This window comes from Furipterus horrens, unplaced genomic scaffold (genome assembly GCF_987537825.1).
Source record: "Furipterus horrens unplaced genomic scaffold, mFurHor1.1.pri manual_scaffold_7, whole genome shotgun sequence".
NCBI classification, from domain to species: Eukaryota; Metazoa; Chordata; class Mammalia; order Chiroptera; family Furipteridae; genus Furipterus; species Furipterus horrens.
In genome coordinates, this window is record NW_028327177.1 from 88744529 (window position 1) to 89897961 (window position 1153433).

Below are 1153433 nucleotides of genomic sequence, written 5' to 3' on the forward strand. Positions count from 1 at the left end.
CCATGCTGTTGCAAAAGGTACCAACCAGTTCCTTCTTTTTTTACTGCTACATAGTATTCCATTGTTTAAAAGCATCACAGCTATTTCATCCACTCATCTACTAATGGGCACTTAGGCTGTTTCCAGGTCTTAGCTATTGTAAATAATGCTGCTACAAATGTAAGGGTGCATATATATATTTTTTGTATTGGAGTTTTGTGATTCTTAGGATATATTCCCAGAAGTGGAATCACTGGGTCAAAGGGCAGTTCCATTTTTAATTTGCATGGAATATTTTTTCCATCTCTTCACTTAGCCTGTGTAAATCTTTTGTTCTAAGTTTGGTTTTGTGTATACAATATACATATGGGTCATTTTTTTAAAAACCCACTCAGCTACTCTATGTTTTTTTATTGGAGCACTTACTATATTTACATTTTAGTGTAGGTATTATTCATTGCTATTTTTTTCTTTTTACCTATGTTCTTCTCTATTTCTTCTTCTTCAAGCAGTTCCTTTAAAATCTCTTGCAATGCTGGTTTGGTGGAAAGGAACTTCTTTAGTTAAGTTTCTTTTTATTGTTTGTTTTTTGACTGGGCACCTCTTTATTTCACCTTCAATTTTAAATGATAACCTTGCTGGATAGAGTAGTCTTGGTTGCAGATCCTTGCTTTTCATTACTTTGAATACTTCATGCTATTCCCTTCTGGCCTGTAGTGTTTCTGTTGAGAAATCAGCTGATAGCCTTATTAGAGCTCCCTTCTAGGTAACTGTCTCTTGCTTTTTTTTTTTAGTTTGTCTTTAAACTTTGCTATTTTAATTATGATGTGTTGTGGTGTGGGTCTCTTTGGATTTCTTTATTGGGATTCTCTGGGCTTCCTGAACTACTGTGACTTTTCCTTCACCAGGTTAGGGAAATTTTCTGTCATTTCTTCAAACAGGTTTTCTATCCCTTGCTCACTTTCTTCTCCTTCTGATACCTCTGTGATGTGGATGTTCATATTGTCTCAAAGTTCCCTTAAACTGTCCTTATTCTAAGTCTTTTTTCTTTTTGTTGCTCTAATGGGGTGGTTTTCTTCTACTTTGTCTTTCAAATTACTGATTTGATCTTCTGCTTTATTTAGCCTACTTTAAATTCCTGCTAATGTATTCATTTTAGATATTGTATTTTTCATTTCCAACTGGTTCTTATTCATATGTCCTTTTTCATGCTGATGTAATTCCCAGTAAGTTAGTTTTATCTTTTTGTTTGTTCCTATATATTAGATAGACCTGCTTTGACTCCCAGTCTTTGAGTGGTGATCTTATATGGTAGGAGTTCTGTGGGACCCAGTGGTGCAGTCTCCTTGATCTCCTGAGCTGGTCACTCTAGGAATGTCCCTAGTGCGGGTTATGTGGGCTCTCCTGTTGTAATTGGGTTTTGTTTGTTGTTGGCCCATTTTTGGTGGGATCTCTCCTCCAGCTGTCTGAGATACTCAACCCCAACCATATCTTGCAAGCTGTTGTACAGGTATTGACAGAACAACACAACACACACACACACACACACACACACACACACACACACACACACACACACAGAAAACGGCAACAACAGAAAAATCAACAACCAAAGAGAAAAGAATAAGAAAAGGGAAATAGAATAGTAAAAGAAAAAAGAATATGAGAAGGCAAAGGGAAGAAAAGTTGATTATGAGAGAAGAAAAAGAAACAATAAGAAAAAATAGAAAAACGGAAAAAGAATAGAGAAAGAATTTTTTAAAAAAGAAAAAGAATAAAATAAGGAAAGAAGAAAAGAGTAAGAAAGAGTAAATGAGAGATATAAAATAAAGAGAAAAAAAGGGACTTCCAACCAAGATGGAGGCGTAGGTAGACATGCTGAATCTCCCTCCACAACTAAGAAGGAATATAGTTATCTCAGAAGTTCCAGAAAATCTTGTTTCTTCTTTCTGTTCTGGGTGAATATTTCTTCCTTCCTTTTTTTTTTAAGTATATTTTATTATGTTGTTACAGTAGTTCCAATTCTTCCCTTTACTCCCCTCCGTCCAGTACCCCCCTTCCCTCCAGCAATCCCCCTTAGTTCATGTCCATGAGTCGTGCATATAAGTTCTTTGGCTTCATCCTTTCCTATATTATTCTGAACTTCCCCCTATTTTGTACCAACCAATTATGCTTCTTAATCCCTGCACCATTTCCCCATTTCTCCTCTTCCCCGCTTCCAGCTGATAACCCTGCAAATGATCCCCTTACCTATGATTCTGGTCATATTCTGGTTTGCTAAGTTGGATTTTGTTTTTATTTTTTAGATTCAGTTGTTGATAGTTTTGAGTTTGTCTTCATTTTAGTGTTTATAGTTTAGATCTTCTTTTGCTTAAGTAAGTCCCTTTAACATTTCATATAATAATGGCTTGTCGATGATGAACTCCTTTAGCTTTACCTTGTCTGGGAAGCACTTCATCTGCTCTTCCATTCCAAATGATAGCTTTGCTGGATAGAGTAATCCTGGTTGCAGGTTGCCTTTCATCATATTGAATACTGCTTGCCAGTTCCTTCAAGTGTCCTCTGAGAAATCAGCTGGCAGTCCTGTAGGCACCCACCTGTAGGCAACTCTCCGCCTCTCTCTTGCTGCACCCAGGGCTCTCTCTTTATCCTTCATCTTTGGCATCGCAATCATGATGCGTCCTGATGTGGTCCCCTCTGGGTCTAGCTTGCCCGGGACCCTCTGTGCTTCCCGGACTTGTATATCCATCTCCTTCACAAAATTTGGGAAGTTTTCCTCATTTTTTTCAATTCTTGCTTCCTCATTCTGCACTGGTTGACTGTTTTCTTCTCCCTTATGTTCCAAACCATTGATTTGAACCCCGGTTTCCTTCCCTTCACCATTGGTTTTGTGTGGATTTTCCTTCGTTTCACTTAGCATAGCCTTCACTTCTTCTCTTATGCATTTGCTGTACTCAAGCATATCTGTCAAGGCTGTGAGCATAGTTATCACCAATGTTTTGAACTGTATATCTGTTAGGTTGGCTATCTCCTCATTGCTTAGTTCTCCCACTGGAACCTTGATCCATTCCCCCTTTTGGGCCATACTTCTCTGTCTCCTCATCTTGACAGGCTCCTGTGTTTGTTTACCTCCATGTCCCAGGGAGAGCAGTCATTTCTTTTATGTTGTAAGGGGTGGAACCTTAGGGATTCATCAGTAGAGGGCGACCTGTTTCACCACGTTGTGGCGCTGTATGTGGGGGAGGGGTATGAGAGGGAACAATGCAACCTGCGCAGCACTCACCCCTTTTCCAGGTACCTCTCCCACTTCTGCACTGGACTGGTGCACCTCTAGCTGCTTCCCTGGCCGTCGGTCCCAGAGTGGGTGGGTCTGTAGACATTCTAGGACAGTGGGGGCCCTTTAAACAAGCGGACTCTGCTGAGAGACTGGCAGTTTCTGCCTCGGCCCCAACCCCCACTGGTCTGCACACTCAGAAGCAATAAGCTTGATTTTCCTCGGTGCCGGGAACGTGAACTGCGAGGCCCGGTGAGGAGCTGGAAACGCTCCCCAGGTGTCCCTCCTGACTTTTTAAAACGTGTGTCTGCGCTTTCTGGTGGCCTGTCGCTGCCGCCGCCACCACATTGCGTCCTCTCCGCCCCTCCTACCTGTCTGGATGAGTATTTCTTCTTTATATCTTTCTTTGTTGGACTTCCATGCAGTTTGATTTTCTGGAACTTCTGGTTGTTTCTAGTTTTGAGGTAGTTGTATTCTTTCTTAGTTTTGGAGGGAGACACAGCATGTCTGTCTACGCCTCCATCTTGGCCGGAAGTCTCTTTCTTTTGTTCCAAATTGTTGATTTGAATCTGGCTTCCTTCCCTTCAATGTTAGTTACTTGTATTTTTTCTTTATTTCACTTTGTATAATCTTCACTACTTCTTTTACTCAATCATTTCTCTGAGCATCCTTGATCACCAGTATTTTGAACTCTGCATCTGGTAGATTGGTTATTGCAATTTCGTTTAGTTCTTTTTCTGCGGTTTTGTTCTGTTCTTTGATTTGGGCCGTATTTCTTTGCCTCTGTTTGGCAGTCTCCCTGTGTTTGTTTCTGTGCATTGGGTAGAGTTGCTCTGACTCCATGTCTTGGTAGAATGGCCTAATGTAGTAGTGTCCTGTAGGGTCCAGTGGCCCAGCCTCCCCTATCACTCAACCTGGGTACTTGAGGTGCACCCATCATGTGTGCTGAGTACACCCTCCTCTTGTAGTTGAACTTTGGTTGCTGTTGGTAGACCAGCGGGAGGGATTACTTGAGCCAGTCCACTACAAGGACTGGCTGTGACCACTGACCACCAACCTCTGCCCTCCATGGAGGACCAGCTGTGCAGGGCAGGGTGGTGGTGCTCCGATGTGGTCTGTAGCTGTTCATTGGGTGTGCTGGCCCTGGGGTTTCCCTGTGGTGCAGGCCATGGTCAGTCAGGACTCCTAGGTGGAAATGTCAAAATTCCTTGTAAGTAGAAGCAATTGTAGTGATCCTTTATATTTCATAGATTCTCCAAGTCTTTCCAGGATATATCCTTCATCCTACACAGTAAATATTAAGAAGGGGAAATTGCTACAAATCTAGTTGTTACAATGGGTCTTAGTAGCAGACTCATGAAGTGAAGAAAAGTCAAAACTTTGGTACTGTTTACCCTTAAAGGAGGAAGAACTAAAAAACGACTTCTTTTTGGCTTTCTGGTTGTGTAAAGGTGACTCCTAATATTAACTTTACTTCCATGTGAACTAAGATGAAGGGTCAGTGGGTACAAATATGATCTGTTAAGGGAGACTAGTAACCTGATTTAGTGGATATAGATATTTTTGCAGAAATGCTCATTACTAAGAGTACATCAAAAACCATACTTTATTTTATGTATAGCAATACAATTTACATATTAAATAATACTATAATAGAATGATTTGATATAGTTTTAAACAGAAGATAAAAGGGGAAAATTTCAGATTACAAAACCCCTCCCCCTGGAACAAATTAAAAAACAAACCAAAACAGTTTTTTCCAAATGGGTCAATGCAACAAATGTATTCAGTGACTACATCTAATTCCTATTGCACAAAGGATTAATGGAATTAAAAAAGAAAATCCAACTTTCACAATCACTTCCTCAAAGAAATAACACATGTTGGATTCTTCTGGAATGCAAAGATGGTTCTTGCTACTTCAATACACAGAAAGTTGAATTCACATATCCACCACAAAAAACCAAAAACCGAAAACTACGACGGAGTTGACACTAGAAAAGAATTAGCTTTATATGAAAATATAAAATTCTATGATTATATACCATAGATACAAAGTTCCCAGGAGATGCTTATCCAAGCAACAAAATATTTACAGTTTTAATGATTTTAGCTAATTTGAAATGAAATGAAAGAAACACGAATTGACATGAAGGCTGAGTTTTTTGATTTTTTTTTTTTTTTTTAGAAACAATGGCTGCTTGCTAGTTTCAAATGTCCTAACAAAAAGGAGTCACTACCCCAAATGTTGGAGAGTTGCAACATTTTATAAAATCAGCTGTCTCCTTTTCTGGAGATGCTTATTTTTTAAAACTCAAGATATTTTTCTTGAAATTAATTATCCTCTGTAGAAAATGCTTCCCTTTGCAAATATTTAACAAAAATACTAAAAACAGTTTAACAGCTAAGACAAAGTAGAGGCCAAATATCATTACAATTCCTTCCTATTTGTGGCATGCCTTCTTTCTAGAGATAAGTAAAGCCAATATTGTATATTAAATGGCAACTAAGAGAAGGTGCAAAGGGGTAAGTGAAATTATAGCTGTTTAAAGAAAAACAAAGCAGGCATTTTCCCTTCATATAAAAATTCGATAACACCATTGTAACATAAACTTTAGAACATAGGAGTTGAAATGCACTTTCCAGTATGACTGCTAAATTTTTAAGACAAACTACATTTGATCATTATTTATTAAATTATGATGAGTTTGGGTTTCTTTTTCTTATTTTTTTTGCTTAGAATTAGTAATATGTATCTTTGGTAAATTGGTACTATATTTTAATTTTTAAACATAGTATATATGCATTTAAGAAAAAATTCATAACAAGGCAGTTGTGCTGTGTCATTAAAAAATAATTCAGGTTAGTTGTTGATTTAAATATGTCACTCTGGGCTAAAAACTCCAACAGCCAGACCTTGAACACCATAACCTTCTCTGACCTTGCTGGACTTTTCAACTTGAAACAAGACTCTAAAAACTCCAATGAGCAAAAATTAGAAAACCAATTCAGTTAATCTTATTCTTCTTGAAATTCAGAAGTATGTATGTGTATATATATGGTGTGTATGTGTGTGTGTGTGTGTGTGTGTGTATAGTGGCTTTTGGATGCAAGAAAGAGTTCTGATGGGACTTGGAAACAAGGTGATTTTTCTCTGGTGTCCAGCACAGCCACTTGGTCTGATCATTGCAAATTCAATTTTGTATGATGGATGCATTTGCTGTATGTAAATTCATATAGCAAATAAGCTTCTTTTATAAAATAGGACACATTAATTTGCAATAGATATTTCCTTTCCCCCTGAGTGCAAATGGTGATAACCTTGTTATGTAGTTAAACAATATGCTTAGGTTCAAAGAAAACACCGTATTTGAAGCTCTGCCTTGGGTAAGATGTACATTTCTGCCAATAACAAATGAAGAATAATAGAATACACTCGGTGGTGAAAAAGAGGAACTTCTGAATACAACTATCCTCAATGAAGAATGTTGGGATCACTTTGGCAAGATGGACAAATAGCAATTGCTCATAGTTCAGTGGGCCAGCATTTGGATAGACTAGTTCAAGCCTGCTGTAGACACACAACTGGCTCACAGAAAACTTCTACACCATCCTTGTAACGTTTCTGTTCTATTCACTAGGTGTCTCTTTTATCATGATTACAGAGGGACCATGACTCAAACCCTTGAACCCTAACTTGAACATTACTTCTGCAAGTCAAGCCCACTATGCCAACTACTTGAAATAGCTCATATCAATACTCTGTACAACCAAAGTGACCTACTTAATTGACTAAGATGCTCTAGCTCTTGCCATGATCTGAAACTTTCTCTTCCTGATTCCCTTTAGCCTTCTGGCAGTTTTAGTGTTCGAATGGTCAAGCTTTTTCCTCAAGTGTTAGGTAGAGTTTTGTTGTGTCACCTCTGATAGGAGCAAAGGGTCTATAAAAGGTGTCTATCATCTAGCACATACAATTTAGCAAACTTTGCTCATTTGCACACCTTTTCGCAAACCTTAGCCTACACAATTTGTGAACAGTGGACTAGTCTATGTTACTGAATCTATGTTATTAAAATGATGAACCTAGCCCTGGAAAGTTATGTAGTTCATGAGAACTCCATTGACCTGGTCTATGTATTGGAACTCCTGGTCTTGATCTGTAGCCTCTCTCTGCTTAGTAGCTTTGGTCCTTTTCAGCGTCATTCTGACGAACTTCATAGAAAGCCAATGCAAGAGAAATAGAACCTCAGTGCTGGCTACCATTAATGTTCTAACACCTACCAAGATAGTATGATAATATCCAGTGTGGGCTTTTTGTTGACGTTTATTGACATAAAAAATAACCCAAATCCTTTTTTCTTCTTAAAAGGTCCAGTTTTGGTGGTGATTTTACTTCTGACAGAAGTTGTCCCTCAAAAGCAAATAAGCGATATAAGAAACATCTCAGTAGATAATTATTTTTCTAATGGATGTGAAATTCCTTATTAATGCTCCTAATTTTCCTATTGTGTAGTGTGGTGGTGAATGTGGCTCCACAGGGTAGACCAAATAACTTCCTTGGGCTCTGAGTAATGATTATCAGCCTCCTTTACTGAAGTTCATCTGTTCTTGAGGCCAAACTACACAAAACCATACAAATTCATCTCTCCTTCTTAAAAACTATTTGAAAATGTAGATATAACCTTTCATTCAAGATTTTAATTTTCTCTTTTCAAATGTGATTTATCCATGTGGGAGTCTAGATAGTCCTAAGACTTTTTGCCAAAGGTGTTTTCAATTTAATCCTAAGTAGATGCATGGATGTAATTATGAGATTTATCATGAAACATCTGGCAAAAAGGAAAGAAAAGAATGTTAACTATATAGGTAGTTTTTATTAGATTGCAATATGAGTAATAGGGATTTTAGAGGACTAGTTTCAAAATTACACACCTGCAAAAATTTTCATAATTCACGTGCCATGAAATATGATATTATAAACCAAGAAGCCTTAATGCAGAGTCACTAAAGGGTTTCTTAATTGAGTTGTATGAAATATTGCCATCTCTGTTGTAAAAGATAGCCCTAATTTTAGGGTGTAGCTATTTCAGAGTCAAAATGGAAATAACACACATTGTCCACATAGCTACTGTGAAAACTGTAATACAGATATATTCTTTATTTTGACACAATTGGGCATTTTTTAAAGCTAGGCGTATAAGTTTATAACTAATAAGTGATGTTCACATGATGCGACTTTTAAACCTTCTAATTTCTTAATGGACATCTTCACCATCATAAATGGAACTGTTTCAATGCCATGAATTTGACAGACCTTCTTAGTAGTTCCCAATAACCTGTTCTTTAAAAGAAAACAATGCTAATTCACTCCATTAAAATATAGAAGGCATACATTATTGAATAATGTCTAAAAAGGATAGGAAAGGTGGACTGAGGAAAAACACAGCATTGCCTGCTAGTAGAAAGCAATTGCTTCAGCAATAATAATAAAATCAAGATACACTGTCATAATAAAGACCTTCACTGTACTGAACTAAAAAGTAGCATGTATGTTGTTACAGAATGTCACATCAAGATTTCCTTTAGTTTTAGGTTATAGGCAGTAACACTGATCATATAGTGCAAACTAGGTCAAATTGCGTTTCACTGGGGGAAATGAACAGAGGTGCAAATGCTCAGTAGGATACCATTAAGACATAAAATGGCAAAAAATAAATATCAAAACTTTTATCAGTGTAAAAAAGTAACTGGGTTATTGTATAACCTAGAGTCTGGCAAAAAAGGCCTCAGAAAAGTTCTCAGTCTTCAGAAGTTTTACAAAGTAAGTGCCCTGTCAGGATTCCAATCACACTAGAGATTCCATGCTCTCAGCAGGGTCCGATTCATCTGCAATGAGAACAGCACCATTTTTGTCCACTGTCATGGGACCATTTCCATTTTCTTTAGTGCTGACCAAGCTGAGCATTGCTTTATAGACAAACTGGTATTGTTCCTGAAAAACAAGAGGGGAAGGGAGATGGTTTGAGCCAGAGGACAGCTTAGTCATTTCATCTAACGTAGGAATACTAATTGTAATTGTAACTGTGAAAAACATACTAGAGAAAGAATATATATACATTTATGGTGTCTAAAAAAAATCATGTGAATCCTTTATAACCAAGACCTATGCTTTCTTCACATCCTTTTGATTTCTGTTAGCTTGGAATCAATTCTCAATGTTGACAGTAAATTAAGATATCTGCATCTTGTAACTAGAGAATACTTATACCTTAAAAGCAGAGTTTCTACACCTCAGCACCACTGACATTTTGGGCCAGATAATCCCTTGTTTTGGAGGTCTGTCTTATGCATTGCAGGATGTTTAGCAGTACCCCTGGGACTCACTAGATGCCTGAGTGCTTCTCTCCAACTCCAACTGTGACAACTAAAAAAGATTCTCCAAATATTGCCAAACATCCCCTGGGGGTGAGGTGAGGGAGCAAAACCACCCCCAGCTAAGAATCACTACTCTACAGGGTGAGCCTGAGTTTCAACTAATGTACAGGCTTCATAAACAAGCAAACTACTTACAATGTCTGTGAAGACTCCAGGCCTCATAAGATTGATCATTTTTGCAACCTGGAAAACATCCACAGCATTTTCATTCTCTAGTTGTTGGGACAGGGTGGTGAGGGCACATAACATTCCTGCCGAAACTGCTCCATACCTTGGGGAAGAAAATAAATGCTGTTTCAGATTTACTAAGGGACTGAAATTACCCTCACATATTTCTAAGTAGACTGTATTGACACTTACTCTAGAACACAAAAATGAAGGAAATACTAGACAAGGGAAGAGATTTAGAGGCTAAATCTTTAGATAACTGTGACATTTGTGAGTGTGAAATCTCCCAAACTGGTTTTTGTCAGATACATAGCCTGATATTTAATTTGAAATGGGAGGTTCAAAATTATACTTGGAAGAGACACAGAAGATTTGATGTTGGGGACAAGTTAGATGATATTATAAGAAAAACGATGTGAGAACCTTAACTAAAGGCTATTGGAAAAAGGTAAAAGGCTCAGAAAAAAAATTTTTTAACAATCCCCAAATACCTAAATTGAACTTATAAAACATAAGTAACAATGGAAATATTTTGCTCAACTGCAGTCAGAGAATTCTCAAAATGAGTTCCATATTAAGTAATTACTTTTGGCACTGAATTGGAATTTTCTAAACGAGGACACCTTCTATAAAAACCTTGAAAAAAGATGTTCTCTTTGCTTTACCAAACAAACAAGACTTAGAATTCTGAGTAATAGGTTTTTTCATCAGGCCAGGTTAGCAACTTCCGGCACACAGTTCCCAAATTAATGATATTATTTATTCCAAACAGATGGATGAAATAAAATTGTTCAAGGTGGTGTTTCTGGTAGAAATAAGACTAGAACCTAGCTGCCCTGTGCCTATTGTTCTGTGAAAAATGGTTAAATGTGCAGTTTCTGAATTATGTTTACACGAAATTAAAACATTATAGATGTTTTACATTGTTAATACAAATAAGACTAATGTCCCCCTAACCACCACCACAACTTTAGAGGCAAACTATCTAGAGATAAAAACTGTTACGATTTTAGATGCAGCCTTCCAGATGTAGGTATATTGATATATCTCAACTCAGCTCATTATTTCTTTCATCTGCTGAAGGCACACCAGACTTACTCATTTCTCTATAGATGGACGTTTGGGTGGCATATATCTTGTGTACATTAGAAGGTGTGTCATGTGTAGAGGAGCCAGGTCAAAGGTATGCTTGTTTTTAGTTTTAAAGACATTGCCATATGTCTCTCAAGTGGTTGTTACTTGTTTATACTTCTAGCATGAGAATATCTGCTTTTTCTCATCATTTTAAAGTTAAATGCTTTTGTTAATCTGGTGGGTGAAAAGTTGTATCTTATTGTTTTAATTTGCATTTCTTAATTATCAAAGAAGTTGAATATCTCTTTGCTCACTGACCAGCTGTATTTCTTCTTCTGAAATTGCCTATTAATCTACTTTAGCCATTTTGGTCTCTTTTAAATGGATTCATATAAGTTATTTTATATCATCTACGGCACATGTTCCACGTATTTTTTCCAATCTCTAGTTTCTCTTCACATTGTTTGTGCTTGCACTCAAGTATAGTTTAGGTATAATCAAGTTTATCGGTCTCTCATTTTTGGCTTTTTTGAAATCTTGTTTTAAGAATGCTTTCTCTAGCTCAGTATTTTACATTGTTCCAATTTTATTTTTTACATTTAATGAACTCATCTGAATTTTGTTCTGGTTTTGATGTAAGGTAGTGTCTGATTTTAGTTATTTTTCCAATGGGTAACCAATTACTTCAGCATTTAAAATTGAGCAGTCTCATCTTTTCTCATTGATTTGCTTTGCCTTTTATCATATACTAAAATTCTCATATATAGAGGTCTGTTTCTGAACTCTACTTTTGCCCTTCAATCAATTTGTCCATTTTTCCATTTTCCCACATTTGTTTTAATTTGTACAGGTTTATAATAAGTCTTGATATCTGATCAAACAAGAGTCCATGTTAATTTTGGCTATCTCTACATTTATTCATATTAATTGTTTTTAGTGCTTCAATTATAAATAAATTTTCATTTTTCACATGTACACTCATTTCTAAATACCTTTCTATCCCATCCTATCTCATATTAATTTTGAAAGTGGATTGTCAAGAAAGACAAAACATTATGTTACAATTTTGGTCAGGTGGCATGGAATATATTTGTCTGAGGAGATTAACATCTTTTTGAGTTTTTCTGTTAATGAACATGTTGTCTTTTCTCCATTTATTCAGGTCTTTCATGGCTTTCAATTAGACTTTACAGTTTTCTTCACAGTCTTGGCTAATTTCATTTTAGGTCAATTCCTAGGTACTTTAGAGTTTTTTACTAAGACTGGACTTAAGGCATTTTATGTTTTGTTTCAGTTAATAGAATGTCAATTTCACATGGTGAACTTGTATCCAGCCACACAGCAGAACTCTTTAAATCCTAGCAATCCGTGTTTCCTCTGAGAAATTGGATACATATTTATCTGTCAGTAATGCCAGTTTTGCTTCTTTTCAACTTTTATACTTCTAACATCTTTTGCTTTTACTGTGTTGGCTAAGACCTTGAGAGTTTTTTATTCTAGAACTGCAATGTTGTATTCTTTAATGGTAAAGCTTCTAAGTTTTTAATATAGAAGAATCTCAGTTCTTGAACTTAATGCATTTGGAAGACTTGTTTGAGAAGTCATTTGTTTGAAAACCAAATCTCCTCTGTCGCCTGAGAGGTGTCACTGATCATACAGATATCAGCATTAAAGGGTTATCGGGTAGAGAATCGAGACCCGAAGTTTTGTTAGCAACTGAGACATTTTTTCTATGAACAACTTGGTTGAGAACCAAAATGTTCGAGAACTAAGGTTTGATTGTATTAAATAAAAATATTTTACGCTCTGAGAAATAGCATAAGTCAAGTTAAAGAGGATTCTTTATACTTTTAGTTTGCTGAGAGTGTCTTCTTTGAGGGATGAGGATTATGAATGGGTATTATTTTATTTTATGTTTAACATCTATTAATATTTTAGAAATACTTTTAATAATGTTCTGAGTTCACTGAGTTTTTTTTTTATAACATTTAACCACCTCTGCATTCCCAGTGTCAATCTTACTTTTTAATGATGTATAATTCTTTTAATATATAACATACTGAGTTTTATTTGACAGTATTTAGATTTTTGTATCCATATTCTAATGAATAAGACTGGCCTATACTTTTCCATTCTGGTGCTAGCCTGTTTTTTTGGTTGTTGTTTGTTTTTTAATCAAATTAACATTAAATCTGCTCTCTGTGTGTTATCTGTTCAAATGCAGCCTCTCAGAACTTACCAGGGCTTAACAATTTTGAGAACTCATCCTTTTTTCCACTTCTTAGTAATCACTAACACGTGGTGTGCTCTTTCTATGTTGCTAGGCTGTCTTTTAGGTATTTTACATGCATCAACTTAATCTTCACAATAACCTATGGTAAAAGTGCTATTATTATTCCCATCTTGAGGTTGAAGAAACAAGGCACATTCAGGTGAAGTAACTGGCCAGAGTCTCATAACTTGTGACTAGAGCCTGTATTTGAGCTGATACATGTAAATTGGCTCAGAACGGAGACTAGCACATCTACCATATGTTCAAAAAGTATAATTTATTATGTTTATGATTGAAGGTTAAAAATGTACTAATATAGAATTATAGTTTCAAATATTTATTTTATGTCATTTAAAATATTTCTATTATATTAACCTTTTATTGGGTTGGCCAAAAGTTCATTTAGTTTTTCTGTAAAATGGCTCTAGTAGTGCTTAGCTGTCTTTCAAAATTCATTCAAAACAATTTTGTTAAGATTGTATTGTGACAGCTGTCATATCTGTGTGCATTAAATAAAACATCAAAATTGTTGAATTTTTGTGCAGCCATTTTAATATTAAAGATGGAAGAAAATACATAACATTTTTGGCATATCATGCTTTTTTATTTCAAGAAAGGAAAAAATGAAACTGAAATGTAAAAAGATTTGGGCAGTGTATGGAGAAGGTATTGTAACTGATGGAATGTGTCAAAAGTGGTTTGCAAAGTTTCTTGGTACTATTGACACTTTGGTCAAACAGTGCTTTTCTGTGAGGCTGTCTTATGCATTGGAAGATGATGTTTAGCAGCACCTGTGGCCTCTACCCACTAGAATCCAATGGCAGGAAATAGCTGACTTACTCAAAATATCCAAATCAAATATCGAAATCAATAAAGTTATTGGTGAAAATGAAGAATATGTCTTTTATTTTACAGAAAAAATTAAATGGTCTTTTTGGTGAACCTAATATTATAGAAAATGTAAAACATACACAAAAGTATAATAGTATAGCAACCCTCATGTAGCCATTACTAAATTACAGCAATCATCAGATCAAGGGTACGCTTATTCATCTCTACTTCCTTCCCCATGTATTTTGAAGCAAATTCCAAGTATTTTACTTATTAATATTTTATTATAAATCTCTAAAAGGTAAGGATTTGAAAAAAATAAAGAATCTGAAAAAATGTTACCACCACACCTAAGCATATTAACAATTCTCAAATATTTTGATGGAGCTACAGATAAATGGTAATTTTTTTCTTTGCCATATTCCAAAGTTGTATCTTTAATTAATTAGATTTACTACCCTCTTCCTACCCCCATTTCATTACTGTTTGTGTTTATATTAATTTCTTGTACTTTTTGTGGATTTATGTCCACCACCCCCAGCTTCTTAAGTTGAAACCTTAGTTTATTTTTAATCTTTTCTGAAATATGTGCAGCTTAGGCTATACTTTTTTTTCCTCAGTGTAGTTTGGCTAAATCATATCAGGTTTTGAAATACAGTACCTTCATCATCACTTAATTTTAAGTACTTTGTAATTTTTTTTTCAATACCGCTTTAACCCAAGAATTCTCTATGAGGACTCTGGAGTCTAGGTATAAAAATTGGGGGTCTCATTTCATTGTTGGTTTTTAATATTAATGCACTGTAATCAATGAATGTGGCCTTTCAGGGTATCATTTTTTAAAAAAAGTACTGAAATTCCATTTATGGTCAATTTATCTAAATAATGTGCTTCTGAAGAGACTATATGGTCTCCCAATACAGTCTTTCTTAGGTGCATATTTTTTATATAACTATTAGATCAGCCTTGTTAACTGTGGTATTCAAATCTCTGAATGTTATTGTTCCAATGTAGCCTATTGTTCAGTTTAAGAATTTATCTCTTTATTCATCTCTCAAAAAATCTCAGCCATTATTTCTTCCTCTTTAATCTCTTTCATCTCTTCATGGGTTCACCTCTTAGACATATGTTAAAACTTCTGTGTCTAGCTTTTATATACTAGTTTGATTTTAAATTTGCCTATTTTACTACTAGCACGTCTTTTATTTTTCCATTTCTTCCTGGTTCATAATATGTTTTTAATTCATTTCACATAGCTGTCCTTTAGATCTCTGAGCATATTTTAAAATCCTATTATAATTGACCTATTAACTCTGATGCACTATTTTTGTTGTTGTTGCTCATCATGTTGTCTGTCTTTCCTGACATGCTAGGTTGTCCCGAGTTGACCTTCTCCATTTTAGCATGCATGGTACTGATATATTTTAGGAGGGGAAGAATTAAACCTTTTGTAGTCTGTTCTAGTGAAACTGTTAAGACTCAGGATCTTTTTTGTTTTCTTCCTTAGCTCTTTCTTAAAGCTATCCACAGCCATTAAGATAGAGAAGTCGGGTAGTATACATTTTACTATGCAGTGTGCACTCCATGTGGCCCTTCCTCTATTTAGCCATTCTTAAATTAAAAGAAAGTTATCTACACAAGAAGACTTTAAACATGACTAGAAACTACATCAAATCAATGAAATGCACAGAATCGGTAGCATCAATAAGACTTGGTGAATGGGGGCAGGCTGGAAGATGATGAGTTTGGTTTTAGATAAGCTAAATATGAGGTGTTTTGTATGCAACCACGAAGGGATATTTATAGGTACAAAAGGTATGTAAGAGGAAACTGGCATTCAGAGTACTGCTGTAGATCTAGCAACTGTTTAAAAATTGTAAAGTTGTTCTTGAGTAATGTGGAAAAATAATCTCTATGGAATCACTTTTTTCCTAATGATCGATGGTGGAGGGATAAATGAATGAAGATGTTTCTTTAGTTGGTTTTAATCCAGATCACCTATATGATATTTGTAGATCCACTAATTTGGGGTTAATTTTCTCTTTTTTTATTTAGGCCTAAGAACAGCTATCTTTGGTTAATTCCAGAGGTGACACATTCAACATGTGGCATAAAATAAAAATCACTAAGAGAAATATACCCAAAAGCTGAATATAGATAAATGAAACAGTTGTTAACATTTTTTAACTAGGTGGTAGTGTTTAGTGTTTCTTTCCTTCTTCCCTAATAATGGAATACAAGATTAATTGCACTACTGACTTTAGGACAAAATTCCTTGGAGCACTATCGTAACAGCTAAATCAGTCACAGAATTTGGGCAGCAACATTAAGGTTTGGCCTGACTTGATAGGAGATGGTAAAACCCAGAACTAAGTTAAAAATCTGTTTCACTTTAGTGGGGAAAATCAACCTCTCTAAAAATAGCCTTAAATTTATGTTATAACTACCTACCCTAAAGTTTTATATGTAGTAGCAACTATCTAGTTATTCTGAGACTATACTGCTCTTCTAATCTTAATTCTTAATCTAAGTCAAGCCAACACTCTGAAATAGTCACTATCATCTCCTAAGAAAGCAGCCAGTAATATGGCTCACTTCAAATAGAAGAGAACTGTGGATTTGATGGAAAGGTTCTGACCTAGGCTGAAAAATCTTTTGTGTGCTTTCTATTGTTTCATTAATTCAAGGGAAAAAGGTCAACAACAAGCTTTGCTTTCAAATCTCTTAATACCTATGCTACTAAAGTAGCTGGTAATTTACTGAACATAATGTAAGCACTGAGAATTTGCTGGCCAAGGCTGCTAGCCACCTTGGAACTAAAATAAGAGATAAGGACATATAGTAGGTGCCATGTTGGCTAAAGGTTTGTGAGGTTCTTATACAACTGACTTGCAAGTTGGTTCCAGCTATGAAGTTTGTCTTCAAATATCTATATACCATATGGTCTATGACCTTTCCCCTCTTATTACAGTGGAAGGGGCTGGGTTTGAACACCATTTGTATCTTAGAATCTCTGAGCCAGGAGCAATTTGTTCTTTTTGAGATTTATATTCTTTATCTTTAAATCCCAAAGAGAGCACTATAAACTTCAAAATATACTGTAAACTCTAATACTTTAACTTTACTACTAATCAACTAAAACATATTTAAAAAGGTTTCTTTCCTAGTAAGTATTTGCTAAAATTCAGTGTAGGAATGTTAAAATAAGTGTAACTACTTAATCAACATACATAATTAACAACTTAACTGATTAATTTGTGTTACTGAAACATAAAATCTTGGAAAGAATGCAAATCTACTTTTCTAGGCTAAGATACAGTACTTCTACCTTTCTCGAGATTCACTCCAGGACAACCTGAAGTTGTCCGCGAAATTAAAACGCAGACAGAATCACAACACCTTGCACGGATTTATGTTAGAAGTGATACCGAATTGTCACAATAGGTTTCTAAAATCTGTCTTTCCTTTCCACTGTAGAGCAATGCAACAGGAAAAATGTTTGCATTTTAAAAATAAGCAGCAAATACATACTCATCATGAACAATGGTGGGGCCATCCCTTGTTAAGGCCTCTTCCTTGATGACATTGATAAGTTCAAAGGTACTACTTATGGGGGCATCTGGGTTAGGCCATTTGGGACACTGGAAGTGCCGGACTTCTAGGACGTAGTCATCCTGCAACCAAGACAACAAGAGTCTATTTCACTCTATACTCTGATAACTATAACTTGCTCTTGAGAATGCATACCTTGCAGGTAATTGAAGAATGCCAGGTTAACCAAAGTGGAGCTGGAAGAAGAAAAATACTAGGGTGGTCTGCCTGCCATAAAGAATGAGCAGCTCATGACAGTGAAATAGTAGAATTCTGTTTTGTTAAGACAGGAATTTCAAGTGACAATTCTGTTTATCTTTAAAATCAAAGAAACAAAAAAGGAAGGAGTGAGGAGATCATTTTAATTACTTATATAAGCCAGCTTTCCTTTTACCTGCCCCATAAGAAGGTGGTTATTACACATCAAAATGCTGGGTAACAAGAAAAAGTCTTAACAGTATCATCTCTGCAACATACTGCAAAATTTACATTTATATTTCTGATGGCAAAAAAAATAATTGAGCTTTAGTATATTATTTGTATAGTTATGTCAAAAGACCTATTTGTACATGTGCTCAGTCAGAGAAACTGCTTACATTTCACCTATCCAGCTGGGAAAGCAAATATTTGAAGGAAGAAAAAAAAGGAAGAGTGCATATTTAAAACAAAGTTATACTCGAATGCCTGGGCCTCTCTTGAGGATGGTAAATTACCTTAGTGTTACTTAGGACGATCCAGGGCCCAGATATCACTATGAGGAGGAACTGAGGTTTAGGTTACCTGTGTAGCTTCCAGGATAAAGTCATGGATGATAATTTGTTCTTCATTAGAGAGGCACAGTCTGTCTTTGCTGATAAGGGTGACGGTAAAGGCCTCACAGTTCATGGATTCTTCTCGACTTGGCCAGTACACAAACTCATCTTCTGCCTATGGGAACAACAGCAACAAAATCCTCTGCAGTGATGTCAAACATTTGTTTATGAATTTTCTTGCAAAATGATTTCTCATGTTTGCCTACCTCTATGTATATCCTCACTTAATCATGCTGAGTTAATTGGTTATTGCACTGTAAAACATACATTATAGTAATCATTTTCTAGCACTTCTCATCTATGTCACTGTAACAACCAAAATGCCTTCATAGGGAACACATTACCTGCATCTGAGAAGTGCTCTGCAATATAACAGTCATGAAAAAGGAGACAAGATTTAGGCCAACTAATTGCCTATTATTCACAATTGCTTAAGGAACCAATTGTTATTTCCTATGGATGATGTTAATAATAACAGTTCTACAGATGATTAGCATTTTGCGAAGGATTTTCATAACATTATCTATCTTATTTAATTTTTACAATATACTAGTGAAAAAGTGATTTTTATCACCTCCCGTTACAGATGAGGACACCAAGGCTCAGAGAAGTCCAAAGTTGTCTAAAATCACACTGCTAATCAATATTAAGGGATAGAAACTTTTTTGGAAAGAAGTTGTATATAAATAAGCATTCCCACTGTAAGTACAAGGTGTTCCTGAAAGAAAAGTTAATATGTCAATGTTAGGTTTCAAAAGGGGATAACAAAGAAAGTCTTTCAGCTTTGAATCAGGCATACTTCAAACTGTTCATCTGTTTTAAGATTAAAAGTAAATATTCAGGTTTGATACTTGAATTCTATCCTTAAACTATGGATGCCCAAAGAAAGTTAATTGTTGCATAGGTGGGAGACTTTGTGAGAAATAGTGATTTTGATAATATGCCCTCCTTCCACATGTTTGCCTGTAATTTATAAATTTCTATGGGCATCTTCTTGAAAATGCTTAGATACTACTATGGGAGTCAGAAATAATTCTGAATAGTGTTCAAAACAAAGAGGGTTTTGTTTAATCTTACAATGTTGCATTATAAATGAGCCAACAGTCCAATAAGACTTATCACCCTTTCAAGTTTCAATATAGCTTATTGCCAAGTACATTTTTATTTTTAAAGATCAGCATAACGGGAAGCAGATTAGCAACTGGGTTTAGGCTATACAAAAGACGTCTGTAACTGTCATGTGTTTCAATACGTTTTATTCAAGAAAATGGAAGTAGAGCCTTTTAACAGATATTGAAAACAAGGTAATGATGGACAGGGTCACTAAATTTAACCAATATGCACAGACTAGCACAGGATTTATTGTTGTATGTGATCCTGAATAAGTTAATCTCTCTGAGTCTTAAATTCCATAGCTGAATAGTGGAAATAATAAAACTACCTACACCTCAAAGAACTTTTATGATGATAATATGAATAGTAAATTATTGAATTGGTCTAAAGACTGTCAAGAGGAATTTGTGGAAGAAGTGTAGAGAAAAACTTTTGAATACAGTTGGTAAACTAGGGAATTACCTGATCATCTTGAAAGACTGGGAAAAATAAATCTTTTTTTTTTTTAAAGATTTTACTTATTTATTTTTAGAGAAAGGGGAAGGAAGGGAGAAAGAGAGGGAGAGAAACATCAGTGTGTGGTTGCCTCTCTTGCGCCCCCAACTAGGGACCTGGCCCACACCCCAGGAATGTGCCCTGACCGGGAATCAAACTGGCGACCCTTTGGTTTGCAGGCCATCACTCAATCCACTGAGCCACACCAGCCATGGCAAACCTACTTCTTAATTCAATAGGTACTGAATTATTTTTCTTATTTTGCTGACAAATACAAGGTCTGTGTAGAAGGTATCCAGCCATATAATATAAAAAAGAGAGATTGTACATAGGACAATGATGCCTCAGTCCCCTTCAAAGTAGGCACCTTGGGAACTCGCACAGTTCTGCCAATTCCCATCAGCTGCCCCATCATATTTTCCTGAATTTCATCGATGGTCTGAAATATCTTCCCTTTCAAAGGTGATTTTAGTTTTGAAAAAAGCCAGAAGTCACAGGGCACCAAATCTGGGCTGTAGGGGGCTGAGTCACCTAGGTGAGTTGATGTGTCACCAAAAACCTCTGCACAATACATGATGCACAAGTGGGCATATTGTCATAATGAAGCTGCCAGTCAACAGGTGCCCATAGCTGCGGCCTTCTGAATCATCCAAATGGTTTCTACAGAGGGATGTTCAAGCTTAATGCAAATCTGATACAGATTTGTTGCTCTACTCGCTCAGTCATTTTGAATGTAATGGCCACAAAGTACACATGCTCACTCAACAGCGTCTACTGCCCTCACTGACTAGTATAGTGAAGTTGTCATTGTTCATGCATGTGCATTCCAGTACACTCTTGGCTGCCATGTTACAATGTTACATCGATGTTGCCTAAACCATTCTCATTATATTAACAATGGCTGGACTTTTTCCAGACAGACCTTGCATATTATATTTATATAGGTCAAAGATGCCTAGGCATCTTTAACAGTGCTTTCTGAATTAGGAATTATTGCCTTTTGGACTATTCACAGAATTGTGGTCTTGTTAAGTTACAGGAGTAATAAGCAATGAAACAAATTAGGCATCCAGAGACATTATTTTAAGGAAAAACTTCAATAAACAAATCTGACTGGAGCTGAGAGTGCAGACAAGTGTGATTCTATGTCAGCCTCCCTAGGCCTCAGAAACACTGAGGTGATGTGTTCCTGGGCAGTCCCTCTATATCCTCACTGTCTGCAGACCATTTATCCGCTTATTTGGTCTAGTCTTCCCATATAAATGCGCTTATGGTAGATGTGGTGACTGTCCTCTGTTACTAACTCGGCCAACAAACAAATGTTTTAACAATCCTAAATGCCTCCAATTCCACGTGCTAACAGAATAGACCACTACTGTCAACTAATTTTCAAATTCACACTCCAGTTTTTAGCTTTGGATTCTTAACTTTGTTGCCATTCTATCGTGCAGGAGCAGCCTTGGTATCCTGAAGTCGAGCAAAATGCCACACGACATAGCAGAGAAGTTCCTACTGACTGGGCACACAGTCAAATGCATATCATGCAGATGAGGGTTCAATCACACACACTGTTCTTCCCTGATTAGAAATGCACTACTCTGATGCTCATGAAGGCTGATCCTCTGTTTCTGTTTTTGTACTGACTCCCTGTGCTTCCTGTGCTTCCATGTCCTTACAGAACCCAACTAAATCGGGGATTCAAGAGAGCTAAGCACATTTAAGCTTATTTTGATAAACTTGTTGACCCTTCTATATAGAGAGCCCAACAGAGAAAGACTAACGGGAGGAAAAAGGATCGTAGTTTCATAAAGATCTTAAAAGTAAGTTGTAACAAAATAGCCTTTCCTTATCTCCTTCCCTGTAATAGATCTGACTTACCTATGGCGGGGGGAAAAAGTAATGACATTACTTTTGATACAATTTTTTTTTGGCAGGGCAGCTGTGGGTGGGCAGGAGGGGAGCAGGAGGGGCAGGAAACATTTCCATGATATGAGTGGGACATATACTATAGCAAAAATGATTAAAAGCATGAGCTCAGGAAACGGGTGACTCAGGTTTAAATCCTGACTCTAATTATGCATGTATGCTCTTGGGCAAGTTACTTCCTTCAGTTTTCCCACCTATTAAATGAGATAATAACAGTATCTAGTGTCATAAAATTGTAAAGGGAAATGAATGAGTTAATGTATATAGAGTAACAAGCAAAGTTCTGGCTCAAATGTTAGCTGCTATTATTATTTAATTTTCAAAAGTGACATATAACAACTAGGACATTGGGTTAGGGTCATATATTAATGAGGTTAGCAAAAGGACCTTTTAAAACCTTCTACCACACAGCCATGTACAGTACAAATGAGTTGTGCTATCACCAGCATCAGAGAACAAGCAATGGAACTGATCGGGAGGGTAACTGTGAGACTACAAAAGGAATCTGTACAGACTTTAAGATGAGAGTTCCCAACCATCATCAGCCAATCAACAAACAGCAAGTGCTGGCGAGGATGTGGAGAAAAGGGAACCCTAGTGCACAGTTGTGGGAATGCAGACTGGTGCAGCCTCTGTGGAAAACAGTATAGAATTTCCTCAAAAAACTAAAAATGGAACTGCCTTTTGAATCAGCGATTTCACTGCTAGGATTATACCTGAAGAATCCTGAAACCCCCAGTCAAAAGAGCCTATGCATCCCTATGTTCATAGCAGCACTGTTTACAATAGCCAAGTGCTGGAAACAGCCTAAGTGCCCATCTGTAGATGAGTGGATTAAAAAACTGTGGTACCTTTACACAATGGAATACTATGCAGCAGAAAGAAAGAAGGCACTCCTATCTTTTGCGACAACATGGATGGAACTAGAGAGAATTATGCGTAGCGAAATAAGCCAGGCAACGAAAAACAAATACCATATATCATCACCTAATACAGAAAACTAATGAACACCACAAACAAAAGAGCAAAATTGAACCAGAGGCATGTAAAGAAGGAGCAGAGTAATGATTACCAGGGAGGAAGAGGGGAGGGATAGTAGGGGGGTAAGTAGGGGCAGGGTCTCATAAAGGAACTAGTATAAATAACCCATGGACATGTACAACAAGGTGGGGATTGACTGTGGGAGAAGGGTGGGCTGAGTCGGGGGGAGCAATGGGGGGAAAAGTGGGACAATTGTAATAGAAAAACAATAAGTAAATCAAAAATTAAAAACAAACAAAACAAAAAAAGAGATGAGAGGTCTGAATTCCCTCCCCAGCATCTACAGACACTACAGCCCTGTGGCAAGGTATCGAAGTAATTTGTGCTTATGGCCTCACCGGCTCATTAATACATAGCAGATGTGCTTTACTCACCAAGCTCTGGTTGTCTGGCAGCATGACAATGATCTGTGCATTATGATCCCAAATCATTCGCCAGAAATCTTTCGTAGTATGTGGCAGAGGATGCTGGGTTATAATAAATTCATTGCTCCTATAATAGCCCTTCAGTTAGAAAGATGAAAAATAAGTGATTGTGAGTGTTTTATTATAACTTTACAGTAGTAAAACGTATTCATGAAATAAGACAACACTGTTTTGACCATACTGAAATAACAGAAGAAGGCATTCAGTGCATTTCGTGAGTTTTTAGATGCACTTCTGCTAACATGGGTAGACAGTTTTCTCTCCATGTACAATTCACTTCTAGTTATCCCCGCTGTTTTTACTTAACAGTAATTTCAACATTTTTTCAAAGACTAGATGGGTGAAATTAACAATAAAAATAATTCCTTAACAAGCATTTTCCTTAATTTAAGCATTTTTGTACCCCCACTGATTAGGCGTCTTTTGTTAGAGGTCCCAAGATATGGAAATCTCTGTAATTTTGATAATTCACATTGAGAAATTCTTTGAAAAATGAAATCAGCCACAAAGGTGGTGTCTGCTCTTTAGCACCTCTAAGTTTAATTGACTTTATCTATAATTAACTGTTGACTCTCACCATGATATAAGAAGCATTAATATAATCTGTTCCTTTCATTCCAGGCAACGGTGCAAGGCCCACTCGAGCACGCTCAGCTGTCATGTGGAAAAAACAAAACACCACATTTGCCTGTTACACACAGAACCAACAGTGCTTTCTGAGATTTACTTGGTAAGTTATATATCTCCCTGGCTCCCCTTTCTTTTTAAGACTTACCTATATTTTTAACCAAGCTGAAGTGCTATCAGCTTAGGCAGAATGCAAAATGACATTTTGCTACACATTCCCAGAACATCAGCACTGTAGGAGTAAAAGTTTACTGCGGGACAGGTTTTCACAGCACATCACTAATACTCTGTGCAGAGATGACAGAGGGTTTCAGATAAATTTTACTCTGGTTTGACATTCCATACAATTGTACCACTATATTTTACTTTCTTCCTTTGCCATCCCCGTATCCCCATCTTTCTCCCCATGAAGGGCTTAAAACACTGCCCTTTTCCAGTAGAGGTGGTCTCTCCAGTGATCACCCACGCCTGTATCCTCTGCTGTGGCCTCTGTTATCTGTGCAAAGATCATCACCTATCAACAGTGCTTTGAGCTCAATAGCCAGAGTACTTCAGTGATGTATTTACCATTGCACAGATTAATCTGGGGAATCTATGTTTTAAAGAAGTGTTTATGCCACAGTGATAATGGATAACAATTTATCTTTTTTTATTAAGCGATGGTAGAGGTCACCTAATTCTTCAATTCTGAGGTGAACTGAAACTAGATTTCATGTCCCATTGATGCAGCGACTTGCTGGCGCTGGCCCGACCTTTGCTGTCCTGTGCGTAACCTCTCCCCGTGGTGGTAGCAGCTGCCTCTTTACGTGACACATTACATCCAATGAAAAAGATCCTAACACACTCAACCAAGGTAAACCGATTTTGAGATCTTACATGGCACGACTGAAGAGTTTCTGTTCTTTTCTTTGTTACACTCTTTCTGAGCACTAAAGCATTCCACATATTTTGCATTACATTGTGTGACCAGCTGAAAGAAAAACAACATTTCAGTCTTCATTCAAAGGCAAATCGTGGACATGCTAACCTTATTGTGATAATCATTTTGCAATATATACATACATCAAATCATTACCTTGTACACCTTGAACTTATACAGTGATATATATCAATAAAGGGGGAAAACAACAATAAAACAAACAACCAAAAAGGATTACTAGCATCTGCTTGATGATCTGGGAAAAAAATACCAATAATCAGATTACTGAGGAATAAAAACAGTTTTATGTCCCTGAGAACATTTTTTGTTTCCCTAGTGGTACTTCTCTCAATTATCTTAGTTTGTCTGGATGCATGTGCTTTTTGTTGTACTTTGACAGACTTCCATTTTATTTATAAATGAGTAGTTAGGAGGAGGGTCAAGGGCTCGGACTTTCCTCCAGCAGCTTCCTCTGCTTAAGCAAAGGGAAAAATCAGAACACTTTCATATAAAGCGAATGTCACCATAGGGAATGCTGCTACTTTTGATGTGAGGCCACTCCTAAATACAAGCACCACCAAGCAGGCTCATGCCCTGAGTTGCTTGGGACAGGAAGCAGATAGTTAGCATCCAGGAGCAAACTCAGGCTGCAGAGTTAGGAAAAAAACGTGAGTGTGAGTCCTGGCTACACTGTTTATTGGTAGCAGGAGCCTGGGCAAGACACTTCCCGCCTCCGACCTTGCCTTCTTTCTTTATAAATGTGTGATCATGTCCATCTTATAGGATGCCTGGAAGCTGAAACACAGGTGGGGCAAGAGTAGGTTTGCAGTTTGAGTATGTGAAACACAGAGTTTATTCTTGTATTATTATTAATTATTGTATGACTTTCTATCTGAACAACTGTAACCTTATGCTTTTGTCCCACTCTGTATTTATAAAGGTCCTAAAACTGCACATTTTACTCAGTAGGCCTTCGATAAATGGTATTTATATTATGTTTGCATTAATGTTAAAGGGTATTAAACACAGCAACATTTTCAAGTTCTAAGTAAGTGGGAAGCCTGTCAGGTGTATGCTTCTCTTACCTCTACGATCAGGTGTTAGGCTTCTTTGTGACAGGTACTATGTAAGTAATAGATATTTACTGAATTAATGTGGATTTTTCTGTTGATGTCATTGCTTTTGTGAATTTTTTCTTGTAATTCCTCAGGCACCCAGAACTACACTAGGAAGAACTGCATCAGGTAATAAGCACTAATCATATTTCTTAAAGAATTGACTAAGATCTCAGCAATGAACTGACATTGTTCTAGGCTGTTTTCAATAATGAGCCCAGTCCTATGGTTATTCTTTCTGCTTATATAAATAGGTTGAACCACTCTGTCCTTCCTCCATATATATATATACACATTTTGGTCCATCTGAATAGAGGATATGGAAACCGTCTCTTCCCAGTGCTTTAGTACTAATGCCAAAGGCCGTGGATGTAGTTTTCAAGTTTCTGATTCTCATTTTTTTCCTTCTGCTTAAGTTCTAAAGTCGTTAGTGTCTGTGAAAGGACCAATTATCTGATTCCCAATGGAATAAATTATTTCTTTGATGAATTTTTTAAAAAGTAGGTATAAAATATTATAGAAATATAACAGGTAGCATTTAAGAAATGTTGTTACTTAATATTTTTTAAGAGCTCATTTTAAATATATAAAATGAGATACTATGTCTCCACTATGAATGACCTCAAATGGTATTTAAGAGTAGTTTCGACACTGTGAAGGGAGAGCTAGAAATCTGAAATTGTTATGACCAAACTGAGTGAAATTAATCTTTTTCACTTCATCTCACTTGTTATACTTTGGCTGACTGATTTCTTCAGGTGAGATTCAAATGGAAGTATTCAGAGTCTATGGAAAGTTTTACCATGAAAACTAAAATTGTAAAAGTTCATCTAGTTCTTTCCATCTTGATACAAAATGAGAAATTACACATAGAAAAATGTGCACACACACACACACACAAAGAATTTAAAAGACTGAGAGACTAAGATATAGGAAAGCACTTAGTGATCAGACATTTGAAAGTTATAATAAATCCTTTGAGATAACTCAGCTTTTCTGGTCTTAATTACTTTAAAAGTCCTTATAGTCTCTTTTTCTCACCATTACTTCAAGTCAACTGCACATAAACCTTAACTGTCTTTAAACTTCTTCATGCCCCTAAATAAGAAAAAGAACAATCATTTATGAAAAGTTAACTTTCCTCTAGTATTTTTTAGTAGATGTTTTTCTAGTTTCTAAATTATCTGCTAGGACAGTCTTTATTTATTAGAGCAATATGTCAACAATAAGCATTCTTAATAAGGATAATATAGATTAGTTTAGAAAAAATGCAGAGGATATTATTTGGACTGTAAGGACTTACTCAAAACACTATGTCATTGTAGTCAGGGACTGGTGTGTTTGTTCAGATAAAGCTGTAAATTGCTCAGAAGAAACTACAGCACTGCACTATCTACTTGGATACCGACAATGCATACAGAGGTTGAACTCAGTATTTGTTAGTATTACATTTGAGGAGTATAAATAGCAATCTATTTCAGCCTGTAGGTTCGTGCAAAAAAGACATAACCCCAAACTCAAAGCATTTCTTTACTTCCTTGCCTTTTTTTCCCCCCAAAGAAATGTATGTGAAGCACTACCTTGAACTGTTTTTCCAGTCTTGTCTTTCCTCCTACTCCTGGTATGAGGATGCTGTTCACATAGCTATGCAGTTGACCTGAAGATACTTCAGTCTCTTTTCCAAGAATGGCTTCCAGCAAGGCATCATGGATGAAAATATACTGCTCCTAAAAGATACAACATATGGTAGTCACCTCCATCTTATCCATAAAATCTACCGTTGATGAACTCTTCCCCTAACAGGCACATCACCGTGAATTCCTTCAAGCACTCACAGCTATGTAGTTTGCCCCAGTACTTACTTGGTAACTTATTTTAAGGTAGAGACTGTGCTGAGTGTAGTTCTATATTCCATAGCATGCCCCAAACAGCAGGTTCAATGCAGCATGCAATGGACAAATGTGTGCTCAATGCAGGGCTTTAGAATCACTCTCTCACATGCTATATACATATTTTCCACTCCCTATAGCATTGAGCACAGCCCTAGACACAACTGTGTCGGTTACGTAAGTGCTTGTGTAGTTGTTGAGAAATCCAAATTTAAAATCCACACAGAAATGGAAAACTGTGAGCCAAAGAATAGTATCATGGCCAGGATGCCTTCTAATACAAACCTGTAAATTCTTTCAGGCCCTAGGAGAATGAATCTGTCTCCCAGGATCATTCAACTTCCGGTTAAAGAATGTGCCAGATCTCATGACACTGGCAGCCATTCCTTACCTCAGTCTGGACGAGGTAGTTACGCTGTGTCCTGATATGCTTCAGGAATCCCAGGACATTGACTGTGCTTTTGTCTTTTATCTGTTGCAGCATGCTGTCTATTACAATGTAGGTGCCTGTCCTGCCCACACCGGCGCTGGAAGAAATGGGGACACTCTACTAGTACCTCTTGCTTTATCATGTCATGGACTGCAGATTAGAAAAATTACCATCATGATGGCCAATGAGCATAGAAATAACCCTGATGTTTAGATAGGTTATCCATCCTGGGTAGTATCCAGATTTTTTATTAGGACATTTCCCACTCCATGAGTCTTGATGGGGAGCAAAGACTGCCTTATACCACAGGACCCGCAGAAAATGCTACATATGAGCTATCCCAGCCTCCTGAGGCAGCAGCTATCTCCACGCTAGAGCCATGGCTGCCGAGGCACCACGGAGGGAGCTCTCCTTGCTGCTTAGGTATGTGCCGGGTTCTCCAACTCTCCCGGTGGTTCTGGGGGTGCCTGTTATCCTTTCAATATACCCCCTGCTGCCCAACTCCTCCAGTCTGCTCAGTGTGAGAAAGTTCCTATTCAAAGGGGTGCTTTCCTTTAATAATCCAGCTATAGAGTAAGTGTCACATCTAGACAATTTGGCCTCTTATTCACATTTCCTATTGCTATTAAACAAAAATATGGAAGATCCAAGTTCTGTGGTACTGAATAGCAAGGTCCTTTTGGTAGAATTCTCCCCAGTGGGTCCCTGTCTCATACAAGTCTGTTGATACCCAAGCCCTTTTGATAGACATTTCAGTGATTCCTACATGGGTTATTAAACATGTACAGTTCTCATGGGCCTTTAAACAGAAGATGGGTTGCAATTTCTGCAAAGGACCTTGCATAGCATAAGAACAGCTCAAAGAAGTGCTTAGAAAACGATGTGCACAATATTCATTTGAATACCAGAGTGAAAATAAAAAGCAAAGAACACAATTACAAACAAAACTCAATAAAAGCATTTTTTAAAATAACCAACTAAGGTTGTTTGAGGTAGTTAAAGAGAGAAAATGGATTTTACAGAAGACTTTCCCAGTGCTTTTTAAAAGTTTATATAGCACGTATAAACTACAATTTTGAAAATAAAAGCCTTTCACATATACTGTAATAAATATTATTTTGAGGAACCCACAAGAAAAGCCATATATAAAAACTCAACATTTCTAGTGTGGAAAGCTCTAAACTTGTGTTTAAGGTCAGATTTTTACATATTATGAGCAGCCTGCAATTTCCCTATACACAATGGAGATTTTATTAATAATAAGATAATGTTATAAAAACTAGAGATTCATTCTCTAAGAGTAGATTGTTTTAACCTCAGAAGCATCAAATCTTAATATCATGGGAATAGTTACTGTACGTAACCCTAACAGGTCTTATTGGTCCCAGTTTTCAATAGAAAACTCCGTTTCTAAAGCAAACAAAACAGTAGCGGGGCCGCAGCAGTCCAAATTCACAAGGCCCACACCCTCTGTGCTGCCCACTTCAGATGCAGAACCCAGGCAGGAGGAAGGGCAAGGCACCCGCCTCACCTGCAGTGCACCAGCACAGGGCCCATTTCTGGCATCTGGGCTGCAGAGGATCTCCTCACGAAGGTCAGCACTGGGAGGGCATACTCAGGAACTCCCATGTCAGGCCACTGTGTGTAGTGATATTGGATCACTACCCTTTCATTCTGACGGCCCTTGGGATTTCCCTTCTGACCCTATGAGAGAGGTGAAAAAAGACATCTTGAAGCTGAGTGTCAGCATTCTGGATAAAAATGATGTAAGCATGTTAGGAAACAGGACCTCTGATCTCATCCTAATGTCCCTGGACCAGGTTAGTTCTTCGGAGAAACTGTCCTCACTAGACGAGAAGTATCAGACATCTCTTAGATGAGGAAATGGCTTAAGGTTATACCAAGAATGAATGTTTATAATCAGTTTTTGTTTGTTTTTTATTTGGAAACATATTGAACACTTTGCAACTGCCTACAAGGCCTCCGTTTCCTGACTTCTAGCGCCAGAAGGCCTGAGTGCTCTGCTTCCATTTGACTGTGGGCTGCAACTCCCACTCCTTCTCCACTGTCCCGGTGGGACCTTCAGGAGCCCAAGTGCTGTCTGCTGCTGCGCATGCTCCAAGAGGTGTGGGGGGTACCCTAAGTGACAAATGATTCTCTGTCGCTACAGTCAGAGGCAAAAATAATTTATCTATCACTTTTATAAATGAATTTTTCAGAGTAGTTTCCCTTTAAGTGGCTGAACTTTTTACATCTTAACTACTTTGGATGAAAAATTTCTCCAAACAGATCACTTACTATGATATGTCTTTCCTTATTACCAATACCTCTAAAAATAAAAATAAAAATTTTTGATGACTCAGGGTCATTAATAGATGCACATTGAAGCTTGTAGGGTGTTCAGCCCTGTGCTACAAAGACCCTGGGTGGCTTTGATTTCTTAATTCTTCTGTTAACTCTCATTTCCTGTCTTCCTCATTTTTAGTTATTACTTTATCCTCTTTTCAATGTGCACAACACCTGAAGTCCCACATGACTTCCTCCTCTGACATAAGCTGTTTCTAAAATAAGAGTAAGGGGCTGTGTTTAAATACCTGAAGGATTTCCACAAATAATGGGCTTTATAAGTATAAATTGATTATTGGTTAGCTTGAGCCAGCTAACAGTTCTATTACAGAGAACACAGATAATACAGTGCTACTGATTTTTAAACACTTCAGCCATTCTTAGGGAAAACTATACATAGAAAGGACTGCTAACCTTTGACCAGAGATGGGCTTCAGAGCCACTGAAATTGTATATAATAATTTGAGTAAATGAATTTCTCTGGAATTCTACAGTTTTGACATTCTCAAAGATGTCTAAGACTCAAAAAATAAAAAATTAAGATCCGGTGCTACAAACAGCTGCTATTTCTAAGTCTCTGTAGAATAACGACTTTACATTTTCTTAATGTATCTATCTAGAGTTCATAGTACTGCTGTACTGATCTGGGTCTTGATGGGGCAGTGGAGTTTGAACAAGAGGAACGGGAATAACCTGAACATTTCTACAAGGTGTGATTCTCAGGATGTTCATAGATCTACAGAAAAGGGTTTTATTGTAAAGTACCACTGGGAAACGCTAGGCAAAACAAAGTTTAATAGGTTTCTTAACTGTAGCACTTTATTCCCTTGTGGTCACTGTACATTACTAAAGGGGGGATATATATTGTGTAGCATCAGTTTCCCGTACTTAGTAGGTAGCAGGATCTGATTTTTTGCAAGCATCTTGCAGACTTAGTATTCCTTGAAACACGCCTGGGAAACAATGCTTTAAAGCTGTTAGAAAATTGGAATTAAAAAGCTAACTCAACAAACAGATGCTGCCATATCTGCTAGTTACCAAAACTTAAGAAGACCTTTTTAAAAATGAAGCCTTCTTCATGAAGAGATTCAGAACTCAATCAGGCCAGTTAAATTCTATGTGCTTTGCCAATATCTTTCACACAATACATTGATGTCAATCAAAAGAGTTGTGAAGAAATGTTTTAAAATACTTTTAAAAAATCAAGTTGGTTATGAGACTTGGCCTTGGTTGTACTCATTTTCATACAAGTTTAAAAAGAGACACCCTGGCATCCCACCCGATTCCTTCAATACCTTTTTCACTTTTGTATTTCTGACGGAAAAACGACGAACAGTGTAGCAGGCGTGTACTTTTGTGCTCTTCAGTGTGACAATAATGTTTCCATATTCCTCACTATTCTCTGTTGGCCAATACTGATCACATTTTCGCTGCAAAAAGAAAGAAGTTGTAAATTGCAACTGCAATTGTTGCCCTAATTATACTATTGATAATGTAACTTCAAATGACCGTGTTAAAATGCAGGTAATGGCACCATGTTATTGACATAAAAAGGAACTCAAGGGCTGAATTGCTTACAGGAAGGAATGACCTCTGAAGAGCATTTCAGAAATGAGCCTAGTGTTCATGATCATTTTTCAACATATACTATACTATGAAATGGGCTTAAAGAAATCTGTATGTTGGACCTGTATGTGGGTAGGGATACGATTGTCACAAAGGGAGCTTACGTGAGGCTGGGCTTCATTCACAGCTTGGGTCACCAAAGGCAAAAGGGAAACTCTTAACAGTTAAAGTGAGGCTGTAGTGATTCTGAGTAATAAACCTGGAACTTAGCTCTTATTTCGGCCTAAATTAGCACCATCTATTAAAAGTTCATTATCTCACAAACTCTAAAATGTTAACTGTCATCTTTAAGAAAAGGTTCTTTTAATGATGGTCAAGGTGTTTAAACACTCTTTACTTCCCCCAAGCAGAGCTCTTAGTACTTCCCTGACTACACTATGTTTCTTCCCACTTCCCTGCTTTTGTGCTTTCTCTCCCCTACATGGGAAAGCCATTCCTGTTCTTTTCAGCCTCTGTAACTCTCCTAACTCAAGTCATTCGAGTCTCACTTCAAATATTGGTTTCTTTACAAAATATCTATACTAGAAGACACAGTCATCCACTTTTCAGCATCCCCCAATACCCCATTCAACCCTGAATCACCAGAAACCCACTCCTGTGAGTGCAGAGCTCTCATTCCCACCAGACTGCAAGCAAGGTATGGGCAGAGAGGACACTCCTCATTTCTGTAACTCTTCATATAGCCAGTCAAGTTCCTACCCTACCGTGGGTGCTCCGCAAATATTTTTTGAACAAGGATATGTAATAAGATATTAAACCAAGAGGTTCTTACTCTTCCTTTTTCCACAAGGTTTGTAATCATGATAATAATTCCAGTGTTTTGTTCCCAAATCATCCTCCAGAAATCTTCAGACGTAGACTTTAAAGGTCCCTGGGTGGCGATGTAGGCTTTTGCTTTGTTGTACCCCTTCAGAAATGACACAGCACAAAGTAAGATAAAAGCAGTAACCCAGACCAGTTAATAATTCAAGTGCCATCCATACTGAATAGACCATGTTTTCAGTGACAGCTCCATGTAGCATTAACACACATTCAAAAGTCTCTGCAGCACTCTTCAATGATCAGAAAGAAACAGGTTTATAAAAACATTTTAACTTACATCGACATAATTTGCATTAATGTAGTCGCTGTGCTTAGAGTCTTTTCCTGGTAAAGGTCTTAACTTCACCCTACTGTGATCATCTACAGAAGAAAACAAAAAAGCAAAACCAGAATGTTTAATTCAGAAACTAGCAGCATTCTGAAGCACATGACAAGGCAAACAGGTTATGTGGCATCTCTCAGATGCCCCTGAGAAATCTTTTGGTAGAAGAACAACTAAAAATTAAAAGATATAGCATTTGAACCCATCTCAAAAACACAGGGATGCTTCTACCTCGAGCTCTGACCCGTGAGTGTCCCCAAAATGTAAATTGAGGTTCTTATTAGTTGATGTAAAACAAATGCAAGTTGCAACCCTGCAAACTTTCCTTGTCCTGTACTTTAAAATCAATTTCTAAGGTCGTTGAATACCCATGCCCCCCATCCTCTCTCCATTAGTACAAGCATAAAAAGAGTGATGTTATATCAGGGCCACAACATCTATTTTCAGGAGGTTTCACTGCTAAGTTCAGTTGGCCTCCCCCCACCCCACCAACAGAACCTACACAACTGAGGGAGCTAGGGCTGCTTGTAGAGTAACATCACTGCAGGAAGCTGACGCCAGTGAGCAGATTTTAGGATCCACTTAACTTCAGCTTATGAACTAAAGGGGCAATGCCAACAGTGGGAGTTCATATTTTTAGGATGATAAATTAAATAAAGCCAATCTACCTTTCTGTTTATAGGCATGATCATCAACAGCTAGTTCAAAAAGAAGTCCAATGCATGGATCAGCCTAGACACGACTGAGGGACTACATCAAGCACCTTTTGAAAGCCCTCTACACTCTGGAAACTGTGAATTGCTTCTGTTGTTCTGACAAACTCTCAGACCATAGTGGATACAAACAGGACTGCCTGACAGAAACAGGCCCCAAATGAAAAATTTCAACTACGGTATCTGCATGGGGACTGTCCTGCCTTATTAGCATTATACTGTAAATTGTTATTTCTTAGACAGACAAATAAACACATACTCTTGAAGTTGCAATTTCATATTTAATTAATAAGGTAATAATAGAATGGCTAAATAGATCTATATAGGACATCCACATGTATCTTGAAATCTGCGATGCTTTTTCTACATTGTTTTCTGGAACATCCACGGACAAATGTTACTTGCTTTTTGACTTGCTCTATGCTACTCTTTGCTTTATAAAGGTATCAGTGTAGGGGGTAGACCAGGGTGACAAGTGATATCCCCAGAATCTAACCCAGTGGCCAAGAGAACAGCAAAACCCAACTCTCTGAACTTACAAAAATCAAACCACATGTAATTTGAATTTGTGACAGTAAAACCACAATGAACTTGTGAAAGTATAACTGCATCTAGCTGGAGATGGTAGTTTTCCAGCAAAACACTATGACCCTTGGTCACATCACATGGCAGTTGCTTTGATTTCCTCCCTCTTCTTTGCCACACTGTTTAGTCAAGACAGTGAAATAAAGATTGCTGTGGCAGAGAGAATGGTATGTGTGGATATATACAAGACACATACATGTATATACCCCTGCCTGAGTTATATGGTTAGAAATGAGCTAAATAGAGAAATGCTTAGTCTCAGCAAAGTGAGCCTTTACTGGCCGGCCAACAAAAACCGCCAGCGTAATTTCCTTCAAAGACTTCAAGAGAAAAGAAAAGTGTCACTCTTCTTCCTAGTTCTCTTTTTTCACCTCCTCATTCTCTCAGATAACTGAAACAAATACTCTTTTTCAAAAATGACTTATGGTTCCTTTAAAACTACCTAGGTAGAGAAAAATAAAAAACTATGTTCATAGATGACACAATCTTGTATTTAGAAATCCTAGGGAATCCACAAAAAATAACCATTAGAATTAATAAATGAGTTCAGCCAAGGCTGTAAGACAAAAGATCAATATACAAAAATCAATTGTATTTCTATACATTCAATGAACAATCTGAACATAAAATTAAGTAGATAATTCCATTTATAACAGCATTAAAAGGAATAAAATACTTAGCAATAAGTTAAACAAAAGTGCAGCACTTACAAAATGCAGACTATAAAACGTTGTTGAAAGATGATCTAAGTAAGTGGAAAGACATCCAATCTTCATGAATTGAACCACTTAATATTGTTAAAATGGTAATGCTTCCCAAATTAAAATTGATTTACAGATTTGATGTAATCCATACCAAAATCCAAGCTACATTTTTAAAAATAGTAATGGATAAGCTGATCATATAGAAACACAAAGGGACCCAGATTAGCACACCCCACCCCAATCTTGAAAAAGAACAAAGTGGGTTGGAGGATTTATGGTTCCAATTTCAAAGCTTATTACAAAGCTATAGTTAATAATCAAGACAGTACAGTACTGACATAAGGAATATGCATTAATGGAATAGAATTGAGAATCTGGAAATAGACTCTATTCCTACGGTCAGTTAATCTTCATTAAGGGTCCTAAGACAATTCAATGGGGGAAAAAGAGCTGCTTTTCAACAAATAGCACTGGGACAACTGGATATCAATATACAAAGAATGAAGTGACCCCTCCCTCCCACCAAATGTTAATTCAAGATTGATCAAAGACCTAAATGTAAAAGCTAAAACCATAAAACTTTTTGACAAAAACATGTGTAAATATTCATGATCTTGGATTAGGTGATAGTTTTAGATATGAAACAAAAGCACAGGAAACAAAATAAAAAACAGATACATTTGGTTTCACCAAAATTTAAAAAAAAATTGCATCAAAGGAGGACACTATCAAGAGACTGAAAAGGCAAAGCACAGAATAAGAGAAAATATTTGTAAACTATCCGGTCAGGGATTTGTATCCAGAATGCATAAAGAACACTTTAAACTGGGGGACGGGGGGTGGAAAGGACAAGTAATCCATTTAAAACATGGGCAAAGAGTGTGAAGTGATAGTTCTCCAAAGAAGATATACAAATGGCCAATAAGTATATGAAAAGATGTTTGGCTTCACTAATCACTAAGGAAATGGAAAACAAAACCATAGTGAGATACCATTTCACATCCATTAGGATGGCTCTTCTCAAAAACAAAGAAAAAAACACAAAGTAACAGTGATGACGAGGAGTGGAGACATTGGAACCCTAACATATTGCTGGTGGGAATGTAAAGCAGTGCAGCCTCTTTGAGAACAGTTTGGGATTTCTTCGAAATATTAAACAAAAACTTACCATATAAGCTAGCTATTGCATTCCTAAGTATAATCTCAAGAGAATTAAAAATATGTGTTTACACAAAACCATATATACAAATGTTCATAGCATTATTCATAATAATCAAAATGTTGAAATAAATGTCCACAAATGATAAATGAGCAAAAAAAATGTGGTATATCCATACCACAGAGTATTATTCAACTATAAGAAGGAATTAAATACTGATACAAGCTACAACATGGGTAAATCTTGAAAACAGCATGCTGAGAAGAAGAAGCCAGACACAAAAGACCACATATTGTATGATTCCATTTATATAAAGTGCCAAAATAGGCAAATCTATAGAGACAAAATAAAATAGGTAAGTGGTTTCTAGGGAGTTTAGGAGGAAAGGGATGAATTGGGAGTAACTGGGTAAAAGGGTTTCTTGTTGGGGGTGTTAAGAATGTTCTAGAACTAGATAGTGGATGGTTGTACAACTCTGACTATACTAAAAAGCACTGAAATTTACATTAAGTTTAAACAGATGAATTTATATGGTATGTGAATTATATCTCATTTAAGTATTATTAAAGGCTACAGTATGGTTCAAATTCAAGTGGTCTAATTTAAATTCACTATTACATAAAATTCTATGTATGTTAACCATATGTGCCTCTGCCCTTAATATCAAAGCATATATTATCTGCCAGTGACCCAATTACCAGTATCTATGGAAAGTGGCATTCTAGCCACAGAAGTGGACTGTGCTTCTAGGGAAATCCCTGAGGATCCGTAAGAAGAACATTTATTTGTTCGAGTCAAAATCTCCAGTATATTCTTTAAACATATAAAACAAAATAAAAACTTTAATCATTTCTATTTATTTTTTAAATTTTTATTTATTTATTAATTTCAGAAAGAGAGAAGGCAGTGTGAGGAGGTGGGGGGGGAGAGAGACACTGATCCGCTGTTCTACCCGTTTATGCATTCACTGATTGATATTGTATGTTTTATGCATTCATTGGTTGATATTGTATGTGCCCTTCCTGGGGATCAAACCTGCAACCTTGGCATATTGGGACAACGCTCTAACCAACTGGGTTACCTGGCTAGGGCTCCAGAATACTCTTGACCCAGGAAATAATTTGGATAGGACTAAGCACGTGGGCCACAGGACTGGTGGCTCATCACTTGAGCTATAAACCAATTACCTAGTCTTAGAAAGAAGGATGGCTTTAAAATTCAACTTAGTTGATTAAATTCTCAGAATATCCATTTGCATTAAAAGACTTGGCTCTCATTGGTTAAAAATAATATCAAGATAGTTACATGACATTAAAATATTGGTTCCCAGCACTGGTTATGGAATCACATTATGTGAAAACAGTGAAGCGCAGAACATCTTCTTCCAATCATCTTATTATTAGCTTAATGAAGCGATCCAACAGCTTCATAGACAGCTTGATAGAGTAAGGAGGGCAGAAAATGTCCCAATTTCTTCCTATATGCTGTTGAAGAAGATGGGCTAATGACAGGATAACTTACAAGTGTAGCTCTTTTTTTGGCATGCTGATTCTCATTGCATGCCTTTCAGCTTATACCCACATGAAGATTTAATTTCCTTGCAGTTGAAAATAAAAGTTTATTACTCACATGCTAAAATGTTGATGTATCTGTTTTTGTGCTTGTTATCTGGATGATTGGAATGTTCTGCAGTGATGTTCATATCAGCTGTACAGCGTTGGACTTCCTAGTGAAGAAAACAACAAGGTTTCAGAAATTTTAGACACACTTGAGATAGTGAACAGCAAGGTCACAGAACGAAGCTATTCATACAATAAAGCATCAAGTATTCACTCACTCCCTAGCCACTGTCACTGTTACCTCCCAAACTCAACCTCAGAAATAATTACTATTGGCATATTCATAACAAACGTAGAAAGGATGTGAGCAAGATAAAAGGACTTCATTCTTTACCAATTAATCAATTATTTACTTTATTACAGATTTTGACCTAGGCATGGGGATTTCAAAACAGTTTCTTGTTTTAAATGTCACAGTCTAATGAGTGAGAGAAACATGCAGAAAGATAATGACAGTCAAATGTGATTAACAGCAAAGAGACCTGAAGAAACGGGAACATAGAGGAAGACTTCAGACAGGAAATCCTTCACAGGAGTCCTAGAGAATGAGCAAGAATTTTCCAGGCAGACGTCTAATCTCCACTATGACTTGCAGTATGCTCCCTAGTTATATATAGTCTCATTTTATACTATCAGACTACAAATTGACTATAAAGACTCAGTCCTGAAATAACACTAATATATGGCTCAATCAATTGTCATATCTGGTTCAAATTTATGTCTCTGATGAATTATTTGTCAACCCAAATTTTATTTAAAATATCTTTCTTTAGAAAAACAGCAAAAAAAGCAATTCTCATTGGCTACCTTTGCCATGGATACAAACATCATCCATTAGCCTAAAATAAGGTTGCTGAAAAGTCAAATTTTTCTACACTATGCTTCAAATGCAAGAAAGAATTGGAGCTAATAAGGGAAGTCATTAGCAGTGCACAGCTGCTACAAAGAGCCGGTCCAAAGTGACACAAAATTATCAGGAGAAAAGTTTTTCAGGTAGCAGATGTAACAGAGTTTAGGAGCATGCAGACTGTCTTTTCACAAAGCTGCTGCTTAGCAATTACGGACGTTTTCCACAGCATTTACATCAGGCTTAATGAACACAAGGAACTGGCTGTCTTTTATATTCACAGACTACTTCCCAGGGAGGAGTCCTCTCTTCTCTCCAAGGAGAAGCTCACTTAAACAAAGAATTTCAGGTACAGAAACAAAGGGACGCCTTCTAGTCAAAGGAACCATAGTCATGGACTCTTGATTCTTGGATGCTGAAGACGGAAATTTTCTTAGTTGTAGGGCTTAAAAAAAAAAAGAAAAGCCTCACGGGCATTAATTCAAAACACCTCTCTGGGGAAAGTGTGTGTTTCATGACAATTCTTATCTTCTTCTTATTCTTACCAACTGTGATAAATGATATTTTCTATTCTAATGCTTTATAACCTATGGTTTGGCAAAGCTAGTTTCAAGGGGCCTAAGGCTGTCTTTGGCTCTTTTCCCTAAAGTGAGATAAAGTGCTGGGCACCGAGCAGTGAGGTGAGATCTTAACACAGACAAGCTCATAAGCAATGCCAGCCATGCTTGGAGTGTTTGGGGAACTGGCCTTTCAGAATTGCCGTGAAAGCCTGGGGTATACTCTTTTGAATAGTATCAGGGCAGAAAACCTTTGAAAATGGAAGACACTAGTTCAGTCTATACACAAATCCTTGAAACAAGCTGACATGCTTTGTTTCTGGATTTTGAAGTTTAGACCTTTGGCATGAACCTTTTCAGGGTTGAGTTGCTGAAATATCTTGTGAGGAGGGGTTCCAGATTTTAGTACTTTAGTTTGAGATTCACTTTGTTTATCGATATTTTTCCCCATTGTGTAAATCTGACCACCCTAGCTATGGACTAAAGTTGAGCCTCTATTATAATATAATGCTTTTGGCCAAGACTGCTTGGGAGGAGCTGTCTGCACTGTTTAAAGCAGTCATTCAATATGGCCAATCAAACTCTTTGTTATCTAAGACCCTTAGTCTGATCTGTTGCTTCTATTTCACTTTTCCAATTATGCGAATGACAGAAAACAAAGAATGGTCATAAATAATGTTAAATCTGATTTTATTAGAACCCTAGGGGTTTGCCTAAGGCCTTTTGATTTTGTCTTGTTGATAATAATGTCATCTGTAATTCCTTGCAGTATTGCTTGGCTCATTTAGATGCTGATAATATCATCTGATCCTGGATTGGCTTTTTTTAATCAAAACTGGCATTTCAAAGTTAATGTGATTTTAACAGGTTAGTAAAACTTTCGAAGTGACACTGGCTGATAGCGCGTGCATGATAAAGTTACCTATTTAGCACTCTGATAAATAGTTTAAAGTTTAAGCTTATTTGTATTTTACAGTATATAACAAAACTGAAATTCTCAAAATGAATATTCTTAAAATTAAGAGGCACACAACCACAGAAGACAGCCAACTGAAGACAAGAGATTTAAAATACAGTAACACTTTAAAAGTGAACAAACAAACAAAAAATAAAGTTGGTATCTTTTTTTCTTGGGAAATGAAATAGGCTAAATCACCTTCTGCCTGGAGTCGATGTTGAGATGCTGTCAAAAGGGCATGTGGAGACCGACTGTCCTGCCATTCTGTGGCTCAATATGAACAGATAATTGAATGAAAATACATCTAGAAATCTTTCAAATTACTATTAAGCTTCACAAAACAAGCTGAGAAGAAATATCTTCGACCTGGTGACCAAATGTTAGGCTGAGTAGGTGTCTGAGTTCAGGCAGCCTACATGGTGTGAAGGGGAGCGTTCTGCAGAAGACCGATGGATTTCAGTCTTGATGACAGCCCAGCACTTGCACTGTTGGACACAGGGCTGACCTCGCCAAATGCCAGTTGTGCTACACCTTCCTGCCTCGACTCTCCTCTGTTCAGGCCACACATTGCTGCCACGCTGATTTTCTTCAAATTCTGCTCTTTGTTATTGTCTTGCGCAGAAACCTCTAGGTAGATGCCAAATTCCTTAGCTAGCCTTTCAAGTTCCCATCCTGTCTTTCACCAATGCCCTTCCCAAACCTAGACAGTTTTAACTCTGTGTCCTTTGTTTCCTTGCCATTTCCCTGGCTCGGAATGCCTGTCCTCTCCCCTCCAAATCCACGTGCGTCTATTGGAAATCCCCACTTCCCCCCTCCAGCACACCAACCTGTCTTTGGAGTGTACATCACAGTGCCTATTATCCTGTAGCAGGTCTATAAAATAACATTATCTTTCCTACACCATCTGTGAACTTTGCCCAACTCATTTTTGTCTCACTTTTCATAAAAGCCTCGACCTAATCAACCCTGATTTTCTTAATAAGGGTTTAAAAAATATTTTCTTCAAGATATTTAAGATCCAAACTGGCATGCTGTCACTGTGGCTCAGGAAACTCTACAGGGTCATTTTCTTCCACCTTGCAGGTGGCAGCCTGTATGCAGCATCACGCCTCTGTTCCCCATTCTGTGTCATGGGCAACATGAATTCTGCATCCTACATAAAGTGCTTGTGGCCACTGGTCCTTCAGTGCACAGGCTCAGGGGGACACAGCTTTGATCTCATGATTTAAGATGAGCAATTGGCCCAAACATAGCTCAGCTGGAGTTCATTGTAGCAGAGGCGATGCCCCAAAGGATCCTGTCAAGGGGTATTGGACCTCCTGCCTCATCTCTGCACTCAGCCTTTTAATCCTGTGATGCTGCTGACCCCTGCCTGTTAATTCTCTGTCAACCCCAGAGCCTCGAGCTCCCTCTTTTTGAAAGATTATGATAGCTCTTAGCCTTTGGAAGCCTCCTGGATTATGACGCTGGAGGCTGGGGAAGACTGAGGTTGAAGTCAGCTCAGGTAGCCAAGGGAAGAGTCATAGAATGCCATGCTGAGACAATGATTGATGTTATTTCCAGTGACTGCAAAATCTGCTAGAGGTATAATGTCCCCAGCTTTAACAGTCTCCAAAATTTATCTGACAAGGACAAAAAGCTTGCTTTCAGCATCACCTCTAGACAAAGACTCAAAATTACCAGTGAGTCATTTTGCACATTCTCCTCCATGCAGCAAAGTTCTGAAAATATGACAGCTATTCACAAAAAAATTTTCACGTCCATCGATGATTTTTAAACACAATGGCGCAAATAAACGTTCAGTGAAATACTCCATCAAAATTCAGAGGGGTCCCTCTCCTCCGCACTCCCCCAGAACGCTATGTCTGTGTGAGTATTGATTTTGTTTTGCCCTCTGTCTACTTCACTGGTGTACATGCTGGCCTTCCCCCCAGCAGACTGAACTTGAGGGTAGGGTCTTTAATTCACCTTTATACTTTATAATATGTCCAGAGATTATCAGGTGCTCATAACTGGTAGGTGAGTTGTTTTATTTCCTTTTAATGGCCACATATAAACTGTTAAGTGGTATTTTTCTATAATCTTAAGATTAGTTCTTTAATTGTAGGGCTTTATTCATGTTATATAAGATTTTTATAAGGCAGATTTTCAGCAATCTGGGAAGGCTCTAGACCAAAAAAGATCATATAATGGGGATCCTAGTATTCTTAATGGGGGTTCCTTAATTTTGGCTGTTCCGCAACCCTGTTTTTCATTGCAAAGGCAAGTGTTGGCCCATCAGCAGCATGATCAGTTTTAGACAGTCATTGATAACCTTGGTTTTTCTCCCTCTGACAGCTCATTGCAGGACACTACACTAATGAAAGTCTGGAGAGTGTCAAGGTTAAACATGTGGACTCACTTCAGAAAGTCCTGGTCTAAACGCTTATTTCTGCCATTTCAAAATGAAGCCACCCAAAGCCTTAGTTTTCTCTTGGATCAAGTTTCCTCATCTGTAAAATGGGGACCATCATGGGGTTGTACTGAGGAGCTAAGTACGCGCTGGCCATCCATCACCATTCCACATAAAGAGATCTGAAATCTGGGGCAGGGGTTACTACTGTCTTACCATAATGTGGGTTTTGTTTCGTGGTTTTTTAAATCACACAAGATCTCTTATCCTGATCTTCCTTTTATAGCCTTCCACCATCTCTTGTTTATAAAACAACCTTACTACTTTTTAATATAGCTTGTTACCAGTTTTCCTTTTTCGCAGAGCCACCATAAAGCAATAATATTACTGTTTTTAAATACTCCAATTTCCCCTAAATTAGTGTATTAGTGAATTTTTATACTGTCTCATTCCCCCCTTCATGTTGCTGCATTACTGTTTTGAATCAAAAGAACGGATATTCTTCCCATTCTGATTAGCTCTCATTTCAACCTTTCAAACTGAATTGTGAAATGAAATCAGTAGAACAATGCCTCCCTCCCCACTTCCCTCCCTGCTTTCCTTCCCTAACTACCAGCTACTAATATTTAAGCTCTAAAATTCAATATAGGCTACAAAAGCTTCTGGCCACAGTAACTTTTTTTCAGATAGAAATAGGGTGCAGATGCCCAGGACTTCTTAACAGGCATTATTCTCACGTAGCAAAGCCCATTTTAAGTCAGATCAAGTTTACAGAGGTGTAGCTGATTATTTTGAATAATTAAATGGTGTCAAAACCAGCTGTGATGAATAGCACTGGGGTCTCAAGTCATAAATAATTGAGAAACCAGAGTTGCATTTGATCATCCTGATCAAATTCTGTTCTCCAGAGGATAAATGTTTGTCCCGAATACCATCAACATAGTTAAATGCCTCAATATTCTTGCTCAGTCATCCAACCAACAGTCAATTGAACTAAATCACTTTAACACCACCACACACAGTTGCTATCCTCATGAATACAAAATGTTTGACTTTAAACCACGTTCTTTGTAGTTGAACTGGCACCTTTTTCGGTTAGCGTCTAATAGACACGTTAAACACTTGACATGCTTTTTACTTCTTCCTTGAAACATATGGCTTTGCAGGATAAATCAGAGGGTTCCTTCGCTCTACCACCTTTGCTTTGATTCTGCTCAAAAAACAAAACAAAAGCGAACAAAAAACTAAGAGAAAGACCTTCTTTAAAATGAGTTGTCAATATAATTGTCTTTGTAATGGCCTTCGGGGACTCAGAATTTGCATAGATACAGGGGCTTTGGTCCTGTTTTTATTCCTCGCTCTCCATGCAAAGTAACTGCACCTCCCAGCTGTAAATAATGTCAACGTGCTCACCCTCCATTATGTCATTTGATCTTGATAACCAATTTTGTGAAAAGAGGTGAGCAGATTAGCATCATCATCACTGTTTCCGTTTTCAAGTGGAAATGAGACAGAGAAAGGAACCGACTTACCCAGAAAGCTAGAAGACAGCTGAGCTGCCACAAAAACTTGGCCTTCTCGGCACAACTCCTGCTGCCAGAGATGTGCCTTCACGAAGCGCCTCAGTGACAAAAAGGGCAGTCTGTTTAATAGCTCCTCATTGACGCCCTGTCACTGCAGAACTGGCAGGGAACCCAGAGCTGGCAGGGGGCTGTGAGCTGCTCTCTACCTTGTTTCCTACACACCAGTTCTCAGAACCAGAAGGCTGCATAAAGTCTCCTCTCCAAGGATTAATAATCGCAAAGACGGCAATCAGCCTCTGCATGGGCTTCCCCATGAACACAGCACTTGCAAAGATTAAGTTAATCATTCACGTTTCCCAACAACTTGAGGATGGAGGTAACATTGGTGCCGCTTTAGAAATGAGGACACTGGGAATCAGATGAAATGACTGGCCCGAGGATAGCAAAGCTCGTTACTGGTGGAGCCGGCACCACGCTCCTCAGACATCAAATCTGCTGTCCCACCACACCTTGCGCACCCTGGAAATGATGTGGGGATTAGGAGCCCTGTCCTCTTTATTATGGCTGTTGTCCCAGTTACAATGAAGAAGAGCCTGAATTTGCTGTTTTTACCACTAAGCCTATTCTTTCATACACATGTATGTTCAGGACATATGCAACCTAATTTGTTTATTCGGAAAAGAATGCCTGTTAAAATTATAAGAAAAAAGAACAAAACTTCACTTTCCTCATTGTCTTCTGCTTTAAGTAAATTCACTTCAAGTTTACAAAAATCCCTGTAGAATAAGAGTTAGGTTTCTGGAAATTTCACTTTGAAACATACCTCAAAATCCTCAGAGAACCCATGCTGGTTATTAGAATAGAGCTCACCGATGTGTTTCACAAACTGTTTGACAGGAATGGCTTCCATGTCATCTGTGGGAATAAAGTGATATTCAGAGTCACATAGTCCACTTCCATAAAGCAAATAACACCGATAAGGGGTCATGGAAGACAAATATTTGATTTTTGAAAAGAGTGATATAATTGTATCGCCTGAAACAGATGTCCTCAAGACAAGCATCGGCATTTATCTTACATCAGGATCTCATTACGATTTTGAATGCTTATGAGCTAGGTTAAATATGGTTTTTTACAAAAGGTAGATCATAAAAAATTACCTCTCATTTTATATTTAAGGCAATTTACATAGTTAAATTACCATATCATACCCTTAACTAAAAGTCTAATCTTATCAAGGGTACCTATTTGTCGAGAAATTTTATCACAACCTAGGTTTTTTCCTTTCAAATTCCTATTCAATGGGGTCCAGCTTGTAGTTGAAGCAATTAAGTTCTATTTCCAATCTTTGAAGTCTAAGCAATCTTTATACACCATTACAGATAGATGCCATTTTATAAGCTGGCTTTGGGTACAATGCCATCTATGTTTAAGTGTTCAAAATTTTAGTTCAAGACAGCTGTGTCTACATGATGCCAAATAATCAGTTTGGCTGAATTAACTGCATTTTTTCAGTGTTGACAGACTAGGTATAGATTCAGGAAGCCTCCACATTCTGATTTATTACAGTGTTGTCACTTCAGTTCATAAGCCCCAAGTATGTTTCACTGTTTTACGCTGCTTTATCTCATCTGATACTCGAGTACTGCCGTAAAACTGCCACACCCACTGATAAGCTCCCCAACCTCTTCCCTCCCCCACAAATATTTCCTTTTAAAAATACTCTGCTGAATTTGAGATAAACAACAGACATGACATTTACTTTATTCAGAGTGAAAGATCTTTGGCAAACGCACAAACATCTAAACTGCCACAGATGCTTTTCTTAGCAAAGGGTATGAAGATCTGTATGTGTAAATGAGGTCCTACTTTGGCAAGAATGTTATAGATCCAGGCCTGACAATCTGATTTCCCTTCATCTGGTGACAGTTAACATTGACTATGTCATTCCTTCTCTACTTTCTTTCGAGAGAGCAAAGCTCTAGGGTGGCTTTTTGCATCTATTGACATTTTCAAACTTGAATCATTCTTAAGTGGAAAATAGCATCTCTTATATTTCATTTAAGGAAGGTGATTTATAATCCAAATTGCTTAGCATAGCAGTGTTACTTATCACATAGCTGGTACTCTGTATGCCCAAATTCTTCCTGCGTGAACAAATTAAAGACCTAATCATTTTAATAGGCCACTTTATGAAAAAATTGCCAAGTTATTTACAAATATTTCAGGATTGAAGATATTCATGAATATGCAATCATTTTGCATGCTCAAGAAATCTATAGCTCTGTAATGATGTAACCAGCATTAACAAAGTAAGCAGAGCCAAAATGTTTCCCCGGAATATTTAGCAGAATGCACAGTTGGAGAAAATTTTCCAAAATTATCTGATTAGTTCACTTAAAATATTCAGAAGTAAGCAAATTCTAAAATAATGATCAAATGGCAAAGAAGTTATCTTAGGTTGAAAAAGAGGTTAATATGTACAAAATTGGAGAGTCTGTAAAAGATTTACCCAAGAATAAACTCATTTTCAGACAAGAGGCAAAGTAAGTGAGATGGAAGACAGCCCAACCCTCTCCACACTCCAGGGCACAGACTATAGCGTTTCTCTCCTGTTTCCAAGAGCGGTGTCATTGTTAATAGTGCAATAGGTTATAGACAATATTTATTGCATAATGATAGTTTAGAATTGTCCGTTCCTAATAAAGTTATGGTGCCATGATAAAGCACATGGGCTCTAGTTCAAAATAAGAAAGAAAGAAAAAAAAAAAAACAACAAAAAACATGTTAGCTTTAAAGCTATTTTACTCCACAAGGTATAAGCCAGTGTTTTAAAGGTCGCAGCCCACCTCAAGTCATTAAAAACATACTTTGGTGTTAACAATTAATTATTTTTTCCTGCAAAGTACTCAACTGTAATATACAAGCTGAGCAACACATGCCCAGAGGTCAGTCTGCCTGCTACCTCCACAGCTAGATTCAGCAGAAATCCAGCAGAGCTCACATGTTAATCATGGCAATATATGACTCACTAGTCTCTCCAATTTGACTCCTTATCCAAGGAAGTCTAACCACACCCCTCTGGGTTACCAGGTACCACCAGTAATGCCATAAAACTGGCAGACAGACAGATAAATACACACCAAATATGCATGCTGTACTGACCACCATCAGCTACCCAGATAACACATTATTTGTCTTTTAATCAAGATAAATGAAACTGAGGGGTCATAGATCTTTTTTTCCTCAATATTAAGATGAATAAAAGGCTATAACTAATTAGAAGCCCTAATAGTTTTCCTCTTAAATAGTTTTTCTATTAAATTTCTTTCAACATGTGCCAGATAATTATACAACTGCTGTATCTAGCAGAAGGCCAAGCAATTAGGACATCACCACAGACCTCAGCTGCTCAATTTTCATCTGGACAGACCCTGTGTTACAAGAAGCTATCCATCTGTAAGACGTTATTTCCACCTAAACATCTGAGTTTCATTAACAAATGTGGAGAATATTAGCTGTGTAACCATGGACCAGGCACTTTCTGTGCCCTTTTATTTATATGTATTAACATGTAAGATTTTCATACTCATCTTACAGTTGAGAAATAAGCTCAGAAAGATTAACTGAAAGCTGAAGTATGGCTGCAAAAGCTGCCCACTGACCCAGGGTCAAGAGTGCTTCGGCTCCAAGAGCATGGGTATCGCCTGGGCAAGGGTGAATGGGAAACCACTGAACGAGGCATTGACTGAGCACGTAGGACTCAGCCAGATTTCAGTGAGGTGATCTCTGCCCAAGCACAAGCTTTGTGTGAGAGAAGCAAGGAAGATGAGACAGTGAATGCAGGGACACTGTGTAACCACCTGGTGAAGAAGACAAGTGCCATCAAAGGGATGGATCAGATGATGCAGGCTAGAATGCACATCTCTGATGGAGTGGTGATGGCGGGGCGGGGTGGGGGGCAGAGGGGGCAAAAGAAAGAAAAACGCTTAGCTGGAATCCAAGTGAAGATGTTCTCACTAACCACAGGCTAGATAGGAGACAGTTACAGCCGGTCTAATGACAGCCGGTCTAAAGAGAAGGGAGCCACCATTTATTAAGCCCTTTCTGGTTGCCAGAGACTGTGCTACATGCTTTTCATATATTTATCTTTGTAAGAACTAGGTGAAGGGGACGCTGCTATCCTCACATCACACACAAGGAAGCCAAGGTAGAGCTGAGGTTTGAGTCCTTGTGGAGACTGAACCCAAAGCCTGTGCTCCTATGCACTGTGCTTCATTCTCAAAGCACCACAGTTTCAAGAAAAAATGAGGAATCAGAGTATCTTCGTTAAGCTGACAAAATGTTACTTTATGACTTTGTGCCAAAAATTTTACTTACAGAATTTTCAGATAACAAAGGTGTATTCAATTAGGCAAATATGGGACCACCAGTGTTATCACTAAATCACCCCATTATAAAATGTCTGATATAGTCTGTTATGAATAAGCACCTGAAAAGTGGGCTTGTTGGATTTAAATAATATTTACACTTCATTCTAAGACTTTAGCCTTTTGTGGTTGGGATTAAATTCTGTAGGTAAGAGGTCTTTTATTCTGGCCAACCCACAACCAAACATTTTTGGCATCACTTGTGATTAAGCCTGAAATTAATCTCTGGTTTGTAGGTACCAAAAGCAGAGCATTTGAAGAGGGTCAACACCTCCTGAGAAGAAAGTACTAACGCTGAGAGATTCTAGGAGGAAAAGAAGAGCTGAATAATATTGACCTCGAATGCAACACTGCAGGAAATAGGGAAAAATTATCTGAACACACAAAAAGGTTGCTTTCAAAATCTGCGGTTAGGTATTTAAGACCCATTAGAGGGGAAGCACCCAGACTTTGCCTATGCTTCCAGTCCGTTCGCATATGCTAACTCTGCTTTCTCTTTATCTTAAGGAATTAACAGACAAATAAAGAAAAATGGAAAAAATAAGCTTTTTTGTCTGCAATTTTAAATTTGATATCCAAGAGGAAAAATCAGCAGCAGAGGCTGTCCCTGAACAGCCACCCCAGGGGGGCAACTGCAGAAGGCCCAGCCCAGGACACCGCTCTGGGGTAGGCTCGTTAGCCTGTAGATTAGTAGGATTGTGTGGCTATCATTCTGTCAGCCACAGTGATGGAACACTCCTCGAGTACAGGCACTCAGAGGCAAGAGTGCGAATGCAAAAGCCAGAGTAGACTGCCTGGTGGTGTGACTTCACCTCTGTGTGACTCCCTTTCTTCATCTGTAAAATGGGAATAATAACGGTACCCAATTTATAGTGTGTTATAAAAAGGAAACTAGATAACATAAAGTACTCCTAACAGCACCTGGCCATTAGTAAATGCATAATAATTGTGAGTTACTATTAGGTGCTAATTGCTTTACATGTACGATCCCCACCCTAGGATCTAGGGGCTGCCATTACCTCCACTGTTGAGATGGGAAAATGGGCTAAGAGAGACCAAGGAGGTTGCTCAAGGTCCACTGTCATTATCTAGTGACAGGGCCAAAGCTGATTCCCTAATTGGCTTCTTCCACATTATTGGACTTCTCTAGGTCTTAAATTGAAAATACATGGTTTGAGAGGGTAGAGAACCATACAATACATTTTAAAGAAATTTTCCAAGAAAAAGGCCTGAAGTGATGTGCCTCAGGTTTAAGGGTAAGCTTCAGTTACCTGGAAAGCTCGCACTGGCATTCTGGTCATCTTCATGATGCCAAGTACATCAAGTGTTACAGCGTTTACCTTTCTGCCAAGATGCCTAGCTGCTTGGGTTAAGTGGCTTAATGTCTGTTTAAATATATTGCTGCTTGCTTACTCTGGCAGTGTGTGGGTACAGGTGTGCTTACCACTAAGATTCCAGAGGGGCTTAAGTCACTCACTCTTGACCGAACTCCATAAAGTTCACTTAAACCAACCAATGCTATTCCCTCAATCTTATTTCCCAATACCAGCCAAATCTGTCCGTGGGCAAGGAGAACCTATGAAGTCTCAGCACAATACTTGGCTGACGTCAATACTGCTCAGACCTTCCCTGCCGAACCCCAAGTCCCAGGACCGTGCTTCTATCAGGCACTGCTGGGCACTCTTGTACTGGACACACCTTCAATTTAGGAACTTGGTGCCCTTCTCGTCTGCCCTCTCAGCCTCCAAGGCCAAGCTCAGGCCACTCTCTGTATCAACTTAGGAGGGAGATAAAGCAAATATGAAATAAAAGAACATTACTGAGACTTCAGTTCTTGAGTTAGGTCACAAGCACATATTTTTTCCAGACCCTTAGGATGCAAGGAGTATTGTGGAGGTTGGAACATTTTATTTCCTGCCATAAAAAGAAATATCTTTTCATTTATGACACAGTGAAGTGAATAAAGAAAGGGCTTCATTATAGTCAAAAGACCAATGGATCTCCTTTGGAGATAATCTCTGTATAAATAAAATATGCCAACAAGGTTGGTTTAATCCCAAGGGTTTTAAACTTCAAGTTTAAAAGCCTTTTATATGCTGGCACCCTGCTGAAGCCAGTGACCTTCCAATTACTAAAATGTCTTTTAACTACTCGAAAGGCGTGAATCATTTCTAGATTTATAAGCTACTGGCTAGCAGCAACGTTTTGTTTTGTAATGCTTTTGTTAGAAAGTTAGACTTTCTAATTTCCAAAGAAAAGCATTTATAAGAACATTTGTGTTTGATAATATGCACATTTGCAAAAGCCCCTTGAATATGCTCTATAAACAGATTAATTTCATGTGCTAATTTCTGATTTTAAAAAGCTATATACAATAAAAGTCTAAGAATAATATGATACAGTGAATATAATATGTAAGTGACATATGTACATAAGGCTTCATTAATAATCACAGCAAAAATATCAAAGTTTGTTGTTTCAAAACAATAACCCCCGGTTGGAAACACTAGACTATTAAAAGTACTTGTAGATGTCAGAATAATGCAGATCTTAGAAATTTGTGACTTCAGTATCTAAGAAGACAGCTTATGAGGGGATGGGCAACTAGGGCACTGAATTCAATTATGCTCCATCCTCACACATTAAGCATGGGAAACCAGTAACCATGCAACATTTGATTTTGAAAAAACTTGTCAGTGAAAACTAAAAGTGCCAAAGCCCCTTTCATTTTCCTGCAGAAATCACAGTTTAACTTATTCTGGGGACAGGGAGAAAACCCACTTTTCCCAAACATCTTACAGGGAGCAGACACTGCAATTCACAATTTTCATGATAAAAGAATTGATGTCATTTCTATGGTGATTGGGACTAACCTCAAAAGTACCTCTTTCATGTTGGATAAATCCTCTTGCATTATAAATTCTTTCTAACGTGGCTAACTAACCTCAGCTAGCACATCTTACATAAGTGTAGGTGAGACCAGGAAAAAATGTCTTTCTTCTTACAAGAATTCCTAAAACTGTTAAAATTAGTAAAATGGATTAACTTACAAAGTGTCAAAAATACCTATAAACTGCTGTCTCCAAGGGCTGACTATCAAAAGGTTAGCAAAGCTTTCCTTAACCACTTGCCTATTTTATATTACTTTTCTACAGTCAGAATAACTTACTGATTCTACTTATGTCTTGGGATTGAAAGATTAGAGCTATTTATTTGTGAATTTTAACCACACAGAAACATCTGAAAGTTAAGGATTTAGTTTCTAAATTTATTCAACATTCAACATGTTTATGAGTTGCTCCCAAAGTCATTTATATCACACAGGCCTATTCTACACAGGGAATAAAAGTACTGGTGGGCTGAAAGTCCTTTTCTTAGAAAGGAAGAGAATAAAAATAATGAGAACAAAGGGAGAGATTCTTTGATATTGAAGAATGATGAACTCCAGGAAGATGAAAGAGAATTTAATGCAGAAGCAAATGGTCAGTGCTAGTGAAAGAAAGTAATGACAAAAAACAACTCAGAAAAAACAAAAGAGAATATTCACATCCTGAATTTGAAGATGTCTTTATTGAAAATGAAGAGCCTCAAGACTTGAGACCTCAGAACTGCCAAGACAGCATGCCAAGAGGTGGCAGAGCTACTTCTAAGCATCTGTGCTTTGAAGTCATACAAAATTATAATGCTCGCTCTGCCATTTATCTATGTCACCTTGGGCAAATTAAATAATGACTCTGAGCCTCAGTTTCTTCAACTGTAAAATGGGGATATCAATTGTACCAGTCTCTATAGGACTACAGTGAAAATAAACATAAAGCACAAAGTTGGTAAATGCTTGATAAATATTAGATGGTGATGCTGATGTTTTCTAAAAAAGGCTGAATGTAAAATAAGTTCAAGGAACAGAGTTATTACACGCTCCACAATGCTTACCCAAGGAGCTCTATTTTACAACAGTTTGGTACCTGAATTTTCAGTCTTATTACCCTGTCGCACACATTTTTAACCAGTATGATGATCTTGTTTCTGGTAGTCATCTGAAAATACCTTTAAAAAAATCAATTATAAAAAACGAGGCATTCCAGTGATAAAATAAGCTGATAAATCTGGGCCAGTAAGTAATCCTATTCTTAGGTTTTGAACAAGGGTGGGATGGAATTGAGATCCAGTGGGCAGAATAAGTATTCTATATGAGCTCAATAAATATCCTATTATTTTTAGAAATAGGAACAATTAGATAATTCCTAAAGTAAATCATTTAAAATCATCCCAAGAAGGTCTCCATTAAGAAAAGTTGCATTGATAAAAATAAATTTAAATTTAAAAATTAAAAAAAGAAGAAAAGTTGCACTGAGGGTTTTAACAGATTGAAAATAACTCAAAAATTTATTAAAAATGGTGTATTTCTTATAATGAATTTCCTTATGCAAGAGAGTTTATAGTGTAGTAACTAGACGAAACCATAAGAATAAAAAGAATAATTGGATGGTTGAAGTGCTTCATAAACTACAATATTTTACAAATGTAATTGTTAAACAGGATCATGGGCTTTTATTTAAGAAAAATAAGAAATTGAGACTATCAAGTTGAAACCTACTAAAAGACAGGTCATACAGGGTCCTCCTTCCCAGTTAAGGATCACATGAATTCATCCAGGCACCTCTTCATAGTTAGAAAAAGGCTCTGCTGCTTATGAAAACCTGAGAAAACAAGAGTTGTCTCACTCTTGGTTTCACTTGCCAGTCCTTGAACACCACACTGCATTCCAGCTAAAGTTACTCCCTCTTACGAATGTGTGACAGCTTGTCAAGTATACTTCGCCAAGTGAGGTACAGCCGAGGACCGTGGGTTTCTCAGCCAGAGGAGACCGAAGACACTTCCTTTCCCTGCACTACCAGTGAGGAAGAACTAGCAGGACACCACATTTAAAAGGAATGCTTTGGGTTGTTAAGTATTTTACTTGGTAATTGGGTAGCTGGGAAATGACTCAGAAAGATTCAAAAGTGTTTCTGGTCTAAGACTTCTACTCAGAGATGTGGCAAGGCAGGAACGACTGATGGCATTTTCTGAGGATCCCGGAGATTTGGAAGTCCCAGCGCCCAAGGCAAAGAGTGTGGCACAGAGCACAGCCGGTGGTGGGGTTCAGCATTAGGGACAGTCTTAACCTAGGAACCATGCACATGCTTGCTCTCCAGGCTGCTGGGATGAAGACCACCATGATTGGGGAAGAAGCTTCACAGCTGACACTTTCGACTTGCTTTCTGGTTTCCAAAGTAATTTTACACTTATCACCTCAAGTGCAGGTAGGGCAGAGACCCCGTTCACTTGACAGATTCTGAAAATGAATGCTCAGAGAGGCAAGGTCGCTGACCCAAGGTTTCCTGGTGGATGCAGGGCATGATTCTAGGTTTCTGATTCCTAATCCAGTGGGAACAGTGAAAACACAGAGAGCATAAGCAGCATCTCACCACTTAACCCTTTAAAACAGGTCTCAACTGCACAGCTACCCAACAGCTGTGCTTGTCACCTGAATCAGTTCAGAAGGGAGAGGCTCCCAGGCAATTTCCAGAGGTCAGTAGATATCCTATTGTAATAGGTAATGCAAGAGGAAAATGATTAGCCACACGCTGTTGCACAAATCTGGCCAATTCGACAAAACTACGTATTCCATGTGAACGGAAGACCGATGTTTCCTGCACGCGTCCTCTTCTCTCAAGGGCATGACTGCAACTCGCGCCACCAAAAGTGAAGGGCAGGGGTTATAGAGGAGGACACAGGGTACACAAGACCGAGCCTGTCTATTTAGGAATCACTTAGTGGACACAAAATCATCCAATAAGAAGTTAATCAGAGACTTTTTCTGCTACCCTTTTGTTTCTGGAAGACGAGCTTTAGTGAGAGAAGCTGACTAGATGGGGAGAACATGGCCGATTCCAACAGTACCTAATGAGTAATATACACAAACACATAAAGGGCCAAGTTAAGTCCCCAACCACAACTGCACCTAGTGAGAGTTGGCAAACAACAGAAACACTCCTTCTCGGTAGTCAGAGAATGATGGACTGTGCCTCTGAGCTTCATAGCTACGGCCTTTTAGGAACTTTCAGGAAGAGTTTTCTGGCATTCATTCATTCATTCTCTCTCTCCCTCCCTCCCTCTCCTCTCCTCCCTTTCAAAGAGTTAAAGGGTGCCTTCTATGCTCCAGGTATTATTCTAGCACTAAGAAGCACCCATCTGCCTTTATGAAGTTCTCATCCTAGAGGGCAGACACCACAAACAAACAAGTACAATTAGAGGTGAAAAGTGTTCTGGAGAATGAGGTAGATGAGTGGGATGGGGGAGCCTTGGCTATGTGGGAGGTGGCACTGTAGTAAAAGTAGTACCTCTGTTTACAAAAAAAAAAAAAAAAAAAAAAAATTAATGTCCAGAGGATGGCTATATAAGATATCTAAAGATAGGTACTTACAAGACAAAGTGAAACCAGAGGAAGAAGTTCAAATTGGGCAAAAAGGAAGGGACGCCAAATAAAAATGGTGGGGCCACCTTCAAATTCCACATCCTGACTATCACAACTAAGCCACTGCTGAACTCCTACAGGCCATGGCATTTGCTAGGATGAACCACAGTGCACACCACCAGTCCCTACTCCTAATACTGACTGAGTTATCTTCCTACCAGAGGGCAAATGAAATAGATACAGACTAGAACATATTCCATACAAAATTCTGAAGAACCAAAACTTCCCACTCTAACATAAATTACTTTCAGAGTAAGGAATCATAGGAGAAAATCAATTAAAAAAGTGTATCGCAAATTGTGATATTTTTCAAAATCTAAGCACAATTGCCTATCAGAATGAAATTTAGGCCAAGTAGATTGCAAATATGTATGTTTCTCCCTTTTCTACTCTTACTTCCCCTCCCCTGCATGGGAATCTATAGTGTATTAAGTTATAGTTATTTGTTCCCTTTAAAGAGGATTTCATTACTTTGCAGGTATGTAAAGGAGCAAAGATTTCGTTAAATTACCCTTAGTTGGGGATCTCTGAAACCAGGCAAGCTTTAAAATGCTACACAAATAATATTTTGTCATGGCTGTCACATACAGCTGAGAACAAAAGAGAAAAACAATTAGTCCATTGGAAATAATAGTAGTGTCCACTTACCCGGAATGGGAATAATAGGAATACTTTCATTGGGGACCACCCGAGGTGAACTGCTGTCTTCCACATAGAAATGAGCTGTCTGAAAACATTTTCTGTGCAGGAAAGAGAAAAACATGCCAACAGTAAGACCAAAGAAATGCACTTTGTCTGAGTTCATCATTTTTCAATTCTCCCTTCACAGATCTTCCCAGCTTTAAGTATCACACAGCACTGAGCGACAAAGTAACAAGATACAAAGAAGGACAACATTCAGCCCATTGGAAGAGCCCCAAATAGCTGATGAATATTTACTTTTTATTATATCCCACCTATTCTGATAGTCACAAGGGGAAAGGCTCAGTAATGAACCACTCGAATACAGGAAAACTTGGTTTGGATGGAGTAGACTAGCTCCACAAACTGCTAGGATTTACCCCATAACGTAACTAAATCTGACAAGTTACCGAGGAATAATCTGCTATTCGAAACCCCCAGCACCAAGTTCAAAACCACAACTCGAACCCTCCCAAATGCAGTCATCAAACAGCCCAAGGACACAATAGCACCACATTGTTAGTGCTTTGCAATGACCCCCAAAGCCACAGAGAGCTCCTTAAGAGGGTCAGAGGGCTTCAAGGGGACAAGCACTCAGAATCAGTGGCCCCTGCCAGACAGAATCGGAGGTAAGACCTGAAGCCCTCAAGTGTCATCTGCATGGTTTTGGTTCTGTTTTTACCTGTACTTCAGGCAAAGCAGGGAGCAGACACTGGTCATCATAGGACAGGGAGCACACAGAAAAGCCATCAGCCGCTCACTCAGCCCTCTGCCTCTGATGCTGGCCAGTCTGGGCTTTCCAGCATCCACGTCACTGCTCATTGCGGCCCTAATGAGCTGCCGGAAGCACAGACTGAATATTTAATGAGGCTGCTCAGCGTGAATGGCTATTGTGACCAGAGAAGGGTCCCTGTTCATCTGGCGGAGGGGCTTTACAATAGGAGGCCCTACTGCTGGGTCTTTTAGCCAAGCAGTCGGCTTCCTTCTGGTGCTCTGTCTCTGGGATCCATTCCACTCTGGCGTCTCTCACCAAGCCCATTGATACAACACCACAGCCATCCATTTCTGTACTCCAACCACTGGAGTAAGTCAACTTTTTTTTTCAGAGCTGTCTTTGCTCATCTAACCAAAGCATCCTGGGAAGATTCTGTTGGGCACACTTTGTTTCTGTGAAGTGACCAAAGGGAGCTGGGGGGCTGGACAAATCAAACACCTCTATAAAGCATAGGTGGGAGTAAGGAGGCCTCCAGGTCATGCAGATTATTCCACCTTAGCTATTATAACCACATGCAATCAGAAGTAATCCCATGCCACGATGTGAAGTGTTTTTCTTTGAGCAGTGCCTATTTGCAGATGGAAAGATGCTCTAACCACCTGTACGTTGGGCACTGCTCTGGAAGAGATATGGATTGCTGTTCCAGGCTGGCAGGGGGTATGAATGTAACTCCCTCCCGCTCTTGGCACATGCCTCACAGAACTACTGTTGCAGAGCACTGAACAACAGTATTTTTCTATGAATTGCACGGAATTTGTAACATAAATAATAACATAAGTTTTCATCATTTGTTTAGAGGCCTTTACCTGAATTTGAAAAATTAGGCTAATGTAAGCTTCAGGATATGAAATGCACAAATACTTTAACTTCTGGTGGTAATCGGCTAAATGCAAAATTATGGAAATCCACATGAAAAAAAAAGCATGATTCTGATGATTGGGGTAATATCTTCAGTATATAAATTAGTCATAAAATTTTCTATTCTTTTAATTCCACAACCCCTCCCCCATTTTGCACAAATTTGCAGAATGTAACATTAGAGTTAAAACCTAGCTTATGGCTTTCAAATGAACTAGAACTTTAACCACTTAAGAGTCAGAACTAAGAAAAACTTGCTGTTGCTGAGATATTGGACCATTCAACTGTTTATTAACCCAAAGATGTGTTCCACGACATTGAAACAGACAGCACCCAGTTCACCAGGTCATGCTTTAACTAACTGGGGGGGGTGGGGGGGGCGCGGGGAATCCCACAGAAAGAAAAAAAAAGTTCTATTTTAGCACCAAAATGACTATGCCTATTAAATTTATAAAATATAAAGCTATTAATAAAAAGAATCATTATTGGCCAAGGTTCTGTTAAGTGATTTGGAAAGGATACTGTGTATAATGTCAATTCTTTTTCTGCAAGATGATGGACAGGCAGTCCACCCAGTCTCTCAGTTACACGTGGAACTAAAGACTCCACATTCTCTCTGGGAAAAGGCTGCGTGTGTCAAAACAAATCAGTCCTGTGTCTCATGTGCTGCTGTTTATAATGGATTTTCCCTGGAGCAAAACAACTCTGACTGCCAGAGAGGAACACAGCACTGGATGCAGGTCAGAGAGCAGGAGACCCCTCTTCACAGCTGCACCTCCATGCCTGGCACATGCCTGCTCCCACACAAGGACTGGGAGTGGGGCACAACTATTGAACTTCGAGGGAAATGTCTCCCCTTAGAATGAAAGTGTCAGCAGACTTGGGGAACATTTCTTCAGTTCCCACTGCATTAGCACAGATTGTGCAGGTAAGCCTGCATAAGCATTCAAGTAATTTAGAAAGAATTATCTACATCATACATGATCTATGCAGAAAAATCAAGCAATACAAATAAACAAAAAGAAAAAACCCACTGAAATTACCCCAAATCCTCCTCATAGTGATTAGTATTAACATTTTGGGATCTATTATTTCATACTTTTTCTCATTCATTGACCATTTCTTTTAAAAATAATTTTATTTATTGATTTGAGAGGGGGGAGAGAGAAAGAGAGCGAGAGAGAGAGAGATCTATTTGTTATTCCACTTATTTATGCATTTATTGGTTGCTTCTTCTATGTGCTCCAACTGGAGATCTAACCTGCAACCTTGACATATTCAGGACAATGGTCTAACCAACTGAGTTAACCCATTTTTTGGGACTATTTCTTGATAACTGACGATTAGGGGCTAGAAGTAGACAGACAAGGTCCTTGCTCTCATGGTGCTTATGTGTATGTGTTCTCTAACACACACACACACACACACACCAGTAAAGTTTCAGTCTACTGGTGGTTATCAACCAGCAGTACATACCTCTTTGCTTTGGGGAACTTTAAAAATAACAAAGTGAAGAAATTAAGCAGTAAAAATTGGCAGTTACAGAACAGTCGTGGGGATGTGAAGGACAGCACAAATAATGTGGTCAATAATATTGTGATAACTATTACGTATGGGGCCAGGTGGGTACTTGAGGCAGCAGGGGGACCACTCCGTGTTGTACATGGTTTTCTAATCACTATGCTGTACATCTGAAACTAATACAGCGTAATATTGAATGCCAATTGCAATTGAAAAAATATTTTAAATTCAAAAAATATACCATTGTTGCATGAACTCTACTCCTGGTGATTCTAGAGTAGGTTCAGGATGGAGCACAGGCCTGCGTATTCTAGAAAATTTTCCTGAAAGATTCTGGTGTGCACTGTCCCTGATTAAGGACCACTGTGAGAATCTCCAGTACTCTCAAGAAAGCCTTTAAAAAAACAAAAGCTTGAGTGGTGAGTACCATAAGTGTCCATAAAAGTAAGACTCCAGAATTTATAGTGCCCATATGGGACAGGAATCTGTGGTTAAGAATTCAAAGATGTTAACAAAATCACCTCAAAAACAAAGAAAAACGGCACTGCACATACTTTGGTCCTCTGCTTCGTTTCTGTTGGAACCTCAGTTCTCAGGAAGGGTGGAATTCTCTCAAGCGGAGCTGAGTGTTCGCCACCCTTATGGAATGAAAGTCTTAGAACATAGAAAAAAACTTATATTTCCAAATGAAAGTTTTTCCTTCTAAAGCTACCTTTTAAACTACCTTTGTAGACTGCTTTACTTTTCTTCCAGCAAAGTAAATTTTAGTTTCTATGAAGGGATAGAATTTGTCAATATTTATTTCAATGTTAAGTAGTTTGTGATGTTCTGAATTTCAATGTCCTGTCACTTGAATGGATTTGAAAACCAGTGAGTTAGATGGTTTCTAAAACCCACCCTAAGAAGAAAGTATTAAGATAGTTATATCAAACCTTCACTGAATGCTCTCACATGGGAGCAAGAGACATTCAGTTTGCATGAGCGAAGTTTTCTGCAGTTCAAACCTAATGGTGATATGGGACAGAATTAAATGAAATGGGAGATGTGAATCTGTTGGTTCCTGAGTTGGTAGCACTTCTCACATGACTTCCAACAGAGTAAGCACCTTGCCATACTGAATGCCAGTCAGTTGTTTAAAGGTATGCATTTCTCATACAACCCAGCCCCTAAAGACCAGCCCAACGCTTCTTCTGGTGCTTGACCAAAGATGGCCAACGTATTCTATGTGCATCTCCCAGAAAAGTTCTTAGTAGCAAGACTGAAACAAGCTTTGTGTGTCACTCTCCATTCTGTTATTCCTTTTTAGAAAATCACCATGTGCTCCGTGTTTTCAGATTCCTAAGACAGGCCTGATGGGCAGTTAGGAGGGTCGCGTGTGAGCTCCTCTCCGGTAGCTGATCAAACCAGCATGCACTGTGGCTCGCAACTCCTTGGTCTCGGGCTACCCTCCATGCGCCATGGTCCAGGCCCATCGTGTATGCCTGAAGGACTTGAGGGAGGAGTGTGTCTATGGATCAGTCTGGCTTCTACAAGGTCCATGGACACTTCATGCTTACAGTCATGAGTATTTTTCTAAAAGTAACTTTTCATTCTTTCAGATAAGGGAGGTATTGTGAAGAGATACTTTTTCAAAAATCAAAAATTCTGCACTTGAGAAAGCACAGCACATGTCAGAGAATATCCTCCTAGTCTGGATGCAGTAAATATCGACCCAAATCAGTAGAGCCATCAACATCAATTCCCTGAGCTCCGTGCTGAGACACGCTGCCAGCACATGATGGGCCCTCTTGACTAATGACACACACCCACACACACCCTGCAGCTGCTGACAGTGCTTTCTAACTATTGGTAAAACTCAGGTTACAGGGGCTTACTATTCAAACAAAATGCAGCAAACTACAAGGACAAGCAGGGAATCTCTAGAGCCACCTGCCTGCTAAAGTCCTTCCAGGAATCTGACACACCCTAAAGGCAGAAGCCCTGCTCTGACCCAACTTCTGCACAAGGAGTTTCCCCTCCGTGCCCTTGTGTTCCAGGTAAATGCTCGGATAACCTCTGTTATGTCCTAACAATTTTCTTCCTTCCATCCCTTTCGGCCCCTCCGACAAGTATCTGGGAATAATTCAGGTGACTGATACCTTTCAAAAGCAAAGTGCTGATCTTGAGCCCAGAAAGATCAAATAGTGTAAATGTTTGGAATTCCACTTGGCACTGCTGTACATCAAAAAGGCTTCCCCAAAGGGGGCATCCAGTCCTGTGTACAGGAGGTAGGTGTCCGAGGGGTACAGAACTGAGGGTCAAAATGTTCAACCCTTCTGACGAGCTCAAGATGTCACACTGTTCTCACCCAGTCCTGGCTTACAGCACTGTCCTAAATGTCACTGTGACTGCAGGGGTACGGGCGAGAACAGGATCACAGCAGTTTCCAGACTCCTATGAAAACTATGATTACAAAATAACCAAATATTGATATAAGGATTAGAATCCAAGTCACTGTCTTCAAATTAAGCACAATGGATTTATAATCACATCAGGGTGACAAGCAGCTTTTTAGTAGTGTGCAGCTCAAAATGCTAATTGCAGACTCGGACAGGGCCATTGGCTGAGCTGCTGCTGAATGTTAATTAAGCAATCGTAACTGATTTATATCCTGCCCTCATTTAAATGTACAGCAGCACGCCTGCTAACAATCCCATTTATTCTCATGCTGTCGAGTACAGAAATCACATTAATATTTACTTTTGTAAATGGATCTGTTGTACTAAACCATGTATGAATTACAGCCACTTATACATAGAAGCTGAAAATGTTTACATGCCTTCAAGGAAGATGATTGAGAGCTGCGTTAAAAAGACATGGACCGGTTTATTAGGACTGTTTCAAGAAACTGAAGTGACAAAGACAACAATTTAGGGAAAAGGCTAGGTGTGCTGTTGGGCTGTTCCTCAAGGACAAGTATCTGTTCAAAATAACTCAGGGTTCCGCCTGGAAAGGAGCCCATTTAAGTCACGAGTTGAGATTTTTCACGTGCAGCTGTTACTTGCTGTTAAGTTTCCTTTACTGTTGGTTACATGCCTCGGTTTGTAGAGCTCAGATTATACTCATAGTATCTTTTTAAGGAAGGGATCCTTTGCAGAGAAAAATTCATAACTGCTCTGCTCATCTGCACATTGCCCAAACCATAAAAGGGACATGTGACCTGACAAATACTAATGTGCTTTTGGGGATAATCAAGTGGCATGCTTCACATGAGGGCTGCACTGGAAATCCCGGGACATCTGGTTGTCATACCTTGGACACACGGGGCTCGTCAGATGTGAGGAGATGCAGGGGGAAGGGAAGAGAAAGCGAACCAAATCAGGTTGGAGATGGATGGGGTGTGAGAGAAGATACAGATACCAGATGAGGAGAAAAAATTTCAAAATATTTTGGATCTCCCATGGGTAAGAGAGATGTCCCATTCAACTCTCACTAAACCCAGAAGTAACTACAAGTTGACTTCTACAGCAAGAATTTCAATGGAGGATACAAACTGCCTGCAATTAACTTCTTAGGAAAGTGGAAGAAAATTAACAAATTATGCACACATAAATGATCTCAAGGCAATATACCTTCTTGCTAAGCATTAGGCTTGCCAAAAAACCTTTTCAGGCACCCAGGAATAACTGAAGTACTTAGGTCATACTTTCCAGGAGATAAAAGAGCAAAGGTCATTCCGTTAACCACATTTTGATCAGACCAAGAACAGGAAAAGGGACATTTTTATGAGACAGCTGGCTTAGTGAGCTCTGCACCGCACATCCCAGTGCTCCCGGCTGTGACCCAGAAAAGAAGGCTTGAAGGCGGGGCTTTGAGGGGTTGTCTCACACTTAGTTAGGACCCTGTAATGTTCTGAATTTCTGACGTGAGGCTTGAGGGCACAGATACAACCCCTACTTATTGGGGAGGTAAATGCGGATATGATGGTCCCACTCATTTCAGGCAGGCGGTAGGCGATGGAAATTCATATTTTATGTACTGCACATATGATTCAGTATCTATATCTTAAAATCATCTGGTAAAAATACCGTTTGGCAACTACTTATTTCATTAACATACTGACTGAAATAAGCCAGTCAGACTTTTGCATTGAGTGTTATTTTAAGGAGATATTACATGCCTCCTCACTGAACAGCCCCAGATTGTAGTACTTTTTAAATTCTTGGGGCCATCTGCGAAAAAAAAAAAAAAGTTGATTCAGACATACTATCAACCAGGTTATATTCCAAATGACTTAAAAATTTAATATTAAAATTTTAAACCATAAAAGTATTAAAAGAAAAAGCAAGCTCAGAATGGAGAAAGACTTTCTAATGATAATTCAGAATCCAGAAACCAGAAAAGAAATCTATGGATAAATTTAACTATAAAATAAGCAGGATAAACATAGCTAAAAGGCAAACAACAGATTAGGAAAAAAGTTTTGCAACCCATATTGCTGACAAGAGATATCTCTATTGATTAGAAAAAGACCGACAATGCAAAAGAAGAATGAACAAAAGACAAACATTTTACAGCAGAAGAAATACAAATGACACAAACACAGGAGATGCTCTACCTCACTTATCATTAAGAGCAAACACATTAAAAACTACACTAAGACACCTTTTTTTTTTTCCCACCTATGAGGTTAGCAAAAACTCCGAAGTCTGACAACACACTGTGCTGGAGAAGCTGTGGCGAAATAGGCTCCTGCACTGCTGACAGAGCCCACCTTGGTATCCCACCTGGAAGGGCAATGTGGCAGCAAGCATCAAAATTAAAATGCATGTAGCTCATGATGCCACCAATTTCTTGAGTTTATCCTACAGATAGACATATGAGTACTACATGAAAATGACACAGTTATTCAGCAGGGTATTGTTTGAGTAACAAAAGACTGTGAACAACTGAAATGACAGCCACAGGGGACTGGTTAAGTAAATCACAACACATCTATATGGAGGAATACCATGCTCTTGTAGAAATGAATGCAGAAACTACAAATGCAAAGAGGAAAATTGCATTACATGAAAAAAGGTTTGTGACGGTGCATGCAGGATTGTACTGTGTAAAAGAATATAAAGTATACAGATTTTTACAGGGTGGGGCAAAAGTAGCTTTATAGTTGTTCACAGGAAAAGTACAATAATTAAGAAATTATAATACAAGAATAACCTTTCACGTACTCATAACTGTAAACTTACTTTTGCCCCACCCTCCATTTGCATATACAAGTGGGGGACCCAAAAACCCTGGAAAGGGCAGGCCCCTTGTAGTACAGGCTTCCTCTGCTACATGAGTGTTAGAAGAACCCATCTGTATCAGTGTACCAGCTGGCGTTGTTGTGAGAGGCTGGATTCATAGTGATTTTTTTTGAAGACTCTTTCAAGGTGTTTGCCCATTTCATGATAGGTGATTTACTAGGGCACCTGCCCAAACCATACTAAGTGTTCAGCAGTTTTGACCAAAAATGTCATGACCTGCCACCCTGTACCCCACCCTCAATATTCACCCAATCTCACCCTGAGCAACTTTTAAAAAATTTCCCCTGATGAAAAAAGTCCTTAAAGGAAAATGTTTTGCCAGTGTGGAAGGAGTAAAACAAAAAACAGCAGAAGCACTAAAAGGCATAAAAATCGATGAGTTCAAAAACTTTTGAGCAGTGGAAAAACCTTCTCCATAGGTGTATTGCATCAAATGGAGAGTACTTTAAAGTAAGTGAAGTTTAAACATGTAAGAATAAGCACAGAATTTTTAATAAATAAATTCCATTTTGGGGGGTTTCCCTTTGTACTCACATTGCAGCTGGAAAAGCAGACAACAAATTAGTAGAGGTCTCTTATCTGTGAGGAGGTAGGGAGCAGGGTGGGTGGGTGATGGGATGCAGATTTAGGGATATATGAGATGTCTGTTCAGAAAGTATCCAGCCATGTAACATGAAAAACAGCAACATTTATTGAAGAAGACACAAGATACAAGAAACACTGTACATAAGGCAATGACACCTTAGTCCCCTTTCAAAGTAGACACCTTGGAACCTCATACGGTTCTTCCAATTGCCATTAACTGCCCCATTCTATTTTCCTGAATCTCATCAACAGTCTGAAATCTCTTCCCTTTCAAAGGTGATTTTAATTTTGGAAAAAGCCGTAAGTTGCAGGGCACCAAATCTGAGTCACCTGGGTGATTTGATGTTTTGCCAAAAACCTCTGCACGAGATGTGATGCATGAGCAGGCGTGTTGTTGTGATGAAGCTGCAAGTCACCACTTGCCCATAGCTGCGGCCTTCCGAATCATCCAAATAGTTTCCACAGAGGAATGTTCAAGCTCAATGGAAATTTGATGCAGACTCATTGCTCTGCTTGCTCAGTTATTTTTAATGTGATGGACACACAAAACACATGTTCACCCACTGACTAGTACAATGAAGTCATCATTGTTCACACAAGCGCATTCCAGTTCACTCTCCTTGGCTGCCAGGTTACACTGATGTTGTGCAAACTGTTCTCCTTATGTTAAGAATGGCTGCACTTTCACCGGACAGACTATATATATATATTTAAACTTTTTGGTTTTAGAGGTGTATCAAGTGCTCCCAGTCAAAACTTAAATTAACAACTTTTTGAAAACACTTGGATGGGATTTTCTTATTTTTACTTTTCAGCCTCTGGGGGGATCATCAGCTCTCACTTCTTGCAACCCCCGTCCTCCCGTCTGCCCTCCTGCAGTGGCAGAGGGTTAAGGCAAGTGAAGTTAGAGAAAAGGTGCAGATGGATACCGCCCTTAGGTAAATGTATATGGATTTTGCAATAGCTATTTTAAAGGTCTGCAGGGTTGCCATTCAGGCAGTTTTGGCGGCTTTTCTCCTGATTCCTTGCCACATTTTGGATGGAGACACAGACGTGGAGAGGAAAGGAGAGTGGACAGAAAGAATGCCTCCCCTCCTGTACCCCAGTCTCCTTCAGCGCCTAGAGGAGGAGCAAAGGGCTGCCTGTCCTCCTGAAGGCTTTTCACAGAACAGTGGAGGATGGAACTGGGTCAAGAGGCTACTGCAGAAGATCATGGGATGCAGCAGGGGGGAGGCGAGAGGGAAGCTGGCTGGCGAGCTTCAGTGCACAGAACCCTCAGGAGGAATAAGGGCAGTAAGCTGTGCAGAATACAGCAGGGGAGCCAGCACAGGGAAGAGCAGAGGCTTGGAGGGCAGGATCGCTTCGTGCTGGAGTGGTTATCACAGCACGCTGCACAGTGAGGAGAAGGGCACTGCTCAGGATGCAAGCCACCAAGGTGGAAGTCCCAACTCCTCCACCTGAGTGGGGTGGCCTACCCAAGGAACAGCTCAGAGCCTCAGCTTCTTCATCTTCTCGGTGGGGTAATCTACCTCACATGCAAAGCGTTTTACAAATACAGCCTCACTTAATCTTCACCACAACCCCATGAGAAGGAACAATCAATTTTCTAGATGAGGAAATTGAAGCTCAAGGGGCTTCAGTAAGTTGCTCAAGGTTACAGAGCCAGGAAGAACTGCAGTGAGATCCCACATCTCCTGGAGCTGAAGTTTGTCTTTCTTAGCTACTACATTTAAAAAGTGAGGTAAAATACACAATTCACAATCAGGTGGATTTTACAATATAAATACTTATATTTCCCAAGATGTTTCTCAACTCCTAGACATACATCAAACTCAATGTGCTTCCCCTAAGCCTCTGGCACTCAAGCAGGAAAGGTAACGGAGGGAGAGAGCATTGTGTAACAAAATACAGCCTCTGAAGACCAAAAATACACCTATAACAAGTGCATTCCTGAATCTGGGCCAAGCATGTAAATTAGAGTTAATACAGTCCATGGCTAAGGCATCATTTCTGGAGAGGACTTAGAGAGTGGCTGTGCATTTACCTTTGTACTGTGCGTGAGGTGATGCAGGCTTTTTTGAGTTACAGTCAAAAACTCATTATATTTGTAACGGACTAAGCAAGAAAGTTAGGTACTGATGTGATGTCCAAGGTTCTCTCTTTTAAGATTAGATCTTTGACTATGAAGCTATTTCAGCCGGGTTTCTATTTCAGTTTTCTCCTTTGGAGCTTTGAAAATGGATTAGAAATTGAAGATTTCAATAAAAGAGATCATAGAAAGAACAGTTGTATTACCAGTGTCTGCAGCTACAGCCTTTCCCTGCAAAGCCAAAACTGCACTATACAGCGTAAAAGAAGACAGACCAGAGAGTTTCTCATTAATCTTCCATAATTCTTTACTATACTGTCTCAGATCTCACAGGTAGACCTGATTATAGTGGATGGAGAGTGAAAATTGCACCAAAAATATGATTTACCTATAGATTTTATATGGAGACAAATCATTCCATGTAGAGATTCTAAATTTTACGAATTGGTTCACTGAAAGTAATAAGGGACTGCTCACAATATTGATTACTGCATTATTTTAATTGGCAAACAGTAAGTGAGGTTTGCCTAGATAAGTCCTATAGAATATCATCAAGAGGCTCATGTGTGGTGACTAAGATTACATAATTATGACTTCTAAAAGGTTTATTACAAATTCTCCAGGACAATCACTTTTCCAAATATTCAAGCTATCTAAAACAGGTGCCTTTATTTTATTTTTTAAAGCTCATCGTTCTTATGGGAAAATACATGATATATCCCCATTTCCTCACTCTGCTCTCCCTTCCCACCCTTCTTATTTATAAATTCAGGTTTCTGAAAGATATTTTTCCACTTGTATAGCCAAATGCATGCATAATCTATTTGTTAAACTTTCAAATATGCAAACATCTGAAATTTTGGAAAGAAAATGGATGCAACAGACATACAGACACACAAACAAAGAACACCCCCAGTACGTACCATTCTAGAAACAAAAAAACGCCCCTACAATGGCAAAATAAAGCAAAGCAAGCACAAGCAGGACATACTTTAATTGGTGCCAGCCACCCGCGAGCTGCACGGTATTTGCCAGTCTTACTTTTGGGAGCTGGGTGGGTTAGAAACAGGTGGGTTTCAGCACGTGCTGTCTGGCGGACTCTCAGCCCCAGGGCAACAGAACAAAAATCCAGCAAGCCAGTCCCAGCAGAGACGCCCCCCTGAAGCTTGACCGCCCCTCACCTGCTCCCCTTCTCTCCTCTCTCCCCAGAAGAAGGCACTTCACGGAAACGTCTGGGAAAGCCCTTCGACTTTATTTTGTTACACCCTCTAAATGAACGAAAAAAAAGAGAGAGAGAACAGGTGTAGAACACAGTACTTTCAATTGGCCACCAAGAGTTCCACACAAACACCCTCCCTCCCATCTAATACAGGCATCCCCTTTGTCAAGCCTCCTTTGGGACATTTTCAAAAGAAAGCTTATACACAAGGGTGTCTGGTTTTATTAAGGTTTTTTATTTTTTTTATTTTTAATGCTGAGGTAAGAAACACAAAATGGAAACTTTGCCCTTAAAAAGCTGTTTTTATACATTAGAAACCTGTATCACCCAGAGTTAACAGAAGGTTAGACTACCACAAACCCAATAATGACCCTTCCCATTCAAACACCTATCTTTCCACCTTTCACATGCTGTCCTGGCAAACAGGATGGCTTAAAATACCAATGGAATAAACAGAACTTAGCAGGCATCTTGTGGGTACCATTTGAACCTTCTCTCTGCCACACATTTCTCGGAATTTGGTTTCTTTTCCCCATGCCTTACTCTCACTGCTGGACAAACACTGCCCTGATTCACAACACAGACTGTGGAAGATGCAGGAGAAGCACTCAGAGAAGGCAGAGTAAGCAGCTGTCACGTTATTACTATTCACTAGGTATATGTAGTTCCCCTTAAAACTTAGCTGTAGCAGCTGAGATGTGGTTCTGGCATGCAGGAGAGGCCCCTTGTCGCAAGCACAGTGGAAAGCATTTATTTAATTCTATTTGATCCCCTAACCACCTGGGCTCTAGGGTTTCACACTGACACGCTTCCTATTATTTCCAAACTCTGTTAATAGAAGAGCAAAGACAACCTGGGATATGCAAAGGTTCTCTTTTGGGGCAGATCTTACGATTCCCTTGCAGAACTCTGAATTCAGGTGTGGAATTCCAAAGATCATTGGTTAATTTCTGGTCAGCATGGTGGCCTTTTGCTTCTAAGAATGAACATCCTCTAATTCTCAAGTGTTATGTGTTTTTCTCCCTTAATAGAAGCTTTCATTTATTTTGATCATGATCAGGCTGTGTATTTAGGGTAAAAGTGCTTGACACAGGAAACAACATTGGGAAAAATCACAACTTGGGAATATGATGGATAAGGAGCGGGTGGGGGGAGGGGAGAAGAATGCTGTAACTCAGAACTTCTTGTCTCCCTCTATTGAGCATAGTCTGGAACTACAACTGTCCCCAAAACACCAGGAACACACTCAGTGCGGCTACAAACATTAATCTGAAAAAAATCATAAGTGTGTTGGAGTGTTTGTGCAAATTTTCATAAGAACTTGAAATTTGCAGCTTCCTAAAATATTTAGACTTCGTCTCAACCCTTAGCCCTACTCTGAATCCTGCCAGATTCACTGTTGCGGGAATTTTGGAGCAGAGCCTGCATCTCCGCAGTTTTCCCTCACACACAATCACAGGCGCTTAAAACTCCCACCCGTAAACTGGCAACACTTCGCTCAGAAGCAAATGCCAGCAAACCAGTAACTAATATCTCAAATAATCGAGGGGGCTACCTCAGCAAACTGACAGGCACAATCAGTCCTGGGAGACAGGACATTTCATTCTGAGAAATCCAAAGAAAGGTGTTGGTTTTGTGCATCGACTGAGCATATGTGCAATTTGCTTTTCCTGAAAAATGAGTTGGGTTTGAAAGCATGTCCATCTACTTCTTCATTCCCAGAATCAGCCCGTCTTTTAAGTATCACGGCTAGGTTTAAGCAGCAACCTTTAGCAGTGAATCTCTCCCTGCTTTAGTCTAATGACTATGTGTTAGCATGTTCCAAGAGCTCTGAATGGTATCTCAGGGCCAATTCGACAGCAGGGGGCCAGTTACTATAACAACTGACAATTTTCTTGAATTCTGAAAGGCCTCAGAGTAGCCACTTGGGAAACAGTTATTGAGCAAAACGTTGCCTGGGATCGGCAGCATTAGCTGCCATATGACACAGATCTCTCTGCACATGGCTGTAGGAAAAAGAGAAAGGTGCCCACCTCCAGGAACAGCTGGGGAAATCAAGGCTCCCCACCCCCATGCCTTTCAGCATCTCAGAGCAAGATGGTGTAACAGCAGTCAGCCTGAACTCGAACCCTGGCAAGCCATATCTGGACATCACGAAATGCACCTTTGCTCTCCTCACTGGCTTGACACATTGTCAGGTTTTGAAGAGTGGAACTGTAAAAATTATTCCCAAGGATTATACATTTATTGAAATACAGTCACAGAACAAAGAGGAGTTTCAGGGCCCTCATCAGTTTTAGAAGAAAAATTATGCCGGAATATTTGCGGTTCTATGAACAGTCTGTTTGCAGAAAACATAAAGGTCATCATACAAACCCACCAAAAAAGACTTGAAAGCTCAGATTTTTCTAGACTCAAGAAAAGCTGCATGTGAATTTCCCTTTTGTTTCTTATCTCCTCCCTTGCAGGACTGGCCCCGTGCCTTTGCACAGGAAGAATCCGCTGAAAAAGATTAGGATTCTACCCATAAAAGGAGACGTTACTTTGTGGAGAGGAAGGGCAGTTTGAGGGTGTTTTCCAACAACCAGCATGTGCCACTGCTGCGTGCCTCTTGGTCAGCTCTGACTCGGTTCACTCTGCCTTGAGCGTTTGTCCTTTTCACTATTCTGTAAAAAATCACAGCCAAACGTTCTCTTCCAAGAGCCTTTCTTGGCTCCATCTCTCTCCCACCTGACCCTGATGGTGGTCAGAGACTCTCGCAGAGCACAGTCTCTGATTGTCACCCCCGCACTGCGACTTGGGAGGCCAGGCAGGAGACTATGTGGAAGGCAGACAGGCAGGCTGTCAACAGAGAGATGCACTCTGTCCAGCCCGACAGTGCCACAAGGGTGTGAGAACAAGGTTGCTGGTTCTCCCACTTCACTCCCCGGAACCCAGACAGCTCCTATTTTAAGTAAAATTTTCCTATTTTAAAAATAATCTGGATTTTTGAAACAATGTCAGATAAATAAAACAGGTCTGGAGGCCTCCAGTTTTTGACCTCTATTTGGGATAACCTTTGTTAACCTGCTTGTCTTCTCCATTAACCTGCAAGCTCCTTGAGGAAAAGAATTCCATCTCCTCACCACATTTCCAGTACCTGCCACAAGCTAGATAGCTAAGAAATGTCTCTGAATGACTGAACAAAGGGAGGAATAAAGGGGTCAGCTGTCAAGGGTCTTACCAAACTCTAGGTGCAAGTACCTCCAAAACGTGCTAGCTGCGTGGTCCTGGGCAAGTCATTTCCCTTTTGGGAAGAAGGTATGATGGGGTCCCAGCTGCTGTGGTTACCTTACTGGCTGCTGTGAGGTTAAATAATGTGGTGTGTGCTTTGTACTAATTCAATCATTATGGGTTGTTGTGATTAATAATGTTTCTCCCCTATGCCAACTGTTCAGTCACCTGCATAGAGAAATCATTCCTACTGCACCTGTCTCCTTTGTTGCTTTGCTGGGGGAAGAGGAACTAACGTCTGAAATACACCAAGTCACTACCAAGTAAGCTGGAAATGTCAGCTGCCAAAGCAGATGGGTGGAGAGTACACGCCCAGCTGCAGCGGCTTTATGAGTGTCTTGTTGCTACCGTGGGAATACAGGTGGGGTCCGCGCTTCACTGGGGCTCATGTGGTCAGTAACTCCGTGAGCAAGAGAGGGATGTTACCACATGCCCATACTTGACTTTCACACACATTTGTTTGCCAGAGCCTCCATTATGCCAATACAAACCCTACACACATTTGTGGTCTGCACCCCTTTGTAGTTATTACTCTGTCTCCCACTGAACATCTGGGGGAGGAAAAAATATGCGATATCAACAAAACTCACTGGTTTTCACGAACAGCATTCTTAATGAGGAGGCACCAACACATGGTAACACTTCTGAAAGTCTAAAGATGAGAGTAAAAGAGAGACCTTTTTCTTTCTGCCTCTGAAGCTAAATTGGTAATGACTGATTTACCATATAATTTACAGATTGCTCCGTCATGTGCTGAGCAGGGACATGAATTTCTCAAGAGAGTGAAATCCTTCTAATATCAAACTTCAACAAACCTGGGTCAGTGTTATAATTCCCACTTAGAGTTTCTATTTTTTTGTTCCCGAGTCTGTGTAGTTAATTCAGCCTTATCTGAGAAGTACTGTAAAGCTGTTCTACCCTTCTGGAAAGTTCTTTCTAAGCTAGCATTATGGTCAGTAAGACGCTCAATTTGTCATCAAGTTCACTAGCATGGAACAGCTGGGACTAAGATAAAACAAACAGGTTGTATTGTTAGACTTCAAAATCTGTTCAGCTTCTAGAACACCTGAACATATATAGTTGGTCCTCTGAAGTTTTCTTCCATAAATTTTGGCAATTACAAACCACTGAATCTTTTCAACACACAAACATGCTCTATAAAAACAGGCTGTGAAAGGAAGTAAATGCCCCCCCGCGTGCCACTTCTCCTCTAGGCAAACAATGTAATGATTAAGATAGTGGGCTATGCTTGTCCAACTGGCTGGCTTCAAAGTCAGGATCCACCCAAAGATTCACGCTATGACTTGGGCCTGTCACCAAGCCTCCAACAGCTTTCTGATCTGCAACAGCTTTCTCATCTGTAAAATGGGGGTTGTAATTCCTAAGATCTGAATGCTTATTGGGTGGGAATGTAATCTGCTTAGCACATGTCTGGTATGGTAAGTATTCAATTAAAGATTCTTGGCTATGTAGGCCTTTAGATATAGAAAGCCATTTCAGGGGTGAGACCTTGCTGATCAGAGAGAAGAGCTACATTCAAAGCAATGTTCCTCAAGATTACAGGAAAAACAAAACGAAAAACCCACTCAAGTTAAGAATGTTTTCTCAATACTCACAATTTTAGGTGGACACTAATGTCTCGCTCACAGTAACTAAGCTATTCTCTGGAACAAGTTAATAAAAGTAAACAACTTGTGTGTCCTTGTCCTACCATGCTGATTGGACATTGTGCACATAGTGCTTCTCCCAGCATCTACCACAAATTGAGCAAATCAGAGGAAACCGTCCTCAAAATGCCCCCTTCATTCTGAGTGGCTGCTGCTGTATTACTCCAAGTCATTTCAGGAGCATCGGCACATCAGTGCATATAAACAGCTGGTTGTGGGTAAGGCAGGGGAGTTGAAGCTGTGGGAATGAACTTTCTGACTGTAGTCATTCTAAAAGTGTGTTTTATTACCATCTAGAGTAGTAAGGCCAAAATGACACACTGTAACTATTAAATTTATTTCTTTGCCCTCATTTCAATAGTTATTACAATATTTAAAAGGCATACACAGGGCATCATTCACAAAAGGGAGCAGCCTGTAACTGTCAGTTATTTTCATTAGCTGCCCTACAACCCTGACCATTGTCCCAAAACACTTTGCATGTATTTTTCCTAGCTTCATGGCAACTTCTGCATTGTTATGGATTTTGGTTCCTACATCTCTTCAAGACAGGCCTTTGCAAGGAGCACTTCAGAGAGAAATATAGCATCCTACTGTTACATCTCAGCTAACATTTTAAATTTCTCCCACAAATCTATGTGGCTGCCTGTAAAAGTACTGCTCAAATTGACCCTATGAACCTCTGTATATCTTCCAGTAGACAAAAAAAATCTGAGGTCTCTACCTGTAATTTTTAATTCGGCCAAATGTGAAGAGATAAGACTAATGACTGCCCTGCAGAGGTGCTCCTTTCAGAAAACATACTCAACCCAGTGACACCAAGGGGTCTAAATAGTTAAGGATGCTCTGGCAGTGATCACAAAATTCCCATGTGCTCTCCTATCTTATCTTATGCCCTTAGAGCTGTGTGAGTATCCCTGGTCAATGGGATTGAAGGACTCCACTGTGCAGTTGAGAGTGGGGTGCCTCCTTGGTTTTTCTATCCCCACTGCAGCAACTTTGAAGACACGTGCTTTAGAAAGAGTCACAGGTGGAGGAGGGCCGCACAATCCAGCGGTCCCCAACCTTTTTGGCACCAGAGACCGGTTCTGTGGAAGATAATTTTTCCACAATTTGGGGTTGGGGAGGGGAGGGAGACTGGAGACAGGAGGCAGAGCTCAGGCAGTAATGCAAGCGGCATCCATGGACCAAGAGGAGGGAGGTTGGGGGCCCCTGGCCTAATCTCATCACACTTCAAGTGGGTGAGAAATAAACTTCGAGTTGTTAGGCCACTGGGGTGTTGGGGTATGTCTAATGCCACAGCGAATGAAGCTTACTCTAACACAGCCAACTCTGGGTCCATGAAGCTGACCACTGGACCTCAAGGCTGTTTTGGGAGGGAGGTGGGGCAGGATGGTGGGTCTTATCTGTAACCTAATGACTTTGGGATGTGCCCTTCTGGAATTGCTTTTAGGACCATTGGGAGCATCACCAAAAATAATTTCATTAACTTTTTTATTTTTGGCCCAAAGTAGTTCTGCTCAGTTGGTTCACCTACATTTATACTATATTTAGCTCCAAAAAAAAATAAAAAATAACTTTGCATAACTCAGATCACTGTAGAAAGAAATACCTAAAGTTATTTCCCAGCAATGTGTAGAGCAATGGATATATGATTGGAAATTGTGTACAGCGGTACAATGTGATTACAATTAAGGAACGGCATTTATTTAGATCTGCAACTCTGATTTTTCTTTATTAAAGAACATTTTTTAGGCACACCAGGACCCAGGATTAAATTTCTATTTCCCCCTAAAGTCAATACAACACCTACCAATGCATGTCCAGCACTGGGGTAAGCATTTCCCAGAGCTCACATGAACCCAATGGTGCATTTCTTAACTCTACAGGAGTCCCTCTCTATATCGCAGTTCACTTATCGCAACCTCACTGTATCACGGGATTTTAAAAAATATTATATTTAATTATATTGCAGATTTTTCGCTATATCGCAGGATTTTGCAGTACTGTATACATATTTATATGAGTAGTATTTATGATTTTAATAATTTTTGCCTAAAAATTTTCAAAAACTATATTAAAAATATAATGATTCTAACATTAAAAGAATATTAAATTGAAGTAAAATACTGCACATTGTTTACAGTATGTATTTTTTTTGTGTACAAACACATACATTACACTGAAAATGAAATGTATGCTCGAGCTCATCTGCCTACGTGAGATTGCACATGGCACACGACTGGCTGATTGATGGAAGGCGACCAACCAGAGCATTGTCTTGTGTATCCTGGGCACTGACTGGCTCAGTAACCGTAGCATCAGTCTGTCTGCTACCCCACACTGTGCGCATACATTCAGCATCTCATCTTGTCCACTTCACTCCTACCTCCAATCGCTGTGCATAGTTTTGCTCTGCAGTGTTGTGTTTTGTGAAATTTTCCTTAGACTGAATTTATTGCAAGCTCCATGATATCACCCAAATGTTCAGCATCTTCTAAGGATCCTGGCAGTGAACCCAAGCGCCAAAGGAAGATGTTTACCATAAAAGAGAAGGTGGAACTTCTCAACATGTTAAAGAAAAGGAGAAGCTATATTATGTCTGTTGGCTGCCATTACGGAATCAACGAGTCTACGGTTCACTATATAAAGAAGGACGAGAAGAATATCCGGTCTATGGCATAAGTGACTTTCAGCAAAACAGCAAAGAGGGTGGTTACTTCCCTCAACGAGATCATTGTGAAGATGGAGTCTGCATTAGCTGTGTGGATAAACGATTGCAGAAAAAAGAATATCTCCCTGGGTACAAACACCATCTTGACGAAGACCAAGTAACTGTATGATCGTTTAGCAGCAAAAAGGGATGATCATGACGGTGGTGAGAATGAAGAAGAGGACGACGACGATGGCGCTGAAGCAGGACCTTCGAGTGCTTCTCCAACCAGACCAACCCCATTCAGTACCAGCAAGGACTGGTTTGACAAATTTCAGAAATGCTTTGGATTCAAGAGTGTTTCTCTGCACAGAGAGGCTGCCTCTGCAGATAAAGCTGCAGCTGAGGACTACATGAACAACACATTCAAAGACATCAGGAAGGAGGCTATAAGTCTGAACAAGTTTTCAACATGGATGAAACAGGCTTATTCTGGAAACAGATGCCGTCTCACACTTTCATTGTGAAGGAAGAAGCAAAAGCCCCTGGTTTCAAGGCCCCAAAAGATAGGGTAACTTTGATCATGTGTGGGAATGCTACGGGCTTTATGATAAAGCCAGGGCTTATTTATAAGTCCAAGAACCCAAGGGCCCTAAAAAAACAAAAATAAGAATGTGTTGCCTGTGTACTGGATGCACAACCCTAAGGCTTGGATCATGAGACTCCTCACAACTGACTGGTTTCATCAATGTTTTATCCCGGAGGTTAAGGTTTACCTGGCAGAGAAAGGCCTTGATTTCAAAGTACTTCTGATAATGGGCAATGCTGGAGGCCACTCTGTCGATCTGACGTATGATGGCGTCCAGATAGACTTCCTTCCGCTGAACACCACATCGCTCATTCAGCCAATGGATCAAGGCGTTATTTGCGCTTTTAAGTTGCTCTACACCCGAAACGCCCTGCAAAACCTCATTGAAGCTGTGGACTCAGATGAAGACTTCTCGCTAAAGGCATGCTGGCGTGAGTACATAGTTGTATTGTGTCTCCAAAATATTCAAAAGGCCATAAAGGAGATGAAGAGTGAGACTTTGAATGCCAGCTGGAAAAAACTGTGGCCAGAAGTGGTCCATAATTACAAGGGATTCTCTCCTGATGAAATCCATCTGTCTGCGGTGGGTAAGGCCGTGAAGCTGGCAAAAATACTGGGAGGAGAGGGCTTCAGTGACATGACTACCAAAGACGTGAATACCCTGATCAATACGCACTCTCAACCATTGATGGACGAAGACCTGGAGAAGCTGACTAAGTCAGCAAGTGAAGAAGAGGATGAGGAACAAGACGAACAATAGGCTGAAGAAGAGAAGGAGGTTGGCCTAACACTTGATCGTCTTGAAACCATGGTCAGAATGGCCAAAGAACTTCAATGAGTAGCTGAAGAATGGGACCCCCATATGGTTTGTTCATTGCAGTTTGCAAATTCAATTGACAGTACCCTGTCAGTTTACAAAAACATTCTCAATCAGAAGAAGAGCAGCGCCAGCAACTCCCCATAACTATGTTCATCACTCGAACAAAGAGGTCGGTTACGTCTATGCCTTTAGCAGAAGTAGAAGTTATGGACGAGGCCGAAGATACTACTGCACCATCTGAAGAAGTGCCTGATGAAGTGGTGCCTTTAGAAGAGCTGTAATACTCTTCTTTGCTGTGCAGTACATTCATCTCATCTTCATCACCTTCATCGTCATCAGTACTGTACAGCTAATTCATCATCTTCAGCATTCAAGCTGTAGTATGCTTTACTGATGAGTACCCATATAAAATTTTATAGTACTGTATACATATGTTGTTAAAGTTACGTAGGTTTAGGAGTGTAGAATATGTTTAAGAACATAAGTAGTGTTTATAAAAGTGTGAAAAAGGCTAATAAGGGAGTGGAAAAGGTTAATTAGGGACTGGGAACAGTTTATAAGTGTGTGGGAAGGCTTTATAAAGCCTTAAAATATATATAAATACTAAAATAAATATAAGGTTCCTACTTTGAGGATTTTCACCTATCGCAGCGGGGTCTAGAACGTAATACCTGCGATAAGTGAGGGAATATTGTATTCTGCAGGTGAGAAAGCTGAAGGTGATGGAGTATTCTTGTCTAAGCTAGGGTTGGCTTAACCTGGTTTTTTCACTGGCACCTCTTCCAAGGGGTTTTTATAGTCATTTTTTTTCCTAATTGCTACCTCCTACTGAAATTTTAATACCAGTAACATACTATACATCTGTGTATCGCTGTGTTTTATATACAAAAAGAGTAAGGATTTTCACCTTCCAAGAACCTATTTTACTCTCTGGGGGTGAATGCAATCCTGTTAATACCTGTTCTAAGGTGACACAGGTAGTAAGAGAGTGGGGAGCTGGGTTCCAAATGCATGCTGTCCAACTCTGGGCCCCTGTGCCTCCTTCTCTCCCTTCCCCTCTGCAGCTTTGGCTCCTTCAATGCCTTTTCGTTATCCTAAGGATATGGCACATATCCCTGCAGGTGGCATCCATGGCCTTCATGACTGGCTCTTGCTGTCCCCATATTTTGCTCCTGTGATACTGCACCAGAAGTACCTGCTTACGACAGGCCAGATTGTCCCTCTCCTGCCCCTGCCTGCATACTGCCTGAACTGACTTACGGCTTTGTGCTTCAATACCCAGTTTGGGTATTAGACCCTCCAGGAAGCTTTCCTGGGCCCCACCCCTATTCCCAGACCTGGCTGAAGCTCTATGTGCTGTCATAGCAACTTGGACTTACTTTCAAAACACTTTCCATACCCTATTATTGTTATATTTACTCCTCTGGCTCTGCCACTGAACTGCAAGGGCCTTGAGGTAAAGAACCTGGTTTCTGAGTGACCAGGCCGAGCACGGGGGTGGCAGGTGCTCCATAAGCACTGCATGAATAGTAGGAAGCTGCAGCAGGTCCAATGCCCATGCAACAGCAGAAACAGCTTTGTAATTTTTACACAGAACACTTCCAACTGCTGTCTGCACTCTCTCATCCTGCAGTCGGGACAGGACTGAAAGTGAACCCAGTTCTTTCAGTCCACAGCATGAGTCAGTCCTTGAAGACTTGAAATTAACTGGAACTTTTAGAGAAAATTTCCTTTCCCCTGGGATGGGGGTATGTAAACCCAACATGGGCCAGAGGGCCTGCCTGACATAACAGATCACATGGAGAGCAGATCCCAGGCAGAGAGTGAGGAAATGGAGACAGAACAAGAGTTCTACTGGGCTTGTTTCAGCCTCTGCATCCAGCTGGGCCTGAGGCTCCTGAACGTGTTAATTTCATGAATCACACTTCTTTCTCTTGTGCTTATGGCAGTTTGAAATATTGGGATGGCCAAGAAGTTCATTATGTTTTTTCCCGTAAAGTAAAACATAAATTTTTCATTTTCACCAATGACTTTATTGATTTGGGTATTTTGAATATGTTGGCTATCTCCTCTGCAGTATGACACTGATTGTTCTCACTTAATGTCTCAATTTGATCACTACCAACTTCAACTGGTCTACCCAACTGTGGAGCATCATCCAGCAAAAAAATCTCTAGCACAGAACTTTGTAAACCACTTTTCTCATGTTTGATCATCACGGCACCTTCTCCATACACTGCACAAATCTTTTTGTGTGTGTTTCAGTTGCATTTTTAACTTTCTTGAAATAATAAAACACAATATGCCAAAAACATTTCTTATTTTCTTCCATCTTCACTATTAAAATGGCCACACAAAAATTCGCCAATCTTGACTTAAAAAAAAAAATGCATGCTGGTATGACAGCTGTCACAATGTAATCTAACAATATTGTTTCAAATGAAGTTAAAGACAACTAAGTGCTACTAGAACCATCTTACAGAAAAAACCAAACGAACTCTTTGGTCAACCAAATACACGTTCATTAATTGCAACAGAAATGGTTCTGACCAACATAGTCCCGGGATGAGAATTCTGTACACTGCTCAGCCCATAGTTGGCATTCAACAAAGGTTAGTTCCCTTTCCCTTTTCTGGTCAAAGCAAGCAGGTGAATCTTACTGTGAGACACTGGCACATGGGCCCACAATCCCCACCGCATCTCACGCAGCTAACGGCAATCACACTCAGCCTTCACAGTATGTAGGTGTGAGGCCTGTATCCTAGTGCTTAATTAGATAAGCTTTGTGTTCCAGAGTTGAGGACCCCTGGTGTTCAAAAACCAGGTCCACCACTTCCTGCAGGACCCTGGGCAAGTCACTTGACCTTCATGAGCTTCTGGTCCCTCACATTTAAAATGGGGAGAGCAGCAGTCCCTACCACACAGATCTGCTGTAAGAATCACATGAGATGGTGCCACCCAAGTGCTTGGCTCAGTGCCTGGTACTAAACAAGAACTTGGTGGACATTCAAAAGCACTAACAGCGTTGTGTACTGGAAGCCTAGTGGAGAAACAGAATTCAGAGACATTGGGTTTCATTTTCTACTATTGCAAGAACCCATGAAATTGCCCTGTCAACAGCGCTAAGTGAACACACTCAGAAACCAGGACACTAGCTGCAAAGGGTCAGAAACTGCCACCTCAGTGAGCTGGTTTCAGTCCCTGGTGCGAGGCCTGTTAACCAAGGAAACGATCCAGAAGGTTCTGATCTGCCTTGGTGCTCTACTTACGTCAGGTCTGTTCACCAGTCACCCACCCTCGCTGTGCTTCAAACAGCCAGAAGACGCACTGCCGTCCTCGCTTCAAAATTGCATTGCCAGAGGGAAGCACACACGTCTCTTCCACAGTTACCAGTTTTCTGTGTGAGCTGCTTCCTTCTTTCACATTAATGAAAAGAAAAAAAGTTGGAGAGAAAAAAGTTCCTGTCCCCTCTAGGCTGTTCTCATCCGTGCGAAGGCCGGCTCAGTTTTGCTCTCCCGGCTGTTTAGGCCTTTTCTCCTTCACACTCACTTTGTGCACTGGCATTAGGCGTTTGCTGAAAGCTCATGGGCTGAGTCTACTGGATGATGTTTAAAGCTCTGGTTATTTGAAACCACATGTACTTATGTATACATACAAAACAAAGTGTAAACAGTTGTCATTTTCTAACAAGAAAATACATCTTGAACAGAAAGATCTTAAGCTCTCTTGGGCACATTTCATAGCCCCTTCCTAAAAGCAGCTTGCAGTCAACATGCACGGCTCCTCAGCCACAGAGATCTGTTCCGGGGCATGCAGAGGAACAACGTGGGCCAATCGGAAACAATCCTGGGGTTTTTGCTAGAACTGCTTGGAATATGAACTTTTTAGTGCTTAGCCTGCTAAGCTAGGGTCACCCAGCTTGGGGCAGCTGTGGGCCTCTTTCTCCTGCATGGGAAGTCTGGGACTAAAACCACACAGCACTGAGCAGAGCCAGGAGATGTTGCTTATGCTAACCTTTCATTACTCCCACATGCTCAGTTAAACCCCTACTAGCAGCCTCCAGTTTAACAATGGGTCCCAAATACTTGTTTGCAAACCACTTTGTTCTGGGGAAGGGCATAGAGTGACTCTAGTGTTCCTAGGCTCACCCCAAAACACAATATAATTCACAATATGGGTGGTGTGTAACATTAACAGTACTATGTACGGTTACTGTTAGACACCTAGGGAAGCCTGAGATGACTCCGTCCTATTCCCTTGTTATATCCAACTGAAAGCAGACCCGAAGAGGCGTGATCAATCTGTCAGCAGCTTCTGTTGATCTTCAATCAATACCCATCACCTGCACCACTTCCCTCATTTAAGCTACCACCAGCACTTCCTTCTTAGACTAGTTTAGTGGTCTCCCAGCTGGTCTCTCCACATCTGCTCTTGCTCTGACTCAATTCTCTTTGCAACACAGCAGCTAAATCATACTACAGTCAGATCACAACATCCTTGTGTACAAAACCCTACTTAAGAGTAAAAGGCGATGCGTTTACAGTGGCCCACAAGGTTGTACGTGACCCGACTCCCCTCCACTGGTTTTCTTCCTGACACTGCTCTCCCCATATGCACAGACAGGCTCCAGCCACATGGATTCCTTGCTATTCCTAGAACATGCCAGGCACGCTCCTGCCTCAGGGCCTTTGAACATGTTGTTTTCACTGTTTGGAACTTGTCCTAGATGGAGGGCATTTGACTCCTTCCTTCAGGTCTTTGCTTAACTATCGCTTGCCAGTCAGGCCTTCCTTAACCACTTTGAACACTCATGGCTATGCCCCAGCACGCCCCTCCCTTTCCAGATTTCTTTTTCTCCATTACATGCTTAACACATTGTATTAGGTATTATATATTTTACTTACTAGCTTTATTGCCTGTGTCCTTCACTAAAATGTAAGCCGCATGAGAGCAGGGATTTTGTCTAGTTTGCTCCTTTCTATCACCAGGACCTAGAAGAGTGTCTGGCACACAGCAGGGGCTCAAAACGGACTGAATAAACAGAAAGAAAGGAGGCATGGAAATACGACATCTGATCACTAGTGATGACACTTTCTAGCTAAAGGGCGGAAGGCTACGTTCATCTGAGAGGTGCAAGCAGCCAGGCTAACCAAGTGGGCCGCCAGTCTCACTCAGCTAAAGTGGCTGAGAGGGCACCTGAGAAAACACAGAACTTCCAATAGAACCTGCCAGGAGGATTCTGGGGAGCAGCAAGAATCGGTTCAGGACAACGGTAATATGAGGATAGCTTACCGTCAGCCATTTTTATCCTACGTAAATCAAATGCCACACAATATGCTAAATATATTCCTATCACTCAATTTTCAGCAACAAACTATAAAAAAATTGAAGGTAAAAGGGGAGTTCTTACGTGGATATAACAAAGTGAGGCACAGTCTCAGTGAAACTAAGTTTAGACACTAAAGCTCAAACCAGAAGTGGGATTTGTAGCTAGCATGTAGCAGGGCTGAGATTTGAATCTGGATCTCCCTGGTTCCCAAGCATAAGCCTCTTTGACACTAAGTCCCAGAAACTTTTCATAAATGCCTTGATCTCAACAGTGGCTCTATACACTGGCTTCTTCCAAATACAAGTGGGTCTCCCAGGTGTTGACACTAGAAACGTTCCAGCTGCCTTACTTTTCAGAATGAAGGGGCCACAGGCTTCTGCTCCCCACAGCACCCACCCAGGGTAGCATGCTTCCAGCAGAGCCCGCCACACACACGTAGGTGCTGCCCGGCTTACTCACCTCCAGTAAACTAGCACAGCGATGAGAAGGATGAGGCACACGAAGGTCAAGGCTGATACCACAATCAGAGGGATGATCCACTCCATCCTCCCTGGAGAAGGGCGGCTTATCATCCCAGAGGTATTCTTTTCTGCTGCAAAGAGAAACCATGCCAGTTAGAGGGCAGAGGCCAGCAGAGACAGGAAGCCAGTGTGAGCCGAGTTCTGCTCCTGTTTGGGTGCCTACAGACACCTGGGCCCCACTCAGACTGCCCGATGACAGGGGGACAATGTGCAGCCCACGCCATTTCCTGCTGAGTCCCTACCCAAACAGGGCCTTTTCTGCAGGCTGCCTTTTGCATCGCCAGGGGATGGATTTGCAGGAAGAGTTCAAGATGTTTTTAAACAAAGCCGTGCAGAAGATAGACGTCCCACCTCACTGCAGGAACATCACTGAGCCGAGCAGCCCTTGGATACCCCAGGAAATGTGCTCAGCCTGAAGGCAGCAGCACACTAGCCCTGGGAAGGGCAGGGCACCTCGTGGGCTTGTGAGAGCCTGGGCAGGAGAAATGGCATGATGGGTAACCGGATCTGAAGACAATGGTTACATAGTTTCTTTGTGAGCTTAGGAGACATCACCTTTCCCCTGGTAACTGCACCCCAGGTCTGCTTTGGGGAACTACCTTTCCCTAACACAGTCATGGTGAGGCAACCATCCAAATGTGGGGCTCCCCAGTGTCCCATGCAAGGATGAGCATGGGACTGCAGTTAGGACAACGTGCTCTTGCCCTGGAGTCTCAGCCAGCCACTCGGTCTGAACAGCAGCTCTGCCCAGCAGGAGCATCCACATGGCTGCCCATCAGCTCTCAGCACCCAGCTCCCTGAGAGGCTGTTCCTCCTTAAATCTGGTTCTATAGCTTTTCCCTTGATTTCATTAACCCCCCAGCTCCACCCCCCTAAAAACTCTAAGACCATCAATCAAAGACAGGAAGCCATGCCGCACTCTGCCCCCAGCACACATCTGTCTATTCAGTAGCCAGAGGAGGGGTTGCCAGGGAGGCTGTGAACAGGCTCAGGATCCTCTCGGGCCCACCGCTACCTCTTACCAGAGCAGCTCCTTCCTCTGTCTCTCAGGCCCCAGGAGCCTCAGGGAAGACCCTGCTCTCTTGTAGGGTAGGGCAGATGCCTAGAAATCTCCAGGTGGCCCAACTAGAGCACGGGTGTGGTGTGGGGCTGGAAAGAGCACAGGTGGGGAGAGGCAATCACGGGAGGCAGGTGCTGAGAAAGCAAAGGTTAACTGACTGCAGGGAGGAGCCCCTTGAAAAATCCAAAGCTGGAAGAAGGCTGACGTGTGCTCAGTGAGATTCCTCCTGCTCTGCAGAAATGAGGCCAGTGTTCAGCCAGCGCGAGTCCCTCTGCAGGATGGACTAAAGGGCGGGCTGGCTAATCAGACTGTGTTTCCAAGCAAGAGAAGGCGAGTTGAGTGGGAAAGAAATAAGTGGCCTTGGGAGCAGATTTTTAAAGGGGCAAGGCTCCCGAGCAATGCAGTGTGTTGCAGTGCCTTTCCCTGGGTTTCCTGGAAGGTAGCTTATCTTGATCACCTTCTTTGTTCCATGCAGGGCTCTGTGAAACAAGCAGGGCCAGATTTTTGCCCAGCTCTCAGGCGGGAAGACAGAGGTAGGCAGGTGAGGCGCACCCTGACTAAAAACAACAGAGCACTTCACGGTTTATAAAATGCCCTCCTAACAGAGACAGCCCACACTTCTTGAGCTCTAGCTCCACAATTTCTGTTAGATGGCTACCGGCATACCTTGGAGATACTATGGGTTTGGGTCTAGAACACCAAAATAAAGCAAGTTTCACAATAAAGCAAGTTTAATCTTTCTACTGGTGGAGGGTCTTGCCTTCAGTTTGTAAAACATATAATATCTGTGAAGTGCAATAAAGAGAATCACCCCCAAATGAGGTCTGCCTGTATTTGCCAAGCCCTACTGTGTGCCAGGCAGGTGCTAGGGCATGGAGATGCACCTCAAGGACCCTATGCTGGGGCGGGGGGTGGGGCAGGAATCATATAAAGGGGGAGAGGCAAAGAAACAAGTAATTAGAATAAAATGAATGTGACACCGGGACAGGCATAAAGGGGACGGGAAACGGCTACCCTAGCCCAGGGATCCCATGGGGCTCCCTGACGTCGGGTGAGACCTCGAGGAGGAAGCGGCTGAGTTCTGGACAGAGAGCACTAAAGTGATGGGAGTATGAGAACGAGGTGGGGGGACCAGACAGGGCAGTCAGAGGCCACAGCAGCCAGGGATTCGGTGGCGGGATAAGAACGAGTTTTAGTCCCAAGGGCAATGGAGGCTACTGCAGGGCTGCCAACTGAGGCAGACACGGACAAGATGTGCGGGGTCTTGTCCTCAGTATAAAGCTTTCACAGCAGAGCTCTGAGGACTGGCCAGAGCCACCAGTTGCAAATAAGAATCATTTTGCAGGGCTCCAGGAGGGGGCAGCCCAGCCGGGCAAGGATCTCAAAGACCTGGAGGTCCTGCTAACGGAACATACGGCAGGGGGGTTGCCCTTACAGGCCACATGTCCAATGAACTCAGAACTCACCCTGCCAGGGCTTTGCATCCTGGAGGGATTCCCGGTGTCGTATTTCCCACTTCCTCACAGAAACTGATGTCTTTCTGGGCTACTACTGAGTAGACAGGTGGGGGAGGAGGAGGAATGCAAACTCCACATCCTACTCATCTTGCCACTGGAAAGGACTCTTGGCCAACACAATCCCTTTACATTGGTATTTCTACACCATCACTGGAAACAGCAGCTCCGCGGTCTTTCTGCCACCCTAAACTCAGGCAACAGTGGCCCCTCCAGAATTTCTGGGCCTTGCAGTGTGTTTAGGAGTGATGGTCTGGTTGTGAGGGTGAATGGAACATGACGCTGTCCCTGAAACCCCACCCACTGGAGATTATGTCTGCCCCCACCCCCACAGTTTAGGGTGAAAGCCTTCATCAGGTTCTCAGGGTTCCAGCAGATAAGACTGCGAGCCATCAATGTGGACTCGACATTGTCAGAGGAGAGAATGCAGGTCTGCAGAGGGTAGGGGCCCGGATGTGGTCAGCGCCAACTTGCAGTGTGAGCGATCTAGGGAAGTTCTTGCAGAGATCTAAGTAAGTTCTTCTGACAACAATTTGATCTCGACCTGGGCTAATGGCAAGCAGTCTGATTTGCCCGGGTCTTTTACCTAAAGGCCAGTCAAAACTAGGAGTGCTACTGGATTTCCATGCGGGGAATGATAAAAGGCCATTTCATTTTCAAATTCATGTCTTCATGGTACCTGTAACCTAAGTGTCATTCTATCCCCACAGGCCCCTGTCACTCTCCTGAGGAATTCCACTGCCCATAGGGAAAGCAAGGCCATTGGGAGGGGAGCCTTCCACCCACCCTGTCATCTCCTGCTACTCCCACCATTGCGTTCCAGCCACACCCAGCCAACCAGCGCCCCATGGGCCACAGTCCCACCACTCTGCCTTTGTCCCCGCCCACCCCCCTGCCAGGAGTGCCTTCCCCTTCTTGCCTCCAGAAGCTCCTACTGATCCCTCCATCTGGTTCAGGTGCTACCTCCTCTCTGAGACCCCTCCTGCCCTGGTCTGTGGTATCTCTGGAGGGCAGAGTGAATATCACACGTTCAAATCATCCTGGTTCTGCCACTTTCTATGTGACCTTCAACCAATAAGTTCAATCAGTTTGGGCCTGGAGCTCTTCATCTATAAAAAGGGATAAGAGGACCTACTTCACAGGCAGGTGGGAAAATGCAGGGGGACTAGATGGCTCAGAAGTGAGACAGGCTGAGGGGTGCCCAGTGAACCCTGCCATCGTTGTTGCCCTCCTGCACTTCTCTTACTGCACACGCCACACTCAGCAGTCACTGCTCTTTGGTCAGTAAGGTCCCCCCCAAACGTGGGGCTGACTCCCATCTCTGTATGGAAAAGCTCATCTTCTACTAGCTATGCAGCTCCAGGCAAGTTACTTAACCCGCCTGTGCCTCAGTTTCCTCATCTATAAGTGCAGATAATACAATGCTTACCACACAGTAGGGCTGTGGGCATTAAATGAGTACATAGAGAACACTTAGAACGCTGCCTCTCTCCTAAGCCCCTGGTGAATGTTACCCACTGTGATGATCATCATCCCCTCACCACACACAGCACTGGTAATTATTGCCATCATAACCCTCGCCATCGACAGCCTAGCACAGCACCAGGGTATACCTGGCAACCACACAGAACCTCAGACCTGCTGGGCGTGAGCCCTGTAGGAGCGGGAGAGACTCCTGCCCAGGGGCCAGGACCTCAAAGTTTGCCCGGAAGTCCAGCACACCACACTCGTGCCTACTTCAGAAGAAACGCTTGTTCTGCTGCCTGACTCAGTCTGTGGCCCAGCAGCTCCTCGGAGGAGAAAGTATAATGAAACAAGGAAGTACACGAAACCACGAGGAACATATAACATGCCACCTAGGGTGGGTAAACAATCTTTTTCTTTCCTCCTGTGCCTTCTGGCCTGACAATCTTCCTCATGCCAAGGTCCCGAGGGACTAGAACATATGGAAAACTTTTCAGTGTGACCAAGGTCCTGTACTCCAGGGTCAGGCAGACCTGACCACAAATTCTAGCTCAGGCCTTTCTAGCTGTGAGACTTGGGTAAGTGACTGCCCATCTCTGAGCCTCTGGTCTCCCCTGTATCAAGGGAGATATGATAAGCTCATATCTCATGGGATTTATAACGATTAAATGACATAATCCATGAGAAGCAGACTGTGTAAATTATGGCTACGTAATTTATAAGGCCAGATGCAAAATAAACTCACAGGGCTTCTTGTTCACAAATTACTAAAGACTTTCAAGATGGTGACCAGCAGAGCAGGAAAGCAAGTGCAGGGCCTCCTGACAGAGCTCTGAGTGACTGCCTGGGTCATTTGCACAGAAGTCACCCTGGCCTGGCCTTCTGGAGAACGTTCATTCTTCTCTTCCTGTCAATGGAGCCGAGCAACAGCGCAGGCAGTGTGATTAAATTAGATGCTCCCAACTGTTCGGAGCAGCTTGCTCTTATTCCTAGCTGCACTCATAGCCCAGCTGCCCCCGAGAGGTCCAGCCGGACTTGGCCGCCCAGTCACTGAAGTGCTGGCTTCCCTCTGTGACACCCAGATCCTGACACCAGGATGAGTTAGTGCAACTTCTCCTCATCTCCGCCTTTGGTTTATCCAGAGGGCTCGGTGTCCCAGCAGGACTAGCCCTTCCATTCCTGCCTGCCATGGGCTGTGTGAGCTGGAAGCCTCCAGATGTGTCTGGTTTGGCACCCCTCCCTCTGTAATTATTATTAAATTGTGAGTGGGCTGCCAGCATTTAATAAGCAATGGAGTTCACATAAAAATCTGCAGGGGATCATCTACTGGAAATGTTATGGTTGCCAACACAGGCCTGAGTGTCCACATGGAGAACACGAGCTGGGTGTGTGCCACTAGCTCGCCCCAGTCCTCACTGCTCCCCAGCATCGCACCCCAGGCCTTCTTTCCCCACCCCGACTCCTGCTGCCGGCTCACTCCAGCCAGCCTGACTACAGGCTGCAAGATAGTGCTCAGACCAAGGAATCAGCAGAAGAACACAAACTTGGGTCTTTTAAAAAGGCCTCATAATCCAAAGCAAAAACAATCATTTCATCAGCTGCTGACCAGGATCCTGAGATCACAAACCTGGTTCAAGAGAAGAGGCTGTTTCTGTCCAAGGGAGCTTTCCTAATCCATTATTGCTTTTCAAAAGAGATTTCATACTTCTACCAATCAGAAACTGACCATGCTGCTGGTCCATGGATGTGACATGCGCCACTCCCCTCAGGGAACATACTCTCTCCAGAGCTTCGCCTTGCTGGTGTGTGTGAGAGGATGACACGAGAGGGGTAACAACGTCCAGCCCCGCACCCCCCACGGAGCAGAGGTGCAGACGGAGGGCTGGCTTGGTGGGTCAGGAGGCCTGAGGCCAGACAAGGCGGGGACTCAAGAGAAAAAGCCTGTGTCAGAAACATCTTCCAAATGCAACTTGGAGAAAGGTGCTCACCAACCTTCCACAAGCATTTGCAGGAGGGGGATCAGGTTTAACAACCACCCCCCACCCCCCCGACAGATACACAGCTTTCCTCCATGCAGGTTTTATTTCAGAATCCAACAGAAACTGAGTAAAGTGCCTCCATTCTGCCTTTTAAAAATTTTTTAAAAAAAGAAAAGAAAAACAAGTTTTCAGTGGCATATGTCATCACTGAATTAATGCTGTTTGCCTTTTACTGGCTTGGCTCTCATCCCAGTAGAAGCAAATAAAAACGGAGTACAATGTACTATAAATGCTACAGGCAGTGATGCATCAGATGGACCCATCTGAAATGCTTCCCACCCACAGTAAGGGTGCAACTTCCGCTACAGGACAACACCCGCTCCGTTGTCAAAACTAAATGAGCTTGGAGCCGACAGGCCGCTATCTGGATAGGGGAAAGCAGGATTCTTCCACTTTTTAAGAAAGATCAACAGAGGGACAATCTACACACTCGGAACTCTACAGCCTGGTTGTATCGTGGGCAACTTGACTGCGTAAAAACCACCCACATCCGTGAATTAAGGCAGATGCCTTTAAAAAAAGCTGTGGTAAAAAACACATAAAATGTACCATTTAACCATTTTAACCATTTCTAAGAGTATAGTTTAGTAGTGTTACACTGTTGTGTAAGCAATCCCCAGAATCTGTTTCAATCTGCAAAACTGAAAGTCTGTCCCGTTAAAAACCACCCTGTTCCCCAGCCCGCCTCGCCCTGGCAAACACCACTCTCCTTTCTGTCGCTGTGGCACCAACTGCTCTAGGCATCTCGTGTCAGTGGAATTATATATACTTGTCTTCTTGTGACCGGCTTATTTCGCATAGCATAATTTCTTCAGGGTTCATTCACAAGGTAGCATGTGCAAGAATGTCTTTTTTTATTTTTTATTTTTTCTCAGGGGAGAGTGCAAATGCAGTTCTGCAACACCAGAAATCATGCAGTCGAGGTTCCCACATTTGGGGAAATCCCAGGGGTCAGCACATCTGGAGTGCAATGGACAAGCATCGCCCTGGGAAAACCACCTTTGTGATCATGGTATCTCCCTGCCAGATAAGTGTGGGAGAATGTCTTTTTATAAAGACTGAATAATGTCTTATTATGCATACATACCACATTTCGTGTATCCATTCACCTGTCAGTGGACTTCTGGGTTGTTTCTACCCCTTAGCTACTGTAAATAATGGAGTTATAAACATTATTGTGTGTGAATCTCTTCAAGACTCTGCTTTCAGTTCTTCTGGGTATATACTCAGAAGTGAGATGGCTGGATCATATGGTGCTTCTACTTTTAATTTTTGGGGAACCACCAGTGTTTTCCGTAGTGACTGCACCATTCTCTGTTCCCACCAAAGTGTACGAGGGCTTCAATTTTTCTACATCCTCTGCAACAGCTGTTATTTTCTGTTTTGCTTTGTTTTGTTTTTTTGATGGTAGCCCCCCTAACAGGTGTGAAGTGAAAAGGTGGCTGCTTCTAGAAGGGCCATGAAATTTGTCTGTTATTCTCAGGCCCTGGCTACTGTTGCAGAATCATGATTGTCAGTTACAAACACATACGTTTTCCTGCAATGGGACACTGGTCCCCTGTACCTGTTACCATTGTCTGAGCTGGATCAGAGTATCATATGTTTCCACTTGCATCACCATCAGACTTCTGATAAATATGCAGTCCTTACCATTTCACACAGAGCCCATGTCATCAGACTCAAACAAACAAGGCCGTCATGTCTATTTCAATGAGGTGTTGGAAAACTGAGGTGTCTGGTAAATTCCAAGCCCCATAAATAGGGCTGGTCCTGACCTACCAAACTGCCACCATAGACAGGGATGGCTCTCCTGTCAGTCAGGACGGAAGCTGTGTATGTACTGCCGTATGTCAAATACACAGCCCCTTTCACCCGGAGTTCCTGACCTCGAACCCCCTGAAAACCTGTGTGTTCCCCACTGTGTCTGATGTCCCACACAAAGAGACAGATGATCTGTTCTAGTTCAAAGATCACCCAGTAGGGGACAGAAACTTCCTTCCTCTGGGAGCAAACTAAACCAAACTGGCCCTTAGAGATTCCCAAGCCACTCCGAGCTAGTTCCTCTGCCAGTCCCAAGAAGCCACAGCCAGATGCAGGGGCGGTTACGTAGGAAACATCTGCTGACAAAGGAGGTTGACCAACAAAACCAGCTAGCTGAAAACTGCTTCAGGGAATCATCTTGCAGGTGTTTGCTGTGATTTATTTTAAATAAAGCAGGCTACATCTCCCCACCTGCGTATCCTCCAATGGAGTACCACGTTCTTGAATTCTGCCCCATCTTCATGAACCTGTACCACTACTTGCCCTAAATTAACTATTTTTTTTCCTCAACTCAACTTCTTTCAAAAGAAAACTTTCCATTAATACTATGAATCCGTTTCCCAACCACAGCACCAGCAACATTTTGGACCAGGCAGTTTTGTGTGGTGGGGCCTGTCCTGTGCATTGTAGGGTGTAGTGCCCCCTCCCGAGTCACGACAACCCAAAATGCTTCAGGATGTTGTCATATGTCCTGGGAGAAAGGGGAAAAATCATATATGGTTGAGAACCTCTGCCATAAATGAGAAACTGCTATCTTTTTTAAAAGCACACATTCAAATATTCGCTTGTTAATTACTATTTCATCTGAAATCATCCTGTATTGCCCACTTGGGGAACAGGCCTCAAAGCACGGGAAAGGGAAACACGGTGTGCGGTGGACTCCCCTGAACTGTGGAGTCAGGACCCATGTTTGAGCCCTGTCGTGTCACTGGCTGGGGAGCCCAGGGCACGGCCCTTATAACCTCCCGGACCTCTGTTTCCTTGCAGGACTAACGGCAGCAATGACAGCACAGCCCGCACGGGGGCGCCGGAGGACAGCTGACTCTGCAATTGGGCTTTTAGCACAGGCAACCCCGCCCAGAACAAATGCCACAACAATCAGTGCTATAGTAGAGGCCACACTCCAGTGGTTCCTGCCTACCTGTTGGCACGTGTGAAGAAACCAAATTGCTTTAAAAAATTGAATTCACTTAAAAACTTGGAAGTTCTGCACAAAGACCTGGATTTCTGGTTCGCTAGGCATTCTCACTAACCACACTCAGTGGACATAAGTGAGGTGGCCCTCTTTAGAAAGGACACCGGCTGTCTAGTTTGCCATAGTCCTCACCACTCCCTCATGATAGCACCTGTTCCTCTTCTCTCACTGATGTTATATGTCTGACTTCTGTAGGTGTCTGAGTTTACCATTTCCTCAACAGAACGGTGCGGTGCCCCCGCCCCTGTCCTGTGAATTAATATGCCAAAGCTGCTACTCATAGGACTTGAAAAGACGTTATCAATTAAATGTATTTAAACAAGCCTCTTGGAGATGCTGGTAAAAACATAGTTTGTAACTTTAAACATAAACGCTGTTTTTCACAAACAGTAAATATCGACTAAAACAGTTGTTTTACTTAATGTGAAAAAATATGTGGAAGAGATGTGAACAAATGTACATGCACAGTCTTTCAAGTAAGTCACAACTAAGATAAAAATGATCGTGATTTCATTTAAAAAATAAAAAACAAACCCTGGGTGGTGTGGCTCAATGGATTAAGCACTAGCCTGAGAACCAAAGGGCCACTCGTTCAATTCCCAGTCAGGGAATACACCTGGGTTGCGGGCCAGGTCCCCAGTTGGGGGTGCACAAGAGGCAATCACACACTGATGTTTCTCTCCCTTTCTTTCTCCCTCCCTTCCCCTCTCTAAAAATACTATAAAAATCAAGCTAGAGAGGAGATGGGGGAAAGGACAGAAGCAAACCTAGTCCTTAGGGATCATATACTTTTGGGGGGGCTTACCCTCAAGCTACTTACTTCCTTTACTGACAGGCACAGACGTTTCTGCTTAAACTAGGGGTCAGCATATGACAGCATGGTGATCAACTCTGGCCCACTGTCTGTTCTGTAAACAATTTTACTGGAAGTCAGTTGCATCTGCTACTTACATATTGTCTTGGGTTGCTCTGGGCCACACAGCAGAATTGAGTCGGTGCAACACAGACCTGTGGCCCACAAACCTGAAAATGTTTGCTGATCTCTGGCTCAATCACCACCCTCACTCCCCAAATTTGAATTGCCTGAGATTCTAAAGGAAGATCCCTTTTCACTTTGGGATGAAGTGAATCTTCCTACTGAAACAAAGGTGGTAAGGAAGACTCTGATTTAGTGTTGGGATGGAGCAGGACATTTTTAATGCCAGTTCACTGGGGACTATAGTCTTGTCATGCTCTTTAATATCCAGGGATGACAGCAAAAGAGAGACCCCTGCTGGGGCCTCCTCATTGTCACCTTGTGATTTTGTGGCCTTTGGACTGCTCCTCCTTCCTTGTCAGCGATGGCAAGGGTGACTCCATTTATCCACAATTTCTTCTGCACTAACGTCTGTTGTTATCCCCACTTTACAGAGGACACTGAGCAAAGACTGGCCTGAGGACCCTAAGAGTGTAAGGGGCAGAGCCCACTGGGGTGATCTGACTCCAAAAGCTAATCTGCCTAAATTGCTAAGGATTGTAGGGAAAGACCCACATGCACCACACCTGGAGGAGGGAATCTACAAGGTTTACCATCGGTTTCTTCTCTCCTTTCTCTGGGATCTGGACGTGGACTCCAGCTGCCATGACTCATTGCACTTGTTTGGAACATGCCCCAGGTCCCCACTCCATTCCAGTCTCTCAAGGTGTAAATACTCACAACCCAAGCTCTTAACAGTCGCCTTTCTCAGGAACGTGGGCAAAGCAGTGTTTAAGAGCAGCAGCCTGAGAACACAACCAGAGGGAACCACTCAAGTTCGAAATCAATTCCAGGTCTACCACTTGTCTTTGGAGAAACCACACGGGTCCATGCCACCATCACCATTAGCTCCTAACTGGGATTCCTGTGTCCATGCTTGCGTCCCCTGTATAATCTCCACACAGAGGCCTGAGTGATCTTTCAGAAAAGTTCAGCAGATGTGTGAGTCTCTTGCTGAGAACCACCACTGGTTTCTCATCAGCCAGAATGAAACCCAACATGGCAGATAAGCCCCTCTCGGTTTGAGCTCTGCCCATCCCTGAACTTACCCCATACCTCTCCCCCTGACTCTGGGCCACTCACACTGGCCTTCGGAAGGCTCCTCCACTGCTCCAAGTTAACCAACACTTCAGGGTCTCTGGACGTGCTGTGCCTAGAATGTTCTCACATGGATCTCTGCATGGCTAGCTCCTTCTCACCACCTGGGTCCTGCTCAAGTGTCATTCTGTCACCACGCAATGCTACACTGTCGCTGTGCCCAACTCTAGCACTTACCACTCTTTGAAGTTATGCATTTGTTTACTGGAACAGCCTCAAGCTCCCCCACCAGAACATAAACCCCAGAAGAACAGAGGCCTGTTTTGATCTGTGCTCTATTCCCAATGCCTAGCTCAGTGCATGGTACACACAGGGTACTCCATAAATATTTCTTTAATATCTTCAAATCTTAGATATTCAGCTGCTTCATGGCAATTCCTGGAGGGAACGTCACTGTTCATGCAGGAATGGCTTCAAACAGCTTCCATGTGGCCTGATATTTCCTTCACTCAATTCTGCAGAACGCTGCTCTGCACCTTTCCCTAAAACCAGGACAAACTGAGAAACACCCATAGGAAGCCCACACTTCCAAAAAGGAGTCTGTACCAGCTTTAAGGAGGCACGTAATTCAAAACATGAAAATTTATTCTAAATTGTATCTTAACATATGAGATCTCAGCTTTAGATGAATTTTAATGTTTACAAGTGCAAAAGCAAATAAATATTTACCAGTTGCTTTTTTTTTTTTTTGCACTCTTATAACTCCACAACAGCTTAGATGCAAAAAATTGTTGTTAAACATCTTGTAGTCTGGCAAAAGGAAGAATTTCTTATTAAGAAAACCTCTCACAACAATAACAACCCCTGATGCTCGAGGCTTCCCTGCAGAAACTATTAGGATGGTTCATTAACATTGGAGCGTATGACAGAGCAAAAGTGCCGCCATTCTGGGAGATGGCGACCACATCCTCCCGGCAGAGGCCTGCCCCGCCGTGCCCTGGTCTCGCCATCTGCACGCTGGGGCTCTGGGGTGGAGAGCCAGGCTAGGGTGGTGGGCCCTACCCCCTCTCCCTACACTAGAGTCTCTCATCCTTTAGGTTCCCATGGGCATGCCACTTCGCCAGAGAGGCCTCTCTTAGGTAAGGTAGGCCCCTGTCCTCCTCACTATTCTCTGCCAGCACCCTGTTTATTTCCATCATTGCCATTTCACAATCTCCAACTTTAGTTAAGTTTGTTTTCTGGGTTCCCCGCTGACTTGCGCCTGCCTTCTAACATGCCTACTTCCTGACTTCCTGGCATGCACTCCAGCGACCTGCTAGCACCTTCGTCTTCTCCTTTCTATCCTGAGCTTCAAGGGCAGGGCCAGGTTCACCTGGGTTAGCACCCGGCCCAGTGCCTGGCACCCAGCAGGCAGTCCGTAAATACAGGTGTTGAATAAGTGAATAAGGAATTATACTTTAATGAATAAATTTACTATCGATGTCTTCTTTATTCATTCATTTCATTGCATGATAGAAGTCCTTTGAGTTACTTCGAGGAAAGTAGATTTTACCAGGAACAAATACCAAGGCAAGGTTTATTCCAGGGTAGTAAGAAAGGAGGTTACTCCTACTGCACTAAAATATAAATACACACACACACACATACACACAATCTTCTACACCAGGGACACATACAAGTCCAGGAATATTAAGAACTTTCTGGATCCCCTGGCTGCTATGGTTCAGTGGATTGAGCATCAGACTGCGAGCCAAGTGTCGCTGGTTTGATACCCAGTCAGGGCACATGACTAGGTTGCACGTCAGGTCCCCAGTTTGGGACGTGAGTGAGAGGCAACCACACAGGGATGTTTCTCTCCCTCTCTCTTTTTCTCTCTCTCTAAAAATAAAAACAAAACAAAACAAATAAATTAATTAAAAAAAAAAAAAGAATAAAAAAGAACTTTCTTGGTCTTCATACCCTAACCCAGTTAATTGAAGGGTAAGACCATGCACAGCAGCATGAAGCCCCAGATGGGGAGGGTAACTTACCTGGATTAACAGTGATAAATTTGCTGTCCTCGGAAAACCGTTCCCCTTGGGACACAGGCTTTTTAGATGGCATTTCGGGAACCTTGGGATCACTCCTTTCATAATGTTCCTCTGTGACTGTGGGGGGCACTTGGGTGGAGGTGGCCGAATTGGAGTCCAGGCCACGGTGGGCATCCCCCGTGTCATCGGGCTGGTCGGTGTGGACGGCAGTGTGGTCTTGCTGGGGCCCAGATATAGTCTGATGCCCCCCGTGCTGGGCAGTTCTACCAGGAGACGAAGGCATGGGGGTTGGCTCGGCCTGGCCCCGTCCCCGGGCAGCATGGGTCACCCCACTTTTCTCCTTCTTCTCGGAGTCCTTCTCCCCCTCCTCCTCATGCTCCCGCTCCCCGTCCTCACTCTCGCTTTTCTCATCCTTTTCCCCTTCCTCGGCGCCCTCACTGTCCTTGCTCGGCGCCGTGTCACCATCTGGGCCAGGAGAAGCCACGGCCTCAGTGGTGGCCAGGACCGGCCTGACAGCCTGCTTGCTGGCCGCTGCAGCTGTCGGGAGGCGTGTAGGCCACACGGTGCTGGGGAAGGAGGAGATGCCGCCACCGCTGAACCCGAGGCCGGCCAGGAGCGTGCTGGTGACCACCGAGGCCATTGTCGCCTGGCTGCCGCTGGAGGATGGGCCCATCCCAGTTGCCATGGAAACAAACGAGAAGGGGATGCCAGAGGATGTCCAGGTTGAAGACCCCGAGCTGATGGGGGCCATGTCAGCCGAAGAGGCAGGAGACGCTGTGGGCTTGAAAGGGCCACCAGGTGGTTGGGGTAAGGGACGAAGGAAGAGAGAGCAGAGAAGTGTCAGCCATTAGATTGGGGAAGAGGTCCTGGTTAGGAGCCTAGAAGGGTTCTATGCGTTTTTTATTTTGCTTGTGGGATTTCCCAAACATGGTGCCAAAGCTGACATTAGGTGATTGTGGATGACCATCTCTGATCTTAATGGTTTTCTAATTACTTTTAACTAGTATATCAAGCCCAACTTTTCAAGGTATTGCTCAGGAAAAGCTAACTGGCAAAAAAGCAAGCAGCATTAAATTTGGCTGAAAGACAAATATCAAATGAGTAGTAAACAGGCAACATCAGATGGTCAACTGCTCTTGGGTGACACTGGACGAGGCAGGAGGCCTTCGGTGTCACTGGTGCTGTGGACGCTACACAACTTTCAGGTTCAGGAAGGCCCTCCAGGATCTGGTTCAGCCATCTCCCAGGGAGGAAGTAGATGGAGAGAGGGCATGTCCCACTCAGGTCCACAGGGCAGGGTCAGGAGCTGGAGCCACTTTACCCTGTAGGCTCTGGGACCTGGATGACGGCCCCGCAGCCCCGTGTTCTGCGTGGCACAGCTGCTGTACCTTTCAGAGTCTCTGCGTTTACCCATGACAAAATCTCTGCCCATGTGCATGACAACAGTCACTGTTCCATTTAACAATTGCCAACAATGTGCTGGGGCATCCCATGCCACCCTGGATAAGCATCTCCCAGTTTTACATATGAGGAAACTGAGGCACAGAGATGTCAAGGGGCAGAGGCACAGCTGTCTATGTTCAAACCTCAGCTCATTCTTCCAACTATACTAAATTGGGGTGGCTAAATTGTGGGACTGTACTCATATACGTTACTTCAGAAAAACAACAAGTGTTGCTCTGAGTTCTGAGTTTACTTTTAATTCTTATAACCCGGTGTACAGAAGCCAGAAATCCATCTGACCACTTATACAGCTCAAAACAATATAGCCAGAACACCTTGGATTTTATAATTTTATCACAAAGTTTTAGCTTGAAAACTTGATAGTTTAGAGATGATCAAGTTAGCAAACATTGAGTTCTGAAGTTGGCTAATGAAATGTCAGGTGCCACAGCAGATGAGACACCCGAATCAATGAAGTCAGATAGCCTCGGCTGCATCGACACCCAGCACCTGCTCTCTAGGTGATGCTGGGCACATTCCCATAACTCACAGAGCCTCGGTTTCCTCAACCAAAATATTGGGATAATAGTAAGACCAATCTTGTGGGATATTTTAAGGAGTAAATAAAATAATAAAATAACCTGTGCTTGAAACCCAGGAAATGCTTAGTAAATTTTAGGCTATTATTGCTATTACCAATGATGTGACAAATATTATGATTATTAGTTGTAATAGAAATTGGAAAACGTATATTGATTGAGGCTCCAGAAACTTGCAAATACATGCATCTTTAGGCAAATGACAACTACTGAATTTTAGCATATGTCCAACAGAGGACTTGGGGCAGACCAAGTAGGATGTGTACTCCTACATCCTACAGATAATAAATAAAAACTAGACAATTTTTACCTTGACAGAAATTACACTGTATAACACTACTGCTTTAACTCTGTTACACAGCATGTTTTCATAATGTACTGAATTACAAACAGTGAATATTTTTTTCTGTTTTTTTTAACCTCTTCACATTAAGCAATTAAACAACATCATACTGCCACCTTGTGGTGACAGTTTTAACTGCATGCAAGTTAACAACCAGGACAAAACAATTACCATTCTCTACTTACCACTCCTGTTTTAACAATTCTGGTCCCTTGGAATATGCGAGTGGTATTAGCTGAGAAACAAAAAAATTTCATTGTAAATTATGATTTCTTTTGTTGTTCTTGTTACAACAAAATTTTACGTACAAACACAAATGTTAATTACATAAATTTTCACATCATGAAATACTATTCCTTTGTAGATTTTTTTCCAAACCACTTAAGAATGTGAAACCCTTCTTAGCATATGAGTCATTAAAAAATATGCAGAGGGCTAGATTTGGTCAGTGGGACATAATTTGCTGCATCCTGTCTTAAGTTATTCGCTTAATTTTTTAAATTGTTACTGATTTCTGATTTATAGAGATAAACTTACATAAAGTAAAATGTACAAATCTTAAGTTCATAGTCCAATTAATCTCCACCTCTGTAAACACCTGTGTCACTACCACCCATACTGAGATACAGACGTCCTCCTGCACCCCAGTGGTCTGCACGTGCCCACCTAGTCCATACCCACCCCCACCCCCCCTTTCCCTGTCAGAATATTATTTTTGAACTTCATATAAATGGAATCCTATTATTTCATGGTGCCTCTCCATTTGTTTTGTTTATAATTTCTTATATCATCCTTTCAGTGTTTACAATATACATCCTAAGTTTATTATAGTTTACTTCAAATTAGCAGTTTTAATACTTCCTAAGTAGCTAAGAACTATGCAAGTATTTAACTCTATTTGCCCGCCTTGCCTTTTGTGTAGTCAAATATGTTACTTCTTAAGTTTTAAAACCCATCACTGCTTTAAATGGTCAAATTCTTTTATACTAACTACACATTACTCTCCCTGGTGTTCATTCCTTCCCGCAGTTCTGTTCACTCACATGTTATTATTATTATACAATATAACTTTAAAAAATGTTTACTTGTGGTAAAATACATGTGGCACAAAACTTATCATCTTAACCACTTTTACGTGTACATTTCAGTAGTGTAATGTCCACACTGTTGTGCAGTGGAGCTCTAGAACAGTTCATCTTGTAAAACTGAAACTCTGCCCCCATTAAACAACAAATCCCTGCCCCCACCCGCCCAGCCTCTGGAAGCCCCATTCTACTTTCTGTTTCTTTAAGTCTGACTCCTCTAGTACCTCATGTAACTGGAATCATACATATTTGTCTTTTTGTAACAGGCTTATTTCACTTAGCACAATGTCCTCAAGGTTCCTCCATGTGTCAGAATCTCCTTCCTTTTCAGGGCTGAATGGTATTCCACTGCATGTGTACCGTATTTTGTATACCTGTTCATTATCAATGGATGTTTGGGCTGCTTCCACCTTTTCGCTATTGTGAATAATGCTACACAGTATAACTTAGAAAAAAAAAAAAAACATGTCAAACTGATCTTTTGCTGTTATCTTAAAAATCAATAGTGCTACATAAACTAAAAATCTGCTTCGTATATATACACATGACACTGAAAATTAGCAAAAAATGCTAAATACCAAAATAAATTTGTACTTGCAGCTGTTTTTATCTAAACCAGAAGTGGCAGGTGACCAACATAAGTTTTGTGTGGACTGCAAGATATTTTTAAAAACTGAATATGCTGCCACTAGAAATAGTAGCTTTGTAAACACTGTAAACAGCTTCACCTAAAAAAACCAAAAACAAACAAAAAAACCCAAATTCCTGCTTATCTTGAAATCAAAATCACTATATTTGGCAAAACTGAGCTCATCTTCCTGCAGGGCAACATTTGACTGGGGCTGTGTGTCCATCACCTCCTTTCAGTGGGCACAGGACTTCCCATTTCCCACCGACAGCCCTCCCCTCATTTGTGCATGTTCCCTGCTTGACCCCAGGGGCACCCGTGTTTGCAACCTGACCTAACCACCATATATTCATTCTGCATAGTTACCAAGTGAAGTGTGCAAAGAGACGAGTGCGGGGAACAGACAGATTGAGAAGTCAATATTAGCAGGTCAAATAAGGCAGCTTAGGGAGCAAAGGCCTCTCACTGGGACCACTAACTGGAAGCTCCCACCACAGTTTAGTTGCTCCAGGATCAGTGCTGCGCCGTCTGCCTCAGACAGGCCTGTGCGGCTCCCTTTGTTAAGACGGGAACAGAAGTTCCCAGGAGCCCTGCCCCACCTGTCCTTTCCAAAGGCTCCGATTAAGGCCAGCAAACTAAACAGCCACTTCATCAGCATGCCTGCTTTTCATTAATCTTGAACAATTTCCGGCGGGCACAGTCCTGGCCACCGTGACTGAGAAGTTCCTACAGGAACTTCCTGATCAGGAGTGCTTCATCTGGGTTCTCAGGGCCTCATGGAATTGAGGGTCAGGGAAAAAATAGCACCTGTGTTGTCCCTAAGCTCCCTCTGAGATACAGCCCTTCCTTCCACTGTGAACACAGCAACAAATCTCAGCTGCATTAGCAGGACCTGGGGCTTGGTCTCCGACTCAAATCGGATATTTTCTTCCTGCCTCATAGTTGTAGCTCTTTCGGGATATCATTTCTATTTATCACTACTCAGAAATCACAGCAGCTGACAGACCCACCACTTTTCATTTAATTCTTTAATAGGAAAGTGCACATATTACTACATTCCACATTTGTTTGTTTAAAATATTTTGACAACTATATTGAATATAACTGGTATCCTTTACTATGCATTTTACTTTTTTATTTTAAATCATTTTAAGAGAGGATCCAATAGCTTTGTTGCCAGGCTGCCTAATGGGTATGAGGCTCAAAGAAAAACTCAAGAAATTCTATTTTCCATGATTGTTGAGAGGCCCAAAAAGGCTTTAAACATATAGTAAATCAGTACTGTTATCCATTTGCTGCAGATGGGGTTGGGGGGTGGTGGAGATGTGGCTAATATTTACTCTTTGGGGGTGGCCCACTGCTGTGGATAAATGATTGGGCTTTGGAATTAGAAATCCAGACCCGGCTTAATAGCCAAGTGATTTCTCACAGTTTACTCAACTGCCCTGAACACTTTTCCTCCTTCTGTAAAATAACACCTGCATTACAAGCTGCCATGAGGCCAGATGAAATAACTTGTGGGCAAATGTGCTGTAACTGTGACATTGCACAGATACTGCTTGCTATTGCTACTATTATATTTATGACAGTAAGGTAAATGCAGCGTATTTGTTATGTTATACAGAACATAAATAGCGGTATATTTACTATGATAAGGTAAATATTCCATATGGCTTCCTCGTGCTCCCAAACCAGAGATTACTCCAAACACGGCTTCTGTCAAGTCTTTAAGTTTTTTTTAAGGAAAAAAAGCTTAAGTCCTAAGAGCTAGAAAATTTTGTACACTGGCCTCTACTGCTCATAAACCCCTCCTCAACTCACCAGAAAAGTCAGTTAGCTTACCTCCAGTAAGTTAAGTTTTTACACTGCCTCCTGGATGCTGTAGGGAAGATGCTAAAGCCACTGTGGGAAGGAGCAAAGGGTCTATGCCTTTTGCCAGCACATGAGGACAAACATCAATACACAGAGTGAGAATACCCCTGTCTGTCTCTGAAGAGAGAAAGTCTACAAAGGAGACACCAGCCATTTTCAACAAGTCACTGTGTTCAGATGTTTTAAATATTCCATGCTTAGAATTTATAGCTGACAAGGCCTTTTTGAATTATATTACATTATAAACATTTAATTTTTCAAAGTCCATGCAGAAGCCAGCAAGCTCAGGGGGCTATTAATCAGGAAAGGCAGTTCTGTGGATTCCAGGCTCCCGGTCGGAGCATGTGAAGACCTGGTCGTGATGTACGTGTCCACGGCTCCAGGGCCCGGGCCTCAGCCGGAGCCCCCTCTGGCCCACTGTTCCTCTCGCTCCTGGGCCAGCATGGACCTGGCCTCGGCCCACAGTCCCTTCTCAACACAGGCAAAGGGGGCAATCTGCTCAGAGCACAGGTGGGCACGACGAGCAAGATTTATTTGTGAAAAGAAGAAACCCCAGCATGCTAATTTCAATTAGTTTAAATGGAAGGATGAGATAGTGTGAATATTAGCAAAGAATATTTAAATACTAACTGCGAATGTGTGAAGCTGGAAGGGATCCTTGGGAGGGCTTCTTACGCTGGCTTCATCATTTATTACTTTTTAAATCAAACCTAATAGTAAGGGGCTGTCGGTACCAGACACTATGTGGATTACTTAACATTCAGCACCACAAGTCACTCTGTAAGCACCCTCTGAGGTTGGTACTATTAATACAACCACATTTTTGACTGAAATTGAAGTTTATAAAAATTAATAAACATCCTCAGAATTGCAGAAATACTAAGTTCAGCCAGGACTCAACCTTGGGGCCCTCCTTTCAGAGCCCCAGTTCTCAACCAGGAGTTCTCAGCTTTGAAATGTGCAGCCCAGTCACCCGGGCTGTGAAGGTAACACTCAGATCCCGGGCGCCACCCACGGAGAGTCCGAGGCCACTGATCTGGGAGGGCCCACGAATGTGCATTTCTCAGGCTCCCGTCAACATGCTGCCGCTGGTCTTGCAGGCTTCACAGGGCCCCTAAAGGTGTACGCCCAGTTGTGGCATTTTCTAGGGAAAGGCCTTCATTAGATACATAACTCAAGAAGCTGAAGAACCACTGGCCTGTAGGTCTGCTGCCCTGAAACTGAGGACCCAGGAAGAAGACAGCCTCAGCAGGGAGAACCTCGGTCTGACAGAGCAAGTCGATACCCTGGCCCCTCTGTGCTGATCTCGGCGCATGTCACAGAGCAAGGCCACGCCTACGGCTGGCAGGCTGATGGTCTCATTGCAAATAAAGTTTTATTGGAACTAGGACTGGAGTTGGATTAGGGCAGCAATTTTCAACTTTCTCATCTCATGGCACACATCAACTAATCACTAAAATGCTACAGCACACATAAAATATGTTTGTCCCTGATCTGACCACAAAATAGGTATAATTTTGTTTCATTTACACAGGATGGCTACTGTTGTGTTTGCTGGCGTAATTTTTTTTATTTGACAATCTAAGGGAAAAGATGTCAGTGTCCCTGACTAAGTTGTCAGGTATCGCATGTTTTAAAAATTCTTATGGCACACAAGTTGAAAATCACTGGGTTAGGACAAGGAAGACTGAGCAGATTCTATGTTGTTTATAAATTTTAAAAATAGATTTTCCTTTAAAAAAATATCCCATTAAAATATCACGTGTCTTAATCACCAAGTTTTTTGCACCCCTTTAAATTCTGAATGCCTCTCTTGCCTCACCCTTGTCCTGGCCCTAGAACTTCCTGCCATTCCTAATCAGCAGAAACAAATATGTATTTCTCAAGAAGCTCAGGGACCCCACAAACTGGGGGATGTTTGTGTGACTTGCCAGTTGGAAGGGTGAACTGTACCTTCTTGGGTTTTAGTTCTTGAATCATGCTAGAGATCCAAGCAGATATTCCACAGCATGACCAGGAAGGGACTCTGTGATCTGACACAGCACTAGACAAACACCTGGTTCCCAGAGTTGGAAAATAACAGTAACAGTAACAACAACAACAATAATAAAAATCACTACTTTGCTCTTCTTCTCCTCTGGCCTATGAACTCCCCAAATCTGAAAGACAGGCTTAAATTCCTGAGGCTTCTCGGTGCGATTTAAAGCCCCATGTTCTTAAGCTAGGCCTGTTTCCTTTTGTCTGAGCAGCTGAGCAGGAAAAAGACAGAGTATCAGGAGGCAGGGCTCGGGGCACTCCTGGCTTACCTTGAAAGAGCATTGTCTGGCTGAAGTCACTGCGCATGTCATTCCGACACACGGCCTGGACACGGAACAGGTAAAGGCTGTCAGGCGAGACGTGGCTAATGGTGGCTTTCTGTAGGTGAAGGAGAGAAGCAGTGAACAGGTTTGAAGGCTAGCACACACTCACCTTCTAAAGCCAAACCTAAAGTAATGTTCAATATCACTTTCAGGTTTCCGGTGTCTGATGTTACAACCCGAGAGACATCTTGCTCTCCCACTGACCAAAAGGCTTGCTTTGCAAGGGAAGGGTGGTCAGAAATAACCTTGCCTACGATTCTGGTTTTAACATTGAAATGTGCAGGAGAAGAGGCAACAAAATCAGTCTGGACTCATAGTCTTGACTGTGGCTTGGACCATGTGTTCGGCCCTCTTTATACTCACAAGTCTTGGACTTATTTAATCACTATTACAACTTACAGACTATAATTAATCTACCCTAGACAGCCTCTAGAATTATCAAGTGTCCGGGATTTCCAGAGCCATGCAGAGTTTAAAACATCAAACAAGATCCTTGCATGTCTGTTTCTTTGTGGTTTTAAGGCCTCATTGTATCTCGACCATGGGGTAAAACGGGGCATGGGGCTAGGAAGGACACCTGGCTAGATGTCAGACAAAGTGAAATGTGGCCTTTTCACACTCACAGCTGTAATTCTCAGCAAGGTGCTCAATGTTTTTTAGCTTCTGCTACCTTCCTGTGTAAAGTGGGGAAAGAAAGAGCTACCTCACAGGGTTCTTGTGAAAGCTAGACAATGCAGGCCAGGTAAACCTTGTTCCCGCGTAGCCCACATCATGCAACAGAAAGACTGGCCCTGGTCTAACACAGGACAGGCCAGCTCCAGCTCACAGGTCACATCTGGCCCTCTGTCTGTTTGTAAATAGTTTTCTTGGCACACAGCCATGTCCATCCCTTTACAGCTGATCTATGGCAGCATTCACCCTACAACAGCAGGTTTGAGTTGTTGCCATAGTGATCTTATGTCCCATAAACACTAAAATCTTTACTATCTGGACTTTTCTAGAAAACATTTGCCAATCCCTTCATCAGACACCCGCCAAATCCAGGTCCCCATTTCTCAAAGCTTTATTCCAGGAGTCTTTAAAAATGATAAAAAAGTACCTAAAAATAAGACACCTCTTGCTTTTTGAAGAAACAACAAACGCAATTGATTTCAAAGACTTCCCTAACAGATGAAATGTCTTGTCACTAAAATGTATATCCGCAGCCAAGTATAAAAAGTAGCCCTGGGAGCCTAACCAGTGAGTAGGTTTCCCACTGCACCTGTTGAAAACCTCTGACTGGGCATTAAAATGTTATTGTGGCCACACCTGCTTCCACTGCCTAGAAAAGGGCTTTCTGTTGACAGCAGCAGGTTGGGATCACATTATTTAACTTTAAGCCTCACTTATCTTTTTTGGAGAAGGTAGTAGTACCATCTGCCCCACAGGTTTGCAGTGAGGATGTGGAAAAAGCATGTAAACTGGAAAATAAATGTAGCAGCAATGTTAAATATTACTTTTATGTTTCTGGGCCACAGTAACCATCAGTTAGAGAACAGTTTTGCTGCCATTAAGACAGCACGCTTGACTTCCTGAGGAATTAAGAAAATTAATTTCGTGTGTCCCAAAAGAAACTAACCACCCCTAGAAATTCTTACAAAAAAGAACTTGCTGTCAAAGCATTTTTTTCCTTACATTGTTCTCTTTCTCTGAAAATAATTTATGCCTCATTCTCTAAACCTCTGACCCTGTCTTCTGTTCAGAGCAAAATCTGCGCTTCATCTACGCAGGGATTTATTAGAATTCACTCCAAGACTGTATCTATTCATCTTTGCATGTTTAATTATTTTTCACTTAGAACAAAAAATATGCCTAAGCGCCTACACAGTTTCTGCTGATTAATGCAGCCATCTTTACTTCAGAAAGAGAGAAATCCCTTATGCACTTCCAACAGTGACAGAGAAAGGTTAAAATACATCATAACCTTGGGTAACTTTCAGTCAATTCCTCTCTGATTTCATGAAGCTCATCATTCCCTAATGTGACCCAGATAACAATGTCTAGTAGGTAAATTGAAAATATAAATGGAAATGAAGTAAAAGAATATTCATCTAAAGAAACACAAAAAGTATTATTCTATAACAGATTGAATGGGCCCTGGGGATTCTGTGTTGGGAGAAAAAAAGTGATAACTATCATTAAGAATCCCACTCTGTGTGACTGCGTTTTTCATGTGCATATACAATTATAGATTTCATTATTTCAAAGCCTTCCTTTGATTAACAAAAAAAGCAAAGGCTTTCAAACCCAACTGTGTCACTTTCAGTTTCTACGCACAGACTTAAAGGCTTGTGCTTGTTGAAGGGCTTGCTTTTACAGGGAAAGAGGATGGCTTCCACAAACATCTGCTCTGAAGGGCTTTGTTGGGTGTTGGCCACTAAACATTTATGCAAATTTTAAAATGAGACGTGGAATTGGGCATGTAGAGCTCAAAATAAGGTCAGTTATCATAGTGTCTGAGAACAGTGGTTAAAAATGGCATGGTCACAGGGATCTAGAAGGTAGAAATGTGTGAGGCAGATCAGATGTGGCAAAGGGAGCGTGGGGACAGTGACGGCCGCACGTGGCGGTGACTGTAGCAGGAGGGAAGAGGAAGAGGAGGGATAATTGTGGCAATAACAGCTAGTAGTCACACAGTGCTTACCACGTGCCAGAACCTGCTGCACATTCATAGAACACTTAATATTCCCAATAACCCTATAAGGTGAAAAGGGCATAACAGAAGCTTTCTGTTTTTAAAACAACATAAGACAAGAGTAGTTTCCAAGGGCCCAATTATAAAGAAATTACTAGCTTTTCCAGGTGATGCTAATCAGTCAGCGTGAGGGTGAATCAAATACAGATGGGCTCCAGCCGCAGTTCACACTGAGAGCCAGCGTACTGAGGCACAGCCGGTGGCAGCACGAGCTTGGGGTGACACAGAGAAAGCCCGCCTGCAGTGCCTGGTAGAGCAACACAACGGGGACCCCTTGTCTAACTGAAAGGGCAGCAAGCACCCTGATTTTTACCAAGTCTTTGTCGCTGTCCTTTGTAAATGTCTTCTCCTTCTCATCTTCATTCTTGGTCCAGCTGTAGGAGATCATGTAGTTCATGATGGGTGGGTGGTAGATGGCCTCCGGCTGGCTCCAGGACACCTGCAGCGCTGTCTGGTTCAGAGGCTGCACCTTCATGTGGACGGGCGGAGAGCTGCAGACTGAAGACACAACCGCCAGCTCAGGGGGCTCCCGGCGCTGCACACCATTCACTGGCTGCTCTTAGAGCCCAACCTCAACCACGTGACACAGTAGTGGGTACACACAACACCCACACTCCCTTCACCTAAATCTGCCTACTGTGAACATTTTGCCACATCTCTCCTTCCCCTACCCCTCTTTCTACACACATACAACTCTTTTCCTGCTAAACTGTCAGAAGCAAGTTGTGAACATCATGACACTTCACTCCTTAATACTCAACTCTGCATCACCTAAGAATAAGGATATTCTACCATGTGATTTCAAGAGACTGGATATTTTGTCTCCCCAAATTCACATGTTAAAACCTAATCCCAAATGGTGATGTTGTTAGGAGATGGGGTCTTTGGGAGGCGATTAGGTCATGAGGGTAGAGCCCTCATGGAGAGGATTCCTGTCTTTTTAAAGGAGACCCCAGAGAGCTCCCTGCCCCTTTGTCACATGAGGACATTCATGAACCAGGAGGTGGGTTCTCACAAAACAGTGAACCTGCCGGGACCTTCCCAGCCTCCAAGACTGTAAAAAATAAATTTCTGTTGTTTATAAGCCTATGGTAATTTGTTATAGCAACCTGGACTAAGACAAACACCCTAATACCACTATTACACCTAAGAAAACAAACATTCACTCAATAATGCTATCTGATGCACAGTCCATATTCAAATTTGCCCAATTGTCTCTGAAAGATTGTTTATAGCTATTTCCCCTTATCAGAGTTGTATTTCAGTATTATAAGACTTTAGCTCTTTTAATCTAGTATAGTCATCTGGCCTTTTTTCCTTGATGCCTTTTTTATATAAGCCAGGACATTTGACTTGTGGGTATCCCAATGAAATAAAACTGTAAATCAAATTCTACTGTAAATAGCTAAGAGCATAAAGAAATACAATTTAAAATGAGATGTTAAATAAGTTTAAAGCAGAGGCATAAAAAAAAAAAAGGCAGGTGACTTTCTCTGACCCAGCAGGACCTCATGTAACAATTATCCCGATGTGGGGCATAAGGAAAAGTCAGGCTCACCCTCCTTTTTATTGCTTGTGGTCGGCAGGTTTGAAGGGACATGGTGGGTCTACATCTATCTATGAAAGGGCTGAGAATATCAAATCAGCCTTTAGGGGCAACACTTCAGGCTTCCAAATGTGCTTTTGCAGGGTTCCTGCCTCCACTGGGCTCAAAGTCTGGGGCCAGGTTTCTCAACCTGTGTATTACTGACTTCTTGGGCCAAACTACTCTGCTCTTGGAGAGGCTGTCCTGTGTGTTGTTTAGCAGCATCCCTGGCCTCCACCCACTAGATGCCAGTAGCACACCCACCCCAATTATAGCCACCAAAAATGTCCCTAGTAATGCCAAATGCCCCTTGGGCGGACATTCCGCCCATGGCCAAAAACCACTGATCTAAATGGGTAGACGGGGATTTACCAAAGGATCGCGCACGTAGTGCTGACATTACTCATCTGGATGAGCTGGGTGGAAAGGTACAGTCTAGGAGGGTGTGATGCAGGCTATGGGCCCAGGGGAGACCTGCAGAAGACACACTGAAAGCTGAGAGCTGAGGAAACTGACTAGGTAGGTGTCAAGGGAAGAGAGAATGGCAGACCAAGGGGCTGAAAGGAAGCCAGCGGGGCTGGATCAAGGCACAGAGAAAGAGGCGGAAGGAAAAAACAGTGCCGAATGTAGCTGAGTGGGAGGTCACAGAGACCCAGCTGAAAATTCTGGTCCTTATCCTAAGAGCACTCAGAAGCCACTGGAAAGATTTGAACAGAGGAAGACACAGCAGGCCTGCACTTTACAAAGATCCCTTGAGAGGCGCAGAGCACAGACCCCGGAGGGTCCGGGAGTGGAGGAGGTGCTGCAGATGGCCAGCTGCCTGTAGACCAGAGGGGGGGGGGGGGGGGGGGAGACTAGCAGGTCCTAGACATGCAGTTAAGAGTGAGTGGAGGAGCTGAGCCACACTGGAGGTGAGCCAGGGACCATGGTGCGGTGGTGGCGTCTCCCAGGAGCCCACCACAGTCAACATCCCCAGGAGCCCCAAGCCCCAGGCCACCCTGCGGAGCAGGATGCTTCCCTGCTCTAAAGAGCTGGCTGCTGAAGAAGAGAGGAGATTGGTTCTGACAGGGAGGCATCCTTTCGCTCTTCAACTGCCAAATCATGCTGCAGTCGGAGAGATCTGCTTTGTGTGAGTACGACAGGGAGGAAGGAAAAAATTAATGAGGCATTCCCACAGCCCCGAAGCACCTCGAGGCATCGACATCACGCACTGCCTGCCGCACAAATGCCACCAGAGCAGGGACATCAAACAGAGTCTGTAGGGAGGCTTCAACGGAGACACAGGGGGTGAAATGACAGTGTGGACACTAGGTGGCGCTAACATACCATTTAAAATAGTTTAAAACTTCTAGTTTCTCAAGACAGCACAGAGGCGAGGGGAGTCAGGAAAAGACCCACGCCCCCATCTTTTCAAATGCCAACAATGAACCAAGATTTATATATTGGAAGCTCCTGTCTCTCACAATGACGACCGTGTATGAAGCCCTGACTTCTACACTTTTCCTCACTTCTTACCATATTCTGATCTATTATACGCTCCTAATTCTGAGGCCTTCACCCCCCCCCCCCCCGTTCTAATTAGCAGTGAGCTGTATGGGGATGCACGTTATCTCTAACGGTTACATCATCACCACATAAATAATTCTACCACCCACATGCAGACACAACCATTCTTACATTTCCTTTGAAATTAAAACAGCTGGGTTTTCTTTGCTGATTAAGATGACTCATGTTAATGTTTTAAAAAAGAAACTCAAGTAGTACAAAAAAAGTAAAAAGAAAGTTTTTAAAAAATCACCCAAAATTCCAGCACCCAGAGATAAGTATTGTTAACTTTCTGGGCAGTCAGCATTCCGATACATACGTAAAAGCACATACATTCAATCTGCTGTAAATGGGGTATGGTGCATTGTAACACTGCAGTGAAATTTCATTGCTGCTCTTGTGTTTTACCCAGTAAGTTGTGGAAATAATTTCCTTGTCAATTGATGGAGCTTGGTATCCCTGCTTTGAATAAAGGTGCAGAATTCTACTGTCTCAATTTACCAGAAAGTACTGAGTTAGGCTCACACAGGAGGCAGGTCTGCTGTCCCTCTAACAGGACGACCCACCGGGACAGGAATTCAGTAACCCAGGGGCTTCCACAGAACCAAGCCCGTCCCAGATGACTGATCAGACCTGTGGGCCAGGAATCCACAGGCGGAGGAGGTGCATCCAGGCCTATGGGAAGAGCAGGTGGAACAGAAACTTCTCTTCTGCCACCTCCCTCCACCAGACTTGGAGGAGGCATTTGCAGAGCATCAGGAGGCTTAAGAACAGGATGGGCAAACTTTTCCTGTCAAGCATCAGATAGTAAATATTTTCCATTTTGTGGGCCAAACAGCCTCTGTCACAAATACTCAACTGTGCCTCTGAAGCACAAAGCGGCCCAGGCAGTGGTTTGCTGACCCCAGACCTAGAAGATAAACGGAGCCCAAACCTTTACCTGAAACTCATGTCCTTAGCACTGAATTCTGCCCTCAGCACAGCCTGCGGCCTGCCCCTCCACGCAGCTGAGATCCTTCCATGTGATGCTGCATGGAACGGCATTATTGACTTCACTGACTATTTGTAATAAATAACCAAACTCCCCTGCTAGAAATGTGAACTCCCTGAGGTTGGCACCTTTTCTGTCTTGTCTGTTATATTATCCCTGTTGCCAAAGCAGGACATGGCACAGAACTGGCTCAATGCAGAGAACTGGCTCCATGCAGGGATGCTTGCTGACAGAATACATTCCTTGACCTCGCTGGGGTCCACAGGTCTGGAGGACATGGCCCCTTCCTGTCTCCAAGTTCATGGCTTTCCATCTTCCTCACTTGTCTCTGGCAGCCACCCCTCACCCACTGAACAATGCAGCTTCATCAGACTTCCCCTCAGAGGTCTGTTCTCTGCCCCTCTGACTGAGCTGTGACCACTCCAGGGCGAGCACCAGGCTTTTCCCCTTTGCCTGCACGGGCCTCAGGTGTCCCCTGAAAGAAGAGAAGGTATGTTGGTCTTTAGTTAGGACCACTGATAAATTTCTCTTCTACAAAATCAGAACTACACATCCATCCCTGGACTCACATTCAGGAGCCTCCAATCTGTGGGAGTGGTCTGTCCCCAGCTTTCACCTCACACCTTCAGCAAGGAGACATTTGCTAATCAGAAAGAGCACTTGGAAAACTGGAGACAACAAGAAGTTACAGAAAATAGAGCTGCATGGAAGTCCAACAAACAAATATATAAAGAAGAAATACTCATCCAGACAGGTAGGAGGGGCAGAGAGGGTGTATAGTGTGTCAGTGGGGGAAGCAACAGTGGCTGTGGCCCACCAACAGAAAGCACAGTCACACATTTAAAAAAAAAAATGTAGGGAGGGACGCCTGGGGAGCACTCCCAGCACCAGACCAGACCCCGCAGCTCATGGTTCCAGCGCTGGGGAAAATAAAGCCTCATTGCTTCTGACTGTGAAAACCAGTGTGGGTTGGGGCAGAGGAAGAAACTGCTGGTCTCTCAGTAGAGTTCGTTTGTTTAGAGGGACCTCACAGTCCTAGAACTTCTGCAGACCCACCCACCCTGGGAACAATGGCCAGGGCAATAGCTAGAGAAGCGCCAGTCCCATACAAAGTGGGAAAAGTGCCTGGAAAAGGGCCAAGTGCTGAGCAAGCAGCATTGTTCCCTCTCAGACCCCTCCCCCACACCCAGCACCACTGATGAATCCCTAAGGCTCCGCCCCTTACAACATAACAGGTGCAGCAGCTCTACCTAAGACACAGAGGCAAACATAGGAGGCTGTCAAGTTGAGACAGGGAAGTATGGCCCAAATTAAAGAACAGATCAATACTCCAGAAATAGAACTAAGTGAAAAAGAGATAGCAAATCTAACAGATGAGATAGCCAACCTAACAGTTGCAGAGTTCAAAACACTGGTGATAAAGATGCTCACAGGCTTGACAGATATACTTAAGTACGGCAAACACTGAAGGAAAGAAGCGAAGCCTGTGCTAGGTGAGACGGAGGAAAATCCACACAAAACCAATGGTGAAGGGAAGGAAACCAGGGTTCAACTCAATGATTTGGAAAATGAGGAGCAAATAAACAGTCAACCAGTACAGAATGAAGAAACAAAAATTGAAAAATTGAAAAATTGAAGAGAGGCTTAGGAACCTCTGGGACAACTGTAAATGTGCCAACATCTGAATCACAGGGGTGCTCTGGCAAGAAATTGAAAACTTACTTGAAAAAATAAAGAAAAACTTTCCTAATTTGAAAAAGGAAATACATACAAGTCCAGGATGCACAAGACAGTCCCAAACAAGTTGCACCCAAAGAGGACCACACCAAGACACATCATAATTAAAATGCCAAAGGTGAAAGATAAAGAGAGAATCTTAGAAGCAGCAAGAGAAAAGAAGAGAGTTACCTACAAATGGGGTGCCTATAAGACTATCAGCTGATTTCTCAGAAGAAACTTTGCATTCAAGAAGGGGCTGGCCAGAAGTAGTCAAAGTAATGAAAAGCAAGGACCTACAACCAAGATTTCTCTATCCAGCAAAGCTATCACTTAGAATGGAAGGGCAGATGAAGTGCTTCCCAGACAAGGTAAAGGAGTTCATCATCACCAAGCCATAATTATAGGGACTTATTTAAGAAAAAGAGGATCAAAACTATGAACATTAAAATAACAACAAACTCACCATTATCAACAAATAAATCTAAAAAATAAAAACAAACCAAGCAAACAACCAGAACGGGAACAGAATCATAGGTACAGGGATCATTTGTAGGATTATCAGCTGGGAGACGGATGAGGGAGAAATGGGGAAATGGTGCAGAGACTAAGAAGCATAATTGGTAGGTACAAAATAGGGGGTAGTTACGAATAACATAGGAAAGGGTGAAGCTAAAAAACTTATATGCATGACCCATGGACATGAACTAAGGAGGGTGAGATTGTTGGAGGGAAGGGGGGTACTGGGCGGAGGGGAGCAAAGGGAAAAGAAATTGGGACTCCTGTAACAACATAATTAGTAAAATATACTTAGAAAAAGAAGAAAGAACCTTTGGTCTATGGAGGCGACAACACTCCAGTGTGCTCAGTGACAGGGGGGACGCGAGATGAACAGGCGCCCTGCACAAACCACGAAAATAAGAAGAGAGCATACCAGTGTACCTTGCACTTCTGAGTTCTGCCTGCTTTTTCAGTGATGGAAATCCTTCTTTCAAGTAAAACCTCTCTCTGTTTGGAAAAACTGGTATAAACAAGTGTGGGCTTTGGAGTCAAACCCATGCAGACCCCTTGTATTCCTACCTGTAAAACGAGTGGCCAGTCCCCAGTAATACCCCCCCATGGGTGTGGGGTGAGAATAGCAGATCAGTGGGCCTGAGGCTGACGGCACGAACAGAGACGGGCTGCTGGGCCCACACGGCATTTTAAAAATTGGTATATTTTACACATAAAGCTGGATTTTTACACCAGACCTGCATCCACACGTGGCCGTGGTTCCTGGGAGCAGCAGAGCAGCTTCAGGCTGGGTTGGGTGCTCTCATTTGTCTCAGTCCCCACCACGTCCCACTGACTGCCTTTACCCACTTGCCTCACCCACAGGACTGGCCCCTAGTCTGAATGAGCACCAGGCACCCCATCACAGGCACACTGCCGGAGCCCCACACCCGGCTGGTTCTCTAAACAGATCTCCCTTGCGAAGTGCTCCCAGCATCAGCCTTCCCCGCTCAGGCCTGGTTACGTTCCCACTGCTGTCTGATTGTTTTCCACCGGCCTCCTGGACGATGCTCATGCCAGCCTGAGAATTTCTGCCTTCATTCTGATCCATCTTTAATTATGGTCCAGACTTCGTTAATAATGAAGAGGTTTCTAGCATAGCACCCAACGTCCTCTGACTCTAAATCAATGTCAAGGATATAGTCTCAGTGGTTCCACAAGGACATAATAGGGTCCCCCGCCCCCACTACACTTCTCTTCACTTTGGGCATTAAACTAATGTGATCCATGTGAAGTCAGTGTAATTTCCAAGTGCCTTAAACTATTTGGAGCTGAAGGTCTCCCAGGCACCAACAGGCCAATTATCGGTCAGAAGTCAAAGAGACAGCACGGCTCAAACACAGTAATTTGGCGCCGATTCACTGTTTCACAATGCTTGTCAACAGAAATGGGACGGGGGGGGGGGGGGGGGGCAGGCCGCGGCGTAGGGGTAGGTGTGACATCATACACCACACAGGGCGGTGTCCAGGGACCAGCCCGGGCTGGGCTAGGTGAGTGGGTGTGTGACTCCCCCCAGGGACTGGACAGGTGAGAGAGTGGGACACTATCTCCTCCCACAGCAGAAGAAAAGGACTCAAGTGGAATAGAGCCATGAGCCTCGCCTCAGACAGCTTAAATGCCTGTCTTTTCTGTAACTCCCCAGCTCAGCTCAAGAACCCTTTAATATGGGGTCGTTTAGGGGGACTTTCCAAAGATATGGCCTCAGGAAAGGATTTCTCTTTTTGAAGGGCTCTATCAAAGAGGTCTAGGTAAACACAAAACATCCCAAAGCAAACCATGTAGGACTTCAAACCTGGAATCTTGGTGCTCCCTCCCCAACCCTGCCCAAAATCTCCTGGAAGGGAATGTGCAGGGCTAGGATGCCAGAACCAAGAGGGAGGAAATGAAAGTAGGATCCCGCTCCAGCATTTTGGGGACTTACAACATCCCAACAGTATCTGAGTGGAGCTGCCAGCTGCCCAGGACATGCTGTGTATTCCTCTCAGACGATCCATGTTCACAGAACTGAATCCAAGAAACAGCTTCAATTTTTCTCCCTATTAAAGATGAGTGAGGACACTGGGTCCAGAGAGACTTAGTCACTGGGCTGGGCCAAGGACACAGAGCTGGAACCCAGTCTGTCACATTCCACACCAGAGGGGGTCGTGTGCATTCCATCCACAGACACCTCCCACATCTGTTTTCCTATCTGCAGGGTGGGAGTACAGATGTCAGGATGGTTAGCCAAAGTGCTTAAAGAATGAAAAGTCCTGCACATGGCTACGCATCTCCTGCAGCCTCAGGTCCGTGGTTTCTTCAGTACGTTAACAATTCTTTGTGCAAAAAAAGCTTCCTTTCCACTCTCTCTCTCTGCCTTCCCGAGCTTCCCTATTCTCAATGACAGATGAGAATGCAGGACCTGACAATTTCCAGAAGAGCCTTCAACTCTCTCTAAAACTGGACATGGCCCAATCATTGTTCTCCCCCATCAGAAATGCAAACTACATTTGGGTCCCTCAAGCCATCACGGGGATGCCTGGAACATATGCAGTGATGCAGGCCAACAAGCCCCAAGGCCTTCACTCTGCCGTTCTGTGCTGACACAGCAACCTTAACAAGTCCCATCCGATGAGCCTGGCTCGGGGCTGAGTTAGCGCATTACACAAATCCTCACTGTAATTCAGTGGGGCTGCTGGCTCTATCATCACCTCTGTTTTAGAGACTGAGACCCAAGACTTACTCACTCTGGAGTCAGACTACTTCAGTTCTGGATGTATCAGCTGCGTGGTCTTGGATAAATGCATGATATGCCCAAGTACTTGCTGACTGCTGTATAGGAAGTGTGCTGTAAAATGTAGCTATTGTTAAATATTTATTGAACACTTCTATATGCTAGGACCCTGCTCAGGAACTATCCATAAAGGTGAATACAAATTCACAGTTCTTGACCTCATGGAGATTATGGCCCATAGGGAGAAATGCACCAACCACTTAATCCCCACCAATCAGGTCTCTATGTATAAGCTTATTTGTTTGTTTTTAGAGTCCACATATAAGAGGAATCTTATGGTATTTGTCTCTTTCTGTCTGACTTATTTCACTTAGCATAATAACCTCTGGGTCCATCCATGTTTTCATAAAGGGCAAGATTTCATTCTTTTTAAATGGCTGTACAATATTCCACTGTATATATACCACAATTTCTTTATTCAGTCATTCATCCATGAACACTTAGGTAGTTTCAATATCTTGGCTATTGTAAATAATGCTGCAGTGAACACAGGAATGCAGATATGTTTCAGAGTTAGTGTTTCCATTTCCTTCAGATAGCCAGAAGTGAAACTGCTGGGCCATATGGTAGTTATACTTCTAATTTTTTAAGAAACCTCCATAATGTTTTCCACACTGGCTGCACAATTTACATGGTCACCAACATCCTTGTTATTTCTTGTCTTTCTGAGAATAGGCATTTTAACAGGCCTGAGGTGACAGCTCATTGTGGCTTTGATTTGCAATTTTCTGATGATTGATAATGTTGAGTATCTTTTTTCACATACCCACTGGCCATCTAGCATGTCTTCTCTTATTTACTATTTGGTCTTTGTCCCCAGTCCCTGACACAGGGCTCCTAAATCCCTTGTAAATTCCTAAGTGATAAGAGCACTAAGGAGCATCTCTTGTTCCATGGAGGTGACTCTGTGTGGGCTCCTGAATGGCTTCTGGATTGTGACTGATCACTGGAAAGGCCAAGCCACCATTAGAAGCCTGGAATTTTCAGCTCTACCTATCCCCGCTTTCCTAGAGAGGGGAGAGGGTCCCAAAATGTAGTTAATAATTGATCATGCCTATGTGATAAAGCCTCCATAATCCAAATCTGACTGTTCACCTGAACCTTTATCACATCTTTTAATAAACTGGTAACTGTGTCTCCCTGAGTTCTCTGAGCCACTCTAATGATGCTATTTCCAGGTAGATAGTGTCAGAACTGAGTTAAACTTTAGCACATCCAGCTGGTGTCGCAGATAACTGCTTGGTAGGGAAAACTCCCACACATTTGGTGACCACAAGTGTCAAAAATGATGGGTTCTGTGTGAAAGTAAGGGAGAGAGACATGGGAGATGGACAGTTGGCTTTTTGCCTACTCAGGGAGAACTGTTTTATTACCACACCCATGGAGTTTTCTCTATACCACCTAGTGGCATCCTCCCCGCCTCCATTCCATGAACAAGCCCTGGTGTGCAATTTCATTTCTCAGCCAATGATTAAGTATTAGCTGCTCTGGGTAGCAACCACCACAGAAGACAGCAAGTTTGAAAACTTCCACATCCTGTCAGTTATATCCGCTGTGCATGGAACACAGCCATACACTCAGAATATGTACAATAGCAGCAGCCTGTGTCTGGGAAGGCAGAGGCGGACATTCAGTTCTCCAGTCCTTTAAACATGTGGTTTTGACTTGCCCACATTATACTATTTCTGACCTCTCCTACCTCCTTAAAAGTCTTTTTCCTATGAGATACTCCTCTTCCTCTGAGAGCTAAAGGCCATGGGAGGTGTCTACATCCTGTGCAGGAAAAAGCATTGTTCAGCTTGGTACTAAGGGAGGCGGCAAAGTTCAGAGTGACGTGTTTTCCCAGCCCTACTTGACAATAGTTGGTTCTCAAACACTGGTTGGAAGGCTGGATTCCATGTACCCTAGGGCCCTCCCCTTCCCTTTAACTTTAAGATGCTATGATTTCTTACCCAAAGGGCAAAGTGGACATCTCCCTCTTTCACTGGAACACAGCATCCTTTCCATGTGGTCCTCCTGACTTCTACCTTCTCTAGTCTGGGCTCCAATTGACAGCCTGTGCCTTTACACTGGAGCTGGGTTTTCTCTGGCTAAGTCTCCTATTTCCCACTACTGAGGTGATGTTACGGCCTCGCTTATTATGAAGAAACACCTGGGTCACTTACTTAGTGGCCCACTGCTGCCCTCAGGAACTCAAGATTGTTATCTAAACACCACCCAAAATCTAAGACCCCATGAGCTATCTTTATCAGTAATCCCAATAGCCATGTCCAGTGATCACCTAGTGATTCACACTGATAGGGTCAACCTGGCTCTATTAAACCATAGACTCTAAATGATTATAATACAAAGAGGTCAGAGTTCCCTCATCTGTTTCGTTTCAATTTGGTCCTTAAAAATGGTTTTTCTCTTAAAATTAGGTATCCATGGGGCTTGGTACCTGGTATATTTAAAAGGAGTATCCTGGCTTTCGCCTGACATTTAAGTAATTAGCTTTGGTACCTGTCTCTCTTATTAGTTCTGCTTCAGGCAGGCCTTAGGATGGGCCCCACTGTTTGGATTCCAACCTTGGTTTGACCCCTAGATGTGGCATCTGCACCAACTGGTCATTTGGTAAGGATGACCCTCTGTGGTAAGGTTCCATGGTCTCCCATACCTGGGAAATGGCCTCAGTGGCTCCTCTCAGGCTTGGTCAGGAGGACCCAGAGGAAAAGAGGGGGGTCTGTCACTAGCATGGAGAGACCAGGCTATGAACAGGTAGCACCTCTAGTGGGGAGTCACCTATGCAGCCCTTGGGAGGAATGACGCCACTCAACCATTGGCAGATGGGTATGTATGTTCTGAGGAGCTTGCATTTCTGGCTGGCTGGTGAAAGCCAACATTTTTCAATGGTTAGTACACTGTTCTCTGAGAAGGCTCCACTCTTCTGGGAAGGTTTCGCAGGTACCAGCTCAGAAGCACAGGAACTGCAGGGTTCCACGCAATTGATGTATATAATACCTGTTAGCATTTAGTGTCAGACATATAGATAGCACGTTCAGAACATAGGCACAGATTTGAAACAAAACAGCTAAGACACTCATTTTGGTCCAAGCCAGTGCTTTTGAATCACAAATCCAGTCCAGAGAGGGGCCAGGAGTGAAGTAGCAACCATGATGACCACTAGCTGTGCTGGGAAGAAGAAAAGATGACTCAAGAGGGCCCGACAAGGGCTCGCACTTCAGGATCTTTACAGATGGCTGTGGAATCTCAGGCCTCAGGGGCTGAGGTGAGACTGCTTTCTATGACAGCAGAAAGCCAACCGTTCTGTCCAACTTCCTTGTACCTTAACTAACACGTGTTTGTGGAATAATGAGTGGGACGCGTGGGAAAGATAAACAGTCTGTCTCCCTGCTGTGCTCCTCAGTGATTCCAAGGTGACGCTTGCACACATCTCGGGGCCTCCTGCTCCACGGGTTGTGAGTGCTAGTTAGGGTGAGAGAGGGGAAGTGAGTCCCTCTGGAAAAAAGAGTGCTGTTTGCCTTTGTTATTTCCACACAGTTGTTCCCGAATACCACAGTGCCCACACAAATAAACACAATGCCAAGGAAGAGTTTTCTAGAGAATGAAGTAAAGCTGAAGCCGTAGGAGGGTGGCTAAGCTGGCCTTGAAGATCAAACTGCCTAACCTGCCTGGAGACAGAGAGGATTAAGTAATTAGGTAATATTTATAGCATGAAGATGATAGACAACCCTTGGTATCTGTTTAAAAATATCAGTTCATCAGCTCCCCAGCCGTCAAGCATGCCTGCCTGGGAGCATCCTGCCACCAGCACCTGCAACTTTAAAGGCCTCCTTTCTCTACTGTGAGGTGGGGTGCAGTGGTTGTTCCTTGGGATGGAGAGGATAGCGTTCTCCCCACCCCCCCACCCCCGCTTTTTTTTTTGGAGATAAATGTTTTCATCATAGTGGCTTATGGTCAAAGTGAAAGATGTCTTCCCAAATCCCGGGAGTCTCTCCAATTCCTGGCTATGCTTCCGCAACAGCACGCAGCTAGGACTAGATCATAAAGGCTCCAGTGTGCCAACTCCTGTGAAAAGAATCTTTTTACTCCTGGCCATGCTGCATGTGTCAATTAGCTTAGTCTGTATGTGCGTCCGTCCGTCCATCAATCTAGGCCAATGTTTACTGAGGAGATAACAGTGAACATTGCACTCTCCCACAATAATGAAAAAAGAATACAGCCTCACCCCTCATGGAGTTTATGTGGTAATAGGACAGCTGATATGAGAAAAAAACCCATACAAATGAATGTACTGTTCCAATAGTAGTAAGTGCTATAAGAGAAAAGTGCTGGTGCTTTGACACAAGTGTTTGGGCCAAGCTGGTCAGGAAACGTCCCTGGGGACAGGACCCTAGAGCTAAGCTGTGAAGGCTGAGGAGGGGTTCCTTAGGCACAGAGGTGAGGCAAGGGCCTTCTAGCAGAGGAAACAGCTGGCTAGGACTGGAGGGTGGCAGTGGACTGAAGGGTAGGATGCCAAGGGAAGAAAAGTGCAAGATGGGGCTGCAGAGGGAGATGCGACATGTGAACCAAGTTAAGAATTATGGATTTAATTTAAAAGTTTTTAACGATTTCAAATACCCCAGCTTTGCACTTCTACGAAGAAGAGAGCATAGTCCCCTATTCTGAAAGGCATTCTCCAGTGATCATGTCACATGTAACAGGTTGTTCAGAACATATAAAAAAGCCACTGCTGATTGACAAACAAGAAAGTACAATTATTTGCAGAGTACTTACCATGTCCCAGGCTCTGTCATGCATGTTCTCTACATTCATTCATTTAAAGGGCCATAAGTCAAGGAGGGAGGTGTAATTATTATCTCCACTTTACAGACAAGGAAACCAAGACTCAGATATTAACTACATCAAGAAAATGTAGATGTAAATGGCTGACCTGGAATTTGAGTGCAGGTTTGCTTAACTCCAAAATCTATATTCTTATCCAGTGTCTTATATTTCCTTTTCATTGATTCATTGACTCACTGATCCATTGATTGATTGATTCATTCATTCATTCAATGAACAATTACTTTACACTTACTATGTCTTAGGCACTGTGTTAGACTCTGTTGTATCAAGGACGCATAAGCTCCTCAGCCTAGAAGACCCCACAGTCCTGATCAAGGCGGTGCACTGGCCCTCCCAGGGACTGAACCCATGATCAAGGCATTCAGCGGCCTGTGCCCTAAACACCCAAGATGATCTGCCTAAAGGAAGCCAAGCAAACAAAGATTGACTCCTTTTGAAAAGGAAGAACACCCTATCCCCCCAAGTACATTTAGTTGTAAAGCTCCATCATTCAGGAAGGAGTAATAAACCTTGTTGCTCAAGGCACCTGCAGACATCTAAAACAAAGAGGCCACCGTTTTGGATTCACTGGGACCTGGCAGTGTTTTGGAAAACTGAAAGAATGCTGCATTTGGATTTAAGAGGATCTTGGTTCACATCTTAGCCCTGTTAGTTCCTGGCTGGAAGGCTCTGGATAATCACTTGTTCTGAGTCTCAGACCACTCATCTGCTCAAGGGAAACAATAACACTCCATTTCTCTCTTTGCTCACCACCACCACCCTCCATCCAAACTGTTAGAAATCTCAGAGACTCTAGTCCACAATCCAACCCTAAGGATCATTTCTATCCATATCCAACCATTGGCATCCTGCCTGGAAGATTTCTATCAGCCTCCTCTGGTCTTGCAGATTCTACCCCTGCTTCTCTGCAAACATTCCTTACATCACTGAGTGATAAGTTTAAAAATCTATTCAGATCATCCTATAGCTTTGCTTAGGACTCTCCCAAGGCTTCCCACTGCTGTAAGAATATGATCCTGAACTTTAACAAGAAAAGCTTTTCCACACTTCACCCTTGCTTGCTCATCTCTCCATGCTGGTTCCCATGTTCCAGGGCCTTTGCAAATGACCTTTCTCTCTATGAACTTTGCAGGGCTGGCTCCTGTCCTATCCAGGGCAGATCCCTTCCCCGCTGCCTCCCCACCTTCTAGCCCTCTTAGCACACTCCTGATGTGGTCTCAGAACAACACAGAAGCTCTATCACTGTTTGACTTGTTTATTTCTTTCTCACAACTAAAATGTGCACTCAGGACGAGGAACTCTTCTCCCTTATTCCAACCCTTTATTTCTAGTGCCATATTAGATCCTCAACAAATATTTTATAAATGAAAAGTGAGTCCTTACAGAAGTTGTTCTGGGGAATAAATAAAACATGCATGAACAAAACAGGCTAACAGCATCTGGTACATAAACACCCTTAACACAGCCTTTTAACTACAGGTGCTTCATGCACAGCTCCTAGAGTTAAGAAATTCTTCAGCGGTGGATGGAGCTGTCTGACAGATGAAAAGAAATTCACTGGCTACAAAAAAGTAGTTAATACCATGTGAAGTGCCTACATAATATCAACTTTATGCCAATCAGTAAAAGGCAACTTACCCCAACTCTTTATATATTTGCATAAAATTATAGTAATCATGAGATGTCTGTCATGACCTTCAAAACTATGAGGACCCCAGCCTTAAAACCAGCCCTACTTTTTGCCTTCTTTCTTAGTCACTCCCAAGGTTAAAAAGCGATAGCTTTATTTATTATTTTTAATTCTCATCTAAGGGTACTTTTTATTATTGACTCAGAGAGAAAGAGAGAAAGAGAGGAAGGGAAGGAGGGAGGGAGGGAGGGAGAGAGGGAGAGAGGGGGAAAGGGGGTGGGGAGAAAGAAAGAAACATCAATCAGTTGCCTCCCATGTGCCCTGACTGGGGATTGAACACACATCTTTTGGTGTAAAGGACGACGTTCCAACCACCAGAGCACTTGGCCAGGGCTAAATGATAGCTATTTTTAAAGGAAGGAGGTATAAAACACCCCATTGGGGCTGCATTAAAAGTGTGTTTTCCCTAGCACTATGCTGAAAGTTTTTGGAAGTAACAAGATAACTTTTTGGAAGAATTTCTAGGAAGGCAGCTGCCTACAAAGGTCTTAAGTGCTCATATCAAAGTGTGTTTCAATCAACTGAAATAATTCAAGCTCATTAATCCAGTGAGTAGAAATGATTAAGCTGAATATAGAACAACATTAATATTTTCTCCCCAAATAGCGTAAGACTGTATTTTCAATGTCAAACTCTTTTAAAAAGCAATCGTGGACTGACTTCTTTGTTTGCTAATTTGGGTGGAAAGTGTAATGCTCTTTTTCTCAGTGTATGCTGATTTAAAATTGGCTAGTTACTTAGGTATTCTCATATAATGGTTTATGTCCTTAAAAACTGCTTTTAAACAAGACATGAATTTAAAATGTGACATGAAAGGGATCCCTCCATCAGCAGAGCCAAGACCATTTTCCAGAAAATATGTTATTGGCTTAGGAGACTGGAGGGCACACAGGCAGCCCGGTGTCCTCGCCTTCTCCTCTGCTTTCATTGCATTATACAGTGTCACTTTAATTAAGTCATCAAATCATCAGATCAAGTGGTTTTGATTCCACTGTGATTTGAACAGGTTTTGTTAAATTAATAAACCATATGTTTCATGTTTTTACAAGGAAAGTTATTTTTCTGTTCACTGTTCCAAACGTCTTTGCAATAGACAGTATTCAGCACTTAATCACTAAATGCTCTTCCATGTGCCCGGAATGTGTTGCAAAATAACTGAAATGACAGCCCATTAAATCCTCAAGTCTGTCCACACTATTTACTGATACAGGGCAGACTGGCCAACTAAATGTCCCTTGAACAATCCACCAAGCCTAAATACTGTTTCCATTTACTGGAACTAAAGCTTTATACTTTTTTATGGGTGACATCCATTACAAGTCCTTCTTCAGCAGCAATACAATATTCAGATGACTTTCCCCCCTTTTCTTTGGTGTTTCTCATGGCCATGAATCTCATTCTTGGCACAGAAAGGCTTGATTCTGTTTTCTCTATTCCATCCAGTACGTCCAATCATCCTGACAGAGGGCAGGATGAGGGCCCATTAACTCAGGCATCTCCCACAGGGCTGCTCAATGAATAGGAGTTAATGACTGCTGCCAGGGAATGAAAAGGTGGGGTGCTATAATCAGTCCATTGAGGCTCTGCTTACACCTCTGGTGGGATAGATGACCAGGTGATGAGGTGCATGGCCAAGTGGTGGGTTACCAAGTTAACACCTTGAATTGGCCCTAGGGTCTTATAGTGGAATGAAACAGTAAAACCAACCAATAGACACTTTAACAGACGTGGCCACTATCATCTTGAAGACAGAAAATAGTTACTTTGAGCAAACCTGTGATTAGGTTTCACCTGAGTTTGGGCCATCCATTAAGAGCAGGAGTCATTAAACTATGGTTCCTAGGCCACATCCAGCCTGTCACCTACTTTTGTAAACGAAGTTTTTTCATTTCTACATCCAGTCAATTATATACTGTCTATGGCTGTCTTCAGGTTATAGTGGCAGAGATAAGTAGTTTCAGCAGAGACCAAAGGACCCACTACTTGGTACTTAAACAAGTTTACTCACCGCTGTCCTATGTAATGAATTTTCCTTTTTTCTGTGACAATAGCCCAATAAATGCATAGTTCCATGCTCAATATCCTACCTCTCCTACGCACGGAAAACTTCCTTAATGATCAAATAGAGAATGCCAATCATACAGGATTCCTTTTGAATTACCCAGAAATTATAGAATATCATCCTCCTCTTTCTGAAATGCTTTACTGTACCTTATTACCTAGATCTCTAAAGTCAGTAATCTAAGTCCTCCAGGCTGCTGCTGATTGCCAGCATCTGCAGTTGGCTTTTGACCTGCAGTGCCCTGGAATTACTTGAGTTTTCTTGGGGAAGGAGGGACATTTGGTCATGTGGACAATGGTTCCATGGCATATGCATTTAAAAGCAAATAGGGACATCACTGATCATTTGGGAAGTAAAAATTAAAACCCAAACAGATACTACTTCACATCCACTAGGATGGCTGAAATAAAAGAAGTATAACGAGTATTGGTGAGGATGTGGAGAAATCAGAACCCTCCTACACTGCTGATGGGACTATAAACCGGCACAGCCACTTTGGAAAAAAGTTTGATAGTTCTTCAAAATGATAAAAACACAGTTAGCGTATGACTCAGCTCCTGGGTCTATATCCAAGAGAACTGAAGATTATGTCATGCAAAAACTTAAATATAAATGTTCATAGCAGTACTAGTCACATAGCCAAAAAGTGGGAAAAACTCAAATGTCTAACAATTGATAAATGGATAAACAAAATGTGGCATATCCATACAATGACACAGTATTTAGTCATAAAATGAAATTCAATTCTGATACATGCTTGAATATGGGTGAACCTTGAAAATATGATGCTAATATGAAATATAAAATAAGCCACAGACAATAAGCCATATAGTGCATGATTCCATTTATATGAACTATCCAGAATAGGCAAAACCAGAGAGATGGAGAGTACATTAGTGGTTGCCTGTGGCTGGAGAGTTGGGGGGAAGCAGGAAAAAGGAAAAAGAATAGGAGCAACAGCTAACGAGTATGCTGTTTCTTTCTGGGGGTGATAAAAATGAGCTAGTCGTGGTGACTGCACAACTCTGTGAATACAGTAAACACCACCGACGTACATTTTAAAAGAATGAACGTTAAGGTATGTGACTTAAATCTCAATAAAGATGTTATTAAAAACATAAAACAAACAGACTATTTAGCAATAAAAAGAAACACGCTATAATACATGTATATGACAACACCATGGATGAATCTTAAAATCCTAACACCAACTGCTAAAGTAGCTCAGAGGTTACCTGAAGTAGAGGACAGGAGAGAAAGAATGGCTGCAAATGGGCATGAAGGATCTTTCTGGGGTGATACAAATGGCTGTAAAACTATAAATTTACTAAAAATTATTGAATTGTACATTTATAATAGCTGAATTTTATGGTATGTGAATTATGCCTTAAAAAATAAAAAAAAGCTGTAAAAACAGAAACTTTCATATACTGCTGGTATTGGGTAGGCCAAAAAATTTGTTTGGTTTTTCCCATAAGATGGCTCAAGTAGTGCTTAGTTGTCTTTAATTTCCTTCAAAACTATTTTGTTAGATTATATTGTGACAGCTGTCATATCAGCATGCATTAAAAAAAAAAAACTATTCAAAATTGGTAAATTTTTGTGTAGTCAATTTAATATTGAAGATGGAAGAAAACAATATTTTTGGCATATTATGCTTTATATCTCAAGAAGGGTAAAAATGCAACTGAAACACAAAAATGATTTGTGCAGTGGATGGAGAAGGTACAGTGACTGACTGAATGTGTCAAAGTGAGTTTGCTGGTGGAGATGCTTGCTGGATGCTGCTGCTCCATGGTCAGGTAGACCAGTTGACGGTGATAGTGATCAAATCAAAACATTAACTGAGAACAGTCAACATTATACCATGTGGAAGATAGCTGACATACTCAAAATATCCAAATCAATACAGTTATTCATGAAAATGAAGAATATGCCTTTTATTTTATGGAAAAAACCACACGGACATTTTGGCCAATCCAGTATACAATCACTTTGGGAAACTGTTTAGCAGTATGTAACCCAATCTGTACATGTATGTGTATGCTGGGCTGCAGTCTTTTTCCTCCTGGGTGCAAACCCTATGGAGATGTGTACATATGCTCATTAAAATATACGTTCAAGATTTTCGATCACTGGGCTTCCCGATAAACATTACTCACTTCCTCACACAACCACAGCAAAAATTACAACTAAACTACAAAACAACTATCATTCAGAATCATCAGAAAACTGAGCTGTATGGAAGTCCAACAATCAAAGAATTAAAGAAGCCACACTCATCTAGATGGGTAGGAAAGGTAGAGATACAGAGATACGCCAAGAGACCTGGAGTGGCAGAGATATGAAATGGGTGGTCCCACACCCACGTGTGCTGGATAAAAATCAGAAGGGATACCTCGAGAGTGAGGGATTCCAGGCCCACACCAGACCACCTAGCCCAGGGTTTCAGGGGCAGAAAGATAAGTCCCCATAACGTCTGACTACAAAAACCAGTGGGAGTTGGAGTGGCAGAGAAAACTGCAGAATTCTCAGGAGTCTCCTCTTGAAGGGCTGCACAGACTTAAGACTTACACAGACTCACTCCCTCTGGGCTCCAGCACTAGGGTAGCACAGTTGGAAGGGCATCAGTGGCATACAGGGAGAAACTGAAGTGTCGGGCATCAGGGCAAGTGCCAGGGTACAGCTTCCTCCCAAGCAAAACTGCAGAGGCCAGGCAGTGCTATTGTTTCCTTTCTGAGCCCTCTGCAACACAGAGGTACAGAGCAGCAACACGATATTGGAGACTCCATCAACCGGGCTCACATGGGCTGCCCTGCCTTGGTGATTACCTAAGGCTCCACCCCATCCAACTTAGTGGTGTGCTTTTCTACAATAGGCCAGGCTATTAAGACAGGGAGTCAAAGCAGGTCTACCTAACACACAGAAACAAACAGAGGAAGGTTGCTAAAATGAGGAGGCAAAGAATATGGCCAAATGAAAGAACAGAACAAAACTTTAGAAAAAGAACTAAACAAAATGGTGTTAAGCAATCTATCAGATGCAGCGTTCAAAAGAGTGGTTATTAGGATGCTCAAGGAACTCAGTGGGTACTTCAACAGCATAAAAAAGATCAGAAATTAAGGTTACATTAAGTGAAATAAAGAAAAATTTACAGGGAACCAACAGCGGCATGGGTGAAAGTGAGAATCAAATCAATGATTTGGAACATAAGGAAGAAAAAAACATTCAATCAAAACAGCAAGAAGGAAAAAGAATCCCCCCCCAAACAAGGACAGGCTATGGAGCCTTTGGGACAACTTCAAACATACCAACATTGCATCACAGAGGTGCCAGAAGAAGAAGAGAAAGAAGAAGAAATTGAAAACATATTTGAAAAAATAATGAAAGAAAATTCCTTAATTTGGTGAAGGAAATAAACATGCAGGTCCAGGAAGCACTGAGAATCCCAAACAAGATGGACACAAGGAGGACCACATTAAGACACAACATAATTAAAATGCCAAAGGTAAAGATAAGGAGAGAATCTTAAAAGCAGCAAGAGAAAAGCAGAGATACCTACAAAGGAGTTCCCATAAGACCATCAGCTGATTCCTAAAAGAAACTTTGCAGGCAAGAAGAGACTGGCAAGAAGTATTCAAAGTGATGAAAAGTAAGGACCTACAACCTACATTCTCTATCCAGCAAAGTTATATCATTCCAAGTTGACAAATGATGCCCTTGACAAAGTGTCGGACCCAAATTACTAGAATCTCAAGCAGTTCTTGATGGAACCAGTCAGACTGGTTCTCAAAAACCTCAAACAAACTCACATAGGGAAGGAGGAGATGATCACATTCTTTAACTCCCTTTCCCCTTCTTTTAGCTCCTTTTCAGGTATATGAACCTAGGAGTGGGCTCATTCTTGTTCAAGTACATGTCAATGCAGTTCTATGTGAACACAATCTCATTTCCCCTGTTCCCATGAAGGTCATATGCCAGTAACCTGGTCCATTTTATTGGGGTTAGGGACACTCTTGAAACAAAACCTCCCTGTGTAACTCACCACACTAAAAATTCCAGTGTTAAATAAACAGCACAAGCCCACCTCGTATTACCCAAGCTCACAATTTTGAAGGGGAACAGTGGCTTGGCAGAAATCCATACAAATGCCTTCTTATTCCTTCCTCCCTTCTCAGTACTAGGACTTGGATCAGCCTTATTCCTCTCAGTGTCTCCCAAGCTCTAAGCCACAATTATGACAAATCACAGAACCTGAAATGAGGGCTGACGGGGTACAGTCAGACTTTCTAGTTTCCTGGGAGAAAAATTAACTCACTTCACATACGAAACTAGAAATGAAAAATATTAGATGCCTGAAAATTATAACTCTATGTTTATCTGATATGGAAATTAAACTGTTGAACCAAATGGGGGTAGAGCCAGAGGTGGAGTCCTTGCCTAGTGTGGATGTTGGTAAGAAAGCTACAGACCAGGAGACCGGGGTTCTGGGAGCAAATCTAAGGTTCTGATGTTTGATCTCAGAGAGGAAGAATTAAAAAGTAAGACACTCAAAAGCTTTCTTTAGACATTAACTAACCCACATTGTCACAAGGTTGATGCCTAATATATTACTAGTCAAAAGAGGAATTCTGAACATATCGATTCAACTGAAGTTATTCCCACAACTGTTTCTACTTGTCATTTAGACAAGTCTCTTCAGCAGAGAAACATATGCTCTTAACACCAAGTTCCAATTCTTGGATATTTCTGAACTCCTTTTAATTTGAAGTAACTGATGATAAGGAATCCTCCTCAACGCAAGGACACTTTATCAAAACATACCTTTAGAGGCTTCCGTCCCCAGTGGGTTTTCTAAGAAGTCCATCATGTCCTGGTTCCAGGCGTCACGGACTGCAGACTTGGATACCACCCTGTCATTCAGACGCTGCTGTGGTCGAAAGTTATTTCTCAGATACTCCACTGACTTGACGTGGTCTTGCTGCTCTGTGGTAAAGATTGAGTAAAACGCCTCGAGCTGAACAGAGGACAAGATTGGGGAGACAAAAAGAACATCCATTAGAAAAGCTCTGTGGTCCAAAGTGTGTGGGGGTGACAAGAACACAAAAATGGTAGGACATGTTCTATGCCAAGTTTGACAAAGCCTGTGGGGACACAGGCTGCCAGCCAAAATCACTGCCAACAGGCTTATCTGGTTAAGATTTCTGTCCTGCCAACTAATCAGGAAAACACTTCACTGGTGGGTATAAAGAACTCTTAGTTTGTGTCTCAGGAGTCCCAGATTTTCTGCAGTCCCCCTCCCCACCCTACTTTGGTAAGACCTTCAGTATTAAGGGAACACAGAGCATTGGTAAAACCAGTAGGTTCCAGAGCCAGATGACTTCAGTGGGAATTCTAGCTCCATGGCTCAACTACTCTGTGACTCTGAAAAAGATATGCTTAACTTCTTTGAGCCTCAAGATTTACTCATTAAAATGGTGATAATTACAGCAGCATCTCCTTGATAGTGTATAAGTCAGTATTGCATGAGATAATCCATGTACAGTGCTTCAAATAGTTTCTGGCACACGAGATCTCAATAAATATTAATTATTTAATTCATACTAAACATCTCCTCATATGCTAGGGATCCAGTGCATCAAGTGCTAAGTCACAAAATTGTTAAATGCATGGCTTGCAAGTTAAACTGCCCACCAAGGTCAGCATTTACCAAGTGCATAATAATAGTCTAATAATAACAGTCAAGATATTCAAGCTTTCTGTAACTCAAGCTTCCTCACTTGTAAAACAGATATAATACTAGTATCTATCTTTTCAGGTTATGAAAAAGATTAAAATAGATGCAAATCACTTAGCACTTAGTAAGCCCTCAGTAAAGATTGGCAGCTATGATTATTACTAACATTACTAAAAAACATTTTCCACAAAACTGCTGACCAAATTTATAGGAAAGCAAAGAAAAAACATTCAGAACTCCATGATCACATCTCTATGATCAAAAAGGATTCCCCTTGGCCCTCAACCTTCTTCTCATGGGAACAGGTCATACTAGGAGCGACGGGCTGGGTGGTAGAGGTTAGTTCCCAAATGGACCACAAAGTTATTCCTGTCACCAAATAAATGGACCATAACCCAGCGTTGCCAGCCACCAAAAAATGTCAACTCCTTGATGTGGAAGAAGAAAATTAAGGGTAGAAGAGAAACCGATTGAACTATTTCCGGACCGTCTGGCTTCTTGAATGCCAAACCAGAACACTTCCTGCAGGAGAATACGACACGGTGTGACGACGACAGAAAGATGCTTCCCCGGCAGGCACTGAGTGGCTGCCCTTGGTCTCAGGACCAGACGGTGGCTAACACCAATGCATAAATGAACAAGAGCATTAGTGCCTTGGTTTTCTGGTTGGTCATCTTGAATCCTGGAACTAATCCCAGTGTTTACCAAACAGCTTCCAAGAAGCAGACAGAAAATTACCTGCTTCCAGTCTGAAACTCCCTCTCTTTGCCTTAGAAAGCAATGAATACATAAATAAAGTAGGTAGGGATTTTAGCCAAGAAAAATCTTTCAAGTATATGAATTCACCTATCATTCCACCTTCCCTCCAACTCTGGAAATGTGAAGTGATAATAAACCATGAAACCTATTCTGCTTTTTCATCAAGGTAATAGAAACAGATGGTCTCTCAACCAGCCCAAAACCAAAGTTAGCACATTATTTCCGTTACTCAAATTCTCTATTATTCACACAGCTTTTCTTCTAACAACTTGTATTGTTGCTGTGTAGAATTAGCCTTTTCTCCTCATTCTTCCTTCAGATGTTCCTTCTTTATTTATAGTGAAAGAAGTAAGGCAATAACAGCAGAAAGCATTTTAAAAAGAGGATGGTTTATTCTGTCCAAAGGTGACCCACTCAGATGAAGATAATCGGAGGTGTTGAAAAGAAAAATCACCAAGCATGGTATACTTACTTGATAGGATGACCAAAATCTGAACTGAACACATCCAAAAATGAGAAAGTTTCAGATTTTCTTAGAGAAAATAACTTCTTAAAATTACATGAAGAGAATTAAAGACCCTCTGGAGATAGTCTAGGGAACAACCAACCAAAATGATTAAAGGGATGGAGAATAAATCCTGTGTGGAAAGGTTAAAGGAAGAGCAATTGTGTAGCCTGAAGAAAAGGCAAATAGGAGTAATTTGATTAAAGGCCCCTTGTATGTAGAAAATGCTGACCAGCTCTTCTCCATGTCCAGACAAGGCCAAGTAAGAGGAAACTGGTTTAAATTAAAGCCTGAGAAACGTGAGTTGAATAGATGAAGGAATTCCTTAACTTTCAGAGTGACTTAAAAAAAAAAAAAAAAAAGATGGGGATGTCATACATAGCAAGTTAGACCAGTTATTTTCTAGAAAAGACAACCATCTGTCCTGAAATAGTTTAATTCTAAGATGCTAGGAGAGGAAGTCCTGGGAGACTGTCTCAGCAGTACGATCTAAGCTTTGTTTATTCTCTACGATATTTGCTTCTTTCACAGGAAAGTATTTAGTTCTCCTAAAAAGTTTATTTCTGATGCTTCAGAAAAGAATTAGTCACATAACTATAAAAACAGGCAGCTTCTGAATATAACACAAAAACGCTTTTGCTTAAATTGCTTCTTATAATTTAATGACACACTATGGCTTAAAAGCTCTGCCACTTCCTTGTCATTAACTCAACCAGCCAAAAGATTTTGAAGGGAGGATGTGATGGTTCTAAGAGTGAACTAGTGACCCGAATGATATTATACTGTTAACTGGATCATATCCTTGATTGAGAGTCACACAAAAGAGGGAAAGGATGACAAGCTTAGACTCTCAAATATCCTGTCACGCCTCTAAATTGAATGAAAATTGCCACTAGACTCTCCCATTGGTAACTGGCATGCTTGGCTATTGACTAGAAATCTCCATGATTCCTGGATTGACAAGGGGAGTCTATATTTTTCACTTTGGCAGGTAAGCAGTGATCATCTGGGCCAGAAATCTACTGAAACACTGGTCTCTCCCTTAGCAACAGCTTTCCTTTCTCAGGTTTCAGTTCCTTGTGGTCCACCAGAGTGAAAATACTAAAAAAAAAAAAAAAAAAAAAAAAAATCAGAAATAAACATTTCATAAGTTTTAAATTGTGTACTATTCTGATTAGTGGGAGGAAACCTTGTGCTGCCCTGCTGCCCTGCCCGGGACATGAATCAACCCTTTGTCCAGTGTCTCCATGCTGTAGACGATACCTGCCCATTAGTCACTTAGTGGCCTTCTAGGTATCAGATAAACTGTGATAGTGTTGCAGTGCTTATGTTAAAGTCACCCTTACTTTACCTAATAATGGCCCCAAAGAACTGCAGTAGTGATGCTGGTAATTCAGACATGCCAGAGAGAAGCTGTAAAGAGTTTCCTTTGTGTGAAAAAGTGTGCGCATATATAGTATACATAGGGTTTGGTGCTGTCCACAGTGTCAGGCATCCACTGGGGATCTTGGAACATATACCTGCAGGTAAGGGGACACTACCATATATCATTACACAAATGCTTCCGGTTGTCCCTTGATCCTTACTATTGCCTTGTAACCACACTCTCTAAAGGTGAAACTGACCACCAACTGAGCGTCCACTTTTTTGATACCTGGGGATTCCACTTACAGAGACTACAGTGAAAAGGTGCCTCCTAAACTGTACAACACAGAAGCCCTGCCTAACGCTAGAGCCACAGAATAAACTAGACAAAGCAGTGTTTCTCTGGGCCTCTGACCAGCTTAATCTGTTCAGTTCTTCTAGATCTGGTTAACAGCCACACAGTGAGCCTTTGATATTTTTACTTTTTAAAATTATTATTTATTTGTTTGTTTACTTATTTATTTTCAGAGAGAGGGGAAAGGAGAAAGAGAGGGAGAGAAACATCACTGTGCGGTTGCCTCTCACTCGCGCCCCCAACTGGGGACCTGACGTGCAACCTAGTCATGTGCCCTGACTGGGAATACAGTGAGCCTTTTAAAATGTACATGACATCATGTCACCCATTCAATACCTAATCATCTGTGGGGCCCTAATATCTGGCTTGTGCCTAATTCTCCAACCTCAGAACTCTTACTGTTGCCCTGGCCAAGTGGCTCAGTTGGTTGGAGTGTCATCCCATACAGAAAAAGGCTGTGGGTTCGATCCCTGGTCAGGGCATGTACGAGAAGCAATGGATTGACATCTCTCTCTCTCTCTCTAGAATCAGTAATAAAAAATATCCTCAGGTGAGGATTAAAAAAAAAAACAAAAAACCTCTTACTCTTGTTACCTGGGTTCAAAACCCTGTTTGTAATAATCCCCACTTGCTAAATGTGTGACCTTGGTCAAACTATTTAATGTTTATGAGCTTCAGTTTTCTTACTTCTATAATGGAGATAACATCATTATCTATCTCATGTGCTTTTTGTTACTGTAAAATGAGTTACTATTTATAATGTGTTTGGCATAGTTCCTGGTGCACAGTAGACACTCAAGTATTTTTTCATTACTATTACTATTATTACCAGTTTATGAGGAATGTGGTAATCATGTAAGCTTCCAAAAACTGAAAGATGCTATATCTGGTTCTCCCTTCTTTTCCTCTTTATGTTTTAATATATCTATCAAACCCATTATGTGCCATGTACTTAGTTATGCACTTTACAAACATTATTTTGGTTTTTGATCTATTTTTAGTTTAAAATAACATTAACATTTTAAATAATATTATGTCAATACTAGCAGCTAATATTTATTTAGCATTTATTATGTGAAAGGCATTGTGCTAAGATTGTTATGTGCTTTCTCCTACTTAATCCTCACAGAAATCCTACAAAGTTGATGGTACTATCATATCATTATTATTTTTGACTGGTGAGGAAACTGGGCTTAGAGTCATTAAATAACTTGCTCAAGATCATACAGGAGGAACCAAGAGGTGACTCTCTTTTTCATGCTCTCAGCCACTTCATGCCAAAAGTGTCACAGGCCCACAGTAGTATTCACTGAAAGAGCAACACTGGGTGAAGAAACTGAACACTGTGATGACAGAAGCCCCTAAACAATTCCTCTCAGGTAATCCTGAAAGACCATTCATGCAGGATGCCCCTCTTGGCAACATAAGCCCATCTGCACTCTGGGTTCTCTGGAAAGAAACACCCTGTCCCAGCACAGAAGGACGTGGACAGTGGGAACAAGGTGGAAGCCTGCACTGTATTCGCCTCATTCTTCCTGACACAGGTAATAAACACACTTGAATTTATCTTTACTTTCATATAACTAATGAAGTCTTTATCATTTAGTAAAAACAAATGAAAGTTCTTATTTCTATGATATTAAATTGACTTTTTAACTTTTGAAGTGAACATGTAAAAATTTCTTTCTTTTATCCTTGCTTGGGGAGTTGTAATTACATTTTAACTGGTGCTGTTTCAAGAATAATTTTAACCTTGAATTGCAAATGTGTGAGCTGAAAGTATACATAAGTCATTTCAACTTAGTTTTTATTATAAAAATATTACAGAGAATAATCAGTTTTTAATCTGTTGGTTCGAATTAAAGGGAAGCTGAAATCTATTCATGCCGGTCATGTGCACCAAGACATCTCGTCCACAGAGTGGGGACAGTACCATTGTCTCTGAGGGGGGAAACGAAAAAAAATCAAAAGTAATAACGTTATGAACCTTGAAAAGGCGGATGTGCACAGTATTTTATGGAATGGGTACATAATGGCAATTAAACAATGCCATAGTCTGTTATAAGCATATTAAGAAGTTCCAGAATAAGCATTAGGGACTGAAATGTCATACCAAAGGTCAAGGACACACTTTAGCTTCACCATACATTTAAGAGGTGACAGAAGAGGTGCCGTTCTATTGGCTCATTATTAGACAAGACAATAATGATGGAATATTACATTCTCAATAAGCTAGAGCCTCCAAGGTTTACTTATTGAAACATGGCTGCAAAAATAAAATTCAAGAATAGCTAGCTAACTACCAGACCATGACATCGTCCTCCCATTGCACAGAGAACTTTCCATGAAGTGCTTATAGAAAGGCTGTCTACAGAAAGGAAAGGATTTAAACATAATTAACAAAGAAAGCTATCTGGTGTGGATTAATAACACCTTCAGCCCACTATTTAAAAAAACCTTCATTCACATGCACTGCCCATTATGTAGTGCTGGAATAGACTTTCTGAATTAAGTGATTCATTGTGACCTTGAGAGAAACATTAGAGCTGCAAGAGCCAGCAGCCATAGGTGGCAAGTCCTACGAGTTGAAATAATAATTATTTCAAAAAAAATGGGCTAAATAAAATATGGTAAAATTAATTTCACCTGTTTCTCTTTACATTTCTATTGTGGTTACTGGAAAATTTTAAATGATGTATGTGGTTTTAATTTTGTTCCTATTGGACAGTACTGCCCCAGAGCCTTGGTGCTCATTTAATAACAGCAATGAAAACCCCACCCAGTATCTTCTGAGCACTTCCTGTCATGCCAGGCACCAGTCCAAGCATTCTACACACATTCCACCACTTAATCTTTGTAATGACTCCATAAAGTGAGTATTATTAACACTCCCATTTTACAGATGAAAACCAAGGCAGAGAGCAGAGTTGTTGAGTAATTTGTCTGAAGAATGGAACCAGGAGTGGAACCCCAAGCAGTTTGGCTCCAAATAGAACAAGGTCTTAATTCAAAAGAGTTGTTCCACTGTTGATGAGAAAGAGAACACTGGTTTAAAAAACAGAAGTCATTCAAATAAACTTTTTCTACTGACTTCCATTTATTGTTAGTGGGGAAAAATTCAAACATCCTAAAGCAAACAAACTAGACATAGACATTTATTGTTGTTTTGATTGAGTCCCCAAGAAGCATTTAAATAAAATTCATGCTAAGGAAAATTATAGGCAGTGTCATATCAAAACTATAGGAAGCAAACAGTCCTGGAAAGGGAAGGATGGGATAGTCTCCAATGGCCAAAGCACCATCATTTGAGAGCCACTATTCTAGAATAAAACACATCCTAGTACACTGGACTCAAGGCGATCACGTTCTCTACTGGTCATGAACACAACATAGGCACCTATCTCAATGTGTCTGCTCCTTTGACCCTTACCCCAGGACTAAGAGTCACCACTTTGGGTGACAAAGTCATGGCATGATTTTTGCTGGCATTAGCAGCAGATGTCTAGTAGAGCCACATAAACTATCCTGACTGCTGGCCAACAAAGTCTACATGTGATTTTATTAGCAACACCATATTTAGTTCTAGATCATCACCAAGTCAAGAGTCTGGGTTCCCTGGCTACAGTGCTGGTTGGAATGTCCAAGCAGACTCACAAGAGAGAGCAAAAGAGAAAAAATAAGCAGCTTTTCATATTTATTCTGGCAGGTTTCAAAGAAATCCACATCATACAAGTCAACAGTCTGTGCCAACCACTGTCTTTTATGGTGAACATGCTCTCATTCTCTCTGCTTCAGGCATGCATACTGTGTAGGAGAGGAGACAGCGAGAAGGATGAGGCCTGGGAATGTCTTCTTTCTGACAGAAGGAGACATGGAACTGTCTACTTGGCTCTTCTGAATTGGCTAATTGCATCTCTGAAATGAACATGCTGTGCTAACTTCAGAAAGAATGCTGGCAGGGCCAGGGGGAGGGTCTGAAGTGATAATACGATAATACATGAATGGCTAATGCCTTCGTTTCTGAGGGCTGACACAGCTGTGACCTCCATGCAGCGAACAGCAGGCATTCAGTTTAGCCACAAAAAAAAATGAGCTGTTTTCCTCTACTGGGAGACAGGCAGGGATACATGAAGCTATGCCTGATAAAAGGAAAGTATTATCCAAAGGCGATTTATAGTAAAAACATGGGGAAGCCAGTATGATTATGATTAATTTATTTCTTCAACATTTCCCTGAAACAATAATTAATAGCTACACAGAAGCCACCCATTGAAAGTCAAAGAGAAAACCTCTTTCTTCATTTCTTCTGAGTTAATGGGTGGCAGGGAGTTTGAGGGTAAACCAATCTTAAAAAAAGGCTCAGTTATCAAATGTCAAAATGCTTCTAATTGACAACCACTTGAAAAGACATCCAAGCCTAAACTGAGACTGCAATAACACCTACTATGTGTTAATGGTCCGTATTTCTCCCCAACTTAACAACTACCATTCTTTGTCTCTGCCCTTCATAAGGCCAGGCTTATATTTCTTATCCTCATTATTGCAAGCCTTTATATCTTCGAAGACAAAAGCATTTATCTTAATCCACAAGGATTCCTTTTTAAATCTCCTCCCTCACCCCTGAGGATGTAAACATGTGGATTGTAATTTTATTTTAATGAAACAAAGCTGGCTTCACCATTAGGAAGGAAACTCACTTCATAGTTCATTATCTCCTTGAAGCTGGCAGACCCTATTCAGAAATCAAATTGCTAGTCCTTCTTTTTTGATAACAGCAGAAGTAAAAGAAATCTGAAAATCAAATGCTTTCCAAGAGCAATGACACCAAATAAGTCTGTTTTGCCTGGGCCCACACCACCTAACTTTGTTAGTGCGATGACCAGTCTCTCCTGCACAGAAGTCCTTCTGAACAACCTGCTCCATTTACCCCCAGAGGGGCAACCCTGATGTTTCAGGACGCTACCCAGAACTCTGCTGATTTATTCAAATTGGGCACATGATCCAAGAGCCAATCTGTTGGGTGGCCAATGTCTACTGGATCTAACTTCTTGAATACTATATGACATAAGAACAAGACTGTTGTCAGTTGGTAGCTGACCCTTAAGTTGAAAGGTCAGCTGGTACTAGAGTAACCATATGGGGCAAACAAAGGAACTAACAACTTGGAGAGAAGGAACCAGAATTTTGCAAAAGGACAGAATCACAAAGTCATAGGAGAAACTCCAAGATTTAAGAGCCTGTGTGGCCCCTGAAAGAGTAAAAAGCATATACCTCACTTTCTAGTTACATTCTGGTACCAATGGCTTTAACTCAGGATGCCCCCACTATCGTTTCCTAAAAATACTCCCTCTGCATAAGCTCTTCAGGTGGGTTTTTGTTTCTTATATCCAAAACAGACCTGACTAACACAACATCCGACCCCATTTCCCCTACTCTTTATTCCATATTCTCTGCTCTTGGTAGGGAAATCTTTGCACTATTTTCCAGGCCAGCCAGGTTCATAATCTTGTGCCGGTGTCTTCAGTTATATTACTGATATTATCATATCATTCCAAAACCTACCCCTTCCCTGTACGACATCCCTACCCCTAGACGTCAAGCTCTAGGGAGGCATGGCTACGAATGGCCAAATAGGAACCTTCCATTTTTAGGCATTGCTGGTTAACCTCTTAGAAATCCTTCCCAGTGTTCTATTTTCTGGAATTATGGAATAGAAACTGATGCTTCTGCTACCTCAGTGCATGCTGCATTGTTTGATGCCTAAAAAAAATCCCTCTAAGAATTTTCCTCTTTCAACTACTATTCCTAATGAGGTGATTTCAAGGCTCCTAATTCCCCTGGAAGTCCTCTTCCCCTCACGTTACTCCCAACCACATGCCCATTTCAGCAATTCCTACCCACAGTTATTGGCTCAGCCTAAACTCCCGTTATTACAAAAACTGCTCAGGCCACGCTCAGAGGTAAGCAGTTCACCATAGCGGTTAGCAACACAGGTCTTGAAATTAGACAAAGCAAGGCTTGGATTCTGGCTTCAACATTCATAAACCATGAATCCCTGGGCATGCTACCCAGGCTTTCCTCATCACAGTGTCCTTAACGTGTCCAATCTTAGCGACATATCCATCTCTCAATGTTGTTTCACCATTTAATTGAACACATGTAAAGTACTAGGAGCATACTTGGGACATGCAAAAACTCAATCAAGGGTGTTTTTCTTTTATTTCTTTGCGTGTACAAATCTCTCTTTTCTGAATGTTGGGTAGGTTTAGTGTTTCTGAGCATGATCTTTGGGATCAGACACCATGGCTTGGTAATCGGTTGTGTGACTTTGGGCACTTCTGTGTCCCGCCTCTACGAGGTGCAGGTATAAATAGCTACCTCATGAGACTGATGTTCGTGAGGATGAAATGTGTTAACACATGCCAGGAGCTTAGAAGAGCTCCTGGCACAAGATATAATCGTCACGGAGGAGAGCACAAGACTTAACACTAATACAACCCTTGATTTCATGGCTGCAATTCTCTTTAGTTAATTTTTAGCTGAAAAAACATTTTATATTTTACAATTCTTAGGTTAAAAAACATGTTTGTTAGAAAGAATGAAGGAATCAATGAGGATGAGAAGATCCAAACATTTAAAAAAAAATCCTATCTAGCAATGTTAGATAGTTAAGATAACACAAAACAAACACAGTAGCCCCATTTGGGAGCTGAAATCTACCTGGCGGTAAGAGATGGGCACAGGCTTCCGGAAGACTATCCACTCCACAATTTCGCTACACGGTGGGGTTGTCAGAGAACCTGTGTACCGGTAATAGCTGCCCAGGGATGCAGGCAGGAGTTCCCGGAGGATGAAAGGATCCAGAAAGGTCTCCTTCTCTGTTTGGGGAAGAGGCAAAAGAAAAGCACAATGGTAAGTCGTACCATGCTGCAGACAAACAGGCACAACCCTCTGCATGCTGGTGCCACATCACGAGCCTTCTGCTTGCTTATCCCCAAGGAGCACTAGCATTTGGTGGTGGGAAAGCCAAAGAAAACAAAGCAGCATTTCCCAGGCGTGTTCTGAGGCACCAGCATTGCACTGTAGTTCATGAAAAACAGGTTCCATGATGAACGAAACCGGGCAACTGCAGTCTCTCTCTCCCTCGATCCCTAGGAAATGGAAAAATACTAGCACAGTGAGGTTTCTGAGCAGTCCTGCAGAGAAGCAATGGGCTTGATTTTGTTTAACCCAAAACCCTCACAAGCTCGTTTCACCAGAAAACCCTTCTCTATCTGATACTAAGAACAAATAACCAGTAGAGCAAATTTTGGGGCACCCGTGAGAGAATCCATGTGAAAAAAAAAAAACAACAAAAAACTATCAATCAAAGGTAAAGTGCAGCTCCAAAGGCAGTTACATCTTATTTTGGTTTCATCCAAGGTCTATGGAAATCAAACTTATCCAAGGAATGACCTTGAACTTATAAAATGGCGACCCTGAAAATAGGCTTCTTTCTTCTACAAAAGTGCAAGTGTCTTCCCTAAAGCAGAAGAAGTGACGTTTAAGCTGATGCCTCATAATAACTATGAGAGAAACAAGGTACAGAAGGGTCACCAAGCTTCTTGGAGGCAAAGCTGGAGTATGAACCCAGGCATGTGGACACCGGAGCTTGCACGGTCTGACTCAGCTAAAGAAGAAGCTGCAGCTTCAATATTCAAGGGCCAGGGTAAAGGAAGAGAAGAGCATTTTTGGCCTTGGGAACAGCACATGTGAAGGTCCCGAGGCAGGAAGGAATAGTGCAACAGGGATTAGGGCTGTGTTAAAACTCTCCCAATCAGGCTCAGCAAATCAGCTTCTTTCACAGCTCAGAAAACTTTCTAGTCTCTACTCAGGTCTCCAAAAGTCTAGCCCTGGACTGAATTTAAGTCTGGGATGCTTTTCTCATCCCTTGTAGGCTATTATAATCCTGCTAATGATCTGTCTTAATTCCTTAATGGCCTTCACCCTCCTTGGGCCCCAGAACATTCCTGAGGGACTTCAGAGACCCAGGTTACTTCATGGACACACTTGTGCCTACAGGAATATTCTTCCCAAGCCTCACTCCTCCTCTCTCTTTCTTCTTGCACAACAAACAGTGCAAGTATTTGGGCAAATGGGTATCCCTAGACTCAAAAGAGGTCTCTGTAACTGGAAATGATGTAAAAACTCCAATAGAAAGAGACTGTGTTAGAATAATTAAAACTGTATTTCCTTTTAGTAGAGATTGGTTAAACAAAACTTAACATTTACTATATGCCAGGCACTATTCTGAGTATTTACATGCTGAAAAACATTTAAACAGCACTGACTGTATGCGGCAGGCCCGGGTCTGAGAGCTTTATATAGACTAACTTCTCTAATACTTAAAATGGCCCTTTTGTTACAGAATGGGGATGTCCAAAAATCCCCAAAGCCTGCAGGTTGGGGGATGGAAAAAGGAAACAGCTTTTAAGATGCCTTCATATGCCAGTGGCTAGTGGCTAGTGTCTTTGTTATGCAAATGATTTGGTTCTTCCAAGGCCCCAAGAAGATGGGGAGGGGTTTTGGACCAGGGAATGGTACAGAGAGCACACAGAGCCTGCGCAAGGTTCTGTAAATGGTCAGAACTCGTTACCACGCCCAAAGCGACAGAGAATGCAGTCAGGGGTTTAAAAATAGGTGGCAGACGTTTTAGCTAAGTTCTCCATGTGGTTTTGAGAAGGGAGAATACCATGTGACTTTGAAAGGGCAGAGGGAGAACCGTGCGTGATCCAGTGCTACATGGCATATGTTTTCCTGGATTGTTATACGGAGGCTGATAACATCATACCCCAGATCCTGAAAGACAGAGCTGACAGATAAGGGATGGGGAATTTCTGGGCATGGTTTTGGCTTCTAGCTTTTTGGGGAGCAAGGGAAGTGCTGGGTCCTGTGAGAGAACAGGGCTCTGAGCTGAAGTGTTCACTGCCCTCCCCAGGTTGCAATATTGTAAATAAAGATCTGTTTTCCTCAACACTAGTTGTTGGGCTTTACCCCAAGGCGCCACATGAAGGAACCCCCTTTTGCTCTGCAACACTGTGAAGTAGGTCCTATTACTACTAACACTTTACACAGCTGGAATGCAAAACTAGGTAGTTTAGAATCCAGACTTCCATTATTCTTAAACCATCACTGTGCTCTCTCACTTCACCACCCTATAAAGTACATACTTTTAATACTACGATTTCACACCTGTGAAATCAAGGCACAGAGATGGTAAATAGCTAATCCCAAGGTCACCAGTGAAAAGTGAAGTAGTAACAGTTAACCATGAGGCCCAGAAACCTTGGCTGATTCTCATGTAAGTCTTCAATTTGCATTTTAAAAGGAAAAATGAAATATTAACAATAAATGCAAAAAGTCCACCTACATAGGGCTCTATAATCAAAATGACAAAAGTGGTTTCTGTTAGACAAAAGGCCTGACATAATGGAATTGTCCCTCCACCCGCTGGCAAGTCTGGGCTTTAGTTTAAACCTGGTTTCCTGCAGCCTAATGATTGGGAGGATCTCTGCAAGTTCTCTTGGCTGGGACTGGCTTGGCTAAGAGGAGGAGATATTCTGGCCTTTGCTTGCACTTCCTAGGCTGTGTAAATAGTCAACATGAGGCCCGGAGCAGCTGAGGGTGCTTAGGGCTTGACACCACAACCAGAAAATCACCACTTTCATTTCTCCCTCATGTTGAAGGTGAACGTGGTGTCACGTTCACAGTGCAACACACACAACTTGCCTCAGGATCAAAGGCTCCAAACTAAAGGCACAGGAAATCTTTAGCTTTCCCTGAGGGGCCTGACCCAATATCAGGCAGTTCAGGATGCTGCAGGTGGACAGGAAGTGACCAGATAGTCCCTGCAAGCCCTGTGGAGGCAAAGCCCCCACCTGAAGCACCCATTCGAGGAAAAGGCCAGGGCTTTAAAAAACATATAAGATAAAGCAGAAACACCTGCGCTACCAAGCTCAAGAGACTAGATTTTGAAAGAGAACCCCATTTCAGTAGATCAGGAAAGAAAGTTTTTGTATAAGCTCGTGAATTAAGCAGGGACTCATGGAATCTGCAGCTGTAACCAACACTACACATGTACAGGGCTTTCTGTCCTTGACCAACCCAAGGGCAGGTTCTGGCTTTAACTGATTAGAAGGTGCAATCAGATGGGTAGTGAGGCGGGCACATCTGGTGAGGGCACAGGGAAGGTGGCTTCACTCTTATTCGTACCACCGCTGTCACTGCCCTTGGATCTTAAAGCTCTGAGACCTGGAAGGTCCTCAGACAGCCTAGTGCAGTGGCTCCATGAACGAAAGAACCGTTTCTTCAAATGAACTCTTACACAGGAGCTGGGCAACTCAAACGGCTGAACACACTGAGCTAGAAAATCAGGGACACTAAAAACTACCACTTTAGTCCAACTCTTTAATTTAACGGCCAGGGAAATGGCAGACCAGGGTGAAAAACTGGAGAATATAGACACTTGGATGGAATTCTTTCTTCAAGAAAACCCCTTAGAATCTGGAAGCAGTAAGCCGGGGAGCAGGAAAAAAATCACCTTGTGCTGAAAACCGAAATCGAACCACCGCCCTCCTCATCACCTCATTTCTCCATCCCTACAGGGGCAGATAAAGGAAGCAGATGCTCAGTCCGCCGGTTCAAATCCCCAATCTTCCACCTGTGACCTGCATAATACCAGTTACCCAAACCTTCCTAAGCTATTGTGAAAATTAAGTAAATCATTACAAGAAAGGGGTTCAGGAAGAGCTTGGAACACAGTAAACATGTCATAAACAATAATATTATCCTTAATTTTAATTATTCGTATATTATTATTGTTATTATTGTTCCTCTAAACTACCAAGGCCTAGCCATGTACATCTTACATAAGCATGCACTTCCTTTAAGTGCTTGTGCATGAGTCTTATTTTTTTTAAAAACTGGATTACTAGTGCTTTACAGGAGCATCATATCTGACATATTCTTCTTCAACCTGAGCAGTATAGGTTAAAATGTTTGAATTTTCTTTGCCAAAGCTCAAGCACGGCTTTGGAACCAACTGACATTTACAGCTGTGTGACCCTTAAGTAAAGATCTTAACCTCACAGGTACTTTCCTTATTTTACCAGGGCTGCTGTGAAAATTAAGCAATAAATAAATGTAATGAATGTAAAGGGCTTAGCACAGTGCCTTGTAAACCCTGATTTTTCAAGGCAAGCACTTGGCTGAGAATAGGCCAGCTCATACTGTGTTTTAAGCCAGGGATTAGCAAATGTTTTCTGTAAAGTGCCAGATAATAAATATTTCAAGTTTTGCATGCCAAGAGGCAAAAATCAAAGATGTTATATAAGTACCTATAGAACAAACACATTTCCACAACCTTATTAACATTATTCAAAATGCTAATAATCACTGAGGCCAATTTTTAAAATATGGGTCTTCTATAATAAGAATGGAATACTTTTTGGGAAAAAAGCCATTTCATTTAATTAGGGTTCAAATGTAAGAACCATTCTTAGCTTACGGACATGCAAAAATAGGCAGCAGAATTGATTTGGCCCTCAGGCCACATTTTAAGATGTGTTGGGGGCTGGGGGCAAATGTTAGAAAGTCACCTTGACAGTCATAACCAGATTGGGTGGGGTGTGGCATGCTCTATGTTCAGGTGCCTCCATCACTATTGTTAATTTCTTTCGTGAACATCCATTACAGAATTAACTCTTGAGTTGTCTTCTTTCTCCCTTGAGTTTTTTAACTTCTAATATAACATCGATTTTTACTGATCTTCCTGAAAATACTTCCTGTTCAGGCCCACAGGCAGCGCTCCACTGACAAATGAGGTGCTCGTGATGCTTAATTCTAAGTCAGAATTGATTTTAGAAATGGTAGCCCTATGTTTCTGGTACTGTCCACAAAGCTCACATAAGCCATAAGGCACTCAACTGACTGACTGAACCTAAAACTGGGAGTTCCTGAGTACAGTCACTGGGAAGAAGAAAGAACGTACTTTTCAGCTAAAAAATCAAACTATCCCACTAAGAAAACCTTAATAAATGTAGATATTATAAAGTGGAGAGAAGTGCTAGACCCAGACCCCCTTGATTTGAATCCTAACTCGTCTACTTAAGGGTCTAACCCAAGACAAGTTACTGAACCTTCCTGTAAGTGAACTCTCATTGGTAAACTGGAATTCTAAGCCCTCATAAGGAGGTTCAGAGTATTAAGTGAGTTAACACTAGTTACAGGCTTAGGCATAGGATAAGCACATATAGGTGCTTGTTAAATGAATTTTATTATAAAAGGGCAGTTTGACTTCAAATCTATCCTGATCAGAGCATTCTGTCTCCAACTTTCATCCTAATTAGTAATTTGAATTTAAAACATTCCTATCCCAGCCACTTAACTAGTTGAGAAAATATTTGAAACACTTTACTTATACTACCACTCATTCCATTATACTATAATGAGCAGGTACTGTGCATTACTCAATAAAAGAACTGAAAAGAAATGAACCTCATATTCCACTTTCAAGGATCCCAGTGCTGTACTCAGACAATATTGTATTTTAATAATTAATTGTTCAAAGAGAAAGATGAGGAACAGGGATGCTAAATTCAAAGTTATTCAAATTGCCAAAATGAATAATGTATGACTTTTATATTAAATACACACTGTATTAAGTAGTCTACTTTTCAGCCAACCCTGTCTTTCATTTTTAAGCATTTTGAACAACAATATGAACAATCAGGGGAGGTTTATTTGGAAAAAGAAATACCTATTTGAATGCAAACAGAGTATATCTGAAGATAATTAAAAGTTCCTTATCAATTAGAAAATTTTGTATGAGGGCTTTCAAGTCATGGTCAATCATTAAACCCAGCATGGCCCAGTTATTCTGGCAGTTTCCTTTCAACATTAAGTCATATCTGGCTCGATTCCATTCAATTTCTTATTTCTGATAGCAGTGCCAGGAGGCAATCTTTAATTAAAGAAAATTTTAAAGATTCAAACATGCATAATTGGATTAAAAATGTGATTATTAAAACATTATATGATAATCATCTGATTGTCTTTTCCAGCGTGTTAATAACCTAATATTTTCAGTGCTTCAGTTATATAAGGGAGAAGAAAGCCCTTTATAAGATATGATGAGCACTCAATGTATAGACAAGACCTATACAGTAATTAAGAGTTATGAAATTACTCTGAAAGCACATACACACAATGGAAGGTGTATGGATAGACTGTGGTGGTCTTTATCGGATGACCGTGCAGCCCCTGAAACAAGGAAATCCACCAATTTTAGGGAAGTGTATAAGATAAACTAACAGAAAGCCCAAGCTTCTGTTTTTAGTCCAATGATTATTTAGTTTCTCAGGATTTCCAAAAATTTTTAAAGAAAACACTATTAATTTTTCCTTAAATACCTAAAATGACTGGGATAGAGCTGGCCTTCTGCTTCGTGACAGGGAGGGCACGGAGGCAGTGACAGTGAAAAAAGCTGGGTATCGGGTCACTCTAAATGGGGAAAGGTTTGTGACACTGCTGCCCATACATCACCTGGGGGGCTTGTTAAATATAGATTCTGATCCAGTTAAGTCTGGGGAGAGCACTGAGATCCTGCATTTGTAATAATGCTGACCACACTCAAGTAGCCAGTTTCTACAAGGACTGTACCAATGGCCTCCTACACCCTCTGCAGCCTCATCCACTACTTTGACTCTTATTAGAGCCACCCTCTGTTCCAGATCACACCACCCTGGGGCCTTTGCACTGGCTCTTCACGCTGCCCAGAACATTCCTTCACTGCTCTCTATTCATGACTGACTTTTTTTTTACCAAATGCCTTTCAGCTGTTAATGACTTAGTCCTATTAGAATGATATGTTTCTCGATGAGGTCTCCCCTGACTACTGTTTAGAAAATGGCAATTTTAAGGGCAGGCTCATTAAGAAGGAATCATTTGATTAAAAACACGAAGGCAGAAGGGAACCATGTGGCTACCCCTAGAGAACATTCCAGGCAGAAAGAAAAGTCAGTGTGCAAAGGGATTCAGCCTGTTGTGTGGCTTTAATGAAATAAGCAAGAGAGAAAATAAGAGAAAAAGTTCAAGAGCTCAAAACATGGAAGGTTCTAGGAGGAAAAAAAAAATCAGCTGCTGGTCAAGTACAGCTGGAATTTGGCTAAAAACTGTGAGGCAGCCAAAACACTAGACATGGAGCCAGCAGCTGTGGGTTAATTCTGTCCCAGACACGAATGGACTCTCTGATCTGGGAGCAGCCATGGGTCTGATTAGCTGGTGACAACACAGGAGACAGAAACGGGAGGTCAGGATAGAAAGAGCCTGAGGACTAGACCCAGGGATTTTAGGAGCCATCAGGGAGGTCAGAAAGTCAGAACACATTAGATGATAATTAAGACGCTGGTGAGGCCTCCCAGAGGAAGCTGAGGAATTAATTTTATGATTTAAATACAAGCAATGATATTAGCTGTATATAACCAGGTGCCGACTATCAGGCACATCATCTCTCTGTCATCAACAAGGACAATGGAATCAGAAAGACAGGAGGATGGAAATGGGGCTGGCCTGTTTTCAAGGTGGCTACCTACAAGGCTTTATGAGAGACGATTTTAAAGACTAGGCACTACGTTGACGCCACGAGGAAGTCCTAGGGAGGTAACCCAAGAACCACAGTGAACTGTGGGGCTCCAAAGAGTTTCAAAGGACGCCAGTTCCATTTCACTTTACAAAAGAGGAAAACGAGGTTCAGAAAAAGAAAGTGACTGCACCCAGATTACACAGTGAGGTTGGGAATCTGGGTCTGCCGATGCAGGAAAACTCTCCATCAGGGGGCAGAGTTTAAATGCACAACCCTTGGCCTTTCCTACAAGTATAGTCCAGAGAAAACCCTAGAGGCTCATGTTATGGCATGAATAACTAGTATCATTACAGGGTCTGAGAAAGAGTGGCTTGAGAGAAAGAAGGTCCAGCTGATTAATCAGATTCCTGTATTCAAGCACCCACAGAGGTGCTCCAAGGTCATGAAACAATTCAAAGACATCTAGCCTCCTTGAGTTTATTGGTGCAGCCATGTGGGAAGCAGCAAGCAGCTATGCTGTTTGTAGGGATGATCCAGCCATGTGGCCTGGGCTAGTATGAAAGCAGGTATGCTGCTACTCTGATTGTGCCCACTCCAGCTGACTTCAAAGCCACTAGGACTCTGTCTTGCAGATCTAGACTCTATTTGGACTCTGAAAACTCAGGACATATGCAAAGGACACTCTCTTAGGACTTGTGCCTTTCTTGGGTTTCACCATGATCCAGTGTAACAAGGCACATGCTTTTCTGTGCTACCATACAGAGGCCAAGGACAATATACTCCAGATCCTGAAGGGGAGAGCTGCTGCAAGAGGATGGCGACTTTAGAACCCACAAGTGTACCTTCCAGAGGGACTGGAGGACTGTTTGTGCAGCCAGCTTAAGCACAGATAAGGATATGGGGAACTTCTGGTTTTGTGGGGAACTACAGCCTAGTGGGGACCAAGGGAAGTGCTAAGTCTTATTGGGGAACAGTGCTTTGAGCTGAAGCGCTCCCAGCCCTCGCAAGGCTGGAATCTTGGAAATAAAAACCTGCTTCTCTCTGCACTGATTATTGTCATGCACCAAAGAGCCATGTGCACGGTTCCTGTTTGCTCGGTTACAGTTGCAGTTGGCCAAATGTGGCATTTTGATTTAACAGTTGATGTTTGAATGAAACATATGTTGACATTTATATTTCCAAAAAGAAATTATACAAAGAACAGTCTTGTCAACAATTAAGGAAACGAACATGACATTTAAATGATACAGAGTCACACAATGACAAAAACCCAGTGTTATCCCTAAATAGTTCCATTGCTTGCCTCTCTTCCCTACATAGCTCTGGTGGTCATAACTGATGGTGTGTATGTTCTTTTACCTTCCTGTTGATGCTTAGTCAATTACCTAATTCACAGAGGGGAAACTGAGGCACATAAGAGTTAAGTGATTTTGACAATCAGAAAGTTAGTCAGTGCTAGAAATAGAAACTGACCCAGCAAAGCTGGGAAGAGAATGCATTTTTGAGGCCAATTAACACTGGGCTCAAATCATAACTGCTACATGAGCTGGGACAAATGAACTAATTTCTATGAACCTCAGTTTTCCCATATTTCTAATGGGATTAAAAACTCCTATCTCACTGGGCTGCTATGGGTTAAATTAAATAAGACTGTCTATATAGACAATCCTGGGCAGACCAGGCATACAGCCACAGTTTAATAGAAGAGAGGTTGCTGCTTCTTCCTTTCATCCACTTTCTGGTTCCTTACCTACTACCCTTTCCCCTGATCTCACAGGACTCCCTCTACCAAACCCCAAGTCATCTTCAATACCATTTTCATCATTTCATTTTATTTTTGTATGACCCAACTAAGTCAAGCAGCACGCATTCTATTTCAATAGCCAGAAAGTAAGGGAGACAGAACTCAGAGCTCCACAGTCATTACCTTGTCTCCACGTGACCTCCCTACTCAAGTCAAAAAGGACCAATAACAAGGCCGATGGTGGTGGGAGAGCTGACATGTGCCAGGTACAAGTATATACAATAAGGCGCAGACTCCTTAGGACAAACCAGTAAGACTGGTATTATAAGTATCTCATTATACAATTGAGAAAACTGAGCCACCAAAAGCTTAGGTGATTTGAGTAGGTTTGACAACTAGTGAAAAGCAGAACTGGTACTCAAACCCAGAGCCTGTGTTCACAACATTGACTCTCTCGTATACCATGAGGATACACAGGTAGTAGCAGGTTAAGATACCCTGGCTGGTTTGGCTCAGTGGATTGAGCGTCGGCCTGCGAGCTAAGTGTCGCTGGTTCGATCTTCCAGTCAGGGCACATCAGAGAAGGAAAACTCTGACTCCAAAAAACCTCCGCTGCCTTGCCCTCCGCTGCCTTGCGGCATACCTCTTCAGGGGAAAGGCTAAGGGAGTAAACCCCGACAGAAAATCCGGAGCCGGAGTCCCTAAGGCGGTTTGACGTTGTAGTCAACACCGGCAACTCCTGCGGCGCACCTGAAGCCAAGATGTATTGACTCCGTCTTTCCCTTGGACCCTTCAGCTGCGAAGAGAGGGGGGGTCTGCTGCATGGGCAACAGCAGACCCTCCATATCACCCTGCCCAGGCTCTGTAGCTTCAGCTCCACTGGAGAGGACACTCCAGCGTCATCGCAAGATGTCGATTCAACACGGGAGGAGACAGATACCGTGTCACTCCCGAGTCGGACTGCACTGCCATTCTAGGCGGTGCAGATAGACTCTTAAGAAGCTACACCATCGTCTGTCGAGACGGACGGCTGCCGACGAGCAGGTTAAGAAAACTACACAAGGAGCCTCAAGTGCTTCAGCAAGCACTCTTGCAATAGGTACCTGGAGACATTTTTTACAATGTTGCTCTCTAATCCCATTGAAACAACCAGGAAAAGGACATTTCCCTGGGCTCTTGTCACTTTGTTCAGATGACAAAATATTGACAGAGAGGGCTGGCCAAAAGAGAACCAGCCTCAGATTCAAATTCAACCCAAAAGGAATCACATTTCAAGCCTTTGTTCTGCCTTAACACTATTGTTAACAACACTATTAATGCTATAATAGAAGCCACACAGCACCCCATTTCCTGGCTTTAGCTAAGAAAAGAAATGGAAATAGCTACCATCTGCAGTGGAGGCTCTGACACACCAAAACCCAGGAAACTGTGGAAGTGGCCTAAATGCTTCTGTTTCTAGAAGATTTTGAGATCAAAAGTGTTAAGATAAGCATCTTCCCTTCCTGGATCCATAAACAGACATGAGCCAATTAGTCAAGACCAAGGTGCTGCATATTTTTAGAACACTTCAGAAAAGTTCCATTCAATTAAATGAGGAAAACATAAACTTCACATGGGAAATTCTGTCATGTATTAAGATGTTCAAAACTACCAGTGGGCTGTAGATAATATAGCACTAGCTTTCTCATGCAAAAGGGAGATAATAATTTGAATGACTTCTCTTTTAAAGGTAAACACTTAAACAGAACCTTCTTTAATTCAGTTGAAATACATTTCAAGCATATGGTAATTTGGGAAAAATCAAGTCCACCTCCATAAAGTCTATCAAATGGTAAGTGAGGACCTGAGCTGGGTGTGTATTACATCATCCCAAAATATACAAGCCCTTTGTAAAGACAACAGTAGTGACAGAGCTACTATAATAGCTACATATAGACAAGGCAAGGTTCACAAGAATTTTGTGTAAAGTGCTAAAGAGCAAATATTTAAGGCTTTGCGGGCCAGATTGTGTCAGTTTCACAACTACTCTATCCTTATATGTGAAAGCAGTCACAGACAATATTTAAACACATGAGTGTGGTTGTGTTCCAAAAATTTTTATTTACAACAATAGACTGCAGGCCAGATTTGGCCCACAGATTGTACTTGCTGACCTGTTGATTTAGAGGACAGTGAACACATGCCAGGCACCTGTCCTGTAGGTACTTTCCTTGTCTTAAAGCAGCTAGCATTAATACCCACGAGGCAGGTACTTTCATTAGCCCGAAGGTGGAACCTCAGGTTCAGAGAAGTACAGCAATCTGTAGAGGATCACACAGTAACCAAGTCTGAGAGCTGGAATTAAAACCCAAGACAGGCTGAACTCTGAAGCACTGTACCAGATTCCTTGTTCAGTGGTGTTAACAAAATTCCATTTCTTTAAGAGTACTCCATAATGCAGACTTTTATAAAAACTCATTCCAAAGTTTCAACTATTTATTCATGTGCACATGAGATTACTTTGCAGGCAAATGATATTAGTCCTTTTGACCTTCAGCACCAAGAATAGCACCGCCCCCCCGCCTCCAAAAAAAGCCTCATGAAATTAAAATTAAAAAATTTTCACACAGGGAGGGGAAATCTTGTTCATCAGTTTACCCTCAACACCTTGACTAGCTCTTATTAGGTACTAGATGGAGGGGAGGATGGACAGAAGCTATGATTATACGAGCCTAACGTTCACATACACAAAACAGGCAAGAACCCCTCAAACTCCTTAACTCATCTCTGCTCTGTCTTCTTGCTGTAGAATTATAAAGATGCAGACTACGATTTCTGCCTAATAATTTTTTTCCAAAAGTCCCTTGTTCTAGCGTTTGTCCTTTTCTTCCAAAGTCCATACAAGATTTTATTTTTATTTTTTGGAAAGTTGAGTCATTTAACCTAAGACAGAAAGTTTATACCAAGATGTCTGACCCCAGGGATCATTGCAATGGGCTGGAATGACTGACAGAATATGGTTTATGTATTTCTTCATTTGCCTCTTCAACAGTCTATATGTTAACCTCAACAAAGACAGAAAGGTGGGGGTGTTGACTACCGAGAACAGAGAGGGAGGTGGAGGCGGTCTGGGCATAATGAGGGTCAGTCTGAAGTCACAAAGACCTTGGTTCAAGTCCCTCAGTCACTGCTTACTTTACTTGCCATTCTGCATAATGTGGCCCATTACAGTTTTACCTTAAGAGGGTTTCTGGAGGATTCAGTGATGTCTGTGGCGCTAATTATACCCTCAGTGAGTAGAGAGCCAGCGCGCACCAGCATGGCAGCAGCAGAAGGCCTTTGTTTTCAGTCCTGTCCCCTTTCACCCCACTGCTTGATTTCTGACTTTCCTTTTCTAAATTCTGAAAGGAGGTATTGGCTTCCCAATTCATTTCTTAATGATACAATCCCAAGGCAGCCAGTTTTTCCACTGGCCTGCCAGGGCTCCTTATGGTAAAAGTGTATTATAAAGTGCTGTCGCTCCCCTCTTTGCTTGTCGTGAGGCCACCTGGTACCTGATATGTCCCAGAGGAAAGCAGTGTCTGAACTTCCTACTTTTTAAGGCTAATCGTTGTCTTCTTTGATTGTGAAATTCAATACACATGTAGAAAGGCACACAAAACATATATGTGCTATTGACAAATAATCAAGTGGACCCTGGTATGACCACTATTCAGAAAAACAGGAACCCTTACCACCCTCTCTGGGCCAATCCAGACCTTTCTCATTTTACCTTCCCACACAAAGAAGTTAAAAATGATCAGAAGTTTGCATTTCTTTTAGTTTTACCACCTACATGTACACCTCTAAACAACATCACTTATGGTTCCTCATTTTTTGAATTTTAGGTTGAGGAATATTCTTCAGACTCTTGCTTCACTTCACAGTTCTCGGAAGTGCCCACGCAGTTGAAAGGCACACTGGGTGAAACGTTCAATTGTATGACTACTCTGTGCTATATTTACCGAGCTTGCTAACAATAGCCATTTGGGGAATTTCTAGGTTTGGGCAGTCAGGAAAAAAAGTGACACAAACATTTTCTTACACTTCCCACAGACACACACCTGGTATCAAATGCACAATTTAGGCATGTGCCAGACTGGGAATTGAACCCACAACCTTTCCGCTATGGAACAACGCTCCAACCAACTGAGCCACACCAGCCAGGGCCTGTCAGGATTTTTAATAATTAACCTCCTGGTTTGTGCTACTAGATTACTTTTGAGCCTTGTGCATGTAATATCTTTGAGAAATTATGTATAATATGTATGGGTTATTCTTTAATTTACCAATAGTCAAATGCACAAATCTAAGGGGATATTTTTATATTGTATTGTTAACATTCATTATACCTCCCAATCAAGATATATACTATCTTTATTACCTAAGAAAATTCCCTTATATTCCTTTCTCATTCAGTATACCTCTCTTCCCCACTTTCTGACTTTTTTCATCATGGATTAGTTTTACCTGTTCTTGAACTTCACAGAAATAGAACATGCAATATGCCTTCTTTTGTGTTTGTGTATATCAAATAGATGATTATTTTAAATTGATGGGTAATAATATTCCCTAGTATGAATATATTACAACCTGTATATTTAGGCTCCCATTGGAGGACATTTGGGCTATTTCCAATTTGGGACTCTTATGAACAAAGCTACCGCGTACAAGTCTTTAGTGGATTATTTTCCCTGGGTATCTACCTACATGTGGACTTGCTGGCTTGGAGGGTAAGACGTGTATAACTTTGGCAGAAATGGCCACCTGACCTTCGAAAGGCAGCACCACCTGCATCCCCCACTGTTGTCGTGGAGTAAGTGCCGGAAGCACCACACCCTGGGGCTGGTTTCCTTCTAGGGAGCCTATCTATGGCCGGAGATGCCAGTGCAGCTGTTGAGGTAAAGGCCACCACTGCTTTAGAAGGAATTCAGATTGCCCCAGGTCCAGAGTCCCTTCCAGATTATTCTGGATTGTAGAAACCTCCATTCTAGCAGATAGGACAGATGAGGTGGCACCAGCTCTCAGCACCACAGGAAAACAACACCTGGCTGGGTAGTCCCTTGGCAAATTGACTCTACTTCTTCCCCTCCTGTTAGATGCCTGGATTGACTCTAGCTGTTCTATGACTTTGTCCATATATTTGGGGAGCTGGTCATGAGTACCCCAGGGCAGGAGAGAAAGTTGTGGAACCCCCCAAAAGTGAGTCCAGTGAATAAACTAATAGATTAGGGAATCTACTATGCAAGGAGACTTTTGATCTCGTCATAGCCCCAACTTCCACTGAGTGTTAACAACAAAAGCTTCCAATAGCCTCATTTTTTTTGACATTCACAGAGGGGTGTTCTCAGGAGATAATTTATTTGTACTTTCACTGATGGCTTTCTCCTAAGAGCCCGGGGAGGAAGGACAGGAAGATGAGTCAGCTCATTCTGACTGGTGTCTGAGGCAATTTCTAACTGTCCCTCCTCACCACCCACATTTTCTCTGAAGGAGAGAGAAACCTTCTCACTCACCAAAGTGGTACATTCGGGAAGAGGGATGTGATGGCGAGGAGGAGACAGGAAAAGAGGGACAGGTAGTCAAAGCTCAACAACCATACAATCACTACCAGCAAGTTTCCTTTCAGAAATAAAACCTGGTCTTTCTTAGACAACTGATGTGAGAGTGGTTAGTGTTTCGATGCCTTTTGACAGTAATCTAGAATATATACACAGCCTGCTGGGTTTTCTTTGGGTGAACACTATGAAAGAGAATAAAAGTAGGTAATTAAAATAATTGAAAGAAAAAAGAAAATAACTTTTAATTGACATAGATTATAATGTACGTTTTTTTAGCATTGGTCAATTGAGTAAAACTACTTATAAGGGAAGGCCCCATTTCTATACCAGTTCACATACAAGTTTGTGGATGTGGGTTGTGGACACAAGTTAAAACAGATACACAAAAATTAGAACTAGAGCCCTGGCTGGGTGGCTCAGTTGGTTGGAGTGTCAACCTGTATACCAAAATGTTGTGGATTTTGATCACCAGCCAGGGCGTGTACAAGAGGCAATCAATTGATGTTTCTCTTTCTCCCGTCCTCTCTCTCTAAAATCAATAAAAACATATCCTCTGGTGAGGATTAAAAAAAAAAAAAGAACTAGACTAAGTTCTTTGGAGCCAGTAATTTTAAGAGGCGTGGCTACTTTGCAAAGGCTGGTTCTTGTATATAAAAAAGCACTGTAAATGACTCAGTCAATGCAGTAAATAGGATTCACAATTTCTTCCTAAATCTCTCCTCTCCAATGGATGCTGGTAGTAAATATAATACCTGACTAGATACTTATAAGTGCTTCCTTCTATTGCTCAATGGATAGATAGGACCAGAATCCATGGCAAATCACCCCTCTCCATTCTACTTGTATTTCTTCATGGCTCTAAAGTTTGTATAAATCACAATTTACATAAAAAACAAACACATAAAAAATAGCACTCTATTTTGCCAAGAGGTTTCTAGGTATTTCTCCCCAGCATTAGAGAAGCAATGGCGCTGAGCTCAGAGCCTCAAACACGCCACATCTCTCAGCACCAGACACCTTCATCTATGTTGGTCCCGCCTGAAACCCTGTGCTCCCTTTCCTGCCTGGACAGTCTCTATGCATCTTTACGTCTTAATGGTCACTCTGTCTGACATGGAGTCTCTAACTCCCAAGTCTGAGTTCAACGTGCTGCTCCCCATTCTTTAATGCGTTTACATGCTTAGCTGTATGTCTCTCCCAAGAGTTCATAAACCCAGTGAGGGCTGGTCCCTATCTGCTGTGCTCTTCATGCCTCGCTTTATAGTACATATACTTAGATTTAGCACTTCATAACCATGCACAAAGGAACCAGCACTGCTGTATGAATCTGAGCATTTTAAAAAACCAAACAACCAAAATATCTTTGAAAAGACATGAACTTCAGTGCCAGTCATGGAAATACACCCCTAAAATCTTCCTTCCAGAGATAAACTGTCACAAGGAGCCTTGTTAGTTGACAGCCTGTAGTCGCTGCGCCTCTGGGCCCACCGCTGCGTCCACACGGAAGCACCACTCGCTGGGGGCTCAGCCTGTAACTACACATGCTGGGGGAACCACGGCTGGACCTCTCCTGCCCAACATAAAACTCTTCTCACGGGCAGTTCTGGCTCTGCAGTTCTCCGATGGCCTGGCCAAGACTTTCTTAGAGCTACCGTCAACCATCCTCCTGGCTCCCCTGTCCCCTCTCTCCGGTGTCAGAACCTGTCTCACCTGCTCCTGCTTCCTCTCCTCTCCATCCTTTGCAGGAAGTCCCTCCCTGCCAAAATACTCCTGCACTTAAAATTCTATCACGGTGTCTGCTTCACAGAGAACCCCAGTGACCCAATGCCAAGTACACTTGGCTGGTGCAACCAGATTGCTCATTCCCATTTCAGCTGCAGGAACATATAAGATTCTTCCTATTAAAAAAAAATTCACTTAATGAGAAATTAATACTCTAAGATATGACTCCTAGAGCTAAAAAAATAAAGCCAATTCTGAACTACAACATAAGTCCATATTGATTTTTTTCTCTTTACATATCTACCATCATTCCCAAGCTGGAGATCCTGCGAAGGGCATGATTATTTATGTCCCATTAAATTAAGAGATCATTCCAATCCCTCCCAGGACCTTGAACTGAAAATGCTTCTAGTTTCAACAATAACAAAAAAAATTCTGTTTTCGCTATTTCGATGTCCACTGTCCTTTCTAAGAATGACAGCGTGATGAGGGCTATCAAAATGGAAGCCAGTAACAGACAGGACTGACAGCAGAATTGCTTCCAAGTCCTTCTCCCACTCCTTTCTGCTCCTAATCGGAGCAGAGCTGAGTGCCCCGTGGTGTCTCCTCCCCCTGTTGCAGTTTTACATTTTGGTATTTTCACTTATTTCTATATTTACTTGATTCACTTATTTGGTTAATGTTTATTGAGCATCTACTCTATGCAGCACACACGGGTGCTGTCACCCCCAGGAAGCTTACACTTTAGTGGGTAATGTATGAGTAAGCAAACAAGGTAACTGCAGGTACTTTTAAGTGTTTAGAAGAAAGAAACCTATGATGATGTGACAGGGAGCAGGGAGAGGGTGGGGAATTCGATAAAATGATTAAGAAAGAACTTTCTGAGGAGGCAAGCTCTGAACTGAGAATTGAATAATAGTAAGAGGGCCACATCCTTGCTATGAGCTAAGGGTCTTTAGGAACCTTCCCGACAGTGCAAACAGAAATGGCAAATGTGAAGGCTGGAAGGGGTGACGCCTGGGCAAGCTGGACAAAGAGGGAGACAGCACTCCACTCCCTTCCAGGTCCCCAAGGGTTGGCCTGTGTGGGTCCTAATCAACCCTGTGATATCACAGAGAGGCAACACTTTTGCTGAAAAACTTAGTGAACTCACTTTGCAGGTAATTATTTTTTGCAGATCTCCTCTGAGTTCTCAGTTAGAAGCTAGGGTAGAAACATCAACCCAGATACCCACCCCCCTCCCAGTGCCTGGTAGTCTCCCTACATATTACAGACTCCAAGAGCTGATCGTGGATAAGGAGGAAAGATACCACGATTATGCTGGCACAAAGCTCATGAACTGAATGAAGACTATGCAGTGGGTTTACTGAGATTTGGGGGTCTGAGAGTTAAAGGAAGCCTACTGCGCATCTTCAACAAACGGAATCTCCTGCAATTATCATTGTGGAAATAAGAATACCCAGATCTACTAAATGCCATAGCTGGTGGAGAGCTTCTTCCCTGGCTGAAGAATAGGTACCTGTTTCGAAGTTTCTAGAACTCTTTACAGTGTGTGTTTTAAAACAGGAAGACAGGAAATCTAGTCTGAGGGAAGGAAGAACTATCCATCATGTACTACATTTCAAACTCCAAAACTCATAATCTACACTAGGGACTGGAATTTCAAGAAGGAGTTTGATTAATTGAGTGTTCGAGGAAATCAGAGCCCAGAATACACAACATGTTGCCCACAACACCAGCTTCCTTTGTACTTCTGAAGCTGCCCAGAGTACAGTGCAAATTTCCCAGCCCCCCAATTCCATTCTTGTTACCAACATGAAAACACAAATGTGCAGACAGATGCAGTTTTGGCAAAGGTGTCTTGTTCCCTAGGGGACCTGTCATACGACCCACTTCCCAGCTCTGTGAGGTTTGCTTCAAAGACACAAACTGAAATTGAAAAGAAGCAATGAAAACTTTCTACAATAATAACCTTGAAGCAGTATTTTCAGTCACCCTCTTTTACTACTGTGACTAGGTTTACTACCGTCACTTGCTGCGTGATATAGAGGAGCAGAATAATTAACCCAAAATTTCACTTGATTCAACTGAACACAGACAACTGGTTTTAATTTCCCTTAAAAAAAAAAAGGAGGGGTGTATGCGTGTGTTTTAAGTTCTGCAGTGCTGGCTAATGTCTAACGACAATCCTTCCAGAAAGGTGTGAAGACATTTAATTACAGCTGTGGAGATGAAGGGGAGATTTATTATAATTACTAATGCTTTTTCTGTCAATGTCTTTGAAATTCTAAGTAGATTGTTAAACCTTTGCAAATCATTATATTATATCTAGACTCCACCCCTTCCTGCGACAATTTTGAAATTAGAAGATCCTGATGTCATAGGTAATGATGTATTACCGATAATAAAGTTGCAGGGAAATTTTTACAATAAAAACCAGTTGGGAAAGACAGAATCCATTTATCTTACTTCCTCTCCCAGTTTTAAGCCTCAGGATAAGATGTCTGCCTCACAGAACAATGGCCAAGCCTTTTCCACTCACAGAGCAGGTGGTGCTTGCTCACATGCAGCACAGTTTAATGACTTGTCACGGCTACTTAAAATTTTTTCCCTCAATCTGAGAGGCAAATCAAGAAATTTATAAATTAAAATATACTTGAAAAAATATTTTTTTGAAGAGATATGAGACAAGTGGCAGGTTCAAAGCATATGAATGGTACATCTTAGGGCATTTTGATTTATGACATAGGCATTCAAAGTGATACCTGGAAAGAAATAAATTGCTTACATTAACCTAGATGCATTTGTAGGTAATAAATGGGCATGCTCTTTACCCATCAAATAATGGCTCTAATGCCCTTCAACCATCAGTGGATGAGGAATGAGTGTCACCCTATGTCCTCTGCAAGATAACCCCATTTTTTTAAGTAGAGATCTTAGCCCTTTACCTCCCAGCAAAAAGAAGTGTATGTGGCTTACTTACCGTGATGTACGACACCCTTCAACCCATGGATAATAGGATCCAGTGCAGAATTGTCCCTTGGACTGACCTACATGTAAAGGAAACATGATTGGTTAAATCTATGCTGGCATCAGACACAACAGTCTCAGTTTAATCTTATAAAGAGAAGGAGGGAAAAATAGATGTTATCTAGCAAGCTGCTTAGGTCTCACATATACCATGGCTCTCGCCAAACACAGATTTATGACATAATAAAATCAAGTGAGGAAGTCTAAATCAAAAGAAAGAAACTTCTCAGAATACATGAGTACAGGAGAGAAATACCATAGTCCTAGCAAAATTTTAAAAAGCAATGGCAAGACATTCTACTCTTGATTTGTTTTATTAAAAGTAGATAGACATAATCAATAAAATATACTTAAAAAAATAAAATAAAATAGAAGTAGATAGACACTGATCAGCCAGTAATTGAAAGGCATGAGAGAGCAATACATCACTGACTTAATATTTCAACACCTTATTATGACTGTGTTTATTTCTCTTCTTTGTAGAAAAGGATCTGTTCCTGGCCAGACTACTTTCTTTCTAAGGACCCTGGTCTCCTGTATCTTATCACATACTACAGGGACATTTCTAGGAGTCACTCAAAGCAGGAGAAATGAGAAAAGAGGAGAAAAGTGTTTGAAGAGAGGGTGTCTCCCACTTTCTTTTACTCCTAGAGTTTTTAATCCCCCTATAAGAGAAGCCTCTTTGATCCTGACCACCATCCACTCTTTCTCTTAACTTTCTGATACTGTTCAGCATAAATTCTTATTCTTGATCATTCTAGATTACATTCTACCAGCATATTATAATTTTGGTTTTTAGATACTTTCTTGTAGACACATATTGACATACTTATAAGTGAAATGAAATGATGACTGGAATTGCTTCAAAATAATTCGAGAGTAAATGGCAGGGAAGTGAGCTGTATATAGATGTAACAAGACTGGCATTCATCAATCATTTAAGACCTTCAGTGATGAGTACTGGATGAATCATGATACAATTTTCTCTATTTTTATTTGTGTTTAACTTTTCCCAAATAAAGAGTTTTTCAGAATCTATCATCTGTCGTCAGCACAACTCCTGAATTTTCTTTTTCAGGGACAGTATTTACTTTTAATCCACTTTTAATATAATAAAGTTGAGATATCAATGAATCCTAGTCATTGATGTTTCTTAGTCATGTAGAGGAATCCAGGGCAATCACTGGTTAAATTTTAAGATAACTGAGAAGTTTCCACTCTCCTTCCCCACTTGAGAGTCTCCCTGTTGGGCTGCTGTTCCCAGTTTGTTCTTTGATCATAACCTGTACTTCACACATTTCTTTTCTCTCTTCTGCTTCAGCATTTCCATGTTAGAGCGGTGGTGCTCAACTGAAGCAAATTTTATCTATCTCCCACTCTCCACTCCTTCGGGGGATATTTGGCTGTGTCCACAGACATCGTTGGTTGTCACAAATAAGGGTGGAAGAGGAGCTATAGGTATTAAGTGGGTAGAAGCGGGGATGCTGCTCAACACCCAGACTGCTGAGAATAGCCTCCCCCAACCCCCAGCCAAGGATTATCTGGTTCAAAATAAAGGTGCAGAAGTTGAGATGGAGAAACTAGGTCAGATGCTCTATGAGTTAACAGTGATTACATATTAGTGTCTGTAACTTTCAGTGATAACTAAATTCAAACACAGGTGTCATTATGTATGGTGTTATGTTTATAGACTAGTAAAATGATGTAGGATTTGGTCCTGCATAATAAACACTACACATATGGGGGCGGGAAGGGATCAGTGGTTAGGAACCCAGTATATCAGATTACAAAGGTGGAATTCTGGGAGTTGACATGAGTATACTTCCAAATTGCCGAACAGGAAGATCAAGCCAGAGGTTTAACATTTGTTGAAGCACAAAACATTCTTCAATGACAAAAACCCACAGAATATGCCAAAATGAAAAAAAAAAACAAAACCTTTTGTTTCGTACCACAGCAAATAACTGATCACAAATTTAAAACATGGTAAAAAATAATCACAACTCAAGAACACAAGAGAGTCTACCAGTAAACAAGCCACATTTCAAAAGTGGCAGAATAGAATAAGAGCCTAGAGAAATATCCCACATCAAACTGAAGTTATAGATAAAAAGATGGCCTCCCATCTCCAGACTGAGTATGGAAGAGATGTTAATGTCAGTTCACAACTACTTGTACTTACTCTAATATTTGTGGGAAATGGCACAATGGCCACCAATTCCTGCTGTTCCTGTCACATGCACCTTTGCTATTTAACTTTGCCACTCCTCCCATTAAGAGTGCTTATCAACTTCCCCACTCTTTGAAACTGTGCTTGACTATGTGACTTGTTTTGGTCAATGTGACATTAGCAAGCATGATGCAGGAAGAGGTTTATATAGGACTTCAGTGCAGTACTCTCTTTTACTCTCTGAAATCTTGAGTTGGACAGGTGAACAAACCCAGGCTAGCCTACTGGAGGATGAGAGATCACATGGAGCAGAGAGACAGCCTCAGCTGACATTATTCTAGACTCTTCCCCCCTCCCTAGCCTGCCAACCATACTGCAGTCTGCAGAGACCAGCCAAGTCAACCTATGGAATCATACAGCAATTAAATAATTGTTGCTTTAATTACTTAGGATCATTTGTTACAGAGCAAAAAGTAAGGGCTTCTGTGAGTGTGTAGAGATGGAAGATAAGGGACAGGCTAAGATACAAATAATTTTCTTTTTTTACGTATATTTTATTGATTATGCTATTATAGTTGTCCCAAGTTTTTCCCCTTTTGCCCGACTCTGCTCATAGCTCGTACTCCCCTTCCCTCAGGCAATTCTATCCCATAGTTCATGTCCATGGGTTGTGCATGTAAGTTCTTTGGCTTCACCCTTTCCTATACTATTTTTAACATGCCTTTGTCTATTTTGTTCCTACCAATTGATTATGCTTCTTAATCCCCGCACCATTTCCCCCTTTCCCCTCCCAGCTGATAACCCTCCAAATGATCCCCATACCTATGATTCTGTTCCTATTCTGGTTGTTGGTTTAGTTAGTTTTTGTTTTATAGATTCAGTTGTGTGAGTTTGTTGTCATGTTGATGTTCATAATTTTGATCTTTTTCTTAAATAAGTCCCTTTAACATTTTGTATAATAAGGGCTTGGTGATGATAAACTCCTTCAGCTTTACAGCAGTCCCTCCCTATATTGTGGTTCACTTATTGTGGCCTCACTGTATCGTGGGGTTTTTTAAAAATATTATATCTAATTATTTATCACAGATTTTTCGCTATATTGCGGGATTTTGTGACACTTATATGTATGTTGTTAAAGTTATGTAGGTTTAAGAGTGTAGAATATGTTTAAGAACATAAGTAGTGTTTATAAAAGTGTGGAAAAGGTTAATAAGGGAGTGGGAAAGGTTAATAAGGGACTGGGAACGGTTTATAAGTGTGTGGGAAGGGTTTATAAAGCCTTAAAATACATATAAATACTAAAATAAATGTAAGGTTCGTATTTTGTGGATTTTCACCTATCACGGGGGTGTCTAGAATGTAATATCCACAATAAGTGAGGGAGTACTGCACCTTGTCTGGGAAACACTTTATCTGCCCTTCCATGCTGAATGATAGCTTTGCTGGATAAAGTAATCTTGGTTAAAGGTCTTTGCTTTTCACCACTTTGAATGCGTCTTTCCAGTCCTTTCTGGCCTGCAAAGTTTACTTTGAGAAACCAGCTGATAGCCTTATAGGAACTCCTTTGTAGGTAACTCTCTTTATTTTCTCTTGCTGCTTTTAAGATTCTCTCTTTATCTTTTAACCTTTGGCATTTTAATTATGATGTGTCTTGGTGTGGTCCTCTTTGGGTCCAACATGTTTGGGAGTCTCTGTGCTTCCTGGTATGTCTATTTCCTTCACCAAGTTAGGGAAGTTTTCCTTTAATATTTTTTCGAATAACTTTTCAATTCCTTGCTCTTCCTCTTCTCCTTTTGGCACCCCCATGATTCAGCTATTGGCACTTTTGGAGATGTCTCAGAGTTTTCCTAAACTCTCCTCTTTTTTTTTGAATTCTTATTTCTTCATTTTGTTCTGGTTGCATGTTTATTTCTTCTTTATGTTCCAAATCATTGATTTGAATCCCCAGGTTCCTTTCCATCACTTTTGGTCCCCTGTATATTTTTATTTCACTTTGTATAATCTTCACTTCTTCCTTTATCTTGTGGCCATACTCAATCATTTCTCTGAGCATCCTTATTACCAGTGTTTTGAACTCTGCACCTGACAAGTTCGCTATCTCCTTTTCACTTAGCTCTATTTCTGGAGTATTGATCTGTTCTTTCATTTGGGCCACACTTTCCTGTCTCAACTTGACAGCCTCCTGTGTTTGCCGCTGTGTTTTAGATAGAGCTGCTGCACCTGTTACGTTGTAAGGGGTGGAGCCTTAGGGATTCGTCTCTGCTGGGCAACCAGGTTCACCTCTTTGTAGGGCTGTATGTGGGGGAGGGGTCTGAGAGGTAAAAACACTGTTTGCTCGGCACTTGCCACATTTCCAGTCACTTCACCTGCTTCCTGTATGCCACTAGCACAACTCTAGCTGTTGCCCTGATGATGGTTCCCAAAGTGGGTGGGTTTATCTACGTTCTAGGACCCAGGGGTGGGGAGCCCTCTAAATGAACTCTCCTGAGAGACCAGCAGTTTCATTTGCTGCCCCAAACCCCTCTGCTTTTCATAGCCAGAAGCAACGAGGCTTTATTTTCTTAGTGCTGGAACTGTGAGCTTCGTGGACTGGCCTAGGGCTGGGATCACTCCCCCAGTGTCCCTCCCGGCTTTTATAATGTGGGACCGCTCATTCAGCTAGCTGGCCACAGCCTCTGCCTTGCCACTGACACCCATGCTGCTGCCACACCATCCTCTCCAGCCCGGCTCCCCAGCTCTGCCCCTCCTACCTGTCTGGATGAACACTTCCCTTTTAAATCTTTGGCGGTCAGGCTTCCATACAGTTCAATTTTCTGGGAGGTCTGGTTGTTTTCTTTGATTTGAAGTAGTTGTAACCTTAATGGTTGTGTGAGGAAGTACCCACCTATGCATCCGCCTTGGCCAGAAGCCTAACTAATTTTCTTAACCAGTACACTTTGGTTTGTCCTAAAGATTCCTCAGTGAGATTCCATGTCACAAGACACAGCATTTGCTGTCAACCTGATAATTCATGTTCTTACCCTTCCTCTACCATGGGAACATTTCACAGATACTCTGATTATCGATCCCATATGCAGAGATATTTTGTATTCATGGGAACCTTTAAATGCAGTAGTCTTGTTTGATAAAGTGAAAGCCCAATAAAAGGTATTCCTAATCCCCTACGACTACACCTATCAATAACATCTGTAGCCCATGGAAGAGGGAAATAACCAGACAACCTAATCCAAGCTTAATTTCTAGTCAATCACTTCTGACTACAGTATCTCTGTATCTGATTACTCAGGCCTGATCTCATTCAAGTCCCAGGGCCTGACCCCACATTAAAGCAAGCCCACAAATGGAAAGCCTTCTGCAATGCTGGCTTTTATGACTGGGGTTGAGAAAACGCGTGAGGAGAAAGGGAGAGAAAAATGGAGATTATTGGCTGGTCAAAGTTACTTAGTAATAATACTAAGTTCATTCTCTAGTTGATGTCTTGGTTCCAAAATGTAAGGCAGAAATCTAAATAGCATACTCAAAAAGGTTTGTTCCAGTAATGCATGCCTCTAACTGAAATAATCCCTTTCAATCACTGTTTCAATAAATTTGCCATTTAAAAAAATTCATGGACATAAGCTAAGCAATATGGGCAGCTTTAAAATATGCCTACAATAAAGAATAAAGTCGTGTTTACAAAGTCTGGTCTTTGTCTAGGGTAGAGGAGGCTAAGCGATAGGGAAAAAGTGGAATTCTGAGTCAGAGAGGAACCCTACAGCTACAGTGTCCTCATTTGTAAGACGGGAATACAATCTCGGAATGCTGCTATGAGATTAACAGCTCAGAGTACAATGCTGAGTACAAATGCAACATTCACTGGGGTGGGTATGGTTGGGAAACAACTTGAACCGAACACTCAAATTTAAATCAATGTCAAACAACAGCAATTTTATCTTGGATTTCTCAATGTGCTTATTAGCTCTAAAAGTAATACCTACTTGAGTTCAAATTTCAAAAAATCCAAATTTATGTTTGATTTGACATTCACTCAATTTCAAAATATGCTACTCCTTTTAAAGCCACATGATGAGTGTTCATAGCTCTTGAAATTTGCCTCCCACTACTTTAAGATCAAGAGTTATGCAGCAATACTGAGAAGGCAGCAATTGCACAAATGAGCTTAAAATGGATGAGAAGAAATGGGCACCCCTTTTCTCTTCAGTCTGTGCTCTTGTTGCAAAACTTAGTATCTGACACTTGCATTTTGGAAGCTTCCATGGCATTAAGTCATCTTCAAAAAGGATGGCATACAAGGGCAACACAGAGCTCTGAGTTAAAGCTTTTAAGTGTCTTTAGATATAACCAAAATACACACAGACATCAGCAAGACAGAAAATCATAACACGCAGGTTTGGTCAAAAGACCACATTTACATAAATGCTGATGAAATCTAAGCTTCATAAAATTTCCTTTCCAAATTAGCATCCCACCATAAGGATTCAACCAACTATCAAATTAATAATCAAATTATCAATAATCTCTAGACATGGGCTCTAGAGGAGGGTCTGTGTCATTCATGCTTTTGAAGAAAAATGAAATGGATACAGAGGCTCCATCACACTGCATGTGTCTGCATTCAGATATGTGCTGCCATTTACTTTTCCTGTCCACTGTGCCATTTAGCCCTTGACTTGGATCCTATAATCTTCAATCGATCAAGTCCTGGCCATCTGCTAAATAGGATATCCAAGACAACCTACTTGCCTTGAATCCAACATTGCCAGATGCTCCTATAGTCCTAAAAACACCACATCCAGTCAATATCCTCTTCTAGGAAAAGGATTTATGCCCACTGAGGGTGATGGCTATGCCATTAACCATGGCTGCAGAGGCAAGTGACAAACAGCAGGACTAGAGACTCCACTTGGCCTTCCTTAACTGCAGAGACGATGCTCTATCCACAGTGATGGTTAGAAGGGGACTGTGTATTCAGAAGCTAACTTGTCTCTGCTCAAGACAAGGACCAGCACTTCTCATCAGCTCTGATTTCAGATCTGATTCTCCTTTCCTTCCACTGCTCTTACCTAAAGAGCACCATAGCCAGAACGCTGCAGCTTCTTTAGTTCTGACTTCAACACCTTGGCTACCTGTTGCCAGATTTTGGTTCAAGCTGCTGTCAAGAACTTCCTGGCGCAAACCATTTAAAACTTGGTTCTTTTCATACCACTGCATTTCAGTTACACCTTACTCAAGATGAAGCAACGATCAGATTCCTTTATTAATAAATTAAACACTTGTCAATAATTAGGAAAGGGGCCTATGACAAGACAACAATAATAGCATCATCAAACCACCAACCACTGATCTATACTGAAAACACCATTCTTTTTCTGAATTTCCTTTTTAATGCTCACAGATATGACTTTTCTTCTTCTATTTCTAAAGCACAATTTCTTTTTTTCCTTTTTGACACCCCAAAACATTTTCTATTCTTTCCTGTCATCGCTGCAATGAGATGACATAATGCAGAATCACAGGGGTTGGGACGCTCAGCATCCAAACTGCCTGGAATGGAGTCAGAAAGGAAAGCGAGGTGCAATCCAGAGTGAGGCGTGGCTCTGGATATCTGGAGAACTCTACAGGAAATAAAGGATTTTCGTGTCCCAATCAGCTAAAGGCAAGTAACCAAGTGTGGACTCCTGGCCAAGAGGCATGGCTTAACTAACGAATTCTCAGCATCACACTTTTAGCCTAATCTCATTGATATGCAAAAATGACAGGGGCAGCTCACAAGAGAAGGAAAGAGCCCTGTTACAGGGACAGGATACAGCCATATCATCATCCATTTTCCAGCCCTTGACAGCACACTCCTGGGGCTGGTTTCCATCCACAGATGAGAAAACTCCAAATTCCTCAGCCATGGTAAAGGATAAATATGAAAAGGCAACACAATTATAAATGCTAATAGGATTCATCCTGCCCCTTCAAATGGAGCTTGAGCATTGACACGCTTACTTACTGTTAATTCATAATATTTGATGAAAACTAGTCAATTCACAAGTTACTCATCTCCAGAGAATTGAAATTCATGGTCAGAGAAGGCCACAAAGGGAATGAATTTAACACTCTTGGTCTACTTAAACTGACCATTCTCTATTCCTCTGCCCCCATATCTCCAGCCCACCAGTCTTTACTATTTAATTCTTAAGACTTGGCTTGGAGGAGCCTACTACTGAAAAAAAGCAATGCTGCAGGGTGACAGTGAGGCCTTCTTGCCAGCAGCAGGCTTGCCTATGATCAATACAGGCCATTTACTATTTAATTCTTAAGACTTGGCTTGGAGGAGCCTACTACTGAAAAAAAGCAATGCTGCAGGGTGACAGTGAGGCCTTCTTGCCAGCAGCAGGCTTGCCTATGATCAATACAGGCCATTTCTCATTTTCACCAGGATCAAACCATCCTGGGGTGGGCATACAATGCCATTTCCTCTGGGTTCCGACTGACTCAGCACTCATTTTCAAAGCTGAAGCAGAAAAGAGGAAGGGAGTGGGCAGGCTGGGGCACCCGGCAAATGAAACGTTCATAGGCGCCCCCACGGTGAGTTTTGGCCTCCTTTTGTCTTTTTAAGGTATTGTGCTTTAGAGCCAGGAAGGTAGTCGGGGAACCCTCGTCACAGCAGTTCAGAGTCCCAGAGCCCACCTACTCCACTCCTACTAGACCTCTCAAAATAGAGATTACTCTTGAACTCAAAAGAAGTAAAAAAAAGAAATCCTAACCTAGCAAACTACAACCTAGAGTATTAAGGTACAGTGCAAATCATTTCACACAGATATTGTCATGACCTTTGAATAATAATAAAAAAACAGCATGTGATCTAGGGAAGCTTGAGACAAGAGAAGCTTATTTCAGGTTCAGCGATTCACCTGTGAGTTTCTCTGGATCCAGTGTTGTGATGCTAGACAACTTTGACTTTCTCTTAATAATCCGGCCATGCTCTGAAAAGCCCCAACAGTATCAAAGGCTTAGGGGAGAAAGTAGAGCTGTTTCCACACATAGCAAGTGACTTCAACCAAAACACATTAGATATGAACTCTCACCCCTGCTTTCATTCTCCCAAAGCAAAAAGTTGCTCAGGGCACTCCATTTACAAAACACCCAGAATCCAAAAAGTACTGTGTGGGGACGGCTTTAAATCCCCACCGTGCATGCAGCAAGAAAAATACAAGAGACGAGGCATACAGGATCAAAGGGGTTGCCAGATTGATCCTTCCCTTGAAATTTTTTTTTCTCTTTGCAGTAGGTAAGGTCATCACTTTGTATACAACTGAAATTCAGTAACCAAGAAACCAGATGGCATTATGAGGGATGGGTGTGTGTGGGGGGGGTAACTATGTATATATCATATAGTTATCATATATAAAACATTAAAACAACCTTGTTTTTCCTTATAGCTGTATAAAGACATTTCAGGAAAATGTTATGTTCAGATCACAAGAGCCTAGCTCATTCACACAACCAATGTGCATGGGTGCCTACTGCATCCTGTGGTGGGCTCTTAAGAATATGCCCTGTGATCCCTGGCTCCAGGTATTGAAGTCCTGTGTCATCTCCTCCCTTGGAGGGTGAGCTGATCAAGTAACATCACTTCTATGATTAGGCAGAGGGAAAATCACTTCTATGATTAGTTTACATGAGAGTCTAACATTCATCCCACTGCCTATTTGGCTTCCACACCTTGGTAATGAAAATGGCCATGCCAGAGAAGCCCACATGGGAACTGAAGGGAAACCGAGGCACTTGAGTAACTAAATTTTGCCAACAACCTGAGTGAGCATAGAAGGGGACCCTTCCCTATTTGAACTTTCAGATGAGACAGCAGCCCCAGTTGACACCTTGATTGTGGCCTTGTGAGAAACCATGAAGCAGAGGACCCAGAGAAACCGAGAGATGATAAATGCGTGTTGTTTTAGCAGCCAAGCCTGTAGAAATGTGCTATGCAACAACAGATAACCACATGCCAAGAACTGGGTACTAGGATGTGACACAACAAATCACAGTGCCGTCCCCACCCTGTACAGAGCTGAGAGTCTGAGAGTCTAGTTTGAGCTCCCACCAAGGAATGAGGACCGGGCCTCCATAAAGAGTCCATAGCTCCCCATTTTCCTTACACTGGTGCATCAGCTATTTAAAAGTCAGGTCCCACCCTTGTGAATAAACTCTTGCACCTCGCAAACCTGGGCTGCTATCATCACTGTTTCTAGAGTTTGAGGGGAAACAATACATTTAGAATCCAAGTTCCAAACAGGAGAATGTGGCAAAACTAATGAGCAAACCCCAAGTGATGCAAACACACATTGATAATTCTGGGATAAAGAGTTTTCAGTCGCTTTCGTGTTTAAACAAACACAGAAAACCAATAAATTACAGCATCAAACTAAAGGCCTTCTTAATGAAAGATGTCCCTGGGCAAGTTGTACAGCAACATATATATGCTGGCGCGCCCAGCTGCTGTTTCTAACTCATAGTAACCAGGCTAAGTGCAAAGTGATTACTCACCCCAACACCTTTCTTTGGGAGGGTTATCTCTATTCTGTGCTTCCTCTGGAGCTCTGAAGGACTGCTACCATACTATTGTCTCTGAAGACTGAGGAAGGATCAATCCACTCTCCTAGGCAATACCTCACAGGGCTTTCCCTATTCCAAACCATGGGAGGGCTCTGGTGCCTGATACTATTGCTAGGAGGGGACTTCAGCTCCCTGTCACTGTCTTTCTGAAACCAACCAGTTAACTCATCGAAATATCCCACTTCATCCACTGACAAACCAGTGAAAAATGTTTCCTTCAGACAATGTTAAAGCTGTTAAGAGCATCTGATTTAAGTGCCTTTGGTAAGCAACATTTAGAGGAATACAAAAAGATTATTTAAATGGACAAATGCCTACAAATCAACAAATTAGAGAAATTCCTTTCATGTAGATGGTACTCTAACCAAAGGCCAGCCCCACTTCAAGGAGGTCACAGATTACTTCTAACTGAATGGTTCAGCTTTGCATTTAAAATGCACCTGAGTTCAACAGAGGATAAAATTAAATTGTGATGAAGAAAGACAAAATCTTTCCCAGCCAGTCCTGATCGATAGAATGTGCCATCTGTAGCGGAACAAAATGGAGAATCAGAAAGTTTGTTCCCAGACATCATTGCCGCACTGGGCCAACTTTCTCTCCTTTGAGAAAATAATATGATTTCTTCATAGAGCATGTAGTCTACTAACTTGTGCTCAGGATCTTTCAATTCCTTTTAGCAGCTCAGGTGGAAAAAACAGCCCCAGTATATAGGAGGTGTAGGTAACACTTACACAGGGAGAAGCTTATCTTATAAAAGCTGCCTGTGACAATCAATTGAGAATAAGTCACTCCATAGAGGATAAGGCAGATGAATCTCCCGTAGGTCATCGTGATGAGCTGGTCTTTACCAGTGACTAGGGCATATAAAAGTAATGTAGTGGTTAAGTGCAGAGGTTTTGAAACCAGAATGGGAAACCCAGGTTAAAATCTTGCTCTTCCACTGAACAGCTGTGTGATCATGAGGAAGTTCATTGCAATCTTGCTGTGCGTCTCAATTTCCTCATCTGTAAAACGGAGACTACTCTCCCGTAACTTCTTAGGGTTATTAAGAGGATTAAATAAAAACTTGTGACAGTGCCTAACACATCCAACCTGTCTTTCGAAATGTAGCTATAGCGACTCTTGTCCCAAAGAGGCAGGCATGCCCTGCTGGTACCAGCCAGGTATACACAAACACACACACAGACACAATAATAACTACTTCTAGTTATGAACAGACAAAAAGTTTTGGGGTTCTAAGGTAGATTCAGTCAATCATGACCCCTCCATCCCACTCCAGTCTTTCATTTCAGTAAAATGGTACTATCTTTCAATCCAGTAGACCAACCCCCAAACTAGGAATTATTTTGATTTTTCCTTTTCTTGACACACCCACATATGATATACCAGAAAGTCCAAAAGAGTCTACCTTCTAAAACATACCTCGAATCTGTCTACCACGTCTCTCCAGTTCTTCCATACTAACTCTAGCCTAACTCACCACCACTCTGAACCTAAACGACGTCCAGCAGCATTAGCTAACTGGTTTCCCTGCTCTCTCTACTCCCTCTACTACCCTCTCTATGCAGCATTTAGACCAGTGAGTCTCCTCCTGGCTGTCCACTAAAATCACCTTTCATTAGCAGCTTTAAAAGAAAAACAAAGGCAGACAACAACAATGACAAAATACTGTTCTGATTAACCTCAGTGTTGCCTGGGCATCTGGATGCTTAAACGGTTCTCTGTATTTTGAGAGTGAGAACCACTCAGAATGGTATTTCAAAAATTAAACTTAACACATGCCTGCATCTAAGCTCTCCAGGATCTGGGCCCAGCCCACCTGCAGATTCTTCCTGCCATGATTCCCACGGTTCACTATGGTCCAGCTCCGTGGGCCTCCTTCCTCTTTCTGAAGTATTCTGAGCATTTCCCCACCTCCAGGCCTTTGCCCAGCTGATCCCTCTGCCTGGAATGCTCTTCACTCAGCTCTTGGCAGGGCAGGTTGTCACTCTTCAGACCTCAGCTCAATGTGACTCCATCAAGAAGCTGCTCCTGACCATGCATCCGAACTGGCTCATCCTAAGGCTGTGCTAGCTCATCACTGTTTGGTCTGCTTCTAGCACCAATCTCTGCCTGTCAGTACCTGAAGCTCAGGGTACAGCCCAGATGGTTGGTGCATCTGAAGGAAATCCAGGCTGGAGCATCCCTGAAGTTTAAGCAAGTCAGAGGTCCTCATCCCTTCCAGTGTCACCAGAGTGCCACCTAGAACACCCTCTCTCATAACACCGTACTGCAACCGCCTGCTTTAACATCTGCCTCCCTGCCCAGCTGAGAGCTCCCTGTAGGCAGGGCTTACATTTTATTTAATCTGATTTTATACTCCCAGCTCCATTTTAGTGTCAGCATAGAGAAGACATTGAAAAATGTTTGTTTTCTGGAAAGAACAGGTGAAGAAGATGAAAGGAATAGGGAGAAAAAAGATAAAAGAAAACTTCAGCCAGGGGAATCTAATGAGCTGAAAGAATTCTGAAATTTATGTCCAAAGAATCTGATTCAGCTCCTGGCTGGGTGACTGAAAGTAAGTAACCTAATCATTCTGGGCACGTGGATGATGTGCCCACCTCCTGAGGTGGACCTGCAGGGGTAAAATGAAAGGACGTTGGGACAAGAGCCACCACGTTCCATAGCATACAGACCAGGGGATTAGTACACTGAGGGGAGTTTTAGTTTAACTTTCTCTCAATTTACAGCTGAAGGCTTTGGAGGGAAAGAAGAAAGGAAAAAAATAAGTAATAAATATTAATGTAGACTGCTAAAGCAAGTTTCTTGCCTCTTGTTCCCAATTGGTTAAATACACAGTTTTCAAAGTTACATTGCCTTGGTTTAAATCAAAGTTCCATCCCTGGTGATGTGTGACAGGGGTCAGGATACCATGGTCACTGGGACAATCCCACCCAGTGACTCTTTGTGTAAATAAAGTTTTATTGGAACACAGCAATGACTATTTGTTTATACATTGTCTTTGGCTGCTTTTTCACTATGATAGAGTTGGGACAGAAAACTCATGGTTTATTGTCTGTTTCTTTATAGAAGTTTGACAACCCCAACTTTAAGCAAATAAGTAACTTCCATAAGCCTCAGTTTCCTTAATCTATAAAATGGAGGTAAGAACAGTATTTCCCTCATAAAGTTGTTTAGAAAGTCAAATGCAATAACTCACATATAATAGCACAGTGTCTGGTAAATATAATAAATTCAATATATATTGATTAAATATTCTTGTAAAATTATCAGTACTAAATTCCATTCAGTCATCCATCACCCACTTATTCATTAATTCACTAACTCAAACATTTCACAAATATTTACTAAGCACTATTAAGTGTCAATGATTGAACTAGAATATATTTTATACAGATATATCTATTAGATGATCAAAAGCCAAAGAATAAAATAAAATAAAAAATTTTCTGTCCACAATGTGCTCAAAGCTTATGAGTTATGTAATAGTGATATAATATTAGTATGATTGTCAACCATACTTTGGGTTTGGTTTTGTTTGCAGAGACACTGAAATGGGAAGCCCAGTGCCTAGCCTATAATAAGCCTTCAAAAAATTTGGGAGAAATGACGATGGATTGATGGTTGTTACAAAAGGTCCAACCACTAAGCAGGGACACTTCCATGATGGTATAGAAACTGCCCAAGTCTTATGGTAAGTGAATTCTCTCTATCTGTAAATAGCACATGAAAATCATCCCAAATCTAGAAACAGCTTTTCACAGGTGATGTATTATCCAGATCCTGGTATCCCCGACAGAAAATCCGGAGCCGGAGTCCCTAAGGCGGTTTGACGTTGTAGTCAACACCGGCAACTCCTGCGGCGCACCTGAAGCCAAGCTGTATTGACTCCGTCTTTCCCTTGGATCCTTCAGCTGCGAAGAGAGGGGGGGTCTGCTGCATGGGCAACAGCAGACCCTCCATATCACCCTGCCCAGGCTCTGTAGCTTCAGCTTCACTGGAGAGGACACTCCAGCGTCATCGTAAGATGTCGATTCAACACAGGAGGAGACAGATACCGTGTCACTCCCGAGTCGGACTGCACAGCCATTCTCGGCGGTGCAGATAGACTCTTAGGAAGCTACACCATCGTCTCTCGAGACGGACGGCTGCCGACGACGGTATCACTGCCAAAGTAATTAAAAAAGGCTAAGTAAGTACTTTGGGAAATATGAAAGTTGTTTTAGAATGTGGGACCTGCAAAGTTCAACTCTGTGAGACGTGGTGCGGCGCCGTGACCGTGAGACGGGGTGCGGCTCCATGACCGTGAGACGGGGTGCGGCTCCGTGACCGTGAGACGGGGTGCGGCTCCGTGACCGTGAGACGAGGTGCGGCGTCCTGACCACGAGATGAGGTGCGGTGCAGTGACTCTGGATGAGGCACGGTGCAGTGACTGCTGGTACAGCAGGATGGAGAATGAGCCATGTAAAGCAGTTTGTCAGCCTGCCTGGAGAGGTCCCCTTTAAGTTCTCAAACTTTCTTGTAATTTCAGATAAAACCTTTGCAAGATGTATTTCAAGCTTTACTGACTTCTTAAACATAATCTTAGCCTCAGTAAATGACTCAGCTGGTCGTTTAAATAATAACTCTGAAGCCTCAGGGTATATTCCCCCATTAAGTGTCCTAAGAAGGGAGAGCCCTGGAGAGTTCTCTCGTGAATGAGGTGCATGTGCTTTAGTGTATGGATACAGTGACATATAAACTGGACTCTCTGAACCTTTAAAATTATTTTTAAATTACTGCAGGTGCATTACCTTTTCAAGGTTGTGAGGTAACTGGTCCTTGTGTAAGTTGGGTGGAAATAAGAGGTTTTATTAAACATCACCTCTAAGATGCAGAGGTCCTTAAATTAGAAGGACCTCCCATATATACTGAGGCATTGGATGAAATGTTAACTTTTAACCCAGGTGTGATATGAAATAGTAAAGTACTCAAATCTTAAGTGTAAAGCTCTATGAACTTTCACAGATGCAACCTCAGTCCAGATGAAGACAAACATTTCCAGTAACCCAGAAGCCTCCATTATGACTCATCCCCCAGTCTATATTGCCATATATATAATAATGGAATCATATATTAGTCTCTTGTTTTATATGCTTTCACTTCTCATTGCATCTCTGAGAGTCACCCATGTTCCAGGTAGAAGTGGTTTATTTATTTTTTATTGCTGTAGAGAATTCCATCATACGAAAATACCATGATTTATTTCTCCAACAATTTGTGGTTTTAGTGACAAATTATTTCTCCTTCTGTCATATAAACCATCACCAACTTAATGTAGTTATTGGTCTGAAGTCAATAAAGTAAATCAGAATGGATGCAACATTTCAGGAATGCAGGAAGCACAAAAACGATACTGAATTTGAACTTTATTCAAATAGTACCAAAAGGCATGATGGAAACTATGACAAGACTCATTCTGCCCCATGACCAAGGGGAATCAGCAGAGTCTTATGGTCAAGTGCAAAGGCTTTAAGAGTCAGGCAGACCTTCAGGTTTTAGTTCTATCTACCTGGCTGACTTTGGGCAAGTCACTTATCTCCTTGAGATTCAATTCTTTTAAATTTGAAATAAAGATGGCATGAATAACTTCTTATAACTGTCATAAAAACTGATACCATAATCTATTCATTGAATAGCACCAAAAACACTTATTATTACTGTATTATAATTCTATAATATATACAATACCATATGCTTGAAAAATTGCTTTCAATATATGCAAACCATAATTGCCTAATTAAAAACACCATAATAAGCTTATTTGTAAACAATCTCATTAATATTCTCTCCCACTGTTAAAATGTAACTTGGATCAATCAATACTGTGCCTGGTATAGTTACACTCTATAACCTAAGTTGGAATTCTTAGATAATAAAGATAAACTAGTAATACTGATGTCAAGCACATATATAAGTGACACAGGGATCCTCTTCTTTGGGCTTGGCTGTCAGTGAAGAGCAAACATGAGTCTTCCATTATCAATCACTTTTCACAGAGCACTAATCTTCTGCTTATATCCCCAACTCCCTGAAAATCTGCTGATATTGCTCAAAACGGCAGAACAAAATTTTAGTTGGGAATATGTGCCCAAGATTAACTTTTCAAATCTCCTGAGGGGAAGGACATTTTTTGTTTGTGATTCTCAGACATTTGCATTAGTGTGGAGAAGATAAACCAATAGGAGGTTTATCTATGAATTTTTAGATACTCTTGTATACCTCCCATGAAACTGGAGGGAGATTAAAATCCTATGTGTTTGGAAGTCAGGCCACCGGGATAGAAAATAATCAGAAGATAGGATGATAAAAGAAGAGACATATATGATGATGGCCTGAAAAAAATCTACCAGCTTTGAAAGTGCCCATGGATAATTGAAGCATTCAGTTGAATGCCATTTTAGCTAAGTTATATCTACTAGTACTAGCCCACGAGTATAAACTGCCATATTTATTTTCTTTTAAAAAAAGTTACTTTACAGGTCAACATTTCCTTTTTGTTTGTTTGTTTTCTATTGACTTTCCTATATAACTTAAACTGAAGTGCATAAAATCATTAGGCTAACTGCAGATAGAAAAGATGAAGAATGACATTCAGTAACAGCACAAAAGCCCTGGCTAGTATGGCTCAGCTGGTTGGGCACCATCCCACAAAGTGAAAGGCTGCCAGTTCCATTCCTGGTCAGGGCACATCTTAAGCTGCAGATTAGGTCCCTGGCTGGGGCACTTACAAGAGGCAACCAATCAATGTTCCTCTCCTTCTCTTTCTCCCTCTTTTCTCCTCTTTAAAAGTAAGTAAATAAATAATTTTTAAAAAGTATAGCACAAAACCTTGTGAGTTAAAATAATGACCTCCAAATTAAAAAATGCCCCATATTGATGAGGGACTTGTCAAATGGGTACAGGCATACTGGTTTGAGTAGTACTAATGTGATATCATTTAAAAAAATTAATACTGGGCATACTCATTGACTCAGCAAATCCACTTCAAACAATTTATGTAAACAAAACAACTTGGCTAAATGAGTAAGGGCACAAACATGTGAATATAACACTTTGGTGTTAGTCACTATAGAAAAAACTGAAAACATTAAAAAAAACATTAATATGTAGCTATGAAGTTAAACTATGGTATCACCTGTTCAATGCAACACTATAAAGTGGTTATAAAGGAATAAGGAGAAGCTATATCTACCAACATCAAGACATGACTATGACATATTAGGGTCAAAACCACTTTATAGTACAGTTTCACCCTATTTAGGTGATGCATATTTATAAATGATTTTAAAACATATGATAGCATATAGAACAAACATCAGTGGCTCCCTCCCTCCATTCCCCCTTCTTCTTAATGGACTCCCATGCTGCTTGAAATTTGTATACGATTATTTTTAGAACCAAATGCTGATATAATTGTATATAACAATTTTTATAATATTTGTATACACATCAAATTTGATATGTATATTTTGTAATTTACATATACATCCAACTTGGTATACCTGTATCAAATATATAAACGATAAATGAATTAACCCCCACATGCCTGGATTAGAGCAAGCACGCTGGCAAAGCAACCCAAGGCAAGTGCAGGCAACAGCACTTCCCTGGTTTCCAACCTGTTGCTGTCTTTCTAACAGGGCCAGAGGCTGGCAAACCAGAACATGACTTCTCTGTGGCTGGAAACAGACCACAGTCCCACAACACTATTCTTTTTAAACAAAACAATTGTTTTTAAGATTTCATTTATTTATTTTTAGAGAGACGGCAAAGGAGGGAGAAAGAGAGGGGAAGAAACATTGATGTGCAAAAGAAACATGATCAACTGCCTTTTGCATACCCTCAACCAGTGTGACCTGGCCCACAACTCAGGCATGTACCCTGACTGAGAATCAAACCAGCAACCTTCCAGTTTGCGGGACAATGTCCAACCCTCTAGAAGCCACACCAGCCAGGGCTCACAGCACTCATCCTTTATCCCCTCTCTTCCCATGTAGCTCTGGATGGGGAAGAAAATGATGATACTGAATAGCTCTGTAGACCTCAGGGAGCTCAGCCTTACTGTGACCTGGACAAGGACCGCAGGAAATGTTCTGCTAAGCATCAGGCCCTGCTTTCCCAAACAGGCCCAGAGTGAAATCAACTCTCAGACAGGAGTCTTTGTTTCTGTCCAATGAATAAAACGCATGTGATTCTTTATACTGGACTTGGGTTTAAGGAGGAGACATGGTCTACACTGAGAGGCAGTTAACACATTCTTGACTGACAATTTTATACAAAAGCTATCCCATATCACTGTCTAATTTTTGTAATTGAATATGAAAATGAAACAATCTAAATAAACTTCAATATACTTTATTATACATAATGTACTGAAATGAAACTGTACATATATTCTATATAACTTTTAATAACTGCTTTTGGTGTGATTACTGGTCTGTTGACCAGTAATCTCTCCAACGTGATTTTTTTGTTTGTCCCATCAATATCAATAAACCAAGAAATTTCTTCATATTATTAGTGGTAACTTCATCCATGGTAAAGTTTTAGCAGATGTTTTATAAAGTTTTTCCATTTGGCAGCAGTATAAATTGGTTTGAGACGCAATTAACTCAAAAAAACCATTATCAAAAAGTAAATCCATCACTTCACTGATACTCTGTGGATCACTAAGTTCAACAGTTACACCAGAAATAGTTGTATAATCCTCCAAGGTTGGTGTTATGTCATTTTCTGTCCACTCTTCTTCAACATCACTTTCACTATCAGATTCTATCACATTTCTTTTTTGCCGTTTTGGTGGTCTAATATCAGATTCATAACTATCTTCCGACAGACTGCCATCTTCCACATCACTGTTATATACTTCAAAGTCACTCAGACAATCAGAAAAAGCATCTGCATGTAATTCATTGAAAAATTCTTCACCATTGCAACATGCCATGTTTGAAATTTTTGCAAAATTAAAATTGTGATAAAACCCTGAATATTTAGAAAAATAATTTTTAATAATAAAGTAAATACAATTGAACAGAATTAATACTTTTACAAAATCCTTTATTACTCTGAGTTTTAAGAATTATATAAGCTAATCCAAGTGCAAACAGGAGTTGCCTCAACATTGGTCAACAACGTTTGAGCTTGAAAACATGAGCTTTTTTGTGACCAGTCAACAATGTGTTAAGACCTGAAGAACTACACTTCAAAGTGACTGCCAGAAGAACAGCCACAGCAGAAGGGTGAAAGTCACAGCAGATGGGCAACAAGTTGACATGTGACACCAAACTAGAGGAACAACCTTGACTGTGAGTGGTTTTTCCATCCCATTCCTTAAGGACCACTCCTCCCAGACATGAACACACACACACATCTTAGGGATATAATAATATTTTTGGCTTTACCTGGTATCAGTTACAGTCTCTTCCATTATACCAGTGGGACCTGTGCAAACCTAGTACAAAATGATTTCTGTCACTGTCCCTACAATGCCCAGGTAAGATCTGCAGAAGGACATTCCAAATGCTAGCCACAATCTAATCTTCTTCAAAATAGTAAGTGTTTGTTAGTATCTACTGGGAGGTTATAATGTGCCACACACTACACCAAGTGCTTTACATTCATTATTTCATTTTGCCTGCAACAACCTTATGAAGATAAAGTAATTATACTCATGTAACAGATCTGACAACTAAGGTTTTGTGAGCACAGCGATTTGCCAAAAGTCACAGCTATAAAGTGACTATGTAGGTTTCCAGCCTGAGGCCACGGTCTTTTTGGTACAACCTAAGCCACTGCCTATATCATCATAATTGTGACACCCCAGGTGCATGGCTCCTTCCAGGCCCCTTGACCAACTATCCAATCCTTCTAATTCTTAAGGATGGCAGGAGCCACCAAAAATCCTTTAAAAAGCCATACAGGTTCACAGACACACACACACATATACAAGGGTGAAGGCTTTAAAGAGATATACAAACAAACAGTAATGTCCTATTTATTGTAGAGAAAATAATATTTTGGTGAGATGATTCATATTTAATGGGAAAAAATATCTAGGGTGAATAATATTTCAGGAATACCATGGTGAAAAAGGACAGGCTCCTTTCATTTCAGGACTTAATCAGCATTTGCTATGCTAATGCAAGGTCAGTCTTTAAAAGGAGGAGGACAATGTCTTAGAAAGCACTTCCCAGGGCTCCATCAAGGTCAGCTATCTTCCCAGGACCAGTGCTCCTTAAGGTACATCCTGGGAACCAAGGCTGGTCTGAAGGATTCAGAAGCCTTACCTTCAGTAATGGTTCAGAGTTACGGAAGGCTAAGGCATTGTCTGTCAATGTTAATATCTCTACAAGATAAAGGCACACAATTCCAGTGGAGGGTCTCACTAGAACAATCTGGAAGAATAACATCTTCAATATTACTCTGTATAGGGTACATGTATAAAGGAACAACAGACTCCCAATCTGGCTCCACAAATGTAGCCTGTGTAAAGCTTCCAAAACTAGAATCTCCTCACATGGAGCCTTATAATCTCCAAACTAATGACATTCCACAAAGCACTCCTGCTTCATTCCACACAGCTGGCTTCCAGTAATTTATCCAATAAAAGATATGTCTCCTAAAGTCCCAAAGCGTGCATATTCAGACACCATTCCAAAGATCTAGTGTCATAAACTATTTTCATTGATTACAGAGGGCCTACCGATTTGCAGCTTTTGAAATTTCTACCAGCAAGTAGCCTGTATACAGAGAAAATGGGAAACAATTGAAAAGACAAATGCACTTAGAAATGTGACCAGATTGTATAGAACACAATAGCTGTGTTCTGCAACATTACTTAGTCTAGAAATATGAAGCAATACATATGCTAATGGGACTGTACGCTGCCTTGGAAACTCTTATCGCATTGTTGGTTAACTTTTCACACACCCAGGTCCTGTCTCCCTGCCACGCTTATGAGGCAGGGCCACAGCACGATTCCATTTTTAGCACCCACTCCAGTGCGAAGTCTGACAATGGTGCTGAATAAATCTCTGCAGAGTGGATAAATGCTTTCATATCATGGAGGCATAAAGGAGTATGTACTTATTTTGTACTCAGTGCTAGTGGGAATATTCAGCACCTGATTCTAAAATGTTGGATGTAATCCATACTGAAATAAAATCAGTTATTGAGCATATCGAAAAAAATACAGTGTTGGTCATGAGTTGGCAGTTCAGAAGCAATTAAGTCTTTTTTGCAATGTCTCCTTTCTTGTCCCTTCTCTTTCAGCCAGGGTCCAATCAGGAGATCAAATATTTCTATCACATCAGTAATTCAAATATTAAGAATTGCTAACAAGTAAAAAAAGGTGGTCAGCTAACAAAATGGGAAATATGCAGGGCTGTAACGGGAACAGGAAAATCAAAGGCAGAAAGTGGCTACTACATCTATAACAGCAAGGGAGTGAGCAAGAGAGAAATTAAGAAATGAGAAGAGGACTCTCCCCACAAAGTTGACATTGAGACCTCTCCCCCTCTTTTTATTTATTTATTTATTTATTTATTTATTTATTTATTTATTTTAAAGCATATTTTATTGATTATATTGTTACAATAGTTCCCATTTTTCCCCTTTATTCCCCTCCACCCAGCACCACCTCCCCCAGCAACCCCCACACCAAGTCCGTGCCCATGGTTCGTACATATAAGTTCTCCCGCTTCACCCATTCATATATTCTTCTTCTTCTTCTTCTTTTTAATAAATAAATGATTAATTATTTTAACAATAAAAAATAACAATCCCTCCCTCTCAGATATTAAGACCCTTTATAATCTTATAAAGGACAATGGGCGAAGGTCTCAAGCTCCTCTAGCTGCTTCAAGCTGGACATGGTAGTCGTCCTACCTACCCTTAGGTCCAGACATCCCTAATAAGAATTCAGGTGTGGAGAGGAAGGTGACCTTCCCACATGGGGAAGGATTGTGCAGACTCCAGGGAACAGATATCACAGGACATGCAACCCAGGGCAAGGAAACTGCCAGAGGGTGTGACCTGACCATGATCCAGAGTACTGGCTCACTTGGTAGCAGAGACACTTGCTGGAGAGTGAGACCAGACCAGACCAGGAGACTGGTTAGTTGGGTGGCGGAGAGATTTACCAGAAGGCATAGAAATAGTACACATGAAATGTTAAGAATGTAGTTGGGCAGCCCACCTACTGGTGAAGAAACTTCCTGGAGTGTGTGGCTGCAGCTATTGTGAGCGCTGCCAATGCGGCACGGACACAGAAGCCTCACCTTTGGCAGTGTCTCCCAGTGCCCTCTGTTGAAAAAATTTATCATGGTGCCAGCTACCAAAGAAAACATGTTTATAGGGTTCAGATTAAATAGGCGGACTTGAAACTGAGAGGCAATAAATAGCTTAACAGCACACTTTCCATTAGAGATCTCACGTGAGAAGGTAGGAATTTCTATTGATTCCTCATCAACAGATGCCAAAAATTCTATAAGGCACTAACTGGAAGTTTTTCTCTGTAACAGAAGAACTAGGAAATAGTAAGTATTTAATACAATAGATGATACAAGTAGGTGCTCAATAAATATGTAATCAATGTTCTTAGTGTTTTATCTTTGAACATGATTCTGGTTAATTTGCCAGATACTGAGGAAATGTCAGTATTCAGATAACAGAAAATGTATTTTGCACAATATCAGTGAAGAAAACTTATATATATAACCTATCACTCAAAAATCAATTCACATGGAAAAAACATTTCTAGAGATGTCTTTTTAAAAAAGTATTTCCCTCACTTATCACGGGTATTACGTTCCAGACCCTCCTGCGAAGTAGGAACCTTACATTTGTTATACACTCTTAAACCTTCTTAACTTTAGCAACATACATATACAGTACCGCAAAATCCCGTGATATAGCAAAAAATCCGCAAAAAATAATTAAATATAATATTTTTTAAAATCCCGTGATACAGTGAGGCCACGATAAGTGAACTGCAATATAGTGAGGGACTACTGTATATTTTATTGATTATGCTATCAGAGTTGTCCCAGTTTTCCCTGCTTTGTCCCCCTCCACCCAGTACTCAATTCCCTCCAGCACCCCACCCCCCACACTTAGTTCATTTTCATGGGTTGTGCATATAAGTTCTTTGGTTACTCCATTTCCTATACTGTTCTTAACATTTCCCTGTCTATTTTGTACCTACCAATTTGTACTTTTTAATCCATGCACCTTTTCCCCCACTCTCCTCCTTCTCCCTCCCAACCTGTAACTCTACAAATGATCTCAATATCTATGAATCTGTTCTTGTTCTGCTTGTTTGCTAAGTTTGTTTTTTAGATTCAACTGTTGATAGCTGTGAATTTATTGCCATTTTACTGTTCAAGTTTTTTTTTTTTTAAGTATATTTTATTGATTATATTGTTACAATAGTTCCAATTTTTCTTCCCCTTTGCTCCCCTCCGCCCAGCACCCCCCTTCCCCAACAATCCCCTCTCCAAGTCCATGCCCATGGGTCGTACATACAAGCTCTCCCGCCTCACCCTTTCATATATTCTTCTTCTTCTTTTTTTAAAGTTAATTAATTAATTAGTTAAATATTTTAACAATAAAAAATAACAATTCCTCCCTCTCAGACTTAAGACCCTTTACAATCTTATAAAGGACAATGGATGAAGGTCTCGAGCTCCTCTAGCTGCTTCAAGCTGGACATGGTCGTCGTCCTACCTACCCGTGGGTCAAGAAATCCCTAATAAGAGTGGGGATGTGGAGGGGAGGGTGGCCTTCCCACAAGGGGAAGGATCGTGCAGACTCCAGGTTGGTTGGCTGTCTCTGGACAACGGCATGCTTGGTTTGACAGGCTGGCATCCTTGTTGTATTCTGGGGGCAACAGGGTTAAAGGACATCATTTAATCCGTAACCACTAGATGACAAAAGACAGGTATTAATTTTTCAATGTCCCACATTAGGGAAAAGAAGGGCTTCTTTGGAGGAAGGTGTGCCAGGTACATCTCACCTGTCCAAAACCCTTTTGCCCATTATACTTATTTTGGACTGAGGGAAATATTTTAGGTTTCCCCCATCTCAGGCCTCTGGGCTTTTTCTGTCCAAGCCATTAGGATAGAAAAGAGAAACCAGTTTTAAAGTGAAGCCCACAGACCACCCCGTTCTTCACCAACCCAGCCACTTAGTTCAGCCAAACCATTGAGTCTCAGGAGGCAGCAATGCAGACAGGATTAAGTGAGGCCTATGCATACAGATAATCACTCAGGTAATGAGATTGTAGGCTTATGCCCTTTGAAAACAGAAAACACATGTTAATTTATGTAACATAACCCACATACAAGTCTCTAAATCTGTAGGACTGTCTTATCGGAAGGAAAATCCTTGTCCTTCTAATATTCACTGAACTTGCATTTCTATTCTTTATATTTTTATTCCCCCCCCACTAAAAAATTTTCTGTTTGTTTGTTTTTCCACTACAGTTGTCTCACTTTTTTTCCCCCTCTTGCTTCCCTGCACCCGCCCCCCCCCCCCCACAGTCAGTCCCCACCCAGTTGTCCATGTCCATGGGTCATTCATACATGTTCTTTGACTAGACCCTTCCCCTTCTTACCCCTTCTCTCCCTCCCATCTCCCCCTTTGTTACTGTTAGTTTATTCCTTGTTTACATACCTCTGGTTCAATTTTGCTCATTTGTTTGTGTTGTTCATTAGTTTCCTGTAACAGGTGACAGCATAAGGTAATTTTCTTTTGTTGCCTGGCTTATTTCGCTAAGCATAATTCTCTCTAGTTCCAATCATGTTGTTGCAAATGGTAGAAGTTCCTTCTTTCTTTCAGTACTTATTCATTGTCATTTTCCCCCTTTGTACTCGTGTTCCTCTCTGTCTCTCTGTTTCTTCATCTTCTTAAAGCAGACCCTTTAGCATCTCTTGCAATGCTGGTTTGGTGGAGATGTATTCTTTTAGCCTTCTTTTGTCTTGGAAACTCCTTATTTCACCTTCCATTTTGAATGAAAGCCTTGCTGGGTAGAGTATTCTTGGTTGTAGGCCTTTGTTTTTCATTGCTTGGAATATTTTTTGCCATTCCCTTCTGGCTTGTAGTGTTTCTGCTGAGAAATCTGATGATAGCCTTATTGGAGCTCCCTTGTATGTTATTAGTTGTTTCTCTCTTGCTGCTTTTAGGATTCTCTCTTTGTCTTTGAATGTTGGCATTTTAATTATGATGTGTCTTGAAGTGGGCCTGTTGGGGTTCATCTTCATTGGGACCCTCTGTGCTTCCTGGACTTGCGTGACTCTTTCTCTCGTCATGTTAGGAAAGTTTTCTGTCATTAGTTTTTCAAAGAGGTTTTCTATCCCTTGCTCTTCTTCTTCTCCTTCTGGAATTCCTATGATACGGATATTATTACGTTTCATGTTGTCCTGCAGCTGTCTTAGAACCTCTTCAGTCTTGTTCAGTCTTTTTTCATTTTGGTGCATTGTCTGGGAGTTTTTGTGTAGGTTGTCCTCCAGCTCGCTGATCCGATCTTCTGCTTCCTCTAGCCTGCTTTTAATTCCTTCTACTGTGTTCTTCAATTCAGAGATCGTATTTTTCATTTCCTCCTGGCTCTTATTGATAGCTTCTATGTCCTTTTTCATGCTCACGTAATTTTCTGTGAGTTCCTTGTAGTTTTTCTGGAGTTCTTTGAAGTTTCCGCTGAGCTCATTCAGCTTCTCCATAATCCATGTTTTGAATTCCATATCTGATAGTTCGCTCCCCTCTATTTCATTTAGCACTCTTTCTGGGGATTCTACCTTTCCTTTTGATGGGAGGTTGTTTCTCTGTCTCCCCATTTTTTTGACTCCTATTGTTTGTTGGTGCTTCTTGGAATGATCTGCACTTCCTGGATCTGCCTCTGGTGGCGTCAGATCATGTACCAGACTGGCCCTAGGCAGCCTGTTGGAGACTTCCAGGGATCTACTGCTGTTGTCTGTCTTCTTTGATTGTTAATCTATTCAATCTGTGATTAGCTGTCAGGCTTAAGGACTGTGGGTGTGGCAGCTTAATTCCTGTAGGCAGGGCTTTTGCTTCCCCTCAGGCTGACGCCACTTGGAGGGGAATGGTCTACCCGCAGTACTGGGGATGAGTCAGCACTGGGACCCAGTCAGCTGCTCCTCCAGTTCTCCCCTCAAAGCCACCGTGCCAAATTCTCCCCAAGTGTCTCCAGTCCTCTCTGCCTTCCCTCTGCTTGAGCCCAGGGTAAGTGGTGGCCAAAATATTTTCGTATGTGATCCACTTAAGAGCTCTTTTTCTCCTGCTGTTTCTCTCCGGCTAGCAAGAAAGCCTGTGGCTTTTCGCTTTTCACAGCTGATACTATTTTACTTTCCACTCTGTCGCTGTAGGCTGGGAAGCCCAGCTGGGGGTTTAGACCCTGCCCTTCTCAGGGGGAATCCCCGGCTGCTGAGCTGTTTCTCAGCCCCTTCAGCTGCCACCCGTGGGAGCCCAGCCAGCCCTTCCACGTCTCCGCACTCCCTACCGGTCACGTTGTGATGTAGCGGCCTTTTCTGTCTCTCCGTGGTTATAAGACTTCTCTCCAGCTGGTGTTCGGTTCGTTATTCCAGATGATTTCTCCAAAATTACATTGTAAATCCAGACTAGTTCTAGGAGGAAGTTAGTGTAGCTTCCACTTACTCCTCCGCCATCTTGTTTCTCTACTGTTCAAGTTTTGATCTTGTTTTTCATATATAATTCCTTTAGCATTTCATATAATAATGGCTTGGTGATGATGAACTAAATCCTTTAGCTTTACCTTGTCTGGGAAGAACTTTTATCTGCCATCCCATTCTAAATGATAGTTTTGCTGGATAAGTAATCTTGGTTGTAGGTGTTTGCTTTTCATTACTTTGAATACTTCTTGCCTACAGAGTTTCTTTCGAGAAATCAGCTGATAGTCTTATAGGGACCCCTTTGTAGGTAAATCTCTTCTCTTGCTACTTTTATAATTCTCTCTTAATATTTAACCTTTATAATTTTAATTATGATGTGTCTTCATGTGTTTCTCTTTGGGTCTAGCTTGTTTGGGACTCTCTATGCTTCATGAACTTGTATGTCTATTTCCTTTTCCTAATTAGGAAAGTTTTCTTTCATCAATTCTTCAAGTAGATTTCCAATTCCTTGCTCTTTCTCTTCTCCTTCGGGCACTCCTATGATTTGATTTTGGTAAATTTGAAGTTGTCCCAGAGGCTCCTTAGCCTATCCTCGTTTTTTTTGTTTGTTTGTTTGTTTTGTTTTGTTTTTTGTTTAATTCTTTTTTCTTCTTGCTGTTCTGATTGCTTTTTTTTTCCCCTTATATCCCAACTCATTGATTTGATTCTCAGCTTCATTCCTCCCACCATTGATTCCCTGTAGATTTTTCTTTATTTCACTTAATGTAACCTTCATTTCTGCCTGGGTCTTTTTTATGCTGTGAGTTCCTTGGACATCCTGATAACCAGTGTTTTGAACTCTCCATCTGATAGGTTGCTTATCTCCATTTGGTTCAGTTCTTTTTCTGGAGGTTTGTTCTGTTCTTTCATCTGGGCCATATTTCTTTGCCTCTTCATTTTGGCAGCCTCCTTGTGTTTGTTTCTGTGTATTGGATAGAGCTGCTTAGATTCCCTGTCTTAGTAGAGTAGTCTATTATAGGAAAGCGTACCTGTAAGTTTAAGGGATGGAGTCTTAGGTGATCGCCAGGTCAGGGCAACTGTGTCACCACTCCGTGGCTCTGTGTGGGGGAGGGGGCTCAGAGAGGGGACAATGCCACTACATAGCCTCTGGTTCTGGTTCTCTGCTGTGGTGGAAGATATCTCCTGCAATTTTCCTATGTCAGTCACTTCAATTTCTCTCTGTAGGCCATTGGTACCCTTCCAGCTGTTGCCCTGGTGCTGAATCCCAGAGGATGTGAGTCTGTGTCTTAAGTCTTTTGCGGGTCCTTTAAGAAGAGTGTTCTGAGAATCCCGCTGTTTCTTCTTCCACTCCAACCCCACTGGTTATTACAGACAAAAGTTATGGGACTTATCTTTTGGGATCTGGAACCCTGGGATAAGGTGTCTGGTTTAGGGCTGGGATTCCTCGCTCCCAAGGGATCCCTCTCAATTTTTGTCCATCACACTAAATATGGAATTGCCCATTCCACATCTCTGTGCCTTTCTCCTCTGTTTGCCTCTCTGCCTCTCTCACCCATCTGGATGAATGTGGCTTCTCTAAATTCTTGGTTGTCAGACCTCCATACAGCTCAATTTTCTGACAATTGTGCGTGATATTTGTTTTGTAGTCTAGTTGTAAGGATGTCTTGATCCATTTTATACAATGGTATTTACAGCCTAAATAAACATATCATCAAGTTAATATAGATTATTGCTTGGGACTTAGAAACATTTTAGTGGAATTATAAAAAGTTGTCTTTATCACGGTATGTGTTATAGTAGTATTTCATATCCATGCCTTTATGTTATAGACATATCTGTACACACTTCAGTGGCCCAGAAACCTCCTTTTTATGAAAAGAAGGGAACACAAAAATCTCAGCTGAAATTTGCAAGTAATCATTTTATAGAAGTGTGCTTCATTGTATAAATGCTTTACCACACAAATTGTTGGAACAGCAGACTCCAATGATGCACCTAAAGATCTAATTCTATCGAAAAAATATTTACTGAGACATAATCTATCACAGGCATGTCCACTTTGGAAGGTGAGATATAACCAACCATATGTTTGTAATTTCTATTTCTACAATTAGCTGTTTCACATTTCTCATTCTCAAATTAACTGGAATACTTTGAACATCCCTAATTTATAAGTAAGAGAGATCATGGTTCAATACTTTATAGGAAATCAAGTACTTAATGCTGAGAATAGTCTGATGTTGATATTTCTAGTGAAGATAATCAGGAAAAGAGACAGCTACCAATCTCTTTTCAATAGGCTTATATTAATAACAGTTACTCAGTTCTTCTCATAAAACCAAATGAACCCTTGGAAAGGAGACTGGGCATAAATGTTACCCACCCCCAATTCAGTGCTACACAAACATCAAATCAAAAAGATCTTTTGACATGAAACTGTCACATCACAGAGCCATGCTACATGAAACACATCAGTATCTGTTTCAGTGAAAAGTAGTTTTACTAAAGACACTGCAGGGGACTAAATAAAATCAGAACTAGGACTGGAAGAGAATCATCCCAAGAGAGACAACATTCAGTCATTGGATTTCTAATGGAGTTCTCCACTCTGATTTCACTTTCCTGCCTGAGGTACGGCTTTCAGTACCTCTCTGTCCAGTATGTGGTATCAGCTGAAATGGTCCACAAACCTGCTACCTAATTCTGATGCTAAAGTTCATCTAACATTAAAAAAAAAAAAAAATCACCCACCATGAGCCAGTGGTTCATCCCTACTCCTCTCTAGATTCCATCTCTGTGCCTGTGATGATAAGCCATGGAAGTGGTAGAAAATGTGCCCACATCTGCTCATATCACCTCTCTTTCAGTTTTGGAATAGAGAGTGTGATTTTACCTGGGTAAAAATATAAATATATATAATAGAATTAGACTCAATAGAATTAGACTCAACAGAGCTACTATGAGAATAAAATATGGGACTTGTATTTTAGATACATGATGATAAAGATCACTTATTGTGATATAGCCTTGATATCTCTAAGAAAAGTAGCAATAATCCCTAAATTTGTGAATATTACTACAGAAAATAATTGTACCAGAAATCGTCACACTGAAGCAGAAACTGCATTAGTCATGCTCATTACTGTATACTAAACAGATAGTGAAGTGTTCATGTAACATTTATTAAATGGACAAATTAATAAACTTGAGAAGAGACCAAGTTTCAAGTTGATGTGCAAATGATGGACAGCTCGTTATTGGAAAAGTGATTACTCCCATAGTCCCATGTTATTTCTAGAAGTCATAGGTTCTGTAACTTGTAAACCTTCTATTACTAAAACTGGAATTTTGCATTCTCCCAAATTAAGTTTCTAGTCTATGTGTCCTTAAGATAGTTTCTTATTCACCTTGAGATACCTCCCCCAGTTCCTTTCCCAGAAAGTCTTTCCAGAACCTTGTCTTACATGCCTCTCATAACTAAGACATTTCCAAAGGAAGTCAAGATCAAAATGAGGCTCCTATGCTGAGTCTGTATTAGGAAATCTTCCCTCTCCCATTTATACTATGGTTTTATAGTTGTTGATTTTAGTTGTCTATACTAGAAATACATTTGCAACATGATAGTTAATACCAATCTTGAATTTCCTCAAGTTTTATTTGCTGAAAGAAAAAGTCATGTCAAAGCCTAATAAAACTATGATAGTAATTAACCCAAAACACACAGCAGAACATTAATATAGCTCTGCAGCCAATGTGGCTAATACAGATGCCCTAGAAATACAATGTCTTAGTGAAACCCTAGCTATAAATTTCTGTGGACAATTGTTTCAGCCCTCTAGTTCCACTATAACAATAAAGTTTCTACATTTATTAATGAAAAAAATAGGTTACTCCTAACTCCAAAATGACCACAATTCTTTAATTGAAGTGTTTCCCCCTATAGTTAAAAGTATTCTTTTTAGTAAGAATCTTTATGAACTATAACATGTTAATTGCAAGAATTTAGAAAATACTTATAGGCAAACTAAGAAAAAAATCAAAATCAAAGTTTATCCTATCATCTAAACATAGACAATGTTAATAATATTTTGATATACAGACTTCCAGTCTTTATTCTATGAAACACCCATTCATTGTGTGGCAAGTACTGTGCTAAGTATGAGAATCATCCCATTAATTTTCACAATGATTCTATGCAATTGATAAAGTGTTACTATATTATAGGTAAGGAAATTCAGGCTTATAGATGTTAAGACTTGCCAAGGGTCTCCAGAGAAGTCAGGTTCCCAGGTGCCCTCTATATTAATACTGTTTCCCAAGTGTATGAAAAGTATATGGACAAAACAGTTTCATTTTTGCAGTTCTTAAATACTCTTCAATGTCCCTTTTAGTAGCTGCTTATGATTCCACTACACAGATAAGACTGTAATGCATGTAGCCCATCCCACTATTTGAAATTGTCACTATTACTATATTTTAGAGTTTGGGTGAACACCTTTATAGCTATGTGCATACTCATGTTAATTTACTTGTGATAAACTTCTAGAGGTAGGTTTTTTTAGGTTTAAAAGTTCTACAATTTTGCACTCAATGGTCACGCATTGCACTGCATGCACACAGTCTGTTCCAGCTGTCACTCCCATAAGCAGTGTATGGGGGAGGGTCTTTTCCCAATGAAGTATTTATGTGACCTATGTTCCTCACCAAAAGCAAGCCTAATAAAGTAACAGAGAATTATGCTTAAGTCTACTCTTAAATGGTTTCTGATGCCATAAACACACACACACACCGTTCTACACTTCTCTTCTGACACTAAAATTGCTATGAAATTACATACATACCACATATTTCATCATAATTTACAAAGTGAATGACTGAATCAACAAGTGAATAAAGCCAAGACAATCACCAAGAGAAAGACAATTTTCAGCTAACACGGCAACACACTAAAAGCCCTTTAGGTCAGACTTCTCAGGATTATGTAGAGTTCTAACTTAATTTGGCTATTAGAGAGGAATCCTGGAATTTCCAAAGCTGTCAGATTCATGCCTAAATCTAACATCTGGCTCACAAAACAAACAGCACAAGATGAACAAAGAATAGGGCTCATATATTGTAATTCTACCATGACACAGCACCTGAGTCCGTGTGTTGGCTGAAACAGCACCATACTAATGTCCTTCTGTCATTTATAATAATAATTTAAAAATCCCTGTAAGATTCCAAACTAGCATTGCCATAAAGTGCATTTTGTGTTTTGGCAGGAAAAAAGCAACGTTGCAGAGTATAGGTTGTGGTGTGGTGTGGTATGGTGAAGCAAAGGGCACCATGCAAACGATAACCTGAGTGAGTAAAATATGCCACGTAGCTTCCTTCATAGTCCAAACCAGGCAAGGCTTTCTCTCTGCCCATACAGTCAGAGTACAGCAGCCACGCTGAATTAGTTTACTAAATAGTTAGAAAAGTGTTGCTCTAATTTGAGAATCTTAAAATGGACTATTGTTGAAATTCAAGAGACTTTGAATAACTTATATATATATATATATATGCAAATCTGGAGGGGGGCACAATAATAGAGTACTGGGAGGCCATCAGAAAGACATAACTGATTAGAGAGAAAATTTGTTTGTACTCTTCCTTTCTTTGCCTTCTGTGAGAAAAGCCTATCATATCAAAAAGTCAAAATTATCAGCTATTCTGTATTTGTACTCCCTTCCAGAATGTTAGCTTGGCAACAAGTTAAGGGCAGAACTTTGCTGGTGGATCACTCTAGGTTGGATAGTCCAACTGACTTGAAAATGACATGTGGCTTTGATAACAAGTCTAAGGGAGAAATTTCAAATGACTCTCTACCAAAGCACAGTTCTAAGCAGCTATGCTGAAAAATTAAAAGTATACCTAATATTCTAGAACCTAAGCTAAGAACATTGGTTAATTAGAAAGATGGCATAATTCTGATGATACTTTATTTCATTGATGATTTTATTGTAATAGGATCCTGCACCTGATGGTGAAAAAGTCAAGTGAGAGAAAGCATGAGACTCAAATTATGACCAACTCTTGCAAAAATGCAAGTTGCTTAAAAGTTTTGGTCTAACTAAAAAATCATATAAAAATCACATAAGCTTTTGGGAAACTTGGTGAGGCTTCCAGGCTGCCTGGCCACTTCCTCTGCCTTGTCCCTGAGATAGTCTTCAGTGACTAGATTCTCCAGTGACAGGTGTCATCAAAATGCAGACACAGATACTATGCCACCTGGTCTGGGCTCGCTGCTTTTATTCACCATCTGTCACAAAATGGTATCAGAATGAAAAGAAGAAGAAAGCATCATAGGCTTGAATTTCTTCATGGAAACTGAGGAGATGGAATGAACTGGGGGTAATTAAATATTCCTTTCTAGGCCTAGCCTTTCTAGGTACATTTCAGAAACAGAGAAGATATTTTTTAAAAAATGAAATTGGAATCTCAGATGTTTTTAGGTTTATCACTCTTATTTTACTCCTTCAGAAGAATTCAGTGTAGACATGTGTGGAAAGGGAAGGCAAAACTCTGCTGAGCTCTGTAACTGGCAGTGAACTGTGAAAGCTGAGAGCTGCAAATTCATTAAGAGTTGGAGTTAACGGACATCTACTCAGAACAGTCGGAATGCAAAAGCCTGGCTTCCTTGTGTTGGGAGAGGCCAAGCATGCTACAGAGAGATCAGTCTTTGGGTTAAGTACGCAATAGCTGCAAATACAAAACAAAGAAAATTTGATGAGAAATAGATGAGAAACAAAATTTATGAGACAATATCTCTTTTAAAAAGTGATTTTATAGGGCCAAATATCATGGAGGAAAGAAGCAGGATACCACGAAAGATGATCAGTAGGATAGAACAAAAGGCCTGCAATTTAATCACTAATTTCTAGTAACAAGATCAAAAGATGAACAAAAAAAGAGCCACTGAAACAATCTAGAGCAGCAAGCTAGAAGATAAAAAAGGTCTTCTGAAAACTTGCTAATCATGGGAAACCTTTAATTTAGATGACAGCATGAATGCAAGAGAAATTCCTGTTAAGTCCCACATAGTACAAATGACTAATTTTCAGATTTCGGCCCATTCACTTCCTTTTTCTACATAATGCTCCTGTATGGGGAGCAAGGTTACAAGTCAGAAGGGCAATTACTCCTGAGTTCTAGACACTGTCCTGCATTCGCAGACCTCTTTAAGTGTCACCTCTCAGGGGTCACAGTGAAAAAAAAAAAAAAAAAAGATTTCCCAGCAACGATGATCAGAAATTCCTACTCAAAATAGACACTATTCTAGTCTTTTCATTTTTTAAAGAAAGGTGTTAAAAGGTAATAGCAGATATTTAAGGACCTACTTGCACTAGGCATGAACTAGCTCAGGTACTGAGGATACAAAATGCGTCAGCTAACAGGACCCTTTAGGAAATTAGATGTGAGAATGAAGGGTGAACCTGTGTCCTGCTGTAAAATATCAGTATAGAATATGATAATAATAAAATAGAAGGAGACATGAACAAATACATTTTAAATGAAAAACAATGCCAATGAAAATTTGAAAAAGTCCACCCTCAGCGGTAATTTTTAAAAAGAGGCTTTTTTTTTTTTTGGTCTATCATTTCAGGTGACATTTTTGAAAAATACTAATGTCCACTATTTACTTGCTTATGGTGAACTGGGCACTCTTATACATTTGGTGGGGGTATAAATTGACACAACTCTTTCAGAAGACTGTTTGGAAATAAGTATCAAGAATTTGTAAATAGCTCATTCTCTTCTGACTATGTAGTTTCATCAAATGGTTTGTAGAAGAAGAAATCAATCTGCAGAGAGTAGGTTTCGGCCAGACTAAAACATCTGGACTTAATTCACAGGTACCTAGAGATCCACTGTCAAGTTCTGGACAAGAAGAATGATAAAGGCAAAGTGCTACTAGTTTCAGGGGACCATGCAGGATGGCCTGGAAGGCTGGGTCTGAAATCAAAGTGAACATTTCAGACACTTTTATAAAAGTCCAAGGGTAAGACAAATAGTAAGGGTTTATAAAAGGCTCAAAAGCCAGTCTTATACATGTCAAAATCTGATAGTATTATTATTGTAAGATTAATTGAGTTGAAAAAACCAGTCAAATTCTTCTTTGGCATGGTTCAATAAGCCCTGTACACAAACAATGTAATAGACTGCTGGAATATTTCACATTTCAATTGCTTGTTTTGGCATTTTATAAACTAAAGTTCTACGCAACTTCCCTGGCAATTTCCCTTTCAAATTAAATTTTTTTTTGTCTCATGATGCAATAGAATTGCTGAGACAGCAGTTAGGTGTCTGCTTCATTTTTTAATGATAATTTTTCAACATAAACAAAAGCAGAAAGAGTAGCCTAATGAGCTCCTCTGTATCTATCACTCAGCTATGTAACCAATCTTCTTTCATCTGTATCTTCACACTCCTCTAATTATGATGAAGTAAATTGTCACTCATATTTTATTGGTAAACATTTTCATATATATTTTTAAAAGAAAGGGACTCTTTTCAAATGTCTTTTAACAGGCTCCTTTAGCATTTGGGATACTACTTTACTGTTGCAAATTATAGTTTATAGAGAAACATTTTAGTATGGCATAGGAAAGAGGTAGGAAAAAAAAACCCACAAAAGAACCCTGGTTCTATTTTCACCAGAAAAAGACAGGGGGAAAAAAAAAAGAAAGGAAGAGATTATTTGAAATAGCATAAACAATCTATCTGTCCACTGCTCAATGGAAAGAGTGCATCATTTGAAAATGCTTCCCATTATTTATTCCATAAAGCCTTTATCAGTATTTATTCCACAGCTAAAATGCCCAAGCATTTCGCCAAATCAACTAAAAAATTATGAGATGAGAACTGAGGAATTGTGAATGCATATCATACATTCCTGTGTGCCTCTTGGGCTTTTGCTTTATGACTGAGAAGCAGAAAAGTGTCCATGCCAATTTGGTATGTGTCCGGATCGACTTTCTCACTCAAGCACTGCCAAGTCAGGGCTGGAGGAACCAGGCCACTGTGGTTTGAGTGCACAGCTGCTGGAAGACAGGGAAATGACAGTGTACGAGTGGGTTTCCTCTCAGTGATAAGAAAATTCTGTAAGGTGTAAAAAAATCTTCCATTTATTAATTTATCTAAAGCTGCCTTCTGTTCTATATCACAAATATCACACACTCTTTATATGATACAAAGAAGACTAGAACTTAGGTCAACGGTGCTGGAAATTGGGCCATGTGCACTTCCAAATTTTCCATACACACATGAACATATTTTACAGCATGGATGAGATCATTTGTTAGGAACACAACACTAGGCAGAACAGCAGCAGTGGCTAAGGTCAGAAGTTCAAACCTCCACTTCTCCACTTATTAGGTGTCTGACCTATTATTTGGGTTCTAGTTTCTGCATATAAAAATGAAGTTACCAAGAAAGTATTTCCCTTATAAGTACTATGAGTATTTACCTCAAAGTGACTTGATAAACGTAAAGTGCTTAGATGAATGCCTAGTAATAGTTACCATGTATGTATGTGTTTGCTATCCTCAATTGCTTTGCCCACTTATGGTATTGGTACTTTATCAGTGATAATATTAATTAATAATGTGCTTTATGTAATTAAAAGTCTCCATAAAACGTAACTTTTAATGGCTACATAATATTCCATTTTCAGGATGGGCCTAAATCACTCAATCTTTTCCAAAATGTTGGGTGTTTGGATTTCTTCCACCAAATGTATTACCATAAAAAAATAGTTTAGTCAACACTTTCATTCTCCAAACATTCCCAATACTTGAATTAGTCTCTTAGGATTATTATTCAGGCCTAAAATTCCGTTTTGAAAGACTATGTAAGTAGTGATGAATGATAAGGAATCAAAAAATTAGATTCTACACTCAGGATTTGCTTAAATCAGAATTTGTGGTGAAAGAAGCAAGATGTTTATGAAAATCTCAAACTAATCCAACTTTGGGTTCTAGTCACAAGCACAAGCCCTTATCCAGTCAAATTCCAGACAAAAGCCCCAATTCTAACACCAACTATGAGAATTTCGAAGTGTGGGGATCTTAGGAGTAAATCAGAAAGCACAGCTACATGTGTAGGCTGGTGGCCATGAGAGGTACATTATGTCTCAAACAACTATAAATTCTATCTACATTCTCATAAAAACTCACCACCTCAGATTCTGTTTGGTGATATTGAGACACACACTTTTATTTCTAAGACATTGGACATTTTAATTCTGCCATCCTTACAGTCGGAATATTCTGTGGCTATAACCTTTCAAGTTCATAAATCCAGTTCAGTTCTACCATCTGTTAATAATGAACTATAATGAGAGTAAATATAAAAATATTGAGCTTGCCTTCCAGAAAATTCACCAACCCTTCCACCCATGAAAACTAAGAGAAGGCCAACAGCTGCAGATAACATCAGCTTTCCTGGAAGGCAGTAAAGAATACAAGCATAAAAACTAAAGGTGTGGGTACTAGTTCCAGCTTTGTGAACTTGAGCAAGTCACTTAACTTCTCATCTTTCTTTTTCCCCAAGTTTGTTAAGAAAATGACCAGAAAAACGTTGGGGCCCTGATGGGGGGGTAGAATGAAACCCACAGAGCTATTTGTCTACTTGTTTTAAGGCTCAAACAATGTAAGTAAAGGCATGGGATAAACTGCCAACCCCTGTACAAAGGTAAATTGATATTAAGTTATTTGTTTTAATTTTTTTTATCAATTAGCCACATAATCTCTCAAAAACTCAGTATCCATAATGAAGATAATAATCCATAATTTCTAATTAGGATTATTAAATCTCCAAGATAGCAACCATTGAAACTCGGGAAATTATGATGGCTGTAATTATTATTCTGAGATATATTAGTATATTCTTTACTTTAAGTACTGAAGTTAATTTCCTATCATTCATTATATTGTGAATTTGAAATTTTTTTACTTAAAGTACTTCTGAGGATCTCAAATGCCTCCTATTCTAGAGAATGTTTTGTGAGATAATGATGTTTGGCCATGTTGATCATCCCACTAAAATCTTTCTAAAACATAAATAATATACTTTGTGTACCTTACAAAGTAAGAGAAAATTGAAAGAGAACTGAAGAGGAAAATCAACACCATATCTCTGTATTAAAAACACATCATTTAATGTAACCCAAGTTTCAAAGTAGAAAGACTAGAGTACAATGAAAATTCCACAGAAGAGATTCTTTGGGAAAATGAATTTCTAATTTTAGATATTTTCTGACCATATTATTCCATATTTATTATTTATTAAGTAACATTATTTTCACTATTATTTAATATGCATATACAGTGAATTTGACTATTGGACTATTGAGGATTTTTTAAATTCTATTTTCTGAGCATTCTAGATACAGACAGCACAAAAGACTGAGTGAACTTTATTTTACACAATGGGTTCCATCTAGAAACTTGAGTTTGAACAGATCCCTACTATGCTATGGTATTTCCTATCTTGGGCAAGTGTTGTAGAGGAATCCTCTTTTGCCTCTAAAACAGTTGTGCACCGCCCCTGCCCCAATCCACACTTATATACTCGTAACATGAGCATGTAACATCATTACTCATGAGTGTTTATTTAAGTGGAAACAATAAGACCAGGAGTCCATTAAAGAACAGTAGGTGTTGCTGTGTGGTTTATTTAGGTTTTCATTTGCTGAAACAGTCTCAAATCTGAAGTGTACTACCTCCTTTGGCAGAACATCCTGACCTGCACTTTATAGGAGACATATTCTCACTTTTCAGCTGGAGGATTACATGAGCAAGATCTAAATGACCTGGGAAGGCCACCTTAACCAAGTCTATTTTATACCATTAACTAGGTTTAATAACCAGTATCTCCTTTACAGTCCTAAGTGGAATAAGGCTATAAGTAACAAAGAGAATCTAGTTCACCCTTTGCTTAAATGCACAATAACAGTAGTGGTTACCTGGGAGCTTTTTTGTGTTTCTGATAGTGGATTCCTATTCTTAAGATGGCTTGGCCCTATAATTTCACTTTTAAGATGAATGACTTTTTGCTTTGTGTTTTTAACATGAGCTGGTAAACTGTTTATGTTTCAAAGTCCTTATATGCTATCAATGAAACCTAAATGAAAGGTCTTTGGAACTATAATTTGCAACAGGGTATAAAATGTGATCGGCAGTAAAGGGCACTACAGCTAGGTACCATCCATCCCATTTGTTCTTTTATTCTGATATTTATAATCAGGCCTTAGCCTGGTCATCAGTCTGTCGCAAACCACAGAGTGGAGACATAATGTGATAGTATGACTAACTACTATAATTTTAATATATTAGATATCTAAGGACTACTTGCAGAAACACACTAATGATATCCCCAAGGAGTTCGATCTATGGGTTTACACATTTTATAATATGGTTGCAAAAACTAACTTTCACAGTGGAAAGCAGTCAGTTGTAGTAGCAGAGACGCCACAAAGCAAGACGCATACGTGAATCGATAATCATCATCACGCTCCAAAATTAAAATGGAGCCCGAAAAGGAAAGAAGACCAATTCAATACACTCTTGCACAATGCCCATAAAACACACAAAGAAATAAACACAACAGGAGAAAACATCAAATGTCAAAAGCAGCAAAAAGTGAATACGAAAAAATTGCCAGTATCAAAACAAAAATGAGGATTTTCTACAAACTCAACTGTGAGCAGAATTAATAAAACCTGGTCTGAACTACTTTCTTAACCCAGAAGTGTTCATTAGTCATCAAGTTGCTTCAAAATGCATGCTCCCAAAGCCTGAAACTAATTTTCTTCCTCCTAAATAAGAACATAAAATTACTACAGTCTTGGTAATAGCAAGAGATCATTTTCCCCCAGGTCCCAGCTACCACCATCTCTTTTCTTTATGACAAACGGATGACAGCGCATCCTCCTGGCTTCTCTCCAGCTCAGTCTTCTTACCACATCCTTCCTGATCTGCTCCAAAATGCTAGCCAAGTCAGCCCCTCACCCAGCCAGTTTTACAATGGCTTCCCCATTGAGGGCCCTGAGGGGTCAAGCTACATACAGCCCTAGTGGCTTTCTTTCACGTCCCCGGACACTCAGTTCTGCCTTGGAGCCATCTCACATACTGCTCCCTCTGTGCTGTGAACCTCCTGGCCGATCTAAATTCTGGTCAATCATGTCTTCTGGTAGCCTTCCATGACCCCCAAATTGGGCCTGATCCCCATCACATGCTACCAAAGCACTGAATGCTTCCTTCCTTCACTGACATAACACATTTCATAACGCATCCACCAGCACCTTTATATGATCACCACCTATTCCCCTAACAGACTATGATTCCAAAAGGACCAAGGCCTGGCATGTCCTCACCAGGGCAGTCTGGTGCCCAGCAGAAAGGCTGCCACACATTCAGCTATAAGAACTCTTTGGTGACTGAATACTGAAAGGACAGATTATTCTATATATGTAAACTGGAAAGGCCTGCAGAGTAACAATCTTCTTTCAATGACTGTGCAGGACGGGACACAGTCCACTGCACTGCTATAATGTCCAACCACTGTCATTTGTATCCAGAAGAGCCTTGGAAGTCCCTAGTTAGGTTGCGCCCAAACTGAGTTGCAAAAATTTCCTTTTAGACATCCTTCCTTGGCCGCATTGAAGGACACACAGGGGATGTAGCTTTGACATTCTCGGTAACTGAGAGCATCACTGCCTAAGAGAGTCCCCTCTGACACCAAGACTGTCTGCTTAACAACATGTGATGGTAAACACTGCTCTCACTTTGCTTTATGGCCCAAGAATTTTAAAATGAAGCTTTTATAACAAGGATGTAATTGAAGGGTACCCGGGCTGATTTTACACATTTGCCCGACAGGACACTGTGCAACACTTCATTATTTATAGAGCCTAGAGGAGATTATTACATGGGCACTCTGGTGAATACATGCACAGAAGGTAGATCATCATTCTGCTGGGTAGAGTCAGCCCATGGACAGAAGCGCTCCTGTGCAGCAGGTCACCACCTTCCCAGTTTGGAAACACCAAAAATTGCCTCTTGGCAGAACACAGCCTCCTGAAAGTCAGTGGCAGCCAAGAGGTCGGTCAGCCAGTGGAGATCCCCCACCCCTGCCCGACCCTCCCCAGTTTGACAACATAAACACCCTCCTGCCCCCATGCACTGCTGAGTTCTCAGCATCAGCCCTTGGATGGCCTCAGCGGGGACGGCAGGCTGGGCTCTGCCCCTGAGACCCTGAGCAGGTGCTTCCTGTGCTAGGGACATCCTAGTAAAGAAGATCCGTATCTTTTACTAAAGCAGCAGGGCTGGGGGAGCTGCATGGCAAAAACCCTAAAAACCAGTTCTGAGGAGCTTGAAGCTAGGTCCCATAAGTAGCCCTTAAGAGTCATGTTCTCTGGAGGCAGGCTAGTGAAAAACATAAAGCTCTCATAACCTTAGCATCCTCCACATTTTGAGAGAGCTACTGGTTCAAAAATACAAGTTTCCCCAGTGAAGACTTTTCCTTAACATTCTAACTGCCTGAGGTCTCAGGTACTGTGACCAGAGCGCCCACCCCAGGTCCATGCTACTGGGGACAGAAAGAGCACTATGGGTTTATAGGACAGTAAGAGCAACACAACACTGGGGTGAGGAGGAGGGAAAGAGCCTCCAGAGTAAGGGAGACGTGGATTCAAGCGCTACCATCTTCAGTAATGCAACTTTGGACAATTTTGAGTATATCTGTGACTCGGTTTCCCCACTTGTCACTTAGAAGCAGGAGTTCCTGCTGCACCAGTCTGAGGCACCGAAGGAGATAATGGGCCTGGACTGGCCCACACAAACATGAGAGTCTCCTCTCTAAAGGAAAAGAAACAACAGAAAGCGCAGGACGGGAGTTAACAAACTCGCTCCCCTCTCTCCCACATCCCCTCCTAGGCTCACAGAAATAGAAATTTGTACCAACACGAATTCAGCAATACTGCTTGGGAAGAAGCTCTCCCCTCCCTCCAGCTCCCAGCTCTGCTGCACCACCCCCTCCACAAAGGCAGGGGTAACTCCCTTAGTCCTGGGGCCACTCAAAGGAAAGCAAGCCCAGCCCTCTGCTTTGGAGCTGCCTTCCCAGTTCCCCAGCGGCAGCCTATGGAGCAGATGGATGCCCTGGCTTCCAGCCACCAGCATTAAGCAGGCCCAGGGGCCAGGCCAAGACCCCAGCCCTACCTGGGGATTAACGAGTGGCTTGGCTTTGCTCTGCCCGCTCATCCGCTGAAGGGAAAAGCGGAGACTCAGGTGGGCTCTGGTCCCAGTGGTACTCTTCAATCTGCCTCATCACCAACAAATCTCATCCTTGACTTTTTTCTGGCTCAAACTAGGAGATGGGACAAATATCTAGATCCCTGACACCTATGAGAATATTACCGTGCTGCATAATACAACAAGGAGTCACCAACAGAAAATGGCACTTCCCAAAAATGTTCACTACAAAGTAAGAATAGATTCCAAGTGGGACCAGTGGTGATCCTCTGAGCCTTGGGGGCAGGGAAGGTCATCAGGGTCCTAACAGATGAGAACATGCTGGAACCCCACAGAATAAGGCCGAAATGAATCACCTGTCTAGGCAGAGAGCCGGAAGGGCAAGGGTGAGCGTGAAGGACAGTAACAGCCTGGCCTGGCCAGCAGACCTCAACCTGCACTGCACTTGAGAATTTCACTAGCTGCTGTGGAAATGCTGATGCTCAGGCCACCTCCCAGACCAATGACTGGAATTCTGGGAGAGGGTCCCAAGCATGAGTAGTATTTGAAGTGTGCTCAGTGATTCCAGTATGCAGCCACTATTCAGGACCACTGTTCCAGGCTCTCAGCCCGCTGAGTTTAAAGAGGAAGAGAAAACCGCAGATGACATGGAACAGCCCCTGCTCAGGGGAGTGCCTTGCCTGCCTCACAGGCTGGTAAATCACTCTCACCTCCACAGAACGAACCACTGTTGCACATGGTAACTGATGTTTATCAGCACACAAGGGACAGTATCTGCTAGTTTAAATTCTAGTGAGAGCTAACATTTATTGAAGACTTAGTATATGCCACAAGCCTCACAACAACCCTCCAAGGCTGGCCTTTTATGACTTTCTCTATTTTCCAGATGGGAAAACTGAGGGATGGAAAGGTCAAGTGAACTTGACTGAATTCTACTACTACTAATGGGCAAAACTGAGATTTAGTCAAACAATCTACAGCTAGAGTCTTTTCTTCATCAAGCAGACTCTCAAGTAATCTCTTTTGTTTCCACTCAATCTCTCTCTGGTAAGCATTCAGAGTACAACACCAAACAAGCAAAGGTACTCGTCTTAAGGAGCTTACGTGTGTGGGTGCGCGCGCGTGCATGGAGTAACGTCTTTGATGATAGGGATAGCACTTTATTTATTTTTACTCCTCCAGTCCCTGTGCTGACCACTGTGTAGGGGACACCAGTGACTTTGCAAAGGCAATGAACACAGAAGGCAGCTGAAGGGCATCAAGAGAGGAGAGAGGGGTGTTTGTATGGGGTGATCTCATCCCTTTAGATAAAGAGGAACACAGAGTCACAGCTGCCAAAATGCAGAAGGAAACATAGTTCCCACTTACAACCCCAAACTTCAGTCCACATCAAACATGAGGATGAATGGAATGAATCGCCAAAACAGGCAATAACTCACACCCATGGCACTTAAAAATCTCAGCGATCACATCATTACTGCTAGTGGTACCTCTAATAAGCAGACACTAATAAGGGCTCCCATAAAAGAGAACACACTTCCAGCACAAACAAGGCCACAAAAAGGCTGCCTGGTTTACAACTCTAACACTGGAAAGGAACTCACTACTATGAATTAAGCAGTCATTTGAGGGTCAGATAAAAAAGGGACCTTTTACTTCCAAATGTGACCTTGCCATGTACAGGCACCTGGGCCCATGTCATGTCAATGGGTTATTTTTCTTTCTCCCAGCTGACCAGCTCCTCCAATTAAGAAACTATTTCACCAGCCAAGGCATTATGACTACTTACTTTAATAGCTCCTCTTCAAAGTAGTATGGGAGACATATAGATGTTCCTTGAAAAATCTGAATTTGGTTACCTCCTGCTGAATTAGTGGGATACAGCATCAACACCACAAACTTCAGAACCTTGTCTCCCAGCCAAGACAATCAGAGAGCCGAAGCACCTGCAGCTGAAGGCTAGAGGACTGCGAAGGTGCAGAGACTTGACAGACCAAAACAGCACATTTATTTTAATGTACCTATCCCAGGCCAGGGCTCATGACATGGGAAGGTAACTGTTCAAAAAAGAAAAAATTCCCTCTTATTTTAGCATTCCAACTCTAGTTGTGAGTAATTACCACCATCAAAAGTATTATTATTTTAACTATTTCTTAGAGTGCTTCAAAGTCTTCTCTATAGTGCTTTCACATACACACTTTCACCTGAAGTTCATGGCAAACCAATCAGATAGCAACATTTCCATTTGATGGACAAAGGAATGAAGGCAGAGAGGAAACAAATACAGTTGTCCAAAGGCAAAGGCAGTAAGCGACAACTCAAAGAGTTTCAGCAGAGAATTTTTCAATCCAAAACCCAAACCCTTTCCAGTGGCTTCTGAAGATATTGATTTCATAATCAAAGTGAATCTAAGCATCTGGGTAAGGTTTTGGAATCAGAAGCTCCTTTCACAGAGAAGTGTTATGAGCACAACATAAGATAATGCTTGGCAGAATTGGCAGGGGGCTTGATACATGACCAATGTCTGTAACTATCACCTATTATTTTTTATTATTGTTTATATGCAAAGAAAATTAGAAACCAGACTCTCTTTTTATAAAACTTGGGGTTTTACCTCTCTGCACTGTTTACTGGGATGAGGACATATTTCACCTGTAAAACTCAAAATACGAGGAATCCAAGTTTTAGGCTAATTTCTATTAAAAAGAAAAAAGAAAAAAAAAAAAAAGGGTAGCCAAGCTACCAAGATCAGATGTGGCCCTAACCATTCATTTCCTTTCCTGAAAAATTTAGGAACTGGCTTTGCATTAGCTAGCCACTAGCATTCATTCCTAAGCCATCTGGTGTTAAACCCTATCCTGACATATCTCAGAGATACTGTGGATTTGGTTTCAGGCCACCACAATAGAGCGAATATCATAATAAAGTGCATCACAAAATTCTGGGTTTCTCAGTCATATCAAAGATATATTTACACAAAAGGGTACTATAAGGTGTGCAGTAGGATTAGGTCTAAAAACAGAATGTATGTACCTCAGTTTGAAATGCTTTATTTCTAAAAATTGCTAAACATCATCTGAGACTTCAGTGAGTCATAATGTTTTTGCTGGTGGAGCATTTTGCCTTGACACTGATGGAAACACACTCCCCACAAAACGCAGTAATACAAGGTATGCCTGTAATCAGTTCAATTAAAAAAAAAAAAAAAACCAACCAGAACTAGTGCCTGGCAGCTACCTTTGGAGATTGCCTAAAAATAGAAATAATTCGTTGAAAACTCATTAGAATGGTGTTCAGGGGTGCAGAGCAACCTGGAAAAACACTGTAAAAAGTCAAGTAAGACCCCCCAGTAACATGGATTGAAAAATCCCAGGAATTAAATTATCAAAGAGTAAGAACTTGTTATTGATTTTGAGATATATAATTTTACTTCATTTTATGTGGTTCACACTAGTAGTGTGATTCTAGAAGTACCCCTCACCAAATGCATTTATATGATACATAAGAGTTCTCTGTTATAACCAAAGGACTAATATCAAATGAATACTATATAAAATCAGTTGATAATATCCAACTGATACACATGAATTGAGCAAATCACTTTCATTGCAATGTTATCTACAGTATTGATGTACCTAATTAACACTTTCTCAAGTAAACTAAGTCCAGGCTTACTTCAATTTGGACAAACCCTAATTCCAAAAAAGCAATATCTAAAATTAATTAATTTTACTTATCATTTTATATACAGCTAAGTAGGAATTTGCACATGCACACACACACACACACCTCAAAATCATGTAACTTAATAAATGTTCAGAGAACACAAAGAGCTAAGAAAAATAATCTGCTGTACAAATGTGCCCAGGCAAGTCAACACAGAGGTACATTTCACAACTCTGAAAAAATCCCAAACAGGAGGAATCTCATGCTAATGATTTTCTCAAAAGACACCTGGGCAAGCAGAATAAAGAAATGATATGAGTCCCGACTACTTTGTCTTTTACTATATTCCATATGCTGCAAGTTAAAAGGCATGAAGGATAAAATATTTCTAATATGGAAGTTCTCTGTATCCTAATCCTTCACAAACACAGGCATTGCACTCCTGGAAAATACCATACTTGGCCACAGTCTTACCAAAATCAAGGTTTTAGAGAGAAAAGGGATACAGATAAACCAGTAAGAGTTTCACATAAATAAATAAATAATTATAATAAATAAATTACCTTCCCATTTAGCTGCCTCATCATGTATCAGGTAGGCAAAAAAGTTCACTTGATTTTTTCTGTAAGATGACTCTAGTAGTGCATAGTTGTTTTTAACTTCGTTAGAAAAAATTTTGTTAGATTGTATTGTCACAGCTGTCATATCAGCGTGCATTTTAAAAAAACATCAAAATTGGTGATTGTGGAGCCATTTTTAATAATGAGGATGGAAGAAAATACGCAACATTTTTGGCATATTATGCTTTATTATTTTAAGAAAGGTAAAAAAAAAAAAGGATTTGTTCAGTGTATGGAGAAGGTGCTGTGACTGATCAAGTGTATCAAAAGTGGTTTGCAAAGTTTGGTGCTAGAGTTTTCTTGCTGGATGATACCTCACAGTCATGTAAACCAGTTGAAGTTGACAGCGATCAAATCGAGACATAAACTGAGAACAATCAATGTTATACCATGCAGGAGAAAACCGAAATACTCAAAATATTCCAATCAATAAAGTTATTGGTGAAAATGAATAATGTGTCTTATTTTAAGGAAAAAAACTAAGAAGACTTTTTGGCCAACCCAATAAAATGACTGATGGGTTTCCACCAAATAGGAAGGATCTGTGCAAACTGGTCTGTCTTCATAATTAATTATGGCATGTGGTGTTGTGCTGTGCTTTGGGAGGTCAAAGGTACACTCTCAAGAGACTAGTAGGCATCATCTAGAACAAACTAAGAAACAAAAGCTCTGGGCTTCAGATGGTACAGACATACCATACGTTTTAAGATGCTATAGAAAGGAAATACAAATGGCAGTTTTAGTGTAAACCCCCAATACAAAAGGGAATCACAGTTTCTTCAAGTAAGGGCAACTCCATGAAGCAACACCCCAAGTGAGCAGCATCAAGATTCACACAGTTAATGATGGTTAATCATTTCTGAGACAATGCCTGGATGGCCAGAGAGAAAATAGATTTGGAAAGAGACAATAACAAACGTCTAAAATAAGAGCAGCACGAATAGCTTAAAAATTCTGTCCTGGGAAATTACTTCTGCAATGCCACTGGAACCAGGAAAGTGCTGAAATTTTAGGGGAACTGAGGCAGGTTTTCCTGTAATTGCCCAATGGAATTTCATTGTTTTTCCAACCAGCTCCTACTGATTTCAAGTTCAAAAGCATTTGCACATGCTCTTAGCTTTACTTACTTCTTTATGACTATATGAATGTCCTACTCAATTGGTGCTTGTTTCACAAATCAATGCAGTGTCTGCAAACAAACAACTCCATGAGCTTTTTAAAGTAGACCAAGATGAAGCTGGAATAATTCAGAAAAGGGGCCAACTTCAGCATTTTCTCATGTCAATTAAAAAAAATGTTCCTTTTTATTGCCTTTTTTAAAAAGTTAGTTATAATTTTAACTTTTTAAAGTTTGATATTTTTTAAATAATGGCTCCATTTAACTATAAGCTAACACAATTTCCTGACAATTTCACAATGAGTTATTAAAAGCCGGTATGAGCTCTCCACTAGAACGCTGAATTCCGTCCCTTAATATTGCTGTTCCAGAACATTCCAGACTTGACCCTTTTTTGTTTGATCTTAAAAATTCTCCTGATCTCAGCTGACACGTACATATATGCTAATGATTCCATATTCTTTTCTAGCCTAGATCCACCCCACCCCCAGATTAAAATCCATGCCTCCCAATATCTACAGAATACCTACATTTAGAATTTTACTGGCATCTCAAAATCTTTATCTCCAGAGTACATCCTGCTCCTGTGATCTTCACTTCACTGCTCTCCTCTTCCCAGTCATCCTCTCTCTGATGTCCCATATTCAATCAGTCACCAAATCCTGTTGGTTGTTTTTGCCAAATATGTCATGAATCCGACATTCCTGTAGTTCCTATTGCACTCATCTACCATTCCTGTTAGGGATACTGAGCCAGAATTCTAAATGGTTTTCTGGTTCTAGCTCATTCTTCACCTCCACCCCTCCTTTTCTCCTCTTCCAAATATTGTTCCACACAACCATTGGGGACATCCATTTAAATTGTATTTACATCTTTCTACCTGATCTTAGAATCCAGTTAACTAAACCCGTGGTTGGCCAGGGACTAGGGGACTTCCTCAGGCATAAGATCATTAGTTATTATTATTATTTATTATTATTAGTTATTCCCATCAGCTTGTGAAAAACCAAAACAGCCCTCACTGCTCCCCCTCCGCGAATCTACTGACATTAAAACATTCAGGTGCACTCACATAGTTAATTACCATAAAGTAAGGTTTCTCAACCTCAGCACTGACATTTTGGGCCAGATATTTTTCTGTTGTGGGGGGCTGTTCTGTACATTGTAGGGTATTTATCAGCATTCCTAGTCTCCACTGGATGCCAGCAGCACTGACAGCCCAGTGTGACAAACAAGTGTCTTCATACATGGCCACATGTCTCTTCGGGGGCAAAGTCCTCTGTTCCCTCCCTCCTTCTCTACATAAAAACTACCATCATCAAAAAAGTTATTACTAAAGTTTTACCAGTCTCATTCACACTATCCTCATATAAACACACAATCCATTCAATACTCTTCATAGGCTTTACATCAAAAAGAAGAAACAAACCAACTGTCTTCAAATTTATGAAATAATTATTCTCAATTTTTTTAATTATTTTTTTAATGTGTTTTATTGATTATAATATTACATTTGTGCCAATTTCCCTTCCCTCTGCTCCCCTCCACCCGGTGGCCCCCCTCCCTCCAGTTGTCCCCCCCTTTTAGATCATGTCCATTAGTTGTGCATACAGTTCTTCTCAACCTCTCTCTGTCTATTCCATTCCCTCCTACCATGGTCCTTAATGCCTATATCATCTCCCTCCCTCTCCCCATTCCCCCTCCCTGTTGACCTCCCCTCAATATGTTCCCCGTACCTATAGTTCTTTTTCCACTCTTGTTGCCTGTTTAGTTTGCCTTTGTTTCAATTCCCTAGCTTCTGTTGTTTCTTGTGATGCAGTTTTCATTTTAGATTTCATTGTCTTGATCCTCCTTTTTCTAAACCAGTCCCTTTAACATCTCATATAACAGTGGTTTGGATCTAATGAACTCTTTCAGTTTTATTTTGTCCTGGAAACACTTTCTCTGTCCTTCTATTCTGAATGACAATTTCACTGGATAGAGTATTCGTGGTTGTAGGTTTTGGATTTTCATTACTTTGAATATTTCTTGCCAGTCCCTTCTTGCCTGCAGGGTCTCCCTTGAGAAGTCAGCTGATAGTCTAATTGGGACCCCTTTGTACATAATTCTTTTCTTCTCTCTTGCTGCTTTTAAGATTCGCTCTTTATCTTTAATTTTTGACATTTTGATTATAATGTGTCTTGGAGTGGTTCTCCCTGGGTCCAGTTTTTTTGGAACTCTCTGTGCTTCCTGGACCTGTAAGTCTATTTCCTTCCCCAAGTCTGGGAAGTTCTTCTTTATTATATTTTCACTCAATTTTTCAAGTTCTAGTTCATCTTCCTCGCTCTCTGGCAAACCAATGATTCTTATGTTGGGCCTTTTATAGCTGTCCCAGAGGTTTCTGATCCTCTCATCGTTGCTTCCCATTTCCTCTCGCTGCATTGGTTGACTTCTTGTTCCTTCTCCATATTCCAGTTTGTTGAAATGAACTCTGGATTTTTTTTCCTCACCATCTGTCTCGTATGTGGTTTTGTTCCTTTCGTTATGAGTGTTTTTCACTTCTTTCTCATCTTTTTCCAGATCTTATGTGAATTCTGTAAGCCACCTGATAACAATGGCCCAGAACTGAGCCTCTGACAGGTTTCTTATCTGTTCATCTGTCAGGTTCTCCATCTGTTGCCTGGTGAGCTGTGCCACCGGGATTTCTATAGTTGTCTGCCTCATTTTGACAGATGCGTTTTGTTTTCTTGGGCCGGCTGTAGGGGGCAGTGCCTGTGTACTCCTCACGACCCAGCGACCGGCGCCGTTCGGCAACCTTTCTCGCTGCGCTGTGGTGCTTTGTCGTCACAATCCAGTGACTGGTGCCTGTCCACGACCTATTTCGCAGCCCTGCGGCGCTTTCTTTGGGGGCGGGGGTCCAAGATGGATTCACACAGTTATTCCGCTAGGAGACCGGGATCCGTCCTCCCGCCCCCCTGGGCCTCACTGTTCAAGGCGATGTGGTGGCTGCTTTTCCCAGCGTTGGGGTCGCGAGCTGCCGGGGGTTCGACTGCAGCCGGGATTGTTCTCCCCGCCGCTGTCCCTGGTGCGACCGCAAACAGCACCGCCCCCTTTTGCTCGTCCTACATGCCCAAAGGGCACCGCTGGTTTATAACTTCATATGTTGGGCTTCCGTGTAGTTTTATTTTCTGGAATTTCTAGTTATCCTTTGTTTTGAAGTAGTTGTATTCCTCTCTAGTTGTAGAGGGAGACCTAGCGCGTCCGTCTAAGCCTCCATCTTGGCCGGAAGTCCAAATTTATGAAATAATTATAAGTGCAGAGCTGGACAGAATTTAGAACAGGATCAAAAGATTTAATTATGGGCAAAAAGAATAAGAACACAATTTTAAGTTATAAGAAAATAACTCTTCCAGTACCAACATAACTGACAAAATCCCTAAAGCACTTATATAAAAATGATAATAATTGGAACCAGTAATATAAACTTCATTTTCTCTCTTCGTCAACCAAACACTCAACTTCTCCGATTCAGCACTCCTCTAAGAGTACAGACCCTGGAGATACATTGTCTCTTTGAAATACTGGCTCCAACATTTGCTGGCCTGTGTAATCTTGAGGAATTTATATTAAAATAAGCTCCATGCCTCAGCTTCTGCATCTGTAAAATGGACGTAATAACACCTTTGAGGGTCCCAATAAATATTAAGTAAGATAATACTTAATGTAGAAACTTCATTTTTAGCATTTTACATAAATCAAGTCCACAATAAATGTTAAATGTTATTAATAGCATTTGTATTCCATCTAGAAGTACCTTTTCAACTAGTTCATTTGGGGGATAGAAAGGGGTTGGGAGAGGAATGTTGCCAGTTACTTCCAATCTAGGGATGCAAAGGGCTTTACGGGGAGAGTTCTCCCAAGAGGTCTAATCCGCTAAGGCATCTACTAGATCACACTCCAGGAAGGACACAGGAAAAACAAGACAACTGGACTGGGAGCCATGAAACCATAATCCTCTCAGGGAGCCAGGTCTCTCATTTCATTTTAGGGAGACCATTACAGAGATCCCAGTATCTTCTCTGAGACTATGACAGTTAAATTCAAAGGCATGTTACAACTAATGGCCAAAACAAGTAAATTCTAAACTGACTGATAAATACTAAACTATCAGTTATAGATGAAGGCAAAGAACTTGCTAACTTGTCCTTGAAGTGCAATGATTTAACTAAAGAAGACTTTCACATGGTCATGTTCAAAGAACCCAACGTCTCTTAATTATGTAATGCTTCACCAATTATTAAATAGTCCTCTGTAAGGTCCACTAAGAGAAAATTTGAACTACAGACCATCTGTAGACAGGAGATGTACTGTAAACACCTGATAGGCTATAAATTCAATGCTGTACATCCACAAATCAGTTCTAAAACTGCATCCGAACATTAAAAAGAATTCTGGTCTTCGCTTAATGATAAGTCCCATGAAATCAATTAGCTGTTTAAGTAGTTTAATTGGAACATATGTATTTTAATTTTTGTGTGTGTGTGTAAAATAAAGTCTTCTCAATCAACCCAAAACATTCTGAAAATTACAAATCTAGGTAATGTAGTGAAAGTATTAAACTTATAACTAGATAAAGCCAAGGATGTGGAAAATGTGAGAAGGTTGATATTCAAACAGCAGCAACTGTAAAGAAATAAATTAAAAGTCCTATTAGTTTACTGCAATTATCCTAAAAAGCAGCATAATAAGGAAGAAGTTTTAACAACTTACCACTACACTCTGGCATAAATTCATATGTTCTCCAATTCAAAAATACTTATTGGGTTTTCTGTGGCTGGTATTCGATAGATGAGCATAATTACTACATCTTTTTTCTGCTCTCCCTCCCACCCTCCTTCCCCTTCTTCTTATATTCCTCCCTCCGTTCCTTCCTTCCTTCCTTCCTTCCTTCCTATGGAGTAGTGGTCCTTGTTTAACATTTCCAAGAGTACTAGTCAAAAGCAAAATTAATTAATTAATTAAAAATAGACCTATAGTAATGATAGAAAAAAGTATTCTTCGTAATAAAAGAATGTTTAAAAAGTCAACAAGACCAATTTAGGTCACCAAGGGAGGGTTTATACTGTAATAGTGGTGTTTTTCTATGTAAAAAAAAAAATGAAATTAAGACAAATGGAGAAAGGAGAATCCAATTCAAAATTCACATATACAAACTTCATACTCTCAAAATATAGTATTTATCATTTTGAAATTCTATAGAAGATATAATTCTTAGTTTTCATTTCTTGATATTTCATCTTCTCCTATCTCCCAATGACAAAACAATGCTACTGTCAATGAGAGAATTTCAAAGGCCAACCCTTTTCAAAATGTATTGTTCCCCAACAACTTTGAGGTCAGGCTACAATCCTGAGGATACATTTATAATGTGCATAAAGAATAGTATAAAGAAGGTGCTTAATAAATATTGCAGAATGAGCAACTGGGTTAGCAAATGCAAGCATGAATAAACAGATGAGAAAATAATATATTTTGTTCACTTAGAGAAACCAATGAAGAAAAGCGGGGGACATAAGACATGTAAAGAATAGCAAAAGTAAGAAACATACAAGCAGAAGCACACAGAAACTAATCCATTAACTTTCACAGAGAGATCCTGGGAAGGAAATACTAGAGATGAAGGGAAGCCAGAAAGCAAAAAAGCAAAATAATCCAAAAGTCTCTCTATCCACCATCTGCTGAGATAAAAGTATTTTGATGGGAAACTTTTTAAAACATTCACACAGATATATCTAGATATTCTTGGCACTAGGTCTCTGAATGCACTACTACTTTAAAATTTTTAAAGCACTGCTGCTATTTCACAAGCACAGGCATAAATATAAATACACCCCTTTAACAGCATATTAGACCCAGTGGAGCCCAACTCAGAAAGGTACCATCCTCAATGAAATAAGCCAACCCATGGCCTTCAGTTTAATGTCTTTCCTTGACCACCTCAAGAGTCTTACACTTCTGATATTACCCTCATCATTATTAGGTGAAGTTTACCTATTCCCCTAGACATATGCTTTTCCCAAATCCAAATAATTAATGCTCTGGTAAGGACCCCAAGAAGTTTCCTGTAACTCAGTCCTACTCAGTACGTATTTCTGAGCCATAGTTCAGGTTAGGACACCGATGTGAGGGCTAGGGAAAGGTCAGTGATGGGATACAAAGAGAAGAGGAACAAGAGATGGACCTCTAAACCAACGGTTCCTAGTGCCTCTTTCTTAGCCGATAGGCTCTCAGGAAACACTCCTTTCCAATCAAGACTACAGAGCCTAAATATGTTTTCCCTGAATTCAGTTAAGTATTTGTACAACCAAGCCCTAGCATTAGCCACTTACAAGAGATGCAATGACGAATAAATTAATCCCCCAAGTCCTCAATGTTCTCCCAGTACAAAGGCAGAAGAAGGCAAGTAAAATTATAAATTCAGTGCATGATGGCAGGCTAACAGAAACAGGTGGTTAAAAGAAGGACAAATCACATCCGCCTTTGGGGAGTTGGGGATGGGGTGATGGAGGGAAGGTGGAATGTAAGGAAGTGGAGAGAAAGGCTTCCTTGCCAGCCCGGATGGATGAGTCATCAAGAACTCGTCTGGCCTTCTCAGTGTCTATAAATAATCCCAGGTGCTGCCATTTCATTTAATTACTAAGCCTCTCCAGATGGAGGAAAATAATTAAGCAGTCTCTGCCATCGACATGATATAAAGAATGGTGTAGCAACTTGTGCAACATTTGAGTTTTTAAGTTTGCTTTCAACTCTGAAATAAGGGCAGAAATAAACATGAGACAAATGACTGAGCTACAGAGACCTTAGGGAAAATCAAATGACTGAGCAAACAGACCCCTGGGTAGAAATTGAAGTGAAAATTGAAAAAATACTGGTGTAAATGGGCTCAACTCTCCCAGTAGAAGTAAAACTGTTAATATTGAATGAAAAAACCTCAAAAGAATTGTTGAAGACAGGTTGTCAAAAGAGAAATCCTTTAAGACAACCTTTAAATAAATCAGGATGCAATTTATTTAATTTTAAAATGTACAAGAAATATGCCATTGACAGGGCCTCTGGATGCAGACATGATGAAAATTTTATATCTTTGTGTCTGATGTAAATATTCAGAAGCAACTGCACCCAAACAGGTCTAACAAGGAAGCCGAAAAGAATATCACAAAAGAAAAGTTTTGAAAACTACGTGCTCTTAAATAATCATGCGTTTATAATTCCAAAGTTCAATGGAATCAGGAAACATAAAATTTTAGGCATTCAAATAACAATGGCAACTGAATTTGTAAAGTTAATGAGATGTTACCCTCCAAATCAAAATTCAAAGATGACCATGTGCTCTGTGGAAAAAATACAATAATCAAAACCATAAAAAGTTTGGGGTTATCAAACATTTACGAGCATCAGATTGAAAGCTATTAAGATGGTTGCATGGTTCAAAGGCATTTTAATTCTGGTGGGAAAATGAAGGGAAGTGTTAATGAGGACTGGTGAAGAAAAGATTGTAAAAAAGAAAAACCAAATCAGAACCCAGTTCAGAGAATGATGATGGAAGTTTCTTGGTCTAAAAAAATATAGGCCTGGTTAAAGGTAAAGTCATTGCACGTACTGGGTGCTCTTTACTCTATAATCTTAAATCAGAACTAATGAAAGCATGAAGAAGACTGGGTTGCATGGGAATGCAAACCCCCTCCAGGGCAGACAGACAGCCACTACTCAGATCTCAATGGCTGCTACATCATCTGAACATCTTACGTAAAATCTCCCTCAGTTAACTAAAGAAAAAAGCTGTAAACACTATCTGTGTACATTCAACAGTTATTCCTGTGAGCCACATTTGGATTGCTTACAAGCAAACTTTAGTCTACACCAACATATGGGTCTTCGGTCACCCATGTGTCCCTTTATTTGTATTTGTTTCAGTGTTTTAGAAACATGAACTTCATCATATCTTATCCCAGGCAAAGGGAGAGAGAGAGAGCTAAAATTACTTGGAATAATAGATACATGAAGAAGAGGAAAAAAGAAACAAAGGTAATGAAAAATTGACTATAAGAAAACGATTCTAATGTAAGTCGGCATCAAGGCTACAATATCCTCAGCCTTCCCTCTGGATAAGGAGTATGTGGGCTATCAGCACCACTTCAGAGCACCGCCTCCTCACAAGTGGAGGAGTTTCTCCATGCCTTGCTCTCTAGCCATTATCACATGGGACTGTGGGGTTCTAGTGGGCAGGAGCTAATTACATTTATTATATTTAATTCCTGGCTCTGAATCAGTGCTGAAAGGATGATAAATACTTTGTCAATACCATAATGTAAGATGCCAGGTTTGAATTGGGAAATGCATACCAAGATTTAACTGACTACCTGGGGAGAAATATCAAACTCCTACCTTTAACATTTTTTTGGAAAGACTGGAAATACAAAGATCTCAGAATATGGGCTCTAACTAGACTGCCAAATTAAAATAATAAAGTTTTCCTTTCCCTTGTGTGTCATAGTATGAACTCAGATGTGTAAATACCTATTCAGACTTATAAGGAGAATAAAGGAAGCAACACAACACAGCTGCTATCTAAAAATAATTCTGGCTCTGACTGGTATGGCTCAGTGGATTGGGCATCATCCTGCAAACGAAAGGTTGCTGGTTCAATTCCCAGTCAGGGCATATGCCTGGGTGGTGGGCCAGGTCCCCAATTGGGGTCATGCTAGAGGCAACCGATAAATGTTTATCTAGCACACTGATGTTTCTCTCCCTTTCTCCCTCCCTTCCCCTCTTTAAAAATAAAAATATAAATTAAAATTTTAAAAATAATTCTGTTCCTCTATTTTGTGTCTAGAGGATAACAAACAAATATTTAGAAAAAAACTTACCAGGTGAAATGCACCTTAAATTTCTTTGTAGGTTAGCTAGTAGTAATTTCCTAGAAACCATTTAAAATTCAAAACCTAGATTTCACAGAGGTGTTTTGGGAGTTTGTACACCAGTGTGATTTGTCCACCTAGGACTAACTGGTCTTGTATTTAACAAGAGTTTATAGAGCTAGAAAAACAAAAAGTGTTTAGGTAGAGCATACTGTGAACTAGTCCTTTAGTCCTCTAAAAAACACTTAAAATATTTATTTTCCCATAAGAGTGGCAGCCTATAAAGTTGGGCCTGGTTGAGCTGGTCATGGTGGGCATGACAGAGGAGAGGGTTAGATTTGATGGCAGGATTAGAGGTACAGTTAGCTGAAAAGCAGCATGCCAAGAGGACAAAAACAGAAAACAAGGGATTAACCATGTAAGTGAAAATTGTTTAAGAATATTTCAAGTGACCCCAGTACTGTCCAAAGCAAACAAATCATGCTTTAGAAGCAGAAGGGGTCCAGACAGAACCCCCATGAGATGCCAACAGAACAGTCTCCAAAACAGGATTCCGTTCATGCAAAGAAGACACATACACCATGCGGTCTCTATACCATGGTAACAGAGATGGATGGGCATGGATACATATTAGTTATCATTTCCCAGTGTCTACTCTGTGTCAGGACCAATACTAGAAACTTCATTTAATGACTTTTCCAAAGTTGCTATCCCCATATCACTGTTATACAGATGTTAAGTAAAAGAGATGGGATTCAAAAGCAAATAATTTTTATTCCAGTGAATAAGCTCTTAAAACACTACACTCTACTATAGTTCATGAAAGTAATCAGGGAAAAAATATGTGTGGAAGAACAATGGGAACAATGGTGATATCAGCCCAATATATAACATAAACAAATGACTTCCAAAATATGTATCTATAACCCACAATAACAAATAAATTTTATAACACCACCCAGTACATACCCATTACATACCTCTATGTATAAACAATAGAAGAAAAATTCTACAAACATATTTATCTTTACTTTGTGTGATATACTAATATTTTCTGATTTTTTTCTATCCTATTTCATTATTTTTAAAATGTTGGTCATGGCTCACGGAAATGACTTCACAGCCCACCAGCAGGTCAGAACCCACAGTTTGACAACAAGTACCAGAGCCAGTGCTGATGCCCACCACTCTTACTGTTTTTGACGTTTGAGTAGAATACAGTATTCCCTCACTTACCGCGGGTATTATGTTCTAGACACCCTCGCGATAGATGAAAATACGCAAAGTAGGAACCTTACTTTATTTTAGTATTTATATATATTTTAAGGCTTTATAAACCCTTCACACACACTTAGAAACCATTCCCAGTCCCTTATTAACCTTTCTCACTCCCTTATTAACCTTTTCCACACTTTTATAAACACTACTTATGTTCTTAAACATATTCTACACTCTTAAACCTAGGTAACTAACAATATATGTATACAATACCACAAAATCCCGTGATACAGTGAAAAATCCACGATAAATAATTAAATATAGTATTTTTTAAAATCCCGCAATACAGTAAGGCCGCAATAAGTGAACCACAATATAGAGAGGAACTACTGTATTAGGCTTTTCAATTTTTCACATGTAATATCCTATTTGAGCTTTATTCAAGAAAAGGAAAGGGAGAGAGGGTAGTTAGGAGGGAGAGAAAAACAATGGAGAGTAGTGTCCATCATATTATTTTTATCACTAAAAAGAGTAGTGAAATTAACATATTCCAAACAAGAATAACTCCATCTCAATGACAAAGGGGATTGCCCCGAAAGGCAGAGGGTAAAGGACCATGTTAGAGAAGGTTCTGATGTCTTTAATGCTCATCTGAATTGTCAGAAAGGCATCTTTTTCCAAAAATTAGTCAATGGTAAAAGGAACACCTGTATGTAGTCTTTAGGCAAAGTTTAATACTCAAAGACATGTTAGTCGCATACCTACTACTCAGGGAACCTTCCACACAAAAGAAGCACCAGGTCTCTCTAGGCTACTTGGTCAAAAACACTTGATGATCAATATTACTTCAATTTGATTTGACTTATTAAAAAGTCTGGGCAACACTTTGACTTCTAAGTACAGAATCAGTACATAACCCATGAACACTCTTTAATGCAAACTTAAAGAGAGAAAGAAAGGATGGCAAATCACAAACATACTAACTTAAAATGGTCTGAATAAAAACTTGAGTTACCATGGGGACTTCTGCAAGGGAATAAAAAGGGGTCTCTTTAGAGAAGTGAGTGATGCTATTTATTAATCTACTTGCAAGTAATGTCAAATTTTAAAGTTGTTCCAAAGAAAGTACCTTTATTTTTTTACATCAGCCTCTTAATATGCTGAAGGAACCTGTTCAAAATGCTTCAGCAGTGAAGTAACTTAGATGATAAATGTGTTCTTCAATCTGTGCACCAGTCAAGTAGCAATAAAATCAGAATAATTCATGCAAAAATTTTCATTATGTTTCTAAACATACTTATTTACATTTTAAATCACACATTAGACAATGTGAAATATCTTTCATTTAGACAGGTGTGAACTAGAAAACAGATGCATTCATTATACATAAAACAATTTGTTGAATTAAAAAAAAATACTGAAAAGAACTCTCTGGTTGAAGTACTTGGGCCACTGTTAACTTACTTGAAAAAATATGGCCATGGCTCCGATTATTCTGTTTTCAGAAATTGCAGTTTGAAAGCTGTCAAAGTCATCTGGATTGTAAAAGAAAATCTGCATCTGTAAAAGAACAATTTAAAAAAAAATCTATTAGTAAATTTTCCATACCTCCACAAAGATAGAGAATAGTAAAATGAACCAATTCTCCACTTACTAAAGTTATTCATCTCTCTGTAGTTTTTCTTTGTTAAATGACTTGAGAGCAAATCTGATATTATATCACTTTATTGCTACATACTTCATTCAGCAGGATTGCACATCTCACACAATAACAAGGCCTTCGTGCCACCCAAACTAAATAACACCAACAGCTTCTTCTTATCTAAGACTCATGTTATGGTGAAAGTTCTTTATTAAGAAGCACTTTTTTTTTTAATATAGAGTTATATATCTTGAAGTAGAAAACTGAGCTGTGATATTTAGTCTACATGTTAAAATTATACATGCTCAAATGGGCACATCTTTATAAACACCACCTATTCTAATGATAATTTGAAGGGGTCTCTCAGTAGCCTTGAGAAGTAGCCTAAATGGACTATTTCAGTGGCTCCAAAAGAAATGTAATGGCAATGATAACAATAATGCCTTACATTTCACAGTTTGGGAAAAGCCATCACATATATTATCTCACTTAATCCACTTAACAACCGCTGGAAAGGTGGGGCAAAAATTACTACGCTCAGCTATAAATGAGGAAATACTGCATCAGAAACTTGATTTTATCTGGGCTAAGATTAAATATCAGAGCAAAAATGTAAAATCCTGAAGTTCTCATCCCAATCTTAGATACCTCCTCTTACATTTTGGCTAGGATTTCTTATTCAAAAAGCAGGACATAGATAAATCAACTTAAAATCATTATACAGTTTTAATGCTTGCACAATGATAATCCACATAATCCAGAGAAAAAAACAAACCACAGACTATTCCCTTGAGACGTTTATGATGAAAATAACAGATCTGGGTTCCTATCCCAGTTTCCTCATTTACTTGTCTGTGAGACCTCAGATAAGCAAGCTGATCTCTGAGCATCAGCTTCCTCATGTACAAAATCAAGTATTGACCCTTGGTAGGGTGGATATGGGAACCAAGCAAGTCAGTGTATGCAGCAACACACCTAGATCTCATCAGTGCTCAACAAATCGCCGCTGCCACCACCACCACCACCACCACCACGATTTTGTAAAGTTAATACCTTAAGTTTCTAACAAGAATGTGATTCTACTAAATCTTCTAGAATGACCCTGCTCCTTACATTAAATCAAATCTCCTGCATTATTAGATCTCTTCCATGGCCTCATTTTCCTCACTTATCCAAAATGACATGATGCTATTTTCTGTAAAAGATTGAACAACCACACTCAAGATGCAGTTCAGAGATTTGATACTGAACTATAAATTCCCAGTGGTGGAAGCAAAGTCAGAGACTAGCGAAGTATAGGTCAAAAGTAAACCGAGTCCTACGAACTAAACTAACCAAGATGATAAGAGCAAGGTGAGTTTCTTTTCTGAAGGATGAAATCTGGTAACCCAGATCAGGACACTGTGCAGGAAAACTCAGGCACGCAAGTAGATGTGAGAGGGATGCATAGATTCTTTTTCAGGACTTTCCTTCTTAAAGTGAATTATTTTTCTCAGACTGTGAATTTCCACTGAATCTGGCAGCTTCTTACAAATGTGTTGCCTTTAAATTTATACAGCTTTAGACATCATGAACTTAACTGAGAAAAATCTATTCAATGAAGGGCAGATTAAAACAGTTTAATACTAGGTGAATTGCTTTGGGTACCTTGCTACTATCCCAAGGAAGAAACTCCACACATTTATACAGAGAAAATTACACTTCACTTTCCTTTTAAATCCCAGGCCCGCAAATTAAATAAATTCATAGAAGATTTTCTCATTCTTCAGCGCGTGAACAAGGGGGGGGGGGTGTTGTTTAATGCATCACCTGAATAGTGTGTGATACAAAATACTTTAAGTCTTCCTCAAGGGCATTTTCATTTACAACTGGGTGAGAAAATTCATTTTTAGGAAATGTCTTTTAGTCATGGCTCCACCCATCAGGATAACAAAATGTCTCATAAAAAGAACAGCAGCATAGGTCTGAAATATCAATTTTCCTGGCTAGTTCTCTCAAGTTGAAGTCTACTGTACTATGCTAACATTTGAAGCCATCTTAAATATAAGAGTAAATAAGTAGATGAAGTTTTGCAAAGTGAAATGGACTTTAAGTTATTTGAGTCTTATTCTTGTTGAGACATATTTGAGCAGAGGCAAGAAACCTATTTTCCAAAAACATCTTTGTTGGGGTGGCTACTAAAAACCTTAAGTAGCCCATCAACCTTCCGTATCTGCTCTCCAGAGCCACACTCAGAGCCTGCCCTTCAGCATCCCCCTAAGTGTGTTCTTTCTAACAGTGTGAATCAAAGTGCCACTTACTGTACAGCAATCATCCTCCTGAAGAAACACAGTGCACATTAGCTGAAATGATATGGGAACTCCAGCAGTAAAGAGATTAATTAAATGTTACACATCTTTGACCACTACTACCAATTATTTACATTTTACCCTACTTGCGTCCCCCCTCTCTCTCCCTACATGCAAGACTTTTTGAGTCATTTATACTGAAGTGTATAATTTCTAAGAATAAAGATATTCTCTCCCATATAACTACAGCATAATTACTAAAGTTAGCAAATTTTACTTTGACACAATACTATTATCTCATTTACAGTGCATTTTGAAATTTTGGCAAGTGCCTAAATAAGCCTATTATAGGTCATTATTTTGGTTCTCAGTCCAGGAACCCAATTTGTGATCAAACTTTGCATTTAGTTGTCATGTCTCTATACTGACCCCTACTCCACCCCCAACTTTCATCTGGAGCAGTCGTTCGGCCTTGTACTGCTTTGGTAGTGTGCGTGTACACGTCAGTTATTATGCAGAATTGGGGACTGTTTCATGGATTTTTATGATTATTTACGAGGTACACTTCTGGCAGGTTACCACAGTAGTAATATCATGTCTTCACAGCGCACCCATATCAGAAAGACATAAAATGAGTGTTTAACTTGTTCACATAGTTAAGGTAATGTCTGCTTGGCCTTTCTACTATAAAGTTATTAATTTTCCTTTTGTAATTAAAAAGCACTTTGTAGGGAGATATTTTGATTATGTAAATACCTTTTCTAATCTAACTTTCATCCACTAGTTGTAGTAGCTATTGATGATATTCTAACTCTGTCATATTCCTATATTCATTAATGGCATTCTAGTGTAAGAAAGTCTTCCCTTCTCCACAGCTGATTAACTCATTCAGTTCATTCATTCATTCATTCATTTATATCAACAAGGAATCTATTATTTTTTAAACTTTTATTCAGTGTGTTATAATTCAGTACTACCAGTATTATTGATGCTTAAATTGTCTCACATTAGCCTAAAAGGAGACTCTTCAAACAGATTCCTCAATGATGCTGCCATGTTCCCATCATTTCCATTTTTTGAAACCTCCGCATTAGCAGGAGATGTTCCATGCTCATCGCATCTTTTCCCTGCTCCAGTCCTAACATTGGTCATTTCTTGAGTGAACCCTGGTTCCTTATAGTGAGGAATGCTATTTAAAGACCAAATAGCTTTAACTAATTGTTTCCCAAATATGTTTGAGATTACAATATTTTGGTTCTTCAAGAAAACTATATAGCTTAATTAAGACTGTGTAAGTCTATTCCAAATAGGACCCACCTTGCAAGGGAAGAAAACCTGTGTTAACTTTGTGTAAATGGATGTCCCATCACCATGCAGAGTGCCATAAAATCTGTAGGTCTCTCTAACAACAGGATCAAACTGTGTGAAGCTGAACTACAAAGGCATTGGTAGACTGTTGTGCACCAGAACACAATCAAGTGGCCAGTTCAAAACAACCTTTTAAATGGATGACCAAGAACCACAGGCCAGGACACATCATTCATTTCTAACTTGTGAAATGGCTGCAAAGGAAAAAAGCTCCAGGCATTTCTGCAGCCAGTTCAAGGTGATAAGATATCACAGAGCATAACATGACCTAACCTGACAGTTAGAACATAAAATTTCACAGGGGGAAAAAGCCCCATGACTTACCAGGAAGCATGTGCTAAAATACAGATATGGAAAATGTCTGAACAAATGGCAACATTGCCAAGTAAAGGGAAGGAGATGAAATGGTACAGTGAGCACAGGGTTGATGGCAGCCTATGTTCCACTGTTTGGGTACTAACATGATGTATACAGTCACTGCAGAATGTGTACTTAGCTTCCCCTCTCTCCTGCCTTCCATTTAAAATGACTCTGTTTACAATTTGAATTAAAAACTAGGTATATGCCTGGTTTCCAATTTGTATCACTATGCGTATTAAGCTCAATAAATAGAAAACAACATATCTAAAAACTAAAGTCTTCTGTATTTTTATTAATGTTATTTTTCAAACAGTTAATGAGTTCCCACTGTATGCAGGCACTGTACTATTACTCCTTAACACTCAGGGAGGTAGGTACCTCCATGATTTTCATTTTACAAGCAAAGAAACCAAGAACTTCTAAATTTACAGAACTCTTAAGGAAGGAGGGTGGGGTTGTGATAGAAACCTAATTTTTCCAGCCTAGTCAATCAGTGCAGCCTAATCACTGCACTCCTTCCCAATAGGCAAAGTATTTTGCTTAATGTGTATTATTATAAGGTGCTCTAGAAGATGAAGACATGGTTTGTGCTTAAGAAAACCAAAATATTAATGATGGGACAAGGTTTCCTTTTTTTCTTGAATGCCAAAGTTCTGTCACAAAAAAGCTAAGGTAATAAATGACTCACGGTCAAGTAAAGCCTGTATTATACGAATAGAAAAATGATTCAGGCGCTGGGCCTGAGGGGACATCTTGTAGAAGGTGGACTTCCTATCCTCTCGCATTAAATGTGTGTGCATTATTCAGCTCTAACATCTCTATGATAATGGTGGGAAGAAAAAATATCCCAACACAAGCATGAAAAATCTAACAGAACCTTCTTTTGTGATTTAGAAAATGCTACATTTTGTTTCCTCTCAAAGATGTATCCCCTCACACATATTCATGGCCCAAGGAAAAAAAAATCATGAGGAAATAAATAAGGAAACAGCATGCAGATACTTCAGAAGAAAGGTATTCTACTGATAATTCACTAGACATTTCCGGGATATTCTTGGGCATCTTCAATAGAGTGAATGAACCCACAGGAAAATAACAAATGAGATGTGAACAGGATGTGATAAAGATGGTAACAAAAAAGGCAACAGTTAAGAACGAAAAACCACATAGAAGGCAGTAGATAACAGTACTGAAGAGATGAAATGTATTTCTAATCATACTTGGCACTACCCTGCAGAAAGCCAGTTGAGAACATGGCGGTGCACAAGGAAGAGTTGTCTAAGAATAACAATGTGTAGTGAAGGAATGTTAGAAATCCAACACAGTTAATAACCTGCTGCATCCACTATGTTGGATGATTTGCAGGGGCTCAAGCCAGAATTAAGGTTTTTGTACAACAGGCTGGTAATAGTAATGCAGTTTTAGATTATGCTGAACCTTAACTACTACTGAGCCAGATCACATGCACTTAACACAGCTGTTCTAATTATTTAATTCTGCCATTGCTATCAGACAGGAAGATCAATGCAGACAGCCCATCTACTTGCCTAGTTCAAGGCTTGTCTTGAACAGTGCTGTTCACTGTAAATACTAGTCACTTATTTTTGGAGTCAATAAAATGAGTGAGGGCTCTGAATGACTAAAATCAAGGATTGCCAGATGATAAAGACGAAAAGAATATAATGAGGTTCTTGCTATCTCTAGGAATAAATAACAAAGTGAGTAGGAAAGAGAGATCAGACTACTAAGAGAACAAAAGGATTTAAACCACAAGAGAAAATGCTCAAGAGGGTGCACATACATTCCAAAATTACTGTGAAATGATTAAGTGGTCCCAGGTATGGTTACGCTAAACACAGCGTGTATTACTTTCTCTTTAATCTACAAGAAATTCAAACAATTTCCGACCCAAGCAACTCTAGTCTGACAGAAAAATCTATTCATTTAAATTACAGAAAAAGGAAACACACTATCTATATTACATAAAAATATAGAACATAAATCATGATATTGGTATTTTTGCATCAATGAACAGTTTTTACTCGCAGTTACCTTTTTACAGGATCATTATTAACCGTGATGGTTAACTTGATAATTAATTTTATGAGTCAACTTATTTAGGCTATGAGGCCAGTTGTTTGGTCAAACATAATTCTGGATGTTACTATAAAGCTATATTTTTTAGATGTGATCAATAATTAAACAGCAGACTCTGAGTAAAGTAGATTACTGTTCATATTGTGGTAGGCCTCGTCCAATCAGCTGAAAGCCTGGGGTCTCCCTAAGAGGAAGAAATTCTGCCTTCAGGGGCAACTCAGAAACCCTGCGTTTCCAGCCTTTGGACTTAAGACCGCAATATAAACTCTTGCTAGATTGTCCAGCCAATCCTGCAAATTTCAGACTTTCCCACCCCCACAATTGAGTTAGCCAATCCCTTATAATCCTAATCTCTCTTTCTTCCTCTATCTTTCCCTCCTTCTCTCCACACACACACATACACACACACACGAAATATATATGTCCCTCCCTTCTACTAGTCTATATAACTATATCTGTGTCTTTGGAGAACCCTGACTAGTATACTTCCAAGATCATTACTGATTTTAAGCAAGCATACCCAGGTATATGTATATGTACATCACATTACAAAACCATTCTGCAAGCCAGTTATTTTCTGAGCGTCTTTGAGCCCTGAGTTCTGTTCCTTTCATTCACCTCTTCTAACAGGCTTCAATCTTATTACAACCCACTTCATACCCTTGTGACTTACAGAACATGTCGATGAAGTTGGCAGCTACCACAACGGGGTGATATTACATGAAAAGCAAGGATTTCCAGCCAAGTTGGAAGCCTAGACTCACATGCTCCATCTCCCTCCACAACTAAGAATGAATACATCTATGTACTGAAAACCAGAAATAACCAGAAGTTCCAGAAAATAAAGTTATAAGGAAGTCCAACATATGGAGTTATAAAGAAGTGGTGCTTGTCCGGATGGGTAGGAGGAGCGAAGTTGGGGCAAAGAGGTCAAGCTGTGCTGGTGGGAGCAGCTGCAGCTACGGCAGCAGGATGGTGGTAAGCACAGACATCCACATTTAAAGAGGCAAGAAATGCCTTGGGAGAACCCCCTGGCTGCACACCAGACACATCAGTTCGCGATTCCAACACCAGGGAAGGCAGATCCCCTACTGCCTTGAACTGTGAAGGCCGGAGGGGGTGGGGACAAAGGAAGAAGCTCCTGGTCTCTCAGCAGAGAGTAAATGGCAAAAATCCAGCTTGGATCCCCACCCCCACACAAAATGCCACAGCATGGTGAGAAGGGTCGCTCCGTAGTGATGAGTGAACGGGGCTCCGCCCCCTATAGCATAGGAGGTGTGACAGCCACGCCCAGGAAGCAAAGGTAAACACAAAACTGTCAGGATGGCACAGATCATGATAAAGATCCGGGTGACGCAGCTGACCAGACAGCAAATATCTAATCTAACGAAGCAGCAGATAGGAAATCTTTCTGAGGCACAGTTCAGAGCTTTGGTTATAAAAATGCTTACAGACCTAACAGCAGATCTTAAACAAGACAGGGAAGGAATGAACACCAGTCCTGCTGAAATGAACGAAAACACATATGAAACTAGTGGTGAGGGAAAGAAAACCAGAAATCAAATCAACAAATTGGAACATAGAGAAGGAACAAACAGTCAACCAGTGCAGAAAGAGGAAATGAAAAATGAGGAAAATGAGGAGAGGCTCAGAAACCAACATCCGAATCACAGGGTTGCCAGAAGGTGAAGAAGAACTAGAAACTGAGAAATTATGTGAAAATATAATATAATGAAGCAGAACTTCCTGAACTTGGGGAAGGAAATAGACTTACAGGTCCAGGAATCACAGAGTTCCAAATAAACTGGACCCAGGGAGAACCACACCAAGACACATTATAATCAAAATGTCAAAAATTAAGGATAAAGAGAGAATCTTAAAAGCAGCAAGAGAGAAGAAGGGAATTATGTACAAAGGGGTCCCAATTAGACTATCATCTGACTTCTCAAAGGAGACTCTGTAGGCAAGAAGGGACTGGCAAGAAATATTCAAAGTAATGAAAAGCAAAAACCTACAACCACGATTTCTCTATCCAGCGAAGCTGTCATTCAGAATAGAAGGGCAGAGAAAGTGCTTCCAAGACGAAGTAGAACTGAAGGAGTTCATTAGATGTTAAAGGGACTTGTTTAGGAGAAAGAGGATCAAAACTATGAACATTAAAATGAAAACTGTATCACAACAACCAACAACAGAAGCTAGGGAATTGAAACAAAGGCAGACTACGTAGACAACGAGACTGGGAAAAGAATTATAGGTATGGGGAACATATTGGGGGGAGATCAGCGGGGAGGGGGAAGAGGGAAAGGGAGGGAGATGGTGCAGGAATTAAGAAACATAGTAGGAGAGAATGTAGTAGATAGTAAGATGTTGAGAAGAACTATATGCACAACCAATGGGCATGGACTAAGGGGGGTGGGGAGACAATTGGAGGGAGGGGGTTCCCTGGGTGGAAGGGAACAAAGGGAAAAGAAACTGGGACAACTGTAACAGCATAATTAATAAAGCATATTAAAACAAAAACAAACAAAAATATAAATGAAAAGCAAGTAACGTGGACTACAGTATGAGACCTGATTTGTACACTGAAGACGCAGGAGATCTCCAAGGCTCAGTGTCCGCTTCTGTCAGATAGAGGTAAAGCTTACCTCATGGGATGGTGGCAATCAAGATTCACTTCTCACATGCTTTGAAAAAATAAGACAAACTAAACAGCTCTCACATTTTATTATTATGTATCTTTGTTACTTTCTTCATGACCAGAAGAGATATGTTAATTAAGGTGAAAACAAATTGTTTTGTGGTTCAGCCAATATCCCCGTGAGTCACGCTTCAAGGTGTAGCAAAGATATCTGCGTGGCTCCACACAACCTTCACTGTAAGAATGTTTTTAGTAGAACTCTGCTCTAAAGAACAGCAGGTATTCAGCATCTTTGCAAGCAAGGTAGCATTTAATTAAACATCCTGAGACATTTGCTTCAATACAGTTATCGTTAATCACAGAGTAAACTAATCCTTAATTATTTCCTTTTTTCACTTAACCTATAACACAGAATTGTCTTCAACAACTTTCCAGCAGGAATCTAACATTTTGGAGGAAAACCCAAAGACACACACACAAGGGCTATGACTCATAAAAAATCAGGTGTTGGTATGTTCTGGGATCCCCCTTTTTAAAGTGAGAAGTTTGAGCACATGATTTTTTTTTAAAGATTTTATTTATTTATTTTTAGAGAGAAGGGAGAAAGAGAGGGAGAGAAGCATCAGTATGTAAGAGAAACATCAACTGGTTGCCTCTTGCACACCCTCAACTGGGGGCCTGGCCTGCAATCCAGGCATGTGCCCTGACCATGAATCAAACCAGCGACCTTTTGGTTAGTAGGCTGATGCTTAGTCCACTGAGCCACACTAGCCAGGGCTGGGATCCCTTTTTAAGTCTCTCTGTGTAACTTGTTTATGCCATTATAAGTCTATTTATTAGCTGATTTTTGAAATTTCTGATTCAGTGATTCTTATGATTAGTCAAACAAACATTGAATCCTTGGAATTTTCCCCTGGTAGAGAAGACTTCAGGTGTTTGTTTATAATAGTAAGTTGAGTTTGTTAGAAATTTAGTATGCATGATTCATGAGTTATCAATATTTCTTAACAGTTCAGTGTAAGTCTGGAAACAAATGAAGTAGGTTCAGTATCTGGCTGTATGTTAGCTCGCTACCCTTATTATGTACTCAGAAAAGAGGGCACTAAGCTATAGCTCTCCTGTTTAACAGCTGTGTGACCCAGTTTAAGTAGTCACCCTCTCTGAGCCTTAACAGTACCACAAGTAAACTGAGGATAAGAAATACATCACTGGATTACAGTAAACGTTAACTAAAATAACTCAAGTGAACAGCTCCTAGGTCTGGCATACTGTAGGCCTGATTCACATCTTTGAAAATTAGTTTAAGGGAGAAAAGAAAGGAAATAAAAGTACAGCTAAATCACTGAAAGGGCTATTTGCAATAATCCCAAATTAGAACCTCCCCAAATGCTAAACAATAATGGATGGATAAAAAAAGTTGTGACATAGTCACACATTGGATCTAGTGGGATGCACGACAGCTAGTGGTAACGTATACAAATCTCACAATGCTAAGCCAAATAATATACTTCTGTGTGTGTGTGTGTGTGTGTGTGTGTGTGTGTACACACTATGTGAATCCACTGGATTGAAGCACACAACCAGGAAAGCCCATGTAGCTAGACACCTACACAGTCATTACCCCTCAGGGCAGTAAGGAGGTGGGGCTCTGCAGGGTGCCAGTCAGTGCTCTTTCTTGGTCTGGGGCCTAGTTGCAAGAGGATAAATATTAATTCAGTTGTAAACTTGATCTTTGTGAATTTCCCTCCTTGCATGTTAGACTTTAATAATAAATAAATAAAATTAGCAGAACAGCTGAACTTTTTAAAACCAGGATAAACAAAAGTACAATGCCACCTGAAAGCAGAGGAGGGCTGAGTTTGCTTCTCTGCCCTGCACCCGTTGGATTCAATAGAGGCTACTCTGAAAACCATAGGGTAGGGCCAGAGAGAACCTATTTGCTTAACAGAGCAAATTCAGGTCACTGTATCAGATGTGTAGAATCACACTAGTCCAGGACCAAACAACAGCTACAGGGACCAAGCCCTGTTCTTCCCCGCCCCTTACCTCCAGGCACACACTGCATATGAGGCCAAGAAGTGGCCTCCTCCATAAAACGTGCCACCAGGGCTGCTTAAATGGATCCAAATGTTATGATACTTCATGTGAATTAATTCCTTTAATCTTTACCGTCACCTTTTAGGGTAGCTACTATTCTCTCCTCATTTTAGACAAAAAAATAAATAAAAAACGAAAAATTAAAGCTAAAATTACTAGGTCTTGTCTCAAAAGTAATAAAGGTGTAACTCAAACTCAGGCATTTGGTTGCAGACCTCACACATTTAAAATTCTCTCCATACAACATCCTGACTAGAATTCCCACTGGCAATGAGAACTGCCCATTTGTTATCTTTAGGACTCTACCACTAAGCTTCCAGAGCAGTGGTTCTCAACCAGGGGCGATTTGGTACACCAGAGGACGTTTGTCAATGTCTAGAGACATTTTTGGTTATCATAAAGGGGCAGAGATTCCACTGGTATCTGCTGGGTGGAGTCCAGGGAGGCTGCTAAACACCCCACAATGCACAGAACAGACACTCTCCCCTCAAGCAAATAATTATGCTGCCCAAAATGTCTATGGTGCCAAGATACAGAAATCTTGTCTATATCCACTGTCACATGAAGCCTAGTCAAGGATAAGGCAAAGCACTTAGTTTTTCTTTCCTGCTCTCAATACTAAATTTTAAAGGGAGAGATACAAGTCTGTAATGGGGCCCAAAGACTGGGAAAGCTGTCTCGCCCCCACACATAAACCAATAACTTCAAGACCACTTTCACCTACTCATAGAGTTACTGTAATAACTTTCTTTTCTATTAAAACAAGTTTTCCTTGCTTACACAGTGATTTTATTCATAAAGTGGTTCTGAAGTACAGCGGGGCTCAACACCTGGGACATAGTGGAGAGGGAGGGATCCCTAGGTGCATCTGAAACTCATTTGTATTTCAAAAACACAAAAATAACCGCCGAAGTGTTTGTGTTCTTTGTAATATGAAACTTTTTAGAAATTGCTTTGTACTTGGGAATAACAGCCACATGATTCACCATGAAATGAAGTCTGGAAAATCATTTTGGATAAATGGACCTATAAATTCAATAGAATTTCCATGACAACATAGACTGAAACAGTCAACCACAAATAAAAAGTTATAAATCATTCAAAACCAACAAGGAATCACCAATGTGTTTCCCGTTTTAAAATACAAGAAACCTGAAATGTAGTTTATTTGTTCCTTCCTCACCCAAAGTTCTCATTAGAGTTCTTTTCTCACTTCTGATATTGTATTTTCTACCCCATAATAGATTTTGGGGAAATAACGATGCCAATAATTTGCAATTAAGCCAGATAAAATTAAGACAGGTATAGAGTCCACTGCATTCCCCCCGCTCCCCTAGCCAGAAGCCCACAGAAAGCTTGTGTACCAGGTTATGTGATTTTATCTAGAAAGTTGCACTTACCCAGCAAAGCTGCCAAATCGGGGGCTCCATAAAGAAAAGGTTTTATGCAAAACATTTCTGAAAACACACATGCAAGAAAACCTGGACACTTTCCAAATGCTTCTGAGTTCTGGAAATCAGAACCACACCGTCTAGTGCTCTCAGGACACGCCCCACAGTGAAGTCTTTTAAAAATTAACTGGGTCAACTGAACTAGAATATCTGTTCTTTACAACAGCTCTCTGCTCCTCTGGTCACATTTCATTCTTATGGAGGTTCCCTGACAATAGACTCTTCCAGATACAGTATGCGGGGATGCCTCCCACTGGGCAATGCTGGCTCCAGAACCAAGCACATAGTAGACACTCATTAAATGACTGTGGAATAAATGATTGGAAATAATTTCTCTCGTGGGAGGAAATGTGTTTCATTTCTCTATTCAGAACCTTCTTCATTAATAAGTCTCCCTGACAGCCAACAGCGCTGGGGAGCTGACAGGTACAGGGGAAAACCTTTATGGAGCCGTGGATTAGCTTCTGAAAGGGCTGCACACCTCCTGCAATGCTGCCAAAGGCTGTGCATGTGTGTGCTGGACAGTGTCTACCACTTTGCACTAAATGAACTCTCATGGTCCCATCTATTACCACATGCTGATAACATTACAATATTTTCAGCTCTGAGCTCATGGGTTCTGTGGCTTTCACCAAAATCTTCAAGGGCTCTGCATGCCAGAAAGGTTAAGAATGCCTCTGTGAGCAAAAATGTTTTCTCTGAGGCAGATTCTAGACATGGGTCCAACCATCCCCTGGAAACGGCACACACCTTTTGTACTTTAGATAACTATGTAGGATAACATGAATCTTCCTACGCCATCACTACCCATGGATTTATAGATCCTTCTTTTTCACCCATTGGATGAACACTTATCTTCTCGTGTTTAATTTTCCTAATAACCACTAGAGTGAAAATCTGTTTATTTTTTTCTAATTATTTTCCTTTTTACAATTTAAGGAGACTCTTTATTTAGAAAAATTGAGGTTTTGTCACAGGTGTTGCAAATACAGCATACAAGTACATCTATCTGCCCCACCATTGTTGGCATCAGGAAAAAGAATTAACAAATAGACACTGACATTTAAAGTTCTTGACAATATATTGTTATTGAAGAAAATCAAGATGCAAAATAAATCCACATTTGTATGAGAAAAAATGCTGTACAACAAAATACTGTATGTCTTGTATATGGAGCTGCTCAGATATACAGAACTAAGGAAGGGAAAGAAAAGGTTCTGGAAGATACCACAAACTGTAAGAGTGGGTTTCCTCAAAAGAGTGGACTTGGATTGGTTTGGGGCCAAGAAAGGTGGTTTGTTTTATCACAACTGTTTAAAATATTTGCTGGTTCTAAATAATAGCTCATTTGTGGGGGAAATCTCCTTTAACATGAGAAAGATAAAAGAAAAACTGAAAAAGAAAGGAACAAAACCAAAATCCTCAGCACCACTACACAGGGAGAAGGTGAAGCAGATGGATCCATTTGGGGCCTCATCAACGAAGTGCTCCAAAAGGATGACTCTTATCAGCCCGTAGCACTAGACAGCCTAACACCACACAGCTCCTCCTCTATTACTACTCACCTTAACAGAGTTCACTTATTTCTGCTGCAATGAACCACACAACTACTCCATTTCACTAACACTCTAAAGGAGGGAAGAAAAAAAGAAAATATCGAGCTTATGTTTCTGATCTACACAGACCACTGAATTCATTTAATACAACCACTCTGTTGAAATGTATATTTATTTACACTAAAATACATTCCCACCTATCTAGCCATAAAATTACTATGTGCACATCTAGTAAACACAAATTACTAATTCTCCAAGACTATACCTTTGGTCAGAAAAAACACCAGCCAATTAGGGAACAAAATAAGGTTGCCCAAAGCTGGGTACAACCTGAAAGGAATGACGTAGGGAGAAACTTTTGGGAAGTGGTCAAAGACCCCAGTGGTAAGGAGGGCAGGGCTCTGCCACCATCATTGCTTTGATCATAGTTCAAAATCTTACAATCAAAGCAAACACATGAAAAAGTAGCAAAGATATGATTTAAAAAATGTAAGTTCAAGTTCAAGCTCTGCCTCATCTGGTACTAAGATCGTGGGCGAATCATTTAATATTCTAGGGATCTGTTTCCAAACCTGGAAAATCAAGACAATGTTACTAGTTAGTATGGATGATGATGAATTTAAACACCACAGGGAAATAAGAATGCCACAAAACCTAAGGGATGTTATCAATATTTTCTTCCTCATTATCACTATTAACTATTACAAACAGTATACAAAACTCCTTTTTTTAAAGTGTCTCTATTCAGCATGTTACTTGGTACTGACTTCATTGATTGTATGACTTTAGATCAAGTGCTTTGTTGATTAGATTTTCCCAGTTCCCATTCTGTTTCATATCCCCCCATTTTATTATAAAAATCTTAAAATATATGTTGAAAGAATGTTACTGTGAACATCTTTATACCATCACCTAGCTTCTACCACTTACATTTTAATGCGCTTGCTTTTTCAAACAAGAGTCCATTTTTCTACCCATTCATTTAATTAGGTACCGAGTTTTAAAGAAAAAACCATCAGCACCCTCTGACAGCCAGCCATTGTCAAAATAGTAACCTCAGCAGTAAGAGAAAGCCAAGCGATGATTTCCAGGCTTTGAGTCCAAGCCAGAGAAAGCCTTGCTGGTTTGCAAGTGGGTTAATAACTCTATTAATGAGAACATCTTGAGATTCTGCTAGCTACATCCCAGCGGGGAACTATTAATAATTTGGAATAAAGACAGAATTTAAGGAAGGGGATAAAAACAACAAAATATCAATGCCATGGCTTTATGAAGCCAAGAGTCTACAGGGGAGAGTGTCAGCCAATAATCGTCTTCTGGATTGGCTCCATTCGTGTATCATCTTGATTAGCTAATATGAGAACACATTCAGAGAGACTATACATTAAATATAAATCAAATACTTGTTTGTTTTACTTGTCTAGAACCTACAGTATACAATGTAACAGTGAACATACCCAAAAGCCTATCCAGGAAGCCTAGTTCATTATCTTCAAATTTGAGATACATAGAGTCATCCACATAAAACTCCATCCCAAAATCTTCTTAATGAAGAAGGTATTTTAGACCAAAAAGAGATTAAAATTGGTTACCTAAGTTGGGCAAGCAGGGTCATAGATGTTACTAGGGAGATTCATGGAGTTCAAGAAGCATTATTTATAATAGCAAAATACTATAAACAAGTTCATTGTCAATCAGTAGAATGACTAAATAAAGTGGGTGCATCCATACCGTGGAATATCACGCAGCTCTTAAGGCAAGAACAATGTTAATTCTATATATAATATACAAGGATGCCGACAATATACGATTGATTTAAAAAAGGTAAATTATGAAACACTATTGCATGGTCATCTCACTTTTCAAGTAAATGAAAAAAAGAAAAAAAGACAGAGGGAGGAAACAGAACTGCAACAGCCTACAGAAAATTTAATAGTGGTTACCTCTGAAAACTGAAAATGCAGAGAGAGGGATAAAACAATGGCTTCAATTTTTACTTCATATAATCAATACTACTTAAAAGATTTTTTTAATGAGAAAAATTTCTATTATAAGTATTTAAAATAGTAAGTGAAAGAGAGCAACCTTAAAGAAAAACTAAAACAAAACCACATAGCCCATTGATGACAAAATGTGTTATCAAACTTCACAAAGTATTGACAGACATGCGGAACATGCACATCACAAGTTCATCAAGGTAAGCCCCCTTGGTAAATTTCAGAGTGAGCATACCCATGTAACACTCTAATCCCAGAAGCCTCACATGCTCCTCTGTGGTCACTATGCTCCAGAAGGAGTAACCATTACCTGACTTCCACCAGCAAAAGATTCATTCTCCTCACCTCATTCTAAACAGGAGATTGTACACTGCTTTCAAGTAAATTCTCGTTCTCATACCAGGCCATCGTCCACATTCTCATAAGACTACCAAGGTTGATCAGTTATCTCTTGTTCCTTGGTTTCAGAGTCTTTAGGGATCACCCTATACAGCTGTTTTCAAGGTGATTGCTGATAAGGTAGATGGAGTGGTATTTCAAGGAAGCAGATATTAAAAGACCCCAGGTCTAAAAATCACAATCAACACGTTTATGAGTTTCGCTTGTGAAACAGCCGCCAGGTCATGTGCTTTACAAAGATTAGGGAATTGTATCTTCATGACTACTCCATGGGGGAGGCATGTCATTGTCTCCATTTTAAAGAGTGGGAAAGGGAGGTTTAGCAAAGTGTAGAAACTGTGAGCAGTCAGGGATCCAAACCTGCTCCTCCCTAACAGATCAGACACCTAGGATGTGCTCCAACAGGCCGGTTGGATGCTAGAGGATTATTTGCTTCTGCCCATCAAGAACAGCATTCTTCTGTGGAGCTCCCAAAAGGCAGAACACGCTTAGCAGACAACATAAAGAGCCCTTGTCTGGTGATCAGAGCTCAGCTTCAATGGGTTCTGGTCACTGGGGATGTTTTCTTTCTTTAGGGAGATTGGACCTGGTTTTCCTCACTATTCCTTTGGTCAGACTTCAAGTTTTGTCCCATTGATAGATGCTGATAGTGACTCTGGTCCCTCTCTTCTTCCAAAGTTCCAAAGTAGAAGTTAGGAATGGAGTTGCACCAGACACTGCACAATAAAGACATATAGCTTACATGAAGAACTGTGGGCAGGTAAACACATCCCTCTTTCTGAACTGCAGAGAGAAAGGCTGGCCTCATGGAAATACGCATGCTAGGGAAACATATCTGCACATGCATTGTTGTATTTTCAAAGGGCCGCAGGTAGGAGTTTTATTTTTATTCAGAGCATTATATTCCATCTTAATACAGCCCTGTGTCCTGGTCTAACGGTTTGAGTATTGAGCTTTATTATTTCTTCAAACACCTACACTGCAAATGTATTTAACATGCTGGCTCAATAATCCCTACCCACGGATTCCTCCACATGACCATCTATTTGCGCTTCATGAAGATACCTTTTTTGTTGTTGTTGTTCCCACTCTGGGCATGCAGGGTGGTGAAGAACTCACAGCTCTGAGTTTCCCTGAGACTTAAGTAGCACATTACGAACCCTTTGGAGTTCTTGGGCATTACCCTTTTTGGAACATTAACTGCACAACAGATAAATTTTTCCTTTTTCAAAACCATTCTGGTGAACTTCCAGGCCATCAACACTGCAGCTTTCAGAGCTGTGAACCTGTCCAGCCCCTGCCTTGGCAGAGGGATCTTTTTTAGTTGGCATTCCCTACAGTGAAGCTCTGATTGCTTTTCACATTTTCATAGGCTGTTGCCAGTGTCTACAACTATGGTAATGGTTGGGGACAAGGGAAAATGCACTGACTGATGGAGGGGCACAAGAACACCCTGTGGTGTAGATATGCCAACACATCTCAGGGTGCCGTGGCAGATCAACTCACAAAGAAGCACTTTTCCCAAAAGAAGAGCAATACTTCTCCATCTTCATGAACAGCAGAAAAGAAAACAGCATGAACTGGGGGATGAAGATGTGGGTGGGTGAGCCTGCGTGATCCTTAAGTCAGGACTTCTGGACAATGCTCCTGTGTCCAGCTGACTGGCTCCGGCTTCTCACCATAAAGAATAGGTTAAAAACCTCACAAGCTGTCCCACAGGTGGAACCAGGATTTCTCACCTCATCTCCCTAAGACAGAAGGCCCATTAAAACCCTAATCTTAACTGCAAATAACTCCCAAAACAATAAATAAAAACATTAACCTCCGATCTGCTATCAGAATCATTTGCTTTTTCCTGGAAACATGGATAACCACTTGCTGTTTACTTATATCTCAAACGTATTCCAAAACCTCTATCTTGCTTTGAAAAATTGCAAACTGTCCAGAGAGCATGTATAAAGTGCTTTGGTCTTTAACTCTCCTTTTTCTCTGCTGTCCACCTCATGTACACAGATGCCACACTGCCTCATGCAAGTTCAACAAGGAAGGCCTGTGTTCCTCACACTCTTGACCAGCAGTCACTCTATGTAAACATGAGGCCTAAGCAAAGCCCAGCAAGTGCCAGACCAGCCCTTGAGCCACAATGCTATTCCTATCTTTCTAATCAGTGGTTCTCAAATGCTGTCCTCGCCCACCCTTGCATCCCTAGGATATTTGGCAAAGTTTGGACACATTTTTGGTTGTCACAACCACGGTGGAGTCAAACTGGCATATATAGTAGGGAGAGGTTAAGGATGCTAGAAAACACATGAGTAGTGCAGCATACGACACAATGAAGCATTATCCAGCCCAAGTCAGTGCCAAGGCTAAGTTACCACCTTCTATTTAGACTAAACAATGACTCATAAGCTTCTGTATATAACACAGTGCATGTAACATATGTCAGTGGAGATCAAAAACCTCCAGTTCCATGCCAACTGAACTAACACTTCTCACTGGGGCATATTCCCAGGTCAATCCTGTCTGGACAAGATATTCATATCATGAAGTCTGCCTAGTGACTGTTGGGTTAAGGGTGTTCAACATACTTGGATATGGACACATGCACCGATGTTTGAGGGCCCCGCTGTTAAAGAGACTTGGCAATGGAGCCACAAACAGTCGAGTGTGAATTCTCTTTCTACTGCTAACTAACTGGGTGAGCTTATACTATATTACAGTTTGAATTGTGTCCCTTAAAAAAGATGTTGTGGTTCTAAACACCAGTACCTATGAATGTGACTTTAATAAGAAATGGGGTCTTTACAGATGATCAAGTTAAGATAAGAGCCATTAGAGTTGCTTTAATCCAATTCCTTAATAAAAAGAAGAAATTTGGACACAAAGACACAAGGAAAATGTTATGTGAAGATGAAGGCAGGTGACGCATCTACCAACCAAGGAATACCAATGGTTTCCAGCAAATCAGCAGCAACTAAGAGAAAAGCATGGAACCGATTTTATTCCACAACCCTCAGAAAAAACCAACCCCACTGACACCTTGATCTCTCACTTCCAGTCTCCAGAACTGAGAAACCGAAAATTTCTGTTGTCTTAAGCTCTCCTGTTCATGGCACACTGTGATGGCAGCTATAGAAAACTAATACAGGGAACTTCCTAAGTGTTTTAATTTTCTATTATTAAGTGAAATTACACATAATAGTATCTAGTTCTTAAGGCTGATTTGAAAAGCAAATGGGACAAAGTGATGCAAAGTGATGAGCCCATGTCAGATGCTCAGCAAGCCAACAGCTGCTCTCCATGGGGACAGCCGACCTCCGTGATGTGGACCCTTGTAGGGCCGTTTCTGCTGCACCTTCACCATTTTCCTAACACATTTTGAAATTCTAATTTGAAATGTAAAAATGTAGTATGGTGTCATCTTGAAAATGAGTGTAATGCTATAGTAATAGTCCTGTATTAATTAATGCTTCAAATTCTGCAACACAGTAGAAGCATGGACTCAATTCCGCTAATACTTGAAATATAATTGGACCTTAATTATAATATTAGCCACAATAACAATTTATAATGTGAGCGTAGCAATTCAGAACAATCAGAAGCAGGAAAGCTTAAGATGTAATTCTACCTGGAAAACTCCAACTCATCTTTCAAGACTCAAATTAAGTATTGCCTGCTATGTGAAGTATTTCCTGACCAATGAGCAATCACTCCCATGATCTGACCTCTACCCCTGAAAACCCCAAGGCAGGGATTACTTTCTGCTTCCAATATAGGCTGTAATCAAGCCTTAATAACTCATCAATAAACCTAGTTGGCAATATACATGCCTCTTCTGTGTGAGCACTGGATAGTCAGAAGCTACATCTTTCTCATCTCGGAAAGCCCTGTCACATGCTTAATAAATGAAGGAGTAATGCAGTTATTTTATGGCCGTTAAATATGATTTTTAAGGTACAGACATAATAGAAATTCCCATTTTTATTTCCATTTCCATAAACCTGAAATAATTCAAATGTTCCAAAGAGACAGTTATTGGGTGGCTGCCTTGACTTTAACTTTTAATGTTGCCTCTTTCTCTTGACAGAGTCTTCTCTGGTGACCAGGTGAAGTCAAGAGACAGCCACAAGAACCAGTATACTCCTGATTCTTTTCTCTTCATCAAATTACCTGGCCCCCCACTACTGTGAGGCAACAGCAAGCTAATCAAATCAACTGATCCTCACAAATGGGTCTGCAGACATCAACATCTTTTAAAAATTTTTATTGATTGATTCAAGAGAGAGACAGGAAGATCTCAATTTGTTGTTTCACTTTCTTAAGCATTCATTGGTTACTCCTTGTATGTGCCCTGACCGCAGATCAAACCCAAACCCGCAACCTTGGCATATCAGGATGACGCTCTAACCAACTGAACTACTTGGCCAGGTCAAACACTAATATCTTAACAAGCTACACTGAACTGGTGACATGGACATTAAAGACCAACTGCATAGAGAGAAGCGCAAATAGAGGGATAAAACCATGATAAAAAATAATAGCTAACAACGAACACTTCAAATACTATTGAGGTCTCCCAGAAGGTTCTGCAAACAGACAAAACTTTTCCCTGGCTCAGAATATGGAAGTTTGAGTATCCCAAGAATAACATTCTAACATAATCAGAACTAGGATATAAGCAGCAATGAACAGGCAAAAGGGGACAGGAGAGGATCAAAGTAAGCACAGCAATAACTTAGTGGTGAAGCTGAGGGTCCTGACAGGGAAGGGGAGCAAGGGAGATGTCTAGGCTGATGGAAATGTTCTGTATCTCACAGGAAGTGGTTGTGTGGATACACATATGTAAAATCTACTAAGCTGTGCATTGACTACTTGAAAACTTTACTATAGGTATGTTATACCTCAATGCAAAGCTTTAAAAATCCAGTGCTATATCAACAGCTGGCTGGACAGAACTAGGAAGACAAATTATCTAACCATCCATTTGAGACTCTTGGCTCTTTAAAAGCCCCAAGCGTGTGGGAGAATACACAGGATGTCTACATTTTAGTTTACATTTAGATGAGAAGGAATCTCGGATCAGAGACCACTCCCTGAAGACTCAGTGACAGACCCTGAATATAACTTACTGTATATTCCTGACCCCCCACACTGCAGGTGTGAACCAGATATCATGCTTATCTCTCTTGCAGCAAACAAATGCATGCCTTCAGAATATTAAGCAACAGCTCGAGAAGTTTCAAATATATGAAAGGAAGTGAAATTCAAAATACAGATAATCACTTACAAATTACTGATTTCCTTTAAAGAGCAATTATATTTATAAATATGAATACAATCTATATTAAACCAAGAAAAATGACATTCAAGTATCTGTCAAGAGTTTGATGTACCCAGAGAATGCACACTAATACCACCTTTTGTCAAATGGTATTGAAACTGGAAAAGCACAGGATTTAAGAGACTCTGATCTAAAGAATAGTTTAAAATTAATGTGTGGCATGAGCTGAGCTTCCTGGCTACTCTGGGTAGATCCTTTATTCTATCAACAAAGCAATATGCAAATCTGACAAACAGAATGAAGGCAATTTATGAACATGTAAATACAGGTGAGGTATCTTCCCTATGGCAAAAATCTAACACTAAATTGCAATTTATTTCTTCTTCTCTTTTGTCTTTTTAAACTCAAGCAATAAGGAAATGAAAGGCAAACCAATGTACCACAATATGGAAGCCAGTTCCAAAGCTTGGTTATTTCTTCTTTTACAGAGATGTGGTCTCTATTCTTTAGATCATGTACCTACCCCAGCAGTACAAATCCTTTAGTGTGCATTCATTCCAACGCTGGCCCAGAGCAGCTGAGCCCAACAAATCCAAGGCACCCAGTAAGACCTAGTACCCTGCTGCCTCTCCTATCCAAACTGGAATCAATCTGTAGTAAGACTATTGCTACTTTATATCTGGCTCATGGATGACACTTAATAACTACTTGCTGGATTAATGATCCCAATGGAAAGAATGGCAGCCTGATGTGGAGTCAGAGCACCTGGAAGGCAAGGCCGAATTGTGTCCCTGAGCAGCTCTATGTGTTGCCGCCTACCGGACACCTGTGATTGTGACCCTACCTCTGCTAACCAAGTTCCAGTTTTCTCTGGGTAACAATTCCTTCCCCATCCTTAGAAGAAAAGCTTCCTATGCAATCCTGAATGTGATCCATTGAGAAACAATAGCAATTAAGTGGGAATTTTCCAGGTAACAGTCAGAAAAGTATTTTATTTTTCATTGGATTTGAATCTAGGAGCATGGAAGCTGGAGCTGCAGGAGGGAATCCCAGGAGACAGGTGGCTTCAGAAAGAGGGGCCAGGCCAAGGATAACTAGTGTTTATTACCTTAAATCACTCCCACCCCAGGACTTCTCAGATATGTGAACCACTAAATTTTCACATTGTTCTGAAGTTAAACTTAGAGGGATTCTGGAGTTCCCAATGCAAACAACAGTAACACAGCTGTGCAAGCCACACAGCATCTCTGTTCTTCGATTTCCTTCTATAAAAAACAAGGTTACTGGGCAAAACCCTGTCAAGCCTACATTTCTATTATATTGTACATAAACCAAGAGTCTCTATATCCTATTTTCTTCTTTACATGTGATAGGTTTGTTTTACCTGCTGTACCTCTTTCAACAATTTCCCTATTTTGGTGTTATCCTATTCCTGATGAGCATCACTGAAACACTCAATAAGCTTAATTTTTCAATCTCTTGACAGCTTTACAAAAGCCCTTGGTATCATTTGAAGTAGATATTCAATTATTTCTAATATTTCCCTAATATAACACTATTTTTTTAAATGTTTTTCTGGAGCCAGGAGAAACAGTTCTATAGAAAACCACATGAAAATTACTTCCTAACACCCATTTTAAATCAACCAACAAATTTTATCTGTCCACAGAATTTATCTGAACAGGTCAGAAATATTTCTCTTCGTTGCTTTTAATTCCCTTTGATATATCACGCAGGCTGAGGACTGTGGAATTCATAAAAGGTTCCCTGTGTAAGTTTCACCAGTTCTCCCAGCAGCATGTTATGATATACCAGATCCACATCAGTTCAAGAACAGATTAGATCCTACACATCACTTGGGAAATTACTGATTAAGATGTACTTGATAACATGAAACAACAAACACCTTCCAAGCAGTAAACTTTCCTTATACTGTACCATATACTTCCATGTAAATGTATCAAATGGGAAAGGCATTTTTACCAAACCGGGACTTTGAAAATTACTTCTGAACAAACACCTCGTTAATTTACTTGAAAATGGAGAAATTCTGTAAGTCAAAGCTCACTTTCAAAGCAAAAAGAGGCTTGCATACTCTGAGGCAAAACCCTAAAATGGCAACACATTGCTCCCTCTGCCTGGACTCCATAGGGACAGCAACAGCCTGAGTACTGAGTGAGCTGCAGGATAAAAGGGAGGACAGTGAAAAGAAGTTTCTTTTTCCAGATTCTGTTTTTTTAAAAAATAACTTTTTAGGACCTTTACCTTTTCACTCCATTCCAAGGTTATCAACTTCAAATATGTTAAAGCCATTCCTCCTTTTGAATATTTCTGCATTCAGTTCACAAAATATTCAGCTATACATGGTATCCCCTTTGAAAAGGCCAGAGAGAAAAGTGGGCAGCAGGCCACTTGTTCAAGCTTATCTCAAACTTCCTCTGCTCAGAACCTTTAATTGAATGAAAGTTATGTGCCTCCACTGGACCAATTTTTGAATTATACATATTCTCTAGCTTTGGTCCTTATAGCACACCTTCACAGATCAAATTAAATGTGATTATGCAGCGATTCTGTGATGCAGGCAACTTGTATGATTCTAGATGGAGAATTAAGGACCACAGCACTTTCCTTCAATTTGTCTACAGGTCTGGGCACTAATTTGAAAGGGGGTAAAAAGACGTAAGTTTATATAAAAGATTCTCCCTCCGTTTCATAACATTACAGTGTTTTCTTACATCTCAACTTTACAAGAGGTGATTAAGAACAGACAGAAAGATCTACTTTCTACCTTTCTTGTCTACACTTAGCAGTCACAGAATCTGCATCTTGGGAGCAATAAGGATACACTCTAGACGGTTTTGTTTCCCCTCACCCCCACCCACTATGAATCAAAGGCAAGGAGAACAGAAAACTTACAAATTCCCCAAAAAGCAGGTTACAAAACCGTTACCCACTTGAACCTGATTAGTTTTTTGCTGTGCGTAGACACTGTCTTATGTGGGTGTTTTATCTAATCTTGGTAAAAAGCAACATTCATTGCCTTCTTTTCTTTCTTTTTTTAAAAAAAACTTAAAGCGAGATTTTTATCATCAGTATATAAATTCATCTTATCTCCATAAAACTGCATTTTTATGTTAACATGTTACATTAAATATGAAACACTTGGAGGTGGCTTGCAGAGTTAAATAGTCTTACTTTCAACAAGCTTCTAAGAAAAGTAAGCTTAGCTTCCCAACATGAAATACAGTAATTAATGCAGTGTCAGGTTACTAATGCACATGTAAAAAAATATGAGTGAAATTAGCTATGCATCCCACTGTTTTAAGTGCAGACTGTAGTTAAATAACTGCTGGCTATTTTGCATTCCTGTAAATTTAAACTTGAAATCTAGTTTTAAAAGGCAGGGGAGGGATTGGTAACGATAGGAAAAGAGAAAACATTATTGTATTTATAAACTCAAAGACCTCTGCTAGCATGATTTCCATCCAGTGGGGAGCAGTCCCACCATCCTGAGGCACGTGCTATCTCTGAGGAACTTAGCATTGACATCTATCTTTGAAGAGAGGAGGAAATGCATGTTTACAGAAGCTGACAGCTTAATGGGGTAGAAAAGTCTTCTATAAAACTTGAACTTCATGCAAGTCTGAAACTGTGAGCAAGGCATTCAAGGAAACTATTTAAATGATAGGAAGTTGAGCATGTGAACCAAGAAATCCAAATATTCCCTGCATTCTAGAAGCTACTTTTAAATCAGCATATGGCAGTTAAATAGAAGTGCATGGGTGTGTCAGACAGCATATTTTAAACAGGAAAACTATGATTTAAGTTTGAGATAAAGTTTGCAAATTCAGCAGGTATGGGTTCTGATTCTGAGCTCTATTTGTGCCGCTGGCACTTATACACATGGGCAAATAACCCTGTCCAGACCATTTATATCATCCATAATATGGGATGGCAATATTACTTACTTAGCACATTTGTGAGAATTAAGTGACATAATTATCTCAGCACATAACCTTGGACCCAGGTAAGTGCCCAATAAATTATTAGCATATTTTTTCTGATACATACATCAGGTCTAAAACTTCCTTTAAGGAAGGGTCGAAAAAATCCAGATAAACAAAAATCTACCACTAAATTTAAAGATAATTTTCCCAAAAGACTTTTTAAAAAATATTCTTCCTTTGAATTAAATTATACAAAGATTTTTACATGGGAAAATGTGACCAGTTCAGACATGAATTCTGAAAGTTAGATTTTTAAAAAATCAGCACATAATGGTAAGACACAGAAAGTTCCCCAGGCTAAACATGAAGAAAAACTTGAACTTAAATCAAAGGTAGCTAACAGGTTTAATCTAGCACGCAAAGGTACCTAATTGGTAGTGGCTGCTTGGCTCCAATCTTCTAGAAGGATTAGGAAATCCTATCAGTCTCACAGGAAAGGATTCTATAATCAATTGGTGAGGTCTAGCATGAGCCCAGGAGGTATACTCAAAAGGTACTTGTCATTCCTTCATTATATACTGCTGTTATTCTCCCTAAAGAAAGAAGAGGTCAATGGAAGGTGGGCAATCACACGGAAGGGAGAAGAACAGAAGAAACCCTGCAGGGCTCATCCCCACGTGCTAGGTGTACAGATGGGGCAGAACGGATGCGAGTACTACACAAGAATATCCTTTGGGGGAAACAGCCTGGTATAAGCAATCATCACCATCATCCAATTTATGTCTTGCTCCAATTCCATTCTTACACAACAGGTTATAGCTGGCCTTCTGCAGAAGATTTATACAGGGAAGGCCCTGATGAGGTAACTGGAGCATCCCACAGTTGATAACTTTGACCTTCAATAACAGCTGGGAGAGGTGGATGCTGACTTAGCGATCCTCTCATTTAAGGAAGCTGAGGGAGCTGGCCACATCTTGGGGAGTTGACCACATCCTAATGAATGGTCTTTCAGCTCTTGGTCCTATGGCTTGGTCTTTTTAACTCAGTCTCATTTGAAAAATAATATCTATGAATTAATGCAAAATTTGCCTTATAAGAGGTAAAACTGGAATACAATTTTCAATGGAATACCACTAGGCCTAGGGGGAGGGAGGAGCTCAGAACCATGACTTAAATAGGTCATGGCCTACTAAGACAAGGCCTAACATATTTTATTCAAGGTAATGGCTTAAGAATGATGGAAAGGTTGAGTGACGGTTCCTACTCTATGTGTATTACGGTATTACAGCTCATTACTAAGGACGCTGGATGTGGTACAGAAAACAACAGCTTCCAGCGGGACAATGCAATCTACTTACATGTGCAATGTATATGCTTTTGGTCTGTAGAGCTTTAAATCTAAATGCTGGACAAAATGAGGCTGGACTCTACATAATGCATATCATTGAAAGATTTCTTTCTTTTCTTTTTTTTTTAAAGAAAAAGTTCAGTGAGAAAAAAGCTCACCAGTTTCCTTTCTGTTCCTTGGCTAGGGGCTGTACAGCTAACTCAGTACCAGCTTTGGAGCCTCCAGTGGGTAAATTTAAATTTCCTTCAGATAAATGTTTTCCCAAATGAGAAAATGCTATTTTTAATGAAACCAAATAGCCTTAATTGGTTGTGATGGGAAGTAAACTCAGAGATAAACACTGCATAAATAATTCAAGGCTTTCCATCTGGGGAAACTTCTTCCTGAATTGGATAAAGAATATTCAACCAAAGATAGAGTTTGCATCATTTGAAAAGCAACAACTGAATCTAACATCCAAACACACAGCTAAAAGTCAAGGTAGCATTCCGAGACAACTCTTGTGAGTTTCACCAAATGGATATCCTCATCCCAACCCGCCCGCCCACCTTTTGCAATGAAAGCAAATTAAAACACTCATCCTGGTCACACTCCTTTATCCTCTCCTCTCCCACAGTGCCCTTTAATTTAAAATAATCATTATGTTGAGGCCTGATTAAAAGTATGAGAAAGAAATGATCCCAAGTTTCCAGGACATGCATAATAAAATGCACTAAATATTAAGAGCTATAATACACATACAGGAAAAAGTAAATAAAAATGCAGAAGGGTAATTAATACCAGTGGGTGACAAGGAAAAGCTTAATGGAAGGGCTGGCATTTAGTCTAAGCAATGACATATCTGAGATTAGAAGGATATTAACAATAATAACAATATGGTTGCATAACATGCTATTATTTTTCTTTTTTATTAATAGGCACAGCTAAGATTTCAGAAGTATTTACTGTGTGTCACCCTGAACTAATTGCTTTAAATGCAACAGTCATTTAATCTTACAATAATCTCAAGAGGTAAGCATTTTAAAGATGGGGGAAAAGAGCACATAGAGGTCATGTGACTTGCACAATACTGCGCAGCTAGTAAGGTGCTAAGCTGAGAATCTGCACTCATAATTGGATTCTGGCAATTCTGCCTCTGAAAATGGTGAGCATTTGAAATGTTGCTGTTAGAGTAGAAAAGTTCCAGAGAGAGAGATGTGAAGAAAAGTAACAGGGGCTTATTGCCAGGTACAGGGTGCTGGCTCCATTATCACTGTGAACAAATTATTCTCCAAATGCCTTTCCAAGAAAATGGAAACTTTCCACCTCAACCTTCCACGACACTTGTAGCTTTCTGCACATAACCATCTACACTGAGCCACAATGATTTTTGAAAAAGCTGCCTTGTTTTCTAATGCCTCTAATAGAAATTTAAAAACTTTATTTCACTGACTATTTTATTTTCTCTTTCATGTATTTTCTAATTAAATTACACCACCCCTTGGGGAGGGGGTTGTCCTTTTATATTTTTGAACCCCAATAGAAGCTATCACAATCCCAATTAACAGAACTAGCAGAACTTCAGAAAAAAAACAGCAGGCTGTGACAAAAGCTCATTTTTCTATAACTCAATCAAGATGCTCCAAATTCTAAACACATACTATAGTCCCCTGATTTACTGAAATTTTAAACACAAGGCCAAAAAGACTTTAAAACAGAAGACAATATCTTATCTGCCCTTCAAAAATAAAACAAAACAATTTTTCCCTCATTGTTGACATTATTCTCTCATGTAAAGGGGTCTAAAGTAATGGCAGAAGGGGAAAATTCTAATTGCATTATCCCAAGGCAAATAAAAAATTCTTTAATAAAATAAATATTGCCACATTATAAATAGTTTGAAACAGGCAGAAAAGTCATTGGTGATAATTGAATGTTGATTTAAAAATCTTCATGTGTGCTGCTGGAGAGAGAAAACAGAATATGAAAAAAACAATATTGTATTTTTGAAGACAAAACACTGGAGGTCTGTCTATAGACTAGATTCTACAAAGTAAATATTGAAGCCCAATGAAAAACATATTGGGCTTCTTTGTATTTGTTTATATAATTTTATGAGGTCAAATTAAACAGACCAGGAAAAGAAATTTTGTCCATCATTATTCCCTCTGTCTGTTAAAAAAGAAAATTTCAAATTGATGGACTTACTACCCCCACCTAGCCTAACAACCTTCTTGACACATGTTGCTCAACAACAGCAAAACAACAGCAAAAAGTACACCCTAAAGAATACTTTCTTATTGGAAGTTTATTGTAACTCTAGTGTAGTTAATTATAGGTAAGCAAAGGGTTTGACCCTTTTAAGATGTAGGTCAACTGGTGAAAGGTCACACCCCTAATTCCTTACCCTGTACTCCCTGGCACAGTGGTTCTGGTGTGCAAGTATGACAGGAGTTCATTCAAGCAAGGCTACTAGTATTTACGGAGCAGCTATCTTATGCCAAGGCAGGTGGCTAAAGGATGAGCATCAGCAGTGAACATCTACAGGAAGAGTTTGCATCTCTGGAAGTCCAAAGTCTCAAGAGAAAGAGAGAAGGAAACAAGCACTTCCAGCACAATGTGACAAAGGCTAGGAAAGATTTGAAGATGCCACAATTACACCTAGGACAGGCACAGAAGTAGGGAGTTGGAGGTGTACAGGCTTCTAGGACACAGCAATTAGATGACACTAAAGGCTAATTAACAGTAAAGATTGGACCTGTGGGGTAGGGGAACAGAAAGAAGTTATAGGTAAAGAAACATACATCATGCTTAGGGCCCATTAATATAAAAAGACCAGAAAGGCTAAACATAGAAAGGGTTTCAGCATAAGAAGGACATACTGTAGAAATCATGCCTTTAAACATGGACAGTGAACCACCCTGGGACTTGTTTGGAAGGCAAATGGTCACTTGGTTTCCACCTTCAAAGCCCAGGTTTATTCCGCACCAGTTCTTGAGCAAGGCTTTTAGGAGAGGCCGTGTTAGTGCTGGAGGCACTGTCTACATCTCTGCCTCCATAACTGAAGCTCCAGGCCACATGTGCCCATCTCTGAGTTTACCTCAAATCCTAGCAGCTCCAGAAGTACCTGGCATCCCAGCCGTGCCAGATTTTCAGCGACCCTCAGGAAGGCAGCACACAAAGCAGTCAAGAGCTAAGGCAGGTCTAGGTTCTGACCTCGGCTCACCATTTCCTTGGTTAAAGGTAAACTCAAGCCTGTCTGTTCAAGAGGGATGATGATGATACAGAATTAGGAAGAGGCTATGAGGGATCAATGAGACAATTCAGGAAGATACTTAGCACTGTGCCAATGACATGGAAACAGTCAACACAAGGTAACTACCAGCACCACCACCATCATCTCCATCCAAGTCACAACCATCACCATGACAACTATTACCACCCAAATCATTTCTGGGCAGAGAGGTCTAGTGGAAGGTTTTTCAGGCAGAAATGAAAAGTTGCTTTTAGCTCACCACTTTAATCTAAGAGAATCCCCCAGAATTGCAGGTGTGGGGGGGGAGAATAAAGGCCAAAAGGTTATTTCTAACAAATCTGAATATTACAAGTAAGGAGTACTAGGGTTTATCTGTAGGGAGAGATTTTGGAGAATTTCCCTGCATTACAAAGGGGAAGATGTGCAAAGATATTCTCAAGGCTTTGTTGCTTTCAGGCTGAGACTCCCTAACCCTAACCCTAGAATTTACAAATGGTATCATCTCAACCTTCTGACACCAATCCACTCACATGTGGGAAAGCATGCTAGTACTACAGTAAAAGAAATAACATTCTGTGTTCTGAATTTATCAACATGGCATTCGAAGAGGTTTCTAAGTCTCCATATCAATCCTTCTCTAGAGGATTGCTGCAAAAAATTAACTCTGCTATTCAACTGTACACGAAAAAATTAAGACAGTAAATATTTAATGAATACTTAATATATGTGGGTGCTTCAATATGCATCAGCTCATTGAATTCTCACAACCACAAGAATGAGATGTTATTTGTACTATCCACAATTTACAGAGGAAGAGACTGACATGCTGAGAGGTTAAACGTCTTGACTCAGACGTACTCAGCGAAGTGGGCAGAGGCAGGCCTCAGAGCTTGGCCTGTCTGCCATAGTCACCTGTGCCTAATCACTACACCTGTCCCTGCACATGGCACCTCCAGCACTCTGCCTAAGTAAGCCTCCCAATCAAAGTCTGCAAAATTATTGGAACTAGTACTCATATCTGCAGAGCGCACACCCTAGGTCTAGGAGCCCTGCACTGCAGAGGCCTAGAACGGAGCTTTCAAAACAGAAGTCAAGGTACGGCCCAGGCTGACCTGATGTTACTGAGCAAGGTCTGAATTTCTGTACTTCACTACCGTATGTTCCACTTTAAAACTCTACTCATGAGAACCATGTGCAAGTACAAATAAACTGTGAAGACATACTGACTTATCCGTAATGTCTCAGAGAGCTTCCGTGGGAAACAAAATTGCATGTCTTAATCATTACCCACAGCACATTCCCCATAGTTGTTCCATGTGAGAGAAATATCTCTCTTCAAGTGGGCCTTTGTGTCTGGCATCTTACCTTCAAACTGATATTTGGGGGGAAATTATCTCCAATTTGTGAAACTCAGAATCCACTTTGGTGTATGAAATATAAATATGCTTAGAAAATAAAAACGCTTTCTTCTTATGTTCATTAGGAGGAGTCTTTTAAAATTTAGAAGCAATCCTCATGTTATGTTTTATACACAGATGCACCAAGAAGCTATAAAAGAAACTTTTTAAATATTAAAGACTTGAAGCTGGTTGTCAGCTGGAAAAGTAACACCCTATAAAAAATACTTAACACTGAAAATTACCAGAAACCAACAATTTCTTATTTAATCTATTTAATGTCAAGTGTGTCTCACTGAGTAGTTTAACTTTTTAAAATATTCAACACACTACTCTGATGGGGGAGGGAAAGGCAAGTGCCCCTAACTATCACAAAGCAAAGGCATCAAGTATTTACAGCTGTGCTGGCAGCAGACCGGAATCTTTATAACGCATATTTAAGGCTCACCAGCTGTGGGAGTCCCGATGTAGCTGATTACCCAAAACGTATTCTGGAATCAATTTAACACAGAGCCATGCTTGTTTAACTATCATCTACAAAATTAATTGCCCAGGATGGCAAATAACAGTTCCGTAGCCAGACTCTCTTCAGATCTACGAAAAAATGGATCTGAAGTTTAAATTTGTGTACAAATTTGCCTTAAGTGAAGGAGAATGTGGGACAAACACCAAAGTCTTTGGAAAAACATTTTATGTTTTCATGTTGCTGTTACTCATCTTGCTTCCACAATTTTATTAGCAGAAAAAGAGATTTTTTCCCCCATTGCATGAGAACAGATTCTTACCAGATATGGTAAGGAAGTTTCCAAAAGTTTCTAACTTAAATTCTTTTTTTTTTACGTCAGTAGTACAAATAAACACTTCTACTCTTCTTCTTCCTCTCTGTCTCGTTCACACACACACACACACACACACACACACCTCTGTATCATTTCAATTGTGATAATAATTATTTACTGGGTAAACTATAACACATTTAATCAAATGATCTGAAAAAAACTACACCAAGTGCTACAAACTTATTTTAGTGTGTTTTTCTAATTTTGAAGGGAGGTCTGCATCACCCACCTAAGGGTATGTATGAAGAGACTTTTGTAGAGGAAGGGAAAAGCAATAATCTCTTTCCTGTAAAAAATTGCACATTTTAGGATAGATTGTTTCATTTACTCTCCAAAACACACCCACAAAGCTATTATCCCCATTTAGCAGGTCAAGAATTAGGCTAAGAAAAAGGTTTAACAGTTTCTCCAAATAATAAGCTTGATCATGAGTAAAGGCTTGTCTCTCTGACTTCACACTCACAGTATTATGGACAGAATGTTTGTGCCCCCGGTAAATTCATATGTTAAAGCACTAACCTCAAAGAAATGGCACTGGGAAATGAGATCTATGGGGGGTAATTAAGAACAGATGTCATGAGGGTAAGGCTTGTAAGAGCTTTTATAAGTATGAGCTTGTTCCCTTTGTCCTGGTGCATAAAGATGAAGTCACGTGAGCAAACAGGGAAATGGCTGTTATCGGAAGCTAAGAGAAGAGCCCTCAGTAGGAAACTCATCTTGCTGGTACCTTGAGTTTGGACTCCCAGCTCCTTGAACTGTAAGAAATTTCTGTTTGTTAAGCCATTTGGTCTCTGGTACTCTGTCATGATAGCCCACGATGAATAACATACTCAGTCATAGATGCACAGTTCCTAGATGGATCAGAAGTTTGACCAGAGATTCAGAGTTTGATTTTGGCACACGAGGGCAAGTCTGTGTAGCCTGAGCATCTCAACCAGAGGTTCTCAAACACGAGTGACCTTGCCCCCAAAGGACATTCAGAAATATATGGAGACATTTTTGATTGTCAAAACTTAGAGGGGGTGCTACTGGCCCCCAGTGAGTAGAGGCTAGGGATGCAACCAGACATCCCACAAATCACAGGACTGTGGCCCACAACACAGAATTAACTGGCCCAAAATGTCAGCATTCTTAAATTTGAGAACTGCTGCTCTGAAGGACCTGGCATATAATATGTGCTCAATAAATACTATTGAATAAATACCTGGAGAAATTCAACAGGTACTTACTGAGCACCTACTCTGTCAGAAACTGTCAGTGTATACAAAGAAAAACCAGGCACTGTTCCTTCTCTAAGTGTGTTCATAATCAGCAAAAGGACATAAATTTCCCAGAAACACTGGGAAAATTATGGCAGGAAAGGGTGACCAATTTTAACAACAGGCATAACCTTTCCAGGTTTTTAGAGAAAGAAGACATCCAAAGAGAAAGGGCACACGGGCAAGGACAGTTAATGTAAAAGTAAGGGACATTATCCAGAATATTAAGAAACAAATTCAATCCACCCTATAATCTTGCATCATGCCAATCAAAAAAAATTTATCTGGATATAATTAAATATTATATATTCTTGCATGCCCTCTGTAGCCAGACTGCTTGTATTCCCACTCTGATGACATCATTTAATTGGCTGTGAGTGCTAGAAATCACTAAGTTCACCACTCATGGCCTCAGTTTCCACAGCTGTAACCTGAAGCGGGGAAAAAAGCACTTCTATCATAAGGTGAGATGAGATAACGCACTCAAAGACTACCATCATTAGGCAGTTCCCGGTACTGGCTTCCGTACATCAGAGAACACTACAAGTGCAGTCCTGGGTGAGGGTACAGGGAAGTTATGACAAATTACACAGGAGGTATCTGCGGGCGGAACTATGCACTTGCCTGTGTCATTCCCCAGCCTCCACAAAGAGGAATGGAGTATGCCCCAGAGGCCCCAGGATTTGCTCAGGGCCATTTAATCAGAGGACGGTACAATTACCCAGCATTTGTCTTCCGGCTTGTTCTGAGCCCAGTGCCTGAGCTACTGCTTTTCTTGTTCTTTATTTACACCATTTCTTTTTGGACCAAAATCTCAGTAAAACTGCTCTAGGGACATTTTTATCTTTTTCCTTCCCAAAAAGTTATATATGTAAGTGAACCATTAGAACTAAATCAGCTCAGTGAATCACACTGAATGCCACTAAAAGTGAGGCAAAGCATGCCCGAAGCCAACACTCTCCATTTGTTTAACTCTTGAATGGATTATTTTCCCGAATTTTGTTTTATTTCTTTTCAATATTTTATTGATTTTACTGTTACTGTTGTCCCAATTTTTCCCCCTTTGCCCCCTCCCCCTCCCCTCAGGCAACCTCGCATTTGTTCATGTCTGTGGGTCATGCATGTAAGTTCTTTGCTACTCCACCTCCTAGACTGTACTGTTCACATTCCCATGGCTAGTCTGTACCTACCTATTTGTACTTCTTAATCCCCTCACTTCTTCACCCATTCCCCCATAACCCCTTACCATCTGGTAATGATCAAAACACTCTCGGTGTCCATGATTCTGTGTTCTTCTTGTTTGCTTAGTTTGTTTTTCTAAATTCACTTGTTGATCGGTACGTGTTTATTGCCATTTTATTATTCATAGTTTTGATCTTTTTCTTAAATAAGTCCCTTTAACATTTCACATAATAATAATTTAGTGATGATGTACTTCTTTAGTTTTTCTTGTCTGGGACACTCTTTATATATCCTTTGATGCTAAATGATAGCTTTGTTGGGTAGAGCAATCTTGGCTGTAGGTTCCTGCTTTTCATGACTTTAAATATTTCTTGTCAATCCCTTCCAGCATGTAAAGTTTCTTTTGAGAAATCAGCTGATAGACTCATGAGAACTTCCCTGTAACTATTTTTCTCTTTCTCTTTAATCTTTGGCATTTTAATTATGATGTGTCTTGGTGTGGACCTATTTGTGACAACCTGGCTTACACCATTTGTCCCACATTTAATGGTGGGGGCAGCCCGCAACTTAATGGGCTGCTCCCAGCCCTCCTACCTCTGGCTAAGAGGCCCCAGGTCCAGCACTAGCAGCAGCCAGCTTTGGATTACAGTTTGGCTCTGCCTGGGAACCTCCAAGCCCAGCACAAATAGCAGCCATCTGCGGATCGCTTTGCAGCTTGCTTTGGGTGGCACTGGGTGGAACACAGGTGGTGGCTGACACTGACCTGCACCACCCAGGAAATCCTAGGGCCAGCGCACCCAGCAGACAGCTACAAGCCACATCAGAGCACCACCATGCTGCCCTGGCAGAATTGGTCCTCCACGGAGGGCAGAGAATGGTGGTCAGAGTCACAGCAGTCATTACAGTTGACTGGCCTGGGTAAATCCCTAACAAAGACCTGGCAACAGCAATCAAGGCTCAACTACAGAGGAGGTTAATACTCAGCCCACATGGAGGGTGTACCCTGAGTACCCAGTTTGGAATATAGGGAAGGCTGTGCCACTGGACCCTATAGGCCATGCTACCAAGTCAGGGAGTCATAGCTACCAAGACAGGGAGTCAGAGCAGCTCTACCTAATACATAGAAACAAATAGGGAGGCTGCCAAAATGAGGAGACAGAGACACATGGCCCTAATGAAAGAACAGATCAAAACTCCAGAAAAAGAACTGAATAAAATAGAGATGAACAAACTTATCAGATGCAGAATTTAAAACACTGCTGATAAGGATGCTCAAGGAACTCAGTGCGTACTTCAACAGCATAAAAAGAGCCAGACAGACCTGGCTGCTGTGGCTCAGCGGATTGAGCGTCGGCCTGCGAACCAAGTGTCGCTGGTTAGATTCCCAGTCAGGGCACATGACTAGGTTGCACGTCAGGTCCCCAGTTGGGGGCACGAGAGAGAGGCAACCACACAGTGATGTTTCTCTCCCGCTCTTTCTCCTTTCCCCTCTCTCCAAAAATAAAAAATAAATAAATAAACAAATAAATAAATTATTTAAAAATAAAAATAAAAAAGAGTCAGGCAGAAATGAAGTATATACTAATGGAAATGAACAATTAACAGGGAATCAACAGGTAAGTGGATGAAGTCAAGAATCAAATCAATGATATGGAACATAAGGAAACAAAAAACCACCAAGCAGAACAAAAAGAAGAAAGAATCCAAAAATCAAGGATAGTGTAAGGAGTCTCTGGGACAACTACAAGTGTACCAACACTCGCATCAAAGGGGTGCCAGAAGGAGAAGAGCAAGAAATTGGAAATCTATTTCAACAAATAATGAAAGGGAACTTCCCTGATCTGATGACAAACTGTAAACATCACACATAGATGTCACATTCTGAATTTCACCAAGTCAATCCAATTTCCAGTGGAATGAGGTGTGGCAGGAGGATCAGTCATGATCTTCAAACCACTCCAGGGCATGGACAGAAGAAGAGAATTCCGAAGTTACAAAGGAAGAAGAAAAAGCATTTTTAGTGTCCAATAACTCAGGATCTGTTATTTTCCAATATGGAATATATGTATGTATGTATTCATTTTATTTATTTTGCCAAACTAATCTAGAATTCCCTGTGAGAGTTCTGACATATTCCAGATCAGACTCACCTTTAAGGCTTTGCTTCAATGTCACTTTCTGGATAAGGTCTATTAAAGCTGAAACGCCACCCCCAACAAATTAATGGCCACACTGATATCTCTTTATCTACCCTATTTTTTCCCCAAGTAATGTTCATCTTTCTAACAAGATAATTTATAATGTTTTTCGGTCTGCCTTCTTCTTGCTAGAATGTAAATTTCATGATACCAAGAATTTTCATCTATTCACTAATATATCATTCCAGGTGCAAGATAGTGTCTGGCATACAGAAAGCACCTGATAGTATATGGAATACATCCCTGAATTCACATGACATGAATCCTTCACTCATAAAGTGTATAGTTAAAAATTAACTTTGCTCCTACCAATTGATGGACATTCACCTACAAACGATGTGAGGCTGCAGTGTTATCCAGTGCCCGAGAGAACAGGTACTCTCAGCAAGGACTGCATCTAAAATGAGGAATTTCTCAGTGGATGCACCCAGCAACTTTCCACCTAGAAGCTACAGCTCCTCCATTAGAGAATGATAAATGTCACTGTCATAATCAGAAATTTCCCATGGTTTTCAACGTGCTGGCTTTTATGCTGAAAGCCAACGCATTAATAAAGCAATTGAAGGAGTAGAATTTTAAGTCTATGAATGTCAGTGGCAAGGCTTCACATATGTCACTTTGCAATAATAAAGGACTTCAGAGAATGTGTTGGGGACTGGGTAGGGCAGGACTACTTGAATTTTTTAATAGAGGATAGTGAAGACAAAACCTAAAGCAAATGTATGAGAAAAAATGAAGGCAAATTCAATTAATCATTACCCTACTGACACTTTAATGCATTGTTGTTACAATTACTCTGAAATGTCCTGGAAGAACCTTTACACCTTCTCACCCCACCCTACCCTGTCCATTTTTCAGGACAAGGAAGTTGAACTTTTTCATTGACTACATGTTTGAAGGAGCAATCTCCCTGTTTCCAGGTGCTGCTAAGGCTTTTTAAGTATCAGGTTTGTCTGATGATCGGGAATGCACATCACTCTATTTCAGCTTTGACTTGTTCTTGGAGAAAATGAAGTGTCCAAAAAATAGTGACATTTTCAAGCTCCAAGCAGAGCCTTAATGTTCAGGTTTCAACTCTAAATCTACCCTAGGGTTTTGCTGTTTCGATCTAGTGACACTAACTTACTCAGAGGCCAGGGCCTGCTCAGTGGATCTTACGATGCCGGGGCTCCTGCCCTGCCTCTGAATGTTTAATATTCTCATCCATCACCTGAATCAATACAGCACAGTCCTACTCCCCAAGAAGGAGCCGTGGACGAGGACAGCCACACGGGCTAAGTTAATTTAAAAGGAACAGAGTGAGATTGCTCCCATTACATTTATCGAACTGCTCCTCCAGTGACAGGCTGCTGGGGAGGTCACATCGGGATGACCAGCAAAGCCGTGTTGTTGATTTTATTTTAAAATCGTTTATAGTTTTCTTCTGCTGGAATGGAGATTTTCGAACTTGCTTTTAGGGGAGAAGGTGCCAACTTAGTACTGCTCTAACTCCTTTCTCTCAATCACTTGACTGGACTGGTCGCCATCACAATAGAAATCCACACCAGCTGTTAAGAATCTAAATAAACAGCTACTGCTAAGTAAGTGTAACTGACAAACGAAGCTGGAGCGGCTACCTTTCAAAAACCCCACCATCGGACCTCACAGAGGAGGCTACTCCAGGATCTGAGCCACAGCAATAATTCTCAGTGCACTTCCCGCTGGGTGACCAGGGCTGACGACTTCACCGCTTTGTACTCTCAGTTCACTCATATAATGTACATGAAGACAACACTTTCATCATCGGGCGTCTGTGAGAATAATAATCCACATGCTCGGTACATACTGAGCACTCAGTAAACACTAACTTGTATTCTCATTTTCTCGATGAGAGTCATCAATTAACAAGAGGTTCCCCGGAAATCTCCTGTGTACTCAAGATGGCTGTTAGCAAATTCTCTCCCTTTTCCCCTCCCTCCCTAATTTGCATTTACTTAAAAAAAAACAAGAGACAAGGAGAGTTAACAGGGACCCTAGATCTCAGTGCTGAAGTGAGAGGGAAGTTCCTCCAAAAGTGATGCATGAAATGAGGTGTTAAAAAGGGTAGGAATCTGCTCTGAGGTAGAAGCCAGGAGAGTAGATGCGAAGGTCCTGCGGCAGGAAGAGACAAGGCCCTTTGAAGGGAAAAGGTCTTTGAAACTGGCCCAGCGAGAAGAGGAAAGAGCATTTCTAGATGCAGCTGGGGTGGGAGGCAGGAGCAGGGTCATGCTCTTGTGATACTTTTATCGGATGTTTATGCCAGCATGTGACAGGCAACCTGAACATCCACTGGGAGAATAAAACAAGATGAACTCGTCATGTTTCTAGCTTAGAACTAGGTCGGTCATTCAACCATTTCAAATATTATCTTGCAGGAGCAAATTTATAGATAAGCCTGTGCACATTCTGCCATCTGATTGCCCTTAGCACTAACGGTTCTGCCTGACAAAACCGACTGCCCCGGCCTAACACTCCACTCTTTAAGTCTCTTACATATGAAGAGGCGTCATGAGTTTTCACTGATCTGAAATTAAAATTTCCAACCATAAAAAATATATTTACATCCAAGGCTACATGTCACTTTTGAAATCTTGTCATTTAAATCATGTTAGGCGTTGAATGAGATATAGGTGAAATTCAACTTTCACTGCATTTTAGTCTCGATCACGGCGAATTTATAACCCAGGAGTAAATCTTGCTGTCAAGGAAAATGTCTTCACTAAATCAGATTTGTTGCTTCCCTCCTTCCCTCAATACTTTTGTAAAATTGGAATGCTCTTCATAAAATCCGGTTGTTTCATTCCTTCCCGGGCCATGAAAGGTCTATTGGCATTGCCAATTTAGCCACTGGAAGCTTCAGAGTTTCCCATATTGGTATACTCAGTATTCTGGTTTGTTCAGCAAATGGATGGAGTACTTATTATTGACTAAATCTAAATAAAGCAAATGATTGAGAAAAGGTCACCAATACATTTCCGTGTAGCTGAATTCCCTCACAATCCTTACCTTCACATGACTTTGAGGGAGCACTATTGATGGCAGCTGCATTTCTCAAAACAAATGTGTCCCTTGCCTTGTGTGACCACAGGTTTTCTTTCCACTTCTCTGGCTATTTCACTTCTTCGATCTTCTCTAGAGACCCCTCTTCCTCTAGGTGAACCCTAAAGGCTGCTGCGACTCTTGGCTCAGGACGACCAATTCCCACTCAACCTAACTGCCCCTAGTCACTCTCATCGTCACAAAGGCAATAATTTCTGCATGCATGCTAATGCCCTGCCCCCCAAACCTTTATTTCTAGTTCAGACTTGTCTCCTGAGCGGCAGGACCATCTAACCAATTGGTTTGTTAGACATCTCCAACTAAAGTCTAATACAGAATGCTCCCTCACTGGGCTAACTGACTCAATGAAGCACAAGCTTGGACCCAGCTATGCAAACCAAAAACTTTCACATCATCTCTCTGTCTTCTGTCTTCTCTGGCACATGGACTTATCACCTTCATTTCCCAAATATCCCTTGTATCAGTCCACTACTGTCCCTGGGCCCTGCCCCTGTCAGACCAGATAAGTAACCATTATCACTTACCTTTCTAACTTTAGGAGACCCCTGATGCGATCTTAGCCTGTAGGCCTCCTCAGTCCATTCCCTGGTCCCCACCCCAGTCCCAGTCACTGCCTGATAAATAACCTTGATCATACCAGTCTCCTTCGGAACACTTTCAAGGATTCTCATTCCCCCTAGGATAAAATCCTAACCCATTACTGCCATGTCCTCTGACGACACCACTGGTCTTCTCTCTTATTATGCTTTAACTCAGTCCATTAGATAATCCGAACTTTTTCCTCAAATGTGCCTGAATTCCCTAAATTCCGGGCCTTGACATGCTGTTCCTTGTCCCCAGAACACACAGTTCCCCAGGTCCCCTGATCCAGTTCTTCCACATTCATTAGGTTTCAGGGAATATGGCACTACTCTCAGGAAGCTGTCCCTGAGCTTCTGAGCTGGGTAAGTGACTCAGCTCGTTTTCTGCAATCAGGGCACAAGTTCTGCTTCGTGCACCTGGCACAAAGACGGCACACACTCAGGCAGCGGGGGTCCGTCTACATTCCTGTCCCATTCCAGAGGTGAATCAGCCTTTCTCCACAATGAAGTCAAGGACAATTTCGTGTCTTGTTCAGATTTTGCATAATTAGTCCGTCATGGACACTCACGCCATATCCTTGGATTTGTCTGCAACTCAACATTCTTCATTTTGTAATGTTCTGCTGTTCTTTAACTGTTTAAGAGTGCATCTCACATCCCAAACTGGGTTTTATGATTTATGAATCCTCACCACTCTAGGACCTATGCCTCCTCAATATTCACTTGAAAGTCGACTGACCAATGACAGCATTTCCAGTAAAAGCCTAACTTTCTATACCCGTAATTATGAAACATGCTGAAGCTGATTAATAATCATTTAACCACAATTCTACAATAAATCCCTATGCTGAAAGTCTTAACTTATATAAATGTTGTACCATTTATTAAAAATAATAATTCATCTTATGTGTAATTTTCTTCATACCTATCTCTAATAATTCGCTAAAGCAATATTTCAACTAGACTGTTTTTACAGGTAATTTATAAGGATTTTGATAAATTGACATTAGGTTACCATGTAAATATCAATAACAACAAAAATTTTTAATAAACATTTTTGATAATATGTCAAAATGTACTTAGATAAGTGTAAAAAATGACAAGTTAAAAAATTACAGCAAGAAGCTTGCCATCTTTTCAGAACTATGAGTATTTTTAGAACACATATCTGCATAAAGTTAAACCTGTGTTTGGATACACATGATTTCACTAAAAGCCTCATGCAATTTAATACTCAGGTCAATCAGAAAACATAAATGATTGAGGTAAATTGTAAACAATATGTTTATTTATCAAACCCATATCCTTTAATAGTAATGTAAGAATAATCATGAAAGCAATTTATAAAGCCATTCAACCAGAGCCAGAAAATGCAAGTTGGAAAATCACATGGGACAATGCCTTATGACAGGTGGAAGGTGGCCAAGCAAAAGGAAATGCAATGTTATTTAAGAAACGTTACTCTTGCATGGGATTCATAATTCACATTTTATCATCCTCTATAAAAAAGTCTAAAGTAAATGCAAGGTCTTATGAAGGAAGACCTGATCTCACCAAATAAATGGGAAAAGCTATATCTGAGTATATGCATCTCCCTCTTTTCACCCCTGCCCCTTTTAGCACAATCAGAATAGAAACTGGCTGGCTGGGATAAAACAGGGTTTGAAGGTCACCCAAGTTGTAGTCAATTTGCCTTGGATTTTAATTTATGTGTTTTTAAAATGTGGACAGCATCCAGATGGTAAGTTTTCCAACGGAGATGGATAAATTAATAAATAAAAAACCCAGGCATCCCTTTAGAGGACACATGGCTATTTTGACTCGTTCATAAATAATATCAAGTATTTTAGTCATTTTTAAGGGCATGCGAGGAATATAAATTATAGTTAGAACAGTTCTGGTCACCTTTTGATAATAAGCCCATCTTTAAGTAATAGACACCTTTCTCTTTTGTTCTAGGAGGCAAATTTGAAACTTCTGAAGATGGGAGATGGATCTGTGCAAAAGAAGTCAAAAGCAGCGTCTCCAAATAAACTTTAACTCAGACCTGGGGATCACACTTGCTAAGCCATGTCCAGCTGATAACAGGGAGTTCTTGTAAGACTACTACTCTTGAGGTAGTCTTACAGAGGTAAAAATGAACAAGCTCTTAGTGTGTGAGGAGTAACATTTTAGGGACTCAGGAAGCCCCCTTTTCTCTAGAAACACCCACACAGAGAATCACTGGTTTAGGCCGTGGTCTGCCATACTGGTTCTCTATACCGGGGCCACAGCTAACTGGGCCAGGTATAAATCATCTGACCACTGGGCCGATCAGGTGTCTTTGGTGTTTGGCAGTAATCGAAAGGACTATTGGCATTAACCCATAATCTACAAACTCAAAAAGTATCAGGAACTAGAATATATCACACTGACTGTGTGAACCTGTTTATGAAGATTCAAAAGAAGCAACCAGAAAGACACAAACAGAAACTGAAGATGTAGTGAAAGCTTTCTGTCCACTTGGCAGCCCCTTCTAGCCACTTCTGTGCCCTTGAGTTCCATGAGACACTCTTGATATCTTTATAAGAAACTATCCTTTTATGTTAAGGTGACTTGAGTTGGTTTCTGTTTAATGCAACACATGAGTGCTAACAAAGCTACAATGTACAACAATATTCTGCTTTCAGGTTGTGACGTGACTTCCCTTTTTGGTGGCTACTAGGCAACATAACATAATACGGCAGTGAGCTTGACTACGAATAGGAAGGTATGCACAGATTTGGAAATGAAATGATAATACCTCAGTCTCCTATTTCTCTGTTTGAACTAAACAGTTTTCCTCTGAGTGAATTAACAACAGGACTCAATGAAACCACATATTTCATAATGTGTTTGGTCATGCATTTCAGTTTTGTTTGGAATCAGAAACACTTCTCTCATAGAATATGACAGATTAAACTATTAAAAAGGTATAGTCAGTAATTAGTGTATCATTGCAAGAAACACACGAATGTTTTCTAGAATAATGTGAATGTCACTACAGAAAGATCATTTTGAAAGAACTCTGTATAATAATTTTTAAAATGCATGTTTTTCAATGGATGTAAAAAGAGTACCTTTGAAAATGGTTCTCTTTCTATGGAGATTCCTTTCTTCCTTTTCAGAATGAAAAAACATGCAGATTCTGACTTCCAGTAAACCACTGTCTTATCTTTTAGAAAATTAATGGATAGCAAGAAATCCTAACGAACATTTTTCAAATCTTAAATGCAGGCTGGGCTGATTCACACACAGTACATCTAAAAAGCAGAGAAGGAAAACTCTGACTCCAAAAAACCTCCGCTGCCTTGCGGCATACCTCTTCAGGGGAAAGGCTAAGGGAGTAAACCCCGACAGAAAATCCGGAGCCGGAGTCCCTAAGGCGGTTTGACGTTGTAGTCAACACCGGCAACTCCTGCGGCGCACCTGAAGCCAAGCTGTATTGACTCCGTCTTTCCCTTGGACCCTTCAGCTGCGAAGAGAGGGGGGTTCTGCTGCATGGGCAACAGCAGACACTCCATATCACCCTGCCCAGGCTCTGTAGCTTCAGCTTCACTGGAGAGGACACTCCAGCGTCATCGCAAGATGTCGATTCAACACGGGAGGAGACAGATACCGTGTCACTCCCGAGTCGGACTGCACAGCCATTCTCGGCGGTGCAGATAGACTCTTAAGAAGCTACACCATCGTCTCTCGAGACGGACGGCTGCCCACGACATCTAAAAAGACCTGGGGAATAAATAATCATGAGCTACAAACACTGCCCAGAGCATCGGGGCACCAACCAGATTTCCAATAAGACATGTGATTTTTTTATTATAACAATGAAAATTACTTACTGAAACACAAAAATGTGTCTCTCTTCTAACCCCTGGCCTTGTTCTACAGATGAACACACACATTTCCTGGATGGTTATTTAGTAAATCCTTTCTTTAAAAAAAATCACATTGGCTCTGAGGCACAGTTATTTTTGACAGTTTTGAAAATCTATGCTCATGAAGTAAGTTTATTTCTTGGGTGCAGCCTCTGATTAGGTTAAAATCTGATTAAACTAGTGTACAGGTAAATTTTTGTCAGCTACTTGGCTTAAAATGTGAGTCAGAACTGGAAAATATTTGGAGAAATTCAATTCAGCATGGCGTAGAGGCTTTTTCAGGTGAAGGACAAATTGTTTTTAAGCAGGCACTTGCTTTCAGCCAAGATTCTGCACATCTAAGGCCCTGGCTGCTGAGTGGGAGTCTGAGGAACTGGTTTACTTTGACACAAGCTTATTGGGCAGAAACTGCATTTCCCAGGGAGGGGTTGAGGAGAGGTGGTATAAGAAGGCTACGGCTCTGAGGTAGAAGTAAAGCAGCCAGTCACCTCTACAACCAGAAGCAGAATAAAGTACAGGCAATGGAGGCCAGTTTAGGGGACGCTGTTCTGGAGACAGTAAGGGCTGCATGAGATGCAGACTTCCCTCTGAAGTCCAGAGAGGAGGTCTTCTCTGCCCTATTAATGAGTGATTTTTTAATTGTCTGCAGAAAAACAATTCTGAATGAATATAATGAGCATCATTCCCCAATTAACCTATTAAAGAGCCACTGGGGAAGAAACACTACAAAAATGGATAAAAGAAAATTTAAACAGTAAGAGGCTCTTTTCCTCAATACCTATGACAACTATAAATGATTACTGAGAATGAGTCTTGTTTTGACTCACTAGTTCTAAGAACAATAAGACACAATAATTGTTACCATTTAGTCACCCATACAACAGGCACCCTGCCAAATACCATCAACATATATTTGTTGATTGTTGTTTTATACAAGATGAGAAAGCTAAGTTTTACAGGAGTAAAGTTAGGTGCCCAACTCATACAGGCAGGAGTAAAGGGGCTGGCAGCCAAACACAAGGCTGAGTTCCAGTCTTAGGCACTGACTGACCACATTCTTCTCTGGGCCTCTTAGATGAGCATGAAGGCGGTACCCATGGGAACCAGAATACTGTATTGAGGCACAGAAAAGTCAACACACATGCAGTGTAAGGACTGTCTAGGAAGTAAAATACATGGACAAGAAGTTAATATAAAATTTTTTCATGTCCAAATACTGTATTTTCAATCTCTCAGTATGAAGCTTTTAAAGTGTCTATATTCCATAGCTAAGACCAATCCAAGCCCAACATTTAATACAGTCATCATCAAACCGTTGTATGTGATAAAACCTCCTTTAGGCTAAGAGATCAATTCCTTTATGGCTATTTATGAAGCAATGCTAGTAACTATGAGAAATAAACCAGCCTCAATTGCACCATTGATTACAAGTCTTAAGACAGATGGCATTGCATAGTTTAATGCATGGGTTGCAAAATCATTTCTCTCTTTAATAACATATCCTTTATTGAAAAAGAAATCATTTAAACATCATGACAATAAAGCACTGAAATTTCTATTAACCTTTCAAAAAACTTGTGATTAGAAATGTATCAGTAAAATATGAGAAAGAATATAAAAATGGTTTTGCCTTCTCAAAAATAACACTTGAGGTTTTCTCTTGTAACTTGGTTATAAAAATTAGGTCATCGCTGAATAATCCACATAACCTATCCCAACAACTTTGCCCAGATTAATTAGTGTGTCCTTATGCTAAAAGATTGATAACTTTTACATTAGTTCAAAAGAGAATTATCCTGGCCCTGACTGGGATGGCTCAGTGGGTTGGGTGTTATACAGCAAACCGAAAGGTCACTGGTTCAATTCCCAGTCTTGGCACAAGCCTGGACTGAGGGCCAGGACCCCAGCTGGAGGCATGTGAGAGGCAACTGATCGATGTTTCTCTTGCATATTGATGTTTCTCTCCCTCTTCATCTCCCTCCCTTCCACTCTCTCTAATAATAAATAAAAATAAAATCTTTTTAAAAGAGAGAGAGAATTATTCTGAAACTTGATGATTTTGAAGGATAGGCAGAAACAAGGGGGAAAAACAGCAGAATAACTGAAGTTATATGAAGAGAATTCAAAAGGAATAAAACTACTCCAGAATGGTTACATTTTACATTTGTCACCAAAATACAACTTTGGGTCCCTATTGAAGTTCTAATAACTTAAAGGGGGCTCATGTCAACTAAAAAAAAAAAAAGTTAAAAGTATGGTTACTGTAATAAAGGAAGAGTGGTATAAAAAAACTAGAAAAATAATTTCCATAGTATTGAATTGAGAAGTCATAAAAATTAATTATAGGTAGAAGAACACAAATACCAAACATCATCAGAGTCCTTCTGCCAAGTTTACAAAACTAAGTTCTCAAATGTTAAAGCAAAACTGTAAAGCAAAGTTTCCCATAGTAAGATTAGTACATCTGTAATAAGAATATGTGTGTGCCTGCGTGTGTGTGTATGCATTCAGACCTATAATTTATTTTACAGTACGTTATTCTTAAGCACAGAGGCGGCTAGTGACAGCTAAGACACCCATATTAAAATTTCTTAGCGCTTCAACCTACTTGCTGTTGGTGTCTAACTCTGACTTCACTGCCCACATATGACAACTTCCTGGTCTAACTCCCAGCCTAACTGGGGACACAAGCAGGACTTACACACTCCCGGGTGATAATGCTCATAGTAATAAACAACAGGAAATTGTTGAGTTTTGGTCAAAATGACAGACATTTTTAAAGATAGATTATTACTAAAAATGAGGCGTAACTTCAAATTACCCCATACTGGCAAACTGGAAAGTCTTGTGTCGAAAAACACAAAGTAAAGCCCTATTTATGATTCTAAATCCAGAAATATGAATTGAAGTCTAAAGCATTTATCAGATCTGAATTTAAATTTATTCATAAATTGATCAATCTTTATCCATCAGATAATGTGTTAGAGATTAGAGAAAGAAAACTTGTGGCAAAAACTTTTACATTCTTTTTCAGATGCTCCCTTGATAGAAAGGAAAATAAGTAGTGACATGGCCAAAAAGATTCCACAGAGAAGTGAATAAACTGGAAAATCCACACACAGATAATCAATCTCTGATCAACTCTGGTTTGAGTCAACGATCCATCCCTTCACTGCTTAAATGTAGGTAGTGCAGGCTACCTACACTTGGTGAAATGGAAAACCAAAAACACTCAATGATAGAAATATAGCCAGATGTTCCTTTGACATTGTCTGGCATTCAAAAAGCATATTCTATATGTTTAAAGAGAAAGTAGTAGACTTTGATTTCATCAAAATAAATTACATCATGGAAACGTGGGGAAATCAGGAACAACGTCTTGACAGAAAAAGAAAATTCATTCGTTACTGCCACCAGGTTGCATTAAAATAAAGTACATAATGAATTAGGCAAAAAGCACTTGGAAAAGGGTGAGAGAGAGTTGGTCACCATTATAACAGACACCCTTACTTCATTTGTCTTTTCAATAACAACCGAAATTAGACTTCTTTGAACCTCTCAAAGATTCAATTACTCTCCAATAGAAATGTGGTTAATAAGAGTATTACTGAAGGAATGTTGAATAGTATCTTGTAATCTTGTTAATATTTTTGATATTAGAATTATCCTGGTTTTACTATGTTCTAAATCACTATGACAATCAATACCTTCTTTAACGTTTACCATAAGCCAGGAAAGTAGATTTTAACCTCTTAATATTCAAGCTTGGTGCTGCCAAGCTTGGCCCTGGAATCTCAAAACAATCTGTCTCCTCTGGGTTTCCATGTCAATAAAAAAGGGCAAATTTTGGATACATTTGAGTTTCAGAAAGTTTATAGTCATTTTTGGTAACTGTATCTAAAAATTATTTTTTCTGTTTACTTATAAGGAAAGAATGATGAGGAGAGACAAAAAAGAAATGCATTCAAAAATAATACGTGGAGACATGCATAGCAAGAAGGAGTATTCTAAAGCAGATGAAGAACTTACTAATAACTTTAGAGGAAAAAAGGTTAAAGAAATCCCAGCAAGAAGATGTAAGGAGAAATGGAAGAGACAGGGGTCTTTGACTGGAATGTCCTAATAGCTGCACACTAGGGAAATGCACACCTGTATTAGCAATTCCTAACGGACAGCTGTGGTAAATGTCATCATATTCTGTTTTTGTTCAATTCCATATTTAGTCAAGGAGAAGTTCAGATTTCCTGATGTTTTTGATGGGACTATGAAAATAAAAACCTCAGTATTTGCTTATTAATATATTTATATCTGAGGTTGATCAGGATTATGTGTAAGTATAACACAGATGTATAATTTGCTGAAAATATAATAGGCATTGTTATTGGTTTTTGTTTTATTATATTATTTAGAATAGGTAACATATGTATCAATTACATGTAACCTTTGAGAGTACATTTAATTAATTAGTAAAGCATCTTCCTAAGAAATGTGTTCATTTTGCTTTGAATTTATCATATTATTTTAATATACATGAAATAAGGTTGAAGAACAAATTTTAAAAAGAGAACCAAAAAAATAAAAGGCTTCAAATAAACAAAATATCACCAAGCAATTAATTACCTGGTTTTATTAACTCAAATAATAGTTTTTTATTTTTACAGGAATAATAGATCTACAGAAGAGCTTCGTATGGCTTACATGCAAAATACCTTTGAAACACAAGTGCCACTAGATTTTTAATCTTAAACTGTTGCTGGGTGAAATTCAGACTCAAAGGTTGTATCGTTCGAGCTCTTAGCAAATCGATTTACTAATCCACTCAAGACTCTATCAATCCTGGAGCCAATCTTTCTATCTATCACCAAAAGCCAGGGTTCCATCCCCATTCACAAGAACATTAGACATGTCAAATAAATGGAAGGTCCTATTCAAATTCCAACTCGCTGCCAGTTCTGATCTCCACCTCCATAGTTCACACCATAATCTACTTAAATTGAACAAAGCCTGTTGGATAAAACCTGGGGAATTTTCCACCCTCTCTTAAGCCAACAGAAGGTGACAAGCATTGTGCCTGCCAGTCAGTATGTCAAAACAAAATGCTCCTCAATACTACTTCCAGTATTGCCAAGTGCTGGCCTCAGAACTACATTTGACTAAAAGACATTTTGTGAGCTGGTTCTTGTAAACATATGCTGAAAGACTCCTTATTCATTTAAATTAACTAAGTAAAGAGCAGTGGATACATTCTTTAACGTTACAAAAAATTTAAATATGTCACCTACAATGTACTAGCTTCTGTGTTTCCCTGAACATTGAGCCTGGGAGAACACTTAGGGCAGCCTCTACTGAACTCGAAAAGATTCATTAAACTAGTAACAAGGTTATGAATGAAACTATAATGTAAATTTTATATAGTTTGCACATTAGAAAGTGTTAAGACAAATCAATGCTATAGAAAAATTGGATCTTTCTCCCCAAATTCCTTACTATCTTGGGGGGGTGGGGGGATTATCAGAAAACAGTACTAGAGTCTGAATGAAGCACTAAATACAAAAAATAAAAAGGACCCTAAATATATAAAATTTCACATGCGGTTTCGGGGGTTTATTAGCCTTTTATTAGTGACTTTGCCTCCTGGTGGGGAAAAGTAATTATTGTTATTACAGACAGCTTCAGAATTTATATATAATGTTACCAAATTACAAATACAAAATCAATTAACTTTATATGGCACCCAGAACATTCTTAATTCATGAAGGTAAAAACAAATAACTTTAGCTCTGAAATTAAACATACTGGCTAACTGATCAATTCTAGCCCACCAATCATTGTGAAGGCAAAGGTAGTATATTCTACATAAAGGGTGTAGTATATATATAAATACAGAGATTCTGGCTTTTTCAAACAGAGATTTCCAGGTTCTTTAGAAAAAGCCACAAGTTCTGACTAATGTTGGCTTATATTCTCAAGTGTCAACAAATCAAATAGCATTTTAGATAATTCCTACCTTCTACCTGCATGCCACATAGCTGGTCCCTAGAGAACCTAAGCTTATCCCTAATATATACTGTACATAGCTGTGATGTTTTAAACAGGAAAAAGGGAAGGAGCAAAATGTCCGTCAGCAAGCCATTGCAAAAATAAACTGTCATTTTCACACCATGAAAAGCAGCAAAATATTTATTCATCACCTATTATTTGACCCTAAATTAGGCACTTAATAAATATTATAATTCCTCCAAAAACTCTCAAGTGAATATTACTATTAAATATCAGTTTATAGATAAACAAGATAAATAGACACCCCAAATCACATAGCTAATAGTGAAATTTGAACCCCAGTAACCTGGCCAAACTATGCAACATTTAAATATCATGATGAAGATTACCGACAACGGAAGGTTCCATCCTGTAGTAAATGGAAATGAGCCTATAAAACCATGTGTAAGCCCTGGCTGCTGTGGCTCAGTGGATTGAGCATCGGCCTGCGAGCCAAGTGTCGCTGGTTCGATTCCCAGTCAGGGCACATTACTAGGTTGCGCGTCAGGTCCCTAGTTGGGGGCGTGAGTGAGAGGCAACCATACAGTGAAAAAAATAAATAAATAAATAAATAAAAATAAAACCATGTGTAGAAAACTGGCATTTCTATAGAGTGCTATCAGTTTGCAGGAAAAACATATACTCTGCAGGAAAAAAAACAAACACATACTTTCTTTCTGGCTCATATAGTATTTCAATTATTACACAATTCATGATGTAATTATATAATAACTATTAGATAATTCTTAATTACTTAATGAATACATATTACTTTGATAATCAAAAGACTAAGAAACCGTTTGCATCTTGAGAAAAATTATTTTTTATGTTTTCACATGCTAGCTTTGAACTTTTTCTGCTTAGAAAAAATAAGATCTCAGAAATGACATTAGACTCATTGTTCTGTTATTTCTTCCCAAATTTTAAAGTAAAATGTGTTAATTGTTAAAAATTTGTAGAATGCAGCAAGATACAAGAAAATTAGATTGTATTTTTAAAGAAGTGAAAAATAGTTCAAAATATGAAAAATATTCATAATATGTGTCATGATAAAGCAGGCCATGATCATAACCACTTTGATAATGATTATACTCTTATCTCTCCTACCCCAGGCCAAATATTGGAAGAAAATAGATCAAAATCTTAACAGGGATTTCTCTGTGATCAGTACAAAGTGGCATCAAAATTCAGACTGTAGGCTCTTAAATGATTTCTACCAAGGCAACTTTAGGCTCTACTGAGATTTCTATCAGGATGACTCTCTTACCTCAGTTTTCTTATCTGAAAAACAGAGATGCTGGTTATAAACTGCTGTTTTCATAAAGTGATGTTTTAATAAGTGATGATTAAATGATACAATATGTGTAGACTGCTCTAAGTTTACATAATAAGTACTTTTTTGAAACAATAACTATTATTGTTATTCCAGGAGATGTTTTTGATAGAATTACGGAGGAACATTGTTTACTTCTCAACCCCTGATTCAGGAGGTCCCCAGAGGGACTGAGAAAATGGGATTTTGAAAAATCTCCCCTGCATTATGTAAAGAAACAAGCTCCTGTAAGCATCTGCTGCTGGCCTGGGTGCTGTGCCCAAGGCATAACCAGTTTCTTTACAGAGTCTACTTTTACAGGTCCTGGACCATTCGGGGCCGGCAGAGACTGAGCTGATTCCTTATTCTATGAGAATCGCTTAAGAAAAAAATCAAGGTCCATTATCACACTCTATCTGCAAACCACTGTTCATTCCAATCATCTTATCTCCAGATGAGGCACAAAGCCCTGTGCCTTCTAGATCTTACACTTCCTCCCCCTGGCCCATACCCTCCTTTCACACTGTTTCCAGCCCTCTCTTCCCGGGGGCAGCCTCTCAGCCATGCCCACACTGTGCTTTACCCCTATGCATCTTTCTCAAGTGATGCTTTGCTCTTTACAGGATCTGATGTGTTTTATTAATATGATGAATAAAAATGAAACTTTTATTTCATTTGGTCCTTCCTTTATATTAGCATTTGACAAGACAGTAACACCTGAATTCCACCTAGGGAAATTTCATGTATTTTTCGAGCTTAATTTGGTTGTCCTCAATCAGTCATTCAAAGATACTGACCTACTAGAAAAAAAGAAGGCCACACACCTCAGAGTCTACAAATCTATTATTTGACTCCTAACTCAATTTCTGCTTAGATCACGGATTCTCTCAAACTCGGGAAAAAAACTAGGAGCTTGAGCACAGCGGAGAGGCACGGGGTTCACGCTATGGATACACAGCATTTTATTTAAACATGGAAAACAGACTTTCAAGTCAGTGTTTTGTTCTGTCTTTTCTTCTTTTCCATTTACCAGTAATAATGAATAAATCAATATTAGTTGAATTTGATTTCTGGAAATAAAAGAAATGTTCACTTGATTTTGATGTAAAGTCTGGTTAAGATTCACTCAGCTGGCCTCTTTGGTGTCATAAAGTCAAGGGGCTTGTTTTTCTTGTTCGCAATGAAATTTCCCAATGCTAATCACAATGCCTAGTAGTCAGCGAATCCGGAGGAAGTCAATGTCTGGGATGGGGTGAGGATGGGGGCACAGGAAAACTTTCTAGGAAATGAACCTGCAGAGAAATGCCGCAAACAATTCCCAGGGCTCCTGCCTTAACTCATGAATGAAACTGACAATCTCAATGTAAAATTCCCAAAGGTGTGCCTTTTATCTCTGCTACAGTAATTGCTCATGCACATATTAACAGCTCTCAAAAACTGGGACCTTATAGACTAATTGGAACAATCTGTCTTGATATGAAGATATAATGGTTGTTAATACAAGCATCTCATTGGAAAACAGACCTTAAGAAAATCAGTTTGCTCGCTGCCCAACTAACCCTCAGCCTTAAGATGAATGTGTTTCTCTGGGAGTAACTACCTTATCTGGGTCTTTCACAACCTTAATTCAAGAGGTAGTTTTGGTGGAGGATCTGCTTCTTTAAACATCAGAGTTTCTTGCCTTCTAAATCACTGAGACAAACAGATGAAGACAAAATACAAGCCAGTTGGTTTCTTAATACGTAACACTGCTTACCCTTTTATGGGACTGTATCCACCAGAGGCCAAGATTCAGCAGCTAACAACACAGACAGAACCCTCTGTCCTCTGGAAGATTACGTGCAATGTGCGTGTATGAGGAGGAGGCGAGTTAATAAACAAGTAAACAAATCAGTTATATCAAAAAGTGATGGTACTATGAAGAAAATGAAACTGGGTAACAGGAAGGAAAAATGACTTGAGATGGAAAACAGGGAGAGAGCACGCAGTGTTCTAACGGGTAGGATGAGCCACAAGAAGAGATAAGCAGGGAAGAACAGTTTGGACTAAGGAAACAGCCGGTGAAAATGAAGCATAGAGCATGGGTGGCAGGGGAGTTAGGAGCAAGGTCAAGGGGGGCCTTGTAGAGCAAGGATCTTTGGATTTATCAACATAAGACCGGAAACCATTGGGAGATTTTTAAGTAAAGGAAAAGTCTAATGAATTCAAGTATTTCAGACTGGTTTGGGTAAGAAGTGAAATGTGGGGCCAAGAGAAATGGTTTAGAAACCTACATGATGCTGACGGCTCGAAGCAGGGGGAAATGGTGGAAAAGAAAAGAAACCAGCAAATGGAGGATCTACGAGAGGATGTGAACATAGTAATAACAGCTGACACTGATGAACTTACAACTCGCCAAAAGCACTCTGTAGCTATTAACTCAAAGTGAGCCTTTTAGAAGGGGGTTTGTTTTATTATCATTTTGTTTAATCATTTTGCTCTGTCACATTTTCCTTTAGGTGTAATACTACGTAAGAATACAAATTTAGAATATTACATAATCAAAAATTTAGAAGAAATTAAAAAACAATAAAAAGATATAAAATATTACAAATTAGTCAGTTATCTGTGATTTTCCTCTCCTTGGGTTTTTAAATTAAAGAAATACAAGATTTATCTACACTGATTAACACGTTCTTCCCTCCAAACAATCAGAATTCAACCTCTTCCCACTGTACCCATCTCTGGCCCCAGCAATCATCATCTGTCTTGAAATACTGCCATCATTTTCTGACTTCGGTGTTCCCAGGCATTTCCTATTCAAGTACTGCCAGAGCCTTCTAAAATATAAGGCAGATGATACTTTTCTGCTGAGAAAACTCCAAGGGCTTCCCATCTCTCCTGGAGTAAAAGCCACACAGCTTTCCACAGTCCATAAGGATGGATATAATCAGAACCTTGATTGCTATGTCAACTGCTTTCCTATCACTTTGCCCATTACTCGCTCAATTAAAAGGCTAGGCAGGCTTCTGCCTCAAGACCTTAGCACTTACTGAAACAAAAGTCCCTTGAGGCCAGGGCAGTTTTGTGTCAAGGCTCTGTTAATAAATTGAATGGGCAAACACTGTTGATAATTTAAAAACTGGAGAGGAATGGAAGGAAGTAATCCAAATATTCTACAGAGCACCAGGGCATGGAAAAGGGAACTCCACTGAACTACTTGGGGCAGCACTGTAGCATACTCATATGATTATTCAACACGTGATTGGAAGCAACTATGTAGTATTCACCTCATCAGTTGTCTCTCGGGATATACAAATAAAATGAGTACTACGGCCAGCTGAGTTTGGGAGATTCCTGGTTGAATGAAAATTAAGCAGCTGTCTCTAGTAAAATATTTCTTAAAACTTTTACTGTTAGCCCAGTATCAAGCTATAAGAGGAAGACATAATACACAGCATTTCCTAAACACCTCTGACCACAGATGACTTTTTATGCAGAGCACTTAGGCCAACTAAAAAGAATACAGAAAAAATACTGGGAGCATAGTTTTCTAAGGGTGCTGCCTATGTGTGGTTATGATATTTCTGCCCATAGTTACCCTGCCAATAAATAAATTTAAATAAAGTGGTAAAAGAAAAGAAAGAGAGAGATGGAGAAAGAAGCAAACTGAGAAATGCCAGATTACAGGATGAATTTTCTTTCCCCCAAACCTTGCGGTGAACACTGAGGCATAAACTAAGAAGGATCCCTGACATACTGAACTTTAAAATCCAACCCCCTGGCTGCTGTGGCTCAATGGATTGAGCGTCGGCCTGCGGACCAAGTGTCGCTGGTTCAATTCCCAGTCAGGGCACATGACTAGGTTGCACGTCAGGTCCCCAGTTGGGGATGCGACTGAGAGGCAACCACACAGTGATATTTCTCTCCCTTTCTTTCTCCTTTCCCCTCTCTCTAAAAATTAATAAATAAACAAACAAATAAATAATTATATTTTTTTAATCCAATGTAATGAAGGTTTTAATAGGGAGATTCAGAAATCAAAGCTCTACCTGTGTAGTAAGAGCTGGGATTTTGAAGTTATTTTACTATTAACCCAAATATGTCTCATGTATTAATCTGAGTTTTAAAGCCCTGTCTTCTAAGACATCATCAAACATTCAAGAGATGAAATTTATATTTTTAAATAAAAAAAGGGTTTTGGATGAATTTACCCAGCTGGTCTCTGTATATCACAGTAAAGATACGCAGAGCAATATTTGTGCTGAACACAGTGCCAGGCCTTGCATTACAAAGAGTTCTGCTTTATGAACTTCTCTCTCATTCCCTTAAATCGGGGCCCTGTAACATTCTATGCTGGGGCCTTAAAGGAGAGACTAAAAATAGACTTTCATTCAATCTTTGTTTTAAATTGATGAGAGAGCGAGAGAGAGAGGACACAGAGAGAGAGAGACATCAATTTGTTGTTTCATTCATCTATGCATTCATTGGTTGATTCTTATATGTGCCCTGACCAGGATTGAACCCATAAACTCGGCATACCAAGACAACACTCAAACCAACTAAGCTACCCAGCCAAGGACCATTCAATTTTGACTTCTTTCTACACCGTGTAAATCTTTCTGACTGTCCTTTCTGAGTAAAAAGGACACTAAAGAACTTGCTAAAGGTTTTAGATTTAAGATGGATTAAAACCTTCCTGCTCAAATTTTGACAGGACAAAAAAAGTGGAAGGAGGAGCAGTCTCTAAGCCATATGCCCATAAGTCCCTTTGACATGAACTTATAATATACCTGATTTCGTCAACTGAGGTCTCTACATTCAGTGCACAAAGAGCTCCCCAGCCACCTTTATTTGAATTCCTCAACTTGGAAATGGATTCTAAGAAGAATAGTGTTCAAAGACCTGGGGACAATGTTCAATAGCAAGCTAGATAGGAAAAACTTAAAGCTATTTCTATAGAATAAAACCTGTAGCACAACTAGGTGAAGGCTTCTTGACAACCAAGTCATACCCCAATACTAAACTGAATGACTCTACGTATTTCTTTGTTGGTAGAGAAAAAGTGTAATGATTACCACAAATTCAGCACACAAATCCCATCTAAAGAATCTGTTAGTCTTTTGGTGAGTTTATTCTCTAAACTGTATCAGTGTGGTCTGGCCCCCCAGTCTGTGTACTTTCAGTACAGCAGCCACCAGCGGCACAGCTCCTGAGCATTGGAAATGTGGCCAGTCTCAGTGGAGGCAGCTATAAGATACATATCAGATTCAAAGACAGTAAAAAAAGGATGTGAAACATCTCAGTAATAACTTTTTAAATGATTACATGTTGCAACAGTAATATTTCAGTGTATTAAAGTAAAAATAGATTATTAAAATTAAATTTTAATTGATTTTATAAAAATCATTATATAATATGAATTGTATAAAATAAATTATTGAAGTCAAATAAAATCACTTGATTCTTTTTACCTGTTTAATGTGGCTATCAAAAATTTAAAGTTACAATGTATGGCTTAGATTATATTTTCTATCAGACGGTGTTTCTCTTTGTGAGTAAAAAGCAACTGCAATTAGAATAAGAAGAAAAAAGATCCAAAAAATGAGGAGAGTTGTAAATAGCTTCTGGGATAACTTCAAGCATTCAAATATCTGCATCATAATGGTGCCAGAAGGAAAAGAGAAAGAGCAAGAAATCGAAAATCTATTTGAAAAAATAATGAAAGAAAATTTCCCTAATTTGGTGAAGGAAATAGACATGCAAGTTCAAGAAACACAGAGAGTCCCAAACAAGATGGAGGCAAGGAGGCCCATGGCAAGCCACGCCATAATTAAATTGTCAAAGTTTAAAGACAAAGAGAGAATCTTAAAAGCAGCAAAAGAAAAGCAGTTCATTTCCAACAGGGGAGTTCCCATAAGACTGTCAACTGATTTCTCAAAAGAAACTTTGTAGGCTAGAAAGGATAGGCAAGAAATATCCAAAGTCATGAAAAGCAGTGACCTACAGCCAAGATTGCTCTACCCAGCAAAGATACCATTTGGAATTGAAGGACAGATAAAAAGCTTTTCAGACAAGAAAAAACTAAAGGAGTTCATCATCACCAAACCATTACTATATGAAAAGTTAAAGGGACTTATTTAAGAAAAAGAAGAAAATCAAAACTATGAGTAATAAAATGGCAACAAATACATAAATAATAACAATTGAATCAAAAAACAAACTAAGCAACAAGAAGAACAGAGACAGAATCATGAATACTGAGAGTGTTTTAATGGTTGTCAGATGGGATGGGGATGGGGTAATGGGTGAAGAGGTGAGGGGATTAAGAAGTACAAATTGGTAGTCACAGAATAGCCATGGGGATGTAAAGTACAGTCTAGGAAAGGTGTGGGCATTGTCTGAGTTCAGTGGGGGGTGCTGGGTAGCGGGTGACAAAGAGGGGAAAAAAATGAACAACTGTAATAGCATAATCAATAAAATATAATTTAAAAATGGGTTAAAAAAGAGATTGAAGTGTTAAATCCAGATAGATGTGTAGTTTTTCTAGACATATCTCTAGGCTAAGAGCTGATGGCATTTTCTATTCCCGTCCCCACACCCCTCTGCATATTTTAGCAGTTCAGTCATCTCTGAACAATTGAAGCTCTTTGATAATTTTTTTCCCTGTTATGCAATAAATAGCAGTTAAGCTTCAAACAAAATTATTTCCACTGGTGGCTCTAAAAACAACTTAAATTGATTCGAAGAACAACAGCAACAATCATTTACCAAGTAAAAACAATGTTGGTTTTGGTTTGGAATCATTGGAGCCTATGTTCAGGAGTACTAACAGTAAACCTCAGCCAAGCCAATTACCATCCCAGAAGCTCAGTTGTCCTGTCTCTAAGACGGGTATTGTAAGACCTACTCTCTCACAAGGCTGCTGAGAAAATGTAAAGAGGTGACATATGGAACGTTCCTGACATAGGTAATGCTTATTACATGGTGTCTACAGTATTAACATTACAGTCACAATCATCAGTACCACTCCAACACCCTCCTTGACACCCTACACCTTCTCTTTGATTGTGTGAGTGCCCCATTTCTACATTGAGAACATCTCTAAATTAACCATTTTCATTTTAGAGAAGGTCATCTGCTTGTCTGTAATTCTCAGTATGGTTCAGGTATCTGCATGCCCCATGTCAGTAACACACCAATACACAGCCCTGAGCCAAGTTCACATCTCATGGTGACCGGTTGTGGTGAGGATAGTCAGACATCAGACACTTATCACACCGGGGACCGAAGTTGCTTTTAACTCACAAAAGCAGCTCTTGGGCTCTGTACAAACAGGCATTAACTTCTCCACTGAGCATACTCTTAAGTAATGGGGCATCCTCAAATGTTCTTCTTAATTAACATGGGACAGAGGCATAGAAGACCAGCCAGGTGGAAATTAAGTATTTAACTAGTAAAGGATGCAACATTCTGCTCTAAAATGAAATCTTTATTTCAATAAAGTCATGAATTAAATTTCAACCAATTCCCTTGCCACTGGATAGAAATCACTATAGATGTAAACATGATTGAGCACCCCAGAGTTCCAGTAAAGTAGACTTAAAGATCATATGTGATCAATCACTGCTCTTGCTGTGTTTATGCAAATGAACAGTCTAAATTAAAACTGGACTTACTGCGGTGCCTTTACTGACAAGGAGGGTGATCTTAAGGAGAAAAATCATGGCTCAAGGAAAATCACAATGCTCAGTGGTAAACTGTAAACTAGTGCAGCTAACTCTCTATAAAGTTTATTTTCATTTAAAGGCTGGACCAGGTCTGTGACATTATCAAGGATGCTTACTTTACAGGCAAGAAGAATGTCAAATGCCTTGCAACTGGATGTCTTCTCAATAAGACAGTCTCAGATTTAGAGACTGATTTGTGAATTGTGTTGTGTGAATTAACATGTGTTCTGTTTTCATAGGGCATAAGCCTATGATCTCTACCTGAGTGATTGTCTGTACATACAGGCCTCATTTAAGAAGCCCATCTGCATTGTCGCCTCCTGAGACTCAACAGTTTGGCTGAACTAAGTGGTTGAGTTGGTGAAGTATGGGGTGGTCCCAGGGCTTCACTTTAAAACTGGTCTCTCTTTTCTGTCATAATGGCTTGGTCAGAAAGGGCCCAGAGGTCTGAGAGGGGGGAAATCCTAAAATACACCCCTCAGCCCAAGCTAAGTGAAGTGGGCAAAGGGGCTTTGGACAGCTGTGACACGCCTTGCACACCTTCCTCCAAAGAAGCCATTTCTTTTCCTAATGTGGGGCATTGAGAGATTAATCCATGCCTTTTGTCGTCTAGTAGTTATGGTTTTAATAATACCTTTCAATTCTGTTGCCCTAAGAATACGACAAGGATGCCAGCTTGTCCAGCAGTGCCAGCCCTTGGAAACTGAGCATGCCACTACCCAGGAACAGCCCACTGACCTGGAGTCTGCACGATCCTTCCCCATGTGGGAAGGCCACCCTCCCCTACACCCCCACTCTTATTAGGGATTTCTAGACCCAAGGGTAGGTAGGATGACAGCCATGTCCAGCAGAAAGTAGCTAGAGGAGCGTGAGACCTTTGCTCACTGTCCTTTATAAGATTATAAAGGGTCTTAGTCTGAGAGGGGGGAAACTGTTACAGAAACAGGGGAGTCCAAAAACAAACCCCAGAGTTTGCGGCTGAGAGACAGGGAAAAGGAAGCAGCTTTCAGGATGCCTTTGCATGACTGGGGCTAGTTGCTGGAAACTTTGTTACACAAAGATCCGCTTTGAAACTTCCAAGGCTCAGGAAGATGGGAGGGGTCTTGGACAGTGGGATGGTATGGAAGAAGCCTACAGAGCCTGCGTAGGTTCTGTGAATGGTCAGAACTGTTTGCAATACCGACTGCGTCAGAGGATGCAGCCAGGGATATATAAGCAGCTGCGGACATTTTAGCGCACACTCCCTCCATGTGGTTTGGAGGAGGGGGTCTCCAGGCTGCTTTAAGAGGCTCTTGCCATGTGGTTTTTTGGAGAGGAGATCCACGCGGTTTGCAGGAAGAAGGCAGTTTACAAGGAGGCTGAGAATCCAGGCGGTTCTGCATTGAGAGTTGGAGGGCACCACAGCACAGAAAGGACCTCCCCAATCAGAACTGAGTGATTGGCAGCTGCTGGTAAAGCTGAACTGTGCTAGGAAGTAGGGAAACAGTGTTTCTGACTTTCCTAAGACTGGCCAGCTCTGGGAGGGGGAGACAGAACTATGTGCAAATAAACAATTCTTTTTCTTTTCACTAAACTCTGGTATTGAGAGTTATAATTCTGGTGGTGGGCAATCCGGCCCCTAACTAAACAGCCCGTGGGTTCTGTTTCAATCAGAGCAGCCTAGGGGTTCTGTTACAGTTTGGCGACACCAGACAACCACATAGCAATCTCGTTAACACATCCACTGTTCCATGGTGGGGCAGGGTGAGGGAAACTGGCACTGTCTTGAGCTTCATTGACAGAGGACTCTATGAACAAAGCAGTGTTTTAAAGAACATGTAAATTATATTCCAGGACTTTAAGTAAAGGACAAGACAGGGCAAAAGAAAACATGTGATATTGCAAAGGCTATTTTTAATAGAAAGTACTCAATCTCCCTGTAATGACAGTTCTCTCTAATGACAAAGCAAGACAGTATGAAGTTCACAAAGACACTAAACAATTGTTCTGTGAACAAGCCAAGTTGGTTTCATAATTTTCAAGATAATTAAAATCCAAATCATCTGTGTCCCCTGAAAACATTTACTAGGATTCTGTTTCTTACAAGGAATAGGGAGCTGAAGGAGGAGAGCAGAAAATTGTAAGCCTCATTTCTAAACAACTGATATCATTAACTGACATGAAAATAAAACAGGGGCAATAGTCACATAAGTTTGGAAAAACTCGGAGTTAAACAAAGATAAACAGAATTCTTCAGTAAAGGATTCTTCCAAGCCTTTAATATGCCAATGTATAAAATAAATCTTCAAGAAGGCACTTAACAAGTCTAAATTTACTTCCAGCAGAACAGAAGGGATACATAAAGGAGTGCTAGCCAAACTAAACATTTAGTCCATGTTCTAGAATCCCAGGCTACTGAAACCAGGGACAAATGTGGGAGCTCAATCTCTGGCTGAATTGGTCTGCATGTGAGTTGTGTAGTAGCCTGTCATGCTTGCATGAGTGTAGAGAGGGTGACACCGTGTGACATCTCTGTGTATAATACAAGTGCATGGCTTACCTGGGAGAAGGAAGGCAGATGCAGGTTACTTGGGACAAAACCTAGAAGTCCAATGCAAGATTATCATCTAACCAGAATGAAACAGAAGCACTGGAAGAACCAAGATTTATTTCACAAAATAAAAGACAAATCATTAGTGTGATCTAGGCAGGAAGAGAGGAGCTGGGGTAAACAGGGAGAACACGGGAGCAGGTCAAAGAACACACCCAAAGACTGAATGCAACTGCAGACCCAAACAGAATGTTAAACTGGAAATGAATCACAGAAAAGGTCAGCCTAAGACTAGCAACTTCCTGCCCCTGAAAAACCTTAATTTTGACAGAATTTTGTACAATACCACAACAGAGCAGGGAGGAAGATGAGAGTAGCACCAGGACACATCTGCCTATTGGGTAGACAAATAATTCAGTGTGCTGGTGTCATGGTCACAACTAATTCATGCTTTGGATCATGCAAGGGAACCAATTTTTAAAACACAGATCTCTAATTCCTTTATTAGTAATTATGAAATCTCAAAAGTTTCTAAGACCAAAGCTATTTTGTTACTGTTTTTATTTATAATTTTGGTGCAAAAAGTAATTTGGTGATAAAGCCTGATGTGAAGAGATATGAAGCTCTTTAGAAATTTGTTATTTCCTACTTAGTGTGAATATTCATCTGCATGCGGCATAAATATTAATGTTTCTGTGGGTACAGTCCCAGACCCTACTACTCGTCCTCTGCAATACTTATGGCGTATGTACATAATACCTTCCTAGAAAAGATTCTGAATTCTAAAACATCTGGCCTCAAGGGTTTCAGCTAAGGGACTGCAGACCTGCACCATATGGTAATGTGTACTGCGTATATTTTAGGAAAAAGTCTTTGCTTCTGCTCACTTTCTAAGATGCTCTCAACAGAGCTAAAATGAACCAGCTGTGAGTTTCACTGCAAAGGGCACACACAATCAATTTGGATCATTTAAGCTTATTGAAGACTTCAACTCATAAAGCACCAATAAGTCTGAATCAACAACTCCTGCAATCTATTATTGTAATAAACAAGATTTTAATTACCTCACACAACAAGCATGCAATGAACTTGCACTATAATGGAGCTCTCAGAGGTTTTATCTGGAAATTTCTCTTTCATTAACTCCAGCCTCAGTTATTAGTGAAAACACCGTAGGATTTAATCCCTAGTAGTGTCACATGAACATTTATTTAAGTTACCAATCACAGAATAGGGTCTGAGAACAGGATAGGGCGAGGGTTCAGAATAGAATAGAAACCACACTAGATAACTGTAATTAAACAAAAAAGAACCAGAAGAAAACACTCTGATATCACTGTTTTAATCACTGAAATATCCTGAACCTTATGACTTCAGATACTGAATGACATCTGCAAAGTCTCTTTTGTCATGAAAAGTAATAAACCCATGGTTTCAGGGATTATGGGGTGGATGTTCTGGGGGAGCCACTATCCTGTATACCAAAACCCCCACTGATGACATTTTATTCCTTAAATTTACCAAGTACCACTTTGCCTCAGGACCTTTGCACATGCATGTTCCAATTCATCTCTTCCATTTTAATAAATATCGTTTAATAAGTATCTTATATCTTAATAAACATCTGCCTCCACAGCAGTCTTCTAACTTGTGACAAAATGTTCCTCTTTCAGAAATTATATGACAACTAATATTACAGAGCTTTTTACACGACTACTTGTTCAATTTCTTTGTCATGATTAGATTGTAAATAACTTGAAGGTAGGGATTCTGTCCTTCTGGTTTACCTTTGTAAACTGGCATCTATAGGAAAAAAAGGCACTTAAGGAAAAATTGCTGCAGGGCAAGAGATAAAGCTGAATAATAAGTGGTAGGGACATCTGAGGATCCAAATTGGGTCTAGTCTCCTAGGTATGGCTTCTAATCTAATTCTTAATTTCTTTTCTAACTTTAACTGGGCTATAAAGAATGCTGGGTATTGAAGAGCTTTGGTTTTATTTTATAAGGACATTTATTTTTCTATTAGACTGGATATTTTTAAGTGTCAGACTACAAGACCAAGTCTAGGATTTCAGCCAGGAAAATGTGGAGAGGTCTAATTTCTGATGTGTACCAAGTTGCAGATGACCTCCAAGAATTCCTGGGAAGCCGGAAAACCTACAAAATCGGATTTGTTGCAATGTACCCTCAGGGAGCAGATCCAGATTCTTGTGGGGCACATGCTTAAAATTCTACCTGCAGAGCTGAAGCATGGAGGCCTCTGTAGAAATAGCCAATATTGTGACTTTATCTCAGGAGGAATCTAAAGGAACTAGACCCAGTGATGCTCTTACCCATAAAGCAAGGTACATTTCCTCTAAAAACCACAAGAGGATGAAACAATTTCTCAAGCAAAGAGTCCTCATTATTCAATTGTACTTAAAACCATGCGACACAAATAAAGGGAGTTTCACTTCCACTAAACATTCTGCTTTTCCTACTCCAGAGGCTCACAACTGTGACATTTGGGGTAGAGAAATTCTTTGTCATGTGGCTATCCTATAAATTGACATTTTTAGCAGCTTCCCTGGCCTCTACCCACTAGATGCAAGTAGCTTACCAATGCCAACAATAGTGGCAACCAAAATTGTCCCCAGGCAATGTGTAATATGCCCCCAAGGGGGGCACTGTCTTCAGTTGGGAACAATGCTGTATTCTACCAATCCCAGTGCAATCTTCAACAATGACTCTTCTCTGAAACAAAATACGAGACAAATAAATGGGCCCTGATGCTGATAAATTACTACTTGATATCTTAAAATTTTCTTATTTTTAATTTTTTAAACAACAATGTAGTTACATGAAAAAAAAACAACAAAGCAAATGTGAGATGTTCAAATAGTGTGAAAATCTCAGGAAAAGCTGTTATTAATAAAGAGTTCAAATAAAGAAATGTAACAAACTATTACAGACATGGTTTGAGCAAAATAAGCAATTTTTCTCTGCATATTTTAAAGTAAAATTTGATCCCATTAACTTTGGTCTCTGAATTTCAAGTTCCTGTATGTATATCAACTAAGTAATTTAACACATCACATTAAAAAAAATAAAAAAGCTATGAACTAGATGGGATTGGATGAGAAACCCAATAAATATAAGCAGCCTTACCATCTGACATTACTTAAAAGAAATAAATTCAAACAACTTGGTCAAAAAATACATCTGGGCATTGTAGCTGCCATTTCTCATTAGCTTCTGAATTTCATGGCACTCTTGGAGTAAAAGAAAACCAAAATATTCACTTAAAGTAATGTTTCCAAAAGAATATGCATCTAGTCTATGCATTTTTCCAGAACCAACTAGGAGGAGGAGACAGGGCCGTTTTGGCATGAGTGGATGAGATTAGGGAACAGGAAGAACTTCCTAACTGCCAGCCCAGAATTCTTTTCCAAGGTAGCCGTCAAAATAAGTTTTCAAACTTTTAAGCACGGGTCTTTTGCCTAGAACATTAACTGAACAAATGGCATCCTGGTTGCAAGATAAAAGGGCTTTGGAGCAAAGCTGGCTGGATACAGACTATGCCTTCCACTCAAAACTACCGATTAGAACTGGTCACCAAGAATAGAAGGGATAATCCAAACTTAAAAATATGATGAAATTTTGCTTCTAGGAATCAAGCTTTTCAAGTACAAATAAAGTTTAAGACTTCAAAGAAATGAGTTATTCAATTTAAAGGGGGGGAGGAGAGACCATTAAGTAGAAACCCTATTAATGAGACTTATAATTAGTGTGAGTAGGACAGAAGTCCCACAGATAGATGAATCCTAGTGCAGAAAATTTTTGATTAAGAATTTCTCATGTGGTTATTGCAGAGGTGGGGGGGTATAAGGGGATTTAATGGTAATGGGAAAATACAATAAAAATAATTTTAAAAAGAATTTTTCAGCTAAACAAGAAATAATATGAAGCATTTTCAAAGAGTAGCTGTATCTGGTTTCTCCAGTAATCATGCATAAGAAACAAATTATATGTATATATAGGTATCTATAAACCAACATTATTTTCTTATCTCGTAGGGATCTTCACTTAAAAGTTCAAGAACGCTGAAGGGTCTATCCATGGGCTTGAGGAGCTAAGGTGAGTGATTAAATCCTATAATTATGTACAAATCTGTGTGTACATGCATGTATATTCTCTGTGGAGGGGGGGGTCTCAAGTGTATGTCAATTTATCAAAGTAGGTCATGACTTAATAGAAGTTAACAATACCTTAAGAGCTGTTATTCCATGTTTGTATCCAGCCACAGGCTAGAATGCATAGGCATCCAGTTCTTCACAAACTTCTCAAGTTTACCTCATGGGCAACCAAACAACCAACAAAAATGTTTATCCCAACAAAAGAATATTCGCATCCTGATCATTATTAAAGGTAAAAATAAGGTTAGCAATGGAAGGGGTATTCTGACCTCACGGACCTTGGAGACTTGGTCTTACCCCCTCCCTCCTTCACGAAAAAGACAGATATGACCTACTGCGCCCAGACCTTTTTCCTGTCTAACAGCATGTATCTTTCACAAAACTGACACGGAAGGCAAAATGTCACCATCGATCCCAGCAAAGTTAACAGGGAGTCATACAACCAATGGCCACAGCCTCTTTTTCAATAGCTGACAGGAGCAAACAAACCTTAAAAACCTTAAAACAGCTTCCCTACTCAAAGAAGGTTCTGGGACTGTTCTTCATATAACTAACTTTTCTCTATTTCAAAGAGCAAAAATGGAGTCATCTGAGTTTCATAGAAAATCTCACCTTTAGAGAGCAGGATTCCAAAAATGAACAGGAAAGACAAACTTGGCTAAATGAAACAAATGCTTGAAAATCATCAACCAGACATGAATCTACTGAATCCATGATGTCTACATGCATCTCTAGTTGAATAAAGAAGAGAACCTTGAGGATGGATTTTCACCTGTCATGCTGTACATGGAATATTTCCAGAGGCAGAGGTAGGCAGAGGATAAGGTTGATTTGAAAAAATGACTGGGGACAAAAACAAAGCATCTCATTTAAGTAAAGTCCCAAAGCACAGCTCCCCTGACATCTGGAGCTCCTAGTTTCTCTCACCTCAACAGGAAAGCGCCTGCCGTTGATACTGTGTTCAGAGCCTGCAGAGCCGTTGCTGTGACCCCAGTGAAACTCGACTTTCTCGGCTTTGAATCTGCCAGGAAGGCCAGCGCCGCTGACAAAATAGTCATCTTTTAGAAGAATGGCAACTGTAGGAAATGGAAGGGGAGAGAAACAAAGTGAGTTTCAAAATCAAACTTGACAGATTTCTTCTGCTGCTTCAAATAAAGTTTATGATCACATTTTCTTACGTACCTGTTAAAAACAAGTCAAAACAAGCAGCCTCAATGAATTAGCACATTCTAACTCCAGAATGCTCTCAAGCGCCAGTGGACTCTAAATCATGAAAATTCCCAGGGAATGGTCTCAGAATTTCAAATTCATTTAACAGATGAAAATAATAAGACAACGACAGAGCAAGTCACTCTGAATTAGGGACTCCAAAATCTGCGTAATAATCAAAATGAGCTGGAGAGTGAGATTCCTGAGGCTTCAAGATTCAAAATGTGGAATGCGATGGGAAATAAATATGATAAGCTAGATGCGAGAGGCACATTTCTTTAATCAGAAAATTTAGACAGGATAATCAGAAAATAAAATTTGCAGGTTCTTCCAATATTAAGGCAACAACAGTGAAAAGGTAGCAGAAACTAGGTACTGCTGGATAGATGCTCAGGAAAGTGCAGTGAAAACCCTACTCATTAAGGCCCTCAAATCATTGCAGATTAAATTTACTTTACTGCTCCTATTCATTACAAGTATAAAAAAGTACCTTTGCCTATCTAAAAGAACACATAACAATGTCCATTTCCATAGGGGGCCTCAATCAATTTAAACCCTAAAAACTCTTCCTTGAAACATGGAAAAGAGAAATAGAGACCAAATAACTTGGACTAATACTAACAGAAAATTATTTTTTCCTAAAGGAATGTAATAAGCAAATGCATAAAAACATTTTATTTTATAAGTGATTTATATTTCCCTCTTTTTTGGTTCTAAGGTGAATTCATTCATTCAACAAAAACTTACTGGCTGCTAAATAAATGTAAGATACCAACCAATATACTAACTATATGGTTTATGAACAAAAGCCAAGCGTGTTGAAACCAAGGAAAAGCTCTCTTAACCACACTGTCTCTGCTTCCTAAAGAAATGCCAGTACGAGCTTCAGAGAAAAACTCTGCAGGAAAATTAGATCTTTATTAAAAATAAGGACTAGACTACGTTCTAAAACAATGCAATTATTTTCAGCACTTCTCTATATAAAAAAGCATTAAAAGCAAGCAAAGGAATCCTGCTCATATAAATCCCTTTTTATCACATTCAAAAGGCAGTTTTTCTCGAACTTCTGAAAAATGTACAATGCATGTTCAACTAGTGGGACAAAAAATTAAAGAATAAAATAAAGTAAAAGCAAGTGTTTCTTATGCTGATTAAACACTCTACAACACTGTTCCACCTTTACAGTGTGCTTGGCAAGAAACTCTTCCTGTAAAGAGTGAGACAGTAAATATTTAAGGCTTTGTGGACTCTCTGGTCCCTGTTGCAACTACTCAACCTAGTCTTTGTAGTACAGATGTAGCCAAACACATACATGAGTGAATGGCTCAGGCTATGCAGAATAAAACTTGATTTATCCAAACTAAAATTTGGATATAATTTTCATGTTTCATGGAATATTATTCTCTTCTCAATTTTTTTCAACCACTAAAAAACGTAAATGGGATGTGTCACTTGGTAATCTCTAAATTCCAATATATTTTAGGTAACAAACTATTACATTAAACTAATCAGATATCTTTTGTTTCAAAGCCAAAATATTAGAAATGAGCTCAGTAATGATTACTCTCAGCCTGTTATAAATTGTATAAGTTATATTTCACATCCAAAAAATGAAAGCAAAGCATTTTGAGTGCATCTGTTAAAACACAACCAGGGACACACAGCATCTTATTAATATTTGATTTTACTTAAATCATTTATGTCTTTGTCAGGGGTCATTATACTTGTTTTACATGAATAATTAAAAGCATAATTAGGACATTGTACAATCTGAAACATTAATCTCCTTTTTCATTTCACAGTATTTCTCACTAGAGCACACAGCATGCTACATGCATGCACCCCTCCCCTTCCAAAAGTAGCTTATGTTTTTGCTTACGTATAGAACTGGGAAGAGAGAACTTTCACAGATACCGTGGAACAATTTCCTGATGACCACTTTTTTTTTTTTTCAGATTTAATGTGTTTTATTGATTAAAATATTACATTTGTGCCAATTTCCCTTCCCTCTGCTCCCCTCCACCCGGTGGCCCCCCTCCCTCCAGTTGTCCCCCCCTTTTAGATTATGTCCATTAGTTGTGCATACAGTTCCTCCCAACCTCTCTCCGTCTATTCCATTCCCTCCTACCTTGATCCCCAATTCCTATATCATCCCCCTCCCTTTCCCCATTCCCCCTCCCTGTTGACCTCCCCCCAATATGCTTCCCGTACCCACAGTTCCTTTTCCACTCTCGTTGCCTGTTTAGTTTGCCTTTGTTTCATCTCCTTAGCTTCTGTTTTTTAAACCAGTCCCTTTAACATCTCATATAACAGTGGTTTGGATCTAATGAACTCTTTCAGTTTTATTTTGTCCTGGAAACACTTTCTCTGTCCTTCTATTCTGAATGACAATTTCGCTGGATAGAGTATTCGTGGTTGTAGGTTTTGAATTTTCATTACTTTGAATATTTCTTGCCAGTCCCTTCTTGCCTGTAGGGTTTCCCTTGAGAAGTCTGCTGATAGTCTAATTGGGACCCCTTTGTACATAATTCTTTTCTTCTCTCTTGCTGCTTTTAAGATTCTCTCTTTATCTTTAATTTTTGACATTTTGATTATAATGTGTCTTGGAGTGGTTCTCCCTGGGTCCAGTCTCTTGGGAACTCTCCTTGCTTCCTGGACCTGCAAGTCTATTCCCTTCCCCAAGTCTGGGAAGTTCTCCTTTATTATATTTTCACTCAATTTTTCAAGTTCCAGTTCATCTTCCTCATTCTCTGGCAAACCAATGATTCTTATGTTGGGCCTTTTATAGCTGTCCCAGAGGTTTCTGATCCTCTCATTGTTGCTTCCCATTTCCTCTCGCTGCATTGGTTGACTGCTTGTTCCTTCTCCATATTCCAGTTTGTTGAAATGAACTCTGGATTTTTGTTCCTCACCATCTGTCTCGTATGCGGTTTTGTTCCTTTCGTTATGAGTGTTTTTCGCTTCTTTCTTATCTTTTTCCTGCTCTTTTGTGAATTCTGTAAGCCACCTGATAACAATGGCCCAGAACTGAGCCTCTGACAGGTTTTTTATCTGTTCATCTGTCAGGTTCTCTATCTGCTGCCTGGTGAGCTGTGTCACCGGTATTTCTATAGTTGTCTGCCACATTTTGACAGATGCGTTTTGTTTTCTTGGGCCGGCTGTCAGGGGCAGTGCCTGTGTACTCGTAATGACCCAGCGACCGGCGCCGTTTGGCGTCACAAGTCAGCGACCGGCGCCTGTCTGTGACCTATTTCGCAGCCCTGTGGTGCTTTCTTTCTTTGGGGGCGGGGGTCCAAAATGGATTCACACAGTTATTCCGCTAGGAGACCGGGATCCGTCCTCCCGCCCCCCTGGGCCTCACTGTTCAAGGCGATGCGGTGGCCGCTCTCCCCAGCGCTGGGGTCGCGCACCGCCAGGGGCTTGACTGCCTCCGGGCTTTTTCGCCGCCCCGCCGCTCCGCAAACAGCTTTGCCCTCTTTAACTCTTACCTGCCCGAATGGCACCGCTGGTTTGTAACTTCATATGTTGGGCTTCCGTGTAGTTTTATTTTCTGGAATTTCTAGTTATCCTTTGTTTTGAAGTAGTTGTATTCCTCTCTAGTTGTAGAGGGAGACCTAGTGTGTCCGTCTAAGCCTCCATCTTGGCCGGAAGTCCCTGATGACCACTTTTAATACAACCCTGTTTCTAAACAAAGTGCACCAAAGGTAGGTAGTCCCTTCAGAACACGGATGCATGGTGCGCCAAGAGCTCAGGAGATGGACAAACGTGGGTTGAAATTCAATTCTGTCACATAAAAGTGATGTGACCTTGGGCAAGTTACCCCACTTCTCTGTGCCTCAGCTTCTACTACTGTTCAACTAGTGCCTAGCTGGCAATCACACCTGAAGGAAATCATACCAGAGGGAAATCACACGTGGAAAGCATTAACACAGTGACAGAAACTCAGCATGTACATGCTCAGTGGTGGTTATTGTCAAACTCATTTCTCGAGACTTGGATGGCGCTCAAGCGCAGCAGAGAAGAGCAACCACACAGATATCATGCTTTACTTTCAGATAAAGCTTATTTTAAAGCAATATTGACTTTTCCCCCATAATAAAAAATCTACTGCACAGGGACAAAGCTGCGTAGGTGTAGCCTAAACACTTGGGAGACCTTAAGTGTTTTGAGATCAGCAAAATATAAAGAAAAAGGATTTTCCTTTTCTTGGTTATTTCTATTCTTTGATGACTTCAAAGAAAATATTGTAAAATCCCAATTGGGTGCTAATATGCCCTCCTCACTAGCCAAATACTCATTAATTTCCCCCTTTGATCCAAGAGTAATTAAGTATTATGCCAGAATGTAATAACTTTGGTAAATCTGATGTATTGCAATAGATTATGAACTTTTTTGTTTTTTACATGTCTATCCATGTCATAGCACAGGTTTTTTCACTAAGGTGTTGATAAAAATTGTTATTGTAAAACCAGTTTGTTTATTTAAAATAAAGTGAGTCCATTGAAAGAAACGTTTACATTTTTAACAAATAGCAGTTAAGAGTTAAATTTGAATAAGCTGACAAATGGGAAGGGAACAAGTTAACACCTTAAGACTGAAGAACAATGGGATAGGAGAGGGAGAAAGAAAGGCTCATGGTAGTGGACTTTCTAGTACTAGGCCCTGTGTTTGTTAAACTGCTAACAGGGATTGTGCTTGAACCAAAGCAGAAAGATGGAGGAATTGGAAAGAGCTGGGGTTTCAAATTCAGGGTTCCTGAACCAAGAGAACAAAGTCCGTATTAGTAGCCACCAATGCCCTGGGGTGTGCACCCCACTGATATAGAAAGTAAAATTCTGAACATGGCGTGTGTGTGTGTGTGTGTCTGTTTTCAGAACAGTAATTCATAAAGGACTTTGTAGCATACAGACTGCATTTTATGTGGTGCTTTTTGAATTCTTTTTCCTAGGGAGAGGAGCTGCAGCTGCCACAGATCCCCCATGTCTAGGGCTCCCATCAGGGAAACTACTGTGCACAGGGGCATGACAGGTAGTCACACCATAGAAAAGAAATTCATCTTCTCCTGAGCCCAAAAGGATGATTGAGGACCTGGCATTCATGGCATTCTTTGTAGGACATCTACCAACTGTTTACAAATTAACCTCAACACGTCTATGTAATGCTGGGCTAAACACACGTTCACAGCAAAATCTGAGGAAACAGCAGCAGGTGTCAAAAGTTAAATAAAAATTGATGAGGGAAAATGAGCTGCTTAATATCTTACCTTCACCACTCTCAACCAATTTTTAGCACTGTAAGAAGGGAAAACGCTACCATTATTGGATCTTAATGGTATGTCACCAGACCACCTGCAATACCAGTGTCCATCAGGGGAATACTTGGGTCCCTGGTGAAAAGGGAAACACTGTGGTCTGGAAGTCAAGACACATGAGCTCTACTACAGCTTTCAACTAAATTCCCTGTAGGCACTGATGTTTATTTTTCAAATATTTAACAAGTAATTACTGGGGAATCAAAAGGAAGTAAATCAGACACAGCTGCTGGCCTCGTGGAGCATATATGGTTAGTGGTAAGGACAGGCCTTTGCAACTCAATCAACAACAGGAACAAACCCACAAGTGGGACAAGTGGTAACAGGGGAGCTTCAAACCCCAGACAGGAGAAGGACTGCTGGAATCCCCTGAGGTGAGTGTTAAGGGAGCCATATTGGGAGTGCTGACAAGAGGGGTGCAGAGCAGGCGGAAAGAAGCTCATGCAAAGGCCCTGTTGTAGTAGGCAGCCAGAGTAAATAGTGCCCAGAAAATAAAGTAGGCATAGAGAATGAGGCAGGGACAGCGAGCAGTCAGTCTGTCTTTACCCCCAAGAGAAATGGTTGAGAGAAAAAATAGCCTTGATATGGTAAACAGAGAAAGAAAACAAGAAAAAAATAAAAGGAAGGAAAAATAGTCTGCCCCACTTAGTGACGTTGTGGCTACTAAGTAGAGCAGACTTGGGAGGAAAGCAGCACTTGTTACGAAGTTCTCACAGTAATCCAGGAAAGAGCAACTGGGCATGTGGAGTGGGAACAAGCTCAGACATCCAAGAGCAGTCCAGTCATGAGATTACCCTGGGTCTCAGTGAACTCACTACTACGCTGAGAAAGACGAACAAAATGGATTAGTTGACCCTTTAACCATGTGAGGTATGGCAGATGACAGTCTAGCAGAGGGCTAAAAGAAACATGGGCCTTAAAAATGATCCTCAAAGTTCAAAATTTACAGTCTCTCTCTGTGTAATATAGCACTTGTCTTCCCATTACGTAAATGGTAAATTAGACTTCTATCTACCCAGAAGCCAGTTTCTATCACGTGAATGCAGGGCCTGGGGCTGTGAGGATAAGAGAAGAGAAATGAGCTTAGTAAACATGAAACAGAACTCAGAGTATGTCTTGCCAAAAGGAGACCCAGTGAAATAGTTCTGACTTGAATACCAAGGTTCAGGCAAGACTGCAAAATAACAGCACGAAGAAAGTTAAGAATCTGGAAATTTCAAATAGGTAAATTTGAAAAGTGAAGAGCTAAAAGCATGCTCCAAAAGAAGATGGGATGTTTTTAAATAAAATTAAAATTTTTCTTTGGGGCAATCCTGTACTAACTAGAGATGCTCTCTGGTATTATAAAGTCAGGGTAGGGCATGCCCAAAATGGTGCTGAATTCCCAGATGTTTCCAAGCATCTGTCTACATAATTGATAGTGTATTTTAATCAGAAAGCTTGGCAACCTCTTTGTGAGCAAAATGAACATTTTGTTAGTGAAACAAACAAAACTCAGAGCTAAAAAGAAACCATGATCCAAGAATGAGGACACCCAGCTGGTTTAACTTTCATGACCACATTCACACCTGTCAAGGATCATTCAGAATTGAGGCAGAAGGTGGGGGTGGGGGGTGGGGGGGGGAAATGACAGAATAAAAATAATTTAACAGTTTGATATAAAGCATATGTGGACACACCAAGAACACATACTTGAGGACTCGTGTGCTTCACTTGCCCAGACCCTTACCATCAATATACCAGGGATAGAGAGGTTTTACTGAAATGAGAACATATTCAAGTTTTCACCATCAACATCAAAAAATGCTGTACTCCAAATATACAATAAATAAAAACACTTTTAAGACTCTGGTTCTCATCTGTGGCCAAAGGTAAGGAAGGAAAATGGGAAGAAAAGAAGAGAAAGGAGCCAAAGCTAAGAGCAGAGGATGAAAACAGAAGAACAGGAGATAGAGGCATGGCACAGGGGAAGGAAATACAAGATGACATGAAGAAGGGCGAGAGAATGAAACAGAAAAAAAGTTACAGCTCAATGAGATACAAGGAGAAACACACATAGAATCCATCAGCAGAAAAGAAAAAGAGAAAGCCCAAATGGAGAGATCAAACACACCCACCCAAAGACTTTTTAGGCCAGCGAATTTCCACCTTTTTCACCTCGTGGCACACATAAGCTAACTACTAAAGTTATGAGGCACACCAAAAAATATATCCTATTATTGCCAGTCTGACAAAAAAAATATAGATATAATTTTGATTCACTCATACAGGATGGCAATTGTTGTTGGCTGTTGTCATTTTTTAATGTGACAATGTAAGGAAAAAGAGGTCAGTGCTCCTGACTAAATAGACAGATATTGCATGTTTTAAAAATTCTTGGTGGCACACCTGTTGAAAATCACTGCCCTAGACTCTCCCTGACCAATCTCAAGATTGCTAAAGGCTTTTCCATGTACATTACCCTTGGGCAGCCTTGCTAGTACCAAGCAATCACATCTTGAGTAAGGGCTAAGCACTCAAATCCATCAACTTGGGAGGAAATAAAGCATTACGGAAAATGCCAATGAAAGCCCTGTAAGGTGCAAGCAATGGCCTTCAGAGGCTGACTCCCAGACTTGTGTCTGTTTCCCACCAACCTCGAAATGGAACACTAACTCTTCAGGGCAGCACAGGGCCAACTGTAAGCTTGAGCTGTGAACTGCAGGGACCCACAGAACAGTTTTCTTAATGTCAGACATTTGCTTGGCCCTTTGGGGATCCTTGCCCTGTGGGCTGGCAGGATTGCAGGGCCCAAAGCTCCCTTTACAGGAGCAGGGGTTACACACTCAACTAGAGAAGAAGCAGGTGGAAACTCAAGTTCAGACTTTGTAATTTTCTTTTCACTGGCTGGCAATGACACTGTTATTTTCTCAGTTTGAGTCTTTGGGTTCTTAGGGTGCTACTGTACTATAAGAGTTCCAAGGACCAAGCAAAATAAAGTGAATTTGACAGCTTCCTAAACTTTGTCTACAATTTTATAGACTCACAACATCCTAGTATGTGGCTCTACTGATCCACAACTAGTTTCCCCACCATCAATGTGCTTTTATTAATTTAACCAACTATTTCTTGAATCAGTCTATACCATATAGTGTGGTATATGGTATTTGTCTAATAAATGAGAATGCAAAATATTTAGTAAATAAATATAAAGTGAGAAAGGGGAAGTAACATACATCATGACAAATTCATCTACTCTTGCCCTTGGTGAGGGATGAAAAATAAATAAGGAAAAAAAAAAAAAAAAAAAAAAACCCCAGAGACAGCAAATGGTTAAAATTCATAGCAGACTTATTAATATACATCAGAAGCACCATCTAAATCTTAAATTCTTATCACTTACCTATAAGCTAATGCTAGAAATAGCAAGAATATCTTGAAATGCTCTTGATGAATGCATTACCTTTTCATTCCACAAAAATGAAAGTGAAATAACTTTAGATAAAAACGAATGAAAACTGGTACAATAGACAGTTATGGCTCCTCAGGAAGAACTAGAGATACTATTTGTCTTGTAAAGATATTTCAGACAACTTTTGAGAAGTCTGCTACATACAATCAACTGGCTCTATTGATTATGCTGGATTGGATATATAGCACTCTCAGGGGGTGAAGACAGATATGAGCACTAAAGCTGTTTTATGGGAAAGTTGCTGTCTGTATGTACTAAGCCGCTTTAAATATTAACGCTCTATATTCATATTTTAATATACAAAACACAGTCTATTTTACAGATAAGTGGCTTGTAAATTTCCATCAGAAAAAATAAATACAACTTCCTGAATTTATTTTCTAAAAGTACAATGTTCAAGAAAGACTTTTAAAGAAGAATAATGTGTTGCTTAAAAATTAATGATTAAAGTTTCTTTTACATCTAGGGAGGCAAATTAAATCTAAAATGAATGACTATAAGAAAGACAGACCATGTGGCTTATGACACGGGTTTTGATAATTAAACTTTAAATTTTTCTGATAACTGTAAATTCACATGCACTTGTAAGAAATAATACAGAGGTCCTGTGTCCGCTTTATCTAGTTTTCCGAATCGTAACAACTTACAAAACTACAGTACAATAATAAGTGGGTTTTTTGTTTTTCTTTTATTTAATTTTTAATATATTTCATTGACTATGCTATTTTAGTTGTCCCCATTTTCCTCCACTGCCTCCCTCCACCTGGTACCCACATTCCCTCCAGCAATCCCCCACCTTCTGTCATGTCCATGGGGCGTGCATGTAAAGTTCTTTGGCTTCTCCATTTCCTATACTGTTCTTAACATCGCCCTGTCTATTTTGTAGCTATCGATTATGTTTATTAATTCCTGCACCACTTCCCCAATTCTTCCCCTACCCCCTCCCAAATGGTAATCCTCCAAATGATCTCTATCTGTGACTCTGTTCTTGTTCTGCTTGTTTGCTTTGTTTTTTAGATGCAATTGTTGATAGTAGTGAATTTATTGCCATTTCATTGTTCACAGTTTTGATCTTTTTTTTCCTTAAATGTGTCCCTTCAACATTTCATATATTAATGGCTTGGTGATGATGAACTCCTTTAGATTTACCTTGTTTGAGAAGCGCTTTATCTGCTCTTCCATTCTAAATGATAGCTTTGCTGGATGGGCTAATCTAGGTTGTCAGTTCTTGATTTCATCACTGTGAATACTTCTTTCCAGTCCCTTCTTGCATGCAAACTTTCTTTTGAGAAATCAGCTGACAGTTTTATGGGAACTCCTTTGTAGGTAAGTCTCTACTGTTCTCTTGCTGCTTTTAAGATTCTCTCATTATCTTTAACCGTTGGCATTTTAATTATGATGTGTCTTGGTGTGGTCCTCTTTGAGTCCATCTTGTTTGGGACTCTCTGTGCTTCCTAGACTTATGTGTCTATATCCTTAACCAAATTAGGAAAGTTTTCTTTCATTATTTTTTCAAATAAGTTTTCAATTTCTTGCTCTTCCTCTTCTCTTTCTGGCACCCCTATGATTCAAATGTTGGTACCTTTAAAGATGTCCAAGAGGCTCCTTAGCCTACCCTCATTTTTTTTTTTTAATTCTTTTTTTCTTCTTGCTGTTCTGATTGAATGTTTTTTCTTCCTTATCTTCCAAATCATTGATTTGATTCTCAGCTTCCTCCCTTCCCCTGTTGGTTGCCTGTAGATTTTTCTTTATTTCACTTAATGTAACCTTTATTTCTGCCTGTGTCTTTTTTATGTTGTTGAAATACCAAATGAGTTCCTTGAACATTGTGATAACCATTGTCTGGAACTCTGTATCTTAATAGTTTGCTTATCTCCGTTTTGTTTAGTTCTTTTTCTGGAGTTTTGTTCTGTGCTTTTATTTGGGCCTTATTTTTTTGTCTCCTCATTTTGGCAGCGTCCCTGTGTTTGTATCTGTCTACTAGGTAGAGTTGCTCTGACTTTCTGTCCTAGTAACATGGACTATTGTAGAAAAGCACACCTGTAAGTTGGATGGGGCGAAGCCTTAGGTAATTGCCAGGGTGGGGCAACCCGCCTCATCATTCTGTGGCTCTGGGTGGGGGAGGGCCTAGCCAGGGGACAATGCTTCTAGAGTTTGGCTCAGGAGAAAGTTGTCCTCTGGCACTCACCCTGATGCCAGTCACTTCAATTTCTTCCTATATGCCCTGGCTGCTGTGGCTCAATGGATTGAGCGTCAGCCTGCAAGCCAAGTGTCACTGGTTCAATTCCCAGTCAGGGCACATGACTAGGTTGCACATCAGGTCCCCAGTTGGGGGTGCAAGTGAGAGGCAACCACACAGTGATGTTTCTCTCCCTCTCTTTCTTCTTTCCCCTCTCTCTAAAAATGAATAAATAAATAAACAAATAAATAAATCAAGTATTAAAAAAAAAATTTCTTCCTATATGCCATTGGTGCCCTTCCAGCTGTTGCATTGGTGCTGAATCCCAGAGGGATTGAGTCTGTGTAAATTCTAAATCCATTGCAGAACCTTTAAGAGGAGTCTTCTTATGAGAATCCTGCAGTTTCTTCCACCACCCCAGCCCCCACTGATTTTTACAGCCAGAAGTTATGGGGACTTATCTTCTTGGTGCTGGAACCCTGGGCTGGGTGCTCTGGTCTGAGGCTGGATCCTTCACTCCCAAGGTATCCCTCCTGCTTTTTATGCAGGATACGTGTATGTGGAACTGCCCATTCTGCATGTACATTCCTCTCTGTGGTACTCTGCGATGTCTCTTTGCATCTCCACTCCTCTTACCCATCTGGCTGAATTTGGCTTCTTTAAGTACTTGGTTGTTGGATTTCCATACAGCTCAATTTTATGACGATTCTGAGTAATATTTGTTTTGTAGTCTAGTTGTAATTTTTTCTGTAATTGTGCAAGGAGGCTAAGCATGTTTACCCACGCCTTCATCTTGACTGAAATTCTCTGTCAGTTGCATTTTTTTAAACTGATACTATCCAGATTGCCTATCAATACAATCCATTGTGGATATTCTCAACCCATAACTTTAATTTGAACACATAGCACCTTGCACTCTTAAGTGTACTGCTACTCAACTAAGTTTACATGATCTGTGCATAACAGATAAAGCAACTGATTCTTCATTTCTCTATAATACTGGAAAGTTTATGAACTCACTTTTGAACTTTAAAGATAACATAATGAGAGAAGATTCTAGGTTTGTGCTTATCAAATAAACACAAAGACAACACAGGTTGATTTTTGCTCCCAATTTTCTAAACTACCATATACTTAAATCTTTCTAGAAAAAAAATTCCATGTCCTTGTTTAAAATTGCCTATAAATCTGTCACTTTTAAAAAACCACTTCTATAGAATCATCTTAAATTATTTCTGAGATATTGGCCTGTCTAGTATGATGTCATGAATGTCATAGTAGTAATCACAGTTTGGGAACAATAATTTCTTTCTACTTCTCAGAGCCGTACTTCTTCTCAAATTTCTGAGATTGTGTTCATATTTAAATAGCTGTGCCTGAAATCAAGCACAGGCACTCACAGATATACAACGAGTTGTGGATCAGTGTAAGAAGTCAGCAGAGTGACAGATTGATAATCAGCTTCTGGAAGACCAAGGTCATAAATCAACTTGCATTGAGTGAACCTTATACTCCTCTAAAACCTGTCATTGGAGATACCAAGCTGAAAGCTGTCACTGAAATGTGTTATCTCTGCAGAAGGCTGTCAAGCGTTGCGAGTCAAGTAGAAAACCGTATCAGAGAGCCCAGTGAATTGCCTTTGGCAGGCTTCCCGGATGTGGCACTGCGGTGGCACTCAGCTCCAAGATCTGATTACACCCAGTGTGGCAAAGCTGCCATCCACAACATTCAGGAAGTCTGAAGAGTAATACTCCCCTCACAGTCCTCCAAATAACACTCTTTTTGAAATACAAAGTGGAAAACTGGTAGAAAAATTCCGTATTGTAACAATAAGCACACATACCCGTTGGAAGAGTGGAGAGAGTGATGGTGAAAAGTTGTGCACAGATAACATAAAATTACATATATTTGTGTTGAACAGCTACTCAAATCAGTGCATCAAGGACAGGATAGGGTACCCTGCTATAAAAGCACAAATGAGAATTTTTTATGGGGACATCATGAAAGAGAGATCCCAAAGCCAGGAATCGCTGTGCTGAGTGGGAAGCAATTCTATGAACAAATGAGGCCAATCCAAAGCAATCAACCATGAATAATCTCAGACAAATGCTGCTTTGGTGAAAGAAAATGGATCCTGAAAAGCTGCACGTGCAACAAGTTAAGTTAAAAGAAAAGGCAACTCTGTGACCCACAACATGAATGGGATCAAAGGGTTGATAGTGCAGTCATTTTAGCCGAGCATGAGAGCTTCAGGCAGCCAGGGCTCCTAAAGGATTACAAAAAACAAAGCAATCGCTGAGAGAAAAGTGGGGTTGGAGGAAGGGGGATGCTTGTTTTAATGAGCTATGAGAGTTGAAAAATAAGATATGAAAAAATATCTTAAGCAACAACAGAAGCACTCAGAGCACTAAGCAGAGATATATCATAACATCCCAATGTTTATTTTCAGACCAGACAGTCAGGCACAGCAAAGCATTCTCTGCTACTTCAACCTATAACTAATATAATAAGAAATATTAACAAAGCAAAATCGCAACAAAGGTAAGAATTTTATTTAAATTCGCACAGCACTGTCTGATATGGTAGCTGTTAGTCATGCAGCTACTGGACACCTGAAATGTGGCTAGTGCAATGCTATTCAAAGGAATATACAGATTCAGTGCAATCCCTATCAAAATCCTAATGGAAATTTTCACAGTAGAAAAATAATCCTAAAATTCCTAGAACCATAAATGATCCCAAATAGTTAAAACTATCTTGACAAAAACAAAAAAACAAAAAACACAGTTGAAGGTATTACATTTCCTGATTTCAATCTATACTAGAAAGCTACCGTAATCAAACAGTATGGTACTCACATAGGAACAGACACACTCAGACCAATGGAACAGAATCTAGAGCCCAGAAATATACAGTCAACTAATATTTGACAAGAGAACCAAGACTACTCAATGTGGAAAAGATTGTTTCTTCAATAAATTATGTCGGAAAAATGGGATATTCACATACAGAGAATGAAACTGGATCCCTACATATATCACTCACAAAAATTAAGTTGTAATGAATTAAATAAAGCCTTAGGGTAAAGCCCTAGTGTTGGGAGACTGGGTAGAAAAGATAAAGGGATTTAGAAGTACAAATTGGAGTTACAGAACAGTCACAGGGAAGTAAAGTTTAGTATATGGATTATAGGCAATAATGCTGTGATAACTATATATAGTACCAGGTGGGCACAAGACTTATTGGGAGAAATTACTTTGTAAATTATATAAATGTCTAACCACTATGCTGTATACCTGAAACAAACATAAAATAATACTGAATGTAAATTTTAATGTAAAAAATGTTTTTAAGTAGATTAAAGCATTAAATCTAAGGCCAAAAACTTCAAAACTCACAAAGAAAAAATAGAGAAAAGACATTGGTTTTGGTAATGATAATTTGAAGATGACCCCAAAAGCACAAGCAACAAAAGCAAAAATAAACAAGTGAGACTATATCTAACTAAAAAGCTCTGCACAGCAAAAGAAATAATCAACAAAATAAAAGGCATAATGTTACATATCAGTTTTATTTCAGTAAATCTGGAAAAATAAGTGAACCCCCTGTAAAAAACCCCCACAAAGATCTGAATGTGTATCTTTTCTGCTTTCAAACACTGCAAATAGACAGCTTAACACAGGTGGGTGGAGGAAAGCATTATGTGGCTAATAACACTAAGGGAGTGAGTTTCAATCTTAATTAATTAAAAATGTAAATTTATATATCTACATATAGTAAGTGGCCACCATATTGGATACTGGATAGAACAGATTTTTGAAAGTTCATTCTATATACTTTACATATATTAACGCATTTAATTCTTACAACCCTATGAGCTTGAGACAATTTTATTATCCATATTGATCATATTTTTAAAAACTGAAGCACAGAGTAGTTAAGGAATATGCCCCAAATCACAAGCTAGTGGAGCAAGCTTGTTTTTTAAAATAAGAGATGATCCCAAAGCTCTCAACTCAGTGATACAGTGTCTGTAGTTCTGTGCAGTACTTAAGGAGCAAGTCCTAGTTAAGGTAAATACCAGCAACATCCAGAAATACTTCACGTTGTTTGTGGACAAGTAAAGAAGACACAGCCTACCTGTTTTCCCTGTGTTTTTCATCCAGGTTTTGTTAGAAGACTCATTGTCGAAGCCATCAAGTTTCAGCTCCTGGTACTCCTCACCAACACGGGCATGCTGGTCTAAAATGTCTATAGGAGACTGGTGACGGCCCCCGCAGCTGACACTAGATGTCACCCAGTGCTCAGGCCCATAGGCACCTGTTAAAAGAAAACAATACTTCAAATCCTCAGGGATCAAGGATCAGGGGTGGAACAACTAAGAGACACAAAGTCAAGCCATGCACCTTCCACGGCACATTTTCCTACATGTCCCCACCCAAAAGACGTCAATGCATTGAAAACTATGAATCCAAGCCATTTGCTTGATAATGTAAAAAAATCTGAGAAAAGATACGTTACTTAAGATAGTTGGCTTCTTGATTTGTAATGAAACACTTGCTAACTGTATCAGTAATTAGACTAAAAGAGTTGAGCAAAAAGATGTCAGTTTTCACACTTAAAAAAAATTTTCACTGTTACCTAAAATAAGCAAAGCATTTATTCACCAGAAAACACCTTAACCAATTTAGCTTGTTTTGCTATTATAATCAGAATACAAAGCACAACTTTTTTCTTAGTTCCAGAAGTTACTGAACCAGAAAAGGAAAAAATTAAAACTGAATGTCACACAACACTGGACAAGAATCATTACAAATAACATAAGACAATAAGGCAGGGTTTCCCCTTGGCTAATTGTGAAAGATTTTTCAATTTGGCCAGTTTGTTCGCCTCCCCTCAGTCCCTCTCTGTCATAGGAGGCACTCAGATTGGACTCAGCATTAATATATATAGACTTTGGGGGTACATGTGCCACAGAAATAAAGGAAGAGAATGCAACTGTAACGCAAAGTCCTACTGGATACTCATCAGAAACAGGAAGACACGCTGCATATGCTTCTCTGCCCTGTTTGGAGATGAATTATTCTGGGGGCTATGTCTATTAAATAGATTACTAGCTCAGAGTTTTCTGCATCAGACCGTTAACTTTCTTAAAGTGACAAAAAAAAAAAAAAGATCCTTTTCTAGAAAGATTAAGACAATCTTTTTTTGAGAGTTTGATATAAAGTCTAAACTTTACAGTTTTTAGAAGATAGCACTTTGGCTTCCCCCACTCAGTAAAGTGCAGTGTGTATACAGGCACATGTGCTCCTAGGTTTTTTAGCTGTTCATTCATACACATATCAGACAGAGGAGGGTAACAGCCACACTGATTTTAGGAGACCAAGCCATCAAACAACCCATATTTTTGTGCCTTGCTCTACCTAGCTTCATATAACGGATGACAAAAGTACCTTATGGTAAATCTCTCTACTACTAAATACGAGCCTGAACCAACCACCACATACTTATTTGCTATAGGTTTCCCCATCCCTCGAAGTCTGATACAAACAAAGGAACCATGAAAAAGGGACAGACACAATTTTCTTGGTCATGCTAATAGAAGCTTCATGGCAGCAAGAACAATTGATGTGGCTCCCAAAAAATAATCCCTAGTCTTGCCATCTAACAAATAACTCGGCCTTGTTCTATGCCTGGGTCCTTTTCCCTAACCTCATCCAAACAGCAAGATAAAAGACCCTATTAGACAAAAATCATGTTCACTGATTAGTGAAGATTTAGCAACCTTGGGGCACTTTTCAAAATCATTTACAACTGCCATACTTTCTAGAAAAAATTAACATCACCATTTTCTTTACTGTAAGACTAACTAAATTTGGAATGGTCAAAGTCCTTTCACTCACACTGTTTCACTTCTAGGTCAAACTCCCTCAAGACTGTGACGAGTCATAAAAGAACGGAGTACAACTGCATGTATTCTAGACAACCTTGTTTTCATGTTGTATCATTGTGTTTGAAGGATAAAAAGAAGGGGAAAGAGGACTTAATGAGTAGCTCCCCATCCTGACCACTCTAAATTTTTTTGCACATGCCCAAAAAATCCATTGAAAAACTGAATAAAGTGATTGTTGATATAACTGAAGGCTAATCAAAATGTATATTTTGGTTAGATACATTTGGGTCTATATGTTGGAGATATGAAAACTAATGTTTTAATGTGTGTGTGTGTGTGTGTAATGCCTTTTGGAAACCCACTAGTACTATAAAATTACACTCAATTGGGAGGAAATGCATGGTAAAATAAATCTAAACATGTTTTACCCAAAAGAAGTAAGGATGCAAACCATCACCTGTAAAAACACAGACACCTGATAATTAACAAACTAATACAAAAAACTACTCTGCAACCTCTGAAAAGTACTTGATGTTCATTACTTCTCATAACCTTCTAGACATGAGTGAAATATAATCTATCACTCTATAAATATATAGTCAGGGTTCCAACCAGTGGGCTTCATTTACTCATTGGTAACAATCTGAAGATTTAAGCAGACTACATGCTTGCTTTCACACTTCCACCCAATGTACATTCAAGTGCAATTTTAATTGAAACTGATCTTCCACTTCAGATTTTAAATTAATTCTTCTTTGGAGTGCTTCATGCTCCAGACACCCTTGCCTTGCAAAAACCCCAATGTCATTAGTGGAGGAAATAGAACACTTTTCCAAGCTTGTGGGTATTGATTACCTATTCTCACACCAAAGCTCCATTGCCATTCTACACTGTAAAAATCTCTTCAGTGTTAAGACACTTTATAAAGGGCTGGGGATTATATCATTAATCATTTGCAGTTGCACAAGTCGCACAGTATTGAATGCTTTATTTTTCAAAACTTTAAATGAATGCTTTTGACTTAAAAACATGACACTAAATAAAGACTGTGGTTAATGTAAACCTAGTTTGTTTTTTTGGGGGGTGGGGTGGGGGGGGGACCAATCAGCAAGAAGCCTTCCTCTCGCAGGTATGAATTACCCTTTGAAATAAGAAGGAAGTTATTTGTATTTTAGCTTCCCCTTACTGATTCTTGCTTGAATGAGCAGGAAATTCGCATTTTGGCAGCTGGACTCATTTTGAACAGCTCACCAACCATGACATGGCAACCGGGTATCCAAGGACATGTTCTCAAAAGGGGAGAGGGGAGGCACAGGGTAGAAAGCAAAGGGTAGCACGGACTGCCAAACGTAACCTCCCATGTTGAGAATCTTGTCAGAATGAGATTTTGATGGGGACATACTGCCGACATATCAGTACCAAAAGAAGCTAAGAGTTTAGATTGAGTTTCTCACTCAACTCTGTTGAGAAATAATTTCTTTTTAATGAATTCAACAAATACATCTGAAACCCCTGGCTCAAGGTCTGATTTCAGTGTAAATATCCCATTATCAAGAAGGCTTCCACAAGAAATGCACAAGGATTCTGCACTATCCTGGCAATGCTTCTTGGTTTTCTTTGTACATCTTATTACTATTATTAATTCTTGTAATGTTTATACCTTCACCTCCAGGTGATTATTCTATGATAACAGGTTCCTTTCTTCATCCTGTTCATCTTTACTCCAGCCTAGCACAACAGGGGCTTATATACAAATATTTTGTTTTTTTATTGTTATCGTTCTTTTTCACAAATAAATGAAATGGAAGATGAGATTGAAGAGTTGCATAGCTCTACCCTCTAATGATACTATAGCATGTTATCTGCACATTATTTTGGTTTTAATTTTATACTACTATCTTCTGACTTCTTACTAACTCTTCCTCACTCTATCTCAAGAATCAGAATGTCAAACTCAAAAGTAAATATTCCTTTCCCTACTCATTAATATATTAAATTAGTATGAACAGTGATAAGGTAAAATAAGTTGCAAATATGTAATGTGCATGATGTAATCTGTATGCCAATTTAACAAGCCCACCAAAAGTGACTATAATTTTTAAAAGAAAGGTGATAGAACTTTGCTTTCAATGTCCTTTTAGAAGCATATTATTTTAAAAGTTCTCTTATTTTTTCTATTTTTTTTAAGATCACTTTTTTTTTTACATTTTATTTATTTATTTTTAGAGAGAGGGGAAGGGAGAGAGAAAGAGAGGGAGAGAAACATCAATGTGTGGTTGCCTCTCATGCGCCCCTAACTGGGGACCTGGCTTGCAACCCAGGCATGTGCCCTGACTGGGAATCGAACCAGCAACACTTTGGTTTGCAGGCCGGTGCTCAATCCACTGAGCCACACCAGCCAGGTTTTCTATGTTTTAACAAGAGTTCTCTAATCAAAGGTCAATCAAGAGGGAAAATTAGTCTTGTTAATCAGTTCATCACTGTATTCATTTAAATAGTGATTCCACACTTGCTCATTACCAGTCACACTGCTGGGAAACAGCGCTAGGGAGCAGGGCTGTCCCAGTTCTCCTGGGCAACAAGGGACTCACACCCTGAAGAGCAGAGAAGTTTACTAGGCCCTGGTGCTTCCTACTTGGGCAGGGGACAAGAATAAAAAATACAGTTGACCCCTCTGAGAGGCAACCTTAACCCCAGCACCAGCTGGATTTAGTGACTAGCTTTCAAAGAATAAAGTAGGGAAACAGAAAAACAGCAACTTCTGGTGGAGAAGCCTGGTAAATAAATGCCATCTTAGCAGATGGTGAAGGTTAACATCACTTTTGATGTCATGGATTATCATGCATATCCTGTTAGGAAGTGATAAAGAAGGGCACATGGCCTCTGTGGGATTCTTTCTAAAAATCCTTAATCCTAGTCTAATCATGAGAAAGGCATAAAGTAAATCCCATCTAAGGAACATTCTACAAAATACCTGGCCGATACTCCACAAAAATGGCAAGGTCATAAGAGACTAGAAAGGACTAATAAACTGTCACAGACCAAAGAAGACTATGTAGTCACAACAAAAAATGGGACATGGTATTCTAGATTGGTGGAATCAAACATGGATATTGATGGGAAAACTCATGAACTCTGAATAAATTTTGAACTTCACTAAATGATAACGCAACATTGTTATCTCATTGATCTTTGTCTATACGGTGATTTTTGGCAGTTATATTGACAGTATAAAGACATTTATGAAACTTCACAGAAGCAAAATGAAATCTAAGATTTGTTAAAATGGGTTATATTTTAATATCCAGATTTTACTGAATTTACTTTTATATTCTTGGGGGCAGATCTAAAGCCCCACAGATAAAGGAGAGGGGCATTGATTTATATATAGATAATGCTAGGACTGCTGCCCTATCATCTTTGCATAAAAATCATTTGCAGAAAGCAAAGCCAAAGGGAAAGAGAGGTTGGCCTAAAAAAAATACAGCAAGCTTATGGCTAATATTTCATTAATTTAGGTTATATAAACACCTTATAAATTTGGAGAAATTCACCTTTTAAAAGTATAGTTAAGAAACAATGTTATTACTTTAATTTATAACTCATTTATACATTTAAAGGACCCAATTCTACCTTCTTAGTGTACCATTAACAAGGCATTCTATTTTTCTCATTTTGAGATGCTGCAATTCAGTAGATCAGCAACAGAACACACATTTCCAAATTAGAATAAATAGATCACACAACTGGATATTAATTATAACAGGCCTCTTTAAGGCAGACAGAATTCCTCATATGTGCAAATAATGGTAAATACGGTAAATGGCTCACATCTGAGACCCCATTTGATGTTCAGTGTTTCTTTAAGGCAGATTTAAGCCAAAGTACTTGGTTGAGACAAATACATTTTAAACCAAACTAATTATTTTGTTAAAGAAATAATATAAAAATCTGGGAGAAACATTTCATTTTACGTACCATCTACAGCAATATTATTTGAAAAGTCCAAATATAAACAAATATAGCTGGTTTGCAAAAAACTTCTGTACAATGTAACTGTTTCATTTTAATACTGTGTGCTATTAATACCTAACCTGAGAGAAAAGATAAAAGGGCTACTTTTAGAGCATATAAATCATGCTTTTGTCTAAAAGCAAGAAATTTCAAATATATACCTATGATTTGTGTCCTAAATAATGGTTTCTTTAAATACATAAGAGGTTCTTTGCAGAAAATATGCATACACCTTTAATTTATTTTACCATAATATATTTAAATAATGGTTTCTATTCACTAATGAAAAGCCATTAAAAATAATGAATTCTGTCTAAGTCTAATTAAAAACAAAAGTAATATCATGTTATGTGCTGTTTCTAGTCAATTATGCCTGTTAATGCCTCCCTCAAGGAATTTCTACTGAAAGTATTACCCAGAGCCAGGGTTATTACCCAGCCGCATCTTGTTGTCTACTTTTAACCAACAGCAACGGTCCAAAAATAAGTGTATTCATTTTGTTTTGTTACTTAACAGTATGATGAATGATTTTTCTCCCAAATAAAAAAACACATCTTTAAACTATTCTATTTTTTAATTAAAAAGCTTTATGGTATTTAGCTTATGATTTTTTTGCATCCTCCACTACTAATAACTTAATTAACTTTTGTGCATACATTGTTGCATATAAGAAAAAAAAAGTGCTAAAAACATCCATATGCTGTTCTCTACTGCTTTCATTTTATTCATGTATAATTGTTAAGTTACTCAATGTTATTTATTAAAATATTCTATTTTTAAGCTAGTTAAGAAGGTAAATTTACCTTCAAAATAATAAAATAGTTGGCAGATTTTTTTCATTTCTAAATTCTAGATATAACAACTTAATTCTCCCATTTCACATCAAGGATATATTTTAAGTTACCTATCAATAACTAAGCATAATACCAGAAATATATCAGACAATACCACCAGAAATGGGAACTAGTTTAATCATTTGTTTCATTTTCAGAGGTCGTTAATATAGGACTGAATGTTAAACTAATTTCAAGTCAAATGTGAAATAGCATAAATCTCAAAATTGGGATTCTCAGATTCTAATACTGATGCTGAAGAACTCACTGCAGCTTATCTTACTGTTTTTTAAAAAAATGAGAGTATTACAAAGAGTAAAGATGCCAATAATAACTACCTGGGATTTCAGGGCCAAAGGCCTTCAGGCTGACTGATCAGTGCTACTGCGTGAGCATGTGAGAGGACAGTAGTAGGCACCGTGAGCAGGCACGGAATTCACAGGCTGGAAGATCCTAAAGGTCCTTCAAAGACAAAGTCCTGTGCTTGTAATAGATACATCTGGGATTAAAAAGTTCCAGCTCTCAAGATGAATGTATCCATATCCAAACATGCAATCAAAATTTCTACTACTAACTGGAATGGTTTATTCACTCAAAATCTAAATAATATTATTTAGAGTTGGGCCAACTTTATTTTCGCTCCTTGTGCATATTACATGGAATTGGTTACAAAAACATCTGATATCTAAACACAAAAGTCACAATTCTTATTGTCCAATGCCAAACATCTGAAGTGTTTATAAAATATTGTTAAGTTTATTGCAGACCTGAAGTTCTCAACCTTCAAGTCAAGTTTGTCTTCAAGCAGTGAACACTCTCCATAGGACAAAGATCTGCTCTCTTCGAATTCTGACTTCCCCTATGAAAGTTAAACTATCATCCAAGGACTAAAGAGCTCACATGGCACTGTGGAAAGAACACTGGATAAGAAGACTAGCAACTTGAATTCTAGTTCAAAGGTGTAAATAAGCTTTAATTCACATGTTAGTGTTAAATAACTGTATGATTACTTATCCATAAAGACAAGATTAATTAGCAATGTCTGTCCAGGGTATCAGAGGACAACGCGGTAACAGCCATGTCAAGAATTTCCTCATTCCATTCCACTTTCAGTTCTGAAAAGTAGAGTTGAATGAGGCAGTGCTCAAGTCTTATAATTATTCAATTTCCTTACACATAAATTATAAGATTATACCACATCATGTATAAAACTCAGAAGAGTTCTAAATTCTACAAAACACTTCTTACAATATTTGGAATCATCAAATGGTCAAAAAAAACATTTGTTAATTAGTCTAGCAAACATACTGGATACATTCCTAAAAATAGCCACAGGGATGTGATGAGGATTAAATAAATTATTACATACAGAGCACGTTAAACAGTATTTAGTACATACTAAGTGTTCAATAAACATGATTATCTACACTTTCTTCTGGGAACCAAAACCAAACCCTAACTTCTGGATGGCTTAACCCTACTTCTGGGATCAAGAAATAGCCTCCATTGGTATTTAGCAATTAGTTGAATCCTCTCCTCCCTTGACAAAGATATAGACTCAGGAAGGGATATTATCCCAGGACTAAGCCAATTAGGTTGATACTATTCAAAACAAAGCAGTAGAATTTTGTTCAGAGCTGGAAGGAAGAACCTACCTTCTTCCCAGAAGGTAGTAAATGAATAAGAGGAAGAAAGTGACTTAAGAAAAACAAGAGGGAACTAGCTGGAGGCCAAAGCTGACAAGTAAAAAGACTGGAGAGGAAAAAAAAAAGGTAAGAAAGAAAAATAAAGGTAGGACCTAATCAAACCATTCCTGAAATTTAAATTTTATCTCTAAATTTTTCAATTTTAAATGTCTTTGTATTTAAAATACATCCAGTTGGCTTTCTCCTATTTGCAACTAAAAAATATGAGACATAATCAGAATGTTGGTTTAAAAAGACCAACACTAAATTATTCAGTTCTTTCTACATTCATCACTAAGATGAAAATGTCAAATTATAAAGATAAAATCAGGAATGTAAGCTGGATGAACTGTATAAGGATAACATCTCCCGATTCCCCTGTCCTCCTCTCTCTTTCTTCCTATTCTCTTTCCCTATAGAAGAGGAATAAACTTGGGTGAGGGTTTAAAGATCTCATTTAGACAAAAGGAGAGAGAACATGTTCTGAAGTCCGTTGCTGTCAAGCTGTTACTCTTGGTAACACTGGGGTCATGGGATAAGGATCCCTAAAAGACTTTATGGGAACTGCTTCTCACCGGTCTTCTGCCTCTGAGCAGAGCCACAGCACAAGTTTATACACACAGAAGACTGGCAGAGGGGACCATGCTTTATTTCCAAGGTCAAAGCTGCACCCCAAGGAGGGGAGCAAAACTGCCCATGAAGACCAGGATTTCCTGTATCTGGAAGAATGGCCTTTTCCACCCTATTGCTGTCTATCATCAGCATCATGCCCTGTAACGTGCGTCAACTAGAGACACTGTTCATCATGAAAAATTCCAATTACACTTAGAAAAAGGGAAAAATTCCCAGAGGAAGAATAGGGGTGTGTGTGTCTGGAAGAAATGGTTGTCTGTATAGCAACCTACTGATATAGGGCTGAGGGAAAAGAACACAAAATTAAAACCAGTTTTATGAGGTGCTCACACAACAGCTGAGGGGCCTGGTGTGGAGAAGGCGTGGGACTGGAAAACACTTCAGAGGGTGCAGACAGGATGACTAACACCCGTCCTTCCTAGACAACTATAAAAGGAGTAATGCATGCTCCAAATGTATTAACTATTAAATGCTCTCTAGGGAAATGTCTAGACATAAAGCGTCACTTTTATGAGGTAAAGCCAAAACAACAGGGTGGCTTCCGTATCTCTGTCACACTGTGAATAGTTCACTTTAGCTTGTACTTTTCTCTACGGAAGTAAATTTATAGTATAAGTAACTTCCAATAAAGGGAACAATTTAGCAGAAGAAACGTGACAGAAGAACATTAGCAATCCCTTCATTCAACTAATCACAGTGAGACAGGATAGTAAGAACCTAGGAAAACTCCTTGGCAAGTGCAATAGGGCAACTAAGAGAGATGGTTAAACACATGGCCAAACAATATACAGCCAGATGCAGATGGTCACCAGGGAGGAAGGCCCCAGTGCCTGGCAGAGGGCAAAACTAGGACAACAACATCCTCACCCCCAGGGTAACCTGTCCTCCCCAGGCCTTTCCTTTCTGGACATAATATCGAGGAGATAGCATCTAGGCCTCAGTTGTATTTCAGCTTCAAAAAAGCAGAAAAACCAGATGGGCACCACCAGAAACAATCGCAATAACGAAAGACTCCCCTGTACAGTCACTGACCAATCAGTGGAGACCATGATCCTGAAATGTCTCACCTGGAGAGGTGATAACTATGCTGCTTAAACCCTTCCCTGAGATTCCAGCCTGCAAGAAAGAGATAAAAGCCTTAAAACAAAGGATTCAGTCAGTTCCCTCTCTGTAGGGAGCAGCCTTTGCTATTCCTTTTCTTTCTTTCTTTCTTCACAGGCACCTGTCTCCTAAACTCTAAGGCAATGGGCAGCTGGCAGCTTGTCTCAGACTAATCCCCTGACCCTGTCGCCAAACCCCACTATTTTGGGACTTCCTAGTGAGCTAAGGTCCAGTCTAGGCTCTCCTGTTTCTCCATCTATGCTAAGTCCTTCCTTGTTTCACTGTCTCCAGCTTTAAAAATTAATGTATCTCATAGTCACCTGGACTCAGGTTGTGAAATCTTTCCTACACGGAGTCAAGAACCCACACACTACAGCCGGCCCTAGGCAGGCCCACTTAGGGCCAGGTCCTGTTCATCCAGTAACAACTGGAGGCTTCACTAACCATTTCCTTTGTTTTCCTAACTTTGATCACTTCTCTTCCTAGTACTATATGGTCCATGAGAAAATAAGCTCCATGACATCAGATACTTGCCTATTTTGTACACTCAGCACACGTAAGGTCCTCAATAAATAAATACTGTTTAAAAGAGCTAAAATTAGGGTGAGGTATCACAAAAAAAAATCAGTAATCAAGACAAATAATATCTAATGCAATATTTTAAATGTTATAGTCAATGAGAAAAATCCATGACAATCACAATACAAAGAATTTAAATAAAGGTAATATCAGTACCACTACTGTATGTCATATTTGAGCATGAGGCAAAAGAAAAAAAATCAATAGTAAAAACATTGCATTAAAATATTATTTACTTTAATTGGTGAGCTTTTTGATACCCTAGTCTCACCCCTACTATAAATAACTGAGTAACATTTAATAGCACACATCAATAAAATGATACCAATAAGGCATCATTCACTTGGAGAAAATTCACTGTGTCAGGCATTGTGATGAAAACTTTCTACATTTTATCTTCGACCCTTTCAACAACTCATGTCAAGTAGGTACTAGTTTCCACATGTCACACATAAAGAAACTGAAGCTCAGAAGCTAGAATACTTGTCTTCATATAGTAAATGACAGGCAAAAAAAAAAAAGAGTCAATTCTGGACCTATGAAACTAACCCATATTCAAAAACAAGGGTTTGTAAACTATGGCATGTGGACCAATCAGGCCCACTACCTGTTTTGTAAATAAAGTTTTATTAAAGCACCAACACATCCATTCATTTAAGTATAATCTATGGCTGTATTGATGCTCTAACACCAGACCTGAACAACTGTGAAAGAGACAAGAACACCTAAATATTTACCATCCTTCCTTTTGTTTATAATATGAAAGAACTAAAAATACTGTAAATATTTATTAGTAAGAACTTTCTAACCAAACTATATCCATTAATTAATACTGAAAAATGGTTCAAAAGTAGATAATCCTATGATAAATTCCAGCTGAATCCAAGATTTGAACATTTAAAATAAATAAAAGTACAAAAAAATGTAACCAGCAGAAACCTATTCTCTTTAATCTGGCCTTTAATTTTTATTGTATTTTTTTCCCTCTGACTCACACTGACCTCACTAAGACCCTAACTCACTCACTTCCCTGTCTTCTGATTAATCATTAAGCCCTCAGGACAATGAGGTTTCGGTCAGCATCCAATAGTCTTAGAAACAATGTTCTGGGTCTACTGACTACTGAGACAGAGTTTAATTTTAATCAAATTAAACATAATAACTTAGCCTCACCTGTGCTTTCACTACAGACCCAGGAAAGCAGAACAACCCCACTGAACAAATCCTTGCGAAATTGGACAGACCAACTCCATGGCTGACATTAGGACCAGATGCAATGATCAATTACCCCCTACTCTAGCACCACCAAGTCGGCAGAAATCATAACCCTAACTCCATTAGTCACCATGCCTAATGATTTTTTTTCCCTATGTAATCCATCCCCTGGAAGCCATCAAGGAGCCAGGATTTTGAGCAACGGCTCACCTGTGACTCCAGCAATGGCGCTGTCTTTAATTAACTCCTTACTTTTCTGGCTGCAAACTCCAGTTTGGGTCTTACTGGCCTTTGGTGAACACAGGCCAAGGAACTCCTTTAGTAGATAACAAAAGCAGTTATGGGAGTTCTGGCTGGGTAGCTCAATTGGTTACAGTGTCATGTAATATGCCAAGGTTGCGGGTTCCAACCCGAGTCACAGCACATACAAGAATCAACTATTGAATGCATAAATCAGTGAAACAACATATCAGTGGTCAATGTCTCTCTCTTTCCCTCTCTCTTTCTCCATTCTTCCCTCCCTCCCTCCTTTTCTCTCTCTATATCAACTTTTTTAAAAAACAGTTGTGGAAACATTTGGAGTAGGGAAAGCATTTTGACTTTTCACGTAAAAGAAAAAACCCAAAGGCAGAAAATATCGCCAACATCAAATACATTAAAGAAATATTCAATTTTCTAATTTGCAGAAAGCACTGTCATAAACATCAAACGAATATAAGAAAAACATTTGCAATTCATACCACAAAAAGAAGTTAATATATCAAGAGATTTTAGAAACTGATAAGCTCACAACCTTACATAAATAATGGGCAAAGGATATGTACCAAGATTCAACAAAAGAAAATACAAATGGTCCCTTAATGTAGGAAAAGTTGCTGTACCTCACTAAAAATGAGAAACAAATTAAAATGTAGAGATGCATTCTTTTATCTACTAAATTTGCAAACCACAAGGTGTTTGATTACACACTGTTAGCAAGGATGTAGTCAAATATGCACTTTTACTTATGGCTACTGAAACACTGATACAATCTTTACAAAAGACAATATGGCAGTAGCTATTATAATTACAAACATGTACTCCTATGACCCTGGTGTTAATTATACAGACACACTTGCATTCATGTAAGGTTAAGATTAGTCATGGCAGTATCATTGTTAATATCCAAGTCTGGAAACAAAATAAATATCCATCGCCAAAGGGCTAGTTAAGTAAATTATGGCAAACCGAAGCAACAGAATAGTATAAAACTGGAAAATAAAAAGCTAAAATGATAAAACTATTAAGTTATATTTTTAGTGTAAAACCCAATATAAATAATAACATGTTACCAGTTTAAAATCATAAGATATATACAGTATGGCCACAATACACCTCCGGAAGCATATAAAAGTAGCCATAAAACAAGTAAATGATGGGGAAAGAGGGAGGGGAGATTTTTCGCTGCTTACTTCCTTTTACTCTTAGAACTTTAAACCATATAAATACATAACTTACTTAAAAGTTAAATTTTAAAAATTCATAGAAATTTTAAATGGAAGAAGAGGTATCTGACACCACTCAGTGGGGGGGCGGGGGGAGCTAGTTACAGAGCCATTATTGAGAATTACATTGTTTCACATAAAGAAAAATTACATACAAATCAAAACAGTGAGGGGAAATACTCAAGAGATTAAGAGAAAACTTGCTGAAGTGTTAATGGTGGTTATCTTTGGGATGGAAGATCCAAAGATATTATTATGGTCTAGGAATATTATTTATTTTGTGAATATATACATGGAGCACTTCTGTAATTAACAACAACAAAAACAATAATTACTTATTTTTAAAAAGTGAATGCATGCAACCCAAAAACTTTGACTTAAGAACATTTTTGATAGCCTCTGGACCTGCTGAGGACTTAGGAAATCATGGCATGTACTCTCAACAGGTGCAACATTGCCAAGTAGAGTGAAAGGTGGTTCTTGAGAGCAAATTTTGTGACTCTTTTATCTTTAAAGCACAAATGTATAGCTCTGGCCAAGTAGCTCAGTTGGCTGGATCATCATCTGATACAGCATGGCTGCAGGTCTAATACTTCTGTTAAAGCACATACGAGAATCAACCAATGAATGTATAAATAAGTGGAATGGCAAATCGAAGTTTCTCTCTCTCTCTCTCTCTCTCTCTCTAAAACTTAACAAATAAAAAATTTGAAAACAAGGACTATAGAAAATACCAGGAATTATTTTTTGTAAGTGAAACATACTCTGATGTCAGGATTCAAGTGGCAGGATGTGGCCACGGACAACGCAATGGTTCCTAATTGCTGAACCAAAGACCAGTGCTGCTGGGCTTCATGTACTGGAGAAATCCATTAAAAATAAAACTTCCTCTTCTGAGCCCCCATAGCAGCATCTCCAAGGAAAATGCAGTTTGAGAACAATGAAAATAGCCATGAATATTAAGTACTAAGAGCTGACACTAATGTACTAAAGTGGGTTGCAGAAATCATCTCACATAATTCTCAAATCAACTGGAAGCTATAAATTTCGCTGTTATCCCTGTTGTATAGACGAAGCATGTTGAGGGTCAGAGGGTAACCTGTCCAAGATCACTCTCCGAGTAAGCAGATTTTAACGCTCCACTTCCCACCCATTCTTTATATACAGCTAACATTTACAGGCCACTGACAATAGACCAAGGTCCATGGGTGACCTTGTGCACTCCTGACAATACTATCTCCATTTTATAGATGAAGATACTAACAGCCTAGAAAGATTAAATTATTTGGTATGCAGATCACATCATTAAGCAAGGAGCAGAGCCAGGATTCAAACTCAGATAGTTGGCTCCAGAAATGCCTGTTGAAATAATCTTGCTACAGTGATACCTAAATGGGTGGATACTTCTGTGCAGTTTTGATATTAGCCAAATCTAGAGATCAACAGCAACTTGGACAGCATGTCCAGGTCCAAAATGCTGCTCCAGGAAAAACAATCTCTCAGCCAACGTGACACAAAGGGGAAAATAGCCTACTGTTAGCTGACCTTGGTTCCAATAATCAGCAAAGACAATACTCTGAGTACTAACGTTTTTAATAAAACCATGTGTCTGTAGGTAGGGCACGAAGCTAAGTGGGCTGGTAAAGGAAAATGAAGTGAGTGATCATCTGCTGTTGTTGACTAAAGACAGCCATTCACAGGAAGACTCAATGTCCTGTAATTACCATACTAAATTTGAGAAGACCAATGTCAGTTGTAAAATGAAGATGGAAGGAAAAGTGGGTGGAAAAAAATTACATGTAAACCTAATTAAAATCACACAGCTTTGTGTTCTCAAGAGGGTCTGCCCTAAATAAGGTAACAAAAGATTTACAAGTATTTAAAAACAGTATCAGCTCATTCTAAAGAAAACAGTGGTGAGGCAACAGAGAAGACAACCCCAGGAAACACTCCAATGAAAAGAAAAACCATGGCTGAAGGTGGGCTGTGTGGTGCTGGTTCAGTAATTCTTCAACTAGGTGATTAACAGTCACTAACACGATGAGAAAAAAAAATTTCTGACCACATACAAGGTGCAGTATTCAGAAGACAGCACAATTTGACAGTTAAATAGGGACTCCTGTATGTCTGGCATTCTTTAAAAAAAAACAAAAAACTAATGTTTTTTTCTCAGACAATAAAATGAAGAATCCTATTTGGAAAAATGCCTAAATAATAGAATTAATAAGAAATGGAAGTTAGGATCCAAAGCTTGTGACTTAAGCAGGAGACAGAAGATACACTTTTCCTTCAGGAGTCGGGGTCGACAATGCTGAATGACGCAGCATATGCCAATTCCTGTTCACCATACTGATAAACTTAGCTAGGATTTTTCAGTTCAGGAGCTCACATTCCACAGAAAATGTTTAGTGATTACCAAAACAGTAGGATACTGGTTGTGAAAAACAAGCTCTGTAATTAGTCAATTAGAAGTTCCTTCCTTGCAGATAAAAGTGCTAATGCAGACAAAGCCTGAACATAAAATGATCACTTTCAGAAGATGCTGGACAAAGGGGCAGGAGCATGCTGTAATCAGCTTTCATTCTTTTTGCAGCCTTTGTACTCAACTGTGGGACCACTGTTTTGTTTAAGGGGGATTTAGACTTTTCCAGGTAAAAGAGGTTGTTTTCATTTATAGCATTATATTTTCTCTCCAACTCCCTCCAAATACACCAAACTCAGAAAAACAAAGGAAAAAAAAACAACAACAAAAACCATGTGATAAAGGATAGATTATTTCTTTAAGTAGCAGGCTCTTAACCATGCTGACTGGGCCACTTGAACAGACCTCTAACCAGTGTGGTTACAAGCATCACTTAATAGTACTGTACTTACTACTCCATTATGAACTTGCTTTATAATGGGTCAGACTGCAGCTATCCCCTTCTCTTTAGACAAAGTCCCAAAAAGAAGCAAACTGCCAGCAAGACAAATCAAACTACTACTCCGTTGCCTTTTCATACTCCATCAAAGTTAATAGTGAGTATAACTTAATACCCACATTACTTTTGGTCTGAAGTCCTCATTTGCCCAAAATGTCCTGTGACCCATGGTCATGCAGTACCTTCAGCTAACACTGCCCTGGCAAGGCTGAAGGCTGCTGTTCTGAAAGGTGTGTTGATTCTGACCCTTCAAGATACGCTCAGGTAGAAGCTACGGGCCCTGAAGAAGACCTTTGATCAGAAAATCCATGTGCTTACTCTATAGCTCCATTAGTGATCACTGGACTTCTCAGATTTCACATGTGCAGACCTGAATATCAGGATTTTTCTTCTATCTTGAACTTGGTACAATGTGGTTCTGTTACAGAAACGGGGGTGTCCAAAAACCCCCAGAGCTTGTGGCTAGGGAATGGGGAGAAAGAAGCAGCTTTCAGGATGCCTTCACATGCCTGAGACTAGTGGCTAGTGTCTTTGTTATCCAAAATGGCTTTAATGCTTCCAAGGCCTCAGGTAGATGGGAGGGGCTTAGACCAGGGGATGGTATGGAAAAGGTACACAGAGCCTGCGTGAGGTTCTGTGAATGGTCAGAACTGAGTGCCATGCCCACTGACTGCCATGCCCACTGCATCACAGGACGCAGTCAGGGATTTAAAAATAAGAGGCAGACATTTTAACTAGGCTGACCAGGCGGATTTAACGGGGGACAATGACCATGCGTTTTTGAGAAGTTCTCCATGCGGATTACAAAGAACTGTCCACGTGGTTTTGGAAAGGAAAGGATGGGAATTCACGCGGTTCTGGATTAAAAGCTGGTGGACACTACAACACAGAAAGGCCTCCCCAATCAGAATTGAATGATTGGCAGCTACTGGTAAAGCTGAATTGTGTTTAGAAAGTAGGGAAACGGTTTCTCTAACTTTCCTAAAACTAGTCTGGTTTGGTAGGGGGAGGAAAAGATATGTGTGTCTGGGTGTTTTTAAGACTTAACAGCAGAAATCCGCAAATCTAAGTCTATATAACTCTTAAATAAACAATTCTTTTTCTTTTCACTAAACTCTGGGGGCGGGCAATCAGGCCCCTAACTAAACAGCCCATGGGTTCTGTTTCAATGGAGCAGCCCAGGGGTTCTGTAACAGTCTTTATCATCTTATAAGCATCCTTCAAGTGCTCTGGGCAAAATACTGGGTTCCATCCCTCACTCATTCTTTATTTTATTCTCCAGATGCGGCAGCAAATCCTAGTCTCTACCTTCACAACTAATCCAGAAGCTGACTACGTCCAGCTATTTCCACCTGCTACCACTCAAGCCCAAGCTGCCATGATCTCTCCCAGTAATTACTGCAACTGCCTACCCCCACTGATTTGCTGACCCACCTTTCCCTCCTTGGGACTATTACCAACACAGCAGCCAGTGACCTTGTTAAAATATAAGTCAGATCATGTCGCGCACCTTCTTAAAACCCTCCACAGCATCCTTCGTCATTCAGAGGAAAGGCCAGAAACCTGAAAATTAGTCTACAAGGCTGAACACATCCGCTCCCTGCCCTCAATTACCTCCCTGTTCACAGATCCTCCTGTTTTCAGCATTGACCCCTCTATAGAAGCCAAACAGGCCCCCTTGCTGTCCCTTGAACATGTCAAGCATCTTCCTGCTGTCCTATCTAGGGTAACAAGTAGCCCCCTCACCTTCTTGAGATCATTAATCCCATGTCCCCTTTTCAATGAGACCTGCTCTGCCACTCAAATTAATTCCTCATCCCAATGTGCTTTCTTCCTCTTTCGATCTTTTCCTCCATAACAGTCACCTTCTAACATCTTACATACTTATTTGTTTTGTGTATTGTCTGTTGTCTATCCATGGCCCCCACTGGCATGTGAACTCTGGAAGGACAGGGACATGCCTCTGGTGGCAGTGTATATATACAGAGGTTAATGAACACTCTAACAAACAGAAATCGGGGGGGGGGGGGGTCCTCAGTTTAAAACAGAAAGGGTTTTGAACACCTTTACTGAGATGAAAAAAAAATGTTTAAATTTAAGCATTTCAACAGTACAGTTGAGTGATTTTTTAAAAATTTATAGAGCTGTACAACCATCATGACAATTCAGTTTCATAATGCTTTCATTACACTAAATAATCCAGAGGGGAATTTTTAACTAAAAATGCACCTACACTGCAATTCCTCTCTTGTTGTATAATGCAATCAAACTTCTAGAAACACTTTTTTTTAGTATTTGCTCACAGACTGTTGTTAGTCATCAATCTATAATTTCCTTTTGTTTCAAGACACAAACATTTCTTAGTTCATACACAATTCTCAGCACGAGGAGAGCAATGGAGGTAAGATGAGTGGAATTTGAATCCTGTTTCTTTTACCAGAAACACTGGGTAACATATACAGGAAATCAACATACAAATACTGATGTCCTAGCACTGCTTCTACAAAACAGGGAAAACATTTTCTCCACCAAATGGCTTGATAAGGACCCAGATTCCTCAACTGCCTCTCAGTAGCATATGAACCGCTATGTCCTTCCATGATCGTGAGTCTACAATAGCTGGCTGAACAATTGGAAACAAAGCGGCCCTTCAAACTGCTATTCACTAATATCCAAACCACCCTTTTACATTAATATACTAATGGAAAGACAGAGAATAAATAAAAAGTGAGCCAATCTCTCACTGTTAACCTTAGGTTTTAGAAGATTTCAGAAATCTTAGAATTTCTAAGTGGCAGGTGTAACTTCCCATAAATGAGCAAACTTGGCTCAAATTTCTTTAGTGGGTGTTTCTTTGCTAATTTGCAATTGAACATGTACCAAGTTCAAAGTCAAGAGTTCAATATGACTTCAAGATACAGAACCAGATCCTAGAATTTTCACTGAGAGTTCAAAATAAATTCTGAACATCAACCTTAAAAATCACAATTAAGACACCACTACTAATCTGCCTTTGCTATTAAATATGTCAAAAAAACTCCTTCTAATCCCAAAGGTCATTCTTCCCTTACAAATTTATCGACAATTTGTTACACATTAACAAGTACAATGTCAAAGCAAAACACACTTTGGCTACCTGTCCTTTCAAGTATTATTTATGATTTGAAGACAAAGCTATTAAATTAGCTTCGAAAACTTGCAAATAGTTACACCAAATTTGAAAACAAGGAGACTGTTTTCTTTAGGCCACATTAGATGTTTCTATTTTTTGCATTTGTATGATAATTTTTTAAAATAAGAAAGAAAGGATAACTCCTTAAAAGTGATTTTATTCCTAACACTAAAACACAGAAAGAAATTAGGAGATGGCAAAAAAGTTAAAAATCATTTTTTCTTTTCCTCATGAGAGATGGAGTTTCTTAACACCATCCAAAAGTCACCCAGATACTCTATGCTGGTGAAACAAATTAACTTGAATTGACATTATTAATGCAAACAACCAGAAGAAATACTTCACATAGTTAAAAAAATGGCATTTCATTAAATTGCTTAAGAATATTTATGATTGAAGTCAAATGAACAATTATCCATGCTAAAAAGAAGTAATAGCAATCTATAGCTGGAGACATATCTGCCTCCAAATTATCTCAAACTTACTTTGAAATGCAATCTTCAAAGCAACCTCATAGATTTCATATTAATTTGCACACCCATGTAAATAAATCTGTCCTACAGATATAACTGACAAAGCACTGGGGCCTGCTCCACATCCCGACTGCAGCACTCCAAAAAAAATGTATCCCTTATCTCTCCTCCCGCATCACAGCTGTGAGGCACTCTGGGCCACGTGCTTTGCTACCCAGGCTGGCTGTGTGCAGCTGAAAGATGTCATACATTTTAGTCCTGGATGGTCAGATGTCCTCACCAGGATTGACAAATCACATGCCAAATGAAAAAGATGAAGGACACTGAGTCCACAGTGTATGACAGGACAATCATTCTCAAACGAAGAGTTTGGAAAGCCCAGACCCACCACCACCTCTTCACCTTGTCCCCTTTGCACCCTCTACTAACCAACACGCTCACATCCTGCCCCTCTAAATGGAGCCTTCCCTATCTTTTCCAAAACACTTTCTGAGAGATTAATTTGCATTACACAATTCAGTATTAAACTATTATGTGCCAACTGCTATTTTTATTTCATATATTTAATATTACCAAGAAGAATAATTAATTCATTATAACATATTGATAATCCTTTACAACTATTATGAATTCATTTGCAAATATTCATTCAAGGTTTTTTTCAGGGCTCATTTTTACTGAGCTCTGCATCCAGCATACATTGCGACACAGCTGTGGGACAAGGCTCCCTACCCTCACGGAGCACATTCGTGGGCATGCAACTACTGACGCTCATGCTGTGGCTGCAGCTGCCTACCGTTCATGAATCATTCACTGAACCAGCCAATCACTCTATAATATTTCATTTTACTCCTCGTCTAATCCTCTGTCAAATATAGTATTACATTCCCATTATACAGATGCGGAAACCAGTGTATGAGGGGTTAAGTCATGTGAAGTGGGAATACATACTCTGGTGAATCTGAGACTCATTTGTATCTTAGTCTTAACCATATAGGACATCAACTTTTCAGTAAAATGTGCAGAGAAGAGACTTCCTGTCCAGAAGAACTTAAGAATTTAAATGAAGGTGAGCTATGAGAATAATTACCCTAAATCTTCTTTAAGGTGGACAAACTGTGTTAACATATATTCTTCATATGATCCCCTGAAATAGCACCATGAATCCCAGAAGTATCACCACAACTGTGATTCTTCACCATGCCCTCCCCCATATCCCCACCTCCCCACCTTCCATTTAACAGGTGAGGAAAGCAAAGTTCAAAGGGCTTAAATGAACAGCCCAAAGACAACTTAAAAATGGTTAACACCTTCATTTTACTATATTCAGAATCTCTATGAAACAGATCTTCCTACACAAGAAACTACCAGTGATCAGAATACAAGAGCAGAAGTACTCTCAGATATTGCCAAAGACACTACAATTTACACACATAATTTGGGGGAGAATTTTCACAATATGTATTAATTTGTTAACAATTTTCACATAAAAGCCTAGTGAGTCTATATGTGAAAATCTAAGAAACTAAAAAGGACCTATTTAGTAAAGTAAGAGATATGCTTCACATCCTGACTCTTAATGCCAGCAAGAAACGACAAACTGCCTGTGCCAACAGTGAGAGGGGGTGCTCACTGGGCTGAATATAACACAGCTCCAAAAAACATAACCGCAGAGACCATTCAACAAGGGAAAGGATTCTGAAAAGCAGAAAAATCAGAACGTGAAGTTAAAAATGCACCGTGATTATAACAACAACCACAACCACAAAGGGTTGATAAAATTCTTTACATGTAAGGATTCAGATCATTTTGTTAGCCAAATATAGAACTTGCTCACAATTGGAATGGCATCAACCATTTAGCCTAAGGTCAGAGCAATTATTCCACGGAAAAATAAGATATAATTGTGAGGAATCTCTATTCGGACTCAACCTTAATAAGGCATGCTTGACATGTTTTAACACATGCAGTATCCACTCCTGCCTTCCCATGGAAGACCAAGATCTTACATCTAAAGGCAGTCAGATACCATTTTTATTATTATATACAATACTTGTTTTACATGCTCACTAGACAAAATCTAAGTCATTTGTATGTGTATGTACATATACATATGTATTAACAAAACACAACCTTTTGTGTGTGTGTGTATGTATTTTTTAAAATACGCATTCACTTTGACCCAGGAATTACACTTCAAAGAATGTTCTTCTGCACTCTCTGACTACATTGTGTAGAGATACACAATGCTGTCTTAACCAAGGTGGAAAGAATTTGTTTAAATTAATAATCAGTTTTCAATGACAGTCATCTGCACTAAATCTTTGAAAATGTCACTTATTTCCGATCAGAGGGCCATGATTATCCGTTATTGTAATTAACCTTTTCCTGCTTCTAACTATATACCTTTTCCTTCCTAGTAAGGGAATGAACTTAGACATCTAAAATGCAGCTAATACAAGAGCAAGAGTTTTGATGCATTACTAACATTTGAAATGAGGCTTGAGACCATTCTTATGGTAGGCTAATATTTCTTACTACTTCTGACAAGTAGAGCAGAGATTAGGGAGTTGAAAAAGCTGAGATGAATTAAAGGTCTTGCTGATAAAATGAGTAATAATAAAATTTTTGTAATTTTAACATTCCATTCTGCCTAGTTTGTTAGAAAGGCTTTACAGTTCAGTGTGAGAAATAAAATCATAGACACCAGAAGCTCCACTGGAAGGCTCATTCCCCAGCAGGAACATGGTTACAGGTCAGTCCTGCGACACCTGTGGCAGGCCTGTGATTGGTGTCATAATGGCCCAGGTTAGGCCTATGCTCTGTGTCACACACTCAAATTGCAGCAGAAAAGTCACTTTTTCAAGGAATTGGTCCTTGTTCCCCCATTCTATGTCACTCTACATTGTGATAAGCCTCAGACAGCCACGTTGCTTTCCTTTGAGGCCACTAATCTTAGTTACATTAATTTGCTTCCAAGAATTTGAACCTACATTTTTTTTGACAACTCCTACTGTCCACCAGCCCAAGAATAGTTTCAAGGCAGCTCTGACAAATAGCTAGGAGAGAACGTCAGCCATGGACCGCCCCCAAGTCACCTAAATAAACAAGCCAAGTAAAAGTAAAGTGCTTGCTAGCTAGACCAATGGTGTTGCAAGACAAATCCCAATAGTTAAAGATTATAGTGGCTGAATCTTTTATAGAAACTGCAGCGCCTACCTCTCTGTTTTGCTCTCCATTCTTCCACAGTGTGTAGCAAAAGTATCTGGCACATATTAGCACCCAGTAAACCTTTCTTGAGTGAGTCAAGTAAGAAACGAACTAATAAATGAATGGGAACTAAGTCAGTAGCTCTATAAATCTAAATCCATGTTGTCCATATGGAGTTGATGTGGCATTATAAATGCTGAATCCCTGTCACATAAGTCCACTGATGCCACCATAACTCAACCTCAGATCAGCACACGTACCTAAAACAATGGTTTGGTTCATAGGCTAAACACACCATCAGAACAAAGCCATACCGCCCTTCTCGGCATCCCCATTCCCTACTGATCAGGATAACTCATTACCAACCTACAGAGGTTTCGAAGTAATGTCCTGTCCTCCTACTGCTTGATTGCTGCCTGTTCGCAACACTGCCTGCTTTGCACACAGTAATTAACTTGCAATGCTCCACTGGCTCTGACACGTTCCATGGCATCGAAAAATTCACAAGCAGATAGTTAAGCACAAAAGCCGCTTTCCATGTTAAACTCAATAACCAAATATCACATGTAAGTGTCAGTAAATATGGAAGACCTTGTTGACACACAAGTCACATGTCAGGTGCAGAGGCACGGTGACTGCAGTTAAATGTCACTCCTTTGAAGTCCATTAACTCAGATCCTGCAGTAAAGCAGACAGACAAAGAATAGAGACTTCCTTTTTACCATGGAAAAAAGGCTTGCTTTGAGAGTCCTGAAAACAAAGCTGTATAAATCAAGTTTGACTACATGACAAATTCAATAAAGAAAGATGCCATACACACATTGTCTAGTGATAAAAACCATAAATTCGAAAACCTGACCACTGAAGCTCACCTTTGCCAGCTGGTAGGTAAGCAACCCTGGGCAAATTACCTGAACCCTCTGAGCTTCAGTTACCTTGTTTGTACGATGGGGACATTAACAGTACCCAACTTACAACACTCTAATACAATAAAGTGCTGAAAACGGAGCCTTGCAAACAGTGAGCACACTGCATAACAAATAATAGCTATTAGTACGCTGAGCATTATTTCCCAATACTGAACATACAGTAGGTCCACCAGATGTCTGACTGACTGAACATATCTAAAATTGTTTCCGCAGGTACTTTAGAGGGAATGCACTTACAAACAACTCAAATATTCTCTACTCATGGATATGGACCGCTCCTAAAAGCTTCAACTTAATACTGTACTTATCCTTGGTTCTTTAATAGCTACACGATTATTTCATTGTTGTAGAATTTCAAAAAAAGCTGAATAATGCAGAGACACACTAATCCAGACTGCATTTTCTTCCACAATTCTAGCTCAGTAAAATAATATACAACCAAATGACAATAGTGGGTTGGAATGACCCAGCGACTTAGCAGAAAGACTTGAAACAGCAGAGAGAATAAAGCCTCAAACTCAGGCTGAGCCACACACATGAAGCTTTGATACAAGGATGGACAAAGGAACTATAAAACAGTGGAAGGGGCTGAGGTAATAGAGACAAGAGGAGATGCACATGAATGGAGAGTTATTAGCTGTAAGGGCGACTAGAGAAACACAGAACAGGTCACATCAGGCCCCATTGCAGTGAAGGGCAGTTTAGTGGTTTGGAAGCCAACAACATTGGACATGGGGTTTTAACCAACAACTAACATTTTGCTGTGGCAGAGGCGATGGGTGGTTAACTCATAATGCCACAGGAAATACGTACATATGCACAGGACTGGACACCATGGTGGGAACCATCCAAAAAACTCCCCAAATGTACAAGAATCTTCCCATGACATTCCCTACCTCACTTACCACTGTATACCTCAGTGGGTGGAGACTGCTCATTAATTTTATCCTTTCCAAATCATGGTTTGTTATACAGCCATCCTGCCAATACCTTCAGGAAAATCTCCAAACCACTTTAGTGATTATAGAATAAAACTGTTTTCTTGTCCCATCAATTTAGTTTTACATTCCTGAAAAGATAACACATTAATTGCTGTGGTCTATACCTCCTGAAATCGACTCCACATGAAACTCGCAATTCTATTCATATTAATAAAGTTTGTATTCTAGCTACAGACTTCCTAGATGCGTTAAATGAGCTACTGTCACTTAAAGTACAAGATATAATGCTATCTGAAAGAATAAGTGAAATTAAAACATTCATATGTTCATATGCTCATTTACTGTTTCTTCCCTCTATCACCATAAATGCATGAATCTTGTCTGAATTAGTGCCAAATACATATTAAGCACTAGAAAAACTAACTAAAAATGATTCACATCACTTATTATGATGATAATTTATAATTTTATATGATTTATTACATACACATAAATATATAGTTAAATGATAATAATCAATCAATAAATTCACCATTTGTGGCTACATTCCTGAAGTTTGTGTTCATCAGAAAAGCTTGATAAATTTGATTTGACTATGAAAAATGAACCTTGAAGAACAAGTTTCCTATATGCACACCAAACGCCATTTCTCTTTGAGTTAGGTTGTATTATAACCCTTTCACAGAGGAGGAAAGCTGTGTTCAGAGAGGTTAAAGACATTTATTCAAGCCACTCAGTTTTAGGAGCAAAGATGAGGTTTTGCAACTAGGTGCACCTGATTCTAAAACTGCAACCAATTTTCTAGTGTATTTAGAAAGAGCTGGTCCTCTGTATATTAAAGGAAAAAATAATACATTCCTTTTAGACAATCTCTTAGCCAAATCTTGTCTTGAGAATCAACACAGCTGTCAACAATTGTCCATAATGTTAAATGTACTCTTAGGGGCACATCCCTCTCAAAGTGTATTTCCTACTCAGGCTTACAGAAGCTCAGGGGACTTAAAAGCTTAAGGTGTCAGATCTATTTGAGGCAGAACGCAAATCAACACACATACAATCCAACCCTAAGAACCACACCAGTCCCCAGACAAAAATTTCTCCATCTTTGTCTAAGGAGAGTAACTGACACTCAGCTCCAGCACGTGGTCACAGTTGAGAAACCGAGATCCAGAGAAACCTTAATATTTTTCAAGCAAGGCTGGATTTTCCCATTGTATTTTAATTTTATAATAGTATGTAAATCAAAGAGATCAAGACCAATACACCCAACCTTTATTACTGAGGGGCAGAAACAAAGCATTAAGCCACATTTTCCCCAAGAAAACAGAACCTAATCTGAGCGAGAAAGTGAAGTAAATGGCTAATTTTTCTGTACTTAGTCAAGCAGCATTTAGAATTTAAAGATGTCCATATGTGCCTCAGCCATAAGGTATCCCCGCTGCTGAGGGAAAGTTGTGAACATGCCCATCTCTACACTCAGCCCCTAAAGATATCATCTGGAAAAAAAATAAGGAAAGTTAAATTCAAAGCAAAAAATAGTAAATGAATACATGTTTATAAATGTTTGTCTTGCCTAAGGTAATGTGTGTAAGTAACACTTTTCTCCCTTCCTGGCCTCCTTCCAGGTCACCCCTGTGGCACCTTTTAAGGGTCTCCTGTAGCGAAAAAGATGATGAAGATCATCCCTAACTATCTGTTTGGCTTTGTGTTGAGAGTATATATCATTTAAATGAATCCTTAGTAGATCCCTATAGACAATATTATTATTTTGCCTACTCTACAAATAAAAATTAGAAGCTAATGGATTAATGAATTTGTCCATGATAATAAAGGAAGAACTTGTTTCACTGTGCTTCGCTTTACTGCACTTCACAAATGTTGAATTCATTACAAATTGAAGTAAAGAACCTCTAACCAGCAAAAAGATTGCAGCTCATTTTACTGCAGTGGTCTGGACCCGAACCTGTAATATCTCCGATGTATACCAGTGGAGGTGACTAGTGAAGAAACTGGAATTTGAACCCAGTCACTAGTGTACAAGCTTTTACCCCAACCATTGGCTGCCCTGAACTGTAGGAATTACAGGAGTTGGGAAATCTGAAGATAAGGGACACCAGTGAGAACAGAGATATGTGATCCCTCCGAAGTTTGTAAAGCTGAAATTTCTTACTGTCAGATGACAATGTAAAACTCATCATGTCCTCTGGTCCAGAAGCAAAGGTAACAAAACTGCCTACCTTGCTAATCAAAAACAAACCAAAAAAGTAACATCTGGACAATAAGTCCTGCATTTGAGAAGTAAAAACAGTGACTCCTGTTGGCTGTCAGGCTGTCTATTGCTTCTTGTTCCTGAGGCAGATCTCATTGATCTGATACTTACACTCAGTGTCTATAGTTGACTTCATAACTTAAGTTTATGACTTAGTCAAATGATGCAGAAAAACAACCCAAAAGCTAAACGAGTCTCTTGTGCACATTACACAGTGCTATGTTCATGGCAGGGCAGCTGACTACACAAACAGGGAATTTATCACCCTGAAAAAGGTAGCCTATCACAGGGTTCCGTTTGAATTATTTAAGGAGAGGCTATGTCACACCTCTGAGAGGTATGACAGTCAGACAATTAAAAAGACATCTACGGGGCTCCTCCTGTATACCAAACACTGGGGTCCAAGATGAAAAAACCAGAAACAACCTAAACCTCAGGGAGCCTACATTCTAGTAGGAAAGAAAGGCATTACGAAGGACACAGGAAGAAACTTATGCAGCATCACCTTGTGAAAAAGAATATGAAATACTCTATTTTTCGCACTATAAGATGCTCCTGACCATAAGACACACCTAGATTTAGAGGAAGAAAACAAGAAAAAAAATATTCTGAACCAAATGGTGTACTAAAATATTTACCATGTAAAGTGAACAGCAGTCAACAGCGGTATTAAGAACCATCATCACTGTCATTAACAAATGAGGAGAGACTTTAAGGTTCAAGTACTCTTCTAGTTTTCTGGGAACCCCAAGAACTCATCATCACTTCTGTCAGAATTTATGAAGCTCTGTTGCTCACAATCACTGATATCACTTTCTTCACTATTTTCACACTGACCAGATGCCGAGACTCAGCAGTAAAGTGGGACAGTTAAGTGTTCCCAGGGATTTCACATGGGCCCACCATCACGGTCTGTGACATAGTATTTACTCCATGAGACACACAGACATTTCCCCCCACTTTTCTGGGGGAAAAAAGTGCATCTTATGGAGAGAAAAATACGGTAGCTACACATGAAGTAAAATGATTAGGGGATTCTATAAAATATACAGTCTCTTGAGGCGGAAACATTTAAGCTGAGCCCTGATCGATATAAAAGTTGAGGGAAGCATTCCAGGCACACAACAACATGAACAGAAGCTGTAATAGAGAAGACAAAGGTAAGAACAGCACAGAAAGTTGGGAAGCAGGGCAGGGCTCTGCCCAAGTAGACTGAAATAAATGGAATGCATGATTCTCTAAAAAGTGTAAAGAAGAGCAAGATCACTCTGGGCTTTAGAGGTCCTGGAAAAAAAAAAGATCTATAGACATAAAGCAATGGTGAAACCATGGCAAAGCAGCACCATCAGTCCAAGAGACAGACAGACAGAGTGAGGCAGTGGAGCTGGGTTCCCCGGACTTTCCCATGAATGGCCCTTTTCCAGCCCTGAGTCCTGGCTGGATGTACTTCAAAACCTTGACTCCTACAGACACACCTGTATTCTCTAAATAAATTCCTGCCTTTGCCTTAAGAAAGTTTATGTAGCTTTCCATTTTTGTGCCCAATGATCCTTGATTGATATAATGAGGATTCTGAGGATATTTAGTCTAGAAAATTTGACTATCTCCAATTTAACAAGTAATTATCAAGTGCATATTCTGTGTTCTGCAGAGCAAAGCAAAGATGAATAAGACTCAGTTCCTGTCCCTGAAGACTACCATCCGGTAGACAGACAATCATTAAGGCAACTTATGCAAGGCGGACTCATAAAAGAAAACAAGAAACAAAAACCTGTAACTGGAAGCATACAAAATACGGTAATTAGCTTAAACTAAAAGAATCAAAGATGGCTTCAGAGGAGAGGCAGCATTAAGGACCCTTGACTCTCATCTGATCTCAAATACAGCCAGTATCACTATGTTGCTACTACTTCGCCTGATGCAAAAAAATTCCTTAAATATTTGTAGCCAGCTCAATGACATGTAGAAATAAAATAATAATAATACTGTCTGCAATGGTTTGCTTGGGAAAATGGAAAGTGTATCCAACAAGTCAGCAAAACACATTAACCTCATTAAGGCAAATCCTCCAAGCCCGATAAGGAAAGGAAAGTACAAGAGTCACAGATTATTAACTGGCTACAGACATCTGCTTTTAGATTAAGAAAGGGGTGGCCTAACCACCTAAGTGCCATTGTTTCAGCCCAAACACGCTATCTGAGGCTTTCAGGTGGTCTGATTTGGTAGTGCAAAACTGGCTGCTAAAAAGTCATTTAAAATGGAGTTACATGAAAGTAGGAGCTCTTCGCTAACAGATGAAAAGGAAAACACTAAAATTGTCTCTGACAGGCACAATGAAATTCTTTGGACCAGTGACTCCAGAAATTTGTGGAATGAGTTTCGTCCACTTTCTGATGGAGGACCTACGGAATGACATCTGCAGGAAGGGAGGAGACAAGGCATCAGGTTGCAAGCCTAATGTTTACCTAATTGTTCCTGAGGACAGTAAAATCATGCAGTGACATACACCAGAAGACCGATGTTCAGTGCTTACGTGTTTGCATGCTCTCCATAAAAATGCTGCATCCCAGTCATAAATTTGTGGGGTGTATTATACAGCATAGTGCATCATTCACCTAGAACTGCAGAGCCAAAGAAGCAGAGCAGATGGCACATGAAACAGAAATATTGATCACCATGAATAATTTTTACTAAAAAGCATATAAAAACTGGATTTTAAAATATTTTGTAATAATTTATTCACTGTGGTCTGTTTTACATTTCTGTTTATAAATATTTACAATGCACTAATTTCATAAAATAATTATTATTCAGTGTTCACAGGAAAAAGAAAGACATTGGAGACTGACTGGTGAGTATGCCTCTATTAATATGTGTGACAATATTTTAATTCAGTATTAATTCTCAGCTCCTCCAAGTGAAACATACACAACATTATTTTCTCTCTGTTTCAGGTAATATTTATAGACAAACAACATGAATCATGGTACCAGTTTTTATTTTTACTGATTTAGTGATAAAAGGAAGAGACCAAGTTAATATTAATGTGGACTACTAACATATTTTCAATCGAACTTCCTTAAACAAGGCAGAAGAATGGAAGAAGCAAATCATAGGGCTGGGTGTGACCTGAAGTAATTTCATTAATGAATACAAAAGGAGTAAGATACACAATGAGGTACTATTCAAGGACAAAGACAGTTACATGGCCGATAGCTAAACCCCCCCCCTGGGTATCACATAACCAGTCCAATCAGAAATGTCACTACACATGAAATGGCTGTGAAAATAAAGATATGCAATTATGCCCTTCCATTGTGCACAAAATAATCTCAACATATGGATATGAAAATCTTAATATATTCTCTCACTCTAACATATCAATAGCAATCCTTCTTGCTCCTCTTCACCTCCCTGAGGTCATCAGCTTTCCAATTTCCCTACACTCAAACCTCTAGATTCAGTGTCTGGTATATCCGCTGAGTTGAATGTTGAACTCAGTTTTAGAATAGGGATTGGTAAATGATAAGTCTTTCTATATCTCTCTAAACTGACCAGACTGTGAAATATGAGATTCCCATTACTCATTTTTTCGACAAATAGCGATGATAGTAAGTCTGACCAAAAGTTGCATGAAGAAGGTTCTGAAATAATTCTTCTTATAGCTAGAATATCAGTATCAAAAAGTGTGTCTTCTTTTACTTTGTTTCCTATAGAACAGCAGTCTCCAACATCTGTGGCACCAGGGACTGGAATTTTCAGGGACAGAGGTGGGGTGGGGGAGACAGTAAGAGGAGCTCATTTGGGGGTGGGGGGTGGCATCAGGAGGCGGAGCTCAGGCTGGCTTGATTTGCTCCTACCTCTAACCTGCAGTGGACCAGGTGGGGGACACTGGTGGAGACAGGAGGCGGGGCTCAGGTGAGCTCCCCTCAAGGCCCAGTTCCTAACAGACCACGTACAGGTCCTCAGCTGGAGTTTGGGGACACCTGCTACAGAATAAATGTGATAGTATGCAGTGAGCATGTGCGTATGTATATGAGAGCTGGGTGTTACGGGTGATACATGCACTAAGAATTATAAAGGGAAGAAAAATATAAAATAATTCCTAAAGGTACTGTTTGGAAGATGGAAATCACATGTCTTTTGGAAATATATACATATAGGACAACTCTTAAGACAGAATATTCCATCTTTTAACAAATACATTTGATTAGTTCTCATGCTCTTTCATTTTCAGGTTAAAATAAGGGGTTGATATATGTTCCTTCCCCCAGAACTAATGAACTTGGCAACCCTCTCTCTGAAATTGAAATTCTGTTCTTTAACTGAGTATAACATATTATGTTGTGTTACCTATTTTAGGAGTGAAGAAAAAACAAAAATTCTGTGATGCACCCCAGTAATATGAAACAAAAAGATTTTCATCTTATTTCAGAGAACATTAAAATCAACTCTTCTTAAAGAAGAGCTTTTTCAAGTAATTTTGTGTATATACAGAGATATGTGTGTGCCTGGGAATGCTATTATTTAAATGGAACTGAAACATAATATAAATCTTTAACTTCCCAGAGTAACAAGAGTATGATAATCACCAAGCACATTCCCTGCCAAAGTAAATTTAAGACAAGGATATTTTAATAATGGGTAACTGTAGGAAAATTTGACATTTAGTTATAATTGAGCAGGCAGATGTCTACCCAGATAGGCTACCTATGCTGCTCACATTCCAAATGTGCACATAAATATATTTAAGCCATAGTTTATTTTTAAGCCATTTTATTCCTGGTGCCTAATTCACTTGCATTTATGTAGATGTTCATAAATTTTTCCTAAGTCGAAAATGAAACAGCATAGTATTACAGGTTATAAATATTATATTTAAATTAAAAACAATGTGAACATTAACATCGTCATTAGCTAATGGTTTTTATCTTCCTCTGGGACAATAAAAGCATTAAAATTCAATTTATACTAAACATTTACTTCTCATAAAAAATGGTCATTAACATTTTTTTTTCCAGTTAAAAAACATCTAATATCTGACTGGGCCACAAATAATAAAGAAGACGAAGGTCTCAAAAAGGCTGAAGTAGAGAAAAATCAAGTTGAAGGCTATGACATACTATTATACTCAAGTCTAGAGAAGTCAGTAATTCTTGCCCATTATGTTTTCAGCCTAAACCACAGTTTCCATCCACAAACTAAGGAGGGAGTTAATGTTAGATTAATTGCTGGGAGATGCTATTATGTATGGTCATTAAGTTGAAATAATACTGCGATTGTAACAGTGTATCACAAGTTGATCTGATCAGACCATATTAGAGAAGTCTCCCAGGATGACTGTTGTTTAAACAAACTCCAGCGCAGGCCTCCCTTCCACCAGACCTGCAAGCGTCCCCTTGCCCATCTGATTTGTTAAGCCCTCTGCTCCACATCTCATTGAGATGTTCTCTCTTGTACATCTCCTGATCTTTCTAATTTATGCAGCAGAATTCCCATCATTTCACCACAAGATATTTCAAGCAGACTTCTGCTATAACTTAGCTCAGGAATAAAAAATGGATGTAGTCAGGGTTTCACAAAGAAAAAAGGGAGGCATGTTATGAGTGTCAGCCTCTGAAAAATCTTCCCTTCAATTCTCTGCCTTGCATCGAGTCCAGTCTCTCCTCTCCAGTCTCGCCTGCCCAAGCTGTGCCATTTCTCAGGGTCGGAAGAATCATCCTCCCCATGAATCTCTGCAGGCCCCTATTGCTTACTTCATTAAATAAAAGAGCTTTACAAGCTTTGCTTTCCCCAGCAATCCAACCCATCACTCTATCCTAGACAGTGCTAAAAACAAGTTGGCTTACAACTTGGCCTTGCGTAGAAACTAGACATGTCTTTAAATTCAGAATCATGTGCGAGAGTCAAGGTAGGAACATGTTGCAGTATCTGAGAGCAGCAGATTCATATATCACCCCCATATTTTCTCAGGAATATGTGTGCTTTAGAGGTGAGTGGCCAGCACAACCACACGCACTATTTACATTCAAAGGCCTTTGTTTCCTTTGCCCACACTCTACCTCAATTCCTTTTCTAACCCTTCCTTTTTCCTGAATGGATCCACAGGTACTCTTTGCTCTGTATTTTTGCCCCTTTCCAGTAATCCTTAACCATCAGTGGCAGAATAAAGGTAGAACAGAAAGTTGGGAGAACAAGCAAGGCTCTGATTTTAAGGGGTGAGAGAAGCCCCCTAAGGAAGTAGTTTAATCTCAGTCCTAATGCACTAGTTAGATTTTAACCAATGAAGGTGAAAGGCAAAGCTGGGAAGAAACCAAAGGTTTGTGAGTAGAGGTGGCTACAGAGGTAGGGCGTGCTGGGAAACTGTGGACTTGGTGTGGGGCAAAGGGAGGAAAGCAGGGCAATATCACGAAGAAAAGCCATCTCTGGATCCTGGAATGTGTCCTCAGACCAATGGAAAGCCATTGAAAGACTGTCAGTGAAGGAGTGACAGAGTCATATTTCCATCTGAAAAGATGCTCCAGCTTTCCAGGCAAAAGAGTGAGGCCACAAGAAAGTACACCTGGAGAGATGCTCTGAGGCTTCTCCAGTCACCTAAGAAAGAAATTATTACAGAGTGGTGACAGTGAGGATGAGGAGCAAAAACGGACTCAAGAGACACTCAGAGGTAAAACTGACATAAGCTAGTAAATGGTTAATGTAGACAGAGAGATGAAGAAATCCCAGGTTTGGAGCTAATGAGAACAGACTTACTGTTCTGCCATTCATTGGGACAGGAAGGACTGGAAGGGGAACATGTCAGAGGTAAAGTAGCAGAGGGTGTGGATATTGAGCTCAGTTTTAAGGTGCTCTGAGGAGCCCTCAGGCCCATGTCAAAGACGAAGAGCATACAGGGACCTTAAGATCAAAAGGGAGATCTTAGCCAGAAATATCAATCTGAGAGTGCCGTTAGAATACATGGAAATTTAAGCCATTATGATGTTGCCTGGGGAGACAGTGTACAGAGTGAGTTGAGAAGGGGCCTCCACATGGATCCTTAAGAGGAATTGCAACAGTTAAGTGAATTTAATGAATGACAATGATTCGACCCTTGTATCATACAGAGCCTTGATATGGTTAAAATAATGGCTTGTCACTCATTTTAAACTGCAAAGAATCCCTCTTCACAGCTCAAAGCAAAATGGCCCACAAAAACTTTAAAATCCTGGCTGATAGGCCAGGGGCAATGAGGTCAGTGATGGCTTTCTGAGGCCCTAGGCTGGCGGTCCTTCATAAGGCTGCAAAGAATGACCTGCCTGTCCTGAGGTCTCAGGAACAGTGGGATTCTGTTTCTATGACTTTGATTTGGGTTTGAGTAATAACAGTCAGACAAAGAGGACTTCATAGAAACAAATAAACAACTCCATTGGTAACAGAGCACACACTTTCTGCACTTAGTGAAAAACCAGTAATTAGTAAGCTGTTGCCAAGAAGAAATCCTTGCAAATTCCCCTGCAGATACCTCTTTGGATGCCTCAGAGCCAGGCACTGAAACGGGCACAGGAGACACACAGGAAATTCACTGAGCCCTCTGCATGTGGGAAGGCCAAGGAAGGCGGACGGGGGCTTCCATGGTCCAGACACAAACACCTGAAGAATTCCTACCACCACACACAAAGGAAGAACGTTTCTTAAAAAGCCGCCTCAAGAAAATATACAGCCTTGATGTGATATCTAGTACTAAGTGAAAAGATGTATCTATAAAATAAGTTAAAGAAACAGGAATTCAAAGACAATTTTGAACAGATAGGATTTTCATGAAATCAAGAGCACTAAAAGCTATAGTTTGAGAAGACCAATAAGAAACCAATAGGAAAGAGCATCACATTTCCTAAGTAGTTATAAAATAGGCCTCATAAAAAAGCACTGGACAAACTAGATTAGAAAAATGACTGTCATTTCCAATCCTAGGAGCTAGGACAAAGAGTTCAATTAGGAGGGGAGAAGACTCTTCTCTAACAGAAAAGATAAGATCAAAAAACACTGAAAAAGACTCAAGCATTCCTAACTTCTGCAGAGGTGTATATTTTATCTCATCTGACAGTGGTTACTATCCCTTGACAGTGGTTACTATCCCTAAGAGCTAAGGGATAGTAGCCTCTTGCACTACTTAGGAAAATGATATTTTATCCAAATACAAGTTCCCTTGATGGAAGTTCTGCAAAGACACTGACCTGGAAGGAAAAGTGGCTTGGAGACTCTTGGGCTCCTCTGCATATAAGGTACTTATCCCTACCACAGGACAAAGGATGCTGCAAAGCCTCCATAATTTACCCCAGGATACTCTCTTCTTCACTATGAAAATATTCATGAATATAGGATGCTAGTGGTGCCTGAACCCTTTCCAGTTTTGACTCCTTCTCTTAATAATTTAAACCTTTGAATACACAATTAATAAATTTCACATTTTCTGTGGAAGGCATAAATATGGTGAAATAATTATGAGGGTTCAATCATCCAATTCAGGTGAATGAAGATTTTTAATCCAATTACTGTAGTCCCCACATAACAGTGGGGGACACATTCAAAGAAACCCAGCAAATGCCTAAAACTAAAGATAGTACCAAACCCAATACACTCTTTTTTTTTGCTATACATACATACCTATGACCAAGTTTAATTTGTAAATTAGGCAAGTTCATGGATAGGAGATTTGTTCTTTCCATATATCTTAGCAACTCCAACATACAATATTTTTTCTTTCCTTATTAAATTTAAAACATTTATTTCACCTGAAAGGAAGCACTTTATGGCTTTTCTTTGGCATATCTGAATTGCCGGCATCACTGATCTTGCACTCTGGGGCCATTTTTAAGTAAAATAAAGGTTACATGAACACAAACACTGTGATACCATGACAGTAGATCTGATAACAGAGACAGGTACCAAGTGAGTGTGGGAAGTAAATATTAGCATGGAGATGCTGTACAAAGCAATGCTTCACATCCAGGCAGAACAGAGCAGGGCAGCACAGATTTCACCCTGCTACTAAGAATGGTGCACAATTTAAAAATTATGAATTGCTTAGTTTTTGAATTTTTCCATTTAATATTTTTGAACCAGGGTCAACCACAGGTAACTGAAACCAAGAACCAGAAAACAGTAAAGAAATGGGGGGTGGGGACGTGGTGAGGGCTGTCATACCAGAGGTAGAAGACAGCACATGCAATCTGTTCCTAACTCAACCACACAAAAAAACCTGTAGTCAGTGAGTTTTAAAAAATATTAATAAAACTCACTGAAGACATGATTACTGCTCCTAAAGTTCTCCTTGGCACTTAAATCTGAAAAGAAATACTAAGAATTGTTAGCCCTCTCAACCCTACCACTTACACTTTTTCTTTTAGAACATTCACTTCACTGAATAAATACATACTCTATGGGGGGAAATTTTTTTAAAAATAAGAAGATACAACTTCTGCAAGACCGGAACTCCCAAAAGTTCCCACAGTCAAGCAATAGAAAACTACAATTAGAGGCACAATTTATTCTAACAGGTATAAGCAAGACTGCAAGGCACAACAGGAAATGAGATGGTGGAGGTTTAAGGACAGAGGGAGGAGAGAGTGAAGTGAAGGTCAGGAGAGAAGAGCACAGGGCAGTGCAAACCCGGGGGGCGGGGGGGGGGGGGGCTACCTGCGGGGAGCAGGGTCAGAAAGAACTCTGTAATCCATGCAAAGTAATTGTCTTTATCTTAAGGGGCAGGCAAAGGGAATTGTTCAGGCAGGGTCCTGAGCGCCTTTCCAAGGTTTATCGGATGATTTGAGATCGTCAAAGCAGTGACTAAAAACCAAAAACGTACTTAGGAAAGAGAAGTTTTCCATTTTCACTGCCTAAGCTACCTTTTGCCATTTGTAGAAACTTAGTTACTTAAGCTCTTTCTGTCATAAATGTTTTGCATGTAAAATTAGGACAACATTGGTTCCAAGGCAGTGTGAGTCATGAAAAAGGTAACATACACTGGACACCTGAAAGGCAAGTAGTATATGGTAAATGCTTCATAAAGGCCTCGCCCGAATTATGCATTCTCCCCCAACAATGCCCAGACCCTGATTCTCTTCCACATACTTAATTTCTGAAGCTACTATCCTTAATCAGACAGCCTGTATCAGATCCTCCCCTTCATATCTGTACTCCTCAAAAAAAAAAAAAAAAAAAAAAAAAAAAGGCTACAGTATCCTCATTCTGTATTAGCAATAAGAAAAACTGTTGTTTTAATTTTCCATTTCCTCAGTTAAATCCCACTTTTTTCTCAGTTACGAAAGCCCTATTACACCATTTTTGTTGTTGTTGATTTCAGTCATTGGGTCATTCTCTTAAAAAAAAAAAAAGACATTTGGGGAAAAGAAATCAGGCCTTTGACAAGACCATTTGAGCATTCCATTAAGAACACCACCTGTATGTTAAGGTCTCATGGCATTATTTTCTTTAGTTTTCTTTTTTGTTGTTGTTCAGTGGTTTTGAGTCTCTGGAGTGTTAGCAAGTTGAGGTCTGTTACTGAAGATAAAAAGAAATGCAGTTTTCTTTCCCTGACAGCTATATTCCCACCGTGACAAAGATAATCATAGACATTAACAGTGGTAACAAGCTATTAGATGATCAACTCAGTGCTTCTTCCAGGGCGGGTAAAGCATCAAAAATAACACAGTATCATGACTGCATACTGAAAGGTAAATACATTAAATCTCACTCCCAATTAACAAAATGGCTCTTTATACACATAAACTAAATCCCTCTGTACTTTATAAAATATTCTAGGTATGTATGAACACCTCCTCTTCAGACATAGTCAAACCTTTCTTGGTTCTTTCTCTTTCTCTCACTAATATACGCCATTTCCTGTTCCTTGATTAACTTTGCCACTCAAAAACCAGTCAATAACCTTTGCCCTTTATTGTATCTATAGCAACCGTCACTCCAAATTTGGAGAACATACCCCATTCTTGATACCTCAAAAAAAACATGAAGATATAAATAAGTTCAATGAAGAAAGGTATTTTGGGGTGTTCTGTGCACTGTTGAACTCCCAGCACCTAGAATGATGCCTAGATATAGTAGGTGCTCAAGAATTCTGTGTTGAAAGAATGAATGAATGAATGAATGATGAATGAATGAACAAAAGAAACACAGTTGCCTTCCTAAGTGCTTACATAAAAAGTGCTCTTCTTGCTTAGCCAAAATGACATACAGATTTCCTTTTGGGAAACAAGCACCTCAATCCATACTCAGCCCTTCTGAAAAAGGCAAGCAAGGTGTCAGGATCTCTGCAGAAAAGGCCAGGCAGAAATCCAGACCTAACAATTGGATACATGTATCCCTCTGGATGCAGAGAGTGACTGGTCCGAAAATCAGACCTTTGCAGGCAATGTCAGGGAAAGGAGCTCCTGTTCCATTGGTTTTGCAAGTCATGAGGATAATTTAAATCAACTGTGGATGTGGGAGACCACCACAAGAAAAGGACCCACCTAGAAAGGAAGCCAACCCAGGAAGATGCACACAGGACCCGGTCAAGCTGAAACCTAGAACCAGCCCCAGACTTTTAAATTATTTCAGTCCATAAATTCCAATTTTTACTTCAGTCCAGTTTGCTCTGGATTTTCTATTACATGCTCCTGAATGAGTCCTAAAGGATTTGTTCACCCCCAGTCTGAAGACTTCCTGGAAGTGACCGACATCCCTTCACTGCATATCTCTTTGCACTTTGTCTCCATCTGTCATTCCTGTATTGACCAGGCACTAGTCAGAACCATCAGTGCTGATGTTAATCCACCCTGTGTCAGGCATTTCATGTGAATAATTCCTCAGGGATGGGTCAACCACTGTCCATTCCATCATTAGGTATTCTCCAGAGTTGTTGTGAGCTTTTTAACAATCATTCTACATACTTTGAAGAGAGGCTCATTACACAGGCCAACCACAAAACTGACCTTTAGTCCACAAAAGTTGATCTCCTTCTGCAGGCCCACAGATAAGCATGAAAGCCAAAGCCAAAATGCAGACATACTTAAGCTGGACTACTTATCACAATTAATAAAAAGCACTGTCATTCTGGTCAGTCCAATTTTATAATTAAAAAAAAAAAAAAAGGAACATGGGCCTTTTCTATAAAGCGATGAATCTCTGCTGGAAACCTCTGAACCTCTTCCTGACTTAACTCGAGGGCACACTCTCCAAGAACAGATTTTAGCGAACACTCGTTCTTTTATTAGGAGCTGTCATTTCTCATCACACCATGTCTAAATTTGTTCAAATGTTTTCACTAATTTGCAATAATTTGGTAAAAATGTTCTAGAAGAGATAAGATACCGAAAGGAACTCTAATGGAAGAACCTGCTCATGTCCTACATATTTAGTGTGCTTGAAAAGGTCTTTCAGAGTTGAAAGTAAACAGATGTCTTCAAATTTCTGCAACAGAAGAAAGTGGTGCCAAAATAGCACATTGATGCAATGAGCGGTACTGATTACTGAGCACAAGTATTTTTGGCCTCTCGTTTATAAAATCAAGACAGAGCTAAATGCACAGAAAAGGGATATACCTGTGCTTGGCTTACCTGCAGATCGGCATCCCATTGGAAATAAAATCTCACTGCAATTCGTGCAGCTGAGAGAACATTTCTGAAGGCAGCAGCAGAACCACTATTAAAATGCTCCCAAAGAACAGTGTGGGGTTGTGAGTGTGATGCTCGGCCTTCATTATGCTTAATTATAACCTAAGTGTCTATGAAGTCACTTCTAAAGTAAACCTTTCTCTGCCCCCTAAATTAATTCTTTTCTGCTCCCCATTACAAACCTCTCAAACCTAGCAGGAATTAACATTTTTCCTTATCACATTAAAACATATATTTTGCTTCTTAGCTTCTGCCAGTTGTGGAATCAGAGCCCAGTCTTGATTATATATATGACAGACAGAAAATCTAAAACTTACCCTGTGTGATTTTATTTACTGTTATTGAGGGTGGAGCTGATTTGGGGATTACATAAAGAAGACACTAATCCCCAACTGCGCCTTAAGGACATTCCAGCATAATAAGTTTTTAATTTTATGCCACCTGAATATTCAGTAACTAAATCGTAAGTCCAGTACTCTAAGTAAACAATTTAAAATTTGATACAGGACATGAAACAATCAAAATGATAAAAAGAATGAGTGAATGAGTCAATCAATCACAAAACGGTGGCTAGACAGAGGAAAGCACATTTCAATAGTAATGTTTAATAACTTTACCACCTGCACAAACCACTCCATGTCTCTGTGCTTCCCTTCTCTCCCCTGTGGGACAGGAAAAGTAACCATGCTGACCGCTGGGCCTACACTCATGGTCCCTGCCAGTTTTAATTCTACATTTAGACTTCTCAGGGCAGTGCCTGGGTACACATCACATGCTCAATAAAAGGTAGCCATGTTAAACTTTATGAATTTAGCAAAATTATTTGAAGAGAAGAAACAAGTGTATGTTTATAGCATGGGACCAAGGTACCCCAGAGAAATCTGTAGATGAACTCTTTGTTGCTCAGATGAGTTTGTGCAAACTTCCAGATGTGTCTCAATTTAACATTTGCCTTCAAGGATTTTCAATACCAGCTGGACCAAATGCCTCCACAGATATCTGTCAAAGTATACAAAAGTTCCTAGTAGATTAAGATGTTCATAATTTGTTGACTAAGACTGTGTACCTTAAAACATGTACTGATATTCTGTTTGATAGTCACACACTCAGGTCTGCCACTCTGCTGCCCAGAGCAGGCACACTTCTCAGAACAGCCAGGTGAAGAGAAGAGGAACAACCATTCTGTGGAGGTCTCCATGATACACATTGTGACTTAAATACAATTCATGTCTTTCTCAGCAAAATGCAGTCTGTAGAAGAGATCTCAGGGAGAACTTTACACAATGCTACCATTAACACCACAGGGAACTTCAGTAAAGGGAGAGGGAGCCAGCTGGCCAAAGATGCCATCTGATTCACTAGCTGAAATCATACGGATACATGCTAGATGACATAAGTACATTTTTTTAAAAAACAGAGCCAGTCTATTGCCAGTAATAGTACATTTCAGAGGAAAAGATTGTAGATTAAAATTTTAAAAAATTGATTCAAGATTATACACAGGAAAGGCAAAGCCTGACAACTGTCCCGGCCATTCCCTGATGAATTCAAAGGGCTTGAAATCACAGACAATTTGATTACAGTTTAGCAGGAGGCTGCCTGGCCCTTTGGAAAACGGAGACTCAGTCTGTCACAACGTCAAACTGAGAGGAACTTAAATGTGCCTAAATGTAGTCTCCAGACTCACTGCAGCCAGGCAACTGTGAGCTCTGAGAATGGAGCTGGAGGAAACGGTGATGATGGCAGAAGCCCTGTAGTCATCTGACATACAATGTCACCCGACACCAGGAAAATCACTCCTGACAATCCTAATTATACATCCTCATTACAGGGACATTAATATATGAAAGCGGCACATCATAAAACTCAGCAGCTTTTAACCCTGGGTAACTGTGTTCCCCAGTAGACATATGCACAAGGTCTACAAAGATTGTCACAACTGGGAGTGTCCTCGCACCTCGTGGGCAGAGGAACAGGATGGCATTAAACCTCCTACCGTGCACAGAACAGCCGCATAGGTATCAACAGTGATGAGACTGAGAAACCCTGTTATTACTGATGAAATGTGGGTATTTTGTTTGCTGCTGTATCAGAGGCATATAGTACTTTCTTAATGTATATCAAATTTTAAAAGTGAAATTACTTTTAGTGTAAGTAACCTAAAGGAGAGAGACAGCCCCATAATTGAAAACTCTTGTTTCTGGTTTGCTCTATTCCTCAGACCTCAACAGGGGAGGATCTCCACCCCATCAAGTAAACATGAGCCATGCAATCCCCTGACAGCATAACTCCTCTCATGTCATTCATGCTTTATTTCAAGGGCCCCACACTAAGTGACTGACATGAACAATTTGAAGTATCCCATGCAGAGAATAAAATATTTTAGGGCATAATAATTGACAGTGGCAAATCGATGATATAATGAAATCTATTCTTCCTTAAAAATGTATTAATTGCCATGTTCTTCATAACTGCACAGGCATGGTAACCCTACTAGGTAAGAACTATTATATGTATTTTATTACCATTAATAGATTAGCGTTTTCAGAGAAAACTCATAACAATAAAATGATACACCCCAAATCCCAAACTAGACTGTGGTTGGCCAAAATTCCCAAAAATCTGGTCCCTAAGTCTACTCTCTTCATACTACAAATAATCATTTTTAATGTGTCTGCTTTTTACATGAGGATATTTCTGTATCTGGTGCCTAAACATCAGGGATGAAACTTGTAATGTGAAACACAATGATTTATGCACAAGTCACTTGAACTTTGCAATGACCCATTGGCATAACTATAACATTTGATGTAGCAAAGCAAAGTTAACCTTCTGCATCTGGAAAACAGCCCCATGACAAAAATCTATGTACACTGCTCCCCACGTCCTAGTTATGAATACTACCTTTCTTACTACTGGTAAACAATATTCTACAAGTCTGGTGCCTACCTGAAGAAGAGTTCACTCTTTAGTTCTTATCATAATTTATGTTTGGAAAAAAATCTTTCTCTATAGTTTTTTTGTTTGTTTTATTACATTTTCAATATATAGGGACCAAAAGATATTTAATGGAGATGTAATATTTTCTTGATTACTTTAAACATTTAAATGAAAAGTGACCATAGCTTTCTTTCAAGATTTGGGGCAGAGTTTCTATGGTGTAACAGAAATAAAAAGAATCAAGAATTGCCCATGTCTGGGTGAAATGCCTCGCTCCTCTAGTTAACATAACAGCAGTGCAACTGAGGCTAATTCACAAACCTCTCTGAGCCTCAATATCTTCATCTCTTAAAAAAACAGAAAAAAATGATAATAATCATTACCTATCTCAAAGAAAGGTTGGGAGAAAAAATGAAATATATTAATGAAGCTATCACAATACCTAGCATAAGGTGGACAATATATATTTGTTGAGTCTGACTGGACTTCTACTAATGAAATCCACAAACTCAAAATGACCAAAGAGGCCAGGCAGTAATAGGGTCAAGAAAATACCAAATGATCTTGGTCTAATGTTTGTGTTCCCTTATTTAACAGTTACATAAACAGAACAGGTGTTTCACTTGTTAGTTCTGCTGTTTGGAAAGCAACAGCAAATGTGTGGTGACAAACAGCAATTAACATTTGGTCTCTGAGTCATAAGGCAGTAGGGACAGGAGCAGTTACCTGGCTAACGAGAGAGCACACGGCCACATGAAGGGAACAGCACCAACTTGGCTCTGGCTAATTTTGATACTAAGTGTTCTAATTCTTTTCAGAAAAAAAAAAGTTTTTACATGTTAGGTGTCACATCAAACATTTCTTTAAAAATAAAATGTAAACCAACAAAATGTAGCAAAACTGGTTAAGACCATGTAAAGCCAAGGTTGTCAATTTTAAAACTGCTCTAAAAAAAACAAAAACAAAAACAAAAACAATGAGGTAGAGTGCATTGAATTAGCCAAATAGAAGATTCAGCACAAATTCGTATCTCATGACTCCCGAATCACTGGCCTCTCGCCTGATCCTTTAGTTCCAGGAGAAAGCCCTTGCAGACAGTGATGATGAGGAGAGTCACACATTTCAGGGACTGGTTAAGCCTTTTATGTGGATGCCACATATCAGGCAACAACAAGACAATGGTTTCTACAGTCATAATTCATTGTCATCTAGATCCAAGAAAGTTTGTGAGAAAGAACTTTTCCTTCCCATTTAGTACATGAAGAATGTTCACGGCCATCAATGAACTTGCCCCCAAAGAAGAGCCAACAGGTGGTGTTGGGATCAGAAGGCTGACCCGCCCAACTTCACGTACAGAATTGCTTCCACTGGACCACTCTGTCTGACCACCATAAAATAAGCACCTATTGAATCCACGGGACTGAATAAAAACCAGAATATAATCTGGTTTCTTCCCGAGCAAAAGCTATAATCCTGCTGAAAATAATCGTAAGACTTACTGAGCATATGCCAAATCAGTTGAAGAAACAATTAAAACAGAAACTAGAAACTGTAAAGCTGAGAAAAAAGCTCCCAGAAGCACTTTCACAGTCTTCTCAGTTTTGAGATGAGAGTTCTAATGTCCATCATTTTTGCAAATGTCACTCATTCATGCATAACCTTTGCAATTGGTGCCACAGCAACCTGTCACCAGATGATTATGTAGTCAGTATTTTCCTTTGAAATAACTTTTTTTTCTTTTAAAATTAAAGAAGGTGCAGAGTAAATAAGTAACACAGCGACATCAAAAACAAGTTAGTGATGTGCTCACTTCGGCAGCACGTACACCAAATATCTGAAACAATACAGAGAAAGTTAGTTTGGCCCTGTGCAAGGATGACACGCAAATTCATGAAGTGTTCCATAAAAAAAAACAGTTTGTGATGAAGACAAGACTTGAACCCAGTCCAAACTGCTTTCCATTCAATTCAGAAGGTCTCCAGCATTTCCTTTTGCTCTTTATCTACATCTACCATGGTGGACACCCATCCACTGCATTACGGCCAAAAGGCAGCCCACAAAGCTGCACATACAGTTACTTCTAGGTTCAGAAATTCTTTATGGGAGAGAAAGTCAGAGTCTTCTATTTGGCCTTCCAAAGAGATAAATATTATTTCATAAACCACATATCAATATTATTTGGACCCTTTGATGAAAGCAGGAGAATAAAGTTAAACACACCTCTCAAATTTTCACATACTATTAGTAAAAAAGCTCATGATTTCAGAAATAGAGTATAGATTACTGTATCCAAAATGTAGCACCTTAGTTTTTTTTACATGCCCACACCTCAAAAAAATTTTTATAAAATCTTAGGCAATTTCTCTTTATTTCCTCAGAATTTTGATATGACTATAGATTTAGTCATATATCTCCACACTGAGATTTCATTAAGCATTAATTTTTCTTTAGGTTCAATTACTCATGACTTCTTATGACTTCTACAGTATCTACTCAATTTTGTTATGTAAGCAACCTCTTTTTAAGCTTATTGAAGATAAGGACTGTTTGAAATCATCTTGGAGGCACATTGTGTCAAGTTATTCCACTGAGATTTGCAATCCTACTGTCAGTAAATATTGAGCTGCTTTGCATCAGTAAACATTTTATATTTTAATTTAAAAAGTTTTCTTAATTTGCACCAAAAAGTGCTCCCAAACACACTGCATATTGGACTATCAGTTTCGTCTAATCTGCACAGTATCCTAACAACTGTCAAAACCAGAACGTGGACACTGCAGCTATACCAACTTTTGGTTTTTCAAGGAGCTTCACTAGTTTCTAAGTAGGACGATGGAAAGGACATGTCTACAGTCATCTTCCGCAGGCCTCTCAAGTAGTTCTGGACCCAATGACCATGCACACTAAATGGAGAAAATATTAACCAATGCTAATACCTACTCTCATTCCAGACGATCTAGCTGTTAATTTCTTCTAGAAAAATGGACCATTATAATAATAATTGTTATTTTCCATTTTAAAACTAGTTTTGTATAAATATTTGAAATGGCCACACGCTAAATGAAAAACTGGTAACAACTTTCATTAACAGGCTCTTCTCAAATGTTATTAGGAAAATATAACTAATATAAACATAATATTCATTACAGAGTGCCAAATGCTAAATCAATTTCCCTTCTCTACTGGCATTTATAGATTCCTCAAAAACACCTAAAATAGAACTTGATTTATAATACATTTTAATTTACATAAAAATCCAGGAAAAATATATGAGGCATACCAGAAGTCTTTTTCCAAATCAGAAAATCTCTAATTTGCAAAGTAAGATGATTCAAATACTTCCTTAAAATCCATTTACAAATTTTATGGTCATACACACATACCATGTGGTTCTTCAAGCAAATCTGGAAAAATATTTAAATATAAAAAGTGAAACTGGAAAAAGGAGGAGGGAAGAAATCCAAGAGAAAGAAAATTTTTGAGGCTTTGTTAAAATGAGCTATTCAGATTTGGTTAACTACATAGAAAAAAAAAAAACTTAGAATAAAAGGAAGAGCATTTTTAAAAAGCCTTTACTAAGATGAGATAACTTCAAATGTAGTCTTAGAACAGTGGGAAATCTTAAGTCCAGACAGGGGGGAAAAAAAAAAAAAGGTGGTATTATAGTTTAAAATTTCAATAAAAACACCCAGAGCAGAATTCTATGCTAAGATAATGCATGGGAGGGGAAAGAAAAAAACCCCAAGATCAAATGCAGGATTGTTTTTCCTTTTCATTTACAGCTGAAAAGCTTCTTGGCAGTATCAGTAATATGGCAGAAAGGGTGAAAATTATGCTTGATAGATAATTTTAATACTTTACTCAAAATATTTTAATAAATATACTGGAGCTGGTGGTGGGGAGCAGCGGCAACAGTTCAATGAGCACAGCGTTCTCCTTCTGCCGTCACCTGTTGTAAATCTAAAAATGCGATCACTCTGACTGCATGTTTCTTGCCTCTCAAATAAACAAGAAGTTGTGAAAATGTTTCTAAGTTTCCATCCTCCAAGAAGAGAGCACAGAACTCATAAAGTGAGACTTCTTCAAGCTGCCTTCATCAAAGGCAAGTTAGTTTTGCCTTTTTAAGTGTTTGCTCAGAGAATAATGGACATATGATCAGCTTTAAATCTTTCATAAAGATAAGGGTTTTTCAAATAGCCTCTAAGACCTGGATCTCATAACAAATATCTAAGGATGGCCTGGCCCAGAATCTGGGTTTAGTTTACAGGGACTGGAACTCAGCAATCTTGCACCAGCTCCCTCAGGATTCAAAAGGTCAGTCAGCAACAGTGATGAGACCAGGGTAAAAAGGAAATGACTGGTTAATTTTCCATTAAAAGGAACTGGCAAGGAAGCCAAGTCTGTTGAGCAAATTCAATCCGTCTCCTTTCTGACTCTCCCAGGTTAGATCTCCTTCGAGACACAGGTCTTTCAAGGAAAAGACATTTGCAACTGAAATATTCTAAGTGCTTTCTTTTGATTCTATTTCTCAGCTAAGTGACTGGGCACTGATATACTGTCTCTAAAGAAGTTGTTTCCTATTTTAGTTCAGAACATGCTGTGGGATGTCTAAAAAGAAAGCCTTAGTCTGCCTGGCCACTGGATTTGCAAGATACTTGTGAGGTTTAACCAAGAATTTCTGATGTGTAACTCACTTTTCTGAACTTCTTCAAGGATCAAATTTGGCTTCTAAGGCAAATATCCTATTCCTTTGTATGGCTTTATTAAGGGAATGTCTTTGCAGTTGTTTCTTATAAAGAAAAACCACAAAAGGTACTTCTTCCCTATTATCACTTCTGATAATCCTCTTAACATGTCAGCTATAAATAAGACACAATTCCCACATCCAAACTTGAGGGTATAAGGTATAACGCAGAGGCCTCACCATGTTAGTAGAAGCCAAATGTGATTATGCCCATTTCGTTGCAGGCACACTAAGGAAAAGTAAAAATGCATGATTTGGGCAATGTAGATGCAATGAAAATGAAGCCATTTCACCACAAAGCTCTCTACTGGGGCCCTCGTTTCTACTGCCAGGAGATTAAGAACAGCTATTTTGACCTGTGTGCGTGTGTATATACATGCTCCTGTGTGCATGTGGATGTGGGAGGAGGGGGGCTATATCTATTTTCTGGCCTTCATTTATCATTTATTTAACACACATGTAACTATGATGCAAGCTATGGCTTGCCCTGGTAAATGCCAGGCTTCAAAGTCAGTGAATGTGCTAGACCTTATTGATTGCTCAGGATCATGAGGTCTGGAACCAGACCACCTCATACCGAGTCTCATCTTTGAATAGGAAAACTGAGAAAGTTACTTGCATCATTTAAATTTCAATTTTTTTTGAAGAGAATGAAAATGGCACATACTCCATAAGGTTATTAAATATTCTAAATGATGTGCTTAGAGTACCCTGCCCTGGTCAGAGTAAGAGTTAGGTGAGGGTGTCTAATATTAATATAATTTTAAGAAATATATAAAATAAGTATGCGTGTGTGTGTGTGTGTCTGTATAATATAATATAGTGTCTCTGTGGATTTGAGACATCTAAGTGTGTAGAAATATAACAAGGAAAAAAAAAAAAAAAGGTGAGGGCACCTGAGATTCAAGGAAGGCAAAAAGACATGATATCAGCAGCAAACCAAAAGGTTAAAATGAACACTTGCATTGGTGCTACTACACTAAGAGTGGGGCAAAGTGCAACACTGACCCAGCTATTCAATGTGTGTGGACTCTGCCCTATGTAGACAGTGTTACTTCCAGCTTCTAGAGAAGGATCAGGAAAGTTCATTATTTAATGTGTATTTCTGGTGGGGCAGCACATGGGTGGATATGTATGCATGTGCATACCTTCGCAACATTGAGCCATGCAGAAAAGAAACTGCAGTCAAAAAGTTTGGCGAAGACAGTGTGTCCATCAAAAGCTCATGAAGGAGACTCCTTTCTGTCCATCTGTTATGTGCAAAACTGAGAAGCTATGCTCCATTCTGAAGATCACACTATTAAATGAAAAATGAGCAAAGCTGGAATGTGCTTGGAAGTGAGAGACAAGTATAAGGAAGAAACTCAGCTTATGAAAATGTATAGCAGTTAAAAAAAATTGGGTGCTGGGACTAGCTGTGGAGGAGGTAGAAGGAGCTGCAGTTGACAACTGTCTTAAAAGCAATAAAGGGCACAATACTTGGGATGTGGAATAAGGGTGTTCTGTAGACCCTTGGAATAGAAAGAAGAGCAATGAGAGCAAAGTGAAAAAGATTTGCATGGAACTCAGAAATTTCCAAAGATGAAATAGGCTCCATTTTATTTATTCATTCAAGCAATGCATCAATGATGTGCGAGCTGCTGATCTGAGAACTCAAAAGGGCAAACAGGCTTCACGGCCTATGTCAACTCAACTGAAAAAAATGAGTAATAGAAACCCCAAACTTTATCTGGGCAATGGCCACCCAACTGACATTTTCTAGCTTCCCTTGCAGCTATGTCTGCATATGTGAGTTAATTCTGATCAATAGAACAAGAGTGGAATCAGCATTTACAGCTGAAAATACTTGTATTTAAAGGGAATAAAACATATCTTCATCTTCCCTTTACACCTTCCAGCTGGCCAGAGAGTATCTATAATGACAGGAACTGGGTCACCCACCTGAGATCATCAGACATGCTGTGGGTGATGAACAAGACAGAAGGAGGCTGAGTCTCTATACTGCCACCACATCAGCACTAAAATACTAGGTGCAGACTATTATATGAGAATGAAATTAAACAAATTATTTAAGCCATTATTACTTGGGCTACTATTGCAGAAGACGAACAGATTTCTAATTACATATGCCTAAAAAATATACTTTGATTTTGTGAATTGCAGGTAAGTATTAGAAAATCCAAGTCTCAAGGCATACACAAGTATATAGTACACTTTGTAGATCACTTATGAAAGTACCTCCAGGGGCATTGTGACATTCACCAGAATATGCAATGTCAGTGATTCTAATTCTAAGTCATATATAATACACACATACACACACAAACACACAGAACTTAATGTGATAGAAATGTGTTTGAGACTGATACTTTTACTCTTTAACTACTATGTATAACTTGGTACACTGAAAATCAAAACACCTCCCACTGAGAATCAAAACACCCAGTAGTATCCCTGGCCAGGTAGCTCACTCAGTTGATAAGAATGTCGCCCCAATAAGCCAAGGTTGCAGGTTTGATCTCTGGTCACGGCACATAAAAGAATCTACCAATGAATACATAAATAAGTGGAACAATAAATAAATGTCTCTCTTCTCTCTCTCTTTCTTCTCTCTTCTCTCTCTCTCTCTCTAAAATCAATTTTAAACAATTTTTTTTAAAACACCCAACAGAACAAACTAACATTCTTACTAAGTGAGGCAACTATAACTGCATCTTTCAGTCCATAAATTATTCAGGCACAAAAACACAGGTGCAGAAGTGAAGGAGTCCTGAAGCCTGATTCACATGTGGCTCACTTGCAGAGAGGAAATGTGCTTCCCCTGGGCTTGATGGCACAGATAACTAACAGGGTGAATTTCTACAGTGGAGACTATTTTCAAACTAGCTGATCAACTTATTACATGTTTGAATACAAATGCCAAATAAGGAACAGACTGGTATCAATGAGGAGACAAAAAGGGAATCTATTAGATTATCTCATCACTACTGGTGACACAGAGAGATGAAAAGCACTCCAGAAAATGCAGACAAAATATGGGACTAAAAGAGCAGCAGAAGGGGATCCGAGATGGCTGCGGTGCAGATAGACGTTACACTCACTTCTTCCCAGGATCAAACTGGAATTACAACTAAAATACACAAAAATCAACCTGAATGACCAACTGAAGAGTGTCTAAAAAATAGTCTTATAACCAAAGATTAACAGAAGAAGCCACAATGAGATTGATGATAAGAGAAAAAACACAAAAAGGGTTGGCCCCACTCCGAAGAAATTTCTAAGGGATATCTCAGCTGCAAAAGCTCCCCCTGAGAAATTGGGGTCTCACCCCCACACCAAAGTCCTCAGCTTAGAGCACCAGAGCCATGATAAGGCACACATACAACATCTTACTGTGAAAATTAGCAGGAATTCTGTCTTCTAGGAAGAGATAGAAGTCTGCTAGAGACACAGGTGCCCTCCTAAAGGGTCAGCACACAAAATCTAACTCACAACCACTTACCCTTGGCTCTGGCAAAGGGAGGGTGGAGCAGACTAGAGTTGTGTGAGGAGAGACTGGGGTCTGCAGCTGCTGAAAGAGAGCTGAAGGGACAGCTGCCAGGGTCCCTGTGCTAAGTCATTCTCCCATAATGCAGACAGCATTTTTCTTGGGTGGAGCATGCAACTTCATACAGCATCAACCTGGGGGAAAGCAACAGCCCCACATTCCTTCAAGATCTGGAACAAGACAGGAATGTCCACTTTCACTACGGTTATTCAATGTGGTACTAAAATTCCTAGCCACAGCAATCAAGCAAGAAGAAGAAATACAAAGCATCCAAATTGGAAAGGAAGAAGTAAAACTGTTATTTGTAGAAGACATGATATTTTATATAGAAAACACTAAATATTACACACACACATGCACGCACGCACACATACACACAGATCCCTACTGGAATTAATAAATAAATTTAGTAAATAGCAGGGTACAAAATAAATATCCAGAAGTCAGATGCATTTTTATAAACAAATAATGAAGTACCAGAAAGGGAATCTAAGAAAACAATGCATTTACAATTGCATTTAAAAAAAAAAAAAAATCTAGGAATAAATTTAACCAAGGAGGTAAAAAGACTATCGAGAAAATTATAAGACACTTAAGAAAGAAATTAAAGATGATACAAATAAATGAAAACATATGATGTTCATGGATAGGAAGAACTAACATCATTGAAACGTCTATACTAGCAAAAGTAATCTATAGATTCAAGGCAATTCCTATCAAAATACCAAACAAGACCAAATAATCCAAAAATTTATATAAAACCATTAATTAACCCCAAGTAACCACAACAATCTCAAGAAAGAAGAATGGAGTTTGAGGAATCATGTTACCTAATATCAAACTATTCTACAAGGCCATAATAATCAAAACAGCCTGATACTGGCATAAAATCAGATATGTAAATCAATGGAACAAAACAGAGAACTCAAAAATAAACCCACACTGATATAGACAATTAATGTTTGCCAAAACAGGCAAGAACATTTAATGGGGAAAAGAGTCTATTCAATAAATGGTATCGAGAAAACTGGACACACCCATGCAGAAAAATGAAAATAAACCACCTTCTTACACCATATAAAATAAACTCAAAATGGATAAACAACTTAAATGTAAGACTTGATTCCATTTAAGCCCTAGAAGAAAACATAGGCAGTAAAATCTTGAACATTTCTTACTAATATTTTTTTCTGATACATCTCTTAGGGCACGGGAAACAAACAAAAATAAATAAAATAAAGAAGACTATATCAAATCTGAAAGTCTCTGCACAGTAAAGAAAATCATAAACAATATGAAAGACAACCCTCTGAAAAAGAGAATATATTTGTGATGACACAAGTGGTAGAGGTTAATATCCAAAATTTATATAAACAACTCAAAACATTCAACACAAAACAAACAATCCAATTAAAAAATAGGCAAAGGACCTGAATAGATACTTGTTAAAAGAGGACATACAGATGATGACATAAATCATCAGAGAACTGCAAATTAAAACCACAATGACATATCAGCTGACAACTGTGAAATGGCTACCATCAATAAATCCACAAAGGGACTTCCAGCCAAGATGGAAGTCAAGATGAAGGCTGCATCTCCCTCCACAACTAAGAAGGAATACAACTACTTCAAAACGAGAGACAACCATAAGTTCCAGAGAACTGGGCTGCATAGCAGTCCAACAAAGATATAAAGAAGAAATACTAATCCAGACAGGTAGGAGGAGTGAAGACGGGGTGGAGAGGACGTGGTCTGGTGGCAGCAGCAGCAGCAGCGGTGGCAGCGGCAGGCCAGCGGAAAGCACAGTCAAACATTTTTTAAAAAGGACACCTGGAGAGTGCTCCCGGCACCAGACCAGATCACAAAGCTTACAGTTCCAGCTCTGGGGAATATAAAACCCCATTGCTCATAACTGTGCAAACCAGTGGGGGTTGGGGTGGAGGCAGAAACTGCCAGTGTCTCAGCACAGTCCGCTTGTTTAAAGGGGCCCCACAGTCCTACAAAGTCTGTAAACTCACCCACCCTGGGAGCGATGACCAGGGCAATAGCTAGAGAGGCACCAGTCCCATACAGAAGTGGGAGAAATGCCAGGAAAAGGGGCAAGGGCTGAGAAAGTGACATTGTTCCCTCTCAAATCCCTCCCCCAAATACAGTGCCACAAAGTGGTAAAACGTGTTGCCCTGTACTGACGAATACCTAAGGCTTTACCCCATACAACATAATAGGTACAACAGCTCTACCTAGGACATAGAGACAGACACAAGAGTCTGTGAGTCTGTCAAGAAGAGGAGACAGAGAAGTATGGCCCAAAACAGGAAACAGATCAAGGTTCCAGTGGAAGAAATAAGCGACGAGGAGATAGCCAACCTAACAGAAGAGGAGATAGTCGACCTAACAGATAAAGAGTTCAAAACACTGGTGATAAAGATGCTCACAGACTTGACAGATATGCTTAAGTATGGCAACCGCATAAGGGAAGAAGTGAAAGCTATGCTAAATGAAATGAAGGAAAATCCACACAAAACAAATGGTGAAGGGAAGGAAACCGAGGTTCAAATCAATGAATTGGAACATAAGAAAGAAAAAAACAGTCAACCAGTACAGAATGAGGAAACAAGAATTGAAAAATTGAGGAGAGGCTTAGGAACCTCTGGGGCAACTTTAAACATACCAATATACGAATCATAGGGGTGCCAGAAGGAAAAGACAAAAAGCAAGAAATGAGAAGCTTATGTGAAAAAATAATGAAGAAAAACTTCTCAAATTTGGCAAAGGAAAGAGGTATACAAGTCCAGGAAGCACAGAGAGTCCTAAAGAAGCTAGACCCAAAGAGGACCACACCAAGACACATCATAATTAAAATGCCAAAGGTGAAAGATAAAGAGAGAATCTTAAAAGCATCAACAGAAAGGCAGAGAGTTACCTACACAGGGGTGCCTATAAGACTATCAGCTGATTTCTCAAAAGAAACTTTTCAGGCTAGAAGGTACTGGCAAGAAGTATTCAATGCGATGAGAAGCAAGGACCTACGACCAAGACTACTCTACCCAGCAAAGCTATCATTTAGAATGGAAGGGCAGATAAAGTGCTTCCCAGACAAGGTAAAGCTACAGGACTTCATCATCACCAAGCCATTATTATATGAAATGTTAAAGGGACTTATTTAAGAAAAAGAAGAACAAAACTATGAACATTAAAATGACAACAAACTCACAACTATCAACAAATGAATCTAAAAAATAAAAACAAAAGCAAACTAAGCAAACAACCAGAATAGGAACAGAATCATAGGTATGGGAATCATTTGGAGGGTTATCATCTAGGAGAGGGAAGAGGGAGAAATGGGGAAATGGTGCAGGGACTATGAAGCATAATCGGTTAGTACAAAATAGACAGGTGGTAAGTTAATAATACAGGAAAGAGTGAAGCCAAAGAACTTATATGCACGACCCATGGACATGAACTAAGGGGGTGGAATTGCTGGAGGGAAGCGGGGTATTGGGAAGAGAGGAGCAAAAAGAAAAGAAATTAGGACAACTGTAACAACATAATCGATAAATTATACTTAAAAAAATAAATCCACAAACAAGTGCTGGGGCAAACACTACGTAAATCAATATGGAGTTACCCAAAAAAATTCAAAATAAAACTGCCTTCTGACCCAGTCATTCTACTTCAGGGTATAAATCCACAGAAAACCAAAATACTAATTTGAAAGAATGTATGCACATCTACATTCATGGCAGTATTATTTACAATAGTCAAGTTATGGAAGCAATCCAAGCGCCTATCAATGGAGGAGTAGAGTAAAAAGCCATGTCACATTATACAATGGAATATTGCTCAGCCATAAAAAAAAAAAAAAAAAAAAAAACCCACCACCAAATCTTATCATTTGCAACAGCATAGATGGACTTAAGAAGGTAGCATCCTCAGTGCAAAAAGCTGGTCAGAGAAAAAAAATACCACATTGTTTCACTTATATGTGGAATCTAAAGAACAATAGAGAGCAAACAAACAAAACAGAAACAAATTCATCAATACAGAGAACAGACTGATGGGTGCCAGAGTGGAGAAGGGTTGGAGAACTGGGTAAGAAAGATGAAGGGACTGAGAAGTACAGATTGATAGTTACAAAACAGTCATGGGGATGTAAAGTACAGCATAGGAAATTGTCAGTAATATTGCAGTGCCTATGGGTACTGGAAATATCAGAAGAAACACTTCACAGGGTATCTCATTTTCTGGCTACTATGCTGTACATCTGAACTGATACACAGTAACACTGAATGTAAACTGTAATTGGAAAAAAAAAATTTAATCCTCACCCTAGGATATGTTTATGGATTTTAGAGAGAAAGAACTAGGGAGTAAGAGAAATACCGATGTGAGAGAGACATCAATTGGTTGCCTCCCATACGTGCGCCACCAGGGGACTGAACCTGCTACCTAGGTGTATGCCCTGAACAGAGATAAAACCCTCAGTCTTGTGGTGTACGGGATGATGCTCCAAGTAACCAAGCTACCTGACCAGGGCTGAAAAAATTACTTTAAATTTTAATAAAAGCAGCAGAAGATGTAAGACAATCAGGCCCTGTCAATGTAAAAAGACCTTAGATAATAATTTCCAAAACTTATTGCTACCAAGTAAGCAAGAAGTGACATGATAGCAATCAATTAATAATCACTTATATTTCACCAGACACTATGAACAATGTGGACTTTGAGAATCTCCCTTTATCCTTCAAAAATCCTGAGCTGTAAAGTGTTATCATGATCATTTTACAGAGGAGAAAACTAAGGCTTACAATATATGCAAAACATATTTAATGAGTGCCTACAGAGTATCACGTGCAATTACTAACTGAAGGCGAAGAATAGGAAAAAGAAAAAATAAAGCTGATCTCTGCCTGTACAGACTAACACTGTAACTGCAGAAGGCACAAGCTTGTATCCCAGCAACACAGTGATCACCCACCAAGGTTTAAAGATTTTATTATTGTTGATTTCTTAACTTGAAATGGAAGGGAGCATGGGCTTTTCACAGACACCCTGACTTCTCCAAATGCTTGACTGCAGCTTCTTTCTGTGTGTCAGAGAGTGGCAGACATATGTAGGGAGCCTACAGGCTCAGGCACTACCAGTTCCTACTAATTTGATTGTATTTATAACCCCTGACTGGCTTCCTGCAGATATTGGCTTTTGAGGGAAATTTTTTTTCCTCAAACTATTTTGCTTGTCTAACCACAAATTCTTAGCCACATGGGTTCCCTAACTGGCGGTCCCCTTTCCAGACAGCAAACATAGCCATTCTGGACTTGAGCTTCTTTAGCTTAAAGTGGTAAGTGTGGGCTTTCACTGGTTTCTTCTAGCTCTAATCTTAGTCAGGACATGCCTCTGAGGGATTGCGTGCCTCTCAGGAGATACTGAGACAAGGAAGAGAACATGGCACAGAATCCCTGGAAATCTGCGAGGGAGTTCTGTTGTGCTGGTGGTTACACATTTTCAGATCAAAGGACATGGGTTCAAATCCTACCTCTCTGAGCCTCCACTCCCTCGGTTCTAAAATGAAATTTTAAGACAGTACAATGTTGAAAACTAGCTGTGATAAGGCAAATGAAGCCATGAAAACAGTGCCTTGCACACAGTTAGAACTCAGCAAATGATGGAATAAGATGTTTTTATATTTGACCCTTTTAAAAGCTAGTAGTGCCAAAGGCACTTGATCAGCTCATGCTGGGAAACTCACAATACATTTAAGTATTCAGATTTTCCTACATCTTTCTCCTAGCTAAGATGCCCGAAGCTACCAGAAATAATCACACAATTTGCGATCCTATGTTTATGCAACAGAAACAAAATGGAATTTTATGGTCTGCTGTTCAACACCGATGCCCACACTGCAATAATTCCATGCAGTGCTGTGTAACAAGAATGTATGCAATATCCAATCCAAAGATGCAGGCCCCAGGTCAGCAAAGCTTTACCAAACCAGCAGCTTAAGAAAGGAGGCCACCAGCCCCACATTTGTAGACGGCATCATCTTACAGGCACTTGGCAGCAGCTAGTTAATTGATCTGGAGGGTAAATCTGATCTTATTAATTTTTTTAAAGAGCAAACAGATTTTGGTGGGGAAAGTATGTTTAAAATAGCAAAACAATAAGTAAAAAAATAAAAATACAAACGAAGAATAACTGCCATATTTAGTATAAAATAAAGGTGCTGGTTGATAAGAAAAGAAGACAACACAGAAGAGTAATGTTGCCAGCGTAATCGTAAAAAATACTTTAGGCCTAAAGGTCTAACTCTGGAGCTAAGGATAGGAACAGCATGTTGTAATAAAAATGAGAGTTTGTTTCTCTATCCACCCAACAACCCTCATGGACTAAACATTGAAAAATGTTAACGTGATCATCACTCTTGAACAATCTACTGGCATTGTTTTTGTATTTCGTTTTTTTATGAAGAATACACTCTTTTTGCTTTCAAGCTACCATAAAGTAAACAGACTTGCCTCCATTGCTAGTTTGGCTTTACGCAAACCACGTAATCAGGGTGGATCACGGACTTCAATCTCATAAGCCCTGTGTTAAGGGCAATGATGAGGCAGCATGGTTAGAGGTAACTGGGATGGCAGCTGAGGAGAGGGAAGGCTTTGCTCTAAGCAATAACCCAGCTGGGGCCAGGATGTCTAATCCTTTAAATGTTAAATTCTTAATCACGTAAATTATTTGGGATACAAAATATTTCATCCATTCAACAAATACTTAGTGAGTGCTCACTCCATGCATGGTCGAGGGTAGAGCACTGGGGAGTGGGGAGGGACAAACTCTCTTCCTACAGAATTTACATTCCTGAAGGGAAAACTGTAAAAAATAATTCAAAAGCAACTAAGTCGAGAAGATAACTTGGAGTTAGCCCCCCAAAAGAATGAACCTTTAAGCAGAGACACTGAGAGTAAAAATAAGTCAGAAGCAGAGCCTCCCAGGCACAGGGAACTGAGAACAAAAAGGGGGACGAGAATACTGCAACCTGAAACAGGAAAGAGAGAGCAACAGGCAGAAAGAGACAGAGACAAAGAGAAGGAGGACATGTCACAACTCCGATCTTTAAAATATCACCAACATTCTTCAGAATGAAATTCGTTGAGACTAATTCTCTGGTGTCCTTGGGTCAAAATTTCTTTCAATGTCAACCTTGAAAGTAAAACGCCACACAAAGCACAAAAAACAAATTTTAAAAATACAAATGTTCCACATTGAAATCTTCCTAACAACATGCACATCTGAAATAATCAAGAAGACAGTCACAATCACGTTTTGTACATATGAGTATTTATAGACACAGTGTAGGTAGCTCCATCTTTATCTTTCTCTATAAATATGTATGCTGAAAATTTGTCAACCTGATCATGAAGAATTAAAAGCAATTTGTAGGACTCAAAAAAGACCATACTCTCTGTTATTCTATCATTGAGTATGTACCCAATATCCAAGTATCTAAGGCAAGGAAGTGCACTGCTAATAACTTTAAAACCTGAGAGTTCATTACTGACCATTCAATGCCTTTTACTTAGTACTAATTGGTATATATAAATCTGTATTCAGATGCTATGCACCAAAAGAAAATAAAGGTCAAGGAACTGAAGCTGAACACATAAAAACTTTAATGCAACTCAAGGTCAAAGGATTTCACTTTGCATAGAACCCACCCATAGTTCTTTCATCGCAGCCCCAGGGACAGAGCATGCAGTGATATCTGCGCTGAGTCTGAGGGTGATGCTCACATGCTGTCTGGTAAACAACCTGTGTGTCATTTTTCAAATGCATTTGTGTGAATCACAGGTCAAAACTAAAATGAGTTTAACAGTTAATTTATCACCTTTTGGGCAGTAATCCACATAGAAAAAGTCACACCCAAAGGACAATTTGGCTCAATTAAAGGGCTTTTCTCAAAGGAAGCTCACAATAAAAGCCATACGGAAGCAGAATGAGCTATTCATTATACAATTAAATGTTGAGTTCCAGTCTAGAAAAGAAACCTTAGGACCAAACATGGGATCATTTGAAAATGACTAAATTAAAAGAGAATACTGCTAAAAAAATTAATCTTCTAAAGCAATTCAGTATTTTAAAATTTAAACATAATTCTTCAATAAACGAGGACTGTATAATGTAAAATAGCTCCTCAGCCTTCATTCCCAGAGTCAGACAACCTGTAGCAAAAAACACTTAGCTTTGAAGGGTCACCTTTGTTACTTTTTAAACAGCAATACTTTTTGCACGGCATAAATGGATGGTACATTTCAGACAAGTTTTTGATAATGTCTTGAAGTTCAAATAAAATAACATTAGGTTTTGGTTATAACAGTCCATGGTTTCCCAATAGCAGCACTATTGACATTCTGGGTCAAATAAGCCATTGGCATGGGAGACCATCCTGTGCATTGTATGATGTTTAGCAGCATCCCTGGCCTCTGCACACTAGAGGCCAGCAGCAACATTTCTCCCTGTTGTGACAAGAACAGAAATCTTTAGCCCTGGCTGCTGTGGCTCAGTGGATAGAGCGTCAACCTGCGAGCCAAGTGTTGCTGGTTCGATTCCCAGTCAGGGCACATGACTAGGTTGCTGGGGGTTCAAGTGAAAGTCAACCACATAGTGATGTTTCTCTCCCTCTCTTTCTCCTTTCCCCTCTCTCTAAAAATAAAATAAACAAATAAATAAATTTATAAAAATAAAGAAAAAAAGAACAGAAATCTCCAAACAATGCCAAATTTCCAAGGAGGGGGCAGAAAATTACCTTCAGTTGAGAACCACTACACTACCAGGGACTGTCACAATATAGTTGATACCTTTGTAAAAACATCAAATCTGAAAAGAGGTAAAAATGTTTTCAACCTCATCGCCGTTTGTGTAATTTTGAAAATAAACCTAAAACTTTTAAAATAGAAAAAAAAACTAATTAGAAAACATATTAAAACCACCAGTGAGTGCCTCCATCTTCTCAAGAGTCATATTATTACAGGGGTATAAAATTTTTAGTTTTATGGGGACTTCCAAACAACATCCCATAATTTAAAAGCTCATAAATTTATTCTACGAAATATTGGTCCCATCCATGAAAAATACATGAACCCCTTCCTCACGAAGTCTGACAATTACTATGATTTTTCTTTCAGTAAATTCATGTAATTTTATTTTCCTAATAAAAAGTAGGGGATAAAAAAATAAACAGGGAGGCAAATTAACGAGTTTGATTTTAAAATGTGATGAAGTTTCATTCTATGTTCATTGTTTGCTAACCCATTCCATGTTGTTAGCAAACACATTTGAGCTAGCTCAGTGTTTCGTGAGATCTTGTGGTGGGGACACCTCAGTCAGGAGAGGCATCTAAACTGTCATACTGCCCAGGTTTCTTCAGGCAAGTTGCCAGGCTGAAGAAGAAGAAAGAACCATTAGGGACAACTTACATAGCTAGGGGTGGCCAATCTGAGGGAGCTCAATGGGCCATGCAACCCTGTGGTGTCCTCCCACTGATAAATAAAATGACTGTGTATCAGTCACTTAACCTCGTGTTTCTTATTTCTCATCGCTGAAGAAAGATGGCGGATAATCCATCATCTGGCTAATTCGTCTTCTTCCACAACTTCAGGGAAACTTTCCTTCAATTCAGATAGGTGGCCGACAAACAAAAAACACCCAAGTCACTCATGGCTTCCTGACACCCCTTTTCCCACCCCATGACCCGATGCCCCAGCCCACTTTGAGGTCAAAGATACTTCACTTTGAGAGGTGAAAACATCCAAGCTTACCAAACAAACAATTATGAAATCTTTACAGGTGGATCTTATCTCCAATTTCTACAAAATATTAAACTATCACCATTAGAAGGATAATCTGATTTATGAACTGTAGAAAGGATACAACTTTAAAGAAGGCCTCAATTTTATAAAGCAAGAAAATCCTATAGTGAGTTTTTAAACCTTACAGACAAACCACACCAAATATATCCCCAGGGTTACTTTGTCCCAGTCATGCTTAAAAGGCATCATTTTGCAGACTCAGAAGGTTTAGCAGCAAACCACAGTGAGTTCCCAAATGAAATCATGCACTTCTCAGAACCCAGCCAGCACAGCCGCAATAAATGGAACAGAGGGCTTCTGGCTGACACTCATGGCCAAGTTCATCCTGTTTCAGCGGGACAGAATATAACCATTCTCACAACAACCAAGTGGAAGACCTGCCCAGCTGGCAAGGACAGTCTTCAATAGGCCTCTCCCCATATTTAGCTCGCAAGAGCATACACGTTAATGAAATTCCAAGGGACATTTGAGAGCTCTGCCTTAGAACGTGTAGCAAGTCTTGCAAAAACAACTGCAAGCACAGACCTGTTGTCTGCGTCCAAAGATGTACCGTGAGGCCAACCACATTTCCTATTAGCCAGGCTTTTAGTTCCCAGGGTAGTCCTAAGCGTTTTGGGTAGAGTATAGCCAAAAGGAAAAAAAAAAAAAAAAATGTAATGCTTTGGAAGCAAATATGTCTACAGAAGGAAAAGATCAAATGAACAGAACAAAAAATAGAAACAGAATTCTGAAGTGGAATTTGGTTGCCTAACTGTGTAGTTTCCTGTAGTCAAAAATAGAATCCAGACACTTGACAGTCATATGCACTCTTGCAGTTGCCCATAATGAATTACGGTGAATTATGTTCAAATAAAGACAAGAAGTGCCATGTCACCTATATGCACTATGATACGAATTTTAAAAAAACGTTTACAGACTCTGCCTTTTTTCCCTAGATTTTGTTCCACCCTGTACCCGCCTCCCCCAACCTTGTAATACCATGAGTACTGCTAGGACTTGCTGGGGGGAAAGAGCAATGGGATGGGTTCTCTAAATAACTGTTGTCCACTATAAATGCTGAACACAATGAAATGAAGTTAAGATTTTAAATGTGAAATATCATTACAAAATGGGATTTATGATGGCATTATATGAATGGAAGCCAAGAAGGGACTACCAATCCACTCTTCCTCTAAGTCTCAGTTTAAACATCCCTAAAATGGCCTTCCACAACCCTGGAGACCAGCACTTCTCAAAATTTAATGTGTCTGCAAATCACCTGAGGATATGGTAAAAACTGAATGGATTTTGAGTTGGTGGTTCTGGGTAAACTGTGAGGTTGTGCAAATTTTAACAAGCTTCCAGGTGATATGATTCCACCGGTCAGAGGATCAAGCTGAGAGTAGCCAGGAGCTGTTCATATGGAAACATGTAGCCTACCTGACCAACAGCTTCCTCCTTTCATCTTGATCAAAGATCCTTGATTTCACTGAAACAGCAATGTACTCCACCTAAAGGATAACTCATGCTGGCGCAAAGCCAGTCCTGGGAATCAGAGTCCTCTCTGCTCAACACTGGCAATGGGGAAGGCAGATGATCGAACTTTGGGCCAATGATTTGTAACGGAAAGTCAGCTGGACTTCCTGTGAGGAAAAATTTGTTTTCCTTCCTTCTTTAGCTCTTGTTTTGTCTCTACCATGAAAGGCTGGGCTAACTGAGGCTCTACCAGTCATCTCAGACCACGAAGTGACAAGGAAGAGGGAGAAAGGGGACACACAGAGGACAATAGACTGAAACTAGAAAAAGAGCCAAGACCAGGGGCCAGCAAATGATGACCTACAGGCCAAACGAAGACTGCCAGCTGTTTCTGTGAAAAAATTGTTATTGGAACAGGGCCCACATCCATTTGTTTATTGACTGTAAGGGGCTGTGTCTGTGCTTTGGTTGTAAAAAGGAACATTTGCAGCAGACACCATATACTTGTTGAAGCCTAAAATATGTATCCTCTGGCCCTTTTCAGAACTTTGCTGACGCTTGGACAAGATCATTATATCACCTATCTGTATGCTATATTCTGACCTCCATTAAACCTTTGTCACAATTCAGCATCAGGAATTAGGTGCTTCTTCTGTAGCTGTCTTCCCTACTGGAAAGTAAACTTATTAGCTACCTTGCTTACTAGTATATGCCAGTTTTTAGCACAGTACCAGGCACATAGGAGAATGCTAAAAAGGTTGAAGAAATTGTAATTAAGCTTTTTATTTTTTAAATCCACTGATTCCACTGCTAGGATAATACCCAAAGAATCCTGAAACACCAATCCAAAAGAACCTATGCACACCTTTATTCATAGCAGTGCTTTTTACAACAGCCAAACACTGGAAATAACCTAAGTGCCCATCAGTGGCTGAGTGGATCAAAAAACTGTGGTACATTTACACGATGGAGTACTATGCAAGCATAAAGAAAGGAGGAGCTCCTATCTTTTGCAACAACATGGCTGGAAATGGAGAGTGTTATGCTTAGTGAAGTAAGCCAGGTGGCAAAAGAAAAATAGCATATGATCTCACCTAATACAAGAACCTAATGAACAAAACAAGCAAATGAGCAAAATAGAACCAGAGGCATGGAAACAAGGAACAGGCTGACAGTGACCAGAGGGGAGGGTGGAGCAGGAGAAGGAGAGAAGAAGAGTCTAGTCAAGGAACTAATATAAATGACCCATGGACATGAACAACTAAATGGGGATTGACTGTGGGAGTGGGGTAAGGTGGGCAGGGCAGGGGAGAGCAATGGGGGAAAGATGAGACAACTGTACTAGAACAGCAATAAAAAAAAAATGGAAAAACATATATACAAAAAAAATGTATTTTATTGATTATGGTATTACAGTTGTCCCAATTTTCCCCCCTTTGCCTCCCTCCACTTAGTAACGCCCATTCGCTCCAGCAATTGGACCATGCCACCAAGTTCAGGTCCATGGATCTTCTTCCTTTCCTAGACTATTCTTAACATTCCCCTGCCTATTCTGTACCTACCAAGTTTAACTTATTAACCCCTGCAGCTTTTCCCCCACTCTCCCCTTCCCTCTCCCAAATGGTAACCATCCAAACGAGCTCCATATCTATGATTCTGTTTCTGTTCTGGTTGTTTGCTTAGTCTATTTTTTAGACTCAATGGTCAATAATTGTTAATTTATTGCCATTTTAATGTTCACAGTTTTGATCTTCTTCTTTTTCTTAAATAAGTTCCTTTAACATTTCATATAAGGGCTTGGTGATGATGAACTCCTTTAGCTTTACCTTGTCTGGGAAGCACTTTATCTGCCCTTCCATTCCAAATGATAGCTTTGCTGGATAAGAGTAATCTTGGTTGTGGGTCCTTGCTTTTCATCTCTTTGAATACTTCTTGCCAACCCCTGCTAGCCTGCAAAGTTTCTTTTGAGAAATTCGCTGATAATTTTATGGGGACACTCCTTTGTAGGGAATTCTGCTTTTCTCTTGCTGCTTAAGCCCATTTTTTAACAAAGATGTTTTGAAATTTCCTTTCCCTTCTCTGGATCTTCAATATAAGGCATTTAGAATATGCTAAAAAAAAACACAGTGTTTTATGTAGCTTCCTATTAATTACAATAACCTGCCTTTCATCCTCCATAAACTCCATTTCCTTCCTCTCAGACCTGGTATAGGCAAGGCAGACTGGAATTTCCAAAAGGGGACTGCCCGCCTTATCCAGAAGCGTGAGACCTAGAGACCTGGAACTCCAGGTCAGAGTTTGCATGACCAGCAGACCCCTGGCAAACAGCAGGCAAAGAGCGGACGGAGAGCCCATGCTCACATTGGAGAGCCAACCTGAGTCCACACCAGAGACAACACATGATAGTGGGCAGCTTCTTGTGAGCCCAAGAGGGAACATAAACTTTGAATAAAGATAGAACAGGAAAAAGTAGGGTAATAAAAGCCCAAGCTTCCTACAGCATTAGAGCTACTACAGGTGATCTTAAGGAGATCTCTAAAATTTTTACAAAATTGTCTTATAGGAAAATAGTGTGATGAAAATGGATGCTTACTTACAAAAAGGTCAGTCCCCTTGATAAAATTTGCAGTTGATACACTCCTATTTTCTATATTTTATAGCATAATAGCACAATGGTGAAACAAAAAACATGGGCTGTGGAGTCAGAAGCTGCTTGGTGCTCCTCCTGCCTGGGGCCCTGGGCACATCATAGTACCTTTCCATGCCTCAGTTTTTAATCCATAAAATGTGCATAATACTAATACTGCTCCTATAGTTTTTTGAGATGAATACTTCTTAGATAACAAATACTTCTTAGGTTAACAAAAAAGTACTGTTTCCTTTTTAAAGAAAAACTGTAGAAAATCATTCAAATACATTACATAACAATTTTTACCCTTTTTAAAATTCAAGTGTTTTTCCCATTACACTGTTTTAACATCACACCCTTTGCTTTCTATACTGCAAACTACCCGCATCCCCTATTATTAACTTATGCCTCAAAAATATATTACAAGTAATATATAAGCTGATCATTAATAATCAATTGCAAGCTGAGTCTGAATATTCCTCCTCAAGGAAACACAAATAAGAAAAAGAAAGTTTCTCCTTTGGGAAAACCCAGATGACTTCAATGAGCAAGTAAAGAAATACATGGAAAAGCAAATGTCATGTATTTTTAAATCCACCCTTAGCACTATACTAGTCATTATTTATCATTATGTAGCTCAGGGCTTCCACCTTCACACCTGCAAAATAGCTCAGTTTTGTGATGTTTGGGTAAAGCCACAAACAGTCATAGGGCTCAAACTTACAAATGACCATATATGTCAGTGTTAATAAATTTTAATCGATTCCTTCTAAGCTCTAGACACTGGGAAAACAACAGGGATCAAAGGGTTAAATTTTAATGGAGGAATATGACAAAAATGGCTGGTGAAATAATTTTCCTGAAGAAAATTAAAGAAAATGGAGAGAAAGGAATACAGCTTGACAGAGGGACTATTTCAGAAGGGCTTATTGGTGGTCTCTCTGGGAAGGTGAGGTTTGAACACAAAATGAAGTAAAGAAGCAAGTTACATGCCTTGGGCATGGGAAGATAGGGGGTAAAGAAAAGCATGTTTCAGACAGAAAAGTATAAATGCAAGTCACTGAGCCTGTTCCAAAGGAAGGGCCCACCTTGGGTACTAAAACAATCTCAATGTCTCTCTGTCTCTGTCTGTCTGTCTGTCTGTCTGTCTCTCTCTCTCTGTCTGTCTGTCACACACACACACACACACACACACACACACACACACCCCTCTCTCTCTCTCTCAGTGCCCCAAAGGTTCCATCCCTGTGAATGAGCTAACCTCATCCATGGACAAACTGTGGCATTCACACATTTGAGAGGAGTGCGCAAACGATAAAGTATATAGAGGGTTTCTGAACACATCCTCCCATAGGCACAGAGTTGAAAATCCTCTGGAAAGCATATTTGACAAATGAGGATCAGTTTGTTTCAGATCTCATAGGTGTGGGGACAATTCTAGGAATGCATTATCTCCTTACGGATAAAAACCTCCCCCTCGTTTGGGGGCCATCTCCCTCTCCCACAATACAGTTCATCACACCTGAGACCACCTCTGGACTGGACCGTCAAGGTTCACATTTACTACACCTCCTATTATGGGTGAAAATCAAGAGAAACCCCTAACTGGTGCCCAAGTTCCCAGCACCACCACATGATCATTTCTTCCTCTTCTCCTGGGCGGCTAACAAGATTAACAGGCAGCCCCTACAGGTGAGACCGCTGTGCAGTCAGCCCTGTGGAGATGCCTGTGCCCTAGGGACAGGCTGTAGAGCTGAGGAGGGATGGAAGAAGGAAAGCCCGAGTAAATATTTTTATCCAGTTTCTTAAGCATTTCTCTTTTAAAAATGCTGCCTTCTCAGACTAGATGAATAGGTAGTGTTCAAAGACTAGGTGAAGCATATTAAAAATGTGAAGAGTTTATATGAGCAAATTTGAATGAGGGCACAGCAAACCAGAAGTGGTCATGAGCGATTCACCATCAGAAACTGGGGAGAGACTTTCAGAGAGAAAAGGTGGAAGCAAAGTAAGGCAACTGTTGATTGGCTACAGCTTAAAGCCTAGTTGGCTGTTTGTGATTGATTGTCCTTAAATTTCAATTTCCTAACCTTGAGGCATTTACAGGCTTAGATCTTGGGTTGGTACACAGGATGCCAAAGCATTAGAGCCACCTCAGTCTAATGGTTCTTCATTTAATTAATGAAACAGTACATTAGTGGATAAGTAGGTACGTCAACAAGTAAATATTATTGTCTGTCTTTTTATTTGCTTTCTATTTGTTGCAGCATAAATGGAGAATAACTGTTTGACCATTCTCTAGGTGTCCTGTTATTTGTCACATTGTACTTTGGAAAGGCCCAAAACACTGCCTGCATTCAACCATACAAAACTGACCCTATGTGTATTTCCAGCCCCCCACAGAGCATCTGGAATTTAGCAAGAGGTAAGCAACTATCTGATGGGCAGATTTCACATAAAACAACACTCCTTTTACAGCTCAAATTACCAAGGACAGCACCAGTCTACTGTAGTTCAAGCCTATGACTAAATGGCAGGGCATCACAAGACTTACATGCACTAATGCCCTGACCTTTTGGGAGCATTTCCACAAGTGGGAACCAAGTTAAAAACAACTCACCAACTCCAGTGTGGGAGCTGACTACAGAGATTCCCCATTCCCATAACCACAACCACCGGACTCTCCTGAAGAGGCCATTAACATCATTTACAGAGGTATAAAAGGATATTTACAAGTCAGGTTTTTCCCAGGAAACGAGGCAGCCTTTTTTGACTCACAGTGTAAAAGAAATCAATGAGGATCAGTTGGCCAGCAATATAAAACGTGTGTTAGACAAAAAGGAAAAAGAGGTAGAAAGTGATGGTTTCAATCACTGTTATATTCAGTGAATGGTGTGGGCATTTCCCACCCCCCTCCCCCAATCCATTCTCAGTGTCTAATTCAAATACAGCCCTTTCAAAGCCTTAAAAAAAAAATAAGAGAAAATGATTCCAGGCACCTTCCTTTTCAATGTGATTTCTGAGCTTACAGCTGAAATAAACAAAACAGACAACATTTATGGATTCGACTAAATGCAAGTGACATTTACATACAACCTCCATCCTCACTACTATTAGTACATGGGGGTGTTATACTCATTTTTAGATAAAAGCTCTGAAGGATTAATTGGCATGCCTCTCTCTAGCTGCTGTATAACACAAGTAGAAAATAATAAGAGCTAAATGTCAAATCAAGATCTGGAACCCAGTGGTTTTGCCAGAGTACCATGATGCACCTTAGGGTAATTAAAAATAATAAACAAAAATATATCTCCAGTCAATAATTGATTGTTTTTCTCATTTATGTCCTAAGGAGTCCAAATGTATTAATACCTATGTCCTCATGAGATCAGTTTAGAACAGTTGAATGTTTCTTTTTGAGTGAGTATCCCAAGAATGCCATACGTTCATAAAAACATCAAAATTTCTGCTCATATATCTACCATCACAACTAGAAACCAACGTTCTATCCTAGACTGAATGCAGGTTCTTTTTATTTAGCATCTTTCTTGGATCATCTCTCCATCGCACTGCCCTACACCCCTGACTTTCTCCCATGTCTCATTTATTACAAGCCAATTCACAGAAGGGAAAATACAAGTGTTCTATACACTGCTTCCTACTTTAAACTTCGTTGCAGGATGCAGCAACCTTAATCAAGGTCTGTTTGAGTTCTTGACTTCAATCTGAAAACAAACCTTAGTTGAATGTTGCTTGTTAGCAAGACACGTAACTGACCTACTGAGAAGTATTTGTCAAGCTCTCCAGGGCCTCCAAATATTGACACATCAAAAGAAATCTTGGGTGAGAAAGGCATGTCACCCAACTTTATACACAGCTCACACCAAGGCAGGGCGTCATTTTAGCAAGACATAAAGGACCTGCAAGACAAAGATGAGGTAGACGCAGAGCAACCGCCAGACAATGTGGCATGTTCATCACTTAAACGCTCCATTTCATTCCAAGGTACCAAAATGATAATACACTTTATTTTAATTGGATTGTCTGCAATGCGCCAATTTAAGTGCTAAATGCTGCAAATTATTCAGCCTGACACAGCGATGCACTGATGTCAGCGGCTGCAGGGCAGGAGGTTTGTGCAAAGCATGAGTTCCTGAGACATGACGAGGAGCCGAGAGTCTAACCTGGCAGACCTCCACAGCACAGATCCAAGCTGCCTCAACAGCTGGGGAGGACCCAGAAAGCACTGGCTGCCACCTTGACCCAAAATGCAACTGCCATCAGCCAGCCAGCACAGCTGATTCCACAGCAGTCCAGCCCCTAAAGACAAGTTGAAGGCTTCCAGGAGAATGGCTCAAAACACAAGAAAAAATTATCCTCAAGAATGGACATGACTAACCATTGCTTTGGTTCCATTATTTTGACATTTTCAGAATGTTATAAATTTTAAACTTATGAAGATACTGCTAGAGGCTACAGTTTCATAAACAGTGATTAAAAGCTTGAGATCTGGAATGGAATGCATTTACCACATTTTACCATAGTTAACTGATTCCAAGACAAGCTATTAAATGTTCCTATACCTCAGTAGCTTCATTTATTTAAGTATTTTTTAAAGATTTTATTTACTTAATTTTTAGAGAGAGGGCATGAGAGGGAGAAAGAAAGGGAGAGAAACATCAATGTGCAACGGCGCACCTGGCCCACAACCCAGGCACGGGCCCTCACCTGGAATCCAACCAGTGACCTTTGGTGTGCAGACTGGTGGTCAACGCACTGAGCCACACAGGCCAGGGCAGTTGCTTCAGTTTTAAAATTGGCATGATAACAGTGCCTATGCCACATGTCTTATAACAATTAAATATATATAATTTAATTGGTATTCTGGACATGTATGGAACCCAATGCAAGTTAATGACTAAAAATATTTAATTTCTAAAATGTATTACCAAACATGGTAAAAATAATGTATACTTTCAAGTTCTCTTCCAAAATAGATTTAAAGAGACATAATTGCACAGGCATCTACAAAACTCCATCTGTAACCTAAATTACCACTACCTCATATTAGAGTCACATAAAAAGGTACCTAATTTGAAAGTGAGACTTTATTCACCGCACAGTTCTGTCTCAGCTTCACTTCCAGACGTGATTTTTAAAAAGCATACGGAGGGTCAGATAGATTGTCTCTTGGGTGCCATCTAGCACTATAATTAGGATTTTTCAAGATTAATTTATAACTATGATAACCTTATTACTAAAATAATTTTCAACACTGCCATGTTTCTAAATCAAATTCTATTTTCATTAGATATTATGGCTCTCTATGTAAAGTCAAAATAAGTCTAGAACACTAAGAAAACCTCAATTTACAAGTGCCAACAAAGAAAAATATTGAGCCAGGTTTTAATGGCTCAAGAGGAGAACGTTTCTTCAGCTTCCTGACTAAAACATGAATTAGTATTTCTTCCATATCAAATGCAACTGACTCCATTTGGGCCAGGGCATTCAAGTGCCACAGCATTCATGTCTGATTTAACAGTGCTCTGTATAGTTTCTATTCATAAGAATTAACAACAGTTGGATAGTTTACTTGACGACTTTTCCCTCCTATATGCTAAGGCACACAGGTCCAGACAAATTAATTCAACAACAAGCTGCAATTACTCACGCTGTTCAGTGAGGAGTCAAAAATGCAACCCAGGTTGCCTTATGACAGTGTCACCATTTGGGATTTCCATCTTATTCGGGTGAGGTATTTGACTTTAAATCAAGTGATAATATGGTGCTTTGTACTCTTAATAATAATCATAAGATTTAGTGCTCTTGTTGAAAATTTAATTTCCAATTACACAGAACATCTGAAAAATAATCAGATACAAGCATTTCCCGAATTTCAGGGACAGGGGTGGGAATGGGAACAAACACACTCCTGTAAGGCCTCCCTAACCCTCAGCAGAGGCTCAAACTACAGCTTCTGAAGAAGGATTCACACACTTTCTAACACTGCTCTCTGCAGAGAGAGACCAAGAAATAATAAGATGATGGCAAATAAGATACATTCCACAGCTCTATTCACAGAACAACACTGCCTTCCTCCAACTTGAAGCCTTCTCTTGCTAAAAAACAGTAAGGAAGCATTTAGCATTAGCCAGGATTTCAGCCCCACTCCCCCACTGTCACACCATCACACCGAAGCCAACAGGGGAGAAGCGAGAGATGTCCTGAAACATCGAGAACACACAGAACAGGCAGAGTGGCTGAGAAGGCCTGCCTTTTAGACATGTCTGAGAGAGAGATTCGGAATGCAGGATTACTGGTGGAGATACTTATATTGAAATGATTTTTAAAATATTGTCCATGTAAAAAATGATTTTGTAAGTTAAATAGATTCTCATTTTAAATGAGTCAAACAATACAGTAACTGGTGAAACAAAACACATCCCTTAAAAGCCCGTCTCTCCCCTGTCCATTTCCTCCTTTTCATGCATTATTAGGTTTGTGCATATCCTTTCAATTCTCTTCCTATAACCTACTTACATGCTGAGGTAATCTTACCTTCTCTTTACTGCCAAACTTCGACTCCCTTGGTAATAAGCTAAGAAGAAAATGGAGCTAATAAAATCTGGTAGATATTTCACTCTAAAAAGAAACAACTACTGTCATTCTAGAACAACATCTTTATTCATAAAGACAAATAATTTTGTGACTGATGAGGTACACTTGTAGATGCTTACTTAAACTTGGAACAGGAAAACCAGGGATGGTCAAATATTCCTCCCAGCACTGTTGTCTTCATAGCATGAAGGAGACATAGTCAATGATGACTACCCGAAGGCAAGGAGCGGCCCAATGTGGCCGAGAGTCCCAGCACATTTCTCTAAAACTAAGCAGGAGCCAGAAATGTGAAGACCCCAAAAGGCACTGAATTGACCTGGATCATAAAGTAAAAGGCTTGTATCACAGAACATCAATGAATTTTATATCTTATGCCAGCAGCCAGCATGAAATCATAAATAAATGTTTTGTCAAGTAAAAATTAACTGTTTCCAACACAGGAAAAGTGGGTGGAGGAAGTCAAAAAGAGACTAGGCGTATCTTTATCTTGACCTTCATCTGATTTCTGATCATGACGTCAATTACAGAGCTATCTCCCTGAAGTCCTGTTCCACTACAGTTAGGGACTCAAGAGCTGTGGGTGAGAAGAAAGGGAGCTCCATGACCGAATGCTTCAATTCAGGTGGGAAATAAACCCGAACTTTATTCCCAGTGATCCCACTGTGATATACACTCAATTAGGCTGAAAGGGTAGGGGAGTTTTCCTTTTGTTATAGCACAGACACAAAAGAAAATTCTTCAGTAAATTTGTACTAATCTCTGAGAGCTGAGATCTTAGCTAAGACTGTGCTTCTCAAGTTTACCTGGCTTTGAAAAATCAGATATTCCCACCGGTGAGAAAAAGCAGCAGAAAGAACTAAAAGCTAGGGAGTACTTCCCCGTAAGTTTAATAACATAATGGAGTACACTCACTTGAGATTAAATGAACAGGGTAACAACGATCCACCAAGGGTGCTGACTTATTGAAAATATGCTATAAATAGGGGACAGAAAAAAGACCCAGACAACTGGCTATCTCTTTTTGAAGATCACAGATGTAAGACTATACAAAGACAAAGGAAACTCACATAGACACACAATACATAGAAAACCCTCAGCAACTACTAAAGTCACACATGCACAGCAATGGCGGCCAACTCAGTAGTGTACTTGATGAGCTGGGAAAGATGCCGCTTGCCCTGGAATGGGCCACCATTGCCCTTGGCCAGCGCGCCCATACAGCAAACAACTTGCCCAGCTGTCCACGGCAGCCCTTCATGTGTAAAAATTCCCATTATTTTCACCATGAGAAAAACCAGTAAGAAAAAGAGAAATCAGAACACACATATTTTTAAATGCTGTAAGAAATAACTTAAAACCTAAATATCAACGTATGACTTGCTTCAAATCCATGAAGTCTGTTTCCTCCCAGTAAACCCAAATATCTTATCAAGCCACTCTTGAAATAATTCTAGGTTCCGCATAATTTAAATAATTTAGGGGAAAAAAGTCCTACCTGCATGGAGAATAAATGCGAGCCTCCTGATCCTAGCTCTCAATTGAACAAGAACAAGGGGACTTAAATATCAAACCTATGCAGATTATTCAAGTATATCAAACAAAAAGGCATAATTAAAAAAAAAAATCATGAAAGTTTTGAGAAAGATTGTCAGCCTTCTATGTCCAAGAACCAATCATAATCCAAATTCTGATGGATTATTTTCTTTTGTTTTTATTTATTTTTATTTTTTGTACATTAAAGGGTAATGGAGTCTTGCTAAAATGGAGTTTTGCAGTTTGAGTTCAGTAAGTAAAGCCTAATTCTAAATGATGCTGAGACACTATGGAATGCAAATCCGTAAATAACTTTTAAATTTACAAGGGAACCAAGAAAACACTACCCACTGCATGAATTCCTATCTTCAGCAGAGTATTTCTCATCCAAATGAAGAAAAGTGTTACTGTTCTGGTTTGATTTGAAGAGTGCTAAGGGGCTGTAACTACATTTAAATGGGAATCATTTATAAAGTATTTTTAAAGCTGTCTCCATATTGTTGCATATTTTCTAAGAATGTCCTTTGATATTCTTAGAAGCAAATCCTGTGAAGCTCTAAAAATACTCCCAAAAGTAGTAAGCTGAAGATAAGATCCTGACTACCTGGTCCTTATGCAGCTCACAGAAAGAAAACATTTGATTACCTGAGGGGGACATCAAAGAATGCATACCAACATTTTAAACAGAGAAAATTGAGGGCGTAAGTCATCATAGTGTAAAATGCACAGATTTACCAGCACAGAAAGAAATGCAAATTGAAAAAACTTTAAAGTTACACTTCACAGCTATTAAAATACAAAGAAATTATAAAACTCAATTTTGGAGGAACTCTGGATAAACAAGTACAGATTGTCTAGCAATGAAACCAACTTCAATCTTTCCAAACCACCTATCAGCCTTTAATAAGAGCTGTTCAAGGGCAATAATTCCAAACAAATAACTTGGGAGGGGAAATTAATTTATACCAAGAAATATTATATTTCATTATAAAGTAATGAAATTGGAAACAACCTAAGACTTCAAAATAAGGAAACAATTATACGAACCATGACATAGCAGCAGGGTATATGATACTTAAGCTAGTAATAGCACACACATCACTATAAAAAATAAACCTGTAGACAATGTTAACAGAGAGAAATGTGTTTAAGCATATTTATTTAACAAGAGAATGCATTTAAATATATTTGTATAGTGAATGTAAAAAGAAGAATCAAAAGTAGGTCCAAATGGGCTAATAATGATCCAAAAGGTTAATAAAAATGAGACACAAACCAAGTCATGGAATGAGCATTTAATGTGCATACACTCCTAACTCTCTGTCAACAAATGTTAGTTGCACTTCTGGATCTCAAGTGTTAAGCTAGATGCTTGGGGTACAGTACAGAGAAACAATGATACAAGCTCTGATTGCATGGAGTTCCCAAATGCCTCTGCTTTATCTTTAAACAAAAATTTATTAAATATTTTAAGTGCAGAAAGAATTTCAAGGAAGGCAGCAGAGATTGCTGTAGGTGACATAAAAGAGACCTAACCTAGCATGAAGGTGCTATTAGAAACTTGAAAAGCAGACATTATCCAGGCAGAGAAAGGAAGCAGTGGGAGCAGAGGCAACAGTATGTGCAGGACCAGAGAAGGCACGGGAAAGGTAAGGAAGAAGTCTTCTGTGGCTGGAACACAGAGCACAGGGGATGACCAGAGTCAAGGATTAAACCAAGGGGAGCCTTAGACCCACGAAAGATCCAGGCCTTTCTCTTAAGCGCCAAGGAAGCCACTGAAAGTTTTAAACAAAGCAGTGACCCAACAGGGTCGGCTTGTGTTTTTGGAAAGCAGGTGGGAAACAAATGCACAGGGACAAGCAAGACTTTAGCTGTTAAAAGGCAAAAAGAAATGCAAGGAGTAAATACCGGGGGTTATTCACAGACACGAGGTCTGCCCCAAGTGCTGAAGAACCATTTCATGCTCAACTTCTTAAACAAACTTAAGAAAACACAACAACCACTCCAAGAAAAGGAAGGCAAACACAATTTTTGGAATAAAAACAGATTTGAAAAGGCAATTTTCAAGAGAGGAAAATCTAATGATTAAGGATATAAAATGATGTTCAATCTCACTAGCAATAAGAGAAAGAATTAAAGGAGTGAGTTATTCACTGGGTTGGTCAAGACTTGAGTATTAGATATTACAAATTATTGGTAAATGCATGTGAATCCACATAAAAACAATTGTATAGAATGGTACAGTAATTCAAGCAAGTGATAGAGCAGATTTTGGTGAAATTCATCAATAACCAAATTCACTAAATGTTCCAAATTCATCAATTCTCCAAAAATGTAAGAAATATATTTTTGGATAGGTGGACAGATGGGTACATAAACACATATACTTGTGCACATCTTTACATATTAAAGATACTTATGGAACCTTAGTAGACAACCAAGGTGTCCCTCCCTGGAGAAATAAATGGAATGGGATTGATGAATGTGTGGAATTCTACCTAGCAATCAAAAGAAATAAACAAGATGTACATAAAACAAAGTGAAGAGTTTCTAAGACTGTGTGGATTAAAAACGCATAATAATAGAATGAGATCTATGGTACAAAAACATTCAAGTGAATTAAAAACATTGCAAGGGTCTATGGAGAAAAAAAGAATGAAATAAATGAAGGGAAAAAATAACAAAGATAAAACAAACCATGAGAGAGGCCTCTTCACAAACCAAGGATGATAATATACCAGGAAGTATATGATACCCTCTGAATCTTTCACCCAAATTTTATAATAGAATTTCAAAAAATTTTTGAAACAAACTTTAATCTTTATCAGTGATAAAATCTCACTTCATATTTTATCATATAGGAATATCATGGCAGCAATATTAGCAATTACATTTTTCTAACAAATATCAATTCTAGCTAGGTTTTTAAAAATGATTTTGTTATCTCTCACATTTGAACTGCACTGTCCTAAAGATTAAAAACCTGAATCGACAGAGATTCCTATTAGCTAGCTGGAAAGAACACACTTAGCCTCGGAGGACAGCTCCTTTATCATCCAAGAAATACTTAACTTGTATCATTTGCTTGACCTCTTGTAACAGAAAATCTAGAATTCTTAGTAACTCATCTTTGAATTTTCTACTCAAGAGCAGCCACTGAGCATGTGAGTGCCAAAATGCTCCAAAAATGTCAAATATTGGCCAAGAAATGGAGCCCAAAATAGCCTTACTATGATAAGCACCTGGTTATCAAAAAGGGTGGGAAAACCCATTTCATTTCTATGCTTTAAAACACAAAAAGCCCTTTTAGTATTCCTGGGAGAAGATGGTGTTATTTAGTGGAAGGGCAACATAATGAAAGGAACACCAGGAAATTTCACTCAGTATAGACAAGCCCATGTTTCAAACCCCTCCACCACACTGCCTTTCACGTAATGTCCCGCAAATCCATAGACAAGACCCTTACGTGTGAGTATAGCCACTGAAATAATGTAAGTCTGCTATCACAATGTCAGTGTTTTTCATTTTTATGTAGATTGCTGGTAACTTCTGCCACACCAACAGATTCTCATTATGTCTGCCTAAGTACATAAAATCAAATTAATTCATGTTTGCTTTCTTCCTATCTGCCCTTAATTCCTGCAGAGAAGAAACACAGAAGCAGAAGGTTCCAGGTTTTATTATTGTGCTGTGTCACTAAATCATACAGGATTGAACTTTTCATCTTAAATTACTGAAAACTCCAACCGACGCGTACACGTTGAACTGGGGCCAAAAGCAGCCAGTGACCTCCCAGCCAGTGACCTCCCAATATGGTGGGGAAAAGTAAGTTTACAGTTGTGAGTACACGAAACACAATTATTCTTGAATTATTATTTATTAATTAGTGTATTATTTCACCCTGGCTGGTTTGGCTCAGTGGATTGAGCGTCGGCCTGCGAGCTAAGTGTCGCTGGTTCGATCTTCCAGTCAGGGCACATCAGAGAAGGAAAACTCTGACTCCAAAAAACCTCCGCTGCCTTGCGGCATACCTCTTCAGGGGAAAGGCTAAGGGAGTAAACCCCGACAGAATATCCGGAGCCGGAGTCCCTAAGGCGGTTTGACATTGTAGTCAACACCGGCAACTCCTGCGCCGCACCTGAAGCCAAGCTGTATTGACTCCGTCTTTCCCTTGGATCCTTCAGCTGCGAAGAGAGGGGGGGTCTGCTGCATGGGCAACAGCAGACCCTCCATATCACCCTGCCCAGGCTCTGTAGCTTCAGCTTCACTGGAGGACACTCCAGCGTCATCGTAAGATGTCGATTCAACACGGGAGGAGACAGATACCGTGTCACTCCCGAGTCGGACTGCGCAGCCATTCTCGGCGGTGCAGATAGACTCTTAAGAAGCTACACCATCCTCTCTCAAGACGGACGGCTGCCAACGAGTGTATTATTTGCCTTGTGAACAACTGTAACCGTCTTTTGTCTCACCCCGTATATATCACAACTAGGTTTCCATTTCTAAACTACTGATTTTAAACATTGGTTAAAACTTGTATCTTGGTCCTTGTTCAAAAGTTACATAGGAAACAGGTTTTCCAGCTTTACCACAATTGAGAAAGAAGTTCCAATGACAGTCCAATCTTAGATAAAATCAGAGCAAGTCGGGATTTTCCTGGGCAGATAGTGAACATATGTGTTCTCTTAATTACAGGAGCTTTTATCTTCACTTTGCTTATAGGTTCTACCTGGTGCTGGAATAACCTTCCAAACCAGAAATATAAATTCCTAGAATAAAAAAAATTTCCTCAATACCTCCCTTCAGCACAGGGTGTTGCCCACAAAAGGACCTCCAATAAAGATACGCTCGTGCAAAGACAAAAAAACAAATTTCATGTTGATATGACTGATGAAGGGACCTTGCAGCGCAGCAGTGAAAAGAATCAGGAGGGCACATCTGGGTTCTGCTAGGAAGACTGATAATTGTGATGCCTTTCCATGACCATAAAGAGAGGTGAAGTGCCTGGGATCCAGATTAAGGCTTTCTAATTGCTGGGTTTTCAAATAGTATTAGATTTGAGACTCATCCTAAAGCTTTTCTTAGTAACAGCACAAAGCAGACGTTGTAAAGCAGGTATTTATTATGAAACCCCATTAGTGTAAAAAAGGAGGGAACTGGGAAGAAAGGCCTGATAGCATGCTGCAACACAAAATATTACCCCAGAAAACAACTGGACTGCTCAAGAAAATGCTTTACAATTTCAATATTGTATGTTTTAACTTGTCCAAATCAAAACTACAATAATTTCCATTTAATGGGTCAATTAATTCCATTTTCTATTAAGCAGGAAAAATAGAACTCTTTGTCATAAAGAAAGCTAAACATGTTTCTAAATGCTTCAGCTAGTAACAACAGTAGCCAGAGAGAACTTAAAAGACAGAACTTCAAAAATATAACTCAAATACATTAGATGTCTACAATATAGCTATAATCCCATAGTTTTTAAGAACCAGGTCTTCAAATGTTTTCTTTAAATATGACTTCACGTTTTCCATGGCAAAAAAAGAATGTATCCAACTTTAATGATTACACATGTTACTCGACCTAAATAAAAACATAAAAATATGGCTAAATACATTCATGGCTCTCTGAAATTAAACATATTAATGAAAAAAATTTTTTTATATTCTCAAGAGCTTATTTACTCTAAAACACAAAGGATCTTCTTCCTAGAGACAAAATGAATCTGAAGTGAGTGTTAAAACAGTAAATATGCTTTATTTCTTCCAGAGAAGAAGGATTTGGAAAGTCAAAAGGACAGACAGATGAAGAGTGAAAAAACTCTGGCCCTTGCTTTAGTTCTTATTGACTCAGTTGAAAGTTTTCTAATTTTACCACAGTTTATTCCACCAGAATATGATTGAAAATCAGCAAAGTTGGGCAAAGTTGCCAGTTTTGATTACAGAAGCTCTCTTTTGAATGTGTATATCTTCCACTCAGAGACCAGCAAAAACTGAGAACCTTCTCTGGGAGATTCACTGAAGTCCCTTTTGAGTCCTGGAGATTTGTGTTAAGTATATAACAAACGAATGGGACAACTAGTAGACTATGCCAAGCAACTGTTAAAAGACCACCTACCCCCTGAGAAGACACAAGCTCAATCCTAGAAATGAAGTTTGCAATCCTGAGGATTGGGTAAATAGTGTCAAAGGAAAAGAAGGGGAAGTGATCCTAAAAAAACCGCCCAGACATTAGGCCTGGGCTTAGCCAACAGATTCTGATGTGACTCCTGGAAAGTGTGTGTGGTTTAGGCCACTTAAAGGAAGGGAACTGAATCTTGGAGTCCTGGCTTCACAACATATCAGTCACAAGATCACAGGCCCTCTCTAACCTCAGTTTATCTCCACTGAAGTATCTGTGTCCTGCCTGCTCTCAGGAAGTAAAAGGTATGTGAGTCTATTATAAACTACATGGGTCAGCACAATCAGATTACCAGAATAACCTGATTATTACATCTGGTTTTCAGTTACCTAAGTAAATATCGTACAGCAACATTTTGAGCAGGGAGGAGCCTATTCCTTTAAAAAAAAAAAAAAGGCAGTTTCTTTGAAGTCTTCTATGTGCTAAGAAAAGCCCCTCATGAAAATGGAGGAAAAAACAGATAACAGAAACCAAATGCTAAAATGTTTTACACACTTAAAAATATGCTCTTGAGCATAAAAAAAAAAATAAACAAATAAAAGCCTTTCAGATTAAAATCAAAGAACATTTGATACACTGGTAATATTTTAACAATTTAATTTCCTAAAATGAAAACTCAGTGTAAAAGTACTAGATTGAATTTTGTCAACTGAAAAATATATGTGAATTGGATATATGTATATATGCAAAATACACTCATATACATGCCTTTTTAACAGACTGGATTTACACCTTTTTAAACGACCTATGGGGGTGGCTTTTTAAAAAGATTAAATTCTGAGTAATAATTTAAATGCAGTGAAAAATCCAGCTCTTTGCTAAGAGATCACATAGAGGTAGAAAGCTGACCATAAAACTAGTTAGATATGAACTGGAACCCTGTGGGCATCGGACAGGAAGGTTTTAAAGAGGCAGCTACAGTCATGCTCCAAACACCGAAATATTGTACCACAGTCGCTCTCAAATGATCCTGGGATGCTGGTCTAGCACTACCCGCACTTGCTCAGGCCTGTAGAGAGATGGTTGGTCAAATGACATAAAAAACACTGGCTCTGCTTCAAAAGCAGAAAATGGAGGGAGGGTGACTGCACTTCTCTCTCAGCACAGAAGTTTTCCTTTTCATGAGACTTTCACAGTTTCCTGAGTCCTGAGGAAAAAAATCATCTCCTTCTGGACGGAGACTTAGAATCACAGCAGGGCCCAGTTTCAAGTGGTGGGTACTGGCAAGTCTGAAGCGGATGAAGGGCCCTACCACTGCATCTGGGTGTTGAAAATGAGGAAGAACAGGATGAGTTTATGCCAGAGAGGAGGCACAGAGCAACACAGGCTGGGTCTGTCCTGGGTATGGAAAAAAACATACAAAGCTCATCAGATTCGCTCAGCCCTAGCTGGAGAAACTGAACACCCAGATGCGAAAAGGACTATTTACAGAAGCATCTCTTCCTGCCAGTACCTGAATGACATCCATCTTTCTGGCTGACAAGTTTAAGTAGATCCAGAAATGTAAGAAGACAGAACAGACACATATTTTTTAAAAGAGGGTGGGAATTTTAAAGACATGCTTCCTGTTAATAAAATATAAAAATAATTAAGTTCAGGGCCACCATATGAGCTAATGGGAAGGCCCTGGACTTAATTTGCTTAAAATAGAGAATATGCATTTGTGTATTTCAGTGTGACTTGCTGATACGCATTCATAAAAACATGCATCTTTGGCCTGCAATTACTGTTTACCAGACTTCCTTAAGGAGCCTATCCCCACTACAGTATTATAGCCAGAGAGTACCATCAGAGCAGCAAATTCAATAGAGTATAGTGGGAAAGGCCTAAAGAGATAAATGGTGGTCAGATGCAAGGGTTAGGAAAGATACCAGGAAGGAGTTAGCTTCTGGGATTGCTGGGGAAGCTGCATGTTCACAATGGAGTGCAGGAAATGCCAGATGGCTAGAAAAACAGGGAGAAGTAGGGAAGTAGGGCATGGCATAGTTCATTTGAGAGATCTGGGATAAGCCATCAACTTAGCCAGAGTGCAAGGTACATAGAAAATGCCTAAGAGTAATGAACTGTAAGGAGGTAGGCAGACCTTGTATGTTTGTATGTTATTGACACACACTGAGTCCCAATGATATGGCCAGGAAAAGCAGCTCTTTCTGGTGCGAAAGGAAAGCTGAGCTCAGGAACAAATTATGCTGGTTACTTCGGTGGTAAGTTCCCTTATTATGTTCACAGAGTACAGTGCAGACTCCGCCAGAACTTGGATTTATGTCTACTTTGTTCACTGATAAATAGAACAATGTATGCAAAAAAAGATCTGTTGGTTGACTAGGAAGAAAACACCACCTTGAGAGATGGGGGAAGAATGAAGTCAATGACTATGGAGTACTCACTACGTGCTAAGACACAGCTCATATTTTACAGGTATTAGCTATTGCGGTCCTTACAAACTTATGATGGGACTACTTGCGTATTTTACCACTCACATCTTTATCTCTCTGAAATTCTGGAGAAACACTGTAATTGATGGTATCCTCAGTAGTACATGAAATTTCTTCCTTAGTGGTACATGTAAAAAGTGGTAAGTTTTACAAACAACAGTAAAATAAAAGTATAAGCAATAATCAATTTGATGAAATAAAAAAAAACTAGTGATCTCAAGGTACAGGTGACGGTAACTAAGGTCCCATGAATTTAAGTTTGCTCCCTTGGGCCTCCATGCACCCGTCTCCAAGCACATGCTCCTCAGCTCTGCAGTACGAACAACTACACTCTGCCGAAAGTTCTTCTCTGGATGTTGTCCAACCTAACTCCTTCCTCACAGGCAAGCACGGAGACTCCCTGGGGACACTGTAACAGCCATGTCATCCCTCCTAAGTTCCAGTCAGCCCTGGAGACAGAGAAGAGAGCGGCTCTCTCCGGGCCTCCAGAGCAGGCTAACTGGTCAGCATGTGGAAACTGCATAAAGGGACAAACAGGGGCAGCCCACTCCAGGCCATAACCAAACAGTCGGTGTATACTTAGTGTTTCAGCCTCTCCATACTGAGCTGGTAGGAAAATAAAAGTACCTTCTCATTTAATCTGTTCTTTACTGCCATGTTTCATTATAGGATAATAATCTTCATTGAGAAGAAAAGAGGCACCGAGTGGCTGATTAGGGCAACCGTGGCGGATCAGCAAGTGCTGGTAGAGATGGTACCAGCATTCTACGAGGCTCCTGCTTACCGTCTTATCTTGGAAGAAGCTCTAATACTCTGGATAATCAGATTTCTTTTCTCTAAAACAAACACTGCAAGAATGATCTGATCTTACAGTCAAGTCACGTGCAAAACTACACACAAAAAAAGAGCCTTTAGCCTGTGGTAAAAGAGGTAAGGAGGCTTTAATTATATTCATTAGCAGTAAGAGATAAAGACTGACTGTTTGGGACTTCCGGTCAGGATGGAGGCATAGGTAAACACGCCTCACCTACGGGCACAACTATAGCAAAAAGTGCAGGTACACTACAAAACAAATATCACCCAAATTATCAGAAAACTGAGCTGTGTATAAATCTGATAAGCAAAGATTTAAAGAAGCCATATTCACCCCTATGAGTAGGAGGGGCAGAGAGCTGTGGAGACTGAAACAGGCGGTCCCACATCCATATGTGGTGGATAATAAACAGGGGGGCACATAGAGGGAAAACGATCCCAGACCCAGTGCAGACCACCCAGCCCAGGGTCCCAGCTCTAGGAAGATAAGTCCCCATAAATTTGGCTGCAAAAACCAGTGGGGGTTGAGGTGGTAGAAGAAACTGTGTCCTCTTAATGACCCAAAATGAACTTAGGGCTCACACAGAACCATGCTCTATGGGATTCAGCACAAGGGAAACAGCTGGACGGGCACCAGTGGCATATGGGGGAAAGTGAAGTGCAATGGGGAGATGGCTTCCTCCTGGGCAAAAGTCCAGAGTTCAGGCAGGTGCATTGTCCCCTCTGCGAGCCCTCCCCACACAGGGCAACAGAGCAGTGACTCGGGGTTTCCCCACCCTGGCAATTACCTAAGGTTTCGCCCCATAAAACTTTACAGGTGCGCTAAGACAGGGAGTCAAAGCAGCTCTACCTAACACACAGAAACAAACACAGAGCGGCTGCCAAAATGAGAAGGCAAAGAAATACGGCCAAAGTGAAAAAACTGAACAAAACTCCAGAAAAAGAACTAAATGAAATGCAGATAAGCAATGTATCAGATGTACAGTTCAAAACACTGGTTATCAGGATGTCCAAGGAACTCATTGGGTTATTTCAACATCATAAAAAAGACCCAGGCAGAAATGAAGTTTGCGTTAAGTGAAATAAAGAAAAATCTACACGGCACCAACAGGGAGAGGATGAAGCTGAGAACTAAATCCACTATTTGGAACACAAGAAAGGAAAAAGCATTCAATCACAATGGGAGAAAGAAAAAAGAATTCAAAAAAAGGAGGAGAGGCTTTGGAACCTCTGGGACAACTTTAAACATACCAACATCCAAATCATAGGGGTGCCAGAAGGAGATGGAAGAGAGCAAGAAATTGAAAACTTATTTGAAAAAATAATAAAAGAAAACTTGCCTGTATTTGGTGAAGGAAATAGAAATACAAGTCCAGGACACACAGTGAGTCCCAAAGAAGTTGGACCAAAAGAGGACCACACCAAGACACATCATAAAAAATGCCAATGTTTAAAGATAAAAGACATAATCTTAAAAGCAGCAAGAGAAAAGCAGACAATTATCTACAAAGGAGTTCCCATAAGACTTCCAGACGATTTCTCAAAGAAATTTTGCAGGACAGAAGCGACTGGCAAGAAGTATTCAAAGTGATGAAAAGCAAAGATGTACAACCTAGATTACTCTATCCAGCAAAGCTCTCATTTGGAATGGAAGGGCAGATGAAGTGCTTCCCAGACAAGGTAAAGATAAAGGGGTTCATTATCACCAAGCCATATAGGAAATGTTAAAAGAAATTCTGTAAGAAAAAGATCAAAACAATGAACATTAAGATGACAATAAATTCTCAACTATCAATAACTGAATCCAAATAACAAACTAAGCAAACCACCAAACAGGAACAGAATCATAGATATGGAGACCATTTGGAGGGTTATCAGTTTGGGAGTGAAGGAGGGATATTAGGGGAAGGTATAAAGATTAAGAAACACAAAATCGTAGGTACAAAATAGGAGGACGTTAAGAAGAGCATAGGTAATGGAGTCGACAAAGAACTTATATGCATGATCCATGGACATGAACTAAGAGGAGGATTGATGAAGGGAATGGGGGTACCAGGTGGAAGGGGGGCAAAGGAGAAAAAATTTGGACAATTATAATGGCATACTCAATAAAAAAATTTTAAGGGATAAAAATGGCAATCATAACTAGGAGGTAATGTTACTTTAAAATGTCGTTTTTACTAACTAGATTCCTTTTGCCTTTTTAATGATGCAAATACGTGGCAAAAACATCAATGTTAAAATAATGAAGAACAGACATCCTACTAAAATAGGATCCTGAATTTATCTAAAATAGGATGGTTCAGAGCTCAGGAACAGGTGGTCACCCTCGGTAAGCAGTTGGTAAATTGGCTTATCTCAGGGGCAGTGTGGAAAGGCTTGAAGCGAACGGATTGCAGACTCTGGGATGCTATTAACACACATATTGCAGTCTCAATGGGCAGTGCAAAAGCTTCCTTGTAGGTTGATGGATCTCCAATTGAAAATAGGAAACATAAAAATCATGTACATATCATGTAGCTTTCTTTACCTTTTCATTTACAGCTTTCAGAAGACCTAAAACACAATCTTAAAAGGGTTTTTTTAATTTATTGCCAATTCTACCTGACATTGGTGGATATTACCCACGGTGGACAATTAATCCACTTTGGTGACATCAGCAGTCAAGAGAAACATCCACCGATTAGGAGTAGAAAGCCATCCAATAACTTTGTGCACAAAACTCAGTAATGGAGGCAGTTCTCTACTTACCAATCCAACCTTCAAGCTCAATGCCCTAGAAAAACACATTGCACAAAACCACTGAGCATCACTTTGTGTGGTTTTATCTATACTGAAAACTGCGAACACACACTGACATAATAGCAAAATATAATTAGAAAAAATACCACAAAAAGTAAACAATATATATAGATAAGTTTATTGGTTTTGGGGTTTAACAACATTTATGTGCAGACTACTACAGCCTCTGAGATCCACATTCATTTACCCATTTTGCTTTCAATTTCTATAACACACCACCCCTGCCTTTATCAGCAGCAAAGACTGTACATAAGTGGAGCACATCACATGAGCCAAGCCACAACAAAGAATCGTCTATGCTCATTTCCACTGACCTTCACAGCATCCCCAGACTGAAAATAGGGACTAAGGCTACAATGGGTCCAGCACTTGTACCTGGCCAGACCAGCTCCAGAACAATTATTCTATACTACACCACATTCATTTTTTTTTAATACAGAACATGAACATAGCAACATCTGCATAACATAATGTGTTCTGAAAGCCCCTGGACTTTCCCCTTTAACCCAATAGCTGTTACCATCTCAACCATCCTGCCACCAATTTTTGAGTTGAAAAATCAGTTGATAAGCTGTAAATCCTAAATTTAACGTATGTACCTGTACATGACTGGGCCTCCATCGCCCTAGCAATAGAGGAAGGGAGGTTTGAAGGCTGCAGGGCAGCACACTTGGGGAATGGATAAGAGACAGTCACTAACACACCTTGCATGAGGGACCAGATTAACAGTGTCTTCACCAACTCTGCAGGTGTGCATCAATTTACAGACTTCTAACAGATCACAAATATGTCTGTGACAGAAGAAGCAGGCCTTTAATTGAGAGACTGGGGGAGGGAGGATGAACATTACAGCAGCCATGGTAGAAGTCATTTATTTTTCTAATTAAATTCTCAGATTGGTGGGAGTAGCCTATTAAAAATTCAAAACAAACCAAATGAGAAAATGTGGATTTTAGAGGTTAGCGTCAGCATTATTATTGTTATTATTTTAATGATGATACACAGCTAAAGCAAGACATTACAACCTTTTGCTGTTTGCTTATTACCTCCAACTTTCAGTTCTGACCATCATGATACCATGTCATCTGATACTTATAATTTGAGCTGATGCACCCAATAAGACTATTTGTGTTTAAAACTGTGTTAGAAAATTACATTTCTTTAAAAGGGCATGTATAGTGCAATTTCTATTTGCAAAGTGCTTTCCAGTTATTTCTATAAAAGTAATTCTTAATAACAACTATGTAAAGTAGGGCAGAGATTTTATCCCTTGTGCCTCCTTTTTGAAAAGGCTGAATCAAGAAAGGTACAAAAAAGGTTAAGCAATTTTCCTGGGGTAGCACACAAAATTAGTAGCAGAACTTAAAATGCTACTAGAGTTGTTAAACCTCAAATGATGACTTCATTCCAGTGGTCTTTATACTTCCTTTGGCTCCATTTCAGAATTTCTTGGGCTCTTTGTCTCAATGACTATATACAGAGTCCTGGGCCCGCCTCCAAATCTGCTGACTTAGGACCCAAAACAGAGGTCCTGAAAATCTACTCCTGTAAGGGTTAGTCCCCGTATGAGCCTGCAGGACTCTAGTGTGGCACCCACTATTCCTACTGGTTGGTGGGTGCTGCCGAAGGCTAAGCCCACTGTCCCACAGGCAGTTGAGAACAGACAGTATCGTTATATCGAGACTGAAACCTCACCAAAACAGAAACTGGCAGCTGTCTCTCAAGAAGCAGCCTCTAACAAACCATTCAATATCACTTTCCGCTCACAGATTCTCAACATGTTCACTCTCAAACACAGGTGTTTCAGGCTTTTTGGCCTTTTTTCCTGAAAAAATGCCCCTCTAGATTCTTTTATACAAAAACAGTAGCAATTTGATTTCAGTATTCATTCCACAACCACCTTCTATTTGTCACTCTTCTTCCCTGCTCAGATTACTGAACCATTCCACGTGCAGCCAGCACACCATGACCAGGACTGACCACTGTTTATGGGCAGCGTGGGTGACCTGTACTACTTCATTTAACTCACCTCGAGAGAGATGTCCCCATTTCACAGATTTTAAAATTTTATAAGTTATTGAGGAAATTGCCCAGGAACACACAAATATTAATATCCAGAATGCAGGTCTGAGCTAAATTAATCTAACCCCAGAATCAACAAAATCATTTTCTTTTGTTGTTAAATTCCTCTTTCAGTTCTTCATTCCCCTCATATTTAATCACTCCAGCAGCAACTGACCCACTAAGAAACAGCTCTCTTTGCATGTAAAGTCCTTCCCCATATGCTCTGGACAATGACAAAAGAGAATCCAAAGCAAACTCCTAGGATGAGAAGGTGGATCCCTGGGAGACAACGCCATGCCCTATGCAGCAGCCATTTCCGCTGCCAGATCAGGAAAGCTAGGTTTAAATATAAATCCAGATGGTCCAGATGCATCAGATAACAGCACCTGCTCCAACAGGTATGGCTCGGACTGTTTGAAGCATAATTTGTAGAGCTATAACAAGAGAATCGAAGATAAAGTCAGAACAAGAGGGAGGCAGAGAAACAGACGGCGCATGAGGGCAAACACGAACGAGTGCACCTCTGTGCAATGTTTACAAAGATGTAGGGTTCATGACTCCTGTCCTTCCCCAAATCCAGTGTCATAAAAATAAAATGTAAAATTGGAGGATTCAAAAAAGAAGAAAAAGATGTAGGCTATGCAATCCTCCATACCAACAACCTAAATAAGAAAAAATCATATGATTCTATCAATGCCACAGAAAAAGCTTTTGACAAAATCCAATATTCATTCATGATAAAAACCTCGAGGAACTTAGAAATAAAGAGGAGTTACCTCAATGTGATCTTTTAAAAAGCACCTAAAAAGCATCTGTAAAAAATCTATAGCTAACATAATATTCCATGAAGAACAGAATGTGTTCCTTCTAAGACAGGGAACAAAGAAAAGGATGGCTGCTCTCTTCACTCTTATTCAACATAGTACTGCAAGTTGTAGCCATAAAAATAAAGCAAGAAAAAGAAGTAAAGGCTTACAGAAACAAAAATAAGAAATAAAACAGTCTCTGTTTACAGACATGATTGGACACGTAGAAACTCCCAAAGAATCTATAAGAGAAAACCCCCTAGAACTAGTGAGATCAGTAAGATGTCAGAATAATAAAAGTTTAGCACACAAAAATAATTCACATTTCTATAACACCAACAATGATCGAACAGAAACAAAAGAACACCGTTTGCAATCACTAAAAAGACAATGAAATACTTAGGCATATACAGAATAAAACAGGTACAGGATCCGTATACTGAAAATTTCGAAGACATGGAAGGAAATCAAAGCCCTAAATATAGAAACTGTGTTCATGGACAGTATGAAACAACATAGTAAAAATGTCAATGCCCCACAAACTGATCTATAGTGTTAATGAAATTCTCATAAAAGTCTCAGTAAAGTTTTGTAAACATAAACAAGTTTATTATAAAATCTATATGAAAAAGCACAACCCAGATGTAGCTAAAACAATCTTAACAATGAAGAATAAAGAGGGAGGCATCACTCTGCCTGATAGTAAGATTTACTAAATAGTCACAGTAATTAAGACAGTGTGGCATTGGTGGAAATAGATACATACAAAATGGAACAGAAAAGAGAACCCAGAAATACAGCACAAATATCCTCACCTCTTTTAAATGAAAATTATCAATTAATGACGGGAGGGAAGGCTTTTCAACAGATGGTGCTAAAATAACGAGACATCCATAGGCAAAAGAAAAGAACATCAACCTTACACAAAAATTAACACCCAAAGGAATTACAAATTTAAATATAAAATGTAAAACTTTAAAGCTTTAAGAAAACATAGGAGAAAATTCTTAGGGTCTAGTATACAAGCAAGGAGTTCTCAGACTTAAAACCAACAGCATAATCTAGAGGAAAAAAAAGGCTGGTAAATTGAAGCTAATCAAAATTTAAAATTTTTCCTATTGAAATCCATAAGTAAAGAATAAAAAGACAGTTATGAACTGGGAAAACCACTTGCAAACCAAAATATAACCAAGGACTAATGTTTACTATACGAGGTTTGTCCAGAAAAAGTCCAATGATTGTTAATATAACGATAACAGTTTGCATGGCATTGATGTGACCTGACAGCCAAGGAGAGTGGACTGGAAAGCGCATGCGTGAACAATTGACAACTTCACTAGACTAGTCAGTGGGGGCCGTAGATGCTGTTGAGTGAGTATGTTTACTGTGTGGCATCACATTCAAAATGACTGAGCAAGTACAGCAACGAATCTGAATCAAATTTTGCATTAAGCGTGAATGTTCCTCTGTGGAAACTATTCAAATGATTCAGAAGGCCGCAGCTATGGGCAACTGGAGATTGGCAGCTTCATCAGGACAATGCGCCCACTAATGCGTTACATCTCCTGCAGAGGTTTTTGGCAAAGCATCAACTCACCCAGGTGACTCAGCCCCCTACAACCCAGATTTGGTGCCTTGTAACTTCTGGCTTTCCCCAAAACTAAAATCACCTTTGAAAGAGTAGAGATTTCAGACTGTCGATGAGATTCAGGAAAATACAATGGGGCAGCTGATGGTGTTTGGGAGAACTGTGTGAGGTCACAGGTGCCTACTTTGAAGGGGACTGAGGCGTCATTGTCCTATGTGCAATGTTTCTTGTATCTTGTATCTTCTTCAATAAATGTCTCTAATTTTTCGTATTACATAGATGGATACTTTCTGGACAGACCTAGTATATTCAGAATTGAAAAAACTTAATCCAATTAGAAGAGAAAATGGGCAGAACACAAGAAAATATATTGCACTAAAGAGTACATACATATGAAAAATAAGCACAAAAAATGATCAATATCATTTAGCCAACAAAATGAAAATTAAGAGCACAGTGAAATCATCACTATATACCTTAACATAAAGGATAAAATTAAAAAGCAATAACAACAACAATAAAACGGAAAAGATGCAGAGAAACTGGATCTCTCATCAAAGCTGAAAGAACGTAAAATGGTACAACCACTCTGGAAAACCATTTGTCAGTTTCTTACAAAAATGCCTATGCAACTACCATACAACCCAGCAACTACACTCCTGTGTATTTATCCCAGGGAAATGAAAACATGTTTACACAAAAACCTGTACCTGAATGTTCACAGCAGCTTCATTTGTAACAGCCCAACTGAAATCAGCCCAGGTGTCCTTCAATAGGGAAAGGGCTTAACTGGCCCATCCATACCTTGCAATATCACTCAGCAGTAAAAAGAAACAAACTATTGATAATACAACAACTCAGATGAATCCTCCCCAAGTTACTGATAAAAAAGCCAATCACTAAAGATATATATGTACTGTATGATTCAATTTATATAACATTTTTGAAGTGACAACATTTTTAGAAATGGAGGCAAATGAGGAGAATCTAGGAGTTCGAAACGAAGGAAAGAAAGGTGGGCATAATTATATAGGGGAATCATGAGTGATCTTTATGGTGTTGAAACTATTCAGTATCTTGACTATGCCATGAACCTACACAGATAATACAATTGTATAGAACTTAATACACATAAAAATGTATATAAATTAACATCAAGAAAGTTAAATAAGGTAAGTGAATTATATATATACACATTAGATCCTATAATATACTATAATTTTATTAAATGTTACCATGGGAGGAACTGGGCAAAGTATATAAGGTATTACTCTATTATTGTGTACAACCAAATGTTAATCTAATATATCAATATAATCTTTCAATTAAAAATAAAAAGATGCAGGCTGCTGACCAGGACAGAAATTTCTGAATGGTGAGGCCCCTGAAATATAAATGGTATCACTTTTAAATTTATCAAAGGCAAGCCAAAAGTAGTGTTTTGAAATGCAAAAACATGCCTTTTTAAGATGAAGGGTCACCTCCCAATACAATGCCTCCTAACTGAGATTTACATAGAATATGGAATGCTGCACGGGCGGAGCTCACTGCAAAAATGCCTATGCAACTCTCAGTGCTGCAACAGGAGAGAAGTAGCACTGAAAAACTAAATAGCATCACTAAATCCCAAACTTCATTTCCATCGATTGTTCCTGCACCTATTTACAATAAAACGTTGTCTTAAATTGCTATCAAGAAGCCAAATATACAGATATTTAGAAACACGAAACTTGATTTCTTAAAATAAAATGCCTTCCTGGCGATAGTTTCAAAGTGAAAAGGTGTATTCCTCTGTCTTAAAGTATGTGGATAATTGATCCTAGGTTTATAACGTCAAAATCGTACACATTTATGTGCACAGCATGCGATTGTACAAGCTAGGAAACCAAGAGCAAATCATTAGCTGAACTGTAAACTTAATCACTGGCAAGATAGGCCAGCAAATCAGAGAAAGATTTAAAAAATGCAGAGAGAAGAGCATATAAATACCAACAAAGGTCCTACACTCTGTTGCTAAGTAGAAAGCATGGCTGGCTTTTACTAATGCATGTGAGCTTCACGTCCTTGTCTTAGTTCCTCTCAAAGTGTGGTCCAACAACTAATCCAGGTCAATGACTTGGCAGGTTTCCTTGGCTTCTGCCAGGACCTACTAAGTTAAGAGTAATGCTAAAAATGGACCACTGTGAACCAGACATCAAGTGACTTTATACATAGGAAGTTTCAGAACTCCTGTAAAAATAATTGCTCACTTACAATTTATTGCTTATCTTCATCATATAGAACAGTCTGCAGACACTTTGGTTGTAGCAACAGGTGAGTGGAATGGGGGTGGCTGTGCTCCTGGCCTTGGGTGGGTAGAGACCAGGGATGCTGCTAAATGTCCTACAATGCATAGGACAGCCCCAACAACACAGAAATACAGGGCCCAAAATGTCAGTCATGCTGAGGTTGAAACTCTCTAACATAGAGGATACTTGCATTGGACTTAACAAGAGGAATACTCACATACTGTAAAAAATATAGAACAAACTTAAGTGACTTAGAGCTACTAAGTGGACATGACTTCCAAGGGCAGGGGTAGTTCTTATTCCTTTCACCCTCTTAAGTCTGATTCATCCCAAGTATGAAGATTCTCTTGGTGATCACCATGCTTTAAGAGTATCAACTTTAGAGCCACAAAGTCTAAGTCAGAATCCCAGTTTTGCCTCTTAATGTCTGGGTGACATTAAAGTAGGTGATAACCTTCGGTGAGTCTCAGTTTATTATCTGTAAAGGGGAATTCATAACTGCTCTTCCCTCTAAGGAAAATGAAAATAAGTAAAATATGGCTTGATCAGAGGGGCTCTGATCCCAGACAATAAATGGTTTTATTGTTATTAATGAACTCTCACCCTTTCTCACCCCCACCTTTTTCATTTCTCAACTGACAATAAAATGAACCATTTCTGAATCTACATCTTTTCCAGGTTAAATTTCATTACTCTGTAAACTAGTTTCCTCCCCGCTGGCATTAGATAAGAGCTGGCCGTTCCTAATTGGTCTGTAAACTCAGTGCCAGCTGTCTTCTCTCTAGATGACCTACCCAGCACCTTTACCAGTCACTTAACTCACCTCAACCTGCATTGTGAGGAAACCACCTGTCCTGTTACAGCAGTTCACCAGACAGGAAAGAAATGTTTGAAAGACACATTCCTTAAAAGTTGTATGTGCAATCACAATGTTTCTTTTGGTCCCTAACCACACAAACTAGATGCCTTAGCTCAACATGGGAAGCCTGGCCAACAAATTACTTCCGGCACAGCACTGAGCGCCAGCTGTGCTGGGCACTAGGAAGGAAGCAGTGACCACAGAGGCATGGCTCCTACAAGGTTCAGAAAAAATTGTTTGTGCCTAAAGACTTCAAAGATCACTGGAGTCTAACTAGATAAAGGAAAACCTTTCTCTTAAGAGAAGTATTATCCAATCATCAAATATATCTCTTCAGGAGCCATCAAACCACAGAGGCAGCTGAACTACAGTACACTGGTTAAGAAGTCAAACACTGAATGGCTCCTCCACCTACAATCCATATTCCCTAACCAGGCTGGGTCTTATTTGCTCAGTGTTAATAAGAGATAAGCAGGACCTACCTCGTGAGGTTCTTACAAAGATTAAATTAGTTGTTACAGGCCACGCACTTGAACAGTACCTAATACTCAAGTACTAGTGTTATCATTATCCCTATTAGCAAAGAAATTTGAATTTTGCAACCTGGCTCTCAGAGTCCTTCATTTCCCAACATGTCTACCGTCACATCTTTTTAGCACTTGCTTTCCCAAAATATGCTGCCTCCTAAAAGCTTGATAAGTTCTTCAATTTTCCTCACTCAAAGCACTCCAATTAGAACGCCTCCCCTGCTGCCAAAAGCTCCCTGGAGCATTCATCTGAATATCATCAGCAATTGCTGATAAAGATCTGCCACCTATCAAGATAAAAGTCTAAATGGCTTAACATCTGTTACTTCCTTGTGCAGGAAACTGGCAATAGAGGCTTTGAACCCATCAAGTTTGATTCTTATTCTGAATGTATTATAACTTCTTCTTAGTTATTAGCCAACCATACTTCTTTAAGAACATCTTACTAAAAACTGAACAAAGTATCCCTATTTTATTACTCACTTAATTAATACATGTAAGTACTGATAATCAGCTAGAGGGGTGCAGGAACCTATCTACATACACTGGGGGTTTCTACTTCTTTAACTTTAGCTGGATGGATTAGAAAATGCCCCTCAAGCTGAAATGGAGAGCACAATACTAACTACCCAGAAAGCTACTGAGAACACCGAATGAAAATCTTTCTTAAAACTAGCACAGTATCATGGCTACTTGAGTATTTACCAGTACTCAGTAAAACTAAACTATTATCATTTTCATGGCGACAGCTAAAAAATTTTTAATTCAGCTAAATTAATTTACACTGAAAAAGAATGAGTCTATTAACAATTTAGTGAAATCACACCATTCTTCTTTGGAAAGTGCTTGCTAACTTCCAGAAATATTGACACTAATGTAGGTGAATACCTTCCATGAACAATCTTGAAAGTGATGTCTCCCCATAACAAGTTAAAGGGTCAAAAAATTACCAGAAAGTACATGGAGTATAATGGCTTACTAATCACATGGCCTACACCAGAACCATCTCTTTGAGACTTTAGACGATAAGCATTTTTTTTATTTTAAAACCAACCTCTAGTTATTGCCATGGCTCTCAGTCACCCCGTGTGCCCTGAGAAGGTAAGGTTCTACATAAAAACAGTTCTTGGTCTCTAACTTTATTCTTTGAATTATGTATCTATTCACCAACATTAGGCAATCGCCAGGTCGATTCACCAAAGAATGGGTAAGACTGAAAGGATTCTTTTAAGTCAGCAGAGCTGTATTTCCACTATAAGACAAAATTCAATGGATTGCACATAGAATCTCTGTGTAGCTCATGTCATTCCGAGCATTCAGAAAAACATCTCTTGGGGTGTAGACCTGAGTCAGCTGAGATCAAATGCAGGGTGGGATGGAGAAAAAGAAAGGTCACTGTGATATTAAATTTAAAAAATTTTAAGTAGATAAAACAACCAAAACCAACAGTGCCTATCCATAAAAACAATGACTTTCCAAGAACCAGTGTAAAAATATTAAACTGGTCAAGATTTGTGGAAGTACATTACTAATTATCAAACAAACACAACCTTTTTTATACTGATTTGACAGTTTAAAACAGTAGTTGTAAAATATTCCTTATTTCTCTCACACCGATATAAGCAATAACTTCTGTCAGAATCTCGATGGCTGAATAAGACTCAGGTTGGCTTTGGACTTAAAAAGCCAATGTTTATATGAAATACCCTTTCACAAATTTCAGAGTTAGAGATGGAGACTTGATTTCAACCTCCTGCAGAGTTAAAACAAAAAGGAATGGAATGTAGTAACATAGCTATTTCAAGGAATGCCTATATCATTGTTGCTCAAGTGGCCAGGTGTCTTCACTCAGAGACTACAGAACTATTGAGTTAGGACCTGAAAAAACAAACAAACAATAAAACCTGACTATGAAAAGGCCAAAGAACAAAGACAAACCAAAGAAACAAACAAAACAACAACAAAAAACTGACAAATATTTCTGTCAACCAATACCTTGTGTGTGAAAATGCAGGACTTAGTTAATCCAAAAGACTAAGACAAGGTAATCACAGAAAAGGGAGACAGGGAGAATCAAAGGATAGAATTGACAGCATCCTTTGCTAAACTGTTCCCACAGTTAAATTTGGCAATGGAGTTAACCTTAAAATACCAAACTCGGGATTATTTTCCATCCAATAAATACCTTAAAAATAATAACTGAGTTTCAAGTCTGACATTCAGACTGCAAAAATGAATCATACTCTGCTACTAAAAAGAATGCAACAGCTGTCCCCATATACCCGGTAGAGAAGCTTAAGTGGAAAAACTGAAAATAACTTTTCAAAAAGTATGAGGAAACTTATGTGCAAAATCTCATGATTTGGCGGCCCCTTAACAGAACACTTGCTAAACTAATTCCATGTGTTTCACAGAAAATATTCCCCATCCTCGGTTTCTCAGACATTTCCTTTTTTCTTAAATTTAATCTTTATTGTGTTTTCATCCATTACCATTTAGTCCCTCCCCCCAGCAATCACAATACTACTGTCCGTGTCCTTTTTGCTCAGTCCCTCCACCCCATAAACCCCAGCACGCCATTAGCTGTCACTGTCCTCCATCTATGAGTCTGTCTCTGTTCTGCGTGTTAGATCAATTTGTTCATTAGATCCCACATATGAGTGAAATTATATTATATTATTTGTCTTTCTCTGACTGGCTTATTTCACTTAGCATAACGTTCTCCAGGTCCATCCATACTGTCGCAAATGGTAAAATTTTCTTCTTTTTTACAACTGAGTAGTATTCTATTATGTAAATGTCCCATAGTCTTTTTATCCACTCATCTACTGATGGACAGTTTGGCTGCTTCCATATCTGGGCAATTGTAAATAATGCTGCAATGAACATAAGGGTGCTTATGTTCTTTTGAACCAGTGTTTTGGGCCCCTTCAGATATATTCCCAGAAGTGGGATAGCTGGGTCAAAAGACAGATCCATTTTTAATTTTTTGAGGTATCTCCATACTACTTTCCACAGCAGCTCCACCAGTCTGTCTTCCTGCCAACGGTGCAAAAGGATTACCCTTTCTCCACCTGCTCACCAGCACTTGTTGTTTGTTGATTTGATGATAACCATTCTGACAGGTGTGAGATGGTAGCCCATTGTGGTTTGAATTTGCATCTCTCTGATGATCAGTGACCTTGGGCATTTTTTCATATGTCTTTGGGCCATCTGTATGTCCTCTCTGGAGAGGTGTCTATTCAGGTCCTTTGCCCATTTTTTAATTGGATTGTTTGTTCTTTTGGTGTTCAATTTTGTAAGGACTTTATAAATTTTGGATATTAACCCCCTATCTGATGTATCGGTGAATACGTTCTCCCATTCTGTGGGTTTTCTTTTTATTTTGTTGACTTATTTGCAAATATGGATTTGTATTCTAAATCTATTTTAAATTAAATCCAGATTCTGAATATGGGCTTGCTACAGAAGTGATAAGGGAAACAAGCTAAATATTAAAATAATAAGGAAAAAAATAAAATAACAAGGGAATTCTCACTAAATCATACCTGCAGTTCATTATGCAAATAGTTTAGCAGGGCATGGCTGATTTCTGGGAGAGAATGTGATTCCATCGCCCCCAAGAATCATCCACTTATTGGAAGATTCCATTTTAAGACAATATTAATTAACTTTAACTATAACATCTAGACCAGGTAACAATTCAAACACATACACCAGAAATAATCACAGCCTTTTGTATGAGTGATGTAAAAATATTGATAGAGCGAACAGAGCAACATTACAGTCATTAAGTTTTCATATAATGGAGTATATAAATATTATACTATTGAGTTAAAATTTAACTTGTCTAATAAGTTAAAGATAATAGGGACATATAAAATTGACCCAGAAACCAACTGGAAGATATCCTACTAGCCAAATCGAGAAAATCTATTTGAACACCAAAATGATGAGAGTAACAATTATAACCCACTAAATAAAGAAAAACTATATGAGTCCCAATGATAAGCATCTGTAAGTAAATAAATATATAACTAGGAGGAAAAAAGTACTTGTTTCCAGTAGAATATCCAATATCATATATATATATATATACACACAGTTGACCCTGGCTGGTTTAGCTCAGTGGATTGAGCGTCGGCCTGCGAGCTAAGTGTCGCTGGTTCGATCTTCCAGTCAGGGTACATCAGAGAAGGAAAACTCTGACTCCAAAAAACCTCCGCTGCCTTGCGGCATACCTCTTCAGGGGAAAGGCTAAGGGAGTAAACCCCGACAGAAAATCCGGAGCCGGAGTCCCTAAGGCGGTTTGACGTTGTAGTCAACACCGGCAACTCCTGCGGCGCACCTGAAGCCAAGCTGTATCGACTCCGTCTTTCCCTTGGATCCTTCAGCTGCGAAGAGAGGGGGGGTCTGCTGCATGGGCAACAGCGGACCCTCCATATTACCCTGCCCAGGCTCTGTAGCTTCAGCGTCATCGCAAGATGTCGATTCAACACGGGAGGAGACAGATACCATGTCACTCCCGAGTCGGACTGCACAGCCATTCTCGGCGGTGCAGATAGACTCCTAAGAAGCTACACCATCGTCTCTCGAGACGGACGGCTGCCGACGACGATATACACAGTATAAAAAAAATCAAAGAAGTAGAAAATTATTATTTGGTAACTGTCTCAGTGACATCAACAATAACCAATGAATGCTAAAACTAGTAGGTAAACTCTTAATGAAAAAATATTTAAACAGATGCAAAGTATAATTAATAAACACTTTTTAATAACTTGGGGAACCAGTAGCTTCACAATTGAGAAATATGATGGATTTCATCTGACATCAAAGTATTCCTGATAAGATGCACCAGGAAAAAAAGTCACCTATGATTATTGCATCCAAAAATGTGTGACCAAAATTTACTCATAAGGAAATATCAGAAACCTAATTTCAGAAACATCGTGGAAAAAAGAAAAAAAAACTAGCTTTTATTCCTTTTACTCTTCAAGATGCCAACTTCATATAATGCAAATACAGATTGGGAAACTGTTCCACATTATAGTAGACTAAAAACACATGACAACTAAACATAATATATGATCCTGGATTGGAGAAAAAGTCACCATGAAGGACATATGTTAGTGGAATGTGGATTTAGATAATAAAATCATACCAAGGTAAAACTTCCTAATTTAGATACTATACTCCTGTTATGTACGAAAGTATCCTTTTTCCTAAGATATAAACAGTGAAATATTTATAATGGGGCATAATGTTTAAAACTTTATAAAATAAATACACACTGAAAAAAACTGATTATAAAATTGGCGAATCTAGATCAAAGCTACACCAATGGTTTTCTACTATCCTTTCAACTTTTTTTGAAGTACAAAATTACATAAGAATACAGAGATTCCCCAAAATATCCTTATGAGTGTAGAAAAAGACATGAAAATCTTACTTGGTCATGAAACACATAGTTTTGAGTACCTTCTATCTCTCTCACTCTATTTGGTTCTTTTTTCTTTTTTAACACATCTCTCTTATTTGATATTACCTTAATCCATTTTAGTACTCTCCATAACTCTGATTGAATATATAACATTGTCCCTATGAAAAATTAGATTTTGAGTAATCTTCCTCTAATATCTTTGCATTTCCAGGAATATGACCTCAGCAATATATTTATTAAATTTTGTTGAAGAGTAAAGAATACATGCAAAGATACTCACAGGTTCTCTTTTTTGCCTTTAATAAATATGGATGATTTAACAGTCAGCTCTTTTTCCCCCCCTCCTTTTTTGAGGCTACTGAAAGCCATCATCTATAATCAAAGCCGGGTAATATATGGCAAAACAATAATAGTCTAACCATTTATGTAGTCACTGCTCAGAGCCACCACATAGCAACAAACCATTTAATAGCAGTTCACATCCACAGTCCCAAGAATTTCATTAATTGGTAAATAAATGCCCAATTGTTTCATTCTTTCCTAGCCTTAAAATATCTAAGTAAGATTGGGGACATGTTTGTAAATAGTGCAATGGGAAATCTGAGTGAGGAAATCTTCAAAGTTTTGCTGGACTATTTCTTGTTAGCATGCGTTTTACAGTGTGTCTAGAGGTCATATTAAAATTGGCTTAATGGCCCTTGGATAAGGATAAGAAATGACTGCCAGAGGTTTAGGAATCACAGCAGAGTCTCATCTTATAGACTGGTTTCCAGGTTTCTTTCCCCTCCTCAGGGAGGCCTGAATTTGTTTTACCCAGCTACAATGAGTATTTAATGAAGGCACTTAAAAATAACATGTTACAGTCATTTATACTTGGAAAATAGTATTTACAGATAATGTTTCAGTGAAAGACAATCAGAAAATTGGAACCAGAGAGTTTTTCCTCTTATTAGTGGAGCACACAAGATGCTTCATTGCTTTGCTTAATTGTCCAGGGACACTGAGCACTGTTTGACTTCATCCCTAATCAAAACCTCACTTTCAAGAAAGAAAAGTCCAGTCCTCTTGCTGATCAATTCTCCAACAGCAGAAAAATGTCACAACACTCAGAGTCTATGAAGCAAACATGTAATCAATTGTTTACACTCAATTAGGCAATAAATAAAACCCTTGTATTTGGAAGATTATCTACAAAACACAAATCTGTTAAGAAACAGAAAATGGAAGGAGCCAGTTAATGTAGCTCAAAATGGTGTTGGGTCATGACTAACCAGAAAGTATTTCCCCAGCAATGTCCTGTGTCGAATACCCTTCTCTTCAGCTTTCCAATTACCTGATTGAAATGGCCCACCTTTCCTTCTTAGACTTCTGAAGATGCTAACAGCTATGGGTGAGCTCTAGCAGCCATGTAGGACAAGATATAGAATAACCAACACCCGATACCAAGGTCCTTGAGCACTATCCTACATACTCCAGTTCACCCATCTTGGCAATTGTTTCCTCGTAATTTCAAACCAAATCAAAACAAACAAAAATACCATTCCAATAAAAAAGCATAAAAATATGAATTAGTTAAGTCATTAAACAAGACATTAAGTTTTGAAAATTCAAAGAGAAAAATGCTTACACTTTTATGTGTATCCTTAAAGGGCCATGGGAGGAAATGGTTTTATACTCCATCCCTTATAAGAGGAGAATAATAATTTCTCCATGTCAATCCCCCCCCCCCCCACTTCTCTTCTGAGGAAGGAGATAGCTTTCCTGGTTTGTAGCAGGAAGGAGGGACCTACTAGGTATGATGAAGTACCTTACAAGCTCTCTAACTTTAGGGATAGCTTATCCCTGATAACTTCTTTTCACTTCTTTTGTTGCTCTCTTTGGTATGTGGCATATCCCTGTAGCGTAGTTTTCTTGCTGTCTAATTGCTCTAGGTCTACCTTGCACACCCCGTTTCCCCATGGATAGGTCCCAGGGATCAGACTCAAGGAACATATATAGAGATGTTCCACCATGATTGTTGGTCCAAGTGGTACTGTTCCATTCATTACCACTGATAACACGGATAGTCTGAGCTGACACGTGGTCTTGATCTCAACTGCAGAGACTTATTGGGGGAAGAGTGAGAGTTTAACAAAGGAATAGTAAGGACACACACACACACACACACACACACACACACACACGAGTTCCTGCATAAATTAATATGAATGTGCACTTAAAAAAACTTTTAAAAAATCATTCTAATAATGGCTAGCTCTTATTAGCAAAAGAATGTGTAATCATTTTCAGTTTCTTTAGGATTTAGTAAACTTTCCAAATATTCTACAGCAGCGATTTTCAACCTGTGTGCTGTGGCAAACCCGCGTGCCACAAGAATTTTTTAAAATGTAATACCAAACTATTTGGTCAAGGACACTGACCTCTTTTCCCTTAGATTGTCCAATAAAAAATGGCAAGAACCAATACAGTGACAGCTGTCTGGTGTGAATGAATCAAAATCATACCTGGTTTTTGTTTCTGTCTTTTGTCAGATCAGCAAAAAAAATATTTTCTGGTGTGCCACATAATTTTAGTAATTAGTTTATGTGTGCCATGAGATGAAAATAACTGAAATTCTGTTCTACATTATTTTTTAAAAGCACAGGTGTTTTTTAAAATAAAGAGCAGAATGGAGATTTACAGAGAAAACTTCAAACCAATTTTATCCAGTGTCTGAATCTAAGCAAAACTGTCAGTGTTGACCCTGTTATGTGATCTATGAAATTTGCAAATTGGTTGAAAAGACAGAAAAAAACCACCTCCATACCTTATCTACTTGTATTTTCATATAAGAACATAGTTTTCAAATTGGCAGAGTGAAATACATGACATTTTGCTCCAGCCAACAATGAAAGCAAACACCACATGTCAAGATTATTTACCGACTACAAATGCAAGACAGGTCTCTAAGCGGCCCTGGGCAGAGGAGCAGATAGTCTTGACTAAACCTGAAGCATCCCACTTGCTCAAGCTTTAACTGTGTTTTTCTCTGGGGTTTTCATTTGCTAGGGGCATTTTAAATCTGTCAGGAACCAAATTTGAAGATCACTCCTTTACTGTTTAGTATAAGTGGAATGTGGGAACCTTGAAGTACCTATAGCTTTGGATAACCACTTGCTTTTTTCAAATCGAAAATAGATGAGGGCCTTCAAAGATACAAAAGTTCATGCCTTTAAAGAGAATTTCAACACTTCCAAGCAAAAATTCAAATTATTATTCCAGATACATGGATACTCCTCACTTCTTCAAACATATTAAGGAAATGCCACACCTGAGGACTTTGGGTAAACTGTTCGCTCCGCCAGAGGTAACAGAGCCTCCCAGCACCCAAACAACCAAGAAAAACCTCAAGTCTTTTCACTTTTTCACGGTGCAGCTGAAATGCAATCCTAAAATGGTCTTCTGCAACCTCTACTTGTGACAGATCAACTCAGACCATCCTGTCCTCAGACAGGTCATCACAATTTCTAACTATTTAATGCACTTGTTTCTTACCTTTTGCAGTCCCCAGACTACTCAACTCTAAGCAAGCTGAGGGCAGTCTCAACAACTTCTCATATAATTTAACAATCATTTACACCTTACTAGCACACCAGGTGTGTTTTTGTAGTAAGTGAAGAACACCAACTTCAGTTCAATCAATATTGTGTTTCCTACAGCACTTGATTGCAGTAACATAAGTGTCAACCTAGCAACCATGTAGGTTACATTTCAAAAGCGGGGGAGGGGGGTGAGGAGAAAGGCAGGAGAAAAATATGTGAAAACCCAGAAAAAATTTAAGAGGCAATAGAAAGGGGTTACAAATGTCCCAATAATGTCTCATATTTTTATTGTTTTCTGCCATGTAACCACCAAAAGTTAAGTGAAGACAAGAATATAACGAAGATTGATGAAAGTGGACAAAAGGAACAAACTTCTAGTTGTGAGATAAAAAAACGACCAGGGGTACCATGTTCAAAACGATAACTATAGTAAACACTGGTGTATGATATATAGGAAAGCTGTTAAGAGAATAGCTCTGAAGTGTTCTCATCAGAGGAGAAAAGGTATTCTTATATGAAATGACAAATATTAACTAAACTTACTGTGGTAATCATTGCATGTAAGTCAAATAGTTACTCTGAACAACCTAGACTTATAAAGTGCTGTGTGTCAATTACAGCAATAAAATTGGAAGAATTAAATAAATAATAAAGGGGGGGTGGGGGGGGAGTACAAGCAGCCAAGTACTCCAACCTGTCAAAGTTACATCAAACTTGATGACGTGTATTTTTTTATTAACCTCACTTCTGGCAGTGTTTTATATCCTAACCCGCAAAGAAGCCAGTTTTTGTCCCCATGGAATTCTCATTGACTCTTACATATCCCTGTAATTAACCTTAATTCCTTTTCTGGAACAAGGTGAGTTTTGAATTAGTAAATGAGATGAAATGTTATTTTAGAGGTATTTTAAAAGGTCTTTCTAGCAGAAGAAATTATCCTGCCTGGAGAAATCAGGGAAAGGTTCCCAGATGATAGGACTTTGGTACCTCAGGACTTGTGGAGTGGGCTGGATCTCCCCAGCTGGAGAACCACAGGGAAAAACACACACCAAGGAGGAATACCAGGCCCCTCCCCAGCACACGAGTCTTAAAGTGCCTAATACAGTATTGCCTCACTTATCGTGGATATTACATTCTAGACTGCCCCCCCCCCCGGACCCCAGGATAGGTGAAAATCCGCGAATAAGGAACCTTACATTTATTTTAGTATTTATATATATTTTAAGGTTTTATAAACCCTTCCCACATGCTTATAAACCATTTCCAGTCCGTTATCAACCTTTCCCACTCCCTTATTAACCTCTTCCACACTTTTATAAACACTACTTATGTTCTTAAACATATTCTACACTCTTAAACCTATGTAATTTTAAGTATATTTGATTATGTTGTTACAGTAGTTCCAATTTTTTCCCCCTTAGCTCCCCTCTGCCCAGTACCCTCCTCCCCTCCAGCAATCCCACTCCACTTAGTTCAAGTCCATGGGTTGTGCATATAAGTTCTTTGGCTTCACCCTTTCCTATATTATTTTTAACATCCCCTTGTCTATTTTCTGCCAACCGATTATGCCTCTTAGTCCCTGCACCATTTCCCAATTTCTCCCCCTCCCCCTCTCAGCTAATAACCCTCCAAATGATCCTCATACCTATGATTCTGTTCCTATTCTGGTTTGCTTAGTTGGGTTTTGTTTTTATTTTTTAGATTCAGTTGTTGATAGTTGTGAATTTGTTGTCATTTTAGTATTCATAGTTTGGATCTTCTTTTTCTTAAGTAAGTCCCTTTGACATTTCATATAATAATGGCTTGGTATTGATGAACTCCTTTAGCTTCACCTTGTCTGGGAAGCACTTCATCTGGCCTTCCATTCCAAATTACAGCTTTGCTGGATAGTGTAATCTTGGTTGCAGGTTGCCTTTCGTCACATTGAATACTGCTTGCCAGTCCCTTCCTGCCTGCAAAGTGTCCTCTGAGAAATCAGCTGATAGTCCTATAGGCACCTGCCTGTAGGCAACTCTGCACCTCTCTGTTGCTCCCCCAGGACTCTCTCTTTATCCTTCACCTTTGGCATCTCAGTTATGATGCGTCCTGGTGTGGTCCCCTCTGGGTCCAGCTTGCCCAGGATCTTTCTTGCTTCCCGAGCCTGTATGTCCATCTCCTTCACAAAATTTAGGAAGTTTTCCTCATTTTTTTCAATTCATGCTTCCTCATTCTGCACTGGTTGACTGTTTTTCTTCCTTATGTTCCAAATCATTGATTTAAAACCCCAGTTTCCTTCCCTTCACCATTGGTTTTGTGTGGGTTTTCCTTTGTTTCACTTAGCATAACCTTCACTTCTTCTCTTATGTGTTTGCCATACTCAGGCATACCTGTCAAGCCTGTGAGCATCTTTATGACCAGTGCTTTGAATTCTGCATCTGTTAGGTTGTCTATCTCAATTGTTAGGTTAGCTATCTCCTTGTCACTTAGTTCTCCCACTGAAACTTTGATCCGTTTTCCCTTTTGGGCCCTATTTTTGTGTCTCCTCATTCTGACAGGCTCCTGTGTTTGTTTGCCTTTGCTCCCAGGCAGAACTGTTGCTCCTGTTACATTGTGAAGGGCCGATCCTTAGGGATTTATCAATACAGGGCGACCTGTTTCACCACGTTATGGCGCTGTTTGTGGGGGAGGGTTAGGAGAGGGAACAATGCCACCTGCCCAGCACTCACCCCTTTTCCAAGCACCTCTCCCACTTCTGCACCGGACTGGCGCCCCTCTAGCTGCTGCACTGGTCATCGTTCCCAGACTGGGTGGGTCTGCGGATGTTCTAGGACCATGGGGACCCTTTAAACAAGCGGACTCTGCCAAGACCTGCAGTTTCTGCCTCCACCCCAAGTCCCACTGGTCTGTATAGTCAAAAGCAATGAGGCTTGATTTTCCCTGGTGCTGGGACCATGAGCTGCGAGGTCCAGTGAGGAGCTGGGAACACTCCCCAGGTGTCCCTCTTGACTTTTTAAAACGTGTGACTGCACTTTCCGCCGGCCTGCCGCTATCGCCACTGCTGGTACCGGTGCTGCCACCATCACACTGTCCTCTGCCCCAGCTCTGCCCCTCCTACTTGTCTGGATAAGTATTTCTTTATATCTTTGCTTGCTGAACTTCCATGCAGTTTGATTTTCTGGAACTTCTGGTTGTTTCTAGTTTTGAGGTAGCTGTATTCCTTCTTAGTTGTGGACAGAGATGCAGCGTGTCTGTCTACGCATCCATGTTGGCCAGAAGACTCAAACCTATGTGATTTTAACAGCATACGTATACAGTACCGCAAAATCCCATGATATAGTGAAAAATCCGCGATAAATAATTAAATATAATACTTTTAAAAATCCCACAATACACTGAGTCCGCAATAAGTGAACCGTGATATAGAGAGGGACTACTGTATACTGATGTGAACAGAAAGACATTGAGGGGTAATTTAGTTAGAAGGCAGAATTTACAGTTCAGCATATAAATTTTATAATTTTTTTCTTTTATTCTCCAAGGTTTTCTTACCTTTTCAGTGATTATTAAAATTCTTTTGGAAATCCCCAAGAAGGATATACAACCTGGTGGCCCAGTCTCAAAAACCCGATCCATATGAATTGCCAAGGCATTTGACAGCTGTAGACATCAGCAGCCTTAATGAGAAGTTCGGAAGACTGAACTTCTATAACTGAATTGAAGGTTATAGACCTTGCTCCGTCTGCTAAGAGGAAGACTTGCATCAGGGTGACCATCAAGCACCTACTAGAATCGTACAGCCACAATGGCAGAGACCTGAGAGAGCAGCAGAGGAAATGGAAAACACTGGGTAAATACTAAAAGAGGTTTGAAAGGAGAACCTAGGACAATGGGCCACTCATGTTATCAGCAACCATTTCCTGTGTGTCTATTTTCTTTAGGGGCATGTATAATATAGAAATAAAAACAAGTGCTTACCACAACATAATCTAGCAGGACAGATAAACAAGGGAACAGAGGCCATTGCAGCACACTAAAATAGGGATTCTGATACAGGTACGCCCAGAGCACCCTGAATTAAGAGAGCAATACTCAAAAAATTAAGGTGTTAACTGACAAAAGGTACGAAGTACGGTATTTAGGTGCATAATTCTATGACTTACAGATTTTAACATTCATAGGAGTATGTGGGATTTTTAAGCTTTTCTGGAAAAATATAGGTAAGTGAAACTGCCCAGAGCTTAAAAACCCAGAATACCTTCTAACCCCTGTGTTACCAAGATTGAACCAAGCCAAATCCTAATCTCCAAGATCAAGGCTCATCCATCTAATGCAATTAGGAGTAACTCCATAGTAAGTGCATTCATGTAACTTTGAAGTATATCATATCAGAAAAGTACAGTTTCCAGGACATTCTGACTCCCAAAGTATGTAAACCTATTTTAACAGATCTAGTCTTTCAGAAAGTAAGTCCATCTGAGTAAGCCATTCAGTTCAGGAAAAACAGCTTTCCATCTAGTCACTGGCATTGTGTAAAAAGCACATGCAGTTGACTGACCCATAATTTATGAGTTACCCAGATGTTCTTTAATTATGTCTCAAAACACCAAATGAATTTTCCATTTGGAAAATTGTTCCCAGCTTATGTTCTCAGGAAATGAAATATTCGGCATGTACTTTATTGAGGAGAGACATTGTAGCACCAAGGCCAAGTGCGTGGAACTTAAATCAAACATGGGATTCTCATCCCACATAGCTCTTATCCCAGCATGATACTTCAAGGAGAAAGCAGCAGCAGTTCCTTTATTCGTGAGTATTGTTATGTATGTGGTGACTGGAGATAAGGGTAGGGGTTTGCAAGAATGTACTTCGTAGGAGTAATTTACCATGAGAGATGATTAAAATTCTAAAATGATCATTTATTTCAAAGGAATTACAGGAATACTTAGAAACAGACTATGACAAAAAGGTCAGAAATAAACATGTTAACAATCAAAATAATATACTGTAGTGTTTATACACTTTCTCCATGTTCTAAACTGCTACACACTTTGTCTACATATACTTTCTTTCACTCTACAAGGAAGGTTAATAAAAACCATTTTACAAATAAGTCATGGAAGGGTCTAATACATCCGTTTCTAAAGTTGTTGCTTTAGCACTAAACACTGGTCAATTTCTTAGAAAAGTCATAACCATACTAATGTACTCCAAGTAGTTCTTAACCAGGGCCAATTTTCACACACACACCACCACCACCACCACCACCACCACCACCCCCAACACCCCAACCCCAGGGACATTTGTGATGTCTGGAAACAGTTTCTATTGTCATGAACTGGGGAGAGAAAATGATACTGGCATTTAGTGGGTAGAGGCCAGAAATGCTGCTAAACATCCTAAAATATACAGGCCAGCCTACATATCAATGAATGATATGGCCCAAAATGTCAACAGCGGTGAGGCTGAGAAACACTACTGAAGAGGAATGCAGATCTCCAAGATGATCAGAGCCAGCAATCGTCCTCCTGTCAGTGGTCCTTCAGAGGTCCACCAGGAGCTATCTGAGACAATAAAAAGGAAGCCAAGAGGACTGAGATGTGGACTTAGATTCTCTCTTGAGTTCTCTAAGTTTAGGGTGTAAAGGAGGAAAGAGGCGTTGTGTAAAAATATTTGAGTGAATGTTCTGACTAAAACTAATAAATCTAGTCAACTTTCTATTTCTACGAAAAAATGATAAGTAGAACTTTCCTTTAAAGAAAAATGCTATCTCTTTTACTATCATTAACTTCCTTCCTTTTCTGCTCATGGACAACTCAAACAGCTAGCAATATCACCCTGTAAAATGGTCAGACAAGAACAGAAATGATATAAGACTGTAAAGAGGGTCACATATGAGTAAAACAGGACAACTGGATAAAATAGGGAATGGTGCAGATTGTGGCAATAAAGATAGCACATTCTGTCTAAACAATTCAGTGGCTACCAGTCTAAGCTGTTGCAATGTAAGAAACATTGGAAATCCCCTAGTATTGAGGCTACAATCTCTCTCAGACCAACCTCCACCTACTGTCAACAAGTCTGCGTGCTGATCAGCATGCTACTATGTCCATAGGACAAATATTTGCAATCACTACCATGCCATTGCCTTCCTTCCTCACCCATATCATAAGATTCTTGGCTAAAGATCATGTAATAACTCCCAGATTCTATTAGCGCTTCTCATATTACCTGGTTTCAAGCCTTCTCACCCTGCCATTTGCCTGTTTCTGAATGCATTATAAAATAGAAATTCTAGAGAAGGTGGGGAGGAGATAGTCTAAACAGATTTAACATTTATTAATTTAGTTGTTAATTTGTCTTCTCTAGCAACTAGACTCTAAGTTTCTTAAGAACTGCTATTCCTCCAGAACATTAACTATGCCTGGTATTTGGTAAGCACTCAATAAATTTGTGATGAAGAAATGAATTAAAATATCCTTATTAGTTTGCCTGATGTGATCATTCCATTAATAAAGACTGGGAATGTGAAGCTCATCTTTGCACTAAAATGCAGTGAGGATGCAGAAAAGAAACTGTCACCAGAACTATCACTGAGTCAATTTTAATGTAAACATTTAAGAAGCCACATCCAGAAAAAGGTCAGTGTGCTGCAGTTGAAACCTCTGGCTCAGTTTCCCACATCCTCCACTATAAATGAAATTTAGTTTGTTTCATTATAATGTAAAGACTTAGAAAAGAACCACATAAGATTGTATACACAGTCTGAGAAAAACATACACCCTAGAAAACATTAAGACGCCAAGGATGTCCGGTCTTACCACTTCTCTTCAACCTTTTACTAGAAATTCTAACCAAAGCAATTAGGTAAGAATAAGAAATAAAAAGCATCCAGATTGAAAATAAGTAAGTTAAACTATTTCTGCTTGCAGGTGATGTGATCTCACATACAGAAAATCACCCAAAAAACAAATATAGCTAAACAAAATACTCAGCAAGTTTGCAGGCTAGGTCAACAAGTTTGCAGGCTAGGTCAACATACAGAACTCAGTGGTTTTTCCACACTCTAGCAATGAACAATTCAAAATAAATTAAGAAAACAATACTGTGTTTAAAAATATCAAAAGAAATAAAATATATAGGAATGAATTTTATCAAGAAAAGTTTAAGACTTACTCACTGAAAAATACAAAGTATAATGGAAAGAACTTAAAGATCTAAATAAGTAGAAATATATCCCATTTTCATATACTGGAAGACTTCAAATTGTTCTAGTATTCCAGTCTGAACTGATCCTGAGGATACAGAGATAAAGAACCTAGAAGCCAACAAAAAAGAGCTGTGCATCCATCTAGGTTTTCATTTCCTTATTAATCAACATACATGTTTGAGCATAAAGTAAATAGCTTTATGGCCATACAGCTCACAGTTCTCAATCATTTTTGTAAAAAATTTTTGAACTTCAATTTATTTTTTATCAAAAAATAAAATTAGGTGAATTCCACAGGATTCATTTCTGATGAACTTAATGTTGATTCTTAATGATGACTTACTCTTCCATCTTTTATATCCTTCATTAGATTTTCCTTCTATTACCAGTCGGAAATAGATGAAAAAGACCAAGAAATCCTAATATATACAGGTAAATTGATCTTATAGCATAACATGCATCACTGGTTAAAACCATGTCACTAATACTTGTACAAACTGTCAAATTATATTAAAATACCCTGCACTCCAATTCCAAAGGTTGTAGAAGGGTTCCATTGTGTTTACAGACCAGGGGAAATGTCAAGTCACAACCAAAACGGAAATGCAAGCCAGAGAAAGCTGGTGTTCATGTTTTATATTTCCTAGCCTGACTCGGCTATCAACAATTAATAGAAAATCAAAAACAAAGAGATAAAATAATTAAATCCAACTGGCTCGCATTTACTATCCAAGTCACTGAACAAGGAAGGTTCTGCCATGCAAACAGATCTATCATTCAGAGGATTTAACAGGTCTCCCAAAATTAATTCCTTTCCATGTGATGCAGTAAATTCCCAACATTCATAAAAGGCTTCATCCATAAAACAGAAAATGTTAAGTGTTTCAGTGAGTTTTGGTAATAAATGCCAGAATATGCTGAACAATTCTGATACCCTGACACTTCTAGTAAAAATTGTCTCATACAAAAAGTCCTAAATTTAACAACACAGACCTCAGGAAGTACTTCTCTCACTTAATAAGCCTGGCAGCATTTCAGATTAAATACTCTATTGTGCAAGGAGCTAATTAAGATTAAAGCCAAAGAATGATGAGGGCATTTACTGTACTTTTAGTAATTATGGAGACGTTCTATATTCAAGAATTCAACTTCATAATTTTGAAAGGTGTCACCACTAACCCAATAAATTGTACAACACACACAGCTTGTTTGGAATTTAAATATTTTGGAACTAAAGTGACCATTTTCTTTCACTAACAAGTATTCGTATTACATTTTCTCCTTATGGCCATCATTTTCATTATTTCAGTCCCATTGCATCAGACATTTCTCTATGTAAACTCGTTAGCATTCCATGAGCATGTTTCTGACATGCAACCAAATATAACTGCTTTTTCTGCCAAGGCCTACTCACAACCACTTCGGTTTATTCTGTTTAGAATATTTTTAGTAACCACTCAAATATGATAAATTTCTGCACCTTGTTCAGTCGGCTTTTTCCTGTTTCTGGTCTAATGATAAACTACAAAGCAACCAAAACTAGGCACCTGTGTGGCTTCTTTGCGGTTGACTTATTAACCCCCTGCTGGGGACTGAAGCATTTGTACCACAGTTTAAAAACACAAAACTAACCTCTGATGATGGGCCAGCATTCTTATACACCTCTACTGCTTCAGAACATTCTCATTCTCAATAAATAGCAAACACCCTTCTGAGCTCCCTGCATGTTCACACAGGTCTAAAAATTAAGAAAAAGCTGGAAATTGCAGGCTTTATATATGACTTTTGTTATAGAAGATTAAGTGTAAAAGATTTTATTTAAACCCAGACGTTTGATGTCTCAGAAATTACACTTCAGATATAAAGTAATTTAAAAGAAAGGCAATGATTACACAAGGCAAAGATTCCATATTCTCTTTCTGATACAAAAATGTAGGCCTGAATTAAAAGCTACATTTGTTAATTCCAAAAAAAAAGGAATACACAGAAATATTCAACACTTTATGAATGGTTTCCCAGACAGTTGAAATTCACATTAAATACATTATGAGAGATTAAAAAGTGTAATATTTTACGGCAGGTAAATGACATAAGGTATAAATGTATGTACTGAAGAAAGTCATGAATTACTGATAGGTGGAAGGAGAGAGGCAAGTTATAGAAAGGCTTATACAAAATGATCACATTCTGATTAAGATATTACTGAAACACATTTGTCAACATGAAATCCTGGATATGTACCTAACTTTTGACAGTGGGAGGGTGGGGTGGTACAGTGATAATGGGAGAGGTAGTGAAGACAGGAATGAAATGGAAGGAAAATAGCTTGTTTCTACTTTATATTACTCAATTTTTCACTATTACTTTTATTATGAGCATATTACTTTCATAATAATATTTTAAAATGCCAAGTACTAACCTCAAAATGATTACTAATGTAAATCCCCTCAATTTAATAATTAATTTGCCATTTAATATTTGGAACCATCACCCGTGGTCTCGTAATTCATGAAACTAACACATTCGCTAATTATGTAAAATGCTATTGAAATTGCTATCTAGATTAGAAACAACAGAAACTTTAATATGTTTTGTTATACATACTATGGCACTGCCTTTTAAAACAACCAATTTGTATTGAACAAATTTAAGAATTACAGAAAAGTTGTAAACTATATACTCCCCACCCAGCTTCCCCAAATGTCATCATCTTACATAACCATAACACAAATATTAAAACCAGGATATTAACATTGTCATGACATTACTGAACTGAAAGACAGAGCTTATTTGAATTTTACCAGGTTTTCTCTTAATGTCCTTTTCCAATTCCAGGATCCCTTATTGCACTTAGTTATTTCTTCTCCTTGTCTTTCATGATATTGACAAGACAGTCCTTCCTGATCAGTTACTGCACAATGTCCCTCAATCTGGCATGTGTGATGTCATCCCAGAAGTGGAGTGAGGGCGTGCATGTTTCACAAGAACACCTTAAAAGTGATATTGTGTCCTGCTTTTAATTGTATAAATGCCTTTCATTGACATCGAGCTATCAAATACTGGCATTTTAAGCACCATTTGTAATTTTTTAATAGAAAGACTGCTTTTAGTCACTCTTGATTAAGACTTGTAAAAACAGGGATTGGGTTTCAATCACAAGGTGTCCCAGCTGCCTATTATGTCTCGTGCCTTGTGTTCTTACCAAAGTGAGTCAAGAACAAAATAGAATCTGGCCTGTACTTCACCTTGATTCTATACTTCTAGAAGGTAAGAGGGGGATAAAATTCAACTTAATCTGTAAACTTTGTTCTCCAGTTACACCTCTGCAAAAAATAGTGGCACTTTTAAATATAAGAATAGAAGGACCTTAACAGTCTACAACGAGAGAGAGAGAAAGAGAGAGAGAATGTCTGAGCCACAAACCCAAACAGACAGCCCTCCATTTTAAATGTCAGAATTCCTAGATCTCTAAGTCGCAAAATATAAATACAGAGCAAACAGCTTTTTCAAGTCAATAGGTATCTTCATTATGAAACACCTCTCAGTTTTCCTTACATATAAAGATGGGAGTTTTCTGATTCATCAAGTAGCCTATAAAATTAACATTAAAAACATGATTCCTTAAAGGACATCCTCTCTCTTTCAAAGCCTTTGGCCTTACAGATGGAATTCCAGCGTTTTGAAGCGACCTCCAGGCGCTCCCAGGGCCCTGCTGGAATGGCTCCCTGAATGGTATCAATAAGAAATACTTCCCTAAGTGTCAGTGTAGAACCAGAATGCAGCATAAAGAAGGCTACAGCTTTTACTAACACTTGATATTCTAAGGCATAAGATTTCAGCACAATGAATACGAGAGAAGAAAATTAAAAGAGGGATCAAACGCCAGAGCAACAGATTTCATCAGATCTTTATCCACTCTGAATCTCCCTCCTTTAAAGAATGGCCTGTGGCAGCGGGAAAGGAGGAGGGAAAATTTCCAAAGATAACAATGCTCTATTCTTGATTAACTTGTCCATCAGTTACAAGTCCCAGGACATGTGGACTTAACATGCTTGCCCCTGTCCTGACCTGCTCTGTCTTTCAGGTCCTACATAAGATTAAGTCTTTGATGTCAGATTCATTTTACACTGAAATGACACTAGTGTGATGAGGCCTTGAAACTGCAGCTTTGGGCCTCACCTACAACTCTCTAATTAGGGCAAGGGCAGGATTTCTGAACCTCAGCTCTATGGACACTTAGGGCTAAATAATCCTTTGTTACAGTCGAATTACTGTGCATTGTAGGGTGTTTAGCAGCATCCCTGGCCTCTAACCACTACATGCCAGTAGAATACTTCCTCAGCCTCAAGTCATAACAATCAAAACTGTCTTCAGACATCGCCACAGGTCTCCTAGGAAGCAGCCCTCTTGGTTGAGAACCCACCACCATCCTAGACCAAGTCCTACAAATTTGAAGTAAGTTTGTGAGTAAAAAGAGACGTTAGAATGGGGAAAAAGTATTGTGGGCATTTAGGTAAAAAGGGAGGTATTTACTTCTCTGACTCAAAAGGTACCGCCATTCCAGAAGTGCTCACAAATTTGACATTGCTGTGTTGCCTTTATGTACCCAATCCATCAGCAACACTGAGACTATATTTGCATAAACTAGATGAAACACTGGAGAGGAATGCATTTGATGAAACTTAAAATTTATGACAGACCTCAACCTGGACAGACATTGGGAGAGGCTGGGGGAGGGGCTCCGACCTGGGGGCCAAGGTCTCCGGAGGCATCAGAGGTTAGTGTGCACTGCACATAATTAAATTACACAGCAGCAAATGCATGGATAACGCGCAAGTTGGGAGTCTGAGCCTCACTGAAGCACAGACCTCCAAGTGGCTTGTCATGGATGCATGTACAGGACTACAGTCCTTCCTTTTTCCCCCGAATAAATCTTCTTTGTGTGAGGGAACACCTAGTACTCTTTTATTTTGCAGTGGACAAGACGCCCCCAAACTTGAGAGCATGAACTACCCAGAGTTGGCTGAGGGAATCCAGCAAAGGTTGCCAGGCCCACCCTGCCGTGTTGAGAAGTCTACAGGAGAGAAAACAGGGCAGCATCCTTTTGTTTGGCTGCCCAGGGAGAGCCTGAGCTGCAGGGGTGAGTGAAGGAAGGCTCAGTGCTAAAGGCTCTGGACTCCTGTGGCTGAGAGGCTCATTCACAGTGTCTACAGCTGCAGTCCTGTGACTGCGTTTCCAAGTTCCTCTTCCCACAGCAAACCGTAACGAGAAAAAGAACTGCCATTTATTCTGTGTCAAACACTGTCTGGTATTTGAATCAACAAAAATAATCCCATTCCCCACCTACCACTCTGTGGGCACTGTTTGACAGGCAATAAAAGAAGACTGGGTCTCTTCGCTCGCCCCGCAGCCACCGTGGGATTCCAGACAGAAACCCAGAAAGGCCAACGGGGCACCCAGACCACTTAGCTACTTATCTTCCCCGCCTTCTGAATTGTCAGTCAGTTTTTCTCACATTAGAGAGCTAATGAGGGGGAAAAAAAGTCTTCCTGGGAAGTAGACCACGGGTGGGAAAAACTATCTTCTCCCTCCCATAAACAAAATAGCCACATTCACACAAAAAAATTCATCTGCCACACGTTATCAATTTATTTTCCTCAAGGAAGTAATATTTTATAACATAAAAGTAAATGCCATATGCAAGCCATAATGCATCCTCCACTATTTTTTTCTACCAGCTATCTATCATTAAAATATGTTTCAAATTTTCAGAAACAATAAACTGACACTCACATAGCCACTACTATTTAACAAGGTTTAATGTTTTGCTATATTTGCATGAGATGGTTTAATATTAAAGACATAAAATGTTACAGGTAAAGCTAAAATTTTATCCACCTTGATTTGTTGGACCCATTTATTCATTTTAGCAGCTATATGGCCCTGCAAGGAATGAATGTACCACATGTATTAACCTATACTGCCTAGTGAAAGTCATTCAGAATGCAGCCAGTTTCCCCATCACAAACCATTATGACCATTCTGGTACATGTCACCTAGGCTACAAGTCTCAAAGAGTTTAACCTACAAATGGAAGTACCTGATCATAAAGCACAGAAATGTTAAGCTTTACTGAATTACTGAACAGATCACCCCAATGGTTTTATCCGTTTACCCCTACTCAATGGCTCTGCTAAAAGAAAAAAGGCCACATATTACAACTCAATTATTTCATTTTTTGCCTCTTCATTGTTTCAGCGATGGATGGATCTGATTCCAAACCAACCCCTCAGACATTCTAAGGTGGATCTCCAATGAGAAATACAATTTCAAGGAAAGCATATTCTTTTTCAAATGTAGTAATTTTACCAGGCTGGGTACTTCTCACTTTCAGAATTTTTCTGGGAATACAGGGACTGGACATGCAAAAGTCTCACATACAACCAGCCAGAGACTGTTTGCCTCTCGAGAAAAGCACACCATAGCGCATTGAGGCAGACAGCTTGAAAAACACCCAAGAAGAATGACTAGGACCCCTTCTATATATATGATGATGCACTTCACAGATAGTCAAGAAGAAAGGCATGGCTCCTGCTGACTAAGCACTTAGACCCAGGCAAGGCAGGGCAAGCTCTGCCAACATCACCAAGCCATCCTCAGAATGAAGTATAATCCACTTTATAGATGGGGAAACTGAGGCTCAGAGAGAATAAGTAACTTGCCCAAGATCACAAAGCCAGTGAGCCCCAGAGCCAAACACTAGAAAAGGAACTCATTCAACCTCCCAAACCGACACTCTCCTAAGGCATTTCAAACACCAGCTATGCTCAGCGACAGCCCTTTACTATAAGTTCACATTATTTTCCACAAGAAATATATTTGACCCGATCTTCTCCATAACAACACATTTTTTAAAATGTGTTTGCCTTACTGAGGTTCCCACAGTAAATGTTGTACATGAGAAAAGCTCTGTTATCCTAGAATCAGCTGTTTCTCGTAGGTTGAATAAAATGAAGGAGTATTTTCAGCTGCTGAGAGCTTTGAGCTTGGCTCCTTGAAATGTTGGACAGGAACACTGAGGTTTAAAATACAGATCACTGCTTCCTTAATGCCTATGGCCTTTAAAGTTCAGCAGCCTTGCTGAGACAGACAAAGGGCGGGGGGGCGGGACAGGGATAGAGAGAAAGCGAGAGACATTTTATCCCCTTCAAAAAGAAAGGGAGGCAGGTGATGTTGCTTGGGAGCCACATTTCCAAAAGGTTCTCATTGATTTCCAAAACCGCTGCCCAAAGCTACCACCCTCAGAATCAGTGGGAAGTGGGACCCAAAATGAATTCAGAAAAATAAGGCTAGAGAGAAAAGAGTCTTTCCCCTACACTCCTGTGCGAACGTGTCACTTTTAAAGTAACTAACCTGTAACCTAACAGAACAGTTAGGTCCTGGCAGAAGAAATAATATAAAGATTTAACACATCAACAAAACTTTCTTTTTCATAGAAATTACTACAGATTCTGTTAAACAATAAATCCCATGGTTTAATGGGACCCAGACAATGAAATCTTTCTACTAGAATCATATTCCTAGTGGACAGTGAGCATTTCTATTCTTTTTGACAGTAAAAAGGAGTGTGGGCACAGGGGGTGCTAAAGGGACGTTCAAGGTACACTGATTGCCCCTTCATTCTGGAAGTAAGAAAACTGAAACAGAGAGACTGACAATCTAAACAAACTATTTTCAGTTTTCCTAAATCCCCTGATTTGAATTTTCATCTATACCTCTATTCTGCTGCTGATTTCTAAACAGTGATTTTAAAAAATAAATTCCCAGTCACATTCATTAATTGAACTTTGGTTCATGAACTTTGGTAAATGACATAATTTATTTCACAAACAGAATTCTAATCCAACCCAGTTATGATGATGATTGCCTCTATTACAGCCAACATTGCAATTCAACTTTACGGCTTACCCAGCACTTCTACAGATTTTTATATAATCACATGATGCTTAAAACTGGAAGGTAAAAATCATGTTTCCCATCTTACAACAGAAAAGTTAGCATCAGCAAAGTGTATTGTGCATAAAAACTATTAATATAAATTCCCACCAAAAGGCAAGGAAACAATGATATATATACAATACCATATATACACTTTTGTTCTAAAATGATGGGAACAATCATGCTGGGCATTTTTACTTCACATTTCCTTGCTTGGATGATTTTAAATCATAGTATCTCATATGCATTAATCTCACTTAAAAAATACTTGATATATTTTCAGAATTACATATTTAAGTGCTTTTATCTTAAAGCCCTAAAACACACATATCTGGAATAAACCTAATTCTTTTACAATGGTTCTTAAATACCCCTCAAATACAAATATTTCAACCTCCTCTACTAGAAATAATACTAATGTATATATAGAAGAGAAATAAAAATGTGTATGTCCACAAAAATAACATTTACATTTAAGTTCAGAGCAGCTTTATTTACTCTAGCCTCAAAATGGAAACTCCAAATGCCTGTCAACAGGAGGGGAGATAAGTAATTTGTGGTACCAACATATAATAAAACAGGACCCAGCAAAAAGAGAATAAACCGTTGTTAGATATGCAACTGCATAGACAAATCTCACAGATGTGCTGAGAGAAAACTTCAGGCACAATAAAGTGCATATCATATGAGTCCATTGACAGGAAGACTGAGAACAGACCAGACTTGGCGGTGGTCACTGAAATGAAAAGAGAGGCGTGTGAGGGATCTATGTGAGGTGCTGGGGACATTCTCTTAGTCCATCTGGGTGGTGGTTTCGTAGATATCAGCACATGCTCACTGAGCTGACCGGGGAGGAGAATGCACTTTACACACCTATGCACACTTTCATAAAAAAGAAAGAGTACTCATTTGCCTAAGTATTCACTAAATGGCATATTATTACTGCATTACCTAACTGTTCCCTCAGACAGGGTGACAAGTCTGTGCTCAGTGAAGGGACACACTCAGAAAAGTTAGAAAGAGTAATAAACATTCAAACCATCTCTTTGGTCAACATACACCTCGATCTATACAAAAACTAATAAATAGCTATATCTTTGTTTTTATTCAATAACATATCTAAGTGATCTTTCTGCTAACTGGCATTTTGATAATTAAAATTCAAAAGAAAAGGTAGAATAAAAGTTTTATGTAATCATCACTGATCTAATAGAAACCTAGATTACTTTCTGTGTAATATTCTTCATTCACTTAACAAAGCCTTTCCTATACTGTTGTCTGCTTCTTACAATAACCCTAGGAATATACTATTAAGTACCTTTTCCTAGAAGAAAAAAGATAAGGCTCAAATGAGTTAATGAGCAGTACAACAGGTCTCTTGCAAGGTGCACAGAGAGACTTCAGAATCAAACTGTGGGGTTCAAACCTTATTCCAGGCACTTAAAAGCCACCTATTCTTGGATAAGTTACTTCTCCAAGCCAGAGGGAAGCAAACCCCCGACTCTCACCCAAGAACAGGCTCCTCCCTCATTCATTTCATACTGTCTCACACCAGCTTTCCTGCTATCGCAGCAAAAGTGACTACTTGAAACCAAAACCAGGGGGCCACAAAGGCTAAAATATTCACCAACTGGCCCTTTCCAGGGAAGGTTTAGCAAGCCCGTCTCTAAGCACATCTGAGAAGTTACTGAGAAAGGTGTTTAAGGAGAAGTCCTGTGCCTGGTGAGGCTCAATCAGCACAGGCAACAGCAAGAAGGCGCAGAGGAGCAGGAGGACCGGGGGTGGCAGGGGTAGGGGTCTTGGTGGCAGGAGGCGCAGTGAATAAGGAGAGAGTCACAGATACATTTAAGGGACATAGTCAAGAAAAGGCCCCAGTGCTTTGGAGCACAGCACAGACAACTTTGGGATGTTCACAGATAAATACATTAAAGAATCTACTGGCATAATTTGAAAACCATGCAGTCACCTGACTAGAAAGCAAATATTCATTCTGGGTTTTGACATTTTTCAGTTGTGTAGCCAAAATGCTGAGACATGATTTAATTTGTCACAAAGGTCTGCTTGCAGACTGACCTCAAGATGATCGTTTTGTTCAGTGCTTCTCACAAAAGAGGACCTCGAAATTTGTGCAAGGACTCCCCAAGTCAAAATAGAAAATAAATTCTGAATTCCATACTTAAAATTCAAAGAGGTGTGAAGCACTATGTAGAGAGATGCGGGTGTGCCCATCACGTGACCCAGGCCATCACACACAGCATCACTGATATGGAGCCATGGTGAACAGACCAATTACAGACATCTCAGAGCAAAAGTAAAATTAGCAGCAGAGAATGTCAGTGACTAGCAAGTGAAATTCTATCCTCCTCACAGTCTGCAGAGCAGGGAGCCAGAGAAAAGACCAGATATGTTTTACCAAAAAGTTCTTAGAAGTGACCAACCCAAAAGCCAGAAATCCCATATTTTGCTGAAATCTAAAAATCCATTTCTGAGCAAGTCATCAAATACGACCTTCTTATAAATGTGCATGTTGAATTAAATATGAGGCTATTTCAGGTACTAAGACCCATGCCCAAAGGAATTCGAAGTAATAAGAGATCTAGAGCGCCTAGCCCTAGAAACCTCACAGATTGTAAAAAACTGTATTTGACCTTCACCCTGGGTTGTTTGCTTTGCTTGTGCTTACTCAAACAAAAAGAACATCACTTTACAAACAATTTTCTGTTACAAATTAACCTCAGAGTAATTCTATAAGCCAAATGTGTTCACTTTGACCACCAAAACCTTCAAAATCAAAGTCACAGGAGGAAAATTTTACAGAAAGAGGAGACAGCCAGAAAGGAGAGAGAGGGCACTGCAAGTAAAGGGCTCAGGTGGGATCCACATCATGTCCTGGGACAGTAGAGGCCAGGGTTCTGGGGCAGGGTGTCAGGAAGTAAAGTCAATGAGATAACCAGGTGCAAGGTTGCAGAAGGCTTTTCCTCTAAACTTACAGATTTTGAAATAGATTTTGAGAGGCACAGAATCATGATAGAGCTGTAAACAGAAAGGAGACACAAAAGATACTTCATACTCTGATCTCGGGGCTCTTCCACCACAAGATTAGACAGGATACAATCCACAGTCCAGAGGTTTTATGAGACTTAACATTTGAAATGCCCAGTCCAGATCCTGGCACAACCCCAGGTCTCAAGACATGTCCCCTCTTTTCTTTGCAATTCTTCTCTGGTTAAGGGAGCATTCCAGAGGCAGGGAGAAGAAGCTTAAGGAACCAGGGGACCTTAAGCACAGGTCCTGCTTATTAAACCAGTATAGGACAGCCACAGAGGGAAGAAACCACACCAACTTCTGGTGCTCTAGGCTGCCTGCCCAGCATGGCCCCAAGGGCCCAGAGACTCCCTGAGGAAGCAAGACCACAGCCTCAGATTTGAAAAATAATCTCTAGGCTCCAGGCTCAGAAAGGAACTCTGGGCTGGGCTTTCTGCACCTTACAAAGGATCAGAAGAAGTATTTGTCTCCAAAAACTCAATTTCAAGTTCTTAAGCGATGGCCTATGTCCTCCAGCTCTGTAACTCCACCCCCAACATAGCACAGGATGGATCTCAAGGAATCCCTACAGGAAGAAGGGAGAGAGGGCTGCGAGATAGGGACCAAGAAGAGTTCACAATGCAGAGCCTGATTTGTTAGTCAAACCTGCCCCAAGGCCCCACTGACCACTTACCAAAACGGGTGACCTTGAACATTTGGCTTTACTTCTCTGGGCCTCAATTCCCCTGATTTCAATATGAAAATGTTATGAAAGGACTGAATAAATAATGGATAGACAGAGCTTAGTGAATGGCTTTAAAAAGCATTTAAATATTAAAGTTATTATTATTAAACAAAAAGGAGAGAAAGGGACAGACTCACAGACTTCTGGTCCTGGAAATGTCACCAGTGTCGGTCCAGCCGTATATGCACAGCCTCTGAACTTGCCAGTTACCACACAGGGAGCCCTTTCTCTCAGCTTTTGCTTCCATCAATTAACTGTTTAACCATTCTCACTTCAGGCAACCAAGTCAGCTCAACGGGGGCCGCTGGCATGTATCCATACCCAGTCACTCCTGGGCCATGGAGGAGGGCAGCAGGCAGGGTGTGGGAAGCAGGAGGTGAGGGGGATGCCAGCCACCCAGCAGGGCACCATCAAAGCCTGCTGCTGCTGAATCACAGTGACAAGAAAACTTCTGGAGCCAGGAGGCCATCTGGTACTGCTCCCCAGTCAACAAGAATCCTTGACTCTCCAGTCAAACCCTTCCCTGAACTTGGGCCAGATCACCCCCCATGTCTCTCTCCCATACAAACACAGTCTCTGCTGGGAGAAAAGGACAACCAGTTCAAGAAGGGGCAACTCTGCATAACTGTAATTTTTATAGAAAGGAGTCATGTCTCCCTCCCACCTCCCAGCTAGGTGTTCTAAAATGGGGGCATGTTCCTCCTTTCTCCTGCCAGTCTTCAGCTACAGTCACAGTCTCACACATCTTGGCAGTGGGGTCAGTGATCTCAGACGTGTTCCAGTTCCTGATCAACATCACCTTCCGCTCCTTTACCGTGGGCAAAATGAAGAGCTCTTCTCCGTGTCATGACCAGGAGGAAAACATACAGGTGTTTAATAGGTAACAGAGACTAACACAATGATACCAGTGAAAGAAATTGGAGGCAGTGTCCCTAAATAGTGTAAAGATCTAAGCCAGCCTCTTCCTGGATGCAGTGGGGAATGACATTTGCATGAATTAGCCACACTACATGTTAAGTGGGTACAGAGGAGTCTCCTGGTTCTTTTATATAACTGTTGTAGGGGAGCTTCCCAATATCCTCATGTTGACCATTCAAAGAAGTTAAAGGTTATACCCACAAACAAACCAGAGCCCCTGTGGCTGGCCAAGGAAGCCTGTATCAGCAGTGACTTGCTTCTGCAGACTTGTTATGGCAACAGCTAGAGGATGGTAATTAGATGCCGGGGCCTTTGAACAACTGCTGAACCTGGGCGTTTCATAGGAGAGCACAGATGAGCAGAGCAAGCAGTACAACACCCCTGGCCTCCCATGGCTGCTCTGGTTAAACTAATATCAAAGGAAATACATTTCATCCTGGGACAGTGTGGTCGGAAATCTGGCTCCACTAGCAGAAAAGGAGGACTGAGTCAACGAGAAGGTGAATGGGCTCTGCCATGCTCTCTGAGTGGAAGCAGCTTGCTGCCACCTGCCCAGTGAGCATAAGGGATGCCCAGGTTAAAAATAGGATGATTTTATTATGATCAGGCACGAGACCATCCCTATTAAAACAGCAACCCCACCCCTACCTACTCCATACCTGAGAATAATGATAAAAGAACCAGGCACAGACACTACAAATTTGGGCACCAGGTCAAGATTGTCTGAGTTCAAGTCTTAGCTTCACTAATTACTAGACATGTGTTTTGGACTGGGACCGCTAGCACTCAGGTTCCTCAGTGAGAAAATGGAAAAAAACAACAGTACTTTCCTCATGGGACTTTTCAGAGAATTAAATGACATGACTAACTAAAAGGTGCTATTTTTATTACTATTACTATTGTGGTGTCCCTGGCTGGTTTGGCTCAGTGGATTGAGCGTCGGCCTGCGAGCTAAGTGTCGCTGGTTCGAACTTCCAGTCAGGGCACATCAGAGAAGGAAAACTCTGATTCCAAAAAACCTCCGCTGCCTTGCGGCATACCTCTTCAGGGGAAAGGCTAAGGGAGTAAACCCCGACAGAAAATCCGGAGCCGGAGTCCCTAAGGCGGTTTGACGTTGTAGTCAACACCGGCAACTCCTGCGGCGCACCTGAAGCCAAGCTGTATTGACTCCGTCTTTCCCTTGGACCCTTCAGCTGCGAAGAGAGGGGGGGTCTGCTGCATGGGCAACAGCAGACCCTCCATATCACCCTGCCCAGGCTCTGTAGCTTCAGCTTCACTGGAGAAGACACTCCAGCATCATCGCAAGATGTCGATTCAACATGGGAGGAGACAGATACCGTGTCACTCCCGAGTTGGACTGCACAGCCATTCTCGGCGGTGCAGATAGACTCTTAAGAAGCTACACCATCGTCTCTCGAGATGGACGGCTGCCGCCGCCGACGACGACTATTGTGGTGGTTGAATAGACAGAGTTGAGTCTAGACACTGAAAGACAGCATGCTAATTTGCACTGCCCTGACCCCACAAATACAGTGGCCATATACACAGAGCAACTCCCCAATCTAACTGGACAAAAGCACCGTTATTCTCACTGATCGGCAAAAATGGCCCCGGTCTCTGGACACGCAGACATTGCCAAATGCTTGAGCAAGCCACCCTAAAGGGAGCAAAACAGAAAACAATCTCAGAGGAAGTGAACGAGGGGATGAGCAAATGTGCCCATGTGACAGTGACATTCTGACACAGATGGTCCTTCTCAGACACCTCGATCTCACCACCGAGCTTCCACAGAACCATTCAAATACAGTATTACCTCACTTATCGCGGGTATTATGTTCTAAACCCCCTCCGCGATAGGTGAAAATCTGCAAAGTAAGAACCTTACATTTATTTTAGTATTTATATATATTTAAAGCTTTAAATATATATAAGGGACCATTTTAATATATATAAGGGACCGTTCCCAGTCCCTTATTAACCTTTCCCACTCCCTTATTAACCTTTTCCACACTTTTATAAACACTTATGTTCTTAAACATATTCTACACTGTTAAACCTATGTAACTTTAACGACATATACAGTACTGAAAAATCCCGCGATATAGCGAAAAATCCGTGATAAATAATTAAATATAATATTTTTTTAAATCCCATAAACAGTGAGGTCGCGATAAGTGAACCGCGATATAGAGAGGGACTACTGTACTGTAGTAGTGTAGAAAGGAACACTGTGAAACAATCTAGAAAGAAAGAAAAACAGATTCTACTCACTACAAGGAGATGGCCCCGCAGCCTCCCTGCCTTCTTTTCAGTGTATTCCGAAACTGTGGTCCTCTCTCAATTTCCAGAGCACAGATGTTGAAGTGAAAACCTTAAAATGCCTTGGTTATTGAATGCTTTGGGTGGCTGGTGAACCAGATTTAAAGACAGCATGGCAGCCAGAGGATTATAGCTACAAGGTGAAAAATTAAGAGCTGAAGCAAATTCAGTTCACCATGCAAAGCTGAACTTGATAGTTCATTAGGAAAAGTTCAAGTGACAAGTAAATGACTGGTTTCCTAACCCCCTTGGGATTTGCCTTAAGTCTCCAAGAAACCTTGAGATGTTCAACTCAGCTGCTGTGCTTAAACTGGGCAGCATTAGAAGGTTCGGAACCTCCACACCCAGGGACCAGTGGTCAGGGGAAGCACTTCCCACTTACCAATTTATCAGACAAAGAGGGACCTCTTTAGAGATTATTGTCACAAGACAAAGTCCCTATGTTGTTGTGACAATAGAATGCCTTTGTCTTCTAGGGTACTGAATAAAACCTGGGTGAATAAATAAATAGGTGAAATGATAAAATAGATCTTAATTAATTAGGAAGCAGATGAATTCTACCACCCCTGGTAACATTTACTGAGCATTACCAATGACAGGTACTAAACAATATTATAGGGATTGTTTGAATTTGTTCTAAGTATTCCCACATGATAGATAATTTTACTATCCCCAATTTACAAAGAGAAGAGCTGGAGATTCAAAGAAATTACATGACTTGCCTAAAATTCATAACTTAGGAGAAGGTAAGCCTAAGATTTGGACCCAGAGTTCTGGTTCAACTGCCATTTTCCTTAACCAGCATGACTCTAACCTAGAGCAACTTGTTCAGAGTTTGTAGTGATCAGTGAATTCTGCTGAACACATAAGCAAGCTCTGAGGTTCATTTCAGGTAATTCTCCTAAACTGTCCCCTTTCAAGTAAAAGTGAAAAAAGAAAAAAGTTGAACTGCATATTCAATACACATACAAAGCTTGCCTTTCCTTACCAGTTTAAATGACATGTTCAGAACTGAATGACAACCTAGGGAAAAAAACTGCACTCATCCAAGGTGTGGGAAGAACAGGAGGGATCAGAGTCCGATCTTAGGAACCCAGAGTCATGTTGCCCATGGAAACACAGGGACCCCTGGGCACGACAATTAAAAGCTACGATGAAGTGCCCTGCCCAGCAAATATGCAGGGCGTGGAGAGGGAACATGGAGGCACCTTTCACCCATCACAAACTCCTGCCCTGTAGACACCTGCCACTCCAGGAGAATACCCTGGAGAGCCTAAGGTGGTCAGAAACGAAGTCTGTGTTACTGGGGCCTGCAGCTGAACACACACTCTTGATTTGCTCCCAAGGTTTAACCAATAAATCCCAACTACATTTTTTTCCCTGTATATTATCAAGAAAATGTTCCAACAGACAACAAAGTTGAAAGAATTTTATAGTCAACACCTGTATGCTATGGACGTCACTGAGGCAGGCATACAGGTGAGGCAGGTGAAACGGATCCTCACTAAAGAAGGATGAAGAAAGGCGACTCCACAGTACCAGTCCAGTGTCAACCTGTTCCTCAAAAAGCATGACATCCTCACTTGTTGTTGGCCCTGCGTGCTGGCAACCCAAGGAGACTGGCTCCTCCATTGGGCAGGCAGTTGCTGAGTGTGAACAAGAAACTCCAGTTGCCTTTATGTTGCCCATTCACTGAATGGGGTGTCAAAGAAGGCATAAACAAAACACTTGGTAGCCCTTTCCTGCCCTTGAATGTGATGCCTTTGGTGTAGGAGCTGCCTAAGTAATGGCTTAAAAAGAAGAAAAAAGAAACTCCAGGCCACCACACTGTCTTGTCAGTCTCCCTTCAGGAAAAGGCATCAGCTCTTATATTTTATACCCACAATTTCAATGACCGCTGAAACGAAAGGGAGTTTGGGATCATCTACTGAAACCTAATCTTTTACTTTACACTTGAGGCAAGACCCCAAAAGGTTAAATGTCATGCCCAGAGTCGCACGTTAGGAAGGAACTTAGAGCCTTCCAATAAACCACCTTCAGTCTTCCCAGAACTACTTTTTGTGCTGATGACAGACAGAAACAAAGAAAACTGGAAGGGAATCCTTGAAGTAGATATTTACAAGCAGGCCTAGAAAATAAAGTCCAGGTAAGTAAAAGGTAACTGTTCCTGCCATTCTTTAAGTCTGGGAAAAACCCACATTACCCTTCCTTGGCCAAGGTTCCCAGAAGACCATCATTCTAGGTGACAGTATCAGAAAGTTTCAATCCATGATGCTACAACTTGAGAGTGTAAGAACTTTTACCCCTTTAGCCTCTGCTTGTGCTGTATAATTCAACCCCCATAAGATTTTTTTCAATCTAATTTCACAACTCATAATGCACATCTCAAACAGCAATGAACTCCTACCACACACGGCAGAAAATTTAAATAGCACCATAAAGTCCAAGGGCATCGGCACACACTGACTGCCCTCCTGCAGCCAGGACTGCAGAGAAGCGCCCCAGCCACTGAGGGGCTGCAAACTGATTGCGTATGCCAACCATGTCCTCCCTATCCCATTCCTAATTAACGCCACTCTAGGCCTCCTGACAAGGCTTGTGAAAACCACTGTGACTGCTCTGGTTTCACCTGGAGCTGAAAATTACTTTGCCAATAGCACAGAATAATACTTTCCACATAAATAACAATAAAGACAAGCCTCTTTGGTGGCCCCTGTGTCATTTTCTTTCATGTGGAGCATTTCTCCAAAGCTTTGAAGGCAAAGGACAGGACTCCACTAATAGCCAAGACAGTAAAAGAGGACAGCATTTTTCTGCCCTCCAGGACCTCCACCTACAATGATACCTTTGATCTAAGGATTCCTGGAATTCTGTTTTCAGCTGCCAGTTTGACAAAAGCTTCAAGGAGCAATGCCTGTGCCAAATTTTTTTTAAATTTTTTATGTAATGGTTTGAGAGAGAGAGACAAGGATAGAGAGAAAGTGACACTGACTTGTTGTTCTACTTACACATTCATTGTTGGTTGTTTCTTGTATGTGCCCCGATCAGGGTTCAAACCTGCAACCTTGACATATTGGGACAACGCTCTAACCAACTGAGCTAACTGGCCAGTCCCCGCCCCCTTTTTGACCTAAAAACTAAACTATTCTGTTGAAAACCCTGGAAAACAACAATTATAGCAAACAATCTGCCTTCATCACCTTATGTCATGAAAATGCCATAATAAAAGCTTGTTTCCTTTTTGAAAGATTGTCTTAACATGACCATGCTTTTTTTTTTTTAACTGGCAATTAAACACATACTGATATACTCAACAATTTGGGTGAGTCACCAGAAAATCAGACTGAATGAAAAAAAGCCAATTCTAAAAGGTTACTTACCATATGGTTCTATTTATATAATATTTTTAAATGACAATTTTAGAAATGTGGGGAAGATTAATGGTTGTCTGCAACAGGGAGCAGGGACAGGGGTCAGAAAATAGGACGGAGGTGGGTGTGATTTTACCAGTTCCTTGTGGTGTTGAAACTGTTCAGCCTCTTGACTGTGGGGGTAAAGACAGGTGATAACACTGTATAGAACTTAATATATCTACATGTGTACATGGGTGCGCACGCGCACACACACACACAAATATAAGAAAATGGGGAAAACTAAATCTGAGTAAAATGGGTGGACTGTATCAATGTCAACATCATCGTCATCATCGTCATCATCATCGGCAGCCGTCCGTCTCGAGAGACAATGGCGTAGCTTCTTGAGAGTCTATCTGCACCGCCGAGAATGGCTGTGCAGTCCGACTCGGGAGTGACAATCCCTGCCGCACTTGTTACAGGTGAAGGCAGATGGCTGTTGTTGCTGCTGCTGACGCTGCTTCCGCCTCGATCTTTTCTGGACCGCCTCCTCGTTGCGCGCAGCCTCTGTGCGGGACGTACCTTGCCTGACCGCGAGCCTCCAGGCTAGGCGGTCGTCTGCTTGAACTTCCCATGTGTTGAGATTGATGGAGCATTGTGTCATGTCCTTTTTGCAGATGTCTTTGAACCGCAGTTTTGGGCGCCCTGTCATCCTCTGGCCTTCTGCTAGCTCGCCGTAGAGGAGGTCTTTGGGAATACGGCCTGCATCCATTCTTTTGACATGGCCGAGCCACCTGAGGCGTCTCTCACTAAGAACTGCATGCAAACTGCTCATGTTGGCTCGCTTCAGCACCTCGGTGTTGGGAACCTTATCCTGTCAGGCGACATGCAGGACTCGTCGCAGGCACCTCATGTGGAAGCTGTTGAGTTTCCTTTCGTGCCTTGCGTAGGTGGTCCACGTCTCGCTGCCATAGAGGAGAGTGCTGAGTACGCAGGCTTGGTAGATGCGCAGTCTGGTTTTCTCAGTGAGGCTGGAATTGTTCCACGCTCGCCGGTTAAGTTTGGCCATAACTGTGGCTGCCCTGGCGATTCTCCGGTTGACCTCCAAGTCGACTGACAGAGAGCTCGAGATGGTGGACCCGAGGTAAGTGAAATCGTTGACAACCTCCAGGGTGTATCCATCGATGGTGATGCATGGGGGAGTCCCCGTGCCTTGAGCCATAACGTTCGTAATGTCAATATACTGGCTATAATATTACACTACACTTCTGCAAAATGTTACCACTGAATGAGTTCTCCCAGGTAACTAGAAAAAGTATACAACTACACATAAAGAATCAATTATCTCAAAAGTCTTAATTTTAAAAAATGAGCTACACTTATATGCACTGTGCAAAAAGCCGTTTTCCCCCGATGGCATGGAAAAAATCATCTATCTGCGATAATTGAAAGGACAAGCCCAATTGTCAAGAAGATGAAACATGGCGATGGGGGGGGGGGTGGCATTAAAATTTAGGGAAAGGATTTCCTTCTCAGTCTAGCACTCTTATCAACGTCTCAATTTCACATCCTACCTCGAGGCAGAGCTTTTCACTCTGAAATGTACAACATAGAAGGCTTCCTCCTCTGTATCTCAATATCTTTGGTAACATGGCAAAAAAAAAAAAAAAAAAAAAAAATCCCACAAGATTTTATGCATTAATGTATAAACTGGAATCCCTCCATGTTTTTCCAGAGTTTACTAAATTCAAAAAAAAAATTATAGTTAACAAATAATGTGACCTATATATTAAAACTGAGGATACAAGACAAGAGTAGCTACTGGGTTCAGGTCCTAGTTCTACAACTATTTAATATGTTTCTCATTTACCAGCCTCTCCATTCTTAAAATTCCATGAATATTTTTTTAAAAATCAAGGACCTTGACAACTTCAGAAGTTGACAAGACGAACTCATTAGGGCCTAATCCATAACTCTGGGCTGCCTACCAAGGTCTCAAGCAAGAAATTTTCCTTGTGTCCAGTGTATACAGGCTCCCTTATAATTTTGCTTGAACACACTTTTCCGTACCTAAAGGAAAAAGGTAAAGGGAAACAGCAGTACGAGAAGAGGTAAGACTTCATTTGATAACTCATTTTTCCATAATGTAACATGCGATGATTTTAAGTAAAGGGTAACTGAAAATCAGACCTGAGCTTGAATCTCAACTCTGTGATGTAGTAACATTGTGACAGGGGCAATGTAACAGTCATCCCTGGAACTCAGTTTCCTCATTCCTATAAATTTTTACGGATTATTACAATGACAAAATCTCCTGAAGGTCTTAATGACTGACACATAGTAGGTATGTAATGAATTATCAAATATATAAATTATAAAAATATTCTGATAATAAAGGACCCAAGCATCATTAAATACAGTATTGTAAATATTACTATTAAAATGTATTTTTAAAAATTATTTTTAAAAAATTAGATTACCATTCTTTTTTCAAGATTTCATTTATTTATTTTTAGAGAGACGGGAAACAAGAGAGGAGAGGAAGAGGGAAGAAAACATCCATTGGTTGCCTCTCGCATGCCCCACCACCAACCACCACCACCAGAGACCTGGCCCACAAGCAGGCAAGTGCCCTGACTGAGAATCCAAGTGGTGACCCTTCACTTTGTGAGACGATGCCCAATGCACTGAGCCACACCAGTCAGGGAGATTATCATTCTTCTTGTTCTTCATGAGATAGCTGTTATTCTACTTAAAAATTAAAAAAAAAAAAAAAAAATCTAAAAAAGTCATAGAGATACAACCATGAAAGTATAAACTTCCATTCAAGAATTTTTTAATCCCATCACAACCTACATATGCAAATCACCAGAAGAGATGTTTACTAAATCAGGAAATGCAGACAACAATGTTTATATTTTAATTTATTAATGAACAATAAATTAAAAGGAGATTGTACTGAACCAGTCTGTCCTGCTAGATATAAACATTGTGGTTTATAGTCTTTAAAATTCAATTTATAGTCTCCTCCAATGGCACATGAAGGCATCATAATTACAAATGTAGGATATTTACTTTTCCTAGTAAAGTAGGAACCATGCTACCATAATTTCAGCTCTCCCCAACTGGCATCTAATGACCTGTTTTAAACAGAAGCCATATATAGTAATAGTGAGCTTTTTAACCAAAGTACTAATAGAGAGTAAAAATTCATTTACCTCTTCAAAAAAAAAAAAAAAAAAAGGTGGAATACCTAATATTCTAGGAAAAGGTTAAAAAAATTTAAAAAGTCTTCTGTACTGAATTGAGAAAATAATCAACACACTGAAGTTACTTGGTTTACTCCCATGTGGATATAATCTTTTTATTATAAACACTGTATTGATTATAGGTTTGTTTTTAACACTACCTAGCAAATTTGTACTCATTTTTAAGACTAAAATTGGCTGTAGAAGCACTGTTAAAGGAGAATAACCTTTTAAAAGAAATAAAAGCAGTTGATAATATTGTTTAAAAAATAGACTGAAATACATCCACTCATAAAACCATCTACTCCTTTCCCTTTCTGATGTAGCTTCTGAGAGCCATGTGCCATCTATTGTTGCAAAATGAGCTTCTGTTTGTGGGTTTCCTACTCAGTCCAGTAGGGAAGCAAAGCATCCTACTGTCTTTCTGAAGATAACGAGTGTTTATTTTCCTTCCTGCTTTCGTGGCATTTCTAACACCTGAAATATAAATGGACGACAGAGAAAAATAACCTTTTAAAAATGTATTACAACCCATTTAAAGCATGCACCAGTTTAATTAAGTGGAGACTTTGCCCCTAAGGCATTTGGCAATGCCTGGAGAAACTCACAGTGGTCAAGACTGAGGTGTGTGTGCAGTTGGCTTCTAGTGGATGAGGCCAGGGATGCTGCTAAGCATCCCACAATGCACAGCCCCCCACTACGAAGAATCTTTTAGTCCCAGTGTCCATAGTGCTGAGATGGCGACAGCTGGGTTTAACCAAAACCGGTATCATTTCTTCTAATGGAAAAAGAAAGCCATATTTGATTGCAGAAAAAATAAAGCCAATTTCAGAAACCCAATATTCAACAGCAATATACTAATTAAAAGTATATAAAACCTCAGGAACTACATCAGTCTTCCCAAAGACTGGCATGAAGACAGCAGTGCAGCACCAATTAGAAACATGTAATTGAACCACTTAAAGAAAAATTAAAGCAATGTTGACTAGTCTCACAGCTTTACAGCACATAAGACCTCAATCTGAATTTGTGACTGCTCCCCAGGCTGACTCTCAGAACCTGTGGAGTAGAATTTTCTAGCCATACTCAAGAATTGCTGCTGTCAGTATGGTGTGATGGGGCACATGCACCACCACTTGTTCATCTCCCCTCTCCCATTTATAGCGGACATCAGCCATCTTCCTCACGTGGTGCTCCAGCCCACGGAACCGGCATAGGAGGTGTGGCCTCCATGATGGGGTATGATATCAGGAAGGGTGGCTTCAAGTCTTGCCTTAGCCACTGGAGGGCTGTATAAATTTAAGTATGTCATTTACCATCTCTGGTTTTTTTCCTTCTGTTATATAATACACACTAGGAGATATGATAAGGGTCTTTTAATTCTAACTCCAAACAAGATGTTGCACTATGAGATTTCTGGAGTAATAAGGTATTTGTACTTCGTCTACAAAACTGCCAAATGCTAAGTGTATGAAGCTATGTGAGGGAGTAAAAAAGAAAGATTAGACACACACAGGAATATAAGAGTAGGGTGGCAATTGACCAGAAAAAGAAATGGCCAACAAAAAAGCCCAAGGGGGAGTTCTCTTTAAAAATAAAGGAATAGTATGCAATAGTAGAGAAAATGCACTAGAATTCGATTCAAGAGACCTCAATACAAGTACCAGCGCCCTAGAGCAGTACTGAGCCTGTGGTTTAAGGTAAATGAGCTAACCTCTCTCTGAGAGTCAGTGTCCTAACACACCTGCCTGTCCCTTCTCACAGGATTCTCTCTAGATTAATTACTAAATCTTCACGGGACCCCCCAAGAGCAGCATGACTGCGTAATTTATAGACTACCCACACTACAAAATATCACAGAGCTGCAACGTAAATGAGTTATAGCTGTTGGTAGCAATCTACAGTGCTGTTCACAGAGTATCATCACAGAAGCTCGTTACACAGGGATGGGAACACCACAATCCCTTATTTATAAGCAGTAATAGAATGAACCAAAGTTACGTGAATACATATGTGTGAATGCAATGAGAAGAAAGTGTGGGAGGACACCCCAAAACGTTTAGCACCAAGGCTGGGTGGTAAAGCAAGAGTGGCAAAGAAAAGAATGTAACTGGGTTTGACTGTAGGCTTTGTTTCAGCATAACTTGCCCATTTGGCTTCTTCTTATTCTATAGCTTAGAAGAGAAATCTTAACATTTAAAATATATTCAAATATTCTTGGTCTCAGAAAGCAGATCAGAGACTGCCAGGGAGTGGAGCGCGAAGGGACTCGGGAATGCAGAGTGCCTAGTGTTGAGTATGAAGTCCGTATGTGGGATAATGAGAAAGTTCTGGCTCTAGAATGTGGTGCTGGCTGCATCCTATTGTGAATGTGCTAAGTGCCACTGAATTGTACAATTTAAAATGTTAAATTTTATGTTATATGTATTTTACAATTTTAAAAATTCTTGGTCTTAATGTTTACATAAGTAGAAGAGCTCGAGACCACGATCACTGGCACTCCACCAGGAGATATTAGAGCAATAGAGGAAACTGACAGAAGAAAAGGAACGGAACTGTGAAAACTCCCCTGAGCGTAGAGAGAGGAGGAAACTGAGTTGTGTCCACAGAGACATACAGATATTGCTTCTCTCTAACTCAAAGAAAACCCAACCACAGGTTCCACACTGACCTGACATCGAGCAGTTGTCTCGCCCTGAGCTTCCTTGATTCTATCTATCAAACCCCAAGGTGCCCAAAACCCCCAGCAAGACCATGTTCAGGCACCCTGGAGCTTTCAGCCACAGCAGGCTTCCCATCATGACCTGAAGCACTATTCAAACCAAGAACATGGACAATAAAAGAAATTACAATTAATTACATAAGTGCTTTATTTTTAAAAGGTCTCCCCTATATTATTATTTATACCCCTATATAAAATACTCAACATAAACGTTTTAAAGCTATTTCAAATCTTTCTTCAAACTGAGTTTTGAAGTTTTACACTGAAGACTAAAATACAGAAAAGTAAAATTTGTAAGGCTCTACGGAACCACAGAATTCTAGACCACACTTTGAAAACCAACAGGCCTGAGCAAAAATCCTGCTGTTTTAGAAGGAGGATGGGAACATCTCAAAGGGCATGCTGACAGCGAAGAGTGGGCTAATTCCTTAAGCTTAAAGGTGTAAGTTGCCCCAAGTTGATCGCAAAACCTGTGGTTCTCAGGGAATCACTTGGGTAAAATTCCAACAGGAAATAAAGGGGGACACAGAGACAAACTATGAAAGTCCAAATGTCCAGCTGGGAACTCTTCATCTTCTCCTGATGCCCCCTTTCCCCCAGGTGCTCGCAGAGTAAGGTCAGCAGCTACAAGGACGGAGAGCTGAGCAATCAGTTTAGGCCCCTAAAAACACATCTGGGCACAGAATAGACAAACACGAGAACCGTACAGTAATTATGCTCCTTCCAGTGCATTTAAAATAAGAAAAAACTAAGTATCTCCCCAGAGTCACTAAAAAAAATTAATGGAAATATTTAACTACACACACACACACCCCTGAAACAGATGGAATTTTGTATCTTAAATTCAGAAGTGTAACATGTAGACAGAGCTACAGCTTTCTTGGTAACCCAGAATTATAAAATATCCCTCTCTGCGGCACTGTCCACATTCTCTTCCTCTACACACCCCATGTCACAGACTCATGATGCATGGTTCTCCAGGGTGTGGTACCTAACACCTCGTTTAAACCTCAGTTCAGCATTACCCACTCAGATAGCTTATATTACAGGAAAAGACCTTTTTGTCTTATCAATGTCTGTCCACAAGAACAGCTCTTCATAAAGCCTTCAAATTGCACTTGTATAGTCTTCACAACAGGGCAAGTTTAAAGAAAAAAGTGTGTGTACATATACATATACATATATTCAAGAGGCACAGACCTTAGGAGGAAAAAAATCTCTGAGTTTAAAAATGGAATATAGGGTTGGAGAAGGGGGAAAATGAATTAATAGAGGAAACAGAGAAATGCCATATAACATATAAACTGAAAACAGGTGAAATCAGACCTATTTTATAGAAGAAAATAAAACGAAACAAACCTACCTCAAAGTGGCTTAAAGAAGACAAAACTAAGGGGCCAAAGGATTATCGGCTCACGTAACTGAAACATTCAGGGTATACCTTGTGTATAAGTATGTAGAACTGCTAAACAGGCTCTCAAAGTCTCGCATCACAATGCACTCTCTCTTCCTGCCACCTCACTTCTGCTTCTGAAAGATGGCTTCATTCTCAGGCAGGCCTTCCTCCCTAGATGGACACCAGGGGCTCCTAGCTCATGGTGCAGCAATCACAGAAAGGGCTTCTGGTCATGCAGTTTGATGAGGAGTATAGAACTGAGTCTCCACTCAAAGCAATAATGCACTTAATGCCCCGGCCTGGGTCACATACCCACTCCTAGAGCTCAGAGAGAAAAAGATGGCTCACCCAGAACACATCAACTTGGAGAAAGGAAGGAGGGTACAGTTATTTCTCCAAAGCTTTTTTATGTCATAGCTTTCCTGGCATCCATATCCCCCAAAACTCAGTAGCTAAAACAGCAATAAGCATCTATTATCTGTCACAGTCTCCATAAGATCAGTATTTAGCAATGGCTTACTGGCTGATTCTGGCTCAGGATTTCCAATGAGGATGCAACCAAGATGTCAGCTGGGCCCACAGACTGGACGATCCATTTCCGAAGTGGCTCGCTCCTGTGGCTTACAAAACAGTGCTGGTTGCTGGGGAGAGCCTCACTTATTCCCTAGTGTCGTCGTCCCCTTACAGGGTGGTCAGCTTGTTCCAAAGCAAACAACCAGTGAGACTAAAGCAAAAGCCACATGTTTTTATGGTTTGGTCTTAGAAGGGATACCACAGTGAACAAAACACTCTACTGAGAAAAACAATGGATAAGATGAATGAATAAAATTAATTTAAATAGTGGGGAACTGGTATTTTAAATGAGGTGTGTGCCAACCCTAAAATGGTCCCCAACAATCTTCACTTTCTGGTATTCACAGACTTTTCTAATATTGTCCCACAATGAATCACAGCCAGTTTGTGTGATAAGTGGAATATGACAGAAGTGACACAGTGTGACTTTTAACAGGACGAACTGAAGGTTCATCTTTTCACCCCTCTGGGACTCAGCTGCTGGTGCTCATAAAAAGCAACATATTTATACCAAGGAACTCATCTTAATTGCAACATCACTGAAGCTGGAGGGGACAGCAGCTGACTAGGTTTTTAAAAAACTGTTCAGGTAACTAAATCAGAATTGTGTAAGCGGCTGCATCTAAACATAGACCTGCATCTGAAAGTCAGATTCAATTTTCAAATTCTTTTCCCAGGTACTGAGCCCATCTTATAATCAACTGTAAAACATGCTTGAAATATAATCCACTAGGACAGATTCTCACAAAAGATCAACACAATCCTCATTACAACTGTCTCTTAAATACAACTTTAGAAAATAAAGCCCAATTGTGTCCATCCTGTATTTGTTATCAATTATTACATAACAAATTACCTCAAAACTTAGTCACTTGAAACCACTAACATTTACTGCACCAGAGTTTCTGAGAGTTAGCCAATCTAGATAACTAAAATCCGAAAAACATGAGTCAATGATGTGGCTCCAATTTAAGGTGACCATTTCTTAACTGCATCTTCTAATCTTTTACATTCAAAATGATGCTACTGAAGGCCAAAGAGAAAAGAACAAACTGATTGCGCTGGCCAAACTAGAGCCCCAATCAGAACTGTGTTCTATCATAATAAGTAACCACGAATCCATCAAGAGTAGTCTCCTAATTCCAGGCCTCCAAATGCCAAGTCTCAGGTATTTTAGAATTCAAATGTGTTTTATATACTCTTCCTCTTAAGTCTTATTTTTTTTAAGTAGATATATGAGTAATACTTAATTCAAATAACCAGTTACCCACCATGTGAGTAAACATGTATTAGATGTGAAAACCAAATTTTGAAAATGATAGGTATCGATAAAAGAAGCTGTGAGATAAATTGGTAAATTTCTTCAGGAACAGCAGATACTGTGTCCTCGGGCCACCTAGCAACTGTACTCCTTCCTCTTCCTGCTCAGAGCAGCTGGACTCCCTTTTGCGTTACTAGGTTTTCCAGGCTAGATCTCTTCTTAATTTAACTACTGAAGCAAGGTATTCACTTTCCCTTCAACTAGGTCTACCTCATAACCAAGAGACTTTTAAACAGCAGCAGTGAAAATAGCTTTGGGGCAGACCCATCCCTGAATCTCACTCTTTCTGAGCTGTTTCTCAGCTTTCCCAGAGATTTCACAAGCTCCCCTTGTAACAGGGGTTCCCAAAAGTCCCCACAGCCTGAGGTTTTGGGAAGGGGGGAGGGAGACAGTGACTACTTGGAGCACTTTGCATATCTATGGCTGGTAGCCAGTTTCTTGATTATGAAAATGGCTGTGGCCATTCCGAAGTGCCAAGGAGATGGGAGAGGCTTTGATCATAGAGAGGGGACAAAAAGCTTATGGGGCCTGACCAAGATTCTGCCAAAGGCCAGGACTAGTCACGGCCCTGACAACCTCACAGGCCGTGATCACAAATTTAAAAATAAGGTAACAGCCATTTGCTCAGAGAGCCACATGGTTTGAAAGGAGGTAGGGGGAGAACCATGGTCTGAAAGGAAAAAAAAGAAAAAAAAGCCAGGCAGAACATAAGGCAGCAGCCATTTGGCGCGCTGACCAATCAGTTTGAGAAGACTGCAAAGGCACCGCACCAGCCCGCCATGAGGTCTGCTGTGTAGGAAGAGAGCAGCTAGGCAGCTCTGTAGAGAAGCTGGTCCATGGTAAGAAGGAAAAAGCAGCTATGCTTCTGGCCATGCGGCCAGGGCTAGTAGGAAAGCAGGCTTGCTGCTGCTTTGATCATGCCTGCTCCAGCTGACTCGGAAGCCACCGAGGACTCTGCCTTGCAGACCCGGACTCTATCTGGACTCTAGAAACTCAGGACATGCGGAAAGGACTCTTTTAGGACTTGGTGCCTTTCCTGGACTTCACCATGACCCAGTGTAACTCAGCACATGTTTTCCTGCACTGTTATATGGAAACTAATGACATCATACCCCTGATCCTGGGGGGGAAAAGCTGACAAATAAGGAATGGGGAACTATTGGGTTTGGTTTTGGTTTTGGCTTATAACCTTTTGAGGAGCAAGGGAAGTGCTGGGTCTCCTGGGAGAACAGGGCTCTGAGCAGGAGTGTTCACAGCTTCCCCCAGGTTAGAATACTGTAAATTAAGACCTGTTTTTCTCAACACTGTTAAGTCTTACAGCAAGGCTCCACATGCACGAACCCCCTTTTGCTTGGTAACACCCTCTCTTCCCACATCCAAGTCCATGTCTGCCTAAGCTTGCTTAGCCAGAGTAATCTTCTCTTGTCTGCAACACTGAGTGATCAGGCATTAAGTTAATCTGGTTTTATTTGTAGACACAGTGGTAGTACCAGATAGCACTTGTCTAACAACCAGGGCACTGTGCTATCAGTGAGCAGGCAGGAAGGGAACAGTCCTTTTCCACATGCCCAGAGAAGCCCACCTAATGGGACACATTGGTGCTGTAACCTCTGAAATACTACTGGTAGCAGGCACCCACATCAGAATCCTGTTATCAGACTATGGTGGGGAAGCAAAACTGAGATCTAGAGTTACTTCTATCCTATTTCATACATAGGCAAGTTTTGCTTTGCCAAAAGGGTCCCTAAACATTTGCTAAGAATTAATGCACTCATTTTAGCAGTGTTTGTCAAAAGTTTAACAACAAAGAAACATGTAGACAGATGTTCAGTCAAGTATCAACCTTAATTAATATCAAGAAGCTATAAATAACCTAAACATCTAATAATGGAGAAGCAAAGAAACAAACATGGAATAGCCACATAATAAAGTATGACACAGAAGTTTAAAACATAAATATGTAGTAACTAATGTGGACAATACACACAAGGCATAAATAGGGCAAACATCAATTTTTAAAAGTATATTTTTATACACAAATGCATACAGACGAGCATGTTATAACTTCTACATTTAGAAGAACAACAATATTGAATATTTCCCAAGGGGATGTGAAGGTATTCTGTATGCACACTATTAGCAAACTAACAGTATTATATTCACAAAACCAATGACAGCTTTTATTTGAGAGTGTGAGAAACGCTCACAGTAAAACACCGGGACACAGGACTTGAGCAGTAACTGGGGCAGTTGTTTATTCACAGATCTGCAGCTCTGGGCACAGCATAAAAGACAAATCAAGGTGCTTGCCGAAAAAGATGTGGCTGGCTGCTTTTATCCTAACATGAGTAAAGCCCCCCACCCCCTCCACCTCCTCCTTCTTCTCCGTTTTTCCATGCTGGATACTCCGGAGTTACAATCTAACATGATTAGCTAAATTAACTGAGGGTGATAATTAACTGAGGGCCATCTGGTTATAAGTCTGTCTCCAGCTCTTCTTTGAAATTTCCCTATCTTGTTTGCTGGGCTGTCTGGCTACATTTTCCCACTTACAGGAGTTTGGTGAGGGCTATCTCCCCCGCTTTGATCTCAGATATCCTTTGTCCTCAGAAGCATTTGTGCTGAGCTGTAGAATGCCCCTTTTCTGATTTGTAAATATGCTAATACTGTTAACTCTGGTTCAGAGACCCTCTAATTACATTTGCCCTTTGCTGCTAATTATTTTCTGCTGGTTTGCGAGTCACCAGTTTCCTTGTTTCTTACAAGAGGAAGAAGGAAAAGAAAGGATCTCAAATTAGAAAACAAATTAGAAATGAGGTTTGTAAAAATCATTTTTTTCTTTAACTAGAAGAATATAACCATGTATTTACTGCATAAAATAATTAAAAATTAGTCCTAAAAATATCATAACCTGAATATATTTTAATTGAGATTAAGTCAAGTAAGCTATTGAAACTTTTCAAAAGCAAGAAGAAAATATAAAAGAAGTATCAGAGTCCAGGCACAAAGACTGGGTAAACTAAGCACCTCAGCCCTTAGATACACTGGGGATTTGTTTCATAGTTTTGGCTACTGTACTGTAGTAAGGAAAACATTATATGTCCAAGTGCAGTCACTTTTTGATTATTGTGAAGACTTCCCTCCAAAATGATTGTGTCTTCTTACCTTCATCACATTCTCTCCAATAACAATTAGCAATACCTGGATTTCAGGCAGTCACAGTAAACTGCGTTCTTGTCACTTAAGGTGCAGTACCTTGTTTTATTTCAAATCCATTTTCCAGGGAAAGTTCTCAAAATAGTTTAAATCATATAGTGATCTTTTCCATTAACTGCACATTATCTTTTCACTACATTCCTAGTTTATAAAATAAAGACATGTAAAATTATTCATGAACTTCCTATGTGGCAGGTCCCAATAATTTATTCGGTAAGAAATGTGCAAATGAAACCATCCACCACTGTGCTGATTTGAAGCACTAATTGTGGCAGTGGTTTTATAGAGAATGTTATCTACTTCCATCCTGTACACATTTAGGAGAGACTGTGGTTTCCTGTCCCAGGGTGTTGTCCAAGAACGACTCCACAGAAGTCTGCAAAAATAAACCTTGGTGTTTTGTTTCAAGAGGAATAGTTGGAGTGTTTCCCACTGAGAAAGGAAATGGGCTTGTCCAGTCTGCAAAAGGTCTCCGTGTGCTCCCAAGACTGCAAGAACAAACACAATTTTGGTTTTAACGATATTTAATGAAATCACTTTTTCTCAGGCTCTCTAGGAGGGGGTCTGTGCTGTGATGTCAGATAAGCTCCATGCTCTTCTCCAGTCCATGGATCAACTCCTCAGATTCCTCATCGTGGTTGCAAAATGGGATTATACCTGCCTGTATAAGATTTATTATTGTAAGGATAAAAATGAATGCACTGTGCTTAGCAGAATGCCTTGCACATAGTAGGGCATAATAATGGTTTTATATATAACAGACACAGATATAAAATTTTTTTCATAAATAAGAGTATCAGATTGAACATAAAACAACTCAAGACACAGTATACTGAGCTATTTAGGATAAAGAGCAGATCTTTATGTTCCATATTCATTATAGCAATGACTTCAGCTTAACATGCCTAATGAATAAAAATAGTCTGAAATACTTCAAATACTAAATGATGAAATAATTTTTAAAGATCATATTAGTTGCTATAAAAGATATATTAAAGAAATTAAGGATACTCTAAAGTATAACTCTACTTTTAAAAGATCATCCTTAACTTAATAAGGAAAAAAAAAATAAAAATATTCCTTCAGCACTTTTCCTTTCCTTCTGACTCACTGAAGGCCAAGATCACCCGGAGAGGCATTTCAGGACTTGGGGGAGTGGCTTGGAGGTCATTTCACACAATTCTCTCCCAACCGAGGACTGGAAGAGCCTGCCGAGGGCAGACTGCAGAAAGGATGGTAACTTGCCCCATCAAGGTCACAACCACAAATTCAAACCCAGCATCCGGGAGGAGCAGCAGTCCCCACAGACAGGTGTTCACCTTTACTCCAGGCCTAGGAGGCTTTTGACTGCCAGCCCCCAGTTCTGAGCCACTCCAGGACAGGTTCTCTGGCATCTACTCTCCATTCAAAGGACAGGGCCCAAAGAGTTTGGTAATATGCCTACGGTCATGGCTGAGAACTAGAAAAGGCTCCGCGAGCCCTGCACATCCTGAAAAAGTTGGAAAAATGGAGCAGCGGACCCACATCTGCCCATCCATTTCCAGCTCAGGAGAGTGGGGCAAGGAGTCAGCGTAAACACTTTTATGTAGCCTGAAGAAGAAAACAAGGGAAAAAGCAGAGCCGGATACAAAGGAAAGCTCTATATATAGAATGCAATTATGTTAAGAGCTGAACTGTGGAAGCAGAATCAGAAATTCGGCCTGCACAGAAGACAAGGCTCTTGGCTGATTTCTTCGTCCTCCAGAACAGAAAGTCCCCGTGAATATTTGGCTGTCTGACCAGCCTAGTTTTAAGGCAGAGCTTTTTCTCCCCTCCTTTCCTTTAAATCATTCATGTGTTTTGCCCTGGCTTTCAGGACAAAGAATATACTTCATATAACTTACTCAACCTTTCATACTTTTTTTTAGCTTAAGCTGTCAAAGCTGTGAGCAGCCTGGAATCCCCCCAAAAGTACAGTCCAATGGAACTTTCTGAAGTAACAGCAATGTCCAATATCTTCATGGTCCAATGCAGTACCCAAAAGCCACATGTGGCTAATTCAGTACTTTGAAACATGGCTAGCAGAACTCAGTGTATCCACTGTGCTGGGGTTGCAAAATTAAAGTACCACAAAGTAGGTGACTTAAACTAAAATGTATTATCTCACAATTCTGGAGACTAACAGTCTCAGATCAAGGTGTAGACAAGACTGGTTATTCTGAGGAGCATGAGGAGAACCTGTTCCATGCCCCCTAGTTTCTGGTGGTTTGCACGCAATTTTTGGCACTCCTTGGCTTGTAGAAGCATCACACTAATTTCCTTAATGTTCCAATGTTCTTCCTTTGTGCGTGTCTGTATCCAAATTTCCCCTTTTTATATGGAAATAAATAATCTCAACTAATTTCATCTGCAATGATGCTATTCCCAAATAACATGACATTCTGAACTACTGTGCATTAGGACTTCAGTGTATGAATTTCAGGGGAACATAATTTAAAACAAAAGACAGAGGGACTTATTTCTACTTCATTCAAATTAATCTGAATTCAAACGGCCACATGGGGCTAGCGGCTACTTTACCAAACAACATAACTACCAAAATATTTCCTGTCTTACACTCACCATGGGTGTAGCATGGTCCAGGCACTGAGAAGCTCTGCACATGGAAGGTACGTTACCATCAGTTACCCAAGGAGGAAGCCTAAATTCACAAAGTACTTGTAATTTGATCAAGGTCAAAGAGCCTTTAAGTCAGGACATGAAACAAGACATGAAGATTTTTTATTTCAGACTTCCCATCAGCCATTTTGTTACAGAGTGAGGTCCCCGAAGTCCTCACAGCCCATGGTTTTGGGGATGGGGAAGGAGATAATACATCTTTTAAAGTACTTGGCATATCTATGGTTAGCTAGTAGCTAGATAATAGCTGTTTTCCCTGGCTGGTTTGGCTCAGTGGATTGAGCGTCGGCCTGCGAGCTAAGTGTCGCTGGTTCGATCTTCCAGTCAGGGCACATCAGAGAAGGAAAACTCTGACTCCAAAAAACCTCCGCTGCCTTGCGGCATACCTCTTCAGGGGAAAGGCTAAGGGAGTAAACCCCGACAGAAAATCCGGAGCCGGAGTCCCTAAGGCGGTTCGACGTTGTAGTCAACACCGGCAACTCCTACGGCGAACCTGAAGCCAAGCTGTATTGACTCCGTCTTTCCCTTGGACCCTTCAGCTGCGAAGAGAGGGGGGGTCTGCTGCATGGGCAACAGCAGACCCTCCATATCACCCTGCCCAGGCTCTGTAGCTTCAGCTTCACTGGAGAGGACGCTCCAGCGTCATCGCAAGATGTTGATTCAACACGGGAGGAGACAGATACCGTGTCACTCCCGAGTCGGACTGCACAGCCATTCTCGGCGGTGCAGATAGACTCTTAAGAAGCTACACCATCGTCTCTCGAGACGGACGGCTGCCGACGAGATAATAGCTGTACTACTGCTCAGGTAAAAAGGGTCAATGATAAGGTTGAAGATACTTTGCATATCAATGACAAGGTAATAGCCCCTACCTTTCCTGAAGAGAAGCAGTGCTGCCACCTGGGTAAAAGGACAAATGATACAGCTTAAGATACTTTTCATAACAATGAGTTATGGTGCTCCAGGTCAGCATTTAAAATTGGGGGGAGCCATGAAGAAGGGGAGCCATGCAATTTGAAAGGATGTAGACATTCGCCATGAGGTCTGATGTGAAAGCAGCTGCCATGTGGTTTTGAATTAAAAGCTGGAGTAAAGACTTCCGTCCAAGATGGAGGCGTAGACAGACACACTGCATCTCCCTCCACAACTAAAAAGGAATACAACTACCTTAAAACTAGTAACAACAAGGAGTTCCAGAAAATCAAACTGCATGGAAGTTCAGCAAACACAGATATAAAGAAAAAACACTCATCCAGACAGGTAGCAGGGGCGGAGCCGGGGCAGAAAGGACACGGTGCAGTGGTGGCAGTGGCAGCAGCAGGCCAGCAGAAAGCGCAGTCACGGGTTTTAAAAAGTTAGGAGGGACACCTGGGGAGCGTTCCCAGCTCCTCATTGGACTGTAGCTCCCGGTGCCAGCGCCGGGGAAAATCAAGCCTCATTGCTTCTGACTGTGCAAACCAGTGGGGACTGGGATGGAGGCAGAAACTACTGGTCTCTCAGCAGAGTCCGCTTGTTCAAAGGGCCCCCACGGTCCTAGAACATCCGAAGACCCACCCAGTCTGGGAACAATGGCCAGGGCAGCAGCTGCAGGGACGCCAGTCCGGTGCGCAAGTGGGAGAGGTGCCTGGAAAAGGGGCAAGTGCTGGGCAGGCAGCATTGTTCCCTCTCGGACCCCTCCCCCACACACAGTGCCACAACGTGGTGAAACAAGTTGCCCCGTACTGACGAATCCCTAAGGCTCTGCCCCTTACAGCATAACAGGAGTGACAGCTATAACAGGAACGCAGAGGTAAACACAGGAGCCTGTCAGAATGAGGAGACAGCTAATTATGACCCAAAAGGGGGAAGAGATCAAGGTTCCAGTGGTAGAAATTAGCAACAAGGAGATAGCCAACCTAAAAGATTAGGAGATAAGACAACCTAACAGATACAGAATTCAAACCACTGGTGGTAAAGACGCTCACAGACTTGACAGATATGCTCAACTACGGCAAACACATAAGAGAAGAAGTGAAGGCTATGCTAAGTGAAACGAAGGAAAAGCCACACAAAACCAATGGTGAAGGGAAGGAAACTGGGGTTCAAATCAATGATTTGGAACATAGGAACAAAAAAAGTCAACCAGTGCAGAATGAGGAAGCATGAATTGAAAAAAATGAGGAAAACTTCCCAAATTTTGTGAAGGAGATGGACATACAAGTCTTGAAAGCATGGAGGGTCCCGGGCGAGCTGAACCCAGAGGGAACCACACCAGGATGCATCATGACTGAGATGCCAAAGGTGAAAGATAAAGAGAGAGTCCTGTAGGCAGCAAGAGAGAGATGGAGAGTTGCCTACAGGCGGGTGCCTATAAGACTGTCAGCTTATTTCTCAGAGTACACTTTGCAGACAGGAAGGGACTGGCAAGCAGTATTCAAGGTGACGAAAGGCAACCTGCAACCAGGATTACTCAATCCAGCCAAGCTATCTTTTAGAATGGAAGGGCAGATGAAGTGCTTCCCAGACAATGTGAAGCTAAAGGAGCTCATCATCACCAAACCCTTATTATATGAAATGTCAAAGGGACTTACTTAAGAAAAAGAAGATCCAAACTATGAACACTAAAATGACAACAAATTCAAAACTATCAACAAGTGAATCTAAAAAATAAGAACAAAATCCAACTAAGCAAACCAGAATAGGAACAGAATCATAGGTATGGGGATTATTTGGAGGATTATCAACTGAGAGGGGGGAGGGGTAGAAATTGGGAAATGGTGCAGGGACTAAGATGCTTAATTGGTTGGTACAAAATAGACAGGGGGAAGTTAAGAATAATATAGGAAAGGGTGAAGCCTAAGAACTTATATTCACAACCCATGGACATGAACTAAGTGGGGTGGGATTGGTGGAGGGAAGGGGGGTACTGGGCAGAGGGGAGCAAAGGGGGAAAAAATTACAACTACTATAAGAACATAATCAATAAAATATAGTTTAAAAAAAAAGAAAAGAGCTGGTGTAAGTAAGAGGAGACTGCTAGGAAACCTGCCTGGAGAACAGGGTGGCACGTCTGATGAGGCTGGAATCGCAGGGACCTGCCTCACCAAGCACAGATTAGTGGGGGATGCCTGAGATGCTGAACTGTGACCCGGAATGCTGAGATACGGACTTCTGCTTTTCTGAAAAATGGTGCCTCTGACTGCTATATTCTGAAACTGTTGTGGTTTGGCAGGTGGAAGCAGTACTATGTGTTTTGGGGTGTTTTAAAGGGCATGGGACTTAATGGCAGAAACCTGTCATTATTCTAAATCTGTAAAACTTTTAAATAAACCGCCTTTCCTTTTCCATCACTTTTGTGTTGGGAGTCATGATTCTTGGCAACAGGCAATTGGAACCCACAGCTGTTCCAGAACAGCATAGGCTGGGGTTCTGTAACAGCTTCCTTTACAATTTAACATCTGAATCTGTCCTGCGACATGTAACAGTTCCATAGATGGCTCCATTACTAGCTGCCTATTATGGGAAGATAATTCATCACTTACGGTATCAACTGCTACTATAGGGATTAATTACTTGCTATTGTACTGATGTCTCCTAAAGAGTACATGAATAAATAATGTAACTATTCAAATTTTCACAGCATTTATCAGATGTTAGACACTGAAGTGAGTGCTTTACACAGATATTCTTTAATCCTGACACTAATATAATTATTCCTATTTAATAGATGAGCAAACTGAGGCTTTAAAAAGTTAAGTGATGCTTTAGATAAGAGAACAAATTAATGGAGCCAACTCCAATCTGCCTGGATTCCAAACCTCCCTCAGCCACTCTGTCAAATGAGTTCATACAGCATATTAACACACATGCTTTTGTACCAATGTAAAAATGCCAAATAGTATATGACATGAAGATTTTCACAGCCTCCATGCCATGTTAATACAGAAAACACAAACACTTTCTTTCCTAATCTTCCACAATATTCGTCATTACAGCAAATGTGACACCAAGTGTGTTACTTGAAGGTATTTCTGGTGAGAAATGTTTGGCTCAGGTAAAGAGTTTGTATGGGAGTTTAAGGATAAAGTATGTGATTTTAAAAAACAACATCATGGTTTTTCAAGGGCAAAATTGAAATGTTATTTCAAGTCCCCAGATAATAAGATCTATGGACAATTTCCCAGTAGGGGCATTTGCCTTTGAATGACTAAAGCAACAGTCTCTGCAGTTTGCCTCAAGAGGCTCCCCCATAGTTTAATCATCCTCACTGTTAGGATTTTTCGTCCTCATTTATAGAGTAAAGGTCCTTCTGTTAAATTTGAACACAGTAATCACGAACTACTCTCCCAAATAACCGCCCTCCCTCAGTGACGAGGACCCACTTGATCTGTGCGTGTTCATTTATGAAGCCCCTATAAGATTCCTACAAGGTGCCTTTCAAATCACTAATAATCCAAAAATACAAAAGAAAAACAAGAAACAATCTCCATCTACAACATGCTTAAAACAGGCTGCTAGAGAGTGTGAAAAACCTAAACAAACAAAACCAACAATAACAACAACAACAACAACAACAAAAAACAGAATGGACTGATTTTCCCTTTATTCTTATACAATCAAATATATGTATATTTGACACTTACTAAGTGAAAAACACTGTTTTAAGATTAGAAATGGAGCAACAAATAAGTCAGATGTAGCCTCACCCAGCATATAGAGACTTAAAAATCTTGCAATGATGTAGTATTAATGTAGTTATCCCCAAACTATCAAACCACTTAATACTTTTTTGAGTTACATAATGACTCAGTTCTAGAAACTACAGTTACTAGATTTAGCAAATAAAATTCAAATGAGTAGTTCAATTTGAACTTCAGAGAAACATTTTTTTAGTAGAGTGTGTCTTATATTTTATCTGGCAAACACAGTCTAATCTTGTCATTAAGTTGCAGAACAAATATGAAATACAGATTTTTATACCAGAGCTCTAAGAGTTAATACCTTCAGACAAGTTACTATATAACAATCCTCATGTTAAAGTGTGGAAACAAAGAGAATCTGGGCCACCATGCAATTTCAGGACAGTTGAGAATGGTACCCCCTGAGTGGACGAAAATTGGAAGGTTTAACTAAAGTTTTGCTAATGAGGTTGTGGTTTATGGATCTGTTTTAAAATAAATATAGTTACAGGAAACAATGCAGTGTTGAACAGGGCAAGAGATAAATAAGTCTCATTGAATATGCTATTACATCTGATACCACATTTAATCCAAAAAAGTCAAGGTTTAAGCAACCTACCCCTCCAGCATCTATCAGTTCTGTGAGGATCCATCACTCAGCAGGATTTCTTGCTTCCAGAGGGAATGCCCAACACTTGAAAGCTGCTGGAGTCCTTGTGACATATGCATGCATATGCAGACACAAACACGTTCTCTAACCAGTCTGCTGACCAGCATGCCTTGGCTCAAGCCTTCGATATTGACCCGAGTCAGCACCAGAAATGTCCCCACAGGAGGATGATCCTGATCTCTACCTTCACTATGTGTCACTGTATTCCACAGGCACTATACTGTGGGCACACCTTAAAGCAACCTGGTTTATATTCAGTATGTGCAAGGCACTCAAATCAATGCTGCAGCAAAGACTTACACTGCTACAATGTAACTTTTTTCTTTTTTTCCTGATGACACAAATACAGTGAATTACCCAAAGTCCTTCATTCCAGGGTGGGAGTGCACAACAGAAATCATGTAGATTAATGGAAGGAAGGTAGCAGAAGTGATGTACACCAATTCTAGACCCAATCCCAGCTAGATGGGGATGCAGAGCTACAAGATAGAAGGAGCCTGGCTGGGTGAGCAACAACCTGAAACTACAAGACTAACTTTGCATAAGTTAAAAGTTAACTGTATTACCATGTCAAACCGAGATTTAAGAACCTGTTCTAGCCACCACTGGTATTAATATGTACCCAAACCATTGCAATGCAAACGGCAAACCCAACTACATTTAATGAAATAAAATTTAATGAAATCTCTCTGTGCCATTCCAGCATGATTTATAACACTTCCCTACTTCAGAGAAAAATCTTTTCTCTTAGTTTCACGTTGACTCATTCTGCAAAGTTAAGCCAGTTTTGCCAAATGTCAATTTAAACTTGCATAAGCTACGTTACCACCATATGTGGAAGTGGCTAAGTTTACGAAGTTCATCTGGAACAAGAATCACCAGAAAGAAATGAAAGGAAGAAAAATAAATACTAAGGGTTTGTATTATAAGAAAGAGCATACTGCCAAAACAACAGAGAAAAGTAAAATACATGTGCAGGGCCTCGTGTCAGATCCATGAACAAATGAATATAAGACAGCAACTGCCTTCAGAGATTTTTTTTAGAGATAACACAGTAGGGAAAATTAATTGAAATGTTTTACTGAAGAAGCTAATTAAGCTTATATGTAATATATTTTAATAACTTTGGCAGTTCCCAAATTCTTCAGTCCTTCCCAAATCCCAGAGGATGTGCCCTGAGGCAATTTTCCTCTCTCTCTCTCTCTCTCTCTCTTTTTATTACCATAACAAAAATATTTATTATATCCTCAGGATTCCATTGACTAGAAAAGAGTTTTCCTTTAGAACTCTGATTCTTAGCTCAAATCCTCTAACAGGGCTAAAGTGAAATACATTATTAGTTGAGGCCAATACCTGATGGTCCAGGTACTCTAGAAAAAATCTCTTAAAAATGGAATGTCTCTGTTAAAAAAAAGAAAAAATTCTCAAAGTTACCAATTTCTTGCACTTAAAATACTGTAAAACTGAGACAAAATAAAATAGCATTGTAGTTTATGTCCATGTCATGGACAGCTTAGGAAATTCACATCTACAACTACTTAAAAAATAAAAATAAAAAAATAAAAAAAAACCTTTCCAAACCCTCCTTTCACACATAACTTCAAAGAAGGTAGGAGATCTAAGTATTCTTCATTTTCATTTCCAATAAACTTAATTAAGGTACAATTTACATAAAATAAAAATCCACTTATTTTAAGTGTAGAATTTGATTTAAAAAACTATAACCACCATCAAGTTATACATCTACAATAACCCCAACATGTTCCCTCAAGCCCCTTTTAGTCAATTTCCTCCATGATACCTACAGACCACCCATCTGATTTTCAACATAATGGTTTTATTTTTCCCAAAATTTTGTAAAAATATAATGATATGTTATATTATTTTTTATGCCTGGCTTCTTTGACTCAACACCATATTTTTGAGATTCATCCAAGTTGTTGCATGCATTTGTAGGATGTTTCTATCTACTGCTGACTTGAATTTTGCTGTATGTGTGTATCACCAGTTGATGGATATTTGAGTTGCTTCTAGTTTCTGCCAATTATGAACACTCAAATGTTTTGTGGACCTCGTTGCTGTGATCACTGTAGTTTTACAGTAAGTCTTTAAATCAGGTCATTTCAAACCTCTAACTCTTCTTTTTCAAATCTCTTTGGATATCTTAGGTTTTGTATACTTCCAAAACATTTCGGAACCAGGATGCCAATTTCAAGTAAAAAGGCATAACTGTATTTGGATTGGGTTTGCCTAAAATCTATATACCAATTTCTAACTCTAATTTTAAAAATTTCCAGTACATGGGTTCGCAATCTAACCCGCCTCTGTCCACTTTGACACTACATTTAGACAGGGCTCTTAAACTACCAAACTGCCATGTGGTTAAGAGTAGACCTGAGCATCCCAGAAGGCTACACCCTTCTCTTCCAGTTCTCACTGTCGGTCCTAGCCTTCCAGAGAACTCCTGCACCTCCCGAGCTACACAACCTTGGGCAGCCCACAATCCCTCCTTTGTTTCACAAAAAGGTACCTGATTTACCTGAACTGTGCCTCAAGAAAACTCCATTGGGTTAGGGCTTTCTCTGCCTCCAGCATCTCAGAGTAGCTTCTCAGGGAGATCTTGCCTCCTAAGTCAATCTCACACGAGACAGTGAAGACTATCACACTGAGCTCCCATCACCACCGGCCACATCTACTTACGGTCCTTGCTTTACAAACTTAGCTGTACCCAAGCAGCTTTACTATTCCATGTCATTTTCTTTTTTTTGTTAATTTTTAGTTAATTTCATCAAGTAAATTGCCAGTGGATGGAACCATCTAATTATCCTTTTTTTGGTGCCATTCTTAAGCAGGAAAATATTTCTTCGGAACAGGGGGAATGGAGGGAGCTAAGTTTAATGTTCTTTCCTTAAACCTGACCCTCTGGGGAAAAGGATTCAGTGAAAAGCTTTTAAAAGAGCCCAATTTGTACCTCGGGTTAGTTCAATGCCCCATTGGCCCGAGTAATGACTTTATACCTACAGGACAAAATTTTTTTTCTCTTTCTTTAAAAAAATAAAAAATAAAAAACCTCACAAAATTAAAATCACTATAAGAAGGATCAATAGGCTCTAAATTTCTCCTCACATAACATGCACTAAGTCCTCGTTTTTAACTTATGTCTTTTCAATACACACCTGAGTTGGAAAATCAAATAAAAGGTTTTTCCCATCTCACTATAATATGGCTATTTTAAATATATATAATACACCTCTTGAACATTTTTTGTCTTAACTTTTATAATAATCACAATGTATGAGTTGATTTTTTAAAATTTTTCTCTTAACTGTATTTGGTACAATAATCAATGGAAATATCAAAGGTATTATGGAAAAGTCAGAGATATATGTCTGAAATTAATTAATCATATATATCTATTTACTTATAAATGTCAACACCGTCTCTCCCTCCTACAATGTAAACTCAAAAAAATATAAACACACTCCCAGTGACCTGCACCCACAACATGTCTGGTCAGAAGTAGGCACTCAATGATTCTTTGATAAATAAAAGAACATTTATCTCGGGCTTACATCATCATGACCAAAGCGAAAAATAGTTATACAAATCATTCTCTGCCATCATTTATTATAAAATCCAAATCATCCTCATTACACACTTATTAAGTGCTTATTAAATCACTTAGTTTAAGAGATGAAAGCCTAATGTTTTTTCACCTTGGAAAATAACATTCATTTGCCCAAATCATAATTCAATATGTAAGACATTCGCTTTTTACTTTAAAGATTTAATAACAGGAAGAATACAAGTCAAAATGGGCTGGATATTCAGAAAGAGAATTAACAAAAGATGTTCTTAAGTCAATTATATTTTATCAGAAAATTAAAAGCAACTTAAGTGACAACAGCAAAATCATATCAATTAAGGCACAATTATACAAGGTAATATGATTTAGCCAACGTAAGTGCTGAACCCATAATACTACCAGGAAATGATTAAGATATAATATCCAGGGGAAAGTACAAGCATATACATAAATACATGTGTGGATATAAATTACAAATGCATACATAAATATAATGTGAGCTATATTCCCTAAATTCTAAGACTCAATGAATTCCAAAATACACATTTTAATAGCAGCTTTTCTGGAGGAAAAAATTTGCACCACATAAAAAACACAATTCTAAAATGCACTAGGACTCCAAAATAACCCAGATGTGTGAGAAGAGTAAGTTTTATAATGAAGAAAATGCTGTGTGTACAAGTATAAGGGTGAGCACTGAGCAAGAACCCAGGGGAAGGACAGTACTGGAATTAAATCCACAAAATACCAACAATAATAATTTCAATTTCTCACTTTTTTCTTTATTTTGCAACTTCTCTAAATTGAGCACGCATTGCCTCTATAATCTTAGACTTCATCAAAACCACAGAGTTGGATTAGAGAACCTTCCATCTTTTCAGTTCAAGCCTCAATTCTGTTGAGCACAGTTTGAAACATTTTGAGCCAAAGCTTTTGGAGCTGGTCCAGCCTAGAAATTTCACTCTGCTGGCAGCTGCAGAATATTTACCGTTTCGCATTAGTTTGTTTTTGCATTTATCTTCCTTGATGATGTTGGGGATCCAGGAGCAGCTGGACGTATTTTTAAAGAAAACAGAACAGTAACCTAGAACATTCTCATGTCCATTGCTTTCTGTGCATCTGAAGGAAGTCCTACTTTCTACAAAGGCAAAACTCATCTCTATCTAACAATAAATATTTTTCGGGTGCCATCAACAACAAGCTATTTTATATAGTTAACACATCAAATAAGATTTTCTTGACACCAATAAAAATAAAAATTTTCTATGAAACAAAAATCCTTATTTATTTTTTCAGTGGTGCTCCTTACTACAAATCAGCTTTTTAAAACCCCAAAATGGAAGTTTTTACTATCTTACAAGAGATAAACCTTGTTAATTTTAGATTTGCTTACAATACTAAAAATTCCTGGTAAATAACACATAAATCAGAAACCTGGTACTTCTCTCAATCCTTACTGAATTCATAAAGCACTAGTTTCCCAGACATTTTAATTAATATGTGCTAACTTTACACTATTGTTCCCTTAAAGACTAGTCCATTAAGCATGAAAGGCTTAGATTTTATATAGCTTCTTTTTAAATGCAATTTTTCTGAATTTTGGTAACAAAGACACTAATAACATGTTATCAATTTTATTTACAGAAACACAAAACAAGAACTGATTCCAAATGACAGTTTTAGCAGGAAAAAGCAAATGAAGAAAAAGCTTAGGGAAAACTGTAAGAGTACTCAATTTTGATCATTTGACATAGAATATTATGGTATTATTACTGAAATAAAACTTAGTCAACTATTTTTTTAAAGTTTTTCCACATTGGTATTTGGTTCAAAGGTCCAGTCCATACAAGCAAATGTGTAAGTCATTACTTACTAAAGGAATTCTCTTTTTGTTTTAGCTTAAAAACTTCACAGCCATAAACTGCTATGCAGAGATTTAAAGGAAAAGGTTAATTTTAATCACCTGGAAGCCAGAATATCACATTGCAGGCACTCTGTTCATTTTAGGCCAGGCTTACAGAGGCAGTCAAAATGAGTGGAAAACAGAAAATTCAGTCCAGGACGGGTACCACAGTTGGTTAGAGCGTAGTCCGGATATACCAAGATTGCAGGTTCGATCCAGTTAGGGCACATACACGAATGCATAAACAAGTGGCACAACAAATCTCTCTCTCTCTCTCTCTCTCTCTCTCTCTCTCTCTCTCTCTCTCTCTCAATTTTTTTAAAATATAGAAAATTCAAAATCAAACCAAAACTTACTGAGAGGTTAAATCTGTCAACCTTATTATGTAATTAAAACTAAAATGGGCCTTTCAAAAAAAAACTAGTATATGTTCCTGTGTAGTTTTGGTGGCCATTATTTACAGTCAGAACCAACCTCTAGAATAAATCTTTAAAACAAACAGAACTCTTTCATTCATCTGAGGCAGGCCGCCCAATAGCACCACCTTCCCTAGTGAACTGCTCCTCACGCACTAAGTTCAAGACAAGTTCACCGTTTCCCTGGATTCTTGGTCTAGTTCCCTCCTACTCACCACACCTGGAATCTCAGGTCAGTCATTTACCTTCCCCAATGTTCTCGACATGAATTGTGTCCCCCCAAATTCATATGTTGAAGCCCCAATTCCCAATGTGAAGACAGGGCCTTTAAAGAGGTCATTAATCATGAATGAGGTTAAATAGGTGCAGCCCTAATCCAATAGCACTGGTGTGCCTGTAAGAAGAGGAAGACACACAGAGGACCGACCAACTATATGAGGACACAGCGAGAAGGTGGCAGTCTGCAAGCCAAGAACAGGGGCCCCAGGAGAGCCCAAACCTGCTCACACATTGAGATTTGGGACTTCCAGCCTCCCAAACAATTAAGAAAGAATTTGTTGTTTAAGCCACCCAGTCAGCAGTACTTTGCTATGGCATCCCTCGCAGACTAATAATACACCTGACTTCCATTTCTTCACCTATTTGATAACCCCTCCAAATTGAACACTAAAAGCACCTCGTAGTTGAAAATTAAAAAGGTATGACACAAGGTATCTGGCAGACAGTTAAGAGCACAGTAACTAGTAGCTGCTGTGCTTGGTACTACTAAGTACACTAAGTAAAGAAAGCAGAGAGCAAAACCTAGTAGCTTGTTCTAGAACTGAGTCTACCTCCCTTGTATACCAACACCAGGCCCCAGAATATTACAATCGCAACCATTCGCTTCCAAGACGGAAGGTGAGGCATGCCTGTACCAGAGTGGTCAGAGGCTGGTGGGTGAGACGCATAAGAGGTACATCCCGTAACAGAATCATGCACCAAGAAGAGGAGTCTAAAAAGAAGAGTCTGGGAAGGTGAAGACTTCAGTGCGGGTTCCCAGTCACAGATCCGAGAAAAAGCCCTGAAGACACCCAAAGAGTCATTCACCTGCAGTAGGTCCCAAGTATTTGTATTCGTAACAGATACTCAAAATAATACTAATGGAAAACCAGGGGTGAAAACTACTGATGTAGACTTCAGGCTGCCGACAAGGCCAGACCACCAAGGACTTGCATGGCGACAGTGACATGATAGGACTGAGGAAGAAAACTGACTCCACCATATAAACACTGGTCAGCAAAGGCTGACCTGGTAGCTGATGTAACAACCTAATCCCTTTTCTTGGAAGACAGCCTTGATAAAGAGTCACTGTAAAAGAACCACCAAAGGCAATACAGCCTGCCTCTCTCACCCGATGCAAGAGAGAGACCTGGAAACTCCCAAACTTGACAGCATAATTCTGAATACAAATGCAAATAATCTTTCAGTGGACCTGACGCTTAAGATGCTAGGCCTTAGGTGTACTTCTGTATTTAGCTAAATTAAAGACAGAAAGCAGTCAGCCTTAACTTATGTGGCTCAGTAGGTTCGGCATTGTCCCACAAAGCAAAAGGTCAATGGTTCAATTTCCAGTCAGGGCACATGCCTGGGTTGCTCTGCAGGTCCTCAGTTCAGCGAGTGCAAGAGAGACCTAATCGGTGTTTCTCTCTCACATCGATGTTTATCTCCCTTTCTTTCTCCCTCCATTCCCCTCTCTCTAAAGAAGATTAAATAAAGTATTTTTTTAAAAAGATAAAAGGTAATCAATGGGAATGTCGATATGAAAGAAAACCTAAAATATAAATAAATAAGCCAAGAAATTAAGGCTTCATTGACTAAGAATAACAATTTGGCTGAAATAAAATCCTACTGTCTAAGCCTTGAACCCTGCATTCCAGGTATGTCTACTTTTTAAAAACTTTCAGGATGAGAAACCAAAATAAGCATCACATATCCAAACCAGATTTTTAAATAAATTAGGAAAAGAAAGTTCTATACTGTAAATTACCCCACTACCACGGAAAATATTTTTGAGAGAAAAATAACCTAAAGGCCAAGAAAATAAATGTTTATGAACAAAGTTGACAATTAAACATCTTTCAAATGATTCAAAGGCCAATTTTTATCAAGGCTGATTCCAACAATTGTAACTGCGAGAGATGGGTGTGTGTGTGTGTGTGTGTGTGTGTGAGAAGAAATGACTTGAGGGAGGCAACCTGTCAAAAGAAGATGCTATAACAAATAATTTTTCAAGGCAAATGTCTTTTATGACAAATAAGCTAAAAGAATGTAAGAATAAGTTATCTGATATACTTATTTTCCCCCTGCCCCCACCCCAAATACCTCCTGAAGTCCTAAAGCTGACCTTCACTTCATCAATCATATTACGTTACTGTGCTGGGGCTAACTGAAGCAGTAATGTAGATAAGAAATAAAGAAAACTCATAACCTTGTGGATAATAAAAGCTAACATTTAGACAAAGATCTCCTTTCATTGACGAGCTTGCAAGGAGAACACTTCAGCACTAAAAATCCCGAAATACAGAGAAATGCAGGAGAAGGGGCAAGTGGTGAAGGACACACCTACTGGGTACAACCCTGAAGGTCTCTTTTTGTTAGTTATAGAATGACCACGAACACTGCCCCAAGCATAAATTTTAAATTTCTGAAATTAGCTCCGTTAAACCAGTAAAAGCTCTTGTGAACTCTTCTGTGAGTTTCTAAGTAGATTTTCAAAATGAGAAGGCTGCATGCCAAATTTTGATAGATGTAGCCAACTGCCATGCAAAATAGTGAGTATTAAAGTACATGGCCTATACAATATTTAGGAACTTGTGTATTTAGAATTCACTTAAAAACTTTCAATCAAGAGACTCCACATACACCTCGGGCCAATTCTACTCCAACCGTCCAGTGAAAAGGAGCAGGAAAACAGAATAAGAGTACAGACTCTCTAGTCCCAGGTAATTACTCTGAGTCTCAGTTTTCTCAGCTGTAAAATGAAGATAATACCTATTGTATAGGAGGCTTGGGGGAAGTAGGTGAGAGTGTGAAGGAAGGACCTGACCCCCAGAAGGCAGCACACCACAGTGGCTAATAGTGCTAGAAATCCAAAAACCCTGGACTCAAGTCCAGGCAGTCTCTTATAGTTGAGCCTGAGACAAAGGAGTAACCTATCTGTACCTCAAGATTTCCATGAGATTGTACCAGTACCTAACGCACAGGGCTGTTATTAGAATTAAATGAGTTAATAAAGGTGAAGGGTTTTGAGCATTGCCTAGCATGTAGATAAAAAAAAAAAAAAAAAGAATTTAAAGAAAGAGAAAGATCATTACGTTTGGCAGGAAATTTAATATTCCAAATCTTATTTCCAAATCCAGTAATTTTGAAAGTGGAGCTTCTATCACCATGTCAAAACTAAAAGCACAGCTGTGGGGAGAATATGCCTGGTACAGCTAGATGGAAATGTGAAATCATTTGCATGGAATTGTGCATGCAAAGTACCTCCTCCTTCTTGTTAGGCTGAAAACATGATTACACTTATTTTGGCTGATGTAATTTCTTGATTGACTCTTTCTGGGGAATTTATAAGCTACAAATGTATAAACCAATGTATAAATAAAATCTTTCATCTGGAAATATTTCTTAAAAGACAAAAATTTTAAAAAACATTCCAAACAGAATAAACAATTAAATTGTGAGTTTATCCTCTTTTTAATAAGTAATTTTTTAGTCTCATCTGAGGCAATTAAAAAATTTACTACCATAAATAGGCATCATGTTGATATATATATATAGTATGCCTATACACACACACACACACACACACACACACACACACACAGAAAACCAGCAGTTTCCATTAAATTATATCACCTTTTTCAATGGAGAAAATGTCTCAAAAATATAATCTCCCAAAAGAGAAAAGTCAAAAACATCCAAAATTTGTCTATTTCATTGGTCACTGGCATTATTCCAACTTATCCATTCTTGAAATTCCAAAGTAAGAAACACTTATCGATGGAGCAATTAGATTAACATAGTAAAAAAGATAACAGATGAATGGAATCCATGGAAGAAAAATGAAGAGCCAAAAAAGAAGGATGAATAGTAGCTTAAGTCTAATTTCACTTTCACCTGGGTTAAGTATCAAGCAAAGGAAGTGATAAGGGGACGGACACACACACACACACACACACACACACACACACACACACACACACACGTCACCTGAACTAAAAATGGAACAAAAAAGTTTGTTCTGTTTTTGACACACTTATATTGGGCAAAGATTACCCAACTGTTCACTTAACAGCTTTATTTCTTAATAGCTTCTCCCTTGTCCTCATCATAAATGGATATTGTGTTCTCTCACAAATTTTGAGACAGATGTTTACACAGATTATTAATATATTTCACTGAAAAAGTCTGCAACAAAAGCTAGGAGCATGCTGAACTATGCCTAAATTTGAGCCCTCCATAAAAATATAATACATAACCATATGGCATTCCCTCAGCTTTAAATATACAGATCAGTAAAGAAACCTACTTCACAGCTAAATGTCCATCACTCTCCTAGTATGTCTCAAAAACTTGAGAATACCAGACAGTGCAAGTTAAGGCTTCAAATGGTGAACCAAAGTGTTTGTTACTTAAACATGGCCATTAGGTCTTAATGCAAGGAAGATACTAAGCAAAAAACAAAGCCTAAGTTCCACTTTGGCTCCACAAACCTCATGTGCTATTTGCTCCTGATGAGGAGCACCATCCCATTTTAACCAGTGCAGTCAAAATGGAGAGAAATTGTAAACAAACCTGCCAAGGATCAGCCAACCTAGAAAAGACCCTAAAGTCTGCTTTCCATTTTAAAAATATACATATATGTAATACAACATATATGTTCATGTTTCACATGTTTGTATACTTATATACAGAAATTTTGTTTTATAGTTGATATGCAATCACACAACTAAATTAAACATTATCAACTTCAAAGACAATAGCATCCTTCAATGCAAGAGAGTAAGACAGTTCATAGTGTATAATTCCAAAGCATAGCAAAATTCACAGTGAAGTTTCCAAAAATATGGCAATTCTGATTTGCTACACAGGTTTTCAGAATTTTCAATGTTCCTAGGGTTGTGCCAGATGACATCACAGCATTTCTCAGAGCCAGCTGTTAAATACGTTTTTAAGTGAATAAATTCAACCAGCCTTGGATGTAAATCCAACTTTTAGGAACAACTATTGTGCATAACAAAGGTGCCATCTTCACACTGAAGGATTAAAATCATCCCACTCAAAGGTTTTTTGCCTTTTCTATAAGATATGGACCATCTGGAGGGTAAAGAACCTCATGGCATTTCCAAACTAGAATGAAATGGTCTTCCTCAGTTGCAAGCTAAACCAACAGAGCTAAAGAGAACACAAGCAGGACAACCTTTTACCCCAAGTACAGGACCATGATAAAGCAGCAAATTAAAATTACTAAACAATTTTCTGCACTGTAGGCCTCTTACTTGAAGGTTGACAGAAATGTTTGGTGCAAAAAGAAAAAGTAAAGTTGCCACACAGAAACAGAGTAACAAACCCCCTGCCAGAGTTTCACCAACGCTGGCAAAACACTGTTCTGTGGATTAATACACTCTCCCTGACAATACTGTCAAGTGATTCAATTCAAATTTATTAAGAGTCAAATATGGGCAGTCAGGGCTGGGGGGGGGGGGGGCGCACACAGAAGCAGGAAAAAGGGTCAGACAGTATTTGCTTTTGAAATAGTTAACCCACAAAGGCTCTCTTTGGGACTGATCCCTAAAGCAGGAGTGCATCCCGGTGGTGTCCTTTAAGGCAGTGATTGGCTGAGTGAGGTGTGATGAACGGCCCCCAGCCCACACCAGAGGTGACATAGGCCATTTGGCCCTGGCCAGGAAAACAGAAGGTCATTCATTACCCAATGTGAACAAACAGGGTGCATGTTTGTGATAAATAACGGTCATCATTGAACTACAATGCTCTCTGGGAATTCCTCAACACTTTCTTGACATTAATGTACTATTTGTGGAGGGCTCAGCAAGGGTCTCAGTATTATTTAGTGTTTCATGCTTTATGTGGGATACCAGAGACATTTACTTCTTCTCTGTTTGGATGCATGTGTATGAACAAATACTGGTGTCTTCATTTCTCATATTGCACACCAAGTCTATTACTCCTCTCTCACATGTATGCACACATGCACACACACACACACTCCATGCATAAAGGATGTATATCTGTATCAATGCAGGCTGACATCAACAAAACATAACACTGAAAACATTGAAGAAATGGTCTGTTCCGGGCATTTTCCTGTTCTAAGGAGAGAATCAGTCACAATGATAAGCACATTATACCCATGAAAAAAAGAAAAGGAAAGAAAAAAAAAGAAAAGAGAAGGAAGGAAGGAAGGAAGGAAGGAAGGAAGGAAGGAAGGAGGGAAGGAAGGAAGGCAGTAAATACAAAAGATATTGGCCCAAATAAAGAAATCTCTCAAACAATAGAAAACCACAGCTTACCTCTTTTCACATAATCCTTGCTACTGCACCCTCTTCATATAAACTTTTGTGACTTTAGGCAAGACATGCCATCTTCTCCCGGAAGTCTTCACCAAGCCAATTCCCCTGGCCTAAGTTCAATAGCATCCTATTTAAAGCCTTTCCAACACACCCCACCCCAACCATGCACATTTTGTCATCCCCTCCTCTGGGTTCGCAGCAGAGTAGCTCCTTGAGAGACTAAATTTGGCACCTGTTGGGCACAGGGCAGTTGTCAGTTATGGGTCAATGCATTCACTCAATCACTCTGTGGTGTTAACCACATGCAAGGCACTTGCAAATAAAGAAGAGGTCATACCATGTACAAAACAGACGTTCTCTACCTTGTTCCAGTCTGATGGCATTCTCCCCACAAAGTAGGGAAGACCTGTGACTTCTTCTTCTTCTTCTGTGTACTCCCAGATGCTACCGTCTATTCCCCCACTAGCGCTGCACACATGATTATATGACTATAGGAAAGGATATACAGGTTTATACACAGACCTTAATACCTGTCCTAGTGTGTCACCCAGGTTCCATTACTGCATATGGGAACATAACCTCCCCCTTTGCCAGCTTAGGATTTTAAACCTTCAAAATGTGAAAGACAATTATTTTATTTCATTGAAATGTTGGTAATGTATAATTCTAATAACTTGAGTTCACATACTGAGAAGAAATAGCATAAAGAGGGTAAAATCACATACAGTATTCCCTCACTTATCGCGGGTCTTACGTTCTAGACACCCCTGCGATAGGTGAAAACCCACTAAGTAGGAACCTTACATTTATTTTAGCATTTATATATATTTTAAGGCTTTATAAACCCTTCCCACACACTTATAAACCATCCCCAGTTCCTTATTAACCTTTTCCACTTTCATAAACACTACTTACGTTCTTAAACATATCTCGTCAGCAGCCGTCCGTCTCGAGAGACGATGGTGTAGCTTCTTAAGAGTCTATCTGCACCGCCGAGAATGGCTGTGCAGTCCGACTCGGGAGTGACACGGTATCTGTCTCCTCCCGTGTTGAATCGACATCTTGCGATGACGCTGGAGTGTCCTCTCCAGTGAAGCTGAAGCTACAGAGCCTCAAGAGACGATGGTGTAGCTTCTTAAGAGTCTATCTGCACTGCCGAGAATGACTGTGCAGTCCGACTCGGGAGTGACACGGTATCTGTCTCCTCCCGTGTTGAATCGACATCTTGCGATGACGCTGGAGTGTCCTCTCCAGTGAAGCTGAAGCTACAGAGCCTGGGCAGGGTGATATGGAGGGTCTGCTGTTGCCCATGCAGCAGACCCCCCCTCTCTTCGCAGCTGAAGGATCCAAGGGAAAGACGGAGTCAATACAGCTTGGCTTCAGGTGCGCCGCAGGAGTTGCCGGTGTTGACTACAACGTCAAACCGCCTTAGGGACTCCGGCTCCGGATTTTCTGTCGGGGTTTACTCCCTTAGCCTTTCCCCTGAAGAGGTATGCCGCAAGGCAGCGGAGGTTTTTTGGAGTCAGAGTTTTCCTTCTCTGTCTTAAACATATACTACACTCTTAAACTTACGTAAGTTTATAACAACATACATACGTATACAGTACCGCAAAATCCTGTGATATAGTGAAAAATCCACGATAAATAATTAAATATAATATTTTTTAAAATCCCGCAATACAGTGAGGCCACAAATATGTGAACCACGATATAGAGGGACTACTGTACCACAAAAATGTAGCAATGATTCATTACTAACAGCAAAACAAAAACTAGGTACGGTACATGGAATGTAAGCCAATAATGCATAATTGCCTTGATCTAATAATCATGAGATCACTTAAGAATGATTTAAGAAAAAATACACTGTAATGGTAAGAACAATACCCAATATGTCCAAAGAAATAAAATAAGACAAAGTATGTATCGCTCCAAAAGTAGTACATGAGATAATGTGATATTTTAATATCTCTTTAATATAGATTTGCTAAGGTACTTATAATGAGCACAGCATATACATGATTCTTGAAATGATTCTACAATGTAGCTCTATTTCCTTGGATCTCTAAGCTAGCTATATAAAGAAGGGACCACCACTGACAACCTATACTCTAGAATAGAAAGTCTTTGTATTTCATCTACTTGGTTTTAACATTTATATCCTTTTATAATTAAATAATCTAATAGTAGGAAGTAGATGAAGGGAGAAATGGATAGATGCATAGATATCTAGATCCTTCTAGATAAAGAAATAGATGAGTATTTTTATATATACAAATACATAGGTCAAGAAACAATTCCTACAGCCGGGGACATTTCCATGGACTGAAGAACAGATCGGGGATGTCACTGGATGCCACAATACCAGGAAGAGTTCTCAATGGTTAGGCGTCACCGAGAAAATGCCTGCCATTGCATCTCTGAGTGAGGCTGGCACCCCCAGTTTCCGTCTTCCCATCTGATGTGGGCTGCTACTGTGGTGAGTGGAGGAAGGAGATAAGAGCCCAATTAGGAACAAAGTGTAGAAAGATCACATTGGGAACCAGGAATCGAACCTTCTCTCCAAAATGTGTATTTAATTATATTATAGCCTAAAAATGGATTTCTTTTTTTGACCCTTATTTCTCAGCGTAAACTAGCCATGTATGCCACAGTAACAAACAGTCCTCCAAAGCAGAAACTTAAACCAAGGTCCTTTCTTGCTCATGCTGCACAGGTGGGTACCCTCTGGGAGACCAGGTTCAATATCTCCCTCACTCAGGTGATCAAACTGAGGGAAGCTCAACCTTCATACTTGCCAGACTGCAGAGAACTGTGAAGGGGCTACATGGCAAAGCATGTGCCCACTCTGAAAGTTTCCACACCTAAAGGCAGCAGCCCTCATACCCACTGACATGGCAGCCGCCCGTTCCAAGTCTCAGGGCCATACCCATCTCAGAAGAGGGCAGGGAAGTGAAATGCTACCATCTGCCTAGAGGTGTACAGCTAAAAATACTTCTTGAAGCACAGCTATTACTACGTAAGTCACCAAATGACTTCAGGACAAATTAGGTTTATCCACCATATGATCAGTTTATAAAACCTTTACATTTTCAGAAAATTTTCTATTTGACCAATCTGCCTAAGGGACTTCAGACCTATAGTATTTAACAGATGGAGAATGGTGGACTCACTCATCTTTCCTTAGAAAAAAACCTTAAACAGGCAGGTGGAATAATCAAGTGTTAGGGTCAGAAGCAAGTATTTTTATCACACAGACACATGTGCACACACACACACACACACACATCTTAATTCCAAGCTGCCACTAATATAAACATTAAGCAGCTAACCATTCTTATTTTTTTAAACAAAGTAGCAGCCATCAAAAGTGGGAAGGGAAAAAACAGAAAAGGTATTAGAATTTTAAGTTCTAAAAGATGTGGAGAAATGGACTGGGTGACACAAAGATTACTGTCAAAAACTTCTGTGCAGGTGGGAGAGTCAAGTGAAAGGACAAATGCATTGTCCAGTGATTCCCCAGTGACCTACATTAATCAACAATAATTCCATGTCATTATCATGTTGGATCCACTCAGCGACACTGCAGGTTAGTCTCCTGGTACCTTCAGGACTGAATGTATCTGCAGTGATATCCACCATATGCAACACACCATGGGGAAGAGAGAGGTCCCTCTGACGGTAAAAGGATGAATGTTTTTAGCAGACAAACTCTCAATCTCCAGAAGAAAGACAAATGATGAGGTTTCTCCAGGCCACAACCATCCAAAACCCACATTCAAGAATATCATTTTAATTTTTTCATTGTCAAAAATCTATTTTTATCTTTTCAAAACTATACAGATAGTTGTTAATGATAATTACGGCCAAAATTTTGAGTACTTTCCATGTGCTGTGCACAGTGCTATTTACATGGATTATTTCTATGAATCTTATGAAAGTGTTATTATCTTCATTTTATTAAAAAAGATCATGGAATGTTCAATAATAAAACTGTGACCAAATCTTCGTCTTACTCCAATTTTGTGAAACTTAGCTACCACACAATATTATCTCCTATTTTTTAAATTAACTATATTACACATTATAAAATCACCAAATCAACAGGTATGGAATGTTTAACTGTCCTCATTTCCCCTTCGTACACTCTGATTCTTACTATTTCCATAAACGATGACCAGAAGCAAACTCATTTCTTAACTGACCACAGTACCTATTTGCACCTTTTCTGTTGTTGTTCTGTGTTGAGTATGACCAATCTTGAAACATTTAATTTACTGGTTTCAAAATAAAACCTAAGAGGATGATAAGACCAATGGGTTTCTCTGAATTGCTGACCTGTGTGATGTGCAATGTTAATAACATTTTGACAAATGATCCATAAAGTCTCTCCAGACCAGGTAAGCACCAATGTTAAGTTTTCTTTCTGGTGCATCTTCAGTATTTTGAGCCTTCTCACAAATCACCCTCGGAACAGAGAGTAGAAGCACCAATGTTAAGTTTTCTTTCTGGTGCATCTTCAGTATTTTGAGCCTTCTCACAAATCACCCTCGGAATAGAGAGAAGAGACAGGGTTGGAAGACAATCCCTTCTCTCTACTCTGGAATGTCTCCTTCAGCTTGTCACTACCCACCTCTCATTATAGGCCTGAGCAATCCTTGAAAAATATCAGTCGGCTGTCAAGCACATTTCCCTCACTGCCCTGGGCTTTGTCTTCACTGTCCCGAAACCTAAGGAAACCAATGGAACTTTGTATGGCTGATGAACATGAGAAGCAGCTAGTTAAGGGGTTTTAGTTTACCTCTTGCAAATTTTCTTAATTATGTATAATCAAGAAAATCATAGTTTTAAATAAACATCTCATAGAAAGTGAGGACAAACTTGCAGCTACGTTTTCCCTGATGCAAAGGAAGCCATCATCAATGTACACTTTGGTTTGCTTCTACCTAAGCAACCCACCTGAGCAGCCGCACTGCCCCATGGAGTTTGTACAATCTTACCAACCAAGGAAGCAAACAAAACACAACCTGGCTTCCCAGGGACAATGAACATTTTCATCTAGAAATATAACAAGTATTTTCTATGGGAAAGTCTATAAAATATTTTTAAATAACTCAACTGAAATACTTGTTATAGTCTGGATTATGAAACTATTCCAAGTATCTGATCCAAATCTCCCAGTGTAAACAAATTTTTCAAAATCTTTAAAATATTGATGTATTATATATATAGCACATCACCATGATATATACTTTAAATCTTATGATTTTACTTATCAATTACACCTCAATAAAGCTAAAATTTTTTTAAAAATTAAATCATACTAATTTTTAAATTGTTTGACATATGAACCCAAATATTAAAGATATATCTCTGTTGTTCTATGTTATCAACTTCTACTTGGATTGTGAATCCCTGTGAATTTTATCTCCATGAGGAACAGGATTTTTGGGTGGATTCTTTTTGTTTTGTTTTGTTTTGTTTGGCCTAATATCTACTTTACGAAATAAAAATAATATACATGACCAAAATAATCTTTGTTTTCTATCACTTCTGTTAAGTTAAAACCTATTTTATTTTAATTACACAGATTTCTTACACCAAAAATACATACCACAGATAAATTCTACTTACTCCTTAGCACTGAGTAATACCATTTCACTAATTAATAACCCTTGGCAACTGGTTCATTAGCTTCAACTTCATCAATCTCCCATGTAACCAAACTCCCAGGTGTAAAGTGCATCAAATGAGATGAGGTAAAAGGGGGAAAATATTCAAACTGGGGTTATCTAATGCCCAAGAACTCCTGATTGGAAATGCAACACAAAGAACATCTCAGGGATGTTGACCCTCAACTGCCAGAGAATGCACACTCACCCTTGAAGAGAAACACCACAAAGGTGGTCTCAAAATACCCTTGGCCAGATAAATGATGTATCTAAAACAAATATTGCCTTCCCAGTGTCTTCTTTTGGGCATAATGGTCTGAGAACAGAGTTACAGAGGAAATTGCTACACAAAAAACCGGCTACTATTTTAGCACCAAAAATACTCTATTGGTGGCCATGTGAAAAATAATCTCACACTGGAAAATACCTCATTGCTTAAATTTGAAAGTAAACTTGACAATTAGAATCTTTACAAATATAACATTTTCAAGATGTAGCTCCTTTCCTTCAAGTCCCTGATTTATTTTTCTTGTCTATTTGATTTTGCCAAACAGGAAGGATCCCTGTGAGAACAGAAGGTCACTGTTCTACATTCATTACCAGAGCTAGCTGTGAGTGCTTCCATCAGTGAATTATTAGTGAATAAAGTTTAGGGCCAACATTAGCGTGTTACTCTTCATTAACAGGAAAGTTAACTCAAAAGCCAGGGACAAGAAAGATATTCTCTAAACATCAAGCCAAGATTCCCAACAGGCCAGATTATTTTCAGGCTGCCTATTATCTTCCCCAATTATAATGTGAAACCTAAGCATGACTTACTTCATACTTGGGAATGTGGATGCAAAGGGAAGAGGTGAACAATAAAAAATGGGCAAGGAAGTCAAAGAGACAGGACTGAAGAGACAAGAATGTTGCCTTAGAGAAGCTAGTATTCCAAAAACAAACTCACTGAACAAACTCGTAAGGCTTCTCAAGTCAGAAAACGGAGACTGTTTTCTTGGCAGTTACTTAACCTGTCTGAAGTACACTTACTTAAGCCCTGGGAGAAAGAGTAAAACCCATTACTATGATGGGTGAGAGGCAGATAATTACTAGGTCATGATCCTGCACTGACTTGGCTAAGCCTGCCCAGGGCAAGTTACATGATATTCTAGGGCTCTGTTTACTCATCTGTAAAATGAAGGACAGAACAGTGACCACCTCATACAGGTGCTGTGAAATCTAGCAGCACAAAACTACAAAGCTCTTAGCATATTTCCTGGGAGAATGTTCTCTATCGGTGTGATCGTGAGTAGGTCATTACTTCTACTCTTGTTCCATACCGCACAACTCAGTACTCCCTACTATTTATACATCTATAACCTCCGCCTCTCTCCCTCTTCTTATGCCTTTCTTACACCCTTAGGGTCATCCTATTTTTTCCTCTTTAGCTTTTAACTCTTAACAAGTCACTTTTCATTTAAGCCTCTACTTTCTGACATTGAAAACGAAAGAAATAGGATCACAAAGGATTAAAAAACACCAAAAATGTTTAACTTTTCTGATTTTCCTTCAACCTGAGGAAAGCATACAAATGAGAAGTGACTGAAAACAAATGAGAACAAAATAAGGATGACTTCATTGTTATTGTTAATACTGTTTAAAAAATTAAGTCTTACGGCTAAGATTAGCTATCAATAGCTAGAGTAAATCTACATAGAGATGGATACTAGAAAACGTAGACAAAGTCCATAAGAAACAGAGCATTTAAAAAAATCTAAGAGAAGAGAATTTTAAAAACTTTGGTGTAAAAAAGGGAATAAGTCCATAAATGTTCACAGTGAACAAACAATAAAATAAAATAAAATAAAAATCCATGCCTTATAAAGGTGTTAGAGGTAACAAGTAATCAAGTTCTTCAAATGACCCGGGCACCCTAGGAAATCACACTCACATACATTTTCTCACTACCCTAACAGAAGAAGTATAAAAAAGGAACCCCTGAAGTGGAAATTGTAGATGTTACTTGAACAATCCCCAGCAACCAGGAGCCTCAATGTATCATACTTAATAACAAAACCTGTTTTTCCATTTTGATGACCACAGTGACTCAACACCAATGAACTACTGTGTGATCACCTACAGCCAAGGGGACGAAAAAAAAAAAAAAAAGAAAAGAAAGAAAACCAGAGGAATGGAAAACAAAAAATGTGTTTTCTATGGTGATGATTAATTTTATGTGTCAACTTGACTGCTTAGATTTTGGTGAAACATTACTCCTAGGTATGTGCGTGTCTGTTAAGGTGTTTCTGGATGAGATCAGCATTTAAATGGATATACAGCCCTCCCCAGCATAGGAGAGCATCATGCAGTCCGTGGAGGGCCTAGATTTAACAAAAAGGCAGAGGAATAAAGTCAGTCTCTGCCTGACTGCTGGGCTCAGACACGGGTCTTCACAGGCCTTAGGAATCAAATGGAACCTACGCCAACAGTTCTTCTAGGTCTCATAAGACTCTTCGGCCTCCAAATCAATCACCTGAGTCAATTCCATATAACAGCAATTTTCAACCTTTTTCATCTCATGGCACACATAAACCAATTACTAAAATTCTGCAGCACACCAAAAAATAGTGCATTTTTTTGCTGATCTAACAAAAAATAGGCATAATTTTGATTTGTTTACACCAGGTGGCTATTATTGTGTTAGTTGTTGTCATTTATTTATTTCAGTCTAAGGGAAAAGAGGTCAATGCCCCTGACTAAATAGTCAGGTGTTGCATGCTTTAAAAATTCTTACAGCACCCCAGTGAAAAATGACTGCCATGTAACAAATCTCTCATCTGATTTTCATGATTTGCTTTATAACATATATACATATACATACATATATATCTCCTATTGGTTCTGTTCTCTGGTGAACTCTAACACACATACTAAAATTTCAAGTGATTTATTCAGCAACCCATGTTCTCTATTTTGTTATGGAAACCTTTGTTTTCCCTCAACTTATTCTTTTTCAGGATTACTAATAAAAGTCAAAATATCATTAAAACTCTTAAAAATATAAACTATCAATTCCTGTGCATGCAATATTCACATTTTCCCAATTACATTATAATTTTATTTCAATTTTACAATTTAGTTGCTTGATTCAGGTTCTAAAAAAGGTTCATATACCAAGACACATGATATACTCTGATTTCCTTTTAATCTACATGGTTCCCTTTTCATCTCCTTTATCCCATTTGTTTTAAAACTGAATCTTTTGTATTATAAAGCTTCCTGTGTCTGATTTGCCAATTCAAGTGAATAAAGCCCCATGGCATTATTTAACATGTTTCCCTATCTATTTTCTGTAAATTGATAGATCTAGAAACTTCATCAGACTTAAAGCTCCATATATTTTTGACAAGACTACTTCATAGGCTGTGTTCCACACATCTAAGTCTAGGTGTCTCCCTATTTGTAACACTAATGGTCTTTAATGATTATTACCTAGATCCATGTTGCCCTGGCTGGTTTGGCTCAGTGGATAGAGCGTCGGCCTGCGAGCTAAGTGTCGCTGGTTCGATCTTCCAGTCAGGGCACATCAGAGAAGGAAAACTCTGACTCCAAAAAACCTCCGCTGCCTTGCGGCATACCTCTTCAGGGGAAAGGCTAGGGGAGTAAACCCCGACAGAAAATCCGGAGCCGGAGTCCCTAAGGCGGTTTGACGTTGTAGTCAACACCGGCAACTCCTGCGGCGCACCTGAAACCAAGCTGTATTGACTCCGTCTTTCCCTTGGACCCTTCAGCTGCGAAGAGAGGGGGGGGGTCTGCTGCATGGGCAACAGCAGACCCTCCATATCACCCTGCCCAGGCTCTGTAGCTTCAGCTTCACTGGAGAGGACACTCCAGCGTCATCGCAAGATGTCGATTCAACATGGGAGGAGACAGATACCGTGTCACTCCCGAGTCGGACTGCACAACCATTCTCGGCGGTGCAGATAGACTCTTAAGAAGCTACACCATCGTCTCTCGAGACGGACGGCTGCTGACGATCTAGATCCATGAATCCATCAGGGGTGGTAAATTGTTATCACCATTGGTGTGATCTTCATTGAATCCACCAAAAACTACAATCCCAATCACAAAGACGAAACTGAGGCTTTATGAGCTGAAATAGTAAGAGAAAGATCCTTCATCAACCTTTTAGTTATTTGCCTATACTCAGATCATCAATGCTTCCTCCTAAACTTTTAAGGTAGTCTGAAGCTTATTAAATTCTTCAAGAAGATCTCACAGGAATAATTCCTGATTTCTGGCCCTTTCACAACAATTTGCCTGCTGGTTTATATGTGATGATCAGTTTGGCTGGTTATAACTTTCATGGCTCACATTTTCTTTTCATGATTATTTTAAATATGATACTCCATTGATTGTTGTTTTGGCTTTGTGGGGGATTTTTTTGGCATTAACCATTGATGTCCAAGAAAGCCTCATGAGAATATAATTTTATTTCCCTGGTATATTGAGAAATATAGTGATAAAATCTTTTTAGCTGAATGTTTGAAGGTGTTGGGGTTTTTTGGGTTTGTTTTGTTTTGTTTTTGTCCTTTCATTCAAGACCATACTTTGACTACTATTTCTTAGTAATTATTTGACATTACTTTATGGGGAACAAAGTGAGCCTTTCAATATGTAGCTTCCAGGACTCATTTCAATACATTTTTATCACTTTTACATTGTTTCTTTCTGTTTAATTTTAATTTCTTCTTGTAGGACTCGTAGCATATACATATGTGTGTGTTTGTGTGTGTGTGTGGGTGTGTGTGTGTGTATTTGACTCACTTTTAGATAGTTTCTATACTTTTCCACAAATATTTTTTCACATCTATGTTTTTCTTTATTAAAATGTTCCATCACCTCCTCTGCTTTTTGTGAAGTATTAACACTTGTGTTTACGTACTCTTGCATTTTTCTACTTTACTCTTTAATTCCTGAAATCGTTTTATTTCTACCTTTTTTCCTTAATTCTGCCATCTTTCTTTTCAAATCTTCATCTCTGAGTTTATCTAGTACTTGATATATAACGTTCTTTAATATCTCCTATCATGTTATTAATATTTTTGTTGTTTTAAAATATCAGGTATATAGTTTTCAACTCTTATGAGTACTGTTCATTTTCTTTTGCATTATAAAACTTTGTATGGAGTTCAACTACAAATCCTATTGTTCAATTTTTATGTAAAATAAATATTCCCAAATATTGGGAGGAGTGAGGATTGTAGTTGAGATTTTCTCATTCAAAGGTCTAGATCCTTTGCTTTTATTGTCCTAAAAGTGATTCTAAAAACTGTGACCCTGTGCTTTCACAGACCTGTCTTTTCAGCTGAGACACATTTTTCTGAGCCTCCTCTTTCCTTGACCCTTACTGCTCCATCTTGCTCTACTAGGGTTCTACTCCCCGCACTTCCTCTTGGATGCTGGGTTCTACCATGAAAGGGACATTCAGTTTGTCAGGATGGAGCCCAGACATCACCTGACCTTGCTACCCCATGGACTTGTCCTCATTCAGGAACTGGATGTCCTATGGAACTGCTCTCAGCTTTGTACGCACATTTCCTGCAGGCCTAGCATGCTATCCTGTGGGTCCCAGTGGCTGACTGGGGAGGCTCGGATCCTCTCTAGCATCCCTCAAGGGCCAATTCCACACAGGGCTCAGCTGTTTGGTGGTTTCTCCCATCCACACATATCCTGAGACTGAATAAAATACCTTGTCACCTAGTTTTATTGCAGATACTGTTTGTGATTTTGTAGTTTAGTTTTCCTACTATTCTATTTTTGTCAGGGACAAATTTGAGATTTAAAGTCTGTCACCACTGGTGTTCTCTTTCTAGAATTCACTACAAATTAAACTTACAATGATGCTAAAAACAGAACAACAATCAATTGTTTTGTATTTCTTATAAATTATAAGTACATAAAAATATTTCAGCAGTCTCTCAAATCAAATACTCCTACCTACCAATGTATTCTATAAAATTTTTCAATCACATTAAAACTTTTTCATGAAAAAATTTGTGATTTAAAAGGTTTAGACTTACTATTTTCTTAAATCATAAAAATATACACAAAAAGAAAATCAGTTGATGAAACCTTTATATCCTTATATATCTACCAACAAGCTTCACTACATGAAATTTAAATTATTATCTTCAAAAAATTATCTCCCCCAAAGCTCCAGTTCCATGTGGATTTACAAATGAATCTGTTCTAATCAGCACAGATTTCAACTCTGTCTCACCAAAGCTTTCAAGTCCGGGAACTTCTCTGTGTCTTTCCCATTATCACCCTTAACCAGACTTTTGTCAGCTCTCGTCAAGACCACTGCCAAAATTGCCATCAATGTTCTGCTTCCACTCTTTATCAAATAATGTATGAGCAATTGAATATATGTAGCCAAGGAGTCCTCATTCCCAAAACCTTAAAAGCAATAGAGCTGTCAAGTGCCTAGTAGCTAGATGGAATACAGTAAGAAGTCCATCATTTTTTCTGGGTTTATGAATTCTGTTCAGGAATGGTAAGATACAAAATAGCAGCAAGTCTGAAGTCTTATTCTGAACTAAGATACCTGGTTATTTGAACTTAACCTCCCTGGGCTTCAATTTCCTCATCTAATAAATATAAGACCTTGACTAAATGATCCTGAAGTCATCTTATAGATTTCATAACAGAGTTAGAAGGATTATTCAACAGCAGACAAGAAATCCCCAGCAAACTAAAGGCATCAGTTTTGCTATTGAGAAATTTTCATTTGCAGTGATATTTTCGGGGGTTAAAGATGGCCAGTAAATGGTAATTTTATAACATAATATAGCCTACAACTAAATGAAAATCAAAATAATGAGAGGTCCATTCTAGTTATGTTTCTAGGGCAAACCAGCAGCTTGATCTGCTTTGTGCACTGCTGTCTCCCAGTGCCCATCATGGTGCCCGGCAGTGACAGGGGCTTTATATATATTTGTTGGATGAGCACATGGGCCCCCCTTAATCTTATCAACAGCCACTATATATTTCATCTTGCTTGGTAATGACTGAGACCATAGAGCAATATGGTTCTCAATAAGAACTGGCAATAAAGGAGGCATAAACTACTTCTGCTCAGTAAAACAACGAAGCCCATCATCTGGGTCCCTATAATCTTGCCAATATATAAGCTCATATTCTCCTATTAGCTCAAATGAGAGATGACACTGGAAAATGGTTATCCCCATTACTCAGTCAGTACCTCTGAGACAGTGAATCTAAAATCACGGTTATGACACCCTAAAATAAAAAACACCTGAAGCTATCAGAAAGAAGTTGCCAGAAAATCTGATCTTTGCAGCAAGGTCATACTGTATCAGGGTATAGGATCCTCTTCATGTTGCAAAACCATATGCCTTTCAAAAGTTGCTCCATCCTACCAGTTTTTCCTTCTGAAATGCTGAGTGTCAGCTTGGAGTTTTCCCCACTCTGTCCTCAAGCACATTTTGAAATAAAAGTTGCTTTTGAAGATGGGCCCACTGATAAATTAAATCATTTTTTACGCCACCACTAATGAAGAGAAAGTGCTGAGCTCAAGATGAACAACAACACAAACCCTTAGATCTGATCAGTCACCAGGAAGTCTGGAACCGGCACAGGGACCAAACAAACACGGGGCTGCAACACCAGGCAAGGCGTGCTGGCGGTACCTGATGAAATTTTGATATTTTAAGTCTGTGGGAATTTGGATAAGGTCCACGGTACAATTTTTACCTTATCTGACTGACACAGCCATTATACTTTTAAATTAAGTCTAATAAAATATATTGCCTTTGTTAACCAGAACATGAAAGCTAAAGTTGTGTTTTGTGAAAGCGCAGGTCATTTTACTACACCGGACACAGGCCTCATTGAATAGAGTGCTTCACTACATCTTGGCTTTGGTCAAACAGGGCAGGTTACGAGACCCCGGAAGAAGTGATTTGATTTCCCACATTGCTGACCACTCTGGCTCCTTCCTTGGTTTTCTGGGTGAAGAGCAGATACATTAGTCAACATGGCCTTTGTATAGGTTTAGATTACTGCTACAATAATATTATGTGACTCCTCCCTGCAAAAGAAAGGAAATTTTGGTGGTGGACGACAATAAGGTGCGCTGGATAACAGTATTAAGCAGCAGGTTGGGGCCAGACCCTCCCATACATCTCTCATCCTGGGACCGGCAACAACCTGGGAATGTGGGGCATGCTATCTCAGGGCAGGTGGCAGATCGGAGGCCAAGTAAAGCTATGCAAACACTACCAAGCCCTCTATACTCGCATGCTTCCACTGACCAGAAGAACCACAGAGCTCAGCCCAACGTCAACAGGGCAGCAAGGTGTCCACCCACCAGGAGCATGGAAGAATCACACTGCTGAGGCTCTGCCTGGCCATTACAGTGGGACAATATCAAATCTGCACCATAATTAGGTCCACCACATGTGAACCTGCCCTCCTGCTGACAGTCTCTCATTCCCCACCACACGGAGGTGGAAATAAGGCTAAAGAAGGACTTCGGTTGCAGAAAAGATCATTCACAGGTTGGTAGGTGACCAGTCAGATACTCATTCTCTTTGTGGAGTCACCTTGACAGTAGAGCACTAAAGTAAAGGTCCATAAAAACAACTTCAACAGCCCTGCTTATAGCCCTTCCTGGGGACTACAATTCTCCATCTGTTCTTGAATTCCTTATCACACTTTATTATAAATGCCGGCTTCATTCTGGTTGGTTTAAGTGCATCTCTGTAGAGTGGCCACAGTGGAGACAACTGAATTTCCACCCTAATGGAGCTGAGAGGAGAAATCTGTCCAGAAGAGCTGGGACTGGGGGGTGGCAGCATGGTATGACCAGCACATCACTGTTTCTATTAAGGTCACATGCCCAGAGGAGGTGAGGGTTCACGGACAGTGCCAGAAGTGGTGGCTTTGAAACATTAAATAAGACATCCCTTGGTTGCCAGCACTGCCTGTGACAGGCCCCTAAAAAGAAATCGTTCTGTTAGGCTCGCTGTTTGGTTCCTGTCCCATGGTGAAGTGTGCTATGGGCTTTGGGGAAAAGTCTGATTCTGACAGGAGGGATGTGGAGCAAAACTGTTCTTTTTCTGCTCTTTGCCCAGGCATGAGAGGACAGAGCTCTGATGACGATGCACCTCATCAGAAAGCTTCCACGGTTCCCAACTGTCAAGTGAATAAAACTTACATTCCTTAGCTCAGTATTAAAATGCCTTCCCTATCTCTATTGCCAAATGATGTCTTTCTGCTCCTTCATGCCAATAGAGAATAATTATATGACTAGCCACTGGTGTTGAGAGCTTACACGGTGCCAAACAGCTTGCTAAGCCCATTACATGTAATATTCATTTACTCCACACAACCCCATGTGGTCAGTGTCATCATGCCCATTTTACAAAAAGTAACAGAACTGAAACTCACATGCAAGTTTCTCTCCATAAGACCCCATCCTTTCAACCATATTTCCCGGGTACTTTCTGTATGTCAGACACTATTACACTATATCATTACCTCTTTCAGTTTGTTGTTCTGTGCTTTCTCTCAAGATGCAACAAGAAGTCATAAGCAATCACATTCTCCTCCCCCAAAAAGTGCAGTAATTTTTCTTTTCTTCCTTTATGGCCTTCAGTCCTCCCTACTTGTACTATGGTAACTTAATTATACCTTCTGCAAAGTTTGAGGCTGCAAGCTCTCAACTATGGTAAGATCTGCTGCTCAATCATTTGTAACCGCCCCCTTTGTAATAACAACAGACAAGTTATTGAGCCTTTACTATGTGGAAGGCAGTGAGCTAATATTTCACATGTTATTTTATTTATTCCTACAATAACTATGAATTCTATTACCCTCGTTTTACATGATAGGAAACAAAGTGTGGAAACCCTGAGTCACCTGCCTATGGTCACACACTTAACAGGTAGCAAACACAGATTCAAACTGCAGAGGTTCAGTAAGAAATAGCTAACAAAATTTAAATGTTATGTTATAACTCAGTTTTCATCAACTAAAATACAAAAAGTCTAACTCTAAAGCACTTGGATCAAAAGTCTCCATCAGGCAGGTACCCAAGTTTGAAAGCCCTTTTCATTGCCAGATTTGAACAACAGACACGGATTTCAGAAGAAACTTCACTCTAGCCAATTTCTACTTGGGAGGGCAGAAAAGGAAGGGGTCTAATTCAGTGTTATCTAGGTCAGCGGATCTGTACCCAAATGCACTATATATTCCAAAGACTTTAGGCCTAACTTGAAATCTGTGTATTTTGTGAAAAGGATGGTCTGTCTTGCGTAATTAATTCTGCTTTAATATCTAATATAAGATTATGAAATTTAGATGACTTACATTCAAAGAAATTATTTCTGTGGGAAGGCTATGATGTGGTTGGCGACCTATTTTAGGAGCTTCCAAAGTGGACCAAGGGACCACATGAGTAAAAATTGTCTGGGGTGCTTGAAAGGAGTATTTGAGATCATGGTGATGGAATAAAGGTAAATGCCACTTAGAAAGAACCCCAGGGGTTTCTGATGAGCTGCAAAACTTGAGAACCACTGAATTCACATCCAGTCCACACCGCAATGCCAACACTTCTTTCTGGAACTTAGTTTTAAAATAAGCCATAAAAAAAATTAGTTGGCTTTCTCATCATTTTTGGCCTTAGTCATCAACAACTTCAATTTCGAAGCCTCTAGGCTGTGATTGTTAGGTCTCTCCACATTTGGTTACTTCCACATGAAAGGCCTAATCAGAGAAAGTCCATTCTCTGTGCTCCAGTGGTGCCTGTTGAGAATTGTTTGTATAACTTGTATAATGATATCAGGACAGGTGTCTGGGCAGGATTACATCAGCTCAGGAGTAGCAGAACACTCTGAGTAAAGCAGCTTGCCTTTCCATAACCTGATAAATAGGTGTTAAGAGGAGCATCCCAAGTGCTGGACACCTGGGCCTGCGTACCTCTGTTGAACCATATGTCAGACTGTTCTAGCCCCACATAAAATAAAAAATGCGGCCTCTCAGATGAAGTCATTCTCTGAGCTTCCTGCTAGAATCAGAGAGAAAGAGAGGCTTTGCTTATAAGAATGATACAGTCTCAGCATGCAGTTCAGAGCTTGGAAGAATAAACAGCCTAATGACTTTCTCTCTCTCTCACACACACACACACACACACACACACACACACACACACACATACACAATGTATACACACTTACATGTATGTGTATATTTAATTCTATCTATATGATATTTACATGTGAGTACGTACAAGACTTACATGCATGCAGGCAGGCATGCATACACTAGTGACTTCCTGGAAGACTTAAAGACTATTTCAATCCGAATCAGTATCAGCTAAAAAAAAATAAAGACATATACTGATCAGGATTTGTGACAAAGAACTGACCACAACTGAAAGAAAATTGTCAGCTCCTAAGTGATGAAAGAGAAATAGGAAGAGAGTGAAAGAAAAATCCATAGTTCATATGGTTAAATCTAAGTTTTCGCAATGTCACTGGCATAACATACACATCTGTCCCAGAGACACAGTGGAAACTTGAATAATCACAAGTAACTTTAATGAAACTCTCCATCTGCTTAAAAGCTGGAAGAACTTCAAAACATACTTACCAAGTCAGGGTTTCTTCCAAGCAGTAATCCTTCCTTATTAATTTTTGACAAACTATTAAATTTCCCATTTTACCTCTGACCAATGGTAGAATGCCCTCTCTGCCTATGATTTACAAGTAGCCTCAAAACTTATGACATGATGTACAGCTCACTCAGTTCATTTTAATAGGAATTTGAATGGCTCCTCTTTCCCTTTTTCAAAATACAATATCCTGAATTGTCCTTTCCATGCATGTGATAAACAACTTTGGCACAGAAAATGAAGAATTTTTAAATGGCAAGATAAAAAGCAAGGTTCTGCACTCTCTGTTTATGAAGGGCCTGTGCTCTGAGGTGATGAAAGCTGAGGTCCTGCTGTGTTTCCACCTGCAAAACTCTATTAAATCTAATAGCACTTACCAGGTAGACAAGCCACCGAGAAGGAAACCTAATTTCCACCTGGTTCATTTGATTTCCTAAAATTACATCAACAGAAAAATCAGATAAGACGGTGGGTACTGGTTTTATGGGGTTTCTAATAGGTAAAAACCTCACTGAGTATTTAAAGAATAATTACCACTCTGTGGTTCACCCAGGGCCTATTGGAACCTATGCTGCGTCCTCCTTTCCCTTCCTTTGCCCACAGACGTAACCAGCAAAACCTGCTAACTCCTCTAGCACATTTTTAAGATAATTTAAGAAAAAAAATAATATTCATTAAGATGCACTGGAAATCCAGAAGCAAAAATACTAGCACAAAAATTTCCACAACTCAGAACTCGAAGTGCCTTAACCACTGAATTCAATTTTCCACTCACTGCATCTAAAATGAGTCCCAAAGCAGACAGGGCATATGTACTGTATTTAGAAGTTGGATGAGGAGGATGGTGAAACAAAGCCTTGAACCCATCCTTCACAATACCCTTTGAATTATTCTAGGGAGATATTTTCTAGATAGAGAAGATGCACTGCAATATTGGCTCACTAACTTTCAATACCCAATTTTGTTTCAGCAACATCATTATTGTCTACAAAGTCCATTATAAGATTATTCAATCAAGTATGCTTACTATAAATTCACTCCCTCCCTCCCTTCAACCTGACAGACCAAAGTGATAACTCTGAAATACCATTTCAGCTATCCCTGCCCCATTACCTCAGGCTAAAAATGGTATGCAAGCTCTAGTAGAGACCTAGGCACACAAAACTGTACTCAATACATTTGATATCTGTCAATTCAAAAGAAACTAGCTTCGAAGACCTTTCCCAGAACATCAGCAATCATCCCACAGAATTCTGTGACCATGTACTTACATCCACAAAAAGGTCTGTGTTTTCTTTTTCTAAAATGGCAAAGAGGAACTATGATGGACAGCTTAATAAAAAACATAATCCACAATATAAAAACAAAAGGTCCTGTCATATGTTGCAAAGTGCAAGATTTGTAAATTCATTTTCCCCCTCTTCAATACACAGCTTCTACCCTTTATAAGTAATCACATCTAAATGAAAATGGAAGTTTTCCTCAGCTAAAGAATAACCAAAGAGCATTCCTTTATCTTCTCCCCATTACAAAGTAAATACACCATGAGACTTAACTGCAGTTCGCACTGCCATGCATCCCAGCAGGACAGCCCATCTGGGGACCTTCTCTGTGACACCCTTTAATCTCTGGGTCTGTTAATTACCCTTACCAGAAAGAGCAGACCTGGGATCTTCTTTAAGAACAATTTGTTATGAATATAGTTGGTGGCTTTTCATTTATTGGCATATATTTTTAAGAAAAGCAAAAAAACAGAGAAGAAAAACACAGCTCGATCCTAGAAAGCGTCCCTTAATGCACTGTTTCTCAACACTAGTGATCTGAGCCAGTTAATTCTTTGTTGTGCATTCTAGGACATTAATCAGCATCCCTGGCCTCGATCCTTTAGAGGATGGGAGCTCCAGCCCTATTGTAACAACCAAAAATATCTCCAGACATTGCCAAATGTCCCCTTAAAGACAAAATTGCCCCCAGTTGAGAACCACTGCTTTAGAGCAAAAGAAATAGCCGTATAAAATCACTAAGATTAGTCCTGGCATTGTTGGTGGAGGAGTGTTGTTAGGTCTGTCCAGCCCCTGAGTCTCCATCACCAGTGAAGTTGGGAGCCAAGCAAATATTTCTACAGACCTTTAGCCTTTTATATCAAGGGATCTGTCAAACCCGAAAGGGAAAATGCCTGAGTCTGCAAAGGCATGTGCAGGGGATGGGGGTGTTTTATACATCAGAAAGCAGGAAAAATTCTGTGTGGCAAACTGCTGCTTTGGCAAATGCCTAATTGTAAGAGACCTATTTTTTTAAGTTGGGGGAGGGAGGAGCAAGAAAACAGAAAAGTCAAAATATGTTTATAACATCTTTTCATCTTTATGACATACCAATGAAGGTTCCACCCCCCCCTTTTTTTTCAAGAGAAACGGGGAAAAAAGTAACTCCTGCAGTAAAAATAAAGAATGAGCATATGAAGAAGTAAAGCTAACCATCAGCACTTTTAAGTTACCCTTAAACAAAAAGACTCTGATGAGACAGATTTATTTTAACCCCTTGGTAGAAGAGGATGATAAATACAGTCTATATATCACAAGGTTCCACTGGGATAAAGAACCAAAACCAAGTCCGGCAACTTGGAAACTAAAACCTGCGATTACATTCCCTGCTCAATAAATTGGGTTATTCACACCCCAGTAAAGAGAGTGCAAAGCTAATTCTAACCAGTAAGTCTCAGACTGTCCATGAAGTTAGCAACTTTATAACATGACAAGACAGGTACATTGGGCAGTAAGTCTTTACATATCAAATCTCAAACAGTGGAAACATGGGACTAATCCAAAAATACTTTTAATAATGAGTTAGTCCAGGATAATTAACACTCCTCTTCTGTTCTTATAAGTAAAATGCTAGAAAACCAATCCACAGACCACCAGGTTGATATCAGTAATTTAAGTGACCAAATGCTTCTTCCCAGGGGCCTTGGAAACAGTATTTTTCTTTACTTCAACCCTGCAGTCCAGTCTCTCTCCATCAACAAACATGATCGTGTTTGCACCAAGCATTTTCTAGAACTTCCCAATTAGCCAACCATAAGTCAACTCTAAAAGAAAGGTAGTAATTAATGCAACAGATGGATTTAGCCATAGTAGATTTTTCATACCTGGCAGCTATGTCCTGGAGGAAGTATGAAAGACCTAGGCATTGAAACTTTTAACTACCTAAACAGACCCGAAGATCGACAGCAAATAGATGTTTTTAAATCCTAAAGAAAGAGAAAACTTGCAAGGGCCAGGAAGTGAGTGAATAAAAGTGTGTCACCCATGGAGAGAGCCTAGCTGACAACCAGACCTCCACACCCCAATATTCAGGGGGCGAAAAACAAAATCTTTTGGGCAAAAAAAAAAAAAAAGCCCATCAGGTGTGTGGTAAAACGTGACCATAAGTTGAAATGGCACTGTACTGTGAGTTGCAATATTCTCTTCTCACAGAAATGCTTCAGGCACATCTTCTAGAACGATGCTGTCCAAAACAGCAGCTATTGGCCACATGTGGCCAATTAGGCACTTGAAATGTGGCTGAGAATCGAGATGTGCTTACAGTGTATAACACACACTGAATTTCAAAGGGTTAGCAAGAACAGAGAACGTAAAATATCTCACTAATAATTTTTTATTGATTTGATGATGAAATAATATTTTCAAGACATTGAGTTAAATAAAATATATTATTAGATTTAATTTCACCTGTTCCTTTTTTTACTTTTTTAATTTGGCCACTAGAAAAATTTTAATTACATATGTAAATCACATTTATGACTCACATGATATTTCTAATGATCAGCACTGTTCTAGAACAGGAGTCAGCAAATGTTCCGTGAGGGCTAGACAGTAAATATTTCAGGTCCTGTCTCTGGTGCTAAAGCAGCCACAAACAATAGATAAACAATGGGTGTGGCTGTGTTCCAATTACATTTTATTCACTAAACAGGGCCATGAATTTGGCTTGTGAGCCCTAGTTTGCCTTCTTGGGTCATTAACGGTTCCCTACAAGAGGAGTAAACCCCGACAGAAAATCCGGAGCCGGAGTCCCTAAGGCGGTTTGACGTTGTAGTCAACACCGGCAACTCCTGCGGCGCACCTGAAGCCAAGCTGTATTGACTCCGTCTTTCCCTTGGACCCTTCAGCTGCGAAGAGAGGGGGGGTCTGCTGCATGGGCAACAGCAGACCCTCCATATCACCCTGCCCAGGCTCTGTAGCTTCAGCTTCACTGGAGAGGACACTCCAGCGTCATCGCAAGATGTCGATTCAACACGGGAGGAGACAGATACCGTGTCACTCCCGAGTCGGACTGCACAGCCATTCTCGGCGGTGCAGATAGACTCTTAAGAAGCTACACCATCGTCTCTCGAGACGGACGGCTGCCGACGACGACGACGACGAGAGGAATACAGACACACCAGGGGCCCGTGACAGGAATTCAGCCTGGGTTTGAAGCAAATATGTACTTGAATGCATTGAGACTGTGCATGGATGACCCAGATCCTTAGTCACCTATCACTCCCTGAATGGAAATGACCTTCTTCATGTAATGACTATGTACATTTAGCATTCCTGCTGTAAAGCTGGTGTCATACAAAGAGCCAGACAGTAACGGAATCAGATAATGGGAGCTTCTATCAGGGGCCAAGTGAGCTGACCATATAATTTATCAACCAAACAAAATCAATTCTGAGAATGAAAGGAGGTGTAATTAATAGTTATATCTGGATAAGAAGCATGCGTGAGAATGTACAGTTACCCTACTGATAAAAGAAGCCAAGCCTAAATTTTTTTTTTTTTAAAGGTCAACTTTCTCCAAAGCGCAGACATAAACAAGTATGGGAACAGTTGGTGATATTTCTCTAAAGTACACTGTATTAAACGAACCCTGCCAAACATATGTGACAAGGCTGGCCTCCCTTAATATCTGTGGAATGAACACCGGTCGGCTTCATCTGCCCTCTGCTCCGCTTCTCACACTCTATCTTAGCATTTCAATATCTCTGGGTAATAATCCTGGTTTTAGTCTGGGTAGTCAATGCCTTCCCCATCCAAGTCAGGGACTAATGATTTTTAAAAGTTCCACCCAGGCTGGGTAATGAGTACATGGGACTTAGTATACCACTCTCCCTACTTTTGGGTATCACTGATAATTTCCACAGTTTGAAAAATATTTTGGAAGGTAAAACCGGGACTTCAGAATTGCAGCATGGACCTCAGTTAGTCTAAGATAACCAGGTGCACAAACAATGGAGCCTGGATGCCCCTGACATCGCCTGAAACACTTCACTACCAGGAGGTCTGAGAAAGTTCTTCCTCCCACACAGCCCTGCGTGTCTCCCTCCGTGGCTGCGGACACAGACATGACATCGTCACTATGATGGGGAGCCAACCTTAGGATAATGCTGAGACTGTGAGTGACAGAAACCAGAGACAGAAATAAACAGCAACCTTGACCTCACTCTTGGGCTGCTGGACCAAAGCAAGACTAAAAGCAACACAAATTTTATTATTTTTTTCCTACTGAAGCCAACTGGAGTTTCTTCTGCTTGCTCCTGACATGGTTATTCATAAAACCATTGCCCGCCTCCCCCTTCCTCACTCACACCCTCCTTCTCATCTCCTGCACCCCTCCTCTCTTTCTCTGTCCAATAATAACACAGAGAGACACATATGTAGTATATATTACTCCACTCCCTCCAGTTGTCAGTACCTAGAAGGTATGTGTATGTGTACACATGTGTGCACACATACACACATGCAAGCACACACCAGATACAGGTGCCTGGGGAGGAATCATGAAAAGATGTGAGCTTCTGAAGCTAAACTAAGCAGTCAGAAGCCATTCCCCACCTCACAAGCACTCCCCTGAGCCGCAGGTACATCTGTTTTGTAAAAGTAGCTGGTAACACACTTTTTAACTCACCAGGAAGTCACTTCCAGAAGGATGTTTAAAGTGGCAGTGCTGGGTCAGGGCCTCCCTAGGAGGCACACCACAAACAAAGCTCTAAACAATTTCTATTCCCTCCTACCTTTCTGCTTCCTTAAAGGAACCGCACAGAGCTCGGTCCACACCTCAGGTCACTCTCCTTTCTCCACTCCCAGCACTTATGCCAATTGTTTCTTTCCTCCTTCAGGCTGAAACACCAATCCTGAGAGACAGGAGGAGAAGCCTCACAGGGAACTGCCAGGCTTTGCAGGCGACCGGACAGCACACAGAACGAGCAACCAACCACCAAGCAGCAGAGACACAGAGACGCATCCCTGAGAATCTCCACAAGTCTCTATCCCTACTAGCCATCTAGTAAAAACTTTATCCTCTACGGGGCTCAGCCCAGTTTTTAATCAAGTGGTTACTTGTTTGTTCTTATTTTTGAAGTTGGTGCTGCTGCAGAAGCAGAATGTCACCTGCCACCCAGCAACTCACCTGGAAACCCTTCAACCTCCTATAAAACTGGATCTATAAAAAAAAAAAAAAAAACCACCAAATTTGAAACAAATAGTTTGCCCCACACACACTCAAACTAGTTTGTTTACATAATCATAATAGTTAATTAGACAATTAGAATTTGCCAGCCACTGCACTAAGAACTGTATCACATTATTTCACTTAATGCTCACTCTAGACCTATTAGGCACAGAGGGGTAACATCTCTAGGGTACACAGCTATGAAGCAGCAGAGTTGTAACTCACACCCAGGCTGGTCTGGTTTCATGCCCGCACTTTTAACTGTGGCAGTATAGCATCTTCCAAATTAAAAAGTGTACAGTCTCTCAAATCAGGAATTCAATTTACTGATAATAAACACACTTAATGCCCTGCGGAGAAGAAGTTATCTCCTGTCCTCAATGAGGTAAAGCGTAACTCTCTACTCCTTAGCTCCTTGGGTGTTAGGCACTCATAGTGAATCCCCTCCAAAGACTACGGTGTGAAAACGTGTGGTGGGTGGGCACTTGCCAGTGCAGAAACCTAGCAAGCACCATCAAAAGCCAGGTGATCAAGGTCAACATCAGCAGTCATGAACTGTGTTGACAGCACATGCCCTTGATACAATATGATGAAAATGATACTTTACTTCTGCTATTATCTACCCAAAAACCTAAACCCCAGTCTCATCGTGAGAAAAATAGCAGACAAACCCAAATTGAAGGACATTCTACACAGTACCTGACAAATACTCCTCAAAACTGTCAAGATCATCAAAAACAATCAAAGTCTGAGGAATTGCCACAATCCAGAAGAAACAAAGGAAAAGGCACAACTAAATGTAATTGGATGGGAGAGCCTGAAACAGAAAAGGACATTAGGTAAGCCTAAGAAAATCTGAGTAAATGTGGACTTTAATACTAATGTATCAATTTTGGCTCATTAGTTGTGACATATATACAAATTAATATAAGAGGTCAATAAAAGCAAAAACTGGATGTGGGATTATGTGGGAAAATCTGCACTATCTTCGCAATGTTTTTAACAAAAAGTGTTTACGTCCCTGATAGTTAGAGAAGGTGTAAGAAAATCAAGAAACCTTCAAGGCTTCCAGATGTAGCAACGATGAGAACACTGCTCAGAAAGGGAAGGCTGGCTTGGGGCTATGAAGCTGTCTCGGGGAGAGGCACCCAACACTCCAGATGCTTCTAGTGTGTCTACTCATCCATGAAAGCAGATTATTTAATTCACTAGTCAAATCCTTCATCAGTCCACCCTTAAGCTTTCAGAATGGCTATTTTTGAACTGACTATTAACTGAAAACATTTTACAGATTAAAAGCAAACAAACTTCATTTATAAAGAACCCCTTCCAATGCAAATGTGAAGATGAAAATATTCAAAATCACACAGGTTAAAAAAAGAAACAGCAACAAAACTTTGAAAGCCTTAAGAGGGTGGTAAAGAACAGGCTTTTTAAAATGCAAAGTGACTAAAAAATTTTATTCCTTTCTGGGAAATATTTCATGCACAAGTCTCAGAGGAAGAGCAGTAAGTTGCAAAGGATTTTGACCAGCATTACTCTGATGAAGTAATTTCATGCCTCATATTACTTTCAACACACAAAGAACCCATCTTAACCTACCGTAAATATTAAGTATGTGTCACTGTCACATACAGTGTTTTGGCGGGAACTTATATGGGAAGAGGCAGGAAGACATCTAAAATGCTGAGCTGGAATCTCCAGTTACAGTTGGGTCCATCACCTTCCACGGCCTCTGCAGTGTTTTTCTCCTGTATCACAACCATTAAACCCTTCAAAGGCTCTGTGCTATGCTGGGCAGGGTAAGTCTTTGTGGAAAAAGTTTATCCCTATAAGAAATAATTCATGCAATCCTTTGTGTTAGAATGCAGACAAATATTTAAAGAAGAAAAAGTACATGATGATACTGTCCCAACAGAATAAATACATGGCCGGGTTCAGTACACAGTCTCAAAATCCATGACTTTTTTTATTTTTATGCTGGGAAAAGAATTCCATAAACTGTTTTTCCTTTCTGTTTTGTTTTGTTTTTCTTCTCTTCTTCCATCTCCCTCCCTTCTTACCCCCCGCCCTTTACATACTGATCCACTCTTTTTCTTTCTCTTTGACATTGAAAATTGGAGCGGAACATCAGGGAACCCACAAGTGGAAATATAGGGCATCCTTAAGACGCTTTCTCCACACCAGGCTTGCAGCAGTCAGCACTAAATGACCCCAACACCTGCCCACAGAGCCAGGCCTTGCCTTCACAGCTCAGTCCGCCGAGCTCCAAGGGGCCCTGGAAATCATGGCACTAGAGAGGAATCCAATTTGCCAATCAAAAAACCAAAAAACCTTCATTTACAAAGGCGGGCAGAGAAAGGTAAAATGACTACTAATTAATAACACTAGAACAAAAGGAACCCAACCTCTCAGTTCCCAGTCTGGGCTTGTTTCTCACAGTGATGCTTGTTTTGAGGGAAAAAGTAAGGAAACAAATATTTATGAGATACCTAACACTGATACACCTCCAATAATTACATTATTTCATGAAGTCAAAGACTTCAGGGATGTTCAGTGATGTTTTTTGTTGAAAAACAAAAAAGAAATATCCAGAAACAATTTTTAAACACCACAAAATAAAAAATTATATTCTCATTACATAGATGTTAAAATATGAAGAAAAAAATCTTAGCAGCAATGAAATCTACATCATTTACTCCTCAGGAAAAGCCGACAACACAGTCAGTATCATCTCTGCATTGCACAGATGAAATGAAAACTAGACTCCAAGAGTCGATGATGGACGACTTAGCCTTAGCCCTGGGATGGAACATTCACATGACCAGTGGCCTTTAATAACCTGATAGGTCCAGGACATGCTTTCTACCTTTTCCTACAGTCTTTCACTTGACTTCTTATTTCCACACATATAAAGTTGGGTCCAAAAACTAGCCCATCACTTGAGACAAAACAATGATTATATGGAATAAATCAATCACTGATGTTTGTTCTCTGAAGAGTTTTGAGTGCTTAGTCTGTGCTACCAGGCCCTCCATTGACCCCAAGCAGATAGTAGAGAACAAAATCCTCATATTGCTGTCTAGTAAGAGATGAAATCAACAAACAAGTTCAGAGCAAGAACACAAAGGTGATATATTAAGAATGCTCTGGAAGGGCCACACTTAAGAATTAACATTTAACTTGTGCCCTTGGAGACAGAGAATTCAGCCATAAAAAGAAGAAAGCAGAGGGAACCATACACCCCAAGAGTCAGAACGTGTGGTCAGGAAGCATGCAGGAGCATCTCCCTGCTAAAATGTTCATCTCACACACAGAGACTACGCAGGCACTCGTCCTTTCAAAGCAACTACATAGCTTCATTTGCTCAGGGACCAAGTTCTGCCCATTCAGAATCTTGTACAGGCAACTATCAGGTCTCTTGGGTTTAATGACTCCTCTTCCGTAACCCCAAGGATCAGAGACATTATTTAGTACTGTCCTCTTTTGTTTTGAGTCACATAAGGGGAAAAAAATGTTAATAATTAATAATCTTTTCTCCAGGACAGGTTTCTACAATCTTCTTTTCTATTCTGCAGCTAAGATATGAGAGCCACAGATACTCCAGAAACCAAACACAAGCTACCTGAGTATGGACTATTAAATTATTGACATCGGTCATTGGGCTCCCAAGTCATCAGTCTCTTTAATCTTGCTCAATGGTTAACATTTGGGAAATGCTCCCATGTCTCCAAGAGACATTATTTTCAGTTATAAGCTATGGGGATGTCCCCCTTTGGTCATCAAATTTAATGTGATTATTAAAATGCATTTGCTAATACCAATGCCCACTTTCAACTTGAGGGCCTAAGCTACAAATCTCTCACCTGGCTGGTGAGAAACAGGCAAAGGACAAAACATGAATAAAGTTAAGGGGAAATCTGTTGCTGTCCAGTTTTTTACTATTACATGCAAGACGGATAGTGATGCATTATCTACCCAAAGATATAATTACACTCAAAGCCATAATGAACTTTTACTATCCAGAGGCTTCTTCATCATGGGTGGGGGAGTGGAAGACACAGTAAATATATATGAAATTCAATAGTGTAGTACTAATCAATAGCCTTAATAATAATCACAGTTGGTATTTACTGAGCACTTATCAACAGGTATCTGTACTTTGTCATTTAAATTCTCAGCACTTTTGATGTAGATACTGTTCCCCTCTACTTCTTACTGATGAAAAAACTATGATTTAGTGATGTTAAGTCCCCTTGACCTTCACAGCCTGAGCTCTTAAGGCCTATACTATGAAGAAATGCAATTCAGAGGGTAAATCGTGAGCAATGGACTCAAACCACCAAGGCTGAAATTCCAGCTCTCTTTTTATTAGTTGTATGACCTAGGAAAGCTAGCCGACCATTCCTCAGCTTCAGTTCCCTCTTCTGTAAAATGTAACCATCATAGGGATCAGCACATAGAGTGCACTGAAGGGCTAAGTGAGACACCTGGCGTGCTGTCGGGAATATGGTACAATTACCGCAAATGCTGGTCACTGATACTACTTCAAGCCACTACTCCTACTGAGAGTGATGTCACCTTTCTACTCAACTTTAAGACATCAATATCTTACTATTCATTTATTTTAGTCATTCATATGATGACAAAACGAACCCAAATGCCACCATCAATACAGCATAAACCAGAAATTATAGAATGTAAAACACACCCAATTCATTTCTCATTCCCATTAAGAAGCCTAAGGTCCCAATGTTGTAAACTAATTCAGAGAATAAAAACATCATTTTTTTACATATGCTCCAGATGCCACAAAAATCTTCATTATAACCTGATGAATTTCACTCATTTTTCAGAGTATGCAACCTGTAGATTATGGTTAAAATGCAAAAAGGAAACACTCCATGTTTTAAAGACTTTTGCATATTCAGTTTGCAGGAAGCAATCTGCTCTGGTATAAGCAAAACATGCTATCACTGACGTCTTACATTTCAATTTTCTTTACACCCAAACAACAAAATATTTAAACAGTTAACATCTGCTCAAAGACCTAAGAGACGAAAAAAACAGACAGTGTGTTGACTATGTAAAAAGTCAAATTACATAGGGGCCAGGTTTTGGAGGGCCTGACCTATTGTGTCAGAAAAGGAGGACCAAATGCCAGCAAATGTATGGAGAAAAAACTAAAACCAGAAATAGGCTGAGAAATTTAAATGAACAGATGGCAATAGGAAAATAAAGACAAGGAGATTTTTTTAAATAACAGTAAACCTAACAAATTCTTTAAAAATAGAGACAGAGATATCCCAAAAACAAGTCCATAATAATCATCATAAATTTTATTCTGATTTTTAAAAAGTAAAATGGGGATAGGGGTAGAAAACAGGGACTGTAGTGGAAAAGACAGGATTTAGATAAAAGCATGTATATCCAAAACCATCTTCTGTGCTCAGTCTTGAGACATGAGCAAATTAAATGCAGAAGTGAGCCTTCAGCGGAGAGCAGATCAACCAAAACTGCATCATTATCCACTTTCCGGGATGTCACCTCCTCCATGGACATCAGTTTCCTCCAACAAGAGAGTGTGTGACACAACTCCACATGCCGTGGAAAACACAGAGCAGATAATACGCAGTTTCTTTTTCACAACCTAGCCCAAATTTGGGATTAATCTTGGTCCTTTGACCTAAAATGAAATGGGGGGTGGGAGGTGGCTGGTGAGGGACACAGAGAAGACGACAAGTAGACAGCACCTAGAAAACTATGCTTGGACTCCTGTCAATCTGAAGGTTAGGGCTCTGTGCTGGTAACAGTAGCTTGTTGTTTTCTTTATAGGTCAGTGGGTTTTTTTGTGGTCCTCTCCCTAGTGTATTACTTTAATATCTTTTTATTGAAATGGACATCAATCTAAGAGAATTACAAATAAAATAAAATAAATTAAATAATTTTTTAAAACTGACAAATTTAAGGCATGAGGCTTCAGGTACAGCTAGTTCAAGGGGCTTCAGAGGTATCATCATGTCTGATTCTCTAATTTTCAGGCCAACAAGTTGTCGTCACAAGGTCAAAACTGCAACACATTCTCCTTAGGATGAGAAACACATTCAAGAAAATAAAAACTCTGTTGGTAAGGGATTCATTTAGCAAACTAAAGGAAGACACTCACTAGTTTTGCTTAGGACACATGGCTATAATTTTTTTTTTAATGCTGAAATTCTAGTTCAGCATTTTTTTTTTTTTAATCCTCTCCTAAGGACATTTTGTTGTTGTTTTTAGAGAGAGTAGAAGAGATAGAAGGTTCAGAGACAGGGGAAGGGAGGGAGGAAGAGAGGGAAAGAAACACTGATGTGCAAGAGAAACATCGACTGGTAGCCTCCTGCATGTGCCCTGACCTAGGACCAAACCCGCAACCTAGGCACCTGTGCAGTTAGGGAACTAAACCCACAACCTTTCGATCTGCAAGATGATGTACAACCTACTAAGCTGCACCGGCCAGGGCCACAAGACCATTCTTAAAACCACCACTATGGCTAGGTACTCTGACAGGCCTGGGTGACACATCTATCCATGTGAAGGAGACCAGGCTAGGTAAGTTGGCCCACACCTGTTCTAATCACTGTTGTGATGAACAGCCCTATAAGGATTGTATAGAGCTGTGATGGAGAGGGGACCTGGGTAAGGGATGGAATAAACAAGGGAGACAAACCTTGAGATGCCTCCAATACTTTTGACCCACTCAATCTCATAGATCTTTCCTTCATGTATTCATATTTCTTGTACTATCCTCAAAGTCTCTCTTCCAGTTTTTTAATAAACAAATGGTGAGTAAGCTATGGGCTGAAATAAAAACAGAGAGAGAAAAATGTTTCATAGGGAAAATACAAAGATTAAAGAAAATGTGAAAAGCACAACTGATATTTGAACCCAGATTCCTGAATTCATTGGTGAGAAGGGGCCAAGAACTGAGAGAAATGTGGCATGAACCAACATGAGGCCATAGGGTAGGCTCAAGGGCAAAGTGAACCCATAAAGACTTACTTGCTGGGGAAGGGGAGGGGCTCAGCATCCATGTGCTTGCCAGAACCCTCTGTGATGACACCCTCCCCAGCCCCCCCTAAAAATTTTATTCTCTCAGGTCATAGTAACACCAATAGAAAGATGAACTCTAATAATTGAGGAATTCTAGCCTCCCAAAATCAAGATTCTACTTAGTGTTCATGAACGATGCATTAAATATGTACCTTCCTACCTTCCTCTTCTCTTAAAGCTCTGCAGATCATTAATAAAATCCAAAAAGTGGAATGAGATTAAAATAATTCATTAATAAATAATACCTCTGAACACAGATACCACCTTTTTAAATGTCCCAACTAGCACAGAGATTTGCAGTTTGTAGAATAATCATTGGATAAGAATTACAAATAATTATAACTATAGCAATCTTGGGAACCTGAAACTATTACAAATACCTGCCCAATCTCTGCCTCAAACAAATTATCTACATAACAGCATCATTTTAGTTCCTCAAGTTATTTAGTGATGCTAAAGACTGGAATAACATGTCTCAAGAAACTCTGCTTCACAACCTGAAATCATTCCCTAGCCTCTGTGAAAGCAAGCCTGAGTTACAAATTGAAGAAACAGAACATCCATTATACTTGGCAAACGCCGACTTTGTCCTGCCCTAAGAAATGATGGCTTCCGATATTCCAAAACTGTCCTCAGTGTTTCATATCTAACAGCTCAGGACTAATTATATATAAAGATATATAGGGAAGTAAAATCAAATAATAAAAATTACATCATATTTCTTTCCATTTCATAAATAATTTAGTAACAGGGCAACAACTGATGCATTGTTGTTCTCTGAAACTGATGACCCATGTCTCATCTTAACACAATAAGAGAGAAAACAGAGGTATTGATTTATAATTTGTTTCAACCAAGAATCCCTCTGGTAATATATAACAGATCAAAAGACCAGATTTTACATATACTTTTTCTTATTCATATAAAAAACTTAACAAATCAATCATTGTACCTACTTACAGCAGAGCTAAATAAAGACTTATTAAGACATACTTACCTAAAAGAGAATAATTAAATCACAATATTAATCGAAAAACATTACCAAAAAAAAAATCAAGCCAAAGAATGTTGGAGATGGAAGAAATTCTGAAACTAAGAAGTTGTTTCTGTGAAGCTGTCAAACCAACAGCAAAGTTAATAGCTATGAAGGTTCTTCTGTTCCAGTACTTCATCACATGTACATGTAAGAAAAGTGTTTATTTATGAACTTTCAAAAGAATACTTCATCCATGAAGGTCAGGAACGTACCATAAGCAATTCTGTTCTTCATGCAACTTTTTATTCTAACTGTAAAAGCTGAAATAAACAAAACACTGCATCTGGTCTGAGTTTTGTCATCAAGTTTCATTTTAATCCAAATGACTGGAATAAAACACTTTTCAGCCAAATGCAAGTTCATAATAAGTAGGCTCTTAGAATAGCTGTGAAAACAAGATAGCTGACATGCACATGTACCCTTTACCTGAGGAGGAGACAAGAAGGGGACAGGGAAGAAGCCAACAAACCCCAACAGTCCACCACCCAGCATCAAGTTCAACAATCTTAGAGGCAGGGGACTTTTTAAATTAATATTGTAGAAAAACAATCAGTCCTCAGGCCTCCCACGGCGCAGGCAGCCACCCTCAGTCCTCCACTGCCTACGGGAGACTGGGTCACGAAGAGTATTATCCCCCCAGCCCACCTCACTGACCCCTGGTACAGCTTGTGAGCTCTTCAAACTCAGGTGGTCACCATCCATGGGAAGGAAGCACAAATGAGGACCTACTAGCCAAACTGACCCTGAGGATATTGGAAAAGAGTTGCTGAAAGTTAAGTCCTAAATAACTTGCTATACAGGATCTCAGGAGGGCAGCACATGCCAGTTGTGGAAATTCACTCCTTGCACAAAATTCACTCCTCCAGATTCAAGGACTGGGTTTTAAGCATGATCTTTACCTCAGCATAATTAAAACAGAAGCCTATGTAACAGGGGTCAATTATACGATGACAAGTGGGAACTAGACTTTTAGCAGTGAGACTGCTATAGTGTATACAGACACTGAATTATAATGTACACTTGAAACTTACGTAGCATTAATAACCCATGTTACCTCAATTAAAAAGCATACTATAACAGACTGAACGCAGAATTAAGATGAGAATCCAGCTGTTTTTCCCTAAGCCAAACATTGAAAAGATCTGCAAAAATGTAAAATAATGCTACTCCTCACAAAGTATGTTTTGTGATAAGCATTTATTTTAACTTGTCATGAATCTATTATTATATTTTTGGTGAAATATATATACAGATATTTTAAAAAGCATAAGCCTAAAATAAAAATCAACTCTTTTTTAAAAAGTACATCCAAATAATATGTTATCACTATCTGTGGAAAAACAACTTCCATTGCCATAATCCAAACACTTACGATTTCTAGAATCTCTGTCCTTTTCAAATAAAATACATATTTAGCCCTGGCCAGGTGGCTCAGTTGCTTGCAGCGTCATCCTGTACACCAAAAGTTTGTAGTTTTGATTCCAGGCAGGGCACTCACCTAGGCTTAAGGTTTGATTCCTGGTAAGGGCGGACTCAGGAGGGCAATCAGTTGTTGTCTCTCCCTACCCCCACCCCTCTCTCCTCTCCATCCTCCCCAACACCTCCCTCCCTCCCTCCCTCTCAAATCAATATACATATCCTCTGGTGATGATTCAAACATAAAATAAAATAAAAAACTTACTTAAATATAGACATAGTGATTTGCAGATGTATCATGTCATGAAAATAACTAAAAAAGATCTGCGTAAAGGACTGCCTGCAAAGCAAATTGAGAGGTTTCCTGAAGGGGGAAACATGATATTATTTTTGTCCTCTTCATGCACCCAGTAACATTTTATGCCTGACTACTGTAGCAATTATAACACACTTAAAGTTACTCTTTATGTGTAGGTTTCCTTACTCACATTACAGTTGCTGCAAGTATTTCAGAATATTCTATACATTCACAACAACTTCAATATTACAATAGTTGTTACACCCGCCATTAGATCGTACTGTGTAATATGTTAATAAAATGGTCATGTATTACAAATCACAAATTTTAATATTTTGATAATGATACAGAGAGAGCTGATTAAGATCACTGGGGAGAAGTAGGAGGGGCCATAGGAGGAGTTTGCCCAGGCAATGGAAGTCAGTCTAGGACAGGACTGGCTGAGAAGCTGATTGCCCTCCATAAAAAGAGGGCTGGCCCTTTGGCTCATGAGCTTTTGTCAGCTTTTCTGGCTCCTGGGCTGACTCTCTCTCAGGCTCTAGCTCTGGCTCTCAAGCTCACTCTCAGGTTCTTCTTCCTTGAGGATGCCTGGATGATGGTACTGCAGCTGCCTGCATTTCCCAACAGATGTTATATTGTATGGGAAGAATTCTGGGCACAGCCTAGGATGGGGCTGGCCTGGCAGAGGGTGGCAGGTTTATTCTTTGGGTGTTCTAGAGGGACTAGGGCTCTGAGGCAGCAGCCTGCCATTCTCCCGGAATTCGGTAGCTTTTGTGTATTTTGTTGGTTTAGTTTGTAAACTAACACCACAGAAACTAAAAGGGGAGTGCTAGGAGAACTCAGGTGTTATAGTTTAGCCTTCATTAATAGGCTTAAGTAATTAAAGCTGCAGTGAATGCTTTTGAATACACTAATTTCCTCTATCACCAAACCTTTGCCTCTGGAATTTTGCCTAGAGGGTGGCAGCGGGTCTCCAATTTGCTGTAATATTTAACTGTCTCAATGCAATTAGTACCCTCTGTAATCCAGTGTACTCTGATTTATACAGTTTAAAATACCGATTATAAATAGTAGTCCTAGGCAGAAAATGTGACCTTCTGCCTTGATATTTAAGACTGTCCTGTGCAGAACACAAGATGCTGAAAATAAATTGCTATTAAACTGATAAAGGGAAAGAAGTCGGTCATCAAGACAAGTTTGAGGACTGAGTTAGAAGCAAGCACTAGGAGCTCCAAAGCTAGGAGCTACTGTCTTTGGTTACTACTACAGATAGTTTCTTTTTCTCACACAAGCTTACATGTTGATAGTCTCCCCCACATCAGGGGCCATCTTTAAGACAAAAGGACAACAGTGGACCCAGTATCATCGGGAAACAAACAGCATAATTTCAAGACTTTTAACAGAATGCCACTGGGTAATGAGGAGTATCAACCACAGTGGGCATGAATGCCTACTCAAAAAAAAGGTAGTTTTGTAATAAATGAAAATAGCTTTACAGCCCATCAAGTCAATAAAATGACCTTTTAAGAAGTTTCCAAGAACAAATTGACTTTAACAACTCCATAGGAACCATTGTGATATAATTGTGAACATCACACCAAAATTAAAGGCTTCTAATAAGCAATGAACAGTAAGGTCCAGAACAGGCAAAGGAGACACTTATGGTCCATGGGGTCAGTGATGAAGCATTACGAGCTGCCAAAAGGGCCTAATAAAGCAGACCACGGTGATTCAGTTACTGTCTGTACTGTCCTGCTTTACATAGAAACCTTTTACTTCCCAGAACACTGAAAATCAAAAGAGTAATGGTACCACTCAAAATCCTTACAGTTTCAAACACCAATGAGATAAGCTGTGCACTGAAATTAAATGAAGGGAAGTATTTCCAAACAAAGACAAAATGATTCTATCAAGGCTGCCTGAGGTCCATCAGGAACAAGGTAGAAAATGAAACAATAGCATAAATTAAATAATTCCTTACAGGAACGTGTTTTTGTTTCTGGATTCTTTCCAAAGTAATTTGCCTTAATTTTAATCATTAAAGGAATATAATTAAACACTGAATAGCCACCAAAAATTACTCATCATTGTGATTCCTTCAGAATTTTTTTTAACTTTTCCATATACACAATCCAGCTATTTAGAAACAATTAGAAATTACTTTAGTCTGAGTCATAAAACAATTGTGAAGAAGCACATTAGGTCACCTGTATGTTCCCTTTTGGGGAACATGTTAAAAACTGAAACTATATTTTGCTTAGAAAAACCAGCAGTGAAACATGAAGACCAGGGTGGTAATACAGAAAGAATTCAGAACACGTCTGTTTTCTCTGTGCTTTCAGCAAAGTGTGTAAGGCTTCTATTCCCCCAAGTCATGTCAAAGACACTGCTAATTTTCCTCAGATTTAGCATATTCTAAATGCACATGATCAGACAGAAAGTAATTTTTAAATATATTAGTTCTAATATTTGACAGGCATATGTCATTTCTGATGTTTAAAGAAATCATTAGACACAAATCTAAAAAGAGAAGGACACGCGCAAAAAATAACGCTCCTGCCTATTCCTGACACGACCAATGATATATACTCCTTTTGAGGTGGGTTTCTTTCCTCTTTTCCAGATTTCACAACCTTGACTCTCCAACCACCTTTGAATTCCTCCAACAATTATGACAACCAGCTTAGCCATTTAAAAGTTTTTCTTAAAGTTTTCTAAAGATAAAGGATCATAAACTCATGACCAACTGATAATGAAATGCTTCATAAGGCTTAGATAGCAAGTCAACCCAAAGCCAGACACTGTACTGAACTAAGTTTGGTTTTATCATCTTCCTTCTTTATCATAAGGTGAACCCATGCTACAACCTGTGCTTTTTTATCACATTAAGAGTTAGGAACAATCAAGAAGAAAAGTAACAAAAAGTATTTTTAGAAGCTAAAATACAGTGCCAACTGCCTGAGGCAAGTCTTGCTTGTTCACTTTGTGAAGGACCGCTCTGACAGGCACACCCGACCCCACCTTCTCCGACTCTCAGAAAAGACAATGGGAGGGTGTTTTTAAAATTCCACAGAAAATGGGGGGAAAAGCCTGAGGCATATAGGATTTGGGGGACCTACATATGATGTTTACTTATAAATCTAATTAATGGTTGTCACTTCCAGTTTAAAGAGGGGCTACAAGAAAAGGATAATGGATAGTGGTAATGGGGAGGAGTGAATCCTTACAGGCCAGGGGAGGACAAAACCAAAGGAAGGGAAGGGGTGGCACGGATGTGGCATGCGTGCGCACGCGTGTCTCTGTGTGTGTGTACACGTGTAACAGGTTGTCCACTAAAGTATCGTTATCGTGACCCTACATATATGTTCAACACTGTTTACATAATTTCTAATGGCTTCTCTAACTGCCCCGCAAGATCTGTCCCTATGACTGCCAGCATGCTTTCAATTTGATGTGCAGTGTCTTGTATTTCCCATTTTATTTTCTCCCTGAAGGACATCTGTTTAATAAGTAGGCTCTGCCAATTGAGGCCAGGTCTATACCAGCAAAACAGAGCAATACCAACACAAATCATAAAGCTCATAAAGCTAATTGAACACCAAAAAATTTTGCTTTTACTGGAAACATGCAGCTAATGAAGGTCTGAGGATTTCGGAAGAACTTTAATTAGCTTGAATTATCTGGATAATTACAGTGATTTTTGCTAAAGTAAATTCATTCTTAATTGAAAGAACTTAAAGCTAACTATATACAGTATTCCCTCACTTATTGCGGGTATTACATTCTAGACACACACACCCCTCGCGATAGGTGAAAATCCGCAAAGTAGGAACCTTACATTTCTTTAAGGATTTATGTATATTTTCAGGCTTTAAAAACCCTTCCCACACACTTATAAATCATTCCCAGTCCCTTATTAACCTTTCCCACACTTTTATAAACACTACTTATGTTGTTAAACATATTCTACACTCTTAAACCTACGTAACTTTAACAACGTATGTATACAGTACTGCAAAATCCCGCGATATACCAAAAAGTACGCAATAAATAATTAAATATATTTTTTTAAATCCCATGATACAGGGAGGCTGCAATAAGTGAACTGCGATATAGAGAGGTACTACTGTAAACATGTATCCCTTTTATAATTTTCTAGATTTTTTAAACAAAAGAGTTTTCCATTTAATTTCTCTTGGTAAGTAATAAATTCTGCACTTAATTTTATATTTGTATAAACAAACCCCTGGTGTCGACATGACCAAAAAACACACATATGTCTCCTGAATTGTCCTCCTTCTAATTACATCTTTCTAAAAACCACATATGGAGGTTAATGTGAAGAACTTAATATTCAAATTCACAAACGTAACTTGGAAAAATAGTTAGCAATTGTGATAGAAGCACAGCTATGAAAATTTCTGTTGCATTTCTGCATGTAATTAGCCTGCTTTTCCCTCTATTTATAAATCCATAAATATACCTGTGTTCTACGTAACAATGGCAGACAGTGACAGCATAGTGATATACAGTGCCACTTTCTACTTGGAAATGAATATTTCATTAGCTGGGTTATCACTGCTGGGTTATGACCTTCAACTCTCTCATTTTAAATTCACCCGTTTTCAGATTAAGCTATTCTTGAGCACAACACAAAAATTATAGATGTAGAGGTAAATTTTCAAGATAATTTTTAATTCCAAAAAAGGTCAAGAATATGCATACTAAATTCTTAAAGAGAATTGTCTCTCATAATGAGAGCAAATGGGTCATTCTGGTTGTTAATAATATTTGCTTCTACATGTAAAGATAGAAAGGCAGAAGAAACAGATCATGATCACTGAATGAAATTATTACGCTCCTAATTACCCAGTATAATTCACAAGAACTTGAGAATGATTAACTAACTATTCAGAACATCAACTAACTAGATGTAATGTGAGCCTCACAGAAGATGAGATTAAAACATAGATGTCAGCTTCTAAGTCAGCCTCAACTGCCCCATTCCCAGTATGCCTCCCAGGAATAACTTTTATGATTCCTTTTACATACACACATCAGAGGTTATAAAGATGTCTTTGCAGACTCAAAAACATTTATATAATACACATGAAGAATACTATTAGTTGGACAGCTGCTTCCTGCCCAGTCAAGCCTCCCACCACACACTCACCCGCCCCTTCCCCCCAAGCACAGCAGCATGGGGCTTCGCTGTCCAGGTAAGCTGACAAGAATAGGCCGCCGGGCTCCTGGGAGTGAGGCCCCACTGACACCATCGATTATCCTTAAAACTTGGACAGCATTTCACTGTGCTCTTTTCACCATTCCTAGCCTTGCCATTCCAGGTTCCTCGCCCCCTTATTAGCTCTTTAAATATTGGTGTTTCTCAAGGGGACATTACTCTGTAAATTCTACAATTCATCTCAACTAATCCCAAATTGTTGTTCCATCCCAAACCTTTTTTTGAGAAAAGTCAACGACCGCTGGACTTTTCCAAAAGGACATCCCCTGCACAAACCCTTTTCATGGCTCTCCATTTCTAAGTCCAAAACACGGCACAAAGGATTTCAACAATGAGGCCCCTGCTTGGTATTCCAAACTCATCTATCTCTACTGCCTACCCTCAAATTCCGTCCAAGGCTCAGGATCTGTCGGGTCTAGGAGATAGGCCAGAGCAGATCTCCATACTGACTCATGCTCTGTCTACTGTATCAACAAGCTGCCACCAGCCCCCACTCTACCCAAACATTCTCAGTCTCTACCCTCAATACACCTTCCTCACCCAAATGGCCTTTATTCATTCCTTAGGATTCAGTACAAGTATCACCACCATCCCCCCAAAAAAACTACCCTGCCCACCAAACCCCAAATCTCAGAATGATTACAGCTAAGTCCCACAACCGCATCTACATTTCCTATTATTGGCAGTTCTCACATGATGGTCATCCTGTGGACAGCTTAGCCTACAGTGGGTTATCAATAAATACACCCTAAAAAGTGAATTACAGCATGATATAAACAACCACACTCCTGTAATTATTACCTTGGAAAAAAGAGCAGATCCTGGTTATAACCCTCAGGTTAAATATGGTATCAGCAAGGAAGGGCTCAATGAGGCCCCAGGGTCCAACTAGGTCACACATTCCTCTTTAACTTCTTTGGCCTTCGTCTCTCCAGACCACTGCCTCAACGAGCACCATCAATTACTCCGCTGCAGAACTTCACAATTTCTGGCTCACCCAATACTCTTGTTTAGTGCACACTAAACTTCTTTGCATACATTATACTTGTCTGTCTTCCATACCAACTAAATGTAAAAACAGAATTCATCAACCTGGCTGACAGTTCACACTCAGTTTATGGACTGATTTAACACATGACTCCACTGACGAATAAAGCACTGTCCTCATCTGTTAGTAAAGCGGTACTGATTCGTTTGTCAAATAAGCCTAGTGCTATTTGAAAAATAAATAGCATCTAACATTGAGGAGATGGTAAACGAGACAGGTGCATTTGTTTCATTTAAAACAAGTTTTAATGAAAGTCAAAGGGAGACAAATATTACGTACCCTGCTCATTGGCCTTAGAAGTCTTAGCATCATAGTGGAAATGCTGTTTCCCAATATTATAGAGACCCTACACAAAATAGCTACCTACTGAGTATCTTTAATTCGTCGGCAGCCGTCCGTCTCGAGAGACGATGGTGTAGCTTCTTAAGAGTCTATCTGCACCGCCGAGAATGGCTGTGCAGTCCGACTCGGGAGTGACATAGTATCTGTCTCCTCCCGTGTTGAATCGACATCTTGCGATGACGCTGAAGCTACAGAGCCTGGGCAGGGTAATATGGAGGGTCTGCTGTTGCCCATGCAGCAGACCCCCCCTCTCTTCGCAGCTGAAGGGTCCAAGGGAAAGACGGAGTCGATACAGCTTGGGTTCAGGTGCGCCGCAGGAGTTGCCGGTGTTGACTACAACATCAAACCGCCTTAGGGACTCCGGCTCCGGATTTTCTGTCGGGGTTTACTCCCTTAGCCTTTCCCCTGAAGAGGTATGCCGCAAGGCAGCGGAGGTTTTTTGGAGTCAGAGTTTTCCTTCTTTAAAGATACAGTGGTATCTTTAATTACCACTGTAATTATATCCATTTAATAAGATAACACATTGTTCCACCTGTGCTGAGCAGAACCTCTGAAAGATTTAAATCACGTTATTAAGAAAAATGGGAAGGGTAGTAATTATTTGATAAATTCAGTTACTTTAAGTAATCAACATTCTTATAATAATTCGATTGAAAATACACTGTTTGTCTATATGAATTTAAAGCTGGATGGTGCAACTGGGCTGAGAAAAAGCCTGCCTTGGTCATGGACAAACTCTTCAGGGGAGTGGTCAGGACATTCCAAGAGATGACATGTGTCCCAAATTCACTGTTCCACACAACACAGAGTACTCCTCATTAGTTTAAAAAAAATCTAACAGATTTAAAATAATTATCATCCAAATGATAGTCACCAAACTGAGGTTAATAGTTTTTTTTCCTATCATTTATTCCTAGAAAAACAGACTCAGAATTATATACCCAATCATCCCTCAATGTCTAATCTGAAAAGTACACATAAGTAAGCTTATTTTACAAGTTCCATTTCACTGGTCCTTCTACTTCTATAAGTTTTTCAACTTTTTAAATGTAGGTGGAAGTGGGGAATCAATAATGAATATACCAATAGATGCAGTCATAGGGCATCCTTCCACCTACAGAGGTCATCACCGAGAATTTCCTACCCAAATCCTTTTAACAGCCACATGTTTCCTCAAATTTTTGGCAGACACTCTGAAATCATCTGAAATTAGCTAACATAACTAAAGAGACCCAAGTCAAATACTCTTACGAGCTATGTAATTACAAAAATTCCTCCCAGTTCCTCTGGAGGCACGTTCTGGGAGATCTCTGGGCTAAGCTAATCGATGTTTTTGTTAACAAAATCCCATTAACTTTTAATATCATACCATCAAGTAAATCACTCCCTAAAACAAAGAGGATGGACACAGACACATTTTAATTTCATAGATCTTTTATCTTCATATTTAAAGCTAATTGGCAGGAGGGACTAAGAATTAAGTTTTTCAAATAGTTAATGAACTGAAAACAAATTCTTAAGACCATGGATGCAAATTCAACAGTCTCATGGGGTCAGGCACATGACATAAAAGGCAAGTATGAGGAATTACTGAGCAGCAGGATAGAAGGAAGAAGCATTGTTCTCAAGCAGGAATTAAGGCCTGGTGTTGCCAGACTTGTCTGATTTTAAAGTTTCATTTAGAGTGTGTGCACTGTGATTTTAATTTAAGAAAGATACTAATATTGATCTTTTAAATTAAAATCCCCCGATTTTAAATGCTGAGAACTAATTCAAGCCCCACATAAACAAACAAGATTTCTGTACAACAAATGTATCCCAAATCAAGACAAATCTAATTGGCCTCTGGCTTAGTCACATGCAGGAAACACACAATAGTTGCATTAAGGATTCCCAAACCTTTTACTCAGGGCCTCAGTGTCTACCTGTCCCCCTACTCAAGATTCTATTTTTCAGCTTCATGTAATGGTCCTTCCCACAATTACCTGATTAAACGACTAATTTCAAGCAATTTACCTTTACTTAATTATACTTTATATAATAACCTTGACTCTGTCTTATTCAAGGAAATATACTTAGGTATCATATGTGACTTCCATGTCTGGTAATGAAGCTTTGTGGACATCGATTTGTTATGACAACTTTTCTTAAGACAGTGTCTTAGTTTGGGGGTTACCCAGAAACAGGTAAATATTCAAAAACAGTTGACCCTGAACAAAATGGGTATAAACTACATGGATCCACTTATACAGGATTTTTTTCAATAAATAATGTAAATGTATTTTGTCTTCCCTCATGATTTTCTTCATAATATTTTCTTTTCCTAGCTTATTTTATTGTAAGTACAAAAAAAAATACATATAATATACAAAATTCATGTTAATCAACTGTTCACATTATCAGTAAGGCTTCTGGTCAACCGTAGGCTATTAGTATTTAAGTTTTTGGAAAGTCAAAAATTATACATGAATTTTCAGCTGCACTGGGGGATGGTGCTCTTTGAGAGGTGACCCAGGGGACAATAAGGAAGGGGAAACAAGACAGAGAAGTATTACCTGACTCTGACCAATCAGTGGCTGAAAGCTGCTGGCTAAGCAGCGTGAACTTGCCCTGCCCTTCCCAACTGCTAGGTGCAAGCTCCTGTGGCCCTGGAAAGCCTGCAAGCAAAGCCCTGCCGGAGCCAGCAACAGGCGAACAAAAAGCCAGTGCAAAAGAAAAAGGTCCTTGAAAAGGGGACTAGGAACTATGGGCAGAGTACGAACAGCACCGATGCTACAATTTCTTGGCAGACCCTACTGATAATGAGCAAAGGCTTGAACAAGAAATGTTAATAAATCCATTTTCCTAAAGCTAGAAGGTTTGGTCAGAAGTGTACATTCTGAGCCAGCTCATGTCTATCTACCTACCTACAAAAGACCCTTTTACATAACCCACATCCCTCAGCCCCTACTACCAGCATCTCCACTGCCTGGAGGGCTACAAAAAACAGGCTCATCCTTGGGAGCTATTTTAAACTCGTCTCTCCAGGGATTAAGTCATCTGTGATGTACAATGCCAAGCACCGGTCCGTCAGCCCCCAACACCAGCATGTGTAATTAGGAAGGCAATTAGGAGCAATCACACTCTTCTGGCCAATTACTTCCTCTCACAGCGGGCTCACTCTCAAAATTAGACCTGGAGTTGAAACCTACTTGTGCAGCATTAAGTTCTCCACTTTTGTCTCTCTAAGGATTCATGAGATGTTCCCCCAGTTTACTTAAATCCAAGCACTCCCAGGGGAATACAGAACTCTGTGCAATTTCTTAATCGTTTTTAATCTATGGCAAAAAGGAGGGTATCTAAAAATAGCAGTGTGACTGACCATAAGAAATGTTTAGTAACTCCTAAGATGGACTAAAACTTTACAAATTTCCCTTAAGAGTGTGTGTGTGTGAGTAAACCTTTTATAGATGTAAATTTTCTCATCTTTAATGATTACTCATGATCCTGAGGATCCTTGAGATATCCTTCACTATTCTGTAGAATCTGGTTCCTCCTTCCCTCCTTCTGGGACCTCATCTCACACGACTCCCATGTCACTCACCTTACTCCAAGCTCCACGGACTTCAGCCTGATGTTACAGCAATCCTTGTGCTTTTGCCACCCCATGTTCCTTGTTGTACTCACTAATCCTTTGGCCTGGAATTTTTCCCCCTAACACATCACATAACTCGGAGACACTCAGTCATCATCCACTGAAAATAGATTCCTTCAGCTTCTAATTATCACAGTCCAATTCATTTCCTTCCTCCCTTCCTCCCTCCCTCCCTCCCTCCCTTCCTTCTTTCCTTCCTACAATAGACCAGTTTTAGATGCGTCTTGCCTGACTAGATGGGTTTCATGGGAGCAAAAACCAAAAGGGTCACATTCTCCATAGAGTCCCAGTGCCTGGCATGGAGTAAGCCACCAAATACTTGCTGTACAAATAAATCACTGAATCAATGAATCAATGAATGAAAGTAAGTTTCCTGTGCACCTTACATGTGACAGCTATTGCACTATGCACTGGAGATTCAGCTATAAGCTAAATACACCTGGTACCTAAAACTCTGAAAATTTAAGTGTCGGGGCTGAGAGTAAAGAAATAATCATAGTAAGAGAACTTAAGAGGCCACTCTTTTAGGAGACTTTCTTCAGATATAATTAACACATCACTTGATTACGATCTACCATGTTTCACGTTATCTAGAAACATTATCTACTCTAATGCCCTCCCACCATGTCTCCCACAAAATATGCTCACCTTGAGTGATCCTCGACCTCTCCAGTCTTATCCAATTCCACAGTTTTGGCTAAAATCTTTACCTTTACACCAGCCCTTTCTATATGTCCCCAATTCTCTGATTACCCTGACAGCATCATATTTACCACCTTACATTAGTGAGTGATAGGACCTTATCAGTTTCTCTGCAGTACTGTGAAAGCTTTCTGAGTCCTGAAATTAACAATGCTTATTGGTATCCCAGGGCCTAGAAAATGTACTATCACCTAATAGGTGCTTAATAAAGATTACTAAAATGAAAGGGAAAAAAAAAATCCTTTTGAAGCAACTTACTTCCCTGCCTGTGCTGTCCAAGACAGTAACGGTAGCTACTGAAGTTAAAACTAATTAAAATAAAATTCAAAATTCCATTCTTCAGCCACACTTGCCATATTTCAAGTCCTCAATGGCCACGTGGCTAATGGCTACTGTAATAGATAGCACAGACCAGAACATTCCCATCACTGTAAAGATTTCTATTGGACAGAACTGGTATAGCTCTTTACAAAATAAAGCTATAAAATAAACTGTTTATTATTTATTGACTAGAAAAAAATGTTATTTCTATGTTCCACAGAAACATGTAATTTAATACATCAATTATTTATTTAGGAACATCTTTAGGTGTGGTACCAGGTTAGGCCTAGCAGAGATTCAAAGAGGAATGAAACTTACAGCTTGCCCCTCATTTAGACAAAGAAGTGGTTTTTGAGATATGTCTTAAAAACAGGGAGGATTTTAACAGACATCAGGTGGCCAGACCACATTCAAAACTGTAAATTAGGATTCAGATACAGGAAAAATCAGAGAAAAGTCCAGGAATGATAAATGTTCTCAGTGCTGATATATGAAGTATAAGACAGAAAATGGCAAAACATGAGGATACATATCATGGTAAATGGAGATCAGGCACCTGCTGCCTCCAGTTCAAGGGACGGGATTTCTTGTGTGGAAAATGTTGAGTGGGCCAGACCTAGGAAGGCCCAAGGGTAGGAGGCGCCTTCCCATCTCACTATTGATGGGAGCCTCTCCCAATTTTCCTGAGGCCGAGGAACTAGTCTTATCAAGAGAAAACAAGAGAAAACATACACAAACTGGTTCTTTCCATAACCATCCTGGGATACCTGGGATTTCTACTCATGTTTGGCACCTGTGCTGACATCAATCTGTTTGCTAAAACTAAATTTGAAATTGTAATAGTGATGGAAACTTGGGGCCAAAAAACCATCTAACATTGGAAGGAGGTAAGTCAACTTCACGACCCTCATTCATCCAAAACACTTCTGGATAGAGCAGCAGATCCACTGCCCGACTAAACAGTGGCCACAGGCCCCCACAACACTCCCCACGGCAAAGACGAAAATCAGGAGATGCAGTCGTCAGACTAATGTCGACCAGGTATCAGAGCCTTCCAGTCTCAGCAAGAGCTTTAGTGTTTGCTTTACATATAGATAAGCCACTTATTACGTAAAGCTATTTTTAAAAGTGTTCAATATTTGATAAGACAGTATCTTTTTATATGAAAAGAAGATTTCCTTTATGAGGCAAACATCTCTCTTGCAACATCATTTCAATACTATTGAAAAGATATATCCATATTCAGGAAATAAAGCAGGCCATGGTACTTTGTGAGCTTTCCTATATTCTTACAAGTTTCAAATATATTTTTTTAATTCTTTAAGCGATAAAATGTCACACACAATCACAAGCTGGTTAAAGCCATTAATTAAGGGTCAGGGGACAAGATACATCCTGGGAACTGAGAATACAGAAGGCACAGGAAAGGGACCCAACTTGGAACGAGATGGAGAAGTGACAGGTCAGAGACAGTGCAACCCCTGGGTCACTTAGGCATCCATTTATTTTTATTTTCTTGATCAACTGATTTCTTGGGGCGGGGGGAGGGGAGGATGTCAACTTATTGTTACACTTATGCATTCACTGGTTGTTTTTTTTTTTATTTTAACAAGGTTATTTTTATTTAGTTATTTGTATTATTATTTTTATTTTATTTATCTGTTTTTAGAGAGAGGGGAAAGGAGAAAAAAAAGGAGAGAAACATCAACTGTCTGGTTGCCTCTAACACGCCCCCAACTGGGGACGTGGCTTGCAACCCAGATGTGTGCCCTGACTGGGAATCGAACCAGCAACACTTGGTTTGCAGGCCGACTCTCAATCCACTGAGCCACAGCAGCCAGGGCTCACTGGTTGATTCTTGTGTGCACCCTGACTGAGGGTCAAACCCACAACCTTGGCATATCAAGATGATGCTCTAACTCAGCTACTTGGCCAGGGGACTTAGGCATCCATTTGAATATTGTTTTAAATAATAATCACTTTAGGGTTGTGCTTTCATAGTAACCTGAGAACCTGCTCAACGGCCATATGTGGATGGGGAGGGAGAAAGAAAAAAAAGCATGCAAGTATCCTGCACTCTTTGCTGCCCACATGCACAAATTCATTCATTTCTCTGTGTCGGTTACTTTCATACTAATTATAAAATGATTTCAGTGTTTAAATCTCCGAAGAGTGGTCAAGACACAGTCAACATAAAACTTCAGATATCCATCGAAGTGAAGCAGCCAGAATCAGCATGTCCCAATGCCCTCATGTAACTCACAGTACTAACATGACTTATATCAAAAGTCAAATTTTAAAGTGCTAGGAAACCAACTACAAATAGGGTATTTATATCCATACTAATTTACAAACCCACAGCATCCCTAGAACTTTCTTTCATTTCTTTCCCCCATACTGAAGACCTTTATTAATCTGACAACACTTATCGATAGTTAGCTATTCATCTTTCCTTTGGCTTCCTTCCTCTTCTGCTCAAGCAAATGTACTTTCCAAACTTATGAACAATAAATATCAAAGCATGCAAAATGGATCACTTTCATTTCTCAAATATTGGATCTGGCAAAATTCCACTGCCTAAGTCTCTAATTAACAAGAAATTGTTATGATATGGTCTTTGTAACTTTTTTTATGAATAATTTCAACTTGATTACATTTTACCAGAAAACCTCTCAAAAATTACATAGGATAGACTAAATTTCCCCAAACACAAACCTACAATACCACCAGCCCTTAATATATATACTTGTTAAGAAATGCATCTGCATGTTTTTACTTTAAACTCAGCAAACCAGTATCTGATGTTTTAAATGTTGTTTTGCCTACAAAAAGCAATTCCTTTACAGTTGATCAACTCATTTATTTTCATTGTTCCTTTCATTTCTCCCATTCTTTATGATGGAGAAATAAAGCTGAAAAGCCTTGGACTAAAGGGCACAGGACAAAGAAACACGATTTTCTTTAATCTAGCAGCCCCATTCTGACAGTCTCTTCTATGAAAATAAAAACACCAGAACATAAGGATGAATACTGAAGCACTTTGTTAGTGCCAAAAACAGGATACAATGAAAATGTCCATCAATAAGGAAATGTCTGAATAACTTATGGTGTATCTATACTATAAAATGACACACAGGTATTAAAACAAAAAAGCACAGTGCCCTGGCCAGGTGGCTCTGTTGGTTGGAGCATCATTCTGTACACCAAACAGTTAACTGTTGATCCCTGACCAGGGTACACACCCAGGCTGTGTGTTTGATCCTGGGGCATACAGGAGGCAACCAATCAATGTTTGTCTCTCACATCAATGTTCCTTTTTCTCTCTCTTTCAATCAATAAATATATCCACAGGTAAGAATTAAAAATAAGTAAATAATAAACAAACCACAGATCAGTATGTACTGACTCAGATTAACATCTATTCTACATTGTTGAAATAATAATGTTAGCAAAAAAAAAAAAAAAAAAAACCCAAAAAAGTTAAAAAAGAGAATGCTGCATAAGTGTTTTTCATCTGTATGTGTGTTTATAAACAAAGGTTAAATAGTTATCACAGTTCTCCTATCAGTTCAAACTACGCTAACACAACTATGTTTCAGGAAAGAAAAGAGAAGGGAACAAGGGAAAGGGGATGTCACTTTAACATTACCCCAATGACATGTCACTGGAATAGGAACATAGTAAGCCAAGTTATATAATACTAACTGTATATGCATAATTATTATTTTTGGTATTGGGTTTATATCTCATATCCATGGTAATTAAACTGCAAAACAAAAATACGGAAGGAAGCTAAAGGATTCAAGTCATAACCCTAAACATCTTAATGACATTAAAATGTGAGTTAACACATAGACCAAAGTCACATGTAAAGGTCAGCTCTTATGGTCTAAATGAAACTCAAAACACTACCAGAATATGAAATTAATATGACTTTCAAATTATGTAGAAAGCCCAAAAAAAGAGAAAAAAAGAAAAAGATAAAGCACTCAGATTTCTACAACCCCTTTTCTCTCCTCTTTTAGGTGCCAGAGCAAACTGGAGCTGACCACAGAGTAAGAGGTTTGGCACATTTTCAGGCCTCAACTCAACATTAGGTAAATTAAGTTTCATTATGGTCAAGTGTCAAAGTTTCATCATAACGCATCTTATTTTATCCTTGTTCTGACTTTTTTAAAAGGCATTGTACAGTGTAAAAGCGATGGACCCACTTTCTTTTCACTGAACATGACTCACCCCCTCACCTCACCAACCTCCCCAAACATGGAACACAAACAGAAGGAGAAATAAGGGAGGCCATGGCAAGGTTGCCCACCAGCAACAAGTCAGAGAGGAAGGGATGTCTGCTCTAGGTCCAATAGGAGGTACAGAAGGAAGAAAGAAAATTCTGCGAAACAAAACTTAACAGCTCAGGACATAAAGGACAAAAGTGAAGAGAGGTGTGACAAAGGGCACCAGGGTCCATGCCAAGGAAAAAATACTGGTTGGCAAGTATAAGACAGGTTAAAAGAAAGCTCCCTTTTTGCTCCAAAATTTTTAAAAAGCTACTCTTAATTGCATTAAAATATAAATTTGAAAAAAATATTAGAAGTTATTAAGCTATGATTCTAGGTAAAATTCTAACCCAGATAAATGTAACTTTTATTTTTTAAAAGAAGATCTCAAATCACAGCTTGTTTTAAATTCTTTGTGAAGCCATTTCCACAGAAATGAGATTATCTGAATGAAATGAAATTAATGGCAGAGAGAAAAAGAATATGCAAAGTTAAAAAAAATCAAAGAATGATAAATTCCATTCCATCCCATCTATTTTAACAAATGGTAAAAAATCACTTAAAATCACCCACTTGCAAGAAGGAACCTTTACAATTACCTAAATAAACCTGTCAGCTAAAACGCCATGGTCAACCTTACTGTCTAATATTTCTACACTATTATGTGCTGATACTACCTATTATTCTATGTCTCACATGCTCGATAGCAGTAGTTTCCAACCGAGAGCGATTTTGCCTTGCCTCCCCTGAGGGGACAGTTGGCAATGTCTAGAAACATGTTTCAATTTCCAGATTGGGGGATGTGTTAATCTTTACAGTCAGGGAGAAAAGGACAGTGAGAGAATCATGTCACCATTTTCTCTCTCTTTCCATACTCTCCAATCCCAGTTCACTCCCTCTTCTCTCTAAAAATTTCATTTTCAAACTTAATCTTTCTAGGAACCCTCACTGCTGAGGCGCAAGCATATGTAGTTTGATTGACTAAAATCTTCCGTTAAGGCAAATTCAGTTATTGGTAGGTATATTCCTCTCATCTAACCATTTACTGGTGACAATTCTAGTATTCCCAAATTCAGTATGACATAAAACCATCCCACTCTTTTTAGGAAGGTATTATGCAAATCACATGTCCATAAATTTAATGTAGTCACTTCTAGTAAATATTTGTATTTATGGTAACGTAAATATATAGTTTCATCACATAAAACTACTCAGTGTTGCATCCCCCAAGGAATTCTTCCATACATAAATGCTCCATTTCAAATAAGTAAGGAAGAAAACGGAAAATATTTCTGATGTACACTGGCATGGTTTTTCCTTTTAATCAAGCACAGCTCTGCATTTTACTTCATTGTTGACATGTAAATCATGTGAAACTCATCATTTCAGGCTGAAATTACCCTGCGCCCATGCCCTGCAACACCAGGAGCCCTCCTAAAGCTGTTAGCAAATAACGGCAACAGCAGACGCTAACCCAGCTCAGGAGAACCCGTCTCCTACCCACCCTGCCACACACCCCCTTCACCTCTTGTCTTTCCCCTGCCTCCCTAACACAGCGTATGAGTGCACAGTAAAGGTGAAGTGTCCGATTCGATTTAGGATTGACACGTTCAAGGCTCTGAAAGTCCTGTGGCAAAGAAACCTGCATTCCTAGGTTTACCTCAAGGATTCCCAGTCTTCCCTGGCCACAGGAGCCTCCTCCCATAAAAAGCCTATTAATAGCCTACAAACCTAGTGATTCAGGTCAATTTGGGGACAACGCTCTCTGAGTAATTATGTTTACTGAGTCCCTTTCCAAGGACTTCTGACAGTGAAACTCAGTAGATAATCGAACAATTTTGGTTTTTTTGTTCATAGAAACTCTACTCCAAGAGGATAACATCGAGAAATCAGTAAAATTATTTAAATATTTAAGTAACTAACATTTTAAATGGCTGGAATAGTCTCCCACTACTAAAAATAATCCCTGTAGTAAATGTTGCTACCAAAAAAAGATATACATCATACCTGTTTGTTACAGGTATAAATTTAAATTCCTTGTGATAAATGGAATGACTGGTACTTTTCTGATGAATAAGTAACTCTCTCTCAATCATATTCTAAGACCATAAAAATGGATTATAATAACTGTATGTATGACAAGTATGTTACAGACAAAAATCTAAAATCAATTGATGTATTTCTAATTATTATATTTCCTGTCCTCTGCATGAATAAATCTATTCTGTTCTATAAGGAGAGCTCAATATCAAGTACCAAATATTCATCTGAACTTGTATTTTAAGAATTCTATAATTCACTGTAATGCCGCCTTTGAACCATGAATGGATATATTGTCCACCTTTTATATTACGATGTACCTAATTTACTAAAATTAACTAAAACATCTAAATGCCAAGCAATTAATATGAAAGAATACTTTAAATGCTCTTAATATCCTGCAAAACATATTCTACAAAGGGCAGCACTCAGTTGGAGCTACCTTTAGACAAATTACTTAAATGAGATTCTATCCATTTTGGAGTTGTCTATGTGAGGAAAATTAGGAGAAAAGTATTTACTACAGTGCAATTATTATGTATTTGAATAACACAAAAGGAAATAAACAAACCTGGTGTACCTTTACTACCAATAAAAGAAAAAAAATTTTAATGGAATGTGGCAATCCTCCTAGTCTAAGTAACTTATTTCAATAATAAATGCTTGTTTTTATAACAAGCAGTTTTAAATTAATATTGGTACATTAAGCACTATTTTAATATAATATTGGTGTTAAACAATACATTTCTGATAAAAACTACTACTTTTTGTAATGCAGTCTGTATTTCTACCAGAGAGATTTGAAATTCTAAATCTAGGCCTTGCATATACAGATGGAGACCTCCAAAATGTGGTATCAATCAAAAATATTAAACCCAAAGCTAAGAGGAAAATCCTAAAAGGAAAAAAATGCCCAAAAATAAAGTCTCTTGTCAACAGCAATGACTGAAGAAAGTCCTTCGGAATCAGTCTGAAATGTAAAAAAGATGCTCCAATAATTCCAACATCCCTTGGGGGGAAAAATGTGGGTCATGGGTCATCAAAAGGCATCTTCATTGGAGCTCTGAATTATAAGGACCAAGGCAGCTAGAATAACACACACCTGAATACAATTTAAGTAGCTATGTCAACAATTTGGTAAGTCATTCCAATTTAAAGAAAGAAAAGTTCTGGGCCAAACTTTTCAAACTTTCAGCAGACCTACAATAGGTGTATCAGGATAAGTATATTAGATCTTGGTATATTTAACCTTCAAAGTCACTGACTATCATTGATAATGAAATTCTTTTCAGAAGTGAAAAAGGAAAAAAGCATACTGGGAGCAGAAACCACATGAATCTGTCTTTATATCTAAACATGTACAAGAGGACTTGGGACAGAGCAGAAAGTTAAGGGCACCATGACATGTGTAGATAAATATCCATGCATTTATACCCCCATACACAGTGCAGTTTTGATTTATCCCTGCACAGAAAGAAAGTGGGGAGTCCATTCTTGGAGGAATCTGTGACCATATTATAACATTTACATAACTCGTATCAAATATTAAACTGCCAACACTTGACAAAAAGCTGGATCATGATGACCTGTCAGTCACCATTCATAGCTCTATTTTCTTTCCCACTCCTTCTGTTAAAAATAAGCACTTACGGAAGTGTGCTATGCTCTGCCCAGCTTTCAAGTGACTTGTGAGGGTTCACACTGGGTAACAGTACGTTCTCTGTGGTGCTGCAGTGTCTCAGTCAGTTATTCTAGAGAGTACTTCATGGTTAGCAATACTAAGACAAATATTATTTTATAGCAGCCTCTTAGATCAAAGGGCTGGCACATGGAATAGTCAGCAGGGACCTGAAAAGTAAACCAATAATAATGAAAGCAGTCTCACTACCTCTTACACCTTCACACATGTGAGAAGTCGGCTTTTCACAATGACCAGAGCTGTGATTTATTTCCTTATGATTTCAGGCACAGACACCTGAAATGGTCAAGTTGCCAAGCTTTCCATTTCTCCTCTAGAATCCCCAGGGAGGTCTGAACACAGTGCCACTCACTTGATTCTGCATTATCTTAGCCACCCTGCACAACACAGCCTGCTGTGTTCCTACCATAGGATGCTTGCTCAACTAAGGATTTGGATCAATAACCAGCTGGAAAGGTGGAACTCTCACAGCATCATGGTGACAGACTGTGCAAAAAGCAATGAACTCTGGTGAACCTCTAGCAAAGGGTTTTCTCAACCTTGACACTGTTAACATTTGGGGCCAGATAATTCTTTATTGTGGGTGCTGTTTAGTGCACTGTAGGATGTTGAACAGTATCCTGAACCAATCAAGGCTCTAGCATAAGACCAACTAAAATTAGAAGAGTGATTTTTGGTTCCGTTCATCATTCAGTCTTTCTGAGTGCCATCGCCTGTGTCCTCTCTTCCCTGTCACTGGAAAGCCTGCCCCCATCTCCAGAGGGCTCAGTCCCTCATTATGTCCTGGTCTCTCCTCAAATATCATCTCATCAGAGGGGCCTTTTCTGGCTTATCCCTAAAATAGTACCACACTCCTCTTTTTCCTTCTGGATTGCATTTCCTTTTTCCCAAAGCATTATTTGGTGAGATTTCATATTATTTTGTGTATGCTTCCCCGCGTGTCTCTACCGGTAGGAGGGGAATTTTGTTTGTTGTGTTCTTTGTTGTAGCCCAGGTGTCTAGATCTGAGCCTGCCTCATGGCCAGCATTTGATAAATACTCAGTCAGTGAATAAATCAATGAATTAAAGACTGGCAAGAAAAAGAAAAACACACACACCACCACCACCACCACCACCACCACCACCACCCACTGTAAGCCCCTGACTTATTTAGCCAAAGATACAGGGCCCTGGCAAAAATGATGCTCAGTAGCTATAACAGCACAACTTCTGAAAATCACCAAAAGAAAAGAGGGGACCCTACATGGGGCCTTCCTGGATTTGAGAAGCTTGTACACTTGGAGCATATGCAAGTTTTTCAAAAAGATCTTAAATCAACATCTGCACCTAATGCTTGCCACTTAAAAAGAATGTTTGCAAGTATCAGGTTGTCCCACTTCCTAACTTAGTTACAGTATCTAGAAGGGTGGGGCAGGCAAACAGGTGTCAGTACTCAGGAGACATCTCTAACTTGCTGCTAGGGAGCCACTTTCCCACAAAGGTTTCCCTTTCTGCAAAAGGGGCATATCTCTGAGGACTGGTGTGAATAGCAATTAAGACAGACACAGCAATTAGCTCAGTGCCTGAGACAAGTGTCAGTGCTTGCTGACTCCTCTGTAATGTGTAAATCCTCTGAATAGCACTGTCCAATACAGCAAAAGCTCTTATTACAAGAATGGGAAAGTTCTATGCTGTATAAAAGGGTAACCATTAGCCATGTGGGTACTAAAAACTTGAAAGCTGGCTAATGTAATTTTTATTTAACTTGAATTATTTAAAGGTAAATAGCCATGTATGACCAGTGGTAGTGCAACCCTCAATACTACAAAGAACCCTAAATTCATGGAGCTTTATTATTTTGTTTGCAACCATCTCAGGCTTCTGAAATCAAATTTTCATTTCAAAAGTAATTTCTTTCCTGTAATTTATTGCATTGTTAAGCCATAAAGGTGCTTAGCTTTTAATACCTGAAAAAGATAACAAGAATAGCAGACACCATGAGCTATTTATCCAAAAGCCATTTCCCCTGCTGCTTTTGGGTAAATCCTGATTCGTCTAAGCCAATCATGCTAATCTCATTTCTCTTGCCAGTGACAGGATTAAGCATGGATATGGGATCCAGTTCTGATCAATGAGATAGAAGGGTTGATTGGCCAGAGGTAGGGTCCTTTGAGGAAAATTTTACTTGCTCTTAAGCAGAAATACAAAAAACAGAAGGAATACTTTCTCTTCTTTCTCTGGAATTTGTACCTCAGTATTTGACTTCTAGAACTATTGGAATATTTAAAGCCATGAGAAAACTGATTCTAAGATCAAGTGTACTAACTAAGGACAGAAAAGTAGAAACAAGGAATGTTCCTTGCAGAGGTGCAAAGATGCTGCCGGGAGGTGCCCTGCCTACAGACAGCTATGCAAAATGATAAATTGCCGTCCTTATTAAGCCAGGAGTGTTAGAAGGTCTCTTCTAGAAACAAAACATAGTAACTGATACTCAAATACACTCCTGGAAACAACTTCTGTATGAATTTGAGAGAACAAACCTGGTAATACTGCCAACGGGAGTACTATTATCTCAAAGGGACGCAAACCTTGAGTAATTCATTGTGTCGCAGCCGGGACACAGTCCAGTTGGCCCAGAGTGTTGAAACTTCCTTTTCGCACCCCAATGGCGGTGAGAGAAAGGGCAATCTTTACATAGAACGGATGTGATAAGATACTTCATTAGGAGGTGATGTAAGAATATAAAAGCTACAGGACCTTCAAAAAATGTCAAAACCACTCCTAAAATGAGAGTATAAACAAGGTAGTTCACCAGTGTGAAAATAAATACTTCCCATTGTCACAGGGAGCACAGGAAGCAGAAATACACTATTTCTCATTTTTGCAGTCTAGTCAAACAGCCTAGTCTTTAAAGGTTCATATTTCATTTTCCTGCTAAAATTTCTCAAATGACCAATCAATACCAAAAGTACTACTGGCATGCACATCCTACTAAAAGAAAGAACACGGAGCTAACACTTGGAACTAGGGGGAAGGGTGGGACAGAGAAAAATGGGTTCCAGGAGGGAAAGAGGCCAACAATAACTGGGGCAGACCAACAAAATAATACCATTAGGAGCAGCAAATTTTCATGCAGCTTCAATAGGAACTTGTTCCCCTCCAAAGGAATGGTCTCCAAACTGGAAAAAATGTGGATCAGCATAAACAGGAAATCTGGATCAACTGGCTTTCCCAGGCCAGGGAAAATCTCAGGGTCAAGGAAATCCACTAAGTGGGCCATAGAGCACAATACTCTAACATACTATCACGGCCTGCCCTTTTACTCTCCAAAATTCCCTGTCAGGATACAGACATAATAGTTAAAATGTTTAACAAATCAAAGGCAGTAACTATTCACAACAGATGGTGGAGGATGAGTTAGAGGTCCACTCTTCAATCCTGGGAAGATCCCAAAATGGGAGGTGCGGCCAGGGAGGTGACCAAGAAGAAATTCAAGGGCTTGGGCCAGTGCATGTTTTTAAGATTTATAATAATCTATATTATACCTGGTTCTGTACCAGGACTAGAACATACAATGAGCTGCTTATTTTTTAAATTAGTACATGAAATAATTTCCTTGATACTTAAGCCATACAAGGAAATGCTATACCCTTTGTTACTTTTCACAGAGCAAATGTAGGATAACTGTGGGGCATACAAAAGGCTTCTTGATCCTTCTAAGGTGGTGGTAAAACCTCCAAGAGATGAAAACTTATTTTGCCACATTGGAATGCCAGCTGTACAACTGCCGAGTTAAATTTTCTATTTAAACTCACTTTTTATAAAATCTTAAATATATAATAAACACACTGAAATGGAAAATTAGCATGGCCTGCCAGATATGAAGGTTACCAAGAAACAATGAAAACCGCAAGATCGAATTCTAAAACACTCCGTCAGCCAAAGCCTCTGGATAAGACCTCTCTCTGTTAAAAAGAGATTGGCAAGTGACAGAAGTGTTATAGACCTATTAGCACCAACTTGTGAGTTTTTCCTTGATAAAGAACTCAAGGGAAAAAATGACTTTATTATGTTAAAGTCATGTCCTTAAATCAGAGTAGTCGCTTTCTATATGACATAAAATCATATTGAATATTATATTCAGGGAAAAGTCATTATTATACACTACAGTATTATTAGTGAAAAGTAAAATTAATAGAAATTTTATGTAATAAAGTTTCTAAAGTTACTAGAATTTGCACCTCTAAAGAAGGCAAGGTTCTACATCATGTACATAAGCTGATTTGTTTTTAATCTAAACAAGGTCCTGGTTACCTGATAGAAAATGAGGTTTAATATAAATGAAACAGAAAACAGGCTAAATTTTAATAGCAAAACAGACAACCAAGAAGATACACTACCCTTTATGCTACTGACCTCAACAGGGTCATAGGAGATTACCAGCTAGGAGATGGAGGTGAGGTTAATTTCAGGATCACTTGAGAAAGCAGTGAAGACTAACCTCACCACTTTATACTGTCATCAGACTGGAAGAACACTCAAGGTGGACTGACCACAAGAGGACCATATTAAGATACAAGTTTTTGTTCAGGTACCCGATTACACTTAACCATATGAACTGAGTTCTCCTATGCATTTAAACTGAGAGAAAATTTAATCTGTTAGCACAAACTAGACACTTATGCCAGCTATGTACTTACTGGCAATACCAAAGGTTCACATCCAATGACACAGCTATCCCTTAGCTTATATTGCTACTAGGCCCATCCCACCAAGAGAAGAAACAAGATAAGCAATGACAGTGTAGTTCAACTTAATATTTTCAACAAGGGAAAGGTCAAAACAAAGTGTTATTTAACATGATATATACCAATGATATTTCATTTGGGGAAAAATATCCACATAACACAGCTTAACAATATCCAAAGGGAAAACAGAATGCTCCTCTGTTTTATACAGTAAGAGAGTGGGTCTTATGAACCAGATCAGGTGTAATACATGAGTACATTTTGTTAGGTTAGAAAGGAAGATGAATAGCCTTTAAGTAAATCACATAGCACATGCAAATCACTGCTCTCCAATTATCAGGCATGTATGAGCTGGGTATATTTTCCCTCTGAACCTTTAAATTAATCATGTTCCTCCATTAACCCACACTCCCTCCACCCCTGCACCCAAGAAGATAAGTTTCAAAGGAGAGAGCATCATTTTTTCAAATTTATAACCAGGAATAAAAAGATGTTTGATTTAGATACATCACAGATATGTAAAATATATACTTATAGATAACACAGTATGCCTTCTGTAGACTCACTACATTTATAAATTATTGAATATTAGGATTTATGTTATATCAAAGCAAATATTGACCTTATCTCTGCATCGGTCAATATTTACTGCTTTGTTCAATAAATCTTGATGTTCACTTTCAAACTAAGTCGATATCAGTTCATTAATTTCTGCATGGTTCATATCAGCATTTTATAAAATTTAAAATGCCAGTGAAATGTTTTACCTAAAAAAATGTAGATATAGCCAATTAAAGAAACAAAAAAAGCTTTTGCTTTCTTTCTGGTTTTCTCTTCCCTCAAAATTGTCACAAAGAAAACTGCATGAAGAGTATACAATTCAGCTATGTATTCTAAAATAAAAGAATTACTTTAGAAAATATTTTGAAGACATTGGTATGAGAAATTGAAATGTCCTAGATATAATTATATCTGATATTAAAATGTTATAAAAGAAAAAGAAACTGTCTCTAATTTCTCAATGATAACCACAATTAACTTTTATTATAGCCTCCAGACTTATCTCTCTTCATTAATGAGACCTCATGAACAGTATCAAAAATTTTAATATATCTTATAGCTCAACCTGTTTCACTTTAGTAGCTATTTAGTAAGCATTCCATCACGAGGACGTAGTAAAAAATTACCCAGGTACCTAGTGATGATTATTTAGGCTGTTAAACACAATGCCACTTTGGAAATATGCATAAGTGTTTCTGAAAGACAAATTCCTAGAAGCAAAAGTGCTGGCCCAAAGACTATCAATATTTAACATTTTCACAGATATTGCAAATGGGCCCTCCAAGAGGCTCCATCAATAAAGATGTACATATAAACAATGGAACATTACTGAGCCATAAAAAAGAATGAAATCCTGCCACTTGTGCTAAGTGATATAAGTCAGACAGAGAAAGACAAAAACTATATGATTTTAGATTAAATGTGGAATCTAAAAATATATAAACAAACAAATAAAACAGAAACAAACCCAGAGACAGAACAAACTGATGATTCCAAATGGGGGGTGGGGGGGGACGAGAGGGGCAAAAAAGGTGAAGGGAATTAAAAACTATAAATGCTAGTTATAAAATGAGTCATGGGGATGTAAGGCACAGCATAGGGAATACAGCCAATAATGTCCTAATGACTATGTATGATGCCAGATGGGGCTTATGTCATAACATATATAAATGTTTAATCATTATTTTGTACGACAGAAGCTATTATAATATTCAACTATAATTTAAAAATAAAAGTTTTTATCACAATGCCTGGTATCAAACTATACTACAAGGCCACTATAAGCAAAACAGTCTGATACTGGCATAAGAACAGACACATAAATCAATAGAACAGAATAGAATACACCAGAATAAACTCAAAATGGATAAAAGACTTAAATGTAAATCATGACACCATAAAAAACTACAGCAGAAAACATAGGCAGTAAAATTTCAGATATCTCACATGGTAATATTTTTGCTGATATATCTCCTAGGGTAAGGAAAATAAAGGAAAACATAAGCAAATGGGACTACATTAATTAAAAACTTCTGCGTGGGTAAAGAAACATCATCAAAATGAAAAGGGAACCAACTGTATGGGAGAACGTATTTGCCAATGATACATCAGACAAGCTTTAATCTCCAAAATACATAGAGCTCATAGAACTCAACACCAGGAAGAAAAACAATCTAATTAAAAATTGGGCAAAGGACCCGAAGAGACACTTCTCCAAAAGGCCATACAGATGGCCCATAAACATATGAAAAAAATGCTCCATATCACTAGCCATCAGAAAGATGAAAATTAAAACCACAATGAGATATCATTTCACACCTGCCAAAATGACTATCAATAAATCCACAAACAACAAGTATGGGTGAGGATGTAGACAAAAGGGAACCCTAGTGCACTGTTGGTGGGAATGCAGACTGGTGCAGCCACTGTGGAAAACAGTATGGAATTTCCTCAAAAAATTAAAAATAGAACTACCTTTCGACCCAGCTATTCCACTGCTGGAAATATACCCTAAGAATCCTGAAACACCAATTCAAAAGAACCTATGCAACCCTATGTTCATAGCAGCGCTCTATTTATAAAAGCCAAGTGCTGAAAACAGCCTAAGTGCCCATTAATAGATGAGTGTATTAAAAAACTGTGGTACTTTTACACAATGGAATACTATGCAGCAGAAAGAAAGAAGCAACTCCTACCTTTTGGGACAGCATGGATGCAAGGAGACTAAGTGAAATAAGCCAATCGGTGCAAGACCAATACCATATGATCTTACTTATAAAAGGAATCTAATGAACAAAATAAACTAATGAGCAAAAAATCCCAGAGGCATGGAACCATAGAATAGAAGGACAGCAGTAAGAGGGGAAGAGGGAGGTGGGGGCTGTCTCAGAGAAGGGGAAGGGACTAGTCAAAGAACCATATATGAAGAACCCATGGGCATGGACAACTGTGTAAGGACTGACTGTGGAAGTGGGGGGGCGGGCTGGGTGGAGGGGTGCAAAGAGGGAAGAAATTGGGACAACCTAACAGCATAAACAATAAAACATTATTAAAAAATAAAATATTTTAAAGATCAAAAGGGCTCCATCAATTCACTACCCTCAGAGCCCATTTAAAATCCAAACTTAGCCTTCCATGTACCCATGTTTCAACTGCCCCACCGTAACAAATGACATGGTTGTCATTGATATTTACCCCTTATCAACCCAGCACTGAACCATATTTCATCTTCCAAATATGCTTTCACAAGGGTCACAAGCATCCTAAAACATGTATTGATGTCCTCTTATAACATAAAACAGCATCCATTACCTTCACAAACACTATGAAGCTCTCTCCAGAAAGAAGATGCTAAGGAACTTTAGAACGCAGGCAGCAACAACTACAGTTTTTGCTTTTGTTTTTGTTTTTAAAGACATCACTAAGATGTAAAAATAATTTCTCTCAAACAGTGCAGGGAAAAAGAAAACAAACTCAGCCAAGTATTGGAAAATGTTGAAGGTATCCTAAGCATATGGCAATACATTTTTCTCTTCTATACATAAAGCCTAGATTAGTGTGTGACCAAATGTGTTTTTCTCACCCATCTATCCTTGTAATCACCAATCGAAAGAAAAAAAAGAGTACCTAAAGGAAAAAAGTTTGTTCCACAACGCATTCCCTACCTGAGAACCTCCTATTCCCAATCATTTAAATAAAAACAGGAAAACACAAAGATTAATTATACACAACGGTTCTGCTCAAAGAGCATAAATTTTAAATGGTGTAAAAATATAAATAAAACACTACACAACATCTTAATAAATTCTTCAAGTCCAAATTATTTTTATCTATATAAGCATCCCACCACCCTTCATTTACTCATTTTAAATTAAGAGCAATGCAACCTTCTATTGTCTTTGGGATCATTTTAGACGATTCATCTTGCTTTCTCCTCCATGTACTAATAGTAATGAATTTCCCTGGGTACTTTCCTTTTATTGCTCAAACCCTTGATGATACAACCACATCATTTTTTGTCCTACCCTCTTCACTGACTAATCTCTAGCTTTACAATCAGTGATTTCACTCAAACAAAACCAGCTTAGTCCACATCCACCATGAAACCTTTAAGAACTTCCTATCAGCCTCAAGAAGATGTTCTAGGTCACAGGTAGAGTACTGTCAGGACGCTTCATGTATGATTCCCTAACTCTCTCCACACTACCAAATGCTCTTAGACCCAAGCTGCCTGCCAGTCTCAGGTCACTGCCACATCATTTCTTGCTTTAAGGCGTCACGTGCCTTTGCAAACACCTGCCCATCTTTAATGCCTGGGATCTGGCAGCAGTAATTCTAAGGCTTCTCTGGCCCTTCCCGTTACAGCACAATACCTAGCATACAGTAAGCAATTAATAATTAAGAAAAATGATTAAGTAAATAACTTTTTTACAAATTGTAAATAGGTAATAGGGAACTGTAGAGAAGATAAAACTTAATTGTAAAAAATAAAGGGACAACTGATGAGTTAGGAAGAGAAGGATCAAGCTAAGCATCAAGGTGGGAATACATTTGAGCTGAAGCTTGAAAGGATGTATCTTAAGGCTGATTCCTCCCCAGCAGCGTGGTTCCATCAGATCAGAAGGTCTCTCTTGCAAAGGAAATATCTTGGGAAAATGATTCCCTTAATAGACTTTGGAGAAGGTGTAGGAAAAGCACAAATAATACTACAATATTAATGCTAAATTTTGAGATTCTATGGCGCCTTCCATTCTTCTAATGACAAAAGTAGACTTGAGGCATGTGTATTTTGCTTTGCCCTGTATAAAGATTGTTAAAAATAGGCACAGAAATGTTATTTTAGGAGTTTAATTATATCTTAAGTTCACCAGGAGAGCTCATTACTTAAAAGGATCCAACTGTGAAACCTTTCGTAAATCACCCACTAATTTATCTGAATTTCATGGCATGATCCCTTTAGTGAGTTCCTAAAAACAGACTCTGGTATGATTTCATTTACCCATCCATCTATTTGCCCACTTGAACAATTTGCACCAAAGATGCACAAAATAAAATATTCTGGCACAAAGTAGGAAAAACAAAAAGTTATAAGTTATAATAATCCTTGTCCTCAAGTATTGTACATTTAGCTGAGGAAATGAAACACATACCTAACTACACACACAACACACGTATGTGCTATAAAGCAAGATGCTTATATGAATAATGTAGTGAAGTGGCATATAATTAAACAAGTAAAAGGTAAGAGAATGGGTAATGCCTGTTCCACTCCAGAGTAGAGGCCAAGAATTTTACCAATTGAGTACATAACATTACTGCTAATCCTCAAAGCCACTCTGCACTTTTAGCTCTATTTTATAGCTGCACAAGCCATCAAACCCAGGGACAATATAGAATGGACAATGCATATCTCCTCCCACAATTTCCTAGCCATAGCACCACTGCCTCCTCGTAAAATCCTACTTGACCTTTTCCCAGCACAACACCAGACACTTCTTACAAGAAATTTTGGTCATTGCATGTCTCCGTTGTGGATTCCTCTAACCATGAGAAATGATCCCTTTGTTTTGACTTAAGTTTCATTCTACACAGAAGGAACATCAAATAGAGATTATTAAAAATGTTTTTAAAAAATTAGAATGCATAAAAAGGGATGGGGAGAAAGAAACCACAATCTATTTTTCTCCAAGTCTTTGTGGGGGAGGAGAGAGACCAGATAACTTTATAAAAATGCCTCAAATTTTCACTTGAACTTGTTCCAGATTTGCCTCAATGATGACCTGCCTAGTATGTGTTAGTTTTTGTGTAATAATTACAGAAGTTCTGGGCAAACTCCAAAAATTCATCAGCTGTCATCACCTCAAGTAACACAGAAAAATATATGTATCTTACTCAAGTAGAATTAACAAAAAAGAAATTGGTTTCATATTTCCAATGAGATACTCTTATTTGAACTATTGCCCTTTTTATTTCTCAGTGTAATTCTTAATGAAATACATAAAAAGGTCTTTCTCCTCTTTTACCCTATCTTGGTATAACAAAAATAGATCAAAAGATATAAAACAATCTTGAAATGTTGTTGCTATATTATCAGTTAACAATGATATACTAAATATATGTTCTACCTCATATCTCTGGTGCATGAAATTTTCCCATTAAACTTAGATATTAAGACCCACCTTTTTATAGTAAACAAATTAACAACCACAGAGATAACCAATCTTCAGATGATAACAATAGGACTAGAACACATATCTCCAGGCTCCTCCAAAACACATCGATAGGTGTTCACAATGGCATTGTTTGATAAGCCTAAAGAAGCAATGGTTTTGGCACTTCAAGTATAAATACAATATACGCCTTATCCAAGATGATGTTAACTTGGCTAGTTTTAAAGTGAAAAGTTGCACTAGTATTAATGAATTACTATTATGACAATATCCTAAAAACAAGCTTAAATACTTATGCAATTTCAAGTGACTGAGGTGGAATGCCACTGGAATAACCAGATGGGCATCATTCACCAAACCCAACCAAAGGAAGGCAACCTAGAGCAGGACATAGTAACCTAGGGGACCCCAGAATGGCCAATGCCCATTCACCTCCCTGATCCATCCCCTCAACATCCCACTCCCTCACCTTTGTTCCTCCCAAGTCCTCTCCAAAAGCAGGATCACCAGAATCACTATGAATGCTAACCTGAGCACTTGCCAAGGGTATTCCAGCTCAAGAAAAATGCAAGACCCAAGAAGGCAGGGTGGGAAGAGGGGGGTTCATGCAAGACATGTTCCAAACCTCTGAACACTTCTGTTTGAGTCAGGCTAATGTAAGACTGTATCAGTGTGAACAGAAAGGCAAGCCTTTTCTGTAAAGAGCAAGATAATAATGTTCTTTACTTTTTGGTCAAAGGTCTATGTGAACTACTCAACTCTTCAGTTGTAGCATAAAACCAGCCAAAGACAATACCCAAAAAAATAGGCATGGTTGCGTTTCAATAAAACCTCACTCTCAAAAGTAGGCAGTGGTTTATAGTTTGCCAATGAGCCCCTGAACTAGAGGATAGTTTGCTTAACCCTCATCCCAAATTCCAAATGGGAAATTCTTGGAAATTATGAATGACAGAATTAACTTACTTAACTCTCAGCATTACCGCATTACCTAGTGACCATCCAATGTCGATCACAGCTACCCAACAAAAGGTTCAATAACAATAATAACAATAGTTTTCAAAAAGAGCAAAAGTAATATTGGGTACTTTATGCCAGGGATTTGTTAAATTTTCACACCTATCATCTCATTTCATCACCGTAACAAGTCTATGAGGGCAGTGCTATTAATTATTCCTATTTCAAAGATGGGAAAACTGAGGATCTGAGCAATTAAATGCCCTCCCAACATCATAAGTATATTAAGACATCAGAGAAGGAAAACTCTGACTCCAAAAAACCTCCGCTGCCTTGCGGCATACCTCTTCAGGGGAAAGGCTAAGGGAGTAAACCCCGACAGAAAATCCAGAGCCGGAGTCCCTAAGGCGGTTTGACGTTATAGTCAACACCGGCAACTCCTGCGGCGCACCTGAAGCCAAGCTGTATTGACTCCGTCTTTCCCTTGGACCCTTCAGCTGCGAAGAGAGGGGGGGTCTGCTGCATGGGCAACAGCAGACCCTCCATATCACCCTGCCCAGGCTCTGTAGCTTCAGCTTCACTGGAGAGGACACTCCAGCGTCATCGCAAGATGTCGATTCAACACGGGAGGAGACAGATACCGTGTCACTCCCGAGTCGGACTGCACAGCCATTCTCGGCGGTGCAGATAGACTCTTAAGAAGCTACACCATCGTCTCTCGAGACGGACGGCTGCCGACGACGGAAAACTTAGATTTAAACCATAATCTACCTATATGACTTCAAATTCATACTCACACACCATACCACCAAAGCATTACCTGAAGAGGAATAAAGACAAATCTTTAAATTAGAGGCATGAGACTGAAATCTAAACCATTAAACCAATCATTCAGAAGTGGCCTGCTTTGCTCCTGCTAAATTTAAAAACACTTCCCTCTACAAACTAGCCTTTCTTTCGTTAGCCCCACTTTCCAAACAACAGGTAGAGCTATATACCTGCAGCTCGTGATCCAACATCTGGTTTACCGTGCTTTAAAGGCCCTGGCCTGATGTGCCAAAAGTAACAGGCAACATCTCTGAGAGACCTCGAGTCTTGTGGACATGAGAACCAATATTCCACCACCTCAGTGTCAGGGGAAGCAGAAGCTGACACCAGAAAATATGCCTTTATATCCCTAAAGAAATAAAAAACTCAGAAAAAATGTTTGACCTTCCCCCTAACTGCTTTAAATAATTTAGATAGAGGGCCTGCCCCAGGAAGAAAGATATCACCTTAGGTAATTGTAGGTTTAACATGAACCAGCTGGTGATATAGACAAGGAGGAGCCTAACAAGGCCCACTTCAGCAAAGTCTTCCCTGTATTCATTCCATTGTTTCAGGATGGCCCAACTAATATTCATTTACTAAACATTTTTTTCATCTCCTTATAAGTTGTCTTCCCTTTGAAGTCCTAGACCCCTAACTCCCTCTACTTCCTTATTCCAGAAGGACTATTATACCACATTTTGTCTTACTGACTTTGAAATTTTTATGCTTGAATTAAAACTTGAATTTTTCCTGTTAATCTGCCTTATGTCATTTTGATCAGTCTAGCCAGAAGAACATTCTAAAGGTAGGAGGAAATTTTATTTTTCCTCGACCACAGGTGTGAAGCAATAGCTAATGCATATCCATGGTGGAATTTTTTTTTTTTTCCAGATTTAATGTGTTTTATTGATTAAATTATTACATTTGTGCCAATTTCCCTTCCCTCTGCTCCCCTCCACCCGGTGGCCCCCCTCCCTCCAGTTGTTCCCCCCTTTTAGATTATGTCCATTAGTTGTGCATACAGTTCCTCCCAACCTCTCTCCGTCTATTCCATTCCCTCCTACTTTGATCGCCAATTCCTATATCATCTCCCTCCCTTTCCCCATTCCCCCTCCCTGTTGACCTCCCCCCAATATGCTTCCCGTACCCACAGTTCCTCTTCCCCTCTCGTTGCCTATTTAGTTTGCCTTTGTTTCATCTCCCTAGCTTCTGTTTTTTTTTTAAACCAGTCCCTTTAACATCTCATATAACAGTGGTTTGGATCTAATGAACTCTTTCAGTTTTATTTTGTCCTGGAAACACTTTCTCTGTCCTTCTATTCTGAATGACAATTTCGCTGGGTAGAGTATTCGTGGTTGTAGGTTTTGGATTTTCATTACTTTGAATATTTCTTGCCAGTCTCTTCTTGCCTGTAGGGTTTCCCTTGAGAAGTCAGCTGATAGTCTAATTGGGACCCCTTTGTACATAATTCTTTTCTTCTCTCTTGCTGCTTTTAAGATTCTCTCTTTATCTTTAATTTTTGACATTTTGATTATAATGTGTCTTGGAGTGGTTCTCCCTGGGTCCAGTTTCTTGGGAACTCTCCTTGCTTCCTGGACCTGCAGGTCTATTCCCTTTCCCAAGTCTGGGAAGTTCTCCTTTATTATATTTTCACTCAATTTTTCAAGTTCTAGTTCATCTTCTTCATTCTCTGGCAAACCAATGATTCTTATGTTGGGCCTTTTATAACTGTCCCAGAGGTTTCTGATCCTTTCGTTGTTGCTTCCCATTACCTCTCGCTGCATTGGTTGACTGCTTGTTCCTTCTCCATATTCCAGTTTGTTGAAATGAACTCTGGATTTTATTTCCTTTCCTTCTGTCTCGTATACTGTTTTGTTCCTTTCGTTATGAAAGTTTTTCGCTTCTTTCATATCTTTTTCCTGCTCTTTTGTGAATTCTGTAAGCCACCTGATAACAATGGCCCAGAACTGAGCCTCTGACAGGTTTCTTATCTGTTCATCTGTCAGGTTCTCTATCTGCTGCCTGGTGAGTTGTGTTACCGGTATTTCTAAGGTTGCCTGCCTCATTTTGACAGATGCTTTTTGTTTTCTTGGGCTGGCTGTCGGGGGCAGTGCCTGTGTACGCGTCACAAATTAGCGACCGGCGCCTGCTTGTCCGCGACTTATTTCTCAGCTCTGTGGTGCTTTCTTTGGGGGCGGGGGTCCAAGATGGATTCACACAGTTATTCAGCTAGGAGACCGGGATCCGTCCTCCCGCCCCCCTGGGCCTCACTGTTCAAGGCGATGCGGCGGCCGCTCTCCCCAGCTCCGGAGTCGCGCACCGCCAGGGGCTTGGCCACCGGGACTCCTCGCCGGGGTCGCGCACCGCCAGGGGCTTGCGTAGCCGGGACTCCTCGCAGGGGTCGCGCACCGCCAGGGGCTTGCGTAGTCGCTCTCCCCAGCTCCGGAGTCGCGCACCGCCAGGGGCTTGCGTAGCCGCTCTCCCCAGCTCCGGAGTCGCGCACCACCAGGGGCTTGCGTAGCCGCTCTCACCAGCTCCGGAGTCGCGCACCGCCAGGGGCTTGGCCACCGGGACTCCTCGCCGCCCGCCGCTCCGGGTGCCACCGCAAACAGCACTGCCCACTTTAACTCCTACCTGCCCAAATGGCACCGCTGGTTTATAACTTCATATGTTGGACTTCCGTGTAGTTTTATTTTCTGGAATTTCTAGTTATCCTTTGTTTTGAAGTAGTTGTATTCCTCTATAGTTGTAGAGGGGACCTAGCGTGTCCGTCTAAGCCTCCATCTTGGCCGGAAGTCCTCTCCATGGTGGAATTTTGAGGAAGAACTATCTAAAGCATGACAACTATATACCATTTGATACCTTTCTCATTCTTTTCTTTGCCTTTGATTTTTCTCCATTACGCCTAGTAAGTAACCTCACTGGTTCTTCCAAACCAGTCCTTATCTTTCTGGGCATCCTCATATAACTCTCCTATCCGTACTCCAGAAAAAAATCAATTACAACAAGGGTTGACAAACTATAGCCTGTGGACCCTATCCAAATGGCCAGCTATTTGAGTATGACCTGCAAAGTGAATGGTTCCTATATTTTTTAATTGTTGAGGGAAAAAATTCAAAAAGAAGTATATTTCCTGACATAAAAATTATATAAATTTCAAATTTCAGTGGTTATTAAGTAAAATTTATGGGAGCACAGCCAGTTTGTCCAGTATTACCTATGGCTGCTTTTATACTAAAATAGCTAGGTGCATAGTTGCAACACAGACCATATGCCCTGCAAAGCCTAAGGATACTTACTATTTGCACCTTTACAGAAAAGCATGCAAACCCCTCAAGCAGAACTATCAGACTTTCCACTAATAGAAGATTTTCCCAAATCCAGACACAATGCATTCCAGAAATACAAAACAAAGACTCATTAAGTCCACTAGAGTTAAAGATACCAACAACTACACCATCCCAAAGATCACACCACTATGTCTACTCTTACCGAAGTAATGAGAAGACTTTAAGCATTTCATTCCTTCACTGCCATTTTCAGTTGGAGATGCTGTAAATAGCAGGCCACTTTTTGCCTCTGTTTAACTGAACTGAAGCCACAGAGAACAAAAAGATAAATTTTCTTTCAGTTTCTTGGCAAGAGGCTCATATATACATGTGTGTGTGCATGCATGTGTGTGCATATTATTACATATATATAATTATATATTATTTATATTTGTTCTTGGCAAGAGGCGTGTGTGTGTGTGTGTGTGTGTGTGTGTGTATAATTTTGTCTTTCATCTCCCAATTCCCTTCATTTATCAAAAATGTTGACAAAGAGACTTTAATTAGATCATTCTAATCACAAGGAACTGGGTGTGATGGAAGACTTCAGAGTTACTATCTGTTCTTTGCAAAACAAAACAGATAGGCTACTCTCCCTGTAGGAGCTGGAGATTTATCAACAGACAAAAGGATGCAAAAAGCCAATAGATAAGGTGTAATTAAAGATCAGGCTTATAAATTTTATACTGACATAAATTTAAGAGGATTTGCAGGTAGAAATTCAGGATTCAGAACCTGAGTATCATTATGAAAATATACGACTCAGTTCTGTACGCAACATTGCATAATACATAGATTTATTATTAAGACTAATACTCCATGCCTCCAACCCCTTTCATACATACAATTTGGATTATTCAGTGCCAAAGTAATTTCCAAAGTACTCTATCTTCTTCAAGTATTTCTCCTTAATTAGCTCTATTTTCCATGTATTGAGCATCAAAACCTGTTTTAGAAACAGAAATCACCTACCATATTTTTGCTAGTTGTTAAGAGGTATAATTTAGAAAGGTCTGTGTAGTCTTGTAGGTCTTCATTTCTTTCCCTTTATAATGTAGTAAAATTATTACCAATGTAATACTCAACATGGTTATAATACAGGGTGGGGCAAAATTAAATTTACAGTTTGTATGAAAAATAGTACAATAATTAATAACTAATAATATAAGAATAAACTGTTTCACATACAACTATAAACCTACTTTTGCCCCACCCTATAGTGGTCTCTCTCTTCACTGGTTCAAAGGCCAACAGTAAAAATAAAAATGAAAAGAACTGCAGAATATCACAGACTAGAGGGCTGAAGTACATTCAACTAAGATCCGGTCTGAAACTAAAGCTGCATTTCTTAGATTAAATCATAATAGATCATTTTGATATGGTATGCTTTGGAATATTTAGCAGACGTTTAGCAACTCAAGACTAGGTTTACATTTTCTGCTCTACAATTTCACAGCCACTGGAACAACAGAAAAGAAATAGCTGGATCTTTTGGAAAATTACAAGTTTGGTACAATAACTCATTAACAAGTCAAGTTCAGAAAATAAATTTAGGGGAAAAACAGGTTGATAAAACAGGTGGGAAAACAGGTGGGAGAGATAAATTAGTTCTTGAATAACCTTGAGGCAAAACAAGCTTGACTATTTCAACTTTAAGAGAACTACAAAAGGTTTGAACAAACAGAATCCAGGAATGAAAGTCATTCAAAGCGTGCTTTCCAGTGAGTTTAAAGGGATGGTAAGTGCTCTGTGTGATCCTGGTCAGAACAAATCAACTTACCGGAGTAGGCCCAGTACGGATCCCCTGAGGCTTTGCGCCTTCGGATCTGCGCTGAGCTGCCGTGTCTGTTGTCCTGAAGGGACCCAACGTAGCCTTCGGTCAATGCTGGAAGATAGGGAGAGCCACAGTGAGACAAAGTCACCACCCCACTGGACACAGGAAGGTGTAAAAAGCATGCACTCGGTGACTTCCTAGAAGCACAGACCTTGGAATAACTGAATAGAACCTCTTGGTTTTACAGAAAAATTATAGGAGACTAGAGAAATTACCATGGTTACTATTATTATTAATCACATCTTACAAAGAACCTTGACTTTGTGCTGAGAAGGACAATGTCCTAGGCACTTTATATACATAATCTTATTTAATCTGCAATAGACCACCAGGCAGTAGACACAATGGTCCGAATAATGGGACCATTCCATATTTAAGCAAACTGGAGCTTAGAGAAGTTAAATATAACTTGCCCAAGGTCATACAAGTAGTAGACCTGGAACCTGCAGTTTTGGTTCCAATTACCCACATAAGCCTATGCCCTACGTGCCAAGGGCCTCTAGCCTTATTTGATCTTCAGAGAGCAAGGGTCATTTTATCTTTTACAGATGGAGGAATTAAGGTTCAGAGTCCTGGATCACAAAGGTAAGTATGCAGCAGGCCGGGGAACTGAACTTAAGCATGCCTACATCAAAGCCAGGGCTTCTGCCATCCACACCAAGCAGTCTGAGGCCTAGGAGACCCCCCATGTTAACTACGAGACTTCCATATTCTCTGAACCCTGTCAGACGCCTACTGCACTAAAGGATATGAAATTTAAAACCCTCCAAGGACAAGAGAAAAGAAACATTGCTTAATGATGTATTTTTTGAAAACTCAAAATGAATTCAATCTTCTACCCTACTGTGGAGAGCTTCCATCTGTCAGCTCCAACGTTCAAAACCCTCCCATCCCATCCCATCATGGATGCAAAATTCTTTTGTTGGGAGCCCACACCTGAGTGCACTGATGTGAAATGGAATTACACTTCAAACACTACATCCCAGCTGTCTATGTTAACATTTAAATGCACTAAACAAAATCAAATGTGCTTTTAAAAAGCAAAGAGAATGGTTAGGGGAACTGTACAGTCAAAGATTAAGATGACACCAAAGAAACGCAATACATTTTCTATTCCACATTAGAGTAATAATATAATAATCTCACCATGATGGCATTAGCTCTGTAGACACTGTGACAGTCATGAAAAGTAGGAAACACATACAATACTTGATGCTTACATTTCAGTTGCAAAGAATGGCAAAGACTGGCTTTAAGAGAAGTAATGACTGAACAAAGAGAAAAGACAGTCCGCTGAGATGAACCCTTCTGAGAAAAGGAAGAATCTTTTAAAATCCTAAAACACATCTAAAAAGCAAACCTGGTGTCATTCATGCCTGCTCACTGGTTCTGAATGACAAAGTCAAAATCTAAGTCACTAATCATTTTTAAAGTATGATAGATTAGGTACCTGCCATCCACTCTTTCTTAGTTTTTGCAGATGAGCCACAGAGTCCCGGAAAGTTGACCACTCTAAGCTTCTAGGAATCAATAATAAAACCCCCTGCCCTGGCTGGGTGGCTCACTTGGTTGAAGTGTTGTTCCATATACCAAAAGGTTGCGGGTCTGATTCCCAGTCAGGGGACATACTTGGATTGAGGGTTCAATTCCTGGTTGGGGTGTGTGCAGGAGGCAATGGATCTCTGTTTCTCTCTCATCTCTCTCTCTCTCTGTCTCTCTCTCCCCTCACCTCTCTGTCTCTCTGTCTCTCTCTCTCTGAAATCAGCGAACATATCCTATGGTGAGGATTAAAAAATAAAATAAAATCTCCCAACTAGTCTCCTAATCTATTTTTCCCCATACTCTAAAGCACACCAAATACATATTTGTTAGACTTATTTATTTTCCATGTATATGGGGAAACTTTTTTAAATGTTACCTGTTTACTATGTATCTTAGAGCTAGTTCACTCTGACTGTTCCCAAATAATTCTTCCTCTTTGTATCAAAGACAATGAGTAAAAGAACGTCTCGACCTTGGGTGCAATCCATGTGACTTCCATTGGGCTATGTGATTGAGCCTCAGCTTCCTTGTCTGTAATATAGATAAAAATACCAACCCCATAGAACAGTTATGAAGATACACAAGTTACTGTGAGTAGAGCACCTAACTCAGCATGGGCAAATAGTGCTTTTACTTTTTTCATTTCTTTTTTATTGATGGGGGTGATTGATTTGTTGCTCTACCCATTCACACATGCATTGATTGATTTTTATATGTGCCCTGATCCTGGATCAAACCTGCAACCTCGGTGTATGGGGGACAGTGCTTTAACCAACTGAACCTGGCCAGAACTATATTGTGTTTTTTCACCATCCTGCCCCAAAAACCCTTAGCCAGGAGTCATACACTGGACAGCCTGGCCCCATCGCCTGTCTCCCTGCCAGCGTTGGGCTGGGGGAGACACTGGCTTAAGCCAGACAGACTGGAAACCATGCCCCTGGCCCCAATGATATGTTTAGATATGGGGACATCTGCCAATCAGAAAGATTATTCTCTCTTCCCGAGTTATTATAGTATAAGCGGGAAGCCTCAAGGGGGTGCTTGAGGGTGAAGAAAGGGATCAGCAAAGGAGCTCAAGAGTGGAACCAAGCCAGAGGAAGCAAATTCTATAGATAGATTCCTTTGGTCAAATTCTAAGCCAAGGACAAAGCCAATTTAAAACCAACCCCATGGAAGCTTTATATTTACATGAACCAACTACCTGCCAAAGTTTACTTTTCTGACTCTTATACGCAAAAGACCTACAAATGACATTGACTGTGATCTGATGACTTTCAAAAATGTCACTTAAACTCCTGATCCAGTTCTCCATCCATAAATGCCATTGATGGACTACAGCTCTGACTCTCAACTCTGGCTGCTTTTAAAAAGTAAAAATTAAAAAATTAAAGCACGTTATACCGTGGACCCTACCTGCAGATACTGGGATTTATTTGGTCTAGGGGGTATCCAGATACCAGTTGTTGTTTTTTTAAGTTATCCAGGTGATTCTCTTGAAGCCAGAAATAAGAAACCCGAACCATGCTTATGAGCCAGACTAGGGTCCAGTTCAGCTCTGACATTCTCAACCCCTGACCTGCAACCTGTAACTTCACACACTAAGTCTTAACACAAGTAAAGAGCTGGCCAGGCAGAAATGAACATGCTGCAGAAATCAACCCAGTGTGGGGTGAACCTCAGAATTTACACCAATAAACCTGAACTGAGCCAGAGTTCTGCCAGAAAACTGACAAATGAACCAGGTATCCCAGTAAAAGGAATGAAGTTATCCTCAAGGATATTAACTGCCATATCTTTTATAATAGATGTTATCCAGTACCACAATCTCCAAAACCAGTCCTCCTTTTTTTCCTAAGAAGGAGGTGCTTTCCATTTATCAGAACCTTTGAGAAAATCAGCATGGGCAAAGGGGGGACACAAAGGCTGCCTGCCCCGTCTCTCATTTGTGTGGCTTCTGCACTGACAGCTCTGCCTGGAGAGCAAAATGACAAGAGTCCAGAGCTTCATCAGGTAAGCACAACAACCTGCTAGTACTGAGAATTAGACCATACTGCCTGGATAGGAACCACAGGTTTGGGTTTCCAACATCTGCCAGCTTCCCAAAGCAATAAAACATTGTATTATTAAAAAACTAAAACTACAGCCCTGGCTGCTGTGGCTCAGCTGATTGAGCGTCGTCCTGCAAGCCAAGTGTCGCTGGTTCGATTCCCAGTCAGGGCACATGACTAGGTTGCACGTCAGGTCCCCAGTTGGGGGCGTGAGTGAGAGGCAACCGCACAGTGATGTTTCTCTCCCTCTCTGCTTTCCCCTCTCTCTAAAAATAAATAAATGAATAAATATTTAAAAATAAAATAAATAAAAAATAAAAATAAACTAAAACTACAAAGATATATTTAATTCAAGAGACAGGGAAGTACATGTCAGAAGGTCCTCCCCTGACACTGCAAATAAATGGCATCCATGTCCCAAAGAGGGCATATTTTTCCAGCCATCTGTACACATCACACTGTGGTGTGAGCAGTGAAACTGCCTGTCTAAAGGTAGTTCAACTTGGGACAAAAGGAAGAGGTGTGATTTCCCTGTATACACGCCAAAGGACAAGAAGTAACATGGGGGAGAGGGCCAACTCGAAGGAGGTGATTACCCCTGTCTCCAACTCCCTCCCCAGCGTACCAAGGTACAATGTGGGTTGAACACACAAGGCTGGAATGGACAGGAAACCCTGCTTCTGAAGAACATTGCTGCACGGCCTGTGAAGGGCTCTGAGCTGCCTGCAGATAAAGGAATTTCCAACCTACCTCCCACAATGGAGCTTGCCATATGGTAGGTGTTCAGTAACTAGTGAGTGAGTGATTGAATAAATAAAGAGATGAAAAACCAAGAGACTGATGCTGTCTGTGTTGGGGATAAGAGTATGTATATCCCCGTGCGTATATAACATGTTTATATAAGCCACAGAAAAAGCACCAGAAACAACAACCATCTACAACGTGAAGTGGGAAGGAATAACCAGGACCTCATAAGCAATTCTTTGGAGAGACAACACAAAAATGAACAGGGCAGAAACATATTTTATCACCCTGGCATCAGATTTGTTTTTAACACATGAACTATGCATTAAAGAGGACTATATTTAGTGTTCCCTTTGACTTCATCTATGTCAGTAATGTGTGATTTCCTTTCCCCTGAATGAGAACATAATCATGAACTACTACTGGCCCTCGAATATTTAAAACAAAACAAAATCTTAGTTCCAAATGTATTTTAATCATATGAGAAAGATTTTATTTAAAATATTTTTTAATTATTATTTAAGTATATTAAGGCACTTACTATTTTATTGGCAAGGAGCAGGGATTTGCTAAAAGAGACATTCTGTGGTTCCCAAATAAAGATACAGACTCGGCATACCAAATTCAATCAATTTTAATACTCTGTGTACTCTTCTAAACTCAAACAGCCAACAAATGGCAGCATGGCAGTGGTATGTATGGGAAGACTATGAATCGTGCTATTGATTTTCAATATCTTGTGTGCAGAAAATTAAATTATGCAAATGAATGCCTTTAACAGATCCTTACCTTAATGTAAAATTGCATCCCTTTTTATGTCAGCAACTTAATTACACAATTAAAAATGAAGCATGCTTATGAAAATATGTAGTTTCATTCTTCAGAACAGACAATAACTGTAAATCTGCCCCTAATTATCATGGGTCTAACAAGGAGTGGGAGCTGGTGTTAGGTGAACACACCCTACCAAGGTCAAAGCTCCAAGCCCACTGTGGGAACTGAAACTGTCTGTTAGCAGAAAGCTCAGAGAGGCTCTCGGTGTGGTCACCAAACCTGGAAGAACTCAGACTGCAGTGAAGGAGGAAGGGCAGGGAGCACAAAACACTTTCCGACCTGTACAGTGATGTGGACCACTCCTCAGAGGTCTACTCTAGAGTGTTCAACCAACAAAAACAAATGCAGGAACACACATGTAAGCGTGCACACAGGCACACATGCATGTGAGGCCTAACTGGGCAAGAGAAATATCAAACTTGGGCAGCCTTCAAGGGTCTGGCTACTGTAATAATGAAATGAGTTTACGAAGGAAAAACCCAGCTACTCCCACCATCTGGGACATTTGAGTCTCTCAATTCAGGATGGAAGTGGAGATTTTAAAACCAAGGGCATTAACTAGTCACCCTGCTTATGTCCCACTCAGCAGGAGGAAGCCCGTTGCTATGCAGAGGGACAGGTATTTTCATCAGGTAGGTTTCATAAACTCTATCACCTCTGAGAACTTTTACCAAGCTTACCACATTTCCAGCCTGAAGCAAAAAAGATTTTAAAATTTTGAAACCCAAAGGCCCAATGCCTTCCTATAAAAATATCCTAAGAGTTACCTACCTCTGAAAATATCAACAAAACTGTTTCCCATGTGCATGTTTTAATTTCCCAGAGCCACCAGACATAGTTTAAAACAAGAAATGTTCTTATTCTGGGAATATAAAAGCAGATGTGTATCCCATCTGCCTCAATCATAATCTTTAGGAGAAAGGAATCTGTGTAAATACTTACTCTCAGGGTATCACAGGAACTTTGACTTAAAAAAAAAAAAAGTTTCAAGCTGTGTTAACTCTTGTGTGTTAATTTGCAGGCTGAATATTTTTCATACAAAGAAACCAGCTCCTCTAGATAACATTCTTGACATAAAGTTCTTTTCTTAGGTTTTACTGTCAGAGAGAAGGGTCACTGAATGTACATGGGATAGAAAAGAAACATTTTACTGCCAGTTGCAAATGCATGAATTGAAATTACAAAGTACAACTGATGTCTTATTGTTTTTAACAAAGGTGGTATACATATTTACATCCATGCATTTGTATATCTGAAAAGGAATGGAAGTCTGAGGTGCCCACCAAGAAAGGAAGACATGTGGTCACTACAAGAATTTCAAAATAAGCAAGCATTCCTCCACCTTCGGTTTCACCTTACCATACTGAACCCACAATGTACTTTGATCACAACTATGTCACGATGTCCCATAGGGTAAAGTGGTTAGGTGGCAGTGAGACCAGTAAGTTTATGATGAGAGCAGCCCAAACTGCCATCTACATGTTGTACTGCAACACATCTTGTGCTCAAAGCAAAACAGATTAGTGACAGTTGAGGTTGTTTCCACTTTAACTATATGTCCAATTCTAGATCATCCCAAGGAACTTAGATGCCTGTGAAAATTGATCAGTTTCCATCCAAAATTGAAAACATCAAAACAAAAAAAATTCTGGTTCCCTGGTGCCAGAATGAAAATTACTGAGGATAATGGATGGATGGCTCCCATGTAGTTCACTGCCAGAGTTACTGACAGAAACCAGCCCACTAAAATAAGTAATAGGCACTCATGTTTGCAAATCAGAATGTGTATTTCCAGAATGGCAGGCAAACAGTTAAGCAAGCTGTTTATATCTATTATAACTGCTCGTATAACAAACTAATTAAAGATCCCTCAATGATGGCAAAATTGCTATCAAGTATAATTTTCTCTAAATTTTAAAGAGTATTTAAGAACATTATAACCATACAATAATTTAAAATGAATAAACCTTTCTCTTTTCTTGAACCTACTTTTGGGCTAAAGTATCAAATTATAGTTAAAATAATTAAATATTCCAATCAGCCTCTCATCTCCTTTGTGCCTGTCATGCAATTAATTGTACTAAAATGTACTTAGTGGGTATCCCAAAAAGTAAAATGAAGAAGTGCATTCCTTTGCAACTACTTCATTACAAATAGTACCTCAGTTATTCGTGATATTGAGCTGGACTCAATGTAAGAGATTATATTACAGTAAATTACCTATTTTATCATAGTCAATTGTACTTATTGTCCCAACTACAAATATGTTATTTCATCATCTGAAATGATAAAGAAACCTCACATGAAGCCATGACTGAAACTTATAGGCAATTCAAAGGAAAGAGGAATCGCACAACAATGCAAAATCCTAGGGCAAAAAGGAACACAAAGAAGGCTTGTAAAAATGAGTTAAATAAGAGGAAGAAGCAAAATACTTAAATTTTCTCTTCATTATTTTACTCTAAATAACACTGATTCCAAATTAAAAATCTATTTTTCTAATCAAATAGAACTAAAAGAAACAAAAAATTCGAGTCATACCTCTGCTATTAACTATGTTAACAGTTTTAAAAATTCAGAAATAAAAATACATGATTCCCAACAGGTCCCAAAATAGGTACACTTAGAAAACTGAGACTTCCGGCCAAGATGGAGGCCTAGGTAGACATGCTGGATCTCCCTCCACAACTAAGAAGAAATACAACTACCTCCAAACTAGTAGCAGCCAGAAATTCCAGAAAATTGAGCTGCATAGAAGTCCAACAAACAAAGATATAAAGAAGAATTACTCATCCAGACAGGTGGGAGGGACAGAGCCAGAGCAAAGAGGATGCGCAGTGTGGCAGTGATGGCGGCTGCAGTGACAGCGGCTGTGGCTGGTGGGCGGCCTAAACTGCAGTCACACATTAAAAAAAGGAGGAAGGGACACCTCAGGAGTGCTCCCAGCACCAGACCAGACCGCACAGCTCACGATTCCAGCACCAAGGACAATAAAGCCTCATTGCTTCTGACTGTGAAAGCCAGTGGGGGTTGGGGCAGAGGAAGAAACTGCCGGTCTCTCAGTAGAGTCTGCTTCTTTAAAGGGCCCCCAAGGTCCTAGAACAACCGCAGATACACCCACTCTGGGGACTACAACCTGGGCAACAGCTAGAGGGGCACCAGTCCCATACAGGAAGTGGAAGAAGTGCCTGGAAAAGAGGCGAATGCAGGGCAAGCAGTATTTCCCTCTCAGACCCCTCCCCCACACACAACGCCACACATGGTAAAACGGGTCACCCAAACTGACAAATACATAAGGCTCTGCCCTTTACAAATTAACAGGTGCAAGGGCTCTACCTAAGACACAGAGGCAAACAAACACAGGAGCCTGTCAAGATGAGGAGACAGAGAAGTATGGCCCAAAAGAGGGAGCAGATCAAGGTTCCAGTAGGAGAATTAAGCAAGGAGGAGACAGCCAATCTAACAGACAGAGTTCAAAACACTGATGATAAAGATGCTCACAGACTTGACAGATATGCTTGAGCATGACAAATGCAGAAGGAAAGAAGTGAGGGATATGCTAAGCGAAATGAAGAAAAATCCACACAAAACCAATGGTGAAGAAGGAAACCGAGGTTCAAAGCAATGACTTGGAACATAAGGAAGAAAAAAAGTGAACCAGTACAGAATGAAGAAACAACAATTGAAAAAAACAAGGAGTGCCAGAAGGAGAAGAGGAAGAGCAAAAAACTGAAAACTTATGTGAAAAAATAATGAAGGAAAACGTCTCATGTTTGGTTAAGGAAATAGATATCCAAGTCCAAGAAGCACAGAGGGTCCCAAACAAGCTAGATCCAAAGAGGACTACACCAAAACACAACATAATTAAAATGCCAAAGGTGAAAAATAAAGAGAGAATCTTAAAAGCAGCAAGAGAAAAGAAAAGAGTTACCTACAAAGGGTATAAGATTATCAGCATATTTGTCAAAAGAAAGTTTTTAGGTAAGAAGGGACTGGCAAGAAGTATTCAAAATGATGAAAAAGCAAGGACCTACAACCTATATTACTATATCCAGCAACCCTATAATTTAGAATGGAAGGGCAGATTATGTGCTTCCCAGACAATGTAAAGCTAAAGGAGTTCATCATCACCAAGCCATTACTATATGAAATGTTAAAGAGATTTATTTAAGAAGAACAAGATCAAAACCATGAACATTAAAATGACAACAAATTCACAACTATCAACAACAGAATCTAAAAAAATAGAAACAAAAACAAACTAAGCAAACAACCTGAATAGGAACAGAATCATGGATATGGGGATCATTTGGAGGGTTATCAACTGGGAGGGGGAAGGAGGAGAAATGGGGAAATGGTGCAGGTATTAAGAAGCATAACTGTTTGGTACAAAACAGACAGGGAGAAGTTAAGAATAATATAGGAAAGGCAAAACCAAAGAACTTACACACATGGCCCATGAACATGAACTAAAGGGGGTGGTATTGCTAGAGGGAAGGGGATGGTAGGCGAAGAGGAGAAAAGGGAAAAGAAATTGGGACTACTATAACAACATAATCAATAAAATATATTTTAAAGAAGAAGAAAACTGACTTATACAGGGGCTCAGAGCCACCCTTCTAAAAAAGAATTATATACCTGACTCAAATATTTTATAACAGCAGATAGAAATAAATCAACCAATTCTTTCAATCCATTTTAACAGTTTGGTTTTCAAAAAATCACATCTCTTGATTTCATAAGGTTCGTGGGAAAAATTAAAATTAGTTGTGGATAGTGTTGTGCTAATATCAACTGCCCCAAATCCATACTTCCAATTTGATTACTTAATAATCAGAGGAACTGGCAAAGACAGGTCAGAGACTGCATACTGTGGTCATATGCTAAATACAGCCTTTGATCCAGATGTTATGTTTCACCCACTGTACCTGTACGCATGTGTGTTTAAATAACTGCCAACAAAGAGAGCTCCAAAATCTGTGTGTGTATGTGTGTGTGTGTTTTAATAGGAGGTCTGTACTTTATTCCAAATTAGCAACCATATGCCAAGTCAATACCAACTAGCTTTTCAGAGAAGAATCATGACCCCACCCATTCCCATTTGATCATTTTTATTCCCTGTTTACTATTTATGGCCATCTAAGTTTGCCACTCATGTCCTAGCCCAATAATAAGTTGCATACTAACTCAACTGTTGCTTATGAGGCAGACCTTATTAAAAGTATCATCAATACAATGGCTCATGTAATTCTTCCAATAATCTTGTGGCTCACATACCCGTTATTCAGAAACAGTATATAACCTGCCCAAGAACACACATCCCTAAACCATATATTACTCTCAAGCCTATATAATTGTCATTGTACTGCAAGTGTTCTTCACAAAATTGAATTTTATGAATTATAAAAATATCTGTGTGAATAACTACTCCACCTGTTCAAAAGTAAACATCACAAGTGAAAAATTGTTTATACATGGGCTTCAGAAAACTAAAAATGTAACAAAGTCAAAAGAAAGTAGCTGTCTAGTCTACTCTTCCCAACACCATTGGCAACTATCTAAGATAAAGTCATGTTTTGATAACACTTTACTGTTGAAAAATAGTCATTTTTCTAACATGGTGTGGAGAATATACAATTATAATTATGCGAACATTGGTTGTTGTCTATAAAAAACAAAGGCATTCTATTTAAGAAAAAATTAATATTAAGTTACAACCGGAATGAAGAGAAACAAAATGATACACTGATTAATAAATTCTCTTTATTTTTTTCTTCCCTTTAAAAGTTTTAATTGTGATTGCCTAATAAATTGCTGTAACTGAGAAATAAAGGATAAAATTTATAACTTGGGCCTCTTATACAGTGTGAGGCAAAAGTAGGTTTACAGTTGTTTATATAGAAAATACTACAATAATTAATAAATAACACAAGAATAAAGTGTTTCACATACTCACAACTATATACCTACTTTTGCCACCTCCTGTGTAGATGAATCATTTATACAGTCTGTAAAATATTGAATAAAAAAATTTAGTAAAGTGAGTATTTTTTAATAGAAAAGAAATGGACTGAAAGAAATTCTACTTATATGTCTGCTACCCATTTCAAAACCATGACACACCCACCAACCCCAGCAAAATGTGCCAGCACAGAGTACATATTCACATTTCAGAATTCCAATGTAATGAGCTTCATGTTGACAAAAACACCCGGCAAGATAATTCCTAAACCATAGGAGATGGTGGAAAACACATTGTAAACATATGCTCTAAGCCCTTAGTTGAGGGTTCAAATACAGAAGGCACTCCAATCATGACACCCCTTCACTCAAGATACCAAGCATGATTGTGACTTCTAGGGCCAAGTTAGGGATACCATTGTGAAAGATGGCATGAGTGGAGCCATATCACAATAGAGCCGAAGAAGCTGTTTCAGAGAAACTGCCCCGCACACCTCGATACTTCCTCCTCTTTTCCCATAAGAACGTGGAGTCCCATGAGGGTAGGGGGCACTATTTAGGCTTCTGACAGAATCTATACTCCCTGATTTGCAATTTCTTGGATCACAAACACTTTTTGTTCAGTTACTGCCTCCTATTGACACCACTTAAACCCTGACCATCCAGAGGCCTGTAGCTATCTACTTATTCCCCAGAACTCTGTGTGGTCAGCAAAGCACCTACACCTTCACATATAGTAGTTCTTAACTACCTTTGGCCAAGAAGAGAATTCCTAAGGAGTTTGGTAAGTAAGGTGTAAGCACGTGCTGATGGTCTCTCCAAGGTGAAATGCTGCTACACCAAGGCACTGAGGAGTGCTTAACCCTACATTACTACCCCTGCCGTCTCAGAGCTTCAGCCCACTGGGTGGGTGAGCCAATAACTACGAAAATTAGAATTTGTATACATAGTGAAGCAAACATGAAAATTAAATATAACAAACATTCTAGAAGCACAGAAAATATAAGTAAGGAAGAAATGTACTTGGAGACAGTAGCCAGGGACAGAGGCGCCCTTTTAGTTGAAGTCATTGGCAGGATGAGAGGACAGAGTACAAGATGAAAGAGCAGCACATGTGAGGACAGGGACAGAGGCAGGGAGGGTGTGAGGCCAGTCCCATGAGGCTTGGTGAGCTGGCTGGGGTTGCAAAGGAACAAGGGCTGGACCCTGCAGGACTTTCGGGCTTTGAAATAAACTTGAAGGAGTCCAAGAGGACTCAGTATGTCTGATTTTTGCTTTCCTTTAAAGCACCTTTATTGAGATAAAATGGTTTTTAGTATACTCACAGAGTGGTGCAACCATAAGAACAATCTAATTTTAGAACACCTTTATCAAAGTATACTTAAAAAGGTGACTCTGCTAACACAGGGCACAGACTGAAGGGAGGCGGGCCAGAACAGAAAACAGTAGCTCATCACCCTGGCGCTGAGGGTGAGTGAGACACATCATTCATTAAATGTGTACTTGCACCTGTGTGCAGGGGACCAGTGCTCCTGGAGGCAAAACTCTGGAGAGCAAACAAATAGTCTCCTGACACTCACCTGACCAAATGCCAACTCACCTTGTTTGGGGTTTTATTTGCTATTATTTTCTACAACTTCCCTTTTGCCTTTTATCACCTGAATTAGGATTTGCACTAGTTAGAAGACAATAGTTAATAAGAGGCAAACAAGATACAACCACCTGCAAAAAAAATGATGGGGAAAAAAGCAAAAATACACATTATATTTTCCGTGAGTTATGTAGTGCAGAAAACTGTATGCTCAATATCATACGAAAAAAGAAAACTACCTGCCCATATGAGACCTATAAAAGAACAGAACACTCTACTATGGATGTTAGGTGGGTGAGGTTTTTTTTTTTTAAGGAAAACTTTATCATTGTTTAAATATAGACATGTGCATGGCTTAAACCCGACTTGGCTTCTCCCTGCTTCCTCAAATGATGTTAAAAACAAACCAAACCTCTCTCTTCCACAGGTAGGTGTGAACAATGGAACAGTAAGCGACCTAAGTATGGGGTAATTAATAAATTAAATCTATGGCAATTCATCTCTGAACGATGACAAAGGTTTGTCCTTAGCAATTCTTCACAGCTGTCTATAATCATAAAAATATAATCAGAAACAAATATGCTTTCTGCAGGCAGGGAGATAAATTACCAAATATACCTCCTCTCCGTAATTCAAAGTCTGTTTCTCCCTCCTGAAACACTGAGAAATAGGCCTTCCATAGATTTGTTTGACTCAATCAGTGCAATAATAACACAAGGAATTGGGTAGTATTGCCCAGGCAACCACTTTCATGTTGCTGGTGAGAATACCCCAGGGCTACAAGTTCATTTTTGTTATCTCCATTTTCTTTACCTATTAGTTTCACTTCTTTATGGAAAGAATGAGGTTTGCTTTGTTCTCTTCAGTTGCAGAAGGAAATCTGTAGAAGAAATATCTCACATTCTACTTTTCTTGGAGAGGAATTACTCACTTGAAATAACCTGGTGCGGGACTCAACAAAAATAAAAGGAAAAAGAACTATTTAACTACAAGTCCTCTCCTGATGAAGAAATGGCAGCTATTAAATGAGTTTGCTTCTGTTTTCATTTTTGGTTGTGCTTTTTCTAAAACCTTCTCTGACTCTGACCAATTATACCTCAAAACCCATTAGAAGCGTCAAATGAAAAAGCAGTTTTATGTCTTTGAAAAGCTCAAATACAAAACCGAACATTTCAGTTCAAATTTTTTTGTTCCTCGCACTATTTATAAACAAGAATCTGAATGAAACCAATTACAAGGAGACTTTCATACTCTGAATTCAAATCCTCATACAAACTGCGGATCACAGGTGGGATAAGAAGATAGTTTCCTTTATTTATTTTTATACATATAATAATGCTGAAAGGAAACTGTATCTTTCGAAGCTTCCGTCAGGTGAAATTGAATGAAACAAATTGTTGCTTTGATTTTTCCACAGCAAATGAGAGAGATGTAGCATCTGCAGTGAATCCTCTGGAACAAACTGGTATAACACATGTACCAAAACTATAGGACCCCAGATTACAGAAATCCTCAGTGAATTCTGAAAAATACACTCCCCTAAATATTACTTATGAAGGTTTATTAAACACATTTGCTCTACAATATCAGATCAGCATAATCAATGAGTGAGTGTTAAGTGAAAGAGTGAGAAAAGATGGCTTTAGACGCTGTGGAAACCCAAGCCTTTTCTCTTGTGAGTGGCCATGTGGTTCAGGCTAACCCAGCCTTTGATATTTAACACAATGGAAACAAAAAGGCTGCATATTTTACGTGTTGCAGAAACCATGCACGATATCTGAGATTTGCTCAGAAACAGATGTTTCAGAAAAAGGAAAAGCATTTTGTGAAATGCGTTTAAAACTTTTCCTTCACTCTAAAGAGGAAAGAAATGCTCTGACCAGAGTTCTTAGTAAGGCAATATTACTCAAGACATCCGCAAACCCAGAACAAAAGAGTAGATGAAATAAAGACGGCTAAAGATATTGTGGCAGAAACAAAACAAAAAGAAAAAAAATTTTTTTGCCAAGATTTTTAATATATTGTTTTGGGAAGATGTAAAGATACTTTTTAACCTCTCTCAATGTCAAAGAAAAAAATTCATTCCTAAAATTCCTCCTGCCCTACTTTAGTTTAAAAATTAACGAAGATAATTAATAAAGATGCTGAGGACAACTAATATTTCTTTAGCATTTACTATGTACAGAGTTCTTCAGATGGATTATCTCTTTTAAGTCTCACCAGAATGTTGAGGAGTAAATAAATCCTCTCAGTAGTCTCATTTCCCCAGGCACAGAATAGATAATTAATCATCTTGTCAAAGTCACATTACATTGTGCATGACAGAAAGGAATCAAACTCAGACCCTCTAAACCAGCGGTCCTCGACCTGTGGGTCACGACCCCCTTGGGGGTCGAACGACCCTTTCACAGGGGTCGCCTAAGACCATTGGAAAACACGTATATAATTACATATTGTTTTTGTGATTAATCACTATGCTTTATTTCAATTTGTAACAATCAAAATACATCCTGCATATCAGATATTTACATTATGATTCATAACAGTAGCAAAATTACAGTTATGAAGTAGCAACGAAAATAATTTTATGGTTGGGGGTCACCACAACATGAGGAACTGTATTAAAGGGTCGCAGCATTAGGAAGGTTGAGAACCACTGCTCTAAACAAATATAAGAAGCGGAAACAAAGCTCCACTGAGCTTCCCTAGAAAGTCTGAGGGCCTACAATATAGAAACAGGTAGCACATACTTAGGTTCTTTTGAAAACATGTATAAAGACCCAAATATAAAATGTTACCACAGAATATATTTGTAATGATTCAAAGTGGCCTTTGCACTGGGACTCCCATGGACAATTTTAATTTTACATATTCTGTCTCAAGGACCACACTAGTTACTTAGATGCCCCAATCCTGTGTCCCAAAAGAAACAAGTGTATTTTCAATTGTCCTTTAAAGAGATTTCACACTGAAAGAATTCCCACTGTAAAAACACTATAGTTACAACTAAAAACACTATAATAAAAGTGATAATTACTGAAAATTATTAAAAGGCTTGAAAAGGGAGTTCTAACACGATAGCCTACACAGGAAAGCATTACGCTAATACCAACTAACTGCTGAGAAAACAATTCATTTTCTCAAAAACAGGAAAAAAAGGAATGTTCCATGCAGGGTTATGTTCCCATTTTGACTTAGAATTGGGGATTAGAATAAGCCTGTAGAACAGCTCTGTCCAATACAGTAGCATACAGCCTCACGGGGTTACCCTGAACCTTGAGATGTGCTGAGTTTAGAATACACACAGGATTTCAAATGATATTTTGGAGATTCTGGATAAAATAAAAAACTAAATCTCCATGTAAACTATCTGAAACATGTTACGTTAGCACTATGCGAGTCAGCTCCTTGGTCTTTTTGGTGACATACTTCCTATAATGCTCTTGCCCCAGGTACCAAATGTGACCTGGAATAATTTAGTGAATGCTCCCTCTTCCATCTACCCTTTCCCACAAATTAGGGGGGGTGGGGGAGGAGAGGCTCCACTTCTTTTGTTTTCCCTCTTCTATTCAAGAGACTACTAACAGTGGGGAGAGGGGGTATTTTTACAGTGGCATATGGTCCACTGGTCTCTTCATGGCTTCAGTTATGGGAATGTAAGGCTCATAAATCAACAGGAGGCCTAATGGCTTGGCACTGAAGAATATAGGAACAACATCATGGCATCTGGCAGGCGGCCAGTCTATTTTTCAGAGGGGACTAAGTTAAGGGGACAGCATATACAAAGAACAGTTTGATGTTTAGACGTTACTATTTCTGGGGGGAAAAAAATGAATCACTACATTAAATCTGGAAATACAGTTGCCCTTCTTGCAATGACCATGAACATTTTCCAGGTAACATGACTTTAGAACTTTTCCCAAATTTTACATCCAAAGGCAACACTTGAAGAAGCCTAGGCATTCCTGGGGGTGCTCAGTTCCCCACATGACCACTCATCCAATTGTCACCTTTGGAACTTCATGCCTGCTTCTCTGAAAGAGAACAAGACATGTCCAAATGCCCAAATCACTGTTTAAAGTGTTGGTACAGGAATACACCTTTAAGATCAGGATTTTTTTTGGTCTACAGTGAGGCTCCAGAATAAATTTTTAAAAAACTCCTTCTGGGATCACATGCAGGTGGTCAACAGACCATACTCTGAGCAACACTAATTTGCTCAAATCATCAACAATAAAAACCCACAGTTAATGAAAGACTAGAAAATAAAAATCTTTTATGAAATAAGTTTAGAAAAATATTTTTAATGAAGCCCTCTAAACTGATGTGTCTGCAGAAAGCCTGAAGATAAAAAGTGTGTTTTGCATTTCTTTCTGCTCTGGGTTTTGAAGGTCACAGGACTCACAACAGATGTGGCCTGGTTTGAACCATGAAGGTCTGCATGGCTAATAAGTTAGTGCAAAAGCACAACAGCTGAGGCGCTGTGGCTGCAACAGTTGGTGGGCTCCAGCCCAGCAGGACAAGCCCCTGGCTCTGCCAAAACAGACGGTATCCCTGGCAGGCCAGCTGCCCAGGGGTGGGACCAGAAACTTACATGCCGGCAGTGGTTGCAACCTCGCTCCATCAAAGAAGTCACTGCAGACCTGAGGAAGACCCATCTAAACGTATCTAAATAGCACAATGAGATGCACCATCACTTTGCTGGAACAAATGAAATAATGAACCATTACTTTGCTGGCAGCAATCTTGAGGCCATGAAACTGATCAATAATTATATCACACATCTAGGCATTTCCACGATAAATTCTTTCTTTAATAGCATTTATTGCTTTTTCTGATTATAAAAGCAATAAATATTCATTGTAGAAGCCCATTAGGTGAAGCACATTAATGAGCAGAGTACATTAAATAGACAAGAGTACATAAAAAGCATAAGAAAGAAAATAAAAATAACCATTACCACTGTTAAAATGTGGGCATATTTTCTTCTTTGTTCCAATAATCAATGGGGTAATTTTTTAACGTATGGTGCATTTTTCAGAAAGGAGTCTGTATTTAACTTTAGTAACTCTCAAAGTAGAAGAATGTGCAAAAGCCAAGTTCATTTTCATACAAATTAAAAGTATCACCACTAAAAAGACATGTAACTTTGTCCAAACTCAACTGTATTGTCTGTAAAGAGCAGGGATTGGGGAAATGACTGCCATGGTCACTTCTGGTTCCAACATGGTCTAATGCGAACAACTTTGCATCTCTTGTTGAATATTCTAAATCAACCAAGATCAAATATGGCAAACTGGTGGCCCACTACCTGGAGCCCATAAAAACAGCATGGCATGTCAAAAGATGCCAACATTTACAAAGGGGAAAGGACATGTGACAATACAGCCTTTAGTATTCTCTTTAGAAATACTTAATATCAAGTCATACCAAACCATATGGCAATAATTGGCTCAACATGCACAGTTTTGGGTCACCCTCAGTCAGTATAAACTTTACCACCATCCCCAATCACTAATCTGTCCCCAGCTAAGATGCCAGGTATTAGTTGCCAGATGTCCCTGCTTCTATGCTTAATTTTAGAAGATACTTCTATTATTTATTATGTGCCTCCCTGGTCCTTTTAAACAAGGGGGTTTACAAATCCTTTGGAGAACATTTACTATGTAAAATAACAAGATTATATGTATCTATCTGCCTATATATTAGAGAAATCTTAATTGAAAACTTACTATGTGCTAGTCACCATTTTAATCATTTAATTTTTTAATACTAATGACATTCCTATAAAGTAAACACCATTGTTCAACCCACTTTACATTACCAGAATAAAGGCTTAAAAATTTACTGATCTCCTTAAGGTCGCATAAATAAGATGTGGCAGAGTCGTGTCCCAGCTCAGAGCAGCAAAGTAAATAGTTCAGGAGTCGGTGAGTAATTCGGTAGTCTCCCATCACTGGTCCTGCTTTGTCAGCATGCCCAGTAAATATGAGAGACATGAAATGCACTCTTAACAGGATGAAAAGAAAGCGAGGATGGAGATGGGACTGAAAGTGCCAAATGTCAATAGAGAAGGAGAAAAGCAAAAAACAACATATCACCAACAGTTCAACTGCAAACTTGAAAACTGATTGACCTTGGAGACAAGTAGATCAGCTATCAACATTAGTCAAATGCAAAAAGGTGAAATAGATAAAACTCAGCAATTGTCAGTTCCCATGAAGCTTCACAAACTGCTGATAATAAAAATGATCCCAAACATGGAAATAACGTAAGGAGAATGCATCATTTTCTTTTAATACCATATTGGGTCAAATTTAACAAACTTACCCAAAAATCATTTAATTACCTAGAGGTATGCACCATAGTTTAATCTCAGCTGTTCACTAAGGTTAAATACCAGAGTTGGTGAAGTTAAACATTAACCTATACATTTACATCCAATTTCATAAAAAGAAAAATCGGTTATGGTTTTATAACCCTGTAGGACATTAACCAGTGATGGACCTAACCTAGCAATCATATACTGGCATTACCTAAAAAAACCCAGCTCCTCCCTGATCTTCCAAACAGCTTTACTGTATTATTGTTTGCCTCTTTAATGATCTGTATTTGATACGTATTAATTTTGTTTGTATAAAAGTCACAAACTGCCCTGGCTGCTGTGGCTCAGTGGACTGAGCACTGGCCTGCGAACCAAAGGGTCACAGGTTTGAGTCCCAGCCAGGGCACGTGCCTGGGTTGCGGGCCAGGTCCCCAGTTGGTGGAGCGTGAGAGGCAACCATACATTGATGTTTCTCTCCCTCTCTTTCTCTCTCCCTTCCTGTCTCTCAAAAAATAAATAAATAAAATCTTTTTTTAAAAAGCCACAAACTTTGTGAAAATTATTATTTGACTGCAACGACTTGAACCACTCTCCTCCACAATTCGAGCTCCAGACTTTTCCCCTCTTCTCTTCTACTGCAAACTACTATGAAACACGGCACAGAAAATCAAAACTCAGTTCTATTGCTCCATCTTAATAAGTGGGAGAAACTTCATGCATCACAAACTCAGGGACACAATCTGATCTAGAAGGTTTCTTGGGATGCATATATACAATAACAACAACCCTTAATGCTGAAACTTCAGGCACCCACAAAAGGTCATTTAGAAGGTAGGCACTAAAGGAAATACAATACAACCACCAGTCTTTAATGAATTATAAAATGGCTATGTCCTTGGTGGGAAGGCTCTACTTACAATTATTTTTGGTGCTTTGCATTTAATAGTAGTATATTTCCATTATAAAAACCTTAATACAGTGAGATTTGGTACTATCATTCCCAGACATAATTCACCTAATTCTTAAGATACACTTAAGCATCCAAATCCCATATATATTCAACCATTAACCCATGAACATCTCCAGCCAAGTCACAAATCAAGAGATCCTTTCACTTGAAAAGGAGAATAAACAGTGAATGAGCAGAAGCCCAGAAGACAATGTGGCTACACATAAACCACAGTGATGAAACGGTGTAAGTTTGAAGATAAGAACTGCAGCTTCTTGTGGATTTACGTTACAAGGTCACACAGCATGATGATTCCCTGGAAATATTTAAACTAGATAGGTTCTAGATTAAATGTGCGGGGAAGGTCTGTCCTCCAACATCCATCCCAGCCATACATAAACTTCTGTGTCTTCTCCAGCTAAAACCCAATAGTGCCTTATTTGATATCAGTAAGAACGACGCCCAGCAAGTTGCCACCATGTGCCTAAATTTCAGAGTACTCTCCTGCTAAGCCAGGCCTTGTCCTCTCAGTGCTACTCAAAATTGGATTCCAGAAAGAGAATAAAATAAGTATCTTATAAGCAGACATCACCAATCTGTTGGAATAAAGTGCGCCACAGGATAAAGTGTGCCACATTCAAGTGAAGACCTCTCCAGGGGCCGTGAGGTCATTTGTACTGAACACAGTAATCAGCACAAGCAACAATAAAAAATAATAATAACTGAGGGTGGGGAGAGGGGGGAGCCAAAAAGTATCAAGTCTTCAAAAGAGAATACCATCAAAAGGAAAGAATGGAGTGTGAGGGATCCCTCTACCCAATTTTAAGACTTGTTATGAAGCTACAGTAACCAAGAAGAGTGTGTGGTATTAGCAAGCAGACAGATTAGGAGAGGAGAGAACTCAGAAAGAGACCTCACAGTACAGACAACTGATTTTTGAGGAAGGTACAAAAGCAATTCAATGGAGGAAGAGTGATCTTTTCAAAAAATGGTGCCCTGAAGAGCAAGTGGATATCCACAGGGAGAAAAAAAGAGAATGAATCTTGACCTTAACTTCTTACCCGAGGCAAATATTAGTACAAAATGGATCATAAATTTAAATGTAAAGTGTAAAGCTGTAAAACTTTTAGAGGACAGAAAAAAAGAAAATCTGCTGGACCTGGGGTTTGGTGACGAGTTCTTAAAAAACACACCAAAAGCATGATCCAGAAAAAGAAATGAATAAATTAGACTTCATGAAAATTAAGAACGTTTTCTAATGGACCTTGCTGAGAGGATGAGGGGACAAGCTACAGAATGAGAAAACATTTGCAAACCACGTACCTCACAGGGGAATACTATCTTAATTGTTTGGAGAACTCTCAAAACCCAACAATAAAAAAACAAAAACTTCAATTTGAAAGTGAGCAAGGGATGAGGACAGACATTTTACCAGAGAGCACAGCAAATGAGCACATGGGAAGATACTCAGAATCATTAGCCGTTAGGGAAATGCACATTAAACCACAATGAGGTATCACTGCACACCTGTCAGAACAACACAAATAAAAAAGTGACACCCAAAAACTTGGTGGAAATGCAGAAAGGCTGGACATCTTGTGCATTGTGCTGGGAATGTGGAATGGTACAGAAATTCTGGAACAGAGTTTGGCAATTTCTTAAGAAAAACAAACATACATTTACCATAATGATGCAGTAACTGTACCCCTAAGAATTTATTCCAGAAAAGTAAAAACCAATATCCACACAAAAAAAAACCTGTACACAACTGTTAATAATTGACTGTTTTGAAGCAACCAAAAACTGCCAAAAAAAAAAAAAAAAGGGAAGAAGGAAGAAGAAGAAAGAAAGAAAGAAAAACTTCCCTCAATAAGTGAATGGTTAACAAACTGCGGTGCAGACATGCACTACAGTATGGCTGAGCGAGCTGCTGGCGCACACAAGTGACCTGGGACGCTCTGGGGAGTGAAAAAAGCCAACGACAAAAATATCACGTACTGTATGATTTCATGTATAGAAGATTCTCGAAAGTATACAGATATAAAACAGATTAGTGGGTGTCAAGAATGGGTGATGGTAGGGGGAGAAGTTTGATTAAAAAGAAGTAGAAGGAAGGAAACCTTTGTGGTAATGAAATCATGCTGAATCTTGATTTCGGCAGTTACACCAATCTACACGTGTGACAAAATGGCCAAGAACTGTCTACAAACTCATTAAACCAATGTCATATTCCTGGCTTTCATTCAGTACCATAATTATGTAAGAGGAAACCATGGAGAAACTGGGTAAAGGAAACATTGACCTCTTTGTACTATTTTGCACATTTTCGTGAACCTATAATTATCTCAAAATTAAAAATTAAAATAACCTATGAGATTCTAACAATGACCATGATTTTTGCTTTCTAGCCAAAACTTTTAAAAATCATACCAGAAAAAAATGTATGTTTAAAAACCATATTAACATATATTCCATTCACAATAGTAGTATCTGCATGGGAACCAGGGAGACACAGTAGATTAAACTTATTAGCAACTTCTTGGAAAGATATCCCCACAGATAATATGATCAAGAAATTAATGATGTTGTATCAGGGAAAAAAATTAGAAGTCACAATTACTATAAATTTGTAATTTCCTGTCGATCATCTGATAAAATATTGGGAAATAAAACAAGAGATTGTTAACACATTACCAGGCCTTTATACAGTATAGCAATTAAGGAAAGGATTATATAATTTCTGAAACAGACATTTCCTGAAAAGAAAGGAGAAAGGAAATAAGCATAGTTGTAAATATTTGGCCTAGGTTGAATACCAAATACTCCTAACACAGATACAAGTTATAAAACCAACTCCTTCAAATTAATTATCTACAGCTGTCCACAGCACAAACCCACTCCCCAAAAGTTTCATTTCTCTCTCTCCAATCATTCAAATTAAAACGTTACTGACGTAACTCTAAAATACGACCTGGCAAGTTTACACAGTTCTTAAGAACAGAAAACATTTATTCGTATACTCATGATTTAAAAACTATGTATTAAGCATCTGTGTGCCAGACAGTACAGTAAACCTTTAAATAAAGAAATCTGTTTAAGTTTAAAATTTTAATCAAAATAAACAGACTCAAACTTTAAAAGTTGACCACTATTAATTTCCCAATTATGCTAACAGTTTAACTTCGAAGTTGTAACAATGAAATTAAGGAAAAACAGGACTATAAATTTGATATTGACTTTCACATATCAAATATTTGCTTAGAATTTGACACTTGCAGGAGAGATTTCTGCATAAACATATCTCCAAAGGCTCGGTTCAAATTCCAGCAACTGGGCTCGATGCCCATCCTGTATCTGTTCCCCACCCTCACCCGCCCTGCTTCCTCCTCCAGATCAGAAACCATACTCAGTGCGGATACCCCCTCCACCACTCAGCTACCTCAATTCAAGTACAACTAGGTGGTCCAAATTGGCCTAAGCCCTTTCCTGCTAGTCTGGATGTCTTTATGTAGCTCCATTTTGCCACTTTGAGGAGAACCACTGATACACAGATGACAGCAGAAGGTTGGAAACAGCTTGGCTTCCCAGTGAAGTTGGCTGGCCAGTGATTACCTAGAAATCCACTGCCTCTAAATCTCTAGCACAGATGAAAATATTTCTTTTTCCTCATTGCTCAGAGTTGGGTCTCTCCTCACTTGCAGCTGAGAGCTTCTTAAGTGATACATGGGTCATTACTCATAGAGCAGCCTGACCCAGGGGGTGGTCTCTGTGGTTTTTTGGAGAATCAAGTCCTTTAGGCATTTTCTAACTTAGGAAAATATATAAGACATGTTGTTAAACATAAGAAATAAAACACAAAATTGACCCTAAAATATAATGCTCATCTTCTTAATTTTTAATGATTGCATAATACTCCATCATATAGATTGTCAAGCCCCACCATCAGTTGTTATTATGACTTTGTGTGAATTATAAAGGTACTTTTTCCTCTGCACACTTCTCGGCCAGAATAAAGTCCAAATAACTTTACTGGTCAGTTACACAATGTTTCCGTAGTGAATGGCACATCCTTAAGTTTGTAGACATTGTTACAGCCAAAGACAGCTCTGGCCCAAATTACAGGAAGCCCCTGTATCCTTAAACTCATCAAATTTCAATTGGTAGCAGCACAATCAAATCTCATGACACTCTATTAATAAAGCACTAAAATTATTCGAGTTTCCATTCTAATGCAGGTATGTAAGTGGAACAGTAACCAACGCTCTGGTAGTCCCAGATAGTTGCTAGTGACCAGGAACAGAAAGGTACAATAATTCCAATGAACAAAGAATCAAGATGGAAGGGTACAATCTGGTTCAAGTATATTATGTTTGGTTGATTTACAATGTAATTTAAAGGCAAAAAGGTATTAAGCAGATGACATGATGCTGTATATAGAGAACCCTAAAGATTCCACCAAAAAACTACAAGAAGTGACCAATTAATTTCGCAAAGTAGCAGCATACAAAATTAATATCCAGAAATCAGTTGAATTTTTATACACCAATAATGAACTATCAGACGGGAAACTAAGAAAACAATCTCAAAACATCAAAAATAAATAAAATACCTGGAAATAAATTTAACCAAGGATATAAAAACCTGTATTCGGAAAATAATAAGACACTGAAGAAAGAAACTGAAGAAGATACAAATAAGTGGAAACATATACCATGTTCATACATAGGAAGAATTAATATCATTAAAGTGTCCACAGTATCCAAAGCAATCTATAGATTCAATGCAATTCCTATAAAGATACCAATGGTGTATTTTCACAGAACTAAAACAAATATTTCAAAAATTTATGTGAAACCATAAAAGATGCTGAATAGTGACAAATCTTGAGAAAGAAGAACAAAGTTGGAGGAATCACAGCACCTGATATCAAACTATGCTACAAGAAAGGCCACTGTAATCAAAATAGCAAGGTACTGAAATAAAAACAGGCATATAGATCAATGGAGGGAAAAAAAAAAGTCCAGAAATAAACCCATGCCTTTATGGTCAATTAATATTTGACAAAGGAAGCAAGAGCATACAATGGGATCAAGACAGTCTATTCACTAACGGGTGTTGGGAAAATTGGACTAATATGTGCAAAAAGAAAACAAAAGAAACTTGATCACATCCTTACATTATATAAAAGAATAAACTCAAAATGGAATCAAGACTTACATTTAAGTCTCAAAACCATTAAAATCCTAGAAGAAAACATAGACAGTAAAATCTCAGAGATTTCTCATAGAAATATTCTTTCTGATACATGTCCTGAGGCAATGGGGTAAAAAGGGTCTACATCAAACTAAAAAGCTTCTGTAAATCAAAGGAAACCATCAACAAAATGAAAAAAACAACCCACTGAATGGAGAACATATTTGCCAATGATACATCTGATAAGTGATTAATATGCAAAATTTATAAAGAACTCAACTCAACATCAAAAATAATAATAATAATAACCCTATTTTTAAAATGGGCAAAGAACCGGAACAGACACTTCTCCAAAAAGTATATGCAGATGGCCAACAGACATATAAAAAGATGCTCAACATCACTAATCATCTGAGGAATGCAAATTAAAATCACAATGAAGTATCACCTCACACCTGTCAGAATGGCCATCATCAATAAATCAACAAACAGCAAGTGATGGGGATGATGTGAAGCAAAGGGAACCATAGTGCACTGTTGGTGGAAATGCAGATCAGTGCAGCCACTGTGGAAAGCAGTATGGAGTTACCTCAAAAACTTTAAAATGAATCTGCCTTATGATACAGCGATTCCACTTCTCAGAATATATCCAAAGGAACCCAAAACACTGATTTTAAAGAATAAATGCACCCCTATGTCCATTGCAACAATATTTACAATAGCCAAGATTTGGAAACAACCCAAATGTCCACCAGTAGATGAGTGGGCTAAAAAGTTACGTTATGTTTACACAATGGAATACTACTCGGCCATTAAAAAAAAGGAAATCTTACCTTTTGTGACAACACAGGTGGACCTGGAGAGTACTGCACTAAGCCAGTCAGAGAAAGACAAACAAAATATGATTTCACACATATGTGGAATCTAATAAACAACAACAAAGAAAATAGAAACAGACTCATAGACATAGAGAACAGACTGAGAGCTGACAGAGGGAGGGGTGTTGAGGGCACTGGGTGAAAAAGGTGAAAGGATTAAGAAAAAATAAAACTGCCTTCATCATTATGGCTCAGCTGGTTGGAGTGTCATCTCACAGACCAAAAGATTACAAGTTCAATTCCCAGTCAGGGCACATACCCAGGTTGCAAGTTTGATACCTGGGCAGGGGACATATGAGAAGGCTTCCCTCTCTCTCTAAAATCAGTGGGAAAATGTCCTTGAATGAGGATTAAAAATTTAAAAATAAAGGAAAAAAACAACTCATTGACACAGACAACAGTACGATGATTACCAGAGGAAAAGGTGGTCAGGGGGTGGTAGAGGAAGAGGGATAAATGGTGATGGAAGGAGACTTGACCTGGCCTGAGAAACACATAATACAATATGCAGATGATGTATTAAGGAAGTATACACCTGAAACTTATGTAATAATTTTAACTAATGTCACCCCAATAAGTCAATTTTTTAAATGCACATTTTTCACAGATTCTGTGTTTAAAATGGAGTTTTACCAGAGTTAAATGTCAAAATGTTTTCAACTGGCTGTTCCTTGTCTTTCAGCTTTCAGCATCATGCAAAAAACATGTGACTTCTTGAAATAAATGACTTCTTGAAATAAATATTGTATGTTTGCAGTTTTTAAAAACTTTATTTTATCCCATGTAAATCAGCCTTGGCTGGTATGGTTCAGTGGATTGAGCACCAGCCTGCGAACCAAAGGGTTGCTGGTTCAATTCCTAGTCAGGGCACATGCCTGGGTTGTGGGCAGGGTCCCTAGTTGGAGGTGCACAAGAGGCAACCAGACATTGATGTTTCTCTCCCTCTTTCTCTCTCCCTTTCCCTCCAAAAGTAAATAAATAAAATGCTTTTTAAAAAATATTGCAGGATCAGTTCATTTTAAGATGCATTAATAAATGATATAAAAAAAGAACTGCAAAACATTGAAGAAAATTAAAGCTCTAAATAAATGTAAAGACATCACAAAAAATGTTAAATAATCCTGTAAGCGATTACGAGAGAGATGTCTGATTTAAGTGCCTAGCAAATAGAATAGACTTAAATTAAAATTACCAGCAAGAAGAGTGGACTTAAAGAGATCGCAGGTAAAATACTTAGATAATCAAGGCCAACACAGCAGAAACAAAGTGACAAATCTAATTGGCTCAGGGATAGCGGCAAGTGTCTTAAAACCAGATTCTTTAAAAGCTTCTAATTGCATTTTCCAATGACTGGGCTTAATTCACAAAAGAGATCAACTTTAGAAGTCCAGTTACATCAGATGTACAGGTTTCACTTCCAATACTGTTTTAATTCACTCAACCAGTGTTGACTTCGTAGCTACTAAGAGCTCTAGATACAGCAGCCAAAGAAACAGACAAAAGTCCCTACCATAGGACTCTCAACCCTGATGTCAAAACTTAGGACCTTAACGTGTGAAAAAGTAACTGAAAGGGGGACATGAAGGGGCCTTCTAAAGTGCTGGTGACACTCTTTCTTGACCTGGAGCTGTTCACATGGGTGTGCTCAGATTTTGAACATTCATCCAGCTGTTCACCACAATGTGTGTATGTGTGCCCTCCACATGCAAGTTACTATTCAATAAAAATGAAGAAAATATGCCCCAGCTGGGTGGCTGAATTGGTTGGAGTGTCATCCTGTGCACTAACAGGTTCCAGGTTTGATCCCCAGTCAGGGCACATACCTAGGTTAGAGGTTCCATTCCTGGCAAACAAAGGATAATGTCTGTCTGTCTGTCTGTGTCTGTCTCTGTCTCTGTCTGTCCGTCTCTCTCCCTCCTTCCTTCCCCCTCCCCCTCAACCCCTCCCTCCCTCAAATCAATGAATGTATCTTCAAGTGAAAATTTTTTTAAATGAACAAAAAAATCCCTCCGCCTTCTTGGTACTTACAATCTAAGGGGGGTGGGGAGTAGGGTTGAGAGAAGAAACAATAAGCAAGACAAATTAAGGTAAAATATATAGAATGCGAAGTGGTACTCAGGAGAAGACAGCCCTGGCTGGTTTAGCTCAGTGGATTGAGCGTCGGCCTGCGAGCTAAGTGTCGCTGGTTCGATCTTCCAGTCAGGGTACATCAGAGAAGGAAAACTCTGACTCCAAAAAACCTCCGCTGCCTTGCGGCATACCTCTTCAGGGGAAGGGCTAAGGGAGTAAACCCTGACAGAAAATCCGGAGCCGGAGTCCCTAAGGCGGTTTGACGTTGTAGTCAACACCGGCAACTCCTGCGGCGCACCTGAACCCAAGCTGTATCGACTCCGTCTTTCCCTTGGACCCTTCAGCTGCGAAGAGAGGGGGGGTCTGCTGCATGGGCAACAGCAGACCCTCCATATTACCCTGCCCAGGCTCTGTAGCTTCAGCGTCATCGCAAGATGTCGATTCAACACGGGAGGAGACAGATACCATGTCACTCCCGAGTCGGACTGCACAGTCATTCTCGGCGGTGCAGATAAGACTCTGAAGAAGCTACACCATCGTCTCTTGAGACGGATGGCTGCCGACGACGACTCAGGAGAAGAAAAATAAGTCAAGGAGAAGAGACAGCACAAATCAGGAGTGGGCTGCAATCTGAGATAAGACTTGCCAGAGGAGCTTTACAAAAATGTGACATCTGAGCAGAGATTCATGAGCAAATCAAGAACAAGCAAAGGTCGCCAGGAGAACCTTCCAGGCAAAGGGAAAAGAATTTACAAAAGGCTGAGGCCAGAGGAGGCCTGGGAGAGTGTGAGGGATAGTTAAAGGGCGTGTGTAGCTGGACCAGAGTAAGCGAGGGGCAGAGAAGTAGATGAAGTCAAAGAGGTGATGGGGACCAGCATCCTAAGTGCTAGATGCTCTGGTAGAAATCTCGCTTAGGAAGAGGGCTGTAAATCAGAGGAGTGGCAAAATCTGAGTTAAGAGTTTAACAATGTTTAGCCTGCTACTGATTCCAGATATACTGAAATCCTTTAAAAAAAATGCAGCTCAACTTTCATAGTGATAGCTCAGAACATGTAAGAGTGCTTACAAGAGACACTGAGGCTCCCTAGACTGACATTTGACCAACTTATTTGATAAATGAGTCAGAGAACCAACACCTACACGCATTTTCTAAAACAAACAAATAAAAACAAAAACAAAAAAATGCTTTCTGACTCTGTTTCTTTTCCCACTAAATGCTTTTTGTAATTAAGCAAAATGTTAACTGTAAGTTTTCCTGGACTTCGCAAGTATTTACAGAAGCCTACTATGTGTCCAGAAGTGAATTACTAGATGGGAGGGTCTGACCCTCAAAGTTAACAAGCCACATGATTCAAGGAGTTAAGTTACCAGAGGGGCAGGTACAAGGGGTATGTGACCCTAAGAATGAGGCATGAAGTAAGGCTTCCTAGAAAAAGTGACCACAGAGGTGAGGCCCATAGGAGAAAGAGCTTAAGGAAAGAGAGACCGAAATTTAACACAGTACCTGGCTGGGCACAAAACAACTGATCAACCTAAGTGATCATAGCTACTAGCTGGACCACCAGGTAAACTTCAAAATCCCTGCTCTTCTCACCAGTCCACATAACGCTGGTAACTACACTGCGGATTATCAAAGCTTCTTTCTCTAAATGATTGATAACTGACATTACTCCCAAGGAATAAAATTTCTAATTATGATTACACTACTATGGAATGTGTGTTCCTTTGGGGCAGCAATTAGTTTGGCCTTGTCTAGGAAAAGAGCTTGCAATCCAAATTAAAAGAAAAATGATTAACTGGTTTAGGAAACCAGGCTGATTCACACCAGATAGACAAATCAGCAAGGGATGCACACGCTGGGCTCCTGTGTTGGCCAGGGAGGTGTTTCAAAAGAGCAGGGTTTCTCCATTTGGGCACTACTGACATTTAGGTCAGGATGATGTTTAGCAGGGTTTCTGGCCTCCACCCACTACATGCCACTAACAAGTCCCTCCCTCAGTGATTTGACAACCCAAAATGTCTCCAGACATTGCCACAATCACCCCCCCTCCCCCCATTGAGAAACTGCAATAGGCAGGAAACCACCCACAGTCCTTTTGGAGTTTTTGAAGGAATACTCAGGAGAGTAGAAGCAAGAATGGAAGTAAGTGGCTGCTTCCCCTGACCCATGATACTTGTCATTCAATAAAGAACCAAAATGGTGAAGATCAGAGAAAATCAACCAAACTGCTAGCCCCACTTTTCCTGAGCCTTACACAACACAGACTCAACTCTGAGACAGACTTCAGATTTGAGGTGATTAAGGAAATGGGATGAGGGGCTGAGAGGAAAAATAAGGTAGAAATCAAAATGGGCAAGGCTGGGCCACCACACAGGTTTATTCTCCCTGCTCCAGGTTCCCTTTCTTTGTCACTACTGACCCTGGCTCCAAAGACCCCAAGTCAGGCTACAGTGCAAGAAGACTGGAGGCCTGGAGACCAAGAAGAGCCTATAGCAACTAGAAGAAAAGGACAGCCTCAGGCTCTGAGAATGCCACTCCCCAGACATCTGTGTATGAGGTCTCTATATCTGTCATCCCCTCATCTCCAAGGTCAAGGTCCATTGATAAATACTTGGGACTATCTGTAATGTTTTGTTCTATTATAGAAACTGATCCTAGGGCCAGTTCTCAATTTTATATCCATGTACAATATAAGTCAACAAATTCTTTCCCAAAGATTTGTACATTTCACTGAATTTTCCTTTCTTTTTAGAAGGTTAAGATTTTATGGTTCACTAGTAGGCAAAGCAAAACAATGTTTCATATAGGGAATCCTTGTTGTTTGTGAAAGCTTATCCAAGAATAGAAGTGGAAATCCTTGCCTGAAATGAAGTTCAGTGATTTCTGTGGTCTTTTAGTAAGCCAGGTAATATACCATTCCTGAAGATCACTGGGGACAATTTATGAAGCCAACAAAGCTATTACAGGTAAGAATTCAATGTAGATTGTTTATCCCCTTTCAATTTAAGACCCAAACTTCAAATGCACTGTGTGCATCACAATTCAATTACTGCATGAAATCAAATAGCATTGAATTCCATGCCTCTATTACAAATGGGAAAGGATGAGAGGGGACAGGACGCCAGGACAAAAGGTTATCAAAACTTTTCTACACAATCTGGCTCTCCATGATGCACTCATCAACATGCCCTATGAGCCGCCCTTCAATGTCTTCCACATTCTAAAGGCCCGGGCTTCTAATCGCCAAAGAAGAGCATCTAATTCACAGGAGCATTCAACTTAGCATCCAAGATGCTATTCAGGACACAATGGATTTTCTTAATTTGTTTCAAAGCAACACAGATACTGGCAAAATTTCCATCTTCCCTGCATCTTCCTCAACCACAATAAAAATATAAAACAGTCCAGAATTTTAAAACTAAAAGACAGTATCAAAACGTAGTACCATTTTCACTCACTAAAGCCAAAGATGCATTTGTGTAGATACCTCATGTGGACTCATGCCTTCGCCAGCAAGCACATAAATACACCAGCATTTTTCAATTCATTTCTATAGCCCATTACAGTGGGCTAAAGTGAAAATAAGCCAAGGACATGAAACAAATCTTTGAATTAGTTAATAAAATAACTAACATCATTAATCCAACACATTCTTCCCCGAAAGTAATAGGTCAAGAGGAAGAGAAGGAAGTTGGAATTTCTAAATCTGTTATGGCTTTCTGAATCTTATTTTTCATAAGCTGTATTTGAGCCAAATAGGAGCTTAATATATTGTAACACCTATAATAGAACACAAATCATTCCATACAATTATACCTACTGTTTCTTCATCGAGCATAAAAGTCAAGTATCTATCAATTTACTGTTTGTGAAAAATCAGAATGGTTTTCACTTTCCATAAAACAAGTTTTGAAGCAGTCATGTCCCAAGTACTGGGTCGGTTTGCCTTTGGCCCTGAGAATTTGGGCCTTAATCTCCTCATCTGTAAAATGGTAATAACAGTATCTACACCTCAGTGGGTTGTGGTCAGAATTACACATTGCATTTAGGAAGGACTTAATAAATTGTGACCATTACTACTATTACCACTATTCTCATTTCCTCTGGGCTTTCAGCAATTAATCACAGGAAGCACAGAAACAGCTAGCACAGACTATCCACCTTAAGGGGCACAAAAACTTCACAATGTGTGATTCCAAGAAATATTTACAAAAAATGGACAAGAGCATCAATATATTTCCTGCAATAAGAGCTAGAAGAGATTAAGACAAAGAAATAAGCCAAAACATAGGTTATAAAGCCATTGTCCCAGTGAATTTTTATTAAAAGTTTAGGCAAATATTTTTACAAGATAGTTTAAGCACAGGTTTGTTATTCAGCCCTAAAACACTGTGACTACAGGATACTTCATAACCCAACAAGAAGAGTAGATATAAAGAGAGCAATAAATATATCATCCTCTTCATCAGAAAGGACAATAATTTGTTTATATATCCACAGGTTCCTGACTTAAATAATAACAACCAAATGCTTATAAAACATAGTGCTTTCCCATAGGGCAGATGACCTCATGTTTTGCTGTGCTTTGTAATAACAAATTAATTTCTCTCTTCTAGTGAAGACATTCCTTGATAAACACCAAAATTCACTGTCTTACAAAAATAGGACTCTACAGATAAATTTTTCACAAAGAAAAATCATAAAATTACTAAATAGCACTTCAGAGGCAGAAATATACTTGTGCAGGGTTCAAGATGACATTCAACCCTCAGAGTTGAAACATAAGCTCCAATTCTGGGGAACAGAACGAATAAACCATTCCTAAAGAGTTACAAAGGAAAGGGGCATGGCAGGTTGGAGCGTAGCTAAGGCCTGCAAGCCATGTCTGCAGCTTCCATGGGACTCTGTACCATTACACAAAAGACTTCATAGACGTCAGAGGCTACGTCACCACAGGGAGGACCCTCTCCATCGAGAATGCCCTCTTATATCTAGCACACTACACTGTGCTCAGCAGGCAGTCAGTAAGGTCTGCTGTGCAGAGAAACAAAAAATCTGAAGGAGCCCTTGCAAAGAAAAAAGTGATATAGTTTTTGGGTTGAGTTAGTGCAATGGTAAAAGAAAATGCCAAAATGGTGTTTAATGGCTAAAACACCATTGAAGGCTGCTTCTCTCTCCCATTAATGAAGTTCAGAGGTAGGGAGGTCTGGGGATGGTGATGTACTCCACAGTGGCAGGCCTCCTGTGGTAGGTTCCTTTGAATAAATTAAGAACGGTACCTCTCCTGGTGAAGGCAGCCTTGTAGGTCCATGACTTAAGAGTAAACACATAATCCTTTTCGGATAAGTAAAAGGTTCAACATTTCTCCAGGAACTTAACTTGGAAAGCAGAGCCTAAGACTGAATTCCAGCCCCTTGACCTCTCAGCCAGAGGCTCTACTACAAGAAACAATCTACACAACTGTATATATGTAGTGCTGCCTGTATTACTTCCACCTTGTGACTCAGTCATCTTCTGCATATAATACCAACTGGCCAGACTCAGACATCATGCCCCCTGCCTCCTTTCCAGCCAGCTGCAAGGAGGAAGAGATTGCGGACATGCCTCTCTCCCTTTAAGGAAACTTGCTGGAAACTGCACCCCATTTCCATTTATAGCCCATCAGCTTAAATGTAAATTACACCTAACTCCTGAGGTTGAAGGCCGGTCTTTATTACATGCAGCTTTACATTCACCTAGAAAAAGAAAGTTTCTATCATTGAGAAAAGAAGAAAATCAGAAATCTCTAGTCTAGGATCCAAGGTTCCATTAACACACTGGTCTATGACAAAAGGTAAGCTGAGCCTCTCTTTGAGGTTTTTAGAAGTGTGACACAGTTGAAAGTGTCACAAACTATGTTATTAGCTGTAGCGCTCATACTTTGGAAAAATCAGAAAGAACTTTTTAGAGAGGATTTTAGAGAACATTCAGTTCAAATTTCTCATTTGAATATTAATGTCTCATAACATTACCACTTTGCACAGATATATAATGCTGTATTTTAAAAATATGGCATTATCATTCTTTTGTAACCTACCAGTCCTTTGTTAATTATTACAACAAATGCTTTCATGCCTTTTTAACATTTAAATCACCCATGCAATTAGCACAATATGTAATAACAAATGGAAATGGGCACATAACTTTTAGAGGCCATTTAATAAGAGTGTGGATGCCTTACTGCCACATAACAGATAAGGTGACCATCTTCTACAAACCAAAAACTAGGACACACTCCCTGCCACTCATAGAAATGATGGTAACCACAGCTGAATACTGGGGCCAGCATGTAAAATCTGGCTTTGTTTAAAAACAAATATTACTGGAACCTCCAGCCAAGATGGAGGCATAGTCAGACACGTTGTGTCTCCCTTCACAACTAAGAAGGAATACAACTACCTCAAAACTAGAGACAACCAGAAGTTCCAGAAAAACGAGATGCATGTAAGTCCAGCAAACAAAGATATAAAGAAGAAATACTCATCCGGACAGGTAGGAGGGGCGGAGCCGGGGTAGAGAGGATGCGGTGTAGTGGCAGCAGCAGCAGCAGCGGCAGCTGGTGGAAAATGCAGTCACACATTTTGAAAAGTAGGGAGGGACACCTGGGGAGCGCTCTCAGCACTAGACCAGACCACACAGCTCACATTTCCAGCGCTGGGAAAAATAAAGCTTCACTGCTTCTGACTGTGCAGACCAGTGGGGGTTGGGGCAGAGGGAGAACCTGCCCATCTCTCAGTAGAGTCTGCTTCTTTAAAGGGCCCATAAGGCCCTAGAACATCCACAGAATCACCCACTCTGAGAACAACAGCCAGGAAAACAGCTAGAGAGGCGCCAGTCCCATATGGAAGTGGGAGAGGTGCCTGGAAAAGGGGCAAGTTCTGAGCAAGCAGCATTGTTCCCCCTCAGGACCCTCCCCAACACACAGCACCACAACGTGGTTAAACAGGTCGCCCTGTACTGATGAGTACCTAAGGCTCTGCCTCTTACAACGTAACAGGTGTGACAGCTCTACCTAAGACATAGAGACAAACACAGGAGCCTGTTAAGATGAGGAGATAGAGAAGTACAGTATTCCCTCACTTATCACAGGTATTTACGTTCTAGACACCTCACTAAGTAGGGACCTTACATTTATTCTACACTCTTAAACCTACGTAACTTCAACAACATACATATACAGTACCCAAAATCCCGCAATATAGCAAAAAATCCACGATAAATAATTAAGTATAATATTTTTAAAAATCCAGTGATACAGTGAGGCCGCAATAAGTGAACCGCGATATAGAGAGGGACTGTGTATGGCAAGAAAGGGGGACCAGATCAAGGTTCCTGTGGGAGAATTAAGCAACGAGGAGATACCCAAAATAACAGACGAGGAGATAGGAAACCTAACAGACACAGAGTTCAAAACACTGGTGATAAAGGTGCTCACAGGCTTGACAGATCTACTTGAGTACAGCAAATGCGTAAGAAAAAAAGTAAAGGCTATGCTAAATGAAACAAAGGATAATCCACACAAAACCAATGGTGAAGAGAAGGAAACCGGGGTTCAAATCAATGATGTGGAATATAAGGAAGAAAAAAAGTCAACCAGTACAGATGAGGAAACAAGAATTGAAAAAAATGAGGAGAGGTTTAGGAACCTCTGGGGCAACTTTAAACATACCAACATTCGAATCATAGGGGTGTCAGAAAGAGAAGAGGATGTGTCGAAAGGATCTGGGGCCACTTACTAGCCAGTGATTGTGACAGGAAGTTTCTTCTTACATCTCTGTTTATTTACTTTTAAAATGGAGATGCTAATAAATTATCCATAATTGATACCAATTATCATTTAAACAAGGAAGAGATTTAAGTATATATTCAACCATATATCAACTATTAAGACATTCAAGTGGACAAAGCCAAAGTTGTTAAGTACCAGCATTTTCATATGCATGAGGTCTGTCCAGAAAGTGCCCAGCCATTTTCAATGAAAAACAGAGACACTTATTGAACAAGATACAAGATACAAGAAACATTGTACATAGGACAATGATGCCTCAGTCCCCTTCAAAGTAGACACATTGGAACCTCACACAGTTCTTTCTCCCAGTCACCATCAGGTATCCCACTGTATTTTCCTGAATTGCATCGATGGTCTGAAATTTCTTCCCTTTCAAAGGTGATGTTAGTTTTGGGGAAAGCCAGAAGTTGTAGGGTGCCAAATCTGGGCTGTAGGGAGGCTGAGTCATCTCGGTGATTTGATGTTTTGCCAAAAAGCTCTGCACGAGATGGGATACATGAGGGTGCTTTGTTGTGATGAAGCTGTCAACCACCAGTTGCCCATAGCTGCAGCTGCTTTTCTGTCATATTGGATCTCTCAACCAAAGAACAACATTGAGGTATTTCTCCTTATTAATTTTGGCTTAGAAAGGCATGCTCATGATGCACAACACCTTCCAAACCAAAAAACACAGTCAGCATGGTTTGCTTGTTTTTTTGTCTTTGTTTTTAATTAATTTTTTAACAAGGTTACTTTATTTTATTTTATTTTTATTTATCTGTTTTTAGAGAGAGGGGAAAGGAGAAAGTGAGGGAGAGAAACATCAATGTGCGATTGCCTCTCACGTGCCCCCAACTGGGGATCTGGCATGCAACCTAATCATGTGCCCTGACTGGGAATCGAACCAGCAACATTTGGTTTGCAAGCCAACGCTCTATCAACTGAGCCATAGCAGCCAGGCAAGTCAGCATGGTTTTGATCTTGCTTTGACTTTGCCACACCGTCTTCGGGCGTGGAGAACCAGGAGACTTCCATTGGGATGACTGCGCCTTCGTTTCCGAGTCATATGCGTAGCCATAGACCCACGATTCATCTCCTGTTATGATCTTTTTGAAGTTATCTGGTTCACTGGTAACAGTTCGAATCAAATCATTAGCAACTGCAACACGATGTTTCTTCTGCTCTAGTAGCAGAAACTGTGGACTGAATTTTGCCATGACACATTTCTTGCCAAGATCCTACGTCAAAATCTCGAAAACAGTAGTTTTTGGAATCTCCAGATCACCTTCTAGTTCTCACACTGTCAGTCACTGATCTTTGTTGATTACAGCCTGTACCCATTCAACATTCTCAGGTGCTCTGATTGTTGCAAGCCTTCCAGAACATGGATCACTTTCAACAGAATCTTCACCATCTTTGAAGCATTTGTGCCACACTTTTATTTGCACTGCACTCATTGCATCATCCCCAAAAGCCTTCAGAATCATCTGAATAGTTTCTGTGGAGAAATGTTCAAGCCTAACACAAAATCTGATGTAGATTCACTGCTCTATTCACTCAGTCATTTTGAATATGATGGCCACACAGTACACACATGCTCATTCAACAGCATCTACCGCCTCCACTGACTAATACAGTGAAATCTTCATTATCTACGCATGCCCATTCCAGTTCACTCTCCTTGGCTAACAGGCTACACTGATGCTGTGCAAATCGTTCTTGTTATATTAACACTAGACTTTTTCTATCATATCTAAGTTTCTTTGTAGTCAATATAAGAGCCTTTACTCAAATGCATAACTATGTCATTCTGCTCTGGCTCAAACTTGGAGGGGCTACTGCTACTGCCAGTAACTGGAGTGAGACACCTTGGCAGTGCCTTGGCCAACATCCCTAACTCCTTCCTGCCTCATTCCCCTCTCTGTGCTTCCCCCGGTGTGGTCCCAGGACAGCAGCCCCTGGGTGACAGTTAGAAATGCCACAACTCTGATCCCACTACAGACCTCATCGATGGGTCCCAGCTATCTGTGTTGGAACAAGCCCTCCATCTGATTCTGATGGAGGCTAAGGCTTGAGAGCCGCTGGCCTAATTTGACTTTCCCATGTGCGAGATGTCTTTTCAATTTCAGGTAGTTAAGGAGTAATAATCATCAAGAGTAAAGATTGCCAAAATGTTTCCATAAAGGTGGAAGAGTAAAGACCCTAGGCTTTGAGGCCAAGGGGCAAAAAAATCCAAATAGGTAACTATTTAAATGCAATCATTTAAAATGTAAAAACCGGCCCTAGCCAGATAGCTCAGTTGGTTAGAGCATTGTCCTAATACACAAAGGTAGTGGGTTCAATCCGGGTCAGGGCACATACAGGAAATCAATCAATGAATGCATAAATAAGTAGAACAACAGGTTGATAGTCACACACCCCAACCACCCCTTCCAAAAAATAATCGATAATTTTTTTTTTAATTAAAAAATAAAAAATTACAAATGTAAAAACCAATCTTGGCTGAGGGCTGTACAAAGGCAGGTGGCTGGCCACATTTGCTTACACTGGTCTAGAATTTAGGGTCGACACTTAGATACCATTTTCTGGCTCCCTCTCTCACTAGCTGTATCCCCTGTGTGCAGGCTGCTCCCGTCTCCCTCAGGGAGCTCATCTGAGTCTGTGGTCTGTAGGAAGGAGCCCCAACTGAATGGACTTAAAAGCCCAAAAGCCCAGTCCTACACATGCACAGTGCTGAAGTGACCTACCTACTCCTGGCTGTTTGTTTTCACGATGCTCTTACTATCAGTGTTAACTGCCTTCCAGCAGACTTAGAATCCAAACTGAACAGATCTCATGACAAATTTTAAATTGTCCTGTTTGATTTGTGTTCCTGGGCAAGTCCCCTCAAAGGCAGATTGGAAGTAGCCACATGGAAAATAATCTGTATCCAATACACCTTGAAGAAACCCAAACAGGTATTCTCCATTCAGAATTAAATTTTCATACACTGCTTAACAGAATTACAAGCCACCTCATTAGGAAAGATCTAACAATCCAAAGTTTTGGTGTATAAAAGGGACCCAGGGTCACCTGGCTTCTCTAGCCACTACTGGAGGCATGCCATTGCTTTAAATCACAATGCTCCCCTAACTCATACAGAAGACTGACAGTTAGGTCACCCCATTGTAGTGACTTGGTATCTTTTCATGGATTTAGATCACCAAATGGCTGGGACATGCAGTACGAATCGCAGGGCAATCTTTTCATTCATTGTTGATGGGAGTAACACTAATTGAGAAAGCATTTGGGGGGGGGGGGCAGGTAAAGTACACACTTAAAAGTAAAAGTACCCTTTAATAACAACTAATCTATGTATTTAATCAGATAAAAATAAACATGTGCATGAAGATGTAGGTACTAAATTACTGGATTTTTTTTTTTTTTTTGCAATATCCTACAACTATGAATAGTTATGTGTCCCATAAACTATGGAAACTATGGAATAGCTCTCCTATGGAATACTTTGCAGCAGTTAAGAAGGATGAGGACATTATTTCTGGAATGAGCTGTACAGATCTTCAAAATATAACAATGTAAAAACAAAATAGGTTGTCTAACAACACACATATCTTTTATGTAATATGAAAATTAGGTATTTTTCCATATGTAAAAGTGCAGCAAGTGCACAAAATTCACAACATTTATCTTTCAGAGGAATCTGGAACTCATATATTATTTTTTTAACAAAAAAGTCAAATAAAAATATGAATGTACTGGCAGAGTTATGGTAAAAATAAAATAAATTGAGTTAATGTAGTTTTTATACTCATTCTCCAAAGCAAGAAATTACAGTCTCCCTTCGCTAATAGCTTACAGATACTATATCACTATAAATTGTCCAATTATTGTAAATGAAACAGATCAGGGCCTTGATTTAAGACTGAAGACGGAGCGCATACTGAGTAATTATTCAATGGGTCAGCTTCCAGCTGCATCCTATGCATTCCCCCAGGTTTTATTTTTTAACAGGTTTGTTTGTTTATTTAGTGAAAGGTAGTCCCCAATTCTGAAAGATCTCTGTAAACCTTAGTACCCAAAACATTTCAGAATCTCAACAGACTGCAATCACTTAACCTTGCCTTCATGAGCAGGGGCCACATTCCGCACTTTCAACCAGCCATCCCTTTTCAGACTTGGGGTGGGGATATCACTGAGGAACTACCTCTTCTACAACATAACTGTCCCTTAGGACACATACAAGCAATATGAAACAAAAAGCAGAGTGAATGATGCAACATCTTGGGAACTGGGAATGCACTTGTGTGTTGCTACAATCTTGCAAGCCACTTAGGGGAAGGTCAAAAGCAGAAGGTAAGGGAGAGAAGGGCAGCTCCGACCAGGGCACGTCACATTTAAGAAGCACCACAAGGCCTCTGCTTCGTCCACCACCATCCTCACCAAGAATGGCAAATGTTGGCTACCACTGGTCATTAATTCAGTGCATCAAGTCCCTACTATGCAGTAGAACACACAACAGTGCCCAAGATGACATCTACTCCTGGCTCTGGTGAAAAGTCAATAGCAACCTTCCATAACCCCAGATTTACTCAACATGAACAACTCCTCTTAGTTCAATGGTTCTGTTCCTCCTACTTCTTTGATGACAAAACATCTTTTCTTTTATGCATTGACAGTGACAGTAAATACCTTTTTTTTTTCTTTAACCATCTTTACAGGACATTACAGGCACCTACTTTATATCAGTCCTCCAGTTTTATTTTAAACTGGTCTACAAAAGCCAAAGCCGGAAAGCAAATGACATCCAGAATCTACCTTCTTTTCCAAGCTCCAACTCCCTCCCCCAACATCAAAACCCATTAGTCACTGCAGTTTCACTCCCCCCATTTCCAAGGGTTTTTTCAGCAGTGTTATTTCCACCTATTCTTTGCACCCATCACAGGCATCCTCACCAACTCAACTTCAAGTCTAGGTGCCCCAAACATGGAGCTGCTTCTTTACTGATACCTCTGAGGTGTGTGGTCATTAAGGAGTGAGGATATATTAGGGACTTGTATCTCAGTCACCCAAAATCCTTCCTGTGTATCTTTTATCACCATCAGCTAAGCTCACCACTGCCTGGCAACTGTGCCCATACCCTTGGCAAGGCTGACTGGCTTTATCATGATTAACAGGTCTGCTCTGAGCAAGGAACAGAGAACAAAGCCTGTTTGCAGGATGCCAGGAAGCTGGGCTGCAAATGGGCAGGGAGCAGTAAACATCATTCCGCAGGGGCCAGGGCAGTTGTTCTTCATGAAGCAGGTGGGTGTTAACCCTACCTGAATAAATGCAGTTCATCTCAAAGAGTGCATCAATAATTCAGCAAGCAGGGAACAAACAGACTTTTGTTACCTCAGCATTGCTAGCTTTTTGTTGCTATTTCTATCTAAAGGGCATCAGGTAGAGAATTATGGCTTATTCACAGGAATTGTTCTTTAAGGCAACAGTCAGCAAGAGTTTTTCCATAGTATTTAGAAAATTGAACTGAAGATAAGGCCAGTGGTTGTGGGGTGGGAATGGACCTGGCCTCCTCCATGGGACATTTGGCAAGGCCTAGAGAAATTTTTGGCTGATACAACTGGAGGAATCTAGGGGATAGAGGCCAAGGATGCTGTTAAACATCCTATAATACAGAAGAAGTCATCCCAAAACAATGATCTGGTCCAAAGTATCAAACACTGCCAAGGCCAAGTAACCTTGAATAGACTCATTCAAAGCCCCATCAAACCTCAATGGTGGGTACAAATACTGTACTCTTTATACAGATGGGCAAACTACAGCACAGAGAGACTTAAATAACTGACCCATGCAGATCTGAGACTCCCATCTGGTCCTCTGTTGTCCACTTGCAGAATTTGCTCTCTTCTGCATTATACACTACCTTGCCTCTCACACAACCAATGTTTGCCTCACGTCTCCAAGTCACATCCTGTCCCCTCTCTAAAAACTAGGAGGGCAGGGCTGGGTTCTGGCTGTTCACTTCTCCACCCTCACGGCACAAGGCTACCTCGGAGTGACAGTTCACAAAAGCATGCAACCAACTGTGCATCCACCTCACTTTTGTTTCCCGGTGACCATGGAGTATCATTTTCGTTTTGACTATAACAGTGTATACTGGCATCCAGACAATAAACCTGATACAATCAAAGATTTCTCCTCCATAAGAAAAGTTTAAAAGTTAAAAAAAAAAAACCTAAAAGTATTTGCCCTCCAAAATACAGAGAGGTGAATGTTTTCTAGTATTAGATTTGGAAATATCCTTTAGAATTAAGGAATCCTGAGCAAATGTGCATGAGCAAGTCTCCATTAAATTTGACACAAATCTGCATTTGATTTTCAAAGGATAGACTCAGTCTTCAAATTACCAAAGGGACTGAAAAACTGTGAAAAGGTTAAGAACCCTTGATGCAACCCTACCTACATCTTTTTTTGAAATGAACAAATTAAGGCATGATAAAGTGGCTGCCTCAAGATGACCCATCAGCACACAGAGAGCCTAGGAAAGATGGTGTCAATTTAAACTGTGGAACGTCTTGTAAATATATTTCTGGTTTCTGAATTTGGATAGCTTCAACTTCTAGTACCAAGGCCTCATATTAAATAAAATAAAGCCAAAACAGAAAACAATGTCAACCAGGTTAAATATTGTTACTCTCAATCCCAATCTTGTGAAATCTGACATTATTGTAACTGAAATGTCTTTACAAACTTTTAAGCAAGCAATAATAAGATGCATTTTTATCCGTGTCCATTATCTATTTTACAAAAAGGTATCACTCTGGAAAAAAAAAAAAAAAAACTAACTAAAAACGATGGGCAAGGTAATGGTCTGGCAACTGTAGAAGTAGGCCAAACACAAGCTGCTAAGAAACATCTTGTGATATTGTAACCTGTAATAAGAAATATGTGTTTGGTCTTTGTCCCAGTTCCTGACACTGAACTCCTAAAAACCAAAAAAGTCTCTTTTGTTATTCATAATATGCTCCTTTCAACCACACCTGAGTTGATGTTAATGAGGTGACTTTTCAAAAACCTCAATGAAAATCCTATAAGTATGGGGCTCAGAGAGCTTTCAGGTTGGTGAACCATCACCCCCCATGCCACCCCCACTGCCCTGCCAAACCTCCACATGGACTGAAGCCCTTGTTTTCAAGACCCAGACCTCACCGTATGTACCTTCATCTGACTGCTCACTTATACCCTTTAATATAAACCTAGTAATTAAAGTGGTTTTCCCAGAGTTCTGTGAGCCACTTTGAATCTGAGGAAGGGCTGTGTGGCCAAACTGGACAGAAGTTCTGGGCAAACCTGGGGACCTACCATGCAACTGTCATAGTGTGTGTGTGTGTAAGAATAAGGAGTGAAGTCTTGTGGGACTGAGCCCTTACCCTGTGGGATCTGAGATAAACTGTAGGATACCCAGTTAGTCTATACCCAGAACTGAAGAAGTGCTAGTACGGAACCACCCACACATCTGGTGTCAGAGTGTTGTAAGATTGTGGTAACAGCTAGGATTACAGGAAGAAATACAATTTTATCTTTCCACGAGCCCACTAAACTTTCACAAAAAACCTACAACTTCGTCACATGAGGTTTTGAAACTACAGGCATCAGCAAAAGGTAGCGGTGAACCACCAAAGCTTGAGTGGAGCCATATCACAACAGAGCCAGAGAAGCCGTTTCAGAGAAACTGCCCTGCACACCTTGTTTTCTTTACCCTCCTACCTGGATCGAACCACCAACATTCCAAGAAGTCAGTAAGAACAAGAATATCCTGTTTGTAAAAACTGGTGAAAACTGGGCTTTGCTGACAACCCAATCATTGTTAACAAATCCATGAAGTACAAATGTAGCCTTTCTAATCCCCAGCGGGTCTATGAAGTACAGATCTAACCTTACCTCATCTAGCACCAGTGAACCCTTCTCTAACACAACTTAGCTATTCTCCCTCCTCTTTTCCCATAAGAACCCAAAGTCCTTCTGCTACAGGGAGGGACATTATTTGGGCTTCCAAATGAATCTGTACTCCCTGAATTACAATTACTTCGATCTCAAATAAGTGCTCTTTGTTTGATTATTGTCTCCTAGATTTTTTTTTCTTTTCTTTTCTTTTTTTTTGTTGACAGATAAGGACCAAGGTTCATTTCCAAGCTCTGCACCCACCGTATGGTTTCTTTATGGTAGGGACCCAGAGGAACTGCCTACAGATGTACACCAACAGGCATATATGGGAATGCTCTTAACAGTTCATTTCTAAATACCTAACAGTGTAAAACTATTAGAAAAAGAACCCTAAGGTCTACCAAAAGGAAAGAGAGTCAACTGTGGATATGTCTCCTATAAGCAATGAAAACTAAAGAACAAGGTCCACATACAACAATGTGAGCGTATCTCATAGACAAGAATGACACAAAAGAATATATAACTGTCTGGTTTCATTTATTTAAGTTCTAAAACAGGCAAAAGGATCTGTGGTGAGTGAAATCACAATAGTGGTCATATAGCCGGGAGTGGAGAGAAATGGCTGATGTGGCTGGGAGGCTGGAAATGTCTATGTCTTCTTGATCTGACGCGGATCACTCAGATGAAAACAGTAACTCACCAATGTAAATGTATCCAACCACACTCTTAAGATCTGTGCACATATATTAAATATTAATATTTAATATATTTCTATATTATACATTTTAATATATAATACATTGTATATCTGTTTAGTATTTTAGTAAATATGAGCCTAATGAAATTACATGTTGATTTATATATAAACTAACATATTAACATATATTATAACTCAATTACCAAAAAACTCAATTGTTTTTTAAAAAGTAAATTTAAAAATTGCCATTCTCCCACTTATTAGCTGAGGTAATTACAACCAGATATATAACTTTCTGGGCCTCAAATTCCTTTTCTCTAAAATGAAGATAAAATAACTCCTATTCTTATCAAGTTGTTGTAAAATAATAAGGTAAGAATGGATGGAATCTTAGTATGATCCTTCAAACCACAGTCTATTCTTTCTGTCATTATCAAAATGATAATAACAATTTTAAAGATGTGTCTGCACTTATTTCTCTTCACATACTGTAGTGGTAATAACTAGACACTAAATGTGGGCTTCCCCACACACACCTTTTAGCTCAGAAAAGCCCCACAAATAAATATTGCTACAGGGGGAGGCAAAAGTAAGTTTACAGTTGTTTATGAAAGTTTATTCTTGTATTATTATTTATTAATTATTGTATTATTTTTCCACACAAACCACTGTAAACCTACTTTTGCCCAGCCCATATGATAATAACACAAAACCAGATACACAACATAAATTAGAAAATGTGACCTGGGCTTCCTCAAACTCAGACTTTTCAGAAATCTGAAAATGAAATACCACACAGCCCATCGCAACCAAATCCAAGGCGCTACTGAGGAGTTGTCAGAGACCTTGTTAGCAGTGGGTGCAAATGTGACAAGGATCACACTGCTATTCTGCATGTTCTGACAAGACCAGAAGGAAGGATTCTTCAAAGAATCAGAGCGCGCAGCAGGCAGCCTGATTAATCATTAGAGGAAAAGGCCCAGACGGTGTGATGGTACAGTGCTCCGTGAACACACAAGAAAAATATGCAGCCGACAGGGCACAGAACAGAGGGTCAAGTGAGGGGACCCGTGGGGGGAACAGCAACTACAATATCTCCCACTACATGTGTTTTCAGGAGCCTTACCTCCCAGTCTGTTTTCACTTGGCGGCCAATTGCTACGGCTCCTTACATGGCAGAGCCTTTTGACCTGGATGGAGACAACGTTTACTTACAGCGGTGGCTTTAATGACAGAGACAGGCATTCATTTCTATCAGAGCCGTTAGGATGTTTTACATGTATTTCCTGTACAGATGGCATTCAATTCCAGATTCTCAGAGGCAACAGGGCAGATGTAATAACAGGGAGTGTACACAGAGTGCAAGTGACAGAACTGAACATGAGTCTGAGAAAAATGGGATTTTTGATTCCTCTACACTCAGAAGAGAAAACCCAAACTGTGAACATTGTGAAACAAAATAAGACTGTTTCACTGTCGGTTTGTTTGTTTGTTTGGGGACTTCGTTTTGGGGGGTTTTGTGGAGGGAAGCCCTGAAGTTCCACCTCCGAAGGCAGTCAAGTTCATTCACTTCACCTTCTTCCAAATACATCGTTACTTTCTCAGCACAGTTATCACTGCTATTAGGAGGTAAATTAAACAGAAGTATAATAGGTAATAAAAGCAGGCAACCAGGGTATTCGTTGAGCCCAATTTAGTTATAAATTTCTCTTTAAAGTTATGCTAAATATAAAGAAAAGGCAATTACGTACAACCTTTTAGCACTATACTGAATTACTTTAATATTCATTTCTACCCAGCCTGGGCCACAAGAAATCTTGCTGTTGAACATTCTCAGCTTATTTGCAGTTATATTCCCCAATCTATTTCCTCATAGGCATCTATGACCAAAACAGGTCTGGATCAAGTTATTTTGCCTTTTTTTTTTATGAAGAGAATCTCACACCTATGGATTTTTATTAGGATCTCACAGTATGGTTTTAGCAATGTGTGACTCAATTTTTTTCCTGGGTTGAAAAGTCAAGTCTTAGAGAAATCCTTGGAAGATAGAGTGCACATTGGGTATGAAAACACCAAGGTTTCCAGAGCCACCTATTCACTGAGTTGGGATTAATTCCAAGAGGACCACGGAGACAATCTCTCCCAAAAGAATCCAGAGTTCAAGGGACCTCAACACTCAAGTATGAAATATTTGTTCTTGAAAATCCTAAAAAGTTATTTCAAAAGCAGCCATGCTGAGGTTGAGTCTCCTTTTATATTTAACATTATTTTCTTTTCAAATGTTTCCGTTCTGTGCAAATCATTCTTTTAAGCTTCTTTGTGATCAGAGGCATTTTCCTGTTCTGAAGCTCCCTTCCTTTGTTCCCCTGTACTCCAATGAATTCAGACTATCTCCTGATTTTTGTTTCTCAATGGTGGTAAAACACTATTGTGATGCAGTGGCAGACAATTTAAGCTAAGGTGACAATCATTTCAGAAAATAAAGCAAACCCGCTTTCATAAACTCCTACCACATAACTAAATATTCCTTCTGCAGCCGGGGAAAGGGAAAAACATGCTCAGAATAAGATGACAAAGAGCTCTCTCTGCTTTTAGCACTGTCTTCTCAGAAACCTCTGCACCATGAAGGTCAAGTGGTGGAAGAAGCTAATGTACAGGCTGAAAAGCAAAAGAAGATGAGGCAGAGGTCCAAGTAAACCACTAGCTTGCACACCCGTGGAAGCCATGAGCCAGGGAAATAAAAGAAGCCAGAGGCCAGGGACACTGCTACAAATTGTTGGACTGCATACATGCCCTCTAGAACTTCTTGATGGATCTAGAACATACATGTCATCTGATCACTGCATCCACCTTTTCGGAGACCCACCTTGCTCTTCTAACAACAGCCCCTTTTGGTCCTTTGCCCTGGACCTACTTTCTGGATAGCTTCTGTTTTCACTTTTGGCTGAATGTAATGTGTAGAGTAAATCATCTCTTCTTAGCTGACGTGGGGGAAAAGAGGAAAAAGAAACTCGGATACGGTAAGTAAAAAAAGCTGGCACAAGGTAAGAGCTAACCTCATTTCCCTTAACGATGTCCGTGAGAGCAGTGATTCTCAAAGTGTGGTCCAGAGGTAACTGGGGAACCCAAAGATCTTTTCAGCAGACAGAGTGATAGTTTCCCAGAGACTTACATGACTTGGAACATCACAACAGATTGAATGCAAAAGCAGTTACAAAAATTCAGCTGTTTTCTGTTGAACCTGACATTTAAGAAATTTGCAACACTGTAAAATAATGCTACTCTTCCCACTAACATTTCTTGTTTTAGACAGTAGCTCCTTTTCATTAGTATGTTAGCATGCTATGGCTTTCATAGTGTTATTTTTAATTAAATAATAGTTTTTTAATATCTCAGTTTGAAATTTTAATGCAGTAATTATCAATATATAAAGCCCACATCAACAAAGGCCCATGGGGGGGGGGGGTTCCCCCCATCATTTTTAAGAGTGTAAAGGAGACCTGCAATTAAAAGGTTTCAAACACTACTGTAGAAAAGAGATCAGCAGGCTACATCCCATGAGCTAAATCCAACCTGCCTGGTTTTATAAGTAAGGTTTTATGGGCATACAACTACGTCTGTCCTCATATTGTGTATGAGCCAATTCCAGCTTTTATAAATGGTCCTATTAATAAAATTTTACTAGGACAAAGTCACACCCATTCATTTACACATCATCTTTCCTGCTACCCAAGGGCAGAGCTGAGTAAGTTGTGACAGAGACAGCCTGGTCTGACTAAAATATTCACTACTTCCTTTTTACAGAAAAAGAAGATAAAAATGATGACAGTTGATCTTAACTGACCATCTCCCATGAGCCAGACAATGTGCCATGAGTACTTCACACAGATTAAACCAATCTTTTCAGCAACTCCATGAGGGCGACCCTATCACCATTCCCATTATGTAAAAGAAAAAAATTAAGCTCAAATGTTAAGGGACTTTGCAGGCACAGACTGTATCAGTGGATCAGGCAGCATTCAACCCCAGGTCTGACTCCAGAATCAACCATTACCCAAGTGAAGCATGCAAAATAAGTATGCCAAAAAGACCTACAGGAAAAAAGTCAAATACATGATGGCAACCTGTCCTACACTGGTAAAGCCAGAAAAAGCATTTCTCCACTGAAGAAGGAACAGAACTCCAGTGATTTCAACCACAGACTAGTCCTCAGGTTAGTTCCCTCCTCATGAGAGCACCTACCCCACCACAGTAGCCAGCTAGTATAGACATACATGTGTCTCCATGCAGCCTGTGAGCAAGAAAACCTTAGAAAACTCAAAATAATTCTGTATTAGCTATGAGCACATGCCTTCCTGTGCGTCAATTACACCTCAATGAAGCTGAAAAAGAAAATTAGTAATGATAATGTGAATCCTTTTATCCTTCCTGACCTCAGAGGACGACCTTGAACATTGATCATTGAGAATGTTGTTTGCTATAGATTTTTGATAGGTACTATTTATCAAGTAAGTAAAATATCCTCCTACTGCTAAAAAAAAAAAAAAACAGTAGCATGTGGTTACAATTATTTAAAGGGCTATGCACTTAAGATGTCAATCGTGTAACAGAAGAACAATAAATAAATGAAAAAAATTTTTTAAATGTCTATCTTTGCAGTAACAAACAAAATTACGAAGCACTACCAAATAAGGCGTTATTATGGGTACAACACAGTCAGAAGAACAACGTGATAATGAGGCTGGTTCTCAAGGCAGCTCCGTCAAAATCTTAGTTTCAAGAACCTATAGTAATATTCCAATCAGCTCAACCCCACATTAACGGTGCCACAGACTGCTCTCAAAACATTGCCTTAAATCCCTGACTCATCCCATTCCCCTTTCCAAAATGCATATTCATTCATTTTTTCTCTCTAGTATTTTTGAAGTAGGGGTATTTATTGAAAAAATTAATGTATATTTAATAGTTTTTAATCTCAAAACTGAATATTCTAAATATCATATAATCAGTATCATCTGTGATTACAATTATTGTTGTACCAGCAAAAAGCAGTTTCTCAGGTATACAATCGCACCCTAAGAGCCTAACGTCAATGCAGCAGTTTGAGTTCAACAGTGTGTACAGTGAAAGGTAGCCCACTTCCCACAAGGTACCTTTGGCAATAGTTCTTGTACATCCTTCCAAAGACTGTGTGTGTGGGTGTATGTGTGTGGGTGTGTGGGTGTGTACCCACCTGTGTGAATGAGAGAGGAAGTGCAAATGTTCTTCTCTTCCACCCCTCACTGTGTATGTGTGTGGGTGTGTGTACCCACCTGTGTGAGAGAGAGGAAGTGCAAACATTCTTCTCTTCCACCCCTCACTGGTTTAAAAAACAAGAAGAATACCATACAAATTCAGCATGTGGCCTGTTTTCTCACAGTATCTGGATCAGAAATCATTCTAAGCCAGTATCAACACAGCCGCCTCCTGTAAATGGCTACGTAGTGAACCATCATACAAATATGTCACAAGTAAGAATTTAATTATGAATATATAGCTTGTTTTGAGTTTCATGCTACCGCACTAATCGCTTCATTTACTATCCTACCCATAAACTGGGTAGAGATATGCAAGTTTCTCCACAGGACAGACTCTCTCATAGGTGGGAACTTGGAGTCACAGGTATGTAAATTCTTACTTTCAATGGAAACTTACAAACTGCCTTCCAAAGGTTTCTGAAACATATTTTGAGATGGTTGTAGGCTAATAAATGAGTAGATACACAGTACTCTTATCTGTACCCTTATTAATATGATGTTTTATCAAACATGTTAATATCTGCCAATCAATATAAGATACACAATATTATCTCACTATGGTTTTAATGTGTAGGGGACTCCATAAAACCTATTCCTATATGGCCCCTTATTGGCTATCATCTTTTTTTTAATATTAAATAACAGACAATAAGAAAGATCATGTTAAACAGTTTTGGCCTTTTTACTAACCAACTCATAAGAAATATTTACTACATTATATAGAAATCCTTGGTACACAGGATATCTTGGGTTTCTTAACCCACTGATCATTTGGGGGCCAAAAATAAAAAATAAATGAGCAAGTAGATGAGTGGACAAACAGCTATGGTACCTTTACACAATAAAACACTACTCAGCTATTTTTTAAAATGCCTTACCCTTTGCAACAGCATGGATGGACCTGGAGAGCATTATGCTAAGTGAAATAAGTCAGTCAGGGAAAGACAAATGCCATATGATTTCACCCATATCTGGAATCCAATGAACAAACTGAATTAACAAGTAAAATAAAGACTCAAAGATCGAGAGGAGGCTAACAGCTTGGGGCAGGAGGTTGGAGGGATTAAGCAAGAGAAAAGAAAGAACTCACAGATACAGACAACTGTGTGGTGACTGTGAGGAGTGGGGGGAGGGGGAGGCAGGTGGAGGTAGAAGAGGGTATGGGGGGATAAATGCTGATGGAATGAATAAGTGGATAAATAGATTAAGAGGGAAAAAAGATGAGAAAGAGTGAAGTCAGAGAAAGCAGGGTTATAATAAATGAGTTGTAGGTAAATGTATGTAGGCAGGGATGTAGGACTGGGGTATGTAAGTACAAAACGGATCATTAAATTGATTATTGGCTTAAAATTTTCCTACCTTCTTATGGCTTCATTTTTTTCTCTCCAGCCTTTAACATGTTCTAAACAGTGTTCATATTAATTATTGAAAACAATATTTATGTGATTAGACTGACGTAAAAGTTATAATAATATGGTTAAATAGTAAGGTAAGATTCAGCTTTAGTCGAAAGGAGGGAAAAAATCCCTGATGCCTTTTAAATAACCAATTTGGAAAGGGAGAGACTGCAAATAAATAGTCTACCGTATCAAGAAATATTACAGTAAGGGATATAGAAAATATCTACCTAGAAGTTCTGCTTTTATTTTCAGTTAAGCTTTCTTAGGATATAGTCGACACATAAGATTATAAAATGTTTAAAGTTTGCCTCATGGTGATTTGTAAAAGAATTTTATATATCTGTCACCTCACATATTTATCTCTCTTTTATTTTTTGGTAAGAATATATTTAATTCTACCCTTGTAGAAAAGTTCAATTATACAATACAGTGTTATCAACTATAGTCACCACATTTTACATTAGATCCTCACACCTTATTCATCCTATAGCTGAAAGTCTGTACCTTTTTACCAACTTCTCCCTACTTACTAGCTTTAAACTTCATGACTGTTAAAGAGTCTCAAGATCCCTCACGAATGGGCCTTTTGCCTACGTTACTCTACTTTCACATCACTTACATCCTCAGACACTCCCAAAAGAACTAATTGACATTTTTATCCTCACATGTCTTAACACATGTTATTCCCTCTACCTCTCTTAAATGCCTATGGTTGACCTTCAAGCCCAACTAGGTCATTCCTTTCTCCATTCAAACAAAGTCTTGCATCTCTCACCCCTCTCCACACAGGAGCCCAAACAGACAGATTTCCTTGCATTTTCTTCTCCTTCCCTATCCCCCAACACAAATACCTTTGATAATATCTTTATTCTGTAGCAGATTATACCTTTGTCTCTTTTCCTGGATTATTTGAACACACAGTTCGAGAGCAAAGACTCAACCATCTTTTGGTGCCCTTTAGCACTAATTCCTACCCCTAACAGTCACAAACTACCCGCTGAATCTGTTGGATCCTGGCTAAGAGACAACACAGATATGAATGTACTCAATTATAACACATTACCTGGGCATTTAACCATAAGTGTTCAGAGTATATTAGCAAAGTTTAAAGAGATCTCATGAGTAATAAGTAGAAGCATCTGAATATCCTTTACATAAAATATATTATTTCCCATCACAAAACCTAATAGAAACATAAAAATCATTTATTTTAACAAGTTTAGGACAAGCATTAAATTCAAAATGTCCAATATATTAATCATTTATAAATCTTGCTCAATACTTGGATATTATGCCTACCGCTCCATAAAACTGAGTTGTCTGATGTAATAAATGGGCAAATTGCATTTTTAATATTCTTCCATTGTTAATCTTTTTTCATTTTTATTCCAAGGAATAGCAACCAATTAATAAAAATTCTTAAGTCTCACATCATATCCAATCGCTATAAAAACAATTATTAATAAAAGGGCTGGGAAAATATTGAATAAAATGTATAACATACTAAAGAGTTTTATATGTGCTTCCATAGAAGGAGCTAACTTCTGCCATGAATTTTTCACTTCTGATCATTTCCACTGTATAATTCATAGTAGTAACAGCAGGTAATAGCTATCAGGCATGTGTCACAAACTGTAGTCAGGTTATTTTCATCACTGTTTCACTTTATACATCAACTGTATGGAGTCCAATAATTTTGTAATTCACATTTTATACCTGAATGCCCCCAGCTGCAAGCTTGATACAGGATGTATTACTACCAAGTGGTACAACGGAGACTTGAACACTGGGCTGTCCAATTCCATGGGGCAGGCTTCTTGTCCCTATGTACATCTCTACCCAATGTGCCTTATAAATTGCCAATGTTTATGTGTTAAATTTCAAAAAATGTCATTTGCAATTTATATGCACCACAAAACTCTTCATCAAACCATGAACTGGCACCACACATACTAAAGGGCATCTGAATCCTTAGAGAGGGGAGAACACATGGTAGTAGGAGAAAATTCATCATTTATCATATATTATTAAGAGTTTAGCTCTGGAATGTATGAAAAAAGAAGAAAGGTAAATACAGTATGAAATGTTCATTCTTCATCCTATTGACCTTATATACTCTCCGTAACCTTAACTATATTTATCTTCAAACTGTATATAACATCCATTTGTGCCCCTATCAATAAGTTCTTTTTGAGTCAGGGTTCAAACATATGACATCTTTATTGAATGTGACTCCACTGTACCTACAAGCCCTTGGAAAAGCCCCATCTGCCTTTCCTAGTATTAAAATTTTACTAAAATATTTGATGTTATACATCTGTTCTTGATGGGAATCCCCATGGTGACCTCAGGCAAAGTACTATCTGCATTGATATTTTCGAGAATTTGTGTGTCCATATTGTATAAATTTTTATGTAAATTTTGTACATTCTCACAGGAGATCAGGACAAGCTGTAGATTCAAACGAAACACCATGGTCACCCTTTGTCCCCTTCTACCCAGTACTACTCCATGCTTCTAAGGGAACCAAGTTTTGTTTAGAGCTTTTTGGTCATCTTTCTAAGTGAATACTCATACATTCACAAAGATACACATACATAATAGGCTGGTCCTTACACTCCTTTACAAAACACAGGTAGGACCACACTCCGTATTGTTCTGCAACTTGTTTTTATCATCCAACAATAAAATAAACATTTTTCCATGTCAGTATACATAGACTGACATCATTTGAGGGGGCCTAATATCCCACATTTCTGATGTGCCATATTTTATTTAACCATTCCTCTATCAACAGATAATGTAATTTTATTTTGTCTATTTAAAAATATAGCAATTCTCTCCAAAAATAAATCAATCATTCTCTAAACAATTTCATCTAAAAGATGTAAAGATAATCTAATGTGCCTTTTTGAGAAGACAGCGCTGGGATCTAAAAATGAGTAGCACCGCATGTATCGTTCATTCTATTAATGTCTTTGGCAGGACGGGGCACAGACAATGGCACAGGACTCTACAGCGAAAGCCTAACACAAACTCCAAAGCCAACAGAGGATTGCTGTTTGTTATTCAGAGAGCTTTGTTTTGGTCAAAGTGTTAGAAGTGCATTTCAAAGAGCAGGAGTCAGCTACCTATAAACCACTTGAGTGAATGGTTTTTCTCTTAAGATGTGGAATCTGTACATGGCACAATGCTGGCCTTCATATGCAATGATGGGGAAAAGGATGAATTTATCCCTTCACAGACCTTCAGGGTAAAAACACACTGTTTTAGGGTCCCAGGCTTTCCCTGATTTTGTGTTTGTTCAACCTGTCTTCAACTCTTTTGCACATTCCCTCTGCTTTGCATGCATCAGATGTCAAAGAGATGGAAAACAAGGCAGACAGGGACCTGAAACAGATGTTGTATATAACCCATGTCTCCATCTAGCATGGGGACAATTAAGCATTTGCCTTTTATCCTAGAGAGAATCAGTGAATGAGTTAGCCTGAAACAAACAATCAAAGGATCTGACTCTGCCCCTTAGTGGGTCACTCTCTCCCTTCTGGGTTTAGTGGCCTCAAAGAACCAGGAGCCCCTGTACCTCTAAGAAAAGATAGCAGCCACTGGGATTCAACAGATTTGCATTCCAAGCCATCTGCTCCATACAATGAGAACCGGTCAGGTTGTCACAACAAGTCAGGTCCACTGCCTAGTTGGCGCTAATGCCAGAACAAAGTCTGGCAAAGCTCTCACCCATCACAGAACCCAGAGGAGAACCTGGATTGTGCCCAGAGGAAGGGGAAAAAATGAAAACAGAACAATCATATGGGAAGAACAATGACTCTTTGTCCCCTGCCTGACCGCAGGTCCTTCCACTGATAGGCATTCATTGAGAGGAACACCATTTCTAACGCTACTGAAGCAATGTAGCTGGACAATTTTCAGAATGCAAACTGAGATTCCCAAAATGCTTCCAGCATAAAATAAATTAAAACTTGTTGAAGCCTCAATTTCTCGGATCAATTAATTTCAGTGATGGAAAAAGCACACTCTGATTTGTACTTTGTCATCATTATGATCATCATACCAGTTTACTGGCCTCCATTGCTTGAGAAAATGATTTACCATCAATAAAACCAAAGTCTAGAAGCCTATCTTATGCAAATCAATGCCTGCAATTCACATTTGCCATTGTCACTTCAGCTTTGGCACCTACATTTCTAAGGCCACCCCGGTTCTCAGCATCCTATAACGGAGACTATAGGTCTTCCCAGCTGGGCAGCCTCATCGCTTCTCACTCTGTCTCACTCAATTCCAGCTGCCTGAGAAGAAGATGGCTGCCTATTTATTTTTCAGGAGAGCTCCTGAGGCCCCCTCCAAAGTGAATTTCATATATGCCATAAAGTCTACATTAAAGTTAGACCACGATAAAGATGCATCAAATCTTGTTGAAAATCCTAGAGTTTCTGGCCATCTGGTCAAGATAGCAGCATAGGTAAGCATGGCTCACCTCCTCACATCACCACATTAAAATTACAACTAAAAAAAAGAACAACCATCACTCAGAGCCTTCAGAAATAGAGATGAATGGGATGCAGAATGGTCTGGTCCCACATCCACATGTGGTGGATAAATATTCGGGAGGGATATCTCTGGAGCGAGGAGTCCCAGCCCCATACCAGGCCCCCCAGCCCAGGGTTCCAGTGCCAGGAAGAAAAGTCCCCATAACTTCTGGCCGTAGAAACCAGTGGAGATTGAGGGAGTAGAAGAAACTTCTGGAATCCCAAGCAGTTACCCTTAAAGAACCCACACATGAACTTACTCAGACTCACTCCCACTGAGCTCCAGCAACGATGTAGCAGTCTGAAAGGCAACAGTGGCGTAAAGGGAGAAATGGAAGTGTCTAGCATCAAAGCGGGAGCTAGGGAACAGCTTTATCCCAAACAGAAAAGTGGACAGAGGCCATTGTCCCCCTTCTTAACTGTCCTCCAACAGACCTACCAACAGCAATCAAGAGTCAACTACAGACATCAGGTCAAGATGGAGGCAAAAATAGACATGCTGTGTCTCCCTCCACAGCTAAGAAGAAATACAACTATCTCAAAACTAGAGACAACCAGAAGTTCCAGAAAATCGATCTACATGGAAGCCCAACAAACAAAAATATAAAGAAAAAATACTCATTCAGACAGGCAGGAGAAACGGAACCAGGGCGGAGATGAAGCAGTGTGGTGGCGGCAAAGACAGCGGTAGGCCGGCAGAAAGCAGAGCCACACATTTAAAAAAGTAGGGAGGGCCAAGTGTTGCTGGTTCGATTCCCAGTCAGGGCACATTACTAGGTTGCACGTCAGGTCCCCAGTTGGGGACACAAGTGAGAGGCAACCATATAGTGATGTTTCTCTCCCTTTCTTTCTCCTTTCCCCTCTCTCTAAATATAAAATAAACAAACACACAAATAAATAAATCATTTAAAAAAAAAAAAAAAGTAGGGAGGGACACCTGGGCTCAGAGCGCTCCCAGCACCAGACCAGACCCCATAGTTCACAGTCCCAGTGCCAGAAAAAATAAAGCCTCACTGCTTCTGACTGTGAAAACTAGTGGGAGTAGGGGTGGAGGAAGAAACTACCATCTCTCAGCAGAGTCCGCTTATTTAAAGGACCCCCACAGTCCTAGAACGTCTGCAGACCCACCCACTCTGGGAATGACGGCCAGGCCAACAGCTAGAGAAGCACCAGTCCCATACGGAAGTGGGAGAAGTGCCTGGAAAAGGGGCGCGTGCTGACCCCTCCTCCACATACAGCCCCACAACATGGTGAAACGGATCACCCAGTACTGACAAATCCCTAAGGCTCTGCCCCTTACAACGTAACAGGTGTGACAACACTACCTATGACACAGAGGCAAACAAACACAGTAGCCTGTCCAGATGAGGAGACAGAGAAGTATGGCCCAAAAGAGGAAACAGATCAAGGTTCCAGTGGGAGAACTAAGCAATGAGATAGCCAACCTAACAGACAAGGAGATAGCCAACCTAACAGATGTAGAGTTCAAAACACTGGTGATAAAAATGCTCAGAGACTTGACAGATGTGCTTGAGTATGGCAAACACAGAAAAGAAGAAGTGAAGGCTATACTAAATGAAACAAAGGAAAATCCACATAAAACCAATGGTGAAGGGAAGGAAACTGGGGTTCAAATCAATGACTTGAAACATAAGGAAGAAAAAAACAGACAACCAGTAAAGAATGAGAAAACAAGAATTGAAAAAAATGAGGAGAGGCTTAGGAACCTCTGGGACAACCTTAAATGTGCCAACATCCAAACCATAAGGGTGCCAGAAGGAGAAGAGGAAGAGCAAGAAATTGAAAGCTTATATAAAAGAATAATGAAGGAAAACTTCCCAAGACACATCATAATTAAAATGCCAAAGGTGAAAGATAACAAGAGAATCTTAAAAGCAGCAAGAGAAAAGCAGTTAGTTACCTACCGGGGAACTCCCATAAGACTGTCAACTAATTTCTCAAAAGAAACTTTGCAGACTAGAAGGGATTGGTAAGAAGTACTCAATGTGATGAAAAGCAGGGACCTACAGCCAAGATAGTTCTACTCAGCAAAACTATCCATTTGAATTGAAGGGCAGATAAAGAGCTCCCCAGACAAGAAAGAACTAAAGGAGTTAGTTCACCATCACCAAACCATTATTAAATAAAATGTTAAAAAGGACTTATTTGAGAAAAAAAAGAAATCAAAACTATGAACAATAAAATGGCAGTAAATACATAACTATCAACTGAAATTAACAAACTAAGCAAATAAGAAGGATAGAGATGAATCACAGATACAGAGAGCATTTTGATGGTTGTCAGATGGGAGGGGTGTGTGGGGGAATGGGTGAAGAAGTGAGGGGATTAAGAAGTACAAATAAGTAGGAACAGAATAGCCCTGGGGATGTAAAGTACAGCGTAGGAAATGGAGTAGCCAAAGAATTTATACACATGACCCATGGACATGAACAATGGTGTGGGGATTGCCTGAGGGAGTGGGGATTCTATGTGGAAGGGGGCAAAGGGGGAAATATTGGGACAACTGTAACAGCATAATCAATAAAATATAATTTAAAATAGAAAATCCTAGAGTTTCTGTAAATCCAGCAATATACTATCACATGTGTAGTTTCAATTTTTTATTATGGATGACAACAGGGGTGCAACTGGTTATATGAACCATTGCCCCAAATAGGTCACTCCAATCACCAAACCTCTTCTGGTTGATATTAGCAGTCATTGTTATAGCAGTCCCAAATAGGAATTGCAAAATGTTCTCCTTAGGCTAATAGTAAATATAATTTTCATTCCTAGATATAAAACCCAGACTGATGGATTATTGTGGGAAAAGGAGTCCTCAAACAGAAGTCAACATGCCTGGGCTAAATCAGAACCAATTCGCCAGCCTGTTAACCAACTACGCAATTCCATCACCAAAGCTCAACCTCCACCCTCTACGTCAAGTGATTACACCAGACATAGGATAGTTTCCCTGGTGTACTGAGAAGAGCAGTAGGAGACAGTCCATGAATTCAACAGGCTGGTCAAAGTCAATCTACTCTATCTAGATTCTGCTACTGATAAGCCTCACACAAAGTAACCTAAGAAAGAAAGCTGGATACAGCAGTGTTTACCATTTATCAATGACCTAGAAACAGGGAAAGGACACAATAAAGTAGCAGCTGACAAGGGCACTAACAATAAATTTTGAAAACATAAGCATTAAGTACTTTGGTACAGAAAACCCCAGGAGGGGAAGAATTGACATAGGATCCTTTCTCTTCCTCTGGGTTGCAGGACCCCTCAGTGAGGAGTCAGATTAGACCCCTCCAACCCACCAAAGAGCTCCAGGACAAGGAAAGTGCCAAGAGCCTTCCCGCAGGGCAGCTAATCACAGACAAAACTCAACTGGCTTCCACAGCTGGTGCCCCCAAGTCTGTAGAAAGATGGTGGCAGCCAGGAAAAGAGGGCCTCTGATGAGCTCATGCTTTCTCTAGCTCAGCTTCCTCACAGATCCCCGGCTGGGATGACAAATGCCTGGATACAGAGTCTAGGCTGCCACTGGGGAACCTGTTCCCCGGGTTGGTTAGCATACAGCCACTTTTGTGGTTTGAGGACGGAAAACAATTTTCCAGGGCAACACTGGTCTAAAGCCTGGTCCCTGCCTACTCCCTTGTAAATAATATAAACCTGGCTGGAAACATGGATTCCTCCTGGGAACTCCTCTCTCTGTCTGTCTGGAGAAATCCCTATCTGTCAACACACCTTTCCTGACAACCACTTCAATGAACAGAGGAAGAAAAGATGCCAGCTACCACTCTGGAAGGTCAGACACCCTTAAAAGGCGCTCCGTGAGCACATCTCCAAACCTTGTAATTACCAAGGATCTGTACTTAAATGACTTCTGCTAAGAAGCTGCTCTTAAAAGCCAGGTACCCAATTCCACCTCTTGAAGCGTAATGGTATGTAATTTAAATTCTTATTCTGTTGGCCCTTTAGCAGACATGGAAACAAACAAAAAAGTCATAATGCTACGTACCATAAATCTGTCATTATTTGAGAACTATTTAACATACTGATTTCCTGAAAAGGAGCAGGTATTGTCTGTTGCACATTATATATCACCCCCCAATCATTTCTCTAAGTGAATGCAAATTGACCTCTAAAGAATTTGTCTAATGTATTAAATAAAAAGATTTCTATGACCATCCATTGAAGCTATTAAGTCCTACTTAAAAAATAATTCATGCTTTCCTACCTTCCCATTCTTTTTCATAGTTTTGTATAAATATGAAAGTTAATAGTTTCATTACAATCATTTTGGGAGGAAAAGAAACATTAACCAATAACTTCCAAAAGGGTCCCTAAGCCATATTTAGTCAGGTCAGGCCAGGTACCCTAATGTCCACCTCCAGGGGTCCATTTACAGCCTTAACAAATACATCTGGATGGTGGACTCCCCACACCATCCAGAAAATCATTAACTGTTACATAAATGCATGCTGTCTGTCACCCTCCACTTCAAATTGGGGTTTGTGGGTGCCCTGGACAATAAATGGCTCAATACCAATTACCTAAATTCCAGATAATAAGATTTTCAAGTCAAAGTATTCCCAATATTTTCCCCAAATTTGGTGAAAATCCCCTCACTGGTTTCCTGTCAACAGGAAATAAACAGATATTGTGTTTTATTTCAATGTATTATAGGTACTTGTCTAACTGGTAAACTGTAGACAATCTCTTCCTTCCTGCTCCTAATGGCCAATTAATAACTCATTTTTGACAAACTCATTTAAGAAATTTCTTTATTGAATTTTCTGAACAACACATGCATATATTATAACAGTAAAATCTAAGGTACAAGAGGATGGACAGTGGAAACTACATCTTTCCTCACCTCTTCCTACAAACTCCCAAGGCAGCACTATCACCACGATGCTAGTGATACGCCCATATGTGTCCCAGAAAAAAAGTAGCCTAATTTAGACATTGCTATGCACCTTGCTTTTCCCCCCCTAACAAACAAGATATCCAGGGAAATAGAAGTACAGAGTTAAACATATGTATCAGTTCAGATAGCGTCACTTCATTGATGTAAATATGTAACAGCTACACACGTCATTACTTAGCATAAAATCATTTATTACAACAACCCTATTAATGGACCATCAGGTTGTTTCCAATCCTTTCCAAATCCAAACACTGCTGTAATAAATAACCCTGACAGAAGTTATTTTGCACTTGTAGAAGTTCATCTGTAGGATATGCATCAGGGTGCAGAATTGCAGGATCAAAGGGTTTGCACACATGTGAATGTGAAGTAGTAGTCTGATCCCCTTGCATAGAAGCTGTACCAATTTCAAGTCCCCAAAAGTGATACCTAAGATTATCCAGTTCCACCCAGTCTCACCAACTATTTACAGTGCAGGCCAATTTTAAAAGGCCTTTAACCTTGACACTTTGAACAATGAAAGGTATGAGGGGGCTGCTGTGGGCCAAATCCTCCTTGCCATGGGTTACTCCAGTTCCCCTCCATCTACCCCATGGTAGCAGAGCAATTTAAGATGATAGGCTTGGTGGGCAAAAGAGCTGAAGCCCCATCTCTACCCTTCCTGAGTTGAGTGACCCTGGAGTCTTAACATCTGATGTCTATAAAGCTCAATTTCCTCATCCAGAAAGTGATTGCAGACATGCATTCCACTGAGCAAGTAGAAGCCACTCCCTCCCCATACAGAATGCAGGAAAAATTAACTGAGATGACCACAATGCATGGACCTGTGAATGTTTAGCAAATGTTTGCAGTGACTGCATTTCCACTCACAATCCAACAAGAGGAAAGTAACCTTTCCAAGGCCAAATGAGAGGTCACAGCAGTAAGACACCCGATTCCTCGTATGCCAGGCTGCCAGGAAATGCTCTGCTCTGGCCCACTGCAATGCTGGCAGCCAATTAAAAGTTTTTTTATTACAGCTGATGATAAAACACTATGAAGGAAATAAACAACATGGAAAATAAGCACAGGAGCCCCAATTTAGATGGCAGAGCAGCCCAGCTGGGGGTGGAGGGCATCACTCAGATCTTCATGCTCAACTGCAAGGAACCTTCAGGATCCAAGCAGCTTCGTGACCAAGGTAATGCTCTTTTCAAACAGTCCCCAGACAACGGCTGCAAAAGGTGTGGGAGGCTGGGACCTTACCATTTCTACCAAAAGCTGAAATGGGCAACCTTTGCTCCACAGCTTTCTGTTGCCTTGGCTATAACTATGCCAGGTCTGCAGCATGTTCTGAGGTTCCCCACGCCCTATCCTGCCTCTTCCCCCTTTATCTGTCACAGGCATTAGCCCTCAATAAGCTCCTTGCATCCCTGAACTGACAGGGCACTATCCAAACCAAACCTTAACCTTAACCTTGATCTTAACCTTAACCAAACCCCATAACCTCCCTCGTCAGATCTTTCTTTCTAAACACACTAACCTGCCCTCCACAAGAGGGATTACTGTAGCCCTTCCCCTGCCAGCTTCCCTTGCTTGCTTGTATCCTTTCTGCCTCCACTGACAACTCCAAATTCTCAATTAATAAGGATAGGTACTGCACCCAACTCTCCACAGGAGCTGTCCCCAATAGTGCTCACGACGGTTACCTTATGGAGTAGGTAGGTAACTTGTATTTAAGAGAAAGAAAGCGGGGTGGGGGACTAGAGTTAGGTAAAATAACCGGTCCCAAGGTGAGCTGATGACAGGGAAGAGACTCACCCAGGGGCCCTTGTTATCATACAGCATGATCACGTTCACCACCCTGGTTCCCAAAGTCAACTACCCCAGGAAGCCTTCTCTCCTCAAGGAGAAAACTTAAATCTCCTAGTCACTTGAAAAATTACAGACAAGTTTAATCTGCATTTATTGACTCTTGGTTGTGACAATGTACTAAGTGATTTCCCATGGCCCAACTTTGACTGCCAATCAAAAGCTCCGGTATCAGAGGCCACCACTTTTACAATTTTTGTGTTTCCCACAGCACTTGAGGTGAGACTTCCCACAGCAACAGCCACACCAGGCTCAGGGGCTCCTGTCACATGCTGAGAGCCCCTCTGGGCTTGGACATGTGTGTACCAGTATCACCGGTGTGTGGCAAGCACTGGCTCCGAGAAAACCCACACTAAAAATGACTGCATTTCTGAAGGGCCTTAAATGCTCCAAACAAGACCCTCAAAGGAAAAACTACACATACACTTGCTTTGAACAGAAGAGCTGACCACTCCTGAAAGAACACACAGAGGCCTGTCCCTGCATCCAAACAACACCTCTGCAGAAGGGCTGGCCTGAGAACACAACAGGAAAAACACTCCCCACACCACACACACCCAAGTGTGACACAGGACACAGTGTGACTGCCTCCCAACCAGAACGCTACACTCCTAAGCGACTCCTAAAAACACAGAAAACATCTCAGGTCCCTTCAGGAAACAAAGGGCAAACTAGTGGCAAATGGAAGCATGACTTTCTCATCGCTGTGTTGTCTCCAGGGGACCTCAAACGAGTGTGCGGCTGCGAGGTCATGTCCTGTCCTGCCTGCCCGTACCGCGGAGCTGCTGCGTCTGAGCCACAGATGAAGTTACACGCTTCTAAATGTGACCAATATAGCAACACATTCTAATTACACTCCCAAGATAATAATCACGTAATTTCTACTTTGTGTATAAAGGCTATTATTAAATGCCTAAACTTAAATGGGAAGTCTCCTTTATAACTCAATTTACCGTGTTTTTAAAATGTGGGTTTATTTGCTCTACTCCTAATGCCAAAGTGTAGCCTCAAATCTTTCACCAATGTTTTTCCAGAAGGCTTCCAAAATTGAAGCGAGGGTTAAGTTCAGTCCAGAGAGGGCTCCCACAGCCCGCCAACAGAGAACTAAATATAACACACAGGAGAAGAGAACACTATGTCCTATGAAGAGGAAAACAATTCAAAGGGATTTCCAGTTTAGTTTGGCTACTGAAACCATGGTTTTAGAAGAGGCCACAATTTCAAAAGTACTCCTGAAGACAGCCAAATAACCCCAAGGATGAAAGAGCTGTTAGTGCCATTTGCAGGGGAGAATTTGGATATTTGGTTAACCAAGTAGTATGGGAAAAACACATTTCCTAAAAGGGAAAAAAACATATATCCTTGACTTGGAATTGAAAATTACAGTTCCATGGACAACTGACTACTACTTCTAGGCCTATCCATAGCAACAGCTGTTGCCACTGCTTCATTTACATGAACTCATTCAGAAAACTGTCCTAGGCCCCAGTGACTGCTGCCCTTCTCATTCTGCGCACACCTTATCTGAGGGTTTCCAGTTTGGGGTTGCGGTCAGTTATCAGCCCAGCTGTCTGCAGCCTTTGTGCTGATCTTTATGGCCTGAATTCTGCAATGCACTGCAAAGAGCAATACAACTTTATGGGGGGAGAAAACCACAACAACGACCCCATAATGACTCACTCTTCAGCCCAGGAGAAACATCCCTGCAATTAGTCAGCAAGGCACCTTAAGCTTTGTTTTACCTAAAAACAAATCCATTTCTCTGCTATAAAGGAGCTATTCATGCCACTTGGAAAATTAAGTAAGGAGGAGAGAAAACAAGTTTTCCACCTAAGACAATTTGGCTAATAGATTACATATGTTCAGCTTTGTCTTCCTGTTGTCATTTTTTGAGTTTCAAATTTTATTACCCTAGGGCATTTGCATCAAACAGAATCATCTTTGTTGCTTAGGAATTAATCCACCCCTGCTGTTTATTCCTCATTTGAGTCACAACCCTCCATTGTGACATCATAATTAGCCACTTGTGGTGATGATTATAATGTCATGAACAAAGGATTATGACTGGGAGCTGAAAATGAAACAGCAAGAGCACTTACTGCTGGGCAATGAAGTTCCTCTTGTCAAATAACAGTGCCCAGCAATCAAGAATTGGAGGGTGGGAAAGGAGAGTAAGGTGGGGGACTCTAATGGAGAGGACGACACCTTTGGATGAGAAATTCTAAGCGAGCTCAACCAGAAGTTTTACCTGGTTTCACAAAACATTTACCAACTACATTTTTTTCTCTCCAACCCATTCTTTTTTGTTTTGAATAATACAAAGATTCCTATATATCCTCCACCCATACTCATCACTGTCAACATTCAGTAGCATTTGCTTTATGATTTTCTATGTACATATATTTTCCTCACCATCTGAGTTAAAGTTGCAGACATTATGGCCCTTTAACCACAAATGCTCAGCAAATTTCTTAACAACAAGGGCATTCTCTTACATAACTATACGACAATTAGCAAATTCAGTAAATTTAACACTGCTGTAATATGGTCTAATTTACAGTCCATATTCAATATGCCAATTATCCTCCCCCAAATTTGTCATGTTTTCATTATTAGCTCAATTTACAGTAATCAAGAAAATGAAGCCAACATGTTTTTCAACTCCCTTCAACAGCCAACAAAATCACTAATCCAAAATTCAAGATTTTAAAAAATTTAAATCCACAGTAAGAAAAATCATAATGGCTACCATTTATTTGGTGCTTACTATGTCCTCATCAATAATTTTACATGAATTACCTCATTTTAAGCTTCATATAAACTCCATGGGGTGTGAATCCTTATAATCCACATTTTAAAAAAGAGGAATGTAAACCCATATCCTGAGAATGGAGTATATATTGGAAACTACATCAAGGTGAAACACACATCCTAGACTTCTCCTTCTGACAATAATTCCTCTAAAGAACTGGATTCAAGCTGGTCCTAGCAGGCAGTCTGACATGAACAGATTGCCAAGATCTAGTCAACCTTCAGGACACATTAAAAGCAGATCAATACTCTACTGTACATGAAGGTTGTAATTAAGAAGGCAGATTACAGGGTCACAGCTGACTGTAATGTTTCAGCATTTGATCACTGCAGAATAGAATACTCCAATACATGCCTTGCCCTCTGAACAAGTTATATGGTTGGTTGTGCAGTGGGCAGCTTCTATGGCTTTACTAACTGCCTACTTAACAAATCCAGGAATGCCATTTATTCTAAACACAGAGTGAAGATTTTAAAAGCAATGAAAGCAGCTTTTCACAGGCTAAAAGCTTTTAGGATGGGATAGACCTTAAATCGCCTATTTCACAGAGAGAAATTGATCCACGGGAAGCTTGGACATTATTACATTTTTTTAGGAGAACATAAAGATACAAGATTAACTCAATCTGACTCAAAACCAAAGCTATTCATCTAAACTGGTTATAAAAAGGAACAAAAATTTATTACCTAAAATCCATGATCACATTTGAAAATAATTCCTATATCACTCTTGTTTCCCATTAAACACATCCCATGATGTACTCTGACATATGTCATGTACAGATTTCCATCACCCACCAAGCTATAGTATAGAAACCGAACACCAACTGGGTACCGATAATTATTCTATTGCATCCTCTATCCCCAGTTGTTCCTGCCCAGCAATCTGCACTGGAAGAGCCAGAGGAAAAATGTGCTCATCAGTGTATCCCCATCACCACCAGCCCATACTTGAAGCTTGCATCTCTGTAGCTTCCCTTTTATCCCTCTTCATCACCTGTGCTTTAAAAAAAAATAGAAAACTTCCTTCAAAAGCAGCCTACAAGTCACCCACATATTTTGCCTGCCCCCACAGTACTTATTATAAAGTTGAATAACTGCCAACATTTTAAAATTGGGGCATTCACCTAAAAATCCTTATTTCTGGCTACTCTTGAGACTCACGGCAATAGTGGGTGCACATTCACCCAAGGCTTTCCTGGTGGATCAGAGAACCAGCCACCCCCTGTAATAAGGGCCCACCCAGTCCCATACATCCGCCCACCGGGCTTCCCTCACCATCACTCACTCATTCCTCATAGTAAACTGTCTAAAACAGGAACTTTCTGAGAGTGAAGAGGGGCACTGTTAATAATTACACTAGGACAAATGGCATTAATGGGACATACGGTCACCAGCGTTGGCTCCAGCTTCAAATCTCTGCAGATACGTTTTTGTTCTTTTGTAGCCCAGCTGCTTTGCTTTGCTGTGTTCATCAGTTTTGCCTTGGGATTGAGAGGCTGGGAAACTTTAATGTCTAATTAGTAAATTGCTTAAGGGGACAATCGAAATTGAGAAAGAGGAAATGTTCCAGTAGCGGACATTTGAGGGAAAGTAGGACAAATTGAAGGGGGCAAGGTGTCAGGGATTTTACTTCTGTGGATCATCCCTAACTTTCCACTGAATTTCATTAAACCTTGTGAACCCTCTGCTCATTGGAGGTTTTATTAGCTGGAATCTAATGAGGACACCTTGAGACCATACTGTTAAGGTTTTTCAAATGCTTACTAGAGTCACTCAGGCCTGGCTGGTGGTAGGGGGGGCTAAATTGCCTGTGCCTTTGAAGGAAAAACAATACAAGCTCCTCTGAAAGTGAGCACCTACTCAAATACCTAGCATGCATCTGGTCCTCCTGACGAGCTGTCAAGATCTTTTCAAGTGAACCCAATGTGCAGCTGGGCTCGTTGCCAAATGTGGCAGCCATTAGTTTGAAAACAGTTTGAAATGCTCAAGCTTTGGAGTCATATAATCAAAATCAATTAAAGTACCATTTGGGACTCTGTATATACATTCCAATCTGAGGCAGCAAGCTTTCCAAACTATTCAATTTGAATGTGGTATATATAGTCTTGCAGCATTTCTATCGGCCCGCCAATCACATCAGGCTGGTAGCCTAGTGAACATTCTCTCCTTCCCTTAGTCAAATAAACTTAAGGATGACTGTCTTCACTTAAGAGGAATAAAATTAAAAACCACTACTCCAGAAAAGTTTAAGAAGAAAAAGGGGGGTGGATATAAGTATCTACTACATTGATTCTTATTGAGGGGTGGGAATTCAGAGGCATCCCGGAATTTAGGGATGGGGATGCAATCTGGAAGAGTGGATTGGGTGTTACAATGGGCATTTACTTTTGGACAACAAAAAGGAAGTTGCAGTCAACCAACCAAAAGAAAGTAGATGAGTCTGGGGTTGTTTTTAGTAGTTACCAAAACAGGACATGGTTGTAACAGGACTGTGCAATAATTCAGGTAATTCTTTTCTAGTAATGTGGAAGCCAAGATGGAAAATTCACTTTGGGTTCTTAGCCAGCACAATTTTATCAGGGAGGTGACCACCTTGTCCACTGATGCTCCAAGCCAGAGAGACCAAGCTACAAAGACAGAAGGGCCAAAATGGACTGCATTTCTGTCAAAAGAAGGGAAATACCATCAGGTTGCACCTGAAAATTCCAGTCCCACCTGCTCCTCCCTGTTCTTGACATTCCCTTCATGTTTTTAATTTGACATCATTCGTAAAGACTGGCCCCTAAGCAGACATTTTACTATTTCTTCCCCGGCCCAAATATAAACATTTATTCCTTCATTTTTTGAAAACTCTTCAGACTACCCCTTCAGGTATTCCAAATGGTTTCCTCAAGCTGTTGGTTTTTAAGGGTCCTTCAAAAAGACACTCATTTACATTCATCATTCATGTTCCTTGGGCTTGGACAGGGCTCAGCACCCCCTTTGACTTGCCCAGGAGACTACAACTGGAAGCTGCTGGAGTCGAGCCCTCAGATCCCAGCCACAGCCCCTTCTTACCACGTAGCGGGCACTCTTGTCCAATGACGATAAAGCATTTGAATCTCCTCAGTATCCAGTTCTCTGCTCAGGCTCTGTACAGAGCACACTGTGTTTCCAAACAAGATGCCTGCACCTCTGGGTACTGAATTTCCCAAACAGCTTTCATAAATTTTAATTCATGAGAAACCTCTCAAAACTCTGCCTGTCACTTCCCTCCCCAGTAATCACAGACGCTCTTTATGACCCACTCAGGCTCTAGGTGTTCCACATCAAAGGCGGCTGCCAGTGTTCAGAAACTGCTTACTTAAAAAATATATTAAGAAGCAGCAGGCCCTCTACTGCTCTGAGACCCTGCCCATTAGAAACTGGGTTTATTCCAAATCAAATTAAGAGGGATTGAAAATGGAAAGTTGGCAAAATTTAGTCACCAAGGCATGGATAGGAAAGAAACTTTCAGATATATAACAATGGGCAGATTTCAATCACAGGCCTATATCTAGGGCTTTCCATTTGCACATATTATAATTAATAAGTAAATACACACCCACCCAAAATTCACCACTGATCCTTTGGGGATCTTGATCCAAATCACTCAATGTGTTGACTATGGAGTCAAAAACTCTAAAACCAGGCCCTGGCCAGATAGTTCAGTTGGTTAGAGCACTGTCCCCATATGTCAAAGTTGCAGGTTCAAACCCCAGTCAGGGAACATACAAGATTCAACCAATGAATGCATACAGGGAACAACAAATATCTCTCTCTCCCTCGCTCCCTCTCTGTCTCTGTCTCTCTCTCTCTCTTTCTCTCCCTCTCTCCCTTCTCTCCCCCTCCTTCTTTCCCTCTCTCACACGTTCTCTCTCAAATCAAGTTTTTTTTAATCTAAAACCAGCAGTGTGACTTTCACTGAACTAGTTACTTAATCTCTCTAGGCCTCATTTCCTCACTGGTAAAATGGGAAGAATAATAGAAACTGTCTCTGTAAGGATTCAAGCAGATAAAAGTAGACACCAGGTATAATATAGAATCTGTCCCATACTTACACTCATGTATGAGATGGGAATTAATATTAAATATATTCTTCTTACTCAAATTAACTTGAAGAAGCTCAGAGAACGGATGATACTGCTCACTCAGGATTCTCAATCTAATGAACTCTAAAGATGCAGGTAAGAAAGAAATTGTTGATCATGTTCATAGTTACCCAGACTCTAGTTGGTCTGACTCCACTGTCCTGACCTGGGAAAGACCTAGAATTGCCCTCAGCTGAGAAATGGGAATCAGTAGCTTGCAATGAATAAACAGCACAAAGATTACGGAACACACATGAACTATCCAATATCCATGTATACAACAGATGTCTCAAATGCAACTATGTCACATATTAAACATATTAATGCACTAAGACATCTGGCAATAAAAATTATTTGGTAAATGCCATGACCCGGTGGCTCCGTTGGTTGGAGTCTTGACCCATACACCAAAAAGAATGCAGGTTTGATTCCCCACCAGGACACATACTGAGGTTGCGGGTTCAAATCCCCCCAGAGGCAACTAATTGATGTTTCTCTCTCACGTCAATCTCTCTCTCTCTCTCTCCCCCTCTCAAGTCAATTTAAGAAAAAATATATCTTCGGTGAGCGTTTTAAAAAACTAATTTGGGGAACTAAAGTGTGTGTGTGTGTGTGTGTGTGTGTGTGTGTGTGTGTGAGAGAAACTGTAAGATTCATTTGAATTACAACTCAGCATTCAGAAAATACACAGATTTTACTTTAATAACTTTTCCAATTAAAGATTTCTGGTTCTCATCTCTTCAGTTATTGTAATTCCAGATTTCTTGTTGAATCATAAAAGAACTAAAAATTTAAGTGACAAAGACCTAAGAAGATGATCAAATAAGTTTGCATCCATTTGCAAAACCCGTCTAAAATCCTGAGAGCAGAGGTATCCAATAACAGGGTCTTGGTTAAATTATGGTCCATGCTAGGGTGGGGATGGACCGAGGGAGAAGGGGCAGGCAGGGTGGGGGGGAGAACGATGGGGAAAAAGTGGGATGACTGTAATAGAAAAAACAATAAATAATTTTTTAATTATCATTTTTTTAAATTATGGTCCATGCTATAATGGCATGACATGTGACTCCTAACCCTTTGAGTGCCAACGTTGCTGTGTGCGACGCTGACAAATTTTCCCAAAGTGCCAGCGTTGCTCCCAGCAACTCTTTTTTTGATGGCTATAAATGTAAATAACAATGGAATAATTCATATTTTATGTTTTGTTCTTTTGTTTGTACCTCAGATCATATATTGATATAACTTTTTCTCATGTTGATCTAAATTTCGAATTACAGGCCCTGGCTGCTGTGGCACAGTGGATTGAGCGTCGACCTGTGAACCAAGTGTCGCTGGTTCGATTCCCAGTCAGAGCACATGACTAGGTTGAACGCTAGATCCCCACTTGGGGGCGTTTGAGAGGCAACCACACATTGATGTTTCTCTTCCTCTCTTTCTCCTTTCCCTTCTCTCTAAAAACAGATAAAGTAAAATTAAAATATAAAATAAAATAACCTTGTTAAAAAAAAAAAAAAAAAAAGCCAAGATTTGGGCATTAGATGTGCTTGTTAAAAAAAAAAAAAAATTAAATTTCGACTTACACATGGCACTCAAAGAGCTAAGAATGATCATATCACCACTGATGTGTAGACCTGAGAAGATGTTTATGACTAACGGACATATGTAAACTTTTTAAGGAAAATTTAAAATTAATGCAAAACCAAGTGCATATTGAATCCTCGTGTACCCATTACTCCGCAGAAACCTTCCAAAATTTAAGACTAAATCTTGAATCAGCTGAAACACTAAATTTCACCTCTCCCCTTGATAATTTGGAAGCCAATACCAGACATCGTATCAATCAAGATATTCTATTAAATGGGAAAAAAGATAATATAAGACTACCTATAAAAAATAATCTTGTTTTTTTTTAAGCCAAAAGTATATACATATTAGAGAAAAGTCTATATACTCAGTAGGTTAACAGTGATGTCTGTGGCTGATGAAAATACAGGAGTACATTTCCAGCAGATGTGTTTTTAATCAACTATGTCTACAATGAACCAACCACACATTACTTGTACTGTAAGTTTGCTAGGGCGTGGGGGAGGGTGAAGCAGGTAAAAGAGGTCAAATATGGTAATGAAAGAAAACTAGACTTCGAGTGGTAACCACACATGGAGTACACAGATGCCAAACTATATATTATATGCCTGAAATGTATGTGATGTTATTATTAAGCAATGTTACACCAATAAATTTAATTTTTAAGAAAGGAAATAGCTTTCAGGGAAAATTCTTTTTAAAAAGATAAAACTCAAACCCACCCTGTTCTTAAGAATATTTTAGTACTAAAAATGAAGTCATTTTTACTAATAATACTCAAATTCATTCATAAACCTTCTTTTTCTGTTTTCTATATTTTCCTAAACTTTATCATTCTGAAGTAGCCCCCCCTCAAAAATGATCCAAGTCAACAACGCAAAGGTATAAGTGGAAAAAAATTAAATACACACACAGACATGCACACGTGTACATGCAAAGCAGTTTGTATAAAAAACATTGCTTGCTATACATCATGTGCCAATTTTTACTAGAAAGGAAATAGTTACTCAAAAAAGGTTAAGAGTTAATGCAAATTTATAGGGTAACAGTGCTGAGTGACAGACATCTGCGGTAGGGTAATGCTAGGCTGTTCTTGCTTTGTTGATTCAACAATCAGCACTGAATGTCTTTTGTTCTAATTTATTTTAACTTCTGCTTAATTAAATGCATAAAAAAACTAATGTGTTGGGTTTGGGATTTAAAATGACTTTCACCCAGCTGTTTTTAAATGCACTAGGAAATTTCTTGACTATAATTGTTCTTTTAAAGGCAAAAGAAGCAAACTGTAACTGTGACATTCACACAGAGGGGAATTATCACCTAGTGATGCTATCCTGACAACTTATAAACAGTAATTCCCAGCCATTTTAGAATTTCTCCAGCTACCTATATATAAGATGATGTAAAAATTGCAAAAAGGAAAGGTCAAGATAAAAATATTTTAAATTCATTTTCAAGCAAGTCAACAAACAGGTGCTTAATAATATTTACTAGCTCAAACAGAATCAAGCAAGCACATCAATCTAACTTTTTTGGAGAACTCAGGAATCTTCTCCTCCTACCCCTCCCCCCATTTCTATTGATTTGAGAGAGAGAGAGAGAGAGAGAGAGGTGGGAGGGGGACCTCAGTTTGTTGTTGCACTTGTTTATCCATTCAATGGTTGCTTCTTGTATGTGCCCTGACTAGAGATCAAACTGGCAACCTTCGCATATGAGGATGACAACCTAACCAACTAAGCTACCTGCCAGGGCCTACCTCCCATTTTTTACAAAAATAGACCTTTTACAAAAATAGGCCATTTGTGGAGTTCCATTACAGCTTTGAATATGGTAGGTAATAGTAAGATCCAAAAATGAGAGAAGAGGGAAGTGGAGATCAATACCCAGATCTCTCCACTCAAGCTAACATATAAGTGTCTCTCTGAGATGCTCTATAGGTTTTTCTCACGCACAACCACCTTTCTTTTTCCTATGATTGAGATATACGTGACATAACATTATACCACACTGACATTATATTCAGGTATACAACATAATGAATTGATATAATAATGAAAAATGGTCACTAAAATATGCCTAGCTAACATCCATCAGCACATATAAATTTTTTTTGCCCTGTGATGAGAACTTTTAAGATCTATTCTTTTAGCAAGTTTCAAATATTCAACACAGTATTGCTAACTATAGCGGTCACCATGCTGGGCATCACACCAGGACTTATTTATAACTGTTAGTTTGTAACCCACAACATCTGTAATAAATCCTACAACATCTTAACATAAGGAATTTGCATTCTACTTCTCCAACCCTCCCAGTCCAATCAAGTGCTGTTCAGAATTCCATGTTTGTTTTTAATTTTTCAATGTTTAAATCCTACAACATCTTAACATAAGGAATTTACATTGTACTTGCTTCAACCCTCCCAGTCCAATCAAGTGTTATTCAGAGTTCCATATTTGTTTTGAATTTTTAAATATGTTTATTGATTTTAGAGGGAGGAGGAGGGAGAGAGAGAGGGAGAGGGTTGGGGAGGGAGGGAGAGAGAGAGGGGGGGAGAAAAACATTAATTGGTTGCCTCTCATACGTGCCCCAGCCAGGGATCGAACCTGAAACCTAGGTATGAGGCATGATGGGGAATAGAACCCCCAACCTTTTGGTCTTTAGCAGCAATTCCCCAACCTTTTTGGCACCAGGGACCAGTTTCATGGAACCATTTTTCCACAGACCAGGGATGGGGATGCTGGTTTCGGGATAATTCAAGCACTGGTACTTTCAAGCTCACCTCCTGCTGTGTGGCCTGGTTCCTAACAGGTCTGCAGCCCAGAGCCTGGGGACCCGTGGTCTAAGGGCCTATGATCCTACCAACCAAGCCACAACAGCCAGGGCTTCCAAGTTCGGTATTTCAAAAGGAGACCACGTAGGGATATATCTTCTACTCTGCCTTATGCCTAATGTGGAGTTTGCACTCATTATAATAGGGCTGAATTATAGTAAATTTGTGATGTATTCATATTATACTCACTTTGCAGACTGAAATACCACAATGAAAGCCCAATATTGTAATGCCTCAACCTGGTATTTTATCCCATGGGACCATTCAGGTTCTTGGTTATTTACAAAAAAAAAAAACTCTAAACCACAGTTTTAGTACCATGGTCAAGCTGTTATTCCAGAGATTTCAGTTACTTCAGAAAGCACAAGCACAAAGAACTGGCTGGCATGCAGGGCAACTTTTGTTTTACATGCAAGAATAACTGAGAACTTTTTAGACTCCAAAATATGAAGGATTCTAAGAAACAGTTTTGTCTGCAAAGCATTCACACCTAAGTGGAGGAAATTCAAAGACCTCAAAAACAATAATTAAGCGACATAAAAAAGCCGTTTCTCAAAGTCACTGAAGATTTTTTCCATCGCTGTCTCCTGGACCCCATTTCATCCTGGAGACCAACATGTGTCAATTGTATCATGTTCTCAACTGAAGCCAACTAAGTCATTGCCTTACCTGGCCTGATTCCTCTTCTACAATGTTTCCACATTAGCCTCCCCCAAAAGGTAGCGCAAGTCCACTCTGTGGAAGGCTGGGATTCCAATGACCACAAGGCAAACGAAAAAATACCAACCAGAAGGTCCTTCCTACAGTTCTACTTAATTATTTCTGAAAGAACTAAGTAATAATTTATAAACTGGACCGTGAAAAATTCCTGTATGTTATGAAAACTTATACGAGGGCAAACAAATGCAGTGGGGCTGAAAACGGTTTTAAACACAATGCCTTCCATAGCTAGTTCCCTTCGAAGGTTTCTATTTCATGTCCCAGAGGTTAATGAGTTAGTGGGTCTCCTCTAGGTCTAGCTTTGGAGTTTGACCATATGTGAAGCAGAGGAAAGCAAATAAAAAGATGTGGTGCTAATCAATAATGGGGCAGATAATGACATTTTAAACACAGATTACAAGTATGCAATGCTCTGTAACATAATTTAAACAAATATTACAAAATGGACTCCTACCAAGCAAGGTACTCTTAAGAATATCTTAGGTGTGTCTAAAAGGCACAGTGACATTTTGAGAGCCCTGGGAACTAGTTAACTCTCTAACATCTTTAGATGACTCCTTGCTGGCTTGTAAATAGCAAATTTTCAAACGAACCTGATTTAAAGATAATTCAACCCCCTCCTGCATATTCCCAAGTTTTGAACATTAACACCATCCTAGGAACTTGAGTCCCAATGCAACTCAATTCATTCAGATTCAACTAAAGGGGGGGGGGGGGGGGCTAGCAATGACAGAGAATTTCCCGTATACCACATCAAGTATTAAGTTTTTCAATACCTTCCCAAGAGGCTGTTATATATAAGTAGGTATTTATCATCATCAAAGAGACAAAGAGACTTTAATTGTCTAAAAATTCTTATGTTGAAGTCCTAACCTCTAAGGTGATGATATTAGGAAGTAATACCTTGGGAAGTGATTAGCTAATGAGGGTGGAGCCCTCAGGATTCAGATTAGCGCCCTTATTAAAGAGACCCCACACACAGCTAACTCATCACTTCAACCAGAAAGTGACCCTCACTAAACGCCAAATCTGCCAGCATCTTGATTTCAGACTCCCTAGCCTCCAGACTTGTGAGAAATAAATTTATTTATAAGCCACACAGATTATGGTATTTTTGTTACTAGCAGCCCAAAGGAACTAAAACAGAGACTAAAGCTCAAAGAGGTTGAATAAAGTTGACCAAGGTCAAAGAGACAGTGAGCCAGGATTCTAGGTCACATAGGTCTAAGGTCAGCTAGACTCCCTATCAAGCTGCCTCTTCCCCAAAAAGAGCAACCCCACCTCACTGCACTCATTGACAGCACACCTTCTGGCCTGTGGGACCTCCCAGTCCCACCTGTCACCTCCTTGCTGCCCAATTAGTTGTCCATGATGCCAGGATATACCAGAAATCCTTCTCAACCTGTGCCAGTCTGTCTCGAGCATGACTGATTTTTTGTGGCAATGGAGAACACATACCTCAAGAAAGTAATGTGTGTCCTACAGAATATTGAGATAAACCTCTGAGATGTGGTTCCAAGCAAGGAATTCCTTGCTTCAAAGGAGAAGAAAAAAGCAAAACAGTTATTCATTCAACAATATATTGCAGGCACTGGGGTCCCACAGTAACCCTAAAAAGACTAACACTGTATCTGAAATAGACACAGAACTATAATTAACTGTATTGGTAAGTCCGTGGATAGCAGAAAGGAAGGACAGGAGTAGCTGCTCTTACAGACACAGGAAGCCATAGATGTGACTATGCTGTCATCACTATGAGTGTGCTCAGTGTTCCTTCCAGCCTCAATTGAGACCAGCATCTGAGCATGCCACACTGCTTGGAATTGGCCCTGCTGACCCGATGCTGGGTCTCAGTGAGGAACTCACACCATCTCAAGCTCTCCACCACAAATATCATCTGAAGCCCCACAGGAAATGAGGCACTGAAAATCTCTGCCTGAATCAAACACTTCTGCTCCTACTTTTTGTTTTGATCTACACAAGCCCAGTCCACCCTCCATCTAAAATCAACATTTTAAATAACCAGTCCTAGAGAGCGGCCAATAACCTGCACTCATGAGTACCTAAAAGAAGGAAACGAATAATACAAATTCAATGCACAGTATTAAGTTTTCCTGGAGGCAAAACTACAATATAATTACAACCATTTCTGTATTAACAAAAGTTCAGCATAATAAGTGAGCCTAAAAAACAAGGGCACCATATATTTAATATATAGTAAATAAGTATCCTGTGAATTAGGTGTAAGCAAACAGCTTGTGTTGCAACTCATAGTAATTTCAGGTAAAAGGAGCTTCTGTGGTGGAATGAATCCTAACAAATTACAGCCTAGTTTAACATACTTTTAGCCCAGAATAAATACTATCTCTTGAAAATAACCAAGAGTCATATTTGTTGTGGTTTTACTACATAATCTCATTAAATTTCAGGAGGTATCTACAATGTTCATTCAGCAGAGGGTAATGCTCACCAAGTGACCTTATAAAGCACGTGATAAAACCAATTAAAGACTTACACATTTCCTCTAATATTGTAAAATTCAAATAAGTTTTGTTTCGATAAAAGAAACTCATTTCTTGCCCACGCCCGCACTTGACCTTGAGCCACTGTGTGTGATGAGGAGCCATCCCACACGCTGCATTTCCTTTCCACCAAAATGTGCCTGTCCGTCTGTTTCTATTCTGATGCTGTTGCAGAAAAGCAAGAATAGAACCTTTGAGTTCTATTTTCAAATTTTGCAGTTAAACCCAACTTTGTGAAGTGATACTGGCCATAACTCATTTCCTTCTCGGCAGCACCTTAATTGCACTCACTGACAAGGGGTTCCTTAATCTATCTTGCCATGCTCTCTCATTTTCATGTGTTTAACTTCATCTGCTCCTTTTCCATCTCCCATGCAGAATTGCTAAGAATGTCCTGAGGAAGACGTGTGTCCTATATATGTTTCAATACCCATCATAACACTGAGGATGGGCCAAATACTTGGACCCTCAATGTATGAGATGAATGTTAAGTAAATTGTATTTGGAAATTGATGGAATTATAATTCTTTTTATTTTCCTACCTTTCTGGACCACACCTGTGGGAGATAATAGACTTACGCAGAGGTGGGCAGATAGTAAAGGGCCAGAGAGTAAATATTTTAGGCTTGGCTGGCAACCACTGAACTGTTAGAACTACTCAACTCTGCCATGGTTGCAAGAAAACAGCCATAGATAGTAAGTCAACAAACAGCATGGTGTTCCAATAAAACTTGATTTACAGAAGTAGGCAGTGGACCAGATGTTTGCCTGTGGCCTCTGGTGTGCCAACCACACTGTTCTTTGAGGATCAAGTCTTAGAATCTACAGAAACGAAGTTAGAGGCTAGTTAGTAGTAGATCAGAGGGCCACTTGTTAGCAAGTTAAATAACTTTTCTTTGCCTCAGTCTCCTTGTCTATAAAATGCAGAGGGAACCATGAGCATGATAGAACTTATTGCACAGATTGCTCTCAGAAGAAAGTGAAGTAATATGGGAACGGTAGCTGGCACATATTAAATACTGTAAAGTTTGCAATGTGATATTTTTAATATAACTAATATCATTATCCCAGAACCAGTACCAATATATTTTTTTTTTAATTGTTCCCAAGGACATTTTTTTATTGCTCTTAGAAAGAGGGGGAGGAAAGACAGAGAGAAAGAAAGACAGAGAGAGGGAAGACAGGGAGAAAGAGAGAGAGAGAGAGAAATATCAATGTGAGAGAGAAACATTGACTGCTTGCCTATTTGTAGAGGCCCCAGGGATCGAACCCACAACCTAAGTATGTGCCCTGACTGGGAATCAAACCCGTGAACTTTCAGCCTACAGGACGATGCTCCAACCAAGTGAGCCATACCAGCCAGGGCCCAATATACATATTTTTATTTCTAATATACTCATGTCAGAGATGCCAGACATTCTAGGAAAAGTCATAAGTTTTCTCTCCATCCCTGTGTCAACACTTATGCATGTTAGAAACAAATTTTTAAAGAGATTTATAGAAGTTAAAATATCAAGTCAAATACATAACCTATGCAAGCCAAATTTAGCTTGTTGGGAACATATTTAAGCTTATTCATAAGATTTGTGTGGTTCTCTAAGGATCCCAGTTCTAGTATGATTGGATTGTTTTCAACATCCCTCCTAAAGTGATTAATGCTGATTTAAGGCAACAGGACGAGCAGTTGACTGGGCCTAAGTTTCAAAAGCACCTTTTAAATCACCAATTCAATCAATGAATAAGAAAAGGGAGGAGTCACTACCATTATATAATTTCTTTATTAAATAAAAGTTAATATTAAATTGAAGTCTTTCATTCTAAGTACTGTTCCACACAATTTCTGATCAAAGAAAAAACCTGACATTAGGCTTCATTAAGTACCCTTCTACCAGTGGTCTGGAGCAAATAAGAAGACATCCTGTATCACAAGTAGGGATTTGGGGGTGCTATTGGTATCGAGGGACAGAGATCAGCAATGTTGCTAAACATCCTACAATGCACAGGACAGTCTCTCACAACAAAGAGTGAGTTGCTCAGTCCCAAATAGCAACAGTACTGAGATGGAGAAACCCTGCCTTAGACTTAAGAGAATCCAAGTAACAAGAAAACCACCTGCCAGTTACATTGGATTTATCATTTCGTTTCACCTTCAAACCATTCTATAGAGCTGGTTTTCCTTTTGTTCACTGACAGGCAACAAAAAAAGATGGCATAGGGAGGTCCAGCTGCCTGCTCCAGGCCCCATGGCCTCAAAGAAGTGATCACCATCTTGTAGGGTTTACCACACACACTTCCCAGAAGTGAAAATTATTTCACAAATGAAAGCTGGTAGGTTTAACTTAAAGAAAGTAAGATATCCATGTCTCTGAGCTGCTATCAAAAGAGTGTCCTGTCTCCATCAGGCCCAGAGGTAATTCAGACAGATAGCAGGAGAGGAGAAATCTCATCACGTTCGCACCAGTAAGGAGCCCTTCCGGCTCCACAGCAGTGCCCTTGATCTTGACCGGCCAGCCTAAGAGGAACAGGGGTTTTATTGAGCACCTGGGAGTTCATTACAGTGCAGTTCTTTCTTCTTTATAGGATTTTCTGCCCAAACAGCCACCAGCATTCTGGAGAGGTTAACATCATTCTTTATTTAACACTCACAGCCACCTGTCTCTGGTTCCCAGTGTAATTAGCTATTTTCTTGGGGTGGTTGGGGGGCGTAAGGCTTTAAGAGCAAGACTTCTAGTTCTTTCCAATATAATCTTATTTTATTTCATTTTCAGGACTTCCCAAATTCAAATACCAAATTCCTGCTAAAAGAGCTTCATCTGCACATTTCATTTTTTGAAAAATAAAGTCTTTTCTTTATATGTATAAATATATACAGGCAAGTATTGCAGAAGGACAGACAATGTATTTCTTAGCTCTTCTGTATCTCAGATTCTAAATGGTAGAAAGGTAGGGGTTCACATGGTAAAGACTGCCCCAACCTACTACAAAGTATTTCCTTTCCCCAGAATCTCACCCCCCAATAACAGCACAGCAGTTCAAAAACAGAAGAGAACAAAACCTGACATTAAATATAAACTCCCTGTGAGAGTCCTCTTTCAAGCAGGAGTCATATTAATAGTAGCACTAAAGTTTATCAGAAAACTCCATTTGCCAAAAGTTAAAAAAATAAACTAACAAAAAAAATAGGGTTATGTCCGCCCTGGCTAGAGTGGTTCGATGAATTGAGTGCCAGCCTACAAATCGAAAGGTCACTGGTTGAATTCTCAGTCAGGGCACATGCCTGGGTTGCAGGCCAGGTCCCCAGTTGGGGGCGTGCAAGAAACAAGCAATTGATGTATCTCTCACACATGGATGTTTCTCTCCCTCTGCAGCTCCCCGGAGAAAATCCACCTAATACATATGACCCAAAAATGAAGACCAATCCAGCAGTTCATTTCCTGAATTTGTCACTAACAATTTAAGGAACTGAATTACCCAGACCAAAACAGGAAGTGCAACATGACCAAAACTTCACATTTATTCTCTGACCAACATAATCAAAGTTAATTCTAAGGATTTTGAGAAATACACGCCTAACTCCTATAGAACAGACAATCTAGCTCATGCTTTAAACATACCATTTCCAAACCTTATGGTTACCTTATAATAAGGGGCTATTTATCCCCGTTATACAGAGCAGGATATTGAGGTCCAATAATCTCATGATGATGCTCATTCATTCACTTAACAAGTATCTACCGAGAACCTTCATGTTCCACAACACCAGGCAATAGGAGGCACATCCTGGCCTGTGTAGAGATAATAATCTTTAAGTGGCAAAGTCGGATTTCAAACCCAAATATGAGTGGAATGCCAATGACTCTGCTCTTCCCAATGGTTTTGAAAAGTAACTAACTGAGTCACACTGGAAGCTACTCAACTTGGAGATGAAGCAAAAGCCAATTTCTGCACCGTACAGACCTCTAAATTGAGAACAGATCAGATCTTCAGGAGAACTCAGGTTTATTAACCACAACTCTAGGCCTAGAAGGTAAGTTTAGAGTTGGTTTCATTGGTTGGTCTGTTAACCAACCTAGTTAACAAGTCAACTACACAGAAGTGTCAAAATCATACTTGATGAGGCATGAGGCCTAATACTTATTAAAATTTAAATTATCAGTATTTGAAAAGAAACTGTAAGGGACTGGATTTTCTGATGCACGGTGTTCCTAAATCACTATCCTCTTTTCCACAATCACATTTTAAAACTGTCTTATAGATGCTGGGCTCTTATGTGTCTAGGGCTGCATTCTTTATATAAAAATGTTAATATCTATGCAAAAATGAGTATCTACCCTTTACTCAAGTCTCTAGAAAGGAAAAATAATTAGGTGATTTACAAACAAAGTCCTTTATCTACTGCAAAATAAAGAATGCAAAATTTATAAAGAAAAATGAAATAAACTTATTTAATTTCTAGTGTTTCTGATATTTATAGCATGATAAATGTCTCAGGCTAGAAAGTCATTCACCAAAGACACCATAATTCTAAGAAATAGTCAGATGCATAAATGCTTACATATTTTAAACTGCCTCAGGCGGCCAGATAAATAAGATATACTCAAGCACAAAAAAGAGCATATAGAAACCAGGGGAGAAATAACATATTCACCAAAGTCGAGATCTGCTACGCCTCCATCAGAAGTAACTGCTCTTAAAAAATAAATGAAAGGCAACTTTCATTTAAAAAAATAAAAAATAAAACACATAAAACCAGTCTTCAGCACACAGTCTCGCAATCAGTAAGGCCAGCCACCTCCTTTTTTAAATGGAGCAGGCAGGGATAGGGGGGCAGTGTTAAGAGATTCAAACCTGTTTAATGAATTGCTCAATTCATTAAACCCGTTCATTAATTTCCTACATACAATAATCATCAGTACTGTCAACACATGGATTCTGTGTTGTGTGTGCTGAACCAGATGTTCCTCTAGAGACATCGTCTGCATCAACCCCTTTAATCCTCATGTCAACACCCCAAAGCAGGTATGACTATTTCCCCATCTTAATGAAGAGGAAGCCAAGGCTTAGGGAAGTTAAATAATTTGACCACTCACCAGTGACACGAACACGAGGCAGTCCAGCTTCAGAGCCCCCACTTTTGACCACTATACCAGACTGCTGCTCAAACCCTATACCTGAGGCCTCTCTCGGAGAATGCCTGGGAAGGCTTTGAGTTCAGATCTACTCCCTGCAAAGAAACTTAACAAGATAATATCTCTGCCTTTAGAAATCAGAACAAATTTCCACCTGCATTAAAAACCACAAAGCAATCCTGTAAGACAAGTTAACATTCCTCTAATATTTCCCAGAATTTCATTCTCTCACACTATGTTCATGGTTTCTACCATATCTACATGCCTCCCACACTAACTTTACTCTTATTTTAAAAATCAACTCAGATCTCTCAATTCAATGAATTTGTTTTAAAAGTAAACTTTACATTAATCCAGGGATAAAAAATTTGTATCATTTGGTTGAGGTAAACAGATCACCAAAAATATAAGTTGATCACGACACTTTCCCACTGGATGCAGACATGTCTTCAGAATTCATCTCAACACAAGTGTTCTAAGCAACTACACCCATTAATCACCAGTGATATGCAACATGATACCTACTAGCCACACCACAGAGAATCTAATCATCTCTTTAGATAGAGGAGGAGCTTGACACTTAAAAGTTTTGTTATTTTTTTAATGTATCTGCCTAAGCTTTTCTGGGTAGTAAATGCCCAACATCAAAACCCAGACTTCTCTTTTCTCACGCTTCTTCCTGCCTGGAGAAATCATCCGCAAAGGCTTTGTTGCTTTAAGAAGCAAATCATCTTCATCTCTGATGAAGCAAGCACAATGCAATCTCAAGAGCTACCAAAAATTGAACTAGAAAAAAAACAATTGAGCAGCACTGTTTGGACTTGGCACGATCATAGCCTTTGTTGATGAAAGAAAACATACATCTTATATGCCTATATGAAGCACTGAAAACATCTATTCAAACTGACAGCTGTGATAAACCAACCAGCATCCTATCTTTTATATTTACCAGGCCATGGCTCAGGACCATGAAAAGCAGAGATCAGCAAAGTCTTTCAGGCTGGGGGAGCCCCAGGGTGCCCCTGCCAGGCCTTGGGAACAGAGAACAGGGCAGTGGCAGGAGAAAACACAGCAGAGCTCATGCAATAACTCCCAAAGACAACCTCCAAAGCCAGCCAGGGAAAGAGTGCTTATTTCTTGGTCTGAAAAATACTCAGAAGTTAAGTGCCAAGGGCACGGTGGGCAGAATCCATAATGTCTGAATCACATCTACTGGGTTCCTACTTTGTGATCTTTTCTTGGAAGCAGCAAAAAAATACCATCCAGGGAGCACAAGATAATGACAATGAGCCTCAAGAAAACTCAGTTTTTTCATTCTGCAAATATTGCATCTCTTACAAAGCAGTGACCAAAAAAAAAAAAAAAAAAAAAATCAAACTCCTGACTCTCAACAAATTAGTATCCGACACTGGGAAATAAAAAGCAAAACAAAAATTTATCTCAGCATAAATGATAGAAGGAAAACAAAATTTGAAAGCACAAGTATGATGAGGGCGATGTGGGGGGAACAGAACCCAGGACAGCTCAGGTTGATCTCTGACCCGTATTTTAGAGATGGAGAAATAAACTTAGATTGTCACACAACTATGCCAATGTTACATGAAATAGTTCATGTCAGATCTAGCATTTGAACCCATACCTACCTAGCTGTAGGGTTAATCCAAGCTCTTGATCATGATGGCACACTGCCCACCCACCCCCCAAACCCTGTGCCTGCTCCTGAGAAGTCACCGAGTCATTCTCCTGGGACACTCTCTTGTCAGGAGCACAAAGGTTCACAATGTCCACTGGCAACTCAGAGGCAGTGACACGTACTTGGTCCAGGCTGGAATATTCCTATTCTGAAGCCCCTGAAAGTTAGGTTCTCTTTCCACCCCACCCCTGGGCCTGGAACTCTTGTATTTCCCACACGTCTTCATGGAGCTGTGTCCAGGAAAGCATAGGAATCGCATGGAAGTGCACACTCACCAACAGCGGCAAGGCCAGGCCAAATGGACCCCAGCTGCTCAGCAGCCTGCTTTCCAACAAGCAAAGCACAGGCAGCTCCCCAGCTGATGCCTGTTATCAATCAACTTAATGACAAAGAAGACAGCACAGCACTCTCAGCAGCCATGCGAACGGCACTCTTTCAAAAGAAAAATCCAAATGCTCATTGTGAATAACTGCTGTAAAGCCTCTGCTATTCATTTCATTTTTAATCAGCTGATCTTATTTGGGGCTAGGAAAGTTGAAGGGGTGGGACACAGCACATCTAAGAAACACTAAAATACAATGAATCCCAAGAAAAAAGTCAAAGACATGCAATGAGTCAGCTGCAACATGTACTGCAATGTAAGCTCCATGAGGGCCAGGATCTGTCCCGATCACTACTCTATCCTCAGTGCCTGAAACGGGTGTCTGGAACACAGTAGGTGTGAATGGTATCTGGGGAATAAATAAAAATTTGTTACAATAGCAAAAAATTAAAATCAAATTAAAGGCTATGAAACCAGAAAGCAAAGATCAAGAAGCTAAAGGAAACTAAGGAAAAACAGGATGGAGATTCCTCAAAAAATAGAGCTGCCATAAACCCCGCAATTTGACTTGTGGGTATTTATCTGAGAAAAAAAAAAAATTAATTCAAAAAGGTATATGTATCCCTATGTTCACTGCAGCATTACTAGTAATAGCCAATGCATAGAAGCAACCAAATGTCAACCAATAGATGAATAAATAAAGATGTAATACAAATATACAATGGAATATTATTCATCAATTAAAAAGCAATCTTGCCATTTACAACAACCCTGATGGACCTAGAAGATACATATACTAAGTGAAATAAGTCAGACAGAGACAGACATACACCATATATGACTTCACTTATACGTGGAATCTAAACAAACAAAACAGAAACTCACCCAGAGATACAGAGAACAAGCTGATGGTTGCCAAAAGGGGAGGGGGGTGAAGGAATGGAAATTTAAAGAAACTAAGGAAAATATCTTCAATATTCAAGAATTTTGGACAAGACTCAGAAACCACCTCCTATTTTGTGGGACAGTCAGCTCTTAGTTATTCACATATAAATTGCAGGTTTTAGAAGCATCTCAATTCTACATTTGCTAATAACTAAGACTAAGGCCACTTTTGTGTCACCTCAACTTCTGTATCAGGTAAGGCATGCTCAGGAAACACAAACTCAAAAGAAAGAAAAAAACCCTTTCATGAAATAAATGATATCAAAATAGCCAAACTATGCAACATTAGCACATATCAACTTGAATATACCATCAAGAAAAACAATTGGGTAAAACTGACATTACTTCTTAATGGAGATGTTTCAATGAAATACTGATTTAATCCATATTTCTAAGCACCTACTATGTGTCAGTATTGTTCTAGGACCATATAAGAATGAATAAAAATGATACAATCCCTGTCAATCTAATTTTAATCTACAGAGTAAAAATAGATCATGAACAGATCAACAATTAAATGAAAATGTAACTTGCAAACATGGTCGAATGCTGGGAAGGCAACAATCAGTGACAAAATGAAGAGAAATGAGAGGGAGAGGTAATATCTACTTCCTGCCATTAAGAGGCAGTGCTGTGCCAATGTGCAAGTCTGAACCGCCACAGCATGGGGCAGATTACTCAACCAACCCACCTGCAGGATGACTCACTAAACAACCATGGTCCCTTCTGCCCACATCTTGACAAGCTAGTAAGAAAGCATGGAAAAACCTCCATGAAGTCACCAGCAGGAAGTTCAAACCATGCAAGAACCCAGTACAGAATGGTGAATAGACCAGAAAGATACTATAAACGTATATCCACCTACTCTATCTCCTAACTGTGCTATAAGACCTGAGAATGTATGTCAAGTATCTAGCATACAGCGGACATACAGCAGGTACTCACAGAGTGATTCAAAGGGCTATCCAAAGGTGGGAACAAGAGCAGTCTCATTCTCTGGAGTGACCAACACTTGCCAGACCCTATGCCAAACGCTGCTCACAAATCAGATTCTCACAACTCTATGAGGCAAAAGAGTCAAGTCAAGTCCAAAGATATTAGTCATCTGCCAAGATCAAAGACTTAGGAAAGGCACACAACCTCATTTATACACTCTTAATGTGTCCTCCTGTGCCGCACCTGGCTTCCCATGAGGCCAGCTATGAAAAACAGGACAAGACACACACCATTCTGTCAACTCTCTGTGTAACAGATTAAATTCCTTAATTAGCCTTACAAGTTCCCTGACAGTTTCCCCAGTTCACAAAGCACACACATGCTGTTTCTAAGAGATTCTGGGTCATGCTGATTTCACTAGAAAACTGGGAGCAGACTGAGCCAAGGGCAATTCTAATTTCATAGACTGCCTAAGCAGATTCTAGAGCATCCCTTTCAAAGAGGCTGGCTCCTCACACTGGGAAGAGGTTGCCTAGATGAGCAAAGATCATTGGAGGGGGGGGAGACAACACATATGAGAATAGGGCACAGTGATTCCCAACAATACAAACAGAAAACATATACAATGATGCAGCCACAAGGATAGAGCTAGACCGTGAGATCCACGAGGACAGGGGTCTGTTTTGTTCACTTGTTTTATCCTGGGTACCAAAAACAGGAGTGCTTGGAACATAGTACATTATAAATAGGTATTTGGAGAATTAATCAAAGCATTGAAAAATGAAGAAGAATAAGTGTCTAACATCGAAATAACAAAAATAGACATTGGTCCATTAATTGAGGACTCCTATTGCAGCTGTTAAAAATTATGCAGAATAATAGACAAAAGGTACTGTCTATTGTGAATCACGATGAAAAGGGGGACCTAAAGAAATGGGGAAAGTTCACAATTTAAGTGAAAAAGCAGACTGTGAAACATCATGGGCAGTATATCCTTTCTATCCCTGAATATGTAGCTTATCTTTCCTATTATGTACAGAAAAAAGAACTACAAGTGTGAAGGGCAAAGTGTCAAGTCACAGTTATCTCAAGATTATGAGATGATTTTTTTGCCTTTTTTAACTTTATTTTTCTATTTATTTATTTATTTATTTATTTATTTATTTATTTATTTATTTATTAGAGAGAGGGGAAAGGAGAAAGAGAAGGAGAGAAACATCACTGTGTGGTTGCCTCTCACTTGTGCCCCCAACTGGGGATCTGGCGTGCAGCCTAGTCATGTGCCCTGACTGGGAATCGAACCAGCAACACTTGGCTTGCAGTTTAACTTTATTTTTCAATTACAGTTTACACTCGATACCATTTTACATTGCTTTCAGGTGTGGAGCATAGTTGTTAAGACAGTCATGTATGTACTTTATAAAGCGATCCCCCCAGTAAGTCTAGTACCCACCCATCTGGGGACATTACATAATTGCAATATTATTGCAGTATTATTGATTATATTCTCTATCTTATACTTTAAATCCCCAAGACTACTTTGTAACTACCAATTTGTACTTCTCAACTCCTTCATCTTTTTCATCGAGCCCTGCAACCTCTGTTCTCTTTTAGATTATGAGATGGATATTTTAATACTTTTTTTCGTTTATAAATTTTTATTATATAAGCTTCGGGTGTATAATATTATAATTCAACCTACCAGTACTTTTTAAAAACTGCCGTTTTCCTATCTTATATGTATGCATAAAATATTCTACAACAAATAGGAATTCGTTGGTTGATATAATTTCTACCTCCATTACAGCTGGCCCAACAGGATTCTGACCGTTTACTCAGTGACAAATAGCTGGTAGTTACTATAGAACAGTAGTTCTCAACTGGGGTGGGATGAGGGGTGGAGGAATTTGTCCACCAGGACACATTTGACAATGTCTATAGAGATACTTTTGGTTGTGGCAACTGAGGGAGGGGTGCTAGTGGAATCTACAGAGTGGAGAGGTCAGGGATTCCACTAAACTGCCCCACAATGCACAGGACAGCCCCCCACAAACACATAACTTTCTGGCCCAAGAACATCAGTTGTGCTAAGGTTGAGAAACACTGCTTTAGAGTATTAGGATGAAAATCATACTGTGGGGAGCTGAAGAGCCTGTCCTACATATAAATAAGGAGAGAAGAGGAAATTTTCAGAAGCACAGAGATGGGGCACGTTTGTTCTTCTGAGGATCCCCTCACTGCAGCACTGTCAATGGCATAGTGCCCCATCCATTGGGGAACACAGGGCTAAACCATGCAGAGAAGTCCACCTGCGGAGTCAGGCAGAGATCAACTTAAGATCAGCCCTGACAATGGTTAACACTCGGCATCTGCAAAGTGAAGTTTATAGTGCTATTTACTTAATTATGGCATGACTTACGCAGGACAATGTATATGAAGCTCTGCACACTCCCCAAGACACACCAAGAGCCACAGTATTAGAAAGTGACCTTCTATAAGTACATTGTACACACTCAAGAGATGTTGGTGCATGGCAACTGCTTAGCTTCAAGCTCAGAGCCCGTGAAGCCAGGGAAGGTCAATTCCCATATGGACCAGTTACCATCTCCTGGAGAAAGCTATGTCCCATGAACTAAGCCTAATCCTCCGGTCTCATTAGGCCAGGCCAGGCTATCTATCACCAGCCAACTGCTAACTGCACCAGCACAAAAATAAATAGCTGGTACCATCTATCACCAAAACTTTTTGTCAAAGTCCTAAAAAAAGATTTTCAATAGACAAAGTATAAACAATTTTCTTTTTTAAGTAGAAATCCAAAGAGAGTAAGATTACCTCTGCTGAGATTGGAAATCAGTTCACAAGAACTTAATCAACTAAACCCTACCAAGACACCAGATGGTCTGTTAAGTATTTTGGGATTTTTCATCTTATAGCCAACACACCCATCTGGTAGCACATAGAAATTATGTTTTTCTTTTTAAAAAAATGAGAAAGAGAATGTCCAAATATACCAGTGTAATTGAGGCTGATGAAGAGGGCTCTGAAAGTGTAGGCAATGCAGAAAGAAATATAAACATTCACACAGATAAATGTGTAATTTATCTGAGCCATTAAAGTCAACAGAATCATATAAACTTTTTACTAGACAACTCCACAGCCAAAAATATAGGTTTAGGTTGCTGGATCATTGTACAGATGAAAATAGGATTCTTAAAACTTTTATTGGTAGTTAAAATTATTTACAACATAAAGTAAACAAGTAAAGGCCATAAAGCCAGAGGTGAAAACCCCTTCCAAATGCTCACCTCTGACAAAGACTGCTCATTTGCAAATCAAGAGTTAAAACAACACAAAGCAGTTGAAATGATTGTTTTAATAAATCTCAAAATAAAACTCAACTGTGACGAAATGTTTCTTTAATTTGAATCAATGTTCACACTAGTGCTCAAAAACATTCCACAGAAAAGATCACTGCTGGTCAGAAACACGCGGGCTCAAACACAAATCCTTCTCCTCACTCAGTCATCACCCCCAGGTTCACGGGCTTCCTCTTGAGAACTGCAGATGTATCCAACGGTTGGATAACTATTGCATCCTATTAAGTAAGGTGCCAAATTTCCCTCCTCCTGGCCAGAGCTCAGTCATTCCTCACTCTTTTTTGGCTGCTTCTCAGCAGTTTTGTGCAGAACTCTTAACTCTGCCTTTCAAACATGAGTCTCATTCCACAAAAATCTTGTATTACATGTTCCCGCTAATGTTGCCGGGTACGAGGCGATGGCCATTTCTGTAAGAGTTCGCTGGCATTCAGTGATTTCGGATTACAGGATATGAGGCCTCCATCCTTCAGTTTCCTTGATTCAGCTTTGTAACTCTTCAGGAATCAAAAGACCATTTCTCAACAGCAGAGCACAGCTCTGTTTTTCATACCTTCACTGTGTAACACTGCATTTCTACAGGAAAACAACAAAATTAGCAGGAACTGTAATCCCTGGGGCTTTCAGATTTTATTTTCCCTTTTGGTTAGAAAAGAGGAGAAGTACAGACTAGAAGAAATCGAGAGAAACCAGGGATACCCCTTATTAAGTCTTGTAATAAAACCCAGTGCCCTGTTTTTTAGGACCTTCAGGCTATTATTTGTAAAGGGTGTTCTTTATTCATAGTCTGACAAGGCAGAACACAGAACGCTGCCTGAAATAGCGGCTTATGGACATAAAGCAGGATCCAGATCCAGATCCAAATCCCAGGCTCTGCCAATTAAACTGTCACCAACCATATGATTTTGAGAAAAAAACATTAAAACATTCTTAAGTTTAACTTTGCTCATGTATAAAATAGGACAACCTACTTATGAGGAGTCAGGATGCAAGCAAAAAACCTTGTGCTACACTTCACATAATAAAGCCTTGTTGTTATTCTGATTGAGTCCAAAACTTGACACTAGGTTTTTTTAAACTCATATCCCAGTGCTCGCTCATCACATCACTCACTTTACTATATTAAACCTGTATGCACTTCTTAGCTTGTAGGCTTGCTGAGGCAGTTCAAGAAAGACATCCTTTATTTTCTCATTTATATAAGCAATCACTTCAGCAAAGATCAGAATGTTCAAAGTGGAGATCCTCCAACCCCTGCCCCTAGCAGCACTGCCAACCATTACTCTTCTTCTCATTTGGAGTTTGAAATACACAAAGAGCACATGAAAACATTCTCCTGGGACACATTCAAGCAATATGCCATTATTCTTCCAACAGAGGGTAATGGAACCTAATAGGATATATTCTATCCCCTCTCCTTGGAAGCGCATCCCAGATGGCAGCCAAAAGACTGTCAGGAGGGTGTGTTCTGAAGCAGAAAGCCTAGGAGGTGCATGCATTCCCCTGGTTCAAAACCAATCAAATACCCTGGTGTTAGCACAAAATAAAATGCTTTTTGTGTCAGAAGAATTTAGGTGTCTCAAGATGTGTGTTACAGGAAAAAAAAAAAAAAAACTCCTACAAGCAGGAAATTGAGAGTATTTCATTCTTTCCCTGGATATTCTCTTGCAGCCCAGTTTTCACTGCCCCCCCCTTCTTGTGGGGACCGTGAGTACCCTGCTTGTGGCAGGTTAAGTGTCTATTATATCTGGGTTCTTGGAGCCTAGGACTGTGCCTGGAACACATGAAGGCAAGGCATTCAAGGATGGGAAAGATGGATTCCTTGGGGATGCCAGGGAATCCGAAATGGGTAGCTGGTGTTGAGTCCAACTCAAATCGAGTCATGAGGGTCTGGCGATGGAACAAGGCCAGCATGGGTAACAAATCTACGGCTAAATGAGCCTCTTGGGATTATTTTAATATCAGAAAGTATTTATCCCCAGTGTGGTTCATTATCTCTATAACAGTTTCCTTTACTACTTCAATGTGAGAATAGCCTCGGGTGACCAGGATCAGTTTAGTCCAATATTGAGCTCCCCACTCAAAAAAAAAAAAAGAGCTTGGGGAGCATGATCAGAATCAGGACACTTGATAAGGGAACATCTCAAGGCACAGAGTGCGTCAAACAATCAGTGGTAGGTATTTAAAAGGCAGTTCAGCCAAGGCCAGGTGGCTCATTTGGTTAAAGCTTCATCCCAATACGCCAAAGTTGCAGTTCAATCCCCAAACAGAGCAAATACAAGAATCAACCAATAAATGCATGAACAGATAGAAAAACAAATCTCTCCCTCTCTCACTCTCTCTCTCTCCCTTCCCCCTTTCCTTTATCTAAAATCAATTTTTTTTTCCTTAGAGGTAGCAGAGCAGAGCAGTTAACAGCACTACCTCCAAAGACAGAGTTTGAATTGCTGTATCTGCCTCTGAAAACTAGGATGAAACAAGTTAACTATATACACTGTGACTTAGTTTCCTTCTCTACAGAAATAATGTTACTGACTGTCCTTTGTGGAGTTACGAGGATGGAATTAGATAGTATGGTGTTTGGTATATCTAGCATGTAGGAGAATTGCAATTACTGTTTTGGGAAAATTAATCCCCATCATGGCTTGAATGAGAGTAAGACTGGGAAAACTGTTCAAAAACTGCCATTCCAAGCTGTCTGTGCCTAGTTAAGGAAAAGAGTTTAGCAGATGCCTATGAAACAAAATATGCGCTTACCACATGACCCAGCAATTGTACTCTTAGACATTTGTCTCAGAAAAAAAAAACAAAAACTCAGGGTCACTCAGAAATCTGTACATGAAATGTTCATAGAAGCTTTAATTGTAAAAGCCCAAGAGTGGAAAAACCTAGATGGCCTTCAATAGATGAATGGTCAGACAAACAGCTACACCGATGCCACAGAAAACTACTCAGCAAAGAAAAGGGCCCAATGACTTGGATAAAATCAGGGGAATTTTGCTGAGTGAAGAAAGCCAATCCTCAGAAATCATATATCATGTGATTGCAATTGTATAACATTCTTGAAATGACAATGAATTTGTGACAGCCAGGGCTAAGGGCGGAGGGCAAGGGCTCACTGTGGCTGTAAAGAGGTAGCACATGGGATCTTTGTAGTAATGGACCAGTCCTGTAAATTGACTATAGTGGTGGTTACATGCATCGACACGATAAAAACACATAGAACTACATACACATACATACCACATACATAATTAAGTACATGTAAAACTGGCGAAATCTGAATAAAGTTTGTGAATTTGAAGACTAGTTCCTGGTTTTGATATGGCTCTATAGAATGCACCATTGGAGACTGGTGAGGAGGTACACAGCACTGCATAAAGAAAAAAATGTTTCAAGTGGAAGTGTTTCCAGGTGTGTAATTCCAAGAATAGTTTTAAACAAAGAGGCTAAATTCAGTTAAGAATTAAATGACCTACTGCAGATAATCAGGAGTAAGCCATATTTACCCCCAAAAGAGCTGCCATCTCTTTGGTGATAGATGCAACCCCTACCTGGGTCTGTACAAAGCTGGTGGGATTTTACAGTCCATACACACAGTACTTGAGGACTAAGGAATCTAGAAGTAGGAATGAGTATCCTAGTGGCAAGCAAAATAAACGTACTCTGCCTGATTTAAGAAAAATAACTTACTGAAAAATATTAGGTAGCTCAGCTCCCAGGATCACTAAGTAGGATAGATCAGATTAGCAAATTGGCAAGAACTACATATTATCTATGTCTGTTTTTGTAACCATGGGGGAGGGACCCCCAAATTCCCCACAGCCCTTGGTTTTGGGGATGGGGCAAGAAGATAATACAGCTTTTAAGGTACTTTGCATATCTATGGAAGGCTAGTAGCTAGGGTCAGTAAAAGGGAAGATGACACAGTTTAAGATACTTTGCATATCAATGACATGGAGATAGCAGAGCAGAGCATTTCCTGAAGGAGAGAGCCCTAAGGAAAGAGCTATAAGGAAGGGAATCCAGGCTATTTAAAAGGATGAAGAAGGGCACTGTCCACCATGAAGCCATGTGAGAAGTAGCTATGCAGTTTGTAGTCGCAGGCTTGCTGCTGCTTTGATCATGCCTGCTGCAGCTGACTCCAAAGCCACCAAGGACTCCGCCTTGCAGACCCACACTCTATCTGGACTCTTGGAACTTGGGACATATGGAGAGGACACTCTCTTAGGACCTGTACCTGTCCTGGACTTCACCATGATCCAGTGTAACATGGCACATTCTTTATTCTAGACTATTACATGGAAGCTGAAGACAACGTACCCCAGATCCTGAAGAAGAGAGCTGACAGATAAGGGACGGGGAATTTCTGGGCATGGTTTTGCCTTTATAGCCATTTGGGAAGCAAAGGAAGTGCTGGGTCTCATGGGAAAACAGGGCTTTGAGCAGGAGTGCTCCCAGCCCCCCCCAGCCCTCCCCAGGTTGGAATATTGTAAATAAAGGCCTGTTCTTTTCAACACTAATTGTTGGGTCTTACACCAAGGCGCCACATGAACGAGCCCCCTTTGCTCGGTAACAGTTTCACACTGTAACAGCAAAGCTGAGCAATTCCAAAAAAGACCATGTGTCCCACAGACCCTGTAATATTTAATATCAGACCTTTACAGAAAAAAAAAAATGAGAGTACCTGGCTAGATAATAGGTAACCAAGTTCAAGAAGTAGGCCAGTTCAGGCACTGATGGCCCTCCACGGCCACCACTGGCCTTATGAACAGGAAGTTATAGCTACCGCCAAAATGTTTTTTTCTGTCTCTGTGTCTTTACAAAACTAGCAACAGACACAAAGCCTGGAGCAGATGTTTGTGATTGATAGAGTCCAAGTCACCTGCCCCAGACTAGCTGCAAAAGAGGCTAGAAACTGAACATCAAACATAGGGCCTCCACCAGAACCCAAAAAGCAGGAAGGCCCAGCCCAGAAAGGGGTTTCAGACTGCAGGCAGCCAAACACAGCAGGGGCGTGCAGTGTGGACAAAAGCGTCAACCACAACCCGAATGGATAGTTTTTATTCTCTGTGGTTCCACGCAAACACTGGGTTTTCTGCCAACTTAACCAATAAGAGGTGTTAATCGTTGTCAATATTTGCTAAACCTTGGCTATTTGTTTACTTTCATCTTCAGTTTTCCCTTATATCCTTGATACTATATTTTTATCCCTGGTCTGAAAATGTTTCAATTTAGTTTGGTCAGAGTAAATGCAATGCCCAAGCTCAGGAGCCTCTTCAATTGTGTGCGTTTATGAAGCTAATTTTGAAAGACAAAGCAAACCAGGCAGACCTAATATTTTAACTTCCTAGCAGCAAATGGATTCTGTCAACCATAAAGCAAACACCACCTTCTTTCATTGGATTGACTTGAAGACAAATGAGTATCTTGTCTATTCAAAGCAGGAGGCAGAAAGTTTCAGCAATCTAAAGCTTACAAGTAATGAGAGATAAAAAGGAGGGAGAAGGCGTTATTTTCAGTCATTAACTCATTCAAAATATCTCTTTTGATTTTATATAGTTCCATAAATCCTGGGTCTCATGGATCACTCCTAGCACGCCTACTTGCACCCAGGATTTCCAAGTCATAGATTTCTTAAAGTCAAAGAAGGCAAATTATTAGCAACTGGGATAGAGTTTGAATAGTTGCAGGTGGGGGTGCATAGTCTTGGTGCTGAAACTAAATCTTGCAAGATCCAAATTCAAGGTCCATCAAAAACAGTTATCCCCCCAAAACCCGCTGAGCTTTAGAACCACAAATGAATTCCCTTCAACAGCTTTTAGTTTTTCCCTGGATTACATAGTTGGCTTAGTTCTATCCTCTTAGAGATAAAAATCTATCATCACACATTGGCCACCCCCTTCTTTGGAAATTATACATGGAATTTCTATTTATAGCAAGTCACCTCGGTTTCATAGAAAGGTTTCACAATGCACAGAAAATAAAACCAAGACTTGTGGGACACAATGTTTGACGCTTAATCAAAAGTTAACTTCGGCACGGCTGCACAAGTAATTCCCAGCGATGGACAGAGGCCTGGCCCAGCAGGGGACAAACACCTCTTTATCGGTTCCAAGGGCTCCAGGGCACACAATTAGTACCCAATTAGTTATTAATAACTCAACATCCACACATCTGCTGAAACTCTAGAAGTGCACAGTATGGTTTCAATGTGGTCGTGATCATCACTGTTAGAGTAGGTGCTACATAAAGAATGGATCTGATTGCGCAGAGCCCAAAGAAGCCTCATCTGTTCCTTTCTACACAGTGCAAATGGTCAATTTAGAAAAAGGGGTATCCTTAAAAAAAGAAAAAGAAAAATGAGAAGAAAAAAAAAGGTATCCTAGTTCATCTGAAAGAATTAAATTAAACTTACACATTATAATACATAAACTGACCACATAATAAGCATCTACTGACTGCCTATTAATGCAATTTCTGTGCTAGATAAGACAGGTGCCTTAAAATGCTGTTATGAAGGCTAGCATACCAACAATTATTATTTATAAAGCCATTATTACACACCAGGAACTACTCTAATCCCTTTAAACGCACGTACTACTTCATTTATTGTATCTTTTACTCCTCACAGCCACCATATGAGTGAAGTCCAATTACTACCCACCATTTTACAAATGGGGAAACTGAGACACAAGTTCATGCAATTTGCCAAAGATCACAAAACTACATGTAGCACAGTAGTTTTCAAACTTAGTTCTGTCAACAATACAGCCTGTGCTTTTAACTACTATGCTGGGGTTAAGCACTTTCCCCTAAGGCTCTATACAGAACTCCGCATAAGTGGGTTTGTAAGGCTAAGCAGGGGTCCCGAGTACTTCTTTTCACTCAACTACCTTCACAGCACCTGGGTGGGAGTCATTATTAACAATGACTTCAGATGAGCTACTTCAACTCTGTATCATTGTTTCTCATTTTGAGAATGGAACTCACATTTGTGTTATCTGTAGGCACAAAGAAACCTCACCTCTTCCAACACCCACTACCTATCCACCTCCAGAATCAAACATCTGACTCTGTAGCTACTGTAAGTTCCCTTGTCCAGAAATGGGAGGTGTACAAAAAAAGGCCCTTGTGTGGAATTTGGAAACAGAAAAACAATTTCATGTCCATCCTCCTTTCACGGATGGTCCAATCCCTCACTGCCAGGGTTAAGGAAAAAGAGATAAAGGATGAAGATACGGGAGAAGGAGAACCCATTCTCTAATTACAAAATACATGTTTCTATGCAGTCTCTGAACAACCCTAGCGGCTGGTTACACCTAACCCTTCCAATCCAAAGCATTTTAAAACACTGGTGAGGAAAGTATTAAGTTATTTTCCCAAACTTGCATATAATATGAACACTCAGTTACCTTATATGGCATTTTCCGTGTTCTTTGCTTACAAGAAAATTTTTACCTTCAGACTAATAAATGCCAGAGCATAGGGGGAGAATCACTGTTTTTAGCTTGATGAGAATGTTGGCAAATCATTGTATTTTACAGATGCTACATGGCCACACCTGAGTTATAAAGATGGCACCTTTACTATATCTTACTGTTTAATATAGCTATAAGCAAAAGCCACCTAAAATACTGGAAACAGACATTACATCTTAGCACTTCCAAGGAATTTATTTAAAGAAAGAAGAATATATGTTAAAATTTAGTTAGAAGGATTTATCATAGCGCTTCTTTCATAATATCCAAAATTGTATGCACCTATTTATTTAACAATAGGAGATAGTTAAATAAAATCACAGTATAGGCATTAAATCAAAGATTCCTCTACAGTCAATTCAAGAGGTTTTATAAGAGTATTTAATGGCCTAGGACAACACGCAAAATGAATAGTTCCATGAAAAGAGCAGATTACAATACAGTACAACAGTATTCATTTTCATCCAGAACAAAATCTGAGACTTATCTATGTACACACATAAATGGGTATTCAAGGTAACTAACTCAAAGAGATTTTCTTCAAAGAGATTTACTTTACCTGCATTTATTACCATGAACATACACAGCTTTTATATTAGGGAAAGCTTTTTCAGAGATACCTTACTATAGCTCCCTCTTTTATTTCTAATTATGGAAAATTTTCAATAAACATTAAAATAAAAAGAAGCCCCACCCCCACCTGCTCACTGCTCACGGCTAGTTTTATTTCAAGGTGCCCACTCACATTCCCTCTTTGCACATTATTTAAAACCAATCTTAATTATTTTATTTCATCCATAAATACTTAAAAATATAGGGCTGTATTTAAAAACCCATAAAGGTATTATCACTCCTAAAAAATTTTAAATAGATCCCTAATACTGCTCCATTTCCAATCAGAGTTAAAATTTCCAAATTGAATCAGGATCCAAGTAAGGTCCATACAGGAATTGGTTGGCAGGTCTTTTAAAACCTTTAATCTATAGTTTTTCCTCCCCGTTTCTCTTTATTTCCCATTTGCAATTTTGTTCATTAAAAACACCAGATCTTTGGCCAGTCTGAAATTTGCTTATTGTATTTCTATGGTGCTGTTTATTATGGTTTTCTCTCCTTTGTAACTCCTGAAAATTGGTTTGAACAGACTCAGATCTTTTTGTTTTTGTTTAGGGGTGCGGAGCTGTTGCAAGACTACTCCCTAGGAGGTCCGTGCTGTAGTATCAGGGGCTCATAATATCTGATTGTCACTAAGTATAAGTGTTGATGTCCTATGCCTACATCCCTCGATTCATTAGTGGACTACAGAAGAGCCATCTTTTATTTTCATCACTCAGTCTTCATTTTTTAGCTATAATTTCATGGAAGGGGAAAGAAAAACCTCCCTTCATTTTCTACTTGGTTACCCAGTATTGAAGGCTATTCTTAATTTTAAAAATATACACATTTCAACATCTAGGCTTCCACCACACACAGAAGCACCAGAAGTCACAATCAAAATATTCCTTACTGTGAAGTCAAATCTGGAATTCAAGGAATTCTCTAAAAGGTCATAACAGGCACACTTGCGTCTATATCCACTCAGTACAAAGGGCAGCAAAGAGCAGACACAAGGGGTCCATGCAGAGAACTTGGGTCTCACTCTGGCTCACAGTTCCCCGCGCACAAAGCAGACCTGTCCTGGGAGTCGCAGACCACCAGTCTGTTTGGAACCAGCATGGCTCTCAGATCCAGACCACTCCTTAGCTGCTTTCCCAGAATGGTCTGAGGCCTCTGGGCTGCCTCCCAAACCGAAGGAGCATCTGTGAACCCAACCACATCCCCAGAGGGCAGGCAAAAAAGGTTCTCAGCAGGGCAGCAAGGCAGAGAGAACTGACAAGTTGTACAAGTGAAAAATAGAATCAACAGTCTGAACTCAATTTAACGATGGCTTTAAAAATTGGAAAGCTGACGGCCAAGGCAGGAAAAGGCGTCCACCACAGCAGGAATCAGGGTCTGGCTCGTGGGTGACTGGAGGCTGCGAAAATGACCGGAAGAGGCAATTTAATAACTCAGGGTCAACACCTGGACTCCTGCCTTGACCCTTCGATTTTTATAAACTAACAATCCAGTAAAGTGGGCAGCATGAAAAGAGCTCCACAGGTGATCCCTGCCATGGCCAGGTGACAAGTGAGCCAGATTTCCCTCTGGGCCTAGCAGACCAGGAGCCTGGGTATGACTTCCTATGGCCATTAGCTAAATGTGCACTAGCCCACAGTAAAGGGCCTTGAGACATTAAATACAAATGCAAATCCAAATTAGACCCATCCATCCTAAATCTGTGATCTTTGCAGCAGGCAAGGTATACTTCCTGCTTTTAATTTTTCTAAGAGGCATAAGCACTCAAATTACAGCCTATGACTATGCGTCTACATTTGGTCCCCACCACTCCCAAACCAAACAAAGGAATTGGTTTTGTTCTTAATAGCTGTCAGATTTTCAGAAGGCATCTGTTGACACTCTTAAACCTAGATTAAGTTTCTTTGTAGGTACTAATGGCCCATCTTTTAAACAGAAGCACAGCCCATCTGTAGTGGGACAAAACGAAAAAGCTGATAAGCCTTAAAAGGATTAGAAACATTACCTAAATGAAAGCCACAACTGACTGAGTGATTTTCCTTTAAAAATACAGAGTGCGGCGAGAGTAGATTTACAGTTATACACATGGAAAATAATGCAATAACTAATAAATAAGAAGAAACTATGTTCCAGTAACTCACAATTATAAACGTACAATTTTGCCCCACCCTGTACATTAATAAAAAGGGTGGCTCAGAAGAAAGCAAGGAGAAATAAGCATTTGCAAAATTTCTCACTGAGAATAAAGCAATTATTGTCTAACAACCTACCCACCACGCCACTGCAGTCCACAAGTGATAACGATGTGTTTTGGATTCTTGCTCTCCTGAGGTTTCCACTGTGTCCCACTCATATGAACACCCACAGTGGCAAGGGTTTTCACCTGTTTCTGTTCACTGATGTATCTCCAACAACAAGAATAATGTCTTATTGTTACAGAAACAGGGGAGTCCAAAAATCCCCAGAGTTTGCTGCTGGGGGATGGGGAGAAGTAAGCAGCTTTTCAAATGCTTCCACATGCCTGAGGCTGGTGGCTACTGTCTTTCTTATGCAAATGGCTTTAATGCATCCAAAGCCTCAGGCAGATGGGAGGAGTCTTGAACCAGAGGACGGTATGGAAAGCACACAGAGCCTACGTAAGGTTCTGTGAATGGTCAGAACTGTTTGCAACGCCCACTGCGTCAGATGACGCAGTCAGGGATATATAAGCAGCTGCAGACATTTTAGCGGAGTCTCTCAAGCTCTCGTTCGGGCTCTGGCTCTCACTGGCACTCTGGCTCTCACTCTGGCGCTCTGACTCGGGCTCTCGCGCTCGCGCTCTCGGGCTCTCGCTCTCTCGCTCTCCCGTGTGCTCCCTCCACGTGGCTTGGTGAAGGGGCCTTCTCCATGTGGCTTGGAGAAGGGGTCTCCGGGCTGCTTTAAGAGGCTCTCGCCATGCGGTTTTGAGGAGGAGAGGAGATCTGCGCGGTTTGCAGGAAGAAGGCAGTTTGCAAGGAGGCTGAGAATCCAGGCGGTCCTGCATTGAGAGCTGGAGGGCACCACAGCACAGAAAGGACCTCCCCAATCAGGATTGAATGATTGGCAGCTGCTGGTAAAGCTGAACTGTGTTGGGAAAGTAGGGAAACGGTTTCTCTGACTTCCCTAAAACTAGCCTGGTTTGGAAGGGGAGGGAGGCAAGGATATGTGTTTGTGGGTATTTTAAAGAGCATAAGACTTAATAACAGAAATCCACAAATAACTAAATCTATATAACTGTTAAATAAACAATTCTTTTTCTTTTCACCAAACTCTGGTATTGAGAGTTATAATTTTGGCGGCGGGCAATCGGGCCCCTAACCAAAGAGCCCGTGGGTTTGTTTTCAACTGGAGCAGCCCAGGGGTTCTGTAACAATTTGGCGACCCAGACGGGACGTTAATAATTGCCCGTGGCAGGTCGACCCCCTTGGGAGACACCTTCTGAGGGCGCCGACCGCCTAAGCACGCCAGTGTGGTGAAAAGAAAATAGAATTGAGAAGGGATTAGAGAAGTAAGATTGTTTGCTAAAACTTATTTCTGAGCATTTCTGAAATAATGGCATCGTGGATACTAGATTTGTTTGTCCGGTTAGGAGAATTCCTGGAAGTAATAGAATTATGGATGCCGGAGTGGTATATATGTTTTCTAGTCCTTGGGATTGTTTTGGTTATAGCCATTAGCATATATGTCTGGGTTAATGGAAGCAGTTCTCGGCAAGTCCCTGATGGCAGCCCACTGGAGAGAATTTTGGAAAATTGGGATATGTACTGTCGTTATCCTATGACTAAGAAAATATTAATTTATTACTGTAACACTGTTTGGCCTGAGTATGTTCTGGGTGGTAAGAAAAGGTGGCCTGTGAATGGTTCTCTGAATTACCATGTGATTAATCAATTAAAGGGGTACTGTCTGCAATCGGGAAATTGGGAAGATGTTTATTATCTAAATGCATTTGTAGAGTTGCATAATAAGACCTTAGCAGAAATGGAGGCCCGAATAATGGTGCAGAGGAAAAAAGAGGTCTCAAATCCTTTTTCTGAGAGTCAAATGCCGGAAGAAAGGGAGAATGAGGAAGTAGCCCTCTTTAATTCTCTAAATCCGGGAGACAAAGGCCCTAATTTGGTACCAAGCCAGGCACAGGTGGGGGCGGTTCAGGAGGCCATAGCTTCCGCAGCAGTGGCTCCACCTCCTCTGCAGGAGGCCCAGGCTTCCGGGGCGGCGGTTCCTGTGGCGCAGCGCCCTCTGCAGGCGGCCGCAGCTCCCGCAGCGGCAGTGGCAACATCACAGCGCCCTCTGCAGGTGGAGGCTGCTTCCACCATACCACCTCCAGAGATGGAAGTGGCTTCCGTGGTGCCCGCCCTTTTGCAAACTCAAGGGACTTCTCTCGCACCACCCTTTTTGGTTATGGCCTCTGAAGTGACTACAAAGCCAATGACTCCACCTCTTCAGGAGGAGAAATGGGTCTCTCCCTCCAGAGCCCGCATGAAGGTTGTGATTTGGACACTGAACCTCATAGGTATACTGCCATTTTGGGTACGCCACGTGAGTGCTCCACCATGGTGGATGAGTCACGTGGGTTTGCCACCATCTTGTGGGTGGTACTTATGGGTGCCACTGTCTTCAAAGATGCTGCATGTAATGCTGCCGCCATCTTTGAAGTGGGCAAAATGGTGGGTTAGATATGCTCTTAAGGTGATGTGCTTTGTTTGCAAAATGGTATATGTCTAAACATTCAAGTCATTGTTGCATGAGAGGTATTTGCAAGGTCTAAGCTTCAGAAAACTGCAAAATATCTACAAATCTAGGGAATTTTAGCTGCCAAATATTGAGTTTGGGTAGAGTCCTTTACAGTGTGGAAAAGAATTGGAAATGGGTTATGGTTAAATCTGAATGGGTAAACATATAGAAAGGTTGTGAAAGTTTTAAACCTGGGAAAAGGGAAACCTCAACTACTTGTGGTCTAATTGTATGGTTACTGTACCTCTGTATTGGCATGTAGCCATTGGGGAACTATGAAAGGTCATTTGGAATTCCCTGTGTTGGCATTCAGCCTTGGGACCTATGAAAGGTCATTTGGAATTCCCTGTGTTGGCATTTAGCCTTGGGACCTATGAAAGGTCGTTTGGAATTCCCTGTGTTGGCATTTAGCCTTTGGGGACCTATGAAAGGTCATTTGGAATTCCCTGTATTGGTTTGGCATTAGCCACTGGAGACCTATGTAAGGTCTAGAATTCTTGGGGACCTATGGAAGGTCTGGAATTCTCTGTATTGGTACTGGCCATATAATCTGAAAGGAAAATTGAGGTTTCCCAGAGAAAGTTAAAAAACTTCACATGTAGGAAAGTGAACAAAAGAAAGTATAAGGCATGGAAATGCAATTTTGGGAATATTAGAAGGACAAGGATTTTCCTTCACACTGTGTATTTTTCTCCTACCTGATCCCTCCAGAATTTGGCAATTTAAAGGAGTAAGTAATTACCGTTAGGTTTCTTTGCATAAAACTAAAAAGACCAGTTGTTAATAAAGGTATTGTTAACCAAGACTTTTGACTGGAGTGACATGCCTGAAGGAGGCATGCTTAGGCTCTGGTTGTTACCAGAAAGCCCTGAGGAACTGGACTTGACTTTTGAAGCTAAGGAAAGCCCAGAAGGAAAAAGGCCTGACACCTTGGTTGGTTGTGCGGTTCATGGCAGTCTTTCCAGGGAAGGAATGAAGGTTGCTTTCCTGAAAGATGGCTAGAAAGAACCTTAAGGCACAATGGAAAACCCAAAGGACTTGGGAAAGCAGGTGTTTGCAGGCAAGGCTGAATGGCAGGTGTGTGGCTCAGCTTCTGTGCCCTGATGGGCAGACTAAAGTCAACATGAAGGTTCCTTGTGTAAGTTCCAGCATAGTAGACTTAAAGATCATATGTGATCAATCACTGCTCTTGTTGTGTTTATGCAAATGAACAGGCTAAATTAAAACTGGACTTAATGCAGTCCCTTTACTGGCAAGGAGGGTGATCTTAAGGAGAAAAATCATGACTTAAGGAAAATTGCAATGCTCAGTGCAGCTAACTGTCTATAAAGTTTGTTTTTCATTTGAAAGTTAAACCAAGTCTGTGACATTATCAAGGATGCTTAATTTACAGGCAAGAAGAATGTCAGGCGCCTTGCAAGTGGATGTCTTAACAATAAGATGGTCTCTCAGGTTTGAAGACTGGTTTGTCAATTGTGTTGTGTGATTTAACATGCATGTTCTTTCTGTTTTCATAGGGCGTAAGCCTATGATCTCTACCTGAGTAATTATCTGTACATATAGGCCTCACCTAAGAAGCCCATCTGCATCGCCACCTCCTGAGACTCAACGGTTTGGCTGAACTAAGTGGTTGAGTTGGTGAAGTATGGGGTGGTCTGCGGGCTTCACTTTAAAACTGGTTTCTTTTCTGTCCTAATGGCTTGGACAGAAAGGGCCCAGAGGTCTGAGAGGGGGGAAATCCAAAATTTATACCCCTCAGCCCAAACTAAGTATGGTGGGCAAAAGGGCTTTGGACAGGTGTGACATGCCCTGCACACCTTCCTCCAAAGAAGCCTTTTCTTTTTCCTAATGTGGGACATTGAAAAATTAACTCCTGCCTTTTGTATATAGTGGTTGTAGGTTGAATTGTGTTTTTTTTAACCCTGTTGCCAAATCTGTTGCCCTCAGAATACGACAAGAATGTCAGCTTGTCCAACAGTGCCAGCCCTTGGAAACTGAGCATGCTACTACCCAGGAACAGCCAACTGACCTGGACTCTGCAAGATCCTTCCCCATGTGGGAAGGCCACCCTCCCCTACATCCCCACTCTTATTAGGGATTTCTAGACCCAAGGGTAGGTAGGACGACGACCACGTTCAGCAGGAAGCAGTTAGAGGAGCATGAGACCTTCGCCCATTGTCCTTTATAAGATTATAAAGGGTCTTAGTCTGAAAGGGGGGAAACTGTTACAGAAACAGGGGAGTCCAAAAATCCCCAGAGTTTGCTGCTGGGGGATGGGGAGAAGTAAGCAGCTTTTCAAATGCTTCCACATGCCTGAGGCTGGTGGCTACTGTCTTTCTTATGCAAATGGCTTTAATGCATCCAAAGCCTCAGGCAGATGGGAGGAGTCTTGAACCAGAGGACGGTATGGAAAGCACACAGAGCCTACGTAAGGTTCTGTGAATGGTCAGAACTGTTTGCAACGCCCACTGCGTCAGATGACGCAGTCAGGGATATATAAGCAGCTGCAGACATTTTAGCGGAGTCTCTCAAGCTCTCGTTCGGGCTCTGGCTCTCACTGGCACTCTGGCTCTCACTCTGGCGCTCTGACTCGGGCTCTCGCGCTCGCGCTCTCGGGCTCTCGCTCTCTCGCTCTCCCGTGTGCTCCCTCCACGTGGCTTGGTGAAGGGGCCTTCTCCATGTGGCTTGGAGAAGGGGTCTCCGGGCTGCTTTAAGAGGCTCTCGCCATGCGGTTTTGAGGAGGAGAGGAGATCTGCGCGGTTTGCAGGAAGAAGGCAGTTTGCAAGGAGGCTGAGAATCCAGGCGGTCCTGCATTGAGAGCTGGAGGGCACCACAGCACAGAAAGGACCTCCCCAATCAGGATTGAATGATTGGCAGCTGCTGGTAAAGCTGAACTGTGTTGGGAAAGTAGGGAAACGGTATCTCTGACTTCCCTAAAACTAGCCTGGTTTGGAAGGGGAGGGAGGCAAGGATATGTGTTTGTGGGTATTTTAAAGAGCATAAGACTTAATAACAGAAATCCACAAATAACTAAATCTATATAACTGTTAAATAAACAATTCTTTTTCTTTTCACCAAACTCTGGTATTGAGAGTTATAATTTTGGCGGCGGGCAATCGGGCCCCTAACCAAAGAGCCCGTGGGTTTGTTTTCAACTGGAGCAGCCCAGGGGTTCTGTAACATTATGGTTAAGTGTTTAAAACATTTTTTTTTTTTAAGGAAGGGAGAAGTGGGGGGGGTGGAAAAAAGAAAAGAGAAAGGTTTATTGATTTCACTAGAACTTGGGGTACCTCAAGAGTTAAGAGAACACTCCAAAGAAATAACTGAAGGATAAAGCTTCAGATTCTTTTTTATGTAAATGAGCCTCTAATTTCACATAAGCAGAAAACAGCCAGCCTGTGAGAAACTCTCACAATAAAAACCGGGACACAGGACTTGAGCAACAAAGCGAGGCGTTTATTCACGAGTCTGCAGAGTCAGTCGCACCACCAGCCAGGAGAATGTGTGCCTGAAGTAGACAAAGAAAACTGGTTTTATACTAATGCAATTAGCTTCCCCACCCTAATACAATTAGCTCCCCTTCCCCTCTTCTTCTCCCCTGTTTCTCCATTACTGGTTCACAATCTAATGGGATTAACTATTTAATTCAGGGTGTGAATAAGTAAGGGTAATCGAATTGTAGGTCTATCTCCAACTTATTTGCAGTTATCTAGCTACATCTTCCCATTTCTCTGTGTTTGGTGACAACAATCTTCCTCCTTTTGATCCCAGAGATATGTGTGAGGAGCTGTGGAATGTCATTTCCTCGCCCCTTTACCATGATTCATCTGTTAATTATGTCCTACTGGTTTGAGAGTTACTGGCTTGCTTCTTTATCCCTCACATGCCTGCATCTCCTCTAGCCAAACCTAGCAGAGCTTTACCTAACCTCCTACATCTCCACTATGAGTTCTTCGGAAATCTTCCAAACCTCACCTCTGATCTGTAAATACCTTCCCGCTTAAAGCACTGAAGAAAAAAGAAACTCAAAAGGCTAGGGACCTATTCATTCCAGATCCATTATACTATATTCTGAGGATGAACCAAGAAGAAACCAGAAGAAGAGCCATAAAATATCCAAAAACAAGAAGAGCTTGACTCAATCACTACACTGCCTTTAAAATAACTAGTTTCCTGAAAACCTGAAAGCCCATTTTGCAGGATGAGTTAAGGGACAGAATGGTTTATCAGTAAAACGCACTCTGGATCAGACAGCTGAGACATGTGACAGCCACAGGCATTTAAACAGGTAACTTCTTTCCTCTGAGACTCATTTGCCTCATGTATTAAATGGGATGAGAGAAATAGTACATAGCTCCCTTTGGAGGAGGCACGGGGACAAAACACAGTAATGTGCAAAAAGTACCTGGCACAAGGTCTGACCCATTCTATATGCTCAAGAAGTGTACATGAAGAGAGAGAATAATGAAGGTGAAAATGATTAACATATATCGCACACTGGAGTGAAAGCCCTGGGAAAAGTCAGGTCACACACCCAATGTCCTATGCTGATGTCGCCAGAGGGCAGCTTTCATTTTGGGGAAAGAAGACAGTGATGGCTGTCCCTCACCTACCAACTACATTAGCTTCATTTCCTCCTTTGAGGCCACTGAATTTTCATGTTCACATAAAGCGCTCAACCAGGAAATGAAGCTGTCAAATGTGAACCATGGGCAGGAATCTCTCAGAGGGCAGACACATGAGAGAAATGTCTGGATGGTAAGGGTTCAAAGAAGAAAGCCACACATTGAGTCTCCAGTGGAACACAAACCCAATTAAAGACAGACCTAGCATCTGCAATGCTTTGAAGGGTATCCCCCATGATACCTGCCCTGTGCCTAGTTAGTGTTAAGTTTTCATTGAATGAAAAACAAAGAATAATGCAACACATCTCTGGAAGGAAAAGTGCCAACTCTCGAGAGTGAGCAATATTCTTCTGCTGAGCATCCAGAATTTTGCAGTGCCCACAACCCCCGAAAAAGATAAGTCTATTATTTTAATGCACAGAACAGGTGAATATCACCTTATATGGTCAAAAAGTAAATATTACTTTACATAGCAGAAGATGTGATTAATTTAAGAATTTTGAGCGAAGGAGTTTACCCTAGATTATCCAGGTGGGTCCTAAATCCATTAACAAGCATCCTTTCAGGAGCGAGGCCCAGTGAGATGTGACATACAGAAGCAGAGGACGCAGTGGGACCACAGAGACGAAGATGAGGCTACCAGCCACCAGAAGAAAGAAGAGACAGATAACAGACTTTCCTTTAAAGCCTTCAGAGAGAGAGATCATGCCTTGCCTGGATTCCAGGGCTGTGAAAAATAAATTTCTCTAGTTTTTAAGTTTTGATGTGGGAGCCCTAAAAAACTAATACAGTTTCCTCATTCACAGGCAAGTACAAGCCCAGGTAACAGAACTAAGTCATCATCTTCTCCTGCTTAAGTGGTTCAGGAGCCACACCTGGAATCAGGCAGGTACCAAGTAAGAAGCTGTATCAGAAACTGACTATGCAACAATACAGCTCAAGGCAACTGGAGAAAGGCAAGAATGCAGAGACAGTATTGCACAATTATCAAGTATTTAAGGAAAACATCAGCTATAAATAAGATCGCCTGATATTTGAAGTTGATAAATCAAATGTTATACATAGATACACATACGCACAAAAAATATTTTTAATTACTTGCAAACTTGCAACCAAACAAAATCTTGGAAGAAAAGACTGCATATTATAGCCGAACCCAGAACTTTATGGATGCACAACCTGCAACCTCCTGGAAAGAATCAAAGCCCTCCTTCATACCAATTGGCTCAGCTCTGTAGCAAGGTTTCTCAAGTGAGATTAGAAAATCACTAGGGTATTCTCCAAAATCAACAAGTTCAAGGGTTTTTTATATCTGTGATAAACCAAAAATAAAATATTCTCATTAAAGAGCACCAAACCAAGCGAGAACCCTGGTAACTGGTAGTCAAACTCTTTCATGCAATAAAACTTCAGTATCTTTTGTTTGTGGGGCTTGGATAAATTCAAAGGGTTTTTACAAAATGCTTCCTCCTTTATTTAAGGACTTTGTACATAAATAAGAAATACACTCTATGCTATGGTCCTGACAGTGTGGTTAAACATAACTACATATGTAACAGAACCTCTGGGCTGCTCCGATTGAAACAGAACCCACAGGCTGCTAGGGGCCCAACTGCCCGCCGCCAGAATTACAACTCTCAGTACTAGAGTTTAGTGAAAAGAAAAAGAACTCTTTATTTAACGGTTAAATAGATTTAGATTCTTTGCGGATTTCTGCTGTTGAGTCTTATGTTCTTTAAAATACCCACAAATACACAGTTCTGCCTCCCCCTACCAAACCAGGCCAGCCTTAGAAAAGTCGGAAACACCGTTTCCCTACTTCCTAGGCACAGTTCAGCTTTACCAGCAGCTGCCAATCATTCAATCTGATTGGGGAGGTCCTTTCTGTGCTGTGCTGCCCTCCAGCTCTCAATGCAGAACCACCTGGATTCTCAGCCTCTTTGTAAATTGCCTTCTTCCTGCAAACCGCATGGATTCCTCCTCAAAACCGCATGGCAAGAGCCTCTTAAAGTGGCCTGGAGAGCCCTCTCAAAACCGCATGGAGAACTCAGCTTCTTTAATCCGCATGGAGAAGGCCCCTTCACCAAGCCGCATGGAGGGGGTGCGAGAGAGAGAAAGCAAGAGAGAGCGAGTGAGAGCGAGCGAGAGAGAGAGGAAGCACGCGCACTTGTGGGAGAGCACGAGACCAAGTGAGAGAGTCGGAGTAAGCGAGTCACAGCTAAAATGTCCACAGCTGCTTATATATCCCTGACTGCGTCCTCTGACACAGTGGGTGTTGCAACCAGTTCTGACCATTCACAGAACCCAACGCAGCCTCTGTAGGCTCCTTCTGCACCATCCCACAGTCCAAGACTCCTCCTATCTTCTTGGGCCTTGGAAGTATCAAAGCCATTTTGCATAACAAAGACACTAGCAACTAGCCCCAGGCATGCAAAGGCGTCTTAAAAGCTGCTTCCTTTTCCCCATCCCCCAGCTGCAAACTCTGGGGTTTGTTTTTGGACACCCCTATTTCTGTAACACATACAAATATTAACTGAAATATAACTTATACCTGAATACAGAAAACATCAGTATCATTTCCATAACAGCATATGAAGAGAATTAGGAATAAGATGCCTGGCTTCCCTCAGACTTTTCAGTTCTTCTAAGGCTGTCTGAAGACCTTCAAATAATAACTTGGTACCATGGCTTTTAAAAAGTGCTGAAATATTTGACAAATTGAAGGAAAAATATCTCTTTTAAAAGGCAACCAGGAATGTTTACTTGAGTTTGTGTCCTTAACATTCCACAAGGCTGAGTCATAAATTCCACCGTGATAACTGAAATCTGATCATGATGTAAAGATTACACACAGTTCCCTTAACAAGATGATTCCAGTCGGAATAAATAACACTGGGAAACACAATTTTCGTTGAGTTAGATCTGACACTTGTCTTTTACTAAGTTTTGGCATCTGATCCAAAAATGACCCCAGTTTTTCTCTATCACATCAACTCTTTAAGGTACAGGATACCCTCCCTTTGTCCCAAAAATCATACAAAATGAAATCATACAAAGGAAAATAAAAAATTACTTGAATATACTACTTATTTAGAGTTATTTTATTCATATAAAGGCTATATATTGTTACTGTAAGTCAAACTGTGTACAAATAGTAAAGTTCTGCTACCAAACACACCTATTAAGGGATTTTATCTTTTCAAATGACAGGCTAGGAAATGCCAAAATGAGATACTTGAAACAGTCTCCTTCAGTTGGCAAAGCTTTAACAAATTGCTTCACGAGACCCAGTTTTACGTGCAGAGGTGGGAATATAATGTTCTTTCTGTCAACAAGTGGCTCACGTAGAATGTTTGGATCTCCAGGTTTGAGGTCAGAGCTTGGAGGCCAATTTGACTCCACCCAATGCTTCTCACAAGCTCTGCTGTCCCACATACACAGAAAACAGGGATACTTGGTGTATCCGCATTGCTGACCAAGAAGGAAGCAGACCATTTTAAGGTCAACACAGATGATCTAACTGTGCTTGTGATATTGCAACAGATCAATGACTCTCTCTTTATGTCTTCATATTCTTCACAAAAACAAACTGAATGGCCAATTGGGACTGCACCAAATAAATTGCCATAATGGAGGAGGACACACTTCAAGCTCCGGTTTGAGCTATCGATGAACAGTCACCATTCAGTTGTGTTGTAGATTGGAATTCCCAATTCCTCCATTAAACCATGTATGTCATGGCAATACACAAAGTCACCGTCACTTCGAAAGCACTGCAGAAATGCACTCTCTCTTGATCAAAAGTAGGATACCTTCGTTCCTTTTTCAAGCAAGTTTTTCTTGTGCAGTCTTGATGCTAGGAGTTCTGAAGCCTTTTTGGATAGTCCCAAATCTCATGCCAAATCATTCAACTCATGCTGATCAAATCCCTTATGAACTGACTCATCTTCAATTTCAAAATCTTCATCGTTGCTGTCACTTAAGTTCTTCAACATACTCTTAGTTTTCTAAAGAGGGTAGTTCAATAAAAATTCGCACTGGGATTTCAGCTGAATAAGGCACTGGGCGTATAGCTGATGGTAGACTAGGATACTCTACATTTATTTTTCTTGTTATATGATGACGTTTTCACTAGACAAAAGTTAACAGTCACTTGAATGATCTCTGGGCTCTCGCCAAACGATAGGTATACCAAACAGCAATTTATCACATGTGCCCTTCATCCACGTCTGTAAACTCTCAACACACTGCTTGCACACCTTGTGAGGGGCCCAAGACTTATCTTGTTCACCAAGTTTTACTTTAAAATATGCAAAATAGGCTTGCCTGACAAATGCGCTGATGTTTGTCCTTTGACTGGGAATGGTGAAACTGCCACAGATATAACAAAACGAATCAAGGTTGTTTAGGCACTTATGACAAGAAATAGCAGAGGCAGACATGATCTGAAGGAAAGGAAATAAGTACTATGTAAATAAAAAAATAAATTCTGCTAACTCCTTGTATATAGACAAGAACTCGGACTACACTTCGGAATACGATTCACTATATAGAGCGGCACACAACCTCTCATCACACTGTCCCATCTGTAACTGAATAGCCTAGACAAGTATAAACCTGTCGCTGGTCTCCAAGGTCGTCCCCCACCCGCCCCACTCGAGGGAGGTTTGCTCTCAGCCAACAGGAGAGCACTGGTGCTTCTCTCAATGCAGGCTCGATTAAGCCTAGAGTGGTCACATTAAGATAAGCTGTACAGAAAAAAACTTGATGTGATAGAAGAAAACTAACTGCAGTTTGGAAGTCAGCATGCCTATTTAAGTCTAAAACAGCTGAAAAATCAAACTCAAGGAATTATATCAAAAATTGTTCTCCTGTGTAATCATTCAGACCTGAATGCTGAGATCGCCATCCTGATTGCCATCACTAGGTAGGCAGACCCTCAAAGGCCTGGGCTGTGTTCATGTACTGCAGTCTTCTCTATATGGGACCAGCCAAGTTTCAGTCATGACTGACATCTCTGCCTGTGGTGCATGGCCAACAATGGTAAGCACGCACACAAAAATGCCAGGCAACACTGCTGAAAAAGGGCAGTGTGGAACCTGGTCAATTCCTAATAAACCTAAAATTCCACAGGTGTGTGCTCTAATCACAGATTCATTTCCTTCAAAAACTGATAAATTAAGGGAACAAGGCTCAGAAGAACAGGCATGGTCATGCTTGACCTGTGGAGCTCCAGCTCTGGCACCAAGAAGGTGGCTGAACCTTGAAAGCATTAAGCCGGTTACAACAGGCCACATATTGTAACATCTCATTTCTATAGTGTCCTAAATAGGCAAGTTTATTTTTTTAAAAGACTGTAGTAGCCTACAGCCAGAGGGTGTTGACGAAAATGGAGAGGTGGCAGCTAAAGGGTATGGGGTTTCTTTTGAGGCTGATGAAAATGTTCTAAAATTGATTATGATGATTGCACAATTCTATGAATAAAAGAAAAACAATTTAGATGGGTAAACGTATGGTATATGAATTCTATCTCAATAAAATCATTACAAAAAAAAAAAAAAGCCACTTAGAGTATTTATCTGCCCGTATGTTTTAATAGAGATAGCAACATCCCTGGCCAGGTGGCTCAGTTGGAGCGCCATCCCGTACAACAGAAGGCTGCAGCTTCAATGCCCAGTCAGGGCACATGCCTAGGTTGCACAGGTTCTATCCCTGGTAGGTGCATAGCCAGGAGGCAACAGATTAATGTTTCTCTCTCATATTGATGCCCCCCACTCCACTTACTCTGTCCACCATTCCCTCTCTCTCAGAAAAAAAAAAAAAAAAAAAATCAGTAAATAGAGACAGCATATACTATAATTGTATAATTGCCAGGAAAGCTAACCTGACCTTCAGATTGGCTCAAAATAAGGAAGAACTTACCCAACAATGACAAAGATTGCCAACATGAAGTAGCAAGCTCGTCAGCGCTGGAAGCATTCAAGCCAAGGTACTACCTAACTTTTTTGGTCAAGCATACAACCAAAGGGATTTATTTCAACTGTGAGTTGAAAGCTTAAAAAAAAAAAAAAAAGTGATCTCTAAGATACTAACATCCTAGTATTTGTCATGAATGACACTTAAGTGACTAAAGAATTAGTCACTGAATTAGGATGTGCTTAAAAGCACAAAATGTGGAGGTGGGCTGCCTGTAATCCATACTCCACCATTTGATAGTTTGTCCTTAGTGATGCAATTAGCCAAGGCTTAATTTTTTTTGTTTTTTAAAATAGTCAATAATAACAACATAAGTAAATCCTGTACAGGCTAATTGGCAAGAAGTGAACAACACAATGATGAGGCCCCTCTCTTCACATCTCACCAGATTCTGAGCCATGTGAGCCACTGCCATAGCCACAGCATCTCAGCATCTTGAGTAACCCTAGATGAACTATAATATAAAATTTTTTAACTAAAACTAAAATACCATTTAACAGCATTCACTGACTAAAAGGGGCAGGATCCTATCCTAAAAAGAGATCCCAACATGTATGTTGTTTCCAATAAATATTCAAAGTTCTAAGAAATGTCAGTACTATTTTAATACTATAATGAAGGCATAGAGTAATATTGGACAGTAGAACTCTCCCAACCAAAAAAACTTATATGCCTCAAACTATTGAACTTACTAAATTAACACTCTCACACTTGACAGCTAATTTTTCACAAACTCACTTTGCTGGATGTTATTTTAACATCAAGAATAGAAGTCCCTTGCAACCAAATCATGCCTGTAATATGGCTGTTTGACAAGGCCCCAACGAATAGAAGTTAAGTTTTTATTGCACGCTAAGAAGTCCATACGTGTATTTTACAAGGTCTCAGCACTCCTGAGAACCCTCTCTATTATAAATACCAGCTGTAGATATACTCTCACTTTCGGATCATTTACACCTGTTGACTATTTGCAGGGCAAACGAATGTAATCAAACCCTAAAGGTTCAAGATTAGAAAACTGCCAATGTCTGAACTATATCAACAGCTCACAATCAGCTCATTCAACAGTACTTTGACAGTATTCCACCTGCAAAACAAACACGGCAACGGTGTGCACATCAGACATGGCATCACATTCCAGCAGTTTGTTTTCTGAGACTGACAGGGAAGCATCCCTCATTAGAGCTGTTCCCAGAGGACAAGCACCAGCATCTTCTGGTGTAGTCAAATACAATAGAGAGCTCACAGAGGAAAGGGGGGAAACTTTCAAACCTCTGCCCAGTGGGGGTGAGGAAGCAAAGTTTTGTCTTGCAATCTTGCTTTTAGAAGAAGAAATCAGGCCCTGGCCAGATAGGTCAGTTGGTTAGAGCACCATCCCCATATTGGTTTGGATACCCAGTCAGGGCACATACAAGAATCAACCAATGAGTGCATAAATAAGTGGAACAACAAAACCGATGTCTTTCTCTCTCCCTCTAAAAATCTATTTAAAAATAAAAAGAAATCAAACCTAAAAGTTTTTCTGTAGTAAAATCATTTCATAAAATCCAACACCCTCTCATAATAAAAACACTCAACAAACTAGGAATAAAAAGAACTTCCTCAGCCTGATAAAGGGTATCTATGAAAAACATACAGCTCACATCATACTCAATGGTGAAAGACTGCATGCCTTCCCACTGAGATCAAGATAAAGGTGTCTGCTCTCACCACCTCTATAGGAGGCACTGCTATGCACTTCTACACTCAAAAGTTCTAGCAAGGGCAATTTGGTAAATAAATAAATAAAAGACATCCAAATTTGAAAGGAAGAAGTAAAACTATTTCTATTTACAGGTGTCATGTCTGGTACATAGAATATTCTAAGGACTCTATACATACACAAAAGAAAAACCTATTGGAGCAAATGAAGAAATTCAACAAGGTTGAATAATGAACACATAAAAATCAATCATATTTTTATATATTAGCAAACAATAATCCAAAAATGAAGCTAAAAATTTGTGTTTCGCCATCGTATGGTATATAAATGTCAAATCACTATGTTGCACCCCATGACACTAATATAATAGCAATACTACATCCCAATTATACTATAATAAAAAAGTTTTTTAAGTTTGTGTTTCACATTAGGTTTGTCCCAAATGAAATCTAGATTTCCATAAGGTGGGATTATTTAATCATTCCAATCATTCTATTTTCTGACTCTTGGAAACCTACCTTAAGCAATTAAAGGTTCATATATTCATGTACTAAATACTTATCAAGTGTTTCCTATATTCCAGGCACTAGGGGAACAGTAGTGAACAAAAAAAATCCCTGCCACTCCCTACCATGAAACTCACATTTTAGTTGGGAATACAGGACAACAAAGAGATGAACAAAAAAAGTACTTCTGATAGTTCTGTCACAAACCAAAATATCACATAGCACAGAGATGGGGGCTGATGGGAGATGAGGTATACTTTAGATGTCTAGATCAGAGAGGCCTCCCTGAGGAGGTGATATTCTAACAATGAACCAAATCAAGAAGGGGGTTGGGAGTGGCTTCCTATGTTTGCAACTGAAGTGTAAGAGCTCTGGGGTGGAAAGAAACTTGGTGTGTTCCTGAAGCAGCTAGCATGCAGGGTAAGCAAGGGACCTGTCCAAGGCTAGTCTTGGGGGGAACACAGGGGGCAGACTGTGTGGGCTTTGCAGGCCATGATCCAGAATGAAAGACTCACCCTACTATGTGATAGGAAGCCGTGGCAGAAAGGGGATGGGGAATGAAGCGGTGTGATATGTGATCTCTCTGGTTCTTTTGGGATAAACAGTCAAAAATGCTGAACTCAAACACATGCTTGTGTCATCGATCACCCACAGAGTGGCCCTTGGTACATCGTACTACTGCACTGAGCCAGTATCTAACGTATCTCAGCTGCCTCCCACGTCTTCAGTAGGATTAGCAGGAAGCTCTTTGTAAACTGAAATTTGCTGCTGAATATAGAAGCAAAATTATCATCATCCTTACTGAGGGCTTCCCTAATCTCCTAAAACAGAATTTCTTCCTCTAGAAACAAAGAGCACTTTATTTGTCTGCCTCCTGTAACACTTATCACTTCCTATCTGCATTAAAAACACTACCTGTGTATCTTATCACTTGTTATATAATTTACACTGTTGACTCAAAACTCACTTCTGCAGAATTGACCACTCCCTATTACCAGCTTCCACTGCCCCGCTTCCTCCCAGACTACAGTCAAATAATATACATAATTTTATTGCAACTGATTTGTTAAATGTCCATCTTTGGCACTAGATTAAAAATTCCTGGAAAGGGGGTTGCATAGTTCTACCTCCATGACTGCATCACAGGAAAACCAAGGGTAATCTTTGCATGTGTTTGCAGTTTTCCTTTTCTCTACTAATCAAGAAATGATATGTATCACCACGTGAGTAGAATAAACACTTTCATAGTATTCAAACTATTTACAGAAACAAATGGCTTAAAACATTTCATAACTTGTATTTGAATATAACAAGTAAATTTTAGAGAATAACAATCTCATTTAACAAACCTGGGAAGATATTTATATTTGGCAAAAAGTTGCTAGCCTTTATTTTATTGTACAATTTCAAGGGAGTAAAACTATAACCACTAGCTTTGATTCCCCAATCTCAATAACAGTTTCAGGCCCCAAATACTCTCAAGATTGGAATTTTAGTTAATCTTAGAAACACAATTTCCTTTTATTGTTAAAATATATGTGTGAAGGGGGTTATGGGGGAAATTGAGGCAACTGTAACAGCATGAACAATAAAATATAGTTAAAAAATATATATTTGACACAGAACATTGTGTAAATTTAAGGTGTACAACATGTAAGTTCTTTTTACATATTGTAATGTGAATGCCATTGGCACCTCTATCATACTACATAATTATTCTTTTTTAGTGACTGGAGTAATTTCTAGCCTCTTAGTAAGTTTATTGATTATATTACAATATTGTCTACTCGCTAAACTGTGCATTGGGATCTCTAGGGTTTATTTACAGATTGTAAATGTGAATCCTTAAATTATATCTTACCTATTCCCTACTCCCAACCCCCTGGTAACCATGACTTTACTTTCTGCTTTTATGAGTTTGAGTTATATCTTTATTTAAATAATATGTGAAATTAGCCAGAAGCCGCCGAGGTCGTCTCCAAGTTTCGCACTTGTAGACGCAGAGGTATAGAGCAGTTGCGATGCCCCGTGGAAGCCGAAGCCGCACCTCCCACGTGGCCCCTCTGGCCAGCCGGGCACCTCAGATGAGAGCTGTGCCCAGGCCAGCACCAGCAGCTCAGCCGCCAGCACCAGCTCCACCATCTGCAGTTGGCTCACCTGCTGCTGCCCCCCGGCAGCCAGGTCTCATGGCCCAGATGGCAACCACTGCAGCTGGTGTGGCTGTGGGCTCTGCTGTCGGCCACACAATCGGTCATGCCATCACTGGGGGCTTCGGCGGAGGAAGTAATACTGAGACCTCAAGGCCCGACATCACTTACCAGGAGCCTCAGGGAACTCAGCCTACACAGCAGCAGCAGCAGTTTGGCCCCCCCGTGCCACTATGAGATGAAACAGTTTTTGGAGTGTGCACAGAACCAGAGTGACCTTAAGCTTTGTGAGGGTTTCAGCGAGGTGCTGAAACAGTGCAAGTTTGCAAATGGATTAGCCTAATCAAGAAGTTCATAATGAAGAAATGGAAAATCATCTCTCATGACCAAGATAATTTAGTATAAAGATATAATTGATAATGAAAGTATAAAACTACCAGTTAAACCTCTTATTATTAGTAGTTTTCTTGCCTCAGAATTGCAATGGAAGAGAGTGTACTTACTACATAAAAGTTCATTGAGGTGGTATTGAGTTTGGAGCTGGGCAGATGGTTTTGTGGCTTTCCTTAAACCAGCTTTTGTAATGTTGATGTTTGTGAATCAATTAAAATAAAGTGATTTTCTTCCCCCCCCCAAAAAAAATTATTTTAAGTATATTTTATTGATTATGTTGTTACAGTAGTTTCAATTTTTCCCCCTTTGCTCCCCTCTGCTTAATAACCCCCTTCCCTCCAGCAATCCCACCCCCCTTAGTTCATGTCCATGAGTCGTGCATATACGTTCTTTGGCTTCACCCTTTCCTCTATTATTCTTAACTTCCTCCTATTTTGTACCAACCATTATACTTCTTAATCCCTGTACCATTTCCCCATTTCTCCCCCTTCTCCTCCCAGCTGATAACCCTCCGAATGATCCCCATATCTATGATTCTATTCTTATGCTGGTTGTTTGCTTAGTTTGTTTTATTTTTATTTTTAGGTCATGTTGCTGATACTTGTGAGTTTGTTGTCATTTTAATGTTCATAGTTCTTATTCTTCTTTTTCTTAAGTAAGTCCCTGTGACATTTCATATAATAATAGTTTGGTAAAGATGAGCTCCTTTAGCTTTACATTGTCTGGGAAGCACTTAATCTGCCCTTCCATTCTAAATGATAGCTTTACTGGATAGAGTAATCTTGGTTAAGTCCTTGCTTTTTTTTCATCACCTTGAATACTTCTTGCCAGTCCTTCCTTGCCTGCAAAGTTTTCTTTTGAGAAATCAGCTGACAGTCTTATAGGCACCCCTTTGTAGGTAACTCTCTTTTTTTCTCTTGCCACTTTTAAGATTCTCTCTTTATCTTGAACATTTGGCATTTTAATTATGATGTGTCTTGGTGTGGTCCTTTTGGGGTCTAGCTTGTTTCGGACTCTCTGTGCTTCCTGGACTTCTATGTCTATTACCTTCACCAAATAGAGGAAGTTTTCCTTAATTATTTTTCTCACATAAGCTTTCAATTTCTTGCTTTTCCTCTTCTCCTGCTGGCACCCCTATGGTTTGGATGTTGGCGTGTTTAAAGTTGTCCCAGAGGCTCCTAAGCTTCTCCTCCTTTTTTTCATTTCTTGTTTCCTCATTCTGTACCAGACGATTCTTGTTTTCCTCTTTATGTTCCAAATCATTGATCTGAACCCCGGTTTTCTTCCCTTGACCATTGGTTTTGTGTGGATTTTCCTTCGTTTCATTTAGCATAGCCTTCACTTCTTCCCTTATGCGTTTGCCGTACTTAAGCATATCTGTCGAGCCTGTGAGCATCTTTATCACCAGTGTTTTGAACTCTTCGTCTGTTAGGTTGGCTGTCTCCTTGTTTCTTAGGTTTATTATCTCATCGTCGCTTAGTTCAACCACTGGAACCTTGATTCGTTCCCCATTTTGGACCATACTTCTCGTCTCCTCATCTGGACAGGCTCCTGTGTTTGTTTGCCTCTGTGTCTTAGGTAGAGCTGTCACTCTTGTTATGTTGTAAGGGGTGGAGCCGTAGGTATCAGTCAGTACAGGGCAACCTGTTTCACCATGTTGTGGTGCTGTATGTGGGGGAGGGATCCAAGAGAGAACAATGCCGCTTGCTCAGCACTCTCCCCTTTTCCTAGTTCCATATGGGACTGGCACCTCTCTAGCTGTTGCCTTGGCCATCGTTCCCAGAGTGGGTGGGTCTGCAGATGTTCTAGGACCATGTGGACCCTTTAAACAAACGAAGCCTGCTAAAAGACCATCAGTTTCTGCCTCTGTCCCAACACCTACTCGTTGGCACAGTCAGAAGCAATGAGGCTTTGTTCTCCCCAGTGCTGGAACCGTGAGTTGTGCACTCTGGTCTGGTGGTGGAAGCACTCCCCAGGTGTCCCTCCTGACTTTTTTAAATGTGTCCTGCGCTTTCCGGCAGCCTAATGCTGCCACCGCTGCTGCCGCCACCACACCATGTCCTCTCCACCCTGACTCCACCCCTCCAGCCTGTCTGGATGAGTATTTCTTCTTTATACCTTTGTTTGTTGGATTTCCATGCAGCTCAATATTCTGGAACTTCTGGTTGTCTCTAGCTTTGAGGTAGTTGTATTCCTTCTTAGTTGTGGAGGGAGATGGAGCATAATATGTGAAATTATTTTAAGAACACCAATTAATTAATTTGATTTCATGTAGGACCAGACAACTATTTTAAAATCTAATGGCTTCCATAAAATGCTTGAAATCTAAGTCTAACTCTTATTGTGTGATCTCTAACCTACAAAATAATGCAAACTGAAATCAGCTTTTCTATTTTTGATAAATACATCAAAATACCTAAGGACTCAAAAAAGAAGACACACAAATCTGAAGTTCCTTTTTTCTCTCAAAGTTAAAAATCTGACTTTCTGTTTCCTCCTCTCAATTCAAAATGGCTGGTTAGTGAGGACAACAAAGCCTAGGGCCTATTTCTGTAATCTCCTGATACTCCTTTCTCTCTGCCTGTTGGTCACTAGTTCATCACTCTTAATAGTGCAAGCTTATTAAAAAATTGTCCTGAGAAATACATAGTCTAGAGTGAGGTCTTCATTTAACATGTTTTATGTCTCAGCTGATAAAGGTATGTTTCTCCAATGTGGTCCAGGCTAGAAGTATCAATATCAATTTTATCTTTTTAGAAATGCAAATTCATGGACCCCACTCCAGACCCGCGGACAAGACTCAGCAATGTGCATTTTAAACACTCCTAGATGATTCTTAAGTGTGCTGAAGTTTAGAACCAACCACTGGCTGTGAGATTTTTTTTAAAGGCATCTTACATCCATAGATGTGGAGAGCAGGACCAATAAAATGGCATTAGTCTGGTCATGATAGCATAAAGTATATAAAACAAAGTGAAGTCACTCATGTCAACCAAGATGGCTGTCAGTTGGTCATGACACTTTAGACACTTCTGGCAAGGAGACAAACCCGAGGTATCTGCACACGTGACCAGAACAGCCCTGTCTGCAGAGCGGGACCACCCACAGATAGGCCTCTAGGAAAATTCCCCACTTGCCATCAGAAGTGCTAAAACACTTATCAGAAAGACCCAGAAGGGTAGAGTCCACCACTTTCAAGGTAAAGCTGAGGTAGTTTCCAGATCACTGCTGAGACAGCTGAGCTCCACACACCAGAGTGCTGCTCCATGCCATGGTAATCTCTCTTGGCATTGGCCGCCACTGCCCACATAGCTCTGGAGATCCTTCTTTGAAAGATGCTGACAAATCCTTTGTCCACCATACTGCCTTCTATAACTGCAAGCTTACACTCTGGGACTCAGGTTTGTTATCCCCTATTGATGTGTGTGTGTGTGTGTGTGTGTGTGTGTGTATTTTAATTCTCTTAGATTGTTAGAATGTGAGTTAGATATTAATGCATGCTGATGTTCTACTTTGAGTGAACCTGCACTCAATAAAAGCTGAGTGAATAGCATAGTTACTGTGTGTGACTCTTGTCTATTCCTTGGTGCCGGGGCTGCTCACCAGGCAGCTAGCCAAGCAGTTGCCTGGCTGACTCATAGGAAAGACTACATCACAAACCCACATTCGTGGTATAAGACTTAAAAATAATTGTGAAAACACTTATGTTTCAGTGGAGCCAAGTGTAAAGATACAAACAAGGGTCCTAGGGGAGAAAAGAACCCTTTTTTTTTTCAAGAGATAAAAAAGGCTTCAAAAAGGAGATGCCTACATACGCTTCATCTAAAACTTGAAAGAGCAGTGTTCCCCTGGGGGTGGGGGTGGGGGTGGGGGTGTGAAACAGGGATTGTAGGTAGAACTAGAATGAAAAGATTCAAACCATAATTAGGCACAGATGTTGTGGTGGGTGATGTTTTAAATCTTCTATAGAATCCTTAGCTCTTAATCTGGTTTTCATAACTTCATGGTTCAGCCCTTATCCAGTGTGAAAAATACACTGGGGAATATACAGAAAACAAATCGGGGAAGCCACAATACACAGGACAGAAGAATAATATAGGGCTTAAAATTTGTCAGTCAGAGAAAGAACTGGCAGAAATGTTCATTTTTGTGTACTTGGTTATTAATACTCGGGTATAGTTAGTACTTTTGTGTTCATAAACAAATTGCTTCATTTCTGTGATTTACTTTTCTTACATGTAACTAGAGATTACAGTAACTATACCATAGGGCTGTTACTTATTGGGATGATTAAGTTAATTAAGATAAAGAGTTTGGCATTTAGATTCCACCCACACATAAGTGATATAATACAGTACTTGTCTTTCTCTGTCTGACTTACCTCAACATAATGTGCTCAAGGTCCATCCATGTTGTCGCAAATGGCAGGATGTTTACCTTTCTCATTAAAGATACATGTTCTAAGTGCTTGACAATTACTACAGCACTTTGGGAAATTACACTAATATTTCTTTTTGGCCTTGTTGTCAAAGAAACATGAGATGATAAATATTTTGAACCATGCCAAAACCACAAACACACTGCAAAAAAAAAAAAGAAAAATATTCAACTGAACTGGAAAATTCCTTTGGTTGAGCCAACTTTTAGAAAGATCCTCCAATGGGCTCTCCAAAAAGAGAATCTCCAAAAAAAAATAATAATTTTTCCAGATTTTGGACAAAACATCTCCAACTTGGAAAACAAGTTGCTACTAGTAAGAAAGCATAGAATACTGAAGTATTAACCAGTATAGTATCTAAAACACTGAGGGAAACTTAAGGGTTTTATTTCTATGTGGCTCTTGTTATTCATATAAAGTAGAAAGCCAGAACAGTGGAATTTGTTAATATTAAATACGTTAGCTCAAGTAAGATACTGCAGAATAAAGTTCATGACAACCTCTTTAAGTGAATGCTTATCTCAAATCTGCTCTGGCCAACAACTATATAAAAAAAATATGGAATAAGGTTCAGAAAGCAAGCCTACGGCTCTTCCAATAAGACTACTACTGTCCATTCAGCCCTGACCCATGCGGCTCAGTTTTTTGGAGCATCATCCCATAACAGAAAGGTTGCAGGTTCAATTCCCAGTCAGGGTACACACCTGGATTGCGGGTTTGGTACCTGGTCCAGGCACATATGAGAGGCAACCAATCAGTGCTTCTCTCTTGCATCAATGTTTCTCCCTCTCCCTTCCTCTCTAAAAGCAATGAAAAAATATCCTCAAGTGAGATTTTTAAAAATAAAATAAAATAAAGACTCTCCATTTAAAGCACACACCAGCTAACAAATTTCTACCGCCCTGTGGCCAAGAAGCACCACTTAAATGCGTATCTCAGTCATTATTAGCTCATGCATTACCACAGCCCAAATAACTTCTCCAATTCAATGCTTTACTGTCCATTACTTGCAAAACTGTTCTCCATCCACCTTCAGTTTTCAAATGTTCTGCTCCAACACCAGATTTCTTCATTCCCGGCATGGTGCTTTTTACAGAAGAGACCTTGAGGGACAAGGATCCCAAAGCTGAAGATGGTTAAGCCAGGGCAACTCTACTTCAACTGAGATCAGCCATTTATTACTATTTGCCGTCAAAATAATCTACAGTAAACCTTTAACCTTTTTTATCTCTTTCTTACCTGAGACCACAAAAGTAACATCAGTTGCAAGTTTTAGGAAGATACTACTTTCTTGCCAAAGAATGGGGCTCATAGCAGCTTTGTTCACAAAGATCTCTCTATATATACCACATGGAGACATTTTCAACTCAAGGTTCAAACAAAGCAGTAATGCAGACAAAAAGCCAGCAAAGCCATTTGAGTCTGTCCTTCTTGTGTCCCTCTTTCATCCAGAAAATATTGGAGCTATAGATCTAACTTAGGCAAACTTGAAGTTCATGCAGGCTCCCAAAGTGAACTGCCTGAAAAACACAAATGCCTAGCTCCAAAGTGTCCCTCCTCCCTGCCCCTCAACTTTCCATACAAAACTCATGAGAATCAACATCATGGTGAAAATAGATGGCCGATGTTTCACTGGAAAACTGCCTTCACTGCCTGCACTCTGGAGAATGCATATGGTGGGTTAGTTACAACCTTGACTTTCTACAGACCTGGGGGCATTGACCAACAAGGATGCTTAGGAGCCATGAGACCCTGATAAAGTTGTTCAAGTTCTGTGGGCTTTCACCCCTTCCTTGAAAAATAGGAACAAGTCCTACCTTGCAGGATTTTAAGTGGGATAAGTTAAACATTTCTGCTTGCACACAAATGGTAGCTATGCACCCCACTTCCAAACTGCTTCAACTTAATTTCATCTTTTTCCCAGATCCAAATACTTTACCATCGCTATGAGCATATCATCATTAGAAGCTGAGAGAGCAATGTAGCTAGCTAAAAAAGAAAGATAATACAGGTAAGAGTAGGAGGATGTGCATTACCAATAGCAGCAAGTGACATTTTTACATTCAAGTTAAACAAGAGTGAAAACCCGTAATTCCAGGTTGCCTTGTTCCTCAGTGCCTAACACAGAACTGAATATACAGTGGACACGCCAAAGAAAGCTTTGCAGCATGAAATAAAATGCAAAAATGGAAGTGAGGGCTCAACGGGGAGATGGGGAATAGATTTGTCAGTAAAGCCTCACTCATCTCAACTATCTAAACTTAAGGTCCAAGGTGTGACCCCACAAAAAAGTGGCCATGTTCCATATAGCTGTTGTTCTCCTCCCAGAGAAATGTTTGACCAAAAGGTAGAAAGATTCTCCTTTGACTCAGTTCACAACGAACCTACAAAACATTAAAATGTACCTCTTTTGACCTTAATGAACCCAGGACAAGAGAACAGGTTTATTAATTTCCCCCAAGTTCTCCCATTTGGTTCTTTCATATTTTAAACTCCTTTTAACGACTTTTTACTGCATTCAGCATATAAAGAATCCTCCCGTTGACAATTAAACACTTACTAATTCTCACGAAGACATTTGAAAATAAAAAAGGAGTATGATGAATAAAGCATCCCAGTTATTCCATAGGGTTGAGTTAAAATAAAGGAAAATGAGTCATTAAATAAAACCTCAATTCTTTGAGGCTTGGCTGCTACAGTTAGTGAATGTATTTATATTTTGCTTACTTTGAGGTAAAAGGTTACACAGTATATTAAAATATTTATTATCCCAAGAATATTTAAGAAGGGACCCAAGATAGTGGAGGAGTAAGTGGAAGCTACACTAACCTCCTCTCAGGACCAATCTGGAATTACAACTAAATTGTAGAGAAATCATCCAGAATAGCCAACTGAACAATAGCTGCAGAGAGGTCTTACAACCACAGACAGAAGAAACCACTTCACCATAATGTGACTGGTACAGAGTAGAGGAGATGCGAGAGGGCTAGCTGGGCTCCCATGGGCAGTAGCTGAAGGCCGGAAGAAAATTTCTGCAGCCAGGGAGATTCCCTCTGAGAAATGTGGGGTGTAAACCCCCAAGCCGACCAGCCTACATATAGCACCAAAGCTGGAAAGGAACCTAGATAACATCCAGCTGTGAAAATTTCCGAAACTGAATCAAGAAGTAGAAGCCTGAAAAGACCAGTGAAATTGAAGCAGTAAATAAAACATTTCCAGGCACACAAAAGCCCTGGACCAGATGGCTTCACAGGCCAATTTTACTAAAACATTTAGGGAAGAGCTAACTCCTATCCTTCTCAAACTATTTCCAAAAATTCCAAGAGGGAAGACTCCCAAACTCTTTCTAAATGAAGCATTACCCTAATTCCAAAACCAGGTCAAAACACAACAAAGAAACAAGCTACAGTCCAGTATCGCTGATGAACATAGATGCTAAAATCCTCAGCAAAATGCTGGTAATCTGGAACCAGCAATACATTATAAAAAGCATACACCATGACCAAGTGGGACTCATCCCAGGAATGCAAGGATGGTTTAATATTCACAAGTCGAAAAATGTCATACATCACATAAACAAAATGAAAGACAAAAATCACATGATCATATCAATAGATGCTGAAAAAGCATTGGATAAAGTACAGCACCCATTTATGGAAAAAAACACTCAGCAAAGTGGGAATAAAGGGAGAATACTTCAACGTAGTAAAGGCCATATACAACAAACCTGCCACCAACATCATACTTAATGAGCAAAAACTAAAACTTTACCATATGTTCATAGCAGTGTTATTTATAATAGCCAAGTGCTGGAAACAGCCTAAATGCCCATCAGCAGATGAGTGGATCAAAAAACTGTGGTACATTCTACCCAGCAGAAAGAAAGGAGGAACTCCTACCTTTTGTGATAGCATGGATGGAACTGAAAGGTATTATGCTGAATGAAATAAGCCAAGCAGCAAAAGACAAATACCCTATGATCTCACCTAATACAGGAAAGTAATGAACAAAACAAACAAATGAACAAAATAGAACCAGAGGCACGGAAATAAGGAGCAGACTGACAGCAAACAAAGGGGAGGGGGGAGGGGGGAGGGGGATAAGGGGGGAACAAAGGAGAAGAGTCTAGTAAAAAAACAGGTATAAATGACCCACGGACATGGACAACAGGGCTGGGTATGATTGAGGGGGGGTCAGGGTAGGGGGAAGCAACAGAAGAAAACTGGGACAACTGTATTCGAACAACAATAAAAAAATAAAATAAAATATACAAAAAAAGAATATTTAAAAAGAAGTAGGTCTTATAAAGTCAGCAGTCATAAAAAACAGAACACAGGTAGGTAATTATTATTTTTAATTTTCTATCGTAAAAATGTCAAATATTCAAAAATAAAAGAGTCCTCACATACTGGTCTTCTATCTTCAACAATTATCATATATGAAAAATCTTATTTCTTTTTACCTTGACCCTCTCTCTATTCCAATTAGATTAACTTAAAAGCAAATTACAGACATAATTTCCTGATAAGTAAATCAAGATCTAGGACTAAAAGATAAAGTCTTTTTAAAATATAATTCCAACACTATAATCTTGTCTATACCTAAAAAGTAACAATAATGCCATAAATCAGATAATATCCAGTATCCAAATTTCCCCATCTCGAAAAAAATTTAACAGTTATTTGATCAAATGGGGATCTAAAGCCTGCACATTGCATTTGGTTGACATCTCTTTAACCTCTTAATCCAAAAGTTCTTTTTGCCTCTTTAAACTGTTTAATATATTTGCTGAATAAAAGAGTCATTTAAGGAAGAAATAAAATTCCCCTCATTCTGGGTTTTGCTGATTGCACTCCAAGTGTGTCATTTTATGTTATGTTCTATCCCCAGCATCTGATCAGGAGTCTTGAATGATTCAAATTATTGGGAGTTTTTTTTCCCTAAAAAAAGACATCACAGGTGGTGAGATGTGCCAAGGAAATTAAATTGGATTGACAATTAAGTGATTTGCCAACCAGACTTCCTCGCCCTCCCCAACCCTAAGGGTAGACTGCTGATATTGCTGGGAAGTTAGCATGAGCAGGAGGCGACAAGCACACCCCTTAAAGAGTGGTGATCTTCCTTCCTAGGAGGAGTTCCTGACTCTGGAAGGTTAATAATTTGGTGGATGCAGAGAACTAACCCTATTATCATCTGCTTTCTGTCTCACATGTAAACATTTCCAACTCCTTGGCATTCATAGGTTTTGAACAGGTAAACAACACTCTAAATGAAAAGAGCACATTTAAGTCACCTACCCATTACACAATCTGTCAATATAGAGAATGTAACCCCTTGTATCTTATATTAAATAAAAAATGGAATTCCAGCTACAAAGTCCCTTTTTAATGGCACACCAGCAGGCAAATACAGATTGTCAAGCAATAAGCAATTTCTATTATCACTGCTAAGAAAGGGGGGAAAACAGCCTTTCTTTTCTGATGCTCTCAGGATGGATGATTAGAGTGTAGGAAAATGCATTTTTAGTTTTTAAAAGCTGTATCAGGGATCGGCCACCATAAAGGAATTCATCTATAAAGCTAAAGGAATGCCATCAATTTTACCTTACACTTGAATCACACTCTTGATTCCTATTCAGCTATATTTCAATTATGCCTTTTATTTGAAGACAAGCCCCTGCAAACATATAATGTCACCTAAAAGCAATTTAAAAAAAAAAAAAAAAAACCTGTTGGGACAGGGACGTTATGTATTTAATGCATAAACTACCCTGTTTCATTCCAGAGGTGATGGTTTCAATGCATAAAATATTTGCAAAGAAAAAGAAAGCAGCTTATACCAACACTGGGTTAACATTTCCTTTTCCAGATTTAAAAAGAGTTGAAGAAATTCTACAATGGTGGAAGTTTCAGCATTTCTAAATTTTTATACTTGGAACGTGATTCAAGCAAGTCCCATCTTACTTAACTGACTCTGGAGGCTGACGTGTGAGTGCTGTCACAGATCAGTACTTTAAATAGCCTGAGGGAGCACATCCTGGGAGCACCCTTAGGGTGACTATCCCGCCCATCACCTCCTGTAAACTCACCAAGAGCACCAAAGGGCCCAGAACATGTATGACTATGACCACAATGATACTTTATTCTAAAAAATTCTAAAGAATGTGGAATGGCAAACAGGAGACTCTTGTATTTCTCAGTCATGGGCTTGAAATTGATCCAGGTGAATACCCAAATCTAAGAGTACCATAAGGGCTGATGGTCACCGCCCTAAAACTACAACAAATCGCCCCTTCACAAGCCCTTACTGATGGTAGAATCTAGATTCTAGAATTTACACGTATTAATTAAAAGTCGTTTGCAAAAAATAAAAATCTTTTTGTGGCAAAATCATTTTTCATTAAAAAGTTATTTGGGTTTTTGTAAATATCTTTTGTTATCAGAAAATGGGTGAGACTAAAACTTCATTGATAAAATGTAATATTATACCTGTGCTATTATGGGTTAAACTGTATGTCCCCGCCACCCATAAGAATATATTGAAGTTCTAATTCCTAGTACCTCAGAAAGTGGCCTTAGTTGAAGAATGAGTCTGTAAAGTGATAATCAAGTTACAGCAACCTTCTTAGAGCAAGCCCTGATCCAATATGATTGACTTGACTGGTGTCCTTATAAAAAGGGGAAAACCCATAAAGGGAAAATGATGTGATGACAGAGAAGATGGCCTTCGATAAGCCAAAAAGAGGGGTCTGGAAGATCCTTCCCTCACAGCCCCCTCAGAAGGAACCAACCCTACCAACACCTTGACCTAGGACTAGGGCCTCCAGAACAATGAGACGGTCGATTTCTGCTGTTTAAGCCACCCAGTTTGTAGAACAGCAATCTAGGGAACTAACACATACAACTAAATGTAACATGTGATAATGGCAACAGTAATTTCAAAACAAAAGTAGCTGCTGCTAGTCATGATGTCATGTGCCTGATCCCACAGCATAAATACTTTATCCTCATTTTGCAGACAGGGAATCTAAGATTTGGTATCAGAAACTACATTCTGATGTTATCAGAGAACCACTGTAAGGGTTTAAACACATAAGGATTGATTTCTTTCCAATAACAAGACTGCAGGTAGATGGCTGCAAGTAAACACTCAGCAACTCAAAGGTACTTCATTCTGCAGTTCCCCTGGCCTTTCCCTCATGATCCCAAAACGGCTGCTGTAGGTCCAAGCCATCACATGTGTTTCACATCTACCCCATGATATTTCCAATTCTCAAACAAGGGAGGCCTTTCACAGGTAGTCCTTTATGAGGCTTCTGCAAACAGCAACTTAAGTTTTCTACACCTCGTCTTTAATTGCTCCTTTTCGATTACAGATTAGAGGCACCTGCTCCACTTCATTGTCAATACACTGTTAATTGGGAGAGATTTTCTTTCCCAATGTTAGATAACATCACTCAGGAACCAAAGTCTCTGCTTGATGCTAAGGTAAGGAAAACTAGCCTGAGCATCCACAGTTGCAGCACCCCCCCCCCCACCCCGCCCGAGCAAGTCACTCACCCATCAGGGCTTTCTTAAGGAATTCAGAGCCCTTCCAGCATTTGGTAATCTACTTTCTGACTGAAGCCACTTAACAGGTAACCTGAAGAGAATGATCTCCCAGGCTTGCAGTTAACCTCATGGTCATTTCCTCCCACTTTTCCAAGTTATAACCCCTCAATTTTCCTCTGCATTATTCAGGTAGGCATCCTGTCCTCCCCAGCCAAGCCAACCAGAATCTCTCCCAGAGGCAGCTCCAGTTCTTGAGTGGAGTGTCATGAGTAGGGACCAACTCATTCCAACAACACTCGTCCATTAGCTCCCACTATCCTAATTCCTGCCCTATCCAAGTTGGCTATCCCACTTTTACTTCATTGTGAGGACAGATCTACAGTAGTACCCTTCTAATGCCAAGTTTTGATTTAACTCAGAATCCATCCCACCGCTTGCAATTAAAGAAACCCTACTGCATCAGCTTAATATGCATGTGAGACTATTTGCCTGATACTAAGACACACCATGCAAAATCAGCCTCTCTCTTAGCCTCAGTGGTGGTATCTAAAATTCTAGGTCAGGAAAATAAGGATATTACCACTTTTAGTAAAAGTCACAAAGTAATAAGCTCCCTTTCTTGTTTTTAGGGTGCAAATACGCCTTCCTAAAGACAACTTGTAAAAAAGGAAGTGACTGAGGCACTTATTCTGATTCATTAAGAGGCAGTTTGCTAACTGGAAATAACCAAATTATACCGCCCTTCAACTTAGCTCAGTAAGCCACACAGTTTATACTTCTTGCCTATTACAGTAAGCCTGTTACAGAATGAACAAAACCAGAAAACAGATTCTCAAAGACAGGAAGCCATGGTCAGGTAGCTTAGTTGGTTGGCTAGTCATCCTCATACTCCAAGGTTGTGGGTTTGATCCCCGTCAGGGCACACAGAAAAACACAGAAGAAGCAACCAATGAATGCATAAATAAGTGGAACAACAAATCGGTGGCCTCTCCCCCTCATCTCTGAAATCAATTTTTTAAAAAACCTAGTCCCTTAAATCATTTTTTTTAAAGACATGAAAAGTTTAACTGTATTTGGTAATAAGATTTACAATTACTTCTATAATAAATCAGAGAAAAACACTTGCAATTGCAAGAAAAAAGTAATTTACAAGATTCTTAAGTCCCTGTTATTTAGTAAAATTAAGTCTTTACCTACCATGTCTAAAATTCCAACAACATAATCTTCCAAATCAAACTGGATGGTAGTTCTTAAAATATGTTCTGCAATCTGTCACTTAAAAATAATAGCAAAACAATTTTTTATCCAGTGTGATTGACAATGGAAAACTACAGAAGTATACTAACTTCTGTTCAGCACTAATTACAATTAGCAAAACTTCCTTTCTAAATTCATTCTGGCTTACCTCCTATAATTCCAAAGCAAGTATTCTGACTCAATCAAAAGCTGTCTTCTGATATGACACAAAAAAGTCATTTCACCACCCTGACCAGTGTCGCTCAGTTGGCTGGAGCATCACCCCATAACCAGAAGGTTGTGAGTTTGATTTCAGTCAGGGTGCATACCTAGGTTGCAAGTTCGATCCCCAGTCCAGGTGCCTACAGGAGGCAACCGATGAGCACTTCTCTCTCTCTCTCATATCAATGTTTGTCTCTCTCCCTTCCTCTCTCTCTACAAGCAATGAAGAAATGTCCTCAAGTGAGGATTAAAAGAAGAAAAATACTATTAACCTAACAACTTAAGAATTAGTTATTTGATTACTCAGCATGATGACAAAACAAAGACTTGGTTTCCACCCTCCAAAAACCAAATTTACTGGTAAATAATCATATAATCGTACCCAGCAAATACTGTACCACTTGCCATTTTGATGTCTAAGAGCTCTGAGGTCAGGAAAATCAGTGTTGGCCAAAGTGAGTGAAGACTTTCAAAAAATACTTTCAAGAATTCCAAGGACAGGGGCTGCTGTGACAATAATAATACCATAGCTGAATGGGCATTTACCTGATGCCAGGCCCTGTGCTGGCTGCTTCACATGCACCTTAATTAATCCAACAGAAAACTACATGGGTTAGTAATGATTCCCATTTCACAGATAAGAAAACAGAACCAGAGGACTTTACTTGCCACCAAGATAACCTAACCAGTATAGCTTAGATTAAGGGATAAATCTATTGATTCCTTCATTCACTCGCTCAAATACATAATTATTCTAACTTCAAACCCCATACTGAAAGAAGACCTCAGAGGAGAAAAACATGGCAAATGGTTTGCCTCAGTTTCCCATGGCATAAAAAAGGAAAGAAGAAATGAAGGGAAACAAAGAAGGAAAATCACCGAGATGAATCAGGAAGTAAAACTTCTAAGGTACAGCATCCAAATAAACTGAGATGTTGGCTCTAGTTGACTTACTCTGTTTCTATCCTACACTTCCTACCTTGGGCAGAGAACCACTTCTGAATGTTGAGTATTAATCCAATCCCATCTGCAGCACACATTACACACAGTGAAGGTTCAAGATTAAGGACTACTATTTCAACAAGATGCCTGCAACATGGAAGAGAAAAAGCCCAATCTTCTTCATTACTTGACACTGCCCATCACCTGACAGTGTAACCTAAGGCAACACCCGTCATTTCCAGCACTGAGCAACCACAACTGCATAAGATAATTCCTCAGGGACAGGAAAAGTATTTAACCTTCTATTGTCTTTACCTTGTGCTTTACATGTTTTATGTTTTATAATGTACATAATATTTTAGTTTAAACAGAGAAGGAAAACTCTGACTCCAAAAAACCTCCGCTGCCTTGCGGCATACCTCTTCAGGGGAAAGGCTAAGGGAGTAAACCCCGACAGAAAATCCGGAGCCGGAGTCCCTAAGGCGGTTTGACATTGTAGTCAACACCGGCAACTCCTGCGGCGCACCTGAAGCCAAGCTGTATTGACTTTGTCTTTCCCTTGGACCCTTCAGCTGCGAAGAGAGGGGGGGTCTGCTGCATGGGCAACAGCAGACCCTCCATATCACCCTGCCCAGGCTCTGTAGCCATCGTCTCTCGAGACGGACGGCTGCCGACGACGACGATTTTAGTTTAAAACCACATATACCAAATTGATTTTTGAAATATGCATATATTAGGGGCACATGTCCAAATTTTACTGATAAAACAATTAATGAGATCAATGAAGACCAGTGATCCACTCACTTATTAGAAGGGTTGTCTGTTAACATCCAGTACCTTCAATAGCCAAACTAAATGACATCATGTTGGAACAATTCCATTAGCTAGAAAAAAAATTCAAGTTTCATTTGAGTCTCTCTTTGAAAGGTATTTGATTCCTAGCTGATTCTGGGCACAAACAATGTTTGAGCATTACAAATCTATGGGGCCACGTCATTAGGAGTTCATACTGCAACCAAATCCCATTTTCCCTTTGCAAATTCAATTCCCATCAATAGCACCATATATCACTGGCTACTGCTGCTGGCTGCCTGATTTTGAATCATAAAAATTTTTTTTGAAAGATTACTGCCAACACATAATAGGCAAACTGTAATTTCAATTCCCCACACATGTGCTTGAAGGAGGGGGGCTGTGCAAGCTACAAAATGTAAATGCGACCCGTTGTTATCAACTGTTTATAAGCCCCATGATATCCCCTAGTCACATAAGGCAGAAAAAAAGTAAAAACCACATCAAAAGTGCCTCCATTCAAAAAAGTCCTTTTATTATTCTACTCAATACTAGTTCCCTGGTCTCTTTAATTTTCTGAGCTGTAGCTGTGTACAAAATGCAACAAAATTAAGCAGTGTTGGCTGTACACAGCCAATCTTCATTAGGCAGAAGCACTGTGAAGGAGAAACGCAACTATGTTTTTGTTTATGAAGATGGTTTCATCACCAACTTTTTATGAATAGATCACCTACTAGAGCTAACATTTAAGAACAACATCCACTCTAACAAAGGTAGACATCCCAAGGGATAGAGCATCTCAATTTCCTCAAAGCCCGAAATAAATATACTACCTGGCCTGTCGCAAACTCTGTGTCTGTCCAAGATATCACTGACCTAACACATTGCTGGCCCATCACTCACCTTTGACTTCTGTGTTTAATTCAATATAGTACCCACTGGTACTGTGATGGGAGGATAAAATACAAGAGATTCATGGTGAATCCCATTTTTAAGTGGGAGACAAAGGGAGGCACAAGGAGGTCACTGTTTAGGGCTAGATTTCTCAATAGCCTCACTAATGCCATTCTGGACCAGATAATTCTTTCCTGTGGGCAGCTATCTTGTGCACTGTATGATATTTGGCAGCATCCCTGACCTCTACCTAGCAAATGATAACACCACCTCCCAGTCCCGACAATCAAAACTATTTCCAGAGATAGACAAATGTCTGTGGCAGCAGGGTGCAGTGCAAACCCCTGGTTGCAAACTGCCAGTCTAAGATCAAATACATCAACAGAGGCAGGACTTTTATGTCTATGGGTTGTATAAACAGGGAAAAAACATGCATAAATGCATTGCATACCCAGGTAATATAAGTCTATCATGCCCATAAATCTTTACGGGACACTGGAACAAAGTCAAGTTTGCCTACCAAACAGTAGAAGGTTGTGCTGAGGTCCTAATTTTGATCATTGAAAGTCTACTAATAGTCAAAAGTTCTCTTTATAATAATAAAAAAATTGTGCAACTTTATTATTGCATTAGCACAATAACTATCTGGGAAATACCTGTGATGAATATGGTTTTCCATATTCATCAACAGAAAACCGCTAGGAAGTTCACTTTTATGGGCCAAAAATTTTCATTTAATCAACTGTCAAAAAAAGCCTTCAGAAAAATTTCTTCCACATCACACCCCTTAATGGATATGCTGTAATAATTAGTGCAATGGAAATAAAGAGGTGAAAGGATTTTTTTTCCTTCCCTAAACAAACACTGCTGAGCTTCTGCAAACCAACACTAAAAAAGACGATTTTTATTTAACAGTTAAAGAAACCAGCTTTCAAAAGCTCAATTGCCATCTGCAATTATAATCAGGCCTAATTTAGAATATCCCACTATGTTTTAGTCTTAATTAAAAATGGCACATCCTTGCAAGGGAATGCAATGTGAATGCACAATTCAATGTGAGCATGACATATAGACACACACACACACACACACACACACACACACACACACACACATCTAACACTGAAGGCTAGACTTGGAAGACTTTACTTAACTTCAGTATATACTTAAACTTTCATATTTTAAATCAGAAAGGTGTGTGGATTATGTTAAGACAACTTGCCAAAAACACAAATGGATTTTTTAAGCCTGCCACCTTTCAAAAAGCACATGGCTAATCCTATATTCCAGCCACTATCATGTTTACTCTGCATCAGAGGCACAATGCTTCAGTGTAATATTTCCACTGATGCAAAATAGTTTTTCTGACACACTAAATAATAAGTTTTACCAAGTACGTTTTGGCCCCTGCACATTTAGAATTCAGTGTAATTTTTATATTTTAATTTCTTAATGTGGTCTCAGGTACAATCAGCCCTTTGTAGAGAACATTAATGAAAACCACTATACAAACTCCTGCTGTCAGACACAGCCACTTAAAATAAGACAAATACAAAGAAGACATAAAATGAAGGAACTAAGAGCAACACATGAACACCGTTAGCCTGCAAGATTAAAAAAGGAGTGTTCTCCTACTACCCACTATGCGGTGACTCCTGTAAAAATCCATCTTCTTCCAAAACTCGTTGGTGTTAGATGCTGGTTGCGCTGCTGGCACACAAACTCTGGCAAGGAAGGCAAGAAGGGCTTGGAAAGCTATAAACAGTAAGTGCACCTCCCATGGAAGCCTGTAAAATTAACCCTTTCTTAGTTGGACAATTAGCTTCATACAGCTAATCAGGAAGAAAGAAATGAAGGCCATCTGGTCTTAGAAGTAGTTCTTTATCTGATTAACACTATCATATTGAAAGGAAACTTTCTATGTACCAGAAGGCAGGAAAAAGCAAGAAGAGAACACCCTTTTAAATTGCAGCGCACCTGAAGCCAAGCTGTATTGACTCCGTCTTTCCCTTGGACCCTTCAGCTGCGAAGAGAGGGGGTGTCTGCTGCATGGGCAACAGCAGACCCTCCATATCACCCTGCCCAGGCTCTGTAGCTTCAGCTTCACTGGAGAGGACACTCCAGCGTCATCACAAGATGTTGATTCAACACGGGAGGAGACAGATACCGTGTCACTCCCGAGTCGGACTGCACAGCCATTCTCGGCGGTGCAGATAGACTCTTAAGAAGCTACACCATGTCTCTCAAGACGGACGGCTCCTGACGACGACGACACCCTGATAAAACACATATGCAGATAAAGACCCTGATTATTTTATCCAGGAGCAATAGAACAGCAATTAAATGTCCACACCCTAATTGAACAGACCTCATTTGATTCCTAGCTTTACCACTTATTAATGCATTAGCCTTTGGCAAACAATCTGACCTCTTTGTAGTAGACTGGATCATTGTCCCTGTGTCCAGGTACTTTGCCACTCAATTTACAATTCCTCCCACAGTGTGCTTCTGTCCCTTGATATGGGGTTTGGCCATGTGTCTTAGTAATTTGGTAGCTTAACTTCAACTCTCCTCGGTTCACACAGGAGCATACCTGCAGGAACAGCAGTCACCCCTAGGTCCCAAAGTGCGTTATGGGCAGATTAGGAGGCTAGCATCAACCAGTGAGTCTACCTCAACCTGCAATCAGGGGTAGAATCACCAGGGCTGCCACATAAAGTTGGGCACTTGATGCACAGCATGTAGGTCAACTGACAGAAGAGAAATACAACCCCTATAACCTTCTTGCCCAGCTGTGTATCTTGACATGAAACTGCTCTCTGGCAGGAAAAAGCATTCTTTGCACAAAAAGCATCATTTGTCCAGAAGGGGCATCCAAGTATGGTGAGGTGGGCTTCTGTACCTGGCAAGGAGAAGGCTGGCATCTCAGAGAGTTGAGGAGTGTGTCTATATGGAACAGTGGCCCAAAATGGGTGGGACTGATTGAATAAGTATATATATTCAAGATAGTGGAAGCCAGTTTACTCGATGTCAGACAAGGGAGTTAAAAATACAGAAAGGGGAGCCCTGGCCAGTGTGGCTCAGCTGGCTAAAGCATTGTCCTGTAACCAAAAGATTGTGGGTTTGAGTCCCGGTCAGGGCACATGCCTGAGTTGTGGGTTTGGTCCCTGGTCCAGCATGGGTGCAATCCCCAGTTCAGACACATGCAGCCCCCAGTAGAGTCACAGATGATCCCTGGTCCAGGCATGTACATGAGGTAACTAATCAATGCTTCCCTCTCTTCCTTCCTCTCTCCCTAAAAATCAATGAGGGGAAAAATGTCCTCAGGTGAAGATTTTTTAAAAATACAGCCCTGGCTGGTATGGATCAGTAGACTGAGTGCTGGCCTGTGATCCAAAAAGTCACTGGTTCAATTCCCAGTCAAGGCACATGCTTGGGTTGCGGGCAACATGTCTCCAGCCATGTGAGAAGTAACCGATCGATGTATTTCTGACACATTGATGTTTTTCTCCCTCCTTCTCCATCCCTTCCCCTCTCTCTAAAAGTAAATAAATAAAATCTAAATATATATGAAAGGAGAAAAACTAAGTTGAACCACACATTGTTGAAATGTTTGGAATTAGAAGTAGTGAACTCATGATTTTTAATACATAAAAAACAGAAGTAAATAGATGTAAATGTTGTGTGTATGTACATACATAGACACATAAAATCCTTAGATGTTTCTACTAAAAACATCTGGCGCTGCAACATCTCACAAGCAATGAATACACCTAATCCCCATCTTGGTTTCTAAAAATCATTCTTATCTTAATCAGAGTTCCAAGGCTCCTCAGCTCTGTGTGAATCCAGGGCTGGGGCCAGCAAAGTACAAGAGAAACCTAGAACTTTTTGTTCCATAAAGTAAGGAAGTGCTCAAATAATGATGGTGACACATGTCAAAAGGACAGAGGAACCAGCTAGAAGGAACTCCCACTATCTAAAAAATGTGGTTAACTTCAAAATACTGATAGTAACTTTATAAAGCAATAAATAAAAGAGAAATCCATGAGTCCCATCTGATCTAATTAATAAACAAGATGAAAGTTTAGAGATAGTCTTAAAGTACCTATCCACAAAATACTTACTACGACAGGGGGGTCGTGGGGGAGTAACTTTACAACAGAGAGGCCTGGCAGGTGCTGTCTCTATCAAGTGATCAAAGTGAACATCACCAGCAATGGGACACAAAGAAATCAGGTAATAAGATGCATTGAAAGAAACAGAGCATCACTTCTGAATCTAATCTTGAGGAAGCCTCAGACAAACTCAAATTAATGGACAGTCTACAAAATAATTGGTTATCTTCAAAATTATCAAGGTACGTTGTAAAGACCAGGAATGCCTAAGAAATTGCTCCAGAAACAAAGGTGACTAACAAAGAGCACATGATCCCAAACTTTTTTGTTATTGTTTTGTTTTTTTAATTGGGACAATCAGGGCAAATTTGAATGGAATCTGAGGACTAGATAGTAATGTTGTATCAAAGTTAATTTCTCCATTTTGATAGATGTATTGATGGATGTATGAGAATGTCCTTGTTTATAAGAAATACACATACAAGTTGTTCAGAGATGACAGGCACCAGGATGACAATAAATTCAAAATGGTCTGGGGAGGGGGTGGAGTCCCTTTATTTGTTGTTGAATTTGTGTTTAACTTGTAATGGTTATAATGCAGGGTGGCTATGGAAGGGATGGGCCCTTTCAGAAGGTAGATGGGGAAGGTCACTCAGAAAAGACAGGAACTGAGATGTACAAGAGAAGGATCAGCCATGCAAAAACCCAAAGGGTAGACAGAGATAATCATGATGCTGATTAAAACAAACCTTCAGCTAACTCTTATACGATGCTCACTGGGTGCAAGGCAATGTCCTAAGTGTTTTCCATATTTTAACTCATTTATTCCTTATGACCACCTTATGTAGTATTATTAAGTACTACCAAGTAGAAATGTTATTATGCCCAACTTATTTCGAGGAAACTCAGAAACAGAAAGGTTTTAGTAAGTCATCCAGGTCACAAGGTTAGTTACTATTACAGCCAGGACTTGAACCTACCAGTCTGGCTCCAGGGTCTGTCTGTACTCATCAAGTATGCCATCCAGGTAACTACCTACATGTGCTACCAGGACCGCTGGACCATCCCAGCCCCAAAGACCGGAGCAAGTGAGTGAGTGAAATTGAAGGTGTGCGAAGTGGAGGCAGGTCCACTGTGAGAGCCTGGATTTTTGGTTTTTTGAGATTTTATGTATTTATATTTAGAGAGAGGCAAAGGGAGGGAGAAAAGAGGGACAGAACCATCGATGTACAAGAGAAACATCAATCGGCTGCCTCTCGCACACTCCTAACAGGGGACCTGGCCTGCAACCCAGGCATCAAACTGGTGACCCTTCGGCCTGCTGGATGACGCCAGCCAGGGCAAGGGTCTGGATTTTTTCATGTATGGTGGGGAAGATGTTTCTAAAAGCAGCGAGACTACCGCATTTTAATTCAGACAAAATGATTGCCTAGACCAAGTCAGTAGCAGAAGGGATGCAGGGCACTAGCCAGAGAGATTCAATTTTTTTTGGAGGTAAAGCCAACAGGACTTGGGGGACTGTCCTAGAAAGCCCGGCCATGAAACCACCTTGTAAGTACAACTGTATTCACCCTCCCAATCCCTTGGATCAGATGGGCACGTGGTGAGGTCACATCTGTTGCTGGTGGTTTTCGATTCTGCCTGCCTCACGATGCTCACAAACAGCAGAGTGCACTCCTACCCTCTTCTTTCTAAGGCCTTCATGAGACTACACCATATTCAATTTAGGTAAGCATTTCTCACAATAATAAACAATGTCCAGTTCATTCTGATTTCATAGCTTCCATCCACACAAAGAGAATGTCTCTCCCACCCATTAAGTCATTTGTCCTCCCTGAATCTCATCAAAGACAGCACCTGGCACTCTAATTGGGGCAGTTTAAAATCGGTAATTCAACCTTGAGAGGATGTTCATTCGACTCAACACATCTTTCTAATCTAAGAAACACACCAATTCCCTTTGACCTCAGCATGTCTTGCTTTAAATTGTGACAGCAGTGCCAAGAATTTCATTTTCAAAGAGCTGACTGAGCCACATGGGAACATTAATACCTAAATATTGAAGCAATCCTGATGCTTTGCTTAAAGGAACGTGAAATTTGCTAGATGAAAGGTTCCAAATGTTGCTGGTCTATGCCTTCAAAACAAAAACAAAAACATGTCATTAGCATATTTTATCTCTCTGCATTAAGTCAGAAAGTAAAAGGCATGATTTCTCTTAAAAAAAATATTTTTTTAAAGGCTCTGCTTTTTATTGCCAGTAATTGCGTTTGCTAAGAATGATGGTAGGTTTTTGAGTGTCCTCATCTAATGGGTATGATTTTCTTCACTTCTGAATATGAAAAAAATGTTCTTTTAACTCTTTGACAGTCCAAGTGTATTTCACTCTGCACTGCTGACTGTGACTATAGAAAGCATTCCATGTGCAGGTCTGAAATTATACAGGGTAAGCACAAACAGTGAGGACCGGAGGGAGTGTGCAGGACACAGCTGACCTGTTCTTTGTCACCCTCTCGTTCATCGCAGAGGCTGTTCCATCAAATAATCAAGTACAAAAACAATTAATTCCAGGAACCAGAGAATTCAGAACAAGGGTAATAGGGTCCCAATCCTCCGAAGCCGTATCATCAAATTCTCTCACATGATTTACAACCTGGTAATCTATCTCTTTCCATTGATTATCCTGCTATTATGGGATATAACTGCTCTCTGCCCATTTCAAGAACTCTAAAGTGTTGCACTGAGAATACACTAATGCACCTTTAATGCAGAGAAGGCAGGGAGGAAAAAACCCAAGGAACAAAATAAGGCTGGAGACTGCATAAAGCTCAAGTTCCTTTCAAAAGCACTGAAGAAGTTAACAGCTTTTCAGGGAAGAAATCAGGCAATTCATGCCCAGCAGTGACCTGGGCTCACAGCTTTAACATTTCTCAGTGGAGAAAACCCAAGAAAAGTGTCTGGACCTGATCAAATTGCACAGAAGGATGCTGTGGATCCCAAGATACCGGCCAAACAAGCTCTGTACATGAGAGCCTTCTCTGTTGCATGGATTATTCATAATATAACGTTTATCAAAACCTTAATGCAGGGTTGGCAAACTCCATTCTGTTGTCTTGTTGTATGGTCTTCAAGCTAAGAATGGTTTTTACACTTTTAAATGACTAGGAAAAAAATCAAAAGAACATCTTGTGACAAATGAAAAGTATATGCAATTCAAATTTCAGTGTCCTTAAGTGAAGCCCCATTGGAACACAGACAGGCCTGTTTGTTGGCTGTTCTTTATGGCTACTTCCAACCCACAGTGAGAAGGTCCTACTGCAATATTGGCCAGCAAAGCCAACTAGTTCTACTATCTGGCTCTTCATAGAAAAAGTCTGCCAATCTCTGTCTTAATTCACCCACAAATTTCAGAAAAACAGCTCCAAATAAACTGGAAGTCCATCAGAAAAATGTAGTTACTAATGAAAGAAAAATTTTACCTTCCCCTTAGGCTCCCGATTCAGAAAACTCAGCAGAAATGGCACAACGTACATAAAGTCCCTCAAAAAGCTTTCAAGTTTGTCACATTGGTAGCCAAGATGGTGGTTAAAAATAAAGCAGAAAAAAGATGAAAATAAAAAATGAGGAGGAAAGCCTTTGCTGGTCACTTTACCTATATAATTCCATTTGATGTACACAGAAAGGTTCTGAGAATGGTTAGCCCCATTTTACAGACGAGGAAACTGAGCATAAGTGAGGTGGTCTGAGGTCCTTACAACATCACGGCAGTACATGGTGTCTTCAGAATTCAAGGCCAGGTTTCATTAGCTCGACCTGTATACTTTTAATTATTACAAGATGATTTGGACTCCTGTTCAAAAACGCATGCTGCTTTAGCCATTCAGAAAAACAGACTGAAACCGTAAGAGAATAAATAACATTTAAGTGAATGACATGAAAGAACAACCTACCTTTGAAAGGAATGGTCATTTAACAGAGAATGTTTGTCTTATTAAAGGCCACATGCTTTGGTGTTGAGCTCTTAAGTAACAATCAGTTCCTATACTTCTTATCACCCTCAGTATAGCCAAATCCATTTAGGCAAACACACTATATAATATTGTTATCCATCTGCTGTGAAGACAGCTGGCTTTAGCCCAGCATCCTTGCCCCATGGACATTTCTTCCCCCATGCTTATCTCCCAGGGCAATTTTTTATACCCAACAATAAATCACTTATAATCTCAGAGACAGTGACACTACATCTACCAAATGATTCATTTCTTTCAAAACCTCTTAACAGAGCCTGATGCCATAGCCAGGGGTAGCGCTGCATATCTTATTACCATGATTGTGACGATGCTCGTGGTAAACACACACAGCACTTACCGTGCACCAGACACTGTTCCAAACACTTTAAATGGATTTGTGTATTGAATCGTTAATCCTTACAATCCTAAAAGGTCGGCACAATAACTACTTTATTTTACATATCAGGAAATTGAGCACAAAGAAATTAAACAATTTGCCACAGTCTCATTGCCAGTAGGTTGCAGAGCTGGGATTCACACTCAGGCAAGTGTGACATCACAGTTCACACTCCTTACCCCATACCTCTCACTGCCTGTCCACACTAGATCAAATAAGACCATTTAAATCTGAAAAGCAATTTTGTATGATCAAGCTTATCTATACTATTAACAGTAAAATGGCAGTCTTCAATTTTTAACAACTGAAAAAGGGTTGGGAAGAATAACCTACATAAGTGGATAGAAATAAGAAAACATTTTTAAATGCAATGTTATTTCTTATTAAAAAAGATGAAACATCTGGAATGTTTAGAAATGGTGGGGTGCTTCCAGTTGACTTGCTTTCACAGCAAAGGTCAGGCAGGGACCCCTTTCTATTTTGTACACTTCTAAGGTCCCGAAACTTCTTGGATTATACTAAACACAATTCAGCCTTTCCCCGAAGGATGAGGCTCTTTCCATAATGAAGGCTAATCAATCTGAAGAATAATTTCCACAAATATTTTAATAGTTCAATTATTATAGATTTAATATCTAACCTTTTACAGAGACCAGCGGCCTCAGTACATGATCAGGCTGAATCTGATCATTAGCCACTGGTGGCATACACATGGTTGCACACCACTCCTCACTCTGAGCCCCCAGGTATATGTAATTAACGAGACTCCTCTTCCCCAGAGTTCACTCAACTCAACAGGAATAAAGAGTATTATCTGAGATAATCATCCAAAGGACCAACAGCAAGGGATCAGAGTAAAGATGTAAGATGAAATCCTTCCATTGCCTATCCCTAAATCAGTGACAGCTGAGCATCAGGGAAAGCCATCTTTATCTCCAATAGTGCATGGGGTCGAGAAATGGGACGAGGTTTCTTGCCCAGTCTGCTTGTAAGGCCTAATCATGCTGTCTTAACCAAAAAAGAATGAATTATCTCACACAAAAGGATGTCCGACAGAAGGAAAGGTTTGGGGCTGGTTGATTCAGCAGCTCGAGAATATCAACATAATCCAATTATTCCCTTCCATTCCATTCCCTGGCTTCAAGGAAAGATGCAGCTTTCTGGGGAGGGCCCAGCCCACACATCATCTCATTCTATTGAACAGAGTCAGATCACATGGCCAGTTGTGAACCACTCACTAAAAAGGGATGTAAACCAAATGAACCCAACACAGAAGCAAGGGTTTGGCTTCATAGAGGATGGTGGGCACCTATGTGAAACTGAGGCTCTGTTCAGGGGATAGATGCTGCAAAGGCATCGGACAGCATCCCCAACAAGCCTTCCAACCTGAGCCCAAGATGCAGACCAGAGATGAAAACTGGACAAAAGCCAAAAGACAATAACTTCAGCCCTCATGATGTAGAAAAAAAGAAGTCATTAGCAAAAATTTTTAATTGGGGATAATTAGATGAAATTTAAGGTCTCTACTTTCTCTTGAAAGATTCAAATAATCTAACACTGACTCAAAGTCCCCAGTGCAATAATCAGCCCAAGCCAAACAGAGCTAGCTGGCCTTGGAGAAGAGGCAAGTTGTGTCCAGTTCTCCAGTCCGGCTTCTCCCTGTGGCCCACGTACCTCTCTCCTTTCTTTCAGATGCTAAGCCCAGACAGAGGGCATTTAGTTTACAACCTCAGTATTGGTCATCACAGAAATCCGCTGGAAAAAGTAGGCCGACTAGTTGGAAAAACCCAACAGGGAAATGTTCACCTCTATGTGTTTTCAGAGAATTTAATTTAAAGGAGAAACAAAAGGGAGAGTCAGGTTAATAATCAAAATTTTCTAGCTACATTCTCAGAGGCCTCCAACCCCCAAAAAAGTCATGTAAGATTTAAGGAGCTTGTGGTATCAAATGAGAGCATGAGAGAGGTCCAACTTGGTGTAGCCTCAGGTTTAGTGTGGCATTTGATTCATCTGGCTAGCATTTGGCCCCAGGTATTTTAGTTTTTAATGAATCCCAAAGAACAGAGTTTGATCTGACTTCTGAATTAATGCAGCATCCTCTCAGGACAATATTAGTAAGTCTTTAAAGGAAACCCATTTCAAGAAAACAGAGGATTTACACTAAAATGAAAACCAACTAGACACCACCACTTACCCAAAGCTTTCATTTCACAGATGGCTGTCCACGCCACTTCTGTTTCACCAGCTATGGTTTTGAAGAAGGAGGTATATGGAATACCAATTCTAGACCCCTGAAATTATACCAAAATGGGTCAAAACCCATCCCTTAACATAGTCTTTGGCACACCGTCAGGGCTCTCTCAATACTTACCAACTCAGAAAATGAATGTACATATCTGGTTAACACCTCAACCAACCAGAAGAATCAGGAACAGGATGTGCCCATTTACCAAAAGGGGGATTTGCGTAATAACAGAATGTGGTAGGGCCCAACAAAAAGGGTGTTTGAGTCCAGGAACACCGGGACTTACACTTCCATCTTCTCATCTACACAGGAAGATGGAGCTCTGTGAGGACACAGACACGGGGAGAACACCATGTGAATATGTGGCCAGAGATTGCAGTGATGTACCTACTAGCCAAGGAATGCCAAGGACTGACGGCAAGGCCCAAAACCTGGAAGTGGCAAGGAACAGATTCTATCTCAGAGCATCAAAAAGGAACCAACTCTGCCAACACCTTTATCTTGGACTTCTAGACTCTGGACTAGACTCTCTAACTACAAGACAGTAAAGCTCTGTTGTTTTAAACCAGGTAGTTCGTGGAACTTTGTTATGGCAGTCCTAGCAAACTAATATGGAGGTTGGCCTAAATCAATGATGTATTTGTAAATGTTTACCATCCAGCTCTAGGAAAGGACTGAATTGTAGCATTTGCTGATTACCATGGAGTAAACAGTCCCACCACAGCTAATTTCAAACTACCAATATGCCACATTGTACCTTAGCACATCACCGTATAGCATTTCCACCACACAGATAACAGTAGACAAAGGCTCAAGAGCATCAACAACAGTAAAATGTATTAAAATAATTAGGAAGTGATGCATTTGGGGTATTTACTACTATACTTCTTAAATATAATTTAGTTGTAAATTATATATTTTTGCTTGAAAAGGCTGTATTTAATTAACAGCTCACAGGCCCTGGTAAAGTGGCTCAATTGGTTAGCACATAGTCCCAAAACACCAAGGTTTTGTGGGTTTGATCCCCAGTCAGAGCACATACAATGAATGCATAAATAAGTAGAGCAACAAATCGATGTGTTTCTCTCTCTCTCTCTCTCTCACTCTGCCTCTCTCCCCCCACTCCCTTCCCTTCTTCTCTCTAAAAACCAATAAATGAAAATTTAAAAAATAAAATACCCAGCACACAAGATTCCTGGAAATCTAACAATCAGTCTCACAAAGCCTACACAAGCAGCTCCCTTACCCAAGAAAGGGCGGGTAGAGTAGAAATCCTCTGGCCTCACAGGTGGAAACTACTCCTGGTCCTGGGAGTGCGGTCTTCAAAACTGCAGAAGGGGGGTCGCACTGGCTGTCAGATGGCAACAGACAGTTTCCGGTTAATTAAGCAGGTTTTTAGTGCAGCTAAAACCCCGGTCCTATCTTCTCACCGATCCCATAAAGCATTCGTGGCAGTTTGGTTTTTAAGCAATACAAGAGTAATTTAAAATCAATTTCCTCTCTCCTTGATGAACAATGGACTATTTAGTGTGACCCACAAAGAAAATTAGAAGAAGTGTACATGAGGCAGCTACCTGGAGCCCCAGCTGCAGTGAGCTTCAGGATTCCAACTCAAAGCTGATGCTTGACTAGTACCACGAGGACATTGGTCTGTCTTATTCCTCTCTGAACTCTGTGGTATATATCAGCACTGGCTTGGGTATTTGATCCTCTCTAATTAATGGGAAGGCAGAGACCATTTTTTATCCATCTTTTTTTATACATCTATTTATTTTTTAAATTGAACATGCTATTCAGTTGTCCCAATTTTTCCACCTTTACCCCACCCCCACCCCACCCAGCACCCTCCACTCCCTCCAGCATTCCCCCCTCCTTTGTTCATGTCCATGGGTCATGCATGTAAGTTCTTTGGCAACTCCACACTTGTCTTGACCGGAAGTCTATTTTTGTCCTTCTTAGTCAGTCAGCATAGGTATAATGAGTACCAGTTATGAGTTTGGTGCTCTGGAAAGCCCAGCGAGCAAGAGAGACAACCTCAGCCCCTCTGGTACACACACACAGGCGGGCAAAGGCAAGGAGCGCCTGAAACAGAAATTTGAAGATTCCCATTAAACAAAGTCACAGAGAAACATTTGCCGAATTAGCCAGATGCATCTTGCACCTAAAGGCTGTAATTCTACCACTATTGCCAAGACCAACGGTTCTCAACCTGTGGGTCGCGACCCCTTTGGGGGTCGAACGACCCTTTCACAGAGGCGCCTAAGACCATCAGAAAACACATATATAATTACATATTGTTTTTGTGATTAATCACTATGCTTTAGTTATAGTTGAGGGTCACCACAACATAAGGAACTGTATTAAAGGGCCGCGGCATTAGGAAGGTTGAGAACCAATGGCCTAGACACTTGATCCTGGACCACTTTAGCCTGAGCTTAATGTTGATCATAACAGTACTTCCTCTTACAGGGTTACTGTGGGGTCCAAATAAAATTACACAGGACATGAGTTGTCTGTCCCCTCTGTCCCCTGATAACACATGCTAAACTTTACCTCCTTCACACCTTTAATCAACGGCGACTACAACGAGGTCTACAGTAGTCCCTCTCCATATCGCGGTTCACTTATCACAGCCTCGCTGTATCGCGGGATTTTTTTAAGTATTATATTTAATTATTTATCGCGGATTTTTCGCTATATTGCAGGATTTTGCGATACTGTATACGTAAGTTGTTAAAGGTATGTAGGTTTAAGAGTGTAGAGTATGTAAAAACATAAGTAGTGTTTATAAAAGTGTGGAAAAGATTAATAAGGGAGTGGGAAAGGTTAATAAGGGACTGGGAATGTTTTATAAGAGTGTGGGAAGGGTTTATAAAGCCTTAAAATATATATAAATACTAAAATAAATGTAAGGTTTCTACTTCGCTGATTTTCACCTATTGCGGGGCAGTCTAGAACATAATACTCGCGATAAGTGAGAGAATACTGTATTTAAAATAGGTGACACCTACCAAACTCTCCATTTTCCTTAACCTTCTTTTCTTTCTTCCTGACAACTCATCACCTTTTAAAATGTTAAGTTTCCCCACCTCCCACTGCCCCCATACATAATAAAACACAAACCCCAAAAAGGCAAGTATCATTTGTTAGTTTTGTTACTTTTTCAAATACCTTAAACAGGGCATATCAAATAGGAGACACTCAATAAATGTGAGGGAGGGATGGATGGATGGATGGATGGAGGCTAAACTCTTATGGAAGTGACCGTATCTCATTGATCTCAGAATCTCCCAACATCCTACACAAATCACTTTCAATTTTTGTTGAATAAATAATAAAAGAATAAACCATGAATACTGATCTGAGCCCACAAATAACCTAAGATACCCAAAGGATATAATATCCTTACTTTTTCCAATTTCCCTCTACATGAAAAAACCTCTCACCACATGGTAAACATGCTCAACATGCAGACATTTCTTACTGTCTTTTCCAACTAGGCTCTGGGTGAGAGCACACAAGCGAGGAAGAGGACAGGGAGGTTGACCAGAAGCCCCTATCCTGATTCAATTAAATCTTTTTTTAAATCTTTTCTGTATTTTAAGATTTCAAGTAAGATTTTTTTGTTGTTGTTTTTTTAGGTTTCTTTTTCTTTTGCATGGGAATACGTTTATCTTTTTTTCTACATGCTTTTTAAAAATTGAGGTATAACTGACATACTTATATGCTGAATCTAAAAATAAAACAAAAAACCAAGCTCATAGATAGAACAGACTGGTGGTTACCAGAAGTGGAAGGTCGAGGGGTAGGCAAAATGGGTAAAGGGGATCAGAAGGTACAGACTTACAGTTATAAAATAAATGAGTCATGGAAATGTAACGTACAGCATGGCAAAAATCAATAATAATGTATTGTACAGGGGTGGGCAAAAGTAGGTTTACAGTTGTTTGTATAAAGAAACATGCAGGTTATGATTATTACAATAGCTTTATAAACTCAAAAGAATGTCACAATGGCATGCCTTTCCTCCCTCCCTTCCCCTCTCTCTAATAATAAATAAATAAAATCTTTTCAAAAAAGGAAGAAAACAAGATTAGAAGACTCTCAAGTGTTCCTGCTCATCTACAGGGTTTACTCTACTATTTTCTATTATAAAGTCTTTACAACCTTCATAAACATGAATAATTTTTTGTTGTGGTAAAGAACACAGGATATGTGAAAGTACATTGAAAAAAACTGTAAATCACAGATGTTTACTAATTTTGAATCTGAAGGTTGCTTGATTGAAACTATTCTTACTTGACATTTTACAAACACAAAATCAGACATCTTATCCATCTATTATGGGCTGATGTTTCCCAAAATCATATATCCTAACCCCACTATCTCAAAATGTGACCTTAATTAGAAATAGGGCCATCCTATTAGTAATTAGTTAAGATGAAGTCAGCAAGGCCCTGGTCCAGTGGCTCAGTTGGTTGGATCATCATCCTGTACACTAAAAAGTTGCAGGCTCCATCCCCAGGCAGGGTACATAGCTAGATTATGTTTTGATCCCCAATCAGGGCATGTACAGGAGGCAACCAATGAATCTTTCTATCTCACATCAGTGTTTCTCTCTCTCCCTCTCTCCCTCTCCTTCTCTCTCTCTCTCTCTCTCACCCAGTCCACCTTCCTCTCTCCCTAAAATCAATTAAAATATATCCTAGGGTGAAGATTTTTTAAAATGAAGTCATTAGAGTTGACACTAATGCAATACACCTAACATTCTTATAAAAAAGGGAAAATGTGCACACAGATACACATGCACACTAGGGGGGAAATGCACAGATAGACATGCACACAGGGAGAATATCATGTGAAGATGAAGGCAGAGATCAGCATGATGCTTCTGCAAGCCACGGAACACAAAAGATGCAACAAATCACCAGAAGCTTGGAGGCATGAAACAGAGCCCACAGAGGGAACCAACCCTGTCCACAGCTTGGTCTTTTGGCCTCCAGAACTGTGAGACAAATTTCTGTTGTTTAAGCTAGCCAGACTGCAGTACCTTGTTACAGCAGCACTAGCAAATTAATATGACAATCAAGCCCACATTTTCTCTTGTGGCCCCACTATAGGCTATTGCACCCATGCTCTTGGGCAGTAGTCTCCTGGTTTTAAGTGTGGTTACAACTTAAGTGATTCCCGCATTTAATGAGTACGTCTGATATACCTCCACTCTATCATCAACTAATACATAAAGCCTAAAATAAGAGACAGGAAGTGGGCAACACAGGACGACTAGCTACACATGTCCTGTTTCATGGACAAGAAAAGGGGTCTCCATGGTAAAAAAGAAAGACACTAGCTGCACTGTCTCAATCAAGCAAGAAAACCCATTCTCGATTTCTCTACTTTGTTGGCCCACTCAATCCCTTTCTTCTCTGGTGAATAAAAACACCCAAGGGGAAATGCAAACTTGATGAATTTCATCAACATTCCTAGCCAGACAGTGAGCTGCTTAATGGCTTTATCGATTCCTTATTTTGCTCTACATTATGTGTAACATTGGCTCAAGCAGTCCATACAAGAAGAATAAAGATGGTGTTGGCAAAAAGGCATTATTTCATTTTAAGCTTGTTACCACTGACACCAGTCAACCCTAAACAGAAGCGGCCAAGTCTCAAAACAAGCATGTGCAAAATTCCTATTCATTCCATGCCAAGAGCTCCTTCTCACAGCCAATGTCCCTTGATTTCAAAGTCCTATATTAGTTTGTAAAGAAAAACAAGCTGTGGCAACAATTATGCCCTTTAAGTGGATTCTGCATGCTAGAATGTTCGGTTTGGTTTTATACTCCAAGATAATTGTTACAAATGCTTTAGGGGGATAAATTTCATATTAGTAAAATGAATTTAATTATAACTAACACAGTCACTCTACCTCTCCATTTTATATAAATATCAAAATGTGACAAAAATATAACTGACAAAATCCATCAAGAAAAATGGGACCTTCAATGTCCTTGCAAGTTTATCCATTTTAATTGTTTAAATTAAACATGATATAAGCAAACATACAGGATGTTAAAACAAATTTCTTAAGTTTAAGACAATGACCTAAAACCAAATTTAACATGGTAAAAAGATTAAATCAGACCCTTTAACGAATGAACTTGGCCACTTTAAATATATGGGCAGTTTTGCAGTATCCTAACGCTAACAGACCAGGGAAAGTGAAATTTGGCATTAAGTGTTTTGTACCACTTATTTTGATCATATGTACAGTTACTAAAAATTGGGTTAAATGGCATAAAAACCTTGAGAAAATTATTCAATTCTGAAAAGCAGTTGCCCAAACTCAGGTGTGCAATTGCCATTTTTGTTCCTCACCCTTTCGGTCAAAGATGAAACAATCAGTAACTAGTAACTGAAAGAATGAGATTTCAAACCTACTTCTATCACTAACTCACTGTGACCTTGAATGGGTCTCAGACTCACCGAATCTCAGGATTCTCAGCAGGAATGAGAGAAAGTTTGGACTCCATCAAAAAATAAACACTTCGTTTTAAATCCTCACGCTAGGACCTCATGTGCCACCTCCCAAATCATTTGTCAAATAAATAAGGTAGTCTATGTTTCACATTCTGTGCTTCAACAAGAAAAATCAAATTTGAAGAAAGGATCTGTGTTTTTAAAAAAAGTTTAAAAACACTGGTGAAATTTGGTCTTTTGTTTTCTTTTTCAAAATAATCCCATTACTTGTAGAAAGGAATATCCACATTGTTTCGCACTCATACAAGAAACATGTTGTAAACATACAAGTAAAATTCCACTTATTTTTAAGCTAAATGTGGATATCCAGTGTTTTCATATACAAAGGAAAACAATGTTGAGACAAATTTTAGGGGGTTCAAGAATAGGAAGTCGGCCGTAAGTATTTTTTTTTGCCATAATCTAAGTCTTTCTAAATAAACAACTACTGAAGATATCTTTGGCCAAAGTTACTGAAAACTAATCTAAAAAGCACCTATTTTCTATACTGCTGCAACCAAATACAAATTGATAGTGTTCAAATTTGTTTTCAAATTTCACTGTCCTCTTGCCTAAAAAGATTTTGCCTTGAAGGTGAGCTGTGTATAAATTAAATGGGGGAGGGAGGCTTTATTTTCAAATACATTTACAATTTTTCAAGTTTTGCTAAAGGATACAATGGTGCTGATTGCTACTCAGCATTCCAGCACTGTGGTCCCAGTAGCGGGGGTGGGGGGGGGGGTGGGAGGGGTTAGTAGCAATGGCACTGGGTGCAGGTTAAGTGACTTTCAGTGGCAGCCGGGAGGTGAGGTAAGGAGATGACCCTGAAGGCCCCAGTGGTGGCAACTGGCATCAGTATTTTTCTGATCTATGTCCTCATTTATCAAGTACAGAAATGGAACAAGAAAAAGTCGAGTAAGAAGCTGAGCATAGACTCAGACTGGGGGCTCAGCTACCCTATCTAGGCAGGCCAAGTACAGCAGCCTCCGTCTCATCAGCCCTGGGGAGCACCAAGGAGTTCAGGAGGACCTATTCTCTGCATGGATCCTGCCCAGTGACTACTTCTGGGCCAAAGGCCTGTGTGTTGTAGAACCCCCAGACCATCATGCACCTGCCTGCCAGCAGTTCCCCAAAGAGCGTTCTTGGTATCAAGAAGATCCAGATGCCAACCTGCTCCAGCCCTTCAAGGAGCTCGGCATGCACATGATGAAGGAAAGCAATATGATTGTGTTTGTGAAACAAATTCCAGAAGACTCCATAAGAAGTGACAATTTTGGACCACTAAAAAGGAAGCTCTGCACCTTCAAAGAAGATTATGATGACATTTCCAATCAGATCAATTTTGGCACATGACTGGGAAGAGATAGGACCCTACTCGTCCAGGGCAGCATTCCTCCAGTCATGGTATTCTGCCTGGACTCCCTGTGCTTCTTGACTCCTTCAACTTTGAGAACTTTCGGTCCCAAATTATTCAAGTGATACAGGAGAACGTGCTCTTGTTCTTCAGAGCCAGCTGAAGGCGTGGGTGATGAAAGAGTTCAGAGGGAAGATGAGATCAGCAGAAACAGAACCTGGACAAAGAGGTCGGGAAGCAGGTCATGCAGCAGGAATAGAGCTCGTCAGGAGGTCAGGTAGCAGGTCATGTAGTACCATGTCCTGAACAAGGTGGTGATGGACAGAGGCCCCTCCTCGCATCTATCCAACGTGGATGTCTACCTTGGCTGGCATCTCATCACCACGGTGCATAACAACAATATGATCATCTCTACCCCAACAGGCAGCACGGTGTGCGTAGCCACAGACAGAGCCTCCATGATCCACTCCAACATGTTGGCCATCATGATCATGCCCAGCAGCCCCTGCTCACTGTCATTCCAGTTCACTGTGGTCCCCACAGTGAATGAGCTGAAGATCATATTGTCCCTGGAAGCAAGGAACACCATGTAGGGGTCCTTCGCCTGAAGAAAGAGTAAAGCAATCCACCAAGGAGAAAGCATCAGTATCACTACCCTCTCCCCTCCATCTGTGCCTGAGGCCCTGGGAGCAACTGGTATCTATCTGCACTGGAACATGTGGAATAAGAAGGCTCACTTCATGGAGGAGGAGGAGAAGGAGAAGGAATGTGAGGAGGGATAGGCCTGTGCTCCTGCTGCTGACACATGGGGACCCTAGAGCCCCAAAACCTCTCTGGTGTCTTTTTTTCCTTTTCTGCCTCCTTCCCACTCACCTTGGGGGGACTAGGCCACCCTGAACACATGCTGTAAACAGTCACACATCCCATGCATGTATCAGACATCTTAGTACTACTCTCTGCAGCCAAAGAAGAGCCTGAAATCTGTCTGTTAATAGCTTCATCAGTCAACATTTTAAATCTGACTTCTTTTTTGCAGTTTCTTAATAGCAAAGTGAGCAATGGCCAGAGCTCTTAAGTCAACACCTACTTACCTACATTGTCAGTCAGGGACAGCTAAGCAGACCAGCTTCTTTGTTAATTCCTTGTCAGGAAGCTTTTCCATATATCAGTCTATTAAAATTCATAGGGGATTAGAATCAATTGATCTATCCTTTGTTTTTGAAAACAAATCTCTTAATAGCTCAATAATGTTAAGAAAAATAATAATAAAATGCTACTAACAACTCAGTCTGTTGCTGCCTCAAGCTTTGTTTAAAAACAGAATAGAAAGAAATACAACATATAAATTTTCTAATCTTTTACATTAGCCAGACTTCTTCCCCATTACATAAACCAGTTACCCAAACATAACAAAATTTTTAAGACTCTAGACCCAAATCTAGTGACATATGGGAATCACAGACACACGTACACCCAGAGCAGGACAGCTGCTATGCATACATAAATGGTACTCTGCCTACCACCTTATGAATATAACATTAGTTATTTGTTTTAGTAAAAGGGTCAGAGCCTTCCTAACATTAATAATTTCATTTAGTAGAAAGATCAAAGCCTTCCAAATGTAAAATGAGTTTCTACTGCATCTTCCCCTCAAGTAGCCATAAGAAATACCTATTAGACTTCTGGTCAAGATGGAGGCGTAGGCAGACCACAGAAAGAATCACAACTACTTACAAACAAAAAACACCCAGAAAGGCCAGAAAATCAAACTGTATGGAAGTCTGATGACCAAGGATTTAAAGAAGTCATAGTCACCCAGACAGGTAGGAGAGTAAAGATGGGGAGTCAGGGTGGAGAGGATGTGCAATGGCAACGGCGAGGCAACAGCAGCAAGGTGGCAGCAGTGGCAGCCAGTGGCCAGAGGAACAAGCGGGCCCACATTCACGTGTGGTGGATAAAAACCAGGAAAGATCCCTTGGAAGCACGCAGTCCCAGCCCCAGGCCAGACCACGCAGAGCAGGGTTCCAGCACTGGAAAAATAAAGCCTCATAACTTCTGACTGTAAAAACCAATGGGGTTGGGACGGGGGAAGAAGCTGCCAGTCTCTCAGGAGAGTCTACTTAAAGGGCCCACAAGCACTTAGAATGTATGCAAATCCACCTATTCTGGGAACCTCCACCAGGATAACAGCTAGAAGGGCGCCAGTCGCATAAGGGAAGTGGGTGAAATGACTGGAAATTGGGCGAGTGCCAAGCCTCCAAAGCCAGGCAACGACACTGTCCTCTCTTCAACCCCTCCTCCACATACAGAGCCACAAGCGGTGACGAGGGTAGTCCTGCCTTGGCAAATACCTAAGGCTCCACCCCATTCAACCTAACAGGTGCACTAAAACAAGGAGTTAAAGAAGCTCTACCTAATACTCAGAAACAAACACAGGAAGGCTGACAAATTGAGGAGACAAAGAAATATGGCCTAAATGAAAGAACAGAACAAAACCCCAGAAAAAGAACTAAAGAAAACAGTGGTATCAACAGTGAAGGGAAAAAAGCTGTGATTCAAACAAACAATTTGGAACAGAAGGAAGAAATAAACATTCAACCAGAACAGAAAGAAGAAACAAGAATGAAAAAAAAAAAAATCAACAAGAATAGTCTTAGGAATCTCTGGGACAACTTTAAACATACCAACATCTGTAATATAGGGGTGTCAGAAGGAGAAGAAGAACAAGAAATTGAAAAATAATGAAAGAAAACTTCCCTAATTTAGTGAAGGAAAGAGACCTACAAGTCAGGAAGCACGGAGTCCTTAACAAGTTGGAGGAAAACAGGACCACACCAAGACACATCATAATTAAAATGCCAAATGTTCAAGATAAAGAGAGAATCTTAAAAGCAGCAAGAGAAAAACAGTTGTCTACAAAGGAGTTCCCATAAGACTGCTGATTTCTCAAAAGAAATTTTGCAGGCAATAAGGGACTGGCAAGAAGTATTCAAAGTGATGAAAAGCAAGGACTTACGACCAAGATCACTCTATCCAGCAAAGCTATTATCATTTTGAACAGAAGGGCAGATAAAGTACTTCCCAGAGAAGGTAAAGCTAAAGGAGTTCATCAGCAAGCCCTTATTATATGAAATGTTAAAGAGACGTATTAAAGAAAAAGACCAAAATCATGAACATCAAAATGACAACAAGTACAACTATCAACAACTGAATCTAAAAATCAAAAACAAAAACAAACTAAGCAAACAACTAGAACAGGAACAGAATCATAGATACAGCGATCATTTGAAGGGTTATCAGTGGGGCGGGGCAGGAGGAGAATGGGAGAAAAGGTACAGGGTTCAAAAAGCATAATTGGTAGGAACAAAACAGACAGCTAGATATTAAGAACAGTATAGGAAATGGGGAAGCCAAAGAACTTACATGCGCAACCCATGGATATGAACTAAGGTGAGGGCGTAACTGCTGGAAGGAAGGAAGGTACCGGGCAGAGGAGGGTAACGGGAAAATTTGGTACAACTGTAATAGCATTATCAATAAAATATACTTAAAAAAAAACGAGAAATACCTCTTTACCCAAAATCTGACATCTAGTCCCTTTTCCAGAACTGCGACATTGTTGACACATGTTGGAGAACACCCAAACTCTGAGGACACGTTCCCAGCTGTAAGAAAAGCCACCTTGGGAGTTTCCATGCTTTTACTTCAATTAACTTCTTTGAGCAGCTAAATAACACCAAACAATAAGACCTTTCTCTCTGCTAAATTAATAAATTTCTTAAAACGTGAGCAGGAGTGTACTGATCCTACCATCCACTTACGGTGGAAGCAATGGTTCATGGACTGACCTCAAAGCTCCTACATTCAGGGCACAAAGGAAACACCCACATCTTGCTCAGTTCTAGCCATGCAGTATGTCCAGACGGAAAGAAAAAATTGTAGACTGTCATCTGTGTGTTTTGACTAAATGACAACATCTGTAAAGAGACAGGCTTTCTTCCTTTTCACCCAGGTTAAGAAAAACTCCTTCATTTTCCCACAACAGATTAAGAATGGTTTTCTTAAAAAGCATTAATTATAACAATGCCCTGTCAATCTCGGCCTTAGCTATGCACAGATCAGGCCAATTTTGTAGTAACATCATGTTTCTTCCTGTAAGCTATTTCCCCAAATACATATGCAGATTTCTCTGTCATGCTTTATTGATAAGAGTCAGGCTTGAAAGCAGGGCTGCCAGATTATTACCATAGTATAAATATGGACATACAAAGCAAAGCGCTGATGGATGTTGGCTCCATTGGCATAAGCAACCAAACAGCAGACTTGAGGCTTAAACTGCTGCACCCAGGATCTGGTACAAAGTAGATACTAAATAAAGATTTGCCACACTAACACTGTGCGTAACAAACAGGAAGCATCATCCAGTGCTGGGTGTGCTTCAACAGAAACAACTGATTTGGAGGGGAGCTGGGGCAGTTCTCAGAAGCGGCTCTTGCTCTCTAAGTAAGCACTATGTACAATCACGGTTTCTCTTCTACTAGGACTCCCAACGTCTGATAGCTATGTTACAGAAACAGGGGAGTCCAAAAACAAACCCCAGAGTTTGCGGCTGGGAGATAGGGAGCAGGAAGCAGCTTTCAGGATGCCCTTGCATGCCTGGAGCTAGTGGCTGGAAACATTGTTGCAAAGACCCGCTTTACTTCTAAGACTCAGGAAGATGGGAGGGATCTTGGACTGAGCCTACTAGGGTTCTGTGAATGGTCACAACTCTTGGCAACACCCACCGCGTAAGAGGACACAGGGGGAGAGAGGAGGCAGGGAGGAAGGAGCTGCGGACATTTTGGGCTGGCTCCGGCTCTAGGAGGCTCTCTCTCTCTCAGGCTCTCTCTGGCCCTCATGTGCCTTGGAGAAGGGGTCTCCAGGCTGCTTAAAGAAGAAGCTCTCGCCAGGCGGTTTTGAGGAGAGGAGATCCATGCGGTTTGCAGGAAGAAGGCAGTTTACAAGGAGGCTGAGAATCCAGGCGGTCCTGCATTGAGAGCTGGAGGGCACCACAGCACAGAAGGGACCTCCCCAATCAGAACTGAGTGATTGGCAGCTACTGGTAAAGCTGAACTGTGCCTAGGAAGTAGGGAAACAGTGTTTCTGACTTTCCTAAGACTGGCCAGGTCTGGGAGGGGGAGGCAGGACTATGTGTAAACAATTCTTTTTTTCACCAAACTCTGATATTAAGAGTTATGATTCTGGCGACGGGCAATCGGGCCCCTAACTAAAGAGCCCATGGGTTCTGTTTCAATCGCAGCAGCCCAGGGGTTCTGTTACAGCTACAATGAAGGCCTGACCTAATTTACTTGAGCCTATGAGCACATTGGCAACCACATCAATTCATACGAGGTCTGCTCAAAATGGATGAAATGCCCGTGTAACTAAGAGCCCAGAGCTGCACCTTGCAAAGGCAGAGATGCAGCCCCCCGCCTCAACTGTGATCCTCCCGTGTCCTCCTCCCAGATGAGCACTTTCATCCTCTGTGTTTAAATCCATTTGGTCCAAAGCATTCCGATGAATTTGTGCAGGGCAGAGAGCAGGCTTCCAAAGACTGGTTGATTCAATCCAAATACTCAGGAACAGGCCAGATATTCAGTTAAGAACCATGCCTACTACACAGTTTAAACTCTGATTTCTAAATAATATATATATTTTGAATGTGATTCTATCAATCAATACAGATTCATTACATGCCACAGCGAACACCCTAAGATGTGTTTTATTTTTTTAAACACAGCTGCCCATCTGCTGCTTACATTGCTGATAAAACTCTAAGTGATTAAGGAGAAAAGAGAATTCATATGCTGTGATAATACACAAATCTGTGTATCTTTCCAACTGCCTTCAAGGTTGAAAGAGATGAGGTTTTGATGAGTACCAGCTAGCTATTAATTAGATTTAGTTGCAACAAAATATTACTTTTCAAGCACTTTAAAGAACTGAGAAAAATCTACAGAGCTCAGCAGAATTTTTCTTTCTGTGTTTTGGGTTCCCTGACCCCCTTTTTAAATTCCTCTCCTTATTAAAAATGCCCCATTCTGAAAAGAAATGAACAGAACAAGAACAAGAGCTGATGAGTAAAAGCAAGTGAGGATTATAAAAACCTCATTCATCCATCTCTTCATTTTCAAAACCCATTTCATTTTGTTTAGCTAAAAAAAGGAGAGCTGTATACACAGCTTACTTTTAAGAAACACTTTAGCCCTGGCTGGTGTGACTCAGTGGATTGAGCACTGGCCTGAGAACCAAAAAGCCACTGGTTTGATTCCCAGTCGGGGCACATGCCTGGTTTGCAGGCCAGGTCCCTAGTTGGGAGCACTCAAGAGGCAACCACACATTGATGTTTCTTTCTCTCCCTATTTCCCTTTCTTCCGCTCTCTCTAAAAATAAATAAAATCTTTAAAGAAAGAAAGACTTTAAAACCTTAAGGAGAATTTCTAACCATGAAACCACAGCTGTTTAGATTGAGAACAAAATGTGGACAATCATCTTCCCTTTTTTAAATCTATTTTCACCTAGTTAACAAAGAAAAGTACTAATGTCCTGGCTGAAAGTAGAGGTATCCCTAAAAACTGTCAACCAATGATCATGAGCAGCAATACAACATCCACAGAAATCCCCAATTTGTGTGTGGTGAAAAAGTAAACTCTACTCAGTGCAAAACAACCCAATAGTGATTTTCAGCATGGCTATGAACAGCTCAGTGGGATACAGCACGCCCCTCCCTAGCGAAGACAGCTCTGCTCTGCTCCTCGAGGTCGGCTTTGCCCTGCACTGGTCTGCTCCACTCAGCTCCTATGAGGTATCTTTAGTATTTCAGCTCAGCCGGGGAAACAGTCCAGTGGGAAGAGAGAGGGCTTTCACAGATCCAGACGGGAGCTGACCATAGAGTCCTTGCCCCAGCTCCTCATGCAAGTAAGGACTAGAAAATCTCACAGTTTAATTGGGTCAAAGACACTATCCTGATTGGTCAGAATGGAGCCCCTCTGACTGGTTGAAGTTATTGATAGCGAAATAGCTGGGCAGCTCCAATTGTTTGGGGAAAGCCTCAGCCGTAATGCCTAAAATAAGATTACAGGAACTCCTTTAAAAGGGCTGACTCAGATTGCAGAAACACAGTGCAGGCAGGCAATTCACTGCAGGTTTCTCCCTGATGTGCAAGTTTGCATGAGAGAGCCCTGTCTAGAGATGGTTCCTAGGCTCTGGTTTTGTTGTTGTTTTTGGTTTTTTGTTTTTTTTTTTTTATTTGAGCCTAGTTAGCCACCAGGAGCTGTGTTCAGTAGGAATCTTCTTTCTCAGGGTACACAAGCAATTCACCGCAGTGGGGCCTTTCTTCACGTTTACTGTTTTAGGGTTTCAAAGGTATCTGTCTTGATGGAGGACAGCAGTGCCTGGGGTGTATGTGGGGAAATGCTGCAGAGGTGTTGTACAGATGTGGGCCCAGTTGCCTGGACTTTTCCCAGGCCCTTGCTTCTCAAATTTCCATGTTCATATGAATCACTGGGGAATCCTTAAGTGCACATCCAGAATGGGGTCTGCGATTCTAAGATTCTGCATTTCTAACAAGTTCCCAGGTGATGCTGATGCTGCCCGTCATAAGATGACATTTTGAATAGTAAAATATAAAATATCCTGCCCTGGCCGGCATGGCTCAGTGGGTTCGGCACTGTCCCCCAAAGCAAAACGTCGCCAGTTCAATTCCCAGTCAGAGCACATGCCTAGGTTGTAGGCCCAGGAGGCAAGTGATTCATGTTTCTCTCTCATGTCAGTATTTCTCTCCCTTTCTTTCTCCCTCCCTTTCCCCTCTCTCTAAAAATACATTTAAAAACTTATATATAATATCCAACAATAAAAACCCTAGACGCATTCAGAACTGTGCTGACACTGCGGGACTGCAGAGAACCAACCAGAAGACTTCAGGGAAGTCAGCAGGTGATCTTTTCCCTTTTTACCCCAGCTTTATACGGGTGTAAGTGACAAAGATACAGTGATATTCAAAGTAAAAATACAAGTTCACAAGTCAGGCAGAGCCACACCCCTTCGCAAAAAAAAAGGGGGGGGGGTATTTCTTACAATTACTACTAAGAAAACAATTGGAAATCATGTGCTAGGCATAAACTTGATATAAAAATGAAAATGGAATGCTGTAATATCCACCTGCGCTAGCACAGTTTAAGCTCCAGAGAAAGGGAAGATTCAGAAGTGGTTTGTTTTTGTTTTTTTCCTCCAATGCCTCTTACTGAGGAAACTCCAAGCAGTTCCTCCTGCCTCCTTGGAGCTCCTTCAACATTTTGTTCATGCTCATTTACTTCCATGTCAATTTCTAGTCCCTGAATGCCCGGAAAGCAAGACTCCGTCTTAGTCATCGTTTCTGGTCTCAGCACCAAGCTCAGTAACTGGAACACAGGAGAGAATAAACAATTAGTGCATAGTGAGTGTCAGGCACTTTGTGTGACCCTGTCACATCCACTGTCATCTGGAATCTTAACTTTTTAGGACTGGTTCTCCAGAATCCTCACAGAAAGCCAGGTTCACAGCAGGTTGTCTAACTTAGCTGTCTAAGCCTAAAATAAGATTCAAACCAAATCTGTCTACCCAGTTCCAAAGTCTATCACCCCCCCACCCCAAAACAACTGTTTCATGGTGCTTCAGTAAGTATCTCCAAACAGGAGCAAATCTCATGTTCACTGCCAAGTTCAAAACCTGTTGTCCAAAGGTTCTCTCTAGTTCCATTACATGCTTCATTGCCCTCCCTTCTTCCTACTGCCTCTCCAACTACTTTCCACAACACCTGCCTGGAGGTGGATGCCACTGGCCCCTCCTGCTACCCCAGTTTAGCATTAAGGCAAGGATGCTGTGGCAAATTTGACACATCTTTTCTGTCACTCCACAATAAGTCAAGGAAATAAAGCCCATGGGACACTCTTGGACTGATGTAAAGACCTTCCTCAACTTACAAGAAGGTTACATTCCCATAAACAGCAAGTTGAAAATGCACTTCATACACCTAACCTACTGAACATCACAGCTTAGCCTAGCCTACCTTATACATGCTCAAAACACCTATACATTAGCCTACAGTTAGGAAAAATCATCCCACTGCTGCTGCCCAGCAACACAAGAGTTCCGGCTGTATGTCACTTGCCTGGGAAAAAATCAGAATTCGAAGTATTCTACTTAATGCATATTGTTTTCTCTCCATCCTAGACTCAAAAAATCGTTATGTCAAACCACCATAAGCCGAACCATTGTAAGTTAGGAAGCTGGCCTGCAAATATCACAGCAAGCTTTTCCTCTTGCCCTCTCAACCTCCGAAAAAGGAAGAGAAAGAAGCAGTATACACAAGAAGCAAGGCTAAGCAGACCAGCTAGGAAAAAAAGGAATCACACCCTAGGGCAGTGGTTCTCAACCTTCCGAATGCCACGACCCTTTAATACAGTTCCTCATGTTGTGGTGACCCCCCAACCATAAAATTATTTTCGTTGCTATTTCATAACTGTAATTTTGCTACTGTTATGAATCGTAATGTAAATATCTGATATGCAGGATGTATTTTCATTGTTACAAATTCAATATAATAAAAGCATAGTGATTAACCACAAAAACAATATGCAATTATATATGTGTTTTCCGATGGTCTTAGACAACCCCTGTGAAGAGGTCACAACCCACAGGTTGAGAACCACTGCCCTACAGTGTTCAGGACCAGAGAGAAAGAGATAGAGTAGCCAAGACCCTCATTTCTATTTTCCTATGACCCAAAAGTTCCCATATTCTGTATCAATCCTAAACAAATACTGGCAAATTTGCACAAGGAAGTACAGTATTCCCTCACTTATCCCAAGTATTACGTTCTAGACCCCCACGCGATAGGTGAAAATCTGCGAAGTAGGAACCTTACATTTATTTTAGTATTTATATGTATTTTACCACCTGGCTGGTTTGGCTCAGTGGATTGAGCATCGGCCTGCGAGCTAAGTGTCGCTGGTTCGATCTTCCAGTCAGGGTACATCAGAGAAGGAAAACTCTGACTCCAAAAAACCTCCGCTGCCTTGCGGCATACCTCTTCAGGGGAAAGGCTAAGGGAGTAAACCCCGACAGAAAATCCGGAGCCGGAGTCCCTAAGGCGGTTTGACGTTGTAGTCAACACCGGCAACTCCTGCGGCGCACCTGAAACGAAGCTGTATTGACTCCGTCTTTCCCTTGGACCCTTCAGCTGCGAAGAGAGGGGGGGTCTGCTGCATGGGCAACAGCAGACCCTCCATATCACCCTGCCCAGGCTCTGTAGCTTTAGCTTCACTGGAGAGGACACTCCAGCGTCATCGCAAGATGTCGATTCAACACGGGAGGAGACAGATACCGTGTCACTCCCGAGTCCGACTGCACAGCCATTCTCGGCGGTGCAGATAGACTCTTAAGAAGCTACACCGGACTTCCGGCCAAGATGGAGGCTTAGACGGACACGCTAGGTCTCCCTCTACAACTATAGTGGAATACAACTACTTCAAAACAAAGGATAACTAGAAATTCCAGAAAATAAAGCTACACGGAGCCCAACATGAAGTTATAAACCAGCGGTGCCATTTGGGCAGGTAAGAGTTAAAGAAGGCAAAGCTGCTTGCGGAGCGGCGGGGCGGGGCGGCGAAAAATCCTGGAGGCATTCAAGCCCCTGGCGTGTGCGACTCCAATCAAGCCCCTGGCCTGCGCGACTCCGGCGCTGGGGAGCAGCCGCAGCATCGCCTTGAACAGTGAGGCCCAGGGGGGCGGGAGGACGGATCCCGGTCTCCTAGCTGAATAACTGTGTGAATCCATCTTGGACCCCCGCCCCCACAGAAAGCACCACAGGCAGGCGCCGGCGGTCGCTGATTTGTGACGCGTACGCAGGCACTGCCCCCTGCCCCCGACAGCCGGCCCAGGAAAACAAAACGCATCTGTCAAAATGTGGCAGACAAATATAGAGATCCCGGTGGTGCAGCTCACCAGACAGCAGATAGAGAACCTGACAGATGAACAGATAAGAAACCTGTCAGAGGCTCAGTTCTGGGCCATTGTTATCAGGTGGCTTACAGAATTCACAAAAGAGCAGGAAAAAGATATGAAAGAAGCGAAAAACTTTCATAACGAAAGGAGCAAAACCACATACGAGACAGATGGTGAGGAATCCAGAGTCCATTTCAACAAACTGGAATGTGGAGAAGGAACAAGCAGTCAACCAATGCAGCGAGAGGAAATGGCAAGCAACAATGAGAGGATCAGAAACCTCTGGGACAGCTATAAAAGGCCCAACATAAGAATCATTGGTTTGCCAGAGAATGAGGAAGATGAACTAGAACTTGAAAAATTGAGTGAAAATATAATAAAGGAGAACTTCCCAGACTTGGGGAAGGGAATAGACTTGCAGGTCCAGGAAGCAAGGAGAGTTCCCAAGAGACTGGACCCAGGGAGAACCACTCCAAGACACATTATAATCAAAATGTCAAAAATTAAAGATAAAGAGAGAATCTTAAAAGCAGCAAGAGAGAAGAAAAGAATTATGTACAAAGGGGTCCCAATTAGACTATCAGCTGACTTCTCAAGGGAAACCCTACAGACAAGAAGGGACTGGCAAGAAATATTCAAAGTAATGAAAATCCAAAACCTACAACCACGAATACTCTATCCAGCGAAATTGTCATTCAGAATAGAAGGACAGAGAAAGTGTTTCCAGGACAAAATAAAACTGAAAGAGTTCATTAGATCCAAACCACTGTTATATGAGAAGTTAAAGGGACTGGTTTAAAAAACAGAAGCTAGGGAGATGAAACAAAGGCAAACAAAACAGGCAACGAGAGTGGAAAAGGAACTGTGGGTAAGGGAAACATAGTGGGGGGAGGCCAACAGGGAGGGGGAGTGGGGAGAGGGAGGGAGATGATATAGGAATTGGGGATCATGGTAGGAGGGAATGGAATAGACGGAGAGAGGTTGGGAGGAACTGTAAGCACAACTAATGGACATAATCTAAAAGGGGGGGACAACTGGAGGGAGGGGGCCACCGGGTGGAGGGGAGCAGAGGGAAGGGAAAGTGGCACAAATGTAATATTTTAATCAATAAAACACATTAAATCTAAAAAAAAAAAAAAAAAAAAAAAAAAAGAAGCAACACCATCGTCTCTCGAGATGGACGGCTGCCGACGACGAATATGTATTTTAAGGCTTTATAAACCCTTCCCACACACTTATAAACCATTCCCAAGAATGAGGAAGCAAGAATTTTTTAAAATGAGAAAAACTTCCCAAATTTTGCAAAGGAGATGGACATACAGGTCCAGGAAACACGGCGGATCCCAGGCGAGCTGGACCCAGAGGGGACCACACCAAGATGCATCATGATTGAGATGCCAAAGGTAAAAAATAAGAAGAGAATCCTGGGGGCAGCAAGAGAGAGGCGGAGAGTTGCCTACAGGGAGGTGCCTACAGGACTATCAGCTGATCTCTCAGAGGACACTTTGTAGGCAGGAAGGGGCTGGCAAGCAGTATTCAATGTGATGAGTACTGGGCAAAGGGAGAACAAAGGGAAAGGCAACCCACAGCCAGGACTACTCTATCCAGCAAAGCTATCATTTGGAATGGAAAGGCAGATGAAGTGCTTCCCAGACAAGGTGAAGCTAAAGGAGCTCATCATCACCAAGCCATTATTATATGAAATGTCAAAGAGACTTACTTAAGAAAAAGAAGATCAAAACTTTGAACATTAAAATGATGACAAACTCACAACTATCAACAACTGAATCTAAAAAATAAAAACAAAACCCAACTAAGCAAACCAGAATAGGAACAGAATCATAGGTATGGGGATCATTTGGAGGGTTATCAGCTCGGAGAGGGGAGGGGGGAGAAATGGGGAAATGGTTCAGGGACTAAGAAGTATAATCGGTTGGTACAAAATAGACAGGAGGATGTTAAGAATAGTATAGGAAAAAGGGTGAAGCCAAAGAACTTATATGCATGACCCATGGACATCAACTAAGGTGGGTGGTATTGCTGGGGGGGGGGGGCATACTAGGCAGAGGAGAGCAAAGGGGAAAAATTGGAACTACTGTAAGAACATAATCAATAAAACATATTTAAAATTTTTTAATTAAAAAAAATAAACCATTCCCACTCCCTTATTAACCTTTCCCACTCCCTTATTAACCTTTTCCACATTTATAAATACTTATCTTCTTAAACATATTCTATACTCAAACCTATATAACTTTAACAATATACATATACAGTACCACAAAATCTCACAATATAGCGAAAAATCCACAATAAATAGTTAAATATAATATGTATTTTTTAAAATCCCGCAATACAGTGAGGCCGCGATAAGTGAACAGCAATATAGAGGGACTACTGTACAGATAAAGACTGCTCTCAGTGAAGTGACTTTAACGACCATCACCAAGAAAATAGCTAATTACCTCTAAGGATATTCTTAACAATGTAATACTATACTGAAACTAAAGGGACTACATAAAATGTATTAGGTAGCAACAATATTTTTAAAACTACTGTTGAATGAAAAAAGCAGAATCACAAATACAGTATATTGTTTATACAAAAATAATCCATGTATTTGTATAAATCTTTATGTAAACTGATTAAAATAGCTTTGTATTTTGGGGAAGCAGAATGAGGAGAAATAGTAAATAGATTCAAGCTGTAACTGGAATTTTCTAATAATGAACATATTCATGTATTATATGCAATGTTTTGTTTTTTAATTAATCTTAGTGATTATGCTATTACAGTTGTCCTGATTTTTCCCCCTTTGCCCTTCTCCAGCACCTCCCACTCCCTAAGGCAATCCCCACATTTTTCATGGTCATGGATCATGCCTATAAGTTCTTTGGCTACTCCATTTCCTATACTGTCCTTTACATCCCCATGGCTATTCTGGAACTACCTATTTGTACTTCTTAATATCCTCACATCTTCACCCATTCCCCCATACCGCCCTCCCATCTGCTGGCAACCATCAAAATGCTCTCCATATCCATGATTCTGTCTCTGTTCTTATTTGCTTAGTTTGTTTTTTAGATTCAGTTGTTGATAGATTTGTATTTTTTGCCATTTTATTGTTCATGGCTTTGATCTTGTTTTTCTTAAATAAGTCCCTTTAACATTTCATATATTAATGATGATGATGAACTCCTTTAGCTTTTTCTTGTCTTGGAAGCTATTTATCTGCCCTTCGATTCTAAAGGATAGCTTTGCTGGGTAGAGTAATCTTGGCTGTAGATCCCTCCTTTTCATCACTTTGAATACTTCTTACCAGTCCCTTCTTGCCTGCAAAGTTTCTTTTGAGAAATCAAATGACAGTCTTATGGAAACTCCCCTGTAGGTAACCAACTGCTTTTCTCTTGCTGTTTTTAAGATTCTCTCTTTATCTTTAACCTTTGGCATTTTAACTATGCTGTGTCTCAGAGTGGGCCTCTTTCCATCCATATTGTTTAGGACTTTCTGTGCTTCCTGGACTTGCATGTCTATTTCCTTCACCAAATTGAGTAAGTTTTCTTTCATTATTTTTCAAATAGATTTCCAATTTCTTGCTCTTTCTCTTCCACTTCTAGCACCCCTATCAGGCAAATGTTGAATGCTTAACGTTGTCCCAGAGTCTGCTTACAGTATCCTTATTTGTTTTTATTCTTTTTTCTTCCTATTCTGATTGGTTGTTTTTTGCTTCCTTGTGTTCCAAATCATTTATTTGACTCTCAGCTCTATTTATTCTACTGTTGTTTTCCTGTAAACTGCTCTTTATTTCAATTAATGTAGCCTTTATTTCTGACTGGATTTTTTTAATGCTGTTGAGGTACTCACTAAGCTCCTTGAGCATCCTTATGATCAGTGTTTTGAACTCTGCATCTGATAGATTGTTTATCTCCATTTCGTTTAGTTCTTTTCTGGAGTTTTGATCTGTTCTTTCATTAAATCATGTTTCTTTGTCTCCTCATTTTGGCAGCCTCCCTGTGTTTGTTTCTGTGTATTGGGTAGAGCTGATTTGATTCCGTGTCTTGGTAGTGTGGTCTGGCTTAATGTAGTAGGTGTCCTGTAGGGTCCAGTGACACAGCCTCCCCTTCCACCCCAAGCTAGGTACTCGAGGTATGCCTTCGTGTGAGCTGATTACACCCTCCTCTTGTAGTTGAACCTTGGTTGCTGTTAGCAGATCAATGGGAGCGTTTTACACAGGCCAGTCAGCTGCAAGGATTGGCTGTGACCACTGACCACCAACCTCCACCTTCCCACCCCCCTGCCCCGTGGAGGATCAGCTGTGCAGGGACAGGGCAGTGGTGCTCCAACATGGTCTGTAGTTGCCCACTGAGTGCACTGTCCATGGGGATTCCAGGGTGGTGCAGGCCAAGGTCAGTCCCCACCTGTGTTTTGCCTGGGGCCTCCCTGCCTGAGCTATAAAGCAATCTGAGATGGCTGTTATTTGATCTAGGCTTGGATATTCCCAGGTGAATCCAAGCTGTGAATCTAGGCTGGCTGCTGGTAGTGCCTGGCCTGGAGCTCACTGAGACCAGCAGTTGCTCGTTTGATAGGATTTAGGAAGTTGTGGAGCATGAGCCCAGACCAGACATTCATATGGAAAAGCAGCTTTGGTGGGTCCATAAGTTGGGTGGGGCGGAGTCTCTGGGGATCTCCAAGGTGGGTCATACAGTATTAGCCAGGTTGATGGAGTCTTAAGATATGCACCGGCTTGTTGGCTCTGTGGGGAGAGGGTTTAGAAAAGAGACAATGGCCTCAGCTTGCCTTGATGCCAGACACTTCAGTTCCTCCCTGTATGCCACTGCTGCCTTTCAAGATGCTACCCGGTGCTGGAGCTCAGAGGGAGTGAGTCTGAGTAGGTGAGTCCGCGTGTGGGTTCTTTTAAGAGGAAATGCTTGGGGCTTCAGCAATTTCTTCCACTGACTTAATGGCCACTGGATTTTACAGCCATATGTTGTGGGAATTTATCTTCCTGGCACTGGAACCCTGGACTAGGGGGCCTGGTGTGGGGCTAGGACTCCTCGCTCTGAGATATCCCTCCTGAATTTTTATACGAGACAGTACCTTGATGTTGGACTTCAATACCACTTGCAAAACAGGTATAAGTTCTGAGCAATAACATCCTGCCTCTTGGTATGATCTCTCCGACATCTAGTGTCTCCAGGAGCTCCCCACAGAAGTCGCCCTGATCTGTATCGGCTGGGCCTAACAGGAAAAAAAAGCCTCCAGAACTGTGAGAAACAAAATTTCTGTTGCTTAAGGCACCTAGTCTATGGTCTTTTGTTAAAGTAGCAGGAATTGACTAATATAATCTATAATTTAGGAAGACATGCATAGTAGGGGTGCATGTTTAAAACTTTCTTCCCGAAGTATCAGATCAAAGTCCGTTGAGGCATTAAGGGGGGGAGGGGCAGCGGAGGAGGGGGGCGGGAATGGCTTGAGGCAAGTCCTACATGCTCCTTCTCAGGACAAGACACATAGAGAACAAATGATAACCTGAATCTAATCATGAAAAAAACATCACACAAGTCCAATTTGAGGGAAATTTTGCCAAGTAAGTGGCATATACTCTTCCACTTCCAAGGGCAAGCTCATAAAAGACAAAGAAAGTTCCAGACTTAAGAAGGCTAGAGACAGAACACCACATGCAACATATGATCTTGTATCTGGATCCTGACCAGGAAAAATTTTAAATACTTAATATCTTTTATTTTCTTATAAAGGACATTAGTGGAATAATTAAATTTGAACAAGTCTACAAATAACAGAACTATACCTGTGTTAATTTTCTGTGGATGACTGTATTATGCTTATGTAACAGAGTGCCCTTGTTTTGAGAAAATACACTTTGACATAAAGGTAAAAAAGCATCATGTCTGCAACTTTCTTACAAACTGTCCAGGAAAAATAGTATGTGGGCATGGATGTGTGCGTGTGTATCTGCACACGCGCAGACAGAAAGAAAAAGCAAATGTAGTAAACTTAATATTTGGGGAAACTTGGCAGAGATACAGAAATTCTTTGTACTATTTTTCCAACTTTTCTGGAAATCTTCAAGTATTTCAAAATTTAAAAATTTAAGGACCACAGGTAAATGATAGCAACAAAGTTATGTGTTAAAAGCTCTTATACAGAAAGCATGCCTACTTGCTTTCTGTTTCTATTTTATAAAATAATGTAAGGTGATATCTGCCGTTAGTGCTTCAATTCAGCTACAATCAAGATTCTGTTTGATGTCACCATAGGAACTAAGATCAGAAGGAGTCAAAACACCCTACCTCCCTCCCATAACAGTGGCCCCATCAATGACACGTTAACAGGCAACCTCTCTGCCCTTGGCACCTAAGAGGTGAATCACATTTCCTATACATCCCCCTCCTATGGGCAGAGGACTGATACCTGGGTACAGACATACAAGTACTGGGGTGACACTTTGCCCTACAAATGTTAAGAAATGGAAAGAAAAAGGCTGCCCCGTCTGTTTCTTGATATTCTGCCATTTCTATATCATCTATATCAACACTAGTGAACAAATCCAAGAAGACTCTTTCCAGGGATGGGAGAGGTGCCTAAGAAATGGGGCATACAGACCAAGGAGATGGTCCACAGGCAGGCCCGCACCTCTCCCAATCCTGTGCTTCCAGTTTGCTGACTGTCACAACCCTCTGGCCTCATCACCATGGCCAGTTCCTTCCCAGGAAGCCATCCTCTCTCCAGAGTACCAGCATTTTGAAGTACTATCCACCCTGTGGACAGGTTAACTTTAGAAACTGTTAGTTCAAATGAACAGAAGGAACGGAACTTCAGTAACAGCAAAGGTTTAGTTTCCTATCAGTGGCCTGTGGCAATCCAAGATCTAAAACCATCCCCAGTTTCCCTGCATTATGAAAGTGCTCCCTGGCTGCCTACACACCAGAGTCCAGTCCCAAAACCCCTACTTGAAAATGACCTACTAATTGCGTCCCCAGTGCCTCCATCATAGATACAACTGGCAGTGTAATTAGCAAGCTTCCACTGCCAAGACAACCACCTTTTTCCCCTGCTGAAGACGTTGTCCTTCCTGACCTTAAGTTTCAAATCCTAGGTATTTTCAGATGGAAAGGGCTGCTCAATCAGAGGAATGTATCACCTAACGAAAGCAATTAAAGTAGCAATCATTCAAAATTAATATTAGTAAAGCAGGACAAAAAAATAAGGAGGAAAATTAAGCAAAAAGCAAGATGTTAATAATTCCCTTTGTCTCAACTGTCTAGAAAATGCAGATTCAAAAGCCCAGGGCCTTAATTTTCACCTTCCTCTGTGATTATTGACTTTAGAGCCCCACAGACAAGTAGCAGTACCTGGCACATAACAGGACTGGAAGAAAGTAAGGTCTTCTCCTCAAGAATCTTCCATCACTAACCCAAGGAAAACTTAGATCTTCATATTTCATCTCTTAAAAATTAAGCTATATGCTGAATAAAGATGTTTTAATATATTTCACAATATGATTTTAATAGGCTTTTTTACTGTTCCAATAAAACACCAAAAAGCTATAGACCAACATAGTAAGTCATTAGTTATGTCTGGTGTTGAGATTACAGGTGATTTGGTTTTCCTTTATGTACCTTTCTGAATTCCCTTATTTTATACAACAAACATTTGTTACACTGTAATAGAAAAAATCATGAAAAACAAGGAGATTAAAATAACATTCCCATTCCAACATAAGAGAACAGTCTTCAAACTCTAAGGTGCTTCAGATAACCTGGGAGTCTTGCTGAAAAGCAAATTCTGCTTCCATTGGTCTGGGGTGAGGCTGAGGTCCTACATTTCTAACCACCTCTCACATGACAACTGGGCAAACTCAATGGTGTTTTTTATTGCCAAATATCTATAAAACCAAAAGTAATTCAGATGCCAGCAATCCCAGGCTTAAGGAGCTCGTGATGGTAAGTAACAAGACCTCAAATCAAAGCAAGGCAACATCAGCAAGGTCTCACACTGAAAAAATTAATGCATTTTGGGGCCCAGCCAAAAAAAGGAAAAAATAAAACAAAACTGAACTTTATTTGAAAGTACAGTGCTCTGCTGGAAGCGTTTGTCTTCACAGTTTAAAACAAATGAAATTGCTTCTTACTGATTTTAATTTAGGGTGGAACACTTGCTGTCCAACAAAGGAAACCATGAGTGGGGACAAGATATGATAAGAAATTAACTCTGGAGGCCATTGACACTCTGCCGACCTCCAGCCCAGGCCATAGTTAACACTTGATAAGACAGGATTAGGTGTGGGCAAAATATATGTATGACAAGATCCAAGGCTCTGCATTAAACTCCACCTCCAGGGCCTCTTACCATCATGGGCTTTTTTTTTTTTTCATTCTGGCTCTAAATGTTGTTCAATTAATTTTTACTCGTTTCCCTACAGATCCTTAGGATTCTCGTTTACAAATAAAATCAAGAGCATCCATTAAGGTTAAGTACTATCAGCATGTCTCCTTGAGAAAGACTGTCTCTAGCTCCAAAATAAAAGTCCTGGTATTCCTGGAGATAAAAAGGTTAAAATGAATGAACTCGAAAAACCAAAAGGGAATGAAGCCATTATTAAATGACTACTTTGGGCAGGCAAGGGAGACAGTTCCTGTCCTTCTCAATATATCTACTGACCTACCCTTTCGTGTACTTCCATATGATCCTGGTGCCCTTTGATTGAAAATGACCGAATCTACCCTTGGTTAGCACAGGCAGAAAAAGAACACATTGAAAGGATCCTGAACATCTCAAAGAACCCAATCAATAGCCCAACAATCCAGCTTCTAAAAGGGCAAGGATCAGGGAGGCTCTGGGGATTCAGACAGCAGGAATTGAGAGAGATGTCGAAACTTGTGTCCCAGGACTCGAGCCTCAATTCTAGGGAGCAAAGGTGTGGCCGGCCCAGCCTGGGTTTTGTACCTCGAATGGGGGTGAACAGAGCCCCATGATAAGCAGAAGGCCCCAGTAAGACTATGCATGAGGGATCACCACTCAAAGAGTGGCAAAGGTGCTCTTAGCAGAAAATGCATGGTAAGGCAATTCTGGGCAGGCAAAACAAGAGAGAAGAGCGATCTAGTACTAATGATACCAATAGCTATGTGCTTCCAAGGAATCACTGCCTTATATTTGCATTTAATTTTACATCGGCTATATGAGATAGCGACCATTATCCCATCTTATGGATGAGGAAATTGGAGGCTGAGGTCATAAAGCTGGTCCATGACAAAGCAAGAAGGCATTATTACAGGACCACTGTGAAAGTCCTTCAGCCTTTCCCTGTGCTATCCGACAGTCTCCGTCGACAACAAAATCAAGCCCAAAAGCCTCAACGGGGCATTCAAGAGCCAGTCAATGCATCCAACGTTGGCTTCCACGCCTCTCAAACCTCCAGTGTCCTTCTGCGAGCTGACAGTCACTAACAGCTCTATACTATGAGTAAACAGCTAAGGTACAAGGCAGACATGGGCCCAAGTCCCAGGACTGCATGACTTTGCCCTTGGAATGAACCCATTTACCACCAGTCAACCACCTTAAGAAGCTCATTATTGCCTCTGCTTACTCGCTCTCCCTATTCCATGTGCACATATAAAATACCAGCTAGGCTTTCAAAGGTTTATAGAGTAGCTACTCCCAGGAAGGTATGTTTCTCAATACATTATTGCTCCTGAACACTTAGTATCTGCATCAGTATTTGAGCATTTTAGTATATCTTCAGCCTTACACATCTAAGCAAGCAGTTTTAGGGGCCTTTCCCTTATTTCCCCAATTCACACACATTTCTAGAATCCCCACACGCCACACAAAGTGGTGAACACATGGAGTTTCCACTCATATTTAACTGGAACCCATTATTTGCCTTTAAAATTGGGACTTTGGCTGTATGGAGAAAGACAACCAATTTGACCTTCTTCTCACCCCTGAGCTCTTGCTCTTGTTGTCTGATTAGCTAGTGACTGGAATGAATTAACAGGTATAGCAAGAAAGAAAGAAGAAAATGAACCTTCGCGACTTTCTCTCAGGAAATTGAGGACTCTAGATTTATAGCATTTCCTCCAGGATACAACTACCTGAGAGCTCAGTGAGGTGGATTCATTATTCAAAGAGGGTCCAGCCTTTGGACGCATCCACCACCAAGAAAGAAAAGTGACAAATTCATTCCCAACTACCTGGTTTCTTCCTTGGCCCAAAATGTCATCGGCAAAAACACATCAGTGACCAAGCCCCCAAGCCTTGGAAAAGTCAGAGAGTGAGCGCATGTTTTTGCTATGCTCTGGGCCTAAGACAGCAATGAAGGAAACAGAAATATTTTCCCCACATCAAAGACATTACTTCTCTGTAACTACCTGGAAACCTCCAGAAACCAGTAGAAATCACAGCACCTTGAAAACATTCCCTCTGGATTAAATCCTATTACCAAAGGTATGTCATGAAGCACTCCTAAAAGGTCTTTGTAGCCCAAAGAAAACACAGTAGTCCCCCCCTATGCACAGGAAATATGTTCCAAGACCCCCAGTGGATGCCTGGAACCACGGATAGTACTGAACCCCATATAGACCCTGTTTTTCCTATACATATATTGGATAAAGTTTAATTTACAGATTAGGCACAGTAAGAGATTAACAACAATAATAGAAAAAGAGAACAATTATAAAAATACACTGTTATTATATCTGATAACTGAGGCAGCTGCTAAGTGACTAACAGGTGGGTCGTATACACAGCATGGATATGCTGGACAAAGGGATGATTCACCTGAGATGGTGTGAGATTTCAACACACTACTCAAAACGGCACACAATTTAAACTTAAAAATTGTTTCTGGTATTTCCCATTAATATTTTTGAACAGTGGAGTAACTAAAACCACAGAAAGCAAAACCACAGATAAGGGGATACTGCTGTAATAATCTGTAAGTTCTTTTACTTTATTCTTACCCAGGGAGGCATTTTTTTACCTTTATTACTATTTCATTTATGGGGTTTAAAATCATTCTAGCATTTCATCAACCCTATGTCAGAATACATACAAAAAACTGACCCTATTCTATGAATCCCTACAATGGCCAAGTGGGAAAAATTAAGAGATCTCTTTAAGTTAGTCTTCAGGCCTCACTTACCTGGCCTTTCCCCTTTTCAGAATTCAGCTATTAGGCTTATAAAGTACCCAAAGTCCAATCCACTAGCTCGTCTTCTACGTATCAACAGAAGTTCCACATTATTAAAGAAAAGATCGTTCGTTGGCTTTGGAGTCAGAAGCTTGGTTCAATCATTTTCAAAACTATCCCAGCTGGGCATGTTTCTTAAGTGAGCAAAAATTCTATTTCCATACCTGGGAAATAAGGAGTGTCCAGCCCCCAGCATGAGGGTCATAATAGGTGCCCAACAAATGGTGCTTGATGTTAGCCATGCCACATTGTAAAATCATCTGTAAAAGGAATAACAGCAGAATTCCCGGATACCCTGCTTCATCCCTGCCAAGACTGGCTGCGGAGGGAGCTCTTCCTCCTAGAAATCATGGCTCACAATGGAAAACACTATACATAGGAATAAAACCCCCAGATCCAGTGAAAAGGCAGAAGGGAGTGAGCTATCAGTAATGGCAGACACAGATGATCAATCAGTGGTCGAACCATTCCTAAGAAGGGGTTTGCCTTGACAACTTGGCAAGGGGAACGCTAAAGCTCTGTGTGGACATAGGTCTGGAGGACTATTTTCCTTCACAAGTCGCTCTGAAATCTGGCTCTGTTGAAGAGTATGAGAAAGTCTGGGGAGAACTCCTTTTCCTCCACTTCCCACATGAGCCTGTACAGCTGCTCTCATTACCCCTCCCCTGGTTTCCAAGGCAGGCTTGGGTGGGGCCCGAGTACCCACAAAGGCTTCTTCAACACCCTAACTTGAAGACTTCAACATCCTTATTTATCCCTCACAGAAATACTCACAAGTGAAACCCAGATGCTTATCACCTGCACTAAACAAAGGGCATGTGTCCAGCCTGCCAAGGAAACATTCCCACCCAGAACCTAAAAAACAATTACCCAGGATGGGTTTTCCCAGAGCTGCCCCCGCCCCCCGCCCCCATCCCCAGCGGCAGCCACCCTCGCCAATGTTCTTGGCCTGCAGATACGAACTGACACACAGGACCCAATTCTAGAAGCCCTTCTGGGCAGACCTGATCTTCCCAGGAAAGTGTGTTTTCTCTGTCTCATATTCTCCCTATTTTCCATTTCAAATTAAGTAGCAGGTTAGCAAGTGTAGAGTATTTACTCCACCACTTGGAAGAGCCACCCTTTTTATTTTTCTTTTTTAAATATTTACCCAAAAATATGTTTACTGATTTGAGAGATATGTCAATCAGTTGCCTTCCCATCCTCGACCTGATTGGAGATTGAACCTCAAACCTAGCTTTGTGCCCTGACCAGAGATCAAACCCACAACCTTTTGGTGTATGGGACAATGCCCCAACCGAGCAACCCAGCCAGGACGGAAGAGCCACCCATTTTAACATGTGTTGGAAAAAGGAACTAAACATCCTAAAAGGAGTGTTTGGACATCTCTACTATACAGATGCAGATTCTACTACCTGATCCATCTCACCAAATCCACAGCTGTGTTAAAGTTTGCCCCACTGGTAAAATAACCTGGAATCCGGCGCTTGGATCTGGTATGAGCCTGGCTGTTAACCAGAAATAAGAACTTAGGCCTCAATAAAGCAAAATATCCAAAAGAGCAAATGCAAGGGCCAGGAGGCCATGTGAGGCAGGGTTCTAGAGCCTCCTACACCAGGAAAGAGGAAACCAGCGCTGCCATGGATTAGCACTCTGGTTAAGGAGCTTCTGCAGACCGACCGGTCCATGGATCTCTGAAGATCTCCAGGATCCCTCCTACCTTTCGAGTTGCTGAGCATGAGCTCCATCAGAATGTTCAAGGTATTTTACGATGCCCTGGATTCCCAGGCAGCAAGGCTGGCATTTTAAAACGTTGCAACCCTCCATAGGTCCCACACATTTCACCAACTGGAACTCAAATCAGAAAAAATCATAGCCAAGAACTGTGCTAGATGCCCACTCAGGAGCCAGTAAAGTAACAACAATGGCTGTTATTTTCAGGTGCTTGCTACTTGCCAGGCCTGTGCCAAATGCCCTTCATGGCTTACCTCATTTACTCCTTAAACAACCTCACAGAGCAGGGACTGTTACCCCATTTAACAGAGGGGCAAACGACTCACAAAGTTAATGACCCTAACTCTCTATCCTGATACCCAGACTCAGTGCTTCCTAGTGACAGTGCCTTCCAGAAGGCAACCCTCTATATCAGCGGTTCTCAACCTGTGGGTCGCAACCCCTTTGGGGGTCGAACGACCCTTTCACAGGGGTCGCCTAAGACCATAGGAAAATATATAAAACTACATATTGTTTTTGTGATTAATCACTATGCTTTAATTATGTTCAATTTGTAACAATGAAAATATATCCTGCATATCAGATATTTACATTACGATTCATAACAGTAGCAAAATTAGTTATGAAGTAGCAACTAAAATAATTTTATGGCTGGGGGTCACCACAACATGAGGAACTGTATTAAAGGGTCGCAGCATTAGGAAGGTTGAGAACCACTGCTCTACATCAATGACGAGTCTCTCTTCGCACTACGCTGTGAATGGACAGGGAAGGGATAAGAGGTAATCATAATCTCAGGATGACAGCTGTGTAAGGTTCTTCTGAAAAGTGAGATTAAGACAGGATAGTGAGAAGCTAGGAAAATTCCTTGGCAGGTAGAATAGGGAAACTGAGACAGGTAGCTGAACACAATGGGTGAGCAATTTACAGCCAGGGGGCAAGACTGGGAAAACAAGGCTGCACGTGGGGGCCAACCTCTCCTCCCTTAGCCTTTCCTCCCTGGAGATAACATCTATGCCTCAGCTGTGAGCTCCAGGCCCAGAAAAGCAGCAAAAGCAGCTGGGTGACACCAGAACCAACTGCAATGACTAAAAAGACCCCGCTGCCCTGGCACTGACCAATCATTGGAGACCATGACCCTGAAGAAGCACACCTGGAGAGCTGATGACTATGCTGCTGAAACTGTCCCAAGACCTCTCCTGTGATTCCAGCCTCCAAGAAAGAGATAAGAGCCTCAAGACGAAGGATCTGGCACACCTGTGCGCTCACACTGGGGGCAGCCCACACTATTCTCTTTCCCTTCTTCTTCTCCAAGTTCTTTCTTCACAGGCACCTGTCTCCTAAATTTGAATATAATGGGCAGCTGGCAACTTGTCCCAGGCTAATCCCCTGAACCTGTCCTCAAAGCCCCCTTTTCTGAGACTTCCCAGTGAGCTAAGGCAACCCAGCACAGACTCTCCTGTTGTTTGTTCTATGCTAAGTCCTTCCTTGTTTACTGTCTGTAGTTTTAATTAATGTATCCTCATAGTCACCTGGACTCATGTTGTGAAATCTTTCCTACATGAAGTCAAGAACCCATACGCTACAGCTGGCCCTAGGCAGACCCACGCAGGGCCAGGCCCTGGCCCAGTATCAAGATGAGGTGGGAAAGAATGATAAAAATACAACACAAGCCAGGAACGCAAGCCACATCTGTAACTTTACATTTTATGTAGTTCCATGACACAGTAAAAAGAAACAGGTGATAATAATTATAATAATACATTCCACTTATCCCAATATATCTAAAATATTATCATTTCAATAATGATCAATATAAAAATGTAATGAGATATTTTACAGACTTTTTCATGTCTCTGAAATCCAGTGTGTATTTTACACTTCAAGCTCATCTCAATTTGGAGCCACGCTGCAGAGCTCATCAGCCACACGGCTGTTACACTGGACAGCACAGCCCTACAGACATCCATGGTAAATAAGCTACTAAGGTTGAACATCAGGAGGCACCTCTAAGGAGAAAAATTTCATATCCACACACACAAAAATGAGATTTCTTAATATCATCCATGAACTCGGTATATTAACCAAACACCACAAATTTACTTGCTATCAATTTCACAAAGCAATTCCTTTCACCTTTCATCCCTGCTCTCCGATATCCTGATCAGAGGACCACTCAAATTCTGAGAAACAAGCTACCTACTCTACAATAACAATGAATTTATTCAGAGTAAACACAAGATATCTCAGCAGGTATAAACCAGAGAGGAAAAGGATCCATTTAGTCAGACACAGTTTTAAAAACTGATGTCACCAAGCCCATACTTAACACTTACTTAAATAGCTAAAAATTCAGAAAGATGTCACTTTGGAATACAAAATGTCCTAGAAGAGCCACAATATGATGCAAAACCTCTGGGCTTTGAAGAAAAAAAAAAAATAAACCACTAATTTTAGATCACTGAACCTCCATTTATAGATCTCATCAATTAGAATATGATGCAACCTCCATCAACAGACTGGGCTTTTTTTCCCCTATCTAAATGAATGTGAATCAAATATGAGCCCAAATCGGTTTCATGGATCAGGAAACCTTTGTACATAGTACTTGTTATCGATACCTGCTCTTTCGAGTAGATTTCAAATAGCTCTATGGCTTAAAAACTGTTCATGTAGCAGCAAAGCAAACCTATTTGCAAAGATATAAAAAGCCCTGTGGATAGCTTCTCCTTACATTTTCAAAGGTTGACTAACGTATCTCAGTATAGCATGAGATGGCATAGAAGTCCTCTCCCAGGTCTACTCTTGCACAGCATTCTAAGACACGGTTCAGGTGTTAGCAGGAAAGAGCTCTGTGATCAATTAGCAATGTCTGCCACAGCTATGGGCATGGGAACCGCCGTCTCAAATGTCAATCTCCAACCCCTGTGTAAAAAACTGTAAAGTAACACCAGGGCAAGACGACAACATTTGTGCTACAGATATTCACTGTATGTCTTCATCCACATGCACACCGGGGACATACAGGCCCCATATTAACATAGAAATATACAGCAAGGCATACACATCATACCCACACAGACAATTATAATAATGAAAATACCAAAAGTAGCTCTAAATCTGTTCCTTCAAGCTCAGGGCATACAGACCAAATTAAAACCTAATAGCCATCTTTAATAAATCTGTCAATGGAAAATATGCCTGAAGAGCCATATGCACCTTAAATTCACCCACCACCTGCTCTGCTAGCTGAGAAACATGACAGCATCCAGAAAGCCAAGTTCAAATTTCAATTCCACCACTTCATTAACTGTGGGATCGCCACTCTCCTTGAGCTCCAGCTCTCCTATCTCTTCATCGGGTTGCGTGGTATTCACTGAGAGCATACTTATGCAAGCATTTGTTTCATAAATGTTAAGCAATAGCTATTAAAAAACAACTACCACCTGTAACATCCTGTATACCTAATGCTACTCTGGTGCTTTGCACACCCCATCTCATTTAATCTTCCCAAGGGCTCTAGGAGGTTCAGACTCCCCATTTTACAGATGAGAAAACCAATAAAGTTAAGTAACTCGCCCAAGTTAGTAAAGGACAAAGCTAGGATTCACTAACTTGAGCCTATTATTTAATTTGATTGACAGATCTGTGCAAGTCAAAAAAACATGCATTTGCTACAGCCTCTTTCATCAGAATCCACCTGTCTCAAGCCTCATTTCCTCAAAACCCTATTAAAAGTCCCAAAGCATACAAGAGTTATTTCCACAACTCCTTTTATCTGGTCAGAGTGCGTAGATTTCACTCAGATTCTCCAGAAAAATAATCTATTTTCCTTCCACTTGGCATAATGAGTAAAGGCAGAAACCTCAAGAACCAACAAAGCAACTCCCTTACATCAATAAAGATGCTTCAATAACAGCCAAGTTTTTCTTGTAAAAGTCACATCCTAAAAATGTTCTGAAAGAACTCTAATGCCAGCATTACTAACCTTCTATCACAGCTTCTGCAGAAGTTGACCAATTGAGAAAATGGCCTTTGTACACATGTAAGCGGAGAAAATGACTACTTTAACAGACGGGGGGGGAAAAAAAAAAAAAAAAAAGCTGGATGGGAGAATAGGACAGGCATCGACTAGCAATATATTCTAGAAAACTCAGCTCCATGATGCACCAGCCAACATCCGTTTACTGAGGGAATTAGATAAGGTGGTCAACCAATACTTATCAAGAAAGCAAAAATGTGTCAATTTAGGCAAGCCCTTCTCCTAGACCAACCTACCCAAAGCCTGCACTAGGCAACAGACCAATACTCATCTTCTTGCTCCACAATCAGCTCAAGTAAGCTCCGCTGCCCTCTACGACACCTCATGTCACTCTTTCTATAACAACCAAATCACAAGTGAGAATGCCTACTCCTCCTAGATCAACCTTAAAGCCAAGGCCACATCTGGTGTAACAAATCCCAGGTTCACAAAATGTAGCCTAAATTATTTCATAAGAGAAAAAAAAAAGTATTGTAACCATGAAAACATAACCCAACTGCCTCATAAGAACATCTGACCTCTAATTAAAATATATCTTGTTTTCAGCAATAGATACCTTGGAGGCTGGCAACAGAATATACAAATTCAGCTTCTCCCTTTTTAAAAATGGACTTCAAACACAAGGACAATACACTCTAAATTCATAAGGAAGATGTTAACCTTGGAAATAGGATCTCTTAAAAGGATGCAATATACATATGTGAGATTTCCGGAAATGACATACAATGATACTGAACTCTTGTAAAATGGCCTGTAATCGTTTCAGAGAGCATTATCTGTTCATTCTATCAGTCCTCATATAGGACCACCCCCACCTAGGTAATGATGATACAGCAGGTGGAAGGAGGAATGAGATCCTGCTCTCAAAGAGCACAGTCTAATTAGGATCTGAATCATATGAGAGGAGTTCATAACCATAACCATACTCTATCAACTCAAAGTTCAGGTTTTCTTATGTTGCATGGGTTTCATGTGCAAAATGTTAGAGGGTCAGGGATGTTATGTTAAAAAATTAAGATCTTTCGCAAGGGATCCACTAATATAACATCTCTAGTATTAATCTACTCAAATCCTACTACACTGGTCAGTGTCTTTCTCTCTCTTGTCCCCTCACATGATCCTCTTCATGGGTAATTTGAAAACAGAAAAGTGACAAAGGGAGCTATTTCTTAAATCAAATGAGACTTTTTAAAACACAGCCAACAGCTATAGAAGCTACCACATTACTGTGAACTACCCAAGCAGCAGGGCATTTGCAGAGCCAAAAAAGGATGCAAGCAACATAACTGAGCATCAGACAGAAGGAATGAAGTCATTTTATCAGCCAATGATGCATGTGCTTGCACTAGCACATGCACACACATATATTTACACACACCCAACAGATAACACAAAACCACAAGCAAGCAAAAATATATAGATATAGATATATAGATATAAATATAGACAAAGACATAGGTTATGTATGTATGTATGTATGTATGTCCCTCAGGTCCCAGTCTACACATCACCAGTATGCAGTTGACAAATACCTCCAGGGACCAGCTGAATGTTGTAAATAACCCCTGCAGGCCAGGTGAGTGTCCCATCTCAGAGGGCAAGCACTATTTAATTCCAACTTGCTGTTGTTGCCAAGCAAGAACACAGACCCTGGGTTGCAATAACTTTCATATTTTTCAGGCTGACTCAAGCAGGAGTTTCCATGTGTTTTGGTCATCACTGTCCAGTGTGGGTATATATATTGATAGCAGCATGATGTGAAATGCCCCAATTTTAAATTCAATATTTTCTTTTTTAAATTATATTTTATTGTTTATGCTATTACAGTTATCCCAATTTTTCTCCTTTAGTCCCCCCTCCACCCAAAACTCCCACTCCCCCTCAGGTAATCCCACAACATTGTCCATGTCCACAGGTCACACATATATGTTGACTACTATATTCCCTTTGCTGTACTTTACACCCTCATGATTATTCTGCAACTACCAATTTGTACTTCTTAATCCCTTCACCATTTTCACCCATCCTCCAACCCCCATTATCTGACAGCCATCAAAACATTCTCTGTATCTATAATTCTGTTCATGATCTGTTTTAGATTCGATTGTTAATAGATATGCATTTCTTGCTATTTTATTGTTCATTTTTTTGTTTTTCTTAAAGAAGACCTTTTAACAGTTCATATAATACTGGTTTGGTGGTGTTAACACCTTTAGCTTTTTCTTGTCTGGGACGCTCCTTATCTGTCCTTCAATTCTAAATAATAGCTTTGCTGGGTAGAGCAATCATGGTTGCTTTTCGTCACTTGGAATATTATTTGACAAAGCCTTCTAGCCTGATTTTTCTTTTGAGAAATCAGCTGACAGTCTTATAGGAGCTCCTTTGTAGGTAACTAACTGCTTTTCTCCTGCTGCTTTTAAGATTCTCTCCTTATCTTTAACCCTTAGCATTTTAATTATGGTGTATGTACCTTGGCGTAGTCCTCTTCGGGTCCATCTTATTTGGGACTCTTTGTGCTTCCTGGACTTGCATGTCTATTTCCTTCACCAACATAAGGAAGTTTTCTTTCATTATTTTTTCAAGTAGATTTTCAATTTCTTGCTGTCTCTTCTCCTTCTGGCACCCCTATAATATGAACGTTGAAACACCTGAAGTTGTCCCAGAAGCTCCTTACACTATCCTCACTTTTTTGCATTCTTTTTTCTTCTTGCTGTTTTGATTGGGTGTTTTTGCCTCCTTATATTCCAAATCACTGTGTTGATTCTCGCCTTATCCTCTCTACTGTTGATTCCCTGTAAATTGGTCTTTGTTTCAATTACTGTATCCTTCATTTCTGACTGTTTTATGCTGTTAAGGTCCTCGCTAAGTTCCTTAAGCATCCTTATAACCAGGGTTTTGAACTCAGCATCTAGTAGATTGCTTGTCCTCATTTTGTTTCATTTTTCCCTGGAGTTTTGTTCTGTTCCTTCACTTGGGCCATGTTTCTTTGTCTCCTCATTTTGGCAGCCTCCTTGTGTTTGTTTCTGTGTATTAGGAAAGCTGCTACAGCTCCCAGGCTTTGTAGATGGGCTAATATAGTAGGTGTCCTGTAGGGTCCAACGGCACAGCATCCCCCTATAACCCAAGCTGGGTACTCAAGGTGTACTCACCATGTGGGCTGTGTAAAGCCTCCTCTTATAGTTGAGACTTGATTGCTGTTGGCACATCCAAGGTCAGTCACTGACTGACTGTGTTCTGTCTAGGGCCGCCCAGCATAAACTACAAAGTAATCTGCAGATGGCTGCTACTTGTGCTGGGCTTGAAAATGCCCAGGCAAGGCCAAGTTGTGAACTACAGCCGGCTGTTGCTACTGCCTGGTCTGGGGTAACTTAGGAGAGACCAGATGATGCTTGTTTGAGAGAATTCAGGAAAATCTGAAACATGAGTCAAAACAAGCCATTTGTATGGAAAAGTCCTGGGAATAGCTTTGGGGCTGGGGGGCGCCGGCAAGCTGAGCGGGGCAGGGCCTCAGGGAATCACCAGGGTGGGGCAAACAGTATAAGCCAGGTTGATGACGTCTCAGATACAGAGCCTACCAGCTGAGGACTCAGAAAATGAACAATGGACTCTGCCAACACTTCTGTCTGGGATAAAGCTAACCCTCAGCCCTCACCCTGATGCCAGACAATTCAGGTCTTCCCCATTTGTGGCTGGTGCCTTTCAATCTGCTGCCCCTGTGCTGGAGCGCAGAGTGAGTGAGTATGAGTAAGTCCATGTGTGGGCCCTTAAGAGGAACTGCCTGGGAATCCAGAAGTTTCTGTCTTCCACGGCCTCAATCCCCACTGGTTTTTACAACCAGAAGTTATGAGGTCGTATCTTCCTGGCACTGAAACCCTGGGTTGGGGGGCCTGGTGTGGGAATGGGACCCCTCATTCTTGAGATAGCCTTCCTGATTTTTATGTCTCACATGTGGGCATGGGACTAGCCCACTCCATGTCTCCAATCTCAATATGGTTTCTTCTTTAATTTCATAGTTGTAGGACTTCCATTCAGCTTAATTTCTGGTGGTTCTTAATGATGGCTCTTCTGTAGTTTAATCGTAATTTTGGTGTGGTGGATCATTTGAGGAGGCAAGCTGTGTTTACGTACACTGCCATCTTTCCTAGAGGGTGTCAATTTTTTCTTTTCAACCAAGTATGGCCAAAGACAGCATCTGTTAGACAGATGCCCCATGCATAACTCCAGGTAACTCAAATGACTATTTCTCCATTTCTCTTATTTACTTTAAATTTATTGATTTGAGAGAGAGAGGAAGGGAGACAGAGAGAGAAACACTAATTTGTTGTTTCACTTATTTATGCATTCATTGGTTGATTCTTATATGTGCGCTGACTGGAAATCAAACCCACAACCTTAGCATATCAGGACCACACTCTAACTAACTGAACTACTGGCCAGGAACTACTTTTCCATTTCTCCAGACCAGCGTTAAGACAAAAGATCCAAAACAAACCTTCTGTTCTCTTTTTACACAACAAATCCTGCCACCACAAACCCAGTAATAAATCGCTTTAGTTTTAAAGGCCGCACATAACTTCATTGGCATGAGCAAACTTGCATTTATTAACCTGCATTCCAGGATAAATATGGTTTAATGATTAAAAAAAAAAAAGAAAGAAAGAAAATAGCTTTTAGGCATTCCATTAACCAAGATACACTTACAACCCTGTTTGCTACTCCCTGGGGATAGTCTGTAGCAAGGTTATCAAGGTAATCAAAGGGTTCTTAGCACCTTAGGAAGCATACTTTCAGAGGAAAGTTAACAAGAAGCACACTTCACAAATCATAATATAATATGCACAGGGCACGTGACTTAAGTGTTGCAGAAAGGTTACAACCTTTCTAAACTGTCCAGCCTGGAATCAACAATCCTAAAATTCCAGAAAAAATTTAAGGATAAAGAAAACCACCCCAAAGGAACTGAGGGTCTTGTCCAGCCAGATCCCACAGCCGACTTGGCTGGCTCCCATGGCTAGTTCTAAACTCCAGAGGAAAAATTCTGAACCCAAACCACTCCCGTACGGTACAACTACCTCCGACCTTTTCCTGAAATGTGACTCAGAGCCTGCAGCCCACACTTAAGTAATATATGGGATAATAATAACACCACATTATTATAATGTAACAGTTTTCAATGCCCAAAACAAAAATTCTCAAATTATACACTAAATCAATTTAGATCATTTTAAAGAGCCAAAAACTCACCACCCACAAACTCACTCTATCCTCAGTTATTATCAGCTTATTCAGAAGCTAATGTCATTTGCAGAAAGGTCATTTCTTCAATGTAACCAAACAAAATCCTATACTAATTGCATTACATTCTTATTTAATTATAGCAAGTAGGAAGACACCTTTATTTCACCCAGTGTTTATGGTAATGGCTTATATGGGAAAAGAAGTGGGTGAAATACCCAAGTTACTACAGGGGTGACCTTGGACAAGTGACAACCTCTTTCAGCTTTAATTTCCTCATCCCCAAATGGTGATATTCATGGTTTCCAATTACAGGGAGGAGTCAAGGTATACAGTATACGCTGCTCAGGCACAGCACCCAGATGATGGCAAGCACTTGGAGTGTGGGCTATTAATAACCACTGTTCACACTTTAGCAATTAAAAAGCCAAGGCCCACTTGCCCCAGGTAACACTGCTGCTGCAACAGATCAAGAATTTCAACCCGGGCCCTTGTTTCCTGAATAACAGATGTGTATATCTGGAACTCCCATACCCCCAACCCCACCCAACGCCAGTTCCACAAGATGCTGGGTCATTGTCCAAGAAGCCCAGCTACCCAGAGACACAGCCAAGCCCTCAGCTCATCCAGAGCCTCCACACTCACTGAATCCAAACACACTTAAGGAAAAAAATTTTTCTTAATGAATATAACTCACTTATGAATCCCCACTGTTTCGTAAATAAATCCTGTTGGTAATTCAGAACTAACTTGACTCTTGAAAAGTCAATGATATTTCCTCACTAATTTGGACTATGCTTTTCGTATTTGGTCTTACAGCTGCGACTTATCCAAATCATTCCAAATGGATGACTTTATCTGATTTAAGTGCACAGTGGAATTTATAGGGCTGCAGTGGTTTGAAAACTCAAATACTTCTTGGATTCATATAATAACTGGTATAAATAAATTCCTCGAAAGTATACCCTCTGCAGTATCAATCGGCAACCGACTTCCCTCTTCTCGTTAGAAAAACAGTATCACAGACCCAAATATAAGACCATTGTCCCATTTTCTTACATGGAAGTGTCACATATTCCATGAACCGTGCTTTCATTTCTTTTTTTTTTAATTGCTAGATTTCAGCAACCAACTGTGTCACTTTGCTACAGTCCAAAAATAACTAAGTAATTTAAAATCACACTTTGTTGTTTGGCTAGAAAACCATCGTGCTGATTTCAGTTTGCAAAAAACTGATTAGAGGGCAGGCACTCTGCACGGTCTGCAGTTCTCTCATATACTCTGGAAGTCTGAATCCATGAAGATGTGGAGACAGGGACATGCCTGCATTCATCAGTCACACAGTTCAAAATTAAAGCAATACCCAAATACTACTGTTTTCTTCCTGTTAGTGCCACAAAATGAAAACCCAGAAATGACAGTAACAGGGAGACCCATTCTCCTTGGCTACCACAGAGTAGAGAAGGTCTCAGGAGAGGAACAGGCATTCCAGAGTGCAGGACCAAGCACTCTTCCAGTGAAGACCACCATCACACAGGGAGCTTGGAGATTCACCTGGAGCAAGTTAAGCATGTAGAAAACATCTTTCCCATCTTAAGCTGGAAAAGTGGACTTCACTAGGGCTTTCTCATTTCTTTAAACCTCAAAACATAATCATCTTACTAATTTTACATGGGATGTCCTCAGGCCAGTCCTTACTCCTCTCCTTCCTCATCCTCAATAGCAAAGCCACATACAAAAACCACGAGTAGAGTTTACATAAAAAATTACAATTCTTGTTTTGCATAACGTTGTCCTTTTTGTTTCCTTCTTCTCACATACTCCTATTTAAACCTCTTAAGTACATATAAAATTAAAAAGGTTTATTTATTGAGCACTTACTATTTACCATGCATGCACAGTGCTAAGCGCTTTAGCAGGCATTCTCATTCAATCCTCACAAAGACTTTAGGAATCAGGGTGTAATCAATCGCCGGGCCACTTCACAAAGAGAAAAGTTAAAAACAGGCAGCACAAAGAGGTTAAGTAACTTGTCTATGGCAACAAAGCAAGTAATGACAGAGGCAGGCTGGCGAGCGACCATATTCTCCAATGTACTTTGATACATTCTGTACAGCTTTCCATAGCTACCTGGTTTTGAAAGGAAATAAAAAAATACAAGTTCTAGGCTCCTAAAAGACTTCCCCCTTCCTGTATGTTTATAATGTTCATAAAACAGTACAGTTACTCATGAACTGGATGACAGAAACCCAAGGTTTTCAATGTCAAAGTTGCCTCTCACCTCCTATCCCCACCCCAAGTACAGAGGTAACACCACCCAGTTCAGTTAGTGGACCTTCCAAAAGAGAAACCAGGCACATCTGGTAGGTACCTGGTCATCTGGCCCTAAAAGCACTTTGTATCTTTTTTAACAGTCTTATCAAGTGCCAGTCATGAAACCTTCAAGCCTGCAACGTCAGGGCAAATCATTTCACATAAAGAACTTTCCCATCGGTCAAAACACCAAATATTTTGCTATAGATGATGCCAAGTGAAATGGCCCCTCCAATTACAGGTGTCCCTATAGCAGACGATAGCACACAGAGCCCTTAGCTACTTCAAACAATCTTGCACAGCCATCAGTACAAACCCTACAATCCTTTTCATAATAGGAGCAAACCACAAATTTATGTTATATATTTCAATCATCAGAGACTTTTCTAAAACTGAAATTCACCCTTTTTCTTTGAAGATTTTATTTTCAGAGAGGGAACAGGAAGAAACAGAGGGAGCTAGACATCCATACAGGAGAGTAATATCAATCGATTGCCTTTTGCAAGCCCCCAAATGAGAACCTGGTCCACAACCCAGGCATGCGCCCTCTCTGGGAATTGAACCAGTGATCCTTAGGTTCACACGCTGGTGCTCAATCCACTGAGCCACACCACTCAGGGCCAGCTCTTTTTCTAAGTTTTTATTTACTTTAGAAAAAGAGAAACTTCGATTTGTTGTTCTACCCATTTATGAATTCATTGGTTGATTACTGCCATTTCCCCAGATGGGAACAGAACCCACAACCATGGCATACCAGAAGACACTCCAACCGAGCTACCCAGCCAGGGCCAAATCTGTTTTTTAAGAGACAATTCTGTGGTCTTGGAAATTTGAGACAAAGAGGAATTGTAGGGAAAAGCAAGGGGGAATTAAGGGTTTTATAACACATTTTTTTGGAGTCGTTTTTTGGTTACAACTCCAGATAAACATAATGTATTTGGTTCTTTACAAGCAAGCCCTTTTGTCAGAGTGGGAAATCAAAGTATCAGGTCTTTTAATCATTTGCAAATATTTACTGAAGGCCTAAGGGGGTGCCCAGGCAACCTCATCCCAGAACAAATTCAGTTACTGCTGCAGAATTCCAAAAGAAGCTCTCAGTGCCTGTTGGGGGCAGGTTCTTCCAGAACATTTCTCACTTTCCTGAGCCCCTCCCTCAGCCTTTGCTTGGATCAGACTCGATGCAGAACTAAAAGTGGGGGCAGAGCACACTTCCTTGGCTTCCTTTACATTACTAGATACAAAGACCTTTTATTTTCCACAAAAATACAGTAAAAAATGTAGTTTAAGTGATTAAGACCTGTCATCTGATAGTGCTCAACCTATAACCAAAGCACAGGAAGGGCTTCTTTGGGGGCAACATCAAGCACTTTTGAGATGATTTTAGGTACTCTGACTTTCTCCATAAACTCTGATTTATGATTTGCCAAGAATGAAAGTGTTAATCATTAATTTTTTTTACTCTTGCAATTCAAAATGCATACTCACATTGCATGTTCCAAGTTAAATGCTGAATGGGAAGATTTAAAAAAAATAAAAAAAAACCTTTCACCACAGAAGGGAAAAACTTAAAGCAACAAAACTCTAGCAACACTTAATTTGCTTTGTTCACATAGGTAGGGCCAATGCAAGTGTCCAGCCTGTCCTCTTGACCATGAGTTTCAAGGAAAACAGGGGGAAGGAAGCAAAAGGGATGCCCTAATAACAATTGCTGTGGGGCATCTTACATGATCTTACATGAATGGCAAGAAAGCTCTTTCCAATTGGTGCGCTGATAAGTAACACTATACCACATTAACCTGTGAGTTTTTCAGAATAGAAGGATGAATCTGAAAGGGTTTTTGGTTTGCTGCATAAAATCATCAGCAATCCCTGTACCACTTCATAGAAGCAACAATACAATCTTTTACTCAGTGAAAACAGGTCCTTAATTAAGGGGAGATGCTCTGAGCTTCACTAGTAGCTAGTTCTTTTCCTCATTTCAGCCACTTTCCTATAATCTTTCTGCCTCCGACAACAGCAACTTCCCCTATTTCCAAAAAGGCTTGTTATATATTAATGTGCTGATTTCATCAACTCTAATGTGAACACTGTTTAGAAGGGAACATCAGATTTTATACCATAACTGTGTCAGAAGAACCAGTTTAGAGAGGGATAAAGATTATTTATTTTCAAAGGAGACATTGAAGGGGGTTCGGGAGGCTGCATGATTTCTCCCCACACCCCTAAGAGTAAGATAGCTGACTTACAAATATTGCTTTCACGTTTTTCTAACAAGACCATAAACAATGTCCATCAGGACTGAAGCATGTACATGCAAATACACCAAGGAAGCTTAGAGGGAGCTGTACCCGACATCAATCATGGATCCTGGGATTCTGACACCTCCAAAAGTACACCGCAGAGCTTATCCATCTGAAGTGTTTCCAACGTCAACCTTGCCTAATTAAGGGTACAAAACATATCAGAATCAAAGAGAAGGGTTTCACTCTGAGGATGGAGAGAAGAAATCAATTTTAAAAAATGTAACTTTCTTAAGAGCTTAGGAATGTAAAATACATAAAATGTTAACCCTCTCAAGTAACGTACTTTATATTCTGTTAGAAGAACTTGCATTCTCTGTTATTAACAATACATACCAAATAAACATTTGAACTAGGTGTAAGATGTGCTTTAAAAACAAGGAGGTGCTAGGGAGAGTACAGAGGTATGGAAGAGAGGAGACTGAGGTGATCCTTGTACCTGCATGAGGGGGTCCACAGAGGTCCATTACATTTCACTATTTTCACACATTTTTCCATACTGTAGTATCTTTAAAGAGATGTATGAAAAGAACATACTATGTATGCACTGTATTATGTTTGATAACACTTCTGCCCTGTAAAGTGGAAATATCACTTGAACACACAACACTAAGAGCAACGCGGGTCCCACACCTGTCATACTTTTGTCGAGACTACGAAACGCCACTGTTCCAGATCTGCTGGGACAAAACGATGCCAGCGTTGTTACCAAAACCCTCCCAAATTACAGCTACCCTGTATCCTGAACAGCAGCTGAGAATTCAAATGCCAACTGAGAAGTTGACGTGATTCTGAGAAATAAAATAACGGATTTTGGGTTAAAACCTCCCAAGAAAGACCCTAATCCAATACCAGAACATTTTTATCCCCTGTGTCAAGCAGATAAACACCTCCCAGATTATGGCAAGTAAGGAGTAGGGGTGTCAAACTGAACTGAACCGCATGTGGTTGAAGGCGGACTAGGAGCAGCAGGACAGAGCTGAGGCCGCCTGCCCCGCATAGGCGCACCCATAGAACCTGAGCCTGGAACCCAGCCGAGAGCGTCCCATCCCGGCTCACACCCCCCAGAAAACTTGGCAGGAGCCCAAGAAGTGGCTCGGGGTCGCCCCCTGAAGTCCATCGGCGTCACCGCACCTTCGGGAAAAGGAAAGCCACTGTCTCCCAAGGCTCTGACATTTTAACTTTGCCTGGTTTGCAGCGGGGCTGCACCTTCTTTCGCGGTACTTTTCCAAACCACATCGCCCCCTTACCCACGACTCATACCACTTCCCTGTCCCTTCCTGACGCCCTTCGGCTCCCGGGCCGGGAGACTGGCTATTTACCTCGCAACGTGGGAACTTAAAAAATCCGGAAGACGAAAATTGTCCAAGCCCTAAGAAGGCGGCAGGCATCGCTGGCGATCCCATTTCGGATTTCAAGCGTCCTCATACCAGGAAAAGAGAATCAAGGCTGGTCCACTCACTGTATGCCAAGCGTTAGGAGAAGTCAGAGGGAAATTAGAAATTCCTATTTTTGCAAGGCTGCTCTCCTGCTGCCTCCCTCTGCCCCCAGTAAAGCGTGACCTGTAAAAACCTCTACCTCAATGTGCACCTGAGCTCACTCAGCTGTCAAGTCCACGGAAAAGAAGAAAGTCTAGAAAGCGTAGATGACTAACAACAATACTGAGCAACGGTCTTTTAAGGGGGATAAGGCATTACTAAGGGGAAATGCCCACAACACCCCCATCCCCATGGAGGAAGGGCTCTGGGTGGGCAGGCTTCAGGTTGTGTGGACGAACGTCCTCGCTAGATATCGAGCTGGGTTTCTAGACTGTGACAGCCCATTGCGGTTCCAAGGACAGGAGAATGCGCAGGAGAGGGTGCTAAAAGAGAGGACGATGCTTTGACTCTCTGCCCCTCGAGGCCGCCTGTGCCCGCAAAGGGGACACTCATTACTGGTTCCCGAGCGGTCCCCGAGGTCAGCAAAATTTGCGCCCGCGCCCTCCTCTAGTAGGGCGCACACGGAGCTGAAGGATCCGTTGCACCAAAACCGAGCGCTCGGGCCGCCCGGGGACAGGCGGCTGTGAGCAGGGAGACCAAAAACATCGGGCACGTTTCCTTTTTTGATTTCAGATAACCCCCGCCTCCGGGTACCCAGGAGCTGGTGGATGAGGAAGCAGTAAAACGGAGGAGTCTCTATCCTTAGGAGAGCAAGGGATGAAACACGAATCGCCCCCTTCATCCAACCCCTTCCCCAGCTAGAGCAGAAAACATAGCCTCCAACCCCAGAGAAGGGGCTGAACACATTCAAGGGAGCTCGGGGCTGCTGTCCCGAGAGCCTGCAAGAGAGAAGAGGGAGTAGGCTGGCCTCTGCCCTCCTCGAGAGTAGGTTAAGAAAACGGGAGAGTATGCGGGTGGAGGGCTGGAAGTGGAAGGTCGCAGAGCAGCACACCGCTACGTGGGTAACTTAAACGTCCGGTACTGTTACTGTCTTAACCGTGTCAGAAAGGAGCGGGTCTGGATCTGCCAGCCGCGGACACTATGCAAAAGGGCAAAGATGAAGGTGGGCAGGCGCGCGGGAGAGAAAAAAATCCGCCCCGGCGCAACTGAAACCCAGCCACTGACGCGCCCCCCGCGCCCTGACCCGAGCAGCCCCACCAAGCAATTTCGGGGTTAAGGGGCTGCAGACTGGGCCTGGGGGAGCCAGAGATCTTTCTAAACCGCCTGCTCCCTGACCTCCCACCATGCCCTCCCACCGTCCCCAGGCCCCCGTTCCCGGAAAGGCTACCTAGTACCCGCACAGAAACGCACCCCGCGCTCCAGTGCAGACCGGGGGTCGCCCGTGGCCCCCGAGGCCAGAATTCAGACTGCTCCCAACATCCCCAATCCTCCACGGTCAGCATCCAGCTTTCTTCCCCCCGAGACTCTAAAGGGTTGGACAGCAGCAAAGAAAGTAGCCCCCTCCCCCGAGCTCCTTTAAAATCCGCCTGAACGAGGGAGCCCCTCAAACCTACAGAGGCATTCTTCCCTGGTCCCAGTCTCACCCAACAGCCCCAGAGCTCTGCTCTCCCGAACGGCGGCGGATCAGCGGAGCGAGTCCCCTTTCCTCCCGACTCTGGCTCCCCAGGCCTCCCAAACCCAAGCAACAGCAGACCCCTGCGACCCCCTGTCCCACTCCCCGGCCAGCCCGTTTTTCTACCCTCCCTAATCACCGACCTCCGTTAAAAGCCATCAGAACCAGCGGAGTGGATCCTTCTTTCCTCCCAGGGTACCCGGCCTCCCTCCACCCTCTCCGGGGTCCTTGGGACGGGTGCCCAAGCTCCGTGGCCAGACGACAACTCCGCATCCCAGCGCGCGCTGGTCAGGGCCGCGTCCCCTCGGCGTCCAGTACTCACCCGGGAAGCACACGACATAATGGAGCACGGAACTGGTAATTTTCAGGAACAAAATCCACCAACACGGTTCCAGTAACCTCCGCATGTCCGAAAACGCACATCGAAAATAGGAAGGCGGGGGGGGGGGGGTAAACTTGTTGAATAAGTTCTTGCCTCTGTGTGAGCCTCCACTAAACCTGGGCTCTTTCCCTGCTCGCCCGTTCTACGGTTCCCCCCCCGTCACGCTCAGCGCTATGAGTCCCCCTGGAATCCAGAAAGCAAAGTGTCCCCAAAAAACCCTCCAAAAAAGTGACCAGGAACGCGGAGCCACGCTGGAGATGATCCACGGCGGAGAAGGGCTGCTTTCTGTTCAAAAAGGAGCGAGGCGAGCGAGGTAGGCGAGGAGTCGGAAGGCGACGGCGATGTCCGGGGCCCGGGGCAGGCAGGACCACAGGCGGCGGCGGCGAGCAGCCGAAGATACCCAACTTGAGTCGGCAGCGCCGCGCAGCCAGAGAGCCGGCGGACGGCTGCAGGGCTGAGCGCCGCGCGGCGTCTCCTGGTTTCAGGCAGGCAGCTCCTTCCAGGGCCCGGGGAAGGAAGGAGGCATATTTGCGAGCGGGGAAGGGGAGGGGAGAGGCGGGGGAGGCGAAGAGCCCCCCCAAAATAGAAACGGCTGGAGGAAAACACAAAGGACCTCAAAGGGGCGCTGGGGCCAGGGCGCCTTCAGTCCATGCTCCTAAAAGTTGTGGCTCCGGCGCAGGCTGGGGAGGAACAGGGAGCCCGGGGCTGGAAACTGGCCATGCCTCCATACAGGAAGTAACATGTGAGCATGGATCCTGGCAAAGACTTTAAAGCCAGCGAGCGAGCGAACGAGCAAGGGAGCGAGCAGGAGGCGCGCAGCGGCGGCGAGGGCGCGCAGCCACTGGCGGGCGCGCGCCCTCCACGCTCTTAAAGCAGCCACGCTCTCCAACCACCTTTGGAGGGTCCCACAGTCCAGTCCTCCATGCACCCGGGCCGGGGGGTCTGCGGGCTCGTCTGGGGCAGTCTGGGGGCTAGAGGTGGCTCTGGCCCGTACCTTAAAAGGTACCTTAAAAGGCTGCTTTATGGGGCTGGCGAGTCTGCCAGATTACCGTTCTGCAAGGTCTTAAAGGCGCTGCGCTTTGCGCGGGCTTGGCGAGGTCTCCCCCCCACCGTCCTCGTTTCTAGTGGTTCCGGGATTGGGGGGGCCGGGGAGGGCGCCTATCTCGGGTCTGAGGAGTACGGCGGCATGCTGCCTCGTTAGGGCTCCACGGTATCCTGTTGGGTTTCACCGCCCTGGCAGCACCACGGTGGGGCAAGTCCAGCTCACTCCTTGTTAGTGCCCCTACCCCGGCCCTTTCCCCTGCCTGGAAACAAAGCCCAGCGGCCTTTGCCCTCGGGACTGCTTAGTGATTACCCCCCACCCCTGCCTCGCTTTCATTGGCCCAGTCCACGGCTAGGGGTGAAGGGAGAAATATCGATCCTCGACAGGGAAAATCCAGCCCTTCCGAGCCCCCACCCCATTTCCTTGCGCCACAGTGGATCAGTGGTGGAGTTTTCCCAACTCGCCGCTCCACCGAAGGGTTCCCGCACTCCTGCGTGGTAGCAGGGAGGGCGCGGGAAGCGCAGCTCTTACCCCCGGCTGGATGAAAGCAGCCCCGCTGCGTAGCACCGATTTCCTGGCAGCTACTCGGGGAGCGGCAACCTCTATAGCAATCCTGGAGAGGCGTCCGGAGGAAATGGGAGGACTAGGCTTATCTGTAATGAGTTTTGTCCCTTGGCTCTTGGTGAGATATTTATCGCTTAGACTTCTATGCGCCCTATTTTTCTCTTACTCAAGTGCTAAAAGTGGGGAAGAGGGCTTTTGATTAAATGTGTAATTGAGCCAAGGTAATTAACCATTTATAATTTTTGCCTAATTTTGGTCTCTATTTAAAAGCCATTTGACATGTTTTTAACGGCGTCTGCCGTTTCATCTCAACATGTAGGGTCCCCCACCCACCCCAACATCCCAACCGGATGCTAAGTTTTCAAATAATGTACAGATGTTCAGCGATCCTCCCCTACGATGTGATTAGGGAAGCAGTTTCACACCCACACTTACAAAAGGAAAACCTTTGAAAAGTTACCTTTGGGATTACAAACTAATAAAAGCCAGGAAGTTCCCGGGGTGGTTCCTCTATCTTTAGCTGAGGAGTGAACACCCTCCCCCAGGGTGGGGAATGAGTAGACTTTGTTTGCTTAGGAATTTGGCCCTTCCTGGTTTTGTTGAAATCCTTACTCCCTATAAATGCTTGCCTGGGTCAGTTTTCTTGGGAGTGTTGTATTTAAGGGATGTCCATCCTCAATGGGACCTTTGTGTGAGGTTAGAATGACCCCTGTGTATCTACCTTTGTTAGCATTGGGTGATAAAATGGGCAAATCATGGAATTTACATCGGAACAGAACACCTAGGCAGACATTCCCAGGTCAGTCTTTGCAAAATGAACATCATAAAAACTGCTTACTATCTACCCCATATTGTGCTGAATTCTTTCCATAAACTGTTCATTCAGCAAATTTACTGAGCACTTAGTGTGTGCAGGGCATACTGGGGACACAGGCATAAACAAAAGGACAAGGCCTGTGACCTTTGTGGAACTTACCTTCCAAAATACAGTACACATTCTCTCCTGGAGTCCTTACAACAGTTCTATCAGTGATAAGAATTATTTCCCCCATTGTATTGACAAGGAAACCTCAGAGGAGCCAAATAATGGATCCCCAGCTAGTGAGTAGCAGTTAGGATTATGAGGCCTGTTTGCTTCCCCACATGAAAGGAATAATGGTTTGAGAAGACACTGATATGGGGGATGGGTAAAAATGGCTTAGGATTGGGAAAATGCTCACAAGGGTTTGGAAAGTGAACTGTTCCTACTGTTACAGTCACAGGAGGCCAACATTGAAAATTAATGTCAAATTAGGTCTGTCCTGGCCACTGTCCTAGGAACCCAGGCTGAAGTTTAAGGCAAACTGCTCTTGTAAGCACCCTCCCACAACCCAGGCCCCACCAGTTCCCGGAACAAAACAGAATTTTGCAGGCATACAGGATGCCTATTCATTCTGCAACCAATTACAGAACAGTTCATACACATTAGACACTGTATCAAGTCTTTGCAGCACAAAATGAGCTGATAGGGTACATGTTATGCTCCCAGCAGGTGATGATGACTCCCCAGGGGATGTGGGGGCTGCACAATACAGTGAACACCCCAGGAGAGTTGGTTTGAAGGGCCTAGGAGTGCCAAAAGAGAGAGACTACCCTGATGCAAAGATAAGGCTACAAAGAGAAGGTTCAGGTATTAGTAATAAATTATCCCCAAACTCAGTAGCTTATACTACACATTTATGATCTCACAGCTCTGCAGGTCAGAAGTTGGTGCAGTGTATCTTGGTCCTCTGCTCAGGGTTTCCCCAGGTTGAAATCAAGGTGTTGGCCAGGCATTCTCATCCAAAGCTTCAAAGCTCCTCCAGATTCTTGACAGAATTGAGTCCTTTGTTGCTGTAGGATAGATGTATTTTCTTGCTGGCTGCTGCGGAGGAGTTGATCTCAGCTAGAGGCCACCTTCAGGTGTAGGCCACATGGCCCCCTCACGACATGGCAACTTACCTCTTAAAAACCAACAGGAGACTCCCTGCAGTCAGCTACAAAGGAGTCTTGCGAAAAACCATCTCATCCCTTTTGTCATATAATGTAACCTAAGGAAGACAATAACTATCTCATCACATTCACAGGTCTTACCCTCTCTCAGAAGAAGGGATTATACACCAGGAGTAGGAATCTTGGGGACCATCTTAGAATTCTGCCTATCATAGATCTGGTGGTCTATTTTGAGTACTGTATAGACTGGTGGTTAAAAGCAATAGCAATTAAGCCAGTATAGTTGGGTTCTGATGTTACTTATACCTGCCTAACTATGGACAACTTAACCACTTACTGCCTCCGTTTCCTAATTTGTAAAGAAGGAATAGTTGCTGTACCTACTCCTCATTTGAGAAGATTAAAAGGAATTAAAAAGAGTAAAATACTTAGAGTAGTGCCACACACCTAATAAGCATCTAATAAGTGTAAGCTATTACTGATATCTGCTCAAAAAACCTATGCAATACGAAGTGAATATTGTCATTTTCTATCTACTCAGCTTTCATTTCTTTTCTTCTAGAGATAGCACTCCAGTTTTCCTTTGTGTTAATCTCCCCAGATGGTCTTAGTGAGCCTAACTCCTTCTTCCTTCATCACTACCCTCTGCATCTTCCTCTCCACCTCCCTGGCTTTGCATGGAGATGTGTCTCTGCCCAGACTATCTGGAGCATCTCAGCTCCCTGGCCTGTTTGACTTAGGGATGACCACATGTTTCCACACAATCCAATGAGAGTCAAACTTCTGCCTGGGTTTGCTCGGCTGGATAAACCTAAGACTGGGGAAGAGCCTGCTTGAGGATGAAGTTGACACACAGAGGAAAGCAGAGGAGAGAGGTGGAGGCAACATCTGATATCATTATTTGAGTCCTTGGATTAAGTCGTAGCTGCAGCCAGACTAGACCCTGAAGTTTTCAGTTATTTAAGCTGATAAATTCTGTTTATTCCTTTTGCCTCTTTGAGTTGGGTTTTTATTAAGTTGAAACAAAAACTGGAAACCTGCAACTGATAGTGAAAGATAAGTAAAATTCTCAAATTTTACAAGGAAAGAAGTGGGAGCCCTTTGAACTACTAAATTAACTGGGGTGATTGAGATAGTAAGCAACAGGAGATTCAAGCTTCTGACCCCAAATCCACTGTACCAATCATTTATTGTCATGTAACAAATCATACCAAAACTTAGTAGCTTGAAACAACTATTTCATTGGTTCTTGATTCTGTAGGCCAGCAAAGCTGGGCTCAGCTAGGTCTTCTGTTGCTAGGCTTGCCGCAGGTCACTCAAGCAGCTGCAACAGCAGCTTCTATAGGCTCCACCGGGATTGCACAGTCCAAGGTGGCCACGTTCATGTGCCTGGCAATTAGTGCTGGCTCTTGGCTTGGACACCTCAGTTTTCAACCACTGATATCTCCAGCAGCCTATCTCAGACTTATTTACAAAAAGGTTTCAACCCAATAGGAGAGAGAGTAAGGGTGAGACAGACTAAGCAGTGGCATAACATCACTTCTACTGCATTTTATTGGTCAAAGCAAGTCTAAAAGCTCAAATTCAAACAGATGGGAAACAGCAAAGTTGCGTTGCAAAGGGGTATGGAAACAACGGTGGAATAAATTGTGGCCTTTGCAAATAATCTACTCTATCTACTAGTAAAATTAAACAGTGCCTGTGTACGAATGGAATTGTGTCCCCCCCAAAAGATGTTGAAGTACTAATCTTTTGTACCTTAGTAAGTGACCTTATTTGTACATAAGTTCTTTGCAAAAGTAATCAAGTTAAAATAAGGTTATTAAGATGGGCCCTAAACCTATGTAATTGGTGTACTTATGAAAAGGGGAAATTCAAACAAACACAGTAGGAAGACAGTGTGCAAACACATGGGAAGAAGATGGCCATATGACAGCAGTGAGGTTTCTACAAGCCGAGGAACACCAAGGATTGATGGCAAACACCAGAAGCTAGGAAAAGGCAAGGAAGATTTCCCCTCCCATTTCAGAGGGAGTATGGCCCTGCCAACACTTTGATTTTTGACCCCTAGCCTCCAAAACTGTGAGACTATACATTTCTGCTATTTTTAGTCACCCAGTCTGTGGTACCTTGTTATAACAGCCCTAGAAAACTAAGGCAGAGCTCATTAACCTTTTGCCCTTCATGGTTTTGATGTGTAGACAAACCACACTTGTGACTGTTTTCAGCCTCACAAATGAATGCTTGCAAAACAGTAACAAATGAAAAGCTATTCTAGTTCTCACTGTAAATTCGGGGCAATGTTTATTTTAGGGTAAAGGAAATTAAGACTAACAAAACATGTTTACTCTGAAAAATGTAACAAAGAAAAATCTCAAAGCCCTGTAAAAATAATGATGTTTGTCATTACATGAAACCCTATATATAGTGATCTAAAGAAAATGAACAAGAAAGGGTGCTAGTTGAATACATTTTTTTAAAAATAGGGTTAATAGCAAACATGACTGGTAAGTCTCTTTTGGTTGTAAATAACAGAAGCCCAAAATAAACCAAATGGAGCAAAGACAGGAAGTTATTGATTCATGCCCCTGCTGGAAAGTTCAAAGCTTTGGTTAACACTGGATCCAGGGGGTCCAATGCTGGCTTCAAATTCTCCCTTGAGTTCCCATGGCTCTGCTTTTCTCTCCTTTGACTTCCTTGCCTGGCTCCTGGTGATTCCTATTCTCAAAAGGATATCTTTTCCAGTGTTCATATTGATTCCTCAAACTGAATTTTGATTACCCTTGCTTGGGTCCTATACCTCCACCTGGACCGGAGTATTGGACTTGAACAGCTGGGTGATGGATGTAGGGCTTACTCCTGATTTTCAGCACATTAGATGAACAAGGAGTAGGAAAAGGAATGGCTGGTAAAAAGCAGCTAAGATTTCATTTAATCCTTGACAAGAGTCTTCAGAGGTAACTATTATTACCTCTATTTTAAAGAAGTGAAAACTAAGACATTGAGAGTTTTGATAATTTGAATGAAGCTACCAAGGACTAGAGAGTAAGGGAGAGGCTCAGTTGATGAAGTACCCTAAGCTCTGAAATAAGTCCTGAAGCCTAGTTATAAGACCTAAATTCTAAAGTCAGAGCAGCACAATAACATGACTCACAAACATTGTAGGTCCATAGCAATCAGAGATAGTGACAATGATTTATGAACAAGAGTCTTCATCCTGGCCTTATAGCTCAGTTGGGTAGAGCATCCACCCAATAGGCCAAGGTTATGGGTTCGATCCTGGCCAGGGCACATACAAGAATAACCAATGAATGCATAAATAATCAGAATAACAAATCAATGTTACTCTCTCTCTAAATCAAAAAAATAATAATAATTTTATGGCCCTTGCTGGTGTGGCTCAGTTGGTTGGAGCATCGTCTCACACACCAAAAGCTCGTGGGTTTGGTCCTAGTCAGGGCACATACCTATGTTACAGGTTCAGTCCCTGGTTCAGGTACATACAGGAGGCAAACAATCGACGTTTCTCTCTCCCTCTTCCTCTCTCTCTAAAATCAATTAATACATATCTTTAATAAATAACTAAATACATATAAAAACATAAAAGGGTAGAGTTTTAGTGTCTGATTAAATTTAAGTTGTGATCAGCGTGAAGTCAACTGTTACAGCTATGTTTTCTATATGCCTCATGGTGAACACAAAGCAAAAACACAGTAGAGTCACAAAAGACAAAAAGAAGGAAATCAAAGCATGCCACTATAGAAAATAATCAAATCACAAAGAAAGGCAGCAAGAAAGGAACAAAGGAACGAAAGAACTACAAGACATCCAGAAACAATAAGATGGCATTACTAAGTCTTTACCAATCAATACTTAGTCTAATGTAAGTGGATTGAATTCTTCAATGAAAAGACATAGAATGGCTAGATGGATTTAAAAAACAAGAACCAACTAAATGCTGCCTACAAGACTCACTTCAGCTCTAAGGACACATACAGGCTCAAAGTGAAGGGGTGGAAAAATATTCTGTGCAAGTAGAAATCAAAAGAGAACCGCGTTGGCTATATGTCTATCAGGCAAAATAGACTTTAAGCAAAACATGGTAACAAGAGACAAAGAAAATCATTAAATTACGATAAAGGGCTCAACTAATTATTAATATATAACAGTCATAAATATACATGTATCCAAAATCACAGTACCTAAATATGTTAAGCAAATAATAATATTTGAAGGGAGAAATAGACAACTATTCAATGATAATACCTCACTTTCAACAACTGATAGATCATCCAGACAGAAAATCAACAAGGAAATATTGGACTTGAACCATACTTTAAACCAAATGGACTAAAAGACATATACCAAAAAAAGACATATACAGAATATTTGACCAACAGCAGCAGAATACACATTCTTCTCAAGTGTACATTGGACATTCTCCAAGATAGATTATATGATAGATCTTAAAACAAGTCGTGGCAAATTTAAGAAGATTGGAATCATACCAAGTATCTTTTCTGACCACAACAGTGTAAAACAAGAAATCAGTAACAGGAGAAAAGCTGGAAAATTCACAAATAAGTGGAAATTAAACAACATACTATAAACAACCAATGGGTCCAAGAAACAAAGAGAGAAATAAAAATAATTTGAAAAAAAATGAAAACACAACCTACTAAACTTAAAGGATGCTATAAATACAGTTCTAAGAAGGTATCAATAGTTTACCATGATAAACAGTCACATTAAGAAAATAGAAAGATCTCAAATGAACAAGCTTACATCTCAAGGAACTAGAACAAAAAACTCAAACTAAGCCCAAAGTTAGCAGAAAAGGGGGAAATAACAAAACTCAGAATAGAAATAAATGAAATAGACAAAAAATATATAGAAAGTATCAATGAAAATAAGAGCCGCTTATTTTGAAAATACGAAATTGACAAAACTTTATCTAGATTAAGAAAAAAAGAGGGAAGACTCAAATAATATCAAACATGAAACATGAGACACTAGAGCTGATACTACAGATACACAAAGTATCATAAGAAACTACTACATGCAGACAAATTTGATAATCTAGAGAAAAGGGTAAATTTATATAAACTAAACCTACTAAAACTGAATCACACATGTACACACAAAAAAAGAAAATATGAACAACCAATAATGAGTAAAGAGATTAAATCAGTAACAAAGAAAAAGCCAGGACCAGATGGTTTCCCTGATGAATTATACCAAACATTTAAAGAAGGATTAATACAAATGCTTCTCAAACTCCTCCAAAAAAAATGAAGATGAAGGAAAACTCCCAGACTCATTTTATAAAGCCACCATTATCCTGATACCAAAGACATATAAGGCCACCACAAGAAAATAAAACTACAGGCTAGTATTCCTAATGAATACAGATGCTCAAAATTCTCAAAAAAAAAAAAAAAAAATTTAGCAAACCAAATTTGACAGCACATTAAAAGGATTACACAGCATGATCAAGTGAAATTTACCCCTGGAATGCAAGGGTGGTTCAAAAAGCACAAATTAATAAATGCATTACACCACATTAATAGAGTGAAATATTAAGTTTATATGAACATCTCTATAGAAGAAGAAAAAGCATTTGACAAAATACAATATCCTTTCGTGATAAAAATTCTCCACAAATTGAACATAGAAGGAACATACATCAACAAATAAAGGCCACGTTAACAAGCATACAGCTAACATCATACTCAACTGTGAAAGGTTGAAAGTTTTTCTTTTAAGATTAGGAATAAGACAAAGGTTCCCACCCTCACCGGTCCTATTCAACACAGTACTGGAAGTCCTAGCCGGAGGAATCATGAAAGAAAAATACATAAATGGCAGCCAAACTGGAAATGAAAAAGTAAAATTGTCTCTTTACAGATGATATGATCTTATATATAGAATAACCTAAAGATTGAACAAAAAATTGTTAGAACTAATCAACTAATTCACTTAAGTTGCAGGATTCAAATTCAACATACAGAGAATTGTGTTTCTATATACTAATAAAATATCTGAAAAGGAAATAAAACAATCCTGTTCAAAATAGCATCAAAAACAATACAATACTTAGGAATAAATTCAACCAAGAAGGTGAAAGATCTGTATGTAAAACTGAAGAAACAAGGACGTAGTGACTCCCAGACCAGTAGAAAGTCATTAGTAACAAAGGGCAAATGTTATTAAACGGTCTTAAGGGAAAATGTAATTAGAGGATCTCTGAGAAGGGAGTTGACAGCATTAGCATATTTACAAACCACAGAAGGGGCATTTAGATGAACTCATTAGATTATAACTTCAGTGTAACCAGTAATGGAGAAACAGGGAAGGAGGAGAGGGGAGGGGGAGCTAATCGAGTTAGGACGGGAAAGCTGATCGCTCTCACTTTAGGGCGAGGAAGCTAATCAATTTCACTTTAGGGTGGCAATTTCAGGGTGGGAAAGCTAAGACTATAAAACCAGCCATCTTTGTCTACTTGGCGCAAACATTCTCCTGGCTGTGAGGGTGCGCCTGGCTCTGCAGACTCACAAAAAAAGGCTTCGCTTTACTGCTCAAGTCCTGTGTCCCAGTTTTTTATTGTGAGCGTTTCTCACAAAACTACAAGACTTTCGTGAAAGAAATCCAAGAAGACAATAATATTCCATCATATGGCTATACTACATTTTGTTTATCCATTTATCAATTGCTGAACATTTGGGTTGCTTTCACTTTTTGCTGAACATTTGAGTTGTTTCCACTTTTTGTCTATTATGAGTAATGCTTCCAAGCACATTTGTACATAGATTTTTGCATAAATATATGTTTTCAATTTCTTGATTATATACCTATGAGTGGAATTGTTCATCATTTATTACAACTGCATATAAATCTATAACCATAACAAAATAAGTTTAATTTTTTAAAAGTAACCTACTGAACATTAAGGAATAGTTTATTCAATTTTAATAACATAACAAGCAAATGTATATGTCACTGTATACACAGAAACTAGAGCAGTGGTGGTCAAGCTCAGCTACATAGTAAAATCACTCAAAGAGCTTTTAAAAATCCTGAGTCAAAGGCCACAACCCATATTAATTAAAAATTATCTTTTTTACAATTGAGATATAATTGACATAAAATATTAGTTTCAAGTGTACCACATAATGATTCAATATATGTATACATTGCAAAATGATTACAATAAGCATAGTTACTACATCAACCACTACACATGAGGTCTGTCCGGAAAAGGTCCAGCCATTGTTAATATAACAAGAACAGTTTGCGTAATTTCAGTGTAACCTGGCAGCCAAGGAGAGTGGACAGAAATGCACATGCTAGTCAGTGGGGGCAGTAGACACTGTTGAGTGAGCATATACTATGTGTCTGTCACATACAAAATGACTGAGCAAGAGCAACAGATCTGCATCAAATTTTGTATTAACCTTGAACATTCCTCCACAGAAAACATTCAGATGATTCAGAAGGCCACAGCTATGGACAGCTGGTGATGGGCAGCTTCATCACGACGATGCGCCCAATCATGCATCACGGCTCACGCAGAGGTTTCTGGCAAAACATCAAATCACCCAGGTGACTCAGCCCCCCTACAGCTCATATTTGGTGTCCTGCAACTTCTGTTTTTTTCCCAAAACTAAAATCACCTTTGAGAGGGAAGAAATTTCAGACTGTTGATGAGATTCAGGAAAATATGACGGGGCAGGTGATGGTGATTGGGGGTACTGTGTGAGGTCCCAAGGTGCTTACTTTGAAGGGGACTGAAGCATCATTGTTCTATGTCCTATGTTCTTGTATCTTGTATCTTCTTCAATAAATGTCTCTATTTTTCATAGTATATGGCTGGATACTTTCTGGACAGATCTTGAAGTTACAATATTTTTCCTTGTAACGAGAACTTATACGAGTTATTCTCCTAGCAACTTCCAAAAATAAAATATAGTAGTATTAACTGTAATCACCATGCTGTAAATTATATTCCTAGGACTTATTTTATAAATAGAAATTTTTACCTTTTTGCCCTCTTCTCCCATTTTGCCCAACCTCTCCTCCTGTCTCTGGTAACTGTTGGTTTGTTTTCTGTATCTTAATTATATATATATTTTTTGGTTTCTTTTGTTATTATGTTTGTTTGGGGTGGGGAGGTTGTTCCACATATAAGTAAGATTATATATACAGTGTTTTGTCTTTTTCTTCCTGACTTAGTACACATAGCAAAATGACTTCAAGTTCCATCTATGTTGTCACAAATGGTAAGGTTTCCTTCTTTTACATGACTGAATCATATTCCATTGTGTATGTATACCATACCTTCTTTGTTCATTCATCCATCAACAGACATCCATGTTGCTTTCATGTCCTTGGCTATTGAAAATAATGCTATAATGAACGTGAGGTATGTATATGTTTTTGAGTTAGTATTTTTGTTACCTTTGGAGAAATACACATAAGTGGAATGGCCAGATCATATGGCAGTCTTATTTTTTATTTTTTGAGGAATCTTCATACTGTTTTTCATAGTGGCTTCACCAATTGACATTCTACCAACAGTGCATAAGGGATCCCTTTTCTCCACATCCTCAGCAACACTTCCTATTTTGTGTCTTTTGATGATAGGCATTCTAACAGATACTGGGTGACATTGTATAGTGGTTTTCATTTGCATTTCCCTGATGATTAGTTATTTTGAGCACCTTCTCATGTATTTTTGGCCATTTGTATGTCTTCTTCAGAAAAATGTCTACTTAGATCCTCCCCTTCCCATTTTATTTATTTTTTCAAGTATTTTTTAAAAATTTATTTATTTTCAGAAAGATCAGAAGGGAGAGAGAAAAAGAGGGAGAGAAACATCAATGTGTGCTTGCCTCTCGCATGCCCCCAACTGGGGACCCAGCCTGCAACCCAGGCATGTACAGGGATGGGAATTTAACTGGCAACCTTTTCATTCTCAGGTCAGCACTTAATCCACTGAGCCACACCAACCATGGCTCAAATATTTTTTAATTTATTTTTTATTGTATTTTTTCCATTACCATTTATCCCCTTTATATCTCCTCTCCCCCGATTTTAAAATCAAATTTGTTTGTTTGTTTTGTCCTTGATTAAGCATGATCTTTCCAGGTAGAACACAGATCTCAATATTTTCCAATCTTCCTAGGTGATTCTAATTTGCAGCAAATCTTGATAAATACTTTCTTAGATGATATATATAAAATTTTATTAATATAGTTGTGTGATATTACATTATCATTATTTCTAATGAGATTATGAATTTATATTCTTAATTTTTAACATTATGTAGTTATTTATATTTCTTACAAATTGTACATACTAAATTTGCAATCTCAAAAAATAAAGCTACTGAAATTTTTAATACAATCTACTGTTATAATGTTAGTCCAGGAATATTTACTCAAACAACTATAGGAATCTATGCAGTAATTTAATTTTATTATATAATTCCTATTTTTAAGTATATTTTATTAATTATGCTATTACAGTTGTCCCAATTTCCCCCTCCACTGTCCCCCTCTGCTCAGTACACCCTTCCCTCTAGCAATTTCCCCCTTACTTTATGTCTATGGGTCATGCATGTAAGTTCTTTGGTTTCTCCATTTTCAATACTATTCTTAACATCCCTGTCTATTTTGTCCCTACCAATTATGCTTCTTAATCCCTGCACCATTTCCTCCATTCTCTTCCTTTCACCTCCCAGCTGATAACACTCCAAATGATCTCCATATCTATGATTCTGTTCTTGGTCTGGTTGTTTGCTTAGCTTGTTTTTTTTTTTTTTTAGATTCAGTTATTGACAGTTGCCTTTTCAAATTTCATGGTTTTGATCTTTTGTTACTTAAATAAGTCCCTTTAACATTTCATGTAATAATAGCTTGCTGATGATGAATTCCTTTAGCTTTACCCTGCCTGGGAATCATTTTATCTGCCCTTCTATTCTAAATAATAGCTTTGCTCGATAGATTAATCTTGGTTGTAGGTCCTTGCTTTTCATCACTTTGAATACTTCTTGCCAGTCCCTTCTTGCTTGCAAAGCTTCTTTTGAGAAATCAGCAGACAGTCTTTGGGAAACTCCCCTGGAGGTAACTCTCTTCTTTTCTCTTGCTGCTTTTAAGATTCTCTCTTTATCTTGAACCTTTGGAATTTTAAGTACGATGTGTCTTGGAGTGGACCTCTTTGGGCACATCCTGTTTGGGACTCTCTGTGCTTCCTTGACTTACATGTCTATTTCCTTTACCAAATTAGGGAAGTTTTCTTTCATTATTTTTTCATTATTTTTTCAAATAGATGTCCAATTTCTTGCCCTTTCTGTTCTCCTGGCAACCATATGATGTGGATGTTGCATTTGTTGAAGTTGTCCCAGATGCTGCTTACATTACCCTTGTTTTAGTTTTTATTCTTTTTTTTTTTTTTTTCTTGTTGTTCTGATTGATTTTTGGTTCCTTATGATCCAAATAATTGACTTGATTCTCGGATTCATCCACTTTACTGTTGTTTCTCAGTAAATTGCTCTTTATTTCAATTAGTGTATCCTTTGTTTCTGACTGGATATTTTAATGCTGTTGAGATCCTCACTGAGTTCCTTGAGCTTGCTTATAATCAGTGTTTTGAATTCTGCTTCTGATAGATTGCTTATCTCCATTTTGTTTAGTTCTTTTCTGGAGTTTTGATCTGTTCTTTCATTTGGGCCATGTTTCTTTGTCTCCTCATTTGGGCAGCCTCCCTGTGTTTGTTTCAATGTATTAGGTAGAGCTGCTATGACTCCATGTCTTGGTAGTGTGTCCTAATGTCGTAGGTGCCCTCTAGGGTCCAGTGGCACAGCCTTCCCTATCACCCAAGCTGGGTACTCTTGTGGGCTGGGTACATCCTCTTGTAGTTGAGCTTTGATTGCTGTTGGTAGATCAATAGGAGGGATTTACACATGCCAGTCAGGTGAAAGGATTGTCTGTGACCACTTACCACCAACCTCCGCCCTCCATGGATGATCAGCTGTACAGGGGCACGGTGGCGGTGCTTTGATGTGGTTTGTAACTGTCCACTGGCTGTGTAGGCTGTGGGGTTTCCTGAGTGGTGCAGGTCAAGAAGATGCTCTTCTTGTGTTCTTCCCAGGGCCACCTGCATGAACTATAAAGCAATCTGAGATGGCTGCTACATGTGCTGGGCTTGGAGATTCCTAGGCAAAGCCAAACTGGAAATCTAGTCTGGCTGCTGCTTATGCCCAGCCTGGCACTACTTAGCAATAGGTATTGGGGCTGGGAGCTGACTGAGGCTGGCTGTTGTTTGTTTGAGAGAATTTAGGAAGTTGTGAAGCAGGAGCCCATGCCAGCCATTCATATGGAAAAATCATGGTTAACTGTTTTGGGTGGGCTCATATGTTGGGTGAGACAGAGTTTCAGGGGATCTCCAGGGTAGGGCAAATAGTGTTGGCCACGTTGATGGAGTCTCAAATATGACACCCCCCTGCTGGTTCTGTGGCTCTGTGCGGCAAGGGCTTAGAAAGAGGACAATGACCTCTGCCTGCCTTTCTGTCTGAGAGAAAGCTGTCCTCTAGCTCCCACCTTGATGTCAGATACTTCATTTCCTCCCTGTATGCCACTGTTGCCTTTCAAGCGCTACCCCATTGCTGGTGGTCAGAGGGAGTGAGTCTGAGTAAGTCCATGTGTAGATTCATTAAGGGGAACTGCTAGGGACTCCAAAAATTTCTTCCACTGACTCAATCCCTGATGATTTTTGCAGCCAGAAGTTATCGGGGCTTATTTTCCTGGCACTGGAACCTTGGGGTTGCTGGTGTGGGGCTAGTACTCCTCGCCCCTGTGATGTCCCTCCCGAATTTTTATCCATGACACATGGGTGTGGACCAGCCTGTTCCACTTCTGTGCCCCTTCTATGAGTATGGTTTCTTTAATTCTGTAGTTGTCAGACTCCCAGTCAACTCAATTTCTGACAGTTCTGGCTGTTGGTTGTTCTGTATTTTAGTTGTAATTTTGATGTGGTTGCGTGACGAGGCAAGCTGTGTTTACCTATGCCACCATCATGACCATAGAAGAATGGCTTTTTTTAATAAAGGCTGACAATTCCAAACTCTGTGTAGGAGGCATGGCAAATGGAACTTTGTTTCATTGTTGACTGGGATATGAAATGGTATAGTCACTATGGAAAACATTATAGAGTTCAGCATATACTACCATATGGCCCAGAAATTCCACTTCAGGTATTTACCCAAGTGAAATAAAACTTATGTTTGCAAAAACTCTATATATGAATGTTTATAGCAGTTGTATTCATAATCACCAAAAACCTGGAAACAACCCAAATGCCCTTCAGTGGGGAATAGAAAAACAAATTATGGTACATCCAGACAATGGAATACTACTCAGCAATATAAAGGTATGAACTATTAATCCACAGTTTAATTTGGATGAATTTCAAAGGAATTATCCTCAGTGAAGGAAGCCAGCCTCAAAAAGTTACATTTGTAATCTCTCACGTAACATTCTGGAAAGGATAAAACTATAGGAATAAAGAACAGATCAGTAGTTGTCATGTTTTTGTTTTAGGGGTACAGAGACGGTTTGCCTACAATGGGACAACACGAGGGTGGGAATTTTTGGAGTGGTGAATTTGTTTTGTATTCTGATGATGATGATAGGTATACATATTCACATACATGTATTATAAGTCATAAGCCCTGGCTGGTTTGGCTCAGTGGATTGAGCATCGGCCTGCGAGCTAAGTGTCGCTGGTTCGATCTTCCAGTCAGGGCACATCAGAGAAGGAAAACTCTGACTCCAAAAAACCTCCGCTGCCTTGCGGCATACCTCTTCAGGGGAAAGGCTAAGGGAGTAAACCCCGACAGAAAATCGGGAGCCAGAGTCCCTAAGGCGGTTTGACGTTGTAGTCAACACCGGCAACTCCTGCGGCGCACCTGAAGCCAAGCTGTATTGACTCCGTCTTTCCCTTGGACCCTTCAGCTGCAAAGAGAGGGGGTGTCTGCTGCATGGGCAACAGCAGACCCTCCATATCACCCTGCCCAGGCTCTGTAGCTTCAGCTTCACTGGATAGGACACTCCAGCGTCATCACAAGATGTTGATTCAACACGGGAGGAGACAGATACCGTGTCACTCCCGAGTTGGACTGCACAGCCATTCTCGGCGGTGCAGATAGACTCTTAAGAAGCTACACCATCGTCTCTCGAGACGGACGGCTGCCGCCGCCGACGATTATAAGTCATAGAATTAGCCCTGACTGGTGTGACTCAGTGGGTTGGGCATAGTCCTAAAAACCAAAAGGGTCAGGTTCAATTCCCAATCAGGGAATATGCCTGGATTGTGGTCCAGGTCCCCAGTTGGGGGCATGCAAGGGGCAACTGACATTTTTCTCCCTCTCTTTCTCTCTCCCTTCCCCCCTCCATTCCCCTCGCTCAGAAAATAAATAAATAAAATCTCTAAAAAATAAAAATAAAAGTTATAGCATTATGCACCAAAAGAAAAATCAATTTTATTTTATATTGATTTTTTTAAATGGTGGTTCGAGGAATACTGACTTCAGGAGTCAGGGGCCTAAACAATGTCAGCAAGAGTTAGCTCCTCTGCAATTCTTGTCTCTTACTCTAGGCTGGATTTACTCTAACCCTGGCTTTCTCTTTGATAGGACTGACTTTTTTTTTTAAGTTACGTAATTTATTTCATTAACAGATAAAAGAAGAATATTCAATAATTATATTAATATATGCAGAAAAAGCATTTGAAAAAAGTTGATATCCAGCCATGATTTTAAATGAAAACTCAGAAAACTGAGAATAAAGAAAACTTGTTTAAAATAAATAAATAAAGCCTGCAGCAACTATTTAATGATGAAACATTTGGATTTATTTATTTAATAAAATTTTATTTTAAAAAATGTACAGCTGGTGGGATGTATTGTTCATATATCTTCACCAGCAGCTGGGCCATCCCCATCTTTGGTATTTCTGGTGTAAATTACCTGAACTCTGTGGATCTTCAGTCTCTCAGAGACAACAGCTGGGGTTATAGGCTTAGACTTGGGAACTTCCTCCAGACTTTCTCATATGTTGCTTTGTCAAACAAGACCAGGTTATCAACCTTGTCTTGAACTTTGCCTTTGGACCACTTATTTTTGGCCTTGCCCCCAGATTGGTTCACTGGGTCTTTGTCTTTCTTGGCTGCCTTTCCAGCATCTCTCCTTTTATCGTCCTTGGGTGGCAGAGTGAAATTCGAAGAGCACCTGCAACCACCGTTGCCTCCATAAGTGTCAGAACAATGATGAAACACTGAAAAGCATTCCTTTTAAGATCAGAAACTAAGCCTTGGCTGGGTAGCTAATTTGGTTATTGTCCTTCCAATATGCCAAGGTTGCTGGTTGGATCCCCAGTCAGGGCACATACAAGAATCAGCCTATGATTCTGTTCATGTTCTGGTTGTTTGCTTAGTTTGTTTTTGTTTTTTAGATCCAGTTGTTGATAGATGTGAGTTTGTTGTTAGTTTAACGATGGGACTGACTTTCACTGGATCAACTTGGATCATGTGTCCATCCTGGAATCAGGAACAGTATGTGGCCAGAGGAGTGGAATATGCTGACTGGATGGGCCTCCATCATGTGCCTGCCCACCCCCGACCCCCCCAGCAGCCTGAGGGTCCAACTGATGCAATCAATAGGGACTGAAAATGAGGAAATGTTGTTCCCTGAAGAAAAATAAAGTTGCTGTTACTGGAATAAAGAGAATATATGCTAGTCAGGTTGAAATCATAGATGTCTGTGGCTCCCACCTGGCACTTCTTTAATTCTGAATTATATTGTACTCTGTTCACTCTGTGCTATCTTATCTATAAACCACAAATTACTTAAAACCAAGGACTCTGACTTATTTTTCTTTTTAGCTTCCAACACATACACGTTTTCTTCCACATAGTAGGTGAGAACAGTATTAGTAGTGTGCGTGAATGATAGAATGAATGATAACTACATGTTTATGAGTATATTATAAAACTATACATTTGTGTATATAGCAAAACCTCTAAAGGCACATTATTTCATGTTTTGCTGCAACCACATTAATAGCCACGTTCCTGTTCTATCTTGCTTCTCTTCACTGAGGTTTTAACATGTACAGCTCAGTTTTCCAACAATGGCAAATCAATCATTACATCATCATCCATCATGTCCCAGTTCTCAGTAATGAAGGTGTCTTTCTTTCCACATTAGCAATTTGGGTGGGCAAAAGAGCCATAAAGATGTATGACAGAAGACTGTAGAATTGGATTAAACAAGGTTAAACAAGATTCCATTTTCTGGATGCTTCTTTGATGCAGGAATTTTGTTGATCCACAGAATGAAGGGGCCAATTGTTCGTAAGTTTTTTCTTCAAGCTCTCTCAGAAGAAAATTGTACTGAAATCATTTTTTACTCTTATTGAAATAGCAGAGAGCTGAGAGAAGCAACCCAAAACAATGAGTTTTTCTTTTATTTTGAAGTTAAAGGAAATATTTTAACTACCTAAATTCATAATTTGTAGCAGCTCTGGTGTTCAGGTTACGTGCTCTAACAGACCACAATTTAGGTGTACTCATTGCCATAGCCAAAGCCACAAGGCCCCAAATGATTTGGCCTTCACGTCTCTGTTTCCGTCACTGCCACTGTCCACTTCTCAGGCCTCAGAATGTTTCAAATGTTTCAGCTACACCTGCCTTTTGTCTAGTTCTCAGGATTAACACTAATTCCCACTTCAGGGTCTTTGCAGTTGTTCATCCCTCTGGCTCAAGGGTCCTTAAACCTGGGCACTATTAACTTATTGGGCGGGATAATTCTTTGTTGTGAGGGGGGCTGTCCTGTGCATTGCAGGATATTTAGCTGTACCAATTAAGTCAGAATCTCTGAGGGAAATGATTCCTGGCATCTGTAATTTTTAAAGCTCCCAGGTGTTTCCTATGTGGAGCTCCAATTAGAATCTCTGTGACTTGAGTCTCATCAATTCTCCAGCAATAAGTGCCAGCTTGCATGAAATACGGGGAATTGAAGAACAAGTGAAATAAAGTAATCAGCCAAATCAAGGAGTGACAACTCAGTTTCTCTATCAATGGCATTAAAAAAAGGAAAGAGTCCTGGCTGGTGTGGCTCAGTGGGTTGAGCGCCAGTCTGTGAACCAAAGGGTTGCTAGTTCGATTCCCAGTCAGGGTACAAGCCTAGGTTGCGGGCCAGGTCTCCAGCTGGGGGCGCACGAGAGACAACCACACATTGATGTCTCTCTCCCTCTCTGTCCCTCCCTTCCTCTCTCTTTCTAAATAAATGAATATAATCTTTTTTTTTAATGTAACAAAAAAAGGGAAGACATCCAATATTTTACTTTCTCTATTTTGGGATACAGATATTCACTTTATTTTTTAATAATGTATGGGGGTGAAACCCAGGAATCTGCATTTTAACTCTGTCTTCAGAGGATCCTGGTGCCTAATTGAATTTGGAGGTTTCCTGCTCTGGGGGCAGGGAATTTTTTATGCCCCTGAGCTTTCTCATTACCACTCAAATAGGTTCTAATACTAAAAGCACAGTTATTTTCAGCTTGCCGATAGCATTTGGACTGGCTAAGTTTCTCCTGGGGTTGTCTCAATCTCTACTGCCCAATACAGAAGCCACCAGCCACATGGGGCTGGTCCAAATTACATCCTGTAGGTGTAACAGTTAACACCAGATTGCAAAGAGAATACTGGGGGGAAAAAACGTAAAATATCCCATCAATAATTTTAATTGATTACATGGTAAAATATGGTATTTTCTTTATATTAGGTTAAATAAAATTTATTCAAATTGTTTCTTTTTTATAAGATAGCTAATAGAAATTTTTAATTACATATGTGGCTCACACTATATTTCTATTTAACAGCTTAACTCCAGGGCTTTGCTACTTGAAATGTAGTCCACTGACTAGCAGCAACAGTGTTCTCTGGTCTTTTAGAAATGTAGAGTTCAGTCCCATTTAGGAGTCAGACTCTGCATTTGATGGAGATCCTCGTGCCTCTGCCTGCCCCCTCAGGCTCTCATCTTTAACATTTTGCATTGTCTGAAACCCTGTAGCTCACAGTTAGCTGACTCATTTATTCCATTCCCCTGCCCCAGGCAGCACTGCGTTGAAATTCTCTTAACTACATCATCATCATCAAGTTGTCCATCTTTTTGTGTAGAGCCAGGAAACCAAATTTCTTCTAACTTCTTTCCTGCAATCTAAGTCTTTTCATATCCAGCTCTGTTCTCTATTACTATAGAACGCCAGTTACCTTTTTTTTTTTCTTTTTTCATTAATACTTCCTCTTCCAGGCCTTCTTCAGATTGTTTTTCTTAGCTGATTCCTTATTTGTCTCATAGGACCCATTTTCCAGCCCTTCCAATCATGGTCAGCCCATTTCCGGACGCATGCTGTCCCCCTCAAACAAATTCACTAACTGCTGAGTTGTCACCAGCCTGTTCTTTGTGGTAAATCTGAAAATGTCTGGTGCCAGTTAGATTATTTGATGAGAGACCTTTGATGAGAGTTCCTGTCTTTGGAAGGTCAGACAAAAGAGAAAAATAGCAGGGAGGGGCTGAACTCCTCAGAGACCAAACAGGAAGCAGTAAAGTGAAGTGCTTTTGCCTGTATGGGGTGGGTTCACTGGAGCAAGGAGGTGAGGCAGGAACTTTGTGATTCTAATTTTAGCTCTTTCATTAGCTTTCATCACAAACTCAGGAAAAGTAACCAAGCCCAACTGCCCCAATTTCCTTTAGTCAATGGGGACACTGTTAGCTTTCTACCCTACAGGAGATTTTTAAAGGTTGGGATAAATAAATTAATTAAAATGAGCACTCTTAAAGAAAATCAAAACAAGCCAGTTCCCTTGTTTATGAGCAACATTTACTTCAAAACGGGGCATGGCAATTATTCCTCCATTCAGGATTTCTATGTACATTTTTTTTTGGTCAAGTGGATAGTACCTTCATTTTGAATAGTTACATAGTCCTTTAAGCAAGTCATTATTCTAGAACACCTCACTGAAATAAACCGGCTCCTAAAATCCATTCCGTTGATTTGGTTACTCAGGACCCCTTACTTCCACAAGTAAAATGAGCAATTTAATACTCAACAAAGAGCCCCTTCATGACAAAGAGGAAACTTAAGTGCTATTATGCCATATTAAAGTTAGAAATATTAAGTAATGGAAATCTTTCGAAACTGGAAACAAATTCATTTTTTACTAAAGGGATCTCATGGAGGAAGCAATTTATAAAATTCCTAGTTCCCTATTTTCCTCAAATTTTTAAAAACTTGCCTTCTCTCCCATGGCTCTTCTTAACTGTGCTCAAAATGATCCCAGGCCTCTGAAAACTAAGCCTCTTCACTCTAATGCTTTCCTGCAAAAAGAAAAAAAAAAAAAAAAAAAAAAAAAAAAAACAAAACTAAAAGTTCCATTCCCTCTACTTGTGGTAAAGTTCCGTTGCATTTAATGTTCATATTTGACCCTTTAAAAATTACCCATATTCTGCATTTCCAAAACACGTTACTTTTACTAATTAATATCAGAGTTAGGAAAGCGACTTCTATGCTTTTCTCCAGGTAAACAGACTGATAGAATTCCAGGATTTGAACCTGTACAAAAACTATTAAGGCAATTTTCCAGGAACTTAATAAATACCAACTTGGTGATGTTAAAATACCATTGAAGAAAACAGCTCTTGGTTGAAATTGAGGCCTACAAGAAACCCCATGAATTTAATGGTAAGGAAGATTTCTAGGAGCTGGGCTGACTTCTCTTCCAGGAGGCAGCCATATGGAAGGCAAGTGGCCCAGTGATAACAATAGCTGATGATTCTTGAGTAGTGACTTTATTTGTATGCTCTTATTATCTCTCAAATATTTGAGGTATGTATCTTATTATTTCTATTTTTAAAATTAAAAATAAAACTCACAGAGATTTCATAACTTGTCATCTAAGGTAAAAGGCCAAAATTTGAACCAAGCATCTGAAGCTAAAAACTCAAGTTCTAACCAATATCTTCCCAATGTTAACCCTGTGATTAAATCTGCAGGTCATTCACCTTCTTAAACAAATATCAACACCTACTCTTCTTCATTTACAGGGTGTCAGTCATAATGATTTCTTATTTAAGCTCGAAAACATTGTAGACTTAAGTCTTACTGACATCAAAGTTCACATTATTATATCTAGACATGCTACATCATTATTTCTAATGCTCAGTTGTAAACTGCATCTTAGAAAAGAATATAAATTTGAAGATAAAATTAATGACAAGGGCATTAATTAAGAGTATTGTATGTTTTATTTTGAAATCGCTAAAGGCTGTGGCAACAAGCTGAGTTTAAGGTATATCTGTATCTTTGTATCTTTATCTATTTCTATATCTATCTATCTTTTACAATACCATAATAGCTTTCTTTTCAGTAAAAGGAAATGGCAAAAAGTTATCCAGGATATTGTGTATTTGATAGTAAATTTATATTATTTAAATGCAGACATTTGTAATTTCTTCCACTATACAATTTTTTTACTATATTTTTGGGATTTTGATTTAAGGATTAAAAATTATTAACATCATTTAAAAATATATGTATCTATTAGTACACAAGCTTATCAGTAACACTAAGATAATAGCAGAGCTTTCTGTGAATATTTTTGTCTATTTGATATTTATATATGAAGGTTTCATTTCTCAACCTTTGGCCGAAGTGTTACTTTAGCATTTAGACCTTGATTATTATTTCCCTATTTTACTCACATCATCCTGAAATCATCAGGCTTTTGTTGTTTCTTTAAAAAATTAGATTTTGTAAAATTGTGAACTTTGGTTGAACTAGGCCTACTAACATATTTATCTTTTTTTTTTCCAAAAAATATTTTTTAGGGGTTCCGGCCAAGATGGAGGCCTAGATTGACACGCTCCATCTCCTTCCACAACTAAGAAGGAATACAACTACCGCAAAACCAGAAATAACCAGAAGTTTCAGAAAATAAAGTTACATGGAAGTCCAACGTACGAAGTTATAAACAAGTGGTGCTAATCTGGACAGGTAGGAGGGGTGAAGCAGAAGTGGAGAGGTCAAGCTGTGCTGGCGGCAAAGAGTGGCAGGACTGCAGGAAGCACAGGCACCCGTATTTAAGGGGAGTCAAGAAGCACCTGGTGAGCAACCCTGGCTGCAGACCAAACCTGTCAGCTCACGATTTCAACACTGGAGAAGGCAGACCCCCATTGCCTTGGACTGCGAGGCCCGGAGGGGGTGAGGATGGAGGAAGAGGCTCCCGGTCTCTCAGAGGAGAGTGAACAGCAGGAATCCATGTTGGACCCCCACCCCCACACAGTGCACCACAGCGTGGTGAGAAGCATCCTTTGGTAGTGATGAGTGCATGGAGCTCCGCCCCTATAGGGTAAGAGGTGTGACAGCCCCACCCAAGAAGGAAAGGTAAACAAACCTGTCAGAATGGCAGGGATCATGATAGATATCCCAATCACGCAGCTGACCAGACAGGAAATACATGATCTATCAGACCAGACGATAGATAATCTTTCTGAGGCACAGTTCAGAGCTATAGTTATAAGACAGCTTACAGAGCTAACTAGCGGATCTTAAACAAGACGGGGAAGGAATGAAGGCTAGTCCTGCTGAAATGAAAGAAAACACATACGAAATAAGTGGTGAGAGAAGGAAAACCAGGGATCAAATCAACAAATTGGAACACAAGGAAGGAACAGTCAAGCAGTGCAGAAAGAGGAAATGAAAAGTGAAGAAAATGAGGAGAGGCTCAGAAACCTATGGGACAGCTATAAGCAGGCCAACATCCAAATCATAGGGTCGCCAGAAGGTGAAGAAGAACTAGAAATTGAAAAATTATGTGAAAAAATAATGAAGCATAACTTCCCTAACTTGGGGAAGGAAATAGACTTACAGGTCCAGGAAGCACAGAGAGTTCCAAAAAAACTGGGAGAACCACACCAAGACACATTATAATTAAAATGTCAAAAATTAAGGATAAAGAGAGAATCTTAAAAGCAGCAAGAGAGAAGAAGAGAATTATGTACAAAGGGGTCCCAATAAGACTGTCAGCTGATTTCTCAAAAGAAACTCTGCAGGCAAGAAGGGACTGGCAAGAAATATTCAAAGTAATAAAAAGTAAAAACCTACAGCCACGATTACTCTATTTAGCAAAGCTGTCATTCAGAATAGAAGGGCAGAGAGAGTGCTTCCAGGACAAAGTAAATCTGAAAGAGTTCATTAGATCCAAACCACTGTTATATGAGATGTTAAAGGGACTTGTTTAGGAGAAGGGGGATCAAAACTATGAACATTAAAATGAAAACTGTATCACAACAACCAACAACAGAAGCTAGGGAATCGAAGCAAAGGCAAACTAAGTAGGCAACGAGAGTGGAAAAAGAATTATAGGTATGGGGAACATATTGGGGGGAGGTCAGCAGGGAGGGGGAAGGGGGACAGGGAGGGAGATGGTGCAGGAATTAAGAAGCATAGTAGGAGGGAGTGGAGTAGATATGAAGATGTTGAGAACTATATGCACAACCAATGGACATAGACTAAGTGGGGGAGCAGCTGGAAGGAGAGGGGTCACTGGGTTTAGGGGAACAAAGGAAAAAGAAATTGGGACAACTGTAACAGCATAACCAATAAAACATTTTTTAAAAAAGCACAATTTGTAGGTAAAATAGACGGGGAAGTTCAAAATAATATAGGATATGAAGAAGTCAAAGACTTTATATGCATGACCCATGGACGTGAAATAAAGGGGGCATTGCTAGAGGGAATGGGATACCAGGCAGAGAGGGGCAAAAGGGTAAAAAATTGGGACAACTGCAATGGCATAATCAATAAAATATACTTAAAAATTTTTTTAAATTGTTTTTCTCTTAGTTGTCCCACTTTTCCCCCATTGCTTTCCCTAACCCCACGCACCCCTTATCCCACAGTTCATCACTACCCCGTTATTCATGTCCGTGAGTAATTTAAACTAGTTCCTTGACTAGACCCCTCCCCTTCTTAGTTCCTTGACTAGACCCCTCCCTCTTCTCTCCTAGCCCCACAACACACCCCACCCAGTTACAGTTAGTCTGCTCCTTGTTTACGTGTCTCTGGTTCAATTTTGCTCGTTTGTTTGTGTTATTCATTAGTTTCCTGTACTAGGTGATATCATATGGTATTTGTCATTCGTTGCCTGGCTTATTTCACTAAGCATAATTCTCTCTAGTTCCATCCATGTTGTTGCAAATGGTTGGAGTTATCTCTTTTTTTTAAGTATATGTTATTAATTATGTTGTTACAGTAGTCCCAATTTTTCCTCCTTTGCTCCCCTCTGCCCCGTATCCCTCTTCCCTCCAGCAATCCTGCCCCCCTTAGTTCATGTCCATGGATTGTGCATGTAAGTTCTTTGGCTTCACCCTTTCCTATGTTATTTTGAACACCCCCTATTTTGTACCAACCAATTATGCTTCTTAATCCCTGCATCATTTCCCTGTTTCTTTCCCTTCACCGTCCCAATCGATAACCCTCAAAATGATCCTCATACTTATGATTCTGTTCCTATTCTGGTTTGCTTAGTTGGATTTTGGGTTTGTTTTTTTTTAGATTCAGTTGTTAATAGATGTTTATTCTCATTGTAATGTTCATAAATTTTTATCTTCGTTTTCCTAAGTAAGTCCCTTTGACATTTCATATAATAATAACTTGGTGATGCTGAACTCCTTTAGCTTTACCTTGTCTGGGAAGCACTTTATCTTCCCTTCCATTCTAAATGATAGCTTTGCTGGATAGAGTAATCTTGGTTGTAAGTCCTTGCTTTTCATCACCTTGAATACTTCTTGCTAGTCCCTTCTTGCTTTCAAAGTTTCTTTGGAGAAGTCAGCTGATAGTCTTATTGGGACTCCTTTATAGGTAACTTTCTGCTTTTCACTCGCTGCTTTTAAGACTCTCTCTTTATCTTGAACCTTTGGCATTTTAAGTATGATGTGTCTTGGTGTGGTCCTCTTTCAGTATAGCTTGTTTGGGACTATCTGTGCTTCCTGAACTTGTATGTCTATTTCCTTCGCCAAATTTGGCAAGTTTTCCTTCATTATTTTCTCACATAAGTTTTCAATTTCTTGCTCTTCCTCTTCTTCTGGCACCCCTATGGTTCATATGTTGGCATGTTTAAAGTTGTCCCAGAGGTTCCTAAGCCTCTCCTCATTTCTTTGAATTCTTGTTTTCTCATTCTGTACTGGTTTAATATTTTTTTTCTTCCTTATGTTTCAAATCATTAATTTGAACCCCGGTTTCCTTCCCTTCACTATTGTTTTTGTGTGGATTTTCCTTTGTTTTATTTAGCATAGCCTTCACTTCTTCCCTTATGCATGTGCCATACTTAAGCATATCTGTCAAGCCTGTGAATATCTTTATCACTAGTGTTTTGAACTCTGCATCTCTTAGGTTAGCTATCTCCTTGTCTGTTAGGTTGGCTATCTCCTCGTCACTTAGTTCTCCCACTGGAACCTTGATCTGTTCCCCCTTTTGGGCCATAATTCTCTGTTTCCTCATCTTGACAGGCTCCTATGTTTGTCTCTATGTCTTAGGTAGAGCTGTTATACCTGTTATGTTGTAAGGGGTGGAGCCTTAGGTATTCGTCAGTACAGGGCAACCGTTTCATCACTTTGTAGTGCTGTATGTGGGGGAGGGGTCTGAGAGGGAACAATGTCTCTTGCTCAGAACTTGCCCCTTTTCCAGACACTTCACCCACTTCCATATGGGACTGGCACATCTCTAGCTTTTGCTCTGGCTGTCATTCCCAGAGTGGGTGGGTCTGTGGACATTCTAGGACCGTGGTGGTCCTTTAAACAAGCAAACTCTGCTGATAGACCAGCAGTTTCTTCCTCTGCCCCAATCCCCACTGCTTGGTTGCATAGTCAGAAGCAATGAGGCTTTATTTTCCCTGGTGCTGGGACCTCGATTTCATGGTCTGGTCTGGTGCTGGGAGCGCTCACCAGGTGTTCCTCCCAACTTTTGAAAACATGTGACTGTGCTTTGCACTGGCCTGCCACTGCCGCCACTGCTGCTGCCATCACATCGCGTCCTCTCCACTGCGGCTCTGCCCCTCCTACCTGTCTGGATGAGTATTTTTTCTTTATAACTTTATTTGTTGCACTACCATGCAGCTTGATTTTCTGGAAGTTCTAGTTGTCTCTAGTTTTTCAGGCAGCTGTATACCTTCTTAGTTGTGGAGGGAGATGCAGCATGTCTGTCTAGGTGTCCATCTTGGCTGGAAGTCCAGGATTTCCTTCTTACTTTCTGCTGCGTAGTATTCCATTGTGTAAATGTATGACAGCTTTTGATCACTCATCTACAGATGGGTACTTAGACTGTTTCCAGCACTTAGCTATTGTAAATATTGCTTTTTGAATACTGGAGTGCATAAGTTCTTTTGAATTGGTGTTTCAGGATTCTTCAGGTATAACCCTAATAATGGAATTGCTGGATCAAAAAGCAGTTCCATATTTGGTTTTTTGAGGAAATTCCATAGTGTTTTCCATAGTGGCTGAACCAGTCTGCATTCCCTCCAACAATGCAGTAGGGTTCCCTTTTGTCCACATACTCACCAGCACTTGTTGTTTATTGATTTGTTGATGATGGCCATTCTGACCAGTATGAAGTGGTATCTCATTGTGGTTTTTATTTTCATCTCTCTGATGGCTAGTGATGTTGAGCAGTCTTTCATATGCCTATGGACCCTCTGTATGTCCTTTGTGGAGAAGTGTTTGTTTAGGTCCTTTGCCCATTTTTTGATTGGATTGTCTGTCTTCTTGATGTTGAGTCATATAAGTTATTTATGTATTTTGGATATCAATCCCTCGTTTGAGGTATCATTGACAAATCGTCGGCAGCCGTCCATCTCGAGAGACGATGGTGTAGCTTCTTAAGAGTCTATCTGCACCGCCGAGAATGGCTGTGCAGTCCGACTCGAGAGTGACATGGTATCTGTCTCCTCCCGTGTTGAATCGACATCTTGTGATGACGCTGAAGCTACAGAGCCTGGGCAGGGTAATATGGAGGGTCTGCTGTTGCCCATGCAGCAGACCCCATCATTGACAAATATGTTTTCCCATATGATTAGTTCTCTTTTTATCTTGCTGTTTTCTTTTGTTGAGCAGAAACTCTTTAGTTTGATGTAGTCCCATTTGTTTATTCTTTTCTTTATTTCCCTTGCCTTAGGAGATATATCAGTGAAAATATTGCTACATGGTATATCTAAAATATCCTGCCTATGTTTTCCTATAGGACTTTAATGGTGTCACAGCTTATATTTAAGTCTTTTATCCATCTTGAGTTTTTTCTGGTATATGGTGTAAATTGGTGGTCTAGTTTCATTTTTTTGCATGTCCTTGTCCAATTCTCCCAGCACCATTTGTTGAAGAGGCTCTTTTTACTCCATTATATGTTTCTTCCCCTTTTGTCAAATATTAGTTGACCATATAGACCTGGGTTTATTTCTGGACTCTCTATTCTGTTCCACGGATCACTATATCTCTTCTCATGCCAGTACCAGACTGTTTTTCATTACAGTGGCTTTGTAGTACAGTTTGACATCAGGTATTGTGATTCCTCCTACCATGTTATTCTTCGTCAGATTGCTGTGGCTATTTGGGGTCTTTTTTGATTCCATATAAATTTTTGAAGTATTTGTTCTACATCTGTGAAATATATTGTTGGTATTTTAATAGGCATTGATCTTTTGAATTGTTTGTTTAATCTCTATGTCATTTAATTCTGCTCTGGTCTTGATTATATCCTTTCCTCTACTTGCTGTGGGATTTGTTTGTAGTCGATCCTCTATTTCTTGTAGCTGTAGGGTTAGAGATTTTATTTGAGATTCTTCTATCCTTTTTAGGTAGGTCTGTATTGCTATGAGCTTTCCTCTCAGAACTGCTTTCACCTGTGTCCCATAGGTTTTGGGTTGTTGTGTGTTCATTATCATTTGTTTCCAGAATATTTTCTGATTTCTTCCTTGATGTCATTGTTAACCCATTCGTTATTTAACAGCATGTTATTCATTCTTCATGAGTTGAATGTTTTTGATTTTTTTCCTTGAAACTGTGAGACAGTAAATACTTTCTTTTAAAATATATATATTTTTTAATACTTTCTTAAGCCACGTTGTTATACAGTAATGGATAACTAATATAAGCCTCAAATTAACCTAAGTAAATTTGGTTGTTCACAACTCATTTGTTGTTGTTTTTTATTGTTATTGAGAACCTCCATGATCAGAGTAGGTGAGGACTCTAAGTCCTCTTCCTTACCATAGTACTGAATGAAGAAACAAAAGCAAGTCTCAGATCAAATTCGGCCATGCAACCAAGCAGGCATAAAATCATCCAGTCTGTGATCTCAGTCAAATCCCTGTTCTTTGTCAGTTTAGACCCTTTGATAGCATTTTGCATGAAAGGTGTATTCCAAGACACATGTGACCATGCTGTGACAGCAGGACTTCTAACCTTCTAGTTGAACCATATGAAAGAATCCTCCAGTAAATAAGTTGAGACAATGACACAGAACTGAACTGAGTTGTAAACTTTAGTGTCTCTCAGGAGGTGTCAGGCTTCTGGCTCACCAAATGATTATACCTCACCCATGCCACAGCGAAGACGCCTATAAAGAATTTCCTGCCAACATCATTTTACACATGAAAACTTATTTTTTAGCATCTCTTATGCTAATTAATAAAACCTCAAGTGCGAATGCTGTTAGAGATATTTGAAGCTCTAGGGAAGGGGCTTCTCTGGTGTGTTGATTCCTGATTAAGAGTCTTCAGATACTGATTGAACATGGATTCTTGATTAGGGCACTTGTATGTTCATTCTGCTTACCTAAGATGAGGCATATACATAACACATATACCTTAATGTGGGTAGTGATGTATTTTGAAACAAGTTATAAACAATATAAAAACAGAGATGTTGTGTGAGAAATTAACTTGATGCAATAGCTTTCAAATAAATTACCAGCAAACTCAGAGACTGTTTTAACTGAAAATCTCACAAACCAAATAATATGTTCAAATCATATGGTTTACTGAAGCAATTTAAAACACACATTGCATCTCCAAAGAGGACATACATATAGCCAATAGACATGAAAACATGCTCAATGTCACTAATCATTAGAGAAATGTAAATTAAAGCCCAGTGAGACACCACCTCACACCTGTCAGAATGGCTACCATCAATAAATCAACCAACAATGAGTGCTGCCGAGGATGTAGGAAAAGGGGAACACATACACTGTTGGTGAGAATGCAGATTGGTGCAGCCATTATGGAAAGCAGTATGGAAATACCTGAAAAAATTAAAAATAGATCTGCCTTTTGACCCAGTGATCCCACTTCTGAGAATATATATGAAGGAACCCAAAACACTAATATGAAAGAACTGAGTACCCCTATGTTCACTGCAGCATTATTTACTATTGCCAACATATAAAAGCAGCCCAAGTGTCCATCAGCAGATGAGTAGATGAAACAACTATGGGGGCTTCTGGCCAAGATGGAGGAGTAGGTAGACATGCTTCACCTCCTTGCACAACCATAAAAGGATTACATCTACCTCAAAACAAAGAGCAATCAGAATTACCAGAAAATCAAACTGTATGTATGTATAAAAAAAGGTTTAAAGTAATACTCATCTAGATGGGTAGGAGAAGCAGAAAGGAGAGCTGGTCAGAGGGGATGCAGTGGCGGTGGCAGTGGCAAGGGCAAGTCTGCACCCAGCCATCCCGCAGAACAAGCAGCCACACATTATAAAAGCTGGAAAGGACACCTGGAAAGTGATCTCAGCCCTAGGCCAGACCACGCAGATCACAGTTTCAGCGCTGGGAAAATATAGCCTCATTGCCTCTGGCTGTGAAAACCAGTGGAGTTTGGCATGGCAGAAGAAACTGCCTGTCTTTCAGGAGAGTTTACTTAGAGGGACCTCACAGTCCTATAATGTATGCAAACCCACCCACTCTGGGAAGCACCATCAGCGCAACATCTAGATGGGCACCAGTCACATATGGGAAGCAGGTGAATTGACTGAAAAAGAGGCAAATGCTGAGCAAACAGCATTGTTCCCTCTTTGACCCCTCTCCCACATACAGCCCCATAAAATGGTGTACCAGGTCACCCAGCACTCATGAATACCTAAGGCTCTGCCCCTTACAACGTAACAGTTACATCAGCTCTACCTAATACACAGAGGCTAACACAGGAGGCTTTCAAGTTGAGGAGACAGAGAAGTATGGCCCAAAAGAGGGAGCAGATCAAAGTTCCAGTGGGAGAACTAAGCAATGAGGAGATAGTCTACCTAACAGATGAAGAGATCAAAACACTGGTGATAATGATGCTCAGAGAAATGATTAAGTACAGCAAATGCATAAGAGAAGAAGTGAAGGCTATGCTAAGTGAATTGAAGAAAAATCCACATGAAACCAATAGTAAAGGGAAGAAAATTAGGGTTCAAATCAATGTATTGGAACATAGGGAATAAATAAGCAGTCAATTAGTACAGAATAAAGAAACAAGAATTGAAAAAAATGAGAAGAGGATTAGGAACCTCTGGGACAACTTTAAATACCAACATCCAAATCACAGGCATGCCTGAAGGAGAAGAGGAAGAGCAAGAAATTAAAAACTTATCTGAAAAAATAATAAAGGAAAACTTCCCTAATTTGGTGAAGGAAATACATGCAAGTCTAGGAAGCACAAAGAACCCCAAATAAGTTGGATCCAAAGGGGACCACACCAAGACACATCATAAAGTGCCAAAGGTTAAAGATAAAGAGAGAATCTTAAAAGCAGCAAGAGAAAAGAAGAGAGTTACCTACAAAGGAGTTCCCATAAGACTGTCAGTTGATTTCTCAAAAGAAACTTTGCAGGCAAGAAGGGATTGGCAAGTAGTCAAAGTGATGAAAAGCAAGTTTGTTACTTTTTACTGATGAGTGAATATACCAGTGTACAGATACACTAAAATTTATTTATGTATTCACTTGTTGATGAACATCTTGATTATTTTCTGTTTCAGTTATTATGAATAAAAATGAATTTAATATTCTTGTAAAAAAAGGAAAAAAAAGAATAGTAAAGTAAATGGAGAAGCCGAAGAACTTACATGCATGACCCACGGACATGAACTAAGGGGGTGGTATTGCTGGAGGAAAGGGAGGTACCAGGTGGAGGGGGCAAAGTGGGTGAAAAATTGGGACAACTGTAATAGCATAATCAATAAAATATACTTTACAAAAAAGAAAACAAATATGGGGCATTTACACAATGAAACACTATTCAGCCATAAAAAAAGAATGAAATCTTACCCTTTGTGACATTATAGATGGACCTGGAGAACATTATGTTACATTAAATAAACCAGTCAGAGAAAGACAAATACCATGATTTCACTCATATGTGGAATTTAATAAACAAACTGAACTAACAAGGAAAATGGGGACAGACTCATAGATGGAGAGTAGGATGATAGCTGGGGGTGCTGTGCAGAGGGGTATGGGATAAGGGATTAAGCAAAAAGGATAAAGGAGTCATGGACATGGACAACAGTGTGGTGATTGCTGGGGAGAGGGATGTATAAGGGGACTAAGTGGTAATGGGAAAAATACAATAGGCATTAAATTAAAAAACACACATTGCAAAGCAAGCGGAAAGAGATGAGATAGGTTAGCACACTTAATTTAACATAGCGTACCAGTGGGTGAAAGGCCCACACTGTCTGAATTCTAAGGATGTTTACATTCTTTGTCCCTCTCTCCCTCTCTTTCTCCCCCCCTCCCAAACCTGCACCCCATATTAGTAGTCTTCCTGGTGATATGTTTATGAGGACCAGAAGTGAGGTTTGAGCAAGGTACTCAAATATGGTACCTGGGACCATAATAAGGTACCTAAGAGCATAACATATACTTGCTCTACTGAGACACCTACAAATACTCCTGGTCAACATCTGAGCTTTCAAAAAAAAACCAGGTGAATATCCATTGATGTTTCTTGGGCAGAAACCCTGGTATCAGGAAGAGTGTCATCAATAGGAGTCAATTTAAGACTCCACAGATTGACTATTGCATGATTCATGTAACTGGAGGCAACCATTGCATTAATGTCATTTCCTACACAAACAATATCCTTTAAAAAAATCTTGTCTTTAACACATGCAGCAGGCATATCTGTGCCTCTTGGTCTTTCTGTCCTTCCTATCTGTGTTTGGCACATGTATTTCTCTACTTAGTTTATCTGTGTCTAATGTATCTCATAAGTTACTTGCTTCTATGTTTAGTTTCACCTCTTCTCCCTATTTGCTTTTCTTATTCTCCTTGCAGAGCTGAATAATCTTAAATAATACAGCAAACACACATTACAAGAGATTATCATAGAATTAAGAGATTTTGAAAAAAAATATTGGTTTTAGGAATGATGATGGAACCTATTATACAAATTCATTTAGTTTATCTATCTTTGGAAATAGCCAAGGGAAAAACCTTTCTGCTGGTGGTTTGCTTATCTAGGGATTTTACCTCTAAAGCAAGAGGGTTCTGAGGAAAGCAGAGATTGCAGAATTAAATTCTAAGAGTGTTTGTTCAAATGAAACCTGGAGTCCGGCTAATTCAATTAATTTATATTATTGCCATCAATGTAACAGGAACACTAAGCATCTGATTGGATTCAAGAAATCAAGTGAAGCACGATGCAGGAAACCAGATGGCTTTCCCATGATTCCAGCTCAGGCAACCTACAAGAATATTCTTGGCCGAGTTGTGTCAATCAGCTCAGGACCCTGACCTATGCACGGTTCATTTGTGAGACCAAAACAGCAATAGAACACATTCCATAAGGGGGAGCCGATTTGCCTAACTGAGTGAGTTATTTCACTTCATAAATCACTCTGCTTGTAATCCACCTTGAAACTTGGAGCTTTCAGCCACTTCTGACAATTCTGAATGAAATATATAAACAGTCTTTCTTGTAGTAAAATAGAACAGTAAGAGTGGAAAGAAGTTATAAATAAGTTTTATTAATACAGAATCTCAGAAATGTGTTCTCATGAGATTCAACTGGGCTGTTTATTCTGCATATTTCTGGCTTCACCCCAGAGTCCAGGAATCTGCATTTTTAATAAGTGGCAAAATAGGTTCTTCTGAACACTAAATCACGATCAACAAAACCAAGGAATTATTTTAACAACAATCACAAGGACGTAGTAATCTTGTTTGGATATGTGTAGAAGTTAAGCCCTTCTTGTAAGTTTGCAATTAAAACCACAACATGCCCTGGCTGGTGTGGTTCAGTGGATTGAGCGCTGGCCTGCAAACTGAAAGGTCACCAGTTCAATTTCCAGTCAGGTCACATGCCTGGGTTGCAGGCTAGGTCCCCATTTGGGGATATACAGGAAGCAACCAATCGATGTTTTTCTCCCTCTTTCTCTTTCCCTTCTGCTCTCTCTAAAAATAAATAAGAATAAAATCTTTAAAAAAAAACACAATGTGTATAGCTGAAGTGCAATGAATATTTTTTAATTTTATTTTTGTTAATAAAGATACTGTTACAGAACCCCTGGGCTGCTCCAATTTAAACAGAACCCATGGGCTCTTTAGTTAGGGGCCCGATTGCCTGCCACCAGAATTATAACCCTCAATACCAGAATTTAGTGAAAAGAAAAAGAATTGTTTATTTAAGTTATATAGATTTAGATTATTTGCGGATTCCTGCTGTTAAGTCTTATGTTCTTTAAAACACCTATAAACACATATCCTTGCCTCCCCCCTACCAAACCAGGCTAGTTTTAGAGAAGTTAGAGATACCGTTTCCCTACTTTCCAAACACAGTTCAGCTTTACCAGTAGCTGCCAATCGCTCAATTCTGATTGGGGAGACCTCGCCTGTGTTATGGTGTCCACCAGCTTATAATCCAGAACCTTGTGGATTCTTAGCCTCCTTGTAAACTGCATAGTTAGTCCTTTTGTAATCCACATGGTCTGTTCCTTTTCAAAGCAGCAAGGTTCGTCCCTTTCTTAAAACTGCATCGTCAGACCCCATTAAATCCACATGGTCAGCCTGTCCCCAGTTAAATCCGCACGGTCAGCCTTGTTAAAATGTCTGCTGCTAATTTTTAAATCCCTGACTGCATCCTGTGATGCAGTGGGCATGGCACTCAGTTCTGACCATACCTGAGGCCTTGGATGCATTAAAGCCATTTTATATAACAAAGACACTAGCCCTTAGACTCAGGCACGTGAAGGCATCCTAAAAGCTGCTTCCTTCTCCCCATCCCCCAGCCGCAAACCCTGGAGTTTTTTGGACTCCCCTGTTTCTGTAACAATACTAAGACTGTGAGAAACGCTCACTATAAAAACTGGGACACAGGACTTGAGCAGTAAAGCGAGGCGTTTATTCATGAGTCTGCAGAGCCGGGCGCACCCTCACAGCCAGGAGAATGTTTGCGCCAAGTAGACAAAGATGGCTGGTTTTATAGTCTTAGCTTCCCCACCCTGAAATTGCCACACTAAAGTGAAATTGATTAGCTTCCTCGCCCTAAAGTGAGAGCGATCAGCTTCCCCGCCCTAACTCGGTTAGCTCCCCCTCCCCTCTCCTCCTTCCCCGTTTCTCCATTACTGGTTACTCCAGAATTACAATCTAACGAGTTCATTTAAATGCCCCTATTGTGATTTGTAAATATGCTAATGCTGTCAACTCCCTTCTCAGAGATCCTCTAATTACATTTTCCCTTAAGACCGTTTAATAACATTTGCCCTTTGTTACTAATGACTTTCTACTGGTTTGGGAGTCACTATGTCCTTGTTTCTTACAAGACCAATTAAAAAAACTCATCGGGTGATACCTATAGAAAAATTAGGCTATTTGAATAAATTTTGGCTTTGATAACTCCTTTTGGTTGAGTTTAAATGGCAGAAGAATCTAGAAGCTATTTTCCTTTATAGTGGGGTTTTCTCCTCATAGCTCAAAGCCTAATGATTTTTAAAAGGCCTAATATAACATTTCCAAATTGAGACTGCATTTACTTAAATGCCAACTTCAAGTTTAGACTCTTTCCTATCTCTTCAGCTCCTATTGGCCTTATTTGTATTTTACTCTTCACCAAATTACTGACTTATTTGAGCATTGGAATCCCATCTGTAAAATGGGAATAATAGCAAAGTATTCCAACTGTTATCATGAAGATTAACAATAGCAACTAAAACCTAGTCCCTGATCTTTAGTCTTGAATTTCCTTCTCATGTTGTAGCCACTAAGGATGCAACTCACCATCAATATCCAGGCAACTGGCTTAGTTGCTAGGAACATCACACACACACACACACACCCACAACAAAAAAGTGTTCACTCCCCAGTCAGGGCACATACCTAAATTCTAAGTTTGATCCGCCTGCTGCGGTGCATGCATAGGGGAGGTGACCACCCATGTTTTTCTCTCACATTGGTGTTTTTCTCTGTCTCTCTCCCCACCTGCTGCCCCTTCCTCTCTCTAAGAGCTATCCTTGGGTGAGGATTTAAAACAAACAAACAAACAAAAAAAACCCAAAATAAAACAAAATACAAAAATCTGCCCTCAGGGCAGGGTTTTCCAAACTATCTGGCTCAGAAGAATCACCTAGGGCACTTTTGAAAAAAATAATTTTTTTTTCAGATCTCTTTTTAGACAATCTGATTTAGTATCTCTATGGAGAGAGGGTGCAGTCATCAGAATTTTAGATGAAATTCTCCAGGGGTTAAGTTGAGAGTGTTGCCTGAGGGCATTGCTGTCCTTATTAATCACAAAACCGATTTCCTTGGTAAAAATATCTGGCTGTTTTCTTCTCCTGAGACCAACAAGTTTGAATAGGATTTGGCAGTTATTTGATTTTGACCCCTGCTTGGATGACCTCCGCTTGGATGACCCCCTTCTTGTCATTTTCTCAGCTATGTAAATGAGCATAAGGTGGCCCCATGCAAGAGTGTGAGGAGGCTGAGCTGAGAGTAGGTATTTAATAATAGACCTGCATAGGATTATAATGTGTCTTTTGAGCATTCATTGCAGGTTTCTCAGAGTATGTTCAAAAGGAGCACTTCTCCTGTTTCTGATTTGGCCATCTAGGCTTGTCTTGTGGATGCTGCTAGCATTCCAGAATTAACCTACCTTAAGTGCAGTTAGGATTGAGTCCTTTTAACCTACTGTGCTGTTCTCCTCACTATGTCAGCTCACTGCTTGAGATTCGTCGGCGGCGGCAGCCGTCTGTCTCAAGAGACGATGGTGTAGTTTCTTAAGAGTCTATCTGCACCGCCGAGAATGGCTGTGCAGTCCAACTCGGGAGTGACACGGTATCTGTCTCCTCTCGTGTTGAATCGACATCTTGCGATGACGCTGGAGTGTCCTCTCCAGTGAAGCTGAAGCTACAGAGCCTGGGCAGGGTGATATGGAGGGTCTGCTGTTGCCCATGCAGCAGACCCCCCCTCTCTTCGCAGCTGAAGGGTCCAAGGGAAAGACGGAGTCAATACAGCTTGGCTTCAGGTGCGCCGCAGGAGTTGCCGGTGTTGACTACAACGTCAAACCGCCTTAGGGACTCCGGCTCCGGATTTTCTGTCGGGGTTTACTCCCTTAGCCTTTCCCCTGAAGAGGTATGCCGCAAGGCAGCGGAGGTTTTTTGGAGTCAGAGTTTTCCTTCTCTGATGTGCCCTGACTGGAAGATCGAACCAGCGACACTTAGCTCGCAGGCCAATGCTCAATCCACTGAGCCAAACCAGTCAGGGCAGACTGCTTGAGATTAATCATGAGATAAATAATGGCCTGTTGGTAAACTACATTCCAGAACTTGTCTTGAGCTTTTCTTGTGTTCTTTGATGTTAGATGACCTTGGTGAAACTATTAGGGGAGCCATACATGTCTTCTGCAGCATGTCCCAGGTATATTTGGCAGGTGGCAGCTCTGGGCACTGTTCCCACTGACACTGATTCTCGAACTTGGTCTCAGAAACTCCACGTGGCCTGCTGGGCATTGTGAAGGACATTCTGCCCTTTTCCAAACTGACAGAGGATGGTGACAGAAAGATCACTTGGGTGCACACAGATCTGGGTTCCAGCGGCACTTCTGTGATCTTGTGTGTGTGTTGGGAGGTCCAAGCCTCACAACATCCTCACTTGTGAAGAGGGGAAGGAAAGTGAAGCTTCCCTCACAGGTGTCTGAAGATTGAATCAGATAAAGTGGCAGAGTACTTGGTAAACTGCCTTTCCGGTGGAAAACACTAAAATTTAGTTGTTCTTACTATCAGTGGTTAGAATGTACTGGGACTTGGAGGACCCGAGCCACTGCCTGTGCTGAAACAAAGAGGGTCTGCATCACCGACCATGCACCGGATCACAGGTTTCCCTATTATCAGAGGTAACTGAGGTAAAGCTTCCAGCATCCTGCTGAGAACTAGTTGCACCCCCATTGCCCCTTCCCCTCTCCCTTAATCATTTACCGTAAGTCTCCTGACAGCCATCCGTAATCAGGGGACATTGTTCATTTGCAATCACCTATACCCTGAACCCTGGAGCCAACCAGCAGGATGACCCATCCCCCTGGGGGTCTGCTCCACAGCGTTAAAAATCCCTCTATCCCTTCCCTTGCTGCTGCAGTCCACTTGGGACTCAGCCGCCTGCATGAACATCCCTCCATAAAGGCTTTGAATTGGTCCACCTGACTCTTTTCTTCTGGGACAAGCATAACATTACTGATTTTATCAGTTCTTAGATACGCATAATTTTTCACATTTTAACATTTTTATAAATAAGGATGTGTCTTACAATTAGTGGCATGTAACAGTTCTAATTGGCAGTACTCTTCCTTGGTGCAATGGGGGACAGAGCATGGGTCCCCTGATAATAGGGAAACAGTCCCCACATCCTGCCTCCAGGCAGGACTGGGGGGCGGGGGAAAAGTGGAAAGTACAGCATTTAAGACACATTACATAACAAAGGCAAGTTAACAGCACGAGCCTTCCTAAAGTAGCATGTGCCTTCCTTAAAGGAAGATCTCAGTAGCTGCAGGATTTTGTACGTGACTGTGAGAACGTGCGGTGACTGGATGCTTATGCATCGTTGGGAACTCTTGTCCCGACTAAAGGTGGCAGCCGAAAGGGTCACAGACTCTGGGGAGCTGACAAAAATGGCAGACACTAACGCACCATAGGAAAGGCCAGATGTTAGATCACATAGGAAGCTCTGAGCTGAACATTTACAATTGGAGTAGGAGGTCTGAAGGGCAGTGAGTCAGCCACAAGGTCTGTGGAGAGGTCTGCAGAGAAGGCTCCCACGAGGTCAGGAGGCTGCCTGGAAGTCTGCCTGCAGAAGACAGTGGCAGAGCAGACGGTGCTGCGGAGACCTGCCTGGCCACCCAGACTCATGAGAGATACTCGAAGCTGAACTGTGACTGGAATGCTGAACTGCAGACTTCTGCTTTTCTGAAAGACAGTATCTCTGAGTGGTGTATTGTGAAACTGGCCTGGTTTTGCAGAGAGAGGCTGGTCTATTTGTTTTGGGATGTTTTTTTAAAGGAAGCAGGACTTAATGGCAGAAATCTGCCATTATTCTAAATCTGTATAACCTTTAAATAAACAATGCCTTTCCTTTTTCACTAAACTCTTGCCTTGGGAGTCATGCATCTTGGCAGCAGGCAGTTGAACCTCACAGCTATTCCATAACACCACTGGCTGGTTCCGTAACAGTGGAACATTAAAAAATGATGTGTTCTAGCCCTCGCGGGTGTGGCTCAGTGGATTGAACACCAGCCTGTGAATCAAAGGGTTGATGGTTCAATTCCCAGTCAGGGCAGATGCCTGGGTTGCCAGCCTGGTCCCCATTTGGGTGTGTGCAAGAGGCAACCACACATTGATGTTTCTCTCCCTCTCTCTAAAAGTAATAAATAAAATGTTGAAAAAAGTAATGTTACAGAACCCCTGGGCTGCTCCAATTGAAAACAAACCCACGGGCTCTTTAGTTAGGGGCCCGATTGCCCGCTGCCAAAATTATAACTCTCAATACCAGAGTTTAGTGAAAAGAAAAAGAATTATTTATTTAATAGCTTATATAGATTTAGTTATTTGCGGATTTTTGTTGTTAAGTCTTATGTTCTTTAAAACACCCATAAACACATATCCTTGCCTCCCCCCCTACCAAACCAGGCTAGTTTTAAAAAAGTCAGAGAAACCCTTTCCCCACTTTCCAAACACAGCTCAGCTTTACCAGTAGCTGCCAGTCATTCAATCCTGATTGGGGAGACCTTGTCTGTGTTATGGGGTCCACCAGCTTTTAATCCAGAACCTCGTGGATTCTCAGCCTCCTTGTAAACTGTATAGTTAGTCCTTTTGTAATCCGCACAGTCAGCCTCAGCCTCAGTCAAATCGCACAGTCAGCCTTAATCTTGGTCAAATCCACACAGTCAGCCTTAATCTTAGTCAAACGCACATAGTCAGCCTTAGCCTTAGTCAAATTTGCACAGTCAGCCTGCCTAAAATGTCTGCCGCTTATTTTTAAATCCCTGACTACGTCCTCTGACTCAGTGGGTGCGGTAACCAGTTCTGACCATTCACAGAACCTCACGCAGGCTCTGTGTGCTTTCTTCATATCATCCCTGGTCCAAGTCCCCTCCCATCTACCTGAGGCTTTGGATGCATTAAAGCCATTTTGTATAAAAAAGACACTAGCCACCAGCCTCAGGCATGTGGAGGCTTCTAAAAGCTGCTTCCTTTTTCCCATCCCCCAGCCGCAAACTTTGGGGTGTTTTGTAACACCCCTGTTTCTGTAACAGTAATGTGTTCTACGGTTGATGTTGTTTTAGGCTGGATAAGAAATTGCAGTGGCTATCATTGTCAAAATAGTACTTGGGTTATTTTACCAGGGTGTTATCAAATAAAAGGGGGTTCTTTCACGTGGTGCCTTGGTATAAAATCCAGCAATTAGTGCTGAGGAAAACAGGTCTTTATTTACAATATTCCGACCTGGGGGAAGCTGTGAGCACTTCAGCTCAAAGCCCTGTTCTCCCACAGGACCCAGCACTTCCCTTGTTTCCAAAAATGCTATAAACCAAAATAAAATCCAGTAGTTCCCCATTCCTTATCTGTCAGCTCTCTCCTTCAGGATCTGGGGTAAAATGTCATCAGCCTTCTTATAACAGTCCAGAAAAGAATGTGCCGTGTTGCACTGCATCATGGCGAAGTCCAGTTTTTAACAGAGTTCCTTCCAGATGTTCTGAGTTCCAAGAGTCCAGAAGTCCAGTTCTGCAAGGCTGAGTCCTTGGCAGCTTTGAAGTCAGCTGAAGTCAGCACATTCAAAACAGCAGCATGCCTATTTTTTTACTAGCCTAGGCCACATGGCCAAATTATCCCTATGAACTGCATAGCTGCTTATTCCTCTTCTCAGACTGCATGGCCTTCTCTCTGCTTAATGGCTGCTGCCTTATTTTTAAATTCCTGACCACGGCCTGTGATGCAGTGGGTGTGGTAACCAGTTCTGGCCATTAGCAGGATCTTGGCAAAGGCCCCGTAACCTCTTTTATCACCATTCTATGGTCAAATCCCTTCCCATCTTGTTGGCACCTTGGAAGAACCAAAACCATTTGCATAACTAAGACACTAGCTACCCACCATAGATACTCAAAGGCATCTCTTTAGAAAAATGGCTCTACACAACTGAGTTCCACCCCCCTTCCCAAAACCATGGCTGTGGATAATTTGGAGGGTGGCCTTTCTCTACCCTGTAACAAGGGAACCATGTGTCTTCTCTGATGGAAATACTTAGCAATGTGTATGTAGTTTTCTTCAGTTTTTGGAATGATGTCTGGCCAATGAACTTTGTCTTTCTTCAACCTGATGGGTAAGTCTGCAAAATGACCAGAATCCCCAATTCTGAGCGTCTGCTTCAAGAAAATACTTTCCCCACACTGATGTGTTTAAGTTTCTTTCTTAAAAAAGCAGACTGCTCTTTTTGCCTGCAGGGACCTGATTCAAAAGTCTTGGGATTCAGTACTGTAGCATGACACCTGATCCTTCATTGTTCCCTCCATCAAGAGGCCAATTAAGTGAGGGCATAAGTCCCAGTTGTTATAAACCCCTGTGGCGAGGGAGGAAACAGGTCATTGTTTGTGGCACAGACTGATGGTCATGCAGTGCCACTGTTGAGCTCACCTGGAAAATCAGTGCCCCCAAGGCCAGCGCACTGGTTCCTGACAATCCTGTCTGGAATCTGCTCTTCCTTGAGTTAACCATGTTGATGTCCATGGTCCTGCAGTTAGTAAGAGTCTACCTGTACTAAGCACCTACCTCATCTCATTCCCATTTACATTACCTCATTAAGTATCTACATGATTTCATTAAACTTTCCCAAGAACCATATAAGACAGGATGTATTGTAATGAGCACTATATGGAGTAGCCCCAGAGATCTGGATTCAAATTCCAGCTTCCCCACTTACTAGCTGGGTAGCTTTGGTAAATTATTTAACCTTTCTGCAACTTAAATTCCTATCTTTAAAACAGAGGTAAAAATAATACTTGCCTCTGATAATTGATATGGATTAAATGTTGTTATTCCTGTGGGCTTCTAAGCACATTGTCTACACTCAGTGAACGTTTCCCAGTTTCCCCAGCACCCTGCATGCTTCTTTGCACACAGTAGGTGGTTAAGAAAAGTCAATTTCTGTGAGAGAGAGACAGGGAGAGAGAGGAGAGAGAGAGAGAAGGGAGGAAAAGCATCAGTAGATCGATGAAAATGAAGTATCTCCTCTTAAGCTTTAAGCTTGCGCTGGGAGCTGCAGAGGCCCAGGCGAACAATAATAACACTTTGTATTTATGCAGCATTTTATAGCTTACAAAGCACATTCATATGTTTTCCTTTAAACTTCCCAACAAACCCAAGGCAGAAAGGGTATTCTTATTACCATTTCCTGAGGAATCTGAGGCCCAGAGAGGGTAGAGAACAGAGGAGAACCTAAGTGCTTCCACAAATCTAGCAGAATGATTACAGAGCAGAGGTTGTGGGTTTAGCAATAAGGAGGCCCTCGTGACCTTCCAGAGATCATGCTCATCAGTGTGGTGGGGAGAGAGGCTTGCCAGACCTGGGAGACTGAGGAACGTAAGGATAGAGAAGAAAGAAGAATTAACCTCTTTGCAGCAAAGTAAAGGAGAGAAATGAGATGCAAGCAAGATCAAGTAATGGCTTCTTCAGAATATGGTGAACTATGTATGGTTATTCCTTGGAAATGCCTGGTTCAGGCTGATTTGTGACATCTCAAACTTAGAAAGGGATACATCATGGCAGCTGAAGAATCACTTTGAAAAATAATTCTCTGCTTTGCAAAATAGTTCTCAATAGACTGGAAAAAAATCTAAATGGTCAGTAAACACAGAAAAATACACTTGCCTCCCTTATAATAAAACAAATACTAGCTAAAATAAGAATGAGATACCATGTGTCACCATTGAGTTAATAGGATGAGAAGATGAGGTCATGGGAACATAGGGGCTGTCTTTCACTGCTCTTGGGGCTAGAAGTTGGTGTATTTTTGTTTGGAATACATTTTGAGAACATTTACCAAATTTAAGATGCACATACTTTCCCACCTAGAAATTTCACTTGGAAATTATTCTACAGACATATTTCCATATATGTGCAAACATGTTCACTAGAGCTTTGGTGTGTGTATACTGGTGGGAGGAAAGAACCTAAATTTCCATAAGTATTGGAATAGTTCTGTACATCACAGATATATGGTACATCCCTTCATCAATTGCAAGAAAAAGAGGGGTCTATTCCCTGACATGGAATGGAGTCTATCATGTATTCATAAGTGAAAAAAGAAAGTCAAATAAAATCTTGCTGGAATATACAACAAAAATGGCTGGGAGACAAGATAGGATTAAAACCGGAGAGGAGTGACTTTTACCTTTCATATTATTTCCTTCTTTACTATGTGTGAACTTATTATTTTTAATTTACAATTTTTTAAATTGTTGTTCTATTAGAGTTGTCACAGCTTCCCCCGCCCCCCCCCGCCCCCATTGCCCTCCCATGCTCTGCCCAACCCCCTCTCCCACAGTCAATGCCCACCCTATTGTCCAGGTCCTTGGGTCATTTATATTAGTTCCTTGACCCTTCCCCTTCTTTCCCTGCTTATCCTCCTCCCTCCCCCATCTAGTCACCATCAGTCTGTTCTTTGTTTTGTTTCCATGTGTCTGGATCTCTTTTGCTCATTTGTTTTGTTCGTTAGGGTCGTCTTGTAGGTGAGATCATATGGTATCTGTCTTTCGCCTCCAGACCTATTTCACTTAGCATAATACTCTCCATTTCCATCCATGCTGTCACAAAGGGTAGGATTTCCTTCTTTCTTTCCACTGTGTAGTATTCCATTGTGTAAATGTACCACAGTTTTTTCATCCATTTGTTTACTGACGACGGACATGTAGGCTGTTTTCAACACCTGGCTATTGTAAATATCTCTGCTATAAACATAGGGGTGCATAAGTTCTTTTGAATTGGTGTTTCATGATTCTTCAGGTATAATCCTAGCAGTGGAATCACTGGATCAAAAGGCAGTTCCATTTTTAGTTTTTTGAGGAAATTCCATACTGTCTTCCACAGTGGTTTCACCAGTCTGCTTTCTCACCAACTGTGCACCAGAGTTTCCTTTTCTCCACATCCTCATCAGCACTTACTGTTTGTTGATTTGTCAATAATTGGCATTCTGACCGGTGTGAGGTGGTATCTCATTGTGGTTTTAACTTACATCACACTGATGGCTAGTGAAGTTGAACATCCTTTCATATGTCTGTGGACCCTCTGTATGTCCTCCTTGGAAGAGTGTCTGTTCAGGTCCTGTGTCCATTTTTTAATTGGATTGTTTGTCTTCCAGGCGTTGAGTCATATGTGCTCGATATATTTTGGAGATCAGATCCTTGTCTGAGGTATCATTGGCAAATATGTTGCCCATATGGTTGGTTTCCTTTTCATTTTACTAATGTTTTCTTTAGCCATGCAGAAGCTTTTGAATTTGATGTAGTAGTCCCATTTGCTTTTTTTGTTTTGTTTTTTTTTACATTTATATTTGATGGTTTTTATTCCTATTGAGGTTATAACCTCCTCTGCAACATGCCTTTAGAAAACAGCTGCTCCTTTAAAACCAAAACTGAACTGAATATAGTATACAGCATACATACTATATTTCTGTAGTATCTATAGTATATTGTATGGCATATTAAATACCATATACACACACAGAGACATACAAAATAGGCTTAAGCATTTAGACATACACATATGCTTACTTCTTCACACATCATTGATTCTTTTTTTTTTTTTACTGTTTTTCAATTACAGTTGTCCCATTTCCCCCCCATTACTCTCCCCAATCCAGCCCACCCCTTTGCCTACAGTCATATCACCCCTCGTTGTCCATGTTCATAAGTCATTTATACATGTTCTTTGACTAAACCCTTTCCTTACTTATCCCCCTTCTCTCCCTCCCCCCTCCCTCTTATTGACTGTTATCCTGCTCCTTGTTCGATTTAGTTCATTTGTTTGTATTGTTCCTTAGTCTCCTGTATTAGGTGATATCATATGGTATTTTTCTTTCTTTGCCTGGCTTATTTCACTAATCATAATTCTCTCTAGTTCCATCTATGTCGTCGCAAATGTCAGGAGTTCCTTCTTTCTTTCTGCTACATAGTATTCCATTGTGTAAATGTACCACAGTTTTTTGATCCACTCATCTACAGACGGGCACCTAGGCTGTTTCCAGCACTTAGCTATTGTAAACAGTGCTGCTATGAACATAGTGGTGCATAAGTTCTTTTGAATTTGGGTTTCAGGATTTTTCAGGTATAATCCTAGCAGTGGAATCGCTGGTTCAAAAGGCAGTTCCATTTTTAGTTTTTTGAGGTAATTCCATACTGTTCTCCATAGTGGTTGCACCAGTCTGCATTCCCACCAACAGTGCAGTAGGGTTCCTGTTTCTCCACATCCTCGGAAGCACTTGTTGTTTGTTGATTTGTTGGTGATGGCCATTCTGACAGGTGTAAAGTGGTATCTTATTGTGGTTTTAATTTGCATCTCTCTGATGGCTAGTGATGTTGAGCGTTCTTTCATGTGTCGATGGACCTTCTGTGTATCCTCCTTGGAGAAGTGTTTGTTCAGGTCTTTTGCCCATTTTTTAATTGGGCTGTCTGTCTTCTTGGTATTGAGATGTGTAAGTTTTTTATGTATTTTGGAGATCAAGCCCTTGTCTGAGGTATCATTGACAAATATGTTTTCCCATATGGTTGGTTTCCTTTTCATCTTGCTAATTTTTCTTTTGCTGAGCAGAAACTCTTTAGTTTGATGTAGTCCCATTTGTTTACTTTTTCCTTGCCTTAGGAGATGTATCAGTGAAAATATTGCTACATGGGATATCTGAAATTTTTCTGCCTATGTTTTTCTCTAGGACTTTTAAGGTGGCGTGGCTTACATTTAAGTCTTTCATCCATCTTGAGTTTATTCTGGTGTATGGTGTAAGTTGGAGGTCTAGTTTTTTCTTTCTTTCTTTTTCTTTTTCTTTTTTCTTTTTTGCATGTACCATTCCAGTTCTTCCAACATCATTTGTTGAATAGGCTATTTTTACTCCATTTTTGGCCCTTCCCACTTTGTCAAATATTAACTGACCGTAGAGATGTGGGTTTATTTCTGGCTCTCTATTCTGTTCCATTGATCTATGTGTCTGTTCTTATGCCTGTACCAGACTGTCTTGATTACAGTGGCCTTATAATATAGTTTAACATCAGGTATTGTGATCTCACCTACCTTGTTTTTCTTTCTCAAGATTGCTGAGGGTCATTTTTTGTTCCATATAAATTTTTGAAATATTTGTTCTAAATCTGTGAAAATGTCATTGGTATTTTAATAGGGATTGTGCTGAATCTATAGATTGCTTTGGGTAGTATGGACATTTTAATGATGTTAATTATTCCAGTCAATAAGCATGATATATCCTTCCTTTTATTTGTATCTTCCTTAATTTCTTTCTTCAGTGTTTTGTCATTTTCTGAGTACAGGTCTTTTACCTTCTTGGTTATGTTTATTCCTAGGTACTCTTTTTTGTTGTTGTTGTTGTTGCTATAGTAAATGAGATTTTTTTCTCCAGTTTCTATTTCTGTTATTTCATTGTTTGTGTACGAAGATGCCTTTGATTCTGAATATTGACTTTGTTTCCTGCTATTTTGCCAAATTCACTTACTAGGTCAAGTAGTTTTTTGGTGGAGTCTGTAGGGTTTTCTGTGTACACTATCATGTCATCTGCAAATAATGATAGTTTTACTGCCTCCTTTCCAATTTGGATTCCTTTTATTTCTTTTTCTTGTCTGATTGCTGTGCCTAGAAGTTTCAATACTATGTTGAATAAAAGTGGTGAAAACAGACACCCTTTTCTTGTTCCTGATCTTAGGGGAAAGCTTTTAGTTTTTGTCTATTAAGTATGATGTTGGCAGCAGGTTTCTTGTATATGGCCTTTATGATGTTGTGGTATGCTCTCTCTATTCCCACTTTGCTGACTGTTTTTATCATAAATGGGTGCTAAACTTTAACAAATGCTTTTTCAGCATCTATTGATAAGATCATGTAATTTCTGTCTTCCATTTTGTTTATGTGGTGTATTACGTTTATTGATTTGCAAATATTATAGCATCCTTGCATTCCTGGGTTGAATCCCATTTGATCATAGTGTATGATCATTATAATTTATTGCTGGATCTGGTTTGCCAAAATTTTGTTGAGGATTTTAGATTTGGCCTATAGTGTTCATCAGTGATATTGGCCTATAGTTTTCTTTCTCTGTTGTGTCTTTGCCTGGTTTTGGAATTCAGATAATATTGGCCTCATAAAAAGAGTTGGGGAGTCTACCCTCTTCTTGAAATTTTTGGAATAGTTTAAGAAGGATAGGAGTTAGCCCTTCCATAAATGTTTGGTAAAAATCACCTGTGAAGCTGTCCAGTCCAGGACTTTTGTGTGCCGGGAGTTTTTTGATAACTGTTTCAATTTCACTAGCTGATATCAGTGCATTTAGGCTTTCTGCTTCTTCTTGATTTAGTTTGGGAAGATTGTATGTTTCTAGAAATTTGTCCATTTCACCCAGGTTGTCAAATTTCTTGTCATATAGTTGTTCATAGTAATTTCTTACAATCCTTTGTATTTCTGTGGTATCGGTTGTGATTTCTCCTCTTTCATTTCTGATTTTATTCATTTGGGGCCTCTCTTTTTTTCATTATGAGTCTGATTAAAGGCTTGTCATTTTTGTTTATCTTTTCAAAGAACCATCTCCTGGACTTTTTGATGCTTTGAATTGTTCTTTTAGATTCAATATCATTCAGTACTGTTTTGGTCTTAATTATTTCTTTCCTTCTCCTTACTCTGGGCTTTGTTTATTGTTCCTCTAGTTCCTGTAGATATAGGGTAAGGTTGTGTATTTGAGATTTTTCTATCTTTTTTACATAAGCCTGTATTGCTATGAATGTCCCTCTCAGGACTGCTTTCACCATGTTCCAAAGGTTTTGGTCTGTTTTGTGTTCATTTTCATTTGTTTCCAGAAACTTATGATTTCTTCCTTGATGTCATTGTTAACCCATTCATTATTTAATTGCACGTTATTCAGTCTCCATAAATTTGAATGTTTTTGAGGTTTTTCTCTTGGGTTGCTTTATAGTTTCAAACCATTGTGATCTGAAAAGATGCTTGATATGATTTCAATTTTCTTGAGGCTTTTTTTGTTTGTTTGTTTCCTACCATGTGGTCTATCTTTGAAAACATTTCATGTGTATTTGAGAAGAATGTATATTTTGCTTCACTTGGGGTGAAAGGTTCTGTATATATCCATTAAGTCCACTTGATCTAGAATATTGTTCAATTCCACAATATAATTGTTGATTCTTTGCTTGGATGATATATCCATTGTTGACAATGGGGTGTTAAAGTCCCCTACTATGAGTGTGTGGCTGTCAATATCTTCTTGAAGTCCTCTAAGATTTTCCTTATATATTTGGGTTCTCCTATTTTGGGTGCATATAAGTTTACAAGGGTTATATCTTCTTGATGGATTATTTTCTTAAGTATTATGTAGTGTCATTCTTTGTCTCCTTTTATGGTCTTTGTTTTGAAATCTATTTTTTGTCTGACACAAATATTGCTACCCCAGCTTTTTTTCATATTTGTTTCCTTGGAATATTTTTTTCCATTTCTTCACTTTCAGTTTGTTTAGATCTTTTGTTCTGAGGTGGATCTCTTGTAGACAGCATATACATGGGTCATGTTTTCTTATCCATTCAGCTACCCTATGTTTTTGATTGGAGCATTTAATTCATTTACATTTAAGGTTATTATTGATAAGTACTTACTCATTGCCATTTTTTTCCTTTGTATCTGTTTTCCTCTCTCTCTCTCTCTCTCTCTCTCTCTCTCTCTCTCTCTCTCTCCCCTTCTCTTCTTAAAGCAGCCCGTTTAGCATCTCTTGCAGTGCTAGTTTGGTGGAGATGAATGCTTTCAGCCTTTTTTTTTTTTTTTGGTCTGGAAAACTCATTATTTTCCCTTTCATTTTAAATGAGAGCTTTGCTAGTTAGAGTAGTCTTGGTTGCAGCCTTTTGCTTTTGATTATCTGGAATATTTTTTGCCATTCCATTCTGGTTTGTAGTGTTTTTGTTGAATAAGCAGCCTAATCAGAGCTCCCTTGTATGTTACTATCTCTTTCTCCCTTGCTGACGTTAAGATTCTTTGTCTTTAATTTTTGCCATTTTAATTAGGATGTGTCTAGGAGTGGGTCTCTTTGGGTTCATCTTGACTGGGACCCTCCTGGGCTTGCATGACTTTTTCCCTCATCAAGTGAGGGAAGTTTTCTTTCATTACTTTTTCAAACAGGTCTTCTATCTCTTGTTCCTCTTCTCCTTCTTGTATCCCTATTATATGGATATTATTTTGTTTCTTGTTGTCCTGCAGCTCTGTTGAACTATCTTTGTCCTTTTTTAGTCTTTTTTCATTTTGTTGCTCTGTCCGGAAATTTTTTTCTGCATTGTCCTTCAATTTGCTGATTCTATCCTCTGCTTCATCTAGCCTGCTTTTAATTTCTTCTAATATGTTCTTCATTTCTGATATTCTATTCTTCATTTCCTCCTGGCTCATTGTTGTTATGTTCTTTTTCATGCTGGTGTAGTTCACAGTAAGTTCCTTATAATTTCCCTGGAGTTCTCTGTAGTTCTCACTGAGCTCATTGAGCATCCTTATAACCATTATTTTGAACTCAGTGTCTGATAGTTTGCTTGCTTGCCTCTGTTTCATTTAGCACATTTTATGGGGTTGTTTTTTATGTCTCCCCATTTTTGGTGACTCTTATTGTATATTTCTGCTTCTTAGATTGATCTGCTTTGACTCTCTCACTTTGTTGTGTGACCCTCTGTGGTAGGAGACCTATGGGATTCAGTGGTGCCATCTCCTTGAGCTCCTGAAATTGATGCTCTTGGGATACCCTTATGCTGTTCATGTGGGCTTGCTGGTTGTAATTGGTTTTTGGTTGTTTGGGGGTCATTCTTTGGTGGATATTTCCCTCCATCTGGCTGACTAAGAGTCATTCCACCCACCATGTCTTGTATTCTGTTGAACAGGTGCAGTCACACTGTGGTGAAGTGGTTTCTTTTGTCTGTCTGTGGTTATAAGGCTTCTCTCCAGCTATTTTTCAGTTGATTATTCCAGATTATTTCTCTACAATTTAGTTGGAATCCCAGATTGGTCCCAGGAAGAGGTTAACATAGCTTCCACTTTCTCCTCTGCTATCTTGGATCCCTGCCTCTGGAGTGGAGAAGATGCCCAGCCAGTCCTCCACAGAGGGGGATCCCCACAAACCTTTCACCTCATTACTGAACACAACCTAGGGTGGAGGGTCCCTCGGCTAGGGAAGAAGGACCTGGGAGGGAATGGCACATTCACTCTATCTTCTGAGTCTCAGAGGAGCTTCAGCCACGGATTCCTCAGATACCCCCACAGCCACCTCTGCCTGTGCTTGCTCTCCTGACTTGCTGTTTAGCAACAGGAGAAGCTATCCAGTCTTCCTGACACATCAATTCCTCCCGCCTCTCCAAAGTGAATATTTTTTTTAAAGATTTTGTTTCCGGGTCAAGCAGGCTGTACACAGAGAAAGGTCTCTTTACCTCCCATGTTTACCTTGGCCAAGGATAGTCTCAGTTGTACATATGTGGATGATGTAGCTAAAGGGTCTGACTCTACTCCCTCAACTTGCTGGGTGCAATCAAGCAGTCCTTTCCTCCTGAGTCCAACTGAATTTATTTTTAAACCATGAGCATGCATTACTTATAGCATTTAAAATAAAATACTGATCTGAAAAATGCCCCACAAGATCCTTTTAAATCTCTAGGTCTCCTAATACACTTAATTTTTTTTCATTTATAAAAATTTCATTTATTCATTCTTTTTTCTAGAACACATTTACCATATTAAGATACAGCACTACAGTTAAGTGATCCATCACCAATGGGTTTGTATAAAGACTTTCTTCTCCACTGGCCATTTCCTCTGTTGTGGAGACTAAAAGTGATTAGAAATCTTTCAACACTCTGAGTGCAATCAGGCTCGTTTGAAACGAGTCTGATTACAAAAGATTGTTGAGGACTCTGTTCTCATCATGGCATAGCAGGTGGAGACTGCCAAACCTGGTTTCTCATTATAAGCTCTGGGCTGCTTTAAAAAAACAGTCTTACATTACTCCTCCCCATTCTGACCTAATAAGTCAAGACCGATGCCCTGAATCTTTCAATTAATTGTTTTAATTCTCAAGAGCCTTGTTAGGGAACTCCTCCTGTCTTCCACTGTTGGGAAATTCTCTCTTTTCTTCTTAGAAATTATTATGCAATGGTGCAAGTCATTTTCTCTAGAACAGGAGTGTCCCTATTTATTGGCTCAGCAACTGGGAACATGTTTACAGTTTTCAGAAGTCTACTGACATACAGAGTGAATGTGCAAGGGAGGACAGGGTTCCTTAAGCTTCTCCAGAAGAGCATCAGTCACAAAGAACACCTTCTAAGAGATTACAGCTATGACATCTTTTGAGCTAAGATTGTAGGAGGCAGAGTTTGGCAAGGCAGTCTAGGCAAAAGGAGGAACCATTGCTGAAATAATTTACCCTAATGTCTACCTTTGTCAAAGCCTTGCTTATGGTTCACTTAATAGAGATGGACATTAGTCTTGGAAGAAACTCAGTTTGGTCTTGAATGTAGATATGTTTCTCCCCCTCATTCAGCTCCCCAACACTGTTCAAAACATTATCCAGAGGTTGGTCCAAACTGGGCTTGGCATTAAGAGAACTGCCTATCAAGACCTTTGTCAGTCCCTCACCCCCACCCCCTTGTAAATTTAATCTGTTTTTCTCCCACACTCATTTAAAATGAAAATTGCGTTGGCCCTGTCTGTCTCTCCAGATTAACCTCTCAATGCCCCAACTGTTTTTGTAACTTTAGCTTTGACCTGAATTGCTTGCAGTTCTCTGAATACTCCAATATTCTGTGCTTTTACCCATGCTGTTCCTTTGATCTTCCTTGCCTTTTTGGCTTAATCCTTTCACTCTAAAGGCAGCCTACAGGGAGGCCTTTTCTGACCCAACACTAGGTTAGGTCCCATTGGAGCACACCTATGTCTCTTTTCACCTTTCTGATCTCATCTTCAGGAACTATCAGTTTATTCTTTAAATTCTATTTATTTATTTATATTTGCACTGAATGTCTCTGGACAACATGCTAGAAATTAATACCATTTGTTTGGGCAGTTGGATAGCTGGAAGACAAGAGTGGGAAGAAGATGCTTTATTGTATATATACTTCTTGTTCTCTTTGAACATTGGTACTATGTAAATTTATATCTATTTCAATCAATACAAATGAGATTTAAAAACAGTAACAAATCTCAGCTGCAGAAGAAATTCTACTCTCGTTTCAGAATAACATTTTATAGGTATATTTCTAAATATCTTTAAAATTTTCTTTATTTTTAATTTCACAAATATTTAAATTGTCTTCATTATAAATACCAATGCAAGTTAGTCTTTCTGCTACCAGGCTTCTCTAACATAATACTCATGTGATTTCCATTCTTGTCTTAAGTGTGTTTTAAGTTGAGTATTTAAAAAAAATATCTCTGGTGTGTATTCCAAACCTGAAGAGTGTCAATTGTCTTAAAAATGTGCACTTGAACTGCTTTTAAATGAATAATGTTGGGTTTTGCTGAAAGGGTTCATTAGAGTGACCAGCTGTCCCAGTTTCCCCAGAACAGAAAAGGCTTCCAGGACGCTGGACTTTCAATGCTAAAACTATGAAAGTCCCATGCAAAGAGGGATGCCCAACGAATTAGAATAAACACTGGCCCTAAGAAAAGAGATGCTTATGTACCACAGGAGGCATTGATTCATGGTAACTGATTACCAACCCTGGTTTTATAGCTCTTTCCTCACCTTTTCAGAAGCATTGTTCATCAATTCTATGACATTTTAAAAAATACCTTAAATTCTACTTTAAATTTCATAATGAGATAAATGGCATAAAGAAAGAATTTCTATGACATTTGAAGCTGTTATGTTCTTAACTGAAGGTGGGAGATTTATCACCTTTAATGGTACATGCAAAGTAAATCTTATTTTTTACTTTAGACCAAAAAAGAAAATATAGCATTCTGACATAAAAAAAAAAAATAGTCCAAGACTTATTAAATCATGAACCACTGAATATAATTGTATAGTATGGGAGAAATAAGCGGCTAAGAAGCAAATTAGCAGATTAAAATAATGAGTTTGTGCGTGAGAGGAACAGAAAGACCTATAAAAAGTCCTCAAGCTGAGAAAAGAGGGAAGATTTAGAGAGCTCATTGTATTTTCAGCCTAAAACTGAAATGCACACTGAATAAGACTGTTCCAGACTTCATTACCCAGTAATCTATGTACATAAGAATGACAAGAGCAAATAAATGTGGTGGAGTGAAATAAATAAATTTTTCAAAATAAATGTCTTTTAACAACAGTTGGCTAATTAGTAAGAATAACAGAACAAGTAAGCCTGTAAAGAAGTTTTTCTCTTTGATACTTTTTCCTTTATTCACAATTTTATTTCATTTCAGATACCTACAGGTAAAAGGACCAGTATCATATATTCTAAATCTTTCATAACAAGATGAAAGCTACAGACTGGAGACTTTGTCCTCAGACAGTTAGATAACACAGAACTTTAAAATGGTTTACTTTGGCCATTTCAGAAGGTTTGGTGTGTCAGAGTAGGAATTCTTTACCTGGAAAACTTTCTGGATGCACAAAACCATCTGAAAGTTAGAAACTGCCTGCAAAGTTTTGAATTTGTACCTATGTGTGCTTTCCTGCAGAAAAAGTCTTCAGTTTTCTCTAAATTTTCAAAGGGTTCTGTCACCCCTAAAACATTTATTAAAAATTGAAGTGCTCTAGATAAGTTATCTCTATCTCTTTCTCTAATCTTTTGGCAAAAGGATTTGGTAGGGTTCTTTGTTTGCTTTATTTGCAAAGGGCTGAAAATCCAGCTCTATAAGCAGAAGAAAGGCTAGTACGCACTCTTATTCTATACCCATTGATGACACAAATAAACACATCTTACAAACAAGTAGAGAGACAGATCCACATACAGATTGCTTGTTGGTTTTGGGAACAGGTGGGCAAATTTGCATAGGGGCTAAGGTATCTTCAGGGAGGAACAAACTCTAGACCCCAATGCTTTCCTTTTCCAGTTTTTTTTTAAAAGATTTTATTTATTTATTTTTAGAGAGAGAGGAAGGGAGGGATAAAGAACTAGAGAGAAACATCAATCATTTGCCTCTCATACACACCTGGACAGAAGACTGAACCTGCAACCCAGGCATGTATCCTGACCAGGAACTGAACCAGTGATCTTTTGTTTTGCAGGATGATGCCCAACAAACTGAGCCACACCAGTCAGGGATCCTTTACCTGTTTAATACAAAATTTCTAACAGAATGAAAATGCCCTTAATGAGGACCAGCTGATTGAAAAGAAAATAGCAGACCTCTGCAAAAGATGAAAGTAATTCTCAGTGAGAGCAAAGTCAGAACTGGTAACTTGGATTCTATATGATGTCAGAAAAAATATCCAAAATATAGAAATAGGGAAATGTTTGCTGGGTATTCTTCAGTGCAGTGTTGGGTTGCCTTTCTATCGTCAAGATAATTTCATAACGCATAAGGGGCAGAAGTTAACTTATAGATTTTTGTGTGATAGGGCTTAGCTAGATGAATTTCAATTATATATGGTAGAACAGGTAACTAAAATGGTTACAATTTATCATCACGGTGAATATTAACCAATTCTTTTAAAAAATTGAGGTAAAATTCACATAACATAAATTTAACCATTAACTATTTTAAAGTGTACACTTTAGTAGCATTTAATACATTCAGAATGTTGTGTAGCAGTCACCTTTATCTACTCTAAAACATTTTCATCAGCCCAAAGAAACTCTGTACCCATTAAACAGTTATTACCCATTCCACCATAGTCCTAGCTCTTGGCATTCATTAATCTGCTCTCAGTCTTTATGGATTTGCTTATTCTGGCTGCCTTGTGTAAATGAAATCTTATAATATGTGGTCTTTAAAAATCTAGCTTCTTTCATTTAGCATAATGTTTTTGAGGTTCATCTTTGTTGTTGCATGTATCAATACTTTATTCCTTTTCTGACTGAGTAATATTCTACTGTATGGATATATCACAATTTGTTTATCCATTCATCTGTTGATAGACATTTGAGTTGTTTTGACCTTTTGGCTATTGTAAGCAGTTGACACGATGATTATTCTCATATATGTATTTATTTGAACAAACGTGCTCAATTCCTTTGGGTATATATTTAGGAGTGGAATAGTTAGATCATATAGTAATTTTATGTTTAACTTTTTGATAAAGTGTCAAGCTGGTTTTCACATAGCTACACCATTTTACATTCCAACAGGAACAGACAAGGATTATAATTTATTTAATCCTTGTCAACACTATTTTTAATTTTTGGGGGGTAGGAAATGGCTAACCTAATGAGCATGATCTCGTGGTGGTTTCTATTTGTGTACCCCTAATGATATAGAGCATTCTTTTCTGTTGTTTTTTTTACTTTTTACTTGAATTTATCGGGGTAATATAGGTTAATAAAATTATATAGGGTTCAGAACTTCTGGTCAAGATGGAGGCCTAGACAGACATGCTGCATCTCCCTCCACAATGAAGAAATACAACTACCTCAAAACTAGAGACAACCAGAAGTTCCAGAAAATCGAGCTGCATTGAAGTCCAACAAACAAAAATATAAAGAAGAAATACTCATCCAGACAGGTAAGAGGGGTGGAGTCAGGGCAGAGAGGATGAAGTGTGGTGGCAGCAGCAGCAGCAGTGACAGCAGCAGTGGCAGGCCCTTGGAAAGTGCGGTCACATGTTTTAAAAAGTTGGGAGGGACACCTGGGGAGCACTCCCAGCACCAGACCAGACCACACAGCTCACAGTCCTAGTGGAGGAAAAAATAGAGCCTCATTGCTTCTCACTGTGCAAACCAGTAGGGGTTCAGGTGGAGGCAGAAACTACTAGTCTCTCAGCAGAGTCCACTTGTTTAAAGGGCCCCCATGGTCCTAGACCATCCGCAGACCCATCCACTCTGGGAACGACGGCCAGGGCAACAGCTAGATAGGGGCCAGTCCCATACAGAAGTGGGAGAAGCGCCTAGAAAAGGGGCAAGTGCTGAGCAAGCAGCATTGTTCCCTTTCAGACCACCCCCCCCATATACAGCGCCACAACGTGGGGAAACAAGTTGCCCTGTACTGACAAATATGTAAGGAGCCACCCTTTACAATGTAAGGCACCTCCCCTTACAATGTAACAGGTGTGATAGCTCTGCCTAAGACATAGAGGTAAACAAACACAGGAGCCTGTCAAGATGAGGAGACAGAGAAGTATGGCCCAAAAGGGGGAATAGATCAAGGTTCCAGTGGGAGAACTAAGCGACGAGGAGAGAGGCAACCTCACAGATGAGGGGATAGCCAACCTAACAGATGCAGAGTTCAAAACACTGGTAATAAAGATACTCACAGGCTTGACAGATATGCTTAAGTGTGGCAAACACATAAGGGAAGAAGTGAAGGCTATGCTAAATGAAATGAAGGAAAATCCACACAAAACCAATGTTGATGGGAAGGAAATCAGGGTTCAAATCAATGATTTGGAACATAAGGAAAAAACAGTCAGCCAGTACAGAACGAAGAAATAATAATTGGAATAAATGAGGAGAGGCTTAGGAACCTCTGGCACAACTTTAAATGTACCAACATCCAAACCATAGGGGTGCCAGATGGGGAAGAGAAAGAGCAAGAAATTGAAAACTTATGTGAGAAAATAATGAAGGAAAACTTGCCAAATTTGGTGAAGGAAATAGACATAGAAGTCCAGGAAGCACAGAGTCCCAAACAAGCTAGACCCAAAGAGGACCACACCAAGACACATCATAATTAAAATGCCAAATGTTCAAGATAAAGAGAGAATCTTAAAAGCAGCAAGAGAAAAGCGGAGAGTTACCTACAAAAGGATGCCTGTATGACTATTAGCTGACTTCTCCAAAGAAACTTTGCAGGCAAGAAGGGGCTGGCAAGAAGTATTCAAGGTGATGAAAAGCAAGGACTTACAACCAAGATTACTCTATCCAGCAAAGCTATCATTTAGAATGGAAGGGCAGATAAAGTACTTCCTAGACAAAGTAAAGCTAAAGGAGTTCATCATTACCAAGTCATTATTATATGAAATGTCAAAGGGACTTACTTAAGATAAAGAAGATCAAAATTATGAACATTAAAATGACAACAAACTCACACCTATCAGCAATTGAATTTGAAAAATAAAAACAAAATTTAACTAAGCAAACCAGAATAGGAACAGAATCATAGGTATGGGGATCATTTGGAGGGTTATCAGCTGGGAGGGCAAAGGGGGAGAAACAGGGAAATGGTGCAGGGATTGAGAAGCATAATTGGTTGGTACAAAATAGACAGGTGGAAGTTAAGAATAATATAGGAAAGAGTGAAGCTGAAGAACTTATGCATGACCCATAGACATGAACTAAGTGGGGTGGGATTGCTGGAGGGAAGGGGGATAATGAGCAGAGGGGAGCAAAGGGAAAAAAAATTGAGACTACTGTAACAACATATTCAATAAAATATACTTTAAAAATTATATAGGGTTCAGATGTACAATTCTATAATACATATTCTGTTTATTGTATTATGTGTTCACTACCGCAAGTCAAGTCTCCTTCCATCACCATTTATACCCTCTATACCCTCTTTTACCTCTTTCCATCTCCCTTTTCCTCTGGTAGTCACCATAATATTGTATGTGTTTTTATTTTCTTGCTTAATCCCTTCACCTTTTTCACCCAGCCCCCAACCCCCCTGCTCTGACAGTTGTCAGTCTGTTCTCTATTTATGAGTTTGTTTCTATTTTGTATGTTAGAATACTTTGTTCATTAGATTTCACATCTAAGTAAAATCATATGGCACTTGTCTTTCTCTTACTGACTTATTTCACTTAGCATAATGCTCTCCTGATCCATCCATGTTGTCACAAAGAGTAGGATTTCGTTCTTTTAAAAAAACTGAGTAGTATTCCATTGTGTAAATGTACCATAGCTCTTTAAACCAGTCATTTACTGATTGGCACTTGGGTTGCTTCCTAATCTTGGCTTTTGTAAATAATACTGCAATGAACATAGAGGTGCATATATTCTTCTGAATCTGTGTTTTGGGTTTTATGAATATATTCCCAGAAGTTGAATTGCTGGGTCAAAAGGCAGTTCTATTTTTAATTTTTTGAGGTATGTCCACACTGCCTTCCACAGCGGCTGCACCAATCTGTGTTCCCACCAACAGTGCAAAAGTGTTCCTCTTTCTTCATATCCTCACAGGCACTTGTTTGCTGATTTATGGATGATAACCATTCTGACAGGTATAAGGTGGTATTTCATTGTGGTTTTAATTTGTATTTCTCTGATGATTAGTGATGTTTAGCATCTTTTCATATGCCTATTGGCCACCTTGTTCACTTTGGAGAAGTGTCTTCAGGTTCTCTGCCCATTTTTAAATTGGATTATTTGTTTTTTTGGTGTTGAGTTATTTGAGTTCTTTATACATTTTGGATATTAACCTCTTATCAGATGTATCACTGACAAATACGTCCTCCCATTCAGTGGGTTGTCTTTTCATTTTGTTGATGATATCCTTTGCTGTGCTTCCACTTATTTGTATCTTCCTAAATTTCTTACTTCAGTGTCTCATTATTTTCCAAGTGCAGGTCTTTTACATCCTTGGTTAAATTTATTCTTAGGCATTTTATTTTATATTTTATACAATTGTAAACAGGATTGTTTTCTTAGTTTCCCTTTATGATTGTTCATTATTGGTGTATAAAAATGCAGTTGATTTCTGGATTTTTTCTTTTTTGTATCTTGCTAGTTTACTAAATTAATTGATTAGTTTTAGTATTTTTGGAGCATAATCCTTAGGGTTATCTGTATACAGTATCATGTCACCTGCAAATAAAGACAGTTTTACTTCTTTCTTTCAAATTTAGATGCCTTTTATTTCCTTTTCTTGTTTGATTGCTGGGTTAGGACTTCCAGTACTATGTTAAATAAGAGTGGTGAAAGTGTACATACCCATCTGGTTCCAGATATTAAGGGAAACACTTGTAGTTTTTGCCCATTAGTATTTTGTTGTCTGGATTTAATTACATTGAGGTATGTTCCCTCCATTCCCACTTTGCTGAGAGTTTTTATCATAAATGGGTGCTGAATTTTATCAAATGTTTTTTCTGCATTTATTGATATGATCATGTGGTTTTAATCCATTTTGTTTTTGCAGTCTGTAAGGCATAAATAAACTGGTGAATAGAAAACCAGAGTAGGAAATAATTATCAGCAAATAACAAATGTAATTAAAACTTGAATTAGGGGGTCTCTGAGTCAGAGTCAACAGTATTAGTATACCTACAAGTCAGGAAGTGATATTTCTGCAGCTCAGTGCAAATGCCTCTGAGATCAAAGGGGGAAGATATTCATCACCAAACACCAGGAAATGGGAAAATGTAGCTAGACAGCTCAGCAAACAATTTAGGAAATTACTACCCTCAGTTAATTTAGTTAATTGTGTTAGATTGTAACTCCAGAGTATCCAGGCATGGACAAACATAGTAGGAAGGGGAAGTGCAGGGGGAGAGGGCTACTCACATTAGTATAAAATCAGCTTGCTTTGCCTGTTTGGGCTCCCACATCTTTCCTGTGTGCCCAGCTCTGCAGACCTGTGAATAAACAAAGCCTTGGCTACTGCTAAAGTTCTGTGTCCTGGTGTTCCTTTTGTGTGAGCGTTTTTCACAAGTGTATCATATTTATTGATTTGCAGATATTGTACTATCTTTGCATCCCCAGATTAAATCCCACCTGATCATAGTGTATGATCTTTTTAATGTATTGCTGGATCTGGTTTGCCAATATTTTATTGAGGATTTTAGCATCTGCATTAATCAGGGAGGGATATTGGCCTCTAATTTTCTTTCTGGTTCTCGAATTAGCACCTTAGTTTGTTCACCTTTAAAATGATGGACATTATAGTATATTCTTTATAGAATTACTATGAGTTATTCATGAAAGTGCTTAAAATAGCTTTTCACATAGGATGAACGCTCAGTAAATGGAAGCTATTTTATTACTATATTATTATTGCCAACAGCAGAGCCTTCAGTTGGAGTAACAGAGGAGCACAGAAGTCTTCAGGGCCCTAGAGGAGGAAATCTCTCAAGAATGGTTCTTGGAAGAACCATGGAGAATGTGCGGTTCTTATTTATTTTTTTTTTTTTAATATGCTTTATTGATTTTGCTGCTACAATTGTCCCAATTTCTTTTCCCTTTGTTCCCCTCAACCCAGTGACCCCCTTTCCTTTAGTTGTCCCCCCTCTTAGTCTACGCCCATTGGTTGTGCATATAGTTCTTCTCAACATCTTCCTATCTACTCCACTCCCTCCTACTATGCTTCTTGATTCCTGCACCATCTCCCTCCTTTTCTCCCCTTCCCCCTGCCCACCGACTTCCCCAAAATATGTTCCCCATACCTATAATTCTTTTCCCACTCTCATTGCCTATTTAGTTTGCCTTTGTTTTGAATACCTAGCTTCTGTTGTTGGTTGTTGTGATACAGTTTTCATTTTAATGTTCATAGTTTTGATTTCCTTTTTCCTAAACAAGTCCCTTTAACATTTCATATAACAGTGGTTTGGCTCTGATGAACTCCTTCAGATTTACTTTGTCCCAGAAGCACTCTCTCTGCCCTTCTATTTTGAATGACAGTTTTGCTGGATAGAGTAATCGTGGTTGTAGGTTTTTGTGTTTTATTACTTTGAATATTTCTTGCCAGTCCCTTCTTGCCTGCAGAGTTTCTTTTGAGAAATCAGCTGATAGTCTAATTGGGAGCCCTTTGTACATAATTCTCTTCTTCTTTCTAGCTTCTTTTAAGATTCTCTCTTTATCCTTAATTTTTGACATTTTAATTATAATGTGTCTTGGTGTGGTTCTCCCAGTTTTTTTGGAACTCTCTGTGCTTCCTGGACCTATAAGTCTATTTCCTTCCCCAAGTTAGGGAAGTTATGCTTCATTATTTTTTCACAAAATTTTTCAATTTCTAGTTCTTCTTCTTCACCTTCTGGTAACCCTATGATTTGAATGTTGGCCCGCTTATAGCTGTCCCATAGGTTTCTGAGCCTCTCCTCATTTTCTTCACTTTTCATTTCCTCTTTCTGCACTGGTTGACTGTTCCTTCCCTGTGTTCTAATTTGTTGATTTGATCCCTGGTTTTCTTTTCCTCACTACTAGTTTCACATGTGTTTTCATTCATTTCAGCAGGACTAGCCTTCATTTCTTCCCCATCTTGTTTAAGATCTGCTGTTAGGTCTGTAAGCATTCTTATAACTAAAGTTCTGAACTGTGCCTCAGAAAGATTTTCTATCTGCTGAGCTGTTAGATTAGATATTTTCTGGCTGGTCAGCTGCATTACCAGAATCTCTATCATGATCTGTGCCATCCTGACAGTTTTGTGTTTACCTTTGACTCCTGGGCAGGGCTGTCACACCTATGCTATAGGGGGTGGTGCCCTGTGGACTTGTCACTACCGGGCAACCCTTCTCACCACGCTGTGGTGTTTTGTGTGGGGGCAGAGATCCAAGATGGATTCTTGTTGCTTACTCTCTGCTGAGAGACCGGGAGCTTCTTCCTCCATCCCCTCCCTCTCCAGCCTTCACAGTCTGAGGCAATGGGGGTCTGACTTCCACAGCATTCGAATCGTGAGCTGATGGGTCTGGTCTGCAGCCAGGGGTGCTCCCCAGGTGTTTCTCGCCTCCCCTTAAATATGGGTGTCTGTGCTTACCTCTGTCCTCCCACCATCACAGCTCCTGCCACCAGCACAGCTTCACCTCTCGTCCCCGGCTTCACCTCTCCTACCCATATGGACGAGCACCACTTCTTTATAACCTCATATGTTGGACTTCCATGGTGCTTTATTTTCTGGAACTTCTGGTTATTTCTGGTTTTGCAGTAGTTGTATTCCTTCTTAGTTGTGGAGGAAGATGGAGGGTGTCAGTCTAGGCCTCCATCTTGGCCAGAAGACCTAATAATTTTTGAAGATGTATGGTCTTGATGCTAACAGTGAAGAAGAATGGTTTTAACAGGAGGGAGATTGGATGGATCAATCATTTTCTTCAAACAACCATGTACGTACGTTCTATCTCACTGCTGATTTGCCTGGCAGATGCAATTCTTCCTGGTAAATGTGGCTTTATATGGAGGAGGGGCAACAGGCTCCTAAGGGAATTTCGTCCTCTGTTTTTGGCTTCCAGGACTCCAGTACTTTCCCAGACCACAGTTGCTGACTCACAAGCTTTCCCTTATTTACATGCCCACTTCCTCTGCTGCAACACTGTGGTCATTTTAGATATGTCCAAAGACGTGGATAGCACCTGATCCCATATTTGTCTACAATTTCTGCTCAATCCTTCCACATACCAGGGCAAAGAAGAGAGAAGTACAGGACTAAATGATTCCCCCAGCTGATTAATGGGCCAGATTCTTTCCTTATTTATGTTCTGCCATTTGCAGTGTATCTGCGACATGTTAGAGGTTGGCTGCTGCAGCCGCAAAAATCAACAATGTTCAAAAGCAGGATGGATGAGAAAAAGAGATTTCTCTTTCATTTCTCTCTTAATTCCAGGAATTTTTCCCCTCAAATCCCACTGAACAGAATTAGGTTGCATGTCTATCCTTAATTTCAAAGAGGCTCAGAAATTCAGTATCTGGATTTTCAGCTTCCTTTGGAAGGTCCTTCTAGCAATAAGAAGGATAAGAGGAAATGGCTGTTAGGTAGGCAACTAAAGGTGTCTGCTACACAATACCACTTTCTGCTATATGAACAGATTTGAGCAGGCTGGCATATCTTGTTGGGACTAATTAGATTTGCTTAAATATGCTATTGACTGTAAGCAAATTCTTGTGTCTCTCGTGGACTGCCCCATCAAACTGAGTTTTGATTCAATGTTGCTGTGCCTAGGGAGCCTTATGTGTCTTCTCTCTTTAGGCTTCTGTAGAATTTGTGATCCTTTAAGTACCAACTTAATTTCATTAATCTAATAAAGAACAACACAGGAGAAGGCTGCTTTTGTACTGCAATGCTTAGAAGGTAGTTCTGTATTTGTTTATTTTTTTAAAAGTTTGATTAAAAATCCAATAAAACAAGTTACAATGTATAATAATCATTAATCCTAGAACAGATTATTTTTTATGCAATTATTTTTAAAAACCACTCCAGCATTCTAATCCAGCCTTGCATTTAAAGGTAAATTCATTGAGGAGTTCCTCTTTGTCTTATTCAATGTTCTGCTCCGTGTCAATAAGAAAGTTTAACTTTTTGTATTGCATATTTTCCATTTCTTGATCTGTTGTATTTTTCCCAAGCTTTTAAAAATTATTGTTATTTAACAATGCAAGTTGGTTGTAAAAGAAGTTACAAATAACATAAAACTATAAAAAGTAGCTCTGACTAGTGTGGCCCAGTTGGTTGGATGTTTTCCCACAAAGGAAAAGGTTGCCTGTTTGATTCCCAGTCAGGGCACAAGTCTGAATCATGGGTCAAGTCCCTACTTGGGGCGTGTACAAGAGACAACCGGTCGATGTTTCTTCTCACATTAAGATTTCTCTCCCTTTCTTTCTCCCTCCCCTCCCCTCTTTCTAAAAATAAATAAATAAATTTTAAAAAACAATAAAAAGTAAAATGAAAAAGTGTCCTTCTCTTGTGCCATCCTTCCCCTTAGTCAATTGCCTGTCCTGAAATACCTGTTGCCAGAGCTATCCCTAGTTAATTTTGTTTTTGATCTAGGCCTATATACATACACATAAGCACATATAGGCTTGTGGGATTTTTCAAAACCACACATACATCATATTACTTACAGAGATGAGCAAAAGAAGGTATACTGTGTGTTGCCTACCAGTGGTTCCACTGTGCATCTAGATTTCCATCAAGAATAAACTGTGTTTTGCATATTTGCAACTGGAAATGTACTTTTGCCCACTCCTGTGTTGTTCAACAATTTTCTTTTTTATTTAACAATATATTCTAGTCCATTTTCCATATGCTTATATTTATTTATTTATTTTATCATATTATATTTCAATAATATACCTTTCCCAATTTTCAGTACATTTTTATTTTGCTTTCTTTTATTTTCATAGAGTAAAGCTCCCCTTGACTAACACTATAATAACTGTTTAAAGAATTTTTAAAACAGCTCTAATAAAATTTAGGAATATTTGAGACTTTATAGAATACAACTTTCTCTAGTATGGAATTGGGTAGAAGAGGACTCTATGACTTTATAATGATGATGACTATGATAATCCCTACTTGTGTTTATACGTTTTAAGACAATTTTCTATAAAGGATGTCATTTAAACTCTATCTAATGATATTTTGTTCTGGAAGTGCTTGCAGATTCTCCTGATAAAATTATTTTTACTGTAATAAACTCTTACAACTTGAGCTGGGAACAGCATGATAATGTTATTACTACTTATGCAATCATTATTTAATTTAGATGAAAATTAATAGCTCCAACATTACTTCATGCCCAGCCTCACCCAGCTTTGAATGTGAATTTTATGACTATGTCCTGCTGTTTCCTACTTCTAAGCTTGAAAATACAAGAGGAAAAATTGAGAGAATTAAAGGGAGAAAGATAATTGCACAATTATAGTGCTAGATTTTGATGTTCTGTCACAAGAATTGATAGAAAAACTAGACCAAAAAAATTAGTATGACATGAAAATTCTGGACAACACTCTCAGCTACCTGATTGACATACACAGTATTGTACCAGGAATGGAATAAATAACGTTTCAAGGCCTCATGGTAAGTAGTAAAAATAACTGTCATAAAACAAGTCCTAATAAATTTAAAGAGAGTTAAATCACACAAAGTATGTTTTCTGACTGGAGAATTAAATTAGACTGTTTCAGCCAAGACGGAGGCCTAGACTAACACGCTCCATCTCCCTCCACAACTAAGAAGGACTACAACTACTGCAAAACCAGAAATAACCAGAAGTTTTAGAAAATAAAGCTACATGGAAGTCCAATGTATGAAGTTAAAAACAAGTGGTGCTCGTCTGGACGGGTAGGAGGAGCAAAGCCTGGGTGGAGAGGTGAAGTTGTGCTGGTGGCACAGACATCCATATTTAATGGGAGGTGAGAAGCTCCTAGGAGCACCCCTATCTGCCGACATAACCTGTCAGCTCGCGATTCCAATGCCGGGGAAGACAGACCCCCATTGCCTCAGACTGTGAGGTCCAGAGGGCATGGGGACAGAGGAGGAGCTCCTGGTCTCTCAGTGAAGAGAGAATGGCAGGAATCCATCTTGGACCCCCGCTTCCACACAAAGCACCACAGTGTGGTGAGAAGGGTCGCCCAGTAGTGACGAGTGCAGGGGGCTCCGCCTCCTATAGCGTAGGAGGTGTGACAGCTCTGCCCAGGAAGAAAAAAACTGCCAGGATGGCAGGAATAATGATAGAGATCCCAATCACGCAGCTGACCAGAAAGCAAATACATAAATTAACGGATGAACAGATAGATAACCTTTCTGAGGCTCAGTTCAGAGCTATAGTTATAAGACAGCTTACAGAAATAACAGCGGGATTTAATCAAGATGGGGAAGGAATGAAGACTAGTCCTGCTGAAATGAATGAAAACACATACGAAACAAAGAAAACCAAATATCCAATCAACAAATTGGAACATAGGGAAGGAACAAACAGTCAACCAGTGCAGAAAGAGGAAACGAGAAGTGAGGAAAATGAGGAGAAGCTTAGAAACCTCTGGGACAACTATAAGAGAGTGAACATTTGAATTATAGGGTTGCTGGAAGGTGAAGGTGAAGAAGAAGAACTAGAAATTGAAAAATTATGTGAAAAAATAATGAAGAACTTCCCTAACTTGGGGAAGGAAATAGACTTACAGGTCCAGGAAGCACAGAGCGTTCCAAAAACACTGGACCCAGGGAGAACCACACCAAGATACATTATAATCAAAATGCCAGAAATTAAGGATAAAGAGAGAATCTTAAAAGCAGCAAGAGAGAAGAAGAGAATTATGTGCAAAGGGCTCCCAATTAGACTATCAGCTGATTTCTCAAAGGAGACTCTGCAGGCAAGAAGGGACTGGCAAGAAATATTCAAAGTAATGAAAAGCAAAAACTTACAGCCACGATTACTCTATCTTGCGAAGCTCTCATTCAGAATATAAGGGCAGAGAGAGTGTTTCCAGGACAAAGTAAATCTGAAGGAGTTCATTAGATCCAAACCACTGTTATATGAGATTTTAAAGGGATTTGTTTAGGAGAAGGAGGATCAAAACTATGAACATTAAAATGAAAACTGTATCACAACAACCAACAACAGAAGCTAAGGAATTGACACAAAGGCAGACTAAGTAGGCAATGACAGTGGGAAAAGAATTATAGGTACGGGCAACATTTTTGGGGGAGGTCAGTGGGGAAGGAGGAGGCGGAAAGGAAGGGAGATGGTGCAGGAATTAAGAAGCATAGTAGGAGGGAGTGTAGTAGACAGGAAGATCTTGAGAAGAACTATATGCACAACCAATGGGCATGGTCTAAGGGAGGTGACAACAGGAAAGAGGGGGGTCACTGGGTGGAGGGGAGCAGAGGGAAAAGAAATTGGAACAACTGTAACAGCATAATTAATAAGACATTTTTAAAAAAAGAATTAAACATTAATAACAATACAATATCTAGAAAACCTTGAATATTTATAACTTAAACAAAATACTTTTAAATAATTTATGAGCCAAAGTAGAAATCACAGGGGAAATTAGAAAATATTTTTAACTATATGGTAAAGAATATATATAGTATGTCAGAATTTGTGAAATAAAGCCACAACAGCATTTAAAAGAAAAGATAATACTTTAAATACTTTATCAGTGACCAAAGATTATATATTTACAAGATGCTAATATAAGAGGAACAAAGTAAACCCAAATAGAAAAAGTAGAAAATGATAAAGAAAGGAGCAGATCAATAAAATGCAAACTAATAAACAATAAGGAAGATTTTCCAGTCAAAAAGTTGGTTCTCTAAAATGAAAGATTTAAAGAATAACAAAACACAAATAACCTATGTCAGGAATTAAGTAGGTCTTTCATTACAGAATTTATAGGCATTCAAAGATTAATATAATAGTAGGAACAACCTAATGTCAAAAAGTACCAGCATATTCAAAAAGCCAGAGGAAACTGACAAATTCCTTGAAAAATACAACTTATCTAAACTGATACCAGTTGAAACAGAAAATCTCAATAGTCCTAATTAAATATATTATCAAAATTAGTAGAAAAATTAAATATATTATCAAAAACCTTTCCACAAATAAAATACTAAATCCAGATGCTTTCACTGGTAAATTCTGTCAGACACCTAAGTAAGATATAAAGCCAGTATTACATAATTTTTATCAGGAGGGAAAAGAGACAATATGTCCTCACTCATTTTATGAGGCTAGCATAATCTTAACACTTAAACTGAGGAAGACATTAAAAATATTAGTGACAGATTAATATTTCACAGGAACATTGATGCAAAATCCTTAAGAAAAAATAAAAGACAAATCAAATGCAACCATATAAAAAGGATTAGATACCATGACCAAAAAAGGTTTTATTCCAGAAATACAAGATTGATTTATCGTCATAAACTCAATTGATGTTCCTTTCTTCCTGCCAGCCCTAATACTCTCCATTTCTCCCAAGTGATTACAAGGAAAGCATGTGGAAGCTTGCAGGAGAGCCTCAACTTTGGCCTAGTTCCCAAAGCTCCTTTGTCCCCATGAGCTCAAAACTCTCCTCCCTCATTTAGAAACACCAAGTCAGTAACAGGGAGATCCTACCACATTTGCCCTCACCAGATGTTATCTGGTGGCTTGCCTTGGGAAAATCTCTTATGTCTCCCAGACAGTACCAGAGGCACCAAATAGAGCAGTCCAAAATGACATGGCAAAGTCCTTGAAAATTAAACAGCCATTGAAACCACAGAAGTAGGCCAAGAACCATGCCTTAAATCTAAGTAAGGTGACTGACTGCTAAAATGAGATTTACATAGGACCTATAGTCTCCTAATAAAATGGACAAAATGTGCAGAATGAAATTGAAAATCACCTAAGATACTAAGAACAAAGAACATCACAATTTGAATGAGAAACTACAATTAACTGACACCAACACTGAGATAAATCAGATTTAAAAGCATCCAACATAAAAAAGGTTTCAGTAATTAATCAAGTTCTCTTGAAGCAAATGAAAATTAAAAACTAAAAAGGAAATCTCAATAAAAACAGAAGTTATTTAAAAGAAAAGAACAAAATGGGAGTGATAGAACAAAACAAACAAACAAACCAGACATTTAAAAAACATGCTGGATGGACTCAAGAATGGAGAGGAGATGAGAGAGAATAGGATCAGTGAACCTGAGAACAGAACAATGTAGTTCATCCAGTCTGAACAACACAGAGAAAATAGAAGAAAATAAATAAAAAGCACTTCAGAGATCTGATGGAAATATTTTAAAATCCAGCATTTTATCATCGGAGCCCCAGAAATTTAGGATAAGAAAAAGTGGGGATGGGAGAAGAGACCTGAAAGAGTATTTGGAGAAATAATGGTTAAAAACTCCCAAATCTGGTGAAAGATACAAATCTACAGATCCGATAAGGTGAATACACACCAAGTATAATAAATAAAAGAAATTCATGACAACACACATATAATTTAACTTGGCAAACTAAAGATAAAAAAAAGAAAACCTTGAAAGTAGCCATAGAGAAACAATGCATATAGGGAAACACCAATTCAAATGACAGCAGAATGAAACCATGTCATATCATTTTTGAGATGATGAAAGCAAACAATGGTCAACCATGAATTCTGCCTGGCAAAGCTATCATTCATAAATAAAGGGAAAATAAAAATATTATCTGAGAAAGAAATACTAAAACAATTCTGACTCACAGATATATTCTTTAAAATTGGCTAAATTTCCTCAAGTAGGAAGGAAATGATAAAAGAAAGACTCTTGGAGTATCAGGAAGGAAGAAGAAAAGATGGAAAGAGCAGAAATGTGTACACAGGGAGGTCCAAGATGGCAGAGAAATAATGGAAGCTACACTAACATCCTCTCTGGACCAACTGGAATTACATCTTAATTGGGGAGAAATCATCCAGAATAACCAACTGACCACTATCTGGAGAAAAGCATTATAACGATGGACAGACAGAAAAGACCACTTCATCACAATGTGACTGGTAGGAAGTGTGGTGACATGAGAGGGCTGGCTGGGCTTCCATGGATGGCAGCTAAAGGGACAGAGAAACATCTCAGGACCTGGGGGTTCCCCCTGAGAACAGTGGGGTCTAAACCCCCAGCTGGACTTCCCAGCCCACAGCAACAGAGTGGAAAGTAAAAAAGCATCAAGCTGTGAGAAGAGAAAAGCCACAGGGTTTTTTTGCTTGATTGAGAGAAATGGCTGGAGACAACAAGCCTTTAAAGGGACCATGTATGAAAATACATTGGCACTCATTTACCCTGGGCTCCAATGGAGGGAGGGAAGAGTAGATTAGAAACTCTTAAGGAGAATTTGGGGTGGTGGCTCTCAGGAGAGAACTGAGAAAGCAGCTGACCAGATCCCAGTGCTGAGTCATTCCCCATACTGCAGGCAGACCACTCCCCTCCAAGTGCCCTCAGCTGAAGGGGAAACAATAGCCCTGCCCACAGGAATTAATCTGCCTTGCCCTAGGTGATTAAGCCTGACTGAAGAACACTGTTTTGGAACTGAAGAACATGGTAGAAGGAATCAAAAGCAGACTACATAAAGAGGAAGATAGGATCAGTGAGTTTGAGGACAACATAGAAAAAAATTCCAAGAGTGCAACAAAACAAAAAAAGACTGAAAAAGAATCAAGAGGTTTTAAGAGAGTTGCAGGACAACATAAAACATAATAATATCCATATCATAGGAATAACAGAAGAAAAAGAAGAGGAGCAAGAGATAGAAAATCTGTTTGAAAAAGTAATGACAGAAAACTCCCTAACTTGGTAAGAGAAAAGTCACACTAGTCCAGGAAGCACAGAGGGTCCCAATGAAGATGAACCCAAACAGGCCCACTCCAAGACATATCATAATTAAAATGGAAAAACTAAAAGACAAAAAGAGAATCCAAAAAGTAGCAAGAGAGAAACAGCTAATAAAATACAAGGGAGCTCCGATAAGACTATCAGCATATTTCTGAACAGAAACACTACAAGACAAAAGGGAATGGCAAAAAATATTCCAAGCAACAAAAAACAAAGGCCTACAACCAAGACTACTCTACTCAGCAAGGCACTCAATCAAAATGAAAGGTGAAATAAGGAGTTTCCCAGACAAAAGAATTCTTAAAGAATACATTTCCACAAAACCAGCATTGCAAGAGTTGCTAAAGGGTCTGTTTTAAGAAGATGAAGAAACAGAGACACAGGGGAACACAGGTACAAAGGGGAAAAATGACAATGAATAAGTACCTACCAATAATAATCTTAAATGTAAGTGGATTAAATGTACCAATCAAAAGACATAGGGTAGCTGAATGGATAAGAAAACATCACCCACATATAAGCTATCTACAAGAGACCCACCTCAGAACAAAATATCTACACAGACTGAAAGTAAAGGAATAAAAAATATATATATTTTAAGCAAATGGACATGAAAATAAAGCTAGGGTAGCAATACTGATATCAGATAAAATAGATTTCACAGCAAAGGCCATAAAAAGAGACAAAAAGAACATTCCATAATACTTAAGGGAACAATCCATCAAGAAGATATAACCCTAGTAAACCTATATGCACCCAAAATAGGAGCACCCAAATATATAAGAAAAATCTTGGAGGACTTCTAGAAGATATTAACAACCACAAACTCATAGTAGGGGACTTTAACACCTCATTGTCAACAATGGACAGATCTTCCAAGCAAAGAAGCACCAAGTATATTGTGGCACTGAACAACACTTTAGATCAAATGGACTTAATGGATATATACAGAACCTTTCACCCCAAAGAAGCAAAATATACATTCTTTTCAAGTGCACATGGGACATTTTCAAAGGTAGACCACATGGTAGGACACAAAACAAGCCTCAACAAACTCAAGAAAGTTAAAATTATATTAAGCACCTTCTCAGATCCTAGTGATTTGAAACTAGAAACCAACCTTAAGGAAAAAACTCAAAAACATTCAAGTTCATGGAGGCAGAATAACATGCTATTTATTTATTTATTTATTTATTTTTCAGATTTAATGTGTTTTATTGATTAAAATATTACATTTGTGCCAATTTCCCTTCCCTCTGCTCCCCTCCACCCGGTGGCCCCCCTCCCTCCAGTTGTCCCCCCCTTTTAGATTATGTCCATTAGTTGTGCATACAGTTCCTCCCAACCTCTCTCCGTCTATTCCATTCCCTCCTACCTTGATCCCCAATTCCTATATCATCTCCCTCCCTTTCCCCATTCCCCCTCCCTGTTGACCTCCCCCCAATATGCTTCCCGTACCCACAGTTCCTTTTCCACTCTCGTTGCCTATTTAGTTTGCCTTTGTTTCATCTCCCTAGCTTCTGTTTTTTTAAACCAGTCCCTTTAACATCTCGTATAACAGTGGTTTGGATCTAATGAACTCTTTCAGTTTTATTTTGTCCTGGAAACACTTTCTCTGTCCTTCTATTCTGAATGACAATTTCGCTGGATAGAGTATTCGTGTTTGTAGGTTTTGGATTTTCATTACTTTGAATATTTCTTGCCAGTCCCTTCTTGCCTGTAGGGTTTCCCTTGAGAAGTCAGCTGATAGTCTAATTGGGACCCCTTTGTACATAATTCTTTTCTTCTCTCTTGCTGCTTTTAAGATTCTCTCTTTATCTTTAATTTTTGACATTTTGATTATAATGTGTCTTGGAGTGGTTCTCCCTGGGTCCAGTCTCTTGGGAACTCTCCTTGCTTCCTGGACCTGCAAGTCTATTCCCTTCCCCAAGTCTGGGAAGTTCTCCTTTATTATATTTTCACTCAATTTTTCAAGTTCTAGTTCATCTTCCTCATTCTCTGGCAAACCAATGATTCTTATGTTGGGCCTTTTATAGCTGTCCCAGAGGTTTCTGATCCTCTCATTGTTGCTTCCCATTTCCTCTCGCTGCATTGGTTGACTGCTTGTTCCTTTTCCATATTCCAGTTTGTTGAAATGAACTCTGGATTTTTTTTTCTCACCATCTATCTCGTATGCGGTTTTGTTCCTTTCGTTATGAAAGTTTTTCGCTTCTTCCTTATCTTTTTCCTGCTCTTTTGTGAATTCTGTAAGCCACCTGATAACAATGGCCCAGAACTGAGCCTCTGACAGGTTTCTTATCTGTTCATCTGTCAGGTTCTCTATCTGCTGCCTGGTGAGTTGTGTCACCGGGATTTCTATAGTTGTCTGCCTCATTTTGACAGATGCGTTTTGTTTTCTTGGGCCGGCTGTCCGGGGCAGTGCCTATGTACGCGTCACAAATCAGCGACCGGCGCCTGCCTGTCCGCGACCTATTTCGCAGCCCTGTGGTGCTTTCTTTGGGGGCGGGGGTCCAAGATGGATTCACACAGTTATTCAGCCAGGAGACCGGGATCCGTTCTCCCGCCCCCCTGGGCCTCACTGTTCAAGGCGATGCGGTGGCCGCTCTCCCCAGCGCCAGAGTCGCGCACCACCAGGGGCTTGATCGCAGCCGGGATTCCTCGCCGCCCCGCTGCTCCAGGTGCGACCGCAAACAGCACTGCCCTCTTTAACTCTTACCTGCCCAAATGGCCCCGCTGGTTTATAACTTCATATGTTGGACTTCTGTGTAGTTTTATTTTCTGGAATTTCTAGTTATCCTTTGTTTTGAAGTAGTTGTATTCCTCTCTAGTTGTAGAGGGAGACCTAGCGTGTCCGTCTAAGCCTCCATCTTGGCCGGAAGTCTCCTTAATGCAGAATAACATGCTATTTAATAATGAATGGTTTAACAATGACATCAAGGAAGAAATCAAGAAGTTTCTGGAAACAAATGAAAATTAATACACAACAGCTTGAACCCTATGAGATGCAGTGAAAGCAGTTCTGAGAGGAAAGTTCATAGCAATACAGGCCTTCCTAAAAAGGATAGAAGAATCTCAAATGAACAACCTAACCCTGTATCTATAAGAACTAGAGGAACAACAACAAAAAAGCTCAGAGCAAGTGAAGGAAGGAAATAATCAAGATCAGAGCAGAATTAAATGACATAGAGACTACAAGAAAAATTCAAAGAGTTGATAAAACCAGGAGCTGGTTCTTCAAAAAGATAAACAAAATTGAGAAGTTTTTAAACAGAATCATCAAGAAAGAAAGACAGAAGTCCCAAATAATAAAATCAGAAACGAATGGAGAAACCACAACTGATACAGAGAAATTCAAAGTATTGTAAAAAGTTACTGTGAACAAACAGAATGCAAGAAATTTGACAACCTGGGTGAAATAGACAAATTTCTGGAAACATATAATCTTCCAAAACCAAATCAAGAAGAAGCAGGAAAACTGAATGAACTGATAACAACTAGTGAAATTGAAGCAGTTTTCGAAAAACTCCTGGCACACAAAAGCCCTGGATAGCTTCACAAGCAGATTTTACGAAACATTTAGGGAAGACAATATCCTACCCATCTCAAACTATTCCAAAAAATCCAAGAAGAGGGAACACTCCCAAACTCTATGAGGCCAGTATTATCCTACTTCCAAAACCAGGTAAAGACACAATAAAGAAAGAAAACTACAGGCCAATATTGCTGATGAAGATAGATGCTAAAATCCTCAACAAAATATAGGCAAACTGGATACAGCAACACATGAAAAAGATCATACACCATGATCAATTGGGATTCATTCCAGGGGTGAAAGGATGGTATAATATTTTCAAATTAATTAATGTAAGACACCATATAAATGAAATGAAGGACAAAAATCACATGATCATATCAATAGATGTTAAAAAAGCATTTGATAAACTTTAGCACCAATTTATGATAAAACTGGGATCAGGGGGAGCATACCTCAACATAATAAAGGCCATATACAAGAAACCTGCTGCCAACATAATACTCAATAGACAAAAATTAAAAGCTTTCCTCATAAGATCAGGAATAAGATAAGGACATTCACTCTTGCAACTTCTACTCAACATAGTTTTGGAAGTTCTAGCCACAGCAATCAGACAAGAAAAAGAAATAAAAAACATCAAAATTGGAAAGGAGGCAGTAAAACTGTTATTATTTGCAGATGACATGATGGTGTACATAGAAAATCCTATGGATTCCACCAAAAAACTACTCAAAACCTAATAAGTGAATTTGACATAATAGCAGGGTACGGAGTCAATATTCAGAAATCAATGGTTTTCTGTACACCAACAATGAAATATCAGAGATAGAAACCAGAAAAAAATCCCACTTACTATAGCAACAAGAAAAATAAAGTACCTAGGAATAGACTTAACCAAAAAGGTAAAAGACCTGTACTTGGAAAACTACAGAACACTGAAGAAAGAAATTAAGGAGGACACAAATAAGTGGAACTATATATCATGTTCATGGATGGAAAGAATCAACATCATTAAAATGTTCATATTACCCAACGCAAATTATAGATTCGACCCAATCCCTATTAAAATAGCAATGACATATTTCACAGGCCTAGAACAATTCCTTCAGAACTTCATATGGAACCAAGAACAACGCTGAATAGCTTCAGCAATCTTGAGAAAGAAGAACAATGTAGGAGGAATCACAATACCTGATATCAAACTATATTACAAAGCCATGGTAATAAAAGACAGTCTGGTACTGGCAAAAGAACAGACATATAGATCAATGGAACAGAATAGAGAGCCCAGTAATAAATGCAAGTCTCTATGGTTAAGTAATATTTGACAAAAGATGAAGGAGCATTAAATGGAGTGAAAATAGCCTCTTCAACAAATGGTGCTAGGAAAACCGGACAGGGACATGCAAAAAAATAAAACTTGAACACCAACTTATACCATACACGAGAATAAACTCAAGATGGATCAAAGGCTTAAATGTAACATGTGACACCATAAAAGTCATAGAGGAAAACATAGGCAGTAAATCTCAGGTATCCCATGCAACAATATTTTTGCTACTATATTTCCCAGGGCAAGGGAAATAAAGGAAAGAATAAATGAATGGGACTACATCAAATTAAAGTTTCTGCTCAGTGAAAGAAAACATCAGCAAGATGAAAAGGGAAGCAAGTGTATGAAAAAATATATATGCCAATGATATTCAGACAAGGGATTCATCTCCAAAATATATATAGAAATTATATGATTCCACACGAATAAGACAGACAATCCTATTAAAAGTGGGCACAGACCTGGACAGACACTTCTCCAAGGAGGACATACAGAGGGCCCAGAGGCATATGAAAGAATGCTCAACATCACTAGCCATCAGAGAGATGCAAATTAAAACCAGAATGAGATATCACCTCACACTGGTCAGAATGGCCATCATCAACAAATCAACAACAAGTGCTGGTGAGGATGTGGAGAATTGGGAACCCTAGTGCCCTGTTGGTGGGAATGCAGACTGGTGTAGACACTGTGGAAAACAGTATGGAATTTCCTCAAAAAAAAAAAAAGAAGAAAGAAAAGCCAACTGCCTTTTGATCCAGTGATTCCACTGCTAGAATTATACCTGAAGAATCATGAAACACCAATTCAGAAGAACCTATGCACCTTAATGTTTATAGCAGCAATATTTACAATAGCCAAATGCTAGAAACAGCCTAAGTGCTTATCAATGGATGAGTGGATAAAAAATGTGGTACATTCACACAATGGAATACTACACAGCAGAAAGAAAGAAGGAACTCCTACCTTTTGTGACAACATGGGTGGAAAAGGAGAGTATTATGCTGAGTGAATAAGCTAGGCAGCAAAAGAAAAATATCATGTGATCTCACCTATAAGAGGAATCTAACGAACAAAATAAATGAGCAAAATAGAATCAGAGGCATGGAAACAAGGAATACACTGACAGTGCCCAGAGGGTTGGGAAGTAGGAGAAGAGGGGAGAGAAGGATAAGGGTCTCATCAAGGAACTAATATAAATGACCCATGGACATTGACAACAGGGTGGAAGATGACTCTGGGAGAGGGGGGAGGTGGGCAGGGCAGGGGAGACCAATAGGGGAACAAGAGACAACTCTGATAGAACAACAATTTAAAAAAATGGAGAAAAAAAGAAATGTGTACACATGATAAATGATCCTTTTCCTCATGAGTTTAATAAAAACTATTTGATGATTAAAACAAAAATTATAATACCATTTGATGTCTAAAGTGACAATATTTAAAAGTGGAGAAAGTAAAGGGATCTAAATAGAATTGAGATTTCTACACTCAAAGAGGTGAGATTGATACCAGTAAATGTTATGTCACATACATATTAAAATACGTAAAAATAACCATTATGAAAACTACAAAGATATGAATTCAAGAGCACTATAAAATTCATCAAGCAATACACAGGAAATCAAAACAAAAGAAACAGAATCTGGATCAAAAGGAAACATTTAAAAAGGGACAGATTTATGTGATAACACATTACCTTATATGTAAATGTAAATAGTCTAAATACACCAATAAAAAGACAGATTGGTAGAGAAACCTGTTTCAAATCAATGACATTAGGTAGGATGAAAGTAAAGGAATGAAAAAATTATAGTATACAAACAATCAATAATAAGAGTGTCCATATTAATATGTGATAGGACAGATTTCAAAACCAGAATATTATTAGAGATAAAGGAGGGTTATTACATAATGATAAAAGAATGAATCCACCTGGAAGACATAATAATCCTAAATGTGTAAGCACCAAACAACAGATCCTCAAATATGTTTAATAAAAACTGACACAGCTGAAAAGAGGAATAGACAGATTCATGATTATACCTCTCTTGCCAAGTGCATCACATGCTGTTTCAACAATACAATCAACGAACACATTCTTATTGACATGCATAAAGCACTTCTTCATCCAAGAATAGCAGGAGTCCTTGAAACATTTACCAGGATAGGTATCCTGGGCCTCAAAACAAACCTCAACAAATTTAGAAGAACTGAAATCATACAGTGTGTGTTCTCTGACCATAGTTGAATCAAACAAAAGTTAATAACAAAAAAAACAAAAAAATCTCTAAACACATGGAAATTAAACAACACATTTCTAAATAATCTGACTCAAAAAGGAACTGTGAAAAGAAAAAAAAAATCCTTGAGCTCAATGAAAATGAAAACAACAAATTTTATTGAATGAAGCTAAAGCAGTGCTGAGAAGGAAATTTATAGCACCAATGATTATATTAGAAGTCAAGAAAGGTCTAAAATCAATAAACTACATTCTTACCTGAAGAAATTAAGAAAAGAAGACCAAAATAAACTCAAAGCAAGCAGAAGGAAGGAAATAACAAAGAAAGGAGCAGACATCAATGAAATTGAAAGTAGGAAAACAATAGAGAAAATCATTGAAAAAAGAAAAGCTGGACGTTTTGAAAAAACAATAAAACAGATAAGCCTTTGGTAAGGCTGACAAAAATTAAAATATACAAGAAAGAAATCCTGTATATCAGGAATGAAAGAGGGGCTGTCACTACAGATCCTACAGCTATTTAGAAGACAAGAGAATACTATGAACAACTTTAACCTTAAACATTTGACTACTTAGAAGTAATGGACTGACCCCTCAAAAAACATAAATTACCTAAACTCAACTAATATAAAATAGTCAGAACAGTGCTGCAAGCATTAAAAAATTGAGTTCATAATGAAAAGCCTCTAAAAAAGTAATTCAGACCCAGATGTTTTCATTGGAGAATTTTATAAAACATTTGAAGAATTAACCCCAATGTTATACACTTTATTCCAGAAAGTAGAAGACAAAACACTGCCCGATTCATTTTATGAGCTCTGTATTACCCTGATACGAAAATCAGATGAAGATAATAAAAATATATTATAAATCAGTATCTCTCATAAACTTAGATGTAAAAGTCCTCAACAAAATATTACCAACCAAACCCAACAATATGTAAAAAAATTATACACTGTGACTAGTGAATTTATTTTAGGTATGCAAGGCTGATTCAATATTTGAAAATCAATAAATATAATCTACAATATCAATAAATTACAAGGGAAAAGATAATGTATATCTTTAATATATGTAAATGTAATATATAAAATATATTTATATTTGAAATGTAGTTTTATATGCTAGCCACAAATAAGAAAATTTAGTTTAAATTCCATGTACAGTGGTGCTCTGAAACACAAAATACTTAGAAATCTACCAATAATATCCAAGACTTTCATACAGAAAATCTTGCTAAGATTTTAAAGGTGACCCAAATAAATGGATATATATATATAACGTTTATGAGTTGTGAAACTATGTATTGCTCACTGTTAGGTCTCAGGGTGACTGGCGAAGGTAGAGAAGGCCAGCAGCTAAATGTTGAACAAGATGCTTTATTGAGTATGAGACACTGCAGGCTGGGGGTCCTGGAGTCAGATGCCAGCAGCTAGGGTTAGGGAGGAGTGAATTTTTAAGGAGTTCTGAGGCTTGGAATGCAGAAACAGCACAGGATAGGCTAAACTGCCTCCCTATATGGCCAGCAGGTGGCGATTGGCCCAGTTGCAACCTCCTGATAGCTGCCTGAGCCTAGGGCAGCTAAGGGAGTGGGGGTTGGGGTTGAGGGGAGGAAGGTGAGCTGTTTCATGGCAGGCTTTTGTTTGTAATCTCAGGCTTCAAAATGTCAGACTTCTACCTCACACTCAGATGTCAATACACTCAATGCTAATCTGCAGATTTAACACAATCCCAATCTAAATTTCAGTCATTTTTAAAAATAGAAATTGACAAAACAGCTTTTAAAATTCAATGTAGATGTAAACAAGCTAGAATAGCCACAGTGGTAAAAGAAGCCTCAGTCTTCATTGGGTAAGAGAGCCTCTATGTTATTATGACGATTGTATTCATTATGTTTTACTGTAATTATTATTAATATAATATGTGCTCCTGGAGGACAAGAATCATGTCTTAATTAACTCTGTCTTAATTATCTGTTTCAATACAAGCACAAATATTTTTAGTAAAATATGCTAAGCTGCTTAAAAGATGATGACCATTTTGTATTTATATGACTTTAATTTGAGAAAAAAGAAAGAGTGGCCCTGGCTGGGTGGTTCAGTTGGTTGAAGTGTCATTACAGACACCAAAAGGTTGCAGTGCACATATCTAGGTTGTGGGTTTGACCCCTAGGCAGGGCGCGTATAGGCCTTGGGTGAGGTTTAAAAAAAAAAACTGGGCACTGAGCACCTAAATTACAGAGCATTTGAGCATTACTCTGGCGGTATCATCAGAAATGTAGCCAGCTTTTTATCTTTCAAGGAGCAAGGTCCAGAATCTTGGGACTCTGGTTCCCTGGAGGATATTCAGTGAGTTTGGTTTTATAACAAAGAATTTGAGTCTGGCTTCAGTCAATCCTAAATTTAATTACTCATGGCAAATATTACTTGCAAATTGACATCTTTGAATCTGGTAATTCCTGTATTTGATCGATGTGGCTTCTCTTTCTTTAGCATTATGTATCACTTATTCTTTAAGGTGAAAGAGATGATCCCTTTCAACGTTTAAGGTGAACTCCCTGGTTCTAGGCAACATCAGTCAATGGATTTTATGTTTTGCCAATTCTTGAATACTTCATTCTTAATTCACAGCCCTGTGGGCTTTTATAAGTAGCTTTGATAAATCCAAAAGGCCATTCTCTTTCCCTCCATAGAAGTTGCAAATTGGTATTGGTCCATATTTATACATTTCCAACCTTACTACCTGAAGTTGTTTACTTGCAATATTTGGTCCAGTTTAACGTCTATTGATATAATCTATAGTAGCTTTGAAATCATCTTTTTTTTAATTGTTTACGTTCAAGAAACTTCATAGAACACTGTGTATAATAAACACAGATGCTGCTGTTTGATTTTCTGGGTTTCATAGTCTCACATATTCTGACAAAGAAGATTTAAACAGTGTCAAGGAAAAGCAAAAGAAATAATCTGTTCAGATAAGTCAATTCAACACTGTCTACTCTAAGGGTTGTTGCAGGGGTGATGAGGAACATGCATTAAATGGTCAGATTCAATCTCACAGGTAGCATTTACAAATAGATGCTATAGTCTATAGGTAGCATCCAACCAGTCAATGTTTGTTGAGCATTTGTAACATGCTACATTAAGCACTATGATAATTCCAGAGATGAAAAAGATAAAGTCCCCAGACATACATATGCAAATCAAACAAAGAAGTATATGATAAAGATATATAGAGGTGTTTGAATCAATGCTGTTAGCTCTAAAGAAGGAAAGGACCTTAAAATTAGCTGTACTTTTAGAAGATTTCATGGCGGGGCATGGTAATTGATCTGAATCTAGACTATGGATAATAGCTCCATAGGGAAGAAAGTATATGCCAGGTAGATGAAATAGCACATAGAAAGGCCTAGAAATAACATATACAAAGTCCTGGAAGTCAGAAAGTCAGAAAGAGGTCAAAACCATCTGTCATGAATTATGTACATGGTCTTCTGGTTAGCAAAACTTCAATATGCCAGCTGTTTTATTCATAATAAAGAGACAGGAAATAGTTGGTATATTTGACCAAGACTCACCTCTATACAGAAGCCAGTGATTTTCAACAGTTTTAGTCTCATGGCACACATGAATTGCTAAAATTCTGCAGCACACCAGAAATATATTTTTTGCCTATCTGATTAAAAAATAGGTATAATTTTGATTTATTCACACTGGACAGCTATTGTTGTGTTGGCTGTTGTCATTTTTTTATTTGACAATCTAAGGGGAAGAAAGTCAGTGCCCCTGACCTAATAGTCAGGTATTACATGTTTTAAAAATCTTTGTGGCACACTGGTTGAAAATTGTTGATCTAGGGATTTCTGGTTGGAGGGAGTAGCTATTCTTTGAGAAAGAATACCTTTTTCAAAGAATAGCTTACTCACTGAGTAAAATCCAATCCATATGTAAAGATTTTGCCTTGCACACACATACTGGGCATCCATTTCCTCTCTGTTGAACAGAGTTGAGGGAAGTAGGGCATGACTCTGCTTTGACCTAAGCAGGTTCTTGTTAGGTTGGATGCAAAGGTAAAGGGTTTTCCAAAAAAAAAAAAAAAAAAAAAAAGAGGGGCATTGGTACAACTTGATGATTTGTCCTTGATACAAGTATCAACTTTGAGAATCACAGTAGTTTAGAGTTGGAAGAAATCTTAGTGACTGTTGAGTCTTGAACCTATAGTCTATTCAGGAGAAAAATAACACAGTGTGGTTACATGACTTATTCAAGAATGCACCACAAGGTTGAGGGAAAAACTTGATTTCAGATTGGAAAACCTCAAACACTCATATTGGGAAAGAGAAGAATGCCATGGGTAGAATCAAGTCATTTTACTTAAAATGTGATATGTAATTTTTAATCACCTTTATATGATTTTTATATAACTTAGAAAGTAAGGTGACTTTTAAAATTATCTTTGGCTTAAGCTAGTACTAATATTAGTTTGTAAATTCTGTATTCACTATTCAGATACAGCCTTAAGAATGGGGAAGAATGGTACCAGGATTTATTAATTGAAAAGTAGATGCAAATATTAACATGTAATATTTATTGACTACTAACTATATGCAAGGTTCTGAGATAAGAGTTCACATATCACATTTCAATTCTTATAATAGCACTCTGAATAGATACTATCATTTCTATTTTAAATTTGAAGAAATTTATGCACAGTTAATTAACTTGGCAAAGGCCCTATAGATTGTAGGTGGAAGAAGCAGGATTTGAACATAGGCAATGTGGCTTCTATATATACTCTCGACTGCTAGGCTAAGTACAATGGGGATGATAATCACACATCTCTCAATGCACTGTTATGATCAGTTCAGATGTTAAGACATGGAAAGTGCTTATCTCAGTATTGGTGTTTAGTTAGTACGCAATAAATGATAAAAACTATTATTGAAAAATGAAGTTATTTGCCCAGAGTTTCATGTGGCCAGACTGATTAGAGCACAACGCTCTTAAACCTTATAATACTATATAGATAATCTTGACTTTACTATAACTATGTCATCTTTTGTTGTATTATTTAATTTTGTTTCAAAAAATGACTTTTTGCAATATTTCATAGGCCAGTAAAAGTAAAATTTGAATTCCATATTAAGCATGGACAAACCCAAAGTAAACATGGGTGAACTCTTCAATCACCATGACTTGAGCATTAAAAAAAACATATTCTACACCCATGATTATAGTAGCATTATTCACCACAGTCAATATATTGAAGCAATCCACATGTCCATTGACAAGTGAATGGATAAACAAAATGAGGTATATACACACAATAAAATATTATTCAGATTTAAAAAGGAAGGAAATCCTGTTACATGCTATAATAAGGAGGAACCTTGAGAACATTATGCTAAGTGAAATAAGTCAGGCTTAGAGAGCATACAATATATGATTCAATTAATATGAGGTACCTGGAGCGGTTAGTTTCATAGTGACAATAAGCAGAGTGGTGTTGTCAGGGGCTGGAGGGTGAGGGGCTGGGAGTTACTATTTCATGGGTACAGACTTACAGTCCTACAAATGAAAAATGTTCTGGAGCTGGATGATGGTGATGGTTGTACAACATGTGAATGTACTTAATGCCACTGAATTGTACATTTAAAAAGTTAAAATGGTAAATCTTATAGTAGGTACATTTCACCACAATTTTAAAAAACATGTAGAATAGGAGGTCCTGGCCAAGATGGAGATGTAGGTAGACATGTGTCTCCCTCCACATCTAAGAAGGAATTACAACTACCTTAAAACTAAAAAACAAACAAACAAACAAACAAAGATCAGAAGTACCAGAAAATTGAACTGCATGAAAATCCAACAAATAAAGAAGAAATATTCATCCAGACAGGTAGGAGGGGCAGAACAAGGGCAGAGAGGATGTGGTGTGTTAGTGGTGGCAGCAGGGCGGTGTCTGTGGCTGGCAGCACAAAGCGCAGTCATACATTTTAAAAGTAGGGAGGGACACATAGGGCGTACTCTCAGCACCAGACAAGACCATGCAGCTCGTGGTTCCAGGGCCAAGGAAAATAAAGCCACATTGCTTCTGGCTGTGAAAACCATTGGGGGTTGGGATGGTTGAAGAAACTTCCAGTCTCTTAGCAGAGTCAGCTCGTTTAGAGGCCCCCCATGGTCCTATAACATCCACAAACCCACCCACTCTGGGAACCATCACCAAGCAACAGCTAGAGGGGCACCAGTTGCATACAGAAAGTGGGATCAGTGCCTGGAAAAGGGGCAAGTGCTGAGCAAGCGGCATTGTTCCCTTTCAGACACCTCTCCCTCATATAGCACCACAACATGGTAAAACAGGTCACCCCATGCTGATGAATACCTTAGGCTCCTCCCCTTACAACATAACAGATGTAACAGCTCTACCTAAGACACAGAGGCAAACACAGGAGTGTGTCAAGTTGAGGAGACACAGAAGTATGGCCCAAAGAGGGAGCAGATCAAGGCTCTAGTGGGAGAACTAAGCAACAAGGAGACAGCTAACCTAACAGAGGCAGAGTTAAAACACTGGTGATAGAGATGCTCACAGACTTGACAAACATGCTTGAGTACAGCAGATGTATAAGGGGAAAAAATGAAGGCTATGCTAAGTGAAATGAAGGAAAACGCACATGAAACCATTGGTGAAGGGAAGGAAACCAAGGTTTAAATCAAAGAATTGGAATATAAGGAAGAAATAAACAGTCAACCAGTACAGGAGGAGGAAATAAAAATTGGAAAAAATGAGGGGAGGCTTAGGAACCTCTGGGACACTTTAAACATGCCAACATCCAAACTACAGGGGTGCCAGAAGGAGAAGAGGAAGAGCAAGAAATTGAAAACTAATGTGAAAAAATAATGAAGGAACACTTCCCAAATTTGGCAAAGGAAATAGACATACAAGCCCAAGAAGGACAGAAAGTCCCAAACAAGCTAGACCCAAAGAGGACCACACCAAGACACATCATAATTAAAATGCCGAAGGTTCAAGATTAAGAGAGAATCTTAAACAGCAAGAGAAAAGAGAGCTACCTAAAGAGAGGTTCCTATAAGACTATCAGCTGATTTCTCAAAAGAAGCTTTGCAGGCAAGAAGGGACTAGCAAGAAACATCCAAAGTGATGAGAAGCAAGGACCTACAACCAAGATGACTCTATCCAGAAAAGCTATCATTTATAATGGAAGGGCAGATAAAGTGTTTACCAGACAAGGTAAAGCTAAAGGAGTATATAATCACCAAGCCATTTTTATATGCAATGTTAAAGAGGATCAAACTATGAACATTAAAATGACAACAAACTCACAATTATAAACAAATGAATCTAAAAACCCTCCCCAAAACTAAAACAAACTAAGCATCCAACCAGAGTGGAACAGAATCATAGATATGAGGATCATTTGGAGGGCTGGGCAGGGGGAAGGGGAGAAATGTGGAAATGGTGCAGGGATTATGAAGCATAATTGGTAGGCACAAAATAGACAGGGGGATGTTAAGAATAATATAGGAAAGGATAAAGCCAAAGAACTTATATGCACAACCCATGGACATGAACTAAGATGGGTGGGACTGCTGGAGGGAAGGTGGGTACTGGGTGGAGGGGAGCAAAGGGAAAAGAAATTGGAGCAGCTCTAATAGCATAATCAATAAAATATACTTTAAAAAAGAAGTCTAAATAAACTGTTGACTTTAGTTAATAAATAAATAAATAAACACCATATATATAGAAAAGTTGAAATTTATATAGTCAACGAAATGCAAAGGGCTTGATTGTTATCACAATAAAAGTGATGTATTTTAGAAAAATAAGTTGAAGTAATTTTCCTTCTTACACATTGTAAATACTACTTAATAAAATTTTTATTTAAAATATTAAAACAGGAATTGGAGCCTACAGTATTCAGCAGTTGAACACTAGGTTTCAATAATCCTCTTCTCTGATCTTTTTCTGATGTTCTTATTCTAAAACCTAATTCTCCTGGGAAATGTGTTACTCCTTTATAGCAGGTGAATAGTTTTTATAATTTGAATATTTAACAATTTGAGGAAGCTCTGGGTTGGGAGGATGCAGTAGGGAGAGCCACTATTATCTTGGGGACACCATATTAAGAGTAGTGGGAACTATTATATTCTTGAACATTCATTAGCATCCATGGTTTGAGCAATCATGCTGGGCACTGCTCCGGCATGGAGTGATCCAGGAGTTCCTAAATGGAAAGAAAATTAAGAGATGGAGAGATTCAGTTTGTCTACATTATCTGAATCTTGATGTTTTGTGCCAAATAATTCTTTGTTCTGTGCATTGTGGGGTGTTGAGTGTATCCTTGGCCCTCACTCAAGCATCACAGGTATATGTGATATATATGAGGCTTGGAGGGAGCTAGAGTAGAGAGCTGACAGACGTGGAGGATAATCTGGGGGCTGATGGGGAGATAGAGAAAAAAGAATTTGTTTGAACCACTCCAACAGAGAGAGAATGAGGGAAGCTCCAAAAGGATTTTTAAGAAAGTATCTATATATTAAAAGTGAATCTCCCCTCTTATCATTTTCTTGAAAGTTTGAATCAAGATTTATGTTGGTCTCAATTGTGCTTTCTATCAGATTTTTTCGAATGTGATTCTGTGTTGAAATTTGAGTACATGACTTTATATGGGTTACACTTGTAACAGCCTTTTGAACTCACATTATCTTCAAAATGTCAGGTTGCACATTGCACCATTCTGCCTCCTCTCTCTTCTTTGTTTTCACAAGAAGGACCATTTTAAGTTTTCTCAGGATTTTAAAAGTCTAGTATGAAAAAATACTTTTTTAAAAAAGCGATAGTCTTTCATTTCAGAGGTAATTTCACATCTGACTATCATGTGATTCAGGAAGTCTGTCTGTAAATTCCTTCTTGCTGTTGTGACAGATTACCACAAATTTAGTGGTAATACAAACTTATTATCTTACAGTTCTGGAGATCCAAAATCAGTCTCATTGGATGCAAATTAAGAAAGTGTAAGCCAGGCTGCATTTCTTCTGGAGACTGTAAGAAAAAATCTATTTCTTTCCCTTTTCCAGCTTCTAGAGGCTGTGTGCATCCCTGACCTATTGCCCCGCATCACTTCAATCTGTTTTTTCATTATATCTATTTCTCTCTTTGACCTGCATGCTTTCCTCTTAATAAGAATGCTTGTGATTACTTTGGGCCCACCTGAATGACCCAGGACAACGTTTCCATTTCAAGATACTTAATATATTCAAGCAACTCTGTGAAATCCCTTTTGCCATGTAAGGTAACATGTTCACAAGTTCTGGAGATGAAGATGTGAACATCTTTTGGGCGCAATTATTCTGCCTCCTACAGCAAGGGTGTAAGAACATGCAGTCTGTGTGGTCTCATCCTGATAACATGCTTGAATTGCTCTGGCTTGACATAATTTTTTAAAATGTGAAATTTGTAGGTTTAGTTGACATTTAATTTTCACATTAGAAAAGTGATATTATTAATTGAATTATAATAATATTAATGACAAAGTTTAAAATGCAAACTCAACTTCCTCTTTAATCTCATTCCTGGTAGCTTGTTATCTGGCTGTCCAGAGACCAAAGCAATGGCTATAACATACACAATGGTCTTCCTAAAACATACAACACATCTAATAGTTAAATATGTGGAATAAGTCTTCTTTCAACAGATTCTAAAGTATCACATGCCCAGCACAGTGCCTGGCACAGAGAAGTGTTCCACAAATATTTGTGAAATGACTAAAAGACCATGTGGCCACATCAGGTTTTATTCATGTTAGAATATGTTAGTCGGAAATAGGACTGTAAACTGTTATATAAAGAAAAGCTATAATACTAAGCAATAAAAAATGGTCACCAACTATGGGGCACAGATATGGTGGCTCTGGAAGTTCATGGGAGACCTGGAGAACTCATGGACAATGAGATATGATCTGAGTTTTAAAATCAAGTAGCCATCAGAGACTCGTAGGAAATGGGTAGGGTTTTCCAAGTTAGCAAGACATCTTAAGCAAAAAAGGGGTGAGAGGAGGCTTGAGGCAAGGGGGACAAAAGTTTTAATTTCCATGTTTCCCCTTTGATTGATTGGTAATGGTACTAGGTTGGGAATGCTGAAATAAAGAGTTATTCATTAGCTTAAGAATTGCCTAAATGAATGAAACTGCCTTATGATCCAGTGATTCTATTTTTGGGTATTTATTTGAAAAAACCCAAAACACTAATTCAGAAGAACATATACACCCTAATGTTCATTGCAGCATTATTTACAATAGCCAACTTATGGAAGCCACCCACGTGTTCATGAATAGATGAGTAGATTAAAAAGCCGTGATACACACACACACACACACACACACACACACACACAATGGCATATTACTCAGCCATAAAAAAAGAATGATATGTTACCTACCATTTGTGGTAGCATGGGTGGACCTAGAGGGTATTATGTTAAGTGAAATATGAGAGGGAACCCCTCACCCAAAACAGAAATTTATTTATAAAGATTGTGTACTTATTCTTACATGTTTAAACCTCAGTCACCTTCAAAGTATTCTCCGTTTGATGCAATACACCTATTGAGATGTTTTTTTCTACTGCTCAAAACATTTTTTGAACTCATTAATTTTGATGTCTTTTGGTGCTTCTGCCATTTTTTGTTTCACTTCTTCCACATCAGCAAAATGTTTCCTGTTGAGGACTTTTTCATCCAGGGAAAGAAAAGAAAGTTGCCCAGGGGTGAGATTGGGTAAATAGGAAAAGTGGGGCATGAGGGTTGTACACTTTTGGTCAAAAACTGCTGATCACTCAGTGCAGTATGGGCAGGTGTGCTCATAAGTCTCCCATCATGAAATGGGCAATTACGTTGAAAGAGTCTTCAAAAAATATCCACTGAAGCCAAACGCAGACTCTTACAACAATGGCAGCTGTTACACTGATACAGATGGTTTCCTAGAACACTCACCTAGTGGGGGAAGACTGTACGACAGGGACATACCCTCTAGAAGATAATTCTGGTTATTATTATTATTATTTTTTTGGTTCACGTTGTCAGACAGAAAAAGACAAATACCATATGATTTTACTTATATGTGTAACCTAAAGGATAAGACAAACAAGATTGAAATGAACTCATAGGCACAGAGAGGGGACTGATGGTTGCTAGAGGGGAGAGGGGTTGTGAAACTGGGTGAAAAAGGTGAAGGGATTAAGAAGTACAAATTGGTAGTTACAAAATAGTCACAAGGTGTAAAGTACAGCATAGGGAATATAGTCAATAATATTGCAATAACTATGTATGGTGTCAGGTGGGTACTGGAAATATTTGAAACACTTTGTAAAATATATGATATTCTAACCACTATGCTGTACACCTGAAACCAACATAAAATTGTATTGAAAGTCAACTCTAATTGAAAATTTTTTTTTTTTTTTTTATTTTGGTTTTTCAATTACAGTTGTCCCCTCTTCCCCCAATTTCTCTCCCCCACCCAGCCCACCCCCCCTCCCGCAATCACATCCCTCCCCGTTGTCCATGTCCATGAGTCTTCCATACAGGCTCTTTAATTAAACCCTTCCCTTACTTATCCCCCTTCTCTCCCTCTCCCCTCTCCCCTATTGACTGCTATTCTGCTCTTTGTTCTATTTAGTTCCTTTGTTTGTGTTGTTCTTTAGTTTCCTGTATTAGGTGATATCATATGGTATTTTTCTTTCTTTGCCTGGCTTATTTCACTAAGCATAATTCTCTCTAGTTCCATCCATGTTGTTGCAAATGGTAGGAGTTCCTTCTTTCTTTCTGCTACATAGTATTCCATTGTGTAAATGTACCACAGTTTTTTGATCCACTCATCTACAGATGGGCACTTAGGTTGTTTCCAGCACTTAGCTATTGTAAACAGTGCTGCTATGAACATAGGGGTGCATAAGTTCTTTTGAATTGGTGTTTCAAGATTCTTCGGGTATAATCCTAGTAGTGGAGTCGCTGGTTCAAAAGGCAGTTCCATTTTTAATCTTTTGAGGTAATTCCATACTGTTCTCCATAGTGGCTGCACCAGTCTGCATTCCCACCAACAGTGCAGTAGGGTTCCCGTTTCTCCACATCCTCGCCAGCACTTGTTGCTTGTTGATTTGTTGATGATGGCCATTCTGACTGGTGTAAGGTGGTATCTCATTGTGGTTTTTATTTGCATCTCCCTGATGGCTAATGATGTTGAGCATTTTTTCATGTGTCTATGGACCTTCTGTATGTCCTCTTCGGAGAAGTGTTTGTTCAGGTCCCTTGCCCATTTTTTAATTGGGTTGTTTGTTTTCTTGATGTTGAGTCGTATCAGCTCTTTATATATTTTGGAAATCAGTCCCCTGTCTGTGATGTCATTGGCAAATATGTTTTCCCATATGGTTGGTTTCCTTTTCAATTTGCTGTTGTTTTCTTTTGCTGAGCAGAAACTCTTCAGTTTGATGTAATCCCATTTATTTATTTTTTCCTTTATTTCTCTTGCTTTAGGAGATGTATCCGTGAAGAGATTGTTACGTGAGATATCTGATATTTTCTTGCCTATGTTTTCCTCTAGGACTTTTATGGTGTCACGGCTTACATTTAAGTCTTTGATCCATCTTGAGTTTATTCTCGTGTGTGGTGTAAGTTGGTGGTCTAGTTTCATTTTTTTGCACGTCCCTGTCCAGTTCTCCCAGCACCATTTGTTAAAGAGGCTCTTCTCACTCCATTTTATGTTCCTTCCTCCTTTATCAAAGATTAGTTGACCATAGAGGCCTGGGTTTATTTCTGGACTCTCTATTCTGTTCCACTGATCTATATGTCTGTTCTTATGCCAGTACCATACTGTTTTGATTACAGTGGCTTTGTAGTATTGTTTGATATCTGGTGTTGTGATTCCTCCTGCTGTGTTCTTCTGTCTCAAGATTGCTTTTGCTATTCGGGGTCTTTTTTGGTTCCATATGAATTTATGGAGTATTTGTTCTAGGTCTGTGAAATATGTCATGGGTATTTTAATAGGGATTGCATTGAATTTGTAAATTGCTTTGGGTAGTATGGCCATTTTGATGATGTTGATTCTTCCCATCCAAGAACATGGTATTTGCTTCCATTTATTTGTTTCTTCCTTAATTTCTTTCTTCAATGTTATGTAATTTTCAGAGTACAGGTCTTTTATCTCTTTGGTTAAGTTTACTCCTAGGTACTTTATTTTTCTTGTTGCTATAGTAAATGGTATTTTCTTTTTTGTCTCTGTCTCTGCTATTTTATTGTTGGTGTACAGAAATGCCTTGGATTTCTGTATATTTATTTTGTACCCTGCGATTTTGCCAAATTCACTTATTATATTGAGTAGTCTTTTAGTGGAGTTTATAGGATTTTCTAGGTATACTATCATATCATCTGCATATAATGAAAGTTTCACTTCCTCTTTCCCAATTTGGATTCCTTTTATTTCTTTTTCTTGTCTGATTGCTGTGGCTAGGACTTCCAACACTATGTTGAAAAGGAGTGGAGAGAGTGGACAACCTTGTCTCGTTCCTGAGTTCAGGGGGAATGCTTTCAGTTTTTGTCCATTGAGTATGATGTTGGCCTCAGGCTTCTCATATATAGCCTTAATTATGTTAAGATATGCTCCCTTTATTCCCATCTTGCTGAGTGTTTTCATCATAAATGGGTGTTGAACTTTATCAAATGCTTTTTCTGCATCTATTGATATGATCATGTGATTTTTGTCTTTCATTCTGTTTAGGTGATGTATTATATTTATTGATTTGCGAATATTAAACCATCCTTGCATCCCTGGAATGAAGCCCACTTGATCATGATGTATGATCTTTTTGATGTGTTGCTGGATCCTGTTTGCCAATATTTTATTGAGGATTTTAGCATCGATGTTCATCAGTGATATTGGCCTGTAGTTTTCTTTCTTTGTTGTGTCTTGACCTGGTTTGGGGATTAGGATAATACTGGCTTCATAGAAAGAGTTTGGGATTTTCCCTTCTTCTTGGATTTTTTGGAACAGTTTGAGGAGGATAGGAGTTAGTTCTTCCCTGAATGTTTTGTAGAATTCGCCTGTGAAGCCATCCGGTCCAGGGCTTTTGTGTGCCGGGAGATTTTGGATTACTGTTTCAATTTCCTTCTTTGTTATTGGTCTGTTGAGACTTTCCACTTCTTCTTGATTCAGTTTTGGAAGGTTGTATGTTTCTAGAAATTTGTCCATTTCTTCTAGATTGTCAAATTTCTTGTCATACAGTTGTCTGAAGTAATTTCTAACTATCATTTGTATTTCTGAGGTATCAGTCGTGATTTCTCCTCTTTCATTTCTGATTTTGTTTATTTGTGTCTTCTCTCTTTTTTTCTTGATTAGACTGGCTAGAGGCTTGTCGATTTTGTTGATTTTTTCGAAGAACCACCTCCTAGTTTCGTTGATCTTTTGGATTGTTTGTTTAGTCTCTATGTCATTTAGTTCTGCTCTGATCTTGATGATTTCATTCCTTCTTCTTGCCCTAGGCTTTGTTTGTTGTTGTTGTTCTAGTTCTTGTAGCATTGTGGTTAGGTTTTTTATTTGAGATTCTTCTAGCCTTTTCAGATATGCCTGTATTGCTATAAACTTCCCTCTCAGGACTGCTTTTGCTGTGTCCCACAGGTTTTGGGTTGTTGTGTGCTCATTATCATTAGTTTCTAGAAATTTCTTGATTGCTTCTTTGATGTCATTGTTAACCCATTCATTATTTAATAGCATGTTATTCAATCTCCATGAGTTTGGGTGTCTTTGATTTTTTCCTCTGAGGTTGATTTCTAGTTTCAAGGCATTGTGATCTGAAAAGATGCTTGATATGATTTCAATTTTCTTGAATTTGTTGAGGCTTGTTTTGTGACCTATCATGTGGTCTATCTTTGAAAATGTCCCATGTGCACTTGAAAAGAATGTATATTTTGCTTCTTTGGGGTGAAAAGTTCTATATATATCAGTTAGATCCATGTGGTTTAGTGTGTTGTTCAATGCCTGTATATCCTTGGTGTTTCTTTGCTTTGATGATCTGTCTATTGTTGATAATGGAGTGTTGAAGTCCCCTACTATGAGTGTGTTGTTGTTGATATCCTTTTTGTGGTCTTCTAGTATTTGCTTTATGTATTTGGGTGCTCCTATGTTGGGTGCATATATGTTTATCAAAGTCATATCTTCTTGATGGATTGTTCCTTTAAGTATTATGAAATGTCCTTCTTTGTCTCTTTTTATTGTCCTTGCTTTGAAATCCATTTTGTCTGATATGAGAACTGCTACCCCGGCTTTTTTTTCCGGTCCGTTTGCTTGGAATATTTTTTTATATCCCTTTACTTTCAGTCTGTGTAAATCTTTTGTTTTGAGGTGTGTTTCTTGTAGACAGCAAATATGTGGGTCCTGTTTTCTTATCCATTCCGTTACCCTATGTCTTTTAATTGGAGCATTTAATCCATTTACATTTAAGGTTATTATTGACGTGTATTTATTCATTTCCCTTTGTACCTCTGTTCCTCTCCTCTCTTGTTTTTTCCTTCTTTTTTCTTAGAACAGTCCCTTTAGCATCTCTTGCAATGCTGGTTTGGTGGAGATGTATTCTTTCAGTCTTCCTTTGTCTGAGAAACTCCTTATTTCACCTTCTATTTTGAATGAGAGCCTTGCTGGGTAGAGTATTCTTGGTTGTAGGCCTTTGTTTTTCATTGCTTGAAATATTTTTGACCATTCCCTTCTGGCTTGTAATGTTTCTGTTGAGAAATCAGTTGATAGCCTTATCGGAGCTCCCTTGTATGTTATTTGCTGCTTTTCTCTTGCTGCTTTTAGGATTCTCTCTTTGTCTTGGAATGTTGCCATTTTAACTATGATGTGCCTTGGAGTGGGTTTTTGGGGGTTCCTCTTGATTGGAACTCTCAGTGCTTCTTGGACTTGCATAGCTTTTCCTCTCATCAGGTTCGGAAAATTTTCTGTCACTATTTCTCCTATCAGATTTTCAATTCCATGTTCCTTTTCTTCTTCCTCTCGTATTCCGATGATCCTTAAATTATTTTTCCTAATGCTATCCTGTAATTCCCTTACATCTTGTTCATATTTTTTCAATCGTTTTTCATTTTGCTGTATTGTCTGGGAGTTTTTCTCTACATTATCTTCTAACTCACTAATCCGATCTTCTGCTTCGTTTAGTCTGCTTTTGACTGATTCTACTGTGTTTTTCAGTTCAGAGATTGTATTCTTAAGTTCTTCCTGGTTCTTGTTAACGATTTCTATGTCTTTTTTTATGCTGGTGTAGTTCTCTGCCAGTTCCCTGTAATTTTCTTGGAGCTGCTGGTAACTTCCTTGAAGGTTGTCATAGTTGATTTTAAGGATGTCGAGTATATTGAGCTTCTTTACCACCATTGTTTTGAATTCCATGTCTGACATTTGGGCTATGTCTATTTCGTCTATCTCTCTTTCTGAGGATTCCTCTTTTCTTTTCATTGAGGGGTTATTTTTGCGTCTTACCATGTTGGATTCTTTTTGTTTTTATTTATTTATTTATTTATTTATTTATTGGGGGGGGGTAGTCTGCTTTGACTTCCCTCCTTTGTGGTGTAATATTCTTTATCGAAGGTCTGGGAGTTTCAGTGGTGCAGTCTCTTTGATATCCTGAGCCTGATGGTCTTGAGTTACCCTTTATGTCGTTTGTTTATGCTGTTCGGTTATATTTCAGATGTTCTTTGATAGGATCTTCCTTCTGGCTACTTGGTTGAGAGTCACTCTATCTGCTTTGTCTTGAGTTCTTTTGTGGATATGCTGTTAAAGACATAAACACACAGCCCAGGCAGGAGACCCACACCCTCAGAAAGTATCCCCCACTCTATCCTGCTATCGTTAGCCAACTAGCCCGTATTAATATAAATGTAAAGAGATTTGAGCTTTTATACTATAAGAAGAATAGATACGAGTTGTTTTTGGGGAGGAAAAATATAATTTTTGATAGAGGGGTTGATAGATTAATAATAGTTGAGACTGTGCAAGCCAGTTAGTAATATTTACATTGTATGTTAAGAAAAATAGAAGAAAAGGATAGAAAAATACTTAGTATAGTAAGAAAGTGGGATTGTATTGTATTTGGGTTTATATAGTAATTATATTGTATTATTTAAAGTAATAGGGGGGCTAAGCTAGACACACAAACGAATAAACCACTATTAAAGAGAAAGGATGAGAAGGAGAGGTTATATGCAACACGTTAGAGATAAAGTTTGTTATTATTGGAAGAGGTGGAGGAAAAACACTCCCCCAAAAAATCCCCAAGAAAATAGAAGAAAGAAAAGAAGAAAGAGAGAAAGAGAAGAAAATAAAAAATTTACCACCCCCCCCAAAAACCCCAAAAGGTTAGCAAGAAAGGAACAAAGAAAGATAGAAAAGAAAGAATACAGAAGAAAGAAAAAAGAGAGAGAAAAAAAAAATTGAACCAAAAATATATATATATACCCCCCAAACCCCCCCCCCAAAAAAAACCCCAGGAAAAGAATAAAGAAAGAAGGAAAGAAAAGAAATTATTAAGAAGAAAGAAAGAACAAGGGAGAAAAAATTTGGAGAAAAAAAAAAAAAAAAAAAAACGATGTTTTTACTCCGTTTTAGCCTTGGTGTGTTGCCTTCTTTTTCTGGGTCCGCAGCTGGTCTAGTGTGGCAGGTCAGAGGTTCTTGTTCTTTTGCCGGACTGGTGTGCGCACCCGGTTGCCGCTATGGTGCGCGCCCGCGGTTGCCGGCACGGCGCGCTACCTTGCTGCCCGCTGTAGCCAGTTGAGGTGCCCTTGCGCGCAAGCCCCTGCGCGCTCTGACGGCCCGAGAGTTTGCCCCGCGGTTGGAGCCCACTGCTGCCGGGCCGCGGTGGTTCCCCGTTCGTGCCAAGGTGTCTCTGTCCGCGCGGGCGGCCCGAGCGCTTTCCCCGGGATTGGCTCCTTCTTTCGCTGGGGCGCGGCAGTTCCCCGTTCGCGCCGAGGTGACCCTGCCCGCGCGGACGGCCCGAGCGCTTTCCCCGGGATTGGCTCCTTCTTTCGCTGGGGCGCGGCAGTTCCCCGTTCGCGCCGAGGTGACCCTGCCCGCGCGGACGGCCCGAGCGCTTTCCCCGGGATTGGCTCCTTCTTTCGCTGGGGCGCGGCAGTTCCCCGTTCGCGCCGAGGTGACCCTGCCCGCGCGGACGGCCCGAGCGCTTTCCCCGGGATTGGCACCTGCTTTCGCTGGGCCGCGGCGGTTCCCCCTTTGCGCCAAGGTGACCCTGCCCGCACAGGCGGCCCGAGAGCTCCCACTGACCCCGGGCTGAGGTGCTTTCACGCTCGCACGCTGCCCCGTGCCCTCAGTCCCGCTGAGCCGAGCTCCGGGAGTTGGTCTCTCGCCTCTTAGGGCAGGGCCAGGGACACTTGCGCTCAGTGGAATCGAGCGTCCGTGGGTCGCCGCCTCTCCCTGTTCCCGTGCTGCAGCCGCCCGCCTACCCTCACCCGTCTGGGCGGGCACAAACAGAGCCTGCGCTAGTGGTCTGCTTTCCGGCCTGGGGCCCTGCGCCCACGGGAGCTGTCTAGGGGTGTCTGTGCACAGTCCTCTGTGTGTTCAGTGGGCCCTCCCTGTGCCCGTTGGGGCACTGATCTTATGTCCGTTGGGGAATGTCCGAGGGACGCCTGGACTCACGGCCCCGCGCACCTGGGCCAGTGAATGAGAGCACTTCCCTATGTGCGCCCCCGCGACCCAATGGTAGGGTTGAGGAGTGGATTAGCGCGCCCCTGCGCCTGGGCTCCTCCAGAACGGCCTACCACACCCAAACTTTCCTCCCGTCTCCACCATCCACTAGAGAAAAATATAAAGGAGAATTATGTTCTCACTTGCCCGGCAGCACGCTGTCTCCTGTCCTTCAGCGCCAATGCCACTTGGTCGAGTGCCGTCTCTGCCAGCGGGCAGAGATCCGCTCTCCGCCTGACTCCTCTCTGGGGTAGCCTGTGGTCGCCAAAAATCCTTTGTGTGCTTCCCGCCACAGCTCGGGCAGCCGCCCCAGTCAGGAATCCCGTTTCGTCCCCTTTTTCTCCGCTATCCTCACTAAACAGGTTGTTCCCAGATGGATTTTCTCTAATCCAGCAGTGCCTTGGCTCAACTCCCGCCAATGTCCAGCTGCTCACTGAGATGTTCTGTCTGCAATTAGACCAAACTGTAGACGGGTCTCCGGAGCCTAAAACCGCAACCTCTCCTCACTCCTCCGCCATCTTACCTCTCCTCTCAACCTAATTGAAAATTTTTAAAAAAAGATTAAAAAAGGAATTGCCTAAACAAATCAAACTGCATCATTCAAGTAAATGAGCAATAGGCAGAATATGATTCGAAAGTTATTAAAAGTGACCTTATGGTTTTTTACCCTTTCATAAGGAAGTGTTTGAAGGAGTGGAGTAATGAAAATAACAGGAGATGTAAAATGGTGCATCTGATAACAAAAAATTTAGTGGTTTTTCAATAAGTTAAACATTGTTATCATATTATCCAACAATAAAAACTTGTACATGAACATTCATACCAGCACTATTCTCAATAACCTAAAGGTAAAAACAACCCAAATGCCCATCAACTGATGAATAGATTTTTTAAATGTGGTACATCCATGCAGTAGATATTATTCAACGAAAAAAAGGAATGAGGTGCTGATACATGCTATAACACAGATGGACCTTGAAAACATTACCCAAAATGAATGAAGCCAGACAAAAAATACCATATATTGTATGATTCCATTTATATAAAATGTCCATAATAGACAAATCCATAGAGACAGAAATCAGATTAACGGTTGCCAGGTACTAAAGGGAGGAGTGTGGAAGGAGTGAATACTTCATAGGCATAGAATTTCCTTTTGAGGTAATGAAACTGTTCTGGAACTAGATAGAGGTCGTGGTTGTACAACTTGGTGAATTATTAAATGCTACTGAACTGTACTTTAAAATTGTTAAAATGGTCAATTTTATGGTGTGTGCATTTATCACAATTAAAATAAAATGGGATGATATGAAGATCTTTCTTCTGAAATTTAGGATACATGGATGTAAGAAAATATAAGGACATCTTCACAAGCATTAGTTAAGACTTGGAGTTCTAAGTTAAGCAAATTAGAAGTTAAAAAATTTCAGGAATAGTGCCCTTAGTATCCCTTCAATTTATTTTTTTTTTCTATAGAGTCAAATAAAATTAATTTTAATATTTTATTTAAAAGCCATCTAAAATATCTGATTTTAAAGTGTTTCTATCCATTTATATAAACTATTTATCAAGCAATTCATCTATATAACCACACTTCTCTCTGTACATACATAGAAAAATTTCCACAGTAATGTTCATCTGTTATAAACAATAATAATTTCTGGATGGTGGAATTTGTGGTAATTTAAATAAACTTCCTTTTATTTTTCTGCATTGCTCTGTTTTTTTATATTGAACACATATAATTTTTATGAACATCATGGTGTGATTTTTTTTACATCAACCAACTAGCCTAAAAATCAAACAGAATATGGAGGAAAATAAGCCAAGATGTAATAGCAATTAATTCTGGGGTAATGATGGTTAACCATTATTTCTTTCCTTGTACTTTTTGAGGGTACTTTTTAAATTCCTGAAGTAAAGTTTTAAAAATTCATGAAACTTAAGAGAACCATTAAGAAAGTTACCCAATGTCACAAAGCTGTTAAGGGTAGAACTGGCAGGGGTTCAAATCAGATTTGCTTCACTCTACAGCTCAGTTCTCAGCCTTGTGTTAATCTTGCCATAAGTAATATGGTTTTATTTTTCAAAAATTCAACCTAAATACATTTCTCCCCTAGATTCTACTACTGACTGAGCCCTACATCTGTCCTTCAAAATGCAAGACTGCAGAGGAGGATACTGTCTGTGCTACATCTTAGGAACATGATGAACTCACTTCATATGCAGGAAATTATCCACCTACTATAAAAAAAGCCCAGAGATGAAGCATCTGCTGTGTACAGGGCACAAATAAGAGGAATTGTTCAGAGAATCTGAGTCTGACATGTTACGAATTAAGGTGCCTTGTAGCCTACTGCAGAGGAGATTTTGTGGTAACCATTCATTTGTTCATTTATACATTTACTCACTGTTATTGAGTTCCTGGTAACTATAAATGTTGGTCCTTGATTGCCACTAAGGTGCTCCTTAAGACTTTTTGGTTACAAGAAACAGAAACCAACTTAAATGAAAGAAAAATGGAAACTTTATGATAGAAATTCTGGGTGATTTTTCAGGATTCAAAGACAGAGATGTGTCTGAACCTTAGACACAAAATGACACCTGGGATGGGACTTGGTGTTTTAGAACAAATGATGTTCTGAAGACTCATGGTCTGAGATTGAATCTTTGCTCTGATATGTGCTCTCTGGTCTTGGACAATTTACTTCACCACTCAGTGTACTCATCTGTTAAATGGGTATAACAGGCACCTCTTCATTGGTGGTTCTGAGCAATAAGCAGTAATGCATATAAGGGACTTATCACAGGGATCTGATTTTTAGTAAGCTCTCAATAACTACAAGTTCTTTGAATTCCTCTTATTATTATTATATGTAACTACAGACCTGATTTCTTAACTTTCTAGTCCACATGGTTAAAGATGACCACTCAGTATTACTTATTTTATATGTTCCTGGTCCAGCCACAGTGAATAAATTAACTTGACATACTCTTGGCTCCAAATCCAAATTTCTAGAGAAGAGATTGCTTGGCTTAGTGAAATAGGCAAGCTTCCCTTGTCCAACAAACTGAATCCAGGGACCTATTAACTAATCAGGACAGCCAAGAACCCAATGTTGTAACCATGTGTACAGAAGAAAGAAGGAATAGTCATGGACACTGGCCAAATAAACCTAGAAGTGTGCAATATACCAAGAAAACCTTCAAGAGCACAATTTCTTGGTGTTGTTCAACAGGAAAAGAGAAAAGTGAAAAAGAAAAAACAGACTTTGCTTTATCCTGAATATACAAGGAGTATCTTTATGAATTCTCATCTTCTTAAAAGCAAAACAAAAACTAATACTTTTAGAAAAACATTTCATGATGGAGACTTTGCTAATTGCCACTCAGATCATGAAGGATATTATATGCTTCTTTTTTTTCTTCTTGGCCTATGCGGAGGGATGAACTGAGGTATTAGCCTCAATTCTTTTTCCACAGTGAACTGAAGTATTTGAACAGAATCAGCCACTCTATCATCAATAATAGACTTCACCTCATGTGAATGTTAACATTTTTTTTATTGTAATACATTGGAATTTACTAAACATCAGGCTACATTTTCTTGTTTACTAAGATGTCCTACACAGACTAAGCTGTAGCTTGCTAAGATATCTGGATAATTTTATTCAAGCTTGGTTTTTATTTTAGTTTTTATTTTTTTAAAGTATATTTTATTGATTATGCTGTTACAGTTGTCCTGATTTCTTTTCCCTTTGCTCCCCTCCACCCAGCACTGCCTTTCCCTCCAGCAGTTCCAACCTCCTAAGTTCCTGTCCATGGATCGTGCATATAAGTTCTTTGGCTTCACCCTTTCCTATATTATTTTTAATATCCCCCTGTCTATTTTGTACCTACTAATTATGCTTCTTAATCCCTGCACCATTTCCACATTTCTCCCTCTCCCCCCTCCCCCCTAATAACCATCCAAATACTCCCATACCTATGATTCTGTTATTATTCTGGTTGCTTGCTTAGTTTATTTTTGTTTTTATTTTTTTAGGTTCTGTTATTGATAGTTGTGAGTTTGTTGTCATTTTAACGTTCATAGTTTATATCCTCTTTTCTTAAATATGTCCCTTGAACATTTTATATAATAAGGGCCTAGTGATGATAAACTCCTTTAGCTTTACCTTGTCTGTGAAGCACTTCATATGCCCTTCCATTCTAAATGATAGCTTTTCTGGATAGAGTCATCTTGGTTGTAGGTCCTTGCTTTTCATTGCTTTGAATACTTCTTGCCAGTCCCTTCTTGCTTGCAAAGCTTCTTTTGAGAAATCAGCTGATAGTCTTGCGGGAACTCCTTTTTAAGTAATTCTTCTTTTCTCTTGCTTTTATTATGATTCTCTCTTAATCTTGAACCTTTGGCATTTTAAGTATGATGTGTCTTGGTGTGGTCCTTTTTGGGTCTAGCTTATTTGGGAGTTTCTGTGCTTCTTGGGCTTGTATGTCTATTTCCTTTGCCAAATTTGGGAAGTGTTCCTTCATTATTTTTTCACATTAGTTTTCAATTTCTTGCTCTTCCACTTCTTCTGGCACCCTTATGATTCCAGTGTTGGCATGTTTAAAGTTGTCCCAGAAGTTCCTAAGCCTCTTCTCAGTTTGTTCAATTCTTGTTTCTTTATTTTGTACTGGTTGACTATTTCTTCTTTATGTTTCAATTTTTTCATTTGAATACTGGTTTTCTTCCCTTTACCATTGGTTTCGTGTGGATTTTTCTTCATTTTACTTAGCATAGCCTTCACTTTTTCCCTTCTTCATTTGCTGTACTTAAACATGTCTGTCAAGTTTGTGAGCATCTTTACCACCAGTGTTTTAAACTCTGTGTCTATTAGATTGGCTATTTCCTCGTCTGTTAGGTTGGCTATCTCCTCATTGCTTAGTTCTCCCACTGGAACCTTGTTTTAATCACTCTTTTGGGCCATACTTCTCTGTCTCCTCAACTCAACAGGCTTTTGTGTTTGCTTCTGTGTCTTAGGTAGAGCTGTTGCACCTGTTACATTGTAAGGTGAGGAGCCTTAGGTATTCATCAGCATGGGATGACCCATTTCACTATGTTGTGGCACTGTATGTGGGGAAGGGGTCTGAGAAGGAATAATGCTGCTTGCTCAGCACTTGCCCCTTTTCCCAGGCACTTCTCCCACTTCCTGTATCGGACTAGCTGTTGCCCTGGCCATGGTTCCCAGAGTGGGTGGGTCTGCAGACGATTCTAGGAGAGACTGGCAGTTTCTTCCTCCACCCCAAAGCCCGCTGATTTTTACAATCAGAACCAATGAGGCTTTATATTACCTGGTACTGTGCCCATGAGGTGCATGGTCTGGTCTGGTGCTGGGAGCACTCCCCAGGTGTCCCTCCTGACTTTTTAAAACATGTGGTTGTGCTTTCCACAGGCCTGCCACTGCCACCGCTTCTGATGCCATCACACCACATCCCCTCCCCCCCGGCTCCCCCCCTCCTATCTGTCTGGATGAGCATTTCTTTTTTATATCTTTGTTTGTTAGATTTCCATGCAGTTCAATTTTCCGGAACTTCTGTTTGTCTCTAGTTTTGAGGTAGTAGTATTCCTTCTTAATTGTGGAGGGAGATGCAGCATGTCTGCCTATGCCTCCATCTTGGCCGGAAGTCTGGATGAGTATTTCTTTATATCTTTGTGTGTTGGACTTCCATACAGCAATATTTTCTGGAACTTCTGGTTGTCTCTAGTTTTGAGGTACTTGTATTCCTTCTTAGCTGTGGAGGGAGATGCAGCGTGTCTGTCTAAGCCTCCATCTTGGCTGGAAGTCCAATATTAATATTATTATTAATCTTCACCTGAGGACATTTTTTCATTGCTTTTAGAGTGGAAAGGGGAGGGTATGTAGGGAGGAGAGAGAGAGTGGGAGAGAGAGAGAAATATTGATTGGTTGCCTTCTCATATGCACCTTGACTGGGGATCATACCTGCAACCTGAGTTTGTGTCCTGACCAGAAATTTAACCCATGATCCTTTGATCTACAGAACAGAGCTCCAACCAACTAAGCCACACTGGCCAGGGCAATATTATTATTATTACTGAGTGCTTATGATTCATGTGCTAGGAACTATGGTAAGCACTTGGTATACATGAGACATACACATGTCTTAGTTGGGTTCTCAGATGCAGTTGCCAAAATGGAGTTGGTATGCAAGACATTTATTAGGGATCAACACTAAAAAGAAGGAGGTTGCAGAACTGGGCAGGGGAAGAACGCCTCCAAAATTCTCAGCCATCTGAGGGGGAATTCTATGGTATTGACCATTATGGTATCTTGCTTTAGGCTGAAATTGCCAAGCCTTTATATTCAGGCCTCACTCAGTCACAAGGTGTGGGCTGCCCCAGGAAGGGCATGTCCTTGATTGAGGGGCTCTGTACAGCTGAATCTGACTCAGAGAGAATTGACAGCTGGAGTGTCTGCAGCCTGCACCCCCTGTAGCTGGACAGTTAGTGCTTCCTTGAAGGGGGCTGTGTGTGGCCCATCTTCATATTTACCATGGCATATATTAGTGGAATTAATCAGCACAGCAGCTCTATAAACTGGATATGGTTGATCTCATTTTTCAGATGAAGAAATTGTAGCTTAAAGGGATTAAGTAACATGTCAAAGTGATGGAGCCAGGATATCTATTGAGATCTGCCTGGCTACCCAGAACTGGGGCTTTATTATACTAGATTACATTACTCATGGTCTGAATATTTATTAGATTCTTAAAATCTCAGATTGGGAGTGAATCATGCACTTTTTTACTTAGATAAAATTCTAAGACTTAAACTTTTCAGTGAGATCCCATATCTTACTACCGTCTATTTTTTATAGTTTTTGCCCATAGAGGCAGAGATGGGTGATTAAAGTTGGTGGCTGATGTTAAGAAAAAGATGTTAGTAATAAATACATCAAAATAAACTTTTAAGAGAGGGAATATGTATCAACATTTTCAATCAGAATGACACAATTCATAAAAGTCTTATTTCTGTTTATTCTTCATCATTCCAAAAATACTAATTGAGCACCAATTCCACATTTGTTATTCTGGGTTTTGACAATGCCATGGTTCTTTTTTTCTAGTTTGAAAGGCAGATGTTAAATAATTATAAGACAAATAAATCTGATGACAATCTTAGCTTCTTAACCAAGGCCTATGAGGCATACTGTGCTCTGGCCTCCACATATCTCTTACCTCGTCTTTAACCATCTTCCCTGCTCTTACTGGCGCAATCATGGTCATTCTTACTTAGGGTCTTTGCATTTGTTGCTGCTTCTGCTTTTGCTCCACAACATTACTTGATGGATCTTTTCACATTATTTGGGTCTCAGCTCACATGTCAATGCCTTGTAAAAGACTTCCTTGACCACATTGTCCCATCAACCTCTTTTAGGTGTTCATTGCCATACAAAGTTTGTTTCTTTGTTTATATAGTTTCATGAGAATAGAGGCTCTGTTCATTTTATGTATGCTTATATCTCCAACACCTATGACATGCCCCAGTATAGTAGGCATGCAATACATTCCTGATGAATGAATGAAGGAAGGAAGTAATGATTACATGAAAGGGAAATGCTATAAGCTATGAGAATCCTTAGAAGGGTCACTATCTAATTAGGGGATCAGGTGCATACTGGACATATTTTGTGCATCTGAACTTTTCTTCGAATTGATTATAAACTCCTGAAAGGCAGGATGCATACTTTATATTTCTCTGAATCATCTTCTGCCAGCATATAACAATGTATTTTAAATTCTCAAGATGCTAAAGCTACCCAGCATTCAGAATCTGGAAGAAGTTCCATAACTTTTGAGTAATTCAAAAGTTGAACTTATTACACCTTATGCCAAATTTTTAGTTGCATATCTGTATCATTCTTTTGTCAGTGGATGCCTTGGAATCTTATTCTGCTGTGTACTTCAGATCCTAGCAGGAATAAATGAATGGAATAAATGAAGGAAAGAATGAATTCCTTTTAGGACTACCTGTTTTTAGCTTCTTTGCCAAGGAAGGCAGCCATAATTTTACCATGTACAAAGTGTGAAGCACCTATGAGATGTTTGATTAATAGTTATTGAAGGTATGAATTGGGCAATCAGGTACAGCCTGGAGAATAAGTATGATGCAGCTACAACAAATGTTCACAGTGCTTCGTTTTAGTGACAGGTGAGAAATTCTGGGTTCTGTTGCAGAGATGTTGAGTGACTCCCAGAATCCTCACATCCTTCTTCTCATTTTCCTCATCTGTGAAATTATGTGCCTGAGCTGAAGGATGGATGATATGTCAGGTCATCTGGATTCCAGTCTTGGTTCCACCATTACTGGCACCTCTAAGCCTTGGGCAAGTGCAACTACTCTGACTTTCAGTGTCCTTATCTCTAAAGGGAGGAAAATAATAGTTTAAACCTTTTAAGGCTGTTACCAAGAATAGGGTACAAAAGTTAAGAGGATGCCAACAGCAACAACAACAACAAGAACAACAACTCGGTAATCAAGATAAATAATATTTAATAATATATTTTTAAAAAATCAAAATTAATGCAAAAAGTTAATGATGAACAAAATATAAGCATTTTCAGTAAAAACAGATCAGTAACAGCACTGTGACAAGCCATATTGCAATTTGAGGCAAGGAGAAAAAGCTAGAAATGAGCCTATGCTTGTAATATACTTAGCACAACATTTTCCACATAGTAAATACACAATAAATAAGTATAAAACAGTATTATTATTTTCAAGATTTCTTCTAGTTATGAAGTTGCTTAGCTGCCAATTATCCCTACAATTAGGAATCTTTTTAAAAATGGCAATTAATGAATTATCTTTTTGCAAAAATGCTATAGGGTTGGCGTAATACCTACCTACCATCCTTCTGTAAAAATGAAAAATTAGTGCTAGGGAGAAATAAAATAAACTACACTCTAACATTCTTTTATGTATGCTTAGTATACAACTAAACACATTGTACAATTAAAATAATTGCAGAAGAAAGGTAAGTTATACACAACCAGGATCATAGTCAGACCAAGCACAAATAGCCACCAAATTGCCCAGGATCACTCGACTACTCATCTATCTACTCAGGAAATCCACTTTGAAGGCTTATTGTGTTCCATTGTATTGAGTTAGAGGTTGGACATACAAAGAGGAAAGAGGTGTAGATCCTGCCCTTGGAGTTCTCTAAATGGGAAGAGAGGACATGCATGAGAACACAGGAGTCCATGTCATGTGTCAAGCTTATCTCTCAGGAAAAATACAACTTACAGTGCAAAGACTTATAATGAGCAATATTTCCATAAGAATTATTATAAAACAATCTAGATACACAGAGCCTTACCATTCAACACTCTTTATCCATTAACATTGACCTAAAACACATTTTAAAAACACTTAAAAGGCATTATGTAAATACTGAAAGAATAATAAAAGGCCATGTGCAATCATTTGTACTTTCAAATATTGACCTTTGGCTGGGTGGAGGAATTACACGGAAACAGTAAGATGTTGCATGCAATACACGGCCACAAACTTTATCCTTCAGTGAGAGAGTGATGAGAGGGAGGAGGAGTGAGAAGAGTAAGGACTGCCCAAAGCCGTCTCTTTCAATTCTCTATCAACTCCATGTCCTTGTTGCGGAGTAAGATGCAGATAAAGGGTGAGAAGGAACAGTTTAATGAAAGGTCAAGAGAAGGTCTTGCCTCCTGTATATCTTTCTCAAAGACATTAAAGAAGGAATAAGGCATTTGTTGATTTTTATGACCAATTTTAGAGTTGTGTATAGAAGTCTTCTGAGGCTTGTGATGAGATAAGAGTGGGGAAAGGCATGTGGGTTAGAGTCTCCCTGACACATGTGGAGAGCTGAGGCTCAGCTCTCAGCTGTTCCCAGTAAGCACAGGCAACCTATTAGGAGAAATGTATTCCCAATGAATCAAATTCTCCATTTTACTGCACTTTTATAAAAGTTAATATGACCAGAGTTACACAGAGAGGTGCCTACTGAGCCTATTGTTCACTGGCAGCCCAGGTTTTAAGAGCTGAGTTAAATACCCTAATTTCTGTGCTTTAGAACCTTACATGAGCAACCTCTTGTGTTTTGAAGTCTATAATTAATTTTAAATTATAGCTGAAAGATAGTATGATCTAAATATGTGGTTGATTAATTTTATGCTACACCCTAGAATCAGTCAGTATCTCTGATTGGAAACATGCTCCAGAGATGTCCAGTTTGCATTTATTCACAAGACCACACTCCAGATGAATTTAACTATGAGTGCTTACTATATTTATCCTTGACTGATACCAAAGATCTTGTTAATTCCATACTAAATATTAGAAGTGTGTTTTCATTAGTAAAATGACTGGTGTACAAAATATATTGATTGGCTAAAATATTTTAGAGACACTTTCTAATCTCACATGAATAGGACATTTAACTTAAATGAGTCTTTTACTGTCCAGCTTTCAGAACGGTGCCAATGGCTTGATTCTAATATGGTCTTCACTCCCTCCACAAAGTTAAATGATTCTGGTTGCCTGATGATTCTAGGAAGCTAACTGAATCCTGAAGCAAAAATGTTATTGTGTCTATCTCAAGAGAATTTGTCATGTGGAAAATGTCTGGAACAGCCCAGCCTGGGTAGCTCAGTTGGTTGGAGTGTTGTCCTGTACACCAAAAGGTTGTGCGTTCGATCCCTGGTCAGGGCACATACCTAGGTTGTGGGTTTGATCCCCATTAGGGGTACTATGGGGATAGGGGGGCAACCATTTATGTTTCTCTCTTCCTTCCTCTCTCTCTAAAATCAATGAACATATTCTCAGGCAAGGATTAAAAAGAAAAAGAATGGCTGGAGCACACAGAAGGACAAAGAGCTGGGGTGTCATCAAGGTTGGTGGTTGTTTGATTGTTTTGCATACTGCTTGATGATTAATGTTTATCTAATAAATGTCATTTGTATGACAGAATTTGTTCCTAAATTCACTTCTATTGCAGCAAAATTTGGAGGTAGTTTATACTGATCTATCTCTATGCATTAAACAATTACTTACTGAACAATGACGATGTGCCCTCTTGGAACTTACATTCTTCAAAAAAACGTAGTAGTTTGTACTTAACCAAACTGGCCTGAGTCAGTTCACACCATCCTACTACATCCTTCCAAGCCAGAGATATGTACATCCCAACAGAGAGTTTGCTCAGGTGCTAATGGATATCATAAAATAGACCCTCTGTTTCCCTTCTTCATGGATTTTTATCAGAAAATCATTTCACTTGTAGAAAAAAACACAACAATGCACTCAAGGTTTGAGAATTTGAGCTTTCAGTTTTTAAGGCCTCTATTGAGAATGTCTTGATTCACACAGGTGTTTTGATCACGTGCTTTTCCTCTGTCTCAATGAGAGCTGCCTCCAAATGATATAACTTGTAAAGCAATAGGAAAATATTTTGCAAATAAATGAATTATGTGGTTGCAAAAGGAACATAGGAAGGGTCAGTTCACAAAGCCAACCTCTCTTACCGCACTCAACAAAGAGAGGGTTGTGATACATATATAGAAAAGTACATGGATATTTAGAGGAGGGAGTCATTACCTTGAGCTGAGAATGATGGGGAACTGCTTCATGAAGTCAGTGGCTTTTAAGCTGGTTCTTAAAGAGTGGGTAGGGCTTGTATATACACCTGCATTTATTCCTCTTTATTAAAAGTAAGGGTAAGAAATATGAAGTTGTTCATGTGTTTTTTTTTTCTTAAAGGGCCATTTGATGTAGTGACATATATGATAGAGTGACTGCTCATTTCCTGATTATAGGAGAAAAACCTCCTGTGAAAATCAAGATGCTGGGAGGAACCATCAATAGAATTACAGTGTACTTGTTAAGGCTGTTGAACCTAAGATGACTCCAGCAAAAAGGGAATTAGCTGATGCTGGTTGGGGGGAGCAATTAAAGAGCACGAGAAGGGCTCTTAGTTGCATATTAGCATGGGGGATATTTTTGAGAAAATGGAATTTGCTAATAAATGAGAAGAAATATGAAGTTAATCAAGCTTTGGTAAATGGCTGAAGTGTTACCTACCCTTTTTTCTGTTCCTCTGTAAGAAAACTAATGGAAATGTGAGATCTGTAAAATTAAGAAAAATTACAAAAGGTGTATAATAAAGTAGTCTCTTTCACTTATTTTTTTTGTAGAAGTATAAATTGGTAAAAATGGTATATTTAACAGAACTAGAACAATATTTCAAAAATTTATATGACACCACACAAAAAACTTAAAATAGCCTCAACAATCTTGAAAAAACAAAACAAAACACAGCAAAGTTGGAGTAATCGTGCTACCTAATACAAGGCTCTAGTAATCAAAACAGTAAGATACTGGAATAAAAACAGGCATATAGATCCATGGAACAGAACAGAGAGCCCAGCAGTCAACCTATGCCATTGTAGTCAGTTAATATTTAACAAAGGAGGCAAGACTGTACAATGGGGTCAAGACAGTCTATTCACTAAACGGTTTTGGGAATATTGGACTGATACATGCAAAAAAAAAAAAATAAAACTAGACCACTTCCTTACACTACACACAAATAAACTCAAAATGAATTAGAGACTTAGTTGTAAGTTTCAAAACCATAAAGATCCTAGAAGAAAACATAGGCAATAAAATCTTGAACATTTCTCATAGCAATATTTTTTTGACATATCTCCTTAGGCAAGGGAAACAAAAGAAAAAATAAACAAATGGGACTATAGCAAACTAAAAAGCTTTTGCATAGCAAAGGAAATAATAAACAAAATGAAAAGACAACCCACTAAATGGAATAACATATTTGCCAATTATACATCTGATAAGGGGTTAATATCCAAAAGTTGTAAACAACTCAACGTCAGAAAAACAAACAATCCAATTTAAAAAATGGGCAAAGGACCTGTTTAGACACTTCGCCAAAGAGGACATACAGATGGCCACTAGACATATGAAAGATGCTCAACATCACTTATGATCAGAGAGATTCAAATCAATACTACAATGAAGTATCACCTCATATCTGCCTGAATGGCTATCATCAAAAAATCAACAAGCAAGAAGTGCTGGGGAAGATGTGGAGAAAAGGGAACACTCGTGCACTGTTGGTGGGAATGTAGACTGATGCAGTCACAGTGGAAAATAGTATGGAGTTACCTTAAAAAATTAAAAATAGAACTGCCCTATGACCTAGCAATTCCACTTCTGGGAATATATTTGAAGAAACCCATAATACTGATTCGAAAGAGTATATGCACCCATATGTTCATTGCAGTGCTTTTTACAATAGCCAAGATTTGGAAGCAGCCCAAGTGTTAATCAGTAGATGAGTGGATGAAAAAGCTGTGTTACATTTACACAGTGGAATACTACTCAACTCTAAAAAAGTAGGAAATCTTACCCTTTGCAACAGGATGGACCTGGAGAGCATTATGCTAATTGAAATGTCAGTCAGTGAAAGACATGTACCATATGATTTCACTTATATGTAGAATCTAATGAACATAATAAACAAACAAACAAACTAGGAACAGATTGATAGATACATAAAATATACTGATAGGTTTAGGGGTTTTATGGGGCTGGGTGAAAAAGGTGAAGGGATTAAGCAAACAAATAGTCAAAAACTCATAGACACTGACAACGGTATGGTAATTACCAGAGGGAAAAGGGAGTGGGGCAGGTAGAAGAGGGTAAATTGTGATGGAAGGAGACTAGACTTTGGGTGGTGGACACACAATACAATATACAAATGATGTATTGTAGAACTGTACACTTGACACATATAATTTTATTAACCAATGTAATCCCAGTGAATTCAATTAAAAAATTAAAATAAACCATTTTTGTAGAAAAATTTGGCAGTGTATCAATCAAGTTATACCATAGTCATTAACAACCCCCAAATAATGGGGGCCTAAAATAATAAATGTTTGTTTTTCATTCATGCTGTGTGTTGTGGTAGGTCAGTTGAGGCTCTGTCCCACACTGTCCTTACTACAGGACTCGGAGTGGTGGAGCAGCCACTATCTGGAATATTGCCGGTCATTCTGGTAGAAGATAAAGAAGTTTCCATCAGGTTTCAAATTGGCAATTAAATGGCTATGACATATGTCCCTTGTACTCACAACTTATTGGCCACGTCACGTGGCCTTTCTATAGGCAAGGGGATCAGGAGGTACAGCCCTGTGAGGCCGTGGAAGACAGAATGCTGGAAATATTCTGGGGGTGGGAACAGATGACTCCCTTGAGCCATAACTATTAAAATAAAAAATGCCTATACCTGCATGACACGTAATTCCATTTTTGTGAATTTATTGTAAGAAGATACTCCCATAAATATTCAAACTTGTACATTCATGAATTTTCCTTCCAGCATTGAAAACCTAAAAACCATCAATAGAGGATCGATTAAACAGATTATATGATACCACTACATTGGAATTCTATGAAGTCATTAAAAAATAAGATGGATGTTCCAGATAACTTAAGTGACTGAAAATATTATAAAAGCTTATGCATAGAGTGATACCAAATGGTAAAAATCATGTTATGTTAAAAATTATGAATACATTTGCACAGGGGATGATAATGCAGTGTTTTAATAACACTAACATAGCTATTGTTTCTTGAGCATTTACTATGGTCAGGCACTGTACTAAGTGTTAAATTATCTATAAGCATGGTTTGCAGCTGAGGTAATAGGAATTATCACTCTCATTTTACAGATGAAGACTCTAAAGCTCAGAAGTTAAGTGACTTGTCCAAGGTCACACATATAAGCAGTTCTACAGCAGGAGACCCAGGCTGCCAATGGCGGTAGAAGTTGCTGATGGGATGTAGAAGGGAGGAACTTGCCCTGGCTGGTGTGGTTCAGTGGATTGAGCACTGGCCTGTGAACCAAAGGATCACAGGTTCCATTTCTAGTCAGGGCACATGTCTGGGTTGCAGGTCAAGTCCCTAGTTGGGGGTGCATGAGAGGCAGCCACACATTGATGTTTCTTTCCCTCTCTTTCTCCCTCCTTTCTTTCTCTCTAAAAATAAATAAATAAAATCTTTAAAACAAAAAAGAAGGGAGGAATTTTACAGCCCATTTTATGGAGTTTAATGAGCTTGTATTTTTCTTTCAACAAGCCTGTATTTCTTTTTCAAAGATAATTTTTAAATTAACCTTTTCTTTAAAAAAAAAGTGAAGTGCTACAATCAAAAAGAAAATACAGGAATTGTGTACCCAGGATGGAGATAGCCATATATAAATAGAAGTTGAGGATTCTAGGGCAAAAATATTTATAAACAAACCAAGTATTTAGTTACTGTGGAGGTAAGAAGAAAATCTTATATCAAGTTGACTGAATGTCTAAAACAAAGACAGGGTGAGGATTCTGGCCAAAGGCCCCGAGAGCAGGGGTCTCTCAGCAAGGTAGGGTGGCCTGGCAAATGGCTGTCAAGTATTTCTGATAGCCTCCTGGAGGAAACCATGAGGCCATCTCAAGAATTCTTCTTAGGACTATGGATCACTGAAAACAAGCAGCAGGGTTTGTCCAGCCCTTTATAAAATAGAATTATTAGGCTCATGAATAAAAGAGTCATTATAATCCCCTGCATTGGAAGCTTAGCAGCACTGGCTCAGGAACCCCTCCAAAATAATTTTTTTCAAATGGGCTCCTGCTGGGGCCACGGGTATGAATTCAGAGATAGATGGAAGACAATTATTCACACATTCAAAGACACACCTTAAGGATGTTCATCATAGCACTGTGCGCAACAGGGAAAAACTGGAAATGATCTAAATGTCACCAATTGAAGATCTATTAAAAATATTTTGAAATATTTATGGAATAGACTATTATGCAGCTGTTTAAATCAGGGATTAGCAATCTATAGTCTACGGGCCAAAATTCACCCATGAGTTAAGAATGATTTTTATAGTTTTAAGTGATTTAAAAAATTAAAACATGAATAATATTTCACAACACATGAAAATCATATGAAATTGAAATTCCCATGTCTATAAGCTTAAAAAAGATTTTTAATATATCCATGACAATTCATCAATGTATTATCACCAGCTACTTTTATGCTGTAATGGAATTGTGGCAGAGACGGCATGGCCTGAAGAGTCTAAAAGATTTACTATCAGGCCCTTTACAGAGAACGTTTACTGACCCCTGCTCTGAAATAGATTATTAAATGAGATTCTTAAGCACAGCAGATTCATTTTAATCTCCTGCTCTTCCTGAAGTGTCTGCACTTCTCCTGACTCTGTCTCAGCTTTCTTTGACCTGGTTTATTTTTATTTGCTTTGTTTTGTGTTTTCATTTATTTAGCTGTCTCTTATAGCTGTTGCAGATCATTCATTATACTAAAAACGACAAAGTTAGTTTTTTGTGTTAGTCGAGTAATAACTGCTTAATCATTGTTTTAACAAAATCAAGCAATATGTATGTGTATACGATACAGATATCAGTCTCTGCTATTGGGATGAAAACTTCAGAGAGCAGAGACTATTTCCTCCTTCCACCCCCAGCACAGGGCAGGCACATGTAACCCCTCGGTAAATACTTTTTAATGACTCATTGTATGAATGAATACTATCTATATATATAAATGGAGTCTTTTATGCAACATACAGTCTGCGTGTTCTTTTTTCTACATGATGATATATGAAGTACACCAGTACACCGAGATTATACTGGACGTGCGAGAAGACAGGGCGTTTTCCTTCTCTCCTGGCAATAGAAAGCTCACCGCTCTGCACGGGAGCCAAGGCCCTTGTAGTACTTGCTTCTGTGCGGCTCCGATGTTGCCTCAGGCAGGCGGAGTGGATCCCAGTCTTGAAGCATTTCATTAATCTACCTGATTTAGAAAACCAGCGCGGAGCATTTCCTGGGCCCTCTTACTTAGGAGGGTAATTGTATGTAACTACGAGCCAAACAAACCTTCTTGCTCTCCACCCTGCTCAACCTCCCCTTTTCTTTTTTCTGACTTGATACTCTGACCTCCCTTTCTGTCCCTGGCTTTTTCCTGAGATGCGGTGCGTGTGGATGTTAGTGACTCTGCATTCCAAGTGAGGGGAATGTGTGCATCTTGTCTTTTTTCCTTTAGATTTATGGATTATTCCCTATTTCATTGATAAGTAAACTGGGGCAGAGAAAAGTTAAATAACTTGCCTAAGGGGAAAGTCTGGCTCCTGAAGCAGTGCTCTAACCACTTGGCTAGGCTGCCTTTTCCCACCCGTCTTCTGCCTCCCGCTCCCACGTCATTCCGTCATTCCTGCACTGTTCTCAACTCTCGCGGGATTCTCCGCCTCCCGCGCGACTGTTCTCTGCTGTGTGGACAGGATTTTAGGTGCCCTGCATCCTCAGTGCCCGGCCCAGAGGTGCGCTCAGGACCTGAAGCTGGTAAGGTAGCGGAAGAGATGGACTGGGAACAGACTTTCTGATGCTTCCCCAGTGCTCTGTGTGCAGCTACTTTATAACTGCTTCCTGGAAGGTGGAATCCTGGAGGGTGGGATGGGGTGTACTTGGTTAGAACTTTTCTGGAGGGCAACTTGACAATCTGTAGCAAAATCTTCTTACCATTGGGCGGCAGCAATTTTACTAATAGGAATTTGTCTTAAGGAAGTAGTCACAGATGTGTGTGAAAAGATGTATATATAATAATGTTCATTGCAATATTGTAACGGGGTGCAGAGCAGGCGTCCCCTGAGATATGCCCCGCATTCCTTGGTTGGAGGAAGGGAGAGCAGATGATATTGTTTAAGATAATTTGCATTACAAAAGGCAAATTAATAGCTGTGCTTCCGCCCCCAGCAAAATGTGAAAATGTGGAGGTGCCTCTGACAGCATTCAGGGACTTTTGATGTAGTTGGGGGAGCTTACAGCACCTGCACCTGTGCAAGAGGTAGGGTGGCCAAGGCGCCCCTGTCACTGAGAATGCTTGCCCTGACTAAAGACGGCAGCGGAAAGAAGGTAAAAGAGGTGTAAGGGACAGATAAAAGTAACTCTCAAACCGGTAAGAAATGATTAGAAGCAAAAAAAGAAATGTAATCTTGAACAACTGTAATTTAGAAATAGCAGGGCCGGAATCATGGGGCTGGAGACATAAACAGTCAAAGTTAACCCAAAATGTAAAGGGCATATTTATCACCTGGAAAAATGTGGTAAGCAGGTTAAAAAAACTTTCAGGAGGTGCTAGAGACACAGATAGAGTTAAGGAATATTTATCACCTGATAAACAGTTAGGGTTAACCCAGAGTATAAAGGGTATAATATTTATCACCTGGGAAATGTGGGGCTGGAAACATGGGGCTGGAGACATAAACAGTCTGAGTTAACTGAGTGAGAGGGGCACCCATCACGGAATATTTATCACCTGAAAATTATGCATGGTCAGCGAATTAAAAAACTTATTTATAAGTTAATAACTACCCTTAGTTAATTTAGTCAATCATGTTAGATTATAACTCCGGAGTATCCAGTAGGGAAAAACGGAGAGGAAGGGGAGAGGGAGGAAAGGGGGGATTTACTCGCATTAGGATAAAAGTGGCCTGCTCTGAGTGTCATCGTGCCCTTTGTTAGGCTGCGTCCAGACCTGCAGATCCGTGAATAAACAAATGCCTCGGTTACTGCTTAAGTCCTGTGTCCTGGTGTTTTCATGGTGAGCATTTCTCACAGAGGGGACTGCTGAAAGTAGCACATTGTAGGAGGAGCTGGATATGAGGTCATGTAGGAAGTTCAGGGTCAGCATTTAAAAGAAGTGGGGGCAGAGAGAGAGAGAGAAGAGAGCCAAGAGGAAGGAGGCATGGAGTAGGGGGATTTGGCCATGAGGTCTGAGAGAGGAAGCAGCAAGCAGCTCTGCAGTTTGTAGTCAGGATTCTGCCACGTGGCCTGCTGTAGTGAAGTAGAAGGAAATTTCACCATATAGTCTGTACTGAGGAAGGCAGCCATGCAGGCTGAGGAAAGGGTGTAAGGAGAGAGCTGATGGAGCTGTGCAGGGAACCTGCTGAACCAAGCATAGGTGTGTGGTAGATCCTTTGGAACTGACTTGTGACCAGGAATGTAGACTTTTGCTTCTCTGAAGGATGTATAGAGAAGCCACTCTTGGAATGTGTGCCTCTCTGGACTCCACCATGATCCAGTGCAACACGACATATGTTTTCCTGGATAACTACACACAGGCTGAGGACAACATACCCCAGATCCTGAAGGAGTGAGCTGCTTAGAGAAGATGATGACTCTGAAACCCACAAGTGTACCTTCCAGGGGGGATGGAGAACTGTTGGCACAGCTGGCTTAAGAACAGATAAGGGATGGGGAATTTCTGGGCATGTTTTTTGGCTTATATCCTGGTGGGGAGCAAGGGAAGTGCTGGCTCTTGTGGGAGAACAGGGCTCTGAGCAGGAGTGCTCCAGTCCCCCCATGGTTGGAATCCTGTAAACGAAAACCTGTTTCCTTAAACACTAATTGCTGGGTCAGTCATCAAGGAGATATGTAGATGGACCCCAGTTTGCTCGTTACAGTATTATTTATAATAATGAAAAATAGGTAACAGTCTAAATGCCTAACAATAAAGAATTGGTTAAATGTAATATGATACATTTCTATGAGGAAACATCATAGGCCCAAGAAAAAAATATATACTTAATGGACAAATGGGGAGAAGAAAAGAATGCTATTCCAGAGGTATATGAGAAAGCTTCAATTATGTTCCTGATGATTTATTTCTTAATGTGGGAGATGGGTATAGGGCTCATGATATTCCTTATACCTCTTTGTATGTCTGAATATTAAATAATTAACTTAAAAAATAAACTAAAAATTCTGTTTATAATGTTTAATGTTGTGGAATAATAATAAAATATTTGAACAAACAGGTTGTAGTAAATAATGCTAATAAAATTCCAACTTTGTAAATCAGTATGTATATATAGGCATAAAAGTAACAAACTTTTAATTGTATTTATCCTTGGACAGTGTGATTACAGGTGATTTCTCTTTCTACAACGAAGCACTATTTTTTTAAGTAATACTTTTATATTTATTAGTTCTAATCCATGGTATTTTCTCCTTTAAGTCTAGCTTTCTAAGCAAGAAACTCTAGCACAATTTCTAGCTTGTCTTTTTCTTTGTATTCACATGTCCAGTTTTTGCTAGATTTTACTATTTTTCTTTTGCATTTCCTCAACCTATTCCTTTGTCTCTAGTCATTTTCTGCAAGGTTTTAGACTTGATTTTTGTCATATATCTAAAGCAGAGGATCTTTGAGTTACCCACACCCTAGTCCAGTGGTGTTGAAAACTCATGTTTTATTTTAAGCAATCTGAGTTTTATTTTTAAGCTCCATGGGGGAAGAGATCACAGGGTTTGGCAATAAATTCCTTGTGTGTAGTCAAGGTGGGGGTGATAAGATGCAAACTGACTTTAAACCTTCACACTAGTGAGGCATGTTGGGGTACTCAGTTCCATCCTATCCCATCAGAAAACCATTCAATACTAACTGGTCCTAGGCTCTCACTGAGGGATGATGCATTAAGAAGCTCAGTATGCACAAGGGTGAGTTCAAGGATGCAGCCCTGACCTGTTTTCTCTGAATCTTCTCTCTTGTGATTCATTCTGATGGAGAACTTGCTCGAAGTATTGGGTGGTGGTGCTAAGAAGGTGTTCTTGCTTCTTAAAGAAATCACAGCTGAAATAAAGGCATCAAGGTGATAGGAGAGGCCACACAAAATGAAATGGTTTCCTTAAGAAAGGGAAACAGCGGAAGTCAAGTTCACTTGGAATGTTTCAGCATATGTTCTGAATACGAAAACATTGTGCAGAAGGAAGGCAAGGAAACAAGATTTTGCTGCATAGCTTAGGAAATGTGTGGGAATGTGTTTGTAGCAGGAGGATTCAATCATAAGAGCTTCCTGTCCTTCTCTTATGCTGTATCACTTTCCCTCCTAGAACAGAAAGAGTGGTTCCAGATGGATGGATTAGCAACCTCATCAAATAATCTTTGTGGGGGTTGGTCTACTGCTTCCCATATGTATTACTCAAAATTTCTGTAACCACAAAAATCTTCTGCAGTGACAGAAACCCAATTCAAAAGTAACTTAAGCAAAATCAAAAAGGACTTTATTGGTGGGTGTAATAAAAAAGTACAGAGGTTAGTGCTAATTTAGTCATGGCTCCATTCAAAGGCTCGTAGAGGGACATAGGAGTCTGCCTTCCCTAGCCTCTTGACTCTGCTTTTCTCTGAGTTGCTTTAGTTCTTAAGTTGATTCTCCCTTAATGCTGACAAAAACAGCCTGGATCTAAGTAGCTTAAGAAGCTCAGAAGAAAGTACCTATTCCCATGGCTCTAGCAAAAGCCTTGGTCTGAGTCTCACTGGTCTGGCTTGAGTCTTATGCCTATCTCAAATCCATCATGGTAGCAAGGCCTAGCTTTTGTGCCTATCCCTGGAACTAAGGAGTGTTGTCAACCCCACTGCAACTACACAGACTATGGTTGGGAAGTGTAGGTCTCCCAGAGGCATACTGGAATGCCATCCTCAGAAAAGGGGAAGAATCATGATTCTGGTCAGTCAGAAGTCTTAGAGGTACACTCCCCTTTGGAAGTTTATTCCTTTGAAGATCAAGATAATTGTAGCATCTAGAACTAGTTTGTTAATAACACTACATAGGATTGCCTTAGCTGGAAAAAAGGGTCACAGCCTTACTCTATTCTGCTACAATTTGTTCTGCAATGACTAACTCTTTAGCCAGAAATTTGTGACCAAAAGCTTATTGCCATAGAAACTTCCTTTGAGGGGACAATTAGCATCTATTGTTATCACTGGAATGTCATCATTTCACCAGGAGTTGCTAATAACTGCACTCTTTCTGTTTTCCATGCTTTCCTATTGCTGTTCACATTGCAATCAGATCCCTGAGGTTATGGCCCACCTCAGCACTCTACCAGGCAGCTCATTAGTGGCTTCTCATATGTTCACTTGTTCTGCCAGCTCTTAATCTACTTGTAGGCTGACAGAGGCTACTGAGATGCACAAATAAAGACAAGCTAGTAAGGGTAATTCCAAGCTTGCCAGCCTAATTACAGCATTTTAGAGCTCTTCCATTATATGCAGAAACTACATACACATGGGATGAAAAAGAATAAGTAAACACAGGGTGGGGCAAAAGTAGGTTTACAGTATACAAACATTTATTATTATTAATTATTGTATTCTCCATATGAACAACTACTTTTGCCCCACCCTATAGTGTGAAAACAATGTCTTATGCTTTTGAATAGATTTGACAAGCTTGCTTATGCAGGAATGATGGCTGGAGATAGCTAATAGTGGTAACATGTCCTTTCCCCAATGGACAACTAGGAAAGTGCTGAAAATTAGAGCAGTATTTTCAAAGGCTAGTCTTTGGATCTCTTGAATTAGAATTGTCTGAGGTCATGGAATATCTCTTTGGTTGCAAACATGGGAATCTGACCAACTAACTTGAGCCAAAAAGTATTTGTTGAAAAGATATTTGGACAAGTTGGATAGGGATTCATAGAATTGAGGGATGAGGTGGAAAACAAGGAAAGTCTCTGGCCAAGAAGCAATGAACACACAATTGTCCCATGGCTGGAACAGGACATCATTGCTGAGCTGCATTATTTCCACTTGTTTTTTCATTCAAATTTCAAAGCTTTGGAAAGGGCATATGATTGGCTAAGCTTAGTTCACATGCAAATTTCTTGCTTAAACCAGTTGATGAGAAAGGGGTTTGGCTTCTGTGGAGCTGAGTGCCTGGATTGCCCTCCCACCCATGACCAAGCACAGCAGGGTACAGGCAAGTCCTGTAATAAAAGTGGGTTAACTTTATGTCAGGGAATAGATGACAGGCAGGTACAAAGTAACAATTATCTCTCTGCCTAGGATGCTTGTTGAAAATACAGATGCTTGGTTCAGAAACAGATTTATTGAATCAGAATCCCAGAATGTGAAACCCTGGTATTTCTGTTTCTAACAAGCTCCCCAGTGAGTGTTACATACGCCAAAGGTGGAGAACCACTGATTTTGTGGGGAGGGATATGTGAGTCTCACATCCGAAAAAACTGTAGCAATTTCTGAAACTTCAGCTTGAATGGGTGGGTGGAAAAGACTTGTGCAGTTAGTAATCAAAGTTCTAAATATGGATTCCCTTTTCCCTCCAAATTAACTAGGGGACACAAAGAAGCTACTCTTGGTAAACATTGAAGAACTACAAAAATTCCTTAAATATTTGTCTTGAAATGCCTACAATCAATCCATGATATTATAGGATAGACTTATTGAGGGTAAAGTTTGAAGGGGTTTCATACTCATTTATTTTATTTTTTAAAATAATTTTTATTTTTCAATTACAGTTGAAATACAGTATCATATTAGTTTCAGGTGTATATCCCAGTGTTTAGACATTATATAACCTACTAAGTGATCATCCTAATAAATCTTGGACACATCTGACGTCATACATAGTTACTAGAATATTATTAACTATATTCCCTGTGCTGTACTTTGCATCCCCATGACTGTTTTGTTACAATCACCTTTTCATCCTCCCCTCCCCCCAACTCTTCTCCCATTAGGTAACCTTCAAAATGTCCTCTGTATTTATGAGTCTGTTTCTATTCTGCTTGTTTGTTTCTTTTGTTTTTTAGATTCAGTTGTTGATAGATCTGTATTTGTTGTCATTTTATTGTTCATTTTTGTATTTTTTTCTTCTTCTTAGAGAAGACCCTTTAACATTTTATGTAATACTGGTTTGGTGGTAGTTCACTACCTAGCTAAAGGAGCCTTTTCTTGTCTGAGAAGCTTTTTATATATCCTTCTATTCTAAATGGTAGCTTTTCTGGGTAGAGTAATCTTGGTTGTAGGTCCTTGCTTTTCATCGCTTTGAATGTTTCTTACCAATCCCTTCTGGCCTGCAAAGTTTCTGTTGAGAAATCAGCTGACAGTCTCATGAGAGTGCCCTAGTAGCTTTTAAGATTCTCTCTTTGTCTTTAACCTTTGGCATTTTAATTATGATGTGTCCTAGTGTGGGCCTCTTTGGGTTCATCTTATTTGGGACTCCGTACTTACTGGACTTGTATGTCCCTTTCCTTCCTCAGGTTAGGAAAGTTTTCGGTCATTATTTTTTCCAATAGGTTTTTATTTTTTTAACTTTTAAATTATATTTTATTAATTATGCTATTACAGTTGTCCTGATTTTTTCCCTTTTGCCCCCCTCTATCCAGCATGCCCCACTCCCTCAGTCAATCCCCCTACATTGTTCTGTATCTGGTAGTTTGCTTGTCTCCATTTCATTTAGTTGTTTTTATTTATTTTTTTGAGATTTCTCCTATTCTTTTATTTGGAATCCATTTCTTTGGCTTTGCATTTTGGCTGCCTCCTTATGTTTCTTTCTGTGTATTAGGTAGAACTGCTATGTCATCTAGACTTGGAAGAGTTGCCTTGTATAGTATGCATCCTGCAGGGCCCAGTGGCCCAGTCACCCAAGTTGGACACTGCAGGTGCACCCCTATGTGGGCTATGTGTACTTTCCTGTTGTAGTTGAGCCTTAATTGCTCTTGGAATCACTGAGAAGGCTTCTGAGGACCACCTGTGACTACAGCTGAGGAACCGATGTGTAGGAGTCAACCCTATAGAGCAGGACTTGCTTCAGTGGGGCTTTGTTGCTCACGGAGATGGTAGGGTTGTAATCTGACATTGTCTGAAGTTGTCCACTGGGTGCACTAGCTCTGGGGCCTCCGAAGATGTGCAAGGTCAGTCATCACCTGTGCCCTTCCTGGGCCCACCAACACAAGCTGCAGAGTGATCTGCAGATGGCTGCTGCTTGTCCTGGGCTTGGAGGTACCCAGGAGAGGTCAAGCTATGAACCAAGGCTGGCTGCCACTAGTGGCCTGGACCACTTAGCAAAGGTACGGGGTATGCAGAGCCCGGATGCTACTTGTTTGAAAGATTTTAAGAAAGTCCGAAGCATGAGGCAAGAGAGGCCATTTGTATGGAAGAGCCACTGGAAATGGCTTGGGTGGGCCTACAGGTTGGGTAGGTGGGGTCTCATGGAATCATCAGGGCAGGAGTGAAAAGTGTGAGCCAGGCTGATGGAGACTCAGAGGTGGTGTCTACTGCCAGCTCAGTCACAATGTGGCTTCTTCTTTAAGTCCCCAGTTGTAGGACTTCTATTCAGCTAGATTTCAGGTGGTTCTGTATTGTGGTGGTTCTGTAGTTGTTTTCTTCATACTCGTATATTATTTACTTACATTCGCAACATTCATATTCAGTCATTTAAGAGGTAGTAGAGTTCAGTGGTTAAGAGCTTGGGATTAAAGTCAGACAGAATGGGGTTCAAATTCTGCTCTGCCAGTTACTAGTTTGGTGATCATGGAGCAGTTACCTTACATCTCTCTATGTCTCACTTTCCTCACATGTAAAATGGGATTAATAATGCTAACCTCACATTGTGGTTCTGAGAATTTAAAATGAGATAACAGATGTGAAATTCTTAGCACAATTCCTGACATAAGGTCTCTGCTAATTTAATATTAGCTATTATATAATTAAATAACTAATACTACAGGTAGGACCAAGAGAAGCTGTCTATTCTCAAAGAGTCTAGGAAATGGGGTGGAGGGTAAGGAAGACATTTTGTGGTCCATAAAGAGCTCACCTGAATAGGAGGTGGAGAAACTTTTCATTGGTTTCCCTCCTTATTTTTCCCTTCATTGGACTTTTCAGCGTCCTGGCATCAGGTCCTTGAGCTTCTAAGTGCTGCTTCCCTCCAATCAGGTGGAAATGACCTGTTCTTTCTGTGCTCTGAGGGACCTTTTTCTTCCTTCATATTTACAAAAGGGAGCAGCTCTAAGAAAGTCAGCCCTTTCTGTTTTTCAGATTGACATTTCACTTAAAAATGTCTTCTCTTTTTACTGTTTCTCAATGACTATATCCCACAGAAAAACTGGGCGAGAAAAGAAAAAGATGGGAGTAGGGTAAAGAAATCACATCAGGCTTCAGACAATGAAAAGGCACTTCTCGACCAGTGCAGCATTAAGGAATTTACCAGTCTGTTCTGATGGGAATCATTACTAGCTAATAAAAATAAGACTGAAAAGAAAATTGAAACTAAATGTGGGAGAGGATGGGGAATAACTAGAACTAACAAGCACTGCAATTGAGGATTAGCAAGGGTACAAAAATTTTGAAAAGTAGTTCGGCAGTTTCTTAAAAAAATAAACATACGCCTTTCATACAACCCATCCAGTGCACTCCCAGGTATCTAGCCTGAACAATAAAAGCATATGTTCACACAAACACTTGTGCAGGAATGTTTATTGGGGATTTATTTTTTTATAATTAAAATTTTTTATTTTAAATTACACTTATTGCTTATGCTGTTACTTTTTTCCGTTTCCCACCTTTGCACCCCCACCCAGGACCCCCCACTCCCTCAGGCGATCCCCAGCCCTTTTGTTCATGTACATGGGTCATGCATTTATGTTCTTTGGCTACTCCATTTCCTATACTGTACTTTACTACTCCATGGCTATTCTTTGACTGGCAATTTATACTTCTTAATCCCTACACCTCTTCACCCATTCCCCTCAAACCTCCTCCCATCTGGCAACCATCAAAACGCTCTCTGTGTCCATGATTCTGTCTCTGTTCTTGTTTGCTTAGTTTGTTTTTTAGTTTCAATTGTTCATAGGCATGTGTTTATTGCCATTTTATTGTTTATAGTTTTGATCTTCTTTTTTTTGAATAAGTCTCTTTCACATTTCATATAATAATGGCTCAGTGATGATGAAGTCCTTTAGCTTTTTCTTATTTGGGAAGCTGTTTCTCTCCCCTTTGATTCTAAGTGATAGCTTTGCTGGGTAGAGCAATCCTAACTGTAGGTCCCTGCTTTTCATGACTTTGAATATTTCTTGCTGACCTTTTCTAGCCTGCGAAGTTTCTTTTGCGAAATCAGCTGACAGTCTTATGGGAACTCCCTTGTAGGTAACTAACTGCTTTTCTATTGATGCTTTTAAGGTTCTCTCCTTATCTTTAACCTTTGGCAATTTAATTATGATGTGTCTTAGAGTGGGACCATTTCCATCCATCTTGTTTGGGACTCTCTGCTCTTCCTGGACTTGCATGTCTATTTCCTTCACCAAATTTGTGAAGTTTTCTTTTTTCAAATAGATTTCCAATTTCTTGCCCTTTCTCTTCTCTTTCTGGCACCCCTGTGACACAAATGTTGGAATGCTTGAAGTTGTCCTAGAGGCTCCTTACACTATCCTTATTTTTTTTTTTTTTGATTCTTTTTTATTTTTGTTGTTTTTTGTTTCCTTATGTTCTATATCATTGCTTTGTTCTCAGCTTCATCCAATCTGTTGATTCCCTGTAAATTGTTCTTTATTTCCATTAGTATATTCTTTATTTCTACCTAGGTCTTTTTAATGCTGTTGATGTACTCACTAAGTTCCTTGAGCATTCTTTTTTCTTTTTTTTTTGTAAGTTTATTTTATTGATTATATTGTTACAATAGTTCTAATCTTTTCCCCTTTGCTCCTCTCGCCCAGCACCACCCCTCCCCCAACAATCCCCCCCAAGTCCATGCCCATGGGTCGTACATACAAGCTCTCCTGCCTCACCTTTTCATATATTCTTCTTCTTCTTTTTAAAAAACTAATTAATTAATTAATTATTTTAACAATAAAAAATAACAATCCCTCCCTCTCAGACTTAAGACCCTTTATAATCTTATAAAGGACAATGGGCGAAGGTTTCGAGCTCCTCTAGCTGCTTCAAGCTGGACATGGTCGTCGTCCTACCTACCTTTGGGTCCAGAAATCCCTTATAAGAGTGGGGGTGTGGAGGCGGGGGAGGCCTTCCCACATGGGGAAGGATCATGCAGATTCCAAGTCGGTTGGCTGTCCCTGGACAATGGCATGCTTGATTTAACAGGGTGGCATCCTTGTTGTATTCTGGAGGCAACAGATTTGGCAACAGGGTTAAAAGATATCATTCAATCCATAACCACTAGATGACAAAAGGCAGGTATTAATTTTTCAATGTCCCACATTAGGGAAAAGAAAGGCTTCTTTGGAGGAAGGTGTCCCAGGTACATCTCACCTGTCCAAAACCCTTTTGCCCATTATACTTAGTTTGGACTGAGGGAAATAGTTTAGGTTTCCCTCCTCTCAGACCTCTGGGCTCTTTCTGTCCAAGCCATTAGGACAGAAAAGAGAAACCAGTTTTAAAGTGAAGCCCACAGATCACCCCATTCTTCACCAACCCAGCCACTTAGTTCAGCCAAACCATTGAGTCTCAGGAGGCAGCTCTGCAGACAGGATTAAGTGAGGCCTATACATACAATCACTCAGGTAATGAGATAATAGGCTTATGCCCTTTGAAAACAGAAAACACATGTTAATTTATGTAACATAACCCACGTACAAGTCTCTAAATCTGTAGGACTGTCTTATCGGAAAGACATCCAGTTGCAAGGCATTTGACATTCTTCTTGCCTGTAAATTAAACATCTTTGATAATACCACAGACATAGTTTAATTTTCAAATCAAAACAAACTTTAAATGAAGATAAACTTTAAAGACGGTTAGCTGCACTACTTTATAGTCTACCACTGAGCATTGTGATTTTCCTTGAATCGCGATTTTTCTCCCTAAGATTACCCTCCTTGTCATTAAAGGGACTGCATTAAGTCCATTTTTAATTTATCTTGTTCATTTGCATAAACACAACAAGAGCAGAAAATGATCACTTATGATCTTTAGTTCTGCTCTGCTTGAACTTACGCAAGGAACATTTAGGGTGACCTTCAGCCTGCCCTTCAGGGCACAGAAGCAGAACCATACCTGGCATTCAGCCTTGCCTATAAACACCTGTCTCTTCCAAGTCCTTCTGGTTTCCCATTGTGCGTTAAGGTTCCTTCTAGCCATCTTTCAGGAAAACAACCTTCATTTCTTCCCTGGAAAGATTGCCATGGACTGCACATCCAACCAAGGTACCAGGCCTTTAATCTCGTGGACTTTTATTACCTTTGAAAGTCAATCCCAGTTCCTTAGAACTTTTTGGTAAAAACCAGAGCCCAAGCATGTCTCCTTTAGGCATGACATTCCAGTCAAAGTCTTAGTAAAAAAAACCCTCTATTAACAACTGGTCTTAATAGTTTTATGCGAAGAAACTTATGTCATTACTTACTTGTTTAGAATGCCAAACTCTGGAGGGATCAGATAGGGAGAAAAATATACAGTGTGAAGGAAAATCCTTGTCTTTCTAATATTCACTGAACTTGCATTTCCATTCTTTATATTTTATTTTCCCCCCCACTAAAAAAAATTTTTTTTTCTATTAGAGTTGTCCCACTTTTTTCCCCCTATTGCTTCCCTGCACCCTGTCCCCCCTTCTCCCACATTCAGTCCCCACCCAGTTGTCCATGTCCATGGATCATTTATACATGTTCTTTGACTAGACCCTTCCTCTTATTATCCCCTTCTCTCCCTCCCATCTCCCCCTTTGTTACTGTTAGTTTATTCCTTGTTACATACCTCTGGTTCAATTTTGCTTATTTGTTTGTGTTGTTCATTAGTTTCCCATAATAGGTGATAGCATAAGGTATTTTTCTTTCGTTGCCTGGCTTATTTCACTAAGCATAATTCTCTCTAGTTCCATCCATGTTGTTGCAAATGTTAGAAGTTCCTTCTTTCTTTCAGTACCTATTCATTGTCATTTTCCCCCTTTGTACTCATGTTCCTCTCTGTCTCTCTCTGTTTCTTCATCTTCTTAAAGTAGACCCTTTAGCATCTCTTGCAATGCTGGTTTGGTGGAGATGTATTCTTTTAGCCTTCTTTTGTCTTGGAAACTCCTTATTTGACCTTCCATTTTGAATGAGAGTCTTGCTGGGTAGAGTATTCTTGGTTGTAGGCCTTTGTTTTTCATTGCTTGGAGTATTTTTTGCCATTCCCTTCTGGCTTGTAGTGTCCTTTTTCATGCTGGTGTAATTCTCAGTAAGTTCCTTGTAGTTTTTCTGGAGTTCCTTGTAGTTTTCCTGGAGTTCTTTGTAGTTTCCACTGAGCTCATTGAGCTTCTCCATAATCCATGCTTTCAATTCCATATCTGATAGTTTGCTTCCCTCTATTTCATTTAGCACTCTTTCTGGGGATTCTACCTTTCCTTTTGATGAGGGGTTGTTTCTCTGTCTCCCCATTTTTGTGACTCCTATTGTTTGTTGGTGCTTCTTAGAATGATCTGCACTTCCTGGATCTACCCCTGGTGGCGTCAGATCTGTACCAGTCTGGGCCTAGGCAGCTTGTTGGAGACTTCAGGGATCTACTGCCTTTGTCTGTCTTCTTTAGTTGTTAATCTATTCAATCTGTGATTAGCCATCAGGCTTAAGGACTGTGGGTGTGGCAGCTTAATTTCTGTAGGCAGGACTTTTGCTTCCACTCAAGCTGACGCCACTTGGAGGTGGGGGAATGGTCTGCCTGCAGTACCGGGGATGAGTCAGCACTGGGACCCCGTCAGCTGCTTCCCCAGATCTCCCCCCAAAGCCACCACACCAAACTCTCCCCAAGCGTCTCCAGTCCTCTCTGTCTTCCCTCTGCTTGAGCCCAGGGTAAGTGGGGGCCTAAATATTTTTGTATGTGATCTGCTTAAGAGCTCTTTTTCTCCTGCTGTTTCTCTCCGGCTAGCAAGAAACCCTGTGGCTTTTCGCTTTTCACAGCTGGATACTATTTTACTTTCCACTCTGTTGGTGTAGGCTGGGAAGCTCAGCTGGGAGTTTAGACCCTGCCCTTCTCAGGGGGAATCCCCGGCTGCTGAGCTGTTTCTCAGTCCCTTCAGCTGCCACCCGTGTGAGCCCAGCCAGCCCTTCCGCGTCTCCGCACTCCCTACCGGTCACGTTGTGATGTAGCGGCCTTTTCTGTCTCTCTGTGGTTATAAGACTTCTCTCCAGCTGGTGTTTGGTTGGTTATTCCAGATGATTTCTCCAAAATAAGTTGTAAGTCTAGACCGGTCCTGGGAAGAGGTTAGTGTAGCTTCCACTTACTCTTCCGCCATCTTGTTTCTCCTCCTTTAGCATTCTTATAACCAGAGTTTCAAATTCTGAATCTGATAGATTGCTCATCTCCATTTTGTTTAGTTCTTTTTATAGAGCTTCCATCTGTTCTTTCATTTTGAAAGCCTCCCTGTGTTAGGTTCTATATTAGGTAGAGATGCTGTGATTCTCTGTCTTGGTAGCATGGCCTAATGTAGTAGGTGTCCTGTAGGACCCAGTGGCACAGTCTCCCACATCACCCAAGCTAGGTACTTGAGATGTGCTGTCCATGTGGGCTGAGTACACTCTCCTCTTGCAGTTGAGCCTTGATTCCTATTGGCATAACAATGGGAGAGATTTACCCAGGCCAGTCAGCTGCTAGGACTGGCTGTTACCACTGACCACCAACCTTGGCCCTCCGAGAAGAATCAGCAGTGCAGGGGAAGGGTTATGGTGCTCGCATGTGGTCTGTAGCTGTCCACTAGGTTTGCAGGCTCTCGTATTTTCCAGGTGGTGCAGGCCAAGGAGAGCCCCCTTCCCGTGTTCTGCCTGAGGCCACCTTGCATAAACTAAAAGTTTAAGATGGCTGCTACTTTTGCTGGGCTTGGAGGTGCTTAGACAAAGGCAAGTTGTGAATCTAGGGGTCCTCTGCTAATGCTGTGCCTGGGGCCTCTTAGTGGTATGGGGCTGAAGCCTGCTGAGGCTGGCTGGGGCTTGTGTTAGAGAATTTAGGAAGATGTGAAACCACAGCCATTCATATGGAAAAGCCACTGTTAACAGGTTGGGTGGGCTGTTTATGGGGTGGTGCCTCAGGAATTTACCAGGGTGGAGCAAGCCATATGAGCCAAGTTGATGTAGTCTCAGATATGGCTCCCACCTGCCAGCTCTGTGGCTCTGTGAAGGGAGGGCTCAGAAAAGGAAAAATAGTCTCTGCCTACATTCCATCTGGAAGAAAGCTATCCCCCAGCTCTCACCCTGATGCCAGACACTTCAGTTTCTCCCTATATGCCACTTTTGTCTTTTAAGCTACCACCCTGGGGCTGGAGCTCAGAGGGAGTGAGTCAGAGTAAGTCCTTGTGCAGGCCCTTTAAGAGGAACTGTTTGGGAATTCAATAGTTTCTTTCACTGACTCAAACCCTGCTGGTTTTTACAGCCAGAAATTATGGGGGCTTATCTTCCTGGCACTGGAACCCTGGGCTGGGGGGCTTGGTATGGGGCTGGGACTCCTCGCTCATGAGATATCTCTCCCAAATTTTTATCCACCACATGTGGGTGTGGGACCAGCCCGTTCCACATCTCTGTGTCTCCTACCAGTCTGGATGAATGTGGTTTCTTTAATTCTATAGTTGTTGGACTTCCATTCAACTTGATTTCTAACATTTCTAAGTGATGGTTGTTCTATATTTTAGCTATAACTTTAATGTGGCTGTGCAAGGAGATGGGCCATGTTAACCTATGCTTGCATCTTGATCAGAAGTCCGATTTATTTCTAATAGCTCAAAACTGGAAACAACCCAAGTGTCCATTAACAGATGAATGGCTAAACAAATTGTGGTATACCCATACAATGGAATACTATTAAGCAATACAAAAAGTACACTATGGATGCACACAACACAGACAGATTTCAAAATAATTATGTGAGTGAAAGAAGCCAGCCAAAAAGAGTGCATACTATTGATTCTATTAAAATTGTGAAAATGGAAACTTATAGGGATAGAAAGTAAATCAGTGGTTGTCTAGGAATAGAGGTATAGGGAGGGATAATTGAAATTATCTATCTATCTATTTAATCCTCACCCAAGGATATATTACTGACTTGAGAGACAGAGAGAGAAATATCGATATGAGAGAGAAACATTGATCAACCACTTCCAGTACATGCACCCTAACTGGGGATTGAACCCGCAACCTAGGTATGTGCTCTGATCAGGATTTGAACTCTCAATTTTTTCGTACATAGGTTGATGCTCCAACCTACTGAACCACCTGACCAGGCTGGATAATGAAAATATTTATGTTTATTGCAGTGATGGTTTCACTGGAGAATATATGTGTCAAAACTGATTACATTGTACACTTTAAACATACGTGATTTAGTGTACACTTTAGTAATATTGTTGTTGTTTTAGTTAAAAAAGAACACTGGATTAAGATTCAGTAGGCAAGGAGTCTGTGTATGCCCTTAGACAAATCTTTTTTACTTCTATGTATCTTCACTTTTTCATTTTAAAATTGAAAATGATAAATCAGTTTATGTCAAAGGTCTCACTGAAAAATTCTAATTGTTAAATGGCTTTTATCCAATAGGTATCAGTTTCTTCAGTTGATCTTCTAACTCTGTGTTAAATTTTAATTAATTTTTGAATCCTCAGAGCTCAGATGCAGCCGACCAATAGGGTGAATTTTTTCAAGCTTTGAAAAGAGATTGATATAAGCCTAAAGTCTTCATGTTAAGTCTTTTATCAGCACCTGCAGATTCATAAGCAGGTGTCAGGTGAGGGACGTGTGTTAACCATGATTCTTGAGGGTGACAATCGCAAGAGAAATGTGACCACCTTTCCTTAATATCACCTTAATAGATCACATTGTAGCTGACCAGCTCACACATTGCCTCCACTATAATACCTTCCTGGTACTCTTCTATGTGGTCAGCATCTCTTTCCTGGAATCCAGAAGTACTTTGTCTGCATTCTTACTGTACTAGTGTCATCTGGGGAAATGGCATAACTTCTCTTTTTTTGTCCTCTATAGAATGGGTATAATAACACAGAGCTACTGTGAGGATTAGAGGAGCTATTCCATGCAAAATATTTTAGAACAGTTCCTGGTACAATGTAAATCCTCAAGTAAATGTTTATTGTAATTGTTTTAGTTAATATTGGGTTGGCCAAAAAGTTCGTTTTGTTTTTTTTTAAGATGGCTCTAGTAGCACTTAGTTGTCTTTAACTTCATTTGAAACAATTTTGTTAGATTGTATTGTGACAGCAGTCATATCAGCAAGCAACATTTTTGGCATATTATGCTTTATTATTTCAATAAAGGTAAAAATGCTATTGAAATGCAAAAAAAGACTTGTGCAGTGTATGGAGAAGGTGTGTGACCGGTCAGATGTGTCAAAAGTGGTTTGTGAAATTTTGTGCTGGTGATTTCTCACTGGATGATGCTCCAGAGTCAGGTAGACCGGTTGAAGTTGATAGTGATCAAATCAAGACATTAATTGAGAACAATCAACATCATACCCATACTCAAAATACAGAAATTGATAAAGTTAATGGTGAAAATGAAAAATGTGTCTTTTATGGAAAAAACTAAACAGATTTTTTGGCCACCTCAATATCACTGGATAATATAGTCATTAAAGTACTTGCATCATTTCCTTGAGGGAGCAGTAACTACTTCAGTTTTATCTTTGTGTCCCCTAGGGCTGGGTACACAGTAGGTGTTCAGTGAATGCTTTTGGGATAAAGGCACAAATGATGATTAATAGCAAATACAGGGACTCAGGATGTTAATTTCTTTATTGGATACACAGCCTCTGTACAAATCTTGCTGACTGCAAAGGAAATGTCACCAACTGTCAGAAATACAGCAACACATTGCTCAAGCATATGTGCCAGGGAAGCCAGAAACTTGTTATTGTATGTGTGAGAAATCCAACCAACACAGTTAAATGCTCTTCGACTCTTCAGTGGACTCTGACAATGTATTTATATAAATTTCACTCTTATGAGTTTACAAGGATCGTTTATCACTGTGTATTTTGGGGGCAAGGTGTTGGGGCACAATTATAACTCCAATTTGGTGATGTGCTTCCCTCTGTGATTTCTTTCTGGTTCTCTGAGGGCCTTTTTCTTCCCCCCAGGCTTAACTCATTCACTTTGGAAGCTGCGACAAAGACTTTAATCCTGAGAGAAAGAGACATGTTTTGGGGGTGAGTTATTCTACTTCCCAGACTTTGATAAACCTCTGGCTAGGGAAGATGGGGGAGGAGATGCAGCCACCATTCAGACCGGAAGTTGACTCAGTTCCGAGGTCAGTTTGGGTGCTATCCAGAGGAAATCACTAACTGCCAGTAGCTGGCCCATTTGCCCATGTCCTGTTTAAAGTGATAGTGGCGGGTGCCCTGGTTCTCTGGCTGGTTCTATACGCAACCCACTGCTTAAAGGTAACCGCCATGTTTCTGCTCTAGGAGGTCCTTCAAACACTTCAGGTAAAGGGAGTGAGGCATGGACTTATTATGAACTGAAGTGATAAATACATTGGTAAAGCCTTGATGAAGGTGGGACAGTATAGAACCTGCTGGAATCTACCCTGTGAGCCATAGCACCTGGGGACACATCATCTCTTTCAGTAGTAAGGAGAGCTCTAGAATCAGACTACATGGGTTCTAATCCTAAGTACCATTTCTAGCTGTATGACCTTGGACATATTTCTTAACTGATTTTGTCATCTTTGCAATGACAATTAGTATTAAATTGTAAGCAACAGAAACTGACTCTTAAGCAAAATTTGTTTATGAGGATACCAGTAGCTCATGGATTTGAAGATGGCATGCATAGGAGGTTAGGAAGAAGGAAGCACCAAATGGTCCCCTGGTCACAGGAGGCTGGTCTGAATGCAGTCCCTTTCAGTCTCAATATTCAGATCAGAGAGAGAGCACTTGCTGGGCCTAGAAGCCTGGGTTATACCTTGATACTTGGTTGGGAGGGTGAGGCCAATCTAACAGTCCCAACTGGAGACTATCGCCTGGGAAAATAATTTCTCAAGGGAAACAGTAGCTGTTAAGAATTATAAATTCTGAGAAGTCCTCAAACAAAAAAATGCCCATTGTGCTAACTTACATGATTTTTGTAAGCATTAAAACGAGATAATGCATTTTAAGCTTTTAGCACAGTGCTTGGAACAAGAGTATACACTTAGTATGTACTTAGTATAACTTAGTATGTTATTCACTGGAGTAGAGGCTCCATGAGGCCAGATATTGTCCACCACTTCTGGGAAAAATTATTGAGTCACTAGATAGTTGTTGAATGAACAGATAAGTGAATATCAATATGTAGTTAATGTTTTATTGTATGTTTATAAATTACATAGTATATCCAAAACCAGATACAAAATGTGAAAAGTCAAACTCACTCCAATTTCCCGTGGCTTGTTTAAAGATAAGGAAACATTTATACTAAAAGGTCTCTATCCTTGACCCCTTAAGTAAATCCTACAGTGATAACCTCTGGATATTTTAACATCAGTGCTTCTAATTATTCCTGGAAGCATCTGCTGGTCACTGCAGATGGTGATGTGCTGTGCCAATTGAGTGACCTCTAAGTGAGTTATTTCTTAGAATGAGATAGAATATGTTAAGTGATCTTAGCACCTATCCTTTGTTTGAGAGTCATTATTATTATCATTTTTTTACTACCAGGAAGTCAGGACCATGGTTGATGTGTTTTTTTTTTTAAACATTTTAATTATTTATTTTTTAGAGAGAAAAAATAAATATTTATTTATTATTTCTTTATGAGAAAGAAACGTTGATTGGTTGCTTCTTGTACAAGCCCACAACCCAGGCATGTGCCTTGGCTAGGGATTGAACTGGCAACCTCTCACTTTGGAGGTGACGCCCAACCAAGTGAGCCACACTGGTCAGGGCAAAGTGTTTATTCTTTATTTATTTATTGTTTTTCTATTACAGTTGCCCCACTTCTCCCCCTATTGTTCCCCTCCCACCTCTTCTCCCACAGTCAATCCCCACCCTGTTGTCCATGTTTACAGGTCATTTATACTAGTTCCTTGACTAGACCCTTCCCCTTCTTTCCCCCCTTTTTCTCCACCCCCCTCCCCGCTGGTCTTTATCAGGCTGCTCCTTGTTTACATGCCTCTGATTCTGTCTTGCTCATTTGTTTGTGTTGGTCATTAGTTTCCACAATGTGTTTATTCTTTATCAGAGATTTAATGCTTGTGATCTTTAGGTACTTTAGTTGTGATCTTTAATAATATTTAGTTGTTGGACTTATACTTTTAAGGGAGTTTTTTTTGTATCAATCATTTATTCATTCTTTCATTCATCCAACAGATATTTATTAAATGTCCACTTTGTACTATGGACTGAGATTTATATGATGAACAAAAATAAACTTGGAACTAAGCATTTGGGGGTACAGATTAACGTGTGTCAAAATTCACAAATACATGTAAATAATCTGTGATGAGTGTTATTAAAGAGACATATATTTTGTTCTCAAAGGGATCTGGCTTTGTCTGGACATCAGTAAAGTCTTCCCCTACTCCCTACTAAGTGATGCTGAGTGTTGATGGATTAGTTTGGCATTAACTAGACCAAAAAAAGAGAGGAAAGAGAGTTCCAGGGAGTAGGAACTGAAAGTGCACATGTTCTAAGGCCAGAAGGAACTTGGTGGAGACTGGCTAGGTAAGGCCAGAGTGGCTGGAGCAGGGGGAGTGGTATAGATTGCAGCTAGAAAGTTGGGTTGGGTGTCAATTCACATAGGGTCTTTCAGGTTAAAGAGTTTAGTCAACAATGGATTTGAATTATGAACATGACTCAACACTCTTTGCATTTAAAAAGACTACTGAAATCCAAAATGCTAATTCAAAAAGATATATTCATTCCTATGTTCATTGCAGCATTATTTACAATAGCCAGGAAATGGGAGCAACATAAGTGTCCATCAATAGATAATTAGAAAGAAGAGGTGGTAAATATATACATAATGGAATATTACTCGGCCACAAAAGGAATGATATCTTATCCCCTGAGAAACATGAATGGATCTAGAGCTATGCTAAGTGAAATAAGACAGACCGAGAAAGATAAATATCAATGCTCTCACTTGAATGGAATCTAAAAAACAAAATAAATGAACAAACAAAACAAATAGAATCATAGATACAGACTGATGGTTGCCAGATGAGAGGGGGTTCGGAGGGCTGGTGTAAAAGGTGACAGGATTAAGAAGTACAAATTGGCAGTTACAAAACAGTCATGAGGATGGCTGTACAGCACAAGGAATATAGTCAATATTATAATAAGTTGTGTTTGGTATCAGGTGGGTGCTAGTCTTACGGGGAGTTCACTTCATAAGTTATATAAACGTCTAACTGCTATGCTGTACACCTGAAACTAATATAATATTAAATGTCACTGGAACTGAAAACAAAACAAAACAAAACAAAAAAACCTACTGAAGTGGTGGTTTGGAAAAGGATTGGAGGGGGCTGGAGTTATGGCAACAGTCCAGTGTATTAACTGTGACTCAACTCTGCAGAAACATAACTAGGGTTGGTGTGTGTGGCAGATGACAGCTGTGGTGAGATCTTTTCCACCAGGCATGTTGTCTCCCATCTATTACCAACATCTGATAACTGACAACTCAAATACTGTTTAATGCTGGCTTCTGCAGAGGCCTCATTAGCAATTGGAATTCTATATCATCTCTTAAGTAGATCACAGTAACTTCCGTAAAAAGAAATATGAAAGAAAAAGACATAAAACAGATGATACTTTAATTATCTTTATCCCAGCAAGATTTTATCCTTTCCGTGTTCGTTAAAAAAAAGCAAAACAATTGTAACCTTTCCACCAATCTTCCATTCAGTTATTTTTCATTCATTTATTCATTCAGCAATTTATACTTACTATCCCCACTCTTGCTCTGGGTGTTGGTAAATCAAATATGTCTAAAAGAGTCTCTTCCCTTCTTCAGAGACAGCACATTCTAACATGAGGGGAGATCAAAATGTCAACAATGAACTAATACACTGTGGTTGATGTGTTCTATGAAAGATATGTGTGAATCTTGAAAAAGGAGCAGTGATTGCTTCTAAAGAGGTGACAGGGAAAGCTTTGCCGAGGGGATAATTTCTGGCTTGGTTATAATAGCTGATGGCTATTATTGAAAAAAAAGGAAAGCCTGCTATATTGGAGGAATATTTTAAGTTAAGTACTAAGTATATGAGATGTATTTGGTTAGTGGGTATGTAATAATATCATGTATGCTTTGAATATATGCTGGGACATATTCTGTGAGTTCCATTGGTCAAAATAGAATGTTCTAACCCTGTGTTTGTCCAGTGTGATACTCACCAATCACATATAGCTCTTTACATTTAAATTAATTAAAGTTAAACAAAATTAAAAAAACCAGTTCCTCAGGAACACTAGCTACATTTCAAGGACCCAGGAACCATATGTGGCCAGTGGATTTCATATTGGACAGCACAGACACAAATATCCCATCACAGAAAGTTCTGTGGGAAAGGGCTATACTAACTTAACTGGCTTTAGGAGAACATGAATTGACCAGAGTAGTTATGGGAAGACCTCAGTCAGAGTCAGTAAGGGAAGAGGATGCAGAGGGTTTAGATGATTTTGACCACAGAGTGAGTGAGCCAGCTGGAGATAAACCAAGTGAAGCAGATGATTTGGCTGATCCACTTCTGATTGTCCTGGCTAGAGGGTTTTCACCTCATATTAATGACATTATGAGAAGACCACATGCAAATAAGATAAACAGGAATTGTGGGTGGTCTGGCTAGTTTCATTGTGGAGGGAAATTAGGGAGAAATTGAGGAGGGTTGTGTACCAGAGGAAAAAGGATGACATGTCAAGGGGATGTTGGGGCAGTAAACAGAATGGCTGAGCCGGCCTCTGAGCTTGAGAACTTGGTGGGTACTGTAGACCCAATGTGATTCTGCTTGCGTGGTTGAAGCCACCAAAAATCAAGTAGTTGATTGTAAACATTGTAAACCCATGCTGCCTGCCTGCTGACCTGGTAGCCTCTATCCAGAGGAAATGCCTGGCTGAGACAGTAGCCTTCTTTCTCTGGTAACTGGTTGGGGTAACTAAGTTTGGTTAGCTTGTTTCTCAGTACTTCCCACTTTTGCTTCCAACATAGAGCCTGCCCAGAGGTGTTAAGTCGAGTGGAAGAGAAAAGGGTGGCTAGGGTGTGCACTAAAGCAGCAGGAAAAACTTGTTCAAAAAAGTACGAAGGAGGGAATACCTTGGGAAATAGTCCTGTGATTGAAATACAAAGAATATGAAGAATGTAGTGGCAAAAGAGGCTGGTAATTTCAGTGGGCTAGACTGCCAATGGTCTACTGGAATGTCCTGATAAGAAGCACAGTGGAAAGACCCTGGTCTTTGGAGCTGGAGGTATTCTATCTATTGGCTCTATGAACTTGGGCAAGTTAAGTTACTTTTTTGAGCTTTAGTTTCCTCATGATTATACTACTGAAATGAGTATCAACATTTTAAATAGTACAGTTTAGAGATGCCAAAAATTATAGTTTATTTCCCATAACTTATCTAAACATCTTGAATGCCCATTCCCTTAACCTTGCTGGGATGTTTGGGTAGATCTTCAGTTCTACTGGTCTGAAAAAAGGGTTGTGTTTCTTCTTCCTCTTAAGCTGGTGCCTATATGTACAGATTACATGGGTTGTTATGGACTGGGGCCTGGACTGCTGCTCCACAAGGATGGTCCCTCTGGGTCTTTGCTGGCCTCATGAAGATATCCTTTGTCTTACTTGGTAATTGCCACTGAAGTTTAGAGATGGTGAAACTTTTGTCTTATTTTCTTGGTTAGTTTTCTTTGGTGTGGTTTTCTTCCTTCCCTTTTTGATGTGGGCCTTTTTGCTGTAGACTTCCTGAATCTCAGCTATGTTCTGCATCTGAGCCCAAGATCTGGTCCACCCCTAGCCAGTACTCCACAGTCACCTCTCAAAGGACTGCTGACTCTCAGCCTAATAGTCATCTTTTTGTATTCCTCACTGGGTGCATATGGAAACACCTGGATTCCTTCCATCTCATTTCTGTCAAAAATATGCCACGCTTTCTTTTCCTCTATTATTGCACATTTTTAGAGGGACCCCAAAAGTAGTCTTCTAGAAGTCAAGTGAAAAGTTGCTCCCAAATCCCTGAGGTTTGCAGGTTCCACCTTGTATTATTCGGTATTTTACTGACTTTCGGTCATCTCCACCCAAGCTCTTGACACAAGAGGGAAGTCAGTACTATTGTGCCTAATCTCTGGACTGTCTTTGTCTTCCTCCACTCCTCCCCCAACTCCTCCAAACTCTCTTACCATGTAAATACCCTCCACTTCCTGTCTGGGCAGCTGGGAAACTTTCTTATGTCATATCTTGATTTCCAGGCTCCTCTGTCTTGTGGTAAAAGATGTACATTCAGATCTTAAAAATCTTTACTTTTGATATGTTCAAGGGAGATTTTAGAACTGTTTTTCTTTCTTAACTAAAGCTAGCTTACACATTTATTGTTTCATTGGTGCGTCACTGTCCTAAAGCGATGGTGATTCATGGAAACCCGACAGATGGGACTGAAAGATGTATAAATTTTAAATGGCAAAGGATACAGAAACAGACTATTAGAGCAGAATTTGTCCCTGCATGCTCTCCTAGGGATGGTGTCCCAGGTCCCTCAAGTTCTTCATAAGGACCTACAGCCATGAATGGTATTACTTGTGCTTGATAAGGAGCGTGCCAGTTATGAGATGCTACTTTGCCATCCTAGTTTCTTAAAACGCTGCTGACCTTATTTCCTCTCTGACTTAGATTCTGGCCCACCACGTGAGCCGTATATATTTTGCAATATAGTCCCAACTCCTTCCTTAGTATTTACTGTAACATTGTATGAAGTGAAGGTTAATTCCCAGAGGACCCACTCATCAGCCTCTGAGGCACACTCCTGTAGTATGATATTCCAAACCCAGTTTTTGTGGATATAAAATTGGGCAGTATTTTTTATTGTTTTAGCATAGGCTTTCTCAGCCTCAGCACTATTCATATTTTGGGTTGGGTAATTCTTTGATGTGGAGGGCAGCCCTGTGCAATGTACAATGTTGACCAGCATCCTTATCCTCTGCCTACTAGACACCAGTCATTCTTTCCCAGTTGTGACAGTCAGAATATCTCTAGATATTGCCAGATGTCCCCTGGGGAACAAGTCCTCCCTGTGTGGAAAATATTGCTCTATTTAAGAAAAATGGAAACCATTTACTCAATAGCCAAAAAACCACAGGGCACATCACCTAAGAAAAATTTTTAAAAATTTATTTAAAAATTTATAAACAATCATAATTGTTAGGCTAGTAAATGTAATGTTTACAAAATGCCCAAAATATAAGTTTTCTTTTTCTTTTCTTTTTTTATCCTCATCTGAGGACATGCTTATTGATTTTAGACATAAGGGAAGGGAGGGAGAGAGAGAGGGAGAGAAACATCGATGTGAGAGAGAAACACTGATCAGTTGCCTCTCATATGTGCCTCGACCAGGGATGAAACCTACAACTTAGGTATGTGCCCTAACCAGGAATTGAACCTGCGACCTTTAGGTTTATGGGATGATGCTCCAACCAAGTGAGCCACACTGACCAAGGCTATAGGTTTTCTTAATTGTTATTATGAGTATTTTTGACTTAGTTCAGTAGGAAAGGGGTTTACCACTAAGATTCTTAAAACAGGGTCCTGACCATATCTAATGTATGTTTTAGAAAGGTATCTCTGATGGCATTTTGAAGGATTGATACAAGGTGGTAAGGCTGTTGACAGCAAGATTAGTCAGAGTTTGGAGAAAGAATTCTTATTTCCCTAATACTGATAGACAAGTTGGGGCTGGATATGTATATATACAGGGCGGGGCAAAAGTTGGTTTAAAGTTGTGAGTATTGTACATGAAACAGAATTTATTCTCATATTATTATTATATTATTTTCCATATGAACAACTGTAAACCTCTGCCCCCTCTACCCCTTGCTCATATAGTGGTTGGAACTGAGATAATTAATGGCAATCACGAGTCATTCAGACATTCCCTCTAGAAAGACTGGGAGGCCAATGGGCTGATCACCTGTCAAATTGTTTTGTTGTAGAATATCATAGCACACAAGATTTTAATGTAAAGAAGCCTTTTTTTTTCATTCCCTTGGTAAACCAGACTGCAATCATAAACATTTAAAATGTATTACTATTATACAAGTCTATTTCTTGAACATGGCCTTCTGCAGGTATAGCAACATCATTTACAATATCCAGAAGCCTCCTCTTTGTTAGAATGGCGTACCCTCATTGGCAAAATCCTTTTGAAAATTTCCAGGGAGAAATGATGGATTATTTGTGCTCAGTTTTAGCACTATTATCCTCTTCTATTTCATAATTTACCTGTTTTCACAGAACACTAGGCTCCTAAGCATCCTAAGTCATAGCTCCATTCTGCCACCTTGTACATTTTGTATATGTTGCGTTCTAGTGGATGAGAGAAGGCCATGGTGCTTCTAACAGAATTTATGACTTGGATGGCACGTGGATCAGTAATCTGTCTTGAAGAAAGAGAGCAGCAAGTTGAAGAGTTCTGGAAGCAAGCAGTAGTCCTGACCAATTATGGGCTAAAACTTATGCATGCTGCTGTTTCCATTTTGAACTGGTAACATTTATAAGACTAGCTGCTTATCAACCATTGGTGGTTGACAGACACAGTGATTCCATGCTCTCATTAGCTTTTGCAGGTGTGGTTTTCAACAAAAGACAAATAGTGCACTTCCCTCTCCGTTTGTGTTAGAAAATTGGAGAAATTCTTTCCCCCTCTGGGTGCTACCATGTCCCTCTCCAACTGACAATCATTTTTACTCTCTCTTCAATTATTAGAAAAATGAGCTTTTATGATAAATTTGCTCTTAAATTGATTCAAAGACTGTTTCCATACAGATTGCAATGTTAAATGTCTTCCTAAAAATCAATTAAGTCCTTGAAAAGTTTCAGTGCACGGAGAGAAATGGTTTAAAGAACAATCTGCAGCATTTTCCTCCAGAGTGGGGTGTTTACAGAATTCCCTTGTCCTTTATACTGTACATAACAAATCTCTTAGGTTTTGCTTATGTTGTACTGATAGTCAACTTTTGATATTTTTTATTTAATCTCAAACTAGCTATTGATATTCTGCTGCTCAATTCATGTAGTTTCTCTGATGGAATGCTGGGCAACCTCTCTTTAATACAAAAGTTATGTCTATAATCCACTGGCAGGCCACCCAAAGTGGGCTTTTGATATCTTGGAGTTGTTTTATTGTACAATTCTAGCCTCCGGCTTCAGAAAACACAAGTTTCATAATGGTCGTAATTTCTAAGTTCGTTTTTTTCATACACTTGGCCAGGGTTTTCTGGGACATGTTACTTTTCCCATATTTAACAAGCTCCCTTTCTCCTCCAGCTCTCCTTCTCTGACTCCCTTCTTCCTTATGTCCTCAGGTAGGGAATGTATTGGAAACTCAACTATATTAGAATAGCTCTTTTCTCAAGGAGAAAATAAGGCTCATCTCTGCTTAAAAAGAGAGCAGGACAGATGGCATTTGCATTCCAGAATGATAATGATGATGATGATGGTGATGATAGTGACGATAATGGTGATGATTATGCTACTGTTAATGGGAACAGCTAGTATTTGTTGAGGGCTTAGCAAATGCCATGCTTGATGCCGTGCTTTACATATTTGAATTATTGAGTTCTCACAACAGATGTGCAAAGCACTGCTGCTATTCCCATTTTACAGATGAGGGAGCCAGGAGAAGTTATTAGTTAATGGTGATTATAAATAAAGAGAGGAATTAGGAGTTGTCCAGGATGTCAGTCGTCAAAGGCAATATCTGGTGACATCAATTCATTCATTTATGTATTAATAAAATTTTATTTTTTTATTCTTTTATTTTTATTTTTAAGTATATTTTATTGATTCTGCTCTTACAGTTGTTCCGATTTCTTTTCCCTTTGCTCTCCTCTGCTCAGTACCCCCCTTCCCTCCAGCATTCCCCTCCTAGTTTATGTCCATGGGTTATGCATGTAACTTCTTTGGCTTCACCCTTTCCTATACTATTCTTAACACCCCCCTGTCTATTTTGTTCCTACCAATTATGCTTTTTGATCCCTGCACCATTTCCCCATTTCTCCCCCTTTCCCCTCCCAGCTGATAACCATCCAAATGATCCCCATACCTATGATTCTGTTCCTGTTCTGGTTGTTTGCTTAGTTTGTTTTTGTTTTTATTTTTTAGATTCAGTTGTTGATAGATGTGAGTTTATTTTCATTTTAATGTTCATAGTTTTGATCTTCTTTCTCATAAATAAGTCCCTTTAAGATTTCATATAATAATGGCTTGGTGATGATGAGCTCCTTTAACTTTACCTTGTCTGGGAAGCACTTTATCTGTCCTTCCATTCTAAATGATAGCTTTGCTGGATAAAGTAATCAAGATTGTAGGTCCTTGCTTTTCATCACTTTGAATACTTCTTGTCAGTCTCTTCTTGCCTGCAAAGTTTCTTTTGAGGAATCACCCGGCAGTCTTATGGGAACTACTTTGTAGGTAACTCTTTGCTTTTCTCTTGCTGCTTTTAAGATTCTTTATCTTTGGCCTTTGCCATTTTAATTATGATGTGTCTTGGTGTGGTCCTCTTTGGGTCCAACTTGTTTGGCACTCTGTGCTTCCTGGACTTGTATGTCTATTTCCTTAGCCAAATTAGGGAAATTTTCTTTCATTATTTTTTCAAATAAGTTTTCAATTTATTGCTATTCTTTTTCTCCTTCTGGCACACCTATGATTTGATGTTGGCATGTTTAAAGTTACCCCAGAGGTTTCTAATCCTCTTCTCATTTTTTTCAGTTATTGTTTCTTCTTTCTGTTCTGAGTGAATGTTTATTTCTTCCTTTTGTTCCAAATCATTAATTAGACCCCAGCTTCCTTCCCATAACTGTTGGTTCCCTCTATATTTTTCTTTATTTCACTTTATATAAACCTTACTTCTTCCTTCATTTTGTGGGCCTACTCAATAATTTCTCTGAGCATCCTGATCACTAGTGTTTTGAACTCTATATTAGACAGATTGGCTATCTCCATTATGTCTAGTTCTTTTTCTAAGGTTTTGTTCTTTCATTTGGGCCATATTTCTTTGTCTCTTCATTTTGGCAGCCTCCGTGTGTTTGTTTCAATGTATTAGGTAGAGCTGCTATGACTCCATGTCTTGAAAGTGTGTCCTAATGTTGTAGGTGTCCTCTAGGGTCCAGTGGCACAGCCTCCTATCACCCAAGCTGGGTAGTCAAGGTACACCCTCTGTGTGGGCTGAGTACATTCACTCTCCTCTTATAGGTGAGCCTTGATTGCTGTTGGCAGATAAATGGGAGGGATTTACCCAGGCCAGTTAGCTGCAAAGACTGGCTGTGACCACTGACCACCAATTTCCATTTTCTGTGGAGGATCAGCTCTGCAGGTATAGGGTGGTGGTCCCCTAATATGTTCTGTAGCTGTCCACTGGGTGCACTGGCCCTGGGGTTTCCTGAGTGGTGCCAGCCAAGGTTAGCCCCAACCTGTGTTTTTCCCAGGACACCCTGCCTGAGCTATAAAGCAATCTGAGATGGCTGCTACATGTGCTGAGCTTGGAGATTCCCAAGCGAAGCCAAGCTGTGAGTCTCAAATTTTTAATTTGTATCTATATACCTGGTCCTAAGCTGAGTGGTAGGCTGTAACACTCTCCAAGGAACTCCTTAATGTGCCCAAGTGATGATTATTTCAGACACTCATCAAAAAACCTGCAATATACAGGAATTATTTGCTGACATCTAAATTAAGATTTGCTGTGTTGGAAGATTTTACTTGAAGGTCTGAAAGACACAAGTCCCATGTAGGATATTGAACCAAGTAGAAAAGAAACATTGCCCTCAAAGAGTATTTTAAAAAGATTTTATTTATTTATTGTTTTTAGAGATAGGGGAAGGGAGGGAGAAAGAGAGGGAGAGAAACATCAAGTGAGAGAGAAACAGCAATCAGTTGCCTCCCGTACACGCCCCAACCAGAGAGCAAACCCACAAACCAGCCATGTGCTCTGACCAGGATTTGAACTGGCAACCTTTTGTTTTTCAGGACAACATCCATCCGACTGAGCCATACCAGTCGGGGTAGTCCTCTAATAGTATTTAATCTATTTTTTAAACTAAATTGCCTGCAATTATAATAAATTATTTTAGGTGTACTTAACATAGAAAGTGAAAGGCTTTTGTCCTTCTGTTATTTATTTAATTTTATTTTATTGTTCAATACAGTAGTCCCAATTTTTCCTTTGTTACTCTAGCTTCCCCCCACCCTCACTCCCACATCAATCCTTGTCCTGTTGTCCATGTCCATGGACCATTTATATTTGTTCCTTGTGTAGACCCTTCCCCTTCTTTTTCCTGTTATCCCTCTTTGCTTTCCCATTTGGTTGCTGTCAGTCTGTTTCTTGTTCCCATGCCTCTGGTTCTATTTCGCTCATTTGTTTTTTTATTTATTAGGTTCCACTTATAGGTGAGACCATATGGTATTTGTCTTTCACTGCTTGGCTTATTTCAGTTAGCATAATATTCTCCAGTTCCATCTATTGAAAATGGTAGGAGTTCCTTTATTCTTTCTGCTGCATAGTATTCCATTGTGTAAGTGTACCACAGTTTTTTGATCCACTCATCTACAGATGGGCACTTAGGCTGCTTCCAGCACTTGACTATTGTAAATAATGCTGCTATGAACATAGGGGTGCATAGGTTCTATTGAATGGGTGTTTCAGGATTCTTAGAGGGTGTAGTCCCAGCAGAAGAATCACTGGATCAAAAGGTAGTTCCATTTTTAGTTTTTCTGAGGAAATTCCATACTGTTTTCCATAGAGGCTGCACCAGTCTGCATTCCCCCCAACAGTGCACTGGAGTTCCCTTTTCTCCACATCCTCGCCAGCACTTGTTGTTTGTTGACTTGTTAATGATGACCATTCTGACTAGTGTGAGGTGGTATCTCATTGTGGTTTTAATTTGCATCTCTCTGATGGCTAGTGATGTTGGACATTCTTTCATATGTCTATGGACCATGTGTATTCCCTCCTTTGAGAATTGTCTGTTCAGGTCCTTTGCCCATTTTTTTAATTGAATTGTTTGTCTTCCTGGTTTTGAGTTGTATGAGTTCTTTGTATATTTTAGAGATCAAACTCTTTTTGAGGTATTATTGGCAAGTATGTTTTCTGATATGGTTGGTTTCCTTTTCATTAATTTTGCTGATATTTTCTTTAGCTGTGCAGAAGCTTTTTAATTTGATGTAGTCCCATTTGTTTATTCTTTCCTTTATATCCTTTTTCCTAGGAAATATATTGGTGAAAATATTGCTGTGTGGGCTATCTGATATCTTCCTACCTATGTTTTTCTCTATGACTTTTATGGTGTGATGACATATTTAAGTCTTTTTTCCATCTTGAGTTTGTTTTGTTGTATGGTGTAAGTTGGTAGTCTAGTTTCATTTTTTTGTGTGTGTTCCATTAATTTTTATTGATGTCATTGGGCCTTTGTTTTTAAAAGTATCATAATCTATTTTTTAAAAGAGCAATATTGAATCTTTTTTGCATACAACTTTTCCCTATGAGTTTGTTATGTTTTACATGTACTTTGAGTTAAGAATGGATTTATCTTACCCTGAAATATTGGGATGAGGTGTTCACTGAAATATAAGTGGTACAAAAGGATATTATTTTTTTACATGAGTATTAAACTAATGGAACCCATTTTCTGAGGCCTGGTGTAACACAAACATATAAACTGTTTTAAGAGGGTATGTCAAAGTTTATTAATGGGAGCTCAGACAAACTATTTTCTTGAATTTTATATTATGGAGGCTACACTCTTGGAGATATCAATTGTTATTTGTTGAGTAATATTGTATGTACAGTATGCACTGTGCTTTGCAACTGTTTGAAATTATACATAGACTTTCATCCAAGCTCCCTTGTCAATAGTGTTATGGAAATAAAAAGCTGTATAACCATAAAGATTAAGATCTTTTCTTTTAGCCTTTAATATGAAATAGTTAAAAAAAAAAAAAGCAGTAGCACAGGTGTGCTCATTAACATAGCTGTAAAGATGTTCATTGCACTGTTGTTTTGAATGGCTGAAAATTAGAAACCACCAAAATGTCCAACAGCAGAGAATTTATTAAATAAATAATTGTAGCCCTGACTGGTGTAGCTTGGTTGGTTTGGCATCGTCCTGCAAAGTGAAAGGTCACTGGTTTGATTCCTAGTCAGGGCACATGCCTGGGTTATGGGTTTGGTCCTGGGTTGGGGCACATGTGAGAGGCAACTGATTGGTGTTTCTCTTCATCTCTATCTTTCTCTTCCCCTCTCTCTAAAAATAAATAAGTTAAATAATTAAAATAAATAAATAAATAAATAATTTTATTAGTCAGGGTTCTCCAGAGAAACAGAACTAATTGGATCTATGTAAATATATGAGAGGAGATTTATTATAGAAAAAGATCTGAAAACCAGGGGAACTGATGGTGTAACTCCTAATCTAAAACTGAATGTCTAAGCACTAGAAGCTGTGATGTCCCAGGTGAGGAGACGATAGCCATTTCAGCTTAAGAAGAGAAAAAGAAAATTTGACCTTGCTCTGCCTTTAGTTATATTTGGGCCCTCAACAGATTGGATGCTGCCCCACCCCCTTGGTGAGGGTGGATCTTTTAAAATCAGTTTATTGATTCAAATATTGTTGATCTCTTCCAGAAACAACCTCACAGATACACCCAGATATAATGTTTATGAGCTATATGGGCATCCCTTAGCTTAGTCAAGTTGACATCCCTTAGCCCAGTCAAGTTGATATAAAATTAACCATCACATTAAAATGGCAATGAGGAAGAATAATGAAGACATGAGGAAATGCTCACAAGCAAAATTCTAACTGTGTATATAGTGAGATTCCATTTTTAAAAGTTTTATGTGTGCATAGAAGATTGATTAGAAAATACATATTCTAAATGTTAGAAGTGACAAAAATTAATGTTAGCCATGGCTATCTTGTATAGTAAAACAATGGTGGTTTTTTGTTCATATTTATCTTTACTTTTATTTAAAAAATATCCTACAATAAACATGTATTACTTTGGTAATTTTGAAAAAATGGTAAAAGTTACAAAAGAAGAAGGAAAGATGGAACAGAAAGTGAGGAAGAGCTATTAAAAAAAATGAAAGAAAGAAAAAAGAGAAAATACTAGTTAAAAGATTTAAGACAGATTAAGGGTGCAAGAAACATAAAAACTCAACGTAGCCTGAATAGGTCAATGGCTAAAAAAAATGGAGAACAGTAGTGTGTTATGTGATTTAAGTTTTACTTTTTCTCGTATTTCTTTAGTTCATTTTTGTGGACCTAACTGTTTTGAACAAAGACTTGGGTTTGACAAAGCAACTAAATATTATGGTTTGCTCTATGCTATGAATTTCTTGACCCATAAATTGCTCTGCTATGGAGACATCTAAACATTTTATAAGGGTCTTCATTATAATTATCACTCCAGCCAGATGATTCAATAATAGGTACCATTTTGAAATCCTGTTCGCAATTTATTAACTTGCAAAATTAATGGATCCATTTCCTGTGCCATTCCACTCCCAGAGTACATGTGAAATACAAAAATAAATACAATTGCCATGATGAAAATAATTAAATCACATGAAAAATAAAATTATAGCTATTTTACTTTAACCTTGAAGAAACTTAATATTGTTATAAAGAGTGGAAAATTTGTATATTTAATTATCTATAAATTATGTTGAAATTAAAACATGGAGGCTGTTATGTCACTTTCTCTAATGTTAATGTACTGGAGTGATAAAAAATGATAATGTAGATATGGAATGTGATTAGAAAAGAGTAAGACTTCTGGCCAAATTGGAGGTGTAGGTAGACGTGCTTTGCCACCCTCCACAACAATAAGAAGAAATACAACTACCTCAAAACTAAAAACAACCAAGACTACCAGAAAGTCAAACTGCATAGAAGTCCAACAAAGATATAAAGAAGAAATACTCATCCAGACAGGTAGGAGGGGTGGAGAAGGGATGGAGAGAATGTGGTGTAGTGGCAGCAGCAGCAGTGGCAGCAAGGCAGCAGCTGTGTCTGACCAGTGGAAAGAGCAGTCACATGTTACAAAAGTCAGGAGGGACACCTGGGGAGTGATCCCAGCCCCAGGCCAGGCCGCATAGTTCATGGCTCTAGCACCAGGGAAAATAAAGCCTCATTGTTCTTGCCTGTGAAAACCAGTGGGGGTTGGGCTGGTGGAAGTAACTGCTGGTATCTCAGCAGAGTTTGTTTTTTTAGAGGGCTCCCATAGTCCTAGAACATCTGCAAACTCACGCACTCTGGGAACCACAGCCAGAGCAACAGCTAGAGGGACACCAGTCCCATACAGGAAGTGGAAGAAGTTTCTGGAAAAGGAGTGAAAGCCAAGCAAGCGGCATAGTTCCCTTTCAGACCCCTTCCCCACATATAGCGCGACAACATGGGGAAACGGGTTGCCCTGCACTGACAAATACCAAGGCTCTGCCCCTTACAACGTTACAGGTGTGGCAGCTCTACCTAAGACACAGGCAAACATAGGAGGCTGTCAAGTTGTGGAGGCAGAGAAGTATGGCTCAAAAGAGGGAATGGATCAAGGTTTCAGTGGGATAACTAAGCTATGAGGAGATAGTCAACCTAATATATGTAGAGTTCAAAACACTGGTGATAACAATGCTCACAGACTTGACAGACAAGATTAAGTAGAACAAACACATAAGGGAAGAAATGAAGGCTGTGCTAAGTGAGAGGGAGGAAAATCCACATGAAACCAATGGTGAAGGGAAGGAAGCCAGGGTTCAAATCAATGATTTGGAACATAGAGGAAATAAAGAGTCAACCAGTACAGAATGAAGAAACAAGAACTGAAAAAGTGAGGAGAGGGTTAGGAGCCTCTGGGACAACTTTAAACATGCCAACATCCAAATCATGGGGGTGCCAGAAAGAGAAAAGAAAGAGTAAGAAATTGAAAACTTAACATGGAAAATAATAAAGGAACACTTCCCAAATTTGGTGAAGGAAATAGACATACAAGTCCAGGAAGCACAGAGAGTCCCAAACAAGCTAGATCCCAAGAGGACCACACCAAGACACATCATAAAATGTCAAACATTCAAGATTAAGAGAGGATCTTAAAACAGCAAGAGAAAAGAAGAGACTTACCTACAAAGGAGTGCCTATAAGACTATCAGCTGATTTCTCAAAAGAAAACTTTGCAGGCAAGAAGGGACTGGCATTCAAAGTGATGAAAAGCAAAGACCTACAACTAAGATTACTCTATGCAGCCAAGCTATAATTTAGAATGAAAGTGCTTTCCAGACAAGATAAAACTAAAAGAGTTCACCATAACCAAGTCATTATTACCTGAAATGTTAAAGGTACTTATTTAAGAAAAAGAAGGTCAAAAGTAAGAACATTAAACTGACAATGAGCTCAGAACTATCAATAGGATCTAAAAAATAAAAACAAACTAAGCAAACAACCTGAATAGAAACAGAATCATAGGTATGGGGATCATTTGGAAGGTTATTAGCTGGGAGGAGGAAGGGGGAAAGGGGAGAAATGGGGAAATGGTGCAGGGATTAAGAAGCATAATTGGTAGGTACAAAATAGACAGGAGGATGTCAAGAGTAGTACAAGAAAGGGAGAAAGAAGCCAAAGAACATTCAGGCATTACGCATGGACATAAACTAAGAGGGAAGTGACTGCTGGAGGGAAGGGGATACTGGGCAGAGGGGAGCAGAGGGAAAAAAAATTTGGGACAACTTTAACAGAATAATCAATAAAATATACTTTAAATAATTAAAAAAAGAAGAAAGAAAAGAATTAGATTTGTTGGGTTGGGGAGGCTGTGTGAGTGGCACCAGGGCATGCTACATGATTTGCAGGGCCCAATGCAGAATGGAAATGCTGAGTCTTGTGTTCAAAATGCTTTAAGAATCTCCAGGTTATGATAACAGCATTAAACCAAGAGCAAAGTCCTTCTAAACAGGGCTCCTGTACGACTGTGAGGTTGCACACCCAGGAAGCTGGCCTATATGGCAGTGAGCTGAAAGACAGGATATAAGGTGCTGGTCCAATATGACCAAGCCAGTCTCTTATTCCCTCCAAACTTCATGTTTCTCATCTTTAAAACCCAGAGATTATTTATGGGGAAAACCTTTGTTGTAAGTGATAGAGATCTAACTTCCTATAGTTTAAATTTTGGGGACTCACAAACAGTTTAGGGCAGGCACTGGCCTTACTTTATAGGGGGCATCAGGGATTAATCAGAAGTTAATAATTTCAGCTTTGCACATCTTATGGTCTCTGTCACAACCACTCAACAATGTTGCTGAAGCACAAATGCAGCCCCAGACAAGATGTAAACAAATGAGCATAGCTGTTTTCCAATAACACTATTTATGGACACTATTGTTTCATGTAATTTTCATATATCAGTTAATATTCCTTTGATTTTTTCCAGCGATATAGAAATGTAAGTCATACTTATTTGTCAGGTCATGTAAAAACAAGTGGAGGGCTGGATTTGACCTTTGGATGTTTGCTTGATGACTCATGTCTAAAGACAGGAGGCATTTTTAGGTGTTTGTATCTGTGTGTAGATTTATTTCTCACATGGTTCTGTTCATCTTCTGGTGTTTGTCTCAATCTTTTACAGTAGAGATGGACTTCCTCCACATGACCAGGTGAGTGGAGATGGGATGGGCAGTGTGATCAACAAAAACTCCATCCTTACCACCTCAATTCAGTTATATCAGAGGAAAGGGTGTCTCTCTGTCTCCCAGTACCTACAAATGTAATCCTGTTTGACTAGATTAATTTGGTTTATATAATGATCATGAGCCAACCACTGTGGATAAGTGGGTAGAATGTTCTGATTAGTTAGCCATCTCAAAGTCTTGTGGCCACTCACTCCTGTGGCAGTTGTGAAGAGTGGATTCCATAAATCTGACATCCCCATTAGAACCACATAACTTCCCATGACCCTCTCTCCCTTTCAAATCACCACTGACATATAGCTTGAAAACATTTTTCATTTTTGCCTCCTTCTTCTCCGATTCACTCTTCAACCAGGTGAAATCTGATCCCCATTCCTACCCTGACACTAAAGAGGTTTCCTTGGACACCAAGGACCTCCAGATTGCCATATCTCTAAGTTCTTATATACTATGCCAAATTTTAAATATCTGAACGTGCCTTCCAGTGTGATGTCTTTTATTGGTTTTCATTCTCCTATAAGGATAGTGCATAGCAGTTTATGACAACTATGTTATCTAACCTAATTCTTACAGCAAACATGAATATAGAAAGGATAGGTACTGTTGCCCCCACTTTAGAGATGAGACTGACATTCAGAAACATTAAGTGATTTGTTCCATATCCTTGATATCTGGCAGAGCTGGGACTTTAATGCTGGTCTTTTGACACTAGGTCAAGACTTTTTGCCTAGTGTACATGTCGATATCTTACAGCAATCAACAGATTCTTCTCCTTTTTTCCTAACTTCTTTTCAATCTCCCAGGCTAGGTCCTGTTCTTACTCTCTTAGGCAACATAAAGGTCATCATCAAGGGTCTTTACCTTGTCTAGTTTATCTTCTTGGGCAATAATTTCCACTTGAGCTAACTCTTAGGAGTGTTTCCCTGTGCCTGTTGTTGACAAGAGCTATCACTTCCTCTGCCCCTTGTTCCCAGCACTATTTTTAAATGTCCCCAAATGGCTTTAATCATATAATGCCTCTTGTGTGCTGCATTCTCTGATGGAAAGGATCTCTATCACCCATCATAGCCTTTCTTCCTGACCACAATGCTGTATACCCAGATTATCCACATTCATTTTAATTAAAATGTTATTGAACTTTAAAACTTTAGAGCATCAAAAGATACTATCAACAGAGTAAATAGGCAACCCACAGAATAGGAGAAAATATTTGCAAATCACATATCTGATAAGGGTTTAATCTTGAGAATATATAAAGAGCTCCTATGACTCAACAACAAAAAAATAAACAACCCAATTCAAAAATGAACAATGAACGTGAATAGGTATTTCTACAAATAAAATTATATAGGTGGTGCATAAACATATGAAAAGATGCTCAAGATTGCTAATCAGGGGAATGGAAATCAAAACCACAGTGAGATATCACTTCGCACTCATTAGGATGGCTAATTAAAAAAAAAGCCACCTCCCACCTCTAGGAAATGAGTGTTGATGAAGATGTAGAGAAATTGAAATTCTTGTGAATTGCTGGTGGGAATGTAAAATGGAAAACAGTATGCTGGTCCTTCAAAAAATTAAACATAGAACTCCCACATGATCCAGCAATTTCACTTCTGTGTATATACCCAAAAGATTTGAAAGCAGGGATTTGGACAAATACGCATGGATGTTTATAGCAGCATTATTCACAATAGCCAAATGGTAGAAACAACCTAAATGTCCATCAACAGATGAATGTATAAACATAATATGGTATATATGTACCATTGAATATAATTCAGCCTTAAAAAACGAATGAAATTCTAATACATACTGTAAAATGATTGAAAGTTGAAGAGGTTATGCTAAATAAATAATCCAGATACAAAAGGATAGTTATTGTATGTTTTTGCTTCTGTGAGGTACATAGGATAACTAAATTCATACAGATGGCAAGTTGAATAGTGGCTACCAGGGCCTAGGAGGTGGAGGAATGGGGACTTATTGCTAATGGGTACAGAATTTTAGTTTGGAAAGGAAAAAAATGTTCTGGAGATGGATAGTGCTGATGGTTGCATAACACTGTCAATATACGTAATGCCACTAAATTATACACCTAAAATGTTTATAATGATAAATTTTGTTATTTTATCACAATAAAAAATTAAAAGAAATGCAGTTGAACCAAATTTGCACTCCAAAGGACATCTTCAGTGTTCTGCATAGTCTCTGGTATTGGTGGTATAACATGGTAGATAAGTACTACCTCATTCTCAAGACAGTCAACCAGCCATAAGATTGAACTCCAGCATCATCAAGTATGAGTTGTGTGACTTGAGGCACAATATTTACTTCATTGTGCCTCGCTTTTCCTAGTTCTGGAATTGGCATGATTGAGGATAGCAGCAACCCCATGGGTGGTAATGAAGATGAGATAAAGAATGCAGGACACTTAGCAAAGTACCAGGACTACAGCAAGCCTTCAGTGAGTTGAATCTATTAGTATGATTTTACATATTCTAGGTATGCTAAATAATGAGGACAATTTACGGAGTTTCTCAATGTGTCCTTTGTCTTCTGGGCTATCACTTTGGGTGGAATCTCTGTGCAATCAATCATTTTCATGGGTGTTAGGAGTCTTAATATCTTCGGGTTGCTTTAGCCTCACTCCTGCATCATCTGCTTAATGGACTCAAACCTGCCAAGGGTGAGTTGATCCAGACAGGTAAGGCTTGTCAGTCATTCTTGGCAGAGATCCACGACGTGGGTATAATTTAGCAGCCATTTTTATACTGTACGTTTTTGCCTTGCACTGCAGTACTACTCCTTATATGTCATTTGTACATTGGTGATAACAATGCTTTGGGTATGCTTTTTGATATGATTAAGTCAGAGGCTCCATGGGGTATTATTTAATTAGGACAGATATGATCCCAGCAGGAGGCTATTTCTCATCCTACTGCACAATTCCACAGAGCATATATGAGGGCAGAGTTTTCTTTGAACTCTGTGAGAGGTCTGTCCTTAGATAAACATCGCAGAATGTAGGCTTTTTCAGGATCGTTAGCTATTGTGAGTTAAAAAAAAAAGCAAATAAAAAAAGCTATGTCATGATAGAATAGCAAAGTGCAAAAACTTGTCTTAAATATGGAGAATAATATGTTGGTTTGCGTTTGCTCATTAGAAATTTGGGCAAATTTGACCATTCTGCAGTTTAGCTTTGTACTAGCTATGATGTATGGAGTTTTAAAGTAAATGAGTCACATAAATAAGGTAAATGCTTAACTAATTATTGAGAGTTAGCTGTTTTTAAGGAATTAACCAAATCAATTTCCAGGAATTCTCCAAGATTCTTTATTCTGTTAAATTTGTCTCATTCTTCTCTCCTATTCCCTAAAATCCTCACCCCCAATTTATTTTCTTCCGTGCTATTTTAGTATATGCTTTTGTCCATTAGGCAGGAAAGCTTGTTTCTCTTTCCTCTAATGCAAACTAATTTACAGAATATTGACAGAATACCCAGTTTCTGTCAGAGCCTACGTCAAGTGGCGGAGACAAAGAGAGAAATGAGAAATGGAGGCGGATGATTGCAGGAATTAAGAGAATGAATATTGATGTTAGAGGGACATGGATTTGAATCTTGGCTGAATTACTGAATGGCCAGGTCATTGGGAAAAATTTTTAATCTCTGTGAGCCTGAGATTTCTGATGCATAAGATGTAGAGGACTACAATATCTTCCCCAGAGAATTGTTATAAAAATCAAATAAAATAGAATAGGCCTATTAAGCAGATATTTCCAGTTACAAGGATAAGAAACAGAATCCCAACTCTCATAAGGAAAAAAAGGCTGTAATGGCTTATGTAACTGAAAGCCTAGGACCGGATTTCAGGTATAATGGAATCCAGGGGACTTAATTTTGTCAAGAATCAGCCTCTTTTTCCATCACTGGATTTTGCTGTCTTCTGTGTTATTTCAATCCTAAGAGGCCTCTCTAGTTTTACATTATTATACTTATCATCACAGCAGAAAGAGACCATCTGCCTCCCAGCAGTTCCAGCAAAACTAGGACCAATTCTCACTGGATCAATTTGGGTCACCCCCCCAACCAATGACCATAGTTTGGGACATAAAATATTTTGAGAAGTTTAGCCTAGGTCACATGCCCACTCACCTAAACCACATGGACCATAAGTGTGTGTGTAAGTAGGCAGGTAGGTATGGGAAATGGAAAGAGTTTCTTAAAGTAAAATCTCAATGCTATTTCCAAAAGAAAGGAAAATGGATGACAGTAGGCAAGAATCAGGAGTCCACCAGAGTGGTTTAACACAGAGGCTGACATGTAGGAATTTTGTTATTATAATTATTACTTTGAACAGAATTAAAGTGAAAATAAAATGAAATCATGATTGGATTAAAAGAATGAAAATGATTAAAATGAAAATAAAATGGGAAATGGTTTTGTTTCCTATTATAACAGAGAGGATAAACTGTAAACTAGAAGGGGGCAGGGCTGTCATGGAAGGTCTATCAGCAGTAGTTGGAGAAGATCCTGAGTCAAGGAATGCCTGCTCAGTGACAGTTCCTGAAAGTGTCATTGAATGATAGTATAGGCTAACAGCAAATGCCTCCAATAATGACTCCTTATGAAGTAGGTTATTTTCTAATGGTGGAGGGTTTTTTGACTACTTTAGTAATATTTGGCCCTCTAATTTTGTAGGATGTTCAATAAATTAATTGAGCCTCTAAGAAAGCCAGATTCATGAAGTCCTCTTATATTTATTTGATGTTTCCCCCAGCATTTTACATATGGGTAGCATGGAGTAAGGAGCTCAATAAATATTTGTTGATTAATATAGGTAAAAAGAAGGAATTAAAGTACATTTAAAAATGAGTATCAGTTACCAATTAAAATTAACCCTGTGGACTTCTGGCCAAGATGGAGACATAAATAGATATGCTTTGCCTCCTGTACAACCATAAGAAGGATTACAACTAATCTCAAAACAAAAACCAGAAATGCCAGAAAACTTAACTGTATAGAAGTTCAACATCCAAGGATTTAAAGAAGAAATATTCATCCAGAAGGGTAAGAGTGGCAGAGATGGGGAGGCAGGGAGGAGAGGACTTGGTGTGGTGGAAGTAAGGTGGTGGTGGCTGGTGGAATGGGCAGTCCCACATTGACATGTGGTGGATAAAAGCTGGGAGGGAGCGCCTGGAGAACAGCAGCCCAGGGTTCCAGGGCCAGGAAAATAAAGCCTCATAGCTTCTGACTGTGAAAACAAGTGGGGGTTGGGGCAGTGGAAGAAACTTCCCATCTCTCAGGAAAGTCCATTTAGAGGGCACCCATGGTCCTAGAATATATGCAAGGCCACCCACTCTGGGATCCACCACCAGGTAGCAGCTAGAGGGACACCAGTCATATGCGGGAAGTTGGTGAAGTGGCTGGAAAAGGGGCAAATGCCAAGCAAGTGGCATTGTTTCCATTCAGGCCCCTCCCCCACATACAGCACCACAATTTAGTGAAATGGATTGTCCCACACTGACAAATACATAAGGCTCTACCCTTTACAATGTAACAGGTGTGCCCAGACAGGAAGTCAAAACAGCTCACTTTATACACAGAAACAAACACAGGGAGGCTGCCAAATTGAGGAAACAAAGAAATATGGCTTAAATAAAAGAACAAATAAAAGCTGCAGAAAGAGAACTAAGTGAAATGGAGATAGACAACCTAAAAGATGCAGAGTTCAAAACACTGGTGATCAGAATTCTCAGAGAACATTGAGTATGGCAACAACATAAGGGAAGAAATGAAGGCTACAAAGGGATGCCAGAAGGAGAAGAGGAAGAGCAAGAAATTGAAAGCTTACAGAAAAAACGAGTGAAAGAAAACTTCCCTAATTTGGTGAAGGAAATAGACATACAAGTCCAGGAAGCACAGACAGTCTCAAACAAGCTAGACTCAAAGAGGACCACACCAAGACACATCATAATTAAAATGTCAAAGGTTAAAGATAAAGAGAGGATCTTAAAAGCAGCAAGAGAAAAACAGAGTTACCTACAAAGGAGTTCCTATAAGATTATCTTCTGACTTCTTAAAAGAAACCTTGCAGGCAAGAGGGGGCTGACAACAAATATTCAAAGTGGTAAAAAGCAAGAACCTACAACCAAGATTACTCTATCCAGCAAAGCTATCATTTAGAATGGAAGGGCAGAAAAAGTGCTTCCCAGACAAGGTAAAGCTAAAGGAGTTCATCATCACCAAGCCATTATTATATGAAATGTCAAAGGGACTTAAGAAAAAGAAGATTAAAACTATGACCACTAAAATGACAACAAAATCACAACTATCAACAACTGAATCTGAAAAATAAAAACAAAATTTAACTAAGCAAACCAGAATAGGAACAGAATCATAGGTATGGGGATCATTTGGATGGTTATCAGCTGGGAGGGGGAAGGGGGAGAAATGGGAATATGGTGCAGGGATTAAGAAGCATAATCAGTTGGTACAAAATAGACAGGGGAAGTTAAGAATAATATAGGAGAGCCCTGGCTGCTGTGCCTCAGTGGATTGAGCGTCGACCTGAGAGACAAGTGTCAGTGGTTCGATTCCCAGTCAGGGCACATGACTAGGTTGCACGTCAAGTCCCCAGTTGGGGGTATGACTGGGGACAGCCACACAGTGATGTTTCTCTCCCTCTCTTTCTCCTTTCCCCTCTCTCTAAAAAAAAAAAATAAAGAAAGAAACAAATAAATAAATACATTATTAGAAAAAAAAAAGAATGTTATAGGAAAGGGTGAAGCTAAAGAACTTATATGCACGACCCATGGACATGAACTAAGGGAGGTGGGATTGCTGGAGGGAAAGGGGGTACTGGCAAAGAGGAGCAAAGGGGAAAAAAATTGGAACTATTGTAACAACATAATAAAATACACTTAAAAATTTTTTTTTCTTTTCTTTTTCTCTTTCTTTTTTCTCTCTTCTTTTTTTTTTTCTTTTATTTTTGTGTGTGCATTTTTAGAGACTGTGGCCAATACCTTTGGATTTTCACTATCTTTCGGCGCTAATTCTTTTCTACTTGACTCTGGGCCCTACTCTATTGCCTTAAAAAATCTCCTTAACGAGCAGCTCCAATCACTATCTTTCCTGTCTATGATTGCATTTTACTATGTTAGTTTTCACCATAGGGACTGATAAAATATTGGTTCACTTTCATCATTACAGGAAAAACACCTTAGGGGTTCACCCTATATACATCATACAATGCATATTTATATATATATATATATATAAAATTTAAAAACTAACCATTAAGCTTGTCTATGGAATCCACAATGTATTTTTAAAAAGTAAAGAAGTCAGTTTTCTTTAAGTCATACCTAACATAATGTATGATTCATCCAGGAGATTGGGCAAAAGATTAACTTTTTCTTTTAAGAGCACAAATCTCTTTAGGACAGGGTGATTTCTTACCTCAAATCACATATTTAAACATGATGTGAATGGCAAGGATGGAATTATGATTACTTGAATGTATAAGATTAATATTTTAATTGAATTGGAGAAGTATAATAAAATATATAGTTATAATACTTTTATTTTTTAAATTGTTATTTATTGAAAATCATCCTCCCTTTACCACCCAGGAGGATTCTGGTGGCTGAGAGATATTTTGACTATTCCTTTATCTTTATGTCATCTGCAGCCTTAACCCCTACCACATAGGAAGACCATGTTAAAGAGATTATAGAAGCATCACAATAATGTATTGGTGAAGAATGTAACATTAAGCACTCTCCAAACAGTGATGTTACATTCTATGTTGGGCAACTACATTATAGTGTTTATTGGTAAAAACAGTAACTGTAACATAAGGTCTATTTTCTGGAGCAAACTGTCTATGTAATAACAGTGTGTGATAGCTCTCCAGATGAATAAATTGTCTATATGGAAGAAAATGGTTTTACTGGTCATCCAGGTCATGAAGAGGAATAAGAGGCTATCATAATCGATGCTATCTTAGCTTTAGTTGGTGATGTTATCTGTTCCTCTTTATAGCCCAAAATGAATGTGTTGACTACTCTGATTCTGCTAGGATCATTATTTGCATAAGCTGGTTTGCAAGGAGGATGGGAAACTAACAGTGGATTGGGTGCAGATTTGTTCGGAATGCAGAGGGAGATAAAATTAAAGGTCACCCAAAGGGGTTTGGTTAACTAAGATAACCTATATGGCTACTTTTAGTCTCACAGATTTTTAAAAGGAGCATTATTGAGGTATAATTTACAAACCATAAAATTCACTTATTTTAAGTGTACAATTTAATAATTTTTAAATAAATTTACAGGTGTATGACCATCACAACAATCTAATTTTTGAACATTTTAATCACTCCTGAAAGAATGCCCATTTGCAGTCACTTCCTGTTTCCCACTCCACCCTCAGGCAAGCATTCATGTACTTTCTGTTTCTATTGATTTGCCTTTTCTGACTATTTTACAAAAAAAATTTATATGGCCTTTTGTATTTGGATAATTTCATTCAACATAATTTTTTGGGAGGGCGTCATCCACATTGTATCACTTATCAATACTTAGTTCGTTTTTATATTATTCTTTTGTATTAATATAACAAATTTTATTTATTCACTAAACAGTTAATAGACATATGAGTTATATCCACTCTTTGGCTATCACCAGTAATGCTGTGGTGGACGTTTATGTGCAAGCCGTTATGTGGTCATATGTTTTCAGTTCTTCTGGTTAGATACCTAGGAGTCATTTTGCTGTGTTTGAAGCTTTCTAGGTGATACTGCCCTCAGCCACCGTAGGTTGGACTAGAGATGAACACCTGACTGAAATATGGCCACTCCATTGGTTGGCCACCTATCTGTGACTTCTAAGGCACTACCAAAAGACAGATGAGTTTAGCTGCTCAGATACCTTCTGAGAGAGGTTGTCATAGAAAGTGGGCAATAGAAGAGGCAAGTCATGTTGTCTGGGGCCTGAGGATATCACTGCTGGACTGTGTCTAAGATGAGTAGGCAGAGGAAGCCAGGCGAGAGGGAAAGGAAGTCATATAGAGAAATCTTGGTTGCTGTCATCTCCATGCCCCGGTTTGCATAACTCTTCTTGATTTCTGTGAGATTGCTATAGCATTATAATTAACCCCCACCTCCCATTTTCACATGAGCTATTATGAGTAGGTTCCTATTACTTATAATCAGGAGATCTTTGAGGAAAACACCTATAATGCTAACCCTTGATTATTTTGTGAGCATTCTCACTCTTAGGTCCTTGCAAACAGACTTTTCCAATTCATTATTTTTATTTTTTTTCTGACTATGGACTCACAGATAGTATTTAATTAATCTTATTAGTAACGGTAAACAGTGAAATGTATAAGCCAAATCTTAAATTTCATAGTATACTTTGTAATGATTAAAAAATAGTCTTATCTTGTGAATATTTCACTACTACTAATTTAACAAACAGTTGTTGGCTGTCTACCTATTCCAAACACTATCCATAACTAGAAAAATGAGGTCCTGGTTCTCAGCAAGCTTTCCAGTGAGTAGCACAAAGGGATTAAAAATGTGTGTGGACAGTTCACAAAATGGATACAAGAAAAGGGATATTATTGTGCCTTGTCAGGCACATGAGGGTATTATTTCCCTTGTAAATGGTGCTGCAGTGAAGACTAACCTATAGTCACTCTTTTCCACAGGCTGGAAAAATAAATTATGGAATAAAGGAACAAAAGTGTCCTGCCTGGTGTGCCTCAGTTGGTTGGAGTGTTGTCCCGTAAAGGGAAAGGTCATGGGTTCTATTCCCAGTCAGGGCACATACCTAGGTTGTGGGTTCACTCCCTGATCCAGGTGTCTAAGAGAGGCAACACAACAATGTTTCTTTCACGTGGATGTTTCTTTCCCTCTCTTTCTCTCTCCCTCTCCTTCTCTCTCCCTCCCTCCCCACTCTGTCTAAAATCAATAAGCATGTCCCATGTCCTCAGGTGAGGATAAAAAAACAAACAAGCAAAAAAACAAACAAACAAACAAACAAACAGAAGTAGTTCACCTATAGCAACCAAACAGAGGAGCTTCACCAAAGGCAATAACAGCCCCAGAATGGTAGGCCCAGAGGAAAAAAAAACAAAAGTAAAAGCAAAAAAAAAAAACAAACAACCCTCTAAGATCCCAGAGTGACTGGAAAGATGAAGTGGGGGATAGGGAAGTTTTGACCCTAATGCTGTCTGACTCCCAAGAAGTTGACTGGAGAGCCCACAAAACCTGAGACTTCTCATGGACACCCTAACCTGGAGACAAAGGCACCCCAAGAGGTCTTTTGTTGCTCTCTTGGCTAACGCACTCTGGAAAGTCCCACAATGGGAAAGGAAAAAACAACAGTCTGAGTGCAACCACTCCCCGGTGGCCACGCTCCTCCAGTGGTTACTGTGAAGTGCATTCAGGCACTTTAATCACATCACAGAGGAGCACACAGCTCAGGGATTCTAATGGCAGCCATACATCACTTCTGTGAGTGTCCATGGGAAAACAGGGAGGAAGGGATGGTCCCCTTAGGTGTCTTGAAGCTACAAGTTGCGGTGCAGACCTCACCAATTTTGGAACCGTGGAAAACTAGCAGTTTTCACTAAGAGAAACACAAATACTAAGTGAGAACTGTGCTCAGACAGAAGCCAACCTGCTAATTCAGACTGTACCCATCCCTCCTGAGCCACCATGCATTTTGTTTCGGTTATGCCATACCTGTGTCCAGGGAGAAAATGGGAAGAGCAGCTGGTTAGCACTCAGCAGAACGAACCTCCACTCCCAGTGGGTGACCTTTGTGAAACAGGGCATGTACATGCAGCTATGATCCTTCAGGTGTCTTTAGCTCTGAAACAGTTGTATAGTTCAGTGGTTCCACCTACAACCCAGTCAAAGATCACAGCTTGCTAGTCAAGTCTGCAGCAGGAAAGAAAGTTCTGGAGTCACCCTAGTACCAACTTCAGGATCTGTTCACTCAACAATTCAAGGATTGAAACCTTGATCTTCTGACTTTGTTGACCTGTTTGAGATGAGGTAGGAGGAAAAGGCCTTTAGTAAGCAATGCTCCTAAATATTTGGTGTGTTACTCAACCACAAATGAATGCAATTGCAGTCTTTGGGCCATTTAGTGAGATTCTTTATAGCAAGCTTGGCTTCTACTAGTGGGCTATCACTCTGAAAACACTCTGAGAGCAATTACACACACAGTAACTGCTTATTAAGTAGCAGTTTTATCTAACTCCATTTCCTTCTGAATGTGACAATGAAGGGAGAAATGAGCTCAAACACATCGCAAAGCTCCATATGCTCTGCGTGGAAGATATGGAGAGTGTCAGGGTGGTCTAATGCATGTGCCAGCACCTTGCAGAATTTGGGGTGAGGGGATTTTCATTAACACATCCCACTCTTCCACCACCTACACTTCAACTCAGTCCGAAATCCCAGTGCTGTCAGAGAAATGGGGAGGGGTGGGAGGGGAACTATGGCTTGCTGGCACCGTCCCCATTTCAAGTGGCAAATGCACATGTAGCATTAATCCTGTTTCAGAGTTGGGGGTCTTAACCCAAGGTTAGAAACAACTGAAAATCAGCATGGGAAAGTCTCTTGAGCGGGGACTATCAGCTGTTTCTCTGTTCCTGGTTCTCTCAGTTCTTGATGGAGAGGGTCTTCAAATTTTCTGAACAGACTTAAATTAATTTATGACAAATTTTGCCTGTAATAGGTGCTGAAACAAATGCATACAGATAAGTAGGGAGAAAAAATGGATCCAGAGCATAGAATAATGTGTTTAACATGTTTTTTACTGAGATATTTCCTTCCTCTGTAATGATTCCAAATTACCTAACAACATATTTGTTTCCCTACCACCCCTTTTCTTTACTTTTTCTGGCCAGTAAAAACAATAAATAATGTCGTCTCGTCGGCAGCCGTCGGTCTCGAGAGACGATGGTGTAGCTTCTTAAGAGTCTATTTGCACTGCTGAGAATGGCTGTGCAGTCCGACTCGGGAGTGACATGGTATCTGTCTCCTCCCGTGTTGAATCGTCATCTTGCGATGACGCTGGGGTGTCCTCTCCAGTGAAGCTGAAGCTACAGAGCCTGGGCAGGGTGATATGGAGGGTCTGCTGTTGCCCATGCAGCAGACCCCCCCTCTCTTCACAGCTGAAGGGTCCAAGGGAAAGACGGAGTCAATACAGCTTGGCTTCAGGTGCGCCGCAGGAGTTGCCGGTGTTGACTACAACGTCAAACCGCCTTAGGGACTCCGGCTCCGGATTTTCTGTCGGGGTTTACTCCCCTAGCCTTTCCCCTGAAGAGGTATGCCGCAAGGCAGCGGAGGTTTTTTGGAATCAGAGTTTTCCTTCTCTGATGTGCCCTGACTGGAAGATTGAACCAGCGACACTTAGCTCGCAGGCCGACGCTCAATCCACTGAGCTAAACCAGCCAGGGCTAAATAAATAATGTAAATATAGAATATTCCTAGGATCCTTTCCCCTTTCCCTGCTGCCCTGCGTTAAAAAAATATTTTCAGCCCTGGCTGGTGTGCTCAGTGGGTTGAGCGCCAGCCTGCCAACTGATGGGTCACCGGTTTGATTCCCAGCCAGGGCACGTGCTTGGGTTGTGGGCTGGGTCCCTGGTTAGGGGTGTGCAAGAAGCAACCAATAGATGTTTTTCTCCCTCTCTTTCTCCCTCCTTTCCCTTCTCTCTAAAATAAGTAAAATATTTTAAAAAACAAAACTATTTTCAGGCCTATTTTGATACGTGTTGCCAAGTTAGGGGTAGGTATTTAATTGGATTTTTCAGTGGATGCATACTATTACAGAATACTACCATAATCCCTTCAACTTTCTGCTTTTACTTCCTCTTATTTTAGAATTCTTTAGTGGTCTCTCTCCCTCTCTCTCTTTTTCCTTTGGCTGGAGGGAAGATGGAAGGGGACAGGCAGTTAAATAGGGTTGCTTTGGAACAAAATAGACTCATTGGCACTCAGCTCCTGATCCTGCCTCTGTCTAATTCACACAGGTGGGATCATAGGCTCTGAGAACATTTTAGATTCCCTAGTTGGGAGAAACACTATAGGCAAAGCTTCACAACTCAGTGTTGAGTCACACTTTGTGTTCATCCTAAGCTTCACTTCCTGTTTATTTTCACGTGATGTTGTCACTAGTTTAAGCAGTAGGTCCCTACTTTTGCCCTCTCTGAGTGAGTCCCTGCTTTGGTTCTCAATTTAGCAACCCTGAATCAATGGTTGTTCTTCTTGTCCCCCAGGCTTTGTAGAGTCTTGTCCTTTACTATCTCCTTGACCAATTTTCTAGATCCTATTCCTACTCTCGGGTTTAATCTGACAGCCTCTTTTGCACTGTGAGATCAGGCTAATCTTCGGGTCTCAGTTAGTTCCTGTCCAGCTGGTTCCACCAAACCCAAATCTGACATGAAATAAGAAAAAGGAAAATAGCCACATCACTTCTTATCTCCTTGTTCTGGTTATCCATCGCTCTGTAACGAATCACGCTGAAACGCAGTGACTTAAAACAACAATAGCAACTCCTTCTTTCATGGTTTCTGTGGGTCATAGTTTGGGGCAGTTCTTGTTTGGGTGCCCCATGCAGTTGTAATCAGAAGGTGGCTAGAGCTAGAGCAGATGGGAACAGCCAACCGTTTCTCTATGTCATCTCAGGGCTCCTCTGGCAGTCTTGGGCTATGTTGGACTTCTTCACAACATGGCATTCTCAGGGAAAAAGGGCTGCTTACATGTAGCTCAGGGCTCTAACAGGCGTGTGCAGGTGAGAGAGGCAGAAATGAAATTTTATGACCTAATTTTGCAAGTAGTGTTGGTTTGCCATATTCTATCGATTGAAACAGTCACAAAATGCAGCTCACATTCAAGAAGAGGAATTAGACTCCATCTTTTGGTAAGAGAGATGTGGCTGTCTTTGGAAAATGAGATCTACCACATTCTTCTCCCAGGTCCTCTTCTCCAGTTTTCCTCTATCATAATACACTAAGCTCTTTGGAGAAGTGGGTGGGCAAAATAGAGACTCCTTTCTATGTCCTCCCACCTAATGAAGGAAAGCCTGTTCACTGTGAACCCAGATCCAACCCTCCTCTACCCTCTGAGGCCTTCCTCAATTCCAAGACGGGGCTGTCTCCTCTCCTGAGCTATAAAATAACAATAATTGGAATAGTGTATTATATTTAACAAATTGCACTGCCAAATATTCCACTTCCTATCTTTATCATGTTGTATTGGGGTGTGTGTGTTTCCCCTACCTATATGCAGGAATCTTGTGTTTAATCTTGGTGTTCTCTTTCACCCCTATCAGCAGCCTAGCACTGAGACCCAAACTAGTTCCTCAAGGGTATTTACTGAATGAATTAACAATGAAAATAAAAGAAAACCAAGACACAAGGAATTTTTCTGAAAACATAATTCACTAAGTAAACTGGATTTAAAATGCCTTTCTGCCCTGCCCAAGTGGCTCAATTGATTGGAGTGTCATCCCATACACCAAAAGGTTGTGGGTTCAGTACCTGGTCGGGGTACATATCTAGGTTTCAGGTTAGATCTCTGGTCGGGACATGTACAGGAGGCCACTGGTCAATGTTTCTATCTTACATCGATGTTTCTCTCTCGCTCCTTTCCTCTCTCTTTATAATAAATAAATATATTTTCAGGTGAGGATTTAAAAAAAGGTTTTCTTTAAAATTCTCTGGGCTTCAGATGTCTTTTTTGGGGGTGGCAAGTGGCCTAGTCACAAAGTTCTAAGTCCCCTCAAAGGTAGGAATTCATTAGCCATACCTGTTACTTACTCTGAGCATCCCCTGGACCATACTGCTTTTTACGCTCAACAAACGCATTAAAAGCAGAGTTGTTGACAGACCAAAATGTAAATTAAATGGCTGGGATACATCATTAGACATATGGTCTCCTAGAAATTGAGAGCTTTCTGTAGTAGGTGGAATTTATCACACTCTGGCTTCTAGGACCATATGATTGTATTTAGAGGTGCCAACAGAAATAAACACTTGACTTCTAGTGTGAGATTCTTTTTTGCTGGCCCTCCCCCTCAGCCACAGAGAAGTATCCTGTGCAAAGTTTAAAAGCATAAAATTAACATTGGGTTCAAATAATTTTACTGATTTTTAAGTGATAATTTCACCTGTGTATGGAGTGGGTTAATCAAGGGCCATTCCTACTGAGGTTCAGTGACCCTAGGCTAATCCTGTTATGGGCAAAGGGCATGATATCTACCATATGATTCTGTCCTCTTAGCTACACCTGATAGACTGGGCTGGTTCCTCACCAAGGACAACTACTAAGGCCAGTGCCTTAAGAGATATCCTGCCTTAAATAGAAATAAAACAAAAGAAACTCCACTGCCAGCAAACAGTAAGAAATTAAAATTACAAAAACAATGCTATTTATGACAGTATCAGAAAAATGACATACTTAGGGGTATATTTGACAAAATATGTTCTAGACCTGATCTGTATCCTGAAAACTATATATAACATTACTGAGAGAAACTGAAAATGATATAAATAAATGGAAAGATATTTATGGATTAAAAAACTCATTATTAAAGTATTGATTTTTCCAAAATTAAATTTATGGAGTCCATGTAATTCCAATAAAAGTCCTGACATACTGTTTCTTAATTAGTCAAATTAAAACAAACCTTTCAAGAAAAGAGAGTTTTACAACTACCACTACCTGATTTCAAGACTTAACTATAAAGCTATAGCAATCAAGCCAGCATGGTGTTGGCATCAAGCTGGACAAACAGATCAATGGAAAAGAATAGAGAGTGCAGAGACTGACCTACAAATATCTTGTTGATATAGTTTTTGACAAAGTCCATTCTAAAGGCAATTCAGTGGAGAAAGAATAGTTTTCCAACAAATGGTGCTAGAACAATTGTACTGTATATTCATATGCAACAAAATGAAGCTGTATCCATACCTCACACTATATAAAAATTTGGCTCAAAATAAACCATAGACCTAAATGTAAAACCACAAACTATAAAGCTTCTATAAGAAAACAGGAGGAAATCTTTGTGACTGCGAGTAAAGAAAAATGTTTTAGATATAACATAAAAAGCACAAACCATAATGAAATTGATAAACTGGACTTTATCAAAATTTAAACTCCTACCATTTAAAAAGCACAGTTAAGAGAGTAAGACTGGGAGACTGGGGAAAGCATTTGCAAATCACATATATGAGAAAGAATTTTTACCCAAAACACATAAAGAATTCTCCAAGTACAATAAGATAAACAAGCAACCTAATAAAAAAGTGGGCAAAGAACTTGAACAAATACTTCACTAAAGATGTATTGATGGCAAATAAGCACATGAAAAGATGCTTATTATTTATTAGATGTTATTATTCATTATTGAAGCACAAATTAAACGCACAAGTAAATGCCATCACTCACTCCTGTTAGATTGGCTAAAGTTAAAAAGATGGACACATCAAGTGTTGATGGGATGTGGAATAATAGGCACTTTCATATGCTTACTAAATATGCACTTATGGGAGAAAGCACCCATCTGTACTGAAACTTGTCCACAAATACTCAGAACGTCTTTATTTGTAATAGTAAAAAAATGGAAAACAATCCAAATAGCCATCAACAGGTAAATAGATAAATAAATTGTGGTATATACCCACAGTGGAGAACTGCATAGCAATAAAAAGGAATGAACAATGTCATGGATGAATCTCAAAATAAGTATACGGACTAAAAGAAACCAGACATAATGAGAACATCTTCTGTGATTCCATTCATAAAAATTTCTTGGAAATACAACTTAGTCTGGTGACAGAGAATATACAAGCAATTGCCAGGAGGTAGGGAGTCGGGGTGGGGAGGGACAGAGGAGAGGGTTTAAAAGGAGTTTAGGAAACTTTGGGGTGACAGATGTGTTTACTCTTTTGATTGTTGTAATGGATTTGCAGCTGTATACATATGTAAAACTTAACAAACTGTGAATTATTAATATGTCAGTTATATCTCAGTGAAGGGAAGGAAGGAAAGAAGAAAGAAAAGAGGTAGGAATGGAGAGAGGAGTAAGAAGAAGTTCATCCCTAGGCACAGCTGGATGCAGTGTCTAAAATGAACATTTCTCAAATCTGTTTCTTTTCATCTCTTGGCTTTGCATTCTTCTCCTTGGCTTCAACATTTGGCCAGTAGTCTACTGCTAGATTTACAACTACTCAACTGGGAAGTCCTGGGGAAAAGAGAGATGTCTTCTGCAATGGTTCCAACAACAGTCCTGATATTGGGTCTCAATGGTCTGGCTTGGATCACTTGCACCTTGAATATGCTGACTATACAGGATTGGCCAGGTGTCTGCCTGGGATAGAGCTGGGGAAGTGAGGTCTACAGACACAGAGCCCAGATATGGAAGGCTTTCTAACAAAAGAAAGTGTGTTATTATCAACAAAGGGAGGATGGGTGCCAGAGAGTCAGTCACAACAGATGACCACCCCCAGACCTCACTTGGGGAACAAAAGCTGCTGACTCATGCTCACCAATGATCTGCTCTGCGTGAAAGCATAGAATAACCACAAATGAGAACTCAGGCTTGGTACAAACCACCGCTCTGCTGGGCATGAGCCTGAGTGTACCTAGAGAGGACTTCCTCACATGGAGACATGCTATTCTAAGGATGCTTAATCCTCATGACCTCAGAGCAATTACATACCCAGATAATGCTGTATGAATGAGAACTTAGATGTATTTGAGCTTGTATTGTAGAGGTTTCACATCTGGGACAGACTGTTTATAATGCATTCCCTATTGAATCCTCTAGGATGCTTTACAGGTGGTAATATGTTTAGTGTACAGGTAAACATGAGAGGTGAGAGGGCTAGAGTCCCATATTTTTTCTAGATTTCTGTTCCAGAGAGGCAGGAGGGAACAGAGGTTAAAGACGTGGTTCAGTCAAACAACCAATCAACCAAACAAACAAACAAAACATAGGTTAAAAGTCCAATCCTATCACTTCTATTGACCTTGAATAAGTTGGTTTACCTCTACACCCCTGTTTTCTTACCTATAAAATGGATGATCTTAATATCTACATCATACAGTTCTTGAATTAATCCATATAAAGTCATTTTACGTATATTTTATTGATTATTCTATTATAGCTGTCCCAATTTTTCCCTCTTGGCTTCCCTCCGCCTGTACCCCCCTTCTCTCCAGCAATACCTCTCTTAGTTCATGTCCATGGGTCATGTGTGTAAGTTCTTTGGCTCCTTCATTTCCTATACTGTTCTTAACATCACCCTGTCTATTTTGTTCCACAAATTATGCTTCTTAAACCTTGCACCACTTCTCCCATTCTCCACCTTCCCCCTCCCAGTTGCTGACCCTCCAAATGATCTCCATACCTATGCTTCTATTCCTGTCTGGTTGTTTGCTTAGTTGTGTGTGTGTGTGTGTGTGTGTGTGTGTGTGTGTGTGTTTAAGATTCAATTGTTGTTATTTGTGAATTTCTTGCCTTTTTAATGTTCATGGTTTTGATCTTCTTTTTCTTAAATAAATTCCTTTAACATTTCATGTAATGGCTTGGTAATGATTAACTCCTTTAGCTTTACCTTGTCTGGGAAGCACTTTATCTGCCCTTCCATTCTAAATAATAGCTTTGCTGGATAGGCTAATCTAGGTTGTAGGTCGTTGCTTTTCATTGCTTTGAATACTTTTCCCAGCCCCTTCTTGACTGCAAAGTTTCTTTTGAGAAATCAGCTGATAGTCTATGGGAACTCTTTTGTAAGTAACTCTTTCTTTTCTATTGCTGTTTTTAAGATTCTCTCCTTATCTTTAATTTTGGCATTTTAATTATGATATGTCTTGGGGTGGTCCTCTTTGGGTCTAGCTTGTTTGAGACTGTCTGTGCTTTCTGGACTTGTATGTCTATTTCCTTTGCCAAATTTGGAAAGTTTTCTTTCATTATTTTTTCAAATAAGTTTTTAAATTCTTGCTCTTCCTCATCTCCTTCTGGCACCCTTGTCCTTCAGATGTTGGTACATTTAAAGTTGTTCCAGAGATTCTTAAGCCTCTCCTCATGTTTATGAATTCCTGTTTCTTCATTCTGTACTGGTTGAATGTTTATTTCTTCTTTTTGTTCCAAATTGTTGTTTGCATCCCAGCTTCCTTCCTTTCACTGCTGGTTCCTTGTAGATTTTTCTTTATTTCACTCAGTGTAACCTTCATTTCTTCCTTTATGTTGTTGTTGTATTCAATGAGTTCTTTGAGCATTCTGATCACCAGTGATTTGAACTCTGCATCTGATAGGTTGACTATCTCCATTTTGGTTAGTTCTTTTTCTGAGGTTTTGTTCTCTTCTTTCATTTGGGCCATATTTCTTTGTCCCCTTAATTTGACATCCTCCCTGAATTGGTTTCTGTGTGTTAGGTAAAGCTGCTTTGACTCCCTGTCTTAGTGCACCTGTTAAGTTTTATGGGCAGAATCTTAGGTATTATCCAGGGCTGGGTGACCCACTTCACTGCTTTGTGGCTCTGTGTTGGGGGAGGGCTTGGAGAGGAGACAATCCCATTGCCTGGCTGCTGGAGGTTTTCCCACACTTGCCCCATTTTGAGTCACTTCACCTATTTCTTGTATGTGACTCGTGCCCTTCCAGCTGCTGCCCTGGTGGTGGTTCCCAGAGTGGGTGAGTTTACATATGTTCTAATTCTGTGTGGGCCCTTTAAGTGGTAAGATTCTGCCCCAAACTCCACTGATTTTTACAGACAGAGATAATGGGGATTTATCTTCTTGGTGCTGGAACCATGGGCTCTACAGTCTAGCCTGGGGCAGGATCGCTAACTCCCAAGGTATCCCTCCTGATTTTTAGTCACCATACATGAATGTGGGATTGTTAGTTCTTCTTCTGCTGCTGCCTCCACCTTTCCATGCCACACCACGTTTCCATCATTCTTCATGACTCTGTCCTTCCTAACTGTCTGGATGAATGTGGTTTCTTTAAATCCTCAGTTGTCATGCTTCCATATAGCTTGATTTTCTTATGGTTCTGGGTATTATTTTTTTTGAGATCTGGTTGTAATCCTTTCTATGGTTGTGCAAGGAGGTGAAGCATGTCTGCCTATGCCTCCATCTTGACCCCATATAAAGTCTTAATTGTTGTTATCATCCTTGTATGTGGCCCTACAGAGGGCTAATCAAGGAATGTCCATGTGATATAATTTGGGGACATTACAAAGCATGTACTCAAAAACATCTCAGCCACAAACCTGCCTTGGGATCTAAGGTTCCCATACTTGTCAAACCTTTAGTTTAAGGAAGAGTTTGTTACATTTTTGGAAGTTTTAAATGTTCCAAGGATGAGCTTCAACCACTAGGGAAGGGAAGGGGATTGGATGGTCTTTTAGTCCCCCACCCTCCACCCCCAGCCTAGGATTTTTACTTATATCTAGTTTGCATACTGTGAGATCTTTTTTTGTGAAAGTGTTCTGTGGCTGAAGAAGCAGTTCAGAAATGGCTGCATAAAAGCATCAGAGCTGCCTACTAAAACATCAGCATGACATCTGGACAGGGATTGAGAGTACTTTGCTTGAAGAAGAAAAACACCACAGCAGGATGATATGGACTCTTCATGTATCTGAAGGGCCACCAAATGGGTCCAGAGAACCAACAAGAGCCCTGTTTCAGCTTGGTGGAGAGCAGGAGGAAGAGGTTTCTAGCAATTCAAGCTCTTCTTTCAGTGATTCATGTTTGGGGCAGTGACCCACTACTGTCCCCGGAGATGTCCCAGCAAAGGCTTCAGGCTGTTGGGGATAATACTTAGGGGATTCCCCCAAGATAGAACAATGGACTGTGATCACCAGGATTACATCCACAGTGTAAAATTCTGTGATTCTAAATAACATAGCACAGTGTTAATATATTACACACCCAGTAAACTTCTTGGTAAAATTTTAGTACCTTATTAGATTCTAAGAGTATGGCTTTAGAAGAATGTGCCATAGGACATTTGTGCTTTGAACTAATTTTAGACTTATAGAAAAGTCCAAAAGTTTCATTATCTCTCACCGAGCTACTGCTAATGTTAATATTTTTCATAACCATATGTAATGATCAGAACCAGGATATTAACACTGGTATAATATAACATTGGTATTAATAACTACATTAAAGACCTTACTTGAATTACATCAGATCTTCCACTAAAGTATTTTTCTCTAACACTTAAAAACCTGGGTTTTATTATTTACCATATATTTAGTTATTTGATCAATGTTAGTAGAAACTAAAGAAGGTGGTTTTAATATTATTAATCCATGCCCTTGAAGAAACATACATCCTGACTAAGTTATAGCTCTATCACCCAGAATCATGATTTTTAGTTTGATTTTAATCTTAGCAGTCACAGTTCTTTTCCTCCTGTTGAGGGAATTCTATCAATATTGTCCCTGACAGCCCATATATGGAATTTTTGGCATGGTTTTTCATTCATAACTATATCATTTGTCACTCAACAAGTATGTATTTAGCACCTATCTAAGGGTGTGTGAGACACTAGAGATACAGGAGTAAAAGTTGTGGCTCTTGCCTTCTAGAAACTTGTAGTCTAGAAAGAAACAGAGAAGTAAATAGACAACTATAGTGGAGTGGAATGTGGGATAGAGAAAAGAAAGCAAATAATGAGTACAATATGCAGGATGAATGTCATAGTAGGATAAATACTATGGGAGCACAGAGTGGGCACCTCGCTCATCCTCCAGTATAAGAAAGACCTCCTGGAAAAAGATGATAGTTGAGCTGAGTCCAAAGGGATTGGATCCCTAGATTCAATTCCTCCAATGTCTCCTTTGCATCCTGAAACTTCAAGAAATTTAACTCTGAAAGTCCCAGAAAATCTACATATATATTCAGTGAACTAATGTGTTACATTTGTAAGGTACTTTACTAACTGTTATTGCTTGTTATTTCATTGATGCCTCATAAGAACCTTGGCAGGTCTGTAAAATGGATGATATTTGGTTGCTGTATGGAGAAAAAATATAAGAAGGCAAGAATGGAAGTCATGGTCCAAGTCAGAGATGATACAGCTTCGAGATACAGAATGAGAAATTAGACTAGTCTCAGCTGGATCCTTTACTAGTTGTGGGATTTGTTCAAGTAACTTAACTTCCCTGAGCCTTAGTTCCCTCAACTATCGAATAAGGATTAAGAATGCCCATTTCATAGAATAAATGTGAGAATTAAGAATAATATATAAAACAAGGTCATGCAGTAAATGCATAGCTGTCATGTTCATTACATATATCTGCCAAGGTCCCAATGGAACAGATTGTGCACTCAAATTACAATAATTCATGGTTTAATTATGGACCAATTTTAAGACATGGACAGGGTTTATGGAAACCCACAAAGAATAGTGTAGTACCTAAAAGAACAAGCAGGGAACAGTTACTAGAGCTGGGAAGGAAAGATCAAATGGAGAGGGCATCATTAAAGGGGATCTAATGTATAGCATGGTGACAGTGGTTAAAAATACTGTCTTCTATACTTGAAAGTTGCCAAGGGAGTAGATCATAAATGTTCTCACCACCATAACAAAGGTAATTATGTGAAGGGAGAGATGTTAACTAACCTTATTGTGGTAATAGATATATGACAGGGCCCTGGCTGGTTTGACTCAGTGGATTGAGCGTCGGCCTGCGAGCTAAGTGTCGCTGGTTCGATCTTCCAGTCAGGGCACATCAGAGAAGGAAAACTCTGACTCCAAAAAACCTCTGCTGCCTTGCGGCATACCTCTTCAGGGGAAAGGCTAAGGGAGTAAACCCCGACAGAAAATCCGGAGCCGGAGTCCCTAAGGCGGTTTGACGTTGTAGTCAACACCGGCAACTCCTGCGGCGCACCTGAAGCCAAGCTGTATCGACTCCGTCTTTCCCTTGGACCCTTCAGCTGCGAAGAGAGGGGGGGTCTGCTGCATGGGCAACAGCAGACCCTCCATATCACGCTGCCCAGGCTCTGTAGCTTCAGCTTCACTGGAGAGGACACTCCAGCGTCATCGCAAGATGTCGATTCAACATGGGAGGAGACAGATACCGTGTCACTCCCGAGTCGGACTGCACAACCATTCTCGGCGGTGCAGATAGACTCTTAAGAAGCTACATCATCGTCTCTCGAGACGGACGGCTGCCGAGATATATGACAATGTATAGTGTGTCAAATCATCATGTTGTACACCTGAAAGTGGCAGTGTTACATGCCAATTATATCTTCATAAAGCTGGGGATTAGAGGGGGCTGTGATAGTTGGTTGAGGGATTTAACTAGACTGAAAGGACGCCTCCCTCCCTCCCTTAGATTCCAGCTGGTGTTCCCTACTCATCAAACCCAGTTAAAAGTTAGGGGTCCCAGGAACAATTCCTCTTACTTATTTAATTCAACCGTCTTGGATAGAAAGCAGAGTTGGAGGGTCAGAGTGGCTCTAGCGCAGCAAGTGGAAGGTATCTTGCTCAACCATGAGGCAAATGGAGCAATTCTCAGAGAAGGGTAATTGGCTGGGATGATACCCCCAAAAGGGTCCACTATACTTCCCAGCTCATTGTCAGTTTGCCTACCCACTGCCCTATCTCTTGGTCCAGTTTTTAACTGCAAACTTCAGCGGATATACAAAGTCTGGCCAGAAAGTATCCAGCCATGTAATATGGAAAATAGAGATATGTATTGAGGAAGATATAAGATACAAGAAACATTGTACATAGAACAATGATGCCTCAGTCCCCTTTAAAGTAGGCACCTCAGGACCTCACACAGTCCTTTCTCCCAGTCTCCATCAGCTGTCCTGCCATATTTTCCTGAATTGCATCGATGGTATGGAATTTCTTCCCTTTCAAAGGTGATTTCAGTTTTGGGAAAAGCCAGGAGATGCAGGGCACCAAATCTGGGCTGCAAGGGGACTGAGTCACCTGGGTGATATGATGTTTTGTCAAAAAACTGCATGAGATGTGATGCATGAGCAGGTGTGTTGTTGTAATGAAACTGCCAGTCACCAGTTGCCCATAGCTGAGGCCTTCTGAATCATCCAAATAGTTTCTGTGGAGGAATGTTCAAGCTTAATGCAAAATTTGATGCAGATTCATTGCTCTACTCACTCATTCATTGTGAACGTGATGGCCACACAGTACACATGCTCACTCAATGGTGTCTACTGCCTCCACTGACTAGTACAGTGAAGTCATCATTGTTCATTCATGTGCATTCCAGTCCACTCTTCTTGGCTACAAGGTTACATTGATGTAACACAAACTGTTTTTGTTATATTAACAATGGCTGAACTTTTTCCGGACAGACCTTATATATTATTTTCCCTGCCAGCCTCCATTGTCTTTTTTTCTAACAACAATACCTTTCCCTACTGTTGGTCTTATATGATTGGAGTGGAATTCTGTTATGCCAGGGTGAGCACGTGACCCAGGCCCAAGTTATCAATATGCTTGATCCTCCTTGCTGTGGTGATTAGTCCAGGATGGAGAATGTGACTCAGAACCTGAAAGCCTCAGTGAGTCTCTCACTAAGAATTTGGGGAGAGAGACAGGAGGAGTGGCTGCTCCGATCTTGCCATCAGAGGCAACTTTGAACTTGAAAATGAAACCAATCTGGCAGAAAACTGACCCGAAAGCCTCGAATCCAGATATGCCTGAAGGTAACACCACCATTGAACTTTGCAGTTAAGCCAAAAACTGTATTTTCACTTGGGCTGTTCTGAGTTGGATTTTTTGTCACTGATACCAAAAAGAGTCCTGGTAAAGAAAACTACCTGATACATTAGTTTCTCATTTATAGATAATAATTTTAATGTAAATCTGAATTTAAATATTAGCCAGTGTCATCATTATTAGAGGCTGTTCCCTATATCCTGTATGTTATACTCTTCTTCTTGAAAGACCAGTGTTAGTGATAGTGTAGCATAGCATAAAAGCATTTCACATGGTAATCAGCTGTAAATATAATAATAGGGTAGTTGAGATTTGTGTTCTAAGACACATTCTTGCACAATTATTTTCCCTATTAAATTCACACAGAAAGTTGGGTTTGGAAATCAAGATTGATATCATGTATCTGCTAAATGGTTGGCTGTGTAGAAAATGAAAATTTTGTTGAAAGTTAAAGTCCACTATTTGACAGAATTGACAAAATAGTAAAATTCCAATTGATTTAATTCCCAGTGGTTGGTGCTTTTATAATTTTTCTTAACAAAAACTATGATTTAGAAATTATGAGGCTATCTCTAAATTATGATCAGCTTGTTTAAATGTCTATATTTCAATACAATTCTTAAATTTTAGCTAATTGACTTAGAATGTATGGAACATTTTAAAGAATATAATGTTAAATTTAAGAATTAAGAAAGTCGGCTTTTAAAGTTGTTTTTACTTAGGAATATAGAACTTGTTTTCTCCTAAGACACAATAAGAGGGTTTTTAAAAAACAACTTTATGGAAATATAATTTTCATACAGAAACCCGGAAACCAGCAGCAATCACCCCCATTCTCTTCTCACCCAGCTCCTGGCAATCACTAATCTACTTGCTGTCTCTCTCTATGTGTCATCTAACATGTGGCCTGTTGTGACTGGCTTCTTTCACTTATCTTGGTGTGTTTAAGGTTCACTGATGTTGTAGAACAGGACACCTTTTACCTGAACTTTCAAGGAATAATGAGGATATTGATATAGGTAAGATGCTGTTATTCCTGCATCTACTCTGTCCTGATTTACCAGTCAATTCTCCACACCACAGCCAGAATGTTTTCTTAAACCTATATCAGTTGCTATCTCTTCCATCTGCCCTCAAGAAGCCCCAGCAAACCCTGCCTGGCTGTTACACTTGCACCAGGCTCTTCTCTTCCTTTAGTCCCTGATGTGCTCCCCTAGCTGAAGGCATCTACTCATGCTGTCCCCTCCAGCTCCAACTGCTCTTCTGTCTCTTTTAGTTACTTTCTTAGACTCCTTCTTCAGATCTCAACTCGTTGTCACTTGCTCAAGTTTAGGTCATGTTCCTTAATTACTTTCCTTTGTAGCATTTATTTGATTTCTAATTATAACCCCATCAATGTGACTATTTAATTTTTACATCTCCCTACTAGATCATAAACTTGCAGAGAATAGGGATCATGTCTGTGTTGCTTATTTAAAAAAAATCACAGTTCCTGGCTCATAGGAGGTGCTTCTTTGCTTCAAAGAATTTCTAAAATATTTTTGTATAGTATTTATGTTTGGTGTGTTTATGAATAGTTGAATACTTTGAATATTGGAAACTCTGACAACCAGAATATTGGATCTACTATTGTCTGACCAGGGTGTGTAATAGACTTCATTGTTCTTTATTTAATGTTGACCACACTGGTCAATAACAATGAGTTAGAATCATGCAGAGAGCAAAAGAAATAAAGAATTAACATAAAAAGCTCCCCAAATTTTATATTAAAACAATCCTCTCCTTTTCTCCCTCCCTCCCCCTTTCCTCCTTTCCTCATTCCCTCCTTGCTTCTGTCACAGCCATAGGATAGCATCTTTCAAATGAAATTATAGACCTCACTCCTTTCCAAATGAGAATCAACACATATATATATTTTAAAAACAACCCTACATTTTAATAGAACAATAAATGGCATGATCTTATCTCTTTGCAAGGTAATTATATTAGAAAATCTCTTCAAAGTTTTACATACTATTGATTTAAATACCTTTGAAAACATGATAAACTATGGCAGATGTCCTTTTATGGAGAATAATTAATATCCCAAGAGACCAAATTAAATGTTATGGGAATTCCTGCCTTCACAGGTGTTATGAAATTCAAATGTATATTGAACATCAGTCTATATCAGTGCTTCTGAAGTGGGGGTGAGTTTGTCCCCATTCCCCACCAGGGGCTATTTGGCAATGTTTGGAAACAGTTTTGGTTGTCACAACTGAGGTCTGGGGAGCTACTGTCATCTAGTGGGGAAAGATCAGGGATGCTGCTAAATGCCCTATAATGTTCAGGAGAGCCCAAATGTCAATAGTGCCAAAGTTAAGAAAACTTGGTCTAAATAAAATCAGCATATTAAGATGTTATTTAAAAAATAGGCAGTGTTCCTTTATTCCTTTGTTAATGAACAGTTTGTAGAAATTCTTGAATAATAAATTCTGCCTTCCTTGTTCACTCAACCAGCCTTTCTTTAACACCTACTTCATGCGAGGGACTGGGCTAAGCATGACAGATACATGGATTAAAGTACATGGCATTCAGCATTTGGGTGTTTATAGTTAGACAAACAGACACCTAGCCTGGAATTAAAAGAGGCTTCATCAAAGGCATGAAACACCCAGAATTCATCCTGAAGGTTGATAAAAGTTAGGAAGAGGAAGAAAGGACATTCCTGGCACAGGAGGGGAAGAGAAGTGTGAGCCAGGGTCTGCAAGCTGCTTGATGTTAGCAGTGTAGCGCTGAAAGCAAGGAGCGGCAAGAGATATGGCAAGGGATGGAGGTTGTTGTGTGCAGACTGAGGATCTACAGGGAAGAAGCAGAGCAATGTTATAAAACCTGCATTTTATATAAATAATCTTAGCTACCATGGAAATAATGATTTTTAAGGGATAAAGACAGGAGCTGGGGGCGGAGGAGGGGGCATGGGCAATAGTAAGATGCTGCAATAGTTCATGTAAGAAATAGTAAATGCTTGGACTTAAGCAATGTCAGTAGGTTGAAGAGAAGGACTTGGATGGAGACAGATCAATAAGACATAATCATCAGGGTGGTGATTGATTGGATGTGAGAGCAGAGGGAGAAGGAGCACTCAGAGAGGACTGTCAGATTTCCAGCTTGGCTGCCTCTGGTATGTGTGCAACCTTATCTTGATTACATCTGCAAAGACCCTATTTCCATATAAGGTCACATTCACATGTTCTGGGGGCTAGAACTTCAGCATATCTTTCTGAGGAACAAAATTCAACCCATAATAATATGCTTTACTTTTAATTATTTTTAAATGTTAACAAGTTTACACAAGCTTAGGGAGTGTGTGTTCTAACTGAATAACTTGTGTCCTTATAAAATAAGGAAAATTTGAACACACACACTGATGAGAATACCGTGTGGAGACAGAGAAACACAGGGAGAATGTCATGTGAAAAAGGAGGCCGAGTTTGGCGTGATGAGTCTACAAGCCAATGAACATCAAGGATTTCCATCAAAGGCTGGAAATTAGGAAGAAGGCAAGAAAGAGACTCTTCCTCAGAGCCTCCAAAAAGAAACCAACCCTGCAGACACCTTGATTTTGGAGTTGTAGCCTCAGGAACTGTGAAAGAATAAAGTTTTGTCATTTAAGTCACTTAGTTTGTGATAATTTGTTATAATAGCCCTAGGAAGCTAATGAACATATCCATAGTTCGGATATTTAAAAATAAAGGAAGATAGTAAGACAGAGAGCTACAAGTGAATCATCTTGTTTTTTTTTTTTTTTCATTTCATTAGATATTTTGGAAATCTCAATGTCAGCACAAACAGAACTACTTCTTTATTTTAAGCTGCCGCCTCATGGAAATACCAATGTTTAGTGCTCAGTCCAGAAGAGAAGAATGAGAAGAAGAAATTGAGAGGTGGGGAAGAGAAGGATTAGCCAAGAATTGCATCTTGAAAGGGAAAGTTTCAAGAAGACCTAAGTTATAAACTGGGTCTGAAAAACATTTTGGTTCTTGGCACTGTAGAAGTCTTAGGCAATCAGTGTAAGAATATTTCAGTGGAGCTGGAGTAGCAGAAGCTAATACTAAGTAGAAGATTCCCATTCTCCAGGTGCCCATTCTCTGAGATAGGACAAATATGCAGAATGATGTATAGGTGAGTGTGATTTACAATGGTAGAATTGAGGTTGGAAATAATTAATTATAAAAGATATAAAAAGGCAATGTTATATTGGAGAGTGGCTTCAGAAGTCAATATAGGTATGCATTCATCTTGGATTCTTCCTGGGAATGTATCAGATAATAAGACTTTTATACTAGTAGTGCATGTCACCTCTCAAAAAGTTATCTGCTATCAGACATCTGGCCAAGATGGTGACTTTGGTAAACATGAAGGATCTCTCTCCACAACTAAGAAAGAACTACAACTACTTCAAAACTGGAGACAACCAGAAGTAACAGAAAGTTGAGCTGCATAGAAGTCCAACAAAGATACAAAGAAGGAATACTATCCAGAAAGGTAGGAGGGGCAGAGCCAGGGCAGAGACCATGTGGTGTGGAGGTGGCAGCAGTGACAGTGGCTGTGGCTGGCCAGTGGAAAGCACAGTCATACATTCTAAAAAGTAGGGAGGGACACCTGGGGAGTACTCTCAGCACCAGACCAGACCACACACACAGCTCAGGGTTCCAGTGCTGGGGAATGTAAAGCCTCATTGCTTCTGACTGTGCAAACCAGTGGGGGTTGGGGCAGAGGAAGAAACTGCTGGTCTCTCAGCAGAGTCTGCCTGTTTAAAGGGCCCGCATGGTCCTAGAACATCCACAGACCCACCTGCTCTGGGAACAATGGCCAGGGCAACAACTAGAGAGGCACCAGTCCCATACTGAAGTGGGAAAAGTGCCTGGGAAGGGGGTAAGTGCTGAGCAAGTGGCATTGTTCCCTCTCAGACCCCTTCCCCCACACAGTGCCACAACATGGTAAAACGGGTTGCTCTGTACTGATGAATACCTAAGGCTCCACCCCTTACAGTGTAACAGGTGCAACAGCTCTACCTAAGACACAGAAGCAAACAAACACAGAAACCTTTCAAGATGAGGAGACAGAGAAGTATGGCCTAAAGAAGGGAACAGATCAAGGTTCCAGTGGGAGAACTAAGTGATAAGGAGATGGCCAACCTAACAGGTGGAAAGACATATTTTCTTCAAAACATTGATGACAAAGATTCTCACAGGCTTGAAAGATATGCTTAAGTATGACAAACATATAAGGGAAGAAGTGAAGGCTATGCTAAATGAAACAAAGGAAAATCCACACAAAACCAATGGTGAAGGGAAGGAAACTGGGGTTCAAATAAATTATTTGGAACATAAAAAAGAAAAAAACAGTCAACCAGTACAGAATGAGTAAACAAGCACTGAAAAAAATGAGAAGAGGCTTAGGAACCTCTGGGACAATGTTAAATGTGCCAACATCTGAGTCATAGGGAGGTCAGAAGGAGAAGAGGAAGAGGAAGAGCAAGAAATTGAAAGCTTATGTGAGAAAATAATGAAGGAAAGCTTCCCAAATTTGGTGAAGGAAATAGACATACAGGTCCAGGAAGCACAGAGTCCCAAACAAGCTGGACACCAAGAGGACCACACCAAGACACATCATAATCAAAATGCCAAAGGTTAAAGATTAAGAGAGGAGCTTAAAAGCAGCAAGAGAAAAGCAGAGAGTTACCTACAATAGAAACTTTGCAGGCAAGAAGGGACTGGCAAGACACATTCAAAGCAATGAAAAGCAAGGACCTACAACCAAGATTACAGTATTCCCTCACTTATCATGGGTATTATGTTCTAGACCCCCCTATGATGGGTGAAAATTCATGAAGTAGCAATCTTACATTTATCTTAGTATTTATATATATATTTTAAGGCTTTATAAACCCTTCCCACACACTTATAAACCATTCCTAGTCCCTTATTAATATTTCCCACTCCCTTATTAACCTTTTCCACACTTTTATAAACACTCCTTTTGTTCTTAAACATATTCTACACTCATAAACCTATGTAACTTTAACAACATATGTATATAGTATCGCAAAATCTTTCGATATAGTGAAAAATCCACAATAAATAATTAAATATAATATTTTTAAAAATCCTGTGATACAGTGAGGCTGTGATAAGTGAACCGAAATATAGAGAGGACTACTGTACTCTATCCAGCAAAACTATCATTCGGAATGGAAGGGCAAATAAAGTGCTTCCCAGACAAGGTAAAGCTAAAGGAGTTCATCATCACCAAGCTATTATTATATGAAATGTTAAAGAGACATATTTAAGAATAAGGAGGTCAAAACTATGAACATAAAATGACAACAAACACAACTATCAACAACTGAACCTAAAAAATAAAAACAAAATCCAACTAAGCAAACCAGAATAGGAACAGAATCATAGGTATGGGGATCATTTGGAGGGTTATCAGCTGGGAGGGGGAAATGATGCAGGGATTAAGAAGCATAACTGGTTGTTACAAAACAGACAGGGGAAATTTAAGAATAATATAGGAAAGGGTGAAGCCAGAGAACTTATATGCATGACCCATGGACATAAACTAAGTGGGGTGGGATTGCTGGAGGGAAGAGGGGTACTGGGTGGAGGGGAGCAAAGGGAAAAAAATTGGTACAACTGTAACAACGTAATCAATAAAACATACTTTAAAAAATAAAGTTAGGGGCACAATGAAAACAGAACTTTACAATTACAAGGGCTCTTAGACATCATATTGAAGCAATCTACTAGCAAAATTGTCCCTTACTGGAACCAGAAAAGCAGTGTTCATGGTTTCTGTCATCTACCAGACCCAATAAACAAAGGCAGGGATTGGAAAAAAAAGAAAGAAAGAAAAGAAAACTAAGGCCTACATAAATTATTTTCTTCTAAGGTCACTCAGAAAGGAGAGGTGCTGTAGTATAACTTCCGGGCTCAGAACCCCATCTGTAACCACTAGGCAACAAAACATAATGGGTGGAGTGAGGGGGAAGAGAGGGCACTCCCTTTGTATTGTTTAACCATGGATTGCTGATAACTAGAACCAAGTTCTAGCTGCATTGTGTCCCCCAAACAGCACTGTCCAACCAGACTTAACTGGTATGGGAAATGGAGGAGGAAGAACACTCTTGGGCTAGGTTTGTTCAGTGTCAGGCAAAACAACAGCCAGTAGAGACTTCCTGGAATGTTGTTAAATTTAAATCTGTCTTTCTATATAATACTATATAACATTCTCATTGCCTCCAAAAAATTCAAGCCATCGATGGAAGTGAATTTGGTTCTAAGACTCAGTACGGAGGATAGACTCTTAGTTGTGTTAATCTAAGATATAAACTTGGTGAGAAGGGTTATGGAGGACAAAACCGAATGGGCTCTGGAGGAGGGACCCCTGATGCCATGGTCCCCTTCACTTTACAAACCAAGATGAAATGCTTTATACACACCTGTTTTTCTTTAAAAAATGTGTATAATATACATATATGTTTGTATACATATATGCACACATGTGTAATATATATGTATACACACGTGCGTGTGGGTCTGTGTATTATTTCAAGCATACACAAAAGTAAAAAAGATAAAATAGCAAACACTTATGTCAGGGATGGTATGTGAAATGTTTAACAGGCAGCAGTCATTGGACAGTGAGGAGAACGTTAGCCATAAACAGGTGAAGGTGCTACACTGATCAACACAGCTGACAGCAGCTCTTTGTACCCCTCGCCTACAGAAATGATTCTAATCACTGTAGCAGAAGAGCACACGTTCAGATTGAGCTAGTGTGTTTACAAGCAACATTTTTATAAGAAAATTTTTAGTAGAAATTTAAAAAAATGTTTGTAAAATTACTTTGTCTGGTCTATTAGCATTCAATAAATGTTATTTGTGTTTCTAATAAGATTTGTAATGAACAATACGTACATTATTAGCTTTACGTTAAATAGAAATGTGGATTCTGTTCACACAGTGTGATTTGTGTTTATCCATTGTCTCAACCAAAATGTTCCTGTCCTGTCTTGTCTTCTTGATTTTTTATCTTCTAGAGGCCAGAAATAGGCTTAAATTAGAGAAAGAGTTAAAAGGGGGTAATAAATTATAGGCCAGTGCTTTTGTTGCAGGTAGGCATTGGGGTCTGCCTTTTATAGTTACTCCCCTGGCAAGTCAAATGTGGTTTGTCTGGAAATCTCTTCAATACACCAGAACAAAAATGTTTATTGCTAGTTTTGCTGGTAGAATATTTATAAGGGAAAGCCAATTTCCAAGTTAAGAAGGAGGGTCCCTGTCCCTCATAAGACATACTCATTAATTCATTTTTCCAATTCTTGCGAGTCACCACATATGACCATAATACAAGGAATGCTTCTCTCCAGATCCATAAACCCTATCTTAAAATAGTAGTGTCAAGAATGCTCTAGATAAATCTTTGTGCTAACAAAACCTGACTTACCTACCTCACAGGTTTCTTGGCAGGATAAAACAAAATAATGGATATGAGCGTGTTTTTAAAAAGCAGAAAGTGCTGTAAAATTCAAGGTGTTATCTTTTTGTGTCTTGGTTGCAAAATTGTTTTCTTTCACATTCATTGTTTATCAGTTTATCTCCTCATATACACATAAGAAAAAAGCATTCATGATCCTTTTTCTGTATCCTTAAAAACTTAGAATTGTTTTCTGTTTTTTTTTTTAATGAAGGCAATATCACTTAGACTTTCATGAAGTTCTCAGTTCCTCACTTATTTTTACACCACTGAAGATGAGTTTGGATAAGTGCATACCTCATTCCTTGAGGCCTAGTAATCTTTGACCAAATATAAACAGCACAAGTGAAAGGATCTCTCTGGGACTAACATCTCCAGTCCAGTTTGAATATTTATGGATTAATCTGTTGATAAATTAATACTGTGATATACCAACATATTATGTCAGCCACATGGATAATAGCATGCTCACAGTCAATTTATAGATGTCTCCTTTTTCTCCCTTGAAATGGAGGCCATAACCATTTCAGACTCCCCATTCAAATTTATCTTATTAGTCTTTCTTCTAAGGCATCATTAATTTTTTAAATCCTAGTCAGTAATTTCTTTAATCCCGTAGTTGTCCATTTATAAAAGGATAGATTGGAGAAATAATGTAATAATACATATCTGAATGATTTTTATTATCTAACAATATGTGCCTTTTTATAAATAAAACCAAAGACATGAAACTAGAAATAAAATGAAAATGTGAGCTGTATATATTTGTCTCTGAATGCTACTTGGGTAAGGAATGAGTCCCCAGATGAAAGCAGTGTGAGTCATTTCCAATCTAACAACCTCATATTATCATAAAATTGCATTGATATATTTGTAAAAACCCATGAAGAATTCTATAAGGAACTTCTGATCTTGGCAGGATCCAGGGGTAGAGATGAAACTGAAGAGGGTATATTTGTGTTTTTTTTATCCAGTGTATTTTGCAACATAGTCACATTTAATTTGCTAATGAAGGGTATCAGATTTTGAGATTTGCAGACAAAAATAATTGCATTTCTGTGCACGTAATATTAGAACTAAAAGAGACTTAGCATCATGTTTAGGTATAGATTTTTCTACGCCCCCCTTACATTGCCAGTTAGTCCCTGCATTCCTTCCTGCTAAACCCTTAGATGACCTTGGAATTATTCTCAACACAGACCTCGATAGCCATTACTTGGCAATTAGAGGTGACATATGAGTGAAATCTTCATCAACCCCTCTACCGAGCATTTCAAATAATCTTTAATATCATTCAAAATATTTCTTGTACATTATTATATTCCACACATTGGGTGTATGCACAAATAAAGAGAACTCAACCTCTCCCTCATTGAGCTTGTAGTTTAGAGAGGGGAAAGTGAAGTTAGCAGGTGGTTAAAATACAGTGTGCTAAGAGCCAAAATGGAAGTACACGTAGGAGGGTCTTATAACACAACCTGGGTGGGACTTGACATTTTTCTTGAGAGATGATACCTGCCTTTATCTTGAATAATAAACAGGAGTTATCCAGGCAACACTGGGACAGCAGTTCTCAACCTTTTTAAAAATCTCAGATTCCTTTGTATTCTTGAATGTTACTGATGGTTACTTAAAAAGTGAAACATAGGATTACTATATCATCCAGCAATTTCACTTCCAGATATATACTCAAAGGAACTGCGAGTACAGTCTCAAAAAGATACTTTTATACCAATACTCATAGCAATATTATTTATGAAAACGTTCAACAGGTGAATGGATAAACAGCCTTAAAAAGGAATGAAATTCTGATATGTGTGACAACATAGATGAATTTTAGAAACATTGTGCTAAGTGAAATAAGCCAGACACAAGAGGTCAAATATTGTATGACTCTTCTTATATGTGGTACTTAGAATAGGCAAATTCATAGAGAATTTGCCTATTCCACCTCAAGTGGAATAGAGGTACCAAGAAGTGGAGGTGGGTGTAGGAAATTATTGTTTAATTGGTACAGAGTTTCAATTTGGGATGATAAAAAACTTCTTGAAATGAATAGTAGTGATGGTTGCACAACCTTTTGATATCCTTATTGCCACTAAATTGTATACTTAAAAATGATTAAAAGGGTAAAGTTCATGCTATGACTATTTTACCACATTAAGAAAAAGTTATTTAGGATGTCAAAGACCTTTTGTTTAGGTGAATTACATCTATCTATATTTACCAATTTCAAAATTAAAATTGAGAAATTAAAAATATTTATTAATAAACTTAAAAATAAAATAATAAAACCATCACATGTTAAATAACATTTCGGGGGAAAATAATATATTTTCCAAAATAATAAAAATAGCTACAAGAGTAGTTTTTCTTTAAATTTTAACAAATATTTTTAATGTCTATGCTTAATAGAAAACAATGGGAGTTCTCATATTTGATTCTGTATTCAGTTTATTGTGATATATTGTTGATATATAAGAAGAAAATCTAGCTTTACAAATATATGTAGTTATAAAACAGAGGTATATTTTCAGAGCCTGTAAAGATAGTCTTAGGTATTCATTTCTGGTGTTATATCAAAACTAGACAAGTCATAGTTTTTTAAAGGTTTGTTGCAACGTGGGATCTAAACCTGTATCAATGAACTTTTTGTATGCGGTTAAGTTATAGTTCATTGATCTATCTTGTACCTTGAAAGGATTTTTTAATCATGAAAATACACAACATAGTTCATTGTATGCACCTATTAAATTTGTTTATCCATTTACCTGTTAAGGGACATTTGGGTTGTTTTCTTTTCTTTAGCTCTTAAGAATAAGCATACCAACTTTTGTGCACAAGTCTCTTTTTGGGCATATATATATATATTTTGCCTTTTAAAAAATTGTTCTTTTAAAGTTGGCCCAATTTTTTACCTGTTGCTCTCCCCTGACCTGCTAACGCCCACTCCCACAGTCAATCCCCACCCTATTGCCATGTCTATGGGACATTTATAAATTTTCCTTGACTAGACCCTTCCCTTTTGTTCTGCTATTATTTTCCTTCCTTCTCCTCTCTGGTCACTCTCAGTCTGTTCCTTTTATGCATGTCTCTGGTTCTATTTTGCTCATTTGTTTTATTCAGTAGGTTCCTCTTATAGGTGAGATCATATGGTATGTGTCTTTTGCCATTTGGCTTATTTCACTTAGCATAATGCTCTCCATTTTCCATCCATGCTGTCACAAAAGATAGGAGTTCCTTCTTACTTTCTGCTGCATAGTATTCCATTGTGTAAATGTACCACAGTTTTTGATCCACTCACTTGCTGATGGGCACTTAGGCTGTTTCTAGCACTTGGCTAATGTAAATAACATTGCTATGAACTTAGGGGTGCATAGATTCTTTTGGGGGGAATCCAATCTCTTTATTGTCAGGGTCCCCTCCTATGCCTTCTTCGCAGCTGAAGGATCCAAGGGAAAGACGGAGTCAATACAGCTTGGCTTCAGGTGCGCCGCAGGAGTTGCTGATTCAACACGGGAGGAGACAGATACCGTGTCACTCCCGAGTCGGACTGCACAGCCATTCTCGGCGGTGCAGATAGACTCTTAAGAAGCTACACCATCGTCTCTCGAGACGGACGGCTGCCGACCACCTCCTATGCCCCCCACTCCTCACCAAACCTATGGAAAAACCCCAAGCCTGGGAGTGTCCTGGGGAGGGGAGGCAGAGTGTGGGAAAACTCTATGCTCTGCCCCCTGGCCTGGGCAGTGCCAACAGGGAAGGTATGTGGGGAGGGGAGGCCAGTAACTCCACCAGCAGAGGATGTGGCACTGGCTGAAATGCATGGGGGATGAGGTGTCTGTTGCCCACTCTCCTCTGGGACCCACTGGGGTGGCAGCCAGGGATGGGTGCCTAGCCTGAGGCCTGTTACAGTGCATGCCCTTCTTCTTCCAGTGACCATCACTTCTGTCAGGCTGCTCACTGCAAGGCCCCATCCTCTGCATCTGTGTCCTGGCTGTGTTCTAGCTCTTCCTTGCCATGTGTTAGCAGCCCCTCCTCGTCACCGTCATCTTGAGCATGTGCTTCTCCCCAGGGTGTGCCTCCCTCAGAAGATGTGTCCTCTTGGGGGAGTGGTGGCTGGCTGCTGCCACCACCACTACCACTGCCATTGCCACCGCTGCTTCCATTGCTGCTGCTGCCACTGCTGCCACCACTACCACTGTCACTCTTCTTCTTGCCATCTGGTTTGGCCTTCTGCTCCTTGGCAATCTATTCCAAGAGGCCCAGTAGGGCCTTGATGTTGAACTTAATCTATATCGGCTTGGTCTTGATGGTCTGCAGCTCACTGCTCTTTAACTTGATCTTGGTTGAGCTGGTGGTGATGGCTGTGGAGCAGGCAAATAACTTGACAGGAATTGTGATTTTGACATGCTTGACCAAAGGGACTGCGACCCAATATTGCTTCACAGGAATGGCTCTGGGCACAGGCACTGGTGACAGGTGACCCCGGCCGTCAAAGGGCCTGTAAATAGCAGATGCTGCTCTCTTTAACCCCTTGGGTCGGTTGGGCTTGGGCTCACCAGCCATGTTGATGTTCAGTGTCTGCCTGGCCAGCACCCACCCATTCTCTCCCAGCACAGCTGCCCAGGCATGGCGCTCATTAGCATACAGCAGAAAGGCATAGCCCTTGTGCACAGAACAGCTGGCCACACGGCTATACTTGGAGAATATGGTCTCCACATCTGACTTCATCACCTCAGCTATGTTGAGGTTTTCAATGAAGACTAAAGAGTTGATGGACTTGGGGTCATTCTTGTTGGTTACATTGCTTGTCTGATTCTTCAAGGACTTGGTGGCCACCAAGATTGAGCTCAGTCAGTGATCTCCTCTTCAGGGTTATAGGGTCAGCCACCTGATGCCTCTGGGAATAGGTATCACCCACGCCAAGAGGTCTAGAAGAAGCCTACATAGGTTCTTTTGAGTTGGTGTTTCAGAATTCTTAGGATATAATTCCAGCAGTGGAATCCCTGGATCAAAAGGCAATTCAATTTTTAGTGTTTTTGAGGAAAATCCATACTGTTCCACAGTGGCTGCACCAGTCTGCATTCCCACCAACAATGCACTAGAGTTCCCTTTTCTCCACATCCTGGCCAGCACTTGTTGTTTGTTGATTTGTTAACCCTTTGAGTGCCAATGTTGCTGTGAGTGATACTGACAAATTTTCCCAAAAGTGCCAGCGTCGCTCCCAGAGACTTTTTTTTGGTGGCTATAGATGTAAATAACAATGGAATAATTCATATTTTATGTTTTGTTCTCTTTTTTTTGTACCTCAGGTTACATATTGATATAACTTTTTCTCATGCCATCCAAATTTTGAATTTTTATGCTTGTTCAAATACTTACATATTAATTCTGTTATAATTTTTACTTACATTTTAAATGATCCTTTTAATTTTATTTTTCTTTGGAATAACTGTCAAAATTCTATGCAGTGTGCATGATAAGGAAGCTTTTGCTAATGAACATTTTCATTGCTTCACAGAATAGCGTTAGCATTTTTTCTGGTGTCTCAGCAGAGTAGGTTTATTGCTCTAGTGACGGAAATGCGGAGAGTCCTTGAGACATTTGACCACTTCATATGGAGAGACAGGAACCTGAATATGGATATGATATAGAGTGGGGGACCTTATACCATCTTACAATGAATCAGTCTTTCCAATGAGGGGATATTATTTACTGAGGAAATGTGAATTGCTGCATCTTGGATCCATTTCACCAGTGACGGAATCACGGAGCGTCCTTGAAACATTTGACCCCCCTCATCTGGAGAGAAAAGGACCTGATATCCTCTGACAATGAATCAGCCTTTCCGAATGAGGGGAACGTTTTTTACTGCGGAAATGCGAAGTGCTGCATTGGCTCTCAGGGTATCCCTCTAGCAGGTTGTAAACACAATGAAGGTTAGTCTTTCTCTGCGTTGGAGCAGATTTGGATGTCACCACTGCCTAATGGTATTTGTGGTAAATGCGCATTTTCTTCTGCTTTGAATAAAAAGTACCAAAGTTGATATCTTCTGGGTGAAGCGATATTCTTATCATACTAGAGTGGATCATTCTTTTGTGCTGCAAGAGCAAGACTACTTTTGAGAGTTGTAGATGAAGAAAAGGATTCAGTTGAACTTCAGCCAGGGAGTGATCTTATATGATTCTTACAGCCAGTATTCATTCATTTTGTGCCTGTGCTTTTTTATATCGGAAAGACATTTATAGAAAAACTGAAAATAAGTGCCCCAATGAAGAGAAAGGAAACTGCATGAAGAAGAAATTTCTAAATTGATCAGCGATGAATTGAGTGACAGTGATTTTGTGATAAGTGATCTTGAGAGCAGTGCATCTGAAGATGAAGTATGTGAAGATGAAACTGAACCATCTTCTCCTGAAAGTGATGCTAGTGAAAGCTGTTGAGTTGAGAGGGATGCAGATGGGCAGGACACAACACAACTTCAGCATCAGTTTTCAGAGCTTCCAGGTTTGAAGCCTGCCCTACCGACTGATTCTAAGCCAATTGCTTATTTTCGTCTCTTCTTCACTGAAGTGCTGCTGAAGCTGATGGTCACCAAAACCAATAGATATGCACAATAGTACCTTCAGTCACACAAAAGCTTATCCCCTAATTCTAGAGTGAGTTCTTAGAAACCAACGACAGTTGCAGAAATAAAAGCTTTTATAGCTTGTATATTGAATATGGGCATAATTACTAAACCAAGCCTATAAAGCTACTGGTCAAAAAAGAAATCTTTGTCAGTTCCTTGGTTCCGGCACATGTTCTCTCATAACTGATTTCAGTTATTGCTGAGGTTTTTTTCATCTTGTAGACAATTCCAAAATCTCCACTCCCGATGATCCATCTTATGACCCATGTTCTAAATTTCAGCCAAGAGTTAATCATGCCAATCGTATCTTTTAGCATTACTATACCCCTCACCAACAATTGAGCATTGATGAGAGTTTGGTTGGTACCAAAAGTCACAGCAGATTATTGCAGTACTTGCCAAATAAACACCATCATCACTGGGAAGTAAAATTTTGGATGATGTGTGATGCAGTCTCAAATTACTGTCTTGTATTCTATGTTTACCTTTTGAGCAAAAAGTAATACAAAGATGATGTGAAAAAACATGATTTGGCCTATACTGTAGTAACTAAATTGCTTACCATAGGAAATTATATGAGTAAATGTTACCACATCTTTTGCAACAATTTTTTTTAGTTTGATTCCCCTGGCTAGGTACCTCTACTAAGTAGGGACATACATTACAGGAACATTTCATAGGAATTGAAAATTTCTCCTTCACCAGATTCTACAAAAGTTCAATGTGGTAGAGGTAAGATTTTTTAGAAATGCCTTCCTGTTACTGTGTGGGTTTAGGGAAAAGAAATCTCAAAGAAAGCAGGTATTGCTCCTTAGCTCTTATTCAGGTCCAACAGTGTTGAACATAGCATCAAAAAGAAATATGACACCAATTTCCAAGCCAGATATCATATTGGAATACAACTGATACATGGGAGGCATAGACATATCTGATATGATACTTTACGCGTATTTGGATAAAAGAAGAACACTCAAGTATTGGAAGAAGTTTGTGTTCAATGTATTATCAAGAATGCTGCTGAATGCATTCATTCTTTATAAGAAAAAATTTTTAAGTGGGAACAAACCAATGTCTTGATTGAACTTCAACACCTTCATAATAGAAGAGTTTGCCAGAGAATGGCATGAGGTTAGAGACACTGTTAACAAATCCAGCAATGAAGAAAATCCACCAGGTCCCTTTCACGTATATGGTGTAAAGATGCTTCCAGAAAGAAAGCTAAGATCGTGTAAGGAATGTTCAACACCGGGGAAAAGTTAGGTCAAGAACAGCATGTGTGAGATATGACAAAGGGCTACATCCAAGATACGTCAATAGCCACAAATGTTAATATATAAACATTTTACTATTATTGTATTGTTTTTGCATTTCATTTTTGTTTATAAACTTTTTCACTGTTGATATCTATTGACATATGTCTCTAGTGTGAATGCTGTTTGTGTTCATTTTTTTGTATGTTATGAAGTTTTTCAAAAATTTATGAAATATTTGGCATAGTTCTTGCTTGTTATCCATATTGCTATGTGTTTTTTTCAAATTATAATCATAGGTTTTTTTTATTAATATTTTTTATTTATTTTTATTTTTTTATTTTTGTTTTTTTGTTTTTCAATTACAGTTGTCTCATTTTTTCCCCATTTCTCTCCCCCTCCCAGCCCACCCCTTCTCCTGCAATCACATCCCTCCCCGTTGTCCATGTCCATGAGTCATTTATACACGTTCTTTGACTAAACCCTTCCCTTACTTATACCCCTTCTCTCCCTTCCCCCTCCCCCCTATTGACTGCTATTCTGCTCTTTGTTCTATTTAGTTCTTTTGTTTGTGTTGTTCTTTAGTTTCCTGTATTAGGTGATATCATATGGTATTTTTCTTTCTTTGCCTGGCTTATTTCACTAAGCATAATTTTCTCTACTTCCATCCATGTTGTTGCAAATGGCAGGAGTTCCTTCTTTTTGCTACATAGTATTCCATTGTGTAGATGTTCCACAGTTTTTTGATCCATTCATCTACAGATGGACACTTAGGTTGTTTCCAGCATTTAGATATTGTAAACAGTAATGCAATGAACATAGGTATGCATAAGTTCTTTTGAATTGGTGTTTCAAGATTCTTCGGGTATAATCCTAGTAGTGGAATTGCTGGTTCAAAAGGCAGTTCCATTTTTAATTTTTTGAGGTAATTCCATACTGTTTTCCATAGTGGCTGCACCAGTCTGCATTCCCACCAACAGTGCAGTAGGGTTCCCGTTTCTCCACATCCTCGCCAGCACTTGTTGTTTGTTGATTTGTTGATGATGGCCATTCTGACTGGTGTAAAACGGTATCTCATTGTGGTTTTTATTTGCATCTCCCTTATGGCTAATGATGTTGAGCATTTTTTCATGTGTCTATGGACCTTCTGTATGTCCTCTTCAGAGAAGTGTTTGTTCAGGTCCTTTGCCCATTTTTTAATTGGGTTGTTTGTTTTCTTGATGTTGAGTCGTATCAGCTCTTTATATATTTTGGAAATCAGTCCCCTGTCTGTGATATCATTGGCAAATATGTTTTCCCATATGTTTGGTTTCCTTTTCATCTTGCTGATGTTTTCTTTTGCTGAGCAGAAACTCTTTAGTTTGATGTAATCCCATTTGTTTATTCTTTCCTTTATCTCCCTTGCCTTAGGAGATGTATCCGTGAAGATATTGTTACGTGAGATATCTGAAATTTTCTTGCCTATGTTTTCCTTTAGGACTTTTATGGTGTCATGGCTTACATTTAAGTCTTTGATCCATCTTGAGTTTATTCTCATGTATGGTGTAAGTTGGTGGTCTAGTTTCATTTTTTTGCAAGTCCCTATCCAGTTCTCCCAGCACCATTTGTTAAAGAGGCTCTTCTCACTCCATTTTATGTTCCTTCCTCCTTTATCAAATATTAGTTGACCATAGAGGCCTGGTTTTATTTCTGGACTCTCTATTCTGTTCCACTGACCTATATGTCTGTTCTTATGCCATTACCAGACTGTTTTGATCACAGTGGCTTTGTAGTATTGTTTGATATCTGGTGTTGTGATTCTTCCTGCTGTGTTCTTCTCTCTCAAGATTGTTTTGGCTATTCGGGGTCTTTTTTGGTTTCATATGAATTTTTGGAGTATTTGTTCTAGGTCTGTGAAATATGTCATGGGTATTTTAATAGGGATTGCATTGAATCTGTAAATTGCTTTGGGTAGTATGGCCATTTTGATGATGTTGATTCTTCCCATCCAAGAACATGGTATTTGCTTCCATTTATTTGTATCTTCCTTAATTTCTTTCTTCAATGTTATGTAATTTTCAGAGTACAGGTCTTTTATCTCTTTGGTTAAGTTTACTCCTAGGTACTTTATTTTTCTTGTTGCTATAGTAAATGGTATTTTCTTTTTTGTCTCTGTCTCTGATATTTTATTGTTGGTGTACAGAAATGCGTTAGATTTCTGTATATTTATTTTGTACCCTGCGATTTTGCCAGATTCACTTATTATATCGAGTAGTCTTCTAGTGGAGTTTATAGGATTTTCTAAGTATACTATCATGTCATCTGCATATAATGATAGTTTTACTTCTTTCCCAATTTGGATGCGTTTTATTTCTTTTTCTTGTCTGATTGCTGTGGCTAGGACTTCCAACACTATGTTAAATAGGAGTAGAGAGAGTGGACAACATTGTCTAGTTCCTGAATTCAGGGGGAATGCTTTTAGTTTTTGCCCATTGAGTATGATGTTGGCCTCAGGCTTCTCATATATAGCCTTAATTATGTTAAGGTATGCTCCCTCTATTCCCATTTTGCTGAGTGTTTTCATCATAAATGGGTGTTGTATTTTATCAAATGCTTTTTCTGCATCTATTGATATGATCAAGTGATTTTTGTCTTTCATTTTGTTTAGGTGATGTATTATATTTATTGATTTGCGAATATTAAACCATCTTTGCATCCCTTGGATGAATCCCACTTGATCGTGATATATGATCTTTTTGATGTATTGCTGGATCCTGTTTGCCAATATTTTATTGAGGATTTTAGCATCTATGTTCAAGAGTGATATTGGCCTGTAGTTTTCTTTCTTTGTTGTGTCTTGACCTGGTTTTGGGATTAGGGTAATACTGGTTTCATAGACAGAATTTGGGATTTTTCTCTCTTCTTGGATTTTTCGGAATAGTTTGAGGAGGATAGGAGTTAGTTCTTCCCTAAATGTTTTGTAAAATTCGCCTGTGAAGCTATCCGGTCCAGGGCTTTTGTGTGCAGGGAGATTTTTGATTATTGTTTCAATTTCCTTCTTTGTTATTGGTCTGTTGAGACTTTCCACTTCTTCTTGATTCAGTTTTGGAAGGTTGTATGCTTCTAGAAATTTGTCCATTTCTTCTAGGTTGTCAAATTTCTTGCCATACAGTTGTTTGTAGTAATTTCTTACTATCATTTGTATTTCTGTGGTATCAGTCGTGATTTCTCCTCTTTCATTTCTGATTTTGCTTATTTGGGTCTTCTCTCTTTTTTTCTTGATGAGCCTGGCTAGAGGCTTGTCAATTTGTTTATTTTTTCGAAGAAACATCTCCTAGTTTTGTTGATCTTTTGGATTTTTGTTTAGTCTCTATGTCATTTAATTCTGCTCTGATCTTGATGATTTCCTTCCTTATTCTTGCCCTAGGCTTTGTTTGTTGTTGTTGTTCTAGTTTTTGTAGATTTAAGGTTAGGTTTTTTATTTGAGATTTTTCTATCCTTTTCAGATATGCCTGTATTGCTATGAACTTCCCTCTTAGGACTGCTTTTGCTGTGTCCCATAGGTTTTGGGCTGTTGTGTGTTCATTATCATTAGTTTCCAGAAATTTCTTGATTTCTTCTTTGATGTCATTGTTAACCCATTCATTATTTAATAGCATGTTATTCATTCTCCATGAGTTTGGGTGTCTTTGATTTTTTTCTCTGAGGTTGATTTTTAGTTTCAAGGCATTGTGGTCTGAAAAGATGCTTGATATAATTTCAATTTTCTTGAATTTGTTGAGGCTTGTTTTGTGTCATATCATGTGGTATATTTTTGAAAATGTCCCATGTGCCTTTGAAAAGAATGTATATTTTGCTTCTTTGGGGTGGAAAGTTCTATATATATCAGTTAAGTCTATGTGGTTTAGTGTGTTGTTCAATGCCTGTATATACTTGGTGTTTCTTTGCTTCGATGATCTGTCTATTGTTGATAATGGAGTGTTGAAGTCCCCTGCTATGAGTGTTGTTGTTGATATCCTTCTTGTGGTCTTCTAGTATTTGCTTTATGTATTTGGGTGCTCCTATGTTGGGTGCATATATGTTTATCAGTGTTATATCTTCTTGATGGATTGTTCCTTTAAGTATTATGAAATGTCCTTCTTTGTCTCTTTTTATTGCCCTTGCTTTGAAATCCATTTTGTCTGATATGAGGACTGCTACCCTGGCTTTTTTTTCTGGTCCGTTTGCTTGGAATATTTTTTTATATCCCTTTACTTTCAGTCTATATAAATCTTTTGTTTTGAGGTGTGTTTCTTGTAGACAGCAAATATGTGGGTCCTGTTTTCTTATCCATTCCATTACCCTATGTCTTTTAATTGGAGCATTTAATCCATTTACATTTAAGGTTATTATTGACTTGTATTTATTCATTTCCCTTTGCACCTCTGTTCCTCTCCTCTTTTTTTTTTTTTTCTTCTTTTTTCTTAGAACATTCCCTTTAGCATCTCTTGCAATGCTGGTTTGCTGGAGATGTATTCTTTTAGTCTTCCTTTGTCTGAGAAACTCCTTATTTCACATTCTATTTTGAATGAGAGCCTTGCTGGGTAAAGTATTCTTGGTTGTAGGCCTTTGTTTTTCATTGCTTGAAATATTTTTGACCATTCCCTTCTGGCTTGTAATGTTTCTGTTTAGAAATCGGTCGGTAGCCTTATCGGAGCTCCCTTGTATGTTATTTGCTGTTTTTCTTTTGCTGCTTTTAGGATTCTCTCTTTGTCTTGGAATGTTGCCATTTTAATTATTATGTGCCTTGGAGTGGGTTTTGGGGGGTTTCTCTTCATTGGAACTCTCTGTGCTTCCTGTAGTTGTATAACTTTTTCTCTCATCAGGTTCGGAAAATTTTCTGTCACTATTTCTCCTATCAGTTTTTCAATTCCATGGTCATTTTCTTCTCCCTCTCTTATTCCGATGATCCTGATATTATTTCTTCTCATGCTATCCTGTAATTCCCTTACATCTTGTTCATATTTTTTCAATCTCTTTTCATTTTGCTGTATTGTCTGGGAGTTTTTATCTACATTATCTTCTAACTCACTAATCCGATCCTCTGCTTCGTTTAGTCTGCTTTTGACTCATTCTACTGTGTTTTTCATTTCAGAGATTGAATTCTTCATTTCTTCCTGGTTCTTGTTGATAGTTTCTATGTCTTTTTTTATGCTGGTGTAGTTCTCTGCAAGTTCCCTGTAATTTTCTTGGAGCTGCTGGTAACTTCCTTGGAGGTTGTCATAGTTGTTTTTAAGGTTGTCGAGTATATTGAGCTTCTTTACCACCATTGTTTTGAATTCCATGTCTGACATTTGGGCTCTGTCTATTTCATCTACCTCTCTTTCTGAGGATTCCTCTTTTCTTTTCATTGAGAGGTTGTTTCTGCATCTTACCATGTTGGATTCTTCTTGTTTGTTTTTATTTTTTTGGGATGTTCTGCATTGACTCCCCACCTTTGTGGTGTGAGATTCTTTATAGGAGATCTGGGGGTTTCAGTGGTGCAGTCTCTTTGATATCCAGAGCCTGATGTTCTTGGGTTACCCTTTATGTCATTTGTTTATGCTGTCTGGTTATATTTCAGATGTTCTTTGGTAGGATCTTCCTTCTGGCTAGTTGATTGAGAGTCACTCTATCCACTTTGTCTTGAGTTTTTTTGTGGAGATGCTATTAAAAACATAAACACACAGCCCAGGCAGGAGACCCACACCCTCAAAAATATCCCCCACCCTCTATCCCGCTATATTCAGCCAACAAGCCAGTATTAATATAAATGTAAAGAGATTAGAGCTTTTATACTATAAGAATAGATAAGAGTTGTTTTTCGGGAGGAAAAATATGATTTTTGATAGGGGGGATGATAGATTAATAATAGTTGAGACTATGCAAGCCAGTAGGTAATATTTACATTGTATGTTAATAAAAATAGAAGAAAAGGGTGGAAAAATGCAGAATATAGTAAGAAAGTGGGATTGTATTGTATTGGGTTTATATAGTAATTATATTCTATTTACTTAGAGTGAAAGGAGGGCTAAACTAGACACACAAACAAATAAACAATGATTAAAGAGGAAGGATGAGAAGGAGAGATTATATGAAACGCATTAGAGATATAGTTTGTTTTTCTTTTCTTTTTTTCCCCTCCCTTTTCCTCTTCCCCTCCTCTCCTCTCCTCCTTTTTCCTTTTTTTAAGGAATGGGGGAAAAAAAAGAAAAGAAAAATAAAAGGAATGTTTTTACTCAGTTCAGCCTTGGTGTGTCATCTTCTTTTTCTGTGTCCCCAGCTGGTCTAATGTGGTGGTTCAGAGGTTCTTGTTCCTTGCAGCAATGGTGTGTGCCTGCGGTCGCTGGCACTGTGTGCTCCCTTGCGGCCCGCTGGAGCCAGCTGAGGTGTCCTTGCACGCATGCCCCTGCACACACGGGGCAACCCAAGAGCTTGCCTGGGGCCTGCCCAGCCAAGCTGAGCTCCGGGAGTTGGTCTCTTGCCTCTTAGGGCGGGGCCCTGGACACTTGTGCACAGTGGAAGTGAGCGTCTGTGAGTTGCTGCCGCCTGCTGTTCCCATGTGGCAGCCATCTGCCTTCCTACTGGTCTGGGCGGGCACGAGCAGAGCCTGAGCAAGTGGTCTGCGTTCCGGCCTGGGGCCTGGCGCCCACTGGAGCTGGCTAGGGGTGTCTGCGCATGTTCTACTGTGTGTTCAGTGGGCCCTCCCTGTGCCCGTTGGGGCACTGATCTTATGTTTGTTGGGGCGTGTCCGAGGGGCACCTGGACTCACGGCCCCGCGCACCTGGGCCAGTGAATGAGGGCACTTGCCTATGCGCGCCTGTGTGACCCAAGGGGAGGGTTGGGGAGTGGACAAGCACGCCTCTGCGCCTGCGCTCCTCAAGAATGTCCTACCACCCCCAAACTTTCCACCCCTCTCCGCAGTCCACAAGAGAAAAATATAAAGGTAACGTATGTTCTCACTTGCCCAGCAGCACGCTGTCTCCTGTCCCTCAGCACCAATGCCACTTGGTCATGTCCCGTCTCTGCCAACAGGCAGAGATCTGCTCTCCTCCTGACTCCTCTCTGGGGAAGCCTGTGGTTGCCAAAAGGCCTTTGTATACTTCCAGCCGCAGCTCGGGCAGCCACCCCAGTCAGGAATCCCGTTTCGTCCCTTTTTCTTCCACTATCCTCACTAAACAGGTTGTTCCCAGATGGTTTTTCTCTAATCCAGCAGTGGCAAGGCTCGACTCCTGCCAGTGTCCAGCTGCTCACTGAGATGTTCTGTCTGCAATTAGTCCAAACTACAGACGGGTCTCGGGAGCCTGAAAGTGCAGCCTCCCCTCACTCCTCCGCCATCTTCCTCAATCTAATCATAGGTTTTATATTATGCCATATATTTTATTTCAAGAGCCATTTTGAAGGAAAGAATTTATTTTTTCTAAAATAATTGTTATAATAAGATAATTTTAATGCAATAAATTTTTTTGCTAAATTGCACCAAATACTGCTTACAAAAGAAGAGTGTATTTCCTATATATCATGAAAATTTCAGCAAATTATTATGAATAATAATGTTTTTATAGACATTTTTTATAAACTGCATTTCTCAGCAAAATAGCCTGGCATTTCTCACATGAATTTTAGCAATTACACATGGCACTCAAAGGGTTAATGATGGCCATTCTGACAGATGTGAGGTGGTATCTCATTGTGGTTTTTATTTGCATCTCTCTGATGGCTAGTGATGATGAGCATCCTTTCATATGCCTATGAGCCCTTTGTATGTCTTCCTTGGAAAAGTGTTCAGATTCTTTACCCATTATTTAATTGGATTGTTTGTCTTCCTGGTGTTGAATCATATGAATTCTTTATATATTTTGGAGATTAAACCTTTGTCTGAGGTGCATTGGCAAATATGTTTTCTGATATGGTTGGTTACTTTTTCATTTTGCTGACATTTTTTTTAGCTGTGCAGAAGCTTTTGAATTTGATGTAGTTCCATTTGTTTATTATTTCCTTTATTTTCCTTGCCCTAGAGAATGTATGTGCAAAAATATTACTGCATGGGATAGCTGAAATTTTACTCCCTATGTTTTCTCCAGGAATTTTATGGTGCCATGGCTTATGTTTAAGTCTTTTACTCATTTTGAGTTTATTCTGGTATGTGTTGTAAGTTGGTGGCCTTCTTTTTTCTTTCTCTCTTTCTTTCTTTTGTCTTTCTTTCTCTTGTCTTTCTCTTTCTCTCTCTTTTTCTTTCTTTCCTTCCTTCTCTCTCTCTCTTTATTTCTCTCTCCCTCTCTTTATTTCTCTCTTTCTTTCTTCTTTCTTTCTTTCTCTCTCTCCTTTCTCTTTCTTTCTTTCTTTCTTTCTTTCTTTCTTTCTTTCTTTCTTTCTTTCTTTCTTTCTTTCTTTCTTTCTTTCTTTCTTTCTTTCTTTCTTTCTTTCTTTCCTTCCTTCCTTCCTTCCTTCCTTCCTTTCCTTTTTGCATTTACCATTCCAACTCCCACCATTTGTTGAAGAAACGACTTTTACTCCATTTTATTCTTCTGTCCCCTTTATCAAATATTAATTGACCAGAGACCTAGGTTTATTTCTGGGCTCCCTATTCTGTTCCATTGATCTATGTGTCTGTTCTTATGCCAGTATCAAACTGTTTTGATTATAGGGACCTTGTGATATAGTTTGATATCAGGTGTTGTGATACTTTCTACTTTGTTCTTCTTTCTCAAGATTGCTGAGGCTATTCGGGTTTGATTTTGGTTCTATAAAAATATTTGAAATATTTATTCTAAATCTGTGAAATATATCACTGGTATTTTAATAGGGTTTGCATTGACTCTATAGATTCATTTGGAGTGTATGGACATTTTAATGATGTTAATTCTTCCAACTCATGAGCATGGTGTATGCTTCCATTATTTGTACCTTCCTTAATTTCTTTCTTCAGTTTTTCGAGTACAGGTCTTCTACCTTCTTGGTAACATTTATTGCTAGGTGCTTTATTTTTCTTGCTTCTATAGTAAATAGAATTTTTTTTCTCCTAGTTTCTGTTTCTGATATTTCATTGTTGATATACAAAAGTGCCTTCAATTTCTATTTATGGACTTTGTATCTTGCTATTTTGCCAAATTCAATTAGGTCAAGTAGTTTTTTGATGGGGACTATAGGGTTTTCTATGTAAACTATCATGTCATCTGCAAATAATGACAGTTTTACTTCCTTCTTTCCAATTTGGGTGACTTTTCTTTATTTTTCTTGTCTGCTGTGGCTAGAACTTCCAATAGTATGTTGAATAAAAGTGCTGAAAGCAGACACCCTTGTCTTGTGCCTGATTTTAGGGGGAATGCTTTTAGTTTTTGCCCATTGAGTATGATGTTGGCCTCAGGCTTCTCATATATAGCCTTAATTATGTTAAGGTATGCTCCCTCTATTTCCACTTTGCTGAGCATTTTTATCATAAAGGATGCTGTGCTTTATCAAATGCATTTTCAACATCTATAGATATAATCATGTGGTTTTTGTCTTTCATTTTGTTTATGTGGTGTATTACATTTATTGATTTGTGAATATTAAACCATCCTTGCATCCCTGGGATGAATCCCACTTGATCGTGGTGTATGATCTTTCTAATGTATTGATGGATCTGGTTTGCCAATATTTTGTTGAGGATTTTAGCATCTATGTTCAAGAGTGATATTGGCCTGTAGTTTTCTTTCTTTGCTGTGTCTTGACCTGGTTTTGGGATTAGGGTAATACTGGCTTCATAGAACGAGTTTGGGAGTCTTCCCTCTTCTTGGATCTTTTGGAATAGTCTGAGGAGGATAGGATTTATTTCTTTCCTAAATATTTTGTAGAATTCACCTGTGAAGCCATCTGGTCCAGGGCTTTTGTGTGCCGGGAGTTTTTTGATTACTGCTTTAATTTCACTAGTTGTTTTTGGTCTATTCAGGCTTACTGTTTCTTCTTGATTCAGTTTTGGAAGACTATATATTTCCAGGAATTTGTCCATTTCCTCTAGGTTGTCAAATCTCTTGCCATACAGTTGTTTGTAATAATTTCTTACAATTCTTTGTATTTCTGTGGTATCAGTTGTGATTTCTCCTCTTTCATTTCTGATTTTATTTATTTGGGTCCTGTCTCTTTTTTTCTTGATGAGCCTGTTTAAAGGCTTGTCAATTTTGTTTATCTTTTCAAAGAACCAGCTCCTACTTATGTTGATCTTTTGAATGGTTAGTTTAGTCTCTATGTCATTTAATTGTCCTCTGATCTTGATGATTTCCTTCCTTCTGCTTGATCTGGGCTTTGCTTGTTGTCTTCCTCTAGTTCTTGTAGCTGTAAGGTTAAATTTTTTATTAGAGATTCTTCTAGTTTTTTAGGTAGGCCTGTATTGCTATGAACTTTCATCTCAGGACTGCTTTCGGTGTATCCCATAGGTTTTGGGTTGTTGTGTGTTCATTATCATTAGTTTCCAGAAACTTTTTGATTTCTTCCTTGATGTCATTGTTAACCCATTCATCATTTAATAGCATGTTATTCATTCTCCATGAGTTTGAATGTTTTTGAGTTTTTTCCTTGAGGTTGATTTCCAATTTTAAGTCATTGTGATCTGAGAAGATACTGGATATAATTTCAATTTTCCTGAATTTGTTGAGGCTTGTTTTGTGTCCTACTATGTGGTCTTTGAAAATGTTCCATGTGCACTTAAGAAGAATGTATATTTTGCTTCTTTGGGGTGAAAAGTTCTATATATATCGAGTAAGGCCATTTGATCTAGAGTGTTGTTCAGTGCCTCAATATCTTTGGTGTTTCTTTGCTTTGAAGATCTGTCCATTGTTGACAATGGGATGTTAAATCTCCCTACTATGAGTGTGTTGCTGTCTATATCTTTCTTGGAGTGTTTCAAAATTTTCCTTACATATTTGGGTGCTCCTAAGTTGGGTGCATATATATTTATGAGGGTTATGTCTTCTTGATGGATTTTTCCCTTAAGTATTATGAAATGTCCTTTTTTGTCTCTTTTTATGGCCTTTGCTGTGAAATCTGTTTTGTCTGATATAAGTACTGCTACCCCAGCCTTTTTTTCACGTCCATTTGCTTGAAATACTTTTTTCCATCCCTTCACTTTCGGTCTGTGTAGACCTTTTGTTCTAAGGTGGGTCTCTTGTAGACAGCATATTTGTGGGTAATTCTTTCTAATCCATTCAGCTACCCTATGTCTTTTGATTGGAACATTTAATTCATTTACATTTAAGGTTATTACCGATAAGTACTTATTCATTGTCATTTTCCCCCTTTGTACTCGTGTTCCTCTCTCTCTCTCTGTTTCTTCATCTTCTTAAAGCAGACCCTTTAGCATCTCTTGCAATGCTGGTTTGGTGGAGATATATTCTTTTAGTCTTCTTTTGTCTTGGAAACTCCTTATTTCACCTTCCATTTTGAGTGTGAGCCTTGCTGGGTAGAGTATTCTTGGTTGTAGGCTTTTGTTTTTCATTGCTTGGAATATTTTTTGCCATTCCCTTCTGGCTTGTAGTGTTTCTGCTGAGAAATCTGATGATAACCTTATTGGAGCTCCCTTGTATATTATTAGTTGTTTCTCTCTTGCTGCTTTTAGGATTCTCTCTTTGTCTTTGGATGTTGCCATTTTAATTATGATGTGTCTTGAAGTGGGGCTGTTGGGGTTCATCTTCATTGGAACCCTTTGTGCTTCCTGGACTTGTGTGACTCTTTCTCTCCTCATGTTAGGGAAGTTTTCTGTCATTAGTTTTTCAAATAGATTTTCTATCCCTTCCTCTTTTTCTTCTTCGTCTGGAATTCCTATGATATGGATATTATTATGTTTCATGTTGTCCTGCATCTGTCTTAGAACATCTTCTGTCTTGTTCAGTCTTTTTTCATTTTGTTAACTGTCTGTGAGTTTTTCTCTACATTGTCTTCCAGCTCACTGATTTGATCTTCTGCTTCCTCTAGCCTGCTTTTAATTCCTTCTACTGTGTTCTTCAGTTCAGAGATCGTATTCTTCATTTCCTCCTGGCTCTTATTCATAGCTTCTATGTCCTTTTTCATGCTGGTGTAATTCTCAGTAAGTTCCTTGTAGTTTTTCTGGAGTTCCTTGTAGTTTTTGTGGAGTTCTTGGTAGTTTCCGCTGAGCTCATTGAGCTTCTCCATAATCTGTGTTTTGAATTCCATATCTGATAGTTTGCTCCCCTCTATTTCATTTAGCACTCTTTCTGGGGATTCTACCTTTCTTTTTGATGGGGGGTTGTTTCTCTGTCTCCCCATTTTTGTGACTCCTATTGTTTGTTGGTGCTTGTTAGAATGATCTGCACTTTCTGGATCTGCCTCTGGTGGCGTCATATGCTGTACCAGTCTGGGCCTGCGCAGCCTGTTGGAGACTTCCAGGGATCTACTGCCTTTGTCTGTCTTCTTTAGTTGTTAATCTATTCAATCTGTGATTAGCTGTCAGGCTTAAGGACCGTGGGTGTGGCAGCTTAATTCCTGTAGGCTGGGCTTTTGCTTCCCCTCAGGCTGATGCCACTTGGAGGGGAATGGTCTGCCTGTGGCACTGGGTATGAGTCAGCACTGGGACCTGGTTGGCGGCTGCTCCCCTAGTTCTCCCCTCAAAGCCAACGCACCAAACTCTCCCCAAATGTCTCCAGTCTTCTCTGCTTTCCCGCTGCTTGAGTCCAGGGTAAGTGGGGGCCAAAACATTTTTCTATGTGATCTACTTAAGAGCTCTTTTTCTCCTGCTGTTTCTCTCTGGCTAGCAAGAAACCCTGTGGCATTTTACTTTTCACAGCTGGATACTATTGTACTTTCCACTCTGTTGCTGTAGGCTGGGAAGCCCAGCTGGGGGTTTAGACCCTGCCGTTCTCAGGGGGAATCCCCGGCTGCTGAGCTGTTTCTCAGTCCCTTCAGCTGCCACCCGTGGGTGCCCAGCCAGCCCTTCCGTGTCTCCGCACTCCCTACCAGTCACGTTGTGATGTAGCGGCCTTTTCTGTCTCTCCGTGGTAATAAGACTTCTCTCTAGCTAGTGTTTGGTTGGTTATTCCAGATGATTTCTCCAAAATTAAGTTGTAAATCCAGACTGGTCCTGGAAGGAGGTTAGTGTAGCTTCCTCTTACTCTTCTGCCATCTCGGATCTCTCACCTTCCATTTTAAATGAGAGCTTTGCTGGGTGAATAGTCTTGGTTGTAGGCCTTTGGTTTTCATTACTTGGAATACTTTTGCCATTCCCTTCTGGCTTGTAGTGTTTCTGTGGAGCAATCAGCTAATAGCCTTATCATAGTTCCCTTGTATGTTACTAGTTGTTTCTCCCTTGATGCCTTTAAGATTCTCTTTTTGTCTTTAAGTTTTTCCATTTTAATCATGATGTGTCGGAATAGGCCTCTTTGGATTCATCTTCTCTGTGCTTCCTGGACTTGTGTCACTTTTTTTCTCATTGAGTTAGGGTAGTTTTCCGCCAGTACTTTTTCAAACAGGTATTATATCCCTTCCTTCTGTTCTTCTTTTTCTGGTAATTCTATGATGCAGATATTATTCCATTTTTGTTGTTCTGCATCTCCCTTAAACCCTCTTCATGCTTTTTCAGTCTCTTTTCATTTTGTTGCTCTACCTGGGAATTTTTTTCTATCTTGTCTTCCAACTCATTGATTCAGTCCTCTGCTTCATCTAGGCTGCTTTTAATTCCTTCTACTGTGTTCTTCATTTCAGATATTGTATTCTTCATTTCCTCCTGGCTCTTATCGGAAGTTTCTATGTCCTTTTTCATGTTGGTATAGTTCGCAGTAAGTTTCTTGTAGCTTCCCTGGAGTTATTTGTAGTTCTCACTGAGCTCCTTGAGAATCTTTATAACCATTGTTTTGAACCCAGTGTCTGATAGTTTGCCTGCCTCTATTTCATTAACACTGTTTCTGGGGATTTCTCCTTTCTTTTTGATTGTTTTTTTTTTTTCTCTCTCCCCATTTTGGTGACTGCTCTTGTTTGTTTCTGCATCTTAGATTTATCTCCTTCAACACCTATCTTCATGGTATGACCTGTGATAGAAGACCTGTGGAATTCAGTGGTGCAGTCTTCTTGAAATCTTGAGCCTGATGCCCTTGGGATACCCTTTCTGTTGTTTATGTGTGCTCTCTGTTTGTAATTGGGTTTTGGTGGTCGTTGGGTGGGTCCTTTCCTCTGACTAGCTGACTGAGAGTCACTCAACTCACCATGTCTTATATGTTGTTGTACAGGTACTGTCAGAACAAAACGAAACAACTAGGAAAAATACCACACCTGAAAAAATAACCCCCACTCACAACTACACTATCAACAGCAAATTGGCTAATATTAATAACGATGTTAAGGGATTAAGGCTATAATAAAAATGGAAATAGAAATATGAGATGAGTAACTGAAAGAAAAATGGTTTTTACAGAGTAGAAGGAGAAGTGATACTAAGAGTAGGGAATAGAAAGGTGAAGAGAGAAAGAAAATAAAATTTACATCATAAATAAAAGATGGGGGAAGCAGGCAGAATGGAGTAAGAGAAGGGAAGCATATAGTATTAGGTTTAAATAGAAATTTACATATATATTTACACACATATATACACATATGTGTGTATATATGTGTGTGTGTATATAGATATATATCTATATATAAATATCTATCTATATCTATATCTATCTATCTATATATATATATATATAGAGAGAGAGAGAGAGAGAGAGAGAGAGAGAAGGAGAAGAAGAAAAAAAGAAAATAGGAACCAAATTGAGGTGGGATGGGAATAAGAGGGAAAAGGTTAAGAAAGTAAAGATCAAGAGATGTTTAGAGGAAAGAGAAATAATTTTGAGAGGATAGAGGGAGAAGGAATACTAAGAATGAGGAATTGAAACCAGGGTGAGACATTGAAAAATTAAAATTTAAAACAAACAAAAAAAAGGCAGGAGGGAGATAAAGTGGAGTTGGAGAGGGGAATGATAAAATTTGAGATTTGAAATACAGAAATAGTGAAATTACAGAAATAAAATCGAAGAAATGCAACAGCAATCACCATTTCCACAACCAATGAGCAAAGATTGATAAAGGTGAAGAAAGAATGAGGGTATTTTAAGAATTGAAAAAAGGAACAGGAGATGACCAATGACAAGAAATGTTGTTTTGAAAGGCTAGAGGGGAGAGAATTTGGAAGAGTGTAGGATAGAGACAAATTATGGCAAGAGAGTAAATAAAATTTGAAAGAAAAATAACAAAAAGAAAGAAGATAAAATCGATTAAGAGAAGGGAGTAGGAAAATATAAGATTAGAAATAAACTATAATATAAAAACTAGTGACCTAATAGGCACAAACTTGAGAAACAGGAGAGAAAATAATGCAACTCTTTAAGAAGATTGTGGTGGAATTTGTCTCATTAGAATCTAGTTGCTGTAAGGACTTTTTTTTTTTTTGACCGGAGGAATGAAAAAGAGAAATAATATTCTTTTGGAGGCTATTTTCATATGCAATTTAATATTCTTAATGAAACAAAAAAGGTATAAAAGGAAAAAATCATTTAAGGTTGTACATTTTTGTGTTATTCTTGGTTATTTATGTAGATAAATCCTCACCATCATTTTGCTTTATTCAGATATTAAAAACTAAGGCCAAGAGGGTTAAATTGCCAAATTTGTGCTGATAGTTGTTCAACAGAAAATGTATGTTTTTTCTCTTTCTTAACAGGGACATGTCACAACTTGGAGAATCTATTTTTTATCATAACTAAGCTCCATGTGCCCTTTGATGATAAATCCATCTCATTCCTGATTTTTGTGTTATGATGAACTGCTAGGACATATATGCTGACCACTGAGTTCTGAGTCACTCAAAACTTGTTTAAACTATGAAACTCACTATCAGAAGATGGCACAGAGTTAAATTTTCTAGGATACATCTTTTCATAGTTCTGTAGAATTTCTTATCTAATAATAGCATTTTTTAGTTACATAGTCTATGATAAAGCAATCAGATCTTTTGCTTAAGGATATAAATTAATTGCTGGCAGAAGTCAGTCCAGAGAAAGAATATATGTTTTGACTAGAGTCCAGTGACTAAGGAGTCTTAATTCAGGTAGTCAAGTGATTTCTAGGTGACGTGAAGCAAAATATTTAACCATAACTATTTCAACATTCTATCTGTAAAATGGGAGGTCATTATTGATAACAATCACTAACAATATACTTTGCATAAAATTAGTCATGATTTTTGATGCAACATGAGAAATAAACTTGGTAGGAGAATAGACAGACCTGGGTTTGAGACTCCCTCTATTCTTTACTAGCTGTGTGACTTTTGAGAACTTCAGTGATTTTTTTAAAGCTTTTTTTGCTTTATCTGAAGAATGCTGTCAGTACTACCTCCCTCATAAGATTGTTGTAAAAATTAAATGAAATTACATGGATAAAATGTTTAACACCTAGGTGGTGAATGCACCTGAATTTAATGAGTACTCATTAAATGGTAACTGCTATTATTATTTCATGTTACTACTCATTCTTATCCTGATATTCCTTTAGCACTGGTTGGTGGGGCAGATTTTTGTACTGGGTGAACTAGCTTTGTGTGTTTAACATGGCTTTATGCTGAGCTAGATCAAAACACAGAAGTAAAGCTCTATATGACCTTGTCTGTGATTAGCTTTTGCCTATTCATGCATGAGATTTGATTATCTTTATCATTGTTTTAGCTTGTGTTACCTAAATATCTTAAAATTATCCCAACCTTTTAATATTCTGTCACAACATTTATCTTTTTGATCTTTTATGGAATTGTGGAAATATTGTTGGCTCTTGAATACATCTATCTCATGTAATGTGAAATTGCCAGTATTTAAATTTAATATTTACAACACGGTCATTTAGATGCCATGAGTTTTGATTCATCCTTGTCACTAGATAGCACAATAAAAGAACACATTTATTATAGTTATCTTTTACTATCTAGGAAGATGTGCCATAGAAATAGGAGCTAAATTGTAGTTTTAGTATGTGAAACTGAAGTTGGGAGCGTTATGAAGAAGGACATTTTAAAAGTAAGAGAATTTAGTGTTTGAGTATTATGCGGTTTGGGTTCCTCCAAAAGTATACACTGAGACAAGAAATGTGTATATGTTTATTTGATAGGTGATCTTGGGGGTTTGAATGAGAGAGCAGAAAGAGATTTGAAAGGAGAAAAAATAGAAACATCAGAGTGAGATTTCAAGACTGTCACTGTGGGCAACAGGACTTAACCCTACTGAAAAGTCGTAAGAAGCACATGGAATGCCTCCCAGATTTGTCCACATGATGGATGGGAGGCAGAAATGTTTATCAATTAGCTTTTGTTCATTGGCCAAGATTGTCCTCTGATCTTCTCCTGTGCATATGGAAGGACCCAGAAAAGTCCTGCAAGTTCAAGACAGCAGTGGTTCAGGAACTAGAGACTCAGTGTGGGCTACAGGTGGAATGCTATCAGCTGAAGCAGATCTAAGCTTGCATCACATTATGTGTTCCAACCTGGCTAAAATCAGATGTCAAGCTAGGTGGAAATGACTCAGGGCACCAGATGTACTCTGTAAATTCTTCCATTTGAAGTAAACAAAGAATCCTAATGAACCATCTGATATTCCATGTCCTTAGACTACCCAACAGGTATTCTGGTAAATGTTTAGTGCATGACAATATAAATGATGACTTTATGAAACACACAAAAGATTTCTTATCCTTTATAGTCTAGTATTAAATATCCAAATGCTCCCCTTTATTTCCCAATATGGAGGGATTCCCATATCTTTTTATCCTTGGACATAGGAGCAGGAGGTGTTTGTTGTTATAAAAAATAAATGGGTTGGGTGGTATGTAGAGAGGGAATGGTATTGAACTGGGAGTTAAGAGAGTTCAGAATCTACCTGTGATGTTGGATAAATAATTTAGGTCACTCTAAACTAACTTTTGAGACCTAAATGTCTTTATTATAAAAGAAATATGTAGATGAATTCAACCACATTAAGGTTTTTATTTAGTCCTAAGAGACTATGAAAGTTATAGATATAACCCTAGTTGGTATGGCTCAGTGGATTGAGTGCCAGCCTTTGAACTGAAAGGTCGCTGGTTCGATTCCTGATCAGGGTGCAACTGATGGATGTATTTCCTGCACATCAATGCCTCTCTCTTTCTCTTTCTCCCTCCCTTTCCCTCTCTCTAAAAATAAATAAATAAAAATCTTTAAAAAAATACATGTAAAAAAACAGTTGGCTTTTGCAAGTGAAAATGTTATCTATCCATATATGTATATTTATATGATGATATGAGATTTTAGACATTGGAATTGATTATCCACTTGAAAATGTGGAACTCTACTTGATCTTTAAAAATAGGAACTGCATGTACAAACAATATATATGAAGTCTCTATTCTTTTTTTTATTGTTTAGTCATATGGATTCTTAAAAACTAATTAGTTAATTAATACTTTTTAACAATTAAAAAATTTACTTATTAATTTTTAGAGGGAGGGTAAGGGAGGGTCAAAGAGAAGGAGAGAAACATAAATAGGTTGCCTCTGTCACACCACCAACAGGGGACCTGGCTCACAACCTGTGTTCCAACTGAGAATTAAACCAGTGGAACCTGCGGTTCACTGGCTGGTGCTCAGTCCACTGAGCCACACCAGCCAGAGCAATATTTTAATGAAGGCAGGAAGAAAGGTAAAATCACCATTAGAGGTAAGGTAATTTATTGAACATACTTGACACTTTTGAGAATGAAAGGGGCATTAGTAATATTCCAGAATAAAAGTAATAAATCAGAACCAACCCAGGCAAACAGGAATATAGTATTACCTTATTTAAATGTTGGTTTCAATTTCCTTAGGGGTTGAGCAAGCAGTAAGGTAAATTAAAACCCAATTCTCTAGTATTAGACTAATCTTTCCCACTGAGAACAACTATGAAATCTCAGTAAAATACCAAATAACAACTGATTGAAGCCATCAGACAATAACCAAGGTGTCCAAAAGTTGAAGGGCCAGCATCTCAAAGAGAAGGTAAAGCATGATGTGAATGCTAAGTTTACTGGTGCTTTTGCTTGTGGACAATCTGCTAATTTGCCCTGCAGGGCATAGAGACTAAAGAGAAAACAGAGGTCTATGGCTTGCAGCAATATCACTAGAATGGGGAACCCCAAATTTAACTTCAAGGCTATTAAGGGAGCCAAGACTTAAGAGCCAAGATCCTGAAGAAATGGGAACTTCAGAGAAGTGATCTCAGAGTTCCCTATATAATTTCCCTTCGAGGCACTAGCAAATTCTTAAGATGGGTGTGAGTGAGGTGAGAGACTAGGAAATCCATAGAAAAGTAGTTTCTAAGAGATAACAGGCTAATCAGAGCTTTTTGGCAGTCTCACAGTGCTAAGGAAAGACAAAAATTATAATTTAGAACCTGCGAAGGAGAAGAAATGCCAGTAAACTCCCAGACTTTTAAAATAGGCCCCTGAAGTGTTATGGCTGATGATAGAGATAAATCAGTGATAGATCAGCCCTCACAAAGTCTTAAAAATAGCTTCTAGTTATTTTAGTCTCTAATTGGATCAAGATTTCTTGCCTGTCAGGCAGAAGAAAAAATATTCCCTGGACAAATATAATGTCATCCATAGTCTCTGTATTCATCATGTATAATATCAGCAATCAATCCAAAATCACCAGCTATGCCAACAAACAGGACTGACAGAGCTAATAGGAAAATATGGATATTGAGATTAACAAAAATATAATTTAAAATAAATATGATTATTATGCTACAGAAATAGAGAATATCACCAGAAAATGAGAATCTATGAAAGTAAAACCAAATGAAAGTTCTAGAGCAAAAAAATTAAGAAACCAAAGATTAGTTTAACTACAGATTAGATACAGCAGAAATGAGAATTAGAAAGCTGAACGTAGGTAAGTAGGAAATATTAAGTTTGAAGCACAGAAAGGAATAATGAATGAAAAATAAAGATAGGAACATAGTCACATATAAGACTTGGTAGAGATGTCTAATATGTGTAATTGGAGTTCAAGAAAGAAAGGAGGGGGAAAATGAAGCAGAATAAATATTTAAAGATACACAGGACAAATAATTTGCAAAACTAATGAAAGATGTAAAACAATTGACTTTTAAAAAGAAATATTGAAAGCTAGTAGATAGTGCAATGATATCTACCTATAAACTGCTAAAAGAAAATAACTGCCAAAGAATTCTATTCCCAGTGAAAATATCCTTCAAAAATGAAGGTGAAATAAAGACATTTTCATTCAGGTAAAAATGAAGAGAAATTGTTGATAGAAAACTCACACTAAAATACTCAGTAAATGGAGTTCTTCAGAGAAAGTTAATGATCTTAGATGGAAGTGTAGAAATGTAGGAAAGAATGAAGAGCAGCAGAAAAGATGAATATATGGGTAAGTCTGAATAAATATTGACTCTTTAAAACAATAATAAGATCTAGTGGGTTTAAACTATATGCTGAATTAAAATACATGACGATTGTACAAAAGGGAGGAGAGGAGTAATTGGACTTCAAAGTGTTGTGAGAGGAACCAAGATGGCGGAGGAGTAAGTGGAACCTACACTAACCTCCTTCCAGGACAAATCTGGAATTACAACTTAATTGTGGAAAAATCGTCTGGAATAATTAGCTGGAGAAAAGCCTTATAACCATGGACAGACAGAAAAGGCCACTTCATCACAACGTGACTAGTAGGAAGTGCAGAGACACAAAAGGGCTGGCTGGGCTCCTACAGGTAGCAGCGGGAGTGAGAAACAGCTCAGCAGCCAGGGATTCCCCCGTGAAAAGGTAGGGTCTAAACCCCAGCTGGGCTTCCTAGCCGACAGCAACAGAGCAGAAAGTAAGACAGCATCCAGCTTTAAAAAGTGAAAAGCCACAGGTTTTTTTTTTTTTTTTTTTTTTTTTTTTTTTTTTTTTGCTGGCCCGAAAGAAACAGCTAGAGACAAAGAACTCTTAAAGAGATCATGTATGAAAATTTATTGCCACCAGCTTACCCTGGGCTCCAATAGAGGGAGGGCAGAGATATGAGAAATGCTCACATTAAAACATTGAAACACAGGACTGCAACAGTAAAGCGAGGTGTTTATTCATGAGTCTGCAGTCGAGCACACAGCTAGCCAGGATCATAACTGTGCTGAGTAGACAAAGTAAACTGTTCTTATACTAATGCTATTAGCTCCCCCTCCCCTCTCTTTCTCCCCTGTTTCTCCATTACTGGTTAATCTTGGTTGACAATCTAATGCGATTAACTACTTAACTAAGGCTGTGATTAACTAAGGGTAATCTAGTTATAGGTCTATGTCCAACTTATTTGCAAAGTTATCTAGCTACATCTTCCCATTTCTCTCTGTTTGGTGATGACAGTCTTCCTCTTGATCCCAGAGTTATGTGTGAGGAGCTGCAGAATATCATTTCCTTGCTCTATTTAATTATCACCTACTGGTTTGAGAGTTACTTGGCTTCATTTTCCCTTAGTGAGAGGACTAGAGACACTTAAGAAGAGTTTGGGGCAGTAGCTTTGAGGAGAGAACTGATGGAGCGTCCGACTGGATCCCAGTGCTCTACCTTTCCCATACTGCAGGGAGACCACTCCCCTTCAAGTGGCATTAGCCTGAGGGGAAGCAACAGTCCCACCTGTAGGAATTAATCTGTACCACCCTCAGTGTTTAAGCCTGATGACTGATCACAGATTGAATATATTAACAACTAAAGGAGACAGACAAAGGTAGTAGATCTCTGGTAGTCTCCAACAGGCTGCATAAGCCTAGACTAGGACACAATCTGACATCACCAGGGGCAGATCAGGAAGTACAGATCAATCTAAGAAGCAGAAACAAACAAGAAGAGTCGCAAAAAAAAAAGGGGGGGGGAGACAGAGAAACAGTCCTGCATCAAAAGGAAAGGAGGAAACTTTAGAAAGAGTGCTAAATGAAATAGAAGAAAGCAAACGATCAGACATGGAATTCAAAATATGGATTATAGGAAAGCTCAATGAGCTCAATGAACTCAAAGAAAACTACAAAGAACTCCAGGGAAACTACAAGGAACTTACTGAGAATTACACCAGCATTAAAAAGGACATAGAAGCTATCAAGAAGAGCCAGGAGGAAATGAAGACTACAACTTCTGAGTTGAAGAACACAGTAGAAGGAATCAAAATCAGGCTAGAGGGAGCAGAAGATTGGATCAGTGAGCTGGAGGACAACATAGAAAAAAATTTCCAGACAGTGCAACAATATGAAAAAAGGCTGAAAAAGAATGAAGAGGTCTTAAGAGAGCTGCAGGACAACATGAAAAGTAATAATACCCATATCATAGGAATACCAGAAATAGAAGAAGAGGAGGAAGGGATAGAAAATCTATTTGAAAAAGTAGTGACAGAAAACTTCCCTAACTGGATAGAGAAAAAGTCATGCAAATCCAAGGAAGCACAGAATGTTCCAATGAAGATGAATGCAAACAGGCCCCTTTAAGACAATTCATAATTAAATAGAAAAAATCAAAGACAAAGAGAAAATCCTAAAAGCAGAAAGAGAGAAATAGCTAATAACATACAAGGGAGCTCTGATAAGGCTATCATCAGACTTTTCACGAGAAACACTATAAGCCAGAAGGGAATGGCAAAAAATATTCCAAGCAATGAAAAACAAAGGCCTACAAATAAGACTACTCTACCCAGGAAGGCTCTCTTTCAAAATGAAAGGTGAAATGAAGAGTTTCCAAGACAAAAGAAGACTAGAAGAATACATCACCAAACCAGCATTACAAGAGTTGCTAAATGGTCTGCTTTAAGAAGGTGAAGAAACAGAGGGAGACAGAGAGGAACAGAGGTACAAAGGGGAAAAATGACAATGAATAAGTACCTATCAATAATAACCTTGAATATAAATGAATTAAATGCTCCAATAAAAAGACATAGAATAGCTAAATGGATTTGAAAACATGACCACATATATGCTGTCTACAAGAGACCCACCTCAAAATGAAAGATCTACACAGACTGAAAGTGAAGGGATAGAAAAAAAAATATTTTAAGCAAATGGACATAAAAAAAAGCAGTGATAGCAATACTTACATCAGAGAAAACAGATTGCAGAGAAAAGGCCATAAAAAGAGACAAAAAGGACATTTCATAATACTTAAGGGAACAATCCATCCAGAATATATAATCCTTGTAAGCATATATACACCCAATGTAGGAGAACCCAAATATATAAAGAAAATCTTGAAGAACTTCAAGAATGATGTTGATGGCAACATACTCATAATAGGCAAATTTAACACAACATTGTCAATAATGGATAGATCTTCAAAGCAAAGAAACACCAAGGATATTGTGGCACTGAATAACACTATAGATCAAATTGACTTAATTGATATATATAGAATTTTTCACCCCAAAGAAGCAAAATATACATTCTTTTCAAGTGCACACAGAACATTTTCAAAGATAGAACACATGGTAGGACATAAAACAAACCTCAAAAAATTCAAGAAAATTGAAGTTGTATCAAGCATCTTCTCAGATCACGATGCCTTAAAACTGGGAATCAATCTCAAGGAAAAAATTCAAAGACATTCAAACTCATGGGGAATAAATAACATGCTATTAAATAATGAATGGGGTAACAATGACATCAAGGAAGAAGATATCAAAAAAGTTTCTGGAAACAAATGATAATGAACACACAACAGCCCAACATTTTTGAGACACACCAAAGGCAGTCCTGAGAGGAAAGTTCATAAAAATAAAGGCTTACCTAAAAAGGACAGAAATTTTTAAAATAAACAACCTAATTCTATATCTCCAAAAACTAGAGAAACAACAACAAAGAAAGCCCAGAGAGAATAGAAGAAAAATAATAATCAATATCAGAACAGAATTAACTGACTGACATAGAGACTAAACAAAGAATTCAAAAGATTGATAAAACCAGGTGCTGTTTGTTTGAAAAGAAAAATAAAATAGACAAGCCTTTAGTGAGGCTCATCAAGAAAAAAAGAGACAGGAACCAAATAAACAAAATCAGAAATGAAAGAGGAGAAATCACAACCGATATCACAGAAATACAAAGGACTGTAAGAAACTACTACAAACAACTGTACTGCAAGAAATTTGACAATCTAGATGAAATGGAAAAATTTCTGGAAACATATAATCTTACAAAACTGATTCAAGAAGAAGCTGAAAGCCTGAATAGACCAATAAGAACTAGCAAAATTGACGTAGAAATAAAAAAAAACTACACACAAAAGCCCTGGACCACATGGCTTCACAGGTGAATTTTACAAAACATTTAGGAAAGAACTAACTTCTATCCTTCTCAGACTATTCCAAAAAATCCAAGAAGAGGAACGATTCCCAAACTCTTGCTATGAGGCCAGTATTACCCCACTTCCAAAACCAGGTCAAGACACAACAAAGAAAGAATGCTACAGGCCAACATCGCTGATGAACATAGATGCTAAAATTCTGAACAAAACATTGGCAAACCAGACCCAGCACCACATTAAAAAGATCATACACCACAATAAGGTGGGATTCATCCCCGGATGCAAGGATAGTTTAATATTCACAAATCGATAAACGTAATAAACCCCATAAACAAAATGGAAGACAAAAATCACGTGATTATATCAATAGATGATGAAAAAGCATTTGATAAAGTATAACACCCATTTATGATGAACATTCTCAGCAAAATGGGAATAGAGGGATCATACCTCAACATAATAAAGGCCATATATGAGAAACCTGAAAGCAACATCAAATTCAATGAGCAAAAACTTGAAAGCTTTCCCCCTAAGAACAGGAACAAGACAAGGGTGTCCGCTCTCTCCACTCCTATTCAACATAGTGTTGGAAGTTTGAGCCACAGCAATCATACAAGAAAAAGAAATAAAAGGCATCCAAATTGGAAAAGAGGAAGTAAAACTGTCATTATTTGCAAATGACATGATAGTGTACATAGAAAACCCTATAGACTACACAAAAAAACTACTTGACCTAATAAATGAACTTGATAAAATAGTAGGATACAAAGTCAATATTCAGAAATCAAAGGCATTTTTATACACCCACAATAAAATATCAGAGATGGAAACTAGAAAAAATCTCATTTACTATAGCAACAAAACAAATAAAGTACTTAGGAATAAACTTAACCAAGGAGTTAAAAGACCTGTACCTGGGAAACTACATAAGATTGAAGAAAGAAATTAAGGAAGGTATAAATAAATGGAAGCATATACCATGTTCACGGATGGGAAGAACCAACCTCATTAAAATGTCCATACAACCCAAAGCAGTTTATAGAGTCAATGCAATCTTATTCAAATATTAATGACATATTTCACAGACCTAGAACAAATACTTGAAAATTTTATATAGAACCAAAAGAAGACCCAGAATAGCCACAGCAATCTTGTGGAAGAAGAGCGCAGTAGGAAGAATCACAATACCTGATATCAAACTATACTACAAGGCCACTGTAATCAAAACAGTCTGGTACTGGCTAAGAACAGATATATAAATCAATGGAACAGAATAGGGAGCCCAAAAGTAAACCCAGGTCTATGTGATCAACTAATATTTGACAAAGGGGGAAGGAACATCAAATGGAGTGAAAAGAGCCTATTCAACAAATGGTGCTGGGAGAACTGGACAGGGTCATGCAAAGAAATGAAACGAGACCACCAACTTACACCATATACCAGAATAAACTTAAGATGGATAAAAGACTTAAATGTAAGCCGTGACACTGTAAAAATTATAGAGGTAAATATAGGCAGGAAAATTCCAGATATCCCATGTAGCAAGATCTTTGCCAATATATCTCCTAAGGCAAGGGAAATAAAGGAAAGAATAAACAACTGGGACTATATCAAACTAAAGAGTTTCTGCTCAGCAAAAGAAAACATCAGCAAGATGAAAAGAGAACCAACCATACGGGAAAACATATTTGCCAATGATACCTCAGACAAGGGATTGATCTCCAGAATATATAAAGAAATTATACAACTCAATGCCTAGAAGACAGACAACCCAAATAAAAAATGGGCAAAGGAACGGAACAAACACTCTGCAAAGAGGACATACAGAATGTCCATAGGCATATGAAAGAATGCTCAACATCACTAGCCATCAGAGAGATGCAAATTAAAACCACAATGAGATACTTCTTTACACCTTTCAGGATGGCCATCATCAACAAATCAACAAACAACTTGTGCTGGTGAGGATGTGGACAAAAGGGAACCCTAGTGCACTGTTAGTGGGAATGCAGACTGGTTCAGCCACTATGGAAAACAGTATGGAATTTCCTCAAAAAAACAAAAAATGGAACTGTCTTTTGATCTAGTAATTCCATTGCTAGTATTATACCCTAAGAATCCTGAAACACTAATTCAAAAGAACCTATGCACCGCTATGTTTATAGTGGTGCTATTTACAATAGCCAAGTGCTAAAACAGCCTAAGTGCCCATCTGTAGATGACTGGGTCAAAAACTGTGGTACATTTACACAAGGGAATACTATGCAGCAGAAAGAAAGAGGGAACTCCTATCATTTGCGACAACATGGATGGAACTAGAGAGAATTTTGCTTAGCGAAGTAAGCCAGGCAATGCAAGAAAAATACCATATAATATCACTTAATACAGGAGACTAATGAACATGAAATTAGCAAAATTGAACCAGAGGCATGTAAATAAGAATCAGACTAACAGTGACAAGGTGGAAGGGAGGGGAGAGAAGAGGGGTAAGAAGGGGGAGAGTCTATTCAAAGAACTAGTATAAACGACCCATGGACATGGACAACGGGGTGGGTATTGATTGTGAATAAAGGGTGGGCAGGGTGGGGGAAACAATGGTAGAAAAAGTGAGACAAGTATAATAGTAAAACAATATAAAAAAGTGTTCCGCAAAAGGAATAATATAATTAATAAATAACAACAATAAATAAATAAATAAGTAGGTAATGCAAAAATAAAAATAAAATAAAATAAAAAACTTAAAAAAGGTGCTATGAGATAGTTGCACTCCCTGAGTAGTACAATTACTAACTTAAGGCAAATAAGTTCTGGGTTATGTTACAATATCTAGGGTAGATACTAAATGAACAATATGTATAAATAACAATCTCATAAAAAGGAGAAAATGAAATGATGAAATAGTTACTTGATTAATCAGAAAGAATGTGGATTTGCAGACAAGATGTAGGCCTAGACAGACACACTTCATCTTCCTCCACACTAAGAAGGAATACAACTACCGCAAAACTAGAGACAACCAGAAGTTCCAGAAAATCGAGCTGCATGGAAGTCCAACAAACAAAGATATAAAGAAGAAATACTCATCCAGACAGGTAGGAGTGGCGGAGCCGGGGTGGATAGGATGCGATGTGGTGGCGGCAGCGGGCTGGTGGAAAGCGCAGTCATATGTTTTAATAAGTTGGGAGGGACACCTGGGGAGTGTTCCCAGCACCAGACCAGACCACCCAGCTCACTGTCCCAGCACCAGTGAAAACAAAGCCTCATTGCTTTTGATTGTGCAAACCAGTGAGGGTAGGGGCAGAGGAAGAAACTGCTGGTCTCTCAGCAGACTCTGCTTGTTTAAAGGGCCCCCACAGTCCTAGAACATCTGTAGACCCACCCACTCTGGGAACGATGGCCAGGGCATCAGCCAGAGGGGCGCCAGTCCCATACAAAAGTGGAAGAAGTGCCTGGAAAAGAGGTGAGTGCTGAGCAAGTGGCATTGTTCCCTCTCAGGCCCCCTTCTTCACACACAGTGCTTCAATGTGGTGAAACAGGTCACCCTGTACTGATGAATACCTAAGGCTCTTCCCCTTATAACATAATAGGAGCAACAGCTCTACCTAAGACACAGAGGCAAACAAACACATGAGCCTGTAAAGATGAGGAGACAGAGATGTATGGCCCAAAAGGAGGAATGGATCAAGGTTCCAGTGGGAGAACTAAGTGATGAGGAGATAGCCAACTTAACAAACAAGGAGATAGCCAACCTAACAGATCAGTTTTCAAAACACTGGTGATAAAGATGTTCATAGGCTTGACAGATATGCTTAAGTATGGCAAATGCGTAAGGGAAAAAGTGAAAGCTATGCTAAACGAAATTAAGGAAAATCCATACAAAATCAGTGGTGAAGGGAATGAAACCGGGATTCAAATAAGTGATTTGGAACATAAGGAAGAAAAAAAATAGTCAACCAGTGCAGAATGAGGAAAGAAGAATTGAAAAAAATGAGGAGAGGCTTAGGAACCTTTGGGACAACTTTAAACGTGCCAACATCTGAACCATAGGGGTGCCAGAAGGAGAAGAGGAAGAGCAAGAAATTGAAAACTTTTGTGAGAAAATAATGAAGGAAAACCTCCCAAATTTGGTGAAGGAAATAGACATAAAAGTCCAGGAAGCACCGAGAGTTCCAAACAAGCTAGACCCAAAAAGGACCACACCAAGACACATCATAATTAAAATGCCAAAGGTTCAGGATAAACTGAGAATCTTAAGATCAGTCTCTAAAAAAAAAAAAAAAAAAAAAAAAAAGCAGAGAGTTACCTACAAAGGAGTGCCTGTAAGATTATCAGCTGATTTCTCAAGGAAACTTTGCAGGCAAGAAGGGACTGGCAAGAAGTATTCAAGGTGATGAAAAGCAAGGACTTAAACCAAGATTACTCTGTCCAGCAAAGCTGTAATTGAGAAAGGAAGGGCAGATAGAGTGCTTCCCAGACAAGGTAAAGCTAAATGAGCTCATCATCATCAAGCCATTATTATATGAAATGTCAAAGGGACTTACTTAAGAAAAAGAAGATCAAAGTCCTGGCTGCTGTGTCTCAGTGGGTTGAGTGTCAGCCTGCGAGCCAAGTGTCGCTGGTTCAATTCCCAGTCAGGGCACATTACTAGGTTGCACATCAGGTCCCCAGTTGGGGGCGCAAGTGAGAGGCAACCACACAGTGATATTTCACTTCCTCTCTTTCTCCTTTTTCTTCTCTCTAAAAATAAAATAAACAAACAAATAAATAATTGAAAAGAGAAGAAAAAGAAGATTGAAACTGTGAACACCAAAATGACAACAAACTCACAACTATCAACAACTGAACCTAAAAAATGAGAACAAAATCCAACTAAGCAAACCAGAAAAGGAACAGAATTATAGGTATGAGGATCATTTGGAGAGTTATGAGCTGGGAGAGTGGAGGGAGAGAAATGGTGATATGGTGCAGGGACTAAGAAGCATAATCAGTTGGTACAAAATAGACAGGGAGAAGTTAAGAATAATATAGGAAAGTGTGAAGTCAAATAACTTCAATGCACAACCCATGGACATGAACTAAGGGGGATGGGATTGCTGGAGGGAAGTGGGGTACTTGGCTGAGGGGAGCAAATAGGAATAAAAGATTGGAAATACTGTAACAACATAATCAATAAAATATTCTTAAAAAAAGAACATGTTGACATTAAGAAAAAGAATAGTTGAAATTAAGATGGTGGAAAATGATGTTTCATGCAAACACTAACCAGAAGAAAGGTGGTTTATCTATACCAGTATCAGACAAAATAAACTTTGATGTAAAAACTATTACTGGAGATAAAAACAGTCATTTCGTAATGATTCAAGGGACAATTCAACAGGAAGGTATATCTTAAATTTTATGTACCTAATTTCATAGACTCAAATATATAAAAACAAAAGCAAGCAGATATAACAAAAAGAAAAAAAGAAATTGATAATCATAACAGTGAGATATTTTAACACATCTCTGTCAGATGAGAAAGGTAGTAGAGATATAGAATATTTGAGCGATGAGATGAACAAAGTTGCATGTGTTCATATGTGTGTTGTATAGAAATGCACCCCAAACTGAGAAATATACCCATTCTTTTTCAGATGCTCATGAAACATTTATTAAAATAAGCTGACCTCTGAATCATGAAGCAAGTATTGACAAATGTCAAATTATTCTTTTCCAAACTTATAATATCTATCAAATCATGACAAAACCATCAGGCAAATTCAAATTGAGGGACAATTTACAAAATACCCAATTGAGACTTTTATAAACTGTCAGGGTCATTAAAAACAAGAAATGGCTGAATAACTGTTATATGCTAGAGGAGACTAAAGAAACATAATGACTAAATGTGATACGCTATTTCTGTTTGGATTATTAAAGGAAAAATGAACAGTACAGTGGAAAAAATGGAGAAATCGATCCTAAATTTTAGGTAATAATGTGCTTTAAGTATACATGTGTGCTCAAAAGTATGTACAAGAATGTTCAGAATCACTTCTTTCATAGTAGTCCCAAACTAAAACAACCTAAATGTCCATAGATAGATAATTTTTGACACATGCATACAATGAAATACTACATATTGATGAAAAAAAATGAACTAGTGTTACAAACAAAAATATGGATGAATCTCCTAGACTTAATGTTGAAGAGAAAATTTTTACTTTATGATTCCATTTACTTGAAGGTCTAGATGAAATTAATCAGTGGTGATGGAGGTCAGAAGAGTGGTTATCTGTGGGAAAGGTAATGACCGCGGACGCAAGATGGAGCCTTCTGTGATGCCAATGGCATTCTAAATCTTGATCTCATTGGTGGTTATAGGAATATGTTCACGTTATCAAAGTTTATTTATCTCTTAAGATTTGTGCACTGAACTGTGTGAATGTTATATATTAAAAAAAAAGTAAAAACCAAGCTGCATCTTGCCCCCGCCCTCACAGATATTGTAGTACATTGAGCTCCATAGAGAGACCACGAGGGCAAGCGCGAGGACAAGTGCGAGCGGGACTGGTGCTGGGCAACTCTGTGCTCCCTGAGGAAAAATAATTAAACATGGGCAAAGCAGATCCTGAGAAGTCGAGAGGCAAAATGCCATCATATGCTTCCTTTGTGCAAACTTGCCGGGAGGAGCACGAGAAGCAGCACCCAGATGCTTCAGTTAACTTCTCAGAGTTTTCTAAGAAGTGCTCAGGGAGGTGGAAGACCATGTCTGCTAAAGAGAAAGGAAAATTTGAAGACATAGCAAAGGTGGACAGGCCCGTTATGAAAGAGAAGTGAAAACTTATATTCCTCCTAAAGGGGAAACAAAGAAGAAACTTAAAGATCTCAATGCACCCAAAAGACCTCCTTCGGCCTTTTTCTTGTTTTGTTCTGAGTATTGCCAAAAAATTATAGGAGAGCATCTCAGCCTATCCATTGGTGATCCTGCAAAGCAGCTGAGGGAGATGTGGAGTCACAAGGCTGCAGGGGACAAGCAGCCTGATGACAATAGTCAGCTAAGCTGAAGCAGAAATACCAAAAGGTGACTGCTGCACACCGAGCTAAAGGAGAGCCTGATGCGGTAGACAAGGAGTTGTCAAGGCTGAACAAAGCAAGGAAAAGAAGGAAGAGGAAGAAGATGAAGAGGATGAGGAGGAGGAGGAAAATGAAGAAGATGGAGATGATGATGATGAATCAGTTGGTTCTAGCACAGTATTTTTTCTGGTCTATAAAGCATTTAACTTCCTATACACAACTCACTACTTTTAAGAAAAAATATTGAAATGTAAGGCTGTGCACAACTTGTTTTTAAGTTATACAGTGTCTTTTTTTTTTTTTTTTTTTTTTTTTTATAGTTAACACACTACTGAATGAGTTGTTAGATAGCCCTGTCCTGGTTGTATTTTCAAAAGCTACTAACCTTGCCTGGTACAGTAAATTGGCATACAAATTTAAAGCAGGTTCTTGTTGGTGCACAGCACAAATTAGTTATATATGGGGATGGTAGTTTTCATCTTCAATTGTCTCTGATGCAGCTTATATGAAATAATTGTTCTGTTAATTGAATGCCACTTTGTAATTGCAAGAAAAGTCACAGCTGTTCTGTTTACATTCTGAATGCTTCTAAGTAAATACAATTTTTTATTAGTATTGTATTTTTTTAAAGTCAAAACCACAAATCCCCTGAAACTTGAACTTCAATGTGAAAACTGTTTTCATCTGCTTTATTGTATTAGTGTATATTGTATATTTATGTGTATTATTATATATACAGGTTTACTAACTTTAGCATAATGTTTTTACCAAAATCCTATATTGTTTAGAAATGGAAAATCCAGCTATTATATTATTTACAGATAGTGGAAAGAATTAGTTTAGTGTCAATTCTTGAGGGCATGTGTGTATTCTTTAAAAATCAAATAGATACATAGAATGTTTTTAATAGAAAATATCAGCACAATACTTTGATAACTAATTAATTGGTTTTCTGTGGTTTGTGATTAATTTTAGTTACTTCATGGGAGAATACAGGGAGACCAGTTACAATTATTGTACCAACTAAGGTCAAATTAAGCAATAGATCCTCCTGATATTCTAATATTTTGAAATGTAGAGAGAATGGTTTGGATGTCTAATAACGCTTTTATAGAATACCGGAACCTCATGATCAAAGCAAGTTAAGATTAATACTAATGGAAGACTTAAGAAAGAGAAAATGATAAGGTGAACCAATATCCCTGAGTGGAGACTGAGAAGTAGAGAGTATGACAGCAGGGGGCTTAGAGCTGTGGGCCCTTTTCTCTTAAACTAATAATTTAGTATCAGCAAGCTACAGTTTTTGAGCATTTACTTTATGTTGGGCAGTATGATACATTTCTCTTCCTTTCTTGTGGTATCCAGGACAATGTTGATAGAAACTAGTTAACTTGTCAATGTAGTATGTTTTCTGAAAATCTCTCCATTCCATTGCTAAGTGCATAATTACCTCCAACATTTTTTCTTTTTAAATAATAGTTTTCCCTCTTTATACAAAAAATGTATATTTAGTATACAAAAATTGAAAAAATGAAAAAGTAAAATTATAAAAACAAGTCCATTCTAATTCTAAAGAAAATTACAGTTAACATTTAAAGGTTATTGAATATAGATTTTTTTCTTTCATATGGAACTATATATGTATATATATTTTCTTGTTAACAAACAAAACCATATATAGAGTTTGTATTGTCTTTTCTCTCTAAGGTAGTATCATAGATATTTCTCATCATTGAATCTTTTCCTACCTTAGTTACTTTTCATTGGCATCTAAAAATATATTCGAAGAGAATTAGAAAACTCTAACACTCAATTATGATTTTATTATCTTTTGACTTAATTTTTAAACTTATTTATTGATTAATTTAATCATCAAATACTCACATTGTGCCTACTATGTGCACATCATAAGTCCACTACTGGGACTTCCCTCGGGCAAGGGCTTTCATCTTATTTACCCTCATCCTTAGTGCCTAGAATTGTGCCTGGTACGTGGAGATGTTCAGAAGGATACTGTTGGATGAATGGTTATTGAGTAAACACTGTTAGTATTTTTACTAGCCACCACCTCAAACAAGGGTTGAAGTTTTGTTTTTTAAAGCCATTTCCCTGCCATGAGTGTGTCTCTTAGGCAATTCTGGATTGGATTAGGAAGTGTGAGCGCTTGACTCAGGGGATTTCTTCTTTTTGTTCCAAGATCTTGGAAAAAGGACATCCTGAGATCTATACTCAACTTATATTGTGGTCTTTGACTATGGAAAAGGCTTTTTACACATAATATTTGTGTTTGTGTGTCTAGAAAAGCACTTCAAGAAAATTCTTGACATACATATTTATTCTTTGCACTGTATTGTGTTTGCATTTGGTCTTCTGGGACCTCTCAAATGACTTTCATAACCCACCTCTAAGCTGTTCCATCAGCCTTCTCAGTACCTACTTGGAACACAGTGCCCTCACAGCAAAGTACTTCATGTGTACACTTGAGCTGGAGGTAGGCAGATACTGCAGTTTCTGTCTTAAAAGGTAATTTCCTCTCTAAGGTTTAAAATTAAAACATAATTGGGGCTCAGGGAAAGGTCTTTCCTACAAGAAAAATGACTTTTTCCTTTGTGACATTTTCTTGTTGAAGCTTAAAAGTAGGAGTTGGCTGGGAATGTGTGTAGTGGGAGCAGGCAGAGGAATGAGATGCAATTCCAAACTTGTTTAGATCAATTTGTAGACATAACCAATACCTAGAAAGTCCTACAGCAGTGGACAAAGAGTGTATTAGGGACCCTGGCAATATTTTTGATTCTCTCAGCTCCATTTCTGTGCTTGTAAAATATGCCCATTAAGCTGTGACATTTATGTGCAATGGGAATGGACATAACTTGTAATTTTCTTTATTAACTATTATATTATGTTTTCAGGACTAAATATAGAAAGAGGAATGCCAGCTTTCCTGGTATACACAAAGGCTGAGAAAATGGCCCAAAAGCCACTGTGTTACTATTTCAAAAATGCTCCACTCTTCCCCACCACCAGAGGGAGACTCTTTTAACTATTACTTTATTCAATTGATCACTTTAGTATCTCTAAATGATATTCACTTCCGATTACTTTTCAATTTATCCATTTTATATTGTTCACTGAAGGGTAAATCAGAGAAGGATATTTTTAGTTTTGGGTGATTTTAAGACAAATATTGCAAGGCAGAAACTGATTGGAATTGAGCTGAGTTTGTGGGATACTAATTTTGGATTGGTGGGCATAAGATGATATTTTGAAGCAAATATTGATGAGCAAGCTGCGCGTCTTGATGAGTAAGCTATGTGGTTAGTTCAGTCTTATCTTCTAGGAGCAGGTATTCCTGGAGTTATTTCTAGTTTGGTCGCAGTGTTGTTTAGCATAGAAACAGAAAACAAGATGGTTCTGGGTTTTTAGGACAGTGTTCAAGTAGATATACATCATCTCCTCACCTTAGACCTCAAAACTAGTTCTTCCCATGACCAATTCTAATTTACATGAGAAAATTAAACTTTCTGGTTTTTTTTGTTCCATTACCAGATAGCATGTTAGCTTTTATCATGCCCCTTTTTTGTAGTGTGAATTTGTTCTATGATTCTTCTTAGTTACAAGGAAACATATTTCTTTAGTTTGCCAAAAAAAGCCTCATCTGACTCAGACCTCAACTTCTAGCTGGCTTGATGTGTAATCATTATTTTGGTTATCCCTTCTCCCAGGGTAGGAAATGGCCCCAGGGACTTACGGAGTGGCCAGAAAAACCATTTAGTGGCTATTCTGCTTCTACCTAGCCTGGGTTCATTTGAGGGAGGGTAATTCTGAAGCCATCCTTCTTCTCTTTTATTCATGCCGGACTTGGCTGCTGGGAGTTCATACACTCTTTCAACAGCATTAATCTTGTGATTAGTCCCTGGAAGTCAACATATTCACCCCATCAAAGCTCTAACGAGTCCAGGGGTTCTGTGTGGGTGTGGGGCATGGGTCTTCATTTTCATTGAACCCTTTAATTTCCCTCATTTTAGGGGATTCCAGCTTTCTAAGTAGTCTACTTACCTACCACTCAATTTTTTAAAAAAAGTATATTTTATTGATTATGTTGTTACAGTAGTTCCAATTTTTTCCCCTTTGCTCCCCTAGCCGAGTACCCTCCTTCCCTCCAGCAATCCCACCCCCCTTAGTTCATGTCCATGGGTCGTGCATTGAAGTTCTTTGGCTTCACCATTTCCTATATTATTCTTAACACCCCCCTGTCTATTTTGTACCAACCAATTATGCTTCTTAATCCCTGCACCATTTCCCCATTTCCCCCTCCTCCCCCTCCCAGCTGATAACTCTCCAAATGATCCCCATACCTATAATTCTGTTCCTATTCTGGTTTGCTTAGTTGGATTTTGTTCTTATTTTTGGATTCAGTTGTTGATAGTTGTGAGTTTGTTGTCATTTTGGTGTTCATAGTTTTGATCTTTTTCTTAAGTAAGTCCCTTTGACATTTCATATAATAATGGCTTGGTGATGATGAACTCCTTTAGCTTTACCTTGTCTGGAAAGCACTTCATCTGCCCTTCATTCCAAATGATAGCTTTGCTGGATAGAGTAATCTTGGTCGTAGGTTGCTTTTTATCACATTGAATACTGCTTACCAGTCCCTTCCTGTTGGCAAAGTGTCCTCTGAGAAATCAGCTGATAGTCCTATAGGCACCCCCTGTAGGCAACTTTCTGCCTCTCTCTTGCTGCCCCCAGGACTCTCTTTTTATCTTTTACTTCAATCATGATGCATCCTGTTGTGGGGTCTGGGTCCAGCTTGCCCGGGACCCTCCGTGCTTCCTGGACCTGTAGGCCCATCTCCTTCACAAAATTTGGAAAGTTTTCCTCATTTTTTTCAATTCTTGCTTCCTCATTCTGCACTGGTTGACTGTTTTTTTCTTCCTTATGTTTCAAATCATTGATTTGAACCCTGGTTTTCTTCCCTTCACCGTTAGTTTTGTGTGGATTTTCCTTCGTTTCACATAGCATAGCCTTCACTTCTTCTCTTATGCGTTTGCCATACTCAAGCATATCTGTCAAGCCCGTGAGCATCTTTAGCACCAGTGTTTTGAATTCTGCATCTATTAGGTTGTCTATCTCCTCATCTATGGGGTTGGCTATTTCCTCGTCACTTAGTTCTCTCACTGGAACCTTGATCCATTTCCCCTTTTGGGCCATACTTCTGTCTCCTCATTCTGACAGGCTCCTGTGTTTGTTTGCCTCCATGTCCCAGGTAAAGCTGTCGCTCCTGTTATGTTTTAAGGGGTGGAGCTTTAGGGATTCATCAGTACAGGGCAACCTGTTTCAGCACGTTGTGGCGCTGTGTGTGTGGGAGGGGTAGGAGAGGGAACAATGCCACTTGCCCAGCACTCGCCCCTTTTCCAGGCACCTCTCCCTCTTCCACACTGGACTGGCGCCCCTCTAGCTGCTGCTGTGGCCATTGTTCCCAGAGTGGGTTGGTCTGTGGACGTTCTAGGACTGTGGGGGCCCTTTAAATAAGCAGAGTCGGATAAGAGATCAACAGTTTCTGCCTGCAGCCCAACACCCGCTGGTCTGCATAGTCAGAAGCAATGAGGCTTGATTTTCCCCAGTTCTGGGACCATGAGCTGCGAGGTCTGGTGAGGAGCTGGGAACACTCCCCAGTTGTCCCTCCAGACTTTTTAAAGTGTGTGACTGGGCTTTCTGCTGGCCTGCCACTGCCACCACTGCTGCTGCCTCCATACCAGGTCCTCTCAGCCCCAGTTTCACCCCTCCTACCTGTCTGGGTGAGTATTTCTTCTTTATATCTTTGTTTGCTGGACTTCTATGCAGTTTGATTTTCTGGAACTTCTGGTTGTTTCTAGTTTTGAGGTAGTTGTATTTCTTCTTAGTTGCGGAGGGAGACGCAGCATATCTGCCTATGTCTCCATCTTAGCTGGAAGTCCCTATTCAATTTTTGAAAACCTCTATCTGTGCCACAACCAGGTTCTAGCATTTTAATACATGTAGCAGTTAAAACAGCAGGAACTGCTCAGGTTGAAATCATTGCTCCTTTGAGAGCTGTGTATGCCTTGCAGCCCTCTGAGCCTCAGTTTCCTAGATAATGGGAATGATGATAAATTCTACTACACAGGGTTGTGGTAAAGACAAAATAATTTAATTGTCATAAAGCATGCTTTGCACTATGTCTGGCATTTGTAAACCTTCTGTAAATGTCAGCTATTATTATAATTATCATTATATTGCTTTGTGACTTGAGGGTTTTTAAAAACAAAGGCTTCAACTCTACCCTGGGACAGGAGAAGCTGAGTTCTCCAGGATACAAAGCCTCAGTTTCACTCTAGGGAAGAGAGGAGAAAAATACCTTGAAAATTAGAGAGATTATTCCTCCACCTATGTGTACCCTATCAGATTAGAAGGCTTGGTTTAGTACAGCATTTCCTCTAGATGGGGAATTGGCAAATTAGGCTGGTGGGCCTCGCGTGGTTTTATAAATAAAGTTTTAGTGGAACACAGCCACACCCATTTGTCTATTTTGTAGCTTGAAAGCAGCCACAGACAATGTAAACACATGGCCTGCAAGCCTAAAATGTGTAATAGGAGTATCTGTCCCTCTAAGGAAAAGTTTGTTGATTCCTACCTCAGATAACTTAGGTTACCTTCTATTTAAGTTAAGAACATTAAAATCTTTACCCAGGTGCGTGGGTGAGTAGTATGGGAGTCAAGGGAAATAATCTACTTGGCAGTGCTCAGGCTTCAAACAGGAGGAAGACATTGACAGGTCCTTCACATTCTCTGAGTGCCAAAGAGGAATAACTGAATATCCAGGAGCATCCTGACTGCCTAGCCCATGTGCTATAGTGGGCCTCCCAAAAGTTTCTTCTGGTTCTGCCCTTAGACACAGGTGAGAGAAGAACTCAAGTTTTAAAGGACCTCACATACGATAAATTTTTCTCTTCACTCTTGTAAGAAAAATGAACAAACAAGACAGACAAACAAAAACTCATAGGCACCGACATTAGTACAGTGGTTACCAGAGGGAAAGAGGGGTGGGGAGGGCAGTAAAGGGTAAAGAAGGTCAAATATATGGTTATGGAAGGAGATTTGACTTTGGCAGTAAACACACGATGCAACATACAGGTGATGTATCATAGAATTTTACACTTGAAACCTATATAATTTTATTAACCATTGTCACCCAAGAAATTTAACTTAAAATAAATGCATTAATTAAAAAAAAGCAAGGAGTAAAAAATTGAATGTACAATAGTAGCTAAGGAAGAATGTCCTTTGAACTTATATGTCCCCCCCACCCCCATCCATCCCCCAGCCTAAGGATAAAGGGCTGGAGGCTTGCAAGTATGAGAGGTGAAGGATGGGAAGCAAAAAATTACAGACTGTTTTGTTTCGAGTTGGCAGTCCTGAATCATTATAAGCAGACATCTAGACAGGCTGGGTTCCTCAACTAACTGGATGATATAGTTTTGGGCTTTTTAAAAATAGCTCTTTGAGATATATTCATGTACCACATGAATCACTCACTTAAAGTGTACACTCCAAGGGTTTTTTGTATATTCACAGTTATGCAACCATTACCACAATCAATTTTAGAACATTTCATCACACCAAAAAGAAACCCATACCTATTAGCAGTCATTCCCCATTTCCTCTCAACTCCCTCAGCCCTGGGCAATCACTAATCTAATTTCTGTTCCTAGAGCTTTAAAAAAGAGTTTTGCTTGTTTTAGACATTTTATATAAATGGAATCATATTATGTGGTATCTTGTGAATGACTTCTTTCACTTAGCATAATGTTTTCAAGGTTCATCTGTGTCATAGCATGTATTAGTATGATACTTCACTCCCTGTTATTGTCAAATAATCCATTGTCCATTGATCAGATGATGAACATTGGGTTTGTTTCCACTTTTTGGCTATTAAGAATAATGTTGTTATATGAGAACATTAATGTAAAAAATTTTGTGTGGACATGTATTTTCACTTCTCTTAGTTCCCTATGAGTAGAACTTCTGGGTCATATGATATCTCCATGTTTGACATTTTGAAGAAGTTTCAAACTTTTTCCAAAGTGGCTGCATCATTTTACATTCACATCAGAAATATATGAGGATTTCAATTTCTCCCCATCCTTGTCAATACTTAACTATTGTCTGTCTCTTCAGTTTTATCCATTCTAATGGGTATTTGATTTACATTCCCCTAATAGGTAATGATGTTGAGCATTTTTCAATAGTTTCTTGGTTATTTGTATATCTTTTTTGGAAAGTATTTACTTAAATCTTTACCCATTTTAAAATTAGACTATTTGTCTTTTTATAATTGAGTTGTAAGAGTTCTTTGTATATTCTAGATACAAGTCCCTTATCAGATATAAGATTTGCAAATATTTTTTCCATCCTTTGGGTTTTCATTTTCTTGATAGTGTCCTTTGAAGCACAGAAGGACTGAATTTTTTATGTTCTAATTTATCTATTCTTCATTTGTCATTTGTGCTTATGGTGTGGTATCTAAGAAGGCTTTGCCTAACCTAAGGTCATAAAGACTTACTCCTATATTTTCTTCTAATAGTTTTATAGTTATACCTCTTACATTTAGGTCTGTGATCCATTTTGGGTCAAATTTTCTATATGTGGTGGAGAATAAACTTCATTCTTTTGTTTATAGAGATCGCAACACCATTTGTTGAAAAGACTACTGTTTCCCCATTAAATTATCTTGGCACTCTTGTGGAAAATCAATTGACCATAAATATTATGATTATATTTCTGGATTTTTAATTTTTATTTATTTACTGTTTTTCTATTACAGTTGTCCCACTTTTTCCCCCATTGCTGACCCCCCTAACCCAGCACACCCCTTCTCCCACAATTCTCACTCTGTTGTCCATGTCCATTGGTCATTTATGCTAGTTGCTTGACTAGACCCTTCCCCTACTTATCCCCCTCCTCTCCCTTCCCCTGGTAACTGTTAGTCTGCTCGTTGTTTACCTGCCTCTGGTTCAATTTTTCCATTTGTTTGTGTTGTTCATTAGTTTTCTGTATTAAGTGATTTCATATGTAATTTGTTTTTTGTTGCCTGGCTTATTCCACTAAGCATAGTTCTCTCTAGTTCTATCCATTCTGTCACAAATGGTAGGAGTTCCTTCTTTCTTTCTGCTGCATAGTATTCCATTGTGTAAATGTACCACAGTTTTTTGATCCACTCATCTACAGATGTTGCCTAAGTAGGCAATTTCTAGCACTTAGCTATTATAGATAATGCTGCTCTAAATATTGGAGTGCATAGGTTTTTTTTTGAATTGTTGTTTCTAGATTCTTTGGGTATAATCCTAGCAATGGAATTGCTGAATCAGAAGACAGTTTCATTATTTGTTTTTTGAGAAAATTCCATGCTGTTTTCCATAGTGGCTGCACCAGTCTGCATTCCCACGAAGAGTGCACTAAGGTTCCTTTTTCTCCACATCCTGGCCAGCAGTTATTGTTTGTTGATTTGTTGATGATGGCCATTTGGACTGGTGTGAAGTGGTATCACATTGTGGTTTTAATTTGCATCTCTGATGGCTAGTGATGTTGAGCATTCTTTCATATGCCCATGGCCCTTTGTCCTCCTTCGAGAAGTGCTTGTTCAGGTCCTTTGCCCATTTTTCAATTGGATTGTCTGTCTTCTTGGTGTTGAGTCATATAAGTTCTTTATATATTTTGGAGATCAATCCCTTGTCTGAGGTATCATTGACAAATATGTTTTCCCATATGGTTGGTTCCCTTTTCATCTTGCTGATGTTTTCTTTTGCTGAGGAGAAACTCTTTAGTTTGAATTAGTCCCAGTTGTTCTTTCCTTTATTTCCCTTGCCTTAGGAGATATATCGGCAAAAATCTTGCTACATGGGATATCTGTAATTTTCCTGCCTATGTTTTCCTCTAGAACTTTTATGGTGTCACAGCTTACATTTAAGTCTTTGATCCATCTTGAGTTTATTCTGGTGTATGGTGTAAGTTGGTGGTCTTGTTTCATTTTTTTGCATGTCCCTGTCCAGTTCTCCCTGTCCAGTTCTCCCAGCACTGTTTGCTGAAGAGGCTCTTTTCACTCCATTTGACCTTCCTTCCCCCTTTGTCAAATATTAGTTGACCATATAGACCTGGGTTTATTTCCAGGCTCTCTATTCTGTTCCATTGTTCTATATGTCTGTTCTTCAGCAAGTACCAGACTGTTTTGATTACAGTGGGTTTGTATTACAGTTTGGTATCAGGTATTGTGATTCTTCCTATTGTGTTCTTCTTCCGCAAGATTGCTGTGGCTAATCGGGGTCTTTTTTGGTTCCATATGAATTTTTGAAGTATTTGTTCTAGGTCTGTGAAATATGTTGTTGGTATTTTAATAGGGATTGCATTGAATCTATAAATTGCTTTGGGTAGTATAGACATTTTAATGATGGTGTTCTTCCCATCCAAGAAAATGGTATATGCTTCCATTTATTTGTATCTTCCTTAATTTCTTTCTTCAGTGTTACGTAGTTTTCCAAGTACAGGTCTTTTATCTCCTTGGTTAAGTTTGTTCCTGGGTACTTTATTTTTCTTGTTTTTATAGTAAGTGGGATATTTTTTCCAGTTTCTAGCTCTGATTTTTTATTGCTGGTGTACAGAAATGCCTTTTATTTCTGAATATTGACTTTGTACCCTGCTATTTTGCCAAATTCATTTATTAGGTCAAGTAGTTTTTTTTGCGGAGTCTATAGGGTTTTCTATGTACACTATCATGTCATCTGCAAATAATGACAATTTTACTTCCTCTTTTCCAATTTGGTTGCCTTTTATTTCTTTTTCTTGTCTGATTGCTATGGCTAGAACTTCCAAGACTATGTTGAATAGGAGTGGAGAGAGTGGACATCCTTGTCTGGTTCCTCATCTCAGAGGGAATGCATTCAGTTTTAGCCCATTGAATATGATGTTGGCTTCAGGTTTCTCATTTGTGACCTTTATTATGTTGAGATATTCTTCTTCTATTCCCATTTTTCTGAGTGTTTTTATTATAATTGGGTGTTGTACTTTATCAAGTGCTTTTCCGTCATCTATTGATATGATTGTGTGATTGTTGTCTTCCATTTTGTTTATGTGGTATATTACGTTTATTGATTTGTGAATATTAAACCATTCTTGCATCCTGGGATGAATCCCACTTGATTGTGGAGTATGATCTTTTTAATGTGTTGCTGGATCTGGTTTGCCAATATTTTGTTGAGGATTTTAGCATCTAGATATAGTGTCTTGACCTGGTTTTGGAATTAGGGTAGTACTGGCTTCATAGACAGAGTTTGGGAGTCTTCCCTCTTCCTGGATATTTAGGAATAGTTTGAGAATGATAGGAGTTACTTCTTCCCTAAATGTTTTGTAAAATTTGCATGTGAAGCCATGTGGTCCAGGGCTTTTGTGTGCTGGGAGTTCTTTGATTACTGCTTTAATTTCACTAGTTGTTATTATTCTATTCAGGCTTTTTGCTTCTTCTTGATGCAGTTTTGGAAGATTATGTGTTTCCAGAAATTTGTCCATTTTATCTAGATTGTCAAGTTTCTTGCCATACAGTTGGTTGTAGTATTTTCTTACAATCCTTTGTATTTCTGTGATATTGGTTGTGATTTCTTCTCTTTCATTTCTGATTTTATTTATTTGGGTCCTCTCTTTTTTTCTTGATGAGCCTTGCTAAAGGCTTGTCTATTTTGTTTATCTCTTCAAAGAACCAGCTCTGGTTTTATCAATCTTTTGAATTATTTGTTTAGTCTCTATGTCATTTAATTCTGCTCTGATATTGATGATTTTTTTCTTTCTACTCGCCCTGGGCTTTGTTTGTTGTTGTTCCTCTAGTTCTTGTTGCTGTAGGGTTAGATTTTTTTACTTTTTTTCTTTTTTATTTTTTCTTTTTTTCATCACTGTGTGGTTGCCTCTCACTCGTGCCTCCAACTGGAGACCTGACGTGCAACCTAGTAATGTGCCCTGACTGGGAATCGAACCAGTGACACTTGGCTCGCAGGCCGATGCTCAATCCACTGAGCCACAGCAGCCAGGGTTGGTTAGATTTTTTATTTTACATTCTTCTATTGTTTTTAGGTAGCCCTGTATTGCTTTGAACTTTCCTCTGAGGACTGCTTTCACTGTGCCCCATAGGTATTGGGCTGTCGTGTGTTCATTATCATTTGTTTCCAGAAACTTCTTGATATTTCTTCCTTGATGTCATTGTTAACCCATTCACTATTTAACAGCATGTTGTTCATTCTCCATGAGTTTGAATGTCTTTGAATTTTTTCCTTGAGGTTGATTTCCAGTTTCAAGGCATTGTGATCTGAGAAGATGTTTGATATAATTTCAATTTTCTTGAATTTGTTGAGGCTTTTTTGTCCTACCAGGTGGTCTATCTTTGAAAATGTTCCATGTACACTTGAAAAAATGTATATTTTGATTCTTCGGGCTGAATAGTTCTATATATCTCATTTAAGTCCACTTGATCTAGAGTGTTGTTGAATGCCTCAATATCCTTGGAGTTTCTGTGCTTTGAAGATCCGTCCATTGTTGACAATGGAGTGTTAAAGTCCCCTACTATAATTGTGTTGTGTTGATATCCTTCTTGTAGTCTCCAAGATTTTCTTTATATATTCGAGTGCTCCTGCATTGGGTGCATATATGTTTATAAGGGTAATATCTTCTTGATAATTTATCCTTTAAGTATTATGAAATGTCCTTTTTTTTGTATTTTTTTTATGGCCTTTGCTGTGAAATATTTTATAAGTATATAAAAGTATAGCTACCCCAGCTTTTTTTTCATGTCCATTTGCTTGGAATACTTTTTTCCATCCCTTCACTTTTAGTCTGTGTAGATCTTTTGTTCTAAGATGAGTCTCTTGTAGACAGCATATACATGGGTCATATTTTCATTTCCATTCTGCTACCCTATGTCTTTGATTTGAGCATTTAATCCATTTTCATTGAAGGTATTATTGAGAGGTATTTATTCATTTCCCTTTGTATCTTGTTCCTCTCTCTTTTTCTTCTTTTTCTTAAAGCATTCCCTTTAGCATCTCTTGTAATGCTGGTTTGGTGGAGACATATTCTTTTAATCTTCCTTTGTCAGGGAAACTCCTTATTTCACCTTCCATTTTGAAAGAGAGCCTTGCTGGGTAGAGTAGTCTTGGTTGTAGTCCTTTGTTTTTTATTGCTTAAAATATTTTTTGCCATTCCCTTCTGGCTTGTAGTGTTTTTGTTGAGAAATCAGCTGATAGCCTTATCAGAGCTCCCTTGTATGTTATTTGCTGTTTTTCTCTTGCTGCCATTAGGATTCTCTCTTTCTCTTTGATTGTTGCCATTTTAATTATGATGTGCCTTGGAGAGGGTCTTCTTGAGTTCATTTTCATTGGGACCCTCTGTGCTTCCTGTAGTTGTGAGAATTTTTCTCTCCTCATGTTTAGGATGTTTTCTGTCATTACTTTTTCAATCAGGTTTTTATCCCTTGCTCCTCTTCTTCTCCTTCTGGTATCCATATGATACAGATATCATTACGTTTCATGTTATCCTGCAGCTGTCTTAAATCCTCTTCATTCATTTTCAGTCTGTTTTCATTTTGTTGCACTGTCTGGGAATTTTTTTCTACATTGTCATCTAACTCACTGATCCGATCCTCTGCTTCATTTAGCCTGCTTTTGATTCCTTTTACTGTGTTCTATGGTTCAGAATTGTGTGCTTCATTTCTACCTGGCTCTTACTGATAGTTTCTATGCCCTTTTTCATGCTGGGTAGTTCTCAGTAGGTTCCTTGTAGCTTCCTTGTAGTTCTTTGTAGTTTCCCTTGAGTTCTTTGTAGTTTCCTTGGAGTCTTTGTAGTTCCCCTGGAGTTCGTTGTAGTTTTCCCTGAGTTTGTTGAGTTCATTGAGATTCCTCATTACCATTGTTTTGAATTCCATATCTGATAATTTGCTTCCCTCTATTTCATCTATCCCTCCTTCTGGGAATTCCTCCTTTTTTTTTGATGGGGTGTTGTTTCTCCATCTCCCCACTTTAGGTGGCTCTTCTTGTTTGTTTCTGTTTCTTAGGTTGACCTGCTTCTTTTCCCCTACCTTTGTGGTGTGACCACCTTGTATACAGTTGTTGAGCTGCTGCCTCTGGCTTATGTCACTTGGAGGGTAGTCATCTGCTTAAGAGATTTTTCCCATAGCACTGGGGATGATTCTGCACTGGGATCTAGTCTGCTGCTCCCCCAGCTCTTTCTCCAGAGCCAGCACTCTAAACTTTTACAGCATCTCTAGTTCACTTCAACCACCTTTGGCCACAGGCAGGGGTGAGTGCACTCCCTCGCGCAGGCCCAGGGTGTGCTGGAGCAGGCTGACCCTGGGTGCTTCTGTGTGTTGGCCTGGGGTGGGCTGCAGGTGGGCTGGTTTTGTGTTGGGGTGGTCAGATTGGAGTGCTTCTGATCACTTGATCTGGGGCCAGGTGGGGTGGAGCAGTGGGCAAGTGTGCTCTTGTGCATGTATTTCTCAAGAATCTCGCCCTGCCCCTAGCCTTTCCTCCCCAGTTCACACACACACACACACACACACACACACACACACACAAAAAAAAAAAAAAACAATCAAAAGGGGAGAAAAGAGCACACACACACCCACACTCACACTCACATATACACAAAATATAAATATATTTGCTATTCCTTGCTTCTCAGAGCCAGGCGCCACCTGGCCCACTCCTGGCTTTTCCAGTGGGCAGAGCCTCACTCTCCACCCCTGACTCCTCTCAGGGGAAACCTAGGGGCACTAAAAAATATTTGCCCACTACCGGCCAGAGCACCGGGAACACGTATCTTGCCCCTTTCTCCTCCGTGATTCTCACCAGGCAGTTCACTCTGAGATAGTCTCCTCTGCCGCCAGCAGTGCCAAGGCTCAACTCCTGCTAGTATCCAGATTTTAACTGGCATGCTCTGTCCACAGTTAGCCTGAACTACAGACAGGTCTCAGGAGCAAGCAAGCGCATCTTCCCCTCATTCCTCGGCCATCTTTCGCTCTCCTATTCCTGGATTTTAAAGGGTATTTAATTGATCTCTATGTCTATTTTTATAGACATATACCACAGTGTCTTGATTATTGTAACTTTGTAGTTAGTTTTGAAATTGGGAATTATGTGTCTTCCAATTTTGCTCTTCTTTTTTTTTCAAAGTTGTTTTGGTTATCCTGTGTTTCTTGCATTTCCATGTGAGTTGTAGGATCAGCTTGTCAAATTCTGCAAAAAATCAGCTGAGATTTTGCTATCGATTGCATTGAATCTATTGATCAATCTAGAAAGTATTGTTATCTTAACAATATTAAGTCTTCTAATCCATGAATATGGAATGTGTTTCCATTTATGTAAGCCTTCTTTAATTTCTTTCAGAAATGTTTAATATATATTTTTAGAGTATACATTTTACACTTCCTTTATTAAATTTATACCTAAGTATTTTATTATTTTTGAGGATACTGTGAATAGAATTATTTTCTTAATTTTGATTTTGGATTGTTCATTCATATTTTCTGCAAATACAGTTGATTTTTGTATATTGATATTGTATCCTGCAATCTTGCTGAACTTGATCATAAGTTCTAATTGATATTTTGTCTAGTTACCACCCATAGGTCCTGAGCCAGAACCAAGGTCTAGCTTTTATCCTACTCTGATTAGCCTATTGTGCTGCCAGTAGTCTTTTAAAATCCAGACTGGAGGGCAAGTTCAAAATATTGGGCTGCAGGTCTTTGGGAGAGAGACTGGCTGAAGCTAGGTCAATTTATAACAATATTTCAACATGCTACATGGTCTTTATTTGTATTTTTCCCTGGGTCCCACAAATAATAGGGGTGGGCTTTTTTCTAATCTACAACTCTACTACTTTAATACTCCCCAAACTACCCACTTATCTCTAGTTTAATGGTATAATATTCAATTATTTAGATATTCATTCTCTTAGTTAAGGCATTACTCATTTAAGACTATTCTTTATTAGGGACAGATTGTTGAAATGTGGCTAGATGACTAACCACTTGTCAGGCATGGTGTAAAGTAAATGTGATTAAACTAAGAACTTGTCTTTTTTGTGGGGGTGGGATCAGAGCCTAGGAATCATGATCACAGTAGCTATAATGCCTGTCCTGCTTTAAAAAGAAGTAAAAGGTAAATTTTTCCCTTAACATCTTAATTCAGGAGAAAGCTAGGCTTTTCTCCAAAATAATTTTTTCCCTATCCATTTTATTTTCCTCTTTTTATGACTTTTATGATGTACTAAATTGAACCAATTACTTGTAGTGTGCTAGTTAAGACAAATTTCTTAGCATTTTCTGAATGACCTGGCAGGATAGACATCCTACAACTAAACTAAAATTCCATTAAAACCTAGTCATATAAAAATAAAGGATGCTGCCTGCTGTAGTACTCCATGACATGTTATGGTGAGGTCTTATCAAATTACAATAATGAATGCCAAAAAGAAGTGACTACTATGTAATAGAATACGATGAAGAGAGAGGAGTAGGATCAAAAACCTGTGGTACATTTACCACGATGGAATACTATGCAGCAAAAAGAAAGAAGGAACTCCTACCTTTTGTGACAACTTGGATGGAACTAGAGAATATTATGCTAAGTGAAATAAGCCAGTCAGTGAAAGAAAAATACCATATTATCTCACCTATAAGAGGAATCTAATGAAAAAAATCAACTAACCAACAAAATGGAACCACAGGCATGGAAACATGGAACATACTAGAAGTGAGCAGAGGGGAAGGGGAAGGGGAAGGGAGATAACGAGGGAAAGAAGGGGAAGGGACTAGAAAAAGAACACGTATGAATGATCCACAGACATGGACAACAGTGTGGGAATTAATTGTGGGAGTGGGGTGTGGGATGGGTGGAAGAGGGCAAAGGGGGGAAAATTGGGACAACTGTAATAGAATAACAATAAAAATATGATAAAAAGAGAGAGGAGGAAGTTAGTGACGCAGCCAACTGCATTTAATTAAACCCCATGTCCAAATTAGTTCCCTGAATGACATAGTAAAAGAAAACATGTTTGTTATGATAGTTCAAGTAGCACAATTTTTGTTTTAGCAGACAGGCATTTTAGCCTCTTTTTGTTGTTGTTGTTGTTGTTGTTTGTCTTCAAATTTCTTGCCACACCAAGGATAAAATAGGTATTACTGAAGTTGCTCATCTCTCTGGTGAAGAAAGAGGTTCACATGTGGTAGGTAGCTTGTGCAAGTCACCAGCTACTAAAGAGCAGAGATGAAATACAAACTTAGGTCAAGAAGATTTATTCTATAGTCTTTGTTCTGTCATCTATGCCAAAGGTTGACCAACTACAGCCTGCAGGCCAAATCTAGCCAGCTGTCCGTTTTTGTATAGTCCAAGAGCTAAGAATTGTTATTATATTTTTAAATGGTTGAAAAGATATCAAAAGCACAATATTTCATTTCAAGTGAAAATTCTATGAAATTTAAATTTCATTGTCCATATGTAATGTTTTATTGGAACATGGCCATACCCATTCACTTATGTGTTGTCTATGGCTGCTTTTGCACTATAGTCAAAGAGTTGTCTGTTTGCAACAGAGATTATATGGCTGGCAAAGATCAAAACATTTACTCTCTGGCCCTTTATAGAAAAAATTTGCCTGCAACACTCCTCACATACTAAATTAAACATTCAATTGCAAACTGGGGACAAGAGATTTGTGTATTTTTAATAAGTTCCCAATGTCATTCTGAATACTTCTCAAAGCAATTATTATTACTGTCATACATGACAATTATTTGTGTATTTTCTTCCCTTCTCCATCAATCCTTGAGGGCTGTGACCATGCTGAAGTATCTTTGAATGATTAAATGAGGGTGAAATTTATGCATATGTTAGTTTATTAGACATATACGTCTGAGTTTCTCTATGCCAGATACTCCTCAGTGATAAAATAGAATACCTACAGTCTTGGGAGGTAAATAAAAGGGCTGTGACAAAGCTATATGTAAGAGGCCCACATTAATTGAATAGAACAAGACTTGCTATTTATAATGGCAACTCATAAGACCCTTCCAATCTCAAAGATTAAGTTATTTTGGTTTCTTTGTAGTATTAGACATATCTTATAGAATTTAAGGTTTTATACATTGGTAGTGCAAAAGAAAGGCATAATGGGTAGGCATTATTGGGATCTGGAGGCCAGACAACAGGATGTTAACTATACTTAGAATGGAATGGTGAATTGGTGTGTGTCCTTAGGACTCATTTGTACAGCTGTTGTCTGGCTATTAGAATAAAAGCAGATGGATGTCATTATACCACAGATGGAACCAGATAGAGAGAGCCCATTTTAACTTTAATAGGAAGGTGTCTAAAGATCAATTTTAGCACTTTGTACCATTAATGTACAAGGTTGTGTTGAATAAATCTAACGGATTTTAAACTTTGACTTAATTATATTTTTCTAGGAACTGTTTAAAGCTCCCTTTGTCAATGTGCTAGGGTACTATAGTAGAATGGGAAAATAAATCTTTCATTGTAATATTACCTCTGTCCTTTGGTTATGGAAGGAGCAGCTGTTACCACATCTCAAAGGAGGGTCAATTTTTTCCCCATATTTATTTTCTTTTTTTTTAAAGTATATTTTATTGATTATATTGTTACAATAGTTCCAATTTTTTCCCCCTTTGCTCCCCTCTGCCCAGCATCACTACTGCCCCAGCAATCCCACCCCCCTTAGTTCATGACCATGGGTCGTGCATGTAAGTTCCCCAGCTTCACCCTTTCCTATATTAGTCTTTTTATGAATTAATTAATTAATTAATTTTTTATAACTTTAAAAAATAACAATTCCTCCCTCTCAGACTTAAGACCTTTATAATCTTATAAAGGATAAGGGGTGAAGGTCTTGTGCTCCTCTAGCTGCTTCAAGCTGGACATGGTCATTGTCCTACCTACTCTTGGGTCCAGAAATTCCTAATAACAGTGGGAATGTGGAGGGAAGGGTGGCCTTCCCACATGGGGAAGGATCGTGCAGACTCCAGGTCAGTTGGCTGTCCCTGGACAATGGCATGCTTGTTTAACAGGTTGGAATCCTTGTTGTATTCTGGGGGCAACAGATTTGGCAACAGGGTTAAAAGGCATCATTCAATCCATAACCACTAGATGACAAAAGGCAGGTATTAATTTTTCAATGTTCCACATTGGGGAAAAAAAGGGTTTCTTTGGAGGAATGTGGGCAAGGCATATCACACTTGTCCAAAACCTTTTTGCCCACTATACTTAGTTTGGGCTGAGGGGAATATTTTAGGTTTCCCCCCTCTCACACCTCTGGGCCCTTTCTGTCCAAGCCATTAGGATAGAAAAGTGAAGCCCACAGACCACCCCATACTTCACCATCCCAGCCACTTAGTTCAGCCAAACCATTGAGTCTCAGGAGGCAGCGATGCAGACAGGATTAAGTGAGGCCTATACGTGCAGACAATCACTCAGGTAATGAGATCATAGGCTTATGCCCTATGAAAACAGAACACACATGTTAATTTATGCAACATAACCACAAACCAGTTCCTAAGTCTGCAAGACTGTTTTATTGGAAAGACATCCATTTGCAAGGCATTTGACATTCTTCTTGCCTGTAAATTAAGTATCTTTGATGATGTCACAGACCTAGTTTAACTTTCAAATGAAAACAAACTTTAAATGAGGATAAACTTTAAAGACAAATTAGCTGCACTACTTTATATTCTCCCACTGAGCATTGTGATTTTCCTTGAATCATGATTTTTCTCCTTAAGGTTACCATCTTTGTCATTAAAGGGACTGCATTAAGTTCATTTTTAATTTGTCCTGTTCATTTGCATAAGCACAACAAGAGCAGAAAATTATCACATATGATCTTTACCTCTGCTTTGCTGGAACTTACACAAGAAACCTTTGGGGTGACTTTCAGTTTGCCCTTCAGGGCACAGGAGCTGAGCCACATTCTGCCATTCAGCCTTGCCTGTAAATACCTGTCTTTTCCACGTCCTTTGGGTTTTCCATTGTGCCTTCAGGTCCCTTCTAACCATCTTTCAGAAAAGCAACCTTCGTTCCTTTCCTGGAAAAGTTGCCGTGAACTGCACAACTTACCAAGGTACCAGGCCTTTTATCTTGTGGGCTTTTATTACCTTTGAAAGTCAATCCCAGTTCCTCAAGGCTTTTTGGTAACAGCCAGAGCCCAAGCATGCCTCCTTAGGCATGGCATTCCAGTCAAAGTTGTGGTCAACAAAACCTCTATTAACAAGTCATCTTATTAGTTTTATGCAAAGAACCTTATGTCATTACTTACTTCCTCAGAATGCCAAATTCTGGAGGGATCAAGTAGGGAGAAAAATATACAGTGTGAAGGAAAATCCTTGTCCTTTAATATTCATTAAAATTGCATTTCCATACTTTACTTTTTCTTTTGTTCACTTTCATACATGAGAGGTTTTTTTGGGGGGTGGGTGTTTGCTGGCTCAGTTATTAATTTAATTCGCTTTCATTTTTTCCCCCACTAAAAATTTTTGTTTGTTTGTTTTTCTATTACAGTTGTCCCACTTTTTCCCCTGTTGCTTCCCTTCACCCTGCCCACCCCTTCTCCCACAGACAGTCCCCACCCAGTTGTCCATGTCTACGGGTCATTTATACCTGTTCTTTGACTAGACCCTTCCTCTTCTTATCCTCTACTCTCCCTTCCCCTTCCCTCCTTGTCATTCTTAGTCTACTCTTTGCATACATACCTATGGTTCAATTTTGCTCGTTCGTTTGTGTTGTTCATTAGTCTCCTGTATCAGGTGATATCATATGGTATTTTTCTTTCATTGCCTGGCTTATTTCACTAAACATAATTCTCTCTAGTTTCATCCATGTGATTGCAAATGGTAGATGTTCCTTCTTTCTTTCTGCTACATAGTACTCCATTGTGTAAATATACCACAGTTTTTGATCCACTCATCTACAGATGGGCACTTAGTTTGTTTCCAGCACTTGGCTATTATAAATAGTGCTGCTATGAACATAAGGGTGCATAAGTTCTTTTGAATTGGTGTTTCAGGATTCTTTGGATATAATCCTAGAAATGGAATTGCTGGTTCAAAAGGCAGCTTCATTTTTAGTTTTTTGAGGAAATTCCATACTGTTTTCTATAGTGACTGAACCTGTCTGCATTCCCACTAGCAGTGCACCACGGTTCCCTTTTCTCCGCGTTCTCACCAGCACATATTGTTTCTTCATTTGTTGATGATGGCCATTCTGACTGGTGTGAGGTGGTATCTCATTGTGGTTTTTATTTGCATCTCTCTGATGGCTAGTGATGTTGAGCATTCTTTCATGTCTATGAACCCTCTGTATGTCCTCTTTGGAGAAGTGTTTGTTCAGCTCCTTTGCCCATTTTTAAATTGCGCTGTCTGTCTTCTTGGTGTTGAGTCTTATAAGTTCTTTATATATTTTGACATCAATTCCTTGTCTGAGGTATCATTGGCAAATGTGATTTCCCATATGGTTGATTCTCTTTTCATCTTGCTGATGTTTTCTTTTGCTGAGCAGAAACTCTTTAGTTTGATGTAGTCCCATTTGTTTATTCCTTTCTTTATTTCCCTTGCCTTAGGAGATATAGCGGCAAAAATCTTGCTACATGGGATATCTGTAATTTTCCTGCCTATGTTTTTCTCTAGGACTTCTATGGTGTCACAGCTTACATTTAAGCCTTTGATCCATCTTGAGTTTATTCTGGTGTATGGTGTAATTTGGTCGTCTAGTTTCATTTTTTTTTGCATGTTCCTGTCTAGTTCTCCCAGCACCATTTGTTGAAGAGGCTCTTTTCACTCCATTTTATGCTCCTTCTCCCTTTGTCAAATATTAGTTGACCATATAGACCTGGGTTTATTTCCAGGCTCTCTATTCTGTTCCATTTTTCTATATGTCTGTTCTTCAGCAAGTACCAGACTGTTTTGATTACAGTGGGTTTGTAATACAGTTTGGTATCAGGTATTGTGATTCTTCCTATTGTGTTCTTCTTCCGCAAGATTGCTGTGGCTAATCGGGGTCTTTTTTGGTTCCATATGAATTTTTGAAGTATTTGTTCTAGGTCTGTGAAATATGCTGTTGGTATTTTAATAGGGATTGCATTGAATCTATAAATTGCTTTGGGTAGTACAGACATTTTAATGATGGTGTTCTTCCCATCCAAGAAAATGGTATATGCTTCCATTTATTTGTATCTTCCTTAATTTCTTTCTTCAGTGTTACATAGTTTTCCAAGTACAGGTCTTTTATCTCCTTGGTTAAGTTTATTCCTGGGTACTTTCTTTTTCTTGTTGCTATAGTAAATGTGATTTTTTTTCCAGTTTCCATCTCTGACTTTTTATTGCTGGTGTACAGAAATGCCTCTGATTTCTGAATATTGACTTTGTACCCTGCTATTTTGCCAAATTCACTTATTATGTCTAGTAATTTTTTAGTGGAGTCTGTAGGGTTTTCTATGTACACTATCATCTCATATGCAAATAATGACAATTTTATTTTCTCTTTTCCAATTTGGATGCCTTTGATTTCTCTTTCTTGTCTGATCGCTGTGGCTAGAACTTCCAAGACTATGTTGAATAGGAGTGGGGAGAGTGGACATCCTTGTCTTGTTCCTGACCTCAAGGGGAATGCTTTCAATTTTTGCCCATTGAATATGATGTTAACTTCAGGTTTCTCATATATGGCCTTTATTATGTGGAGGTATGCTCCCTCTATTCCCATTTTGCAGAGTGTTTTCATCATAAATAGGTGTTGTCCTTTATCAAATGCTTTTTCATCATCTGTTGATAGGATCATGTGGTTTTTGTTTTTCATTTTTTTTTATGTGGTATATTATGTTTATTGATTTGTGAATATTAAACCATCTTCGCATACCTGGGATGAATCCCACTTGATCGTGGTGTATGAACTTTTTAATGTGTTGCTGGATCCGGTTTGCCAATATTTTGTTAAGGATTTTAGCATCTATGGTCATTAGCAAAATTGGCCTGTAGTTTTCTTTCTTTCTTGTGTCTTGACCTGGTAGTACTGGCTTCATAGACAGAGTTTGGGCGTCTTTCCTCTTCTTGTTTTTTTTTGAATAGTTTGAGAAGGATAGGAGTTAGTTCTTTCCTAAATGTTTTGTAAAATTCACCTGTGAAGACTTCCGGTCCAGGGCTTTTATGTGACAGGAGTTTTTTGATTACTTCTTCAATTTTACTAGCTGTTATTCATCTGTCCAGGCTTTTTGCTTCTTTTTGATTCGTTTTGGAAAATTATGTTTCCAGAAATTTGTCCATTTCATCTAGATTGTCAAATTTCTTGCCATACAGTTGTTCGTAATAATTTCTTACAATCATTTGTATTTCTGTGGTATCGGTTGTGATATCGCCTCTTTCATTTCTATTTATTTGGGTCCCTTCTTTTTTTTCTTGATGAGCCTGGTAAACGTTTGTCAGTTTTGTTTATCTTTCCAAAGAATCAGCTCGGGTTATATTGATCTTTTGAATTGTTTGGTTAGTCTCTATGTCATTTAATTCTGCTCTGATCTTGATGATTTCCTTCCTTCTTCTCACCCTGGGCTTTGTTTATTGTTATTCCTCTTGTTCTTGTAGCTATTAGATTAGATTTTTTAGTTGAGATTCTTCTATTGTTTTGAGGTAAGCCTGTATTTCTATGAACTTTCATCTCAGGACTGCTTTCGGTGTATCGCATAGGTTTTGGATTGTTGTATGTCCATTATCATTTGTTTCCAGAAACTTTTTGATTTCTTCCTTGATGTCATTGTTACTCTATTTATTATTTAATAACATGTTATTCATTCTCCATGTGTTTGAATGTCTTTGAGTTTTTTTCCTTGAGGTTGATTTCCAGTTTCAAGGCATCGTGATCTGAGATGTTTGATATAATTTCAATTTTCTTGAATTTGTTGAGGCTTTTTTTGTGTCCTACCATGTGGTTTATTTTTGAAAATGTTCTGTGTGCACTTGAAAAGAATGTATATTTTGGTTCTTTGGGGTGAAAAGTTCTATGTATATTAACTATGTCTATTTGATCTAGTGTATTGTTTAATGTCTCAATATCCTTGGTGTTTCTTTGCTTCAAAAATCTGTCCATTGTTGATAATGTGATGTTAAAGTCCCCTACTATGACAGTGTTGCTGTCTATATACTTCATGAAGATTTCAAAATTTTCCTTACCTATTTGGGTGCTCCTATGTTGGATGGATATGTGTTTACAAGTGTTATATCTTCTTGATGGATTTTTCCCTTAAGTATTATGAAATGGCCTTCTTTGTCTCTTTTTATGGCCTTTGCTGTGAAATCTTTTTTTTGCATATAAGTATTGCTACTTCAGCTTTTTTTTTTTCAGGTTCATTTGCTTGAAATATTTTTTCCCATCCCTTCACTTTCAGTCTGTGTAGATCTCTTCTTCTAAGATGAGTCTCTTGTAGACAGCGTATATGTGGGTCATGTTTTCATTTCTATTCAGCTACCCTATGTCTTTTGATTGGTGCATTTAATCAATTTACATTTAAGGTTATTACTGATAGGTACTTATTCATTGTCATTTTCCTCCTTTGTACTTGTGTTCCTCTCTGTCTCTCTCTGTTTCTTCATCTTCTTAAAGCAGATCCTTTAGCATCTCTTGCAATGCTGGTTTGGTGGAGATGTATTCTTTTAGCCTTCTTTTGTCTTGGAAACTTCTTATTTCACCTTCCATTTTGAGTGAGAGCCTCGCTGGGTAGAGTATTATTGGTTGTAAGCCTTTGTTTTTCATTGATTGGAATATTTTTTTGCCATTCTCTTCTGGCTTGTAGTTTTTCTGTTGAGAAATCAACTGATAGCCTTATTGGAGCTCCCTTGTATGTTACTAGCTGTTTTTATCTTGCTGCTTTTAGAATTCTTTCTTTGTCTTTGAATGTTGCCATTTTAATTATGATGTATCTTGAAGTGGGCCTGTTGGGGTTCATCTTCTTTGGGACCCTCTGTGCTTCCTGGACTTGTGTGACTTTTTTCTCTCCTCAAGTGTGAGAAGTTCTGTCATTAGTTTTTCAAACAGGTTTTCTATCCTTTGCTCCTCTTCTTCTCCTTATGGTATTCCTATGATATGGATATTATTATGTTTCATGTTGTCCTGCAGCTGTCTTAAAACCTCTTCATTCTTTTTCAGTCTTTTTTCATTTTGTTGCACTGTCTGAGAATTTTTTTCTACGTTGTCCTCCAGCTTGCTGATCCGATCTTCTGGTTCCTTTATCCTGCTTTAAATTTCTTTTACTGTGTTCTTTAATTCAGAAATTGTATTAGTTTTTTCCTGGATTCTGTGTCCTTATTGAAAGCTTCTATGTCCTTTTTCATGCTGGTGTAATTCTCAGTAAGTTCCTTGTAGTTTCCCTGGAGTTCCTTGTAGTTTCCCTCGAGTTCTTTGTAGTTTTCTTTGAGCTCACTGAACTCATTGAGCTTCCCTATAATCCATGTTTTGAATTCCATATATGTTAGTTTGCTTATTTCTATTTTATTTAGCACTCTTTCTGGGGACTCCTCCTTTCCTTTTGATGGGGGGTTGTTTCTCTGTCACCCCATTTTGTGACTCTTCTTTTTTGTTGCTGCTTCTTAGATTGATCTGCACTTCCTGGGTGTGCCCCTGGTTGCGTCTGATCCTGTACCAGTCTGGGTCTTGGCAGCCTGTTGGAGACAACCAGATATCTATTGCCTTTGTTTGTCTCCTTTAGTTTTTAATCTATTCAATCTGTGACCAGCCGTCAGGCTTAAGCACCAAAGATGGGGCAGATTAATTCCTGCAGGCGAGGCTTTTGCTTCCCCTCAGGCTGATGCCACTTGGAGGGGAATGGTCTGTCTGCAATATTGGGAATGAGTTAGCACTGGGACTTGATCAGCTGCTCCCTCAGTTCTCTCCTCAAAGCCACCACCTCAAATTCTCCCCAAGCATTTCTAGTCATCTCTGCCCTCCTTCTGCTTGAGCTCATGTTAAGTGGGTGCCAAAATATTTTTGTACATGATCTGCTTAAGAGCTCCTTTCTCCAGCTCTTTCTTTCAGGCCTGCAAAAAACCCTGTGGCTTTTTGCTTTTCACAGCTGGATGGTATTTTACTTTCCACTCTGTTGCTGTAGGTTGGGAAGCCCAGCTTGGGGTTTAGACCCTACCCTTTTCAGGGGGAACCCGCTGCTGCTGAGCTGTTTCTCAGTTCCTTCAGCTGCCACCCATGGGAGCCCAGCCAGCCTTTTTGTCTCTCTGCACTTTCTACTGGTCACGTTGTGATGCAGCAGCCTTTTCTGTCTCTCCGTGGTTATAAAACTTTTCTTTAGCTAGTGTTCAATTGGTTATTCCAGATGATTTCTCCACAATTAAATTGTAAGTCCAGATTGGTCCTGGGAGGAGGTTAGTGTAGCTTCCACTTACTCCTCCACCATCTTGGAATCCCCCCAGCAGGGTCAGTTTTTGAGAGACACCAGCACATTCCATGAAGAGCAGAAAGAAGAAAATGACAATGCTATTGGGGGGGGGGGTGCAAACTGATAACTGAAAAAAATTCTTTCTGTAAATTTATGTTTTAGTTATCTATATCTTTGTAATAAATTATGTAAACTTATCAACTCAAAACCACACACACTTTTTATCTCATAGTTTCTAAGTGTCAGGATTCCAGGCATGGATTGGGTGGGTAATTCTGGTTCAGAATCTCATAAGATTACATGGCCAGCACTGTTCTTATCTCTACACTCGACTGAGGCTGGAGAATCTACTTTTAAGCTCAGTCATGTGTTGGTGGCAGGTCCAAAACCTGTGGGCCATTTGACTGAGGGCCTCAGTTCTCACTGACTGTTGGCCAGAGGACTCAGTTCTAGGCCACATGGATCCCTTCAGGGGTGGGCTCATAATATGGCAGCCCAGCTTCCATCAGAATGAACAAATGATGGAACAATGGAGAGCAAGACAGAAATCTGAGTTATTTTGTACCTAATCTCAGAAGTGACACTCCATTACTTTCTTTGTATTCTTATTTACAAAGTGAGCCACTAGATACACCCCATCCTTAAGGAGAGGCACTTACAGACAGGCATGACTTAACAAGAGGCAGTCAATCACAATGTTATTTTTTATGATTAAAAATGTAATATAGGAAATGTCTAAGATTTTACTGCTTATGTTTTCTTCTAAGATTTTTATGGTTTTGAATCTAACATTTAAGTCTTCAATCCATTTTGAATTCATTCTAGTGTGTTACATAAGAAGGTGGGTCTAGTTTCATTTTTTTAAACATATCTGTCCTATTTTCCCAATACCATTTGTTAAATAAGCAATATTTTTTTCTTATATATCTCCTCAGGCAAGGGAAACAAAAGAAAAAATAAACAAATGGGACTGCATCAAATTTAAAAGTTCTTGCACAGCAAAGGAAACCATCAACAAAATGAAAAGATGCCCACTGAATGGGAGAACATATTCACTGATACATCTGATAAGGGGTTAGTACGCAAAATTTATAAAGAATTTATAAAACTCAACACCAAAACACCTCGCAAACAATCCAATTAAAAATAGGCTTAGGACTCATCTCCAGAGAGGACATGCAGATGGCCAATAAGCATATGAAAAGATGCTCAATGTCACTAATCACCAGAGAGATGCAAATTGAAACCACAATGAGATATCAAGTCACACCTGTCAGAATGGCTATCATCAACAAGTGCCGGTGAGGATGTGGAGAAAGGGGAACCCTTTTGCACTGTTGGTGGAAATGCAGACTGATGTAGTCACTGTGGAAAACAGTATGAAATTTCCTTAAAAAACTAAAAGTGGAACTGCATTTTGACTTAGTGACTCCATTGCTGGGAATTTATCCAAAGAAACCAGAAATACTAATTCAAAATAATATAAGCACCCCTATGTTCATTGCATTGTTATTTACAATAGCCAAGATGTGGAGGAAGCCTAAGTGGCTATCAGTAGATGAGTGGATAAAACAACTATGATACATTTACACAGTGAAATACTACTTGTCCGTAAAAAATAAGAAAAGTTTACCCTTTTTGACAGCATGAATAGACCTGGAGAACATTATACTAAGTGAGATAAGACAGTCAGTGAAGGATATCATATAATTTCACTCATATGTGGAATCTAATGAGCAAACTGAACTAAGAAACAAAATAGAGACAGACTCATAAAATGAGAGCAGACTGACAGCTCTGAGGGGTGGGGTAGTGGGTAGAGGTTTGATCAAAAACAAAAAAGGACTCATGGACATGGACAACAGTGTGGTGATTGTTGGAGGGTGGGGTGTTGTGTGGAGGTAGGAGAGGGTATAAGGGGCATAAATAATAATGGAAAAAATACAATGAATCACAAAACAAAAAATAGGATGACTCTAAAAAAATGTAATACATAAAAATTCAACTACTGAGCAACACCATTCACTGATACAATATGTATTGAGTATGTAGTATGTGCCAGACATGATTGATACAATAGTGTTCAAAACAAGCAAGTACCCTGTCTTCCAGTAACTTACATTCTGAGGGGACATTCTAGAGGGACTTGACATTTAGAAGCTCACTTAAGTGCTTGTACACAAAAAGGCTCTCAAAAGGTATTAGCTGTTTTTATTTCTGCAAAGTAGACATCCTGTCACAGAAATAGAGCCATGCTACGCAGTCTGTGGAATGTCTAATCCTATTGTAGACATATGAGTTGCTTAACCAAAGCAGCAATGGATTTTCTTTCACTTACGCTTGAATGAGGCAATTCATAATAGTTTGTGACACTACACACTTGTAACTGACTTTCTCACATTTGTGTTTGTAAAGTATCTTTTGCCAGAAAAAATATAAAAACACGGAAGAGTCCCCAAAAAGGAGCTGTGCTAGTAGTTTTCCTTAAGTGCCCTCCTGACCATTGTTTCCTTTCATGCGACACATGCCAAGTTGACCTAATGTCTTCCAGCTCTGAGTTATTTTAATTGCTTTTTTTTCTGGATGCATCTTTTCAGTTCCTCAAGTGCTCTTTAAAAATGGCTTCTTGAACTACAAGCAAGATTTCAAATGTGTCCCTGTTTATGGCATTATTCTGTGGTTGCTTTCTCTAATTAATATTCCAAACCTCAAAAACTGGCCTGAGATTTTAATAGACTTTTATCATCCCCATCTCATTCAAGTATTGTGCTGGCCATCCTTGCCCATTATTAATAAACCAGGCATACTGTACTTTCTCCATGCCTGATGTTTAGTTCTTTCTTGAACTTTGTTTTAATGACAATTGCAGGATAGTTTATTGTACTGGGCTTCTATCCCTAGTATAGTTAGATATTGTTTGCTATTAGGATGAAACTATCAGTTGAGGTGTTACTCTTTTATGAGAATAGACATAGTCTTGTATATAAATACCTTCATATTGTATAGAACTAACCCCCATACCACTGAGAGAAGTATACTAACAAATCTGAGTTATAAAATATTTTTATAGAAGTGTGACTTAGTTTCCCAGGTTTAGAAATACATTTCCAAAAAATAGTAAAAGGATAAGAATTTTGATGAATACAGTATTTGTTCATCAAAATGGATTTTGTGAAAGCATTCTTTAAAATACTTGGCTTAAGTTCCTTTATTCATCTTATTCATTGTTAATGTCACAGATTCTGCCAAATTAAACTTTCTCCAACACCATTCCCAAGAAATTAAAATCATCGATGCAGTGGTAGTTGTCTATCTGAAGCCTGTTGATCTTTTCTGTGGGTTGATCTACTTACAGGACTTCCAGGTATGGAGCATCTATTTGTAGCAGTGTTAACTTTCACCTGTTCAAACAGTACATTTTCTAATGCTCTTTTTAAGAAGTTTCTGGATCCATCTGAGAGGAGCAGCATTGCCAAATTCTACTCGGACCACTGAGGTGCATGGCAATGACTGTGTAGGCAGGTATTTTCACTAATAAATTACAAGAAAACATATTACAGGGACTTTAGACCAGTGAAGCAGAATCAGAGGGAGGCACCCCTAATACCTTTAGGATTATTTTTCCCCAAATTATCAGAATGCTGGAGTTTAAAAAGAGAACAGTCACATAAATAAATATTTGGGGTTTATTATCTTTCAAGCTAGGTGCTTATAGGAAGAGGAAAGTAGATGGATTTTAAGGAAATTACCCAGATACCTTGGAGTATGCCAAGCTAGTATTCCTCCCACTCTAAGCACACCACACACTGGACCACTTAATAATGATATTTTCCTGTGGCCTCTGACATATTTACTATGTTCTTGCTGCAATCCTATACTTCTTTTAAGGATTCTTGACTACAAATGCAAGGCATGACCCCTGCAAATGACATTTCCCTAGCTTTTGTGAAAAGTGACTTCCTGCTGGGTTTGGCCATCAGGCAACACTGGAAGAGGAGTGGAGGAAGAGAAGAAGGGAGAAGACAATATATTTTTTCTTTCTTTTTCTACCAGGGGTTAGGAGCCCATCACTAACTGCCTTTCCTTCATGGTTCATGGTTTCTGTGGGACAGCCTCCCATGGAGTAGTGCCAGCATTTGGGCTTTGATAACATCACCTTCTCTGTGTGCTGCCAGCCCTTTCGATGGCCTCACTGTTCCCTGTTTATCTTTTCAGCTCATCCAATCTTTTGTAAATTGTTCCCTGTATTAAAGTTTTCCTTTTCAAACTATCTGACATGAAGACTTCTGCTTCTGTGAAGATGGAATAGACAAACCTATTCTACTCCTTCTTCTAAGTATAAATGAAAACCCTGGAAATAACATAATAAATTATAATATAATGTATAATATAGCTAGATATTATATATAACATTACAATAATTATATAATAAAGCTTATAAATATAATTTACATGATTATATTGTAGTATATTATACATATATTAAACAAATATAAGAAGCCTGCAAGGTGGGGAGAAGGTAGACTAGCTAGGTTCTCTGAGACCCAAATAACAACATGGCAGTGAGTCCCCTCAGTTTTCTTTTTGTCTCATGTATCCCAGACAGGTTACTAAAGAAACTGACAACCCAAACCACCAATGCATGCAGATAAAACAACCCCCAACAAAAGCCTGCTTTCTTTAACCAAAGGATCAAGGAAAGGGCAGTCTAGCAAGACACAAAGTTATTGGAGAACAACTGCTGTATAGGAAAAGTGGTTGCGTCACCCTTATCTCCATTTGCTAAAATGAATGGGGAAGCTGAGCTTCCTTGACAGGCTCTAACTGAGGTGCCAAGCAACAGAGCCATAAAATGTGTGAAAAAGAAGTGAAAGAGTGAAGAGATGAAATGGATGAGTCCACAATTATAGTTACAAACTTAATTGATAGAATACCTAGGCAGAAAACTGTAAGGATATAGAACTCTGCAATGTCATTGACCAATAGAATTTTAATTGACATTTATAGAACTATACAAGGGGGGAATTCCTCAAAATGGGAATTATCTTCTGGAGGGCAGGCTCCTTGTAGTACAGGCTTCCACTTCTAGGTGAGTGTTCTAGAAACCCATCTGTATCAGTATACTAGCTGGTGTTGTGAGAGGCTGCATTTGACTTCAGTGAATTTTTTTGGAAAACTCTTTCAATACATTTGCCCATTTCATGATGGGAGATTTATGAGCTCATCTGCCCACACCATGCTGAGTGTTCAGCAGTTTTTGACCAAAAATGACATGACCCCCATTCCCCACCCTCTCTATTCACCTGACCTTTCCCAGGGTGATTTTTTTGTTGTTTCCCCCGATGAAATTTTTCAAAGGGAAATATTTTGTCAATGAGGAAAATGTTTTGTCAATGGTGAAACAAAAAATGGCAGAAGCACTAAGTGGCATCAAAATCAACAAGTTCAAAAACTGTTTTGGGCACTGGAAAAAAATGTCTTGATAAGTATATTGCATCAAATGAAGAGTACTTTGAAGGTGATTGAAGTTTAAACATGTAAGAATAAGTACACAATTTTTCTAAATAAATTCCATTTTGGAGTCCCCCCTCCTCGTATTTTAGGCCATAAAACAAACCTTAACAAACTCAAAAGTTTAAGAGAACTGTAACTATACAGAGTTTGTTCTTTTACTGCAATCAAACTAGAAATGAATATCAGGAAGATAACATAAAAATCTTTCAACACTTGGCAAGTAAATAACACATTTCTAAATAATCCATGAACCAAAAGGAAAGTCTCAAGGGAAATTAAAACACACACACACACACACACACACACACACACACACACACACACACACACACACACACACGCCTGGCTGGCGTGCCTCAGTTGGTGTCATCCCATAGACCAAAAACTTATGGGTTTGATTCCCAGTTGGGATATGTATCCAGGTTGTGGGTTTGATCCCTGACTGGGGTGCAAATGAGAAGGCAACTGATCAATATTGATTTCTCTGTCTGTCTCTGTCTCTCTCTCTCTGTCCCTCCCCTTCCTTCATTACTCTCTAAAAAGCAATGAAAAAATGTCCTCAGGTGAGGATAAAAACAAACACACACAACATTGAAGTGAATGAAATGCTTCATATCAAATTTACAAGGCACAACAAAAGCAATGATTAGAGGAAAACTTACAGGATTAATGTTTATGTTAGAAAAGAGCAAAGAGTTACCTACAAAGGAGTTCCCATAAGACTATCAACTGATTTCTCAAAAGAAACTTTGCAAATAAGAAGGGACTGGCAAAAAGTATTCAAAATGATGAAAACCAAGGACCTACAACCTAGATTACTCTATCAGCAAAGATATGATATAGAATGGAAGGGCAGATAAAGTGTTTCCCAGACAAGGTAAAGCTAAAGGAGTTCATCATCACCAAGGCATTATTACATGAAATTTTAAAGGGACTCATTTAAGAAAAAGAAGATCAAAACCATGAACACTAAAAAGGCAACAGATTCACAACTATCAACAACTGAACCTAAAAAAAAAAAAAAACAAACAAACAAACAAAAAAACCAAGCAAACAACCAGAAAAGGAACAGAATCATAGGTATGGAGATCATTTGGAGGATTAACAGCTGGGAAGGGGAAGGGAGAGAATGGGGGAAGAGGTGCAGGGATTAATAAATACAAATTGGTAGGTACAGAATAGGCAGGGGGATGTTAAGAATAGTATAGGAAAGGGAGGAGCCAAAGAACTTACATGCATGACCCATGGACCTGAACTAAGGGGGGGGTGATTGCTGGAGGGAATGGGGGTTACTAAGTAGAGGGGGGCAAAGGGAGAAAATTGGGACAACTGTAATACCATAATCAATAAAATATACTTAAAATAAAAAAAGAGGAAAGGTTTCAATTAATAATCTAAGCTCTCACTCAGCAGCCTAGCTTGAAGAGTGCTCAATGAAGTGACTGCTGAACATCACTAGCCATCATAGAGATGAAAACTAAAACCACAATGAGATACCACTTCACACTGGTCAGAATGGCCATCATTAACAAATCAACGAACAACAAGTGCTGGGGAGGATGTAAAGGGAAAGGAAACCTTGTGCGCTGCTAGTGGGAATGCAGACTGGTGTAGCCACTGTGGAAAACAGTAGTGAATTTCCTCAAAAAACTAAAAATGGAACTGCCTTTTGATTCAGTGATTCCACTGTTGGGATTATACCAGAAGAATTCAGAATCACCAATTCAAAATAACCTATGCACCCCTATGTTCATAGCAGCCTTATTTACTTTGCCAAGTGCTAGAAACAGCCTAAGTGCCCATCGGTAAACAAGTGGATCAAAAAACTGATACATTTACACAATGGAATACTAACAAAACAGAAAGAAAGAACTCCTACCTCTGGTGACAGCGTGAATGGAACTGTAGAATATTATGCTAAGTGAAATATCCCAGGCTGTGGAAGACAAATGCCATATGATCTCACCTATAAGAGGAACATAATGAACAAAACAAACAAATGAGCAAAATAGGACCAGAGGCATGGAAACAAGAAATAGACTGACAGTGGCAGAGGGGTGGGGGGAGGGGAAGAATGAGGAAAAAGAGGGTACGGGACTAGTCTAGGAACAAGTATAAAGGATCCATGGATATGGACAAAAGGGTAGGGATTGACTGTGGGAGTTGGGGCTTGGTGGGGCAGGGGAGAACAATGGGGGAATATTGGCACAACTCTCATAGAACAACAACAACAAATAAATAAGTAAGTAGATAGATAGATAGATAACCATTGATAAAGATGAGGGCAGGGTTAACAAAAACTAACAAGGGATGGTGAAGCACCTCAAGTTCAGCAATGTAGAAAGTATACCACCCTTTAGGCCTGAAGGCACAAGAAGGAGTTTCTACTGGAACGTGGTGAGAACTGCAGTTTTGAGATGAAGTGGCCTGGAATGTACTTGGCCTTTTTTGTAGGAATACAACCACTGCCAACTTGTGGGAAAAGAGTCAAGGGAATAAATACCCTGATTGCTCTCTCTTTGTTTCCTCTGATTTTTATGGTGTTGCCCACTGACTGAATCCAAAAGGAAGCCAAAGGGCAAGAGAGACTTGTTCCATAAAGCCCACCCAGAACATAAAATAGGGTCAATGATGGAGAATATTCAGCAGAGTTTCTTTCAAGGATATCCAAGAACTTCAAGTATAATCCAATTATTTTCTAGAAAAATCTCTAATAAGAACTATTCATCAAACATATAGGGATTTGAATAAAGATGTTAAATTTTAAAGAGCTTGAGCGACTTGAAAATAATTGCCTCACTTATCTTAATACCTGCCCTTCCCTCAACCAATATGTAATCAACAGTCTATGAAGAAATGTTGCTAAACAATGGTTGACAGTAGCTCAAGCCTGGAGATATAAGCAGACTAGGGTTTGATTTTTGGTTATGTCCTTTTCTCACTGGGTGACCTTGGGCAAGTTACTTAACCTCTCTGAGTTTCTGTTTACCTATCTACAAAATAGGTGTGATAATATCTGCTTCCAAGAATGGTTATGTACCTAAGAGAATTAAATGAAAGATGCATATGAAAGTGCCTGGTTGGAACTCAATACATGTTGATTGAATTTGAATCACAAATTCCAAATTAGTGGTTTCACAATTCATGAGGTAAGGCCACAGTTAGAATTAAAAGTGAGTTTTCAAAAAGAAAAGAGAATCTGTGTTTGGACTTTTAATGTCATCTATCACTCAATTATGATAATATGATCAGCAAACTGTTCTCTATTGATGGATTTTCACCACATTTCGATTGCAAATGTGAAACCCTACCATAACTCAGCTCTTATTAGGAATTCAATTAGTTTCTTAATTATCAGATAAGGTGAAAAAAAAAAAAAGGCAAGTCCTTTGGTACAGGATGCTAGTTACATCAAGAGTTTGTGCTTTACCCATTCAAAATTGAGCATCCTTGATGAATATTAGCTATAGGTAAGCCTTAGGTGCATATTTTTGCAGCCTCTCTCAAACATGTTGCCATGGTAATGCTGACAGTCACAAATTCTTTTTTAATTTTTTAAAATTCTCACCTGAAGACATCTTTTTATTGCGAGAGAGAGAGAGACAGAGAGACAGAGAGACAGAGAGACAGAGAGACAGAGAGACAGAGAGGAAGGGAGAGAAACATCAATCGGTTGCTTCCTGTATGCACCCGGGCTGGAAATCATGTGCCTGCACTGTATATAGAACCCCTAGTCCAGGCAGGTGCCCTAACTAAGAATCTAACCCACAGCCCTTCGGTTACAGAAGGGCACTCCAACCAACTGAGCCACTCTGGGCAGGGCAGTCACAAATTCTTAATAGAAACTACTGAGGGTCTGGGGAAAAAATAACTATTGCAGATAGAGTTTAACTCAGAAATATTTTAATTCCTGTGATATTAGCTGGGTTTCCTTTTCAGTTGCAAGCTCAGAATTCATTATTTTAAACATTTACCAATTTTGGCAATCTTTGTTTCTATTACTCCACTTGTTTCTATCTTCATTAATTTATTTCTTCAGTGTCCTATAGTTTTCTTGAGTACAGGTTTTTTACCTCCTTGGTTAAATTTATTCCTAGATACTTTATTTTTGTTATTGTCATTGCAGTAGTAAATGGGATTGTTTTCTTAGTTTCTCTTTTTGGTAGTTCATTACTGGTGTATAAAAATGTATCTATTTCTGAATATTGACTGTATCCCACTACTTTGCCAAATGCACTTACAAGGTCGGAATGTTTTTGGTGGACCCTGTAGGGCTTTCTGTGTACACTCTCAGATCATCTGCAAATAATGACAGTTTTACTTCTTCATTTCCAATTTGGAAGCCATTTATTTCTTCTTCTTGTCTGATTGCTGTGGGTAAGAGCTTCAGCACTATGTTGAATAAGAGTAGTGAAACCAGACACTCTTAACTTATTCCTAATTTTAAGGGAAATGCTTTTAGTTTTTGCCCATGAGTATTATGTTGGTAATAGGTTTTTGTATATAGCCTTTATTATGTTGAGATATGTTCCCTCTATGCCCACTTTGTTGAGTGTTTTTATCATAAATGGGTGCTGGACTTTATCAAGTACTTTTTCTGCATCTATTGATATGATCGTGTAATTTTTGTCTTTCATTTTGTTTATGTGATGTATAACATCTATTGATTTGTGAATATTGTACCATCCTTACAGGCCAGGAATAAATCCTACTTGATCATGGTTTATGATATTTTTAATGTATTGCTGGATCCAGGTTGCTAACATTTTGTTGAGGATTTTAGTCTCTATGTTCATCAGGGATATTGGTCTATAATTTTCTTTCTTTGCTATGTCTTTACCTGGTTTTGGGATTAGGATAACATTGGCCTTGTGAAAAGAGTTTGGAAGTCTTCCCTCTTTTTGAATTTTTTGGACTAATTTGAAAAGAGTAGGAATTAATTCTTGTTTGGATGATTGGTAATATTTGCCTGTGAAGCTATCTGTTTCAGGAATTTTGTTTGCTGGGAGATTTTTGATTACTGTTTCAATTTCATTAGTTGCTATTGGTCTATTCAGATTTTCTGCTTCTTCCTGATTCAGTTTTAGAAGATGGTTTCTAGAAATGTATCCATTTTACCTAGGTTGTACACTCTTGGCATATAGTTTTCATAGTAATTTCTTACAACCCTTTGTATTTTTGTGGTATTGGTTTTTACTTCTTTTTCACTTCCCGTTTTATTTGTTTGGGTCCTATCTCTTTTTTTCTTGATTAGTCTGGTAAAAGTTCATCAGTTTTGTATCTTTTCCAAGAACAGCTCATGGATTCATTGATTTTTTGAATTATTTTTTTATTCTCTGTGTCATTTATTTCTGCTCTGATCTTGATTATTTCCTTTCTTCTACTCACTCTGGCTTTGTTTGTTGTTGTTTTTCTAGTTCTTTAGGTGTAGGGTTAGGTTGTTTATTTGAGATTTTTCTATCTTCTTTAAGTAGTCCTGTAATGTTATGAACTTCCCTCTCAGGACTGCTTTAGTTGTGTCCCATACATTGTGGGTTGTGTGTGTTTATCTTCACTTGTTTCCAGTTACTTTTTTATTTGTCCCTTCATGTCATTGTTGACTGATTCATTATTTAATAATATGTATATTAATGTTTTTGAGTGTTTTTAATTGAGGTTGATTTCTGGTTTCAAGCCATTGTGATCTGAGCAGATGCTTGAGATGATTTTATTTTTCTTGAATTTATTATTACTTATTTTGTGTCCTACCATGTGGTCTCCTTTTGAGAATGATTCATGTGCACTTGAGAAGAATGTGTATTCTGTTGCTTTGGGATGAAGTGCTCTGTAAATGTCAATTAAATCCATTTGACCTAGTGTGTCATTTAAGGTAGCTGTTTTCTTGTTGTTTTTTTGTCTGGAAGATCTATCCATTGGTGACAGTAAGGTGTTAAAATCCCTTATAATGACTGTATTGCTATCGATCTCTTCCTTAAAGTCTTCCAAGTGTTCTTTATATATTTAGGTGCTCCTATATTGGGTACATATGTGTTTATAAGGGTTATATTCTCTTGTGAATTGATACCTTTAGTATTATGTAGTGACCTTTTGTTTCTCTTATTATGGACTTTGTTTTGAAGTCTATTTTGTCAGTGGTAAGTATTGCTACAGCAACTTTTTCTTCCATCTCTACTTGCATGGAATATTTTTTTCATCCCTTCACTTTTAGCCTGTGTAAATCTTTGGTTCTCAGGTGGGTCTCTTATAGACAACAAATATACAGGTCATTTATTTTTATCCATTCAGCTACTCTATGTCTTTTGTTTGAAGCATTTAATCCATTTGCATTTAAGGTTATTATTGATAGGTACTTATTCATTGTCAGTTTTCCCTTTTAACCTGTGTTCCTCTCTCTCCTGCTTCTCAAAGCAGTCCCTTTAACATCTCTAGCAATGCTAGTTTGGTAGAAATGTACTCCTTAACCGCCCCCCCCCCAACCTTTTTTTCCTCAGGGATGCTCTTTGTCTTCTATTTTAAATGAAAGTCTTGCTGGATATAGTAGTCTTGGTTGTAGGTCCTTGCTTCTTATTACTTTGAATACTTCACACCACTCTCTTCTGGCCTTTAGTGTGTTTGTAGAGATATCAGCTGACAGGCTATTGGAGCACCCTTGTAGGTAACTAACTTTTTCTCTCTTGCTGCATTTAAGATTCTCTCATTATCTTTAAACTTTGTCATTATATTTTATTTTTTAAGTATATTTTATTGATTATATTGTTACAATAGTTTCATTTTTCCCTCTTTGCTCCCCTCCGCCCAGCACCCCCCAACAATACCCCCCCCAAGGTCCATGCCCATGGGTCGTACATACAAGCTCTCCTGCCTCACCCTTTTATATATTTTTCTTCTTCTTTTTTTAAAAACAAACAAATAAATAATTAATTATTTTAACAATAAAAAATAACGATCTCTCCCTCTCAGACTTAAGACCCTTTATAATCTTATAAAGGACAATGGGTGAAGGTCTTGAGCTCCTCTAGATGCTTCAAGCTGGACATGGTCATCATCCTACGTACCTTTGGGTCCAGAAATCCCTAATAAGAGTTGGGGTGTGGAGGGGAGGGTGGCCTTCCCACATGGGGAAGGATCGTCCAGACTCCAGGTCAGCTGGCTGTCCCTGGACAATGGCATGCATGATTTAGCAGGCTGGCATCCTTGTTGTATTCTGGAGGCAAGAGATTTGGCAACAGGGTTAAAGGACATCATTCAATCCATAACCACGAGATGACAAAAGACAGGTATTAATTTTTCAATGTCCCACATTAGGGAAAAGAAGGGCTTCTTTGGAGGAAGGTGTCCCAGGTACATCTCACCTGTGCAAAACCCTTTTTGCCCATTATACTTATTTTTTTTTTCTTTTTAATGTTTTTATCAGTACAGAAATCTTTTATTATTTTTTCACACTTATCATGCCATGAATTCATAGGGAATAGGTTCCAGCAGCTCAGGCTCCTTTCCATTAGTTCTCACAAAGTGTGCTTCTCTGGGTAGAGCAGGCTGACGCTTCAGTTGAACCCAGGTACCTTTCGTTTTGGCTTCCTTCTTTTTCTGATCATTTTCCTTCACACGTTTCAGGAAGCTTTCTCGACTCTTTGAGTGTTTAATATGCTCAATACGTACATTAATTCTCTTGGCAAGAATCTTGCCCTTAACTTGCTTGTCTACAACTATGCCCACTGCATGCTGGGTGACATTGTAGACTCTTCCAGTTTTGCCATGGTAACATTTGTGGGGCATTCCTTTCTGAACAGTGCCCATTCCCTTAATGTCTACAATATCACCTTTCTTGTAGATTCGCATGTATGTAGCCAAAGGAACAACTCCATGTTTTCTAAAAGGCCTAGAGAACGTATAGCGGATACCTCTCCTCTTTCCCTTTGTGTTAGTCATTTTGGCGAATTACTGAAAGATGGCGGTTCCGGCCGAAAAGAAGTATACTTAGTTTTGACTGAGGGAAATATTTTAGGTTTCCCCCTCTTAGGCCTCTGGGCTCTTTCTGTCCAAGCCTTTAGGACAGAAAAGAGAAATCAGTTTTAAAGTGAAGCCTACAGATCACCCCATTCTTCACCAACCCAGCCACTTAGTTCAGTCAAACCATTGAGTCTCAGGAGGCAGTGCTGCAGACAGGATTAAGTGAGGCCTATATGTACAGACAATCACTCAGGCAATGAGATTGTAGGCTTATGCCCTTTGAAAACAGAAAACACATGTTAATTTATGTAACATAACCCACATACAAGTCTCTAAATCTGTAGGACTGTCTTATCGGAAAGACATCCAGTTGCAAGGCATTTGACATTCTTCTTGCCTGTAAATTAAACATCCTTGATAATGCCAGAGACATAGTTTTAACTTTCAAATGAAAACAAATTTTAAACGAAAAGAAACCTTAAAGATGGTTAACTGCACTACTTTACAGTCCACCACTGAGCATTGTGATTTTCCTTGAATCGCGATTTTTCTCCCCAGGATTATCCTCCTTGTCATTAAAGGGACTGCATTAAGTCCATTTTTAATTTATCCTGTTCATTTGCATAAGCACAAGAGAAGAAAATGATCACTTATGATCTTTAGTTCTGCTTTGCTGGAACTTACGCAAGGAACATTTAGGTGACCTTTTCAGTCTGCCCTTCAAGGCCCAGAAGCAGAACCACATACCTGGTATTCAGCCTTGCCTGTAAACACCTGTCTTTTCCAAGTCGTTCTGGTTTTCCATTGTGCCTTAAGTTTCCATCTAGCCATCTTTCAGGAAAACAACCTTCATTCCTTCCCTGGAAAGATTGCCATGGACCGCTCATCCATCCAAGGTACCAGGCCTTTAATCTCGTGGACTTTTATTACCTTTGAAAGTCAATCCCAGTTCCTCAGGGCTTTTTGGTAACAACCAAAGCCCAAGCATGTCTCCTTCAGGCATGACATTCCAGTCAAAGTCTTAGTCAATAAAATCTCTATCAACAACTGGTATTATTAGGTTTATGCAAAGAAACTTATGTCATTACTTACTTGTTTAGAATGCCAGGTTCTGGAGGGATCAGAAAGGGAGAAAAATATACAGTGTGAAGGAAAATCCTTGTCCTTCTAATATTCACTGAACTTGCATTTCCATTCTTTATATTTTCATTTTTTCCCCCACTAAAATTTTTTTTGTTTTTCTATTACAGTTGTCCCACTGTTTTTCCCCTCTTGCTTCCCTGCACCCTGCCCCCCTTCTCCCACATTTAGTCCTCACCCAGTTGTCCATGTCCATGGATCATTTATACATGTTCTTTGACTAGACCCTTCCCCTTCTTACCCCCTTCTCTCCCTACCATCTACCCCTTTGTTACTGTTAGTTTATTCCTTGTTTACATACCTCTGGTTCAATTTTGCTCATTTGTTTGTGTTGTTCATTAGTTTCCCATTATAGGTGATAGCATAAGGTATTTTTCTTTCGTTGCCTGGCTTATTTCGCTAAGCATAATTCTCTCTAGTTCCATCCATGTTGTTGTAAATGGTAAAAGTTACTTCTTTCTTTCAGTACTTATTCATTGTCATTTTCCCCCTTTGTACCCATGTTCCTCTCTGTTTCTTCATCTTCTTAAAGCAGACCCTTTAGCATCTCTTGCAATGCTGGTTTGGTGGAGATGTATTCTTTAGCCTTCTTTTGTCTTGGAAACTCCTTATTTCACCTTCCATTTTGAATGAGAGCCTTGCTGGGTAGAGTATTCTTGGTTGTAGGCCTTTGTTCTTCATTGCTTGGAATATTTTTTTGCCATTCCCTTCTGGCTTGTAGTGTTTCTGCTGAGAAATCTGATGATAGCCTTATTGGAGCTCCCTTGTATGTTATTAGTTGTTTCTCTCTTGCTGCTTTTAGGATTCTCTCTTTGTCTTTGAATGTTGCCATTTTAATTATGATGTGTCTTGAAGTGGGGCTGTTGAGGTTCATCTTCATTGGGACCCTCTGTGCTTCCTGGACTTGCGTGACTCTTTCTCTCCTCATGTTAGGGAAGTTTTCTGTCATTAGTTTTTCAAAGAGGTTTTCTATCCCTTGCTCTTCTTCTTCTCCTTCTGGAATTCCTATGATACAGATATTATTACATTTCATGTTGTCCTGCAGCTGTCTTAGAGCCTCTTCAGTCTTGTTCAGCCTTTTTTCATTTTGTTGCACTGTCTGGGAGTTTTTGTCTATGTTGTCCTCCAGGTCGCTGATCAGATCTTCTGCTTCCTCTAGCCTGCTTTTAATTCCTTCTACTGTGTTCTTCAATTCAGAGACCGTATTCTTCATTTTCTCCTGTCTCTTATTGATAGCTTCCATGTCCTTTTTCACACTGGTGTAATTCTCCAGTAAGTTCCTTGTAGTTTTTGTGGAGTTCTTTGTAGTTTCCACTGAGCTCATTGAGCTTCTCCATAATCCGTGTTTTGAATTCCATATCTGATAGTTTGCTCCCCTCTATTTCATTTAGCACTCTTTCTGGGGATTCTACCTTTCCTTTCGATGGGGAGTTGTTTCTCTGTCTCCCCATTTTTGTGACTCCTGTTGTTTGTTGGTGCTTCTTAGAATGATCTGCACTTCCTGGATCTACCCCTGGTGACATCAGATCTGTACCAGTCTGGGCCTAGGGAGCCTGTTGCAGACTTCCAGGGATCTACTGCCTTTGTGTGACTTCTTTAGTTGTTAATCTATTCAATCTGTGATTAGCCATCAGGCTTAAGGACCGTGGGTGTGGCAGCTTAATTCCTGTAGGCTGGGATTTTGCTTCCCCTCAGGCTGATGCCACTTGGGGCGGCGGGGAATGGTCTGCCTGCAGCACTGGGTGTGAGGCAGCACTGGGACCCAGTCGGCTGCTCCCCCAGTCTCCCCTCAAAGCCACCACACCAAAATCTCCCCAAGCATCTCCAGTCCTCTCTGCCTTCTCTCCGCTTGAGCCCACGGTAAGTGGGGGCCAAAATATTTTCGTATGTGATCCGCTTACGAGCTCTTTTTCTCCAGCTGTTTCTCTCCAGCTAGCAAGAAACCCTGTGGCTTTTTGCTTTTCTCAGCTGGATACTATTTTACTTTCCACTCTGTTGCTGAAGGCTGGGAAGCCCAGCTGGGGGTCTAGACCCTGCCCTTCTCAGGGGGAATCCCCAGCTGCTGAGCTGTTTCTCAGTCCCTTCGGCTGCCACCTGTGGGAGCCCAGCCAGCCCTTCCGCATCTCCCCACTCCCTACTAGTCACATTGTGATGTAGTGGCCTTTTCTGTCTCTCTTTGGTTATAAGCCTTCTCTCCAGCTAGTGTTCGGTTGGTTATTCCAGATGATTTCTCCAAAATTAAGTTGTAAATCCAGACTAGTTCTGGGAGGAGGTTAGTGTAGCTTCCACTTACTCCTCTGCCATCTTGTTTTTCCTAAACTTTGTCATTTTAATTGTGGTGTGTTGCGGTGTGGGTTACTTTGGATTCATCTTCATTGGGACTCTCTGTGCTTCCTGAACCTGTGTGACTTTTTCCTTCACCTGTGAGAAACGCTCACAATAAAAACTGGGACACTCAACTGTAATTGAAAAACCAAAATAAAAAAAAATTAAAAAAAAAAAAAAAAAACTGGGACACAAGACTTGAGCAGTAAAACGAGGCCTTTATTCACGAGTCTGTAGAGCCGGGCGCACCCTCACAGCCAGGAGAATGTGCGCGCCAAATAGACAAAGGAGACTGGTTTTATAGTCTTAGCTTCCCCACCCTGAAATTGCCACCCTAAAGTGATTATCTTTTCCACCCTAAAATTGCCACACTAAAGTGATTATCTTTGCCCTAAAGTGAGAGCGATTAGCTTCCCCGCCCTAACGCAATTAGCTCCCCCTCCCCTCTCCTTCTTCCCCGTTTCTCCATTACTGGTTACTCCGGAGTTACAATCTAACAGGGTTCTCTAATTGCCCCTTCTGTGGTTTGTAGATATGCCAGTGCTGTCAGCTCCCTTCTCAGAGACCCTCTAATTACATTTGCCCTTTGTTACTAATGACTTTTTACTGGTTTGGGAGTCACTATGTCCTTGTTTCTAACACACCCAGTTAGGGAAGTTTCCTTTCATTATTTCTTCAATCAGGTTTTCTATCCCTTGCTCCCTTTCTTCTCCTTCTAGTATTCCTATGATGCTAATATTGTTATGTTTCATGTTCTCCCAAAGTTCCCTTAAACCATCCTTGTTCTTTTTAAGCCTTTTTTATTTTTGTTGCTCTGACTGATTGTTTTCTCCTACCTTGTCTTCAAAGTTGCTGATTCTATCTTCTGCTTCATCTGGCCTGCTTTTAATTCCTTCTAATGTATTCTTTTTATCAGATATTGCATTCTTGGTTTCCAACTGGTTCTTATTAATAGCTCCTATGTCCTTTTTCATGCTGATATAGTTCTAAGTTCTTTGAGCATCCTTGTGACTATTACTTTGAACTCTATCTCTGATAATTTGCTTGCCTCAATTTCATTTAATTCTTTTTCTGAGGATTCCTCCTTTTCTTTTGTTTGGAAGTTGTTTCTTTGTCTCCCCATTTTAGGTAACTCTATTGTTTGTTTCTATGTATTGAATAAATCTGCTTTGACTCCCTACCTTCATTGGGTAGCCATATGTAGTATGAGTCCTGTGGGACCCAGTGGTGCAGTCTCCTTGATCTCCTGAACTGGATGCTCTAGAAATGTTCTTTGTGTGGGTTAGTGGGCTCTCCTGTTGTACTTGGGTCCTGATTTTGTTTGCCTATTCATCGGTGGGATCTCCTTTTCGGATGGCTGACTGAGAGTCTCAACCCTCACTGTCTTCTTCATTGATGTATAGGTGCTAACAGAACAAAACAAAACAACACAAAAAACAAATCCACAACAAGCAGCCCCCACAACAGCAACAGCAAAATCGATGACAAAAAAGCAAAGAGTAACAAAGTAGAATGAGAAATAGAATAATAGAGAAAGGGGAAAATAATGAAGAATAAGAGAAGACCATAGGAAAGAAAAGTGATTATGAAAGGATGTAAGGAACCACTCCTGAGCATGACTGCTTCCGGCATTCCAGCTATGCCTGTCTTTAAGTCTCAACATAAGGCTGTGTGTGAAACATAACCAAAAGCCACTCTGAGGGTTTCTGTGGGAATTGGATTTAAAGAATGCTTATTATGCTTTAGAACTTGCTCTGCTTATCTTTTAACAACATAAACAATCTCTAGCAAGGAATGTATGAAACCTTGCACCTAACGCCAGTGTGGCATCAAAATGTTTGATAGACCCTGACACAGACTGGTCACTGTACCCTCTGTATTCGTACATGTAATCTGTTACTGTCAACTGTAATCCTAACGCCTCCAAACTATTGATGATTTATGAATCTTGACCTGTATCTCTCATGTGTATCCTCCTCAAAAAAGACATGAGGGAAGAAGGTCTAATTGCTGTTCTCCACTAAAGAGAGCAGTCACCTTCCTTCCCCCAAACATAATGAAATGTCCTGGGTAAAAGTTTGTTCCGCCATGGTCACGAAGCCTCTGCTGGACAGAGCAACTTCCAACCAAGCCTAGGGTGTATGAGGCACCTCTGCCATAAGAGGAGAAAAGGAAGAGAATTAATACAAATGAATAGAAAGCAGAAAATGGGATAAAGAAAGAGAAAGAATAACAAAAATAAGAAAAGGAAAGAAAAAGGAAAAAATGGAGTAAACAAAGGTAAGAGTAATATAAGAGATAGGAAAGAAAAAATAGAGCAACAAAAATAGAAACAAATTAAAAATAATAAAAAGGCTATGAAAAAGAAAAAAATAATGAAAATAATGAAAAAGAACAAAGTGGGGTTTGTCACAGCAGAGTTTAGTGCTTACTTGCTGGATCCTCCCTTTAGCTATGGCTCTGTTGTCTGATACTTGTGTAAGCCAGTACTGTCCATGTTTGGCCCTCGGCAGCTTGTTTAAAGGTAGAAGCGATCCACAGTTTGTGGCTGTTTGCTCTGGGCTTGGATTCTCATAGGATGGGTCAAGCTGCACTGCAAAGCTGACTTTTATCAGCATTGGGTCCAAGGGTGGGTCAGCAAATGTCCTAAGGCACTGCAGGATCTGCCTCTGCCTGCCTCTGCCTTTTGACCTGGTGTCAGTCTTAGACTAGTCACTAACCCAACTGTTTCTGAGAGGGCTTCTGGTGGAGTTACGGGATAGGACTCCTGGGTCTCCCATAGGAGGTGCCTTTCAGGCACCTGTTGGGGATTATTTCACTGAAATTGGCAGAGCGAAGCCCCTAGTAGGCTAGTGGGTGGGGCCTCCAGAGCCCAGATTTTGGGTCTGCTGGAAGCTGTTTCTATGGCTCTCCCTTGAGAGGGAAGCTCCAGTCTGGTTCCTTGGAAAGTATATGGAATGACTGTGCCCTAAGCCAAGTCTCTTATACCCCCTGAATCTGCGTATGTTGCTGTCTCCTCAGCAGTGGTTAAGATGCAGGATGGGAGGAAAGAAAGAAGAAAAGAAAAGAAACACAAGATGCAATAATATAAATAAAAGAGATGCAGGGTGGGATGAGTAGGATTCCATACAGTGGGGAAGCTGGATTCCAGAAGGTGGGGTGAGTAGTATCTCACAGGGTGAGGTCATTGCTTTTCCCCTGGAAGGGACTTGCTCTTCTCCAGAAAGATGGCTGCTGCGGTATTGAGGTATGTCCTGGCACAGAAATCCCCACAATTGACTCCTACATCTCTCCTCAATGTCTCCCACTCCATATTCTCCTTGAGAGATTCCAGTCCGCACTGTCTTTCCTTTGACTCAACCCAAGGTGAGTGTCTGTGAAGACCAAACCTATACTTTGGCCCCTATAAAATAAAATGGTGGCTTTGTCTCGAGCGAACTCCATCTCTCCCCAATGGACAAAAACCCTGCTGCCTTTCACCACTGGATGCTATGTGGGCAGTTGATCTCAGCACTGGTGCTGCTCTGTGCTCGGATGCCTGGTCTGGGATTCAGGCCTCTCTCCTCTCAGGAAAGCTCCCACAGTTGTGCTGTACCCTTGGCCTGCTGCCTGTGGGAACAGGACCATACCCTTTCACATGCTGCCCTTTCTACCAGTCTCTAGTTGATTTCTGGATGTCCTTGGTTAAAAGTCTCTTTTTCAGGTAGTCATTGCTTATTTATTTCCAGTGGCTGTTCTTCTCCTTATTTTATTTACAGCTTGATTCTGGGAGGTGGTGCAAGAAGGGGTGCAAGAAAGATCCTCTTACTCTACCACCATCTTGCAACTTTAGATTTTTTTCTAAAAACAAAGGAGTAGCTATAAGGGATCATCTATATTTGAATGGTCAAAATTTTTAGCAACAGAACATTGTCCATCTGTGTACATGTGCATGTGTCTGCACACACACACACATAACATCTTGCAAGATCCATCCTATAATTATAAGCACCATGACTGCAGGAGCCTCGTTAGTTCTGTTTGCACTCTATCCTTAGTGCCTATATTGGTGGCTGGCATATAGTAGGTATAGGCAGTATGGGATGGTGGTTTAAAGTAGGTTTCAGCACACTTTTTCAATAAAAGACCAAGTAGGAAGTATTTTAGTGTTTTTGGACCTTATGATCTCTGCCACAACTCTCAACTCTGCTGCTGCAGCAAATGCAGACATAGACAATATGTAAGTGAATGGGTGTGACTGTTCCAATAAAACTTTATTTACAAAAACAGGTGAAGGATCAGATTTGGCCCAATCTGCCAACCCGCAGTTTAGAGCTGGACTATCTGGGTGTTTAGCCTGGCACTGCCCCTCATTAGCTGCGTGACCTTGCTATTAACCTCTGTTAATATATGGAATCATTAAATTCTTTGTGGCTCACTTTCTTCACCTGTGAAAAGTAGTGTAATCATAGAGTCTTTCTACAGTTGTCAGGTTTCATGATGAGTATGTGTGAAGCTTTAGGATAAAGATGTGCATTGTGTGTCAGTAGTCATTATTAACATTTACTGAATCAACATTAAATAGACAAATCAGTCTTAAGAATACAAAACACAAGTATGCCTTTAATTTTACAGCATTTTACTTTCTTTAAGGTTAGTGACAAACTGGGCAACACCAAATGTGAAATTGCAGATGTTGGAAAATTGTTACAGTTTTCTATTGGTGCCAGCCTCCCATTAATTTTGTTCTGGTTGTACATTATTAGGAAGCACCTAATAATGGTTTTAAATAGTGATAGTGTTGTTAATCATTTCATCATGCAATCTCAGGAGACTCTTCAAATAAGTATTTATGGCAAAGAAATTTTAAATCTCAGGTTTATATATGAAAATGAATTAATCTGGTTGCATAAATTAATGTATTGTATATAAATTGGGAATATGGTATGTTTGTGTGTGCATATGTTTTTTAAAAATTTTGTTTCAAAGTATGTCTATATTTATAGACATATAGAAAATGTGAATCAGTTATGTGGGTTCCCTAGGTGCCTTATAAATGTACATATGTGTATTTTTACACACATGTACACACATGCAATGTAAATAAGTTAGGTGTAGATTCTCTGGAGGCCTTCATGAAATTCTCACATTCCCTGCAGCTGGCCCTGTTGGAAGCTGTGATGTGTGGAGGTGGGTTATAGTTGTGATTTGCTCTGGTGTCGCCTGCCTTCCTCTTACCTGTTCTCCACACAGAGCCTGAGTGATGTTAAAATACCTCAGTTCCACTCCCTTGCTGAGTATGCTTCCTTGGTCTCCCAGTTCAGGGGCATCAAATCCAGGCTCCTAAGTGTAACCTAAAAGGCCCCATGTGATCTCCTTTCTACCTGACTCTCAACTTCCCCTAGACCTGTCCTCTCATTGTCTGCACCTCAGCACCCATCACACAAGTGAGATAATTGACATTCTTTCTGGCCCTTCAGCAGGTCCCCCTCCTTTGGTCCTTTTCCCTGGTTACTACTTCCCTGTCCTAAGCCCCTCTCCACAATCCTGCCAGCCTGGCTCCTCTTCAGCCTTAGGCCTCATTTAAGTGTCACCTCTTTGGAGGTGACCACTCTGTAAAATAGTGTCCCTTCCACCCCCATTTACTTGATTGCATCACCCCATTTACTTTCTTCATAACATCCATCATCATCTGCAATGACCTTATTGTTCCCTTTAATTGTTATCTTTCTACCTTAATGGAATGGCAGTTCCATGACAGTGGGGACTTGAACATCTTGTGATTGTTGATCCTTTCTGCTTAATGCAGTGCCTGGTACATACTATGAAAGTCTTTGTAGGACAGATGCCTCCAGGCAGGGCTCACTACATTATTTGCAAAGCCCAGTGCAAATGAAAATGCAGGTCCCCTTGCTCAAAACTTATTAAGAATTTTAAGACGATAGTAAAGCATTGAACCAAGCTCAGGTCCTTTTTAAAATTGCACATCCACAAAGCTCACCTGGCCTCCAGGTAAATTACTTAATCTCTCTACTCAAATCCCTCCTCTGTGAAATGGTAACGATAGTAATAACCCCCTCATTACATGCTTCTGGGCATTAAATGTGATCATGAAAGCATCAGGCTTACCAATATTGTCCTGCCTACAGTCATCTTTCCTACAGTATCAAGGTCAGTGTTATAATTGATTATCAGCCTCATCCACAAGAGGTGAAACCCCTAAAGCACTCATTTGCTGACATTTCTCCTTTCCAAATAACCTCCCGAGCAATTCTTCCGAGTCAGTAACCCAACTCTATCAAATAGATTGGGGATGTGGGTGTCACTTGCAAATTGTTTTGACATATTCAAGGTATGGACCGACAGCGTATTTGGTTTGCTGAAACGAATGTGTCAAATGGAGTTAGGCTGTTATGAAAACTTCTTTGACAATAGGTAAATCATGTCACCCTTCTGAGCCCACCAGTGACACTGGAGTGATAAATAATATCTGCCACCCACATTTCTGACAAGAGTGAGGGGACCATGAATTGGATGAAGAAGACAGTTGAACACTGATTTTCTTGAAGAGAGGGGATCCGCAGGCCCTGCTTGCTAGAGTGCTGCATATTGTCAGGCTCCCTGTTTACTCAGTCTGTGTGGCTCTGGTTGCTGTATGCATTGTGTAACAAATCAATTGCACCTTGAATAGAAACCGTTCACAGACTCTCACATTTTGATTTATTTTCGTTGTACAGCTAGTGATTCAAGTTAGTTTAGAAATGCAGAGAGGAAAAGCAGCATGTCTTTTACATTTATATTGTGGTCTCCAGGGTGCTTGGAGCTGTGTGGACTGAGAGGTGTGATCTGACTTCCTGGGAGGGAGCCTTAGTTCATTCTCTGCCGGACACTGATTTAATCAGTGGTTTTTCTTTGCAGTGGAGGCTAAAATGAAGTGAAAAAAATAACATCTGTGAAGCATATATTATATAGTATACAGCTCTGTGCTTGTGTTTTACTTGTTCTGGGAGATTGTATAATATAGTTATTAAAAATGTATACTCTTATTTGGCAATTATACCTCAAAAAAGCTGAAAAAAATGTTTATGCTCTGGACTAGACAAGTGACTTAACCTCTCCAGTCTCAGTTTACTCATCTGTAAAATGGAGTGTGTTGGAAATCTCTCTATGCCTCCAAGTCTACTCTCCACGCTTTCTATCCTGATTTCTGCTCGAAGACGCTAGCGGCATGGATGTCATCAGCAGGCTATGGCTTTGCACAGCTTGATTAGGTTGGCCAGTAGGGAGCCCATGCCATAGCTGATGAGGAAAGTGAGTTAGGGTATTTATTTCCCTAGCTGTCTTTCTTTAAAGTTGCTCGGGTTAACTGAGCCCTTGGCCAAACTTCACTGCCTCACTACAACTCACTGTCTCTTTCATCTTCCAGTTGTGCTCCTCTATGCTCCTCCTTCCCCTTGTTCCTGTAGGCCTGGGGGGCAGAGGCACGGATAGCCCTGCTGCTCTCAGCCTCGGGTCCTTGCACTCTCTCTTAAAGTTCCCTACACCCAGCCTACATCTTTGTAAATAGCCTCTGTGCAGATAAGCCCTGCTCAAAGAGCTTTAATATTTGTTTTCTGTTAGGATCCTGGTTGATACTTTGGGATAATCAGAGTGGCTCAGCCTCCTGTGGTTGGGCAGTATCTAGCAAATATCTGAGACTTGGGTCAAATAACATCTGGTGGCTGTTTCACCATCATTGGCTCATCTTTCCCCATCTCTTCCAATTCCAGGTTTCAGCTGAGAATTGACAGGAGTTTGGGGAAGCTGATTCCATCCCTGGAATGAGCCTATAATTTAAACTAAACCAATTAGCACATTCCATGGTTTTGCCAGCCATGAATGGTTTAAGTGTTGACTTAATCTAGTCCAATTGATGCAGCTCTCAGGACTTTTGTTGGAAATTCTGGAGTACAGATGCACTGAGTGCCAAGCATTGGATGTGTCTGCAGTTAGCCTAGCTGGGAGGAGTATTTCATTACTGACCTTGTTTCAGATTGCCATTGCATGGTAAGGAAATTAATAGACCCACTTTTGGTTTTATTATTGTTTTAAAATTCTCTGTAGATAATGTGCCTCCTATTATCTGCGTCCAGGGTAGGTTGCTCCCTTTCCCATCCTCTGACACCACTGCATCCATGCAGTGTGCTAGGTGGTGAGATGGACCCACATAAAGCTACTATGGAAAGCAGTCTGAGGGTGAAGCTGAGTAGAACAGAGCAGAATCTAGAAAGTAGCAGAATCAAAATAGGAGCCTGGCTCAAACCACACTCAAAGACCTTTCTACCACTGGACTTTTCCAATTATGCCAACCAATAATTTTCTTTTTTCTTTTCTTGTTTTATAGCATCAGAAGCAAAATTTATTTTTTAATGTGAATTTTTGACACTTGGAGACCTTCATTCCAGGCTATCAATTGTATAACTACAGGAAAATATACTTAATCTTAACATAAAGTTTGTGTCACTTATCACAGTTATACAGTCAGGTGTATAAAGGAGAAACAAAACAGAAATAGTATTTACCAATTTATAGTACATGAGACATTGTAAACAATTTTTGTTAATAAACAACCCAATACATCCTTTTACATTCTACATTTCAGAAATAATGCATCTGTGAACAATATGATAAAATTCATAGTGTTTAAGACTTTAAATTAACTTCAAGGTTGTCATGTTGACAATTTTTAAAGTAAATTCAAGGTTGGAAGAGTTGAACACTAAAGTTCATAGTGATGAAGACTTTAAATTCAAGGTTATAGTGATAAAAACTTTAAATTCAAGTATAGATTGTCTAAGAAAAAAAAACAACTAGCATTCAAGCTGTTTAGTCAATTAATTCCCTGTGAGTACAAAATATATAGGACTCACTAAATGGATTAGCCTAATTACAAATTTTGCTCATTTCTAAATAACTCACAATGGTAAGAAGTCTTTTCACAGAATTTTTCAATCACATAGTTTCTATCCTTGAATAGGTATTCCCTCTCACTTCCCTATTTGTATAAGTATAAAATATTTTAAACAAAGAGATCTCTCTGTTCCTTATCTAGAGAACTATTCCCCCACTGACTTCTAGAAGAGAGAGAGAAAAAAAGTCCCATTTTCTCCTCTACCTCAAAAATACAAAGCAGACTTCCGGCCAAGATGGAGGCTTAGACGGACACACTTGGTCTCCCTCTACAAACTAGAGAGGAATACAACTTCTTCAAAACAAAAGATAACTAGAAATTCCAGAAAGTAAAACTACACGGAAGCCCAACGTACAATGTTATAAACCAGCGGCGCTCTTCAGGCAGCTAAGAAGAGTGAATTGGGCAGTGCCGTTTGAGGTAGCACCAGGGACAGTGGCAGGGAGAGCAATCCCGGCTGCAGTCAAACCCTGGCAGCTCGCGACCTCAACGCTGGGAAAAGCAGCCACCACATCACCTCGAATGGTGAGGCCCAGCGGGCGGGAGGATGGATCCCGGTCTCCTAGCAGAATAACTGCAGGAATCCATCTTGGACCCCCGCCCCCACACAAAGCGCCACAGTGCTGCGAAATAGGTTGTGGATCGCCACCAGTCGCTGGGCAGTGACGACAAAGTGCCACAGCGCGGCGAAAAAGGTTGCGGATCACCGCTGGTCGCTGGGTAGTGACAAGTACACAGGCCCTGCCCCTTATAGGTGGCCCAAGAAAGCAAAACGCATCTGTCAAAATGAGGCAGACAACTATAGAAATCCCAGTGGCGCGGCTCACCAGGCAACAGATGAAGAATCTGACAGATGAACAAATAAGAAACCTGTCAGAGGCTCAGTTCAGGGCCATTGTTATCAGGTGGCTTACAGAATTAACAAAAGATCTGGAAAAAGATGAGAAAGAATTGAAAAACACTCAGACTGAAAGGAACAAAACCACATATGAGACAGATGGTGAGGAAATAAAATCCAGAGTTCAAATCAACAAACCAGAACATAGAGAAGGAACAAATAGTCAACCAGTACGGGGAGAGGAAACAGGAAGCAAGGAAAGTGAGAAGAGGATCAGAAACCTCTGGGACAGCTATAAAAGACCGAACATAAGAATAATTGGCTTGCCAGAGGGTAAAGAAGATGAACTAGAAATTGAAAAATTAAGTGAAAATATAATAAAGCAGAACTTCCCAAACTTGGGGAAGGAAATAGACTAACAGGTCCAGGAAGCACAGAGAGTTCCAGAAAAACTGGACCCAGGGAGAACCACTCCAAGACACATTATAATCAAAATGTCAAAAGTTAAAGATAAAGAGAGAATCTTAAAAGCAGCAAGAGAGAAGAAAAGAATCATGTACAAAGGGTTCCCAATTACACTATCAGCTGACTTCTCAAGGGAGACCCTGCAGGCAAGAAGGGACTGGCAAGAAATATTCAAAGTAATGAAAATCCGAAACCTACAACCCTGAATACTCTATCCAGTGAAATTGTCACTCAGAATAGAAGGGCAGAGAAAGTGTTTCCAGGACAAAATAAAACTGAAGGAGGTCATTAGATCCAAACCGCTATTATATGAGATGTTAAAGGGACTGGTTTAGAAAAAGGAGGATCAAAACTATGAACACTAAAATGAAAACTGTATCACAAGAAACAACAGAAGCTAGGGAATTGAAACAAAGGCAAACTAAATAGGCAACGAGAGTGGAAAAAGAACTATAGGTATGGGGAGCATATTGGAGGGATGTCAGCAGGGAGGGTGAAGGGGGAGAGGGAGGGAGATGGTACAGGAATTAAGAAGCATAGTAGGAGGGAATGGAATAGACAGAGGTTGAGAAGAACTATATGTACAACCAATGGACATGGACTAAAAAGGGGGGACAACTGGAAGGAGAGGGGCCACCGGGTGGAGGGGAGCAGAGGGAAGGGAAATTGGGACAACTGTAATCAATAAAACACATTAAAAAAAATACAAAGTAAACCCAACCAATCCAGTTTCTACTGAAGAGTTGCATAGAACCCAGGATCTGGAACAATATTTTATGCTAGTTTTCTGGCTATATGCTGAGAACAATGTAGTTATTTACATTATTCAGAAATTTATTTAATGGGTTGGGTTGCTCCTAATAAAGGCAAGAGTAGTAGTATCTGTAAATGGGAACATTGAAGAGTCTCCTCAACCTCTCCTCGTCATCTTCATCAGATTTGTTCATATCTGCTGAATCATTACCATCATCTTCCTCCTCTTCTCCTTCTTCCCTCTCTTCATATTCATCAGGACCTATTTCCAATAGAGCTATAGACACCCTAAATGTTGGACATGCATATGGAATCAGGTAATGGCAACATTAAAGATTAGGATATATGGAAGGTGAAATATCCTTCCATATATCCTGAAATTGCAGAGAATGTGGTACAACTGTGTATTCAAATACCTGACCAAGGCTGATGATTGGGAATTCACCAGCTACTCCAGGTCCTTGAACTTCTTCTATATCACCTTTAGCCTTGTTATTTTTTAATAGTGACTGTCCAACTGGCAAGCCTTCTCAGCAAGTACATCCTTTGACATTTCAATCCTGAATTAGTATGTGAAGAAAGAGTAGGATGGATGTACAGAGCTAAGTTTTGGCAGAAGCAATGTGGAAACTGAACCTGTGATCTCCCCAGTTGTTGCTACCCACTCTGGATCACACATGTATTTGAAAATTTGATCTCTGATGATAGGAAAGGCACATGATACACATTCTTGACATAAGAAATAAACCAATCAGTAGAAGTAGCACCTAGGATAAGCGTCAATAGCAGCTGGATTCTGAGCCATTTGGTCTGGACATTGGTAGAAAACTTCATTTTTGTTTTGGCCCTCCACAGCTTTCACTGCTATGCAGTGACTCAAAACAGTATGTATGCGAAAACTTAATGTGAAGCCTGGCCAGTGTGGCTCAGTTGGTTGGAGCATTGTCCCATAGACTGAAAGATCACAGGTTTGATTACAGGCCAGGACACACATTGACTTTTTTTTCTCTCTCTCCTTCCCTCTCTCTCTAAAAGCAATTAAAAAAAAAAAAAAAAAAAAAAAAAAAGAAGTTAAAGGGAGAGAGTATTTCAGTCCTGTCTCTGCTCAAAGCCTCCAGCAGCTATATCCACAGCAAACAAATCTGCAGGCCAGTAGTGAATAGACAGTGCCATACTTCCCAACAACCCAGGAACCACTAACTTTTGCCCATTGTGTATATGATATGAACAACAATAATCATTAGGAAGCTTGCAGCTGATCTGAGCTTCCATGGTACAAAGGTCTTCCTCTTGAGCAGCCTCTGTCAGAGACAAATCCATCTGAGAACATCTGGGTTCCAAATATTTCTTGAGATTATCCCACTCTTTCTTAATAGCATCATAATGGTCAATGTATCTTCTTACATTAGAGTAAGTATCAATGGAGAGAGATTTCCAACACTGATTCTTCTGTGCTTTCTCTTTCTCAGAGATGAGACATTATTCTTTGCAATGTCTTCTCCACAGAGAATCATAACTTCACAGATAGCTGTCTTGAATTGACATATCAACACCTGATTAGGTCCTGGTAGTCCAAGATGGGTAAGAGGAGGGGCAGAGTTCTAAGGTTGGAGGTGCAGACTTTGTTTTCAAGGCCACTGTCTTGCCTGGCCCAGTGGAAGCCTGCCACCAATAATTTTCTTATTGTTGATATTTTTTTAAACCTTCGTGATATGCCTGGAAGGTATTTGGATTTGAAGCCAGGTTTTTCTAGCTATGAAGCATGACACTGTTTTCATCTGTCCATTTTTCCCATCAATCCAACTTTTATAGATGAAACCATACCTCATTTTTCTTCAGATGAAGTTTTTTTACAATTGACTTTATTATGTGAATTTCAGGGTAGAGGCCAAGCCTGTGCTGGGATCTCACTTGGTCTTCTTACTCACTTTAGGCAAGTCCTCCCACAAAGCCTCTGCTATAAAGGGAAGAGGTAGGACAGGATATGTCCTTTCTGGTTCTGACATTCTGTAAGTATGTGCATGTATGATGAAAACCAATTTTTGAGTTGATACAGCCTGTTTGGTCAGAGGATAATGCAGGTTTGTGCCAATTACCAATAAAGACAACCTGCTCATTAGCATGAAAACATGGGCCATTTTTCCACCTTACATTAATGTCTTCTAATTCCAACTTCCTGAAATATTTAAGTTCTACAATTTGTACATTTAGTACATTCTCTCTTGGACTGTTCCTGAATTGTCTTATGTGTGGAAGTCTCATCCCCCTGGGAAAATGTTAGGCAACTTGCAGGTAAGCACTCTGATGGTTTCAAGTGCTGCTACGTGTGATCTGTCCCAGACCTGTCACCTCCTTGTCCATTAGGCACCTCCAAAGCAAATCGTCTGCAGTTAAACTTGTTTTTTTATCCCAATTATGTGCTTTTATGTTCTTTATCTCAATGAAAGTGCCACCATTTGCCAGTTGACCAAACCAGAAACTAGGGAATCTTCCCTCATGCCCACTCAGTCTTATTGATTCAGTTAACTTAATGTTTCTTTTTCTAATCTTTTTATTGTTTATGATATTACAGTTGTCCAAATTTTTCCCCCTTTGCCCCCCTCCACGAAGCCACCCCCTACTCTTGTACTCAATCCACACACTGTTGTTCACTTAATGTTTCTTTAAATCTTGTATTAGTTTTCTAGAACCACTGTGACAAATTAGCACAAACAGAATGGCTTAAACAACAAAAATTTAATCTCTCATATTTCAGGAATCCAAAAGTCCAAAATCAAGGTGTCAGCAAGGTTGGTTCCTTCTAGAAGATCTGAGGGATAACCATTCCATGCTTCTCTCCTCATTTCTGGTGATTTCCCAGCAATCCTTGATGTTCTTTGGCCTCTAGATAAATCACTCCTATCTCTGCTTCCATCTTCACATCACCTTCTGTGTCTCTGTGTATCCTTTTATATCTCATAAGGACAATGCAATTAGAATTAGGGCCCACTCTAATCCAGTATGAGCTCATCTTGACCCCTACCTTGATTGTACCTGCTAAGACCCTATTTCCTAAGAAGGTCATTTTCCGAGCTTCTGGGTGGACATAAATTGAAAGGGGGGATACTATTCAATCCACTTCAAACTTTTCATTTCATGGTCATATTCTAAGTTGTGGCCTTTCCTCCAACAACCTCCTGTCTTCAGCTTTGTTTTCTCCTCATCGCAGTCCATAGTCTACTCAGTTTTCAGGACTTTCCGAAATGCATATCTTTTCAGTTTTGCTCTTGTATTTAAACCCTTTCAGACCCCTCCCTACCCAATGCCAGAGGAATGGTCTTTAAGCTACCACTGGGGTATACTAGGCTCTCCATGACCTGCTGGAGCACACATGGATGGTTATCTACCCAGTATCCCTTTCCCCTGCTTCCTCAGGACCAGAGCTCTGGTGGTTCGGGACAGCCATGAGCCCAACTATATTTACCAGGCTCTCCAGAAGCCGTTGCTTTTTGTTGGGGACATGTGGCATCATCCTGGCCAATAAGAAATAAATAGGAAAATGAGACTTCTAGAAAAGGTAGACAGATTTGGTCAGTACATAACTTTTGTTTTCTGCTTTCATTTTCTTCCTGTTTGGAATGCAGATGAGATGCTGAAGGTCAAGTATCCATCCTGTGATCACAGGGTCAAGTACACTCTAAGGGTGCTGAGGTGAATGATAGAAGGACCATGAGTGGTACTGTGGTGCTTCTGTACCAGCCCTAAACTGTCTACCCTGGGAGTCATTGTTCCATTAGAAAAATAGAAACTTTTAAATATTGGTCAAAGGGTACAACATTTCAGATATACTATAGGATAAATAAGTTCTGGGGATCTAATGTACCACAGGATGACTCTAGTTAACAAACAGTGCATTGAAATTTACTAAGAGAGTAGATCTTGTTTTCATAAAAATTTTTTAAAATGTAACTATGCGAGAAGATGGATATGTTAATTAATTTGCTTGTAGTAAACACTTCAGAGAAGGAAAACTCTGACTCCAAAAAACCTCCGCTGCCTTGCGGCATACCTCTTCAGGGGAAAGGCTAAGGGAGTAAACCCCGACAGAAAATCCGGAGCCGGAGTCCCTAAGGCGGTTTGACGTTGTAGTCAACACCGGCAACTCCTGCGGCGCACCTGAAGCCAAGCTGTATTGACTCCGTCTTTCCCTTGGATCCTTCAGCTGCGAAGAGAGGGGGGGTCTGCTGCATGGGCAACAGCAGACCCTCCATGTCACCCTGCCCAGGCTCTGTAGCTTCAGCTTCACTGGAGAGGACACTCCGGCGTCATCGCAGGATGTCGGTTCAACACGGGAGGAGACGGATGCCGTGTCACTCCCGAGTCGGACTGCGCAGCCATTCTCGGCGGTGCAGAGACTCTTGAGAAGCTACATCATCGTCTCTCGAGACGGACGGCTGCCGACGAAACACTTCACAATATGTACATATGCCAAAACATCACATTGTATACCTTAAATATAAACTTTTTATTTGTTATACCTCAGTAAAGCTGAAAAAAAAAATAAAATAGAATAAAAAGAAAAATGGGAAGTCTGTTTAAAGCACTCTCTTGGGAGTCTGTTACTAACAGTCAAATTCAATTCTTTACTGATTTTGATACAACTGTTTACCTAATACCCCTCCAATGACATCCCCTATCCTTCTCAAGTTTTAATCCAAAATTCAGGCCATACTGAGTTATCTTCTGCACTGTGAAAGCACCATGCTTTGTTTCCAACAGAGCCTTAGTAGATGATGCCCCTCAGCCCTGGGCCTGGTTCTGTTTATCTTTCCAACCTCAAGTCCCACTGACTTGTGGAAGCTTTCCAACCCTTCTAGGCTAGGCTTAGTGTTCTTATCACTCCATAGGCATCTCAAACTAGTTTATAATGTATTTATATTGGGAAAAACCCATTTTTCCCCTCTTGTGTGTTTCCTTTACTTTCACACAGAATGCTTCACTTCTGATACTTCTGGTCACCAAATGTGTGAGGGTTTTCCCCCACCAAGCAATTCTCATTGACACTAGCTGGGTGTCCTACCATTTAACACAATTCTGATACTCTGTACCTGGAGATAGTGTCAGATCCCACAGGCTGAGGCCTCAGACCCACAAGACTCTTCCCACCCCACCTCATATTTCAATTACAAGTAATAGATCACCAGATTACCCACATTTTCTCTCTGACTTGGTTATGACTCACAGGCTCCCACTACCCCCCTCTTTGGGTTCCATTAATTTGTTAGAGTGGCTCAGAGAACTCAAGAAAATACTTACTTACATTTACTGGTTTATTAAAGAATATGATAAGGCTACAGACAAACAACCAGATGAAGACATACACAAGGTGAAGTCTGGGGGGGTCCCAAGCCCAGGACCTCTGTCTCCGTGTAGTTGGAGTGTGTCACACTTCCATACATGAATGTGTTCACTTTCTTGGAAGTTCTCCAAACCCCGTCCTATGGGGCTTTGTATGGAGGCTTCATCACAAGGCAGCTCCATTTTTAGCCGTTTCCACTTTTCAGGAGTCTGGGAGGTCGTCGGTAGCCGTCTGTCTCGAGAGATGATGGTGTAGCTTCTTAAGAGTCTATCTGCACCGCCGAGAATGGCTGTGCAGTCCAACTCGGGAGTGACACAGTATCTGTCTCCTCCCGTGTTGAATCGACATCTTGCGATGACGCTGGAGTGTCCTCTCCAGTGAAGCTGAAGCTACAGAGCCTGGGCAGGGTGATATGGAGGGTCTGCTGTTGCCCATGCAGCAGACCCCCCCTCTCTTCGCAGCTGAAGGGTCCAAGGGAAAGACGGAGTCAATACAGCTTGGCTTCAGGTGCGCCGCAGGAGTTGCCGGTGTTGACTACAACGTCAAACCGCCTTAGGGACTCCGGCTCCGGATTTTCTGTCGGGGTTTATTCCCTTAGCCTTTCCCCTGAAGAGGTATGCCGCAAGGCAGCGGAGGTTTTTTGGAGTCAGAGTTTTCCTTCTCTGAGTCTGGGAGGTATGCTGATAATTTCAAGCATCCAATGAGGTGTTGGTCTTTCTGATGACCAGCTCTCATCAGGGAGCCATCCAGGAGCCCAACCAGAGTCCCTTCACTGGAACTAAAGACAGTCCTTTCACTCAGGAAATTACAAGTTTCAGGAGCTCTGTGTCAGAAACCACTGGGGGGCAGAGACCAATATAAACATTTCCTATTATCTCACAGTGCTATATTGTAATAATCTGTTTATTTGTTTGACTCTACCCCAAATCCCCAAGAGAAAAGATCAGGCCTTTCTATTTAAGTCCAGTGCCTTGCTCAGTGTCAGGCATTTAGTAGATATTAAATAAATGTGTTAATAAAAGATGGAAGGAGCATGTAGGAAGCAATACCAAGTACATAGGAGGTTTTGAAGAAATCCTATTGAATTAGATATACATGGGGGTCACATTCCATCCTTTTTTATGCATGTGGTTATGAAAAGCATATCAAAGCTTGATATGAGACTTGGAAGTAGATTAGTCACTTATTATTTAACAAATATTTATCAATTGACTATTTCACACTTTTTGAGGGTTAGGTCCTTATCTTTTTCACATTTGCATTGCTAATACAGCATCTGATATTTGAAAAGTACGTGATAATATATTTTTCCTCTATTAAATTGCAACAAAGGTACAAATAAGTACTATTTGTTTTCAGAGGAAGGAGAGGATTGGGAAAAGAATAACAGAGGAAGGAGCATGGAGCTGGGTGAGCATGATGGTGGGGGCCAGGACGCCAGAATGTTAGAAGCAGCATTGGCAAAGGTATGAAGATGGAAAGGCTAGGGCAGTGGTGTCTAGTTCTGTTTGATGGAGTTAAAGAAGAGCAATAAAGCCAAAACTTTGAGAGGAGTCAGGTCATGGAAATCTTAGACTAACAAAACATGTGGTGCTCTATCAGTCTTGTTACCTGTGGTGGAGGTTACTACTTGCTTCCCCAGTATGTGTTCTCCTCTACCATTTAGTAACAGAACCTTGATTTTAGCTCATGTGAATAAGGTCTGGTCAGTGAGATATAAACGGAAGAGTCACATAGTGTTCTAAGAAATCTGTTCTAAAGGGTGCTCCTCCAACCCTGTCCTCCATCCTGCTGCTAGAATGAGAATATATGGCAGAGAATAACTGGCCAGACAAGGGTGGGCGGTGCTGCCCTCTGGGCATCTGCCTGAGGATGGATAGGAGGAGCCTGGTCCTGGATGACATCATAGAGCTTCCAGACCAGTCTCCAAACAACTTCCCCACAGGAGAATTCTCTTACATGAGAAAGAAATAAGCTCATTTTTCCTTGTGCCAGTGTTTTTTGGTGATTTCCTGCTTTGTGTAGCTGAACCTAATCCTAATTGATACATCACCCAACTTTAGTGTTATGAGTGTTGGGGAACCAAGATGAATTTTCCAGAGAGTTAACTACTACTCCTGGATACACACCCAATGCCTGACTGTTTTCCCTTTACAGAGACACATATTCAATTTCTTAGGGTCTTTTCTTCCTAGGACTGACTGTGGAATGGGACCAAGTGTCCCCTACCCTCCCCTCTCCTTTGCTGTGCCTGAAAGAAGCATGTGGTCCCTTTTTATTGCAAATGTTTATAGATAATCAGCATCAGGAAATGAGCTAGGAAGTAATAAACAAGGCAGTTTTAAGTGGTCTTATACCATTTTCACAGCTGCAATTTCTCTTTATAGTCTTAATTTCATTGAAAGTTATCAGGGAATACATTAGTTATTTATTGCTGCATAGCAAATTACCCTACAACCTAGCATCTTAAAACAGTAAATATTTATTACTTCATAGTTTCTGTGGGTCGGGAATACAGTCATGGATTAGCTGGGTGCTTCTGGCTCAGTTCTTTTGTGAGGTTGTTGTCAATCTGTTAGCTGGAGCTACAATCATTTCAAGGTTTAAATGGGGCTCTGAAGAATCCACTTCCAAACTTAATTGGCAGGCTTCTGAAGATCTATTTCCAATATACATGACATGAATGTGGTCATCTAAAAGAGAGAGAGAGAGAGAGAGAGAGAGAGAGAGAGAGAGAGAGAGAGAGAGAGAGAGAGAAAGAAATTAGGAAGATACATAGTCTTTTTGTAATCTAATCTTGGAAGTGACATCCCAGCCCTTCTGCTATATTCTATTTACTAAAAGGAAACCAGTAAGTGTGGCCTACAGTTATGGGGAGGGATTATACAGGGCACGATTATCAGGAGGTTAGATCTTTGAGGGTCATCTAAGAGGTTGCCTACTACAGGGGAATTCACTTATGTACCTACTCCATTTAATTCCTGAAGTTATATAGCTCTTCAGACATTCTTACTTCCTAAGGAGGTTTCTTTTCTGAGTTGGTGAATCCAATAGTATATTCATTCACTTAACAAATATTCATGGAACATAAATGTAGCAGGGCCTGGACATAGACTGGTCGGTATAATACATGTGGTAATCACTCTAAAGTCTAGGGCGATGCCTTGGGCACAATAATATATGAGAACCCATTATATTGTATTTCCCCACTGGATATGAGTAACTTGAGGTAATTACACATTTTGTCTGTACCTCCAGCCTTAGTCATTCATCTACTCCAACTTGTCATTAAGGGTCCCCTGGACTCAAGTGATTGATTGATTAGGAACTTTTCCTCCAGCCCAGACATCTCCCACCAGCATTGTAGTGAATAGCTGTTGGTAGGGAGGAATCTTTCTGAGAAAGCTTTGCACTCCAATCCCAGCTACCTCTTGCTAATTAAATGCTGTTGTGTAACTTCATTGCTTTAAACCTTATTTTACTTATCAATGAAATGGGGACAAAAATAGCGTCTATTCAGAGGGTTGTTTTGAGAGTTAAATGACAAAATGCATGCAAAGTACTTGGCAAAGAGTCTGGCACATGGCAAGCAGTGGAAGGATGTTAGATTCCCAATTATTAGGTTTTTAAAAAAAAATAATTTATTTATTTTGTTTTTTATTTATTTTTATTTCTTAGAGAGAGGGAGAGAAACATCACTGTGTGGTTGCCCCTCACTTGTGGCCCCAACTGGGGACCATAACATGCAACCTAGTAATATGCCCTGACTGGGAATCGAACCAGCAACACTTGGCTCGCAGGCTGACGCTCAATCCACTGAGCCACAGCAGCCAGGGCTATTAGGTTGTTTTTAATTTTACTTATATTATCCATTTGAAAGTAGGAATCAGCATAGGAAAGAAAAGCTTCCTGGATAGTCCCGCTCATCAAGTTGTGTTTGAGCTATCTCGGATCCTCTTGCCACAAGCAGGGCTGGGTATAAATAAATTAATTAATGATGAAAAAGTGCTATGTATTTTTAACTTGGTATAACTGTAATACTTTTTGCAATTGCAAAATAATCTTTTGGTAAATAGAGTAGATGGAACATATTCAGAATAAGAGCATTTAGTCAAAATGGTGAACTATTTAGCATGCCTGATACCAGCAGTAGCCAACCCTCAGAGCTCTCAGAGTATGTCCTCCTTTTGTAGCATGCATCTGGCATCTAGATGTATGCCCAGTTTCCTGCTTTAAATGTATTCTGAGTTTTCCACACATGCACACATGCCAGGAATGATGAACAGCAGTTTTGAGAACACATCATAGAAATGCCAATTTTTAGATGGATTTGTTTTGCTACAAAGTGAGTTAACACTTGATTCCTGACATAGTTGGTGGAGAAATGAAGAGTGGGTATGTGTATACCCACATAAGGTGAGACCTGCCAAGGCATGGGTGGCCAAAAAGAACTGAGAAAGCTGAAGCAAGTACTCAAATTATTTTCTAAAGATAGCTCATCAAAGCTACAAAGAAAGAGGGAAAGGCAAGAAACAAAACACATGCAAGCTGGTGGATAAACAATGACCTCTTTTTTTTTTTTAATGTGTTTTATTGATTATAATATTACATCCGTCCCAATTTCCCTTCCCTCTGCTCCCCTCCACCTTGTGTCCCCCCTCCCTCCAGTTGTCCCCCCCTCTTAGACCATGTCCATTAGTTGTGCATATAGTTCTTCTTAACCTCTCTCCGTCCACTCCATTCCCTCCCACCATGATCCCCAATTCCTATGTCATCTCCCTCCCTCTCCCCATTCCCCCTCCCTGTTGACCTCCCCCCAATATGTTCTCCGTACCTATAGTTCTTTTTCCACTCTCGTTGCCTGTCTAGTTTGCCCTTGTTTCAATTCCCTAGCTTCTGTTGTTTCTTGTGATGCAGTTTTCATTTTAGATTTCATAGTTTTGATCCTCCTTTTTCTAAACCAGTCCCTTTAACATCTCATATAACAGTGGTTTGGATCTAATGAACTCTTTCAGTTTTATTTTGTCCTGGAAACACTTTCTCTGTCCTTCTATTCTGAATGACAATTTCGCTGGATAGAGTATTCGTGGTTGTAGGTTTTGGATTTTCATTACTTTGAATATTTCTTGCCAGTCCCTTCTTGCCTGCAGGGTCTCCCTTGAGAAGTCAGCTGATAGTCTAATTGGGACCTCTTTGTACATGATTCTTTTCTTCTCTCTTGCTGCTTTTAAGATTCTCTCTTTATCTTTAACTTTTGACATTTTGATTATAATGTGTCTTGGAGTGGTTTTCCCTGGGTCCAGTTTTTTTGGAACTCTCTGTGCTTCCTGGACCTGTTAGTCTATTTCCTTCCCCAAGTTTGGGAAGTTCTCCTTTATTATATTTTCACTCAATTTTTCAAGTTCTAGTTTGTCTTCTTCGTTCTCTGGCAAGCCAATGATTCTTATGTTGGGCCTTTTATAGCTGTTCCAGAGGTTTCTGATCCTCTCATCGTTGCTTCCCATTCCTTCTCTGTATTCTGGTTTGTTGAAATGAACTCTGGATTTTTTTTCCTCACCATCTGTCTCATATGTGGTTTTGCTCCTTTCAGTATGAGTGTTTTTCAATTCTTTCTCATCTTTTTCCAGATCTTTTGTGAATTCTGTAAGCCACCTGATAACAATGGCCCTGAACTGAGCCTCTGACAGGTTTCTTATTTGTTCATCTGTCAGATTCTTCATCTGTTGCCTGGTGAGCTGTGCCACCGGGATTTCTATAGTTGTCTGCCTCATTTTGACAGATGCGTTTTGTTTTCTTGGGCCGGCTGTAGGGGGCAGTGCCTGTGTACTCCTCACGACCCAGCGACCGGCGCCGTTCGGCAACCTTTCTCGCTGCGCTGTGGTGCTTTGTCGTCACAATCCAGCGACCGCTGCCTGTCCGCGACCTATTTCGCAGCCCTGTGGCGCTTTCTTTGGGGGCGGGGGTCCAAGATGGATTCACACAGTTATTCCGCTAGGAGACCGGGATCCGTCTTCCCGCCCCCCTGGGCCTCACTGTTCAAGGCGATGTGGTGGCTGCTTTCCCCAGCGTTGGGGTCGCGAGCTGCCGGGGTTTGACTGCAGTCGGGATTGTTCTCCCTGCCGCTGTCCCTGGTGCGACCGCAAACAGCTCCGCCCCCTTTCGCTCGTCCTACCTGCCCAAAGGGCACCGCTGGTTTATAACTTCATACGTTGGGCTTCCGTATAGCTTTATTTTCTGGAATTTCTAGTTATCTTTTGTTTTGATGTAGTTGTATTCCTCTTTAGTTGTAGAGGGAGACCTAGCGCGTCCGTCTAAGCCTCCATCTTGGCTGGAAGTCCCAACAATGACATGTTTTAATGTTAACACTGTCCAGTAAAGCTGTGAATTTGTTCTCTCTGAGACTTCCTGTTTTTTTCTTGAATGGTTAAATATGCAGTTAAACAAAAGCCTTAAATCTATTAGACAGTCTCCTTTCTTTCCCCCTTCCCTTTCTTCCTTTTTCCTTTTCTTCCTTCCTTCCTTCCTTCCTTCATTTCTTTCTTTCTTTCTTTCTTTCTTTTTCTTTCTTTCTTTCTTTCTTTCTTTCTTTCTTTCTTTCTTTCTTTCTTTCTTTCTTTCTTTCTTTCTTCTTTCTTTCTTTCTTTCTTCCTTCTTTCTTTCTTTCTTTCTTTCTTTCTTTCTTTCTTTCTTTCTTTCTTTCTTTCTTTTTTTTCTCTCTCTTTCTCTTCCTTCCTTTTTTTCAGTAACATCTCTTGGAAAAGGCATGACTCAAGAACACCTGAAAACATTTAGAGGAAATCCTTATCTAGCAGACACTTTCTGTATTTAGACATGTTTTAATTTAAATCCTGAAAATTCGGTTATGTAGTTGCTCTTAACAGTATTTATTGGCTGACTTTCCCTATCACATGTTCAATAGAAATCTTGAACTAGTGAATGAATGGTGGCTGGGAGTCAGTCTGGAAAAAGATAAAGCAATCCATAGTATTGGTAGAAGATGAGCAAATCAAGAAGCAAAATAAAAAACAGTTGAGTTAGTTTTGTGCAGCTCTTCCTTTGTTCTTGTAAGAATAAAATACATATGCATATATGAGCTACAAAATATAAATTGTGTCATTTCAGTAATTTTTCACAAATACTCTTATATTTGCACTTAAAACTGCATTGCACATTATGAAGGCAAATGATATAATCATGCTAATAATTTAAATTTTTATTTTTTCTTTACATAGAGCAGCACTAAAAAACAAATAAAAAACACTATGACAAGTCAAAATAGAAAGTACAGAACAAAGAAAAGAACTTTATATTTTCATGCTATTAGGGAGGAAAATTTTTCTTCACACTGTTAGATTCAGTCCCCCTTCTCCTTAGCTCGAGATGGCATGTAAGCCTTAACTGTTCCATTTCCAATTGGGGTCTCATATTCTTATGGAACTCCTGTGTGTACATACATAATAAATTTAGCCATTTTCACCTGCTGATTTGTTTCATAATTTGTTTATTAGTCCAGCCAGAAGAATTTGGAAAGGGAGGAGGAAAATTATTTTTATTCTCCTATACTTTAAAAAATGGAGTCACATTATATATAATATTTGGTTACCTATTTTTTTACTTAATAATATTTCAACACTTTCCAAGTTTTCAAATATTTTCTTCAACATCCTTTATAATGATTGCAAACTATTCCATCATTATTAATAGGTGCTTAAAAAAAGTATCATTCTTAACTACTCTCTGTTTAAGACATTTTTTCACTGCAATAGTACTTCCATAGAATCTCTATAGGCAGCTTTTTTCATATATCTGTGAATATTTTCTGAATGTCTCTCTTGTTTTATCTTGTACATGCACAAGTTGTTTCTCCTATTAACCAAACTTCGAACCTCTTGAGATCAGCATTCAGGTCAATCCATGTCTATTTTCCTCAGAGTGCTTTAAAATGAGGAGGCCTTCCAAAAATGCTTATCAAATGAAATAATTTATTTGCATGTATTCTTTCTTAAATGAAATAAAATGATAGAAGGACAGGAAAAGAGGTCAAGTTAGCCAATTTATAGCTGACTTTTAGAGACTGCCTATCTCCGTCATCTGTCACATGGGTCCTCCCCTCTTCAATCTTTCTAAGTCAAAAACATCTGGCTGCATTTTAAATTGATTCACACAATTTATTTCACCATCCTCTAGTCTCCATGCCTGTACATGGGAGAATGTAATCTACCCTTAAATCACTACATTAAACTGATTCCCCACATTGAATTGTTTAGTGTGAAATAGGATTGTTTGCATTCCATTTACTCTTTACTTTCTTAATTAGAGCGATCTCCAGCTTAAATACATCAACTGTTGGATTTTATTATATCTTTCCAGGAATCTCTCCTACAATAAGGTTAACTTTAAATACTGTATTTCCTCCAGGATGACATAAAATTCACTCTCCTTTAGAAAAAAGTATTTCAAGTCTTTAACAAGTGACTGCTGACAGAATTCTAGGAATGTTGGAGTTGTGTAATTTTGGATGCTCTTGCTGCATATAAATATGCTTAAAGCAGTCCTGCCAACCTGGGGGTTAGGGCCTGTCCTCAGGAAAAATCAGGACATTGTTTATTTGATGAAACTTCATTTACTAAAGAGAACTTTTAAATGTTATTTCTGTTCTGGTAGGGTGGCTCAGTTGTTTGGAACATCTTCTGGTACACCAAAAAGTTGCGGGTTCGATTCCTGGTTAGGGCACATACTTAAGTTGCGAGTTCAATCCCTGTTCGGGTCGTGTATGGGAAGCAGCCAATCAATGTTTGTCTCTCAGATTGATGTTTCTATCTCTCCCTTCCTCTCTTTCTAAAATCAATAAAAGCATATCCTCTGGTGAGGATTAAAAAAGAAAGTTATTTCCCTTGAGTGCAGAACTAATTGTGACCCTGCCTTTCTATACTCTTCCTATAAAAAGAACCAAAACATAATGGTGGGTCAGATGTTTGAGGGCCATACAACATGGGCTGATAAATACACTTGGTCTTTGTATTTCTGCCTCTGGATTCAGCTTCACCTCTTCCCCAGTATTCAATTGTGATAAAATGGTAAGGCCCCAGGATGAAGTGGTCAAAATAATTATTGGGACTCTTTCCCACCCCCCACCCCCCAACCCAAGTTTCTGAAAGGTCAGAGAACTTCTACTTCATAATTGATGTCTGCAGCTACCACCAGGTCTTTGCTCTTGAATTGGATGTTTAGTACTTACTTGATCTCTTGACACTAGATGAACCCTATGTCTTTTACTTTGAAACCTCTCTTTACTTGTCTGTAAGCACAAGTTTGTCCCCCTACTGCCATTATGGAGAGTGATGATTCTGGTGGTGGCCCTCACAATTCTGAAGTTGTGTACAAACAGAAGCACTGCCATGTCTTGTGAGATGCGGTCTCGCCTATCCTTCCATCCTTCCTCCTTTTGCTCTACTCACACTTAAGCATTTGAAGCTCTAAGGGCCAGAGGCCATTCCCTCTGCCTGGAATGTTCTTCCCAATTCTCCCAATGCTGGGAGAATTCTTTCTCATGTCTTTGGACTCAGGCTGAGCATCATCTCCTTGGAGAGGCTTTCCTAAACCACCAAGTGTGACGTTGTACATATTTAACCACCTTTAGGCATAGTAACCAACAAATCAGATCAAACTCTAGTATTAACAAACAGTATTCTGGTAATGGGGTTAACCAGGTGAATACCAGCTCTATCTGACCCGCCTGATTATATGAGTCACAGCAATAATTACAATGTGTAAATATTTATTTGTTTATTTGCTCTTTGTAAGTATAGTCTGTGGTAGAATGCAGTTTCCATGAAAGCAAGAACTTTTCTATCTTTGTCACCATCAGGAGACAAAAATCTCTATACTCTTAGGTTTAGTGATTGAGGGCCTATGAATTAAAAGGACTAAAATTAGCATGATAAAAGATTTTTATTCACTTATGGATGTATGAGTTAACAGAAAAATGTGGCTCACTGAACAGTCAAATAGAAGGGCTCACATATTTACTTAATAAGGGGAAAGGGAAGAGAAAAAAATGGCTTTTATGGGAAGAACAAATAAGATTCTTTAGGAAAGACAAGTGTGCTTTTAGGAGAACAAAATGGGAGATAAGAAAGTTTGTGATTATGTTTGCTTATGCAGGTGCAAGTACTCATCTTTCTCCTCTTTCTGTCCCAGAGGAGAGTTATGGAAATTTTAACCTCAGTTTTCTTCCTGGGAGTGAAGCTGCCCCAAAGAGGGGATTTCCAGCATCCTTATTCCCAGAAGTTCTGCTCCAAAAGGCTTCTTTCTGGTCCTGGTCCTGGTGAACCTCAAATGTTTTTAGCTTAAAATAATCTACATATCAAATTTGAGGGACCCAATGGGTCCTCACATCACCTACACCTAGTACTATGCTCTATACATAGTAATAGGTACTCAGTAAATACTTGTTGAAACATGAATAAATGAAGTAGTGAACAGTTATTCATTGTGGTTGCTTTACCTAGGTAAGAGAGAGAGAAAGAGAGAGAGAGAGAGAGAGAGAGAGAGAGAGAGAGAGAGAGAGAGAGAGATCGGTCGTTTATGTGAAAGCTCAGATAAAAATATTCATAATGCTCTGAAGTAAATGGAATCCTTAATTTTGTGATTTAAAATACACGTTTCTTTCGTTGGAGAGTTGGTAAGTCCCATGTCGTGATGTAGATGCAGCTTGCAGGTAGATTCTTTGTTTTTTTAAGTATATTTTATTGATTATATTGTTACAGTAGTTTCAACTTTTCCCCCCTTTGCTCCCCTCTGCCCAGTACTTGCCTTCCTTCCAGCAATCCCACCCCTCTTAGTTCATGTTCATGGGTCATGCATATATGTTCTTTGGCTTCACCCTTTCCTATGTTATTCTTTTTACTTTTTTAAGTGTATTTTATTGATTATGTTGTTACAGTAATCCCAGTTTTTCCCCTTTTTCTCCCCTCTGCCCAGTACCCCACTTTGCTCCAGCAATCCCAACCCCCTTAGTTCATGTCCATGGGTCGTGCATATAAGTTCTTTGGCTTCACCCTTTCTGTTATTCTTAATTTCCCCTGTCTATTTTGTACCTACCAATTATGTTTCTTAAACCCTGCACCATTTCCCCATTTCTCCCCTACCCCACCCCCCAGCTGATAACCCTCCAAATTATCCCCATACCTATGATTCTGTTCCTATTCTGGCTTGCTTAGTTGGAGTTTGTTTTTATTTTTTAGATTCAGTTGTTGATAGTGGTGAGTTTGTTATCAGTTTAATGTTCATAATTTTGATCTTCTTTTTCTTAAATAAGTCCCTTTAACATTTCATATAATAATAGCTTGGTGATGATGAGCTCCTTTAGCTTTACCTTGTCTGGGAAGCACTTTATCTGCCCTTCCATTCTAAATGATAGCTTTGCTGGATAGAGTAATCTTGGTTGTAAGTCCTTGCTTTTCATCACCTTGAATACTTCTTCCCAGCCCCTTCTTGCCTGCAAAGTTTCTTTTGAGAAATCAGCCGATAGTCTGATAGGCACCACTTTACAAACTCTCTGCTCTTCTCTTGCTGATCTTAAGATTATCTCTTTATCTTTCACCTTTGGCATTTTAATGATGGTGTGTCTTGGTGTTGTCTTTTTGGGTCTAGCTTGTTTGGGACTCTCTGTGCTTTCTGGACTTTTATGTCTATTTCCTTCACCAACTATGGAGAGTTTTCCTTCATTATTTTCTCACATAAGTTTTCAATTTCTTACGCTTCATTTTCTCCTTCTGGCACCCCTATGGTTTGGATGTTAGCATGTTTAAAGTTGTCCCAGAGGTTCCTAAGCCTCTGTTCATTTTTTTCAATTCTTGTTTCCTCATTCTGTACTGGTTGGCTGTTTTTTCTTTCTTATGTTCCCAATCATTGATTTGAACCCCAGTTTCCTTCCCTTCTTCATTGGTTTTGTGTGGATTTTCCTTCATTTCACTTAGCATAGCCTTCACTTCTTCTCTTATGCATCTGCCATACTAAACCATATCTGCCAAGCCTATGAGTGCCTTTATCACCAGTGTTTTGAATTCTGTGTCTCTTAGGTTGGCTGTCTCCTTGTTTGTTAGGTTGGCTATCTCCTCGTTGCTTAGTTCTCCCACTGGAACCTTGATCCATTCCCCCTTTTGGTCCACACTTCTCTGTCTCTTCATCTTGACAGGCTCCTGTGTTTGTTTGCCTCTATGTATTAGGTAGAGCTGTCACTCCTGTTATGTTGTAAGGGGCAGAGCCTTAGGTTTTTTCATCAGTAGAGGGAGACCTCTTTCACCACGTTGTGGCGCTGTATGTGGGGGAGGGGTCTGAGAGGGAACTATGTTGCCTGCTCAGCGCTCACCCTCCCTCCAGGCTCCTCTCCCACCTCCACATGGGACCAGCGCACCTCTAGCTGCCACCCTGGACTTCGTTCCCAGAGTGGGTAGGTCTATGGACATTCTAGGACCATGGGGACCTTTAAACAAGCAGACTCTGCTGAGAGACCATCAGTTTCTTCCTCCATCCCAAGCACTGGTTTGCATAGTCAGAAGCAATGAGGCTCTATCCTCCCCAGCGCTGGGACCACGAGCCACATGGTCTGGTCTGGTCTGGTGCTGGCAGTGCTCCCCAGGTGTCCCTTCCGACTCTCCAAAATGTGTGACTGTACCTTCTGGGAGTCCACTGCCACTACCACCACTGCTACCACTACACTGCATCTCCTCCGCCCTGGCTCCACCCCTTCTACCTGCCTGGATAAGTATCTCTTCTTTATATCCCTGTTCATTGGACTTCCATGCAGCTTGACCCTCCAGAACCTCTGGTCCTGTCCAGTTTTGAGGTAGTTTCACTGCTTTTCAGCTGTCGAGGCAGATGCAGCATGCCTGTCTAGAACTCCATCTTGGCCGGAAGTTCTTGCAGATAGATTCTTGATGATATGAGCCTCCTCTGATATACTTTTACTGCCGGATAGAACACTTTTCTGTACATAGTAGTCTAGATAGAGCTACTTTTCATTTTTCTCAACCCTTGAGATCACCGTGAGGGGCAGCTACTGATATCAAAGGCTCTGAGAATTTTCTAAGGGACAAGGAAGGCAAAATCCTTATTGGTGCGCAGTTGTGTTTGTGGAAGGGGGAGGTCTTCTCAGAAGCTTTGTGGAATTAATCAAGGGGCTAGCTTCTCTCCATGGCTCAGTCTCTGTCTGAAGCATTAATAAATACGATGGCATTATCTACTTGATGACATTTTAAAAACTCTTTTCTTTAATAGAAAACTTCAAGCATAAGCAAAGTAGTAAGAGTTGTATCATGCTTCCATATATACTATTACCTAGCTTAAACAGTTATTTATTTTGAACACTCTTGTTTCATCTCCAACCCACCTCCCTATTTTCCCTTACATTTCTCAAACCCTCTCCTCACTAGATAATTTTAAAATAAACCTCAGATAGCATATTCTTTCATGTATTAATACTTCAGATCTTATTTCTAACAGGTGAGCACAATTTAAAATTGTTATTATATGTATTTATTGTTGGTGATTTTGTTGGTTTACTGTTTGATTTTTTATTGTAAAATTACACATTTATTATTCTAACCATTTTAAATATACAATTCAGTGACATGAAATACATTCACATTGTTGTGCAACCATCACCCTCATCCCTTTCCAGAACTTCATTATCTTCCCAAACTGAATCTCTGTAACCATTAAACAATAACTCCCCATCCCCTTAATCCCCAGTTCCTGGAAAACCCCATGCTACTTTTTGTATGAATTAGACTACTATAAGTACCTCATGTAAGTGGAATCATTCAATATTTGTAGTATTTCACTCAGTGTGATGTCTTTGATTTTCATCCAGATTGTAGTATGTGTCAGAATTTCCTTCCTTTTTAATGCTGTTTGTATGTATATACACATTTTATTGAAGTTTAGATAGTATAGAATTTTTTATTCTTGTTTATTCTATTACAGTTGTCCTTTTGCCCTCTTCCACTGAGCCCACCCCTCATTCCCACAGTCAGTCCCCACACCATCATTCATATCCATGGGTCATTCATATATGTTCTTTGATTAATCCATTCCTCTTCTTTTCACCATTTCCCCCTTCCCCTTTTCCTCTGGCAGGTGTCAGTCTGTTCCATATTTCCATGTCTCTGGTTTTGTTTTGCTCATTAATTTATTTTGTTCATTAGATTCCTCTTATAAGTGAGATCATATGGTATTTGTCTTTTGCCACCCACTTATTTCACTTAGCATAATAGTCCCCAGTTCCATTCATGATCTTATGGGAAATGCTTTTAGTGTTTTCCCAGTGAGTATGATGTTGGCAAGAAGTTTTTTGTATATAGCCTTTATTATGTTGAGGTATGCTCCCTCTTTTTTTACTTTGTTGAGTATTTTTATCATAAATGGGTGCTGGACTTTATCAAGTGCTTTTTCTGCATCTCTTTATATGATCATGCAATTTTTATCTTTCATTTTTGTTGTGTGATGCATCACACTTATTGATTTGTAAATATTGTACTACCCTTGCATCCCTGGAATAAATCTTACTTGATCGTGGTGTATGATATTTTTAATGTATTGCTGGATCTCATTTGCCAGTATTTTGTTGAGGATTTTAGCATTTATGTTCATCATTGATATTGACCTGTAGTTTTTTTTCTTTCTTGTGTCTTTACCTTGTTTTGGGATTAGGATAATTCTGGCCTCATAAAAAGAGTTTGGATGTCTTCCCTCTTGAATTTTTTTGGAATAGTTTGAGAAGGATAGGAATTCTTTGAATGTTTGGTAAAATTCACCTGTGAAGCCATCTTGTCCAGTACTTTTGTATGCCAGCAGTTTTTTCATTGCTGCTTCAATTTTAGTAGTTGTTATCAGTCTATTCATGTTTTCTGCTTCTTCCTGATTTTGTTTTGAAAGATTGTATGTTTCTAGAAATTTATCCATTTCACCCTGGTTGTTCAATTTCTTGGCATATAGTTGTTTATACTAAAATCTTACAATCCTTTGTATTTTTATGGCATCAGTTGTTTATTCTCTCTTTCATTTCTGATTTTATTTATTTAGGTTCTCTCTCTTTTGTACTTGATGGGTCTGGTTAATGGTTTGTCAATTAAAAACAATATTTTTAAAGAACCAGCTCCTGGATTCATTGATCCTTTGCATTATTTTTTAGTCTCTACGTCAGTTAATTCTGCTCTGATGTTATTTCCTTCCTTCTGCTCTCTCTGGGTTTTGTTTGTTGTTGTTCCTCTAGTTTTTGTAGGGTTGTTTATTTGAGATTTTTCTATCTTTGTATCGCTGTGAACTTCCCTGTCAAGACTACGTCCCACAGGTTTTTGCTTGTTGTGTGTTCATTTTCATTTGTTTCCAGATACTCTTTGATTTCTTCCTTGATCTCATTGTTAACCCATTCATTATTTAATAACATGTTATTTCACCTCCCCGTATTTGAATGTTTTTGAGTTTTTTTCTTGAAATTGGTTTCTAGTTTCAAGCCATTGTGATCCAAGAAGATGCTTGTCATGATTTCAATTTTCTTAAATTTATTAAGGCTTGTTTCGCATCCTGTCATGTGGTCTATATTTGAGAATGATCCATGTGCATCTGAGAAGAATGCATATTTTGCTTCTTTGGGGTGAAATGTTCTGTAAATATTAAGTCCATTTGATGTAGAATTTCATTCAATGCTGCAATATTTTTGTCGATTCTTTGTCTGGAAGATCTATCCACTTGTCACAGTAGGGTGTTAAAACCTCCTACAATGACTGTATTGCTATCTCTTTCTTAAAGTCCTCCAATATTTTCTTTATATATTTAGGTGTATCTATATTGAGTGTATGTATAGTTACAAGAGTTATATCCTCTTGTGTGACTACTTCCTTAAGTGTTATGTAGTGACCTGTTTGTCTCTTGTTAGGGCCTTTGTTTTGAAGTCTGTTCTGTCAATTATGAGTATTGCTACCCCAGCTTCTTTGTGTGTGTGTGTGTGTGTGTGTGTGTGTGTCTGTGTGTGCCCATTTGCATGGAATTTTTTCTCTTCCCTTCACTTTTAGCCTGTGTATACCTTATGTTCTCAGGTGGATCTCTGGTAGGCAGCATATATGCAGGTCATGTTTTCTTATCTATTCAGCTATCTCATGTCTTTTGATTGGACCATTTAATCCATTTACATTTAAGATTATTATTGATGGGTACTTAACCTGGCTCTCAACAGCGGCAGTGTATACGGCCCTGGGCCAGTGTGGAAGGCACAGAGACAAGGCTGTATGTTGAGGCATAGCAGCTCGGGCATCTTCTTCCCGAGGAGGATATTGCAAATTTCACAAAAATGGCTCCTGCTCCAAACCTGCGCAGCCAGAAGTACTGTGCTGGGTGGTAGTGGTTCTGCCAGGAAAATCTGGTCCACTTTCCCCCAAGTGCCCTCACAGACAGACAAGCACTCACACACTAACAACACACTCTCACACTTACCCCACACACAATCACTCACACATGGTCTCACATTCAACTGTATTTTCTAGTTAATTGCTCTGTAGTTTAGCTGCAATATCAGTCTGGGGCTGGAAGCAAGTAGACAAAGCTTCCAGCTACTCTGCAGCCATCTTGGAACCTGTTAAAGTATATGTACCACATTTTATTTATCCATTTATCTTTTGGAGGACACTTGGATTGCTTCCACCTTTTGGCCATTGTGAGTAATGACTATGGGTGTACAACTATTCGAATTTGTGTACAATATTTTTGAGAATTTCTGTACCATATGATAATTCTAGGTTTAATTTTTTGAGGTGAGCACACATTTAAAAAGCCACAACCACATTTCTATTGCACACCTAAAAATTTAACAATAATTTCTTAATGGAACAGGCTTCACAACTACCCAAGAGACTGCACTGAGTCTTTAAGCCTGGCTACCTGAGACCTTGAGCAGGTCACTGAATTGTCCTGTGTTTCAATTTTCTCATCTGTAAAATAGGGAAATAGGTTAAACGAATTAATATACATGAAGTACTGTAGGCAGTGCCTCCTGTCTATTTTAAGTATGTCTATACATGTTGGCTCTACTATACACTTGTCAGGTATCAGTGCTGCCAATGATAACTTTCACATGAGCCTGATTCTTGTTCTGTGTATGTAGCCCAGGGGTGAATCCAAGACTTGGGAGCCAAAAATTTTAAAAGACCACAAAAATAGACACAAACACTTACATACACACACTCGTGCAAAATTTCATATGAAAGTTTTTTAGTGTGAGAGAAAAAAAATCACAGCAGACACCCTAAAGTTTGGCGATTCAAGTTTCTGTCCCCTGAGACTTCTTTAGCTAGTTGATCTGAAATGCTTATGGGGGTCCTTGCTTATTTCAGTCTGGCTTTCCCTCTCATCTAGGATGGTGTGAAGTTTGAATGAGTTATTATTATACATCATGTGTTTAGAACAGTACCTGGCATAAAATAAGTGCTCTAAAAATATTAATGATGAAATTATCTTATAGACTTCTAGTCAAAATGGAGGCATAAGTAGACATGCTTCACCTTCTTGCACAACCGTAGAAGGAATTACGACAAAATCTCAAAAACAAATAACAACCATAACTGTCAGAAAATGTAGCTATATTGAAATCTGACAACCAAGGGTTTGAAGAAGCCACATGAGCAGGAGGGGTGAAGTCATGCAGATGAGATGGAGAGGAGGTGTGGTGTGGAAAATTGGTGGTGGCAGTGGAACCCCACATTCACGTGTGGTGGATAAAAATTGGAGGAATATCCTGGGAGTGAGTGATCCCAGCCCCAAAGCGGGCTGCAGAGCCCAGGGCCCCAGCATCAGGAAGATAAACTCCCATTACCTCTGGTTGTAAAAACCAGTGAGGGTTAGGGTCGCAGAAGAAACTGCCAAATTTCCATCACTTAAAGGGCCCACACAGGGTGGCAAAAGAAACTGCCAGAATGTTGATGTTTAAAGGGCCTGCACATTCTCAGAACATATGCAAACCCCAGGGCAGCAGCTGGAAGGGCGCTGACTGCATATGGGAAGTGAGTGAAATGACTAGAAATGAGGCAAGTGACGGGCAAATCGCCAGAAGCTTGGCAGTTACATTGTCCCTTCTTTGAGCCCCACACCACACACAGAGCCACAAAGCGGTGAAGTGGATTGTCACACCCTGGCAATTACCTAAGGCTCTGCCACGCACAATTTACAAGTGCCTTTGCTACATAGGCCATTTCATTAAGAGGAGTAAAAATAGCTCTACCTAATACACAGAAACAAACACAGGGAGGATGCCAAATTGAGGGGGTAAAGAAATACAGCCCAAATGAAAGAACAGAACAAAACTCCAGAAAAAGAACTAAATAAAATGGAGATAGCCAACCTATTAGAGGCAGAATTCAAAATACTGGTGTTAAGGATGCTCAGAGAACTCATTGAATATGGCAAAAAAATAAATAAAGGAAGAAATGAAGGTTACACAAAGTCAGATTAAGAAAAACATACAGGGAACTAAAAGTGAAGGGAAGGAATTTGTGACTGAGAACAATGATTTGGAACAAAAGGAAGAAATAAATATTCAACCAGAACAGAAGGAAGAAGCAAGAATGAAAACAACAACAACAAAAAGCAGGGATAGACTTAGAAACCTCTGGGACAACTTTAAACGTAACAACACCTGAATCACAGGGGTACCAGAAGGAGAAGAGGAAAAGCAAGGAATTGAAAAGTTATTTGAAAAAGTAATGAAAGAAAATTTTCCTAATTTGGCATAGGACATAGACATACAAGCCCAGGAAGCACAGTGAGTTCCAAACAAGTTGGACACAAAGAAGACCACATGAAGACACATCATAATTAAAATGCCGAGGGCTAAAGGTGAAGAGAGAATCTTAAAAGCAACAAGAGAAAAGCAAAGAGTTATATACAAAGGAGTTATCATAAGACTACCAGCTGATTTCTCAAAAGAAACTTTTCAGGCAAGAAGGGACTGGCAAGAAGTATTCAAAGTGATGAAAAGCAAGAACCTATAACCAAGATTACTTTATCCAGTAAAGTTATCATTTAGAATGGAAAGGTAGATAGAGTGCTTCCCAGAGAAGGTAAAGCTAAAGGAATTCATCATCACTAAGCCATTATTACATGAAATGCTAAAGAAAAAGAAGATCAAACTATGACCATTAACACATTAAGATGACAACAAACTCACAGTTATCAACAACAGAATCTAAAAAAACAAAAACAAAAACAAACTAAGCAAACAACCAGAACAGCAAGAGAATCATAGGTATGGAAATCATTTGGAGGGTTATCAGCTGGGAAGAGGAAGGGAGATGATGAGGGAAATGGTTCAGAGATTCAGAAGTATAATTGGTAGGTACAAAATAGACAGGGGGATGTTAAGAATAGAATAGGAAAGGAAGAAGCTAAAGACATGAACTAAGGTGTTGGTTTCCTGGAAGAAGGGGTGACAGGGCAGAGGGGGGCAAAGAGGGAAAATTGGGACAACTGTAACAGCATAATCAATAAAATATACTTAAAAAGAAACTGTCCTACAAAAAAAAATATCAATAGATAAGAAAAAAATGTTAATTATGATGGTTGGTAGGTCCATTCTCCAAAAGAGGACATGTTGGAAGAGGAGGAGTTTGGGGGATGAGAGTAGTGAGGAAGAATAATCAGCCCAGTTTGGGGCAAGAGTGCAGTTTCTTTGAACCATCTGAGAAGTGATGTTAGCTAGCACTCAGTAAGTGTTTGATGATGAAGAAGGTGATGATGATGATGGTAATGATGGTGACGATGGAGTAAACAATGTTAATGACAACTACACTGTTGACTATGGAATCAACCCTGGCCCAGGTAGGCTTCTATACTGTTACCTGTAGAATTGGTAGGCTACCTGGTAGCTCTTGGTATAAGGACAAGGATTACTACTTAGCTGATTTGACTTCATGGAGGGAATTAATTCAGCAGGTAGGGAGCTGGATTCTAAGCTTCAGGCTTCCAAATGCCAGGAGATGGAGGTGTGTACTTTAGGAGAGTCTGCATTCACTCTAGCATTCCTTCCTCTCTAGGCAGTTACTCAGCGTTTTTAGACAAGAGTCATCTGATTTTTCAGCCTGGAGGTGAAACTGGGGTTGGAAGGAAGTGGCAGTAGGGCAAGACCTAGTTCTGCTTGCTTGGGTATAGAGGAATGGGGAGGACAGTGTGGGAGCCACAGTTGTTCCCTAAACCAAACACTGCAGTGTTTGCAGCAGGATTGGGAGGAAGATGAGAGAGGGAGCTGATGGAATAATCCTTTCAATGATAATTTCAGTTAACCTTTCTCGTTCTTAGCCTCTGTTGACTCTATTCATCTTGACTGTAGTTTCTCTAGGGCTCCCTGAAGCCATTTGTCTTCTTTCTCCTATGGTGTCTCCTTCTATATACTCTGCAGCTTTTTCCTCCCTCTTCTTCGTTCTCTAACACCCATCAGAAATTTGTCAAGGTGCCTTATTCACAATGACCCCACTTCTGTGCTTGTCTTGGTTGTGGGTTTATCCCTTCACTATCATTTATTGGGTCTTGGCAGGAAGCGATGATAAATGCTTATAGTCAATTCGCTGTTTTTAGTGGATGCATTTCTACAGGTGTCTAAAAATACCTTTAACTTGAATAATCCATTTCTAAGAAAACCATCTCTTCTCTGGTGTCAGAAGTGAAGGACAAGGCTGTATTGCTGGTAAAAAGTTACCTAAATCAAATAAGAGCAGTGACAGTTGTCCAGGGCATGTTTCTGCTATCATTAAGTTCACTTCATTGCTGCTTTTGTTTATGACTTGAACACATATGGGCTCTACCCTCAGCCTAGTTTAGGCCACTGAAGATGTTTCAGTTTGCTCTCTGCCTGCTGATCTCTGCCAGTCTAAGACAAAGTTTGCTATCTTTAAAGTAAGTTGATTAAAAACTCCCACATTTTCCAAATATACAGTTACTAGTTTTGCTTCCAACTTTTACCACTCAGGTTAAGAATGATATACAACAAAATCAAGTTCACCATAAGCTAATTGATATAACCAAGAGTTTAGTTCCTACAGAGTATTTCTGGTCACAAAAATACCACCAAAATTCTACATAAAAACTCCAAACATTTATAACTATTAAACATTGAGATAAATGTGAAATACATTTAAGAAAGATGAGTAAAAACAAATAATCATTCCAGTCCAGGATTGCAGGTGGCTGGAGCCTATCCCAGCAGCTCAGGGCACAAGGTGGGACTCAACCCTGGACAGGATGCCCTTCCATCGCAGGGAGCATCACTCACATCCACGCTCAGTCAGATTGGGACAATTTAGATGCACAGAGTGCATAACTTTAGGATATGGGAGGAAACCAGAATACCCAAAGAAACCCATGCAGACATGGGGAGAACATGCAAACTGCACTCACACAGTGGTCCTAGTCAGGAATCAATTGTTTTTTTCATCAATGTTACACCGTTATTCAAAGACCTGTTATAATTGAGAGTGTCTTTTCTGTGGTTCGGGTGTTATTTTTACATTTGTAGTAAAGAGCAGACAAAAAGGGAGGGGAAGCCTAATAAAGAATAAATAATGGGAAAGGGTGAAAAAAATCTTTGTAAGTATACCATACCTTATAAACTTACATAATCCATGGATCATTTCCATGGTAGACTGTTATGGCTCTAAAGAGCCATTGTGCTAATGTAGCAGCTGATGATCTTACGCAGAGACTCTGCATACTAAATGCCCTTCTGAAATTGGGAATGATATATGAGAACTGAACATAGCCAATAACCATTTTTAAAAATAATGAAGTACTCTACCACCTCACTCTTCTCCCAGCCCCGCCAAAAGCATGAAGAGCTGAATCAATGTAATGAATTAATTGCCTGAAAATGTAATTAAAAGAAGAACTCTGTATGTGTAGCAGAAAAAAAAAAAAAAAAAAAAAAAACCAAAATAGGGCTCAAATTTTGAAGCATAAAACATATTTTTGCATTCAGGGGAAATCAATGAGCCTGTGCCACATTTCATTTCAGCAGCTGATGTTTAAGCCTTAGAAATTAAATCATAGACACCCTGGGTTTTAGAGAAGGGATGTAGGTGGAGACTTGGCTTTGCCAAGGTACTTTGAGTTTAGGTAGAAACATCCTGCTTAGTCATGCTGGAAAATAGACTGCCAATTGTGCCAACTCATATGATGCTTTTGAGATGTGCACAAATAGCCCATTACGTTTTTCACAGCATTCCTTCATTAAGCCTGCAGAATTGTTTCTTTATGTTTTCCCCCATAATAGCTTCTGAAAGGTCAAGAATTGCTTACTTGACTTTCTGGTGTCCTTTGGGGAATAATGCCATTAACCATTTGTGGCTTCTGCTCCTCCAGGCTGACACTTGTCCAAGGTCTCCCATTGGTTGTCAAGACTGGATTACCCCCCCCCCCCCGCCACCCCCACCTCAGTTGGGGATAAGGATTATAAGGAGCATCCTGGAACCCCTGCCGGTTGAGATTTTGTTTGATTTTTCTCTTGGAGTTGATGTTTATCTCCGGTGGCATTTGGAATGCAGTAAAGGGTGCTGGTTGTCAGAGTGGATCAGACAACCTGAGTTTAAATCAAGATCTACTCCTTCTGAACATTTCAGCTCTCAAAGCTTGATTTCCAAGTGTGTAAAATGGGGATAATAGTAATACCAGCTCATATGGTGCTTCTCTGGCATACAACAAGCTTTAAAATGTTGACTGAAAACAAAAACAGCTAGCCTTGGAAGCCTGCAAAGGGTAGGTCTTGACTGGCACCACTGCATAAACACAAACTTCCATTACCAACCTGATGTCTCACTCCCAGGCTTCACTCAGATCTGTAAGGAGGCAGTAACTCTTATCAAATGACTCCTACTTGCCAAGGGCTTACTTATGCTTCTAATTCTTTATACAGCCCTGTAAAATAGGTATTCTCATTGCCATATTATGCATGGAGACACTGATACTCAGGGCTAATGATAATGACTACCATATATTAAGTATTTACTATGTGCCAGGCACTATTTTAGACATTTTCATCTATTTTCTTGACAATAGGCATTTTGGTCATTTCCTTTTTTTTCTCTCTGAAGAGTGCTCACGTCTTCATGCACATGTGAATATGATTTTCTCTTGGGACTACACACCTGGGACTAGAACTGCTAGATTAAAGGTGTGTGAATGTTCAACTTTATCAGATAATATGAAATTACTTTCCAAAGTGACTGTGATAATTTGTCCTGCCACCAGACTGTGTAAAGCCTTCTTATTGAACCACGTTCTTCCCTATACATGACATTCTTATTTTTCCTAAGCTAATGGGTATAAAATGGCAATTTGACCTTGATCTGCATTTTTATGATTTCTAATGAGGTTGATAGTATTTTTTATATTAATTGGCCATAGATGTAATTTTTTCTCAGGATTTGCATGTCTCTTTTACTGTCTTTTACAGCACCCTTGGAGTGATACTCTGTCAAGAACTGTCTTTATGGCCTTCCCAGTGTTGTTCAGTTGGTTGGAATATCCTCCTGTAAACCAAAAGGCTGTGGATTTGATCCCCATCTAGGTTGAGGGTTCAGTACCTGGCCGTCTGAGACATGCATGGGAAGCAACTGATAGATGTTTCTCTCTCTCTCTCTTTTTCTCTCTACACTGCTGCCTCAATTCCTCTTTCTCTCTGGAATAAAAACAACAAAGAACAAAAACAAAAACAAAAAAACCCCACAACTGTCTCTGATTGTTCCAGACCCCATGGAATACAGGGATACAGGAACACAAACTCCCCTGGCCTCCAGAGCCAGGCAATCAAGGTGCATCTCCTGGATGTAGCCACAAAAACTGAGCCACCGGATGTAAAAACTGGGGCATCAAACATGTAGAAATTTCCTCTGGGAAATACTGCTACTCTAGAGAGTGGCAGAAGGGGAGTGCAAAAATGGCCTCTACTGAAAAAAGAGGAGAAAAGGGGGAAAGTAGGAAAAAAGAAATATGGGAAAAGGAAAAAAAGAAAAGATAAGTAAAAGAAAAATTTTAAAAGAAGTGGTGCCTGCTGGCTTTATTAAGTCAGCAGGAGCACAGCAAGATGACACCCACCAGCCTCCAACCCTGCAGGTCCCTGCCTCTCAGATCAGTATTTTAAAATGAGGAAATGAGTCTCGTTCACATACAGTCTAGGGGGTTTTCAAAGGGCTGCTTCTGCATTGGGCCTTAGGTTGGGCAAGTCCGCATCTAGTCCCTCCAAGAGCCATTTCTGAGTACACTATAGTCCTGCAGGTCTCGTGGGCATGAGCCGTGTTGGCCTTCAAAGGCATGTGTTTTGGTGGTTCCTCTCAGGTGCTGGTTTTAAAGTTGGGGCAGCAATGTGGGAGAATCTGTGGTTTTGAGTTCCCTTCCTGTTGTGGGTCACTGTGTGTTGTGGTGAGATTGTGTGATTGTGTTTCAGCCTTACCTACCAGCTCTGATGTAGTTTCTCTCTCCTTTGTCAGATGTGAAGGCATGGCTTCTCCAGTTCTGAGTTTTGTTTCAGAGAAAATTGTCTCATATATACTATATAGATTCAGTGTGTCTGTAGGAAGGAGTGACTTCAGAATCTTCCTAGTTGCCATCTTGAACTGGAAACCCCGGGACACCCATCTTTCCTGCACTCAGCCAGCTGTGCTCCCCATTCTCAGGCCTTCAGGCTCCAGCTGAATTATGTCACCAGTTTTCCAGTCTCCAGCTTGCAGAAGGCAGCTTGTGGGACTTCTCAGCCTTCACAATGATGTGAGCCAATTCCTATAATAAATCTCTTCATATATATATATATAAAACATCGTCGTTGTCGTCGGCAGCCGTCTGTCTTGAGAGACGATGGTGTAGCTTTTTAAGAGTCTATCTGCACCGCCGAGAATGGCTGTGCAGTCCGACTCGGGAGTGACACGGTATCCGTCTCCTCCCGTGTTGAATCGACATCTTGCGATGACGCTGGAGTGTCCTCTCCAGTGAAGCTGAAGCTACAGAGCCTGGGCAGGGTGATATGGAGGGTCTGCTGTTGCCCATGCAGCAGACCCCCCCTCTCTTCGCAGCTGAAGGGTCCAAGGGAAAGACGGAGTCAATACAGCTTGGCTTCAGGTGCGCTGCAGGAGTTGCCGGTGTTGACTACAACGTCAAACCGCCTTAGGGACTCCGGCTCCGGATTTTCTGTCGGGGTTTACTCCCTTAGCCTTTCCCCTGAAGAGGTATGCCGCAAGGCAGCGGAGGTTTTTTGGAGTCAGAGTTTTCCTTCTCTGATGTGCCCTGACTGGAAGATCGAACCAGCGACACTTAGCTCGCAGGCCGACGCTCAATCCACTGAGCCAAACCAGCCAGGGTATATATAAAACATACACATTATGTAATATATAACAATGCACATTATATATAACATATATTATATAACACATACTATACATTGTATATAACATATATAATATATACATATATATCTCCTCTCCTTCCTATTGGAGAACCCTTACTAATACAGTGGTTGTATCATTGCAGATATTTTCTCCCTGCTTATGACTTGCTTTTTTACTTTCTTTTGGGTGAAATGCACATATTTATATGTATATAAATATATACACCTTCATACTTTAAGAAATTAAAAATAAATATTAATTTCTTCCTATATTTAAGTCTCTATGCCTTAAGTTTTATTATTGCTAAAGCTGAGAGAATATTTAGGAAATATAATAATGTTTAAGATACTAATAATAATGTTACAAAAATATTTCTTTTTAATTGGCAGCTAATATGATTCCTCTTAGGGTAGCTCTTTCCAAGAAAGCATTTATTTTGAATCCCTAAGCTTTATTACTGCTCTAAACTGAAATAAATAAATAAATAAATAAATAAATCTCCATTCTTGAAATGACAAACATTCTCCAAGTAAACTGCCCACTATCTGTTTAATCAAACAACAAAACATTTTTCAAGAGCTGTATCTTGATCTTAAAATCAGATTTGTGTTTGAGTCCACAGTCTGCCACTTATTACCTTTTTGACTTTGGATAACTCACAGAACTTATTGGATTTCAGTTTCTTCATTTTTAAAATGATGATAAGATCAATGTCACTCCAATTAAAATAAATGAAAATAAAAAATATAAAATAAAGTGAGGGTAATATCTACCTTGCAAAGTTGCCAGGAGTATTACTATATTTACTTAAAAAGCCTCAGAAATGCTTGCCAATAGTTGTTTTTGAATTTTAATCAGTTTTTACTATAAAAGTAACATGAGATTCTTATAAGAGTTTTTAATAGCACCGAAGGGTATCGTATAGAACAGTACAGTAAAAACTAGAAGCATCTTCCCTCCAAATTCATCCTGTTTTTCCCCTTCAGGTCAATCTCACATTCCTAAAGAAACATTAAATTCTCAGGACACATTATTATTAAAAACACTCTAAGTTTCCATGACAGGCACAAATCCTTGAGATCCTGTAAAAAAAACCCATCATAAACAGGTAAGCTAAAAATGTCCAGAATATTTCTTTAAGATAGCTTTTATTTTAAAGTTTTTCTATTTTCAAAAAATTTTTTTTGAATGAAGAAGTTTATTAGAGGTTGTCTTAAAACTAACAAACACTTGGTTGTGGGTATTTTAAATACATTTTTATTATAATACTAATGCATTCTTACAGAAGTGTCAAGCAATTAGGTGTACAGAGTAAAAACATGAAATTCTGTTTTCACACTTCCCCAGTCCCACCCCCCAGAAGTAATCTCTTGGTACAGTTTTGATGTCTTTCATATCCTTTACCCACCAGAATTGAAAAAGTCTCAGTTTAATTGCAAGGCTTTACTCTTTTCATAACTATTAATTTTGCTTTGGTTTGCTTGGTACTGCATTCATTCATCTATTCATTCCTTTTTTAAGTACATACTAGGTACCTGCTCTGGGCCAGGTACTGACGAAGGTGCTAGAGACTCTTGAAAACTCAAGTCTAGTGTCTTCATCCCTTACAGATAATTATAATACTGTGTCCTAAGTGCTTCATTATAGTCAATTAGTGCAGGATGCTATGAGACTGTAAGGGGAGAACACTAAACCCTGGTGATCCAGGAAGACTTCCTGGAGGAAGTGATTTCTCAGTTGAGGACTGAAAGCTGATTATGCATTAGGCTGGTACAATGACCAGAGCTGTGGGACAATAGCACATTGGGGGACGATGAGAAGATGGAATGAAGAGGACAGCTATATACCAGTGAGGGCTGAGGATGTAGGAAAGGGATGAATGAGGATGGACGGAAGAAGGAAGAGGTTAAGTCATGAAGGGTTTTGCTAAGACGAATGAACTCTGAGGGGAGCGATGTTGCCATGCTTGTGTTTTAGAAGTCTCCATCTACCTGCAACAAGGTGGAAGAACTGAAATGGGTGAGGTAAGAGGCAGGGGCAGGAGGAAGTGGTTGTAATAACCCAAGTGAGAAATGATGGTGGTCTGGATTAAAGAAGTGAGAGTGGGAGAAGATAGATTCAAGAATAGAGGGAGTCTTCTTTATTGAAGGATAATTGATACCTGGAAGGAGTCACTGCAAGTAAATCGATTTAATCCAGGGACCAATTTTTCAAGTAAATAGTGAGGGCAAAAGACTTGATTTAGACTCTAACTTGAAATATTAAACTGAAATTAGTTTTTAAACCCCTATTTTAATATTATAAATAATTATTTAAGTTGTAATCACAACTATGAACTAATGTGTAGAATGAAGAATGAATCAGGAGTTAGGGAAGCATAATTTTTCAACGCAATTGTATGGTAGTATTATAATGACACCTTTCACTTCGTATTTAAGTTTTGTAGCAAGTTCATAATAAAAATCACTTTGAGGGAAATGTTTGGTCTTAGTCAATTTTTCCAAGGGTATCTTCTTTTGATATTCAGATCATTTTCTTTTAGAGGTGGTATTATGTCATCCACCTAATGGGTTTAATTGACTTATCACATTATATTAGTTTCAGGTGTATAAAATAATAATTCTATATTTGTATATATTGTAAAATGATCACCACAATAAGTCTAGTTAACATCTGTCATCCTACATAGTTATAATTTTTTCCTGGCATAGAACTTTTAAAATCATTCTTTAAGTAGCTTTCATATATGCAACATTGAATTATTAACTATAGAGACCATGTTATACATTACATCTTCATGACTTACCTGTTTTATAACTGGAAGTTTGTATTTTGACCTGCTTCACCCATTTCATTTTTTTTTAAGCTCTTAACTAATTTAACTAGGCCAGTTTGTCATTTGCTTGTACTTGAATCACTTCTCCCAGGTCACTTTTATTGACTTGATGAAACTCTGTGTCTTTAGAACATTTTCATTTTATATTAACAGTTGATTTGTTTTGAATTCATAGTTGAATATGGGTTTTGTAATTGACTAGTATTATTGTCAAGGGTAATATTATAAATAATATGTTTATTAGTAAATATTTTGTGTTATGATGATTTTCACTTTTCTATTCAACCTGTTGCCTTGGGGACTTGGGTTATGAAAACTTGGATAATGAGAAAACCCTATTATTATCTGTCATACATTCATCAAGATAATCCCCCAAAAGTGAAGTGTGGAACAAAGCTCTCCTCAGGGAGAAGGAAAAGGGTCAAGTCTTCATTTCCTAGGACTAAATTTTTTGTGTACATCAAAGACGTATCAGAGGAGTACACGAAGTACCTTCTTCAAATTTCTCTTCCATACTTGCTCAGCTGAAGGTATTTTCTCAGCAGTGCTCACATCAAAGGCCACAAGATTTGCTGGAAGCATCTTTGTCACTCTCTGGAAAGAAGCTCATATCTCATTACCAATAAAAGAGCATCATCTTACCCACTGATGTTTTCTGAAGGAAAAAAAAAATTGTTTCTACTTCCTTGATGGGAACATAATGTTCTGTCCACCCACTCTCTAGTCTTCTCTCCATGCCCAGCCAAAGGATCCAAGGAGTTTCTCAATTATGTTAATGTCTTTATTCTAAAGATTTTATTTACGGGGTTCTGTGCATTGACCCTGATTTTACACCACTGCTAAAATCTTCTGATTGATAACATTGACCAATTATCCGATTATATAATTTTCTCCTTTCCTCCTTTTCTTCCCTGTTTTTTTTTTTTATAAGTATGTATTCAGTACCGCTGTATGCCAGGCACTAAATATGCTGTGTGCTGAGTCTCCAATGCAGACATCATCCCAATACACTGGGAAGCATCATAAGGGAGCGACCAGATCCAACTCCAAATCTTTCTTCCTGCCTTGTAAGGCACAAGTTGTAAATAAGCAGTGATTTTCATAGAAAAGCCTAAGGGGTGCTAGTTCTAGCCAGACATTTTATTCCACCTTTGCTGTTTGACTTCTCATTTACTGTCCTTTGTTTGATAGGGATCTTTGTGAGTGGCAGCAGTTCCCAGGAGCAAGAACACAGATTGGAGTCACAGAGGTGACTCTGAAACCATGGTCCTGTGCACATGGTCCCAGGAGCTTAGGAGGCAAACAGGGCCCTGTCTATTCCTGGGGAAAGCTCGGGAGGGTTTATATCACGCCACCCAGCATTTCTGTTTCCGAAAGCAATTCTCTACACCCAGATATTTTCCACCCTCTCCTCTGCTCACCATTTTTCTTCTCCATTCTTTTATTATTTAGGCCACAGATGTGCTAGCCCAGCCTGCTCTGCTCCTGGATCTTTCCCTTCCCCCACACATATCTTTCTATTTCTTTAGGAAAGCCACTCCAGTCTTTTGTCCCCAAACCCAACATTTGATAACATGATCTTTAAGTAGGTCAAAAACAAAAAACAAACCAAAACTCAAACTATTGCACTATAGACAGTCACCCTGTGGATAGCCAGCAAAAAATATTCCAGTTTATAATCTTGGCCCTAGTGTTTCCTCTGCATGTACTCATTCATTCATTCAATGATTTGTCTCGTGGTATCAATTCCCCTAAAAGCAGAGCCTGAAACAAAGGCTTGGGTTCAGGGAGTCTACGTGGGAGGCGATGCTGAAAAGCAGCAGTGAGGGAGTGAGGGCAGTGAGCCAGGGAAAAAGCCTATTCAGCTATATTATGGAGCTGGTTTTTGCAGAGGACACCTGGGGAGCAAGTTCCAAGGGACTCTTAAGAAGCATGTTGAACACCTGTCAGAATTGTCCTTCTGAAGGATGGGAGGGTGGGCCATTTACCCACCAACTCTCATTCCCCTCTGGTTTAGAGTTCCTCTTAGGGGCAGTCACACGGCTCCCTTCTGTTCTGCCTTGTCCTGTACTGAGCAAGCTCCCGGTATGGAAAACCTGGGCCCCGGGAAGCTGCCCTCAGGCGTGAGAGCTGTCAACCACAGCCACACCTGAAGTCAGAGAAGGACTCAGAGCATTTAGCCTGGGGCCCCAACAGTAGCTGCTGCAAACAGCGTTCACCACCGTTTTATTGTGATCACTTATTCTTGCTTGCTTTCTTCCACGGAATAATGAATTCCACAAGGTCAAGGACACTTCCTCATATTTGTTTCCCCGGTGCCTAGCATGGTGTCACTCTTATGGGAGCCCTTCAGGTCTCATTTCCTGAATGTATAAAGGAACTAATGAAAGAACAATAGACTGAAACCAGAAACATGAGTTTTGGTCCCTGCTGAGTCGCGTTTCTGTGTGACCTTGAATATATCAAAACGCTGCAACCTTGCATATAAAGGTCTTGTTACTTATGAAATTACAAATTTGTATTAAAAATAAATGTATATATCCAAACATTGTAAAAGAAGAAAATCCCCAACAGTAACTGAGCTTAGAATAAAGTATTCACGGCTCTCTTTAATTTTAGGTTTAGGTCTCTCTGAGGGGTAAGGATCCCATTGGTGAAGCGGTAAGGGTGTGTTGCAAAGTTGCTTAAACAGAATATGTTTTGTATTTTGCAGGATCCTTGGCTTGGGAAACCTTCACTAACGCTTTCATGTGAAGAGTGATAGAATGCTAATTTCCCACAGATTCATTATCACCGTGAAATGAAATTTTGGGACACATCAGAGATAAATATAATGTGCGAATGTAGAATTCAACAATATGAGTTTTAGCTGCCTCATGTTTTTACACCTGTGTCAACAAGACCCTCATTAAAGACTTTTCCTTCTTATTCTACTTGGAAAGAAAACTGAAGAGATTATTATAACATCTAGGATGAAGAGATGTTCTTTATAGTTAACCCTTTATAAAGAATCTATCTCTGTATATGTTCCTAATTATTTTTTATCTGATAACAAATATTTATTGTGCTTGGTACTGTGCTAGTTCTTGGGGATATAAGCCTGGAGAAACCCATACTCATTCCCTCCTTTTGTGGATCTTACCATCTAGTAGGAAAGGACTATATTAATTTAAAATAAATATCAAATTACATTCTGAAATAAACACTTCTGAAAAGGAAATGTGGTTTTATTAGAGGAAAATACAATGGATATCATGTGGTATGGGAGGTCAAAGTAGGTTTCCTCGCAAAAGTGGGATTTGAGGGGAAAGCTAAAGAATGAATAAATAAAAGGTGGGAGAGCATGTGCCAAGGCCCGGTGGCAAGAACAACAGGATGCCTTGGAAGAACTGAAAAAAGGCCAGGGGAGCTGGCTTGTCCAGAATGAAGAGAAGAGTGTGGCATGATTGAGGCTGGAGAGGTGAGCACAAGCCAACTAGGCAGGTCTCTTGGGCAGGTGAAGGGGTCTGGTCTAAGGGCAATGGGAAGTCATTAAACTGTTCAGCATGGTGACATGCTCAGATCTGTATATTTTTAAAGGGGTCTTTTGTTTTCACATTCTTTTATATTTTTCATTTTTATATGGGAAAATCAAGCAAAAATGTTTATTTTTTCCTGAATTATGCTGATGGTTGCAGATAAATGCATGCACACACGCACACGCACACATGCACTAAAGGTAACAGTCCAGTTTGCTCCACTGTTGTCGAATCTCTCATTCTCATTTAGGTAAAATTTAGTTTGCACTTCTGGGCACTGACTACATTTACCCAATAACCAAATTTCATGCTGATGTGTCATGGGGAATAAACAGAGAGTCCTATCCCCACATATTAATTGTATGAGTGAAATTGTCCTTTTCTGTTGGAAAGGGTGAGAACAACAGCCATTGCATCAAAAGATCGGTCCAAAATGAATTGTCTGGTGGTAGCTGCAGGGCTCCCTAAACCATGTCTCTAACATCCATTACCTTCCCCAAATATCTTAGCATATCCAAAAATGGATTAAGTTGCTTTGACAGGTTCTATTTTTTATGAACCTCTTTGGCTATTACTTACTATGTTATTTTCCTCAAGGTGCTCATGGACTGATTTATGATTTCATTTAGGGGTTTGACTGGTAGTTTGGATACGCTAACTAGCCTACCTTTTTCCCGGATCTGCTTTTGGCTGCTTTATCTCCAACACTAAATCAGCCTGCTTAAATTTCCCTGGTACATAAGTCTTCATGACAAACACTAGTATTGGAGGTACGTCCTGCCTTAGCTGGTTCGTTGAGTATGTTCAAATGAATCTCATCCAGCTCTACTGATTTATAAATATTTAAATTGTATAAATATTCTTTTACCTGCTTCTTATTAATTCTGTTTCTTGGTATTCCTAGAGGCTCATTAATATTTATCTTACCAAGCTCCTGCTTCCTTCATTCCTTGTGTTAAAGGCAGAGACAAAATAGTAATTTCGTATTCATTCTTCTCTGCATCTTTCATAATATGTTCTTGCCCTGGTTTAGCAAAAGTAGCCATTGTTTTCTTGGGCATAACATCCTATTTTATTTTTAGAAGGCTTTGCCATAATTTCTTGCTTCTTTTGCTTCTCTAATTCTGCTCTTTCAGCTATATCCTGGAGTTGTATTTTCTTCATACTGCATATTCTTTTCCCCAAAGTCTACACAATTGGATTTTTGCTTTTTTCTCCCAAAGGAAACATTTATGCTTTAAACTTTGTATACCAGGATATGCTCATTGGCTATATAATAGCACCCACCAGCCACTTGTGTGTCCTTTTTCTTGAGGATGTAGTTGAGTGCCCACACCCATGTTTCTCCTTTCACCAGAATAACACAAGTAGTAACCACTTAGTTCCTGAAAGATGGTTGGATGCAGTCCAATAATTTCAGAGCATCTCCAGAAAATTGACCTGGAGCAAAAAGCAAGTGAATATGAAAAAATAAAATAAAATAAAAATCTAAAAAAAATATATATATTCACTTATTTCCTAGAAGAAAATATAGGAATAAATAAAAGCTACATGTGATTTCCAATTACAAGTAAAGAATAATAATAAAAAGTGGAAGAGTCCATGAATATACTTTGTTAGAAACACACTGGAAATTTTAAAGTGTTTTCAAGAGTGCATACTGTTCACAAAAATTTTTAAAAAGTATATACAGTGTACTATTTTGTGAGTTTCAAGAATAGGCAAAACTGAACTATGGAGATAGAAGTTAGAATAGTGGTTACCTCTGGGGGTGAGTATTGGGGGTGACTGGAAAGGACCTGAGGATGCTGGAAATGTTGGGTACATGAATGTGTACATGTAAAAATCCAGCAAGCTGTACATTTGTGGTTAGTGCACTTAAAAATTAGCACACTCTACTGTGTTATACCTCAATAAAAAGTAAAACAAAACATTCTGTTTACAAAGTCATTTGCTACATGGTCTAATATATGCTTGCAGTAATTATAGACTATATCTGAGGTTACTTGAAATAGAATTATTTAAAAATTTTTATATATATCCACATGTATTTGTTGTTGAACAAACATTCCAGCTCAAGAGGCTGGCAGAGTGAGAATGAACATGGTCACCACTTCCTGAGTGCCTGCAGTGTGACAGGCATTGTGCTCACAGTGTGTCATTTAATATGGGGAAGGTGATATTATTCTCATTTTCCAGATGAGAACCTGAAGCCAGAAAGATCTTAAGTAGTTGCCAAAGAGCACGTAACTAAAGAGAAATTAGAGATTTAAATTCGGGTTTCTAAGAAGTCAGAGTTTATGTGCTTTCTCCCTCTTTATGTGGCATCCAGGTATCCTAAATAATGATGAGTTAGTATTTTTATTAGTCTTTTCTACTAAAGGCAAGATCCTCTGCTATATGTAGCTTTTATTTGTTCCTATTTTTTCTTTTAGGAAATAAGTGAATATATTTTTTTTTAGATTTTTATTTCTTTTTTTTAATTGAATTTATTGGGGTGACATTGGTTAATAAAATTATATAGTTTTCAGGTATACAATTCTATAATACATCATCTGTATAGTGTATTGTGCATTCACCACCACAAGAAAATAAGTGAATGTAGATACACTTAAATGACTTATAAGTAATATTAGCTGATGTTTATTTTATGTCTAGAATGTGCCTCGTCTTATGCCAAAGCATCACCTTAAATAAGCAGAGGAAGACTGTGAGATTCAAAGTATTTCTTTTCTCCACTATACTAATGAGGACATTAAGACTCAAGAGATCAGATAGCTACTAAATTTCAACCTTGAGTAGTCTGACTTCAGAGCACATGCCCTTCACCAGTGCATTATATTGTGTATTAATGATTTTTAAGAATGCAACTGAAAGAAGAAATAGACCAATCAATTTTTTAAAATCTGAAAACAATTTACAAGAACAATAGACATGAGTATAAGGAATATTTGTCAGCTTTTCATCCATTATTAATATGATTTTGAGAAACAATATTGGTTTATTGGATCTTTCTGCTCTTTAGAAAGCTGAGTTTAGCGACTGCATGGTATTAGGCATTTTTGCAAGAGATTCTGCAATTTATGCCGGTGCTCACATGAGTGGTTGAAAGCTGAGGTTCCCAGTTCTGCCAGTCATATGTCTATGAACTCATCACTTAAGAAGACAGGTCTAAGATATCTATTCCTCTCTCTTGTCTTGCTTTAATAACCATTTCTGGTGCATTTGTAGCTGTCGTGGATCATTTCACTCCAGTTCCAGTATTCTAAAGGTATTTTTATGTGCAATAAAATCTATTCTTATATTTAGGGTCAAATATTATTTCTATGGAGACTTATGTGTGTACTTTTGGTCCCAAAAGAATTTTTGTACAATTTCATGCACCCTCAGATCATCATATTCTTCTATTCTTCTATTACCCAATTACCACATCTTTATTTTTTTGCTATTTCTCTTCCTATGGATTTAAAGCTTGAAACTTTTCATCATAAAAGACTTTCCACTTCTGCTTTTTATTTCTAACAGATAACTTTCACAAGAATAGTAAAAATCAAGTTTATATTCTTCATCTAGATTCATCAACTGTTAACATCTTACCACATTTGTTTTTGATCTCTCTCTATAAACTTATGTGTATAAGTGTATGTGCATGTGGGTGTAATGTAGGTATATAAATGCACACACATAATTTTTCTGAACCACGAGAATTAGTTGTAGACATTGTGACAAGTACTTTAATAATCATCTCTTGAGAACATTTGAAGTCTATGTAGGCACAATATGATGATTATATTTGGGACATTTAAACTTAACTTCATTTGATAGTCTTCTCATATTCAAATTTATCCAACTGCCCCAGTAATGTCCTTTATAATCTATTTTTTTCCAATCCAGGATTCAGTTGAGGGTCCCACATCATATTTAGTTATCATGCCTCATTGGTTCCCTTTATTCTAAAATAGTTCCTCACACTTTTTAGTACTTAATGAATGAAGGTCTTCGTTTTAAACATCTTCATTGAGCCTTCTGAGTTCCAAGCATGGTTCTAAGAACAGTTGCTCATCAAATCCCTGATTTGTTTCACAGACCATTCCATACTAAAATAATCTTGTGAACTTTAGAAATAATTTTTGTAATACATCTTGGAACTTCAGTGATTCTCTGTTATTCATCCAGTTAGACATGCTAGTGAGGACTGAAGGACACAGAAGAGAGAGCTTCCATCTCAGCCTTTCAAATGCTCAGTTTCTGATCACAGATGGAGGTAAAATACCTTTTCAGGAACAAGGTGATTTTGGTGTTCTGTGCCAGCCTGGGTTTTTTTAGAAAGAAAGCAGAATTTTGTCCAGTCCCTTTATTGCTAAAATCTGAGGAACTGTGGGAAATCAGGAACATGACACAAGGCAGCCTGAGCAGGAAAACAAGTTGAAATGCTAAGGATGACTAATAATATTTTTCTTCCAACAGTTACTGTTGTGAACATTTCTTTCACCATAATACTCAATTTACTTTGATACCAGGATGAACCTTCTGAGAAAGCAACTTGGGGCTTCATTGCAAAACAAGGAAATTAGCAATTGTTCAATGACTACAAAGACAGTTGTGTGAGAAGTTGCTGGAACGACATGATGAAGCTGTCCCGGTGGTGTAATTTCAGCCACATTGAAATGGGCTTGATGTCATATTTTAAAATGAATCAATACTTTAGGAGTTTTGAAGAAAAGATGTAAATATGAATTACATGGGCTGAGTTCTCTTCTGAATGCAAGTCTACCAGTAGGAGGGTTTCCCATTTACTCTCCTCACTTTCTGATCAAACGGAAATATTTTTTCTATGAAGCAGAGCTTAAATGCTGTTTCAGGAAATCTACTTTCATTGCACAGAGAATTTGATATGCTATCAGGTTACATGTTGCCATTAAGCAAATCAATATTGAGTCTATCGTCCATTAACAAATTAGTAGAAAATCTGAGTGTGTCTTCTCCAAATGTTGGGGACAATGTCAGTCATGAGCATTTTTGAAGATGCATCCTTTATGATAAAATTTTTCTAATTGTTTTGAGGAAAATATTATAATACTATGTATTGAGTACTTTGGATTGCACTGTATGAGCAGCATCTTTTATGTTCATTCTTTCATTTGGTTGCCCATAGCTAAATTATGAGGTAAGAGTTTATATTATTATCTTTACTTATAGATGAGGAACCTGAGGATCAAAAGGTTAAATAACACATGTGGCAAGTTTGGGAGTTGGGATCCAATCCAGTGCTACCTGTGTTGGGATCCAGTGCAGATTCCAATTCAGTAGATGTAGCCTAGAGTCTGAGAGTCTACATTTGTAATAAAACCCCTAGAGGTGCTGATGCCACTGGGACCATACTTTGAGTAATAAGGGTCTTATTCACTACACAATGGTTCCAGTGCTTGAGTTCTTTATTTGTACAGGAAAAAGTAGTGACCCCCAGCAATACATCTGAGGATCTTAAGTGCAGAAACGCCAGATGTAAACTAGAGTTTAATTCTATTAACAATTTTTCAAATAGGAAATATCACACAAAAATTGTTTTATTTTTATAATACGTAAAAAAGATTATAATTTAAGTGAAAATATAAAATTCTTGTATAACTCACGAACTGCAACATAAAGTCTATGAACTCTCGGGGTACTCACGAAACCCAAATTGAGAAGTGGTACACTACATGTTACATGGCAATTTGTAAATTTGTTGCACTGAATAATCCACATTTATAAAGTAGTTATTCTCCCAGTTTCCCCAGTTGTTGCTACATTAGTAAAAGAAAGGCTATTATTTAGAAAACCTTCCATAGATGACTTCTTTCCAAGCAATTATATTGGATTATTTGCAAATAAATTTACATAATCTTCATTTTACATGCTTCCTATCATCAATATATAAATAGATACCACAACAGGTAGAACTAGAAGGCAAGCTTTTCCATTTTTGATATTTTATTTAGAATGTGTTATTAATATAACATTCTAAAAAAATGTTCTTATGACTTTCTTTTGTTAGGTTAGCGACCATGGAACTCTCTAAATTCAGTACGAAGCTTTATCACTGATAGGCAGGTTGATACATTAACTTATTTGATTGGTATTTTAACCTAAGTGACTTTCATTTGGTGAGCATGTTTACTTGAGGAGAAGAGCCTAGAAAGGAGAGAAAGGAAGAGGCCCTGAGCTGGTAGGAGTGTGCACATCTCAGGTTATTTTATTATTTTTTTACCAATGCCCTCTTGAAGCAGTTTAGTATTTTGGTTTCAAAGGGTGGTTCTGGAATCAGACAAACCTAGATTTGAACCTTGACTTGGGCACCGATCAACTGTGTGGACTTGGATCAGTCACACTGACTTCACTGATATCTTGGAAAGAAGAGGTAATAGGTCCCGAGTAGACACAGTCAGTATTCCCAACCCCCACCTCTTGACCCCTGCTAGGTGCCAGTAGGTTTTCTCTCCCACACACACCACCTGCATCTCTAAATCTATGTTCCCTCACCCCAGCCACCTAGTTTTGAACCAATGATTGACAGGTGTGGGATCTAAATACTCTGGTCCTCTTTCTTGATTAGGATAACTCTGAGGTGTACTACACCTACACTTTAGTGTGCATCAGATTCCCAGGAGGTTTTATTAAAAATAAAGAATTTCTCATCCAGCAGGGAGGGCCTGAGAATTTGCAATTCTAGTACATTTCCAGGTGATGCTAATGGCTGGTCTGGGAACCATCCTTTGAGAATCTCTGACTATCTCCAGTGTTCCCTGGGATTAAGCCAGTTTCCTAAATAATAAGACTACTTATATGGCACTCTTGTTTGACTCCCTCCCCTTCTGTTCCCTTCTCTGTCCCTCTTTCTCACTTCCCTTCTCACTCTCACCTGTCACTCGAACACTTCTGAACAGTTCCACACAAATTTAGTTTGTGAGCCCAAACTAAGATAAGGGCTCACATCACTGAGGTTCTGAGGAGAAAATAAATTAGTTCTCATTATCAACACTTACTCTCCTCGTCTTAGAAAATCACTCACTCATCTTGCACAGTTCTCAGCACTTAAGTTTATTTCATTATCTTTCACATAGGTTATATTATAAAACAATATATAACTTGTACTCTCATTAAAATATTACATATAAAATTCAAATTACCTCTATAATTAAAAGATCTATTTATATGTAAATATTATGTAATTTATATATCTCAAACTACCTCTTCCTTCAGCTGTGATATTTCTTCCTAGGGAAGCTGTCCCGACTGCACACCGAGCCCGTTTTGGCAGTCACTAAAGCAGAATGGCCTGGGTCACAGGAGGAAGAGAGCCCCTTGGTCAGTATGCTGTGGGTGTGTGCCTGAGCAGAGAATAGTATTTAGCTTCAAGGGATTTACCTGGACACAGGGAGATAAGGTGGATAGTGGTTGTCTTCTCTTCAGTGTGGGAAACTGGAACATCATGGGGCATGACAAGGTTTGGCTTGTTTGGATCTTTGCGGTTTGGAGAGTATGTTACACTGTACATGGGACTGTCTTTGGACACTTAGAACTTATTTGTTGATAAATGTGTATTAAGGCAATATTCCATAACAGTGAAAAACATGGGCTCGGAGGTCAGACTGCCTGCATCACTATCCTGCCTCTACCACCTACTTGTTTTGGGATCTTGGGTTACTTTAAAACCATTGTGCCTCTATTTCCTCATCTCTAAAATGGAGATACTACGAATCCTGTCATCTGTAAAATGGCACCTTAAGAAGTCTTTTGCTTTTACCTCATTCATCCATGTCAAGAGCTGAATACATTCTCTAAGAAGTAAGTCAGTCATGTTCCCACTGTTGTTGTTTTTATTATTTTTTATCATTGTTATTATTGGTTTTGTTGCTGTTGTTAAGACTAATTGGGTGACAATCATTAAGCAATTGGATGGCTACAAAACTGAATAATAAATCCTAGCAGTGAAATGAACGTATAAAACCTGGGTTGCTGACATACAATTTGAGTAGCCAGGCAAGAAGAGGCCAAAGAAACTGCTGGTTGTGGCTACCTGTAGAGTATCCTGCCCTGAGACTCCAGATTGTGATCAAAGGAAGGAACCTCTGTCCTCCAGCAGGGCTGGTGTTGGCATCCCCACGCCCTTGCACAACTCTGCATGGATGGACTTCCTGCTAAGTGATATTTACCAACTCAGCTGTCTTTATTGGATGATAAATGCATCACCAGTTAAGGCCTGTACTTGTTTGCAATTTGTAAACCAATCTGTTGTAGCAGGCAAGACTCTACCTACAATCCCACAGGTTAAAAAAAGAAAAAAAAAAAGATTGCATTTCTTAATTTTCTTAAATCTTTGCTTAAGTTTTCTCATCTGACAGATGAGTCCAATTTCGACTTTGGTCATGATTAGAACACTTTTTTTCTCCATGTTCTCTTTCCCCACCCTTCGCCAAGGGTGCTGTGCAAAAGGCACCTGAGTTTCACATGGTCCCCAAGAAAGCATGGGGCTACCATTCTGTCACACTAAACAACTTTCCTGGGCTTGCGGCACTGGAATTGGGGCAGAGGCTGAAGCTGGGTGCCTGGTTTCCAGACTTTTTAAGTATCCCATATAGTCCCCTCTGAGGTCTTGGTGCCCCCAGAGTGCTGCCATGGTAAAGCCTTAAGTTGCGGCTTCAGAGGATCCCCAATATTTGTCATTTTCCCCATCTTTACTGAAAAATTCCCCGTTCTCCCCCTCCTGTGATCTTTGAAGTTCTTCTCTTCCCACAAGGTCCAGAAAGCTCCTAATAATCATTTCAGTGACTTTGGGTTTCTACACAAGACATAAATCGCTGCTGACTTTGGACTTCCCCTGAAAAAAGGATACCCCAAGTTTAGCTGTCTGTTTGAAATGAGAATCATAAATTTATAGGAAAAACCTAAAAAAGTGAATATCATCCCCAAATTATCTTTCAGTTTTTATTGGATTGAGTAGTTTCATTCATCAGCTTGATTTATTGAGCTCCCACTGTATGCCAGGCAATGTGTTGGGCACTGGGGGTACAAGAACAAACCAGACATAGATCCTGCTGTCATGGACCATTTAGAAGCACTAGGCAGGATACCCTGGACTGTGTCCAAATCCCACAGGTGCTGGAGACTAGAGCCAGCTGCTATTGCCAACTTGGCCATATTATTACTTAATGTTCATTAAACTCATAGTTGCTTTTATTTCTTTGGGTGTCACTTGTGGAGGCAAAGCTTGTGAAGTCAACCATTTCGAAAGTCACAAGTGGTTATTATCAGGGCTTTATTGAGCTGGAAGTTCCTGGCTGAAGTAAGCCACTTTTGAAAGGTGGCACTAACTGAGTTTTACTACTTCTTGGCAGGAGTCCAACTTTTCTTAGAGTTTTCTTGAAGGAGCTAGAAGATTGAGGCCAATTATTAACCAGTATTTTCTTTCTCACCCAGAGGCCCCTGAAGCACTTATTGTTGGTGCTTATTTATGTTTAAATATATATATATATATTTAAATATATATATATATATATATATATATTTTTTTTTTTTTTTTTTTTTTTTTTTGCCCTTACTGGTTCATCTAGGAGAGTTTTGTTTCTCCAATGAGAGTCTGAGCTTCTTGAAAGCATAGAGCACATTGTTTCCTTGATTCACTCTTACATGAATGCTTAAAGTGTGGAGCTATTTGTATTTATTTGCAATTTAGACTTTGAGTGATTGCAACTTTTTAAATTAAATTTATTGGGGTAACATTAGTTAATAACATTGTGTTTCCAATGTACAATTTTATAATACATCATCTATATATTGTTATTGTGTGCTCACCATCCAAAGTCTAGTTTCCTTGTGTCACCACATGTTTGATCCCCTTTACCCTCTTCATTCTTTCCCTAGCCCCACTCCTTTCCCCTCTGGTATCCACTATACTGTTTTCTGTGTCTATGAGTTTGTGAGTTTTATTTGTTAATTTGTTATTGTTTGTTTTAAATCCCACATGTGAATGAAATCATATGGTCCTTGTCCTTTTCTAACTTATTTCATTTAACATGATATTCTCCATGTTGCCACAAATAGCAATATTTCATTTAAAAAAAAAAAGCTGAGTAAGTAATCCATCATATATACGTACACATCTTCTTTATCCAATCATCAGTTGAAGGACATTTAGGTTGTTTCCATGTCTTGGCAATTGAGGATAATGCTGCAATGAACATGGGGGCATATACACCTTCACAAATAAGTGTTTTCAAATTTTTGGGGTAGATACCCAGAAGAGGGGTTGCTGGGTCATAAGGTAGCTCTATTCTTAATTTTTTGAGGAACCTCCATACTGTTCTCCATAGAGGCTGCACCAATTTACTTTTCCACTAGAACTGTACGTGGGTTCAGTTGTTCCCACGTCCTTTCCAACGTTTGTTGTTTCTAATCTTATTGATAATAGCCATTCTAACAGCTATGACATGATATATCATTGTGGTTTTGACTTGGACTCCCTTATAGCTAGTGAAGTTGAGCATCTTTTCATCTATCTGCTGGCAATCTATCTGTCTTCTTGAGAAAAGTATTTGTTTGGGTTCTCTGCCCATTTTTTAAATTAGATTTTTGTTGTTGTTTGTTTGAGTTGTATGAGTTCTTTATGTTTTTTAAAAAAATATTATCCCCTTATTGAAAGTATTGTTAGGGGATGGAGGGATTGAGCATAAAGGAGAAAGGACTCATGGATATGGATAACAATGTGGTGGTTGCTGAGGAGAGGGGGGCTATAATGGGACTAAATAGTAATGGAAAAAATACAATAAAGATTAAATAAAAAGATAAACCAATAAAACAAAAAAAGAGAAATTATTGTTTGCAAACATCTTCTCTCATTCAATTGTTTGCCTTTGTGTTTTTTTGATGGCTTCTTTTGCTGTGCAGAAGCTTTTTGTGATTACAATTTTTATACTTTTTCATGTACAGTATCCCATATCATACATGTTACCTTTAGCCCACTTGATCAGTATTTGGCTGTTTGGGCTGTTTAATACCTAAATTGTCTTTATGTGCCTGTATGATTATTTTATTTTCAATAACTGTTCAAGGAAATAAATAAGGAAGTGACTTAACATAATTGGCATGCAATAGATGGCTTGGCTGGATTTCTTAAGTGGGAAAGCAGAAGGAATAGAGGTAGGGAGCAGACCAGCAATAATTTTCCACTTGTCATTTCCTATTTATTTGTGCCCCAAATAGCACAATTTATCTGCAGTATTCAATTGATATGTGCTTGAGAATTAATGAAGGAAAACAGAGATGCAATCTACCACAATGTGTATGAATGTGGGCTTTGATGTTCTATGGACTTGATTATGAGTCACTATTCTGCCTCTTGCTTTGGGGTTGTCTTAGGCTGGTCACTTTACTTTTCTGGTCCTCAGTTTGTTCATCTGTGAAATGGTGACATATTAATATTACTTCAGAGGGTTGTTAGTAGGATGAAATAAGTTAATACATGGAATGTATCTAGTACTCCATCATTATTAACTATTATTAGCCATTAAGACATCTTTCTACCATGTTTCAGCATTTCACAAGGTTCCCAGAGCAAAGCTATAGGAATTAGAACACTCAATATGGACTTGATGCTTTGGGGCACATAAAGAGGTATTTAAACCAGCTCATTAAAAGAAAAAAGACCTAAGATAATATGCATATATTAACCCTTTTGTCCTTCCCTCTTTTGCCTTGACATGTGTGGGGGCTAAAAAATAATTAATACTTTTCCTCTCACCTTCTAAATTTTTCTAGCTGGGCTATTAATCAAATTAATAGAGACAGATTAACAAGAGAAAATCAAATTTTAATATGTGTGTATAGAGAATTCACGTAAGCTTGAATATTCCAAAGACAATGAAGTAAATTTGGGTACATATGTTATTTTGGACAAAAGAAGAAGGTGGGGCACTGATGGGATTTCAAAGGAAGTAAGAAATTTGCAGGCAGTTGAGGAAGAACCTAACATACACAGGAGGTAAATTTTTGCTAGGCAACCCAGAAACAATAAGACACAGGGCTAATCTAGTAAACAGGCCCCTGCTAGATGCCTTCCCATCTACCATACTCAATTCAAATTAGGCTGCTAGGGCAAACGTCCTCAGATTTCCTTCCTGAAATAGATCTTTCCCTCTGAATCTCCTAGGCAGGAAAGAGGAGAGGTTCAAAGTTTCTTTCTGAGTCTTATTTCTTAGTAACCAGCTTAAAAATCACTATCCAAAAAGGCAGAACTTTGGGCAACATCACCACTTCCCTGGATCATACCTGATTAGCCTCAGATTTTGGACTTGTCAGGCCCCAAAATCACGGGAGCCAATTTCTTAGACTAAATCTCTATATAACTTATATATACATCATATTGGTTCTGTTTCTCTGGAGAACCCTGATTAATACATATCACATCCACCCCAGCTTTTAAAAAGTATGATCCCAACTTGGTTTTTATATGTCAATTTGGCAAGAGAGAAGAGGCCTGAGTGTGGCTTGCATTCTACCCTACTTCCCCCAAATAAGGCCTTTTATCTGTGCACATGCAATTGAATTTTTGCTTTGGTTTCAGAGCTGTGTGTGATGCTCAGTCATCTGAGATGACAGATTCTCAAGGGAAGATTAAGTTCAGTATCCTTCCTTTTTTTTTTCTTTCCGCTTTTCTTTATTGATTATATTTTTACAATAGTTCCAATTTTCTCCCCTTTACTCCCCTCCACCCAGCATCTCCCTCCCCCAGCAACCCCCCCGAAGTCCATACCCATGGTTCGTAAAAAATAACTATCCCTCCCTCTCAGATACATAGACCCTTTGTAATCTTGTAAAGGACAATGGGCGAAGGTCTCAAGCTCCTCTCGCTGCTTCAAGCTGGACATGGTCATCGTCCTACCTACCCTTGGGTCCAGAAATCCCTAATAATAGTGGGGTTGTGGAGGGGAGGGTGGCCTTCCCATATGGGGAAGGATTGTGCAGACTCCAGGTCAGTTGGCTGTCTCCGGACAACAGCATGCTTGGTTTAACAGGCTGGCATCCTTGTTGTGTTCTGGGGGCAACAGATTTGGGGAAAAGGGTTAAAAGACATCATTCAATCCATAACTACTAGATGAAAAAAGGCAGGGATTAATTTTTCAATGTTCCACATTAGGAATAAATAAATAAATAAATAAATAAATAAGGGCTTCTTTGGAGGAAGGTGTGCTAGGCACATCTTGCCTGTCCAAAATCCTTTTGCCCATTATATTTAGTTTGGGCTGAGGGAAATCGTTTATGTTTCCCCCCTCTCAGACCTCTGGGCCCTTTCTGTCCAAGCCATTAGGATAGAAAAGAGAAACCAGTTTTAAAGTGAAGCCCACAGACCACCCCATTCTTCACCAACCCAGCCATTTAGTTCAGCCAAACCGTTGAGTCTCAGGAGGCAGCGCTGCAGAGAGGATTAAGTGAGGCTTATGTGTACAGAAAATCATTCAGGTAATGCAGTCATAGGCTTATGCCCTTTGAAAACAGAAAACACATGTTAATTTATGTAACATAACCAACAAACAAGTCTCTAAATCTGTAAGACTGTCTTATTGGGAAGACATCCAGTTGCAAGGCACTTGACATTCTACTTGCCTGCAACTTGAATCTCTTTGGTGGTATCACAGACATGGTTTAATTTTCAAGTGAAACCATATTTTAAATGAGAAGAAACTTTTAAGATGGTTAGCTGCCCTACTTTACAGTCTACTACTGATCATTGTGATTTTCCTTGAATAATGATTTTTCTCCCTAAGATTACCCTCCTTGTCTTTAAAGGGACTACATTAAGTCCATTTTTAATTTATCCTGTTCATTTGCATAAACATAACAAAGAGCAGCAAATGATCACTTATGATCTTTAGTTCTGCTTTGCTGGAACTTACCCAAGGAACATTTAGGGTGACCCTCAGCCTGCTCTTCAGGGCACAGAAGCTGGGCCACATACCTGGCATTCATCCTTGCCTGTACACACCTGTCATTTCCAAGTCTTTCTGGTTTTCCATTGTGCCTTAAGGTCCCTTCTAGCCATCTTTCAGGAAAACAATCTTCGTTCCTTCCCTGGAGAGATTGCTGTGGACTGCACAACCAACCATGGTAGCAGGCCTTTTATCTCGTGGGCTTTTATTACCTTTGAAAGTCATTCCCAGTTCCTCGGGGCTTTTTGGTAACAACCTGAGCCCAAGTATGTCTCCTTTAGGCTTGACATTCCAGTCAAAGACTTGGTCAAAAAAAAAAGGAACCTCTATTAACAACTGGTCTTATTAGTTCTATGCAAAGAAGCTTAAGTCATTACTTACTTGTTTAGAATGCCACTCTGGAGAGATCAAATAGGGAGAAAAATATACAACGTGAAGGAAAATCTTTGTCCTAATATTCACTGAACTGGCATTTCCATTCTTCATATTTTCATTTTTCCCCCACTAAAAAAAATTTTTTTCCATTACAGTTGTCTCACTAGTATCCTTCCTTTAAAAAGGATTTCAAGTAAGAATTTTAATAACAAGGGTAGAAGCAAAAATTAGATTAACAACAATATGTTATTTCTGAAGCTATGTGGTTAATCTATTCCTTGATATACAGGATTGGGCAAAAGTAGTTTTACAGTTGTTTATATGGAGAATAATAAAAAATGAACAAATAATAATATAAGAATAAACTCCGTGTTTCACAAACTTACAACTGTAAACCTACATTTGCTCCAACCTATATTTTGAAAAATATTCACAAGAGACTTTGGGAATGTTTAAAGGGAATTCTAATTTTGAAAGCAGAAAAGCTAAGCTGCAAATGCAAGTTTTTCAAAATGATCATGTTGATTCAATTTTCTGAAATTCTGGCCAATTTTTTCTATCTCAGATTTCATTCCAATAACAGTAATCTATCACTTGCTTTTAAGACTAATTTTCAACTGGTATTCTCCACAAACAATTTAAACTACCATTGGAATAGCTTCCATTTCAAGGTGCAAATTGCTTAATATTTTCTTCTGAGGTGACATTTGTGCTTGGGTAAGCTTCTTGAACTTTTACACATTTTTAACAATCCAACACCCACTTACTTGGGTTTTACACAGTGTGGTTAGCACTTTGACTAACATATTTCTTAGCTTCTTAAAAAATTATGTATTTTTATGTCTAACACATTATAATAGGATTTATTTTAGATTAAATTAATATAGCTTAATAGAATATGATATTTGCTGAGGAAAAAAGATCTTGCTCATCTTTTAATTTTTTGTTGAGCTTTGCATGGAGTTTCAACAAAATACTTTGAAATTTACTTGGAGGGAAAAAAAACATTCCCTTACAGCCTGCATTTATTTTCAGGAAAGTTACTGGAGTGTTGCTAAATTTAGTGGGCCATCACAACTACTCTTACTTATTATTCCCTTTCATCAGTATTTTCTGCATGGGCTCTTCTTAGAATGGTCTTCAGATTTTAGATGCAAATAGGATGAAGCTAATATGTGTTTGACTGGTGGCTTTGGGTAGAGTTGAAAGAAATGCTGGCTACTGTGTGTTCTCATCATGGAGGCAGTAGTGGTGAAAAGCAAGTGGAGGAGCCAGGAAGATTGTTCCAGAAACAACTCAGCAAGGTGCTACTGGACTGAATGTAGTTTCTCCTAGGCAATAGCATGAAGATCAAGCCCACCAAGATTATTTATTTCAGGATAACATGCTTTTTATGGAAGCCTTGGTGTCAAATACAAAACAAACTCCAGTTCCCATGCATCTCTGTTCCAGACAGCCTTTGCAATCCCCTTTGGCAGAAAAAGCACTGATTTTCCTGAGCGTTTGGCTCAATGAAAGAGTGAGGTAAAACTGGCAAGAACAAGAGAGATATTAAAATCCTGTGCCGCAGTGAAGGATTATGGAAAGAAAAGTCTTATGTTTAGGATTTCAAAGTCAAGGTAGTGAGTATAAGTAAGACACTGAACTAGGAATCTCATTGGTGCTCTTGAGAGACTCTATTTGGCTTCTCTTTAAAAACTAGGTTGAATTGTAGAAACTAATTAATTAAAACACATAGAGACCTTTCCTTTGTTTTACATATTTGCCTTTGTTTTTCTCTATTTACAAGGAAGGAAGTAGAAACTGATTTTTGGCTAAAGGGAAAAATGTGTTTGGGGCCAAATGTATTTGGTTATACCTCATTGCCTACTTTGCAAAAACACTGTAGTCATAATTTTCATATGTGATGAGTAATCTGTTGGTAAGGAAAAGGGTTATGATATTAGAATGGAAAATAAGCAGTCCCTGGCAAGTCGGAACTTTGTATTCATTTCACATTAGAGTGAAATTTTCTCCTCATTGTTTTTTGCCACCAGTTTGTTCTATTAAATTCTGAAACTCTACATTTCTAGCTCTACTTTCAGGATTGAGATGATATTATGTGGAGCTTAACACTCACTTTTTTCAAATCAAACCATCTTAGTTTCTATTGTTCAACTTTACCATTGATTATTTTTTAAACATTGCTTTAAAACACTGTTTATCTTGTGGATGAAAAAAGGGGCCACATACTAAGCCTGACATGCTCAAGAGAGGCCTGCGTAGCAACCTCGCAAACTCGGAGACCTAAAGTAACCACATAGGATGGTCTGAAATTATAGCATCCTAACTAAAGGTGAGTCATGGCGAGTAGTCATGTTCTAGGTTGGTACCTTCCCTGAAAATGGTCAATCTTTACCTTAACTGAGCCTTTCTATTGTCTTTTTGCTTCAACAATAACATGCCTTGGAAATGTCAGAGTAATCCAGATCTGTCAGGGCACAGTCTTACAGCAGAACATGAGACCACAGAATCCCTCATTGTTGTCTTGTCCAAATACCATCTCTATGTGCTGTAAATGTTAATAGTTAACTATCCTGTACCCACTAACATAGAGAAAGTATTTGTCTCTCCATTTTCCTCTTTATCCAATCTCAGAGATTTCCCTGTTTTGCTTTCTCCTGCCTCCCTAATCTATTGCCAATGGATTTCATGTAACCTCCTTATGTCTTCCCCTTTGATTCTGATGTATAAGATATGTGTAAACTGCCATTTTCCTGATCACTTTCTCAATTCATTGAAAATTTTCTTCCCAACAATTGTCATCAGTTTGGCTCAAATAAACTCATAAAAATTCTCTACAGGTTTGGATATTTCTTACTTCCACTATCTTGATATTGAAGGTTTATTTTTATTTTTATTTTAAGTTTTGCTCCTGAAAGGGGTGCCTGTTTATCAAACAGGCTTTGGGAAGAAATTTCCTGGAAGTGAATGGGCTTATTTATTCTCCAACTGCTGTCTGCACTGGTTGAGGTTTCCCCCAGGGGTGCTCAATTCCTGCCATTTCTGAAAGCCTTGCCCAAGGACTCTGTGAGCTCCCCTGGTGGGGGCGAAAACTACCAGACAGAGAAGTAGAGAGGCTGGGCACTGGAGGTGGTACCTGTCAGCATGTCTGGGGACTGTGCCCTGCAGCTGAAGTGGAATGAGAAAATGTGGAATGAGGGTGAATAGATTCAGAAGACACAGAGAGGCCAATGATCAATATCTAGAGCATGGTCTTATTTAATCTCCCAATAAGGCAGGTACTAGTGAGAGTCAGGACCAGGCTAGGGTTAGGTGAGTGACTGCCAAAATACTCAGTAATCAGGATAAATAATATTTTAATACAATACTTTCAAAGCCCAAAAATTAATGCAAAACATTATGCTAAACAAATATCAATGTTTTAAATAAAGACAGAACCAATCCCGTACTTGCATGACTCTGCCTCACTCATTCACCTAAGTGGAAACTCTAATACCAATAAAACTTTATTTACAAAAATACATGGCCATTGCCATTTTGATTTCCTTAAATCATGCATTAAAGTATGATATATCTTGTCTAGTAAGTTTTTAACACACTCTTAATTTTGCTCTTCAGGCTAGTGCCTTACTTGCTACACTCTACTCCTTGCCTTGGTACTAAAATCTCCATCTTCCATATGAAGAAGCTGAGTCTCAGACACATGAAACCAATGGCTCTAAGTCACATAGGTGACCCCAGGTGTTGCCAGAATAGGCATAACCACCAATGCAGACCTCTCTCCCAGTCACTGTCTTTTGGTGGCTATGTCGGGAAGGTTTAGAAGTGGTCTATGGTTCCCCACATCGGGCCACCCTCCTAAACTCTCTTCTATTTTGGCTAAACTTGTGGTTAGTGGGTGGCTAGCTTTGGTGAACAAAGTATGGTAGAGGTAAAAATAATAAAGAAGTTCTAACTGGCTACGCGTAGATGGATCAACCTGAAAACTTGCCATTATAAAGAGGTTTATTGACATGTCACAGCTGCATGTGTTAATTTCACAACTGTAGAGTAAAACTTGGATATATATGTGTGCCATAAAAAGAAAAGTTTAACATGTTACCATTTTTCAATATTTAATAATTACATATGAATGTACCTGATTTTCCATTAGCTAAGTGGGATTGCCAAAAAGAAGTAATAAATATTGCATGGTAGAGTTCTGTCACTTTTTAAAAGAGGGACTGGACATGAAATCATTTCTTTTAATACAGAGACAAAGACAAGTGACTTTAGAATTTAATGAAAGGCACCAGATTGGACAGCTGGCTTCTGCAGCCTTTCTTCTTCTCCACATGGACTTGCAGAAGGTCCTCAATATGGGTTTGTGGATTGATTGACAGCCTAACTGATGGCTTGCTGGGGATGGAGCTTTAGGATACAAAGCAGGTAAATTGCACAGGTTGATTCAAAGCACTCCATAGTACAACCAGCTCTTTTGTTTTGGGGTCCCCACAAATAAGTCTGGGCCAAGTTTTTCCCCAATGGAATGTCACAGATATTGTTATGCAATTCTGGCAGACTTGGAGAGAACCCTTCTGGAATTTCTGGTTTGGCTGTTCTCATGGCAAGATTTCTATTGGTAGTCACCAACTCTCTTCTTCATTAGTGACCATGCCATGCCTTTGTTTTCTTGTTGATGGGTGTGAAAATGTTGCCCTCTTAATATGCAGGCAGTGATGTTTTTATGTTGCCTATTTGGATAGGAGTTTATTTGCCCCTTTTACTCGAAATTATTCTACAGGCTCAGAAGACAACTGCTTTTGTTGTAGAGACTGTAGATGCCAAAATGGACAGATGTCCACTTGATGACTACAGGTTGTGTTTAAGTCCAATTTCTGAGAAATGGGACAGTCTACAGCCATTATCCATTGAGTTTCTAAAGTTAATTTGAAATGTTGGCCATTAAAAAGAGAAAAAAATGAATCCTAATGCATTTTAGTAGTGTAAAATTAGAATGGTATAACTTGATTGACAGCGGTCTAACGTTATTAGAAATTCTTATCTAGTTAAAAAAGGGAGGGGGCATGTTTCTTCAAAGTAACAATCTTCATTTTTGTACTTTGTAAATTATCAACCATTCTATTAGAAAAATAATGAGACACTGCAGATTAAATGGCAAAGGTACAGTTAGTAAAAAAATGTCTTTTGATAATTTTGATCTTAGAAACGTGATGGGTATGGATTAGAAATAGTTTGGTTGGTTCCTCATCTTAGTTATTTTTATTGCAACATAAGGTTAGGCCTGGCACTCAACTCAATACAAGAACAGTAAGCCTAGAATTAAGTGCATTATAAATAAATGGGAAATGTCAGGATTAATTTACTTACCTGCTGTATAACTGACTACTGTGGGAAGAATATTGTGCTATGATCTTGAGAACAAAAGAAATACAAGAGCTGGTCATTGCCAATGGGGAAACAAACAGAGGTGTAAAGTAGATGTGCAATTCTATATAACTGCAATATATATGGGTAAAATGCAGTGTTAAATTGTATGTTGGAGATAATTTGAGAATAATGGTGTTTTTAAAAGGTACTAATTATAATTATGATTAATTAATGGAGTTTAAATGGAAAGTGTAATTGTAGCTAATCAGAAAATATGAAATATGATATAACATGCTTGCAATGTGTAGGTCGTATACTACTACATTCTGGCAACCCCTTCTCTAGTCCTCTTTCAGTTTTTATGTCTGCATTAAATGTTGAACTTCTTTAAATCATTTCCTTTTCTTAGTTTTTACTTTCTCTGTCTGGAAAATCTCAGCCATGTCCATGGCTTCAATGACCTATTACAAACAGATGTTTCACAAATTTGCATGTTCAGCCCAGATCACTCCTTTTGCTTCAGACCTACATAACTAACTGCCTCATAGATATTGCTATTTGGCTGTCTTAAAGGCTAAAGACAAACATGCACTAAACTGGGATTATGATTTCATTTCCTTCCAAACGTAGTCTCCTGCCAATATTTCTTAGCTTGGGAAATGACCCCAGCATCTATCTGACTTATTTAAAGCAGGTGCAAGCCAGAAGAACACTGGAAGTCATTGCTGATGCTACCCTCCTCCTCAGGACACTGTCCAATTCGTCATCAAGGCCTGTTGATTGTATCTTCTAAATATCTCACAAATATGACTACATCTCTCCACTGTACTGCACCTGTTCCTTTGTTACTTACTTTCATGGAATTATGCTTTCCCCTCTCATAACAGTTGGTAGTTAGTTGCATCAGGCAGAGCTAGTTGCCTACTCATCATTCATGTGCATCTTTTTCTTTAGTAGCAGGATCTGAAGTTTGTTCAGGTATCTGCCCCTCCCTGTGTAACTTCAGAGAGGATGACATTATTCTCACCTCACAGTAAATCATGGTTCATTAGGAGATGGACACATAGTCCAGTTTGGGCCAATGAAACAAAAAGGGATGTGTGCCAGGTGCCTGTGGGGCTGAAATTTTTTGCTTTTAAGGAGAAGATTCAGAAGGAAAGACTCCATTTTCTGCCTCTGCTGACCAAGGTGAGTGTCTGTAACAGCTCCATTAATCCTGCACTAGCCTGAGCATGGAGACCGAGAAAGAGGGCAGCAGCCGAGACACCTGCAAGCAAGCGGAGTCACCTTTCCACAGAACTTCCCATGAGAGGGGGAAAATGTCCATATTGTTTTTGCCAATTGGAGATGAAGACTTTTTATTACTTGAAGCTGGAGCTATCTTAATGGACACAATTATTTCATTCTCAACTGTTCCCATCCTCCTCCACAACTAGACTATATCTATGTCTGACTTGCTTACTATTTAATTCTCTAAACAGAGGAACATGTCTGCGCATAGTAGAAATTCAGGCAATATTTGGTGGATGAATGAATGCCCCAGTCATGGAAAGGTTAGGTAAACATATACAAAGAAAAATAATGATACAAAATGATGTTTGATCAATGCCAGTGATTGGTAGGAGGAATATGAAAAAGAAATAAACCAGGGTGGTCTAGGTGGCTGCAGTGATCATTATAGAGGAGATAAACTCTGAGGATACCTTTCAGTATTGGCCAGATTTGGACAGACAGGAAGACAGACAGAAGTGAGGGAAGGGTACACAGGAAAGGATCCAAGGGCAAAAGAGTAGAGAAGGACTAAGCACATTTTCATCAGTGCCTCAGCTTGAACCTTAAAAGACCTTGTGAATTGAGGGCAGGCATCCCTGAAAACTAGATATAAAGAGTGTGGACTTGTTCTATGAGAAATGGAGAGTCCTTAAAGGTTTTTGAGCAGGAGTATGACCTGATACTTAATTCCTGGATGGGGTGTTCCTCACTTTATAATCCCCAATTACTAGAGAAAGAGAAGGCCCTCTGTCCATGATTTTATAATTATACATACAATGGGTAATGTAATTTAAGAAAACACGTTTCACTTCTAAGCTTTTAAAAGCATGTCTCTCTAGTTGAAATTGAAAAAATAATTGCACACATGGTATCTTACCTGTAGGCAGATTTTCATAGTCATTCATTTTCAGATATCTGATATCAGTAATTTAAGTAAGACTTCCAGAACATTATTCCTCTGTGTTATAATGTAGACTGCTCAATAATTTCAAATTGATTTCATTGCTGGAAATGGAAAAAAATAATTTTAAGTATTCTACCCATTTTCCCTAAGGGAAAATGCTTGGGGAAACCCACCTTGCAATAGTTCTGATGCCATGGCTTGATTTTACGTGGTTCTTCAATACGTTTTTAAGGGATTTAAAGTTGAGCTTCAAACATCTTCAAATGCTGGTTGTGAAAACCCAGTATCTTTGAAAATTAAATTACTTTGTACTTTAAAACAGCAATTTCACAAATTTTTTTTGAATGATTCATTTGAAGTAATTACAAATGATTGCTATATTTTGTGCCAGTTTTAGGACTTTTTAATATCTGCAATTTGGTATGTACTCTTTCAGAAATACTATGTGTATATATATATATATATATATATATATATATATATATATATGATTATATTCCTCACCATACTTCTTAATCACAAATTAGTTTGAGCCAAGTACCCCATTTGGTTAGAATGTCATCCTGATACACTAAGGTTGTGGATTCAATCCTTGGTCAAGGCACATACAAGAATCAACCATGCATAAATATGTGGAACAGCAAATCTCTCTCTCTCCCTCTCTCTCAATATCAATCAATCAACTAATTTAATAATGATTTGAACCATAGAAACTATGCTCCGATTGTTTTAATTCCTAACTACCTCTCAGACCATTATTGTCTGAGGGCCAAGCAGGTGTGTAGAGGGCGATAAGGGCGTTCAGAGGACAGGAAATAGTGCAGTCCCCTGAGAACACTGCCATAGGGATAGAGAGGCTGCATTGGTTTTCAGCTTGTTTGTCAAATCCAGGGAGAGAGAAAGGATGAGTATGGTTAGCCTAGTTTGAGTGTCCTGCCTACATTTTCCCATGAGGCTTGAAGAAGTTGGGGAAGGGTCTCCCCCAGGGGAAATCCAGGTGCTCTTTTCAATGGAAGAGAGCCACTCATGGTACAGCCCAGGTAAACACAGCAGATGTTACTTATAGCACCCTACACCTGGATGCTTAGGTTTCATTTATCACCAAGTTTATTTCTCTCAAATTCAACCTCTACACTGGCTGTTAGAATGATTCCCACAAAACCTTAAAGTGACTCTTATCCTTCCTTGTTTAACACTCTTCAATGACTCTTTAAGGACCTGGTGATTTATTGGTGTCACTTCTCACCTCTTTCAGCCTAAACCTGATGCTCCAGCCTCACAAACTGCTTAGGGCATCTTCCGCCTTAGCTCTCCTCTGGTCTCCCTGCCCTGAGATTCAAGTTCTCACCCTCTGGGTTCTTGTCTGCATATATGTCCATCACTGGGTTTACCACATGGGGTTACAATCATCAGCTTAAGGGTATGCTTCTTGCCAGAGAATTATTTTCATTCTCTTTTGTATCTCTAGGCACTGCACAACATTTGATGCTACATCTCAATAAATTTTGCTGAAAGAATAAATGAGTGATTGTAATGTATTTTTCCTTGGTGTTCCCTTACAGATAACTATGAAAAAGTCTGATGTTTATAGTAACTATCATCTTTTTAAAAGCTAACTAGCTTCTAACAGTGCTATGTTATTGTTCATCCAAATTCCTTAAACTAAAAGACAATTTACTAGGGAGCCCTATTTTCACTGTGAAAATGTCCGTTTATTTCCATTCCTCAGGCTTATTTATTATGTTTTCTCACTACTTCAGGAGTACAGAGATGAGGATGTACATTTCAATAGTGAGGGATATATTGCTAGATACTTTTCTAAAGTAGAAACTGGAAAATCATGAGGTGACTTGGAATAACTTAGATTTCTCTCTGTGTTATTCTGCTCTCTCAGTGCCAATAATTTCATATTGCTCCTCTTCTAGAACATTCATCTCCCCTGACCCCCCTCTTTTGCAACTAGTAGCACATTGTAAGCTCTTGTGAATTTGTTACTGACTTTCACCCTCAAATCCTCTTAAGCCTTTTTGTTCTTTGGAAGAATTCTCCATTTATGTTTGTGCTTCATAGTATTTTTCCCAAAGTGTCTTATTTTTGTTCTTGTAAATTGAACTCATCACACTTAAACTTGTGTGCCTCTCCAAGGTCTCTAGATTATTCTGTTGATCTATTTTTCACTCTTTATGATTTTTTGCAACTAAGAATAATGCACAATTTAGTTTGTGCTTCATATCATTAATAAAGATAGTAAATAGCCTGTGCTTCAGTGTTTGCCTTCTGGCACCATGCTTTTCCCAATTTGACTCTGGCTTGTTAACAGTTATTTTTTATTCTGTCAGTTTTTTTCTTGTTAAAATGTTATTATAATACATTTTTATTAAAAACGGAAAGGAGATTTTAACCCTTCTTATTTTCAGCACCAAGGAGCAGATAACCAAGATAAATTATGTCAAAGGACGTCTCCCCCCCTCCCACCCTCCCCAAAATACATGTATTTGGGGAAAATGTTAATTGATTATTATAATATTTATTGAGATTATACTATATTAATAATAGTTGCTAACACTCATATAGCACTTGAAATGTTCCAGAACTATCCTATTTTTATACATGGAAGCTGATTTAGTAGTCACAACATCTGTATGAGGTAGGTACAGGTATTTTCCCCATTTTGCAGATGAGGAAACTGAGGCACCATGTGACTGTGTGACTTAGGTAAAGTGCCTAAGTCACATGGTTAGAAAATGGTGTAGCTGGGACACAAACCCAGGGGTTTTGGCTTTGGAATCTTGGCTCTTAATCATTACGCTATATTAAATTTAAACAAGCCTCCTTAAGTGACAGATATGGAAATGAACTAGACATGGGTCCTACCCCAAGATGTTTGCAGCATAATACAAGGTTTGCATATAGGCAGCCTGTGTCTCCCTCTTCCTCCATCTTCCTCTCATCTATCAATCAGAAGTCAGCTTTTACCTTGTTACATTTCTTGTCTCCCACCCCATTTCCAAAACCTTGGTTCAGGGCATAATTATCACATGCTGAGATTTCTAAACAATCTCCCCACTTGTTTTTCTGATTCCATTTTGGGCCTCTAAAACCCATTCTCCACAGTGCAGACTGAGTTACTTTATAAAGACACAGATATAATTTCATATTTTCCCTACTTAAAGCCCTCAGATGGCTCTCAGGAAAAAATTTGAAACTCCTCAGCAGGAATCCAATGTCCCTCATCTTTTCCCATTTCCTCCCCTGAATTTACTAGTCTATAGAATTCATTCTATACTCACCTGAGTCTAGTCCTTTGAATGACCTGTTTATTCATTACCCACCACTTGTAATTCCCTCACCCTCTTCCTAAAATATTCTGATTGGCAAGACATAGATTATGTGCCCATACTTGGAAATGGGGGTTGGGATGGGTGTACCTTACACAAAATGTAAAACCTACAGTGAAAAAAAGGTAATTTTCCCAATGAAAATGAAGGTGCCCTAGCCAGAATAATGGGAAGTGGATACTGGTCAGGAAAACATAGTAAATGTTCATCTTTCATCAACCATCATGGGCATGCAATAGGCACTCAATGATGATTTATTTTATTAAGGATAATGAGCATGTAATAGAGACTATATAGGGCTTTTTATTTGAAAATCTCCAACTACCTTAACTGATTTATAATTTTTATTAACTTCTTTTGAATAATTTTGAATAACCTCCTTAACCAGTACGTTGATTTAACTTAATATATAGAGGGAGTGATCTGAGAAGTTGTTGGGTGATTGAAAATCATTAAAATGTCTGTAAGAAAGGAATTTCAATTTTCTTTGCAACAGAGCATCTTTCAAGCACTGCTTCATATACAATATTACAACTCAGAAAAGATTCTTAGAATCACTCCTTAGCTGAAATACAGGTATGGCTCTCCTGCTTATTTACTTGAGAATTTATCATTATGATGAGACAAGTGTCACAAAAGAACTGGACCCAGAACTGCAAAATTCAGTCAGTCTGTTTTGACTGAGTCATCCTAAAGCCATGTAGAGGTTATCTAAATGGATGCAGTCAAGGTGCTTTGTCATTTATCATTTGAAAATGATTCCCCATCTTGGGAAGTTCTTAGCTTCATTGGCAAATCAAGTGAGAACTGAAGCTCACTGAATCATCTAAGCATCCCACATTTATGCAGGATAAATTTAGGTTTGGGGCTTTAAATGTTCTATAACAATCAGTTATACGAACGAACAATGGACCATTAACTAAGTTTAATCATAAACTCTATCAGCTCTAGGTGTGCCTGGGTTATTAGTCTTAGAAATTGTTGTGTTTTGGGGACAATACACACACACGCACACAAAACAAAACAAAACAAAACCCAAGACTCCTGACCTTGAATAATATAGAGGATGAAAACTTTTAGAAAAAAGAAAAGACATGAGCATTAATTTCTATCTTCAAGTGAGGTATTTCTATGTAATCAATATTGTCAGACCCTTGAACATGCCTTAAATGATGGCTTCTTCTACACTGATTTCTCATTAAAGTAGTATTTCTTGGGCTTTCATGAATAATCAATTGTTTTGGCTAGTAAAGGAAAACAACAATTGTTCTGAAGTTATTGGCATCTTTACCCAATCTTTTCCAGCCCTGTCTAAAACTAGATTTTAATATCAATGGGATACTGAGAACCCAGCATTATCAGAATAGGTTGGAGAGATACCAAATGCTTTTTAAGGAATAAAGGTAGGTTGCTGATCCTAGATTTTATTAGACATTAAAAGGCTGCAACATTATGTCTATTTTTTCATAATTTGAGTAAAAGAGTACTCTGTTTATTACTACCTTGTGACAAAGTACTCCAAAAATTCATAGGTTAAAATAACCAATTCGATTTGCTCACAGTTTAGTGGGTCAGGAAATAAGGAAAGGCTTAACTTGACAGTTTTCATTTGGCGTCTCTCATGTGGTTACAGTCAGGTACTGACTGAAGCTACAGATATCTGGAGGCTTGACTGGGCAGGACATTTAAGGTGACTCACCTACATGGCAGTAGTTGATGCTGACTATTGGCTGGGAGCTCAGCAAGGCTGTCCTTCTGACTGCCTACACATGGCATCTCCAGCACAGCGGTCTCAGATAGTCAGATATCTTACATGGTGCTTGGCTTTCCCCAGAGTGAGCTTCCCAATAGAGCAGAGGAGAAGCTACATGGCCTCTTCTGTCCTAGCCTGAGAATTATGTAGCATCCCTCCCACTGTCTTCTTTATTTTTCCCTATTTTTTAAAAAGTATATTCTATTGATTATGTTGTTATAGGAGTCCCAATATTTTTTCCCTTTGCTCCCCTCTGCCCAGTACCTCCTTCCCCCTCAGCAATCTCCACCCCCCGCACTTAGTTCATGTCCATGGGTTGTGCATATAAATCCTTTGGCTTCACCCTTTCCTATATTATTTTTAAATTCCCCCTGTCTATTTTGTACCAACCGATTATGCTTCTTAGTCCTTGCACCATTTCCCCTTATCTCCCCTTCCCCCCTCCCAGCTGATAACCCTCCATATGATCCCCATACCTATGATTCTGTTCCTATTTTGGTTTCCTTAGTTGGATTTTGTTTTTCTTTTTTAGATTCAGTTGTTGATAGTTGTGAGTTTGTTGTCATTTTAATGTTCATAACTTTGATCTTCTTTTTCTTAAGTAAGTCCCTTTGACATTTCATATAATAATGGCTTGGTGATGATGAACTCCTTTAGCTTCACCTTGTCTGGGAAGCACTTTCTCTGCCCTTCCATTCTAAACAATAGCTTTGCTGGATAGAGTAATCTTAGCTTTAAGTCCTTGCTTTTCGTTACCTTGAATACTTCTTCCTAGCCCCTTCTTGCCTGCAATGTTTCTTTTGAGAAATCAGCTGATAGTCTGATAGGCACCCCTTTGTAGGTACCACTCTGTTTTTCTCTTGCTGATCTTAAGATTATCTCTTTATCTTTCATCTTTGGCATTTTAATGATAGTGTGTCTTGGTGTGGTCCTTTTTGGGTCTAGCTTGTTTGGGACTCTCTGTGCTTCCTGGACTTGTATGCCTATTTCCTTCACAAAATTTGGGGAGTTTTCCTCCATTATTTTTTCACATAAGCTCTCAATTTCTTGCTCTTCCTCTTCTTCTGGCACCCCTGTGATTCAGATGTTGAAACGTGTAAAGTTGTCCCAGAGGTTCCTAAGCCTCTCTTCATGTTTTTCAATTCTTGTTTCCTCATTCTGTACTGGTTGACTGTTTTTTTTTTCTTTGTTATGTTCCCAATCATTGATCTGAACCCCGGTTTCCTTCCCTTCACCGTTGGTTTTGTGTGGATTTTCCTTTGTCTCATTTAGCATAGCCTTCACTTCTTCCCTTATACATTTGCAGTACTTAAGCATATCTGTCAAGCCTGTGAGCATCTTTAACACCAGTGTTTTCAACTCTACATCTGTTAGGTTGGATACCTCCTTGTCGCTTAGGCCTCTCACTGGGACCTTGATCTGTTCCCTCTTTTGGACCATACTTCTCTGTCTCCTCATCTTGACAGGCTCTGGTGTTTGTTTGCCTCTCTGTCTTAGATAGAGTTGTTGCACCTGTTACATTGAAAGTGGCAGAGCCTTAGGTATTTGTCAGTATAGGATGACCCGTTTCACCACGTTGTGGCACTGTATGTGGGGAAGGAGTCAGAGAGGGAAGAATGCTGCTTGCGCAGCACTTGCCCCTTTCCCAGGCACTTCTCCCACTTCTGTATCTGACTGGCACTTCTCTAGCTATTGCCCTGGCTGTCGTTCCCAGGGTGTGTGGGTCTGTGGACATTCTAGGACCATGGGGGCCTTTTAAACAAGCAGAGTCTGCTGAGAGACCAGCAGTTTCTTTCCCTGTCCCAACTCCCCACTAGTTTTCACCGTCAGAAGCAATGAGGCTTTATTGTTCCTGACTCTGGGACTGTGAGCTGTGCTGCCTGGCCTGGTGCTGGGAGCCTCCCCTGGTTTCCCTCACTACTTTTTAAAATGTGTGACTGCTTTCCACTGGCCTGCTGCTCTCACTACTACTGCTGCTGCTTCTGCCACCACCATACCATCTTGTCTCTGCCCTGGCTCTGCCCCTCCTATCTGTCTGGATGAGCATTTCTTCTTTATATCTTTGTTTGTTGAACTTCCATGCAGCTTGATTTTCTGGAACTTCTGGTTGTCTTAGTTTTGAGGTAGTTGTATTGCTTCTTAGTTGTGGAGGGAGGTGTAGCATATATGTCTAGGCCTCCATCTTGGCTGGAAGTTCTCTGCTGTTTTCTTGTGGTGACAAGCAAGTCACTGAGACCAGTCTAGATTCAGAGGGAGGGGATATAGATCCCATTTCTCAAGGGAGGAGTGTCAAAAAAATTGTATACATGTTTTAAAACCATCATAAAGTGTCTTCAGTAGGCCCCTGGAAATATCTTCCTTTTGTTGCCCAAGGCAATTTTTAGGAGTATCCACTGTCCAGCTATTTCATCTTTCTTCATAATGCTGGAAATTTTGGAGACATGATTTTGCCTCATTGTTCCTCACTGAGGCACAGCATCAAATGCCAATGAATTATTTCTCTTCTGATGCAGAACCAACTGATGTAGGGGGAGAAGAGGAATTGAGAAACATTTGGATCTGACTCAAGAAATTGAGATGTTAAATCCACCTGTAATGTACAACCAATCTTATCCAGTGCTCTACTGTGTTTGACAAGATTTTATTTTAACCTAGCAAATGAAAAACCCATTTGAACTACCTTGTTCTTGAATAGTCACATATTAAAGATAAATATGAGGCCATGAATGATATGTTGTCTGCTTTGTAAAATCAAGAGAATACAAATTGTGCAGCCTTTTAAAAAAATAAGCAATTTCCTTCTATAAGCTTTTAATAGTAGCAAATCTGTAAAGGTTTCTTGCTGACCTAGATTATCCTATAGAAAAATGAATTTTTTCCAAAGTCAACATTAAAATTCACATTATTCAGGGCTTTCTTTTTCATGGTTTATCTGAGAGCATGCCTATAGGAGCTGTTTTGCCCCACATATAATAGTATCATATCACTGCTGGCTTTAGTTCAGTTGGCCCTATGATGTTATCTATTATATGGAAGAGTTTGCAAGTTCATTAATAAACTGATAAGGGCTCCAACACCTGCCCTCAATTTCATTACTCTCTTGTGAGATACAGTCTGACAGATGCGACACAGTTTGTTAATGCTATTCTACATATGATGGTGATGCAACTGCTTCTTAACAATGATAGTAGTGGACTACTTCTAGCTCTGACAGCACAATCTCAGAGTAGATGTATATAGGCTTTATTTTAATGGCACCCCAATGAATAATGGAGTATATATTTCAAGCAAGCAAATTAAAGCATGTTGTTGCATTTGTATCTGTTGAAAGAAAATAATTCTCCTTGATTTAGTACAGTGGCAGTTAAGATAACCATGAAAATTGTTTAATATTGCTTTTATTCTCTGGTTCTCAGGCCAAAATAAGGCTGGCAGGTTCTTTCTAAGGTCCTTCTACTAATGTACTTCCTATTACCATGTTGATTGAAAAGTAAAACAAAAGTCTTCTCCTTATTGCTTCTATGTTTCCATTTTAAAAATGACAATTTAAAAATGTGATCTTTCCATTTGCAAAGGTAATAGTTTAAGGAAAAAGAGATAAGAATAAAAATATAACCTCTTATCTCACTGCCCTAAGATTATATTTTATACCTTTAAATTAATTCCTCTAATTTATGTATAGGCATACATATGAATTATATTTGAAAAAATAATGCTGTCTTATGGATGGTTCAAAATTCAGAAGGTAAAAAAGTTATAAAATAAAAAAACTTCCTCATTCAGACCCTCTGCTGCCCAGTTCCTTTCTACATAGTTCCCCAATGTTCTGTTCTCTCTTCCTGCAGAGATATTTTAGGAAGATTCACATAATCATATATACATTTTTTCCTTTTTTGCCCCATCCAAATGGTAGCTTAATATTCAAACTATTATGTGCTTTCTTTTTTTCATTTAACAATGTCTTGGAAATATTTCCATATTAATACAAAAAGCATCTTTTAAAAAATGATGTATAGCATTTGGTATATAAGTAGGTATAAATATAACAAATATGTATAAATATATAAATAACTTCAATGTAATTTTAATTTATGTAACCAATTTCCTATTAAAGGTTATTGAATTTGTTTCAATTCTTATTTTTGTACAATTTTAAAATTAGTAATCTTGTGTACTTGTTTACTAGGGCTTCCATAACAAAGTACCACAGACTGGGTGGCTTAAACAACAGAAATTTATTGCCTCACAGTTCTGAAGCTAGAAATCTGAAAAGAAGTGTCTTTAGCATTGTTTCTGTCTGAGGGTTGTGAGGCAAGGACCTAGTTTCACCCTATGTCTCTTCACATCATCTTCCCTGAGTATGTTTGCCTTTGTGTTCAAATGTCCTGTTTTACAAGGACAGCAGTCATATTGGATTAGGGCTCACTCTATCTCATTTTGACTTGATCATGTTCAAGGTACTGGGGTTAGAATGTTAATGTATGAATTTTGAGAGGGACCCAAATCAATCCATAACACCTGATACATATGTCATTTTGCAAATAATAAAGTATATTTTAGAATAAATTTCTAGAATTTGAATAGCTGAATCAAAGCTATGTGCATTTTTTTGTTTTTATTATTTAAAAAATTTTAATCTTTATTGTATTTTTTCCATAACCATTTAGCCCCTTCTTCCCAGCAATCACCACACTGTTGTCCAAGTCCATGAGTCCTTTTTTCCTTTTTGCTCAATGTCTCCACCCCTAACACCCCGACCCCACTAGCTGTCATCTGTTCTCCATCTATGAATCTGTCCCTCTTTCGCTTGTTAGTTCAGTTTGTTCATTAGATTCCACATGGGAGAGAAATCATATTTGTCTTTCACTGACTGGCTTATTTCACTTAACCTAATGTTCTCCAGATCTATCCATACTGTCACAAGGGTAAAATTTTCTTCTTTTTGCGGATGAGTAGAATTATATTGTGTAAATGTCCCATAGTTGTTTTATCCACTAATCTATTGATGGACACTTGGGCTGCTTTCATATCTTGGCGACTGTAAATAATGATGCAATGTACATAGGGGTGCTTATGCCCTTTCAAATTAGTATTTTGGGTTCCTTTGGTTATATTACCAGAAGTGGGATTACTGGGTCAAAAGGCAGATCCATTTTTAATTTTTTGAGGTAATTCCATACTGCTTTCCACAGTGGTTACACCAGTCTGCATTCCCATCAACAGTGCAAAAGGGTTCCCCTTTCTGCACATCCTGTCCAGCACTTGTTTGTGGATTTATTGATGATAGCTTTTCTGACAGGTGTGAGATGGTATCTCATTGTGGTTTTAATTTGCATTTCTCTGATGATTAGTGAGGTGTAGCATTTTTTCATATGTCTATTGGCCATCTGTATGTCCTATTCAGAGAAGTGTCTGTTCAGATTCTTTGCCCATTTTTTAATTGAGTTGTTTGTCTTTTTGGTGTTGAATTTTTAAGTACTTTATAAATTTTGAATATAACCCCTTATCAGATGTATTGGTGAATATGTTCTCCCACTCTTTCAGTTGTCTTTTTATTTTGTTTTAGTTTTCCTTTGTTATGCAAAAACTTTTTAGTTTGATGTAGTCCCATTTGTTTATAATTTTTCTTTTGTTTCCCTTGCCTGTGGAAATATATCTGATAAAAAGTCACTATGAGCAATGTTGAGATTTTGCTGCCTAAGTTTTCTTCTAGAGTTTTTTTTTATGGTAAAATTTTTTAAAGTATATTTTATTGATTATGTTGTTATAGTAGTTCCAATTTTTTCCCCTTTGTTCCCCTCTTCCCAGTACACCCTTTCCCTTCAGCAATCTCACCCTCCTTAGTTCATGTCCATGGCTTGTGCATATAAGTTCTTTGGATTCACCCTTTCCTATATTATTCTTAACACCCCCCTACTTTGTACCAACCAATTATGCTTAATCCCTGAAGCATTTCCCCATTTCTCCCCCTTCCTCCTCCCAGCTGATAACCCTTTAGATGATCCCCATACTTATGATTCTGTTCCTATTCTGGTTTGCTTAGTTGGATTTTGTTTTTATTTTTTAGATTCAGTTGTTGATAGTTGTGAGCTTGTTGTCATATGAATGTTCATAGTTTTGATCTTCTTTTTCTTAAGTAAGTCCCTAACATTTCATATAATAATGGCTTGGTGGTGATGAACTCTTTTAGCTTTACCTTGTCTGTGAGGCACTTTATCTGTCCTTCCACTCTAAATGATAGCTTTGCTGGATAGAGTAATCTTGGTTGTATGTCCTTGCTTTTCATCACGTTGAATACTGCTTGCCAGTCCCTTCTTGCCTGCAAAGTTTTTTATGAGAAATCAGCTGACAGTCTTACAGGCACCCCTTTGTAGGCAACTCTCTGCTTCTCTCTTGCTGCTTTTAGTGATTCCCTTTTTACCTTTCACCTTTGGCATTTTAATTATGATGTGTCTTGGTGTGGTCCTCTTTGGGTCCAGCTCGCCTGGGACTCTCTGTGCTTCCTGGACTTGTATGTCTATTTCCTTCACAAAATTTGAGAAGTTTTCCGCCATTATTTTTTCACATAAGTTTTCAATTTTTTGCTCTTCCTGTTCTGCTTCTGGCACCCCTGTGATTCGGATGTTGGCACATTTAAAGTTGCCCCAGAGGTTCCTAAGCCTCTCCTCATGTTTTTCAATTCTTGTTTCCTCATTCTGTACTGGTTGACTGTTTTTTTCTTCCTTATGTTCCCAATCATTGATTTGAACCCCAGTTTCCTTCCCTTCACCGTTGGTTTTGTGTGGACTTTCCTTTATTTCATTTAGCATAGCCTTTACTTCTACCCTTATGCATTTGCTGTATTTAAGCATATCTGTCAAGCCTGCGAGTATCTTTATCACCAGTGTTGTGAGCTATACATCTGTTAGGTTGGTTATCTCCTCATTGCTTAGTTCTCCCACTGGGACCTTGATCTGTTCCCTCTTTTGGGCTATACTTCTCTGTCTCCTCATCTTGACAGGCTCTGGTGTTTGTTTCCCTCTGTGTCTTAGGTAGAGCTGTCGCTCCTGTTACGTTGTAAGGGGCAGAGCCTTGGGAATTCATCAGTACAGGGCGACACTGTGGTGCTGTATATGTGGGAGGGGTATGAGAGAAAACAATGCTGCTTGCCCAGCATTCGCCCCTTTTCCAGGCACTTCTCCCACTTCTTTTATGGGACTGGCATCTCTCTAGCTACTGCCCTGGCTGTCGTTTCCAGAATGGATCGATCTGTGGACATTCTAGGACCATGGGGGCCCTTTAAATAAGCGGACTCTGCTGAGGGACTGTCAGTTTCTGCCTCCACCCCAACCCCCACTGGTTTGCACCGTCAGAATCAATGAGGCTTGATTCTCCCCAGTGCTGGGACTGTGAGCTGCGTGGTCTGGTGAGGAGCTGGGAACTCTCCCTAGGTGTCCCTCCTGACTTTTAAAAATTTGTAACTGTGCTTTCCGCCGGCCTGGCACTGCCACTGCTGCCACTGCTGCCACCACCGCCACTGCTGCCACCACCACACCGCATCCTCTCCACCCCAGCTCTGCCCCTCCTACCTGTCTGGATGAGTATTTTTTCTTTATATCTTTGTTTGTTGGACTTCCATGCAGCTTGATTTTCTGGAACTTCTGGTTGTCTCTAGTTTTTAGGTAATTGTACGTAATGTATCTTTTGTTTCTGACAGGATCTGTTTTTTTGCTGTTGAGATCCTCACTAAGTTCCTTGGGCATTCTTACGACCAATGTTTTGAACTCTGCATCTGATATTGCTTGTCTCCATTTTGTTTAGTTTTTTTTTTCTGGAATTTTAATCAGTTCTTTGATTTGGGCTATGTTTCTTTGTCATCTCACTTTGGCAGTCTCCCTGTGTTTGTTTCTTTGTATTAGGTAGAGTTGCTATGACTCTCTGTCTTGGTAGTGTGGCATCATGTGGTAAGTGTCCTGTAGGGTCCAGGGGCACAGCCTTTCCTATCATCCAACTGAGTACTCAAGGTGTGCCCTTCATGTGGGCTGAGTACACCCTCCTCTTGTAGTTGAACTTTCATTGCTGTTAGCAGCGCAATGACTGACTGTGACCACTGATCACCTACCTTACTCTCTGTGGAGGATCAGCTGTGCAGAGGCATGGTTGTGGTGCTCTGATGAGGTTTGTAGCTCAGGCTCTGTGGTTTTCTGAATGGTGCAGGCCAAGCTCAATCCCCAACTGTGTTCTGCCTGGGGCCACCCTACATGAGCTTTAAAGCAATCTGCAGATGGCTGCTACTTGTACTGGGCTTGGAGGTTTCCAGGTGAAGCCAAGCTGTGAACCTAGGCTGGCTGCTGCCTGGTTATGTGCACTTATAATTTGAATGTTGCCAAGTTATTCTCCATAAAAAATGCACGAATTTACAACTCACATGAGCAATGGATAAGCATATCTTCTCCCTTAACCCCTCACCATATATGTAATGTGTTAGTGAGCTTTGGGTATTTCGAAATCTAATAAATGAAAATAGGTCTTGATGTATTTAATTTGAATTAGTCATAAATGCATGAGGTGGAGGCTTTTTTACATTTTAAACATACTTTTAAAAAATAGGGAATCAAATTACAAATAGCATTTTATAACGCTTTTTTCCTATATAGGCAAAATATAATAACATACTTCAATATTTTGCAATATTTTCTACAATAAGCATTATATGGTGTTATACTATTCTATTGTATATTTATGTAAAACTTAATTAATTCCCTATTATTTTATATGTATGTTGTTTTCTATATTTATGCTTCTAAAATAATGCTAAGATAACTATAGAGATAAACCTTTGTGCATAGCTGGGATACAAATTAACATTTTTTTTTGTGTGGAATATTTTAATGCTGAATTACTAAGCTAATTGAGTCATATCAATACCTCACCTTTTAAGTCTCCTATTTTCCCTACAAAATGTGACTGCCTAGGATTTTAAGAAAGTTACCTCTCAAGAGCTGTGGTTTCATTTAATTTCCTTCTTGGAGTACATCCCAGTGTTCCTGTAATGAACTTCATTTGTCTCTGAAATCTATGGTGCCATACACTATAACATATTGTGAGTATAAGTGAATGATACGACTATGGCAGACCAGCGAGTAACATATTTTTGCACAGTTGGGTGCTTGTGTCTCTCCATTTATAGCCTATATCCATATGTAGGGCTACACAGAATAACAACAACCAATACTGAGTGATTAAAATGTATTAACTCATCTAATCACGTCAACAAAGATAGGAGAATTAATGGAAGGACACTGCAGTTAATAGACATAACTGTACTACTATAACACTCTGTAACAAACTATCCCAAACCTCAGAGCCTTACAATAGCAAGCATTTAATTCTGATTGCTCATAGATCTACATTTGTCTAGGGTTCCACTGTGTATCAACTGAACTTGATTCCAATGTATATGTTGAGTCTAGATTTACTCCACATTTCTCTCACCCCCATTCAAACCAGCAGCTATCTATGGACTATTCCTCTTTTGATAACTAACAATAATGTAAGAGGCAAGCCATCCTGTACAAGCACATCTACGGTCTCCATTAATATTTCTTTTTTTAAAGTATATTTTATTTTATTGATTATATTGTTACAATAGTTCCAATTTTTTCCCCTTTGCTCCCCTCTGCCCAGCACCCCGCAGCCCCCCAAAATCCATACCCCAAGTCCATGCCCATGGGTTGTACATACAAGATCTCCTGCCTCACCCTTTCATATATTCTTCTTCTTTTTTAAAAATTAATTAATTGATTAATTAATTAATTAATTTAACAATAAAAAACAATCCCTCCCTCTCAGACTTAAGACCTTTTATAATCTTATAAAGGACAATGGGCGAAGGTCTCGAGCTCTTCTAGCTGCTTCAAGCTGGACATGGTCATCGTCCTACCTACCCTTGGGTCCAGAAATCCCTAATAAGAGTGGGGGTGTGGAGGGGAGGGTGGCCTTCCCACATGGGGAAGGATCGTCCAGACTCCAGGTTGGTTGGCTGTCTCCAGACAATGGCATGCTTGATTTAGCAGGCTGGCATCCTTGTTGTATTCTGGAGGCAATAGATTTGGCAACAGGGTTAAAAGGCATCATTCAATCAATAATCACTAGATGACAAAAGGCAGGGATTAATTTTTCAATGTCCCACTTTAGGGAAAAGAAGGGCTTCTTTGGAGGAAGGCATGCCAGGTACATCTTATCTATCCAAAACCCTTTTGCCCATTATACTTAGTTTGGGCTGAGGGAAATAGTTTTAGGTTTCCCCCCTCTCAGATCTCTGGGCTCTTTCTGTATAAGACATTAGGACAGAAAAGAGAAATCAGTTTTAATGTGAAGCCCACAGACCACCCCATTCTTCACCAACCCAGCCACTTAGTTCAGTCAAACCATTGAGTCTCAGGAGGCAGCGATGCAGACAGGATTAAGTGAGGCCTATACATACAGACAATCACTCAGGTAATGAGATCATAGGCTTATGCCCTTTGAAAACAGAAAACACATGTTAATTTATGTAACATAACCCACATACAAGTCTCTAAATCTGTAGGACTGTCTTATCGGAAAGACATCCAGTTGCAAGGCATTTGACATTCTTCTTGCCTGTAAATTAAACATCTTTGATAATGCCACAGACATAGTTTAACTTTCAAATGAAAACAAATTTTAAATGAAAAGAAACCTTAAAGACAGTTAGCTGCACTACTTTATAGTCTACCACTGAGCATTGTGATTTTCCTTGAATCGCGATTTTTCTCCCTAAGATTACCCTCGTTGTCATTAAAGGGACTGCATTAAGTCCATTTCTAATTTATCCTGTTCATTTGCATAAACACAACAAGAGCAGCAAGTGATCACTTACGATCTTTAGTTCTGCTTTGCTGGAATTTACGCAAGGAACATTGAAGGTGATCTTCAGTCTGCCCTTCAGGGCACAGAAGCAGAACCACATACCTGGTATTCAGCCTTGCCTGTAAACACCTGTCTTTTCCAAGTCCTTCTGGTTTTCCATTGTACCTTAAGTTCCCATCTAGCCATCTTTCAGGAAAACAACCTTCATTTCTTCCCTGGAAAGATTGCTATGGACCGCACATCCAACCAAGGTACCAGGCCTTTAATCTCGTGGACTTTTATTACCTTTGAAAGTCAATCCCAGTTCCTCAGAACTTTTTGGTAAGAACCAGAGCCCAAGCATGTCTCCTTTAGGCATGACATTTTAGTCAAAGTCTTAGTCAATAAAATGTCTATCAACAACTGGTATTATTAGGTTTATGCAAAGAAACTTATGTCATTACTTGTTTAGAATGCCAGATTCTGGAGGGATCAGATAGGGAGAAAAATATACAGTGTGAAGGAAAATCCTTGTCTCTCTAATATTCACTGAACTTGCATTTCCATTCTTTACATTTTCAGTTTTCCCCCACTAAAATTTTTTTTTCTATTATAGTTGTCCCACTATTTTTCCCCTCTTGCTTCCCTGCACCCTGCCCCCCTTCTCCCACATTTAGTCCCCACCCAGTTGTCCATGTCCATGGATCATTTATACATGTTCTTTGACTAGACCCTTCCCCTTCTTACCCCCTTCTCTCCCTACCATCTACCCCTTTGTTATTGTTAGTTTATTCCTTGTTTACATACCTCTGGTTCAATTTTGCTCATTTGTTTGTGTTGTTCATTAGTTTCCCATAATAGGTGATAGCATAAGGTATTTTTCTTTTGTTGCCTGGCTTATTTCGCTAAGAATAATTCTCTCTAGTTCCATCCATGTTGTTGCAAATGGTAAAAGTTCCTTCTTTCTTTCAGTACTTATTCATTGTCATTTTCCCCCTTTGCACCCATGTTCCTCTCTGTTTCTTCATCTTCTTAAAGCAGACCCTTTAGCATCTCTTGCAATGCTGGTTTGGTGGAGATGTATTCTTTAGCCTTCTTTTGTCTTGGAAACTCCTTATTTCACCTTCCATTTTGAATGAGAGCCTTGCTGGGTAGAGTATTCTTGGTTGTAGGCCTTTGTTCTTCATTGCTTGGAATATTTTTTGCCATTCCCTTCTGGCTTGTAGTGTTTCTGCTGAGAAGTCTGATGATAGCCTTTTTGGAGCTCTCTTGTATGTTATTAGTTGTTTCTCTCTTGCTGCTTTTAGGATTCTCTCTTTGTCTTTGAATGTTGCCATTTTAATTATGATGTGTCTTGAAGTGGGCCTGTTGGGGTTCATCTTCACTGGGACCCTCTGTGCTTCCTGGACTTGCATGACTCTTTCTCTCCTCATGTGAGGGAAGTTTTCTGTCATTAGTTTTTCAAAGAGGTTCTCTACCCCTTGCTCTTCTTCTTCTCCTTCTGGAATTCCTATGATACGGATATTATTACATTTCATGTTATCCTGCAGCTGTCTTAGAGCCTCTTCAGTCTTGTTCAGTCTTTTTTCATTTTGTTGCACTGTCTGGGAATTTTTGTCTAAGGTGTCCTCCAGCTCGCTGATCCGATCTTCTGCTTCCTCTAGCCTGCTTTTAATTCCTTCTACTGTGTTCTTCAATTCAGAGATCGTATTCTTCATTTCCTCCTGTCTCTTATTGATAGCTTCCATATCCTTTTTTATGCTGCTGTAATTCTCAGTAAATTCCTTGTAGTTTTTGTGGAGTTCTTTGTAGTTTCCACTGAGCTCATTGAGCTTCTCCATAATCCGTGTTTTGAATTCCATATCTGATAGTTTGCTCCCCTCTATTTCATTTAGCACTCTTTCTGGGGATTCTACCTTTCCTTTCGATGGGGGGTTGTTTCTCTGTCTCCCCATTTTTGTGACTCCTGTTGTTCGTTGGTGCTTCTTAGAATGATCTGCACTTCTTGGATCTGCCTCTGCTGGCATCAGATCCTGTACTAGTCTGGGCCTAGGCAGCCTGTTGCAGACTTCCAGGAATCTACTGTCTTTGTCTGGCTTCTTTAGTTGTTAATCTATCCAATCTGTGATTAGCCATCAGGCTTAAGGACTGTGGGTGTGGCAGCTTAATTCCTGTAGGCTGGGCTTTTGCTTCCGTCAGGCTGATGCCACTTGGAGCAGGGGGTTGGGGGTGGTGGGGGGCTGGGGTGGGGGGGCGGTCGGGGATGGTCTGCCTGCAGCACTGGGTATGAGTCAGCACTGGGACCCAGTCAGCTGCTCCCCCAGTTCTCCCCTCAAAGTCAGTGCACCAAAATCTCCCCAAGCGTCTCCAGTCCTCTCTGCCTTCTCTCCGCTCGAGCCCAGGGTAAGTGGGGGCCAAAATATTTTCGTATGTGATCTGCTTAAGAGCTCTTTTTCTCTAGCTGTTTCTCTCTGGTTAGCAAGAATCCCTGTGGCTTTTCGCTTTTCACAGCTGGATACTACGTTACTTCCCACTCTGTTGCTGTAGGCTGGGAAGCTCAGCTGGGGGTTTACACCCTTCCCTTCTCAGGGGGAACCCCCCAGGTGCTGAGCTGTTTCTCAGTCCCTTGAGCTGCCATCTGTGTGAGCCCAGCCAGTCCTTCTGCATCTCCGCACTCCCTACTGGTCACATTGCGATGTAGCGGCCTTTTCTGTCTTCCCATGGTTATAAGACTTCTCTCCAGTTAGTGTTTGGTTGGTTATTCCAGATGATTTCTCCAAAATTAAGTTGTAAATCCAGACTAGTTCTGGGAGGAGGTTAATGTAGCTTCCACTTACTCTTCTGCCATCTTGTTTCTCTCTCTCCGTTAATATTTCATTGATGAAAGCAAGTGTGTCATTGACCCAGTCTGATAGCAAGAAGGCAGAGAAGTTTATTTCACTTATAATGGGCGAGAACTATAAAATTACATGTGTGTTTCTACCACAAGAGAGTGAAGACTTGGAACCAACAACTTAATCTACCATAGATCCCTTTGAAGAATGGATAAGTAAGTGATAAATTTCAAAGATTTTGTATAGAGACCAAAGTAATTGCTTTTTTTGGTTAACATTGTATCTGAAATCCTATAGGACTAAAAGTCTCATTAAAGACCTTTTTAATTTTTAGAGACATTGAAGTTGAAATAGTCAATTTGGACTTAAAGAAAATCCAAACATTTGAAAGAAAAGTGCTGCTGCTTATATACTGATTATAGTATACTGGAGAAGAAAAAGGCATTTATATAAGTAATTCTATAGCAAGATATAAGATGGTAAGTACCCTTCAAAGACCAATTCCAAGTAAAACAGTAGAGAGATTTAATATAAAATAATGGGGTTTCCTTGGTTTATTTTCCAGAAATAATACATATGTACTTTTTATTATGCGTATTTTAAGAGAAGACTTTTAGACCAATTCCAAGGAAAACAGTAGAGAGATTTAATATAAAATAATGGGGTTTCCTTGGTTTATTTTCCAGAAATAATACATATGTACTTTTTATTATGCGTATTTTAAGAGAAGACTTTTAGAGTTCTAAAGTTTTAGAAATATAGATTAATGTGTTTCCTAAGCATTCTGTCTTTCAACAAATTAAATAGTTTGGAGTGTCAAATTAAAAGTTACTACCATGAAGAATCACATTAATAAAATTTTAAGACAATGAGACCTATTGTTGAGAAATTTAAAAATTCCTCTTGTCTTTGACTGAATTAAGAAAATGTGAAGTTGCATAACAAATACAATAATATGTCTCTCCAAGAATAATACATTTTGGGTCACTTATTTTAAAAATTTTTATTCTTTGTGGTTTTTTTATTGTTATTCTTTCAGTTATCCCAATTTTTGCTCCTTTGTTCTCCCATGCCCTGCCCACCCCTCTACTCCTAGATTTAATACCCACACTATTATCCAAGTCCATGGGTGATTTATGGATGTTCCTTGACTAGACCCTTCCCCTCCCCATACTTTGCCCTTCCCCTCTCCCCTCTGGTCACTATCAGTCACTTCTTTTAAAAATTAGAGTAAATTGGAACCTCGGGCCAAGATGGAGGTGTAGACAGACATGCTGCATCTTCCTCAACAACTAAGAAGGAATACAACAACCTCAAAACTAGAAACAACCAGAAGTTCCAGAAAATCGAATTTCATGGAATTCCAGCAAACAAAGATATAAAGAAGAAATGTTCATCCAGACAGATAAGAGGGGTGGAACCAGGGTCGAGAGGACCCAGTGTGGTGGTGGCAGCAGCGACAACAGTGGCAGGTCGGCAGAAAGAGCAGTCACACGTTTTAAAAAGTTGGGAGGGACACCTGGGGAGCATTCCCAGCTCCTCACAGGCCCTCGCAGCTCATGGTACCACCAACAGGGAAAATCAAGCCTCTTTGCTTCTGACTGTGCAGACCACTGAAGGTTGGGGTGGAGGCAGAAACTGCTGGTCTCTCAGCAGAGTCTGCTTATTTAAAGGGCCCCCATGGTCCTAGAATGTCCACAGATCCATCCACTCTTGGAACGACAGCCAGGGCAGCAGCTAGAGAGGTGCCAGTTCCATAAAGAAGTGGGAGAAGTGCCTGGAAAATGGGTGAGTGCTCGGCAGGCAGCATTGTTCTCTCTTGCACCCACCCCCACAACGCCAGAACATGCTGAAACAGGTCGCCCTGTACTGATGAATCCCTAAGGCGTCGCCCCTTACAACATACCAGGAGCAACAGGTCTACCTGGGACACAGAGGCAAACAAACACAGGAGCCTGTCAGAATGACGAGACAGCTAAGTATGGCCCCAAAGGGGGAAAGGATAAAGGTTCCAATGAGAACTAAGTGATGAGGAGATAGTTAACCTCACAGATGAGGAGATAGACAACCTAACAGATGTAGAATTAAAAACACTGGTCATAAAGATGCTCACAGGCTTGACAGATATGCTTGAGTACAGCAAACGCATGAGAGAAGAAGTGAAGGCTCTGCTAAGTGAAACGAAGCAAAACCCACACAAAACCAATGGTGAAGAGAAGGAAACCGGGATTCAAATCAATGATTTGGAACATAAGGAAGAAAAAAAACAGTCAACCAGTGCAGACCGAGGAAGCAAGAATTGAAAAAAATGAGAAAAACTTCTTAAATTTAGCGAAGGAGATGGACATACAAGTTTGGGAAGCACGGAGGGTCTCAGGCAAGTTGGACCCAGAGGAGACCACACCAGGACGCATCATAATTGAGATGCCAAAGGTGAAAGATAAAGAGAGAGTCCTGGGAGCAGCAAGAGAGAGGCAGAGAGCTGCCTACAGGGGTTGCCTATAGGACTATCAGCTGATTTCTCAGAGGACACTTCGCAGGCAGGAAGGGACTGGCAAGCAGTATTCAATGTGACGAAAGGCAACCTGCAACCAGGATTGCTCTATCCAGCAAAGCTATCATTTCAAATGGAAGTGCAGAGAAAGTGCTTCCCAGACAAGGTAAAGCTAAAGGAGTTCATCATCACCAAGCCATTATTATATGAAATGTCAAAGGGACTTACTTAAGAAAAAGAAGATCAAAACTATGAACACTAAAATGACAACAAACTCACAACTATCAACAACTGAATCTAAAAAATAAAAACAAAACCCAACTAAGCAAACCAGAATAGGAACAGAATCATAGGTATGGGGATCATTCGGAGGGTTATAAGCTGGGAGGGGGGAGGAGGAGAAATGGGGATATGGTGCAGGGATTAAGAAGCATAATCGGTTGCTACAAAACAGACAGGGGAAAGTTAAGAATAATATATAAAAGAGTGAAGCCAAAGAACTTATGTGCATGACCCATGGACATGAACTAAGGGGGGTGGAATTGCTGGAGGGAAGTGGGGTACAGCGCAGAGGGGAGCAAAGGGGAAGAAAAATTGGAACTACTGTAACAGCATAATCAATAAAATATACTTTAAAAAATTAGAGTAAATTGTTCATCTGTGAATGTAGAATGCTAATTATTAGTTATATATAAATAATGCTAATTATTAGTCTTGATAGGAAAAAGATTATAGCAGTTTGAGAAAAAGTTATAACAATAATCTCAATTCTGAATGTGTTATTTTGCCATAAATTATCTGAAAGATCATTCTAATGGTGAAAGAAAAAACATCTATTGAGACTGAGATTTAGTGCATTTCCACATAGCTTATTCAAAAATTGAGACAGATTTTTTACAGAAGCATTATTTTACCTTTAATGATATAGATGTTTGAGTTAATTTTTCCCAGTAACTTTCTAAGATTTTTATAGCCTATTTGAGAATAGAGAATGAAATCAGTAAGCAATGGTATCAGTAAACTCATTATAATATAAAAGAATATCACCATAGGAAAAAATTTGGGGCTTATTTGAGATTAACAGTTTTCACAGCAATTTGATATTGAATATGTTATAATGTGTTAACAAGGATGCAAAAATAACATAAATGGATGAAGACAATAATATAGTAATTTAGGCTCTTTTTATTTATTTAGTTTTAATCCTCAACTGAGGATCTATTTATTGATTTGAGAGAGAGAGAAGGTGAGGTGAGAGAGAGACATTTATGTGAGAGAGAAACATCAATTTGTTGCCTCCCATGAGCACCCCAATCTGAAATTGAACCTGCTACCTAGGTATGTGCTCTGACAGAAGATAGAACCTGCAACATTTTGGTGTACAGGACAAGGCTTTAAACAACTGAGCCACCTAGTTAGGGCAATTTAGGCTCTTAATTACTATGTTGTTGGAAGACTATAAGATACTTTGTCTTATAAGTTATATGTTCAAGTACAAAGTCCATGTGTATCACATATGTTTATTGGATTATTCTTTTTTAAAATTTATTTAAATTTATTTTTATTTCTTTTTATCCTTATCTGAGGACATTTTTTTTTCCCATTGCTTTTAGAGGAAGGGAGAGAGAGAAACATCCACTTGAGAGAGAAGCGTTGATCAGCCGCTTCCCACTTGTAACCTGACCAGCGATGGAATCCGCCTCTTATGCACATGCCCTGACCAGGAATTGAATAGCATCCCTTCAGCTACAGGACAATGCGCTGAACGACTGAGCCACACTGGCCAGGGCTGGATTATTCTTTGAGGTAGAGAAATTTTAAAGAATCTTTTGTGGTCACACAGGAAGAGCATAAAATTTAGCCTTCCAAGATATGGTTTTGAGGTCTAGCTTTCCTATTTATTAATAAGTTACTCAGCTTCTCTGAGAGACTTACTTTTCTCCTCTATAAAATGGGGATGTAGATATCAATTGCAAAGTATGAACATGGAATGAAATAATTTTATAGTATAATATAATAAATGAAACTATATATTGTATAATGTAGTTTGTAATGTAAGCCCTGGCTGGTTTGGCTCAGTGGATTGAGCGTCGGCCTGCGAGCTAAGTGTCGCTGGTTCGATCTTCCAGTCAGGGCACATCAGAGAAGGAAAACTCTGACTCCAAAAAACCTCCGCTGCCTTGCGGCATACCTCTTCAGGGGAAAGGCTAAGGGAGTAAACCCCGACAGAAAATCCGGAGCCGGAGTCCCTAAGGCGGTTTGACGTTGTAGTCAACACCGGCAACTCCTGCGGCGCACCTGAAGCCAAGCTGTATTGACTCCGTCTTTCCCTTGGATCCTTCAGCTGCGAAGAGAGGGGGGGTCTGCTGCATGGGCAACAGCAGACCCTCCATATCACCCTGCCCAGGCTCTGTAGCTTCAGCTTCACTGGAGAGGACACTCCAGCGTCATCGCAAGATGTCGATTCAACACGGGAGGAGACAGATACCGTGTCACTCCCGAGTCGGACTGCACAGCCATTCTCGGCGGTGCAGATAGACTCTTAAAAAGCTACACCATCGTCTCTCAAGACAGACGGCTGCCGACAAAGAAAATAATATGAACACTTTTTGAAAAAGGAAATCCAAAGAATTCTGTCCATGTCTGGGAGATATTACAAATGATACTAAATATGTTGTTGGGAAGTTCTCACAATAGTCCTAGGGTAGGAACTATTATCCTAGCACAGATTAGAAAGCAAAGGCATAGAAAGGTTAAATGTTTTTCTAAAGGTTACACAGCCAGGCATCCTTTCATTCGGCTTCAACAGAAAGTTGAGAAATACTCTGTTATTTGCTTTTCAGTATGAATGAATTTGTTATGTCAATTAATATTTTATTTATTGATTTTCTAGAGGAAAACATTGGAGATGATATCTTAATTACAGTTAAGATATAAGGTCAAAGATGTTCCTGCCATTTCTCTTTAAAGGACGTAAAAGCTGCCTATGATTTAGTTAAATGAAGTCTCCATGATAATGCTACCTTCCAATGTTTGAAAGTTGCAAATTGTATGGAAGTATAACAAGGCATATCAAAATGAATTATAAAAATATATAAAATAAAGAATGCTTTGTAAGGCAATTCTTATTTGCTGTACCTAATTAGGCAGTCTCGGAAGCAAGAGCTATGGAAGCTGGTGGTTGGGGGATGTCAAATGCCACGAGACTATAGTAAGTGAGAAATAATTGCACAATTCAATCCTTCCTCAGCTGTGCAATGAACTAACTCCTTGGCTATCCTAACTCTTCTTTCTCAGCTTTTGTGATTCTACCCAGATATAAATTTCATGTGAATCTTTGCTTACATTTGGCTAGTACGAAAGATTTTTGTTTTTAACCTTTTAACAAAGGGATCTCTGAAGAGTACCCCAGATTTTTCTGCTTTCATTCTTACCAGGTTTACAGTGTATTCCAGAGACTCACAAATTCCCTCTATTTTTCACTGAGCCCTGAAAAGAATATGAGTTGGTTTTTAAAAACCTGGGATGTGTGTGTGTGTGTGTGCGTGCGATTATTTCAGTAAGGAAGTAAATAGAGGCCAGACATCATTGTCTGTACACTCAGGTTTAAATGGACCTATGCTTCTTATTGTATCTTTTGTGTCTTAGTGCAGGCTGCAATAACAAAGTACCATAAATTCAGTGGCTTATAAACAACAGACATTTATTTTACTCTGTTCTGGAGGCTGGAATTCTGAGATCAGGGTGCAGCATGGTCAGGTTCTAGTGAGGCTTTCTTCTGGGTTGCAGACTGCTTATTTCTTATATCCTCACATGACAGAAAGAGAGGGCTGGCTAGGTCTCTGGAGGCCCTTTTGTAAGAGTACTAAACTCATTCATGAGGGTTCCTAATTACTTCCTATAATGGCACAGGAGTTAACTCCAGCTTAGTTTACTTTAGATTCGCGGAGACTGAAAAGTGACAGTCGAGAGTTGGAGAGGGAATTCATACCAGTTTAATCTCACTCCTTGGGGTGAGAACAGAAACAACAGGCTCTGCCTTACAACTCTCATGGTGGCGAGTGAGAACAGGGGATCCATGGAAGCCAAGAGATCATTTCCTCCACTCTTGCCTTGAGGCAGTGGCCAAGGACTTGGGGAACCAATAGCACCGGCATCCTTTGAACAGCAGGGGCCCATATATATACATGAAGTTAACAAAGGTGGGACTTTGGGTCAAGATGGAGGTGTAGACAGACACATTGTATCTCCCTCCACAACTAAGAAGGAGTACAACTACCTCAAAACGAGAGACAACCAGAAGTTCCAGAAAAGCTGCATGGAAGTCCAACAAACAAAGATATAAAGAAGAAATATGCATCCAGACAGGTAGGAGGGGTGGAGCTGGGGCAGAGAGGATGCTGTGTGGTAATGGCAGCAGCGGCGGCAGTGGTAGACCAGGGGAAGGCACATTCACACATTATAAAAAGTAGGGAGGAACACCTGGGGAGGCACCCAGCACCAGACCAGACCTAGTAGCTCACAGTTCCAGCACCGGGGACAATAAAGCCTCATTACTTCTGACTGTGCAAACCAGTCTCCCAGCAGCATCTGCTTGTTTAAAGGATTCCCATGGTCCTAGAACGTCCTCAGACTCACCCATTGTGGGAACCACAGCGAGAGCAACAGCTATAGAGGTGCCAGTCCCAAACAGAAATGGGAGAAGTGCCTGGAAAAGAGGTGAGTGCTGAGCAAGTGGCATTGTTCGCTCTCAGACCCTTCCCCCATATACAGCGCCACAATGTGGTAAAACAGGTCATTCTGTACTGATGAACACCTAAGGCTCCGCACCTTACAGCATAGCAAGTGCAACAGCACCACTTAAGACACAGGGGCAAACAAACACCAGAGCCTGTCAAGATGAGGAGACAGAGAAGTATGGCCCAAAAGAGGGAACAAATCAAGGTTCCAGTGGGAGAACTAAGCGACGAGGAGATAGCCAACCTAAGAGATGAAGAATTCAAAACACTGGTGATAAAGATGCTCACAGGCCTGACAGATATGCTGGAGTGTGGCAGATACATAAGAGAAGAAGTGAAGGCTATGCAAAGTGAAATGAAGGAAAATCCACACAAAACCAATGAAGAAGGGAAGGAAACCGGGGTTCAAATCAATGATTGGGAACATAAGAAAGAAAAAACAGTCAACCAGTACAGAATGAGGAAACAAGAATTGAAAAAAATGAAGCAAGGCTTAGGAACCTCTGGGACAACTTTAAGCATGCCAACATCCAAACCATAGGGATGCCAGAAGGAGAAAATGAAGCGTAAGAAATTGAAAACTTGTGTGAGAAAATAATGAAGAAAAACTCCCCATATTTGGTGAAGGAAATAGACATAGAAGTCCAGGAAGCACAGAGAGTCCCAAACAAGCTAGACCCAAAAAGGACCATACCAAGACACATCATCATTAAAATGCCAAAGGTGAAAGATAAAGAGATAATCTTAAGATCAGCAAGAGAAAAACAGAGAGTTACCTACAAAGTGATGCCTATCAGAATATCAGCTGATTTCTCAAAAGAAACTTTGCAGGCAAGAAGGGACTGGCAAGAAGTATTCAAGGTGATGAACAACAAAGACTTCACAACCAAGATTACTCTGTCCAGCAAAGCTATCATTTAGAATGGAAGGGCAGATAAAGTGCTTCCCAAACAAGGTAAAGCTAAAGGAGATCATCATCACCAAGCTATTATTATATGAAATGTTAAAGGGACTTATTTAAGAAAAAGAAGATCAAAATTATGAACATTAAAATGACAACAAACTCACAACTATCAACAACTGAATCTAAAAAATAAAAACAAAATCCAACTAAGCAAACCAGAATAGTAACAGAATCATAGGTATGGGGATCATCTAAAGGGTTATCAGCTGGGAGGGAAAAAGGAGAGAAATGGAGATATGGTGCAGGGATTAAGAAGCATAATCGGTTGGTACAAAATAGACAAGGGGAAGTTAATAATAATATAGAAAAGGGTGAAGCCAAAGAACTTATATGCACAAGCCATGGACATGAACTAAGGAGGGTGAAATTGCAAGAGGGAAGGGGAATACTGGGCAGAGGGGAGCAAAGGGGAAAAAAATTGGGACTACTGTAAAACATAATCAAGAAAATATACGTAAGGAGGAAAGATGGTGGCAGAGTAGGTAGCGGTGTTGTCTGCTCGCTCCCATTGCAAAAGGACTTGAAGTACAAACACGGAGAGGAGTGAGTGAGTATAGATTTCAGATAGTGCCAACAGGGAAGGGAGTGTGGGAGCAGCGTGAAAGAAGGTGGAAAGTTTGGCCTCGCTCTCCAGGCTGAGTCGCTGGGCCTCCCAGACTGGACCTTCTGCTCTACTGCACCTGAAAGGGGCAGTTGCTGACCAGCTCATTAGCCAGGATCTGCTTGGAAGCTTCCCCCTACCAACGGCGCACTGACCAGCAAAGTCCTGGAGGGAGTCAGTGAGAGGGTTTGTTTGAAACAGCCAGAGGCATGGGAAGACAGTGAACAGCCCGGACTGTGAGAAACTGTATGAACTGAGTCTAGGTAGGGCCTCCCTGGGCTGGTAACCCTGGGCTGACAACTCTGTGCTCCAGGCTCTCACGCCACGGCTCCACCAAACAAAGTGGCAGAACTGAGCCAGGGAGAGGGGCCCATATGGGAAAGCTGCGGTGGAACTGCAGACTCGGTAAGGACCCTAGGTGGGCAGGTGGTGTGTGCAGGCCACGAGCACAGGCGTACAGACAGGGATGCAAACCAGTGTTGCATTTTGGAGGCAACACAGAGATTTTATTTGAGGAACAGATACAGGACTTGAGGATGGGCAGAGACTATTGGCATGCACATGCTGGCTCACCAGCAGAACAGTGTTGCTAGACAAACCTGAGGAGGGTGGAGGGCGCTGCAGGACCAGGTGGGAGGGGACTCAACTAAGTGTAGCTCACAGCAGAGCTGCGGCAGGCCCATGAGTGAGAGAATAGCAACCCCAGAATGAAGCTGGATCTCCTCACAGCCAGCCAGCCTGAAAAGATTTGAAAACCATGGGATTTTGACCAGGGGTGGATCCAGAAAAAGAAGACAGTGCCCAAAGGTTGTACTGGGTAGCAACTCATTCTTTACTCTGTTTCCTACCTTCTCTCCCTCCTATTCTTCTTTAATTTTTGTTTGTTTGTTTGTCTGTTTTGTTTATCCTCCCTCTCACAATAAACATATAGCATATAACTGCTATATAAACCTAATACCATACATTTCCACTTTCTCACTTTATTTCTTGTTCTCCCTCCCTTTTTAAACATACAATGTAAATATTACTTACTGTCTTGCATAGCCTTGACCCTACTTGCTACTATTATTATTCTATCATCTTCCCTCTCAAAAATCTTCTTTCTTTCACTTAAAACAACTTTCATCTGTTTCTCCTACAGTATAATAGTCTTAACCCTGGCTGGTTTGGCTCAGTGGATTGAGCGTCGGCCTGCGAGCTAAGTGTCACTGGTTCGATCTTCCAGTCAGGGCACATCAGAGAAGGAAAACTCTGACTTCAAAAAACCTCCGCTGCCTTGCGGCATACCTCTTCAGGGGAAAGGCTAGGGGAGTAAACCCCAACAGAAAACCCGGAGCCGGAGTCCCTAAGGCGGTTTGACGTTGTAGTCAACACCGGCAACTCCTGCGGCGCACCTGAAGCCAAGCTGTATTGACTCCGTCTTTCCCTTGGATCCTTCAGCTGCGAAGAGAGGGGGGATCTGCTGCATGGGCAACAGCAGACCCTCCATATCACCCTGCCCAGGCTCTGTAGCTTCAGCTCCACTGGAGAGGACACTCCAGCATCATCGCAAGATGTCGATTCAACACGGGAGGAGACAGATACCGTGTCACTCCCGAGTCGGACTGCACAACCATTCTCGGCGGTGCAGATAGACTCTTAAGAAGCTACACCATCGTCTCTCGAGACGGACGGCTGCCGACGATAATAGTCTTAACCTCTCTCCATTTATATTAATACTGGCTCATTTGCTGCTGATAGTGTGATTGTGGGTGGGGGATATTTTGGAGGGTGTGAGTTTCTTGCCTGGGTTGTGTGTTTATGTTTTAACAGCATCTCCACAAAAGAACTCAAGACAAGGTGGGAAGAGTGACTCTCAATCAACTAGCCAGAGGGAAGGATCCACCAAAGAGTAACTGAAATACAACAAGACAGCTTAAACAAATGGCGTAAAGGGCATCCCAAGAGCATCAGGCTTAGGAGGTTAAAGGGACTGCACCATCAAATCCCCCAGGTCTCCTATACAGAATCTCATACCACAAAGGTGGGAAATCAAAGCAGATAAATCTAATAAACAAAAACAAACAAGAAGAATCCAACATAGGGAGACACAGAAACAACCTCCAAAGGAAAGGAAAAGAGGAATCCCCAGAAAGAGAGCTAGATGGAATAGACATAAGCCAACTATCAGACATAGGATTCAAAAGAATGGTTATAAGGAAGCTCAATGAACTTGACAAACTCAAAGAAAACTTCAATGAACTCTTGGGGAATTAGAGGAACTACAGGGAAATTACAAAAAATTGCAGGGAAGCTACAAGAAACTTATGGAGAACTACACCAGTTTAAAAAAAGACATAGAAACTATCAATAGTAAGAAGAAAGAAATAAAGAATACAATTTCTGAACTGAAGAACACAGTAGAATCAATCAAAAGTAGGCTAAACAAAGCAGAGGATCAGATCAGTGAATTAGAGGACAATGTAGAAAAAAATTCCCAGACAATACAACAAAATGAAGAAAGATTAAAAAAGAATGAAGAGGGTTTAAGAGAAATGTGTGACAACATGAGACTAAACAACATTAGAATCATAGGGATATAAGAAGGAGAAGAAGAGGAGCAAGGGAAAGAAAACCTGATTAAAAAAGTAATGACAGAAAATTTTCCTAACTTGATTGGAGGAAGTCATGCAAGTCCAGGAAGCACAGAGGGTCCCAATGAAGACAAACCCAAAAAGGCCTACTCCAAGGCACATCATAATTAAAATGGCAACATTCAAAGACAAAGCAAGAATCCTAAAAGCAGTAAGAGAAAAACAGCAAATAACATACAAGGGAGCTCTGTAAGGCTATCAACTGATTTCTCAAGAGAAACACTAAAAGCCAGAAGGGAATGACAAAAAATATTTCAAGCAATAAAAAACAAAGGCCTGTTACCGAGAAAACTCTACCAGCAAGCTCTCATTCAAAATGGAAGGTGAAATAAGGAGTTTCTCAGAAAAAGGAAAACTAAAAGAATACATCTCCACCAAACCAGCATTGCAAGAGATGCTAAAGGGGATGCTTTAAGAAAAAGAACAGAGATCCAAGATGGTGGAGGAGTAAATGGAAGCTACACTAACCTTTTCCCAGGACCAGTCTGGACTTACAAGTTAATTTTTGAGAAATCATCTGGAATAACCAACCGAACACTTGCTGGAGAGAAGTCTTATAACCACGGAGAGACAGAAAAGGCTGCTACATCACATGACCAGTAGGAATGCGGAAACGTGAAAGGGCTGGCTGGGCTCCCACATGTGGCAGCTGATGGGACTGAGAAACAGCTCAGCAGCCAGGGGTTCCCTTTGAAAAGGGCAGGGTCTAAACCCCTAGCTGGGTTTCCCAACCTACAGCAACAGAGTGGAAAGTAAAATAGTATCCAGCTGTGAAAAGCGAAAAGCCACAGGGTTTCTTGCTAGCTGGAGAGAAACAGCTGGAGGAAAAGAGCTCCAAAACTTTGGGATATAGTGAAAGCAGTCCTAAGAGTAAAGTTCATAGCAATACAGGCCTACCTAAAAAAGGATAGAAGAATCTCTAATAAAAAATTTAACCTTACAGCTACAAGAACTACAGCAAGAAAAACAAAGCCCAGAGTGAGTAAAAGGAGGGAAATCATCAAGATCAGAGCAGAATTAAATGACATAGAGACTAAGCAAATAATTCAAAAGATCAACAAAAGTAGGAGCTGGTTCTTTGAAAAAAATAAACAAAATCAACAAGCCTTTAACCAAGCTCATCAAGAAAAAAGGAGAGAGGACCCAAATAAATAAAATCAGAAATTAAAGAGGAGAAATCACAACTGATACCACAGAAATACAAAGGATTGTAAGAAATTATTATGAACAACTGTATCACAAGAAATTTGACAACCTAGATGAAATGGACAAATTTCTGGAAACATATAATTTTCCAAAACTGAACCAAGAAGTAGAAAGCCTGAACAGACCAATATCAACTAGTGAAATCGAAGCAGTAATCAAAAAACTCCCATCACACAAAAGCCCTGGACCAGATGGCTTCACAGGTGAATTTTACAAAACATTTAGGAAAGAACTAACTCCTATCCTTCTCAGACTATTCCAAAAAATCAGAGAAGAGGGAAGACTCCCAAACTCGTTCTATGAAGCCAGTATTACCCTGATTCCAAAACCATGTCAAGACACAACAAAGAAAGAGAACTACAGGTCAATTTCCCCTATGAACATAGATGCTAAAATCCTTAACAAAATATTGGCAAACCGGATCCAGCAACACATTAGAAAGATCATACACCACAATCATACACCCAGGGATGCAAGGATGGTTTAATATTCACAAATCAATAAATATAATACACTACCTAAACAAAATGAAAGACAAAAACCACATGATCATATCAATAGATGTTAAAAAAGCATTTGACAAAGTACAACACCATTTATGATGAAAACACTCAGCAAAATGGGAATAGAGGGTGCATACCTCAACATATTTAAGGCTATATACGAGAAACCTGAAGCCAACATCATACTCAATGGGCAAAAACTGAGAGCTTTCCCCCTGAAATCAGGAACAAGACAAAGATGCCCACTCTCTCCACTCCTATTAGAAGTTCTAGCCACAGCAATCGGACAAGAAAAAGAAATAAAAGGCATCCAAATTGGAAAAGAGGAAGTAAAACTGTCATTATTTGCAGATGACATGATAGTATACATAGAAAACACTATAGACTCCACGAAAAAACTACTAGACATAATAAGCAAATTTGGCAAAATAGCAGGGTACAAAGTAAATATACAGAAATCTAAGGCATTTCTGTACACCAACAATAAAATATCAGAGATAGAAACTAAAAAAAAATCCCATTTATTATAGCAACGAGAAAAATAAAGTACCTAGGAATAAACTTAACCAAAGAGGTAAAAGACCATACTCAGAAAACTATGTAAGACTGAAGAAAGAAATTAAGGAAGATAAAAATAAATGGAAGCATATACCATGTTCTTGGATGGGAAGAACACCATCATTAAAATGTCCATATTAACTAAAGCAATTTACAGACTCAACCCAATCCCTATTAAAATACCAATGACATATTTCACAGACCTAGAACAAATACTTCAAAAATCTATATGAAACTAAAAAAGACCCTGAATATCCAAAGCAATCTTAAGACAAAAGAACAGAGCAGGAGGAGTCACAATACCAGGCATCAAACTATACTACAAAGCCACTGTGATCACAACAGTCTGGTACTGGCATAAGAACTGACATATAGATCAATGGAACAGAATAGACAGCCCAGAAATAAATCTAGGTCTATATAGTCAACTAATATTTGACGAAGGGGGAAGGAACATAAAATGGAGTGAGAAGAGCTTCTTCAACAAATGGTGTTGGGAGAACTGGACAGGGATGTGCAAAAAAATGAAACTAGACCACCAACTTACACCACACACCAGAGTAAACTCAAGATGGATCAAAGATTTAAATGTAAGCCATGACACCATAAAAATCCTAGAGGAAAACATAGGCAGTAAAACTTCAGGTATCCCACATAGCAATATTTTCACCGATACATGGGCAAGTGAAATAAAGGAAAGAATAAACAAATGGGACTACATCAAACTAAAGAGTTTCTGCTCAGCAAATGAAAACATTAGCAAGATAAAAAGGGAACCAACCACATGGGAAAACATATTTGCCAATGATACCTCAGACAAGGAATTGATCTCCAAAATATATAAAGGACTTACACATCTCAACACCAAGAAGACAGACAGCCCAATTAAAAAGGACCTGAACAAACACTTCTCCAAGGAGGATTCACAGAGGGTCTATAAACAGATGAAAGAATGCTTAACATCACTAGCCATCAGAGAGATGCAAATAAAAACCACAATGATATACCACTTTACACCGGTGAGAATGGCCATCATCAACAAATCAACAAGCAACAAGTGCTGGCGAGGATGTGGAGAAACGGGAACCCTACTGCACTGTTGGTGGGAATGCAGACTGGTGCAGCCACTGTGGAAAACAGTATGGAATTACCTAAAAAACCTAAAAACAGCCTTTTGAACAGTGATTCCACTGCTAGGATTATACCCCCAAAATCCTGAAACCCCAAATTGAAAGAACTTATGGACCCCTATGTTCATAGCAGCACTGTTTACAATAGCTAAGTGCTGGAAACAACCTAAGTGCCCATCTATAGATGAGTGGATTAAATAACTGTGGTACATTTACACAATGGGATACTATGCAGCTGAAAGAAAGAAGGAACTCCTGACATTTGTGATAACATGGATGGAACTAGAGAGAATTTTGCTTAGTGAAATAAGCCAGGCAATGAAAGAAAAATACCATATGATATCAACTAATACAGGAGACTAAAGAACAACACAAACTAATGAATGAAACTGAACAAGGAAGAGAATAACAGTTATCAGTGGGGAGGGGGAAGGGAGAGAAGAGCGATAAGTAGGGGAAGAGTCTAGTCAAAGAACATGTATCAATGACACATGGACATGGACAACGAGGTGGGGTATGACTGTGGGAGAGGAGGTGGGCTGGGTGGGGGGTGAGCAATGGGGAAAAAGTGGAACAACTGTAATTGAAAACAATAATAAAAAATGATAATAATAAGAAAAGAAAATATATTTAAAACAAAACAAAACAAAAAACAACAAAAAACCCCCCAAAAACAAAAAACATATGGCACCCAGCCAGCCTGAGCTGTGTGATGGCATAATATTTATGCACTAAGAAAGTATCTTTAGATAAGGGTGGTCTAGACAAATGAAAATATATGCGTGTGGAGGTGAGGATCCTGGCTATGGTCAACCTGACATGACACTTCCCTAAAGTCCCACTTCCTAATAACATCACATTGAAAGTATGGATTTCAACATACAAATTTTGGTATGACACAACCACCTAGTCCATTGCCCTCTTTTTCTCCTTGGCTCTAACATGTCCAAGTATTAATGGGCCCAATCAGTTGTTTATAACAATAAAGAACAATTACAAATGCAGTTAAAAGATAAATTTTTTTTGTATTGACTTTTGCATCATATAATTGGTAAAATATAAAAATTTGAATTTCATCAACTCTAGGCTTTAAATCAAGGTCCAAATACTTCAAAGTAAAATGGAAAGCTGGCAGAAGATTGCTATCTATAAATTACCTAAGGTACTGAAATGAACTTGGAGAAAAATATTTTGCTCAATTTTTTTTATGGTTAAATATTTTTAGGTCCACGTATTACTAAATTTTGTTCTAAAAAAAAAGTTGCAGGTTTAGAACTCTACAATTTGGTGTCATTTTGGATTTATGGGCTTCTAAAGCACATCTGATTATTAAAGTTTACTTACAAGCAATACAAGTCCTTAAGGTAGTATCAAGCACTAAAGTCATTTCTTTTCAAACAAATCTTTATCATGAACTGTTATATCTTATAACCCTTTAGTGGGTCCTCATTAGAATGTGTCCAAATGACTTTGCCAACTTTTCCAATCTCCTTTTTACTTTCCAGCTTGAATATATGTTTACTGAACATAGACCCTGATTATTAAAGTTTACTTACAAGCAATACAAGTCCTTAAGGTAGTATCAAGCACTAAAGTCATTTCTTTTCAAACAAATCTTTATCATGAACTGTTATATCTTATAACCCTTTAGTGGGTCCTCATTAGAATGTGTCCAAATGACTTTGCCAACTTTTCCAATCTCCTTTTTACTTTCCAGCTTGAATATATGTTTACTGAACATAGACCATGTGCTACATGCAATAAGAGCCTTAACTATTAACCCATGACTCTGCCCTCAAGTGATATTCAGCTCTTTAAACCAACACATTAATCAAAACTGGTCATATTACATACATGCTATGTAACAAATTACTTTATAATTTAGCAGCTTAAAATAACAAACATTTATTATCATACAGCTTTTGTGTGAGGAATCCAGGCACAGTTCAGTAGGGTAGTTTGGCTCAAGATCATGAGGTTAGAGTAAGGTGTTAGTCAGGGCCACAGTCTACTGAAGACTTCTTTGGGGCTGGAGAATCTGCTTCCCACCTTTCTCATGTGGTTGTTGTCTGACGTCAGTTCCTTGTTGGCTGTTGGCTGGATGCCTCAGTTTTTCAACATGTGGAACTCTCTAGAGGCTGAGTACCCTCACAGCTTGGCAGGTGGCTTCTGCCAGAGCAAGTGCTCATCTTTGAGGCAGTACACTATCACTTCTGCTTCTGCAGTGTTCTACATGGCACGGAATACTAACCAATTTATGCATGAGGAAGGAAAGTACTCAAAGGTGTGAGTACCAGGAGGTTGAGATTATTGGGGGCCACTGTAGAGGATAGCTACCATACAGGTTTTTCTGAATATTCCTTCTCTTGCATAGTATGACTACTACCACCCAGTTTCTAAATGCAAAAATTGGATTCATTTGCTCGATGCTCTTCCTTATTCACTAATACTAATTAATCAATCCTTTCAATCACCATATTACAGAATCTACCATCTTACTATCCTTTGCATCTTTGATTTTCTTATTATTATTGCATTAGCTCTTGCCCTTAGCATTCATTGCAAAGCATTTCCAATGACAGTCTCTTGTTTTATTACTTGTTGTCATTTTTGGAATTAATTTCAGCAGTGTATTGGTCAGCTCAGGCTGCTATAACAAAATACCATAGACTAGTAGCCTAAACAACAGAGATTTATTGTTTACAGTTCTGGAGGCTAGCAATGCATGATCAGGGTGCTAGAATGATACAGTTCTAATGAGACTCTCCTCCTGACTTGTTGTAGGCAGCCACTGTCTCGCTGTGCTCACATGAGCTCTCCTTTGTGCACAGATCTTCAAATACTATCATGTTGTGGGTTAGGGCTTCAACATATGAATTTTAAAAATTGATTTGAGGGAGAAAGAGAGAGAGATTTGTTGTTACACTTATTTATGCATTTACTGATATGTGCCCTGATTGGGGTCTAACCCTCAAATTTGGAGTATCGGGATGATGCTCTAACAAACTGAGATACCTGGCCACAGCTTCAACATATGAATTTTAAGGTGACATAATTCAGTCAATAACAAGCAATTTCAAATGGTTTATACTTCTTTTACTTTTCGTGTGCCTTTCTGTCATGAATATCTTTCCCCTCTTGTCACAGCACTAAAAGTCTGTTTAGTGGGAAGGCAGGAGATGGATAGAGTGGTCCATTCCTGAGAACAGAAGTGCTCCTGTGACCAATACTATACTGGGTCTGGGTCTTCCTATCATTGTCCCCATCCAGACATGATCCAGACCTTCACATGGCAATGACACTTCTGTTCTCTTTAAAACCCCTTATATCATTATGCGCCTCTGACAATAATTTTAAGTAGCTGTCATACAATTCTTGTTGATTGTTCCTACAGTGGTGTTTACGCTGTCCTTTTTAAATGCCAAAGGATATCTTTCAGTCCCAATTTTCCTGATTATTTCTTCTCAAACATTTATGGAAGACCCTTGAACTTCTATAAAACTTTCATTTTAGTGTCTAGCATGGTGCTGTCACATTGTTATGCTTTGTTAAGCACTGAGTGTCAAAAATGCTTTTGAGGACACAAAGTAAATTACCAGTACTCAAGATAGGGCAGAAAGAGAAGCAAAAACATATACTATCAACTCAGAGTTGAATGGTAGAGTGCAATAATGGAAACTTACATTCATTGGCTGGGAGTGTCTGATATATATATTTTTATATTAATACTTATTGGCTATATGCATACAAAAACTCTCAAGATATGGGGATTTTGAAACTTATTTGTAGAATTCTTTAATATATACATATATGCATTTACATGGTTTTAAAGAATCTAGTATAGGGACAAATAGTTTCTTAAAGAATCAGAGTTAAATGTAGTATTTTTCAACATGGTATGTGTCATATAAACAAAGTCCTATTTGTATTTAAAACTGTGCAAGTATCATCCCCTCTTGGAAAATTTTTCTGACACTTATCTTCCTCCATGATTCTTTTTATATGATTCTTTTGTGATTTTCTGAAAAGTTGAGGTGATTTATGGTATATTTCAAATGCCATCATCATGACCAAACTTTGATTGAATCAAGGAATCATAGAGTGGATGAGATCTTAGATATCACTTTATCTAATCTTTCATTCAGAAGAGAAAATGGTGTTGCTAGTACAGGGTCACATTATGCCTGCTAGCATGGATTTCATTGTTAGAAAAGTTATCCCTTGTGGTCTATAGAAAATCTCAGTGACAAGCACTTGGGAGTCTGAATTTTAACTCTGCAGAATGAATCCAACCTCTTTTTCACAAAATAGACCTTCATATGGCTGAGTCCAGCAAGCCCATCCTGCCTTCTTTTTTTCAGGCTAAACATCCCTAGGTCTTCAGACAACTCAGGCAGTTTGGGGGCTGGTAGAGCAGAGGCTGGTATGGCTCAAGGTTTTGATGATTGCCAAGTTCTAAATGAATGACAGAATATTATCCCTTTCATTTACACTTTCCTGTTCTGGGAAGTCAAAAAGTTTATCTGTCAACTAAACTTTATAAATTAGTCATAATTCAAAGGACTCCTTTGGCTGCAAATAACAAAAATCTAACTTAGATGAAAAAAAAAAAAAAGGCTCATTTAACTGGCAGATCTAAGGGATGGCTTCAGAGAACATTGTATTCTGGAATGCAATGCCTGCTGGAGCCCATTCCTCCTCTCTTTACCTCTTAGCTCCACTGACCCCTGTTTGACTTAATTCCTAAGTGGGCAATGCATCCCCACACTTGTGTCATTATTATAGCTGTGATTGTAGAAAAAGGGGGACCATATTTCTTTGTCTCTGACAAAACACTGGAGAAGACTGTCTCAGCTTGGGTCAAGTGCTTATCCCTGAATCAATCATGCAGCTAAGTAGCTTGAAGTGTTTTGGTCAAGCTTGTTTTTTTGTGAAATGCAACCCCTCCCACTGCCACTTTAGGCAAGAATAAATGTGATCAGCACCATCAGAGCCACTGGATTGAGAAAGATTATTGTGGAATGGGGCCAGGATTGGTTCCTCAAGGAAGTGATACTGGGAAAAGACAAGCAGACATCTACCAGGTTACTTAACAGTCTATTCTAGAAAGGCCATGTCTTAAATATTTGAAGTACAAAATGTGGAAATAATATGGCTGGACAAACACAGATGCAGTGGTCAGATGGAGCACCTTTTTTGTTATATGCAGGCCATTTTCAACTCAAAGTTCTCTCAAAGGTACCTTGCAGAGTATCAGGACTCAAACCATATTTTATTGTAATATTGAGAAGCTGCCTACAATGTGCTTAGGTTAATATTTTTAAAAAGTCACTTTTCCACAGGAGCACGATGTATTGTTGTATAGTCATAATGCTCACTTGCTTAGGTGTCTGAGTTATACTTCATTGCTTGAAGCAAGGTCATACGTTCTGTTCCATTTCTAAATCTATTCTGATTTGAAAGATTCCCTGTTGTGAGACTCTTCTTTATATTTAAAAACTACATGGGAAGATGGAGGTTGAGCTAGATTAAAGTTGTACAAATCTGATTAACATCATCTGCTGTTTCAAAGGTCAGGTGCACTCAACAAATTTACTTTGAAATTATTTTGTTTATTTTGTGGACATATACATCATGAGCCTTCTAAAGGTCAAAAGTAGAGTTTGTTCTTGGATTCTAAAGCAATCTGATTTCCATTTACAGTATGCTTTGGTGACCCTAAATACAGAAGTAGGCCCAGTTAAGTCATATTTCCAGTTTGTGTTTGGTTTAATTTTCTCATGAAGAAAATCCTTGCTAGATTAAAAGAGTGCTGTAATACCATTTTTGCTAAATTACTTTTATTTTCAACTAGGTTCATAAAAGAATGCTACTCGTAAATGACACCTGAATTCTGAATGTCAGTTTCATGCCTAGTCTACTTTCAAAGGTGTAGAAGCATCTGAGCTGGTTTCTTATTTGGAAACTGGAGCAAAGGTCAAATTTAGTACTCCTGGGATTTGTTAATATTTACCTGGTAGAGGTCCTGAAGCTTTATCAATTAAGGTATGTAAAATCACTGTGTGCTTCAAGAGAAGAGGGTCCAATAAATTATAGTCTTATTTACTATTCAAAAACTCAAGGATCTAGTTATATACACAAAGTACTTTTTTATTAATTATTTTAAATATTTTTTCCCTTACAATACGTATTTTACCGAAATGAAAAGAAAATCTCTAGAGTATTTTGTATTCATGTTCATTAACATTCCAGTGGAATAATAAACCTTAAAAAGATTCATGTGCGAATCAGTGAGGCATGGCTAATTACAATTTTCAGCCACACAGCCAATAACATTCACCATGAAACTCAGCGTCTGTTAAATACATCTCTCTGAATTTTGTTGAAGGAGAGTGGTTGGAAATAGGGAGGTTGCAAATTGCAATTTAAAAATGTCTAAATATTTTAGGGGCCTGTACATTATAAATCTCTTTCAGGCAAGAATCTGTCATAAACATGACATCCTGTTATCAAAACAGACAAAAACCCCCACAGATTTGCTTTAAAAACAAAACAAAAGCAAACAAAACAGAAACAACCACAAGTCCTGAGAGTGAACCTTGTTTTATAAGAAAAGAGAAGAAACTTCTTGGAACATTAAGAAATATGATTTACCATTAGTTTAAAAATACATTTTATGTTGAATTTCAGAAATGAATTTTCTTACCCCTTATATAATCATCTTGATACTATTTATGAATCTCTTAAGTCCACAAATATATTTAAAAGATGAAAATCTGAAAAGCAAATGGAGGACACAAAAATATAGCCGAATGCCATAACTAAAACGCTTAAATTTTGAAGTAGTTTTATAATACATATTCAAAATCTTTTCTATTAATTTATTTTTGGTTTAAAATAGTTTTCTTTAATGTCACCCATACTGTTGAATACTCAAAGACTACATGAATGAAAAAAATTAGCATCCATATTTTATTTATTTTTAAGTTAAAGTTATTTCAATGACATAACTAATACATAGTTAAAGAAAATGTCCAGAAGTTCAGAACAGTATAAAGTGGAATAAAAGATACTCCTGCCACTTGTCCCATCTCCTTCCTCCAACCATTTTTCACAGTCACTTGGGATGCTCCCTGAGGTTTTCTACACCAGTGCATATGAGCTCCCCAATCTCTTATCTGAAATTCTGAAACCCAAAAACTCTGAAAACCAAAAGGCTGATCTGATATAGGACTTTTTTTTAGTGTTTGTTTATTTCATATATTTGTTGCAGAAATATTAAAGTTTGATTGCAGAGTGCTTTCCCAACACTGCTCTAGGAGTGTTAGACACTAGATGTTATAGGCATATATTACCTTTCTAAAAAGCGAAACAAAAAAATTATTAATTTTCAAAACACACCATTCCCAAAGGTTTTGGAAGAGTGATATGGCCTTCAATAATTATGTGTGTAACACAGTCCTTTTATGTTTACAAAAATAAATCATATTATATGTATTGTCTGACAAGTATGTTTATGAAACATTTTCCCTTAAGACTTTACTGTGGATCTACATGATCTGGCTTCTTGTTACATTTGACCTAATTTCCCATGACTTTTCCTCCCACTTACTCTTGTCCAGCCACATGGGTCTCTCTGCTATTCTTCTACCATGTCATGCTTGTTCTTATTTTTAGGCTCTTATACATACTATTCCCTCTTTCTGGAAGGATCTTCCACATATTTTCTCACGGTTGGTTCCCTCACTTCACTGAGACCTTTGTTCTAATAACACCTCTTCTAGGAGACTTTTCTGACCACCCTATTCAAATGAAAACCATGCATCATTTTATAGCCCCTCACTCTGCTTTTTGCTTTTTAAATCCTCACATGAGGCTATGTTTTATTGACTTTAGAAAGAGGAAAAGGTTTGGAAGAGGGAGAGACAGAGAAAGAGAGAAACATTGATCAGTTGCCTCCCATATGCGCCCTGACCAGGAATCAACCCACAGCCTTTTGGTGGACAGGGATGACAGATGATGCTCCAACCAACAGATATACCTGGCAAGATTTGCTCCCTGCCCCGCCCCCATAGCATTTCTCAACACCAATGATATATTATAAACTTGCATATTAGGTCTGTTTTCTCTACTAGAAGTTCCATGAGGGTAGGAATTTTTTAATGACTTATTTACTGCTGCATCCCTAGTACCTAGAATAATGCCTGACACACATGAGGTGTTCGAAAAATATTTGTTGAATGCATTTTTCCTTTGCCTTGAAGTTAAGCAATTCAGTTGATAGTTATAAAGCTATCTTACGGAAAACTAAGAAGCATGACTACAAAACCCTTGTGAGATGGACCTTGGGATACTTCTAGCCTCTTTCACGACTACCGTACTTCATCCTAGGTGGTGGACTGATGAACCTACCTTGCCTGAGCTTGGGCACTTGCCATGTGCTGTTACCTCTGCCTAGCACTCCCCTTCTCCTGCACTGTAGGTAGTAAAATTGCCTCATTCTGGCATCACCTTCTATGGTATCACATTGATTTGTTTACCTTTTTACTTGTTTATGGTCTCCATGACAGTACAATACCAGGAACTGTGTTTGATTCATTGGTGAATCCCAGCACCTAGCACAGTGGCTGGCCCAGAGTAACCCTTGATACATGCAAAACTGGGCTGAATTGAAGTTGCATCCCACTCTGCACTGTCTTCTACTAAAGAAATATATTTTTTACTTTTTAGGAAATGCTTTTAATGGATTTTTTCCTCCAGAATGATGAAATGCCTTTAAAGCTGGAATGAAACCAGGGCCATGTGTTTAGAGGCAAAATTTCTTGAAAGAGGGTGATGAAAATCATAGCTTATCTGTGAGCCACCCTAGTGAGACCACAGCTTGGACACTGAGCTTAGTTTAATGCACCTTATGTTCTAGGTAACTGGAAGATGATTGCAAAAAATGGCAGTAAGAAGGAGTAATTGTGATTATTTATGAGACACAGTTAAAGGAAGACAGCATGCATATGTTCACTAACTATAGGGAATAGACAGATCTCTAAATATCTGATGAACAAATTCACCCAAGGGCTACATTTAATACAGAACAACAAAGGGATAAATAAGATGAGAGAATAAAAAAGGGGAAAAAATTTAGAAAAATTTTAGCATATTGTGAGATGGCTCTTAATAGCAACCAGAATGCTTCAATAACAGCCAAAAATAGAAAGATTATGGGCTGAAAAACTTGTGAAGGAGACTGGAACATTGGGGTACTGTTGAATTTCCCAACATTTTTATATGCTGAATTGTAAAAACAATGCATTATTTTTCTTTTTTTCTAACACATTTTCATATTAGATGTGACTTTCTCAGTTAAATAAATATCCCCAAGATTCTTGTCTGAAAGTCTGGATTATGACTATAATCTACAGCAGAGATGAAGCAGATTGGACTCTTTGACCTCTAAGGCCATTTTAAAATTCTGTTTCCTGTGTAGCTCCTGTGCGCTTAAAGAGGATGCTCTTGGCAATGTGTGACTGTGACTAAAGCAGAAGAGTATGTGATCATCAGGCTTTCCACACATAAAGATGGTCCCAAGCTTTGTGATAATAATGGGAGGTTATTGCTGGGTAACTTTTGTCTGTTTACTTTATGGCTTAGCTGAATGTTATGAGTGGTACAAATTTCATGCCCTCATACTACTGTGTTGTTTCTTTTTTTGTGGCCATAACATAGTCATTCACTGATCACATATTTATTAAGTACTGTTGAATAAGACAAAAACAAAGTTCTTGGCTTCATGGAGCATGCATTTTATTTGGAGAAGACAGGTGATGAACAGAAAGACAAATAAATGGTGACTGTAATTTCAAGTAAAGCTATTTGCTATGAAGAAGTGATACAAGGGCATTATCCACAGAGGTTTTTCACAAAACTGTCTTCTAGGTCTTAAGAACACAGTCTGTGTACTTAATGATCATTTCTCAAAAATCCCAAGCCCTTTACTTGGATTTCTTCAATATTACGAAAGGAAAAACATATTGTTTCTAGCAATATTTCTTTAAATTCCCTTTTCCTCTTTTCTTTATTTCCTTACTCCTTTCCCTAACTAACCCCAGTCCCACTGAAGCCTTAAGTCCCCAAAGAATTCATATTTCTCAGTGTAAAAGAGGCTTTTGTTGTTGCAGTTTTTGTTTGGTTTATGTGTTAGTGAGGATTTAGAAAATACTGTCTATCTTAATTGTTCACATAATGAGTCATATAGGTGGTAGTCTTTTTACTTTTTTGGTATGTATTTGTCTAACTTTTGACTTTTTCTTATTCTGCTAGTCTCAGTGACATGAGCTTGTGGTGGTGAATGAACCACAGCTACACGTAGCAGATATTATTGGTGCCCCGCCAGTACCCTCCATTCCTTTATGATTTCAATGCATACTAGCTTGACTTTCAATGTGAGCTCATATATCTCTGGGCACAGAGCCAACTCTGCTCTCTCATATAGCATTACCTGAAGAGCCAGGGACTTCACAGCCTCTGAATGAGCACCCAATCATTGACTGAGTTGAGTTGGTATTTAAACAACCTAGTTCATTTGTCCCTTTAGCGGGATAGGTTAGTCCACAGCATATGTTTCACATTGTTTCCTAATGTTCCCCAGGAAGATAAGCTCCAATCACCTCTGGTAGTAACATGTTTGATAGTGCACTTCTTTTTTGTCTGTCTTCCCTTCCCTAGTTCACTTTGGTATTCTCCTACTGGTGTTTCCTACAATTACCTCTCAAATAAACTACTTGCACTGTACTACCTCTCTCAGGATATACTTCTGGAAGAACTCAAACTAAGATACCATCTCTAGGAGATTATTAATTAATTTGCAGGTCAGATCTCCCCACTGATTGTCTTCACACTTGGATGTCTTAGGTCCAAGGCAAGTGCATGTCTTAATGCTTATTAAACTCTGACTCCAAAAAACCTCCGCTGCCTTGCGGCATACCTCTTCTGGGGAAAGGCTAAGGGAGTAAACCCCGACAGAAAATCCGGAGCCGGAGTCCCTAAGGCGGTCTGACGTTGTAGTCAACACCGGCAACTCCTGCGGCGCACCTGAAACCAAGCTGTATCGACTCCGTCTTTCCCTTGGACCCTTCAGCTGCGAAGAGAGGGGGGGTCTGCTGCATGGGCAACAGCAGACCCTCCATATCACCTTGCCCAGGCTCTGTAGCTTCAGCTCCACTGGAGAGGACACTCCAGCGTCATCGCAAGATGTCGATTCAACACGGGAGGAGACAGATGCCGTGTCACTCCCGAGTCGGACTGCACAGCCATTCTCGGCGGTGCAGATAGACACTTAAGAAGCTACACCATCGTCTCTCGAGACGGACGGCTGCCGACGATATATTGCTGAAGATCATAGCTGACCTTCAGCCTGACAGACACCATCCTCCACAGATGAAGTAATACCTATATGCTCATTGTAGGGTGGCCAACAATGCTTTAATAATCATTATATACCACTATTTAGATTTTGAGTATGTTTGCGACTTTACCTTTTGATTGCTAAGTAGTAGATATAATGATTATAGGCTGATATTTTCTCAGGAAGAATCTAGTTGTTGTGCTTTCCAGTTTCATATGGTTAAGTGGTGATTTCTTCTGTGTTTAGTCTGGCTGCTGACATGTGTTGAAATCTCTCATGCTGATCAGCTTGAGAAAAGCTAGGACTGAGCTGAATGTGTGTTCATAAAAGCTAGAAAGAACCGTTGTATTATAGGAAACAATCCCAGAATGATAGAAGATTATGGTAGGAAGTCTGAATCGGAGTTTTAATCCCAATGAACAAAATTAGTCTGTACACATATTGACCACATTCCTGCTGTTTTATTTGTATTGTTTTCAACTTTGCCTAGTTCTTCACAATTTTGTAATATTTTATGTGATTATGGTGTCTGTGTAGTGACCTCTAAAATGACCATAATCCACTGTGACATTCTCTGAGAGTCAAGTTTCCTAGGATGTCAGCATTTCACACCAGGACACTTTCTAGACAACTTGCTATTCTCTGTGGGGCTCAAACATCAAAAAGGATGAGAGATCTAAGACTTGGTGTAATGACTCACATGCAATGAAGCAAAACCAAAGGAAAATAGAAAAAATAAAAAAGAAAAGAAATGATAGCAGGAAAAGTAGGGACATATCTTAGTGTTTGTCCAGTGTAATTGCTCTAGTTGCTCTCTTTTAAATGTAAAACATGGCTGGCAAATATCTCTTCCTTCTTGGTACTAGGATTGTGAGGAAAGGAGGAAATCTTGAAGAAGTGAGCTTACTAGGAGAAGTAACATGGTTTACTAACAAGAGTCTGAAGGCCAGGATTCTGGTCCCTGCTTATAAACTGTATGACTTTCTGAAAATTATTTCACTGCTCTACAATTTTCAATTGCATTTATTGCAGAATTAAATTTATATCTCATATCCCACTAGACCAGAAGTATCTTAAGGTTAGGAATTGGGTCTGATTCAGTGGTTTTTCCAGCACTCACAGGGCATCTGGCAGACTATATTAAGAGAATTATTTTGAATTTAAAAAGAGCAAGCACAAGGACCCCATAGTGGCAGGGGTTGGATTTAATTGATATGCACCAAAGGGAGAATAGAGAATAATTCATTCAGTTATTCAAGATATATTTACTGAGTGCCTATTATATATACTAATATAATATATAGTTCTATGTATATATATATTATACTATACATATATATATATATACTTCTAGGAGATGAAAATATTGCAGTTAATGGAAAAACCCACATCTGTACAGATCTTTTATTCTAGCTGGCAAGAGGATAAAGAAAGATAAAAAAATTATGGACAATGCTTGGTAATGACAAATGCTAAGGAGAAAAATCACATAAAAAATGGAGAAACAAAGGGCGGGGAACGTGTGCTGCAATTTTTCTTAGAAAGTAAGGGAGTACCAATTGTAGTAGTAAACTGAATCAAGTAAGAGCCTGTGAGCCCCTGTTCTGAAGCATACACGAAGGTTTGGCTTGGGAAGAAAGAAGAAAGCCGAAAACGCAACACAGATTAAAGAATTCTGTTACTTTTTCAATTTTGAAAAAAACAATGATTATGACATTTAAGACAAAAATTCCTCTCCAGGGGCAGAATTCTCACTTCAGCTTCTCTGCTGAGAGACAGTGTTTCCCGCCCCTGAACGGCTTCTGATTGGCCTGCTGTAGGCGCGTACCCTGTGCATATTGGCCCCTGTGCCTGTCCCCAGACGAGCGGCCATCTTGGGTCCCGCTCCGACCGCGGGACCTTGTGGGAATTGTAGTCACCTCTCTTCTCCGTCTGGTCGCGGCAGTTTTTGTGCTCTGTTCCCGGGTCCCTCAGGTAGCCACCCCCCGTGGGCACACACCCAGGCGCTGCTCCTGCCCCGCGCTCCCTCCCTCTGCCTTTCACTTCCCAGCTGCCAAGATCTTGGAAGGTAGGGGCAGGGGGCAAGCACAAGTTGAACAGTGTTTCTGGGGCGCGGGTGTGGGTTGCACGCGCGTCCTGTCATCACCCTGGCGGCCCAGTGGGGGCGGGGCTGGGCACGCGCAACTCGTCGGAAGGTGGGGGGTCTGTCAGGAAGACCCTCACCCCCCACCCACACCGCACTCTCGGACCTTTTCAGAGCCAGTTACTGAGCATAGGCCTAAACTCTAACCCGCCCCGCCTCTGTTGCATTTTGTAAGTGGGTAAACTGAGGTACTGGGCCACGCCAGTGGTTCCAAGGGTGCCTCAGCTCCCGACCCTGGTGATGTAATTGGCACTGGCCGCTTTTGGATGGTTAGTTTCACAGGCAAGTAGCAGGGATCTCTGCCCCAACAGATCCGAATTAAACACCCAGCTCTGGGTTCCCCAAAGGGAGGGCGGGGTTGAACACGTGCCGGAAACTGGAACTAAGCAGGGCACAGGGAAGGCAGTAAGTATTTTGGGAGAGAATTTTGCACTTAATATTAAAAAAACACAAAAAGCATTGGATTCATTATTGTGGGAGAACTCACCAGTAGTTTGTTGGACCTCCTTACACCTATTTTATGGCTTAATGTTTTTATATGAAAATATGCAAGGATTTTAAAGGTACATACCCACCCAGGGCACTGGGGGGAAGGAGGCCTGTTAGTGCAATTGGAGCTGGACTTACAGCCTCCTCCCTAGGATCAAATTCTACCTCTGCTGTATGGCTTGGAACAAGCCTCTCACAGTGCTTATCTGGGAAATAAAAAACTTAAAGCTCTCTGCCCAAGTGGCCCAAGGATGCTACCGGGAGCCAAAATCTAAATGAGGTCCCTCTTATGAAAGTTTGTCGCTTGCAAACTTGATGCTTTATTATTTTGGGGTCTCTCAGAAATGTGCGGTTGTTTTAGAAAGTCTCGGACCTGGGTCAGGTCTGGGACTACTGAGGACCGCCCCATTTCACACCTGTTAAGGCAGGTGTACCTGAACTCTCGCATCGGCCCCGTCTTACGGCCGTCGGAGGCTCCTGGGAGTTTGAGTCCCGCCTCCTGTTTCCCGGAGGGTTAGTACTTCACCTCCCAGCGTGCCATTCTGCGGAGTGAGGTGTCTCCTGGGAGTTGAAGTCTCCCCTCCCGCGGTTCTGTGTAGCAGCACTTGACTCGCAAATAAAATTGCCTGTGCCCTTGTGTTCCTGGCTGCTAGCCTTCGGGTCCACCTGCTGTGAGTTGGAACTAGATAGATATGTTTACTAAAGATATGTTTTGTTGTAGTCATTGATCTACGTGCTGTTCCAAGTATTGGATAGAGGATTATTGTATACACTTTTCCACGTATTAGGGATTATGCATGCTTTCAAACACTGCTAACAGTCAACAGTGTAAATTACAAAGCGTGTTCATATCATCTCTTTTAATAACACTGTAGTTCCCACTTGTAGATGAGGAAGAACACTTGAGAAGATGATTTATCCAGGTTCACACACCTAGTAATAAAATGCAATATATTTAGCAAATAAATACGTATTACTTTAGTTATTAAGTTTAATCCTCTCAAAAGCTATATGCAAGAGATAACCATGTTCATATGCATTTTACATATTAGAAAACTAGGAAAGTTAGCATGTCCAAGTTAACTCAGCTACTGAACAGAAGTTCTGGGATTATAACCAGTCTACCTGACAGTCTCTGCTTAGAAGACCTTACCTTACAGAGTGAGAGGGAGCCCAGCCTTTCTGAGTACAGGATTTGGAATCTTTCCATTATACCATGTTGCCTTTGTAGTTAGACACTAAATGTTAGAGCAGCAAAAACCTTCGAGATCATTTAAATCCTGGCATATAGTGACAGTTCCATAAATACTAGTTATATAGCTTTTTAATACCTTTATTTTGTGTTAATTAAGAAACATATGTATTGATTTTAGAGAGAAAGAGAGGAAGGGAGAAAGAGAGAAACATCGATTTGTTCTTCTTATTTCTGCATTCATTGGTTCTTGTATGTGCCCTGGCCAGGTATCAAACCCACAACCTTTGTGTCTTAGGACTGTGTTTTAACCAACTGAGATACTCTGCCAAGGCCTATAAAACCTTTGTTATAGAGATGAAGAAACTCCCCCAGGTTGTAAAGCAGTTTGTCCAAGGTCACATAATTGGTGTGTGTCGCAGATGAGACTATATCAAAATGTCTTATTTCCAAGTCCAGGGTTCTTTTCGTTTTACCAGCAGTCAGCTAGCAGAACAATAGATGAGAAGCTGTTTAGATAACAGTTTCTCCCCTAATTTGTTCTCTATAGACCACAGACCAGGACCAATTGTTGTAAAGTCTCCTTTTTCTTATTATTGGTAAGGTTGTAGTATTTCATTAATTCAACAAATTTGTTTGAGCATTTTGATATGCCTGTCTCTCTTTAGGTGCAGGGGTTGTCCATATGAAAAGTAGCGGGAAGAACCTTATAAATCATTGAAGTTAACTCATTTCACAAGTGAGGGGAGTGGGGTAAAAAGTGGTCCATGGTCTTTGCCCTATGCATTTATGTCAAAAGTGTCCTGTTTCTGCAAGGAGGCAGGATTCTGGAGGCCTCATAGTACTGTATGTGACCTTCAGGCTCATGATTTCTTTTACTTGGTATATTCATCCTTGCCTTATTGCTGTACATGTTTGATGGAGTGCTTTAGGAAATGTTTCTGTGTCCCTATCTATTGGTAAGTACATGCAGCTTCAATGTGCTCCATTTGTATTTTGGAAATTAGTTTTGTTTTGGCTTCCAATACTTTTTCTCTTTTATTTTTTCAGACAGTTGAGAACAAACTATGATACTATGTTTGTATTCACATATGTTAAAATCTAACACTCTTAACATAGGATATCTGAAATGACCATGAGTTGTTTGAATTAGACCAAAGTTTTGTTTTCTATTAGAAGATACATTGGTCCTTTCAATTACATATTCACAGACAGTAAAGCAGGCAACCCTCACCTCGTGTGTGTGAAAGATGATTTCTAGATAATTACATAATAAGGTAATAGCTTTGTAAGTTAGTGGTTAAACATTCCTGAGACATTATTCCTGTCACCCTCTACTCACCCCCCTCCAGCACTCCTCCAACTAATCATTCAGCTTCCAGAACAGTGCATGACCACTAGTAGACACTGACAAAATATTTGCAGAATTGCATTCATAAGCACTCGTGAACCCTCCCTGTTCCCTCATCTTTGTCCTGAATCTCAGTTTTCTTTTTTTAATGTAGAAGTGCAGCTTTGAGATACAGGATGGGGCAAAAGAAGGTTTATAGTTGTGAGTATGTGAAGCAAAGAGTTTATTCTAATCATTATTTATTATTGTACTGTTTTCAATATGAACAACTGTAAACCTACTTTTGCCCCACCTGTATTAGATGTAGCAGGCTACTTTCCTTTTAATGTCTACAGTGCAGAGAAAAATCTCAGCCTTTGAGATCATCCTCTGAGAGGCTGTTTCTTTGGGAATGTCAATGTCTGTAACTTCTCAGATGAGAAATAGATCCAAATAGCAAAACGCAGCAAGAAGTAATAGAGAGTGGTAGTCTGAAGGCCTGTGATTTAAATCCCGGCCCTGCCTCTTAGGCTGGTTACTTAGCCCTTGGCTTTTTCTATAAAATAGGATAATAAGCATTTTTACCTCAAAGTGATAATAAAGATTAAATAAGATACTGTAGTTAAAGCTTTCAGCATGTTGTCAGGCACTCAATAGCTTGTATTCAATAGATGAATAGAACCCCTTTTATTAAATGTAAACTTGATATTTGAAAATATATCAGAGTTACTCAAGATTTAAACTTGAGTCAGATATCTATTTTATAAAAGGATTTGCCATTTGTTTTCTTAGAATATTAAGCCTGGCCAACACGTTTAATGTATGAAGTTACCCACAACTCTTGATAACCCATCTTGTCAGCTCAGTGACACTCTCTTGCTTGGGCTGAGAGATAGTGAGGCTTTTGGCTCTGCACTGCCTGCTGAGAGGTTCCTGATCTATGGTTCCATCTATATATTAAATCTCGGAAGAAAAGCAGCCTGCTTCTGTCAGTCAGGCCTTCTGTCCTCTTCTAGAAAGGCTGAGCCTATCCCAGGAGCCTCAGGGTTAAAGTAGAGCAGTTGTCATCCAGCTGGGGGTAATCCCAGGGCAGTGGCCACGTGGACATGGCAGTGCTCCTTTGTAAAGCTTACAACTTCAATAGCCATGAAGTTACTAATAAGGAGGTGAGTTAGAGAAAAGCGGGTGACACGGGACGGGAAGGAAAAAGAGGAATGAGGATCACAGCAGGAGCAAATTGCAGACAAAGGAAAGAGCTGAGGGCCTCAGTATCCTAAACATGTATTTATTCCACTCATTTATCCTGCTCCTAGCTCTGTGCCAGGCTCTGTGCTGTTTACACAGGAGATAGAGCAGTGAATGTGGCTATCTTGGAGGGGGTCATGGTGGTGAGTGGGAGTACATTCCAGTGGGGGAAGAGCTTAGAGCAGCGGGTTCCCAACCTGTGGATCACGACCCCTTTGGGGGTTGAACGACCCTTTCACAGGGGTTGCCTAAGACCATTGGGAAACACATATATAATTACATATTGTTTTTGTGATTAATCACTATGCTTTAATTATGTTCAATTTGTAACAATGAAAATACATCCTGCATATCAGATATTTACATTATGATTCATAACAGTAGCAAAATTACAGTTATGAAGTAGCAATGAAAATAATTTTATGGTTGGGGGTCACCACAACATGAGGAACTGTATTAAAGGGTCGTGGCATTAGGACGATTGAGAACCACTGGCTTAGGGGAAGGAAGGAAGGAAGAAAAGGATGGCAGGAAGGGTGAGAGGAAGGGCCTTTTGGGATTTGATGAGCTGAAGAAGGTCTCTGGGCCTGGGGTATAAAAATCAATGGATGGGGGAGGTGGAGGAGAGTAGGCTGCGGAAGCAGACATGGTGATAGGCAGAGTCTAATTACTTGTATTGTAAAAGAATTTTGGACTTAATTTAAGGGCATTTAAGAGTCTTAAGTAGAGAAATGAAATGATTGGATTTGTTTTCTGAAAATTGTCGATGCAGTATGGACGATGAATTTGTGGGAGGTAATAGTCAGTGTGGGAAAACCAGTAAGCCTGTGATTCTTTAACTTTAAGGCACACATGAACATCCTGCTTATCTTAAAATGTGGATTCTGAGTCAGTAGACCTGGAATGGGACAGAGTTCACTATTTCTAACAGGCGGAGGCTGCTAGCTCAAGGGCTGTACTTCAGGTAGCAAGTGCTTAGGAAACTTCTGAGTGTTCCAGGTGAGAGATGACGTGGTTGAAAGAATAGGCTCTAGAGAGCAAAAATCCTGGATTCTAATCTTGGTTCTGCATGACTCTAGAAAAAGTGTCCCAATCTCTTTCAGCCTCAATATTCCTATCTGTGAAATGGGGGTAATGGTTCCAATTGTAGAGTGATGTTTTCAGTTTTCAGTGTGGCAATCCATGGGAAATGCTTAACACAGTAATTGGCACTCAACAATGCTAGCTTTGATTTTACTCTTATTGTAATTAATAAAAATCACAACTTTATGTACTATGCTCTGTTTCCTTGTTTATCATATTTTGAATACTAGGTGAAATAGATTACCTTTAATTCTGCTGTTTTTGTTTCTGTCTTGCATATGAAGTCCAGAACTTCTTCAGTCCTTTGTAAAAACTTGAGTATTATGGGCAAATAGATATATTTCTTCCATGAAATTAAGTCTATCAAAATTTGAGGGGAAGAAAGCTGGGATCCATAAAGTCCCATTTTATATATAATTAAAATGGGAACTTGAGGCACCTTGCCCCCTAATTTAAATTTATTTAGCCCAATTATAGTGCCCCCTTCTTTACATAACTTTAACCTATTTGGACTGCTTTCCAACCAGTGATTTTTAGCACTCTTGCAAGTTAGAATCACCTCAGGCTTGTCCCATCCAGATAAATTAAAATCGGAGTGTAGGAGGCAGGCATTAGTATTTTCTTTTTGAAGTTTCTCAGGTGATTCTGAAGTGCATTTAGGAACGAGAATCACTTATTCTAAGAACAGAACATGAAATGAATCAGGTACAATCTAACAGGTGAAAGCCTTGGGTGGTGAATGAAATATTTAGAAAGTTGCGTTTTGAAGGCTTTGGGAGTGAAAGAGATAATGTCTCATCACAAAGCTCTTACGGAATTTGAACTAACTACAGGTTGTGCCATGGGCGAGATCTTTGAGGTTAATTACCAAGGACCTCGATGACTCCACGCCCTTGCATCTCTTACCCAAGTCAGGATTCTCCTCAAGCTGAGTTTTAGGCTCTGTTTCTCTTCTGGTATTTAGTTTGTTCCAATGGTCGTGGCTGAAAAAAGTATTAACTCACTAAAACCATGTTCAGAAGAAACTGAATTGCATGCTTTCATGAGCCGTGTATGCCCATGTTTTTAAAAATGTTTAAACTATTGTTCATAGAAAATACAACCCATTTTTACTTGTAACATTCTTATATTCTAATTTATTGTAGCTTGAAATGAATCAGTTTCAGAGAGGGCACCTGTTATAAAGATTTGTTTTCTTTAAAAATATTTTTTATAGGTACCCATACTCTCCATTTCAGGGTAGAATAATTAAGATAATTAGACTAAATCTTTAATATGCTGGATTATCCATAATATGTGGGAATATTTTCCTTAGAAAATTTTTTTTTACCTTACAGAAAATGTGTTTACTTATATTTGTTTGCATCTGAATACTTACATTTAAAACCCTATATTCAGGGCCCAGAAGCATTCTTGGCCTGAATTTCTGTTACACTGCACCATAATTTCACTTTTCAGCATTTCCCGAGCTTCTCTACTCACTAGGAGGTCGTTTCTCATTGTATAGGCATACCTCATTTTATTGTGCTTCACAGGTGTGTTATTTACAGAATCAAGGCAATTCCATCCCCCAGCAAAAAGATTATGACTCACTCTATTGCAATAGTTGCTTTATTATCATGATTGGAACCAAACCGGCAGTATCTCTGAAGTGTGCCTGTAGTAGTTTTATTTTTCTGCTGTGTTGACTTAATAGGGAGCAAAAGAGAAACAGTGGGAAGCAGTGTTTTTGTTGAAGGGTTTAATACAGTTAAAAAATTACATATTTTAGGGATATTTTGTATGTATGCTGAGAGGTTCACAAAAGGCACACATTGACAGTATTCTGGAACCTAAAGACTGAGTCTTTTTATGTGTTTATTAGTGTTTCTTGTTTTGGATTTACCTCTTTTTATTAACAATCAGATTCCATTAAAATTCAGTGTATTCTGTAATTTCCCAGACTCACAGCTATTGGAGTTAAAACCCATCATAGATGGTATGAAGTATGATTATTCCCTTATGCAGTTTAATGTGTGCATATTTTAGTTGGGCACAGGCTGGAGGAGAGTATGGTCTGCAGTCATTTAATCACTGGAGTGTGTGGTATGTGGTAAGAACACAATTTTCATTTTCAGCAAGACTTGATGTCTTCTTCCCACCTTTTCAGTTCTGAAAAAAAGAATACTTGCTGCAGTCCTATCTCCCCATTAAGTACAAGACAGTACCTGCTTTGTTGTGCCTGGGCGTGTTTAAGCAATGCCTAGAAGCAGGAGTTTGTGTATGTGCTTGGAGCCCTGAGGACAGGTAGAGAAAGGGACTAGCTGGTTGAGTGGAGGGAAGGGAAAGTGTTTTGTTTTTACAGATACGTATATGGGAACGATGCCCTTGCCGTACACAATATGCATGGCTATGCATGCAGAGACCCTGATTAATGGGAGGCCCTGATGCCTTTAGAAGAGGGGAAGCAATCCTGGGATAAAGAAACAATAGGTGTACTGCAGTTTGAAATTGTAGTTTCTGGGTTCTGCTGGCTGAGGGGTTAAAAGCAAGGCCAGGAAGGTCCAGCAGCCCATGGCCACAGATAAATCTGTAGCTGAGGCACTCCCTTTCTTGGCCCCTCTTTGCAGGGCAGAAACCTTCCCCTAAGCTATGGCTTCCTCTAGCCTCTTGAACTTCCAAGAGGCAGCAGGCCAAGGTTTCCCTGGCCTAGAGGAATTAGCTGTGTTTGGCTTCCTAGTGCAGATGAAACAGCTGGGTCCAACTCCCATCGGCTGGGGTCCAGGTGAGTCCAGAAACTTCTGCATTTCTAACAAACTCTCAGGTATGCAGACGCTGCTAGTCCATCGATTACATTAGGATTAGCAAGGTTCTAGATCTTTATGGCTTCTACTATGTTGCCATTCTGTTTTCATGTAATGAGTATTGTCGTTCAGAGTTCACAAATGCATATATCACTCTGTTAACAGAATGAGGGTGACCTTGGACAAGTTGTTTTACTTGGCAGAGTTTTGTTTTCCTCTAATAAATGAACATAATAGTACTTACCTCATAGGTAGGTATGAATTAAGTGGGGAAGTCTAATAAAATGTTAGCACAGTACCTCTCATATAGTAATTTCTCAGTAAATGTATTATTTTTATTATTGTTATGTTTTACATTTTTATTATTTTTGAGCTCAGTGGTTTAGATTCACAGACCCAAAGCATGTGGCTATACCCATTATGAGATGTGTGAGCATGGACAGTTTTTTGGCTATGTCTATTTCCTCATCTTTAAAATAGTGCTCATAATGATAACTACCTATGGAAGTTGTGAGGGGTGAATAAGATTGCATGCATAAAGCCCTTGGCATGTATGAGCTACTTTAATGACTACGAATATTAATCACTGGATGTGATGGGTTTGCACAAGAAGCTTTCTTTACTTGGGCTTGGCCAGGTTCTTGTGAGACTATCTTTGTGTGCTAGGAGCAGCCTGCACTAATGGCAGGCAAGTGGGCTCAGGATCTGGAAGCAGGTAATGGCTCACAGTTAAGGTAAGCAGGCAGGTGGAGTGTGAGATGACAGCCTGGCAACAGCCTCTGACCTTCCTGGTACCCCAGTTTTTGTTCCTAAGCCCCAGGGTTGTTCCTGCCGGTTCCTCTTGGGTATGAGTCATTCCTTGCTCATCACTAATTTATTAATGCACTTACTGAGGTCTACTGTATGTCAGGCATGGTGTTAGGTTTGGTTATACATCAGTGAACAGGGCAGGCATAGCCCCTGCCCTCAGGAGTGCAGTGGAGGGGATGGACAATATGCAAGCAAACAAATGTAATTATAAAATACCAAGTACTGGCAAGAAAGAGTATAAGGTACTATGATTGTGAAAGAGGCACAGTAATTTATTGAGATAGTGCAGCTGAAGAGGAGGAGCTGATAATTGAGCTGGGGCCCAAGTAAAGGATGAGAGAGAGGCAGCCATATGAAGAGCTTGTAAGGTGGCATTCCAGGCAGAGGGGACAGCCTGCACTGTGGCCTTCAGGGGAGAAAGAACTTGACATGCTCAAAGGGATGAAAGAAGGTCTCTATGGCTTGATCAGAGAGATTTAAGTAGACACTGGAACCCAGTGAGGTTGGCCCAGCCATGCAGGGCCTGGATTATATTCTCTGGGGAATGGCCTTGACCCTGAATCTCATACTGTGGCTGCAGCTTTGCTCTTTGCTGTCCAGACCTCTCTTCTGCTGATCTGCTCCTATGAGTACCTGCTTCCTTCCCTCTTGCCAGACATCAGTTATGGTTTTGGCTAATGCCTCCCAAATGCCTTCCATCTCCATAAGCTTCTCTTTTACCTGTTAATGTCCTCTTTGGACACCAGGTGCCATTTGTGGAACCTGTTTCCTTCTCATTTCCTTAACCTGTCTTCTGCCCAGAGTGTTTGCTCTACACCCAAAGGGATGTCAGACCCATGTCCTTCCTCATCTAATGCCTCTGCCATGTAGCAATGAAAAAATCAAGAACAAAGCCATTGCTGAAGGGGTGCAGAGGAACAGAATGAAAGTGACCGAGGGAGGAGGAAAAGTAGTTTGGGATCTAATGATTAGTGGAAGAAGGAATAACGTATGGTTTTTATATGTTGGAATCATAGGCTCAAAAGATTTTAAAAAATATTTAATTAATTAATTTTTTTTGAAAGAGGAGAAGGGAGGGAGAAAGAGGGAGAGAAACATTGATGTGCAAGAGAAACTTCAATCAGTTGCCTCTCGTACACACCCCAACTGGGGACCCAACCCACAACTCAGGCATGTGCCCTTAACTGAGATCAAACCAGCGAACTTTTGCTTTGTGGGATGATGCTCCAACCAACTAAGCCACACTGGTTAGGGCTTAAAGGATTTTTCTTTTTTTTTAGAGCTTGAAGGAAACTTGTTGGAAAGCTGGTTTTAAAGAGGGGGAAATGACCTTCTCTGGGCCATAGAATGACGACCTTTCTTTTTCTCTCCTCTCTCTAATTTTTATTTATGGATTTTAGAGAGGGGGAATGAGGGAGGGAGAGAGAGAGAGAGAGAGAGAGTAAGATTTGTTGTTCCACCTATTTATGCATTTATTGGTTGAGTTTGCATGTGCCCTTACTGAGGATCAAACCTACAACCTTGGTGTATCTGGATGACACTAATTCAAGTGAGCTACCTGGCCAGGGCAGTTTGAATGTTTTTTACATTGACAGGGACTTTGGGAAGATTCAAAGGTTGGGGTGACTCAATCCCTGAAGGTCACAGCCATCTCTAAGGATTCCTAACTTACATGTCTGACCATTGATGTTGTTTGCCAGCTGGGATCTCAGCTGAGGTGGTTATTGAGAACACCTACTCGTGGCTTCTCCATGTGGCTGCCTGGGATTCCTAATTGTATCATGGCTGAGAGAACCCAGTGGAAGCTTTTTACCTAGTGAGCTATCTGGCCAGGGCCACAGCCTTCTTTTTTAGTCCTCTGTAGGTTAGGTCCTATCTTTTGCTTTCTTGACTAATGTTTTCTTATAGCTTCTGTTTAACCTCTAAGTTTTGATCAGTGAATCTTTCCCTTTGGATTTCAAGCTCTATGAAGTCAGGATCAGTGGTTATTTTGCTGATGCTGTCTTCCTAGCACCTGGTCCCGTGTAGGGTAAGTGGTCTAGGTACCTAACTTAGAATCCAGTGTTGCACTTTGCACTTTGCTGTAGACCCTTGGACTTCTGGGCTGTCCTCTATTACTTCTTTGGTTAGCTGAGTCTTGGTTGCGTGGGGGAGTCTAGGTAAGTCAAATCTTCCAAAGTCTGGGACCTCAGCCCCTCTTACCATTTCTTGAACTTGTACTGCCTCCCATTTCCTTCCCTTATTGTAGATAATGCCTTGTTTATTGCGTTAATGTTGTCTGTTTTATCTCTCTAGAAATTTTGTTTCCCAAGGGCAAGGATCTTGTTGGTCCTGTTTCTTGCTACATCCCTTTGCATAGAACAATACATGGTCTATGGTAGACTGAATGAATTATGTTCTATCATTACCATCAAGATCTAAAAGTCTGGGTTCTGAAGCCTTCTGCTCCATGCAGATTGGTTATTTATACTGCACAGGTAATTGGAATTTTCTAATGCTGGGTAGTCAGGAACGGACGCATCAGGAAGGGAGTATAAAGAAGAGCTCCCTGTGTGGCTCTGAGGGATGACTTCTGGCTTTGCTTCTCATTAGCTGTGTAATCTTGAGTGAAGTACTCAACCTCTCTGTATCTCACTTTTCTGTAAAATGAAGACACTAAGACTACTTAGCTCTTAGAGTTGTTGTGAGGATCAGGTGAGATTACTGATGTAAAGCATGCCTTCACAGGGCCTGATGAGTGTGGTCAGCACTCAATATGTATTATCTGTGATTGCAGTCATTAAACCTGGAATGTTTCTCTGTCTACAATTGCTGGCTAGTAGTTAAACATGTGTGCCACTTTTCACTTTGAAAATTAGGGCGAGGTCTTTCCTGTAATCCTGTGTTATTTGGTGGAGTGTTATATTGTCTTTGGCCATCAAATAAATGTATAGGCCTTCAATTCTGGTCATATAAAGTTTCCTGAAAATGTTGATGAACAACAACCCAGGATTCAGCACAAAAAATTAATGCTGGTTGGTGTTAAAGACAGAGGAATATAAATTAGAAAACAAACACACCTACCATACTGTAATATTTAAATGCCTTCTCATAAACACTTAAGATTCTCATTAGTCCAACATGAGAAAAATGATAAATATTAATATTTGCCATCAAAGGAAAGCTTAGAAATCAAAGCAGAGTAAACAACTGTTGTATTTCCAAGATTATATAGTGAATGCATTTAAATTCCACACCACCAAAACTATTGAAAAAAATTTCTCTGTAAGAAAGTTTAATTATTTTTATCCAGTGCACAAAATAGGAAAATTGTGCACTCAGAAAGGATTCAGGGGATCTGCTGATTCAGACCATGTTCTCAAATACTTTGGCTGTGTTGTGTTTTGTGTCTACAAAAGACACTCACGTGTGCCTGAGCCAGCCTCCTTCTCCATTGATTTCCAGTTCTATTTCAGGAGAATCATACTGAAAATTGGCTCTAGGTAGATCATGAAAGGGCACCGGGTACTTCCTTGTCTTCGCTGTGGATTCTTTTCCCAAGTTTCTCTATTATTCCGAGTTCTGAATGTTCCAGGCAGCGAGTACAACAATCAGTCCCCAGGGTCAGGAGGGAATGGGGGAAGAGCTGACAGGCGGATGCCATCACTTTAAAGCTGCCAGGCTTTTCTTCCTGCTTTTCCTATTCCTGAGATGGCTGACTCAGTATGAGAGGCCCTCATCATGTCACCGAAAGGACACAGTCTTGGGAGTCAGAAGACCTGGATTTTAGTCCTGGCTTTCTCATTGCCTCATGCAGGTCTTGACCTCTTTCTGGACCTCCCTTTCCACATCTACAAAGTGAAGGTCTGGAATCTGATAATTCCAAAGTTCTGTGCTTCCCTAATATTTCCTAAGTCAGGTGGAGAGCTTCAGGGATCTGATAAGTCCTTTCCCCTGCCTGGCGTGGTAGGGTTTTGGGCCAGACTACTTTATCTTGCCTAAGCTAATAGACTTAAGTTCTCATCCATTAAATTGGAATAGTGCAAGGTTGTTGTAAGCACAAGAGATGATGTTTGGAAAGCATCCAGTGCTGTGTTTGGCACAGCACATGGATTTAATGATGGTGCTGTGTTGTTATGTTGTTATTATTATTATTTTATACATTATGTTTATATCTTGCCTCAGCACTTGTCTTTCTCTTTGTGCCTCAGTTTCCTCATCTAAAAATTGGGATAATAAAAGAACCTACCTCATTGATTAATTGTGAGAATTAAATGAGATAATATATAGACACTTCCTGGTACATAGCAGATACCAAATACAAGTTAGCAATGATCTCAGTTATTATTTTTATTACTAATCACAATACCTTGAATAAATATTGCTTTTTTTGTCAAGAACTAGATGGATAAGGCAAATAGGGGTAGTTGTCTTCTCTAATATGCATGTTAAAGCATATTTCCAGTGGCCTGAAAGATCCAGCATTTTCCCTAAGCAGCTCATTAATCATAGGGAATATTACATAAGTGATGTCAAATTGGGACATGTTTTCAGCATGTGTTCTTAATCCAAGTACTGAGGCCTCTTTAGAATCTAAAGGAAATGAAAATGCTAACTCAAAAAGGTGTCTGTAACCCTATATTAATAGCAGGTTTAATTAGTTACAATAGCTGAGACATGGAAACATGTCTCAGAGTATATATATAATCTAATAGAGTATTATTCAACCATTAAAAAACGAGGTCCTCCTACCATTTGCAACAACATGGATGGAACTTGAAGGCATTATGCTAAGTGAAATAAATCAGAGAAAGACAACATACCAAATGATTTCACTTATATGTGGAATCTAAAAAAACATATAATCTCCCCTGACAAACCTACATCAAATTGCTAGAACAACATCAGATTTATAATTAGCAGCGGTTGGTAGGTAGGGAGGAGGAATTGGAAGAAGGTGCTCAAAAGGTCCAAACTTCCAGTTATAAAATTTGTATGTTCTAGGGATATAATGTACAACATGATGACTATTGTTAACTTTGCTGTATGATATGTAAGAAAGTTGCTAGGAAAATAGACCCTAAGAGTTCTCATTATAAGAAGTTTTTCTTTTATCTATATAAGATGATGACTGTTGACTAAATCTCTTGTGGTAATCATTTCACAATATATGTAAATCAAACCATATGCTATATACCTTTAACTTATACAGTTATGTATGTCAATTATTTTTCAATGAAACTAGAAAAAATGTGACATATCTACAGTTGGAAAATGGGGTGAATAGAAGACAACTAAAATTTAAGTTGAATGCAAATATCTCTGGGGATGACAACTGGGAAATAGAAAGAAATAAGGCATGAGATTTGTTTTGTCTTTTATTTTTTCTAAAAGCTATTATTGTCATTTGATTTTAACTGTTATATATTTTACTTCATAATAAATAAAAAATATTTTGTTGGGAGTAAAAAATAAAACATAAAAAAGAATCTAATGTTCCAGGTCCATAATCTATCTCCAAATGTGAGTTGAAACCAAGTTAGAAAAGACTTTACTTTTTATCAGATTCTGATGGGTAAGAAATTAAACTAAGACCTTGGTGTGAATTCTCTCATTTCACCTTTATAGCAACTCTATGAGATAGATACTCTTATTATGCCTGTTTGCAGATGAGAAAACTGAAGTTTAGAAACATTAAACAAGTACTTTATAGGACTCAAATACTTCGGGCTGGGATACAGACGCAGGTCATCTGATTTGGGAGTTTGAGCTCTTGGAGCAAATGTCCTCAGATGGTAAAAACATCACACCTGCTTGATAGCTACTATTTCTGTATAATGAAGTCCAATGGATCAAGACAACGATGTAAATGGACTTGCTATTTATCAATGACATAGCGAATTAACATTTATTTAACTTTTTTCTAAGATTATTCCTTTTCATGTAAGGGTATGAATTTCAATATAGAATAGATCTATTTAAGAAAATATCAATACTTTTCTCAAATCAGCAGCATCAAACTGTATTAATGGAATTAAAAAGTATTGCATTTATATAATACAAATTCACCTGGAAACATAACATTTCTTTATCTGTTTCTGTAGCTTAGCTTGCAGCTGTTGGCATCAGTTTATTTTTAAAACAAAAATAAATTGTTTCTTGTTAACTTCATTAGATCTTTAGAGAGATATCAAACGAAGTTAATGTCAATGAGGCCAATATCTTGGTCAGAGGGCACAGATTATTCTATGAGAAGGTGTTATTTTAAAAAACTTTTCATATCAAAACTGCATAAGAAAATAAATTGATTTTAGAAGATTTTTAAAAAAGACAGAAGTGCTCAAAAATAAAATAACATTGTCATTCAACACTCTCATGATAGGTAGTACTATCAATATTGCAATATATACTGTTTCCATTTTTTAAATTCATGCGTACATTTGTTAGTTTTACTAGTTCTTTAAATTGGAGTCACACTTGACGTGTAGTTTTGTTACCTCTTTTTCACTCATGAATGTATTGTGTGCTTTCCCCATGTCACTGGTGACTGCAAAGTATTTTTTTTGTATATTTTATTGATTATGCTGTTATAGTTGTCCCAATTTCTTTTCCCTTTGCCCTTTTCCACCCAGCACCACCCCTCCTTCCAGCAGTCCCACCCCCCTTAGTCCATGTCCATGGGTCATGCATATAAGCTTTTCTCTATATCCCCCTGTCTATTCTGCACCTTCCTGCCATGCCTCTTAATCCCTGTACCATTTCCCTCTTTCTTCCCCTTTCCCCCTCCCAGCTGACACCCCTCCACATGTGCTCCCCATACCTGTGACAACTCTGGTTGTCTGCTTAGTTTGCCTTTGTTTCCATTTCCTAGCTTCTGTTGTTGATAGTTGTGATTTTGTTATCATTTTAATGTTCATAGTTTTGATCTTCTTTTTCTTAAATAAGTCCCTTTGACATTTCATATAATAATGGCTTGGTGATGATGAACTCCTTCAGCTTTACCTTGTCTGGGAAACGCTTTCTCTGCCCTTCCATTCTAAATGATAGCTTGCTGGATAGAGTAATCTTGGTTGTGGGTCCTTGCTTTTCATCACATTGAATACTACTTGCCAGTCCCTTCTTGCCTGCAAAGTTTCTTTTGAGAAATCAGCTGACAGCCTTACAGGTACCCTTTGTAGGTAATTCTTCTCTCCTGCTGCTTTTAAGATCCTCTCTTTATCTTTAACCTTTGGCATTTTGATTATGATATGTCTTGGTGTCCTCCCTGGGTCTAGTTTGTTTGGGACCCTCTGTGCTTCCTGGACCTGTACATCCATTCCTTTCCTCAAATTAGGGAATTTTTCCTTCATTATTTTTCAAATAATTTTTCAATTTCTTGCTCTTCTTCTTTTGGCACCGTTATGATTTGGATGCTGGCATGTTTAAAGCTATCCCAGAGGTTTCTAAGCCTCTCCTCGTTTTCTTGAAATTCTTGTTTCCTCCTTCTGTATTGGTTGACTGTTTATTTCTTTCTTATGTTAAAGTCGTTGATTTGAACTCTAGTTTCCTTTCTTTCATCACTAGTTTCATGTGGATTTTCCTTCATTTCACTTAGTATAGCCTTCACTTCTTCCCTGTCATGCTTAATCTTTTCTGTCAAGTCTGTGACTATCTTTATCACCAGTACTTTGAACTGTGCATTTGTTAAGTTGGCCATCTCTTTGTCTGTTAGGTTTGCTATCTCTTCATCTGTTAGGTTCACTATCTCCTTCTTGCTTAGTTCTCCCATTGGAACCTTGATCTTCCCCCTCTACTGGACTGTACTTCTCTGTCTCCTCACCTGGACAGCTTTCTGTGTTTGTCTCTGTGTCTCAGGTAGAGCTGTCACTCCTATTATGTTGTAAAGGGGCAGAACCTTAGGTATTCCTTAGAGCTGGTGACCAGTTTCACCATGCTTTGGCGCTGTATGTGGGGGAGGGGTCTGAGAGGGAACAATGCTGCTTGCTCAGCACTCACCCCTTTTCCAGGCACTTCTCCCCTTTCCTGTTCTAAATAAGCTGCCTCCATTGATAGACCAGCAGTTTCTTCCTCCACCCCAATTCCCCATTGGTTTTCACAGTCTGAGGTAATGTGGCTCAATTTTCCCCGGCACTGGAACCGCAAGCTGCATGGTCTGGTCTGGGGCTGGTATTGGTCTGGTTTGGGGCTGGGATCACTTTCGAGGTTTAAAATGTATGACTGCGCTCTTCACTGCAGCTACAGCCCTGCTGCCACTGCCAGACTCTGCCCCTGTAGCTGCAGCCCTGCACCTCATTCTCTCCATCCTGGCTCCTCTCCTCCTACCTTTCTAGCTGAATATTTCTTATTTATTTTTTTGCTGAACTCCCCTGTAGTTTCGATTTTCTGCATTTTCTGTTTGTTTGTTTTTTAGTTTTGAAATGGTTGTAAATTTCTTCTTATTGTGAGGAAGATGCAGTGTGTCTATCTAGGCCTCCATCTTGACCAGAAGTTCGCAAAGTATTTTTAACATATCCCAATGATTTAACGTTGAGTTCCTCACTGCTATTTCTGGTATATATTAATGAAGAATATTTGCATATATGCATAATTATATCTAGGATTCTTTTCTTAGGATACAGTCTCAGAAGTGGGAATGCTGCCCGTATGTGAGCTGTAGGAGTAGCTCCCTCATGTTTTTCCTTGCAGGCAGTGCTCTCTGGTGTACCTAGAATTCCCACTATACACTTCTCCTAGGCTTTGTTTCCTAGGATTTTCTGAGAAGATACTATGGATCTAGAAGTTGATGGGGCAGTTAACATCAGTCTTTAGGCTCTACTTGATCAAAATAAACATGTTGGGTTGCAGGTACCAGCTTTAACATGTCCTGTATTAGTATGTTACCTTGTCAGCCAGAATGCTTTCAATTGCAAGTAATAGAAAAGTTGATTTACAAAGGCTTAAAAAAGAGGATTACTTCTCTTACATAACAAGCAATCTAGAAATGTGGGGGTGGCTGTGACTTCAGTTTAGCAGCTCAAAAGTGTCAAGGAGAGTGTATCAACAATGTTCTTGGCCTTTTCTCCATGGTCACAGGATGGATATAGCTGAAGCAGGCATCATGCTTGTGTTCAGGGAGTCAGTGAGGGGTGAAAAAACAGATATGGATGAGATACATTTTTGATCCAGTGTGTTGTTAGTCTGATTTTAAGAAGTGATGCTGCTTCTTCCTCTTATAGCAGAAATAATATGTAATCATTATATAAAATATATTTAACCTACAATCTCATGACCAGGAGATAATCTCTACTCTCATCTTGGTGTTTATCTTTCCAGTTTAGTTGTAAATGCACAAAAAAGTGGGATAATTCACTTACGTACTGCCTTGTAACTGGCCTTTTTTATTCAGCATCCATCTCTGTGCCTAACACCTGGTTGATACTTTAAAAATTTTACTGAAAACGTAATCAATCACTTAAAAAATACACTATGATTCCAGTCAAGATGGAGGCATTGGTAAACACAGTTTGCCTCCTTATACAACCAAGGCAAAAATGACAACTAAACTAAAACACAAATATCACCCAGAATTGTCAGAAAACCAAGCTGTATAGAAGTCCAACAATCAAGAATTAAAGAAGCCACATTCATCCAAAATGGGTGGTCCCACACCCACAAGTGGTGTATAAGAATTGGGACAGATACCTTGGGAGCGAGGGATACCAACTCCACACCAGAGCACCCAGCCCAGGGTTCCAGTGGCAGGAAGATAAGTCCCCATAACTTCTGGCTGCAAAAACAAGTAGGGGTTGGGGAAGTGGGAAAAATTGTGGGATTCTCAGGAGTCTCTCCATAAAGGTCCTACAACAGACATAGGACTTATGCAGACTCCCTCCCTCTAGGCTTTGCACCAGCTAGAAGGGCACCAGTGGCAAATGGGGAGAAATTGTAGTGTCTGACATCAGGGTGAGTGCTGGGAGACAGCTTCCTCTTAGACAAAACTCCAGGCAGTGATAACTGTCCCTTCTCTAAGCCTTCCCTCACACAGAACACAGAGAGGGGACATGGGTTGCCCCACCCTGGTGATTAACTAAGGCTCCACCCTATCCAACTTTACCAAGGCTCTTATCTACAATGGGCCATGCTACTAAGACAGGGAGTCAAAGCAGCTCTTCTTAATACACAGAAACAAACACAGGGAGGCTGCCAAAATGAGGAGACAAAGAAAAATGGCCCAAATGAATAAAGCAAAACTCTTAGAAAAAGAACTAAACGAAATGGAGATAGCCAACCTATCAGATGCAGAGTTCAAAACACTGATTATTAGGATGCTCAAAGAACTCATTGGGTACTTTAATAGCATAAAAAAGACCCAAGCAGAAATGAAGGTTGCACGGAATGAAATAAAGAAAAATTTACAGGAAACTAACAGTGGAGTGGATGAAACCCAGAATCAAATCAATGATTTGAAACATAAAGAAGGAAAAAACAACCAATCAGATCAATAAGAAAAAAAAGAATTAAAAAAAATGAAGATAGGCTAAGAAACCTCTGGGACATCTTCAAACATACCAACATTTGAATTATAGTGGTGCCAGAAGGAGAAGAGGAAGAGCAAGAATAATGAAAGAAAACTTCCCTAATTTGGTGAAGGAAATAGACATACAAGTCCAGGAAACACAGAGTTTCAAATAAGATGGACACAAAGAGCACCACACCAAGACACATCATAATTAAAATTCCAAAAGTTAAAGATAAAGAAAGACTCTTAAAAGCAACAAGAGAAAATCAGATAGTTACCAATAAGGAGTTCCCTTAAGACTGTCAGATGATTGCTCAAAAGATAGTTTGCAGGCAAGAAGAGACTGGCAAGAAGTATTCAAATTGATGAAAGGCAATGACCAATCTAGATTACTCTGTTTAGCAAAACTATCACTTAGACTTAAAGGTGGAATAAAGTGCTTTGTAGACAAGAAAAAACTAAAGGAGTTTATCATCACCAAGCCATTATTACATGAAATGTTAAAGGGGCTTACTTAAGAAAAAGAAGATTAAAACTATGAAAATAAAATGGCAAGAAATTCACAACTTTCAACAACTGAATCTAAAAAACAAGCAGAACAGAAACATATTTGGAGATCATTTGGAGGGTTATCTGTTGGGAGGGAAAAGGGGGAGAATGGAGGAAAATATACAGGGATTAAGAAGTACAGATTGGTAGGTACAAAATAGACAGGGGGATGTTAGGAACAGTATAGGAAATGGAGTAGCAAAAAAACTTATATGCATTACCCATGGACATGAACTAAGAGGGGAGGGTATTGCTAGAGGGAGTGGGTGGTACTGAGTGGAGGCGGGTAATGGGGGTAAAATTGGGACAACTATAATAGCATAATCAAATATATTTAAAAAAATAAAATATATACTATTAATATTTCTCTGTATCTTTGAGTATTTGTGTAATTTTTAACAAGTGCATACCACTCAGTTTGCATGTTCCATTATTTCTTTGACTGGTTATTATTATACATGTAGATTTTTTCAAAATTTTAACTATGACAGTTCAGCAGTGAACATGTTTGTGAGTGTGTGTGTGTGTGTGTATATATAAAAATCTCTCGTTATTTCCTTATATAAATCAGAACTCGAGTCACCCAGTCCAAGGAAATGCCAGTTTTAATGTCCTTAGTATACTCGTATATCACCAAATCACCCTCTTCAGATGTACAATTTTAAACTATGTTGTTTTAATTTTTTAAATAGACTTCAATTAAAAAAAAAAAGATTTTATGTATTTTTAGAGGGAGGGGAAGGGAGGAAGAAAGAAGGGGAGAGAAACATCAATCTGTGGTTGTCTCTTGCACTCCCCCAACTGGGGACCTGGCCTGCAACCCAGGCATGTGCTTTGACTGGGAATTGAACCAGTGACCCTTTGACCATTTGATTTGCAGGCTGGTGCTCAATCCACTGAGCCACACCAGCCAGGGCTTAAATTTATTTTGAATAGGTAATATAGTCATCTGGTTCAAAAATCAAAGCAATACAAAAAGGTATAAAGTGAAGTTTTGTTTTGCTCCTCTCTCCATACCCCCATCTCTGCCTCCTTGTCCCTTAGGGTAGTCACTTTTATTATTTTCTTTTGCATCTTTGTAGTATTTTTAATGTGCACAGTTAGATATGTATGTAATTTATTTTCTTTCCTTTCTTACATACATTGTTCTATACCTTACTGTATTTGGTTTGATTGCTGTATAATGTTCTACTATGTGAACATTCTATAGTTTTATTTATCTATTCTCCTGTCTAGACTTATTTGTAACCTGTGTTTTCAGCTAAACAAGCCCCAAGTGAACTGTAGTATCTGACCCTGCAGTTCTGCCGAAATAGGCAGCTCTATCTTAATTTCCTAGACCTACTGTCTGGCCTGCTACATATTTTTACTTTTCCTCCCAGCATGTAGTTGGCAATGTCTGAACTATTCTGGACCACAGAGGTTCGTCGTCGTCGGCAGCCGTCCGTCTCGAGAGACGATGGTGTAGCTTCTTAAGAGTCTATCTGCACCGCCGAGAATGGCTGTGCAGTCCGACTCGGGAGTGACACGGTATCTGTCTCCTCCCGTGTTGAATCGACATCTTGCGATGTCGCTGGAGTGTCCTCTCCAGTGAAGCTGAAGCTACAGAGCCTGGGCAGGGTGATATGGAGGGTCTGCTGTTGCCCATGCAGCAGACCCCCCCTCTCTTCGCAGCTGAAGGATCCAAGGGAAAGACGGAGTCAATACAGCTTGGCTTCAGGTGCGCCGCAGGAGTTGCCGGTGTTGACTACAACGTCAAACCGCCATTCTGGACCAAGAAGTGAGAGAATTGCAAAGATAGGCTTATCTTCTTTTTAAGACCCAGTGGCTTGTCCTTCTCCTCTACCTTTGACAGGGAGATATTTTCATGTTATGGTTTGGGAAAGGAGCACCTCCTACATTCTTATCCAAGGGGTGGTGGCTCATATAGGAAATTATCTCCTGTGTACTATTTTTTTTAAGTATATTTTATTGATTATGTTGTTACAGTAGTTCCAATTTTTCTTCCCCTTTGCTCCCCTCTGCCCAGTACCCCCCCTCCCCTCCAGCAATCCCACCCCTTTAGTTCATGTCCACGGGTCGTGCATATAAGTTATTTGGCTTCACTCTTTCCTATATTATTTTTAACTTCCCCCTGACTATTTTGTATCAACCAATTATGCTCTTTAATCCCTGCACCATTTCCTCATTTCTCCCCCTTTCCCCTCCCAGCTGATAGCCCTCCAAATGATCCCCATACCTATGATTCTGTTCCTATTCTGGTTTGCTTAGTTGAATTTTGTTTTTATTTGTTAGATTCAGTTGTTGATAGTTGTGAGTTTGTTGTCATTTTAGTGTTCATAGTTTTGATCTTCTTTTTCTTAAGTAAGTCCCTTTGACATTTCATATAATAATGGATAGGTGATGATGAACTCCTTTAGCTTTACCTTGTCTGGGAAGCACTTTCTCTGCCCTTCCATTCTAAATGATAGCTTTGCTGGATAGAGTAATCCTGATTGCAGGTTGCCTTTCATCACATTGAATACTGCTTGCCAGTCCCTTCCTGCCTGCAAAGTGTCCTCTGAGAAATCAGCTGATAGTCCTATAGGCAAACCCCTGTAGGCAACACTCTGCCTCTCTCTTGTTGCCCCCAGGACTCTGTCTTTATCTTTCACCTTTGGCATCTCAATCATGATGCGTCCTCGTGTGGTCCCCTCTGGGTCCAGCTCACTCGGGATCCTCCGTGCTTCCCGGACCTGTATGTCCATTTCTTTTGCAAAATTTGGGAAGTTTTCCTCATTTTTTCAATTCTTGCTTCCTCATTCTGCACTGGCTGACTGTTTTTTTCCTCCTTATGTTCCAAATCATTGATTTGAACCCTGGTTTTCTTCTCTTCACCATTGGTCTTGTGTGGATTTTCCTTCGTTTCACTTAGCATAGTCTTCACTTCTTCTCTTATGCGTTTGCCATACTTGAGCATATCTGTTAAGCCTGTGAGCATCTTTATCACCAGTGTTTTGAATTCTGTGTCTGTTAGGTTGTCTATGTCCTCATCTGTTAGGCTGACTATCTCCTTGTCGCTTAGTTCTCCCACTGGAACCTTGATCCATTTCCCCTTTTGGGCCATACTTCTCTGTCTCCACATTCTGACAGGCTCCTGTGTTTGTTTGCCTCCGTGTCCCAGATAGACCTGTCACTCCTGTTCGTTGTAAGGGGTGGAGCTTTAGGGATTCATCAGTACAGGGCGACCTGTTTCACCAGGTTGTGGCACTGTATGTGGGAGAAGGGTCCGAGTGGGAACAGTGCCACCTGCCCAGCACTCGTCCCCCTTCCAGGAACCTCTCCCACTTCTGTACTGGACTGGCGCCCCTCTAGCTGCTGCCCTGGCTGTCGTTCCCAGAGTGGCTAAATCTGTGGACGTTCTAGGACCATGGGGGCCCTTTAAACAAGTGGACTCTGCTGAGAGACTGGCAGTTTCTGCCTCCATCCCAACCCCCACTGGTCTGCACAGTCAGAAGCAATGAGGCTTGATTTTCCCCGGTGCTGGGACTGTGAGCTGCGAGGTCCTGTGAGGAGCTGGGAACGCTCCACAGGTGTCCCTCCTGACTTTTTAAAATGTGTGTCTGCACTTTTTGGCAGCCTGCTGCTGCTGCTGCCACCGCCACCACTGCTGCCGCTGCTGCTGCTGCTGCTGCTGCTGCCGCCACCACCACACTGCATCCTCTCCACCCCGGCTCCACCCCTCCTACCTGTCTGGATGAGTATTTCTTCTTCATATCTTTGTTTGCTGGACTTCCATGCAGTTTGATTTTCTGGAACTTCTGGTTGTTTCAAGTTTTGAGGTAGTTGTATTCCTTCTTAGTTGTGGAGGGAGACTCAGCATGTCTGTCTACACCTCCATCTTGGCCGGAAGCCTGTTGTGTACTTTTTAATGAATTTAATGTCATGAGTTCCAGGCTCATTAAATGCTCCCCAGAAGACTCAAGGGAAAACTTCTTTCTTGCCTACAGCCTCTGGTGGCTGCAGGCATTCTGTTTCCTTCACTTAACCTTTTCTGTATCATTTTCTTTCTATCTGTCTCTGCCTTTCTTTTATAAGGACACTAATCATTGTAGTTATGATATACCCTGATAATCCAGAATGACCTCATTTTAGATTCTGAACTTAATTCCATCTGCAAAGGCCCTTTTTCTGAATAAGGTCACATTTGTAGGCACCAGGGATTTGACATAGACATATCTTTTGGGGACAACTATTCAAACCACTGCAGGCTTTGACTTTAGTGCTCTGATTCTAGAATCTGTGCTTCGTCCTTCTATGTCATATCCTGTGAAGTGCCACAGATAAAATCCATTTTCTCTTCATGTGATCATAAAAGAATGGGGCTTTCTCACTCAGTGTTGTATCTTCATTGCCTTGCACAGAGAAATTGCTCAATAAAATGTAATGGCTTTATCAATGATTGTGTATATGAAGCCAGTTTTTTGTGTCTCTGATTACTTTTCTCCAGGTTGAATCTCCCTTGGGTACTTCAATTCAATTATTTGTTATATAAAGTTCTTATCGTCCTCCTACCTCCTCTGGTTGCCCTCCTGTAGGAACTTTCTAATTTTCCTAATTTTCCCCTTAAAATATGACTTCCAGATTGAACTGTAGATAAGATGTAAGTAACAGTTGTCATAATTTGTGTGATATGTTTATTTACAGTAGCCCTAGGTTGTGTTCATTTTAGAGCAACTGTGAAACTCATTGCTGGTCATCAGTAGCTAAAGACATTAAGAAAATTTTTTTGACCCTGGCTGGGTAGCTCAGATGGTTAGAGTATTGTCCTGATATGCCAAGTTTGTGGGTTTGATCCCTGGTCAGGGCACATACAATAAGCAAGTAATGAATACATAAATAAGTGGAACAACAAATCGATGTTTCTCTCTTTCTTCCTTTGTCTCTCTCTCACTCCCTCTCCCTCCCTCCCTCCCTTGCTTCCTCTCTCTCTCTCAAATTAATAAATAAAAATTTAAAAAATTTTCCCATACTAGTAGCCCTACTCAGTCACTGAGTTTCTAGGCCAAATTCAGCTTTCAGTTGTGCTTATGCAATTTTTTATTGGTTCTGGGATGGATTTTAAGTATGGAAAGAAAATAGTCCAAATATCACATACACCAGGGTTTAGAAGAAAGCATAAACATATTCATGAATAAATCCCCTCTCCATTCCAATTTGTTGAACCCATAGAAAAAAGTTGTGTACCGTAAGAGAGATGTATGATGATCCAAAACAATTTTCTGCATGAACAAGTCAGGATTTTCTTAACCAAATATTAGAGAAGAGAACTTTTTTTTTTCTTAATCTCCACTCCTTGTGGTATGTCATTGGTACTTTTTTTCTTTTTTTGGAAAACACATTTACCAACTGTTTGTATTAACTTTCATGTACTTGGTGTTGTATGTGCTGCAAGTTTCCCTGGTGTCAAAGCATATTTTTAAAAATAACCTGTGGGTTTTAACCAGTAGAGTCAAGGTAAATTAGATTTTATAAAAGCAAAATCTATCAGCAAGAATATATGGTTGTGTTTAAATCGTGCCCTTATTTGGCAAGATAGTACTGATGCATGCCAATACTTTTCAAGCTGTTTCTTGTAATTAATTAATTTTTTAAATTAGGGGTTAAAATAAGGAATAGATAATAACTTCTCAGTGGTAGATTCCATAGCTTCATTCACTCCATTATACTTTCTGCTGCATATTGAAGCCTTGGTTTGTTTCAAAAGAAACATTTGAAGAGAAAGATCCGCAGTTTGAAACTCTTCCCTCTCAACTTTTACCTGGCTGCTAATTCTACCTGAGGCTGTAGCTTAAATGTCTGTTCCACAGGGAAACTTATTCTGACTCATAAGACTTGGTCACTAGCTTGTACTTCATTTGCAGCTGTCATTATATCAGTTTTAATTGCCTTGTTAATGTTTGTTTTTTACCCCAGGCTATAAATGCTGAGGAAGGGGCTGTGTATGTTTTCAACAGTCTAATTCAGTGGCACATTGTAGATGCTTAATGAACTTTTGAAGACTGATGGTTCAGAGGCTGAAAAAAATCACTTAAGGGCTTATGGGAACAATACTTTTAACAATATTTGCATGTGTGTGCATGCGTACATGTGCTAATAGGGAGTACCTCTTTCTGTGTGTCTGTATGTGTTTTGCGGGGAGGGTGCCACTGCATCAAATTACTGAAGTAGAAAGAATAGTTGACATTCTGTTTTCAAATGACCACGTATTTGACCCACTTCTTCTCTAGTAATGTCATCACCATTGTATCTCATTGCTGTGGGTTCTTGGAGGCTGACAGGCAGAACAAGTTGCTTCATTTCACAGTCCTCACCTGTCATACAGAACAGCTTGCAGATTCTTATTATGTGAATGAAATACAGAGAAAGAGATATTTTTCTTCCTGGGGTATCAGGGTATTAGAAAGTAACCATTTCAGGGCACAAGGGGAAAAATGCAGGAAAATAGACTGTTTCTGTGAAGGGCCACTCATCAGTTCTCAGAACTGCAGGTGTCGAGCTCCATCTTCGAGTACAAAGGCTAAGGAAGTGTTTCTTATTATCAGAAGGCCCGACATTCCACCAGAATATTCTTTCAGTAAGGAAAATGCCACTCACTGCTCCTCAGCTGCCTCATGAGATGCCACCACCATTTCCTTTGGATGCTTATCTGGGGCCAAGGGCACAGGCCTTGTGCGTTCTTTAGCAAGGGAAGAAAACTGTTTCAGTATTCCAGATCAATAAAATGTAGTAGAAAATTGGAAATGAACCATTAAAAATCATTAGCCAGAGAAATTCTACTGTTCCTGAGTTTTGGATCATAAGAAATAAATAACACTTGACTGCTCTAGTAGTTTATATTTTATAACCTTGGCCCTTGTGAAATGGAATATCAGATAATGCTGTATGAATGACACTTGCCTTGTAATGGTTGGTCCTGTAGAAATAAATTGATCTTTATAGAATACTTTTAGTTCCCAGGAAGTTTTTTACGTAACACTGATCAAAAGTACTAATCCGGTGATGGGAAGCAAGGTACTATTCAGCAGTCATTCAAGTCATGACTTTGTTATATTTTGAGATAACTTTAAAATCACTTAGTCGAATAAAACTCTATAAAGTACTGTAACTGCCAGGTTGCTTTATCTAATTTATGAAACAGAGGCAAAGGAATCAACAATAACCCTCCATTTACCATTATTAGATTAGCTATTACTGAAACCACAGAAAGTATATAACCCTTTACTCTGTGTTCACTTGAATTTGGTTATTAAGCTTTGATGAAACTTTCATTTAACCAAATGCCTTTGTTTACAACAATAAGCATGTTAAGTCTTTTGTGTTCTGAATTTGATATGACTATTTTAGTTCATGCTTCCTGCAAAGGCATGTTAAAGTTATAGGTTCTATTCATTTGTGTTTTGTCAAACATTTTCAATTCAATCCAGATAGAGTCTTGTTTTTGTTCTTGACTTTAAGAAATGCCTCTTTATAAGACCTCTACTTTTTCAAGAATATAACCAGGCATTAAACATGAAACTACTTCTCATGGCAGCTCCATAAAAATTGATTTTCTGAAATTAAATAAGCATCTGGTGGGCTGAAAATGTTTTATACCTGATATTTAAGGTATTTTGGCTATTGCCAAAAGGAATCAATTCTTTCAAGCTGCCTCCCTTGTGGATGCCATAATATGCCACTGTATTGTGTAGAGTACAGGCTCTGGAGGGAGACAGGCTTGGATTTGCACTTTAACTCTACCACTTACCTGCCTGTGTCCTTGAACTTCACCTCTTAGGGAAGTCAGTTATCTCTAACTGCCTTTTTGTCAGTGTGTAACAGTGCTATTTAAATTCTTTCAAATGAATTTTTGGAGTATTTGTTCTAGGTCTGTGAAATATGTCATTGGTATTTTAATAGGGATTGCATTGAATTTGTAAATTGCTTTGGGTAGTATGGCCATTTTGATGATGTTGATTCTTCCCATCCAAGAACATGGTATTGGATATAAAAGCTAGGATAAAGAGTATTTTATACATGTGAACTAGAAATATATGACCTTTCCAATAAGAAGGGCTCACACTGACATTATTTGTTAGTTTTTTACCCACATCTTTAAGCTTCTTCCTAACTGCCTTGCTCTCTTTGCATTTTTCATCTTTATCTCTTTTATATCCACATTTTGGGGGTAGTGGAGATAGATTTAAAGAAATCCACACTATCACACCCAGTTTCCTTCAGAACGGTAACCCACAGAGGGGCCATAGGAAGTCAGGCTGGGAGATCTGGTCTCTGACATTGGTCTCCAGCAAATTTACATTGTTCTTATGGGGTTGAAAATTTTCTCCTCATCGCTGCTTCTGTTGGCTTGAATAATGAGTCACAGAGAAATGAAAACTTCTTTAGCTGTGAAAGTTACTGCGAGAAAAAATGTTAGGCCCTTGTGTTAGTATAATGCAAAATAAGATAGCATTTAAAGACAGTCTCTTCTTCAGCATCACATTGACAGTGCCCCTCACTTGAGTCAAGGATTGGGGACTTACTGCATTACACTGTCTGGCAAAACGTGGGATGCCAGTCTTGTGCCAACTGAGAAAGCTACCTCATTTCCAACTCCTGTGTACTTTGCACATTATTAGATGCCTTGCAAAATGTTTATCACGTTTTAATTAGGAAGGACTAAAGGATTTTTGTACCCCAAAGAAAACATCAAGAGCCCAAAGACATAAAAATTATCCAGTGGATCATAAGGAACAGTGGGTGTTTAACTTTGAGCCTGCACAGGAAACAAGGACAGTTTCATACTAGGATTTTTGTTGGGGAACTTGTGTCCTTGATCTGTGTGGGTAGAAACTGGGGATCTGGTTTTTATGTTATTCTGACAGTTCCCCAGTTTGTTTCTCCTCCAGCATGGCCAGGCCTTGAAAGTACATGCCAAGAGATCAACTCTGTTCTGCTTCTTGGCTTAACATGTAAACTGTGACCTGTCATGTTCATTAAAATGAAAATTTGTTGAATGGAATTTTCCTGACTGGCAGAATAGTTTAAATGTCAGATGTTGTTAGGCCTGGATGTAAATATTATATTTCCATTGTTAATTAATTGCTGCGCCTCAGTACCAGGGATCCAAAATCCAATTTAGTCTACAGTAGGCCCATGGATAAGGGCCAGAGATAATGAGTGCAGAGGAAAAAAAAATGTATTCAGAGTTTCCCTTGTATCTGTCAATGTCCTCTTAGGAAAATAGCGAATGTTGATGTGTCACTATAGTTCAAAAGGTGCAAAGCAGGACAGAATCAAGACTTAACTGTCTTTTGAAATCTCTCAAATGTTACTTACCATGGCATCTATTTCACTACTAGCTCCGAGTTTTTCCCAGCATCAAAATTCCCCCAAAATGCTGCTCTGTCCCTTTTCTATGATATCCTCCACATTGTTCCTACCCCTGAGAGGTTGTTAGGTTCACGACTCATTTCAGAATTGTAGAACTGAGGTATCGAGTCCTATAACCCTCCTCATTTCTCTTTGCAGTATTCATTTTCCTTCCCCTATTTTTCATCAACCCTTTTCTTTTTATCCTTTGTTTTGGTCCCCAGGCTCAGTAGCCTGTCTGTAGGTCTGCCACTATTTGTTAAGATCATTTTGCTTCCAAATTGAACTGGTGGCTGAATATCATTCAGGATAATGCTGCTAGAACTGTTTGTATTAGAAAGGGGCACAGAAACCTTGCCACTGGGGCCCTGACTGACCTCAAAACTGACCATTGTTGCAAAGCCATGGGCCAGCAGGTGTTTGTGACTGCCATTCTCAACCAAGATTTTGTTGAATACTTGCTTTGAGCATGCGTCTTACCTGGTCACCTCCCTGGCTTCCAAAGGCAAATGGGTATGCCAGGCAGAGGAGGACTGATTATGACTGACCTTGGAAGGCAGGACTAATGTGGTCCAGTGGTCAGGGACCCTCATCTAATTCCTGGCATCCTGGTCCATGCCAACCTCTTTCTGCCCTTGTGATTATGCCAGCTGAGAAGTGGGGAAGGGAAAATGAACTTTGGTGTGCTCTGAATCTTCCTGTCCAGCAGTGTCTGTCAGATTAAAAATGAGAGGGAAGGAGGCCAGAGAATCTTCCAGATGGAGAGTTCAGAGGGGGCACAACTGGACTCCCTCTCCACAGTGATGTAGCTGGGTCATCCGAGCATTGGCCCAGGAGCCAGCGGAGCACAGCCTGCTGCCTGACCCTGCAGTGGAGTAGCAGCCTGGCAGAACAGTCACCCTCGGCTCGTGGTGGGAGCATATTCAAGCAGGGATACGCAGGCCACGTGGTGGAGGCACAGCGTTTATCCCAAGGGCTGGGCCAGTCTGCTTGGAGGTTCTACCCTTTATCCTGAACTTCTTTTAAGAATGCTTTCCTCAAGACATGTGGGCAACTACAGAAACCAAATGAGGAGTTGGTGTTCTCTAGCCTTTCTGTTTCTTTCTTTAGAATGAGTCAGCCATGTAAGAAAGGTGACCTTAGATAGGCTGGAGGCAATAGTTGCTCAGTGGTTGTACATCTTTGGATGGACAGCATATGGACAGCAGTTCTAGGCAGCAGCGGTTTGGTGAGGACACAGCACATTGACAGTCACTCTCCACACCCCTTGGTAGCTCAGTTTTGTAACTGGTTTTAGTATTTATTGGAAAGTGTCTAAAGTGGGTGCTCCAGGAACAGGACTTTACTCAAATGAGATGTGTTTTTTAGACTAAGGCTATCTGAGGTCTGTGTAAGGATTGCATGATAACAAATCAGGTTAAACAATGATATCTGGTTTAACCTTCCTTAGAGATGGATTATTTTATCATTGTGTCTATACAACATCTGTTTCTCTCTGAGATGACCCTAATTTTCTCAAACTCAGGTTATATTAGAGTTTGGGGACAGCTTGTGTGTTTGGGAGTAGAGCTATTTGACTTGAAATGTCATTCCATTCTGAGAAAATATACTGGGGCCACATTAATGCCTCCTTATGCAAATGTCACATCGTTAGAGTGTCTCCCCTGGGATTAGACTAGCCATGGTACTTCCCAGCCCTGTCTGTCTGGTCCAACAAAGCCACTGACTCCTCACAATGAGCCCGCCAACTTGGCCAAGGTCATGATCCTTGAGGTTTTATGGAATTTGATTTGTCTCCAGCTCACCAAATTTTAAGATGCTAATTATTGGATTGGTATTCTGCTCCTCGGATGTTACCTAATGATTTTCCAGAGCTCATGCTACTTGGAAAATTTACTTTTCGAATGCCTGCCAAATATAACAGCATTGAACAGGTGTGGCAATAGGGTGTTGTGTTTTGCATGTGTGTGTGTGTGTGTGTGTGTGTGTATCTCAGGTCACAGAATTGTAGGCTTCCGTAGAAGGACCTTTATATCTTATGAAAGCCTAGAGTACAAATAAGAAAAGGAAAAAAAGAAAAAAAAGAACAAAACTCAGCCCAGCTTAACAATTCTCAATGTTTTAAAATTTAATAGTAATGGAAACTTAAATATACCCTTGTTAAGCAAATATTATTGAGTGTACCTTATGTGCCAGAGGTTGTGGATTCAATAAGGAACAGGATAGATGGGGTCTATATCTATGTCAAATATATGGTCTAAGAAAGACTTTCACATACATTTTGACAACATCGATAGTTTTGTAGGTGAATAACAAAACTTGAGAATTATTCTGATCACCCCTCTGAATCCTAAATATATCAGAATTTCACAAATTCTGAAAGTACTCCATAAGAAATATATTTAAATTGATATAAAACTTATAGGAATATATCTGAGAAGTGTTGGGTTTTTTTTGGATCTTTTCTGCTTTTTCTCATGAGGGTTTAAATCAGTATGCTAATTATCAAATCCATGTGTTTAAAACATTCATTCATCATCAGGTGGTTTAACCAGGGCTATGTTTTCCAACTGCCTGGTTTTCACCAATATGTAGACAAAGATTTAAGAGTCTTCTCTTAGTTGAAAATTGGCTATCATTTGAAAGAATGTTGTAATAATTTGTGTTCAGTAACAGCTCACTGACCACAGCATAAAAACCAAAAAGAGGGCTGCATTTATTCAGTGTCTTTGTTCTTGTGACTTGTCTTCATTCCTGAGGAACAGGCTTTTTTTCCTAGGTATGTAGATAATTGTTAAAGACTTAAAGGTCAATCACCAATCCCTGAATATGGCCATCAAGTCAGGCGAGGGCTGCAGAAAGCCTCAATGTAGGTGAATCTCTGGTACCCAGTGATGTTGCTTTAGATAAGGTAAGGTTGGATGGCTCCCAGAGACAGGTTTCAATCAGGAAAAGATGAATCTCAATCAAAAGAGGTATCTATATTTGAGAAAGATATTGCTTTAAATTAGGAGTGGTTTTTAAGGGAGCTGGGGCTAGATAATGGAGTGAGGGCTTGGGGTTGGTAAAACATTTTCTTGGTGACTAACTTCTGAAAACTCAATAGGAAAAATCAGTGTGTTACTGATCTGTACTGCTCTGCTTCCATATTTATGTCTCTTAGGACAGCTGAAGCCCAAACCTATTTGGATTCATTTGAATCTAATCTATGTCTTGCAGGAGGTCATATGAAGGTTACAGGATCTGTCTTCTCTAGAGCAAAATGGGGATGAGTTAGACACGAGGGGAGTGGCAAGTGGTGTAACACATTGTAGCTTCAGGTGAAAATATTTTCATGGCCGTAGAAGTTTAGGTTCTTGGGTTTTCAGGTCAAGGCAAATATGGGAAAGAAAGTAGTAGTTTGAGTGGCTCTTACTGTCTTTTGCCCACAGAGATAGGTACTTTGGGCACTGGAACAAGAATTTTCTGATCCTAGCCTGCTCTTGCATTGGATACTGAGCACACATACAAGGACAGATGTTCAGGCACTAGAGATGTACACAAAGACTGTAGGATCCACTTGTTCTTGTTCATTCAATGAGTATTTATGGAATGACTCTTTGGTGTTGGTATAGAACCTGGGGCTCACAATGAATGGGCAAGGTGAGGTTGGTTTGAACCATAAAGGCCATAGGTTTTCAAGAGTTTAGGCACTGATTAAGGTAATAAAACATACACAAATGAAAAAGTAATAATTTAAGACAATAGTATGCATGCCTGTCTCAGGTCTTATATGATTAAGCTGAGGCTGAAGCTATTTTAAGACCAGTGCCACTACCTTTCCCTTTCGACTTTCTGGGAACCTTTAGTACCCGTTCCCTCTGTTCTGCTTGCTGCCTCTTTGTCTCAACTGGATCCTCTCATCACCTTTACCCATGCGCAGGTTGTTTTCTGTTTACAAACTCCATGAAGAAACCCTCTTTCAGTCCTTTTTCCTCCTCCGGTTGCCATTCTCTTTCCTCCCCTTCATACTCAGATGTGTCTAGGATTGTCCTTATTCATCTTCATTATAATGATTTTCTCATATCTTAATGAACCCCAAACTGAATTCCATCTCAGTCAGTCTACAAAAGAGTTCTCATTGAGTTCCTTAATGACCTTTGTATTTGGCATTTTTAGTAATTATATCACTTGACCTTTCTGTGACACTTAAGGCTTTTGTTTTAGTTCTCTGGCAGCTCTTCTCTCTCCTATATAGTATTCATTATTCTTGACATAACTGTTAAATGTTGAACTTCCTCAAGGATCAATCCAGAGTTCACTTCTCTTCCTACTTTCTACTTAGATATAACCCACCAATCAAAAACCTCCTCTCTGAGCTACAAACACATATATACTCCATATATAAGCAAAAACATAGTATATATAGGATTCAGTACTATCTGTGGTTTCAGGCATCACTGGGGGTCTTGGAATGTGTTCCCCATGGACACGGATGAAGGGCACTGCTGTACTTATTGGGTAAATGGTGAGGTCTGGATTGGAAGGACCATGGTCCTCATAAATGGAATGGGCTCCCTCAAGTAATGCTTTTTCAGGGAAATGGAAATAGACTGTGCAGGAAAGATGACACTAAAAGAAATGAGACAATAAAATGCTTAGTCAGATTGAGTATGCTACATAATGTTTAATTTGGTTTTCATCTGCACATCCCATTTTGTTGAATTCACATCCCAAAAGATTTGACTGTAGATCTGGCTAGGTTTGTGTGGTTCAATTCTGGGTAGATGTGTGCATCATTTTCAGTTTATGACTGTGTCTTTTATTGGCCTCTTGTGTGGTAGATATGAGGCACATGTTTTATCAGTGGTTTATTTGTCTTGTACCACACACCATGGCATATGGAGATTCTGCTTAGAGACATGGAGAGAAAATGTTTGGTGTTTTACATAGATAACTCAGTGCTTCATTTTTATCTCTTTGTAGCTTTGACGCTCAGCAAAGAACGGAATCCACTGAGAATAGTCTGTAAAGGTAAGTATATTTATTACATGACCTCAACAAACATTGCCTTTACAACATTGATTTTTCTTTATTCAGAGATTTAAACACTTGGATTAAAGTTATAGTTGACAGGACAACTTCCTTAACCACCTGCTTGTCCTCCTTCATAGGCAAAAGTGCTGAGCAATAGTTAGCAGAGAGTAGGAGGAAATACAATGATGTGCTGAGGCTACCCAAATTCAATTGTACGCTTGCTGACTTTTGCTTTCTTCTCAGCAGTTAAGGCATTTCAGGGGAGCTAAGTTTACCAAGATTAATGCTAGATGGATAAAGAATGCACTTGTACCACTTCTGGTCAATAGTTAAATAAAGCCAGCTGGCCATATAAAGCATTTAAAATAAAAATCAGAGTGGCATTTCAATTGGGTTGGATGAAATTTATCATGAAAGTCAGTTTGTGCAGTTGTGTAGAGAAGCTAGTTTTGTAGAAAGAAGAAAACCAGCCAGTTTGGTGTAACTAATTTCATTCCACCCAGTCACGGTGGACCCTAAGTGAGTTATAGAAAATAAACTTCAAAGTTCGCAGCAATAGGAAAAGTACCTACTCAGCTTTCTGTGGAACATTACAATTGAGTTGATTTTTACATGGAAAAATGTAATTGTTTCCTCTTTGCTAGGTATATTTATAAGCATACCGCTGTACAGTGTTGTTCTTTGATTCATTGTTTAATTTCTGTTCTGCATGAAGTATTTTAATTTAAAGAATTCATTCTGGGGAATTATAGGGCTGCAGTTTCATCAAAAGTCTTTGGTGACCAGGATGAAATATGCCATAATTTTACCTTTGTTTTCATCATCAATTATGTTTTTGACAATTTTAGTGTTTTTAATGCCATTTTTATTACAGCAATCATGACTGTGACCACTTTAGTTAAAGTTGAAGTCATTCTGATTTACCTTATATTTTAAGTTATTCCTAAGTTTATGACAAATCTACTTCTGGGGTTGAATTTTCAATGTTTATTTTGAGGGTGGAAAAGTATTTGACAGGGAAATTGGACAAAACATTTTTTGAATAATCAAAATATGAGCTATAAAAACATTGTTTTGAAGATTTGCTTTGGGATAACTAAACTCTGATACATGAAAGCTGGTTGGCTTGGAATTTTTCTGCAATAGTTGGGTACTAGTAAAGAAACGAAAGGAGTAGTTAATTCTTATTTTTAGCCATGTAACTTACATATCTCTAGACCAATGAACCACATCTTGGAATAAAGCATACTTGAAAACTTTTAGAAAAAATATTCTCATAAATTATTGGAGTTAGTGATGAGGCAGCAATATTCAGAACCTTGAGATCTTTAGGTATGATTATGGTACTCACATTCCTCTTGAAGTGTTTTTTCATACCAGTACAATTCATTTCCTCTGCTCTAAATGGAAATCCTTTGTTAAGTTGGTATTCTGGAGGCAGAAATGGATTTAGTCTTGGTTTGGCTTTTATTAGCTATTGGACCATGGACAAGTTATTTACTGCTTCTATGTCTCAGTTTCCTAATTTATGAAATGGGGATAATAATATTATTTTCCTAATAAGGTTGTTGTGGAGATTGAGTTGTTATGTTTCAAGGACTTAGAACAGGTCCTGGACCATGGTAAGTACTTAGTAGATATTAGTTACTGCTGCTCTTGTTAATATTACATTATCATTAATATCAGCATTAGCATCCTTATTAATTAATTCATTAGATATTTTGAGAAGTTTTTTCTTTTTGGATGTTTCAGAATGTTTCCAAAATAAGCATGTTTTTACTAATGATGTGCAAATTTTGCTTTGTCTTTAGGAATCAAACGAAAATATAACTTTCAGATAACATGAGAAGTGAGGTCTCTAGAAGTAAAAAGTTGTCAGGTTGAAGATTTACAGGCATTAGGATAAACTCTTTGGTTTTGTGTGGGTAATTACTAATTAATGTAGTCTTTACAAAATTAGAGCTCTGCTAGGTAATTACATTCTTAAGGAATTTTTGAAGAAAGCCTTGTTAAGTACAGAGGAACTTTTCCCCTCTCCTCTTTTTTTCTGACTGCTGTCTCTTTTTCTTTCCTAATAGCACCTTTAGTTCCTTTTGAAGTAATTATACTAGTGAAACTGTAACCAATGGTCCTATTCAGGGCCTACACTCAGCCTGGGGATGAGTGCATACCAGCTCGGTTAAGTGGGTGCATTTGAATCTTGAGTTAAGGGATTCTCCTTTCTCCCAGTGGGCATTCTGCCTGACAATACCTTCTGTGAGACCACTGTAGCTGTTCCCACTTTCTTGCCTCTGTGCCTGTCTTGTGTTGGCCATTGATGGCCTCCAAGCCTTATTTTCTAGTCTATCATGGATTCGTTGAGCCTCCCATTTCCTTTCAATGGTTCTTCTTAAGTTAGCCAATTGATTTCTGTTGCTTGTAGCTGTAGAACCCTAACTGACAGAGTAGTTTACACATTATGGAGCTAGATTTGGAATAAATGGAGTACGTTTGTAGGTTTACAGTCAAAATGCCATTCATTACTTTCTTCCATTTTGTATAAGCAGCTGGACATTTTACAGTAGATTACAAAAGGTGTAAAATTCTCAATTAGTATTTCAAAAGTGGGCTATTTTGCTGAATTCCCTAGTACTTCTGTGTTTGGTAAAAAGACGTCACTTTAGGCTGCTTCTGTTAGCTCTCCAAGGACATGTGTGTATGTGGGGGTGGAGTTGGAAATGAGAAGAGAATCAGAGAGGTCCGTCTTTCCAATCTCTGTGTCATGGGGTTGTGAATGGACTGAGATTTCCTTCTACTTACCCCAGCACCCCAAAACAAAACTCCTTAAGTCTTTTCCTACTTTTTTCCTGAAATTTTACTCCCCTTTTGAACACTTTTCTTGTCCCTGAACAACTTCTTTTCAGTGACATGTAAAACGTGATTGAAAACTCAGTTAATTGGGTCTCTGGCATTTCTTGCGGTTTCCTGAGAATGGAGTGAGCAAGTTTGCTCTGTTTCCCCTTGTGTCTTGTTTGTTGACTGCTTCTGTGTTCTGTGCAGTGCCTAGAACAAAGCTGGTTAATGATTTTTCCAAAGGGACATCAATTTTGCTCCCCTGTGAATAAATAGCATAATTGCATTATATGGTGGAAAGAGCCTTTGTTGAAGTGTTGGGAAACATGCCTTCTATCAATAATTTGGACTCTGCTTCTTGCCAGCTTCTTAAGGTTTCAGGATCCTTAACTGTAAAATCAGGATAACCCTTGCCCTATGTACTGCACAGGGCTGTTTTGAAGGTGCCATAAAGATAATGTATGAAAAAGTGCTTAGCAAGTTGTAAAGTGCTGCATAACATCAGTGTGTTGTTATTAATGATCATACCACATATATTTATTAAACATATTGTAAAACTTCAGGGCTTGTTTTATGAGACTGAGTAGGAAAGGGAAGTAAATTAAAAACAAAAATAAAAATCAAACTCTGTAAACAGTGCTTGTGCTGGGTATTTTTTATTTGTGCCTCCTCCTCCTCACTTCTCTGGAGGACTCCGTGGCCCAGGAGGCTAATCTCTATGGTCAGCATTCCCTGGGCTCCCCTGATCTCTGGCTTTCTGCTGGCTTAGCCAGTGTAAGACAATGGGCGAAAATCTGAGAAGGCGAGGTTGGGCTATTATTCCTAACTTCCTTGCAGCATTACTGGTTGGCAGTGGCTTTTCTGTATTCCTCTAAGGAAATGGACATTTTGGTGGTACAGTGGAGGCATTATATTTATCAGTTTTTTCAAAAGCAAGTTTTGGTAAATTGAAAAACTTTGTTAACCCTAGTATATAAAGATATCCAATATGGTACATATCATGAATGGTCTTTTAAAATTTATTTTTATTTTTATCAAAGCAACATATCTACATTCTATGTATAAAACAGCACAAAAAAGCAAATATGGAAAACTGCAACACCTTTACCCTTCCTTCTTCCTTTCTCCTTCTCTTTGACCCCCTACCCAGAATTGGCCACTTTCAATTTCAATACTTCTGGTTTTTATCTACTTCTAAATGATGTTCTTATACTGCTTTTTCCTGATATATCAATTTTAGCAATAGCAATTTCACATGCCCCACTTATACCCCTTTTGGTTCACACAGCCTTCTAACATAACCACATAATTATGTCACAGTTTTTGTTTAAGTCCGTATGTAATATTTACATTATCGTGTAGGCCTGCTTGGCAATGTTTTCCTTTATTTTGAAAGACTTTATATATTTATTATCAGAAAGGGGGTAAGGAAGAGAGAAAGAAAGGGAGAAAATCATTGACATGTGAGAGAAACATCAATTGGTTGCCTCTCAGAAGCCCTCAGCTGGAGACCTGGATCTAAACCCAGACATGTGCCCTGACGAAAATCAAACCAGCAACTTTTTGGTTCACAGGCTGGTGCTCAATCCATTGAGCAACATCGGCCAGGGCAGCAATGTTTTCTTTAACATGTAACTTCTTCTCATTTTTGGAATTAACTAACATGCTTTTAAAAATTAACCTACTTTCCTAGGGATTTATGTTATGAGGTAGGTAGTAATAGCATTTCCATTTTATAGATGTAGAAATTGAGGCTTAAGGCTAAATACTTTGCCCATAAATGTTAGAATTGGGATTAGTCACCAGCCAGTCTGTCTGCAAAGCCTGAATTCATAATCATGACACTATTTACAAACACTCTCACTTCAGTTGTTATCCTAATGGCTACATTAAGAAAATGAAGAAAGCAAAAGCCAAACCAAAACAAAATTTGAGTTCTATCTTCAGAGATTCAAAAATCAGTAGATTTGAGATGCGGGCCAAGAATCTGTGGTTTTAAAAGTTCCACAGGTGATTCCATTAATCAGCAGGGTTTGAAAACTTCGGTTCTACATCCTGTTATTATCGTAATTATCATTCTTACCATCACCACCACCATCATCATCACCACTACCTCCATCAGCAGTAACAGATGACAATCTTACACAGTACTCCCAGTAGCTGAGCAGAAATCCTGGTGTCCTTAAAAGCAGCTGCTTTTGACCTAGTGGGTGAGCTCACACTTGTGGGTGATTCAGGTGATGATTTATATGGCCATTTTTAGGTTTGGCAAGTGCTTTGGGAGGAACTGTGCCCCATAGAAGTGGACAACGTTATTTTTTTTCAGCTTACTGGTTGTTACTCTATCTGGTATAAAAGCAAAGAGAACATTGTCCCTATAATGAACCTTGACCTGAAAGGAACTCATTTTTTTCCCTAAGAGTGCCATAAAATGACATCCAGGGGAATACAGCTCAAGTAAAAGAGAAACTTTGATGTCTTTGTCCTGTTTGATTTCCATCCTCCTCTTCCCCCCAGTGCTTGTGGCATTTCTTGTTTATCAGGCAGGAGAGAAGCAGTAAAAGTTGGCTTGGGGTTTTCTCATCCCCAGGTGTGAAATTATTTCAGAACTATAATAATAATGCTTTGCATTTCTATAGTTCTTTTATTTGAAGATCTAAAACTGTTCCTCTGGTGTTAATAGAGTTTTCCAGCACCCTCTGAAGTAGGTAAGTATTATTAGAGATTTCCTCCAAGAACATTTTCACTTCATATCCCATTTGTGACTTAAAAATGATTTTGTATTATTTGGGAATCTCAATTATTTAAAGTGCTATGCACATAGGGCACTTCTTTATATTCAATCTTCATTAATTCCCAGCACATTGAGGGAAATACTGTCATTTCTTATGAATGGGTGTGGCATTATTTAGAGAGAATTTAAAATAAAAAAGCATCCTGTTATTGCCTTTTCTTTGAGTGTTTTGAAAGTATTCAGTAATGTTCACCACCTATGGAATTGTCTATCAAACAGTTAATTTTCCTTTCTTAGGTAGTAGGACTTGTAGGAATATATTGAGTAACTCGTGGGAACTTGGCCTGGTAGAGTCCTTTGGGAGCTCATGTCAT

At 39.6% G+C, this 1153433-nt stretch overlaps 1 protein-coding gene, 1 long non-coding RNA gene, 3 other non-coding genes and 5 pseudogenes across 6 annotated transcripts; 4 read left to right on the forward strand and 6 right to left on the reverse strand.

Annotated features, from left to right (window-relative positions):
• Positions 1-8379: 8379 nt before the first annotated feature.
• On the reverse strand, positions 8380-729727 carry PTPRG (protein tyrosine phosphatase receptor type G). Of its 2 annotated transcripts, XM_090283905.1 has the most exons (30): positions 728915-729121; positions 535136-535240; positions 303261-303440; positions 287898-288046; positions 220536-220631; positions 160770-160836; positions 140842-140999; positions 130225-130417; positions 107955-108139; positions 104854-104962; positions 99148-99197; positions 96578-97358; positions 83340-83472; positions 68512-68598; positions 56185-56276; positions 45413-45504; positions 38323-38419; positions 33488-33570; positions 33161-33295; positions 32058-32192; positions 29948-30120; positions 28378-28513; positions 27678-27824; positions 24940-25033; positions 24014-24090; positions 23386-23514; positions 18405-18551; positions 17565-17707; positions 9824-9959; positions 8380-9245 (listed from the first exon to the last, which is right to left on the reverse strand). In XM_090283905.1, the coding sequence occupies exons 1-30, from the start codon at positions 728997-728999 to the stop codon at positions 9099-9101; spliced, it is 4341 nt and encodes a 1446-aa protein (XP_090140031.1). In that variant the 5' UTR covers positions 729000-729121; the 3' UTR covers positions 8380-9098. The 2 variants fall into 2 exon arrangements, with proteins under 2 accessions (XP_090140031.1, XP_090140032.1); XM_090283906.1 differs by lacking the exon at positions 68512-68598 and having other exon boundaries at positions 728915-729727.
• On the reverse strand, positions 90354-90513 carry LOC150004763 (U1 spliceosomal RNA). The gene has a single exon (XR_016512585.1). It is a non-coding gene; the product is annotated as a U1 spliceosomal RNA (small nuclear RNA).
• LOC150004764 (U6 spliceosomal RNA) lies at positions 347862-347969 on the forward strand. The gene has a single exon (XR_016512498.1). It is a non-coding gene; the product is annotated as a U6 spliceosomal RNA (small nuclear RNA).
• LOC150004765 (small nucleolar RNA SNORA13) lies at positions 429699-429819 on the forward strand. Its single transcript, XR_016512599.1, has one exon. It is a non-coding gene; the product is annotated as a small nucleolar RNA SNORA13 (small nucleolar RNA).
• On the reverse strand, positions 624676-691336 carry LOC150004766 (uncharacterized). The gene is made up of 6 exons (XR_016512402.1): positions 691252-691336; positions 688775-688853; positions 681800-681896; positions 681061-681165; positions 679764-679860; positions 624676-625352 (listed from the first exon to the last, which is right to left on the reverse strand). It is a non-coding gene; the product is annotated as an uncharacterized LOC150004766 (long non-coding RNA).
• On the forward strand, positions 652393-652982 carry LOC150004767 (coiled-coil-helix-coiled-coil-helix domain-containing protein 2 pseudogene; annotated as a pseudogene).
• On the forward strand, positions 687148-688465 carry LOC150004768 (NAD kinase pseudogene; annotated as a pseudogene).
• Positions 729728-917318: 187591 nt separating the features above from the next.
• On the reverse strand, positions 917319-991965 carry LOC150004769 (RNA-binding protein Raly pseudogene; annotated as a pseudogene).
• Positions 991966-992007: 42 nt separating this feature from the next.
• LOC150004770 (large ribosomal subunit protein eL21 pseudogene) lies at positions 992008-992555 on the reverse strand (annotated as a pseudogene).
• Positions 992556-1007093: 14538 nt separating this feature from the next.
• LOC150004771 (F-box only protein 3 pseudogene) lies at positions 1007094-1010500 on the reverse strand (annotated as a pseudogene).
• Positions 1010501-1153433: the final 142933 nt, after the last annotated feature.

Bases quoted from the DNA above. Each gene is read 5' to 3' on its own strand.
- PTPRG (XM_090283905.1), bottom strand. From the start codon at position 728,999: ATGCGGAGGTTACTGGAACCGTGTTGGTGGATTTTGTTCCTGAAAATT. The intron at 141,000-160,769 runs GTAAGTAAGCCA...TTCCCCAAACAG, and splicing joins GAAGGGTGTCGTACATCACG to AGAAGGAGACCTTTCTGGAT. The intron at 32,193-33,160 runs GTAAGAACCTCT...TTCTTTTTGCAG, and splicing joins ACCTTGTGGAAAAAGGAAGA to CGAAAATGTGATCAGTATTG.